The sequence below is a fragment of the Crocodylus siamensis genome, chromosome 5 (assembly GCF_052110815.1).
Source record: "Crocodylus siamensis isolate JL-2025a chromosome 5, ASM5211081v1, whole genome shotgun sequence".
NCBI classification, from domain to species: domain Eukaryota; kingdom Metazoa; phylum Chordata; order Crocodylia; family Crocodylidae; genus Crocodylus; species Crocodylus siamensis.
This window is the reverse complement of record NC_143399.1, coordinates 124,272,363-125,370,246: the sequence shown is the minus strand read 5'-3', so window position 1 is coordinate 125,370,246 and position 1,097,884 is coordinate 124,272,363. Positions and strand designations below refer to the sequence as shown.

At 42.1% G+C, this 1,097,884-nt stretch overlaps 10 protein-coding genes and 1 long non-coding RNA gene across 34 annotated transcripts; 5 read left to right on the top strand and 6 right to left on the bottom strand.

Annotated features, from left to right (window-relative positions):
* Positions 1 to 134,701: 134,701 nt before the first annotated feature.
* On the bottom strand, positions 134,702 to 140,401 carry LSM5 (LSM5 homolog, U6 small nuclear RNA and mRNA degradation associated). The gene is made up of 5 exons (XM_090050243.1): positions 140,254 to 140,401; positions 138,685 to 138,780; positions 138,428 to 138,455; positions 136,483 to 136,555; positions 134,702 to 134,949 (listed from the first exon to the last, which is right to left on the bottom strand). The coding sequence occupies exons 1-5, from the start codon at positions 140,297 to 140,299 to the stop codon at positions 134,917 to 134,919; spliced, it is 276 nt and encodes a 91-aa protein (XP_089906369.1). The 5' UTR covers positions 140,300 to 140,401; the 3' UTR covers positions 134,702 to 134,916.
* Positions 140,402 to 147,237: 6,836 nt separating this feature from the next.
* Positions 147,238 to 198,200, top strand: AVL9 (AVL9 cell migration associated). The gene is made up of 16 exons (XM_090050242.1): positions 147,238 to 147,768; positions 164,878 to 164,998; positions 168,629 to 168,714; positions 170,979 to 171,050; positions 172,317 to 172,406; positions 172,851 to 172,917; positions 176,213 to 176,253; positions 177,419 to 177,457; positions 181,192 to 181,261; positions 181,810 to 182,357; positions 186,787 to 186,921; positions 188,099 to 188,318; positions 189,548 to 189,665; positions 190,342 to 190,395; positions 193,077 to 193,165; positions 193,881 to 198,200. The coding sequence occupies exons 1-16, from the start codon at positions 147,670 to 147,672 to the stop codon at positions 193,973 to 193,975; spliced, it is 1,944 nt and encodes a 647-aa protein (XP_089906368.1). The 5' UTR covers positions 147,238 to 147,669; the 3' UTR covers positions 193,976 to 198,200.
* Positions 198,201 to 205,421: 7,221 nt separating this feature from the next.
* On the bottom strand, positions 205,422 to 223,041 carry KBTBD2 (kelch repeat and BTB domain containing 2). Of its 2 annotated transcripts, none has more exons than XM_090050240.1 (4): positions 222,902 to 223,041; positions 210,978 to 211,501; positions 208,549 to 208,714; positions 205,422 to 208,129 (listed from the first exon to the last, which is right to left on the bottom strand). In XM_090050240.1, exons 2-4 carry the CDS (start codon positions 211,145 to 211,147, stop codon positions 206,606 to 206,608), a joined length of 1,860 nt encoding a protein of 619 aa, XP_089906366.1. In that variant the 5' UTR covers positions 211,148 to 211,501; positions 222,902 to 223,041; the 3' UTR covers positions 205,422 to 206,605. The 2 variants fall into 2 exon arrangements, with proteins under 2 accessions (XP_089906366.1, XP_089906367.1); XM_090050241.1 differs by having other exon boundaries at positions 222,849 to 222,975.
* A 5-nt stretch (positions 223,042 to 223,046) lies between these two features.
* On the top strand, positions 223,047 to 231,683 carry LOC149864537 (uncharacterized). 7 transcript variants are annotated; one of them, XM_090050233.1, is made up of 6 exons: positions 223,047 to 223,201; positions 225,183 to 225,333; positions 226,123 to 228,066; positions 229,321 to 229,446; positions 230,115 to 230,240; positions 231,440 to 231,682. In XM_090050233.1, exons 1-6 carry the CDS (start codon positions 223,067 to 223,069, stop codon positions 231,475 to 231,477), a joined length of 2,520 nt encoding a protein of 839 aa, XP_089906359.1. In that variant the 5' UTR covers positions 223,047 to 223,066; the 3' UTR covers positions 231,478 to 231,682. The 7 variants fall into 7 exon arrangements, with proteins under 7 accessions (XP_089906359.1, XP_089906360.1, XP_089906361.1 ...); XM_090050236.1 differs by having other exon boundaries at positions 223,081 to 223,495; XM_090050237.1 differs by lacking the exon at positions 223,047 to 223,201 and adding an exon at positions 223,557 to 223,885.
* Positions 231,684 to 236,473: 4,790 nt separating this feature from the next.
* RP9 (RP9 pre-mRNA splicing factor) lies at positions 236,474 to 247,115 on the bottom strand. Of its 2 annotated transcripts, none has more exons than XM_090050230.1 (6): positions 246,709 to 247,115; positions 244,195 to 244,225; positions 242,075 to 242,210; positions 241,646 to 241,737; positions 238,425 to 238,486; positions 236,474 to 237,635 (listed from the first exon to the last, which is right to left on the bottom strand). In XM_090050230.1, the coding sequence occupies exons 1-6, from the start codon at positions 246,909 to 246,911 to the stop codon at positions 237,437 to 237,439; spliced, it is 723 nt and encodes a 240-aa protein (XP_089906356.1). In that variant the 5' UTR covers positions 246,912 to 247,115; the 3' UTR covers positions 236,474 to 237,436. The 2 variants fall into 2 exon arrangements, with proteins under 2 accessions (XP_089906356.1, XP_089906357.1); XM_090050231.1 differs by having other exon boundaries at positions 242,081 to 242,210; positions 246,709 to 247,110.
* Positions 247,116 to 255,844: 8,729 nt separating this feature from the next.
* Positions 255,845 to 265,046, bottom strand: LOC149864535 (uncharacterized). Of its 2 annotated transcripts, XM_090048776.1 has the most exons (6): positions 264,712 to 265,046; positions 262,165 to 262,246; positions 260,797 to 260,886; positions 260,520 to 260,576; positions 258,222 to 258,347; positions 255,845 to 257,555 (listed from the first exon to the last, which is right to left on the bottom strand). In XM_090048776.1, exons 2-6 carry the CDS (start codon positions 262,240 to 262,242, stop codon positions 257,430 to 257,432), a joined length of 477 nt encoding a protein of 158 aa, XP_089904902.1. In that variant the 5' UTR covers positions 262,243 to 262,246; positions 264,712 to 265,046; the 3' UTR covers positions 255,845 to 257,429. The 2 variants fall into 2 exon arrangements, with proteins under 2 accessions (XP_089904902.1, XP_089904903.1); XM_090048777.1 differs by lacking the exon at positions 260,520 to 260,576.
* A 12,842-nt stretch (positions 265,047 to 277,888) lies between these two features.
* Positions 277,889 to 311,295, top strand: FKBP9 (FKBP prolyl isomerase 9). The gene is made up of 10 exons (XM_090050222.1): positions 277,889 to 278,231; positions 286,912 to 287,057; positions 288,238 to 288,427; positions 294,826 to 294,971; positions 296,247 to 296,436; positions 299,226 to 299,371; positions 300,931 to 301,117; positions 303,952 to 304,097; positions 306,342 to 306,505; positions 308,310 to 311,295. Exons 1-10 carry the CDS (start codon positions 277,933 to 277,935, stop codon positions 308,490 to 308,492), a joined length of 1,797 nt encoding a protein of 598 aa, XP_089906348.1. The 5' UTR covers positions 277,889 to 277,932; the 3' UTR covers positions 308,493 to 311,295.
* On the bottom strand, positions 298,348 to 303,943 carry LOC149864534 (uncharacterized). Its single transcript, XR_016442759.1, has 2 exons — positions 303,037 to 303,943; positions 298,348 to 298,752 (listed from the first exon to the last, which is right to left on the bottom strand). It is a non-coding gene; the product is annotated as an uncharacterized LOC149864534 (long non-coding RNA).
* A 2,456-nt stretch (positions 311,296 to 313,751) lies between the features above and the next one.
* Positions 313,752 to 359,400, bottom strand: NT5C3A (5'-nucleotidase, cytosolic IIIA). 6 transcript variants are annotated; one of them, XM_090050229.1, is made up of 10 exons: positions 359,187 to 359,400; positions 332,801 to 332,907; positions 322,961 to 323,059; positions 322,449 to 322,518; positions 321,898 to 321,944; positions 321,463 to 321,548; positions 320,076 to 320,165; positions 316,120 to 316,282; positions 315,396 to 315,596; positions 313,752 to 314,533 (listed from the first exon to the last, which is right to left on the bottom strand). In XM_090050229.1, exons 1-10 carry the CDS (start codon positions 359,296 to 359,298, stop codon positions 314,432 to 314,434), a joined length of 1,077 nt encoding a protein of 358 aa, XP_089906355.1. In that variant the 5' UTR covers positions 359,299 to 359,400; the 3' UTR covers positions 313,752 to 314,431. The 6 variants fall into 6 exon arrangements, with proteins under 6 accessions (XP_089906355.1, XP_089906354.1, XP_089906351.1 ...); XM_090050228.1 differs by having other exon boundaries at positions 359,161 to 359,397; XM_090050225.1 differs by lacking the exon at positions 359,187 to 359,400 and adding an exon at positions 333,300 to 333,416.
* A 1-nt stretch (position 359,401) lies between these two features.
* Positions 359,402 to 841,530, top strand: BBS9 (Bardet-Biedl syndrome 9). Of its 7 annotated transcripts, none has more exons than XM_090050217.1 (24): positions 359,402 to 359,447; positions 360,275 to 360,360; positions 362,215 to 362,337; positions 364,133 to 364,283; positions 365,562 to 365,626; positions 370,704 to 370,817; positions 415,455 to 415,629; positions 430,855 to 430,939; positions 433,492 to 433,675; positions 435,834 to 435,963; positions 463,920 to 464,101; positions 476,336 to 476,409; positions 477,698 to 477,751; positions 485,373 to 485,475; positions 487,824 to 487,928; positions 496,694 to 496,834; positions 501,361 to 501,456; positions 515,500 to 515,672; positions 519,460 to 519,612; positions 611,748 to 611,930; positions 634,763 to 634,985; positions 678,480 to 678,590; positions 795,887 to 795,999; positions 837,795 to 841,530. In XM_090050217.1, exons 3-23 carry the CDS (start codon positions 362,226 to 362,228, stop codon positions 795,952 to 795,954), a joined length of 2,682 nt encoding a protein of 893 aa, XP_089906343.1. In that variant the 5' UTR covers positions 359,402 to 359,447; positions 360,275 to 360,360; positions 362,215 to 362,225; the 3' UTR covers positions 795,955 to 795,999; positions 837,795 to 841,530. The 7 variants fall into 7 exon arrangements, with proteins under 7 accessions (XP_089906343.1, XP_089906344.1, XP_089906342.1 ...); XM_090050216.1 differs by lacking the exon at positions 359,402 to 359,447 and adding an exon at positions 359,512 to 359,937; XM_090050215.1 differs by lacking the exon at positions 359,402 to 359,447 and adding an exon at positions 359,512 to 360,163.
* Positions 841,531 to 866,674: 25,144 nt separating this feature from the next.
* Positions 866,675 to 1,097,592, top strand: BMPER (BMP binding endothelial regulator). Of its 4 annotated transcripts, none has more exons than XM_090050189.1 (15): positions 866,675 to 868,196; positions 869,994 to 870,079; positions 905,538 to 905,637; positions 919,644 to 919,726; positions 921,446 to 921,536; positions 923,798 to 923,880; positions 979,361 to 979,460; positions 983,045 to 983,154; positions 984,314 to 984,454; positions 986,819 to 986,923; positions 994,080 to 994,125; positions 1,008,374 to 1,008,703; positions 1,015,448 to 1,015,784; positions 1,070,505 to 1,070,635; positions 1,087,797 to 1,097,592. In XM_090050189.1, exons 2-15 carry the CDS (start codon positions 870,065 to 870,067, stop codon positions 1,087,976 to 1,087,978), a joined length of 1,854 nt encoding a protein of 617 aa, XP_089906315.1. In that variant the 5' UTR covers positions 866,675 to 868,196; positions 869,994 to 870,064; the 3' UTR covers positions 1,087,979 to 1,097,592. The 4 variants fall into 4 exon arrangements, with proteins under 4 accessions (XP_089906315.1, XP_089906314.1, XP_089906316.1 ...); XM_090050187.1 differs by lacking the exon at positions 866,675 to 868,196 and adding an exon at positions 868,233 to 868,769; XM_090050188.1 differs by lacking the exons at positions 866,675 to 868,196; positions 1,070,505 to 1,070,635; positions 1,087,797 to 1,097,592 and adding exons at positions 868,224 to 868,769; positions 1,024,121 to 1,026,385.
* Positions 1,097,593 to 1,097,884: the final 292 nt, after the last annotated feature.

Here is a 1,097,884-nt window from a genome sequence, read left to right as displayed (position 1 = left end):
GAAATAAATTTAACAAAAAAATTAGAACATTTAAGAGAACATAGAAAGAATCAGCAACATGAAAAATCCAGGAGAAGCCATGAAAAACTGGAAAGTCTCTTCATTTCCTAAGTACTTTTCATTTCATGATCAATAATATATATTACTCAACATATTTCATCTAAGGATCTCTAAGCACTTTGAAAATATTAATTCAAGTCAGCCCCTGCACTGAAGTTAGTAACCATTAGAAAGATTTTATGAATGAATGACCTGAAGCACAGAAATTAAGAAACTTAATGGCGTTCACACAGCAGATAAGCCGCAGATAGAGAACAGCAAGCAGGTGCTTTAACTAGAGTTGTGCATACCATAGCATTTTCAGATGGCACAAGTTGATGTAAACCCTTTTTCTCTCATCTGAGATAATATGTATTAGCACCCCAGAAGTGCTTTAATTTTTCAGGTTCTGAACTATTTGTAAATCTTAGTTACACTCACCCAGCTTTGCACAGTTCTGGGTGGAATCCACATGGAACTACTACATTTAGGAAGGCTTCTAATCAAAACAACTCATTCCACATTTACTGCATTATTGTTGAAGCTGTGCCAAAAGACTACATAAACTTGATCTTAACTTCAGGTACAGCATGGTCTCATAGAATCACAGGAAAGTAGGGCTGGAAGGGACCTCACAAAGTCATCTAGTCCAGCCCACTACTCAAGCCAGGATCATCCCTGACTAAATCATCCCAGAACAGAGACATAGTTAGCAGTGCTAGTCTGACGTCAAGTAGAGGGCAGGATAGATTTAAACCATGCCATCCAAATCTATCCAAGCTTCTCTTGAAAACTTCCAAAGATGGAGATTTCACAGTTTCGCTAGGTACTGGCCCAATGTTTGACCAACTCCATAGTCAGAAAGTCCTTCCAAATCTCCAACCTAAATGTCCTCTGTTGTCGCTCAATGCTATTGCTTCTAGCCCAGTCCTCTATCACCACAAAAAAGCCCATCCCTATCCCTTCTATAATCATCCTTCAGGTATTTGAAGACTGTTATCAATCGATGATCTTCTGAGGTCCCTTCCAGCCCTAATTTCTATGAATCTATGAATCAAGTCTCCCTTCAATCTTCTCTTCTCCAGACTAAATAACACTAGTTCTTTCAGCCTCCCTCATAAGCCTTCCAGGCCCCTAATCGTTTTTGCTGTTCTGCACTGGACTCTTTCTAAACTGTCCAAGTACTTCTTGAAGTGTGGGGCCCAAAACTGGACACAGTACTCCAAGTGAGGCCTCACCTGTGCTGAATAGAAGGGAATAGTCACTTCACTTAATTTGGAAGTGACACTTCTGCTAGTACAACCCAGTATACTACTGGCCTTTTTTTTAAACAAGAGCACATTGTTGGCTCATATGCAGCTTATGATCTATTATAAGTCCCAAATCCTTCTCTGCAATACTGCAGCCTAACCAATCATTCCCCAGTCTGTATTTGTCCATGAATTTGTTCCGTCCCAAGTGCATTATTTCATACTTTTCCTTGCTGAATTTCATTTGATTGATTACAGAACATTTTACCAGTGTACTCAGGTGATTCTGGATCCTAGCTGTGCTCCCTAGTGTCTCTAACTCCACCCACCTTGGTGTCATCTGCAAATCTGCTAAGTGGGCATCCAGTCACATTATCCAACTCATTACTGAAGAAGTTGAACAGTACCAGATCCAGGACAGACCATCGGGGAACTCCACTTGATATTTCCTCCCAAATAGACATCGGGCCATTGATGACTACTCATTGAGCTTGATGATCCAACCAGTTATGTATCTATGGTTGCTTACAGACATGGGAAAAAAACAGTGCTTTAAGCTTGGTATGCCCCTACACCAAGTGTAGTGCATACCTAAAAGAGGCATCATGTTAATTGGTTCCAGCATGCCCAGTGTCTGTATAGCTCAGGCACTTCAGTGGGACTTTTTGACACTTTTCTCTAATAGCTGATTGAGTCTATACAGATGTAGAGCCACATCAAAAAAACATCCTGCCTCTTCTGGTAAAGTGTTGTTTTGTTTTTTCACATCTGTCAACCTATGTTACAGTACTTTTCTCTACCCTATATTTGCTTATTTTCTGCATGTTATTTTATTCTCTAGTTTTGCAGTGTATTATTTTTCCTCTTTATTCGTATTTATTCTTCTTTATTCTATATTTTATTCTTTATTTTTATTTTACTTTCTTGTGTTTTTGTTCACTCTGTTTCCTAGCAGCAAAACCTGGAAGCCTGTAAAAGTTTTATACAATATTACTCCTTACTTCACCAGCTTTTACAAGCTAGTTAAAGTCACTTCTGACAGATATGAGCACAACCCTGCTGAAGACAGCTAAGTTAAATATGTCTATGTTGCTGTTAATTCCAGCCTAGTGAGATCAGAAAGTCAAAGTCTTTGTAAACAACATATAAAACTAATATGGATATTTAATTAATATTGTAGGGCATATTTTCAACCCAATATTAATGAAGCTTCATTCATAGGTGAGTTATTTTACAGGTGCTAATAATTGTTGCCACAATTTGTCACCATTATGATAAAGCAGATGCCTGAGCTACCAACATATTTTAAATGCTATATGTCTTCCTATGCTGTAAGTTCAGCAAGGGTAAGACTGCCTATTATGTCTTTTTACAGAAAGAAGAATTTGATTCTAACTGGGAATCTTGTCACCCTGCCTTTTATACCTAATAAGTACTTAGACATAAAACTTACATCAACTGCACCTGCTATTATTTGCAGCCTCAGTGTTACAAGGATAAAACCAGCTATTTAAAAAATCTAGCCTTGTAAATGTGACCACTGCAATAAATTCTTTTCAGGCACGAGTAGTACATTTCATCATTGCCTCTTGAACAATATAACAACAGAATGAAATTAAAACTCTCCCTCTCTAGAATCATTTTCTCTGTCATTGGTTATATAGGTCACACACCTACATAAGCACTAATGTGCTACCTAAGAAAGCAAAGGCATACAGAATACTCACAATATGAATCAGAACACACACACATAGAAAGAAGGTAAATGTATGTAACCAAAAAAGGGGGAAAAAACAGAACTAGTTAGGGGTTTGGGTTTTTTGATTAATTTTTTCTATCTTTTTTTTTAATCAAAAGTGGCTGAAGTTTTTGTAAGAAGGTAGCAATTTTGATAACATTTTCAATGGGTATATCTCTAAGGACCATGATGGAGTTGCTAGATGTTTTGTTTTCTTTGGGGGAATAAGAAAAAATAAAAAGGGAGAGAAAGAGACCTGAAAGGTATGAGAGGTATGACCTGAGAGGCTATGAAACTATAAACTATGAAACTGTGACAGACTGAGGGTCAGGCCCTTGATCTACTGTTCTTCTGTATCCCAGTTGAAATCCCTGACTAGGGTTCAGTTTCTCCTGTGGAGCTTAACCATTTTGTATAGATACTCAGTGGGCTACAGAGGATCAATACAATAACCCAGTGGTTCTGGCACTCGCTTGGAATGTGGGTAATCCCAGGTTGAAGTCCCTGTTCTGATGAATATTTAATTATGTACATGAAGTAGAACAGTTCTAAAATTAAGAGACACAACCTGAGAACAGCTAATGGAAAAGTGGTTAAGGCCACCTCTGACAGAACAGCAAAGCAGCAAGGACTGGAACTGGATTATCCCCATTTTAGTTAAGTGCCCTGGCTGTCAGGCTATTCACTATCCTCAAGTGGGTCTCATTCAGAACGTGTTGGTTTTATCACAAGGTGACATGGGAAGTCTTTTGAAATCTTGTACGGTTTTGCAAGATGGGAAAACCATTTGCTGCCCAGCACTAGTAAAAGTTAAATCTAATTGTCCTATTAGTTACCATATTGCACTGGTTAAGTCATGCCTGTTCCCATTTGATTTTTTGCATTTTGAAGAATTAGGCTATTCAGGTTCTGGCTAGATTTCAGTTCTGGCAATTACATTCTGCCTTCTAAAATAATCACTGCAGCTTCACTTGAAGCACAGTACGTTTTCTGCTTGTCGTTATTGGGTAGTGTCAATAGACACTGTTAAACAGTCGTTATGGCTGTAATTCAGTGTCAAGTGAAGAGATCCCTACATACAGCTTGTGAAATACTTTGAGATCCTTTGCAATTAAAAGCACCATGAGAACTAAAGCTATTACTACCACTGTAAACAGCATACTGTATCCATGGCAACATTTAATTTGTCAACACATAAAAAGACAATTACTTTACTCCTTTAATTTTCGAGTAGGGGAAATGGTAAGCATGTTTTCAAGAGGTATATTTTAATTAAAAGATCATATCAGATTAAACCAATGATCCATCCAGTCTACTATCCTTCTACATTAGCCAGAACCAGATGTGTCAGGAGACACTGTAAAAGAAAAGAAAACAAAATTAACCATAATGGCCAATTAAGCTATACGTTGTTCCTATCCCCAGGCAGGTAGCTCATACCCTATGGTATGGGGCGTTACATCTCTTATAAATGTACTTTAGCTAAATTAACAGGTGTTTAGTTCTTACTCATATAAAAGGTCTAATCTAACCCATCTCTCTTTCCTGATACTACCAGTATCCTATAAGAATGAGCTCCAAAAGTTCATAGCATGCTGTAAATAAAGATGAAAAGTTGCCTTTTAAGTTCAGATTTGTTGTCTATTATTTTCAGATAATAGACCGTAACTTTAAATTAGATACATAGGGCAGTGGGAAGAGGAAGGAAAGAGGAACGTGGGGGGCATGTACCTCCTTGTAAAAGCTCCTGCAGCACAAACCCCCAGCACAGGCTGCAGCAGTGGTACAGGCTCACTGGTACTGCCATTCTGGCTACTGTCTCCTTTCCCTCTCCCCTGACAAGATATGCTATTGATAACTGTCATTGTTCATTGCACAGCTACTCAGGGCATACTCCTCACCCATTTACATCAATAATAAAGACCCCACTAACTTCAATGGGCCTAGGTGTTCAGCCTAACACTTTTTTCATCTCTGTACTTCGCACGCTCTTAAATACCTGTGCTGTCTTCAGTTTTAACAGCCATGTCTAGATAAACTTAAAATCCCCCAAGGTGGCAACCCCCACCATTCTGCATTACTCCAAACAAAGTGTCTCCTAAATATAAAACAGTTTAGCCACCTCCACACAGCAGTTGGGGTAGGCTAATTAACACTGCTGAGTAACAGTGGCAATTAGCTCACCCCCAAACTAATTAGCCTACCCGCACATATGTAGTTCCACTTTAACTTCAGGTTCATAATGCATTCTGTGTGGAGTAGCGCAGGATATCTGAGGGCTCCAAAATGGTAAGTTTAACACGTGGGTAGAACCAGTATATTCATCTCTTAAAAGAAACAGTAATGCTCTTGATTTATTTTTTTTATATACATCAGTGTAATACTCTCTATTAACTTTATAGGACAGAGTAGATTTAGAATGAAGATTATGATCAAGATTGGTAAGTTGATTCCTTCATTTTCAGAAATATCTATTAAACCTGAGTGCCTAAAAGACTTAGAACTAGATTGTCAATACTGTTTAGAACCCACAACTCCAGCACCCATAATTATTTGGGCCAAAACACGGTGGGACCCAATGCACGACTGGGTGGTGAATATCAAGGGCTATAGGCTGTACAGGAGGGACAGGACAGGGAGGAAAGGTGTGGGTGTGGCGCTGTACATTAAGGAGGAATACACATCCTCATCAATTAGCACACAGTCAGAGGAGAGGCACAGTGAAGTGTTCTGGGTTAGAATACAAGGCAGTTGAGGGGAAAGAGACTTAACAGTGGGGGTCTACGACAGACCACCCAACCAAGGGGAAGAGCTAAACCAGGAATTCTCAAGTTAGCTCACGGAGGTAGTTAGGTCAAAGGACCTGAACTTTCCAGACATCTGCTAGGAAGAGAAGTCAGTCAGGTCTGACCGCTCATGTAGGTTCCTAGCCAAAATGCAGGACCTCGATCTAACCCAGGAGATGCACAGCCCCACCGGGGGAGATTCCTTGTTGGACCTGGTGCTGGCCACAGGTGACAACCTGGTGAGAGGACTGCGGGTGCTCGACCCCCTAGGCAACAGTGATCATTGCCTGCTGGAATTCACCATCCAGCTCAAGGTGGCAAAGGCCTGCAGCAAGGCAGCAGCCCTAGATTTCAGGAGGGCGGACTTCAATGAGCTAAGGAGAATAGTCGGGGAAGCACTGAGGTCCCGGAGGGGCGGGGAGGGGAGCCAGGTATCCAAGAACAGTGGTCGCTCCTTAAGGAGACAGTCCTCCAAGCCCAAAGGGAGGTAATCCAAACACTGATCAAAGGGAGCAGGAGGCCGCAAAAGCCCCCATGGCTCACCAAAAGCATCCGGGAATGTCTCCTAGCTACACCCAATGGAAGGGATGGGCCATAACCAGGGAGGACTATACTGCAGTTGCTCGGGAGTGCAGGGGGGCAGTCAGGAAAGCCAAGGCAGAGATGGAACTGGGACTAGCTACCCAGATCAAGGACAACAAGAAGAAGTCCTTTTTTAAATACTTTGGGGGCAAAAAGAAGGAACCGGGTAACGCGGGGCCCCTGCAAGACACGCTAGAAAATTTGGTCATCACACCAGATGACAAAGCTAACCTATTTAATGACTTCTTTGCCTCCATTTTCCTGAGCAGGGACTAAATCAGCCCCCCCACAGTGTGGCCCCCTCAGGCTCCAAGGGAGATGCGCCTAGGCCAAGGGTCAGTGAGGATCTAGTTAGGGAACTTCTGGAGGGACTGGATGTATTTAAATCAGCTGGTCCAGATGATCTCCACCCCAGAGTGCTGAGGGAATTAGCTGAGGTCATTGCGGGACCCCTGGCATGGCTGTATGAGCACTCGTGGTGATCTGGTGTGGTGCCAGAGGACTGGAAGAGGGCCAATGTGGTTCCCATCTTCTAAAAAGGGAGGAAGGAGGACCCGGGAAACTATAGGCCAGTTAGTCTTACCTCGATCCTGGGTAAGCTTTTTGAGAGAATTATTCTGGCACATGTCCACAAGGGGCCAGCAGGGGAGATTAAGCTTAGGGGCAACCAACATGGGTTCATTAGAGGCAGGTCCTGTCAGACCAACCTGGTGACCTTTTACAACCAGGTCACCAAATCCTTAGATACAGGGGTAGCAGTGGACATAGTCTTTCTGGACTTTCAGAAGGCCTTTGGCACTGTCTCTCACCCCTTTCTCATTAAGAAACTGGGGGACTGTGGTGTTGACACCTGTACAGTCAAATGGGTCACCAACTGGCTGGAGGGCCGCACCCAGAGAGTGGTGGTGGACGGATCATTTTCAACTTGGAGGGACATGGGCAGTGGGGCTCCGCAGGGCTTGGTCCTCGGTCCTGCACTGTTCCACATCTTCATCAGTGACTTGGATGAGGGGGTAAAAAGCACCCTGTTCAAATTTGCTGATGACACTAAGTTGTGGGGAGATGTGGACACTCTAGAAGAAAGGAATAGGCTACAATCGGACCTAGACAGGTTACAGGGGTGGGTGGACAAGACTAGGATGGGATTCAACACGAACAAGTGCAAGGTGCTGCACCTGGGGAGGAAGAACCAGCACCATATCTACAGGCTGGGGAACTCCCTTCTCGTCAGTGCAGAGGCAGAAAAGGATCTTGGATTCATCATTGATGCCAAGAGGAACGTGGGCCGGCAGTGTGGGGATGCAGTCAGGAAGGCCAACTGCACCTTGTCATGCATCCAGAGATGCATCTCAAGCAGGTCCAAGGAGGTGATCCTCCCCCTCTATGCGGCACTGGTCAGGCCTCAGCTGGAGTACTGCACCCAGTTCTGGGTGCCACACTTCAAGAGGGATGTGGACAACATGGAGAGGGTCCAGAGGAGGGCCACTCACATGATCGGGGCAGCAGGGCAGGCCCTACAAGAAGAGGGTACGGGACCTGAACCTGTTCAGCCGCCACAAGAGAAGGCTGAGGGGGGATCTAGTGGCCTGTTACAAACTAGTCAGAGGGGACCAGCAGGCATTGGGGGAGCCCTGGTGAAGGGCAAGTCTCCCAGGAGCTTCAGAATCCCAGTTTTAGGGCACTGAGTGGTAGAAGCACTGGCCCAACTCCTAGAGCCACGGACCATGGTAGTAGACAAATTCACCGCTGCCTACCATGAGCCCAGGGTTCTACAGAACCCTGTCTTTGATTCAGCAGAAGTTCCCAGATGTTTCAGATAAAATATTTCAGGTTCAATAAACTGGCATTTTCTAATGAAGTTTTGATTCACCAGAGATTCACACTAACTCTATTAAGAGCCCACATCTTACACAGGTGTAAAATGCAATTGAGAGCTCTCAGCACTTCAGAAGAATGCACAGTCCACTGCTGGACTGAGTCCTGCCTCCTAAACGAACAGCAAGTGCTTCCTTGCAAACTCATTTCGAAGAAATTCAGAGTTTGTAAGAGTTTTGCATATTAATTTTCAAAGGCAAAAATGTGGTTTCACCTTTTGAATTGCTTATGGAAATGGTGGTATTTTTGCCTCTAAGTTTCTTATTTTATTTTTCCTAGAAGTACTCCATCTGTATGTTATGATGATTTTATCAGAGCATTGTCACTGTCAGGAATATCCATTTGATTGCAACTATTTTTAGGACAGCCAGAAGGCAATATGGCTTCTTAATGTTCAGTTGTTTGGGTCCTTTTCATTTGCCACAAATCTTCCCATTTTCTCCCTCAGCAAATGCCAACAAAAGGAATATTCTCCAACAGTAACGTAACTAGCGTTGGGTGAGAGGAGCACCCACCCAGGGCACCAAGTTAAGAGAGGCACTAGAATTGTTCTCTAGCTCTGCAGAGTCTGCATCCAGGCAAAGTATCCATGCCAGGAACTCCAAAACAGCCCTTGGCTGCTGCTGTTACTTTAAGGCTACAGGCAGTAGTTACACATAAACTGGTTTAAGGGATGTGAAACTAGTTTAAATCTGTAACAGAGCAGAAGTTCAACGTATAAAAGCCACTTTCAAAACAGCCAAAATCAGTTTAAGATAAGCCTGCTTGGATGTAGTATCAAACTTAACTGTCCCAGATTCCTTCCCCAAAAAAGTTAACTCGCAGTCCCCTGGCATCCCAGAATGCTTTGCAGCCCTGGGCTGTGCTGTCTGCTGCAGTGGAACTGGGCTGACCCCTCCTCTAGCTATCACAGAGCTCAAGCATTAAAGCCTCTGCTCCCTGCCAGCACCTATTAGCCCAGCAGGATGGTGGGGGCAAGGGAGCAGACCCCCGCTAGCTCCTGTCTGTACAGGATAAGGGAAAGGAAAGCCTCAGCAGTAGGTGCTTTTCACCCCCGCAGCATCCAGGTGAGCAGGGTTGGCATCAGCTCAGCCCTGCGCCTCTTCCGCCCCCCACCTCCACCTCCAAGAGGGGAGGTGGGGTGGGGAGAAAACACACCAACACATTCCAACATCAGACCCCCCAAGCCACGGTCTTCCTGGTGTAGGGGGGAAGCCACCATTTGGAGGGATTTACTCCTCCACAGCATGGCTATCAGCTCAACCCTACCCCCTCTCCATCCTTTGCCTTTGAGAGGTGGAGGGTGGGGGAAGAAAACACAACATCCCAGCTGGGCACTGCCCCCCTGCAGCCAGGGTCTGCTTGCTGCAGGGGGGAGCCCCCACCAGGGGCTTTTCACACCCCTTAGCCTGGCTTGCCTGGCTAGCATGAGCTCAGCCCCAGCCACTCCCCAGCTTCCCCACCTGTGAGAAGCAGAGGGGTAGGAAGAGGAACACACCAGCCCAGCCTGGCCTGACACCAGCCCCCCCCAGGCAGAGTCTTCCCATCATAGGGCATTGAAAGCCCCCATTAGGAACTTTGCACAACCCTTCAGACCAGCAAGCTCAGCCCTCAACCCACCTCCCCTGGACCAGTGCCCAACTGATCTTATGTGTTTGTCCCCTGCCACCCACTGCCTCTAGTGGGGGCCAGAGAGGGGGAAGGACTGAGCTGATCCCAGCCCAGAAAGCTAGGCTGTAGGGAGCCAACCCCCCCCAGTGGAGTCTTTCCTCCACACCAGGCAGGCCCTGGCTGGAGGGAGCCAGTGCCAGGCTGGGTGTGTGCGTTCCCCCTACCCCCTCTCACAGGCATGGGGGTGAGAAGGGGGTAGGGATGAACCAATTGGAGCCCTGCTAGCCAGGCTATGCAGGCTGAAAAACAGGCAGAGGCTGCGACTGGGGAGGGTTTTTCTGCTGGCTCTCCCCCCCCCCGTGGCTAACAGCAGGTGGGGGGATGGAAGAGAGTGGGATGGTGTGTCCAGCAGCCATTCAGGCCTGGGTTGCCACTGGAGTGGGTTTAGCAGCCTTAGGCAGCTGGCCATGATGGGTGGTGCTTGTGAGCACCCCCAACCTCCTGACCTAGACTTGGCGCACTCAAACACTGAACATCAGTTCTGTTCATTACTGGTTCAAGCTACACAGCTTATAAAAACCAGCAAAGATTGAACCAATTCTGAGTCATGCTTTTTGAACCTCTGTACTGAGCCTAAGAGCACCAGCTGCAGTAAGCAGACTGGGTTGCAGGGGTAGCAGCAATGCAGCTGGGTACTGTTCAAGAGTTCTCGGCATGGGTAAGACTGCTACCACCCTCTAGCCCTGCTTTCAGAATTGTACACTCCCTTGCTCTCTTATAATGTTTGCCCTGTGGCACCAACTCTGCTTGTTATACCACTGTTTCCCAAAGCACAGAAATATTCTCTTTGCTTATGGTATTTAATATTTTCCACTCTGCAGAATCACTTCATATAATCCAAAATGACATAATACCACAGGAAAAAAAAATACATATATTTATAGATTCATAGATGCTAGGGTCAGAAGGGACCTCAACAGATCATCAGGTCCTACCCCCTGCCTAAGCAGGAAAGAGTGCTGGGGTCAGATGACCCCAGCCAGATGCCTATCCAGCCTTCTCTTAAAGACCCCCAAGATAAGGGAAAGCCCCACCTCCCTTGGAAGCCCATTCCAAATTTTGGCCACTCTTTCTGTGAAGAAGTTCTTCCTGATATCTAGCCTAAACCTGCTGTCTGTCAGTTTGTGACCATTGTTCCTTGTTACCCCAAGACGTATTCTGGTGAACAGAGCATCTCCGATACCTTGCTGTGTCCCACTAATGAATTTGTAGGCAGCCACATGATCACCTCTCAACCTTCTCTTGTGGAGGCTGAAGAGATCCAGGTCCCTCAGTCTCTCCTCATAGGGCTTGTCCTACAAGCCCCTAACCATACGAGTGGCCCTCCTCTGGACCCTCTCAAGCCTATCAACATCCTTCTTGAACTACAGTGCCCAAAACTGTATGCAGTACTCCAACTGTGGTCCAAGCAATGCCGCATAGAGGGGAAGTATCACCTCCTTGGTTCAATTTTTCATGTATCTTGAGGTTAGCTTTGCTGATGATTTCATCACACTGACAACTCATGTTCATCTTGGAGTCCACTATGACTCCAAGATCCCTTTCCACTTTCGTGCTGCTGAGAGAGTCATTTCCTAGCCAGTAGGTGTGCTGGATATTTTTACACCACAGGTGCAGCACTCTGCACTTGTCCTTGTTGTACTGCATCCTATTGTGTACTGGCCACTTTTCTAACCTGTCCAGGTCTCCCTGCAATCATTCCCTACCCTCCAGAGTGTGCACTTCACCCCACAATTTAGTATCATCCACAAACTTGGACAGAGTACACTTCACCCCCACATCCTAGTCACTGATGAAGATATTGAAGAGAACAGGTCCAAGGACCGAACCCTGAGGAACTCCACTACCCACATTCTTCCAGGTCAATACTGACCCATCTACTACCACTCTCTGGCCGTGACTGCTAAGCCAATTTGCCACCTCCCGGACTGTGTAAACATCTATGTCACAGCCTCCTAATTTACTTATGAGAATAGGATAAGACACTGTATCTTGCTAAAATCCAAGAAAACAACTCTACTCCTGCATCTAAGCATTTTGTGACCCTGTCATAAAACAAAACCAGATTGGTCAGGTATGATCTACCTGCTACAAATCCATGCTGGTTGCCCTGCTGCATTATTTTTCCTGCTGGACTCCCACAAATATGATCCTTCATAATCTTTTAAAGACCTTTCTAAGGATGGAGGTGAGACTGACTGGCCTATAATTACTCAGATCCTCCTTCCTCCTCTTTTTGAAAATAGGGACCACGTTAGTCTTTTTGCAGTCCTCCGGGACCTGACCCAAGCACCATGAGCACTCAAACAGCCGTGTCAGTGGTTCTGCTATGACACCAGCCAGTTCCTTCAGTACTCTTGGATGAAGCTCATCTGGGCCTGCTGACTTAAATACATCCAGTCCATCCAAGTGACTCAGCATTGACAGTTGGTGGGCAGGTGTCCCTCTGATGCCCATCTAAGAACCCATTAGGAGACTTAGCTAGTATAAGATAATGCATCATAATGCATATGATGAATTCTGGGCACAAAAAAGGAAAAATGATTAATCATGGTCTAGATTTGATCTGAAACATTTCATACCACTCTATAACTAAAAGGTAAGTTGTTACTTTCAGAAACATACTGAGTTAGGATTGGCTAGAAACAATCAGATGATAAGAATGGGTCTAAATCCAACTAAATGCATCTTATAAAAAGCAGGTTCATTTATCATGGATGTGTCAAAGCTAGATTCATCCATGAAAAACTGATAAAGAGTTACACTCTTCCAGTATAACTGGTCATCAAGAAGCCAGAAGTAACAAATATGCATCTTGCATGGGTGCTAGTACTCAAGGAAAGGAGGCAAAATAAAGTAAATATTAGATGATATGGTAGAAAAGGGGATTTCAACAAGCAGTGTGAATACCATGAAAACATAAGCAGATCCCTGTATGTGTGTGTATATGTGTACACACACACACACACAGACACACACACACATATGTATATATGACAGAAAGAGAGAAGATCCCAAGTTATTCATCTATCAGTCACTAGTTTTTAGAGATGCGTGTGTTGTGAGTTTGGTGGCCTCTTAAGTTAAGCAGATAGGTGTCTACATCAGTCTCCTGCAAGTATGTTTTTGGCAGCCTATACAGTAAAACCAAGCCCTGAATGGGTATTGATGGGAAGGCATCTTCATGTCCAGGCATTTTTTTCCTTCATGTCAGGCTAATGTGAGGGAAAAAACAGTGTCTCTTGCCCATGCAGTACTGTATGATTTGCTGGTAAACAGAGCTGTCATCTCTGGGGTTTCAATTACAGTGCTATTCACAAAAGGATGTTGAAAGGCATTACCCTGGGAGGTAGCTAGTTAGCCATAGAATGTTTTTTTCTTGTGTTGTTGTAATAATGTGACAGTGAAAATTATCCTTGTTGCTGGTACATCCACACCGCTGTTGAGTATTCAAATTCATAATGCATTTCTCTGCTGTCATTACAAATACATACACACACACAAAATAAAACCTATTAAGATGATGTCACTGCAAATTTAAGCATTTCTAAGTTAGAACATGCCAGCATTTATTCTGCCCACCCAACTTCAAGATGATCCTCATATCCATACGCATTATGATACAGTCTTAAATAGCATGAATGACTGTATACAGTTTTTTCCATAGGAAATATGCTTCAATCAGTGCACAAAGTGGATAGATCATGTAACTAGATACATTCATGTAGCATGACACGTTAATATTAAAAATGCTTATTTTGTTCATTTGAACCTACATTTATGACTACAATGGAATATTCTATTCATGTTAAGATGAATACATTTCATAGAGGGGATAGTTAAAGCGAATTACCTCAGGACTCAGCTAGATGGAGCTAAAACATGTATGTTCGCTATGTTGTTATTGTTGGCATTGGATTTATAACCCAGATGCTTTGTTCCACGCAGACCCAAAACCCTCAGACCAGCCACAACCTCTCCATTTGATAATAGGCAAATGTTATTGATATGCAGTGATGGCTGATAAGAATAATGCAAAACATTCTATATATCTACCAGTCCCATAGAGTTCACAGAGTCAAGGTACATCTGTCCAGTACAAGAACTTCACTCTAAGGTTCTCTCCTGAATGTCAGATGTCAGCAGCCTGAAGGTTGGAGGCTCAGACCCACCCCTCCTCCAGTGGGATGGGTGAGACAGGCTGGTGGTATGCCCTCTGTCCAAGGTAGCCTTGGATTCCCCTCTCAGGGACACTTTGCTGCTCTAAAATCCCTCCTTTTGCATTCTCTCTCTCTTCTGATGACTCTTCATTTCTGGGCATCACTGATCTGTCTACCTGTGGTTGTCATACTGTCTGTATTCTGTCCTGTCTACATATTCCTTTGTTTCACAAGCCCATCACATGCACACATCCTTATTTGGTTCTTACTAGTCTTCTCCTAATTTGGTCTGTTCCCCAAAACCAGAAATCCCAAGAGCTCTGCAGCTAGGCACTGTGACCTGGTGCCACCATATCTCATGTCATGGAACAGTGTGGTACATGGCTTCAATATCCCAATCTGTGTGTCTTCTTCCTGCTTCCCTGTTTTAAACACATTGGGCATTGAAGAAACTGTCAGAAACAGGCTTTTAGAAATTAATTAACCCTTGCCATTGCCCTGGACCATTGTTCTAATGCATATCTACTTTATCTACAAGCCAATTCCCAAAAGCAAACCTCTAAATACCATTTTCTAGCCATCAGATAGGACCATTTATCCTTGTTGCTTAGAGGTTCCTAAAAAATTAAGTATTCAGATTGTTTCATTTGTTTTAATCCAATTGCAAAGTAAAATAATACTAAAGATCAAATAGAAACTGAAGAAAGGAAATGGGGGAAAAGAAATCACAGTTCAATATTACGAGGGTTGCACAAAAACAGGGTCAATGACTTTTAAAATACAGTTTTATTATTAGTCAGCTGGAGAGAAAGGGAATTTGACGTACCGCTTTCAAAAGGTTACAAAGTCACAAAGTTTTACCATGTTTGTTTTATCAGTGATGGCCATAGCGACTTCAAGAGGAAATGGAAAGATGATGAGTGACAGATTACTGGTAGTGGTTGACACTAGTGATGGCTCAGAAAGGCCTCTGACATTTTTTTTAAAGATGCCACCAATACCAAGAGAAAACATGGTTTAACCTATTTGGATATGTCTTTCTAAGCCAAATATTTTAACAAGAGATCCTTCAAGAGACCACTGGGTTCATCTTGGTATATCACTAAAGTCCTTGCCCATTCCTAGGTGGAATCACAGAACACTGCTGAGTTGGATGGAAAAGCAATAGAATTACCTACTACTCTGGTTTTACACTTCTTAATCCTGCCACTGTATGATGTTTACATAACTTGCTTTTAGTTTCTTTCCATATAAAACTCCCAAAGAATGAACTGCAGCAATTTCTAAAATTGATTTAATAATTGTCTGAGAAAGGCACAAGGCACAAATCAATGACTGGAGCTAGACTTCAGCTAGCATTTAATTATTCCAGAGAGATAATTCATTGGATTATCCATATGATCTTTGTGTTTGGCACACTCCTCCCTGTGGATAAAAGCACACATTTAGGGCACATCTACAGATGCAATTATAATGGCTGAATAAATTCTGATGCAGTTTGTACTGGAGTTTATTGCTCCTGGGCACAGTGTTTACACATGCACCTAGGACCACAGCACATCAAGCCAGTGAAGCACAACCCCAGCTGGCAGGGAGTTTGGGGGGTCAGTCCACCAGCCCCGAGCTGCTCTACCCCAGCTCAATGTGCAGCAGAGGGCCTGGCTGGGGCACAAGGGTGCTATAATGTGAGGCTAGCCAGGGGCCCCCACACTGTGGCACCCTCATGCCCCAGCCAGGCCTGGTCACATTCTACATGTGTGTTGCACTGGAGTAAATAACTCAGCCATAGGATAGTACTTGTGTTGGGCTGTACTATCCTATGGCAGAGTTAATTAGTTTAGTCTGGCCTAATAGTGACACACGTGTAGATGGTGATGATTTACTGCGGAGCTAATTAGTCAACTCTGCATTAAAGCACATATGTAGATACTCCCTTAGAACCTTATAGCAGCCTAAATCTTTTATGTCCGAAGGCCAGTACAAATTAAACAAATTGTCCGTTCTTCACAGTCCCTGTTACCTTAACTAGTGGTTTCTTGTCCAAAGGTGCTATCTTCTCTAAAATTCCTTCCCCCTCCAAGTTTAGTCAGAGAATGAGGTCAGATTTGCCAGGAAGCCAACATAAAAGGCAAAAGGCTAAACCAATTAATCTAGAAGCCATTATAAACCAGCAGCAGATATGTAATTTAGAAGAAAGGTATAATACAGAAACCTGCAGGGACTACATGTCCTGCTTTCCCAGCTAAAAAGTGTTCTGTATTCTTTTATTTTCCTTTTGCAGGTAACTCACAAGAAATAAAATGAGAGCAAAGGCATAAAAAGAAAATCAAAAGCCTCTTCTACACCAAAGGTCACCTCTGTCCTCTTGCTCCAGAAAAGAACTGCCTCTCACAGGAAGCCAGCATGAAATCTAAGGAATCTAAGCTGTTTGGTATTGCTGTTTTCAGACAAAACTGAAGGAAGAGTTACCTATCACAGTGCCCTGATGACATAAGACAGAAAAGAGATTTGGGTGATACAGTTAAATGAGTCCAGGGAAGACCAAATTCTGCCAAACCCTGATGAAAAAGTATTTTACATACATACCATTTTGACAGTCTTAATAGGCTGTAAATAGGGATCTACCCTATTTGTGATTTTACGTTTTTCATGGAAACCACAACAAAAAGCAGTTTCCCTGGACACCATGAAAATGGTAATCCCCAAGATTTTAGCACAGAATTGCCATGGGGAAAAAAAACCTAAAAATAAAATGCTGACTTCCCAGCGGGAACCACTAGCCCACAGGGCCTCTGCAGCCCAGCCTTATAGCCCATGGGGCACGAGGGGCAGGAACCACTGGCATGAAGGGGAGCTGCTGAAATGACAACCACACCCCAACGCTTGCTGCTGACTGGCCAAGAGGGCTGCTCATTGTGCCAATAAGCAGCAAGGTGTGGGGCCATATGATGGGCAGCTCTCTTAGCCAATCAGTGGTGAGGGGTGGAGCTGCCAGGACCCTTCAACCAATCAACTGGTCACCACAAAAAGACCATGAAAATGACACTGCGTACCACAAGGAGCCCATGATTTTCCCCTTGTCTCAGCAGGAATTAAATAGATCCCCGGCTATAAGATGGTAGATTGAGTGCAAAAAGAAACCACACCATCTGAGTCAAGAAGGTCTTTTCTCAGCATTTATAACAAGGATATGGTGAGAATTTAAAAAAAATTGTAGTCTTCCTTCACTTATGGTTCAAAAAGAATCCGGTGCCATTAAATGAGTAGCCATCCAAAATCCCATGTAAGATAAACAAATAGTGATAATTTGGGGGGTTTTAATTGGATCTGGGAATGCTACTGAGCATATTAGAATGCCTTTAGATCTATTCCGTCAGTCAGACTGCCTAACAAAACAATACCCAACCCTATACTGGGTAATAATGTCTCTTTGCTTATGGGATATAATGTCTCTTACTGCTTATGATATCAAGCAATAAACCAGCTTTAGTGAACTGCAACTTCATCAGAGGCTTTCTGTTCATGGGAAATGGTGGGCTCTGACAAACAATGGTCAGAGGTCACCTCAAAGCAACATATTGTAATAAACAAGCTATTGAATATAGCCTCTGGTGCATGGAGCTTCTAGAACTGCTCAACTGTTTGCCCTAAAATCTATACAGCCAACAAATATAGGAAATTATTCTTTAAGTCAAGTGGACCTTTTGCTTTTAAATTCTTTGACTCTTTCCTTTTACTACAGTGGACTTTGAAACATGCCTTTGGGACTGGAAAAATCCATGCTCCACCCTGTCTCCCAGAGGCTCCTTTAGGTAATGGAGCACAGCAAAATTCTAACTAAAGCTGATCTAATCATTTATTTTGATAAATGTCATTTTATCACCCACCTTACAAAAATCCTTGCTCACCCACCTTACAAAAATCTGCAAATCATGTGTGAACATTCATGAAAGTAAATGAATTTAATCAGTGCTTTTCCATTATCTCCCCAGCTCAAGTGACAAACATGCAGCTCTAGTTTGTTATAATTTGTTGTAATATGAACATTATTAATGCACCATTGCCCAACCAGTGCTTTCAGTTCCCCAGCCTCCTGAAGCATTCTTCCGTTGCCAAGTCAACTCGTTCAGCTCTCCGTGTTCTAAAAATGGGGAATGTTGAGTAACTGTTGTTGCTATCAAAAATAAAGCTAAAAATCTTATCTCATAGATACATTGAAAGAGATAAGTGTGCCTGGAAAATAGATTCTGACAGTTCCATTTAAAGATGTTTAGTCATTGACTTTACATGAAATTTAAGGAAGAAGAGGGCTGGTAAATCAAAGTTCTAAGAAACTAATATATACCTTTGATGTTTTCTCCTGATGAAAATGTCTCACATTGCAGAACCCAGAATGTCTTGATTTCTCCCTTGAAATCTTCCTATCAGAGGTCCTGTGAGTCAACAGTATTACCTAATAAGAGGTACAGCGCCCACACACTGAATGTGAGACATAAGGAATGCATTACTCCAGCACTCCAGAGTCTGCATTAGTTCCTGATAGCTTTCCAGGCACAATTCAAAGTTCTGGTTTTGACCTATACTAAAGCCGTTAACAGTCTGGGCCCTACATATCTAAGGGATGACCTTTTCCCTCATGTTCCACCTTGACCTCTAAGGTCAGCCAAGAGGAACCTTCTGTGAGTACCATATGTGCTAAGTAGGAGGTTATATTCAGTGGTGGCTCCTCTGATCTGTAACACTCTTCCCCTTGTGGCCTGCCAGCACCTAAGCCTGGCTACCTGGAAGCACTGCAAGGCCTTTTCTTGGGCAGGTCTTTGTTAAGTTGGAGTATTGTTTGGGGAGTTTTTCTTATAAATATATATGTTATTTAATATTTTATCTGTTTTATGCTAGTTAGAGTTTAATGTAAATCAACCTTAGCTTTTTTGAACGTGGTATATAATTCTAATAAATATAAATAAACATATAAACATTATAGAGATGGTTAGAGTAGTTCTCTTAAACCTCTATTAATTTTACCAGGTCACTGGTATCCAGAGGACAGTTTTTATACTGGGCCCATTCTCAGCTGAGTTTCATGATGTACATCCTGAACCATTATGTAAACATATATCAGTCAGCAGGCAATACATATTCAAATAATACTCAGAACATTAAAGTAAGTATTATAGGCTCTTTCAGGCTTTCCCTAAGAGTTCATAACTGTTAACCCTGGAATAGCTTGCAGATCTAAAAACCCGTACTCAAAAGTTAAAATTATGTAACAGAACCCAGAATTGACACACAAAGAAATTACCATCAGCTGGGACAGTATGGCTGCCTATACATGTGCTCAGGGGTGGGGAGGCTGTTTTAATTAAAGCAGTTCTGAGATAGCCGCTCTAATTAAAATGGTTCACCATCACATGTATTAATGCACGTTTCATAATGGCTGCAGGATCTTTTATCTAAAGCTCATTCAATGAAGATTAGATAAAGCACCCCTACAGCCATTTTGAAATGCACAGGGGCTTAATACATGTGATGATGAGGTGATACTGAAGCATTCTAAGTAGAACGCAGAGCAAACTCAATGCAGAAATACAAAAATCTAGAACTCTTGGTTCAGAGATATCGTCTATTAAACGGAGAAATTGTAAAAAAAAAAAAAAAATTCTGCAAGCTTTCGGGCTCACATGCCCTTCATCAGGCTCAGGGAAAGTTAAAGATGGTAAAAAGTCCCCATATATAGGAAATAAACTTCATTTTTTCACATAGGAAGCAGAAGCTGGAAAGCCGGAGTCTGTCCCACTCATTCTAAATAGAATGTAAACGAGCATTTCTTTAGGCACCCAATACATTTCCTCAAAAATGACATCAGATAGATTTCAACAAGAACATATAGAATATGTAGGGCAACCTCTCAAAACATTTCCATGCAACTGACTGACTACAAAATCCTACTACCAAACTTCAAATCAAAAGTGCAAGAATGTTGTCAGAACTTTTGTAGAAACAAGCTAGCATGACTGTTGCACTTGGCTCTGCCTGGAATAAATGGTCTTTCCAGAAAGACGTCTCTTTCCACGCCTCTCTGGGTATTTGCCCTTTACTGTCAACTATTGCAACTTTCAAATAATTTATTATTTAATCAGCAGTTCTCCAATATTGCTACAGTGGCAATTTGTTAATTTACAAAAAGTGGGAAGTGAAACACTTCAAAAAGGGCAACACTGCCTAGCCTGATTGCATTTTCCATATGGAAAAAGAGAGAGAATATGCCATTAACTTTGCAATGATAAAAAGAAAAAACATAACAGGAACTAGAAACACATACCAGCTGGAAAAGAGCGAAAGGTAGTTAGCTCAAACATGGCTGCATACAGACACTGGAGAGGTTAAGGGGAGGTTAGATCATGTTAAACAATGATCCCCTGATGTAACTTAGTTCTCCCAAGTGCTGACCTTGCACTTAGATCCCTAGTTAGGTTGATCTAAGTGAAAACTATACAGAAGTTCAGGAAAGTTAGATCAGTCTAAAAATGATCAACCCAATCTAAGTTAAACCTGCTTCGGAGGTAGTCTAACTTAGCTCTAGTTGGCCATTTTTACACTGGTCTAACCATCCTGAACTTCTGTACAGTTATCAGCACAGCCCTGGGGCTGGGAAAGCCAGCCACTGGCCCTAGCCCTGGTGCTGTGCTTTACCTTACCCACACCCCTGGCACCAGGATATTTTTTATATCCCCATCCCTTGGCCTACCCCCAGATGGACACCCCACAGACCAGGAAGTGCCCCTCCCAGCCCACCAAACCACCCATCCTGTAAGACACTCTCAGGGCCAGTTTTATCAGGGTCCACCATGCCGGGAGCTGAACAAGTAAGTTGGGGTTGGCAAAGGGGCAGAAGAGACAGGCGGCAATTAGGGGCTAGTTGAAGGGGAGTTGTTTGTCTGGGGTGGGGGGCCAGGCAGCTAAAAATAGCCCATATGCACAATGATGGGGGATAGAGCCCTTAAGCTCCCCCATGGACCTTGCAAGCCCACCTGATCCTGCTCAACCCTCCCAAACCCTCCCAACCTCTCCATGGACCCTGCTTGCCCCCTCAACCCCCAAGCTCCTGCCCACTAGCCCCCCATCCTGACTTACCTTAGATCAAGTGGCTATTTTTAACTGGATTGAACCTCCCCCTAACCTATTTGAATGTCTGTACCTGGCCATGGCAATTCTGGGGCTTCAGTACATAAATCTGCCAAAGTGTAAAGGGCCAGCCCCTAAAAGTAAAATGCCTACTGAGGAAAATTTTCTCTAAGGAGGCAAGTTTAAATGGAGGGAAACAGATAAGAATCAGTAAAAAAGGTGCCTCTGTGTGGGTACATATGTATTTGCATGCTTGTTTTATTTTACAAAAAGAGGAAATCTTTAATTATTTTTGTTTTAATAATGTAGGGTGTTTTCTGTATAACAACCCTTTTAATTTTTTTTAAATCTGAAAGTACCCCTTTTCACACAAGTCTAAAGCTTGCAGAAAAGCCAGTGGAAAAAATCACTGTTGCTTGTTGTAATTTTTTTTAAAGAAATTAAACTCTGACTTTTGCTCCTTCATTTCACTTGCTAAAATGTGTTAGAATCTGCTAAATAGCAGTGTTGACAATTTTCATGATTTTACTGTGAGACTTGCAATCTTTAGTGTTTGTTTTTTTCTTACAGCCCTCCTCTTAAAGTGTTGCGATTGCATATCAATTTCCATTATTTTTAAAAAAGCTTTTACTTCTCATGAATGAGGGAAAAAACTGCAACCTAATTATTCAAAATCAGAATCTGAAATGTCTAGAATCTTGTGATTTGCTTCAAGTGACCAACGCTAAAATAAGGATATACTATTAATGCACAACTTTCAAAGAGTCTTTTTGTTCTTTTAAAATAACAACCTTACATTCAAATCATAGGATCATAGGAAAGTAGGTCTGGAAGTCCAGATCCCTGTTCAAGGCTGAATTATGCCTGACTAAGCCATCCCACCTAAGTGTCTGTCTAACCTGCTCTTGAAAACTTCCAAGGATGGAGATTCCACAATTTCTCTAGGTAGCCTGTCCCAGTGCTTAACCACCATCATAGTCAAAACAAACCCTCCTAATCTCCTACCTAAATTTCCTCTGCTGTCACTTGAGACCATTGTTCCTAGTCCTGATTTCCATGGCCACTGCAAAGCCTATCTCTATCCTTTCCAAAATCACCTTTCAGGTGCTATCAAATCCCCTTCAGTCTTCTCTTTGCCAGACTAAATAACCCTAGTTTTTTTCAGCCTTTCCTCATAAGTATTGCCTCCCAGGCCCCTAATCACTTTTGTTGCTCTGTGCTGGATTCTTTCCAAACTGTCCATGTCCTTCTTGACATGTGAGGGCCAAAACTGGACACAGTACTCCAAGTGACCCCTCAGCAGCACTGATTTGCAAGTGATACTCCTGTTAAGACAACCTAGTATGCTGTTGGTTCTTTTTTGCAACAAGGGCACACTGTTGGCTCATATACAATTTATGATCTACTGTAAGCCCCATATACTTTTCTGCAATACTACAGCCTAGCCATTTTCCAGTCTGTATTTGTGTATGCAATTATTCTATCCCAAGTGCAGGATTTTGAACTTGGCCTTGTTAAATTTCATGTGGTTGACTGTGGACCATTTTCCCAGCATAACTAGGTTGGTGCAATAAAATAACCATCCTGGATGCCAACTTGTGAGGGGGTGAAGAAAAGTGCCGGCTGCCAGCAATTATGTGTTCATGTTTGCAAACCAGCAGTCACTGCTTCTTCTTTGCCCTGGGTACCCAGCTATATCCCTGCACTGCTGATATCCAGGTCATTTTGGATGAGAGTGCCTACAACTCCACCCAACTCAGTGTCTTCCACAAATTTCCTAAGTGTGCACTCAATCTCACTGTCCAAATCATTAATGAAGAATAGACTGCCTAGGGAAGCTGTGGACTCTCCATCACTGGAGATGTTCAAGAAGAGGCTGAAGAGCCAGTGTTCAGGGACAATATAGTTGTAGATATGTCCACACTACTGGTTGTCACATGGGGATGGGAAGAAATTATTCCACCCCCGCCCCCTTCTGCTACATGTGTTGGGGTTTGGTTTGGTTTTGTTAAGCATTCCTCAGAGGCACTAGGTATTGGCTGCAGTCAAAGCTGGGGATTTTGACTGGGGTCTGCCAGTGCTTCTGCTGGCACTTAAAGCTAGAGGTCCCTGGCTAGAGGGTCTTTCCACTTCACTCAGGATCAGACTGATCACCATATCTGGAGTCAGGAAAGAATTTTATTCCACAGTCAAGTGGCATGGACTTTGTGAGGTTTTGTCTTCTTCTGTAGCAGGGAGCTTGGCCCTCTACCTGGGATCTCCTGAGTATCTATTAATAACTTTTATAGATATTGGCTGCCATAGTCCCCCTGCTTCACCTGCGGCAGGTTGTGTCAGGGTTGATGGTAGTTTTACTAAGAGATTAGATTATGGATTTGGATAGGAAGGTTTATATAAGGATGATCCTGTCTCAGGCAGAGGGTCGGACTAGATGACCTAGCCCCTTCCAGCCCTCCCTCTCTATGATTCGATGTTATTAAACAATACCAGACCCCTGGATAAGCCCACTTGATACCTCCTCCCCCCTAGACTTTGAGCTATTAATAACTACTCATTGAAGACAATGGTCAAACCAGTTACAGTACTTTCATCTAGTCTTTATTTTCTTTGCTTCTTAAAGAGAATGTTGTGGGAGACAGTGTCAAAAACCTTGCTAAAATGAAGGTATATCACATCCACTGCTCTTCCCTATCCACAGAGCCTGTCACTTTATCATAGAAGGAAATCAGGTTGGTCAGGCATGACTTGCTCTTGGTGAATCCATGATGGCTGTGCTTAATTACTTCGTTCTCCTCTAGGTGCCTCACAATACCAATACATTTCTTGAGTACCTGCCCCTTGATCTTACCAGGTATCAAGGTCAGACTCACTGGTCTGTAAATTTCCAGATCCCCCTCCTTTCCTGTCTTAAAGAAGAGAAGTATTTGCCCTTTTCCAATCTTTGCTCACATGAGAATTCCCACATTTTAAGTGTGTGTAGCAGAGTTTATAAAATCATTGTCTGCATTATCATCTCCTGCATCTCTATAAGTCACTCTCATTTCAATGGACCAGTTGTTTATTTTAACAAAACTTGTCCTATTTATTTATCTTATTTCAAAGTTAAAACCTGAAGTTAAACTGACTCATGAAATCCTGTGGATGTTAAGATTTCCTAAACATTTCTTATCACACATACCATCCACTTACCTTTGCAATTCAAACACTTTTCATGACTCCATCCTTCCAGCATACTCAAGCCCCATCAGCAGAATACTTTAACGGATAGAAAACACCTCTGCAATATAAGCTAGCGCTAGGAATGTGTAGTATAACAACAGGATTTACAACCACTTGCACAATGCAGAAATTATTAATACATAATAACCTTGAGAACCTACACTGAATAAACAAATAAGAATTCCAAATCAGGAAGCTGAGAGGGGGGGCTTTGGTATAGAAGAAAATCTATTTTTCTTTCACTAGCAAAGAACAATACCTGAATCTGAAACAGAGCCATATGCTTTTGCTAGAAAGTTTGTTTTGCCTTGAAGATATAGATACAAATATAATCTTGAAGGAAAGGGTAAAATTGTCTGCCAGATCCTGAATCTAAGTCTCTGACTGCATGTGTCATTCATTTGAAAGCTGAACAATAAACTTGCATTCCTCCAACACTATTTTATCCATAGGTTTATGTCCACTTCTGATTACACCCAGAGGGTGCATCTACATGTATGCTTTAGTGCAAAGTAGACTATTACATCCTATGCATTAAAGCATCAGGTAAAAAACTGTGATATTACACTTAATACATAGTAAAATAGTCTATTGCGCATTAAACATCACAAAAAAAATACAGATGCACTACTGCAGACTAATGATGCGCATTAATTTAGTTGCATTGGAGGTACTAAATTTAATATGCATTAGAAAAGGTGCATTAATGCACATGTAGACATGCCCAGATATAACAACATACCTTCTGTAAGGGGCAACAAAAAGTGCTTGAAACAGAAAGGACTGAAGATATGTCTTTGTGAAGAAAGTTCTACTAATTGAAACAATAATGTCAAAATATATCACATAGAAATATGGATTGTTTTGGGGGAATCTCCTTTTCCAAATTTGCTGTTCAGTTTGCTGTTATGCAGTAGCAGCCACCATCATCTGTGCACACCTCCAGATAATTAGTGCTACACTTGGCAATGGAATATGAAAGCAAAATAATCTCACAATATGACAGAGCAAGTGGTCAAGCATTTCTGGCAGCTCTTACAGTGAAAGTCTAATGTTGTTGTAGTATTGGGTGGGTAAGCTAAGCTACAAGTGGAAAGTTAGAACAATGGCTATATGCACCAAAGCTATAACAATTTTAGTACTCATTAATGTTCATGAACAGCAACTGGGACTCTCCTTTTTCCCCCTTTCCCTCAAAAGCTTAGTAAAAATAAATCTGATTATGTTAAAAATATTTTCAAATAGTTCAGTATATTTTTTTCTTGCAGAGAAAGTTTAAAGGTGATATTTTCAAAAGCTCCTAAGAGATTTGGGAGTCTGTCCAGTTTTCGGAAGTGACTTGGGCACATAGCCTGAGTCCTCTTGATTTTCATAATAGGTTTCATACTAATTTTCATAATGCAAAAATATGTGCTTTTATATTGAGATACCTATCTCAGGTTAGTTGTCTTGATCAGACACTATCATTTTTTTTAACCTAAACGTGGCTATCCTATGTAAATCTAGATGAGGAACTATAAGGTTGGCTTCAACTAACTGCAGTGAAGTAAAAACTGTCCACACATTCTCTCTAGTAGGATTCTAGATCAAGGCAGCTGTTTTGAGTTAGTTATCTTGATGAAAAAAATCAAGTCTGGAAAAGTACTGTAGTTTCCCTCGTAGGCGTAGCTACTACATATAAACCCACATGAGAGAATATAGGGTTGACATTAACTACTTACAGGTTGCATCTACATGTGCAATTGATGTGCCTGAAACTTCAGGTGCATTAACTGGGCCCCCACATGCACCTGAATGCATGCCCATCAGTAGCAAATTTGCTCCCAAAGGGAGGAGTTAAGTTTAGGACTGCTCCTGTCCTGCTCTGCTCCCCTGCAGTAGCCTGGGGGAGCTCCAGGCTCCCCTGAGAGCCAGACCTCAGCTGGCAGGGGACACAATCCCCACGTGGTTCCAATCTCCATGAGGCAGGAAAGAGCTGACCCAGCTGCCTCCCAGCCACATGGAGATCAGGACCCATCCTGTTCTCCACGTGGTTGGGAAGGAGCTGCCCAGCAGCCAGGACAGCTCTCCCCACCCCCTGTTGCTTACGTCCTGTATTGCCTAGGCTGACCAGGAGCTATTTGCTCCCAGTCAGCATCTAGACATGTGCTTCAGTACATTAGTTTTATGCACTGATTTCTAGTATCTACAGATACCATAAGCAGAGGACGAAAACAAGTTGGGGGTGGGGGTGCTGAGTGCACATCAATGTGCACACCCCCATCCCCCACAGGAAAGTCTGCAGGGGAAGGAGCAGGGAAAGGGGGAAGGGCCAAGGGGAGGGGAGTGGGGCTGCGCTGGGCTGCACTCAGGCCAGGCCGGGTCATGGGGCAATTTGATGCCGGCAGCTCCTCCAGAGACATGGGTGGGTGGCTCCTGCTGCTGCATGCACTGGAGGAGAGCAGAGGGACGGGGAGGGGGAGGCATGTTCCCCCCCACTTGGCTCCCCTGCACCATGCCCCTGGATAAGCTGCTGGACCAAGCTGTGGGACATCGGAGCCCAGCAGCTCCTCCAGAGGTATGGCGTGGCACCGGAGAGCCAAGTGGGGGGCACGTGGCCCCCTGATCTTTGCACAGGGCATGGGCAGGCTGTAGCTGCAAGCTGGGCTCTGCCTGCTCCCAGGCTCCATGCCTCAATGCTGCCTTTGAAAGCAGCACAGCATGGCATCGTATGTCCTACTGCTGCAGCAAGGCACATGGTGCCACGCCATGCTGCTTTCAAAAGCAGCAGTGAGCTGCAGAGTGTAGGAGCAGGCAGAGCCCAGCTCACAGCTGCAGCTTACCCTTGCACCATGCAAAGATCATGGGGGCCCCTTGGCTCCCTGGCACCATGCCATGCCTCTGGAGGAGCCACCAGGCTCAGATTGTTGCCCGACCCAGCCCAGCTGGAGCCCCATTCACAGTGAATTGGGCCCCAGCTGGGTTGGGTCATGGGACAAACCCCCCAGTGCAGCAGGGAGCAGGGCAAGGGCAGGGACAAATGATTCAACCCTACCCCACTGCCTCCTGCACTGTGGGGGGGGGTCTGACTTGCCCCCCCCCAAGCCCAGGTAAATAAATAAACTTACCTACCTGCTGGGCCAGCTGCAACCCTGGCTGCACAGGGTATCAGAGAGTGCGTGTCCCTTCCCACTGCTGCAGCAGCCTGTGTCCAGGCTGCCCTCCAGCCATACCTGCTACCCCCTGTGTTTGGGGGGGCTGAGCCTGGTTAGCCTCCCACTTCTGACATCTATGACAGGTACTAGAAAATGGCACATCCGACTAATCTACTGTGCAGTAATTGCTCCGCATGTGCTTTACTATGCATTAGATGAGTCTAATGTTTACTAAAGCATCTCATGTAGTATCTCAATTTAAAACACCATTTTTTTCTTTTCTTCCTTTTCTTTCTTTTATACAGTGAAGACATAGTCACAGACATCTTTGGATATGTTGCCCAGAAGAAGCCCTTGGAAGTCTTGTGGTTTTTTGTCGTATATACTCATGCAGGAGATCTGAGTTTAAATCTATTTAGATCTTGCTCAGAGGTTATCAGCTTTTAAGATTAGAAATAGTATTCACTAGCACTAATCCCACCAGGTGACTAAGCAGCAGAAATAATGGGCTCCTAAATTGGGAAGACTGTAGCCATGACCCAGAAATGTAATGGCTGTGAAATAAAGTAGGTATAGGATGAAGGCAAAATTTCCTTCACACATGCTTTCTCCTCAGGAAAAAAAATGGATCCTTCTAAATACTCGGAGTCAACTAAATGTGTAGTACTCATATTTCTAAGTTCAAATATCATCCTCTAAGCCACTGTAGATCAGGTATGAAGAAATGTTTGGCTTTATTTCCTGCCAAATTAATAAGTATGACTAGAATAAATGTCCATATATGAAAAATAAATTAAGTTTTAATGCTCTATTAAGATACAATCAGAAGGTTCTGACCAGGGGTGTTTTGATAAAGATTTTCTTGGCCAATAATGACAGCCAATTATTAACAAGCCATATTGGCCAATACCAATCTGATAGCCAATTTACAGGAATTCAGCTGCACAGCATGGAAAGCAGCACCCTGCAGGTAAGTCTGTGGAGGGGAAGGGATGTGGGGGATGGAAGGGGCCTGGAGGTGGGGGAGATTGAGCTCCCTATGGTGAGAGAGGCAGTGGGACTGGGAGAGGGGCAGACACTGCCCAGCCAGGGCAGTAAATGCTGCTACCTGCCCCAGTCACAAAGCAAGAAAACTTGTTTACTGGAAAATTCCCAAGCAGCTCTACCCACCACAACTAAGAAAAAATGAAGTGCCAAATGTGTACTCATCAGTCTTCAAACCAGGCAAGACCCTGAGATAAATTAGACCAGTCTCTTCAAATTGCCCTCTTTTATTATATTCTATTGTATCCCTTTTATTGTAAACAACAGCTTACAATAGGTGTAAATAAAAGAAGAAATGAAGACAATGATGTATGTCTAGCAAGCCTATATCATGGTTTCTGACATACCAGAGTTTTCACTATCCTCATATTGGCACAGGTTTCATGCCACTGCAATTCCATTGACTTCAATGGAGAGTTTCCTTCACAACACAGTCCCAAACCATTCCCAAAGTACAGTCTTTCCTGAGCATTAACTGAGGAAAGGGTACTGTGAGCACATAAGCAATAACTGTCTAATAAAAATGGACAAAGGAGTCAAATTCAGGTTGTATATGCAACCATAATTCTGGCATTCCAGGTACCTGAATCTTCTATATGTCTGTCAAGTCATAAAGAGAAGGCAGGGTAAAATTGCATCTTTTAGATTAACTAAATCAGAGAGGCAGAACATAACCTTTCATAAGCAGCGGGCTTTCTTCATCAGATGTTGTAAAAGGTTCTAAAAAGTCCAGAATAAATTCTTATATTCTTTTACTGTGGGCTTTAGGAAGTTTATGTAATTAGTACTGATACATCCTTTGTGACCTAGGGGCTAAGTACAGGCAGTCAAAAAAGCCTGAAGCTAAATTGATTCAATCTTTACAGGTTAGTTTAACTTCATTGATTGAACAGACATTCACTTTTGATTCTGGAAATGCAGCCACGTACCCGCACCAGCCCAGGCCAGAAGCCTGGGAGCACTAGAGCACACCTCCCTGCTCAGCTGGAGCAGACAGCTTGGGCCAAGGCTAGCCAACCCACCCTGTGAGGGGTGATTTGCGGGGGAGGTACAAAGAATTCTGGGTTGCTGAGGGACTATGAGTTAACTTGAAACTGGAGGGGATCTAGAACAGAACTTCAATAAACCAATGTAACCTAAATCAGTTAAGTCTGATACTACATCCATCCAGGTGTACCTTAAACTGATGTTGGCCGTTCTGAAAGCAGTTTATGCACACTAAACTTCTTTTGTGTTACAAATTTGAACTGGTATAAGTGATTGGAAACCAATTTATGTGTAATTTCTGTCCCTGGCCAGGATGTTCTGTAAAACCATTAATGATGGATTAAATCAGAACATATTTTACTTCTAATTTATGGGCCTAGTTGATTTACCTATAAGACAAAAATCACAAAATGAAGAGTAATTCTAGAGGAACAAATCACCATACTCTGAACTCCAAAAGTATGAAGCCTATGAAAATCTTCCAGCTAAATGAATTTTGATAACAAATTAAATTATTCCTAATGATACAGTTCACTTAAAGCCCTCACCCTGCAGAAGGTTGTTGTCATTCCCTTTGCAGAACCCAGACATTGTCTACTCAAATTCAGCTGTTTAATGTATGCAATACAAGCTGAAGTTTAGTACCAAGTTTTCTACAGTTTACTTCCGTATCTAGGGTTATAAATTCCTAATGAGAAAAGCAAACCTTCTAGCAACAGCCCTAACACTAGAATTGCCAAGACTTCTGAAACTGGAGAGATCATAATATGCCAGGTATAAGGTCTTTACAAGCACACAGAAAAGACCCACCCCACTAAAAAGGGATCCAATATTCTTCAGGTCACACAACCCATAAAGATGACAGTCAGGATTGTCTTTAACTGATGCTTAAATATGTACCTTGGAGGTAAAATAATGTCTAAAAGTTATTCAGCTCCATGCTTCTAAAAACACAAAAATCAGAACATACTTTTATTACTTTACTAATAGATTTTTTCATTCTTATTTTTTTATGCTGATGACAAAGAAGGCACTGCTTTATTATAACAATACTTTTCTACATGTCTGTCAAGTTGTAAACACTATCAGGCACAAACTTCATAGGGATGCTAGGCAAATTTGTTGATTGCACAAAGAGGTCTGAGATAGAAGTAGGAAAATATACTGGGCCAAATTTAGTAGGGATACACCAGGGATGAACTCTTCTCAGACACTAACAAACAACTACGGCCATGATGGCTACATGACCTTTGTATATGCAAATATGAAGTTGATGAGGACAGTGGGGACTATTTTGCCCTCAGTTCACACTGATTGCTCCCATTAGCGTCAAAGGCAGGTGTATATGCGTAGTAGGGGGAGAACAGATACCATTATAGAATGTGCTTCCTTAGCCATTATGGAAACACTAGAAGTGGCTATGCTTGTACCCCATGGATTTTTAAACCTCAGCTGTTATCATTACACTGTACAATGCTTGTTACAGAAAAATGCCATTCAGATTTAGAAGCCACATCCTGGCAATAGAATCAACTTGCAGTACTATTGCCAATCCCCACCTGCCTAGTATAACCTCCATTTGCCTATTGGCAAATATTTTTTATCAAGGTAGGATCTCAAAAACACATTATAACCATTAACTAAGGAGCTTGATAATGGACTCATGACATTCACTGGCCTAATGTGAGCTTTCAGCTCTGGAGTGGATCCTTTCATACTATGCAAGTTTAAGACACTAAATGAAGACCTGTTTTCATATAGCAGAAATAGTGTTCTAATCAGAGACTGGGATTGTCTGTTTGCTGGTAGCCTTCTTTTGTTGTTCTTGTGGTAAGTATCAACCTATGTATTAGGATACTCGAGCTTATCATATTTTGGACCACTTCTCACACAGAAATTTTCCTACAGACCACTGTCATTCCTACCCTCCCAATAGCACAGCTCTTCCAGATAAAATGTTTCATTTTTTTCTATCATCAAGTACTACACTACCGTAATAAACATACAAGATGAAAACAAAATCACTTCAAATGTAGGTGCAACCACAAGGTAACAACCATATTGAGTTTGTACTATTGATTTCCTCTCCCTGAAGGTAGACTTCCACTATCAGGTCTCCCTTATATTAGCAATGGGCACTGCAGAAAATTTCTTCAGCTCAAGGTAGAGGATCTCTCTTTTATCTAGTGTTGTACATAGGCTGATATAAGACTTCTGTCTTGAATGAATCACCAGGAAAAAGTGCATAGTCAACAATGTCTTCCCTTACAGTTAGTTTTTAAAGAAAGTAAAATACATTTAATCAGAAAATAAAAAGGTCCCTTCATATGGTTAACACAACTCTATGTTCCCATGTAGAACTCTCACTTTTCAAAAAAGGACCTGCAAAGTGAACACAAGAAACCTGAGATTAATTATATGTCTATTGTGGACTGGGTAGTATTCTCATGTATTTCATCAGTTTACTTACAAAAATGTAAGAGATAGGAGCAAGGGGAGAGAAGGGAAGGAAAAAGATGGTGAAAGAGAAATAGCCCTGCATAATACAAAACTGTATTTTTACCTTGTTTATATAGGTTTTAAACCTCCAGTGAATTACACCCTAAAAAGACCTCCAAGATTGCTTTTATACAGGTTTGACCATTCACACACCCACATACAGTTGGGTTTGCTTTTGGTTGTATATTGTGGGGACGGTTTTGAGACTGAAAGAGAACCACCCCCAGCCCCAGTGTCCAGACCATTGTCTTAAGATTCCTTAAAAGAACCCATAAAAACAAATGTAAGTCAGGCCCTTGCCAAGGTAGGCCTGGCCCCTTTTTGTTGTTTCATAGCTGTTAGGTCTCAGCATAACAGTGTAGCTGAGACTAAATGTCCAGGCCACAGCCAAATAGATCTGGCACTCTCTTGTTGTATGTCCAGGCCCTGGTGCAGGGCGGGCCTGAGTCCCCCTTTTATTGTTTTACAGCTATTGTGTCTCAGCATAGCTGTGTCACTGAGCCCCGATACATGTTTGCTGCATGCTTGGGCCTGGCTTTGGGCCTGGCACATGTTGTTGCTTTTGTAGCTCTTTGTCCTGACCAAGCAGCATGGTTGGCGCTAGTTGCAGTTCAGGCTCTTTTGCCGTTTGGCTGGCTTTTCTTTGAGTTCTCTTGCAGTTTCCTGCTCCAGCGGAGCTGGGATTGGGACTAGAAACTTTGGGGTGAGATATGCTGATGAAAGCTGCAACTAACCCCTCAAAGCCACCAGGTGGAAGTGGAGATTAGCACTGCAGCTTTGCAGGGAGCAATGAGGGGGCCCTTGCAATGCAGAAGGACCTATGCTCTCCAGCAGCCCCCTGCAGTGTAGTGAACACATGAAGCTGCTCATAGGACTCACCGGTGTGGGCCCCCCTCTCCAGCCCATTGCTAAAGGGCAGGTTTAGGGGTGTGGGCCCCCAGAACTACCCCTTGGGGAACCCCAAGTCCCAGATGGCCTGAATATAGGTAACGCATCCCCAAGGAGATGCCACCTGTAGACTTTGTTTTGTAGTTTATAGTGTTTTAAAATTATAGTTAGTGTTTTGTTTTGTTTTGTTTTATTCTTTATAATACATTTGGATTTTGTGTTTGCACTACTTGCATGGGAAGGGTTGTTAGTTTTATTAGACACCCTAGTAATTCATTTAGTGCTTTCCAGGTATCTGGGTGGGGGTTCGAGCCAAGGTAAAATATGTTTAGTACCCCAAAATTTAACCCAGCCCTTGTTGTTGCTGACAGGGGCCCAGCAGAAGGGTTACACATGTGGCGTCAGACCTGAATTAATTCAGGTTCAGGACCATGTGACCCTTGAGGTCCCTTCCAACCCTATGAATCTATGACTTTCCTGTAGAAAGTTTTAATAGGCAATATAGATTTTATCAGTTTAAAGCACTAGACCTGTGTAAATCTGAGTGTTTACCTGGCAGGGAGGGGCTCCCATGAATGTCATCATTTTATTTTTTTTAAACTATAGATTTGAATCCATTGTTCTCACTTTGCCCATCATTCTTGGCGAAGTGAATAATGTCTTGACTTGACTCTGATCCAAGTTTATGCCATTTTGTCAGTGATGTAGCTCCATTGATTTTAAGAGAATTACTCCTGATCGGGGCAGATCCAGAGTTTGGCAAAGCGAGGGGTGTGGGAACAGCCACCCATGCTGCAGGGGTACCTGCACCCCTTGTTATCGCCTCCTCCCCCCCCACCCACTAGTTCAGTGCCTCTGGGGGCTTTTTTAAAATTCTCAGTGCCAGGCTGCTGGGTGGGAAGAGGGACAGCGGTAGCAGCAATGGGCAGGGAGGTTCTTTCTCCCCACACTTCTCCTAGGGGATGGGGAAGGTGGGAGAACCCACCACCCCACCCATCACCGCTGCTGTCTCCGTTGCTGTTCCCACGGAGCCTGACTGGAGCAGGCAGGAGCAGTTTTGAAGCTTCCCCCATCACTGCAACAGCAAGGAAAGCAGTAGCAGCTAATGGGAGAGAGAGGAATGGGGAAAGGGGGGAATTCATCTTTGAGCATGGAGAGGAAGGGTGGGGGGATTCTTATGTGCACTGGGGATTTTAAAAAAGGCTCCCATAGTATGGTCCAGTCCAAAGGGGAGTGCAGCTGTGCTACTGCTTCCCCTCTGGATCTACCCCCTAGTTCTGATTAACATTTGTGTGACCAAATTCTTCATTTCATTACAAAATTCAGTTAGAACTTTTGGATTTCACCTGGCTAGAATTATTCGTAGGATTATGATGTGGAAAAAAAGACCCATAATTTTCACAATTACAAGTGGATTTTTCCTTTTTTTTTTCATTCCTTTACTGGCTAGTACTTATTAGCAAGTCAGACGCATTATATTATTATGAAAAAGGCAGCATGTTACAGTTGGCAGCACGTGGGAGAATAAATGATTTAATTCTGAAATGCTCTTGTCAGATATTTAAGCTACGTTAAGACACTTTCCATTACAATAATTTCTCTCTCATACATTTAGCAACATGATTTTCTAACACAATGCCAGCGTAATAAAAGTAATTTGTAAGAACCACTCCCTCCCCGAAGTGACATGCAATTTAGTTTCCTCTTTATACAGAGATCTATTATTGCCTATTTCAGGACTTACAATCTTCCATACACTGTTATTGATGTCTATGGTGTCTAGAGAGTGAGTAATTTGCAGAGTGGGAGGAAAAACAGCTTACTAGGATGTCTGGAAAATCTTCCCCCAGAACACTGTTTGTTTGTATTGTATTGAAACAAGTTGATGCATTCCAAAGGCACAAAAATGCTTAGAAATATCTTCAAGTAGGGTTAATCTTCAAGTCGTCCTAGAAGAGATGATTTAGCAATATCCAGAGAGGAAGCAACACTCCCATGTCCCCTCCTGTTTCACACTCTAGTTAGAATCATAGAATCATAGAAAATGATGGTTGGAGGGGACCTCAAAGTTACCCCTTCCAGCCCCTTCTCAAAGCAGGACTGTCCTCAACTATACCATCCCAGCAAAGGTTTTGTCTAGCTGGGTCTTAAAAACCTCCAAGAATGGAGATTTCACAGCCTCTCTGGATAACCTGTTTCAGTGCTTTACTAGTTCTTGGACTGAAAGCTATATCTGAACCACCCCCCCCCACCCAAAATCAATAGGGTTGCACAAGGCACAAGTTAAGACAGAATTTGACCCTGGCTGCTTAGAGACAAGAATATTCCCTAAAACCTTCCATAGTATTCTTAAGCAGAGACAGGTAGTTAGGTATGTTAGTCTTCAGTCAGGCAGAAGACAAGATAGAGGTGCGCCTTATAGACTAACTGAATTTAAAGCAGAAGGCAAAGTAGAGGTTAGTTAATTAAAGAGTAGTTCTTCAGTTAGCTTATAACTATAAGGTATAGTTCCACCTTGCCTTGTGCCATACTACTCTTGTTCAGAACACGATTGAAGGATAGGATGATCTACGGCATTGTACGGTTAGTACTGGCAACAGCAGAAAAAGAAGGTATACTGCCCATATGATTGACCTTGTATTCATCTAGTCTGTACCACAAGCCCCTGTGTGCCCCACTTTCATCCCCCTCTGTTTTAGGGAATACCTCACAATCCTACATCATAAGCCCTCATTCCAAGGGTCTCATGTCTTCGTCTTCCCTAACCAGGGGCTGATCCTTTCCAAGTCCAGGGCCTCCAAATCCTCCCCCAGACCACAGGTTTTGTGCAGCTCCCTTATAGTCCCATCTAGTGAGTAGCTATGCCCCCAACTCCCTCCATCCCTCCCAGGGGCTCTGAATGATCCCCCTTTCTACCCAGGCTTTTCTCATTTCTTCATTCTACACAGTACTAATTCTTTTCTCCCTTGGATAAATGACTCTGTGAGTCCACTGTGTTGTATTGTCTCGGGAAGGTGGACAGAGTTGACTGGGTCATGTCATAATGCACTCCATGGGTGCATCCAGATGAGCGAACACATGCCTCTTGCCCCATCTCAAACCCCTTTGAGGTGGGGCAAGAGGCATGTGTGGGAATAGAAAAGGTTCCCTGTGCTGCAAGCCTGCAGCATGGGGAGAAAATTAGATCCCTGGATATCCAGGGGTCTAAAAACACTACTCCACAGAAGAGCAGAGCAAGGCATGGTCCCAGACTATGTCAGGGAGTCAGTCCTCCAAAAGAGATGCTCAGGTGTCAACCAGAGCATCTCTTTTGTTTTCCTGCTGCCTCCAGCCCCGGCACTGTCCAAGGTAAGTGGGGGGGTTCATGGGTGTGGGTGGCAGGGGGATGTGGGGAGCAGGGTTGGAGAGTGGCAGGAGGGATCTCCCTGGGGCTGCGGGGGGTATGGATCCGGCCCAGCCCCATTTGGCTTTCTAGTCTGGCTTTGCACCAGAGCGGGTCACAGGGCTCCAGGACACATGGACAAGTCCTATGCCTCCCAGAGCCCTGTGACCCACCCCCATGCAAAGCCGGACTAGCAAGCCACACAGGGCTGGCCCAGGTCCTGCTGTGCACCCCCCACAAGCACAGTGGGGCAGAGGCAGGACCTGGCACGGTGCATGGGGATGACACACCATGCCCAGCCAGGTCCTGCTGGCCCTGGGGCTCCTCTGCTGCCCAGCCAGGCTAGGCCCTTGGTGCTAGGACCCAACACGGCACATGGGGACCACTTGCTGGGTCATACCTGGTCCTGCCGCCCTTGGGGCCCCTCTGCTGCCTGGCTGGGCTAGGCTGGGCCATGGTGACAGGACCCAGCATGTTGCACGGGGACCATGTACCGCACCCAGCCAGGTCCTGCCGGCCCTGGCGCTGCTCCTACTGCCTGGCTGGCCCAGCCAGGCAGCAGAGGGGCCCTGAGGGGGCCCGGCGCATGGTCCCCACGTGCCACACTGCATCCTGCTGCCATGGCTCAGAGCACCCCAGTCCTGCTGCTGCTGCTAAAGGTAAATTATGGGCCCTGGGCGAGTGGACAGGCTGTGGCCCTCCAGGCTGCCTGGGACCCTGGGTGGTTGGGCTCTGCCCTTGAGGGGGAGCTGGGACCCTGGGTAGGAGGGCTGTGGCCCTTCAGGATGCCTGGGACCCTGGGCAGGGGGGCTGGGGCCCTCCAGGGTGGAGATGGGGCCCTGTGGGGAGGCGTTCCATGTGGTGTGTTGGGGGGCTGCACCCTGTGGGGGCCAAGGGACCCACCTTTCCTGAGCATCTCCCCACAAGGTCCTCCACACCTGCAGTCTCCCCAGTAATCACCCCACACTTACCCACACACCAACCCACATCCCTCCACACACACACACCTGCCTTCCCCCATACCCCTTCCTACCTGCTTCCTGCAAACACTGCATCCTCCCATCACACACCCATCATGTGTGAAGAAAACTAAAAGTACACATCAACACATATAGGTTTTTAGAATTTATTTTATCATGATGATAGAGACACTGGTAGGCTACCACATCGCTTTAACATTGTAAATATACCTATAAAACATTGCCCAACTGATTGCTCTCTCTCTCTCTCTCTCTCTTTCTCTCTCTCTCTCTCTCTGTGTGTGTGTGTGTGTGTGTGTGTATAGAGTGGTCTTTTGTTTTAACTGTGGCAAAACATGGATTTTGGGGTATTTTTAAAAATTGATTTGGGATGCTGCTGTAGCAGTCCAGCTGGCACAAGGAGTAGTGTCCCCAGGTACCACGTGGCTGGACCCCAGAAGCTCCTGAGAGTGAGTAGCCCTGAGCTGCTTGCCAGGGCAGCTTTTTGTATGGATGGGACCAGGACAGGGCAGCTTTTTATACTGCTGGGGACAGCACAGGTGCCAGCCCTGGGCTCTAGCTCCCCCTGGCTGCAGATCCGGGAGGAGCCAAGCAAGGTTATTTTGCCCCAAGTGGCACAATTTGCTTCACAATTAAGTGCATGTCCAAGCACATGCACCAAGGCAAAAAGCCCCAGCTCAAATTTGCACCCCTTCTACTTGAGCTGCTACAAGCACACATGGTTGCATGTGTGGATGCACCTGTGCTGTGCCCAGCGGTATAAAAAGCTGCCCTGTCCTGGCTGCATCCATACAAAAAGCTGCCCTGGCAAGTAGCTCAGGGCTACTCACTCTCAGGAGTTTCTGGGGCCAAACCATTTGGTACCTGGGGACACTACCGCTTGTGCCAGCTGGACTGCTACAGCAGCATCCCAAATCAATTTTTAAAAATACCCCAAAATCCATGTCTTGCCACAGATAAAACAAAAGACCACTCTACACACACACACACACACACACACACACACAGAGAGAGAGAGAGAGAGAGAGAGAGACAGAGAGAGAGCAATCAGTTGGGCAATGTTTTATAGGTATATTTACAATGTTAAAGCAACGTGGTAGCCTACCAGTGTCTCTATCATGATAAAATAAATTCTGAATAGCTATATGTGTTGATGTGTACTTTTAGTTTTCTTCACACATGATGGGTGTGTGATTGGGGGATGCAGTGTTTGCAGAAAGGAGGTGGGAAGGGGTATGGGGGAAGGCAGGTGGGTGTGTATGGAGGGATGTGGGTTGGTGTGTGGGTAGGTGTGGGGCAATTGCTGGGGAGACCTGGTGTGGCATGTGAGGACCATGTGCCAGGCCCAGCTGCCCCTGGGACCTTTCTGCCAGCCGGCCAGGCTAGGCCCTTGGTGGCAGGACCCAGTGCGGCACATGGGGACTGCATGCCAGGCCCAGCCAGGTCCTGCTGCCCTTGGGGCCCTCTCTGCTGCCTGGCCAGGCCATTCCCATGATGGCAGGGCCCAGCACAGCGCGCAGGGACCACGTTCCATGCCCAGAAGAGGCCTGTGGGCCCTGGGGCTGCTCCTGCCACCTGGGCTGGCAGGACAGCAGGAGCAGCCCCAGGGCTGGCAGGACCCATCTGGGCATGGCGTGCGGTCCTCATGTACCATGACAGGTCCTGCCTGTGCCTTGCTGTGCTTGGGGGGGGGGGGGGGGGGGGGGGGGGAGGAGGTGGCACATGGTGGGACCTGGGCCAGCCCCATGTAACTCACTAAGCTTTGCACCGGAGTGGGTCACAGGGCTCTGGGAGGCATGGGTCCTGTCCATGCCTCCCAGAGCCCTGTGACACGCTCCAGCGCAAAGTCGGATTAGCGAGCCGCACAGGGCTGGTCTGGGTCCATACAACCTGCAGCCCCAGGGACATCCCCCCTGCCACTCCCCAAACCCCCCCACATCACCCTGCCACCCATCACCCACATACACCCATCAACCCCCGCCTCCCCCACTTACCTTGGACAGCACCAGGGGCCGAGGCAGCAGGAAAACTAAAGAGACACTCTGGCTAGCATCTCTTTTGGAGGACTGACTCCCTGGCAGAGTCTGGAACTGTGCCTTGCTCTGCTCTTCTGCAAAGCAGTGTTTTTAGACCCCTGGATATCCAGGGGTCTAATTTTCTCCCCACGCTGCAAGTTTGCAGCACGGGGAAACTTTTTTCATTCTGCACGTGCCTCTTGCCCCACCTCAAAGGGGTTTGAGATGGGGCAAGAGGCACGCATGCGCTCGTCTGGACACATGTCCCTATGTGCACTTTCTAGTTTTCAGTTTAACCCAAATCAGTAGTTCTGCCCATTGATGCCTAGAACATTTCCTTCTCCCCCATGAGTCATTCCATCACCTTTCAACATAATTTGCAGTTTTGTAGCAGTTCAATGACTAGCATCTATTTGTAACCAATCTTTAACGTTCAGAGCTGAGCAGCTCTTTATAACATATACTTAGCAGCAACAGCCAGGAAAACAATTATACAATGGTAGGGAGGAATTTTCAGATAACAAAAAACTCTAATAATAATTAGATGAAGACACAACTTTCTTGCAGAGAGTTTTGTCTCTGGGTCATTGGGTCAATTAATTTTTTTAAATGCCAAGATAGGGAACTTTCTAAATATGACTACTTTTATTAAACGCATATCATCTGTCACTCAAAGAAAAACAAAAGGGAACCTGACATTTATTAACTTAGTTTTATTTTCTGTGTCATCCTTTGATTTTCAGGATTTTGTTGACCCCAAAGGCCTATTATAGTCAACAACTTCTATACACTTTGTTATTTTCAGTCAAAGTAATATCATTGCTGTCTCCCTGATATTGATTTCCCTTAAGATTTCTATAAAACCAAAGCTTCCCTGTTTATCATATTAAACCATGCTATTCATCTAAGTTAATTAGAATATTAATTGGAGTTTACAGAGTGTTTTGAGCTTTACCTTCCCCTGCTGGCAATAGGCCCTGAAGCTTTTTAAAGAACATTTCTACTCCCAGTAATTTTATGTTTTTAAACACTGAGAACCAGAACACAAAATGTGTCACAAGAAAGGCCCTTACATCTTGTTGGTTTGAGAAAAAATTCACTATAATTAAGAGCAGGTAGATATTACATCTAGCTCTTATATAATGATGAATAGCAGTATAAAATCCTAAGATGAAGACACAGTGAGGAAGAGCTCCCCAGCTTTTCTTGGCTCCACTCTTCTTGAATCCCTCACTGCATCTGCCCCCTCGTGCTGGGAATGCAGCTCCTTTTATACACTCCAGGGCTCCGCCCCTGAAGTCTTCTAGACCTGGCAGTTTACAGTCTTCAATCAGGTCCAGGGGAGCTCTTCTCCCCTTCCCCTCAGGAAAGAAGCATGACTTTATTTCTCCTGCTGCCTCCTGATTGGTGGATGGGCTCCACCAATCAAAACAGCAGGATCTCAAGTCTGGGACTCAACCTAAGCTCTGAAAGGTGAGCGTGCTACACTCTCCCCTGTGGAACCCTTCACCATTTTGGTGAAGGGCTGGCCCCCTGCAGTTATTGAGTCCAGGGGGCAGAGATGGGTACCTCACTTTGCAAGACAGGGCAAAGGTGTTCAACTGGCCTCCTTTTATGCTGGGCTCAAGGAGTGGGCTTCTGAGCCCCATGGGGACTTAGGGGCATTTTCTTCATCCCTGCTATCAGGGCTTTCAACCATAGGGGTGGACAGTCTGGCAGCAGGGCTTGTCATCCTGGGAGACTGCAATGATCGTGGTTCTTCTGTTGGGCCATTGTGGGGTTTTGGAGCCTCTTCTGCTCTTTCAGCCCGAGCATCCCCAGGAGCAGTCGACAGTAGGCTGGAATGGAACTGTGAGGGGTCCGAGTTAGAGTCTTTTTGATTCACTGGAGCAGGAGGAAGAACTTGTTCTGTCCTGGGCCTACCCCATCTCTCAGACCCAGGGGGTCTGTGGTGGAGCTCAGCTGGTGGGGACCCTGTTACTAAATTCCTTAGTAACACCCAGTCTCCAGGTCTCAGTTCCTGCTTCCTTACTCAGGCATTATAATTTTGCTTGTGCCTCCGCTGGTTGCAGTTTGCTAGATTTCCAGCCAGGCAGTAGGCCCGCCTCAGTCTGTCTTTCAGTTGCTAGGCTTACTGGCCATGTGACAAGTGCTGCCGATATGCCTTTTTCACTCCGAAACAGAGATTTATAGGAAGCCATGGCTGCCACCCAAACATGAGGAAGTATGGGCTTACCCCAGTGGCATCATTCCTTGTTGAATTCTAGGCATGTACAAGAAAAGACAGAGGTTGGCCCCATGATGCCTTTTGCTCCTGTCTTAGGGTCCCCAACATGTTCAATAGCATTGTGTTGAAACGCTCAGGTTGGGGATTCCCTTGTGGATGATAGGGAGTAGTACGAGATTTTCGTATCCACATTACAGTTAGTAACTTTTTGAGTAACTTGCTCTTAAAATTCCTGCCCTGATCAGAATGCAAGCAGGCGGGCAGTCCAAAAACAGAAAAGTACTTCTCCCATAACACTTTAGCCACCATTCGGGCAGTCTGGTTACAGGCCACAAAAGCCTGAGCATATCATGTAAAATGATCTGTTGTTACCAGGACATTGCTCTTTTAGTTTTCATCTCCCTCTATAGTAAGAAATTTTATGCAGACAAGTTCGAGTAGCTGTGAGCTCTGAATATTATGTAGCTAAGCGGTATGTGATGAAAGGGTTTTTTGCTTCACACAGCGTTCACAGGTTTGGCATTTGGTTTTAATGTCCTCGGCTATGCGAGGCCAGAAAAATTTTTCTCACGCTAAAACCAAAGTCCACTCTATTCCCATATGGCCAAAGTTATCATGAAGGGCCAGCAGCGCTAGGGCCCGCTGTTCTTTAGGGAGGACCAGCTGCAGGACCTCTTGTCTTTCAGGTTCTTGTACTACCCAATACAGCGCGCCATCTATTAATCACAGCTTTCCCCACTCCCTGAGCAGAAGCTGGCCAGTTGAAGTGCCCACTTGTTCAGGAGAAGGCATAACAGTCCCTCCCTCCCAAGCCCGCAGCACATCTCGGATATCAGGATCCTGCTTCTGGCTGGCTCGCCACTCGGCCACTGTAATTTGGGGTAGCACTGAAGGAGTCAACAGGTGGAATGGCTTCAGGCCTGGGGAATTCCTTCAGGAGGTACCCCCAGCACTTCAGACAAGCAAGCTTCATCATGTCCTTTTCCTGATGAGTTTCTCATGGGGAGATCACAGAGAGCTTGAACAGCCTGTCTGCAGCACTTCTGGAGCCTGAGCAGGAGTCATCTGGGATGAGGTGTTGGTATCAGTATTTTTACATCCAGCCCGATAGTGGAGGCTGAATGAAAAGTCTGCTAAAGCAGCAACCCATCGATGCCCGGTGGCATCCAGCTTGGGACTGGTCAGAATGTATGTTAATGGGTTATTATCAGTTCATACTTAAAATGTTGTTTCATACAAATAGTTCCAGAACTTTTCAGTACTGGCCCATTTAAAGGCCCAAAACTCTAATTTATGAGCTGGATATTGAGTTTTGCTGGGCACGAGGCTGTGGCTGGCAAATGCCACAGAGCGTTTTTGTCCCTCATATATTTGGTAAAGCACTGTCCCCAGTCCAGATAAGCTGTCATCAGTGTGAAGGACAAAGGGCCTGTTAGGATTTGGATAGGCCAACACAGGGGCATTAGTGAGACACCTAATAAGCTCTTGGAAAGCTTCCTCACACTGCTCATTCCATTTGGGTCTGAAAGGCTGAGTAGGACTCTTCACCTTCCCACTTCTTTTGAAGTGCTCTGGTATCCTATGGTTGCAGGAAGCTTTTCCTGTCTGATATCCCCAACTATGGTGGCATAGTTTTTTAAAAACTTTTTGTAAAACCCTGCAAATCCCAAAAATCTTTTTAGCTCATGATAGTTCATGGGTCTGGGCCAAGTGGTCACAGTGCATACCTTGTCTGGGTTGGTACTGATCCCCTGTTGGGATACAATGTGCCATACATATTTTCTTAAGGCCTGGCAAAACTGGTACTTGTCATAGCCAGCTTAAGGCCTGCAGCTTCCAACCAGTCCAGCACTCAGAGGAGTCTTTTATTATGTTCCTCTAGGGTCCTCCCAAACACAATAAGATCATCCAGGAATACGAGCACTTGGGTGAGATGCATATCCCTAACCACCTTTTCCATCAATCTTTGCAAAGTGGCTGGAGCACCTGAAATGCCTTGGGGCATCTTTTCAAACTGAAAGAAACCCAACGGGCAAATGAATGCGGCTTTTTCTTTGTCTGCTTCTCTGAGGGGAATCTGGTAATATCTGCTCCTCAGGTCCAACACAGAAAACCATTTACTACCCCAAGGCAGTCCAGTGCCTCTTGTACCCTAGGGACCATATACTGTACAACTGTCCGTGCATTTAACATGCGAATTTTTCCATTCTTCCTTACAATGACAATGGGTGAAGCATAGGGGCTTTTTGACTAAGTAATTATCCCATGGTCAAGCAGGTGTTGCAGATGGCACTGGACCTCTCCCATTTCAGACAGTGGGACATGGTGAAGCCATTCCTGAAATGGCCAGGGATTACCAAGACAAATTTGGTGTTCCACCCCCTCAGCCTTCCCCACATCCCATTCATGGAGAAAGAAAACCCCAGTTCAGCGTTGCAGCTTCTCCCACAGCTGCTTCTTCCAAGCTTCCGGTGCAGGGGAATTCACAAAATAAAACCACTTGGGATCTATTGGGGTGGACCCAGGCTGGTTAGTTGAAGCTACTACCTCTGCTTCCCTAAAAGTGGCTAACTTTTGGCCAGGGCAAAACACTACTTCTTGCATCGAGGGTTTACCACCATGACAGTGCCGCACTCTTGGGCCAGTCCCTCAGGAGTAAACAATCCATCGGGCACCTCCAATACTTCCAATACCCAAGATCCCTTCCCACAGGGGAGAGCTTCAACTACCACAGCCTCAGCCTTTGAGGGCCCTTCAGCCCAACTGCAGGCAACACGTAGGGCTCTCTGTCCCTTATGGTTGAAAACACAAGTCCCACAATGTTGAAACACAAAAGACAAATCAAAAGGCAAATAATTACAATATCATAGGGATAACAGAGACCTAGTGGGACTCCACCCATGACTGGACCATGGGTATAGACAGCTATACCCTGTACAGGAGAGATCGAGTAGATAAAAGGGGTGGGGGTGTAGCTTTCTATGTTAAGGAAAGCTACACGTCCCTGAAAGCTGATATTGCTGACCGGGGTGGACAACTGGAAACCCTCTGGGTTAAAATACATGAGGAACATGGCACAGGGGACACAATTGTGGGAGTTTACTACAGACCTCCCACCCAAAGTCAAGAGCTTGAACAGGAGTTCACCCGGGAACTGGCTGAGGCTGCATGCTCCAGGACCATGATTATCATGGGTGACTTCAACTACCCAGACATCTCGTGGGAGGATCACTCAGCAAAATTCAAGTGGTCTCAAAGTTTCCTATCGCGCATGGATGACCTCTACCTGACTCAAGAAGTCTACAGGCCAACAAGAGGTAAAGCGCTACTTGACCTAGTACTGTCAACTAGGGATGACCTAATCAGTGACCTAGTGATTGATGGGAAGCTGAGTGACAGCAACCACGAGCTGATCACCTTCACTATCTGCCGTAAAGCTAGCAAGTCAGTCAGCAACACGGAAGTCCTTGACTTCAGGAAAACAGACTTTGACAAGCTCAGGAGGCTTGTCAGTGAGGCCCTAAGGGTCTATGACCCCTGGGGGAGGGGACTACAGGAAGAGTGGTTGCTCCTCAAGGAAGCGATCCTCAATGCACAAGCTAATTCTATTCCATCTCAGAGGAAAGGCAGCAAGAGGGCACAGCAGCCCCCCTGGCTCTCCAGGGATCTAGCAGACCTTCTGAGGTTAAAAAGAAAGTCCTACAAGGGATGCAGGATGGGATTCACATCCAAGGAGGAATATTCTGCACTGGTCCAGTCCTGCAGGGAGCAAACCAGGAAAGCCAAGCCTGCAACTGAACTCCAACTAGCTTTGAGCATCAAGGACAATAAAAAGTCCTTTTTCAGATATGTGGGGAGCCAAAGGAAAAGCAAGGACAACATTGGACACCCGCTGAACTAGATGGGACAGCTGACAACTAACGCCCAGCAAAAAGCCAACTTATTAAATGGATACTTTGCGTCAGTCTTTCATCAGTCCCATGGGACACCCATGCCCACTACATGACAGGGAGGTCCAGGTGAGGGAGATCCTCTGCCCTCCATCAATGCTGACCTCATGAAGGAACACCTTGAGAGGCTGGATACCCTCAAGTCAGCTGGCCCTGACAACCTACACCCCAGGGTACTCAAGGAGCTGGCGAGCATCACAGCCCAGCCCCTGGCACAGATCTTTGAGAACTCCTGGTGCTCTGGTGTAGTGCCCAAAGACTGGAAGAATGCCAATGTGGTGCCTATCTTCAAGAAAGGGAGGAAAGTGGATCTGGCAAACTATAGGCCTATCAGCCTGACCTCTATCCCGGGGAAGGTCTTAGAAAAGTTTATTAAAGAGGCCATCCTTACTGGACTGGCCAATGCCAACATCCTGAGGGATAGCCAGCATGGGTTTGTTGTGGGTAGGTCTTGCTTGACCAATCTCATTTCCCTTTACAACCAGGTGACCTATCACCTGGACAAGGGAGAAGAGATTGATGTCATATATCTTGACTTCAGAAAAGCCTTTGATCTGGTATCCCATGATCAACTCTTGGTGAAATTGGCCAACTGTGGCCTTGGGTCCACCACAATCCACTGGCTGGGAAATTGGCTCCGTAGTCGGACCCAGAGGGTGGTAACTGACCGAAGTCAATCATATTGGTGCCCTGTGACCAGTGGGATCTCCCAAGGCTCTGTCCTTGGACCCATATTGTTCAACATCTTCATTAATGATGTGGACATTGGAGTCAGAAGTGGACTGGCCAAGTTCACTGATGACACCAAACTCTGGGGCAAAGCATCTGCACCTGAAGACAGGAGGACAATCCAGGCTGACCTGGACAGGCTCAGCAAATGTGCGGACGAGAACCTGAGGGTGTTTAACACTGAAAAATGCAAGGTTCTCCACCTTGGGAGGAAAAACCTGCAGCATCCTTATAGGCTTGGCAGTGCTACGCTGGCTAGCACTACGGAAGAAAGAGATTTGGGGGTCATCACTGACCACAAGATGAACATGCATGTTCAATGCGATGCTGTGGCCAGTAAAGTGACCAAAGCACTGGCTTGCATCCATAGATATTTCTCAAGCAAATCCTAGGACGTCATTCTCCCCTTGTACTCGGCCTTGGTGAGGCCACAGCTGGAGTACTGCATCAAGGTTTGGGCCCCACAATTCAAAAAGGATGTGGAGAAACTTGAGAGAGTCCACAGAAGAGCCACACGCATGATCAGGGGTGAGGAAAACAGATCTTACAATGACAGGCTGAGAGCTATGAGGCTCTTTAGGCTGGAAAAGCGCAGGCTCAGGGGTGATCTGATGGCCACCTATAAGTTTATCAGGGGTGACCACCAGTATCTGGGGGAGCATTTGTTCACCAGGGTGCCCCAAGGGATGACAAGGTTGAACAGTTATAAACTACTGCAAGACTGTTTCAGGCTGGACATAAGGAAGAATTTCTTTACTGTCCAACCCCCCCAGGGTCTGGAATAGCCTGCCATCGGAGGTGGTTCAACCTACATTGAACACCTTAAAGAGAAATGTGGATGCTTATATTGCTGGGATCCTATGATCCCAGCTGACTTTCTGCCCCTCAGGCAGGGGGCTGGACTCAATGAGCTTCCCAGGTCCCTTTCAGCCGTAATGTCTATGAAATCTGTTAAAAGAATTTTCAAAATACTGTTCTTAATAAAAAAAAAATCTCATTACTCTAAAGTCAGTCTCATGACTTTGGGACCTTTGGGGGAAAAAGTCACAGACTGGTTATTAATCTGCTTGTTATAAAGCAACAAGTAGAGATCATCATGAGATGGAGCACATCCTGAATAATATCTTATTGATTTCATGTTTTAATCTTTAGATATCTGATATTTAGGATTTGTAACAATTTTAGAATAATTTGAAATACCCAAATAAAGTTATCATGTCCTTTTACACACCTTTCCTTTGTTTGTTAGTGTAAAATAAATAGAGGAAGATATTAGGATGTGCCTAAAAGTAGCTGAGACTGTCAGTACATGAAGTTAATCATGCCCGGTGAAAATCAGCATCTTAATAGCCTGAATGCCCTTGACTCCTGCTTACATGAATCAGCACCTTCTTGCATTCGATTTTTTCATGCCCAGATAAACGGTCTTTCATGTTCTTTAAGGACTTCTATTGTATTGTATTCTATTGATTCTCCCCCTCTATGCGACACTGGTCAGGCCACAGTTGGAGTATTGTGTTCTGTTCTGGGCACTGCACTTCAGGAGGAATGTGGCCAGCATCGAGCGGGTCCAGAGGAGGGCCACTCACATGATCGGAGGCAGCAAGGCAGGCCCTACGAGTGGAGGCTATGGGACCTGAACCTGTTAAGGCTCCACAAGAGAAGGCTGAGAGGGGATCTGGTGGCCATCTACAAACTGGCCAAGGGGGACCAGCAGGCTATGGGAGAGTCCCTGTTACCCCGAGCACTACCAGAAGTAACAAGGAACAACAGTCATAAGTTGACGGAGAGTAGATTCAGGCTAGGTATCAGGAGGCACTACTTCATAGCCAGGGCAGCTAGGATCTGGAACCAACTTCCAATGGAAGTGGTGCTTGCCCCTCCCCTGGGAGTCTTCAAAAGGAGGCTGGACCCCCAGCATTCTTTCCTGCTCATGGCAGGGGGTCAGACTTGGTGATCTGCTTAGTTCCCTTCTGACCCTACCAACTATGAAACTATGAATTAAGGTGAGAAGACATTCCAGACCATGAATAATAGCATAACACCCTTATTTAAATCGTTTTACTTTTCAATTGTCTATGGTTTTAAATCATTTTAAAGTACCTTTTATTCTTGGACATTCTGTATTCTAATACAGAAGACTGTGCTCTGACAGCCTCCAGGGTTCTCTGGAGATAATGATGAGAAGGGCTAGTCTATATTTAAAAGATTTTTTAGGAAGAGGTATACAGGTATAAATATTCCTACCATGGCTGTAGACATATCTTGCATCATCAAAAGAATTGCTGGTCTAACTTAAACCATTTCCCCAAGAATCAAGTTACACCAGAAAAAGAACACTTTTTGTCTTTATAACTCCATGTATACTAAGATTTGACAGCATGTCTGTACCAGTTACAGGTGTAATAGTTTCCCATTTCTAACCAACCTAGTCATTCCAGCAACCTTTTAAAAAGTAGACTGCAACGAAGAACCTCCTATGGAAGTACAGGGAGGTCTCATCAGCTTCTAAATCAGGGGCGGGCAATTATTTGGGCAGAGGGCCTCTTACTGAATTTTGGCAAGCCATCAAGGGCACATAAATATTAATTTTCTAAAATTTTTAGGGGCCCTGCGGGCCAGATAGAATGGCCTGGCAGACTGCATCTGGCCCCCAGGCCGCATTTTGCCCACCCCTATTCTAAATATTTCATCTGCATCTATATCAGCCTCCATGTCCTGGTCCTCTGTCCATTTAGGAACTGAAATTTAATGACCCTCTCTCTCTCTCTGCTAATTGATTGTGATAAACTTTGCAAATAGATACCAAAATGTGAGGCAATTCTTCCAGGAATTTATAGAAAAGAGACAGGAAGTCAGAACGAAAGCACAAAGTGAACAAAAGAGGTAACTGGATTAATTTCACACTCCCTTGCACTTTTTGTTGTCCTTAACTTCAGGATAAAGTGAATACAACAGGAATATCTGATGCTACTATTCAGATCAAGCATTTTGCATTGTCTATGCCCAGATGTAAATCACAGTACCTATTGCAAAATGTTGGAAAATCATGACCCTCAGTGTTCATTCAACATGTCTGCCTCAAAAAATGATTAGAATACTTAGAAAAATATAAAAAAAAAATTGAAAATGTAGCTTTCTATATAATCCATTTTCCTTAATTAGGTAGGGATGAGTTTACTGTACATTTACTACTTGGGATTTTTTTCACAGTTACTTAAGAGATTATGCAGTCTAGAAAATCATGGTTCAATTTGCTTAAGATATTCTCTGCAGCATTTTATACTATATATTCTTAAAAGTTCACTTTTCTTTAATAGTGGTAAAGAAAGTCACACTTACAGAAAAGCAATTTTACTGTTAAAAGATTGCTGTATTCATTACCAGTCCAAAAAAAAGATTCCATTCTTTCTGAAGGATATGTTAAAACACAATATACGGAGGTAATATCAAAGGTGGGCTCAAACAAATGCAAAAAAAAATGGAATATCATTTTAAACAACTTCTTCAGTGTACACAATTAATTAACACTACAAAAAGCTTTGAAGATCAAGTAAAAGCAGCGCTAACTACTCCTGGCCTCTGTGAGGGTTAGGTGGAAAAGTAATACTCAGACAAATAGAGAGACCATATCTATTATTCCATTGACTAACATGATTCATTTGCTTCTCTTGGTAAGGACAGGCAAGGTCTCTCATCCACCTTTCCAACAATGTCAATATATATTAACAATTTCTTAGTAAAATTAATCTCCAATCTTTGTTTACCAAGTTAGAGTGTTGGGTTGAAAATACTGCTAAAACTTAAAAATTGTTAGTCTAAATCAAAATGTCAACAATATTGTTAATTCCAAGTGTTCAAAAATCATTAATCACGCACATGTGCACACACATACACACGCGCATGCATGTGCACGTGCACACATACAAACTCAGAAAGGTTTCTTTTAAAACAAATTCAAGGTTCTTTTTACTTTCCTTCTAGTTTATATTTGGTTTACTCTTGGTCATACTTTCCAGCTTTATTCTGACAGTGAGAACTAACAACTTTTTTAAAAAATGAAAGCTTAGATTCTCTTGTAGTCATCCGACTCCGGGAGTGAGGGCTATAAGAAACATATTAAATATTGGGAGATAATATCACAAGAGCTAGTGAAAAACTAATAGCCTACCTCCCACATAACTATTTAAGGCTTGTCTAATGGCTGAGGGGGAAGGGAGGCTATGAATCTTACATTTCCAAATATGCTTTCAGTTTTTGAGCTTGGTCTTTCATGCAGCTGTTTTTTGAACTGGCTAGAAAAACCCAAAATAACTTACCCAGGCCTATGGCTAATTTATTCCTTTTACTATGTATCATCTTGAGGTTACTAAGCCAAATTCTGTCTTTTGATAAGTACACAGCTCTCGAAGACTACAATAAAAACTATATGTATTTATCTGATCAGAATTTAGCTGGCTAAATTCCACCTTAGGTATGTAAAGGAGTTTAGTGCTGTCATTGTTACCTAGGAAACAAGAAGAATTATTCCAAATTAGTGTAATAATTAATGGTTTGATCCTGGAAGGTATGAGCACTCTGGCACTGATCCAGCAAAGGACTTATCTATCTAACCTTCTTTGAGTACTTAAACAGTGAGACTCCATTCATGCTTAAAATTAAGCTCACAGTTCTGTTCTGTTGGATTTGAGTCAAGGAGTTCTCCACACCTTGCAGGATCAAACCTCTAAGAAGGATGAACATTAGCAATTATCAGAAGTGTGGCACCTTTAATTGCTGTGTTTTAGCAAAAATGTAAGAGTGCATGAAATTTATGCTTCTTAACTCACTGCAAACTCTAATTCTTTAAGAAAGAGTTCTTTGCACAAGATTACTCATTTAATGTACAAGACTCAACTGTCAGGCAATGTATACAATTTTTAATGGCTCAATATGTTTGTATGCTTTTCCCCAGAGCCCCAAGAGTCAAGAGCACAGTTGATTACCTTATGTTTTTAAAAACAAGAAAGATAAAGAAAGACAACTAAAGTAGAAATCACTGTCATGAATAGGAGCTGTTAAGAAACAGAGAGCAGGACCTTTAAGTCTTCAGTTTCATGCACTATCAATGGTTATAGAATTTTTCTAGCCAGATTATACATAAGTATATGAAAGATCAAGCTCAAAAACTGCCTATATATTTGAGTATTAAGTCACACCCTTCTCTTATTCAGTTGTCTTCAGTCTCATGCATTACTTATTAGGGCTAAGTACAGACAGTCAAAAAGCCCAAGGCTGAATCGATTCAATCTTTGCAGGTTAGTCTAAGATGCATAGATTGAATGGATAAGCAAGTGAACTGACATTCACTTTTGATTCTGGAAATGCAGCCACATGCCTGCAGTGGCCCAGAGCAGAAGCCGGGGAGCTCTAGAGCATGCCTCTCTGCTTGGCTAGAGCAGACAGCTTTGCCAAAGCTAACCTGTTCTCCCTGTGAGGGAGGGCTTGTGGGGGAGATGCAAAGCATCCTGGGATGGTGGGGGACTGTGAGTTAATCTGAATCTGGAGGGGATCTGAGGCAGAAGTTCAATAAACTAATTTAACCTAAATCAGTTAAGTCTGATCCTACATCTATCCACATTTATCTTAAACTGGTTTTTGGCCATTTTGAAACCAATTTGTGTGCACTGAACTTTTATTATGTTATAGATATGAACCCTTTTCTGATCACTTACATCAGTTTATGTGTAATTACTGTCCTGAGCCCTAAAGTAGAACATACAGAATCCAAGCTAGCCAGTCTTCCCAAGGTAAAAGTGGCAAAAGTCAGGCTAACACACAAATGGTAGTTATTTAATCTAACCCTGATAACCATGGAAAAAGTCACAACAATAGGAGAATCAAACGAAAAAGTTCACAGCTAAGGGGCTGGATCCACCTTCCTTTCTTCCCCTATTCTTGGGGTTTCCTCCCCCCACAAAAAATCCCTTCTGATTTTCCCAACTATCCGTGACAATCTCAACTTCTCTCTATAGACCAGCCCACCTAACCGTCTTCTATCTGTGTTCATAGCTTCCTACCAGTACAGTAAGGAGTCCATACTGAGCCTTCCTGTTCATGTTTCTCAGAAAGATATTACCCAACAAGGGGAAAGAAATATCCAGGAATTGGGATTAGGGACTGTGCTCTCTAGAACTGGTCAACCCTAAAATTTTCCTAATTTTTTAAAAATTAAACAACATTAAAATGTTGCTCAAGTGTAGTTCTCAGATTACCACCAATTATAGCTACCATGATCATAACCCAGATATTTTACTGAATAGAGGCATAGAAGTAGCTTAGCTGGAAGCCACAGGAACATTTTCTCATGGAACAGTTTTTTTGTGTTAAACTCAGCCTACTGATAACTGTGAGTGATTAGTTTTTACTTACCGGTCTGTAGCCAGGCTAAACAGAGGCTATGTTCTCAGTCTTACAGAGGGCTGTCCACATTTTTAAAAGATCAACAGAACAATTAGCACTAATGTTCATAACCCATGTTGGTAGTGTTAGCAAAGGAAAAAAAAAGGTTAGCAAAGGACTCAGGGAATTATAGGCCAATCAGTTTGACTTCAGTCCCTGGAAGAATCCTGAAAAAATTATCAAAGAATCCATTAGTGATAAGCTAACTTAAGGCAGTATTCAAGACAGCCAACATGGCTTCATTCTGGGCAGGTCATGCCTGACCAACCTCATTTTCTTCTATGATCAGGTAACTTGTCACCTGGATAAGGGAAATGAGGTTGATTTTATATACTTGGATTTCAAAAAGGCCTTTGACTTAGTCTGCCACAACGTCATCATGGTAAAACTGGGAAATCGCAACCTTGACAACTTTATGGTCTGGTGGCTAGGAAACTAGCTCTGAGGTATGACCCAAAGAGTATTAATAGATGGAACTGAGTCGACATGGCATAAGGTGACCAGTAGCATCCCTCAGGGTTCAGCCCTCAGACGAGTGCTTTTCAACATATTCATCAATTATTTGGATTCAGGTGTTAAAAGCATACTGGCAAAGCTTGTGAACAACACCAAAGCATGGGGAAGCGTGGTCACACTGGAAGACAGTCTGGGGATACAGGCAGACCTGGACAGGTTTACAAGGTAGGTGGATCAAAACCTGATGTTTAACATGTAGAAATGTAAAGTGCTCCATCTGGGGATAAATAATCCTCAACACACTTAGAGGCTCGGTGGTGCTACACTTGCCAACACCACAACTGTAAGAGACCTGGGGGTCTTGATAGACCACAGAATGAGCATAAGCCACCAATGCAATGCTGTAGCACAGAGAATAAAATACTGTCATGCATCTACTGATGCATCTCAAGCAAGACTAAGGATGTCTGTATGAATGCCTGTGGCAAACTAGCCAAAGTTGAAGCCTGGCACTTTTGCTAGCGCGCTTTGGGTCAGGGCTGAGAGCCTGGCATGTTTTAGTTGCTGTTGCAACTTCTTTTGGGTCCAGCATAGCTGTGTCACTGAACCCCAGCTAGGTGTCTTGCTGCCTGTTTTGGCCATGCAGGCCTTGAGTGGGAGGATGCCATGAGTGTATCCTCCCCTAGTGCAGGCTGCACAGGAATGTGGTCCTGGCAGCTACTGGCTGTGCAGGCCTTGGGTGGGATGATACCATGAGTGTATCACTCCCTAACGGAGACTGACCAGGAGACAGGGTCCTGGCAGTCACTGTGTTGGGGATTGCAGTGTTTCAGCATGGTGGTATAGCTAAGACTGCATGTCCAGGCTGCAGCCATAAGCCTGGGCCCTTTTTGCTGTTTTACAGCTGCTGCATTTCAGCCCATCAGTGTGGGGCTGAACCCCAGCCATATGTTGGCTGGCAGACTTGGGCCAGGGTGAAGCCCTGGCAATTCTTGTTGCTTATTCAGGCCTCAGTGGTGTACAGTTTTTGTAGTTTGTAGCGTTTTAAAATTATAGTTAGTGATTACTTTTGTTTTTTCTTTATGCTTTGTAATAAATATGGGTTTTGTTATACTGCTTTGCAAGGAAAGGGATGTGGGTTTTATTGGACACCCTAGTAATCCATTTAATGTTTCCCAGGTAAACTGCATGGGGGCTCGAGCCAAAGTAAAATATATTTAGTACCCCCAAAATTGAATCCGGCCCTTATTGCTGCTGACAGGTGCTCAGCAGAAGGGTTACATTTTCATTTGTGTTTAAATACCAGAGGACTGGGTTTTGGCTGTGGGATGGAGAAGGCCGCTAAGAAGGGTGCCAGCAGCATTCCAGGTCCTAGACCCTTCAAAGGGTCTAGTGCTGCTGTTAGCAGAAAAACTGTGGAGTCAGACAGAAAAGACTGGGGCCGAGGGGTCCAGAGCTCATGAGGGCGAGACTAGGGGCCAAGAGGCTTAGAGTCCACAAGGGCAAAATAACAGAGTGGGACCCTAAGAAGTCAAAGGGGGCCAGTAAAGCAGGATCCTGGCGGCTGCCAGGGGGTGACTTTGTTGCCACAGTGCCAGACCAACTGCAACTGGCTAGAATTTTGTGTTTATTCTTTATCCCATTCTGTTCTCTAAAAAAATTCCTATAATGTTGGACTGTCACCTTTTTTCAGCACTGATGAACTCTGTCTAACCACTGAATTTTATTTGCTTCATCTATCTTTAAACAGCAATGTGAAAAAACTAGTAGAACAGCTGGTATTAGGATGGTGAACTATAATTTAATTATCCCTGTTTATGAATTTAATTACTACCACTTTTAAAAAGAAGGGGTCACTAAGGTAAATCAACAGAAAGGGAAAAAAAGAAAAACAGGAAAACCACGGATTAAATCATGCATTTGACAGCATCACTAGCAATTCATTACATTTGAAACAAGAATGACAAGCTGATAAAAGTCTGCACCAGCTGTTATGCAACCAGCTTGCTGCTTCCAGACAAAGAAACATGTTGTGATGGTGGTTGGGGTGTTTTACAGGAATTGATTTAGCTCTAGATTTGTTGTTTTTTAAACAATTTCAGACAAATGGACCTAAAGGACCTGGGCACATCATAAGCCAACATTATGTTAGAAAAGACACGCTGATTGTTATAATTTGGTGGGAGAGAGCCTAATAAAAATTTAGGAGGAGTAGAACAAAACAGATATTGCAGAAATATTTCAGTCGGTCCCAGGTCATTCTTATGTGTTTCACAGATAAACACGAGCACTGGTACAGCAAAATTGTTCCAAGCTAATCCGGTTATAAAACAAACAAAAAAAACCTCCTTAAAAATATCTGAGGCATGGTACTTGTAGGAGAGTCAGGGATCTTGATCCTCCAGCTCTAGCCAAGAGTAGCATAACTGGGGGGAACCTATTGGGGCAGCAGCAGCAGCCATTCCTTTGTGCGGGCATGCAAAAATAGCTGTTGCTGCAGCTGGTGGCTGGATATGCCACTGCCACTGGCAACACAGAGCCTGGCACAAAGAATCTCTGTGAGCCACTGCTGCCCAGGGCACAGTGCTGCCTTCTTACACCTCTGCTAGTCAAATATACCCACACTTGTGTAGCACAGTGACATTTCTAAGTCATCTTATGGGTTGAAGAGTAGATCCAAATTATTCTCATAGATGCCTCCATTTTTTGGCTTCATGCATGTCTAAAATGCAGGGTTCCTGTTCCAGGAGGGTAACACAAATCAAAAGGATTAGGGCACCTAGGATTCCTATACAATCAAGGGAGAGCTAGGTGCCTCCAAAGGCCAATTCAGAGTGCCAAGAGGTCACCAACAGGAAACACTACACACAGAGACATGTCTGAACCCCTGCCCTCCTTAAAGCTTGGGTACTTCTGCTTGGAATTCAAAGCACTCATCAGGTAGGCACCTAATACATGCTGACAGCACTGAGTTCAGCATAAGGCACAGCACTCAGAGCTGCTTTTACATAAGAGTGTAATTGTAGATGGTGGTGAAAGAGTGAAATCATGGGGCAAGAAGGAGAACAAGCAAGAGGGAGCCTGAATCTGTGACCCAGTGACAAGGGCACTCATCCAAGGGGGCAGAAAGAAACTCCCCTGTCAGGAGGCAAAAAGTGTGGGTTTCAAGCCACACAGGCTGAGGAAAGCCTAAAACCCTGGCATCCCTTCCCAGGTGAGTGCTCTGACTCACTGGACTACTAAGCAAAAAGTTCTGCATCACAGCCCCAACCCCACGGATGCAGCACTTTCTGCTGAATTCAACACTGCCACTGTACATTTGGCATGCATTGTGGATGACTCAGAAATCTAGTCTCTTCAAAAAGTTAAGTCATTTTATGAGCATGCTCAGAAGCTAAGAGTGCCTGTATGTGTGCTGGGAAGCTGCTCCAATGCACTGTAATTACAGCACATCAGAGCAGATGCAATTTAATTGAGTCCACTGGGCTAGGGAGAGACATTACACATACACTGGTTTAAGTGATCAGAAACTGGTTAAATCCTGTAACAGAACAGAAGTTCAGTGCACATAAACCAGTTTCAAAATGGCTGAAACTGGTTTAAGATAAACCTAGTTGAATGGAGTATCAGATTTAAACTGGTTTGACCCAGATCAGTTATGAAACTTCTGTCCCAGACCCCTTCCTGGTCCAAGTTAAATCACAGCCCCCCAGCATCCCAACCTACTTTGCAGTGCTAGGCTGGGCTGAGCTGGGCTGCCTGCTCCAGAAAGCAGGGCTGGCCCTACCCCTCTGCTCCCTAGCTGGACCAGTGAGGGCTCACCAGCTGACTCACTAGTCATCTAGACAAACCCCAGCAGGGATCTGGGGCCAGGGAGGGGGATTAAACTCACCTTCCCCCAAGTACAGAGATGCCCTGCCCTGATGGCTTACTTAGTGCTAGCTGCAACTGTGGACTACAAATCCCAGAGGTACCTGGAAGCAGGAAGAAGTGATGAGCAACCCTGCAGAGTCCTGCTACCGTGATTGTGGACTGCAAATCCCAGAGACCTCAGGGGCAGCAGAAAGAAGTGAACACACAGCCTGTGCTGGCTACATGCCAGAAAGCTGTGTTCTAGTGCCCCTCAGCTTCTGACTTGAGCTACTGCAGGCTGTATTTCCTGAATCAAAAGTGAATGTCTGTTCATTTGCTTATTGGTTCAAACTTTGCAGCCTAGGCTAATATGCAAAGACTGAATCAATTCAGCTTCAGGATTTTTGACTAGCTGTAGTTAGCCCTGGAGTGTGCTACTTAGCATGCTTCAGCCAACCTCTGTGTCTCATGTATCAGCATCCTTGTGCTTCCAAATGGCAGTGGTAACACTTTAAAGCTCATTTGTTATTCATCTAAGGCATTTTGCAGGCCTGAAGCAAGTTCATGATGGATTTCTCTTCTGTAACCTTGGCACCCAAATTTTGCCTATATCCTGTTCTGAATCTCATTAACCAATACCACTCTGGTTTTAGATGCTTCCTATAAAGCTGAAGTTCCTTAACTCCCTGTGAGACCAATAGGTAGATAGGGTACAGAAAGTTTAGCAGGTCTGCAGGACATTCAAACTAGTAGCCTTTCCCTGGGCGGAGCTAGTGATCTCCCTCTTTAATTGGACTGCAAATATATATTACTTGCCAATTGCCCATCCAGAAAGATGGGGAGGGGAGGGGGCTGGGATGAAGTGCCACCGCCTAATGCCCCATGCTGCTGCTGTAGTGTTCTGCCTCTTTCAGGGAGCAGGGTGAGGGAGCAGAGGCCAGCAGCGCCACTCGTCAGCGCGGCTTCAGAATCATGGCAGCACTCCCCCATGTTTGGAGCACTCTTATTGGCTGTTTCCATCACCCAATCAGGGTGCAAATAAGCATTATAGACATACAGATAGACAGACTTAGGCTTTTATAATATTAGAATGGGCCCAATTCTCTTCTCCCTTGCACAGTGTAGTCTAGAGCAACTCTACTGAAGTCAGTAGAGTGATATCAGGGTTAAACTGCTGTAAGTTAAAGGAGAATCAGAGCTTTCATGTCTTAGGTATGCAGTGTTCAAAAAGATTGGTAGTTGCATCCATGTGAATGCACTAGAAAAACCATATTTCATGGCACAGGTTTTCAGCAAATAGTTGCCTGTCTACTCACATCATTGATTGCTTATATCATGAAACATCAATAAAGAATTAGCATTTAAAGAAGAAAAGAATATGCTTAGGATATGCAAGTAACAACTGTGTGCAAACACAGTGGACTATTTTCTATTGTGTCAGACAGTCAAAGCACTCAATCATATATTTGCCCTTCTTTTCTTTGGTTATCAAAAAATAGTGACTTTAATAACCTACAAGTCTAGGACTTCCTCATTACTTCAGTCTCCAGGTTGTTTTATTAATGGCCAAGATGCAGGAAATAGTGGGGGTTACGGGAGTGGGAGGAATAGCAATAGAAAAATGTGTAAATGTGCTCCTGTCTTCCAAAGAAACAGCCACACAGCCATCCTACTATATTTTCAACAAGAGATACAACATAAATAAGTCAGCTACTGTGGAGAAGAGAGAGGCACAAGGACTTATTCATTCAAATGATCCTTGGAGATAGAAGTCCACTTGACACATTAGATCTGTTGTTGTGGACTCCCAGTAAAAATATGTTTGATGCTATCCACTGCATCATCTTCATCTCACATTCAAGGGTGGTATCTGGACAATAATAGCTATAGAATTTATCAAACTGTTGAACTACATGAAGTACACTAGTCCTCTTACAGCAGAGTTGAGAGGTACTTACTAGGACTGTGTGAAGCTTTGGATTGTAATTTGATTCAGAGGTGATTCAGACCGATTCAGAGGCTGAATCTCCGAATCCAAATCGAATCGCTAGAAGCTTAAAAGTTTCCGAATCGATTCAGAGCCTCTGAATCGATTCGGAAAAGATTCGGAGGTTCAGAGGGCAGTCTTTCTGAGGAAACAGAAACTTAAAAGAGGGAGGGGAAGCTGGGGGCAGGGAGGACTGACATGACTAGCTGGCCAGCAAGCATGATTTCTCTCTGACTGCCCTTCCAATTACAGTGTCTGGGGGAGGGACATAAAAACAACATAAAAGTCTCTGTCTGCCTGCAGGCTTGCTGTGCCTTTTGTGAGCTGGTTCTGAGTGAGCAACAGCATCAGAAAAGTGCTGTGCTGCCTGACTTGCTTCATAGTCAGTTGCCTGCTCCTTTTTGTTCTTAGAAAGGATTGGATAGGATTTAGCTTAGCATCTCTCTTTACTCAATGCTATCCAATTAATTTCTTTCAATTAATATTTGCTCTCTTTTTTTTTTCTTTTTTTCTTTTTTTTTTGCAATACTTTTAAAAAAGAAAGCTCAGTGTTTTCCCTGGCAGTGTGATCCATCACTGTGCAGGGAAGCACACATTACACACACTCACATAGATCATAGAACAAGTCATATATTCATAGAAGAGATTGTATATAGTTAGTTATTACAGACAGCTCATCACAGAAGAGCAACTCACACCACAGTTATCATTCATAATCAATAATCAGATTAATTAACCCACCAAAGTCCACTACACACAACACAAAATAATCTAATAAATCACACAACCCAGAAAACAAGAACCAACATCACAGAAGAACAACACAGAAATTTATTAACACGCAACACAGGCAATCTAATAGTCACACACCCCAGAAAAGAGAACCCAGAAGAAGTCAGACACACACAGTCACACACCTTTTGCAGCACAGGAAAGATTTATATGAAGCGTGCTGGAAAGACAGGTGCCAGGTCTTCTGGCAGGGATGGGAGAGGGGATAGAGGGACACTAGAGCTGGGAGTTCCCCTCCCCCAAACATAGATGCATACTCTTCCCAAGCAGCCATGATGCTTCTGCTGCCAGTGAAAGCAAGTACCTGACGTCCCTGCACATGCACCACCTCTTCTAACTCCAGAAATAGGCACCAGCAGCAGAATAACTGTCTCCTCCACCCCAATGTCATCTCCCAGTGTGAGCCTCCCACTGCCAGAGGAGGAGCTGGAGCTGAAACCAGGGGTCCTGAGCGCCCTGGCTCAAGCAATTCTGGGGACCAAGGGGAAATCAGAGTTTGTGCTCTACACCCCTCAAATTTCCCCTAGACCCAGGTCTCCTTCTCCGGAAAGCAGCACCTCGGAGGAGGTTGAGGTTGTGGAAGCTCAGGGAAGTGGCTCAGCTGAGGCAGCTCCTCCTGCTGTTGTGCCTCAGCCTGCTGAGGAGGGAGATAAGGCAGCATCCCCATCCTCAACCCAGAAGTAGGCAAGTAGTGTTGTATGGGAGCATTTTGAGCTGGCTGATGATCCCAGGTTTGCTATCTGGCGGCACTGCCAAAGGCAGATCAGCTGGGGCAAGGATGTGAAACACTTTGCCACCACAGTGATGCTGCTGCATCTCAGGAGACGGCACCCCCTTGCCCTTCTTCCTGCTTAGCTTGACACCAGTGTGAGCATGCCCAAAGGGAAGTCCCCCACTCACTCCAAAGCCCCCATTCCCCCAAAGCAGAGGCAGACCACCCTGGAACAGAGGGGGAAAGGTGGACAGAAAGCAGGGTGAGTTGCAAAGGCGAGCAAGATCACTCAAAGCATTGGGAAGATGCTTGCTCTGGATGGCCAGCCCTTCTCTCTAGTTGAGCGGCCAGGGTTCAGGCGGCTCATGGCATTTGTGGCCCTATCTTACCAAATGTCTGCATGCGCCACCTTTAGCAGGATGGCGGTACCCTCCCTGTTTGAGGCATGCAGGGAGTACTTGAGTGAGGAGCTGCACAAGGCAGGTCCACAGGTAGCCTTGCACTTCACCTCAGACATCTAGAGCAGCCAGGGTAGCAATCACGCCTACCTCTCCCTCACAGGGCACTGGGTCAATCAGTCAGGCTGTTGGTGGGCTCACCTCCAAGCCGAGGTGCTGGATGAGTCCCATACAACAAGGGAAATCATGGTGGCCATGAACTGCATGGTGCAGGGTGGCTTGTTCAGTAGGCCAAGCTCACCTGTGGGTTCATGGTCACCAACAATAGGGCCAATACAGTCAAGGCTGTCTGTGATGCCAACACATCTGCTGTGTGGCTCACAGACTGCACCTCATAGTCAGGGATGCCCTGGAGGGGGACAGGGCTGCTGGTGATGGTGCCACCACCACTACTGCTACAAGCCAGATGATTTCAAAATGCAGGAAGGTGGCAGGCTACTTCCACCGCAGCATCAAGGGGGGCAAGATGCTGTGAGAGAAACAGGCAAAGCTGAGCATCCCACAGCACAGAATCATGCAGGATGTGGAGACTTGGTGGAACTCCACATACCTGATGCTCAAAAGGCTGGTGGAGCAACAGAAGGCCATCCATGAGATGGCCTTGTTTGGGGAGATCGGGATCAGTGGCCCCCTGAACAGAGCTGAGTGGGGTACCATCTCCCAGATCTTGGTGGTCCTCAAGCCCTTCCTAGAGGCCACTGAGACTATTCGTGGATGCCCTCCTTAGCCAGATGATCCCCATAGTGAGGAAACTTGAGAACCAAATGGAGAAGTTTCAGGGGATCAGTGTTCCTAGATGAGGCAGGCCACGGTCACCAGACATGTAGGCACTGGTGAGGCAGCTGAAGGAGAGCATCAGGAGATGGCTGGATCCCTTGTGGTCCAGTATGGTCCACATGTTGGTAGGCATGTGCGACCCAAGGGTGAAGGGGAGCATGTGCATTGGCAACACCAAAACCCTCGATTACTGGATGCAGGTGCTGGTCAACAAAGTCAGGGAGGCCGAAGGACAGAGGCAAGGGGATGTGGAAGAGGGAGATCCAGTTTCCCATGCCAGCACTCCCAGCACCAGCACTAGCACCAGCCAGTCTCCTCCACCCCAGCCACTGCCAATGTGGGCCATGGTATAGCTTCAATGCTGGGGTCCAAATGCACCAGACCCCAGCCTCAGGCAGGTAACGCCAAAGCTTCAGTGGCTACCTATCTCACTGAGGATGTGGAGCCACTGGACTGTGGCCCCCTGGCCTACTAGGCAAGCCACAGCCAGATGTGGCAGGATCTGGCCATAGTTGCTGGCAACACCTGTCCTGTCCACCAACCAGTGTTCCAAGTGAGAGGGTGTTCAGCATTGCTGGGGATCTTGTGACACCCAACCGCACCTGCTTGGATCCTGGTTTGGTGGAGCAGCTGATGTTCTTAAAGGTGAACCTCCTGCTGCTGGAGTTCCCCAAGCTCCACCTGCAGATGTGACTGAATGCCACCCTCCTCACTCTGTCTGCACCGATTTACTTCTTTCATTTTTTTTAAAAAACAGGTAATGCCCCGCTCTTAACTGGAGGGGGCACTCACTGCATCACCAGCCAGCAGGGGAAAAACATGTTCCTGCTGAGCTTGTTCCCCTGCCAGGATGAACTTGGAGGTATGCGATGGGGCTATGGGGGAGGAGGTGGCCCCACGTCATGGGCATGACCACTAAAACTGCACCCTGCCAAGGTAGGGAGGCCTGGTGGGATAGCTGGTGGCACAGCAGCCCCATAAATGCCAGAATCAATGATCCCCTGGTGAAAGATGGGTAGGAGGTGCCATAACCTCCAGCTAATGTACACACACACACAGTCATAGTTTCATAGTTTCATAGTAGCTAGAGTCGGAAGGGACCTAGGTAGATCATCTAGTCCGACCCCCTGCCTTAGCAGGAAAGAGCACCGGGGTCAGATGACCCCGGCAAGGTGCTCATCTAACTTCCTTTTAAAAATCCCCAGGCTCGGAGCCTGCACCACTTCCCCTGGAAGCTGGTTCCAGGCCCTAGCCACCCTGACTGTGAAGTAGCGCCTCCTAATATCTAATCTAAACTTACCCTCCGCCAGTTTGTGACCGTTATTCCTGGTCACTCCTGGCAGCGCACGGGGGAACAGGGACTCCCCCAATACCTGCTGATCCCCCCTGACCAGTTTGTAGCAGGCCACAAGGTCCCCCCTTAGCCTTCTCTTGTGGAGGCTAAACAGGTTCAGGTCCCGTAGCCTCTCCTCATAAGGCCTGCCCTGCTGACCCCTGATCATACGAGTGGCCCTCCTCTGAACTCTTTCCATATTGTCCACGTCCCTCTTGAAGTGTGGCGCCCAGAACTGGACGCAGTACTCCAGCTGCGGCCTGACCAGTGCCGCATAGAGGGGGAGGATCACCTCCCTGGACCTGCTCGAGATGCATCTGTGGATGCATGATAGGGTACGATTGGCCTTCTTGACTGCCTCCCCACACTGCCGGCCCATGTTCATCGTGGAGTCAATGACGACTCCAAGATCCTTTTCCGTCTCCGTGCTGGCAAGAGGAGAGTTCCCCAACCTGTAAGTGTGGTGCCGGTTCTTCCTCCCCATGTGCAACACCTTGCACTTATCAGTGTTAAACCCCATCCTATTCTCATCCGCCCACCGTTGCAACCTGTCAAGGTCAGCTTGTAGCCTATTGCACCCTTCTAGTGCACCCACATCCCCCCACATCTTAGTGTCATCAGCAAACTTGAACAGGGTGCTTTCTACCCCCTCATCCAAGTCACTGATGAAGATGTTGAACAGTGCAGGCCCGAGGACCGAGCCCTGCGGAACCCCACTGCCCACATCCTTCCAGGTCGAGAAGAACCCATCCACTACCACCCTCTGGGTGCGGCCCTCCAACCAGTTGGCGACCCATTTAACCGTGTGGGCATCGACACCACAGTCTCTCAGCTTTTTGATGAGGACAGGGTGAGAGACAGTGTCGAAAGCCTTCCGGAAGTCCAAAAAGACTACATCCACAGCAACCCCTGCGTCTAATGATTTGGTGACCTGATCGTAAAAGGCCACCAGGTTGGTCTGACAAGACCTGCCCCTGATAAACCCATGTTGGTTGCCCCTGAGCATGCATTCCCCCGCAAGGCCCTCCTGGATGTGTGCCAGGATAATTTTTTCAAAGAGCTTACCCGGGATTGAGGTCAGACTAACTGGCCTGTAATTTCCCGGGTCCTCTTTTTTTCCCTTTTTGAAGATAGGGACCACATTGGCCCTCTTCCAGTCCTCCGGCACCTCGCCAGAGCACCACGAGTGCTCATAGAGCCGTGCCAGGGGTCCCGCAATGACCTCAGCCAGTTCCTGTAGAACCCTAGGGTGAAGATCGTCCGGACCAGCGGACTTGAACACGTCCAGCTTCTCCAGAAGTACCCTAACTAACTCCTCGCTAACCCTTGGCCCAGGCGTGTCTCTCTCGGGGCCCGAGGGGGGCCCAGCAGGGAGGTGGCTGAACTGGTCCCTACTTAGGAAGACAGAGGCAAAGAAATCGTTAAATATGTTAGCTTTGTCATCTGGCGTGATGACTAAGTTGCCCATCGTGTCCTGCAGGGGCCCCACATTACCCGGGACCCTCTTTTTACCCCCTATGTATTTGGGGAAAGCCCAGACCTGTCACATCTTTGACAGGCCTGATGCTTGCTGTGCAGTTGTGAGGCTCCCAGTGAGCTCAGCTTAGCTGCCCAGGATGCCAGCTTTTGCAATGAAAAACCCTTTGTCAGGCTGAGGAAGTACCTGCAGTTGGTGTGTCTCCTGGTCCTGGATGCAAGGAGTAGTAAAGAAGCCAGAGGCCAGCCTGGCATGCAATGCAGGCAAGAAAGCCAGTCAGTGATAATAGAAATGGAGGCATCAGGGGGTGAGAGACAGGCTGGGGTGGAGGGTGGGGGGGAAAGGGAGAATGTAGCAGCTCAGGTGAAAGTGCAGAGGTACCTGGGGAGTCAGATGTCCAGCAGGTTGCAATGTGTCAGAATTCCACTGTGTATATTGAGTCCATGAGTTTCTGTACCTAGGAGGCTGATACAGTGAAGTTCATAGGCCCAGTTGTGAAAAGTGGTTTGTAATTGTTCCCTCTCGAGATCAGGCCTGAGAGACTGGAGGCAGAGTGGCTTTTTGGTGAGGAATGTGCCCCCACAGGTAGTTTGGTATTGTTGTCTTTGATAGATTCTGGTGTGCAGTTTGTGGGGGTACTGGAGATAGTTGGCAGGTTCTGTGTTTTGAAATGTAGGAAGTTGGTTTCAGTTTTGATGACAAGGTTAGGTGCTTGTTTGAATGTACAAACCACTTTTCAGAGCTGGGCCTATGAACTGCACTTCATCAGCCTGGCCTAGATGATATCCCGAGGTCCCTTCCAGCCCTAATGTCTATGAAATCTATGCTGCCAACAGATCTACCACTGCTATAGAGAAGTAACTTCTCCATGACTGTACAGATTACTCAATGGTGACTAATCATAGAAACATTGAACATGGCTTGTTCTGAGGTTTTTATCAAGTGCTAGAGGAAGAAGCCAAGTTTAAAGAGTGAGTACTCAGTAGTTTTGAAGCTATGAATCATTAAAATGAGGGTAACCATTGTGACGGGCTCGCTGGCAGTGACCTAGCCCAGGGGTTTTGAAAGGACAAAAGATGATTGGAGGACTTGGGATTCCCTTTCCTCACCAGTCTGGTAATGATTTGGCCCAGGGGTTTTGAAGGGGTAAAAGATGATTGGAGGACTTGGGATTCTCATTCCGCACCAATCAGGCCCCAGAGACTTACCCTCCATGTCCTGATTGGCCCCTTGGGTCACCTGGAGGGGGATAAAAGGGGCAGCATGGGTTGACTCAGGGGAGAGACCAGTGAGGGACAACAAGGAAGGAACTTCACAGAGCTGGCAAGAGCTGAGCCAGTGGGGCAGGAGCAGTGCCCCAGAAGACCTTGAAAGAGCAGGACCTGCAGGCAGCAGTGGGACCCTCAGCAGCATGGCCTGTGGCTGGCAGGAGAGGCTCCCCACTGGGCTCCAGGATCCCCTATGAGAGGCTGCAGCAAGCAGGAGAGGCTCCCCCCACTCCAAGAAGGATCTGAGCAGTGACCTGAGAGGTTCCCAGCTCTGCTTCCAGCTCCTCCCATCAGAGGTCAGGCAGCTTGACATGAGGCTGGGGCTCCAGGAAGGTCAAGACCCCTAGCAGGGAGGACTGGCACTACCAGTGGTAGTTATTTGGTAGTGTTCCTGCCTACCACATGAGAGATCTCAGTTCAAGTCCCAGCTGAGGTGACTTGGGGTGAGGGAAGCAAGTCTTCTTGCAGTGGAAAGAGGCCATTATATTTTCTCCCCCTCCAGGTACCAAGGCCCTATATTTCCTTGTCATTTGACATTTTGCATTTTGTGCCTTTTTATTTTTCACCAACCCATATTGTTTGTTCTGCTGTTTGTGTTTTATATTTTGTTAACCCTGTTTTTTGTCAATGATTGTAAATGTCTAACATTTGTTGAATCCCTTGGGGCATTGTAGTGTCCACTATACCCTCCAATTTATGCCTGTTATGTTCCCAGTATTAATAGGTATATGGTTAAGGCCCCATTGGTGGTCAGGTTCTGCTCTATAGGGGGAGGAGAGTCCCTATACCTCCCACAACATCTATACAATGTTAGTTTAGCATGACCAATATCCAGAAACCCTCCTCATCCAGGTCAAAATTTATACATGCAGTACAGAGACTTCCTCAATTATGTTGTTCTATGATACAGTAGAGACAGTAATATGATAATAGAGAAGTTAATAAAGTAAGACATATACTGGGCTAGATCCTCAGCTTCACCAGCTCCACTAAATGTAGCACAAAACATGGTTCATCAGGGAGGTGGTTCCCTGGCCCTTTGTCCATAGCTAGCACAGGCTAGAGCACCTGATGACAAGACCCAGACCCCAGTACTTCCTTCCACCCCTAACACACCCACAGCACTATGTGCAGTGAAGAAGCCAGCTGCACTTTCTTGATATCCTCTGGATGTACCCCAGGCAGACAGAAACAGTCAGATTATACCCTCAATAGGCTAGCTGAGCAAGGTAGGAAAGAATCCTAGTATTTTATAAAATGTAACAATTCATTTTGTGGTTAGGTCAATGTTTTCATGGTTTTGTCATCTTCCACTCCAAAATAGTTATTATCTGTGTGTTAAAAAAATTTCAGTTGCAGTTATCTTGGTATACACAGCAACCTCACATGTGCAGATGACTAGTTATGGGAGTTTATTAAAAGAACAAGGTGGTGAGGAGGAGCTGTTTATATATTTTTTTTAATAGGTAGTCTATGTGGGATAGCAAACCCCATTCCATCTGTACCCCCTGTTGTCTTCTTACATTGAACCATCTTGAATCTTTGGCCATCTCAAACATTTTGACTGCAAATTGTAGGCGAGTGAGGTGTTAGTGTGTGGGGTATGCCTGTCATCTCATAGTTTTACCCTGTTGCTACAAAACTTGTGAAGTCCAGATTTACTTAGATTTTTCTGGTAATATTTTCTTATGAAAAGGTTAGTCACATTTTGTTCTCTTACATAGTAATGGAAGCTAACACTAAGTGTAAGTTTTCTCCAGAAAAAAGTGTCTACCTTTGTAAAACTATCCAAGCAAATTTAAATACAAAGCAAATTCTTAAATTATGCATTAAAATAATGCCCTTAAGTCTCAACAAAATCTCATATTTTGTAAACAAAATAATTGAAAGGAGTCAATGTCAGCTGTTCTTGTTAATACATGCTTACAGAGCAATCATTAACATAACTATTATTCTATTTTGCACTATATTGCAAACTAATCTTATATTTAGAAAAGCTGTTTAGCAGGTTCTTTATTTCTAATAATTTAAACATAGCCTAGCAGTTTTGAATTAGCAGCTGTCCACCTCCTTTCAAAATCCAGGAATGTAAATTTCACATTTGCTTAATTCATCACCTATCCTTGATATTTAAACCATAGAGAAAAATCAGATATTAGTAACAATAATGCAAAAATCAACCTGTTTGGCTACAGAAGTGGCAGAAATTGCCTTAAAGAAACAGAGTTAATAGATGTGTCATTTTGCCAATGGCAAGAAGAAACATTTGCAATACAGATACTGACAAAAATACTTGCATAATCACTTCCGAGTTCTGATCAAACCTAGTGTGTGCCGCTGCTAGTTGCCCCTGGAGAACCAAACGTCCACACTCATGTGGACACAGCCTTAGACTGCAGCTCTGTGTGTTAAAAAGAAACTACATGTAGCAACAAGGTTTCATTGCAGGGTATATTTCACCTTTCACTGAAGCATCAAGTACCAGGTCTCAAGATTACACTTTACCGCTAGAGCAAGCTAAGGCACACACCACAGACATCAATGGTTTGTGAGGAAGTCGGTGTGCACAAATGCACTGATGGTATACAGCTTGCTGAGAAGAGAAGTCAACAGCATATCTAACACAGTGCAGTGATCCACAATAAGCCACCAGAATCTCTTATCCTGCCGAAAGTGTAGCTGGTTATGCACCTTTAATAATATCATCGATATTGCCAAATGAGTTCAAATCTAGGTCTATCTAGGCCACTGTCCTGGCTTTAACACTGGACAGCTCAGAGGAATAGCTCAAAAAAAGCTATGCAAGATTCTAAAGTGGCTAGCCAGCTCAAAGGACAGTTTCTTCCTAACTTCCTTGGTAGAAGTGTATCTTATGACCCGGGACTTGTGTTTATGGTCCTTCCAGATATTTATTTATAAATAATTTTATTTCCAGATAGGATTGAAAAATAAATACTATAACACACCATCTATGAGAAGCCTAATTATATGGGTCTCAATGTCACCTAAATGACCCCTAGTGGCAGTTAATTCCACATAATAATTTTGCACTGTAGTAAAATAAATATTTTTCATAACAATAATACTTGCCATGTCTAGAACATTTGACATACTACAAGCACTGTACATTAACTAATCCAACCCCAGTGCAGAAACCTGGACAGGAGTTACTCCTGTTATTCCCAACACAATGTAATCTATAGCATTATGTAAAAGATAAATCAACATACATCATATGAACTGCAAAAATATATTTTTTCAAATTGCTCTCTTTAAGACATTGCCCTTTGAAAAATGGGGTCTGCTCAATGAGACAAGGTCATTTTCTGAAGACTCTTTCCACTCACCACCAGCTTTTTAATTAGCTAAACAGTTTCCCAAATTCTACTAATTAAAAGAGTATTTGAAACTGTCTTATTATTGGCGATGGAATGGACAGAGTTTACGAATTAACATAAAAAGGGGAAAATGTGCATCTAAAATTCTGCATATTAGCCTTTCCAAGCATGATCAACACACTCAGCACCCTTGCTATCTAATTGTCACATTTTTCAACCAGGAGAAAAAGACATACAGTTGGGCTACGAGATGAAACTAAAATTGCAGAAACTATCCGGGCAGTATTCTAATCACATGCCAAAAAGAAGTTAAAGAAAAAATGTAATGAGTTGTTAAAAAATAAAAGGCCAGATAGCTCAATCAAATTAATGAGTTTTTATGAATATTATTCAGCAAAATTTAACTCCCTTAAGCAATTAATTTTAACATATGCCAAAAGGAGAAACACACACATACACACACACTCACACACACACACCCCTGCAAACCATTACAATTGCCCAAAAGAAAAGATTAGCTAACATGACCTTTTCATAAAACCAATTATTCAATTTAATTCTTTATAAAATGATGTCTGAAAAGCTGTATTAAGACCTGCATAGCTTAACGCCCACACAAAATAATATCATTGTTTTTATCCAAGAGTATAGTGAATGGCCCAAATACTTTTTGTTTAGGTATTTTCTTTGTGCATAATGGTATCAGAATCTAGGTTGTGAATAATTGATGTTTTTTGTTTGGTGGTCAAGTCAAAAAGAAAAAAAAAAAAAATCAGATATACCAGAACTTCAGGTTTGAGAGAGAGAGAAGTATTTTTTCAACTACTTGAGGGGGGGAAATTACAAAAGAAAAATAGTACAGTGAAATGTATTACTTTTCATTCATTTAAAAATCTGTTTTTAAAATAAAAGCAGGAAATACTGGAAATGCCGACTAATTTAAATCCCTTCAATACCTGGGTCAGTAGAAACTTCAATGTGGCCTTTAGGGAGGAAGAGAGAAGTAAGAATGATTTTATAGCCTGGGGGTTAACACCCCAGGGGAGAAGGATGAATATCTGGGTCCAAGTCTTCACTCCAATAAATATTTGTAGCACAGCAACTTCCGTGGGAGAAACAGAGACTCATTTCAAAATAGGCCCATTGGCTAGTATGGAAAAACAGTCACTGCCCTGAACCTAGCTGAGAACCCAGTTTCCCATATTGTGAAGTTAGCGTGCACAAGAGGGACATTAACACTTCCTCCACCTCTTTCACCCCCCTTTCACCTCCCTCCCCTCCCCCATACAACTTAACTCACTTTGTGAATCTAACCTGAAAAATCTAAATCTTTGGAAATTCTACAATGAACCATTTCAACTTCTTTGAGGGGTTTCCCCCATATTTTTAGCAGAAACTACTCATGGAATTCAGCTCGAATTCACAGATAGTTTTAGCTGGTTCAAAACTGCATTTTTGGCAAATAAATGATTTATCAAAATTAAGTTATTCATACCTAATCAGAGCTCTATATAGCCTAATATTGAAGTGCATAGAGCTATCCAGACCTTTAAATCAGTGACTCCCAGAATTACCTAGATAATCAAAATGAAACTAAGGCTGTCTATAGACGTGATCAGAGGTGGAGAGATGAAGTTTTATTAGCGTGGTTCCCGGGCAACTACTCTAATTAAAACACTGAAGCGTCACATGTATTAAGCCCCCACATTTTTTTTAATGGCCATGAGATGCTTTATCTAAACCAGGGGTTCCAAAACTGTGGTACACATACCCTTGGGGATATGCAAGACATCTCTGGGGGTACATGGGAGAAATTGTGTAATGGGGGATTTAATTTTCATTATAATAATTGGCATTTAAGGGGTTAAAACACAAACCATATGCTGCTACGGTATGTGGGCACTGGTAAATCTGGAAGAGATATGCAATAAGCAAAAGCTAGGGAACAACATTTAGCTAAAGCAGTCCACGGACATTTTTAAACATGCAGGGGGTTAATACACGTGAAGCTGCAGCAACACTGCAGCGTTCTAATTAGAACGCGAAGCAGATTCGATTAATCAAGTCTGTGCCAATGTATTCTAATTAGAATGCCAGCAAGCACCTGTATTGGCAGCCTAGGAGTCTAGTTTAAAGATTTTGAAATCAATACAAAACTTCCCATTGACTTTGGAGTCACATCTTTGGATCAGGCTTTGAATACAATTTAGCTCCTGGTGCTAATTTTGAATTTCCAGAGATTTGCAATAGTCTCCTATGCTAGTATCCCTGTTCACCTGGGGAACAGAGTTCTTTCTGGTACTGGGCTAGCAGCTCCTCTCGTAATGAGTACTGTACATACAGATGCCCCAAGCTTCTTCAGCAAACTCCCATTCCAATCCTCTTACTTCAACTACATGAAAGCTTCCACAGTCCTGTCAACCTGCTTCTAACGTGTGCATCATGGCCTTGATTTTTGCCTCCAGCCACATTGCTCAGTGCAGCTTAGGTGGATGGGAGGTAGTCACAGGTATTTTTGTGATGGAGAAGTCCATTATGTAAATGAATGCAATAATACTCAATAGCCATTGAAGCATTCAAGAATAGGCAGAGTACAGGGCACTACAATCACATTCCCATAGGACTACATTAATATTTATACTACCTTAGATTCTTCTAATGTAGTGGCAACATGTATAGGGGTGCACGGGGTTGCATGTGCACCCCGTCACAGCAGCATTCCCCACTTAGACAGTGGGAAGGGGAGGCAGACAGGAGTGCTGGTACCCTCCCTGAGAGCGCCAGCCAGAAAATGGGGGCACCAGGGTACACCCCTGGCCCTTCCAGGTGCACCACTGGCACTTACAGGCAGCATTCCATCTTAGAGCCAGCTTTGAGGGAACTCTGCTTCCGGGTCAGCATGTGCAACCAGCCACAGGCAGACCCCGCCCCTCCAGTTGCTGACTGGCCACTGGGGGGGGCAAGTGCCCCCCCGACTCAGGAGCAGCAGTCATAGATTTCATAGACATCAGGGCTGGAAAGGACCTCGGGAGATCATCAAGTCCAGCCCCCTGCCCAAAGGGCAGGAAGTCAGCTGGGGTCATAGGATCCCAGCAAGATAAGCATCCAATTTACTCTTGAAGGTGTTCAATGTAGGTGCTTGAACCACCTCCGCTGGCAGACTGTTCCAGACCTTGGGGGCTCGGACAGTAAAGAAATTCTTCCTTATGTCCAGCCTGAAGCGGTCTTGCAGGAGTTTGTGACCGTTCGACCTAGTCATCCCTTGGGGCGCTCTGGTGAACAAACGTTCCCCCAGATCCTGGTGGTCACCCCTGATAAACTTATAGGTGGCCATCAGATCACCCCTGAGCCTGCGCTTTTTCAGGCTAAAGAGTCCCATGTCTCTCAGCCTATCATCGTAAGATCTATTTTCCTGCCCTCTGATCATACGCGTGGCTCTCCTCTGGACTCTCTCAAGCTTCTCCACATCCTTTTTGAATTGTGGAGCCCAAAACTGGACGCAGTACTCCAGCTGCAGCCTCACCAAGGCCGAGTACAAGGGGAGAATGACGTCCCGGGATTTGCTCGAGAAGCATCTATGGATGCAAGCCAGCATTTTGGTCGCTTTATTAGCCGCAGCATCGCATTGCAGGCTCACATTCATCTTGTGGTCACTGATGACCCCCAAGTCACCTTTGTTCTAATGTATGGTATTCACTGGAGGGGCTGGCAAATCTCTATATTGATTCCACCACTATTACAGTAGGACCAGATCCTGCAAACACAGCTGGGTGTTACCATCCATTAACTTCAATGGAACTGTGGTCAATGATGGGTACTAGGCCCCATATAAGAATTTGCATACTACAGCCAGTGGCAAAAATCCTTTCAGATTTGATGGGCAAAGGATAATATGAAAACAGTATTCAGCCCCTGAAATTTTCCCCTTCCCTTCCCATCCATATTTTTACCATAGTTTTCACCATGCCTAAAACAGCATTTCACCTGTACAGGCACCTTGGTGAAGAACCAACACATTTTTCCCCCTTGGCCCACAAAGGTTAACAAGTGCTTTGGGACATAAATAAGCCCATTTATTCTTTTTAAACATGTTTTTAACCTGATAGTGCCTCTCTCAACAACATTATTTCATCATTGTATTTCCTAGGAGCTAAGGTCCACTATACTTTAAATCAATTACACTTTTTCAATTTGGCTACTTGAGAGAACTTTCAGGTTTCCATAAATATAGTTCTTTAGCATTCCTCACACTGTTTTTGTTATATAACAAGTGCATATATTAATTATTCTATAAATAGATGCTGGTTGAAGAAGACACCTTTTGTTCCGAAGTACAGGCATTATGTTCTCCAATATATTTCTTAAAGTAAAGCTATCTATTAAAACATATGTGATTCTGAAGCCAAGATTTAAAAATTATCATCTTCCACAGAAGGGGGCAAAAGAAAATGATACTTTTTGTTGTTTGTATATCTTTTTTTAAAGAAGACTGCATAGGAACCTTGTTCTATTGTTGCTGCAGGAAAGGTGCTAGATGCCAAAACCTGTCATTTACAAAATTACTTCTGTAAAAGAGAGAGTTTATTCATTTACCTCCAAATAAGTGGTGTTTCAGCTGTGTGTGTATTGAGCAATATCAATATGTAAGTAAATAAATGACACACTATCCTATTTAAAACTGAAAATCTAGAAGTGAGATAGCGGAATAGACAGAAGAGGTTGGATCAGTAGCTTAAATGAGGGAGGTGACAAGGACAGCAGCACCAGGCACTCTCTTGAGGTAGAGGGGAAGGGCAGGGAAAAAAGCCATCACCACACCTGGGGACTGGCCATGCCACTGCACTGCCCAGGGTGAAGATCTGCCCTGCTATGCCTCTGGGGGTTATATAATCATTGGTCAGTTATGATCTAGGAGTTGAAATGCCTGAAGTGTGCCATGAAAACCAACAGTTGGAGGCCTAGGAACTCCTTCCTTTCCCCCACACCCCTCCCCATGCCACACACATGCACAGATTGCTGGGAGATCATGAGAAGAGCTCTCTACTCCAGAGCAGGTGGATATTGTAGAAGCCCATGCTCAACAGCAGGAGAATGAAGCAGACTCCCACAACTGGCAGTTATGAACAAAAAATAAAACAGATGGGATATATTTAAGGGGGGGATGAGATGACAGAAAGGGGAGTTCTGGCTCTCCCTTTAGGGTGTGTGATATGTGGAGTTGTTTGCAGTCCTCAGGTTACAGTTATCAGTGGAAGTTGTTTGGTTTTCCCCATGCTTCTGAGCTCTGCTGATTGCCCCATAGGGCCAGGAAACATTTTTCTCTCCTTGTGTTGTTACTGGTTTCGGGGAAGAGAGGGTCACCTTCTTCAGAAGCACCGAGTGTTGTCTGCATGCAAGGCTGGAAATTGACTGAGGTGTGCCAATGCTTCTGCTAGGACTAAAAAACCCAGCAGTCCTGGTTAGAGGTCCTTGCCCTCCCTCAGGGTCAGGCCAATAACTATATTTGGGATCAGGAAAGAATTTTACCCTGTAGTCAAACCGACACAGACTGTGGGGCAGGATGGAGGAGGGGCTGCCTTCCTCTGTAGCCGAGGGTAGGGTCCTCTTCCTTAGAGTTCTCAAGCATATTTTAACAATCACTTCCTTTTTTGCATGACATGGACAGTACATTTGTGCCCTTGATTTACCGGTAGCAGCTTAAATGACTGGGGCTGGCTACCTGCAGGGGCTGCCTGCCTGCTACATAATCCCTCACTGTAGCACCCTCATGCCCCAGCCAGCCTTCCACAGCATGCTGAGCCAAGATGAAACAGCTCCAGGCTGGCAGGCTGACCACTCCCCCGCCCTGAAACCCTCTGCCAGCTGGGGCTACACTACCACAGCTCAACATGCTGTGGTTCAGGGGGCATGTATAAACACTGCACCCAGAAGCAATAAACTCCAGCACATACTGTACCAGAGTGTATTCAGCCATGCTAATTTCACATGTATATGCACCCAGCAGAATCTGCTCCAGCATGGATAAGTCCTTAAGCTTGAAATATTTTGGTATGCAGATTTCTACTAGGGACAGAGATATGCACATAGACAAATATGTTAGCAATATTAGAACAACTAAATGCTATATCTGAATATATATGTGTCATCTGAATATATGTCAAAGTGAATATATGAAAACTGTAATTGAAAGTATAACATTGAATGTATTTGTTCTAGTCCTCACATATATCACCAGCTGTATACCGTAAAAGTGCATAAAACATCAAAGATCACAAAAGTTATATTTAGGCAGGAAGATTTTCATTATTGAAAGGAAAAACACAATTAAGTAGACTGTAGAGATGTTACATGGATCTGTTTATGATACTGCAAGGAACGGCTGTAGTAGGACACATAGAGTGAAAATAAATCATTCAATTCCTTAGCAATATCAAGAACTTTGCCCATTTTATTAGCCTGGATAATGATAAATGTATTCTGGTATGATTTATTTATTTTTTTTAGTGTAGGCCAGGGTAGTTTCTTTGTCACAAATATTTATATGCAAAGCTTTTGCTATATGTTGAAACACACATGCAACTGATGAATGCTTTTACTTTGAACGATCCAGCTATACATTATAACAATTTTACAAAAAAGTATGCTTATGCAAGCTGTGTATGAGCTTTCTTCACTGAGTATCAATTGTAGGAAGTTGTCCTTTACATCTATATTCAAATAACAGAATAACAGATCAGTTGTGTTTACTGTTAAACTACCAAGATGGAAACTACAATACCATATACTTACTGAAATGTTCCATTATACTGACAGCTTGTTTATACCTGCATAATTATACCAGGTTAATACTACCAGCAGAGTTATAAGAGCGTAACTTCAGCATGGATATTCTTATTCCAAAATAATAGCATCTCTTTTCCAGTGTAGCTTATATTACTTCCTAAACAATTTCTCTCTGGTTGGTCACTGAAGTGCTGAAGAACTCCACCTTACTTTTGGAAAATTTAGGCTATGACTTTTAGAAGTATTAATTAGTCTTTCTTCTGTCTGTTCTTGTAACTTAGGATTTGTTCTTTTTTTAGAATCAACCATTTATACAGCAAACTTATTCCTGGCTGTGTATTAGGGACATTAAGTAAATAATTGATAAAGACATTCTTTTTTTAAAAAGCAGCTCTAAATCAAGCATGAATTTAGTTTCTAGTTTAACTGCGATCCTCTCAAGTTCCATTCCTACCACTGACAAAAGTTTAACATAAAAATGCAGCCAGTAACATAAGAGGATGAAAATCCGTTTAAGAACCTGACATTTTATTAAATCATAAGGAATGATCTGCTGTATAGAATAACAGAAATACCAGATCATGTGTTATCCTGTGTGTACTGTAGAAAAATTCCAATTTGTTACTGGACCACCAGGGGGAGACAAGACATTGGCTATAGAAGTATATCCTATTACTGAATCAACATTGTATCTACAACTGGTCTCATTAAAAAAAAAAAAAAAAAAAAAGCATCCAGCTACTTATTAACTAAAGTACAGGTTTTATAGATTTTTACCCACAGTGATTTTTAACCAGCGATTCCAACCAGAGTTGTTGCCTAGCAGTTTGGGGGCAGGGGAGGAAGGAACATTTATTTATTTTAGGACATGGCAACAGGACTAGTTCAATCAATGCTGATAAACCTGAGCTGGGAAAAGCCCCCATGTAATTATGTCCCAATCATAACCATGTCATGCAAATATAATACTGCTTATTCTCCAGGTGTCATGCCTGAACTACAAGTGCCTCTTTCCTTTCTTATTACTTAAAAAGAAATAAGGGCAAAATGCGTGAAGGACCACAAATTCGTATGGAATTTAAGTTACACTGAGAAGGGACTACTTAACCTTACTAAAAGAATATCAAGATGTGTTATATCAAATATGGTATGTATATTTGTCTAATACATGTTATCACAGTTAGAGGCTACTTTACAATACTCTTGCAGCTGGACATTGATTTATTTATTTTTTGTATTTATTTCTTTACTTCATTCCATGCATTAGCTAAATTAAAGCTCAAGAAGAATATAATAAACACTTTACACTAAAGCTTCCTGAGCTTTAGAAATGTTGCAATTGAAAAGTACAGTACCTGGTAAGGATTATAATGGTTTACACAAGGATCTAAAAGGCAAGGTCCAAGTGTGGGAGCTAATAGTTTTAATCTGCTCGCCAGCTGCTTTAATTTTAAGCAGCATGAACCGTATAAAGTTTCTTTTTCTAATTTATTTAAACAAATCTAATCTAGCTGCAACAATTTCTTCCAGCTCGGAATAGGTCCAGGTCTGTGTCATGCAGCACACAGGCAATGCTTTACTGGATGAGAGCCTAAGCAAATAAAATAAATGAGAGTGAGGATGCTGGAGTGGCACCTTGTTCATGCCATATTTACTCCAGTCCAAGACAAGGTTATTTTCCCCATTCAAACTGGTGGGGGCAGGTGCCCCTCATCTTGGATCTGAATACAAGGCAGAGTTTAGGGGGGGCAGGCAGATGGCTGCGGCAGCCCCAGCCTGGGGCTGGAGCTGCTGCTACCACAAACATTGCTGCCTGGCCAGACGGGCCAAAACCAGCATGTACCCCATGCCCCACAACAGAGGGTGAGAAGCGGTGGAGGGGCAGGCAGGAAGGAGGGTCAAGGAAGGGGAGTCAAATGGCAGGGGTGTGCAGGCTGGTGCAAAAAGCAGGTGCCAGGCAGGCACCAGGTGGGGTGAAGGCAGCAGAGAGGGCAAAAGCATGGGGTGGCGTAGGTGATGGAAAGGCAGGCACCAGGGGGTACAGGCACTACAGTCAGGCAGGTGGTAAGAGCACCAACACAGGGGGAGTAAATGGTGGGTGGGGACAGATGGCAGAGGAACAATGGGCAGAAGTCAGATTGTTCGACTCCTCCACCACTTGCTCCCTTTGCCCAACTGTCTGCCCCCTCCCACTGCTTACCACCCTGCTCTGCTGCTGATGGCCATCCATTAATTAGATCAAGACACTTAGGTTGTTCAAGATAATGTCGTAATAACTCTGTCCCTAGAACTGGCAGCAGTCATCAAATACTGCCACATAAACATTCAGGCCAACCTCAGTGCACAATCATCTCCAGGGAAATTACCTGTGATTTCCAACATAAAACTATCCACAATGCACATACCCAGTTCCACTCATGCACACTTTATTTCTGACTGTAGATTTACTTCCAACAAAACAACAGATTCAAGTTAAGGGGCTGGATCACCAGCTATTGTAAACCATCTCATTATCAGCTGTGGAGCTCCACTAATTTCATCAGATAGTATTTGACCTGAAGTCTGCCTAGGTCAAATAGGGAGCATTGTGCCTAAGTGATTTGGAGAAACTGGATGAATGGATGAATACATCAGAAAAATGGAATTAAGTTTGCTGCAGCCATGGGGAGCAGTAGGGTTTCAACAGAAGTGGACAAGAAAATTAAAACTGTTGTGATTCAAAGAGAGCCGAATAGAAAGAGAAGCAAATAAGGTATCTTCTTTACAAACCATTTGTTACTACTGCTTTTATAGTTTGTTTCAGGAGTGGAATTTTTACATCAACATAGTTACATCTGCATAACCTTTACAGTAGATATACCTATGGGAGTACAGAGATACTTCATATTGGTATAGAAACACCTTCAAGAATGGAAAATAAATTCATTCAAAGTGAGGGATGCACTGTTTCAACTGTACCAATATAATTAGAGTAATACAACATTTATATTTAGACAGACCTAAACGCAATACTGCTCCTATGCTTTCCTTCCTAAATCATCCACAGTCTATCCAGTGCAGGATTGTGGTAGTAAGACTATTCAGACTGAAGCAAAAGCAAGCCCCTAGCCTTGCAATATGCCATTGCAAACGCATATAAATTTAAAAACAGACCAGCCTGACAAAGCAGCAGCACACATTACTCTTTTTCTACATACTAAAAACCATAGTTCAAACACTTTTAATGTCATTGTTTATAAATATTAATATAAATGCATTGAAGTGAATTTTTCTATTCTGGAAAAAACCCTTAAAATATTATTTTGAAGTCAAGTATTTTGACTTAATTTCAGCTGAGAATGGAACGCCTTTTAGAACTGCAGATACAAATAAGTTTCAAAATGTTTCAGCAGTCTTCTGACAGTACCAGAGCTAACATCAAAAACTACAGGGCATCTTTTATCAGGTGAGTAATTAAACTCCTGGTTGTATGAAGTAGCTGATACTTTATTAATTTAATTTATTGCATATTCCAACTGCCTGTTCAGTTGTGTAATTACCTAGATTTCCTTTTAGATATCCACTCTATCTTATTAGCTTTTCATATTGAAAACTATTTTTTAAATTTAACTATGAATGTAGTTTATTTTTGGACTCATTTTCATACCTAAGAAGTGGAAATATTCAACAGTGACTTAGAAAAAACAATAATTTAGTTGGGAAGGAAACAGTGGATGAAACTGCAAATGATTCTGTGAAAATAGCTAAATGAAATTACATCCTATATTGTTTTCTTCTATTTCTTACAGTCCTCATCCAAATTAATGTATGTAACCTTTTTATTCAATAACTTTATAGAGGCTTTTGAAAAGTTCTTGAGTGATTTCGTAGCACATTCCTGGGATTTTTAATGGGACTTGTTCTACTAAATCACTTGAACACTTCTGGTAATCTTTCTCAATGTTTAGCGTGATGTATGTGGTGTAAAGATAGGTTACTTTAACAAAATATGTTCATCTACTTCAGTTTGGAGAATCCCAATACACCCGAACAACCCTTTAAACAGCAAGTCTATGTAAATATTATATAAATATAAAATATGGCTCTGCTTCATCTTATGCTAATCAGAACATATCTTTGTTTTGATTTAAAAGACAATGCATATCAGAAGTATGCCACTTTTTAATGTTCTCAACAAGAAGGTGAGGAGTAAAACTACAGGGTCAGACAGAAGTAGGGTAACCATACATCCTGGATTGGCCAGGACAGTCCTGGATTTCATAGGCTGTCTTAGGCTCCTGGCCATTGGAGAAAATTGTAGCAAAAGTCCCAAATTGGTGGGAACCTGCCCACGTATACCCAGCTCCTAACTAACTCTACTGCTTAAGTGACTCCACTCATAAGCCAGTAGAGTTGGGACCAGGGAGGAGCTGCCTCTGCTGTGGGAGGTGGGGCGGAGGGGAAGGGAGAACTGTCCCAGATTTCCCATAGTCCCATATGGTCACCCAATGCATCAGTCATACAGTTTCAATTATGTCCATCCTAACAACAGGCTGACAGTCTCTTCCTAGTTAAGGAGCTCTCTAATCTACACTCATGTGTACTACAGGGAAGCACAGGAGGCACTTTTATGCTCCTGTACTTCTCTTTTGCTAGAATCTGTGCTGCAAACACTAGTGAAGACAAGCCTGAAAAACAAATTTAAACTGCCATGACCTCAAGGAGGGAAAAAAAATGATGCAAATGAACACCAGAAAAGAAGATGCGCCCTATTTCAAGATCCTATATTTGAATCCACGCTGGAAATGGCAGTGTCCCTTTCATCTAGTTTCTTTTTTTTTACCCATCTAATTGCACATGATGTAGTTACACATCTGATCCCTCCAAATAATCTAGATAGACATCTACATTAACCTTTACTAAGCAGCCTATTCCATAACTGTCAAGTTAGAAATGCTGGTAGACTTCCTCTGGAAAGGTCATATAGTGCTCATAGCCTCTGGCCCCATGGGTCATTCTCCTAAAAGGAAGATGAGTACTCTTATGCAACATCTTTATGTATTTCTGTTAAATGTTAATTTACTTTGTGATCCAGAAGGCATGTAGAAGTGGAATATAATTAGTGAGATGAGAGGCCCCAGTGCAATATATCCATCACTATTTGTTGCTGTGGTTACAGTTATCAAAGGCAGTATTATACACTTTATACCACATTTGAAAAAAACACTGATTGCCCTATCATTTTTCCATCTTCCTCCACAAAAGAGTTCAAACTGGTTTGAAAATTAATGTCATCAGACCTGACATCAAAGGAAGGGAGCATTTTATCACTCAGCATAATTCTTGATGATCAAAATAGTACAGTCAAAGCTCCATGGGGGAAAAAACAAAAAGAGACACTAGATACACTTTCATTCAAGTAAGATATGGCCAAAAGGTGCAGAACACATGCATAATTAATAAGAGCAGTAACTGCAAACCAACCAATATCAAGTGAATTTAGATAAGATGTCTAGGCTTATATGGTATTTAACAGTGATTTATTATCAAAGCTTCAGAGAACCTGAATTTTGTCACCAGATTGCAAGGAGAGGAATGGTGATACATATTGCACTTGCTAAAATGTTATTAGTTTTATTTTGAGTTGTTAGAGTACCCTGACTGAGATCAGGGCACCTATTGTGCTAGTCACTCTACAAACAGTGTTAGGGACAGTATATGTCCCAAATAGACTGCAGCCTAAATGGGCAAGATAAACATAAAGTGTGAAGGGTGAGAGACAGACAGAGAGATAGAGAATTGAAGCGTCTTGTCAAAGGTCACAGAGTTAGCCAATGGAAAAGCCAGAAATGTAACCAAGTCTCCATAATCCTACTTCATTGTTTATCCACTATACTACACTATACCTCCAAGTTTTTACCTAATCTTTTCGATAAATTTTGTTTTCAAACTTTACAAAAATTGTAAATGTAAAAGTACAGTGCCAGTATGAAGAAAAAATGAATATTTCAGTGTATAGTCAAGTATTTAACGCTATCAGAGTCATACAAAGGGCCAGAAGAAATACACAGGATCTGTGGGTCTAATTTTTCTAAGTTTCTTTTCTCTGTGAGGCAGACAAGTTGCCCTTAGACAAAAGAACAAGCAAATGCTATATTGTAGGTTCCACTGTTATTGCATGTATTGTACATAATATTTAGCTATGCACATAATTGGATATTTATTTTTAAACTTAGTTCTTCTGTTTGGAAAATTGCCAGGAAAAGGTTCTTCCTTATTGCAATTGAATGAATATAATGAAGCATTTGACCTGCTGGCAACAGGACATTCCTGACAGGGCTTGCAGAAGTGAGAACTGGATTTAAACAACTGAAGGCCCTAGATACCTCGGGGCGTAAACATAAGACTTACCATATGGGATAAACCAAAAATCCACCAAGCCCAGTTTCCTGTTTCCAACAGTGGGAAGGCCCTCCATGACCCCACTTTTGTGCCCCTTCTCTTATGTTGTGGCCCCACTCTCCACTTGGAGAAATTGTAGCAGGAAGTGCAGTCCCCTTCTAGGGAGCATGTCATCATGGAGCCCTTTGCCCCCAGAAACAGCAGCAGACGTAACCCAACACCCTCCAGCAAGGCAGAGGGTGTCAGAAGAGGGAAACATCTCTCAGTAGTTGTCCAAGCAGCTAAAGTGTGTCTTCTTAAGAGGGTAGGCTGGACAAGTTCACCCTTGGCCATATACAGAGATATCTGTTGGGTTGTTGGCTGTAATCCTCCCAGAGCAGTAAGTCTTTAAGTTAACACTGTTTAGTTTCATATGGCAGTTCACAGCTCTCAGAGCTATTGTTTTAGGTGGTTTGCACTCTCAGACATCACTGAGTCACATGCACTCAAGTAAAATTTTCTTTGCAACCAGGTCAACTAAAACTTTTTCTTTTAATGAAAGCTGAAACTGGAATCCTAGGTACAGGCTTAGAGAGAAAGATCTAGGAAAACCATTTAAGCACCTAAAGTAAAACTTTAGAATTCATGAACTTGTATCCAAAACTGTGATCCTAAAAGGTCTCACAAAGCTACTGCCTAACCTTTAGACCTACCTAAACTCTGTAGATGCTTCAGTTTTAAATGATAAAATTTCCCCAGGTATCTAATTTTCAACTTCCCTGCAAGCCCAGAAGCACCTCAATCTTGAAAGAGTTTAGCACCTAGCTCATGTTTAATCCCCATCAGAATCCAGAAACTAGATAGTCCTCTGCCTATGTCTCCTGAGGGATTCAATCTAGTATGCAGAAAGTCATAATTGGAAGCGGTGGTGGAAAACCCCTTTTACCTAGAACTGTGCTCCAAAGCTTGGTCCCTCTTGCAAGCTCCCTTGCTGTCTTAAAAGAAAAGACTTGATCCCTTCTCAGTTTCAGAAAGAAAGGGCTAAGGTGCTACAAGAAGGTGCTCAGCCTGCAGAAGACTGATGCCTAGTTGAAGGGAGTCAGCAGTGAAGAGTCTGCCTGGCTGGAAGCCTGGAGCCAACTGTGATAGATGATCAGGAAATGAGGATGGAGCTACAGAGACAGTTAAAAGTTCTAGGGGCAGAGAACAAAGGGGAGAGAAGGAGAGCAGGTTGGCAGGCTGAGAGAGAAGCACAGTGCCTGGATTGCCCCTCCGTAGACCTAAAGAAAGACCACAGGTTTTGGTTTTGTTTGTTATTTGCACATTTGCTTTTTTTGCTTGTTTGCTTCATTTGCTGTGGGAACAAGGTTGCATATGTAAAAATAAACTGACTAGAAACCTGTACTTGGAACTGACTGGCCTGGATGAGAAAACTGGGTGAATAACCTACTTAGAGGGCCTACCTTCAGGAGGAGACTTCAGGCCATGAATCCCTAATGGAAGGAGGTACCTCTCAGCTGCTCTGAATAAGATGCCTAAGCCTAGGAGAGCAAAAGAATTTACAGCACACTCCTGTACTCTGTTTCCTTACTGGGTAGCTCTACATGACTTCTTGTTCTGCAGTGTTTCTTCTCTCTCTCTCTCTCTTTTTGTTCTTGGTGGACCCATTTACAGGGCTTGTCTGTGTTGCCTTTTGGCACTAAGAAGGATGCCCTGCCCACTCATTCCTATTCCATGCAAAGCAAATCCTAGAACGGAGGCAATATAGCAGTGTTAGGAGAGATAAGTATGTTTTTCAATGAATAAAAAAGTTGTCATGGTATGAAGAAAATAAGTTATCTTCCAGAGCATAATATTATCCATTCACTTTTGCCCATCTCCTATCTATCCCGATATATCAGTTGCAGAAGTTCTCATTATAGTATGTATAATATTTTTCCAGCCACAGTAACATTTCGTTCCCTGACAATCTCTTCACATAGCCATGTTGCTAAGTTTGAGGTTGCCTCTGGGCCTGTTGTATAATTAACTTATGCTGCCTTATTGAACACAATGCCATTTCCTTGGTTCACCGTCTGACACAAAATGTTTTGTGCATTTTGTTTACTTTTGAACAGAGCAAAGTGAAACATAGGAAGTTTCTGGGTATTAAAATCAAATCCACTTTTCATACTTTCTACTGATTTAGGTGCCTAAAAAATTAAGCACCTCTTACTGAAAGATTAAAAGAAATCTGAAACCATGTCTGAAGATAAGCCAAAGAACTTGGAATCATAGAATCACAGCATTAGAAGGGATCTGGATGTTCAACTAATTCAACCCCCTGCACAAATGATTTATTCCTAACCTTTACCAGACAAATGTCTTTCCAGGCTTTTCGTTGAATACCTCTAAAGAAAAAGACTCCAGGGCTTCCATAGGCAACTTATTCCATTGTCCTACAATATTTAGAGGAAGTACTGCAAACCTTAAAATATTGCATCCTTTTGTGGTTGCACACAGATTTTGTGCTTGCAAAACTCATGTTTGAAGAGGTAAACTAAGTTATTTTTGGTGTCATCAGTGTTTGCAATTCTCTGTGTTACATGCACAAATTAGTTTTATTTGAAAATGTAACTGAAAATCACTGGAAATTAGTCCCAAGTTTTCAACTAGTGTGTATTCATTTATTTGTTCTGTCTTCTCTGGCCCCAAAGTTGTTTAGATCGCTCCATTATACTAGGTTGACAGTTGTGTAATGCCAGAAACCCCAGGCACTTACACAAGACAGAATCTACATTGCCTGTTTCATTTGGTCCAGTGAACAAAGTATGAGCATAGCTTCTGGTGGTTTGTGAGAAGTGCTTGCTGTTGATATTATTTCCCAGTCTTGCTACATCAAGCCTTCAAGGTCTTGAGGCCTCTAGTTCATTTGGTGCTGTGTCGCTGTGGTAACATGATGAAATAATAGTGCACTGTTTAATTACTGATCTAGAACAGGACTCTAGTTGCTGTGAAAATGATGTTCAAAAAGCCATATTATCAAGTTAATTCATGGTTGCAGTTATTTTTCAAATGTTATCCTTGCTGCTGCTGATTAGCAAAAAAAAAAAATAGAGTATTCCTCTATCTGTTTGGTGCAGAATTTTTTGCATCTTTTGGACCACACGAGACACGTACATTCCACACTGTTTTAAAGCAGAAAATAAAAGGAGATATAAATAGTTGGAAAGGTCAGATTCATATACACCTTGCCTGAGGACTTTCAGAGAATAGTATTTTTAGGTTAGGATCTAGGTAGAAACTTGCCAAAGTGCTTAGATGTTATGAAGTACAACCCAAAGCCCATTGGCCCATAGCATATTGCCTGGATCTAGATAATGGAACACTACAGCTCTATATGAAGGAAAAGGCAAAATCTGATAAAATAAGACATTTTGAATGCATGTGTCATGTTTCCTCTGATGACCCCATTCCCTTTCAAAAACATTATGTCTGCCTTGGTGAGCTCTCACTGAGTAAATGCACTTCACACAGCCGTAAGCTATGGCCTATGCTTTAAAGGAGTGGAACAAGATTTTCAGAAACAGCTTAAAGTTAGGTGCCTAAATACTGAAGTACCTAAAGAAGTAGTCTGAATATCAAAAGTTTTGAGCTCCACAAACACACAGCAGTGGAAATTCTACTTTCACTAGACCCTGGAACAGGATAGGAGCTTCCCTGCAGATGAGTGGGGAGCTGGGCTCAGGGGTTGAATGCAGTATCAGATTTAACTGATTTGGGTCAAACCGCTTTATGCAATGACTGTCCCAGACCCTTTGCTGGTTTAAGTTAAACCAGACTCCCCCTTGCATGCTCTCTGAGCTGGGCAGGGCTCTCTGCTCTACAGCAGGGCTGGCCCCTTCCCTCTGCCTCCTGGCTGCAGCTCTAGCAGACTGCAAGCATCTGCCTGGCTCCCCCCTGCTCCCCCCCTCCTCTACCCACTCCCTCCTGAAATACCTGTCTGACTCTGGTAGATGATTTAGCTCAAGCATGCTCATTTAAGAGTGCAACACTATAAAACTCTTGGTTCAGACATGATACCTTTTATTAGTTGGATTACTTGGATTTGTCCTGATTTAAGAGTTAAGTTCAAATGCTCTACTGACAGCACAAAATAAGCAGTGCATACACCTTGGACTGGCCCTCTGCAAAAGGGTAAATTTTTCCCTGACTGAAAGAGATCATGGGTCAGATTAATTTAACCTACACCATTATGATTTCAAAATAGGATTACAAAGAATTACTGATATTTTTATTATGATATGGTCATGGCCTCCTCCTCCTGCTTTACAGGTTCAAGGTACATCTACAAACTGCAGATTCTATGCCGAACCTTTAAAAGTATCCCAGGACCTTTTAAACAGGGAAGTATAGAGTTGGTAGAATGCTATACTGAAAATACTATACCAGATACACATTTCACCACACCATTGCCGCTGCCACACCATGAGTTACATGGTAATAAAAGCCAGTAAACTGGATTCCTGGGTCCTGCTTGTGTCAAATGAGAGTCCTTGTTAAAATAGCTTTATGTTCCCATTTGCCACTGGAGCGCCCTAAATTGACAGAGCCAAGGGCCATGATTTGAACTATTATATTTACAGAGCATGACCAAACACATGCCAAATATGCAAATATCTCAGAAAATAAAGAGGAATGAACTGTGGGAGGACTTAGTATTATGTGATATTGGCAATTATAGAACAGCTGCAGTTGGGTTTAATGTGTCTATGTGTATTCACACTTACAGTTAATAATAACGATCAAGTTGCCTTCAAGATCCACTGCAATAGAATGAACACATAATTATAGTTCAGTACAATAACCTCTAGTCATCTCCTCCGTTCTAAAAATCACAGTGTCGGGCTTTCATGTAATTATACCCTTGATAGGCGAATGTGATTTGCAAGCGTTAAGAGCAACTACTAACAATTTAAGCAAGTTCTTCTCCATTGTGACAAGGGCAGGCAGCCCAAAGTGAGCAGTGACATAAATAAGAAAGATAAGTTAATGGAAAAACAAGAGAGAACCATGTCAGTAATTTTCTGCTTATATTTTAACAGTTTCACTTGAATAATTAAAGGGAGAAGCAACATGTAAAGCCGGCATGGACGAAGTAAAGTCACGCTGCTACTCGCACCAAAACCTGTCTCTGGGTCAGACAGATAGTGATTTCTACACTGATACACAGGTGATTAGAAGCATTTAAAGAGTTGATGACTATCATTGTCTTGCTGTCTTGTATCATCAGCTGGCCAGAGAGACTGGAAAGAATAATGACTGTACCACCTAGTTACAGGGGAGCATACTCTGCCTCTCTTTAAGTTTCACAGTGGACATCATGCTATCCTTGCCTGCCAAGAATTCATTACAAAATGCTTAAACATTAAATTTTTAAAAATAAAATGATTGAAAATATATACCACTACATTCAAGATTTCAAAACCTTATGCTGATAAATACTGTTTGGATGCACAAATGTGGCTTTTATGCACACAGTAGCTATCCATAAACAACCAACAAGTACCTACATTTCAAAATTTAGCTTATAAACAATCCTTATTTCCACCTAACCACAACTTGAATTGCATATGCTCCAATGACACTCACATGGAGCTATTAAAGTTGGGGTGATTACATGTTGTGTATCTAACAAATCATGTTTCATAAAACCAAAAGATCTTGAAAATAACTGAAGACTGATAGGCCAGGACTGGAACTTAGCCACAGGGAATTTGAGCAGAACATTGATTTTAGTTCTGAAGGGTAACCTCTTTGCATGAGCTCTTCACAAATGGAAGAGAAAAATGCATTCATACAAAAGATTCTCACTTATGCTGACAGGGTCCTTGTAGTTTTTATCCTCAGCCCCTAGCTTCTGGAAATGAATGCAGAGATTTAATTTTAGCTACATTTCTCAAAACTTTGTTAGAAGAGAGTTAGATATGCTCAAAGGTGTCTCATGCCCTTCAAGAGAATGGCTAAACCTAAAACACTGAAAACTATGAAAGGAAGGAGTTAAGAGAAAAATTAATGTAAGGGTTGACCAGGGATTAGGCAGTCAGTCTTAGTGGTTTGAACTTCAATTTACTTAAGTAGAAGCCATGGTCAAAGGTAGTGGCCCAAGTCCCATAATATCAAGGTCAAAATGAGGTCATGGTCAAGGCAAGCAGTTGATAAAAGCCAGGAGACCCACAACAGGAACAAAATCAGGAAGAGGCAGCAATGCTGGTCCTGGAAGAAGTGGGAGAGGTTTTATAGTCCTTCAGTCAGGGGCTTGTGGTTCTTATTTGTCAATCCAGGTCACTTTGTCACCCATTGGAAACTATGAGAAGGCCCATACTGAGCAACATACATTCAGCTGGTTCCCTGGTGGTGTTGCAGGTTGGGCTTCTATCTGTCAGCATAGACAGTCTGGGTTTGAGTCCCACTGGTCCTGAAATTTAATCTCTTAAAACTAGGAAATACAAAAATAAGGTACATTTTTTTCTCCCATAACACAGTCTTAATTATGCCCGGCTTCCTGTTCAGCTTCTTCACAGAATATACACCCAGGTTCTCCAGGTAAGGAAAATGTCGTGGCTCAGCTTGGAAAGATCTGTCCTTCTACCTGTTGATCTGTGATTAAGCATTCCACTGAGCAACCTTAATTCTTTCCCTTTCACTCTGTCCCAAACACCAGTACACACTCCTGCTGCTCAAAAGTCATGTCCTGCCCACAAAAAATCCACTCCCACCTACTTTCCATGCCTGGCAAGATGATGCACAAATGTGCTCCAGGGTGGAAGATGGGGTGGGTGTTTTAATTAGAGTGACTCCAAGAGCTATTCTAATTAAAGCACCCATAGCATCATGTGTATTCAGTATCCCATGCTTCAAAATGGCAGCAGGGGAGCTTTAACTAAAGCATATTGAACAAGCTTTAGTTAAAATGCCCTTGCCACCATTTTGAAACGTGGGACGTTGAATACACATGATGCAAAGGCTGCTGGAGCATGCTAATTAGCACACTCCTGCAAACTCAGTTAATCAAGTGTGCTCCGATGCGTGCTGATTAGCATACATCAGAGCAGATCTCCAGCATATGTATAGGTGCTTTAAATTAGTAGCAACTGGTTTGAGAACAGAGACAGACAATTGATTGATATATTGGCATCATGATGTTTAAAAGAATTTATAATCTGTTTACATGTCTCTAAATCAAATTTTCTTCCTAAGCTCTGCATTGATCAATTAAGAGGACACTGAAAACTCCATTAGGTCTCATTTCATCTGCTTGAATATTTCAACTTTAACTAAATGTGTTAAGAAGTGTTCAACTCCTAGTTCCTCATATGCACTTATTTTTTAAAAACAATACATGAATCAGCCAATAATGGCAGACAGATATGTAGGACCTAATTCTCAGGTAAATTAGGATTGTTTTGACATATTCTGCCAACCTTAAAAGTAGCCTTAAAGACAGCTTTCCCACTGGAAGTTTCCCTACACACAGAAACTGGGTTTCAGATAAGAGGATAAATTGAATTTAAATGAAACATATCAGATAATTAAGGTGGTTAGTGACCCTAAAGGCCTGTGAAACCAAAGAGAGAGAAAGAGAGATACAAATCAGGAGACGCATAATATTTCAGAAAACAAGCACTTTTGAATAACAGGGCTAAGTACAAACGTTCAAGGGCATTAGGGGAAGGTTAAATCAGTTCAAAATGGCTGCCTGATATCAAGTAAGTCAGGATGAGGGAGGCTAGCAGGAGGGTTGGAGGTCCAGCAGACTGGAGGGGATGTGGGGTCCACCAGGAGATGACAAGGGGGCTCAACCCATGAGGGGTGGGAGGCAGGCACAAAGTATGGGTGGAGAGGAGGCATAGGCATAACCCATGGATGGGGTGGGGGGCAAACTTGACCCACAAGGAGTCGGGGGGCAAGCATGAACCAAAAGAGATAGGCATGACCTGCAAGAGGAGGGGAGCAGGTGTGAGCCATGAGGGGTGGGGGGGCCAGGTGTAACTGTGAGTGGGGTGCGGCAGGAGGCATGACTCGCAGGTGGAAAAGGGACACAGGTTCAACCCACAGGGTTTTTCTGTGGCCCAGGAGTATCTGGCAGGTTCAGGGATAGCTTGGAGGGATTAGGGGCTACTTTTAGCTCCCCAAGCCCCCAGTGAACCTACACCCCTATCCCTTCGGTCCCTCCCCACCACCAGAACATACTTGCTCAGCTCTGGCAGTGTCAAACGCTGATAAAAGTGGGTGCACCCAGAATGACTCATGGGATGGGAATTGAAAGAGATAGCTGGGCCCGGCAGGGCAGGGGAAGGGGGCAAGGATCTGGGGGGGCAAAAAATAGCCCAGTGTGGGGGTGGTGAAAAGAGCAGCCCCAGGGCTGAGGCCAGTGGCTGGGTTTTCCCTGGAGCTGTGCAAGGAAAGCGCACAGAAGTTCCATGCACCAGTTCAACCTAAATCAAATGAGTTTGATACTACATAGATTCAGGTTTATCTAATACCGGGTTCTGCAGTTTCTAGACTGGTTTGTTCACATGGTTCTTCTGTCCAGTTACAGGTTTAGACTGATTGCCAGTCACTGCAAATATCTGTTATCCGTTTTACAAACAATGCAACAGAGTGACTGCACAAGGTCACATGAGGAAGAGCCAGGAATAAAATCTGGATCTTTAACAAGCAATACAGGCAGTGGTTTTCAACCTGTGGTCTGCAGACCCCTGGGCGTCCACAAACTATGTCTAAGATGACTATGATCAGTTAAGATATGTGAATACTCATGCTTACAATTCAACATAGTCCTCACCTCCATTCAAAAAATTTTAGGGGTGCACAAAAAGGGTTGAAAAATCACAAAAGCCTCATCCATCCAGTTATCCTGTCAATTGGAATAAAGGTGCCTAATCTACGTACCTGACAAATGTTTTCTACAGTTCTTATTCTAACCACTCTCCCTCACTCAGGTTTCTTGATATCTAACATTGCACTGTCTTACCTATAACTTGTGTTACTCACTGGCAGTCTCTCTTTTATAACATCACAACCTTCTTCTGCTGTGCTTTCAATTACTTCTTTAACTGAAGTTTTAGAGGTCCATGCTGTGCAGTAAGAGGTTCTGGACATGTGAATCCCTAAGTAGAACATTTCTGAAAACCTTTTGTTAACATTTTGGCAACATGACCCTACTTATTCTAAGAAAAGCCAGATATCACCACATTGAAATAATGTCAGGCATTGAACTGCTCCTCCCAACATGACATCTTTGACATATGTCTATTAAAATCACCAAACTAGTTGAGTATATGTTCACTTTTAGATATTAGCATCCACTTGAAGAAAATTCTATTCTGACATTTCCTGCTTGGCAGCAATATCCACATTGTTTGCCAGTAATGAGCGAATTTCACCAGTGCTGCATGCTCTTACCCTTAAATGATCCCTAGGAGCCCAATTTAGAGATGTGCATCTTGCTTGCTTAATATAAACTTAGCATCCTAAATTATTCCTTTTTCCATAAACAGCCTGCCCTGCAGAGCACTAAAGCATCAGACATACGTAATTAATATCTATGTATTTTAGATTATTTTTATACTTGTGGTATTGCCATAAGTCATCCATTTTCTGCAGGCTTGTATTAACTGTATGATACAATGCCAAATGCCTCAGGAATTATCATAAATGAAGGCATAATATGAGAGAAATAACAATCCCCTGGAAAAATTATATGAAATATAAGGGTTGGCATTTGTCTAGCTGAATAATATTTGCAAACAAAAATAAGACTTAAAGTTCAGGTAGCAAAGATTAAAATTTCTCTAGTATAAGCCAGTATAAAATGAATCCTTGACTGTTTTTAATCATTTTAGTTGACATATGGAAAACATGTTCTGTATACACACGTATAGTTTATATATGAAAATGTGTCGATTCACGCCCCTTCAGATTCCTTCCCTTCCTCATTTCTGCTTGCTCTTCCTCCTGGTATCCTTATCCTCTCTCCTTCCCTTTCCTTCCCTCTCAGTTACATTGCAAGCAGGAGCACTCCTCTCCTTGAGTAACACTTTGCTGACTGGTGGGGATAATTACATCGCTGGCAGGTAGAGAATGCAAAGCCCTGGGGATGAAATTGTGACATCAGAAGTCTCTTCCTCCTTCCGGTTTCTGGCCTTTCTTGGCCTTCTCTCACTTATTTTCTTCCTCTTTTGCTCCTCTATGGACCAATATGCAAGATGAAGCATTAGTAAAAGATAAATTGCATTGTCAGAGTTCATCCATTCTTTCTTTTTTCTCTTTTCCTCCACTTCCTTACATTTCCAACCTGCAACTAATGCAAAAGTCATATGGAGTTGGGTCTGCTTAAAGTAGAGCAAAATTTAGCCCCAGGAAAATTGAGAATAATATAACAAAAGCAGGAGGTTAAGGCATCTTTATCTTTCACCCTTCTGTTAGTTGTTTTCCTGTTGTCCTGAAGTCCAGTTAGTTTAGGCTCAGCTGTGCAAGCACTCATACATGTGAAGCGGTCTACAGGATATGGGAAATTTCTCATCCCAGCAGCGGTGCCCTCAAGCACATATCATTTCATAAACAAGAAGCAGTGTAGCTACCTCCACACAATCCTTGGCATTAGCTAATTAGCACTACTGAATGACCGGGGCAATTAGTCTGTCCCCAAGCTGCTTAGTACACCCATGTAGCTATACTGTTTCTAATTTAAGAGACCTCCCACCCAGAGCAGTGCAGCATATTTGGGGGCTGGACATGGAAAATTTACCACACAGATGTAGCATAAGTAATTTAAAGTATACCCATAGCGGGGCAGCAGTTTCCTAGCAAGGATGTTCCCGAGAAGACCCCACCGCTCCCTTCTTGCTAGCTTTATATCAAGAATTGCAATAGATTCATAGATGCAGGCTCAGAAGGGACCCAAGTAGATCTTCAAGTCTGACCCCCTGCCCTGGGCAGGAGAAAATACTGGGCTCATATGACCCCAGATAGGTAATTGTCAAGCCTCCTCTTAAAGACCCCCAAGGTAGGAGTCAGCACCACTTCCCTTGGAAGTTGGTTCTAGATCCTAGCTGCCCTGACTGTGAAATAATGTCTTCTAATGTCCAGCCTGAACCTACTCTAACAACTTATAGCTGTTATTCCTTGTTACTCCGGGAGGTGCTTGGGTGAACAGAGTCTCTCACATTCCCCACTGGTCCCTCCTGGTAAGTTTATAGACAGCCTCCAGGTCCCCTCTCAGCCTTCCCTTTGTGAAGGCTGAACAGGTTCAGATCCTGTAGCCTCCCCTTGTAGGGCCTGCCCTGCTGTCCCCAGATCATGAAGGTGGCCCTCCTCTGGACCCTCTTGATGCTGGCCACATCTCTTCTAAAGCGGTGCCCAAAACTGGACGCAGTACTCCAACTGTGGCCTGACCAGTGTCGCATAGAGGGGGAGGATCACCTCCTTGGCCCTGCTTGTGATGCATCTGTGGCTGCATGATAAGGTCCGGTTGGCCTTTCTGACTGCGTTCTCACGTTGGCGGCCCATGTTCATTTTGGAATCAATAATGACTCCAAGATCTCTTTCTGCCACTGTGCTTTCGAGAAGGCAGTTCCCCAGCCTTTAGTTTCACAGTAGCTAGGGTCAGGAGAGACCTGAACAGATCATCTAGCCTGGCCCCCTGCCACAGGCAGGAATGAATGCTGGGTTCACATGAATGCAGGTGATCATCCAACCTCCTCTTGAATTTGCCCAAGGTAGGGGCGAGGACCACTTTCCTGAGAAGTTGGTTCCAGATTTTGGCCACCCTAAATGTAAAATATTGCCTCCTGATCTCTAACCTAAAGCTATTATTCTCCATCAGCTTATTACCATTGTTCCTTGTCACCCCAGGTGGTGCTGGGGACAAAGGGGCTCTACCTATTTTCTGTTGATCTCCCCTGATGAGTTTGTAGGCAGCCACCAGGTCCCCCCTCAGCCTCCTCTTGCTGAGGCTGAACAGGTTCAGGTACCACAGTCTCTCCTCAGAGGGCCTGTCTTGCTGCCTTCTCAACAAGCCAGTGGCCCTCCTATAGATATCCTGCTGGTTCTTACTGCCCAAGTGCAGCACCCTGCACTTGTCAGTATTGAATCCCATCCTATTCTCATTCACCCACCCCTGTAACATGTCCAGGTCCAGCTATATCCTCTCCCTCCCTTCTATCATGCCCACCTCACCCCAAATCTTGGTGTCATCAGCAAATTTGAACAGGGTGCTTTTCACCCCCCTCATCCAAGTCGCTAATAAAGAGATGGAACAGCGCAGGCCCAAGGACCGAGCCCTGGAGGACCCCACTGCCCCTACCCCGCCAGGTTGAATATGACCTGTCCACCACCACTCTCTGGATGCAGCCCCTCAGCCAATTTGTGACCCATTTGACTGTGTAGGCATCAAAACCACAGTTGCCTAGATGGTAAGTCTTCTCTGGGATCTTTCCCAGGAGCCACTCACAAGCATTCTTAAGCACAAGGTCTTGAAAGCAGACACATAGATATACCCCAGAGTGGCTTCATCAACTTATTTCCAGGTTGGGATCATATGAGCAGGAGCAGGTGAACAGGGTGTGCTCAGAAGCTCCTGGACAGGGCACACTTCCACCATAACATACCCTTAGGGTGCATTCCCACAAGCAGGAACGTGCATTCCCCTTGGGACAAACAGTAGCAGTACAATGTGTGCCGCTGCTATTTGTCCCTAGGGAACACCCGTGCATGTGCACTCTAGCACACAGCACATTGCCCTGGATGGGGTAGGGGAGGCTGGGGCCAGCACCTGGGGGCCTTTGATGGCTGCATCTGTGGCAATGCTGCAGCAGGGAGCCTGGTTGGCAGCCAGCCCATGGGCAGTGCATGCAGCTGCTATGTGCACCGCTCTGCTTTTTATGGGCATGCGTGTTTGGATACCAGGATCTCCCAGTGTCAAAAAACCCTCCTGCTCTGCAAATTAGCAGCGCAAGGAATGCCTGCATGTGCAGCACATGCAGTGCCGCATACAGATCTGCAACGCCACATATCACACATTCCTGCTCATCTGGACGCATCCTTAGAGTTTAAAGCAGTTATTCACACACATAAGCATTTGCAGACATTTTCAATTGGTTTGGATTGCTTTAATGCTGGTTTGTCTCTACTTTAAAAAATATTATGTATATTAGAAACCATTTATTTTGTTATACTTAATTTAACCTTTTAAAAATGTATTAAGTGCAAATACATCATTTCTTGAGCACAGACGAACTACAGATAACATATTCTCAAGAACTCTATAATTTCCATAGAGCCTTACTCCATTGAGCTAGTAAAAGCTTGTCATTGTTATACTCCCACAATGAGCAAAACAAAGGATAACTACAACAGAACCTTGCTAACTAGTGATTTTAAATACTGGGATGGCATATGGCACCTGTGCAGGGACACAAACACATTCACAGAGCTGTCTCACCCTACTTACCAATAGTAGAGAATGTTAGGTAATTCATAGATTCATAGATGTTAGGGTTGGAAGGGACCTCAATAGATCATCGAGTCTGACCCCCTGCAAAGGCAGGAAAGAGTGCTGGGTTCAGATGACCCCAGCTGGATGCCTATCTAACCTCCTCTTGAAGATCCCCAGGGTAGGGGAGAGCACCACCTACCTTGGGAGCCTATTCCAGATTTTGGCCACTCTAACTGTGAAGAAGTTCTTCCTAATGTCCAGTCTAAATCTGCTCTCTGCTAGCTATGGCCATTATTTCTTGTAACCCCCAGGGGTGTCTTAGTGAGTAGAGCCTCACCAGTTCCCTTCTGCACCCCCATGATGAATTTATAGGCAGCCATAAGGTAGCCTCTCAGCCTTCTCTTGCGGAGGTTGAAGAGGTCCAGGTGCCCTAATCTCTCCTCGTAGGACTTGGCCTGCTGTCCCTTAACCATACGAGTGGCCCTCCTCTGGACCCTCTCTAGGTTATCCACATCCCTCTTGAAGTGTAGCACCCAAAACTGCATGCAGTATTCCAACTGCGGTCTGACCAGTGCCCAATAGAGGGGAAGTATCATCTCCTTGGTTCTGTTTGTCATGCATCTGCTGATGCATGATAAAGTGCCGTTAGCTTTTCTGATGACTTCGTCACACTAACGACTCATGTTTATCTTGGAGTCCACTAGGACTCCGAGATCCCTTTCCGCTTCCATGCTACCAAGCAGGTCATTTCCTAGGCAATAGGTGTGCTAGACATTTTTCCTCCCTAGGTGCAGCACTTTGCATTTCTCCTTGTTAAATCACATTCTATTGTTTTCTGCCTGTTTGTCCAACCTGTCCAGGTCTGCCTGTAGTTGTTCCCTGCCCTCCGGTGTGTCCACTTCTCCCCACAGTTTTGTATCATCTGCAAACTCGGGCAGAGTACACTTCATTCCCTTGTCCAAGTCACTGATGAAGACATTGAAGAGTATTGGTCCAAGGACCAAGCCCTGCGGGACCCCACTACCCACTCCCTTCCAGGTCAATACCAACCCATCCACGACCACTCTCTGGGTATGACCCTCTAGCCAATTTCCCACCCACTGGACTGTGTAATCATCCAGGTCACAGCCTCTTAACTTGTTCCCCAGTATGGGGTGGGATACCGTATCGAAGGCCTTCCTGAAGTCTAAGTAAATGTTATCAACCCCTACTCCTGTGTCGAGGTGTTTTGTAACCTGGTCATAAAAGGAGACTAGATTAGTCAGGCATGATCTACCCACTCCGAACCCATGCTGATTTCCCCTCAGCATAATTTTTCCTTCTGGGCTCTCACATATACGAGCCTTAATAATCTTTTCAAAGACTTTGCCAAGGATGGAGGTGAGACTGACTGGCCTCTAGTTGCCTGGATCCTCTTTCCTCCCCTTCTTGAAAATAGGGACCACATTGGCCCTTTTCCAGTCCTCCAGGACCTGTCCCATGTGCCACGAGTGCTCAAATATTCTTGCCAGTGGCTGTGCAGTGATATCGGCCAGTGTTCAGTACCCTCGGATGCAGCTCATCCGGGCCTGCCGATTTAAACACATCCAGTCCTTCCAAGTGACTCTGCAACATCTCAGGGTCAATGCTTGGTAGTCTGGTGCCCAGCTGTTGCCTCTCTACTGTGTGAGACTTGTCTTGCCTCTTGTTTAGGAAGACTGAGGCAAAGAACTCCTTGAGGAGTTCAGCCTTGTCTTCCCTGTCTGTCACCAATTGCTTTTGCCCATTCAGTAGTGGTCCTATTCCACCCTGAGCCTTCCTTTTACTCCCTATATATCTGAAAAACAATTTTTTGTTATCCTTAACTTGGGATGCCATGCTCAGCTCTGTGGTAGCTTTGGCCTTTCTAACTGCCTCCCTACAACTGTGAGCTGAGGAGGCATACTCCTCTTTAGTAATCTCTCCCTGTTTCCACTGCTTATATGCCCCCCTTTTTGTCCTTAGGCTGCTCTGGATTTCTCTGGTCAGCCAAGGAAGCCTCTTGGCCCCTTTCCCCCCACATTGGAATCACCTCATTCTGTGCCCAAAGGATCGTTTCCTGAGTTCGCTGAAGTCGGCCTTCCTGAAGTCTAGCACTTCCACCCTACTAGTTACCTTACCCACTCTACGCCTTATGATGAATTCTATTATTTGGTGGTCACTGTCCCCCAGGTGACCACTAATCTGTAGATCCCCTATCATGTCATCCCCTGTTGCCAATACCAGGTTCAATAAGGCATTCCCCCTAGTGGGACCATGTACCTCCTGCATCAGGTGGAGGTCCTGTACACAGGATAGGAACCTGCGTGAATGGTGGTGAATTTGCTGTCTGCATCTCCCAGCAGATGTCAGGGTAGTTTAGGTCCCCCATGACTACCACCTCCCTAGCCTTTATGGTTTCCGAGAGCTGCTTCAGGAGTTCCAAATCTAGTTCTTCCCCTTGGTGTGGGGGTCTGTAGCAGACCTCTACCACCAATTCCCTTTCTCCTTGACCTCCATGTATCCTAACCCATAATTCTTCTACTTTCTCCTCCTCTGATTCCATTTTCATAAAGGTCAATATATAATGTAATGAATTAAGATGTAGGGACTGTAGAAAGTGAAACCTGTGACAGTGTTTTAACATCTGAGGACTCTGTAAAGGCATATTTAGTTTCTAGAGGGCAAATATTTGTTCTCATGCCAAAGTCTGAGTTAGGACCAGCAGAAGAGGAATTTGTTTCTTGCTGGCTACAGGTAGTACTTTTGGGACCTTGTTGAAAATGCCAAGAGAGGACACTCATGATACCAGAGGACAGTGAGAAAAAAGTCAGAACAGGAATTGGCAGCAAGAATTTCCTACATTGAAAGAGCAAGATCAAGGCCCCCCATGTGGAGGGGAGGGTGTGGGTGTGGGGCTGGCGCAGGGGCTGTCCAGCCAGGGCCAGGGCTGGCATGAGATGAAGGCACAGCTCATTGGTAGGTGGCATGGGAGGGGAGGGGTGGCTCCCACTGCTGCACTTGGCTTGTCTGGTGCTCATCTGGCAGCTCCCACCACTGCTTTTGCTGCTTGTTCAGAAGGGCATGGGGTTGGGGTGAGGGGGCGTGTTTCCCCAGGTGTGTGTGGGGCAGGGCAGGGCAGGCTGGGGCTAGGCTTTTCCTGGCCGGGCAGATCTGGAGGCACACGCCCCTGCATGCCCTCCAGGACAAGTGGCAGGAGCAGCAATGGGACCTGCCAGACCAGCATCAGACGAGCCACACGCAGAGGCAGGAGCCTTTTTAGATTCAAAGCACCCCTTGTTAGGCACCCCTCAGAAAATGCCAGCTCTTAGCTTTTACTCATTTTTTGACTATGAGAAAATAATAGATCTACTCTTCTGTTGCAAAGAACTCAGAAAGACCATACCAGATCACAATGTTTTTGACACTATGAATTTCTATTTGAGATCTTTGGGTTTATCATTTGAATAATGTGTATGTGTTTGCATGCCTAACAGTGCTAATATTTAGTAGTAGCCTGAAGCATCCTTAAAAGGATATTACAATACCCCAGCGTGCTGTGACATCCTGGTCAAGAATCACTGCAGTAACCTACAACAGAAAAGCATCTATGGGAAAGCAGAGTGGTGGCCCTGGAAGGCAGACTGGGAGAATGGGGAATAACAGTGATCCAGAAGAGCTGCCTGCTTGTAAACCAGAAGCCCTGAAATACCATTGTTTGGAGTAATGGAAAAGGCAAAAGAAAGGAGAGACACATCCACTGCAGAGGCACTGAACTCCCCCTCTCACCATATGTCAACATTAGTGGCTGGTAAACAATGCCTGCAGAAAAAACAGCTCTGGAGAAGGTGAGGGATGTGGCTTCCAAGGATTGTAAGCCCCAGCATCAGAGGGCCACAATGGAAGGTTTATGTGAGAGAAGAACTCCTATACTAAGAATGTGTTTCCCTTGAGGAAAGGCAAATTTATGGACTACAGAATAAGTTAGTGGTTACCAAATATATTGAGTTCAATTACTGGCTCATGATACTCTATCCAGAGGGCATATGGGGGTTACCTAAGCTAAGCAAAGATTACTACAGTGATTTTTCTTAGCCAAGAAACAATAGACAGAGCTCTTTAGAGGGTAGCTGTTCATATTTCACACAACTCTAAGTAGAACTACCAGAGCAGGGAAAAAAAGCCAAATTCATCCTATTGTTTACTTTGCCATCCACTATTCAGAAGCAGTTGTGTTGTCATCAATCAAAGCACATAAAGTAGCAAATGCTCTGTTAGGATTTTTTTTATAGACTGAATTCCACCCCACAAAATTGTACCAGATAGAGGCAAACTTCAACTGATTGTAAGCTGAGCTGGGGGGCAAAATATGGGATTGTTTTATTATAGCCTTCCCCTATTATCAGATATAAATGGCTTGGTGGAAGAGATTCACTGGTACCTTAAAAACCAAGCTAACTCATATTGTATCAACACACATCCATATGAATGGGATATGACATGTACCCTGCCTAATGTTCACTTATCAAGAGGTATCCCAGAATTCACAGGAGTCTCCCTTTTTAAACTTGTGCATAGGAGGAAGGTCAGAGAACTTTTCGATTTGGCGACGGCAGAGCAGGAGGTAGGGATGGCCTTGGAGGGCAAGTCAGTAGTCAGGCCCATATTATGTAATCAAGAAAGGCTCCAAAGAATCTATAGACCTGGCTAGAAACAAATTGGCAAAGGCATAGAGGAAGGAAACAACATGGTATAACTGAGCTAGATGAGGTACAGCTCAGGAAGAAATTACGATATTTTTCTCCCTTGATACAAATACTGAAGGATGTACAGGAGGTTCTGATGAAGATTCTTAAGCAACTGAACAATGTGGTATATGTGATAGGATGATTTAATTTGGACCAGTGAGCTCATGCTTGCCATGTAAACATGTTAAAGTGCTACTATGAGATCAATAATTACTTTCTTATGAAAGCAGACAGTTGGAAAAAAAGTGAGGGAATACTTCCTTGGACTGGGTAGTAGGATTAATGTCTGCTCAGAGATGAAGCTAGAGACATATCCAACAAGCTACCCCAGGAATAAGACTTATGGGGCCCATCCCCATGAGCATGCACATGAGGCTTGTGGCACCTCAAAGCCATATGAAGCACCACAAACCACATGTGGTGCATGTGCACCCATATGTCACACTGCTAATTTGCAGCACAGTGGGGTTTTTTTGATGCCAGGAGATCCTGCTGTTAAAACAAAATGTTGCTAAAAGTATGGTATGGCGCACATTGCAGCAGTGTACACTGCCAGAAACCAAAGCCTAGCCAACCAGAGTCATGCTTTGCCTACCAACCAGGCTCTGAGCAGCCAGCTCAGTGCTACTGCTGCCCTGGGAGGTCCCCAGGACCCCAAGTAAGGCTGATGGGGCCACCACAAGTGCTGACCCCAGGCTCCCCTACCTCACCTGGGTCCCTTTTCTATGAGCTGGAGCATGCATGCATGGGCATGCTCAGGGACAAATAGCAGCAGCACAAAGATGTGTCGCTGCTATTTTTCTAATGGGAAACACATGTCCTTGCACGTGTGTGCTCATGGGGATGCACCTATGAGGTGCAATACACACACAGATGGTATTTTCCTTTGATAAACCTGGCTGTTGCAAAGGTAGATACTGGAAAATCTGTTCCTCCAAGCTGTTCTGTACAGAGCTCCTGAAAAAGTAGCAAAGGATATGAACAAAAAAATTCAAGATACTCTAGAGTTGGGACTGTTATGACCCTTTTGCAGCCTAAGGGTATCTCACATTACGTTGATTCTAAAACTGAACAAAACAATTAGATTTTGCATAGATTATCCAAAGCTGAGGATGTGCACAATGTCAGAATCTTACCCCATATTTAGGCCTGTAAAATGATCACAAATCTGTCAACTGTAGACCTCAACAAGGATACTGGTAAATACCCTTTGATAAAGATACATGAATAATATGCAGTGGGTTTGTGTAAGTTTTTAGTGTTGCCTTGCATGATGAAGAAACCACGAACCAACTTGCACCATATAGTCAATCGCATGCTCGAGGGAAGAGGGAGTTTTGCCTTGGTTTATACTGATGCTATTGCTATGCAGTGTGTAGGAGCAGTATTACCTAATATTTAGAATACTGGGTTACAAGTCAAGAAAATATAAAGTGGAGATGGCTGAAGTAAACTGCCTAAGAGACAGAGTCAGTAAAGCTGGGGCTACAATGCAGTACCACACCTAAAATAGAAAAACAGGCTCATTTTTAGCTCTTACATGGAAACTGTTTATTTGCCAAAGAAGGACAATCAGGGTAGCGTGTGCCTAAAAGAGCCAGATGTTCCCAAAATTCTCCATATACCCCATGAGCCCACCATCTCAATTTTCTTTATAAATGAGAGGTATGTGATGAATGTTTGCAGTGTGCTGAATTATCTGGTGACTTACGTATGGAAGTGTGGAAAGTAAAACATGTGGTTGGGCATGAGATAATAACTTAACACCTGAGGAACACTGTAATGAACCCTTTGCATGCCTGAAGTCTCCAGGGAATGCTGATTCAAATATCAGCATTTGGGTAAGGATGAGTGGTAGAGAGTTGAGGCTGCAGGATTGGATTTTTTGGAACCTTGCTTTAGTCACTCAAGTTCATCAGGGACTATAGCAGCCTGGGACAACAGACAGGTAACATAAGGGGGCACCCCTAGATGAACAATAAATTAGCTTGTTTATCTCAGAATTAGGCTGAGATTTCATTATCCAAGTCTAGACCCAGGGCTGGATCCTGCAGAAGTCTTTGTATCACAGCCACCTTGCACTTGGGACAGAGTCCCTGGAATAAGTAAGCAAGCTGAGGGGTGACCTGATACAAAATCTCCACATGAGAAGCTGAGTTGTGACAGCAGTTATCCTAGTTCACAGGCTAGGAAATACAAGCCCCTGACATACATGTTACATATATTATGTAATTAACTGATTAATTATGGAATAAATAATGACCAGCTGCATGTGCCAAGTAATTATCGGTCCATAAAAATGGCCATCCGGGTATAAAAAGAGCCAACCAGTTAAAAAATTAGTTCTTGGAAAATGTATAACAGTTTTACAGCTGGTTTCTATCCAGCTTTAATTTGAACATATGAGAGGGAACATATTGGGTGATAGGTATCTTCTGGGTCCTCCAGCTTCCCAGGGTGCACTGTTTTCTCCAGTTAGTATAAACTTAGCTGTAAAAGCACCCCAACTTCAAACAAAAACCATGATTGGTGTAAACATACATGTTTCCAGTTTGGGAGGGATTCCCTGCCCACTCACCACCCACTTGGACAAAACAGGAGATAGCCCTCCCCAGCAGCTAAACATTCCCTCTACCACACTGGGCAAAGGGTGGGAAATAACTCACAAAACATGAAGCCAGTTGCAGGGAACCTCCCACTCCAACAGAGCTCAGCCCAGGGTTTGCTCTCCCTCCCCCACAACAGCAAGCACAGGGGGAAGGTGTAACACTTCTGGCTGGGTCAGCTCTATAAGGCTCAGACTCCTGCTCTGCCACCCTCCTTATGTGCACTGACCCAGTTACTACCAATCAAGGTCAGCTGACCCTCAGCCCCTTCCCTCTAATTGGTTCTGGAGCTTCATTTGAGGAACTCCTCCTGAAACACCTGGACTTTGCCGCACAGCGCACTGGTCTTCAGCCTCTGAGCAGCTTCTGTCCCAGGAACATCTTTGGCTTCCCTGGTTCCTGACCCTGTTTTTGGCTTGGTCCTAGATTCTGGCTTTTGGATTCTCCCTGCTGACCTATTTCCTGACTCGCCTAGCTTATTCTTGGACTTTGCTATGTGGATTATCCTTTGGACTTGGTAGCTAGGTTTTTTATTCCTGGCTTCTGACCCTGGCTTGACATTATAGCTCCAGACTTGTGGTTTCTGACCCTTATCCCTGCAATCCCCAGCTCTGTGCCTGGATCTGTACCAGCTAGGCTGGACAGCCTGGTGGACAATGCCAGAGGGAAAATACCCCTTACCCTTGGCTTTGTTCTTTACAGGGATGGGGAGAGAGCTCAGGGCTGAGCTCTAGCCCAGCAAGATTTTTCCCCACTTCTTAGGCTCCTTATTTGGGAGTAATTTCCATCTTCCTACCTGCTACATATGTACCCTGACTTTGAGTACCAGGGGGGTTTTATTTGGTCTACCTCTTCCTTGGTGGGGGAGGAGGGGGAAATTACCAGTATGCCTGGCTCATCAGAGGACAGGGATATCCCCCATCACCTCCTCCCTTACCTGGCTGGGGTTCTGGGGAATTAATCTGTAGTAGGTTCATTTAGCTCCTTCAGTGATGCTGTTGACCAGAGAGTTTCCCCGAGCTGGTCAGCAGCAGAGCACAAGCTGTCAGGCCACTTTTTCATCCTCCTGACAGCCTGCCTGATGCACATGTAATCATGCACATGGTGTGATGTTTTCATCACATGAAAAAGTTGTACTACAATTGAAATAACATCTGCCGGGGCCTTGAGGTAACAACACTCATCCAATGATACCAAACACAACTGGATCCTAGGATCCAGATGTTCAGGCACATGCAGTTTGTGGTGCTGCAAACTTCTTTGTGATGCCACAAAATGCACATCTGGAACAAAATGTGCCCCATGCTGCAAATTTGCAGGAAATCCCATTAGCAAACAAAAATGGTGAGGGGGAAAAAAAAACATGATAGGTGCACGCACCAGCAGATACAAAGGCTTGGTCCTCCAGGGAAACACTCTGGCTGCCAGAAGAAGTGGGGAAAGGGCAGTTTGCCATAAGCAGGCCAATTTGCCCCATATCAAAGCACACATGCAGAAGCATGTTCTGCGGCAAAACGTAGCAACACAAATTTGTGCTGTTGTAAGTGCATGCCCCTACATGTGGGGAGGCGCCCTAAGATATGCAGATCAAGGATGCTGTATCCCAATATGCAGTTTGATAATTGCATTTTTAGATGCTGTATAATGTTTGGGTAAATGTTCTATGCAATATATTGAAAAAATATTAAACAGCATGAGACTTCATGACAGAGGTATTCTGCTAAACCCTTCCTAAGCAGAGAGAGACCACCATCTTGGTATGAGGTATACAGTGCACACAAATTAATGTTACTCTAAAATCTCAATTTTACTCTGTCTTACTAGACATAATAATTTTTTGCCTTGTCTTCATTCAATCCTCCATCAGGCTTTTCTTTTACTCAGAAAATATAAAAATAGTGTTAAAAATATATAGGACCTCATTCTCCATCAGTTTTATGCTAGAATAATCCCACACTGTTATATTAGCATAATGCCAGTCAAGTCAAGAAAAAGGTCCATGTTGTCCGCATTAAACTGCATAATACAGTGTCTAAGCTTATCTTATTTAAGGATCCATACTTAAGAAGTGATCTGTACATGAGGTGGTTGTAGGAACTGGTGCCCTCTATCAGCATAAATATTTGTTTCTGTGTTATAATATTGCCATAGATAATTCAGTAAAATAGTGAAACCTTCATGTATTTACATATTTCAACTCATCATGATTTTAAATACACACATTGCCTATAGTCATAGAGCCTGATTCAGCAGAACTTACTTAATTAGTGTCTTGGCAAGTACCAGGCTCCTAAGTTAATAGGAACTATTGGAAACTTCCTTCCAAACAACAGCGAAGTTTTCACTAATAGAATAGGAAAAAACAATATTTTTTAATCCTAATATCTCCAACACAAGTGTTGCTTAGGGTCATATAATGCCAGGCCCTTTAGCACACAGAATGAAAGAGAGCAAAAAGAGGGCTTTCCATTCTCCACGCCCTTCTGTCACCCCATTCTCCAGAGCCATCGGCACCATCTGGTCCATTTTAGACACAGCAGGTGCATCTGCATGAGATACTATGTCACCATAGCAACAATCTAGATTGACATAGCTCATCACTGTGGTGTCATAGCATTGGCAGGCACTACCCATGATACTGCCACTACTGCGCAGTAGCACCAGGGTTGAAAACAACCCATGAGCCACTGGAACTGCTCAGTATCAGTGGGTACTGCACAGTCAGGGACATGTGTAGACACGCCATGTGACTTGTAGGACAATACACCTCTGGAATAATACTATTGCCTGTCATATGGGATTATGCTGCATCTAGGCCCTTAAGATTAATTCAAACAAGATCAAGTCTAATTCCAACTGAAGTCAAGGAGCATCTTTCCACTAATTTCAATGGAACAAGATCATCCTCAGAGGAGGAAGTAAAGCTCATTTGTTTCATTAAGCAATTAACCCCAGGCTTAATTAATGGGTTTAATTATATTAGTTTACTAATTAACTGCAGAGTCTGAGTTTATTTTATATTTAATTTGACACTGGTCAGTTGGCTTTTGTACATGCCCCTAAAACAAGTGTGACAGATATTTTACGAATACATTATTGTAACAAAAAATGAAGCAAGACAAGAGCTGAGAATAAAGTCAGAGAAATATTTAAATCTAGAATGGCTGATCAATATATTATCTAAGATCTCTTTATGAAATTATCATTCAGCAAGTCTCACTAGTAATCAGTTCCTCCAAGCCTAACACAGCACTCGCAAACAAACTGAAAGATGAACTGACTTTACCCTTGGTCATAAACCAAACACTGCTAGGAATATTTTAAAATATATTTCAAGTCCACAACCTATGAATCACTCAATGGAAAAAAATAATTTGTTATAATGGATTTATTTTAATGAGATCACACTGAATAAATAGGGTGATTCTACTTTCAGAACAATTTTATCCCAGCACAATGCCTTTAATTTCAACTCCAATGAAGCTGGATCTCATCTACACTGCTCCAGGTTAAGTAAGATAGTTCTAATTACTGTGCAAACCCAGTGATATACATATGTGCAGATATATATGTATTTGTATATTGTCTCCTCAGGCAAGGAGGGAGAGTTAGGGAAGGTTCAGAGAGCAATACATGCTAGCCGGAAGATGTCAGCTAGGATCTGCATTGGTTACATTTATTTCAATGAACTACAGTAGCTACAGTAGCTAAGGATTTGGCTTGAGGTTTTTATTGAATTTGTGGTGTGGAGTTGGCATAGCTTATGGGACTGATCATAAATCAATCTACATGGCATGGAAGGTGAAATTGCACATTTTGGTGTACTATACCAGGCATGGTAAGAGATTGCTGTGGAAATGTTAAATCAGAAAACACAAGAAATTCCACAGGACGCACAAAGCCTTGACCCACCTCCATTCATCCCAAATTTGTGACATCAAAATATAAAAGGAAAGGAGATGCAATATAAATAGAAAATAGGTGGACATGCTTTCTTCTTCTAGACTAATGGTTCTCAACCCCTTTAGACTTAAGACACCCCTCAGCAACTGACAGCTCTTATTTTCTTCACATTTTAACAAAAACACTAGAGCAATTCCTCTGTTGCAAAAAAACTCAGAAAGACCACAACAGTTGAGAATGTTCTTAACACTATGGATTCCTATTCGAAATCTCTAGTTTCTCTAACAAATCATGTTTGCTTATCTAACAATATGCCAGCATTGTATGGTAGCTAGTGACATCCTTGAAAGGATTTCAAGGCACTTCAGGGTGCTGTGGCACCCTGGTTGAGAATCACTGAGCAAGGATGTACACCTTACAATGAAACAATAAATTTTGCATTTGGCTGAACTAATGCACTTAACCTTAGTTAAATCCACTAACTTCACTGGACTACTCCTGATTATCAGTGGAATAAATGACAGGAGAATTAACTTCCTATGGAACTGCACAGTAGATGTTTACACAGTGGCAGACTTACATCAGTATAACTGAGAGCAGAATTGTAGACTGTGAATAGGCCTGTGCAGTATAAGTCATGTGCATGTTGTTGCCAGAGACCTAATCCAAAATTGCAGAATTGTAGCTAAAGCAGGCAGCCTCAAAAGCCCATGTCTGAGTAACCATAGTATGACCCTTTACAGATGCAGCAACTATCTTGGTCAGCAAAGCAAAGGAAATGCATTCATATATTTAATTAGACACAATCAAACATAGCACAAGACTTAAAAAGGAACACCATAAGAAAGATCCATAATCCAGTAATCCAAATACTCAATATTGTATTTCATCTTAAAATAATTAGAAGTAGTAATTGATGTAACCAATTCAATGTTATTTTGCTATAACAGATGTATTTTTGTTAGAATGCTTAGATAAGTTGTAAAACAAAGCAGCCTTTTTGGACCATAAACTAAGATGAAAAAGTAACAAACCAGTGTGAAGCAATATTCCACAGTAGGAAGGGAAAGAAAATAAGGAAGCCTCCCTTTTCTTCCTTTTGCTTTCTCAGGAATATAAATCCCAACTAACTAACACCTTCCAGATCCATGAGAAATATAGTATAATCTGGTTCTAAAGTTTCAGTGAGACAAAGAAATTTAAATAAAACTGATCAGAGATCATTCATTAGAATATTAAAACCAGCCATCTATAAATATTGGGCATAGGCTGGAGGGAAATTTAGATTTCTACATTTTGGACTTCAAAACTTGGACTTATCAGGAGCCCAGCAAACCAACTCAAGTCCCCAAAGGAACAGAGAGGCTTGACCCATGGACCTGTTTCTTCCCTGGATCCAAGGCTATGTAAGCATTGTCTTTATTGATACAAATAAGTCTTTGCTATTGTGCATCCTAATAAAGCTTTCAAGTTTTGACTGGACTGGTCTCACTGGTCAGTTAATCTCTTGATCACAGTTAAAATTTTAAGAGAATGTAGCCCCAAGGGTGGTATGCAGTGGACATTCTGCTACCTGGATGCCCTGCATAGCTTCATACACCTGGACATGTTTACCTGGTGGTAAGTAGCAGGAATAGTCAATACTTATCTGAGTATGTATGTTTGTCTGCTTCCTCCTTTCTTACCTGAGACTGGTACAGGATCCCATTCTACCTTTTCATAGCTCATGACTCAAAACACATAGTGTTTAGATATGTTTAAATCTTAAAGGTGTGATTCTTTTCAGAAACTGAGGGGAATAAGGGGGGAAAAAAATCCACTTCTGTGTGTGTGCATGTGTACATGCACACACACAAGCTCACACAGGTGGCTTACAACAGGGAGACTGTATGCAGAGCAAGTGCTAGCATCCTGAAAGCCTTTCCAAGTCACCAGCCAGTGGCTCTGAGTTTTTAGGAATATTTCTAAATGGGCTCTGAGGAATATTTCAGCAGGTGTGGGAGGGAACCAGCCATCTATGAATATTGGTATAGATGGGGAGTGGGGTTATCCAAGACCTTTGTTTTCTTTGGGTTTGTTTTTTTTTGCTAAAGCCACACTTGGAGGATTAGCTGCGGGAATGGGGAATGCATTACAAAGTTGCTTAGGACTTGCTTCCCTGCACTTAGCCCTTATTCCCACGTCGGTCTAGTTTTGGAGGGCTGTTGTGTAGTAAACGGCCCTGTCACTGAGGGGGTGAGACTCCCTCAGGTAAAGCGGAAGTAACTCTGAAGATCACTCGGGCTTGTCAGGGGGTGTAGCTCGGCGTGGACAGCTGCTGAAACACGACTCTCCCGGAGCCTCCCTCCCCCCCACTCCAGGGCTGCGTGGTGCGGAGAGCAGCGGTGGTATCAACCACGTTGTGAAGCCAGCTCCAACGACCGCTTGGTCAAAGGTGGGTGGGAGCTGGGTCAGGCCCCAGAGAAAGAGGCTGGGACCGGAGGGAGGGGGGGGGCGGCACGGGGTGGAGCCAGGGGGCAGGAGGGGAAGGGGCACGACACTCACAGGCGCTGCGGCTGCGGCGGGGCACGGGCAGGAGGGCCAGGCTGCCCGCGCGCGGCTCCTCGCCTCGACCCTTCAGCACCGCGGCCAGCTCCTGCTCTCGCCCCGACGGAACCGCGGACAGCTCCCGCCGCGGCTCCCAGGCTCCGGGGGCTGCCGGGGAGCGCCCGGGGGCTGAGGCTGGGGGCGGCGGCGCGGGCGCGGCTGCTGCTGCTTTGCCCGCTTTGCTCCGGCCCTTGCTGCCCCGGGCTTTGCCGGGCTTTGCCGGGCCCGCCGTGCGGGGCTCGGAGCCGACCTGCACCACGGTGTTCCTGGAGCGGCTGAGCGCCGACGTGACCGAGCCCATGGCCGCGGCTCCGAGCGCCCACTCGGCCCAGGTGAGTTGCCGCGCCCCTGCTAGCTCCTCCTCCTCGTCCTCCCGCCGCCTCGGCCCGGCGCCCGCGGGGAGCTGCGCCCGGGCAAACTTGTCTGCGGGTCTCCTCAGCCCGCGAGGCGCTCGCACGTCGCTCAGCCGCGTGCTCCGCCTGGAGGGGCTGGCTCCTCTCCTGCCCCACGGTGGGTGGAGTCAGCCAGGAGGTGGCTGCGCCGCCCCCAGCCCCAGAGCTCTGCTCCCCTCCTAGGAGCGGGCAGGCGTTCCGCTTCGCTGCAGGGAGGGGGGTTTGTCCCTGGCAGGCTACAGACCCCTCATCCCGGCCCGTCCGGACCTCTCAGGCCTTCAGCACCCCTCTGAGAGGGGGATTCAACATCGACGGTACTTGAAAACCTCCTTTGTCCCTTTAATGGCAGCGAGGTGGGTCTCACTCCCAAAGAAGAGAGGTAACTGGCACGTGATGGGGGGGGGTCTTTGTCTTTCCACGTCAGGAAGAATAAGAGACAGCAAACTGTGACTTAAAAAAAAAAGATCTTCCCTGTTCCAGGCAAAGAAACAATTCCTTAGGGGTTAGTGCACCAGCCTGGGTCTTGAGAGAGCTGGGGTCAATGATCTGCTCCACTCTAGGCTTCGCATGTGACCCATGGCCAGTCACTTAGGCTCCGAGTTCCTCAGCTAGAAAAAGTAGAGAATTCTACTTCCCTACTTGGCAGGGGTCTTGCAAAGTTGCAGGTGCTAGGTTATTATGGTAAGAAAGGGTCATAAAAACTCCTTTGATTTGTCTAAAATGGCCATAGTAATCCAGGCACCTTGTCAATACCTTGTTTCATTACACCTGATCAAGTGTATCCCTTAGGTAGCCTTGCTTTGATATAGTTAAGCAGACAAGCAAATCATGCAATTACACAACAAACATGACGTTCACTGCAGCTCATCAGCCCCATCCACAATCTTCCCCCTTGTCTCTCCATGAAAGATTCCACCCCAAAACATCTTCACCTCTTCTCTCCCCCAGAACTGAGAGCAATTGGCTCATTTCTCTCCTCTGTTGTTATGCTGTTATGGTTGAGCATAAGGTTCCCAAGCCAACTCATCACTGACGTAGATAGCTGTCAGTGGGAATTTCCTTCACTAGCTAGTCCCCATTATCTGAATGAAAAGAGTGTTTCCAATGGGTTAAAAAGTGACAAATGCAGAAGAAAGATTAAGCAGATGCACCCTTTCATTTCTTTGCTCTTTGAATTATTTAGACAGTTCTTTTCCTCTCTGTCTTGAGATGTTGTCCTTGGGTCTCCCTGCAGGGAGGAAAGCCTCAACCCAGCAACAGAGGTGAAGAAAATATCTCTCTCCCTGAGGATATTTCTTCATCAGGAGTGACTATATTTTCTATAAGCATATAAAGAGTGAAATAAAACTAAGTATTCCTTCTAAAGTAGAAATCACACTCCCTTTGTTTTAGATTGGAGTGAAAGGAAGTTGATTTTAAGGTACATTTATCTCACCCTATTCACTTAGGACAAAACCTGTATAAATATGAGTGAGGGGGAAAAGGAGAAAATAAATAGGCTATTCATTGTAAAGAACAGTATCAGATTAATAACTCCAGAACACTTACACTTAAGGCTGCAAAATTGAGCTTTCAAAAACTGTCAGAACTAAATTTGTCAAAATTAACTTTAAATCTGCTCACATATGTATAATATAATTCATTTTTTTAATTCCATGATCTCATACTATATTTTTTTTCTTGCTTAGGTGGGCACTGGGTCTGAATTCAGTACTTCTGTGTCACCTCCACTTTTTTACCTCAGAGACATGATAGCACAGCTAGAGGAACAGCATTTAGCTGCTATCCTCTCTGTGGACCAGGATGCATGGCAAATGCTTTATACAACTAATTTTTAATGCAGCTGTTTAATGTTAGGTCTCATGCTTACTGGGTTCCATTACTAGTTCTAGCACAGTTTAGTACCTAGAGCTGGCATTTTTGTCAGCATATCCAAGTCCATACATTTGGCATCTCCATTCTGAAAGGCAGCACAGCAAAGTGGATGAAACCTGAATCTATCACAGTACTAGACTGGGGTTTATTTCAAACTAGCATAAAAAATTGCCAAAAATGATGGGCAAAAATAGGCTACTTGTTATAGGGTACCACATTTCTGTTACCCATTGTGTCATTACTAGTTTGAGCTTTTCTGTCTGGTCTTCTTCTATACAACGGGTATCCATTAACATTTCCAAGCGTCTGCTCTTTAAACTCCTTCAGATATTTCTTCAGACATTGATGATTTTCCATGCGTGGTGCATTTGGATTCAATCCTCCACACAGTCTGTGAGTCGTACATCTCATCACAATGAACTTTGCTCAAGAGGCAATGCACTGTTGTACAATCGAATGTTTGTTTTAAAGTTCTGGTAATGCTCATTGTTCTGATTAGTCATCAAATCCCGCAAATACTCCGAAAATGGTCTTCTTGGAGGCAGAATCATTTTATCCTTACGACAATAACTCCGGAATTCACCATGTGACCATCTTTCAGCTTGGAAGTTTAAAGAGTACAAAATTGGCATACTACATTCATCAATCCACAACTATGTTCCTCAGTCTCATCTTCAGTGAATCTATTGTTGTCTACTCTTTCAGCCTGCCTTCTATTGCTTCTGCAAACCCTTTACCTTTCCATTGCATCTCTTCTAGGACTTCCTCTTTCCTCATCCATTTCATTGTCATCTATTTTCTGCTTCACCCATCATCTCTGTGAACCCCTTGACTTTCCATTGCATCTCTTCTATGACATCCTGTTTGCTCATTTGTTTTGTTTCGTCTTACTCTTGCCATTCTTTCTGCATTCAACTGGCGTCTATTCTCTGCTTCACCTTGATAAGGGTGTTATGGGTTAAAGTTAAAGTATAGGTGTTAAGGGCCAATTTTTCCTTAGATACCAAGAGTACACCATAACTAATGGAAATCATATCACTAAAAGTCCAGAAAAGTGAGCACAAATACAGTTTTTGAGTGACAGACAGAATAACAAAGAAACAAAGCAAATTATTATAGAGCATTCTGCATAAAGTGATCTTCTGCAGTCAGTCTTTTATATTTTAAACCACTTAAAATATCTTTCACTGAATTAAAGGGTAAGGAGCCTTGATCAGTTTTAAGGTTGTGAAATACCAAAAAATATTAACACAAGGCAGCAAAAATATGAGACAAGAATAAACAGTATGTGGAGAGAACAGCTCTCATTAAGCATAAGAATTTTTAACCAAGGAGCAGGCAGACATGTCACTTGCGAAATTTTGTTAATACTGTATGGAAACAGGAGAGAATAGGACTGCCACAGAGGAAAAGCAATCACAGAAGAAAAAAATAATGGAGCTAGGACTTGAGTATTCCTCCAGGAATGGTCCCATAATTAGCCAACTGTTAGTAGGACTGACCTGTGAAAATGAGTAAGCGGTACAGGGAGGAGCTTCTGGGCACAGAGTTAGGCCTCAAACTCTTACTCCATCTGCTGCTCTCAGTTCATTCTTTAGTCCCTTCAGAGAAGCAGAAAGGAAGTCAAAAGGGAATTTAAGTGCAGAGCCCAGTCCTAGTCAATCCTCTTTTGTTGGTTATGAACAGGTCTAATAGTAAATCTAGAAATGTGGCATGTGAAGAAAAAAAACCCTTTGCCCTCAAACTTTACTGAACTGTAGACACTATGGAGTGTCTTTCAAATTTTGTAAAGGAATTTAGCATAACTTCCCTAATTAGTTAACATGGTCATAATGCAAAACACCACACTACAACTATAGTGTGGCTGCAAATATATTAATAAAAATAATTATAAGCCTCAGTGACTGTGAAGAGGTACACATAATGGTATGTAGTCTAACATCAACCATACCATCTAGCTCCCATTATACTTCAGTTATAAGAGCCTTTTAACTCAAAAATTAAGCTATGCTAAATTACACTAAAATTTAAGTTGATTTTTTTATTTTAATTTGTTTCTTGCTTGAAACAGTAAAAATTGCTGTTCACAAACTTCAGACTCTCAATGCATTTCTTAGTCCCAATTAATTCTGCCAGACGAAGGGCATAAAATTACATCCACATCAGTAAAAGCTGAAAAATTTAACAAAAAGCAAACATTCTTTAAAGAATCAAATGCATTCTTTGGGGAAAAATAGCATTAATTGGCCTTTCCCCACCTGCTCTAAAGTTCAGACACTGGGGGTCTGTCTACATATGTGCTTTACTGTGGAGTAGACTGATTAGCTGCAGAGTAAAGCATCACCATCTACACATGTAATGCTATTAGGCTGCAGTAAGCTAATTAACACCACCATAAGATAGTATTGTCTTACAGCAGAGTAATTAATGGTCCCCAACAGTACTATTTTACAGCAGAGTAATTAACTGTGATTAAGTGCACATATAGATACTGACCACAGGTATAAATTGCACTAGGTCAGCCCAGTCAGTGGGAGGCCAAACTCCTGCCTGCCACCTAGCTCCATACTTTCAGCCCCCTTGTGATCCAGCCAGCCCCTCTGCTGCCCAATGCTGCCACCCAGAGCCCAGGACAGAGCAAAGGAGGGAGTGGTCCTGGCTTGCTGCACCCTGTCACAAACTGCTGCTGTTCCTGGTGCACATGTAGATGCTGTTCCCTAAAGTACTTTACTCTGGTTCATACTGCTCTGGAGTTTATTGCTTCTAATTAACTGCATGTATAGATACATCCTAGGCATGAGTTGCTTACTGGCCTAATAACACTGCACAGTAGTGTGTCAAAACAAAAACCATCCTAATAGCTTACTACACAGTGTTATTAGGCTAATCCGCAGGAAGCATCACTAAATAACTGTATACCAGAGCTACTGTGCAGTAACTTTAGGTACTGCACATTTAGTTATTGTTTTATTAAGGAAGTACTAACTAAATGTACAGTATCTAAGGCACATTAATGAATGTGTAGACGTGCAGCCTGGGTAGCATAGAAAAGCAGTTCTGCTTAAGCCTTCTAGCCAGGTTTAGCTGTTCCAAAGGTGGCTAGCTGAGGATCTTACAGCTCACATTAAAATCTGTCAGTTTCTCTAAAAAGACACTCCCCCACACATGTGATTAGTGAATTACTTCACCAGGTCATTGGAACACTAACACTTTCCCAACAGATTAATACCTGCTAATACGAGGAGGGATTTCAAGCAAATAACCTCAGAACAGATTTTGATCTACAATTAAGTACAATTATGGATCTTTAACTGTACTTTGGTATCTAAAGATGAAAATTAATGGGAGTATGGTTTAGTTGCTTTAAAGAAAGATGACTAGTCACCTATCTGAATTTTTAGATAGCCAAATATGCCCCATTGCTTCTGAAAAGGAAGATAATGTATACTCATGCAATTTACATATTTATATAATGCAATATTATGTCTCCATGTGTATGATTACTGTGTTCTACTTACCATAATTAAGAGAAGAGATTATCTGAAATGACAAGAATGACCTGTTGCTATCCTCTAATAGTCAATAGCTGTGGGCTTCTGTCTATGTATCTGCTTCAGTCAGAAGATTAAAACTCCTGAGTTCTTCCTGTGTACACTCCTTACCCTTCTACCTGTAGGCATTTTTCAATCGTTTCCTTATAAAATTTTAAAGATATGGTACACAATACAATATATGCATTGAGGACCTATACCCTAAACAAAAATCACTAAAGAAATAACAACCTGAAGGATCTTACAGGAAATAAATCAATGAGATGAAAAGAAGTAACAAATTAACTGGTCAGAAATGCAAAGATTTATTTTCCATCAGTTACTGTCCTTTTTCTTTCATAGATATTTGCATGTTAATACACACCCTCAGAATAAGAACCAAACTTCTACTAATCCTAATCCTGCAGTAATGTTATCCTGTGTCATAAACAAAAGAAAATTGTGTCACAAAAGTAGCATTATGATTTGATGGTAGGATCCAGAAGTAGAAGACATTTGTTTGGTGCTTATTTCACAACACCAACATTTGAAAGACAGTGGCTACTCTTTAGTCATTCCTGTTTAAAAATGTTTCAAGGTCAAGTTCATGATATAAGCAGAGATCCTTTCTTTAAACATTTTACAGAATTGCAAGGACTGCACTGAGTTATTTTTCACTTTAAATTTTGCACAAAAAACATACAGCTCTGGTAATTAGCTAACAATGAAGGAAATGTAAATGTTGGATATACCTGTGAACCAAATATACACCTGCCCAACATGAAAGTCACTAATTAAAGAGAAAATGAATCCATGTATTTTGTAAGCTCTTTAGGACACAGCCATCTACTATTCTGTGTGTATACTATACCTGTCTGTGATGGTGGACCTTGCCTCTCTGTATCCTTTTATAATCTCCCAAAGAGCTGTAAATACTCCGACTTTCTCGCCTGCCACGTCTTGGATGTTATTATAATGTGTTCTGCTTTATGATGTCACTTGTTGGGAGGGTTGTTATATATATATTTGTTGTTTTATTTTGCTCTTTGGGTGTCTCTATTAGGAATCTCGGTATTATAGAGGAAAACTTCACTTGATTATTCCCACACACTCGCCGATATATATATTCACAATCAGATGCAGATTAACACTAGTCTTTATCTTTATAACACTATACAAACTTTCGCTATCTTTAAACAGGAGTGGGCCTTTTTTCTCTCTCTTTTATTACAATTATATCAACTTTGTAATTCTATCTACATACTGTTCTTATTTAACCTTTATCACTTTAGTTGGACTGAACTTGGTGTTAGTAAACGAAGTCCCTTTAACTCTGGTTTGTCCATTTATTTCCTTTTTTTTTTTTTTAGAGCAGTCTTTTCTCTTCAAGCCTTGTTATTTCTCTCTCTTTATTTTTGCTATCCTGAGTGTGTACCTTTCATCTGGTGGGTGCCTGAAGCCTTGAATCCTTGTGGTCAGCACTCAGTTGTTTTCACTAAGCTGGTGGAAGCGAGTCAATTCACTCTTCTCTTTTGTTTGTTTGTTTGTTTGTTTGTTTACTTTTCAGCATGACTGCCAGCCACGTCCCCGTGCCTCTTTTGGGATCCGCCCCACTTTCTCAGAGCTCTGCTCTCTGCAGTGATGAGAAAATTCCTGAGGTAAGCATCTTATCTCCTGGAGATCTTCTCTCCCTCACTTTCTCCTTCAGACACTCTTTTTTTTCCTCTCCCTTTCTGAGACTCCCTTCTCTTTTTTTTTTCCTTTTCCCAGAGTTTCTATCCTAATATGGTAATAACTCCGGAAGCAGTGTTCTCCGGCTCTTTTTGCCATGTCGCTGTTTACTTTTTCACACAGACACAATGGGGCCTTATTTTTTCTTGGTCCCTAAGCATGATCAGAATAAACATCATAATTCACTTAATTGTGCTTGATTCAGAAATCATGGTGAAAATCTTGGGCCTGTATCACTGCAAAAGGTCAGATTAAGTAATGATCCATTTTGGCCTTCAAACCAATAAATCTTTCATTTTTATTTCATTTTGTCTGGTTACATATGATTTACCCCCTTTTTTTGGGGGGGGGGGGAGGGGACCATTAAAAAGAGGAGTAATTAAACAAAACAGACCTGCCTGCTTTGCCACTTGGAATCATTGCTATAACAAAATGTTCTTTAAAGCTACTGAGCTGAGAAGACGACATAAAATATTTGAATAAAACTGGATATGTTGTGCCTGACTGCTCACCATGCCATCAGGCCTTGGGAGACCATAGCATATTGGGGAAAAAAACAAAAAGAGTAAATGAAGCAAAGTAAAGACATATAACAAGTCAGGAGCAAGAAAAGCTAGCAATGGTTTGTGTAAGAGGAACAGAGATGACTCCCAAGTTGCTTTTTGGAAATCTAATACTTAACCCTTACGTTGAGTTAAACTTTGTATCATGAACTTGGCCACAACATCTCAGAGAGTTCCCGCAATTTACTCTATGTCCATTTTAAGTTGAACCCGAGATGAGTATAGGAATCAGCCTGCACACCGCTCATTGTTTTAGCTTTGTTTCAGCTAAGGGAAGCATTTCATATCCATTTCCTGTTTATGTTGAGAAATAAACCTCTTTGTATTCTTCACTGAATATACAGAAGCTGTATATCTAAACTAATAGTAAAACAAGTTAGAAAGGATCTTAAAGCTGATATTAATTGACTGCAACATTTTTAAATATAAATCTCTCTCGCTAACAATAAATGGAAGAATATTCTTTTAGCAGTGTAAGGAGGATCTTTTCTTCCAAAGTACAATTAAAGAAACACTAGGTTAGTAATTTATGTTTAAGAATGGCATAAATTTCTGGTAGCTCAAGAGATCTACCACCATTAAAGTGACTTTCTAACTTTAGATATCTTAACCATCAAGTTTCCTTATATTCAGAACAGGAAGGGCAGCTAGATAACTGCTATTCTAAAAAAAATAATAATAATAATTATGTGCAAGTCTTTTTTTTAAAAGAAAGCACAGGATTAGTTTGAAACATTTGCAGAAAATAGTTGTAATATCAATCAGCTCTGCTTTAATTCGATTGTTTTCAAACACTGTCATGTTACTTTGGAGGGCAGGAAAACATTTCTCAGAGTTTGAGGAAGTTCATCATACCTTTAAAGTAGGGGTGTGCAAAGCAGGCTGTATTTGATTCAGATTTGGATTTCGCCTGAAATTGGGGACAGTGATTTGATTTGTTGATTTGGATCATTGTCCCTGGTTCAACTGAATTCAACCGAATCCAAATCTGAAGATTCAATGCTGATTCGGAGAATCAGTAATTCAGACATACACACAACTTTAAATGTTTTTTCTACATACCTCAAGGTACCAGGTGCAGTGCATGAATGCCGAGATGCTTGGGCGGATGGAGCATGCCACAGGTGTGTTTGGGGGGGGGGGGGCCACCTGCGTGCTCAGCGACAAACCTGGAAGTGGACCAGAACTAGTTCTGGTCCACTTCCAGGTCTGCTGGGGAGCGTGCTGCTGCCCCCCCCCCATGCCCCTCTGGCTCGGCAATCAGCTGCGGGTAGACCCTGTGCCCCCCCCCGACCCAGGAGGCACCAGTCACTGAGCTGGGAGGGTATGGAGCAGGGGTCCTTGCTTGCTCCCCAACGGACCTGGAAGTGGATCAAAAGTGCTCCTGATTCACTTTCAGTTCTGCTGGCTAGTGTGTAAGGGCCCCCCCGCCGCACTCTTATGGGATGCTCCATCCACCCCAGTGTTGCAGCACTGATGAGACACCTGCTACCTTGAGGCAAGTAGAAAAAACATTTAAAGTTGTGTCTGCGTCCAAATCGCTGAATCTTTCCGAATCTCTCCAAATTCACTCGGAGGGTTCTGATTCGATTCAGAGAGATTAAGGGGTCTGCTGATTTGGGCCAAATCTGTGCCGAATTGAATCGGGGACCAAAGCCTCGCACAGCCCTACTTTTAAGTAAAGAAAAAAAAAAATCTCAGAAAAATTATCCTAAAGAGAAACTTTGACTCTGGTTTAAAATGTCTTTGTCTCCTTCTAGTTCAGATAGTAGTATGTCCCTATGCAGTATGTTCAATGTAATTAAATCTCCTTGAAAATTCATGTATTTATAGTAGAACTGTTGAAAAGGACCTCAAGGATCATGTAATCTCTGGGTGTCAAACATGCAGGCCCTAAGGCCAGTACATCTAGCCCACCAGGCTACTAACTAGCCAGCTAGAAATTGGGGGAGGGCACCCCACGGCAAGTGGCCTGCTATAGAATCTGGGGCCCTTGGGCCCTGGTGGACATTGATCAGTGTTGGGAAGGCAAGCATGGGTTGACAGCACCTGTCACCCTACAGCTGTTTCAGCCATTGCCAGTACAATGAGTCCAGTTCTAGTGCCTCAGCCCCTGAGCCCAGGCTCCACCACCAAGTGCTCTGCACCAGAGGTTCTGGTCCACTTCCGGGTCTGTTGCTGAGCACACGGGGAGGCCCCAGCACTTCCATGGGACACTCCATGAGCCCAGTATTGCAGCACTCACGAGCTACCTGGTACCTTGAGGTAGACACAGCTTTAAATGCTTTTTCTGTATATGTCCAAATCACTGAATCTTTCCAAATCAATTTGGAGAGATTTAAAGGGTCCTCTGATCTGAGTCGGAGTTGCAGATTCAGCCACCGAATTGAAATCAGGGACCAAAGCTTCACACAGCCCTAATAGAGTGTAGTTGTGTTGGTCTAAGGACATAGGCAGACAAGGTTATTTGGGTAAATCTGATATCTTTTATTAGACCAACTCAAACAGTTGGAAAAAAATTCTTCTTTGCAAGAATTTTTTCCAACTGTTTGAGTTGGTCTAATAAAAAATTGCAGATTTACTAAATGATCTGAGAGAATTCTCCCAGGGTTGTTCTCCTGATAAAAAAAAAAAAAAAATACACAGAGATACCTGAACAGACATTCAAATGCTGAGCCCTTGAACAGCAGAGAGCTTGTAGTGCTGATACTGTGGATCCCTTGTGAACACATCTCAGTGTGCTCTGTAGACTCCTTTGGTCTGCATGGTGAGATGTGGCACCAGTGCATAGGGCATCCCCGACTGCCTGACCCAGACACTGCCTTGCAGACTGTCTCCCTGAAGCACAATGTTGGCCTTGTGATGGGGGCATGTTCTGCTCCTTGTCTTAGTGCAGCCTGAATGACACATTGTTTCCCAAGAGGTGGGAGGGGGTGGAAGGGCAGAGCAAAGCACCCTGGGATGTTGGAGGACTGCAGTGCATCTTCTCTCAGAAGAGAATGTGTACGTTGTCACAGGAGAAAATGTCCAGGAAGCAATTTCACCTTGGTTGTTCCAAGTTATTTTTCTCCTGAAGCAACCATTTTTGCTTTGGGAGAAAAATCCGAGACATCTATACACTTCTGTTTCTCCTAGGAGAACAGCGACGGTCCCAGGAGAATCTCAATGTTTATGTGGCCTGTGTCACAAAAAGCAGTAAGGAAGAGCACAACCTTTTGGATTAAAAGTTTTTCAGGAACTCTAGAAGGGTGGAATAGGATCATACATAAATTCCTACTAGGTCAAATAAGACTGGCCCAAAGTGCATCATCACAATGGTGGTGTAAGATTGTCTTTAAAACTGTACATTTGCACTCTGTTTTAAATTTTGCATACAGCTTACTGCTGAACCTCAATACTAGAAAGTTTATGATAAAAACAGCTCGTTATAAATAGCCCTGATTATGAAAGGTGCTGAGCACTCTGGTCCCAACGTGGCCTTGACTCCAAGAGGACTATTCATGAGCTTAAAACTAAGCCTGTGCTCAATTGTTTTGTCAGAAATGGCTCAAAATGCTTAATACCTTACAAGAGTAAGCTTCTAATGATTTATTTCACTATCCCACTAAATAGGGACAAAACCAATTAAGACTGGAGTGACAAAAGGAACCAATATGAAAATAAAGCCTTGGGCTAAATAAATGTCAGAGAAAGATGTTTGAGTTCATATTGATTTGGTGGGAAAAGTTGTGTCATGTCAGCACAGTGGCCTTTGTCAAAAGGTTGAAATGAACTGTTAAGTTGTCAGGGTCTTTTATAGCTCTTGCCCTATAATAATTACTGTTGGAAAGGCTCAAAGGTCTGGATGAATTAAGTAGATGCACTCTGGAGCCTGCTGCATCAGAAACATTTTCACCAGAGGGAACGGGGTGAGGGAAGGAGTGGCAGTCACCCACTACAATCCTTCCCTGTATGTTCCCCATACCAGCCACTAAGGGTGTCACCATCCGCAACAGTCCACCTCTTACTATGCCTGCGCTGTTTGCTGTTTCTTCTCATGTGAACCTAGGAAGGCCACCTCAGTGGAAATGGGACCCTCAGACCAACCAAGTCCTTCCTTCCTGCCTGCCTTCCTGCTAATCTCCCCATCCTCTCCCATTTGCCATGAGGATATAATTGTATCCCGTTTGAGATATACAGGTACCTTTAGTACACAAGAAAATGCAGCCACTAGTTAAATCAACCTCATTAGAAAAAATATTTTTATATAACAAGATCCATTTGCAATTCTGTTTGGAATCTGTTAATATTTTTTATGTTGAAAAAAAATATTAGCAGTATGCTTGAAAAGGAAAAACCAAATGCATACTTGACTGAAGTTAAAAGTCAATACAGAGTTTGTATCCTAAGGAAACATTTGGTGTCAATAAACTTGTTGGTAGTGTAGGATATGCTCTTTAATAACCAATGATACTTTAAACATAAGATCACATTTCTTTTGATCTGTTTTCATTCAGTTCAAAACTTATCATGTGAAGTAGGCTAATATTCTAGTATATAAAAAACCCCACTGCCATAAAGTTATGTATCAGATTACTAGCATACAAGGCAACTAAAAAAAAAAAAAATCATGAAGAGAAACATCTTCTGCTGTAAACCTCAACCAAAAAAAAAAAAATCAGTCTGTAGACCAACATTTTAACTTAATTTCAAAGCACAAAGGAAGTGAGCTTTTTTCTGCCAAGTTCCTTATGTTCCCAAAAGATTTACCATTTTACACTGTTTTCTGAAAATAATCACAGCCTAGACTAATTAAAAGATCAACATATTTTTTTTCATCTGCTGTTTTCGTATTTTTTCTAATTAGTAATAATGCAGGAAAAATTCTAAGTTGTTTATGTAAATAAAGAAAATGCTTGATACATTTGCACTATGATCAGTAGCACATTTCTTCAAGCAAGCAAACAAGGATTGCAGCCAACTGCTTCATCCATAAAACGTTATGGAATAAGCACAGATCCTACTCTATTAATATACTAATTAGTACTAAACAAATGTAAGGCAGCTTCCTCAGATTCAAAAGCTATGCACACTGTGTAGACTGTAAACTAAATGAATCAAGCCATTCTGGTGTTAGAAGTATTGCATTTAACTTAAAGTTATACCTTCAAATGTTATTAATAATTTCATTATTTAGCTGGCTATTCTCTCGTTTCTCAAACAGCTCAGTTGCATACGAGAGGTTGACTAGGCTTGAAATGGATAAACATCTTAGCCCAGCCTAACAATCAAATCCTAAAAAGAGAAAGTCACTATGTTCTGATTACTATTACAAAGCTCTGAGCATTATGATTCAACGCACTTCTGACCTGAGGGAACAAATGCTATTTCTCCTTCCAAAGAGAAACTTCACACCTAATTTAGCTCAAATTTAAAAATTAGCCCATGTGACCATGTCAATACCTAGATATCATGTAAGGAAATAAATACATTTCTGTGCTGCAATAGCTAGTTAGAAACTGTTGGCAAATGCTGCACTTATAGCTTGTCTCCTGACATCAGCTAACCATTCTCAAAGGGCCTGTAGGAGGGGTACAAGTACAATAGAAGTGAAGTAAAAGTAAAATACAAGTACAGTAAAAATAGAAAGACCTCTAAGAACAGCGAGTCAATCTGCATGGGTTATACTTTCGTCCCCACTGATTTAAAATGAAACAATATCAGGCATCTAATCCCTCTAGAACAGGGGCGGCCAATTATTTTGGGTGGAGGGCCACTTACTGAGTTTTGGCAAGTCATCAAGGGCCACGACAGGCAGCCAGGGGCAGATGTACATTAATTTTCTAAATTTTTTTTAGGGGCTGCACAGGCCGGATAGAATGGCCTGGCAGGCCACATCCGGCCCCCCAGCCACATTTTCCCCACCCCTGCTCTAGAAATACAGCAGACACCTTGTCTATTTTCAACAAGGAAGCTAAAATTCTGTCAACAACAAAAAATGGGAGGAAAAAAACCAAATGGTTTAGACTGATGCCTCTGCTGATATGACACACTAGCTAAACTGCATTAATTAAGTCAATTAAGTCAAAAGTGCCACTAAATGACAACTGTATAATGCAGTTAAAGTGTATTTATCATTTTTCACTCAAGTGTTTTAAATGAAATTTTGCATGGAGTATTACTTGAACTGAACATGAGGGTTTGTATTATGTCCATCATTATTCTGACAAAAAATCATTTTATAAGAGTTAGGGTCACTAGACTGCATGCCTCAATAATGCAAACTATACAAACAAGAGAAATAAGTTTTAAGTAGGGACCTACCTGGTACCTAACTCATGGCAAGAGAAAGCAATTTTTGTGGCTTGGTTATGACCCAAAGAACCAATTTCACTGTAATTTTGGAACAGTCCCACCCCTGGGCAATGGTGTGGGGAGGCAGCCCCACCCCTCAACATTGATTCACCGAAAGGCACCAGGGAGCAGTCACCATCGTGGCTGCTGCCCTGACAGCCAGCACCTTCCTCTGCCAGGTAGGCTGAAAGGTCAGCCCACAGTGGCATCAAGGATCACTGGCTCCCACTGGGGAGCCAGCATTTTATTTTTACTGGGGTTGGGTGGGGGGGGGGGAGGGATTTGGTTATTTCCTGGGAAATTGCAACCAATGCTATTTTTGCAGCAATCATAAATATCACCGTTTTACTAGGTTTCTGCAAAAAAATTGTGAAACCATGATTTAGTTATAAGGACAATGCTAAGGGCAAACACAGGAATTGAATGCCCAACTCCAATTTATGACTTAAGAAAAATAAATCTTCCCAAGTCATCCTAACTATGCTCTGCTTAAAGACAGATATGCATCTTCTTGACCTCACTTACTTTTCTCTCACCTACCATCTCCATATTTCCATCATCATCAACTGCCAGCATCCCAACATTTTCTTGGCACTACTTACATGACTAGACCCAAGCACAGTAAACATTCCAACCTGTCAATATTTTATGGGCTTTATGTATGATATATGAAATTCGAGGGCATTTTTTAATTTGTAGCTGCAAATAGGATATGATCCAGAGGCTTTCTATAAGTTGTAAAGGTGTCTATGCAATAGAATAAAGTAGCAAAAGATTTAATATGCATACACACTGAATAAGGTAAACCATGAACTCCTTTCTTCATTCAACATTCTGGCATTTGAAATTGCAAGAGACAGCTATTCAATAGTATTTTTCTTACACTCACTGGTCAGTGCGTGGCCACTTCTCACCAACCACCCTATCCACTGCACATCAAACTATGACCTTCCCTGCAACCAGCTCCTCACACTGAAAGATGCACTTTCATCTATCACTGTCTGATATAAGGCAGGAACTACTGAATAAAGCAGGGATAATGAAAAATAGTAAAATGTGACCCTCTAATCATAGGCAAAACTATGCACACCCACAGGAGGGAAAGCTAAGATTATAGAAATAATCTTAATGTTTCTTTTATAAGGATTTTGTATAGAGTACCTCCATATGCATGATGCAATATATGCAAACACCTGAAATGTAAATACTGGTACATTTTCTGACATGTTCCTGGAGGAGTTGTGGGGAAAAGATGGCCCAGCAGTAAAGGTGCTAATTTGGAAAACAGGAGACTATGGCTCAATTCTCTACCCTGCCACTAATGTCCTGTGCAACTGAGCAAGTCACTTAGACTCTTTTTGTGGGGCCCAGGGAGGAAACATGTGGGCTGTGGGTTCCAGATAACTTACATTTTCCAATGCCTCTAACAGCAAAAGCAGCAGTATGCTGAAATGACAGAAATAGACTGAATGAATAAGCAAGCAATACAACTTCACAGTTAACATTTATTTTGTTGGGTGACTCTTGTACTTCCATATATTTCAAGTATGTTAAAAATAAACTCCAAAAGGAAAAGAAGAGTACAATGCTGACAGCTGTTTACTAGGGCTTCAGGTGAGAATTGTAAAGGGGCATCTGGTAAAAGACTATGAAAAAAAAATCCACATTTATTTTTTGGTAATGACTGATTAAGAATGAATATAGAATTAAGAAGTTAATGGGTAAATTAAATTTATAAAGACCAGTTATAAAATATGACAGTTTCATTAATTGTTTTACATGAGAGTTCCAGTGTCTTCCTTATAACTATTAGGGTGTGAACCTCAACATTTTTTGACAGCTAATAAAGCCTACAAGATTACAGATGCTCATCCCAATATTTTGAGCTTTCAGAATCTGCAAGCTAAATTAAGAACTTCCTATAAGCACTGGCTCTTATTTGATCTGATAGTTGTCAGTTCCAGGTTAAATAAGTCATTGGCCATCTAAAAGTGAAAGAGTCAGTTTCCTAAACTCAGAAGGTTTTAAAAGATTTGGGTTGGCCTTTCTCCCATCTCTGAAGAGGTTTCTCGGTCTAATAGGTGGCAAATCTGCAGCACATCCCACAAGTGGCACACAACAGATCTGGAGAAAGTATGGTAGAGAATAAAAAGCACAGGGAAGGGAGCAGAAAGCAGAGCAGAAGATCAGATAAAAGAAAGGGATCAAAGTGCCACTCAGGATGAATATGGGCTTAATTTATGGCATACCATTGCTCTATCTGCATTTGTTCACTCTAATGAGTTTAAACACTTCCATTACCTATTGAAATACATATTAGTTTAACACAAAGGTATCAAAAACACAGTCTGCAGAATTCTTGGTGGACCAGGAAAGTCAAAGGCAGAGCTACCAGAGGCTAGAACCTGTCACAATCTGTCACAGGGCCGCAAGGAGTATGACTGTTGATGGCAGGGGAGGAGAACAAGGACTGTGCTGCCACAGTTCTGCCACTTCTGTCACTGGTCCTGGCCTCACACCTGAATCCAGCTTGTGAGGATCCCATGGTCTGCATCCAGTTTGTGGGGTGGAGCAATTTTGAAAAGGAAGCCAAGATTTCAGGTACTGATCTCTCTTGAAATTCTGGCTCTACAGATTCTTGATTTCAGCATTTTGGCTTTCATGTTTAAAGAACACTTTTGCAAAACACCCTCCTTTAAATAAACATTCCTCAGTATAATTCATTATGAAACTCTTGTGATTCTTTTGGACAGAAAAGACAAGAAGGAAATGGAACATATTTTACATGAACAATCAGGTGCTGACAAATGTTGAATGAAATGCTGGATTGACAAAAATAGCTATAAGATCTTTTGTTTAACTGACTGATAAACTATTTCCTCTCAGCAGCTGAGAAGAACTGAGAATGGGGAGTATGCACCACTATTTTCATACCCTTGTTGATGAAGCAGGGATGCAAGAGGCAGGGCTGGTGTCCTCTATAGGTACTGCTAAGGTAAGAAGTCTCTGGTTAAAGACTAAAGAATACATGTGTGATCGAGACTAGACATTTCATTAAAAAAACCCAACAAAATACAAAACAAAAAGAAGACCAAAAAAACAAAACAAAACTGTATACAAGCCACTCATTCATAACACTATGAATTCGTGCACAGTCCCACCAGGGGGAATGCCTTGCTGGACCTGGTCCTGGCCACAGGCAATGACCTGGCGAGGACTCTGCGGAGTTTCGACTACCTGGGCGACAGCGATCATCACCTACTGGAATTCACCATCCAGCGCAGGGTGTCAAAGGCCTGCAGCAAGGCAACAGCCCTGGACTTCAGGAAGGCTGATTTCAATGAATTAAGGAGTTTAGTCAGGGAGGCACTGAGGTCCCGGAGGAGAGGAGAGTTGGGAATCCAAGAAGTGCGGTCGTTCCTTAAGGAAACGATCCTCTGAGCCCAAAGGGCAACAATCCCAATGCGAGTCAAAGGGGCCAGAGTGCTCAAAAGCCTCCACAGCACAAAGGCATTCAGGATCATATGAAAGCTAGCAAGGAGGTGTACACCTGATGGAAGGGAGGGGCCATTACCAAGGAGGATTATACCTCCATTGCTCGAGACTGTAGGGAGGCTGTTAGGAAGGCTAAGGCAGACATGGCACTGGGACTAGCGACCCAGATCAAAGTTCTTTTTAAATGCATAAGGAGTACGAAGAAGGCACCGGGTAACATGGGGCCCCGGCAGGACACGCTTGGCAAGCTGGTGGTTGCACCAGATGATAAAGCTGACCTCTTTAACAAATTCTTTGCCTCCATATTTCTGAGCAGGGACCAGGACATCCCCCGCCCCAGAATCTTGGATGAACTCAGGAGAGGCACAGCCAGGCCCAAGGTCAGAGTGGACCTGGTCAGGGAACTTCTGATGGGACTGGACGTGTTCATCAGCAGGTCCAGATGATATCCACACAAGGGTGCTGAGGGAATTGGCAGAGCACATTGCAGGACCTCTGGCACAGCTCTACAAGCATTTATGGTGCTCTGGCAAGGTGCCAGAGGATTGGAAAAGGGCCAGTGTTGTCCCCATTTTCAAAAAAGGAAGGAAGGACCACCCAGGAAACTATAGGCCCATTAGTCTTACCTTGGTCCTGGGGAAGCTCTTTGAGAAAATTATCCAGGAGCACATCTGCAAGGGACCAGCAGGGGGAGGTTATATTATGCTTAGGGGCAACCAACACGGGTTCAGAGGCAAGTTCTGTCAGACCAACCTGGTGGCCTTTTATGACCAGGTCACAAAATCCTTGGACGCAGGTGTTGTGGTGGACGTAGTCTTTCTGGACTTTAGGAAGGCCTTTGACATGGCCTCTCACCCCATTCTCATCAAAAAATTAGGTGACTGTGGCATCGATGCCTACACAGTCAGATGGGCTGCAAACTGCCTAAAGGGCCACCCAGATAGTGGTGATAGATGGGTCATTTTCAAGCTGGAGGGATGTGGGTAGTGGGGTTCCCCAGGGCTCAGTCCTCAGACCTGCACTGTTCAACATCTTCATCAGCAACTTGGACAAGGGGGTGAAAAGCACCTTGTCCAACCTTGTCCAAGTTCATGGATGACACTAAGATGTGGGGAGAAGTGGGCACATTAGAAGGGAGGGACAGGCTACAACTAGACCTGGACAGGTTACAAGGTCGGGCAGATGAGAATTGGATGGGTTTCAATACTGACAAGTGCAAGGTACCGCACCTGGGGAGGAAGAACCAGCAGCATACCTACAGACTGGGGAACTCCCTTTTCATCAGCACAGAGGCAGAAAAGGATCTTGGACTCGTTATCGATTCCAAGATGAACACGGATCACCAATGGGAAGACTGTGAAGACGCGGTCAGTAGGGCCAACCGCACCTTGTCATGCAGCCACAGATGCATCACAAGCAGGTCCAACTTGGTCAGGCCACAGTTGGAGTACTGCATCCAGTTTTGAGCGCCACACTTCTGGAAGGATGTGGACAGCATTGAGAGGGTCCAAAGGAGGGCCACTTGCATGATCAGGGGCCAGCAGAGCAGGCCCTACAAGGGGAGGCTACAGGACCTGAACCTGTTCTGCCTTCACAAGAGAATGCTGAGAGGGGATCTGGTGGCCATCTATAAACTTACCAAGGGGGACAAGTGGGGAATGGGAGAGACCCTGTTCCCCTGAGCACTACCAGGAATAAATTAGGAATAACAGCCATAAGTTGACTGAGAGTAGGGTCAGGCTGGACATCAGGAAGCACTGCTTCTCAGGGCAGCTAGGATCTGGAACCAACTTCCAAGGGAAATGGTGCTTGCTCCTACCCTGGGGGTCTTCAAAAAGGAGGCTAAATCACCTTGCCAGGGTCATTTGACCCAGCATCTTTCCTGCCTATGACAGGGGGTCAGACTTGGTGATCTGCTCAGGTCCGTTCCGACCCTACCAACTATCTACAAAATGCAGCACAAATGAGAATTAAGCTAACAAATTTTAAATGGAAAAAGAAACTACAAAAATAATTCTAAAAGATCACACACACACACACACACACACACACACACACACACACACAGTAAGAGCACTTAATGAGGAGCACTGTAGAAATACCATCTTATAAATTAGAAGAAATAAGGCTACTGAAGGGTCTTGTGCTTTCAGTCCATGGAAAAGTAATCAGCTACCTGTTTTAGGTCTCCCACCACATCTGGAGCATGCAGTTGCCTGGTTACTGGCCATGTGTTACTGCATATACATACACACACAGTTGACCTGTCAGGTTTAACAGAAAAAAATAAATCTGTAGCGGTAATCCAGGAAGTCAGGGGCCTAACTTCAATGCGCTCTCAGTACGTGTTGAGCACATCACTGAATGAAGTTTTAGATTAGAGTGCTTTGATTTCCCAATAAAAATGTTTGAACCTGAGCCTAAAGCATAGAAAAGGCCCAGTGTAGAAACTAAAGGTCAAATGCTGGCACTTTTTAACTCTTTATAAAGGTACCCTGGAACTAAATTTTTATAGCTAATGTACTTCTATGCATTCTGCATTTCAATCTATGAGACAGAACTTCAGTTGATGTAAATTACAGACTTACCCTTAACACTGAATTCTTGTATTGTTCCCAACACTAAGTGTCCAAGCATCTCAGCTGCACTAGTTGTCATCTATAAACAGAAAGTTTTAGCTCTCATGGTTAAAATGTTAAGACTAATATTATACAACAAATGAACCAACTTTCTGTATCATGAACTATGTCTGTTTTGTTTCATATTAATCTTACTGATTTCTAGGAAGAGATTTGCAAATCAAAAGATGGTATATATAACCACAGCCTCAGTTGGGCACGACAGGAGAACTTTTCCATCATAAACACCATTATGTGTGTGGCTCTTATGGGTTTTTTTCACTTTACTCCAACAGCAATACTTTTTTTCTTTATATTATTGATATTCATAGAAAACCACCTAAAATTAGTAAGTTTTGAGACGAAAAGGTTGTAGTTTCTGCTTTATCACACACAGATGGTAATTTGTCTTATAACATGTTTATCACTAGTAATAGTACTCAAGGTAAAAATAACCCCTGTTAACTCTCAAAGTTGGTAGTTAATTTGTGGGGCTAACAGTTGGTAAAATAATTTTAACTGTAAATTGAAAAACATTTGCTCTGGAAGTCACTAAAATAGGGAACACTGACTCCCCAAATGCTGTTACTACTCAGACCTTCCAGATGCAATTTGTTTTGCCTGCAGGTAAGATGATTTTCATAACTCAGTTCTATGAACTCACCATAGGCTGAAAATCAGGACAAGATCCATCTTGAGCATCATCACAAATAACAGAAACTAAATTGGATCATTTTATTTTTGTCATGAAGATATTGTTCATTTACAGAAGGCAATTAATTGCTACATTTCAGATAATAAGAGTACTGGGTACAGCATAAGAACCAAACAGGTTCAACTGTACAAATAAAATTCAGGCATTTTAAAATCAGCATAGTTCCATTAAAGGCAAAGCTGATCAGCACACCAAAGACTTACAGGCACAATTTTCAATGCTCACACATAGTGGCACTTTTTAAAAAACTGCCTCTAAATAATTGGTTTAAACACAAACTCTTACTGCATGCTTACCTAGGTAATGAACAATGAAGAGTAGTAAGAGTATAGCAACTTAACTAAGTAGTACAATACCTATGGAAAGTATTAACGGTAAGAAGCAAGAAAGCCCATTTTAATCAGTAATAAACCAAAACCTCTGTAGTTAAAAATTCACAAATGATATGCATAGGCACATTTTTCAGTTTGGAATTAACTGTGTATAAAGGGTTAAACAGGTCTCAAAACTCAGACAAAGCCATGATGTTTCCATTGTTGTATTGTACACAATTACAAGAACACTTCTAAATCTCACACTGTTTTCTTTACAAGAAATTAAAGCCATTCTCTATGAATATATCATAAAAGTTGGGTCATTCACTCTAAAAACTCATAAAAGAACAGCAAATGCCAACATCTGCTGAAGCTTTAAAGTTATCAGGAGACGCACTGAATTACAAGACTAGACTATTCTCAGGAACAAATGTTGAAATATAACCTATGTCATCAATGGCAACGAATATAACAATTCAGACACCATAACTTTTTGGCAAGATATAGACAAAAAAAATCAGTGAAAATATACCCCAATGTGTAAGAAGAGATTTATAGCACTGGATACTCTGTACGTGTAAAAATTTCACCAGTTAACATGTCAAAGTAAAAATACTGTGCGACAAAATAATAGTCTTACATTCTGGTTAGAATTCCGTGAAGCTGAGAAGAGATGATTGTATTTTGTCTCTACTTTTGATATGGAGCACTTTTAGTCAACTTCAGCTCATTTTAGGACAAGGCTTTTCTTTGACTCCCAAAATATTGTAGATAGCTCTCAAAGTAAAATAATAGCAGCATGATTGGGCTAGTAGACAAAATCATTTCTTTAAGAATTTATTCACCATACTTCTAGTTTCCAAAAACCAAATATCAAAAATACTAGTAGCCAGTGAAGTCAATACAAATGTTGCAATTGACCACAATGAGACCAGGATTTGCCTCTATATCTGATTTTATAAGTCAAACATTTCATTGTTAGGGGATTCCCTCAGCACATGCTGATAAGGGAAGCTGCTTTTTACCACAGAACTGTAGTCACAGCAACTCGGACAACTCTTACCACAGAAAAAAATTTTGGACCAGTTCTAACTAGCATTTTGAAACCACTGTCAAAATCATGCACCTGCTATGGCTCATTTTATTTTAGTTCAGATCTCTCTATGGTATGGTAAAAACCTAACAGTAAGCTACAAAGCAACTCTGAGACAAATCTTGAAGGCCAGAACAGCAGCAATGCAAATAAACATTAGCTTTCTACAGAACCCAACACAGCAGTTTGTTTCTTAATTAGCAAGTGGTATAACTATTGAGCAAGACAACTGAAAAAGTAAAATCAATGCATAAATTACTTTAAATTTCTTCAGCACAAACTAACATTTTCTCCTTGCCTTCTGTGAAATATTTAATTTTTTCCAGCCAGATGCTATTAAAAAGCAATATATACAGCCTTTAAGGAGTGATGCACCCAATTTCTTCCCATGAGAAGTATTAGCACTTCCTCTTTGAAGATAAGTAGTAGTTATCACAGCAAAAGTAAGAGACAATACCAGATTTTATTCTAGGGATAACAAGTAAAACCTGCAGAGAATAAAAGGACATACATTTCACTCCTCTTCTGACAAGAGAACTAAATATTGCTTACCCTTCCATTTATGAATCCAATTTTGGCAACTTGTTCTTGCAAACTGTTTACATACTGAATGAATGGCTCACATATCCAAACAGCAACTAAAATAAAGATGTGTGTAGCCAACTATTAATATTATTATATTTTGGATCAATACTTCACAAAATGCCAAACTAAGGAACTCTACATTTCATGCTGTTAACATGCTATACTATATAATAATACTTTTGAAATTTAATTTCATGAAACAATTTAATAGAAGTTAATAGCTTAAAGTTTGTGAAAAATAGGTACTTTGGGACAAGAGTGTAGTCACATTTCCAAATGAGGTCTATCGGAGAGGTACTTTTTGCAATGTTATCTTTCAATAGGATGGATGGTGAGATAAAATTATGATAACAAAAACCTGAGTTTTACTAGCTAGAAGCCAGCACTGTTTTAGTGAACCTAATCAAATTTCTAATGGACAAAAGTGACTTGACTTAAATAAGATAGAAGTATGATGCTCTAATTAACTGAAGACTGTTAAAAGAATGTATCCCTAATACAGGAAAGGCTAAGGATGGGCATGGGAAGCCATTTGGTGAATTCATTCAGATTACCTGTAACAGCCTAATTCAAGCAGGGTTGACACTCAGAGCATAACATCCCTTAAGCTCATGGTCTTAAAAAGAAAGCACTCTTCTTTAGAGAGAAAGAAAAGTTTAAAAAAAAAATCTTTATTTTACTTCAGTTGAAGTTCTGGTATAGAGTGTAGCTTCCTTATTCAGATAAAGTTGGACAATACAGTTTGCTTTGGCCTATTTCAGAGAACAATTTCTCTCCAGCCTAGGTCTAAGTCCCTTTCCCTAATCTCCTTCACATTTTTGGTGATGCTAGGTAAGGCATTTGTTTAACCCACAAAATTGTCCCAATGCATCTCTGTAAGCAACAAGAGATCTGCGATTCTTCTTCAGTGGAAAAAAAAAAAAAGAGAAACAAGCTGTAATGGATCCACTTCAGAACTAGACTTCATTTTCTTTTTTATATTAAGAATGCACTGCTTCCTAATTCAGAACGTTTCTAAAGCAAGGAAACCCCCTCCTGTGATTTGGGTCACCCTCTGGATCATGGAGAAGAAAAAAAGACAGGAAGTTATATTTCTTGTGGAAGGAGGGGTATTTTGAACTATGCAAGTGAGGCATAGCACAATCCCAATTTATTCAAGTACAAATAGCACCACTTAGTGGCAGAAGTGCAGTCTCCCACCCATGTGAATGGGAAGCTCCAAAACAACTTTTTTTCCCCTCTTCCTGAACAATAGATAGTGTTGATATTCCCTGGCTCTCTTTTGACCACAAGATTACAATTTTTTTTCCTAACAAGAAAAGGAAATGCGTTTCCAAAAAAAGACGACAAAAAAAGCCACTAAAGCCAAAGGATAGTAGAACCATAAGCCAATAAAACTGGTCTTTGACCCACGGACACAAATCTTGGTTTAATTTCTAAAAAAAACAGCTGAGTTCCTGCTGGAATGTCATTACATATGCTGGGTGATATAACTTGCGTGGATGATAAGAATGAATGCATGTACTTAATGAAAGTATTATTTAGATAAAAGTAACTGCCCAGTATCCAACTCTTACTTCAAAATCTCTTACCTGAGATTTTAGCACAGGTTCTATGTTACACCCACACTACAGAATAGCATACAAGATGTGAAACAGAACGTTTAAAATAATGGCCGACTGACTGGTTTGAGCAAAAAAAGGTATTATTTTCTTATGCATGGAGCAGTTGCAACAAATTGTGTCCATCAATTTTGATTCCCCGATTTCTTTTTAAACTGCAGGCATTTTTTCTAATACAGTAATATTAGACAACCAACCACCATATTTAACAAAAAGAAAATATCTTTTATTCAGAACAGCATATCAACATGTCTGTACAAAAAGAGTCATTATTTAACTTACAAAGTCAGCATTAACTATGCATCTTCCCTGAAAAGGAAATATTTACCTTATCAAATATCAACATTAAATGTAAAAAAAACCCAAATGCCCCAGTGAACAAACATATAACAAGAGTCTTCATAGAGAAACACAGCAGTTTATACTTCAGGTCCTTCTCCTCCAGGAACCAGCTATAAAAAAAAAAAAAGAGAGACAATTGTGTATGAGGAGACAGTATGAAAAAAGTTCATATTTCATTTCAAGCCTTGTGCAAGAATTGTCAGAATGTTACACAGTTAGCCACAACACGCTTAGCAAAGAGCAAGTTTGAAGTCATGCTAGAACACAATTCTACATGTGTGGTCCTAAGTAACTGAATCAAAATTGCTATCAACTCTGCTCCCAACAGAAGCAGTCACAGGATCAGATCAAATGAAGAATGATGTAGCTTTTGTTTTCAGCTAATGGAATGCTCCTGTTTTCAAACTCTTACTCCTTTTATTTTCCACACTGTACTTGGCATTCCTACCAAGGCTGACTTGTTCTTGAGCAAACCACACAGTAACTGAAAATAGTAAATATTTTCTTAAGAGTGAATGTTTTTTTAAATGGTTTCAGTCTTCTCATTTGATATATTTTAATTAACCAGTTACTCCTGACTAAACATGCTGTATTTTCCCCTTGCTTGAGAGCATGGGTGACCAAGATCCAGCAAATGGAGCTCCACAAGGGTCTTGGGGCACCACAGCAATTAATGCTGTTGCCACTAGTCCTACCATCAAATTTCTGGATGCCTGGGGAGCCCCACAGGCAGGATTCAGGATGTGGAGCCTTGTCATCTGGCCTCTGGGGATCTCCATGAGGGTGGAAATTTGGAGGTGGGAAGAACAACCGCTGCTACAGCTCTGGGAATCGCATTAATTAGCAATACCACCAAATTCCAGCCCCAGGGACCAGATTACACAGCTTCTGACCTGTGGACGGGATCTGGACCCATGGGGCCAGATGAGTTGGGTACTACTGCTCTAGAAGGAATCCAAGTTGGTACTGCTGTCAACAGATAAGCATATGCTTCAATTTGTCTCAAGAAAGAAGCCAACAAATGCAACTTCAACACAAAATAAAAAGGGGTACCTAGAAAAGAAATTGCTAGAAGTTTTGCCATCTTTGTCATTTTTTTTATATGAATATCCAGATTATTAAGAGCAGGTATGCAATAAGCATGCCTTTTAAAAAAACCAAGGTCAAATTTTCTATTCCTGTTTGTTTGGGATATAGATGTAGATATGCTAGGGCTTACAAAAGGTAGATATAGATATAGATATATAAAATCAGCAACTCAAAGTAGAAGTTTGTTTCCATCTACCTTTGTAAGCCCTAGCATTCTTCTTTGTAACCAAATCTGTATAATACCACATTATTGAGGGTCCAAACTGAAACTAGCATCAGCAGCCTTATGATTTTAGTTTATTATGTCAAGATACAACTGACTTCACACTTCTGTTTTTTTCCTCTGGTTTTGAAATGGTACCATTACACTTGTTCAGCAATCACTTTTTAAGTCTGTAACTACATGAACTACAGTACAAACTGTATTTACATCTGTCTAGAGCACCAGTTTTAAAAAGTTAGCAAAAATGAAAAGAAAAGTTCTATCTTACTCAAGAGAACTTTTCAACTGAACTGTCCACATGCTAAGGCAAAAAATAATTTCCAGGACTTACCATTGTTATGTTGTTTCCATTTAACAAAATCTGATCTAGTTTTGTAATTCTTCTTCCTTCAGGTGTAATTTCACTAAATGAACATTAGGAAGAAAAAGACTGAGTAAATAAGAGTTTAAGATAACCAAAAATATGCAAAGGAATTGTAGTGAAGCTTATGGCTCTGTACTGAGCTCAGCTATTTAACAAATATTTTAAATCAAGCAACACCATACATTTTGGTACAGGTCCGCTGTGTGTTCTAAGGACCGAACATCATGATGTTCTTTTTCTATTCAATTCAGAAAAAGAAAGAATTCCACAGATCAAGTTTTATAAGCTAACTGCTCTCAACTTTCTCAATGGCTTGCTGTATAAGCTTGCAAGGACACGCAACAAAACATTCCTTATCCTAGATTCTGATCATTTTAATTCTGTCTGTATGTCAAAAAACAAATACTAAGTTTAGTGGGTTATCTAATGTGGAGATCAGGGGAAAGTCAGCTGTTAAGTAGGAAAACATTTTAAAAAGTTCATGTGCCAAGGCACGTGACAGCTATTCCACAAGGTTCTAGCCCCAGTTAAAAAAAAGAGCATGAAGTGTCCAATTCAAGGTAACTTATAGTTTCACAAGATTTAGCAACCATGTCACTGGCAACAAAGCAGGCCAAAATCCCTCTATAATCTAAACATGCTAATGCATATAAAAAGGCCTGCAAACTGCTTTACTTGCACTATGTGAGACCCAACAGAATTTTGGCGGATACCTTTTACTGGATCAATTGCATAATTGGAAAAGAAACCTGTGGGCACAATGTAACTTTCTTCAGGACACTAGGACTTTTTACTCCATTTAAGCAGGTCAGTTACAGAAACTCTTTTCTGTGGCAAACACTAGGGAATGTGAACATAGCTTTCAGCACGGTAAGAAAAGCTCACTGGTGCCATGAGTAAACTGGTTCAGGTACCCAAGGTAACTTGTTTAACACTAAATTAGGTATCTCTACACTACATAGCAGCTGGCAGGGTACATATAGCTACCGTCTAGGGAAAAAAATGCCAAGACCAGAGCTTCCTATCAACCACAGCAGAACATATATGGCATTGATACTGAGGTACCCATGCTCAATCACTGATTTTTCCACCAAAAATGCACAGTTCAGGGCTGGCCAATCTGCCTCACCCTTCTAGTCACATACCAAAATCCTAACATGTTCAAGAGCAGGACATAAAAAAAAAAAAAAAAAAAAAAAACTGTCAAAAATGGCATGCCCCAGAGTTAATGATCTTCACACAATGCCCTAGCTTGAATAATAACTAATTGTCAAATGACTTAGTCAAATATGGAAAACAAACAACTGGGGGGAGAAAGGTTTATATTCAATTTTTTCTCTTTCTTCAGGAGTAGTTTTTAGGATAAATTGATATGCACTGCCTGCAGATCCTAAGCTGTAGTTTGTACACCCCTAATATATTAATTTAAGAGGTGGCTGAAAAATTACTGGACAGTAACATATACACTTTTAGTCTGAGGCTTAGGGGTGCAGACAGAGGTAATGTTTGAGATGCTTCAATTGTCTTTGAAGGGCAAGCCAAACAGGCATGTACTTCTTTTAATGTACTAAAAAAAAAGGTGGAACCCTCAATAGTACTTGTTTCCAACAAGATTATTTCTATAAGCACTTCCTACTACAGTGGCATGCTCTGCACAGCACGACAGAAGATACCTGGGCCCTCCATCTTCCCACAGTGCTCTACAAGGCACTGTGGCAATGAGCACTTTCTTGAGGATCTTCCCCCGCATCCCTCCCCCACACACACACCAGACTCAAGAAGCCTCATGCCCCCCCATCCTCCTCTAAATAGGAATTCTGCTTTCCAGAAATAAGTGTATATTGTTTTGTTAGAATTTTTCTGCATGTGAAAACAATGAAGTTAAAATAGCCAGGAAAAACATAATACTTACAATTCTGTAACATCCTCTAATACCATGTCTGAAGTCTAGGATCAAGGAATAAAACTACAGAAAAACCTCAGTTTAATAGCTTTATGTTATTTTCATCTCATAACACAAGCCATGCCTTTTCTATTTCCAACTTCAAGTAGCATATTTGTCAGTGCAAAAATGTTTGGAGGTTGGAAAGAAATTAAATACACGTGAAGGCATTGAAGAGGTTGTAAGCACAAAAATTGATACCCGAAAGTGTTTCACGTAAAGGATACTGACAAAGTCATCAAATCCTAGGAGCGTGCCAACAATTTCTTTATCGCTCTTCATCACAATGTGAATACGTGAGCCGATACATTTGTCCACAAGCTCTGCAAATTTAAAAGCATTTGTCATCACACAGAATAAATGGACATCTATTTTTAATGTACACTTTTTAAAGAATGTGAGGATAAACAAGTGCACGTTCAAACAGAATGCCAGAAACATTGACAGGCCAATACATATAAAAATAGCTTTTGTTTGGATATCCACTGTTATATATACACACACACACACAACACAAGGGCATACCGAGTACTATATAACCCTAGTGAGCCCACTTTGAATTGAAGTTTTAGTAATATTACTATTAATGATAATCAATTTCAGCAGTACCCAACATGCTAGGCACTTTCCACACACTTTCCAGATCCAGCTAGATAGAAATCTAAATAACAATTTACGTACGGTTTATGTTTACATTTAATCTTTACATTTTTTTCTACATCCTATTAACCAATGGTGCTCAATCACCAGCCCATGAGGTAATGTCATCTGGCACATAGTTTGCACAGGCCCCAAAATTTGGAGCAGTGGCAGTGTTAGCAGCCCCTTTCCTGCTGCCAAGGTTCCAGACCCGGGAAAAGCCCAGCAAGGTGGATGCTGTGGCTCTGTGTGCAGGGCTGAGCCTGCGCACATTGGGCACATGGGGCTGGGCCAGCCCACGGCCAGAGTGGGTGGGTAGACAAGGGTCAGGCTGGTGTGCAGCCAGTCTGAAATAACCACCCCATGCAGCATCCAGCCTGGGAGCCCCAAAGGTTGAGCAGTGCTGCCATTAACAAAAAATAGATAACTTAAATAATATGTTCTTAGAAAATATATTCCACATTTTTTAAAATCTTAGAATAATCCACATTTTTTTTAGATCTTTGGGACAGCAGAATTTTAGCTAGGGAGGAACAGGATGATTTGGGAGCTCTGTTTTTTCCTCCTGCCTCTGTAAGAGAAGCGGATGGGAGGGAACCTTGGATCGGCCAAAACACCTTTGGACAGACATCTTCCAGAGGGGAGCCGCATCCTTACGTGGCCCCCTCTACGCGTTACCTATACTGCACAACTCACGGATGAAGTGGCCTGGCCACTAGTGCACAGTAATGAGCACAGCCTAAAATGTGACCAGCCAGCTGCAGAGAGAGCCAACGCGCCGCTGAAGTAGCACTTCCACACACGCAACAACCCTGTGGCCGATCCACGGCCTCACAGAGTCCCCGCCCTGCCGCGGCATCGCCCCTCCCCCGCCTAACGTGACACCCCCACCCCCCAGCCTACGCGCTTTACGTATGACGCACGTCACCGTCGTTCCACTCACGCCGGGAGGGAGAGCCGCGATCGCAGCGCAGGCGCACGTCACTCCCCTCTCCCCCCCTTCCCTCCCCCCGCCGCGTCCCGCAAACGGTCTAACAGTTCTCGCGCTTCACCCCCGCAATCCATCTATCCCTGTAGCCTGCATTAGACGCCCCCACGCACCCAGACCCCGCGGAAACCAGAGCCTTTGCTTCCTCCCCCCTCCGCTAGACCCTCACCGAGCGGCAGGAGCTGCGACGGGTTGGTTGTGGCGTTGGCCGCCATTTTGGAAGTAGACGTGGCCAATCGCACGGCCTCCAAGGGGAAATAAACCGAGCGAGGTGCGGAGGAGCGGGTTGAATAACTTAGAGCGTCCCTCGTCAGACTAAATCAATCGATGTTGGAGCAGTCGAGTAACCCTTTTGCTAAGCCAGTTTCGCATGACCTGGCCAAGGGAGGGTTGTATGGAGGAAGCTGTGTACTTACTTGTGTATATTCTGCTTTTCAGAGCCCCTAAGTCAGCCACTTTGCACAGTCTAGAGGGACCTGCAGCAGCAGGAGGCAACACTTTCTCACTTTGGATTAAGTTTATGGTAGTGCAAGAGGCAGGCAAGGTTCTTTGGATAGATGTGGTATCTTTTATTACGCCAACTGAGTAGTTGCAAAAAAGTTTTTGGCAAGCTTTTGGGTGCATTCACCTTTCTTCAGGCATAGGGAGTCTATGCTGGTCTGAGACTCCAAGAAATGAGAGAAGCTAAAAGTGTGGCTAAAAGTGCAAGACTGATGTTGTAGCCCTGTGGGTCTGCTAGAAGTATGGATTTCTTAGTGATCACTCTTATTGAATCAGCCAGTTGGATTAAAGTTAGACCAGCTTTCAAGACCTGAGGAAGAATAGTTTGCGTTCGAAAGCTGGTCTAACTTTATGCCGACTACATAGTTGCTCCAGAAAAAGCTATCACCCTAAGAAATCCTTGCCTCTGGCATAATTAAGTTTATAGGCATTTGATTGTGTCCTCTCTCCTGCTGCTGGGCCTTGATGAGCAAAGCTGGAAACATAAGGTCAGCTGAGCACAAATCATAGGTAGGTGCAATTCTTCTCACCTTATGCAAACTTTCTGCACCCTGTGAAAGTTTTCAGGGTTAGGCAAGATGCATGTAAAAATGCAGCTGGGAGTTTCAGTTGCAAACCTATGGATAGTTGCAGGGGGGTTGGCTGTATCAGGGAGCAGTGGAGTTTGGCAGCCCCCCCATAGAGCACTAACCAGCCTTTTTTAATACTGTTGTTTTAGGAAAGGCTGTAAATAACCTTCCTAGCTAGCTTTTTAGAACTTCCCTGCTCAAGTCTATGGTCTGAGGAAGGGGCTAGAAAAAGTGACCTAATCACTGCCTGCTTTGAATGTATTCTGGTCAGCCTGCACAGCTGATAAGTATACCAATGAAAATAAAGCCAAATTTACCTCTCTGAAGAAAGTGATCCAAACCATAAATGCACTTAGTGACACTTCAGCCAGAATGAACTGCACTGATTAGCAGAAAATTAAGCACCTATAGAATCCACACTCTAGTGCTAAGTGAAAATTGCCTTACAGGAGAAGGTCAACCTAGGGAGTCTAGGATGGCCTACATTTCTTTTGGAGTGATCAGTCCAAAGAAGATAACTGAGAACCTGGAGTTTGTTTTACTACTGGATGGACTCTAGTTGCCATAGAGCTGAGAAACATTTGTCATATAACCAAATCAATTTCAGGGAAGGGAGAGGCACAACAGGTAGGATCTTTACATAGCAAATATAAAGAGAAATGCAGAAAACAGGATATTGACCTCTACTGTGTCTCTGAACTTACAAACACAGTTAACACTGGCACCAGAGAAGGCTTGTGGATGCTTCTCTTGGATGCCCCAGCAAGTTTGCTGTAATAGACAATATTATGATGGGACAATGACAAGCATGTTGCCTCCAATTCATTTTCAGTAACAAATGGTGTAAAATAAGGCTGCATCCTCACACCCACAATTTTAATGTCTTGATTACTGCCAAGCTACTAGTTGTTGCCTGAATTTAATATAGGTATTCAGTTTAGAATGAGGATGGATGGAAAGATAGTTTAATCCCAACTGGATGCAAGCAAAACAAGGGTGATTGAGGAACTCACCCAGGAACTTTTGTTTGTTGGTGACTGAATGCCTTGGTTATTCATTCCTAGAAAGATATACAAGTCATTATGGATCACTTTTCAGTTGTGTGCTCACATTTTGGATTATTAGCCTTAAAAAAGATTGTGTACCAGCTTGTTCCTACATAGGATATGCTTTAAACTGAATTAACCAATCTAGGTGATGCACTCTTATGTGATGTTCACTCAAATGATGATGTTGGCAATCCCTTAGGGCTACCGCAGCCTTTGGAAATATACATTAATGCAGTGGTTTTCAGCCTTTTTAGACTCAAGACACTACTTGAAAAATGTCAGCTCTTAGTCAAAAAAAGAAGTGAAAGCTAAGAAAAATTAAAGAGAAGTTCTTCTGTGGCAAAAAACTCAAAGACCACAACAGGTCAGAATGTTTATGACACAATGGATTCCTATCTGGGGTTTACCAGTGCTAACATTGTTTTGCACTCCACAGCACCCTTGAAAGGACTTCATGGTGCCATGGCTTAGAATCACTTCATTAGTCTTTAGAATAGGGGATTTATAATTTGATAGACGAAGAAGGCCTACAAAGGCAATGTTCCCGATATTACATTTCTATTCTTGAATAGGAAAACCCATTATCTCGCTCATGAGATGAAATGAGGGCTCCTTCAACTATGAAGGAAAATGATAAAGATTTAAACCTTCCAATATCCAAATAGAGATCTTATGTTTGATAAAACAAGTTGTGGTTTTCCAAAATTCTGTGAAACATTTAGACGTGTATTGTGTAAAACTTGCTAATTTTTCTCCCATTTAGGTTCCTAGGCCGGTGGCTTTCTTACCAACCCTAAAAGGAGCTAGTAAAAAACTTCAAGACTTTATTTACCTCGGAATACAATTTATTGTTCCAGCACAAGCCTCATAAATCAAAACAAAGCAACTCCCATGACTAACATAGACTATAGTCTCCATGGCTTTCCTGACCCCACATCTGCTCCTGGGGAAGTTAGTTGTGCCCACTTGTTCCCAGTGGGTCACATTTAATACCTGCAATTAGGCAATATAAAACAGCAAAATAGGACTGAAGCAGGTCTGCACTTGAGCCCTCAAAAAAGCTCAGCGCCACTCATTAGCATTTATATTGTCTAACTGCAGGCTTTGGGTATCCCCCAGCAGCAGTGATTGACTAAGCCTTACTTCCCATTCTTCACCTAGCACTAATTCTTAAGTTCACACTCCCCAAGTCTTCTACCAGTTCTTCTGTCTCATCACAAGCTGCTCACAAATCCCAGCAAACCTGGATTTCAGTCACATGCTCATCATGTGACATTTGTACTTTTATTTCCTTCATTTGGGAAAATGGGCTAAACCTGACAAGTCACCTTGTCACACTTTTCCTGTTACATCCACACATTTGTCTGTGGAAGACCCAAATATAAATATCTACACAGTAAATTGATAACACTGCCATGAGATAAGCAGGATAAATATAAAAGCATAGTTGAATGCCCCTTTCCAACAGAAAAGCTGCAGATAGTCACTGGTGTAAGCCTTTATCTCAAAAATGGATGTTTGAGACTTCAATGAAAAGAATGTCACACTGCACATAGAAATGTGTTTCTAATCATATTAATGTAAAGCATATCCATTTCAAGAAGTCTCCCTGCAAGTAAAATCAAGTCAGCTGATCTTGCTTGTCATTATTACTTTCCCAGTGCTGCACTTGCTGGCAGTTTTTCTGTAATATATTACAATGCAGGTAGGAGAACTATATATTGCTAATTTGTGCTTTGTTATTTAGCTGTGCGCAGAGGGAATGAAAAATTTCACAAAGAGCAGTTTGTCCATGCTTGACACACTTCCACCTGAGTGTATGACAGCCTCCAGACCTCTGTTCCTCTTCCACCAGTGCCCATAGCTACATAGAGTGAACCATGGAAAAGTCACAGAGTATGGTAACAATTTGCTTTAAAATACAGCAGCAGGCTTCCTGTTTTATTACACAAGCCAACATCTTGCTCTACCACACTTTGTCCTTTTTATTGCCTCAGCTAGCAGGAAGGAGAATTTCAAACAATGAAAAAAAGCCTGTCTCATAAACAATAATTAGATTTATCCAGGAACCTCACTTAGATGATTCCTTATGACAACCTGCAAACTAGTGAGAACAGTCTCGGACTATACCTCTTCTTTGCTGAACCGAATATGAAAAGTAGAGCTTTTAGCCCTTCTTTTTGGTTATAGCACATTACTGGAGGAGATAATGGCAGTATTTCATAATTTTTTTTCTTTCCTGGCTTTATGCTAAGCATTATAGAGAACTGTGACTGAAAAGACCTAATAAGTAATCATTCACCTGCCAGTGTGGAATAGTTCTTTACAGCATGTCTTTTGTTCCCTAAAATATAATTCTTATGTAATGGAACTTTTGTTGAAGCTGATGAATATTATGTAATTGCAGGCTTTAATCTGTTGTTATAGTTGAAGTCTACATGTATTGCATTAATGCTGAGATTTTCCTGGAGCGTTTATCCTTTTCTTTGCTTTTAGAAAGAACCCTTTCATCCAATGTCAACAGAATCCCTCAGTAACCAAGGGCCTGGTCTTGCACAGCTGTATTTTTGAAGAGTTTTGCTATTGACTTCAGTAGGAACAGGATTTAACCCGGAGAGAGAGCAATTTGTCTAAGCATAGCAAGAGGAGCCTAGATCACCAACATTTTAATTCTTTCTCCAACATACTCTCTCTGTGGCCTTCAATAAGCCATTTAACCACTCCGCCTCAGATCTGCTTTCTGAAATACAGGGATAACACTATATACTTATTCATCTTAGAGGTATAGCACAGTGATTCTCAACCATTGCAGATTCAAGGCACCCCTTGGAAGATACCAGCTCTTCATTTTCACTCATTTTTTGACTACAGAAAAGTAACAAAACAATCATTGGCAATGCGTAGGGGGTGCACACCCTACGAAAAGATGCCACCAACAGTGTCAGTGGCACCTGCAGGTGGTCATTGCTCACCACCCCCTCCCCCATCATGACCACAAACACTGACACTGCTGCTCGCTGCCGACACTGGCAGTGGCATCTGCAGGTGGTTGTCACCCCACCACCCACCAGTGCCAGCGGCGTCTGCGGGAGCTTACCACCGCCGTCATGCCCCCCTAGCTGCCGGGTGCACACATTGTTCATGAAAACAATTTTCCTGTTGCAAAAAAATTCAGAAAAACCACAGGTCAGGTCAGAATATTTTTGACACTGGATGCCTGTTTGAAGTCTCTAGATTTATCTTGCGAATCACATTTTCACACCCAAACATGTTAACATTGTATGGCCCCCTGAAAGGATCTCAAGGTATCCCAATGTGCTGCAGCCCCCTCAGATTCAGCAGTCTAGCGCAAGAATTATAGACTTGATTTTGCTAACTTCTTACTTGATAGATGCATCTCAAGCAAGCAGACTCATTGCATCTGTTGTCCCCAGAGGAGGGCCACTCGTATGATCAGGGGACAACAGGGCAGGCCCTATGAGGACAGGCTACGGGACCTGAACCTGTTCAGCCTCCAAAAGAGAAGGCTGAGGGGGGATCTTGTGGCCTGTTATAAACTAGTCAGGGGGGATCAGAAGGCACTGGGGGAGTTGCTGTTCCCCCGTGCACTGCCAGGAGTGACCAGGAATAACGGTCACAAGCTGGCAGAGGGCAGGTTTAGGTTAGATATCACGAAGCGCTACTTCACGGTCAGGGCGGCTAGGGTCTGGAACCAACTTCCAAGAGAAGTGATGCAGGCTCCTATCCTGGGGGTTTTTAAGAGGAGGTTAGATGAACATCTTGCTGGGGTCGTTTGACCCCAGTATTCTTTCCTGCCATGGCAGGGGGTCGGACTAGATGATCTGCTCAGGTCCCTTCTGACCCTAGAAACTATGAAACTATGCTGTAACTCACATAAAGACTATACAACTGAGGAGATTCTAGGAAGAAGCCCATATTAGACATTGCTTGTACAGCAACACTTTGAAAATGGAAAAAGTCAATACACATGTTTTAATAATGAAGTTTGCCACTAATCTTATCAGCCTTCAGGAAGCTTTGCTTTCAGGGCCTGGCCAGTGGAGCGTAAAACCAGATTCAAAAATTGTTGTCATCTCTCAGCCAGCAAAATCTAATTACAACTTCAGAAGACTTCACATTTGCAACCTGATGAAGAAGGCCTGCATTCAAAAGCTTGTCTAGCTTTATCCCAACCATGCAGTTGGCCCAGGAAAAGAGATTATTCCCCACACCCCCTCAGAAATCCTCGCGTCTCTTTGAAGACTTAATGCAGCAGTTCTTAACCAGGGCCACGGCACCCTGGGGTGTCTAGAGGTTCTTTCAAGCCTGCACACACAGCGAGGAGCACAGACATGATTCAGGAAATAAACCCAAAGCTTTCAGATGGGAACCTCTAGTGTTAAAACCCATCTGCCCTGCTGCAGTCTGAGTTCTCTGCAACAGAAGAATGGCTCTAACATTTGTGTGTAGGCCAAACAGAGAAAAAAGGCAGAGCTCTGTCTCCCGTAGTCTCCAATCCTCACTGCCATGCATTTGCATTTTTACAGACCTGAATTCTGCATAGTGACTTCTACTCCGTCCGGGAGAGCACAAAACACCAACAGACTCTCCCTTTGCTGGAAGAAGGGTGTTTGTGTCCAAAAGCTTGTAAAGAACAATTTTTCTAACTTAGTTGACATGAACGCCACGTGCCTCCAGAAGCCTGGAGTGGGGGCGCACAGCGGCAGTGACGTGCTGGCAGTGAGCAGGGAGCCCCCGCAGGCGGCCACAATGGTGTTGGCGGCAGGGTGACAATACCCACAGCACTGCCAGTAGCATCGGCAGTGTTGATCAGGGACCACCTGCAGACGCCACTGGCAGTGGTTTTCACAGGGGTGCGCTGCCAATCTCAGGGTGCACCCACTATGTGTCACCAATGTTAGATGGTCTAATAAAAGAGGTCCCATTTACCCAAAGACCTTGGTCTACCTCAGTAGATCAACACCCCTAGAGGCAGGGCTGGAATTTTCCCAGGGGCACCTCGAGTCCATCCAGAGGCAGTGGGAGCTTAAGAAGCTTGAGAGCTCCTGAGTTAATGCCCCACAACGAGCCTGGCACAAAGGGGAAGCCGAGAAGAGCTTCCCGTGCTGCCTGTCCCCCCGGGGCAGGTAGGGGTCCTACCCCGGCCGCTGTCGGGGATGAGACCACACCAGGCCTTCAGGGCTGGGAAAGGCCGGCAGGAGCCGCAGGCCTCGCGGCCTCCCTCCCCCGGGCAGGTGGTGGAGGGGCGGTGAGGCCCCCCCCCGGGCGCGGTGGCACTTGAAGGGGAGGCGCTTCCGTGTCCCCGCCTCTGGGCGCTGCGGAAGCGGCCGGCACGGAGGGAGGCAGCGGCGGGCTGGGCGCCGGGCCCGGCTCCGGGCTTCTTCCCCGTCAGCCCCGGGCAGCGGCGGAGCCCGGGGCGGAAGCAGCCACCGCCGCCGCCCGCCTATGGAGAAGCCGGGGCGCTGCTCGCCGCCGGGGAGCGGCCCGCGGGGGCCGGTGCTGCACATCGCCGTGGTCGGCTTCCACCACAAGAAGGGCTGCCAGGTGAGGGCCGGCCTGGGGCAGGGCCCTGCCCGACCCCGCGCCCAGCCCCGGCCTTGGCTTTGTTGGGGGCGGGGGTACATGGGGGCTGGGCGCATTTGCGGGGGGGTATGGTGTGTGTGTGCACACTGGAGGTATATGGGCTGTGTGCGTTGTGGGGGTGTATGGTGTGCGTGCACGTTGTGGGGTGTGCGTTGAGGTTATGTGGGGAGTGTGCTGTTGGGTGTATGGGGGGGTGTGATGGGGCATGTGCATTGGGGGGTTGTGTGGTGGGGTGTGAGGTGGGGGTGTGTGCATGGGGGGTGTATGGGAGGTGCATGTTGGGGAGACTGTACAGTGTGTGAGCATGTGTATGGGCAGGTGCTGGGGGTGTATTGGCGGGGGTGTGTACACATACGCCAGCCCAGTGTCATTTGTCAGCTCTGTTAGGGTGTTTATGTGTTGTTTTTAGCTTCCCACATCCTGCTGGCTTCTTTCCTCTCTTCTTTCTCCCCTTCCTACCCTCCCCCCACCCCCTTCAACTTCAGGAGCCATCCTAGTTCTAGGTTACAGAGTTCCTAGGATGCTGCTTCCTCCTCCTCCTCCATGAGCCACTGGCTGTGTTTGAGTCAGGCTGTGGGCTTGAGCAGAGGAAGAGGTTCCAGTGGATAGCCCTGCACGGCCAATAGGGTGAGGCTGCAGTTTGCTCAGGGTGGCCTGTAAGAGGCATTCGCTGTTTGAGATGAGATGACTCAATTTGTTGTGCACCAAGTGTTGCTTTTGCTAAGGTTAATGTTTATAAGTAACTTCTCTCAAATTCCAGATTGCAAAACCTGGAAAGGATAAGTGATCATAGTATGAGTGATCATATTAAGGGCCCTGCGACACGTTCAGATTAAAGATGGATAGAAACTAGTCATGATGTTGTTAAACGTTTCAAAGCACTAACTTTGTAGCTGGTTGGCTCTTTCTACGGCTGGGGAGTCACTTTTATGGTGTGATAATGGCTTTGCATGTATGACTGGTCTAAATTTATTGTGCGATTCACCAGTGAATTGCACAATAATTACACCTGTAGCCCATCTGTCTTTGCACGTATGGCGAGTCTAAATTTATTGTGCGATTGTCCAGTGAGTTGTGTGATTATATGTAACATGTAGCAGAGGCCTGTATGAAATTGATGGAACAGTAGATCCCAGTCGGAAAAGGAGCAACAGGAGTGGAGAAGTCCCTAAAAGTAAAGAAAGGGATTAAAAATGAAGGTGGATGAGTGCACCATGCTCACTTATAAATGCAGGACACTTGAAAAACAACAAAGTTGGGAAGATAAATTTTAACTTGCAACTTGCACAAGCTTCTGCCTTTGCAGTTTTCTAGACGCAACCTTTGCATATAGATAGTCAGCTTTCTTCCAGATATTTATCAAAACTGACTTTTACTAGTGGGTTGATAATATATATTTCTCCTTTACGGTGTTAAATATTTTTTTAAATTCCTCTGTCCCCCCCAGCCCCTCATGAAAAGTATGTTCCTTTTCCATCTTCTGTTCCAAGTTCTAGGCTCTACTACTACTCCCCAGTTACAGGGGTATGCAAAGCAGTTTAGGAATTGGTTTGAAACCTGGCTAGTACTTGCATCGATTTTATAAAACTCCTGTTTTTAAAAAGCAGTAGCTCTTTGTTCATTTTTTGTACCTTCATTGTTCCATTGTTAAACAACCTGATGCAGAAGAGCTATTTTAAACTCCTGGAGTGTGCCATGCCAGGAGATTGTGTACTGACTCGAGGGAATGCCTTTGGATATGAGAAAAGAGAATCAACATGAATGGCCTGTCTAGACTTGATTTCCACCCCCATGCTCTGGTAACCCAGCAAGTGCTATGTCCATAAATTTGCATGCCAATTTGAAGTTATCAAATGATGAATAACTGTTGCCTTGGATGCACATTTGTTCATTATTTTTAAACTAAAATTAGATTGCTCTTATTAAAAGCAGAAAAAATCTAGCATTAGATGTCATCTTAACCCTTGCATCTTAATCTTATGTCATCTCCGCTCCCCTCCCCCTAGTCTTTAACAGCATATTTTTCTTTTATTATCCAATATTGGCAGCTTTATCCATGTTTGTGGTGTCTAGCATTCGATGTCATCTTTCTTTGACTTTGAGACTAGCTATATTTCTACTGCATACATCGTTTATAAAGCTTAGTCCATGTAGTTTAACAGCTGAAAGATGATTGCTATGTCATGAACCTGCCAATCAGATTTACAAAAGCTATTTACATTGTTTCTTAACACAAGCCATTTATTTCTTATACCATTTTAGAGGGGGTTTTTGTGTTTCTTAATATCTATTCAGGCTGTTTAATTCTGGGGGAATTTACAGACCCATTTATCTACAGAAGTGATTAAACATGGGCAGTGGTCAGTGTACACCAGCACTGTCCTAAAAGCAAGCCAAAATGAGAGAGCCTGTTTGTGCCCTTTTCAGTTGTTAGTCTACTGAGAATATCAGCAAGGATACCAGTTAAGATGGTGGCTATCTTCTGAGAATTAGTCTGAAAACTGCTAACTTGTTGCACAGAAGGCACCAGAGATCTATAATTTTATATGGATTGTTTTCATGTTTTTTGAAACCATCCAGTAGAAATAGCTAGCTAGTAAAACAAAACAAAAGAAAAATCAGTATACTCCTTCCTACCCTGAGCTTACTAACAATATGCTGCAATTTAAAAGCAACCCTCCATCATATCTATTACTAAATAATACATGACAACTTAAATAGATTTCAAACCAACCAAGTATTTGGAATGTTTATTACTATAAGTTTAATAGGGCTGCTCACACAAGTAAAGTTAGAAGTGTGCAAGTGTTTACCGGATCAGTTTTCAAAACAGTAACTGAATCACCTTTCTAGGTTTGCAGTATTTATCAGGCACCTGCAAATCAATGGCTGTTATGAAAGATAGCCATACACTGGGTGTCAGTGGGAAGAATAACACATTTTTGCCCTCATTTTGTCCTCATTTGCTAGGAATGAATGGAGTTGGAAGTCTCTTTCCTTTCTGTTCCATTTTCCTATAGTGCCATGCATTTTTTTTTTTTTTTTTTTTAATAGAGCAACAATGCCACAATTACCAAAGTTATAAGTTTCATTCGATTGTCGGGACAACATTTGCTATAAAAGCTGTTTTAGGTATTGTTAAAAACTGGGAGGGAAGGACTCGAGGACTAGCCGGTGAGTAATACTCTTAAAATCCTTTTTGAGGTAATGTAGAAAAGCCACAAGGAATTGTAGGAAAGAGATCATCAGCAAGAAAAGTTAAGCTTTAGAGGCTAGAAACTAGGAGAAAAATGAATGTTGTCAGAAGCTGACCTGAGCAGTGTTGCAAAGGAAACAAGCAGTGAAAGGTTCTTCAGTTATATAAATCAAAGTTACGAGGAAAAAAAAAGTGGGTCTGTAGTAGGGTGAGGGCAGAAGACAGGTGAAAGATAATCTAGGCATGGCCCAAAAGAGTAAGTGAACTATTTCAGTTTTCAGTAAGAATGATGTTGAATGCTGAGGCAAAGGCTAACGGAACTGAGAGTACAGAAATGACTGCATCCAGTGTAGAAGCAAAACTCAGTTGAGTGTGCTCACGTTACAGGGACCAGATGATCGCCCTCCTAGAATCCTGAAGGAACTGACATGTAATTTCCCATGTATCTAAGAGCAGGTGGTGGTTGTTTTTAACTAAATGTGTCCAGTTGGGTGAGGCATCATACTGCTGAGGAATAACAGGTGTAGTACAGTGTACTTTAAGTACGTAGCTGTGAAACTGATAAAAAGACTATGCACTTATGCAGAGTGTAAATTCATCCAAACTCAATGTAAGCTATGCTCATTGACTACAAGAACATCCTAGTAAGATTTTATTTCTCAGAACGCCTTATGCCTATAAGCAGGCAAGGTTCTTTGAATAGATGTGTTATCTTTTATTGGACCAACAAAAGTTCTTGGAAAGCTTTTGGGCACAGTCACCCTTCTTCAGGCATAGGGAGTCTCTGCTGTTTTGAGATTCCCAAGGAAGGAGAGAAGCTAAAAGTGCGACAGGATGTCAGTGAGAACGTAAGTAGTTAGAAATTAGGAAAACAAAAAGTAAAACAGGGAAGTGGGTGGGGGAAGCAGGGGTGGAAATAGTCAAAGGTAAGTAAGGGAGACTTTACATTGGTAGTAATTCAAGGTAGAAAAGAGGCTGTCTGTGAGAGAGAATAGCTGGAAATTAGGAAGACAGGGCAGAAAAGTAAGGGAGAGGAGGGGAAATGGGTGGGGGGGGCAGGGAATGGAAAGAAAAGTGAGAGGTCTAGTCTGGCAGGTACCTGGTGAATCGGATGTCAGGCAGGTTGTAATGTGTCATAAATCCAATGTCTATATTGAGTCAATGATTTTTGGTATCCAGTAGATTTTATGAAGTGAAGTTTGTGGGCAAATCTATATAAAGTGTTTTATAAGTTCCCTTTGAGGATGCCTATAAGAGCAGCTTTGAATTGAATAGGACTTAGTACAAGGCTGCTTTAGAAGGCTTGAAATTGATATTTCCTAGTCATTTTAATCAGTTATGGAGTTAAACAGAGCATAGTTATACCATAAAGTATACAGTGGGCCAAAAAAGCATTGTTGGAAATTAACCACTATGTAGGTAACTGAAGTTTGTTGTAATTAATGTAAGTGATAGGCAAAAGATTGGGAGTAGCATCATGTTATGTAGATAAGTGAATTATGCTGTTATACAATATGCATGTAAGTGGAGTACCCAGTACCTCCATGCAAAATGTCAAAGGTGTGTGGGAAAGTGATCTAGGCAGCCAGAGGCCTTGAAAACTGGGCATGACTGCATTTGCCTTTTATTTCAGTTGAGACGGTGCCATTGTACAAGGCACTGGTGAGACTTCATCTGGTATACTGTATATAGTTTGTTATCCATGTTAAAGAATTTAAATTTAGTGAGTTTAAAACTGAACAGATACAGAGACTTGTGAATAAGATGTTGGGGAATGGAGACTGTTTTTTATGGGAGGAAACAGAAGGGGTTGGCATGTTTAGTCTAGCAGAATGGAGGTTGATATGGGCTAGTCTCTAAATATTTTGGGAAGCTAAATATCTGGGAGGGAGGGAAGCTGTTCAACCTAAGGAACAATACTAGCATGAGAACAAATGAATATAAACTGTCCATGAATGATTTCTAACCATTAGAGTACTGAGGCTCTAGAACACCCTTCTAGCTGAAGTGCTAGTAACAAAAATCCAGGTAAATCTTTCTTAGTTGATGAAAAGGGCTGTAATATACACACCATAGTCACCTGCCATAGCAGGGGACTTGTCAAGGAACCCAGGGAGACCTTCCTTGTCTTCTGTTCCTATTTTTGTTTTGTTTTGGCTTCAGCTGTTTTATCAGAAAATTCACATATATAACTGAATCTCACTATATTTTCATACTAAAATTTGTGGGCTCTCCTATAGTTAAATCTTTCAGACTAACACCATCTCTGTGTGGAAGAAATTAAATGCATGCAATGTCATGGTGTTTCTGTAGATTGGGTGTGTGTAGTATGGATTCTTTGTTTGTGATTATTGATAAAAGAAAAACCCGTGAATTCTTTTTGCACTTTGAGGAAAGATGGTTTAAATAGTCTGGCACAGTTCTAGATAGATACTGCTGGTTACCTGAAGTGCATATCTGCTGCTTTTGCCCTTGATCACAATTAGGAGGATAAAGATACAAAAAGTAAAGAAATTATAGTTGCAACTACAGATATTCCTGTACAGAGATTTTTCTAGGCAGATTTCAGGGTGTTTTACTCTCAATTTTTTTCCCCTCAAATTTTGTTTCATAATACTAATTTCATAATCCTAATTTTTATGATGACTTATTTAGTACAAGCCTCAGAATTTCAACCTATTTGAGGTCATTTTTAGAGCATAAGTTTGGTGTTGGCTTAATTGTTGCTGTGCTGTTTTTCTAAGTTGTACTGATTCAGCCTGTGGTGGTTTTTGTATAAAGCAAACTAATGTAAGAAACGGAACTGACATTTACAACACATGAAATGCTGAGTGCTGACTGAAAAACTGGAGAAAACTGACAGTGTAACATCCCAGCTAGCTGTTTTCAGTCTCAGAATTGCCGTTGATCATTAAGATAACCTTGCAGTCAGTGAAAGCAGCATAATTATTTTCAAATCAAGAACCTACATTTAAAAAATATGTATAATAGTTTAAGCTGGTATAGATTAAGTGCAAAAAGGACCTGTGTATCTGTTTCTGTACAGTGGCAGGTGGCTGACAACCTGATTCTGTAATGCCTAGTGTTGACTGATTTATGCAGTGACATTAATTAAATATTTCCTTAGCACTAGGTGATTATATATCTTCACCACAACTAAGGTGTGGTCCTGATAGTCACCTCTTAGAATGAGAGGAGAAACTACTAGATACCCTATTCCTCTGATAATTGAACCAGTAAGTTAAGGAGAGTGCTAGTGTATTAGAACTGTAGACCATGCTCAATTTCTGTGCTGTACCCACTTAAGACTTGTTTGTCACTAGTTGCCTAAGGAGTCGTATAGCAAATACCATTAACTTAGAATAAAATGTGGCAAAAGTCCCTGCTGCATTCATTTAATTAAAATAGCTTTTATTCTGTAATAAAATTACTCTCTTAATTAGTTGTTTGGAAATATGTTTTAACATTTTTCAGCACTTGCCTGGTCAGCAGCAGAGCATTAGCATGGGGACAATGCACTGTTGACACTACCTCTTCAGCTTTGCTATCCTGCTGCATGGTCAGCAGTAGAAGTAGTACTGTACACATGCAAGCTTGGTCCCACTCATGTCCTTCATCTTATGTGGTTGCCCGCACTAGTAGAAAGTGAAAAATTGTGGACATGCTCTGCTTATCCTCTCTAAACATCCACATTCTACCAGCATGTGTGAGATTTATTGGATCAGACTGTAGGCCCATCTAGCCTAGTATTGTGACAGTTCTCATATTCTTAAGTGGATATAAAACATAACCACTAGTGTTATATAGCCATTTATGCCAAAGTATAAAATATAAAGTAGCAGTGAATCAGGCCCTGTAACCTGTTATCTGAAACAGAGAAATCTGGAAATTATTACTCTGTACAACAAAGCGATAGTCATAGTTAAGATTGTTCATTCTCTTTCTGGCATCCTTAATATTACCATTTTTAATCTGGCAGTTCTCGGTGAGATTGGGACAGTAGCTTAACACCATCCCTTACCCACATGCAAAAATCTCTTAATGGTTAAAGTCATGAGTATTTAAAAAAAAAAACTACCCAAACCCAGAAATCATGGTTTATATGACAGGTAGGTTTTCTTACTTTTTAACACGTTTATCTAGTTCTAGACACTTCTTTCATTTCCTGTCATTCCGGTCTTTCATCAGTGCCATGGGACGTCCATGCCTGCTATGGGACAGGGAGGTCCGGGTGAGGGAGATCCCCTGCCCTTCATTAATGCTGACCTTATGAAAGAACATCTTGAGAAGCTGGATACCTTCAAGTCAGCTGGATACCCTGCCAGTCTACCCCAGGGTATTCAAGGAGCTGACAAGCATCATAGCCCAGCCCCTGGCATGGATCTTTGAAAACTCCTGGTGCTCTGGTGTAGTGCCCAAAGACTGGAAGAACGCCAATGTGGTGCCTGTCTTCAAGAAAGGGAGGAAAGTGGATCTGGCATACTACAGGCCCATCAGCCTGACTTCTATCCTGGGGAAGGTCTTAGAAAAGTTTATTAAAGAGGCCATCCTTAATGGACTGACCATCGCCAACATCCTAAGGGATAGCCAGCACGGGTTTGTTGCGGGTAGGTCTTGCTTGACCAATCTCATTTCCTTCCATGACCAGGTGACCTATCACCTGGATAAGGGAGAAGAGATTGATGTCATATATCTTGACTTCAAAAAAGCCTTCAATCTGGTATCCCATGATCACCTCTTGGCAAAACTGGCCAATTGTGGCCTTGGGTCCACCATGATCTGCTGGCTGGGAAATTGGCTCCATGGTCAGACCCACAGGGTAGTAATTGATGGCAGTCACTCATCGTGTAGATATTTTTCAGATAGTTTTGAAGTCTTGGATTTCTAGCAGCATTAATGCTTTTCATCTTTTAACAAGTAGATCAATTCCTGTAGCAAGTGGTACTGAATTTCACAGTCTGTCTTGTATAATAACTGACAGGAGTGAAGACGCATCTTTCCTAGTTTTGCCTTTCTCTGCTAGTTACAAAAGTATTACTGAGAATTTATATTTTCTTCCTTTTTGTTAAAGCTTTTGGATCACAAACTTGATTTGCATTTGAATAACCTTGTTAATGTCTTTAACCACTACAGAATATGAAAAAACACCCAACAGTGTTTCTCTCTAAGGTTTTGTTAGATGCTTCTATTGGATCCAGAATTGTCCATCTATCAATATGACAAGTCATATGATGAAAATGCAGACTTTTGAGAAAAGATCATCTTGCAGTTAAGGTACAAGACTGAGAATCAGGAGACCTTGGTTCTCTTCCCAGCTTTGGCCTTGTGCAAGTTATTTGATCTCTCTGTGCTGTATTTCTGTTGTCTACAAAATGGAGCCAATGGTGTCTGAAGACCTGAAGTGATTAAGAAAAATGTTTTGAAATGCTTAGGTGGAAGGCTGTATTAAAAAATAAAAGTGGAGTTCTCTTAAGAAAAAACACTCTCTCCATTTTGGCCTGTATAGAAGCGTTAGGGAGGAATGGTTTTGGGTAGGAGAATATTGTGGGGATAGAATTCACCGCAGGGCAGGTTAAACAAATAATTAGTTCCTTACCGCTTTAGTGCCTGCTTTAAATTGGGGAGCATGACTGATTTATGCTGTAAATTCGGTTGGGTGAATGTTACAGCTGTGTAAACTTGGACGTGGCAGCCATGTCACTAACCAATCCTAAATGCCTCTTCACTTGTTTATGAGAGTTGGCACGAAGCCCAGCTCTGCTGCACTTGGTGTCCGAAGTCCCATCTGCACCATTCCACAGGTTGCCCACATCCTAGTAAGATGGGTAAACGCTGCCTAGAACGCACTCCAAAGCCAAAATATTTTTCATTTAAACATAGCTATATCAAATTGTGATGCAAAATAAATGATGGGTATCTTTATATGTTCAACTGACACATGTTCAGTCACTGTCATTTTGTTTCAGGTCTGTAATTTGTAAAACAGCAGTAGCTTCTGTTGTCATGCTTTCCTATATAATAATACAAAATAAGACTTATGGAATAAATGTAGCAAACTTAATAGTGGAAAACCTAAATGCAAGAATGCATATTCCTGGAGACAAAAGAAGGTATATTGAAAGATCTTCCAAAATAGCGTAAAAAATATGAAAATATCTGTGGGTAAATAGGATGTCTATTTTCAAATGCGAACATTGTCTGAAAAGCAGGTTGGCTTGTGTGTCAATATTGGTATAGTGTTCTTTCCTTTCCCAAGGCTGAGTCAGTCTTGGTTGCCTATTCATTACATGTGTGTCTGTGTTACAGTGGGGTCCAGGAAGGAACAAGACCCGATCATCTTCAAAAAGATTAAGTTATAACTGAATGTGTGGTTTTATGTTTTAGGGAAACAAACACTCTTTTAAAACTTTTCCAGTGTTCCTAAACTATGCATTCTAATACTTGAAAAGTACATTCATCAATATGGTAAAACAGCATTGTTTATTTTATTTAGGTAGTAAACATTAGCTTCTATGTGTAGAACATCCATAATGCAGAATTGGTTTGAACAGACAGTACGTATGGCCTGTTTTTCTTGCCTAAAGAGAGCCTGTGGAAAAACTTCCTGATGCTGGCTCCTTGTTTTCAATAAGTTATTCTGTAACCAGCTTGTAAAAATAGGCGTTGTCTAAGAAGCAAATAAGGTTATGAGTTGTTCTTCTTATCTTTTGCTCCAAATACAGGTTTCCCTTGTTTTATGCTGTACATGTGTTCCTGGGAAATGGCACATAACTTGAATTCACATAGGGATATGTTTCAAGACCTCGACTGTACTGACCCCCAGACCCATTTCTACCACATTTTACAAGACAATTTTGGTACTCGCTAACAGCAGACAGTACACAGAAGCACAGGGTGGTGGCGAATGTGTAGTTGGTGTGAAGAGAGAATGATGAAGGATCTTCAGTGTCAGACTCTGCATCACTAGTATGAGATACAGGTAGGGTAACAGCTATAGGAGAATCAACAGGCCCTCATCACCCTCCAACACCAGAAGGGTGGGTCTGGGGGTAGTTGAGTGAGGCTTCAAGACTATATTTTGGTGCGTGTCTCTCCCACCATGCACCACACAAAGCAGCTGACTGAAGGCTTCCACCACCCGATCACATAGAAGTCAATTTACCTCGCATATAACAAATTTTTGGTATAAAAAGATTCATCAGATAAGAGTGAATTCATACATACGAAACCCGAATAAAGCGAGGAAATCCTGTATTGAAGCTTTTGCCACCCTACCCTCCTCCCTAATCTACCAATTACAGTCAGTTACCCAGAGAAGATGAGTGAAAAAAATCATCTTTCATTGCCTGGAGGATTGATTTTTATTTTATTGCATTTATGTGTTTTGGTGAGAAATTTTAGTTTGTGGTCTTGTTCTGTATCTGTTGTCCTTTCTTCCAGTCTGCATCAGTGAGAAATTGATTCCTTTTTTTTTGTCTGTAGTTGTCTGATAATGTTTTGCTTGTGCTAATTTATTTTGATGTTGTAGAGCAAGATGGCTGAACTGAATGACTTTTCTCTCGCTTTTAATTTTTTTTTTGTTTTCTAGCAGATGTTAGGTATGTAGTGAATACTTTATGCATTGGTTAACTGCAAGCCTTTGTTAAATAGGAAAACCAAATACAGGTTGAAACGGATAGAGAAGATGAGGATTTTGCTTATGACTTAATTGCAGGCTTCCTTTGTTATCTTGAACATGTCAGTCTGTATGGGTATGGAGAGACGAACAAAATTTACCAAGTTAAAAGAGGAGACAGGACTTAACTCTCGTCAGCTGGTCTGGAGTAACTGTTCCTTATGTCTACTCCTGTCCTGCAATAGGTGCGCGTTAAACAGTGGTAACTTAGCCAGATTTCATTCAAGAACAAGTTTCTTTTGCTTTGCAAGTGTGTTACCCCACACCCCACACACTGACAATAAAAACATGTCAATATAAGAAGTTTCAGCAAGCAAAAGAAATATAGATAGATATAGATATAAATATTCATTCTTTGGTTGGCAACCCTGTGCAACTGCAGCAATGTTTTTATACCTTTCTGCTTCCACCCCAGGGGTCCCCTACTCACCCGACACTGACACTCCTCCCACAAAGCCACCTCTCAGCTTTACCCCTGCTATGCGGCACTGCTCTCCCTCTGCCCAGCACTGATGCCTGTATTTAGCTTCATTCTGACACAGATCTTGAGACAAGTTCAGTGTTTCTGCTTTTTAGGAATAGTTTAATTTTTCTTACAGTCATCACAGCCAAGTGTTTTTTAGGCCATTTTTTATGAACCATCTGTAGATTTTTGAACAGTTGGCATCCATGGTAATATCCTGGTAATATCCATGGTAATATCCTGGTAATAACATCCTAATGAAGACAAAACCATTCATGGTTTACATATGTGGTAGTAAATAGAACTCAACTTTGAGGGGGGAGCCTAGCATTTATAGTGACCTACAGCACAGCTTAATATTACAGCGGCGTAACATCACAAGGATGTTACCTTGTATAATTGTTCACATGTCAAACCTCAGTTTTTCCTCTAGTGAAGACAAGGCCTAAATTCTTTAGAAACATCAGTCTCCCTGAAAATGAAATGGAGATCACCTGCTATTGGTATCTGGTACTCTGTAGTTGAAAATATGCAGTGTACATCTCTATTTTTTTTTTTTTTTTTTTTACAGCCTCTGGGGGTTTTTTTAATTCTGGTGTGTTGACCAGGCTGTAAGTGTTGTAGAATTAGAGTTTTTTCTACTATGCCTCATTAATTTATATTTATACTTTTAAATGAAAGAGGAGACTAACCAGTAGTGCTTTCTGTGTCCAAGGCAAATGTGAATGGGTGTTTCAGCTAACAGACAGTTACTACTTAATATACATTTCTGCAAGTTACAGAATAAATCTTTGCATTAACTGTTTTTATTCACCAATACCACCCTTCAGGGACTTGAGCAGTGTGGAATAAAATCACATATGAAAACTTAAACACCTGAAGTGGTCCAGGATAACACTCAATGTGTTTCATAGACTCCATAACCATCTCATTCATTTCACTGGGGGAAAAGGAAGGTAGAAAACATTTGGGTTTCTTTGTTGGGGGCGGGGTCTGGTTTTTTGTTCTTTTGGGTAAAACAGGTTTACTTCTGCAAACGTGTGGTTTAAGAAGAAATTATATCCAGAATGATTCAGGACCAGATTTCCTAAATGCTCTTGTGATTAATGTCAGAAAAACTATCAGCTGTCTTTGAGCAGTGACTCTCAAGCAGGGTGCCACAAGCTTAGAAGGATGCCTTGGCTCCTGACCTTTATGAGAGGAGGTGCACATTGGCTCCCCCAATTTTTAGGTGCCCTGCACCTGCCAGCATCTTAGCAGCACTTGCCCCAACTCCTCCCATCGGCTCCAGGAGCACAAGAGAAGCAGGGAAACTAGCTATGCTGAAAAAGCACAGCCTGTATGATGACAGTCCCAGTAGTCCTAGAAACATGATCTGCCTGTGCTCAAGCTCCCCTTCCCAGCTGTGAGCACTGTGCACCATCCCCCTGCCTTGCTCTCAGGGTTGCCCTGCCATCCCATGAAATCTGTTTTAGGGTGTTGCATGATGCAAGGAGGCAAGAAATAAATGAGTCTTTAAATGGGGTGCTGCTAAATTCCAGACAGCTTAAAAGGGGTGCCTCAAATCTAAAAAGATTGAGAGCCACTGCCTTTGAGATGCCAAACAATACTTCTTCACAATGAGATGCACGCTGACTGCACTGTTAGGGTATGCTCCAACTCTCTCGTGCTGTCAGAACTTCCACTGAATTCAGTAAGCATTAGATGCGCAGAAGGATCCATTAGGAGGATAGTGAATTTAGCAGGATTTTAGGAAACAAAAGTGCTGCTTCTGTGTAGTTTAAGTTGGTTGTTTGTAGCTGTTTGATATTGGAACCTTAAAAAGCAGCACTGTGTGTGTGATGAAGAACATGGTTGTTTATACCCTCAACAAATTGCAGTATTCATCTCTCTCATTCTAAAATCCATCATCAGAATTCTGTATCCACAGCATGGAAATGTCAGCTCTGGCAGATTATGTTGCCAGCAAAAATGTCTGACCATATATTCAATTGTAATCTTTTAAATCTGTGGGACTTTGGAGAGTAAAAAGTGGGTGGAGAATCTATTTTGTGTTGTCTATGGTTTCTTTTCCTGGGACTCCCGGTAGAATTCAATAATAATCTAATTTTCTTTCTGAGAGCTGGTTTAGCTTGCCTATGGGAAAAGTGATTTGTAAACTCTTCTCAGAAGGTACATTATCTCCTCCTTTGGTTTCTGTTGGTACCCAAATTTATTTCAAAACAAAACGAATCCTTGCTGTAATTGTCACTTTCCTTGTTTATAACTGCGTTTGCAGCTAAGACACGTTTAATCACTTATTTGCTTTTAAGTGAGGAAACTGAAGATTATTTGTGTAACATACTTGTAGGTTTGTACAAAATTAATCAAATTGAGATGAATAATTACAGACTTAAATGAATGAGGAGCCACTATTGTAATCTCTATCAGTTCAGAAGAAAATGTGGAGGAGAAGTTTAGCCAGCTCATATCTACTTCTCTTCAAAGTTAGATATCAGAAAGTGTTGTTTGGTGTAACTACTTTTCCCCCCTTTTATTTACTTACAATGAACTTAAAAAGCTATGCTATCCCATACCAAATTAGTTGCACGTACAATATTAAAGGGGAACTTACAGGTGCAAACAAATTATACAAAATTATGAGATGCCATGTATCTGTTCCTTTTAACTTTTTCCATTGATTCTTCAGACAGTTTTAAAATTATTTTTGATTTTAAATGAATAAATTAATTCATTATAAGCAGACAGAGATACTAACAATGTCCTTTATCTAGTATGTCCCCCTGCCAGGGGCAACATTTTTTGCAGGCATTTGTATTTTAAAATACTTTGTTTCTACATTATCCATTGCTATGGGCATAGCTGTTGCCAAGAGGACAATATTTTTCATTCCAATAATATTTTTTTTTTTTTTCAAAATGGTTTCTATTTTCAGATAATTTTGGAACATAATTGAATTGAAGGTTTTAAAAGCCCTGTTTTTGTATTGCAGATACTGAAACACTGTTTATGATGCTGTCATTTATTTTAGTCTGTAATTTGGAAGATGAATAAAGGAAATGAGCTCTTAATGAGTGTCTGTTGAATGATGGATATTTGCTCTACTTTGGATACACAATCTCATTCTATTACTCCCCTTTTTTTCATTTGGGAGTAGTTTTCTACTTGTAGCTGAATTTGAGCTAAATCATAATCTTGAATGCATTCTCAGTGCAAATGGATTACAAGTGAAATCCTGTAATATCATGTAAAATTATAATTTGTAGGCTGGTTTTCCTGTGTGGGGTTTATGCAACCTCTGTCCACAGGAAGTTTTGATTTACCGCTCTTCTCTCCCCCTCCCCACCCCTTCCCCCTTCCCAACACACACATTATCTGGAGCTCTTTCTGTAGGTGATAGGGTAACAGGAAATATGAGTCAGGAATAAGCAAACTTGAAATTGAAATTACAGTGAGACTAGTTTCTTCTGTAATAATTTTTTCTTGCCCCATACTCGTGTGCCATAACACAGCAACATCTGGCGTAAGGCTGACACTGTGTGGCGAGATTAAAGAATTTCAGTTTTATTTCCTTACTGCTTCCTATTTCTTCAGTCCTTTATTTTCCCCTCCCCTGTATATTTATTGCTCTTTAGGGTTTGTTCCTATTCTGGTTTTTTGGTGTGCGTTTTGTTTTTGTTTTTTCCAATTCGATTCATCCATATTGTATTAATTATTTTTCACACGGCCTCTTTTGAATGTCCTTCTATGGAAGTTCATAATGTTTGAAAAATGCTTTTTTGACAGCTGACTGATCAGCAGTTGAACATCTTCCAAGAAATAATTATACTCTCCCTTAGTATTCACCTTTATTAAGATATGAACATTTGGTTAGTTTTCAGTCTTTCTGTCAAGTTGATTTACTAATATATTCAAGAGCTGCTTTAGTTTTTTAGTAGAACAGTTTTTGGGGTTTTTTAACTAAAAACATTAGTTTTAGATGTATTATACTGTTAAAAATGATTCCCTTGCAAAGATTGACTTCAAAAAGCAGAACTACCATCTTGGTTTTTTGGTGGTTACTTGATTGATTCATGTCACTACTCTTTTTGCAGCATTCTTTCATTTTAAAAAAGTATTTTTTTTCAGTCTCCAACAGATTGACTTGTGTCTTTGAAGGCACCTCCCTATATCCGTGATTCTGTATTCTATCTTAGTACAAAAATCTAAAGAAAAGATGTCCTGCATATTCCATTATTCTCTCTTAACTGTAACCACTCAAGGAGGCAGCTTGGGTATCGCTGTAAACAGCTCAGTAAAAACATGGCAGCTCACAAGAGTAGTCAACAAAAAGATAGGATGTATACAGGATGGATTAGAAAATACTGAATATATTATGAAGTCCTCACTTAACCAATTGCAATTTCCTTACCTTGAATATTCCTGTTTGGCTCTAGTCAGTGTTTTTTAACTAATACACCTTGGAAACACTAACCTGGATAAGGATGATAAAAAAAGACAAGAAAGAGAAGATTTGGACAGGGGTTGAAAAAAATGGATCTAAAGACAGATGATAGGCCATCCAATTTGCATGACTATTTATTTCTTTTTACAAAAACGTAAAAGGAATCAAATTAACTGAAAGCCAATGCTTTTTTAAAACCTGATAGAAATGCTTTCAGAACAAGGGTCTGCAATGTTTTTTGAGTACAGCGCCAAAAAAACACCCACAACCTCAACTTGTAAGATGTTTGCATGCCGGGGGCAGAAGGTGTGGAAGCCACGAGAGGCCTGATCCTTGTTGTGGCATCACGGCCCTGGCCTCAAGGCTTGCATACCGTGTTCTGACACCCATGCCAGGGGTTGCCTACTTGGGCTGTGTGAAGCTTTGGTCGTTGATTTGATTTGGCAGAGGTTCAGCCCGATTCAGTGGCTGAATCTCCGAATCTAGATCAAATCAGGAGACCCTTTAATCTCTCCAAATTGAATTGGAACCCTCCAAATTGATTTGGAGAGATTCAGAAAGATTCAGTGATTTGAACATAGACACAGCTTTAAATGTTTTTTCTACATACCTCAGGGTACCAGGTGGCTTGTGATTGCTGAGATGCTGGGACAGATGAAGCATCCCACATGAGCACGGTGGGGTTCCCAGCGCACTTGGCAGCAGACCCAGAAGCACTTTCAGTCCGCTGGGGAGCACGCAAGGGGAGGCCTCTGCACCTCGCCAGCCCAACGACTGGTGCCTCCTGGATCTGGAGGCCCAGCCAATCACGGAGCCGGGGGAGGCCCCCCAAGGCACTCAGTGCCGATCCCAGAAGTGGCCCGAAGTACTTCCGGTTTCACCACCGAGCATGCGGGGGGACACGCCATCCTCCTCACCATTGCAGCGTTCACAAGCCACTCCTGGTACCTCAAGCTACGTAGCAAAAACATTTCAAGCTACATCTGTGACCAAATTGCTGATTCTCTAAATCGCCATTAAATCTTCAGATTCGGCCAGATCAAATTGGGACAGTATCAACAAATCAAATCACTGTCCCCGATTCGGGCCAAATCGAATATGGCCCGTTTCATACACCCTTATTTGCTTTTTTGGAACATGTGCCGGTCATCATAGGCAAGTCATCCCCAGTAGAACTTCTTGCATCTTTCTCAAAAGCATTTGGTGCTCCCCACTGCTATACACAGAATGTTGGCCTTAACAGTTTATTTCAGAGGTGCATTATGTTTGGTAACAGTGTTTGTTTTCTTCAGGTTGAATTTTCCTATCCTCCCCTAATCCCAGGAGAAGGACATGATAGCCACAGTTTACCCGAAGAATGGAAATACTTGCCTTTCCTTGCTTTGCCAGATGGAGCTCACAACTATCAAGAAGGTAAAATACTAGAAAAGAATGTCTAATGAGTGAGGAGCTGCAATAGTGGAGGATATTGTGTGCTTAACACTAAAGCAGGTAGGAAAGGATCCTGACACTTTAGTTACCAGTTCACTGTGCTTCTGGCTACTTGAATTCTAGGAATATTTATTTTGTAACTTATTCGGAACAGGTTATATGAGAAATGGAATATGTAAAAAGAAACATATCAAAATATTTGTGTTTAGGATGTAGTCTAGAGATACAAAATTCCCACTCCTGCATCTGTAAATTTAATACAGGATTCATTTATAAGTCTCCTAAAGCAAAATTAAACAGCCTGTACTCCCCTCATCTTTTGAAAGGGAATTGTTCTTTATGGAGAGATTTCCCTATTCTGAGAGAGAGAATGAACAACCTCTTTTTCCTGTATGTGTGTGTATGTGGATAAAACAACCCACTTGTATTCAGTTAGGTCTTTATTTTTCAAAATGTGATCTAGATTCCTACTTGACAGCCTACAAAATGGCATGAGTTAGGAAATGTACAGTGGGAAGAGGAGATGGGGAACTAGGAGAGCAGTGACATGCGATATGAAGCAGAAGAATAATTTTGCCATGTTTATACCATTTAGGGATTGGCCGAAGTATAGTAGCAAATTATATCTGTAAAGAGTTTTGTTGTTACAGATTCCTAAATCATAAAGGAAAAATGGAATATGTTGTACTAAAACACTTTTTTTTGCATATGCTTCCTTCTCAGGAAGACCTGTGTCACAAATCTATCCTCAGAGTACTTGGAGTCACAAGTTTCTCCCAGCTGTCCTACTGCTTGTCCCAAGGTTTGCCCTGGGATAATTCCTTATCCCCACAAACCTCTGCTCCACTACCTTTATACTAGATCTCACAGCTGCAACAGGGAAATCTCTGCCACTCCCTGCAGTTTCCTTTTGGGTTGTGAAAGTATTTTAGGTCCTCCTTTCCAGGGAATGGGTTACTCTGGAATATTCCTTATTCAGCTGAGATCATTCTTTACCATAGGCAATCAGTAAAGAGATAAAGCAACAAAAGTATTTATTATTTAGGAGAAAGGAATTATGTAAGAAACACGACCATATTCTTTGAAGACAAAACAAAAGGACACGCAAAGACTGTAACCCTCTCATCTGGCTACAGAACTCCCTCCCTGGAGTTCTGCCATTCTTTCCAGAGATCAGCCTTCCTTCTGATCCTGCCAGTCATGATTGCTGGGGACCTGGACTCTCCCAAAGCCTAGGATAAACCAAAGACCACAATTTGCTCATAGGCCCTAAAATATCTACAACCCAGCCTTCCATCACATCAGCATTGTCTTAATTGCTCATGAGTCTCAGAATTCTCTCATTCCTTTCCTCCTTGAAGCATCTGGGATTCCTCTAGCTAGTGGCCCATTTTTTCTGAGATGCCTTCACTAATGAGGGTGTTGATTCTCCCCCCACTCCCCAATTACCTTGGGTGCTGGTCCCATCAATAGCCCTGTCTACTGGTGTTTGGGACTGGCAGTTATTCTTGCCCTACTAACACAATGGGAGGAGATACTTGGCAGTTCTACCTACTCCCTTTTCCTTAAGTAGCATGCCTCAGTTCTTTTGCTTTAAACCATGTCCAGAAACAAAGATGTATACAGACAACATAACGTAATCCATGCAGTGATAAGAGCAACATAAATTAATACAATGTAGTATTGTCTTTTCAGTGAGATGACACATGCCATATCAGTAAAGCAAACATGAAAACGTGCATGACACTCCACCTTGTCTGATGTGCTAGGGCTGTCCACCTTAGGGCACTCTAACTTCTAAATGGCAGGGGCTGCATGCTGTGGATGCTGCACCAGCACATCCCATCCCCCTGGCTCCAGCACCATATTGTGTGGGAGCCTGCTCATTGCCACATGCTGCTGCATCTGGAGCAGTGAGAGAGCAGGGGAAGTGGTGGCTGGGTGGGAGGTTAGGGGCAGCAGATTACTCTCTTGTGGCCTTCAGTTGGACGTCCCTACTCTAACTCTGTAGGGATTTCATTGAGAGTTTGTGCCAGCCCAAGGTAGGATGTTTGTTTACAAAAATAATCTATTTACATCAGAAAAAAAAATCCTTGATTTGGCATGTCCTGACTTTTTTGTTATTTATCTTGAAGATATTAACTGTAGTCAAAACCAGAAAAATGTGAGGAGGTGAGCAAAATAGCTTCTACATTGGCTTCATGCCACAACCCCACACACAAAATGAAATAGTTGCCTCTGGGCTTTGCATTACCATAACAACATGTTGTTAGAAAGTGTTTTTAGGTAATGGAGACTATTCAAAGTTAGCATGGCAGCGAAGCAGGTGTAAAACCTTGGGATTTATTTCCAGAAACACAATACAAATTCATCTGGAATTAGCAAGTGCATTTCAGAATAATATTATTATATGTGTATTCTGATTATATTGGGCTTGGTTTCCTTGTGCAAGTTATAACTAACCTCCATTTAAAGAAGTTGCACATGGTATGAAAAATGGAAAATTTAGTTTTGTTTATTGGATTAAAGGAAATGCATTTTAAAACTCTACAAATTTCCTCTTGGATCTATGTAGAATATAACAAAGCCTGTACCAGCAACTAGCAACATTTAGATTGTGAGTTGGCAATGTTTTTGGGTCGAGTGCCAAAAAACCCTGCAACCGGGACTTCAAAGATGTTGGCTTGCCAGGGACAGACAGTGGCGAAGACATGAGGAGCCTGTTCCTTGTCATGGCAGTGCAGCCCTAGCCCCTTTCCCACTGTGTTGTTCCCTGAGGTGTGTATGCAGCCACTGCTAGCACCAAGCCAGGCTAGGGCTGCAGACTGGTGCAGCCCCTTGCAGCTTTGTGACTGCCTGCTGCAAGCACTCCAGGCTCTGGGCAGGCCTCTACTTCCCTCTTTGTATCCTGGGCTGCTCACAGCAAGCCTGCAACCAGTGCATTGAGGTCTGAAACCCTCGCCTGGCCCCATGGCTGGTAATGGCTGTATGTGCACCTTGAGGCACATGGTGAGGCAGAGGCCTGGGGCAACACAATCCTGTCCCCTTCCCTGCCATGCCCCCTGAGGTGCCTGCGCAGCAGCTGCGCAATTACCTTTTACAAGAAACTTCCCAAGATTTATAGAGCATGGTTCTGTTCTACTTACTAGAAAATAAGCAAATAGCCTTAATTGCCCTGAAGACAGGTTTCCTACAAATGTGTGATACCTTGAACTGTAAAACAGACCTTCTAACCTGTTTTGGCTTTGCCAGCTAATAAATTAGCAATAAACTTTTTGTGGTTGTGACAGATCTATTTTACAAAGCCATATATCTTTGCATAAGGGTATTTGAAGTGTATCCTTAGTTTCAATTGAAAAGGTTGGTCTCTTGGCACCCTTACACAGTAAGTGAATTTATTTACTGGAAGAATATGGACACAGACAAGTCTATTCTTTTATAAATGATATAATAAAAGCATAGGGTACACAAGATTAAACCCAGCAGGAAGTGCAATTTTAGAAGTAAACAGTTTGTAAATAGCTGTTATTGAAAAGGATGAGGTTTCTGAAAATACAGATCCTTGATCTGTTTCTTTGTTAGCAACTAAACTGTTCTCTCTTTCTTTCTTAGATACTGTCTTTTTCCACTTGCCACCAAGATCTGAAGAGCAAACTACAGTATATGGCGTCTCTTGCTATAGGCAGATTGAAGCCAAGGTAACTTACAGTTGCAAATGTATAATAGTAAAATGGACTCGTGCAGAATTTAATGGGAAAAATTGTATGGCCGTCAGACTAGCTGATCAAAATTGTCCTCCCTGGCCATAAAATCTGTGAAGCTGTAGCTCAGATAATTCAGAGCTAAAGAATTATCTTTTCCCTTCTGCAACTGGGAACTTCCTGGTCCATGTCTATATTCCTGCACATCCCATGTGTTTCAGAGAAACAAACCAGGCAGGAGACCTAACAAGCAGAACTAAACTGACTGTCTGTGAGTCTGGCTAAGAGTTCTCTTTACCTGAAAACAGGATTCTTTGCTTGATCTTCAGATATTTCTTGTGAGCTTCTTGAGCAGATATATGAAGTACCTGTGTGCCTCCTTCAATCCAGGAAAGAGTTTGGTTTCCTTTGCAAAATTCTCCTGAGACTAGGCTTTGCATTGTATGTATGTATGTATGTATGCATGCATGCATGCATACAGGGCTGGTATAACTGTAGAGGCAGTACAGGCAGCTGCCTAATGCGGCAGATAGTAGGGGGTGGCAAAAATGATGCTCTGGGTGGGCAGGCGGTGCCTGTGTTTGGTCAGGCCCAGGTTCAGCATAAGGCTTCCACAGCAGCAGAGCAGGCTGTAACACAGGTAGGGGCCACACAGGAACTTCTCCATCAGTCTGAGACATGGTACCATGCCCTGGTCACTGACTGCTGTGGCTCCATGGGGCTAGGATGAGGGGCAGGATCCTATGCTGCTGCCAGTGCATCAGGGACTTTGGGCAAGATACTATTGGCCTGGGCTGTGACAGGCTAGGGCACAGTAGTGCAGGGGCCATGTCCAGCTTCCTGAGGCTCAAGGGATGCAGCAGCTACAACCATGTGTCCTGCAGAGCTGGCTACATGTTAAGGGGCTGCCTGATGTTAGCTTCTCCCAGAAAGAAAAGGGAGAAGAAAATCTTTTTGCTGGCCATGCATGTATTGGCCAAACTATTTGGGTTGAGGCTATGAGAGAGACCTGCAGTATGTTTAGTCTTAAATATTGAGGAAATCATGATGTACTCAGTCTGAAGCCAATCCTGATTATAAAATATGTTCATTTATTCTTAGCAGGATGTTTCACTGATATATTTTGAAATCTGTATGTCACCTTGCCAATGATGTGCCACAACTTTGAATGTTTAATAGTTTAGGAAGAGTTCTCATTGACTCGTATTCTGAAGTTCCAAATTACATATGCTATACTCTTATTTATAGATTAATCCCTGTGACATCTTGATTATTTTTCAAGTAATTCATTTGAAACAACTCTACACAATAGATTTATAGTTGTAATTTTGTTCTTTGTATTGACTTAGTTTTCTCAGTATTTTTTCAATAAACCCTTATTATAATATTCTGTAATCAAAGTCTTGTTCCCCTTAACTGTGAAGTTTATTTTCACCTATTTTTTTATTGCACTCAGGATGCCAGTTTCTGCTGTTTACTAACCAATTAAGCGGATAAGTAGATTTAAAATTGAACTGTTTGGAACAAGTGGAATATAAAGCAATATGTCTTTTATGTAGTAACAGCTTCAACCCTCTACCCATCTGGCTTTTTTTTGTGTGTGGGCTGTAATCCACACTCTTGCTGTTTTGTGCAATAAAAGTGAATCACTTGGCTGCGTGGCTTCTGCCCACACTCCTTCTAGCTCTGCTGTTAAATATTAGAACCGTTTGGTCTGGTTGACTCCACAGGTGGTATCACTTTCTCTTTACAGTTGGCTAGAAGAAAATGCCTGAGCATGAAATAAACAAACTATTTCCAGGCAAAAGCTTTCCCTGCCTGGTCTCGGTGGGTAGGTATGCTGTCACAGAAGGACAGGGGATATATTCTGGTTTATTTTGGCAAATCTAAAGCTAAGTATTTTTTCTTTTCCTGTTTTCTTCTCTTGTTGCCTTTTTAAATAGTCCTTGGTTCTAGGGACTGTGTGTAATCATCTCCACAGTAGTTGCACCATCTCTAGGAACAACGAGTCGAAAGAAACTGTGATTTATTAGAATGTTGACCTCTTGCAAAGCATCTTGCCTTGGGGGTCTGATACTGTTTTACTGTTTATTTTTTATGTACTCACCCACCCACCCCTTTTATACCCTCAGCTGCTGTTGAAAACAGTACTTCAGGGATCATGGATTTTGTTTTGATCAGTGGGGGTTTTAGGTAGATGGCTTTAAAGTATTTTTTTTAATGCATATGGGTAAAACTATTGTAATACTTTTGCTTCTTAGGCATTGAAAGTACGGCAAGCAGATATCACGCGCGAAACAGTACAAAAAAGTGTCTGTGTTCTAAGTCAGTTGGTAAGTATGACAAACTGAACCTTACTTGCAAACAATACAAGGAATACATGATTTGCCTGACATTTATTTAAATCCCTTGTAATGAGCACTGCTTAAAGATGACGAAGTGAGCATTGAAATTACAGCTGCATTAAGACCAAGGAATTTAAAATTTTAACACATTTCAAGTGTCATCTGCTTACAAGAAAAATGTAAAAGTATGCATCTGTCATTAGGAGTTGTGATGTGATGGATTTGCAATTTCTGTAACTGCCCCCAAAAAACTACTTATTCCAAACTGCATATTGTGATGCTTTCTATAGTAATGTTTAGTTTATATGCTACACTGATTAATTTTCAGAAAGTGGGAAGTTAAGTGCCCAACTCTGAAACTACATTTTTGCTAGTGGCTCATGCAGCATATTATGTAGAATATGAAAAGTTGTATTAGACCTTATTAGCAGAGGTGCAATTACATCGGTCCCATATTGGATTGGCACCAATATAAAGAAAATTGTCTGTATCCAAAATCAGCCTGATATGGCTGATAATTTGGCTGATAAACGCCCATGCATGCAGGCAGCCACAATGCAGCATGTAGGTGGCAAGAAGCACAGCTCAGCAGCATGGACAGCTGCGTGCAGCTGGTAAGTTTGCTGTGGTGGATGGGGTTGGGGAGGGAAGGGAGTGGGGGAGCAGCTCAAGGACCCCTATGGTGAGGGAGGGAGTGGGGCTGGGGCAAGTGTTTGCCAGGTGGAGTGGGCGTGGGATGGAGGTGCGGCTCGTCTGGGGGATTGTTTGTCTGGTACTGCATGGGCGAGGGGGGAGGAGGGGGCGTATGCCCCCAGATCTGCATGGGGTGGGGCCAGAGCTGAGCCTGGCTGGGCTGCGCTTGGAGCAGGTGGTGGCAGCGCTGGGAGAGAGAGTTATGGGAGACTTACGGCAAATTTTGGGGTGGCTGCAGCCCTTGCCCTCCCTCTCCCCCTATAGCCCCCTCTCAGTGCCCTGAGCCCTGCATAGATATGGGGGCACCCCCCCCCCATGCCAGCTCCAACTGGATCTTAAGTGGTGATACAGCATCTGAATGTGAAACACTAGATAACTGAAATACATGGTGAAAGTAGAACGTAGTTAGCCAGAAATTTTGAATACTTTTATCTTCACAAATTGCCTTTGCCTAGAGTTGAGATATCTATTTGTAACAGAAGATAAGGTAACAATTCCACTGTCTCTCCATTTTTTCAAAAAGTGATTTCTTCATCTGCATTTATTTGTCTGTCTTGCAAGCCCTTATATGGATTACTCCAAGCAAAGCTACAGCTCATTACACATGCCTATTTTGAAGAGAAAGACTTCTCTCAAATCACAATTCTTAAGGTAACCTTTCAATGTATGTACGCAGAGAATGATGCTCCTTGTTTATCGTACAGGTTATATGATATGAACATTGTTTAGTCAGTGATTTCTCATCTATATATTGCATTTTCAAAGGGTGATAGTACTATTCTTCTCTTCTAAGCCACATGATATGATAATTTATCCTATGATAAATCTGAGCAAGGAAGAATTTACTAATTTACAGAGATGTGAACTGAAAACTAGCTAGTCTCACGTTTTCAAAATCCCTTTAATAAAGATCCCTTTCTCCTTGTTCTAAGGGAGGAAAACTCCCTTTCTCCTCCTCTTCCTGTCCATATCAGTGAAATAGATTCTAGTCCCTTAAGTAGTTTCTTAGAACAGATGGTGGCATTTGCCATTAATAGTACCATTAAGGGCAACTATCATATGCCATTAATATTTTTTTTAATTTAACTTTTGCAGGAACTTTATGAGCATATGAATAGCTCTTTGGGGGGAACTACACTAGAGGGATCACAAGTTTATCTTGGTAAGTAACCTTTTTGTGATCAATAAAAGATTCTCTTCATAACTAATTTTGCTTATGTACATTAAAGCTTAATAAGAGATCTGTGTTCCTGTGTAGTACTATATTATTTTTTCTTTCTGTAATTGTTAGATAAATACCTTGCCTCCTATTGGATGGAGCTCATCTTAGGTTGAAACTTAATGTCTTAGTGATGCCTCTCAGTTTTGATATTTGCTCAGTCACTACGTGGCTGAACTGCTTTCTTAAAACTCTACTTTTTTATTAGTATGAGGGAGATTTTCAGTAGTGAAAATGGAATTAAGGATCCAATTCTTACTGATATTTTTTTCAAAAGGTATTCCTTGTACCTTAAAAAATATCCCTCAGTATTCTTGACTTCATGTTTTGCCTGGGAGTGTGTGATAGAGACAGATAAATGTGAACAGGGGTTTAATCAAATGTATCAATGAAAATCTGTGATTAGTAGGATTCAGCGTGAAAGTAAATGGCTGCTTTCTGTAGTTCAGTCCCTACCGTAGGTTCAACATGTTTTTTTTGTGTGCGCATAGAAACAAGACAACAAGGTAGGAGCTCTAATAAATTCACCAGCATGTCTTCCTTTAGGGTGTAGAATCGTTGGATATCATCGGGGATCTGGGTTTTCTGTTTCCCATGGAAAAAAGAGGAGAAAAAAACACAGATTTTTCCCTCTTCACTGAGGGGAAAAATGCAATTTTTTTTTTATTTTAATGGAGAAACCTGCACATTTTTCCACTTTTTGCAAAAAGGGCAGGAAACCCTAAGCCCTGTCCGGAGAGGGGGAGAGGACCTAAAACTCTTGAATCGGCCAGGGCTTGGCTTTGGCTCACTTTTCTTCCTGAAGCCTTTGGGATACCTAAAGCTTGCAGGGGGTTGGAGGCCCACTCTAGCGGGGGGGTGGGGGATGGGACAGGGAGCTGTGGGTTTGGAATGAGGAGCACTGCGGGGGGAGGGGGGTGTTCTGGGTCAGGTGCAGGTGACTGCCAGGACTTTGGGGGGGTGGGGCTAAGGGGCTCTGGGAAGAGCCAGCAAGGATGGTGGGTGGCAGGCCAGGGGTGTGTGAGTGCAGGCTTAAGGAGCTGGGAGGTGTCTGCGGGCACTTTCAGGCCAGCATGGGAGAACCCAGACAGCATCCCTGCACCCCGCTGGGGGTAGGGATGGGCAGCAGGCAGGGTCTCTTACCTGCCTGCCTAGCAGTGTTGAAGAGCAGGGGCAGCCATACCCTGCCACATGCTGGGGCAGCCTACCCTGCCACCTGCTGCTTGCCACTTGCTACTGTGAGGAGGTGGTGGTGGCCACAGTGCAGGGCACTGCCACTGTAGCACTGGGAGAACACTCTGTCTCGTGCCAGTGTCTGGGGCAGGTGCTGGGCTGCTGCTGCCATCCTGAATCGCCTGCAAGAAGTCAGAGTGCTTCATGCCCAGCGCCTGCAGCTTCTGTCTGCTGCCACTGCCCCCAACCCCCAGCAGTGGTGGTGCAGCTGAAGAAAGCAGCAGAAAGATAGCAGGCAGTGTGTGGCGCCTCTTGGCCCCTAGCATTTCTCCGGCTTTGGGAGTGGACAGAGTGCAAAGCGCCTATCTGTGGCCTGTACCTGCCCCTAGCCCTCAGCTCATGCTGGAGTCAGGGAGGCTACCCTGCTGGGCTGGGATGCTGTGCCATGCTGTGTGCCAAGGACATGGCACCCCCTTCCTCACTGGCTCCTAGAGCCCAGTGCACACTGCCTCCTGTCTTGAGTCTCCAAGGGAAAGAGGCATCTTCCCATACTACTTTATTATTTTATTTTATTTTATTTTTTCAGAGCTAGAAAGTCCCACATCCCTCCTCGCCCCCGTGGTGCCTGGCACCCAAGCCTCAGAGCTGTGGAGTTTCTTGAGGTAGGCGAGCCCTGGAAGGCCTGCCTGCAGGTCCTGCCCAGGGTTGTGTGGAGGGATGTGATGGCAGCCATGTGCTGTAGGCACAGACACAGACACGGCCCCCCCTCAGCCAGATGGAAACAATTCTTCCTCTGAGCTTCCCCTTCATCCACTGTGCGGCACATTCCTGGAATAGAGGTTTACCATTCAGTTGCTTGGCTAGGGCACTCCTAAGGGATTTTAGGAGCTTCTTTTTCTGTTGTTGGTTGTTGTTGTCGTTGTTGTTGGCAGGTTTTTGTCCTATTTTGGGGAGACTGTCCTAGGCACAGGCTTTTTAACTTTCTTCATCCCAAGTGGGGCTGGACTACAGAACCTAAGCCTTAGAGTTTAAAAGTGCTTTAAGCTGTACTTTGTGTTTCTTTCCCTTTTGTCCTATTATAAATCTGGCTTTTTCTGGTACATTACTTGCAAGGGAGAAGTTTGTTCATTCAGGGCACCCCAGTTTAAATTTAGTTGTCCCAATTTCTTGGCGGGGGTTTGTGCCAAAGCTAAACTTATTTGAGACCCTCCAGAACTTGAACAGAGCCCTTAATTGCTGCCAACAGGTGCAGAGAGCAGAACAGCAGGGGTTAGCACTGCTCAGAGCCACAAAGTAGCAAGGGGGGGCAGCTGCAGCCAGACTTGTCTTGTTGCAAGTGGGGGAGCTGCTGCCAGGAGGGAGTAAGTGAGTGGTAGGCAGGGGCTCTGGGTTTAGAGTAAGGGCACTGGCAGGGATGGGGAGCTGGGGCTTGGGAGTGACGGGCATGTCAGGGCTGCTCAGCGCCATGTCAGCCGCAGTTGGACCCATGTCCTGATGCGGGGGAGAGCTGCTGCCGGGAAGGAGTGTGTTATGGGGTAGACGGGCCGTGTTTGGGAGTGAGGGGCAATGGCATATCACGCCTGCTTAGGACCACATAGCCGTGAGGAGGGGCAACCACAGCTGGACCCCCATCACATTGGGGAGTGAGGGGGGCAGCAGGAGCTCTGATTTTTTTCCATGATGGAAAAAACCAAATGTCAAAATATGTATGTATTTAGAATGTTTTTTATTATAATGATTGAGGCACTGGTAAGGCTTCCAAATTTGCTTTAAACCTGTAAATATATCAATAAAGCATTGTGTTCAACTGATACCTATCTATATATATCACGGCCTTTCATTTTAATTGCAGATTTTGGAATTTTTAATTAGAGAACTTGTGATTTTTATTTTTTTTAATTTTATTTTTTTTTAAACAGATAAAACAAGGATCCCTGGATATCATAGTGGTTTAGATATTTTTTTTAAGCTTGTGCAGCTTTGCCTAAGAAAAATGTGAACAGAAAATAAGAAGGTTTGTTTCTTTGGCCAAGACTCAATAACAAATTTATTTTTAACATTTTAGGTCTGTCTCCTCGAGATCTTGTCCTTCAGTTTAGACATAAGGTATGTTTTTCATCTGTTGGTAAAGCATAGCACTGAGATGCTTTGCTTGTGTTTGTTGCACAGAGGGAAAGCATGGGTTGCATCAAGAACAGTTTATAGCCATGCACATGCACACATTCACTTATGTTAAGCACCAGCCTCTCTTGTGATGGTGGTGTTCGAGGTAGTTACAGCCCCCAGATTTTTTTCTGTGGCCCGTTATAGGTTGGCACAGCTTGAAGCTGACGTCCATCTGACGTACTACATACAGAGATGCCACCCTGCCACACGCCCTTTTGTCTCCATAGACTCCTACAATGCCTGGGATTTTGGGGAGACAAGGGAATCTGCTCCACTACTTCCTTGCTTGCCTTCCTCCATTGTTTTCACTTTCTGCAGGCACTAGGAGTATTCCTTGTAGGGATATTATAGCTAGTGTTCACTCCTAGTGTTACCTGTGTGGTGCTAAAGGAGTAAGGTAAGACTGAGAATCTGGCTCAGAAAAGGCTGTATCTTATTGAATTTTTGCATGCCTCAGTGGCACTTTGTAGCTGTGTAATGTAAGTCTTTGATACTTACCCGTAGTTGGATTCTGTTTTGTACCTGTGGAGGAGGTGGATTACTCTGTGCATGTACCTGCCAGAAGTAAAACTGAGGAGGAGGGTGGCTGTACCATCTTTTAAACCAGTAGGCTAGAGGTTAAGGCTTTCTTCCCCCACTTATATGAATAAAGGCGAGAACAGAATCTGGCCTTAAACATTTTGACTTCTGTGAACACACATCCTATGTGGTGAATAGGATCCTGGTGTTCTACCAAGTTAGCTAATGTATCTCTATGAAAAACCTGTTCTCTACATAAGAAATGTTGTATGTGACTTGTATATTAAAATTATTATTATGGGGTGATAGAATACATTTTTCATTTATAAATAAGCTTGACTTCTTTTTATGCATGTTCTCATCTCTCCAATGCTATTTTTAATGGCTATTCAATTGAAATAAATTGAATGTCAGAATATTTTAGTATCACAAGTTCTCATTGGCCAGATGGTCCTGGTTGATTTGAAATGGTCAGTGGAAACATTTTTATTGAAATGTAAATGTGTGTATATTTTTTGGTAAAAGTGACCATGGGCCACTAATCCAGATATGGTTTGTTTGTTTTTTTTTCTCCTTATTTTTTCAGGTCTTAATCCTTTTTAAACTGATTCTTCTAGAAAAAAAGGTAACGTTTCTGGCCAGGCAGAGGCTGAAATAGAAATGTAGTTGTTGGATGTGCTTATGAGAAGCTACAAAGAGTAGGTTAATAAAAGATGCATACGATTTCATGAGCAAAAGCTCACTTAAACAGATGCTATTACAAGGTGCTGATTTAAGGTGGTAGAAAAATGATGCATTTGAGCTGCGGTATAAAATTAAAACTGACGTGGCAAGTTTAATTTTAGCATATTCAACTTTAGTTCTTAGCCCTGGAATTTTAACATGCTCACAGTGAATTTTTTGTTTGTTTTATTCTGGTACATATATATAATTGTAGCTTTAAAACGAATGGCATATGAGAATTTGTGTACGTGTCTGATTTTTAGGTGCTCCAGACCTCAACCCTTGCAATAAAATTAAGAAGCTAGAAATCCTGTATCTGTGTAGTGCCCCAGTGACTTCATTTGGGATCTGCAAGGGCAGAAGTGTCTGTATTCATGGCTCCAGCTACACAATCAGGATCTTATCTTAGCATTTCATTGTGTATTTGAATTCAATTCCAAAAAACACAAAAGAAATTTCTGATGGTAAACTCAAAAAGAATGCCACTGCTGTGCATTTACTTCAGTTCCTGTGATCTCCATGTAACAGGGAGAAGGCTTCTGTTTCAATATTCACCTCCACTTAGGTCTTTTGAACAGTTTCACACACATTTTGAATTGTCTCAGTGAATAGGTTAAACTATATAGATTTTTTTTTTTTAATTTGTATGTTTAGATTGATAACAGTTTTGTTTTGGAAAATGATTTCCCCATTTTAATAACTGATGGTAGCCTTTCATGATGACCGTTTAACGTTCCAGTACCTACTTAATACTGAGCTATAATTCCATTCAAAAGCCGTACAGACCATGAGAGACAACTGCACAGGAAGCATGCTCAAGTGATTCAGACCAGCGTCTGGTTTGAATAAATCTGAGTTTCTTCTAAGGCCACAAATAGGAAATGAACCTTGGCGGCTGCAACAGGGAAAATGCTTGGTTTTCCTGCACTGCCCACTTCTCAACATATGTTAAGGTTCCAGAATAGTTGTGGGAAGTGTGTACAGTCAAAGACTTTAAGCATACTAAGCCAGTGTGCACCAATAACACCATGAGTTCTTGATTAGAAAGATGTGTGTATGCTGTGGACCATCTCCACTAATCCAAACAGCTGGGTTGGTGCCTGTTTCATAGGCAGAAAGAAATGCTTCCATCTCTAGATGGTGATGGCGTCTGATCTCTAGACTATTACTATAGTTCCGATTATGTACTGCCAGAGCCAGTCTCTCTTTGCCGACCTTTAATATTGCATTGCTGTTATGGAGTGGGGGAGAAGAGAATTGGGAAGGAAAGGGAAAAGCTAATTTTTGTTTGCCCATGTAGGAAGAAGGCCTAGAGATTATAAACCTTACCTGACTGTCTCACCAAGCACTCTTGGAGTCAGCTAGAAACAGTGTGACATCAAGCAACATAAGACTGAAACAAATTTCCTGGGTCTTTTGAGTCCAGTCTTCTGTTACTGCAAATAATTTCTTTCACAAACCTTTAAAGTTTTTTATTTTAAAAGCAAGTTTGGGGGGAGGGGTTACCCTTACTACATTGATTTCCTCCCCGGCCCCCCCCCCCCAATAGCCTTACGGCCTTTCTTTTACTTTCCAACCTAAATAAATTTGTGGCTGGTTTTGAACTCTTGTGCCAATATTCTCTTACCTTTAAATATTTCCTTTCCTTCCCCAGTATTTCTCTCTGTTTATTTTTAGATGGCAGTCTTCTTTTGTTTTGCTAGACTTCAAAAATAAAGTTGCTCTGTTTCCTCTCATATGATACAATATTTATTCTTCTCATAGCGCTTCTTTGTACCTGTTCCAGTTTGAATGAATCTTTCTTGATTCTGGGTGACCAGAACAGTATATAGTATTTTGCAGGAGATCTCATCAGTGCCTTCCTTGTACAATGGCATTAAATCTTCCCTATCCCTGCTAGAAGCACCTCTTCTGAAACATTATAACCATAACACATTGGTAGTGCTTAACTAGTACATCTAGAACCTTTTCTTCACTAACCTTTTCTGAAACATTATAACCATAACACATTGGTAGTGCTTAACTAGTACATCTAGAGCCTTTTCTTCACTAACCTTTTCTGAAACATTATAACCATAACACATTGGTAGTGCTTAACTAGTACATCTAGAGCCTTTTTTTCAACTGATGGGCTTCCAGATTTCAGAAATCACTTTGGTCCCCAAGTGCCTGACTTGGCATTTTGTACTATTACATTTCATTATTATTTCTATTACTCTGTCCTCAAGGTCATCTTGCTTTAATCTAAATGATATATCAGTATATCACCTTTAAATTTATGATGCCTTCTAGCACTGAGTCATCAGCATAATCTTACTTTTTGTGCCAAGGTCACTTATAAAACAAGATCAATCCAAAGACTTATCTTTGAGGAACTCTTATCTTTCGTTTGTATGCTATTGATTGCAATCCCCCGGTAGGCATTTCTTTATCCACCTTACAATTCCTCTCTCAATTCCTGTCTCTTCCAGTTTAACTAATAATTTCCCATGTAGCACAATATCAGATGCTTTACTGAAGCCCAGATGAGATCATGGGGAAGTGGGTCTGGAAGAGGCTTTATGAGATCTTATAGCCAGCCAAGCCCTCTACTCAAGATGGGCTCATTCCTGACTAAACCATCCCAGCTCAAGCATCTGTTTAACCTTTCGAAAATTTCCAGGGATAGAGATTCCTCAGCTTCTCTAGGTTGCCTGTTCTAGTTCTTGCCCACTCTCATAGTCAAAAAGTTCTTCTAAATCTCCAACCTAAATGTCCTCTGCTGCAGCTTGAGGTATTGTTCCTAGTCCTGTCCTCTGTCACCACAGAGAAAAGTTCATATCCACCCTCTTTTTAATCTCCCTTCGGGTATTTGAAGACTGTTATCAAATAGATAGGATCTACCGCATGGATCCACCACATTTCCTTTGTCTAGAACAAGGGTGGCCAACCTGCAGCACAAGTGGCACAGGCAGCCTTTGTATGTGGCAAGCAACAGATTGGGGGGAGGACAGGCAACAGAGAGGCAGATAGGGGAGGGAGCAGAAAGCAGGGCAGCAGATTGAACAGGGGGAATTTTTTTTTTTTTTTTTTTTTTTTTTTTCAAAATCTGTTCTAAACAAGTTCATACAGTTAAGGAAAGAGTTTCAGCCTGTGGTTGCCTAGATCACTTCCCTTTTCTTCCACCCTTAAATATAGGTACTATAGTCTTCAGTCATATGGTACTTGATAGTTTCTTTATTTTTGTTTTCCCCCCTTAATGCTAGCAGGTATGTGATTTCACGTGCTGCTTCTTTCTGAATCCTGGGATGGCAATTTATCTATTTGGGCCCCAACTCGAGTGCGTTAACCTTTCTCCCAAGCTATAAAAGTGAGCAACAGTTTACCCAAAGGACCAAAAACAATCAGATAAAAGATGGTGACTTTTAAATTAATCAGTTAGATTTTAACTTGTCATTCTTGCTACTGTTGAAATACTGGCAAATGTTAGAATAAATTATCCAGGTATAGAAAATGTCTTGTTTTTATCTCTCAAACATTGTCTAAATAAATATTGTTGTTCTCAGCCAGCTTCTTTTTTTTTCTCGCATTAATTGGCCTTAAGCTCTTTTCTTTGTTCTCTTGTGTGAAGCTTCATTCTTATTTTTGTTTCCCTAGGTATTGTTTTATATCTCTCCAGTAAACAGGCTGGTGGGGGCACTAATGACAGTCTTATCACTCTTTCCTGGTAAGAACATAGCAGGGTTGGTTGGTTGGTTGTTTTGTGCAGTTTTGTGTTCATAATTGAAGTTGACCAAACTATATTTCATGAAGGGGTTCAACTTACATGACTCTGGAGGTGTGTTGGTATTTTGCTTGGAGAAAGATTATTTCACACATTTACATGAGTTAGAGATGGCTCTATTATGAAGTGTACATGCACAGAGCCTCATGATATGTGATAGTTCTGTAGAGTATTTTGTTCTTTTTTACCATGGCTTCCTCATACTGCTGTCTGTTTTATGACTTTAGGGTGAATAACCTTTAGTAAGGTTGATAGTGGTGGTTGGTTTTATGTTCCCGCCAAATGTAAAAACAAATGTAATTCAGATGTTAAGTAACATTTAAGGCAGATGGCTAGTACAAGGCCATATGGATAGAAGAATTTCAAAGAGGCTTTGTAAAATGCATGATACTTTTTCAGTATGCTAAAGAGAATTTCCTTTGTTACCATAATCAAAGACTGGTAAAATCCCTGGTGAGTTTGTACTATTTACATATTGCTTTTCCTTCTAGGAATGATTGAACATGGTCTTACTGATTGCTCACAGTACAGACCAAGAAAGAGTATATCAGAGGATCCTTGCTTGCAAGAATTTACCACCCCTGTAGATGATTGTATTTCTGTGCCTGCTGCTGATGTTTCAAATACAAACTCAGGACCAGCAGGGGAAGGCAGTAAGCTGACAGGAATCCAGATACTGGAGAATCAGAAAGGAAATGGGTCCTTTTCCCAGTCTGAAAAGAAATGCAATGGGGCACAGTCCTCAAATGGTACTGGACAGTTTTTGAAACCTCCTATGCGCACCTCTCCAGAGTCTTCTGAAAGTGATTGGGAAACCTTAGATCCTAGTATTTTGGAAGACCATAATATGAAAGAACAGGAACATGAAAACATGGTCACGAAACAGACTGAGATCTTTTCAAAGGAATTGGCAACCTCAGAAAACCTTCCTATTACTGTGCAGCCCCAGGCTAATACAGGACATGCAGTTCTTGTTCCAGGTTTGATATCTGGGTTAGAGGAGGACCAGTATGGCATGCCATTGGCCATCTTTACCAAGGTAAACAGCTAGATCATTATAACCAGTAACTATATAAAAGCCCAGTAAAACATTAAGGCAGGCTGAAATGGACTAATAATGTGTTTGTATGCCCAATGTGAAGTTGTGTGTTTATTTTTAAGGTATCACTAAATGTGCATGTGCAGACTTTGACAATTGACTACATTTTATCAAATATATCCAGAGAAGTTCTCTCATTTTATCTGTCCTTAGGCACGTACATTCTTTTACATGACTTATAACTCTGCCATCTAGTTTTAGAAGTCCATGTTAACAGGTAATGACCTTCAGATGTTACTTGATCAGTTGGGAGGGTCAGACATCAACAGCTGGTCTTAGAGCACACCAATCCCTCCCATAGATGTTGCTTAACATGTTCGAAAGAACTGTCTAACCTAGTCCCACCTAGTTTAGACTTTCATCCAAAGTGGGTACCTAAAATGTAGTTTTAAGTGGAGTTTAAGTACTTGAATCCAGATGAGATCCTGAAAGTCTTGGCTCAGCTGCTGTTTCATCCTGGAGGCCCCTAACCTCCAGAGGCAGTTGGCACCTTGCCAGTTCCCTAGGCATGTACAGTTACCCCAGTGGATGCCCAGAACTGCTTTATTTTACATATCTGAGCAGCTTGGCACCTATCTTAACACCAAATAAAATGGGATCCAGAAAGTCAGAGGTCCTTGGCTTAAGCCACCTAACGTACTTAGTCTGGCAGTCATTCTCAAAGCATGCCTCACATGGACAGGATGTAGTTCCTTACAACATGCAGTGGAAATAATCACTTTATTTTAAACACAATGGAAGGGGGTGGCAACCATGCTCCCTTTTAATAATAGTCTTGGCAGTTAAAAATAACAAAAACAAAACAAAAAAACTCTCCCAGGGTGCAGGGGACCTAATTTCAGGTCTGTCCTTAGCCTGGTAGGGTTCAAAACTACATCTCCCACTCCCTAGGAAAGTATACTCTTCTGTTGCTGTATAAAAAAGGAATTCAAGATTCACCAAGTCGGAGAGCATAAGAAGGCTTACTAACCTTTTAGCCACTTCCCTTGGATTGGGAGGGGGTCCTGAGTTCCAATCCTTTCGTCTAGGACTTTCTCTACTTAAATCAAAAGAGTTGTTGGCTGAAATACGTGGATTTAGAACTTACCCCATAATAACTTATTCAAACAATAAAAGGATTTATTTTGGAAGTACAAGAGTTTCACAAAAAGCTGTGGGTAGTATGTGCTACTTGTGGTGTTTAATCCATTTTAAGATGAATTCTAGCCAAATTAATCTGTAGAATAGGGTTACTAATGGAGTTTTTGGCTTCTTTTTACATCCTTGATAAGGAGGCATTACTAGAGGATACTCTCTCTGTGTCTCTCTGCCTCTTTTTTTATAAATTAAAAACAAACCTAGCTGTGTGTAAGAGAATGCTAATCTCACTTGAAAGCAGTCCTCTATTTATGTTCATGAAAATATCTTGCTTTTCTTGAACAGGGAGTGACTGAAGCAAATATGGCTCAGCACATTAAAAATCAAACCCATTTATATCTTGCAAAGATTTTACTTTTAGTTGTAAATAATTATACACCACTTGTATGTGAAAGAGGCAAAGATTTTCTCTCTGCAATTGAACTTTAAGATAAAACTAAAAACTGGCAGTGCTGAATTGCAAAATAGTGATTTCTGCAGGAAAAGACCCAAACACTGTTTTCTAGACCCTTGTGATTGGGGATACCACGTTCTTTAGGAAATGAGGTGAAAAGATGTATTTTTTCGCAAGCAGTTTTAAAATATCACCTTTCCTGTACTAGCACAACGAGTTTTAAGATATTTGTCTCTAGCAGTGATCCTTGATCTGATGCTTGACCAGAAACACCAAAAATGATGTTATGACAAACTGGCTTAACAGGGATACATGTAGTTAAAGACCTGGTACATCTTCCAGAATCACTACCATACAAGTAATTTGTCTGATTTTGTCTTGAGAAGGCAGTCGTGTTACTACTAAAGATATTTAGGTAATTTATGAAATTACAAGGAGAGGCAAAGATACGCTTACTCCAGTTCCATTAAAATGACCATGGCAATGTTGTCCATTTAGTAAAAGGACACCAAACCATTAGTGGGAGACAAAACTTGAAGATTGTTTTAAAATAACGAGATTATTTAAATTGTATTTAACAGTATATAAAGATTTACCTTCTACTCCACAAAGGCAATCTCTCATTCAGGGTTATCTTACGTAATTAGAAACGGGGCTTGAAATTTCTAAGATACCAGCTTTTAGTGACATCCATCCCTTAATAACTTCTGGTTTGTGTATTCCAAGGAAACCAGGCAATTCAACCTGAAATGCAAGTCTATTTTAGATCCTTCATCTTAGGGTCACTTAAGTGTCGTTTTTTGGTATGGTGTCAGCCATGCTGTGGAAAGTGAAAAAGAGTATGAGTTTTGAAATGGACACTCTGGTCTTTTAATAGCAAAGAATTCCTAAGATCTCTCAGCCTATCTCTTTCTTAAACTTACATAGGAATTAGATCTTCTGTTGGCAGCTTTTTAGACTCTTAGGTTTCCAGACAAATAAAGTTTATGTTGGTGATTCCATAACAAAGCACTGTAGTACTTTGACAAAGACTGCTCTGTTTTAGTTGATAGTACTTGTCATCTGGCTAGTTCTCTCTCCATTTAATCTGGCAAAAGAATGAGTTCTACTCCTTTCTTTCATATGTTTCAAATTGCTGTGTACATCTGATGATGTACATGTGCTCTTATTGTTGTGTCCAGCATGCCTGTAGCCCTTCTGGGACTGTTAGTGAGTATGTAATTGAACAGCTGGAATTAGACTTGAGTTTCAAGAGGGACATTGATTCCATTTAAAAAGGAAAATTATGATGGTTCCAGCTGTTGCAGGAATCTGAGCATCACCTATATCAAAAGCTAAGGAAAAAATATATATACTTTTTGCTTTCTTTTTTTTTTTTTTTTTTTTTTTAAGAAGAAGAAGGTTTAATTCAATGCATAAGGTAAATGGAGAATCAAAGAGTCTGGGTTGCAATTGTGGTGCAATTTTTTTTTTCACATGGTGCAACACATTGTGAATGATTGCCCAAGTAGATCATTTTAATGACCATCTAAAATCAGTCCGTACAACTACCCCTGAAGCAGTTGAATGGTTATCAAATTTAGTTATTAATCTATGAATGTTGTAATCCTAAAATGTCATATGAAAGAAGAAAAGGTACAGTGCTTAAAAAGCGTGGGGCATTACTTTTCTTTCTCCTGCTGTTTTTAAACCAAGCATGAATATGCTGCTCACCAAGAAGTCTAGATTGATACCCCTGGATTCTGGAAGTCTCTGCAAATTTTGGATAACAGCAGTAATTAGCATGGTCTCTTCTGGATAGAAGGGACATGAAAGAGTTGATAAAAGAATCTGTCCATCTACTGAGTTCTTGTCCTTGCTGTGACTGCTAAGGACACGAGAATAGTGCTATGACCATAAAACTAATGTCATTTTAAGTTATTCTATTGCAATTAAAAGGCTGTAGTCCTCAGCCCCTACCACCTTCAGCTGGAATTCAACCAGAGTCTTAAGAATACAGGTCTACGTAGCTTCTTACTAAGTATACTTATTACACCAAGATGACTCTGTCTAGAGCTTTTATTTTTTCCAGAGAAGTACAAGACAAGCCGAAGCAAATTCCTTTGAACTATACCCTGGTTTATTGGAATATTTAACAATCAGACAAAATTACCAGTAGCAGCCACATACAGCAGCGAATAAATATATAGATACATGCTCGGTACCTACTGGGTGACAAAGTTTCAGACCCCCTCAGATTCTGTCCCCTCAGGTAAGGCAAATTCCAGACACTACCTTTGTGTTAAGGAGTTTTATACAGTTCAGATTCCAATCTGAAAGAACAGTCTTGGGCAATTGAGTAGGGAGCATGGAAACAGTCATGTTGTCATTGTTTTTACCCAGGGTTGGCTTATTACCATTCAGTGTGGTCACCAGTCTGTGCATCTCAGTTCACCAAAACTCCTTCACAGTTCTGCCTTTTCACGTGCTAATCATTGTGATACAGACTGAATTGCTTTTGGGATAAGTTTACCTATGAGGACAAAAGTAGTGACATATCCAGCATCAAGGGGTTTGGGGTATCAAGACTCCCAACATGCTTACTTTCTGTGCACATTTATTTGCTTGCTGTACTGTAGTGTAGCAAAGTGGTGTTCTACAGTAGTGTTTATACATGGTTGGGAATTCAGTGGAAAGCAGTTACCAGGGTTTTTCTACCTATTTGGATTCAGTCTCTCGCTTTTTATTGTTTTATTAGGAAGAACTGTTAATGTAAGTAAGTACATACGATGACTCATCTTTTTTTTCCCTCCCTCCTCCTCCCTTTTTATTAATCATTTAACATCTTTGTTATCCTAGGGATACCTTTGTTTGCCGTACATGGCGTTGCAACAACATCATCTCCTGTCCGATGTAACGATCCGTGGCTTTGTTGCAGGAGCAACCAACATCTTGTTTCGTCAGCAAAAACATCTAAGTGATGCAATTGTGGAAGTATGCATCCTCTCCTTAGAACTTGAAAACTAAAAGATTGTTTGCATCCTCTAGCATATACCTGAATCAAAAGAAGAAAGCCTTGACTCTAATACTAGAGTTGTTTGGATGTTGTAGCAACTAGAAGTAAAATCAAGGACTAGGATCCCATCACACTAAGTACTTGAACAGTCATTTCCAGAAACGTGGCCTCTGCCACATGTTCTTTCAAGTGAAGTTTTGTCCAGAAGCAATATACAAAAATATTTCTTGGTTGCATTTAATTTTTACTGGTGTTTGCTGTTCTTCATTTAAAGCAGGCTATTGAATAGGATTTCTTAATGTTTAGTTCACTATCTGATAACCCTATTGTGCAGATACTGAGGAAGAGAGCTGTGCTTGTCTGCACAGAAACATTTATCAGGATAATTATTGCAGAGTAAGTGCTGTCCACAAGGAGTGATTTCAGAAGAACCATAGTACCTCATTTCTGTACAGGCCCATTGTTACAGAATATAGCAGTTATATATTTACATTATCAGCTTTTTATTTAGGAAGAAAATTGCACAAAAAAATGGTGCAAACTTTACTGTGTGTCATTTTGTATCCAGTGTCTTGCATTTGAAAATTCCAGTTGACACCTCACCATCATGATTTATTTTACTTGTAGTGAACTTCAGTGGCTACCTACTGAGTTCTTGAAAATTAGATGTTTATAACTGAGAAAACTAGAGAGAAGCATTCTAGTGCTGCTGTCCTCAGTTTGTTTAATTTTAGATTTAAATGACCATAAAATGACACTACAGGGAAGCAGTAGCTGCCCTAACACATTTCTGATTTGTAGAAGGACCACCTAGTAACTTTAGATGATTATGGTCTGATAAGTTAATTAACCTAGCCAATAAATTAAAGTAGGAGGAAAGAAGCTGTAGCAATATACTTGGGTAGATTGACCCAATCCTGTCAAAGAGCTTTCTTCATTATGGCAGGAAGGTCCCTAAATCCAGGCTATTTTAGACCAATATCTGAAATATTCTGAGAAGAGTTTGTGTGTAAACTGGCTGTCTGTTTCTCCTTGCCAGTAGTTGTGATTGTGGTTGTGGTTTGGGGAGGAATTGGTGTGTGACAAAAATAGTGCATATTTTATATAATGGAAGTTTTACTTGGACTGTTCTTGCCGTTGGGATTATTTAAACAGATAGAGGAAGCCCATGTCCAAATTCATGATCCAGAACTTCGGAAGATCTTGAATCCCACAACTGCTGACCTGAGATTTGCAGACTACTTGGTGAAGCACGTAACTGAGAACAGGGATGACGTTTTCCTTGATGGCACTGGCTGGGAAGGAGGAGATGAGTGGATCAGGGCTCAGTTTAATGCGTATCTTCATGCACTACTTGCTAGTGTGCTGCAACCAGGTACGCTCTGATCCCTTGCTTAGGGTTTTGGGGAGGATGGGTAGTAAAATAGGATGCACGGTAAACAATTGCTCCATTGAAGTTTGAATTTGGCTCGCATTGTGCCTTTATTTCATTGAAGATTTTTCTAAAATCCCTAGAAGCCATAATCTCATTTTGTTTCAGGCCACATTTTTTTTCAGTTTTTTAAGCACCCTTGGCCATCTTATTTACACTGCCTCATTTAGTGATTTTTACAAAACTATCTTTCCCTCTTTTGTTTTCAGTTGGGTATTTGTGTTTAAATTCCCTCTTCACAGATAAAGTACCTGATATCCATGCATGTAGAAATCCTGCTAATCCAGACTTTCTCTGCAGTGTGCTTGTTTCAGTTGTCCTTACAGAACTTAAACAGCTAACCCTAAATCCTTTAGGAAAATGTTCTTTTTGCCCAGGATTACTTTTTCCCTGCCTTCCCTTCATAATTTATTCTGAGTTAATAGCCATTAGTCAATTCTGTATCTATCTAATGAACTTCTGAAAAACATATTGAAAGCTTTACTTAAACATAAAAATACTGAGTTCTCCTTGGCCACTAGCCTTGTAATTTTACAATGATTTAACTCTTTGATGTTGTACCATGTCGTGTTTTTCATGAACCTCGTGCTGTTTCTTTTTTATCTCAGTTGTTCTGAAATGACTAAAGAAATGAGTGGAGAAGAATTTCTTTACTAATTCACATGCTAAGAAGTCTCAAATTTAATTCAAAAATAGAATTTTCAAATTGTTGTAACAGCTTAGCAAATCTGTTGTTAGAAGAGAGCCAGGTGATACCTCAGGCTTTGTGGTGGCCATCTTCACTCCTTTGACTCTTCTCCTGCCATTATATGGTGCCTTGCAGCAGAGTGAGGCCACATATCTTTGTTTTCAGGTTCTCATAGTTGTGCAGTGTTGTTGCAGGATGTTCAGTGGCTTTCTTATGAAAAAGTTTTTACTTGTGTTTGACTCTAGAAAATTTACTTTTCTCTGAAAGTTTTACAAATTACCATGATAACGTGTACACATTTGCGAATAGACATTTTTAAATCCACAATAAAAAACTTGTTTCATTGCTGATGGTTAGGGTCCTGGAGTCCAACTCTTCATTTTGGCGAGGATATATGAAACGAAAACCCCTTCTTTCCCATTTTTTCCTGTTACATCCTAAGTGAACTGCCATAGATTCACTCCCCTCTTCTTTTATTCATTAGACAATGAAAAGATGCTGTCAGACTTTGGAACAGCCTTTGTAACAGCTTGGAAAAATACACATAATTACAGAGTATGGAATAGCAACAAGCATCCAGCTCTTGCAGAGGTCAATTCTAGGTAAGAAAGGAACTTTAAGGTTTCTTATATGAAATCAGACCTCTTGTATTGGGTAGTACAGAATTCTGTTTCTTTGCTTCTCTTTACACTTTTTATGAGGCTGCTTGGAGAGATGAGAAATGTTTGAGACATACATAAAGTGAAGATATGATGTTCAGGAAGTTACTGAATACATTGATAGGAGTTGACTTCCTCCCTTTAGGGAGGACACATCCATTCTTCCTCAGAGGTTCAATCTGTTGGATTTTTTTTTTTATTGTTTTTAGGGACCAGTAGTGACCAGGATCATTATTAGATAACTATTTTGGCCCAAAACTTGCACTAAGTACTGTTCCAGTACATTTTAAAAAAAATCTATAAAGCCCTTTCTGGCTACCAGAGAAAGGGCTCTCATTCCCCATCTTGTCAACAGGAAGAGTCTCAACTGTCAGCTTGCAGGAGCCGTGAAAATAAGACTGTATACAGCTGGCTTGTAGATCTGGCTTGCGGATGATTTGGCAGAAGCTTAGGACTGAATCACAACCTGGGATGTGATCCATGAAGAGATGGAGAATACAGCTAGACTAGATATTTTCTTTACAGCAGTGGAGGACAACCACTAATGTAAAGTGTGGCATGTGTTCATTATGAAAACACTAATACTGAAACTTCTGAACTACCTTTTTTCCTTTTCTAGCCATCCATTCCAGGGCCAATATTCTGTCTCAGACGTAAAGTTAAGGTTATCACAGTGAGTATCTAGAACATTAAATACTTAAATATAAGGGGTTTTTAACATGTATCAGTCACTTGTATTGCCTCTGCTAAAATCAGAATATAGAAACAAAATCAAGGTTCAGAGTTGGGAATTGACCCTCTCTGTGAAGCTAAATACAGCATTCAGTTACAGAACGACATCTAAGAAGAGAGAGTGTGCCTAACACGGGTATCAAGAACATTTTTCACTGATTTTGTTTTTGTGGTGTGCTTGAAACCTAGTGCATTACAGCCTTAATCTTTTATTAGGGTTTTTGGACACCACAATAATATACTGCATTTACTCAAATCTAAGATGAGGTTCCCCCCCAAATCAGCACGGCGGGGAAAAGCCTGTCATCTTAGATTGACATACAAAGCTAAGGAGGAGGCAGGCAGCTGCTGTGGCTCTGACTGGCCCTGAGCCGGAACTGGGGCTGGAGGTCAGACCCACAGAGCCGCCTGCTCCTGTTCTGCATGCCTTCTGCCACTTCTGCCCCCCTCCTACTGTGTCCACCCCCCTGTCCACCCCTGCATTACTACTGTCAGGTACAGCTCAGTTCTGGCTCAGGCTGGATTCCTTCCCAGGCATGAGCACATGGAAACTCTTATCTCCTGCCCTGCCAATCAACAGCGTCAACATCCATGTGTGGTCCAGCAGGAGTTGTGCTTCTATGTGCTGTCCTCTTGACCCAGGTGAGAATAGAGCCCAAGCAGCATCTGACAGTAAGGGAGGGACGAAGAAGAGGCAGAGATTGTGGGGAGTGGGTTGCGGGGGAAGGAGCAGAGACTGGGGAGTGTGGGTGGCAGAGGCTGAGAGGAGCTGGGGGTTGGGGGTGCAGGTGGCAGAGAAGGCAGGAAGGCTGCAGGAAGAAGTGGGTGGGGGGAGGGCCTCCTGGCCTCCGTTCTCCCCAGATGCTGCTTTCCCTGCTGTAGCAGTTGGAGTGAACTTGGTGGGGGGGATACATTTAAGACAGCCCTCTGATAATTATATTCTATACCTGGAAAATGGCAAATTTGCATGCGTTATAATGTTTAGAATCTAATTATTATATCAAATTTCTAACATTTTTGTAAATGATTAATGTTTTGTGAACCCTGGAAGCTGAAACGCTTCCGGTACCTGGATATTTCTTTTTGTATATTTTGGTTCTAATTTTGGGCTGGAAATCTAACTGCCATAAATCTGCAATTAAAAGAAAGCACAGAACTACATTTCTCAATGCTTTTGATCACCAGTGTCTCAGTGGCATGGGCTGAAACTTCATCCTGGGTATTAGGATGTCATCTGCAGTAATTGCACAGTTTTAACAGCTAATGAAGGTGTTTATAAATTTTATTTGGGGAAAAGTACTTGGGTTAAAAAGGTTAAGTCTGTTAGGGTATTTTAGCCATTCTTCTGCTCATTTTACCACAATTACCCATACTTCCTTGGCAATTCCATTCCAAGTATACCTGAAAAGCTGCTTTCTTCATAAGTAAGGCCTGGTTTAAATCGCAATTTCACATTTTTTGTGAAAATACAAAATTAAGTCGTTTTCATGAAAAATGTTATTTGCGACAAAATGCCAAAGAATATGGCTGCTTGCTGGGGGTTGGCCACAGGTGGGGCCCAGAAGGCAGTAGGAGGAAAGTGCACAACATTGCCCCAGCAGAACTTCTATGTGTAGAGCAGAGTCAGGGGTAGGACTGGGGACAGTGATGGGGGGTAGTGGTGGGTGAAGCTGGGACGGCGTCCCCCTGTGTGCAAGCAATGCCACCTGTGCTCCAGCACCTCCCTCCCGCTCATCTTGCAATCCTTTGTGTTTTGGGGGCTGTGGGCACTGCCAAGCTATCACCACTGCAATGCCAAGCAAGTTTGGCCAGGCTGGGGTCTGCCAGGGACAGTACCAAATGATTCAGCCCCTGCCACAGTCGGGCCATACTAGCGAGTTAGGCCCATGATTTAAATCAGACCCTATTTATAAATAATTAGGATTTTGGAACTTTTTGATGATTTTTTTTGTGGAGGTATGTGAAGTAAAATGGAATGCAGCTCTCTTTCAGTATAGTTTTAAAGATGTTCCATAAGGGCATATGGTGGCATAGAATTCTATTTGAGTATTATCATTTGAAAACAAATGAGAGGACTTCACGAATGCCTCTGAAAATGAATAGACATTTAAAAAAAAAAAAAAGCAGTATTAAAAAAAAAAAAATCAATAAAGTCATAGTAATATTCTAACAGAAAAATACTAAGTAAAATTAACTATTACACTAAATGGACAAAGCAATGATGACTGTTCTGAACTAGCCAAATGCCTTTTAATAAAATGCAGCCCTTTGTCCACAAATGATAACATGCTTCTAAGTAATTGCCATATATTACAAGACACTATTTTACAGTGTAACGAAATCATATTTAGACTTTTGCACTTTTATGGGGTGTCCTGTAAGGTGAACCTGTTGCCTTTTGTTTTGGAGCTTACTGAACAGATACTCTGTTCTTCCAATATCTAGCACACTCATCAATGTTTGACTGGTCATTATGAAATTAGATGGACCTTGAATTTTATGGGTTTGATCATCATGTTTGTTTTTTTATTTGTTTGTTTTGGGGTGGGTGGGGGTTGTGGGGAGGTTGTCCTTTGAACTAGTAATAAGTAATCAGACTAATGCAATTCTCTGTTTATGTAGCTCTGTCCAGAATAGTGAACGTGGCAAAAAGATTGGAAATGTCATGGCCACCACTAGCCGGAATGTTGTACAGACAGGAAAAGCTGTAGGTAAGAAATTTGTTCACTGAACCCCACCCTGGAGCACTAAGGGAGTATCTAATACTAATAGATCTAATGCAGAAGATATTTCTGCAAGTATCGCAGCTTTCATGTTTAATAGTAGAGACAAGATGTAAATTTGAAGTGCTTCAAAATGCAGCTGCACTTTAAAGCATTTCAGTGGTAGGTAGATGTACAGCTTCTTGCTGTGCCTCCCTGGCATGTAGGAGGGGCCCAGAGGTGGACTATTAGTGAGCACTCTGAAGCAGAGTTGACTGTCAGCACATTTGCACGTGTCTACCTCTGCCCAGTTTGTGCTGTTCTGATGGTATGCCTCCATTGACTTCAGTGGGCTTTGGATCAGGTCCTTAACACGTCTGTTGCATTTTAGCAAGGAGCATCTCTCCATCTTGGCTCCACTAAGGGATCTGTCCCCACATTTAGTGGTGGGATGGACCATCAGCCTGCCACACAATTTCCAGTGTGCTGGCTTTTGTCAACATTTTGGAACAAGCTATGCTCCTTCAGTCTCTCTTGAGGGCTAAAGAGACCACCCAGAGACCAATTATTGTTGGTTGACCATAGCATTTATTCCAAGATACCATACTTAATGGCACAGATTTTTGGATTTGCATTGTAAATTAAATCTCTCTTGTTTGCAATCATTCATTTTCATGTATAATTGGGGTTTTTATGTAAACTTTTCTCTTCTTTAAAAATGCAGGTCAGTCAGTTGGAGGAGCCTTCACCAGTGCAAAATCAGCCATGTCCTCGTGGCTTTCCACTTTTACTCAGTCAACGCAAGGCCTCGGGGACTGAATATAGCACATGAATGAATAGTGGCTTTATACCGTGCTTCTCAGTATTTCAGTTGTACTGGTCTTTCTCAGCTGTACAAAGACTGCTGTAAAGTGTAGGTATGGAGACTTAGCTGTGGAGGACCAAACTGTTGTTGTTTGTTGCATACAGAGAAAACTGAAATGTTGCTCTTCAGTGTCACTATATAAGTTTGAGTTTCTCCCCCAATATTGGGAAGATAAAAGTGGCATATAAAGCTCTATTGCAATACATCAGTTAGTTATTTTAAAATGAGTCCTTTTCTTTAAATCTGAGCCTTCATAAAGACACTAGCAAATAAACATGGCTTGTTGCAAGCCAGAATATAGGTTTGAATTCAAACGTGTACATTTTCTTGAATAGTAAAGAAGTTTATGTAAATTAGCTATATTTTACAATTCAGATAGCCAAATAGTTCCTGTAATATTTGTTAGAATTGAAGTGTAACAATACTGATTCATACCTTTGGATCTAAGGGCGTGCATATAAAATTAGCAACACAGGCCAGGCTGAGCCCTTCTTGCTTTTGGTTTTAAATGAAATTCAGCACTGTTGCTGATTGAGGCTGCTTGATGTGATTTATACCCCATCATCAAATACGTGTATTCATCTCTATTTAGCTTTCTTTTCTATCCCCACAAACCTTTGTGACATTTACAAAGTCAATTTTAACTAGTTGAAATGGTGAATGTTTCCACCAAACTTGTCACAGGACTTAAGCAGAAATTCCAGTTAAAGAGATTTCTTTAGGGAAATACATAACAGAATAGACTCTACAAAAATATGAATTCGAACCCTGGACAAATAAAGCAGGTCAAATAGAGCAGAATTATAAACACAGTTACATGCAAGTGAACACAAGACTGTTACTAAATAAGGACAGTAGTTTAAACTTAATATTTTGTTGCCAGGAAGATCATGAAGACTTTTGAGCAAAAGTTGTCCAGATGTGGTTAAGGCTTTCATTTTTTTCTTTAGCTACTCAGGGAATATCCTTTTCATAGGTAAGGACTCTTTTCATTTTGAAAGCAAAACTGCTATTGTAGAAATCTGAAGGTGAGCCATTATTATAAAAAAAAAAAAAAAAAAAAAAAAAAAAAAGGCATAGCCACTTGTACCTGGTGTGACAATCCTGTATTTAGTACATGCCATGTGTCTGTATCTAAGTATATCCTGAAACAGGAGCACTTGTTCATCAAACTTGAATCTTTCTTTCATCTCTGACAAAAATCTGTAAACATCTGCATTTCAGCCCCTATTCTCTAACTTAACATTCCTCTTCATAAAGAATGCTTATAAGATGAAATCATGTCCTTATGAACATTGGTGGAAGCTTTGCCATTCATTTTCATGGGACTAGGATTTTGCCTGTAGTTATCTAGGATGTCTATCTCCTTCACTTTGAAAGAGTAGAGCTGCAGTAGCTCTTCATCTACTTCACACTTAAAAATTAAGATCACTAGACAGCCTCTTAATTCAGCTTCTTTCAAAAGGTTTAAAGCCACATTTGCAACCAATTTCCATACACTGACACTTCTGTTCCCTTGTTTTTCATCTTCATTGTTCCTCATCTCAGCTTCCTAAAAAGCCAGTGTTTTTAAAAACTAGTTACAAGTAGAAACCCTTGATTTAAAATTACATTTCACAGCTATACAAGTGGTTTTACTTCTAAAGCAAATATTTCTCTCATGCCAGTATTTTTTCCTGCAGAAATAATGGTTACTCACTAACTGCTTGTATTGCTGTAAACTAAAGTGTTCTGTATCTTTTCTGCAGTACTTGAATATAGCTCAGCTCTGCCCCCTTTGGCTTTTTTCCCATTATTCTGTCTTCTTAAAGACCAGGAATGCTCAACATGTACATACCTCTGAAAGAAGCTAGGTTAGAGTAGAAAAACTTTCCTTGACTTCTCATTGGCCATAAAGATTTCATGCATCGTGCACATTAGAAAATAGCATGCTTATTTTGGGGAAATTTTGAAGCAGTTCCTTATATTATTTGTTGACTTGAGCCTCAAGTATTCAGACTTCATGTTGTAGTGAAGGCAGTCTGTGGCCTCTGGGACTCTAGGCCAGTGTAGGCCAGAAGATGATTATTAGGAGTCAGATAAGTAGCTGGGATTTACAGGTACAAGGTGTAGAAGCAGGGCCCTTATGGTTCCCCCTTCTTCCTGTATTTTAGGACTTTGCCCTTTGCTATTGCCAACTTCGTTAACTTTCTCCTTGGTTCTAGGAGCATGTGAGGAATCCTGATTGGAAGATTAATCATCCAGGAGGATGTCCTCGATTAGCAGCAGGCCTGCTGCTGCTGTGTAGTGGGTCTCAGAGCTCCAGGGCTCTGTAGACATTGGCACAGTTTGTTCAGAACTTGTGCTCCATTAACAGTTGTTGTGTGATGTTCTCCCAGCTGTCCTTGTTCAGGAGTGGAATAGTGGCTGTACCAAAAGTATTTTCCTTTCTCCTACCCTTCAGCATTAAAGTTCAAGTATTAAATTGGCAGTTTTACTTGTACTTTAAATTCAGGTGATGCTCAGAGAGAAAGGTAGGAGAAACGTGGGGGTATGTGTGCATATGTCTTGTTTTTTCAAGGAGCAGCTTCTTGCTAGCTGTCTGAAACAGTATTTACCTCAGCTTTACTACAGCCAATGCAGGTGAACAGATCATTAGTAGATACACTCTTTGCCAGTTACCTGAACTACATTTGGGCAATGGTGCGTGTAGCTACCAAAACAAATGCAAGGCCTTGTCCATTTGGATAGTCTTATATAGTCAGTCCTTCGATTTTATTGTAATACTGATCTCTAGTAAATCAAACTCAGTTAGTGGAACAGGTATTTCTCCAATGTGCAGTGTCTGAGTCACAAAATAACTGAAGATTTGCATCATAAGACACATTGTGAAGGCATGTTTGCATGTCACTATGTAATAGTTGTGGCTGTTTGATTCCACTGAACAACTTCCTGGCAGATGAAGCATCTAGTTGTATTCTATGTACTAGTCAAAGCCTTCTCATCAAACCCAGACACCAGTGGAACTACATGTAGGTCCCAAACTCAAGACTGAGTACCAAATTAGTCAGTCCTGTGTACTAAAGCTTTTGCCCCTAACCAGCAATCCACTTGATACCATACACTTAACTTTCCTGCACATGATACTGATCAGACTATATACCATGCCATTTATAAGTACCATTTAAAAAAAAATCAGTGTTCCACTCTATTTTCATTTTACCTTGTACCACTGTTTTAAGCATTTTTGTAACCAAATTTAATATTCTGCTGAAAACAGCATTGATTTCAACAAAATGTTACTAACAAACTAAAAGGGCAGTATTACTAGTAGAAGTGAAGGCATAAAATGAGATATTTTGAAGACAAAAACAGACATTTGATAATTAAACATTATTGTCATGTATCCGGTTGTGATTTTGTGCTGCTTGGAAATAAATGCATCAAATGTGTTTAAATATGTCTACTTAATTTTTTTTTTTTTTTTTGAAAAATGTAAGCAGGCCAGTGCCAATGCCGCAATCTCCCAGCTGCAGAGTGCTGCCAGGAAGGGAGTTGGCAACTGCTGCAATCTCCTCATTGTCTAAAGCAGTGACTTAGCATAGATATGAAAATTGAAAGCAGTAGAACCATTTAGCATAGGAGACTGACTTTTGAAATTGAGGCTTCTAGTGCCATGTAACACAACTTGGTGATTGCCCCAAGCTTATAAAAGCAGTTAAATCAGTTGATACAATTTATATAAAAAAAAAAAATGTAAATACAGCACAACAAAAACTTTTAAGATTTTTTTTTTCAAATTATATGCAATAGCTTAACTAGAAGAAATGAAAAAATTTAAAGTAGATAGTCTTATAGTGACATGATACAGAGATCACAGAGTATTCCACCTTAGAGGTATCTTGTAAACTTATTGTAGACTGCACAGCACTTACTGGTTTGGCAGCAACAGTGTTCTTTCCACACATCTTCTAAATTTACTTACTTTTACACTCTTTTAAACAGTGCAGGGGTATTTATCCAAATAAATGCTGAAGCCATTCTTAAAAGCATATATTATTTGATGGGTAATTCATTGTTTCCATGATTTAACAACATCCTAATATAAATCAGATGCACAATTAAGATTTTTTTCAAAAGGATTTGCTTATGTATGTTTTACCTCTGTCTCTATGAAATAAATGTCAGTTATGTAAATAAGAGGTGGTTAAACTTTTCATCTATTGTTTTCATTTTATGGAAAATGTTCCTTTGTCCATTTCAAGCCAGAAAAGCTTCCTTGTTGTACCAGGCTTTTTAGTGACTTGAGTTCTGAAAGAATCCCTTTGTGGATATGAGGACCAAATGACTTGGACTAAGTACAGACATTCAAAAAGCCCAAGGCAGAATCTGCCCAATCTATGCAGGTTTCTCTAAGCTGCATAGATTGGATCAGGAGTGAATGGAATTCATGTTTCCTCTTCAGTTTGGGGGGAAATGCAGATGCCTGCACTGGCTGAGGCCAGAAAGCAGGAGGAGCTCCCACATGCCTCCTGTTCAGGGACCATTCCTGACTGGTTGTCAGGTACACTCCCTTAATCTCCTGTTGCCACTGGCCTTTCCCCTGCCCAGCCCGAGGCTAGGAGATAACATCCAAGCCCTGCATCTGCCAGGACCCAGCTGGGTCCTGGCACCAGGAGACACACTGCTAGGACCCAGCATCCATAACTGTAGGACTTTTGGGTCCTGGCACCTGTGGAGTGCTGCCAGGAGAGCTGGCAGCTGCTGGGTCTGAGAGATGCATCTGCTCTTCTCCCCCAGCCCAGGGGTTTTACAGAGCCCTGAGCTGGGAGACTGCAGCAGCTGCAATCTTCCAGCCCTTGGAACTCCAGTGAAGGGTCCAGCCCGATTGCAGGAATTGCATCAGGTGCTTGCCACTCCCCGGAGTTCCAAAGGGCCCGATTCTTCCTCCTAAAGTACATGCTCCTCCCCTGCCTAGGGACATTGTGTATAGAAAGTTCTACAGATGCTCTTGCCTGTGGGTGAGAGCTTGGAGCAGTAGAGCATGGCTGAGGCTAGCAAGCTGCTCTGCAAGGAGGGGAGTTAGTGGAGGAGCCACAAAAGCACCTGGTCAGCCAGGGGACTGATTGCAGCCTAACTTGAGCCAGGAGGGATCTGGTAATGAAGTTCAATAGACGAGTCTAAATTAGATCAAACAAGTCTGATACCACATCCAGGTCTATCTTAGACTGGGATCCGCCACTGTTAAAGCTGTCTGTGCACCCCAAACTTCTGTTCTATTACAGAAAAAACTGGTTTCCAACCACTTAAACTAGAAGTTGTAATGTTTGCACCTGGCCTGCACGTGACACACTCCAGTTCTGAAATTTTGGACTACATGGCTTATTCTTTAGTAGACAAGAGAGAAATCGTGGGAAAACATTAATATTTCTTGTAAGAATTCAATCACTGGACCTGTTTATTGCGAGTCAAATGATCAGATTTAGATTAAGCAATGTCTGTAGTGCTCAACATTACATCAGAGCTTTAGTATTTGGTAATTTTGAAACGAGGACTCCTGCAAATGATTTAAGAGTAAAGCCATTCCCAAACTATATTCCACTACGGTGTTTGTACAGTATGTTCTAAAAAGAACAGCTCAAAATAAATATTCTTTTCCTTCTTTTACTACAGATCAGTATGCTTGCAAAGACTTATTACTCCTACTAAAGTAACAGGCATTATCCTTAGCAATGTAACAAGACCTCTACTAAATCCTCTTCTCATCTAAATTTATGGATCAAAGTAGAACTGTCTTCTGGAGTCACCCCAGAATGAATCGGAATAAGATTAATCTTATAAAACACTTGCATCCTTCCTATGTTGTATTTTAGGAAGATAAGTATGGAGCTACCACAGGGAGGAAAAGAGGTACCTGTGTTTGCAGTCTACAGCTGTCCCTGGAAAAACCTAAATCTTGCCTAGAACTAAATTTACAGCATCTTCACTTTACTGCCATAGGCATTTAATTATCAACTGATACAGTTTTATTTTGTTTACAAATACAATGCAAAAGTAATATCATCAAACCAGTTCACAATGTTATGTTTTGATCTTTAACTAATGGGGCCTTAGAGCCAGCTCCTCTTCTCAGGATAAATACCATTTTTATTACCATTCAGATGTCTATCTACTGTTAGGCCTAGAGTTGATGAAAGAAAGAGAGTGAAGTGGGAAACCTAGAGATGTGTCCTGAAGATTGTCTTAAAAGAAAAAATTACAACTGGGTATCTTATCTAGTCACCTGCTCTACTTCTCCTTAACTAAGGGAAAATAGGTACCCAAGTAGTAGTGTATGGACAGAGGCAGAACAAAGCAGGGCACAGCTCTGTGCCACAGGGGCATGGTGACTGATTAGACAGGAAGGCAAGCCATTTGGTGTTTTTATGAGAGCCCATACTTAACTCTGAGAAGTCTCAACTTAATCATATACTTTTAATTTATAAAAAGTCAAACTAATGAAATTGTCTTCCTTGTTAAGAGTCTTTCTCCTTTTTCACCCAGAAGGGATACATTTCCCATCTATGTAATTTGGGATTGATCCAGTATTGCTGTTTGCCACAGACTTGGCTACTTAAGCTGAAGAACAGGACACAAGAGTTTTCAAGTCTATAAATCATTCACTCCCCTATTATCATAAAACCCTAAATTGTGTTAGTCTTCCTTTTGAAAAAAGGAAAAGTTCAGTTTCAAACCATTCTGCAGCCATTCCCAGACTAACAGGATGGGTTGAACAAGGACAGAAACTGCTAGTTTTTGGTTACTGGATAAGAAATTTTACTCTTGTACAGCTCATCTCCCTTTGTTCATTACTAATGCAGTAGCAAGTAGCAGGTTACTGAAGGTGGGAAGAAGTTAAGCTGTTTACATTGGACACAAGTAACTATATTTACTTTAATATCAACTTTCCTATCTGCAGAAGAGTTGCTTCCTCCCTTGAGCTTCATATTCCTTAACTTCTACAGTGTCCACAGGAATGTTCTAGGGCAGTGATTTTTTTTTCAACCACAGTGCTACCTAAGATGCCTCGAGATCCTTTCAAGGTTGCTGAAGAATGCCATATAGTTTTAGCAATAATAGGTGTGCAAACATGATTCACAAGATTAAATCGAGATTTAAACTAGAAATCCAGTATTAAAAACATTCTGACTTGTGGTCTTTGAGTTCTGTGCAATAGAAGAATTGGTCTAATAGTTTTCTGTTGTCAAAAATTGAGTGAAAAAAGAGGTAGTATTTTCTGAGGGATGCCTGAGTTTAAAAAAAGTTGAGAACAACTGTTCTTAGGACATGTCTTGACTACTTCAGTTTTCTAGATGGTGAGAATGCAAAAAAAAAAAAAATGGCAAGATTAAACACTGAGGTCTGAAGACTACAACATTTTGGGCAGAGTAAAATGAACAGGATATATATTTGTGCATAGCCAACACACTAGAGATAGATCTTAACTGCAGGAATGCCCATTTATTCCTAAAGGATTGGGACAAAAGGAAGAAATAGCCTACTTTGAACTGAAAGGCTTATGGATAGGAACAATTACTGCTTAATTATAGTAAGCATGGTTTTGCAGAGATTGTTCTGGAAGTGCATGTGACCCACGAATGCAAGCCTGTTCTTTCTGAATACCAGTACATGACCATGCCCATGACCTTTCTTGTCTACCCTCCAGTCTTGTATCTGGCAAGGGTAATGGAGCTGACACACAGCAACTGCTCATTTCTTAAAATAACATCATTCAGAGCTCCAATTATCAGAGACGGGTCATAGAATCTGTGCCAACCAGATCTCAAAGAGCCACAGTTACTGGTGGCAAACAGATGTTCTTGGAGGGCTTGTCCAGACTATCCTAAACTCATACAGGTTCCACATCAAATTAATAAGGATGCAAGTTAAGATCCCAGAGGCAGGAAGAGTTCCCTAACAGGACAGAGTATGGGGGAAGGAATTTCACTGATGTAGGGTATCCAAAACCAGCATGTCCTTGAACCTACAGATGATATGCAGGAGTGTCTGCTAGCATGAATGAGCGCCAAGAAAACCCAGATTGGCTTTCTGCTGATCCAGTTATTCTGAACCATTTACACTGAAGCAGTCAAGCTGCCTCTCAATCACTGATAGAAAAAGCTCTTAATCTTCACGTTAGTACATCTAATCAAGGGTTTCCCCACTGTGAAGGAGGATATCTTCCATGTCAGATAGACAACCTTAGAGGGAAATCAACCTGCCATCAAATGGAATGGTCAGGTTTGAAATACCAACAAACAGTTACATTAATTCTGAAAACAACAAAGGTTCTGCTCAAGATGGGCTGCATCTTTATGATAGCCCTAAATCCTGCTTGAACTTCCTGGCAAGTCTCAGAATAACAGGTGTTGGAGAAAGTTAAAAGACAATACCAGTTCCCATGAGAGGAAGACGACACGTTAAGTCACCCCTTTGTAAATACAGTAGTTGATGCATCTAGAAAAAAAAAATAAAAAAAATCACACAAGTCCATAGTCAGTTACGGTGAAAACTGATTGCAGTCTCAGAGGGGTCAGATATAGAATGTGGCTTGCTTAATTTGGACTTTAACATAGACTGTATTCCCAAGTTTTTATTACATCTGTATCTGCAGCAGACACAATCAGCTATCTAAAGAGATTGCAATAGGAATTGTTAGACAGAAGACTTAGGGTGGAGACTGACTTGCACTCAGGATACTAGTATAGTTAATTCTCATTTTCAGAGGAGTAGCTTTACCCTAGAGTGGAATTAAGTGGAATATGTGTGTCATATCTGCACCCTCAGTTACATAAGTTGGGCACCCATCTTATCTACACAACTATAAACAAGGCATCATTAGCAGAAGAAAGGTTGGATATTAGTTCAGTATGACACTCATTATTGTAATCAGCACCTTGCCACATGCTAATCAAGGTAGACTGAAAACAAAAATGAAGTATCAAAAGTTGTCATCTAAAGAATGGCACTATGATCACATATTAAAAGCATCCTAGCCTTTCCCCCTCTGCTCTGAGTGTTAGGTAGTGCAGTCATGCTCTAATGGGAATCCAGCCCATCACCAGAACAGTCCCTGAATTGAACTTGCCAGCATGGTCTTCAGTGCTGCAAGACAAACCCTCCTTTCCACTACTAACCGTATTAGGAAACTGTTCTGTTTGACAGCCTGCCCAAGTGCAGTCTTCAACTTTCAAGATAACTAACTAGAAAACAGTTACTGACAAAATTTCCCATTAAAAACTTCTTCTGAAGAGAACTATTACTTTAGGACTAGTAAATGATATATAAGACAGTTGAAAACAAAGCAGAAGATGACTTGGGTGTTAATTAACAGTTAAAGCATAGTTATTACCAAAAAAAAAAAAAAAATCAACACCTGTCTACAGTCCTGCAGTCAAGGACTGGAAACAAAAACATGTAATGCAGGAAGGATTACAGGTAATGCATTTTTGGAGAACAGTGACACACTGTAGCTGTTATTGCCAGTCTATGCTTTGGAATAGATTTAGAAAATGTTTGACAAGGAACTTTTTAAAAGTATCTTTACATACAATGAATAGAAGTTAGCAAACTTTTACCCTCTGCTTTAAATTTAGATTGAAGCCAGTGCTTTTAGGGCAGGGATCAGCAACATTTTGCAGCAGGGAGCCACTTCAGTAGTGTTTGACTCCAAGTGTGGACTGTTTACAACCCAACCTCAACTGCTGCAGCTGGAGCCCCAGCAGCAGCTGCCACTCCCTGCACCCATGCAGTGCCACTGCCATTTCTCTACCACTGGGCCACCACATGTGCAAGACCTCCTGCTGCCAAAATGCTCCAGAAGCCCACCAGCTCTATGGGCCAGATAAATGGCTCCTCAGGCCAGATCCAGTCTGCAGGTTGCCACCCCTGCTTTAGGGAGCCAGTTGTGAATGTGGGGAAAACAGATGACCCAGAAATTGTTCACATACCTTGAAAGCCATTACAGGCATACCTTGTTTTATTGTGCTTCGCTTTATTGCGCTTCGCAGATATTGCGTTTTTTTACAAATTGAAGGTTTGTGGCAACCCTGTGTCAAGCAAGTCTATCGGCGCCATTTTTCTAACAGCATTTGCTCACTTTGTGTCTCTGTGTCACATTTTGGTAATTCTCGCAATATTTCAAATTTTTTCATTATTATTATTATTACTATATTTGTTATGGTTATCTGTGATCTTTGATGTTACTATTGTAATTGTTTTGGGGCGTTACAACTCGCTGAAGGCTCAGATGATGGTTAGTATTTTTTAGCAATAAAGTATTTTTTAATTAAGGTATACAGATTTTTTTTTAGACATAATGCTATTGCACACTTAATAGACTACAGTATAGTGTAAACATAACTTTTATATGCACTGGGAAACCAAAAAATTTGTGAGACTCGCTTTATTGCGATATTCGCTTTATTGCGGTGGCCTGGAACCGAACCCGCAATATCTCCAAGGTACGCCTGTACTTAAGTCCCAACAATGGCCATTATCTGAAGCTGTAATGTTGGTGCATTTACTCTAAGGATACAAATCCCTGTGACTGACCAGGTTAGCAGCATATTTCTGCAGTCTTCTCTCCTTTTCTGATGCTCAGTCCATCCTAATTATAACAAGCAAGATCTGTCTTGACTAGCTGTGGTTAGGACATAACTGGAGAATGAAATGAGCACAATTTTCTTCAGCCTCAACCAGAGCACCAGACATTAAGGCAAACAAAGGAAAACACATCTGGCATAATCTAAAAGAAAAGCTGCACATTATATACATGGAGGTGTTTTCTTCCAAATCTGCAAATAAATATTTCCCCAAGCAAAAAAGTGCAAAACAAGGAAGTTAGACCATGAAAGAAGAGTTTAATTTTAAAATCCTACACTTCCAAAATATTTCAAGTAACATATCTTGCCCCATGGTTAACAGAATACAACATCTTTTAAAAACTGTGAAAGACTAGTAATTTTATGCTTTGTCATATTAGTGTGTTTAAATACAGAGGCAACCCTGATATTAAAATCCTTCCAGTTTGACCTCCCAAATTTTGGTCGGGGACAAGCTTTAGGATCTACTAAGGTGCGTATGTTTTGGCTTTTAATTTTATTTGAAGCAACACAATGTTTTTATGATTTAACATTTTATGAAGACCATTCCACATCCGCTTTCCCTTTCCTTTCCTAAAAGCGTAATTTTAGAAGGATTATGATTCATATATTAACTACAGCATGTTTCAGTGACCATTACAGATGATATGCAAAGCTGGCAGTTTTAAATAAAGTCTCAGTTTCACTGTCCTTTAACAAGCTGTCTCAAAACCAACTGATGAAAGCAGAGAGAAATTTAGGCTACACCTTTTTCAATCACAAACACACACAACAAGCCTTTAGAGATTCAGTCTTTTTTAATAAATTAATGTCATTCAAAATACAGTGCTAGAACATGATGCAGCTGAACATGCTAGTAAGGTTTGTCATGAAGCACCTGTGTTCATATTAGATTGGCGGCGCCCCGCTACTGCTAGTGGTTCCTGGGATTAATGCCAGAGCAGCACTAGTCATCTGCTCTCCTGCACATACAGCGCAGGATATTCCTGAACAATTTGCTCTCCCCCCACCCAAAAAAAAAGAAGTAAAAAACCTGATAGCTAAGGGATATCTATACACAATCACACTACAGTAATGCTTGTTATTAAATTAAACAGAAAATAAAGACCTGGTTAATCCACACTAAAACTCTGTTTTACATTGGAAAAAATACATCAGCAGCAGGAAGTAATATACAGGAGCCAATGTTATCGTAATACAGAACGTGGAGACATTTAGTGATTAAAGCTCCACACAGACCCGCACTATGAGAGGCTGGCAATTCCTATTGCAAGCCCAGCAACTTAAGTCCACACCTGGTAAACTACCAGCTGCTTGGAAGACCTGTATTCTAAATAGACAGGTATAAGTTAGTGAAAATAGACTACATGCACCTAACAATACAGCTTGACTGAACCGGCAGTCATTTATTTTGCCCTGCATGTTACATACAATGGAAGATCTACCCTTCCTACCACAGGTAGATCCATGGGATTTGTTTCTTATTCTTTTAATGGCATTGCTATACCAACATGGATATTAATGTTAAGTGCAGCACAGTCCATTATGCTACACTGACAATTAACTAGCACTTGAGTAGAATATCCAGAAGTAGTTCAAATATAACTGGAAGATACTATCAGAACAATTGTGACATACCGTCCTAGATACAGCTGCTTTTGTAAAGCAAAATTTTCCTGAACCAAGACTTTATAGGACTAGAAGTTAATTCTTCAGACAATAGTCAGATGCTTAAGCTCATGATATACATACAAGTTTCTCAATTATCGGAGCATTTCATATTATGGAAGCATATCTGCTCATAAAAATTCACTGAATGGCTGCAAATATTAAGTAGGGCATAAAAATACAATTTATGAAAGACAGGTATAACGTTTCTATTTCCAGCCCTGTTCTTTCATAAGAGTTCCTTCCAAGGTAAAATGAGCACAAAATCAGGAATAGAGTCTATAAATTTGGGAGTTATAAGGTAACCATCCCATCCAGCTCAAACTCATCAGGTCCTTCCGCTGAAAAGAGATATGTTGGAGGTTTCCATGGGGACTCCTCGAGGCAAGATGGATAAAGTTTTCCTACAGTGCACCGGAAGTCTTTCCCCAAGTCCCAGAGTACACGCTCTGATATAGATTGTCTCAGAGACCATTGATCACGTTCCAGATCATATTGGTAGGTGGCATACTTGGCTCTCTCATTCATGTGGGTTTCTCGTATAAAGACACATAAAGAATTGGAGATCACAACAGCTCTAACACAAGGATCAGAATAACGCTTGGCAGGGATATTGGCTGCCATTCTCCACTCATTCTTATTCACATCATAGATTTCCACAGTTACGGAAGACCCATCTACAGTGCTAGTTGGGAGTCTTATACCAGAGTTGCTGCCAATATGCAGTCCTCCAATATAGAATATTTTATCACCAAAAGCGGCAGCTGATGCAAAACATCTACTAGTTTGTCTCATAGCCATTTCTACCCAAGCATCGGATCTGGGAAAATAACAGTACATCAAGTTGTGTGCCATTACATAAATGCAGTTATGAACAGCTACTGCTGTACTCCATTGCCATGCACAAGGCAATGGACTCACCATGGTCCATTCATCTTTTTCAGTATCGTATCTTTCCACAGTTCTCCTGTTAAGTTCACCACCTACACTGTCTCCTCCAATTGCATAGATGTATCCTTCGCAGCAGACCAAAGAAGGCTTTATACGAACAAACAACATTGGGGTCTTTGGAAACCATGTATTTTGCTGTGCATCAAACCAGTAAAAGCAATTCACAGTTCTGAAGGCAGCCTGAAGTTTGCTACTTTTACTGTGATTGGTTTTTGTGTTTTTCAGAGGAATCTGTCCACCTGCTATGTAGATATCATTATCAGGGGTCACAAGTGTTCCAACCTTATGCAAGTCAGCAGGAGGGTTGCAAAGCTTGTAAACTTTTTCTGCCTGGGGACTGTAACAGACAGAAGAATAAAGACTACCAGAGCTTTCAGCAGCAGCTTCAATGAATATCATCATCTCCTCTTTAGTCATACCAAGTCTTGGTTTGAAGAACTTGGGCATAGATTTATACAATCCTTGCACCACCACTGATTTATCATTAGGTGGTAGACCTTGAAACCAGGCTCTCTGTGTTACTTCTGAAAGTGCATCAATTCTGATTTGGCTAAGAACAGAAGATAAATACTGCGATCGTGATTCTGTGTTGTACTCCAGCCATACCATAGCAGCTTCACGAACTGTCTCCTCTTTTTCCACATTTAAGTTATCACTGCTTAAAATATCTATCAGTAGATCATGTGACAGTTGCATGAAAGCCTCTTGATGATATACAGCCGTAAACTTGTGCTCTACCATTCTCTTAGCACTCTGTTTTAATTCTTCACAGCTGAAGAGATCAGCAAAACTAAATAACCGCACACAATTTTCTGCATTAATTTTCTTAATTAAATAGTCTCTACATCGCTGTAATACATCTTCAACCTGTAAGATAAAAAGGCACAGTAAATAGCACAGAACACAATATAGTCCTTCATTTATAAAAAATAAATACAAGTTCAGAGAAAAACCTGCACTGACAGTATTACTTACAAGAGATTTTTGAACCCAAAATTTTATTTTTTGCCTTTCAATACAAGAGACTATATAATTCGTAATTGGACACCAGGCTTACTTGGCATACAAGTTGCTTGATCCTAAAATTTGTAAGATGCTAACAAGTGTCCATATACCAAAATGTGTTTTTTTCTACCCCTTTAAACACCATAAAAATAGGCTGCGGCAGAATTGCTAAGAATGGGATCTGACAAAAATCTTAGGACAAATTAAAACCAGTATTTTGGTATAGAGGTTAAGAGCAGTTATCATACAAACTTCATTCAAAATATATTTGATACTCCTACCTGTAAGAAGCAAGCAGTCTCATAAAGCTGTTCTACCGTGCTGTCACTTATTGCCAAGTTACCCGTGTAGGAGTAAGTTATAATGATTTTTAAAGTGGCTGCATCCATATTCCTCAGATGTACGTGTGTTTGCTTACTTTCACTTAACCCACTCATGAACATGGCCCTGAAGAAAAATACATGATATTACAGCATATATTATTGGCCCTATCATTGCTTTAGGTATCACCTCCTCCACAGAACATGCTCACAAATAAGTTTAAGCATTCCTATTGGCCTTTTCTACTTACAGAAATATAGCGATTACCTTAGATTATCATCCAGGATTTAAGATGAAATGTCTGTACAGATAGTTTCTCAAAAGGTACAGCTTCAATGTGCTCCAAACATAAAAAGTGTGTAACATTTAAATGAACATATTTTATCCATAAGAGGAAACTCAACCAGCAAAGTTTCAAGCTTTAGCAGAAAAAAGGGGAGACATATTACACTTACTATTACATCTCTCTATTTCTATTGCTAAGCAGTCCAATTTCAAGTTCATTGTTTTTTTTTAAAGTAATACAATTACTAAAAAAAAGTATTTGTTCTATATCATTAATTTCATAACTACTACCCACATTACAGTTCTTACTTCATTAGCTACCTGAACATAATAACGAAGTTCACTATTTAGTGCCTGACACAAATGAGAATTGCATAAGTACTGTCATTATAAGCTTTCATAAACAAAATTATGAACAACATTGCTTATGAAAAGTCTCACAAAAAGGAAAGAAGTGAAAACTCAAGAGACTTCAACGTTTATCTCTGCAGAAATGAAATTTTCACACTGCAAAGGCAAGAGTGGGGGAAAAAAATATGAGTACTTTAAAATTAGAGATGAAAACAGAACATGACAGCTCAAAATATCTTATTCCATATGAAAACAAGCACATTAAATGAGTTGAAACAACTCATTCACAGCTTTTCCACACTAATGCCTTATGCGTACTAACTACCCTCAACTATCATTCACTGATCCAAATTATCATGAACTGCTGGAACTCTACAACCAGTTATGAATGATATCTGAAGGAAGGCAGGGAAGTTCATGGAGGATTATTCCTTATCTAGTGGTTCCAAATTTCTTAAAACTCAACGCAGAAATTCTAGCTTCTATGGTGAATAGAGAGAAGACCACCACCAATTTAGTACAGAAAGCTATAAGCTCGCATAGAAATTCCTGCCTCTAGGAGCAGAAGACACCAACATCATAGACCGCTGCTGAAAGGAAAAAACTGTGGTAAGTCACTTCCGACTGGGGAGGTCTTTGATAATATACCCTAGGGTGGTCAACCTTTAATGAGTGCCACAAGTAGCCCAGGCAGCCTCTGTGCATGACACGTGGCAAATTAAAGGGGGTAGGCCACACTGTGGCAGACAGTGCAGGGAGCAGAAAGCAGAGCAGACCAAGCAGAGAAAGGGGATCAAAGTGGCACTCAGGGAAACGTGCAGGGCTTAATTTGTGGCATGACAAAAAGTTGGCCTTCGCTACCATACCTTAATTCTATTTATATAAAAGTCTTAGTTTCCACCTGCCCATACTGCTTTATTTGCACTCTGATTGCTTGTCTCAGCAGGTGGCAGCAGCAGCGTGGTGGAGTGCTGGTCTCACCCTGCCAACCAGGCTCTGCTCCCCGGAGGCGGCGGCATAGGGTGCTGGCTGAGGGAGACAGAAGGGATGGCAGGGCAAGCTCCCCTGCTCCTTGGAGGAGGCGGAGTGGGGGGGAGTGGGGAGGGGGTGTCCAGGCAAGGACGTGGGGAGCAGGGGTACAGGGCCAGAGGTTGGGCTCTGTACCCACTGCCCTCCCCAACTCCCATAAATTTTTGGCAGGCAATTTGCTAGTATATTTTAAAATTGTGCTAGACAGGACAAAAGAGAGTAGTCTAGTCTAGTCCAATGGATTCTGAACTGTAGTCCTCAGAACTGAAGTAGCCTTCAGTTCCCACCTTTTAAAACAAGTGGATGGAGGCCCACAGGAAACTAAGGGTCAACAGTCATGAACTGGTTCAAAAGTTAGGGAAACCACTGGTCTGGTTCACTTGGAAAAATGTTCTATGTGCTAAAGGCATTGCATGAATCAGGTTACTTGGACAGAACCAACTCCAGAAAGAGTGCTTATAATCACAAAAATGTTACTTCCTTTCTCCAAACTTCAGTATCATCTGCTTATAACAAGAGACAGGATGCCAAAAATCCTGATTTAATGGTTTGATACACCCCTCTGATATTTAGATTTGAATTCTTTACTCCAGATTTCCAGCATTAATATGATCTATGAATTGTTGTGCTGTTCATTAATTTTAAATAAACAAGTAGTGCTGCATATAAAACCACCGTGCTATGGTTTTGTTCTGAAGTAATTTCTTATGATTTTAACACTTACCTGAAATAAGAGCTACAGGTTGCAAGAACCATCTTATGACAGGGGAATTCGGTGCCCTCTACAATCAACACTATGTCAGTGAGCAACCGCTGATCATAGAATAACTTGAACTGCTCCAGTAAGGCCACAGCATATTCGGTATTTATCTGCCTTTCGTCCTGGGTAGACATGACTGTATTCCATTAATACTTCCAGAACCAGATCAGAGAAGACAATATATTTCTGCAGAAAGAGGTCAAATGAATGTTTCTGGAGTAAGAAGAAACAGAAGGAGATGTCTGCAGCCTTTAAAATTATAATACTAGGCAGTATTATCTTGGATTCCTGAATCAAGAATGTTTCAGGCTTCAACCTATTACTAGGTCATCACGTTCTACTTTCGTGTCAGCCTGTTCTGAGACTTTCAAGAGCATCTGCAGGCCTCCTGTTGGGAATTGTAATGATGCAGCACATGAATGCGTAAGAGCAAGATCTGAGGTAGATTTTGTGGAAACATCTCGTAATCAGTGGCTGAACTTGAGTGACTGAAAGCAAGAAAAAATTATTGCACATATTAGTACCTTCAAACAAACAACCCATAGTTTCTTCTATTAGTTATCCTGTCCAAATGGTTCCCTTAGAGGAAGTCTACAACCTTAAGCAAGGTTACAAAAAGGTTTCTAGAAGGACACCAAAACATGTGCAAAAATAACTAAAAGGAAAGCAACAGAGTTTGTACAACCTAAATGCATGAAATAACAAAAAGATAGTCAGGTCACTACAACACTAAGATTGAAACTTAATTTAAATCTCACAATATAGAGAGACAAAGTTAAGGTTCACCTAGCAATATTGTGCATTTAGCACATTGTTTCTCTTTCCAGGGTATTTTAAATGTTTCTAAATAAAGGTAGATGTTCCTTTATTTCCTTCAACCAATACTAAAAATAGCCATCCTATTTTTTTTTCACACCAATGTTAAAACAAACAAAGGTCTTTTGCCTGAACGATATGCTTTTGTCCAAATGAAATTTAACAACAGTACCTGTTTCTATAGTTAAGCAAGCAAAGTTTATTCTCATTTCCCACATTCCTGCCCAACCTTCTGGAAGCCATATAAATCCATGTGTGTAACATGTAATCCTTTCAGAAAAATTGTACTAATCAGTCACATGTGAAATTTTCAGACGGGATTTTGGCAGGGATGGAAAGAATCAATTTCTTACTCCAGTGCTTGTTTGGATCAAATCTGTCAAAAATGGCTTCCATAATTTTATAGCTGATTTAAGAAGTACCCCTATTAGTAGTTTTAATGTGGCCAACACTACCTACAATACCAAAGAGAAGGGAGGGGAGGGGAGGGAACCCTCTTCATACAACATATGCCTATGAAGTTGAAGCAGCCCAATTAAAATTTTGCCCTGAAGTGGACTCTCAGTCCACATGTGGATGTGACAAGGAACCATAAGGAGATGTAGGAGAAACCGCCATAAAGTAAAGCCACATAACAGACAAATGGTCTAAAATGGAAAGGAGGGAGACATAAATAGACAACTGATGACGCAACAAAGTCAATCCCTACACGATTTACAGGTTCAGACATTCTCTGCACAGCTTGCAAAACCCGTGGACTCTTAACACAATTGAATATACAGGAAAGTTTCCATGAAAAACTTCAAGTAAAGACTGGAAGAATCCCTGGAAGAAGCCAAATGCTACACTTGAAATTCTAGGGTTAAAGAGTTGGAAACCCCAAGTTAAGACTCCATTAAAAATAAATTGATGAAGATGATTATCTAATCACTCTCAGTACAATAACAGTTTCCAACCTCCCACCTGATCTTTTCTTTTTTAAATAGATAAGCAAAGAAGAAAATATTGAATGCCGAAGCCCTGATGTTACAGGGGTACATAACATGAACAGCAACTTAAATACACTGAGTTAAGCATGTACATGTATTCAAAGCATTAAGAGCTAAAATTGCACTTGTATTAAAAACTTTCACTTCAAAAAGTTCTTTGGTGTTAACTGAAAAAAACGATTAGATTTTCAATACATTAATTTTGTTTTTATATACATACATACATATATATACATACATACATACACACATATACATACACACACAACATTTTTCCCCAATCTGAACCTAATTTTAAGTTTCTAAAGCATGTATTTTGAGTCCGAGTAGGCGCATCATCACCAGCAGCAAGTACGTTAGGAGTACAAGTTACGTATTAATTTAGAACTACAAACCCTAATGGAAAACAGCCTGGCCAAAGCATTTCAGCTTCCCTAACTACTAGAAAACTGATTGAAGATGGGGCTTACTGTAAACATAGCATGAACTAATTGCTTATCAATTTGTTTCTGAATTTGGGTTATAACATTATGTGAATGAGTTTCTGGACACATCTTCAACATGCATGCCCATTTAAGTGTAAAATATAATGTCCCAGACGTGTAGGTTGTAGCTGTGCATTGGTCTAAGGACACAAGCAGACAAAGTTCTTTGAGTAAATGCAATATCTCTTATTAGACCAACTCAAATAGTTGGAAAATAGTTGGAAAGTGTTTATAAAAAAAAAATGGCAACTACAAACTGGTGATGTGAACATAAACTCCAACTGAAAAAAAATATTTTTTTTTCAGTTGGAGTTTATGTTCACATCACCAGTTTGTAGTTGCCATTTTTTTTTTTTAATATATATATAAAAATTTTCCAACTGTTTGAGTTGGTCTAATAAGAGATACTGGATTTACCCAAAGAACCTTGTCTGCTTGTGTCCTTAGACCAACACATGGCTACTATAGATATATAATCCACCACGATCAAATCTTGCACTTAAATAGATAAAAGACTAGCTGGGCCGGTTAAAGATTTGAAAGATTTAAAAACAAAAAACTGATAAAATTTGTAAAAGACTTAAAGGTTAAAATAGAGAAGTCATGGAATCATCACTATTCATATATTTTAAAGTAATAGCCAACTGCTCATTCAGAATGATGTGGGGGAGGAGGGAAGGCAGCTGGGATGGAGTACCACCACCCACTGCCCCATGCTGCCCATCACTATTCAAATATTTTATAAAGTATTGGGAAAGGAGTAATTAAACTGTGGGAAACAGAAGAGGAAATATATACATCTTTCTGTAGACTGGTATGAGATTCTTCCTAAAAAAATCTAAATGAAGTCTAAAAGGAAAAGCAAACAGGCTAAAAAAGCAGATGCAGCAATGTGTATTTGCTAAGTGAACTGTCAGAATGTTGCAGTATCTCATTCAATTACTCTAAGATTACCAATTATTGTATAAGTAACTTCTAGAGGTCACAAAGATTTGCTACTTTTGTTAGAACAACATCTATAAAGGCCCTTCCTGCAGGTTCTGTTGCCCCTGCGATTTTCATTTGTTTCAAGCAGATACGGCATTTTGAAGTCTGCATGCTTTTTAACTGCCATTAGTGCCATCATCTTTCTCCAATTACAGTCAAACCCAAATACTGTCAAGTCCACGTAGTATAACAGACTTTGGTCAGCCCATGCATGTGACATTAACAGAAGCTGTGTACCACATGATGGCATATGATGAGAGTGTTTTACAACATAGCAGCAAACTGTAAGAGACCATTTTAGTTCTGAATGTGTATTCTGCCCTAGGTGTTCACAAAACACACTTACACGTTCTGATTGATTCCTGAAGGGCAGCACTACACCTATAAAATTGGAGGGGATAATATGTATTCTCTCTCCTGAAAAATATGTAAGCATATGTGAAACTATGACACAAAATCTAACAAAGTAAAAATTAAAAGTTATACAAATTAACCAATGGGAGGAGAAAGTATACCACCGTAGAAAAAAAAAACAAAACAAAAAACAAAACTGATTTTTTGAGGCTTATGCCTCAAGTTCTCCTCCCTCACCACCCCTTTCACAGGTAACACCATACGTTAATGTCTGACAAGCCTCACAATTATTAAAAGAATATTTGTTTGCCATCATATCTTTGCATATATTTTTCCATGCAAGGCAAATCACTTTGCTAATCATCAGGTATATAAACTGGTTTAATCTTTGAACATCATTTGATACTTGTAAAATTAGCAGTTTATTTGCCCAGCAGACAGCTTACATTGCTGATCTTTACTCAAAAGCATCAAACATACGACTAGTAAGCCAGATCCAGCCCATGAAGCTGCTCCATCCAGACCACAAGTGTGCCAGTAGTTGGGGGCATGCCCAGGAATGGATGATACCTGCCACAGGTTTCATGGCTCCTAGGCCCCGCTGGACAAATAAGTGGCAGGAGGGCAAACAGGGGCTGGCCCCATGGATCATACCCAGGAGGAACCCCCCAGTCTAGATCCAGTTGTTTGACACCCATTCAGAACGTGGCCTATGACAATAGTCTACAGCAACAATAAGCAACTTCTCACCATTATTATGTATGGAAGTCAGCCACTGATTACAAAAACTGCGATATCATTCCTCCTCATATCACACTCTACCCATTATCCGGATACAAATCTCTAACAGATTAAAATCACTTTCAACCAATTACTGAAAGTACTAGTGAATACTAATTTGAGAATGACCAAGACTATTCACACAAATCTATTCTTCTTTTCCCAATTCGTAAGTAGGGGTCTACTTAAATCATAGAGAAACTAAACAATTTATGGGATGATCACAGTATAAATAGAAAATTCAGAGGATGTGTCATGATGTGCTCACACACAACATACAATAAAGTAAATTATATGTAGAGTTGTACATAATAACTTATGCTTACCTTAATGGAATGTTTTTATTAAGGTAAGCACCTACGCTCCAGCGGGGGGGGGGAACAAGGGGGCTGCCATCGTGTGCATCCTGGGAGTCAAACACAACAGCCCTTGACAAGACAACTGCTGCCCTTCGTGCCACCCTGCCAATGAGTGCCTTCACCTTTAGGGCAGGCAGGCTGCGAGGCCAGGCTGCAGTGACAGCGAGGACCACTGGCTGCCACTGAGGAGCCAGCATTTTATTATTTTTATTCAGTTTTTATTTTTAAATTGATTTTACAGGCAATCCCATTTTCGTGTTTTCTGAAAAACCTGCGGAATTGCAAATAGAGTAGACTAGACCCTTATTCATAATAATTACTCAGAAAGAGAAAAACTGTCAGTGTTTTTGTTTAGGAGTAGAAGGTGATAAAGTAGGAGTTGCTATACCAGGGGTGAGCAATTATTTTGGCTGGAGGGCCACATAAGGAGTTTTGGTGAGCTGTCATGGGCTGGGTCAGCCCCATCCCCACCCCCCCAGCTATAGCTTACCAAAACTCCCTAAATGGAGGGCCACAATCCCAACTCCAACCTGGGACTGCAGCAGGCCCCAAGCCCCACTGTGCCTGGAGCTGTAGGAAACCCCAACCCCACCTGCTCAGAGCTGCAGGAAACCCCAATAGCCCCTCCCCCCCACCTGGAGCTGCAGGAAACCCCAATCCTTCCCCACTCCCGAAGCAAGCCTGAATCCCACCCTGCACCTTGGAACTGCAGCAAGTTCCAATCTGCATCCTGACCCAGATGCTGGCCATGTCAACAGTTTACACCAGCACCCACCTCACACACAGGAAGCATCCCTGGACGGGCATTGGAATCAGCTGTGGACATGGGAGACAGGGTCGGGTGGGGATCAGGGCATCTGCCCATATCTGCAACTTAGGTCAGCACCCACCTGGTATCCAGGAAACAGCCCCAGGTGGCCACTGGCATCAGCTGTGAATGCAGCACGCAGGTTCCAAGTGGGGATCGGGGCATCTGCCCAGGTCCACAGCTGACACCGCTGTATCAGCACTGGGCATAAACAGTCCCGCCTGCCTGGCATCATGCAGCAGCCAGAGCCAGCAGCTGCCCATGGACCAGATTGTGGGTGTACAGCCACCAGCCCATGGGTCAAATATAATCAGTTGGTAGGCTGGATCTGTCCCGCGAGGTGTATTTTGCCCACCCCCCAGGCTATACTATTTCCTACTTGGTATGAACTGCTGATTTAAGAATATAAGATTAGAAGGGTCCGAAGGGTCACTGAATCCAGTTCACGGCATCTGCAGGCAATCCCTTACCCAAGGAATTCCTCAAATTATATCTTGATACAGACCTTTAAGTTCATAGTGCAGTTTGATTCAAATAACTGCTATCACAACATTGCTTGAAGTGACCTAGGACTCTGCTACTTAGGATTGATATTGAATTGATGTAATCTCTGTAATGATATTTCTACCCTAACATCTATAACAGCAGTTCTCAACCAGGGGTCCGCAGCCCCCAGGTCCACACTGCCCCCACCTCCCCTCCCCTCTGGGGTAGAGATGCAGCCTGAGGAGAGCAGCAGTCAGGCCACAGAAGCAGGGTAGAGCTGAGGTCCAGTGCACAAGTGGCTGGTGGCAGGGGGATGTGAGAGCAGTGCAGAGCCCCACCCCCATCCCAGTCCAATATTCCTCAAACGGCTGATGGTGCAGCTAACACAGGGGAGCTGATGGTGGCAGCAGTCTCACTGCCTTGCTCTGCCCTCCCATACTGGGTCCCACCCACTGGACCAGGAAGGCAGCTCCTGCCCATGCCAATCCAGCCAGGCTGCAGCTCTGTGCCTGCTATTGGTGCACAAATCTGGGGGGAGCACATGCCCCCCCATGCATCACCTATGCCCCCTCCTGCTTTCCCCATACCTTGTCTATGCCCCCCCTGCATATAGGATATGCAGAAAAACAGCTTTGTAGCACAGGTGGGCCCTGGAGTTTTCAATCGCATGCTAGGGCGGCCCTCAGGGGAAATAAAAGGTTGAGAACCCCAATCTATAACATCCTAACACACACCATAATACACTGACAGGCTTAGACGGGTAGAGCCTTGCTGACTTCCCAAATCTCTTGGGTGTACACAAACAGCTAACACCACTAATGACATATAGTGTTCAGAACAGAGGTGCTGCTTACAACACAGGGGGCTGGTCCCAGGCACAGACTGCCTGCAGCACCCTGCTGGACTAGACCTCCACACTGGCTCTGGGGCCAGTCCAAACTGGGGACTACAGACTGTCCCAGCATACCAGACTCTGTGTGCAGGGCTGGTCCACCACTGCATGCAGCACATAACCTGTGCGAGCCCCAGACAAGAGATGGCTCAGGCTGCATAGAGAGCTGATCAGGGACAAATGCACATGAAAAACTTGCTGCATAGGCCCAACACAGGCACTTTATGCAGCACGTGCCCCGTGAGGGCTCCATACCAGGGCTGATGCACACTGCTAGTCTGGGCATATATTGTATCAGACTGGCCACGTGCACTGGCTCTGGAGAGTGGGGTTGGTCTGTGGGCCTGATCCAGACCAGCCCCAGAGCCACCATGCAGGGCCAGTCAGGCAAGGCCCTGCATACAGTGCACACCCCAAATCAGTTCTCTGTGCCACATGTACACACACATCCAGTCCAGTCCTATGTGCTTCATGAGTTTGACACCTGTGGTCCAGAAAACTGTGGTTCCCCCATTAAGAATAAATTTTGGGAATGAACATTTGAAGCTTGATTTAGGTGCAACCCCAGTATCATTTTCTGCAAAACAAATATGAAAAATCTGCCCGCCTCCATGAATGTGACTGGGCTGCGTGAAAGAAAACACAACACTGATTTAGCATACAACTCATTACTTTGATATCATTTCAAATAAACACACCATCTTTAGCAACAGGGAAGAAAAGAGAACAAATTTAAAGGACTGAAAAGTCAAGCTCATTAATGTAAACAGCACCAGATCTGTCCAATATTGTGACAATGTAGTAGAAGACTGCTGAAACATCCTGATGATGACAGACAAGTAAAAGCTGGACCTGATCTAGAGCAAACATGCTGAACCTCAAGCAGCACACAGTGGGAATATTTGAATATATGAAGAGACAAAAATCACTATAAGTGTCTGTTTTGAAATGCTTATATGAAGGAGTTAGCCACCTACTAAACTGTTGGTCAAAGCTGGACTCTCCAGATCAGAAGAGGTGGTCTGAAACAAACTCACTTCAACGGTCAGTAAAAAAAGGAGGTCAATTCAGGTCTTCTGCATCTGAACTAATTTTGGCTGCCAATGATGGGTAGTTCATACTCTGATTAATGCAATCTGTTACTTTCAGGAGCCTTATTCCCTGCTTGACTCACACCTCAGAAATCTTCTTCAGGAGGACAAATTAGAAAAGTTTCTCTCCTAGGAAATATCACTACCTACAGTAAAAAGATATGCTTTGGAATACATCATTTAGGAAAGTCAATATGTAAGTGCTTGCATACCAAACTTTCTAATATTGCATGGCACCCCTATAAAGGACCTCATGGACCCCCAATTGACAATCACTGACCTAGAGCATTTCCCACTAGGCATCTATCTGCATCTTCAGTCACTCTTGAAAAGCTGGTCTGTGGTGAGCAGAAACAAGAGTAAACAAACAGATCACTCTACTATCTATAACTTTATTCTCTGTTTTAAAATGAAAAAAGCCTGAATACATTTTCCTTAGGTACTCAGTATTTTATTATATTAAATCATTTTAAATGGTCTTTATGTGCATTTTTACTTGAATTCCAAACTCTATCCAAATGAAGTTTGATACAAATCACAAAGCAAAAATCTGTGCAGTATAGAAAATCATCATTCACAATATTCTAAAATAAAATGCAAGAATGATGTACATTTATTCAAGATGCCTTATTCCATATATGATTATTTAAGCATGCTGAAATAATCATATGCCTAATGAGCATGCAATACTTTAATTTGGTAGTTTGTTTAGGTACAAGAAACAACTTGCTTTCATAGTTATGCCAACCACTGAGAATTAACTTTAGTAAAAAAAAAAAAAAAAAAATACAAATAATAAACAAGATTAAAATCAATCCAGCCTGAAAGAAGCCACAGCACCCTGGGGTACCTGGCAATCCTTTCAAGGGTGGGGTGGGGTGGGGTGGGATGCCACACAATAGGTGCACAAACATAACTAACAACATAAGCCAGAGATTTGAAATGGAAATCCATGATGTCAAAATCATCCTGACATTACAGTCTTCATGATTTCTTTGTGGCAAACTAACTGCTCTATTATCCTTCTGTAGCCAAAAAACAAGTGAAAGCTAAGAGTTGGCATTTCCCAAAGGGTGCCTCAAGTCTAATAAGGTTGAGAACCACTGCTTTAAAAAAATCTGTCATTTCTGATGCTGCTATAGTCACCTCTGAACCAAGTCCAAAACCTTGAAAATACCAAACAGATTCAGCTACTGGAAGAAAAAAAGTCCCAAAGAGCTAAAAAAAAAAAATAAAAATAAAAAAAATGAAAAGGTATAAAAAGTCTCCCTTGCAACTAAGTTCTTCAAACAAGTCAATGCTTCTAACTTAAAGCACTATATTTTTAGTCTGGAGTGATTTCTGACAGTTAAGGCCAAAGACTTGAAGTGCTACACAAAGCTTAAAACAAGCTTACTCACACTATACACATTAACTGCCAGTTCCTTCGCTGCCTGTTCAGTGTCAGGGAAGTAGAGAATAAGACTATATTCTGTTCAAAAATCAAACTAGTAGAATATGACTGATGACCCAATGACTGGCTACCGATGTTGAGTATATACAAGTAGACTTTCCTTCCCCAATAACACCATGGCTACTTACAGATGTAATAAAACAAAACTAACCAAAACAAAAAAGGGACTTTACTTTAAACTCAGCACTTACCTATGCCAAGCCTAGCACATGCTCAGAAAAGGCATCACATTAGTTGGACCTTGCTCACCCAATGTCTGTATAGATCAGGTGCTTCAGTAGAGATTTTCTGGTGCTTTTATCTAATAGCTGATTGAATCAGCTATTAGATAAAAGCACCAGAAAAGGGCCAAAAAGCCCAACTGAAGTGTGTGATCTTTACAGATGCTGTGGAGCCAGATGGAACTAATGTGATGCCTCTTTTGGTAAAGTGCAGGGTTTTTGTTTGTTTGTTTGTTTTTTGGGGGGGGTTCACATCTGCCAGCGCCCCTTGTTAGCATGCTTGTCCAATAAGAAGCCTCACCATGTCTTAAAAGTCTTTTTTTTAACTGAGTGCTGAAAACCGGACCAAGGGCATACTTAACCAGATCCAGCAGCCCATCATCACTGTTGAGCATTTTCCTCTCCTTGAATATTAAGATAAATAGTCAGTCTTTTACCAGTTGAAGTTTTCAACTTGATAGTTCTAAGACAGCTGTTCTCAATCTCTTTGGACTAAAGGCACCTCTGGGTAAATGCCCTCTCTCACTTTTCACCTGTTTTCTGACCACAGTAAAATAATACAGCAATTCTTCCACTTCAGCGAATTCAGAAAGACCACAACAGGTCAGAACATTTTTAACACTATGGATTCCTATTTGAAATCTCTGGTTTATCTCATGAAGCATATCTCCACACCTTGCAGTGCTATCCCATGACACCCCTTAAGGAATCTCAAGGCAACCCCAGGTGCCACAGACCCTGCTTGAGAATCACGTCTCTAGGAGTTACCGGCCTCCATCACAACCCCTTATCTCAAGTAGTGACATAAGAACAAAACAAAAATGCCTAAACACTCTGAAGTATTCAAATTGGATTCAGCTACTTATGCTGCTGTCAATCCTGCACTAAAAGTGATATACTCTGAAGAACTAGACAGTTGGAGGTAATATTCAGTCATAAATGATTTTATCTGAAACTACAAAAGCTAAAATACCTCACTCTTTGTTTAGCAACAGCTGCATCAACTTAGGCCTCTTGATGACATACCCCAATTTCAAAAGCCTCCTTCAGAAAATACTGAATAGCAAATAGCAAAATGCCACTCCTTATTTTGGTTCCATCTTGTAAGATGTTGTGGTACTTTGAAGAACTGCCCTCCTGCCTCCAGAAGTCAAAACAATTAATTACCATCAGGCAAAGAAAGAACAGACCTTGCGCAGCCCCTTACCATCTGGGTCCAGAAATTAACTGTTTTACATAACAAATGTAAACAGGATGTTTTGCATAATTTTCCTTTAAAAAATTAGCTTTCATATGACATGGCTCAGGTTTTCAAGGAGACACTCTGTAACTGCCACATTTACAACTGCAACCTGAATAAAGTCAGGAAAGTGATAAGGTTTCTCAGGAGATTGCCATTATTGCCTGACCTTTTCAGTATGGATCTCTGAAGAGATGAAGCTAAACATTCAAAACAAGCTTTCCAGTATGGGGTGATTTGATGAAGCAGCAGAAAGAGCTGTCCCTATTTCCTTGGCGGGTCACCCCACAAAGGCCCAGGAGAGTTGCAGACAGACACTACATCTCTGTTGTGCTAAAATCGAACCCAAACGTCAGCTCCAGGCCGGGTGAGGCAAGCAGCAGCACTGCATGCAAGGAGCCCTGGGGAAATAGCGCCTGACGTTTCTACCAGGCAGGCTGGAGATTTAAACAACTGCACGGGTCGAGGGGGGAGAACAACCCAGGACCACCCTCCACCCCACCACCTTCCACGGCTTCAAAACCTGCAGCTCTCAGGTCCTGGGTCCCTTCAAAAACCAGACCAGGCAGCCCCGCACTGCAGAGGCGGGCGGGGAAGGGGCCGCGCTGGCTGCCGCCGACAAGGCCCCTCCCCGCCGCCTCCGGATCCGGCAGCACCGGGCAGGGCCCGGCCCCCCCCGCTGTGACGCCTCCCGCCCGCGCCCTGCCGGGGGTGGGGGCGGGGCGCGGGGCTGCCGCAGTGCTGACAGACCTCCCCCACAGCGCTGCCGCAGCGCCCGGCGCGCAGGGGAAGGGGGAGCCTCAGGCCGCGGCCGAGCAGACGCCGCTGGGGGAGGGCGGCGGGAGCCGCCTCTGCGCCATCTCCCCGCACCCACCTCCAACCGCCGCTCCTTCCTCAGTGCCCGCGCGGGGGGAGGGGGAGTCTCACCGGGGCTGCGGTGGTTGCTACCGCGGAGGCGGCGGTTGCTGATGCTGCTGCGCGCGCGCGCTTCCTCGCCCGCCCCGCCCCTTCCCTTCGAGACGGCCGTTACGACCCTGGGCGCTCGGAGACGTAGGCGCGCGAAGGCGCCCGCCCCCAGCCCAGCTTCGGCGCATGCGCGAGAGGACGTTTCCCGCGCAGGCGCGCCGGACAGCCAGCCGCCGCCTGGTCCAACGGCCTCCGGGACTGCGCAGGCGCGGGCCGGTGACTGGGGAAGCGGGGCGGGCTGTGGAACGGATGAGTGTGCAGGTGCCTGTGTCCAGCTCGGGGGATGGGGGAGGCGAAGAGCGAGGGAGCCCCCTGCAGGCGGGACGGCGCCAGACGCCTCTACCTTCACGAACCTCTGCTCTGGGCATCTGCGGGCTGCCTGCCTCGCGGGGAGGCCTGCGGGGTTCAAAGCCTTCTTCTGTGTGTTGAGTGCAGTGACACGACTTCTGCCCCCGGCCACCTGTAACAAGCAGAGGCCTTTTCCCCTGGTAGTCCGAGGGCAGGGGCGAGACCCGCCATCCTCAGCACCCCGGGCTGCCTTCAGCCCCCCCGCAGGTATGCTACACCCTGCACGGCCTAGGAGGTCTGCCCACGCCATGGACCAAGAGGTTTCACGCACCAGTAGCCGGTAGCACACAGAAGGGCTTTGGGACCCACCAGCCACTCTTGTTATTTTTCTGCAGTCAAAACATAAGTGGGAGCCAAAAAAACAGCATCTTCTGAGGGGGCCTCTAATCGAAGGAGTCCGAGAACCACTGATCTAAGCTAACTAAATTACATGCGCTGCATTAAAAGGCTACTGGTCCCTGAGTGCTCCCTACAGGCCTATGAGTATTTGCCCCTCCCGCCATTGGCTGCCCCTCCCACTGAAGGCTCCACATCACTATTAAATGAAGCCCAGGTGCTGGTGGGAGTGGAAGGGTGTCCTTGAGGTCCATAAACGAGGTGGGTGGAGGCTTGGGCTTGTCTCTTGCTGGGCTGTGGGCAGATACAGCAACATGGCTCTTAGTTTTGGCAGAGCTTTGCTGGGGAAGGATTAGTTTGGCTTTGAAGGGTGGAGTTGAGTTGTGAGGAGAGTATGTAGGCTCTTGGTACAGTGTTGAGGCTGTGCTCTGGATGGAAGCTGGAGTAAGAGGGCTCTTGTTCCTGTGTGGCTTTTAATTTATCAGGGGTGAGCTGTGTACCCCTTTGTAATGGTTTTAAGCTCAGTTTTATTTTAGTGGCTTTCAAAAACCCTAACTTGCCAAAATGCCTCTCTTCCTATTAAATCTAATTATTTAATTTTCCCACACCCCTCCCTTTTTTTCCTCTTCCACTTGTAAATTACTACTGAACAACAAGCGTGTGCCTTTTGATGCATGTTTTTTGAGGGGGGTGGTGGTGTTTAGTTTAGTACTACTTACCTTGGTCTGCCTAGAAAATGTGTACTAGGATTTTTTAGAACCAATTGCTTGTTTGATATGACTAATGATATAGAATATATTCTTTAAGTAAATCAGTAGGGATACAGTGCTGTTCAAACACAGTAGCTTTCACCTGTACCTCTTATGTAAGAACTAGTTTCCTATGGAGTATGAACTTTATTTAATACAGTAGGCATGCTGTTGTCTGAACACAGCACTCTTTTTAAATACTAAAACTTCTTACTGAACTGAAATTCCATGGTTTTGTGTTCCTTACAAGCAGCTCAGTAAACTAAAAATAAAATTTGATGGTGTGTGTAGGAGAGGGAGTTACTATTATTTAGCTACTCTCAATGGCCAGCATAATCCAAGGGTCACTGACCACTGCTTTGAATATTGGTTATGTGGCTAGTATATTTTAAACAAACAAATGTATATGTGCTGGCCTTGTAGCTCTCTCATACTTCTCAACAAACAAACAAACTTGTAGAAGACTGGGTAAGATCTGTCTTGGATATAGTAATGCTTTCCACTGCATATAACAATTGTCTTGTTTTTTTTTTCTCATGCAATATTTGTCTAGAAAGACAGCTGATTGAGCTGGACACTGAACTTATTGACTTGTAGGCATATATGCTAGCATTGCAGGACAGGTTATGTGGTTTCTCCCTGTTAATAGATATAATGGGGGAGTATACATTTAAACAAAAAAAAAAACAACAACACCAACAGTGCCACTGAATATATCACACTTGGCTGTTTTCTGTGACTCTTCTAGAAAAGTATGATTGACCATGTCTGACTTAACCTGATAGCTTTAATGTCATTTTACTGCTTAGAAAATGAACACTGCCCCAGCTTCAGAGAGTGGACCATACTCCACAAACCACACAAGACCCTTTTTTTATGCACAGCCAACAGCACAACAGCCTTTCCCAAATCCATGGTACCTCAGTCAAGTCTATAATCCATACTGCATGCCTGCACCAGGTAAGGAAAAACAAGCCATCTGAAGAAAATTCTTGTACCACTGGTGGAGCAAAAGAAATGCAAATATTATGCTACAGACCCTTAGACCTGTTAATGTAGTTTCTGAAGATGGGTTTAGTGCATATATTGAAGGGTTTTCTCTTAACCTGTTGTCCTCTTCTGTTGGTAATTCACTGTCTGTGTAATCTTATGATTTGTTGAGCTTGGCAACTTCTGCTTCAAGGCGGAACTAAATGCTGATCTTAAGAAGGTGGGGGGGAAAGTATTTTAAAGATGAGTCTTGAATTTACTACTCAGTAAACACCCTTGGGGGATTCAATGCATCTTTCTACTTATGGTTCATGGAGTGTGAAAAACTAAAAACTAGATCAAGTAACTGTTTCCTAATAAAGGACAAGGTATCTATATGATCAGAGTTCATGAAAATGCATCTCTCTCTCTCTCTCTAGTTTGGAGCTATCCCCTTAAAAGGCACAGTTAGACTAGTTTAGATATTACATTTTGAAGACCAATTTGAATCTGCCTCAATCTGTGAAGCCAAATTCTACTTAAAATAAGGGTAGCCTACAGACAGGCTAGTCCTCTAATGGCCCAGTAGGATTGTGGTGAGGGGGGTTCTTGTGCAGTACTTGAAGGTAGGGTATTGATGTAACAGTTGTTATTCCATGTGGTGTTATCAGAACTTTTTTGTGTGTGGTCTCTTTTAGTCCTTTTTATTTCAGAAGATAACATTTTTTATATAGACAAACTCTCTTTTTTCCCCCCCCCTTTTGTTTCCCCCCTTTCTAGGATTCAGAAATGGAAACCCATATTTTCCATTTTATTCTGTTGCACTGCACGAGTACCCTGGATATTTTGTTCCACAGCATCCCATGCACACAAGAGTTAACAGAAGGCCTTATTTTAATGCTCCCCCACCCTCTCCTATGTTTTATCATGCAACACGCTTTAGGCACTATAGCAGTCCTGGGAAAAGAACAGAAACCAAAGAAACACAGACTGATCCTAGACAGCCTGAACACAAAGCAAAAAAGCATCAGGATCTCCGTACAGAAACGAAAGGCTGTGATGCAGGAAATATGGCTTGCGTTTCTTCTGGTATTGGTACAGAAACTGACAGTACTTCAGAGAAACAGGATTCATCTGGATCTTCCATTGTACCAGAGAGAGAGTTTCATAAGAGCCCTTCCAGCACTGCACAGTATAGAAATCTTCCTTCAGGAAGCTATGCTTTTGAGAAAGAAGAGGTAAGAATAGAATATGGAAATGGCTCGCCTGCAATTCAGCTATGGAAGTCCTTCAAAGAAACTATTCCTTTGTATGATGTACCAAGTGGCAAACCAGTCCCAGAGAATATAGTGCAACGTGATTTATTTTCTGTTAGCTCTTGTGAAGGGCTTATATATGGCCCTCATGAAGGCGAGGCATTGATGCCAAGCACTTACTCAGATGAGCGCAAAGCTGTCCCTTCAAAACAGAGCGTCGATGTTGTGCAGGAAAGAGAGGTCCAAAATAATGAAGCAAAGCTGGAGGTGGAAAAACTGGGAAATGCAAGCCAGAAAGCCAAATCCCCTCAAGGTGAAGCTAGGGCAGTACAAATAACAGACCTAGCCAGCTCAATTTGTAATGATCACTCGGTGGCAAGGCAGGACACTCTAATTATATCTAAAATATCTTCTAGTTCTAAAAGATCTACTGGCTCAAAAGCTTCTCAAGATGAATCCAGCTTATCTCAGCAGGCAGTATTATTCCCATCCAATATGGAGATAACAAATGACATGTTCCTGCAGCAGAAAAAGCTAAATCAGAGCCACAGTGTAACAAGTGGAAGTCAGATGACATTGGATAAAAGCTTATGGTGTGACGAATCAGTTGAGAAGTTTGTTCCTTCTAACAGCTGGCTGGCTGGCTTGGATAATATGGACACTAACTGCAACTATGATGTCCGTTTCCCACAAAGGAAATATCAAAATGTGCTCAGTGTTTCTTCTGATGAAATGTCCTCCAAAGAGGAAGGCTCATCAATTGATAATGCACCAGTGTCATACTTTGTCCCTGATTATGTGCTTCAGAAAAGCATGTACACTTTACAAAAAAATGCAGATGACTTGGAGAAGGAGAAAATTAAAAGCAGTGGCTCCCTAAATGAAGATGAGGAACAGGTAGACAGGGAGCAGACCAATGATGTCAATAACCAGAACGTCAAAAGCTGTTCAAACCTCAAGATAAAAGATCTTTCCAGCAGAGGTAAAAAGATGGGCAGCCTCCCGAGATCTTCCAGTAAAAAGAAAATCTATTCCCTAAAGAAAAAAGCTGTTAAGAGTTTGTCTCTGTCAGAAGCTGATGACTCTGAAGAATTCTCAGTGGTGGAAGAGGAGGAGGAGGAGGAGGATCTGGATGAAGTTGACTATTTCTTTCATGAAGCCACCCCATATGAAATGCTGGCCCCTAGCAGAGGTAGCTTCTACCGTCAGATTGGTCAGAGGATGCTTTGGAAACCACCAAAAAATTCTGTCCCAGCTCAGCTAATTAGCTGGCCTGCCAGAGAGAAAGTAAAACTGAAGAGTGGCCTTGGTGAAATTGGTCTATTTTGTAAGCCAAAGGAGAAGGACCAGGATGAGGTGGTGTACAGTGACTATGGGTACTATGAAAGAAAGAGGCCTACAGCAAAACGAGAGGGACTACTTAAAGAGGGATCTGATCACAAGAGAACTCCACAGAAGCGTTCAGGAGGTAAGCTAATGACCAAGATGGTGTCAATCATAACTTGGAATGCTTTATGACAGTGGTCTCCAAAGTGGGGTGCACAAGACAATCCATTGAGGTGTGGGAAGAAAATATTAGAACTCTTATATAAAATAATATTAGTACATTATATATTTAGTACTGTACTAAATATATAGAATTAATAAATAAATATGCATATATTGGGGGGTGCATGCTCAAACTTCTTACTGATGGGGTGCTCGATCAAAAAAGTTTGGAGACCACTGCTTTATGGTATGTGTTTGCTAATTGTTGGCTGTGTTCTGTAAAGCTTTGAAAAACAGGGAAAAGAATGATGTACTATAACTCCTAAGAAAGGCCAGAGATGAAACTTTTGTAGGTAAGGAACTGAAGCAAACACATGAAGCCTTCTACATGAGGCACAACGTATCTGTAACTGGCAATTCACACTTTTCTAAAATGTATAGTTGGATGAATAGTATAAAGCTGGTGGTTTTTGTTTTATCTTAAGTCTTTTTTGTTAACTAAATTCCCACTTTGTTTCTGATTCTGGTAGAATATCAGTTCATTTTAATGAGCCTGACTGTAATTAAATGACATACCTTGTTTTAGACACTAGTCTCCCTTGCATTTTATGTAAAAACTTTGCAACTCAATAAGGTAGGATATGCTGACAGGCCAACTACTGCAATTGCTTTAGAGGATAACTCATGAGAATCAAACTACTAGAATGCCATCTTAAAAATAAAAGGTATTGGATTTACCCAAAGGACCTTGATTCCTTTACTCAAACTTCTTATTGTCAACAATATTTTAACTGATTATTTAGAACTATAATGCAAAGTTTGCTCTTCTTTCCTGTGGAAGTGAATGCTTGTGTTATGAATTGCTTTTGGTTCCAGGTAATTATTTAGCCTTGCTAATTACAGTTTTACAGTGTCTCTGTCTTTAACATTTAAAAGCCTTAAAGAGGAAGCAGTTTAATCTGTTATATTAACAGTTCTTTCCTCAAATCCAAGTGGGTTATATTCCACTTAGTTGTGGCTTTTAAAATGTAAATTGAGGTTCTAGTTTTGGACCTAACCAGTTAGAAACTTGGTGCTTGGCTAGTGGTATTATATACCTACTCCATGTATGTATACTGGGCTCAGTTGCTATCTTAACCTACTGTTACTGCAATAACAAATTGTCAGTAGTAAATGTATCCTGACTGTAGTTACTGACATGCACTATTAAAATCCCATAATATGTTTTGATTAGGGAGGTTACTGAAGGAAAACATGGGGTTGGCAGTTGAAGACTACTGGATTAGAAGTGGTGCTAAACCCAAGCTTGCCAGCCTGATACGTAGTAGTCTATCGCCCCCAGCCAAAATGAAAGAACAAGGTACTGTTTACTTTACCTCATACTTGTTCCATAGTATGGATTAGATCATCTGTATCTGGCAGACTAGTATTTTTGTCTGTCCTACCCTAAAGCTAGGCATAAGCATACTACACACAAGCAACGCTTTTATAAAAAGCTACTGCCATAAACTCTAATATGGTGAAGTGTTGCTTTTTAGTTGTACAGTGTTCAATATAACCATGTATTGCTGCATAGATGTTGTTGCAGTATTTTGTAGATGCTCTGCACTTTCCCATTTGCATGCCCGCACCAGCTTACTGTTTTGATGACTGGCTACACTAGGTAACTGGAATGTCGGCCAATGCAGCAACTGCTTTCAGGGTAGGCTGGCTAATAACTGCTCCACTGGCAGGCTTCAAAGTACCTGGATTGCAAATATTATCTCGACTTTCCCAGACTGGTAGTGTCACAGCATGCGTTTCTTCTAAAAATGTCTAGTATCTACCTTTTGAAAGAAGAGCAGAATAGCGTGCAAGGAAGAAGTGTTTTTACAGGTGGTTTGTTTTTTTTGTTTGTTTGTTTGTTTGTTTTTAAAGGAAATAATAGACACTGTTAAGTAAAAACCTGTCTGGCAAAACTCAAATGTGCTAAATTGCTTGGAGAAGTAATATTGCTACTTTCTTTTATTATTATTAATGTCACTTTAGACAACCTGCCACTGGACAAACCAAAGAAGAAAAGGGTAGGCAAGCCCCCTTATAAACGTAGAGACACAAGACGCGAGGTGGAAGAGGTTGAGGTGTGGGAAATGTCTAAACCCAGTGCACGCAAAGGTTAGCATGCTCGTGGAAGGCATCGGCACTTGACTTATAAACCTCTCTGTCAGCAACTGTGGTGATAGCCTCTTTTCTTTCCTGAGGTCTTTAGAGAATTATCTGAATTCACAATTAGAGTACCTTTTTAGATTGCACATACACAAGCAGGACTCTAGCTGCTGTATGTGGTTTTACTTGCAACATAGACAGATAAAAATTTGGAAGGCTATGTGTAAATCATGTATGCACATTAACAATGCTACATTTTTAAGCTTTGTGGGATTCAGGATCTCGTTATCTTCAGAGGCAAAATACAGATGGCAGGGAGACGGCAAAACTACAAGCAGTTATTTTTGTCTGTCATAATTCAAAGGGCTTCAGTCAAACATCATAAGTAATAAATGTGCCCTAGTCATCTCTATTTGTAAATTCACACTATTGGAAGTTAGCCAAAGATTTGAAGTCTCTCCTAGGGGAAATTTTTGAAGCAAGAGAGTGTACTTATTGGCTTGGTGTACTCAAGGCACATGATTAGGATTTGGGTGCAGAGAGAACTTTTTTTTCCATAACAGGCAACCAAATAGTATGAGATGATGGAATAAGCCTGCATAGTCCTGAAACTTGTCCTTTTAATCAATGGGTATTGACCCAGAAGTAGACTGTTTTGAATGTCAACATTGTACCTCTCAATTTCTCATCTGTTTTTAGTAAAAACATTTGAGTAACTTGCATGATCCCAAATTGTCTCCTTTTTGTCTCCAGAATGGCCAGATTTTCTGGCATGCCTCCATTCCTGCAAAATGTCTCTTTATAAAAGAGAAATAATGTTGTGAGACCCTGAACTAAAACTGAGGCATGAAACAAACCATAATATTTATGACGGTGTTGGTTGTATATTTAACTGGCTCTTAATCTTTATTGCAAATTAAAATGTTAATTTCTAGCATTCTGGACTGTTTCCTGGAGTGCTCTATGATTTGGGATCCTTGGCTGTAGAACCAGGGCACTCTAACATGGAGAGAGGGGCTTGAATGATTTTTGAGCATCACTTCAAAATTCCAAATGTACTTCTTGTAGTAGTAGTAGGGGCAGCTTATTTGGTGGGTTTCTCCTGCCTTGCCTTTTTTTTTTTTTTAGGCAAACATGACCTCCATAGTGTGAAATGCATTTTTAAATAAAGCTGATCTTAAACATTTCCTCCTTTTTTATCTCTCTAGGACATGGAACAAAGAGGGCTGTCTATAGAAGAAGATAATTTCAAATGCTGAGAAAGAAACACAAATTTTTTTGAGGTTTGCATGTCTAACAAGATTTTTTTGTAAGTTACTATGCACAGTTAAAGGGTAAGGAATTGCACTGTGTGAAGACACTCAAGTCAAAGCATTTTGATTTTTTTGTAACTAACACATTCACTATTTAAGAGCAATAAAATTTAATAGAATTGCGCTGTGTAGTCTTTTCTGAATGTGGAAGCAAATGGCCAAATCTAGGAAAAGATCTATAAAATTCTCTAGGCAACTTGACAGTTCCGCTTCCTTGCCTGCATTTATGACCACCAGAGTAAGAAGGTGAAATTTTGCTCTGATGATAAGCTTCAGCAGTTGAGACTACATGTAAAGCTGTGGATGCAGGAGCATCCTCCTTCATGAGACTAGCTGATGGAAACCTCCATGACAAAAATGTGCAGAACTTGGCCTCTTCTGAGTTCCTGAGACTAATATTTGATCCTTTCTAAAAGGATAGCCTCATAGATGTGGAGACTAAAGCTTTCAAAATGCTGAACAGATGGCTTTTTAAGAATTGGAGAATCCATAGCCACTTGTGTAGATAGACTCAGTTGGATCTAGTGGCTGCAAAAAATACAGCTATTTTCATCTGGGGGGAAAAAAAACTGGGGCACATCTGACCAGAGCCAGCATTAACTAGGTGTTCCTTTTTAAAATGAATAAAGCTATTTGTTTTTAGGATAAGTTCTCTTGTTTCTATTCCTGCAAATATGGTCAGGGAGGCCTGCATGTACACTAAAGAACTTGTGTAGTCCTTGCTGAATACTGTAAGTATTCCAGTTGTGGTTGTTATAACTAACTAGTTTTTCTGCTTCTGGGGACTTGTTCAGTACAGGGACCTCTTACACTCGCAAGGCAGCTAAAGAAGCAATTCTCTTTCGGCAAACTAGTAACATACTAGAGGCCCCTGGGATAGCTTTGACGAATTCTGAGTCGGAAGCAATCTGTTACTAGCTTAAAATCTTCATTGCTGGATGGCTGGGGTATAATCACTAAATCTTATGCCAATGGTAGTTTTGACAAGTCAAGATCTTATTCTGCATCTAAAATGTTGAGACTTCTAGAGGTTTCTCTGCTTGTTTAACTTTTTTAGTTTTTTCCCTTAAAAAAATTTTGCTCTTTGCTTATGTGTGCAAAGAAATAATTTAATTGAAATACAGCCTCTGATTTATTTTTAAGACCGCAGAAAGAAGAATGTGCTGGTGAAAAGACTTGGTCCTTTTTATTTTAACTTTGAATACAAAAGTTCTGCACAAAACCTACTTTTTCCTTAGATTCCTATGGTTGGTACATTGTGGCAATTGCTGTTGCCTCCACCACTGTTACCTCTTCTTGCCTGCCACCTCTTCCAAAAAAGAAGTGGCTGGCTGTATGCACAGATGTTCACTGAACACTTGAGAAATATCTACATCCCTGTTTTAGTGTTTTTTGTTTGTTTTTTGGGGGAGGATGTTTGTTTTGTTTATAATAAACAAACCCCTCTCATATTCAATTTGGAAGGAAAAAAATTCTCTTAAGAGAATTGGGTCTGGGAATCTTACTCGGATGAGAATTGAGCAACAGCATGTCTCTCAGTGAGTAGGGTTATATAGACTTGCTTTTTTTTTTTTTTTTTTTGGATTCCTGTCTGTCTAATGACAGAAACAAGGTAACAACAAACTGGAATATGGATGTGAAAGTGTTTTAAGCAAGCTCTTGCTTTTGAATCAAGTGTATTGAACTACCCCAGGAACAAACACTTTGCATAACCCACTGTTCAGTCGCAGCTAGAAAACAGTTCATGTGACTTCTAAATTTTAGATGGGGCCACTTTAATTGCCTAATGTGATCACACAGCACAAGGTTCAGCAGCCTCCAGTTCATGGGCTGGATCTGACCCATGGATATGGAGCTTAGGTCGCAGTCAGTTCCTCATACCACCATGGCTGGGTCCCAGCTTGTGCCTTCACAACTCTAACCAAGTGGAGTCAGTCCAGCCTGCAACCTGCAAATGTTGCTGACCACTGACATGACATGCACTAGATTTTTTTTTTTTTCCACTTGTTAACTCCTGTTTCTTGTTCAGTAACTTGTGGCTTTATTACACCAGGTCTCTCAAATGGTCTACTGTGAATTACACACTTCCCATCATTTGGTGTTACTCGGTTCTTAGAAAACTAATATACTATTAGTAACGTGCATCCTGTTTCCAGTTTAGATTTTATTGACTTCAATGTTTCAAGTAGTGAATCCTGTTTATGCTTTCATGGGTTAGTTTTGAATCCTGATGATATCTTTCTTATTTAGGTGTTCCAGAATTGTGGTGAGAGGTCTTTGATCTTTTATATAATAAAAGTAAGAAGCTGGTCTGGGGAAGACCATGGGAAGCAGTGGCTGTTAGGGCAGGAATGGGACAAACCCCTGCCTGCTTCTCAGACTGGGGGCCCTGGCCTGAGGAACTTGCAGGGGGGTGTGGGGCAAGAAGCAGCTCCTCCACTCCTCTTGGGGGAGCACCCCCCCTATCCACATCTACTAGAGATGTAAGAGCAGTAGGGCAGTGCCTCCCACTCCACAGCCCTTCTCCAACCTGGAGTGACCCAGGTCTGGGGAAGGCATGGGAGTCTTTCCTTGCTGCTTCATCTCCCAGGACTAGGAGGCCAGTAGTGCCTGTTCCCTATGCCTTTCCCCAACCAGGAACTACCTGCTCCCCTACCCCTTTCTCTACTGTTCAACTCCTCCTGGGCTGTGGGAAGAGTCATGCAGTAGGGGAAGGTGTACAGGCATTCTTTCCAGTGGGAGCAACTCTCCAGCTGGAAAGATTTTTGAAAGGGGAAAATATTTCTCCTGTGGAAGGGAACTTGATAAGCACCTGTACACTTTTGGTTTCTATTGGAAGATTTGCTGCGTCTCCTGGTAGAAACACAATGTCTGTAATAGTTATTTTAATAGTTTCAATCTTGGACTAAGTGAGAAATTAAGGAGAAAATGAGGCCACTGTCCTTTTAGCTCTGGGTGGGTGCAATCTGGCAGGGAAGGGAAGCCATGTGGCTTCCCAGCAGGAATCAAAAGGCAGCACGGGGGCCAGGAGGGAGAGGAGGGACTACACCCCATAGCCAAAGAGAGATGCTGAACAGCCTAATGACTCATCAGTTGAGCTCAGGGGTGGGCAATTATTTCAGCTGGAGGGCCACTTAATGAGTTTTGGTGAGCTGTCAAGGGTTGCAAAGGTAGCCCTGTTCCTGGACAAGTGTCCTACCCCCTGGCTCTCATCTTGGGATTGCACAGCCTGCCCCTGACCTTTGCCCCTGTAAGTACTCTCTTGGGGGTTCTGGTTCTGCCATATTGGAACCAGAAAAAAACTAAATGATACTGAAAATCAAACATCTGCTGTAACACATTTTAATTTTATATACACTATACAAACCCATGTAAATTGGGACATTTTTTTGAAATGAGGCAACTGCATAATTGCTCACAATATTGTATTTGTACATACCTTCCACACTATGCAGGGATGGGCTGCATGCGTGTATGGGGCTTGTAGAGGTGGTGGGGAGAGTGTAGGGCTTGTGGGGGGGAGGGGGTTTATGGTGACCAGGTATGAGGGGCCCATATACCCCTTCCCAGAGTGCACAGGCCAATCAAAGGGTCCCAGGAGTGGCTCCCAGCAGCAGCTGTGTTCAAGTTACTATGTTGTTGGTTATAATTAGAGGTTATGCAAATATTTTTTAAATTAGATTTATATCCCTAGCTGCTTTTACTATATTCACTTACAGAAATAAAATAGAAGCCATTTAACCTAAAATGTGCTCATGGTCTACACAGCCCTCTAGGGGGAAAAAAAGTACACAGCAGAAACAGTGGGTTCATTGAATGATTTGTACTTAAGATTTCAAAGGTGTTTTGTAAATATAAATCTACTGTAAGGAAAAGAGTGCAAGCCTCCTTTAAAAGATCGTGGTTTTTTTTTAATATGGCTGGGTATGGAAGGAGACCCATCTGAAGCTGCTTATTTACCCCCACTTTTTTTTTTTTTATTATTATTATTCCAGTGATGAAATCCCACCTATCTTAACTCTTTATACAATGTATATGAGGCTGGAAGAAATGTTTTGTCAAACTTCTTAAAATCACTTCCCCAGCTCTTCCTTTAGAAGCAAACCAAGCTCTTGGAAGAAGTGCGATTAGTTCTACATTGTGTTTTTTGCTTGTGTGTGGTTTGTTTTCTTTTTTTTAAAAGACAAATACAGTTTCAACCTCTCTGAAGCCAGTGGCTTTAGGATTTCACCCTTCCTGTAAATGCCATCTTAAGTTCTTGATAGAATCCTTCCCCATTCTAGGATTTTGGTAGTCTGTCAATATTTATCTTGACCAACTAACACCATTAAAAGTAACACCTGTTTAAAATATCATTGTAAACCTATGACACAGTCATAGTCAGATTTGTTAAAGGGATAGTCTATGTTAATGTGTGAGGCCTCCAGCCAAATGAGACTCTAAGCTTTGACATTCTTAGCACTTTTAATGTAAAGACAAAGTGGTTTTTAAGATCTTCATTAATCAGCACAAAACAGTTCTGAAAGGAAACCCAGGACAAAACCCCCTTCTGCCCCTTGCAGGCTTCCTTTAAATGTTCAGCCTTCCTAAAACCACAAGTTCCGACTACCATATACTCCATTTAGCTATTCAGCTTTCAGATATAGATAGATTTGGTGCTCTGCAATTTAAAGTTTTATAGATCTTCCCACTTCAGTGATATTTGCAAGGTCATTAAAAATCTTGTGCCTTACAAAACCAGACCATCTTCATGTTCTTGACAAAAAATTCCCTTCAAGCAGCTTGCTACTGCTTTTCTATATAGCTTGCATAAACATGTTTGCAAGACAGTTTAGGTTCCTTCCATATATTCTTTTTAAAGTATTATGAGTAACATTCATATTTCTGCTGCATTTATTTAATGCAGGAGCATTTTGTGAAACAAAGTACTAAATGTATAGAACAGCTTTAATTTACTTCCTCAAACTTTTTTTTTAAAGAAATAAATAAATGAATCAAAACAATAGCTACTGAACCATATTTGGAAATATATTGGTCACTTATTTTCAAGCATAAAAACTCCTTTTTAAGCAAATAAAATGCTCACTTTTTCCCAGTAAGTGTAGTGTTCTTTCAAGTTAGCAAAACTGAAGTCCAATAGAATTATGTTAAGTGAAGTGCCACTCAGTGTCAAGTGTTTCAGCATGTGGCCCAAATCATAAAAATATCAAAGCAACACACCTGAGCAAATGACACAATTCAGGATTCTTAAAACAAACCCAGTAAACAGTCCATTTTTGCCTAAAAGTTCATTAACATTGTTTTTCTGTCATGCAGTTAAAGCTCTGTCAGCTCTCAACTCCAGGATAATCAAAGCCAACATATGGACAGTAAGCAGGGGTGTGTGTGTGTGTGTCCTGTTAACACCAAGTTTCAATATAATGTTCATTGTACTATTCCATAAATGGAGAAGTCATAAAACATTTCAGTGCTTTGCACAGTTCAAACTGTAATTCCCATTACAATGAAGCTCTGCATGTAACTACATTACTTTGTGAGGAAAACACTTCATTAGTGGGTTCTGCTGTATTCTATTTGTTGACATGTCTTTGATGGTCTTTATTCTTCCACTTGCTTTAACAGGTGGCAACACAACAATAAAGTTTTATCAACTATCAAGCGACATTAGCCTAATTTTCACAGTATGAAGGTAACCTCATGTAAAATGTTCTCATTTCTTTTAAACACCATGATGCAGCTCACCCCTTGTTTCCCGCAGATGAGTAAGAAAGTAGTATATCTGATATAGCCAATTGTATGTTCAATCTGCCCTAGTTTGGATTGGTTGTTCCCATTCTTTGGGCATTTGCTCACAACACAGACAAGAAGCAGGCAATATGTGACTGCTATTAGTCAGTCAGTCTCCAACCTCTCATTTGATTTAGAAGATTTGTGCTTTCTTTTCTTTTTCTTCTTCTTTTCCTTTCTTTTCTTTTCTTTCTTCTTCTTTTTTTTCTTGTGTTTCTCTTTACATTCTGAGGAACTAGAGCTGTCACTGATTCCGCTATTATCTGAGGAAGAGTCTTCTAACAATCGCTTCAGTTGCTGTATCCTAAATACAAAAACATGTTATGTGAAAAAGCACCCTTTCTACTTCCGGTGTGGGCAACAGTTAACCCAATCCCCTCCTCCACTTAAACAGTGCAGTAGACATTTTTGGGAATTGTAAAATGTGTTATTGCTGATGAGTGGGATGGTAAAGCACTCTCTTTTTATTGGAGTCAAAGCCCAAATGATAGATTTCATAGCATGATGCCAAGCTGCTTCTTTCTGCCAGGTATTCAAGGATCTCTCAAAGGTTTCTCTGCCTGGTAGGGTAAGTGGTTAATAGAGCTCAGCTGCTGCCTAGTGTTGGCAGATCAGTTGATGCATGCAATTGGGAAAGTGTGACAACTGGACCAGTAAGAAATTTTATATTGCTAATAACATGTCAGGTGCAGTTTGAGTTGAATAGTTATGTGAAAAAGTGGTTCTATAACAGAAGGCCAGGCCAATGGTACTAACTGAACAAAAAGCATGCTGCTTTGGATACAAAGCTAATTTGAAGAAAAAGCTAGATTCCCTGTAGAATGGATTCCTAACATACAAGGAGAGCCTCCTTACTCAATTAGCCCTATTTGGCATAGTTCCCATCATGTATTAAAAACAATAGCTAATGACAACCTGCTACAATGGTCCTGTGCTGCACTCCATTCTTATATTTAAAAGTTACCATTAAAAATTAAATTTTATTTGCAGGTAGCAAGAGGAGTAGGCCCAGAGAAGTTTTCCCCATTATCTTTATTCTGTCAAAATTAAAGACTTCATTAAAAAAAATAGGGCATTATGAAGAGATACTTACCTCATTTCCTTTTCATGGCGTTTATTTTCCCTTATTATATCATACATGGGGTCTTCATGTGCCTTTAAAAAAGGAAAGAGAAAAACCAAGTGTCATAGTCTTACATTTATGACACTTAAAGTCAAACCTCCAAACCACACATGTTTACACCGAGGGAAGAATCCCAATTAATATTCATCAAGCTTTCAATTCATAACAATTCACTGCTGCTATAACTCACTGTCTTGTAAACCTGAGTCAGTTTTTGGCAATAGGAAAAATGGCTACATCATCTTCTGCTTCAGGTTGCATACAATTGCAGGGACTCCCCTCATTTACAATATCTCTTAGAGCGGGAGGCTAGCAGGGTTGTTCGACCATGAAGCTAAGTGATACAGAAATACCTGTAATATCAGCAGATCTACTGTTAAAGTCCCCAAATAATCTTAACTATGCCCCTATAACACATCTTAAATCTTAATTTTCCTTCCTTCCATTCAGCTTGTCAGTCAGGCCTGTAATAAGGTTGTCATCTTCAACTGACTCCTCACATCCAGACTAGGTCTAAAACTCATAGATTTTTTTCTGCATATCTCTAAGATAAAATTTCACTACCCACACAGCTAAAAACAACCTATGTTTTGATTAGTGCTTCATCTTTTTCTCTGGCCTTGAGAAATGCAACTTTGCCCTTATACCCATTCAAAATGCTGCAGCAAATATTTTCCTTAACCCACTGCTCTGCCCAAGTCACCACTATCCTTACATCCCTGTGCTTTCTCCACTTCCTTTACTACAGGAAATTTAAGCTACCTGTCTTTGCTTTCAAGACCCCTAATGCCATATTCCTACCCTAATTCTTGTTTCTTATTTGCTATTGAGATGTATACTTTTACTTCCAGTTGGCCTCAGATGCCACCCCCCATTGTCTAGTTGTTAAGATTTGCAGCAGGTATCATCCTGTTTTTCCTGTGTTGCCCTCATACTTGGGGGGAGCTCCACCTTAGGTGGTAGAAAGCCCTCTCCTCCTCCAGAATGCTCCTTAAAAACTCTCCTTTTTCTGTAGATGTCACAATAATTGGCAACTGTGTGCTGAAATCATTGTGCATCATATCTACCAGCATATTGTTTGTCTTGTACTGTTTATGGCTGCTGACAAATATTAAAAAATGAAAAAGCACTTTACCGGAAGCAGCAGCGTGTTCGTTAGACCCAGCTCTGCAGCGTCTGTATAGATCGGGCGCTTCAGTGGGGCTTTTTGGTAGGGCTGTGGGAAACTTCGGTCCCTGATTCGATTCAGCAAAGATCTGGCCCCATTTGGTGGCTGAATCTCCGAATCCAAATCAAATCAGGAGACCCTTTAATCTCTCCGAATCAAATCTCTCCGAACCCTCTCAGTCGATTTGGAGAGGTTCAAAAAGATTCGACGATTTGGCGATTTGGCATAGACACAGCTTTAAATGTTTTTTCTACATACCTCGAGGTACCAGGAGGCTCATGAATGTTGTGATGCCAGGGCAGATGGCGCTTCCGACAGGAGCACAGGGGGCTCCCAAGCACACTTGGCAGCAGACCCAGAAGTAGACCAGAATCACTTCTGGATCTGCTGGGGAGTGTGCGGGGAGGCCCCCCCCCATGACCTCCCGGGCTTGGCGACTGGTGCCTCCTGGGTCTAGGGAGGCACCCAAGGTCCCCCTGTGGTCAATCGCCAAGCCGGGGGGACTCCTGTGTGCTCAATGGCAGACCCAGAAGTAGACTGGAAGTACTTCTGGTCCGCTTCTGGATGTGCCACCAAGCACGTGGGGGGGCCCCCCACGCTCCTGTGGGACGCTCCATCTGCCCCAGCACTGCAGTGTTCATAAGTCACGCCTGGTACCTCAAGGTATGTAAAAAAACATTTAAAGCTGTATCTATAACCAAATCACTGATTCTCTGAATCAGCATCACATATTCAGATTCAGATTTGGCTGAATCAAATTGGGGACAGTGATCCAAATCAACGAATCGAATCACTGTCCCTGATTTGGGCTGAATCCAAATAGAATACGGCCCATTTTGCACACCCTACTATTAGATAAAAGTGTCCCAAAAAGCCCCACTAAAGCGCCCAGTCTATACAGACATTGAGCAAGCCAGGTCAAGCTAATGTGATACCTCTTCTGGGCATGAGCTGGGCTCAGCACTGTGGCATGCTGAGTTTGAAGTAAAGCACCTTTTTTGTTACATCTGTAAGTAGCCTCTGTGTCTGTATATACTTGTTGTCACTGTCTTTCACTAAGATTGTATGCTCTTTAGAGACAGGGACCCACTTCATTCTGTGTTTGTATAAGACCTAGTCCAACCTGGTCCTAGTTTATGGCTGGGGTCCCTAGGCACTACAATAATAAAAAAATATTGAATAATAATAAAATATTTAACAATCATCTTCTATTTTTTCTCTACCACTAATTTCTGTAGGCAGATTATATTGCAAACGTTACATTAATGTCAAGAATTGCTACTAACACCACACACAGATCCCATATTATTAAGGAAGGGAACTATTCTTCAACTATCAAAAGATTAAGATAGTTTTTCCACATTTACAGTTTGATATTCAAGCTCTACTTGATAATTCTGTGGAAATCGTGAAACTGTCCATGTGTCACATTTTATCTTAGGGTCTGGACACAGGACACATTTACACTGATGTATACTGTATTGGTATTATATACACCGTCATTTGGAGAAAGAAAACCACCTACTTGCAGAAGGCACTATTATAATGCCTTGTTACTAGGTGTGGTAGGGAAGGTAATAGCCTGCTGACTTATAGTTCCAGACACGTGGCCCTTGCACTGGTTTACCCATGATTTTTTCTGCAGGGTAATTTTACATGAGAGTCAAGTAAACTATGCTGGTGTGAACTATATGCCATGTGTCCATTCCCTCTTTAGACTTTTGTAAATATATCATGTTTCCAAATACTTAAAACAAAAATTCTTTTTCTCCTAAGTCTGAGAGATAGCACACTGGAGCTTTATAGAAAAAGTTTTTTTTATAATCTGAATTGTTCACTTTAACATTTTCCTGTTTCCTTTTCCAAAATAGCTTTCCTATAAATTTGCAACCAAAATCTCTGTTATCTTGAAAATTCAACTTTCAGCAGTTGTTATTAAGAGATTCTGTTATACTTATTACTTTATCACAAAAAAAACCAAACTGGTAAAAATACAAACCAGTACTACAATATTTGTACTCACTACTCTGAACTGTTCCAATTTCTGATTGCCTTTAATAAAGAATGGGCATTCTTTATCTCCTGTTCTGTGTCCATAACGTTTACATCTCCAGCCTTTAAAAAAAAAAAAAAAAGGCAAATTGTATCCTTGAGCCTGCTCAAAAGATTAAAAAAGCCCCCAAAACCACCAGCACCCATATTAAACTATATTACATAATCTTCACTTAGTTGTAGCAAAGAGATAAAAACATTACTTTAACAATACCTAACATTCACAGCCCACAAAATTATAAAAATCATCCAAGTACTAGGTGCTACCATATCAACATAAAGCCAATTTACCTAGACCTCATTTTTTTTAATAATAAATATTAATTTGTCTCCCAGATTTTTCCTCAAAGTCAAAAGATTCATAAGATAAAAGGTCCGATTAAACTTGGAATTTTTTCACATTTACACTGCATCACTTTGACTTCTTTTCCCAATGGCATCCAAAGTCCTTTGGTTGGGGCATGAGCCAGAAACTCTCGAGCACTTTCATTGCCGGGCACATCAGGTATACAGTCTTCTGGTTTGGTTTCATTTTCCTGTAGAAAAGATTAACAAAACACAAATCCTTATTTATACAAATATACTTTAAAACAAATATTTTAAGAGCACAAGTCATCATTTATTTATGGATCCACTTTCTTCTTAAAAGTCCTCTTTTTAATACAGGAATAAAATATTTCATTTCCTTCACTCTTTTGGTAAAATGAACTCATTTGCTTTTTAACTACCTTTGACCTCTCCCTTCAAGTAGGAATTTGCTTCAAGTAGGAAGTAGCTAAATTGCTTCCCTCCTCTCACATTTAGCACAGTAATTTTAACACAAATAATTTAAATGCAAAAAAACCCACACAATTCAGAACTTATTGTCATATGTGGCAGTTTTTATTTAGCTTCTAGACATTAGGTTATTATTCAGTTTTTGAATCTGAATAGAGCAGCAGTTTGATTTTAACAGGAAAACGCAGTAATTTTCTGTTTTATTATTTTAGACAGACAAAAAATAAGCAAGAATTCTAGAAGGATCATATGCAAATGTACTGTGATATTAACTTTAGGATGCATGGAATCATCATGAAAATTAAGCTGGCACACATCCATGAGGGGCCAGCAGGGGACTGCATGCTTAGGGGCAACCAACATGGGTTCATCAGTGGCAGGTCCTGTCAGACCAACCTGGTGGCCTTCTACGATCAGATTACCAGATCATTAGATGCAGGCGTAGCAGTGGACATAGTCTTCCTGGACTTCCGGAAGGCTTTCGACACTGTCTCTCACCCTGTTCTCATTAAGAAACTGGGGGACTGTGGTGTCGATGCCCACACAGTCAATTGGGTCGCCAACTGGCTGGAGGGCCGCACCCAGAGGGTGGTAGTGGATGGGTCCTTCTCAACCTGGAAGGACGTGGGCAGTGGAGTTCCGCAGGGCTCAGTCCTCGGGCCCGCACTGTTCAACATCTTCATCAGTGATTTGGATGAGGGGGTAAAAAGCACCCTGTTCAAATTTGCTGACGACACTAAGATGTGGGGGGATGTGGGCACACTAGAAAGAAGCATCAGGCTACAATCAGACCTAGACAGGTTACAAGGGTGGGCAGATGTGAATAGGATGGGATTCAATACAGACAAAGGCAAGGTGATGCACCTCAGGAGGAACAACCGGCACCATACCTACAGGTTGGGGAACTCCCCTCTTGTCAGCACGGAGGCGGAAAAGGATCTTGGAGTCATCATTGACTCCAAGATGAACATGGGCCGGCAGTGTGGGGAGGCAGTCAGGAAGGCCACCCACACCTTGTCATGCATCCACAGATGCATCTCAAGCAGGTCCAAAGAGGTGATCCTTCCCCTCTATGCGGCACTGGTCAGGCCACAGCTGGAGTACTACGTCCGGTTCTGGGTGCCGCACTTCAAGAGGGATGCGGACAGCACGGAGAGGGTCCAGAGGAGGGCCACTCGTATGATCAGGGGACAACAGGGCAGGCCCTATGAGGAGAGGCTACGGGACCTGAACCTGTTCAGCCTCCAAAAGAGAAGACTGAGGGGGGATCTTGTGGCCTGTTATAAACTAGTCAGGGGGGATCAGAAGGCATTGGGGGAGTTGCTGTTCCCCCGTACGCTGCCAGGAGTGACCAGGAATAACGGTCACAAGCTGGCAGAGGGTAGGTTTAGGTTAGATATCAGGAAGCGCTAGTTCACGGTCAGGGCGGCTAGGATCTGGAACCAATTTCCAAGAGAAGTGGTGCAGGCTCCTACCCTGGGGGTTTTTAAGAGCAGGTTGGATGAACATCTTGCTGGGGTCGTTTGACCCCAGTATTCTTTCCTGCCATGGCGGGGGGTCGGACTAGATGATCTGCTCAGGTCCCTTCCGACCCTAGAAACTATGAAACTATCTACAGTGAAATCCTGGCCCTACGTAAGGGAACAGTAAAACTCCCATGTTGTTGACTTTCAGGGGCCTGGAATTATGCTCAGGGTTCAAAGTTGGCTTTTTCAATATAAAAAATATATTACACACACTAACCTTAATTAGGCCTGGAGGAGGTTTTTCATAGCTGAAAAATATTTAAAATATAATTTATTAGCATTATCTTCAATAATTTAACAATAGATAAAAATGGACAAAATATTCCGACCTGATTCAACATGCTGCAGTCTCGGGCGCACATGTGAACAGGATGCCTGGGAGCAAAAAACTCCAGTGCAATAAGCACTGGAGATTATTGCATCACTTTAATACACACATGTAGATGCGCCCCTTAAGATCTACAGTAACAGGGACGCCAGCAGAGTGAGATGGTAACCATGGCATTTTCAAACACCTTAAAAATGTTTTTGCAGTTCATGTGATGCACTCTAATGTACAAATATCCCATTAAATTTATGTTTCTCCTTGGTAATGACAGTTTTGTTATGCTGCTTCACAGCAATGCTTGATGCATCCAGCTGAGCCCTAGCTGCCAGAAACTCACAGCTTTTTTATCCTGAGAAAGCATAGCTATAGTAAGGAAAATGACATCTTGCTGTTCCATATTTATTTTCTCCAGCACTGAGTCATTAATATGTTCCACTGACAATGTCAAAGCATGAATTTTCACGCTGCCAAATCTGCAAGCTCAGTTCCATATAGGACAAACTGGCTCTCTTACTTTCTGTGCTACCAAAGATTAATCTGAAGCCAAAACTTCACTGACAGGTTGCTGACGACTCATGAAGCAGAACAAAACGTATCTTCCTGTTCTGCAGCCATGCTGGATCAGCATCCTTGATGGGAGAAAGAGAGGTAGCTTTTTGCTTGTCAACACTATGAACAGAGAAAGGTGTCAAAAGTTATAGTGTCACTGGATCATCTTCCTAACAATAATAACACTGAGTGCTATCCAATATAATTGGCACCAGGAAATCTTGACTCAGCCATGAAGAAACTAAAATTAATTTCCTAGTCAGTCTTACTCTTTCCACCCCATTCAGCCCCCTTTTAAAAAGCATCCTTCCTGATACAAGATGCAGACTAACGGTGGAATTGGGCAGCACATCTTAAGCTTTTACACTTTCCCATTTTCATTCACTTTAAAAGGAAATGAAAGCTGATCAGGCTTTACTTAGGTGCTACCTGCCCCACACTTTCCTCTAAAGTTCACTTAAAAAAATCAACCAGGACAGTTACAGAGTCAGGAGAAGAATTGGGGAAAGGACAGTTTTGAAAATGTAAATTCACTGGTGACTGGTAAAATACTTTGCCCGTCTTCCTACAGACAGAGACACTGACAGCAGACAGATTGCATGTCTTCTGTAAAGCGGTAAGAGGAGCAGGTGGCCCTGGCAACAAAAAAAGGATTGTGGTTTGTAACTATGCAAATCCAACCCCATTTTTTGAAGAAATCATCCTGCTGAAGTGTATGCCCAAAGCCTGGCGCACAACACGCGCATCACAGAGGGTTACATGTTTTCCACTCCAATTCAAAGTCTCTCAGCCCCAAAGATACTTTGGGGCAGGTGCTTTAGAACAAGTGGTTCTCAACCTTTTTTGTACCAGGACCCATTTGTAAATGTCCATGGCCAGTCCTGACCCAGTGCCCCTAGCTCCTGACCTGCTGCCCCCTGCCCCGCAGTGTGTGTGGGGCAGGGGATGAGTGTCTGGGGTATGGGGGGCCCCCAAGCAGTCCCTTGCAGGCTGGAACTCTGCCAGCCTGCAGGGAAAATCCACCATTTCCCATGTTTTTCTCCTTTAAAGTTGAATCCATTTTTAAAGTTTCTTAGCAACGCTTTTATACCTCCCTGCGACCCACTTTCAGGTTGTGACCCATGGGCTGAGAAACACTGCTTCAAGGACCAGCCCCGCAGATCTGGCCCAGGTCACAGCACATGCAGGAGGCCCAGTGTGATACAGGCTTAAATCAGGGGTGTCAAACCTGCAGGTCAGATGAGGGATGTGGGGCTGAATCAAACTACAGCTGGTCTGACACAGGCACCCCACACAGCGCATACCCTGGACCAGTCCCATGCTCTGTGTCCAGCACACGCTGCCTAGGGCTCACACGCAGAGCCAACTTGGGGCACGTGTTGCACAAGGTGCCCATTTCTTTGCGCCCCTTTCATATTTTCCTACAACCCATTTTTGGGTCACAACCCATGGGTTGAGAAACACTGCTTTAGGGGCAGCCCCAGAGATCTGGTCCAGGCCATGGCACATGCTGGAGGCCCGGTTTGACATAGGCCTAAATTAGGGGTGTCAAACCCACAGGGGACATGGGGGTCACTGGGCTGAATTGGAGCCACCTGACTGGCTAGCGCTGGACTGGTGCAAGCGCAGGCCCCAGACCAGTCCCACGCTCCGTGTCCAGCCCGCGCTGGCCCGTTGTGGGGGGTCTGGCCGGGGGCCCAAGTGGCCAGGCCGGGCAGGGGGCACACGCAGTGTGGGGCCAGCCCGAGCCCCACAGGCCACCTCCAGCTGCGCCCTCAGAGAGTCCAAGAGAGCTGGGGGTGGCCGGGGCCTAGGGAGGGCTCCGGGCCGGGGTGCGGGGCCCGCGCCGCTTACAAGGACTCCAAGTGCCGGATCTGCTGCAGCTGCTGCGCCTCCCGCCTGCGGCGCCGCCGCTCGTGCCGCTCCACGTCCCGGCTGGCGCCCGCCGGCGACCCGCACGGCTCCCGCCCCTGCGCCATGGGCCGGCCCGGGGCCGCCACTACCACTGCCGCCTCCCCCGGCCGCCGCCGCCGCCGCCTCGCGCTTTCGCTTCCCATCGCAGCCGCCGCCTCCCCGGGCCCGGGCCCCGCAGGGAGCCGCGCTGCAGCGCCGCGCCAGGCCGGCGGGGCCCTCTGCCGCCCGCCCTGCTCCCGCCACCTCTGCAAGAACACGCGAGCGGCCGGGCCGGGCCGGGCCTGCTTCCTCCCGCCGGCGCGCGGCTGCGGGGAAACCCTCGCTCGCCCGCGGCTGCAGGAAGTGCCCTGCCGGGGGCAGAGCCCAGCCCAAGGGGATCCTGAGGGGCAGGCTCTGTGGCGAGGCAGGTGTCTTATCAAGGGCTGTATTGAAACTGGAAGCGGTTGCACGGACATGGGGAGAAGCTTAGCAGCTTGGAAAGGAAACGCACGGTCTTTGGGTAGATGTGGTAGCGTTTAGTTTCCCAACTATTTAGTTGATCTATGAAAAGACACCAGGTTTACCCAGCGAACCTTGCATGAGTGACCGGGGCCTGCTCAATCTGGGGGGCACCCTGTCAGGCAGTGCACCAGCTCTGCTGACAGCATCAGTGTCGGCTGTCAGGGGGGACCCCAGCCCCGTCGAGGGTTATGTGTGCCCCCGTGCACCCCCTACCACTCGCCTATGGAGCCGTGTCTGCCTGGGCCCTTAGACCAACACGGCTACAACCAACGCTCCTGACACAAATCGGGAGAAGCTTTCCCATTAGACAGGAAATACAAGGTTCTTTGGGCAGATGTTATCTCTTGTATTGGACCCAACTAAATAGCTGGGAAAATAAAAGATATCACATCTAAGTGCCTATTTAGTTGGTCTAATACAAGAGATGCATTTACCCAAGGAAGTGTGTCTGCCTTGGGCCTTAGACCAACCCGGCTACAACCAACGCCCCGACACAAAACTTTCCAGTTTGGAAAGGAAATACAAGATTCTTTGGGTAGATGTGATATGTTTTATTAAAGCAACTATTTAGTTGGCCTAAATAACTATTTAGTTGGTCTATCGACTATTTAGTTGGTCTAATAAAAGATACCGGATTTACCCGAAGAACCTTCCTATGTCCTTAGAGCAGGGGTGGGCAATTATTTCGGTAGAGGGCCGCTTGCTGAGTTTTGGCAAGCAATTGAGGACCACATTACAGGCAGCCAGGGGCAGATAAATATTAATTTTCGAAAAATTTAGAGGCCCTGTGGGCCAGATAGAACAGCCTGGCAGGCCGCATTTTGCCCACCCTTGCCTTAGACCAACATAGCTACAACCAACACCCCCAACACAAATAGGGAGAAACTTTCCAGTTTGGAAAAGAAATGCAAGGTTCTTTGCGTAGACGTGATATCTTTTATTAGACCAACTAAATAGTTGGGAAAATTGTTCTTTGCAAGCTTTCAGACATAAACACCCTTCTTCATGCCTTTTACTATTTTGCAGGCCTGAAGAAGGGTGCTTGTGCCAGAACCTTGCAAAGAACAATTTTTACAACGGCTGAGGTGGTCTAAAAAAAGATATTGGATTTACCCAAAGAATGGTATCTGCCTATGTCCTTAGACCAACACGGCTACAACCAACACCCCCCGACACAAATGGGGAGAAACTTGCCAGTTTGGAAAAGAAATACAAGGCAGTCACTGGCTGGCTGCTACATCTTTAGATGATCAGGGGGATCATTCACAAGCAACGGCCATAAACTTCTGAGATAGTTACAATAGAAGCAGGGTCACTATTTGGTCTTCCACTAGAAAATTAATAATTCAGCAACCAGGTTTCCAAGCCCTCAGTCTTTTCATCACTTTATTATTACAGAGGTGTGTATTTAATAACTCATTTAGAACTGAACTGTGAAGTCCAGAACCAATCCTTGCTACATAACTCCCCAGTACTACAGCATATTCTACATGCCATTAAAATAGGGTTGAAGAGATGGTCACATTTGTTCCTTAAAGCAGTAGTTTTCAACCTGTGGTGTACAGACCCCCTGGGGGTCTGCAGACTATGTCTAAGGGGCCCGTGAAAGATAACTATGATCAACCAAAAGTATGTGAATGCCCACACTTACAATCCAAAGGCATCCACACCTTTATTTGACATTTTTAAGGGTCCCAAATGAAAAAAAGGTTGAAACACTACCTTAAAGTGTATTAAGATGATTCTGTTAAAATTGACTCAGACTGGGGCAAAGCAGGAAGTGCTGTGTCAATGGGAGAGAGGGCAGCCCCTGGCCAAAGCAGGCTGACTATAGATACTCTTCATCGGTGCTGCAAAGCCCCGCCAGGCAGTGATTCCCAACCAGGGGTGGGCCGCAGCACCCGGGAGGAGTCAGGAGATCCTCTGGAAGGTGCCAGGCAGGGTGAGCACAGTTAGAAGTGCAACCCTGATTCACAAGATAAAACCCAGAGGTACTCACTGGGAATCCGTGGCAGAAAAAACTTGCTGAATGGGGATAGCCCTGAGTTCTTTGCCTCAGCAAAACCTCTCCATTATTTCTCTGCAGTTGGAAGACGAAGAACTGTCATTTTCCAAAGGGGGCCTCCTGTCTAGCACCTCATCTAAAAAGGTTGAGAACCACTACCGTAGTGTGCATTGGTGCTTGAACTGCCTCCATTCATAGATTCTGGATATCAGAAGTTACAAGGTACCACTGGTTTCTCACCATATGTTAGCATCTATATTAGTTCAGAGAAGAATCTGCCCTGACTTCCTAACCTTGCTGTAGCCTTTCTGTTGAATCATAGTGAGGATTAGATAGAAGCTGCAACAATGAAGTTTCGATTTGGATCACCAGATTTTTCCTGCCCCAAAATTCTTCAGTGCTTTAGATTGAGGATTTCCTGAAACTGACTGAAACACAAAAGCAAAAGAAACATAAATAGAGAAAGGAGATCAGAGTTTTAAAAATATTTTAAGATTAGATAGATTTAAATAGATATATAAAGTACAGGAAGCTGTTTATCGTGAATTGTTAGTGAAATATCAGCAGGGATCCTGGTTTTCCATGACAAAAAACTGCAAATTCTCTGATAAAACCCCTAAAATCTATGATAAAATGAAAGGCCCCCCACAGCTCCCCCACCCACCACCCTGGCCCTGCTGGTGACACTCACTTCCCCACATAGCCTCCCCAGCCCTATTGGTGCCCCTCTTTGCCTCCACAAAAGCCCTCCAACCCTGCTCATGCCCCTTGCCTCTACCCACAGCCTCTGCCCCCTTGCCCTGCTGGAGGAGGCCTCCAGCTGCCAGGGCCATGGGACCAGGGACCCAGATCCACAGCTCCTTGCCTGCCCCCAACAGAAGGCAGCTGCAGCAGGACCTGGCTCCCCCACTGCTGCTGCCTGCTGCTGACTCAGGCAGGTGCGGGGCTGGCTCCCGCTGTAGCCCCACAAGCAAGACCTGGTGCAGCTGGGAACAGTGGGGCCGCACCAGGATCCCCTTGCCCCTGCCACCGTGCCTCCTGTGCCTGCTGCTGCTCTGAGGGGTGGAGCCCCACACCACTTCCCTCAGTGCAGCCCCGCATGCAGGAGGTGCATCGCTGGGGCAACATGAGATCCCCAGCTGTGCCAGGTCGTGGGGCTGAGAGCAGGGTGGCAGGGATCTGCTACAGCAGCCCCATGGGAGGGAAGCAGGGATGGAGCTCAAGCCCACAGCCTGCCCCCTCTCCTGCGCCGGGTCCACCCTGCCCCCTGAGAATGAACAATACGGAGTGCCTGGCTGGCTCCATGTGCGGCTTCCCTTAAGGGCTGCTAGAGCCACTTCAGTTTCACCTGCCCCCAAATGGACACTCCAGCTGTGAACAGGGAGATGTGGAGCTGGCCAGGGACTCCGTGTATTTCCCCAACACATCCTAGCTTGTGGCCAGAGTGCCTGGCCAGGGGCACGTGAAACGTAAGCGGCTCTAGGAGCCCTTAAGGCAAGGGCAGGCAATTATTTTGAGCAGAGGGCCACTTACCCAGTTTTGGCAGGCTGTCGGGGGCGGCACGGGTAACCCCACCCCTTGACAGGTGCCCCACCCCTTGACAGGTGCCCTGCCCCCTGGTCATCATCTTCGGACCAATGTTCCAGTGTCTTGGGACCAATGTCCCAGGGCCAGCACCAGCGGGCCCAAAGCAGGGCACAGGCTGGCAGGAGTCTGTGGAGCCTGGCTGGGCTGCACCAGCAAGGAGAGGGGGGCACTGGCCTGGCTCTACAGAGGCCCTGCCAGCCAGGACCCTGTACCTCTGCCACCCTGCTCTGGGCCCCACCAGCGCTGGCCCCGGGACACCAGTGCGGGCTCCATGCTCTAGCTGGCTCCCTCCCCACTCACTCCCAGTGCCCCACAGCCCCGCGGTACAGGTGGGGGGCACCGCACAGCCCCGATCCCCTGCCCTCTGGCAGGGAAAAAGCTGGTGCTGAGCACAGGAAAAAGTGGCCCCTTGCCCGCCACTCCCTGCTGCAGATGCTCACAGCCTGCACAGGGCTGTCTGGAGCAGGCACAGGCAGCCCCACACAGACCGCAAGCAGCTGCAGTGTAGGGTGCCGGCCATGGGGCAAGTGAAGGACGGCTTTTCCCCACGCTCAGCACCAGCTTGTAACCCAGCCCCACTGCCAGCCTCGGCTCCAAGCCAGCTCCAGGCTCACCAGTCGGAGCTGTGCACAGCGACAGCAGCTGCAGTCCCCCTTCCCCCCACTTGCCATGCTGGGTACTGTTGACTGCTGCTGCCAACATAGAGCTTATGCGCTGGGCAGCTCACAGGTGGCGGTGGCAAACACTGCCCGGTGCAGCAAGCAGGCGGGCTACAGCTGCTGTCACCATGCAGAGCCCCAACGGGCAAGCCTGGAGCTGGCGTGGGGCCCAGGCTGGCAGTGGGGCCAGATTACAAGGTGATGCTGAGCATGGGGTAGGAGAAAAGCAGCCCTTCCCCATGGCTGGCACCCCAAGCTGCAGCTGCTTGCAGCTGTCCTGGGGCTGCCTGTGTCTGCTCCAGACAGCCCCACATGGGCTGCAAGTGGATGCAGCAGGGAGCACCGGCCATGGGGTAGGGGAGGGCTGCTTTCCTCCACACCGGGAAGGAGCAGGGAAGGAGCCCGGGGAAAAGTTGAGCATAGGGGGCAAAAGCACTCCCTGCTGCAGCCACTTGCAGCCCGCATGGGGCTGCTTAGAGCAGACACAGGCAGCCCCAGGTTGGCTGCAAGCAGCTGCAGCGCAGGGCGCCAGCCATGGGGCAGGGAGGGGCCACTTCCCTCCCCCCATGCTGAGCTTTTCCCTGGGTCACTTTTCCCCAGGCTCCTTCCCTGCCCAGGGTCCTCCCCTGCCTCCCCCCTTACCTGAGCTCCCCATGCCGGGGCAGCCACATGGTCCCAGGCCATAAGCCCCTGCTGGGGCTTCCAGCTGCAGGAGCGGGGCCAGGTGGGTCCTGCTGTTGTGGGAGCCCACCAGGGCTTCCCCTGGGTCCTACTGCCCTTGGTTCCTGTCATTTTCAACAGAAACCAACAACAGAGAAATATTAATTTTCAAAATTTTGTAGGGGCCCCACAGGCCAGATAGAATGGCCTTGTGGGCTGAATCCAGCCCATGGGCCATACTTTGCCCATCCCTGCCTTAAGGGAAGCCACACATGGAGGCTTCTGCTCTGTGTATTTCCCCAACACCTCCCTCCTCCCTCTGCCCCCAACCAGCTTCCACCTCAGCCCTGCCCCACAACCCCCCAGCCTCCTGAAAGCCCCACGTACCAGTTCTCCAGGCTCCAGGAGGAAAGGGAGCTTAACTTAGGCCTTAAGACTGACAGAAAGCTGTAGGCTCTGCCCTTCCCCCCTCTGCCTCTCCCTTCCCCTGCCCTCCGTGCAGGGTTGGGGCTTTCCCACCATTTTTGCAAACAGCTCTTGCAGGCTGGAACTCAGCCAGCCTATGGAGCTCTTTGCAAAAGGGGGAAATCCTCAAGTTTCTGTGCTGAAAGAAAAAATCTACATTTTCTCTGATAAATTCAGGAAATCCGTGGTTTTCTCCATTTTTCCATGGGAAACAGAAAACCCAGATCCCTGATCATCAGTCAGTGCCAAAGCCACATAAGAATAAAATACTTGTATGAAACCATGAAAGCATACTCTGTCTGAACCTTGACACTGCCTCTTAGTCATTATACTTGATAAAGGATCAGTAACAATAGGCATTGTAACAGCTCCAGTGTTTTTTTTAATAACAATAATATTCTTGAAAAGGCGCTGCTTGATTGAATGTTTCACTCCATTATTTTGTTATGGGCAAAGTCATAAATCTGGGGGTCAGGGACTGTGTATTCTATTCCGCATGGTCATCATCAATTTCAGTGATTGCTACTGTAGCTGTGGGCTCTGGGTGTTCATTTATTGCTCAGCTATTTCTATCATGGGTTGTTTCAGGGATTTAATGGCAATCTTAACGTACTAATAATTTTGCTTGATGTTTGCTCTGTCACCGGAAGTATAATCTTCACATTCCATGTTTCTCTTTCAAACCAGAATTTTAAGGTTTATCAGTGATAAAAGAATGACCTGAAAAGTGATACCTGAAATCATAATCCTGCAAAAGTATGTCTTGAGAACCCAATTTCAGGTCCTCATAAACTATTTCCAAGATATTTATCAAGACTTGGATATCTATCAAGCTGGTTTTTATTCATGCCTCTAAACTTAGGAAGTGACAATGTGACTAATGCTTTATTTACTCACGTACCACACTCACCTGTTTTCCAAAAAATAGTGATCGAAAATTGGAGTGCATGTCTTAAATGAGGAAGCTGAATCTGAACAGTTTGGTTACAAGGAAACATCTTGTTTTTCTTCAGTCTGCCTTCCCAAAACAAGGTGTATGTCTTATTTTGAGGTGGGGGGCAGAGGTGTTCTGCAAATATATATAGTAAGTGTGTTCTCTCCCCTTTCTTTTTATCATATAATATATCTCTTGGAATCCGAACCAAAGAAATCCACTAAATGGCACCATGACAGGCAGGACAGGCATTTAAAAGCATATTTACTACAATGTCTTGATGATGAGTTTAGACTAGAGCCATTATCAACATCACTATATTTATTTGTACCTATAACCTGGTATCATGGCTAATCAGCTGAAATAAGGGTGAGTGTATAGGGTGATGCTCCCCAGAGGAAGACGTTCTGGTTTTGTTTTGCTGCTGTGTTTACATTGGACATCCTCACTTGATCAATGCACTGATAATCTTTTAGAATAGCAAGATTCTGGAACAGAATCCTCCAATAAAACCACCAAGGGAAAGTAGCCATTTAGGTTATGTACAGACATTTGAGCGGGGGGAAACTAGATTCAGTTAAAGTGACCACCCAATCTAAAGTAAATTGGGGTGGTGGGGCTAACAGTGGGGGAGGGTGGGAGGATTGGGGAGAGGGGCTAGCAGGGTCTGTAGATGGGGATTGGGGGGCAAGCAGGGTTCACAGGAGACATGGTTGGAGCTAGCAGGGTCTGTAGGGGGCAGGGATTGGGAGGAAATGGGGTCTGTGGGGACGTTGCTGGGGTCTGAGCAGGTTTGGCAGGATCAGGGGAGCTAGCATGCTCTGCAAGGTGGCATGGGGGGGATAAGGAGGCTCTTTCCCCCACTCCCTGGGACCAAAGGATATTTTTAGTCCCTCCAGTCCTCAGATGAACAACCCCTCTGGCAAACCTGCCCCCCAGCCTGCCCCCTCCTTACTTACTTTAATTGGCTCCTGGCACTGGGAGCAGTTTGTGGGATGGGGGTTTGGTAGGCTCAGGGGTAGGAGAGCTGGCTGGTCTGCCAGAGTGGGTTGTCCATCTGGGGGTAGAAGGACTCAAAATAACTTGGTGCCAGGGGGAAGGGTAGGAAAAGATCAGCACCAGCACTGGGGACAGCTGGGCTTTCCCAGCCCCAGGGCTGCACTGGGAACTATTTTTAGATCAATCTAACTGTCCTGAACTTCTGTACAGTTTGCACTTAGATCCACCTAACTAGGGATCTAAGTGTATGGTCTGCACCTGGGCAAACTAAGTTAGATTAGATGGCCATTTATAATGCAATCTAACCTCCTAATCTCCCTGAATCTCTGTACATACCCTTCAGGCACAGACAGAAGTGTAGTTCCCTGGTCTAACTCATAGTGCTTCACAGAAACTGACATGAGTTAGATTGATCCTCTCTACCCAACAAACATTAGCTGTTGGGTCAGGAGGGTGAGGGATTGAGCTCCAATTTGGAGCCAATCCAGGGACAGAGGCTGCATCTCTGCATCCTCTTGTCCTGGCTCTGCCTTCCCTCTCCCAGCACCTGGTGCTGTCTCAGGATAGGAGCGGGAGAAGGCAGGAGAGGGAAGTCCATTCTGGGTTTTCTTCAGCTTGCACTGGAGTGGGAGGAGCTGGGTGGATTGGAGCCCCCCAGAGGAGCTGGGTGGATTGGGCACCATCTAGCACTGGCTGGGAAACTGCCAGAACAACTCCCTCCTCTCCCTTCCCCCTCTCTCATTTTGAAAACAGAGCTGGGAGCAGGGCTGGGCTGTGTCAGCTAGCTCTGCTCCCCACGCATACAGACACAAGTTAATGAAGGCACTCTGCTTTGGATCGTCATAGGATCGGGCCCTTTTAAAGTGCTCTGTAGTCATGCACTTGTTTTAGAGCACTTACAGGGGCCAGATTGGACAAAATTGTTACTTCTTTCTGCGCCCTCAGTTTCAAGATAAAACTTGATCCATTTATAAAAGGGAATATATGATATGGTTACCTGCAATGGCAGGTGACTGGGCTTGATGACTCAGGATGTTTCTTTCAGTGCTATCTGAACATACCTATGCACAAACACACTTACCTTCTACTTCTGTAAAATGCCGTAGCTCTACTGCAGGCAGCGGTGGGTCTAGCCTACATACTTGTATAGCTGCATTGATTTCAGCTAACCTATGAAATTTGTAAAAATTGAGGCTCCAACCCAGAATAAATAGGACAGGGACAAAAAAAATAGTATGATGTAATTTACTTCAGACTTTGTGCCGTAGTAGAATTATTTATTGTCCTAAGCAAGCTGCATGTAATTAGTGGTAATACAGAATTTGGCCACTGGGGGGCAGGAGTCAAGTTTTCAAGATAAATTTACCAAGAAACTTGACAGGTAGCACATTTAATGTAGTACTTTTTCCACATAGTAAAAATAACTTAAATGTGGATTCCAATTATTGGCTGTGTAGAAGGGCTGGGCACATTGTATCTGCTCCAGTAGTCAAGTCAACTTACTATGTAGCAAATGTGTTGTCAGAGTCTGCTCTCTCAAGAGTATAATTTCAAAGGAATGGAGCAGGTGCAAGTGAACATAGAAAAGAAAATTATGGTATAGGATCCTGTCGCAGAGCACTCAGGTGCCCTGAGCCTGAGAACGGAAGGGAGAGACCCCTAATGGCAAGATGGGGGAGGCCCAGCTACCAGTTGCTAGGGCAGCCAGAGTAATAGGTGCTGGTTGCCTGGACAACTGCTGGGGAGCCAGCTGACAGGAAGGGGCAGGGCCTGGCCCATATAAGCCCAGGCAGGAAGCCAGGAGGGCAGTTCCCCTCTGGCGACCAAGGAAGGAGGAGCTCTGCCAGTGCAGACAGAGGGGACAACCCTGACTGCGTGAGCATCCCCTGGGCACTGCTGGGGTTGGAGTATTTCCTGGCAGGGATTGAATGTTGTTTGGCCGGACGGGTTAGCTTTTTATGTTATAGCCCAGGGGCTTGGTGTTTTTGCATTTGTTGTTTTGACCGAAGGACCGGGTGAGGCTATTAGGGGTGGGAGGAGGCCTCATAGGGGCGCCACAGTAGTGTGGGAACCCCAGCGCCAGAGAGGGCACAGCATTTGGGGGTACACTGACCCCAGTCCCGAAAAGAGGAGCGAAGAATCGGAGGCCAGGTAAGGCTGAGGCTGCCTGAGCCCGGAAGGGGGTTCAAGACCCCGAGGAGGAGATTTGGGGCCAGGTACAGCTATGGCCACCTGAGCCCCAGGGCAGCGTGAGAAGCCCCAAGGCAAGGGGGCAGCGACTATCGAGGGACACAGTTGCGAGAGACAAGCCAGAGCGCCTCTGTGGCGTAGGTTACAAGAGGTGAGCCAGAGCACCAGTGAGGCACAGGCTGTGAGGCAAGTTGAGCGTAGGTGGGGTGCAGGTTGCGAGAGTGGAACAGACCCGAACGTTAGGTACATCTGCAAGGCTTGGGCTGCAGTGTAAGGGGAAGAAAGAAACCGCAGATAGTGCCCCAGGCATCGAGACAGAAAATGGGCAGCCTCCCACTTGATTAATATCCTCTAATTAAGCAAGTAACAACAAGGCATGGCAGGAGAGAAGGTGAGCGTTTGGCCCATAACCGGTGTTGCAGGGTCACTAGTGGACAGACCCCGAAGAGGCACACCTGTCACAGATCCCATTCTTGCTGTTAGGAGTTTTTTCATTGACTTCAGTGAGATAACTTTATATGTAAAGTACTAACTTACATATATTTAAATGTAAGTTTGAACTATAGCAGCATGTGGTAAATAATACTACTATATCATACTGTGCCCATAAAACACGTTCAGTGAAAGCTACCTGTTGGAAAATAAGGCAAGTTGACAAGATCTACTGCCTTAATATTTTCCTTGATGCCTGCAGCAGGGCCAAAATCCAAACAGAGACTCCTAGTTGAAAGCTGATTAATGCAAGTTCTGCTTTGTCCACATTGAGGGATTGTATAAGTCGTTTTGGCTAGAAGAAACAAAATGGAAAACAATTTTTAAATGCTGCATAAAACATTGTCCTTCTTTTATTTTACTGCATGAACTAAATTACATCAGCACCCCCCAGAATTATTTATTGATGGTGATAATTTCCAGTGTTTCTCAAAAATAGTGATGCCTTGGGCATGTCAAATGCATGCTGAGAGTATTACCTATTACCAGGCCAAACTAGACTCGAGGATCACCATCAAAATTTGCATGGACAGATAGAATTATGGTACCACTGAGAGTGACCAGTGGGGTAAAGGTGCTTGCAATACTGTTAATTATTTTGATACTTTCTGGTGGGCTGTGTGAGATGATATGATGGTTATACTGCAGTTTCTAGTGGGCAACTGTCTGCTTCACAGTATCTGACTAGAAAACTGCATTGATTAATCCTCTCCCCCTTCCCCTCCCCACTCCTGCCTTGGAGAGTTCAAACATCAAGTTTCAGTCTTGCACAGGGCTAAGTACTCTGTCCCAATCCAGCAGAGCACTTAACTGTGTTCTTTACTTGGAGTGAGTTAATTTATTTAATTAATTTTTAGTGCCTTGGAAGCAGAAAGAATTTGTATTTGATTAGAGAATTAAATAATACACAAAAGAAGAAAATACACTTATAAGATATTAAAGGAAGATGGAAAGCTCTTACATCACTGGTGTCATAAGCAAAGGGAATCCAAGAAGATCCAATCAGTGAGAACTTCAAAGTATAATAAAATGTTCCAGCCACTGCTGCTGTTATGCTCAATATTATAGTGATGAAGGCACACTTTTCCTGTAAACAAGCATGTTATGTATTAAGCATAAAAAAAACTAATCTAATTCACTTATACGGGCAACCCCCACGTAACACTGTTTCACTTAGTGCTATTTCGCTATAATGCTTGTTTTACATTGATACCCGATTCCACTTAGCGCTCAGCGAGTTTCATTATAACTCACAGCTGCCATCTTGGTTTACCAAAAACTTTTGGTTTTGCTTAATGCTATTCTTAATGCTCGGTTTTTCGGGAGCCAATTAAAAACGCTCAGCAGGGGTTGCCTGTATCATCTTTCTTTTAAGGCTCTCAAGATCCTTTAATAAAATAAGTAAAATGTTCTATTTTACTAATGTCAGAACTGAAGAGTTTTTGTTATCATAATTAATAACTGGCATTGATGTAGCAACATTGTTCCAAACTATTCAACACACTTTCCAAACTGATAGGAAACAATTAAGAGTGGTCTGAAATTGCAAGTATTGAATTTCAGCAAACGCTTCACATTTCCCTGTAGTTTGTTGTGGGAAATCTGCCCTTACGTCCTGATTTAAAGTTCTAGTCAAGTATGGACTTTATTTGACATTGCATTTAGGACTTGACAATGTACCACACAGCAAACAGGACTTTTTTTTATGTGTCCAGCAGCCTCTCCTGATATTCTCTTTTAGAGGAAAGTTGATAAAATGTATCATTTGCTAATAGGATCTAATGCAAACTTCTATTTTGGCAGAATTTTCCTTGCATAAGATAAAGTAAACTTGCACCTTATAAACTAGTAGTGCTCAACCTTTTTTAGACTCAAGGGCAAGGGTGGGCAAAATACAGCCCGGGGGCTGGATGTGGCCTGCCAGGCCATTCTATCCAGCCCGCAGGGCCCCTAAAAAATTTAGAAAATTAATATTTATCCGCCCTGGCTGCCTGTCATGTGGCCCCCTCTATGGCTTGCCAAAACTCAGTAAGTGCTCCTCTGCCTGAAAGCATTGCCCTCCCCTGCTCAAGAGGCACATCCAGACAAGCCAGCACATGTGGTATATGGCACTATAGACCTGTCTGTGGTACTACACACCACACATGCTACACATGCAAGCTAATTTGCAGCGTGGTGGGGGAGGCTCTGACACTTCAGCAGAAAAAAGTGGAGTGGCGCATGCTCCAGCTGCTGACCAGGTTTCCTGTTGTCAGATTGCCACTGCTGGAGCCCCAGGAGGCCCCCTAGGGCCCCAGGTTAGGCTGCTGGGGCTGGCCCCAGCCACTCCTGCCCCATACTGGGAACATATTGTGCCACTGCTCTTTGTCCCCAAGGAAATGCATGTGCCTGCACATCTGGAACCAATCAAGATGCCTCTCAGAAAATGTCAGCTCTTAGTTTTCATTTGTTTTTTGACTACAGAAAGCAAATAGAGCCATTTTTCTGTTTCATAGAACTCAGAAAGGCCACGATAGGTCAGAAAGTTTTTAACAATATGGATTCCGATTCCAATATGGAAATCTCTGGGTTTATCTTGTGAATCATGTTTGCATACCTAACATCTTAAGCCAGCCAGGGTGCCATGGTACCCTAGTTGAGTATTGCTGTTATAGACTAATTAAATTAGAGATGCATAAGCTTTGGATCTTCTCCTCTGTTTCCTTTGCTTTTGTATTCAATTTATCACCTCACCTTTCTGCTCTCTGGGAACCTAACTTATGTCATCATAAGTGTGGTTTATCTAAACTCAGAAATAACATGGAAAAGCATAGTTTGTTCCTTATGCTCCGTTCTTTGGTTCTGATACTTTCTAAGTTTAGCCTTTGATCCTGCAAAGATTCAGGCACTTGCTTAACATTGCAGCCTGTGAGCCGTGGGACTACTCAGTATATATCATTAAGCCTATGTATAGAGAAGTCTTTGCTTTTGATTGATTGTTTCTTCTGTTTGATTTCAAGGGTTTTTTTACTCGGTTTGCTCATAAGTATCTCTTAGATGTTTAAAAACTTAGAATTCTTATTTTCTGTTTCATCACACTGTACTGCCACTTAGATATAACTAAATATAAAGACAGAATATGTTTAAGGACTGTTGATTTAGGATTTTATAAGCAGGTTTTTTTCTGTTTGTTGGTTTTTATGTTTTTAAGGTTTTTCTTTTTCTCCCTCACTGTAAAAGTCCTGGATTATTTTTGTTCTGTGATTAATTTCACACTTACCCAGGGAGCTGACTTTTTAATCACCAGCATAAGTAGAGAATATCCAGATATAAAGAACTGTGAAAAAATAACGTAACAGAAAATATGTAAAGACTGTTTTCATTGCTGTTCTGTTGCTGCTGATATGTTATATATTATTTCCAAATAACTTATACTAACTGGGTGTCTGGTCCTCTCATGCTTAACAGGACATGTAGATGGGTTTCTTTCATTGACATGTCATGAGGTCATCAGTTAAGGACATTTAGTTTTCTGAAGTAGATAGTGATTGCCTTACCATTGTTGCTGACCACCATGGTGCCCCAATTCCTACTTCACCAAAACAGCCAGTCACAAAAATTGCAACCGCAGTTATAACTTGGAGAATCTGCAAGGGAAATAGCATATTTGTCAGTTACAAAGCTTGGATATAAAGCTCAAGACAAAAAAAGGAGATTTTCTACAGTCACGTTTAGCTTTTTCTTACACAGACATCTTTCAGTTCTAAGTTTCAGTATAGGGCTCCATCATGCTTCTGGTGAATTCTGTAATGAAACTCCCACTGACTTAAATGAGAGTAGGGTTGAGACCAAGTCATGGCCTCTAATGAATGTGTGTAAGTCTCATGGATTTTTAACAGGACTTGTATCAGTAAACCTGAAGCCAAAATTAGGTCCATAGTGTGTGTGAAGTGTACCAAATTCAGTCATCTACTCAGTCCCAAAGATATCTGTAAGATTGTGTGCATGTAATTCAGGAATGTAGACCAGTGAAATTACATCAGGGTTGAATCTATGTATATTGTAGGCTAGATAATAAGAACTGGATACAAGCCTAGAATTTTTATCTGGCAAGTATTAAGTAAACCATAAAACAAGTTCTAATTCTATATGATATCATTGTTTCCCTGGCTGTCTGACCAAAGGTGTTATGATCTAATTCTTTTTTGTAAATCCAACATATCTGATAATTGTTCTACCGGTAATTCGGTGCATTAGGTATTCTTTGGGTAATTCTCAGTTACAAAGTAATCTGTACAAATATATAAAATGTATACATATAAAATATAGAACTTAGCCGAAACATACAAAATATAGAACTTAGCATTGTATTAAATTGTAGAAATTAACTTTATACAAGCAAGACCAGTAGCTTTTACCAAGTTTTTGCTTTTGGGACCCTAGTCTCCTTGGGGTGGAAAGCATTGAACCTAGATTTTTCATTTCCTGGGTGAGTGTTCTACCCACAAGCTATAATAAAAACCTAGTGCTCCTCCTTCAGTCATCTTGATAAAGAAAATGGTTGCTACAAGTGCATTTTTGTGTAGCCCAGATTCTGTTGTTTTACTATATGGGTGCTCTGATCAAGACTCTCAAGACATCTGAGTGAAAATCTTGGGCTGTAGGTATATACTAGGTACTGAGCCAATCAGCTTTGTCAGGCCTGAGCTATACCTCTGCACATGTCCAGAGTTCAGGTCCCTGAGGAACTTGAAACTCAAAAAGTGAAATTTGTCATGCATTCAGTATTAGGCGGCCGCTAAACAATGGCTTTTAGTATCAGTTTTAGACTTAGGAACTTATAAACTTACATTCTGCCAAGTCACACTTGAGGTACCTAATTCCCTTTTTTGATTTGAACCAGAGATTATTTAATAAGTACTTACAGCAGGTAAGATTGGAATCTGTCTTGTAAATGTTTTCTTCCAGGCTTCTGGTAGCTGATCACTTGTATTAACCTCCATCTTTCTGTGGAGATATTACCTTGTTTATTCTTTAGGTCTTGTAGTGGTAGTATCAAAGGATCTAGTTCCTGTCAGGGCCAACAAATACCACTCTTTGAGGGCCACCATGGGCTGAAAATGGTTTCTCTGTCTCTGGATCTGTATCTTTGATTAAATATATTTCCTACATATCTTTCTGAGATTATTAAATATCTGAATAACTTCTACTATGCTTCTAGCCCTTTAGAATTTTTTTTTCTTATTTAACTACAAATAATGGTAATTACTAGTATAAGTCATTCTGCAGAAAGTCTTACATTTTAAAAGAAGAGTTGCCAATCTTCAAAACCTTACAAATATTGTAGTTGATAAGAATATAGATCTATATCTACATTTGGCTTACTTCCTATTAATTGTACACCAGACATTACATGGGTTTACTGAGCCAGGGAGTTTGTCTTTAGTAAAGACAGAATAGATTCACAAACTGTGTAAAATACGAGTTCTTCAAGGGAAACAGCAAATTGTATACCAGTTGATGGTAAGGAATATTTTCAAAAAGACAGCTGGACAGCCGTTCAGCTTGTATAAAATATTTACAATTATTTTTATACATACCTCATGCACCGAAATAAAATGCATATCTTCCTTTTTGGAAGGCAAAATGTGCATCTACATGTGAAAATAATGCCATAATAAACTCCAGAGCAGTTTGAGCCGGAGCCAGGTGCTCCCAGGCACAGCATCTACATGTGCACACAGGACAACAGTAGTTTGAGCTGTGGCAGAGCAGCACCAGGTTGACAGCAGGCTCAGGGGGTCAGCTCCAGGCTCTGGGTAGCAGGGGGTCTGGCTGGGGCACAAGAGTACCAGCTTTAGCCATGCTGCAGGCAGCCCTCGCATTTTAGCACCTTTGTGCCCCACACCAGCCCCTGTCACTATCTACGCATGCATTTTATCACAGTTTAGTACTCTGTCATAAGATAATACTGCCCCCAACAGAACAATTTTATGGTGGAGTTAATTTACTGTACCCTAATACTGGTGCATTTGTAGACTGGAAAAGCATAGGCTCAGGGGGAACCTGGTGGCTGCTTATAAGTATATAAGGGGTATACATCAGGATCTGGGAGAACATCTGTTCACCAGAGTGCCCCAAGGAAAAACAAGGACCAAGAGTCATAAACTCCTCCAAGACTGTTTTTTGGCTGGACATAAGGAAAAAATTCTTTATTGTCTGAGCCCCCGAGACCTGGAATAGACTCCCTCCAGAATTGGTGTGGGCACCTACTCTGGACTCATTCAAGAAACATTTGGATGCTTATCTTGCTGGGATCCTTTGACCCTATCTGACTTCCCGCCCCTGAGGCAGGGGCTGGACTTGATGATCTTCAAGGTCCCTTCCAGCCCTAACATCTATGAAATCTATGACAGTGACACTTTACTGTGCAGCTAATTAATCAACTCTGCAGTAAAGTGCATGTATAAATGCACCCAGAATATAGAAAAAGATTTTTCCAGACTCATGGGGGTCTATGGCTGGGAAGTCATGGAGACAAAATGTCCGAGAAGTGTGGCATCCCAGGAGATAGTCGGGGTGAAAGAGCAGGAAGCTGGCACCAGGAAGTTTCATTCTCTGGCAGTCACTTTTTTTACAACTGTAGAAAATTTCTCCTCCTAGGTCTTGGGATGATTGTTATATCAGTGATCAATTTAAGATACCGCTTCTTCTTGGAAAGGTAGATTTATCCAATGAATTCTATATTTCCCCTTAAAAGACACCCTGAAGGTACTAAAAAAAGAATCTCCAGTTTCAGTGATCCCTGCTGTATTGGATAAATGAAGGAAAATTCAGCCTCATTGCCAACTTCTAACTGGTATGTCCATAAGGAAGTGCCAGCATTCCGGTGGAACATGGGCTGAGGCATTAAAAAAATCACCATCGTCTTTGAATGGGCCACAGAAAGGGCAGAAGAACCTAGCAGTGGAGTGGGAAATGTTGTCTGAGTGGCTTTAAAGCAGACTTTCTTGGTTTTCTTGGCTCCTACATTAAATAGAAAAGGTGGCAAACTGGTCATGTCAGTTAGCTCCATATGTAAACAGTATTGATATTTAAGAAGCGTTGTTTCAAAATCTACCCAGAAGTCATAGCTTTTAAGTGTTAGGTTAATGACTTCACAAAATGTCAAGCTAAAGGTCAGTGATGCTCAAGTACAGTCTCATGGCACCCTAGGGTGCCTTGGGATCCTTTCAAAGGTGCTGCAGGATGCCATGCAATGTTAGCACCCTTAGGTGTGAAAACATGATTCACCAGATAAACCTGACCTGTTGTGGTCTTTCTGAGTTCTGAAAAACTGCTCTATTATTTTATTTTTCTTTAGTCAAAAAAAGAATGAAAAGTAAGAGCTGGCTTTTTCTGAGAGGCACCTTGAGCCTAAAAAAGTTGAGAACCAGTTTTAGGTAATCAAAAACATTAAAATTTAAACTCACAGTTCTGTGCTTCCAGTTTCTCCTCTTTTGCAGGAAGAAAATTCAGAAAGTCCAGAGTTGCTGGGATATGGCAACGAAGGAAATATTTCATTGGCTAAATGTAATCTATTAAAAAGAAAGCAAAGTGCTTGAAATTCAGCTCAGCACTTAAAAAAAACCCCATACTGTATCTATGTAAGTTGACATCAAAAGCTTTTCTCTAGTGCCTAAAGGAAAAGAAAATAAAAGGAGCAAGAGTTGTAAAGTGAATAAATCCAGAGATGAATGGTAGTTGAAGATTGTGAGGGAGACGATTCAAAGCAGTTAAGTTTATAGCAGTTCAGAATAAGTCGTGTTTCTCATGGTTTACATTTTACGTATTTCAGAAATATCTGTCAGAGCTCTAGGTATTTATGTAAACCTTATCTATGTTTATTCATGTCTGCAGCTTGCTCAGCATGACATACTTTTTCTAAGAAAGAAGTTCTGCCTTTGCTCTGTGGTCTTTAGATTACAGGGCGTTTTGAAAGTACTTGGAGCCCAATGTTTTGCTGTCTCTATCACATTACTAGGCTTGGCAGAATTCAATTTTTATTTTCTAATATTTTTGACAGCTAAAATCAATGTTTATTTTAATAGCATTCAGTTAGATTTGTATCCATTTACATTTTCAAGATTGCATGAAATTAGGCATGTGGGGGTACGCACACACATGCACACAGATGTGCGTGCACATCTGCACACACACACATGCCTTCTTCCTCCTCCAGTCCAGCACACAGCAGGCACAGGGGAAGTTGCTGTGCTGCTAGGCTGTCAGCCTCCTGCCTGGCCCCCATGCATAGCACTATTGAGCCCAGCACCCACTTTCTTTTGTCACTGCCCTCCCCTCCTCTCATTCCCCGGCAAGAATACCTCCGGCAGCTACAACCGCATCTGCCCCCTGCAGCCAGCAGCTTGCGCTGCCCACTAGCTCCTGCCAGAGTTTGCAGGGGAGGCCTGGCTGGCTTGCACCCTGCAGGCAGCAAGCTGGGGAGGCAGGATGGGGTCAGATATATACAGACACACAGTACCCAGCCCACCCCACCGCCTCCAGTCAATGTTCAACAGGAGCCCACGTGGGCTTACGTCCCCTTTCTATGTATTTTGATTATTAACAATGTAAATATTTTTCTCTTGGTCTGAGATTGTGAGGTGGAATTGCCATTTACTGATGTTTACCGATAAAAATCAAATCCTGCCAAGCCTACACATTACCCTCATAGTAAATATAACACACATACTTCAGGCATTAAGAATCTTCCCTCCTGTAATTGTTGCGTATAGGATGGTATAAGAGGGAACCCCAGCCCTTTTTACTTGCTGGGCCTGAGAGGGTAGGAAACCGGACCCAAGAAAGGCAGTTAGGAATAGTGGTCTAGGTGGACTAAGCCTGGGACTAATAAGGCCAGGTGGTTAATGGAGCAATTTAGCTGCACCTGGTCAGTGGGTGCTGCGGACCCAGTCACATGGCTGGGAGGATTTGAGCACAGCTTTTGACCATGCAAGGGGACCTGAAGCAGGGAGAGGAGCTCTTGGGAGTCTGGGTCTGCTGAAGATGGACAGGTAAGTACCCAAACCACCCAGGGAAGTGGGAGGAGAAGACTCCCACGAAGGCAGAGCCTGTGGGTAACATTTATCTTGAGGAGGGAGACTCTTTGTTTTATAGGGGCTTGTGTTATTGTTCTGTTTGAACTTGTTACCAGAGGTTACAGGGGCAGAGGAGGCCAGGAGCAGGGGTGCTAAGGTATGTTCCCCTGCTGTAGGGGCTGGAAATCAGCTCCAAGCTGAGGGGCAAAGACTGGCACACTGCGATTGAACCCCTAGGAGGGGCTGCCATTAAGATGGAGCTGATATATCCTGGAGCTAAACTCTTAACCAGTGGAGGGCGTGGCCAGAGAGGAAAAGGGAGCCCAGGCTGTGATAGCTGAAGCCCCAACAAGTGTTCAGAAACCTATGGGAGTACTCACTTAAACGGGAAAGCACTGTGGGAGGCAGAGGACCTAGGTAGGGGTTGGCCTGCTTGAACAACAGATCAGGCCACCTGCAAGGCTGTTCCTGGCCCCACAGACTCCTCCTTCGCAGCAACAAACAGGCTTAAGGTTGTGGCTGGCAAGAAATTGGAGGTGAAGTGGGACCAGGAAATAGCAGGCAAGTGGGGTGGACCCCTACCTATCTTACAGTTGGGCTGTTAAGAACAAATGGTGGTGGTGCCCTGGATGAATGCATAGTAGAGTATTTTGCCGGTCACAAACTCTCCTATACTTATCTATGTCATCCATTGCATACATTTTTGTTTGCATTAGGGCTACCATCATATAGTAGTCTTGTTCTTCACTTCAAACATCCTCAGAGAAACAGAACAGGATCTCAAGTAACACATGATCAATACCTAGAAATACTTTAAGCTTATGCTGGGACTTTAGCTTTTTTCCCATGCTAGCACAGATGATTCTTTATACTGAGCTGATTAGTCAACAAGAGTCTTGTTTAGCTTCCTCAAATGTTTCTGAAGTTTGTATAAAGAGGAAAGAAAGATTTTGAAAGAAAAAGGTGGACTATAGGGATCTAACTCCTTTTTATGGAAGGCTTTTAAAACCTCCTTATGAATTCAAATATAAATGTTGCTCTGTTACATAGCTTTTAAAAATTACTTGAGTAATAAAGCTATGGATTAGCAACTGTCAGAGGGGAAATTTTGCCTACATTTTGTAATCTTGGTTTCATGGCCTGTGATTTGATCCCATGCTTGGCTGTAGAGCTTGATTAGTTATTTTATCAAACATTTATGATTAAAAACAACAATATTTCTTTAAATTGTAAATTAAATATGTATTACTTCTTAAAGTATGACAAGCTGGTGTGAAGACCTAAACTAATTGTAACTTATGAACGTACTTCAAATTTAAATAAGAGCCTTGTTACCTGGTAAGTTTTGGCAGCTTGGGGAGCTCTAACCCACTGGATTGTCCATCATACTTGTAAGTGCTTAAAATCAGTTTCTATGCGACTCAAAGCTGCGTCACTCTACAGTAGGATTATCATGATCTGTGCTACCCAACTCGTGTTACACCTGGAGACTTGTGATGCCTGGTGTTAGGGTTAGCTTGAGTTTGGAGTAGTCACACTTCAGGCCAGTAGGAGCCTGGAGACGGAAAGGTAAGAATCCCCCTTCCCATTGCAGGGTTTCCCCCATACCTTCCCCTTCCCTCTTGCCCTGAGAGCATTCTTTTCTTGTGACTGCCCTTGCTGTCTATCCCAGCGGAGCAGGCAGGGAAGGATTAAGCAGTGGAGAAGGGTGGGGGAGTGGGAAGTAAGTGGTGTGCTGGAAGGTCAGTGGGCCTGACCTGGGCCAGTAGGTGAGGGGGGCAGGGGAGTGTTTTATACTAAGGTGTAGCCTAGAGTGGCTATGCCTTAAGAGTATTCACCAGTACATGCACATTGACATTTTGAAGTAAGTCAGATTACTGAACTGGGAGAGTGCTGAAGTGCTAAACCAGCACTAATCAGCTTGTCATAGCAGTGGCCTCATCTGCAAGGTCAGTGAATACAGTTGCTTCATTTCAGCTGACAACGACCAGTAGCTCAGTTCAATGATTAATTCATTCAAAGTTAAGAAACAAGGAGTTTTAAAAGCAGGAGAGTTTGTTTTTTCTCTTTCAATCTCTGGAAAAATACTGGATGTGGGAGGATGATATGTACCGGTTCTCAGATCCTGAAGGACGCATTAATTAGAAACAATCCCTTTAGTTCTTGCTATAGATATAAGACTTTGTGTTTAATGAATCACTTTAAAATGCAAAACTATTTAAAATTAACCCATGTTCTCCTCACACATCCAACTGATATAAGAGTTTTATTTAGCTATTACAAATAATTTTAAAAAACGGTTTCATTTTTAGCTGAATTTAAATTTCCTTCCAAACAATGCTTGTTACAAATTGTGAATAAAAGTCTAATTGTCTAGAAAAAAATAACTACATTATTCACCATTTTCTAACATCATAACATTAAGAAACAAACGCATATTTGGTTACATCATTGCTTAAATATATCTGGATAGGGTAACCTTCTGGTTGGCAATAAGTAAGTGCCATATTTTGTGTAAACCTGAATACGTAGCAATACACTTTAATGGTTAACAACCAGTAAAAGATTATTTTCTGTAAGAAAATACACAGAAGTTACAAATGTAAAAAAAAATAATTGAAATAAATCAGCAGGTAGAAAGAAAAATATTAACTCGTGGTTTAAAACTGGCTTAATTTAAATCGGTTCCCCCTATAGCCGTATGTAGTTATACTGGTGGTGAGGATGACAGGACATAGTAGATGTTACTGTCGAAGGAAGGATATATATTATTTGTGACCACAAATATAGTTCTCTTCAAACTCTCACCCCAGTTTCCCCAGTTTGCTCATTTTCATTAGGGCCCAGTTTGCTCGTCTTCATTAGGGCAGCCATTGCTTTCCATCAAGCACTGTGTCAATACTGGCATAACAGTACAGGATTGTTTAAAGTACCATTTGAACATGCGATTTGCCTACTTTGCTTCTGTTGCCAAAACTATGGCATCATTGGGAGTGCTGAGCGTGCAAAGATTTGGGCCCATACCCTGGGATTCTTCAAAGCTCACAAGTTCCATCCCCATACGGGACCTTTCTTGCCTCGGGCAGGGGGTGGGGGCCCCGGCCAAGCCCCCTGCCCTCCGCCCCCTCAGGCTGCTCCACATCCTCACTGCTGGCATGGCTGGCGGGTGGGCGATGGCAGCTACTGCTGTACCTGTGCTGCTGCTGCTGGCAAGCTGGCCTGAGCATGCTTCATCAGTTGCTAGATGTTTTCTGCAAAAAGCCCCAAGCCCACAAATGTGGGTGCACATACTTGATTTGACCTACTTAGAAGAATCCTACTAAACTCAGTGGGACTACAAACAGTAAAGGGAATAAATGGGAATATGAACAATAGAGTATCTGTGTAATTGCATGATCTGACTGTTAGTGATATGGGGAAAAAAAACTTGGTTTCAGGAGCTTTTACTTTCTTTTCTTTGATACTGGCAGCATAGGTGGTCTTTGTCAGGTCACTTACCTTCTTTAACTCAGTGTCCTCATATCTTCAGAAAATTGGGAGTGTTGAAGTTGACCTAATTCAAAGGGTTGTTTTGAGAATTAGCTAATATCTGTGACAGAATTTGAGATTGGCATACACTTTTCAGGAAAAAGATACGATTGGAAATGCTAATTTTAGAGATTTAGATTAACTGAGAATCATTTTATATATTTCCAGTTTTTGTTGACTTTGAACTTTGTTCAAAATAAAGTAAAAATATGTATGAGACCAGATGAAACTTCAGATTTCACTGTTATATGGCAACTGCAGAACAGCCTGAGAGACTTGGGCAGCATTCAGACCAGTGTTTCTCAACCAGGGTACTGCATATGGATGCCTTACTCCTTTCTGCCAGGTACCATACAGTGTAATACTGTTAGGTTTACAGATGTGATGTGCTAGAGACACCCAGGGGTTTCAAACTGAAACTTGTAGCTGGGGTCTTTCTGAGTTCTGTGCAGCACGTACACAGAAAAAAAATCAACTGCTCTGTAGGCAAAAAAAAAAAGTTTAAAACCAAGAGCTGGCATTTCCTAAGGAGGGCCCTGACTCCACCCAGAGGCAGTGCTGTACCTAGACTGCTCCTACTTTTAGTATCAGGCCCCCCTTTGCCAGAGATAAATGTAGGGGGTGGGGTTTGTTGCAGAAGTCCTTTATTACATCTGTGGTATTAATATCTTTAGATAGTTTGTTCTCAGTTGATAAGATTGCTAGTCCCATACATGCACAATATTAAAACTTTTTTTTTTTTTTTTTTGCGCAATTAAAATTTTTTTTCCACTTTCTGGGTCCTGGGCGACCGCCCTGTTCACCCATGCATGTGTCCGGGTCTACCCAGAGGGGCCTCCAGTCTGAAAAGCTTGAGAACCCTTGAGCTAGACTTTGGGAATGCAAGAGCAGCACAGCCTTCATGGACAAATGCATGCTGAAGCAATGGTCGCGTAGGAGGGATATCATAGCCTGGTTGGTCCAGGAATTTGAGTAGTGGGACTGTTGTGAAGGCTCCTGGCACTGTAGTTGGGCACTCCCTTTGACTGGTCAGGCTGCCTAGACTCCAGAAAAGCTTTCTCAAGCTTATGTACTCTCTCCCAACCCTGCAGTATCTCCACTCAAACACTGCCTCCCTCCTATGTTACAACTCCCTCACCCCCAACATCCTTGCCAGCTGCAATAGAAGCGACTGATTACTACTAAAACAATACATGGCAGTGTTGGGGAAGGAGACACGAATGACTCCTTATCCTGCTCAAGCAGCATCCTGATGTAATGTGTGTAGCTGCAGGAGGAACCAGGGGGCAATCTGTAAAGCTGAGCTGATTTTTAATTTGGACTACAATTTTAGAAACCCCTGGGGGGCAGGGGAAAAAAGGAAGAGGAAGCTTGAGACTGGAGTAAGGGGAAGAAGAAGTGTACATGTGCACTCCTTTGCATAGGGCTAACCAGGTTCCACAATAGAGGTGGAGATCTCCCTGGCTCGGTCAGCCAGGACTGTGGACTGAAGGAGGCAGCTGTAGGCTGCTGTTTGAGCACTTCAGGGACTGACTAAAAGCTTTTTTGAGGACACCTCTGGAGGTGTAGGGGGAAAATTAAGGTGCCGAGTGTATGTTACTACTGTTGATGCTTCTTTACCTTTTACCTGTTCCTTCCCTTTGGCTTGTTGGCTTGTGACCCTAACCCCTATGATTTTCTGTATAGAAGTGGGAACTTCCCCTTGCTTCTTGGCCAGTTTCTGGGGCTGCAGGGGTGGCACAACTTGCAATAAAAAGCCTTTCAGTACATATAAAAATAGGGTATTAAGGTAAGGTTGTAGAATAATTTCAGGAAGAGGAAGTTAAAAATTCACTGAGAAGTGGTTACATGGGCTGGGGCAGATGCTTCATTAAAAGCTTCCACCTGGCACAATGCACACACTAACATACCTAGTTATCTTGAGTCAATCAGATGAAGGGCTCCCAGCAGTGAAGGATGAATTTTGTAAATAGACAGTTTTGGGCTTGCTTTCTTTTTTAATCAGTGGGCATTTTTAGATAATTATATTTTGAATTTTTTTGTTATTGTAAACATCCTGGGGCACTGACCTGACTCCAGGCCAGTTGAGACCTCTGCTGTCCCTACAGTCTCAATCCCTAAACCAGCCATCTTGCCAACCCTAGCTCAGGTGTTAGTTAGGAGCCTTGTTGCAGCCCTTCTGCTCAGGAACTCTTCTCCATGGTTTCCAGGCCCCAAAGCTTGGTTTTCATGTGCCAGCCTGCCAACTGACAGCCCCCCCAGACCTGTGTGCATGTATGTTGCCCCAAATAAGAAGCTGAGTTTGGACTAGAATTATGGGTTAAAACCCACTTTGGGTCACCACAAACTATATGTTTCCATGACTGGGAAACTCTCCTGAAGAAGTGAGGGCAGGTCCTAGCCCTACCCAAAGCTCAGCTTTTGCTAACCAGTGAATAAGGGGCTGATTTGAGGCTGAGAATATAGGTGAAAATTCTTTTCAAGTCACCCCAAACCATATGTGTCCACCACTGGGAGACTCTCTTGAAGAAGCCTGGGCAGGGAACTGCCCAACCTGAAGCTTGGTTTTTGGGTGCCAACCTACCTGCTGACAGGTCCCCAGGCCCATGTGCTAAATACATTGCCACAATTAAGCATCTGATTTGGGTCTGGGATTTTCAAGCAAAATCATTTTCAGGTTACCCCAAAACCCACACAGCACCGAGGGACTCTCCTAAAGAAGCCTGAGTAGGTCCCTGCTTGACTTGAAGCTCGGTTTTTGAGTGCCAGCCTACCAGCTGACACCTAAGGCAGGGATGGGCAAAGTCCACCCATGGGCCGGATCCGGTCAGCAGTGGACTCCATTTCCTAGCCGCTCCTGTGTATGGAGAGTCTGCCTCGGCTCCCTCCAGCGGTGACAGCCTGGTCTGCAGCAGGGGCAGAGCTGTGATCACCTGCCTGCATGCCCCTCCCTGGAGCATGCAGGCTACAGATTGCAGCTTTGCCTTGGGCAGCTTGCTCCGGACCCATTACAAGATCCCAGCAACTCTGGAGCATCCCCCTGCCCTGCTCTGCTGCACATCCTGCCAGCGTGGCTGGGCTGGTCTTCATGGCAACCTCAGCCTTGAGCTTTCACAGTACAGCTGGGGCTGGGGTCTCCATGGAGATTGGCCCCAGCCATGTGGGCAGGGGCTGCTGGGAAATGGAGCCTGGCTGCCAGCTGAATTGGCCATTTTGCCCACCCCTGCTGTAAGGCCTTTATGTTGCTGTTCTGCCAGGCCCTGAACAGCAGTAAGAATGGCTGTGTACAGATATAGGGATTTTACACCAATTTTTCAGACTTGCCTCAAGCCCCCACCCAGAAATTTGTAAAAGTAAATTTGAATGGAGTGTTCTTATATGAACAAACCTGCCAACTCACAAGAAAATGTTAAATTAAAACAGGTTTATTACAAGGGAAAAGGAGAGCAAGGGTACACCCTGTGCAAAACACATAACTGTAGCTCAAAGCTACCACCTAGCTCAGTCACTTGGGAATGGAATCTCACCCAGGGCTGCTCTCCAGGGGCTCTACCACATCTACCAGCTTACTACTAAGTGCTTTCTAGAGAGGCCCACCCTGGAGGTCCCATTGCACCCTGCTGCCAGGGGTTGCTATTCTTCTTTTGGGGCTCTGTCACCCATGCCAGCCAAAGTATCAAAGGCCGGCTAGATAGGGAGGTCTGCACTGGAGTTACTGGCACTCCGGTGGTGTAGAGTGGTGCTAGGGTGCAATGCTAAGAAGCACAGCTGTGGGTGCCACTTGCAGGGATTGGGGTGGGAAGTCTCCATTGCTCCATCAAGGCTCTCCATCACTCTTCCATGTTGCTAGGGGTCTCCATTACTCCTCCACATTGCCAGGGGCCTGCATTACTCGACGGGGGGCCACTGGCCCCTCCACTTAGGGTCACTGTTCCCACAGGCCTGGGGGGATTGGTTAGCAGGCTGGCACCCAAAAACTGAGCTTTGGGTTGTGCTGGGACCTAGCCTACTTCTTCAGGAAAGCTTCCTGGGCACAGAGACACGTGGTTTGTGGTGACTCAAAGTGGGTTTTGCCCCATAATCCCAGCCCAAATTTAGCTCCTTATTTGGGGCAATGTAGGTGCGTGCAGGTCTGGGGGGGTGTTAGTTGGCAGGCTGGCACATGAAAACTTACTTTAGGTCAGGCAGTGCCCTGCTCAGACTTTTTCAGAAGCTTCCCCTGGTGCCAGAGACCATGTAGTTTTGTGTGACCTGAAAAGGATTTTGCCCCATAGTCCCAGCCTAATCTCTGCTCTTTATTCAGGACTCTGTACTTGATACATGATACTATTTGACATTTGTATTAGTAAATATACATTTCTGATAAAATCTCCCCTTTTAGCCTGTTCAGGTCATTGCTAATACCCTTTAATTGTGTAAAGATGTGGTTTGAATACAGTGCTAGATACTGGGAATAAGGAACCAACTTCAGTCTCATTCCTACAGGCCACAGTCCTGGCTGCCTGAGCCAGTGAGACCTCCTACTCCTCCATGCTCTCCTCTGCCTTGGGCTGAGTAGGCTCCACATGCCCACTGCAGCCTCAAGCCCCCTCTCCCTTTCCCCTTTACCCCCAGGCCCTGGGGTGTCTGGGAGCTGCAGAGCAAGGACTCAGCTCTGCCGTGCCGCTGCCACAGCATTGCCAAGTCTTAACTATGAAATTTATCGTATTGGAAGGTCAAATTATTGTATTTTCTAAAAAAACTATTATACACTAAAAAAGAAAAGTGTGCAAATAAATCTTATTCACTTTATATTCCTCATGATCTATATCTATACAGACACCCTCATACTAGCAACTCAGATACATGCATGTTCAAAATAATTAGTCTAGATTCACGCACACTACGCACACCAAATGTAGACAGAATCAGTTACCAACACCTGCATATTCAATACACATATGTGGATTACTAATTCATATTCCATGCACTCTCTCTCTCCTGAGTTGGGTGTTGTGATATGTATATATGTGCTTGGTGTAGTTGAGATACCTAGAGAAAGGTTAAGGTAAGAAAGTAGAAGTGTAGGGGGCTAAAGTTACTAGGACTGGGATTAGAACCGTTAGATTCCAGGGGCCTGGGCTGAAGAACTGAGTCTTGAGAGTAACTTTAGGTTAATTGATTTTAATTGATTAAAAGACAACACCCAAAGCCTGCAGAACAGGGAAGTATGCCGCACAGTCTGGGACTACAGCCAGAGCTACGGGGCGGGGGGTGAAAAGGTGGATGGGGAGAAAGGTAGGAGGGAAAAATGGGACTAAAGGAAAGTGTGGGTGTTAAAGAGGGGCTCTGGGGAAGCTAGAGAAGTTGCAGAGAGCAGCAGTAGGTGCTGGAAGCTGGAGAGAACTGCAGAACAGCTACTAGGAGCTGGGAAGCTGCAGGAGGTGGGGGAAGCCTAAAAACAGAGAGCGCAGCCAAAAATCACAGGAAAAGCAGCAGGGACAGCAGGAAAGCAAGGAGAGGCTGAAAGGTGGCAGAAAAGGGGAGATGGAATTGGGAGGAGATGGAGAAACTAGCAGAGAGGGTGGGAACTGGAGATGAGGGAGAATGAGGCTGGAATTTAAGATAGGGAAGGGACTGGGATTCAGTAAAACATGACTCAAATCGGAATTGCAAATGACAGTGGTTCTGTTGAACAGCGGAGATGGTGACACAATGCCAGATTGGTTCCCTTGCACCTGTACCCACACCCACACACAATGGCAGCAGGGGTTAGAGAGGCTTGGTGCAGGGGCTGAAGTCCAGGAGAGGAGAGAGAGAGAGTCCAAATTGTAGGAGGAGGTATGCAGGTAGTATCTACCTATCCAGGCTGGAAGGGGTCCTTGTCCAGTAGATGTTGTCCAGAGGGGGTCGCCAGCAGGGCCTCTGGGGTGGATAGGTGATGTGAAGCTGGTCTGGTCCGGCTGGAAATGGCGTTCCCACTGGGTCTGTCTTCACTGCCTCTCTTTATAGGGGCAGACTGTGTGTGACCTTAGTGACAGGAGGCATACTCAGGCAAGAGTCAGACCCTGGTATACTGAGCATGTGTGCTCTATGCAGGGATGTGCAGTTTCGGGTGTATGTAATAATGGGGTACAATGACAGAGTTGCTGGTTCTGAAGGGTCTTTTTTTTTTTTTTTCCAAATGCTGGGTTCTTGTCTCTTCCTGGGTGAGGTTCATGGTTCCTGGATGAATCAATGTGAGGTGATGGCCCAGTTGTTACAGGCCATTCAGTAGAGGCCTGTTACCATTGTATTTCAGTCATGCCCAATCATTCTCATTCATGGGGAACCAATTTACATGGGGGAGGGGGTACAATGAATCATATTGTTGCAACATGGGATGCCCAGGCAGAGGACAGAAGATGGAGGCTTGACATATAAAATGGAAACTTGACATGACTTTGGTTCACTTACAAGGACAGGCCTAAACCATACAATATCCATATGAGACAGTAAAAATCAATACAAAAATGATAATGATACGATATAATACAGTGGATAGCCAAAACCAAAAACTTGCTACCAAAAAATAAAAATGTTTAAAGCTTGTCCTAAGTTTGAAATCACTTATGCTTATCTATAGGGAATAGAGAGGGAGAGAAACAGAAATGGTTGGGGAGGGGGAGGAAATGCAATTTAAAAAAAAGAAAAAGAAAAGAAACTGGGAGTTTTGCTACAATGATAACTAGCCAGTGAGTGAGAACCGGGTTAAAGTTGAAGCATTCCTTTATTTTAGGGCAAGCAATCATAAGGAAGTGCTGACAGTAAACCTGAAAGACAGTTAAGGGCAGGGGTGGGCAAAATGTGGCCCGCGGGCTGGATGTGGCCTGTCAGGCTATTCTATCTGGCCCGCAGGGGCCCTAAAAAATTTAGAAAATTAATATTGATCTGCCTCTGGCTGCCTGTCATGTGGCCCTTAATCATTTGCCAAAACTCAGTAAGTGGCCCTCTGCGTGAAATTGCCCACCCCTGGTTAAGGGGGGATAGTCTGAGAGTGGCATGGGTTTTCTACATACCACATCAGTTAACTGCCTCAAGAACGCTTGGCTCTTGGCTGTAACTATATTGGACTAAGGACATAGGCAGACAAGGTTCTTTGGGTAGATATGCTGTCTTTTATTAGACTCACTAAATTATTAGAAAAATTGTTCTTTGCAAACTTTTGGGCATAAACGCCCTTCTTCAGGCATGGAGAGAGAAGGTCTAGGGCAGCGGTTCCCAACCCTTTTTTCTGTGACTTGCTGCTGGGAGTGGAGGAAGGCAGTGGCGGTGAGGGGACTCCTGGCACAGGGCACTGCCGGCACTGCCCCTGGAACCCTCATTTGGGTTGAAACCTGAGGTTGGAAACTGCTGGTCTAGGGAATAGAGTTGGGGATGGGAATTCTGGGTTGGAGCATGAACGACATGAGCTCCCGGAGGCGGGGTGGGCACAGTGACCACCTGCAGGCGGTGGCGACTGGCGGTGGACCAAGTAGGAAGCTCTCACAGGCAGCAGTGGTGGTTTTGGTGGTGGGGGCGGTGAGCTGCAGACCCCGCTGGCAGTGAAGGGTGGTGAGTGATGAACACCCACAGGTGCTGCTGACAGCATTGGTGGCACTTTTTGCAAGGCGTGCACTGCCAAGCTCAGGGGTTGCATGTGCACCCGCAATGCGTCCCCAACAGGCTGGCGCCAGGGAATAAGGAGCTGGAGATGGGGAATTAGGGGCTGGGGGCAGGGAATGAAGGGGCAGGGGAATAAGAGACAAGGGCAGAGAATAAGGGGCCAGTTTCAAGCCCTGGTGCTCGTGGCTTCTCCACAGTGCCCGATATCTGTAAGCAGGAGCCTGAAGAGAGAGAGATGCCTTAAGAGGAGCGTGCCCGGATGCTTCCAAAGGGCATCTTTTCTAACAAAAGATGGCACATCTTCAGGCTCATCGCACGTTTAGTCTCTATCGCCCAAGGAGCGAAGTGAGCACGCGGCCTCCCCTCGGGGGGGCGAGGGGCGGCAGCGCCACGTCGCAGCGCGTGGGCGGCCCCGGCCGAGCCCCCCGCCCCCTCGGGCTGCTCCACGTCCGCACAGCCGGCATGGCGGGCGCGGGGCTGGCGGGAGGGCGGCGGCGGCTGCTGCTGCGCCTGTGCTGCTGCCGCTCGCTGCTGCTGCTGCCGCTGCTGCTGGCGAGCTGGGCGGCCTGCCAGGCGCCGCCCGTGCCGCAGCCCGGGCCCGGCTCGGAGCCGCAGGCCGAGGCCGAGGAGTGGGACGGCGCCGACGTGCGGGTGGAGCGCAGCTTCGTGCCCCCGCGCTGCCCGCGCACCGTGCGCCAGGGAGACTTCGTGCGCTACCACTACCACGGCTCCTTCCCCGGCGGCCGCCGCTTCGACTCCAGGTAGCGCCCCGCCCCGTCTCCTGCTCCTGCTCCTGCTCGCGGCGCCAGGCTCTGGGGACCGGGCCGAGCCTGAAATCGGCCCCTTCTAGGCCTCTTATTCTCCCGCCCTTCATTCCCAGCTCCAGCTCCTTATTCCCCAGCTCCGGCCTCTTATTCTCCAACCCTTTATGCCCTCGCCCCTTTATTCCCCATCCCTGGTCCCTAATTCCTATTCCTAGATCTTTATGTCTTGGCTCCGGTTCCTAAATCCCATTCCTAGCCCCTAATACCCATTCCTAGCTCCTTTATTCCTTGGCTCCAGTCCCTGATTCCCATCCCCATCCCCATCCCCTAATTCCCATCTCCAGCTCTTTATTCCCTGACTCCAGCTCCTCATTCTCATTCCTCATGCCATGGGCGGCTGGTGCCTCGTGTGTGTGTGTGGGGGGGGGGGCCACATGCCCCCCCCCCAACTAGTGGGGATCGCCTCATGGCTGATTGTGCCAACCAGGAAGTGCAAGTGGTGTTCCCAGAACTGCCAGCAGCGCTTCTCCTGGCGCCCCCACTTAGCCAGCTCTCACAGGGAGGGCAGCAGTGCTCCTGCCTGGCTCCCTGCCCATTGCCTAAGCAGGGAATGCTGCTGTCAGGGGGTGCACCAGGGCTCAGGGGGGTGCATGTGCACCCCTGTACACCCCTACACATTGCCACTGCCTTGCCCCTTGCATCCTAGCCCCTTTATTCCTCAGCCCCAGTCCCTAATTCCCATCCCCAGCTCCATATTTCCTGCCCCTGGTCCCTCATTCAGAGTTTCTCTTTTCCCAATTCTAAATCTGTGTGGAATGAATGAGACATGTGAGGAGTTGCATGTTCAGCTCTACCAGATTCCTGTTTCACTAGCTTCAGCCTCCTGCAAAATCCATGACTACAGTTAAGGCAGGAGCCAGAATTCCTGAGGGCCACTTTTGGGTCACCTCCTGCCCTTTCCACAGCGAGCGTTTGGCTCCTCTGTGCATCTTCCCTCTGTTTTAGCCCTGGGGTCAGGGCATCCTGTATCAATCCAGGACTATTCCTTAATTCTTGCTAAACCAGAAATGCAGAAATGATCCAATGTAGTGTATGCTGATCTGGGATAAATCTCATGCCAGGAAATTAATGGATGTGTTCCCCTGCTGATGGTATTGTGGGGTCTGAAAACCTGAGGCCACAAGCAAAAGATTTAAAGAGGGTTGTTTTTTTGTTGGTTTCCCTGAATCACTGACTCGCAGTCAGGGTGTCATGGCATGAGATCCTTTTAAGGATGCCATGGGGTGCCATGCAATATTAGTACTGTCAAGTGTTGTGTAGACACATACGCATGATTGACAGGATAAACCCAGAGATTTCCAATATAAACCATTCGCATCCAAAACATTGTGACCTGCTGTGGGCTTTCTGAATTCTGTGCAACAGGAGAATTATTCTATTTTTTTCTTAGCCAAGAAAATGAGTGAAAACTAAGAGCTGGCATTTTCTGATGGTTACCTTTGAGTCTTAACACACTGAAAACCACTGGCCTAGATCCTCTGCATCATTCATTGCAACAGACACATTTTATTACTCAGAGCTGAGTTAAACCCCAAGGCTGCCGTGACCATTGGGACACCTTAGATGCTGTAGCAACTCTCCTCCACTCTGCCCTGGGTTTGGACGTGGTCGGTGTAGACCCAGGCCTCAACCCACCTGATATGAAGGTAGTTGAGTTGCTTTGCATCATTGGTGATTTCCCGCCCCCCAGCAAAGTGACCTGGTAGCACTCCTCTTTTCTCTAGGCTGTTGGCTTGCAGGGAGCTCATCTGCCCTTTGACATGTCTTATTTTTAGTCCTGCTGGGTGTCCACACATCCTCTTTACCCAGGCTAGCCCAGGTGGGAGCGCTGGTTTAGTTGCCAACAACCCAACCATGGCACAGGCTGTATTGGTTTATGTAGTACCAAATAACAGACTAAGAGAGGCCTGGCCTGACATAACTCAATAGAAGAAAGAAAACCAAACCCTCTTTGAAGTTGTCCTGACAACCTTCTTTATGCTTCATGAACCATGAGGAATCCTGTGGCTTGCGGAAAATATCTGCTACTGATAGTAAACTTGGCTCTCCCTCCACCTGACTGTATCTGGTGCCTTTAGTGGCTACTTTAAAAGCTGTTCATTGAACAAAGTATATAATATGATAAATGCAGGTTCAGATGATCCTGGTTCATGTGTATTTTGGGGTAGGGAAATAACAGCCTGTAAAACAATGTACTCATTGAAAACAGCTGTTTTGTTGGAAGTATAAAAGAAGACTTTGGTGTAATTTTAGGGCAAGCAAAGACATGGCCCCTGGTGCTCATTAAAAAAAAATGTACATAATCAGGGGGATTGGTGACATGTACAGCATCCACATATGTATAAAAATCTCATGCTTATAGCAAGTTCCACATAGAGATTTGTGCACTTTGGCAAGTATGCACTAGGGTTGAATGTGCTATTTAGCATTGAAGCAAGGGCCTGTTCCTGCAAAGCTGACTGCAAGACAAGGGCAGGGCCTCAGGGAGTTTCTGGGGATTGACGTCTCTATAATGGCTTGGTCTTAGCCTGGAGAATTTATAATCTCTTATTACATGTTCGCAAATGGTAGAGCCCAAAAGCTGACTGGGGCTTCTAGGTGTTGAGGAAATCTTTATGAATGGCGTTTCTCGTGACATCTTGGGTTCTCAGGTTAGCTGGAATTAAAAATTAAAAGGAATTAAATATTAACTCAACCAAAATTATCCTTAGATTTTTTTTTCTATTGGAAGATGTATATTACACTGCTGCTATCTGGTACTAATTTAAAAAACTTGCTAGCAGTGAAAACTACATAAATAAAAAGAGTTCCAAAAGAGCACTAAATTGAAATGAATTTATAAAAAGACTTCTGTAGTCTAAAAGAAGAAAGCTCCTGTGTGGGCTAACCAATACTAGGTTTATTTAGATTTCAAGTATTGAAACTTTTCTTGAAATTTGGAACCTTTTTACTGTACCTTTCTTTCGAAGTGAGAGTTGGCACTGTCACTTAAATGACTTTTAATCACTTTTTATAAAAACTTGTAAATATCTTAGCAAAGCATGTTGTTATATTCTCTTTTTAGATCAGAATTCATTTAACTTTGGTTCTTCAAATGTTGATGTCCTTATTTCTGTGGTCACAAAAATAATTTGGATTTTTAGGTCCGGAATTTGTTATATCCATGATCTGCTAGTAATTTTGGTAAAGTGAAATATGCTGTGGAATTCTACACATGGTATTTGTTTTAAGGCACCAGTAAAATGAGTCATGAAAAGATTTTTTGATCTCCTTGTTTTACTCAGTTCCCTTCATGGTTTTATATATTTTTTTAAATTATGGATTTGCTCTAAATTCAATAGAAATCTGTTTCTTGCTGTTTTAAAATCAGTTCTTAAAATAGTCATGCCCTGCAGTGCTTTGTGGGCAGCTGGCAAATAATAGTAAAGCTACTGCTTACTCAGAATCATTCATTTGCTAATTTAAAAACTTTCAGTGGGCACTTGTAGATGTAACATTTGCCAGGAGCGGACTTAAGTGATATTTTTCCAATCTAAATTCTTTAGGAAAGCTTAGAAATACTGCTTGTTCAATGGAAAGCAAAAGGTTTGTATCGAGCATTGTTTATTTTAAAGTTACTGGCTAGCAAAAAAGAAAAAAAAAGTGGTGTGAACAGAGAAAGCATTTGAGCATTTCAAAAGAAGTTCAGGAATTCTAGCCCTGGGGCTGTTTGAAAGGTTAGTATACAGTGGAAGTCGTATACACTGTCTCTGAAAAGAAAGCTTGACATCACTTTCCTAACAATACCCACCTACTGCCTAGCTTCCTAATGCATCTGGTAGAGAAAAACATATGGCCTTTTTATCTGCAAAAAAAAAAGACCTGACGATAACAAATTCAAACAAACTGGACTGAATTACCAAAGCAGTGATTCTCAATCAGGGTGCTGCAGAACTGTTTAGTGTGCGAACATAATTCACAAGATAAACCCAGAGATTTCAACTAGGACTCCAGAGTATGAAAACATTCTGACCTGTGTGATCTTTCTGAGCACTTTGTAACAGAAGACTAGCTCTATTATTTTTAAGCACTTAAAAACAGGTGAAAACTAAGTGCTGGCATTTTCTGAGGGATGTCTTGAGTCTGAAAGGGTTGAGAACCACTGTACTAAGGAAACAAAGGTACGCATTTGTATTTAATGTTATTAAAGTTTCACTGTGTCACAGAGCACTTTGGTTCTCTGCTCCTACGAAGAGGGGAAACGCTAGGGAAAGAGCCCTAGCAGTAAGTAAGGAGCCCAGCTGCTGGTTGCCAGGGTAACTGGTGGGAGTCAGCTGACCAGAGGGGGGCAGGGCCTGGCTCCTATATAACTCCCAGGCTGAGGCCAGGCAGGCAGTTCCCTGCTGGCAGCTAAAAGGGAAGGAGGTCTGCCGGACTGAGCAAAGAGGAGAGGCCAGACCGCAGGTACGGCCTGAGATTGGGGAAAGATGGAGCTGCCCTGTCGTGACAGGAAGAATTCTTTTGTAGCCGATTTGGCAATGGTTTATGTTATAGCCTAGGGGCTTGGGTTTTGTGTTGATGGTTTAAGACCGGTGGTTTGGATAAGGCTATTCGTAGGGGGAGGAGGCTGGAGGAGGCTTCGTAGGGGCTCCACAGTAGCGTGGGGACTCTGGCACCAGCGAGGACATAGCATTTTGAGGTGCACTGACCCCAGTCCCAGAGAAGGGGGCGGTGAGAAAAAGCCCTAGAAAAGGGGGCATGGAGAGTTGAAGGCCAGGTAAGGCTGAAGCTGCCTCAGCCCTGCGGGGGTTGGAGACCCTGAGGAGGAGAGTTGGGGCCAGGCATGGCTACAGCCACCTGAGCCCTAGAGCGGGGGGGGCAGCACGAGTGAGGCCCTAGAGCACGTGGGGCAGCGCGAGATGAGGGCTGCGGAAAAGTCAGAGCACCAGAGGGCACACAGAGAGACAAGGGCTGCAGCTAAGACCTAACAATGTCCGGTACATCTGCGAAGCTTGGGGCATGGTACAAGGGTGGTTGGAGCCACGCATAGCCCATAAAGCTGGGGTGCCTGGAACCCCATTATAGAAACAAGACTCGGGGTAGTAGGAGAAGTGTGTCCAAGAGGATGAGAAGCAGCCTCCCTTTAATATGCAAAAGATTAAGACGTTGCAGGTGAGAACGAGCGTGCTTTTGAAGCAAACTTAGCACGGTAGGAGGTGCTAGGGGACATCACAGCCACCCCTAGGACCCCGCTCCATGACATACTGCAAAGCCTAATGCTTTTGGCTGTATATCTTCTTTCTAGGGTAGCACTGATTAGAGATTTTTTTAGGCCAATACCAAAGGCCTATGTTTAACGGGTTGTATTGGCCAATACCGATCTGATTGCCAATATGCAGCCCGGCAGCTTGGAGAACAGTGTCTGGCTGGTAAGTCTGTTGTGGGGAGAAGGGGTGAGGGGGGAGGGAAGTGTCATGGGGGCAGATCGAGGCCCCGGTGGTAAGGGAGGAAGTAGGGCTGGTGCTGGCGCTGCACAGCTGGGGCAGGGTATGGGACGGAGCTGTGGGGAGGAGGGGTGGCACTGCTATGTGCAGTCCCAGGAGAGCCATAGGAAGCATGTGCTCCACCCCAGATCTGTACGCAGGGCAAGAGTGGGCTGCTGCTGCAGGCTGGGGCCAGGGGTGGCACTGGGCTCTTCCTGGTGGGGGGACTTTGCCAGGCTGAGCTTGGGGTGGGTGGTGGCAGTGCTGGAAGGGGGAGTTTCGGGGGGGGGCTACAGCAAATTCTGGGGTGGCTGTAGCCCCCCCCGCCACTGCCTCCTGCCCCAAGCACAGCTCTGGCCCAACCTCCCCCACCCCACCCCCCACCACCAGGAAGAGCCTGGAACTGCCTGCAGCAGCAACCCGCCCTTGCCTTGCACACAGATTCAGGGGGCACACACCCTCCATGCCTTCCTGGAATGTGTGCAGTGGTGGGAACTGCCCCCCTTCCACCCCTGAGACAACCTGCTTGCATCTCTCCCTTGCCCCACTGCGCCCCAGCCTTGCAGCACCTGCCCCAGCGCCAGTCCCATTCCCTCCTTCACTGTGGAGGCCTTGGCCTGCTCCCACCCCATGCTCCTGCCCCCTTCCCCATAACAGACTTACCGGCCTGACTGTGCTCTCCACACTGTTGGGCTGCGCTTCTGGCTGCCTGTGTGCTGGGCTGCAGCTGCATGCATGCACGCACGCAGCATTTATTGATGACGTATCGGCCACATTAGCCAATAAAAAATGATTGCAGGAAATGTCAATTTTCCTTTTATTGGTGCCAGTATGATATGGGACCAATGTATCAGTGCACCCCTACTTCTCTCCTGTTATGCAAAGCTTTATAACAATTTCAGATACAACAGTTCAAATGTTATTGCTTGGAAGATAATTATCAGGGATCTGGGTTTTCCATTTTCTGTGGAAAAATGTGCTTTTTTTCCTTTTAAAAGAGAAAAACATGGGAAACCACAGGTTTCCCCTTACAAGCTGGCAGAATTCTAGCCTGAAAGGGCTGCTTGAGGCTGTCGGGGTGGGACGGGGGGAGGCCTGTGTGTATGTGCACATGTGCTGTTGGCCAGCAATATAGCCAGGCAGCGTTGGAGAACAGCTCCTCCAGCTGCCTGCAGATAAGTCTGGGGGTGAGGGCAAAGGGTAACTCAGGAGGCTCAGGGGGGGCAGATTGAGGCCCTCATGGTGAGGGAGGGAGTGCAGCAGGATTGGTGGTTGGGGCTGAGGGTGGTGCTGGGGCTGCAGGGCCCAGCTGGGGGAGTGGGATGGAGCCACGGGTGGCTTGTCCAGGGGCAGTGATGGGGTTGGCTCCCTGCTATTCTGGCACTCAACCCATCCCCGGGAGTGTGCAGAAGTAACCTGCTGGTGGGGAATGGGGGGACATGTGCCTCCCTAGATTTGTGCATGGGGCAAGAGAGGATGTGGGCTGCCCACTGTGAAGCTTGGGGCTCCCCACCTCACTGCCCTCCCTCCAGGGCCTCTGCAGGCCAGCAGATGGGGCTGAGCATGGGAAGGCAGAGCAGGATGGGGAGGCTCTGTGCCACTTGCTGCCAGGAGCTCCATGGTGGCCATGCAACCGTTGTGAGATGTGATACAAATCCGTGCTGCTACTGCCACCAACCCTGCTGATGCTGGTCAGGCAGGGGGTGCCTTGCCATGGTAGCATGGCTGCTCTGCCTGCTGGCCTGAGAAGCCCCTGGGGAGAGGGCAGCAGAGTGGGGAGCTCTGAACTCCTCAGTGGGCAGTTTACGTCCTCCCCTTCCCCCTCATAGGCTCTGCTTTGGCTGTGCCATGCATGGGGGGGTGGAGGTGGCGGAGCGGGGAGATGCTGGACCCAATGTTTTGTGCTTTACTCCAGCTGCAGCAATGGTGGCAGCTGAAGCTTGTGTGCTGCTGGCTGGCTGTGGCTGGTGCCTGAGGATCAGGGAGCAAGCAGGATGGTCCTGTAGCCCTGGTAGCTGGGAGCCAGGGACCTGCAGGTTGGGAATCAGGGGCACTAGCAGGGCTGTGAGTTGGGAATGAGGGGCAATGGTATGGGCAGGAGCAGGGCACCGACATATCAGGGCTGTTCAGTGCCACAAAGCAATGCGGGGGACAGGCTGCAGCTGGACCTGTGTCCTGGTGAGTGAAGGGGGCAGGGGAAGCTCTGGTTTTCCATGACAGAAAAACCAAAATCAAATGCCAAAATATATAGCTTCTGAGAAATTATTTTATTATAGTGACTGAGGCACTGGTAGGCTTCTGAATTGCTTTAAAATTGGAAATATACCAATACAACATTTATGTTCAACTGATATCTGTTTATATAGTGGCATTTTATTTTAATTGCAAAAAAACACAGATTTTGGGTTGTTTACTCAGAGAATTTTGGATTTTTATCAGAGAATTTGCAATACTTAAACAGATAAAACCAGGACCCCTGATAATTATCAATATCACATTTTGGAACTGGCAAGTTTGCTATACAAAACAGGTGTCTAAACTTTTTATATTTGCCCAAGTATTAAAATGGGAGCTTGAAGTACAGAGGAGAAAAAAATTGTGAATCTGCATGAAAATGGTGTTTTCCACCCTTAGCAAAGTAGTAGTCACAATGACTAGGTCTCATGTTATAAAGGCTTCATTATTTTGAATATTTAGTGAGGCATTTCAAACTATTGTCAAAAATGGAAAAAACTGAATCTTTAAATACATTATAGTATCTTTGCTCTTTTAATAATTTTTGTTCTTTTTATCTTAGTTCAGTAATTTTGCAATGGATCCTCCAGTCATTGTTGTGAAAGCGCAAGTTGCAGCTGTAGTGTGAAATTTTTGCAATTGTGCCGATTTTGCAGTTGTGCAGTTGCATGATACCTGGTGTATCATTAGAAGGCATCTGTGATGGATTATGGACTGTTAAATGAGTTCATTGGGAACAGGTAGAAAGATAAAGTTTAGGAGATGCTTCTGTTTCTGTTCTCCACAGCTGCTGGGTCCAAAGTTGAATCCTTTAACAGGTTGAGATGGGAATAAGATGAAACTGAACACAAGAGATAGACCAAGAACAATTTGTAAATAACCCATCTAATGACTTTGTCTACTTCCTTCCCATTTCTTAGCTATGACAGGGGTTCTACATTCAACGTCTTTGTGGGAAAAGGCCAGCTTATTGAAGGGATGGATAAAGCTCTACTTGGAATGTGTGTGAATGAGAGACGCTTTGTGAAAATTCCACCCAAACTTGCTTACGGGAGTGAAGGCGTTTGTAAGTACAGCATTACATCTGTAAATAACTTTGTTGTGTAAGAGATTCAGTTGAGCTTCCAGGGATTGGGATCACAAGAAAGAGTTGTAAAAATTGCACCTGGTTTGCTTTTTCTGGGGTCCATGTTATCCACAAGATCAGTACTAAGTGGGCTTAAAAACAGTTCCCAGATACCAGCCACTCAGTCTTAAATAACTAGGATGCAGGGAACTTACCTTTTGAAGTTTAAGGGCAATGTCATGTTAATGATGCAACATTACATACATTTACAACTGGCTCATGTTCAACTGGAAAATGATCTTTACGACCACAGAAATTAAATAATTATTTTTTTTAAATGGATTTTTTATCAGCATTTTGTTTATACCTATTTTTTGTTAAAAGTAGTATCTATTTACCCTAACTGGAAGGGGCCAAAGAGAGAAGCCTTGATCCTCCAGGCATTAAGTAAATGGGCTTCACTTGGAATGCTTGGATTCTTGAAGTTGAGTGGGTGCTGAATTGGGGCTAACTTGTTTGATTATGTATATTTGATAATATTTTGTATCCTGTCTGCCTCTCTTCCTGTTTGTGTGGTTTTTCACACAAAAACAAGGGAGAGAGAAATATTTAAATGCTGAAGGGAAGTGTTGAAAAATCACAACAGTTGACAAAGGACTTTGGTCAGGGTTTGAGCCTGAAACCAACTAGATTCCAAGTTCACAGTGCCCTTTATGAATACTATATAAGTATGTGAAGTTGAGCTCCCATTTCCTCAAGTAAAGCTTCTTACTTGCTGCTCATGAGTTAATTTTCCAGTCCCCCCAAATAGTATGGAAGTGCTAAATAGTTAGCATTAGACCCTGATTATGTATGGTGTTGAGTGCCCTCATCTCTCACACCCACAAGTGGAAGTCAAAGGGAGTAGAAGGCAGTTAGCAACTTGCTGGGCTTGGCTTTTACTGAGTGGTTAATTTTGTTACATGTTGTATTTTCCATAAGATACCAATACAGCTATTTAGTAAATGTATGCATGTATACAGGCATAATACTATAAATAGATATAAAGTTAGTATTGGCAACTTCTTTGGAAAACCTCTCTGTGGGTGATAAACTTTTTACTCTGATAAAGTAGGTTCTATGTTAGTTTGGTGTCCTATGCAAAAGTGTGGAGTCATAATTGAACTTTTTGGGTTCACAGCTGGTGTAATCCCCCCGAATGCAGTGCTCCATTTTGATGTGCTTCTGATTGATCTCTGGAATTCTGAAGATGAAGTGCAGATTCAAACTTATTTCAAACCAGAAAACTGTACTCGGACAGTGCAGGTGTCTGATTTTGTTCGATACCATTATAATGGAACATTTTTGGATGGGACGCTGTTTGATTCAAGGTATGGAATTAATATTTTATGTGGATTTTTTTTGTGGATTACAAGAGGCCTAGAAGTTGTGCAGGTAGAAACTGAAGATGTTAAATTGGTAATTCTCATCCTCTTCTTTTTGGTTAGTTGTTATAGAATGCTAATAGATGGAGTTGGGCTGACTCAGGCTCCTTTAATTCTTAACTGGCTTTTTAGCAAAGCTTCCAGTGATGTGCTGATCTGTACTGTTTTATAACTTGGGCTTAGCCTAAAATATTGACAGAGCTCTGTGGAAACCTGCTGCAGTAACTGCAAGGCAGACTCCGGCCACTCTGATTAATCCCATGCTTCCAAGAGTCAATCCTGAATTTTTTACTTTGAGTGAGGGTGTATGTACGTCCTCTCTGTGAATATGTGTGTGTCTCAACAGTAGATCAGAGAAATACTTTAGTTTTCAGCAGTACCAGTAGAGTATGCTGTGGCCTTGTCCCTTGTGTTCTGTGCTAATGGGGAAAAGGGTGTATGCGCACCTTGTGTTCTGCAATGCCTCTCAACCACCTTGGTGTGATCAAAATACTCACTTTCTAGCTGCGCTTGTGGCCTGAACACCTGATTGAAGCCTTTGTTTAAAGCACTGCTTCTTTGCTTTTTATTATTATTTTCTTTCTCTGTTTTACAAAAGATAAAATGGAAAGGCAAGGTTCTTATTTATTGTTTCATTGGTTGGGGTTGATGCCCTGTTGGTGCCCTTATTTTATGTCATATTGTGCCACCATTTTGAGGGCTGCCTTAGCTTTTGGCTCCATCTTGAATTGTTTCCTTTATTTAGTTAGGTGGGTCTTTCCCTCCTTCCTCATTAGCTTTTGGATAGTCTCTTTCTTTTCTTGCTATGGATTCACTCCCATTCATTGGGTTACCATTCATGTGATGGTGCCATGTCCATATCTGATGGGCATATGTGATGCTGTATATGTAGGTTGCGTACATTCTGGTTTTGAAGGAACATGGGCAATCTGTGGGATCTACCTCAGATCCAGTGACGAGGGGCTGGGTATTGTGCATCACCCAGCAGTACCCTGTTATGGAGATACTACTTCTAAACTCTGGAGAGACTTGCAGTGGGTTACAGATCCAAGATTGGCACTCGAAGGAGTTCTTATGTTAGGGTGTCTTGCCACTGTCTCACCCATTTAAATCCAAGATTCACAGCTTCATAAATATGCCATTGGCACTTCTGGAGGCTCTAACAGTCATGCTCTGTGTAGCAAGCCTCTAGGGTCTGTCTGTCAGTGTCTGGTGTCCCACTGGGGTCCAACCTGACTGCTGTCTTCGCCAGCCCCAGCTCATCTCCAGTCTTTTGCCTGCTATACCTTTTGAGGTTTTTGTTAGTTTGTTGAGGAGGTGGTCCCTGGAGGCTGCTAAGAGTCTCTTTGGTGCTCCTCCTTCTGGCTCTCTCCTTGAGCTGCTAAGTCCATACTTGGTCCTAGGAGACTCTGTGTTTCCCTTACGGTACTTTTCCCTTTTAAGGCAGGTCCTCGCCTCAGGCCTCCAAGCACTTGCTGATGTTTCAGCTGTCTCAGCTTTGGCCCCCTTTTCCTTTGGCTGAGCCCTCATCCCTAGTCCACTATTTAGGACCTCAGCTCCCGGGCCTTGGCCCTAGCCTGCCTCTTTTGGCTTGTGCCCCGGCTTTGATTCTCTTGGGTCTAGCCAAGCTTGCTCTCCCTGCCCCCTTGGCAGGGTTTGACACCCAGAGTTTTATGGCCTCCAATCCACCCCTACAGCCACAATCCAGTCCTCTAGTCAAACTCAGAAACACAAAATAGCAACTGAACCAGTCCTAACTCAAACATGGGCCTCTCTCGGTCTTTAGTCTTCAAGCCTTCCTACTTAGGCATGTTTGGTTGCATCCCTGCAGGCTACCAGGAACCTCTCCTGGGCTGGCCTGATCCTTCACTGACACCCAGCTGTACTAGAAGCTCCCTGTCCTGCAGTAGCCAGAGTCAGACTTCCCCCTCCATGACCAGAGACTGGGCTTGTATGCCCCAAGACCAGCCCCCTTCTGGTCATGTGACCTATCTGCTACTCCCAGGGCCTAGGTGCTGTTGAATCAGTCATTAGTAACCTGTCCTTTTTTAGCCCATGGTTCAGTTTATATGAACAACTTGCACCTGCTGCAGCTTTGCCCTCAGGCTTTCTGAAACACTCCCCACTTTCTAGTAATAGGGATAGGGTTTCTTGTTGCACACTGGCACTGTTGGTGATCCTCAGGTGACTGTCAAAAAGGCCAGGAAATGTGGCCTACATGCTTCTCCAGATTTATGGTTCCCATATCTTCTTGGGTGTCAAAAACTCTGGTCCTGGCTTGACCTGAGCACGGTAGGAAGGTACTTCATGCACTGCCTCTGTTCCATTCTCCAGTTCATTTCTGTAGAGTAGGATTACTTGAAAATAGATCTTGCTGTTGGATAATGTAAAAAAAAAACAAACCCCAACAACTGGTTCTATGCTCCAAGGGAGGCCTCTTCCAGGACTTACTGTCTGATGCTTTTGTGTATTTTATTTTTTTTTTCCCCCATCTAGTGGTCAGGAATCCTTTTGTATGTTTTCCTAACCACACCTCTTATTCTGCAAGTACAGTGTACTCTGTTTAAGTGCATGTGCTCTGGGCTGAAAAAAGCAGTGCATTTCCCTGAACTCAGTCTAAACAACATTAATTCACTACAGGATCAGGATGTGCTATAACCCTTTTGTACCTTTTTTAAGGTACCTGGATCAGGACTCTAGAGAGTGCTTCAGTGTTGGATGGCTATTTCTCCTGCCTGGTCCAAGGGGCTGGACCTGAATGATCTTTTGAGGTCCAGCCTTAAAATGTATGAATCTATATGGTTCTTGATATTGGAGCAAAAATGGTCTACCCAAGTAAGGGACATCCTTACGCACAGTAGAAAGGTTTCTGCTGGGTACACTTATTACTTTACTAAATGGACTTGAAAATTAAGTGGTGTCAGGCAAGAAATTTTACTCCTGTTTTATCTTCTCTCCCAGCTATATTAGAACATCCTCTGGCACTCAAACATGCTGATGCATCTGGCAGCTGTTCCATCCCACTGTTCTCTAGCTGATGACTGGAATGTGTTTTGTCACTTGATAGTGAGCTTCCTTAAGGGCCCACTGAAGGTTTTCCCCCCCTCAAGTGAGGGGCACTGTTCTACAATGGGATCTAAATTCAGTCCTCGTGTCTTAGATGGGACTATATGTTGGATTTGTGGCAATATCTTCTTTGCTTCTCTTTTTCTTGGAAACCATTTCGTTGGTGGAAATTACTTTTGTAATGAAGGTGGGTGAGATCTGGGCTTTCTTGGTGGATTCTCCCTAGATAGTGTTTTATCTAGGCAAAGTAGTCTTAAACATCTATTCTAAGTGTTTTTTCCAGGGTGTTTACCAAATTCCACCCTAGTCAGTAAGTCAACTTGCTACTGTTCTTTTCCAGACCTTATTCTTTCTGACCTAAGATTAAATTAAGTTCCATGGGCCTGCGAGCTGAGCCTGGTGGAGGGAGACAGAGCACAGCCCCAGAGCTGCACTCTGATTGCCCCCGCTGGGCTCAGTTCCACGGGGCTGGGAGCTGCTGGGAGCTGAGCCTGGTGGAGGGAGGTGGAGCACAGTTCTGGCATTGCACTCCAATTCCCACCCCCCAGTTCAGTTCCACGGGGCTACGAGCTGCTGGGAGCTGGGTTTTTTTTCTTCCCCTCCATGGGCCCCGCACCAGACCTGACCTGAGGAGGGCATGGGGCCTGGGGCAAATCAGCTTGTGCAGGGAGCAGGTCCCCGCACAAAGTAATTTGCCCCAGGCCCGCCTGCCGCTGGTTCCAGGTGGCAGCACCACCCTCCTGTGATCCAGGAGGCCTGCATCCCTGGGAGCAGTCTGGCGCAGCCCTCCTGGGGGTGTGGGTGAGTCCCAGATCTGCCTGCCAGATGTTGGGAACCTGATGCTGCTGGGTGGGGCCAGTGGCAGCGTCGGTTTTCCTAGTGCTGGCTGCAGAATAGCCTATGATGAATTGTTGAAACAGCATTGAAAGAGTTTCTACTAAACAAAACAGAACAGTGCTTTCAAAACTCAAAATGAAACACTGTTTCGTTGAAATGGAAGTTGAAGCAGAGCAATGCTATTTTGCACAGCCCTGCTCACTCTCACACTCTCTCTGCAGTATTGGTGTAGCACTGATGTTGGTTTATCCCTCTCCAGGCACTGGAGTCTGCTGTTGATGGTCAGCTGCCTCCAGGGAGATGTCTTTTCCAACACAGGGTCCCCTGCTTGTCCTTCTGTCTTGGTAGGCTGGGTGCTGGATGAGAGCGTAGCACTCAAGGTCACACTTCACTGCCTCTTATCCCTTTCTGGCAGACTTCTGTGATCCCCCAGCATCATCTTGACTGCCCAATCCAGAAGTTGCTGTCCCATGTGGGTCTTGAGCAGTGCATGACAGCTGTTAGTCACAGCCACTGGGGGTTCCACCCAATGGTGCAGTTTTGGGAGTCCACTCTTGACTTGATTGACTCAATGGCTGTGTCCTTGCAGGTTCCAGGTGGCTTGATTAGCTTAAAATGACTTGTAGAGTAGAATTTTGTAATGGTAAGCTCCTCCTGGCTAGGCTATTGTCAATTAACAGCCAGAGGCTCTTGCTTTGTCATTCAATTACCTACTGACTCGTACATACTCGCATTCACTCAGTGGACCAGCAATACAAATCCAGTGATCACAATTCCAATGCATTCGTATAATAACAATGTTAGTAATACAAGGTATGACTTACTCTAAAGAATACATATGTTAAAAGGTATAAAACGTAAAATACAGAATGCTAGGGCAAAGATGAGACATGAAATATAAAAATGCATTATGAGAAATGCACTGCGAGTAGTGAGGATCTAAGGCCACTGGGGACAGCAAGTGAGTTAGGTTAGATGCGGTCATGTAGACTGATTTAGCATAAAACTTTAGACAGATATGGGAAGTTTGCTTTGGAAAATAGGTCTTAATCAAAGGGGGAAATGTGTTCACCAGGATATATTTATAGTCATCCTTTCAATGCACCTTGGCTTTTCTTGTCTATTATGGGCTTTGCTTTGAAGTGGATATTTTAGTTCATTTGTTTTCTTTACTGATACTTGGCTCAACTGATATGTAGATGTAGCTTGTAGGTTTCTCCTACAGAAAGCCACTTCAGCTTTCTGGCTTGTTTTGAGCCTTGCCACATGCATACAAAGAGTGTGCTAGGTCTCTGCTAATGCTCAGAAGGAAAAAGAAATGCATGGGGGGGCTGCAGGCAAGAAGGGGCTTCTGTTATATCAATGCCCAAAAGGGGAGTGCACAAAGAGAGCTCCCTGTTACAGGTGTTGTAGTTCAAAGGTGTACCACTTCCATTTTCTGTGTGTTGATGTGCATTTTACTGCTTAGGCCAACTGCATGCAACTCCGCACAGTGCACATCAGCTCGTGTGGAGCAGACTTGATCAATCAAATCTGCTCTGACATGCTGGATTTCTGGTGTGTCAGAGCAGACAGTTATGTATAAATGCCCTATGATTTTGAAGTGACACTTAACGTGCATTAAAATAGATGCGCCCACTGTTGTGTATCCTGCTGTGCACTCTATGGATGTTGATAAAGTGAAAAAATTGTATTTGATTGCTTACTTGAGGCATGGTAGTACGTACAGTGAGGCTGTGCATGTGGATTATAGTAACCAGAGCTCTTCAAGATGTATATAAAATAACTCCTCTTTCACATATACATGATAGAAACGTTTTGTTGTGCCTGTGTGTCATACAAAATATAGGGAACCTACAGTATTGATCATTCTTAATACACTTGTTCATGTATCTATTTACCAAGAGCTTCTACTTGGCTGAATGTTGTACATCCTCAAGTATGGCTGTGGACTCATGATTGCTGGGAGTACTGTTAATGTAATATAAGAGTTACCTATACATGAGCCAAGAGGCTCCCCACCGCCCCTTGTTTAAAAATGCTCCCTCTGTTAGAGCATTGTTTAAAAATGCTCTAACAGAGGGAGAGTGTCTAAATTCTCATACATACATACCTAATCCCATTCTGAAATACAAATTAGGCACTTAGTCTCCTTAATCTAATTAAAATTAATGGGATTGGTTTGATAAATTGCTTTTGAAAATGGGGATTTGGGTTTCTAAACTACTTGAGCACTTTGGAAAATGTTACTCATAGTGTCTTTGTTAAACTTGGGTAATATATAGCTGTATTTTTGGAATAGGTGGTTGTAATATTGTGTCATATATGCAGGGAGCTCTAACTACAAATTATGGTGCCCAATTGTGTGTGCCTGTTGTGTTGTGGGTTGTTTTTTTAACTCTTCTCTTATTGTGCTCTGTGACATTCCTCTTTCTTTTTAGCCACAATCGGATGCGAACTTACGATACTTATGTGGGAATTGGATGGCTGATTCCTGGAATGGATAAGGGACTCCTGGGAATGTGTGTAGGAGAAAAGCGTATCATCACCATACCACCTTTCCTAGCTTATGGAGAAGAAGGAGATGGTAAAAGTTTTCCCCTGCCTTTTACTGCCAGAAAACATACAGATGAGAAATACTATTAGAGAAGTTTCAAAAGTGTTATATGTAGGATTTGGTTGACCAACAAAATATTGACATTGTTTACCTTTTGTATGAAAAGTAGATTGGTTGAGTAGCAAACAAATGTTTAGCATTGGTTAATTATAATCTATATATACTAATAGTTGATTTCTTTTGGACTTTTTTGTATGGATGAAGTACTCTGACACTGTAGCAAAGTGGAGGTCAGTTGTTCTCTTCTGACTTCCCTGTTTCTACCATTAATAAATAGAAAGTCATTCTATGGTTCCCTAGTTTTGTTCTTTTTTTTTTTTTTTTCCCTGCTGCCAGTCCATAAGTAGGCTATATCATGGAATCCACAGATATATCTGAAATATCGTTCTGGATGTGTGTCCATTCCAAACAAGAGTTATTTTCTGGCATATTGTAGAATTGTCCTTTTGGTTTTGGTCTATTTATTGGATGCAAGGTCCACCTAGACTGGTAGTCTTTCTCCCAGAGATGTAATACCATCTACTTGAAAGGAAAATTGAAGAATCTTACAATAGATCATTGTGGAGATGATCTGCCCCTCCTCAGTCCTGGTCTGCAGTAGGCCAGTGCTAGCCCTGAAGCATGAAAAACAATATTCCTTCCCTTGTTATAAATATCCAGTCTCTTTTGAATCAGGCTAGGATCTTGCTGTCAGTGGCTTTCTATTGCAGTGCCCTCTACAGTATAACTATGCATTGTGTGGAATAGGTTTTAGGAGGCTTTGAATCTAGTCTGTGAAAAATGGCAGACTCTGAGAAGTTCAGAGAACTTTTTAGCAATACACGTTCATGATCTGCCATTTTTAATTTTATTTAGTTTTGGAAAGCATTTTGAAGAGCAGTTTGAGAGACCAATATTTTGATGACCAGCTATCATGACTGTGGGCATACTACAAATATACCTAGAACAAATATAATACAAATAACAGGATTCAAAGGATTTTGAGGAAACCTGCCTCTAAAGTCCTACATAGATATGAGTGGAAGCAGATTTGGTGAAGTTCTAGGAGTGGAAGGGCTGTAATTTTGCAGTAATTCTTCCTTGTTTTAATACCTGTGCATGTTTATCTAATGGATGGCTAGGAGGTAAAAACAAAATGAAATGTGCACAGTGGCAGCATGAAAAAAATGACCAAGAAGCTGTGATCTTTCCAGAATTCCACTCAGATTTCTTTCTTTTCTTTTTTTTTTCTCAACCCACATGTAGGTAAAGATATTCCTGGACAGGCTTCTCTGGTCTTTGATGTAGGTCTGCTAGATCTTCATAACCCAAAAGATGGCATTACTATTGAAAATCAGCAAGTGCCTGAATCCTGTGAGCGCAAAAGCCAGACTGGAGACTTTCTCAGATACCATTATAATGGCACGCTTATGGATGGTACACTGTTTGATTCCAGGTACCCTGACTGCTGAACATTACAGATATTGCTTCAGTTCATGCATGTGAGCATACAGCATGAACATAGGAAGAGACTCTTTATTCCTGCTAGTGTGTAGTCTAAAACTGGCAAAAGAGTGAGAGAAAATAAATATTAACTCACTTTTATAACTGGAGAATGGAGGAGTGGGGAAATTAGGAGACCAAGATATAAAAGTCTTTGTCAGAGCAAGATATTAATCTTGATTTAATATTAATCTTTCAGTCCTCTGCCCCAATCACAAGACAGTGCTTCTGAGGATTGTCTGCAGCTTACAGTTTCAGGTCCTTAAAATTATAAATATTAAAAGATGTGATTAAAGGGAAAGGACATAAATATGGGTTATTTTGCATTAAATATTAATAATATGTATCCAGGAACCGTTTATATTTATAATAAAAACATAAGATTAAAAATATCTATTGAGAATAGGTTCCTATTGAGAGACCATCAATTTTTTTTCCTTTAATAAATATAAACTGCCCTTTCTCTGCAAACACCTGACAGAGTGGGAGAAAATAGCATAGTTAACAAGACTTTCAGCTAAATTATTGTAAAATAAATTGAACTAATACAACTTCACACTTCTCTAGCGGCTTTAATTTGAGGATCACAGTATTTTTAAAAACACAAATTTAACTGTCTTCATAAAAGGTTAACGGTATTACATTATATGGAGTTCATCTTGGAAGAATAGTGATACAGAAAAGTTCAAAGTCACATTTAATGCATTTCTGACTTACTGCATCAGTTGCTGGGGCACAGGGTGTTTTCTGTGCGTGCTAGAGCTGTGTGAAGCTTTGGTTGCTGATTTTGATTTGGTGGTGATTCGGCCTGATTTGGTGGCCAAATCGCCGAATCTGAATCGAACCAGGAGACCCTTTAATCTCTTTGAAACAAGTCGGAACCCTCTGAGTTGATTCAGAAAGATTCAGCTTTTTGGACAGAGACACAGCTTTAAATGTTTTTTTTTTTTTTTCTATGTACCTCAAGGTACCAGGCGGCTCGTGAATGCTGCGATTGGTGGGGCAGATGGAGTGTCCCACAGGAGAACGGGGGGCTCCCCAGTGTGCTCGGCAGCAGACCCGGAAGTGGACCAAAAATTTGTCACCGAGCACGTGGGGGGGATGCTCCATCCACCCCAGGATTGCAGCGTTCACGAGCTGTTCCTGGTACCTCAAGGTCTGTAGAAAAAACATTTAAAGCTGTGTCTGTGGCTGAATCGCTGATTCTCCAAATTGGCATCGACTCTTCAGATTTGGATTCAGCTGAATCAAATCAGGGACAGTGATCTGAATCAGTGAATTGAATCACTGTCCCTGATTTGGGCCCAATCTGAATTGAATATAGCCTGTTTTGCACACCCCTAGTGCATGCTATGTTTTGAACCAGAAATAAAGTAGCTGCCTTCGTGTGCTGCATACCATAGGATAGACGGAGACATTATCTGTCTAAAAATGTTTCCTTTCTCTAAACAGAACTTTAAAAAAATTTTCTTAGTATGTGTGTATATATATATTGGCCTTTATGAATAAATAATCATAACTATTTTGTAATCCCGAGTATTTGAATAACTGTACGTCATAGTAAGAGATGACAGATGTTAAAGTTTATTCATAAAATAAATTGACATTTTAATTTCTTGCAGGAGTTGCATGTAAGGACATTAGCTAATACATACTAGAACAATTGGACCAATCAGATTTTGAAATTCATTAGTCACCCAAAATAATGTAAAGCATGTAAAAGCCTTGCAGTCAGCCAGGGGAGAATTTTTCCTGCTGGCTGGTAGGTGTACCAGGACTGAAGCTAATAGGTGTTAGGGGAGGCCTGGAATTATTATGTTTGTTTGTTTGTTTGTTTTGTTTGTTTGTGCCGCCCCCCCCCCCCCCCCCCCCCCCCCCCCGCTACCGCCATTTAGGGCAATAGTAAGGTTGCAGAACTGTTCATAGGCAGCTCATACCTTAGAGTGGTGCCTAGAGTTCCTTAAATTATACCAGCGGCTACATTGGCTCTATCTGAGCCAGAATACCAAAAGTGTATTTTTGCATTCCTTCTCTGGCTATACTTGCAAGTACAATCTCTAATAAGGACAATGCATAATGCTATCCTGCATGATATGTTTGCCCTGCTGAGTTACAGATGTTGGGTCTGATTCTTGAGGTGGATATTTATTACTCATGTTTCCTTGATGCTGCCTTGTGGGAGATGACTCATTTTTCCATTCCTCGAAGAGAAGTGATTTATTGATTTCAGATGGCAGTAGGTCCAGATATTATTAGGCTTTGGCTTTTGCTACAAAATGAGATAATATGAAGAAAGCTTGCTGAAAATGGAGTCAAAACTTGCTTATAAAAATATGCATTACAGCAGTGGTAGAGGATTATTAAGGAATCTTTTTAACACAGAAAACTGTTTAGCTTAATATGCCCAACCTGAAAGGAGTGATTGGAGGTATTTCTTGATGTTAAATATTCTCTATTCATATCCAGTTGAGATGCATTTGCAAATTGGCGGCTTTTCAGTTGTGATTTAATCAGAACAAATACTCAGTATTTAATATTGAGAAGTTATGGGCCAGATGACTTGTACAACATGGTTTCTTTGGGTTTCTCAAGTAGCAGAAAAAAACAACTGTGAATCTTGCTTTAACTGTTATAAAATTATGGCACAAAACCATTTTAGGCTTTCAAGTTTGACATAGCACTGAATAAACTAACAGATGTGAATGCTGCTGAAGTCTCATTAAAGCAAAATATTTTCTATAGCTATTCCCGGAATCATACGTATGACACCTATATTGGGAAAGGCTATGTGATTGCTGGGATGGATGAAGGCTTGCTAGGTGTATGCATTGGTGAAAAGAGAAGAGTAATAATTCCTCCTCACCTTGGATATGGGGAGGAAGGAAGAGGTGAGCTGAGCTTTTATTTTTGTATAATATTTTGTAAGTAGAAGTGCTGCCCTTGGCTGTCTAGCACAAATAGATCTAATTAATCTCTAAAATGTCTCTTTCTTTTCATATTCAAAATATTTTTTTAAATTTTAATGTAGGGCTTGGTGAGTATACAACTGGCAAGATTATACCCAACCTTTGAGATCTTGTAGCTTCAGTTGTCTGGCTGGTGACATGAGAAGCATTTGAGTAATCAGTGGTTCAGACAAATAGATGTACCTGGAGCCCCTTTCCTATGTATATCTGAGTAAACTCTATGCTAAAGGAATTCAGTATATAAAGCCTTTCTTCTATAACCACAGGTTTGGTGGACACCTAAATCACCTCTGTAAACAGTGGATGAATGGATGCATGTAACAGCAAACTGTGTGTGTGTATGTATAATATACAATTAAAATATTATTGTGGAAATTCACTAGCCTCTTGGAAAAGTTCTGGTAGAGGGTAGATGTATCAATCCCTCTAGCTAATCACAATGGTCTCCTTTGAGTTTCTAAAACATCCTTTCCAGCAACCGTTATTTTCAGTAACGAATTTTGTTTTAGAAATGTTCTGTATTTAAAAACACAGGGCTCTTATACATGTGCAGTGAGGCTGCTCCAATGCACTGTAATTATAGTGCATTGGAATAGACTTGATTGATTGATTCTGCTGAAGCGTGGTAATTACCGCAGTCCAGCAGACTCCAGTGTCATGTGTATCAGCGTCCCTGCATTGAAAAATGATGGTGGCGGTACTTTTAAAGTTTGTTCGACGAGCTTTAGCTAAAGTGCCCCCACCGCCATTTTTTAGCGTGGGGATGCTGATACATGCGATGCTCTGGGTGCTTTAATGAGAATGACTAGGAGCCAGACTAATTAAAGCACCTCCATGCCTCCCAAAGCACTAAGTGCCCACAGATTTCACTTTGCTGAATGGGATTTGGACAGCATGGCAAAGAAAACCTTTGTTAATTGATGCATATGTCATTGGTAATACAATCACACAATTCTCTGACTGGGGGGAAAGCCAGTGTTTGATGGCAGGACTTTTTCAAGCTGTTTTACCCTTCTAATGGTGTTTTTTCCATCTAGAAGTATCTAGGCAGAACAATGCTGAAGAATGCCATTGTGATGTTTTATTAAAATATGTTGTTGCTTTAATAGTGACGTGTTGCATGAGGCAGCACTTTAAGTGGTTAAGTTGGCCAAAAAAACCGTAAGCTTCTAGATTCACTTCACCCCATTTTAAAATACTGAATTATGAAAATACTTTCTTAATTCTGGAGATGATTCTTTACTTAGACCTTTTATTTTTATGTATTTTTAAGCTTCTTGCATTGAATACACCTTGTATCAATGCTGTACACAGAGGTGATTTAAATGCTTTAAACCCAAGAGTTGTAAACCGAAACAAAGAGGAGAAATGCTGTTTTTTAGTGTTTGCAACATTTTACTTATTTACACTTTGTTTAGTGCTTGGTACTATTTTCCTGTCTATGTGCAGTTTGTTTCCTAACATAACTGTTTCCTATTTAGGGAAGATTCCAGGATCGGCAGTGCTGGTTTTTGACATCCATGTGATTGATTTCCATAACCCTTCAGACTCTGTCAGCATTACTACTCGCTACAAACCTACCAACTGCACAGTTCTGAGTAAGAGAGGGGATTACCTGAAATATCATTATAATGCCTCGCTTTTGGATGGCACTTTGCTGGACTCAACGTAAGTGCATCAGTTGGCATATTGAACATTCCACATCATGCCAAAAACATGACTTACAGTGAACATTATACAAAGAAGTAAGAATTTTTGGAGATGAAAAAGCATAACAGTAATGTTAAAATACTCATAATAACCTGATGGGCATTTTTGTTTTTCTTGTTTGGTTGCCTATTGTTCATATGTAATCTTTCCCGAAAAAGAAAAGAAATGAGTAAGCCAGGCAGTCATGGGTTGAGTAGGGAGCTGAGAATGACATAAAAAAAAAAAAAAAAGGGACCATCAAGAAGAACATAGAAATTGTCAGCCTAATAATGGACCCGATGCGTATGAATTATAGGGTGGCTACACCACAGTCTCTGCTGAAACTGCAGTGCAGTGTAATTATATTTGTGCTAACTTTAAAATTGCTAAGTCAGACTACACGCAGCAGTCTAGCTGTGCCAACGCACAGCTCAGTGTGGGGTAGCTGGACCCAAGTACTTACCCAGTTGCTAGCTCAAGTATATCTGCTACACTGCAATCGTAGCAGAGATTGCACTATAGCTAGGCTTGGTGGAATTAAATTCTTATTTTTTAATAATTTTGAGAGACAACGTCAGTATTTTTAAGCATTTCTTTGATTTTTATCACTTAAATTTTTCAGGATTGTATGATATTAGGGGTGTGGGGGCAGACAACTTATTAATGACAAAGAACTACTGTAGAACTGCAGCCAGCTGATTGGCAGAACTGCCATCAGTCCCAGCTCCACTCACTAGTAGCTGCCTCGTCTGCTTGTCGCTTCCTTTTCCTTTGTTCCCAGTCCCCTGGGGTTTCTGGGAGTTGCAGTCCAAACTACAGTCAGTAGAGTTCTGAAGGACTGCTTCCCCTGTCATCACACACTCCATCAGCCATCATTTTTCTTATGTTCCCTTTTCTATAAATTTTGATTATTAATGATGGAAATATCTTTTTCATTGGTCTGCGAGGTGTGAGGTGAAACTGGCATTTATCAATGTCTACTGATTAAACGTGGAATCCTGTCAAGCCTAACTACAGCATAGATTGTTTGTTTCATTAGCTTTTATTGGAATCAAGACATTCCTGGAAGAAACTATTGGATTATGGTTGGGCCGGATTGGAGGGTTCTGACCACGCTCCACTTCCATCTCAATGCAGAAACAGTGGGATGGTGTGGGGAATGACAGGCTGGTGACCCTTGCTTCTCTTCCCCAGAAGAACAGCTGCATCTCTTTGCCTGACAGACCTGATCCCTCTTGAGTGGTTTTGCTTCCTTTTGTGGCACAACTTAGGTTATTTTCACTCAGTGAAACATGGTTTGAATTGATCTGAAGTACAGCATATACCAGAGGTGACCAGCCTTTTCACTGCAGGCTGGATGAGCAGTACCACGTATGTCTGTGAGCTGGATGTGGTCTGTGGACCTTATCTGGTGTGTGAGGCCAACCCAGCCAAGGCCCAATCCCTTTGTGTTGCGATTAGAAATTTGGCAGTGTTAATTACCACTGCTCCCCCGCTGCCAAATTTCTGGACCTGTGAGGAGCTCTGCAGGCTGGATGACCTATGGGTCCACAGGCCAGAGCTGACCTGGAGGCTGGGGGTTGAGCACCCCTGGCATATACAAACAGTGTTATGTATTTGGTTTTTATTCTCATCTTTTGAATAGAATTAGTAGTAAAATGATCTTTTATTTATTTATTTTTGGGGGTTATGTGGGGAAGGGCTGTTTCTTAGCAGAGTGTTAACACAGTCCATGGTTTCAGCAGTATATACCGTAACATGCAAAGTTGAAAATCTGACTGAGTACTTCTGTGGTACCCATGGCTGTAGTATCTTACAATATGTGCCCTTGCAAGGTAGGAATGTCCTGTTCTTACTTTCCAGATATGGGACTACGAAGTAGAAAGTCTGTGACTTACCCGAAGAAATTGGGTGGAGTGGAAACTTGACTCTGTATCTCCCAAGTCCTGGGCAAGGGCTTTTACCACTTCTGTGCTGTATAGAGGTTCTGTCTTGCTGTCACACAACCAAGCTAAAAAATAACAACAGAAAAATTGACAGCAAAAAGGTGCTGCAGTGAGGAATGCAAGCAAAAACCCTAAGTCTGTACACTTCATTTTTAGAATTATGATGTGTATTTGACAGTTTATCATTTCACAAAAGACATTTTAGAAATTAGACCAATAGCAAGACACAGCTTCTACAACTAAAAAGTTAATAAGATTCTTAGGAATGATAAAGATCTCCAAATTGTCCTGAGATTAAAAAACTCAAGCTGGGATTTTCAGTGGAACATAGACTAGTTAAATGCCCAAATCCCATTTAATTCCAATGGCAGTTTTGTGTCATACTATAAGCTTTTCTAAAAATCCCAGCCTCATTTAGCTAAAGGGACAGTTGATATCAGCAAGCTTAATCATATACTCAGGGCTTTACAGAACTTGGCCTGTCGCTTAAAAAGCTGTGCGTCTATGTGAAACGAGACAAAATTCCGTTATTTTGAAGGGCAAAATACTTTGGAATTTGAGTGGGAGGACTGAAATAAACACCAGTGATAAACCTGATGAATTGAAGATATCTGTGCAAAGGGTTGGATAAGAAGAACCTTAAGATTTCCTTCTACTGTTATAAAACCAGGGTGTGGGCTCATTCCCCATTGATGACTGAGGTGTCTACGTGATGGAGACTGTAGTTAATGAAGCAGCAGCATACTTGATTGCTTGGAAGGTCATAGCATTTGGGCTAAGCATATTCTGGCTATGAGGAGTCTTTTATGTGGAAATTGTATAACTGAGTAGCAGTTCGGAAGTAGTGAAAGTTCTATATTTTCTCAGGCTTAATATTGGCAAAACATACAACATAGTTCTGGGATCTGGCCAGGTTGTACTGGGGATGGACATGGGTCTTCGAGATATGTGTGTTGGAGAAAGACGAAGAGTTGTTATTCCACCCCATCTTGGTTATGGAGAACATGGAGTTGGTAAGTAAATGAAATCTAGTACTCCATCAGTGGCTGAACTGTGACTGATATGAGTCTTGCTTTTTATTATGAATATATTTTGGACAGGAAGGTAGAAAGTTAAAAAGTGCAAATATTCAAGAACTTCTTTGTATTTCTTAAAATTATTTAATAGTTCTAAAGCATTGTCTTTTTGGAGCTATTCTGTGTATAACTTGTAGTCTTTAACAAACATATGTCTGACTGGAATAAACTTTCTACCTTTTATAATAACGGCCTTGAAAATGAGAGATCTTTGGCCATTATACTGATTATCCTAGCACATTTACTGAGCACTTGCAAGTTGTCAGGAATGTTGCTTTGTAGTAATGGAATGATGTAGGCACTAGGGCACGGATCTTCAGAGGTTCCTAATAGGGGTGGACGAAGTGGGCCCTATTCAATTCAGATTTGGCCCAAATTGGGGACAGTGTTTCAATTCGTTGATTCGGATCACTGTCCCTGATTCGATTTCGGCTGAATCCGAAGATATGATGCTGATTTGGAGAATTAGCAATTTGGCCATAGACACAGCTTTAAATGTTTTTTCTACATATCCTGAGGTAGCAGGAGTGGCTTGTGAATGCTGGGGCGGATGGAGTGTCCCACAGCAGTGCGGGGGGGGGGGGGTGGCCTTCCATGTGCTTGGCGGCGAACCCGGAACTGGACTGGAAGTACTTCCGGTCCGCTTCTGGGTCTGCCAGGGAGTGTGCTGTGCGGCCCCCCATGCCTTCCTCGCTCAGCAGTTGGCTGCAGGGGGACCCCAGGTGCCCATGCCCTGCCCCCCCCAGACCCAGGAGGCACCAGTCGCTGGAGGGGGTCCTCCTGCACGCTCCCCGGCAGACCTGGAAGTGGACTGGAAGTGCTTCTGGTCCACCTCCAGGTCTGCTGCCAAGTGCACTGGGATGCCCACTGGACTCCTGTGGGACACTTCATCTGCTCTAGCATCACAGCATTCACAAGCCCCTGCTACCTAGAGGTATGCAGAAAAAACATTTAAATCTATCTCTATGTCCGAATCTCCAACTCTTTCTGAATCTCTCTGAATTGACTCGGAGGGTTCAGATTTGATTTGGAGAGATGAAAGGGTCCTCTGATTCAATTCAGATTCAGAGATTGGCCAAATCTCAAACCAGATCTCTGCTGAATTGAATCAGGGCCCAAAGCTTTGCACAGCCCTAGCTTTTAAGCATCACTCAGTGGGCGTGTCTACCTGAGATGCTAACTACACAGTAGACTAGTTCTACTGCAGATTAGCTTGTCATGAAAAAATGTGCTAACGTGCAGTAGAATTAGTTTACATTAATATCACTTAAAAAGCTGGTGCTAATGCGCAGTAGCATCAATTATGGCACATTTATTTAGTACCCGTTATTACCTGGGTAACATTTTATACTTAATAGGAAACTTACTATTGCACGTAGAAAATGTAAAAAAGAGAAAATTGGAACTACAAAAAGCCTTTAGGCTAATATGGGCAAAGAGTAAAATAGAAAACATGGAGGTATTTTTACTCATTAATATAAGGCATTTATAGAGGCTCAGTTTTTCACTATTAGTAAGCTATATTTCTTTGAGAAGAAGCACCTGCCATCTTACCATGAGTATACTGTCCAGGTTAGAATATTCATTTGTATTTTGCTCCATAATCTTGTAGACTAAACATGAGTTGTTAATTCTGTATCTGGCCATGTAGTTACTCCTGCATGCATGGGTCTTGTAAGTGAGACTGTATGTGTGGGGGAGAGTGTATTTGCAGGATTGATACTTCAGGTTAAAATGAAAGTTGCCAATAAAGAATTACAAAATTATTACTTCTATTTCAGGGAAGTTCAGTTCCTAATATGGGGACAGTTAGTGACCTGTAAAATTAAAAGAACTTGAGCAATGTCCACAGTAATTTTAATAAACATTGTGTTGATAACCTCTTGTGTTTGTTATGACATGTCATGTTACATTTGTTACCTGTGTCCCTGGGTTGGGACACATACATCTCATATGACCAGAGTATTGGGTGTTCTTTGGCTGCTTAACCCCAGTGTGGTGTTCATCCATATGGCCTGATCCAATACCCACTTAAAGACTTCCATTAATTTCAGTGGATTTTGGATTGGACCCAAAACTACTCTAAGTAATGGAGAAAGTTTAATTGTGAGAAAATAGACATTTTTACCCATAGCCACATAATTGAAAAGTAATGCTTCCCTTTGCTGTGTGTTGTCACAGAAGGAGAAGTGCCTGGTAGTGCTGTATTAGTTTTCGACATTGAATTGCTGGAACTAGTGTCTGGTTTACCTGAAGGCTACATGTTTATATGGAATGATGAAGTCTCACCCAATCTCTTTGAAGAAATCGACCAGGATAATAATGGGGAGGTTCTTTTGGAAGAGGTAAGGTTTTTCAGGTTGTAAAAATATTTTGCATAATTTCCCTTAATTTCACCATCTCAAAACTCAGGGGATAGATCAGTGGTTTTCAGACTTCCTGAAGTCATGGGACCCTTTCATGTCACTTGCTGGTGCAGAACCTCTCCCCCTATCCTGCAGACTGACATGGAGCCAGGCAGCTTGGCCTGGCAGTGGCAGCACAGGGCCTCCTGGCTTGCTCCACCATTATCTCCACTGTCTTGCAGAACCGTGGTGATGACTTATTGTGGGTCCCAGGCTTCCGGTTTGAAAACCACTGACCTAACTCACCTGTCCCAGAGGTGCCAAACTTACCTGCATCCTCAAGCTGGATCTGGACTTCAGGGCTCCACGTGGGCTGGATCTACATCTGACAGTAGCGGTGGGGCAAGTGGCAGCAAGGGGAGTGGTGGTGCAGGGATTACTGTAGCTGTTGCTCGCTCTTCGTCACTGACATGCATGCCTATTGGGGCTCGGCAGCAGGGAATTCTGCGGCAGGCCCTAACCCAAATACCTAGCCCTTCTAAGAGGCCTGTAGGCTGGGTGAAACGGCTCCGTGGATGAATTCAGTGCATGGGTTGTATGGTTGACACCCTGAGCCACAGACTGGTCAGCCACCATATCTTTATGGTGTTTATCCATTTTACAGTATGTTCACTAATAAATTTAATGGAAAGCTGACATTTTAAATTAAGCCACATTTTAATTGAAGGGGGACAAATAGAACAAAATGGCCTTTCAGATTATGGAAAGGCAGATGGTTAAAATGATAATAAATTCCCTGTTTCCTCTTTCTTATCTCTCTCTCTTTCCTCTTCACTTTCCTGTGAGCCTTGCACCGTACAGAATTGAATGGGAAGGAAAAGGCTTATGTACTAAATGTACCAAAACCCTTCTGATCTGCAGAAGGTGTGATGGATGATTTGTGGAGACTTTGAGCTGAGCCAAAAAGTTGTTTTTAAAAAAAACTGTCAAAAGCTGAAGTTCAGTCTGAAATATTTGCTGTTGTTACAAATAGCATCAGAGAGTATATAAGAACCGAAATAAGAGTATATGGACTGAGTAATTTTTTAATTTGTGTTTGACAGCATTTTAGGTTTAGCAAATTAGTTTCCCTCCCTTGTGTCTCTTCTGATAACAGGAGGGGTGGGGGGGGGGGGCGTTCTTTTTAAAGAAAATTTGATAGGGCAGCTAAAAGTCCATTGGGGAATTCAGGTACAGGTAACTATTTTTAATATTTTCAGATTATTTGAATCTTGGTCGATCTTAAGTCATCTTTCAGCAGCACAATGGTTTCATTCTCTCTGCTGACTGGTGTCAGGTTTCATACAGATTCTGGAGGGTTTTTTACCTCAGTGAAAATCTTAATGCAAAGAGCTTTCTATATAAACAAAACAAAGCTGCTTCCTTTTCATTCAGATCTATTCTTAAAATGCTTATGTAAGGCCTTTCCATAATGTGACCTACTTTTAACCTATGTAAGGTTATGGAGTGTAATCCTGGAACCATTGAAGCAAATGACAAAACTCCTATTGAGTTCAGTGGAGCAGTGTTGACCTCGTCTGTCTGGTCTATTTAGTCCAACATAGATTGTAAGCTCCTTAAGGGTAGTAGTGCTTTTTATGTGCTCTTTTCTGTCTGTTTTCCCCCCCCACATCTGTGTTCAGGACACTGCCAGTTGAGCAACGGACTGATTGTCTAAAATAAATAGACTTGTAAAATATCTATTATTAAATTTATTTGGTGATTTCACCGTGCTTTTTCCTTCTTCTCCCCTCTCTCTCTCTAGTTCTCAGAATACATTCAAGCTCAAGTCAATTCTGGCAAAGGGAAACTAGCTCCTGGTTTTGACTTCGAAATGATTGTTAAAAATATGTTCGCAAATCAGGATCGAAATGGAGATGGCAAGATTTTAGCTGATGAATTCAAACTGAAAGACCAAGAGTCCAGAGAAGAACATGATGAACTGTAACACTAAGCCAGAAAGAATTGCAAGCCGACCTACTGTTGGAAGATCCATGAAGTGTGTTTGTGTTTGAAAGGATAGTGTTTGGACAGTGTGCGTGCGTGAGTGTGTGCGTGCATTGTGAATTGTTGCATAAAGTAAAAGGTTTTTAGTTTAAATCTGTAGTCCTATTAAAACAAGCATTAAGTGCCTCATCATGAAACTTATAAACTGATTTAAGAGTATGCTGCCAAACATGGTTTTGTGAACCATATGGTTAATTTTTAGGTTTAAGGATCACAGTTCATTTTGAATGATATGCTTCTTTTGGATGGATGAAAAATAGAAAACATACAGGGTGCTTTTTTTTTTTTTTTTTTTTTTCAACTTTTGTATTTAAAATCTCTCTACAGGTCCATAAAATGGAAAACAAAACAAAACAGAGCATGCCCCATTAAAGTACCTGCTAAAGAACAAACTTGCTATCGGAGAGCAACTGTAGTTCTTTTAGAAAGCGTGTAAATTTTTCAATAAGTAAATCTCTTGATAGTCTGAAGCAGGAACTATGATTTGCTGATTACAATCAAATATTAGACGTGCCAATCAAATTTCTGGCAAGCTGTGAATAAAATGAAACGGGGTTAACTTGTGACCACTTGTGTGATGATGAGTCTCATTGTCTGTAATATGTTTGCTACATTCCTATATTTTATTTAATTAGTGCAGTTGACTCTCATTGGAAGACTGTTAAAGCACTGGCTAAGATGAATACTAAGGCCCAGGCAATCACCTATTTGGACCTGTATATGAGACAATCTGTAAAATATACCAAATTGTAAGAGAGAGATGTCCTAGAAAGTGGCATGAGTATAAGTCAACAGAGAATACCTTTTGAAGACCACAAATATATACTGTACAACACTGTCAGGAAGGTACAAATAGGGTTGTTGTTGTTGTGTTCGTTGAATGCTTTTTAGGTTCCTGCTTTCCTTGATGTGTACATAAATGGTTTTGAATGACCTGAGACACTCCTTTTGAAAACTGCTGTTTTTAAATGAAAACATTTTGTATTGGCTTTTGAAACAGTTGTAAGAGAAAATGCCTTTAACTTTTTTTGGTGTTTTGATATGTGCTGAATAGTTAATTTTTTTTTGTTACATAAAATTATGATCAACTCAAGATTGTGAGATTGTGGGGTGTTTTTTTTTCTGATGGGCGGAGGACTGACTTGATAATGTTGAGATCTATTATCGTAGGTTCTCTTATATACGCACTCTCTGTACGACTGATAAGTGCTATACACTAGATAACATGAATCTGTGTATTTCAGAACTTGAACTGAAGCCCTTAAGAGAAAAATCACTCTAGACAGAGACTGGTTAAGAAAAATACCTGAACACGATTAACTGTACAAGAAAATATTTCTGTCTTGGACTTCATGCTAACAGTTAAATGAGACTTCGGCCATTCAGGAATTCTCTAAACTCAGTATCGCATATCACCATGAGCTGTGGCTGTTCACAACATGGTTTTTGGAGAAGAGGGGACTAAATAGTTGTCTCCTTGGCCATATAACAAAATTGTTTTTTATTTACCTAAGGTATACCGTTTCATTCCCAAGACTAGGGAATGCCTTGTTAGTGAAGTTTTATGGTGCCAGCCTGGCTGTGTAGCATTTGAAATTGCCAGCTCGGAAACGGTCAAGATTTCCTTGTTCTAATTTATCTATGGGCTAATGTTAGTTTTTTACTGTCAGACAGAAGCACAAAGGGGTTTGTTGAGATCTCATTATTAGGGACCTACCCAATTCATGGAGGCTGCTTCCAAATTTCACAGCCCTGGTGCAGTGTTGGAGTGCGGTTGGTTCTTGTTCCCTGCCCCCTCCTCCGCCTCCCCCCCCCCCCACCTCTGATTGGCTAAGGCCTCCTGGAAATCCCGCCTCTCCCTGAGATTCACAGATGGCCACCTGTTAATTTCCGGGGGGGGGGGGAGTCCTGGGGCCCCCCTGGCCACCTGTAATCTCTGGGGAGGGGCAGGACTTCCAAGTTTTCTTAGCCAATCTCCTTCCCCTCCCCCCCTCCCCTTCCATCCCCGTGCTTCAGGGTGCCAGGGCTTCCCACCCTTTTCTGTTTGCAGTTGCCTTCCTCCCTGCCTGCTAGGAGTCTTTTCCCACTTTTCCAGTCCCCATTCTTTTTTGCAAGGGCTGGGATTTTTCATGGGGGATCTACCAAATTGACAGTTTCTGTGAAAACTGTGAAATTCTAAATTTGGTAGGTCCCTACTCATTATCCAAGTTATCCTTCAGAAGCATTATTTTTTCACCAAAGCAGTGTTCTGGAGACTTTTTTTTCTTCAGGGATGTTGCATTGAGATTAGTTCAGAATCAAGGAAGAAGCAAATTGATCACTAGCATTTCTAGTCCAAGTGCATTGCTTTGGGAATATGGTGGAAAACAAGCCTTTGCATCTTCAAAGCTGCAGGACCCTTCTAGAAAACAGGGCATACTGGGACTTCATGAACACCTTTCTTTCTAGTACTGGTATTTTGTATACAGAGACATACAGCTAGGAAGTTAGTGAACAGAGAGGTAAGTGAATCTCTTTTGTAAGATTGGATAACTTAAGCTTGACTTTTTTTGTACCCCCTCACTAGTTTGTGCTGTATTGAAATATTCATTAGTTGTTTTGAATGGAAAATAATTTTTCATTGTGTTTTTCAATACTTTGCCTAAGGCATTGGGTACCGCTAATATTTAGATTAAAAAATGTTTTTGATTTAAAACAGTGTTATTCTCCAAAGCACTAATGGAATAAAGTTATATGCCAAGATGCGTACTTGTTTGATTCTAGTATTTACCATATATAACATGTAAGTGTGCTTAATATGACTTTTTCATGGTATGACAGACATTTTTGGCTGTATGCTCATTAACATCTTTTAACATTGAAAAAGGTAAAGTTTTTTTTTTTTTTTTTTTTTGCTGCTGTAACATTTTATATGTATATTTGTCAGATTCAAAACATATCAGGGAAATCCGCCAATTCAGGCTTCCTTTCCAATGTTATTCAAGAAACAGACATGCTGAATTCATGACCAGTTCCTGGGGCAAGTTTCTCATTTTAGTAAGTTCATCTTTTCCCCCCCGTATTTTTTTTTTTTTTATTGCTTAGGAGTGTATTCTGTTGTATTCCTAGGAATATGGGAACACTGAAGTAGCCTGAAATACCTGGTTAGGAGGAAGAAGCAGCTTTAAACAGATGAAGGTCTCAAATAATAAACCTGGATGTGTGCCACAGATAAGAAGTGAATTTGAATTTGGGGGGAAACATAGTGATCAGTAAGTACAAGGCACTTTCCATTCCTTACCCTAAATTAAGCAAAAAACCTTGTATTTTGAGGACTCGGGGAATGTTTGTGCTGTTTTTGTTATTCAAGCAGGAGCTGCCTATACTCTAATGTAGTGAGGTGAATTTAACTTGGGTAGCTTATCAGTTGTGATGTAGTTGGAGACCCATATCCATAATCTATCATGAAGATATCATCTGACCCTTAATTACACCAAAACGGTCACAAAAAGTCTAGATGTATTCAAGAAAGGTTTTGACCATAGTGAAGTAACAATTTTCTTCCTACATTAAGTGTGTGATGTTTGGCTTCCCTGGGACTGTGAGGTTTGGGGATGAATTAACACTGTGAGGCAAATGGATGGGCTCATATGGAACTCTGAAATAACTTTGGACGGGAATTTGGAGTGATCATGGCAGTAACCCTGCCTTAAGGAAATACTGCATAAGGTGAACTGGATCCTCCCTTGCCTTAATATAGCGGTGTAGATCTCCTGATATCCCCAGTGCTTAAAGGCAGGATTATCTAATTGCTGCTGATATGGCTGTAGTATGTGCTGCTCTATCCAAGACATTTTACACAGTGGAAATGCAGGTTCTCTTTCACTTTTTATTGATTTTAATTCTGCCTGGAAACTGAAACCACCTGATCCAGTGTAAATGTGGGTAGAAACACATCTGGAAGATGGATGATAAACAGACTTCATGTTTAAATAAGTCTAGTTTTGTGTGGGTACACCCCTGCTCCACCCCCCACCTTTGTTTCAGGAAGCTCTTGCTGTTTGGACTTTTTCTGAACATTTCTCCTGAGAGTGCCTGGTGTTTGATAATAATAGAACTACTCATTTGGAAGGGATTTGGTAGTAGAAGGCCCAAAGAACTGGAACTAGCAATTATTTCAGGTGTCTAAATCCAAAATTTAATTCTTAAGCACCCCTCCTCAGCTGTTCCTGCAAGCCTGGAGATGCCCAAGTTTTTGCTGGCTAAGTTCCCTAGGCTTCTAAATGTCCCCTGTTGTGTGTGCCCAAGGCCATGTAGCTTTGAGCTAACTCATACCTAAACCTCATTAAAATTCACAGACTAAATATTCACCTATCTTCCCACAACATACGGTCATAAAATCCAGCCCAGTGCCATGACAGCAATACTCTGGTTAAGTGTGTCTGTATGTATGTGTATATGTGTATGTGTGTGTATGTATGTATAAAAAAAAAAAAAAAAGGGCAATGCTCCTTTTCCATTTTAAGCAAAAGATATAGCTGAGTTGCTTATTTATCTTCAGGAGACAGTTTGTAGCCTAAGTTGAGATGTAATGCTAAGATGATTGGTTTCTAGAACACTGTTCAGTACTGTGTCCTGTTCCTAAATGATAAAAACCCTCTGATGCTTCAAAAGAAGCAGTTTTAAACTCAGAGCTGTTTCTCTCAAACTCAGAGCATTTCTTCTCAGACTGAGAAACTTTAGAGGAAGAGGGTGTGCACCTAGTCCATGAACTAAATAGCTGTAAGGTGTGTAGGTAGTGATTTCCAAAGTCATGAGTGCAGAGATGCTGACATACTGCAAGGCTTCTGCCTCCCTGCTAAGAATGAAAAAAGGGATTGAGGGAGATGTGCTCTGCCCATCAACCCTCTTAACCAGAGAGGTGCACAGGGCCATCTACATAAGATGGTCCACTGCCACAGCTAGCCAAAAGAACCTTATGTTAGGTATATATTGCAAGAGTAAAACCCAAGCAGATCATTTCTGAAAACTCCCAACTTTTTTTTTTCGTCCTCCTGATGCACAGAAAATGTTTAACTCAGAAGGATTTGTATAGAACTCTTAACAGCACCACTATCAAACTAAGATTGGCTTATGGTGTTGTTAAGCAGTTACCCTTTCATAAGTGTTCATACTGGGGGATGCTGTGGATTACCTGTACAAAATAAAGGACTGAGTGGGCTGAAAGGGTGACCATTGTATTGCCTTGTAAAAATATTCTTGTTACAAGTACAAAGAAACTTCCTGTGACGCAAATATAATATTGATTACACCGAAGTATAATTCTCCCATTCAACATAGAGGATAAACAAAGTATAGAATACTTTTAACATGAGAGAGAACTCTGTTTATGGCATCTTATTGCATCTGTACTATCATATTTACCACAAGAAAATATCTATTATGAAAACTATACTGTGAACATTAGTGCAACTGTGATTGGAGCATAACTGTCTCCTATGCCAAGAGACAGGGCAGAAGTGTGAAAGGCAATGTGAATCCATGCTTGCTATTTAGGTACTCACAGGGTGCTTAGATTTTCACAGAATTTGTTTTGAAAACACCTCACTTGCATAATTCAGCAAAAATAAATTGTAACTTCCTCTACGTAGTATAGTTCATCATGTCCAGAAAAGGGTAACCCTTAGCTATTAAAGCAGCAGGTGAGTGTGTGGTCGCATGGAGTAGTAAAGGAGCTTCTCACTGACAATGGACACTGTATATTAGTTCAACTATCAAATGATGATGAAAACTTTTAAGCTACAGAAGTCCAGAAAACAGTATAATGTGTGCACGTCTAAAACAACAGGTGCTCTTTTCTATCCAGCTGTCCTATTTAGAGCGGAGTGACTTGAATGCAGTTCACAGAATTTTCTGTAGGATGGAGTTGGCCACATCCAATGATTCATCTTTCACCAAAACAATATCATAAGAGTCCATGTATTTTTCCAGAAGTTCATCAACCTAATTATTAGAATGAATGAAAGGAAAACCCTGTTAATAGCAGTTAATGCAGAAAAATCCACCCGTTATAAAGTCAATTCCACATCACCAAAGCTTTTCACCAGTATTCAAGGTGTAGTAACTATTGTCACTACTTACTACATTGAGTCTTAAGTTCCTTTGGTCATGTAAATTGAACTAGGAAAAAAACTGAGCACATGTGTACATTCTACTCTGCAAGGTGTTTAGTATATATTTAGCCCAGACCACTCTCAAAACTTCATGCAGTATGAGGTTGTGAATGAGTCACAAAATCAGAATGAAACTTCTCTCTGCTTCCTGAAATGCAAAGGCTGTGGAATTCAGGACAGATTTTTACTTTTACAGATTTATGAAAAGGAAGCATTTTACTCTATATGTAAGTGGTTTACTTTTCCATCTGGGGTGCTACATCTAAAATGAAATGTTTTAAATTTGCAATCACAGTCTTGAATCCTTCTTCAAAGAATGATTATAACAGCCTATTTATTGCCTGCAAGACTGTGATTTTGCTTAAACATTTGATGCTAGACAAAGGGAAAAGATAGCATTTTAAGAGAGACTGAACCACCTGCAGCCTGTAACTTTTGTATTCTAAGACATTTCATGCAGGAGTTTTAATACAGGTGATGCTAAAGTGAGGAAAGTTCAGCTTTGCTTTCAGAAGTCATGAGTGAAAAAAATAATAGAGAAACAAAACACACAAAGTGTTTTCAGCTTTGAAATACACTTGGAACTTGGAAGATGCTCACGGCAGTCTTTGATTTTATAATGTGTTATTAAAATGTTTTTGCAATTAGAAGGAAAGCCTAATCTAAATTGACCAATATATAAAACTACTTACTTTATCATTTAGATAGCCAATCTTAAGAATGTGTTCAACATTTGCTACTCCATCAGCCATACTCAAGTCTCCTTGGGAATCCCCCAGCAATATGATGTTGCTATTGTCCTTTAACTGTTTGAAGTACTCTGTGTTCTTCAAGGCACCATCATGCTTGTTGTAAACATGAATCAATTCTCCTTTGAATCCTTTTAATACACCCTAATAAACAAATTCTGAAGTTATTTTTGATTTCTATGTGAGCAAAGTAATTTCAGGGTGGTATTTGTGTGTGTATATGTATATATGTATATGTGTGTGTATATATATGTATATATATATATTTTTTTTTTTAGATAATTTTATCTTGTGCAAATATTCAGCCTTTTAATTCTTGTAAGCTTTAAGCAAGATTTGTTACTTTTGGATCAGAACACAAAGTCATTGCTAAAGACTAGATTGAGAGTTGGTGATCTGCCCTGCCTGGAGGCATTGCAACACTTCTGGGATGCTCTTGGAGTAGCAACACAAGAGAAACTAATTTAGTCACACTAAATTACAGTCTACCACCTTTCTTTGCTTACTGCTTAGGAAAATAACTCCTTATACAATGGTAGTTTTCCAAACAGCGGGGTAGTTGTCTGCATCCACTGCAGTTAGAGATGCCTTTATGCTGTATTATGTGTAGTGGGTCCTCTATCCCTCTCCCAAATCCTTTGAACTCAAAGTAATATTTCATACTCACGTTCTCATCAAAATCCATGAAGTTAGAAACTACTTTGACATTAGAATGGTAAACACCAGCTTGATGGATGACTTCCTCAAGAATGTCTCCAATCCCAGCAGAAAATATGAATACAGGGATATTATGTTCATTTAGCTTATCAAAAAAGTTCTCATATCCTTCCCTGCAAAACACAATGTAAATAACAGCTAAGTAATATGTAAAGAGAGCCTATAGGGAATGTCATGTTTCAGTTTTCCCTTAGTATTTTCACTGTACTTCTAAGGGCAGCAGGATTCATTATCACTTACATAACACAAGACATAAAAGAGCACTTCAAGTAATTCCTGCTTTAAGCTCATTTTCATGTTGAGCTACAGCATATTCTTTAGGCCAGTAGTCCCCAACCTTTTTAAGCAGGAGGTCACCTTTGGCATTTAAAAGCAACCCAAGATCTACTGTGCACTGTCACCACTGCCACCTCCCCTTCCCCTGCCCAGCAGGTAAATCTGTGGGGACACAAGGTGGGGGGGGGAGGGCCTCCTGTGGCACTGTCCTTCACAGTAGGGGCCTCAAACTAGACCCTGCCCCATCGACTGACTTGCTGGGCTGGGGCATGTGTGTACATGCATGCGGGCACTCAGCCCCCCACCCCACCCCATGGGTCGACTCCAAGAGGCTCTGAGATCTACCAGTGGATCAAGAACCACTGGTTGGTGACCACTGCTTTAGACATCTGTATCATGAGGAATCTACCTTATTTTTTAGGTAAGTTTATCCAGCAATTAAGGTATACAAATGAACACAGTTGTTTTTGGGGGGTGGGGGCACTGCAAGCCCCACTGAGGAAGCATGGAAAAGAGGGGGAGGCACATGACAGCTGAATTAAGCCCTGCCTTGCTGTCATTGGGTCCAGGTCTGGATTCAGATCCAGCTTGTAAGGAGCCCCATAGTCTAGATATGGTCCAGATCTTGCCTGAGAGCCCAGGTTAGCTTGGTACCCCTGTTTTAAATTAACTGATGACTTTTAGTCTCTTCCTGTAAGCCAGGGTTTCCAAATATTAAATAATTATTTAGCTCTTCTAATAGTTTTCAATTTGTCAACATCAAAACCAGAACTAATGGTTACCATTCAGTAATGGTTCAAATAATGCGGTGTCAAGAGACAGCATCTCTTTTTCTAGTATATAATTCAGGTGGTGTATGCTATTCAGATATCTGTTTTTGCTTGCCTGCTTATCAGGATAAGGCTTTGTAGCATTATGTTAAACTAGCTAACTGGCTGTCAAGAATGGGGGTGGGGAGCAGGGACAGATGCAGCAGCAGGGGAAGGGGAGGAGTGGGCCTTGGCCCATTGCAGGGGGAGGACCAGGCCCTAGGGTGGGGAGAAGCTGGGCTGTCACGGGAGGAAGAAGGGAAAGGCAGCAAGCCTGGGCCAACCCAGTGACAGCGGTGGGGGGGGAATGCGAGGAGCTTGGGGTCAACAGGTAGGGGCCTGAGGGAGGGAAGGAAGAGACCACCTCCTCTCCTCCCATGCCAGGCCAGGGGTTGGACTGCTACTGTGTTAGGCTCCGGTGGCCTCACCCCCCCCCTTGCAGGGAGCCGGGCTCCTGGTCTCACCCCCAGCTCTGTTGCCACTGCCTCCAGGGAGCAGGGTGGGGAGGGCAAGGCCAGCTGTACTCCACCCCCCACTCCATCCTGCATCCCTGCCATCATGGTGGCACTCTGCCATGCCATCTCCTATCTGACTGCTGCACAGTGGAATCGCATCCTATGCGAGGGTTAGGTTCTAAAGTCAGCGCGTAAGGCGAAAATCGCATATAGTCAAAATTACCCTTGAAAATCCCTTAGATTGCCCTTCCTGCCGGGCTTCGGAGCCAAGAAGCTGCTGCTGCTGCTGCAGAGGCCAAACAAGGCAGACATGGCGTCGCACAGCCCGTACATGCAGTGCAACACCTGTACCTACTACAGGGCGGCAGGGGACAACCTGCTGCTGCTCCTCCGCACATCCTTGCCACTGTCAGGCACTTTCCGCGTGCACTCCTCACCCCTCTCATCCTCTGCCACCTCATCCTGCCAGGGCAGTTGGCTGAGCGTGAGTGAGCTGCCGCCCCCCAGCCATGCTGGCACATGCAGGCAGTACCACACGGCGCCGCACGCAGAACCATGCGGCACATAGTACCATGCGTGCCCCGGCCAGCACCCAGGGGCCAGCCCCAGCAGCCAAGCACATATAGTTGAATTTGCATAAGTTAAATGCGCATATGATGCGACTCCACTGTATTCACATTCTGGCTGTTTCAGTCAGCCAGTCAGAGCACGAATAAAGCATTATGGACAGAGACACAGACGGAGAGATTAAGGCTTTTATAATATTAGAATAGTCACGTAAACTCCCATAATGATTTGTTAATAAAATCACTGACATACTTGCAGTTCATATGGATTTAGTCGCTTCATATACAGGATTTTTTTTCCTTTGTGGCATCATGTAAATTTTACGAATTTAGGTTTTTTTGTTTAAATAGTGTCTTTTGGGAATGCCAAGTGCTAATAAGAATGATTTATATGCCTGGTATTTTGGTTGCATAGCTGCAAATGAACTAATTCTTTAAGTTATATTGTACACAAGTGCTTTATAAAGGGGGTTGTTAAGCAACATACTGAACTGGCTCCATAAGAATGGCACTAAGATCTGGGCTGTTACATATGCTTTACTATTTCCTATAATCTCAGTCAAACTATTTGAACTTTGCTAGACTGCTGAACTTTCAAATTAACGATCAACAATCCTTTGCATGTACTTCCAAAGATAGCATGTTATAACTCACGTTTGGAGTGTCTTTTCTGGGACTGTAACTGGTTTATGTGGCTAAAAAACAAAATTTATCATCTACATCTATTGTTTTAGTTTGAAACAAGGCAGGCATGCAGTATGTGAGTATCTTCAAAAGTCATGTCTTAATCTAAGATTTGTTTGCATTTAGAACTCTTTTCTGATGCAACATTTAAAAACAATATTGAGAACCTCAAGTAGTAATAAGTCCAGAATGTTTTGAGACTTATATCTTTAAAAATGTAACAGGAAGCCTTTTTGGTTTCTTGTTTAGAAAAATACATCCATAAAAAAACCTGAAAGATTAAAGTATATTTGGGGCCAAGAGGCTAGCTTTGTCCTTAGAGGCAGAGCAATGTTCTAGTGGTTCCAAAATATAAAGACATATCAACATTGTCTTAGTGCCAGTTCTGTTTGTATATAAATATTTAGATATAAAATCTTGTGACTTTATACATAAGGAACTTGTAAAGAGCATATATCTAAATGCATCTATTTCTGTGGTGCTTTTGAAAAAAAATTACTCCGAGAAGCTTAGCTGCAAGCAAATTTTATAGGAATGAAAACTGTATAAAATGCCACTTACTGACTGAGGCCATGGACACACGTGTAGATGTTCATACTGCCAGAAACACCTAAAAAATAGCCGAACCGCTTTCTGAAAGATCTGCACCCTTTGGTATCGTGTGCTAAGTGACCTTTATAGGGCAGGAGGAGGGGAGGGAGAGCAGATCAGACAGACAGCGAGCAGGGACTCCAGCTCTTCAGCCCCTCGAGAGCACTGCTGCTATAGATTTTTTCAGACATTCTAAAGTACTTTGTGGGAGGACAGGGGAGGCACAGGTCTGAACTGTGCTCAAGTGCTATAAATTGGAGCAAGAGTTGGGACCTTTTAAATACATGGCTGTTCATATCCTAATACAGTAAAAATGTGTAGCTTCAGATGTATTTAAAATAAGTAATGCTCATATTTGACACATTTTCAGTTGCAGAATGTCCACAGAGGAGATGCAACTATTAATTAAATTTGACAAACTTTTTTTTTTTTTATAAGAACTGAAATGCAAAGTTTTCCTGAACTATGACTAGTAACACAACAGCAATAGCATAGCATCCATGGAAACGCATAAAAGAATCTTACTTCAGCATAACATCAGATTCCCTCACGATTTCTGCAAACTTATCCTTTTGTAAGCCTTGTTCAATGAGCAAAGTATGAGATTTATTGTACCTAGAATTCAAGAGAGATGTGTCAAATTTGACATAAAGATTACAAGATTCACCCCTTAATTCACATTTCATTCTCCTCACGCATGAAACACAGGGCATGCTTCTGGTTTCATTGTGTTCATTATCTGAGCACACGGGAATGCTTAAAAAATACTCCTACTGCAAGATTATGATTAAACATGGAGAATGATGCTTAATCTTTCAAATTATAATATTTGCTAGCATAGCACACATGACCTTTACTCACAAAATAGCCCTCCAAAACTGGGGTTCTTTCTTAAGCAGGGAATCTGATTTCTGCACTAGAACTGGAGCATAGGGAGGCTGTATGGCTGGTGGGGCTGTCTCCTTTCCCATCAGTGGGAGAAGGGGTTGAGTGTAGTAGTCTGCAGCATCACAGTTATTTTGGCTTTTGGTCAAAAGGTGCTGCTAATTTGGCAAAAACTGTAGTTTTTGCTTTAGTAGTGATGGTTAGGATTCAGGCCTGGCTGTAAATTTTTTTTCTTTATTCTGCTTTCCTAAAACAAGATACATGTCTTATTTCAGGACATGGGATGTATAATAAAATAGTCAGTCAAATTCTTTCTTTTGCTTATCAGTGGACTGAATTCTGAGGGGGACAAGCTAGGATCTTAAAGTAGGGCTGGAAGGGACCTTATAGGGTCATCTAGCCCAACCCTCTGGCTCCAGGTAGGACCATCCCTGACTAAACTATCCTAGTGAGGTGTCTGTCTAACCTGTGCTTGAAGACTTCCAAGGATGGAGATTCTACACTTTCTCTAGGTGGCCTGTTCCGGTGCTTGACCACCCTCATAATTCAAACGTTCCTCCTAACTTCCAACCTAAATTCCCCCTGCTAAAGCATGAGACGAGCTCTTACTCATGTTCCCTATGGCCACAGAGAAAAGCCCCTCTCAATCCTTTCTGTAACTGCCCTTCAGATATGTGAAGACTTATCAAATCCCCCCTCGGTTTTTCTCTTCTCCAGATTAAATAACCCTAGCTCTTTTGGCCTTTCCTCCTAAGCCTTGCCTTCAAAGCCACCAGTAATATTTGTTGCTCTGTGCTGAAGTCTCCCCAAACTGTTTATGTCCTTCTTGAAGTATGGGTCCCAAAACTGGACACAATTTATATGCTATTCAGCTTGCTTCAAGTGAGAAGCAACAGTAAAAATCTGTTTTGTGCTACAATTCTTAAAAAGATAAGTTTGGTTAAGTCCATTAGCATCAGGCTGACTGTAGTCCAGAAGCTTATTTTAGAAACCTAAATTAAGTCTTAACAAAGCAAAGCAAACTTACCATTCCACCATGTAAGGGTACTTTTCTTCAATGGAAAGATTAGGGTCAATTTCAATAGCATAGTATGTTTCTTTCAGTTGTAATAACTGCAAAGAAAAACCAGAAGTTAACATCTAAATTATAAAGAGCACTTCAATGTTTTATTCCATGCATGATTTTCATGTTTTGATCTTAGAGGAAAGAACTGTACATTCTGTCGAACCAGGTTTTATACTATTGTCAAAAGTAGAAATCAGTATTTGTATTATTCTACAGCAGCGACTAAAGATTTGGGTGAAATTTTTACTCCACTGAAGTCCTATTAACTTTGATGAAAGCAAAATTTCATTCCTTGTCTCTTACAACACAGTCTGGATGAAATCCCAACAAGACTGAGAGCCATGAACTCTATCAAGTCTGTACAAATTATCAATAGCTAATGCATCTTTTTGTTACCTTTTTCCGACATTCCTCTGTGATGAGTTTACAGTTGTCAATAATATCTGAAAATATGATTAAAAAGTTAAATGTTTTAGGGAAGAGATGTATTTTGGCTTCTGTTATGCCAAATCAGCAACACATTTCTCACCCCTTTTCATACCAATGACTAGCATGCATCCAGTTAAAGGTTGTGATAGTGTAGTTAAAAAGACTTCTAACCTAGGATTTCCATTACAAAAGCGTATGAAGTTATTTGTAAGCCTGATACTTTTAGCAGCCGTTGTTCATTAGAACATCAAATTTCTTCTCTGTCTTAGAGAATAACATGTAAAGTCTGTTATCTGACTCCCATAAGTATCGTATTTCACTGTGGCTTGTGGCTGAATTTAGGTTTGATTACCTTGCTATTTACTCAGAACTAATAAGCATATTAACCTCCGCTTTTGGCCTGAGCAGATCAAACAGATGACTAACTCTCATTTTACCTCACACTAGTGAAAGAGAAATTAGAAAAGCCCATGTGTTTCACTTTTTAACAATTACCCACTTCGTATAAAAATACTTACTATGACATGTTGGGCATCTTTTTCCATTGTAGGAAAACCTACTTAAAGTCATATCAAAGTCTGTAATTATCTAAAAGGACGGGGAAAAAAACAAGGTTTTAAAATACTGAAGCACGATTAAAAAAAATAATAGGATTCTCAGTGATAATTTGCAGGACAGTACATCCTCTTAGAACAGGCTTCTTAAAAAGCTTACTGAAAGTTATTAAAGAGTATTATCCATGTAGAACGGCCTTTTTCTGTATCCCATCATAAAAAGTTGACTTTTAGTACTCACGGTCAAAATATCTCCTGAAATAAACCGCATTAATATGGCTCATTAATTAATGACATTAATGGAACATGATTGAGAATTCAGGCGGCTTACCGAAATAATTAACACATCTCTCAGCTTCAAAGAGTTAGTCAGACTTGGCTCCTATTATGTACCCTTTCATTTTCAGGCCTCAGGAAAACAAAGTAAGACTGGAATTTATTTTTACTTGCACATATTTTTGTACTTCACATTTTACCTGAAGTTTGGCAGCTCCACCTTTGATGAGGCCACAGATAATTTCCTCTACTCGTCCAGGGTCCTTGATATGGACAGTCTTTTTCTGAAACTCTGGCATCTATAAATAATAGAGCAGAGAAGGAAATAAGAATTAATAAAAATACAGAGACATAGTGGACTCAGTTGCTAACATTAAAGTAGAAGTACTACATATAAACATTGCAGCATGCCAAGTCACACTGTTTCTTATCAGTGCCCCCGTACAGATTGGGGAGAACTGGAAAAAGAAATACACAATCTGCTTTTGTCTTTGTCAGTACTGCTTCCAACATGTTTTTCCCTTAATTTACCTTAAATCAGGTAGCCTACCCTTTACAATGTCCTCTCGTTCTGCATCAGCTGGAAAGCAGTGTGATGGAGAGGAGGCAAGCTGAAGGCAGCATGTCCATTATTGTGGTTTCTGTAGGATGCTTGATGGTATGTAGAGCTAAGCATGTGCTATGCAAGTGCTCATATACCCCATGATCACAGCTTTTAGTTGATCCTTAGACCTACAGTACACTGATATCAGAGAAGCTGGCATCAGAGACCATCTTCATCGTGGTATGGGTTGTATGCAAGACCTTGCTGCTTTCCCATTATATACATAGGCTAATAATTTTTGAAAGTTAAGGAACACTGGATGATCTGAGTAACTGAACTTCCAACCTGTTTAATTTAAAAGTTAGGAGCGTTAGGGGTGGGGGAAGGGATAGCTTTGCTTCAATACTTTTATTGTACTTTAACTCTCCAAAGTCAGGTCACCTAATATTTTCATGTGCTATTATATCAATGATGCAGGTATGTGGATTGCCTACATATATTCAGACTAAACCAGCTTCAAATGATACAATTTTCTTCCATTAAAGTGTATAACAATGTAGATATAGATATACAAACAAAACATTTTTGCCTACCTCCCAGTTTATCCACATTAAGTTTTCACAGTACCTTACGGCTGGCATACTTTAAAGTAAGACACATTCCAATGTAAGTGCTAAAAGAAAGAACCTGCTTACATTACAACCATTTCCAAATATAGACAATGTAAGGGCTGCCTCCCCCACTCCTATCTGGGTGTATATTATGAAAAGGAATAAACTTTGAACATTTGTGGGTTGTCTCTGCTTGCTGGTAATAAATTTATGCTTATGGAAGACAAATTACTGTAATAATTCCAGCCTTGTGGTGGTAAACAAAAATGCTGTACTCAGTTGCACTGGCACCAAACTAAGGGAGTAGCAGAAGTGACAATGCTTGGTACTTATTTTTAGTTTGTGAATTCATAGTTCGCTTGCCAGAACTAAATTCCCTCTTCTGGGCAACACTCCTATGCACCATTTAATTGTGCAGTGAAACCTCTGCATCCAAGCCCTTCTTCTGTACATGAGTGTTGGTGAAGGGATTATAGGATGCAGCTGGCCACAGCTAAGTCATTATTCAAACTTGTGCCTGCTACATTATCTTTGCAGCAATACACTATAAAAATTGTGTTTTTTAAACAATGAGTTTTGATTCTGAAGAAAACTGATAGGGCGACCAAAATCACTCTTACATAGCGAGCAGTCACCACACTGTCGCATCACGCTGTCATTCCTTCCTACTCTGGACACTTAATACATCACCGACTGCATCTCTATCAAGAGCTGTTCAAAGCCTTTCAAGCATATGTGCAATTCGATTTTCTTCATGAAGACTATTACAACTTATTTCAGTCCGATAAGCGGTCCTCTGATATACTGTCACAGTATGATCGATGTGTACGGATATTAACTGTTAGATTGAAACTTATCTTTTATTCTCAAACTTTACAGGTCATAAGACATTGGGTGCAGGGTCCTTTTGGCCAAAGTGCTTCCCCCTGCCACTTGCATTCTAAAACCTGAACAGTCTAAATCAAATGGTAGGGGGTATCTCTGATGGCTCCTAGGAGCTTCTTATCCCTGCGGTGGGAAAGGTCTTTTCTTTCTTCTCCATGCCATCCCTTCTGTCCCAATCTGCACCAGTGTTGTCCTTTTGTTCTTCCTTTGCCTCATGTCCCCCATATTTTGCTACCAAGTCTTTATTTTGGATCCGCATTTCCTAGGCTCCCTCTAAGCAGAGGTAGCCTAACATCCATTGTATTAGAAACAATGAGATAACCAGTACTGTCTGTAGAGAGAAATCTACTTGCAAAAGCTGTAGGAAAGTTAGTCATCCTAATTAAAGTCAGCAAACCTTTGGTCATGCTGAAAGTAATGGAAATAGCCATGTTGAATAAGGGCAATATTAGCAGATGAAGACAGCTGGGAAAACTCTGGAGGAAACTGCACACCTAAAATTGACACTTGCAATATCATCACAAGGTAACTTTTTTTTCGACAATGCTTGAATAAATACCTCCTCAGAGGTAAATCACAATTTCAAACATTTGAACAGAGTCCCACCGTTTCTCTATTATGCACACATGACTTTGAATGAAGGTACACATTAATCAGCAAGCTAGTTTAATTTGGTTTGGATTTGATAGAAGTTGAACCTGTTAACTCTAAGTAAAGAAAATAAAATTTCCAATTCTTTATGCTAGAGACAAACTCCAATGAGGAAAATTCCAAAAATGAAATGCTAAAAACATTTTGGAGGCAGTTGGAGTGGTCTTATTTAAGTTTTGAATAGTTACTGGTGAGCAAAACAAGCTATACTAAAGAAGTTTCCTATAAACATAACACCTTCTCTACCAAGTACATCTTGCGTGACTTCTGTATCATGTTACCTCAGACTAAAGAAAAATGTTGACCAAGGAACAATCCAAGTCTACTTGTACTATGACCACAACGGTTAAATTTCTGTTGAGTAGAAAGGCATTTCAACAGTTCTTGCTCAGAAGAGAACCACACTTTCTTCAGAATTGGTCAGCACCGTTCTGTAAAATCTGCTCCTGTCTTTTCTCTTTTAACTGGAAGGACATTCATAGTATTAGATAACCTCAAAGTTAAATTATGAAAAACTGAACTATGAAAAATCATTAAGAATCTGACAAGGATGCAGTGAATTCCTCAAAAGCGTGTCTTAATCTGCTGATTAACAATAGTCCTTTCACACATCTATAGGTAAGTCACAAGAGGGCTATACATGCAATACATTTAAAGATAAGCAGCCACAAGAACTAGTGAAAATACATCAAGAGCTCTTATGCATATGGTACAACAGAAAACGATATTAAACGTCTTTTCCGAGACATTTCATAAAGTTTTTTGCATTTTGTGGACTGGTGATGAACGAAACTGGAATAGATACTTTCACATGCAAATAGAATTCTTCAAGCATATTAAAGAGGGATACTTGACTTTGTTTTGTGTTTTTTCACTTTGGGAATTTGAAAATTACTTTCTTTAGCTTTGATTTAATAAAGTAGACATGCTTAGAAAGGCAGGAATGCTAAAATTTTCCTGTGCAAGAGATCAGACAGCAGTAGGTTGGATTAAACACTAAGGACAAGGACTTTATGTAAATGCAATAGATTTAGATAGAGATTGGAGAGAGAAATTTTAACTTTAACATTCTAGAAAAATGTTGGAGTGCCGTTTGAATCACCTGGCACTGTTTTATTTTGTACTAAAAGAATTTTCATTTTTGTTTCTGGAAAAACTTTGAAGTGCTGTGTTATTCCTGTTTTTTTTTAAAGCATAACCAATTCAGCACATTATGTTTTCAGCAAGCCAATGCCCAAGTTTTGGAGCAGAAGAAAAGCATTATGCTTAACCTATGCAGAAAAATGACTCGCTTCACTTTCACTCAGGTAACTGATGCTGAGAACTTGGGGTTTTCCAACGTTACATGAGAATGAAGATAGGGCAGGCAGGTTCACTACTCCCTATTTAAGAAAGTGCCACTTTCTGAAGGCATGGCAGTCCTTTTTAGGTAATAAAATACCAATCTAACAAATGTTTTTGCAGGCATTATGGGTACAGCCTGCATCTTGAATACAGTATGGCTTTCAGCAGACTGGATGCCTAAATCAGGCAGTTACATCTACCCGACTGAAAATCCAAGTTGGTGGTATTGGCATCTCTACTTAAAACAATGAACTTGTCTTCATAGCTGAAGTCATAAGTGGATCCAAGCTGGAAAGAATTTGGAGCTCAACAACTGAAATTAAACAAAGAAGTGTGATGCCAACTAGAAGAGTCAGAGCAACATGAAGTTTTCTAAATGAACTTTAACAGTTCATGAAGGCTCTAAGAGTCAACTCAACGTTCATAAGCTCCATATACTGTGATGCACAGGCCAGTTAAAAGAAACCCTAGGCTGTATCAGGACAGTAAGAATACTTATGGACAATTTTCAAATTGAAGGTAAATTGTCTAGAATCCAAGGTTCAGTTCTCTTTCCCTTCTCTAAGGAGACGCAGAAGAAACAGACAAAACTTGGAGAATGGCAAAATTATTAGAAGCCAAAATCTTGCAATACAAAGGACTAGCTCAGGGCTGTCAGAGCCAGAACGTCTGACGCACAGATTTTTGCCCTTACTCTGGCTGAGATGGGAGGCATTCCTGTGGTGGTAGCCAAGTGCCTGGGCAAGAGCCATACCACTGAAGCCCCAGCAACACCACAGGGAAAAAAATTGGCACTGCAGCTTGTTTCTGTGGCGACAGCCAACCCAGGATGTTGGGCCTGGTTCCTGACCAGCCAGAGCAAGTGCTGCATGTGTTAGATCTGGCATGGGGGCAGATCTGAGTGAGATCTGAGTGAGATCTGGCATGGGTGAGGTCTGTGGGCCTGATCTGCCCTGCAGTGCCAACCCTGCACCATTCATCTGGCCTGTGAGGCCAAATGCGTTTGACATCCCTGGACTGGACTTAGAGAACACAGAAAGGAGAGAACTCAAAAGAAATATCAGACATAGAAAATAATTTTACAGGTCTCGGCAGTTAGGTACCCCTATTTATCTGGTTGCGCTACAAAAGCATGAATGAAGAACTACAGTCTTGAGATAATGTACAGTGGGCATGAAGAAATTAATGTGACTGGACTGAAAGCCAGTTGCCCAGGCAGCATAGAAAGTGAATACTAACTGGCCACAACCTGAGGTTGGAAGTTAGAAGGTTTGTATCCTTCAGAGGAGTAAAGTTCCATAACAGCCTTCCAATAAGAACAGAGGTAGGGAGGGAAATAGATTGTGATTAATTTGTGAAAGGGATTGTATTGCTACAGGGATGTTCAACTGTCTGCCAGCATACTACCCCCGAAAGGTTAGCATACAAATCACTGGGCCCCATCTGCCTGGCTGCCCTTTACCTATTCCCCCAGTTGCTTCTGTCTTGGCAACTCAGAGGGGGTAGAGTGGCTGAGTTGCATGCCTGGTAAAGAAGGGTGCTGCCTGCCTGCACTGCAGGTAAATGGTGGGTGTGGGCACAGCAGGAGTGATCGGCTGCCTGTGCTGGGTGCATGTGTGTGCGGGGAGAGAGGAAGGGAGGGGGGAAGCTAGGTTGTACACACAGGCCAGGGCACAGACATTCAAAAAGCCCACGGCAGAAAGTGACATGGTTTCCGTAAGTGGCATAGCTTAGATGGGTAGTGAACAGAACACACATTTGCTGTTTGGTGGGGGATGCAAATCTTAGACTGGATTCAGCCACTTTTAAACCAGTCTGTGTGTGCCAAACTTCTGTTCTGTTACGGGTATAGACTGGTTTCCAATCACTTATATGGGTAAAAGCATAATGTCTGTACCTGGCTAGTGAAGGAGAGGTGGGAGCTAAGCCTCCCACTTGGTGGTGAGGACCTGGAAGGGAGGGGAGGGAACAGAAAATGTCTGTCCATGTGGCATGTGGTCCTTGGGTCTGTAACCTGTTACCTGTTGTGTGGGGCCCCTGAGTTTGCAGCCCTTGAGGTTTGTGGTCCATTGCTGTCCAGAAGTTGGACAGCCCTATATTAACATACTATTTTGGTTACAAGTCAACCCTTTATTCCCCTCCAGAAAAAAAAAAAACAAATTCTATCTGGCCACAAGGTCTACCTATAATCAGACCCTCTATCTTGACTCTGACACTTGCACTATTTTTGTGCATGCAAAATACAAAATGATTTTTTCCAATGCATTTTTTTTTAAGCATTTAGCACTTCAGATTTTTTCCTTGTTATTAGTCTCTTTAGTAAGATTTTCTATGGCACTTCCAAGGACTTTATCTGTAGGGTTTGTCTGAGATGCAGTAAAAGCTGTTTTTCCTTAAAAAAAATTAACCTGAAAATGTTGACTAGGCTAACATGCAGGGTCTGCTTGTAATTGAAACAGTATAACAGTTGCCTACAATAGCAGGGGACTGAACCTGATGATAGGTGGGCGGGGGAGGCTTTCCAATCGTACATTCTTAAGCCTAAGCTTTGATGTATGAACTCTAAGTGACACACACATTTAGAAATCCATCAGTCCTAAAGAGTCACAGGAGGGGACATTAACTCCAAAGAATATGTGGTGGAAAGTTCCAAGACTACAGATGACTGCTTGAAGTACCTTGAAAAACTACACTTGCATCTGTGCATGCAAGTTAAATAAAGTTAGATAATAAATCTTTAAATTTCAAACAAACAAGAGAAGGCAATTTTGTTTTTATTTTAACATTTCCTTTAGGCAATAGGTTACTCCTACTCTTTTCTCATCAATATTTATTTTTACTTAGTGCTCCTGGTATCCATATGTTGTGTGTTTTTCTCATCAGCACTTTTGTATTAGTAACTTGGTTACCCTGAGGAAATGGAATAGGGAGGTAGAGAATGAACAGTCAAGTCAGTTTGATCATTAAAAAACCCCAAACCAAAACAAAACACTACATTAAAAATCTTGATCTCATCATAGTTGTTAAGATCAAGAGTAGGCTTCAAAAGAAATAAGGGTGCAAACTATAATCTACTTGAAAAGCTACAAATCAAAATACTGCTTTGTGGTGGTAGTTGCTTTATTGCATTAAATGCCTCTTAAAAATGCTAACAGGCGAGTTGAAATTTGGGTTTCTAAACACTGTCTGCTAACCATTTTGGTTGCTCTTCCAAGAAGAGCACAAGTGGTGCATGTCGGTGTGGCAATGCACACACCTGAAGTTGGTCTAGCTAGGTCTTTGACCACTATTGTAACAAGGAAGGTAGTATTAAGATTTTAACTTGTTAAACAGCTTTTATAACCCAGGTAGCTGACCATGCCCAAGACCACTTGTCAAAGTAAAATAATTATTAGGGTCCAATTCTTTAAAAAGGTTCCTCTGATTTATTGGGTTTTGCTCATAACTGCAGTATTTTTTTCTAAGCAGTAACTTAAGATTTATCTATCTAATGATTAAATACCAAATCAGTCATCCCTAAATCGTGACCGTGCTGTTTTCCTGCACCAATTCATATTCACTTTGGTACTTTTAAGTAAGCCCCCTAAAATGTTCTAAAACCGTTTCAGCAAGTCAGCCATATCCTGATTCTGTGCCCTGAAAAGAACAAAAAGCAGCAGCAATATTCCTTTAAGAAACCTGGGTATTTTATCTGTGTAATTATGTAATATCTTAAATCTGACAGTTTTCTCTTATGTTCATTTATTTACAGCATGGAACAGATATACTGGTCAAAAGTACCCACTTGATTTTAATAGTTTTTAGGTCCTGCAACTCAAAAACAGCTTCTCAGGTTCATCTGAGGTTAATTCTAACAAATCCTGTTTGACGGATAACTAACCATGAAAAACTTCCAGTTGAAAGCAGCTCTTTTTAACTCCTCTATTACCCATAAATTAAAGTGGGATTCAAAGGATTAACATTTGAACTGAGTTTTTCCTAATTGTGTAGACACATAAAAGTGACTTTATGCATGGGGTACATATTCAAAACAAGACTAGTCATAATTAAGAGGTTGTCATTACCATATATCATAAGACTCCTAATCAGCAGTATAAACATCTCTATTTTTGGTAGGACCTTGAACAAGGCGAGGGGGGGAAGGCGGTGTATTTTTAAATGGAAGCCTTGTAAACCGACACTGCTTGGTATATATAAAGTCTTGCTTGTTTTGCCAAGTCTAATGTGTTATGTATGCTGCTCATAAAGAAGAGCTGCTAGGGAAAAGATGACCCTGCATGACTATGATCAAACGGAAGACAGACTCTTTGTGACAATTCAAGTATTATTCAGAAGTTATTTCATTATGTGTCTCTGCTGTGTCTGTCACCTTAAAATGAGGTATTTTCTCACTGTATATTCATTGGGGGGATGCAATCTAGTATGCTCTCATTTTGTAAATACACAAAGCACACAACCTAAGGAAGCCATGTGGACAGCCAAAAACTACAAGATCTTGGACAATAATAAGTCATGGCAGGTAAGAATGATATTTTAATGTATATGAATACTGATGTCATAAATTTTAATGGTCATCACCACTTGTTTTCAGACTTGTGTAAGGAAATTTAAATCTCGACTAAACTAAGCAATCTTCTAGGCTTCAACTCCATTAACAGCAACTTTAAATTGAAAAGAAACATGCAAAATCTGTTCTAACTTAATGCTATTTCTGTACAAAGAAGCTGCAAGTAAAATGCATAAAACAATTGTAATGAATGGGTTTTTTTGTGAACTGTTATAAGGCTATGACAACAGTAACCAGTTAAAATGTTTAGCAAGGACTATTTTGGACTTTTAAGCAGAGTGCTTTTAATATTATTTAGTTATAAGACAGTCAGGGAATTAAAAGCGCCCTGGGTCCAAAGTCTCAAACCGTCACATTCTCAGTTACAAAAAAGTAACAAAGACAGGACAAGGTATCAGTGTTAGGTTTGTAATCTGATATCGTGCAAAAACTTGAGGCTCATTTTCCCAATAGCATAGGGCAAATGTTTCATGAAAACAAAAATGAAAAGGCTATGTCATTACTTTTCTCTCTTTCAAACCCTCTTTTCATTTTGACATGATTGCAGGAATATTATTTTCTAGGAAGAAACCTAGGGAAAAAGTGCTGTATCTGAAAGCCTGAAATGCAGTTTGTTTGTTTGTTTTTTTTAAACAAAGCATTAATCTCCATTTTGGCACTAGCTGTAACAATCCATATTTAAGTGCATTTGTCAGAGTTGAGTAATTAAGGTGTTTCCAAGGTTCTGAGTTAGAGCCTGAGACTGGCCACTTCCCAGTTAAATCTGGTATCAAATGGGTACCCAGTCCTTCTCACTTGGGATGTCAAAGATGTGATGTAATACAATACTAGCCACATGACTTCCTTATGTTCCACTGACTACAGAAAATGGCATCCTTAATCTTGCTAGTGATGCGCTGACTGTGCTCATAGCAGATCTTTGACTTTGTAAAATGAGAGCTACCTTGGAAACCGTAAGTTTTAAATGCAAATACCTTGCATATCATGGCAAAAAATTGTGAGGTAGTGTTACTAAGTCCTCATCTTAGACCATGGTTCCAAAGCGGAAAAAAGTTGATATGTGCTATTTTAATATTCTCAAAACAAAGAATTGATTAGGCACATATTTGTTTTTAGCATATTTTGCAATTCCAGAATTTTAAAAATGGTGACATAAAAAGTAGGAGGGGACTTTAAGACCTAAACATAATAGCTGGCATTTATTAAAAGAATAGGAAAGATTTACAGATCATGCCAAAATCTGAATTTCATTAAATAGTACAAGTATGTAATGATTTCCCTATTTCAAGGTCTCAGTCAAAATATTTACTATACTCACAACTGTGCTGAATTCCAACTATATTTTTGGAAATCTTAAGAGATATGTCAAAGTTTGGTGAGATTATTGTTGGACATAGACTGACCGTGCTTTCTCTTGTGCTTTTTTAGAAGAGAGTACCTGTGCGTTGAGCTTAGGGCACTCTTGATTCTTCTGTCCTTGATTTTGTCCTACTGCAACAACACAGGTGGCAAACAGAGTCCAGAGACGCAGGGCTTGCATACAGGCTGCCAACAAAAACCAAGCAAACCTCTTTAAGAAATGGTCTGCTACATTCTCTGCTCTTTAGCATTTTTGTTCTACATAAATAAAAGCATGTACCCAGACAACAACTTTTTAGATCCAGTTGAAGTTACCCATATTTTAAGCTGTACTGATGCACATTTTTCATTTTTTATCCACTTACAAAAAAAAAAAATCTATTCCATAACTCCATCAACCTATTTTTCTTTTTTTAAATCTGTACTGGTTTGAAATCTACACTCAGACATTTATATAACAGACAATATACTAATTTGTCAGAACAAGTAGGCATAAATAACAGGGCTTGATAACTCTGGCTTAGAAATGCAGGCAGAAAACAGCACCAGTCTTACTGACATGAACAGCTCACACTTACCAGAGGGCTTTGCTGGAGCAGCTGCCGGAGCGAAAGAAAATTCTTCTTGCTTGGGAAACACTAATATAGCAGCACAAGGTGCAGTTGAGGGCGTTTCCAAATACAGCCCGACTAATCCCTGTGCAAAAACCCCAGGGTCCTGTGACGCATATCAGCAATGCATGGCACTTTATTATGCTCAGTGATACAGCCTGACCGGCTTAGAGATGATCAGCTGGTGTACCAACAACAGAACCTTTGACCTTCATTGAATGAACAGCTTTCATGGATGCAGCAGACAAATCTGGATTGCTGTAACTGAGGAAGGCGCTTGTTCTACAAGGCAAAAGACTATTTCCTTGGTATATTTCAACACTTTCCTTACCAAAGCTTCCTGTTTTCTTACCGAAACTTCCTTGCTTACAACTCATTAAGAGAAGGGGTACACAAATGTGTATGTACAGGAAACAAATTACAACAAACTGCTTAGAGAGTCATTCCCTTGGCTTTAATTATGCATGCGATGACAAAAGAGGAAGTCAAGGAGCCTTGTTTGTCAGGATTTTTTGGGAGATGGGGCCTCAACATGCTTTCAGCAGTTTGTTATTAGGCACAATGCCAAACTGAAGAAAACAATACTTGGGGAAGGGAAAGAATGGCACTTTTAAAGGGAGTTATTTTTATTGTAAAAGAATAAAAAATGGAGGAGGCTGGAGAAATCAGAAGCTTGTACATTTAAAAAACATGAAATGTGTGAGGTCAGTGCTCGTGTTCAGCAGCAGTAGGCAGAAGTTCTCCCATACTCCCCTATGATGCTGGCTTAAACAGATTTTTATTTTTTTTTAAGCCCTCAGAATCGAAAGTCATCAGTAGACAGTATGGCGCTGGGTGCTATTTCTGCCAGACTGGATGAGAGCATACAAAAGAGAGAAAGAGACTAAAAACCAAAACCCTGCACAACAGAATTATAAAGCCTCATCTATGCTAAAGTTGCATCTAGAGTAGGGTGAGCTGTGTCCAATCGTGGCCAGAAAGAACCAGCTTTAGGGAAATGCCAACTGTTCACTCTCATGCCCATCATTCCCTATCCTGACAATGTTAGTAACAAGAAGTAGTTAATCATTGTTTTAATGAGTTTTTTTTGGTGGAGGAAGGTAGGGGATCGGTTAGTTGCCTCCCCACTAGGAACTGAACAAAACCTCTCTTATACAAGTTGCTAAATTCTTTGTATAGACAGAAAGTTTCATAGTTTCATAGTTTTTAGGGTCGGAAGGGACCTGAGCAGATCATCTAGTCCGACCCCCTGCCATGGCAGGAAAGAGTACTGGGGTCAAACGACCCAGCAAGATGTTCATCTAACCTCCTCTTAAACACCCCCAGGGTAGGAGCCTGCACCACTTCTCTTGGAAGCTGGTTCCAGACCCTAGCCGCCCTGACCGTGAAGTAGCGCCTCCTGATATCTAACCTAAACCTACCCTCTGCCAGCTTGTGACCGTTATTCCTGGTCACTCCTGGCGGTGCTCGGGGGAACAGTGCCTGCTGATCCCCCCTGACTAGTTTATAACAGGCCACAAGATCCCTCCCCTCCCCCGGCCTTCTCTTTTGGAGGCTGAACAGGTTCAGGTCCCGTAGCCTCTCCTCATAGGGCCTGCCCTGTTGTCCCCTGATCATACGAGTGGCCCTCCTCTGGACCCTCTCCATGCTGTCCTCTCCAAGTTATTCCAGGATACGTTCCAAATATAATGCAACACTGCAAAAACCACACACAATCATTCAGAAACTTTGTTTAAATGGATGGTAGCCTATATAACCCCTGTTTCTGTTATCATGATGGCTATATTTGTCTTTTTATATGGATGCCCATGATATGCTCATAATTGTTTTTCAGCTGAAACTTGATATATGTTAATATTCTGACTAAGGCTAAATAATTTTAGGATTAAATTTAGCCTCTCATAGTAGAGAGTAGGATTTCTATTTTTAATAGACCTGTGAATTTGTAGAAAGCTGTCTAGTAACTGAACGTCTACTAACACAATATTTTCGCTCTTTATATATCTGTGACATCAAAATAGAGTTGAGATTAATTCAGCCTGCAACACAAGTAGGGCCGTTAAGATTCAGTGTTGTGGACTGAAACTGATATTGTAATGTGGAGTCAGGTTTGTAAACAATGGAAAGAATGATGGGCTATCAGCACAGTGTGTGTGCTGCTTGGGCATTGCTTAGACAGAGGAAAATAAAACTCAGAATACCAAGAATTTGGCAAGAAAGTTAGCTTGTTTCATAAAATTGTACTCACAGTTCAGCCTGTCATTCTTCCTTATGAATCAAAACCAAGTACATTTACAGAGTAAAACTAACAGCAATTATATCTTACTAGAAAAGCTAGTAAACAACAACATTGCCTAATTCGTAGGAGTATTCAATCCTAGTTTGTAGAAAGGTTAACAATATTGGATCCCTTAATACTGTAAAAAATATCACAGCTAAAAATGAAAGAGTAAACTGCAAATAAAAAAATTCTGATGAAAAATATAAAGGATCCTCTCTCATTTATTGTTGTCACAAAGCACTCTGCCCTCTGGTTGTAACATGGCTATCTGGCTATTTATTATTGATCAAATCTTGGTCCGGTTGACCCTAGTGGGATCAGGATTTGGCTTAAATTGCCATCAAACTTTTAAAAGACAAAACTACAATCCCAATAAACCAAGTCCAGCACGACCTCTGGATGATCTTTATTTTCAGAGTATTGAAGGCCATTTTAAATATTTTAAGTACCACAGAGACTAAGGAGGGATAATTATTTCAACAGATATGTTCTATTTTAACTTTAACTCTGGCTACGGAGAAGAGCACAGATTTTTGTGGGAATCATTTTAGCTGTAAAATATTCTGAGACAAATCAACAGAACAATAAGTTATATTGGATTCTTTGTTGTTTGTATGTTAAAAACATGAAAATATGTTCAGTTGCATTTTCTGATGTTGCTTTACGTCCTTGTCCTTCAGTTAACAGGTAGAGAAATTGAAGATCCCTGCCATGAGGAATCTCATGAGAGACTGAGACACTTGAATGCTTTATTTCAATCTAAAGCAAAGAAAAATCTGTCTTCTACTGCGCTGCATGTATGCTTCAAGGCTCAGATTTCATTGGGTCATTGTCTTCTCACAAGTATTACATAATATATGATATTTTTACAGTAAATGTAAGGAGGTTGTACACGTTATTTTACTTCAAACATTGGGTAACTACGGTAAAATGACTAAAATAAGTCTCAACTAAAATTTTTCATCTGTTGTAGATATAGTTTGCACATTAAGAAATCGGATATTTTCTGCTCTTATATAACAGTGGACTAAAATGTGCATGCATAGCCTTCCAGAGCTTCAAAACCAACAGGCAGCAGCAAATGGATGAATTCCAATCAGTAAACCACACCCCCGCAAAGAATTCCTTCTCTGAAAGTTGCATTTCAGGTAGGTTGAGTGCCAACTCCGCCTTAATATTCAAGTATAAAAATGAAGCAAAAAAGAGCTACAAAACATCTATCCAAGAAGCCAATCTAAATCTCCCCCCCGCCCCACAACTTTATGGGTAATACACCTGTATCTTGATTCCAGCACTATATCTGAAACTCTTTCAGGTAACAGTATTACAGGAAAATGAGACGTTAGCTGGAGTTACTATAAAACTGCTCTGATGGCTTGCAGGAATTCGGGATTCAATGCTACCTACTTTTCCAGTAGAAATTTGGAATGTGGAAGAGAGATTATCAGTCATATCAGTGGATCACAGGAAGCTGGAAAACACTAACAACAGGATTCTCTATAATCACAACCAGGAAAGAAATAGGATGAATTTGAACACTTGTTTAAATTTAAAAACAAAAAGTAGCTCATAAAATGTAACGAGATATGCAAAAAGATACTAAGTAAAAGGAGATTGCATGTAAAGCAGTTCTGCTCTACTTAATACTTGTCATGTCTCATTTAGAGGCAAGGCAAGAATTAAGTAGACCAAGTGCATTAATTCTGGAAAGACTGTAGGAAAAAAATGGTGCAAAAACAAGAAAAGAATGAGTCAGTAAAATCACAGTATGAGCGAGTTGAATGTGCAGGCTTAGGTTAAATACCTGGAACATCTTTTAAGCTACCGAACCTCACACATCTAACCAAACACATTGCTACAAAAGGTGAGGAATCACTTTCAGAGGTGATATTAAATGCATTTTTTTTTATTAGAAAAAGAGATCAAACTGCATATAATGAAGAAAAAAAAATCAAATGCATATGATCTGGTTGTTGCCTTTTCCAACCTAACTACTTACAAAAGTGTATCAAATTAACAAATTGTCTCCCATGGCCTCTAATTCTCACTGCCACACATTTGCATTTGCACAGACCTGTATTTTGCATATTGGCTTCTATTCCATCGAGGAGAACACAACACCAGCAGACTCTCCCTATGCCTGATGAAGGGTGTTTGTACCCAAAAGCTTGCAAGGAACAATTTTTCCAGCTATTTAGTTGGTCTAACAAAAAAGATCACATTTACCCAAAGAACTTTGTCTGCCTGTATCCTTAGATAAACAAGGCTACAACCAATACCCTCAAAACATGTAAGATACCACATTTTGTCATTTGAAATGGGAACTTCACAATATGAAGAAGAAAGAAGCCAAATTCAAGTGACATATATTTTGTAAGCCTATGCAAGAAACACAAGATCATTCCCAGAGGACTGAACATCTACAATCCCCTGACTACTACACACAACTCCAAATATGCTTCACAACTATGCAGGAGAAGTTCAGAAAAACTTAGAAATCATCTCCTTCACATAACCTACTCCAAAAGAAATCAACCCAAGAAGGAAATCAACACATGCTACAACAACTTAAGAGATGAATCCAGATATTTTTCCAAACATTATACGATGTATACAAAGAAACTGCTAAAGCGTTTTTATTTTTAATAACATCCATCTAACACAAAAAGAAGAAATGGAACCAATTATTACTGGAACAACTTTCCCAGCCACAAAAAAACAGAAGAGAAACAACACCAATATTACAGCATTCCACCCTCATACTTGTTGAAACTGAAAGGACCAATCAACCCTCAAATATTATCACTTTCTCCATGCACACACTTACCAAAGGTGAAAAATCTATCCCCTCTAAAGGCCTGAATTCCCATCCAGAAAAAATACCCTAACAATATACCACAATGTGGAGAACTAGAACAATTTTTCCAGCATCTCCGTCTCAAGGAATATTTCCACCACCAAAATGAATCCACTTCCAACAACACTTCATCCTTTGACAACACTGAGGAAACAATCAACCCTCCCAAAACCCCCAAAAATCAGATTGGACACCTCACAGTGGATGAAATTCAAACCTTGAGCACTATACTGACTTCTTCAGGGAGAGTGAACAATGGAATAATTAAACACCACCATGACAATCTCTCCCTCTCAGCGAGAAGGGCCATAGAATCTCTAAGATCCAACCACCAAATAGTAATAAAACCAGCAGATAAAGAAGGAGCTTTAGTCATCCTTAACCGTGAGAACTACATAAAGAAAAATCAACAAATAACTCTGACACCACCTACTATGAAAAACCAAAGATCCAACTCTACTTTTCACCTTAATACTCAAAACTACCATCAAATAATTTCCATCTGAATTACAAGAAAAACTACAGAACTTGATCCCCCCATTTTTCAACCTAGGGACTTTTTACATGCTCCCTAAAATCCACAAACAAGAGAAACCTTGTAGACCTAGAATATCCAACCATGGAACTCTAATTGAAGACATCAGATTTCATCGAATCCATCCTAAAACTTCTTGTCACCCAAAGACTGAGTTGTATCCAAGACACATTTTCTACAAAAACTTAAAATCACAGACCACTTTCCAAGCAACATACTTCTAGCCACCATTGATGTTACCAGCTTTTATACCAACATCCCACATCAGCATGGCACCCAAGCCTGCCTCACACATCTACAAGAGCAAGATTACAACTCAGAGTATAGACCTAAAGATATATTACTAAACTTATATGCTTCATTTTCACACACAACAACTACAATTTCAATAACCAGGACTTCCTCCAGACCATGGGCACAGGTATCGGCACCAAAATGGCCCTACAACATGCCAACTGTTTTATGGGCCACCTGGAAGAATTCCTCAAGAACTACATCATCAAACCCATGCTATACGTAAGATATACAGAGGTCATCTTCATTATTTGGACCAAAAACCTGAATCTAATTGAATTTGTGATGGAAATCCATAATCATCACCCCTCTATCAGACTCTTGGATACTCCAGCAACATTTCTTTTTTAAACAGTATGATCAATATCCAGAATGGTAAAATACAAACTACTGTATACAAGAAACCCACAGACCAACATACGTATCTGCACAGAACCAGCAATCACCCTCAACACATCAAGAAATTGTAATATACACCCAAGTCCTCTGATACCACTGAATTTGCACTGAGAACACCTGTGATCGTCCCCTCACAGATCTCAAAAGGGCTTTCACACAACAAGGACACTACTCCAGAGAGAGAGAGAGATCACACTTTTGAAAGAGCAAGATGGATACCATATGAAGAACTGTTGCAGCACAAAAAATAAAAATCCCCATAAACTGCACACCATTAGTTATGACATACCATCACTCCCTGAAACCTATACGGAAACTCCTCAAACAGCTGCAACCCATACTAGAAAAAGGCATAATTTTTAAAGAGATTTTCTTAGAACCACCCATCCTAACCTTTAAACAAGCACCGAACCTTGCCAAGTCTCATCACCAGAAGCAAACTTCCTATGGCCAAAACACACCAAATGGATCCAGACCATGCCATGATAAGAAATGTAAAGCCTGCCAACACATCTCCACCACTCCCACAGTAACTAGAACCCACAACAGAACCATCAGCCTTCTCGGATCTTACACCTGCACCTCCAGAAATGTAATATGTTCCTGCAGAGCTATTCTGTGAACAATAGTATCTCAATAAATAATTTATTTAGAAAAGTGAGGTTATGCAGAGTTGAACCCTAATTCAGCAAAGTAAGCAAGCATGTGCATATTTCAAGTATGAAAAAAATCTCACCAATTTCAAAAGGCTTCTTCATGTGCTAAAACTACCTTTTTGAATGACAGCCAAAAATAGCTGAGCCTTGGAAAATAAAAGGAACTATTTGGCACTTGAATAATTTCTGAAGGCAGCTTCTTGGTTTGGCAAAAAGCCTACAGAACAAAATGTTTGCCTGCTACTGCTGGTAAGGTATATATATGGTAAAATTCTTAAGTCTGGTTTGTTTTTCCCCAAATGTCACTTTAACCTTCCAGGAAGCAGTGACGTTTTAAGCTAAATTTTTGGAAATAAGGGCATAAAAAGGATGTCAGTCTCAGGTTCCTCGTGTCCCTGTGGGAATCCATGTTGACAATCAATTTACAGAGCTACAACTTCTGTTACAAGATGCCACCGAAGTAGTAATGAGGGGAAAGAGTGATTTTTCACTCAGGAACCACAGATTGTAAGAATGCTGACTGCTAAGTGACATCTTAGAAAGCCAAATGGCACATTCATTTTTAGGAAGGGAAAAAAAGATACTGGATGGCACCCAAACCCATCCTGAATAAAGACAGAATTGTGGTCTACAAGACAACTCCAGATGGGGAAGAGGTAAGACTAACCACAGAAACTATGACATGGATTTTGAAATGTGTTATAAATAGGCTAAGACCAACCACTGAAGATAAGAAGTCAAGGTTCTGACCTTCAGTTAATGGAGACGAGAAGAAACTGAGCCAGGATTCTGGCCCTACGTCTGAACCTAATTCTTCACAAGGTAGTATGGAATTAGCCCTAAGAGTACTTTCTGTATAGGCTCCCACTCAGCCCTAACAGCGGATGTGAATCTTAATAGGGTGAACATATGTGGGAGAAAAAATAAAGGAGAGAAGAGGTATTTTAACTTTACCTCTTCTAAGTCCAAATATACAGAATCTGTTTAAATGCTGTTCATCTCTCCTTGTCTGATTAGCACCAATCTGCTTCTTTTAATACTTCCATAGTAATGGAACAGGAGTCTTAGAAGAAGCTGATCTAGACTGGCTGTTACACAGCACCAGCTCCTTCAGGGAGAAAAACAAAACAACCCATAAAAACAGACTTTCAGCCCACAGTCTCTCCTCCTACAACACAACTCTTATGAGAGGTAAGTGCCTTGATAAATACAAAATAGATGCTAAAATATTATAATATGAGTATCTGAATATTGCAGTGACAGTCGGCAATATCAATATTCTGCTACTGTAAGTTGTTACATACTTCTTGTAACTACTTAAACACTTGCACATTACAAAAATGCAACTCGGATCCACAAGACCAATGATTTTCATCAACTTGTACCTTTCCTGGTTGTATGAAGAACTTTTTCTAGTCCAAGACATATATGTATTGATCAGTGTTGAAAGAATATGTTAGTATATTTTATGCAGAGTATATGGAACTACACTGAAGGTGAATGTGGGCCTGCCCTGAAACAACTGCTGCTGATTCCCCCTTTCTCTTATCTATCAGTAAGAAAAACACATCTGCTTAGAATCACTTAGTCTAAGAGTGCTGTATCTAAATCAAATAAACTCTGACCCTTGCATACTATACTAACAGGACCCAATTTGGAAGTTAAGTCTGCAGGCCAAAGTTCAATCCACAATGCATTACTAGACACTAAATTATATGGTGAATTCTGATCTGATCTAATGCTATCAACAAATCACATGCTAAAAATTCATACAGAGGTTTTCAAACTAGTTACATTTCTCATCTTTTAGGATCTCTTTTGGTATGACTCCTTTAAAAACTGAAATTCACCCTTCTCAGGCCTTTTTCAAGAGAACAGGTTGTTTATGGGGTTGGGGTAGTATTGCAATGTATGCCTACATTTTGCACTGCTTTATGATATTCTTGGCTACTAAATCTTCCCTTGTTCTGTCTGTGAACACCCCCATTGCAACTAGCTAGTCAGAACTAAACCAGCTTTCTTCTGCATCACAGGGTTTGTTTGCCCAATTCCTTTCCCTGGCCAAGAGTGCAATGCAGTCCATTTATATGCATACAGGATGAGTACATAATTTGCTTGACTGCATAACACAATGCCAGTTCTAATTTGTTATCCATTACTTATCCTGTAACAAACATTCATTTTCTATTAGTTAAATGCATAAATCACTCAAGTGCATAACATCTTTCAACCTAACTGTCTACTTTTAAATTCATTTTACTCCAGTTAACTGCATAGCAAATGTAATAGTATTAGTCTGCTTTGTAACTAATTGTATTCTGTTTAACTGATCCAGAAAAAGCAAAGGGGAAGCAGCTCTCAAAGGGCAGCTACTAGAAGCCCTGAAAACAACAGGGACTAATCAATTCCACAGCCTCTGTCCCATCATCTTCAAGGCTTCATGAAGTACTTATCACCCCCAGTTACACCTGCCATCTATTGGAACAGTGCTTTAAACATAGGGTGGTACAGAAATATTATATGCAATGTGTAGTCTGTTGAAGTGTGTAGCCTCAGGACTGAAGAAAGACTATGCACTTATCCAGAGCATCATTCATTTTTCCCAGCAATGTAAACAGCGCTCCTTAACCATGCAGTGCTGTCACTGCTGTGGTATTAGTAGCCCCAAAACTAGTCAGCTCTCCTAAATTTCAAGAATTTTACTAGCAGCCCTGGAGCTTGCCTATTAGGAATCAGACCTCAGTTCTCCAGCAGCTTTCTACTTCCTTACCAGTGAGACAGTAAGTTATCTTCCCAAAGTCTTCATTCACTATAAGCTTTCCAACTTTTCTACCTGGGCATCCCAAACTCAAGTATTTTAAGCTTTAGCATTATTATTTTGTGAAAAGTTGAAAAAAAAAAATCCATCCTAAAAGGAATTAATTAAAATAATGGATAAAACAGGGAGAGGTCTGCAGGAACATGTAGTAATGTGCAAGGTTAAGTGAGGCTATTTAGCTATTGAAATAATGTACCTAGAAAGATTACAAATTTTTAAATAAAAAAAAAAAAAAAAGTTATTTCTAAAACAAGACAAGCCTATAACTTCTGTATGAGTTAATAAAGAAGTTACTAGTTTATAACCTGCGTTTTGCAGATAATATTAGATTATAATGGCTTTAAAAATCTATCCATTAATAAAAGAATACCACGCAGTCTGATTCTATTTCATGGATAGAATTCAGTGATAAATTATACAGATTTCACAAAACAGGGCAGGGATGGAGCCCTGTGGCTCCCCTTCCACCTCCCCCACATCTGGACCTGCTCCCCTCTTCCCCCCTACTGCCAGGCTGTTCCCCCCCCATCCCTGCCGCAGCAGTGTGGGGAGGGGAGGAGTGGGCCCAGGCCTGATGTGGGGGAGGACCAGGCCTAAAGGTGGGGAGAAGCTGGGCTGCCGTGGCAGGGGGTGGAGCAGTGGCCCCGGGCCTACCTGGACTGCAGTGGGAAGATGGGAGGAGTGGGTTTAGGGCCAACGTGGGGGAGGAGGCCCGCTCCTTTCCTCCCGCGGCCACTGCTGCGTCAGGCCGGGTCCACTGCTCCCCTGCGCTGCTGTGTCCGGCCCACTCCCCCGCCTTTCCCCACTGCTGTGGTGTGCCCGCTCCTTCCCACACTGCCTCTGGGTTGGCCCTGCAGGAGGCAACAATGGGAGGGGGGAGGGGCAGGTCAAGGCCAGAGCCAGTGGTTTCACCCCCATGTCATCTTGACCCCGCTCCCCCCCTACGCTGTCATCTCCAAGAAGCAAGGGGAGGTGAGGTCAACTCTGGTGTCCCTGCCCCCTCCCCCTTGCTCTATCCTCACCACCTGCAGGGAGCAGGGCAGCAGGGGGGCGCGAGGCCAACAGTGTTGGTACTGCTGGCCTCGCCCCCCTGTTCTATCTGCTCCGTTGCCGTCATCTCCAGGGAGCAGGGTAGAGAGGTGAGGTCAGTGCAGCCAATCAGAGCGTGAATAAAGCGTTATGAACAGACAGACGGATAGATTAAAGCTTTTATAATAGTAGAATTATTTGTAAAACAGAACTTTTTGTCTTCTAAATTATTTGCAAACAATGTGTTAAATGACAAATCATCATGTAAAACCTAGATTTTATCCAGTAAAAACCCCAGATTAAGCTTGTATCTAAGGACTTATACATCCAAGATGGGTGGACAAAATACAGTCTACCAAGGGAGTCTATCCGGCCCACAGCAGGTCCCTTTGTTCCTGCCCAGCCCAGGCACAGGGGACAGCTCTGGCCATAGAGCATATTGCTGGTCTTGCCACCCCCATGCACAATGCCAGGGCAGGGGTGGCACAGTGGTTGGACTCAGCTTCCCGGTAGTCCCTGTAGAAGCAGCTCCTTCTGGCCACCACCACCAGCTTGGCCCTGCTGCTCAGTCACCCTACCCAGCCCAGGCACAGGGGGTGCATGGTAGATCAAGTGGGCAGGGTCTCCATGGAGACCAGCCCAGGACCACCGCAGGCAGGGTGCACTTGGCTGGGCAGATGGGATGGGGCCACAGGAGGGAAGGAGTGGTGTCTGGGAGGGGGACTGGTAGGTGGGGCTGGGGGCTGTGACAGCATGAGGCCAGGGCCCAGGACAGAGGCATGATCTGCTCTGTGCATGTCCCTGCCTGCAGAAACAGGACATGTCATAGGGGTGTACAGGGAGTAGATTGTAGTTCTGCCCTGGGCCCAGGTCCCAGCCCTGACACTGAATTGTCACTGCCCTGTGATCCTGGCCACGCCTGCCTGTTCCACTTGCAGATACCATTCCCCACCTGTCTGAGGTGCCCTGCTGGCGGGGGTCCTGGCTGGCCTCTACAGAGACCCTGCTTGCCCACTCTGTCCAGTGCCCCTGGCAGAGGGTGAAGGGCAGATGGGCTATGGCCAGATAGGATCGATTGCCCCTCCCATCCCCTGCCAGATCACCACCCTCCATCCCCGGCCCACAACAATTCACCAAAACTCCTTAAGTGGCCCTCCAGCCTAAATAATTGCCCACCCCGATCTAAGATGTAAGCCATCAGACACACAGAAGACAGACAGCCGACTTGGTACTTTCTGCACATTTCCTAGTGTCAGAGTATGAAGAATTACAGTGATGTGTCAAAAAAAACTATACATTTCTTTAATGGTATTTTACTTTCAGAGATGTACATCTTTCCTTGAAGCACGTACTGCATAAGCTGTCAGTTAAACAACATATTACATAAGGTTTTAAAATTCACTCTAGTCCCATCTGCTGCTTTTTGATGTGTACTGCACTGCACTGCACTATGGCCAGGTGAAACAAGAAACCAGTATTTCTTTTTAATTAATATCTAGTAAAAATCTTGTAGTATCCCTATTCCCCATCAGGTTTGTTGACACTTCTCTGAAGTGCCCAGTTATTTCTCTTGGGCTTCAGTAAGCGGAAAGAGTGTGAAAAGATACTACTCCAACCTGGATCATATGAAATGCTGTACAAGACAAGTAGTATAAGCACCACCTACTACTGTAGGGAGGAAGATAATTGCATTTTGCTTCAGTCATACAATTCAAATAAATGGAATGGGCAGACACTTCTAGGCTTCAGATCTTTAAAGCTGATGAAGTAGACTGAGAACTAACTAACATGGTTAATTCATTTCTACTGGTGGTAGGCCTAGTGAAAATTGACTTATGACCAGGGATCTAGGTGTTCTGTTTGCTGCGGAAAAATGCAGATTTTCTCCTTTAAAGGAGGAAAAACACAGGAAACCATGGGTTTCCCCTTGCAGGATGGCAGAGTTCCAGCTTACAAGGTGCTACTTGGGGTGGGGGCAGTGGGACACACGGGGCATGTGCATAGGTGCTTGCACACATACACGTGGCAGCCAGCCAGCAGTGAAGAGAAGCTCCTGCAACTCCCTCCAGGTAAGTCTATGTTGAGGGGTGGTGGGGAGGGGCATGGGACAAATGATGTGTTTGGGGGGAGCACAGGCAACCCAGCAGGGGAGCACAGGTGATGCAGTGAGGGTGGGGCACATACCCCCTCAGATTTCTTCATCCACACTGGGGTGCAGGGCACAGGGCTACAGGTGGGCCAGACTGGCTCTGGGCAGGAACCGCCTCTGTGGCCCAGAGATCAGGCATGGGGGCACAACTCTGTGCCACTGTTGCTGCTGTGCCTAAACTTTGGCAGGCACGGTGGCATGATGCTCCCTTCCGTGCTGGGTCCTGCCCATGGGACCAAAGAGGCGGTTCCTGTCTGGAGCTGATCTGGCCTGGCTGTGTCATGCTGTGGGCCCAGAAATCTGGGGAGGCACATGCCCCCTCATGTGCTGCCTGTGCACACACTGACCCTGGTCCCCACACACCCACCCCCTTCCTCACTTACTGGGGGGATGGGGCCTGGGGGCAGTGGGTCAGGAGTGAGGGGCATCAACAGGGCTGAGGCTTGGGAATGGGGGGTAGGGAACTGGCATGTCAGGGCTGCTCAGTGCCATAAAACAGCAGAGGGGACAGCAGCAGCTGGACCTGTGTCCTGGTGAGTAAAAGGCTGGGGGAGCTCTGATTTTCCAAATGCCAAAATTTATAGATATTTAGAATTTATTATAAACTTTTTAAAAATGGGCATTTATTGAAACACCTAAGTTGTGTTGCTTCCTTCAACTCTGCTGTTTTCCTTACCTGTATATTTAGTATTTCAGAACCTTATAACCAACCACTGCCAGATCCCTCTCTGCCACGGTGGCCAAAGCAACCACCTTTGTGTCCCAGGCTAGATTTGATTGTGAGGAGCCTGACTATCCAAATCTAGTCTGGGGCCCCTGTTGAGTTTCAGACCCCTTAAATATAGGATTTTACAATGCAACTGCAACAAGAAACATTTGAAATGTGATGGTTTATGCCTAGAATTATTTCCATTTAACACATTACTGTTTGAATATTTAACAGTAACATATTAAATACTTCCAATATCTGCTATCTGCTTTTACCTGCAGCTAGAACTAATTCAGCTGTTTATATTATACTTCAAGTGATGATCAATTTCTACTATGAAGATTACTTTATGAGAACAGAATGGCATGTCAGGTCCAGGACTTTTAGGGTATTTAAAAAAAAAGGAAAAAGAAAAAGCTGCAGAGTACAATCAACCATTGGAAAACAGCTTTATTCTTGAGTAGAGACTCTCCCCTATTCTCTTTATCAAAATCACTAGTAAACAAGCTGCAGCTGCTTAATGCTCTTTCAAGACTATGTCTACTAGGATGCACTGAATCCTGACCTTTACTACTTGGAGCTCAAATTGCAGCTGCTGTTCATCAGCACATTTTATTGATAACTAATAACACCAGCATAAATCAGTTTTCAAAAAAACTCACTCAGTGCCAGGGATTGCATTAACCCTCCCATACCGCTAACGCTCCCAGTCTTTTTCAGAGGCTGTACTTTAAAACAAAAGGGAAGGAACAGAAAGGGGAAGGAGGAAAAAGCTTGGCCAGTTTCAGAGAGTGAAGCATCAGTTAATTGGAGTAGATAAAATCCTGTACTTACTATACATGAAAAACTGTAGTTCTGTACCTGTTTTAGAGAAAGACCACAACTTTAACATTTTCTTTTGAGGCCACCTTTTTCTTTTCCTTTTGAACTTGTTACAAACCCGTGACAGCAGCCCTGCTGGACTCTAGATCCTGGAAGCAGAAAATCTGATATTTTAAATTCTTGCTCTGACTTCTAGGTACAGTTGTAGCAAAAACATGTACTGTCTTGACCCCAAGGATTCAAAACCTGACTCATGGTACCTTCAGGCAAAAGGATCAGGCAAGACAGCATAAGGAGGTTCAAAAAAAAAAAAAAAAAAAAAAAAAAAAAAAAAAAAAAGGACTGGATAAATTGATGGATGATAGATCTATTAATGACTATTGAATGGAATGGTTGGAGATGTTTTCTCTGGCATCTCTAAACCCATCATGGTGGATAGCAGAAAGGGTATTAAACAGAGGACAGACTGCTTTAGAGATATCCATATCTATAACATCCACTTTTGCCACTGTCAGACTTGACTATTGGTCTGTCCCAGGATAGCACTTATGTTCTTATGACTAGGCTGCAGCTCCACCAGGCAGCTAGGTGCACACCTGCTCCATCCCACCCTGGGCTCTTCTTAAAGGTCCCTAATAAGTTGACCTGGGAGGGCCAATGGGAGCTGCAGGGCCCTGATGGGAAGGCTGTAAAACCCTTCCACTCCCAGCGAAGCCTTATCCTTGCAACAGTATTTTTAGTACCTCTTCTGTGGATCTCCTTACCTGACTTATGTATTCCTGATTCTATCCTGGACCTCCCAGTTTTGATCCTTTCATACTGTCTTGACCCTGACTCTGCTGTTGAGTCTTTGCCTTGCAGCTCCAGCTCTGAACTCCTGGCTTTCTGGACTCAGTCCAATTATTAAGGTACCCCGACCTCCGGTCAACTGCCCTGCACCCTGGTCTTTAGAGTTAAACACAGTTTAAATAGTCTGTCTCTCCTCCCCTAATTGGTTTAAACCAGTTTAGAAAACATACTATATTATATACAATAGATAAATAATAACCTTGGAAAAATCTATAGGCAATGCCACCTTGTTTTAGAAATGCTTGTATTTGGGAATGTGTTACTGAAAAGAGTAAAGCGAATGTACAAGCTGAGAACGTAGTTTTAAACATGGTTCCTAAAGTGCTTAGGTCTCATCTCCAGATAAGCTATATTTACATTTTAAAACCATTCTGCTAATACTCTTTTCCTCAGTGACATGAAAGGTCTAAGAGTCATACCTTGATCAGAAGGCTCAACATTAATTCTTAGGATAAGTTTTCTCCCAATCACTATAAACAGTGTCCTGCTGTGGTAGCATTTCTCCATTTACAATGCTGCCCCTCTTAAATTCACCATCATTTTGGGCATCTCTCGGGGTTACAACACTCCTGGCATCTTGGTTGTGACAGTCAGAGTGAGTAAATCTAAAATGCTGTTTTCCAACATTATTCCAGCCCAAGAGCCCCTGTCCCCCTGTATGACTTTGGGCAAATCACTCCTCCGCTGCTTTAATTTTATCTGTTTATAAAATGGGACAATACTTATTTACCTCAAGAAGCGTTATGCAGTTTCACGTATTACTCTGCATTAAAAAAATGTTGATATTCTTGAAGCGTAGGTGTCATATACCTGCAAATTACAAATACCTTTACTTCCTTCAGAACTTGTTGAGGTAATCAAATTCTATTCATACCAGTGTGACATCACTGTTTCTATAGTAAATAATGTAAATGAAATACATAAAAGCATAGTTTAAATACCATACTACACTAAGAGAAGATTCAACTAATAGCATAAAGAAAATATAGTAAAGTGGTATAACATTATTGCTTTTTGCTTGCCAAAACTGCATCCTTTCTTGACAAATAATATAATATTTTTTGATGCAAACACATGGTGTGTACCTGTATGGTAAAATTATTTGTTCTCAAGGTCATGGAATAACCTGTATTTTTTTTCATTTTATTACCTTGCTCGTTCTCTATTTGTTAAGTGCTCTCCCCTAGGACTATGTCTAACATTGCAAAAATGCACTTTTCTCCTTCAGTTACTTAAAAACACAAGACCCACGGACCAATAAATGTATTTCCTGAATGTGGACAAATTTTGTAAACAAACAAACAAACAATTTGAAAGCATTTGGCTTTCAAACTGAATGTTTTCAATTGACTTTTAACCATCTAAGTTTTTTTTTGTTGCAGTCACTAATAAAACAGGAAAATAGGATACTAGCCTTTTTCAGATAAGCAGTGCCTTTCTTCCCCTCCTCCTTTGCTAGTGCAAAGAAAAACACCACCATTCTCCCAAATTTCTGTAAAAAAAAAAGAACTGATGACATTTTTAAACCAGAAGAATTACAAATGAAATGAGGAAAAATAATTTAACCAGATGTAGTGCGTTTCTCATCATTTCAAGCAAGGAAATGATCAAAAGAAACCTGTAGCACACACTTGTTTATTTCCTGACCAGTAATATTTTTATAATGTTAAAAAACAAAACAATTAAACCTACGCTAGCTTTAAAACAGTGATGAATTAAATGTAAATGATATAATATAGAAAAAAAAAACAGGGCTTGAAGGAATCTCAGGAAGCACTTAGTCTAACCCCCTGCTCTAAGCAGGATGATCCCCATCTAAAACCATCACACGCTATCTTTGTTACAGTTATAAAAGAGAGCTTTCATGTTTTAGAACATGATTATGACATGATCTGGCCTGCAAAGGCAAAAGCAAGTCCTGTAATATAATTGGGAGACACCTATATTGTAACAATTCTGACCATCATCCTGCTCTAGTAATTTAGCTAATGTACTTGGAATTCAGCACTTTCATAAAAACCTACAAAGTTATCTTTATCAGAGAAGCTACTTCAAGAATCCAGTTAATTATTAGCTTCCCTTTAAAATTTACAATAGACACTTTACTGCTACCTTTCAAGTTACTCTGCATGCAGTTATATTTTTGTCATGTAAGAGTTGCAGCTTGATCTGTGGAAAACTCACTACAAAACCAATTGGGAGGCAGCACCGTCATGGTAAATAAATAAATATTTCATGTACTGGATAAATATTTTTATATCAAATCCTCTTCTCTCCCTCTTAGAAAAGAGTGATACTTTGTCCATAACATAAAACCCCAATATAAATATACATAAACAAGAATATATTTTATAAAGATGAAACAAACAAATATCTGTAATACCTGCATGGTGAATGATACATTAATGCCTTCTGACTCCAAGATCACAACTTTAAACAAGGCAATACATTATGGAAAAAACAAACAAACACTGGACTAAATGCTATGTACCAGGCTAAATGTTTTGTTCTTCAGAATTCACTCACTACAAATACCATATGGCTATTTAACCTTCATATTTATAGTGAAACATTTTCATATTCTAAAAAATATATAGTTTCCACTGCACTTTGCATTATACTTCAGGAATTCTTGATAACGTAATTCTGAATTTCAGTTTATATTACAGATGGTCAGTTTGATATCTGAAGGCGAGTCTCATTGGTACGGTTAAAACAGGATCATAGCTCAGATCCTGTAACTTGTCATTGGATTTTAAATTATTTTTCTTCTTAATTTTCTTCTATACTCATCATGTTTGAATTTATAGTTATGCTTGATGCAACTTCTTGCTATACTCTGGTATTACCAGAAAGACAGGCTCAAATCCTGACAAACAGAAACGGAAGAACTCAAATCCAAATCTTCAAAGCCCTATTTAGGCATGGGACTCCTACTTTGATGCCCAATTCCTGGTGATTTAAAAAAGACTCAAGTATCCAATCCCACTGAGAATCTGTGTTTAGGCAAACGCTACATACAGATTTGTTTTGGCAACAGAATACATGTACTGTTTTAATAATTATCCAAATGTAAAGCAAATGGGATTAAAAATTACAAAATACAGTAAAGGTAATAATAACCTCCTGCTAAAAACAACTAAATGCCTAACATAACAAAAAATCCCAAACGTCTACTCTTCTTTCCTTCCACAGTTCATAACTTCTAACTGAACTATCCATTATGCTTTTCATTTCACCTGTGACATTTTAAAATCAAATTGCAGCTTCTTTTTTCCTGATATTTATGTTTTAGTGATAAGTACTATTTTAAATCAGCCAAACCTCTGTCCCTTTTAAAAGGCCTCCAAGTAAGTCTTAAAAATACAGATCAAGTCACATTTCTTTCTTTTCCCACTACTGCAGAAGAAATATTTCCATACCTATCCTGAAGCCAGGGCTACTTTGAAGAGTGCTGTACAAGAGGGGTTACAAAGCAGAACAGCATAGCATGATTCTATGGCACTGAGGTGCACTATTTACTGACATCAAATGAAACTAACAAAGAAACACCAGGCTAACCCAAGAACTCAGAAGCAGCTGTGCCTTTTGATGAAAAGAAAGGGTATGGACAAACACATTTGTAGCTGCTTTAAGAGGGAGCTTTGGAGCTTGCAGCAGCTCCTATGCTGTAACAGTTAAATGACCCTGCCAGAAAAGTGAGCCTTAACTTTAACCCTGAATGAAGCAGAGTTAGAGTGATTTTGCTTCAAAATCATGAAGATGTAACAGCTTGTATTACTATTCAAGGATACGCGAGGCAAGGACTTCTTAGGGTGATACCTTTCAGCTGACCAACTATGCAGTTAGGATGAAGATAAGCTTTTGAATAGAAGACATTCCCTATGTAATGGTCCACGGAAAGAGATCATCCTAAGAAATCCCCGCCTCTCGCATAACTCGTGAACCATTATGGCTACCACCATCACTTTTTCACTACTGTATTTAACAACAGCGATTCAATTCTCACATCTGTCTAAAACAGGGGTGGGCAATTATTTCGGCTAGAGGGCCACTTAATGCGTTTTAGTGACCTGTTGAGAACCGCAAGGGTAGTCTCACCCCTTGACACATGCCCCGTGCCTTGGTTGTCATCTTGGGACTGGAAGTCTTGCCCCTAACCCCTGACCTTGGCCACCGGAAGTCCCTTCCCTTGCCCCCTGGCAGTACTCCTTTTGGGAGGGGAGAGTGCCAGCTTGGAACCAGAAACCCCCCCCCATATACTAAGTCAAACACCTACTAAAACATGTTTTCATTTTATTACAAAAAATATTTTTGCCATGATTTGTGTTTGCATACTGTATATAAAGGTGATTGCATAATAACTCAAAAATAAAGGCTTGGTCTTGTATATTGTGGGGGAGGGGGCGTTGTGGGGGTATGGCTGTGTGTGGGGGGGCAATAGGAGGGTGTTTGTATATGTGGGAGGTTGTGTGGACAGGGTGTGGGTGTGCGGCATTTGTGGGGTGTGAAGGAGGGTGGGGACATGTGGGGAGTTCCCACAGACTCCCCCCCATGGTGCACAGCCCCCACCACCGGTGGCAGCTGCAGCAGGTGGCGGCGCATGGGGTACTCATGGTTCATGCAGGCACTGCTGCCCGGTGGCGCGTGGCTCCAGCCAGTGCTGCACGTGGTGGCAGGGAGTGCAGCCAGGCCAGCCTGCCTCCATCACGCAGGGCTCCATGCAGTGCATGTGCAGCTCCCAGCACTCATGTACCACTGAGGGAAGTCCTGTGCGATGGAGCCCCAGCCAGCTCGTATGCCATGTGGAGTCCTGGGTGAGAGGCAGGCCAGCCTGGCTGCCTCCTTGCCACATGCTGCTGTTGACAAGCACCTGCGCAGGCCATGAGTGTCCCAAGCACCCGCTGCTGGTGGCAGGGGCTGTGTGCCATGGGGGGGGAAATGTGTGGGGGGGTCCCCACAGCCTGCCAACCACCTGAGCTCTGCACTCCTGCCACCCCCCTGGGTACAGGCTCCGCGCTGCTGCCACCCCCATGTTCCACACTCCCGCCCAGCTGCAACTCCCTCTTCCCCCCTACCGCTTCTCTTTCTGGTGCACAGAGCAAGCAAGACACAGGGAAGCCGAGCAGAATTACAATTAGTTGGTGGGTGTCCACGGGTCAGATGAAATTGCTTGATGGGCTGAATATGGCCCACAGACTGTATTTTGCCTACTCCTGGTCTAAAACCACAGAAACACACATGGTGCTATCAGTGTTGACGGCTGTATCCAACCTCAATTGGACAGGGAAGATATTTAATACAGTATGATAGAATGTATTTGAACAAACTGAATGTGTTTAAAGAAGCTATCTCTAGCCACTTAAGCTTATTCAGACAGGAGAAATATTTTGGCTTGAAATAATATGATCTCACTATTTTAGTCTGTAGAGAAAAAGTTATTAGATCTCAGTACAACTAAAATACAAGCCACAGCATTTTCTTTCATAATACGCATGGTGTGTACCTGCGAGCTATGTTGAACTTTTACTGAAAATGCCAATTATGGTAGCAAAGATGGGCCTTCCAGCTAATGAACTAAGAATTTTGTTGGTTGGATTAATCAGCAATAATACTAATAATAATTATCAGCAATAACACCAGTCAAAGCAACAGTTCTTGCACCGACAGTACTAGAAACATAAGAACATAAAAACTGCCATTTACTGAGTCAGACCACAGGGTCCTCTTGCCCAACATCTTGTGTCACAGTGCCAGACACTGGATGCAGAAAGGAAGACTGAACAGGGTAATGACCAGGGTTTTTCTACCATTCCTCTTACTTGCAACCTCCAGCACTTAAGATCTAGGAAGTTCTGATTCAGAGGCTGCACCCCCCACTCCTGTGCTCAATAGCTAGTGATGCACATTTCCTCCAAGAATGTGTCTAATCCCTTTTTGAATCTGGTTAAACTGTCAGCTTCCACAACATCTTGTGGCAATGAGTTTCACACCTTAATTACACAGTGTGTGAAAAAAAAACCCTTCCTTTTTCAGTTTTAAACTTATTATCTGCTAGTTTCGCTTTATGACTGCCTAGTCCTTGTATTGTGAGAAATAGTAAATAATAAATCCCTAGTTTCTTCTCTTCACTATTCAGTATTATGTAAACCCTTATCAGGTCTCCCCTGAAGCATCTCTTTTCTAAATTGACTAGGCCTAGCCTCCTTAGCCTCCTAGTTCCATATGCTCCTCATATGGAAACCCCTCCATGCTTTTTATTACCTTGTTGCCCTGCTCTATACCTTCCCTAATACTTCTACATCTTTTCTGAGGTGTGGGGACCAAAACCTGGCATAGAATTCAAGGTGTAGGTACTGCTTGGATTTATGAAGAGGCATAATAATAAGCCAGTGCCCCCTGCAATCAGGCCTCAGCTCCCAGTGTTTGGGATAGGGGGTGCCTAACTATATGCAATGTGTCAAGGGTGAAGGGAGTGGGATAGTGTGTCCTCTCCAGATTTGTGCACCCGCAGCTGGGTACAAGGCTGCACCTTGGCCAAATTGGCACAGGGCTGCTTCCGTGGCCCAGAAGTTGAGACTCATTGCTGCTCCTGCCACTGCCGTGACTCCCACCCCAGTCACGCTGCTACAGAGTAACGCTGCACTGCCAGCAGCATGAGGAGTATCAATTGGGGGTGGATAGAAGGGGAAGCATGCTGCCTTTACCACCTCCCACCCACAAGGTGCTCATGCAGGGGGCCTGTGGCTCTATCCTGCTGCCATGGCCTGGCCACTCCCCTCAGGCTGCTCACGCTGCCCCCATCACTTCCCCTCCAGGGTACAGCTGCAGCCTGGCATGCAAGCGGCTGGCTGTGGGAGGAGGTGAGGGCAGCGCAGCTCCTCCATCTGATACTCCTCATGCTGCTGGCGGCACAGTGTTATTCCATGGAGGTGCAGCTGATGCAAGGGACCTGATGGTGGCAACAGCAGCAGCAGCAAGTCTCACTGCCCTGCTCCGCCTTCCTGTGTGGAGTTCTGCCTGCTTGGCCATGGAGGCAGCATGGTGCCCGTCTGGCCAGGCTGCAGCCCTGTGTCTCATTGTGGGTGCAGAGATCTGAGAGGAAGGTGGGGGGAAAGGACCCTCCTGTACCCATCTGACGCATCACCTATGGTGCCCAACACCTCTCTGGGAGTGTACGCAGAGGCAGGGAACTGGCCCCTCCACCAGCCCTCCCCAGACCAGCTGCCCATGGCTGTCCTACTCCCTGGCTGGGGCCCACAGCAGTGTATTCCCATCCCAGCCCCTGCATACCACAGCAGCTGGACAGCTCTCCCCTCCCCGCCAGCCCCAACGCTACTCCAATCCCTCCCTCACAGGGGGTTCAGTGTGAGCTGCTGCTTCTACGTCTCCCCCCAACCCCTCTGAAGGCTTACTTTCAGGCAGCTGGGGGAGCTGTGTCATACATGTGGCACCCAATGTGTCCAATCAGTGTCCTCCTGCTTTGCCTAGTCCCAAACAGGTTCTCGCACACTGGAACTCTACTAGCCTGCAAGGGGAAACCCGCATTTTCTGCGCTTTTCCCTTTTAAAGGAGAAAATCCATGCTTTTCCGCAGCAAATGGAAAACCTGAATCCCAGCTGATATGTTTACACTGTATAAAATTGAACTTGAAAAAGTGGGCGTAACTAAGAAAAATCGCTTATTTTCCCTCTACCCAACTTGATACCTACAAATAAAAAGCTTTAACACTTGTTGCCCTTATAAAATTCCATAGGAGGATCAAAAAACAATTGAGAAAGGGACCCAAAATTTAGTTAACCCCCCCAAAAATAAAATAAAAGCCCTAGCAATTTTGTCTTGATATTTTTACTGAACACACAAATTCTGCAAGTACAAAAGTAAAGATAGTCATATGTCTGATTAGAGGTCAATCCCATGTATAAAAGTGAAATGCATTTTTTATGGTTCCTTTGAAGAGAAAAGGAAGGCAAACTTGTAATGAGTGGAGTCTCCACTAATCAGGGCTCCCTTCCTGACCTGTACTTACACCTTTAAAATAGTAGAATAAGGTGCACAGCTAATTTCTTCACAAAATCAACAGATACTCTTGTATTCGTGTGTAGCTGAAGATGGCCTTACACCTTCAGGGGTACCTCCTTGGCTTGAAACTGAGAATCCATGTGTATTTCCATAATGGCATTTTAAATAATTTGTTAGAGAGAGTAAATAAAAAATATGATTTAAGAGTTCACATAATTTTTTTTTTAATTGCAAAAACAAAGCACATGTTGCTAGGCCTTCACTTCTGTCCAATTATATTCTTATAGCACTAAACCGGATTTTTTTTTTTTTTTTTACTTGTTACTTGGTTGTGAGAACTTTGAAATTTGTATTCCAATGTTCTCATATTAAGTCTGACAATTAAAATGTTCGTCCATGCAGGAAAAGACAGGCTTATGGCATCATGAACATCACTACATTGAGACCACAACGATTTAAACAAAACAACCAAAGCAATCTTTTAACACACTAAACGTCTATGTTTCAAGAAAGCCAAAATGCTTCAAGAAGGCCATACTTTCCATCACATTTTTGCAGTTTGAAAACAATTAAATTTGTGTTTTTAAATCAGTTAGATGCTTTCTAAATCTCATGTAAGCTTTGGAGCCCACAGTTAGGCTCCAATATTTGAAAAGCTTGGCCAAATGCATATAAAAAACAATTAATAACTTTTTAATGCAAATCTTTTTTTTTTTTTTTCTGATTTTCCATGTGACAAATATTATGCCATGCAAATCTGGTCCTCAGCAGGAAGCAATGGTATGTTCTTAACTCAAGTTGCTAACTAAAAGTACAATGTTAATGAAGGCAAGGCAATATGTAGTTTCCAGTTACGACAGAGCTTATGGAATCAGCAATATAAATACAATATTAATCACTAATGTGACAGACACTTGGGACATGTTTAACTGAAGGCACAAATTAACTGAACTTGATATGACTATCTGGACAAGTGAGGTTAAGATCCCGTTGAGAGGTTTGCAAAATGTGATGCTTTGAAAGTTAAGGCCCTTTGATAGTTCTGTAAACTTCAGCAGTCCCACCAGAAAACGCATAATTTACTTTGCTGAAAAAGTTAATTTACAGTTGCAATAAGGCTATTTCAGCTCTACTTGCTATCCGCACCTACAGCTCAGTCTCTCCATGCATCTAAGCAGCTGCTGGAGGAAGAGGAAGGGGGGGGAAAAAAAAAGGTAATTTTATGTGTCACAGGTGCCATTTAAACATTTTCCATTGATGGCTCAGGAGATTACCAAGAACATAGGGTGGATTTTTCTCCTTGGACCCACATTATTGAGCAAGCAGGTGTGTGTTATTTAGCAGGTGTGTGTTATTTGCATACGCAAGAGGAATAAATGCACAGTCCTGCTGCACCCCTTGCAATTGCCATGTACAAAAGTTTGTGCAACATGTATGTACAGGTATAAATATCCTTTTTTTAAAAATCTCTTTGTCAAGGCCAGATCAGTTCCAAATTCGAAGTCCAATAGTCAAGTTCCAAAATTTGACTGAGCAGAAGTCCACTGTCAAGACTGGGTGGCTCTGCCACAGGGCAAATATCCTCCCCTCCCAGACCTGCTGGTTTTGGGCTTCAAATACTCTTCCCAATCCAGAAATGGACTTCCCAGATACGGGCAGGCCTCCTACATAGAAGCCCCAGGCCCAGAGGCCTTGGGGTTCAGATGCTTCCTGCCTGGTTTGGCTTTGGCCAAAATACATACATTGGTGTCTGCGTACATGCGTATCCATCTAGTTCAGTGGTTCCCAAACGCTGACAGATTGTGCATCAAACTTAATTACCACGAGCAAATTTTTGTCAGATAATTATAATAAATCTGTTAACGTGTACCACTGACAGGTTGTCTGTGTACCACAGATTGGGAACCACTGATCTAGTTAGTCTATACAGTACAAATCTTCCCTGCCTTCCACCTGGGCTGAGCTGGTCACCCAGACCACAAACCACCCTTGTGAATGTGGAGACTAGGGGTCCTCAACCTTGGGAGACTCGAGACACCATGGGAACGTGCCAGGTCTAAGCATTCACTTTTTCCTGGACACTGAATAATCTGAGCGTGAGGCGGCCAAGGACTGGGAGCAGGGCAGGTCTGCAGGGGTTTTACCCCGCGGGTGCCCACACAAAGTCAACCAGGCTCGCCCACCTGGCCGTGCCCTCATCGTGTGACCACGCTCTTGCAAGCATCCCTGGCTGAGGATCCCTGCTCCAGGCCCTGGGGCAAGTTCAAGTCCAGCTGCCCCATGGGCATGATGATGGACCACGTCCTGTCCACAGCACGGAATCCCCAGCACAGCTGTCCCCACACCCCTGCCAGGAGCGTCGTGGGGGCCTGGACGCTGGGGGGCGGGGCCAACCCGCCGGAACGTACCATCTCTATGATCTTCGTCTTCCTGCCCGTCCGCTTCTTGACGGCGAAGATGTACTGCGCCAGCACCACCCCGCCCAGCAGGGCGCACACGCTGGCGCTGGCCACCGCTCCCATCTTGGCCACCGCGGCCCGGTCCATGCTGAGGGCGGAGGTGGTAGCGTCCGCTCTCCCCCTCCCCCACCTGTTCCAGGCCTCGGCACCGCTCCTCGCCTACGAGTTCTGCGCATGCGCAGACAGCGGTCCCAGGTCTCCCAGCACTCGTAGCAGCCCCAGGCGGGGACGGGGTTGTGAGTAGGACGAACAAAGCTCTTCCGGCGCTACCATGAGGAAGAGGGAGGTGGGGGGAAGGATAATCATTGGGAAGGAACATTTGGAAGGCGGAGTATTTTTTCCAGCGTATTTCCGCCAGGGCTTGTTCGCGATGTCCTTACACGGGAAGCTGTAGGATAAACAGCTCGGGTTGCAATAGGGCAGTTCCTCCCTCTCCCCCCAGTGACATGGTACAACCCAACCCCCACCCCCGCGGCCGTACAACGGCGTTGCCAAACTACATCTCTCGTGGTGCCCCGCGCGCTACCGTTTCTGCTTCCGCTTCCGTCTTCTGAAGCGCGGGGACGAGTTGGTTATTGAAGTGCTATGACAACGGTCCCCAAGATGGCGGCGCGGGGTCGTGGGCGCCTGTAACCTCCTCCTGCGCCGCGGCAGCAACCACCAAGCCGGGGCGGGGCTCGCCGCTGCCTCACGGGCTGCCCGGGACATGCCCGCCTGGGCCGGCGGGTGGGTCCTTGCCGGGGCCGGGGGCTGGGTCCCGGGACCCGGGTGACAGCAGCAGGGACTTGCCGCTGGTCGGGGACCGGAGCCTGAGGCTCCTCTCGCAGCACTGCCTGAGCCCGCGCTTTGCCGCAGCGCCCGCGCACCTCATCGGCTCCTGCCTGCGTTGGGTCGTCGCCCTCCTCGCAGCCTTGTTTTCAGCCCCGCCATGAGTCCTCCACGGCAGCCGCAGGTCGTGGGAAAGCCGATTTGTGTCCTACCCCGCCCGGCGTCACCCCAGCATCCCCTTCGATGCGATTATTTGCTGGAGCTTGATGCTAATCCCTTTACGTCTCGTTTGTAGAAAGGAGCTGCTGTTTGGAAACGGAGACCGCTCTGATGGTTGTTGTGGGGTGAGGACCTTGCGGCGAAGGGACCTTATTCCCAAAGGTAATGATGGTGCGGCAGGGCTGTCAAATTCATTCAGCCTTTGCAGGCTGGGCGAGTGCTGCAGGGCTGGCCCGCGAGGCAGGTCAGGCTTGTGCACACCTCCTTCCCTTGATTTGCAAGGCTGCTGCCCCTGTAAGGTGACAGTTTAACACAGGGGTGTCAAACACATGGCCCCTGGGTGGAGGGAGACCCACAGGCAGGGCCTGGAACATGCACCATGACGTCTGCTCTGGCTGGTCTGTGATCTACATACCCCCATCTGGACTATGCCTACCCCAGCAGATCTGGGACTCTTCCTCCACTATATGAGTTCCAGTGCCTGCACCAACTGGTCTGGGATCTGCGCTGCATGTGGCACAGATCCCAGAGCTGCCAGAAAAGGGGTCTGTGTGGCACAGTCTGGCTGGGGACACGTAGTAGGGATCCTAGAGCAGCTGCAGGCCGTGCCTGCCTTTGCCAGACTGCTCCATGCATGGTGCTTGCTCCAGCTGGTCTGGGACCCGTGCCACATGCAGTGTTTGTTTCAGTACTTGCTGGGGCAAGTGACGTGTAGTGGAGTCCCAGAGCTGCTGGGGTGGGTGCAGTCCAGCCAGGGTTATGTAGCACAGATCCCGAACCAGCCAGAGCAGCTGTCATGGTGCATGTCCCAGGCCTTGCCTGTGGGTGTCTCTTCACACCCAGGGGCCATATGTTTGACATCCGTGTGTTAGATTATCACCTTTTTAAGGTAATAGCAGCCTTGCCCAGTCTGTGTCCAAGTTCTAATGGCTTCCAAGTTTAACTACTTTCTGAGTAAACGATACAAGGGGTCCAATTAACTTTCAAGAGTCCTTGGAAAATAAATACCTATTTCATGGGGAAAAATGGGGAGATGTTTTTTGCTAGTGATGTTCAGGTCCTGAAAAAGGTGCTTTATGTTGTACTATACAATGTGGTATTGCTTTTTATAAAAATTCCACAAAGACTGTAAAGTTCTCTGTAACATCATGTAATAATGCTATGAAAATGGTCAAGCTGTAGAAGTCCTTAGAATGGAAGTAACAGAACTTTTATTCCTAAATCTTGCTCTTCAGATTGCATCTGGACTTCATCCCATTATGCAGTCTTATAACCAGGTGTCCTGGTTTTCTTTGTTTAAAATTGCAGATTCTCTGATAAAAAATCCAGATTCCCATGTTCTACCCCCTATCCCCAGGAGTGTGTGCGGTGGCAGGGAGACAGACCTCTCCACAATGAGCCGCCTGCACCCCTATCCCACTCCTCAGCTAGGCCCTGTGGTCGTACATTCCCAATTCAGGCCCCAGCCCTGCCCAACTTCCTTCCTCCCTCCTTATGAGGGCCTCAGTTTCCCCCCCTTACCTGGTAGTAACTTCAGGAGCTGCTCTCCATGCTGCCTGGCTGCCACGTGCATGTGTGTGCATAGATATGCACATGGTACCCCCTGCCTGATCACTCTCCTCCCTTGTAGGCTGGAACTCTACCAGCCTGGGAAAGCCTGCTGTTTCCCACACGTTTCTCCTTTTAAAAGAAAAAATCTGCATTTTTCTCTTTAAAAGGAGAAAATACATGTTTTTCTATGGTGAATGGAAAGCTGAGATTCCTGCTTATAACATGGTACGGATAGCTGTTGGAGCAGCATGTTTAGCTTATGTTGTTTTGGAAATATATGCATAACCTCAATTATTTAGAATGTGATTTACACTGTCATTTTTTAAATTGTTCACTAAACAAATAAATATAAACATTTAAAAGCAAAAATATTTTAGTTTAACATTTGCCACAAAAGGAAATATTGCTTGTATAACTTGATATATAAAACATGGATTTTATCACAGAGTTGATTCTTCCTTTTAGAGTGAAGAAGAATGTCTTTATTTAAAGCCCGAGATTGGTGGTCCACAACACTTGGAGAAAAAGAAGAATTTGATCAAGGATGTTTATGTGTAGCTGATGTTGACAATAGTGGCAGTGGACAAGGTAAAAACATATTCTCAGCTGGCATTCCGGTCTTACTGGTGATTTACAACTGCAGTTTGCATTTATGCTATCACTATATACTGAATGCTCATTAATCAAAGTAGAGAGAAGCTATTTCTTTTGTTTATTTCTGAGTGCTTTTGAGGTCATCCAGTTCCACTGGCTGTAGAATTGCAGTCTATTAGGTGGGTGCCTCTCAATGGTAAGCATGTTAAATATTGTTCAGCGGATCTTCCCAGAGATTTCTCATTGGTTTCCAAGTGTGAGACTTGACCTGTGAAGCACTAAATGTTTTGGGATCTAGTTGCTTGAAATTACCTTCCCATGACATACTGCCATATTTCTAATCAGCAGAGGCTCTTGAGTTTGGTTTGGGTTGCATCGCTATTAGACAAGGCAAATGATTTGGTTTGTTTTGGTTTGTTTAAAATTCATCTCAGCTTGTTGACTTCTGGGCATGCTATCTAGATAGATATTGACTGAGGCAATTAAGTTTGGAATTTGTCTAGTGAGGAGGTACAGCTTGTTGGGGAAAGTGGTTTCTACTGGTCACGTTACTAAAGGTTTAAATGGCATGTGCTTTGGTGGGAAAGGCAGGTTTCAGGCAATATTTTTCTTCCTTTTCTATAATAGCATATTAAAGATGAGTAGCTTTTGATATTTATTGACTTTTTGTTTTGAATTCCATAACAAATGAAATATACAGGAATCTAATTACCTGCAGTTGTACATCTGGAAGGAAAAAAATGTTTTCTTTTTTTTGTGAAATTTCTGTAGTGTGCATGCAAATAGGATAGCTTTGGATTTTTAAGGGTTAATGGTAATATTAAAGCTATTTTCTTGATAGGCTAAAGTCAAGCTGAGATGACTATTATTGAGAACTTGCCATAGAAACAGATGAGGCAGAAAAAATTCTGAGTAGGGAATTGCAGCATGGAAGCTCTTTGCCACAGAAGAGGTGGGGAAATAGGCAGCCTTCTTTTCACAGATGTACCAATTGTACAGGGTACCAATTCACAAGTGAGGAAAAAGCTGATAAAAACCTGACTGTCTCCATTCGGAAACAGTTGTCTTCCAGCTACACCTACTTGGCTTGTAGGCAAGTTTGGCCACCATCATAGGTAGCACATTCACGTCTGGAGGAAATAATTGCTGATGTCTTCTCTGGGGAGTTGAAGTTTTTTCATTATTTGTGTTACTTTAAACAAATACAGTTAAATAAGCATCTGGCAGCATAGTGATAAAATATGTTGTGATAATCATGACTTTAAAAATGGTGAACTGGATCTAGTCCTGATATAATTTGGCACAGTTTCCTTGGAAGTCAATGATTGTTTTAAGGCAATAAAGCATAGAATGGTCTAATTCCAACCTTAAGTGTTGAAACCATCAGATTTCAACTTTTCATTTGGGAAGTATGTAAAAAGTTTTATAAGTCAATATTCTGTTGCTTGTTTGATTTGAAAAAAAACAACCCAACATTCAAAATCATGATAGGGGCTGCCAAACATTTGGAGGAACTGGTTACAGCCAGAAAAGAGATTTGAGGTATTTGAATTTCTAGAATCCTGCCTGCACTGTGGTGTTACCCTGATCTACCTTGTCTTTGCTTTGTTACTGAAAAATTAAGGAAAACAATTAACTAGGTTGTAAAACAACAGTAGGATTATGTGTAAACACCCCATTGCTGAATGAGTATACTTCTAAGAACACTTTCAGTAAGCTTAATTCCGTTAATTAGTTTCCTTGTCTGTCTTGTAGCCTTCTTCTTTACTCTTTGGCAATTTTTCTACAGATAAAATAATCGTGGGCAGTTATATGGGATTTCTTCGAATCTTTAATCCTCATCCTGTAAAACCTGGAGATGGAATGCAAGCTGAAGATTTGCTCCTGGAAGTGCAATTGCGAGAGCCAGTACTACAGGTGGAAGTAGGAAAATTTGTTTCGTAAGTAAACAGACCTTGCTGTTGGTAATGACTGCACTAATTAGCAAGCTTTATGTAACTGTTATCATTTGAACCACAGTCACCTCCCTAAAGATCAGGCATATTACTTTTGGTAAGTGTCTAGGGCTTAGATAACATCTACCTTATTTGAATCAACTGCTACTCCTTGGCCCAGCAGTGTTCTGCTTTGTCAACTGAAAAATAAAAATAAAATTTCCCAAGTTCTGAATTACACATGGCTTTGAATTATTAAATCTTTTAGTAACACTTTTTCTATTTATTAATTTAGTTTTGTGAGCATATTAAAAACTTACAAATGTATTTGTTCTGAGGTTGCATACTAACATTGTGTAAAGATACTTTTTCAAAGAAACGAAGCAAAGTTTTCAAACAGTAGCTCTGCAACCTCTTTTATGTACTGTAAACTAATTAAAGAGTAAGCCATATCAGTCTTCCATACTTTTTTAAACTGTGTTCTCCTAAAGGTACTACCCAGATATAAGAGTGTGTCTTATCATATGGGAGCCATTTTAAGGTGCCTGTTGTAATAAAGGGTAAGAGCTCTTTGCTGTGCATGGAATTTTGGGTATCTAGGCCCATGATTTTTTTAGCTAGGTTGCTGTGACATCCTGGGGTGTTTTGAGATGCTTTCAAGGGTATGCAGGATGCTGCACAAGGTTAGAACTATTAGGTATGCAAGTATGCTTCACGAGGTGCACCCAGAGATTTTAAATAGGAATCCATCGTGTTAAAAATATTTTGACCTGTTCTGTTTTTTTGGAGTTCTTTGTACCAAACTGCTTTATTTTTCCACGATCAAAAAAACAAGTAAAAACTAACAGCTCACATTTTCTGAGGACAGCTTTGAGTCTGGAAGGCTGAAAACCACAAATCTAGGTATTGAGGAGAATGGGCACAGAATACAAAATATTTTGAGTACTACTATCCCTTTCCCTTTGGAAACCAGTAACATTAACATTAGTTTTTATTGGGTAAGGGGCTGTATGGTGAATCAGAAAAAGCTTGTTCATTTCACATGCTCAAAGCTGTCAGAATGTCCCTCAGGACTCTGCTTGGAACTTGGCAGCCCACAGCTGCCAAATTTAACTTCAAACATATTAGTTTAACAGTATTGTGTTCTGCTGGGATTTGGCATTTGAGAATTTTGGAGACTGACCCAAGGCCTGTGTCATTGGGAGTCTTTGGACTGTTATTTGGATTAGCCCCTTATTCCTGTAGTTTACAAGAAATTAACGTGCAATTTTTTTTCTCTGCCAGTGGTACCGAACTACTTCATCTAGCTGTGCTGCACTGCAGGAAACTCTGTGTATATGCTGTCTCAGGTAATAATAATAAAAAAATAGCTGACAATATCTCTCTCTCTGCAGGGGGAGGGAGTGCCAGTTTTATGTTTAGCTGTTTGTCCTCTCTAGGCATTTGCTGGAACATTTTTGTGGTAGTTTGACTTTAGTGCAGATTTGTTTTTGAAGAACTATCCCTTCAGGCTGGACTGATGTTTTTTTTCCCCTCTTACACAGTCTCAGTCCTTCTTTCTCATACAGTAATAATTGTGTAGAAAATTAACCCTGCAGCTAATGCAGAGTAGGTACTTTGATCAGTGTTTGTAGAATTGCACTGATGATTTCTAGGCTGCACTTTTCCAGGAGATGCATTAATGTTGCCTTTGTAATATTCACAGTTCAGAGAGTGATAGTGCAGGTCTCCTGGTGTAAGCAGTAACTGTACAGCTGACCCGTTCGTTGCAGGTTGTTATAGAATCTACTGCACACATTGCTGCTCAAAGAGTTACATTTACATAAAGCATGTTGAAGTTTTTATATAAAATTTACAAACAAATTCTCAACCTGGAAGGATGTGGGCAGTGGGGTTCCGCAGGGCTCGGTCCTCGGGCCTGCACTGTTCAACATCTTCATCAGTGATTTGGACGAGGGGGTAAAAAGCACCCTGTTCAAATTTGCTGATGACACTAAGATGTGGGGGGATGTGGGCACACTGGAAGGATGCAACAGGCTACAATCAGACCTAGACAGGTTACAAGGGTGGGCAGATGAGAATAGGATGGGTTTCAACACAGATAAGTGCAAGGTGATGCACCTCAGGAGGAACAACCGGCACCATACCTACAGGTTAGGGAACTCCCCTCTTGTCAGCACGGAGGTGGAAAGGAATCTGGGGGTCATCATTGACTCCAAGATGAACATGGGCCCGCAGTGTGGGGAGGCAGTTAGGAAGGTCAGCCGCACCTTGTCATGCATCCACAGATGCATCTCAAGCAGGTCCAAAGAGGTGATCCTTCCCCTCTATGCGGCACTGGTCAGGCTGCAGTTGGAGTACTGTGTCCAGTTCTGGGCGCCACACTTCAAGAGGGATGTCGACAGCATGGAGAGGGTCCAGAGGAGGGCCACTCGTATGATCAGGGGACAACAGGGCAGGCCCTATGAGGAGAGGCTACGGGACCTGAACCTGTTCAGCCTCCACAAGAGAAGACTGAGGGGGGATCTTGTGGCCTGTTATAAACTAGTCAGGGGGGATCAGCAGGCATTGGGAGAGTCACTCTTCCCCTGAGCACCTCCTAGAGTGACCAGGAATAACGGTCACAAGCTGGCAGAGGATAGGTTTAGGTTAGATATCAGGAGGTGCTAGTTCACGGTCAGGGTAGCTAGGGTCTGGAACCAACTTCCAAGAGAAGTGGTGCAGGCTTCTACCCTGGGGGTGTTTAAGAGGATGTTAGATGCACATCTTGCTGGGGTCGTTTGATCCCAGTATTCTTTCCTGCCATGGCAGGGGGTCGGACTAGATGATCTGCTCAGGTCCCTTCCGACCCTAGAAACTATGAAATGAAAATACAGAAGTAGGTGCTGCTTGTCAATAGTTTTTTGTATATATTACTGCTAAGAAACCTAATGAATGGACTGTTGGTGGTTTAAGGGTAACCTAAAATGAGAAAATTATTCCTATTCAACTGGTATTAGGATCTTCATCTTTAAAAAATAAAATGTAATTTGAGATTTCAAATGGCTGAAGTAGCCCCTGGAGAAAATAGACTAGTGCAGGGTTGAAGGCCAGAATTGCAAAGTGAAGGGTAAGTCCTCTTTCCTTACCGTAAAAAAACAAATACCTCTGTATTACATGTTGACTGGTAAATTGTAATATGCACTCTTTTTTACACAGGAGGATAGGGCACTCTTATGTGCTATATAGCACAATTTAGGGGCTCCTCTATGTTACTGCATAGGAGTTTTGAAAATGGGGTAGCAAGGTTTCAGATGCATGACAATATGGCTATACAAACTATTTTTCAGCCACATTTTTAATGGTATCAAGAACAACAGGTGCTGTGGCTTCTCACACAATGATGATGGAATAGTGCAGATTGCTTACCACTGAAGAGTCTTGAGCATGGATTAATTCCGCACAGATGCTGCTTACTCTGTGTCCCAACTGACTTTTGAGTCTGTTCTTAGCAGAAGCCCATAGAATTGGTACTTGTATAGAGATGAAGCTTTCAGATGTAATATGATGCCTCATGCTTGGTCTTTTCTATAGTGACACTTACAATTTGTAATGCCAAAAGACAGTTAAGCCATGCAGGATAATTTTTTGTCAGGGTTTTTGTTTCAGTTAACAAAACTACTTGTTAATTTCAGATTACTGGAAGACCCCCTTCCTCTTCCTCTCCTTTTTGCTCTGCCCTTACTCCCCCCCCTCCCCCCAAGCCTTTGAGTCCAGTTTGTAGGTATTTATAAAACAAAAATGAAGATACCAATTCTAAAATTCCTGGACTGAAACATTATCAGATTTGAGTTAGATTTATGATGTTTTGAACTTACTTTGAGTCTCAGCTAGATCAGTGCTTCTGGGTCTTCCTGTATTCCAGTGATACTTTTTTTTTCAATGCAGTACGTAAGTATCATTAAAAACATCCCTGTCATATATAACGAAAGCAAAATATGCAAATGGATTACTGCAACTTGGAATACTTAAATATCAAAAATAAAATTTGTCATTAAATTTGACCTCAGAATTTTTCAGCTGTGCTTCTATAATTGTAATATAATTATCATACAGTGTATTTCTAGCCTCTCACAAGTTGTGTTGCAATCACCTCCCATTCTTGCTGGAAAAGTTAAATCTATGAATACTACAGCCATGTCACACCTTAAACTTAGGATATGTTAACTATGCTTCAAACTGTAAGCATCCCCGTGTTCAAGCAGTAGATACGTGGTAAGTTAGATTGCATTGTAGCAAACTTACAACTGTTCGTGGGAGGAGTATCTCCAGATCGTATTAAATAACATGTGTTCAGCTGTTGGGGATAATATAAGCAATTTGCGATCCTCACACAGCCATGACATCAGCTAGGGACACTTCTCATGTACCAATCTTCAAAGTGGGATCAGGTAAGCTGATTTAAGACTCCAGTTCAATGCCAGGGTAGGGACTGACAATCAGCTGATTGTTAGTCCCAGCCCTCAGGCTGTACCAGAATCGGTTCAAAACTCTGGGGCAATGCTGAGACTGATAGTCAGCAAGCTGGATGTCTGAGATGGTAGTAAACTCTACCATGTGACACATTCTTACTTTTAATATTGGACAAATTTGACACATACTAAATATTTTGTGCAATAAAGCATCTAGATGACAATATGAGAGACTCTACTCTCAAAAATTGCTTTTTTGGGGTTTTCATGATCAGCTCCATTAGGCAGGCATTTTTCTCCAATTGTTCAGAGGAGCTCTTAATTTTTGTGCTCTAATTTTTCCACTATAGGTATCTCTAGTCAGAAACATTTGTTTCCTATCTACACCTATAAATCCAAGCTTAAAACTACTGTACATCAGGTTTCTTTCTAAGATAAAGCTGGACTTGTATTGAGCAAGTAAATAATCTAAAACACTCATAGTAACAAAGGATTATCAGCACCTTCCACTACAAGGGAAAGACGCACTTCTCTGAGCTTGCCTTTTCTAACAAACGCAGAGCTGCATGTATATTTAGAATAAATCAGTGATGGTCCTGCTGCTACACTGTACATGCTTATTTCCCCTGGGCAGAGGATGAGAGTAGAGGGAACCACACATGAGTTAGTAACTCATTAGATAAGTTGACTGGGGAGGTGCCTGGATATATATTGTGCGTTAGGTGAGAAAAGAACAGTTCTAGACTAGACTACATTTATCCAAAGGAGGAAAGTAATTTATCTCTTGTTATTGGTTAATAGAATTTATGAACTAGAAGTTATAAGGTTTTTTGTTTTTTCGTCTTTGGCTACCTATTAGTTCTTTAGTTGCTTAACTTGCCCTTATTTTCCCCATCTTCCAGCTGTGCTGCAGGCCTTTTTTTTAAGTATAAGTTTAAGTGTTAGGTTGTTTTTCAGTTGTAGCAGATTAGAATTGGTTAATCCAGATTCAAAAGCTTTCATTGCATTTGAAAGGAGCATAGTTTGTTAGTATGTCCTAGGAAGCTGTTGGAATAAGAGTCTTTGTATTCTTGGTATTGTCTGGAGTGGTTACAGGGGTCAGCTTAGAACTCATTCACTTAAATCTCCACTTAATACTAGTAAACATAATTTTAAAATTTAATTCTAGGTGAAGCTACATGAGCGATTTCTGGCTGATAGTGTTTCTTTCAGCCTGGTTTCTATACTTTCTGTTTCACAAAAGATTATACTGAATTTAAAATGTTTATTTTGAAAGTATCCTTCAGAAATTAAAAACTAATTCTTTAAAAAGGCCAGCATCCCTAAAGCATAGTGAATGCTTTTGCGGTAACTCGAATTTCTTTAGAGAGAAATAGTCTATGGCCTGCCCCTGTGTTGTTCTTGACTGGTGTACATAAAGATATCAGGCTGATGATGCTTGTTTGTTACTCTTTGGCTCCTTATTGTGATTCCTGAGTAATGGACTGATATAGCTCAACTGAGAAGATCTTATAAGGAGATAAACTAATTTTCAGATGCACCATGTTAAGTAAATGACAACTACAGAACTACAATTCAGGATGTTCTGTTTTGTCTGGCTTGTGCAAGTAAACTGGGGTTTTTTTTGTTTGTTTGTTTGTTTGTTTTGGTTTTTTACTGAAATGTTTGATCCATGTACTGTACAGAGTTGTGTCTGCTCTGAGGAAAACCATTTTCATGATTGGAATATCAGTCTCTTACAATATTTTTACATAGCATAACAACAGTTTTCCCAGTCCTGGCCTTTAGGTGTTGCTGCAGTATAAATAATAAGAATTCTTAGATTTTTAAGAAAGTAGAAGTATTGACCTTGACTTGCATTCTTAAGCAACTAATGTATGAAAACCTACTGTAATGAAAGAAAATGTATTTCTGCTCTCCTATTTATAGGACCGACACAAAAATAATATAGCATGTTTGCTCTTTATTTCCACAGGAACTTTGGGGAGTGTGGAACATGGGAACCAGTATCATATCAAACTTATGTATGAACACAATCTTCAGAGAACAGCCTGCAACATGACTTATGGACCATTTGGTGGTGTAAAGGGTAACTTTGATTATAATGCAGCGTAACCCATTTTCTAAGATTATGAATGTAGTTCTTGATGCTCATTCAAACCTGTGCTTCTGCTGAAAGTGCTACTTTTCAGTTTTGGAAGTTTCTGTGATGGCACCATTTTAATGCTATTATTTGGAATGAGAATACATTGGGAAATTGTAATTTGATGTAAGACTGATACAAAAATACAGAGGATCTGGAGATGGAAGGACAGGTAAATATTGTAAATGAAGTGCTGGGTTATAAGGATCTTTTAAAGTCAAATGAAGCTCGCATTTTGTTTCTTTCTAATATTTCTGGTGCCTAAAAAGCTTTAAAAATGCTTCTTTAACTTCCTCACCTTAAACATTAAGAGCAGTTATTTTCATCCTCTGAGCCCAGCAGAGTGCTGTGGATTTTTCTGGTGGGGAGGGGCGAGGTGTTGGTGGTGCAGGAGTTGGATTATAAATGCCGCATGGAAATGCTCTTTGCCATTTAAAAGTAAAATACCTTTGCCCCACTAGTGTATTTAAACTGCCTTCTGAAATGGTAGGTAAATACTTAATATTTTCTGTGGCAAGACTGTAGATGCCTATTCCCATGAGGCTCTTATTAGAAGACACAACTATTTTTGGAGCAGTTACAAAAGGGTTAGCAGCTGTTGTGTGTGAAGGAGTTGAGAGGGATACAAACATGTTAAAATCTCTCCAGCTTTAACCTTGCTTCATCTAGGCTTAAGGTTGGAGCATTTTTGCTACATTTACATTTTTCTCACCCTGTTCATGCACAAGTAGAATGTAACAGATTAGGGCATGGACACATGTCATGCATAGAACAGTTTAAATGTGATTTAACTTGAAGTTGACAGACATAAAAGCTTAGTTTTTAAACTTGCTTAAAGCTGTTCGAAATTATACGTGGAAAATAAAGTATTATTTTGAACTCATTCACTGTTATGTGGTGGCACAGCTGCAACTGGCTGCTCTGGTGCACAGCGAAAACTGTGTTGCCCCCTTTATTTTTCTCTTTGTTGGAAGTTTTATCAGTAAACTCCCATGCACTGCTTGGTCAGTAAAAGCTATATTTCTAACAACTGGCTGTGTCCTCACGCCCTACTTGGTCAGAGCTTCTCATCATGATCCTTCCTTCCCAACCTTACACCACCCTCCCCCTGGTCTCTGGGAACCAAAAATCATGGGTCTGTGTACTCTTTAGCCCTAGTCAGGTAAACTTCATTCAGTTGCAGGATATTGAAGTTTACTGAAGTCATTCTTATGAGAGAAGACCACATAGAAAAATGAAAATGTCCCCAGGCACACCTACTACAAGACAAGTTGGGCTGGTTGCTCACTGCAACCCGCTTGTGTCTGAGTCTTAGGACTTTGCCCTCTGTGAATTGGTTCCAAGTCAGTGACATCTTGGAACAAGTCAGTTATGCACCCAAAAATGTCTTGTATTTCTGGTGGTAGATAATGCAGCTCTTGAAGTGTTGTGGAGTCTACTGCCACAGTGAAATGTTTTTATTATAGAGTCACCATATTTTGTACAACTTGTAGTTTATAGTCTCAAGATGTAGTCCTATAAAAATACATCACAGCAAATTGGCAACAATACGGATACCTACACGGCTACCTCAGGCAGGTCTACCAAGTATAGATGAAGTGGGGTGTGAAGGAGGGAATGTGCTTCTGGTCAAAGCCACTAGCTCATGTCCAACAGAAATTGGTAATGATTGTATAATATTACAAATGGAAGGGACTCTCCTTTTCAATTTTGAACACCAATGCAAAATATTTTTAACTTCTGGGAGCTTGGGTCAGCCTAACTTACCATTGTCTTTTATGAACTAAAGTTGTAGCCAAGTAGCTTTTGGACAAGCCTCAACTTTGTTATGACACTGAATTATTCTTTCTAATCAACTGGCTGAGTGAGATGTGATGTAGATGAAAAGCATACTGATTATAAGGCATCTCATCTGTTTACTAGTAATGCCAGCTTCTCACATGTTGAATAAAAGGAAAAGACTCTGCTGTGGGATCAGGGCAAATATTGCCCAACTACTCTTTGAGTAAAAGGGTCATTTGAAGTTATTTGAGCTACTTCAATCAATCCTGCTAATATCGGCAAAAGTGAAGTAACAAAACTTAAATTACTCGTTTCAAGAAAAACTGCTGGTAAGTCTAAAAGCGAGCAGGGAGATCTTTTGTCCATAACTGCTAGAAAGATGAGAGATGCAGCCGCTATAATTTGTCAAACCTAGGTTTATAAACCAAGTTGAAAAAATGCAGAGGATTCAGGAAACTGCCAGGATTACCCTTTATTATCTTTTGTTATGACTTAATTATATAGAAAAGCAATACATGCCTTTATTTGCCTTATATCACAACAGTACAAAACAATGCATGAGATTTGAGCAAGCCACCACTAGATGGTCCTCTCGTGACAGTTATTTGTTTCTTTGACACATTTATAAGACTTTTTCCATCCTTAGAATGGCTCTTTGAGTGCAATTTAATGCAAGATTTAATGAGATGTGGAAAGACATGAAAATACTTGCTGACAATTTGCTCAGCAAAATGTACCTTATTTACTAAAACTGGATATATTCCATAGTGTGGGGTTTTGTAAAAAGAGAAGTGAATTTGACTTTTTCTTGCTACAAAAACATTATGGCATGGGGCTGGGAGAGAAAAAAAAAAACCTTTGTAGGTTTATCTAGACTACTTAACAAACAGTGAAATTGAAAGAGTAAAAGTGTAATAAGTATAATTGGTATTTTGCATGCATGTAAGCAAAAGACAACATATAGAATGCTGAAAGCAAGCACTATTTTTGGTACTTCAAATAGAGTTGTTTGCAATTTATCAGTTGTCTGATGCTTTGATTTATAATTTTTTGGGCATGTTTGATTTTTTTTTTTTTTTTACTGAGCACTGAGCCTCCAGCAGATATTACATTTAAGATGCAATTAGCTGGTCAGTCACTTCTTAAAGTGTAACCTGGCCTTATGTTCAGGCAATTAATGGTGTGACAAAATGCAAAACCAGCCACAGAATTATTATACAAAAGTAATGGCTAGCTTCTACTGTACCTTAAAATATGTTTGTACGTGGCAGAATTGCACTAGGGTCTCCCAACTGGCCCTGGTGCCTTTCGCTGGCTGACCATCAGCCAGTGGTGTACCATGGGTCTCTGGCACCTGGAGGCCAATGCTTTTATTTTTGTCCCCCTTCTACCCCAGTCTGCGGCTGATCAGTAGGGGCAGGGGATCCCCTGGTGGCCGATCACCAAGCCCGGAAACGCCGGTGACGAAAATTGGAAGTGCCACCAGCACTTCTCTGTGCCACTTCCGAGTACCCCCTGGAGAGCCCGGCTGGTGGCCCCCTCCTACCTCCCCACCCCCCATCGGTACGCCACTGCCATCAGCCAATTGTCAGCAACATTGGAATTGTCAGCAGCATTGGCTTGAACCCCACTGCAGTCCTTGCCATCTGATTACTCAGCAACCAGGGTTTCCTGGTGTGGTCCTGATGCTGCCAGTGATCAGCTGATTGTTGGCTGGCAGGGACTGTATGATGGCTGCTTTGAGCTCTGATACAGTCCCTGGAGTGAGCTGACAATCAGCTGATTGTTGGGCGCCCTAGCCAGTACAGGGGAGCCCAGAATCATGAACCTAGCAGGTAGGGCATGATTGGAGTCTTATCTCTGATCCCAAAACCATGCATTCTGCTTTACACATGTGGCATGGCAAGAGGCACGATTGTCCAAAACAAGGGCTGGATCCTATGATGCCTTTAAACAAATATCTGTCAGTAGGTTAAGATAAAAATACAGGCATACCTCGGAGATATTGCGGGTTCGGTTCCAGACCACCACAATAAAGTGAATATCGCAATAAAGCGAGTCACACGAATTTTTTGGTTTTCCAGTTGTCACAGGAGCACTGAGGTGCTCTGTGCCTTAAGTAAAGGAAATAAGGAGAGCTGCCAATCAATGGGGCAGCTCAGGTGCTGGTTGCCGTGGCAACCAGGCGGGTCATGTGGCCAGAAAGGGGCAGGGCTAGGCCTTTATAAACAGCTCGGGCCAGAGCCTAGAGAGCAGTTCCCCTCTGGCAGCCGCAGGAGCCACAGCTCTGCGGGAGAGCTGAGCAGCAGAGTCAGTGATGGTGGTTTGGCTGGCTGCAATGATGTGAGGGGAGAGAGAGAGAGTCCGGACAGCGGTATGACTGAGAGTCAGCACTGTGTGGATGTTGGATTATAAGCCGGTAGGCCTTTTGTTATGTTGTAACCGGCTGGCTGGCTGTTTGGTTTATTTATGATTATACTGGAGGACCGGGTGAGGCTGTAGGGGCGTGAGGAGGCCTCACAGGAGCGCCCCAGTGGCTTGGGGGCTCCTGGTGCCCAGCGGGGGACACGGAGTGTGTGCCGCAGTCGGCACAGTGGATGAGTGCTGGAGAGGTGCTCGGTGAGTGGGGGGTGTAGCCTCAGCGCGGGAAGCATGTGTTAGGCTCCAGAAACAGGCAGTGGGCACAGGAGGCACAGCGCAGGCCCCAGAGAGGGGCAGCAGGGCGCGTGAGGTGTGGCTTAGGCTCCGGAAGCGGGCAGCGGGCGCGTGAGGCGTGACACAGGCCCTAGAGAGGGCAACGAGCATGCGTGAGGCGCGGCATAGGCCCCAGAAGGGGGCAGCGGGCGCGAAGAGCACGGCATAGGCCCAGAAGGGGGCAGCGGGCGCGAAGAGCACGGCATAGGCCCAGAAGGGGGCAGCGGGCGCGAAGAGCACGGCATAGGCCCAGAAGGGGGCAGCGGGCGCGAAGAGCACGGCATAGGCCCAGAAGGGGGCAGCGGGCGCGAAGAGCACGGCATAGGCCCCAGAGTGGGGCAGCGGGCTGAGTGGTGGCCCAAGGGCTCAACAGGCTTGGGGCGCCGCCAACAGGGTGGCGGCTACGTGCCAGGCTCAGGGGTGCCGCCAACAGGACGATGGCTACGTGCCAGGCCCAGGGGCACCGGTAACAACAGAAGTTCTAGAGAGGGGCACCGGGGTGGGACAGCCTCGGGGCGCCAAGTGTGTGGTAAGCCCAGGGGTGCCAGAGAGGGGCACCAGGGCGTGATAGGCCCAGGGGCGCCAGGGAGGGCGCCAGAGGTTAAGGGACCAAACAACGTCCAGAGAACAGCTGCGAGGCTTGGGGCGTGCTAAAGGGGAGGTAGGAGGCACGCATAGCCTTAACGCAGGGGTGTGCAGAGGCACCCCATATGGAGTAGGGGTAGGAACACATGCACCGTTTACCAGGGGATAAAGGCAGCCTCCCATATAAACTTATTACCATCAAAGACGTGGTGGGCGAGAAACCGAGGGTGCTGAGTCCATCTGAAGTGACGGTAGGGGGGCGCTAGGGAGTTCATGGCCGCTCCTAGGCCCCACGCCCTCACACCAGTGCATATAAAAGTTATGTTTACACTATACTGTAGTCTATTAAGTGTGCAATAGCATTATGTCTAAAAAAAATGTACATACCTTAATTAAAAAATACTTTATTGCTAAAAAATGCTAACCATCATCTGAGCCTTCAGCGAGTCGTAACGGCCCAAAACAATTACGATAGTAACATCAAAGATCACAGATCACCATAACAAATATAATAATAATAATAATGAAAATGTTTGAAATATTGCGAGAATTACCAAAATGTGACACAGAGACACGAAGTGAGCAAATGCTGTTGGAAAAATGGCACCAATAGACTTGCTCGACGCAGGGTTGCCACAAACCTTCAATTTGTAAAAAACGCAATATCTGCGAAGCGCAATAAAGCGAAGCGCAATAAAACGAGGTATGCCTGTATGTGAAACTTGTGGTATAGGAAGGAAAGGATTTAACATCCTAATCCTTTCAACTGAGGAGAAGAAAAATCTACTTTTGTCAACCTAAAACCTTTAAAAATAAAATCTGATCTTCCCCACCCCTGCTTTCCAAACAATTATATTCTTTTTTTTTAATTTACCATTTATAAACCATATGTTTGATTTCCCTCCTGCTCTCTTTATGAGCTGTAGTGGTTTCACGTTTTCAGACTTTCTCACAATTGTGCAGGCTAGCAACTGAGATGCTTTCATGTCCTTATTCTAGGAGTTGGGGTACTTTTAAAAATAGTACATAATTCAGGATTAAATTGCCTGAATTAGCAATACTGAACATTAGCTTACTTGGTTGAGAACTATCAGCTCGGTCACAATATCATACTCCTTGAGTAGTGGCTGGATCGTGTGTGGTCTTCATTCTTTTGCAGTTTTAACATAGCTGTGCTTTAGAAATGCACAGGGTTATTCCCATTTGTCTTAAATTTTCAGTTAGCAGATGAAGTAGTAGAAATAATAAATCTTTCTGGCTATTACAGTAGTGCCTAGGAGCACCAGTGCTCTGTGTTTGTTCAGTGCTTAGCACAATTCCCTTATTTTTCCACAAACTATTCTTTACCTGAAAAATTTCTTCAAAGTAGTTCAGACCCCATTTGCTTAAATTTTCTGTAGACTTGTGGTCTAGAGGCTAAGCTTTCATATAGGAAAGGCTATTAGCCCTTCTGGTTGCAAATGTGCCATTTGGTATGTAAAATTATAAAGGAAGGCTTGCTGACAGCTCAAAACAATGCCTCTGTAGATGACTGAGGGCTCCTATACAGGTGCATGGAGCCTGCTCCATTGTGCTGCAAATTATGCACTCCAGCAGACTGTAGCGTCACGTGTATCAGCATTCCCTTGCTGAAAAATGGTGGTGGGGCATTTTGAACTAAAGCTCAGTCAATGAGCTTTGGTTCAAAGTGCCCTGCCGCTGTTTTTCAGCGTGGGGATGCTGATGCACATGACGCTCAAGCACTTTTAATTAGCATGGCTTGCTAATTTAAAGTGCCCCCTCCCGCCTCCTTGAGTATGTGTAAAAATGCCCCATATGTTCCATGGGATAGTCGTTCTGAATTGTATGTGGATGCTTTTAAAAGTTAATACTGTTATATAGCCAACATGCTAAAATGTTTCAGCTTGCTCTTCCACACAAAAATATAAGGTCTTGCCTACAGCTCCCTGGATACTTATAGTCAGAGCTAACCACTTTTACAGTGTTACAAAGGAATTGCCTATAATGTAGTTGGTATCTGTAAGATCAGCATACCTAAACTAGCCTTAAATTCCTGAATTGTAGTACAGGTACGCCTCACTTAACAGGCAGGGTTATTTTGCCCCAGGTGGCACAATTTGCCCCACACCAAAGTGCATGTTTGGGCTCAAAGGCAAACCGCGTCCTCCCCTCCACCCCCCCAGCTCAGATTTGCACTGCTTCTATTTGAGCTGCTGCAAGTGCATGTGCTTGCATGTGTCAGTGCACCCCTAGAATGCACTGAAAATTAAGCAAAAACATATTTATAGAGGCAAATATTGTAGTGAGTGGTGATTTTTTTTTTTTTATTCGACCAACAGCATGGTTGGGATAGGTTTAGAAAAACTTTTGAATCGGACTTCTTTTCCTTGGGTCTCTGGAAAAGTAGAAAAGCAAATGATCAAGTAGCCAACAGAGAAGATAGAGAAACTCTGTTTTGTGTTATATCCTGTTCTTATATACGTATGAAGTTTTATACAAGTTTTTGTTCCATTTACTAAACTCTACTGTGTCTGCTTTTCTCCTAGAGACCCAAAGAAAGGTAGTGTGATGCTCAAAAGCTTGTCTAAATCCTTTACAACCATTCAGTTGGTCCAATACTGTATATTACACTTTCAAAGCTTTGTCTCTTGCATATTTTCTGGATCATCATGGCTATGTATCACATCAGCACTACCAGAAATCTTTAACTATTAATTGATAATTCTATCTGATTTTGAGTCTAAGGCCACATAGAACCATAGATTACATTATTACTAATGTTTGCTTTTTCTAATTGAAAGCCTTTGCATGTTATAATTAGATGCACAAGAAATAGGCACCATTTAAATACTGGAAAATAATTATACAGCCAGCTTACCAGAAGGTTATGATACCCATGTCAAACTTAGCAGCTTTTTACTAAACTTGGATGGAATGGAGGAAGATGATTGAATTATAGATATACATAAATAAACTCTTAAACTTGGGTAGAATACTAAGTCAGGGCTCTCCAAGTTCTGAGTGGCTGGATTTTCCCTCAGACACATGCCATGGGTGCCCTAGAGCCCTCCTAAGCTTTGGGATCCTTGGGCCCTGTAGGCTGGGTTACAGTGCTTCCAGGGGCATTGGTAGAAACCTGAAGCAAGCCCAGAGACCCTGGTGGCAGCAACAGGCAGATCAGTGGGGGAATGGCACCCAGGTGGGAGCCTGCAGGCCATGGTTTAACCCTTTGCAGCCTCCAGGTTGCAAGTTCATTGGCTTTGTACTAAGTGATCAAAATTAACTTTCAGTGCAGGCTATAGTAGTAATAAATTATCCTTGCAGAGAGATTAAAATATCTTATTTGTAAGTAGAGAGGTGACAAGTCATGGTGAGGGAGTGCCTGCGATACAAGTGGTATTTCCTGGTGGTGTCCCTCAGGGACAAGCAAGAGTACTTCAGGAGGTGGCGAGGCTCCAAAGCATCCTCTGCCATGAGGACTTCATTGTTTCAACACTGAAGGAAATCTCTAGGATGGTGGAGGAAGGACTGCCAGAGGCAGAGCTGGAGAAGGCAGAGGATGTGGACTCCCAGGAAGGTGAAAGCTTGAACCTTACTGCTGGCAGCAAACACAAGTCTTCATTTCCACCTGCAGTGGTTTGCCTGAAGAACACATATGGAGCCCTAGCAACAGAGAAGGAGCATGTTCTATTGATGGAAGAGGCCAGGCTAGGCCTCCCCAAGGTTGGTAGGATTGAGACCACTGCCATCAAGAGGAAGCAATAGGTGTTGGTAGTTGGAGACTCCCGTCTGTGGGAACAGAGGCATCCATCTGCTGACCTGACCTGTTGTCCCGGGGGGTCTGCAGCTTGCCTAGAGCCTGGATCCAAGAAGTCCTTGAGGGTTTACCATGACTCATCTGGCTGTTCGACTACTACCCCATGTTGTTGATCAATGTGGGCACACCAGTGATACTGCCAGGGGTGACCCTGAGCACATCAAAAGTGACAACAGTGCTCTGAGTGCAAAGGTGAGGTGGATGGGGCCTTTGGTGGTGTTCTTCTTGATCCTTCGGGTCAAGGGGAAGGGTTCAGGCAGGAGCAGATGCCCTGCAGAGCATTGCATAGCTCTGTGGATGTGTGTGGAGCAGTGGACATGACATACCTTGACCTAGCTGTGCAGATGGTGTCACAAGCAGGGCTTTGGCTTCTTCGACTATGGGATGTTGTTCAAAAAGAAGGATTGTGAGGAAGAGACTGGATCTGCCTGACTACAGGAGGGAAGAGCATCTTCATAGACAGGCTTGCTAACCTAGCAAGGAGGGCTTTAAGTTAGGTTTTCTGGGGGGATGGAGATGAAAACCCTGAGGTAAGTGGGGAAATGGGTGATCTGGAGGAAGCACAACCAGGAGCAGGCAACAGGGGAGATCTTTTCATTCTTCCCGACAGAGTGGGGCAACCAGCTAGTTACCTCAGGTGTCTGTACATGAACGCCTGGGAAAACAGCAGGAAGAGTTGGAAGTCCTTGCACAGTCAAGGAAATATGATGTGATTGGAATAATAGAGACTAGGTGGGATAGCTTGCATGACTGGAGTACTTTCATGGATGGGTAAAAGCTGTTTAGGAAGGACAGGCAGGGGAGAAGAGGATGGGCAGGATCCTCTGGCAGGCCAGTCTGAGAGGGAAGGGAGTCCAGGAGAGCTGATTCTATTTTAAAGAAACCTCACTGAAGGCACAGGAATGAACCATCCTGATGTGCAGGAGACTAGCAAGTATGGCAGAAGACCAGCTTGGCTTATCAGGGAGTATTTCAGTAAACTAAAACAGAAAGGGAAGCTTACAAGAAATGGACACTTGGATAAATGACTAGGGAGGAGTAGAGTTTCATAGTTTCTAGGGTCGGAAGGGACCTGAGCAGATCATCTAGTCCAACCCCTTGCCATGGCAGGAAAGAATACTGGGATCAAATGACCCCAGCAAGATGCTCATCTAACCTCCTCTTAAACACCCCCAGGGTAGGAGCCTGCACCACTTCTCTTGGAAGCTGGTTCCAGACCCTAGCCGCCCTGACTGTGAAGTAGCGCCTCCTGATATCTAACCTAAACCTACCCTCTGCCAGCTTGTGACCGTTATTCCTGGTTGCTCCTAGTGGTGCTCGGGGGAACAGTGACTCCCCCAGTGCCTGCTGATCCCCCTTGATAAGTTTATAACAGGCCACTAGATCCCCCCTCAGCCTTCTCTTGTGGATGGAGATCGTCTGGGCCGGCTGACTTGAATACGTCCAACCCCTCCAGAAGCTTCCTGACTAAATCCTCACTAACCCGTGGCCCAGGTGTGCCCGAGGGGGGCCCAGCAGGGAGGTGGCTGTTCTGGTCCCTACTTAGGAAGACGGAGGCAAAGAAATCGTTAAACGTTAGCTTTGCCGTCTGGTGTGATGACCAAGTTTCCCATGGCGTCCTGCAAGGGCCCCACATTACCCAGGACCTTCTTTTTACGCCCTACGTATTTAAAAAAGGACTTCTTATCGTCCTTAATCTGGGAAGCTAGCCCCAGTTCCATCTCTGCCTTGGCTTTCCTAACTACCCCCCTATATCCCTGAGCAACTATAGAATAGTCCTCCCTGGTGATGACTCCTTCTTTCCATTGGGTGTAAGCCTCCTTTTTAGCAAGGAGACATTCCCGGATGCTTTTGGTGAGCCACGGAGGCTTGTGTGCTCTCCTGCTCCCTTTGATCCTCATTGGGATTACATTCCTTTGGGCTTGGAGGATCGTCTCCTTAAGGAGTGACCACTCTCCTTGGACACCTGGCTCGCCTCCCCTCCGGGACCTCAGCGCTTCCCCAACTATCCTCCTTAGCTCGTTGAAGTCTGCCCTCCTAAAATTTAGGGCTGCTGCCTTACTGCATGCCTTTGCCACCTTGCGCTGGATGGTGAATTCCAGCAGGCGATGATTGCTGTCGCCCAGGTGGTCGAGCACCCGCAGCCCCCTCGCCAGGTCATCACCCATGGCCAGCACTAGGTCCAACAAGGCATCCCCCCTGGTGGGGCTGTGCACCTCCTGGGTTAGATGGAGGTCCTGCACTCTGGCCAAGAACCTATGTGAGCGTTCAGACCTGGCTGACTGTTCTTCCCAGCAGATGTCTGGGAAATTCAGGTCCCCCATGACTACCACATCCTTAGCCTTCACTACCTCTGTGAGCTGACCCAAGAATTCCTGGTCAAGCTCTTCTCCCTGGTTGGGAGGTCTGTAGTAGACTCCCACCATTAAGTCCCTTTCCCCTCAACTGCCTTGTACTCTAACCCAAAGCACTTCAGAGTGCCCCTCCCCTGACTCCTTGCTAATTAACGAGGATGTGTATTCCTCCTTAATATAGAACGCCATGCCCCCACCTCTCTTTCCTATCCTGTCCCTCCTGTACAGCCTATAGCCCTTGACATTCACCACCCAATCATGCCTTGCATCCCACCACGTTTCCGTAATCCCCACTATGTCCGGGCTGGTGTCAGCCAGCAGGAGGGTGAGTTCCTCCTGCTTGTTGCCCATACTACGAGCGTTTGTGTAGAGGCATTTGAGGCCTCCTGTGGGTGTGTGTACTGACCCCCTAGTCCCAGCGTTACCCCAGAGTATAAAAGTATTGGTCGGGCATGCAGGGATGAAATCAGGAAGGCCAAGGCACAATTGGAGTTGCAGCTAGCAAGGGATGTGAAGAGTAACATGAAGGGTATTTACAAGTATGACAGCAACAAGAGGAGGAGCAGGGCAAATGTGGGTCTGTTACTAAATGGGGGAGGCAACCTAGTGACATATGATGCAGAAAAGGCTGAAGTACTTGATGATTTTTACCTTAGGCTTCACAAGCAAGTTCAGCTCCTGGACTACTGCACCTAGCAGTTTGGGAAGGAACAGCCAACACTGGCAAAAGAGTAGGTTAGGGACTATTTAGAAAAGCTGGATGTACACAAGTCCAAGGGGCTGGGTACAGTGCACCCAGGGGTACTGAGGGATTTGGCTGAATGATTGCAGAGCTGCTGGCTATTATATTTGAAAACACATGGCATTTGGGAGAGGTCCTGTATAATTGGAAACGGGCAAATACAGTGCCATTCTTTAAGAAAGGGAAAGAGAAGGATCTGGGGAACTATAGACTGGTCAGCCTCACTTCAGTCCCTGGAAAAATCATACAGCAGGTCCTCAAGGAATTAATTTCTAACCACTGGGAGAAGAAGGTGATTGGGAACAGTCGGTATGGATTCGCCAAGGGCAAATCATGCCTGACCAACCTGATTGCCTTCTGTGATGAGATGACTGGCTTTGTGGATGTGTGTGGAGCAGTAGACATGACATACCTTGACTTTAGCAAGGCTTTTGATACAGACTTCCATAACATTCTTGCAGACAAGCTAAAGAAATATGGTTTGGATGAATGGACTGTAAAGTGGATAGAAAACTGACTGGATCATTGGCTCGGAGTGTAATAATCAATGGCTTGATGTCTAGTTGGCAGCTGGTATCAAGTGGAGTGCCCTAGGGGGTTGGTCTTGGGGCTGATTTTGTTCATTTATCTTCATTGACGACCTGAAAGATGGGACGGAGTACACCTCAGCAAGGTTGCAGTTGACACCAAGCTAGAAGGAACAGTAGATTCACTGGAGGATAGAGCTAGGATTCAGAGTGACCTAGACAGATTAGAGGATAGGACCAAAAGAAATCTCATGAGGTTCAGTAGGGACAAGTATAAAGTCCTGCCCTTAGGATGGAACAATCCCATGAATTGGTACAGCCTGGGGACCAACTAGGCAGCAGCTCTGCAGAAAAGGGTTACAGTAGACAATAAACTGAGGTATGAGTCAACTCTGTGCTCTTGTTGCCAAAGAGGGTAATGGTATACTGGGCTGCATTAGTAGAAGTGTTGCCAGCAGATCGAGGGAAGTGATTATTTCCCTCTATACTGCACTGGTGAGGCCCCATCTGGAGTACTGTGTCTTGTTTTGGGGCCCCACTACACAGAAGATATGGACGAGTTGGAGAGTCCAGCGGAGGGCAATGAAAAAGGTTAGAGGGCTGGGGGACATGACTTTTGAGGAGAGGCTGAGGTAACTAGGCTTATTTAATCTGGAGAAAAGAAGATTGTGGGGGTTTGATAGCAGCCTTCAATTTTCTGAAGGGGGCTTGAAAGAGGATGGAGCTTGATTGTTCTCAGTGGGGGCAGATGACAGAACAAGGAACAATGGTTTTAAATGGCAGCAAGGGAAGTTTAAGTCAGATATTCAGCTGAGATGAACATTTTCATTAATACTTGGAGGGACACTGGAGTCAATGGCTAGTCCATGTAATGGGTTAAGAAACCATGATCCCATCCATGCTGAGACCATAGTTAATGTCATCAAGTTTGTGGGTGATTTACTGTTCTGCATTTTTGTGTCCAGGGTGCCTTTTTTTTTTTTTGTATAAGGATAGCCACTCTGAGGTCAGTGATGCAACATCCAGGGAGGCTTAAAGGTTTGCCTCAGGTTCTTGAATCCCAAATGTTCCTGTTGCTTGCTTCAGTGATTTATGTCTGTTAGGATGAGTGCATGCAAGAGGCATTTGGAACTGTACCAAGACTTGGTGACAATTGAGCTGGGTCATGGGTGACTGGTGCCTGGCTTGGTGGGTGGGGTGGGGTGGGGGAAAGCGGGTACCAGCAGCTGATCGCCAACCGGGGGAGAGGTGCTGGTGCTTTTCAGTGGGGGCACCGACCGGCACTCCCTACTCCGCAGCCGGCGAGGGCCAAATTTAGGGGGGGCATGTGTGCCCCCCCCCCCCCCGCGTCACTTGTGACTTGGGTGGTTCAGAGAAATATTGCTTGATGTGGGGCTACGTGTGAGCCAGGACAGGCTTATCTCTGCCAGGCTAGTTTAAAATAGTTGCCGTTTTTCAGGAGGTCTTTGAGGTTGTTAGTAATATGTCTAAAGTGGTCAAGTTAGGGGCTGTGACTACTAGAGACCTTCTGTTGCCTTCATAATGGGATTGGTATTGTAGTAGTTCAGAGAGGGTCTGATGCAAGTGGCTGAAGTTTTGGGATTGAATTGCAAGTATAAGAGACACCTGGGGTGTGCATCCTGTTTGATGTGATTAGAGATGAAATGGCTGTAGCACAGAGATTAGCATAGATGTTGGATATACTGGTACGTTCAAGATGAAAGGTGACAGAGGTAGTTATAGCAGTTACTTGGTTTCTGATAAGGTGATGTGGCAACTGCAGATTTTGTGGGGGTATAAAAGAAATGAATTTACTGAGTGCAGTATTCAAGTTTGATGGAAGGGCAGAAATTCTCTAGTGAGTCCTTCCTATGAGTCAACATGATATTAATGTGCTTCAGGTATATCAGGGAGTGAGTGGGTAGTTGTGGAGGAAGTGGAGTTTGAGATTTGTCATATGACAGGAACTGTGTATACGTGTGATTAGGTCAGTGCCATTTGTTGTTAGGTGTAGGGAGTCTCCAAGTCGAAAATAATTGTGTCTAAGGGCAAACCAGAAGGGCTTGATGGAAACCAGAAGTAGGGCCATAATCAAGGATAATGCTGCTTATGGCTTGTAATCCATTCTCATGAAAGATGTTGGCATCCTGAAATAGGCTATCTATATGGTGTTTGCTGAAAGTTGGTCAATGTAACCTTGTTTCTTTAGGAAATCGGTGATGTCCTTCAAATAGCTGGCAGCTCTAATGGCTTATAGGATAGAGTCAGCTTGACAAGAAACTCCCTCCGTGATGGTGCCTGGTTTGTGGATCTTGAGTAACAAGTACAAGATGCCTGGATTCCTTTGGGGTGGAAACATTTGTTTCCTAGTGTTTCTAGAAGTAGATTTTTTAAAGAAGTTACCTAGTCCCTCTAGTATTGTTCTGTGGGCACTTAGGTAAGCAGAGAGACCATCATAAGCTGTTAATTTAGAAGTGGGCTAAAACTCTACAATATGAAATTAATTTAAAGTGGTTGTCTACAATTGTTGAGTTATAGGCTCTTAGATTATCCTTGACTTAAGACAAAAGGTATATACAGTGCCTTCAAATTTAATATATGTTATATTAACTTATAACTAATTTTAGTTATAAATCAAAACTAATATAGGTGCCATGTAATGACTCCATGTAATGGGTTAAGAAACCATGATCCCATCCATGCTGAGACCATAGTTAATGCCGTCAAGTTTGTGGGTGATTTACTGTTCTGCATTTTTGTGTCCAGGCTGACTTTTTTTTTTTTTTATAGGTGCCAAATTATAAATAGATCCTGTTTTTTCCCTGTATAGAGGCCTCTCTTTTGGCCAATAGAAGTAATTCTCTGCAGCCATATCTGAAATTAGTTATAAGTATGTTTGTAAGGGCTATGAATAATCTGTGGGAAGGGGTGAAGATTCATATCTATGATTGTAGAAGCAAAGCCATTTGATATTTAGTCATAGAGAAGTAGGGCTAGAAGGGACCCACAGAGGTCATCCAGTCTAACCCCTTCCCTGAGGCAGGATCATCCTTATCTAAACCAGCCTGTGCAGCCATGATCTAAGCTCTGCATAAGACTACCCTCAGCCCTGACGCAACATAGACCTAACACCCTAATCTGCTGTAGGTAAAGCAGGAGAACCACAGCAGGCAGTGTCCTGCTTCTATAAAGTGTTGTCAATATATGCTCAAGAGGTCCCAGGTAGAGGGACATGCCCCCTGTTACAGAGGAATGTTGCAGTCTATACCAATCTGACCATGGGGTAAAATTCCTTCCTGTTCCCATATATGGTAGTTGGCATGACTCTGAGTAAAGGGGCAAGGGCCTCTATCCAGGAACCTCTGGCTTTGGTCCCAGCAAGAGCATTGGCATATCCCAGTTGAAGTCCACAACCTTGGCTGTAGCCAACACCCAGTGTCTCTGGGAAGGCTTAAAAACACCCTGACGCACATAGCAGGAAAACAGGTAGGGGCAACTAGCAAAGCCCAAAAGCTTGAGAAATGCCCATGGTAGAAAATAGGGATAGCCATACCTCGATCATCCCTGACCAGTGGCTCTCCAACGCCTCCCTGAACACTTCCAATGATGGAGATTCCACAGTGTCTCTAAGTAGTCTGTTCTACTGCCTTACTATTCTAACAGTGAAAAAAATTTTCCGGCTATCTAATCTAAACTATATAATATTGCTATATAATATTACATTGGTCTGCATCCTCCTGTCTGTAGCAAGGGAGAAAAAGTGCTTTCCCTCTTTATGGCAGCTGTTCAGGTATTCGAAGACTACTATCATGTTCCCTCTTAAGCACCTTTTTAAATCAAGCTGAATACTATCTCCTTCAGCCTCTCTTCATATGATTTGTTTTCCAAGCCCTTTATTATCTTTGCTGAACCAGAACTGCACACGGTACTTCAGATGAGGCCTAACCAGTGCCAAGTAGAAAGGCATTGTCACTTCACACGTCTTGCAGCTAGTGCTTCTGTTAACGCAGCTCAAAACTGCACTGGCTTTTTGTGTGGCTGCATCACATTGCATACTCATATTGAGTCTGATCTACCAAGACTCCCAAATCCTTTTCCATAGAGCTGCCATCCAGCCAGGTGTCCTGCATTTCATATTTGTGATTTTTGATTATTCCTCTTAAGATGTAGCATCTCGCATTTTTCCTCATTGAACTTTATCCTGTTACTTCTAACCCAATTTTCCAATCTGCTGAGATTGTTCTGAATTACACTCATATCTTCTATGTTTGCAATCCTTCTCAGTTTTGTGTTGCCTGCAGACTTGCTCAAAAAGCTTTCTATGCCAGTGTCCAAATCATTAATAAACGCACTAAACAGCAACATATTGGAACATGAATGCTTATCTGGGGCACATGTCAGATGGCCTGTTGAGCTGTGTTTTCTCTGTTATATTTTCTGTAAGTAGGAAGATGACTGTTCACATTCAAGTTCTAAATCAGTGTGCGTGCGTGCATGTGTGTGTAGGAGAAGGAATAATACCTAACTCTAACATAAAGCTTAAAGTTGAGGTAGGGTGAAGTTTCATGTCCATACTAGCACTCAATCGAGTTGCAGTGTGCTATGGATGCTTATAAAGTTTTGACCCCCTGCTCCCTCTAGGCAGAGAGAATGTAGGAAAGGGTAGCTGTCAGGAGCAGAACTCCATTGTGATCCAGGACCTCTAAAACCACTTCAGCTATGGAAAAAGAATAAAACAGTTGGGATTAAGTTTATGGAAGGGATAAGGGGAGTTTTGGCTATCCAGTTAGGGTATGATGTGTGGAGTTATACTTGTAGTCCCCAGGTTGTGGAGCTGAAAGGAGAGTGTTTGGTTTTTCCCATGCTTTTGGACTTTGCTGATTACCACGTGGGTCTGGGAAGGAGTTTTCCCCACCTCTTGTTGCTACAGGTTTGGGGGGTGGGTGCAGTTTACCTTCCTCAAAAGTGTTGGGTGTTGGCTGCAGCCAAGGTTGGGGATTTTGACTGGAGTATGATAATACCCCTTGTGGGACTAACTGGCAGTTCCTGGTTAGAGGGTCTTGCCTCTCTGATCATCATGTTTGGGATGAGAAAGTAATTTTAACCCATGGTTGGACTGGTATGGATTGGCAGGGAGGGCATGGCCCTCTCCGTTGGATCTCTGTGTCATTCAACAACCATTGAAGTGGCAGGAATCTGATAGCCCTAGTCTGAGGTGGATTAACACATGGGCCTGGGCCCAGGGGCCCTCACCAATAACGGCCCCTTTGGATAAAATCTCTGGCTCCAGCTCAGGGGTTGTGCATGGACAGGCTGGGCCAGCACCTGTGAAGTTGCTGTAGAAAGAACCGGCTGGGGCTGGAGACTCCATTGGGTGGTGGCCCTGGGGAGCCTGCAGGAAGCATTTGGCAGGAGCTGCAGACAATCTCAGCTACCACTGCCCCTCTGCTCGGCTGTGAGTGCCATGCCCGGGCCCCCAAGGGCATGGGAACACAGCTGTGCCAGCTCCCCTGGGTTTTGCCAAGGGCGGGCAGGGCATTCACGGGGCCAGGTCCTAGGAGTGGCCGTGATCTCTCCTAGCGCCCCCTACCATGTCAAGTTGATGTTAGTGCACCCTCACCATCTCGCCCGCCACGTCTTTGATGTTAGTAGTGTTAAGGGAGGCAGCCTTTTATCCTCTTTGACATGGTACCCCTGAAGTATCCAAGTCTGTGCTCCATCTTAGATGACTCTGTGCACTAAAGCCTTAGGGGCTACATGTGGCTCCAACCACCCCTGTACCACGCCCCAAGCCTCGCAGATGTACCGGATGTCGTCTGGTCAGTTCTCCCCTTGGCGCCCTCATGGGCGCCCCTTGGTTTGTCTTGCAATCGCCTGTGGCCCAATGGGTTCCCTGGGCTTGTCTCACAATGACCCGCACCCTCATGGATGCACACTGAGGCCTTATCCACGACTGTGCCCACTCTTGTTCGGGGCCTGCTCTCGAGACCGTGCCTGCACTGGGGCTTCTCACAATTGGGGCTCAGGTGGCCATAGCCGTGCCTGGCCCCCAAATCCCCTCCTCGGGTCTTAAAGTGAGTGCCCTCTAGGGCTTCTCACTGCGCCCACTCTGGGCTTCTCACAATTGGGGCTCAGGTGGCTGTAGCCGTGCCTGGCCCCCAAATCCCCTGCTCGGGTCTAAAAGTTCCTGTGGGGCTCAGGCAGCCTTGGCCTTACCTGGCTCCCAAGCCTCTGCGCCCTCTCTCAGGGCTGGGGTCAGTGCACCCCTGAATGCTGTGCCCTCTCTGGCACTGGGGTTCCCACCCTACCGTGGAGCCCCTATGAGGCCTCCTCCAACCCCTAATAGCCTCACCTGGCCCTCTGGTCTTATAAAACTACGAACAGAAAACTCAAGCTTCTGGGCTACAACATAAACTCTAAGCCAACTGGCTAACCATCATTCAAATCCCTACCAGGGCTTCCTCCACCTGGTATCCTCAAGCAGAAGCTGCTCAGGCCATCAGGCTTCTCTACTCTGCTTACTCCAGCAGAGCTCCCTCTTCCTTGGCTGCTAGCGGGGAACTGACTCTCTGGCCTCAGCCTGGATCACCTTTATATAAGTCAGGCCCTGCCCCCTTCTGGTCAGCTGACCAAACTGCGGTTGCCCTGGCAACCGGCACCTGTACCTCTTTATTGGAGCAGGGCATGGGCCCCCGTGGCAGGGGCTCCACCTGCGTTCTGGCCTGGGGCAGTGGGTAGTGTGCCCCCTGCCCAGCTGGATCCATGCTGCAGAAGGCCCCAGCAACTTGGCAGCTACCACTTCTGCTGCTTTTCTGAAGGCACAGCTGAGTCAGGGCAGGCAATGCCTGCAGCACACTGTTGACTACTGGAGGGCCTGTGTTATCTTTGCTGTAGAGAGAAAGGTACAATGTCAGTGCATTCTTACAAGGGGCGCATATACAGAGTGCTTGATATTGGCAATTTTGTATTATGAATGGTTTTCAGCAAAATCTTTCTTTGGGCCCCATACTCCTTGGGCCCAGGGCCTCCAAAATTCTTAATCTGCCCTTGGCCCTAGTCTCGTTCTGCTTTATATGTACAAGGTCCTTGGGCTTTTTCTGGCCCTGACCTCTCATTGAAACCCCTTCCTGGGGCAGCCACCAGGTCCCTGCACTGGGACTAGGTTCCTGCTCTGGCCCCTCTGGGCCGGTTGGAGACCTCACTTCCGGTCTGTCTCGCTGGTCTTCCACCGGGTCTTTTATCCTGGGTCCCTGGGATAAAAGGGAGCTTTTGTTGTCTTTGGGCAATATGCCTTGTAGTTGTGTGACAAGATCGATTTGTGCAGGTTTAGAAACAGGTTAGACAAGGATCCTTTTATGGCATGGCTTAGGTAAGGATGATTCTACTTTGAGAAGGGGGCTGGAGTAGATGATCTCTAGAGGTCCCTTCTAGCCCTAGTTTTCTCTGATTCTGTGATTTGTCAGTAACTTCCTCAGTTTGTTGTTTTAGGGTTATCTCACTGGCCATTACTCATCCCATTTGAGTCCTTGTGAAAAAAACTTATATCTCCTGGGTGAGGAGCAGAGATGGCGAGACAGTGTGCCGGAAGCAGAGCACAGCGAAAGTGAAACTGCGGCGGGAGGAGCCACCGCAGGGAAAGGAAAAGAAAAGGAAAAAAAACCAGCCGTGGGCACGCTTTATGGTGGTGTGCCAGGACCGATTGGTCGGCCACGCCCCTGGAGGTGGTATAAAAGACCGGGTGGAAGACCAGCGGGAAAGACTGGAAGTGAGGTCTCCAACCAGCCTGGAGGGGCCAGTGCAGGGACCTGGTGGCTGCCCCAGGAAGGGATTTTTATGAGAGGTCAAGGCCAGAGAGAGCCCAAGGACTTACTGATGGAGTCTCTGCAGACAACGAATGACCACAGCGTGGACTGCAGCCTGGCAGGACCAAGTAGGGCAGAAATCCATACACAGTTGACTCACAACAAGTACCAAGCCGAAGAGGGGGAGACACGCTGGGTGACAGAATGGCACTGGATCAGGCAAAACGAGGCAAAATGACAAATAAACGAGGCAAAAGGGACATTATGGAGCACTTGGGCTAAAAACACTGTCCCGATCCTATGGCCATAAGTTCAGAGAGCCAGAGCACCAAACCATACGGTATACCAACTCTGACAATAAAAGTGACAACAACTTTGGTTGGCATTAGGTGGGGTGTAGGGGAGGCGGAGTCCCAAACAGGAAGAACAGCTGGGATAACCAAAGGGAGGCGCCAGGAGGGATGGGACCGAACATCTTCCTCCCAAATTATTTCATCAGAGACATGGCAGGCGAGACCCCCTGGGGGGCTGACCCAAGTCACCCTACTAACAGAACCATTTCTTCCCAAAAGCAACAGCAAGGTCAGAGAGGCACTCCCATACTCAACGCCCAGGTAAAAGGCACAGGAGATTACAGTCCTGTTCTCTTCCTCTTCCTCAAAACTGCTGCTTGACTTCATATATGCATTTCCAGTATTGTTATGATGCTATGATTCCCTACAGATTTAAGACACTTATGAGCTCCTGTTCTCCTTCAGGAGACCGAGTCAGAAAATCCTACTTCAGGCTGAGTTCCAGTTTAACAAGTGGTTGGTGGTTTTGTTAGATCCTCAGTTGTGAGTAGTAAACCAGCTGCATTTCATCACTGAGCATATGAGGAGTTGGATATAAGTCATTAATGGAGTCCCTTTTATGTGGTGAAATTTGTGTACTTTGTTTTAATTACACTGAGGAAAAGCAGACATAGTATACAGCACCCTTTAATCAAGAGTTTAATTTTATTTTAAATTATTCAAATTGTTGTGTAATCCTACTACTCTTGCCAACAAAAGATTTGTACTGAAAGATCTAAAGATCTTGAATCACTTCATATGTATCTTTAGAGCAACACACATTCCATACTGGCTGCTTATACCCCTTTAGGTATATTTTTATTTATATAATTCTTTGAGGAAATATATTTTCTATTTTTAGTATTCAAAGTTAGTGGCATGCATATGGACAGTAATTCCTTGTCTGTGCTATGTAGTGTTTTGATACAGCACATATCTAAGAAATCCGCCCTTCATCTAGTTCTTTCTATTACCCTGGCCTGCCCTGAGGATGGTACAGGCAGGTCTCTGACACATCTGGGCCAAAATTTGGTCCCGCATTACTTTGTCAATGTACAAACATTTTTTTCCTCCTTTTTCTAAGAAAATTAGTTACTGTAGGAAAATTTGTTCAAAATGAAATGCTAAAAAAGGAAACAGAATGAAAATAGTAAGTATGCTGCTATCCATGTTTTTACCTTCCAGCTGACCTTTTCCCTGCAACCTTTTTCAAAGGATTCAAAGAAAAGCAATGTAACTTTGAAAAATCCTGCAGTATTCGTAGGTTTCAGTGCTTTTCAATGATATAGCAATGTAGTTCTATGGTTTTTAAATATGTTCATCCATTTACAGTATACATATAACTTCATAAAACCTTATGTAAAATAGCTTTAAAGTTTTTACTTAAAACAATAAACAAAGAAGTGGTCTCCTCCCATGCTATTTTCTTCATTAGGAAGAAAGGATTTCCCTTTACTAGCTATTGTAAGCTGAAAATATAACTGTGTTGTTTCTGTGGCATAACCAATATGTTATTAACTTTAAATTTGTTTAAAATAAGTTAAAAAAGAAAACTTTTTTCTTACTTAAGATTCAGCATTATGCAGAAAAGGTCTTGTGTTTCAAGTATCTGTATGATTGAGAGTCTGAGGAGAGATGGTACTGGAGTTTTCTGGCTTGTTCAGGAAAATCTCTAAACCGCTGAAGCTGAAAATGGAAATCTTTGTTTGAAGTACAGCAACTGTTTGTTTATGACTTTCCTCTCCTCATCTCAATTCTTCTAAATTTTGTCATTTGCATCAAGGCATTGTACATAATTGGAAACATCAGCTCTCTAAGGATTTAACCTTCTACTTCCCTCACTTATTCAGTTTGAGATGCTCACTAATAAATCTTGGTGACTGTCTTTTAGTTTTAGAAAAGGCACATGTGAAGTTTCTGGTCTTGTACTGTTTTTAAACTGGCTAATTATATGATAGTAAAGAGCTATTGGCTCTGGAATACAAGAATATAACAGTTCTACACATCTCATTAGGCCTTTCAGCTTTACTATACCTTTACTTTACTTCTGCATTTATCATTCCTGTTATCTCTGCTTTTGGGGTAGAGTGCAAAGGGACGTTTCAGAAATTGGTAAGTCCTTTTCCATTATGGCCTTTAAAAAATCAGGATTTTGAAAAGCTCAGATGGTTTGAAGATTAGAAAATTAAATATGCTGTCAGGGCCATATGTTTCTAAATTGCTTCAGTGAGTTTCATTCATGGATTAGTGTAGGAGAAAACTCCATAATTGCCTTATAATGCTTTCCCTACATAGTTTCATCAAAATGATGCTTTGACAGATGGTGAAATGGACTTCAAGGAAGTTCTTTGACATGCAGAAGTAAGATATATCTTGAAATCTGTTCAGAACTCACTCCCTTGTTCTGTATAATTTTGGAATCCCACATACTTGTACTCCAAGAAGACTTTACCTAGTCTTGCCCCAATATACTTCTTTGCTCTAACTTTATCTCCTCTCAGCCTGTCTTTCTTAACAGTAAATTTCAGCCTGGGTGCCATGGCACCCCTCCATAGCTGCCGCAGAATGCCATACAGTGTTAAAACTGTTAGCTTTGCAGATATGATAAACCTAGAGATGTCAAAGATAAATCCGTAGTTTTGGTCTTGGAGGGTACTTTGCAACAGAAAAACAGCTCTATTTTTTCTGTAAACAAAAAAAAAGGGAAAAGTAAGAGCTGATATTTTCCAAGGGATGCCTTGAGTCTGGATCCAGGAGTGCCTCAAGTCTATCCAGTAGTGCCTTGAGGCTAAAAACTGGTGTCCTAGAGCTATTGGGAGTGAAATGCAACCAGGAAATAGATTTTTTTGGACATTTTTAGCATGCCTTCTTTGACATTTCAGTGAGGCAGAATCCAAGTTGCTTACGTCTAGCTCTTCTCATCAGTTTGTACCAGGGAAGCATTTACAGGTTCTGTGGCACCTAGGCTGGTACAATGTCTGTATGCAGTACAGTAAGGGAGTAGTTACCTTTTACTGCCCTTGATGTGAATACTTAATTATTCCCAGACATGGACAGGCTACAATCTGGATCTTAGGCCATACATCCCTCAGGCTCAAAATTGTCAGTAAAGCTCTAAATAAAATAATGGCATCTTGTTATAACAGATATTGAATTTGAAATATGGGTGTCTTCTGAGGAAGTTTAACAGAATTCCACTGAAGATAGATCAATGAATAGAGAAAGCATTTTAAAATTATAAGCGCCTATAAGGTTCTACAGGTGTAGATAGGCTTAGTTATTGTCACAACAACATTTAAACACACCAATTCTATCCAGTCACTGTGTCAAAGCAAAGAGCAAGCAAGAGAAGAGCCAATATATGAGCAAACTTAAATGTGTACAAGAATTGGATACTGAAATCATGCACCTCCCAAACTGGTTTCTGATTGCCTGACCTTTGGACTTCTAGCTAAGGTGCCTATGAAATATGTCAGTGATCCTTTGTCATAATAAGAAGACAGCTTTTCCTAGGTGAGAACTGGGTTTTATGATACTTTCTCTTGGGAAGAAGAATGATATATTAAACTGGGTACAGGTGGTACTGAAATTTTGTTGTGTGCTCTTTTATTATTATTTTAAAATAAAGCTAATTAAAGATTAATTTGCTTTTCATGTAAGGGTGCAAAAGACTGTATTGATATCTCACATCCCGCTGTAGGACCCGATATAGAAGATACTGGCTATGTTTATTTTCTGCGGGTTCACGTGCTTAAAATTTATTTGAATTTCCCTGCTTTAAGCTTTAAGAGTAATAAATGTGAAATAAGTCTTATATTAAACTTCATACTTTCAATAATTTTTACAAATAATTTAAATTTTGCAAAATGAATGCTTATTTACAAAATTCTTTTTATTGAATTTATAATAAATTCACATTCTTTCTTGTAGCTTCTTCATGTGAGTAGATGTATTCTATAGAGTTTAGTTACTCTAGTGATCAAACGTGCACAGTGGGAGTTTTTTTGTTTTATGCTTTTTTGTTTTTTTAAAGATCTAGAATCTCTTTGGCTTCCAGAGTTTCATAGATTTTATATAAAGTTCCTTCATGGGTACTACAAACAAAGTATCTTTTTTTAAAAGGCAAAAGTTTTAAACAAGTCTAGCATGGAAAGATTACAGGCAAAAACAAAGCAACCTGCCCCCTTCCTCTCCCCCTCCCCCCCAAAGCCAAAGCTAAACCCAAACTTAGAATTTTTTTTCAGCAACTTCATTGAATTCATTTTACTTTTATTAGTGCTGACCCTGAGGCTAAGTATGTTCAAGTGTTACAATAAAGAGGGTGCTATAATGAAGACTTTTTAAAATAATAAAATGCAGCATATGTGTAAACCATGCAACCTTGTAACAGGAAACTTTATAGGAAGGGTGGCCTGTGCTTAACTTTTCTACAATTCTGCTAGAATGAATTTTATTAGGTGCTAGTCAGAAAAAAATTATCAGCTGTGTTTTTATGCTGTAAGGTTAAATGATTCTTATTGACTATGTTTAAATACAGAAGCAATATAAATTTGACTTTGATTTATTGGTTAGGTTGCTTAAGGAGTTGGGTGTTTAACTATGACCTTCCTATTAAATTGCTTCTGGCTAAAGAGAGATTATTCCAAAAGCTTATTCTCTTGTGGTTTTGTTCAAGGGATAAATTCAGAAATCTCTTCTTAATGCCTCCCAACAGAGCATAATTTCAGCAGCTTATTAGTAGTACCTCCTATGACTAGTGGCATTAGAACATCTTCTGTAAGTTGAAAATATGAGGGGAATGGTGAACAAATAAAGGAGGCCATCGCAGTACTGTATTTATCAGAATCTAAGATTACTTTGAAATGAAGATGACCCCCCCCCACCCAGTATTTAAATTCTGTACATGGAAAATTGTAAATATGTTGTTTCCATGTATAGAATCTAGTTTGTTGAAGGTCATCTTTAAAATTCCCCACTGCTACAGTGGGGAAAGCAGTAGCCAGACACCTGCCCCTTTCTCTCCTTGCTGCTCCCCTCCACGTTCCTTCTTCAGCTTTGGGACAGCCTTTGGCTCAGGCCCAGCCCTGTCCTGCATGGCCAGGCTGAAGCAGCATTGACACAGCTCTGAGCTGGAGCAAATAGTAAGTGGTAAGGTGGAGGGGCAAGCTGGAGGTAGGAAGCAGTTGTGGTATTCCCCTTGGCTGTACATTGCCTTGTCCACACTGCATGGAGTCGTTCTGGCCCCGCAGTTGGTGGCACAGCTCCAGCTTTGCTTCCTAACCCGGGGTTGAAGCTAGAGCTGAGCCAGTGCCTGCCCTGGACCAGTACTCACATCTAAGACATAGCTTCTCTTCCTACTCTGCCCCATGTTGTTTGGGGAAAAAAAACCCTTGTGAATACAGTCTCTCTCATTGGCCTCTTCCCCTTTCTTAAGCCAGTGGGTGAAATCCTAGCTTGCTGAAGTCAGCGATGCCACTTTGGCTCTCTGTTGTTAGGTCTATCATTTATGCTAGATATGCAAAATGGTAATTAAAACAGCAAAATAGTAGCTTTGATAAATAAAATGAACAAAGATAGAAAACTGTAAGGATCCATGAACTTGAGGAGCATCGTATCAAACAGTGATCCTGGGCTTTTGAAATAAAGATATAGATTTTACTTCTTTTAGTTGGATAACTAGGTTGCACAAGTGCTCAACAATATGAAGCACTTGCATAGCAACACCAGAGACACCATCACTGCACTATATCATCTAACAAGCAGCCACCTAAAGGCCTAACCCATCCATTTACTATGGAGGAAACTGACAGTAGGCATAGATCTGTTGAAACATGGGAAGTCAGCATGAGTAGACAACGTACTTGCTGAGATGATGCAGTACCTAGGACCCCTTGAAAGGCAGTGGCTCCTGATTTATTTAATTGAATGGTGAGTAAACAAATGCCATCTGTATGGAGGAAGGGAAGAATCACAGTTTACCCCAAACCAGGGAAAGCCCTTTTATCACCAAAAAGTTATAGACCAATATTGCTCCTCAGCATCACCTGCAGACTATGAATGTTTTATCCTGCAATGAATTTCACCCGTGGTAGATTCCAAACTTACATGAGACCAAGCAGACTTTAGATCAGGTTGATCCTGTGCAGGCCAACTACTAAACCGCACACAGCACGTTGAAGATGGTTTGCAACAGAAGTTGATCCCCGGTGCAGCATTTGTTGACCTATCTGCTGCATATGATACTCTCCATCACTGTATCATGATCCACAAACTGTACCTGTACTGACAACTTAGATCTAAGTCAGACCAGCCATAGCCTCTTGGAGAACAGGTGCTTCTATGTGGAATTAAATGGTCAGAAAAGTAGATGGAGCTTCCAAAAGAATGGCTAACCACCAGGCAGTGTGCACACCCCACTTTTATTCAACATCTACATTAACGATCAGCCACTTCCAGCCAAATGGCCATGTTTCAGCTATGCTAACAATCTCTGCATTACCACACAATAGAAGAAATTTGAGGATATAAAGAAGATTCTGGAGAGGGCAGTGAATGAGATGTCAGATTATTACCTAAATAATTTTCTCAAACCCAACCTGAGCAAAACCCAAATCTGTACTTTCCATCTGAGAAACCAGAATGCAGAACAAGACCTGAATGTCACTTGGGGTGACCAGAGTCTTGAACATCAGAAACACCCAGTCTACTTGGGGGTAATGCTGGGCTGTACACTTAGTTACAAAAATCACATATTGAATACCAGAGCCAAAGTCAACACATGAAACAACATTTTGCATAAGCTTGCAGATTCAAAATAGGGAGCACATTCATCTACCCTACACACTACTGCCTTAGCACTTTCTTACTCTGGCTGAATATACCTGCACTACCTGGGGATGCTCAAGTTCCTGTAAACATATTGGCAGTGCCCTAAATAATGTGTGCAGAATTATAATAGGCTGCCTAAGACCTACCCCAGTTCCTTGCCTATATGCACTATTTGGCATAGTGCCCCCTTACATCAGGAGGAAAGTAGCAGTCGACATTGAGTGCCAGGAACAAGAGTCAGACAACTGCCACCTGCTTTATGGACATCAACCAGCACACTCTTGTCTTTCATTGAGAAATAGCTTTTTGTCGTCTATCATACCATTGCCCACACCACTGGAACCAGCAAGAACTATGCTCTGGCAAAAAGACGAGAGATGGGAGAAACTAGGTAACAAAGCTGCTGAATGCAGCTGACAAGGAATTAGACCCAGTGAGGAGTTAGCATCCGGCTTCAACCACAGATGGCACACATGACAGAGCCTGAACAGATTGAGAGGTGACTCTTGGCAAATGCAACTTTTTAATGAAATCATGCAGCCTCTATGCAACCAACCAATGTGCTTTGTCAGGAGAAGCAAACCACAGATAATCTGAGATGTCCTGTATCACCACAGTGCACCCCAGAATATTGGGCAACACCAACACTAGAAGCAGTGTCCTGTGCAGAATTTTGGGAGCAGACCATATAGAAAGGTTGGGCTGGAGATGCAATGAAGAAAACTAGAGATTACCTGAGAGAGGCAGTTTATTAGAGAGCCTGGCAGATAGTGCATAACTTCCAGATCCTGAGGAATTTGGTGCTAAACCTTTTTTAAAAGAAAAAAACCCAAAACATTTCTTTTAAATTTTTGTCAGGGCTCTCAGTCCTCAATAACTGAAATTGATTAATACCTGCCTCCATTATTATAGAACTTTTTCAGTTTCTTAAATTATTTTGGGCTTATTTAGCCCTTTGAGAATGAAAGTCAAATTCTTTTAAACTTTCATGATCAATTTTTATTTTCCAAATCTTTTATAGATTCTGTAGGTAACTGGTATACTGCTCTCTAATTAGTCTTTAAAATGTGGTATCCAAATGTATATGATAATTATACATTAATAATATGATATGACCTTTTGTAGTATTCCAGTAAAGGACTTACCAGTGTCACATAGAGCAATAGTTACCTCATTTGTTTTTTGATATCATGGGCTTTAATGATGATCCAATGTAGCGTTTGTCTTTGACTAGTATTTAAATCGTCATCCCACTTGGATCCCTAGATTCTTTTCTATAGTACTACAGCCTAATCAGTCAATCTTCCTCATTAATTTCCTGTGAGACAATTGTATAAATTATATCAATGTTCTTCTAAAGTTTGGAAATGTTACCAGTTATTTTATTTATTTATTATTCTGTTATCCTGTCACAGAAAAAAAAGATTTTCAATTACTTTAAACTTTTCGGTACCACATAATCATTTACATACAGGTTTTCTTATCAAGTGGTCCAGCAACTTACAGCTATTAGATTTACTTGCTTCTCTGCAGTTCCTTCAGTTTTTTCCTTTCCCCTTAGGAATACATATTTCTTCTCTCTTCTAAATCTTTGAAATCTATCTTCAGTGGGCCCACAAAGAAGTCTTACAAAGACACTGTTACACCTTCTCTTAATTTTTTCAGTGACCATCTATCCAAGTCTGTAGAACTGCTTTTCTTGTAATACTGAACCATCTTTTTTTCTTTCCTTTTTTTTTCTTTTGCAAGTTCTACTCCAGTCAGGTTGTTTGGGGAGTTCGGGAGGCATTTTGATTAACTTACTTTGTAAAGAGAACCTGTATTTTGGAAGACTTAATAGAAAGATTACTTTTGGAATAGAGAATTCAAATCTATTAGTTTTCATTTTGTTGTAATGAAAATTGGGGTCAATGAACAGTATTATGTGCAGAAAATGGGAATAATGAATGCAGCAATTCTGTATGGAAGAGTGTAGGAAAGGAGTATATGGAAGAAAAAGAAGAGGAAAAGCCATAACAACATTCCTTCCTCTCCCTCCCTCTCTTACCGCCTCCAACTGAAACAACTGGTACAAGAAATTTGTGTGAGGTTTATTTATTTTTCCTCATATTTGGGCCTTATATATAGTTCTTCTGTTAGTGAAAAACGTAGTGGCTGAAAGTGGTGGAAAACTTTTCTGTTTTTGATACAATTTTTTTCCAAGGGAAAGCTTTTATGAAAAGTTTAGGGGTTTTATAAATAAAATCCAGCAGACCCAAACAAGGTAATTTTCATGCCTCTTGTGACATTTTTTTTTGTTTATAAAGAATGCCTTGTACATTTGGGATGTTGCACCATGGATATCTGTCCATTCTTCACAAAGCAATACCTGATTATGGGAAGTAATGTAGGATTGAAAGAGAAATATTTTACTTTGCTGATGACACAGCAGTATTAGTTCCACTAGTAAAATATTATTTATAAATGTAACTGAAGTTTTTTATGTTCTTAACTTTTTTGGAAGTAAAACCTGAACATGAAGTTAAACCTTTAACTACTAAAAAATGTGCTATCAAGATTGTTTTCAAAGTAGATAATTTTACAGTGCTTTTAACTGAGAGAAACTTTGTTTAAACACTAGGGTTAAGTTGGGTTACTACATGAGAAGCTAAGCATATGGAAATGAGCAGCCAAGTCTCAAAAAGGAGAAGAAAAAACAAGTCTTGAAAAAATTTCCTTTTTTAAATAAAATACATTTAAGTTACTGTCAATTTACAGAGCTAATTAAATATTGATTTTTTTCTGCGGGGGGGGTTGCTGAAGTACAGTGCTGCTTTACACAGAATGATTCAGAAGAATATTTTGCTACAAACAGTTTACTTACTTCAGTAATGGGGTGATCATGCAAAGCAAACCCAAAACGGATATATTTTTTTAAGTGAAAATCTGGTACACATCATTTTCCTGGATGATAGTGGTAGGATTACAATTCAATATAAAACTTCAAAAGATCTGAAACATGTTGCAGGATTATCAAACAACAGAGTTTGAGATGTGGCCCTTTTTACTTATTTTAAAACAAAAGATAGTTTCAGTAAATCTTCAAAAAGTTTCAAGTTATAAGAGTTGTAGTTTCATAGTTGGTAGGGTTGGAAGGGACCTGAGCAGGTCATCAAGTCTGATCCCCTGCCATGGCAGGAAAGAGTACTGGGGTCAAATGACCCTGGCCAGGTGTTCATCCAGCCTCCTTTTAAAGACTCCCAGGGTAGGAGCCAGCACCACTTCTCTTGGAAGTTGGTTCCAGATCTTAGCCGCCCTGACAGTGAAGTAGCGCTTCCTGATATCTAGTCTGAATCTACTCTCTGCCAGCTTGTGACCGTTATTCCTGGTCACTCCTGGCGGTGCTCGGGGGAACAGTGCCTGCTGATCCCCCCTGACTAGTTTATAACAGGCCACAAGATCCCCCCTCAGCCTTCTCTTTTGGAGGCTGAACAGGTACAGGTCCTGTAGCCTCTCCTCATAGGGCTTGCCCTGCTGACTCTTGATCATGCGGGTGGCCCTCCTCTGGACCCTCTCCACATTGTCCACATCCCTCCTGAAGTGCGGCATCCAGAAATGGATGCAGCTGTGACCTGACCAGTGTCGCATAGAGGGAGAGGATCACCTCCTTGGACCTGCTTGAGATGCATCTGTGGATGCATAACAAGGTGTGACTGGCCTTCCTGACTGCATCCCCACTCTGTTGGCCCATGTTCACATTGGCTTCAGTAATGACTCCAAGATCCTGTGCCTCTGCACTGATGAGAAGGGAGTTCCCCAGTGTGTAGGTCTGCTGCTGGTTCAGTACGCTGCACTTGTCAGTGTTGAAACCCATCCTGTTCTCATCCACCCACCCCTGTAACCTGTCTAGGTCTGATTGCAGCCTATTCCTCCCTTCTAGCATGCCCACTTCTGCCCACATCTTAGTGTCATCAGCAAATTTGAACAGGGTGCATTTTACCCCTTTGGCCAAGTCGCTGATGAAGATGTTAAACAGTGTGGGCCCGAGGACCGAGCCCTGGGGAACCCCACTGCCCATACCCCTCCAGGTCGAAAATGACCCATCCACCACCACTCTCTGAGTGTGGCCCTCCAGGCAGTTAGTGATCCATTTGACTATGTAGGCATCGACACCAGTCTCCTAGTTTTTTTTAATGAAAATGGGGTGAGAGGCCGTGTCGCAGGCCTTCCTAAAGTCCAGAAAGACTATATCCACTGTGACACCTGCATCCAGGGATTTGGTGACCTGGTCTTAGAAGGTGACCAGGTTGGTCTGACAGGACCTGCCTCTAATGAACCCATGTTCTATCCTTTGAAACTGGTGGAAGTGATACAGATAGAGTATTGCAAATCTTGAATACTAATTTGTTTTTGACTACTGGAATCTTAGAATATTGTTATGTATCTTTTATAATTCCTATGTATCTTTTATAATTCCTTTTATAATTTCTTAAGAATGTTAATTGATTCAAGGAATTTAATTTTAATTTCTTGAAGAAATTTTTAGGACTTGGTTTTCTTGCTGACATGTCACTGATGACTTTAACTTAAATTATGTATGCGGTGCTTTGGAAAGGTGATGCAGAGGAGGACTCTGCTGAAGTAGTGTGTCTGTAGCAACAGAACGACAATACTAACAATAGTAATTAATGTTTTCATTGTCTAAAGTATACCAGGAGTTTTGCAAAGTAAACAAATATGACATGGTTCATGTCTAGAAGAGCTGATAATCTTATACTAAGCATGATTCAGTGATATGAAAGTAACACAAATAAATGAAAGATGGTGGACTAAGGAATGATACGGGTTACAGCAGTCTTGCAAAACTGCTGTCTCAAAATTAAATGTACTTACATGCCCTTTAACTTGGTGATTGATGATGACAAAATGCATGAAATCTCCCTCACCCATCAAAAACAATAACTGATTTTGGGTGTATGGGCAGAGGTACTTTCCAAGGCTGGGTTACATTAATAAGCATGTGTAATTTCAGGTAATACGCTTCCTGCCCAGTCTGACCACATGAAATAACAAATTGCATGTTAAATCCGTGGCTTTTCTGCTCAGACTGCCAGCAAGGAGACCCATGGTGATGGTGCCTTTTTTGTTTCAGTTGTAATCCACCAAAGCCTTTAATTTTGGCTACCAAACATCTATTAGTTCCTTATATCAGGCCTAGATAGTAATAGCAGGCAATGTTACAGTGATTTATCTATTTCTTCCATTTTGTTTCTGTCTAGCCACACTGTATGATGTGTTTCTAATCATAGGCGTCTTTGTTAGAATATTAAAATCCTGTATTTCTTATTTTTATTTCTACCTTAAGACAATACATTATAAATGGCTTTTAATGAGCTCTTTGATTATATACCATTTACTTCTATGTAGCGGCAATTATACACAACATTTTGGATTCTATTTCCCCCTGTTGTGGAAGTAGGAGAGTCTTCCTTTTTAGCCTAACAATCTAGTGGTTATGGCACTTGGCCAGGGAGCAGGAGATGCAGTCTCTAGGCCCCCTCTCTCAGAGTAGGCAAGAAAATGTTAGATTTCTCTTTCTATATAGAGATTTTCTTTACATTCCTTTCCTTTTCATTCCATTCTCTGCCTGCTTAATGGCCCACACTTCAGTAATCTATATTCCTAGCAGAGGTGCACTCCAGTATAACTCCTACCAGAGCCTGTGTATATTGTTCCTTGCACTGTCTAAGAGATTGTTGGTTATGCTTAAGAATAATGTTGGGCTATTCTTGGTCAGTGATATAAAGCATTTTCCCCCTTCCTCCTGTGTGCTTAGAGCTCTGCCTTGGCAGTGGAGTTAGCCCCTGCTGGTCAGGAATGAAAGGAGCTAGCTGAAGTCCTTGATGCAGATCTCCTTTGTGATGGTGCATTGTGCTGTTACTAGACCACCAAGTTAGTCTACCTGGTAGTCTTTTAGAATGCACACTGACACACATTTCCTGTTTTCAGCTAGGGAAGTAACCTAAGACTTGTTTTTTATTAGATCGAGGTTGCTTTAAGCAGTGCTTTAACATACTTTCAAATGGTTTTTCCATTAGTCAGGAGCAGTTCCTGATTGTCCCACGCTTATTTTGCTTCAGGAGATGCACCCAGCTGTGAGTTGAGCTCTTGAACAGGAAGCAACTTAGTACACTCCATTCAGAGAGAAATTGGGGAGGAGAGGAACTCAACGATAAAAATAATCCTGTTTTCTCATGCCAGGGCAGGTCACTGCAGTCTTCCAGCCTGTTGGAAAGTGTGGCTATAGTTACCTGTATACTGTATTGCTCCGTTTTCTCAGTGTAGGTTGACTGTTGCCTATGTAATTTAAGGCATATAAAACTAAATGAAAATGTTCTTGTGCCCTTAGATTCAGTGTTATCTTTGGGGGGTAGGGGTGCAGAATGCACCTCTTATAGCAATTATTCTTATTTTCACTGCTATTCTTTTCATATACGTACTTTGACTGGAGGTTTTGATTAACATTTTCATGGTTGTGGAGTTATTTGCTGGTCTTAAAAGAAATAAAAAAGATAAGTTTATTCTGATTTGTATAATGTATTGCTTTTGCTGCTGCAGGTTGCATTAATGAATTTCACATGGTGCTCAGGCTTTGTGATTACATATTGCATTAATTTTTTTTATGAAAATGCTTTGGTGCCAGAGAGAATGCTGAGAGCACAGGAAATTATTAACATGCAAAAACTTGAGATCCAAAATAACGTTAATTAAAATCTTATTTCAGAGAGCCACCACCCAACTTCTTATTTTGGCTTTGTGTTAACTTTAAAAAAAAATTTGGTTTCTTTAAAAAATAAAAATAAAAAATATGAAGTGTGAAGTAAGTGTATTCATATCCCATTATAATAATGAGATCTGCAAAACAACAGTAGCTGAACTAATGCTTAAAAGTAACACTTGCTGGCTGAAGGAGATTCCTCTTGAGGCACAGGCTGCTGAAACTCTGCAAAGTGTATTCATAGTACACTAAGTAGTTCCATCTGATCTGCAGAAAACACTATGGGTTACATTTTCACTTTATAAATATGTCACTGGCAAAGCCAGCTAGCTGCAGTGAGCTTTTTTGAAATGGACATTTCTGGCTTAAATTTTGGAAGACTGCATTTTAAAGTGAAACATAAAAACCCTATTCACTGGTTGCACATTAAAAACAAATGGCCAAGGGAAACGAGATGAACCATAAAAAGTTGGAAAATGAAAAAAACTTTAATTTTATATGAACTATTTAATTTTGCTTTACGTATAGTAATTTTAACAATTGAAATTTAAATAAAACAAGGCAGTTACAAACACAAATTTTAAAATAGATGTCATGTGAATAACAGAGAGAATGCAAGAATGACAAACCAAAGGTTTAATTGTCATTTACTACCTGGTGTTGTGCTGTTGAAGTCAGTTGGAGTTGCCACTGACTCAAATACTGCTGGATCAAGCCCTAAATATACCAAAACATCCATTTTACTACGACTGAATTAAATATAGTTTAATATCTGTTCTGATTGCACTGAAGTACTTGCTGTATTTATTCAAACACAAGGTGAAGTTTCTTAATTCTTGGCGTGGGGAAGACTTTTCTTGGATTTGAATACTGGGCTGGGGCAGGTGGTGCCTGAGCTCTGCTTACAGGCATGGTGCGGGGTGGGGCATGTAGGTCATATGCACCTTGGGGCAGGTTGCAGGGGGCAGTCGCAGGCAAAGGGGGAGCACATGGTGAGGGGGGGTGGCAAATGGCAGGGGGAAACATGCACAGCCATGGGGGGGAGGCCACATAGTGGGGTAGGGGCAGGGGTCTAGCCCCTTGCCCTCTGCCACACCAGTGGCAGAGAGGACAAATTTAAGATGACCTTCCACTAATTAGAGTCTATACATGGAGAATTCCAACACATTTATAATTTTCCATATGTAAACTGGAGGGGTCAGATTGAGTTATTGGGAAGTGTCATATTAAATTCATAGATGGGTTCAAGTTAATATGGTATATCTGCAATGATCGTTTTAATAAATATTTATTACTGTAATAACATGAAATGCTCCAGCAACGATAATTTTTGTATGTAGGGGTACATTTGTGAACAATAAGGATAAATATACTGTCCCCGTTTGCCATTAGATATATGCATATATGCAAGAGTGTTTAATAAATCTTGTTTTAACTTAGTGATTTTTTTAGTGTCATGATGCAATAAATTGACAAGTAAATTTTATACTTCATCACTTATGAGATCAAATCTTATTGCTACTTAGCCTAACATCTTTTTGAACAGTAAAGACCTGTGTTTTAATCTATCACTGCAACTAAAGCAGCCTTATCAATGTTGTTGCTGCCTACTGTAGGATGGTGTGAGAATGGTGTGACAGACACATAAATAATGCGTTAATTAAAATGAAGCCTTGGTGTTTTACTGATTTATTTTAGGAATATATGTAAAATACTCTTTTCCTTGTAGGAAAACATATTTTATGCTGCAATATGTTTTCTAGTTTCTCAGTTTAGTGACATTGAATGAATTATTGGTCACATCTACAACATTTCAAAGAATAGAGTTGCAACATACACAGAGATTGATATAATTTGTATTGCAATTTAGCAACGCTTTGTTTAAAATAAAGTTTAAAAAAAATAAATTTTGCTTCTAATATCCTGCCATTTTGCTTGGCTTTTCTATATTTTAGTAGAGATTTATTTTTAAAAAATATTTTATTTATAACAAGTATAAGGAAGTAACAAAGCTATTGAAAAGGTAAACAATTCTCACTGAATTTGCTTATATTGCTAGTTTCACTTTTGTAGTTACCATAAGCCTGCTGGAATATATATTTTACTGTTAATGTAATGTTAAAGCCTGAGTCAGTATCGCAACACTTAATCTTTAAGGAAATATGTCTTGAAAAATGGACAAACTTTTGTTTTGCAAAAAAGATACCCATTTATATTTATAGCTAACACTTTAAAATACTTCAGAAAGAATACTAAAAAATAGAAATCATAGAAAATTAGGGTTGGAAGGGACCTCAAGAAGTCATTTAGTCCAACAGCCTGCTCAAAGCAGGACCATCCCAACAATCTCATCCCAGCCAAAGCTTTATCTAGCTGGGTCTTAAAAACCTCCAAGGATAGATTCCACAACCGCTCTGGGTAGCCAGTTCCAGTGCTTTACCTACCCTTCTAGTGAGAGAGTTTTTGCTAATATCTAACCTAAACCTTTCTTGCTGCAACTTGAGACCATTGCTCCTTGTTCTGTCATCTACCACCACTGAGAACAGTCTAGCTCCACCGTCTTTGGAACCACCCTTCAGGTAGTTGAAGGCTGCTATTAAATCCCCTCTCAGTCTTCTCTTATGCAGACTAAGCCCAATTCCCCGAGCCTCTTCTCCTAAGTCATGTTCCATAGCCCCCTAAGCATTTTCGTTATCTTGTTGTACTCTCTCCAGTTTGTCTATATTTGGAGGACTTGTACTGTTCCAGTTATATACCTTTGATTGAAAGAACCAAAATACTTTAGAAAATTGATCAAAATTTATGAAACTTAATGGTTAGGTAAAATTGAGTAGTTGGAATATTCTAATTCAGATTATTATTTATTCTAAATTCTACTGCTTATAGTGCCAACAGATCTCTTAGATTAGTAGCACACTGTGATAAATTTGTTTAGGGAAATAAGAAACCTAGATTAAAAAGTTCTTTCCAAAGACTTCAGCAAAAGTGGGGACTGATGGTTCCATGCATTAAATACTACTATAATGACAGGCCAATTTAGCAATCTGGTGTATTGGATAACACCAATTTACAATAAGCACTGGATAAAGATAGAAGAAACATACATCCAAAAGTCAAACTTAATCTATTACTATGGCTAAAGAAATATTTCAGGCCAAATTTAAATATATATTTGATTCCTCTTGCCCTGGATTGAGCAATGAGGAAGACGAGTGAAACTTCCTGAGGTTTTCCTTTTCTTTCTTGGAATAACCCAAAATGGAGCCATAGAGACCAGAGTGGAAATGGCAAGATTGTTCAGTTTTGTTTCCTGGAAAATACACTTGTAATAAGCTTGCAGCAGGGCTGAGGAGAAGAAAATTAGGGGATTGAATTTTGCGCTCTGAGGGGCCAGTGAATGAGGTCACTGAGAGAGTCTCATCTGTGATACTACTAGCTAGCTTCTTAAAGCTCGGAAGAGAGAGTTGTGAATTTATTCTGCAGCTTGATGAGGTGCGGTGTTGTTTGTTTCTTATTAGGTGGGAGAGAGATTATATATAATATATAGAATGCAGTAATTCAGTTCTGAGATGACAAAACCATGAATAACTCATCATGTCAACATTTTAAAAGGTAAGGAAGTAGCTTCTGACCAGTCAAACATGAAAGAGACTCTCTTGATCCTTAAGGCTAGGGACAGAAATTATACACAAACTGATATAAGTGATCAGAAACCAGTTTAAATCTGTAACATGACAGAAGTTCAGTGCACATAAACTGCTTTCAAAATGGCTGAAACCAGTTTAAAATAAACCTGAATGGATGAAGTATCAGCCTTAACTGATCTAGATTAAATTGGTTTATTGAACTTCTGTCCTAGATCCTCTCCAGATTTCAGTTAATTCACAGTCCCCCAGTATCCCAGGATGCTTTGAGTCTTTCCCATAACCCCCTGCCCCTTGCAGGGCAGGCAGGCTAGCCTTGGCCCAACTTGTCTGTTCCTGCTACAGGTGTGTAGCTGCATTTCTGGAATCAAAAGTGAATGTCTGTTCACTTCCTTCTTGGTTAAAGTTATGCAATTTAGACTAACTTGAGAAGATTGAATTGCTTCAGCCTTGGGCTTTCTTGTCTGTACTTGGGGTGCTCAGGTTTGGCCTGCAGGACTCCTTCCTGGTCCAAAAATTTGGTGAGGGGGAGCTGTGACAGTGTTAATTGCTGCTCCCCAATTGATAGATTTCTGGGAACCCCACAGGCTGTGGCCTTGCATACTAGATCAGGCAGAGCAGAGGCAGCATGAAGCCTGATCTGGGCATATGGGATGGGGCAGTGCAGGCCTGAGCATAACTTTCAGCTTGCAGGGCCAGAAGGTTGAGCACCACTGGTCTACAAGGAACTAGATTTCAACCAGCCAAATGTGAAAGATGCTCTTGGTCTTTAATAGACTATAAGTAGATTTTAATCTTTTTTTTTTTAAAAAAAAATTTCTTTAGGGTGGAGTACTTTCAAAGGGGTAGCTGTCTTTTCCTGAGGTGTTATCACAGCTTTGAGTTCTAAACTCTTTTAGATAATTTGTCGGAAGAGCCTTTCTTCTTTCAGACATTGGATTGTCTGGATTATACTGTTGTTTGCAATTTGAAAGTTGAAGTTACGTTTTATAAGCATAACACAGCATCTCGCGATCTTTCCTTGTGGCCTCCAATGGATGCAGAATGGAAGAGACTAATAGGGCTGAAATCTAGGGACTCTGTTTGGAAGAGCAATAGCCTACATCTGTTTAGGATATTTCAGAGGGGAAAATCCATGCTAAGAACACTTCTGTTATAGCTGATGGCAGAGCAGACCCAACCAGGGTGTGGGGCCTGAGGCAAATCTGCCCGTGCAAGACCCTGTTTCAGCCCCAATCCCATGTGGCCTGGATCTGAAAAAACTACTACTGGCAGTGGCGGGAAGGTGGGAGGGGGGTAGCAAGTAGCTGGATGCGGCTGCTCTGTCTGGCTCTGTAGGGCCCCCCAAAGTGTGGGGCATGGGGCAGTCGCCCCGTTCCCCCCCCCCGGGATGGCCCTGGCTGATGGGCAGGATGAGGGCAGAAGTCTTTCTAGTAAGATAGTATTTTCTGATCAACAACAGCAAAGGCTGGGGAATATATCAAAGAGTGCTTGCATGGATAGTATCTCTGACTTGCTGAGGAGATAGCTTATCAGTTTCTAAATGATATCAAGGTCAGAAGTAGAAAGAAGAGGTTGGAGATAAGAAGTTTACTTTTTCAGTAGTAGCCATTCACAAACTAGAGATACTATGCAGTTCATGGTACAGCCATTAGCATTAAGTCTCTCTCCCTCTCTGTCTCTGTCTCTCTCTCGCTCTCTCAACACTGGTTGAAACCTTGATCCGTACTTGATCTGGTTCAAACCTTTATCTGAGGCAGAAGTGACTAAGAAGTTTACAGGGAACTTACTAAGTTTTCACTGACCAAGAGAGGACTGAATCCAGTTCTCATATTTTGGCTCAGACTTACCCGACTGCTTTTTAGAATTGTAATAAATGCTGTTTAATTTTTTGCTGAAATATCAGTTAAGGATGCCATCAGCTTTTTAAATTACCAGACCAACAAATTCAAAATTTAGTTAGACCCTTAATATTAACCTTAAAAAAAAAAAATCTGATCCATGGTCCTTGTTTTATTTTTGTTTAAACATTGCATAAAACTACTTGTATGTCATTTCCATTGACTAATTTCAGAATCATATGTTGGTGAAATCATTTGTGTGATCTTGGCTAGTGCTTCAGAAATTCTTGGCCTTTAAGCAACAAATGAAAAGTTTATTTTTACTGTGTTCAGTGATAGATTTAATCTCCTGAACACCATACAGTGCGACATTTGATCTTTTGAGCCATGTAAATAGTACATAAGAGGTCAAATGACCAGTAAGGTTCCTTAATAAAATTATTTTGTACACATTTTCAAATGAAGCTTGGCTTTCCACATGTGGTAGGTGTATGTGTATATAACATAAAATATGTTTCTCATTTTATAAACAATAAAACCTAGGTTGAACAGAAGCCTTTCTTATAATTAAAAAACCCTGATTTATAATTTAAAAAACATGTGTTTTAGTGTAAGAAAACATAAGGAAAATTGTAACTCTAAAACAGTCGGCTCATTTAGAAAACACTTCAAGATATGTACATGTTAAATCCATAATTCTATTAAAAGGATTGAATTTGGTAATAGGAAGCTTTCATTTTATTTATTTTTTAACTGTTAACACAGTTAAAGAATTTGCATTTCCTAAAAAGATGTATGACTCTTACCTACCAAAGTAACAGGAAAGATTAGCAAAGTATTATTTCTGCCTTGCTAAAGCACTTGGATAAGATAGGTGCATTTTACATCTATCTAAAATCATGCACCACATTTTTTTACACTTTGGGAGATAAAGCATGTGTTCTGTCTTATATAAGACTGACTAATGTTACAGTTTTTGAAGAGGTTTGCTTAAATAAAATGTTTTACTTAAAAATCTACATTTAGAGATTGGCTGTTTAGAACCTGAAACAAGGTTTAAAACGTTACAGATAAAACTTGACGGAATTTAATAATCAAATTGAAGTTGTCAGTGAATCTAGTAGCCAGTGACGTAAATGCTGCTGATATGATATATATGATCTTTATTACTTTCAATTGTAGAGTACGTAATAAAAGGCACTAGTTTGGCTGATTTCGCTAGCTGGCAAAATGTTAGTCGGCTTTTAAACAGTGCTTTAATGGTTTCCATGTTGCAAATACTTTTTTGCAAAATGTAGGTGATCTGTATAGATCTTTACATGATTTAACTTTAGCAGATTAGCTTTCATTGTTAGCTTAGCTAAGCTTCCTTTAGAAGTCACTGTAGACTCTTGATTAATGGACTGTTTCATTCTGTTTCATGTTTAATAAGGGGAATGGCATTTTTCAAAAGGTTGAAGGAAATTCTTTTCTATGCATTGATTTATGATTTTGTTAAAACAAAGTGCTATTTCTGCCTTATTAAAGCACTTGGATAAGAAGAATGTGTTTTACATCAGTGGTCAGTAAAATCATCTACCAAAATCTTTTACACTTTGGGAGATAAAGAAAATGTTCTGTGTTATACAATACTGACTAATTTTATAGTTTTTGTAGAGGTTTGTTTAAATAAAACGTTTTACTTGGAAATCTACATTTAGAGATTGGCAGTTAAATTAGATTTTGTTAAAAGTTAAATTACTGGTAACTTTAAAAAAGTTTTGCTTGTTTATTTTTAGTGTTAGTCCACTTCAAACTTTTAATCCTGTATTTTATCCTATTCCATCCCCCACACACCATAGAAGGACCAGGCTCCCTGATGGCCATGTGACTTCTGTCCCACTCTGGCTCCTTGGGGTACCCTCCCTTTTTACCTTGCTTGCCATGCCTTGGTGGAACTTTTATAGTATTTAGGGAGGCTGCCCCAGAGTAAGCCCTACTTCACTTTAGCCTTACCCCTTGGGCACTAAATTTACCCCTTTTAGTGCCTCAGGGCACCAATTACCTTATGAACAGCATTTGTGGCCTCTCTTGTAGCCATGCCTATGCCTTTCAGGTGTTACTCTCTATCTAAGTGCTGACTTTTTTGATCCTCCTTAAAACATACAACAAAGGTTTGTGGATGTAAGGTATGGAAAAAGCTCATCAGTGTGAGGTTAATGGTAGTCTTATGACACTGTCTGTTTCCATAGTTCATGGGCTAGTTCAGGGGTCGGCAACACTTTTTTCATCTGGGGGTGGGATACCTTTAAAGGAGCTTAGCTCTGAGCCTCTTCTAACTTGGTCCATGCTGCTACTACCATTGCTTCTCCACACTGCCTGGGCAAAGCCCTCCTGCTGCTGAGATGCCTCGGAAGCCACTGTGGGCTGCATAAAATGACTTCATAGGCCAGATTCAGCTGGCAGTGCATAGGTTGCTGACCTGAACTAAGCTACTAGAAAGCTGGGATGAAATGAGTGTAGCTGTATTTTTATTTATTTTTATTTTTATTTCCAAAATTAATAAAACATACTTCTCTAGCTTAAAAACAATGACTCTTTTTATTATTTTTGGAAATAAATACAAAAATAAATAAAAATACAGCTACACTCATTTCATTCCAGCTTTCTAGTAGCTTAGTTCAGGTCAGCAACCTTATGCATTTCCAGCTGAATCTGGCCCATGGACCCATTTTATGCAGCCCACAGTGGTTTCTGAGGCATTTCAGCAGCAGGATTCCTGACTCAGACATAGTACATGTTAACTCTAATTAAAAGAATGATTCCTGTCACAGATAAAATGTGGGCACTACTTGCAGAAGCTACTGCTCAGGACACCACATTGCAAAAAGTGATAACAGCTATTTGTGCTGGGTGGCTTGGAAAACATATACATAACCACTACTCTCAGTTCACGGAAGAGCTGTCAATACCAGATGGCATTTTGTTCAAAGACTCATGATTTACTGTTCCAGCAGTGCTAAAGAAAGATGTTAAACAGAATACATGAGGGGGATCTAGGCATTTCAAAATGCAAGAGGAGAGCAGGGGGTGCTCTACACTGGCTCAACATAAATAATGACAGTGAAGATAATGTAAAAGGCTTGTACAATGTGGCTAGATCAGTGCAAAGAAAAGAGCCCATGATGGTCATGGAGCTCTGTGGTATCAAGTGGGCATTAACTTATGCATGCAGGAAAAAATTATGTATTGGTGCTTGATTATTATTCTCACTGTCTTGAAATTTCATGGCTCAAAAGTAAAGCAGCAAACCATGTCATAACTTGCATCAAATAGATTTTTGCTAGACATGGGATTCCACAAACTGTGAGACCTCAGTTCAACTATCTTGAGTTTAAAGAGTTTGCAAACAAATATGGATTCCATCACAACACTTTAAGTCCTAAATACCCACAATCCAATGGCCTGGTGGAAGATGGAGTACAAATAGTGAAGAAATTGGGAAAAAAAGCCAGATTCACACATGGATGTTTACCCGTTACTCTTAAATTGTCCCCAGCTCAGGTAACTCAAAACCAGGCTGCCAAACCTTGTGGATGATGCTCATCAGAATGAAAAGCAAGACATGAAACCATTAAAAAAAATCAACAAACTCAAACAAAAATGGTACTATGAGAAGGGTTCCAGGGAGTTACTACAACTGCACAACAAAGATATGGCGCTTATTTCAGATGAACGAACATGGAAACAAAAAGCACAAGTTTCCCATCAAGTAGTTTCCAGATCCTATAAAGTTATCATACCGGAAGGACCCGTGTTAAGAAGGAGCAGATGACACTTTAAGCTTGTAAAAGGGTAAAAAAGAAGCAGCATCATGAGATTCACCAAAGGAAACGGCTAACAACAAAGCAACAAGAAATGGCAGAGGAGATTGAAAATCACACAGAAGTAGAGACATCTGAACAAGGAAACCAAACAAGAACTGAACCAGTACGGAATGAGAATGCAGAGAATTTGAGAAGATCACTTAGAGCTGAAAAGCCAACACAAAGACTAGTAGAGGCCTGTTAAAGTGTGCTTTAATGATGGGTTGAACTAACTTCCATTACAAGGGATATGTTGCATGTAAAGTGGGAAGATGTGTGGATACCTTTAAGAGTGTTATGTATAAGTAGTTACATTTGCCTTGGGATTTGAGGAGGCAACTGAAGGGAACAGCACAACAGTAGGCTGGGCACTGCTCTCTGAATAAACAAGCTTTATTATTCTATAAGCTTAACTCCTTGGTCTTTTGAGAACTACATAGATAACGCTCCTATTTCAGAGGATTAGGATTCAAAAGGTGTGGGGGGGTTAGAACACTAGAAAAGTCAGTACATTGGGGCAGTGGAGTCACTGAATCTGGCTTTGTTTCATTTGCACTATGGATGTTCTTTGCTCTCTAATTAGCCACTTTCTTTTCCCTCTTTTTATTCCCAGTCATTCCATTGTGTAGAGTCCTAATTGGGCCAATATAAATATTGGTAGTAGAGCATTCGCTTTAACTTTGAACATTCTGGGTGAAGTCATGGGTTCATTAAGTTAATGGATGTTTTTCCATAGATTTGTTTGGGTTTTAAGACTTCATTCTATTCTGTTTTGAGTCGTAAGTGGTCTATTAGCTAAATGTAACTTGAAACCTAAGCCTTAGTTACAATAAGGGTTCCTTAGATAGCTTTGACAGTGCAAAAGGTCATTATATTGGAAGTAAATTACACTTGTGCCCATTTTAAAGCAGCTTTATACTGCCAATGGTAAATGGGTGTTCCTTTATACTTAAAGTATATAAAAATTCAGGCCTAAGTGTTTACTCAAAAAATAAATGGCTGATTAACATTGCTTTGTTTCAATTTCATATAGGTCGAGATTTGATATGCATACAGTCCATGGATGGAATGCTTATGTTGTTTGAACAAGAAAGTTATGCTTTTGGACGATTTCTTCCTGGCTTTCTTCTGCCTGGTCCATTAACTTACAGCTCTCGAACGGATTCTTTCATTACAGTATCTTCCTCTCGGCAGGTTGAGAGCTACAAGTATGTATACACGTTAATTATTGTGTGGGGCTTTTTTGTGGCTGCTATCATAGAATGTATAAGTTGACCAAATGGAAATACGTATGTTCTGTGAAAGTATAAGTATCACACTAACATTTTATTTGCTTTTATTACTGTTGTACCACATTTCTCCATGCAAGAGGGGAAAAAAACCATAACAAGATTTAAGTTGCCAGCTGACTGCTTTTATTACAGCTTTGAGCACTTGTGTATTAATCTGGAGAGGTATAAATTTGCCTTATAGTAATTACCAGGAGATTGAGACAAAAATCTAGAGATAAGTAGAGTCAGGGGACCTGGCTAAAAACATAGTATGGAGAAGCAATATCAGAAGCCTTAGTAATGTTCTCAGGGAGAAGATTGGGCAGCCAGGGGATGTGTGTGTGTGTGTGTGTGTGTGTGTGTGTGTACACACTTTCTCTCAGAGCATTGTCCAGTCTTCTTCCTGAGAACATATACGTTTTGTGTGTATGTATATACATATACGGTATTTGAGTTTATGTACTAATGCAAGAAGCATTACAAATAAACAAAAACAACTGGAGGTCCTACTCATTGACAAGCCCTTGATTTAAAGATGGAGGAAAGGAAATTGATGGGTCTTGAGGGGACTTCAGAGTCCCATCTTTGAGCCAGAGATTCATCTGCAAAAGCTGCAGTTCTTTCTTCAAGGCAGAGTAGGCTGTATGCTGTGGTTTCTGTCCTCTCTCTTCCTCTGCTCTCTCCTCTCTGCTTTGATGGCAAGATGCTTTACCTCAAAGTGGGCTGCCACTCGGTTGAGGTTGTGGCACCATTGGAGTTGGTTAGCAGTCAGCTTCTCCCAGCTCTTGATGTCAGCATCCATTTTCTTGAGGTATGCCTTCAACATGTCCTGATAGCATTTCCTCTGGCTGCCATAAGATGTTAAGCCACAGTGAAGCTGTGAGTAGAGCACTTGTTTTGGGAGTCAAGAATCTAGCACCTGCTCATGATGTTCTGTCCAGCACAGTTGGTGGATGGTGGGGCCAGGCCGCGGGGTCAGGGCCCTTCCCAGCTGGCTGCAGTTTGGGGCTGAGGGACCTGTGCGCCCAGATTACTCCTGGCTCCCCACACCCAGGCTGGGCTGGGCTATCATGGAGCCACTGTGGTGGGCACGGCTCTCCCCCTCTGGCTTGGATTGTGGCCATAGGAGCCACAGCCAGCTGGGAAGGGCCTCGTCTCCCACTATCTGCCCGCCTTGGCTGGGGCTGCAGGACTGAGCTGGGCCAGCCCTCAGATGCTGCTGAGGGTGGGAATGGAGGGGCAGGGCTGGGCTGGGCCATGTGGGCAGGGCCCTTCCTAGCCAGCTAGGGCCGTGGGAGCTGTGTTCCTGGATTGCTCCTGGCTCTCCGCTGTAACAAGTGGGGATCCTGGGGCTGGTCAAATCATTGGCCCACCCACTTGTCTCTGGGCTAACTGCTTGCCTACCATGTCTGCCACACCTTTGATGATATTAATTAGATGTTAACCAGGTGGGAGGCTGCCCATTTACTTGCCAAGGGCCTATGTACGTGACTTTGACCTTCCCTATACTGTGTCCCATGCCTCGCAGGTGGCATCCATATCTCCCCAGTGCCTCACACTGGGACCCACACTCCAGTGCCACATGGTAGCGGGGGCGGGGCCAACCCTGGCCTGCTGTAGCAGACAGCCCAGCCCAGCCCAGGGCTGCAAAGCATCCTGGGATGCTGGGGGACTGTGAATTAACTTAAACCAGGAAGGAGTTTGGGACAGAAGTTCTGTTAAACCGGTTTGACCTAAATCAGTTATGTCTGATTACTACATTCAACCAGATTTGTTTTAAACCAGTTTGGGCCATTTTGAAAGCAGTTTATGTGCACTGAATTTCTGTTCTGTTGCAGGTTTAAATCAGTTTCTGATCACTTAAACTGGTTTGTGTGTGACTTCTGTCCCTAGCCTTAGTGAAGACACTGTGTGAGATCCTTGCAGACTTTTGGGGTTGAAGAGATTTGATGTTGAAAACCTTTGTGTTGCTTTTGGCTGTTTTTGTTTTTTTGGAGCAAGTTGATTGTTCATAGTGGATCTGTCAAGACAATGATCTATCTAGCAGTTGTCATTTTTTTTCCTAGATTAAAATTCGTGGTATGCTCCAGTCTTACCTGCAATGGGGTGTGTGTGTGTGTGTGTGTATATATATATATATATATAGATAGATAGATAGATATTTATTTTTCAAAGCATAAAACATATTCTGTTACTCTGCCAGAAGAAATCATGCTGAAAAATGGGAAGACATCTGGAACAGTGATCCTCACATTCATCTGCACAATAACAAAATAAAATTATTTTAAAATCCTATATCATCAGTATCTCAAGCCACTTAAGATTAAATGTGTTTATGTTATAGGAATGGGCAAATGTTGGAGGGAATATGGTTATTTGGAAGGATTCTTCCACCTATGGTGGACATGTCCCAGAATTAATTTTTCTGGAAGGAGGCTGGAGACATGTTGAAGGAAATAACAGGATACCAACTATCAGATAACTCCTTAGGTTCATGGGGAATTGATCACTGTTCATGGGGAATTGATCACTGCTCTTCTACTGGCTACAAGAATTACAATTGCAAAAGCCTGAGAGCAAAGTCTAAAATCACTGACTGATTGCAAAAAGTGTGAGAAGTTTTAATAATGGAAAAGTTGATGTATCAAGTCAGTGCTCAACAGGGAAGAAGGCAGAAGATACTTAAGTGAATCTGGTGGAGATTTTTGCTTTTTTTTTTTCTCCAGCCAAAACTAGAAAATGTGAGAAACCTTTTTCAAATATTGAAGTGCAAGTTCTATGAGCCTGACAATGAATTTTGAGGTTTGGGGGTAGAGGTGAGTGGAGAATGGTGGGATTCATTTTGTATGGAGTGCTGGACAGATGGAGGAGTGAATTTATTGTGTAAAGAAAAGGAAATATGGAAGCTAACATTGATGGAGATGTTAGGGAGTTGTCGGAGACTGAGTGGAAAGGGAAAGGAGTAGAAGACTGTGGATATAATGGGCTGTGGTAGTGCTATTGGTGGGAGATTGGTATATCTTGTCTTTGTATATTTGGGGGATTGATTGTATTTTTAAATGTTGGATTGGTTATTTTATAAGTTGGATTAATTAATAAATAAAATTAAAAAACCAAACAAACTCCACAAATTTTATGAATTTTGTGGCATTCCAACTGAAAATCACTGAGATCTAAATTTAGAAGAGATATAGAGAAGGGCCTTTGAGGCTAAAAAACATTGAGAATTGCTAATCTAGCTGGAGCCACTTAAGGGTGGGCAGGGACAGGACCTTACCTGCTGTGCCCTACTTTTTCCACTGTCTGCCCTGTTCTGTATCTCTGGAGCAAGGGCAGCCCTCACTGCTGGTGCCTGAGACCTTTCAGGAACAGCCTCAGCAATCACTCATAGCCCCTCTTGCTGGCCCCAGAAACATGGTAAGAGCAGAGGGGATGAGACAGGCTGCAAAACACAGTTCTGTCTGTGCATCCATCCATCTACCTGCCTGGTTTCAGCAAAGTACACTGCTGGGAGCTGGGGTGGAAGGAGCTGGCACAAGGGCTGTCTGGGAGCAGGGAAGGCAGCAGCAGCTGTAGGTACTGGAGTAGTTGGGACAGGTTTACCTCCTTGTGCAGTGGGGGCGTCTCATAGCACACTCTTGTTAATCTCTGGGTACACCAGTCTGCTGGAACACTCTTTAAGAATTGGTGGACTAGACAAAAGTACTATCAGGTGGATACATGACTAGTTGGATCAACAAGTAGTTATCAGTGGCTCAGTGTCTAGTTGGGAGTGTCAAGTGAGGCTGCCCAGCAGTCTGTCCTAAATTTGGTGTTGTTTAACATTCTTATTAATAATTTGGATGATGGGATTGAATGCATGCTTAGCAGATTTGTGGATGACACTAAGTTGGGTGTAGTTGCAGATACTCTGGAGGGTAGGGTTAGGATCCAGAATGACACAGATAGATTGGAAAAATGGTACACAGTTAACCAGATGACATTCAGCATGGACAAGTACAAAGTCTTGCACTGGGATGGAATAACCACATACACAAATAAGGACTGGAAATGAGTAGCTAGGCTGCTCAAGGCAGGATCATCCTTGACTAAATGGTCCCAACAAAGTGGCCTCAAACTACATCAGAGGAAATTTTCTTCAGACATTAGGAAGAACTCTCTGGGTTCTCAAATGGGGAGTGGTTAAACACTGGAACAAGCTACATAGAGAAGTTGTGGGATCTCCATCTTGGGAAATTTTCAAGAGCAGGTTAAACCAGACACTTGGATGTAATCATTTAGTGTGAGCCCTGGATCTTTGCATTGAGTGAGGGCAGGCTGCCACTGTGGGCAGGGGCAGTGCTGGACTATTATTGGTAGGGGGGGCTGGGCTGGGGCAGGTGGTGGTACTGGGAGGGAGGGCTGGGGAATGCGGGGGCTACAACCACCAAAAAATTCACTATAGCCTCCCTCCTAGCACTGCTGCTGCCCTGCCCTGGCTGGGCAGTGCCTGCCCCTGCCTCTGCCCCAGTGCCAGCCCTGCTTCTTCCCTCACTGCAGGGGCCTTGATCTGCCCCCAACCCCTTTCTGCCCAACAGACTTACCAGCTGGATGCCACTCTCCAAGCTGCGAGGCCGCATATTGGCAATCGTATTGGTATCGACCGATATGGCTTGTCATTGCTATTGGCCAAAAACCTCTTTATTGGTGCACCCCTAATACGGGTTGGTATAAGAAGGTAAAACATCAACAGTCTCTTCTCAATCAGGGTGTCAGAGATGTGGCACACGAAGCCAGTCTGTTGGGTGCTGCATGTGGTATCTGCATCAGACTAGGCTTGTGCACTGGCTCTGGGGCCAGATCTGGCCCACAGACCATCACTCTGCACTAGAACCAGCATGCAGAGCTGGTCTCTCATGGGCACCACATGCCCTACACTGGCTTTGTGTGCCACATGCAGCTCAAGCCGTGGACTAGATCTGACATACTGTATGCAGTGTGTGGGGCTGGATCCAGTGTGTGCTGCATGTAGCTCTGGGCTTATCCAGGGTGCGTACTGCATGTGCTGCCCCACTGGATTGGCCCTGCACACTGGCTTCAAGGCTGATCTGGTCCTACACACTAGAGCCAGTGTGCAAGAGCCAGTTTCCAGGCATCTCGTGCAGCATGCACTCCATGCGTGGGCCCCAGCCTGGTGCTGTTATGTGCTGCACGCAGGCTGGTTTGGGGCATGCTGCATGAGCTGCCCTTACCAGATTGGCCCTGCACATTGGTTCTGGGATGTGAGGCCAGTCAGTGGGTCTGACATGGCCCACAGGCAATGCCCAGGTCTGGATGAGTTTGACATCCCACTTTAAGTATAATCAATGTCCATGGTATTTGTTTAAGAAAAAAATGAAAAAACTCAAAAGCTCAAAAAAGATTCTCCATCTAAATTAAATAGCATGATTCAAAGCTACAACACATTAGCTATCCAGAAGAATGTTGGATGTTTATGCATTTTGTTGGGATTAAAAAAAATAGAATACAGTGGATAATTTTTTTTTTTTAAAGGCTATATTAATTGGGGGTAGGAGGAGTAATGCAAGTACAGGGGCTATTGTGAGGGAAGAGCTGGACAAAATCTTGAAGGTAAAAATTAAGAGGAAGGTTAGTGAAGTACAGGAAATAAGGAAGAAATGTGGGGTGAGAGTTGTGTACAATAAGTGGGAGCATGACAACAGACATAATTTCATGAGTTTTATTTGGTATCAGTATTTTTGAATTCAAGCTTCCAAGCAACTTGTCCCTGGATTAAAGGAAAGGATTTTCCTCTGTATGTGTTGGCCTTATGGTTCTGATTAAGAATGAAATAGACATCTATGACTATCATTAGAAATGCAACAAGCAGCTATTGTATGAATCCCAAGGGTCCTTGTATTTCAGCTCTCAGTACTTAGTTTTGATCATGAGGAATTTAGTACAGCTTTATTTTCCCTCATAAATGACAGCCCATCTTTTGTGAATCGTTATTTTAGGCCTCTGTTATAGCGTCTGGTATGTAAAAACTTCAAAATTTAAAATGATCAGAGCTTGGCATAAGTCAGTTCATCATAGAGCCACATTACTTGTGCAAGTTCACAATAACTATCTTTTTAATGGAAACAAGGGACTAGCACCCTGTTACTGGTAAAACATTTTACTATATAGGTTTTGAAAAGTTTGAGGAAATTCAATCCATTCCACCGTTGTAGAGTCCAATTTGTTTACATCAGTGCCATAATCCTCTAGGGCAGGGTCACCTGGCTGGTTTACAGGCTGGGTTGGTATTTACCCCTAGTAAATCCCAACTGGGTCTGGCCTGCACACTTCACATGCATGTGCCAGGCCCAGGAGTCACTGCACACAGCATATGGGGCCACTATGGGGCATGTGGGCTGGAACCAGTGCTGCTTACAGCACAGGGGGCTGCTCTGGGGTGCTTCAGTGCAGCCTGCACCTGGTTCCCCTGTGCCATGTGGCAGAGGCAAGGGGTGGGGGTCAAGCTGCTTGACTTCTCCCATCTCCCCACAACCAGCCCCCTTACCACCTATCTCCCAGCTACTGCTTTTCCCTACTGCTGTGGGGGGTAGAGAATGGAATGAATTTAAGATGACTATCCAATAATTAGATTCTAGACTTGGAAAATTATCATATATAATGATACCCGCAACGTTGAGTGTGGTGAAATCCAATCTATGCTATCAGTATTATATTTATATAAAGTATAGCACATTATAATTTTCCATGTCTAAAAATAATATGGTAAAATGAGAGTCCCTTCCCTGGGGAGCACACATTGTAAAAATATAAGGTTGGCCATACAGGAATGTAACCTACAAGTAAATGAGTGTTGTCATGATTGGCATAAGCTAATAAAACTATGTTTTGGTGCTGTTTGCATGTTAGTGGAAATTCCTTTAATTTGTGCCTAATATAAAAGATTTTTCAAACATACTCTTAGGCCCTGCTTTCCATCCAGAGTTAGATCTGGGATACTGGATGCAGACCGTTACTCTCAAGGAAATTCAAAAAATCAAAACTAAACATTTAAAATGTACTGATCAAGACGATTAATACCATATATCTCAATGTCCTACTTCATGACTAGTAACTTTCTGAGTTACTTCTTCCTGCAGTTTAAGTATCATGTGAACTTGAGGCAGTTGACTGCACCAATTCTGTATTCAGCAGTTCTGTATTTTCAGGATTCAGCCCCACAGTAGGTAGTAGGGGTGTGTGAAGTAGGTCATATTTGATTGAGATTCGTCCCAATTTGGGGACAGTGATTCGATTAGCCAATTCAGATCACTTTTCCAATTTTGATTCAGCTGAACCTGAAGATTTGATTACAACTCAGAGAATCAGTGATCCAGCCATAGACACAGCTTTAAATGTTTTTTCTACACACCTCGAGGTACTGGGCATGGCTTGTGAATGCTGAGATGGTGGGGTGGATGGAGCATCCCACAGGAGTGCGGGGGTCCCCCCCCGTGTGCTTGGTAGCAGACCCCCTTGCCCCCTCCCCCGACTTGGTGATCGGCTGCGGGGGGACCCTGGCTGGTCCCCCAGACTCAGGAAGCACTGGTCACTGGGGGGAGGGAGGGGACCTGCGTGCTCTGTGGTGGACCCAGAAGTGGACCGGAAGTGTTTGTGGTCCACTTCTGGGTCTACCATTGAATGTGCTGGGGACCCCCCTGCACTCCTGTGGGATGCTCCATCTGCCCCACCATTTCAGTGTTCACAAGCCGCCTGGTACCTTGAGGTATGTAGAAAAAACATATAAAGCTGTGTTTATGTCCGAATTGTCCAATCTCTCTGAATCAAATTGAAAGCTTCGCTTCGATTCAAATTCGGAGATTCAGATGCCGAATCTCCTCCGAATCGAATCAGTGACCAAAGCTTCATGCAGCCTTAATAGTGCCTTAGTAGTGTTATTCCATTATAACTATTTTTCAGTTCACTACCAATTTTTGAGGAATGTAACAATACTTGTAGGCTGAGACTTAAGTTGAGAAGGCCGGTTTGGAGTATGGGAAAATTGGTGAATGACAAAAACTTTGACATCAAGGAAAAAGGGATCCAGCAATGGAATACAATTGACATCCTTAACAAATTTCTTATCATGGACCCCACATCTAAACCTCCTGGCTTTGCTCTTCAAAGGCAGAGGTAGACAATGTTGAATAGATTTCATAGATATATGAAATCTATGAATAGGGTTCATACTGACAAGGTAGGTGTAATTATCTACTACCTAAATGGAATTTTATTAAAGACACCATATGTGTGTGGCAAAATCCAATCTATAGCACATATAATGGAGGAATGTCCTATTGATCATTTTAATGGTTGCATTGAAAAGCTGCACCAGGCTACTAACAATGCCTTACAATAGATATCTAAAACTGTAGGTCTAGTCTTATTCCTCAGTGCCATTGTTTATAGCTTGTTTATAGGAAATTCTGTCATTTGGTTGCTGTATTCCATACAAACATATAAATAAATAAATTACCATTTTAATGGGGGTTTTTTATCATTAAATGTGAGAAAGTCAGCGTCCTCTATCATGAACAGCAGCTGAGGGTCAGTTGGGCAACAAAGCAGGCATAAAGAGACAAGCCAGAGCTTTGGTAGGGGACACTTTTTCCATGTGCAATTATACCTGCTACCCTATGGATCAGTTTTGAAAAAGCTAAGCTAGAATCACAAACTACTTCTCTGGCCATTCATGACTAAGTAATAAATTATCTAAGGAAATGATAAATGCTTACTTAAGAACATTCTCTCTGTAACATAAAAAACAAGCTAATGTGAAGGGGACTGTAAACAATAGTTATTCCCACCCATTTAATAAGTAAGTATCCTCCAAATTTTGGGAAGGAATGTGAGACATATGCAAGTAGACGAGTACAGGTTCAGCAAACTTTGCTGTGAAGAGCAGTAATCTGTTTGCTAGTTATGGCACTTTGCCAAGGCAAGGATATTGCATCATGAGGGACCTACTTCATTCACAGTCTCACAGATTTTGAAGAAACGGTGGAATCTGGGATTGTCCATGCAATATGCAAAATTGACAACAGAAAAAACTTAATAAAAATAAAATGCTGGCTCCCCAGTGGGGAGTCATAGCTGCTGGGAAGGGAAGACACCAGCTGGTAGGCTGGTATGCAGGGCAGCAAGCAGGATGGCAGCTGCCCTTTTGTCCCTCTTTCCCACATTGGGGCCTCTCTGCCAATCAGTGCCGAGGGGCAGGGCAGCCAGCTATCAAGATGGCAGCTGCCCTCTCATCCCTTCTCCTGCCCTGGCCTCTCTGCCAATCAGTGCTGGGGGCTGAGCCTGCAACTAAATGCCTGCAAAATGGGCTCTGCACCCTACAAGCAGGCCATGAGAAACCCTTTATCGTGCCACAACTTAGGTAGGTCTCTAATCACGAGAGCTTTGCTTATCACAGCTTCTTGTTACTCTGGCTGCCCTGAGCATTATTCTCAAAATTGATTTTCCTTTTGTAAGTGGTTTTGCATGTTCTGTTTTGATAAACACACATGAAGCATTTATGGCACCTCAATACTGCCATGAGGAATGTTTCTTTGGAGATGAGTAAAATCTTGTCTCTCTTAAATATCCAGAAGACTCTTCTCACCTGTCCATTGGACCTGAGCTTACGTGCAGATGAGTTGAATCTGTAGGGCAACTTGAGATTTCAGGGGCTTGGAAGTAGTTATGGGGCCTGCCACTGAATTACAGCATATGGAGTTGTGTTGGGGATGCACGCTGTAAGTGGAAGGATGAGCAATGGGTGCATTAATCCATCTATAGCTCAGGAACCAGAGGTAGTCAATGCCACCACAGTTAATGCCACCACAGTTAATGCCCTGCTGCCAGAGATAGGTCTGGATCTAGCCTGGGAAGCCAAGCAAGTTTGACGCACCTGAATTGGAACGTTCTGGATCTCACCTAATCATCATTGAGCTACAAGGCATGAGAAAGACCTTTGTTACCTGGAATAAGGGAAGAAATTTTCCTGTTTAAAAGTCTAGTTTTTCTGCTGCTTTTGAAGCATCTTTTCTTCCCATTCTTTACTTTGGTTTTGGCCTATTCATGGTCTCTCCCTGCTGCTTCTTCAGCAGTCCCTCACAGTTGAGGATGATTGTCTTCCATGATTGTCTTATCTGTGGGTCCAAAGATGGCTGACGATACTAATCCGAGGTCGACAGACTCTGCTGCAGCTTGGGCATGTGCATCCATGTAAGGTGGGTGGCTCCAGATTCTTGATTTAGTCTGCAACATGCTGTTTCTGGCACTTCTGCTTTTCCATCTCCTGTTATCGTTGTAAGGTTTCAAAGTGCTGAGATCCTTGCAGAGGACTCTCTTCCTCCATGTGTATCCTCCAAGTCTTGAGGTTGGGAGTGAGGGGCACTGGTAGGGTGCTAGTCTCCCGTGAGCTGATGTCAATGTTGCCTTTTTTTCCAAGTTGGTCTTGAGGATGTCCTTGAAGTGTTTTCTTTGCCCTCCCCTTGAATGTTTGCCTTGCCTGAGCTGGGAGAATAAAACTTGCTTCTGAAGTTGGACTTCTGAATGATGTGGCCAGCCCAGCGAAGTTGATGTTGCATGGTCATTACCTCAATGCTTGTGATATTTGCTTACAAGAGGACACTAATGTTGGTGTGTCTATCTTCTCATTGGATTTGAAGGTTCTTCCACAGGCAGTGTTGATAGTACTTCTGACTTGCTATCTCTTGTACATTATCCACATCTCAGCTCTATACAGCAAGGTGGGGATCACAGCTGCTTGATAAACCATGGGCTTAGTTTCAGATCTGCTGTCACAATCTTTGAACACCCATTTCCTCAAGTGTCCAAAGGTTGCACTGCAGATTTGAGGTGGTGTTGGATTTCTTCATTTATGCCAGCCTTCTGCTAGAGGTAGCTTCGAAGGTATGGGAAATATTCAACATTCTCCAGAATCTCACCATGAATCTGAATGACCAGAACTGGGGACTGCTCATTAAGAGCATGTTAATGGAGGACATTAGTTTTCTGAAGGTTAAGCGTCAGTCCCATTTTCTTGTATGCCTTAGCAAAGACGATGATTGCCTGAACGTGTGCTTCCATGTGAGCACAGACTACAGCATCATTAGCGTGCTGTAGCTCAATGATTGAGGCCAGGGTGGTCTTGGTTTTGGCTTGGAGTTGGCTGAGATGAAACAGCTTACTGTCTATTTGGTAGTTTAGCTCCACTCCAACTGGAAGCTTGTTGGTGATCAGATGTAGCATTGCAGTAAGGAATATTGAGAAGTGTCGCAGCAATGACACAGTCTTGCTTAACTTCTGCTTTAAACCCGAAGGGATCTACAGTAAATCTGTTACTGAGGACCACTGCTTGCATAGTCATGGAACAGGCAAAACATGTGACAAATTTTGGCAGGCACCCATACTTCAGAAGGGTCCTCCGCAGTGTTTCTCCGTTGATGGAGTTGAAGGCTTTCATGTGGTCAGAGAAGGACATGTGGAGTGGTTTATATTGTTCTCAGCATTTTTTCTGCAGCTGGCAAGCTGTGAAGATCATGTCAGTTGTGCTTCTTGTTGCTCTAAACCCACACTGAGATTCTAGGAGCAGTTTTTCAGCAAATGGAAGGAGATGGTTCAGGAGGCTTCTTGCAATGATTTTTTCTGTGGTGGACAGCAAGGTGATCCCTCTATAATTTTCACAGTTGGACTTGTCTCCTTTATGGATGATTGTCACAATCATGGTGTCCCTGAGGTCATCTGGGATTTCCTCATCATTACAAATACTTAATGTGAGGGCATGGAACTGTGATGTGAGCTTCTGTCCCCCTGCTTGAAGATTTCAGCGGTGATTCCATCATCTCCAGTTGCCTTGTTGTTTTTCATTATCTTGATGGCTTTCCTTACCTTATCAAGGGTTGGAGGGGTGTTGGAGGATGGAGGTGAGAGCAATCTCATCAACAACAGAGTCTAAATTAAGAAGGTCTTCAAAATATTCCTTCCAACAGGCATTGAGGGATTCCCTTTCCTTGATCATCAGGTCTTTTTAATCCTTAGGTCTCAAGGGGGTTGATCCCCGAGTCCTCAGACCATAGGTGGCACTGAAAAGACCACATGTATTGTGGATGTCAGTGAGATGTTGAATCTTTTTTGCCTCATCTTCCCGCCATCTGTTTTTCATATCACAGGGTCTTCCTTTCGACCTCTGGCTTGGCTTGTTGGAGATTCAGTTTCCTTTGCTTGGTGTTTATGTCATTTTGCCAAGCACAGAAGGCCTTGTGCTTACAGTTGATCAACTATTGGATTTTTCAGTCATTCTCATCAAACCAGTCGTGATGTTTCCTGATAGTGCCTGTCTATTTGCAGGCGCTGATGACAGTGAACTTGAGGGCATTCCAAGTGCTGCTCACATTCTCCTGTTGTAGATTTGGAATTTCACCAGTTTTTCATTGGGGCACTGGTGGAAGCAGTCTTTCTTGATTTAGTCCTTCAACATTGATCTTCTATTGGCATTGCTTCTGCTGGGAGCATCATTTGGGAGCCAGTTTGAGTGACATAACCGAGTGGATGAATTGGTGATTGACCCATCAGTCATCAGCTCCTAGCATAACTCAGGTGATACGGACATTTTTGTGATCCCATGCACCAACCATGATGTAGTCAATTAGGTGCCAGTGCTTAGATTGAAGATGTTACCATGGGGTCTTGTGCCTGTTTTTTTGGTGGAACAAGGTGTTGGTAACGGTGAGTCTATGTTCCATACATTTGGTCAAGAGGAGGATGTCACTGGAGTTGACCTTTCCTACTCCTGTGCCTATGGTTATGTTCCAGAGGCTCAGATTCCTTCTGACTGATGTTGAAATTGCTGAGAAGAATAAGTCAGTTATACCTCCTTCTGGAAGGGTAAACAGGAAGGAGAATGCTGGTTTCACGGAGTTGGTTTTGCCATGAAGAATGAACCAACTCAACAAGTCCCCTATTGGTGTCAGTGAGCAACTTACAATTTTCCATCTCAAACTGGCAGGAAGCCAATATGCCACTTTCATTAACACATATGCCTGACTCTTGACACTGTCTATGAAACCAAGGAGGAATTCTCTGCCAACTTTGACCAAGTCCTTCCTGACATTCTGGAGGGAGACAGACTTATTCTTTCTCTGCACATCCTGATTTATCATGGTACCTGCTTCCTAAGTCATGGACCAAGACACTATTATCCAAGATGCTTTACAAAGGGAGTAAAAAGACGGTCCCAGATGCAAGGAGCTTAGTGTCCATAATGTGAATATTTATCAGCCACTTCTGATGTTGCTCAGTCACAGCAACCTCAGGCTAATTAATCTATTAGTCACTTGTCAGCCCCTGAAGGTTTCATGTGGTTCATGTCAACATACAGACATAAGCTTCTTATGATAGAATTTGGTCCTGATTTAAGTAGTATGTCTATAAGGTACCATGATTAGCAGGCATCCTGGTTTTCTGTTTAAAAATCACAAATTCTCTGATAAACATATACATTCTCTGATTAAAAAAGCATTTTCCCGCAATTAAAATCAAACACCACTATATAGGTATTAGTAGGACACAATTACCACTATATAGGTATTAGTAGGACACAATTTTTTTTTTATCATGAAAAATCAGAGCTTCCCCTGCCCCCTTTGCTCACCACATTGTGGTCCAGCTGCAGGTGTCCCTCCCTGCTGCTTTGTAGCACTGAGCAGCCTTGCCCATGCCATTGCCCATCACTCCCAAGACACTGTCCCCCCCCAGCCCTGCCAGTGCCTCTCACTCCTAACCTGCAGCCTCCTGGGCCTACCAGTGTCCCTCACTCTCAACCTACACCCTCCCACAGCCCCCTGCCTCCCCAGCCCTGCTGGAGAGGACCCCCAGCAGCCAGAGCTATGGGACCCAGGGTTGCATCTTGCCTGCCCCCTGCCCCATGGATACCAGCCAGAGCCGGGCAGAAGCGCCATGTCACTGGCTGCCATTTTCAGGAGGCAGTGGGGCAGGCAGGGGGTGCCTCACCTTGGTGGCACAGCTGGTATGGTGCTTCTGGTGGCAGCGCCACTGGGGCTCCCTGCCCTGCTCTGTTGTCCACTGATTGGTCTTGCCTGGTGGGCCATGGGGAGGGCAGCAGGGCAGGGGGCCCTGAGCCCCACAGCAGGCAGTCTGCATCTTCTTCTTCCCCACGCATAAATCTGAGGGGGCATGTGCCCTGCCCCACCATGCTCCCTGATGCATTGTCTTTGGTGCCCGACCCCACTCTGGGAGTGTGTGCAGTGGCGGGGAGCCAGGCCTGCCCCACCAACTCCCCCCCCCCATCCCCAAACAAGCCTCCCATGGCTCCATCCTACTCCCCAGCCAGGCCCCTTGGCTGCACACTCCTGCCCTGGGATCCAAGCACTGCCTCAGCTGCCAACCCTTCCCCACTCCCTCCCTCACTGTGGCCAACCACTGTCTGCCCCCTCGCTCTGCCTCTGTCACCTATGCCCCCTACCCCCACACATCACCTAGGACCCCTTCTTTCCCCCCCCCATAGACTTATCTGGAAGTAGCTGGGGGGAGCTACTTTTCACCCCCGTTTGGCTGTATTGCTAGCCATGTGCAGGTGTACACACACACACATGAATGTGGTGCCCCTTGCGTCCTGCTCTTGTCAGTCCCAAGCAGCCCCTTGCAGGCTGGAACTCTGCCGGCCTGCAAGGAGAAACCTGTGGCTTCTTGCGGGTTTCTCCTTTCTTTAAATGAGAAAATCCGTGTTTTTCCATTGCAAGAGGCAAACCTGGATACTTGCTGATAAAATATACGTTTTTGTGTTTTTCACTTACAGCCAACATTTCTGAAATTTGTAATTTTTTTTTTAATTGCACTTTTGACCAAAAAATCCATTACAAAGTTTTAAAATAATTTCCACTATTAACAGATGACATTGGAACATGAAAGCTTGCATTAAATCCTGCTTCAGCTTGTCTAGAAATTGTATAATAGCAATATGCATTTTAAGACTGTTGCTATCAATAGGTACATCCTGCAGTCAATTTTTTGACAGTGTTTGAGGGGGCTGGTTCATCATGTATTTGTTATACAATAAAATATTTTTGCATGTTTTATATAAAACTGAAACACAAAGATACTATTTTTGCTCTTTTACAGATATCAAGTACTTGCATTTGCAACAGATGCTGATGAAAGACAGGAGGCAGAGCAGCAAAAACATAGTTCTGGAAAAAGACTTGTGGTGAGACCTGTTGGTTTTACAGAAAATATACTATTAAAACATACTATTTAATTTTTATGTAAAACATACTACATACATAAAGCTATACTGTATATATGTAAAAAGAGGAAAGATGTAGTTTCACTAGGAGTGGGCAAGTGGGACACCAGCCCTGGGCACTGACTTGGAGAAAAGGTTTGATGGCTGCTGATGCTGGCAGTCCAGCCACCACTACTGGTCAGGGCACAAAAATGATTTGTTACACTTTTAGAGAGAAGACTAACTGAAAAACTGAGACAGTGTCTGGTCACTAATAACCTAAATTAACTTCCAAGAAAGATAATGAAAAGACTCCAATACATTTTATTTGGATTTGGATTAAGCCCTAAATATTTATCATGTTCTGTTTTATAGGATCATAGGAAAAAAGGGACCTTAGGAGATCATCTAGTCCAGGTCCCTGCTCAAGGCAGGATTATCCCTGATTAAACTAAGTCAAATGCTGGACTAATTTGATCTTGAAAATTTCCAGAGATGGAGATTCCACAATTTCTCTAGGTAGCCTGTTGCATTGCTTGACCACTTGCACTGTGAGAGAGTTTCTCCTAATCTGCATTTTAAACTTCCTCCCCTGCAGCTTGAGGCCATTATTCCTACCTTTATGAAAGGAGATATTAATGATGAAAGGGACTAATTTCTTATTAATGTTCATGCATTTCAAAGGTTATGCTGGAATATGGTAAACTATTTGAGCAACATTTTAAGTGTGCATTTTTAATTCAAATCCATTTTAACTGTTTTTGTCAGGCTTCTAAAAAATCGCCAAATTACAGTTAGTGTTCCTGTACAGCTTCTTTTTTTCTTATGCTGATAGTGTTTATTAAGATATTTCCCATATAGCTGGTACTCAGACCGCTAAGTGAATTACTAAGTCAGAGGCCTTGGGAAATCAGTGTATCTTGAATAATTTTCAGAAGCTAACAAAACCAGGCTATTTTAAATGGTTTGAGAATTAATTTCCGTCTCTGTTGTCCTGCATTGAGAACTGTTTGGCCAACTAGAATAGTCCATAAAATGTTATCATTGGTCTTTGAAACTGTCATAACTTGAATGTCTTATCAATATATAAATTTGTCAGTACTTTAAAATGCATTTAGAAGCATGTAAGGAGCCAGTGTAACTCTTGTATACAAGTTAATATGTTCTCTCCAATATAGCGTATATTAAATGGATAGAATTTGAATCTAAAATAGGAAAAAACCATTGAAGCAAATTGCATAGACTGGTAGTATGTCTGTGACAGAATATGTGTTTAAGGGATTGGACATGTGGCCCAATGAAGTACATAACTCATTGTTACACTTGTATAAAATAAGTATGCAGTAATTGTCCCTGGATTTTACTCTGTTAAATTTATTTCACAGTAAGGAGTGAATACGTGACTAGCAATTCCAACTAGAGTCCTATACACACTGTTATAGTACCTAGCCACAAGGTGCCAGGAAATCATCTTGTACTGAGTAAGAGCTATCCCAGGATAAAATGTATTATGACATAAGCAATGTGCTATGTGTCAGCTAAGGTTTCATGTGAAGTTACCACATATTTTTGAAGGGGTAACTTTGCCCTGGATTCAGATGATTAACTATGACAAAGTTGGGCTATGGATGTTATGTCTGTTCCACTTTTACTATGTAGTATGGTCATTTGAGTCCAGACCCTAACTTTGTTAATTTAAATTGGTGGAAAATAGTGAAGTAAAGTGAAGGAAGATGGGACAGTTGAGAGTTATTAATTTTAGAAACTGCACCTTCCTGTAGGTAGTTTTTCCATATTTGGATTTGTTTGGTTAACATTTGGCATAGGAGCTGAAAAACAAGTTGTGACAGTATGTCAGCACCTAAACGTATGGCACATTTAAGTGGTTATTGTGGCTGTGCTCTTGTACTTAATTTTCAGAATGCAAATTTTTCATTTTGGACAATGTGCATATTTTAAAATATGAATAAAAAAACTTACATGATATGTTGCTTAGCAGATATTTCCTTTAATATTTTAATTAAAGGATTTGGGGTTTATTTTTCCTGGTCTCCCCAGTTGTGTTGCATGGTTAAGGAATGATGAAAATTCCATGATCATTCCAATCAACCTGAAAATAAACTCTGTATTTATCCAGTGTACAAGACCTTATTTTCTGAAAAACAAAGTTATGAGAGTAAGGTGCATTTTGTCCATCAAAACTCTACAAGAAAAAATTGAAATCTTTTTGACAAAGGTTGACAAATTTAATCAAATTTAATGTTAATACCTTCTCCCACAATGTCATTCTCTTTTTGCGGGATGTCTCTTCACAGGTGCATCTTATAAACTAAAAAATATTGCACTAAATATGGAAATAATTGTTGCAAATGTTTTACTATTCCCTACTCCCATCCAAAACATTTCTCCCATTTTATCTTCACCAGCATTTCTGTAAATTCATTTAAGGTAGACTGAACTGTCGTCATATACCTTTTGATACTGATATTACTGTGATATGATCCTTAATTTATGCCTTTTTATTCCTTTTGAAGGTGGATTGGGTTTTAAATATTGGAGAGCAAGCACTGGATATACGTGTTGTCTCCTTTAATCAGATGATTTCCTCTGTTTTTGTGCTTGGTGAGAGAAACTTCTTTTGCCTTAAGGATAATGGGCAAATTCGATTCATGAAAAAACTTGATTACAATCCAAGTTGCTTCCTTCCTTATTGTTCAGGTTTGTAAAAGAAACATTTAACTCAGAAGCCTTGGCTTTGTTATGCTTAAAGCTAAGATTTTTTTTTTTCACTGGGGAAAAATACCTTTGTAACTATATTCTGGATTAATAGAAAAGTTTACATAAAATTCAAAACAGCATCTTCCATTTTTTAATTGAATCATAATTCTTTTTTTAGCGAATATACAGTGGAAATATTGTTCCTCTCCCCCCCCGCCCCCTTTTTTTTTTTCCTTTACCAAGATTAAGGTGTGCGGGTTCAAGACAGCCAAGAGCAATAAATTATTCAGGGCTCTTTTGAACTGAGCATACAAGGGCTGGCAGCATACATTGACTAACATTTTGTGAACTGATTTTATTTGGTGGCTTATAAGTTTTAAGTTTATTTGTCATATTGACTTGGATCAATATTAACGATCTATAGTTATAAATTGGTGCCAGAATTACCTCCCTAGAATATTACAGAATAAGGTTGCTGTTGCGTGATATAAATTACATAGTTTTTTTTAATTTATAAATTTAAAAATTTATAAATTAAATTAAAGGTTTATTTTTAAGTTCTGGAAAACTTTTAACATTGTATATTAGTTCATTTATTTGAATTTTGTAAATAGTATCATAGTAATTTTTATTTATTCTTTAAATTTCTGACTTAAAATTATATTTTTATTACCATATTTACTAGAATACAAGATGACCCTGAATGTAAGATGACCCCTCCCCCTCCCCCTCAGTAATTAGATTCCACACAGAAAAATTATGAATTTATTATAATTTTCCATGTTTGGATTCTGATTATTAGAGGATCTTAAATTTGTTTGTCACCCCCCTCCCCACTACTGCAGGTGGTGCAGGGAGAGGTGATGAGGGGGGGCATTAATGGGGTAGGCAGTGGGGGACAATGGTGGAGGCAGTAGGGAGGGCATGCGGCAGGTGAGAGGGCAGCTTGGCCCCTGCTGCCTGTTTCCGTCCCACTTACCCTCCCTCATTGTGCCTGCCCGCCTCCCCCCCCACTCAGGCTGCCTCAATTCCTCCCTCCCTCCCTCCCATCTCCGTGCTGCTTCTGCTACCCATGGCCTCAGGTCCCCACCCTCCTTCCTCCTTTCACTGCTCCTCCACCCATCCTCCCTGCTTGCCTTTGCTCCGTGCCAGCAGGCTTCACCCCTGCTGTATCTTGAGACATGGAGTATGACTCCAGCCTGCACCCTAGCACTGGTGTGAAGTTGGCATTGCTGTTCCAGCCTGGCCCTGCTGCTGTGGCAGGGAGCCTGGCCCTGCTGCTGTGGCAGGGAGCCAGGCCTGCTGCTATGGGGCTGGCCTAGAACAGCAGTGCCGGCTCCATACCACTGCTATGGGGGCTGGGCTGGAGCCACACTCCATGCCCTTGGCTGCATCAGGGACTGAGCCTACTAGTGTGGACCCAACAGTAGGGAGGAGTAGGGCAGAGGTGGAGAGAGAGAGAGAAGTGACATTGGGGAAGACTGAGACTGTGAGGGAAGAGTGTCAAGGCATGCAGAGGCAGTGGTGTGGTGGGGTGCAGGTGGTTGTGAATTCCACTTTCAGTTCCAGCTCCAACCCCAGCCTGGGGCCAGAGCTGTAGCAGCTGCCTGCCTCCCCACTGTCTTGTGCTCGATTTTAAGCCTTGATTTTTATGGGGGCTTTTCCCCCCAGGTTAAATGGGAAAAACCTCATCTTCTAATTCAGTAAATAGGGTAATACAAATATAATAAATAATTCCCAGTGTCTTTCTTATGAATTCATTGAATTTTCAGTCAATTAATTTAATTAACCAGTGTCTGCTTTGTGCCCAGTTTATCCTAGTATGCACATATGGTGATCAAGACAAATCTGTAAATTACTCATGTTTCAAATTACTTAGTATGGCTGGCTAGAACTTTGGAATGTTGTCATATGTTAGAGATGCATAATACATAATGGGAATTAGTGTTCATGATTAATTACATGACTTTGGTTATTGTCAATATAATTTTCTTTGCTCTGACCTTTTAAAATTTAAATGAAAAAGGAAAACATTTGAATCTATACACAACTATAACAAGTGTGTGTGTGTGTGTGTGTGTGTGTGTGTTGTAAACCTCTGAAAGGAGATTCTTGAACAAATCCATCATCTTTAAAATTTGTTTTATACCTTTCATAGTGACTGAGGGAACAATAAACACTCTGATTGGGAACCATAATAACATGCTACTTGTTTATCAAGATGTGACATTGAAATGGGCCACTCAGCTTCCTCACACTCCTGTGGCAGTGAAAGTGTGCAGTTTACAGTAAGTAACATCAGAAGAGCTAAACATTTTAGGTTTATTTCCCCCTCTCCTTCCCTCAAAAGAATCGTATACAGGCAATAGCAAACAATTCTGTAGTATTTAACAAAGAAGGTTGTTGTAGAAGGAAACAGTTCAATTGTTATATATTGTACATTATATTTATTGAGCTAGTTAATGGTGTTAAATCTGAAGTAATTCTGTAAAAAAAATAATTGCTCTTAGTTTGGATTTATATTATTGTACATGAAGATAGAACTTGGCTTGCTTTCTGACAAAATAGTTTATTCTGTAAAAGAATGAAAAGTGGCCACTTCGGTCTCCAGGAAGACCTTTCTAGACAAGTTTGAGAGTCTCTATGAGAATTTGTTCTTGCTTATTAGTCTAATTGCAGATACATTCCAGAACCTGTTTTACTGTCTACTCTGCATTTATTATTTTCTAAAGCTGGTACTGAAGTTAATTTGAATTAATCTAACTTTCATGTTCAGCAGAGGAAGAAAATCTGCAAGTAAAATATTAATGGCATAGTGATGGTTAAGGAAAGAAACTAAAAAAAATCAACAGGATAGAATCTGACACTGTGGCTAGTGCTGGATCTTGTCACTGGACCTTTGTCACAGTTGGCAGAATCTGAGAAAATGAGGCTAGTGATGTCTGTTAAATGTGATGCACTTGAAAAATTTAACTCCCTTGACTAATCCAAAATTGACTTCTGAAGTTAGCCTCTGCGGGAACATGTCTTTTATCTGAGTTTTGCTTAAAGACTATTAAAAGATTATTTCTATCTTTTTCTGTTTATCTGATATCTGGAAGCCTTTTGTATTTTGCCTTTGTTTTGCTTTTCCTTACACTAGAACTGCATTTAGAAAAACATGCAGCTCTTTTTATTCTTTCTACAAATTAGGATTTGGGATTTGTGTGGACAGCAATCATTGATGTATGTTGCTATCAGTAGATTTGACCAACTCGGATATCCATGAGGTTTTAATATAGAGAGAATGACTAAGTAAGATTATCTGTTTAAATAATAGAAAAAAGCATCAACTGATATATCATTGCTGCAGGATCTGGAGCCATCAACATTTACATTGGGTTTTAGAAGACAGTTTTTATTTATTTTCCTCACAGAGAGCTTGTGACAACAAGAGATAACATAACATATCTACCAAAGGGTGAGTGGGGAAAGAGTGAAACAATATTAGTTAGCATGATATCAGCAAAACAGGACCTAATCATTATTAACCTGTCTTTGTAGGCATCATGGCAAAGAGGCGTTTTAAGGACCTGAAAGTGGCTGATGTGGCTGTTTATTCCCTTGCTTGAAAAGTATGGGAGAAAGCACAAGAGTGCATCTTTGAAAATTTAACCAGTGAACAATGATAGTCTCATTGGAAGCAGAAGTTAATATCTCAATAATAAATTAGAGTTGGATTAAGCCATGAAAGGCCTTGGAAATTAAGACAGATAGTTTGCATTTAATGCAGTGCAGGAAACGGAAGCAATGGAAAGAGAAAAAACAGGAACAATGACAATTGAGGCAGAAACAATAACTGCTTCATGAAGGAAGTTCTAAACTTCACTTTTAATCTTTATAGTCTGTGTCCAAGATGAAGACTTTAGAGTTTTCAGAGAAGTCCAGTTACTTAAATAACTTGCTTGTCTGACTCATTTTTCTCTTCCCTCCTTTTAATCATTATGATTTCATATTTTTTTCATAATAAATGTAAAAGATAGTATTTCCCTATCATGATAGGCATATACAGATAATGTATAATTGCCACAGTAATATCTGGAGTTAATTTCCAGAGGAAACTGTTGGATTTCTCTGTCAATTTTAGGAAGCAACCAGAAACAAAATACAATTAAGTACTTACTAGTAAGATATTGGTTCGGCTTATTGATTTCTGTTGTTTAAATGACATATTTGAAATGGATGCCCCCTTATGACCTCTTATTTCCATTGTAAAATTTGTGCGATCCTAGTTAGTGAAGTCAATAACATCTCTGATTGGAATCATGAGCTACAAACAATCTGTGGGTTGAAATTTGAGTGTTTTTGTTACTTTTTTTCTTATATTTTGACTCAAGTTTGTAGTACCAGTGGACATTTAATTGCAGTTTAATTCTGATAAATGCTACAGAAATTTGACCTTTGATTACTTATAGGTTTGTTTGTTTGGTTGGTTTTATTTTTGCTCTGCTACACTGTAAGAAATAATAGTTTCCATGATAGCTCTTTCACCAAAGGGGAGTCCTGGCAGAAGGTTGCCTAGATTTTTTTGGAGGGTTAAACCCAAAGCAAGAATCTGGATTAACCAAAACTAGTGTACTTCAGAGTGCATATCAGTGTAAATGCATTTTTCCAGTGCTGTGCTTAGTTGGGCAGCTTAGCCACTGAAGTGCTGTGTGCTGCTGCTCCAAAAATGAACTGTAAGAAAAAGCATTTTCAGTGAAGCTTAGGCACTTGAAGAAGACAGTTCTTGAGCTTGGCCTGAGTTCATGAAGCAAATGCTCAGGAGCTATGAGAGACAGCAAACACCTATCTAAATGCCCTGGGCGAGGGGATAAATTGTGTCCCCCATCCCAACACCTTCCTTGATGTACCTCCCCCACATTAGTCCAGCTGTTGCTGCTGCTGGAGCCTCCAGTTTTCTCCCACCTTCTTGCCCCTTGGCATGGGACAGCATGTCCTGGGGCTGTGGGATCCAGGTAGCCCTGCAAGGCAGGGAAGTCTGCATGGTAGCAGTTCCTCCAGATGCCTCGTGTGGGAGTGCTTGGGAGACCATATTATAGGAGAATGCCAGGCAAGATGTGTTTTCTTTTCTGACAATCTGAACACTTTTTACTGACAACCATTTTGTTTTACTTGTATGTGTTTTTACTGATATGTTTTACATAATGTAAATGTAGCCCTTCTGCCAGGCCATGGACAAAGTCTAGGTTCTAATTTAGTGGTTTGACACCAAGTACAGTAAAAATTTTGGCTGTTGGTAAAATTTTTTAGCAGAATATCAGAGGGAAAAAAAGTTTTTGGTTTGGCATCTATGCTTGACTGCGGCAATGGTTTTAACACTATACTGTCCCACCCAGGGATCCCCCCACTCACCCCCGCACACTACCTTGATGTGAGAGCTGTGAGCATGTTACATCTGCACAGCTGAACTTAAAGATACTTTCTGTCAAGTGTGCTAATGCCAATGTATGTATAGTTTTACTTTGTTTACACCATATTCTGTACCTGCTAGTCTGGCAATACTGTTTCACGCTTGTGGCTAGAGCCACTTAGTTATGAATGCTCTGAGACAAACATAACAACTGGGAACAAGGATGAGATTTCATGAGTATGGAATACATAAAATCGATCTGGGAAATTTGCTTCAATTGAGTACTAGAAATCTGTTGGGAACCCAAAATGTTTACTCGAATTGAAACAGTTGGGGCTTATGATAGCATCCTGCAATGTATATATGGTGGCTGAAGCATTTTTTTAAGTAAATTAATTTCTTCCATGGAAGCATGTACCTTCATTACTGAGTTTGATGGGAGGTAAAACATATAGATTACTGCATAGCCTGCTCACTCCAAAAAACCCAGCAAACAGAGCCTTTAAAGAATTAATGAAAATTATCAAAGAGCACTTTGCCCTCAAGCTATTGATTATGCAGAAAAGTTTGGGTTTCATAAGTGAAATCAATTTGAACTTGAATCTATTCCCACTTTTACAACAGAGTTATGGAAATTGTCGGAACATTGCAATTTTAATGTAGCCCTCAGCGACAGATTTGTGTGTGGGCTACTTAGTGAAGCCAAACAAAGGAAGCTCTTAACAGTGGAAGAACTCACCTTTAAACTTGCTTTTGCTATTAGAATAACTATGAAAACTGCAGCAACGGATGCCATAGATTTGTATGGAGGAGTGAGTGCCTGTGGAAATAAGAATGAATGACTTACTTAATATGAGTTCAGTATGCAATTGAAGAGTCAGGGCAGGTGGCAGCCTGATGTGTGCTGTTAGTTGGCAAAGGGTCTCACACTCCAGCTATTTGCTTGTTTAATGAATGCTACTGCCAGACTTGTAGTAAAAAAGACCTGCCCTGCTAAGAGAATTAAAAGATGAGAGTAAGGTATAGAAAAGGGAATAAAAAGGTGTATGTAGTAGGGACAGTAGTGACATATATGGTGAGAATGACATAGCTAGTCTTGGTCTATATTATGTGGATGAGGGTGATAACTTACTCATCTTGCTAACATCCCAGGTGACTTGGAAGGCCTTTAAATAGGGCTGGATATAGGCTTTGCAGTGTCTGTTATCTCACATTCAGAATATGAAAAACTTTTAAAATATAAAATTAAGGAAGACACCAGTGTTAAAAAACCACACACAAAGAGAAGATTGTGCTAAAGCAGATAATGTTAGGACAGTAGAATATAATAATAAGTGGCACCTCTTGACTTACATCATTCAAAAAGGGCGATCCACTCTGTGGGGTCATAAATGGTTAAAGAGATTCCCCGTGGACTGGAATTGTTTAAAGATGCAGGCACTTTCAAAGGTCCTTGCAAGAAACAGTTAAACAACTGTTAGAAGGAATATTAAACTAGGCTTCTGTAGTGTTTAAGGATGACTTAGGAACTTTTAAACATATCATAGCTAGGTTGGTGATTGATGAAAATGCACAGGCTAAGTTTCACAGTGCTTTGCTGTGTCCTTATAGCCTGCATGCCACGGTAGATGCTTGACTGGACTAGCTAGAAAGAGAAGTCATACTTTCAAAAGCAGCCTGGAGTGAGTGGGGCACATCTATAGTGCTAATTGTTTAAAAAAGCAGCCTGGAGTGAGTGGGGCACATCTATAGTGCTAATTGTTTAAAAAAATATGGCAAAGGTATGTGGCGACTTTATAAGTTACTATAAACCTGTACTGAAAGTTGGTAAGTATTCCCTACCTGAAATTTTAGATATTTTGCCACATTAGCTGGAGGACAGAGATCTGGCAAAATTGATTTAGCACAGCCTTACTTACAGATTGAAATAGAATGAGATTCAAAAGTCTATCTTGCCACAAACGAACACAGTTATACCAGTATAATAGATTAATGTTTGCTCTAATTTTTGCTCCTGCCAATGGTCAAGTGCAATGGATTGAATGTTACAAAGAATTGCAAAGATGCATTGTTATTTAGATAATGTTATTGTAACTGGTGAAATGATGAGGAACATCTGAGAAATTTGAAGAGACTATTACAATATTTAGAAGAATATGAGCAAATCAAAGTCGATTGTTTATCATAGACATGTTATTGATGCACAAGGCATACATAAATATAAAGAGAAGATTTAAGGCAATTCTGGAAGCTCCAGGATTAAAAGATGTCTTACAACTTGGATCTTTTCTAGGATTTATTCATCATTATAGTAGATTTGTAGCAAACCTAGCAACTGTGTTGTGTCGTGTTCTTTAAATGGTTTGCTGAAAATGAACTACAAATGGGCTTGTCCATTTGGGTGTCAAAAAGCTTTCCTAGAAGCAAAAAAGCTGGTGACATCTGATAGGGTGCTTGTTTACTTTAACCCATCCATTGCCTTTGAAGCATAGCATGGATGCATCCTTACAGAGCCCCTAACAGCCCATTGGGACTGTTATATCATATACTGTGGCATATGATGGTACTGAATGGCCCATACTTTTTGCATCTCAATCACTTATAGCAGCAGAATGGCATTATGCACAGGTGAACAAAGAGTGAAGCAATTTAACCAATATGAAGAAAATTTACACTTGTCACAGATCACTAACCCCTAGTCTTTGTTCTCCACCCTAAGAAAGGACAAGTGTGGCATGAATGTACCGATGGGTTCTCCTTAGCTGTTTACACTTATGATATCAAGTACAAAAGAACAAAGACACATGGAAATACTGATGGACTCTTTTGTTTACCTGGGAAGGAGCCTTCTGCAATAGAAGTAGAATCTACTGAAATTATTAATTTATTTCAGCTGGAGTGTGCCTCAATGACCTATAATTAGGCAAAGAAACCAAGAAAGATCCCATACTGGTGCAGGTGTATGAAACCACCCTGAAAGGACAATCCTGATTTAGCACTGTTTTATGTAGGCAAAGATGTACCTGTCCATCCAGAATATCATGTAGGGGATTTGTGTTTTTTTCACCAGCAAACTGCACACATGAATTTTAGAAAAGCTGTATGTATAGCCACCTATAAGTTGTAAAAGTGAAGGCACTAGCCAGCAGCTGTGTATGGTGGCCAGGTATTGACCAACAAATAGAACACCTTGTGAGGAACATATGGGATGCCAAGAGGTACAGAAGATGCCCAAACCAGTGGTATTACCATCCCTGACCACCCTGTCAGTGTCTCCATATTGACTTTTCAGGACTGCTTTTAGGGATGGTGTACCTAGTGGTAGTAATTACTCACTCCAAATGATCAGACGTTTTCTGTATGAAAACCCTTGCAACAGCACAGACAGTAGAAAAATTACCAAGTCTTATTTTAAGGATAGGATTGCCAGAACAAGTTTTAACTGACAGTGGCCCACAAATTCAGTTCACATGTGTTTCAAAGGTTCATGAAGAAAAATGGCATCTGGCATATATAAGCTCTGGACCATACCACTCAGCCACAAATGGGCTAGCTTAATGATTTCCTCAGTCTTGCAAAAATGCCATGTTATTTATGAAGGAAGAGGTAGGGTCAAGACAGCAGAAGATGGCCTGCTTCTTTCTAGTATACTGGAATGCAGTGTATGCTACAATGTACGAGATGCCAGCAATGCTGTTGATGGTCTGGAATCTCAGTAGCAACATATTAGAAATTGCCAAATAAGTCAGGCCATGGTAAAGGGAATAGGCATCCCTCAGCAGTGACCTGTAGGCCAAGAAGTATTGGCCTATGATTACAAAGAGCTTAATAAATGGCAATGTGCAGTTGTGAGCACACAAATTGGTTCTTTGCCTATGCAGTATAAGTGATGCCTAATATTATGTGGTGCCATCACATCAGTCAATTATCAGATACAGTCATGACTACCGGACAGAGCACATCAGAACAGTTGGAGTCCCACTTGCTGACCCATTAGCTTTGTAACCTACAGCAATAACCGGTAATGCTATGCATACAGTAGCAACGTTGACTGGCCAGGACCTAATAATATTGAGCTACCTACATCCATCGAGGATGAATCCACTGTAGATGAAGGGCCACTTCCCCAGGACTAAGTTCATGAGAATAGTGGCCACTATACAGGAAGGAAATGTAAACATGAATCTGACACAGTGCTTGGTACAGCACATTTTTATGGAAACAGCCAAGAAGGTGATTGATGTTACCCAGAAAGGAAATGCAAACCACATGAGAGGACTGCAGTATATGCATTATACCTTTATCATTTCAAAAGGCGGGGATGAGATGTGAATATGTTGTATCTGCATGTGTGAATCCAAAATTACTTTCTGGTGAATCTGCAAATGCCAGTGCATATATATATGCTATATATTCTGTGCCTTCCAGTGTGGCAGCACTTTTCTACGCTTGTGACTAGAGGTCCTCTAGAGTCTGTATGAAGGCCCTGGGGCATACATAACCCCCCAACTGTACCCTGCACCATGCTGCTCCTTCTTCACCCCCCAGCCCGCCCTCAGCCTTACCCCACTGCCCACCTGCCACCCCCACCACATCCCAGTGAAGAACTAGTATCTGCCTGTCCTTGAGGCAAGCAGTGTTACAGGCAGATGGGACATAGTAGCAGCAGCAGCATGTGGCTGGTGGGAGGAGAAGAGTAGAGGTACAGAGATTGTAGTGCGGCAGAAAAGACCTGGTAAGAGCTCCCTTCAAGGCGCTGCACTCCTGCTGAGACTTCAAGGGGTACTGCTGTGCTCTGTCTGCCCTTCAGCACTGTTTCCAGATTTTTTTCTTATGATAGAGTTTCAGTCAAGCTCTGGTTGCTTAATTTTTTATGGACAGCTCCATTTTTAATGGATTTTTATGGACAGGCATTTTTAGCCTAATTTTTTATGGTCTGTCCATGAATTTACAGTTGGCAACCCTAGTGCAGAGAAGCCCTTATGGCATGAGGCACTGCAGCAGTGGGAAGGAGGTGCAGTGTGCTTTGTGTCACTGAGGAAGCCATAGGCAATGCATGCAAGCCTCTGGTTGGTAAGAAGTTGTAGACAGCTCTGAATTATACAATTAAGCAATGAGACTCTACGTAAGAGTGCATAGAGGCTTTCAGAACTCCCATTCTAGACATACTTAGTGCAGGGTGAAAATATGACTGTCTTATGCTTAGTTTCTGTCAAAGTTGCTCAACAGTGTTTTTTGGTAGCAGTTTCAGGTTTTGTGCATTAGGAATGTGTAGTGTTCTGTCCTCTTGGAGCCATTTTTTCATTTAGGCCCCTGTACTTCATCATACAAAGGTCTGGCTTCATCATCTGCAATCTGTTGTGTTCAGCAGTTTAGCTCAGCTACTCTTGGTGCTTTCTGAGACATTAAAGAGCAGATTCCTCTTCACCTTTTTATCTATACAACCCCAGCTGATTGTGTAGGGTCAAGGTCTGTATCAGTGTGAGATTGACAAAGGTGATTGAAGTTTTCATGGGCACAAATTCCTCTGTGGAAGGTCATTTCCTTGTTGGCAATGACTTCAGTTTATAGATTGAGGTGAGCTTTAGGCTCTAGTGGCTGCTGTTCCTCATATTAAGGGTATTGCTATGTTTCACAGTCATGTCAAATTATTTGTCAGTGTGGTGGCAGAATGCCATCTTTTAAAAACAAATTACCTGGTAATTTTTCCCCACTCTAATAATCTGAATACTTATCTTGTCTTCATGTACTTGGCTTAAAAAGGTCCTTGACATTTATCTTTAAGTAGACTAAAAACCCTTAGACCCCCCACTTTTTGGTTTTATTTGACATGAATTCACTTGGCAATACTGTTATAAGTGGACCATGTTTTAAATATCTCTCTGAATTGTATTGCTATGGCCTGGCCTGCCTGAACCCTGAGTATACCTTGACATACCTTCCTAATCCAAGGCAAAGCAGCTGAGATTGCTTGTCACAGAGTTATTTCCATCACAGGCATCTGTAAAAGTAGCTATGTGGTCTTAACCCCGCTCACAAAGTGTAACTCAAGGGGGGAATTCCATTTTGATCTCTCTACACTGCAAAATCTGCACTGTTTTTACAGTAGAACACATGCACCCCCATTTGTGGAGCTTTTTTCTTGAATATCCCTTTAAGCTGACCAGTTCTTAATTTACTTTTTTGGTTATTTATGAATGTCTGTCAAGCTTATTGCACTATACTTGGGTATACAAAATGCCTTCACTTTGCATTATTTTTCCTGCCCTCCTGCCCCCAAAACAACCCCTAAATTTTTTCCCACTTGCTTTCTTTTGCAAATTTGCATGTGTCTTGTTAATGTCTGTTGCCACTAATTTTCACTCTTAAGGTTTTGGGATATCTTTCTAGCTATTTATTCTACACAAGAAAAGCTTGAATACCATTTTTATCTGAATCCAAGATGACTATAACATTTAAGATGACCCTCCAATAATTAGATTCTATACATGGAAAATTATTAGAATCTAATTATTGGGGGTTGTCTTAAATTTGTACCCCCCCACTGCTGCGGTGGAGAAAGCAACAGCAAGGGACGAGGGACTAGATCCCTGCTCCTTGCCCTGCTCTCCTGTTCCCCCATGCATGTTCCCCTGCTGCCTTCTCTTTTGCTATATACCCCCTGCCTCCTACCCCTTCAAAACTGTACTTTCTCCCCAAGTCCCCCTACACCCTATTGTACCCCCCCATTGTTTTTCCATGTATATGCCTGCCATCTGGTCCCTTGGCCCTTGCCCCTCCACCAGTGCCTGACCTTTGCTCCCTGTTCCCATGTGCCTGCCCCTTCCCTTGCTGCTTACCTTCTGCTGCAGTTCTGCTCCAGTTTGGGGGCAATCATCATCACCAGCAGCAGCAGTGGCGGCCCTGGCTGGCCAGGGATAAGCGGCAGCAGCTCAGAGCTGGAGGGCCTGGAACCAAAGCAGAAGGTAAGGCAGGGCAGGAGCAGGCTGCTCAGTTTCCACTGAGCTTCCTCTTGCTGCACACGTGGGTTTCCCACATCCTCTCCCACCTTCGCCCATGATGTCCTGGTTTGTGAGACCCCTCCAATGTAAAATGAGCCAACCCTGTTTGGGGCAGGCAGTGGCTCAGTTCTGGCTTTAGCTCAGAGCTCAGGGCCAAACCTGGAGCTGAGCTGCCACCTGCCCCGGTCTGGTTCTCAGATCCAAAGCAAGGTATTCCTCCCACATGCTGATGGGCGGGACATGGGGGTATGGACCTTGTCTTGGATTTGAGTAAAGATGACATATCCTTGGAAAAGGAAAAATTGCTGATCTGTTTTTGTGTTCCCTTAAGAAGCCTTCTGACAAGAATCTTACTTCCTTTCAAGGGTAAGGGAAATTTCTGTTTTGGCAGTGTTAATTTGTCCATTTCATTTTACTTTTCTACTTTTGAGACGCTCGTTTTTTGTCGGTTTTCTTTTTGAATGCATTGGCTTATTTCATAATGAAGTTGTTAAAGTACTATTGTACTAGGAATTGACTGGAAGGTCACAACTAGAAAAGTACAGCTCAGGATGTGGTTGTATATGTTTACCAATAGAGTGGCTTGTTTAAAGGGCAAAAAATGCAAAGATCTTGGGGTATTCTGTGCGTCTCACTCTTGGGTCACCTGAGAGTTACAATTTGGTCACAGAGTTCCTTTTTTATGAGGTAGTTTTCATTCATGAGTGAAAGCACTGGACTTGCCCTTCATGGGAGGGTGATTCTGCTGAAGCAAATGTAAAAGAAAACCCACAGAATTAAGTACATACCTTCTTAAAATGTTCAGTGCTCCTTATTATTAGGGGATGACAGGCATGGACAAGTTGGTGAAAGTTGCTAAAGTACATGCTTCTGCTTTCACTTATCTAACAAGTAAATATAATTTTTACTTGATAATAGAATAGTGTATTTTATGAAGACTAAGCAATTTACTACCTTCAAGAGGGGAAAAAAATCTGAATTTTAAAATATTAAATTCCTACATACAGCATTTTAAAATTGTGTTAAGCTAGAATGTGTATATCTTTGTATGATTATTTCAGTTGAAAAAGAGAATTTTAATTTTTAAACAAATACTTGAAAAAGTGCCAGTTAAAAGGCTTAATCACACTTTAATGCTGTATTGGATTTCAAGTGTAATTATTCTTACATTCTCAATAATTATCCTATAAAATAATATTGTTACATTCCATGTTTCTGTATTAACAGTTATTTCATCAGTTTGTAAACATTTCTTTTTCTCCGTTACTTACCAGATCTACAAATTGACTCTGGTGCCTGAAAGTCATGTGTTCAGTCTTTTTTTATCATCACTTCCCAGAGTAGCTGACACTTTTAATGCATCTCAGTTGGCCTTTAATGTTTGTATCCTCGCGTAATTCTGTTAATCTTCAAGACATTTGGATCCCTGTACATTTTCTACATTAATGGTGTGAACCATGACCTCTATGCTACTCTACTGTACTTACTGTGCACATCTTTTCCCCATGCCTTGTGTGCCCCATGCACGATCATAGAATAGCTTTGTTCATGTTTTGGATCATGCTGACATTTGTTTTCCTTAAGGATTCTCCCAAGGAGAGAGTTAATTGAGGATACAAGTAATATAGTAAAAGCTTTGTATGGATGGAGACTTATGTTTATAGGTCCAAATATAAAAATACCATGACTGCTGTATAACTTTAAAATGGTTGGCTGAAAGAATGAATCCATCTATACTGCATGTTATTTTTCAACTTTTTGTTAGGTGATGGAAAACAAAAAAATTATTACATCTGAAGTTTCTGTTTTACTATTACAATGAGAAAAAAACCTTTTTCTTATTTTTAGTTTTTTGGTCACAAGAGATGCAGGAGGGTTGTCTCTGACTATATTATCACCTTTTGCCTTATCAGTAGCTTAAATGTTTTCAACACACAGTTGTTTTCCACTTATCCTGTAATAGAAATTACAAAAGGACCACATAATTTTATGACAAGCTTTGTCATTACATGTTATAAAATCCCATTTGATGCCTATAGGTTTTGAAGAAATCTTTCCTTCCAAGTGCACACTGTGGAATTAGCCAGGTGCTTTGTGATGTGAATGAACAATGACTTTGGTAGGTGTTTCTGGTTTTTCAGCCCCGCGTAAAGAGCACGCATTGGTGAGTGTTTACCAGATGTAAGGTGATTGCCTAGAGACAGAAGCTTGAGCAAGCAGCCTGCTCTTTCCTCTTGGATGGGATTTGGTTGTGGAATTGGCTACATGACGACCATGAAAGTAGTGTAGATGCCTGGCTTCCTTTAAGGAGTTGCCTACCAATCTACCTGCAGGTTCAAAAGCATATTTGCAAAGGGGAGGGATGAATTTAGGATTATGCAGCTTTCTCTAGCCTTTCTCCCCAAGGTTGGGAAATTAAAATTAAAAAAAAGAAGAATAGTGTGTTGCTCTTGAGTAAAGCTGACTATGCAGTTATTTTAGTATGTAACAGTGCTTCAAAAACAAACAACCTCCTGCCAAACCAAACCCCCCCCACCACTTTCCAGTAAGATTGTTTAATTAATCTAGTGATTATTCAATTATTTTTGAGTGCTGCCTAATAACAGTATTTTTAAAATAATTCGTTTTTCTTATTTAAAGTGTGTATTTTCTTCAGTAGCCACACTGAAGAGAGAAAGTAGAAAGAACTTGCATACAATCTTACACTGTGCCCTACCTAGCTATGTGGAGGCTTGAGCCAAGGAAAAATATAACTAGTACCCCAAAATTGAACCCAGCCTTTGTTGCAGCCAACTGATGCCTGAAAGAAGTTACATAAGAAAGTTTGTGTGTGTGTGTGTGTGTGTATCCCTGTCTTATGCATACAGGTACTACCATATTTACTTAAATCCAAGATGAGGTTTTCCCCCCCTCCCGAATCAACGTGGAGAAGTAAGGAGAGAAAGCCTTTCTTTGATTTGAGTACCAGCCCAGGGCAGATGGCATAAACTGGTGGTGGAAGGAGCTAGGGGAAGACCTCATGGTGGGGACAGGTACACAGGGATGACCTATGGTTTGTGGCTTTCAGGGAGAGCAGGGCTCCTCTGGCCCTGATCTGCCTGGGGAATTGCCACCCCTGCTTCTGTCTGGCCAGGCTGGGGCCAGGACTAGGCAGGGCCTCTGTTGCTGCTGCCTTCCCTGGAGCTGCTGCCAGAGTTGCCCAGAAGATAAGTGGTGTTGGGCAGGTGTAGGCATGGATGAAGGAAAGGGGTGAGGAAGGGTACAGCGGGGCAAGTAGCAGCGGGGACAGATGGAAGGGGAGCAAGCACAGGCATGAGAGGAAGGGAAGGAATAGGAGTCTGTGCAGCACATGCCTCAGATGGACCCCGCAGGACATGTGCAGCACACTCCCCAGACTGACCAACAGTTTGACTAGTGCTTTTGTATGAAATCAAAATACTGTAGTTAAGGACCCTGAAGCAGTTCTAAATTTATGTTGGCTTTTTGAAGTTTCAGCTTTCACTATTTTTAAAAGAAAATTAGTATCTGTGATTAATCAGCGATTGAGAAAATATTACTCTGATTGTGCATCAAAGGTGAAGTTAAGGCATGTTTTCTTCTACAAAAATGTAGTGTAATGTGTAGATGGGTAAATGTGTTCTGGGCAGCTGGGTCAGTCCAGGCAGCAAAAAGGCACAAGAGGCAATTTAACTAGAATAATATGAAGAACAATTATAATTGAATGAATGTTTGAAAGATGTAAAAATGCAGTTGCACAGAAAGCAGTAGTGGGTGGAGTTAAGGATAAAAGCCCTGCTCATTCACTTTCTGGAGCTATCCAGATGCTAGAAAATACTTTGTTCTTCATTCCAACCCATCTGTTATCCCTTATTATAACTGACATCACCACAACTACCACAACTGTTAAAGAATCACCATATAAAAATGGCAAAACTTGTGTATAAAAGCAGCAAAACTTAACACTTATTACATGGTTTTATGGAAAGAAAACTGCAGGAATCAAAGTTTATAGTTTGCTGAAAGATTTTTTCCTTTTTTTTTTTTGCATAGAGAGGCTCTAACAGAAGTGATGCCAGTTATGACGCATAGCTGTATCTTTTTATTTAAGTTTTCAGATCAGGCAGCACATTCTTACAGAAACACAAAGATTCTAAAAACCTCTTTCCATTTTAAACCAAGCCTCCTTTAAAGAAATGTTTATTAAAGTAAAAAAAAGAAAAGAAAACAATTAAATTTATATTTTTCATCATTAAGTTACTACTATGTTGGCAGGATATGGCAGTATAAAATATTGCCATTTTAAAGGATACTTTGAAGAAACTTTTTAATTTAACCAGTTTACAGTGCTACAAAATATATGGTGTGTCTATTCACCTAACTAGGGCTCTGATCTGGCAAACATTATATGTGCTTAGCAGTATGTATTGCTAGTACCCATTCGTGACTGAAAACTTTCTAGAGAGTCAAAAGACTTAAAAGGGACAGCGTGTGGAGTTAATCATCTGTCAGTGTTGCCAAAATATGCTCATTTTTATTGCATATCACAAAATATCTGTTCTAGTTTCTAGAATATTTTGACTATGTGAATATTTCAGATTTCATGGAGAAAATTCTAATCCAAATGGTTGGAGAGAGAACTTCTGAAAATGTGAACTCAAAGGGCACTTTTACACATGCTCCAACGTGATCTGATTAGGACGCATCAGAGCAGACTCCATTAATCAAGTCTGCTGGAGCATTCTAATCAGAATACTCCAACTTATCTCATCTTCAGCATCCTCAAACAAGTTTTAGTTAAAGCACCTCTGCTGCCATTTTGAAAATGGGATGCTGAATACATGAGATGCTTCAGGCATTTTAATTAGAGTGGCTCCTGAGAGCTGCTCTAATTAAAACGCTCCCTCCCCCCAACCTGGACAATGTGTACATTTGCCTTATAGGCCTAAGTCCTGGGGCCAATAAAAAGAAACCTGGATTAACAAGAAAATGTTATACATACATACAGTAGTATTTAATATTATTTGGGGGCACAGTAACTACCTTAAAATACATTGTAAGAAGCTGTTCTCAGCAAAGTCTAGCCTCTTATAGATTCATAGATTCATAGATGCTAGGGTCGGAAGGGACCTCAATAGATCATCGAGTCCGACCCCCTGCATAAGCAGGAAAGAGTGCTGGGCCTACATTACCCCAGCTAGATACACATCTAGCCTTCGCTTGAAGACCCCCAGGGTAGGGGAGAGCACTACCTCCCTTGGGAGCCCGTTCCAGACCTTGGCCACTCGAACTGTGAAGAAGTTCCTCCTAATATCCAATCTAAATCTGCTGTCTTCTAGCTTGTGGCCATTATTTCTTGTAACCCCCGGGGGCGCCTTGGTGAATAAATACTCACCAATTCCCTTCTGTGCCCCCCTGATGAACTTATAGGCAGCCACCAGGTCGCCTCTCATTAAACTCTTATTAAACACTTACAGCCAAAATAGAATTAATAATTCAATACTTATATATTCCACTGTCACAATGCTAAACTCAAGTATTCAAAAAATCAGGAGCAATGCCAGAAGAGTCACAAGATTGGGTTAACAAGAACATTTTACGTGTGTGTGTGTATTATGCAGTGTAAGGCGCAGTGTAAGATTGTATGCAAGTTCTTTCTGCTTTCTCTATTCAGCAGAAGGAAACAGGACAGGACAGAGAGAAGTTTCCTCTAGGTGTATCATAACTCCTTTTCTCCTCACTGATAACCCCTTAATGAAAACACCAGAGGTGAATCCTACTGCACCCCCTTTCTGGATTGGTGTTCACTGCAGGAACTTCCAGGGACTTTAAGCGCTTGAAGCAGGTGAAACCCTCCCTTCCCTTCCCCTTGGTTCTTGTAGGCATATCTCCTCCACTCCCCCTTGTCCCCTTCTGCTGTTTTTCCTGCTGTCCTGGGGGTGGGGAAGCCCAAGAGCTACTTATGCTTACCCCAGCCAGGCTGCACAAAGACTGGGTTCAGTGGGGAATGGGAACTGTGGCAACAACACACTAGGAGAGTAGTTTCCTCCCCCCAGCCTGAACCTCCAGGAGCAGGCATGGGAAGGGGGAGCCCTCCTTCCCATCCCTGCTGCCACTATCTGGTTCCTGTCCCCAGCAAAGCCCACCCCCAATACAGTCCAGCTGGGGCAGGCAGAAATGGCTGTGGAGTTTCCTTCTTCTCCCAGAGCAGCAGGGAAAGCAGCAGCAGCAAGTGGGGGAAGGCAGGAACGGGAGGGGAGAGGCTGAGATGTACCTTTGAGCACAAAGGGAAGGGAAGGGGAGCTTTTTATTTGCTTTAGGGTCCTAATCTCCTGAGACTGTTGTAGCACCTGCACTGGTTGGGGGATGATGCTGGGAGCAGCAGGGTACCTGCCTCCTGCACACCTCACTAGGAAATTCTGGATCTACCCCTGGAAAATGAACAATAATTATTCTTTTTTCCTTGTTTCTTGAAGGGTTAATCCAGAGGCTTTGTTCTTGTTTAGAGCCATCAAGCTTGTTTATCTGACTGCATGCCCACTTTCACTTAGTACAGCTGATCTTCTTAGCTATTGGGTTCCAACTATAAGTAAAGAAGAGGTTGTAAACTGTCTGCTGAATTAATTGTATTTTAGAACTTAGACTTAAGACTCATCCTTCATTTTAGTTTTGTTTTTGCAAGATCAAGCCTTTCTTACCCACCTATCTTGTGTGGATGAGGAAAAAAAAAGAAATGGTAATTGAAAAGTGCATTGCCCCTAACTTTGGATTTCCTGCATTTATCCTACTTTGGCAGTTTGTGCCAAAAATGTTGTGGTATTTTAATACATATTATTTAAAGATAACATTTTATTCTAAGAGATTTTTAGTACCTCTTAAGGAAGACACTCTCTTCATCTGATTAAATTTAAAAATAAAAGCATTGTCTTTTATTTAGATGGCTCAGAAAAATCTTAATTGCATCTGTTCAACTTGTAATATAGGCTTAAGATATCTTACCTGGTCTGCTAGTTTTATCTATTGTTCCATAACTTCAGAATCAATTGAAAATATTAAACAGATGCACAGTACTGAATTTCTAGAATTTCATTTTGTATTGATTGTCAAGCAGTTATACTGATTGGCCTTTAAAAATACCTCTTGTTTAATGTGAAACAGGAGACATTCCATGTTTACAAGTTAATGTTATTTGGCTGTCTTTTGTTTCAAGTGCTATCCTGAAAACATATTGTGATTACCGGCAGGTGGCAGTAGTAATCTGGAAGAGCGAGGTCCTTGACCCAAACTTGGCAGGATTTTTTTTAACTTGGCAGGAAAAAGGGAAAATGCAACTAACCTGCATCACTTTTTTCCCCTGACCTTTAGAGAGATTCATGCTTTTTCATTGTTCATTGGACAGCCTTGGACCGGATAAAGAATATATAACCTAAATAAGTGAACTGTGAAGACTGAACGTGTCTAGAGATGCCCTGCAACAAAATCCTTTATCTGATTTGGCATGTTAGTATGGCTTGTTTGTAGGCATCTTATATTAAATCAGTGTTGCATTGTTGTTTGAATAATGAATAGTACTGTTGTAATCAACAAAAGATGCAAAAATCACATTATTGCTGAAAAAAGTTACAGTTGCACATTTTTTGCAATTATCCACCTGAGCTCTAGATGTGATTTGATGGAGGTATGAGCTGGAGATTCAGCAGGCATTCTGGATAACCATTTTAGCCATATTCTGCTCTTGCTTCCGTGCAATTGCTTTTGTCCAACTTCTTTTGACTATTTTGTCCATGTTCTGTGCAGAATAGGAAGTGCAGATTCATGGAGTAAGTTGTTCATTTTTCATTTATTTGGCTTTTATGCTTTGCATCCTAATGTGATACTATCAAGCTCCATTTCACTTTTTAAAAGTTTTCTGTAGCTATATAGTTCATGTACCTCCTGAAGTAGCAGTCCCTTAAAATCACTGACTGAAAGTCGGCACTTTAGTCTGCTGATTAGTCTTTTCTGCCTTCCCTCTTCCCCACAAGCGGTGAAATTCACTTTTCTACAAAGATAGGTGCACAACCTATTTGCTAGGGCTGTGCACAACTTATTCACTAGGGCTGAATAGTAGTAGTGCACAACCTCTATCTGACGGGCGGACGAGAACCTGTTGGTGTTCAACACTGAAAAATGCAAGGTTCTCCACCTTGGGAGGAAAAACCTGCAGCATGCTTATAGACTCGGCAGTGCTACAATGGTTAGCACTACAGATGAAAGGGACTTGGGGGTCATGATTGACCACAAGATGAACATGAGCCTTCAGTGTGATGCTGTGGCTAGTAAAGTGAGGAAAAAGCTGGCTTGCATCCATAGATGCTTCTCGAGCAAATCCTGGGATGTTATTCTCCCATTGTACTCAGCCTTGGTGAGGCCGCAGTTGGAGTACTGCGTCCAGTTTTGGGCTCCACAATTCAAAAAGGATGTGGAGAAGCTTGAGAGGGTGCAGAGGAGAGCCATGCACATGATCGGAGGTCAGGAAAACAGACCTTATGATGAGAGACTGAGAACCATGGGACTCTTCAGCCTGGAAAAGCGCAGGCTCAGGGGTCATCTGGTGGCCACCTATAAATTTATGAAGAGTGCCCTTCAGGATCTGGGGGAACGTCTGTTCACCAGAGCGCCTCAAGGGATGACAAGATCGAACGGTCACAAACTCTGCCGCGACCAGTTCAGGCTGGACATAAGAAAGAACTTCTTTGCTGTCCGAGCCCCCAAGGTTTGGAATAGACTGCCGCTGGATTCGGTTCAAGCACCCACTTTGAACGCCTTCAAGATGCATTTGGATGCTTATCTTGCTGGGATCCTATGATCCCTGCTGACTTCCTGCCCCTGGGGCAGGGGGTTGGACTCGATGATCCTCCAGGGTCCCTTCCAGCCCAAATGTCTATGAAATCTATTCACTAGGGCTGTATGAAGCTTCTATCCCTGATTCAGTTTGGCGGAGATTCAGCCCAATTCAGTGGCCGAATCTCGGAATCTGAATTGAATCAGGAGACCCTTCAATTTCTCCAAATCGAATTAGAACCCTCTGAATTGATTTGGAGGGATTCAGCGGTTTGGACATAGACACAGCTTTAAATGGTTTTTTTACATACCTCAAGGTACCAGGCAGCTTGTAAATGCTGAGATGTTGGAGCAGATGGAGTGTCCCATAGGAGTTCCCAGCATGCTCAGCAGCAGACTTGGAAGTGGACCAGAAGCACTTCCAAGTGCTTCTGGTCCACTTCTGGGTCTGCTGGGGAGCATGCAGGGGGCGGCCCCCTGCAACTCCCCAAGCTCAGCAACTGGTGCCTCCTGGGTCTGGGGGGACACCTGTGGTCCTTCTGCGACTGATCACCAGGCCGGGAGGGTGTGGGGGGCTCCCTAGCACGCTCCCTGGTAGACCATTTCCGGGCTCGCCACCAAGGATGTGGGGGCCACCCCCCCCCGGCGCTTCTGTGGGGCACTCCATCCACCCCAGCATCGCAGCATTCACGAGCCATGCCTGGTACTTCATGGTATGTAGAAAAAAACATTTAAAGCTGTGTCTATGGTGAATCGAATCTTCAGATTTGGATTTAACTGAATCAAATTGGGGACGGTGATCCCAATCAATGAAGTGAATCACTATCCCCGATTCAAGCCAAATCCAAATTGAATATGGCCCATTTCGCGCACCCTTTCTATTCACCGCATAGCATCACACCAATATTGTTTATGCTTTGTGCTGGCACCTTAGTTACATACTAAATATATAATGTAAAAGACCTTAAAATAATCTCTGTATGTAAACAAGTGGACTTTTTTTCTGTTTCTGTTTAGACTGTCTCCATAGGTTAGGAGCTGGACAAAGAGGTCTTTCCCATAAAAACATTACCTTTCATCCTTTGCTATAACGTTAATCAAAGACTTTTCATGAGGAATGGGATTTTCATAGGAGCCTAAGAAAGTTCATTAGGTACCTAGGTCCAGTTAAATATCAGGAGTAGTTGGCACTGAGTTCTTTTTAGGTTGATCTTGGAAAAACCTAGCAATGGGTGTCAAACAGCTTGTTTTCAGAGGCAGTTTTAAGTTTGCTCCCATTTCTTCATGTTAGGTAGTCCTTTTATTCCACTGTTCTGATCTCATTTTATTGAGTGCCTTTAGCTGCAGTTAAGTGGTAGAAGAATAGTAGTGAGGCATTGGGTACTTTCTAGGTGCTTTGTGGCTTGCAAAATGTTTGTGCCAGAAAGAAGAAATTTCACTGACTCTGGTGTAAGCGAGGAATAACTTGGTAGACTGAAGAAGAGAATTAGACTTAAAGTGTTTAGCATAGTTAATGTCTTAATGATTTTTTTTATAATTGATGAATAGTAGGAAATAAAATAATAGTAAGAAGCATTTTTGTAGTGCTTTCTAATTTTGTGGGTTACAGATGCTTCCACTCAAATTAAGAAGGATTTTCTATAATTCATGAAAAGGCTGATTTGAAAATTAAAGTAATATGAACTACATTTCTTTAAAATTCTTAGAATTGACTATGATAATTGACCATGCTGGACTGGGGTTTGTTTTGAACCAGAAATCAGAGCACTGGAATCAGTAATTATATTAAGTCAGCTATTTGACTGGTAGATTTGGTATTGTACAATTAGAAATATCCAAAGCATTTGAATTTGTTAAAAAGTTAAGTTGTGAACAATTTGTTTTGTAAGAGAAGACATACAAAAAGCATATGCCAATATTTTTACCCAGAATCCAATAAAAGCTTTTCAAATTATTACCATATGTGTGTAGGAGTTGCTTTGTACTATAAAGTTATTTTAGATACCAGAATAATTTGTTTCATATTTTGAGTTCCTCACTATTAAAGTGTCCCTTCAAGTCTAGCATTACTTTGACTGTAGCATGATGTATAGTAAAATGGTCTACAATAAAAGAAATTTTAACAAGTAATTGAAATTGCAGATTGTGTGCAAAATGTGCCAAATGAAGTAATGGCATTTGCAGGGATAATGTTTGAGAGCGGTAGCTGTGGGGAAACTGCTATAAAAACTATTAAATACAAACCCCAGATTTAAACAGCTTTTAAAGGCCTGAGAAAATAAAACAATCTCACTGGACGACTAACATTCCAACAGAGAAATTAATACATCATAATTCATTTGGTACAACTTGATTGTTACATCCTTTTCATATCAGTTCACCCACCAACGCATGAAAGAAATGAGAGAAATCCTTAAGGCAGCTTTCATGCATGTGTGTATATTTTATTTTAAATAACTAAGAAACCACCATAGACTTTAGGAACTAGCAGGAGCATGAAGCCGTTACAAAAAGCCAACAGAAACAAATGAAGAATATTACTTGTTATGCTGATTTCCTGAAACAACCTTTGTCTCTTGCGCCTATTTGTCTCTTGAGCCACAGCAGCTTTAAAGAACTTACTGGCTGGAAGAGCAGCTAGAATGGCCACAGATTTTATCTCAAGGCAGACTCCTTGGTTCATATTTTCAGAAGAGTTTTAAAATTGGTGTCAGTTTCCTATGTCCTCTCTTTTGGAGTGCCAAAATGTAGTCGTGAAGGAAAATTTATGGTAGGCTACATACGTGTGTGTGTGTGTTTACTGAGAAGTATGTTTTGTTTGAGCAAATTAGCTACAGATCCAAGTGTCTGATTGTCACACAAATATTCATAGGGAGACCTACACTTGCACAGGTTGATTTTGAACATAATATACCTGACATTATGATACAGCTTCATTAATGATGATAAAGCTGTGATGACTCTCACAAGCTGAAGGTTGTTTAATGCATTAGTACTTGATCATTAATCCTTCTTCTAGATAATTCTTTTCAGTCCTCCTCCTCCTTGTCTTTTTTTTCTTCCCCAATGGATTCATACCTTCACTTACAGATTGAGGAGTTGGTTCAGATTTGTTGCTAGAAACTCTCTAACTGTTATGCTCTGTCAGCAGTTTGCTGGTTTTGGTAGAATAAGCTAGCAATTCAGTTCTGCTCACCCGTTTTTTCTATACCTTTGAATTTATATTTGTTTTAGTGTAGAAGTAATTTTTTTCTTCCTTTTGGGTCAAGTGTTTGGCAGCATGGTCGCTTCAGCTCCTGCATCTGCTCTTTCAGTGATTCTTTTCTGGGAATTGTGTTCCCCTACGCGGGCATGGCAGATCATCCTTCAAATGTTTGGCTAAGTTGAGCAGTATTCCATATGTGAGGTGGCATTTGTGAGCTCTGCAGGAAGTTGGTTCTTCCCTGATTATTCATAGCAGTTGACCCCCCTGCACTGCCATGGCACATAGCCCAGAATCAGATCGGCATATTGAGGCCCCCCTCACACACACACATTACCTTAAGTGAGTGTATTTCTAACAAACACACTTGGAGAAATTTTCAGAATGAGGAGGACACTATCCTGCCCATCTCCTTTGTTGTCCCCTCCCATTAAGGAAGCATTTGCTGGGGAGCGTTCGTGGTACTCTTATTAGCTTCATTGTATATCCTCAACCCTTCAGTATGTCAGGATGTACTTAGAAGCCCGTTATTGTAAAGTGTTCTCTCCAGTTTGTGTCAATCCTGTTTCCTTCTGCCCAGTGACCCCTCCCCCCATCTCCTTCAGGAAATGGGGCTGACATGGCAACAGTGAAATGGGAATTTCACTGTTATCAACTACTCTGGGTCTGTTAAGGGTAGGAGCTTTATCAGGTTCTTAACTAGCTCTACATTTGAATATAAGGACACTTAATGACAGTCTATATCTAGATTAGAGGTATGTGAGGATTCCACTTTCCATGAAACCCCACCATTGTGGGACTGCAAGAGGCATGAGTTAGAAATCCCTATCCATGTTCAAAATGACTTGCGATTCACTGAGTAAAGCCACGTTTGGTAAAGGCTCTTTATAATACTTACCTGAATGCTAGGGTAGGTGGCCTGTCTGGCTTGTACACACTAGATGCAAACTATTTTCTCAAACTTAAGTAGTCAGATCATGCCCTTCCTCAGCTGAGTATCTCTGATTAGGATATGTAGTGTGCTACCTCTCCCTGTAAATAAGTGAGGGAGTACTGCACACACGACTGAAAAAGCCATGCAGAACTTTTCCAGGATAGGCAGCCAGCTTATTAAGGAGATCCTACAGGATGGCAACTGGCTTATAATTTGGAAATATCCTTTTTCCTTGAAGGGAGCTATCTAGCATCCTCTCCTGATATAGATGACTATAAGGAAGTTGTTAAACTTATGAATAACAGTCAGTCATCCTAAAGGGTTATATTATGCATTCTCATACGTGAGGAGCAGTTAGGGAAGCCTTAGAATAGGGGTTTCAACCTTTTTTAGTCAAGTACTAAAAAAGTACTGATACTCCCCCTCTGTGTGACTTTGGTCAGGCCACAGTTGGAGTACTGCGTCCAGTACTGGGCGTTGCACTTCAAGAGGGATGTGGCCAGCCTGGAGAGGGTTCAGAGGGCCACCCGCTTGGTGAGAGGGCAGCAGGACAGGCCCTATGAGGAGAGATTGAGGGACCTGAACCTGTTCAGTCTCAGCAAGAGGAGGCTGAGGGGGGACCTGGTGGCTGCCTACAAACTCATCAGGGGAGATCAACAGCAAATAGGTAGAGCCCTTTTCTCCCCAGTACCACCTGGGACGACGAGGAACAATGGTAATAAGCTGATGGAGAATAGGTTTAGGGTAGAGATCAGAAGGCAATTTTTTAAGTTAGTGTGGCCAAAATCTGGAACCGACTTCCCAGGGAAGTGGTCCTCGCCCCTACTTTGGGCAAATTCAAGAGGAGGTTGGATGATCACCTGTCTGGGGTCTTGTGAACCCAGGATTCATTCTGCCTGTGGCAGGGGGCCAGGCTAGATGATCTGTTCAGGTCCCTCCTGACCCTAGCTACTATGAAACTATAAGTATTCCTGGTGGTTGGACACCAAGGGGCAGGGGTGGGGTGGCAGGTAGCAGTGGCATATGGCCAGGTGCTGAGCAGGGACGATGTGTGGGTGGGTGGGGAGGGAGTGCCACTGCCTTCCAGGAGCTGAGCTGAGGCAGGGTGGGAAAGCTCACCTGGCTGGAGTGAGGGCAGGAGTGCCCCTCTGTGGGGTGAGGAAGCTCATTGGGCTGGTGTGTGGCAGCAGTGGCTACCATGTGCAAGCTTTCCTGCCCTGCAGCGGGGTGCCTGTGGCCCTGCTCCTTGGAGGCAGTGGTGCTCCATCCCCGCCTGCCTGCACGTACCTCCTAGGACTGGTCCAAGTACTCCAAAGAGTATGCGTGCCCCCAGTTGACATCCCCTGCCTTAAAATAATGGTTCCCAACCTTTTGGCTCTGAGGGCTGGATGAGCGGTGCCCGATTGATCCACAGGCTGGATCCTGTCCTTGGGCATAATCTGGTGCATGATGCTAGTGTTGCTGAGGCCTGGAGTGCTGGATTTCTGTGTCCAGTTCTGGACACTGCAGTTCAAGTCGGATACGGACAACCTGGAGAGGGTCCATAGAAGAGCCGCTCGTCTGATTAGAGGCCTGCAGGGAAGGCCCTACAAGGAAAGGCTAAGGGACATTAACCTCTTCAGCTTCTCCAAGAGAAGGCTGAGAGGGGACCTTATGGCAGCGTACAAATTCATAAGGGGAGAGCAACATGAAGTAGGCAACAATCTGTTTACTAGGGCACCCCCTGGAACAACAAGGAACAATAACCATAAGCTACTGGAGAGAAGTTTTAGACTGGACATTAGAAAAAGGTTCTTCACCATCAGGGTGGCCAGGATCTGGAATGGGCTTCCAAGGGAGGTGTTGCTCACCCCATCTTTGGGGGTCTTCAAGAGGAGACTGGACAGGCACCTGCCTGGGATCACATGACCCCAGGTTTGGTGACCCTTTTCTTACCTGCTAGGGTCAGGGGGTTTGACTAGATGGCACGCTGAGGTCCCTTCCGACCCTCGAATCTATTAATCTAATCTGGTTACTTGGGGCCTGGAAATTTGGCACTGGCAGTGCTAATTGCCGCTAGTTTCCTTTCACCAAATTTTTCAACCTCTAGGGAGTCCTGCAGGCCAGATGAGATGTCTCCATTGTTACATCTGGCGTACAGGCCAGGGGTTGAGAACACCCTTGCCATAGAGAAATTTCTTGCTGAGGTAATAAAAAGAGAGGACTCAATCATTGCTGCCAAGGCTAGAACCATAATGCATTGCACTCACTAACCAACACCAAGATTATTCAAGAAAAAATAACTTTGTAAACCTAGAAACCCAGTGAAGTGGTAATCTGGGACAGAAGCTCTAAGGAAACCTAGTTCATTTTTCTTCTAAACTAACAAAATCCTTCACATGACAAAAACAAAAGGAGGGTTGAGAGTACCAACAGTTCCCATAGGAGATTCTTTTGTGACTCAGTCTCAGCATCCAGCTTATTAAGAACTGGCTAGTAGTGGTAAAAGTAAGGCACACATTTCATGTTACATTCTAAGACATTGTGCCATTCAGTGCACTGTTCAGAGAAATAGGCAGGTTTGTAGCTGGGCACCTGCTAGGCAAAGTGTCATATCCAGGAATTCAAAAGTCATAAAGAACTTCAGAGTCCAGAACAAAGAAGTGCTCCCCCACGGGTAAAAGCAAATGTGGCTTTGGCTATAATTTTACCATCATGGTAGTGCTTTGCACCTGATCTTTTTGATCTTTGCATAGGTCTTTCTAGGTAGTAGTAATCTGTAGCCAGTTTCCACCAGTCATGAAGGTTTCCAGTGCTATGTAGAATCTTTGTCCCAAATGTGTATGATAACATACTTACCTGAATTGCTTGTAAAGAGAGATGCCTGCTATATTGCAAAATTAGGTGTCCTCAGATTGCATATAAATACCCTTTCGTGGGCAAGTAAGTACAAAGAGGATGCTGATAGCCAACCTATTTTTTTTATTTTCAGTACAGAAGCCGGTGGGGAGCATGCTTAAAAACTTACAAGTCACTTCAGTTGATTGTGGCGGCTCTGTTAAAGGTGTGTGAGCCAAACCAAATTCCTGGCAAAAATGTGGCTACGTGTACTTAGTTTAGTGTCCTGCTTGTGACTAATGAATAAGTAAATGCAGGAATTTGCACAGGTAAACAATTATTGTGCTCAGAGGAAACACCATCCTTGTTAAGTGCTTTCTTTACAATTGGGATCCTTTCCTTTCCTTTGTTGTGTCCTTGTGGCAAGGTATTTAGAGGAATGATGTCAGTGTTTGTCTCTTCCAAAGCCAGTGAGCGAGTAACCAGGAGTCAGAGAAGGGGAAAACTGGAATCTACTTCGTATGCTGCCACTGCTGCCGCCACTTTAGACTTGCTGGACAGTAGATAAATCTGTACTGAACTGGTCTATGGAGAAGACCAAGCCTCTTGAACTAGGGTGTCCTTGACTGGGGGAGACATACAGTTAATAATGAGGACGCTAGAAGAGGAGTGTAGTTCACCACGGCTTCTCCAGTGGCTTCAGATTAAGTTTGTATCTGTACAGAACTCCACTAGAAAATGTTATTCATTCCTTTGGTAATATTTACATTTGTGGCATAAGATGATATGCATAACTTCATACGAGTAGGCATATAAGAGTAGGTGCTCAAAATTAGTTTTCAAGTATACAGTTTACAATTTTTTAAGCAATTTCTGAAAAAGAAAAAAAATGAGGAGGAGGCATGAGCTTTGACGCAATGAAATCTTCTAGGAAGGCTTTGCTATTCTAATGGAATGGTGGATTCGCCTTGGTTATCCAAGCAGATCTTTTGTACGTAGGGAACAAACTGAAACTTTTTGGTCTCTACAAAAAATCATTTATGAGAGGGCCTATTGAAGAGAGATCCAAGACTGACATTGGAACATACTTCTGCAGGTCAGGGCTGTGCTTTCTTAGCATGATATTAAAAACAAAAATAGAAAAAAAGTAAAACAAACCCCCGAAAGTTTATAATGCTCAACCATTTTAAAAGCAGGATAGAAACTAGTTTAGTGTTATCTTATACTAGCAGAAAATACTGTTCTTTATTTGATACAATTTGAGAAGTTTTCTGTCTACTTACGACAACTTTCAAATTAAGCAAAATGGGTGGCAGCTTTCATTTACTTGTTAGTTATTTAAAATAGGCAGTAGCTAGGGCAATCCCATCAATACCTTTTGGACTCAAAGAAAGGAAACTGTCTGTGGGGGAGCAATAGGAACCAGGATGCGTCCTTTCTTCCCTGCACATGTGGCCTTTCAGAAACAAATGGAAGGAGAAGGAGTTAGTTAGAGTCTAGAGCTGGCACAGCAGTTGCATAAAGAGCCAAAGTTAGGACCTAGGAGACTGCTTACTGCAATTTTCACTGTTGACAGTCTTTCCACTGATTGGCTGCTTGTTCCAACAGGTGGCGCTCTCTGCTCCTTTCTTTCATCTATCCAACCCTCCCCCCATGTCAATTAACCTCATTTGAAAGGATATAAATAACAAGGGAATCAGTGGAACTAACGTGTTGTCAGGCACAATTTTTTTTTCTTTCCTTATTATACTTCTTTCTGGTACTTGTGTCGGGCTTATTTATATTTAAGAGTTCTTTTGGACTGGATTGTATAGTCTGTTTTTTCCAGGGCCTGGCTTATAGCCAGTGCTTTAATAAACATAATTAAAAACAATAAAATGGGGATAACAATGTGAATATAAAATAATTTTTCTTTCTTTGGTCAGATAATCAGACAGAAACTTTAGGAAAAAATACAGTTAAAATAGCAGACGTTTTTGAATGGACAGCATGAAGAGCATCCATATTGAACTGTGTAACTGATGTAAAGGGTGTAATTTCCTAATGTCTTAATAAGCTTTTTGTCTCTCTTTATGTAGAGATATGAAAGGTCTAATAGTTACTCTCAGTGACAGTGGGCACCTTCAGTGTTCCTACCTTGGAACCGATCCTTCTGTGTTCCAGGCACCTAAAGTTGAATCTAGAGAAATAAACTATGAAGAGCTGGACAGAGAAATGAAAGAACTTCAGAAGATCATCAAGGAGGCCACAAAAACACAAGGTACTCTCGCTCTTTACAGAGCTGTACAAAGTTGCCACCACTTTGCTCTTATTTAGTTAGGTCTTTTCCATACTTCAGAAAGTTACTATACTTTTAACATACTTACAGCCCATAGGGAACATACTATTTAATAAATTCCAGTTAAAGGTTTTTGTTGCTGCTTGATTATAGGTGAGGAAACAAAGCCATACACTCTGTGGCTCTTGGATGCATAGGGTATTATAGTTTTCATCATGTCTGCTGGAACTTGCAAGCATTCCGCTGTTCCAGATCACAGAGCATGCTCGTACTATCATTCAGAGAAAAAATCTGATAGTGTAGTTGTTTATTTAAAAAGTTGAGAACATTTTAGTAATTTCACAAAAAGCAGTTTAATGTACTTTTCAGGCTTCAGAAAGAGAACTTAGCAACATTTGTTTTATTTTTTTATTTCAAATGGGGTCTTTACTTTCATGTAATTAACAAAAAATGAACTGTTTAAAGTAGCTTTTTTTGTTACTTTTAAAAAAAAGAGTAATACTTGAATATGGTAAAGGAGTTATTGGATGTACTGTACCCTACTAAATAAATAATTATTTCAAACTGAAATATACATGCACTCAATTTGAAAGTTTGCAAACTGTTCTTTCCTGATTATTTGTTCAGTTTTTAAGTAATATGATGGTCTTGTATGGCGAATCTCACAAGAATTAAGTTTTACTGGGGAACTGTGAAAAAGACAATTCTGTTAGGTGAAAGGCATTAATTTAAAACCCTGTCCTAGGAGCAGTTAAATATACTGTTAAAAATAATTAAAGAAACAGTTCCCGCTTTTTATGTGAAAATACATGATAAAGCAGGTAGGAAAATAAAAGCAGGACACAAGTGGAAGCCAAAGAAAATAAGAAATCAAATCAGTCTTACTCCTTGGTATTTGCACGGGGCTGAATATATGCAGTTTGATTAAACTGAAGTTTGAAAATTGTATTTAATTTTTTGACCCTTACTACCAGCAGTGTTTTCTGCTTCTTTTGAAAACTATAAAGCCAGTAATCAGTTATTAAAGCTGTATGTGCTTCCAAAATTACAGTAAAGCAACTTGTATTTCTTACTGCAGATAGAAGGTCAGTGGACAGATACTTGTATTTGTTTTTTCAGCGTACATTATGCCAAGAACATGGGTGAAATAAAAGAGAGCGTGAAACCGCGACTCTGCTATTCTTTATTCCTTTTCTTATATAAATGTATATAAGATTTTACATGTGTGGATCTTTTGGAATTGATAAGTTGCCTGTGATTTTTTTTTGACGTGAATTTTGAAATGAATGAGTTCTTTAATTTGTTCTGCAAAGTCACAGTCGTCTTCTACAAGCTGACTTCTTTCTGGAAAAAAAAATACATGTTAAGATTTTGGGTTAGATTGAATTAGTTCAAAATCTTAGTTGAAGTTTTTCAGAAAATCCCTTTTAAAGCAGGAACCTTTATTTGGCGTTACATAAATGCATTTCAGTTTTGGATTTTATAGGTTTATGTTATGTTTTTCCTCAAATTCTTAAAGTAACTTGCACTTGGGGCTAGTTGATTACCAAAACTCTAGAACACAGGTCACCATTGAGTTACTGTCTAGATGGGTGGATCTGGGATTTTGAAAAGGGGGGTGCAGATGGTATGGTGCATCGACATTCAGTCTAAGATTGAAGCAAAAACCAATATAACTTAATTGGACCATGCATTATTTTGTTATATGTTAAGTATAGAACTGTACAGTACAACTATACAGCTGGTCCAATAAACACCTCACAAAATCCTTGCCTTAGGAACTGTAAGTAACAACATGACCGATTAAGATCTTTAAGGTACGGGACTACGACAAGTATGGTAGGAGTGTAGTGAAGAAAGCAGCAGAGATGCATGGCTCTGGGAGGCCTTAAAATGAGCCTTTAAAGACAGGCCAAGGCTTTTACTGCTGCAGTTCTCTGTGCTGCTGCAGGGGGGTTGTGGCACTGAGCTGGCCCTGCGTGGAGAAGAACTGAATTCTACATAGCATAGCTCAGGACAAGGTAATACTTAACTCATTCCGGGCTGGGTATTGTGCTCCCTTATTGCAGCAGCCTTGTTAGCCAGTGGAAAAGAGGGGAGAGAGGGGGGAAGGACAGGAAGGATGGATGGGATTTTCTCCACCTACCCTAGCTCCATGCCATTTAAGCCATTTCCTGATGGCTCTGGTGCTAGCAATTTGCTACTTCACTGAAGCATCTTTACTGGACAGGTAGAAGGAGGAGGCGATAGGACTTTCTCCCAGAGCAGCATGTGCCCTGGATCTCAGGAGCCCAGGCTTTGTTTGGTGCAAGCAGTTTGCTACCTAGGGCAGCAGCTAGGCTTGCTGGCCACCGGAAAGAGAATGGGTTTGTCCACTGATGCAGTGCCCTGGCACCCAGGAGCCTGTCCTAGGACTCACCCTGTTTTTGCCATTCCCTGTTTGCTGGCAGCAGCCTTCCTGGCCATGTAGAGGGGATGGGGAAGAGGGGATGGGACTTTCCTCACCTGCCCTAGCTCCTGGAAGCCTAAATTAGGGCTCCACACCACTTACCCAGTCCCTGTTGACTCTGGTGCTTCATCATAGCAGCTGTGCTGGTCAGGGGGAAGAAGGAATGGGACTTTTTCTGGAGCAACATGTGCTCAGGAGCTCAGCTGCCCCCATTCTCTGCTGGCTTCAGTGCAGGTAGCTTGGTAAGGCAGCCACTGTGTTGGCAGGGCCACATGAAGGGGAGGAGCAGAAGCAGCAGTGCCTTGTCTTTGAGGAGTCTGGCTTATGGCTCTGCACAGTTTACCTGTACCCCAGCCCCTTTTAATCTCCCCATCTGGCTTCTGTGGGGCTTTTCTTTGCTGTTTTGCTTCTCCAGACTCCAGCAGGTCAGGCTTCCTCAGTGTAGCTGCTGAGAGAGTGAAGAAGGAATCAAAATGGGGTGCATCCACACCAGTGCAACTCCTCTGGATCCTACCCCTGGCTAGTTATACAATCTTTAAGCAAAACTGAACCATTAGGCTTCTGTCTGTGGTTTTCTGTGACTAAGGGTCTTAACATCTATAATGACGTGTCCTTAAAAAGAGGATTTTTCATGTTTAAGTTCAACATCTACATATGGAAGGTATGTAGGATTAGATCATTTAAAAATGTAGATCAGCTTTTTCCATGAAAGTGTTGTCCTTCTGTCCAGCAGCAAACATTACATTGTTGAAATTTAAGTGTTTTATTTATTTTTGACTCAAAGGCTTTACATTTTAAGCTGATGAAAATTTTTTCACCATCATGTTATTTCCTTAACTGTTACATGGTAACCATTTGGATGGTTCAGGTGATAGAGAGAGAGCCTTTTGCATCTAGGGAACCAGTTCAAATTAGCATCCCCACTGTAATGATAGAAAGTTAATTCCATCTGCCCATTATGTTCTGGATTTGTGGTCTCAGTCTAGGTTTATGTGTTTTTGTTTTTTATACTCTGTTTTATTCAGGCAAGTATAGAAACAAAGCTCCAATGCTGAAGTAATACACAGGAATTGCATGAGGATGGGTTTATTGAATATTTACAAAAGAAATAATATACAACAGTAACTTATATCATCGTCAATGTAACATTTATATATTATAATATTCAAACAATATGGCTCAAGATACTGGCTTGCTGGCTGGCAAATATATACCCCCCCACATATTTACTCTAATCTAAGATGACCCCATAATAATTAGATTCTACAGATCGAAAATTTATAAATTTGTTATAATTTTCAACGTATAGAATATAATTATTGGGGGCATTGTCTTTCATTCATCTTCCCCACCACTGTGGGGGCAGGTAATATGGAGAGGTCAAACAGCTTGCTACCTGCTTGTGTATGCCCCCCTCTAATCTTGAGCCCCACCTTCCCCCTCTGCCTTTGCTCCCCCTTCTTCCCTTCCCTCCCAGCATCTGTTCCCCCCCACCTTCCACCTTGATCTGTGCCAGCAGGCTCTGTCTTCATTGTAGTCTGGGGCACTGAGCACAGCCCTAGCCCAGTCCCCATAGCAGCTGTGTAGCCTGCACTGCTGCTACAGCACCAGGCTAGGTCCACGCTCAGCTGTAATGTGGGTGGAGCCTGCTGGCATGGACTAAGGATAAGCTGAGGGGGGAAGAAGAGGGGCAGGTAGGGGAGCAGAGACTGTGTGGTGGTAGGGGGGAGATGGTGGGGTTCAGAAACAGCTGCAGGGGGTAGGGGATGGGACAGTGGCTAAAGTTATGGCCTCTGGGTAGTGGTTGAAGCCCAAACCACAGCAGGTACCTGCATTCCTCCTCCCCCACACCTGCCTTTGTACTCAATTCTAAGACAAGCGGCCTTTCTCCTATGTTAAACATGGAGAAAGCCTTATCTTAAAATCCAGTAAACATGGTTGGGAGAGGGGGTGGTTATAATATATTATAAAATAAAAGTGGTAACTGACTTCATGTTTTACATTATAAGAAAATAAAGCGTATCTAGGTTATGTTTAATCTACTTTATATACCTACAGTGCTGTTTTGGTATCTGTGCTTCTTTAATGCATTATTGCTCTAAAATTAACTTTATTTACTAAAGCTTCCCTGCCTTCCCCTCCATTATTTACCTAGTTCAATTTCCCTCCTATTTGGATCACCAAGTGATCACTTTTTCTGTACCGTTACCCGTTCCTAAAATGTGGAGAATTCACCCTTAGGTGGAAAGATGCATTCAATCCCTTCATACCTGACTAGTGACCTCCTTCATGAGAACTTCCTGACTTCAACCCTAGGGGAGTTACGCCACTATATTATATTTTCTCAATATACAAACACAATCCTATTTTGGGAAGAAATAAAAATAAAAAATATTCTTATCATGGAGTATAATTAAGTATCAGAGGTCTTGGATCTCCAGGGCTGGGAGCCAGGGGCTGGTGGCTGTACACCAGGGCCCAGTCTGCCATGTTGGTGCTAGGTGCAGGTCCAGGTATTGCGGTGCAGGTCTAGGTATTTGACAGTGGGGACTTGGGAAGAGAAAGAGCTTTAATTGCGTGGCTTCCAGAGCTGTGATAATTAGTGCTGCCATCATCCTGTCTCCCCTGCCCCCCAAACTGCTGGATGCATGAGAAGTCCTTTTCTTCACATATAAACCACGCCCCAATTATGCCCAGCTGGTTTTGGGGGAAAGATGCAGGTTATGTGTGACAAAATATAGTATAGTTTGTTTCTACTTTCTGAAGGGAGTTTTGTAGAGCCATATTTCAGGATTCCCCCAGTCTTTTCCCAGGTTACACTATGTACTCCTTCCCACGCCTTTGCCTTCTGCTTTTAGTCTTGGGAGTATATCTTTATTTCCCCATTTTCCTACTTTATGTCCGTTCCCAGCATTGCTGTTTTATTTTATATTTCCTGCCTTGTGATATTCTGCTTTCCATTCTTTTTCTTTTCTTCTCCCTCATGCTTTTATTGAGTTCTACTCAAATCCTTTGGAATATTCCTAGTTTTGTGACTTCCAAACTCTTTGTCCTTGTACTTTGGTATCCTTTTGGAGAGGTTAACAGTTGGCCTTTTAGTATTATGTTAGTTTCTTGCTGTCTATGTTCATCTCAGGCTAAGACTTCAGGGTGGTTTTTTCCATTAAGTTTAGTTTCTTATGGATTTGAAAGTTGTTTTCTCTCTTTTCTAATGGACTGTTCTTTTTGAGGCGCAAAGGTAAGTTTAAGAGAAAAACCCCATATGTATCTTTTACTAATTCTCTGAGAGATGCTGTAATTTCATGAAGCTCCTTCCTTCTCTGTAACGTTGCCTGTGATGAATCTTGAAACACCACCTCCTACGCATGTGCACTGAGCATGCTGTGATGTGCTCAAGCAGCCTCGTTTGTCACCACTGACAGAATGGCGGCAGCGTGCTTTGAAATAAAACACATTTGATGAGCTTCAGTTCAGGGCGCCCCACCGCCATTTTTTCAGTGTGGGGATGCACAGTGACACTGTTGCATGTGATGCACAGGAGCTTTTAATTAGTGTGACTTGTTAATTAAAAGTGCCTGGCGCTGCATTTTTACCACATGTAAAAATGCCCTTGTATTTTATATCCTCCCAGGATAGGATCAGGAGTTTATCTAAGGTTCTTCAGAATCTGCTGCTTTTGTTCAGAACAGGGTAGTAGTATGTCACTTGTTTTATTTGAATTGCTGGGGCGGTTGGGAGGGGTGGAGGGAGTGTAGAGAGCTGTGTGTGCTTGGTCTACAAGGATTTTTGCCTCTTTTTAAGCTGCAGGAAGGAGTGAAATGCCTGCTTTAACTGTTCTGCTGTATCTTTTTTCCACACCTTCTGGGAGTTCTTTTATTCTTATTTCTTTTCTCACTATATTCTATGATCTGTTTTCTCTGCAAGCTCCTTATCTCCCCCCCCCCAATTATCTTAATTTTATTTTGAAGTTTTACTGCTGATTGCAGGTTTTCCTCTGCTTTATCTCCTGGTCTGTGAACCTGTTTTGTTTCTCTGCTTTATTTTATTAAACTGTGCCTCTGTAGAGGATTTTAAAATGCCTTTCTGAGATTAACTCACCTAAGTCCTCTCTGGTCAAAGGGGCTTTTTTTCCTTTGTCCTATGCTTTGCCTGTTGTGCTTTCCCCTGTGGCAGTCATCTTTGATTCAGCAGATGTTGTGTGTTGTTCCAAATGAGGATCCTCCAGTGAGAGTCTTCTGGAGAAGTAGCTTTTCAAATTAATCCTTTTACATAGGAGAAATGCCTTTTCAGAGTTGAGGGGAGAGGTTGGTCAGGAATCATGTTTTTTTGTGGATTACGCTGTTTCTTCCATGGAGGTCTAGCTTTAGGCAGCCATCTGCTCCAATTACATCATGTGACCCTCCCTCAGTCCAGTTTCTAATGCAGAGGTAACAAGTTTTGTCATAGGTAATTGGCACCAGGAAGCATGTCAGTCAGCTAAAGGAATGAACAGTTTTCTTGTCTTGTGACCACTTGCACAACCAAGTTTAAATAATGTTGGTAGGAAAGGTAGGAAAACATTAGGGAAATTTCCAAATGTTGTATTTTTTATTTTGTGGATGGAAAGGGCTCCCATATGACCTCTTTCATACTCATCCAAAAATGAAAAAGAAAAGAAGTAAGCGGTGAAATGCATGTCAGCACTGATAAAATGGTGGTGACATGCTTTTGAACTAAACTTGGAGGTGCTTTGGTTCAAAAGTTTGCTACCGCCACTTTCTGTGCGCTGACACACATTTTGCCATGTGTACAACTGCACACAGTGCAGTGCAGTTGGCTTCAGCTTGTGTGTGGAGTTGACTTGATTAGTTGAGTCTGCTCCAAAGTGGCGGATCTCCGATGTGTTGCTGGGAAAAAAAAGTGTATAAATGCCCAAGGCGTTACATTTTCGGAGTTGTTGTCAATGAGCCTTCACTGGGGCCACTGGCTGAAATATTTCTATCTATAAGATGGGGGAAGAAGATCCTAGTAAAGGGATCCAGGCTTAAGTAAATGGATGTTATTTTAATTTCTAGCATTGCTGTTGCAGTTTCTGGTACACTTTTTTCTTTGTTTCAAAATGTGGTAAATAATAACATTTATTTAATGTCTACTGAATAACTTAGTGGTGTGTGAATTTTTATAAATTTCTTTTCACACTCCTCTTAATATATTGGCATATTGTTTTTTAAATTAAGAATTTGTAGTTCATAAACTGCAGCATGCCCACAGAGAAATACTGTTGGGCTTCACGGTGTCATAGGAAAGTAGGGCTGAAAGGAACCTCAGGGGGTCATCTAGTCAGAGTCCCCTGCTTAAAGCAGGATCTTTCCAGGCTAAACATCTCAGCCAAATGTCTGCCTAACCTTGTCTTGAAAGTTGCCAGGAATGGAAATTCCACAGTTTCTCTAGGTAGCCTGCTCCAATGCTTTACAACCCTCATAGTCAGAAAGTCCAACTTAAATTTCCTCTGCTGCAGTTTCCTAGTCCTGTCCCTTGCAGTCATAGAGAAGGGCAATCTCCATCTTCTTCATAATCACTCTTCAGGTATTTGAAGACTGTTATTAAATCCTCCTTCAGCCTTCTCTTCCCTAGACTAAATAACTGGATCACTTTTGGTTTTTCCTCATAAGTCATGCTTCCCAGACTTCTAATGATTTTTGTCATTCTCTTCTGAACTCTTCCCAATCTCTCTATATCCTTCTTGAAGTGTGGGGCCAGAACTGGACATAGTACTACAGGTGATTCCTTACCAGTGTTCAATGTACTGGAAAAATCACTTCCTTTGCTTTACAAGCAACACTTCTGTTAATATAACCTGGTATGCTGTTAGGTTTTATTTCAAGAGCATACTGTTGGTTCATATTCAGTTTGTCCGCAGTAGTAATCTCTAGGTCCTTCTCTGCAGTACCGTAGCCTTGCAGTACCATAACCTGTTCCCAGGTACAGGACTTTGCACTGGTCCTTGTTGATTTTCATCTGGTTGATCACTGGCTATTTTTCCAGTCTATCCAGGTCATTCAGGATACAAGTCCTATCCTCCAGAATGTCTGTAGCTACACCTGAATGGCTGTCATCCAGGAATTTGCTAAGCATGCACGCAATCTCATTGTTCAGCTCTAGGGTTGGTTATTTAAATGGATCAAATAAAGCTTGGTTAATTTACCAGTCAAATATTGGTAAAATTATTTTTAAAAATTGCCAATAGGTCCAAATAATACACAGGAAGAGCACAAATTTTTCATTAAGAAATGTGTCAAAAACAATAAAGATAATATTTCTGTCAAGGAAATGTAAAAAAAAAAAAAAAAAGGTAGGGTTTTTTGTAAAATTGTTACAATCTTTGACTGGTCAAAAAATATGCAGTCAGCTGACTGGTCAATTGACAATATTTGACTGGTCAATTGACTGGCTTGCCAGCCCTGCTCAAATCATTGCAGATGTTGAAAAATATCATACACTTGTTACCTCCTCCCAGCTAGAATTTGAGCCACTAGTGACTATCATTGAACTATTCATTGAACATGATCCAAATAATTTTATATCCACTTTAGACTATGATACTCTAATCTTCATTTCAAACCTGTATTTCATGTAATCTTTATGTTTATATAGTACACAGAACTCTGCTTGATAGGAGATAGTTAACTTTATGCTGGGGATGTCACTACTGATATCTACATTTTTGCTGCTGGTTCTTCCCTTGCTCGTCCCATCTAAATGGGGTTGCTGTTATGGATCCTGGCTATCTTCCAGCTTTGGTTTTACCTATCTTCTTCCAACTCCTTCTCTCTCATGTCCCTCTTCACTGTATCTTTCTATCTCGTCTTTGGTTTTCCTCTTAGAATCATAGAATGTTAGAAAATTAAGGTTGGAAGGGACCTCGGGAGGTCATCTAGTCTAACCCCCTGCTCAAAGTAGGACCGTGCCCAACTAAATAATCCCAGCCAAAGCATTGTCTAGCTAGGTCTTAAAAACCTCCAAGGATGGAGATTCTACCACCTCTCTGGGTAACTTGTGCCAGTGTTTTACTGTCTTCTTAGGAGAATATTCTTCCTAATATATAACCTAAACTTCCCTTGCTGCAAATTGAGATCATTTCTCCTTGTTCTGTCATCTGCCACCACTGAGAAAGGTGTAACTCCATCCAATTTCGAGCCTCACTTTTAGGTAGTTGAAGGTTGCTATGAAATTCCATCTCAGTCTTCTCTTCTCCAAACTAGATAAGCCCAGTTTCCTCAGCTTCTCTTCAGAAGTCATGTGTCCCAGCCCCCTCACTACTTTTGTTGCCTTCCGCTGGGCTCTCTCCAGTTTGTCCACATCCTTTCCATAGTGGGGGCCCCAAAACTGAACCACAGTACTCCAGATGTAGCCTTACCAGAGGGGAATAATCACTTCCCTTGACCTGCTGGCTACATACCTACCAATGCAGCCCAGTATGATGTTAGCGTTCTTTGCATCAAGGGCACACTGTTGATTCATCTTCAGCTTATTGTCCACTGTAACCCCCAGGTCCTTTTCTGCAGAACTGCTGCCCAGCCAGTCAGGCCCCTGCTTGTAGTGGTACGTGGGATTGTTCTGTCCCAGGTGCAGGACTTTGCACTTGTCCTTGTTGAACCTCATGAGATTTCTTTTGCCCCAATCCACCAATTTGTCCAGATCACTCTGAATCCTAGCCCTGCCCTCCAGCGTATCTACTGTTTCCCTCAGCTTGGTGTCATTTGCAAACTTGCTGAGGGTGCACTCTATGCTGTCTTCCAGGTCATTGATGAAGACATTGAACAAAACCGGCTCCTGGATTGACCCCTGGGGCACTCCACTTGATACTGTCAGCCAAGTAGACGTTAAGCCATTGATTGCTATCCTCTGGCTTACCTTATTTGCAGCCCTTGTTCGCTGGCTCTTTGGTTGCTAGCTCTTCCCCTTCTCCTGGTAGTGACATTCTGGTAACTTCTTTTCTTACATATTCCTCCACACTCCTTTGAACATACCCATACATGCCACTTTTCTCTCTTGAATGTTTTAGATGCTTCTACTTCCTTCACTGATCCTCTGATGCAAGTATTCCTCACTTTATCCATCTTTATCACTCCACACATCCATCAGAGCATTCTCATCTCTGTCACATTAAGTCTCCTTTCTTGAGTTTTTTTTCAGGGGCCATCCATGTCTCTGCTCTGTACAATAGTGTACACATATCTTGTAGACTTTCTTCTTCAGCTTCACTGATACTTGCCTGTTGCATGATATTCCTGTTTCCATTTCCATTTTGTCCACCCTGCTGTTATATGATGGTTTAACTCTGTTTAACTCTGCATTCTGCTGAATGCTTGACCCCAGATACTTGAACTTGTCAACTTCTTTAACATGTTTCTCATTGATTATCACATTTGCAACCTCAGGTACCTCAGATAAATCAGAGTGCATATATTCTGTTTTGGATTAACTAATCTTCATTCCTCTTCCCTCCTACACTTCTTTCCATTGGTCCAATCCAACTTGCATTTCCTCTAGACTCTTAACACAAATGACCACATCATCCACAAACATCATGGGCATTTATAAGCATGCACTGGGCGACTGGGGGAGGTGTTTTACTTAGAGCGGCTCTGAGAGTGGCATGCGTATCTGTGTCCCCATGCTGGAAAATGCCAGCAGGTGTGTTTTAACTGAACCTGCCATCATTTTTCAGTAGGGGAATGCTGATATACATGATGCTGGCGTCTGCGGGAGGGCAGTAATTACCATGCTCCAGCAGAGTTGATTAATCATTTCGGAGCAGATTAATCAAGTCTGCTCTGACATGCTGTAATTACAAGATATATTGCAAAGTCTGCTATCTTTTCCTCTATGGATTGAGCTCTCCAAATTTGTATCCCTGCAAGGATCCCCTCTCATAGCCATCTCTACTTTGCCCACCATGCCGATTGAGTTCCTGCCTCCCCTGCAATAATGACTACTTCACTGTCTGGCACCTGTTGCATCACATCATCCACCTTTTCTCAGAAATTCTTCTTCTCTGCTGGACTCCCTACTTGTGGGGCATACATGCTTATCAGTTGGCCTCCATTGTCCAGTTTCATTCTCGTGAACCTGCCATTCTTCCTTTCAACTTTCAAAACCTTGTCTTTTAATTCTTTGCACAGGATGATCCTGGTTCTGTTTCTTTTTCTGTCTCCACTGCTATAGAAGAGTTTAAATCCTCCTGCAATCTCTCTCACTTTGATTCCTTTCCACTTTGTTTCCTGGACACATGCAATGCATACATTCATCTGTTCCAAGAAGTCTGCCAATACCCCACTTCTCCGTGTCATACTCCCCATGTTGAGTGTCACAACTCTCAAATCCTTTCTTTGGGCTAGCTTTTTTGGCTGCATCTGCCATTGCCCATTTCCCACAGAATCCAGGCATTGATCCTGCATGTCACGTATGGGGTATGCCCTAGCTACATTTGTTCGTTGGATCTGCATCATGATGATTTGGCAGAGGTTTTTACAGCTGGATGCTCTTCCTTTATCTGGGCTTGGGACTGGCATTGGATTGGTAGAATTGCTCATCTATGGCAGAGTTGATGTCTACATTTTTGCTGATGCATTTTTTTTCTTCAGGTACCAATTTGGAGACAGTCTAAACTCAAAAATGCATCTTGGTCACGCTGTACACCATTCTCCATAGAAAATCTTTTTAGGACTGTAGGTATATTCAGTCATTTAAAGTAGGGTTGATTGCTTTTTTTTTTTTCTTTGCAGATATTTTGCCCAAATCTGAGGATGATGATTTGAAAGTCACAGCAGAAGTTTCATTTCACCTGGATGCAATATCTGTAGGTAGATTTTTTTTAAAGGAGAGTTTTAATGTAGAAAATGATATTTTTTTCTGAAGCTTTTGTTCTTATTCATATTCTACTCTGTAACACCATTTTATTTTAGTGTACTTAATTACTGAATCTTTACCCTATATTCAGACTACCATGTAGCCCTTATAAAAATTCTTGTGAAAATCTTTTGGGGTCAGTCTCTGCTCAGTCAAAGCTAGCTTTGTCAACCAGGGACCTCCATTCCCCTCTCTAATCACCCCCTAACAGTCACTGCCACCAGAACTCCCCCTCTCTGCCCCCCAACACACGCACGCATGCACGCACGCACACACTCCCCCTCTTCAGGTGAGCCAGAGAATCTAGAGTGTTTCTGCCTGTGAAGCCACAATGCTGTTTCTATTAGATTAACACAGGGAAAGTAATGTTCGGGCTTTATGCTTAGTAATGTTCTGTAGGAATGATCAGTGGGTACAGAACAGAGTAATCTGGGGCACAGACAGATTTTCATAGTAAGGGTTGCTGTGTAGATCTTGAAAAGAATTGTTTAAGCATAAAGGGGTGTGTGTGTGTGTGTGTGTGATCATTAGAACCAAAAATGAGAATTCCATGTAGAACTATGTTTGGTATGAATATACTTATTTTAAAAAGACTGAATGGTCAAAATGACTTTATCTTTGGAAATGGTTATCTCTTGCTACTGTTGCTTATTTCTGTTTCAGAAAAGGTAGCTATATTTTTTACTTTTGAAGTTCAAGACCTACATTACACTACTTTATTTTGAATATATGATAGAATGTAATGATTATACATTACAAACTAAGGTGTGTGTGTATATATATATATTTTTATATATATATATATTTTATATATATTTTTTATATATATATATATATAAAAAAAAATATTTGTGTATATAAGTGTCTTGGAAATTACCTTTCCTTACTGAATAGCCCAAGGAGTTTCCAAAATGCGAAGAAATGTAGAGTAAAAAGAACTGTGCCAAGAAAAACAGTTTCAAATATTAAAATATACTTCAAAGTATATTAGCTTTATAATCACACAGCATTTGTGACCTTTGCTATCCTTTTGCAGACAGTTTCAGAGGGAGATTTTTGTTTTTAAGAGGGGGCCCAGAAATCTATTTTGTGTATTTTAATTTATCATTGAAGTGATAAGTCCTTTACAGTTAATTCCCTATTTGCCTAGTTGATGGTAGGAGACTAATATTGCATTCATTGTGTTCAATCATTCATGTGTAATATTGAACTTGTTCTGTTTTCATCTTTCTTCACAGCAAGCCATTGACAGTGAGGTGAAAGCAGAGGTGGTTCCTTCAGTTACAGTAAAGGTATTGTACCTTTCTTACAGTGTAATAATACTCAAAACAGTAGCAGTTTCAGCAGACCTGTCACACTTGCTGTCTATTTGACTATAGCCATGGACATAAGTAATAGAACTTAAGATACAATATATTTTTATAATTTTGTCTCCTTCTGTTAATGTGAGGTGATCTTTTTCTCCTCCCCACCCCTTAATTTTCTGCCAAACGTATGAAGTGACTTCTGTTGCACCTCATAACGGGTGTACCCTTGACCTGCGAGCCTGGGTCGGCACAACCGGCTTGGCGCAGAAGGGATAGATGACCGGACAGGTGGGGAGTAGTGGCAAGTAGGAGTCAGGCGGCTTGAAGCATGTTGGTTGTATGAAAAGTTTATTGTACTTACGCTACCGGTGGTTGCAACGTAGGCAGAATAGCTGGCTTGTTCAGTTACAGTGCATAAAACACAACAATCTAAAGGGGTCTTTTGGTTCATGGGGTTCCTGAGCCGAGCCCTTGCTTTCTAACCCGGAGGCTAGGTGTGGCTGCCCGACTTAATAGTCCCAGAACTGGTCAACAGCTCATACACAGGGAGAAACTATAATGCACTTTTGATCAGCAAACTTCCAAGAGCTCTTTGACGAGAAGAACAGATGAACTGGTGAGGAACGAAGTACGCCAAAACGAAGATCGGTTGGCTGGGAGAAGATGTCTGCAGGTGGCCAATCTGCTGACTCTGTCTCCTTGGTCTGCGCGGATTCTCCACTTAATGGCGGGAATCTGCTCTTATAGTCAGCAGTGACCAATCACTTCATGCCAATTGTGAATATTTACTGACTGCCAATTACATTCTTACACCAGTGCATTTGACCTAGATACAGTATTCATCTGGCTGCCCTCAGCGGGTTCAAAAGGTCAGCCTTATGATTGGCACCTGCAATACTTATCATTGCAGACAACAAGCTCCTTAAGTGTGGAGAACAAACTTTTAACAAACTCCAACTGCAATGCTTCTTTTAGCAAAGAAATAAAGCTACTAGTGCTGAGGGATCTTTATGGTTTGCATCCTCACTAAGTTATTATGGTCTTTTGCTTTGCTGGCATCGGCACTCTAACCGACAGGTAAGACTCAGACATGACAGCTTCATGTGTGATGGGTTTTATGGAACAGCCAAAAGATAAGCAAGAACTATTAGAGTAGAAATAAGTACTTTTTGGAGAATTTGATTGTAAGTGTTTGTAATGTGGGCATCCCCGGGCCGGTCACAAACATAGGCCTGCTCACTTGTCTATGGGCTAACCGCCCACCTATCTTTCCTGCCATGCCTTGATGTAATGATTACTAGATGCTAATCAGGCGGGAGGCTGCCTGTTTATCTCCCCTAGTGACAAGGGCCCAAGAACATGACTCTGACCATCCCTTATCGTGCCCCATGCCTTGCAAATGTCCCGTGGCCTAACACCTGGCCTTATCACATCCTAATACATGCTCAGGACCCCAGGCCCCCACACATTGGGCCCAGGCCCCGCACAGGGCTCTATACCCCATCCTCAGGCTCTGAGCCCCGTGCTCAGGCTCCAAGCCATGTCCCTGTGCTCCAAGCCTCTCTCACTGGCTCCTCATGTTGGGCGCCAGGCCCTTCACATCAGGACTAGGGCTCCAAGCCCTGTCCCACTACACTCACTAAATTAACCGGTATCCCCTCACCTGGGAGCTTCCCTGACTGCTCCCCAAGGCTCAAGGCCCCACTCCCCTGGAGCCTTACATCTGACTCCCTTGTGACCTCAGGCTGCACTGTGAGCCTGGGTGCTGCCACAGGTCCATCCACCTGGCCTGGGCCCTGTATCAGTGCTCACAGTGAGCTTGGGCTCCCCCTATCCAGATCTTACCCACCAGGGATGTGGGGGCTGGGGTGAGAAGATACCCCATACTTGCCTTTCACTGGGGTGGCAACTGGCCTGGCACTTCTGGGGGACTGTCCTCCCACAAACAGTCCTGCCAGGCCACTTGTTCCTGGCAGGTGCAGCTTCCAGTAATGTGCAGGGCCAAGGGGGGCCTGCTCCTTCCCCATAGCCCCAGCCTCCGTGATGTTCAGCAGCTGGGTGGTGTTCTCTGGCTGTCTGGCAGCAGACTGCTGCTCTGTTGTTCAGGGCCCAGTCCTTATATATAACAGCTGGGCCCTGTTCGCCAGTCAGGCAGCATTGCCTGATTGGGATAACAGCCAGCTGCAAGCTGCCTGATTGCTGCCTATGTTTGCTTGGTGGGCAGGCCAGGCCCAACGAGGATAGACTAAAGGGTCTGAATTTATTTAGCCTCCACAAGAGAAGACTGAGAGGGGATCTGGTGGCCATCTATAAAATCACCAGGGGGGACCAGTGGAAAATAGGTGAGGCTCTGTTTCCCTGGGCACCACCTGGGATAACAAGGAATAATGGCCAATTGATTCTCAATTGATTGAGAAGAGGTTCAGGCTAGATATCAGGAGGCATTACTTTATGGTTAGGGCTGTCAGGCTTTGGAATGGGCTCCCAAGGGCGGTGGTGCTCTCCTCTACTTTGGGAGTCTTCAAGAGAAGGTTGGATAAATAGCTGGCTGGGGTATTATGATCCCAGCACTCGGCAGGGGGTAAGACTTGTTGATCTATTTAGGTCCCTTCTGACACTAGAAACTATGAAACGATAACCAAGCAAAGCCAAGACCTAAACTTCTGGTATCTTTGCCCATTATTGCTGTAGCCAGAAAGAGCTGTGTAGAAACTTCCGTGAATAAGTTTTGAGCCAGGTTTGGATAACCTACTCCAGTTTACTACCATCTTATGACTTCATGAGGAGATAACTTTAATAAGACTATTTGTGAAATAAAACTATTCAAGATGAGAAACAGAGAGTCTAACCAGCTTATCCAAATTCAGATAGTAGAATCTTTCAAGAACTGTCGTAATGCAATGAAGAGAGAACATGATGAAGTGGAAAGAAATGGTTTCTGTTCATTTTACAGTGTTGGTAGTTTTGCCATAATAATACACAACTTCAAGCTGTGGTCCAAAGCATATAAAACATTAAGAAAGGTAATTCTGTAAAATGAGGTTTAATTTGTGGTCCTGCATCTAAATAACTGGCCTTTTTCCATTTCCAGAGCTATGGGAAGAAAATATTGGAAATTAAGGTTGAAATGTCTTTTTTATGCCTGTTTTTTCCTCCAAGTACTTTCTGCACTCTGTTTAAGTAAGAACTCCCCTCCACCCCAACACATACCAACACAAATAAATTAATTAATTTTCCATGTATATGATCTAATTATTGGTTGGTTGTTTTAGATTCAGGGTCATCCTGGATTCAGGTAAATACTGTAATCAGAATCTCTGTGTTCAGAATGCAAACAAAATCAAGGGTAAAAACTGAGCATTGTTAGAAATAAGTGCAGATTTATTTATGTTCTTGTTGGCTCCTTTTTAGTAGAGAGATTTATACATTTCAAACAACTTTGTTTTTTCATTGTCTTCCTTCTTGTATAACTTAGCTTGATTTTTTGTAACATAAAATAGCCGCCCAAATTTGATTGTATACTTGCATTAATTCCCATTCATTACTATCAAATGTTCATGTTGGACAGTTAATTGTTACCAGTCAAATAAACATGTGACTGTCAGTGCTCCATCCTATTTTTCTTTCTATATCATCTATATGTTCAAAATAACCTGTTATTGGAAAAACCATCATTTAATTAATGGAATTTTATAGCTGTAAATCTAAAATAAACTTTGGTTCATAACTCTAAGAGATATTAAGAAATGTTAATAATTACAGCTGCACATTGTAAACTGATTAATTCAAACATTATGATTTCTTGATTTTGCGTGTGAAGTTTTAAAATGAAAATCCCTTAAATTATATTAGAACTTCTTCCAAGATGTTTAACTTTTTAAGTTTTCTGCAGTGCAAAAAAGGCAATAAAGAAGATAATATTTAAATCTTGCCACACGAGTGAAGTGGTGGTGTGGTTTATTTAATTGCACTTATCATGCCTTAAATCCACATAGACAATGTGCTCAATAACTGTGCTTAAATCCACATAGACAATGTGCTCAATTATTTTTTTTCTAAAGTTTTGGAAAGCATTTTTTTTATATTTGGAGTTTAATTTTACAAAAAGGAGGGGGGAAAGTGTTATAAAACCAGATGATTTAAAAAAATGCTATTGATATGAGATCTCTGCCCTCTCTTAATGTTTGTTAATTTTGGGGGGAAAAGTTTAGAGCAGCATGAAGAGGTCCTCATAACTTGAGAAGCTGAGGAAGTCTCTTGGTGCTTGCTCTGCAGCAGATGGCTGCTTTCCATGGTTTACTTTGCAAGTTCTGGTGAAGAAGGCGAGGCTTTGGGTATGAAGCCATGGCAGGAGGGGTCACAGCATACAACATTTGGGTGTTTCCAGGCACTGGAGCGTCCTGTGTGGGAAGCCTTAGGAATCTGGTAACTATTAGGCCTCACGTGCCTAATCGCAGTGTATTCAACTCTGATTGCAGCTCATTTAGACATACTTGAGTGAGATTTAAACCAGTTAACTTGGGTAGTTATCAGTGTAAATTCAGTGGAATATGACACACCATGGGCTGGAAAACCAACTTGAGAAGCTTGGTATGAGTGATTGACATGAAATCAACTGTATTCCACCCTGGCTAGATTAATAGAATTAGTCAAACAAGCTAGCCAGTTTAAAGGTAACTCAGATACATCTATGTTATCTACCTTGGAACAATAATAAAAAAGGACTGGATAGGGCCTTACGAGATCATCTAGTCATGCATTCTGCTAACCCATAGGCAATGCAAGGAGCGGAATGGGAGAGCATATGCCCCCCACTGAGATTGATCGCCGCCAGTGCTGCTGCTGCCACCCCACCTTCGTTGCCAACACCACTGCGGCTGCCTGCAGGTAGTCCCTGCTTGGCCCACTCTCACTACCAATGTTACTGTGGCTGCCTGCGGGCAGTCCCTGCTTGGCCCACCCTCACTGCCGATGTCACTGTGGCCACCTGCGTGCGGTACCCGTTTGCCACCACCAGGCCACTGACACTGCTGCCACTGTCTGCGGGCAGTTGCTGTGCCCTCCCCAGCCACAGGAGGCACGAGTCGTTCATGTGCTAACCTGGTCTTAAAGACTTCCAAGAAGAATGGAGACAACTAAAGACAACTTGCTCCAGTGCTTTGCTACCCTCATCGTGAAAGTTCTTTTTAATATTCAGCCTAAATGCCCTTTACAGCAATTTAAGACCATTACTGCTTGTCCAGTCCTCTGCAACCACAGTGAATAGTTTACTGTCATTCTCTCTCTCTTTTTTTTTTTAACTGTAGCATGTGTTTGAAAACTTAACAAATTTACACTCAGTCTTTTGTAGACTAAATAATTCCAGTTCTTTCAACCTTCCCTCATAAGTCATGTTTCTGGACCTCTGATCATTTTTGTTGCTCTTCCCTTAACTCTTTAATTTGTTTGGATATATGTTGAAGTATAGTGCACCAAGCTGGACATAGTACTCCCAGTAAGGCTATACCAATGCTGAACGGTGGAAGAATCACTTCCCTTGGTTTGCAAGTGATGGTTCTGTTAATACAGCCAAGCATGTTACTGGCTTGTTTTGCAGCAAGAGCACTGTTGGCTGTTATTCAACTTGCAGTCCACTATAAACCCAAACTCATTTTCTGCAGTGTTGAAGTCTAAGCAGTCATTTCCTAGTTTGTATTTGAGTATGTGATTGTTCTGTCTCTCGTGCATGACTTTCCACTTGTCCGTACTGAATTGTACTCAGTTAATTTTGGACATATTTTCCAGTCGTTTTGAATCCTAGTTCTGACCTCCCAGATTGTCTGCAGTTCTGTCCATCTTGGTGTAGTCTGTAAAATTTCCTTCTGTGCTCAATGTCCTTTTCCAAATCATTAATGAAGCTCTTAAACAGTATCAGACTCAGGACAGACACCTGGGTAACAACACTTGTTATTTCATCCCAAGTAGGCATCAAGTTATTGATGATGGTCAGTGGCTTTGAGCATAATTATCCAACCAGTTATGTATTCACCTTCCAGTACTTTCTTCTGGCCTGTTTCCTTGGCTTACTAATGAGAGTATCATGAGAAACAACGTCATGGAAACCCTGGCCAGCACTTACAGTAGCTTAGGTTTGCTGGGTAAAACGTTGCCTTAAAGAAGTTGTTATAGTGTACCTCTGATATCCTGTCAGGTGAAGCACAGAATCCCACCCAAAATACTTTGTAAAACTGAAGTGTTTAATGTATGTGTTTCATAACCATTTCATTGACCTGTCACTTAAAAACATATTTCAATGTTACCATTTTAACCACAACTTTAACAATTTAAATAAATACATTTTCAGGCTTCAACAAGGATTTGAATTCAAGTCTTTGGCTGAGTTTTTTTTCACTGAGATTTTCATTTCAGAGCATATAGCAGACCTATGTAGCCTCAGCTTTTGTCCCACAAAGGTTTCATTTCTTTTGAAAGCATTGCTAAGCTCATAGGCAAGCAAGATTCTTTGGGTAGATGTGGTATCTTTTATTAGATGAAGTAAATAGTTGGAAAAAAGTTCTTTGCAAGCTTTCAGGCACAAACACTGTACGTCAAGCAATGGGAACTGCTGATGTTATGAGTTTTCCAAGGTAGAAAAGAAACTAAGGTAAACAAGAAGTCTGTGAAGCACAGACAATCTAAGGGTTTATCTGCATCTAAAACCTACACCTGCTAAACCAAAAAATGCCTTCAGATTAATTTAGCTAAATTGGTGTAACCTCCACATGGATGCTTAGATCTGTTTATTAACGGGGTTACATTGATTTCAGTTAGTCTGATTTTAGTTAAATTGATGCAGTTTTGTGTGTAGGCATGTTATAAGAATCACATTTGTCTGGAGCATCCTTTTAAAGATTGGCCTAGGTCATAATTTGACACAATCTGTAACTTCTTTTTGTACTGGAATTTAGCCCATTCTCTTCAGTCGTCTTGGCCATATCCATGGAAAGAAAAATAATCTAGGACATTCCAGATCACAGCTGAGTTGGCTCTTTCATCCAAATGTTCTTGATAGAGATCCCTTGATTCTGAAACGTGCTTCTAGCACTAGGCAGACTTGCCCTTAATCTGGAGACCTTTGGATACCATGCAGAATGAATCTGCTCTCTGAGTAGATTCTTTATGTAAATTTACTTTCCTTTTCTTTTTTTCTTTTTTTTAAAATGCCTTTTTTATTTTGAGGAAGATGCAAGTACATTTACTTTTATTAAACAAGCTGGATATTTGCAAAGCAATAAATGAATTTTGTATTACCGTAGGTAAGATAATTTAGTCTTGGAATTCATGTTGCCAGCCAAGCTAACTTGATAAATAGCTCCATTTTTCCCCCCGCAAACTCATGGTCCTCAGCATACATACAGTTAAATTTGTTTGGTGCTAATTAGTTGAACTATACAAGGAAAAATAACCTTTGAATTCAAAATTTCCAAATGTTATTACTGAATGGTTCTGTAGGTTTTTTTTAAACACAGATCTTTGGTAGTTATGCCTTTTTCTCAGTTAAAAGGAGATTAATCTGAGTAATTTGTTTTAAATATGTATATATATTTTTATTTTCAAATTGCTTTAGATCACAGTACAAAGCAGACTGGCTGTGCAGAAACCAAAGTTATCAGTATGTGTACAACCTCCTTTAGCATTGACCTGTGACCAGTTCATCTTTAATGATATAGGTAAATTCTTCTTTTATCATTACAGCATACTTAACACATTTATTAAACTGTGGGATTGCTGGAGTCTTATCCTCAAAGAGTTACTTAGGTTTCTATATTCTCAGAGGTCTGGTAACTTCACTTTTTACATGGATACTATAGATTCCCCTTTAAAACAAGAAATGGCAATGGCATTAGGGGAAAAATAATGTTGTAAAGAATGGGATAGAAAATGTTGCTCAGTATATTGTGTTCCCACCCTTGCATTCAGTTCTGGTCACTCTGCCTGAAAAAGATATGGTATTAAGCAAATAAAAAATTCTAGGGCATGGAGAGACTTCAGCATGAAGAGAAATGGAAAGGTTGCTGTTTTTTGAGACAGGGAAAGAAGACAGGTATGGAAATTAATGACTAACATTGCTAAGATGCATCATAGTTGAAATGCAATATAGAAAAAAGGGAGAAATCAATATAAAACTGAAAAGTTACAAATTTAAAATGGATAATGGGGACATTTCAATCCCACCAGACTCAAACTTTAGCGGGCTTAAAAATAACTTATTATGAAAAATTTGATATTTACATTAGAAACTTAAAAATAGACATAAATCCACAGTTTCTGGGCATAAATTAGCAGCTTGTTTAGTTTAGTAAGAACTTCATCTATCCTAAGCTATTCCATAATTACACACTACCTTCTAGCTTCCTTCAAAGCAGACAAATGTCAAATGCATTCAGTGGGTAGTCAAATTTGCATTTCCATTAGACTTAACATACTGCGAGTAAGAAATTCACTGTCAAAAAGACACGGTTCTTTGGGTGAATCTGATATCTTATATTAGACCAACTGAAATAGTTGGAAAAAAACGTTTAGCAAGCTTTTGGGTTTAAAAACCCTTTGTCAGGCTGAGGAGGCCTCTGCAGTTGGTGTGTTTTCTTCCTAGATGGAATGAGCACACACCAGCTGCAGGGGCTTCCTCAGTCTGAAGAAGGGTTTTTGAACCCAAAAGCTTGCTAAAATTTTTTTTTCCAACTATTTCAGTTGGTCTAATAAAAGATACCAGATTCAGCCAAGGAAACTTTGTCTGCCTACATCCTTAGACCAACACAGTTACAACCTACACCACTGTCAAGAAGCAAATTTCTCAGTGTTTTCCAACTACAGAATGAATCTCTTTCTCAATAAAAGTAGGTCTTTAAACGTATATGGACAGTTAACAACTTTAAGAAATGAAAATTAGTTTTTTGAAACTTCTTTTCCTCTGTCCATTATCTTAACATCTGTGTAACATCCCCAGACCATCAATTTTGTCAGTCTTTTCTTTTTCCCTGGTGTCCTGATTGGGGCATTCTTCTCAACCACCACCACTTAATAAATTCTCACCCTTCTTTCCCCCCATTATTACCCCTTATATATTCTCCTGTTCTTTTTCCTTATCTTACGGATTCTTAATTTCTTCTTCTCTTCTCTACCTCCTTCTGAAGGATTCTTTTCTCTTCCCACCTCTGCCCTTATCCTTTTAATCCTTGGGGATTATTACTCCTATGTTTTTCCTTTTCTTGTTGCTTGGGGATTTCCCTACTGGATGCTGGTCTTTGGAAGTAGTCAGGAATATGAGAGAGCTAGTAACAGTAGGTAAGGAGCCTCCTTCAGCCTGATAAGTGGTTTGCAGTGGTTGAAATTAAAGAAGGTAGTCCGGAAGTAGGAGTTAGGGGAAAAAGGAAAGCTGTTTCTAGGAGTGCTCAGCTGAGGCATTCTGATGCCCATGTAGGGAATTGCTGTTGAGCATCAGGAAAGGAGGCAAAGCTCAGTTACCTGTGTTCAGGAATAAATTCCTCCCTCATTTTTTCCTGTTCTCTTGACATCAGCTCTGTTCCAGCCTCTTTGACATAACTGCAGAGAAGATTTTTTTAAAGATTATAAAGGGAGCTACAAACCAAAGTCCTGTGGCATGGATTTGGTGTGCTGACCCTATGTCTAATATTTTGCCTTAAGAATCTAGTATTGTCCACTGTTCAAGATGGGCTTAATGGACTTCTTGGACCACTGGTTTCATTTGTCATGGCAGTTCCTATGCTCCAGTGGCATGTTACCTCAGGGACAAAGGGCTGATGACTCTGGAAAATACTATCATTGAAATGTAAAAAATGTATTCACACCAAGTTTTTCTAATATGGTGCACAGAGATCTCTCACTAGATACATTTTAAAAGTTTCAAACTATCTTTGTGGGGAGGGGTTATATATTGATGACACAATTCTGTGTAGTAATTTGGTGACAGTAGTTTGATAAAAACATATCCTCCAGTTTTAGAAAATTTGTTTTCTTTCAGTTGAACATATTTCACATAAACTTTTTATTATTTTAGGACCCGCAGTATCTAAAACTGTAGTCCTGTCTGCCTTTCTAAAGGGGAATTGCCCACCAGCAGAATTGGAAGGAAATGCAATATTTTCATATAACACACCAACAGGTGAGAAAGTAGAGATTTCCAATAAATTCTCCCCTCCCTTTCGCCCCAAATCTTTGGTTTGTGTCTATTATGTACTGTTAATTTTTCCTTTAAAATAACTGTTTCCATGACAATCCAATCTCCTATGGTTTTTCCCACTATTTTATATAGGACGGTTATGTAAACCCAAAGCATTTACAGAAGTAGAAGTATTTATAGAAACACAAGTACTTACAGCATGAAAAGTGGCTGTGCAAGCCTTGTTACCGTATTTACCTTCATACTACCACATGTACTTTTTCCTTAGTCACCCCTAATTAAGCTAACTTGCATTCAGGCGGTTTTGCTGTCTGCTAGCTGCTTCTGGTCTCTCTTCTCCAATTTCATTGCCCTGGAGACTCTTCAGCCCTTTTCAAAATCATAGATCCATCCCTTGGCACTAGTCTTCAGGAGCAGCTAGGGTTCAGTTTTCCCTGAAGCAGGAAAGGAAAGGTTAATAAGCTGAAGATTACCACCCCTGCTCCATGCAGCCGTAACTCAAGAAAAATCTTTTTATTTTATTCTTTCATTCTGCCTTCCTAAGGGCATGTGGTATGTAAGAAAATATTGTATTTACTTCAGTGCTGAGGTGGAAGGAACGGCCCCTATAATGCTGAGAAATCAAGTTACTTCTTTATGACTGTTCAGCCCTTTACCTCACTGCTAAATCTGCCAACTACAAATGGAAATACCATCTGATCGCCTAGGAAAAGGTTTTAATAGGCACTGAAATTAGTTTATTTGTTTAAAAGAGGTTCTTGCACCAACTAAAAGGGAAATTAGAGTGAGGAAGTAATTGTAAGACAAATACCCAAGTCATTCCATATGATAATGACCCAGCCTGTCCAGGGCCAGTTTGCCCTCATGCATATTGAAGCTAAATTGGTTATCCTTTAAGTGCAAGAAACCATGTTGTATTACACATATTGTTATGTTGTTACATCATGTTTAAATGGCACCAAGTGTATTTGTTTGACTTTCTGTTGCAATATATATGTGGGGAAAAATGGGTAATATGTCACTGGTATAATTGACAGTAAATGAAAATACTTATTTACATCAGCTTAGGATTTGGCCACAAACCTGCTTTCTCTTTCTCTCCCTCCTCATTGGTAGTTGGAACAGTTTTCAAGGTTATTTCTTTCCCTCATGGCCAATCTGCTGCATTTCCCTAGGCAACATATGAGAAGCACTCCTGTGAATTGGGTGTTCTTGATCTCGGGAAGACTAAGTGTAGTGTCGACTATTTTTAGAGCCTCTAATAAGTATGTGCTACAGAATAGCTAAGTGTTGGTCTGCTGATGGCAAAATCTTTACTGCTAAAACTGAGCCTGATTTCAGCTGATGCACTTTTGCTGAAAGGCACAGGATTTTAAATTCTTGTGCCTCAGCTGAGAGGAGTAGTGGACTGCTGATTGTGGGATTTACTTTCTCTGGTCCACTTGCAGCCCAAACATGCATACTTTCAGGGTGTGTCACCTGGCATAAGTTTTTGGTTAAGCATATGTTTGACCGTTGATTTTTACTGGAAAAACAGTAGCCTATGATCAGTTGGGGTAGTTGGAGGAAACAGTCCAGATGTGTGCTGTTCATGAATAGCAGTTTAAAGTGCAGATCTGCTCCTAAATGTGACTGTAAAAACAGCACCTCATTTTGTAACCGATCTGTCTTCTTCAGGTTAGAGTACATGGGTGTGCAGAGAGTGAGAAGGGAAAGGTTGCTTTGAGTCTTCTCCCCAAGCAGTGGACACAGCTGTAGTTGTTTCACTTTGAGGATTTCCAACAGCGCTTGTACCTAATGACTAGAAATGCTGTTCCTACGAGCAGTGTGGCTTGGGGCTGTTTGTAGTACAGGGCTGTATGTAAATCATACAAATTGATATTTTGTATTTTGAATTAATGATGTGCACTTGTTCTGTAGCGAGTTATTTCTTCTTATAAGCTGAAAAGAATAATTATTACTTAAAATAAATACTTCAGGCTGACTTAAAGAAATTATGTCAAATTTGTACACCTTGCAGTTTAGAAATAATACTTGTTACCTGAGCATATTTAATGTCAATTTAGTGAAATGCAGTCATTGGGGAAGCCTGTTGCCATTTCTTAGAGAATCACTTTAACAGTTTGTCTTTAATAATCACATTAACACTAATGTCTCAGCAAAAGGAGCATAAAAAAATATAAGGCTATTTAAATAACATAATGGATGTTCAGATATTCACTTACATTATTTGGTAGTTTTACACAAATGTTATCCCAAGTTGTGTTTGCAAAATCAAGTCTTTATATATATTTTGAGTCTTGAAAAATTGTCTTTTCATAGCCTCATCTTATCTAACCTTTTGCTGGAATGCATTTTCATTTATATAAGTGATCCAAAATTGTGGGCCAAGTTAATGCTTGGTATAACTCTGTGGAATTCATACGGTTCAATTTAATATGTTTTTCCTGGTTTGAATGGAATAATACCAAGGTTGAAACTGGTCTTTGGCCTGTTTTTCTTCCCTTTTTTGAATAAAATTATGCTTTCATAGTTAGACTCCTTCCAAAGATTTATTCATTTTAATTTCTTTTCTACACTTTTAATTATTAGATCTCTTTGTTCATTCTTTTAAATGTTATCTTATTTGTTTTTGCTTCCCCTTCTTATTGCTATTGCTGATTATACAGCAGATTTCAACCCTAAAGGTGAGTGAATGATAGGATAGATAATTTGAGATAAGATAGATAATTTGATCAGTGTCTCCTAATTGAGAACAAGTTCTGGATGAAGTGAACTGCATTTCTTAGGAGGTTACTCCTTTAACAAGTGTTGACTTGGCATTGGTGTAGGAGGAGTTGCTTTAAAAAAATCTTCAGGATTTGGTCTGATGATATCCTGTTTATGCACAGTGTGAAAAAAGGGCCTGAACACGATGTTCTTTACCTGCTTTCATCTCGATTCTTCTTAAGAATTTCTTATTTAAGGCTGCAAGAGTTTGTTTTTAATTGATTGTAAATACTAGCACATATGCCATTCATGATGACACCAGATACCATGACAACACCTGCTGCAACTGTCAAAGTTGAATGGGTGGGGGGGAAAAATGCAAAGGGTTATTTTTTGTTTTGGTTTTTCGTGTTTATATGTTTTATTTAGATAGCCTGAAAAGCAGATCAATTTTGAGATTTGGGATTTTGTCTGGATAGTTTTAAAGAGTCTATTAAATCCTTGTAAGAAATAAATGCATTTTGTTGATTCTGCTTCATAAAAAATGTATTGCTGTGCTTTTTACCATACATAAAAATAAGGGAAGCCTGATGTAGAATTGGGGGTCAACTAGAAGGAAGTCTCAGTCTTTTCATTTTCTTGTTGAAGGCAGGTTTGTCTCATGGCTGGGCATTTGGGGCACAGGCAGAAGTGCAGCTCCCTGCTGTAACTCAGAACATTTTGCAGGAAGTGTTCTGAGTTGCAACAATCCCTCAGACCGAACAGAAGTTCATTGTTGATTCCAGGGATGAGGGCAATCTAGCTGCTGGCTGCAAGCCTGCAGCTGGTTTCCCCCTAGCAACACCCCCTCCTCATGTAATGAGGGTTCAGATTTTTTTCCCAATTGGCCGTTTTTTAAGTGGTCTGCAGCCATGCGCTGCTACAGGCCTCTTTCTGTGGCCAGATTGGGAGAAAATTGTTGCTTCTGTCTGTGTCCTTGATTTTCTCAGCTTTCCCAGCCCCTTCTTTATTAACATACTTGTATAGACATTCTGGGAGAAGTGGTCTTGAAGCTGCTGCAGCCAGTAAGTACATGAAGGAAGCTGCTAGTGGTCACCTCAGTTTTCACTTCTGGTTCATTGGTTTGCAAAAGCTATGAGGTCACCCCAAGAAATAGTGCAGTTTCAGTCCAAGTCTGAGGGACAGGAAGAAGTGTTCTGTGGTCATAGTTCATAGCACCATTCCCTACAATCCAGGAGGAATTGCTTCAGTAAAATGGTGTTCTGTTCCAGCTGCCTGGACATTGAAACTAAGTCCCAGGGGCCAAGAACAAAGAATAGAATCAGAACCATCTAAAATGAAATATTTCTGCCAGGTCTAGTTCTGTCTAACACAGTAGATGTGTTACTTTGCTTGATAGGTGGTAGGGTCTTACCTCTTGAAAAAGAAGGTTCGAATAATGCAACTTTTATTCACACAAATGAATCCTGATTAAGCCAATATTTTTTGATGTTAAGGAGAATATTGTGGAATTTATCGGAATTGTGCCTTGTCATATTCTTGTTTGGTTTACTACAAACAAGGGTTTGTTTCCCTTATTTTTAGTTAAATTTAGCTCAGTCTACAACTAAGTCATGAATTCTCTGAAAAATCCATGTCCTAAACTGCAGGTCCAAACTTGGCTATTTTTCTCTACCTACCGGGTGTTTACACAAAACTATAGTCGAGATTATAGCAGCAGTGATTTTATATGTTAATTCTTACCTACAATGCATGTAAATATGTTGTTATAGCTTAGAAGCACACGGCTGATCTCATTTCAAACGCTGATACTTTTTATTTGATGATCTTAGGTTGCATTTCTACTTTTATACATGAGAGAGAATCTGAAAAAAGTTTTATGGCAACCCATATGGTTTGTTCTCCATTATTACTATATTAAAGTTACATGACATGTGCAATGTATAACAACTCTGGATGAAGCAGGGTCTATTACCAGACATAACAGGAAGGGATCAAGGAAGTTCTGGCTACCAGACTTTGCTACTGCTCTGGGTTTCCTTGCTACAATGTAAAATTACTCTAGCAGGCCTGAGGAAACATTTTGAAATAGTTCTCCAATATAAATTTTCTACTTCAGTTATATTTTTCATGGTATCCAGATATGTTTTCCCTTTTTTGTGCAGTTTTGGACTCCATACAATTTTTCCCCCTGGAATTAAATTCCTGTTAAGTTCAGTTTTGATTTGCATTTTCTCTATATGTGCTGAAAAATGATGGTTTATGATGAGGCAGACTTGTGATCCAACAGCAATTGACATGATACTAGAAAAAATAAACTTACTTTAAACAGGAAAATATTTAGAAATTTTTATGACAATTTTTGAGTAACTTTCTTGTGGCCAGTACTTTGTATAGCATTTCAAGGCATTTATACACATATTCAGGGAGTGGAGGGGGAGGCGCTTTAATAAGAGCAGGACCCAGAGTGTCATGTGTATCAGTGTCACCACTCTGAAACATGGTAATGGGGTGCTTTAATGAAAGCTCATTGAATAAGCTTTTGCTAAAGCACTCCCGCCACCAGCATGGGGATGCTTATGCACATGACGCTGGAGTCTGCTGGAGCACAGTAATTATCATGCTCCAGCAGACTTGATTAATGTAATTACAGTGTGTCGGAATGGCCTCACTGCACATGTATTGGTGCCTTCAATGTTTTAATAAGAAGACTTGTATTATGCATTATTGATGAAGAAAAATATTTTTACTCATTTTCTTATCAGATTATGAAGCAATTTATATAAAACGTATGCAGAACTTGTTCAATAAAGCATCCTGAAAGTTCTTAGATTGATTTTTTTTTTTTGAGCAGCAAGTTTTCAGCAACAGTAATCAAAACCTAGAAGTGTACCAGGTATGAGTGCATGTCTCAAGGTTCCTTATCAGTTTAATAACTGATTTTTAGCGAACTGCTGCAGACTGACCACCTGGAGGCACTACCAACCAGTGGAGCTAGAGAAATAGACAACAGTATGGATGATTGTAATGATTGAACAGTATTGATCAGATATGTCTGGGCCTTACTGACCCTTCATGCCTACATTTCTTTCCAGGCCCTCCAGTGATCTTACATCTGAACAAGCCTTAGAAGACTTTCTTGTGAATAGAGCCAAATTTAAGAGTAGCAAATTAAAAAAAAAAAGGCGGGGGGGGAGGGGGAGGAGGGTTGTTTGGCAAAAGAGATTTAGCTCTTTTTTATGTATTCCTTTCCAGGTGTGCTCCCTGATGTTTACCATAACTGTTACTTTCATGCCTTCATCTTTGTAGGCACTGTTAATGGCAGGTGTCCTTGTTTGTTCATTCTAAAAATCTGATCACCTTAACTGCTCTAGGCTAAACTGAGAACTGACCAGCTAATCATTTGCAATGATTGTGGAGGGTGTGGTTGATCTTTGGGTGCTTCCACTTTTCTGGGGCATACAATGGAGCTAGTTTCGGTGCAGCTAGTTCAAGTAGAGCATTACATCTTGCTGCATAAACAGGTTTCACAACAAAGACAAGGTATGTTTTCCTGATGACTGTTTCAGCAAAAGGAAGTAGTAATTGCCTCCTTGGCCGACCTGTGCTTTTCATTTTAAAGCTCTTGGGAGTTCTATCTTATAAAATGCAATAAACTTTCAGATTTGCCAACTATCTCAGCTGAGGGAGGGTATGATAGAGGTCTTGGAAAGGAGAAGACTGAGGGATGGATATGTTAGAGGTCTATAAAATCATAAAGGGTGTGGATCAAGTGAACGTGGAACTATTCTTTACCAAGAATACTAGAACTAGAGGTTACCTGCTAAAATTAGTAGGTAACAGGTTTGAAATATGTAGTTAACTTGTGGTATTCATTGTTGCAGGAGGTGGGGGCAGATAGCATAGCCAGGTTCAAAAAGGGAGTGAATACATTCAAGGATGGTAGATCTATTAATGGCTATTGAACAGAATGATTGGAGAGGTTGCCTCTGGAATCTCTAACCCAATAAATGGTAGATATCAGGAAAGGTATTATATAAGGTGTATGTCATTCTACAGCAGGCGTGCTTATAGGTCAAATCTGGTCCAGAGACATGACGTTCAGCCCATAGGGTTCCCCACAGTTCAGAACACTTGGCAGCAACGAGCAGTGGATGCTCTACATGGCAGGATCCAGCCTTGCCCAGGCCATTGCCTGTGCAGCAGGTTCAGGGGTGCCCCTTCCCTCCCACCCCATGCATCCAGAGTGGTGCTGGGCTACTCCCATCAGCCCCCTCACATATCCAGGTCAGGGCTGCTGTGCCCCTATGCACATCCAGATTGGGGCTGCTTTGCCCTAGCCTGCTCCTGCCCCACTCATTTGGATCAGGACCAGGCTGTTCCCCCCTGCATGCGTAGATCGGGGCTCTTCTGCCCCACCCTGCCCTGCGTCACCCCACTCCACCATGTCTGGATCAGGGCTGCTTTGCCCTCTTCCCCTTCCTTCTCCCCCCCCCCGCCACACACACACATCCAGGTTGGGGTCACTCTGTCCCACTTGCACACCAAGTGGACAGATTAGGGTTGGGACGTGTTAACCTCTCTCAGCTGGATTGGGCCCATTGGCTGGATCCAGCCCGTGAAGGGACTTGGCACCACCCGTCTGACCCGTGTGGTAAAAAGGTTGGGCACTGCTGCTCTAGAGAGATCTGGTTCACTACTAACTCTGTGTAGCATCCACTTCTGCTGCTGTCAGAGACAAGATACTAGGATAGATGGATCATTGGTCTGACCAAGTATGACACTTATGATCGTAAGCATTGTGTCTGTATGTATATTTGTGCATGTTCTTGAAATTTGTGATTAGTTTGGGGGGGGAATTTATGTATTAAAAAGTATTTTTATTAAAATTATGACAGTTATCACAATTGTAGAGATGATTGTCCTATTACTATCCTATATTATTATATTATATACATAATCATATTATTTAAACAGCTTTTAATTTTAATTATTTTATCACATGACTGACAGATACAGGAATACAAAATTCTAAGATACACTTGAATTGGAAATAAATGTGTTTTTTTAAGTCTTAGAATAGTATTGTATGGTATACAGTTAGGGCCGTCCCTGGAGGGAGGTGCTTTGGAGGGCCTACGGAGTCGGGCAGAGTGGCCATGGTGAGTCCACACTGCTGCTGGCTTCACGGCTGGTGGGGTGCTCAGCAGTCCGCTGCCCCACCTCTGAATCTGCCACCAGGTTCCTCGCATCCAGGAGTGGGGCCCCGCACAGGCTGATTTGCCCTGGGCCCCGCACTCTGCTCAGGTCTTCTCTGTATGCAGTGATAATTTCCTGTGTCTGTGATATGTTCTATACCTCACTGTAGTTACTGTAGGATGTTTTGTGCTGCTGTTTAAATTTAAAACTACAAACATGTGTTCTTTTTGCTACAATGTGTCAGAGAAAAGGTAACATGTAGAAATACTTTTGAACTTTACTTGAGAGGTTAAAGAAGTGTTAACATCTAATAGACCTTTTATATTAAACCAACAGTTTCTGCCATTTGGTAGTGGGTATATTTTTAAGAGTATAACAAGTAGAAGACTGATTTGAAGAAGTGTGAAATTTCACAACTGTCAGGAATATGTAGACACATTGTTGGTGTACCTGTACAATGCATTCAAAACATTAGGCATAAACCATGTAACCCTCAATCATATTAGCATGGCATGCTTTGGCTAAAGGTCTGAATAAGCTGGTAATAGTCTGTTATGGTTACGTAATCATTGTGAATGCAGGTGTACAAATTTAATAGATTTGGTTAATTATTTTAATAGTGTCTGAAACCAAAATACTTAGTTTTAGTTTGTCAGTAACTGGATATGATTCAGCGTAAAAGCATGTTTAGGTTGAAAGCGAACAATAATCTGAAAGTGTATATGGTTTGTTTTTAACGAGTTCCTGATCTACACTAAAAGTGTGCTCTTTGAGCAATTGCAGTCCTGCCCTTGGAATACAGAGTTCACACTAATACTGATGATGTCCTTTTATTTTAGGGGTACCAAGAGTTGCACAGTGCAAGTTTAGACTGCCCCTGCGGTTAATTTGCTTTCCAGCTCAACCTTCAAAAACAGCAAACCACAAGCTAACTATTGATACCAACAAACCTCCTGTCAGTCTTGTCAGCCTTTTTCCAGGTAGGACTTCAAACAATGTCCCTGTAACCCAAGATATGATAGGAATTTAGATTGGAATCTTTCATCTTTGAGTAATGATAGGGTAATTAAAAAGTAATTGCCAAATTAGAAACACCAGTTTTAGTGTTAGTTAGTTTTAGTGTTCAAAGATGTAATTTATATTATCTGAGTAACAACCTAGGGCTTTTGAGTTTTATAAAAGTATTATAAAGCTTGCTTTGCTTTAAAGAATATCAAATGTTTCAAAACAACCTATTATTCTTTTCTTTCAAAATTTATTCTGAATAAATGAAAACATGGAAATAAATGGAATAAAATCTAATATTACTTTACCAAAAGTAGACTGTGCCAAACTAATTTGATATTTTGGTTTGATAAGGTTTTGTTTCTTTGTGTTTTAATTTGAGGAAAATGCAGTTGATAGGTTGTTTTTAAGTTCCAGTAAACATTTGATACAGTCCCACATGGGAAATCCGTTAGTCAAGAAAAATATGGGTATTAATACAAACATTATAATGGCGAGGAACTGACTGAAAGGGAAATGACAACCAGTTGTAGTGCAGGAGCATCTGCTGGCTAGAAGGGAGAATTTCTTAAGGATCAGAGTTGGGACTGATCTTTAATATTTTCATTATTGACCTTGGAATAAAAAAAGAGGAGAGAGATAATTAAATTTGCTAATGAATCAAATTTTGGAGGCATCATTAATACAGAGAGAAGTTGGAAGTATCATACAGGAGGAACAGGATGATCTAGAAGACCGTAGTAATAGAAATGGGATGATATTTAATCATACAAAGGGCAAGTCCTGCAATTTATGTTGTAACTTGCAATTTATCAATTGGGAAAATAGAGGAGTATAAAGACCTGGGTGCATTCATTAATCAAAGAATAACTAACCAGTGTGATGAGAACCTTAGCACATCCTAAGTATGAGTTGAGCTTTTTCCTGTAGATATAGAGAAGTATTAATGCCATGATGCTAGGTCCCTTCATAATATTGTTCACAGTTCTGTTTGGCCTGTTGAAGAAAGATTAATTCAAACTGGAACAGTTGCAGGGGACAGCTATATGAGTGTCACTGGGGGATTAGAGAGGAGACTATCATACAAGAATGGACTTGGATTATTTAGTCTAGTAAAGTTAAATGTGTAAGGCGTCACCATTGAACCAAGAAAGTACATCGTTGAAGTAAACACCAGGGAAAAAGATCTGGTTAACTAAGACCATGCGCACACATTTTTTTTCCTACGACAGTCGCTGTTCTCCCAAAAGAAACTGTGAGTGTACAGATGTTCAGGATTTTTGTTTTGGAAAAAAATTCCATTCCAGGAAAAAAAAAATCCAGGAACAACCAGAGCTAAATCATTCTCAGGATACTTTCTTCTGGGAAAGCAAAATGTTTGTACTCACTCTCTTTTGAAAGAAGCCACAGCACAATTCTCTAGCATTCCAGGGTGCTTTGCTCCCACACCCAGCAATGCAGTGCATCACTTGCTGAACTCTAGGGCTCCAGCCAAACAGGGAGCAGTACATACCCTTTTCACAATCCAAACATTGTGCTGCAGGGAGACATAGGCTGACCCTGAATACCCTGGGTCATTCAATCAAGGCTTCCCTGTGCACTGCTGCTATCTGTCTCCAGGCAGACTGAAGCCTGTAAAGCATGTGGAAATATATGTATGGGGGAGCCTGGCTATGCAGTGTCAACACTGCAGGTTTTCTGCTCTTTAGGGGCTCAGCATTCAAATGTCTCTTCAGGTGTTTGCAGGGTAATTATTTTTTTTTTACTGGGAAAATACACTTAAGAGAATTCTCCTACAGGATTTGAACACATGTGCACAGCCCTAAAGAAGACTGTTGCCCCAAAAACAAATTAGCTAGGAACGTAAGATGGAACTTGCCAGTTTCTAAACATCAGAGAAGTCAAGTTCTGGAACAGTCTTTCAATAAGAGTACTGGGGCAAAAAAATCAAACTAGTTCCGGTGAGGGGAGCTTGACCATTTTGTAAAAGAGATTATACTATATGATTGTCTGAGACACCGGGTGATTGGAGCTGACCCGAGAAATTTCTTCCAAGCCAATCTTTCATTGTGGTGTCACTTCAAGGGCAAATGTATGTATTTTCCCTTTTACTTACTTGCATGCCAGATAGTATCCTGTGTTTTCTTTTTCAAATATTGTTTATGATTTGGGTACGTAATCTTATACATACCTGCCTTTCTGTAGTATTCTCTCATGTATTTAGAATTTGCTATGTGTTTGTAGGTTTAAGTTTTGTTCAAAACATTTTTTGACTTGACCATGTTATGAACTTTGTTCTAGAGGTACTCTAAACATAATTGATCTCATTTTTTGATTTTGAGATCCATTTAGTTTGTCATTTTGGTTAATGAAATAAGACTATTATAAAACATTGTTCAAAAGGTGAAATATTCATACAACACAATTTACACTTTGTTCAAGGTCCTTCAAATATTTTTGGCTGTTCCAGAATAAAATATACAATTAAAACGGTGTGTTAAAACATTCAGATCACAGTGCCCATGGAGGTGCATTTAGAGGCCACAGACAAACGTGCATTTGTAGACTGCAGCACTTTTATAGTGCTTCAAAATATAGTACTATGAGGCTCAGATACACTGAGCACCCCCAGCTGAACTGCTACAAAGTTTCTGCGAAATCATTTGGTGGCATGTCCCCCAGCCAAGAGCACAATAAAGGGTCACTCAGCCCTGTGGCTCTGCTTTCTCCTGCCTCCCTGACACTGGGGCTAGGGACAGACATTCAAAAAGCCTGAGCCTGAATTGATTCAATCGTTGCAGGTTAGTCTAACCTGCAAAGCTTGAACTGATTTGGATGTGGATAGGCTTTCTTTTTTCATTCCAGAAATGCAGGCTGCAGTGGCTCAGGCTAGAAGCCGGGGGGGGGGGTGGTGCTAGAGCAGCCCTTCCTTCCCTTCTGTAGTGCTGAGCTGGGGGGGGAGGGTCTCCAGGCCCTGGCAGGATGCTCTGATTAGCAGGGGGTGGTTGAACCCCCACCCTGCCCTGCACCGTCTCAGGCTGCTCAAGGGGCAGGAGTGTGGCTAGACCCATCCCCATTCTAGCTCTCTGAGGCAAAGTGGGGATATGTAGTGCATGCATCTGTTGATGATAATGAGCTTTTCAATCTCCATTTCTCTGTCTGCAAACCTGACAGGACTGCAAACCAGCAAACCAGCAAAACAAAAGTTTCTTTCATTAGTTCAAGCTCTTCTTCAACAGCTTTTTCCAAGGAGGGACATTACCAGCTGACCTGTTGATTAGCTCCAAAAAGCCCTAAATGGACACTGTTCTGTCTGCCTTTGTCCTATTCCAGTGAAATTGGACAGGGACCCACACACACATACACGCTGGTTTATGTGCACTGAACTTATGTTCTGTTACGGGTTTAAACCAATTTCTGATCACTTAAACCAGTTTATGGGTAACATCTGTCCCAAGCCTGGGTGGGGGCAGCTTGTCAGTGTACCAAGTCACTGACAGCTGATGTGTGGGTGACTGGGCAGCTTGTCAGTGATCAGCAAGTAGTGTGGGTCCCTGCAGCCTGCTTGCACTACCTCATGGCAGGAAAGGGGCACTGGATTGTCCACTCTGCTCTCTCTCCTTCCCCCTTTGGAGCAAAGCACTTTGGGATACTCTGTGGAACTGAGAAAACAGAACCTAGTGCTACAGTAAAGGCCCTCTACAGGGAATGTGCACATCCGTTTTATGTGGTACTACTACAAAAGTAATTCCTCCTTTTTTATCAATAGAACAAGGAGAACAAGGACTGATGTTTGGTGAGCTGTTTTGTTAAAATGTGACTATTCAACAATATTTACTTTGCTAAACGTTATCTCCTTCCTCCTTCTGGTTTTTATGGGGCGTAGATGGTAGAATTAAGTATACATGCGCTGCCCTTAGAATCATCTAGTGTTATTACAGTACACTGTGCACAGTATAAAATTTAATATTCCTGGGCTTATCTTGTAACTAAGGTTAGGCATTTCTCACTAGCCATACACTAAAGGATAAGACAGGACTCTTAAAGTCTTGAAGTTTGAATGCTTTATAATACTTTTCAGGCAATTTGAATAGACTCTATAAATAGATGGCATTGCATAGTCACATCCTTCTGTGGCAGGAATTGGGCAGAGCAGTTTCTTTCGGGACTGCATAATATGTACGTTGTACTGTTTTCATGGATGATGCAGCCGGAACCCCAAAATGCATTAGTTTTGTTCATGTAGTACATTGTAGTCGGAGAATGGCCATGGCTCTGCTTCCTCTGTACCTCTTTCTGAATAAATTTTTCAGGAAGGGGCATAGACCAAGTGATTTCTGCTCATAGGGACTGTTGTGGTTCTGTGCCTTTATGTAAAGGTTTTGTGCAGATTCAGCTCCAGTGGCATTTACGCAAGGGCAATTTAGCCCTTAATGTGGATTGAAAATTTGCTGCAAACATTGTGTAACAGTTTAATTTAACGTTTTATTTCTTCTCTCAGATTTTTCTGATCAGTCTGATGAAGATCAGGTAAATAGTTTAGGATTCCAGTTCTTAGCTGGTTCTAGAATCACTCTTCTTGCTTCAAAAACATCACGTAAGTAATATCAGGATTAATTTAAAATTCATCAAGGTTTACATTTCATATTAGAAACTACACTGATTAAGTCACTGAATTTGTCTTTTGCCAATATGTTGTCTTCAGATGTGGAAATCTGATTAAAAATATTTATTGATGCAAGACCAAGATTTTTGGCTTGAGTGGAATCAACCATTTGTCATGCTGTCAGAAAACAGGCAGTAGGCTTGACAAAATATTGCAGATTTTGATTTTCTTGATGGTTTCACTGAGGATGTTATTGGCTAACATGTTTTCAGTGGTTTGACTCTGAGATTTTGCCCACTATACAAAGTCATTTGTCAGGTGATGCTCTGATTATTGATTTTTTTACCAAGTGATAAGAATTGATTTTATTTTTGGAACAAATCCTTCTGTTGCTGAAATACCTGTGTTTCTGATAATTGCCACGAGATCAGTTTCTCAACTTCTTATTTACAATTTTGCTTATACTTTTCAACACATTTTAGGCAATCCTTCAGGTGGGTGGCATGAAAATGAACTACTTCCGACCAAACTTCCATCTTGAGGTCACTGGTGAAGGTGAACTTTTCCCTTTGCCTGTTGATTTTTCTGTAAGAAACAGGTCCTGATGAAACCCTGCACTGAGAGCAGGAGAAACAGTTAAAGTCTCTCTTACAACAATAACAAATCTCTGCACATCTAAAGCATCCACTCTTTTTCACAAATTTCTTCCATAATTAAGTTGAACAAATTCTAAATTCAGGGGGTGCGACTTTGTCAGCAAAACTTTGAGGCTTCGGCCCTTGGCATGCCTTCACTTAATGGTGCAATGGGATCTGTGTCCTGATCCCAAGAATCATGCCTCCTGCCATGCTGTGTATGGATGGTGTGATGCACCAATTTTGGATATACAACCAGATTCAAATTTTGCCATTACTACTTGTTCATGGACGGGGAATCTCAGATCATAACTCCAGGCTCCCCTGGATTAGCAAGTAGAAAATCACATGCCAGGTGAACCGGTGTGGTTCTGGGGCTGGAACCATCTATCAGCTGGTTCCAGTCCTGGCGCTGCCACTGGATCACAATGGGGAGCCTTCCACATGTTCAGTTTAACCTAATGGAAATCAGCCACATGATTATTACAGACATTTAATGGAATACTGTGTTTGGTGAAATCCAAGATGAATCCCCCCCCACACACACACAAGGCCAGGGAGGGGGGGAACCCCTTGTCTTGCATTTGAGTACAAGGTGGTGGAGGTGGGGGAGCAGCAGTTTCTGCAGCCTGGCCCTGACCCTGAGTCTGGGTTAGAGCCACAGCTCCTTTCCCCTCTTCCCTGACCTCCCAAGAGCTTTGGTCTCCTCCTGCCTGCCTCTGCCTGGCAGGGTGTCCCCTTGCTCCACTCTGATAGGCTCTGGCTCTGTTCTAGCCAGGTCACAGAGCTTGTGCTTGCTCTGGCTCTAGCCCAGTTTGATAGCAGCAGTAGCAGTGGCAAGGCATCTCTGGCCCTAGCTCCATGGGTCATCTGGAGCTGCCACTGCTACTGGGCAGTGCTGCAGCCACGGCAAGCACTTGCTGCATGCCCCAGGCTAGAGCAGGGTCAGGGCCTGCCAGAGTGGAACAAGGGTAAGCAGTGGGGAAAAGGAAGATGGAACCTGCCAGGAGGGAGAGTGGGGCCTAAGGCAGCAATGTTGGGGTAGGGCTGGCAAGGAGAACAGGAATGGAAAGGGCAAGTGGTAAGGGAAGAGAGGTGGCAACGTGTGGGGGGACAAGGGGCAGGGGTCAAGCTGCTTTACTGCCCCCCACTGCCTCCCCCCCGCCACTGCTTTCATCACTGCAGTAGTTGGCATGTGGTTGGGGGTAGGGGTGGGGGAGGGGGATGAATGAAAGACAAATCTCCAAAAATTAGATTCTGTACATGGAAAAATGTAATACATCTATACATTTTCCATCTGTAGAATCTAATTTTTGGGAGTGTTAGGTTAAATTTGAAGTCATTGTGGATTTGAGTAAATATAGTAATTTTGTGGCCCATTTTCCACTTTATCACACTGTTAATTACATGAATGAGTAGCTGGGCTAGTATTTAAAACGTGATTAACTGGCTAGTCTTGTGTTAAGCATGAAGTCTGCCTGGGGCCCTCATTCTTACCTTTTTGCCTTTCGTGCACCATTGTCAATAACAAAAGCAGTAATTTTATTTCAGAAGGAATGCCATATTTCCAACCTGCCTCTGACACAAAATCTTCTCTTCTGTTTGTTGTCAAGTGTCATGTCATGACCGACAGGATGTAGAACACAGTAGTCTTCAACGTCTTTCGTCAGCAACAAGACTCGAGCCTAAGACAATCTTTCAACAGCTCTTTTAGATCATTTACATGACTTTCAAAAAGCTTTGATTAGTAAATTTTGTTCAGTTGATCAGAACCAAATATGAAACCATTGGTTTTTTTGTTGGTTTTATTCTTTTTTGTTTTTTGAATCCACAGGTTCAACAGCTTGGAGCTTATGTTCATAAAACTTACCCTCAAGATGTTTCTTATAGCTTGCCTTTTCATTGCAGTCCACATGAACATTACATATTGTAGAAGACTAGCCCACCACCACTTCTGTGTAGTAGTAACTTTTGATGCTTTATACATATGTGCATAATATTTATATGTGCCATATTTGTTATGCTTGCCGCATCTATGTTTTTACCTCATTTTTGTCTTGGCACAGTTTACCAACTTCCTTGCTCAACTACAGATATCATTGGCTGTGTTATGTTGTCATGTGCGTACTTGCTGCCTGTTGCTGAGCAAGAGTTCCATTGATTTGATTTCATGCCTATGCATGATATGATGTACATTTTTTCTGTGAAATAAAGAACCCACCAAGTGGTTGTAAAAACATCTCATTTGCAGGATTTCAAGGTGTTTATTCCAATTCATGGTTTCCATGACCACCCTGATTGCTGTGACAAAATTGTAGTGTGCCATATAAACACTCTTGATTAAGTGACAGATAGGAAAGACAGCTTGCTGAGCTGAAATATTTTTTTTCCCAAGTAAAAGAATCCAAATCACTTAAAATGTATTTTTAAAGTTTCATATTCTTTTTTTTATACATATCAGTAATACCAGGTTAAGAGTTGTAAACTGTTAGGTAATATTTTTTTTTTAAGAAGTGCTTTGATCAGAAACATCTGGATGGTACTTAGTAAAGGACTTTTTATAATATCAACAATCATTTTACATGTATCAGCTTCATATCTATATAAGGTTATGTATGTGCTATTCGTATACTATATTTTATTGTTAGTTGACTTTTAATATTTAACTTGACAATGGAATTTAAACAGTTTGAATTTTCTGGGAATGAAATAATTTAAATTATTTATGAAGACTTTTCCTTATAAGTTAACATAAGAATAAATAGATTCCTATTTTATGGTATTGTTGGATGAAAAGTTTCACATGTGTGGTCAGATCCATGTCAGTTTACGCCAGTTAAGGATCTGTCTGTTTTTAAACGTATTTTAGTCTTTAATGAATTCATAATTTTCGTCTAATTAATTCAAAATTTTCAGTCTTCCCACCCAAACCCCAATTTCTTCCTCTGCATTTTGGTTTTGTTTATTCATAGGCTAGGAATGACACTTGTAGTCTTAATATAAACTTTCCCACACAGTCTTACTCGTTTCCCAGTCTTGACTTATAAAGATCACTCTACATAGAATATGTAAAACATTTGGTCTTCCCTCTAATGTGAATGGTTATTATTTCTCTTGCCATGCCCAGGAACCTTTCCCCTTAAAAAAAAAAAAAAAAAAAGAGAGCGAGAAGAAGAATGGTGTTTGATTCCATTTTGCAGTTAAGCTACTTGTTTTATGCTTTATATCTGCATCTCAAGGGCATAAAATAACTTAGCTCTTTTTAATAAAGTTGTGTCTTTAAAAATCTCTAATTTTTTAGAAATGTGAAAAAATGACACAGGGTAAGTTCATATACTGAATACTGAAGGTTGGCATTCCATTCCCACGGCTTCTATGAATATAGATTTATCAAATACACAAACTTGTATTTGGTTTCATGCTATTAAAATAGTTGTGTTTGTGGGTGGCATGAAGCGAATGCAGACTGAATGTGTATGTACAATGAAGTTTCCATCATCCAATAACATAAAACAAATGTTAGCTCTGCTTATATCATACAATCTGCTTTGCACTGAGGCCATATAGAATTTATTTTTTAAAAATATAGATAACAATGAATACTGTATGAACTAATGATCCTGAAAAAAAGTAACAATGTCCTAGAGACCAAAGTACTGGAGGCCTTCATCCAAGCTTGCCTTATGTTCCTTTGCAGATGTGTTAATCTTGATCTGGAAGGACCAGGTGTAGGTGAAAAAGTTTTCATAGTCATTTAATCTTTGTTTTCTTCCCTGAAGCTGAAAGGTGATGTCCTTAAAATGCCTGTTTTTACAATATGTTAGGTGTGACCCATTTTATCCAACTGTAGGGTGTTTATATATGTGCTCTGGGAGTGGGGGGGTAAGGATGCTTTAATTAGAGTGGTTCTGAGAGCCACTACATGTATCGGTGTCCCTAGACTGAAAAATGGCGGTGGGGGCTCTTTAACTAAGCACATTTGACAAGCTTTAGTTAAAGTGCCTCTACTACCATTTTTCAGTGCAGGGACGCTGATACACATTACGCTGGAGTGTACTGGAGGACGGTAATTACCATGCTTCAGCAGACTTGACTTAATATAGGTGTCTGTACTGTAGACCTGACAACTGCCTCTGGCATTCATTTCACCATGTGTTTGCTCATCAAGTTGAACCATAAGCAGGGGCTCTGTAGCCTAGTTGTGCTACACTATCCTGAGAAGGGAGTGTTTTGGGTTCCAAGTCTCTGTTTCCAGATTTATTTCTGTTTTTTAACTTTTACAGTTCTGGAGAAATGGAGGAGATGGTCTGCCAGTGTAGCCTACTGCTTATGGCGTCCCCCTGGCTATTAGAATAATGGCTTTCTATTCCATAGTCTACAAACCCCCTCTTGTTTTCTCTTTTCCTTTTTTGTACAATTGGTGCCTAGTGGGTCAGCATCAGCAGAAGAGGTGTTTCTCAACCTTTTTAGACTCATTTACCCCTTGGAAAATGCCAGCAACTTAGCCTTTACTCATTTCTTGACTACAGAAGAATAATAGAGTAATTATTTTGTTTCAAAGAATGCAGGCCACAACTACTTTTGACAGTGTGAATTCCTATTTGAAATAATCTGGATTTATTGGGCAGTACCCAGGGGATCCCAGAGAGCTGCAGCATCCTGATTGAGTTACCTCACCTAGGTTATTCTGTAGCCTCATGGTTACAGTTTAGGAAGTAGAAATGTGGGTTGGGTTCTGATTTTTTCAGGATAAGGTGGGCCTAGAACCAAATATCCCAGTTCCTTGGTGAATGATCTAACCACTATATTTATTGGCCAGAAGTGAACAGTGGATCTGTCTACACATGCATTTACGTTGGTTTAAATTTATCATGCAGTAAATTACTGCGCAATGAGTGGAAATAGGCCAGCATCTACATGTGCCAGCATTAAAGTGCATTAATGCTGTGTGTGGACTAAAGTTAGTCCCAAGTCAGTACACACTCACAGTGTTTCTGTACAATAAGGTGTCTACATGTGCATTATTGTGCAGTAACTAATTGGGCATAAATTTGAAACCTGCATTATGCTCAAGTTGGTGTAAGTCACCATATTTACTGAGCAGTATGGGCAAGCACATGTAGACGCGTGCCTGTACTGCACAGTAGTTTTGGTTACCGCGCAGTAAATGCGCGCATGTAGATCCACCCAGTGACACCATTATCACTCCCCTCATGTCTATCCTCAGAAATCTATTAAGCAGCTCAGAAGTGGGGTCAGGTTTTGTGAATTGCAAGTGAATAGAGATAGTTACTTGATAACTCGAGGTGGCAATCTAAACTCCAGAAGATGGATTCAAATACACTAAAGTTTGTCTTTTTTTTTTGACTAGCTGGAGGTGCTACTGGGCTTTCTCAGTAGCCCATTGGTAGGCATCTCTAGCAAGCAGTAGAGATACCTACCACTCCACATTCTTTTTGTAGAGTAGAAAGATACCTAAATCTGAATCTCTCTAAAAGTCTCTCCATAGACTTTACAGGAGTCCTAGGTACCTGAGTTGCTCTGAATTGCCTTGGGGCATGCACTCAGAAGTCAGGGACATATTTAAACCAAGGTGAACATTTTGAATTCTGATTTTACATTTTTAAAATGTTAACTAGAGTACTGTAAAGAATATACCATATAACCTAGTCTAGAGAATCTGATGTTGAAAAAAATTGTAATCCATTAGCAGTCCTATGAGCAATCTCTTTTCTTGTATGAGATATTTTTGAAAGAAATGCTCTTCTGTAATTTGCAGGGGAAAAGCTTTTTATGTAACTTTTATTTAATCACAAACCTGCTGTCTAATTATAATGCACATGGAAGGCAAAGACACAGATAATTGTTACTGCTCCCATCAAATTTCCATTTTAGGAATATTTTTACAGTACGGCTAAAGACTTTCAGCTTCCTACATTTCCCAAATCTAATTAACATTCTTCTTCAGTTTAATAGCTTAGTAAAACATGTAGAGTAAATGAATACAATGGCCTGCCTCAGTAAAATTAGATTGTGTTTGTATCGACCAACAAAAAATGTATGGAAACTAATAGAGGAAATTAGTTTCTTTGTCCATGTTAGACCATTAATGTATTAGTTTTGTCAGTTATAAATGGAATGTCTGTTGATTTGATCTGAAACCTTCCAAACTAATTTTGATTTAAAAGCTGAGTAGGTAAAATCTGATGCTGATTCCACTAAGTCCAGCAATTATGCTGTGAGTTCTAAAAAAGGGAAGTTAGGTTGAATGTTATCTTCAGCAGATGGTGTTCTTTTCTTTAATGGACATGTTTTTAAATAAAACATGCTTCTTTCCTGTTACTCTGTAAACAGGATTTGTCATTTTCCCTTCAATGAAATGCATATTCTGGGAGTGATGCCAGTAGTAATGTCAAACAATTGTGGATTGCTAATCTTGAGAAAAATGTTTAATAAGTACGGCAACATTGCAAGACCTCTGGTTCATTTGATTTTTACTGTGAACTTTGCTAACAAGTAAAATATATATATTCTCTGTATACAAATCTTAATGACCTTTTTCATCACAGCTGTACTTTTGTATTTCCTTTCAGACAGCATGTTGATGGATGAATAATGATAAGAAATATGGCAGCAGTGTTTGAAAATGTCTGTCTGGAAAACCATTATTTCAAAAATTTGTTATGCTTTTCAGCATCATTTTCCTTTGTTAATATTTAGCTGGCATTGATTTACTGTTCAAGAAACCAGGGAGGGAAGACTTGCTTTGAAATGTAGAATAGAATCTGAAATAAGCTGTCAGCTCTAGTTAGCAATTCATTAAATGTGATTTACTTTGGTAGTTTGTGGAGATGGGCAACTCTAGCTAAGAAAAATAATTAATTTAATTTTGGTTTAATACTTTTTCTAGCACCTTTCTTGTAGTCAGGATCCCAGGACATTTTTATAATTAATTTATTGCTGCAGCTAACTACCGGGGGGTGAGGGTGAGGGGGTGGAATGAGGAAGCCATTCTGTACAAATGAAAAAATGTGGAATGGTGTGTGGAATGGGCCAGCAACCTATGACTTGCAGCAAGATTCGATTTGGCCTGCAGAGGTTTGATCGGGCATGGAGAATCAGTGGCATAGACATGTGTCATGCTGCCAATCCCCTCTGCTGTGGCACCTGCTGCTCTGCTGCGTTTGCCCTTACCCCGCTGCAGGGGGTTTGGGAATCTGTGGCGGGTTAAATGTGCAGCTGGCTGCTTTGTGGGGGTGGAGGGGAGGTAGGAGGGAATGGAGATTTTCTGCTCATTTTGGGGAAATCAGGTTGCAAAAGGTGGCCTGTGCTGACAAAAGATTGCCAATACCTGGTCTAAGAGTTGAAGTGAAAAATAATTTACCACTTTAAACTTTTTTTTTAAATGTAGATGTAAGGTAAAGCACACTTAACCACACTGGGTTGTATACAGTGATATCTGAGAAGGATCAATTAGTCTGTGTGAAGTTGCATAGTACTATGGCTCGACTGTTTCTGTTACTTGAGAATGCCCATTTAGTGCACTTAGAACTCATTCAGATGTGTCTGCACTTCATTTTATTGTTCAATATAGACATAGATTTAAGGGCTACTGAAGATTACATCAACTAGACTGGTCCCATAGGGACTGCTGTCTGGCCTGTCTCACCAAATCACCTTATACTTTGGCTTTTTTTGCACATCTACCCAGGAAAGATCTTGTTGTTCTAACTTCATTCACCTTCATTCATCTGGTGGTTCCACTCACTTTAGGGAAATCCCTGGTTAGGGTAGGTTTTCATTGCCTTTGTGCTGTCATGATTTCTACCTTAGTTAATGGCAGGGGTGTCAGTTGTGGCCTGTGAGCTGGATCTGGCCCCCAGAGCCAGGTCATCTGGCCCGCACTTTTGCCTTGAGCCCTGCTGTGATGGGGGACTTTCCTCCAGTGACAACAAGCTCCTGGATGAGACCTACAGTACTTCAGCTTTTCCCATGGTGGCAATGAAGTACCTGGGCAGCAGCTATGGCGTTGAAGCCCCAACAGCACCATGGGAGGAGCACTGCAGTTTGTTCCCCTGGTGCCAGCCAAGTGCCTGCAAAGCCAGGTTTCCTCCTGAGGTGCTGCTGGGAATGCAGCACAGCGGCTCTTGCCTGGGAGCTTGGCTACCTCTGTTGGAACAAGCCGTGGTGCTGCTGAGGCTCCAGTGCAGTGAGGCTGCTCCTGGTGTGGCTGCAGCCACCCAAGCGCTGCTTGGCTTCTCTGGCCCTGGGCACTGCTTAGTTCCCTTGCCTTGAATGGCTTCTTCTGTCTATGCTGCATTGTTCCGGGCAGCAGGTAGCATGGGGAAGAGCGGTAGCCATGGGAACGTGTGCTGGGCACCATATACCCAGCTGGGTGACTCCTACCTCTGTGCACAGAACTCCAGCCCTGGATACCTTCCATCCACGCCACCCTCCCAGTGTGATGAACAGCTACCTGTGGGTGACAGAGTGGGTGGAAGATGGCCAGGAGGGTTACACTTTGTTTTGGAAAGACAGTGTTGGAGAAGAGGCAATGGTATCGTTTTGTAAGTCTGAAATATATACACTTGTTCCTTAGTTCAGGAGGAAGAACACAGCGTATCAGAATGCATTTGGGTGAAGAGAAAACATGTAAGATGCAGCATCGATATAATGGTGGGGATTTATTAGAGGTAGAGATGTACTTAAATCACAGTTTCACAATTTTTGTAAAAATTGTGAAAAATGGTGGTTTCCATGATTTAGCATGGAATCCCTGGGAAAAAAACCTCACTAAAAATAAAATACTGGCTCCCCAGTGTGAAGCCAGTGACTGTTGTGGCTCAGCATCACAACCCACTGCAGGGGGGTAGCCACTGGCATGAAGGGCAGCAGTCAAGATGGCAGCTGCTCCCTCCACCATTGAGTGGCTGAAAGGGCTGCCTTTCATGCAGCCCCACATGTCCCTGCCAGATGAAGGAAGCCCTCTTCCAACCAGCAGCAAGGGACAGGGCTGCATGAAAGGCAGCCCTCTTGGCCAGTCAGTGGCAGGAGGAGGAGAGTTTGCCACGAAAATGGCAAGAAACTACAGGGACAAAATTAGGAAGACAAAGAGAAAAAATGAGATGTACCTAGCAAGAGAAATTAAAGACAACAACAAGATGTTTGATAAGATGTTGGCCAGAAAAAAAAGACAAAGGCATCTGTGGGACCACTGATAAACAGCCAGGGGAAACTCTTAAACAGAAGATGCAAAGAAAGCGGAGCTACTCAAGTGCTACTTTGTCTCAGTCTTTAGAAACAAAAATTAAGCTGAAATCAGATGCCTAATAATTATTTGGATAAGGAAGGGAACAAGCTGAGAGAGAGAGTGCTTTTCGTGTGTCTGAATCAGTTCAAGTCAGCAGGGCCAGATGAGCTTCATCCCCAAGTACTGAAGGAATTGGCAGAGATCTTGGAGCCCTTGGTAATAATATTCCTGAAGCTTTGGGAGATGGGTGAGGTACCAGAGAACTGGAAGAGGCCTAATGTTGTAGTCCTCATGGTTTACAAGGCAGAGGAGGACCCAGGGAACTACTAACCAGTTTAGCACCACCTCAATACCCGGGAAATTACTCGAGCATATCTTAATGAAGTCTTTTTGCAAGCATCTGGAAGAGGAAAGGCTGATTGCAAGCAGCCAGTGTGGATTTACTAAGAACAAATCGTGTCAAACAAACTTGATCTCCTTCTTTGGCCAAGTAACTACTTGGGTGGTGGACAAAGGGAATGCCGGGGATATAATGTATCTGGTCTTCAGCAAGACTTTTGATAAGGTCCCACATGACCTTCTCATAACCAAATTGGAGAAATGTGGCCCGGACAAAACTGCTATAAGATGGATAGACAACTGGCTCAATAGCTTCAATTAAAGGGTAATTATAAATGGATCCACGTCATGATTTTGGGAGGCTTTGAGTGAAATCCTACAGGGGTTTCTCCTGGGCCCCGTGTTGTTCAACATATTTATTAAGTATTTGGACCCTTGAATTGAGAGCTTCTTGAGCAAGTTTGAAGACAACATGAAACTGGGAAGGATTGTGAACACGCTGGAGGACAGAATCACAGTTCAGAAGCATCTTCACTATGACTGTCAAACTGTTTAAAAATTTGATCACAGTCAGTTGCATGATTAAAAAACGGGTTACAATTAAATGTGATGTTAGTTGCACAACTAACAACTCAAAATTGTGGAGCTGTCCCAGGTCCAGGGCACGCCCCCTGCCCAAGCACAGCTCCATTGGCAGTGGGTTCACCCTGCCTTTGCCTCAGCAATGGCAGCCATGGGCTGACCAGGCTGGGAGCAGCTGCTCTGGCCCCAGCCTCACCCTGGGCTTGAACTTCCCTGTTTAATTGCTTAGCGAGTTCCAGGTGGTCCTAACCTGCCCTGGGCCTGATGGTGCAAGGCAGTCTTGCTGCATCCCAGCACCACCTTCCCCAAATGCCAGATGCTGCCAGCTCGGCTGCTCAGGGCCCCAAATAGGGGTTGTGGGTGGGTGTGCCCCCCCCCTCCTGCTGCAGCTGTGTGAGGTCTGTGTCCCACTGGGACCCCCATGGAGCCACTGTGGTGGGGCTGCCTGGCACCCTTAGGCCCCACGACTCAGGCTTAGGGAGGGTCAGGACTGCCTGGGAGCTCCAATATGAGCCTCCTCTGGGCCTATGGGTCCCTGTGCAGCCCCAGTCTGGGCCCCTGGACAGTGGCAGCGGTGGTGGTCCTGTGTGCCCACAGAGGCATCTGCTTCCGGTGGGCAGGGTCTGGATTACTGTGGGGCTCCTGCGGTCCCAATCTGCACCATGCCGTGTGCCCGGCCCCAGCCCAGCACCAATGGAGCCTGATCCATGCCTGGCACGGCATGGGTTGCCACTGCAGCACCAGGCAGATCGACTGCTCTCCTTCCCATGCCACCTGGGCTCCCCCAGGACCTGCACGGAGTCGCCAGACCCACTGGGTCCTGACGAGAGCTCAGGTGACACAGGGAAGAGCAGCAGCTCTGCCCGGCTCATTGATGGCGGTGTTGGGCATGGCTGTGACTCCGTAAACACTGGGTGTGCATTGCAATGTGAGCCAGGGGCTGCAGGAGGTGGCTCTGTGGAAATCCCTCCCTGCCCACCAGTAGGGGCTGCCTCCACAGGGGTGCAGATCACTGGGCCACTGTCACCATTGCTCCCCAGGGGCCTGGACCAGGGACACGTGAGGACCTGGGCCCAGAGGTGGCTTGTATCAGAGCTCCCAGGCAGTCCTGACCTGCTCCAAGCTGTGGGGCCCGAGGCTGCCAGGCAACCTTGCTGAAGCTCAGGACTGCCTTCCCCAAACTCCCAGTGCTGCCAGTCTGGCTGCTGTGGGCCCTGCATGGGGATTGTGGGTAGGTGTATGGGTGGGTGTGTAGGTGCACCACCTCTTCCCCCCTGTTGCTACAGAAGCCCGTTGCCTCTGCCCCGGATGCTCTATGGCTCTTCTGCACTGCCACCATTGCCTCACTGGGTGGTCTGGAGGTGGCGGTAATGGCAGCAGGGCAGGGTAGCCTGGGTGCAGGCTCCAAAACCATACACATGATTAATGCGTTAAATAATTAACACATTAAATGGTTCTTGCCTTAATCATACACGTTAACGACAATTCATTGACAGTCCTAATCTTGACCCTTTGAAAAGCTAGGCTGGAGCTAGTAGGAGGCTGTGCAATACTGAAAAGTACAAGGTGCCATGCCTTGGGATGAATAATAAAAAATACAAATACAACATAGGTTACATGTGACTATGACAGCACTATGGAGAAGGATCTGGGAGTCTTGGTAAGGCTCAAGATTCAATATGAGTCTGCAGTTTGATGCAGCCACATAAAAGGCAAATGCAGTTTTGGGATGCATCTTGCATCAGGTGCAAGACACAGGAGGTGATATTCCCTCTCTTGGCACTGATTAGGCCTCATCTAGAGTATTGTGTTCACTTTTGGGCTCCACATTTTAAAAAGGATATAGAGATGTTACAGAGGGTCCAGAGGCAGATGACAAGGATGATAAAGGGCTTAGAAAGCAAGTCATATGAAGAGAGGCTGAAGGAACTAGGTATGGTCTGCTTGTGAAAATCGTGCTTAAGAGGGGACATAGTACCAGGCTTCAAATACTTGAAGGGCTGCCATGAAGAAGAGAACAAGTACCTTTTCTCTCTTGCTGCATAGACTCAGACACAGACCAGTGCTTGAAAATGCAGCAAAGTAGGTCTGATTGGATGTCAGGAAAAACTTCTTTACTATTAGAATAGTGAAGCAGTGGAATAGATTGCTTAGGGAAATTGTGGATTTACCATCACTGAAGGCATTCGAGAAGGTGCTGGACAGCCACTGGTCAGGGATGATTTAGGTGTAGCTATGTCTTTGTCCTTCCATGGGTATTTTCTGGATTTTGTTCATTGCTGCATGGGGCCAGGAGGGAATCCTTCCTACCCCACTGCTGCATGTCAGGGTTTTTTGGGTTTTTTTCTAATGCCTTCCTTGGAGGCATTGGGTGTTGGCTGCAACCAAGGCTGGGGATTTTGACAGGGATATGCCAGTACTTCTGGTTTAACCTAAATCTGAAGGTTCCTGGCTAGGGAGTCTTTCCTCTCTGTTCAGGGTCAGACCAATCACAGGATTTTGGACAGAAAGGACCTTATGGTCAGATTGGTATGGACTATGGGGGTTTTTGCCTTCCTTTTTAGCAGGGGGCATGGACCTCTTCCTGGCATCTCTTGAGCTTATATTAACAACTTGGTAGCAGCTGGTCATTGGCTGCCATGGTCCCCTTGCTTTACCTGTGGCAGGTAAGGGTGTTATGTCTTGGTTTTGTGTAAGGCTTGACTGTGTTGTTTTGCTAAGAGGAGAGGGTAGACAACAGATTTGTATAGAATGGTTTTGATAGGGATAACCCTGCCTGAGGCAGGGTTTTGGACTAGATGACCTCTTGAGGTCCCTTCCAGCCTTATGTCTGTGATTCCAAGTATGTGCTTATTTTAGTGAAAACACATTTTGAGAACACACGTTTCTGCAGAACTGCAACATTTCTGCAAAATTTACAGCAGAACTTGCACATTTTTAGGATGTGAAGCAAGCCAGCTTGGTTCAGGTCTTAAAATCTAAGTTCTGCAGCAAAATTTGACTGCTATGCAAAGGGAAAACTGCAAGAATAGGTAATTTAGGACTATCTTAGATAAAATATATTCTTATGGAACACTAAAGAAAATCACTTTTGGAATGTCTTTATTAAAAATTTTAGAAACATCACAGAATTGATTAATTCTTGCACTTAATGACACTGTCAGTCTTATGTAGCCTTATATTTTTCTTTACTCTTTTTCATGTATGGTTTCTTTTTTTTTTTTAAAGAGCGGTATAGAATCCAGAGTGATCAATTAGAAGACATTTGGCTAATAGCAAATGAGCTTACTCTTCGTCTTGAAGAACATTTCAAGAAGCAAAATTGCAAAGACTTCCTGTGTACCTTCTCTGGTTCAATTCCTTTGCAAGAATATTTTGAATGTATTGATCACCACTTTGAGGTATGTCTTAAAATATTTTATATGCTGATAGAAGTATCATTAGTTTTTGATAGCAAGTCTTGCTTCATGTATGGTCTTTTACTTTAGCATAGCTTTTCTGGTCTTTTGCTTTCCTCAGAAGTTTCCTAATGATAAACTACTGAACTAAAGACCCATTGCGTTCAACTCCTTTGGATTGGAATTTATTCTGTATTATGAAATGAACTCTGGATTGGGCATAAGGAATTTCTGTTTCTGTATGCATATCTGAAACCTCCTTATCCACCTGTTCCTATTTTGTACATCAGCCCTGGCCTGGAATAAGGCAGCATAAACATCTTAGAGATCCAGAGTTCATACCTCAGCATTGCTCTCAAGGAATGCTTTTTTAAGGAAAGCTACCAGATTTGACAGTTAGACTTGAGGCTTCTTGGCACATCTGCTTGAGGCTCTTGAGTAAGTGCCCACTACTGCTTTCAGAGGCTCCCTAAGATAGACCCTGAGTAGCATTAGCTGTTTATTTTCCCTAATCGCTAGGCTTGGGTGTGCATGGAGCAGAAATGAGTGGGCAAGGCTTGATTTGTTGGTGGCTGCTGGGGGCTTGACAAGGTGCATCGCTTCTCGGCCTCTTGAAGGCTCAGATCGAAAACATTTACTCTTCTATCTGTGCTCATCCTGACTTTCTTTGTGGTCTTTGACAAGTGACTTGACCGACCTCTGGAGTGGCACTTCATTTTTATAAAGATAATTGCACATGAAAAGGACTGCATTAGTGACAAACACTCATTTGGTACGGAAGTTAATTTCTTAATACAAAATTACTGAAGTGATGGCAAAATTCCATACAGGTGAATAGTCTGTAGTTCTCATTGGCACACTGTTAGCTGCCAGTGTCCAAAAGTGAAAGTGGTTTAAAAATATTCTCAAAAACCTTATTCCACATTTAGATTATAGAAAATGGAGTTTGTGCTGGTCTTGACTAATTATTTTGAGTTCAGAGAACCCAGGCGTGGTTTCACCTGTGGCCTGCTCCCATGCAAATGCTACAAGTAGATCATCATCTTATGCATCTATATAGAACAGGGGCAGGCAATTATTTTGGGCAAAGGGCCGCTTGCTGAGTTTTGGCAAGCCATCGATGCCTGCATGACAGGCACCCAGGGGCAGATAAATACTAATTTTCTAAATTTTTTAGGGGCCCTGCAGGCCAAATAAAATGGCCTTGTGGGCTGCATCTGGCCCATGGGCCGCATTTTGCTCGCCCCTGGTATAGAATCTGCCCATAATCTGGCCTAGATCCCTTATTCACTAGCAGCATTAAGTAGGAAGACTGGTCCTTGAACATATTCCTGCTGATGTGCCCTTTTATATTTGCCATCTTCCTATTATAATGTAGTAAAAATTAATCCATAAATATGTTATGATTTATATACAAGTCCCTTTATATTTAAAATTATTTTGTTATACCTTGTGAAGGCAGAAAGAAAAGATTAAATGTCTTTTCCAACCCACACACAAAACTTACTCAGTCCCCTCAACCTGTTCCTCTGGCTAAGATTGTGGTAATGAAAACACCTCTAGTACTTTAACAATAATGAATAAAATGAACTAAACCAAATAAACTGACCCCCACACAAATAGTTTTACATTATGTAAGAGGGCATAGCTCTGAACATTGTTTGTATTCAAAAGTGAATTAAGTACTGAGCAGGAGAGGTACTTAGGTTAGCCTGAAGTAAGGCAAAGTCGTGGTAGGGTAGCAGTGACTAACTGGTTCAGAGAGGCATAAGATTTGTCAGATAACTCACCTACAGAAGGTCATGCCTCTCTGAACCAGTTAGTCTCTAAAAGCTTATTTTTGCTTTTTAGTCATAGGCTTAAATCATCTGTATTGTATGTATATATCTATATGTGTATGTATGTATTTTTTAAAAAGTGGTTGTATCTGTTATTAAAACGGTGTATAACAACACTAGAGCTTTCGCTTCTGTTGGCAGCAGTGTGCTGCATTTTTACTTTCAAAGATTCACAGAAGTTTAGGGCTGGAAGGGCCCTCATGGAGGAAGTCCCTGCACCAGAGGCGTGTACTTTCTCTGACTACACTTTAACTTCCAGTACTCATCCCTTTCTTATTTTCTTTTTTTTCCCCCCAACTTCTTTGCAGTCCCAGTTGTTTCCCACCATAGATTCCTTTTGGCTGTTTCTTGTGACATGTTCTTTGATTTTACCTCTTCCACTAGTGGTATTTGCACATTTTTGTCTTGATAGCAACATAAGAATTTCCACACTAGGCCAGACAAATGATCCATTTTGCCCAGTTACCTGTCTCTCTCTAGAGCAATCTGTACCCTTTTCATTACCCTTCCTGGCATCCACCATCATTGGCTTAGACTTGCCAAAGAAAAACATTTCTGCTTCCAGTGAAGCTAGCAAAATTTGCATCAACTTCGTAATCAGACTCAGAGGAATAAAATAAGATGCTGTTAGCTGGTTAATTATTACCAGTCTGGCATCTAAGCCTAAATAATTCCGGAAGTTTGAAATAGTAGTGTGATTGTGAGGTGACATGTTAGCGTCTAACACACTGTGTAGCTTTTGTCTATTATGATGACTTGAAAGGTATAATAATCCTGGCTTAGAGAGCCTCTTATTTCTTGAATGGAGCAAAATTCTGTTTTAGGTTATCAGGAAAATCTTTCTGCTTCCCTCTCAGTTTCAATTTTGACAGATCCTGGTATGCTTGAGAGATGATTAGAGATTCTCTTGTCCTTTTCCCCCTCCCACTTCTAAAGATGCTGCTTCTTTTGCTTTAGCATTGTGCTCCTTCTTGCCTGCCTGAGTTGTCCTCCAAGGATTTTATGTTGACTATCCATATATAAAGGTTTGTGGCTTGTTTTATGCCAGGGTGCTTTTTGATAATTAGAGGCCTTGAATCATTTCCTGTTAACTTTGGGAAGCATTAGGGAAGATAAATGTCATGTTACCCATGTCCTGGGAACAGCCTATCTTGCAATGTACATTTTGATGACTTTTGACAATTGCTCTGTGACTCTCATATGGAGGATATTACCTACTTGGAGAACTCCATTTATTTGTCAAAGACTCAGGTTTTAGAATGTCTCAAGTCATTTTTTTGCTTTAGCGTCTTATACTGGTAAATAAAGTAGAAATCATTGCAGACAGAAGTATGAATTATTATTGCCTGAACATTTTGATATATAATTTTATCATGGTTTTGTGGGCACTTTAAGAAAATTGGCTGCAATACTGGACCTCTGGATATTGAGTTGAAAAAGGTTTCCCAAAAGGAGAAAGTATAGTTTCAACCAAAGGAAAACTTAATATTTCAATCACTTTCAAAGGGAATTATAACCCTTCACTTTCTGCTGCTGTGTTACATTTAATACAGTTTACATATGTGCCACAGACATAGCACATTGAAATAAAGAGAAACCCTCATATCATGGTGCTGACGAGTTAATTTCATTCCTGTCTTAAGACCTCATGAAGAGGCTATTGTGTATTATCATAGATTACTGTGGCTGTCAACAATTATTTTCAATTTCAATAATAGGAGGCATTATTGCAACCTGCTGGTAGATCTCATGATGTGTGTGAAATTTACCCCAAACCAATACAGTCCATGTGACCACAGCAAGCTACTCTTTTAAAATTAATAAATACTATAAGTATTTCCAGACAGTTCCTGATCTAAAACTTCATTATGCACATAGATTTTGAAGGAAGGCTTTTATCTATTGGCTCAAACTCTTAATCTGGATTTTTTTTAATCCTTAAAAAATTGCAGCTGCGCTTGAACGCTGAAAAATTCCAAGAACTATTATCTGAACGGGCAATACAGTTTAGAGCTATTGAACGACGATTGCTAACACGATTCAAAGACAAAACCCCTGCTCCCCTCCAACATCTGGACACCTTGCTAGAAGGAACTTACAGACAGGTCAGTACAGTTTGGTTATGAACCTAACTTTTCTTTATTTTGTTGTTAAAATTCACATGTTAAAGCACATAAGCTATACTTTTCTGATCACATTTACCATTCAGAAGACCAGGAAGCAGTAATTTGTTTAACCTTATATTCTCTGCAAGTTTCCAGATGATTTGCAATGGTTTTATTTAATTTGCAACCACAGAATTTCTACTCTTGGATCACAGAAACTTGACAGGACATCATTCTTTCCAAGCTGATGTTGATAGTGTAAATATTTTATAGTTCATGTGAAAATATTTTATAGTTCATTGCTTGTATAAATATTTTATGGTATACTGTAAACTGGTGGAATGGTTTGGCTGGTGTAACATTCACAACAAAATTAGTTGAAGCCTGACCGTGTCCTCCTTCAAGACTCTATTTCCTTAACAGTTTGTAATGCCATAGTTATATTTAAGGACCTAGCTCCTCTGCCCCCCACTCCACCCCCTTTCCCCTGGACTGGTCTTAGGCTGGTGGAAAACACCAAAACATACCTCACTCCTGACTACTACTACCACAGCCCCACATTGCTTGGGAGCCTAAGAAGTCACATTGTTGGTGTCTTGTGCCATCTTGCTAGGAAACCAGATTAGTCTTCAGTCTTCAGCCTGCCATGATATTCTCTTCTCTGCACCTGTGCCTAAAGAGTTGGGGAAATAGATTCATAGAGACACAGGTAGCTTCTGGGCTCTGGCATCCCATCATATAGCATATCATGTAATTGTTTTAAGAATGACTGACGTTTTCTAGAATGTCTCATATATTGAAGCTTTCTAGAAAAAGAATATATATGTATATATGTGTGTGTGTGTGTATATTCCTTTTCTAAAAAGCTTCAGTCATTCTTAAAACAGTCAGATGATATGCTATATGATGATTAAGTTGAGGAAAGATTCCTATTACATGAAAAAATTGCCTAGAGGTAATTACATAAGAATAAAGGTTACCTTTGCCATAAATTCAATTCTTTCTATTGTATGAATCCTTAATAAAGGTAAGATTTTTTTTTTTAAAGCAAATACATGTTACTTAATCATAAAAATATGAGACATTTTGATAGGTTTATGATTCCTCCACACTTCCAGGCAGGTTTACTGAACCAGATTATAAAAGAATTAAGGTCTGATATTTACAGTGACAACACACAAAAGAACTGTTACACATGAACAGATCCCCATTAAAAATGACCAGGTTTTTGGGGTGTAAAAGTCTGCCTGGTCATTGTGAATTTCAGGATGAAGATCTAAGATCTTTTATTAAAATTTGATAAAAAGTCTCAATGAATTATGTTTGATTTTCTATTCTGGAGGTTTACTTACAGATGCAATCAAGTAAAAATTATGTTCCATCTGACTTCTTGTTTTTTTACCTACTGTTGATAGTCACATTTTAGGATTACAGTAACTGAAAGAAACAGAGAAATAGAATTATCTAAAGTCTGTTTATTTTGACAGAATGTAATACTTAGTTTTACTAGAGAGTTGATCATTTTCTTTGTTTAAGTCTTTCACATAGTAGTTTGAGTCTTTCACATAGGGGAGACATTTTATTGGGAAATGACTTAAGAACATGAGAAATAGTATAGAGAATCAGGTTTATGTGTGTTCTTGTTTTTAAATGACAAAATTTGTTTTCAAGGTTCTTTGGGTAAATGTGATACTTTTTATTAGACCAACTAAATAGTTGGAAGAATTGTTCTTGGCAAGCTTTCAGGTACAAACACCTTGTTCAGGCAGAGGAAGAGTTTGGAGTTGTTTTGTGCTGTCCTGGATGGGATAGAAGCTGATAGTTACCAACTTTTATCCCATCCAGGAGAGCACAGAACAACTGCAAACTCTCCCTCTGCCTGAAGAAGGGTGTTTGTACCTAAAAACTTGCAAAGAACAGGTTCCCCAGATATTTGGTTGGTCTAATAAAAGATATCATATTTACCCAAAGAACCTTGTCTGTCTGTGTCCTTAGACAACATAGCTACAACTGACATCACCCCGCAAAATGTTTTCAGACTTTTTCTTATTGGAGCGAACGGGTGGGGAGGGGAACAGGAATGCTCTCTTCCTGCCCCTCCTCCCCTGGCACACATTCATTTAAAGGTGTCATGGGATCTGACAGGTTGTTGTAATAGTGTAACTATTTCAGTTTAGAAGGAGGGTTTTAATAGCACCTCAGGCTTCACTATAAAGACACATGCAAGTGAGATATGAAGGCGTTTGGAATTGATCCTGGCTAATGGGAAATCTTGGTAAGCGATTGGAACAGGTGGTGTCATTGTCTCCACCAGGGCATTAAAGTCCACAACAGGATTTGGCTCCAACAGCTTGAAGAGCAAAGAGTCCGTCAGAAGCAAGCAGCCCCCGAACCAGCCAACCATGACGCATACATTTGCAACTACTGGCATAGATCATGCAAATCTTGGATTGCACTATTCAGTCACGTGAAACAATGAAAACCATCTACGTCATAGGCTACAATCTCTACCATCTCTCACAAACAAAAGGATGCCAATAATAATTTCAGTTCAGAAGGAGGATTTTAATGAAATAGTTGCACTGGTATAATTCCTTTAGTGTGAACAATGATGTACTGGTATAAAGATGTCTTATGCTAATATACCTTATTTTTCTTGCTATGTGAGAATAGCTATACTAGTATGTACTTATATCAGGAAAGTGAAAAATAGAACAGTTACTCTGTGTAGAAAAGTCTTTTAAATATAGGCCTAATGGTGCTTAATAACTGCCTGATATAGATTATTTCCTATACATATTGATATTTATATCTGTAAAGTATTTGTAAACTTTTTTATTGGCATATCTTTTATGCCAAGCTGCAAATTGTTAGAATGGAGTTACTGCATCAACCTGATTTCTGTAATAAAAGTAGAATTTAAATCAGGGGTGTTAAACTCTTTTGGCCCTGTAGACTAGATGAGTGGCTCAGGACCAGTCCATGGGCTGGATCAGGCCCACGGGTTCCCTCCTGCTCCCTATGTCCCCTCCAGCAGTTTAGCCAGCTGGTCTAGGACTCAAGCTGTCTACGGTGTGGATCCCAGAGTGGCTAGAATGGGCACACTTTGTGGTGTTGTCTGGCTGGAGAAACAGCCATGCTATGTGTGGTGACAGACCCTACTGCGCCAAGCTGCACATGGTGCTCACCCCTAGCAGCTTCAGGACTGTGCTGTATATTCTAGCTAGTCCATGAACCATGCTGCATGTGGCGCCATGTGTACTGCAGGTCCTGGACTGGCTGTAGCGGGCACCACATGTAGTACAGTTCAGCTGGATTGGCCACCAGGTGTAGTGCATCTGCTACTCCAGCTGGACTGCACTGTACACAGCACTCATTCTAGCTGCTCCAGGGTCTGGGCTGCATACAGCCCAAGTCTCTGATTGGCTGGAGTGACCACTAGATCAGTTTGCTGAGGGAGGAAAGGGTCAATGGCCAGATCTAGGACACATACTAGCCCTGCACCATGGTTATGTGCTGTGCCCCATGTGAGTCTGATCAGACCCAGGGACAAGCACCAGGGGCCAGGTGGCAGGGCTCTGTGGGCTGTATGTTTGTCATCCCTGCTTTAAATGCAAACAGTCAGTTCTGTAGATTTGTAAGTATGTTAAATCACATGAGTAAAAGTCCTCTTTGCTGAGCCATAGACAGTCAGGCTGCACTTGATTTCCTTGCAAAAATGCATTTCTGTTCACAATCGAATCTTTTTTATTAGTCCTCGGAGATATATATTGAGGCAGGATGTATCCAGTGCTACAATAAAACTATTAATGGGTCTGTTATAAGGAAATGGCAATATTGTCTTGTCTCTATGCTGAGAGAAATATATAAGGAGTTTTCAATTGTCTGCAGTCGTGAAATGTTTCATTTTGGTTTAATCTTGTCTAGTGTAATTATTCTTTTTGTATTTGTGTTCTGTAAAGTGGGTTGTAATAAATTTGGTTGAAATGCTACCAAGTTTAACAGCTATATGAAGTGCCCTTATTTTGATGGCAGAACTGTTACATTGGAGGGTTATACAATAGTCTTAATAATATAACCTTGTAAGAGAACTTGTGGCTTGTTTAGTTCTAGTGGGTGATTTGGAAAGTGTGAGTTTTAGAGTCCTGGGTGGTGATTGGACAGTATCACATGAAACAGAATGCACTACTAGCTCGAATTTTAAGGAAAAAATTTAGTTGGACAGGTTTTATATGAAACTGAACAGTAGGAGACAGTGTGCAAAATGTTGGTTAGTTAATAGAAGGGCTATGAATGTGAAAAAAGGGTTGTAGCATAATGTAAGAGAACTTTTTGTAAATCAGATGCTTTACTGAGTTCCAGTGGATGATTTGGTATCCACTGTGGTGGTTTTCTCCTGTCTGAGCTCAGAGCTTTCATAGCTTGAGAATGGATGAAGATGCTGCTCTGGAGTCATAATTCTTACACACTGAATCTTTGTCGTCAAAAACTAGGAAGATGGTTATCACCATTTTTTGGATTTAAGGCATACCCCTTGGAAAATGTCAACTCTTAGTTTTCAGTCATTTGGCTACAGAAGAAATAATAGAGTGATTCCAAAACACCCAGAAGACCACAACAGATTGGAAGGTTTTGAAACCATGGATTCCTATTTGATATCTCTGGGTTTCCCTGTGTATCAGGCGTAGGTGTTATCACACCCAACAGAGTTAATATTGTGTGTTAATATTGTTCACCCTTAAGGATTTTGCCGTACCATTGTTGGGAATCGGTGGTCTAGAATGTCCACTGTCCCGGGGCCCGAGAAAGCAGAGAAAACTTACCAGGAGAGCCGGACAGGAGAGCCGCTGTGATGGAGGGAGAGCCCACGTGGCTCGTTAGCTGTGTCTATGTACAGCTGCGGCCGGCAGCTGACGGTGACATCAGACGCCGGCTGGCGGATTTAAAAATGGCGGCTGCCACTCTGGAGGTGGCAGAGAGCAAGAAGAACAAAAGGCTGTCCGGGCCATCCCTGACGCTAGCCCCGCGGGATGGATGGAGAAGAGCTGACATGCCGGAGAAAACGGTGGCTCGGAGAGAAGGAGTGATGACGGGATCATCGGTGGATCGGTCTCAGAGTGCTAGATCAGGTGAGCAGAGGAAGATTGAGACAACCCCGGAGGATTCAGAGCACCCTGAAGTAAGTGCCAAGGCGGTGGGTGCAGGAATCGCTGAAGAGGAGTGAGAGGCTGAACGATCACCTGGCTGGCAAGAGATCAGGGTGGGATCGCTGCCGAGAATAGAGGACACTGATTGAAGGATAAGGGGTACAGCACTAAACAGCTGGGAGGCGTTACTCCCGAGCACTATCATAGGGAGCTGGTGGTGGGTCAGCGAGGTAGTCAGTACAGTAGGACCCTTTGAGGAGACACGTAGCACAGGGTGTGTAGGGTGATGGGTCTGTGGCGAAGTATCTATTGTTGTGGGGCTAAGGCACCAATACAGGCTGGCGCGAAGGAACTGACGTCAGAGCAGGAGTAACCCAAGGGTTCTGGGGATAACTCGAAGACTAAGGCCACCATAGAAGCCTGCAGGACCATCACTGAGCAGGCACAGGGAAGTGGAGGGCACAGGTGGCGTGAGGCTGGGGTGTAGGGGTGGCAGGAGCCCCATGTATAACTGACGAGTCAGACCCAGGCCACTGAGGGACCCGTGAACTAGCCCCGCCTCACTAGTGTAACAGCAAGTCATGGCAGGCGAGAGTGGGGTTGGCGACTCGGGAAGACAAACAACCACGGTAACACCTACGTCCGGTAAAGGGAGTGGTCAACGACACGGAGAGTAAGACTCCTAGGAGTGACTCACGAAGGCCCGTCGAGGACATCCTTTTTTCGGAAAAGGGAGAGAAGACTTTGGATACTTATGATGGAGTTAATCTTTAAGAGGTGTAGTAGAGTCCTAGGTGATATCTTTGCTGTCCATTTTGTGTTACAAGTGTTTAAATATTTGATCTTTCTTCAGGTTTTCTGTATTTGTTTTGAATGTTTTAGGGACTTGTCTCATAACTCACAGACTGTGAATATCTTAGTGACATGGCAAACTAACCACTCTTTGTGCATATTTTGTTTTATAACCGTAAAACATACAATAAAACAGAAGAATTGGCTGTTAAACTGTCAGCTTTCTTCAGTCTTAAGTGATGCTAATGACCCAGTTTAAAAAAAAAACACAAAACCCACAAAACTACAGTAATGGTTCTTTGCTGTTGGATTGGTGACGTACTTTGGCTTGCAGTTCTTTCTAAATATAAAAGTTCCATTTGTCACTAGCTGGAGCTATGGGTTGTTGACTAGTAGTGTAAACTCGGTTTCTTTTCTCCTGTTTTTTTCTTGTTGACAACATTGTTGAAAAGCTCATTCCTCAACTATACTTAAATGCCATATAGTTGTAGAACAGCTTGTGATCCAATTTTGTGGCGTTTTCCCTACAAGAAGCTAGAATTTTTGGAATGATATTCACTCTAATTTTTTTAGTTTATTATCTATGCTTATCTTGAATAGTTGATTTTGTTCCTTGAGGGATCCATTTAAGGATCACAGCTTGAACAGATTCTCGTGTACCTGAGTTTCTTACCTAATAAAGCCCTGTTACTTTCACTGACAGGAAAGCTTGTCCAAACAGTTCTTTGGAATTGAAAAGGTGATCATAGGTTACTATTTCCAGTTACATCTGCTGCAGCAGCTAATGGGAAAATGTCCCACATCTTTCAGCATCTCCACCTTGCATGCCTACAGTTTGAGTTGGCTTACACAGACAAGCTGGTATAGCACGTAACACAAGATTTGCTAAGTCAGCAAATATTTTACTCTTTTCGAGTGAGAAATACAATAGTTCCTCCCTAATTCTGAAAAAAGAGACTTCCCTCATACAATAGCCTTTGTAGTTCTATGTGTTAGTAGTAGACTGTTTTGTACCTTTATACAGCAAGCCAAAATATTGGGACTCAAGAATATTTTACTTCATTAGGTTTTGTCATTTTTGTAACCTGATTGAATATTTACTCATTCAGTGGCCAGTGCTAAGGGAATAAGGGATTCTATACAGAGTGCAGGGCATCACTAGTATCAGCAATGACTTTCCTTTGCCATTGATTCTAACCCCTTCATATTTCCATAGTCATTTTATCTATGGTGACAGCCACGTAGTTTAATCTAAAAGTCAAGTAGAAGGTTCGTATCCTTTTGGAATTTTGTGGTGCTTGTTTTGTCTGACAGCATCTTGCACCTCAGGTTTAGTTTTTGATAGTATCTTCCTTCCTGAAAAAATTATTTGTGATCAGTTGAACACACCCATTTATATCTACTGATTTGGTCTAATTAACATATCAGTTCTGTCAGCTCCATGTCTATCATTTTTTCTGATAGTCTTAAAATAGGAAGAAAGAGAGGAAAGGGAGTATTGTTCCAGAGATCAAAACACATGTCCATCTCTGCTAGATGTACCTGACCATTTCCCATCTTTCCTATCCCTGCATAATGAGAATTTCATACAGTGAGATAGGAATTATTCCAAGGCATGATCTTGACCTTGACTGTTTTAAGTCATATATACGTTGGAGTAAAAATAGCTTTTTATGTTTGTTCCTTACAGAAGTTAAATTTCATGCCTTACAAGCTAAGTTGTTCACATATTTGAGAACCAATGGTGTAACAAGAGTACATCTATGATGATTACTGGGGAGGAAGAGTAAAGTGCATATTACCTATTGAATGCTATGTATTATGTGTTGTATGTTTGTTCATGTAAGAGCATGACGTATTTTAACACATTTGCACAAGAGGCCATTTCTTTTTGTAGAAAACATGACGTAAAAATCACAAAGCAAGAAATTTGTAAATTCAGTCTTCCCACAATGGGGTTATCAGATAAGTTCAAAGGGAACTCAGTTGATTCAGTACTCGAATCAAAGGGAACTCAGGGTTCAGTAGTCAGACCAGTACACGTTCATTAATGATTTTGACTCAGGTGTTAAAAGTGGACTGGCAAAGTTCACAGATGACACCAAATTATGGGGGACTGCGGTCATGCTGGATGATAGGCTGGGGTACAGGCTGATTGGAACAGGCTCACAAGGTAGGCAGTTCAAAACCTGATGATGTTCAACACTGAGAAGTGTAAGGTACTCCATCTGGGGAGAAACAACCCGCAACATACTTGCAGGCTTGGCAGTGCTACACTTACCAACACTACAACTGAAAGAGACCTGGGGGTCTTGATAGACCATACAGTGAGCATGCGCCACCAATGCAGTGTCGTAGCTGGCAAAGGAAACAAAACACTGGCATGCATCTACTGATGCATCTCAAACAAGACTAAGAATGTCATCCTCCCACTTTACTCGGTGTTGGTGAGGCAACAGCTGGAGTTCTGCACCCAGTTTTGGGTGCTGCACTTCAGGAAGAATGTGGAGAAGCTTGAGAGAGTCCAAAGGAGGGGTATATGTATGGCATAGAGGTATGGAGAGCAGGCCATATGATGAGAGGCTGAGAGACACGGGTCTGTTCAGCCTGGAGAAGAGAAGACTCAGAGTGGACTTGGTGGCAGCCTGTCAATATATAAAGGGCACATATCAGGCACTGGGAGAACATCTGTTCACCAGGGCTCCCCAGGAGAAGACTAGAACTAAAAGTCAAAATTGCTAGAAGATTACTTTAGATTAGACATAAGGAAAAACTTTACAGCTTGAGTGTCCAGGGTCTGGAATAGACTCTCCCCAGAAGCGGTGCAGTCACCTACTCTGGACGTCTTCAAAAAATGCCTGGACGCTCACCTTGTCGGGGCCATCTGACCCCGGCAATCTTTTGTGCCCAAGCATAGGGGGCCTGGACCTGATGATCTTGAGAGGCCCTTTACAGCCCCTAACATGTATGGATCTATGGATATTACTGTAACTAGGACTGAATGATTAAGTCTGCAGTTTCACTATGATTGCCTTTAAAAAAAATCCAATTTTCAGAACTACAAAAATGTTCTAAATGTTCTAAAACAGATAATGTATGCTTGAATTTTAAAGGAAACTGAGTTTCAAGTCTTCATTATAGCAACTATATTTCAGAGGAATAATTTTGTCTACACATCTTAAGGTCATGCTCAGTATGATGTGATATTAAACTACAAATAAACAAAAGCTGCAATGCATTATGTGCATTTTGGCAAGAATTCATGAATCCATACGTCTTTGGGGGTAGTATATCAAGGGTGGTATACTCACATTATGTTATTCCATGAATAGTTCCACTGATCTCTGGAAAACATACATTACAACTTGTTTAGGAAAAAGGAGGCTCAGATTCTCTCCTGTTATTCATCAATCGTTTTATTGGCTTCCTTGGAATAATGCTGGTTTGAACAGCTGAGAATCTGTCTTAGAAAATGATCAAATTATTTAGCCAAAAAATACCTGGACAAGATGTGCATAAACTTGGGTATTTGTCAAATCTCAACTAGAATATTGATTTTGCAGTTAAATGTGGCAGAACTTCAGAGAGGAAATAATGTCAAGTTCAGACTTACTGTGTTATCTGAAATCTTGTTAGGAACTAATTTGCCTGATTTATATCATGTTTTGTTATGAAATAAATAAGAATTGGCACATAGTATTTTAATACTTAAAATACTGCTTTGCAGGGTTTCAACATTCTTGCTTGTTTGCAAACCTTAATGAAAAAGAGCTGTAATATGCATGATTAGGATGGCCATAGTAAAAGCTCCCTGAAATTGTTCTTAATAAATAAGATGGATTCAAAGGGATTCTTGCTTTGTATTTTCTGTCCAGCAATTCAGATTAATTTCAGATTCTGCTGAAATCTCAGGAAACATAATATATACTTAGTATACCTCCTGAGGCCTCCAAAATTAACCTATGTATATCGTGGATTTAGAAGTGTGGTGTTGCGTTGTGTTGTTTTTCCCTTCTGTAAGTACGTTATGTTATAGTCATCCTCTCCCGGAAGATTTTCGTAATGTTGGATTATTTTATATTTTAATATGAGGTAAATACAGTTCAGGGCCATGTAATTTATAATAAACTGCATTAGAGATGAGAGTCAGATTATACTTGCTTTACGTCAAGTGTTGCATTAAAAAGCCTATATTTTTTTTTTTTTTTGCGTGGGGAGAGGTAAAATAATCTACCACGTAATTTTTGGAGTTGGAAGCTTGCATACTAGGCTAAACTCTGTGAGGTGGGTTGATCACTTTCTGCCTGTTGTAAGTGGGCTCAAGGAGGATCACTCCATCAGTGGAAAGATTTTCCATTGATGTAGAGCCACCATAAAGGCTTGTAAGTGGTTCTCTTTTTGTGCTTCATAGGGTTTTTAGCCTAATCCCAAGATCTGTTTAGGCCTCTGGAGACTTTTTTAAAAGTGTTTTTGAATACTGAAAATGAAATGTATCCACACTCCTTGTGGTAGGTGAGAACCAGAAGAATTACAATTAACTACTGGTAACTGAAATAGTCAAGGGCTCCTTCGGAAACATATGCCTACCAGACCCTCAAGTTCATTCAGTCCTCAAGAAGTTAATACTGATTACAAAGGTCAGGGCAAAAAGTGCTAGAGTTGGGGGGGGGGGTTATAAAATATTTCTCACTGAAGCAAGGGGCACTTTTAAAGGAAACTAGATAAGCGCACAGTTTGGCTACCTTTAGAAGATGCTATAAAACTTTCATTTTCAAGTACACCTTTCTTTCATCAAAAGCCCAGTCATGGCATTGATATCCTTTTCCTAATAAAGTCTATAACCAGTTCAAAAATTTTTAAAAAATCAACTTAAAGAAAATTAAATACATCAAATCAAAGCCATGACATCAGGCAGAGGTTTCCCTGAAAAGCTAGCAGTGCCAGAGGGAAGGCCATGAAAACCTGTAGAGCTTGGCTTTTGCTGTTAATATTATTGGAAAATTTCTTGGCTGTTATAATGATGGGAAGCTGTGATATAGATAAATTGACAGAGGCACCCAGGTTAGAGGAATCGAAAAATGAGCTTGATGCCAGGCTTGCAAATTAATTTCTTCCCTGGACTTGTTACTTTGTTTTCCACTGGCTTGTTATTAATTCTGTGGAGGTCAACCATTTTGGCAGGCATACCACAAATTAGCCCTATACTTGCTCTGATTCCCTTCCCCTACCCAATCTGCTGTTCTGCTCCCAGTACTCCCTGCAAATTTTTTAGGATCATCTTAAAATTGTCCCCCATAACATTGCAGCAGGACAGGGCAGGTGATTTGAGGGCAAGCAGCTGGTGAGTCAAATGGCCTGATCCCTGGCTCTTGCTACCTGTTCCCCCCCCCCCATCTGCCCCTCCTTGGTACCTAGGCCCCCCCCTAACTTCCAACTATGTAGTTGGTCCAATAAAAGATGTCACCAAAAAAAACCAAAAACCCCCAAACCTGACTCGGGGCATTCTTCAAACCCTCCAGCTACAGATGCTATCTATGTCTGATCCTTTCAGCAGCAGGGATCTGCAGCAGCTAAATTATCTGGGCCCAGAAAGTTACTCCTCCAGTTCTCCCCAGTAGCTGCTGCCATTTTCCCAGAGTTTCTCCAAAGCCATGGACTCTTCAGTTTACTGTTTCAGTCTTCTGGGAATATGACAGTGAACGCAAATAATACACAGATCTTAAAAAACAATACTTTTGAAGGTGCACATGTATACATACTCACACACTTTACTCTTAGCACAAGGGGCAAACAGGTAAAACGTGCATGAAAATCCGTTTCTCAGCTTCCTTGTGACCAACTGTGAGAGTGCTTTAGGATATGATTCAGTGTCTTTGGGATACATGGTTCTTTCTTTTTCTCAGTCTTTTGTTTTTTGTCCTAGTCTGCACCCTTGTCTCAAATGGTCAGTGAGAGACACTCCATTTTTATATTGTATTTACCCAAAGACAACTTTGAATTTAAGATGACCCTCCAATAATTAGATGCTATAGATAAAAAATTATACTTGTACAGAAAATCCTCAAACATTGGAACCCATACATACAAAAGACCCTACTCTAAAAAAGATCTTCCCAGAGTCACCCATCCTAGCCTTCAAACAAGCACCGAACCTTGCTAACCTCATCACCAGAAGCAAACTTCCTCAAGCCCAGAACATACCAAAAGGATCCAGGCCATGTCATGACAAGAAATGCAACACATCACCACCCCCACAATTACTACACCCCACAACAGAGCCATCAGCATTCCTGGATCTTACAGCTGTACCTCCAGAAATGTAATACATCTCATCTAATGCACCAAATGCCCTGATGGAAAATACGTAGGAGAGACCAAACAACAACTGTGCACCAGAATGAATGCACACTGGAAATCTATCAAAGACAGGAATACCCAATTACCTGTGGGGGCACATTTCTCACAAGAAAACCATTCTCTCCATCCTCTCAGTCCTGATCCTCAAAGGAAACTTACAAAACATTTCCCAGAGACAAGTCTATGAACTCCACTTCATCAACCTCCTGGACACTAAAAATCATGGACTAAATATAGACATTGGACACATTATAACCTGCTTGACATCTGACTCCCTAGGTATCTCTCCACTATTCATCCCCCTTCTCTCTTTCCCGCCCCCCCGCCTGTCTCACCAATTGACTCCTCAATCTACATTTTCACTGATTACCTTTCTTGTATGCACACCACCCTAGCCTCTGGCTTCTTTACTTTTCATTCCATCCAGGAAGAGCACACACCAACTGCTGAAACTTCCTTAGCCTGACGAAGGATTTTTGAACCTGAAAGCTTGCTTAATAATTGTTTTCCAACTATTTAAGTTGGTCTAATAAAAGATATCAGATTCACGCAAAGAACCTTGTCTGCCTATGTCCTTAGACCAACACGGCTACAACCTATACCCCTATAAATGTGTTATAATTTTCCATGTATAGAATTTAATGAGTAGAAGGTTATTTTAAATTCATCCCCCTAGTACTGTGGTGGAGAAAGCAGTGGCAGGGAGAGAGGAACCAGACTGATGCCCCTTCCCCTCCTTGCCTGCTTCCCCTTACCGCTTGCCCCCTGTGCCTGTCTGTTTCCGGTGTCTGACCCCTGCCATGTGCCCTTCTCCTGCCTGCCCCTCCATGCCTCATTCTGCCCTCTGTCCCCCACCCCTTGCTCCCCCCTGAAGCCTGTCCCACATCTTCTCCCATCTGTTCCCCAACCCACTGCCCCCAGGTCATGCCTGTTTTCCCCCACTCCCATTATCTACCTCCACTCCATCCTCACTGCTTACCTTCTGCTTACCTTCTCCAGAGCAGTCAGTAGAAGCAGTGGCCCTGGCCCTGGCCTGAGCCCCAGCCCCATCCCAGCTTAGCCAGGAAGTAGTAGCAAGGAGGTAGGGGAGAGCAAGGCAAGGAGGTAGGGGAGGGCAGGTCTCCCTATGCTACCCCTGAGCCATGCACATGGGTTTCTCCCGTTTCCTCCCTCCTGTTTCCACTGTGGCTTTCTTCTACTCCCTTAGTCATGCACCCTGTCTCCCTGCTAAACAAACCATCCCAGCCCAGGTCAGGCAATTGCTCATCTCTGGCTTTAGCCCTGAACCTGGAGCCAAGGCTGGACTGAGCAGTTGCATGCCTCAGCCTTGTACTTGAATCCAAGATGAGACTTTTTTTTGCCTTCCTTGCTGACTGTGGGAAAACCCTAGTCTTAGATTTGAGTAAATACGGTATTTTCACACCCCCAGTCCCTGCCATCAGTTTACTCTTTTCACTGACTTCAAGTCCCTCATCTTATTATCAGTTGCTTGGTGACAGGCACACCTAGGTGAACTGTGTCCTGAGTAAGTAGCTGGTTTATTGTCTTAGGGTATTTTCATTTTACAGGGAAACACTCCAGATTAGAAACCCTTGCTTTACTCTTTGTCACTCATTTTCTATTATGTGAAAAAAATTCTCCTGGCTCTTCACTAGAGAGTAAAATGCAAAAATGTGAGTACAGTACAAACTTACTATCAAAATCATGCTCAAAAGATGCAACAGAATTTGGAATTTGATTTAGAGATATACTGATATAAACTAATTGATGACATCTTTGTTGTGGTCACCATTTTAACCTGTTTGTTTCCACCTCTTGTTTTCAGATATCCCCTTCTTAATCTTTCACATCTGCATATAAACTTTTACTTACTTGAAAATTAATGTTAACTGAATCCTGGGCTCAACAGACACATTAGGACATTGAAGAATTTTCTTTTCTTAATGATTTCTCCACTCATCACTCATTCACTACCCCACTGGTTTCAGAAAAAGAGGATCATTGTATATCTATTTCTAAATCTTGGTCTTTTACAAGGATCTTGACATGCAATAAGCATTTGCATCTTCCAATATTTTAAGTATAAATGATTAATCCATCATGTTTTTTTTTTAACGATATTGTTCCAAATTCTAAACTCTACATTATAGATCTGCACTGTGTAGAGTACTGTAAACACATGACAGTGTTAGATGATTAGTGGAAAACTCATTATGCTATGTTTGCTAAAATTAAATATAGATTGTCAGTGAGGATCCATTAATTCTTTGTCCAAAGCCCTTAACTCCTTTACCTGTCTATTAATTGACTGATAAAGATCTTAAAATCAGTCATTAATGATTGAATATCCTCTTTAAATTCACAGTTCTGACACACATGGCCTCAGAAACATGACATTGGGGGAGTGATTCATTGCTGCTTGATTTAGTAAAGACTTTTACCTCAAAGCACAACCATTAGAGTTTATCATGCATGACTCCAGAGCTATATATCACACCCATTGGTGTAATAGTCATTTTCCCCTGATAATGTCAGTGAGACCTACACCAATAACATAAATTAGCCTTCTTTGGCTTAAATAAATATGCATTTCTTTTAAGGAGTTTATTTAGCTTCTCGTTTTTTATTGCTGTTCCTGTTAGCTATAGCAATTTATTCTTCCAGGTCTACTAAAACCAGCTGAGTGATTAATACAAACATTCAAAATATTGCTTGTGTTATTAGTGTTTAGAATAGTGTTATTTATTTTTGCACAGGCTCTCGTTAGCTTTAAGTATGATATAGCTGGCATGTCAGCAAATTCCCCTGCTTTTTAAAAGAAATATTCTGAAAGGACCCAAAACCTGTTGCTACCAATTGAGGGTATATATTAGGGTTGTTAGTACAGCACCATATATTACACATGTATAGAAATAATTTGTTATGACAAATGTCATTTATAATTCTGGTTACAATGCACTATCTTCAGTTGATGGTTAGTTTGCTTTAGAAAGCGAAGACATGTCTAATCACTGAAAACTTAAGAAAATCATGGCAAGAGAAGTGCAAAATAGTAAGTGCAAAATAGCTGCATGTATTGATGAGACGAAAGATCAGATTAGAGGTTGGCAACATATGGCCTGTGGGTTGGCTCCAGGTGAATAAGCCAGAGTGATTTGCCATTTCCTGTGCACATGTTCACAGCCACACTTGCCCTGAGTAGCAAGGAGATGCACCAGGTGCAGGCAACTTCCAGCTGCACCTGTGCTGCTGCTACTGCTTCTTGCTCTTCTCTACCCTCCTTCCCCCTCCACCCAACGGTTGTAGCATGGGCATATTTTCTATCAGTACAGAACGGTGCTGAGGCTGGCTGGGTTCCAGCTTCTTGGTCTAGTGTAGAGAGATTACATTGCTATGCAGCCTTTACAGTCCCTTACTTGGTAGTAAAATGTCAAATATCACTTCATAAATAAATGATAAAATGATCTCGCCATAAACTACACTGTTGTCTTTGTTAGAATTGGGTTAACATTTTCTGTTTGTTTGTTTTGGTGGTTTTTTTGTTCTGTTTTTTAGGACGGTGGGAGGGTTTGGTAGTGCAGGAGTGATGCTGTAGCCATGGTGGTCCAGGGAATATGCAGGAGGCAAGGATTCTTGTGGTTGATATACTTTATTAAACCAACTGCATTGTTGGGATACGTCTAGACAGCATCAGTGTCTTTTCATTTGAATGAAATATAATCTTCAGGTCTGAGGAAAAAACAGCCTGTATTAAAAGTTTGTCACAACCATACAGCTGGTCCAGTAAAAGGTATCACTCGTTTTATCAAATAATACGTTTTGTTCCTTGTCCTTCTGGTAAATCCTTTATATCATACAAGGTCTCCAAACGTCTCTCAAGTTTTAGCAAATCCTTCCAGTTTCCGTATTTTAATATCAACAGGTCTTATGCAATGGTTATCTGTACTGTTTTGCTTAGTTGTGACCATGACTTATGCTTCAAGGGTAAGTTAGGGTTTATTCAGTTAGGGACAAATCTATGGTAATAGCTTCAAAAATGATATTATAAGCATTTGGCAGAGCTGTCTCAAGAAATTCTTGGCCTCTGTGTTTTAAAGGTGTTATTACTAAATCTAGAGGTAGTTCTACATTGCACACTGTGGTTATAGTATTAAGGTGTCTGGTTTTAAATAGTTTTGATATGAGAAGTAGTCCTAACTAGGCTAAAAGCTGAATAAATTGGCTTGGACACTGCCATCACTAGACTGCTTAATCTTTCTCAGTTTACTCATTTAGAGTGAACTTTGGTGTGCAATATAAAGTTATTCTAGGTCAAAACATTATTTTGTCAGTATTGCAATTTGTTCTCTATATTGTAATGGGGTACCTGTATAAAGATTTTTAGTATACAGATGTGTAATGGCAGTCTGGCTTCTAGTCAGAAGTATGTTTATGATCGGTCTTCAGATGGAGCTATGTTTAATTGATAGTTCAGGGACAGGGACTTCCTGTTATGTCCCCATGGCATCTTCATTGTACCCTCTTCTCTGTAATACAGTATTAACCTGGAACAAAGATGTAATGCCGTATTTAACAGAATTTAAGATGACCCCCTAGTAAGTAGACTTTATACATGGAAAATGTATGAACTTGTTATTGTTTTCTGTATGTAGAATTTAATTATTGGGGGATCTTCTTGAATTCATCACCCCTGTTGCTGCAAGGGGGCAGGCAGTGGGGGGCCTGCGATGCGGGGAGGTCAAGCATCTTGACTGCTTGTGCCTGCACCTTGCCTGCCCCCAGAGCCTCATCCCCCCTTTCCCCTTCTGCTTCTGCTCTCCCTCCTGTTCCTTTCCTACCTCAGGCTCTCGTCTTTTCTTCCCTTCCCCCCCACCCCAGCCTCTGCTCTCTGTTTTCCCTGCAGCTTCTAGTCCCTGCTTCACCCCAGCCCCACATACCCCTGCTCCACACTGGCAGGCTCTATCCCCTGGGACATGGAGCATACCCCAGCCCACCCCCCATAGCAACTATGTGGGTTGCATTCTGCTGCAATGGGGCCAGGCTGGGGCTGTGCTCTGCACTGTAGGCTGCAGCATGTGCAGAGCTTGCTAATATGGAACAAGGGTAAAGTTGGGGAGGGAGAGGGGCAGGAAGGGGAAGAGAGGCTGCATTTTGAGAGAAGAGGCTTCAGGGGGAGATGGAAGAGTGCCAGGGCTGGTGAGGCAGGCAGCTTGTAACCATAGGCGATTGGTAGGGGGTACATGCGCCTCCCCTGACAAGGCCAGTGCCCCCCCGATGGCTGACACTGATGCTGTTGGTAGGGCTGGTGCCCCCCCGACAGGGCCACCACTGTCGGTGGCCTCATAGTTTCATAGTAGCTAGGGTCAGGAGGGACCTGAACAGATCATCTAACCTTGCCCCCTGCCACAGGCAGGAATGGTGCTGGGTTCACAAGACCCCAGGCAGGTCATCATCCAACCTTCTCTTAAATTTGCCCAAGGTAGGAGAGAGGACCATTTCCCTGGGAAGTGGGTTCCAGATTTTGGTCACCCTAACTGTAAAAAATTGCTTTCTGATCTCTAACCTAAACCTATTCTCCATCAGCTTATTACCATTGTTCCTCGTCATCGCAGGTGATGCTGGGGAGAAAAGGGCTCTTCCTATTTGCTCATTATCTCCCCTCATGAGTTTGTAGGCAGCCACCAGGTCCCTCCTCAGCCTCCTGTTGCTGAAGCTGAACAGGTTCAGGTCCCTCAATCTCTCCTCATAGGGCCTGTCCTGCTGCCCTCTCACCAAGCAGGTGGCCCTCTGAACCTTCTCCAGGCTGGCCACATCCTTTTTTAAAGTGCTGCGCCCAGTACTGGATGCAGTACTCCAATTGCGGCCTGACCAAAGTCGCACAGAGGGGGAGTATCACTTTTTCTGCGGGTGCCCCCCCAGATTCCGGAGCCACCAGTCACTCATGCTTGTGGCTATGGCCCTGATCCTGGGTAGGGGCTGGAGCCTGAACTATAGTAGGCATCTCCCCCTTGTCCTCTTACTCAATTCTAAGATGAAAGGCTTTTTCCCCTTGTTAAATGGGAGGGAACCACTTCATAGTATCTAGTAAATATGGTAATTATTTAACCTGAATAATCAGAATTTGTTTAGGTTTGAGTTGAATTATAATAATGTGGTGAAAATTGATTTTTAAATACTCGCATTGTTCAGTTTTCTTTTTTTGCGTAGGAAGAATGAAGAATTTATTTTTTCCAGATATATGGTTGCATAGAGCAGGTATATAACCTTATTTTCAGTTTTCACTCTCCCCTTTCCTGGTTAATCAAGAGCTGAAACCTTAGTTGCTGCTGAAGACAGGTCTCAACATGTTGAAACGCTCCAAAAGAGGAGGAGAGAGACCCGGAGTAGCTCAAAGAAAGCAAAATTGCCAGAAGAAAGGTTAACTTGATTATTGGATCTTCAAGATGATCAAAAAGGAGAGGTGATCATTAGCTCCTGTGAAGTGAAGAACAATGATTCATTAACTCAGCTAGCTCCCTTAGCTGCCTTAATAGAAATGCCACTGCTGCTGGGAGTAGGAATCAAAGTGGGATGTTTCTATTCTGGGCAGCAAATCAGCTTCCTCACCTAAGACTCAGCTCAATTTTGGGGAACTGATTTTTGGGAAAAAGGTGCATGTGGTATGCATGTAAATGAGGCATATCCAGTATCATACAGAAATTAATTGGTCTTATACCTGAAAAATTAATTACAGTAGTGTTTCATATTCATAGATTTTAAGGGCTGGAAGGACTTCACAAGATCATTGGGTCTAGCCCCCCTGCAGGAAAGATAACTGGGAGTCAGGTGACCCTAGAAAGGTGACCATCCAGTCTCCTCTTAAAGATTTCTAGGGTAGGTGATTGCACCACCTCTGGAGGAAACCTATATATAAAAGACCAAATTTTACTCAAGCACTATCCCTACCCATAATGTAAAATTACAATCAGAAGATAGTAAGCAAGCAGTGTAACATGAAGTAACACTAAAAACAAACATTAAAGCCAGATTTCATTAAAACATTCAATCAGATGTTTAACATTCATTTATTATTATTCAGTTATTAACAGAAATTTGCTAGTTTAGGATGGAAACCATTATGAAGGCTATTCCAAAGGCAGAAGCACTTGAAGGATAATCTATATAAGAGCACCCAAACCAGTATTAACTGCTGTGCAAAGGTCGAAGGTCAGAGATGATCCTTTATGTAGCTGGGTTCCATAGCGCTCATAATTTGTGGAAAACGAAGTAATGGCTGCATGAACACATGCTAAATTCACTGACATCTTTCCAAAAGTGGGTAAGTTTCATGTAGGAAGTTTAATCCTTTGAGTATATGTTTTATATGTGGACTCATGTCATTTTTGATCCAAAGAATGCTGCTTTAAGTTGTCACTTTAATTGTGCATGACTGCATGCAGTGAAAGGATCAGACTAAGAACGAACTTTTGTTTATGGCATGATGTACAGCTTGTGGAGGCCAGAGATTTTCTGCGGCTGGGAAAAGTCACCTCCTCTTTTGCTGCTGAAAATCAGTGCTTTTTTTTTCCTGTTCAACATGTGTGTTGTTGGCAAAAAAGGAGGTGACATCTCTCCCAGCAGCAGTGAGCCTCTGGTCCTGCTCTTGTGCAGCATGCTGCTGCTGCCTAGAGTGCCTTACCTGGCTTAGTGACACCTCTGTCAAGAGCTAGGGTTTCCATGTACATGCTTTATAAATGAGGGCAGGATCACTACCATTTATAGGAAGAGAAAGTGGAGACAAAGTGACTTGTTCAAAGTCACCCAGCCTGGCCAGTAGCAGAGTTGGGAATAAGATCCATGTTTCCCTGTCTCCTGCTCTTCAAAACCATATTCATTACACTTCCCCCCCCCGCAAATTTAACAGACATATCTTTATGCCATTCATCAGAAATAAGATAATCCAGAAGTGTGGCTTTTAAAGAAAAAATCTGCAACAAACTCTTCTTTGAGCCCCTTAGAGGTAAAATGCTCAACATCCCTGCATCCAATAAGAAACACTGCTTTAAACAGCACGCAGATTGCCTCTAGATATTGTTAAAACTTTTTCTTTTCCTCTGGTTCTGCATTTCTTGAAGTCAGCACAACCTCAGCTCAAACTCCTGCTTTAGCTACTACTACCTCTGTGAGGAAAAACATAACTTGTGTGGTCATTTTCCCAATTTAGTCCTTTTTAATAAGAAGTAAAGCTTATTTTGGACCTAAACTGTGGGTTAAAACTGTAAACTGACAAAGAAAAGAAAGGGGGAACAGAGCTTATTCTCCATTTCTTTTTGCCAGTTGGCATAGTCTCACAGACCTATCTCATGTTTTAGCTGTATGTAACTAGTACCTACAATGCTGTTAGTGCTTCTACGTTGGGAAGTTTTTAATTATCCTTCTGTGGATAATATTAAACAGTATTTTTCTTTATGTCTGTGTGGTGCACTGTTGGTGAGGATTTAGGAGCAAGAAAGAAGTAATCATATGTCCTATTGTCATTAATGTAATCACTGTGTTTATTTTTTTATGAAATAAGGTTTTCATGTTTCTATTATTGTTTATAGTTTTACTCAAAAATACAAATGTTTGAAGAGAAGTATCATTGGAATTGGATACCCTTAAGCTTGCAGCAGAGTAGGAGAATATAATTTCTTGATCACTACAGGAATGATAAATTTACAACATATGCAAGATGCAGTCATGCAGAACTGAGTAATATATCTGTGTTGTGGCTTTAGTTTTAAGTAATTCTTAAAACCGATACCTAATCACTTTGAATTATTTAAAGGAGCTTTACTAACACGTTATCAATCCCTCAATAAAATGCTTATATCTATCTTCAGATGTTCTCTCTATATTCTTTTCTCACAATGTACAATAAATTCCCACGTTACCCTGGCATCTTCATTGTCACAGTTCTATGTCTGCTATTCTTTACTGCTTTTTTTCTTGGTAATTCATTGTGCAGTCAATTTGATTATTAGGACTACTTAAAAGTTAAACAAATAAGAAATGCTTTGCTGGATCAGGGCCAGAATGCTGAACTGTAGCATTAGACCCCATGTCACCAGGGGTTTGTCCACCAGCAATGGAAGTACAGAGGGAGAAGAGTATGCATTTTTCAAGATAGCTTTTGGCTAATGTAGAAAGCAGTGCATATGGGCTTTCCAGGTAGAGTCCTCTTTGGTCTAAGTGGCTGTAGCTTACATTCAGATTGAGGGGAAGTTGGAAGAGCTCATGTAAATTACAGGAATTGGACACATTTTCAGGAAGAACAGTCCTTCATAAAAGATTTGGAAGTAGCTTGATATTTTTAGTTCATTTGGTTACATTTTCTACTGCATAAAAGAACATATTAAGACCTTTGAATTTAGAGTCTTTCATGTTACAATGTGTCTATTTACAACCCTCAGTAGACTTATATTATGTTTAGCTTAAAGAGGTTAACAAGCATACCTTGGAGTGTTACTTTTATTTTCTGTTCTGTGACACTTAGCTAAATCCCATTATACAAGTGAGTAGTATTTTAATGTTAAAATGTTAATTTGTTCTGCATTCCATTAAAATTGCCTTTTTTCATTGCATTTTGTATAAAACCTATAATTTAAACACTTCACTATAGAAATGCCCTGAATAAGTAACCTTTTCTTTGTTACCCTAATTACTTCTCATTATTAAGTCTTCAAACAGTAGGGCTTTAGCCATTGTTTAAATATTTGCTGGAATTGGATTTCATTTTAAAGAACGCAGTTGCCTCAGTTTTGAGTTGAATTGGCTTTCCAAATTGGAGAAAAATCCATGTTTTGCTAGGAGGAGAACTTATTTTCTAACAGTTAGTTTTCTGTTTTAATTGACTATTATTTTTTTTCTTTTAAAGAATGTATTGTTGTAGAAATGTTTAAATTCTTTTTTGATTACAACCAAGAAAAACTGCCTTAAGAAATTCTTTTGAATGGCTGTTTAGTTTTAATATGCATTAGATCTTCTGGCTATATTCATTCTTTTTGGTTTCTAAGAGTATGTGAAGCAACTGAATTTTATGATCATATTATTATAGAAACAAATATGAATTGTATTACTGGTTGGCTATCTATGCTGTCCTTTGGCTTTATACTACTCTTGGAAAATAGTTAGGTTTTTTGGCCGTATTTATTTACGGGTACACTATATTAAAATGTGAATGTATCTGTGTATCTGTATTCTACTTTTATTTTAAAATGCAGTTCCCATTCTTTCACACTTATTTTCTGGTTTCCTTGTTGTTTTATTTGTATGCCATGTCTCAAACAGTTCATGGCTTGATTTGAATCTTAACTCTTTTTTGCATCATATACGTTGTTGTTCTGAGTTTGTTATTCTTATACACCCTTTTGCTTTATCTTATTTTGTCTTTTACTATGCATTCCAAGAATGTTAGCTAAATGTGGTTCATTAGTAATAATTTCAAGAATGCTGCATTATAGAAGAACCTGTCCCATTCTGCCTCCTCTTCTCTGTCACCACTCCTCTAGGTACTACTATATACCCACTGTGGTTGAATCTTGTGTCTGATGCAAATCTTTGACCCCTGAAGACATCATATTTTAGATGCAATTAGTTTGTTAATCACATCTTAAATAGTAACCCAGTCACACATTAAAGGAATTAATGGTGCCACAAGAAGGGAAACCAATCCAAAAATATTATACAAAAAATGCATAATATTCTTGTAGTTGGTTTCTATCTTGCCTTAATTAAAATGTGGCATGGCTGGGACTGCACAGGGGTCTCCAGCCAGTCCTGATGTGGTCCTCACCATTTGACAATCATCTGATTTTTGGCTGGATCTGGAACTGCACCAAAGCCTGAACAACCGTACTGAGGTCCCTGACAGCTGATGATCAGCTGATTGCCAGCTGGATCCAGGACTGTCCCCAAAGCAGGCTGACAGTCGGTTAATGGTTGAGCCATTTGGCTTTAACTTGCCAGTGCTAGGTTCCCTCTGCACTGACAAGTAGGGCACAATTGGGATCTGATTCCTGATCTCAAAATTGTGCATGCTGCCAGACGTGTGGCATGGCAGGAGGTCTAGTTATTGGGACTGGGGATCAGGGATCAGATCCCATCACACCTGTAAATGAACATCTATCAGTGGCCTCTATTGTCTCAATGTACTATGGCATGGCTTGCAATTAAGGTCAAGACTGTGCCTGAACCCATTCACCATTTGTATGTGTTCTATGCATGAATGCCAGGATCATAAAGGATTGAGTGTAGAACCCCTTTTTGAGGTTTCCTTCAGACATTATGAGTGGTGAAGTCCCTCTGCTTCATCAACAGTAGTACTAGTATGACCCCAGTTACTTGCCAGTATCCATTTGCAACTTCCTGCAGTTGCTTGTGCAGTATCATGCTCCATATCCAATCCATTTTTTCAGCTCAGTTTTTCTACTTGTTCTGTCCACTTTGGAGGCTCAGTGCCTCCTGGTGCTCTCCTCCTCCTTTCTCTTATTGGATTGTGCTCTCCCTATATTAGGGGTTTCTGCTGATACTTTTAATGCAAGTAGCAATTACAAGTAGGGAAATGAACATCGTTCAGAAAACTCCATAGTAGTTATTTTCCCCGCTATAGCTATGATCCACTCATAGACCAGAATATTATTTTGAATTTCATAGATTCATAGATTCATAGATGCTAGGGTCGGAAGGGACCTCAATAGATCATCGAGTCCGACCCCCTGCATAAGCAGGAAAGAGTGCTGGGCCTACATTACCCCAGCTAGATACACATCCAACCTTCTCTTGAATACCCCCAGGGTAGGGGAGAGCACCACCTCCCTTGGGAGCCCGTTCCAGACCTTGGCCACTCGAACTGTGAAGAAGTTCCTCCTAATATCCAATCTAAATCTGCTCTCCTCTAGCTTGTGGCCATTATTTCTTGTAACCCCCGGGGGCGCCTTGGTGAATAAATACTCACCAATTCCCTTCTGCGCCCCCCTGACGAACTTATAGGCAGCCACCAGGTCGCCTCTCAACCTTCTCTTGCGGAGGCTGAAAAGGTCCAGTTTCTCTAATCTCTCCTCGTAGGGCTTGGCCTGCAGGCCCTTAACCATACGAGTGGCCCTTCTCTGGACCCTCTCCAGGTTATCCGCATCCTTCTTGAAGTGCGGCACCCAGAATTGCATGCAGTACTCCAGCTGCGGTCTGACCAGTGCCCGATAGAGGGGAAGTATCACCTCCTTGGACCTATTTGTCATGCATCTGCTGATGCACGATAAAGTGCCATTGGCTTTTCTGATGGTTTCGTCACACTGCCGACTCATGTTCATCTTGGAGTCCACTAGGACTCCAAGATCCCTTTCCACTTCCGTGCCACCCAGCAGGTCATTTCCTAGGCTGTAGGTGTGCTGGACATTTTTCCTCCCTAGATGCAGCACTTTGCATTTCTCCTTGTTGAACTGCATTCTGTTGTTTTCTGCCCACTTGTCTAACCTGTCCGGTCTGCTTGCAGCTGTTCCCTGCCCTCCGGCGTGTCCACTTCGCCCCATAGCTTAGTGTCATCTGCAAACTTGGACAGAGTACATTTCACCCCCTCGTCCAAGTCGCTGATGAAGACATTAAAGAGTATCGGTCCAAGCACCGAGCCCTGCGGGACCCCACTGCCCACACTCTTCCAGGTCGAAACTGACCCATCCACCACAACTCTCTGGGTGCGACCCTCCAGCCAATTCTCCACCCACCGGACTGTGCAGTAATCCAAGTCACAGCCCCTTAACTTGTTCACCAGTATGGGGTGGGATACCTTATCAAAGGCCTTCCTGAAGTCCAAGTATACGACATCCACCCCTCCTCCTGCGTCGAGGCGTTTTGTGACCTGGTCATAAAAAGAGACTAGATTGGTCAGGCACGATCTACCTGCCACGAACCCGTGCTGGTTTCCCCTCAGCATAATTTGTCCTGCCGGGCTCTCACAAATGTGAGCCTTGATGATTTTCTCAAAGATTTTGCCAAGGATGGAGGTGAGACTGACTGGCCTATAGTTACCCGGGTCCTCCTTCCTCCCCTTCTTGAAAATGGGAACCACATTGGCCCTTTTCCAGTCCTCCGGGACTTGACCCGTGCGCCACGAGCATTCAAATATTCCCGCCAGTGGCTCTGCAATGATGTCGGCCAGTGCCTTCAGTACCCTCGGATGGAGCTCATCCAGGCCTGCCGACTTAAAGGCATCCAGTTCCTCCAAGTGACCCTGCACCACCTCAGGGTCCACGCATGGAAGTCTGGTGCCTTGCTGCTGCCTCCCTACACTCCCAGTGAGAGACTTGTCATGCCTCTCGCTTAGGAACACTGAGGCGAAGAACTCGTTGAGGAGTTCAGCCTTGTCCCCTCTGTCCGTCACCAATTGTTTCTGCCCATTTAGCAGGGGTCCTATTCCTCCCTGGGCCTTCCTTTTACTCCCTATATATCTAAAAAACAATTTCTTATTGTCTTTTACTTGGGTTGCCATCCTCAGCTCCATGGTAGCTTTGGCCTGTCTAACTGCCTCCCTACAAGCACGAGCAGAAGAGGTATATTCCTCTTTGGTGATCTGTCCCTGTTTCCACTTTTTATGTGCTCCCCTTTTGGCCCTTAGTCTGCCCTGGATTTCTCTGGTCAGCCAGGGAAGCCTCCTGGCCCCTTTCCCTCTTTTACCTTGCACGGGGATCGTCTCGCTTTGTGCTCGAAGGATAGCTTCCTTAAGGCACAGCCACCCTTCTTGGGCTCCCATCATTTCAAAACTACTACTCTGCAGTGCATCCTTCACTAATCGCCTGAGTTCGCTGAAATCAGCTTTCCTAAAGTCCAGCACGTTCACCCTACTGGTTACCTTACCCACTCGACGCCTTATGTTGAATTGTACTTTTAGGTGATCACTGTCCCCCAGATGGCTACCGATCTGTAGGTCCCCTACTATGTCATCCCCCGTTGCCAATACCAGATCCAGTAAGGCATTCCCCCTAGTGGGACCATGTACCTCCTGCGTCAGGTGGAGGTCCTGTACACAGGTTAGAAACCTGCGTGAGCGGTGGGACTTTGCTGTCTGTGTCTCCCAGCAGATGTCCGGGTAGTTTAGGTCCCCCATGACCACCACCTCTTTAGCTTTTATGGTCTCTGAGAGTTGCCTCAGGAGCCCCAAATCTATTTCTTCCCCTTGATGTGGGGGTCTGTAGCAGACCCCTACCACCAAATCCTTTTCTCCTTGCCCCCCATGTAGCCTAACCCACAGTCCTTCTACTTCCTCATCCTTTGATTCTGTCTTGATGAGGGTTGATGTATATTGCTCCTTAACATAGAGCGCAACCCCTCCCCCCCTTTTCCCCACTCTGTCCTTTCTGTACAATCTATAGCCCTCAATATGTACCACCCAGTCATGGGATGGATCCCACCAGGTTTCCGTCAGCCCCACTAAGTCGTAGTCGTTTAGTGCAACCAGGAGCGCTAGTTCATCCTGCTTGTTCCCCATGCTCCTAGCATTAGTATATAGGCACTTGAGCCCTGTGACTGGTGCTTTTGCTACCCCCTCGCTCCAAGTCCTAAAGGGCTTTTTGTCTCTAACCTTCCCGTTCCTTACCTGTGCCGTATTGCTGTCCACCCCCTGTCTTTCACGTTCCCAAAGCTCTCTTTCTTCAGGCTGGGCTGTCCTTGTGGGTGCCACCTGGTTTGGTGGTCCACAGCCTCCCCCACCCTCATCTTCCCCTCCCCCCGACGAGCCTAGTTTAAAGCCCGCCGGAGGAGATCCGCCAACCTGGAAGAAAACACACGCTTACCTTTGGGGGACAGGTGAAGCCCATCCCAGCTGAGCATGTCCCTCGTTGTAATGTGTGGGTCATTGTCCAGGAAGCCGAAGCCTGCCTCAAGACACCAATTCCGAAGCCGCCAGTTGGTCTCTCGGATGCAGTTCTCATGCCGTCTTCCGCGTCCGTTCACTGGTAGGATGGAAGAGAATACCACCTGTGCACCAAATTCCCTCAGCACGCCGCCCAGAGCCTGGTAGTCCGCCATCAGGTGATCGGGGGTTCTCCTGGCCGCATCATTAGTACCCACATGGACAAGGACCATGGGGTAGTAATCGGTGGGCTTGATCCTGGCCTGGATTACCTCCGTCACATCCTGAATCTTAGCTCCAGGCAGTAGACCTCTCGTGCTGAAGGGTCCTGGCGACAAATGGGCCCTTCCGTACCTCTCAGGATGGAATCGCCTATGACGAGCACGCGTCTCCTCCTCTTCTGGGTCCTCTCGGATCTCTTGATCTGTTTGGAGTGTGAAGAATGTGGCATTTCTTCCCGCCCAAGGGTTTCCTCCTCCCTTTCCATCTCCTGCAGAGTCGCCAAGGCCTCGTACCTGTTCTCCAGTCGGACTGGAGAAGCTTGTACCTGCTCGCTGCGAGCCGCTCCGGTCCTGGCTGTGACCGTCTGCCACTCTGCTGTGGAGGTCCTTCCCTGGGCTGCTTCTTCCTTGGGTGCCTGGTCCTGCAGGGAAAGGAAATAACTGTCAATTTCCTCCTCCGCCTCCCTGATCCCCCTCAGCCTGCTAACCTCCTCCCGGAGCTCCCTCACCTGTGCCTCCAGAGCCCTAAGCCGGGCACCTGCCGGACAGGTGTGGGGGCTCCCAATCTCTGCCCCCCCCGGCCCTCCTGGGGATCCCCCGCAGGCCGGGAGGTAGGGGGACATCAGCTTCCCCATGGGCTCGGTCTGGGTGGAGGCCTCAGACCAGCCCCGGTTAGCCTTGTCCCCCTGGGCAGAGGCCCTAGCAGCACTCCTCGTATACATCCTTCTAAGCTGCTATTTGTAGACCTGTGTGGTGTCTACGTCCTACCCGTACAGGAGTCCCACTCCTGGCCCTCCCAGCCCGCCCGCCGGTGCGAACACCTGCGCAAACGCCGGCGCGCTCTGTTCGTGCTGCGCGGCTCAGGAGCGCGGCTCCCTACCAGCTCAGCTATATGGGACCCGGAGGGCTTCCCCTCCGGATCCGGCTCAGCTGTGCCAAGGCCCTCCGCCCCACTTACCTTCGGGGGATCAGCTGCTGCTGCCCCCGCTGCCGATTCCTCTGCTGCTGCTGCTGCTGCCGCCGCCGCCGCTGCCTCGGGTCAAAAGTTAGTTAATTTAACTTGCTTTTGTTTTTCTAAGAAGGTATTCACTTTGTGGATCAGTTCAAATGCATCCTGTTCAATTGTTTTTGGCAAAAGGAATATGATCAAACTCCTAGCATTTATATAAAAACTACTTGCCCTGTCCAATTTCAGGCCTGTAGTTCAACCTTTGAAATTCATATCTTTTCTGATAATTTGGTTATGTTTCATAGATTTCATAGACATCAGGGCTGGAAGGGACCTCGGGAGATCGAGTCCAGCCCCCTGCCCAAAGGGCAGGAAGTCAGCTGGGGTCATAGGAACCAATTTACTCTTGAAGGTGTTCAATGTAGGTGCTTGAACCACCTCTGCTGGCAGGCTGTTCCAGACCTTGGCGGCTCAGACAGTAAAGAAATTCTTCCTTATGTCCAGCCTGAAACGGTCTTGCAGGAGTTTGTGACCATTTGACCTAGTCATCCCTTGGGGCGCTCTGGTGAACAAATGTTCCCCCAGATCCTGGTGGTCACCCTTGATAAACTTATAGGTGGCCATCAGATCACCCCCGAGCCTACACTTTTCCAGGCTAAAGAGTCCCATGTCTCTCAGCCTATCATCGTAAGATCTATTTTCCTGCCCTCTGATCATGTCCTCTGGACTCTCTCAAGCTTCTCCACATCCTTTTTGAATTGTGGAGCCCAAAACTGGACGCAGTACTCCAGCTGCGGCCTCACCAAGGCCGAGTACAAGGGGAGAATGACGTCCCGGGATTTGCTCGAAAAGCATCTATGGATGCAAGCCAGCGTTTTGGTCTCTTTATTAGCCGCAGCATCGCACTGCAGGCTCATGTTCATCTTGTGGTCAATGATGACCCCCAAGTCTCTTTCTTCTGTAGTGCTATCCAACGTAGCACTGCTGAGCCTATAAGGATGCTGCAGGTTTTTCCTCCCAAGGTGGAGAACCTTGCATTTTTCGATGTTAAACACCATCAGATTCTCGTCTGCCCATTTGCTGAGCTTGTCCAGGTCAGCCTGGATCACCCGCCTATCTTCTGGCATGGATGCTTTGCCCCAAAGTTTGGTGTCATTGGCGAACTTGGCCAGTCCACTCCTGACTCCAATGTCCACATCATTAATGAAGATGTTGAACAGGATGGGTCCAAGGACAGAGCCTTGAGGGACCCCGCTGGTCACAGGGCACCACGATGAGTGACTGCCATCAATTACAACCCTCTGGGTCCGACCATGGAGCCAATTTCCCAGCCAGCAGATCGTGGTGGAGCCAAGGCCACAACTGGCCAGTTTAGCTAAGAGGTGATCATGGGATACCAGATCAAAAGCTTTTTTGAAGTCAAGATATATGACATCAATCTCTTCTCCCTGGTCCAGGTGATAGGTCACCTGGTCGTAGAAGGAAATGAGATTGGTCAAACAAGACCTACCTGCAACAAACCCGTGTTTTCTGTGACAATTTTCAGATAGGGTAGCTGCAGTCATTGAAACCATTTTTCAATATGTATGTGTGGAGCTTTTTTTGGGAGGGGGAGTGCACAGCTGTATTTGTGTTTATTAATTTTTTACTATATCCTAGTTTTTTAGTTCATTAAGGAAATTCGTGAAGTGATAAAAACTGCCTAAGAGGCCCCTTTTGTTCTTTGCAAGAGAAATCTTCCATGGAAAGCTCTCCATGTGAAGACTCTGAGGTTTGTGTGGATTATGGACTATAATGAAGAGGTCTCTCCATACTTTTCTTTCTAAGCAAAAGGGCCAAGACATAATTTTAGTAGGTATTGGTAAAAATTGAGAAGTATGTTGTATGTGCTGGGACAGGTGCCAACATCTGTATTTGTAATTCCCGTAACAGATATCAGGGTAAAAAAGTTTTCTCATTGCCCTCAGAAGACTGCTGAAAGAAGTTTGATGCGTTTCTGTTCCATTGCATCTGTGTTACTTATTTCTCCCTTAAACTATATTCTCTGGAAGTCCTAGGCCAAGACAAATAGATTGATCTTTCCCCAATACAAATAGATTGATCTGTCTGCACTTTGTTTTGACCATTGGTTCATAATTCTGGGTGGGGAAACCAGAGAGAAGTCTTAGGGCCTTGTTACACAGTAATTTTTGGCAGTTGCTGGAACTTCTAACACCTGAATTGTCCACACAGTAACACCTGAAACTAGTTTTAAGCATGCATTAGGCAGCTCAAAGTTATACTGCTCCAAGGCAGGATTATCTCTGATCTGTGCTACCCAGCTCATGCTACACTAAAGGTGTATCCTTAGTGTAAACACCCCATTGGGACCAATGCTTGCCTCCCTCCCCCACCCCCCAACCTTCCCCAGCATACCAGATCCCTGCCCCTATCTCCCCTTGCCGTCCACCCTCCCCCTGCTTGTTTGTGACTGGCTGTGTTGGCTGTCCTGGGGAAGCAGGCAGGGAAAGAGTTAACCTGCCTGCCCAACCATCACTGTTGTTGCTGTCTAGACTGGGCTCAGCCTGGAGAAAAGCAGCAGCCTGGCAGTGGCTTGGTGGGGGCTGGACAGGCAGTTTAACCCTTCTCTGCCTCCTCCTCTGGGACAGCCAGCATGGCGCAGCCAGAAGTAAGTGAAGGTGGTGCTGAGGCAGAGGATGCCCTGAGGGTGTGGAGGAGCCCTGCGGGGGATGGGGGAAGCCTGGAATGGGAGGCGGGGGGTTTCTTACCTTTCAGTCCTCCAGGTCTCTGCTGGCCTGAATGTGTGATTGCTCGAAACTCAAACTAGCACTAACACCAGTCAACATTTGAGCAGCTCATGGTCTAGGGTATAACAAGGCCCTCATTTAATTTGAGCCATGGCATGATTGGATCATATCAGAGCAAATTGTCCTGGAGTACTATTGAAGTTAATGGAGTGAGACTGAGGAACTTTTCCTCCTGTCTGTGTTAGGCCGACCACCTAAGTTTTTATATTATGATGTAACATATAGAACTACACATTATAACTTAAAATGTATCCAGTAAAATGTCTTCATTTTTTAAAAGAAGTTAAAGGTGTTGTCTCAGCTTGCTTAAATATTATGTGTAGTTGCATTATTTCTTGAGCATTTATTAGGCTATATTGGGATAGAATGAGGAAGAGCTGTTTTGTGTGTGTGCATGTTTGTGTGTTCCTTCCGATGACATGTTTTTTCAGATGAATATTCACAATTTAACATGTAAGGCCATGGTGCTGCATATTTAAAGTTAAGCACCTAATTTTGTTTTTAGACACTAACTTAAGTGGCTTTATTTTAATTAATTTAGAGTTCTCTCAAATCCTATTCAGTAGGACAGCTGTAGGTGTTAAGTACTTCTAAAACTTGGGCCATTATTAGATAATTAAGTAAGGATTCCTGCACCATGGTTTGCAAAATAGATTAGTTTTCAGCTTTATCTAACTTTCCCTGTTAAATGAAAGAATGAATTATTGTCTTTCCACTTATTCCTTGTTGTGATACTTTTTATTACATACTTTCATTTGGAAAGTGGATTGTTCCAGCAGAGTGCAGCAAACAACAATTGTTGCAAATATATCTTGCTTTCCTTTCAAGTGCTTGGAATGTAATCAAGGGACGAAATTTTACATAGAAGGATTTTTTTTTTTTAGTTGTAAAATATCAAAACAAGATGGAAGAATGTAAATAAACAGATCTTTCTCCTACTTCATAGTTGATGATCTTGTTGTTTTTTTTTGTTTCTTGCTTAAACGAATGTGGAGGATGCTCAGAACTTTTCAGGAGAAACAAAAATAAACAAAAAACCTATAATAGAGTTTCTGATCTATAAGTAGCCCATGAGATGTATAAGGATCTGTACAAGCATTAATGATAATTAATTATACCACCCAAGCATGTTGTAGGTAACTAACATTATTATTTCTGTATTATGTTGCCCGGAAGGTAATTTGTTGTAGAGTAAATAGCAAATTTATAGTGGAGTTGTGGTTAGAATTCAGGAATTCTTTTGTGGTCTTTTCCCATATACTGGACAATATACTGGACATCATCTTTTATAACTGTGGACTATGCTTTTATTTCCATTTAACTTAGCCCATTGCTACTGTTTAACATTCATGGCTTATTGAGCTTTGTTACAGAATAATATGCAAAGAACTCCTCTGTTGTACTTGGTTCTGGGAAACTCCTCGATCCAGACAGGCAGAAGAATGAAGGTTGACACAAATATTAGTAAGGTTTTAAAGTGGAAAATTTAAATATTTGAACTTTTAATGTTAAGGGGAAGATAAACTTACTGACTTTTTCTACTACCAGCTATTCATTTCAGGGTGAAATGACTTCATGACATACAGGGCTGAGACTGCTAGCCAAGGGCCTATCAGACTAATGATTTGCCCTCTGCTGCATCCTCCTCAAGCCTCACTTTAGTGAATACTGTTGTGTAGTCATTACTAGCCTTTTGTTTTACACTCTAGTCTGAGAATAACAGGTTGAAGGCAAAAACTAGGCTTTATTCTTAGTTCTAACTTGGTAAATATTCCATTAGCATAAGTGGTATAAAGGACATGTTGCCATCTTTGACCCAGAGTTACTGCACCACTTTCCCTTTGGTACATATATGCATAACTATGTTAGTACAATCATACATCCTTGCCTGACTCTAACAAGTAACGGGGTCTGTTTCCAAACCACTGCTTAGGACATTAGCTGTCATGCCATCATGAAGGAGTCTGATAATGGTAACAAATGCTGGCAGACATCTAGATCCCATCAGGATCTTCTATAAGGTCTGTCTGTTGATTGAATAAAAGGCCTTAGGTCAAAGTAGGCCATGTAAAGTTGTCTGCTTTGCTTGCAGCACTTCTCCAAAGGCAACAGATCTTTTCACTGTGAAAAATGGAGCCAAGGAAGGGTGTATGATTGCAGGAACACTCTTTTCCATCTATATTGCAACTATTCCAAATCTCATTGCTGATAGACCTGGAGTCAGCCTCTAATATCACATGGACCAGAATCTCTCTAATATGAACTGGTTTTGTTCTAAATCCAAGATAACCTATACCTCCATTACTGATGTCAATACAATGATGGTTGTGTTGTACATGCTCACTCAATTAAAGAGCTTCAGATCATTCTTGATGACTTCTGTGAAGCATATGAAATGCTTGGACTCTCTGTCAACTTCATGAAAACCGAGATACTTTACCAACACACCTAAACCAACTAGCTTCTTCAACACATTAAATCCTTGGAAAGTGTTGAGCATTTCCTCTACCTGGGTAGCTACCTTTCCCAAAAAATAAACATGGATAACAATATTAACATCAGTGCCTGGGAGATTTGAGCACTTAATTATCACAAAAGGCATTGTGATGTTTTACAAGGCATTAATCATTTCAAGAAAACTCATTTCACTGTGCAGGTGGATAGACAAAAGAGAATAGGGGAATGATCTGTGACCAGACATCACTAGGATCTACTCCTTCCCAGAATTTTTTGCTATGTCTGTAACTGAGCATGCAGATCTCAGGTCAGCATCATCAATCATCTGTGGAATCACCAGTAACTTCTCTGTCTACTGAAAGATTTCTATCCTTGTATTAAGGCATTGTCAGCAACACTCGATGTGAGGAATTCTATACCTGCATGAAGATTTGCCTCAAAGTTTTCTGCTTTCTCATGAAACTGGCTTTAATAACTTTTATTTTAAAAAATGATTCTTAAAGCACATCTTATTAAGTGTAGGAGGAAAGTGGCTGAGGAAAATTACCTATATTTTTTAAATCCAAAATGAAAAATAAAAATATGTATGCAGTAGGCAAGAAATCTCAAAAGAATATTTACCCCCAACCCTAGTATTTAATAAACTATCTGCTAGTAGGATTTATGTGACTTGAACCTAGGCAAATATTTGTTAATAGTACTTATTACCATAGCCTATAGAGTCTTCAATTTGGATGATGGCTTTGTTATGCTAGGTTCTGTATAAATATAGGAGAAAGCACAGCACTGTCTCTGAAGAGTTTACTGTTCAATTTTAACACAATACACAAGTACTGAGGTGAGGAGGAAAATGGATAATCGTACCAATAATAAAATTATGGAGATATATAGGATAGTAATTGCACAGCATGATATCAGTTTCAATGACTGGACTTTAACTTTGTTTCTTATTTTATTTTTTGGATCTGTCCTACTTGTATGGCTGCAGGGAATTAGTTACTGATCTTTCCCAGCTAAAACTAGGGCGTTAAGATTTTTTTTTTTATGCTTAAATCTGGCCAAGACCCAGTGGTTTTAGAGCAGGATAACACGGAAACAATTTAAGGTTCTTTAATTCATTAATGAGAAAATGTTTGTTATTTTTATGTATAATGCATTAGGCTTTAGATAGGCATTACATTTGTGTTGGGAGACATGCCTTTTTTCCAGCATAAAAAGACAGCATAGAGCCATTCAAGAGTTTTTTGGGGGGAAGAAAACTGGCTCTTCCTTGAAACAATGAGGGCTACCCACAAGGTGCATCTCTTTACTTGCTCCAGGTAGAGCGGTTGTATACTTTTCTCGATATTAGGCTACTCCCAGTATTCCTCAGACCTCTGCTCTAAAGTTTGCTATGGATTAAAATCCAGAATAAATTATTCCTGAGTAATAATACTTTGTATTCATACACTCAAGCTTCATATATCTGAAGCTCTTTGCTTCTATTTTTATAGGCAGCAAAGTTAGCCATATCTGATGTAAAGGTTCTTCCCATGCTTTCCACCATTGCATCCATCCCTTTTTGTGGGAGTATCTAGGAGGAACAACTAATTTAAGGCCTAATTTTACTGGTACATTACAAACCAATGAACAACAGTCACTAGTTTGTAGGCTGCAAGTATAATAGGGTGAAGGAACAGACCAAAAGAATATGAAGTTCTGTGGGGTTAATTGAATGCAGGCCCTTGTAGCTTTTGCTCTTGTTTCTTCAGGCACTCCAACTAATCGACATTGAATAAGAAGGAGGTTGAAAGGTCAGAAAAGTATAGTGAGTTTGCAGGGTTGAATGCAGCAGTAAATGTAGAGAGGAGGCCTAAACTGTAAGGCTTGAAATATGAGGGGAGAAGTTGGAACTAGGAGAGAACATAGAATGGCTCAGATTTAAAAAAAAAAAAAAAACACTTTAAAGGTAATCCTTTACAGTAAGTGTGTTGTATGCATTCATTCAGAAATGGTGAAAGGATGACCCTTTTCTCTTCTTTCCCAAGAAACTTCCCTCATTTATTTTAGGAATATATATTCTTGTGACACAGGCTTCCAGTTTTTCACTAATAATTTGTTTAACCTGCAGGGAGAGTTAGGAGAAGAGGGACACCATTAGTCCCATCAGTAATTTCATAAGTAAAAGGGCTAGAATCAGTTCAAAACAGTAATGAAAACATAGGTTCTGCAAAACTAAAAGGAACAAGAAGAATCAAATGGAAATAAAGCTCGCTCAAGCCTCAGTGATAATAAATGATTGGATATGGATAAAGCAACATTTATATTGCTTTTATATTCAGCTTTTAAGAGTGAAGCAACAGTTCCTTCTTGTTTTTATTCAGTAAAGATGATGTAAATAATCATAAAATATTTGTTTGAAATCTCTTCCTGTATTTTCATGAAGAATATTTATTTACCATCAATCCATTACATTGTAACATTGATTGGTGCATGTAATGTATTATTTATACTCTTCTGGCTTCATCCCATTAGCAATGCCAACATTATGCTGATTTCTGCAGTGATGATCTTGTGTGAAAAGCCTTTGTACTGTGGTTCAGCCTCATTTCTTGTTTAGTGATGAGATAAGAGTGAGCAGCAGCACCTTATTGATACTACTCAGACTTTTTTTCCTCCCCTCAGATGCAGAGAAGATCATAAATGTACTGTAGAATTATTAACGAGAGTGAAATGCAGACTGCATCAGGCCTGGTTTATTTTTACTCCTTGTTCTATATCTTTGTCTTCCCAATAGCTGGTGTCATTAGAACAGATGAGTAACTAAAAGCATCACATTACAAAAATAATAGAAGCAGAATTGAAAACAGCATTCTGATAAAAGCAATGTGACTTTTTTCCACCCTTATGTCCTTAGGGTGTAATTTTTGATCACGTAAATTATGTAGGTGATTGAAACTGAATCTATGATTTAAATATGCAGTAAAGCCAAGAACACAGAATGGCTGCAACCATGTTGTAGGTCTTCTTAATATGGATATAGTAAAATCTAAAACTTTTTTCAGTTTGAATAACTTAAACTTGATTGCAGTGAATGACTTCTCTTTCAGTTTATGTCCACAAGATACTAATGTAGTAAAATAAGCTGCTTTAGAGCATAATCAGCCTAACAAAATTTGGCTCTGTTAACTCTAGTGCTTTGGTTCTGGTTATCTAAGGTGATATCCAGGGGTGATAACCACCCACGCCTCTGAAAATTCAGCCAAGGATTCAGTGATATTTGTAAGTAATGAAGGTTAGTCTGAAAAGCCAAAATTGGAAGTGGATAGTGGATTAAGAAATTTGATCAAAGTTATTAAAAACTTTTTTGCAAAATTTATTTCCATTTTTGAAACAGCTGTATAAACTATGAAGCAATATCTTCCTGGCACTTTCACCCCAAAAAAATATCTACCAAAAAGAAAATCTACCAAGTTTGCATAGTTTGTGAAAGGACAAATAGTTGGCAGCTGTGTAACCAAACTTCCTTGGATCTCTCTCTGGAGGCAGAAAGAAAAAGGAACAAGCAATTTAAGATCTGGAGAATTGCCTGGGACACTGAGAAGAGTGGTGACTGGTTTAGAGTGCCTGAGGAAACATCTCCAATCATTCCATTCAACAGCTACTAATAGATCTATCATCCATGTCCCTTTCTGAACCTGGGTATGCTGTCTGCCTCTACCATCTCCACTAGCAATGAATTCCACAGGTTAACCACACGTTGTGTAAAAGAGTACTTTCTCTTGTTAGTTTTAAACTATCACCTACTAATTTCAGTGGGTGCCCCCTCATTCTAGTATTCTGGGACTTGGTGAACAATAGTTCTTTGTCCACTAGGTCTACACCTTTCATGATTTTATACACTTGTGTCGTATCCCCCCTCAGCCTTCTCCTTTCCAAACTGAACCCTTTTTTTGGTCTCTCTTGGTATGGTAACTGCTGCATACCCATGATCAATTTGGTTGCCCTTCTCTCTACCTTTTCTAATTCTACTGCATCCTTTATGAGATGCAGAGACCACACCTGCACACAGTACAGGCTTTCCTTGCCAACTACTGGGGTTAGGTTCCTAAAAGTTCCTGTGGTTGGCAAAACCATGGTTAGCAAGACAAAACGCTTATGGGAAAAATGGCAGGTGGCGGGCTGAAAACTGTGGTTACTCAAAACTGTCTACCGTGGTAGCCAAAAGATGCATAGAATATTAAGCGTGGATACTCAAAACCATGATTGGCAAAACAGTAGTTGGCGAGGAAACCTGTATTCAAGATGTGGGAGCCCCATGGATTTGTACAATGGCATTATGATATTCTCTGTTTGGTTTTCAGTTCCGTTCTTGATGCTGCCCAACATTTTATTGGCTTTTTTGGTTGCTGCTGCACATTGAGCTGACCTTTTTTAAGAACCATCTACAGTGACTCCAAGGTGTCTTTCCTCAGATGTAACAGCTAGTTCATAACCAGCATTGTGTACATATAGTTGAAGTTATTTTTCCCCGGTTGCATTATCCTACATTTGTAAACACTGAAGATCATCTGCCATTTTTTGCTCACTCTCTTAGCTTGGTGAGATCTTTCTGCAGCTTCTCTTTGTCAGCTTGGGACTTGACTACCTGGAATAATTTGACATGATCTGCAGATTTGGCGATTTTACCCCATTTCCAGGTCATTGCTGAAAATGTTGGACAAAATTGGGCCCATTACTGATCCCTGTGGGACTCCACTATTGACCTCTCTCCATCCTGAAAAGTGACGGTTTAGCCCTAGCCATTGCTTCCAATCACTGTGGCTCAGTGGTGGAGAGAAGCAGCAATAGCGGTGGCAGCCTAGTCCTATTACCCACCCATCTAGGACTTGAATTGGGTCTTTCCATCCTGCTGTTGGAAAATGTTGCTCACACCTGCTGTAGTTGCCTCCTATTTCTTACAACTAGATGTCTTATATGATTTTTTGCTGCAAAAAAGCACAATTTGTTTCAACTGGTGAAGCTTACCAAGATCTTTGTTATGAGTACCCCGTCGTCATCATTAGTTAGCAATATTTGCCACCTGGAAATGTTTTTAGCAATGATTTTAGACTAAATTCCAAATCTTGGATGAAGTTGTTGTATAGCATTGGGCTTGGTTTATTGTCCCCTTTGGAACTCCACTAGAAATACTCAATTTGATGATAAATGCTAATCACAAATATTTTTTGAAATCTGCCAGTGAATACTTAATGGGATTAACATGTGCTTTTACTGATATTGTAGAATGTTAATTTTCTAATCATATTTCATAGTATGTTAAGTCAGATGTCTTACAAACATCTTATTACAGCTGTGTAGTCACTTTTGTCAACCAACTTGTAATCTCAAAGAATGAAATCAAGATTTTTTTTCTTGACGTTGTTTCCCTCATCAGTATCCAAAAGATATATAAAAAAAATACTGTCTCATACTGCTGAGACTTCTAGGCAGTATAGTAAGTTTTGTGCATTCACTGTATTACTCAAATGAGGATATTCTCAGTGACTGCAATTACATGTTCAGAGCTGAGACTAAGCAGTGGAATAGGAGAATATGTACAATGGCATCGAATTCAGAAAAGTGTAATTTGTATAATGTACAGTGACAATTCAGTTTATCAAATAAGCGCATTGTATATAGTTTCATAGTAGCTTGGGTCAGGAGGGACCTGAATAGATCTAGCCTGACCCCCTGCCACAGGCAGCAGTGAATGCTGGGTTCACAAGGCCCCAGACAGGTGATCATCTAACCTCTTTTTAAATTTACCCAAGATAGGGGCGAGGACCACTTCCCTAGGAAGTTGGTTCCAGATTCTGGCCACCCTAACTGTAAACTATTGCCTCCTGATCTCTAACCTAAACCTATTCTCCATCAGCTTATTACCATTGTTCCTTGTCATCCCAGGTGGTGCTTCTATTTGCTGTTGATCTCCCCTGATGAATTTGTAAGCGGCCACCTGGTCCCCCCTCATCCTCCTCTTGCCAAGGCTGAACAGGCTCAGGTTCCTCAGTCTCTCCTCATAGGGCCTGTCCTGTTGCCCTCTCACCAAGCGGGTGGCCCTCTGAACCCTCTCCAGGCTGGCCACATCCTTTTTAAAGTGCGGTGCCCAGTACTGGACACAGTATTCCAATTGCAGCCTGACCAAAGTTGTATATAGAGGGGGAGTATCACCTCTCTGGACCATCTTGAGATGCACCTTTGGATGCATGACAAGGTCTTGCTGGCTGCCATCTGGCATTGGTGGCACATGTTCATCTTGGAGTCAATAATGACTCCAAGATCCCTTTCTGCCTCTCTGCTTTCAAGAAGGGAACTCCCCAGCCTGTATGTATGCTGTGGATTCCTCCTCCCAAGGTGCAGCACCCTGCATTTATCTACGCTGAACCCCATCCTATTCTCATCTGCCCACTTTTGTAGTTTGTCTAAATCTATTTGCAGCCTCTCTCTCCCTTCAAGTGTGCCCACCTCACCCCACGTCAGCAAACTTGGACAATGTGCTTTCAACCCCCTCGTCCAAGTTGCTGATGAAGATGTTAAACAGTGCAGGCCTGACAGTTAGTTTCTTTTGCTACTCAGTTCTCTTAGGGATAAATTATCCAAAGTATGCAGAGGAGGTTCAGTGAATAATTCTTAGGAGGCAAGATGATGCAGTGGTTAGACCACAGTACCAGGTGTTGCAAGCCCTATGTTCTGTTCTCAGTTTTGCCACTGACTCTCTGTGTGGTCTTGGATAAGTAACTTCTGCCTTTTCTGTGCCCAAGTTTCCTCATCTGAAAACAGCACTGAGAGCTATAAGTGAAAGAAGCAAAGTATTTATAAATAAGAGTGTAATGAATAGGAGAGCTGGTTCTCTTAACAAGACCTCCCTAGCTTTCACCTCTTCCATGAACTGAAGTGAACCTGACATTTTTAAAGTGTTTCAGAAAGTCATCTTCTCTGCCATCTGCCCTGTTCTACACTTTTTCATTCTCCTTCCTTTTAATTTCCCATAAATGCATGCTCTCCTTTCCTTTCTTTTTCTTCGGTTTTAATCTTTTGTACCTCCCTTCTCAGTTTTATAAATCAAGCTTCATTAGTTCATCTTTGTAAAGTGTTTTGGCACTGGAAAAATGCTCTGTAACTGATGTGTTGTTCTGTTTTCCTGGCACTGATTAACTTATAAGGCTTCTGCCTGAATCTCAGAGTTCCTTATCGATATATTATTTACGAATCTGAAGGCCTCTGACTAGCCCCATTAAACCACGGGCTGAGTCTACCCCCTTTAGCCCCAGTAAAAACACAGGAATATATAAAAAGGACAGATATTGTTTGGCACAATACTGAATATTTGCTTTGTAATCTGTTTCCCATCTCATAGGATCTTTTTTCATGAAGTTGAGTTGCTTAGTCTTGATTGTGTTTTCACATTGTATCGCAGCCTACAGCTGTCTAAGGTAGAAATTTTGAGTTCTGGATAACGTAAGTATTTCCAGGAGCTAAGTAGAGTAACTTGTTAAATTTATTCTTTGAATCTGGGAAATGTATTGGATTGTCCCTGTCATCTCATCCAAATGATGGTGTTTTCCAGTAACTGATTACTGTGGTTATAGATCATTGTGCAAACCCTTTTTTGGTCATCCATCTAATCTAGGTAATTTGATCCAGTGAGAATATATGCCCATGTCCATAATGCAATGATGATTACTATATCATCACAAATTTAGTATTATAGTCTCACGAAAGGGCTTAAGTACAAGGAAGAGATGGACAGAGGGGGAGAGATTTATGTTTAAACACAATCATCACTTTTCCAATGTGGCAATCAATATTCCACTTACAGATGGGAAGCAAGGTCTTAAGAAGTGGTCTTTTAATAAATGATGAGAGGATACTGTGTGTGGGAGAGGTGGGGCTAAATTGGCCTGTGAAAAGCTTTGTGGGTACTAGAATTCTTATTGAGGGTTTGTTTCACTTTGTACTTGGAGTAATTTATTACAGAACTGGCAAAACTGCATATATGTGGAAGCCTTCACAGAACCTTATGGATGTGATAGCAGTAGAAGCTATGCTGCCACACTGACTAATTTAAGGCCACTGCTGTTTATATTAGGAAGAAGTATACTAAAGTATAATTTGGACTGAAAAGCTACTTAAAGATACTTTTTTGGTGGCTGCATAGTTTAGGTGGCTTCCTAGAAAGGATTGTTAATGCCAGGGATCTTAATATATTTTGAAATTGGTTCAGGAACCACTTTCCTGCTTTAATTTAATTTTCTTTTTTCTCTGCTACTTCATCTATTTTACTTTGGATTTTCGCTGTTTTCCACCTTCATGTCAGAATGGATGAACCTTTTTCTTCCTGCCGTTCTAAGCGTCTCTATAAGTGGGTCTTTTATCTTGCTGCCTTTTGCAGGCCCATTAGCTCTGTTGTTAGTTCTTGAGGCAGTTCATTTTCTACCAACCTTCAGGCATTAATAAAAGAAGAAATAATACTCGTGCTTCTTTCCCAAAACAGCAGCCTGGCTTCTCCTTTCAACCAGCTGTTCCATCACACTTTCTTCTCTCTTTGCTTTCTCTTCTGGGACACTGAATGTGTGAATCTTCTACAGCTACACTTCCTTGATAGGAGTGGTACCACTTCTTAGGGGGATGTAGCACCCAGTTACACTCTTCGGCAGGGATAAGAGTTGCACATAAACCGGTTTAAGTGATCAGAAATTGGTTTAAACTTGTAGCAGAATATAAGTTCAGTGCACATAAACCAGTTTCAAAGTAGCCCGACTTAACTGATTTGGGTCAAACCAGTTTATGCAACTTCTGTCTCAGACCCCTTCCTGGTTTAAGTTAAATCAGAGTCCTCCAGTATGCTCTCTGGGCTAGCCTGTGCTGTCTACTCCAGAGAGAGGGGTTGGGTCCACCTCTCTGTAGGGGGTGGGGACCTGGTGAGACACCAGCTTGCATGGCCCTGTTAAGGCAAAATGGGCAGGGAGGGGGTTAATTCTTCCCTCCTTCCCCTCCTGTCCCCAGCACAGCTGAGTCTGCCTGTCTGCTGGTGAGTAGCAGAGGTGGAGTGAGTGGCTGGGGCTCGCAGACCCCAGCTGTGGGGCAGAAGGGACAGAGGAAGAAATTAACCCCCTCCCTGCCCCTTTCACCAGGATGCCATCTGTCCATGTCCTGCCGCTGGGTCAGCGAGGGGATGGTGAGGGGCAGCAGCCTTTTTCAGAGTGCCCAGGAGGGGGTTTATTTCCTTCCTCCTTTCCCTGTCCCATCAGCAGGGATCACAGCTGTTCTGGTATGGCCCCATTAAGGCTAAGGGGGCAGGGAGGAAGTTAATTCCCCTCCCTTCCCACTAGGGGACTGCAGCTGGGGCAGAGCAGCCTCCCTCCTCCTTGCCCCCCCCGCCACAGGGTGGGGAGGTGCTGGTGGGGCTGCCCAGCTCCAGAGGGGTACTCTTGCCCCTGCTCTTCCCCACTTCCGCTCAGTGACAGGGAGGCTGAGTTTGGCTCCATGGGCTACCTGCATTGGCTCAGAGGTGCTGGCAGGCCCAGAGCCCCACAGCACCTCTGAGCCATCCCAGGTATCCCACTGCCTGGCCAGCTGCCACCTGTGTGTGCCAGGCTAAGGTGCCCATCACTGAGCTGAAGTCACTGGGGAGGGCCACGGCCCCACTGTGCAGCTGCCTTGGGTGGGACTGAGCAGGGCCAGGCTGGGCCACGGGGGCAGGGACAGCCCCAGTGGCTGTGGCTCAGTGACAGCTGCATGCAGGCTGGGCTGGGCCAGTTAGTGCTGCACAAAGTCCCTGCCCTGTGGCGGCAGGGGGGAGGAGGAAGAGCCCCCCTCCAGCATTGAACAGCTCCCCTCCCTGCCCCATGGGGGTGGATGAGCAGGGGGAAGAGTCCCCCTCTGGGGCCAGGCAGCCTCACACAGAGCCCCCCCTCCCCACCCTGTGGCGGTGGGGGACAGAGGGGAGGGGACGGAGAGGAGGTGGAAAAGTCCCCCTCCAGCACCACACATGGCGGCAGGGGAGATGGAGGAGGGGGAAGAGTCTGGGGCCAGACAGCGCTGTGTGCCTGAGTTACTCCCAGCTGTTAGCATGAACGGCCCCTGATCCCGGCAGCTGGGAGGGCACAGTGGCGGTGAGACACCCACAGATGCTGCTGGTGGCGGCAGTGGCCAGCAGCTATCGCAGACTGCCTGCAGATGCCATCAGCAGTAGGGTGGCATGCAGTGACCGCCCACAGGGGATGCACTGCCCCACTCAGGGGGTGCACTTGCACCCACGTACACTCCCTACGTGTCACCCCTGCCTGTCAGGGAGCTGCTGGGGTGGGCAGAGCTCTCCCCTCCTCCCCTGCCACAGGGGTCTGGCCACATTCCCTCTTCCCCCACCCTCTGAACCCTGCAGGATAGGGTTTAAAACCCTTCTCCATCTTGGTCAGGGCTGCCTGGCCGTGTCCTCCCACCCCTCAGCTCCGCTTCCCCGAGAAAGCAAAGGGAGGGCTGCTCCTGGGCTTCTGGCCAGAGCCACTGCAGGCACGTGCCTGCATTTCTGGAGTGATAAGGGACTGTCTAATCACCTGCAAACTGGTTCAGTCTTTGCAAGTTAGACTAACCTGCAAAGATTGAATCAATGCAGGCTTGGGCTTTTTGAATGTCTGTCCCTAGCCTCCTATTGCAGACAGGATTGCTTTCTGGTTCTTGGTCTCATTTATTTTCTTTAACTTCCTTTTCCGTTACTATCTTCTATTGTCTTCACCTTTCTTTTTTCAATTATGCACAGCGTTTTTCAACATCTTAAAGACCCTAGTGCTCCAAACCTATTAGAATTTGTTTAGGATTTTTTTTTACCAAAATAATGTTATATTGTAAAATGTTGATTCATTGGAATCAAAGTTTTGGGCAAGTTTCAATTAATTTCTTATGGTAAAACATGCTTAATGAAAAAATGTAATTGTTTAAACAACTTATTTTGGCATTTCGGAAATGGAAAAGTTCTGGGTTTTGGGTCAGAATGACTTCATGTTGAAATTTTCATAGAATCATAGGGTTGCATGTTGCACTTAGAAGTGAGAAGGAGGTAGCTTATTACATGCATGGGTAAGGTTTTCTTTTTTTCTTTTTCCTTAAAAAGAGGAGGCAGCAACAATATCTAAGATGCTTGATGCATAGATCTACAGAAGAAGCTTTGAAAACCGAATTAAGGCATTTTGTAACAATTCTGTGCTTCTGTAGTTGCATTAACATATGTCATAGCTAAAAAGAAGATAAGGCTTGTTGCCGTGTTCCAGTTTTAACCCCACAGTTACAGTTGAGTTTTTCACTTAAGAGGGATTCATGTCATTTTGAGTGAAAGAAGTCACCAGCTTCCCTGTAATCACTGTAGGAGTAATGGGAGGTGGTAGATAGTTTCTCTGAGTAAGATGGTTTTGTGCAACAGTCTCTGCTGACTGATAAGTTAAGAAGACTAATGACCAAAAAATGGCAATTAAATCTTAAAACTGCTTTTCAAAAGATACCAACAATATTAGATTTACTCAGTAAAAGACAGGAGGAAATTAGTTAATGCATGCCTGCAGGGAAGTATGAAAAGATCTAACTGAAAAATTAAGGGGGGAATGAAAGGTGTACATGTATGTGGAGAGAGTGCATGCATATTTGCGTGAGATGGAAGGATAAATGATGAGAAACGCACGAGACTGTGGTGGGGAGGTATTTGATTTGTATGCAGGAAGATGCAGAAAAGGGCAAGAAACATGGGGATGCCTCTTGGTGCAATTGGGACATCCATTCCAGCTGTTTTGATAAAACAAAGCAGCTGTAAACCCAGTCTAACTGCCTATTATATTCTGGTTGCTTAGTGGAGTAGTAAATCTGGTGATAAAAGTGAAATGGAAAAAAAGATTAATGTTATATGTCTTTAAATATGACTGGAAGGGGATTGTACTAAGTCCAGTCCCCTGTATTCAGAAACAGTCATTAACTCCAGGAATCCACATAATTACCACTTTTGACCCTAACATTCAGTCTCAAGGTGCATACTTCAAGTAACTTTCAGTTTCTTTATGCATTTTCATTTACGAAACTTGTGATAAAAATACTACCTTAAGCCCCAGTTAATATTGGGAGTACTTTTATCAATAACTGTTCAATAGAGTGAAGCTCACAATGTTGTAATTATCCCCAAACTAAGCAGCAGCAAGTTAAGGCTGGTTTACTGAAACCTAATGCCCCATCAGTGAGCACAGTTAAGGTAACCCTAATATCCATAGCTCAAGTGATGGTATGGCTAGCAGCATCACATCCAATTTCTTTTTGATTCCTCAGCTTGAATCAGCACGCTGGGTTAAATGGGGAAGTGCAGAATCAGACTTGAACTTGTATCAGAAAGACAAGAAGCCTTAACTGCTCTGTTGATGTCCTTTGGCAAACTAAGCACTATAATCTCAAGTTACAATTCAGAGTTAAAATAAAAGCGATCAAAGCATGCTAAGTCATAGAGTTGCACAGCTAAAGTGCCAAAATTATGTTCTATTCTGCCTTTAGTCACTCAGTGAAGGAGAAAAATTAATCATGTCTTAATGCCTTAAAATGCTGTGGTCATGTGTTAGGGAAACTAACATTGAAATTCCTTAATCAGGAGTAATAAAGTGGTTATATGACCTTATTATATGGCAACCTATAATTGGCATTAAAGTGCCAAGCATACACACAACGGGCTACCCTTGTTGCTTGCTGTATACTTATTCCAGAGTGTACTGTTTTTGTAAGCAAATGTGTATTTAAAGTACCAAAGCTATGATATTTTAGAAGTTAGTAAAAGGTAAGACATTTATTGGGAAAGAGTGGCATGTTTATCCAGTATTAAAGTTGGAGCAGTTTTGCTACATTTGATTTTTTTTCTGTCATTCATACACAACAATTAAAATGTAAAAACCAGAAGGTCCTTATCTTGTGTAACTTAATGGTGCTTGTGCTCTCTTGCAAATACTTGCAACCCTATTCAGGTATCTACTCTCCTTCATGGCTCCTGCCTGTTCACCACTTTTTGGTATCATCACTTTAAAGATCTTAGATGGTACATTCAATTATTGCTGTTTGTGAATAAAAACAAAAGGTAATCTAGTAAACCACCCCTGCATATTCAAATCTAATTTTTACAACTAAAATGAACAATCACAATGCATAGCAATAAAAATTCTTTATTAGTATAAATTTTGATTTTTCTGCCTTCCATTTTAATTTGAAAGAAGCCCACTTTTTTATCATATCACCATGGTGACTAAACCTCTGAAAACTTTAAAACTAAAATCAGACCTCTATAATAAAACACGTTAAAATAAATACATTTTTTGATTCCTCTTTCTTTTCCTTCCCAACCAATAGGAGAAATAGTATGATGAACATAAAGGCACTTTTGATTGTTGTATTGTGTGTTAACAACTACCCACTTTCATATGAGAAAACCAGAAAACCAAACTCTGGAATTAAATTTTGTATTTAGTTCTTAAAACGTTGATTTCTGCAATCTTTTTAATTTCATGTGACAATGTGCTCCATTTTTTAGGTCCAACTCTTGAATGTTTTTTCAACAGTTTGGCAGTTTCAGTAGAAAACAGCATTTTGGGATGTTCTGGTGGGAGAAATTCTTCTGGGCTAAATTTAATCCCATGGAGGGCTGTTAATGTAGACACCTTCATCTAGACTTTGTATTCCATAGGGAACTAGTGCATAGAGCAGAGGTCTGGAAGGATGTGCTCCCAGATGTCTTTGTTGTCAGTGTCATTACTATTTTGGTACTGTTTGGAGTTTGCTTGTTTAATTTATTATTATGCATTGCAGGAGAAATATTGGTTGGTAAATGATAAAATTAAATGATAGTCTTTGGGTCTTTTATGGTTTTTTGTGACATTTGGTCTATCTTATATTACAAGAACCCCAAAGAGTTTAATGATTATTAGGAAAAAGTCTAATTAATTTATAAATTCATAGCGACTTTTCTGACTGTCATTGGAAATACAATGACTCCTTTAAGTAAGGATTGGTTACTGTATAAAGCTGTCTTGTGGCTGCTAAATTTTCACATTATATTGAAGTTGGATATAAACACCCCTTTTATAACTTTCATGTCACTAAAATACACAGATGTCTTGGCTCTGAAAGCACATTTATGAAGCGAGTGCAGTGTTGGACATCAGCCAAGGCTGAGACTTGGTAGTTCAAGGAGAAGTCCCAGTACTTCTCAGGATGGGAGGTCAAGCTGAATGCTAGTGGGCCTCCCTTGTTCTGGCTGCAGGATTCCATCCCTGAGAGTGTGTGCACTGTACATAAATTGGCTACATTTTGCAACAATTAAGGAGGAAAAGTCTGCATTACTGTAATACTTCTTGGGTAGTCACTTAAAAGAGCTACTTGTCTTTAGTGCAGGCTGTATTTCACTTTATTCTGAACAGTGACTAATTCTTCAAACAAATTTTCTTAATTTTTACGAACTATATACCAAATCATCAAAAATGTTTAGGAAAATAACCATGCAAAATCAGTATGTAGATTTTTCACTTGCATTTTTCTAAGAACATATTTTGGAGAGGATTATACGGTATGATTGTGTGCATTCATAGTCACATAATATATTTAATTAAAAATTAAAACTATTTCCAAAGATCACTCTAACGACATAAAACTTAGTGGCTGAGTTTGAATAGAATTGAAGAGATCTTGACTGCCAAACTTGGTCCCATACCAGGCAGACCTCAGTAACAATACCAATTAAGCATGATTCAACATTAAGGTTTTTAAATACATGTCTTATTCACTACTGTATATATTGGGTCAACTGCTTGGCCCTGTAATGCTTATTTTGCACTCCCTCAGTGGTATGGAGATAATTCAGTGTATGGCATCTGAGTTGTGCCTTGTAAGGTATGCTGTAGGCTGATGTAATCACCATGTCTCTTGTTCCTGATCCCAGAGTATGCTTATATCTGTTTTATTCTTTTGTCTGTATAAAGAATATGCATTTAATCATCTGGGTGGAAGTACATGCACATCAGGAGCATTTTCAGAAGGGATGAGAATAATTTAAATGTTGCAAAACCACTGAACTTTTTCACTGTGCTTTATCCAGTATTAAAGTTGGAGCAGTTTTGCTACATTTGAATTGTTGCTGCGTTGTTCATACACAACAATTAGAATATAATGGCTGTTGCTGTTTTAAAACATTCCTCTATTGAAACAGCTGCAAATATACATCTGTCCACACCCATAGATACTACAAATTCATTTTAGATACCAGGAAAAATGTAGAGGGAAATATGGAAATTTGTGCTTGTGGTGGTTTATTTTAATATTTGTTCTCCTTGGAGTAACTTCTGCTTCAGATTCAGGCTGTCTGAAGAACCCCTAGGGCAGGGGTGGACAAAATATGGCCCGCGGGCTGGACTTGGCCCGCAAGACCATTATATCTGGCCCGCGGGGCCCCTAAAAAATTTAGAAAATTAATATTTATCTGTCTTTGTTTCCTGTCAAAAATGAGAGGCAGTAGGACCCAGGGGAAGCCTGGTGGGCTACCACAAGAGCAGGGCCCATCCAACCCCGCCCTCCCCCCCCCCCCCCCCCCCCCCGCCAGTGGAGGCTTCTGGCCTGGGACCATGTGACTGCACCAGGTAAGTGGGGGGGAGGGGCAGGGAAAGAGCCCGGGGAAAAGTGGTCCCTCCCCCGCCCCGTAGCCTGAGCTCCTGCAGCCTCTTGCAGCCCATACAGAGCTGTCCTGAGCCACTTGGGCTTCGAGCAGCTGCAGTGCAGGGCACTGAGCATGGGGCAGGCTAGGGGCCACTTTTCCTCACACTCAGCACCAGCTCGTTCCCTGCCACAGAGCAGGGGGTCAGGGCTGTATGCTGCCCGCCGCCTCTACCACAGAGCTCTGGGGGGCACTGGGAGTGAGCAGGTGCACGCAGCCCACACTGGTGTCCTGGGGGCAGTGCCAGCAGGGCCTAGAGCAGGGCGACAGGAGTCCCAGCTGGCAGGGGCTCTGTGAAGCCGGGCCACCTCCCCTGTTTCCCTGCTGGTGCAGCCGAATGGAGCTCCACAGACCTCTGCCAGCTTGTCCCCTGCTCTGGGCCCCACCAGTGCTGGCCCTGGGACATTGGTCCCAAGATGGTGACCGAGGGGGGCACCTTTCAAGGGGTGGGGCTACCCACGTGGCCCTTGACAACTTGCCAAAACTGGGTATGTGGCCCTCTGCCCAAAATAATTGCCCGCCCCTGCCCTAGGGATTGTAACTAGTTGAGTAAAATTACGTGTGCTCATGTCTGAGAATAGAACTGACTCTAGGATTTGTGGAACTGAGAGGGAGCTTAATGCATCTCTTGTTCTTATACTTGTAAACTTTGGCTAAGTTGGAGGATATGACACTTCATTTCTTTAATTTATTTCCAGAGGGCTTTTGTTATCTCACAGGTAGATAGTGTAATAAAATACTGCTTTGTACCAATCTTACATTTGGTACTATAGGGCACTTTTCCATGCATTCCAGTGGAGGGGTGAGGAGGGCACATTTTAATGAGAGTGACTCTGAGAGCTGCTGTAATTAAAGCACCACAGTGCCTCGTGTATCAGCATCGCTGTGCTTCAAAATGGTGATGGAGGTACCTGAACTAAAGCTCATTTGACAAGTTTTAGTTAAAGCACTCCTGCTGCTATTTTGAAGCATGGGGATGCTGAAATGTGGGATGCAGGGGCTGGCTGGAGAGAGGTAATTGCCATACTCCAGCAGACCCAATTAACCACTGTAATTACAGCGCATCAGATCAGCCTCACAGCACATCTGCAGACACCCATAGATTTCTAAAGTGTGGAATTGATTTTGCATAGATTACTTTTTTTGGCAGAAATACTAATTATTGTTGATTTCTTGTTTAATGTGCTTGTTTTTTTGTTGTAGTGTGAAAGACTGTTCGTGTATTTGTCCTAACTTACTGATTAGTGAGCCAATAAATCTATGTTTAAAAGTTTTAGTAACTACTTTCTCCAAAAATATTTAGCGCTGTTCCTGTGTAGGGATTACCAAATGATCAGACCTTGAGTTAACTGGTAGTCAAATTGCAGAAGCAAAATATTTAATCAAAGTAAAAAATCGCCAATCCATGACTCAAGTATTTTGGAATACCAGGTTCCTTTTGTAAAAAGTTCTCATTTAATCATAGATGCTACAAATTACGTTTGGATATCAGAAACAAGCTGAAAAGAAATAATATTCATTTAGTGGTGTGACAATTATTTGAGTTAGTGATGGTTGGTTTCTCTCATTTAAATATTTGTTCCACTTCAGAGCAACTTCTGCTTTCAGCTAAAATTGAACTATTTTAACACTTAAGGCTTTGCTTTTTATAAACATTTCTGTTGTTCGAATGTGTTGTCATGAAGATGTGTCTTTAGTTAATGAAGGGAAAATAGGTGGTAACTTTAGAATGGGCTGACATGGACCCTAAAGCAAGAGATTTGGCCCCACGGGAATAAATAAGATTCTGCACTATTAGCATGTCCAGATAAGCAGGAACACGCATTTTGCGGTGTCTCAAAGGCTTTTGAGGCACTGCAAAAATGCACACGGTGTACATCAAAAGGTTCTCCATGCTGTGTATTTGCAGTGAGGAGCCAAAATTAGATACCAGAAAATCCCAGTATCTTAAAAAAAAGTGTGCCAAAAAAGCGGGGCAGTGTATATTATAATTTAATAAGTGAAATGTTTCCTTGTCTTTTGTCAGTTAACAAAGAAGAGTATAGACGTAAGGGTTTTTCTTTCTTTGTCAGTAGGTTCCTGGCATATTCCAGGGTGAAATAGGCTCTCTGTTAGCATCAGATCTAAGACACAAAAAAGAAAAACATATAGTTCAGCTGCTTGATGGCCGTTTTGAATTCACATGCTGTAAATGATTAAACAGACCCTTCAAAGAAATGTCTAGATTTTCAATGTACTAATCAGTCTGAAAAAAGAAAGTATTGACAGATATCTGTATCTAATAGGATTAGAGAATGCTGTATATGACAATTTCTTGAAATCATTGCACTATTTCAGGTAAAATTACAACCTTTTTTTCTGTTTACTTAATTGAACTCAAATCTCCCCTCCTCCCACACCCCAAGGTTGTGAAATATTCTCTCTACATATAAATGTACATATATTATTTCTGCTTTATGGCTGGCAGAAGGATTGAAGAGCACTGAAATGCAATGAGGATGACTGATTTCATGTTCTTTTCAGTTGGAACCAGAAACAGAGGTGTTAAATATCATAATAAGACATGCTTTTTCAATAGTTCTAGTCCAGTTTTGGAGGCTCAAGTGGACTGAGGGCAATATACTGAAGATCCACATAATCTTCAAGTAAGTGATTTGAAGATTTGAATGCTCATCTGAACCAGGCAAATTCAAGACCCACTGAAGTTTGTCTGTCTATAATTGGAGTTATGTTTAACTTGCTAAAATTAATAAGGCTTAGGTCCAGGGAGCAATAACAACTAATTAACACTAATAACAATTAACACTAATAACAAAGTATCACAAAGTATCAAAGTGTTTGAATAGTTTGATTGTCTAGCAATCCCTCTGCCCATTTGGCTTTCAGGCCTAGATGATTTTTCACCTGTGTTTGATAAATTAGTTACAGGCTATTTCCCAAAATCATGTAACTATCTTAGTAACAGGGGAAAAAAACCAACCTGATTACTGAAACACTTCAGTCAGTGTATTTTATTTATATACTAAAAATTGCCCATCATGAATGACGGGGGTGGGGCGGGCAGGCGGGGTTGGAGCGTGGCCACCCAGTGCCCCACAGTATTACCACTCTGCCTCTGGCCCCGTGAGCCCCCCCCTTTGCATCTGGCCCCATGTGCCCCCTCCTACATCCCCCCCACTCCTTGCGTCCGGCCCCATGTGCCTCCCCCGACCCCTGCCACTCCACCCCACACCACTGCTGGCTCCCAGTAACAGGGGGGAGGGGAGCTTGCATGTGACGGTGTGGCTGCCGACACCCGGTGGCAGGAAACACTCCCCTCCCTGCCTGCCCTCCTCCCCCTCTACTTCCTCTCTCCCTGCCACCTCTCCCTTTCTGCTGGCTGTTGTTGGGGCCAGGTGGCAACAGTGAGGTGCTGTCACCGGAAACCCCTTCTTCCCCTTCCCTCCTTTCCCTGCTGCCTCCCCCTCCCTGCCGGCTGTTGTTGTGGGTGGGGAGGGGTGGCATGGCGGCTCCCTCTGTAATGCTTTGGGCCCTCACAGCCAATCAGCACGTACCCTCTTGGCGGCGCAGTTGGCCCAGAGTGTTATGGACAGACAGACAGACTTTTATTATACTAGAATTTCTTTACTTTTTAAAAAGCTGTGAGGATTATGGGACTACAGTGGAATAGTCAATAAGCTCTTCTGAAGTGCAAGATACACTCAAATGTACTTAACTTCCTTATGTAACTCTTCTTCCGGGCACCAGTTGGCAGCAGCAAGGGCTGGGTTCAATTTTGGGGTACTAATTATATTTTCTTTGGCTCAAGCCTCCACCCAGAAACCTGGGAACAGTAAATGAATTACTAGGGTGTCCTACATAAACGAAACACGCTCTTTGCAAGCAGTATAAGCACAAAGGACCGTTTTATTACAGAAAACAGAGAAAAGCATCAAATGCAATTTAGAACACTATTAACTATAAAACAAAGTCTATAGATGGCACCCTTTTGAGGAAGTTTCACCCATACCCAGACAGTCTAGGACTTTGGGGCTCCCCAACAGGTAGTTCTGGGGCCTGAGACCCTATACCTGCCCTTAAGGAATGGGATGGCGAGGGAGGCCCACACCGGAGAGTCCTGTGTTGCTCCTTGGGTTGGCTGTATCATGGGGAACTATTTGAGAACGCAGGTCCTTCTGCATTGCAAGGGGCTCCATTGCTCCTGGAGACATGGTACAGTGCAGACCTCTGCTTCTGCATGGTGGCTTTGAGGGGTTAACTGCAGCTTTTGTCAGCATATCATACCCCAAAATTCCTAGTCCCAATCCCAGGCCTGTCTTGGCTCGGGCCTGAATGACATGTAGTGGCCAACCACACCGCTTGGTTGGGACATAAATTACAAAAAGGACAAAAGGAGGCTCGGGCCTATCTCACTGGGCCTGAGCTGGACAGCAAAAGCCAGCCAGTCCTATATCACACTGAGGCCTGGATCAGCAACAAGAAGTGCCAGGTCTCACCCTGGCTGAAACCATGCCAGGCTTTACCCTGGCCCAAATCGGCCAGCCAAACATGTGACTGAGGTTCAGCTGCAGAGCAAGGCAGAAATGCAACAGCTGTGAAACAGCAAAAAGGGCCCAGACCTGTGGCTGTAGCCTGGATATCCAGTCTCAGCTATACCACCATGCTGAGACAATACAGTTTCCAAACACAAGGAGCCAGTAACTGCCAGGACCCCGTTCCTGGTTAATCTGCTCCAGGAATGAACAACCCCACTCAAGAGAAAAAAAAGGGGAAAGAGGGAGGAAATAGGAGTCTCAAACTCCGGGACAGACTTTCTCTCCCTGTACCCGAGGGTTTCCTGCCACACAGCTTTTTTTTTTTTGCCTCTCTAGTGAACCAGGGGGGCAGAACCCCCCAGGGGAAGCAGGTTTTCTTGCTCTTAACCCAGCTGTGCAGCTCTCAGCAGCCCCAGGAGAAAAAGCTTGAAAAACTTAGTTGAGTTGTTCTTATATACCTGGTGTGACATCACCCAAGCTTTGTCCTATTAGGGAGTGCCACTAGCCTCTCTCTTACTCATCTGCCTGGAGGATTTTCTGCTTCTCAGGGCTAATGAGACCTGAGGGTTTTATGTATTTTGCCCAGATACAGCCCCCAGTTTTGCCATGCGCTGAGCACATGGCCAGAAAAACAGAAGCCATCTTGCACGCAGGCATGCACACACACACACATCCCCCAATACTCAACCCAGTATGTGTGTGGGTGTTACACTTACAATGGAGAAAAGGATTTGATCACATGTAATAAGAACCCTTCAAACTAAAATTAGTCTTACAAAATTGATCACTAAAGTTAATGAAGGAATTTCATTTCTTATGCAGTGTCACTTTTAAAACATTCATTTATTTCCCCATCACAGAGCTAGTTTAAGGTAAATAGAGAATCCATCTGAATTCTTACAGGAAATATTTTTTTAAACCAAGAATATACAAAGATAAGATCTCTCACCCTGTTGATGATGCAAGCTGCTTTTTGTTCATTGATGCATAATTCTCAGAATAAAATGTTTTCTCCACAGCATGCTGACATATTTAGTTGTTCTTTTGATATTTCAGAAAAGTTTTAGTTACTCTATAAGTGTGTATGACAACATTAGTGTATAAATGAGACTTGCTGTATGCCCTGTGAGGTAATAACTTGCCTCATTCATTTGTAAGTTTTGTGGGTGTGCTTCATTGATTAAGCTTGTGGCACCATTTTTCAGTTTGGGAAATGTGAGTGTTGTCTCTGTCCTTCTTCCTCTGTTTTCAGGCACTGTTTTAAGCATCTTAGATAAGTAGTCAGAAACTAAAGGTTGTAATTAATTGTCCAGAATGGGGAATTGGAATGCTGGTCCTGGCATAACCCAAATGAGTTGCAACGAATTGGGCACAAAGAATAAAAAACATTGAAGCCACTTTTAATGACATGTCCCCATTTGTAAACAGGTGTTTGCCTAAGGGGAATGCACTTGAATTACTTTGCTAGCAGTATGGGAGAGTGATTCACTGGAATATGTGAACATTTCTAGCTTTCACACCCCAACTATATTATGTCAATCCTTTTAGCACTTTCTGTTCAATGAGGTATTGCTTGCAGCACTAGAAGATATTGGATTCCAGAAACTGTGACAACCTTTTTATCTATTAACCCATCTAATGAGTAGCATTTCTAAATTTGATTGGCAGCTTCTTTTCCTGTCTTAATTAAATTGCTCCTTAACCTTAATGTCTTTGAAGGACAGGGCCTTTGTTAAAGATGTCAGGTTAGCTTTTTATCATTTGTTTCCATGGATAATGGTGCTTGTTGACAGCAGTTGAAATAAAGACGTGGAATCAGAAATATGCTAGTTTAAATACTCATTAAAACTGTCTTAATACCAGCCACCAGGACAAAAAGGAAAATATGCGTAATGATATTACCTTCTCCTCTACCCTGAAAAGTTCAGAGCTCATAACATTTCTATTAAATCAAATTCTTTAGTCTGGATAAGGATTATAAAGCAGGCAACAGAGTTTGTCCTGAAACCATAGAGACAGCTAAGAACAAAGAGCAAACAGCTCAATTAAAAGTTATTATGTTTCTTTTTCTTTGGCATTAAGGAGGCAAATTGCATTTTCTTTTCTTTGAAGAGAAAAGAATGTACTCAACATTATGGAAGCGCATCATCTTTGTTGGGGAACAAGTTTGTTTTATAAACTACTTCAGTGAGTGGAAGCCAATTGTCTGTAAGCACTTCAAAAAAGTAAAGGGGATTTGAAACAAATCATTGAAATTTCACCAGTAGAATCAGCAGTTTGATCTGCTGCAATTTGTATTTAGAAATCAATACACTTATTCCTCAAACCACTGGAACCTGGGCTTCACACTACATTGTTTCATTTATTTGTTTGTTTATTTATTTAATGTTCACATATATTTCTCTTTGGATGAAGTCAAAGTGCTTTATGTGCTATTTTAAATAACTATACTAAGTTCCCAATGACATCTGTGTACCCCTAATTAAAACAGATTTGCTTCCCCTACTTTGGCAAGTTTGTTGAAGACAGGAGCATGAGCTATCTACAACTGGACCCAAAATGAAGTGGTCTGATTTCATCCAAAGAGAAGCACACATGTGCATAAAAAAAAAACTGCTCACAATGTGACATGAAACCCAATTTCCATTTATCTGAGGAACAAGTGGATTGGTTTCTAAATACAAATTGCTGGAGACCATCCTGGTAACCCTCTACTGGTGAAATTAAAATACTGGAACCAGCCTATGAACAATTGTGGTTAAATTCTGATTGCAGGAATGTACTTGCCATTGACTATGTGCTAGTGATCTCCATTTTAGAGGCAAAACTGGGTCGTAGGACTTTGACAAGAGAATAACTTGGCTAAGATGCTGTACAAATTATGGCTAACTTCTGAGAAATATTATCCCTATTACTAATGTATTAAAATTTAAAAAAGTAAACTGCAGCTGTGCTTTACTAAAATATATAGCAATATTATATGGCATACTTCATGTCTTGGTCATGGTTTACATTTGCATTTAAAACCAATCAATACTTTGTTTGTAATCATGTTTTAATTGAGGTCATATGTAAAAATTTTGATAAGGAACTGATGCCACTTAAGGAAATGAAGTCATGTAATTGCCCTTAATTCTTGGCACTAAAGTATATGCTACTACAGTGGGTTTAACCCTTTCTTCTCCTTGAATCATAGTAAATTTCTACACAAGAAGCATATGTTCCCAAGCATGTCTTTTATTAATCAACGAATTTTCCCTGTATTTACAAAATCTCAATAAACCAACAGTAAAAACAAGCAGCAGTTAGTTGAATGGGCCATAATCTAAATCATATGCTAAAGATCATATTAGGATGAGAACAAATCATAATCAAACTTGTGACTCAGTCAACATTGTTTCTGGCAAGCATATGAATTGACAAGAATTAAAATGATAAAATTTTACTCTTGGTTATGTGCCAAAAGCAATATAAATTATTAGCATGCTATTATGGAAAAACTTAAGAGTTCACTGTTTTTTAATAGATACTTTTACCATTTTTTAATGTAGTGAGCCCCATAGCTGTCAGAATAATGTTGGATTTAAAGTGGGAAAACATTTTTTATGATACTTAACTTTTTTCCTGAAAGTTGCCGAAACTGAACTTTGTTGGACCTAGAGAGACAATATTTTCAAAGGTGTGGTGATACCAGATAAGATCCCCTATTACCATCTTTGGAGAATGCAGCCCCACAACAAGACTGGGAGGGATGCTCCAATCCACCCCCCATCCTCCAACCTCCAGTGCCGGCTGAAAAAACCCCAGACTGAACTCCCTCCATTCCCTTCCCCCCATCCCATTCTGAAGACAGTGCCAGGAACATGGCTGAGCTGCATCAGCCAAGCCCTGTTCCCCGCTCATGCAGACAAAAGTTAATGAAGGTGCTCCATTTTCGTGTGTCTTCATCTGAACCCTTATACAATAAGGGTTCAGATTGTTGTGGGATCATACCTTCTTAAAGCACTTTGCAGCTGTGCATTTACTTTGGTCTCAGCTGCAGAGCACTTTCAGGGGCCAGATTGGGTGAAAATTGTCACTTCTGTTTGCACCTAATAACCAGCACTCTGAACTACATCTAGAAGCAAGTAGGTATCCAGTAACATTATGGAACAGTGGTTTGTTATTATAATTGCTTGCCCACTCCCCATGGTGAGAAACTACATTTTGGGGTTTAGCTAAAGTTTTTAAATACGAAGAAGGGTAGTAACTGTCTATGACAAGCCCCTTGTGATGAGGGTCCAATGTAATGTTTAACTTGGCCCTGAAAAAAGCTATGTACAATTGGGAAGATTATGACAACTGGCTCTCAGTCTTCCCTGCTAAGTGCAAAAGCACAGCGACTGTCATCACTTTGGCAGCCTAACTTCTTTCTTTGAACTCAGCCACAAAAATAACGGCAATGTAAATGGCCCCTTGTGATGAAGTAAATCTTACTGTTTAGCAAGTTGGTGGCCCATCCACATTAGTCATTAACAACCGTTCTTACGAATGTATTAATACTTTGATAATCTTCACCCCACATAAATTTGCAGAATGCATTGCTAGGTAAATATACATTGTGAATGGAAATTCAAGTATTTATAACAAAGATCACTAAATTGTAATTGAAACTGGCATTGTTCTTTGTATTAATTAAAAAATAAAGGAAACATGCCAGTATGCAATTGTTCAAATTTGCATTACCAGATCATGACAAAGTAAAGGAGTAAAAATATATTAGCAGAGGATTAACCTTTGTTGTAGTTAGACATTGGTGCTAAAGGAGATTAAAGGAAAAGCTTTAAAGACTAAATTTAGGTGCCATGTATTAGTTTTCTTTCCTTTAGCTTTTAGTATATTACAATGACCACAAGTAGTATCAGATAAAAACAGAGGATGGAGATAAGCAAAAGGATACTCCACAAAAGGGAAGAAATCTACTGATCCTTTGCCCATTTAAGTTAGTTAGTTAGTACATTAGCTTCCTTGCAGGTTACTTGTGCCCTGTTAATAAGCCATTGTCCTTATGGGAAGTTATGCCTTTGGAATAAAGAAGTTGGAGTGTTATTTTGCATCTAAATATTCAGCAGATACAGTGATTTTAAAATATGTCTTTAATTTTACAGTAGTCTGAAAGTCTGAATATGAGTCAACAGTGTGCTTTTGCTGCAAAACAAAAAAAAAAGAAAAGCCAACAGTGTCATGAGTTGTATTAACAGAGGTGTCATTTGCAAATCAAAGGAAGTGATTCTTCCTCTCTGTTCAGCACTGATGAGGCCTCACCTAGAGTAGAGTGTCAGTTTTGGGCCCCACACTTCAAGAAGGAAGTGGACAGTTTGGAAAGAGTCCAGCACAGGGTGAAAACAACTAATCAGGGGCCTGGCAGATAACACCTAGAAGGAAAAACTGAAAGAACCAACATTATTTAGTCTGAAGAAGAGAAGACTGGGGGTGGGGAGAATATATGATAACAGTCTTCAAATACCTGAAAGGTGATTATGGAGAGGATGGAGATGGGCTTTTCTGTGTGGCTATAGGGAACAATACTAGGAGCAATGGGCTTAAACTACAGATTAGGGAGAATTTTCTGACTATGAGGGTGGTCTGGCATTGGAATACGCTACCTAGAGAAGTTGTGCCTGGGATGGCACAATACTCTAACACTAGGATTACAGGAAACTAGGGCTGGAAGGGACTACCTGTGGTGGTCCAGGAAATATAAGAGGAAAAGAATATTGGACCAGCTGCAAGGTTGGGATAGATCTTTGTCCTTATGCAAGTGGTCCAATATCACTCACAAAAATCCTTGCATCGCATATTGCCTCTGGAGTCCTCTTTCCAGAAGAAATGTTGCTCTTCTGCTGTTTTTTCGTCGCAGCTTTAAAGATATAGTGCAATAATGTAGAAGACAAAGAGATGTTCAGGTATTTCAGTAAAAGCCATTTGATGTATGTCTGTTAAATGATGATTAATTATTTTCCAACAGAAACAAAGGGGTTGTAAAACAGCAGCTAGTAAGTTAAGCTCTTTTAAATCAGTGAGTTGAATAACTTGCATCAAGCAATTTTAAGAAATCTGGCTAAATAGCTATCTAGACCATTAATTCTGATTTACTAGTAAGATTTGTAAAGCAGTAGAAGTTGCAGAGATGTGGAAGAAAACTAACCTGTCAGTATTTACTGGAGTTTAATCTGCCCATAAGTCTAATGTTGATCCTGGACAAAATAAAGGAGCATCTCCTATGGGACTGTATTTAATTAAGACTTAAACAATGCTAGTATAAAACATGCCTGTCAAAATGAGTTTATGGACAGTAGATCTTGTTGGTAAGTTGATATCACTTTTGGTGAAATAGTAAGATTGGTTGATAAAGGGTGGTGTTGATGGAAAATTCTTTTATGAAACATTTGTCTTGGCTTGTGTGAAATACTTGTCTTGGCTCCTGCAGGTTATTGTAGTTAATTAACCTGGGACGTACCTAATGAATTAATATTAGCAAATTGATACGTTTCAAAGTGTAATTGTAAATGGAAATTCATTACTGAACAAGTGTTTCTCAGGGGTTGATTCTTGTTTTTGTGCATTTTGATATATCAATCAGTAACCTGGCAGAAAACAGGATCATGGCTCATAAAGTTTGCAGATTGACCCACCAGTTGAGAGAATGGTAAATAATGAAGTGGACTGGTCACTGATACTGATTTAAAATGTTTGGTAAAGTGAATACAAACAAACCACGTACACTTTGCTCTGAATGTATATCTAAGATCTAGGAATGTATGCCATATTAACAGGATTTGGGATTTAATCTTAGAAGCAGTGACTTTTTTTGTAAAATGTAGGGTTAGGGTAGGTAGTCAGCTAGATATGGTCTCCTGGTATGATACTAGCTGCAAGAGCTAATGCGATACAATCCTAAAATATATAAAGAGGGACTACTGAGTAACTGTATAGTAGGGCTGCCATACATCTGGGTTTTCCCAGACATATCGTCTTTTTAGGTTCTTTGATCTCCATCCAGGCAGTTTTTTGAAATATGAACAAATGTCCAGGATTTTGCCCTGCTAGTCCTTTTTCAACATGGTTGTGGTAGGACTGCATTTCCTGGCTTGCTCCACTGGTGTGTATGTTTATCAGGAATCTGGGGGTTTTTTGTTGCAGAAAAACATGGATTTTGCTCTTTAAAGTAGGAAACTGCAGGTTTCTCCTTGCAGGCTGGGAGCCTTCAAGGAGCTGTTTGGGGCGATTGGAGGCAGGGGGTGCCATATGCATCTGTGTGCACACATGCACGTAGCTAACATACAGCCAGGCAAGATGGTGGGAGTAGCCCCTGCAGCTGGATGCAGATAAGTCTATAGGAAGTGACGGTTGGAGGGCCAGGGCTTGGGAACTCTCCAAGTGGGGGTCAGGGTGTGTTTGTGTGTAGGGGATGGGTGTGTGAGAGGGTTGAGTGCCTGCTGGCTCTGGGAGGCACTGGCAGTGGGTAGTCAGGCACTGGGGCTGAGGTAAGGCAGGGAGGGAGAAGGGGAAGCACCTACCCCTCCAGTGGGGGAAGGGCATGGGGAGGCCCTTTGGGACTAACAGGGAGCTGCGTGGCAGGGCTGGTGGCACTGGGGCTGGTGCCTGTGCTCACAGGGGGAGGGCAGTCAGGAGATGCTTTCTGGGGTGGGGGCCATGGCTAAGCTGCCTGGCGTGGGAGCCCCATGTTAGGGCTGGACTTGCTTCACCACCACTCACATGAGTTGGAGCCGCCACAGCCATTGCACTTCAGCTTGGTCAGGACAGGGGCAGCTGGGGGCCCACTCCAGCAGGGTTGTGGGGGGACCAGGGAGCTGTGGCTTGAGAGTGATGGGCACCGGCAGGGCTGGGGGTGCTGTGGCTTAGAAGTGAGTGGCATCAGAAAAGTGGGGGACTGTGGGTCAGGAGTGCAAGGCACTGCCGGTGCCGGGGGCTGCCAGTTGGGAGTGAGAGGCACCAGCATGGCTGGGGGAAGGGGGTAGGGGACTGTGTTGGGAGTGAGGGGTACCGGCAGAGACAGGAGGCTGTGGGTTTGGAGTGAGGGGCACCAGAAGGGCTGGGATGGGGTGCTGTGGCTTTATTTTTGCTTAACATTTAATTTCTGAGGCAATAACACTAATTATTTACTGTAGCTGTTAGAAGCTGCCCCCCCTCCAACAGTTGTCCTCTTTTTTAGAACTGGAAATATGGTAGGGAAGTTATAATAATTTTCTACTGGCACTGATATGAGTTCTGATGACATACTGTGTCCAGTTATGTTGTCTAGGTGGGTACCCCTCCTAGACTGTACCCTCTGGATGACTGGGGAGGTCCCCCAGCAGCCATTTGATGAGCTGGGGGGGGGGGACCCGGCAGCCAGTTGACGAGTGGGGGAGATGTTGCCTTCCGATGGTGGCGGCATGCTTCCCAAGTACCCTCACTTTTCCACACCGCCACCATGTACCCCCTGAGGCCTTCTCAGGTACCCCCAGTTGACAACCCCTGTTCTAAACCATTACTATTTTCCTTTCTAGGGAATATCTAAAATGTTATTGTTTGTAAAACTGATAGCAGGATAAATACCATCATACTATGATCATCAACCATATCAGTGACTGTAAACCTAGAGTGGGCAAATTACGGCCCATGGGCCATATTCAACCCACCAGCTGATTGGATCCAGCCCACAAGCGGTCGCCCACCAACTAATTGTATCTGGTCCCACTGGTGGCTGCCCCTTCTGTGCTCTGCATGGGGCTGTGTCCTGCCTGGTGCAGAGTGCGCTGCACTCCCAGCCATCCCTGCCAGATGGTGCCAGCCCCACCAGCAGGCACAGCTTCAGAGCAGGGTTGCTACTGCCACTGTCCAGGGGACTGCTGGGCTCCCCCAGCCTCCAGCAACAACTCCTTCTGTCCCTGCTGCAGCACTCCAGACAGCAGGTATGGAGGGGAAACTACACTGTTGAGGGGAGTGGGGTGGGCTCTGCCTGCAGCTCCCTCTGGTTCTGCTTGTGCTGGGTGGGGAAGCATGTGGATGGAGGAAGGGGCGTGAGGGAGCTTGGCTGCTCACAACGCCTCATGGGGCAGGCACAGGACAGGCACAAGCTGTGGAACAGCAGCAGGAACTAGTGTGCACTTGGTGCAGCCCTGCCAGGCAGGCTCATAAGATAGAAGAAGCAGCAGCAGGAGCCAGCGCTAGTGCCACTGCAGCACCACTGGACAGGTGTGGGACAGAGACCAAGTGAGAGACTGTTGACAGGCTTGGCTTCCTGTACTCCTCTCCTCTCTCTCAGGGGGTACTGTTGCTGCCCGCTGGTGGCAATTGGTTTCCTCCCCTTTGCAGTGCGCTGCGAGCCAGGCAGGCAGTGTTGATCCCACTCCTTTCCCCCTGCCTCCAGAGGGGCTTTGCTCAGCCACATCCCGAAGAGCAGGCAGGTTGGAAGCCACCCACATGCACACACTGAAACCACACATGCCCCCTCACGCACTCCATACCCCCACACGCCCAACACTGTCCCCCACACCCCAAACACACGCCTCGCATACACCCCCCACTCCCCACCATACCCACACACAACACCTCAGCCACCCCCGCCATACCTACAAACATGCCCCGCACCTCAACCACACACATACCACACTCCCTATACATATCCACACATACACCCACACACACATAAGTACAGCTCCCCACATATGCACCCACACCCCCTCGCACAGCCCACTCCCTCATCATACACACACACACATACATCCAAGTCCTACACAACCCACACATCCCATGACCCCACACACATCTACATGTATGCCCCACAAATGCCCCATCCACACACACCCACACATACACTCTACCTGCACCATGCCCACATCCCCCCACACACCCCACCTCCACCATACCTACACGCACACCCAGCAGTCCCGCACACCCCACACTTCAGCCACACCCACAGACAGTCCACACACTTCCCACACCCACAGACACCCACCCACACCCCCAACCACATACTCCCCCCACCATAACCCCACACTGCTCCACACACAATATACAAGCAAACCCCACCCCCAAAAGGTGGGGCAAGGGAAGAGACTTCCAGTGGCAATGGTTAGGGTTTAGCTGGATTTTCGGTCACAAGATAGCAACCAGGGGGCGGGGCACCTGTCAAGGGGAGGGGCTACCCTTACAGCCCTTGGTGCCTCACTAAAACTTGTTAAGTGGCCCTCCAGCTGAAATAATTGCCTGCTGCTGCTGTAAACATACAGGCAACCCTCGCTTAGCACTCTTAATTGGTTCCTGAAAAACTGAGTGTTATGCAAAACCAACTTTCACTTTCTAAAGCCACCAAAATCACCAGAATCAGGGGTGCCAGGATTAGTGTCAGTTTCAGTGCCAGCTGTGCAGTGCTCATGAGCATTATAATGAAACTTGCTGAGCGTTAAGTGGAATCAGGTATCAATGTAAAATGAGCGCTATAGTGAAATAGTACTAAGTGAAACAGCATTAAGCAGGGGATTGCCTATAAGAAATTGGTTTTTCCCTTAGTCAAAAATGTGAACAGTTGACTCATTTCAGGCAAGTGTAAGAAGGGACTAGATATTGATTTCTGATATGATTTCAGAGTCAAGTAGAATATTTGTTTGCCTTAATGCGGCTGTTATGGTGTCTGGACCTATTGTGTCATTATTTCCATTCTACAATTTGCTTGCTATTTTAATGCAGTTTGATTGCATGTAATGAAATCTCACTGATGACAATCTCTTTCACAGCATCCTAAAATTCATGTACCTTTTATCAAAATCTATTGTTTACTGAGGTGGTGGTTTCTGTATTAGGAATTCATGTGGCTTCTGTGGTATGGAAAAAAAAAAGTAAATTAAAAATAATTCTGTGATGTGGTTGTTTATATAGAATCCTTGATAATAATCAGTTTAGAAGTTGAAAAATGTTGTGTTCCACAAATGGTCTATAAGCATCTAACTAATGGCCTTCATAATGTTGATTTTTTTCTTGAGAAGAATGATTTATGCCCAGGAAAATCCAAGCTACCTGTTTAGTTTGGGGAACTTTTGATTTTGTTACAAAAATATGTGGTCTGTGAGTTAAGTTAGTCTGGATTTGATGGGTAAGAAAATATTCCAATTTGACAACTGATGGGGGAAATTTTTAATATAATACTAACCAAAATTATTTAACTTGAGATCTATAGATTGTAAATCCAAAACCAAATATGCTTAAAATTGCTTCTTCCGGGAATTTAAAAAATAAACATGTAGTTACTTCGGGCCACTTTCTTGGCTGCTTTTTAAAATTTGTCATTTATTCACAGTAAAAAAGCACAGGAACTTAGATCTTCAGCACAGAAATGGTGACATTTTGTTAAATTTCAAAACAGTTAATCTGATCTTTAGCGTAATGGAAGCTATTTAAAAAGTAAATATTTAGGTGTTACCAAATAGGCATTACTAGTTTAAACTGGAGTAATGGTATGGGATACAGTGCTCTGACTGTTGATGACTGACTTTTTAATGGAAATCAGTTGTTTTCTTATTTTAACATTCCTAATTTTTTTCAATTGCTTCTTTGTCTGTCAGATAAACACCTAGCCATGATGATTCTCACCTTAACACCTCCATAATAGAAAAGCACAATATGTCTTCATTTGGCACTAGCAAGTGTGTCTTAATTCACAGTATGTCTTCATTTGACACTAGCAAGTGTGCTCACAGAGAGAAGAAAAGTAGATACATGTACTGTGACGGGGCAAGCTTTCATGCCCGGTGCAAACACCAGCCCGCCTCCTGTCTATGGGTTAGCCGCCCACCTTGTTCTCCTGCCATGCCTTGATGTAATAGTATTAGGATATTAATCAGGCAGGAGGCTGCCCATTTTGAACACTGATTAGGGGGATATCTGCAGCTCCGTTCCACCACTACACTGTGGTCCAAGCCTCAAAGATGGCATCCACCCAGTGGTTTGCACTGGGGCTTGCATAAAATATACACACAAACAGGCAAACACATACTGGGCTCCATGCCCTTGGCCCCCTCACTGGGGCTCCACACACTGCCCTCTCACTGGGGCCTGCCACCCTGTCTGGCTCAGGTGACCATAGCCCTGCCTGGCCCTCTGCCTTGGGGTATTACACCCTGTGAGGCTCAGGTAGCCATAGTTGTGCCTAGCCCCCTCTTAGGGTCTCTGCAGCTACAGGACTCACGAAGAGCCTGGGCGCTGCTCCAGGGCCCTCTGCCAACCTGTGCCCTGCCTCAGGACTCCCATGAGCCTGGGCTTCCCTGGTACCACTTGAACCCACCAGGGATATGGGGGCTGGGGTTATAAGGCTCCCCACACTTGCCTTTCATCAGGAAGGCAATTGGCCTAGCATTTCCTGGGGGCTCCCATGCCACATGGAGACCCCCTGCCAGACCCCCTGCCTTCTCCAGCAGGGTGCAGTTTCATGTCTTACTCAGGACAAATGAGGCCTTGTCCATCCCCATAGCCTCACCCTGTCCTCCACAGTGTTTCTGGCAGAGCTCAGCAGAGAGATGGTTCTCCTCTGCTGGCCAATCATGAACTGCCCTCAGCTCGGGGAGCTGGGCCTTCAAATGGCTGCCGTCATCAGGCACCTGCCTTATGTCCTTAGTGGCAGCACTACCAGTGCCCTGCCGCATGTACCCTTTTTGGGGGTGTTTCTTATTTCCACAGCTAGTGCTTCTTGCCAAGAGGAATGGAGAATAAGCTTTACAGTTTTTTTGCCTACTCTCTTAATGAGATTCCATATATGGGAGAAGATGGTAGTAAGCTGTGTTCATGTGGGATACATTCCCAATAGTAGTTAAAGGTATGCAGAAGAATCAAGACACTAGAACAGACTGTAGCAGTAGGTTAGGGTAAGTTTTTTTTAAAAGGAAAGAGGATTAAATGGTTTGGTACCTATATTCAGTCACTGCCTCACTTGGAGTAAAACAGTGAGTGTTTTGCCATTCACTTCACTGAAGCCTGAATTGCATTCTAGGGCACCTTTGAGTGTCCTAGTCATGGTCTCTTGATGCTGTTCTACTTCTAATATTTATCCTTTGTGTGAATTTTTGTAAATTAGTGAAGAGCAAAAGTTGGGCTCTTGAAATAAATCCATATGGATAAATAATAGAAAATTACAAGAGTGGACACTTAAAAAATACTAAGCAATTATCAAGATAATCCATGACAAGCCATTTAGCCAACGGGGCAGTGCACTGTAGTGTACTATCAATAATTGTCCAATTGCTGCATTAAAGAGCATGAGACTTAGTAGTGAGTTGAAAAAAACAACCCAAGACGATCTTTGATTATTCTTTTAAAATAAGGTCAAACGCACAAAGTAAAGGTACACCATCCTTGCTAGCATAGGATATTTTAGAGAATATCTTTTCTTCAGAATTTATTGGTTAAAAGTCAAAAATAACACAGGCATCAGGGACCTGAATGCCGGAGGGCTGGAGAAAAGGTTCACATTTTAGCCTATAACCTAATGTTGAGGGCCCTTTTTTTGGGACATAGGCTGAGTTCCATCTAGGTGAGGAAGGCCTAAACCCTATGTCTCTTCTTTCCTGGGCAAGGTGTGCCAGTGCCATCAGTTAGACTTCCTGGCTTAGGTTGGCATCTCTCTCTCAAGAGTTTGGATCCTAACATGATGGAAGTACCTCCTTTTTAGCCTTGAGTCTGATACCTACACTCCAGGAAAAGGTAGAAATTGAGATGCATCCCTGTGCCTAGCATTTTTTTCTTGGCTAAATGTAGTCTCCTGCCTCCTGTGCAACTAGGCAGCCTGGGTTGCCCATGAAAGGCCTTTTCCATTTTACTGTGTAGGAAGCCTGTGCATATAACCTATTCAAGTTACTCTTCTGGGAAAAGGTGCTTACCTTTGTAAGGTATTGTGATGCCAAAGTGGAAGCACCTATTAGATCAGTCTGGGTTTGGTCCATAAGTCTTTTATGTATTTGTGCAAATTTTATCCCCATAGCTACTCTTCACATTTATGTAGTGCAGCCTTTTTTTATTCAGATAAATAATGAAAAAAAAGGCAGGCTTACTGCATTGTATTGTTTTCACAACCTTTATATTATGAAATAGTTGTTAGTAAGGGAAAAGGTCATCAGAGTATCTGTGCAAGTTGTCTGAGTGTGGCATGGGAAAGAAATTGAGCTTTTAACTACATAGGAGGATTTCTACATAGGAAGTAATGGAAATACCTCAAAATGGTAATTAGGCTGAGAACATACTGTGAGTTAGACTAAAAATGTTTACCCATATGCATGTCCTCAAAATAACTACTTTGCCATGCTGATTTGTTCAGCATGTGCTTTTGGTACATTTTAAACAAACCAAAACAAAAAACCTTAGCAGTATATAATTTGGTATTGAGTTACTATTTTTAAATGCTGTTTAGAATGTTAGTATTTTAGTAAAAGCTTGACCAAATTACATGAAGTTTGCTAGCTAAATATGATTTATAGTTTTGTTTAATAGATTTTGCTTTTTTCCTGAACTATTCTGCATAACATACCAGAGATACTAAAGTATTACTAAATAAGTCTGTGTATTATTCATCCTATTTTTTTCATCAAGTACAGTAAAGTGTTATGCTTCATTAATGGATGTGAAGTGAAACTTAAGCAAACGAATGGTGGGTAGATTAAATACAACAAACTTTGTGCAGTCAAAAGTGGCTGCTTTAAAGATGCTTTTAAAGCTGAAAGAGTTGGAACAGGACGAGGAAAGAGCAGGAATCTGGAAATATTCTAGTCTGTAATAGAACACTTGAGAGATATGTTCATAGCACCTGTCGGCATCTTATTTAGCTGTATCCTTCACTAACATGATGGAAGAATTTCCTTCTTCACGAGGTCTTCAGCTAGTGAAATTTCATAGTTCTTTGAAAGCATTTTATTTGGAGGCATGCTCCATTGTTAATAATCTGTACTATTGAGGACAGTAACACATGAGCTTGAAGAATACCTGGATTTTGTTTTGTAATTCTGATTTAATGCCATTATTTCTTACCTGAAGAAGATAGGTTGGTGTCTGAAAACATTTATAACAGGGCAGTTTATGTTTTACTACAGCACTAGATTCAAGTATGGGCAACTTTATTTCTTTGCTTCTTGTACCATGGTTATAATATAAGGGTCGTTCAGAAAATCTGACAGAAGAGGAAACATGATATATGTTCCACTTTATGCTTCATTATAGTTCTCTTTAACATCAGTGCATGTGGTTCAGTGCAGCTACAAATTGGCTGTGCCCTCATTCTAAAAGTCCTTTTCCTTTATGCCAATAAACTCCTTGGCTGCTTCAATCACCTCATTTATCATTTGAAACTCTTCTTGCCAAGGTATTCCATCAATTGGGAAATGGGTAGAAGTCTGAGGGAGCTGAGTCTGGTGAATAGGCTACGTGGCAAATTAATTCAAAGTCATATTTGGTCACTGCAATCTGGGGTGTCTTGGGTGGTGCATTATTCTAGAGAAGCAGAGTTCCTTGATATAATTTTTAATGGTATTTGTTCATAATAGCTTCTCACAAGTACAGCACTAATGGCATTCCCCATAGATCTTGCCTGTAGAAAGGTATGTGGGATGCTTCACTTCCTAAAAAGCTGTGGCTTATCGAGTGATAGCACCTGCTTCAATTTCTTGGAAGTTGGACGCTGCTTATCTTTTTGCTGTGTACTGGCCATTTAATTTTAGGATCAAAGTAGTGAGCCCATGTTTTGGCCTTAGTGAGTGCATCTACACAAGATGCTTTACTGCATAGTAGTGTAGTTTACTGTACAGAAAGCATGTGCGTCTACATGTGCACATGCTTACTGTGCAGTAAACCTTGCTATTCATGAGTAAATTTGCTACCTACAAAAGCAAGTAGCAAATTCAGTTGCAATTAGTTACTGCATAGCAGTGCTCATGTAGATGCCTAACTGGGAGCAAATCTACTCCCAGTCAGCTGGTCACCAGGGGGCAGGAGATTGCTTTCTGTTCCCGGGAGCTGCCTGCTGCTGGGGTAGGCTCTGCCAGTGGAGCCCAGGCAGGTACTTTGTCCCTCTAGCGTGGCAGCAGGGAGCTCCAAGCCACCTGCTCTGAGACCACAGAGCTGGTGCTAGGAGCTCCCTGCTGGCGGGGGCTGGGGAGCTTGTTTCCTGCCCAGCTCTGTGATTGTGGAGCTGGGTGGGGAGCAGGATGGGGAAACTGGGTGAGCTCCCTACTCCATGAGTTGGGTGGAGAGCAGGCTAGGGAGCCTGTTCCCTGCTCAGCTCCATGTCACAGAACTGAACAGGCAACAGGTCCCCAGCCTGTTCCTCATCCAGCTCTACAATCATGGAGCTGGGTAGGGAGCAAACTTTCCAGCCCCTGCCCTATGGTCGTGGAGCAGGGGCTGGGAACTGTCCTGGTCAGGGGCAGGTCCCAACCCCATGCCCTGATTGAGTGATTGAGGCATGGGGCTTGGGAAGAGATGCAGGGGTGGGGTAGGTCCCGGCCCCAATCTGACTGTGGGGAAGCGATCAGTGAGCTAGTTGTTAGCTGTCCCACCAGCAGATTGGGGCAGGGGTCGGAGACCTGCCCCTCCCCTGCAGCTCTTTCCAAGTATCCTGCCCTTGATCAGGGAGCTGGGCCCAGGAGCTCTGTGCTGCTGGGGCAGGGGGACATTGTCCCTGTTCCACCACCAGGCAGCACCCCCAGGGGCAGGGGGCAGTGTCCCAGCCCAGCCAGGAGACAGCTGTTGGCCACCCCTGTTCCAATCAGTGGTTAACATTCTGGACACCTGTTTTGCTGAGTGCTTTTCATCCCTGATCTTCACTGAGGATAACATACACTGACCCAGTGCTGATGTCCCCTGTCCCAACTGTATGACTGACTCTTAACCTTCTTTCACTTTCCAGCATTTTGTGGACTCCATCCACTTGTTTTTTAGTGTCACAGCCTTTGCACAGTTATGAACCAAGGCTAGAATCATTGTATTCTTGGCTGACCCTCCGGGTTGATTCTTCCTTGCTTAAATTCAGTTGCCAAAAAGGTTGTAATCCTATATGAATGTACTATGACCATTTTTAGACTTTCTAAAGGATAATACCAATTTTTGCTACTGCTTTTTAATTTTCTCATCTAGACAAAAAAGACCAATAAAAATAATATTTTTTCCTTAGTACTTGTTTCCAAATGAGTGTTGTTAACTCCTTGATGCTGCTTCTTGTTTATTCATGCAAAGATGCTAAAGAAAGAAACAACCATGATAGAAGCACATTATATGGGTCATGTTTCTGATCTCTTCCAACTTGGAAGACAAAAATACTGTGTTTTTTCCTGAATGAGACCAATTTATTCTGTTACCCTGCTGGTTAATAAGTTTGTCTAGATTTCTGATCTACAGTGTACAGTATGTAGCCAGTATGCTCACTATCCAGATGTATTTTGCTAACTTTGATGCAGAACAATTAAGTGAACATAAATACATTTTTGAATACATCCTGTTATGACCAGTAATGGAAGAAACTAAGTTAAACTATTAGATTTGACTGAACTGGAGCATGAACTTGAAATGTATTACATCAAGAGAAACGAGATGAAAGTGTTTAAATTGTAGTTAATTTTTTCTAGGATAAAAATATGTCTTATCAGAAAACTTACCTCAGCCAAAATAATTAAGAGCATTTGTTACCAATTTAGTGGGGTGTGTTTATATATGTTGGCCCTGAAAAATGAGACTCTTTTTTTCCTGTGCTACATAATTTAGGGTGCTGTTTGTTAAAACCATACATTCTTCAGTAAAAGCATTTATAAACCTTCACTTCGAGAACCAGGACATTACCACCTCTCTCTGGCTCACAGAGGATTTTTTCTTCACTAATAGGGCCTCTTTCTTCCTTATGGGAGCTGAAGTTTCTCTTAGTCTTGGGGATGGGATGAGGGAGGCTGGTAGGCTGGACAGAGCAATAATAGGCCACTGACTCTTGTATTGCTGATGGTAAAGTTTGAGTCTATTAAGTCCTTTTCTCAGTAGAAGGAAATTTCCTCTGTGCTTAAGATCAGCTGTTCCTTCTGCTCCCCGCTTGTTTAGACTAAGGCTGGGATTTAACTATTGCTCCATGCATCACAATTGCTTTTTTAGGTCTAAGATTGCTAGGTGGCTTGGGCAGTGTGTAGGCATTTTAGGCCCACTGTCAGCAGCCCAAGGCTGTGCATGATGTGTCAGAATCTGTTATGCTTGCCACAGAAAAAAAAAAACTTGTAAGGAGAATATTTCTAATTTAAGATAAATCTTCAAGAAAGCTGATCAGTGTTGTAATGAAAATGCATGTGTCTGGTGCTAGTAATGGTTTGTTCTAGAGGGATCTGGTTCCCTCATGAACTGGAATTGGAAGACAAGGGAATTTTTTTGGAATTAAGTTAAGGGTCCTTATGTGTGGTGCAAGAAGGAGCCAGGACTTTAAACGTAATAAACACTTCTGTTCTCTCCACCCCACCCCAGTGCATCACTAAGTGCTATAATTCAATATTAATTTTAAAAATATTTAAAATTTCAAACATGTTCAGAATAGAACAATAGAAATAATGTGTGGAAGTATGGTGGTGCAAAATAGGGCCCCAATCCTAGAAATGTTTTGCGGATGCTTAGTCTGTTGCTTATTGCACAACAGTATGTATCTTATGATGAGATGAAGTATTTTGTTCTTTCAGAATTACTTATGATGTCATAAATGTTGGCCTTATAGTATTTCTCACTTCAGCATGCAACTAAACATACTATTTTGACTTTGAAATCCAAACTGGTAGGTTTCTATCATTGGTTTTCAAACTTTTTTTTTTGTCTGCATACCCCTTTATCCCCTTTACCTGCAAAATATTTCAGCTCTACACCCATCTCTTCATGCTCATTTGTCCGGAAGAGTATAGACCACCTTGTAGCATGACTGATAGCCATGCTTTTACTCACTGCATATTGAACAGTCAGAAGCTCCACCACCATTATTAAAATTTAGGCACGTAGCCTTTGGCAAAACTCTATGTACCCCTGGGGTATGCATATCTCAGTTCAAAACCACTGGTTTAAATGACTAAGCAACCTTCACATTGGAGTTGTTGTGCAGGCATGGCAGATATGCCTGCAGGATAAACTGCACCCGATTCTGTTTTTGCTGACTTTTTATTCTTGTGAATCATCAGAGAATTTAAAGTGAGAATTTTCTTAGCCTTACAGCTTCAGAATAGAACTGCTGATCAGAAAGAAGGCACAATTCCAGGTTCACAGATGCATGCTCATAATGTACTTGACTATACCAGGAGTGCAGGAGACCCAGTGTCCTGATCTTTTGATTACCAAGTAAAAGTCTGTTCACTGTGTCACCTAAAAGTTATTTTTCCTCATTTTCTGGGGGATTCTTTTGTAGAAAGGCTTGAATGATTTTGGAAATTGATTCGGTGATGTATAGTTTGAATCCATCCCAGTAACCTGACTGAAACAAACTACCATCTGATAACATTTTAGGATTCTGAGTTTTTGGTGTGAGTTTAGTTCCCAGGAGACTAGTGGCCACATCAGCGATTGGCAGTGTTGTTTTTTTTTTTTTTTTTTGACAGAAAGGCAATGTTTTATATGGCATACACAATATGTGGGTTTTCCACATGAGGAGGAAGGACACTAGTTGGGTGTTCATTTGTGGAGTCTACACTGCTAAATTTTGTGGTAAATCTGGTCTGTGGATAAAATAGAGGGTTTCAAGCTGTCTGGGACTAGTCATTAAGCCACCTTTTATGAACAGTGAATTCGTAAGTTTTACTTAAAGGAATATTTTGTAACTGTTTTTCTTAATTTTATAATAAATTAGAATCTAATCTCCCTGCCAGGTTCTTTCAATTTCATACAGATGCTGCGTTTGGTCTCAAATTATTATTTAAACTCTCCGTTTCATCATAACATTCTTTGTATTGCAGTAGTTAATGCTTGCTACAGAAAAAAATAGAACTTGTTTTGGGAACATTTTTTATTCAGAGACAGGTGTTCAAGCAAGCAGCTATTATGTCCTTGAGTCCTTCTGTCTTGACATAAGAAAATACTTTATTTCCAGATGTGGAACATTTTTTAAGGCTTTACTAAGCTCATATGCTTGAAAAATACCTCAAAATAGCAAATACGTTTGTCTCATGAACTGCTCTGAAGATATTGTTGTATTTAGTAGGAAAGTTTGAGCTTCTAGTTAGCCTGATGCTTTTTCTCTTTAATTTTTAATTTTAGATTTTTTTCCAGTATAGTCTTTTAATTTAACAGTATGACAGTCCTACAGTTGTGTAGCTTCTATATTAAGACTTGCAATATTTTCAGTTTGGTTTAAATTATATGGTATCCAGCCTGCACTGGAAGTTTGGGAAAACACTCAAGATGTATTGGCAAAAATAACAACATTTCAAATGGCAATGAGTCTGCAAGCAGTGGGTTGGAAATTAGCCATCTGTTTCACTACATTTTATCTGTTTGATTTGGTGGTGTCTTTGTTTTTATCTTTCAAGTATGTTGGCATGTAAACAGGTTTTTGGTTCATGTATGTAAATGCAGCAATATTTATGTGCTGGTAATGATTGTATGGCACTCTGAAAAAGATTTGATGGACTAAAGTGTACATATATTCTCAGCTTGTTAGATAATATAACAGTGATTCTCCAACAGAGTGCAGTGATATCCCGGGATGCCACAAGATCCTTTTAATAGTGCCACAGGGTGCCACATAATATTAGGCATGCAAACTTCTAAACGTGATTCAGAAGGGCCGCGTACAGACATTCAGTTTCTCCTGGGAGAGTTGTTGCTCTCCCAGTAGAAACCACAAGTGTACAGACATTCATGATTTTTTCTCTCAGAGCAAAAATCACCACTCTAGGTGAAAAATAACCCAGGAACAACCAGAGTGAAATTGCTCTTGGGAGAATTTCTCGTGGTAGAGCAAATGTCTGTATGCATTTCCTTATGAGGGAAGCCACAGCTTGGTCCTCCAGCATCCTAGGGTACTTTGCTCCTGCCCTTCCTCCCCCGCCACCCCCTCCAGGGAAAGAGTGTGTCACTCAGTCTGGACTCTACTGCACCATCTCAGCAGGGAGCAAAATATGCCCCCTTCACAATTGCCATATTATGATGCAGGGAGACACTGACTGACTGAGCAGTCTGAACCAGCAAGTTTCATTGTCCTGGCCCTGCTGCCATTCTTTCTCTCTGGGCAGGTGAAGGGAGCTTGTAGAGCATGCTGAGATGTGTGCACAGGGGCCCCTGGCTGTGCAGTATCAGCACTGCAAGCTCTCTGCTCTTCAGGGGCTCAGCATTTGAAAGTCTGTTCAGGAATCTGCACATTAGTTTTTCTATTAGGAGAACAAACCTGGGAGAATTCTCCCAGATAATGTCAATGTTTATATTCAGCCAAGATAAATCTAGAGATTTCAAATTGGAATCCATACCATCAAAAACATTCTCATCTGTTGTGGTCTTTCTGAGTCCTTTGCAACAGAATCACTCTGTTATTGTTCCATAGTCAGGAAAGTGGTGGAAGCTAAGAGCTGGCATTTTATGAGTGGTGCCTCAAACCTAAAAAAAGCTGATAACCACTGTTTTATAGTAGTGTGTGAGAAAAGACTGCTTTAGGTAATGGTGTTAGTAGGTGCTAAGCACCACTTTTCGAGGCACAAATAATTTATTTAATCTAGATTTTTATATTGCATTCATCACTATGATATCTAATTATCCTGGTTCTACAGGCATTTACCATGTGTCACTTTTTATATATGTTAGTAGTCTCTATTGAAGTGAATGGTATTACAGGTTGAAACCCTGGCATCACAGAACATCCCACTGAGTTCAGCAAAGCTCCAGGTTTCATCCACAGGACTTGAATTTTAGTATATGCATTAGCGTTTTCAGGATTGGGGCTTGTGTGCATCTCATTTGATGCTGAGCAGCCTTAACTCTCTGTGGGAGTTGAATGAACTCAGGAATTTGCAGACTCTGGCTCTTAATATACAGTGAAAAATAACTGGTTTCTTAAGTTACCAGCTTGCTTGAGCATGCCAAAGATAGAGATTCATTGCCTCAGTTGACTGGCTTATAATTAAAACCAAGCACTTGAAAATATAAGCAAAATGTTTGCCTTATTTAACAACTTTCGCCTCTGCTACCCATTCAATTGGTATCTGGCTGTATCAGTTTTTAAATATTTTTGGATAAGAATGCTGCTAATTCAGATGGCAGCTCTGTAGTGAAAGTCCCTCTGTCCTCAGTGTTCATTTCCATGGATGTGTATGCATAATTTGGCACATCCCTATACTTAAATAACATTTTTGTTTTGAAAGCATAAGTAAAGGATTCATTGTAACTCACTGGCTTCTCGGGTTCTGCATAATGTGTACCAGATGTTACTCGCCTCAGATAAGCTACTAATTTCATAACTCCACCTTTTAGTTTGGATGTACGCTGGAACCCACTTTTGAATATACTGGGAAGAATTACAAGTATTTTGTAATAAACTGGATCAACTGCTTTATTTTATAGCTTAATTCTTTTCTCTTTCTCATTTTCCTGTCTTCCTTCCTCTTTGCACAAAGTAACAGGCAGCTGCTTGTCTGCAAATCTGGCTGAGAGCTATTTCTGGATAGGCTAGCACAGGGATATATCATATAGGTATTTAAGTCACCCTTGTATTAAACCCACCCCTGTGCCAACCAGAATAATAAGTCAGAAGCAAAATAAAACAGCCCATCCCTTGCCAAAAAAGAACAAAAAATAAATGAACAAAAAATGAACAATACATATAGTTATATACTATTAAAACCCAAAAAGAAGGTATCAAAAATAATGTAAAAATTAGTTGATAACACTGAAATTGTCAAAAGATTTTTCATCTACAAACAGAGGAAATGCCATAAGCTCTAGAAAATCAGCTTGGTTATTGCCCTTGGTTTTTACATGCGTGATAGAACTCAGGACAATACCCTGAGTTTAAAACAAGCAGATGCTTGTTAATTAAAAAAAAACACAGGGAAAATGTTGCAAATGTGCCTGTTAATAAAAAATTTCTCAATACTATTTTATTAATAGGAAAAAACAGAATGGGTGGATGTAATATAGAAATATGGATGTTAGTAGTACAATTGATACCTATACAGTAATAATGAAGAGCACATCAGATCAGTTTCAAGCTTGACTTTTGCTTGCCTGACTTATTTAAATCCCTGGGGCGAACCATAATAGAGATTTCCTAGTAAGTTAGCTTGACATCAGTCTGCTAGTGATTTAGTCTGGATTTCTGTGTTTTACCAGGTACAGAGTAGGCTATAATCTGAGTCCTTCCAGCTATTCCTAGTGGAAAAGAAAAGGAACAAGGATCACATTAATCAAAGCTGGGAAATAACACTATAACAATAATTGTTCTAAAGAGTAAAAAAAAAAAAAGAGAGACTTTAATCAATATTGTTAAATTGCCCAGATTCTATCACATCTTTTTATTTTATTATAAAACTCTTCTTTTATTGACATAATAACCTGTTTTATCCAACTCATTTCTTTATCACCATTGCTGCTACCAGAACTTTAAATAAAACAAAAGGGTGCAGTGTGTCTTATTTACTGGGATAATGGCAATCTATTCCCTCCTTGTTTTCTGGAGACAGAATCAAATTTCTTATATGTGTTGAATAAGATAGAGAGGAGTCAGTTTTAAATAGTGACACCCATTTGTTTGTCATTTTGGCTGCCTTGGTAATCTATCACTTATAATGTATGTTTTGTATCAATAGCATTGTTTACAAGGAGCTTTGTGATGAACAGTGGAAAAATTGGTAGTGGTTCTTCAGTGGGAATCCCTTATATAAAAAGTGTAAAAGCATGGTTTAGTGGCTGAAGTTTTGGAATAAGAACAAAGAACTCACCTTCCCTTTTTGACTCTGTTAACTTATAGTTTTGTCAGGTGTGGAATGAGAACACTGATATAATGCTATTTGCCCATGGGAGGATTAATTATTTTATATTTCTGAAACACTCTGAAGATATAAATGTATTATGAATTTTAAATAGACCTGTGTTTTATCTAAAATCCAAATATTGGAGGAAACAGTTTTGTCCTGCTATTTTATCTTAAATGAATGGGAAATGATTTTGCAAAATAATATAAATTTGAGGAGGGAATTGGGTCGGTGTGAGTCTGGACACTTATGATACTAGGGCCCTTTACCTCTCAGTTACCCATTCAGATCATGCTTAGGTTAAGAATTATTTGAAAACTGCCATGATTTGGCAGCAGCATGACAACATGGCCAGGCACCCAGGGCAGTTGCTGCACAGAAGGGTGACTTCTAGTTGTTGCAGCCGTGATCACAATCTCTTCCCTGCAGCAATAGCTAGGTTTTTTGCTTCCATCATCTTTGGTGCGTGGGGTGGTTGATCCTTTCGCCATGCCCTGGTTGTGATTGATGGCTGTTCACTTAGGAAAAGTGAATTAGCCGTCTGTCATGTTTATGCCAGATATATGCTAATACCAAAACTAGCACCTTCACAGTTGGAACTGATTGGGACTCTCATATTGGGGTCTGAAGCAAATTCAAACCTAGGCTCGTACCTATACAGTGGAGTACTGAGAATGTTGCTGTGTTGAAAATACTCTCCTTTGGAAGAATGTAAACTATAAATTGATGGTTTTTTGTATGTAGGCTGGGTGTCTGGCAAGGATCATATCTTGGCATTGGAAGCCTTGCCCACCATTCCATAAAGCTGGTTCAGATGTTAAAGTTTTATGCATGATAGCTGTTGAGGATGTATGTGTACATAGATTGTCTTACTAGTATCCATCTCATTGCTTTGTAAACAGGTTTTGTGATACTTTATAAAGATGGTACAAAATAAGGCCTTTTTTGAGATTTAAAAAAAAACTAAATAACTGAAACTACTATAACATCATAGATGTTCTTATAGTTTGCATTTCTAGTGTACCAGTCATTATAGTAGTTGATCACACACATCCAAGTCAAACAGTAATGTTGGCAGAAAAGGATTGTGCATTAAACTCAAAATGCCAACTTTTTATGCTGCCCAAGATATGCTATTGCTATTTTTTCAACAGTGGGGGAAAAGGTTCTAGTTCTAATAAAGTATTATTAATGTTTTGTTAGAAATTATTTTCCTTCTCTAAAATGTATAGTGATAGATAAGTGTTCTGCTTTAATAAGAAGGAATTATAGAACATGTGAAAACATATGTTCTTTACTTTGTGCTTTGTATTGACCCAAATATCATTAATATTCTAATATATGAGAAACTTCTCTGATTATCCTTCTCTGTAAATGCAGTAAGGAGGAGTTAATTAAGCAGTTACTTGAGTTTACCTAGGATAAAAGTTTGTACCAGAGTCCTGAGATAAGAACTTACATGGATGCACAGGAGAGTCTGAATGCATGTGTGGGCTTTTCAAAAGTAAAGAGTAAATTTGTGTGTTCACTCCAAAAATTGAAGCCCCTTAAAATGTTAGTTATTTTTGATAGCCTTGACCAGTAATTTCATAGAATTTAAAGGAATAATGTTAGTTCAAAAGACAGACTAAGCAGTTAAACTTGGAAATTTCTTCCTTACATGAATATGCTATGCAGAAATCATAAAAAGCAAGTACTTTTTCTGTACTTAGAAATGTTTTGGATCAAGTTTTGTTGGTACTACTCTTGGTAGGTGAAGTCCATGAAATTCTTAGGAGATTATAAAAACACTTCTCGAGCTGAGCTTTGCCCTTGCCATCTGCAAATATAAAATACAATAGAAATCTGTTAAGCTCATAACCTCAAAGTACAGAAAAAATATTCTTACACACACACACATGCATGCACACACACACTGCGCTTCCATTAACAGATTTTTTTTCTCTTTTTTTTTATATTGGCCTCTGCTTTGATCCAGATAGGTTTATTGAAATAGGGTGAGATTTTGGTCAGCCAAAAAAAATCATAAATGCAAAGTAAGTGTGGATCATCTTTTAAAAATAACTATATTGAATGTAGCACTACCTTTCCTTCTTCTGTTGCTTTGAGAATCACAGGTTTGAAAAAAATTAGTTATGTTTTGTTTTGAGACTTGCCTAAAAAGAAGGGAAATGAAAGAAGTTTAGTAGACAATAATAGGCCATGTATTGGCTAGAGAGATTCTTTCCTTTAAGCTATCTGGTCAGAAAAGTCTGCATACCTCAGTAATATTTTTGGCTATGTGGAATATTGAAACTGGGAGTTTGCTATTTTATCCCGTTGTTGTGCAGTTGGAAAGAATTGGGGGACAATAGAGATGCTTCTGATATAAGCGAAGAAGAAATTTCCTTGTGTCACGGAGTCACAGAGGTGCCCCGTGATTGTGAGGGTGATTGGCAGAGCTGTCAATCACCCAGACAGCTCCGGTGCCTGGTTGCCAGGACAACCAGGTGGTCACATGGCCGGAAGAGGGCAGGGCCTGGCCTTTATAACTAGCTGGGGCCGGAGCTGGAAACACAGTTCCCTTCTGGCTGCCGCAGGAGCAGGAGCTCTGCGGCTGAGTTGAGTAGCCTGGGTTAGTGGTTGCTACTTCACCACGCTAACCGGCTGCAATGATGCAGGGAACAAGACCGCCCTGACGGAAGGTAGGATTGAGAGCCCTGGCGGGGCTTGGAGGTATTGTTAGGCGTGTGGAGCCTTTGTTTATGTTGTAGCCAGATGGCTTGAGTATTACGTTACAGTTTACACCAGAGGACCGGGTGAGGCTGTAGGGGAGCGAGGAGGCCTCACGGGAGCTCCCCCACAGCTTGGGGGTTCCCAGTGCCCAGTAGGGGCACAGTGCCAGGGGCACGAGCGTCAGTGCCGCAGGGCACCCTATTGCGCCAGGGAGGCGCGGTGTGCGGGGTTACACACCCCGGCCCATAAGGGCGGTGTTTAGCCCCGGAGCGGGGCAGAGACAGGGCGCAAGAGGCGCGGAGTCAACCCCAGAGAGGGCAAGGCCCCGGAGCGGGGCAGAGACAGGGCGCAAGAGGCGCGGAGTCAGCCCTAGAGAGGGCAAGGCCCCGGAGCGGGGCAGAGACAGGGCTCGGAGCGCGTGGCGTGTCGGCCCCAGAGTGGTGAAGCCAAAAGGGGCGAAGCGCAGGGAGCGCGGTAGAGGCCCCTGAGGGGCGAGGCCCCAGAGAGGGGCCGAATAGCAGCCTAGCTAGCCACCCAAGGGCGCCGAGAGTGAGCCGGCCCGAGGGCGCTGAGACTAAGACGGCGATAGAGCTCCGGCTAGGGCGGCGATAGTGCCGGCCCAAAGGCGCCGAGGCTAGGGCGGTGATAGAGCCGAGATCCGGGCAGAGGGAGCGCGCCGGCCCAAGGGCGCCGAGGATAGGGCGGTGAGAGCGAGCCGGCCCGAGGGCGCCGAGACTAGGGCGGCGGGATCGCTCCAGACTTAAGACGGAGCCGGCGATTAGCCAGGTGCCGGCTAGAACCCGGCCCAGGAGTGCCGGTATCAAGCGGCGCTAGCTAGTCGGGCCCAGTAGGCGCCAGCAAGTAGCTGGGCGCCAGCGGGACAGGCCCAGGGCGCAGGGAACGGGTGAGAGAGGGGCCCGACCCAAGGAGGCGCCCGGTGGGCGAGGAGCCCCGGTGCCCGAGAGAGAGAACAAGGGCACCAAGGGGCGAGGGACCACGCAAGCGTCCCCCAGAACAGCTGCGAGGCTTGGGGCGTGCTGAGGGGGAGGCTTGGAGGCACGCATTGCCCTTAAGGCAGGACGCATATCGAATCCCCAGTCTGGGATAGGGACGAACAACAAGACCGTCCATTAGGGAAACTGGCAGCCTCCACATTATATATTTAACCATCAAAGTCGTGGCGGGCGAGATTCTGAGGGTGCTACGTCACCCTAACGTGACGGTAGGCGGCGCTAGGGAGCTCACGGCCGCCCCTAGCGCCCGCTGCCTCACACCTTGATTTCTTGGTTTGTTATATATATTTATTCAGAAAGTAAAGCAAACTTTATCTGAAATAAGAAGGATTTGCATAATTAATATGAGAATCTGGAACATGGTTTAGAAATTATGGATAAAACATGGCTGTATGGGGAAGCTCTGGTATCTCAGCTCCTGAAGACAAAAATGTCATCTCCCCTTCCCCCTGCCCCACACCCCACCATTGTAAAAATGGTTATTAGAGAGAATATTCAGGTAGAGAGGAAATAGGAAAATATGGAAAATGCTTTAAGACTTTGGAAAACATTTTAAAAATGGATGCAGGAATTCTGAAATGTCTGAGTGCAGATCCTCAGAACGCTTTTAAAAATATTTACCTGATGTCTTGGGAATTGTTGAAAGCAATTTTTCTGTGTGAGAAAAGGTTTATTTTTTACCCTATAAATTGAGAGTGGAACCATGTGTAGATATGAATGAGTATAGAATTATCAATGAGTCTGGAGAGTCTTCCAGCTGCTTTCTATATTGCTTCTAATTCAGAATGGATCTCAAGAATGTCTCCCTTGTAACCTTTCCCCTGTCTAATGATAGAGATTGGGTTTTGAAACTAACATATATGTGTAGACATACATAATCTTATGGTAATAAAGATGTTATAATTGCAGATGTACCCAAACTGAAGATGAAGTTGTAAGGAAATGATTTTAGACATTAAAACTGGTTTCTCTGAGACTGAATGGGGAATTGATGTGTATAGTATGTGGAGATATGTCATACAGATTTTGTTCATGCTACATTGTTAAGTATGGCCTCTCAAACTTAAGCCTATTACTGGTGCTCAATTCTTCATTGCACATTGCGCCTCTCAGAGGAGTGTAATTTTAGTAGCAAAGTAAGCATTCTTGTGGCTGGTTGACTTTTTTTTAAGTAGCTTTTATAGTTTGCCATGTTAAAAATTGGTAGACTATTTAAGTATTTAAGAGTTAGGTAAAGGAATGTAATCCTTCCTATGGACATAATAATAATAGGATTCATGTTCAGTGGTTGCTTTACTGACAAGCCTCTCCCTCCAATATTCACCAATAGTATTTCCCCACAGTAGGCAGTGGTAATCAAGCCATTCCAGCTCCCATTCTTCTGTACTCTAAATACCCTGGGAAATCGGTTATCCTTGCCATATGTTTAACAGGTTTAGGATACTTAGAAGCACAAGGACTAAACAGACTCTGAACTGGAGGATTCCTTACATAGAAAGCCATGCCAACAGCTCCTTCTCATTTATATGCAGCAAACACAAGTACATAAGGTGATCGTTTGTGCAGAAATATAGCACAAGAGAAGAGACAAAGTGGACATCGACAGGCATCTAAGATATAACTATGTCCCCATATTTTGTTTACCGATATAAATGGTTGTCACTCCTATTTATGGATGCAAATATTTACCAACTGTTCATCTGCTTCCTACCACTGTTACATATTAGCCCTTATCCAAGCCAGAAGCTCTCTGGGCACTGATTTCTGGTTGTAGCCGTGTTGGTGTAAGGACATAGGCAGGCAAGGTTCTTTGGGTAGATATCTTTTATTAGACCAACTGAGTAGTTGGAAGAAAGTTATTTGCAAGTTTTCAGGTACAAGTACCCTTCTTCAGGCATAGGGAGACTTTGCTGTTCTGAGATCTCCAGGTAATGAAAGAAGCTAAAAGTGTGACAGGAGGTCAGTGAGAATGTAAATAGGTAGAAATTAGGAAAACAATGAGTAGAGAAGTGGTGAGGGGGAATGAGGGAAAAAATGGGTGAAGGAAAGCCCAAAGGGTGTCTCAAAGTAAATGGCTAGAAATTAGGAAAACAAAGGGTAGAGAGGGAAGAGAGGGGGAAAAATGTAAATAGTAAGTTCAGGATGGTACCTGGTGGATCAGATGTCAGGCAGGTTGTAATGTGTCATAAAACCAATGTCTATATTGAGTCCATGATTTTTTGTATCCAGTAGATTTATGAAGTGAAGTTTGTGGGCTCAAAATACCCTGCTTAATGGGTATTTTGCATTGGTTTTTCACCAGTCCCAAGGGACGGCCCTGCTCAATACGGTATGGGACGACCAGGGTGAGGGAGAATTGTTACCCTTCATCAATGTAGCCTATGTGAAGGAACACCTTGAGAGGCTGGACACCTTCAAGGCAGCTGGCCCAGGCAGTTTACACCCCAAGGTACTTAAGGAGCTGGCAGGCATCATAGCTCAGCCACTGGCACGGATCTTCAAGAACTTGTGGCTCTTAGGTGAAGTGCCCGAAGATTGGAAGAAGACCAGTGTGGTGCCTATCTTCAAGAAAGGGAGAAAAGTAGATCCGGGGAACTACAGGCCTATCAGCCTGACCTCTATCCCTGGGAAGATCTGGAAAAAAGTATCAAAGAGACCATTCTTGATAAACTGGCTGATGGCAACATCCTGAGGGATAGCCAGCACAGGTTTGTTGTGGGTAGGTCTTGCCTGACCAGTCTCCTCTCCTTCTATGACCAGGTGACATATCACCTGGACAAGGGAGAAGAGATTGACTTCTTATATCCTGATTTTAAAAAAGCCTTTGATCTGGTGTCCATGATCATCTCATGGAAAAATTGGCCAACTGCGGCCTCAACTACATCACAGTCTGATGGCTCAGGAATTGGCTCCAAGGTTGGAGCCAGAGAGTGGTAGTTGCCAGAAGTAAATCATCATGGTGCACCGTGACCAGTGGGGTCCCCGAAGGCTCCATCCTTGGGCCTATACTCTTTAACATCTTTATTAAAGACGTGGACATTGGTATCAGAAATGAACTGGCCAAATTTGCCAATGACACCAAACTTGGGGGTAAAGCGTTCACACCTGAGGACAAGATGGTGATCCAGGCTGACCTAGACAGGCTCAGAAAATGGACGGACAAAAACCTGATGATGTTCAACACCGAAAAATGCAAGGTACTTCACCTTGGGCGGGGGGGGGGGGACACGCAGCACGCTTATAGGCTCAGCAGAGCTAAGCTTGCTAGCACCACAGCCAAAAGGGACTTGGGGGTCATGATTGACCACAAGATGAATATGAGCCACAGTACGATGTCACAGCTGGTAAAAAAAGCAAAACTCTGACTTGCATCCATAGATGCTTCTCAGGCAAATCCCAGGATGTCATTCTCCCACAGTACTTGGCCTTGGTGAGGCCACAGCTGGTGTACTGCATCCAATTCTGGGCTCCACAATTTAAAAAGGATGTGGAGAAGCTTGAGAGAGTCCAGAGGAGAGCCATGCGCATGATCAGAGGGCAGGAAAACAGGCCTTATGATGAGAGGCTGAGCCATGAGACTCTTCAGCCTGGAAGAGCTCAGCGGGGACAGGCCTATAAGTACATCAGGATCTGGGGGAACACATGTTCACCAGAGTGCCTCAAGGGATGACAAGGTCAAACAGTCACAAACTCGTCCAAGACTGTTTCAGGCTGGACTTAAGGAAGAACTTCTTTACTGTCCGAGCCCCTGAGGCCTGAAACAGACTGCCTCCAGAGGTGGTGCAAGGACCTACTTTGGATTCCTTTGAGAGACATTTGGATGTTTATCTTGCAGGGATCCTTTGACCCCAGCTGACTTCCTGCCCCTGGGGAAGGGGGCTGGATTCGATGATCTTCCGAGGTCCCTTCTAGCCCTAATGTCTATGAAATCTACAAAAGGTGTTTTGTAAGTTCCCTTTGAGGATTAGAACTGAAAGGTCAGAGAGGGAGTGATCGTCTTGTGAGAAGTGTGCACCCACAGGTCATTGGATATTTTTTGCTTTGATGGATTTTTGGTGTGCGTTCATTCTGGTACGCAGTTGTTGTTTGGTTTCTCCTAAGTACTTTCCATCAGGGCATTTGGTGCACTGGATGAGATATATTACATTTCTGGAGGTGCAGGTGTAAGATCCAGGAATTATGATGGTTCTGTTGTGGGGTGTGGTTATTTTGGGAGTGGTGGAGAAGTGTTGGCACGTTTTGCCTTTCTTGTCCTGGCACAGTCTGGATCCAGCTATTTGCTAATTTCCAGCTATTTACTTTGAGTCTCCCGTGCTTACTTTTGGCTTTCCTACACCTATTTTTTCCCCTGGATTCAGACCATGCCAAGACAAGAAATGCAAAATGTGCCAACACATCTCCACCATACCCACAATAACCACATCTGCCCAAAGAACCTTGCCTGCCTCTGGGCACTGAAGAATTTACTCACTTAATCATTCCACTATACCAGTCTTGTAAGACATGATAAAGACTTTGCTGATTATCAGCATATTGAATATGCCTAACTTACCTTTTCTCATTTTCCTTGAGAATGCAGGTGTCACTCGAGCTGTGTAAAAGTGGACTGATTGCAGCATCAATCTTCCTTAAAGGACAATGATGTATGTGGCAGTGATGGCAGCAAAGAAACTTTTTTTCTTAACTGCCATTTCATCTACCAAGTGTCATCTGGCAGAACTGTTCTGACTGGTGAATGGCCTGATTAATCCAGCTTGTTTCTGCCTAGAACCTGATTCTGCTTCAGTCTGCTGTAATGACTTGGGCACCTACTTTGCAGACAAAATCACGCACATCTGCACAGTTTGGGAACACTTACTTATGCTGCAGAGTCAGAGTTTGGGGTTGAGGAAGTCTGGGTTTTGTCCTGTTTATATGGATTGTTTTAAATTGCTCTTATCCACTGATGTGGAGGATGTACTTGGAGGGATGAGGGCAACCACCTGTGAACTGGGTCAAAGCTTGTTCTTGCTTGTAGAAGCCACCTGAAGGATACTTCTGGTAGGGCGTGTCAACATCTCCCTTTGGGAGGGCACGGTACTTGACACTCTTAAGTCGGTAATTGTCTGGCCCCTGCTCAAGCATCACTTGATGCTGACTCTCTATCCTGTTATCATCCTGTCTCCAACCTCCCCTTTTTGGGGAAGGTTGTTAAATGGTAGTTGCCTGGTATACTTTAGGCATATCTAGATAACATCTTAGGTCCTTGTCAGTCTGGCTTTCATCCTGCTTTGTAGCCTTAGTGGATGATCTTCTCCTTGATAGAAACAGGGGAAATTGTGCCCTGATGATCTTACTCAAGCTTTCAGCAACCTTTGATGTGGTTGACCATGAGTTGCTGATGAAGCATTTACATGACCAGGCATTCACAGGACAGCTCTAATTTGGTTCCACACTTTCACAGCAGGGAGGTACCAGAGGGTGATGATGGGCAAGTGCCTTTTATTCTTTCAGGACCTTTCCTATGGGGTACCCCAGAGATCTATTTTCTCACTCCTGTTGAATGTGTATATAAGGCTGCTGGACAAGATGGTACAGAGATTTGGAGTCTTCTGGTGACACCCAGGCCTACCTCTCCTTTTCTTCTGACTCTGGCCTTGCAGTCTCAGTTCATTCCCAGTGCTTGGCTGCAGTTAGGGACTTGGCTGCAGGTGAACCCATGGAACCTGAATCCAGACAAGACAGAAATGATGGTGGAAGGCAGATCACGTGACTTAGGGGGAAGTGGGACACCTATCACTGGGGTTCAGCCTCTCCTTATCACTCAGTCTTGTGGTGTTCCTGGATCCTCTGCTGCACTTGGATCTTCAGGTAGCAGCTGTAGCCAGGAGCATCTTTTTCCAGCTCTTGTAGGAAGGCTGTGACCCTTTCATCTTGTGACTCTGATATGGCCACCATTATCCATGCCATTATCCATGCCTTTGTAACCTTAAGGCTAAATTAATACAATGCATCCTATTTAGGACTGCCCTTAAAAACCGTCCAGAAGCTGCAGTTAGTGCAGAACATGATGGTCTGCCTTCTGACAGGGATATGTCACCAGAAGCATATAACTCCAGTGCTCCAGAGTCTGATGGACTACCAGTGGTTTTACAAACACAATTCAAGGTGCTAGTTTTGATCTATAAGACCCTTAAATGGTCTGGGCCCTACAAATGTAACAGACTGCCTTTTCACTTATGCCCCATCACGATCCCTATGGTCAGGTAAGAGCCACCTCCTACAAGTACTGTCAGCGCACCAAGTCTGCCTGGTAAAAATATGGGAGGTCGTTCTCCGCAGTTGCTCCTCGGCTCTGGCACTCGTTCCCTCTTCAGGCTTCCTAGGGCCCAAGCCTGGACATCTTTTGGAAGCTGTTTAAGACCTTTGTATTTGGACAGGCATTCACCAAACAAAACAAGAATGAGTTGCTGTTTAGGAGGTTTCTACTTTGATATTCTAGTTTGTAGCAGGATCTGGCCCCCAGGGTTGGCTGTGGTGCTCCTTGGTGGCCATGTGACTGCTGTCTCCACTCTTGCTTCTTGGGGTATACTTTCTTTTTACCTTGCCTGCCACACCTTGATGCAACTTACAGGGTTTCAGGAGGCTGTCCACAGGGTCCCCGGCTAAGCCCAGTCCACCTCAGCCTTGCCCCTTGAGCACTAAGTTGTAGTCCTTCTGGCCCTAATAGTGCCTCAGGGCACTAGTCACCTTATCAGCTGTGTTCATGGCCTCCATTCTCCCCTGTAGCCATGTCCATGCCCGTGCCTCACAGATGTTACTTTAAGTTCTTCCTCTGGCCCTGGCTATCTGAATTCCTGACTGCAGGCCCTCTGTATCCTTGACTGCAGGCCAGGCTGCTTCCTCTGTACCAGCCCTCAGCCCTCTGGATCCAGGCCAGGCTGCTTCCACTGGACTTAGCTTTTCCCTGGACTCACATGGCTGAGGGCTGGTACAGTGGAGGCAGCCTGTCCCAGTGTCCCACCCCTCTGTGGCTGTTGTCCTCCCCTACAGCCACCACCAAGTCCTACAGTTTCAAATTTAATCCTAGTATAAATACCAGGAAACTGCTGTTCTGAACCTAAAAAGTAAAATCCACGTCACTCTGGATCTTTGCCATAAGCCCCTCAGTTCTCTCCTTCTAGCTATGGGATAGCTCAGGTGCCTGCCAATCCATCTCCTGCAGCCGTCTCCTCCAGGAGGTCCTCTCCTTGCAGACTCCAGGGCCAGACTGCCTGCTTGGTCTGTGGCATTGGTCTTACGTGCCCCAGAGCCCCATCCCTTCTTGTCAGGTGGCTCTGCAGCAACATACTGGGGTTTCTGCTTTGGATTGGTGGCCAGCTTGCCCTCCTTTGCTGAAGTTTCACCCAGTTTCTTGCATCCTTTACTCCTGCGCTACATTGAGGTCTCCCCTGGGTTGCTTTCTTCAGCACAGCTAGCTCCAGGGTAGTCACTGCCTGGTAGCATCTACCCCTGTTGTCACTGGCCTGCTTGCTTCCTAGCAGCTAGCCTTTGCCCAGCTGCCAGACCCACACAGCAAGCTTAGCCTTCTGTGGCATCCCCTTTGAGTCCCTGCTACATTGTTCCATTTTAAATTGCTTTAGTCCTCTTGTCACTTATTATTTTAAATTTTTTCTGTTTTCTTATAAATTGCCCTGAGCCATTGTTGGGAAGGGTGGCATATAAACTGAGTGAATAAATAAACAAATAAATAAATAAATGTACCCTCCCAAGATTCCCCAAAACACATTGCACAGGAAAGATTACTTATTTGACAGCCGTGACGTCCCTATGAAACACTCCTTGGGGAGAAAGAACAGTTTTCTACAAGTTGTTATCTATATCCTCTCAGATTGGACAGTCACCTATTCACACGAGGTTGAGGTGATACAGTTCTCAGTGCATAACGGATCCTGTTTATTATAGTGTTGTATTTATCACATAAATCACCTCCATGATTCTATGTATGCATATGTAATGTAACAATGAAAGAGGATATAGGTCTTGGCATTGGTTTTGTGTTGTATATGGAAACAAGAGAGCCTGTATCTTAAATCTTTTTTCTGAACAAAAACACTATTTTTTTCCTAGTGTGTCCGTTGCCTTATTAGGATCTAAGATGGAGTAAGCAGACTCTTCTCATTTTCAGCTACTTCCTGGTAAAATATGGGCTGAAAAACTAGTCATCTGCAGAGAGGCTTATGTATAGATTTTTTGTCTTAAAGAGGCTGCAGCTAGAACTGTTATGAAAATTCTGACATGATGGCAACCCTAAAACTTTAGTGATGAGGGGGGGGTAAGGCATTAAAATGAATGTCCTGTTCTTAAGAGTTGCCTGCTGAGCTATCAGAGCTTCTCAGATTCCCTTTGCCATTGTCCAGTTTTTAACTTTTGCTTAGTGAACCTTTTCCAAAGGGAACATGTAATTATTTGAGCTGGACCTAATGCCCCATTTTTTTGCTGTAGGCTAGCAACTATATCATGGGTGTACTGTATGCAGTATGCAACATGAACAGTGCCACTTTATTAAGGTAAAGGAACTATGTGACCATGTTGATATCATATAATACATATCTACAATGCTGCTGCTTTCCTGTAACTAATTTTAGAGCGTATTTTGGCAGCTCTCACTTTTTAGGATTAATTTCACACTACCTTTTATGACTTGGACTTTTTTCCTTAGTGCAGCTAAGCAGGCCTCTGCTTCACTATTTGGCTTTAGTTGATACAGTGTTTGGACTCGAGAGGGACCCTTTAAGTTCCCTTTTTACTTGAAAACCTTAAATCCTAAAATGTAAAACAAAAAAGCTATCAACACATTTTGTTTGAAATACTTCATATGTATGACTTCCTCAAAGTCTCTGTCTTTGTTTCTGGGCACGTGGGAATCTGGAGGGAACACACACATCTCTAGTGCCAGTGTTACACTTTAAAAATAGGCTTCCTTAAACAAATGCTAACAGCTGGTTGGCTTTGTTTCTAGGATGAAGATGCATAGCATAGTATTTTTGCCTTTTTAAGAGATTGCTGAGCTTTAATAAATTGACATACCTTTGCTTTACATAGTAAATTATTTTTTATATTAGTTGTGTATGACTTTCACGTAAGTGTCATACAGTAGTCTACAAAATCAAGACTTAATAGTATGCACACTTCAGGGATTGGAAGCCTATGGCCCCTGGGTCAAATCTGGCCTGCCAGGCAATGTTATACAGTCTGCAAACCTCATCTTTTCACTGAACTCTGTTAATTCAGCCCATCACTCCTAAAAGTTTGCCAACCCTTGTCCTCCTTAATAGTGGTGATGTTTCCATTTTATACATGAGTAAATAAAGGTAAAAGAAGTTAAGGGCGGTGCTTTGTGTTGATATAAATGGTAGCTACAAATGATCAGAACTTCTGCAAACCAAGCTTTGAATAAGCAGTGCATAGAGTTACTGACAGAGAGGAGACCAGGGAAGTTCTGGTTAAGTGCCCAATTTTAAGCTACCAGGTACTACTGATTTTTAAAATAAAACTCATTTAGTGTGGGCAGCATGGAAGAATCTATTCCTGGTATATAGAAAACAAAATGGGAAGCTATATTGCTAGTTCATAATGACTAGTAGATGTTTCAGTATTTTATATAAAAAACTGACAATTTGGGTACATCCCTTAATAACTCCCCCTTAAGTCAAAGAATGTTTTTTCTTGCACTTCTGCAAGGTAATGCTATGTGTTTATGTATGGGAAGTCGGTAATAATATCTATATTAATGTAACACATCTAAAATAAATAAAATAACATTTAGTACTCTCCAATGCTTCCGGTTTTGTTTTTTTCTTTACTTAAGAACTGACAAGGATAAAATATCATACCAGCTTACAGGAAATTAAGGTACCATTTCAAGCAAGCACAAAATGAATTTTCTTTTCAAGATCTGTGTGGTCCCGTGTCTGCCATTTATGTTAAAATGGTATCAACCAGTCACATGCCAGAACATCTACATTATTGTTGAAGTAACTGGTACAAACTATGCACACATACCCCCCCTAACAAAATAATAAGGCAGTAATTATTTTCATGTAGAAATAACTGAAAATAACAGCTTTAACTGAAATAACTAAAAATAACTGTCTTAAGAGAGAGAAAATATGTTCAGTACTTTTGATGAGTCCTTCAGGGCTGCTGGTCATACAGGGATTAGCATCATGTGTGGTATAAACCTGAATGTTTACAGTTTGTCAGGGACTATTGTGTTACATTATATGATGGGGCTCAACCTGGGGAATGCCTTATCATAGAATATGCATTAAATAGAAACCTCTTTACACTGATTGTAATAGATTAATCCTACTACCATATGGATTTTAAATGACCTTGAATGCACAAAAGACAAATTCAGACAAATGATAACTCATTTAATACTCTCTGTGGTTTGTGTTTATGGAAGACAAGAGTTCATCAGGATTTTCTAAAGAAAAATGAAAGTGTGCCAAATGCAATTTTAGTGTTGTGTGCGCGAGTATGGTAAAATTATACCTAACAGAAGTTTGTAATTCTTGCAGGTAATAGCTTTAGCAGATGCTGCACAGGAAAACCAAGCCAATTTGTTCCAGGCATTCATAAAGTTGAAGAGTGCCACCCATCTGGTGATTATGTTGATTAGTCTGTGGCAGAAACTCAGCCCTGACCAAGTTGCTATTTTGGAAGCTACATTTTTGCCATTAATGCAAGATACTCAAGAACTGGTAAGGATCTGTAAATTTACTTACCTTGCACATTTGGAAGAGTATTAATTCTTTAAACTAACATGGTTTTTCCCATGTATTCTATAAAAAAGCCATTTTAAGGGGTTATATTTCACTCAGTGCCAATGGAGACAGCATTGAGACTGGCAGCTGCAGGACAAGCAAAGTTGTAGTACCCTTTCTTTACCTTCTAACCATGTCCGCTGGAGCTCAGGGGCTCTGGGTTCTGCAGCATGCCACACTACCCTACTTCTGGTAGCCTGGTGGTCCAAATGAAGTGACTCTCTGGGCTAGATCTAGCCATGGGGTTTTTCTTTTGGTATTAGTAGGTTATTGTGTGGCTTGTTGAAAGATGCAAACTTGTTTCTTGGCTGAAATGTCCTTGCTGGGTAAAACCAGTTTTCAGGCTGGTGAAGTAGATGTCACAGGTATTCTCCTCAGAGCCAGTGCTGTTGTATCTGTGGGCCTGACTGGATGTGTCTGGTATAGTTGCTGGTTTTGTGGATGTAACTGGTGGTTCATGGGTTTTCTGTATATAGTGGTTTGTAGGGTGCCACCACAAATATGGATCGTTATAGCTAGAAAGTTGATGTTAGTGTAAGAATATTCCAGACATAATTTGATAGAAGGGTGGCAATGGGTTATCTGTGATAGAAGTCCATAAGCAAGCCTAGGTGTTTGGTCCAGATGATGAAAATATCATCTACGTAGCTCAGGTATAATGCATGTTTGATGGCACGGTTTCCTACAGATTTTTCTTCAAGCTGGGTCAGAAGAGGTTGGCACATCAGGAGGCCATCTTCATGCCACAGTCATGGTCATTGTTTGGATGAAGTGACAGCTGTTGAAAGTAAAGTTGTTGTGGGTGAGGATGAAATAGATGATTTTGTGCAACGTGTTGATGTTGTAAATCTGGGTCTAAACTGTGTTCTTGTAGGTGTTTCAGGCAGATAAGTACTAGGCCTGTTCAAATCTTTAGTCTGTGATTCAACTTAGTGGAGATTCAGCATGATTCGGTGGCCAAATATCTGAATTGAATCAGGAGACCCTTTATTCTCTCCAAATTGAATTAGAACCCTCCAAATCAATTCGGAGAGATTTAACGATTCAGACATAGACACAGCTTTAAATGTTTTTTCTACATATCTCAAGGTACCAGGCTCATGAATGCTGCACTGTTGGGGTGGATAGAGCATCCCACAGGAGCTCAGGGGGCTCCCTAGTGTGCTTGGCAGCAGACTCAGAAGCATATAATAATTTGTCGCTGGAGTTGTACCAGTATTTTAATGAAGCAGATAGGAAATCTAGGTCAGGAACCAAAGGAAAGTGCTTAGAAACAAGTGTTTACAATAAGAGGGGGAATATTCCTATATCTCAAATGATTGCTTGAAGATAATGTTGGCTTGCATTTCTTTTAAAAAGATTCCAAGCTATCTGACCTTTAAAACATATTGCAGGACATATATGTTCATAAAGTCTTATATTAAATCTGCGTCAAACTATTGCAGTATATACTGAATCCTTGTTTTGAGCTGCTTCATGAATCTCATACTCAGGGCTGGTCCATAAATATATTAGCAAGCTTATGCTAGATTCCAGGAGAACCTAGAGAAGTCCATGATTTCAGTTAGAAAACTAAATAAACTGCTTTTCCATGGCTTTGATCAAAGCCAGGTAAAACAAAACATTTTGTCCAAGATTTGCCTGGGGAGGGGGTGTTCATAGATTTCATAGACATTAGGGGCTGGAAGGGACGTCAAGAGATCATCAGGTCCAGCTCCACCGCCATAGGTGGGAAGTCAGCTGGGATCAAGTAACCCAGCAAGAAATATATCCACCTCTTTTTTGAAGGAGTCCAGAGTAGGTGCTTGCACTGCCTCTGGGGTAGTTTGTTCCAGACCCTGGGCACACGCACTGTAACGAACTCTTTTCTTATATCCAGTCTAAATCAGCCTTCCTTCGGTCTTCCTTCAGAGTTTATGGATATTAGACCTTGTGATCCCTTGTGGACCTCTGGTGAACAAGTGTTCTCCCAAGTTCTGATGTACCCCTCTTATGTAATTGTAGGCTGCCACCAAGTCCCCCCTGAGCCTTCTCTTCTCCAAACTGACGAGTCCTAAATCCTTCAGCCTCTCCTCATATGACCTTCCCTCCAGGCCTTGGATCATACGAGTGGCTCTCCTCTGGACTCTCTCAAGCTTCTCCACATCCTTCCTGAAATGGGGGGCCCAATATTGGACATAGTACTCCAGTTGCAGTTTCACCATGGCTGAGTAAAGCAGGAGGGTGACTTCCCTGGTTTTGCTTGAGATGCATCGGTGGATGCACATCAGAGTTTGGTTAGCTTCGCCAGCCACAGCATCATATTGGTGGCTCATACTCATCTTGTGTTCAATCAAGACCCCCAAGTCCCTTTCAGTCATGGTGCTGAGTGTAGCACTGCCGAGCCTGAAAGTATGCTGAGGGTTCTTCCTGCTGAGGTGCAGCACCTTGCCCTTCTCTGGATTGAAGGCTGTCAGGTTTTGGTCAGTTCACCTTAAGAGTGTGTCCAAGTCACCCTTGTGGCAAAGTGGGGTCCCTGACTGGCCACAGAGCTAGTTTCCCCACCTGCCTCTGAGCACGCCGCCCACCTGTATTGCCCGCAACACCTTGTTGGTAATTAATTAGGCTGTTAATTAAGGTGGGAGGCTGCCCATTGTACACCCCAATATTGGGGGGGCTATCCGCAGCTCTGTTCCACCCTTACACTTTGGCCCGAACCTCGTAGATGGCATCTCAGGCAGTTGCCTCAACTGTCTCCTTTACCCATTAGCTGTGGCCCCCAATTATGGGACTTTCGACTTCCATAAGTCCTGGCCCCGTCTCAGGCCAGTCGAGACCATGAGCTTCTTCGGTCATCATGGGCATCCCTTGCAGTGGGCCCCTGGCCCTTTTGACCCTTTCGGTCCTGGCCCCAGCATTGACCAGCAGAGTGCCTCAGTTGGGTTTTTGCCTCCTACCTGCACTTAGGGATTGGGGTCCCCCATTCCTAGCTCACGTGCTCCTGGAAGCGTGCATGACCCTGCAGGGTCACTCCCCCCAGCAGATTCAGGCACGTCCAGAAGCTTACCTGGCCTACCCTGCTCTGTTGGTGTTTGGCCCACCCAAAGGTGAGGGCTGGGGTTAAAGTGCCCCTACTTGCCTTTCACCGAGGTAGTAACTGGCCTGGCATTTCCTGGGGGCTCCCGTGCCACTGAGAACCCCACCAGGCCACCCACTCCTGGCAGGTACAGTTTTAGGTCATGCCCAGGACCAGGAGCATCCAGACCATCCCCTACAGCTCCTGCCCTTACCTCCAAGATGTTGCATGAAGCCTTGCAACCAGGCAGTGTTACTGCCTGCACTGCCAGCAGCAAACTGCCCTGTTTATATAGGCAGCCTGGGATCTAAAATGGCCACTGCAATCAAACACCTGCTCACTGCTTGGCTCGGCCCTTGAAGTGGCAGGCACCAACAGTGCCCTGCCACAGCCCTGTATCCCCAGCCTGTCCTGTGGTTTAACCGCTCTCTCCCATAATTTAGTATCATTAGTGAACTTGGCCAGTTCATATCTAACTCCTGAATCCAGATCATTGATGAAGATGTTAAAGAGTAAAGAGATGTTAAGAGTTTTTCTGGTTTTTTTTATTTGGCTCTGAAACTTGAAGTGCAGGGATGTACATATATTTGAAATTCCCAAGTCCCTTAGAAACTAAAACCATTCTGTTTTGTGATGCCTTCTTCTTGGTCCATTAAGTCTCAAATTACTACCTTGATTTGACACATTTTCTGATGCACCAAAAAAATCCTGCTACATATCTTAAAAGATACCATTTTAATACATTTCTTGATGTCATAGATAGAGGAGTTCAGAATAACCCCTATTAAGACCTCACAGGTAAATATTGGGGGGGGGTAGTATGTCCTGCATGGAGGCTGGAATGAAAAAAAACCTAAACCTGAAATAACTAGGAGTGGAAATAGAAAAGAAACCTTTACCAAAATACTGAAATGCATCCCATATTGAAATTATTATGCTACCACAGAAATCTGAATGTAATTTAAAGAGAAGTTTAGTTAGGGAAGGAAAAGCTTTTGACATACCAACAGTACTTAGAGACAGAAGCTCCCAGCTAGTGTTCAGATTTCCCCACAAGCAGTTCAGTGGAACTGTGGTGAAAGAAAGTACACGGAAGAATTTTTATTTATTCTTCAAACAGTCCTGCACAATGGTTTGTTGTATTTTTATTTGGATGGAATGTGTTAGAAGATAGTTTGAATACACTGTGCCTCTCTAGAACATTTTATGCCTCATAAACATTAAACTAAGAAAGTGCTTTTTTAATAAAGGGGAAAATGTTTAGAATGTCGAGTTCCTGTAGAAAGAAATGTTCCTCTAACCATAACATCGACATTATTCTCATACATGCCATTCCATTTAGAACAGATTGCATCTTGTTTTCTAGACCTGGCAATTAGTTCTGTTAGGCAATTAGCAAAGAAAAAGTCATTGTTGCTAAATAGTTTTTCAGACTAGAAAGCAGCTCCTGTTGGTGGAGACTTTTGTCTGTTAAGAGCATGTAAAACATGCTATAAAATGTGGTTTTGCCACCTACAAAGATGTGTCAGAACTATATGAATATATAGTTCATATATTCAAAACAATGTGTCTGAAAGCAAAGACATGTAAATATTTTGCAAGGCTGTGTCTTTTACTATTAACTTATAAAAGTGACGAGTAGAAGAATTTTGATTTTATTAACACGAAAAAGACAGGAAAACACCTTTGGGGTTATTCTTCCACTGATTATGTTCTATACAAAACTCATCTATCTGTAGAAGGGAAGGATGGTTTTTCAAAATGCCGTGTTTGTGATAGCGCATATGTTTACAATAGGAAATCCTTTTGGGAAAGGAGGGACTTTATCCAGGCTCATTTAAAAGGTTCAAAGGGTTTGTACAGCACAGGATAGTTTTGATATAATGGTTGAATGGCGTCTGGATTGAGTGATGACTCAGATGTCTGATCGTTATAGTTATTAATGCTATTAATGCCCTCTTTGTTTAAAATATTACAAAAGAAAAAATGCCTGTCACTATTAACAGCCTAATTTTATGACTGCTAGATAACCCTTGTAAATATTGCTCTCTCTGGGAACCTAATCAAAGAATAAATATTTTCATCGTTCCCGTGATGTTACCAAATAATGTCAAAATATGGTTTCTATTGCACAAAATGCCCCTTCTCTTTTTTAATCAAATGGTATGATGTTGTATTAAATAATGATCACCAGTTTATTCGTATGAAGGACTTTTTTATTTCCTTTTTGCCATCTCGCTCTCCAACATTTGATATTAGAGCTACTAAATAAATTGCCACAATCAATCTTGACTTAATTTTATACAATAAGTGGAATTGGGGGAAAGGCAAATGCCAAGAAGTGAAAATCTGTTGTTGTTTTAAAAATAAAAAGACTACACAAAACTTGGTGTGGATGCAGTGGGAGTAACACAGTTGGATGTGAAAGTTAGGATAACCTTGTTCAAAATATGGCGGCAAAGGAAACCTTTAAATTCCAAATACTGCATTCTTTCATACAGCACGCCCTAGAATATGACAGATAATGCACCTTGATTTTGAAACGTAATATGAAAATTAAGCAATTGAATAGCAACAGCTAGGGAATCAAGCCTGCTCACTGTTCTGCTCCATCTGGATTTCACACAGACTTTTACTTTTGCTCTTGCTCCCTGAGCAGCAGATACTGCTGTTACCCTATTTTCTTACATATAATACGTATTCCAATTTCCTGCAGGTGATTTCTGAAAAAAGGTGCTTGTTGTATGTGATCAAAAAACAGTAATAGTATCTTTGAAGTTAGTCTTACAACAGCAGATGATTTCAGTGGAAGCAAAATTTGAATGTAAATAAGAAGGAATTTTGCAAAGTGGCAGGCTGGCATTTTTACATGATAACAGAAGCATCTGTAGAACAAAGAACACTTCAGTTTGCAAAGAGGATCACTTACTGACAGAAAGATTTCAAGGTTAAGTAGGCAAGGTTCGTTGGGTAGATGTGATATCTTTTATTAGACTGAGTAGTTGGAACAAAGTTATTTGCAAGCTTTTAGGCACAATCACCTTTCCAACATGGCTACAACCAAAAACCCAGCAATCAAGGTTAAGTATAAATTTTAAGCAAATTCATTCCAGTAAGTGTAATTCTCTCAGGACTTAACAATGTCCACCATCTGTTAAATTGATCAGCAAACTTTGGGTTTGTTTTTTATAAACATAGATAATTGAACTTTGCAAAAAGCATTGTTTTCAGAAGCTGTAATTTTTAGAAACTATCGGAAGTTTTAGTCTTGCTGTTTTTAATAATTAGCATATAGTCTCTGGTGAAAATTTGATTTACTTCCACTATGATAAATCTGTCATAGGTCCTTGGGATGGTTCATATGTTCTCACATTCTCCTGTAGCTAGATTCCAGATATTGGTACAATGCTGCCATATTTAGCTTAGTGGAGTGACCTTTGCGCTCTACTTTTTATGTAATTTCTTTCAACTTCATTTCAATCCTAGAGGCAGTGTATGTAAAATACTTATTAATATTATAAATCATATTGCTTTTGTTCATGTACCTATCAGGAATACTATCATTCCTTTTTGTGAATTTTTTTTTTTCAAGGATTTTTCCACTTAAAATTATTTCTAGATAGTAGCAACAGGTGGTGTGGAACTACTGGGATCATGCCCTACTAGTTATACTGCTCTTTCTTTATTTTTTTTAAGCAACTAATACTTTATGTTAGTTATTTATTGCTTATTATTGTTGTTATTTTATTTAGTTTTTTAACAGCATCTCTCCAGCACCACAGTGGGAAGTACAGTTGGGCATGGGTGAGTTTAGAGAAGGTTGAGTTGGTGACATCTAACCCTGTTAGTACAAAATATAGAACTTTGCCAGATTAGGAAAAAGTTTTTTGTTGGTTTGTTTTGGATTTGAATTTGATCATGAGGTTAAAGACCATTTTTTCTGACCCTAGTAAAGAGGGAAGGACTGGCACTCTCTAAAGTTTAATCAAAGAAGAGCTGATGGTTTCTAACATCTAAGAAATCTCCTCTCTGAAAGTATAAATTCACGGGTATTCAATTCTGTATTTTTGCTGCTAAAGAAATTAGTCTGAGTACAGGCTTGGACAGTATGAGGTGTCTAAATGTGAGAAAGGTAGAGCAAAGGGTGCAAGGAGATTTTACTTCCTGTCAATTCATGAAGAGAGAGAAGTTAAGGGCCTTTGACCTGTTTGGGAAGGTAGCATTGCATATGAAGGAGCAGGTCCTCAGATCTAATACATATGTATGGCGGAGCAAAGGATACATGTAACCTGGCTGTAGGAAGAAGGTCTGCTGGAGTTGGCACTTTTGTTGCTTTTTACACATTCTTCAGAGCAGGAAGATACTCAAGATTTTCTGCCAACTTGCTTTCAAGCCAAACAAGGGACAGTGGTAGGTAGTTTAGCAGAGGATAAAGTGGTAGACAGAATTTGATCCCGACTAGACAGATTTCACTAATTGAACTACAGGTATATTTTTAACCAATTTAATTGAATCAGTTTGTGTGGGTAGATTTATTTTTATTTAAGAAGGTTTTATCTTGTTTTAGCTTAATTCTGTAAAAGCAGGTTCCAAACTGGTTAATCAGTCTATATGATTTTGAGAGGGGGAAAAAAAATGAGGGAGCGGTGAGAGGTGCTACATGTTGATATACAGTTTTGGAGAAGGAGCGAAGTCAAATTGCTAGTTACAGTCTCATCACTTACTCTGAGTACTGTTCATTGCTACCAAAATGTTTGTATATTGTTGTCATGATATATAACAGATTAATGCGAAGAGATACAGCAAACAGAAGAGCCTGCTTCCACCATGTTGTACTGTGAATTTTATATGTGTCTGAATTTATGCTGCCTTCATGGATACAGTGGCAAATACATGTTCTTTATAGGGCTGGAATGGAGGGATTAGTGAAATTCTGTGGGGACTTAATAAAAATCTACAATACAGTACATTCCCACCTGTAGCTTCCTGCCCTGAAGGAGTTGCAAACATGCTTCGCTCATTTTGGCTATCCCTGCTATTTCCAAATCTGTTTGTCATTCATCTGCAATTCCTTCTGTCCTTTCATAGAAAAAGATAAACTTTGTTTTAAAAACAAAAAAACAGCCCCCCCATGTTTTTATTTTGTCTTGCTTGATATAAAAAAATTATGGACTATAAATAACTAATACATAGGCACCAAATCTCTTTGCTATGTATTTTAAAACTTCAGAAATTAAAATATTTTGAAACCACAACAGATCAGCATGATTTTAGTCTGAGGCCCAGTTTAATAGTGTAGGCCTTACAATTGGTACGTGTATTAAACCAACTGGTGCATGCATTAAACTTCTGGTTGAACTGAAGGATATGTTTTAGACATACATGAACTCTTAATGTAAAAACTTCAACTGATAGAGTGCGTCCTACATCTGTTAGATGTTTCAGTAATTAAACTGTACCCCACTGTAAAACATTTCCCTTCTTTCTAGTCTTTTACCTAGATTCAGCTTCCAGTTGTTGGATCTGAAGTCTTTGTTTACTAGATTAAACTATTATCAGAGAATCTTCTCTCAAACTAGATATTTAGATCATTTCACCTCTGAATCTTCTGTTTGCTAAACTAAGTAGATTAAGCTGCTAGCATCTTGTATTGTACCCAAGATGTTTTAGTTTAATAATTAACTGTTGCATACACAATGTATAGTAGCATTTCCTAATGATTTTCAGCCAGACTGCCTAGTGATGTAAGTGCCGCATGACCATAATTACAGCTCTGTTCTTCCAGTCCAAAGCAAATGAACTTAGCACATGATTAATTATGAATGATACATATTTTACAGTTATTGTGTTTATTTTAAAGTAGCCAGAATAATAACTACTAGACCTACATGTCAGAAGTGTGGTCTAGTTTAGCATAGTCTGTTGCTATTCTAAATGAACAATCAGGCCCAGATTAACATTTTTAAAATAGAAATTTCCCTATTTATATGATTAATAATACTTTAAATGTTAAAGGTTACCCTTTACTTTCAGGTTTGTTAGTTTACATTACTGAAGTGACAGTGAAAGTAGTAATTTTTATTTCTGTTCACAGTCATTTTTACTTTCTAGTTGGCTTGTTCTAACTTAGTGGTTCAGTGCTCCAATTGCAAATGCTGCAATGGTATATTAATATATACATAATAATAAAAAGCCTTTGGCTTTCTTTGAGGAAAAAGGGGTGGAAATGTTCCCAACAATTTTGTGAGTCTTTGACAAAAGTATCATTGTTAATACTGCATGGTTGAATAGGTAATCTTTCTCAAAGGTATGGGTATAGCGTGATTTGTTTGAATAAGGTTGTAGTTAAATCTCCTCAAATGGAACAGACGACAGCTACATCATACTGGGGACAGATTCTTGATTCTTCAACAAATTCTTTGTGGAAACGCATATTCCAGGCATCCAACTCGCAAGGACAGGGCAGTATGAAGGAGAAGACCAAAGCATTATCTCACCTGTCTTATGGTGAAGGTAAAGTTGCACGTTCTACTTCAGCCATACTAAATCTGTAAAATGTTAAGCTGTGTTAAAGTCAGAACATGCTGTGAGCAGTTGGGCATCAAAAGTCAATACCGTTTCTTACCTGCACAGCTCTGACTTACCACTAGAAGGCTAGTCAGCAGGTGCATAGCTAGGAGTCAGGACATGGGGGGGGCATCTATACATATGAAGGACGTCTGCTGTGATGCATGCTAATTAGCATCATCAGAGCAGACTCGATTGCTGGAGCGTGTTAATGTGCTCCAACAGCCTCCATGCCACAACTGTTCAGTGTTCCTGCGCTTCAGAGTAGTAATGGATCATTTTAATTAAAACTCATTGAATGAGCTTTAGTTTAAGTGCCCTTGCTGCCATTTTGAAGTGCGGGACACTGAATACATGTGATGCTGCAGGCACTGTAGTTAGAGCCGCTTTAATTAAAGTGACCCCCGCCCTCCACCCTGGGCTCTATCCTACTCTGTCTGGGAGGTGGAAGTGATGTATCCTGCGATGCTGGAGGACTGCAGGTTGTTTGAAATATCTTCATGGAGTAGACTGAAGTACCCTAATGAGAGTTAGGTAGCCCAGCCCAGAGTTAATCCTTACCTAAAGTGGGTTTTAAGACACTTGGTCCCCTGGCAGACATTCAGTTAAAGGTATGATGAGATCTGATCTGTGATCCCAAGAATCGCACCTCCTGCCATTCTGCATGTGCATGGCAAGAGGTGCAGTTGTGGGACTGGGGATCAGATGCCTATCAGGCCCCGTTGTCAGTGCAGGGGGAACCCAGGATCATAATGCCTAATATGTCTCACTGGGAGCTCCAGTTAACTGATTAGTGCTTTCAGCCTCAGGAGGGCATCAGAGCCGTTGGCTCTAGTGTATCCCTGAGGTGCCAGTCAGCTGGGGCTCCAGTGCAGTCCCAAGGGTGGGAGTGCTGATCAGCTGACTGGACCTCCCAACCTTGATGACACAGCAGAGTGAAGGGCTCCAATGTACTCTGAAGGCTGGGAGCACAGATCATCTGATTGGCCTGGCCACATGTTCCATTTAGAGTGCTATGAGAACTACCCATGAAGTTATTACACATATTTTGTATAATAACTTTGTGGCTTTTTTCCTATTTTATTGCACCATTAATGCATGAACATATGGCCGGGTTACTGAAGGCTTCATGAATTGGTTAATCACGTCTTACATCTGCCAGATGCCTCAGAGGAAACTTAACACGAATTAAGGAGCTTTAAAGTGTGGACACTCATGATTTAAATGCCTTTAGTATGGTCTGAGTGTAATGTCTATATGAATGGCAGGGAGGTTATTGTTTATGAAGATAGCCTCAAGAGCTGCAGTAGGGGTAAAACTTCATTGGACTTAACTCGGCACATAAAACCAGGATAATTGAAGCCGAGCCTGATTTTTCTGCCAGGATTTCTTGACTTTGTAAAATAATTCCTCTTTAGTTCTCCACATGATATAGCCAAGGAACTGTGTGTTCTGTCCATCTGTAGTATGTGCCCAGCTCAGAACAAATGAACAGAGACTGGAAAGCCAATAATATGACATATTTCTGCCATCCTTGCATAAATCTTTCAACTAAATAAAATATTGATGTAGCCAAAATTTAGCCCTGCTATGTAGGAGGCAAATGTAGAAAATGGAACAATGAAAAAGAACCTGTGGCCACTCCCCTATTTCTAGGTGGCCAGAAATGAAGAAAAAGAAATTTGAACATTGCCAAATGCACAAAGGTAAGTTCACTTTCCAGTCTCTACTTTTGCAAATCTCAGCCTGCGCACAGTCTGAAGCAGGAGTGTAAAATTCAGAGACAGTTTGAAATTTTTGCTAAAAGTGACATTCCAGGTGCGTAAGCTTTAGGAATCCAAATATACTAACAGAAGAAAGTAAACTTAGCATCAGATTATGCTTCTTTCTAGCTCAAAGGAAGGAACAGGGATTCCCTGTGACAGTGGAAAATGTCATAACATGGAAATAGGAGCAATCCAGTAAATCCAGATGTCTGACCCAGCAGGGTGCCATGTTTTACAGGTTCCTGAAACAATGAAAATAATGTGATATGCCCCCTTAGTAGTAGTTGCCCAGTAGTAGCAGCCAGATGTAGTAGCAGCCCAGTAAAGGAAATTATCATAATAAAAGAAGGGAAGTTATATTCTAAGGATACCAGTGATTATGAAAATAAAATGTCTCATGGGATGCAGTGAGAAGTCTCAGGAGTATCTCTTCAAAGCATCTGTTTCCTCTATGTTTTTTCCTTCCAAGAGATGTTCTAAAGGTCAAGAACATAATCTCGCTAAGCATTGTTGAATTTGTGGCCTTGTTTGTACCAGTCACATTGCTGGATATATTGAGTTCTACAGCAAAATCCCTAGACATTGATGCATTTTCATGCAGAAAGCTTTGACAGTGACTACAAAAGCCAAACAGAACTTCGCTTTCATCAAAGTTACTGTAAAAAGATTTTTTAGGAAAAAAAAGAAAGATGAAATTTTAACTGATTGCTAAAAAGCCAAACAAAACATCTTGCAAGACAGTTTACCAAGCAATTCAACTCGCACAAAACATACAATAACTCCATTCATTGGTTACTTAAAGAGGGACCAATAGTACTAAATAAGCAACTTGTAGATGAGATTAAGAGGAAAAGTCAAACCAAATATGGTCATTTCTCCCATTCCGTTCAACAAATGTCAGTGGGCAAGATGCATGTAAAAAGGATAGACTGTCATGATTCCAGATAAGGATAATTTATCTTATGACATACAATTGGCATAAAAGAAATGTACTTTAATCCCTCACGGTAGATACCTGTAGTCTTTGAAGTTGTCCTTTCCAAGATGTTATTCCTATTTCAGTGCAAGGACCAAGACAATTATCCTCTAGACTGACTTGATGCATCAGATTCCAATTTATCATCCAGACTCCTCCTCTATGAACAAGTTACTATAAAGGAGAGAATGAAAGAATTAGGCCTACTATAGAAATGTTATTAGCAGTACTTTTCTGCTCCACAAAAGATGGCATACTACCTGTTTTGGTTACCTTTTTATTTTTGGTATGCAAACCACAGTACTAGCCAGGGAAACTCTACCATCACTAAAAACAATTCGCACCTCAGATATTCAGAAGTTCAAGTAGTAAATCTCAACTCCACAGAGACATTATGTGACTCTCATTATTTCACTTTCCTGATATTTCTAGATTTTTAAAAATGTCTGTGCTTTTGTATAGTCCAGAAAGTTATCTAAATCCCTCTGTGAACTGATTACTTCTGAAACTTGCAATGTGGTTCTTAAAGTATTTTTAAAATGTTTGCAATATTCATTTTGTGCCTTGTTGTACCTTTTTATGCCTATCGGGTTAGTATTTTTTCATTAGAACTTTTATCTCATTGACAAAATATCAGTCAAAATACTTTAAAGGCACAGTCTGGAGAAGACTTACTGTATTTGTATAAGAATAAGTTGCTTTTTAAAATGCCTCTTTGTTTCTCAGCCAAATTCTACCCAGCCCTACCTAGAGTACTGCAATGAGAAGTCTCCCCCAGAAAGCAATGAATCCTGAAAGTTAGTTGACCTGGAGGCTAAGTTTTATTTAAACAAAAATGTGCGATGTCATGTATTACATATTTAATATTTTCTTTTTATATTTAGAGGCAACTGGTGATGTAAACACTCTCTCCTTTTCCTCTCACTCAACACTTATGTAAATAGTCTAACATTATAAGCTCATGTTATACAGTGAAATAAATATTTGTTGGTCTTGACCGATGTGATTGTGAATAAGCTTTTGATACTGATAATCTGTGGGCAGACATTTGTATTTGAAGAGCTTTGACCAATGCCAAAGACGTGACAGATTCCAAGAACTTCCAGTTTTGTCTGCTTATTTTGTTTCAGCAGGCTTTCAGGAGACAGCATTTACCTCTCAAACACAAACAAAACAACCTTCTGATTTTATTGTTCCCCTTTCATGTATCCAGTTCATTTCAGTGTGGCCGGTTTTTTTGTTCTGTGTTTGTTTTGTTTTGTTTTGTTTTTTACAGAGTAAACCATTAGCTCATTTGTCTTCATTTATAATTTTTGGCTCGTAAAACCTTATTGCTATGATCTCCAAGCTAAATAATGACTTTTCTTGGGTTGATGTTTACATGTTTACTTTCTTGTGCCTAATATTCCAGTTTCACTAAGTTAGGAAAGAAATATTAAAAGATGCCTTTGATCAGTTTGGTATTGAATATGGCAGCATTCAGGTCTACTGGCCTGTCAAGTAGTTTTCCTGTTGTGTTAAACACTACAAACTGCAATGGAGAGCAAATCTGTTTTCATTCATCTAATGGAAAACTTTCCTAACCTGTTCATTTCTGAGAAGGGAAAATAGTAGAAAACAAGCAAATTGAGATCACTCCCATGGTGGTGACTAAGTTACAATATAGCACAAGTAACCAACTAACAGTATTTTAAAATATTTCATAAATAAATTTTGTAATTTATATTTGACCCAACTCCAAATGTGAATGCAAATTATTATCTCTTAACCATTGTCAGTGGTGATGCTTCATTTTTATATATAGTTAAAAAAAAAAGTTAGCCAAAGTTTCCAGTTTCATAGCACAAAAAATAAATATACAATTTCCATCATTATTATTTTGGACTCCATATAAATCTCCTTTACTGCCACTGAGATTGAGCTAGGGGCCAAGATTTTTGGAATTCTTTCCATGGGTCAGAGGCTACAAATGGAAAGCCTCTGGGCACACCAGTAAGCTATACATAAGGAAAGCTTATTCTCTCTCTCTCTCTCTAGGTACCATATCTAAACAGGATGTTGGTGACCATGGCCTTCCACAGATCTTTCTCTTCGAGACGTATAGACTTTTTAGTGTTGATGCATTCATCCATTTAGATAGACTTTTGACATAAATCGACCTTTGTCTTCCATGATCCCTCCTTCCTTCAGTCTTTCCAGTTATAACCAGACTTTCAATTTTCTCTTTCTTCATAATGTGTCTGAGAAACTGTCTTTTTCTGATGCTAATTAGCAGCTTCCTCCTGTAGCCTGCTCTTAACGAAATATCTTCATTTGAAGTGTGGCTTGCCCAACATACCTTCAAGATGTGCCTTAAGAACTACATCTCACTTGCTTGAATTCTGTTTTCCAGAATTGACAATATTGTCTAGCATTCTGATGCATACCTGAGGACTGGTATAACACAGCAATCAAAAATTCTCAACTTCATCCCCATAGAAATTTTATTTGTCAATGGCTTTTTCATTTTCAGAAATGCATTTTTTGCTATCCCCATTCACCATTGTATTTCATGATCACATTTGCCATCTGATGTTATCCAGCTTCCCAAGTAGTTACATTTATTGACCTGCCTTATCTGTTCCTTTTCCACTTCGATGTTGCATACAGGAATGATTTTTTTCTTTATAATTACCATGCATTATGTTTTTCTACAGTTGATAGTTGAAACCACCTTCGCGCTTTCACTAATAATTTTATCTAAAATTCCTTGCAGCTTCTCTTCTGAATCAGCTATTAAGATGGTGTCATCAATATAGTGAAAGTTGTTCAAATTCTGTCCTCCAGTGATCAGCCCTGGTAAATCCTCAATGTCCCTCAGTATTTTCTCACTGTACAAGTTGAACAAGTTGGGTGAAAAAAACACAGCCTTGACTACACCTCTCAATTTGGATGAAATCACTTAGTTCATTGTCTATCTTCACTGCTGCAGTTTCATCCCAATAGAGGTTTCTTAAAATTCTCAAGTCTTTACCATCAATATCCAGTTCTTATTTTCATTAATTCTGCATGCTTGACTCTATCAAAAGCTTTGGTATAATTAATAAAATATAAGAAAAGGTCTTTCCTCATTTCTGTTGCCCTCTCTAAAAGCAATACCAGGAAGATAGCATTTCTTGTACCTCTATCCTCAAAAAAAACCCACACTGAACTTTTGCAATCTCCAGTCTTATTCTACTTCTAGCTGTCAACATCAGCACCTTTAAGAGGAGCTTTGTCACATACCTTATTAAACTGATGGTTCAATGGAGTTCATATTCAATGGCTCCAAGCCTTTTGTGGAGCACAATAAAGATTGAGTTACTGAGGTCCTCAGGTATTTCTCCACTTTCATTGATTATAGTTGTTAACTTTTCTATAATAAACCCTTCCAAATATTGTATTTGTTCAATTGCAATTTGATCTGGTCCTATATCTTTATTAGTTTTTATTTGAATGATAACTATTCATACTTCTGTAATGATCAAACTATTCATGTTCTTCTTAATAGATGACTTTTCTTCTCAACTGTCATGAAATAACTCTTCAATATACTCTGTCCATTTTCTTGGTACTTGTTCTTGTTCCATAATTACATCACCGTTCCTGGCTTTTATACATCCCCAGTGGTACCCTCTTTTGCCTGTGCTGCCTTTGATATTCGTGTACATCAATCTAACATCTTTATCCTTTTGTTTTTCTATCTCTGTATACTTTTTCATTAACCTATTTTTCCTTTTCTTCAGCGCACTTTGATTGACTTCTTTTGTCCAGTTTCTTATACTCTTCCATACTACAGTTTTCACCTTTCTTCTGTAAGTTCAAGGATTTCTTCAGTCATCCATTCCTGTTTCTGTTGCCTTACTTTTGATGGGATAACTTCATTGGCTGTTTCAACTAGTGCTTCTTTGAAAAATTCCCAGTTTGACATATTTCCTTCAAGTTCTTGAAAATGTTTTTTGACTGCAACCGTGTACTTTTTTTTAATCAGATCTTTTTCCAGTAGAATTGAATAATCAAGCTGCTTTGTTGCTTTTGGTTTCTCAACTTTCTTTATCTTGATGATGTATGCTACAGGTACATGATCACTTCCATAGTCTGCCCCAGGTAAGTTTTCTGTTGTTGAACTGCGTCCCTAAATCTTCTGTTGATGGTGATGTAATCAATTTGGTTTCTAATGTTATCTCCAGGACTTTTCCATGTATGCCTTCTTCTCACATGCTGTTCAAACCATGTGTTCATAATGCCTTGATCATTTGCAATCCACCAATCAAAGCATATTATTAATATGATAAAAGCCTGAGGCCTAAGTATGTGATTTAATAAATCTATCCGTGTTCAGCAAGGGTATAAGCATGTGCTTAAATGAGTATTAAATCTTAAACTCAAAGTGTTCCAAAGTTTTGCTAAACTGGGGCCTCTAGTATCAGCAATGATGATGACAACTTGTTCCTGTTCTTACATATCTTTCTGTTTAAAAAATTAAATGGAAAGAAGTTATCATCAACAGTGCTGTGCTCTTGCTCACTCTCTCTCTCTGCTGTTGGGAAAGGAATCAATGGAAGCTTGACGTCATTGTTCTAGCAAGTCTGGAACAAAAGATACTTAATAATTTTGGGTCTTTCCAATCTACTTGTTTTGGAAAATAAAATACTTTATTGTGCCTAATTCTTTCAACAATGCACCTTTTTGTGAGTGAGTGGGAAGCACTAGGAATTGAGGAAGACATGTACCTATATTAGGTGTGGAAGAAATCAAACTTCGCATTGTGTTTGGCATTAGAATTCACAGACCCAGTCTGAGTTTACTGGCGTTTATACAAATGATCTCAGGGAGGATTCTAAACAGAACTCCTCCCTTCTACAAGTTAACATACCTTTTTATACCTAAAATTGTGAAAACAGACACATGATATAAACAAAGCAACCTTGAGTGTCAAGGAAAAGGTAGATTATTCGGTTGTTACACATAACAGTTGCTTGCACAGCAACACATTTTGTTTTGAGAACTGTTATCACCTTGTTGATTTTAGGAAAGAAAGAAACATTTGTTCCCAAAGAACTGTAAAAGACATAATAAAGCAGAAGGGTTTTTCTTATCTTAGAATATTCTTAAACATACAGCGTCAGCATCTTTTTCATTTTTTTTCCTTCACTCTCTCTTGTTTAGTCAAGTTAGAGGCCTGGATAAATCTATTTCAACATAGGGATACTTTTTTTTGGAACTAAACTGCCAATATCATACCTGTCTACAGTTGGTTTGCTATTGGCTCTCAACTATGTACATTGTTAGGCGGAACATTAGAGGTCTATGTTATGAGCCTATGGGTAGAATCAGACCTCTGCTGTGGTATATATATGTATAGAGTAGCATATAAGTCAACATCCCCCTCCCCCCCGGCCCAGCTATTGTCTACCATGCATTTGCATTTTCACAGACCTACATTTTTGCATATTGGCTTCTAATCTACCCAAGAGAGCATCCAAACCAACAGCAGACTCTCCAGTGGCTGAAGAAAAGTGTTTTTGCCTGAAAGCTTACAAAGAACATTTTTTTCCAACTATTTAGTTGGTCTAATAAAATATATCTCATTTACCCAAAGAATCCTAGAGTAGCATAACACACTTGCCCTTTCAGCTTCCATTTACTTTTTTAACCTGTATATGACAGGAAAGATTATCTGCTCCTTTCGGTTCTCCCCTTCCTTTTAGTAATCATATTTGCTAGCGAATATGGTATCTCTTGAGGCAATTATTTTTTAGTTGTACAACAATATTTCTGTGAAAACTTTTTCATTTGATAGTAATTTCCACATATTTTTTGCCAGTCATGAAGGCCTATGAAGTCAACAATTCTTGAACTAGAGAAGATGGTTTTATGGTATATTGAAAAAGCAGGCTACATGGAAATAAAATACAAAAACTAGGTTTGGAAAAAGTTAAATATATCTCAATGCACCAATGACAGAATACAAGCCATTTGTCCTTTCCTGAATGTTATTAGTTTGTGTTGCAGTCCTAATTGAAATGTTTCTTTCCCTTGGATTTTATAACTTATTTGGACGGATAAATTTACTAAGATCCTCAGCTGCAGTAAGCAGACCCTAAATAACCATGGGCATTTTCGCCTTTTAGTGACCCTTGGCATTGACAACAGAATTTTATCATGAATAGAATTTATCATGCTTTGTATTTCATAAGGGTCTGAAATTCATATTTTTGATATCCTAAGTGTGATTAGAATTCAGTGCCCAATATGAAGGTCAAAGATGGAAGAGTTTTCATAAAATAGATTTTCATTATAAGCATGAAAGCCCTAATATTTATTTGATTTTTTTTTTTTTTGCGAAGCTGAAATGTCTAAGTGCTAGCACATTCTCCTCTTCTGATATGTGCAGCAAAAAAAATTATGACTACTGTTGATGATCAAAATAAACCAAATCAGCATACCCACACCTATGTCTAATTAGAAAGAAATTCATTAGTTACATTTATACAATTCTTTACATGGTATGCTTAATTTAGGCCAGAATTTACGCCAGCTTCACTTTATGCCAATTTGTGGATGAAAGATGTCAGCCCTTATATATTCCTACCTGTCAAATACTTTGGCACAACCAGTGCTGTACACTTGTTGACTGAACACTGACCAATAGTCTTGTAGTCCCAAAAGCACTGGGATACAAACCTCAAGCAAAATGACTAACACCAGAAGAATAATATAGGCTCATATGTAAGTCTACGACACTTCAACATTGAAGCCCTCTCACCTCTTACTTGTTCAAAGTATTATGTGAACAGAACATCAAAAAGAAGGGGGAGGGGGAAAGAAATATCGTCTTCCAGGATTCCAAACGGGGGTAAGCCAGCATCATGCAAGATATGGACTGGCATTTTTTGAGTTGAGACCACTAATATCTATAAGAAACTAAATATCATCTGACCTATACCAGTTCTAGCAAATTAGTCACCCGTCAATGTTGATCTGAGACTTTAATAGCCATTTTACATCCTTGGGATAAGATGACAATGATACTGTAACAGACAACTTATCAAATGGGTCTGGATCCAAGAATAAGTGCCTTCTGTTCAGTTCTAAGTAGTCAGGAGGCTTTCATTCCAAAAGATGGAGAAAAGACTGCACAAGGGGCAAATGGTGCCTCTCGATTGCCAACTGGGAGGGGGGTGGTCCCTCAGTGGCGGATCGCTGAGCCACCGGTGAAACTGGAAGTGCACTTCCGGTTTCATAGTAGCTAGGGTCAGGAGGGACCTGAATAGATCATCTAGCCTGACCCCTGCCACAGGCAGGAATGATTGCTGGGTTCATAAGATCATCCAATCCCCTCTTGAATTGACCAAGGTAGGGGCTGGGACCACTTCCCTGGGAATTTGGTTCCAGATTTCCTAACTGTAAAAAATTGCCTTCTGATCTCTAACCTAAACCTATTTTCCATCAGCTTTATTACCATTGTTCCTCGTCATCCCAGGTGGTGATGGGGAGAAAAGGGCTTTACCTATTTGCTGTTGATTTCCCCTGTTGAGTTTGTAGGCAGCCACCAGGTCCCCCCTCAGCCTCCTCTTGCTGAGGCTGAACAGCAGGAGGAGGCTGAGGGGGGACCTGGTTTCGTGGCTGACGCTTCCAGGAGTTACACAGCTGATCTCAGGGGTCTCCCTGCGTGTCACCAATGCTGTTCACTAGCCTGTTTGGGTTGTAACAATCTGTCTCTAGTGACTTAATGCATAGCTAGTGCTGTCCTATTGTCATACATGCAAGTCCTAAAGTCTTTCTAATCCTATCACTATCAAAGTTATGTTGGAGCTTTCAGAAGCCCAATTGGAATAGCTATATAGGAACCTGAAAGAAAGTGGTTCACAGAGTATACGTGAATGTAGCCAACTCTTGTCCGATTAATCAACCTCCTTAAAGCAGATGCAAAAAGAAACATTGTGGCTATAGGAAAGCCTTGCTTCTTGGTCAGCACACATTAATGCACTTGGAAGAAGAGTACAGGATGACAGGTAACCCTGCTCTTTGGAAATGCTCTAGATGAGTGGTGGGCAGATCTTTTTTTAGCCTGGATTTCACTTGCTCAGGCAGGCCAGCCTGGAGTCTTCTCCATAATCTTGGTATCTTGGTGGTATTAATCCTCTTTAAGAAAAGTTCCACATATGCCAGCTAGTAGGCCTGTGTGAACAGGGAAGTATTCAATTCGGATTTGGCCGATTCAGAAGACAATGATTCAATTTGGCGATTTAAATACCTGTCCCCATTCAATGCGGTCATCAGGGGGCGGCAGGAGATGGGTCAGGCAGGATAGCCATTCAAGGGGCTGGGGGAGCAAGTGGGGGTGGGGCATGTGGGCCCTGCAGGAGGGGGTGGTAGCCCCTGCGGGGCCATGTGGCCCTTGTGGGGGGGGGGCTGTGGCCCCTGTGGGAGGCAACCTGTGAGCTTTGCTGGGGGCAAGGGACCCACCCTTCCTGAGCATCCCCCCTGCACAATTCCCCCATAATCCATCTACACCTACCCACACAACCCATGGCCTCCCGCATCTCTCCACAGCCACCCACAGCCACCACCAGAATTCCTGCTAGGGAGGTAAGTTGTAGGACCCAGGCAGAGCAGTCTGCTCAGAGTTGGCACCTTGGACCCAGCTGGAGGTGGCTGGCCTCCTGGCCAATTGGGGCCAGGAGCACATGCTTTGACAGTTCAAAGCAGGCTACCACACTGGGAATGGCTTCCGAGCAATAGCTGCCCAGATGGTCAGGCAAGTGGCACACATGGCAGTAGTCCTGCACAAAAGCCAACACTGCAGCCACAGTCCACTGGCAGCTGGTCCAGAGGCGCAGATGCCTCTACTGGCTGTGCAGTCCCCATCCGGGTCTGGCAGGTGCGCAGCAGGTCACAGCCAGGCAGCAGCCCCCACTGCCAGACTGCTGCAGTGGGTAAGGGTGCAGGGAACTCTCGACTGCTTCAGCAGTCTAGCTGGCACAAGGTATAGTGTCCACAGGTACCAATTGGCTGGGCCCCAGAAGCTCCTGAGAGTGAGTAGCCTGAGCTATTTGACAAACCAGCTTCTTGTACTGATGGGTCCAGGACAGGGCAGCTTTTTACACTGCTGGGGAAAGCACAGGTGTTGGTGCTGGGCTCTAGCTCCCCCGGCTGCAGATTCAGGAGGAGCCAGGCAGGGTTATTTTGCCCCAAGTGGCAGAATTTGTCCCACACCAAAGTACATGTCCCGGCAAGCGCACTGAGACAAAAAGCCCTGACTCAAATTTGCACTGCTTCTATTTGAGCTACTCCACGACATGTGCTTGCATGTGTGGATGTGCCCATTGTCTCTCTGTAGCCACTTGTTTTAAGTTACCCCATGACCTACCCACGTAACTCGAAGCTTTTGCAGGTTTACTCTCTTCTAAATCAGATAGGCCTCTGTTTATCAAAGAACTCAAACACTCATGTGGTGGTGCTTTGCTGTATTGGAGCCATAATGCACACTACGAGTATTATGATTGGATACTAAATGTAATAACTTTTGGTTCCAGTGGCATTCTTTCTGTGGTATTGGCATAATGCCTCCTAATATAAAGAAATATTATAAGAAATGCCTAAATGTGATATGGCACATGACTAGACCTACAACTGACTATGAAAGGGAGTTCTGTTATGCTCATTGTAATGAGTGCCATATCTACTTAAATTATCTAGTATGCAGCTGTAATTTCTAACAGTCTTTGCCTATGTAAATATATGCCATAAAATGCTAGGAATTATTTTAATCTTAAAATCGTCACAGGTATTTAACAGGAAAAAAAAATACTTTGTAACATTTAACCCTTAAATTAAAAGGATTTTTTATGGTGATTTCCAAAATTTATACAATTGGATGAACTCTACTCTTCTCTCTCCCTAGTTTGTTTGCAAACAAACATATCATAGCAAACACTTATGTTTACACAGCATCTCTTCTAGAGCTTTTCCTAAATGGTGAAAATTCTTATTTATATAAATAGATTATAAATTCTTATCATACTACTGGTAAAAATTCTTATTTATAACATTAAATAAAGGTATTGAGCTTAGCTTTGATTTAGCTTATAATTTTATTTTGCAGATACTGTTCTGGGATTTGTATTATTATTTCTCTGATTTTAATAATTAGGGGGGATTTTCTGTTTTTCAGTTTATTAGTTGTTGTTACTTTATGCAAACTTTAAAAAAATCTCGTTTCAAGATAGTTTATTAAATTAAAAGCTCTATTTTACACCGCAATATAGACTGAAACTTGTTAGTGACTCATTGCTTAGAAATTTGACTTGTATATTCTTTAATTTGTTCAAGTTAAAGGAGGGTTATTGTATTTCATTTCATTTCTTTTCCTTTCGTCTAGGGCTGGGAAGAAACTGTGGATGCTGCAATCTCTTACTTATTGAGAACTTGTCTTTCCAAGAGCTCTAAAGAACAGGCCTTGACTCTTACCAGTCAGCTGAGCATGCCAAAAGATACTAGCAGGCTGAAGAAACACATAACTTTGCTCTGTGATAGGTTGGCCAAAGGTGGGTGCCTCTGTTTGAATGCAGACACAAATACTCAGCAGGCTATCATCATGCCAGGTAAGATACTTTCTCAATTCAAAATGTTTACATATATTCAAATTAAGTAATGGATATTTGGTTAAGTTTAGAGTTTGTTTCACAGCAAATGAAGATGGCTAAGAGAGATGCTTTTCCTTTTTCTCCTCAAATTTCAGAATATCACTGAATCAACATGCTTGTTAGAATTTTGGTGCTACATCTTTTATAAAAGTTTGTATTCCTTCTCTGCAATGTAGAATAATAATATGCTCAGTTCATTTTTCTAACCAGTAAAATAGTTTGGAGCAGAGAAGCTCATCTCCTGGTCTGTGGGCCAAATTCAGCCCATGCAGCCATGGCACTCAGCCTGTAGGACTCCCCACAGGTCAGGAAATTTGGCACTGGAGGAGAAGCACCAACAAAAAATACACATCTTCATGTAAGAAAAAAATACTTCTGAAGATATGGAAAGTCCATTATTTTGTCATAGATGTTGTGCTTCATCAAGAAGGTGTATGAGTTATGCAGATTCCAAACTTCCAGATAGTCTTGTAATTGGGATTTACCATATTTACTTGAACCTAAGATGGCCCCCCAATAATTAGATTCTATGTAGGGAAAATTTATAAATTTGTTATAATTTTCTGGTACCGATCTAATTATTGGAGAGTTGTCTGCTGTGGGTCTGATTCTGGCCCAAACCTGGGCTCAGGGCCAGAGTTAGAGCTGTAGGATCCAGCTGCCCCCCACCCTCCACTTTGCACGTGAATCTAAGACAAAGAGCTTTTTTCACCATGCTGAATGGGGGGAAAAAACCTCATATTAGATTCAAGTAAGTACAGTAACATCTTTCATGGTGCTTGGAAGTAGTGTTAGCTGTAATATCTTGGTTCTTTTTTGAAGTCTGTATGCACATTCCAATGTATGTGGGCAAGCACCTCAAACATGCTTGGAGGCCTTACACAAGGTGCGTATGCTGGCTCCTCTGATGTTCTGCCCGGAAGCCATAAAGGGCTTGAGTGTTTGAGGTGCATGCCCACACACACAGTGGAATACCTCTGGTGGTTCCTTCTCTAATTCCTATTAGTACCCCCTCCTATCAACATGACCATGGGTTTTATATTCAAGGCGTGCTTACAGAGTTAGGACCTACCACCCAGGATTGCTTTTCTCTGTCTCGGCATCCCAAAGTTTATTTATGCTGACACCCTAAGTAGGGTGGCAGGGGTGAAGGGGTTGGGGGAGTGGGAAGGAGGGCTTGTGTCCTCAGAACTGGAATGTTCTTTAATGGAGGCAGGTGTGGATATTTTACAAGAGTCTGCATCCAGGAAGGTTATCCACTGTGATTCTCAATGAGGCGATGGCAGGTAAATGCTGATTATGTCTGCTCTGACAATACAGAAATTTGAGAAATGTATCTGGTCTCTTCCAGGCATGGGCGACAGGTGCCTCCTGAGTCAGCTAGTCAGAGACCATGGAGGGTCCCCCCACGGCCGATCGTGCTACTTGCACTTCTGGGTGAGTGCGATCAGCCGTGGGGGCACCGCAGGGATTGCTTCTCCTGGCACCCCAACTCCCCGGCCTGTGCTCTCAGGAGGCACCAGTGCTCTCTCCTGCCCCCCCTGCCTGGGATCACTGGCTGTCAGGGGGTACAGCAGCGCTCTCTCTGGGTGCATGTGAACCCCTGTGTACCCCCTACCCATTGCCACTGCTTCCAGGCAGCCTGGGGGGCTTGTGCCAGGTAGCACCATCTTTTATGCATTCAGTGAAGAGTACAGAGAGACAGAACACATACCCACTGTATTTTTACAAAGTCTGAGCTTGAGTATTTCTGGCAGATGAGTATGCATGTGGGAACTCATCTTAAAACTCCAGATATTCATAATTCCTCTTTTTCTATGCTTCTTTTCCCATATTTAATGTGGAAAGTGTGACCTGCTGTGTAAAAGTCTTCTGAATGGCCTATGCAAGTGCTATACTTAACAGCAACAGGTCTTTGAACCTGGTATCAAGCAACCCTTTGCTAGATATGCTGCTGTGGAGCTGTTTAACTATAATTATCTCAAGTTGATTAGGGAGAAAAGGTTTTCTATTTTTAATTCCTTTCTCTTGGAGAAATTATTTTTGTCAATACCTATACGTAAGAGGACAGATGTGTAGATAATGTGACCTCAGAATAAAGATCAAATCAGGTTTGTGTAGATTTTTGTTGTGTATTTTGTAATGCTTTGTTTTTAACATGCATGAAGAAATTATTCATTTGCAAAACATAGTGTATAAACTGTTTTCCTTTCTGGTTATTTGTGAAAGGGTGAAATAGGTGCTATATAACTTCCTTTCCTTTCTCGGACTGAGCTCATAAAATGAAATACCACAAACTTCACTGATCTCTGTTTTAGAGAGAACATCTTCCTTGCTGGTAAAGCTAATGGGAATTTTTCATCCATTTTTCATGCAATGTCCCATTATGACACAGGTAGACAATTAAACAGCATGCCTCATAAAAATAGCACAAGGAAGAGGTCCATTCCAAGCAAAGCACAAAATATTTGACTTTGGCTGTTAACCATGTATTGAATAAATGTGGATCACAGTTAAAATGCTTAATACAATGAATAGGGAAGAACTTTAAATAAGCAGATGGTTGAATGCAGGTATAGCAATGCCCCATGCAACATAAACACTTCTGGGTATACAGAACATGTAGTTTGGCTAAGATTTTCAAAAAAGGAGCCAGCATGTATCATTCATACTTGGGTTCCAGAAAAGTGATTGTATTTTCAGAATAAAAGTTGTTTCTTTCTTTTTATTCCTTGTCTTTGTTGTTATATTGTGGTAATGCCCAAAATGTGTTGAAAACTCTCCAAAGAATGTCTGCCATAAAAAAGAAAAAAACCTATCTACATTAAATAATATTTCAGTGTTAGATGTAGTCAAACAAAGATGAGCCTGATGAAATTTTCTCTTGAGTACTTTAAGGAGCTGTATGAAGCAATCTGTGAATAATTAGTGATTATCTTTAAGAACTCATGGAGAACAGGTGTGGTCACAGGGGACCAAGGAAGGGAAAACTTAGAAACTGTGTATAAAAATCAGGAGAAAAAGAAAGACCTTTGGAAAATGGACCTGTCAGCCTAAGTCTGATACTTTGAAAGATATTGGAACAAACTGTTAAACAATCAATCTCTAAATACTGGGAGGATAATAAAGTGATGAGAAACAGAGAATACAGGTTTATCATGAATAGATTTGCCAAGTTGATCTAAGTTTCTTCTTTGACATATGGTAATGTGATGTATCTTGACTTTAGTAATGTTTTTTGGCATGATCCCACATGACATTGTTGTGAGCAAACTTGGAAAATACAGTCTAAAAGTGGGTGCAAAGCTAGTTGAGAAGCCACATGCAGAGTGTCATCATGCTAAAAGGACATATTAACTAGAGTCCTATTGAACTCTGTTCTGGACCCTGTTTTATTTAGTATTTTTGCTAACGACTTCAATAATGATCTAGTGAATATGCTTTTAAAATTTGGGTATAACACGTAACTGCAAGGGGTTTCAGGTGTTTTGAAGGCCACAATTAGAATTAAAAATTCTTGAATTAGATTAAAGACTTATCTATGTGAGGAGTTTAAGGCTGCTTGCAGATGTTAAACCCCCCACAAAAGTAGTTCTTTACTTTAACTCTGTGCACTCCCGCACCACGCCTGGCACATACCCAGAAGAGGCAGTGTGTTAGTTGCACCTGGCTTCCCTGACATCTGTATAGATCAGGTGCATTGGTGAGGTTTTTTGGCACTTTTATCTAATAGCTGATTGAATCAAAAGTTCTAAAATACCCCACTGAAGTGCCAAATCTATAGAGACACTGCAGAGCTGAGTTGAAGTAATGTGCTGCTTCTTTTGGTAAAGCCCCTTTTTTTTTTTGGGGGGGGGGGGGGGTGTTAACATATGCAAGCAGGCTCAATTCACCATCTTTGCTTAATCCAAGATAAAGTGGAATAGTGGTTCTGAAGTGATTTCTTATGGAGGCTAATAGAATAATGAATAGACTAGACTAAGTTTCTCGGGCATTTAAGGCAAACAGTGATCTAAAGACATTTGTTGAATGTGATCATAAAAAACTTCAGCCATATCAAACTGCATGTTGCACCATATTAGCTTTGGCAGTGCCTAAACAGTTGGACTAAGAAGTAGCTAAAGGTTTAGGAAATTGTGCCAATCCTTACTTCTGGTCAAGGCCAGAAAAGCTCCCTTGAAAGGTAGTGTAGACCACCCAGATTTGCAATACACTAAGCTTAATGGGTAGGAAAAAATACATTATAAATCCAGGTTACCTACAATGGTAATCTGTAGTTTTTCAAACTCTTTCCCATACCAACATGTTAATTACTTCTGTTTTTAAAGCCTTAAGCAGTATTGGCTGTTGGTGTATCGAACCTTTTGGCCTCATTCTAAAAGGAGCTGTATTTGCAGTCTTGCTTTACCCTCATTTAAGATGTCCCACTCTTGGGTTGGAATGCAACCTTGCTTTGCTGTTTTGGTCCTTGGTGTAGGTCCCTTTTCCAAATGGCATTTACCTTACCTCAACTCCCCACATTTAATATCTTTAGGCTTTTTTAAAGGTATTTCAGATTAAGACAGTAGTCATTTTCTGCCCCAAATTTTTCCTTACATCCTCTTTTTTATTGGTCTTTATTGATTATTTTGTCCATTTCAATGTTGATAAGATGCTTTTGTATTCTATTTTAACATTTTTATATTACTTATTTTGTCATGGTTTGGACAGTAGATACAGTTTTATTTGCTGGACTTGGAAGTCAGTTATACTGAAACTTTATTAGAGTAAGTGGAATTGTACAAAGCTTGCCTAATTAAAGACGGCCTGTTTCTCCAGTTTTTGATCAACTGAAAATGTAACAGTCCATCTCACAGACACAGCATCTGTAAGCATTTTTCCAGATATATGATAGGAGAGTGTTGCCATAAACAGCAATTGACCATGCAGGAAGTTTTAAATTTTAGAAAGTAGAATTTTATAATGGTTTTTTTAAACTGTATATCAATAGAACTTTAGAATTATAGAAATGTACTGCTGGAAGAGGCATCACCTGGTCAACCAGTCCATCTTCCTGTGCTGAGGGAGGATAAATTCATTTTGGCCATCCCTCCTGCTTGTTAATGTAATCCAGTGGTGCTCAACCTATTTCCCTGGTGAACCAGATGGCCAGTGTCTGGTCCCTCCATGGGTTGGATCTGGCCAGTGATCCCAATCCAGCACTTAGGGCCAGTGCATTGGGGCCCTATTGGGCTATGCACAGGCCTGATCCAGCTGTGCAGAAGAAGGGGGCTTGGCCTTGGCCCAATCGACACCCATGGCAGGGAGGGGGGATTACCCAGCCCTGATTCAGCCCTACAGGAGGAAGGGGGAGTGGCCCAGCCCTTGGCAGGGGAGAAAGCCAAGCCTCAAACATGCCATGTAGGGAGTGGGGGAATGGCCAGGCCCTTCAAGGGGGAGGGAGTGTAGCTCAGCACCAGCGGGCCATGCAGAGGGAAAGGGGCTTGGCCTGGACCTGACATAGTCATGTCGGGGGAAAGTCATGGCCTGGCTTCAGCCCATTGCACAGGGCTTGGGATTTTGGCAGTGAGGAGGAGTGGCAGTTTTTAACTGTCAGTTCTCCTCCACCCCCAAATTTCCTGATCTTTGGAGAGCTCTGCAGGCTGGATTCCAAGGCTGTTGTGCACTGCACTTTGCTCATAGGCTGGAGGTTGAGCACCTTGGATTTAATCTATTCTTAAAAATTTCTGTTGAGAGCAGTTTTACAACTTCTCTTCTGTTACAATGCTTAAATATTCATTTAGCTTGGAAAGTTTTCTCAAACATCTTACTTGAGTCAAATCTGTTGTAAATCAGGGAGATGTCCGTTGGAAGCAGGAAAGCAATTAATTACCATTTTCTTTACATATTGAATGTCTGCTATCCTTCCTTCTACACTATTATTTTTGTCTTTTTTGTACTTGACACTCCATCTTCAACATTTTGTAATAGATTGTGTTTTCCGAATCTTTTGTCATTCTTGTTCCACACCTTGTCCAATTTCTCTTTGTCTTTGTTAAATCTTAGTCCTTAGTACTGGACATGCATTTTGTTCTATCATTTACTGATTATAGTATTTTGTTTCAGATTGTACTTTACTGAACTGCTGTCATTTATTCATCCCATAGGATTGTCTCAGAATTCATTACAGATTGGTACCCGATCTGGAGAAAAAATATTTACCTTTTATCCATTTTGTATAGTTGTTACCCATTCACCTCCAGAAACACGGTTTCTAGTCTTAGAATAAAAGCCCATTGAATAGAAGTGAAAAGAAGGTGCATATTGCTTCTCTGCATTGTGCTTGGCTCCAGCAATGATCTTAGCTTTTCCCATTTAACAACCCATTGGCTTGTCCTAAGACAGAAAAAAGGAGAGCTGTCCTTATGACCTTCTCTGCTTTGTCTTTCCCTGTAATGACCTTTCACAAGGAGAGTCAAGTAAAATGCTCTTTGAAACATGGTACAATCAAAAAGGATTGCATGTGTCACATTTAATTTACACTGTTAACAAAGCTAGGACGCAGTGGATGAGAAATGAAAATAATATGGGTTATAGAGAACATCTGCTATACATTTATTAAATCATTTTGGTAATAAAGTTAGAAAATATTGTTTAATAAGAGTAGCTTACGATAGTCTTCCAGATCCTTTTTTGCCTCTAAAACGTGGTATAGTCAGGCCTGGCACAGAGCATCGTGACAGTGTACCTTGCAACGTGGTGGCACTTGGTTTTGTTTTCAGATCCCCTCAATCTCCACCTTTCTACTGGGAGAATGTATTAGAATTAGGTAACTCTGTATTTCCGGGTCTTTTTACTAGTTGTACTAAAACAGTCTCAAATCACAATCTCCTGCCTATAGTTTGCAGAGAAAATCATGTCCTTGAAGTGGAAGAACAGTATGCTCATTCTTGTTAGAAGTCACCTTTGTATGTGAATTGCAGCAAGAACTGCTGTTCGGTAGATTTAGGCCTTGAGTTGATGAAGTTTCTTTCTGCTTTGATTTGTTACATGTAGACAATCTACCAGGTTTCCAGGTGTTCAAGGTACGTTTGTTGCAAACCTAAGTTAGGCAAATAAGTTTGAGGGCATCTGTTCTGTGGTATAAGCATCTCTGGCTTTGTCCAGTCATGCAGCTGTGTGGCCTGCGGTGCCACATACCACACATTCAGCTGTTCTCTGTGCTGCAAGAGAGCAGCGCTGGGGGGGGTTGAACCCTGGATATACAGGGGGCAAAAAAATCCATGCAAAAAAAAGCAGAGTGGTACACACAGTGGCAGTGGTGCACTGCTCAAAACTGGAGCCTGGCCAGCTGGAGCCACACTCTGGCTGCTGACCAGGCTCTGAGCAGCATGATCACTGCTGGTGCAGCCCCAGGAGGCCCCCAGGACCCAGGTAAGGCTTCTGGGGCCAGCCCAGTGCTCGCCCCAGCCTCCCCTACCCCATCCGGGGTAACCTGCTGTGCACTAGAGGGTGCGGGGGACAGGCGTTCTCCAAGGACAGCTAGCAGAGGCACAAGGTGTCCTGCTGCTAGTTGTTCCCAGGGAACCAAACATTGACGCTTATGTGGATACAGCTGCTGCGGGCAAAAATAGTAGACTTTTCTCCCTGTTCCATAGCTTGTGCCCACTAGAAAGCTCTTCTTTTTCTAATTTTGCTCTCTATTCCTCAAGCCTCTCCCTCTTAAGTTTGCCAGCTCACTTACCTGCTTTTTATTCCCAATTTATTCCTGTGTTTCTCTTCCCCTGCCATGTTCTTCACTAATTTTTCTTTTTCCCTGTATGTGCTGCTTTAAAACCACATCTCTTCCATGCTACTCCATAATTCTTTACCTCTGACCTACTCAGAAGAGGGGGGGAGGGAGACAGAGAGAGACTCGCCAATCAGTTAAAGGGGAAATGTTTGTTACAGTTATAGGGAACAATAAAGGAAGAGAGAATATTATCCTGGTTAGCTGTGGTAGTTGTTCCACTGTCACCTTGGGTGGCTTAGGAGTAAGGAAAACTTGTTTCCTTGACTTACTAGATGTGTGTTTCCATCAGGGCTGTGGGAAGGAGCAATGGGGACTGAATCCATTAATATTATGATGGTTGAATTCCTCTTTATTCAATTAGGGCAGCTCTGCGTAGAATGAACTATTGATATAGTTTAAATGTAACCATCTTCTCCCCAGCTGACTGCACTTGATAATCTCACACGAAAGTTGCATTATGGAAACACAGAAATCCATTGAATCTCACAGCCACTTACATTGTAACACACTTTTGTTATATTTTACCATGTCAGCTAATAACGTGACATAATATTGTGTACAATGCAACATGATATAGTGGTGGAACTTTGAAATATCCACTGTGATTTTATATTTTTCCATATTTTAAGTGTTTTTGCAGCAATTCATCAGGTGTCGGAACAATTCTGAACATTTTCACTGGCAGTTAATCAATTTAAATATCTAGAAATAGGCAGATGCTAAGTTATATTTTTTAACTCATGGTTTAAGTTCTGTTTCATAAATACAGTGATACAGTCCATAATCCCAAAATATGATTTAGTAAAGAGGGCAGTGACCTAAAAAATCAATAGGATGGATATAGGAGAAAATATAGCAATACAATTTGTGCTTTCTCAAGGAAGTTTTCTGTACATTATGATGGAAGGAGAATCTTCTTTGATCATTTGGCTCTCAGAAACAAAATTTTTATATCTGAGACTTGATTTCCATTTTTGTTTGCCATTATTGAGATATTTTTGTTGTATGAATTTCTCTCTCCTTCGAATGTAAATGACTTGCCCAGGCTCATACAACATTGGAAGTAGAACCCATGCAACCTCATTTCCTCTCCTCTGCACCTTTTGGATTGACTACAGGTGAGTGGAAAATATAGTTCAAGGTCATATATGAGGAAAAATCTGGGAAGTCAGGGAGCAGAGTGCTAATGTGAGCCAGGCTTGGGCTGGAGAAAGTTCTTGAGAAAATTTGTTCAGCTGGCTTATTATCAGTCTGGCAAACTCCGCAGACAGCGATTGCTTCAGGTGATTGAACTGCATGAGTCACATAAACCCTTGTTTTTTAATGGAAATGCAGAGACAGGTTCTGAACATTGCCATTGCATCTTTCCCCAGCAGCTTCCAAGAATATTCATCCTCCCAATATTCACAATTGTGAAAGGAAGTAGAAAAATAGGGGATGATAGTGAGACACTTTGGTATGCGCTACAACGAAAGTCTTTTTATTACGTTGTTGAAAAAACACTCCCCTGCTCAGCTGATATGGCAGCTGGCAAAGGCAAGAAAGTATAAAGGTTAAAAAGGCTCAAGCAATAGCATTTAAAAGAATGAATAATTTAAAGAGGAAAAAAGTCATGCATAATGAATAAAAAAGAAATCCCGCCTGAGATTTGGGATTCATTCACTTGTATGTATCTGGTGCTGGCAGCACTGCAATTCCAACCCCCACCTCATCTCAGTCCAGTTGGGCTCAACACATTAGTGCCTTCATGTGTGGAATCCTATCGCTGGCTCTTTGTGTTGAAACCCATTAAATTTTAATATGCTCAGCTTAAGTGTAAGTGGTCACAAATGATTCATAACGTTGAGGTAAGCTTCTGCTGAAAATAATTGTCAGTGAAAGAATTTTCCTTAATGATCATGCTTGTCAGTACACTTCATTTTTTTTTAACTCTTTTTTGTGTTCTTGGGAGACCAGAAGCACATGTATCTTCCTTCAGTCTAAGTAACAAGCTAATTGTTCAAAACCAGAGAAAATCAAGATGATGAAGAGGGTGTGTAACTTCTGACATTTTCTTTTAGAAGTCTTACTAGTGGTAACAAAAGATGTAAAACACAGGCAGTTATTTAAAAGGTTGTAACCAACAGTGGGATCTTTCAACGTCAAAGTTTGCCTAGTATATTGTAACAGCTAAATCATTTGGCACATCCTGGCTTTGTGTTCAATACTGTAACCTTGATGTTATATGTAAAATATAGTTAATTTTATAGACATATTGTGTTAAAAAAATAACAGCCCAATCAACACATTTGAATCCCTCTGAAGAGCACTGGGGCCCCATGGTCCATATATGAAGGAATGGATGGGTGAAAGGACTGGCTTGTGAAATAATGTTTTCAAGTTAACTTGGATGGTAATAGGGAGGTAGATGTGACAGGTTTATTTAGCAAATCTGTTGTCAGTTTTGATAATCCAAGGCATTCCTGAGGCAGCAGGACACCTGGGCTTGATTGCGGACATCTCTAATTCTGCTAGTTGTGGGGCTCTATTAAACTGCCCTGGCAGCCTGAGTGGCAGAGAAATTGGGTGATAGGCCTACACAAGGTTGCAACAGCAACCTATACGCAAACAACAGCTATTTTGAGAATGGAATTAGCTCATCCCCCAGGTGATGCGTGTCCCCTCCTGCCCTTACCTATCACACTTAACATCTTCCCACAATTGTATAGCTTACCTATTTCTAGCAAGTCAAGGTAGAAGTACCAGGTATGTTCAAGCAGGTATGGATATCTAAGATGTATCCTGGCACTAGTAGTGGCAGGAATGTGTCAGGGGAAAAAGCAGGTGCCAGGATATACCAAAAATTATAGTTCATATCATCAGTGTAATGGAAGAGTGGCTTTGAGTCAGCAGAGTTGTGCCTGCCTATGTAAGGATCTGGTCCATTAGTCTTGTAATTCATTTGTTTTGCATAGGATCAAATCAGTGAGACTTTTCTGTTTTCTGTACTGTGATACAATAGCTATGTTAAGATACACACATCTGTTATGTGGGGAATTAAAGTTTCTTTAAGAATTTTAGCCTTCGGATGTACTGGGCAAAATTTTAGTCAATGAGAAATTTTCCATCAAATTCAGTAGGGCAGAGCTTTCACACAGTCTTCAAATGAGCAAAATCAGTAGAGATCTAAATAGAGTAGTAAGTTATCAAATATAGTTGGCAAAATGTTGCATCAGTTAAGTTCTAACACTGATTTGATATGATGTGAAAATGAAACTAAGTGCCTGGCTGAAGCAGTGTACCTCTTAGTGAAGTTGGTAAGATCTGTTTAGACTGACAGATTTAGATCTGGGAATATAGGGATGATGCAACATGAATTAAAGTAAAAGGAGAATTTTGCTAATTACCTTTTCCGTATGCAACATGTTTTTTCCTCCCTCTTTGCCATGTAAATTACATGATTTAGCATATGAAAGAAATACCTAATCACTGTTATTACATGGCTTTGGCACTTAAGGAACAGTTATTAGTTTTCTAATATTGTTAAAAATTGTTACTTTGGAACAGTCATTAGTTTTCTGACAAACTTAGCTTACTGGGCCAGATCCTTCTTTAATGTTGGTGAAATCAGGGAAATCAGTGAATTACATAACTGGGTGCACATGAGTCCAGAATAGGCCAAATTTTGTCATTTACATCATATAGCAGCACTGCATTTGGTTGTGAGTTTTGATAGACTCCTGCTCCAAGTTTCCAAGTTTAAAATTGTAACATTAATTGCATTTTTCTTTATATTCCTGCCCTTCTAAGCAGGAAAAAATAAAGTATTTTTAATAACGGCTGATTTCACTTTGTACTTATGCTGCTGACTAATAAAAAGCATATGTTACTATGGAAGTATACAATGAAACAGCAGCATAAAACCACACCAACATAATAAATATAAATATATTTGTCATGCCATATTGCCATAAAATAATATCATAACTCTAGATTAACTGAAAAATCAGTTATGCACATACAATATATGCTTATTTCAATTATTTCATATTCTGTTAGGGCTTTAGTCCAAAACCTGATGACATTAATGGGAATCTTTCCATTGACTTCAGGAAACTTTGGCTTAGGCCCTTAGTCCTAAGGTTTTGCAAATTAGTTTTGCCAAAAATGTATAAAGAGGCCTAGGCACTTGGAAAGTTTTAACTTGTAAAGGGCAGCTGTTTTTGAATAGCACACAGAGAGGTTCCAGATGCTTTTTTTTGTTTTACAGAAGAAAAAGTATTTTTTTCCCTATACTGTATCTCACAATTCTACTAGGTGGAAGACTTTTTCTTTAATGTTTAAAAGGAATTTATCCTGGCACTGAGACCAAGTAAGTAACATTCCAACCAGAAAGGGATTTTTTAGTGATCTATAAACATACAAAGGGTAAATTATAGTCTGAAATTATAGTCTTAGGGTATGATTTTCTCAAAGTTCTTGAGTTCTTGGAAATCATCTAGTTCAGTGTTTCCCAAGCCTCATGGGTTTACGTCCCACAATGGGAAAGTTGGGCACTCTTGTAACCTCCTTACTTCAGCTGCCATTGTTACCACTACCCCTCACTGGTGGTGGCAGCTGAAGTACTTTAGATAGGGAACTATCTTAGGTAGGGTACTGTGAGAATGGCTGGTGTGGGGAAGTGGTGGGGGGCACTGGCAATTGCTGCTATGGTTCCCACGTGCTCCCATAGGAACCTTTTGTGTGCCCTCATAGAGGAGAGCATGTTTCACAGTTTGGGAAATGTTGATCTCGGGCATAGTGAGCACTTCGGTAGTTAACATGTTTGCTATCTGCAGTGGTTTAAAATAAATAAAAAATCATTAAGCATCTTCTGATTTTGGTCTTGCTTACTACTTCTTTTTGCCTTCTTTCTCTTCTACTGCATACCAGGATCTTTGTGTTTCATCTTTTTTCAATCACGTTAAGTACTTATGCTTTTTTCCTTTAAGATTACTCCTTTGTCTGCTTGAATTATGCTTCTCTCCCCAGCTCCTTATTTTCCTTTTGTAACTATTTCTGTCATGTTTTCTTTCCTCATTAACATTTCCTTTTCCTCTACAATATTATCATAATCCTCTTTTCACCATATACAGTTCTTTTTATTTTTTATCCTCCTTCCCACAATCTGCATAATTTCTCCTTTATCCCCTCTAATCTGCCTCTCTAAAAGGTAGTAACAGCACCAAGGAGGACAACTGAACATTGGTAGGAGCCTGTTGTATTTTCTGGAGTGAGCTTTCAGTCATGTACAGAGAGGAAAAGTATGTTGACTGAGAACTACTGTTCTTTTTTTCGTAATCAAACAAAACAGAAGAGGGAAGGGTATACATTTTTAATTCCCAGTAGGCAGGGAAGGTAATGGCAGGTATATTACTTCCTTTCAATGTCTGAAAGGAAAGTGAAGGACCACTGTTTTGATTTTTCTCAAGGTATGTGGATAAAAGCTATGAAATACAAGGATCCAGTAACATCAGTTTCATTAATTTTTATGCAGAAAGGATTGAATCGGTAGTTTTTCTTGTTCTTTGAAATATTCCTCTTTAAGGACACTCAGAGACAGGAGGGCACCAGTGAATTTTGTTAGCAACCAACTACAGGGTTCTGTTGATAAAGTTGGTGTGGATACATTTTGGCAGGGCTGGAATGCTAGACCAGGATGCATGCTTAATTTATCCCTGAGTTGGCCCAGATCTGACTTTCTTCTGAGATTTGCTTGGGAAAATATAACAAGAATTAAGCATGAGGTGCTCCTTCATTTAGAACTACCTCAAAAATACCCTTTTTTTCATTGTATTTCTGTTGTTGCGCCAAAGGCCAAAACCACAAAGTTGAGAGGTAGAAAATGGGCAGATAAGAGTGAAAAGCTAAAAGAAACAAACAAACCCTTGAATCACGAAGGTTTTGGTTTGGTTCACTTTCAGTTTGAGACAAAGATTTAGTTCACCTTTCCCAAATACCTAAAACACTATATACTAAAAAAAATAATGTGGGGTTAAATGAACATTATTAATTTTTTAAATAATTTCTTGTAGAGCTATAAAAAAACTTCAGCCAAATGGTGAAAACCACAGACTTAATGAATTTTATGTGGTTAACATGGTAGAATGCCCATTTTTGGGTGTGTGCAGTATATTATAATTTCAAATACCACAGCAAGGTGTATTTGCCAGTAGTACTCTGTGTTTTCTTGAAAAGACATGCTTTATTAATCTTGACCTTAACCAAAGCCTTAATATTACTGCACTTACAGAAAGCTATTTGACTGTAAATTAGAGTTATTCTTGAAAGTGGTGTAACTTCAAAGACATGTTCTGATTAGGGAGATGCTCTACTATATTGAGTTTCTGTTTTAATGGCATACTGTCTTCCATGTAACAATACACTGCTGTGCCATGCTATGCATTTCAAAGAACATCTACTCAGCCCTTAAATTTACCATTGGAGATCAAGGATAGCATCTGACGTATAGGGATGATGAAGGATACTTCCGTTCAAATGGATGATTGGACTGAAATAGTACAGCTAGATGGTAATAAATAGTATAAAATCATGGTTACGTTATTTGGTATTCTGGTGGTGGTTTATTACATTTTACTGCTGCACAGACGATACTTTTTTATTTATTTTGAAGTTTTATTAGGGGATGGGGATGGGTTGATTTTTCTTTTTCTAGCATTTGCATCAATTCTGTATTATAAACTGAAATTGTTAAATCCCAAAAAGTCCCATCGGTTTCATCTTAAGTTTTGAATTCCTCCTGCAGGAGGAATCACTGGGAGAAATGTATAAGAATTTGCACATATACAAGAATTCTATATGTATTCTTGGAAATAATCCTTCGAAAAGATGCTTCAACAGAATGCAGGAATCACTAGGGGAAATTTCATCTTGTGGTACACAGGATGAAATCAGTAGCAGATTCTTTCTCATTTAACACTTACAAATCTGTTAAATGAAATGATTAGTTGCTACTATTTCTACCATTCCTCTAAAGCAGGGAATTTTATACAACTAAAATAGCCATTATAGGTGCTGTTGCTCAAATTTATAGCACTATACCAACATCCCACACCAGAATGGCATCCAAGCCTGCTTTACATACCTTTAAGAGCAAGATAACTCAGAGTGCAGACCCAAAGATATTACTGACCTTATACACTTCATCCTCACACACAACAATTTTAGTTTTAATGACCAGCACTTTCTTCAGACTATGGGCACCAAAATGGCCCCACAGTATGTCAACCTTTTTATGAGCCACCTGGAAGAGGAATTTCTCAAGGACTGCACCATCAAACTGTTGCTATACTTAAGCTATATCGACAGCATCTTCATCATTTGGACTCAAAACCTGAAATTTCTGATTGATTTCCATTAGAAATCAAACAATCACCACCCCTTCATCTGACTATCTCTTGAATACTCCAGCACCAACATCTCCATTTTAGATACGATGGTCAGTATCCAGAATGGTAAAATACAGACCATGTTATACAAGAACCCAGAGACTAACATACATATCTGCACAGAACCAGCAACCATCCTAAACACACCAAGAAAGCTGTTATATACAGCCAAGCCCTCAGATACCACCGAGTTTGCACTGAGGAGAGCACCCGGGATTGACACCTCACTAATCTTAAAAAGGCTTTCACTCAACAAGGAAACTCCTTCTCATTTGAAAGAGCCACCTGGATACTATGTGAAGAGTTGCTGCGGTACAGAAGGAAAACCTCTATGAATTGCATACCAGTGGTTATGGCATATCATTCCTCCCTATACGAACCTATATGGAAAATCCTCAAACAATTGCAACCCATACTAGAAGGATTATTTTCAAGAATACATATGGCATTCTTGTATATGTGCAAATTCTTATAGGCAATTTTTTCCCCCAAAATATTTAGTTGGTCTAATAAAAGATACCAGATTTACCCAAAAAACCTTGTCTGCCTAGCACTGTGCTTTGGCATTGTCATTTGAATTGGGAGATTAATAAGCCAAATAATAGCTTAACAGTTAAGAGTCAGCAGAGATAAAATCAGTGTCAGAGAAATATGCTGTATTATTTGAGGTACTGATCCTGATTATTTTCCAGTGTACGTCATTAAAGGAATGGAATTACATTAATCAATGAGTAGTGTAAGTGAATAGAATAAAACTGGCTGCTTTTATGATGTTACATTTCTTTTTGCTCAGATTTAGAACCACATTGGAAACTATAGATGTCAATGGGCTCTAAACTAAAATTCCTTCTACAAGCAGCTTCTTAAGTAGTTGATGTAAGAAGTTATTGAATATCAATGGCTGCCTTATTTTCGTACAAACATTACTAGTGTTTACTTAATTCTTTAGTAAAGCGTTCTGAGTGCTTTAATGGAGGACTATAGGAAAGCAAAATCTGTTGTGAATTTGGAATGTTTTTCACTTCATTTCTAATCTGTGCTGAAGAACGTATTTTTGTGTCAACTGTCCAAAATATTCCCAACATTTCAAAACAGACTTCAGGCATTTTACTTCCAAAAATAGTTTTGATATTTCGTTCTTTTCTAGAACAGAAAAAGCAGTATTTTATTCTCATCTAGTGTAAAATTGATTTGTATGTGGCTAAGTCTGTCCTCTATACCTATTAAGTTTCAGGCAAATGAGATCACATTGGTGAAATGTATTGTAAACAGTGGCTATGCGAAGGAGTGTATGAGGAGAAGTGCAGTTATAATATCCATGGTTAATGGATAGTACTAATATCTTAGTGCTAAAATAAATTCATGATGTAGAACAAGAGCTTCTCTTTTAAACATTTTACTGTGTGGCTCAGGGAAAGATAGAAAACTTCCAAAGTAGCAGTGAAATTTTAAATACTGCAGTCTGTCATTTTCAAAAGAAAATCACTTTACCTTGGGCAAAACCTTTTGTATGTTACATAGAGTTGGTAGGGACTGGGAAGTCCTTTCCTCCATCCCTGCAGACATGACCAGCCTCTCTGAGTGTATGCTGTAGTTTTTGCCAGGTGATAGGTGATGACGAGGTGTTAATTACTGCTTTTTGGACGAGCAAGAAGTTATGCTCTTGAGAGTATATTTTCCTCTAGCTCTCCTGATCCAACCTGCTCTGTGCCAAAATGAAAGAAAGGTCTTTGTTGCTTACGCTATTCTCTTATGTTGTAATTTTTTGGCAAACCAATGGTTTACCTTGGTAGAATAGAAGAGGAATCTTTACAGAGGTATATACAGTTTAAAAGACACTGCCTGACAGGTTGCATGAAGAAATTCTTGGCTGACCTAAAAAGTCTGGGTTCCTTTTAATGATGAAATTATTGTTTTGATCAAAAAGATATGGGTGAAATCCTGGCCCCACTGCAGTCAGTGGGAATTTTGCCATTGACTTAATTGGCTGGGTTTTCTCCCATGAAATCAAAAGTTGTGCACTTAGAATTTTCCTTATGCTCAATATCAGATGGCAACCTTAGTATTGCAGGCAAAACTTTTGTGAAAGAGTTAGCACGAAAGTTGTTTTAGAAACATGTTCCAGAGACTGAGGCCTCATACAGATATTCAGGTTCTCCTGGGAGAGTCACTGCTATCCCAGGGGAAACCACAGGTGTACAGATGTTCATGCTTTTTCTCCCAGGGTAAAAACAGGCAGCTCAGGAGAAAAATAACGTAAGAACAACCAGGGTTAAATAACTCCCAGGAGAGTCTCTCCAGGGACAGCCAGTGCCTGTACATGTTCTCAGAAGAGAACACTTTCATAGATTTCATAGATATTCGGGCTGGAAGGGACCCCAAAGGATCATCGAGTCCAGTCCCCTGCCCCAGGGGAAGGAAGTCAGCAGGGGTCACAGGATCCCAGTAAGATAAGCATCCAAATGTGTCTTGAAGGCGTTCAAAGTGGGTGCTTGAACCACCTCTGGTGGCAGTCTATTCCAAACCTTGGGGGCTTGTACAGTAAAGAATTTCTTCCTTATGTCCAGCCTGAATTGGTCACAGTGGAGTTTGTGACCGTCCGATCTTGTCATCCATTGGAGCACTCTGGTGAACAGACATTCCCCCAGATCCTGGTGAGCACCCCTGATGAACTTGTAGGTGGTCACCAAATCACCCTTAAGCCTGTGCTTTTCCAGGCTGAAGAGTCCCTTGTCTCTCAGCCTCTCATCATAAAGTCTGTTTTCCCGACCTCTGATCGTGTGTGTGGCTCTCCTCTGCACCCTCTCAAGCTTCTCCACATCCTTTTTGAATTGTGGAGCCCAAAACTGGATGCAGTACTCCCGCTGCGGCCTCACCAAGGGGAGAGTACAAAGGGAGAATGACATCCCAGGATTTGCTTGAGAAGCATCTATGGATGCAAGCCAGTGTTTTGTTCACTTTACTAGCTGCAGCATCACACTGAAGACTCATGTTCATCTTGTGGTCAATCATGACCCCCAAGTCCCTTTCATCTGTAGTGCTAACCAGCAGAGCACTGCCGAACCTATAAGGCTGCTGCAGGTTTTTCCTCCCAAGGTGGGGAACCTTGAATTTTTCCGTGATGAACACCATCAGGTTCTCATCCGCCCATTTCATGAGCCTGTCCAGATATGCCTGGATCACCGTCCTGTCCTCAGGTGTGGATGCTTTACCCCAGAGTTTGGTGTGTTCGGCAAATTTGGCCAGTCCGCTTCTGACACCAGTGTCCACATCATAACAAGATGTTGAACAGTATAGGCCCAAGGACAGAGCCTTGAGGGACCCCACTGGTGACTACACACCAAAACGATTGGCTTCTGTCAACCACCACCCTTTGGGTTCTACTGCAGAGCCAATTCTTCAGCCAGCGGATCATGGTGAGGTTGAGGCCGCAGTTAGCCAGTTTTGCCAAGAGGTGATCATGGGATACCAGATTGAAGGCCTTTTTGAAGTCAAGCTATACGACAACAATCCCTTCCCCCTTCTCCAGGTGATAGGTCACCTTGTTCATAAAAGAAAATGAGATTGGTCAAGCAAGACCAACCCGGAACAAACCTGTGCTGGGTATCCCTCAGGATATTGCCATCAGCTAATCTGTTAAGGATGGCCTCTTTGGTAATCTTTTCCAAGACCTTCCTCAGGATAGAGGTCAGGCTGATGGGCCTGTAGTTTGCTGGATCTACTTTCCTTCCTTTGTTGAAGGTAGGCACCACATTGGCTTTCTTCCAATCTTCAGGCACTTCACCAGAGCATCAGGAGTTAGTTCTCAAAGATCCATGCCAGGGGCTGAGCTATGATGCTTGCCAGCTCCTTAAGTACCCTTGGGTGTAAACCGTCAGGGCTGGCTGACTTGAAGGTATCCAGCCTGTCAAGGTGTTCCTTCACGAGGTCAGCTTTGATGGAGGGCAAGGAATCTCCCTCACCCAGGCCTCCCTGACCCACAGTGGGCAGGGGTGTCCCATGGGACTGGTAAAAAAAGTGACGCAAAGTACCCATTTAGCAAGTTTGCTTTTTCCTGGGCATCGGTTGTCAGTTGTCCCATCTGGTTTAGCAGGGGTCCAATGTTGCTCTTGCTTTTCCTGCGGCTCCCCACATACTTAAAAAAAAAGAACTTTTTATTGTCCTTGATATTTGTAGCTAGCTGGAGTTCCATCACAGCCTTGGCTTTCCTGGTTTGCTCTCTGCAGGTCCAGACCAGAGCAGAGTATTCCTCCTTGGTGGTGGCTCCAGTCCTCCATCCTTTGTACGTCTTCCTTTTAAGACTCAGGAGGTTCGCCAGTTCCCTGGACAGCTAAGGGGGCTGCTGTGTCCTTTTGCTGCCTTTTCTCTGAGATGGGATGGACTTTGCTTGCGCATCCAGGATTGCTCCCTTCAGGAGCAACATCTCGTCCTGAACTCCTCCGCCTTTTGGGTTGTGGCCCTTTAGGACCTCACTGACAAGTCTCCTTAGCTTGTCAACGTCAGCTTTCCTGAAGTCAAGGACTTCTGTATTACTGACTGACTTGCCAGCTTTATGGCAGATAGTGAAGGTGATCAGCTCGTGGTCACTGTCACTGAGCTTCCCTTTGATCGTTAAGGTCTCTAGCTTCTCCCCCTCCCACCCCAGGGAGACATTTTGTCTGTTGCTGCACTCTGCTGCTCCAGAACACTTGCCCTTTGCAATCCCCAAATTGTGCTGCAAGGAAATGCAGACTGACCATGGGCAATCTTGGTCAGCCAATCAGGGCTGCCCTCTGCATTGCTACAATCTGTCTCCAGGCATATAAAGGAGGCATGCTTCTTCCAGATAAATCAGTCTGCTTTAAATAGTGTTTTATGTTTGGAAATAATGTATAATATATTTTATTTCCATAATCAATTATAGATCATGGGAATTGTTTAACAATCAATATTCTTGTGTGTGCAGTTAACCAATGAGTAGATCAGTATAAAATATTAAGCATGGTACCAGCTGAAAACAATGTACCTAGGGTATATTTGATTATACAGTTGAAAATAAATACAGATTTCTGTGAATCTGTATAGCTAAATCATCCATTCTAGGGGTGGAGCACCTGTGACACAGGTGTTACAAGTGGCCCAGGCAGCCTCTGTGTGGGGCACATGGAGGTTTAGGGGTGGGACAGGCTGCACAGTGACAAACAGGGGAAGGAGTAGAAAATGGATCATCAGATCAGGCAGGGAGCACAGGACAGGAAGCAGAAAGCAAAGCAGCAGCTTGATCAGGGAGCAGAAAGCTGGGCAGCAGATTGGACAAAGGAATAGGGATCAGAGTGGCACTTGCAGAGAGTTTGGGGCTAATTTGTGTCATGCCTGCCAAAAAGGTTGACACTGCTGATCTTCTCTAAAAGTTGTCCAATACACCTTTAGGCCACAATCAGTTGGGAAGGAAAAATGTGTACTCAACTGACTGAGTTCCTTGTTTAGAGTGTATAAGAAAAATAAGCTTTCTACACCTAAGAGGAATGCAGTTAGCTGGCTTCAGTTAAAACATCCAGGCTAGGGGCAGGCATTACACATAAACCGATTTCAGTGATCAGTAACTGGTTTAAACATGTAGCAGAACATAAGTTTAGTGCACATAAGCCAGTTTCAAAATGGCTGAAACTGGTTTAAGATAAACCTGGTTGAATGTAGAATCAGACTTAACTGGTTTGGGTCAAACCAGTTTATGCAATGTCTGTCCCATACCCCTTCCTGGTTTAAGTTAAACCAGAGTCCCCCCAGCATCCCAGATGCTCTGCAGCCCTGGGCTGGGGGGGAGCGGGGGGCGCTCTCTGCTCCAAAGAACAGGGCTGGCCCTGCCCCTCTGCTCTCTGGCTGGAGCTCCGTCAGAGATGGCAGGCACAGCAGGGTCTGCCAGGCATCCCCTTGCCCACCTCCATCTTGCCACTTGCTGCTCAAGCAGGGACTTTCTTCCTCCCATCTCCCACAGCATGGACTCCAGCCCCATGGACCCTAGGCATGTTGTATGCTAGCTAATGCTGACAGGTGTTTCTGTGTGTGTCTCTCACTGGGAAAGGCAGACAGGACAGTGTCCGCTGAGGACTTTTTGGAGCTAATCAACAGGTCAGCTGGTAATGTCCCTCTATTTCTTCCTTGGAAAAGGCTGTTTAAGAAGAGCTTGAACTAATGAGAGAGGGTTTTGTTTTGTTGATGGGCTGATAAATGCTGTGTTACTTCTCCCTGTGTAATTACTCTGCCCTAAGGCATAGAAAACTTTTAAGCATAAAATTCAATCTTCTACATTAGTTTAGGCTGAAAAGATTGAAAATCTCAGTAAATATGTGTATTTTTTTTAAATGGTATAAGTATAAATCATAATTTTTGAGGAGATGATTTTTGGTGTTTTGCTTGTAACACACTTTGTCCTGTGGGGGCTTGTAGAGCACTGACCAACTGTTTCCTCCTTTGAAAGGCATTATCATTAGCTGAGGACCAGCACAGCCGTTCATTCTATTTCAAACCAAATCAACACAAAGTATTCCTCTTGCTTTATACTACAAAAATATATCCTTTGTCACTGGTTCATTCTGCATATCTGGTAAGTCAGTTGATTTAAGTGGAAAACGCTAAAGATAGTTTTAGATAATTGTCTTGTATATCTACACAAAATACAGAAACGTTCAATAGACTATATTTACTCAAATACACGACAACTCTGAATATATGAACGATCTCCCCAATAATTAGTTTCTATATATGGAAAATGTATAAATTTGTAATAGTTTTCCAGATATAGTATTTAATTATTCCTTTTTGATAAATGGACATAACTCACATGGCAGCCAGTGGAATTTTCCTCTCTGACAAAAGTGAAGCTTGTCCTCAGAAAGCCAATCCTAAAATATCATGGTTAGAGATGTGTAAATGAAAGATTGGTATAGCGGAATAATATGAAAAGGAAGGGAGTTCCTAGGGTTAACAGCCACAACAGACTTTAAAATGCTTTGACTTGTTTTAAAGGATGTGATTTTTTTTGTGCATTTTGAAAAGCTATAAATATATTTATAACTATCAAGTTTGGTAAAATGTTGATCTTATTACAAAACAGTACATTCTTTTTAATAGAAAACTACAGTTTTATTAGGTTGGCCACCCCAGTGTTTGAGCTTAAATTAGTTTCTTTGAAGTGATGAATCAGTAGAGAAGAGAAAGAGCACACCTGGTTTTTCAGAGTTGAATGGTATGGGGAGTGGAATTGTAGAAACAGCTGGCAAGTAGCAGTAACATTACCAGGTATAGGGGGAAGTATATACATTCTGCAGTCAACGTTAAACCAGTTTCAGACCCTGCTTAATTGCACAGGTCTATGATACTCTTTCAAAAATATTATCAGATATACTAACCCATGTTACATAATGTTCAGCTATACACGTCCATACATAGCACTTGAATATAATTCTGTAACAAAGGGACATCCCAACCTAAAATCATATTATGGGGATGTAAACCATACCACTCAGTTTTAAATACAGTGAATTCTATGGTTCTAAAATATTAGTCTGAAAAGAAATTTAAGTGTTGCCTCCACCTTGGAGACACTACTAACCTGATGGGGGCTCTTCTCTAGAATATTGATCTGTTGCTATATTGTGGGAGGTATAGTTCAATGTTCCACAAAAATGCCCAAGATTGATGTCACTGACAAGGGCAAGTTGAAGCATCTTGGAAATTTAGAATACATTTCTAGCTTCGTATCTAAGGAATATTGACTGATAAGAGAGTTGCAGGGAAAATGACAGGTATTTGAAACAATTGATTATCCCAAGTTCTCGTAAAGACATGAAAAAGCATCAGAGTATAAACAGTAAATTCAAACATGACTGCAATTTTGGTGTAGCCCTTTTTTATTTTGTAGCAACATATATATTGCATGTGCCATCTCAAACATGACTTTGCCCGATATTCTTTTGTGTAGGATGGAGACTGTGATCACATGACCCAAGAGTTTCTTACTTTTGCATCACCTGCTGTGTTATGAAGGGTATGCGTTTATGGTAAGGGGAAAAAATAATAGAACAGAACATGGATTTCAACAAACACATTTTCCTAAAAAATTATAAACATTAATGTTCTTTATTATTGTCTGACCTTAACGTTACAATAGCACTTGAAGGTCTCAATAATGCGAGCATGCACAGAGAGAAATAAAGAGATGACAATGTACCAAGAACTTTGCAATCTTAAAAAAAGGAGTAATTTATGATACCTTTGATAAAGTTCTAATTTCCACAACATCGTTTTATAAAAGTAGTTAGAAGCAAACCCTTGAAAACTATGTAGTTGAATTAGATGAGTTAAATAAGCATAAAACAGGAGAATAACTGATTGCGTCTTTCTACTCTGCTTGCTCTGTCAGTTTTGTACATTAACAGCGCTGTCAGTTTTGCAAAAGTTGAAGCAATGCAGCTAATCCTATGCCTTCCCTATATAAAAAGCTGCTTTGTCTCGTTCTTAGCATTTTATTATAAAAACAGAGATTGCTTTACCAAAAAGATTGGGTTAACTTGAACATAACTCTCATAAAATCTCCTTTATCTTCTAACGACTAGTGGACATAATTTATTTGGTGACGTTTGCCAAGTTAAACCACCTGCTGTCAGGCTCAAGGCTTTCTCAAATGTATAGATCAGGAACTTTGCTTAAGACATGTTGAAATGCTTGGTTTTCAGAAGGAGGATGTTCAGTACTTTCTAAAAATCATGCCTCTTTAACATCTGTCAAACAAGGCACACAAAATGACTAGTCATTTTAGAAAATCTTGGGTTCAAGATATTATGTAGGATGCTTGCAGGTCCTAATAAAATAAGTCCTCCAATCTTAATTAAACAAGGGAAAAAATTCTGAACCACTCCTGCAGTACAACCTGTTTATTTTTTTCATGTGTACTGTTTTTACAACAGTTTAATACCATGGTTTCAGTAGAGTTACGTCTGATTTACGTAGGGATAAGAGAGGTCAAAGTCAGATCCCCGGACTCAGCATTTCAAGTGTTTTGCCAAGAGAAGTCTACGGGCTAGCACCGAGTTCTTGGAAATTAATAAATACCTCTCACTTCTTCAGAACAAAATTAACATTTAAATTTTTAGGATGCTGTCTCCGTATTCTCAGAATCAAATAGGCTAAAAAAATGAAGCTACACTGTTAATTTAATGGATCCCAGTTCAGTGCTAAGATATAAAATGTCTGTGGATCCTACAGCCATGTTGTTCTTTGTCATCTATGTGGATTCTTAGGGATCTGTCAGCATTCTAATACAACCATTAGTATGCTGAGAGAAATCCTGATGAAGATATCCTTGTCAAAACGCCAGTGACTTTGCCACAGGAAGGATGATCCAACACAAGTTGAGGAGGTTTTGGTTGCAAAAAAAAGGTTTAATTCCAAAACTAAACAAGGAACCTGCTAGGACTTAAGTTGCTAAAATGTTACCGCAATAGCAAAACAAAGAACACTATGTGTTTGATGCTAATATTAGTTTAACTCTCCACCCCCAATAGAACTCAAGGAAGTCATTAAGTTAATCATTCAGAAAATCTCTTCTACTAAATAAAAAGCAATGTTGCCCAAAGATCTTGTGAATTTTCCCACCAAGTACTTCCAAATAAAGCTCTGTTGGTCTTTGGGGCGCTGTCAAAAATAAACTTGGAAACTTGTGCATCAACAAACTTCAATATTGCAGTCTTCAATAGCATACTAAACAGAAGATAGAACTGCTTCATTTGAGAAGTTTGTTTCAAGCAATGGAAGATTCTTTTTCATATTAAAAAGAATCTCTCTACCTTCACCTTTGTAAATTCTTTAGTTGTTTTGAATTGCTCATTCATACCCAACGATTCTACTAGTTGCTTAGTGTTGAAATTCATTGGCTATATATTGGGTTTTGACTTTGTTAATAGAGGAGGCTTGTACTCTTGTTTATTTCACTACCAGGTTTGATTATTTCAGAGTAATATCTGGAAATACAGTAGAACAGAGAAGCTAATTCTTTATTCCCTAACAAATTCAGCCCCTGATTATTTTTACTGACTTTCTGCCAATAAATTATGTTGCATTTCTGTAGGTATCCATTCAAATGTCAGTTCACAAATCTGTCTTGCCCAAATACCACAGAGAACTAGAAGTTCCCAGATTGGTATTTTTATGTCCCTATAGACAATTTGCTGTTCCAGTGAAAAGTTTCAATAGCAGAAATCAGCATAATTTTGTTCAATGCCAAATTGTTTATGTTTGTTTTTCATCACGTGTTACTTGATTACTTCCTATAATTAATAAAACTAGGCCATCTCCCTTAAGAGTGATAAAGACATTTTTTTTTATTTGATCCTTTTGTTCCTTTATTTTCTATGTATAGGACAGAAATGTTCCATGGGAATATAGGACAGAGGACAACAAAGAGCCTCCTACATAATCAGGTCCCGTCCTCTGCTGTCACAAGCAATGGTGTCACACAATCTTGTTTATAAATGTATCAAATTCTATTTCAATGATTTATGTTTTAAACAAGTGGGAGTACTTTTCTCCCGTTGTGTTTCTCTTCCATGAGGTCCATTAGGAACCATTTTATACAGAAGCAGAATTTGCCAGGTACCCATTCAAGAATCACATACATCTCCCTGCTTATGCTTACAGTCATTTTTGTCAAGTTACCTCTATTGTTCATCTTCTCTTCCTACTCTCTGGCCTCAAGGTAAAAGCAGTCCTCCATTTCTTAGTTTCCTCTGACTTAACTGTTATCAGAAGTGATCATACGTAAAAAGCCTCCAGTGTACATGTAAGGCACCTGGCTGTCACAGCACACATGCCACTGAACAGTCTTATAAACTATATCATGAACGCAAATCAGTCCTCGAATTTTCTCTTTCCTCATCAGGGATAGATCCCTAATTACTTTCTTGATTAAGTGTGCATGTGAATGAATGAATCCTCAAACTACAGACTGCTTCCTCTGAATATATGTCTTAATGTACCTCAGGCTACACAAAGATTTTTCAGATAAGAATAAGAAGGAACTTGTTGTTAAAAGTTCTTCATTAGGTGTCTTAAAGGCACCTAATGTTAAGAGGGTTGGGGTTTTTTGTTGTTGTATAACTTACATAATATACATTTTAAATAAAAATATTGAATCATGGTGTAACAATAAAAGGTATTGTGTACAGAATGTGATTGATTAATTAAACAGAATGTGATTAATTTTAGTAAGAGCAAGTATGCTCTGAAGAAACTTCTTATTGGACTCAACAGCTCAGAATATGGAGCATCAGGAGTTTTCTTTGGGTCTCTATGCAGGACAGGAGATGAGGACTCAGTAGTAACCTGTATGCATGCACCTATTTATATATACAAATATTTTCAGAGAACAAATCCTGGAAAGTAATATTTCAAGTAATTTCTACGTTTAAAACCAGAAAGAGATGCACATCCAAGATTTAAGTGTGTCAACTTAATTAGTAATGCAATAAGTAAAATCCCATCAGCACTTAGTTATCATATATGTACTATTAAAATAACACACTAACTTGGAAAAAAAAAAAAAGCGGCAGCCAGTCATTCAACCATAAAGTGAGTGAAGTGAGTTGGGTCCTGAAAATTTGACAGTAAAAATCTGTAACGTCTGCTGCCATAGTATCTAGCACTGAATACACAAATCCTATGCAATGATGATAAATTTAAAAATGTACTTTGAGAGTAAAGATGCTGAATAGATAGAAGGACAACAACAGATACTGGCTGTTTCAGTCAGACCACGCACTATGAAAGATAAAATGCTAAACTTCTCCTGGTATATGTCAGAAGTTTTTCTCAGCTGATTTTTTTCCCCTTGAAAAGGCTTCATTATATACTGAATTTTCATGCCATTAGACAAAAGAAGATGGAATTCCTCCAAACTCCACACATCTCAAAAATATTTTCCTTTCCTAATGAAGACATGAACAGAAGGAACTAATTTTACATGATTGTCAGGTGAATGCATTGTTGGATGAAGCAAACTCATGGGTGATGTGTGCACCACCATCATTCATCCTTTGCTTCCAGCTAGTCAGAAACTTCTTTTAGTAAAAGTTTAAGGGCTAAATAGATTAAAATTATTCCACTCAGCAATGCTTTACGTGTACTACCGAATGTTGATTTTGATGTTTTTGGCATGATATCCAATAATGCTGCTTTAATGGAAACAGCTGTTAGGATCTGTTCTTAGCAGGGTTTCCCAATGCCATTCCTATGACTTGCATACCACATGCACTGAATCTCATCCTGGAAAAATGGCCAAGAGGATCTGATGACTTGCACAGCATAACTTCTCTTAGACAAAGTGTGTTCTGCCAAGGTCCCTTGCGTCTCCACAAGTTGAGAGAGCTTCTGAATTCATGTAAAGGCACTTTCCAGAGCCTCACAAACTTGTTAGGACCAGGAGCAAGGGATGCCAATTATTTTCACACCATCTGAATGAAAAGGTACAGAAAAGGTTTTACAAAAGTATAAACTACTAGAACAAACTACTTATAATTAATGAATATAACGGTGAAGCAGGATGGAAACAGCACAAGCTCAGCTGACAGGGCTCCCAGCTGCAGAGGAGTATTGTGTCCATTGAGGGCTAGGAGTCCCTCAGTTTAGGGGACTCTCAGCCCCAGCAGTTGCTGACTTCGGGGCCCGGCAGCACAGAGACCCAGAGTCCTGTAGCTGTGGATGCTGGGTGCCAGGACCCAGCTGGGTCCCAGGAGCCAAGGTGCATTGCTGCCATTGTGGATGCGTGAAACACATAGAGTTGCGGGATCATGGCAGCTGCAACAGAAATCTTTTGGAAAGCTTCCCAAAGTACTAATTCTTCTTCTTGAAAAGTACCAAGAGAATATGCTGAAAGAGTGAAATCACTGGAGTAAATAGGCTATCCTCCAAGCAGTATGCAGCTGGAGTTACAGTTATGAGCCCTTTAATGCTTCAGTGCCTTCTAGGCAATACGATCTATTGAACACAATGTTTTCATTCTACACATTGCTTAAGATCACTCCTTCAGCCTGTGCTGCAGCTAAAACCCACAGCTGAATATGAAATTGCTCAAAACCTTGGGATTTTGTGATGGTTTTGTTGTTCAGACTATCTCTGTCATATATTGGTGTATATCTGAAGTTAATAGCTGCTTTTTTACAGAGTTTTCTGCTCATTTTCTTGCTTTTTTTTTTTTTACCTACAAGATGGTATATGTAACTTTTATTTCTAACTTGTGGAAGAATTTTTGCAAGATTTAATCTCAGAAGAATGAGGAATAGTTTAGATTATTGATCAATTGGCAAAGAAAGAGAAAACAAAAATAGTATTGCCCTCAAAACTTTCTATAGCTGTTACACTAGTTTTGTTTCATGCTTTAAAGAACCATTTTCAGATTTGTAAAAACGTTGCAATGGGAAGCTGTAAAAAAAACTGTCAGTACTGTAATAACAAAATATATTTATCATATATTTATATTTCTTCTGAGTGTGTGCTTCTTTCCAACTAAGACCTAAATGTGTTACTAAAACATATAGTGGAAATAAGCAAAGTCTAATTTCCTTCAGTGAACTAAGTTCATAATTGTTTGGCTGTAATTTTATGAACAGCATACTTTATCAAACAGTTGTGCTGACCATAGTTTGCCTACCCCAATTGCTAGATTTATCATAATACATTTTTTAAATGTCTGTCGTGTCAGATAGGAATTCAGCTACACAGTAAAAGGGGAAGAGGGGGTCAGAAGGCTATAACATATTTTAGATGATGTTCCTGCCAACAATTAATGGAGAAATTCATTTTATGAAGCACTGTTTATAGATTTGACATCTGGAGAATTTCTTAATCTGGATTATTTCCAGTCTGTAGAATTTGTGTAGTTCTTGCTTAAACAATAAAGGAAGAGAAAAATTAACTTTTTTGCTTGCTATCATTTGCTTATATAAGTATCAATGTATGTGAGAGATTAGCTACTGTGATTTTTTCCTGCAGTCCTTTGGATAGACAAAGATTCAAATTTGTATGTTGCTAAAACTGGTCATCAGTACATGTCCTTGGACACGCATATGAGCTCACAAAGGAATTTAGAGAGATCTCTCTGAATATAGATATAAAGAACTATTACAGTGACATAAGTCTCTGCAGTATGTAAATATAATGGACAGAGTTGTTAATAGAAACATTTCAGTCTAAATAATACCTACCCTGCTGAGTTTTGAAACATTTTCACATTGAAAACCGAAATCAATTGTATTTTTAAATGTTACATTTGTCACTGTGCACATAGACCTGAACCAAGCTCCCATTTGGGTTTGCTGAAAGGTAGTCTGGAAGCCAGAGTCTGTTTTTGTTTTGCTTTTTAAACCCAGCAAACAAATGGACATATTAACCTGCACAGGCTTTAAAAATACATATATAGGAGCTGCTGTTTATACTACTGAAACCAGCAGCAAAATGTTTCTAGCCTTCAGTGGGCACATCTACATGTTCATTAATGCGCCATAGTTACTGCACATCTAATTTAGAATTTCTTTAATGAAGTACTAACTGAATGTGCAGTAACTACATTTACTGCACAGTAACACCGGTAGCAGGTTTTTGTGTGTGACAGTTACTGCGCAGTAGCCTAATAACACTGCACAGTAGCTTATTAGCATAGTTCTTGACTGGCATGCTACTACACAGTGTTATTAGGCTACTACGCTGTAAGCGACTGATATAGGCGCACCCAGTGTGTGCAAGATAAGGGTCATAGTAAGTCTTATACAGCAGGGGTGCCAAGATATGGCCTGTGAGCTACATTCAGCCTGAAGAGCCATATGCTCCAGCCCTCAGTGGTGGCTCGGGGTCTCTAATTGACCCACATGCCACACACAGCAGGTGCTGTGCCAGCCCCTTTGGTTCTGGCCCTGAGACACTACATCTGCTATGGGCCCTATACTGCAAGTGGTACCTGCACAGGAGCAGTCTGGGACACTCCTCCCCCGTGCACTGGATCTAGCACCCATGGTGCCCAATTTGTGACTGCGTCACACATGGCACCCCCCATGGCCAGTCTGGGACTTGAGCTGCACATTGTGCATATTCCAGCCAGTCCACGATGTGTGCCATAGACAGTGCTCACTGCAGCTGGTCCAGGATGGTCGTTGTGTGCAGCATGAGTCCTGAAGCAGACAGAGTAGGCACTGAATCTGGCATACAGGAGGGAAGGGGGAGTCCATGCATGCCAGATCTAACAATTGCCTGGGCTGCTTTGGGACTGCCATCACATCTCAAACCAACAGGAGCAGGTGCTGGATCCAGTATTGAATGGAGGGAGGGGGAACTGGTCCGTGGGCCTAATCCTGGCCCCACACTGTTCATCCAGCCTATGGACCAGTCCTGCACTGCTCATTTGGCCTGCAGAACCAGATGAGTTTGACACCCCTGTTATACAGTAACGTACTGGTGTCTAATATGCCAACCTTTAGTGATATAATAGTGCTAAAATCAGTAGAAATACTCTCATGACATTAAGGAGAGAGGGTAACAGTAAAGAAGCAAAGCAGAGATCTATTATAGTATGTATATACTTAAGCTAGAAATTTCATAGGGAATTGAATGTACAATTTCCATGGAACATGAGTGGAAGCTGAGTGTTTAACTTACTTGGGAAAATCTAAGCTTTATTTTTTAGAACATGTTAATTAATGAGAGTTTTATGCCATATTAAAAATGTGAAAAAACAACCGATATTTTTTTCTAGGATTGATCTCTGTCTCTCAATCACAGATAGGAGAGTTCCATGATTGTTGTGGCAAGATGGTTCAGAGCTTTAAGAAATATTGACCACAGTGGTGGTCTATAAAAGAAGCTTTTATCAAATAATGTCTTACTGTCAGAAAACTGCTTCATTTAAGTTTGTTTCTCATCACTGCATTGCTTCTACATTCTGGAAATGATGCCAAACTTGACATTCTTTTCTCTCCTTCTGACCCATCTCATATGGCTGTCATGTTTTCCTTTTTCTAGTTCACAACTTTTCTATTGTCTTCATCGAGCTCACTCATAAATCACTTCTGTGAGTCAAACAAATATCTCTTTCTGCCATTTTTCTCTATGCCTTCATATGACTGTCGCAGAGTACTTAAGTGCCCTGCTCCTTAGAGTGGAAACTGCTAGGGAAAGAGCCCTAGCAGTGAGTGAGGAGCCCCAGCTGCTGGTAGCCAGGGCAACCAGAGTTGGCTAGTGACCCACACCTGCCAGTGGTCAGCTGGCCGGAGGGGGCAGGGCCTGGCCCACATTTAAACCCCAGGGCTGGGGCCAGGCTGGCAGTTCTCTGCCAGCAGCCAAGAGGGAAGGAGTTCTCCCAGAGCAACCAAAGGGGGAAGGCCTGACTGCAGGTACAGCTCTGAGACTGGTGAAGGACGGAGCACCCCGGGGTGGCGTGAATAATGTTACAGCCAGGTGGCTAGAATTTATGTTATAGCCCAGGGGGCGTGGAGAGCCTGAACTGGTGATTCAGATGAGGCTATTAGGGGATGGAGGAGGCCTCATAGGGGACCCACAGCAGTGTAGAGACCCCGGAGCCAGATAGGGTGCAGCATTGGGGTTGCACTGACCCCGGTGCCAGAGAGGGCACAGCATTGGGGTGCACCAACTCCAAGCGCCAGAAAGGGCGCAGTGCGAGACAGGGCCGCAGAGAGCCCAGGGAGGACAAGGGGTCCAAATTATAACAAGGCCCAGACCGAACAATGTTGGTTCCATCTGTGAGGCTTGGGGCATGGTAAAGGGGTGGTTGGAGCCACACATAGCCCATAAGTCTAAGGTGCCCCAAAACACCCGTTACAGAATGGGACCCACAAGGGGTCCATGGGATCAGATATTATAGCAAACCATGCCCGAGGGGACATGAAGGCAGCCTCCCTAATCTATATTTTATCATCAAAGATGGGGTGGCTGAGAATTGAGGGTTCCCTTTGGGCTAACTTGGCACAGGAAGGGGGCCTTAGGGAGATCACGGCCATCCTGTAGGACCCTGTGCCGTGACAATGACCATGACTTTATATTGGTGATGTCATTGGCATTCTCTCTTCCGTTTTTCTTGTCGCATCTCTAGTTTACATGCTTCTTGGAGTAGGGACAGGAGCTTCATTAGCATCAGTGCCAAAAGTTTCACTAATTTCAGTTGGACTAATAATTCATTCCAGTATTATATTCATCTTGCACTGCTCTGAACATACTGTAAACTTTTACAGAAATGTGTTTTGTTTTAATTTTAAAGTAGAACCATATACAGTACCAGTACAGTACAGAATCTTTGAAAATTCTGTTAAATTAGGCAATAAGTGCTATTTATGGTGTTGAAAATGTGGCTGATACTATGGTTTATGGCTCTTTCCAAATCTATGTTTTCTTTGCATGTAATATGGTCCGGCCCCAGTTGAAACAGTGAAATTCCACTGCTCACTGTTCTTTATCTGGGAAGCAAGGTAATGGAAAAAGTGAATTTTGCTCTTATAGTTTCATAGTTGGTAAGGTCGCAAGGGACCTAAGCAGATCATCAAGTCCGACCCCCTGCCATGGCAGGAAAGAGTACTGGGGTCAAATGACCCCAGCAAGGTGGTTGTCAAGCCTTGTCTTAAAGACCCTCAGGGTAGGAACCAACACCACTTCACTTGGAAGTTGGTTCCAGATCCTAGCCATCCTGACAGTGAAGTAGCGCCTCCTGATGTCTAATCTGAATTTACTGTCTGCAAGCTTGTGACCACTATTTCTAGTCACTCCTGGTAGTGCTCAGGGGAACAGGGACTCCCCCAATGCCTGCTGGTCCCTTCTGACTAGTTCATAACAGGCCACTAGATCCCCCCTCAGCCTTCTCTTGTGGAGGCTGAATAGGTTCAGGTCCCATAACCTCTCCTCTATGAGGAGAGGTTATGGGACCCCTGCTGCCCCCTGATCATGCAAGTGGCCCTCCTCTGGACCCTCTCCATGTTGTCCACATCCCTCTTGAAGTGCGGCGCCCAGAACTGGACACAGTACTCCAGCTGCGGCCTGACCAGTGCCGCATAGAGGGGGAGTATCACCTCCCTGGACCCACCCACCTGGCTCCCCCTCAGGCCCAAGGGGAGGCGCACCTAGGCCATGGGTCAATGAGGATCTAGTTAGGGAACTTCTGGAGGGACTGGATGTATTCAAATCAGCTGATCCAGACAATCTCCACCCCAGAGTGCAGAGGGAATTAGCTGAGGTCATTGCGGGACCCCTGGCATGGCTGTATGAGCACTCGTGGTGCTCTGGTGTGGTGCCAGAGGACTGGAAGAGGGCCAATGTGGTTCCCATCTTCAAAAAAGGGAGGAAGGCGGACCCAGGGAACTATAGGCCAGTTAGCCTTACCTCGATCCTGGGTAAGCTTTTTGAGAGAATTATTCTGGCACATGTCCACAAGGGGCCAGCAGGGCTTAGGGGCAACCAACACGGGTTCATTAGAGGCAGGTCCTGTCAGACCAACCTGGTGGCCTTTTAGAACCAGGTCACCAAATCCTTAGATACAGGGGTAGCAGTGGACATAGTCTTTCTGGACTTTCGGAAAGCCTTTGACACTGTCTCTCACCTCGTTCTCATTAAGAAACTGGGGGACTGTGGTGTTGACACCTATGCAGTCAAATGGGTCGCCAACTGGCTGGAGGGCCGCACCCAGAGAGTGGTGGTGGATGGGTCATCTTCGACCTGGAAGGACATGGGCAGTGGGGTTCCGCAGGGCTCGGTCCTCAGGCCCGCACTGTTCAACATCTTCATCAGTGACTTGGACGAGGGGGTAAAAAGCACCCTGTTCAAATGTGCTGATGACACTAAGATGTTGGGGGGATGTGGGCACACTAGAAGGAAGCAACAGGCTACAATCAGACCTAGACAGGTTACAGGGATGGGCGGACGAGAATAGGATGGGATTCAACACAGACGAGTACAAGGTGCTGCACCTGGGGAGGAAGAACCAGCACTATACCTACAGGCTGGGGAACTCTCTTCTCATCAGTGCAGAGTCAGAAAAGGATCTTGTAGACATCATTGATGCCAAGATGAACATGGGGCGACAGTGTGGGGATGCAGTCAGAAAGGCCAACCGCAGGGACCAGATCCAGGAAAACGGAGGCGAAGAAGTCATTAAATAGGTTAGCTTTGTCATCTGGTGTGACGACCAAATTTCCTAGCATGTCTTGCAGGGGCCCCACGTTACCCGGTACCTTCTTTTTGCCCCCTATGTATTTAAAAAGAGGATTTCTTGTTGTCCTAGATCTGGAAAGCTAGTCCCAGTTCCATCTCCACTTGGCCTTCCTGACTGCCCCCTGCATCCTCTAGCAACCGCAGTATAATCCTCCCTGGTGATGGTCCCTCCCTTCCATTGGGTGTACTTCTTCCTTTTAGCTAAAAGACATTCCCGGATGCTTTTGGCGAGCCATGGGGGCTTCTGTGCCCTCCTGCTCCCTTTGATCTGTGTTGGGATTATCTCCCTTTGGGCTTGGAGGATTGTCTCCTTAAGGAGTAACCACTCTTCTTGTACACCTGGCTCCCCTCCCCTCTGGGACCTCAGTGCTTCCCTGACTATTCTCCTTAGCTCATTGAAGTCCACCCTTCTGAAATCTAGGGCTTCTGCCTTGCTGAAGGCCTTTGCCACCTTGAGCTGGATGGTGAATTCCAGCAGGCGATGATCACTGTCGCCCAGGTGGTCATCACCCGTGTCCAGCACCAGGTCCAACAAGGCATCTCCCCTGGTGGGGCTGTGCACCTCCTGGGTTAGATGGAGGTCCTGCATTTTGGTTAGGAACCTACGTGAGTGGTCAGACCTGGCTGACTGCTCTTCCCAGCAGATGTCTGGAAAGTTCAGGTCACCCATGATGACCACGTCCTTTGACCTAACTACCTCTGTGAGTTGACTTAAGAACTCCTGGTCTAGCTCTTCCCCTTGGTTGGGTGGTCTGTAGTAGACCCCCACTGTTAAGTCTCTTTCCCCTCGACTGCCTTGTATTCTAACCCAGAGCACTTCTGTGTGCCCCCCCTCTGACTCTGTGCTACCTGATGAGGTTTGGTATTCCTCCCTAATGTAAAGCGCCACACCCCCACCTTTCCTCTCTGTCTTGTCCCTCCTATACAGCCTATAGCCCTTGGTATTCACCGCCCAGTCATACGTTGGGTCCCACCACGTTTCAGTGAGCCCCACTATGTCTGGGTTGGTGTCATCTAGCAGGAGGGTAAGTTCCTTCTGCTTGTTTCCCATACTACGAGCATTTGTGTAGAGGCATTTGAGGCCTCCTGTGGATGTGGGCCCTCTGTACCTCTCAGGATGGAGTCGCCTATGATGATCATGTGACACTTTCTCCTCTGGGACTGCTTAGCTCCTTTGGCCTGTTCGGAGCTTGGAGAGTGTGGAGTTGCCTCCTCTCCGGTTGCCTCCTCTCCCTCCGTCTCCTCCAGTGTTGCCAGGGCCTTACCTGTTCTCCAGCTGGACTGGAGGTACTGGTACTGCTGTGTTACGAGCAGCCCTGGTTCTGGAGGTGACCGTCTGCCACTCTGCAGTGGAGGGCACTTCCCAAGGTGCTTCTTCCTCGGGTGTGTGGCCCTGCAGGGAAAGGAAATGGCCATTAATTTCTTCCTCCCGTCCCTGATTCCCCTCAGCCTGCTAACCTCCTCCTGGAGCTCCCTCACCTGCACCTCCAGGGCCCTAAGGCGGGCACCTGCAGGACAGGTGTGGGAGTCCCCAATCCCTGCCCCCGCAGGCCTTGCTCAGCAACCCCCGCAGGCCAGGGGGTGGGGGGATCCCAGCTCCCCCATGGGCTCTGTCTGGGTGGAGGCCTCAGATAAGCCCCGGGTAGGCTGCTCCCCCCAGGCAGAGGCCTTGGCAGCACTCTGCGTCAACACCATCATAGGAGTTGCTGCTTGTTTTTTGCTCTAGTGCAGTGCCTTCGCCCTGCCCTAGTAGGAGTCTCCCTCCTGGCCATTCCTGCTCGCCCGCTGGCTCTGTTTGCGTGGCGCAGCTTGGGAGTGCGGCTCCCTACCGGCTCAGCTAAGAGGGATCTGGGGGGCTTCCCCTCCAGGGATCCAGCTCAGCTGCATCCGGTCCCTCTGCTGCTGCTGCTGCTGCTGCTGCCCCCACTGCTAGCTCTGCTGCTACTGCATCTGCCTCCATCTTGGGTCTGTTAAGGGAGCACACGTGCATGCAGGACACTCATGTGCCTGGATCTCTCCTCTCCCCACTGCTCCTGGCTCCCAAGCTGCTGATAAGTTCTGGTAAGTTTTGACAGTATCAGTTGACAAGTAAATCTTAACAGACTTCTAACATCAAAACCAAGAACAGGAAATCCAGCTTCCTTCCAGCCAATAGTATGGCCTGCCTAAGGGCAAATAGATATTTTCTGACTCTGATTCAGTTACCATCAACAGGAGAATAGTGCTAATGACTAATGAAGAAGCTTGGCATCAGAAAACATTAACTCTCAGGACTACGTAACCTGTGGCATTCTAGGTTTTAGAATGAACCTTTCAGAATGACCCTTTTGCAAAAACTCAGTAGGTGCTAATGGATTATGTGACATTTTCCTCAGAATCCCAGTGTTGTAAAACCCTGTGTAATATATGATAATAATTTCAGCACTTCTTATTTATATGAATGCTTAGAGATGTATTATGAGTTTACAGTTTTGAGTTATTGAGTATATTCTTTCAGCTAATATGTATGTTTATAATTACCATTGGATAGTAGTCTGTTGCACTATTTTAATGTCACAAACACTGTCTGGTTATCTTTCTTTCTTTAGTTTTTATGCTAAATCAGGGATGTCAAATATGGCTCACAAGCCGATTCATTCAGCCCATCAAGCTACTGGCAGGCTACCAGAAGTGGAGGGAGCATGGCCTATGATAGAATCCAGACCTCTTGGTCTCATTGGATTTGGTCACCAGTGGCAGGAGGATGAACAGGGGCTTTGGTAACACAGTGTCTCTCGCCCTGTGGCTGTTGGTCCAGCCACCATTTGTCCTACAGCTGGTCTTATCATAACCACTACTTACCCCTCTGCTGATGCCCCAGACTGGATTCAGTCTGCAAAGGAGCTCCATGGTCTAGATCCAGCCCAGGGTGTGGGGTGAATTTTACACTCCTGTGCTGGATGCTTTTTGTATCCAAGTTTATGCTAAATTTTCTCTCTCTGTTTATGACCTTCCTTACTACAACCCCTTGCTGAGAAAAGAAAATGCAGTTTTCTCTGAGGAAGCAAATGGAGTCTGTGACATTATATTGGATGACAGTGTATATCTGGGATAAGAAGGGCTCATGCTCTCACTGATTCCTTGAAATCAAAACTGTCATGCCAGATCTTCAGGTGGTATAAGTCAGCATACCTCAGTTGTAGTCAATGGAGCAATCCCATTTTACCCCAACTAATGATCAGAGTTTCTACCTCACTAAATTGTTGTCTTCACTAGATAGAAGATGAGGGTTTCTAAAGCTGCTGGAAAAGCTGTTTGTCCTTCATTGCAGTGTAGTGCTCTGTACAATGCTACTAGGTCGGCCTATTTTAATTTTTTGCAAATGTTTATTCTCTTATTTTGCCATGGGAGAGACAGAGATTATGTTGCTGTAAATTGGGTGTTCTAATGGGGCATATGCTATGGCAGTTCTTTTCCAAATAGAAAAATTGTAGCATATAAAGTAAGAGTCTTTGTTATTGTTGATTAAGATATGATGGGTTAGGAATGTAGGACTAGATGGGGCCTCCTAGGCCATTGAATCCAGTTCCCTGCACTTACGGGCAACTGTTTACCCAAGGACTCCCTGACCCTGCATACAGAACACCATGGCGCCTCCACATCCCCCACTCCTGCATGGTCTCCAGAATGGCCCTTCCTCCCTTGCAGCACAGCTGCGAGAGTCTGAGCGGCAGGAGGGGGAGTGTGTTTTGTGCCTGCCCCAGCGGGACATGATTGGCCGGGTATAAGGTGCGTCAGCAGCTGGCAGAGCCACACATGTTGACCGGCCATGGGGATGTTGATGGCAAGGGTGACGGGGATTCTCTGCAGGTGCCTGAAAGTGGTTGTAAATTGAATCACTGCCTGATTAATCTGCCTCTGGGCCTGCTAGCCCAGCAGGGCACCTATGTCAGTGCAACTGCTCTCCTGCAGTAGGACTCCGGCAGCCACCCTGCCCCCAGCCCCTCCTTGTCAGTCACACAATGGGAGCTGCTAGGCTCCCATTGTCCCAGGACCTGGCCTGGCCCAGGCCCCATTCACCCCTGCCCTGCTCCCTCCTGCACTCTGGGGGATCCCATCTGCCCCCCCAGCCCCTTGCCTCTCCCCTATCCCGCCCCTCCCCCCCACACATGTATCTGCTGGGGTGAGGGGGGGGTCTGCGTGTCTGCATCTGCATGTATCTGCATCTGCATGTGTGTGTCTGTCCCCTGCTCACCCAATGGCAGCAGTCACATGGCATTGCGCAGCTCTCGAGGCAGTGGCAGTGGGGTGCAGAGTCCAGCTTGTCCTGCACACAGATCTGGGGGGCATGTGATCCCCAGGCCTCTGCTGGGGTGTGTGCAGTGGCAGGAGCCCCCCTTCGCCCCTAGACGAGCCACCTGGGCTCCAAGCATCCCATGACCTCCCCTGGCCCCGGTGCCTATTCACTCCACCTCTTGCCTCTGCCCCACTCCCTCCTTCACTGTGGGGGCATTGATCTGTCCCCCCATGCCCCTTTCCCATAATAGACTTACCTGCTGGGAGAGGGGGTGCACATGCATGCAGCATGCATGTACTTAGCCCTCCCAACTAAAATTTTCCCCCTGAATTTCCACTGTAACCCCAAGGGGCAGTTCAGCATCTGTGGAGTGCCAGAGCACTGAGGCAACTCAATTGAACATGGGTAAATTCCTCAAGTGCAAAAGAAAAATAGAGGAAAAAAACCACAGAAGGCTGTACTACAGAAAGTGCAAAGCGACAGAAAGTTCGTAAGTACAGCAATACGTATTTGGAGTTCAGTTTTACATACGTGGGTCCCAAATATGAATCCAAACCGAAGTGTATCATTTGTTTGAAGGAATGAGTGTATGAAGCTGTCTTTATTAAAAAGACACTTGGAAACAAAGCATGCCAGCTTGGTTGGAAAACCAATTGAATACTTTGAACGGCGGCTTGAAAATTTCAGACATCAGAAGGAGGTGTTTACCCATAGCATTAAAGTCAGCAAAAGTGCTCTGAAAGGCCTTGTATCTGATATCGCTCAGAATTGCAAAATACAAGAAAGCACATACAATTGGAGAATCTGATTATACCTGCTGAAGCAGATATTTGTGAAGTACTGTTTGGCAATGAGCACACAGATAAAGTCAAAAAGATACCTATTTCAGACAGTACTGTTTCTTGAAGAATTAATGAAATGGCAGAGGATGTGGAGACGCAACTGCTTGGGAGACTGAAAACAGTCTCTACATATGCTCTTCAGGTTGACGAATCTACAGATGTAGGAAATCAGACTCAGCTGGTAGTATTTGTTCATTACATTTGGGAAAGGAAGTTGGTGGAAGACTCTTTTTGTTGTCTTAAACTGCCAATACGAACAACAGGAGAGGATATTTTTGGAGTTCTTAATCAGTACCTAAGTACAAAAGGCATTTCATGGAACAACTGTGTTGGTATTTGCACAGATGGGGTAAGGGCTATGACTGGCAGTAGAAGTGGTCTGATAGCAAGAATACAACAGGTAGCACCAAATGTTGTTTCAACTCATTGCATCTTGCACAGAGAAGCACTAGTGTCAAAAAAAAACTGAGTCCTGACCTGAATGAATAATGTTTTACTCTCTGTTGTAAAAATCGTGAATGTCAAGATTCACCTCTGAACTCGCATGTTTTTGCTGCTCTGTGTAATGAAATGGGTGCTGAGTACCCTGGCCTCATTTTGCATTCCAAAGGCTGTCCCATTGATCTGTATTGAGAAGGGTGTTAGATCTGCTAGCAGAATTAACTCAGTTTTTGCTGGAGCAGAATTCTTCATTTATTGATTATTTCAGAGACCTCAAATGGAATGATAAGCTAGCTTACTTGGTAGACTCATTTGATGAACTAAACAGGCTCAACACAAGCATGCAGGGACCAGACACTAATGTAATAGATCTTTGTGACAAAATAAAAGGATTCACAGTGAAAGCAGAATGGTGGAACGAGTGAAAATGGGAATAATTACAATGTTCCCATGTCTAATAGACTGAAATGATGGAGCATCAGAAGTCACTGACATTTCAGAGGTAATTTATAGCCATCTAACAGGGCTTGCCACTCAGTTTAACAGGTATTTTGGTGAAATGCAAAAGTCACTACAAATTGACCAGGACTGGATCTGGGATCTATTTTCAAGTGCTACCAACAAAGAAATGCTGCAGTCCGAATGTTCACAAAAAGACAAACTGATCGAACTGATCAAAGGCAGCTTTTTATGTCAGAAGCATCAGAGTTGTAGATAAAACTTCTCAAGTTTTTGGTTGGACAATCAAACTGAATATCCAGAGCCTACTAGGAAACCAGTGGAAGTCCTGCTACCATTTGCAACTATGTATTTATGCGAGTCTGGATTTTCTGCACTGGGTGCTATTAAAACAAAACACAGAGCAAAATTGGATGTCACCGACGAGATGAAAGATTGTCTTTCTGATATTGCTCCAAGGATTGAGCAGCTGTGCAAGACCCACCAGGCTCAAGTGTCCCACTGAAACAGCAAGGCTGAAATTACATTTGGCTTATTTTTGGATATTTTTCAATGACTTTTTATTTTTTAAGATGTTTTAAGTTATAAATATTAAAGGACAGCCATAGTAACTTTGTTATACAGAAACAAGTTTATGCAAGCAATTGATTAAGAGTTGTAATATTGTTTCCTATTGTGTACTAATCCAGCAGCATACCAGGCCCAAACATTAATAAAGCATTTAATGTTAATTGGTTTAGCCTGCCTTATATCACATAATTCAGGGGTTGTCAACCAGGGGTAACCCCGCCCCCCCCCCAGCATTGCTGCGCCATGTCTGCTCAATCACCACCCCCTCCCCTGCTCTGTGCATGCGCCCCCCCCCCCCCCGGTACACTCATTAAAAAAGGGAGCCGCCAGGGGTACACTTATTTTTAAAAGTTTACAACCCCTGTTCTAAAGCACTTGAGTGAGTGAACAAATGTCTGAAATTAAGTGTAGACCTTTCACGAACTTCATTGAGTTAAATCAGGAACTCAGTCGAAGGTACTAAGCAACATATGAGAATACTTTGAGATCCAGCATTAAAAGAAAGAGAACAAAATATGAATTTCTTCTGGTTTGAAAAAAGTTGCAGAAAGACTACCCATACCCTTACCAGCTGTGCTAAAATTGAGAATTTAAACTCTTCCTTTCTTTCAAATCTAACTGGGTGCAATGGGAGTTACTTGCATCACTTTCCATTTGAAAAATTACAAATGCTGCATATTCCACGCTTACGCTGTATGCTGTCTGGTTGATTATGCACTTACTCCACCTATTCTTCATAGCTATAAAAGCACACATAAGTTTACATCTGATTCAGTATGGCATATGCATCCAATTATCAGCAATTATGCAAATGTGCCTATTTCCGTTTAGCCATACACATCCTGTAAGGGAATGTGAAACATGGAATTATCTATTTCTCCCACATTCCTATTTCTGTATCTCTCCCCATCCTTTTTTTCCACTTGTTTGTCGTTCTGTGCTTCTTGGAGGAAGTCAAGTCACCCCAAAGAGCAGACATTTATGAGCCAGCAGATTCATATTTTTGCTACCAAACAGCAATACTTTCCTGGAGGTACTGGGAGCCGCTGTTCAAAACATACCTGCCACATCCTAATCCATTTTGAATTATGGCAGCTGCCTCCAGGTGAGCAGTGCTGCTGGCATGCAGAAGCAACTTGTTTCTTAGTGCTGATTGATAAATGTACTAAATATTCCCATTCTTCACTTTCTCTTTCTCACTTCCTTTACTTTCTCCACATCTGAAGGCATTTGATATGATATTTAAATATATAGTAAGGTGTACAGGGATGGATCTAAAGGGAGTGCAGTAGCATGGTCTCGCCACCCTTTGGCTGTGGGCCACATGCTGGCCTGTCAGCACAACTCCTGATGGGAGCTTCACATGTGCCATGAGCTCTGAGCTTTTGAGCTGGTTGGTGAAGGGCGTGCCTGGATCCCCTGTTTGCACACAGCTCCACCACCACTGCTCATCCCTTTTCCTGCTGCTGCTGAATTCTGGTGGAGTGGAGGCAGGAGGATGGGAAAGAGTGAACATTAGTGTTCAAAGTCTGGACTCTGGAGCTGTGTGCAAAGTTGGGACTCCAGGCAGACCCTGTATCACCCTGTCAGTGAGCTCATAGAGCTCACACTGCATGCAGAGCTCCCAGCAGGACCTGTGCTGATGTGCCACTGAGCTTAAAGAGCTTACTGGTATCTAAGGATCTCCGAGAGGGGGATGTGGTGACACTGCTTTTGGTTGTGTGGCAGATGGACAGTGAGCCGTCTTCACTGCATATGTGCCACATAGCTCAAGGGGGTGTGGCCACACCCCCGTTGCCACAATCCTGGATCTGCTTGTGGGTGTACAGATGGAAAAATCCACATGGTCAATATAACAGACCACATAAGAGAAGTTGTATGCTACTTCAAGCATCAGTGTAGGTAGTGTGAAACCTACTGAGCAATAGTAATGTCACTGAGCTACTAAGCTCCTATATCTATGGCAAAAAGTATTCAGAATTATTGTATACATGCTTTTATAATATGAAAGACTCTCTTGCCTTTGTGGCAGGCTATCACAGTCTTCACAGATTTTCCTCATTGTAGAATTATTTTTTTCATACTGATTACTTTTTTTTACTGTAATAGGTTCCAGCCATTTGATGCTTAACATAATTCATTATTTCCAACCTTTCTGTGAAGTAGTCTTAATGTACACTATAGGTTTAACTTTTCTTACATGACTAACATTGGTAAAGAAGAATGTCTAAGGTCTTACTGGTATACTAAAAAGAATGGTGACAATGTGCACAATCTTCACAATATTTTCATCGAAAGAAAGACCATTACAACTTTATATACTCTTAAAGACCTTTGCCACATTATTTATCATATCTTATTCTTATTTGCATACCACTGAGTTTACATTCTAGTTGCATATGTACAACATGAAGGTATTCTACTTTCAACTAGGTGGCTGTACTACTATCCCAGAGTCTGACTTGGAGGAAAGAACAGCTGTACAGGACCCCACACCAATATTTACCGACCACAAGCACCTCACAAAGCAGAAATCCAAACCTGGTAAGAACTAAAATTATTCTTGCACACTTCAGATACAAAGCAAATGTATTCAGGGCTTTGTGTGTGTACCATGGAGGTTCACTGAAAGAGGCATTTCCAACTTTGCTGGGTTTTTTTCTAGGTAGTGACTGAGTACTTTTCTAAGATTACTGTTCCATTTTTCCTGGTTCAGTTGCATTTTATAATTTTATAGGATTCTCTAATTATTCATGATTTTTTCCCAAAGTAGTTCCTTGAGGAATTCCAGAAAATTGTCAGTGTAGAGTTATCTAGCTGAAATGAACAACTTACCCTCTGAAAATCTGTTGATATGCCAAGTACATATGAGGTAGCTGAAAACTTTAATCTGATCTCTTCCTCAGCTAAAGATTAGGTAGAGATGAAGGTTGGATATTTCTTGTTAATAAACAGTTTTTTAATCAACTAGTACAAGTTGATCCAAATATGGTCATTTATTGGTGGAAAATACGGTCATTTCCTATGGTAATTTCAAGATTTCCTAAAATTTCAGAACAATACGATTTGATTTCTAATAAAACAGTATTCTGTCGGATACAAAATATAGTATATACAGCCATGACACATTTTCGAAAGTACTAAAAAACTGACAGCTTATGCAGTTACAGAAACAGGTAAATTGTGTGCAAAATGCATACTTGTACTTATTTATTTGGAAACATATAGCTGCTTGCATGTCCAACTACACAACTGTGTATTTTGTATATATATTCACTTGTGATAGGTAGAAGGCAGGGTAGGGTGACCCTTTCCTGGTTCATTTAGTCTCTAAGGGCAACTTTTACATGTGCTCTGGAGTGGGAGGTGAAACCTTTAAAGGAGCTCTCAGGAACTGCTCTAATTAACGTGCCTGCAATGTCTTGTGTATTCAGTGTCCTGTGCTTCAGAATGGCAGTGGGGGCTCTTTAAAGCTTGGTTGATTTTGAAGCATGGGGATGCTGTATACATGTGATGCCAAAGCTGCTGGAGTATATTAATCAGCATGCTCCAGTAGACTCAATTTATCAAGTCTGCTCTTATGTGTGCTAATTAGCATGTTTTGGAGCAGGCATTGGGCACATGTGTAGGTGCCATAAGGTGCCACCCTGACCAGACTTCAGACTTACATGGTTAACCTCCTCTCTGATAGTATAACTGCTGTTTGTACCTTGACTTAGTTTCTTTGGCAAATAGGTCCAGAGGGAAGATGCAGCAGTATGAATTGAGTTAAAAGTGAATGATGCAGAGCAGGGGTCCTGCATGTAAATCAGCTTAAACAACTATCTTAATTTAATTATACATAATGTGTTGGGAGCACTATTTAATTACACAGCTCCAGAGAGAGTGATCCAAGAAGTAAGCAGCAGTGTTCCTTTCACTATCCCAGGACTAATAGGAAGAGGATCATGGGGAAAATATATACAGCTTATTCGATCAGACAGAACTCCTGAATTGATTTTTATTAGCAATCTTGACAAAATGCTTTCAGCTGGTACTGTTCTACAGCATTCTGATCTCCAAAATGAATAGCAGATATCGCATCACAATGGCACCAAGAAAAGTCTGTAGAAGGTCTTAGTGGGTCAGAGAGGCAGAACACCTGCCTTCACCACTGACTTCAGAGCAAAAGGGAAAGGGGCTCCATGGAGGTTGACAGACCCATGATACAACTTCTGTAAGCTATGCATTACTTTCCTTCTGGATCTCAAGAGATCTTGAAGAAATGCATCAGATCTCCAAAATATAGACTCTCAAGCCTGATACAATTCCAACTTCCCTGTTAGATGGCTATAACAACAAATCTAGGATGTGTACTCAGCTATCACTCCTCTCTGTTGTTCCATCTTTGCAATCACGCATGTGTTGTTGAATGCAAAAGGTTGTGCTTGCTATGTGTTTGAATGAATAACATTCTTGTATGTTTAGGTAACTTGATTGATGATAAGATTAGAGCAGACAAGCAGAACACATAGATACCCACAACTGGTAACTCAGTGCTTTACATGCCCTACTGTGAGTTCTAACCCCTGATAAAAATTCAAACTTACATCCTTCTGCTGGCTATAGTGTATTCTTTGTGATATTCTGTATAAGGTGGGCAGTGAATCAGAAAAAATCAAATGAAAATACTGCCAAATTGAAACAAAGCTGAAGCATAAAGAGACAAAACCAATGTTTGGAAGTGAACTAGAGAAAATGAGTCGCAGGTGTTTTCTATATGATAATAAATTAACCTGCAGCATCTATTATTCCCAGAGCCACTGAATATTAATGTTAATCTTTCACTCAAATGCAGTAACCAAAACCCCAGGTTAAAGAACATTATTCATGTTGCCAAGGCAAGCACTCAGAAGTTAAGAAGTGCCAATAAATTTGCTTGTGCAGACTTGCTCCCACCCTTCAGACATGGAATGCTTTATGATAGTCTTTAATTAGGTATCTAGTTCCCAATCCCATTTTCCTTGCTCAGTGAATCTTACCTAGACCTTTTCAGCCTCCCAACTACCTGCCTAGCCATTCCTAGTCTTCTGTCTTTATCTCCCAGGCATAGGTTCTCTTTCCTTCCACCAGTCATAGTCTTGCCACTTCTTGTAGTTTACTCCCTCCCCTGCTCCTGGTTTGTCTTCTGTTCCATTTGCGTTTAGTCCTCCTCAACTTGCAGAGGGATCATTGAGTGTACTTGAAACACTTGAATGCTCTGAATTCTGGTGTCCAACCCATCCTGATTTAGGAGTTGCTGTAGTTCTGAGCTGGAATATGTTCATTTGTACTTTGGGATGGTGTGCGTGCAGTCTGGTTAAAAACACAAAACAAAACAAAAAAACTGAGAGGTGTGAGGGGATGAAGCATACTTGAAAGACAGCATGTTAGGAGTGTTTAATACTTAAGCTTTTTCAGTGTATACTAAGCACGTATGAACTATGAGGGTTTTTTCTACAGTTTTTAACTTTGCAATATTGAGTAGTTTTTCACTGGAATGGGAAAAGTACAAGTCTGACACCCAGGCACAAAGGTAATTTCTTGTGCCTAATTCTCAGTCCCTGCTCTTAAGTGTTTGGGATTGATGGTAAATTGCAAACAAAAGGTGTCAAGAACTTATTAACATGGACAAAATAATATGTTTTCTTTAGCTTTGTTTTAGGGAATTGCTGGACCATATTGACTGATTTTTTTTTTTTTTAAATAACAATAATAATTGTTATTCAGCTAGAGGCAGCTATTTTTCATATTCAGCCAGAGGCAGATGCCCAGCATAAAATTTCAGCCTGAATTGATATAGTTTTGTTTAGCAATGAATCCATTCTTTTTACTGAACAAGAGTCTTGAAGCCAGCCCATTCCTGTTTCACAATATGGGCCCTTTATAGAAAGGTGAGATTTGGAACATGCAGCAGACAAGATAGAGCATAGAGGGCCAGGTGTTAATTTGGATCAGGATAAAAAGGCCACAGATTAGGAAAGTAGGAAGTCCTGGATTTGATTGTTTGAAAGAAAAAAAAAGGGATGAGCTGTCCTATACAGAGAATTCTTGCTAGCTTACAGATGGAGCGCTTGGGGCTGTAAGTCTGTAGTTATCAGGAGAATGGGCCAAGAACATTGGAGTACAGAGAGTAATGTTGCTGAAAGAAAACCATAAAAGATTCAGGGATAGGAAACATGTACCAAGAGGAGTGAGCAAAGGTTTATAAAAACCTACAACAGGATCTTATAGAGGGAATAAAGGCAACCTTACTAGGCAACGCTGTCAACCCTAATTAGGATGTCTTTGGCTAAATTAGCCACTTACCTAGCTGTGGAAAACAGAAAAAATATCTAATAGTAACACATTGTGTCAAGGATAGGAAAGAATAATTCTCTCTGGATCCATCAGTAAGACTTTTTGAGGCTACATTAGTGTTGGTAAGAAGGTCTCTGTATTTCTGTGTAGTAGCTGTATATAATCTTTAGAGACCAGTAACACAAAGACAGCTTATTGTGGAGTAGCTATTAAATTTAAATTTGTCCCAGTGATTAATCTCTCATTATTTTCTATCCCACCCCCTCCAAGTGATTTGTAATTCTATAGCCAAGATTGTAATCAGACCCACCCACCATGTCTGAAATGGGGATTAGTGACATCAATTGTAGAAGAGGCCACATGCCAGGGGCCACTTGTCCATTCAACATTAATCCACTGTATATTCTACAACAATTAATAGAAAAACAGCAGCTTTTTTCTCAGTGTCTTAGGTATGTTTGCACTGCATTCAGAAGTGTGATTGCAATGTGGAAAGCATATAGCTCATGTCACTTGTGATCCAGCTGCCTATGGTGAAGAGAAGCCAGCACCCACTTTTGCACAGGTTCTTCAAGTACTCTGGGTATATACTCAGGTTGACTACTAAAGTCTGTGCCTTCACTTCTTCACTACTGTTTATACTGACCTTTCTAAAGGAAAGCTAAGACTAGCTGTGCTGTAGTCACAATTCTGAGTGCAGGGGAGACCATAAGCTTGGTGCATTCTTTCCATGACCTTTTATTTTCTTCTTTAGAGTTAATGAACTGTTGTTAGGTTCATGGTAAGGTTGGTGCAAATCAATTTTATTTAAAGGAAAGGTTTTACATGATCTGGAAGATAATAGGGCAGAGGTATGTGATTTTTAATTCTCAAGCTAGGCAGCCTTTCAGTTGCACTATATTATTTCTTTATGATATTTATCAAGTAAGCTGCTGACTATGGATAGTAGAGGATAATTATAGGGGAATGTTTCTAAATGTATACTTGGTGAAAGGATATATTTGACGTTTGTGGCCAGCTATCTTTTATACAGGTCACCTGAACAGTAAAACCATAATAAATAGATACTGACCTCTGCAGTGTGAACAGGAGAATAATTAGGCCAAAGTTTCTCTCTGCTCTTTGGGGAATAACAGTCAAACCTGAAACTGCGAGTTTTTACCTTTTTCAGCAGCAGTTCAGAATTTCCCAACATTCTGTAGCAGTTTTGTTGAGTTTCATGTCGTGTGGCTGTGAGAATGTTCCCAGTTTTGTAAGGTTCCCAGTTTTACAGACAGAGCATTTCATCAAAGGGATACTCTCCTCTAAAATATCTTTACCTAAACAGCAACATGTAAATATTACTCAGTTTTTTAGGGCCAGATTTTGCCATCTGTACTCAGAGGCTAGGGACGGAAGTTACACATAAAGCAGTTTAAGTGATCAGAAACAGGTTTAAACCTGTAACAGAACAGAAGTTCAGTGGACATAAACCAGTTTCAAAATGGCTCAAACTGATTTAAGATGAACCTGATTGAATGCACTATCAGACTTAACTGATTTGGGTCAAACCGGTTTATGAAACTTCTGTCCCAGACCCCTTCCTGGTTGAAGTTAAAATACAGTCCTCCAGCATCCCAGCATGCTTTTCAGCCCTGGGTTGGGCTATGTTGTCTGCTCCAGAGAGCAGGGCTGGCCCCACCCCTCTGCTCCATAGCTGTAGCAGTAAAGGCTGACTGACAAGAGGGTGTGGGGAAGGGCAAGCCCAGCTGGGGATGCAGCCCAGTCTATGGGGGGGGATGCACCCCCCCCAGCAAATCCGAGCTGGGGTTTGGGGCCAGGAAGGGGGGTTAAACACCCCTTCCCCCACTCAGACTTACTGCTGGCTGCAACTGTGGAGTACAAATCCCAGAGGCACTTCGAAGTTGAGCAACCCTGCAGAGTCTTACGGCTATAATTGTGGACTGCAAATCCCAGAGACCTTGAGGACAGCAAGAAGAGGAAGTGAACACACAGCCAGGGAGCCATGCTTTAGCCTGGCTTCTGGCCTAAGCCACTGGCCTAAGCCATCTATCTGGAGGCTGGGGCACTCTAATTAGAACAGCTCTAGTTAAAGTGCCTGGGGCATGATGTGCATCAGTGTTCTCACACTGAAAAATGGTGGCGGGGGCACTTTAAATGAACTGCATCAAATGAGCTTTAGTTAAAGCACCCCCACTGCCATTTTTCAGTGTGGGGACACCAATATATGTGACACTGGAGTCTGCTGGAGCACAGTAATTACCATGCTCCAGCAGACTCGATTAACTGAGTCTGCTCAATGCACTGTAATTACAATACGTCAGAGCAGCCTCCATGTATGTGTATAGGTACCCTAAGTTTATACCTCTTTCCAAAATGTTAGAGCTTGTACTAGCTACTGTGCTACCACTGTTTTTAGTTAAACACTCTGTGCTGTACCATTATGCAAATATTTCAATGATTTAAAGATTAAATTTCAAAATTATCCAATATGTTTATATTTAGCAAAATAAATATACTTTCATAGTTTTATAATCAGTCTCTAAGACTGAAAACAGTCTCAGAATTTATAGTTATATGCTGGAAGAGATTTTAGATCTCTCTTTAATTTGAAGCATCTGGTCTATTGTTTCTGATTAAATATATGGACTGTACAAAAATATTGGTAAGGGTGAGGAGTGAACTCCATTAAAAAAAAAGATATTCTGGGCCAGTATTTTAAATTAGCTTCCAAAATTGCACATAAATTTTGTGCATAAATGCTCTGTAAATAGAACATTGCTGAGTTAGGGACCTGTAGTAAAGTACATAAGGACATGCCTAAATAAAGCATGTCAGTAGTTCCTTTTAATAAGTGTATTTAATCTGAATGTATGAATGGATTAAGCACTGCCATCGCCTGAATGTTTCATAGCAAACTGATATAAAAAAAGATTGTATAATACAGGATGAAATATTGGTCCAGGATCTCATGCGCTTGAGTTTAGAAAGCAATATCCTGAAGGATAGCAGGGAGCTTGAGGACAAATTTATTTTCTCTTTGTCAGCTCTCCATAACCACTATTGCTTTATATCATTATTATTTAGATTTATCCTGCCCTTTCTAGAAATGCCCAGAGACACTTACAATAACAGACAGGCAGCTCATAAGATAAGAAATAACAGCAGGCTCCCCACATCAAAGGACTAAAACTTTAACAGTCCACCCTACTCTACCCACTCCCACTTTCTTGCCCATTATTCTTGGTCCATCCCAACTGTGCTTCCCAATCCCCATTCACATCTAGGCATATATTCAACCTTTCTTTTGGTATGATTAACCAACAGTAATTTGACAAAAGTAATCTGGATCGGGTATCTATAACATTTCACTATTTGCTTTAGAATCTGATCTCTCTTCTCTATGGGACTAATAAATAAACTTAGTTAAATTCTAAGATAATGGCATTTCAAATGGTAGAGAGAAGAAAGATCCGTCAAAGTCTGAGATTCTCACCAATGCTGTACATAGGACAGTTTTCACTGTCTGCGAGTGAATAGAAATTTAATTTAGATTAGACAATATATTTGAAAGGACAGAAATGTGTCACAATGCTGTACTGTATTACATGTCAGGCTGAATAGAAAGAAAGATGTGATTACAAATTAACCTGAAGGACCCTTTGGAAAAATGTATTTGTTGTTTGGGATAAGGTGTGTATGCATAACGAGCTGGACCTGTCCAAAACAATTGTTGTGATAAATGAATATTAACTAAAAAAAAGATGACCACAATTTTATACCTAATGTCCAATGTTAGGCTAGTAAATGTATGCTAAAATAATAATAAAAAAAATCAAGGTCCTGATTTTCAAAACTAACGAGCTTGTGTAGCCTCCCATTGACTTATTTTTAAAAAAGCATTAAGGTATAGAATGTCTAGCATAACTTCATCTGAGCCATGGAAGGGATGAATTTAACGCTAGTTGAATCAGCTCACTCTAAAGCATTTTGAAGAATGAATCACAACAGCATGTTTTATCTCTGTGCCTACCAGTATCTTGTATTAGCATTAAAATAAACCAACTTCAGAAACATGGCACTATTTTTCCCCTGTGGATATTCCTTTGTCAGGGAAAAGCTAGCAAATTGAAGCTGAGTCCACTTGATACCAAGTTAACTGTTTCCACATGAAAAGGTACAAAAAAGAATCACTGGGCTACAAAAATACCTTTTTGCAAAGTGTGTTGGGAAATTTTTATAGGGGTTTTCAATAAGTCTCTTTTTCCATGAAACAGCACAGCTTAACAAGATGAATGCAAAAATTCCTTCATTAAGTCAAGATGAGCTTATGGAAGTATATCCTGAGACGTATAATATGACCAAGGAAAATGAAACAAGTCCAATCAATGTCCCACTTCTTACAGATTCAAACATTTTCTGACCATTGTATTATCCGTGGCTCTCCCATAATGAAAGATCTTGTTATATTTGCCACCTTCCCCCTATATATTTTGCTCATCCCCAAAGCTGTAACAATGTACAGAAAGTTACTTTTTTGAAACAGAAAAATATCCCTGTAGAGAAGAACTTAAGCCTGCAAATTTAAGCATGTTTACTGAAACAGCAAGAACAATAGGGCATATTATTCTTACGATTTGATACAGGTGAAACCTTATAAATTATCTGCCTTGGGAAAGTGATGTAAGATGTTACAGGTGGTGGGATACAACATCTGTTCTTTTCTCTTAAAACTTTGAAGTAGATGGGCCTAAATCAAAATCTTAGTTGGCTGTCTAAAATCTAGGTCCAATTTTTCCCCTCTGCATTTAATAATAAAAAATGGTTAATGAAAGTACATTGTTATTCCAGGATCTCAAAGAATTCTGGAAATCATCTATAAAGGATTGTAACTACTGAGGGTGTGGAAGTGGGGGGAAAAGTGGGATTGAAAATGGGATTGTGGAGAAGAAAGAATTTTAAACAAGAATAGGCCAGATCCAAAGCCCATTGAACTCTATAGAAAGACTTCCATAGATTTTTATCAGCTTTGGTTCAGGCCCTGCAAGATATAGCAGGAGACTGGACAATAGAGCTAGGTACAAAAAGCCCAAGGCTGAATCAGTTCAGTCAGTCTTTGCAGGTCAGTCTAAACTGTACAAATTAAATTGAAACAACGGTGTGAGACATTTACCTTTGATTCGGGCAATGCAACCACATGCCTGAAGTGGCTCAGGCCAGAAGCTGGGGGGGCACTAGAGCATGGCTGTCTGGCTGTGTGTTCATTTCCTCTTCCTACTGCCCCTGAAGTCTCTGGGATTTGCAGTCTACAATTACAGCAGCAGCACTCTGCAAGGTTGGTCATCACATCCTCTTCCTGCTTCCAGATGTCTCTGGGTTTTGTAGTCTACAGTTGCAGCCAGCAGTAAGTTTGAGCAGGGGCAGGGGTGTTTAAGCCCCCTCCCTGGCCCCAGACCCCAACTGGAGTTTGCCTGGGAGGGCAGCCCTCCTCTCCCTTGCAGAACAAGCTGCATCCCCAGCCAGGCTTGCCCCCACCCACCCCCTTGTCAGCCAGCCCTTACTGCTCCAGCTAGGGAGCAGAGGGGTGGGGCTAGCCCAGCTCTCTGGAGCAGACAACATACCCCAGCCCAGGACTGCAAAGTATGCTGGGATGCTGGGGGGCTGTGATTAACTTGAACTGGGAAGGGATCTGGAACAGCAGTTTCATAAACAATGAAGTACAGATCTAGTACATTGCTCTCCTTTGACAGATATTGGATTAATCTATATGTGTGAAGAAAATGTTTACTCATTTAACCTTCCCATGTTAGTGCTTCTGCACAGAACAAAATGTAGTCTCTTCCACTTTTTTCTACCATTTTCTTTTGCTGCCTCCTACTCTGTGGCATTGAGATCAATTGCTCTGCCGTTCGTAAAGATAGATCCTAGGTTTTCTTTTGGATTTAATCATTTCCTCATACTAGTTGGTTTCTGCTTAATGGGATCCATTTGTTGGTGCCTGGAGTGCATGCCTGATATTATGTCCAGAGCTTCCCTCTGTTTCATGTAGACTTGGTTATTTTTCAGATCTCTGATAATGGAGTCTGTTGAGTGTCTTGTTTTCATAGACATCTAGGGAATTTTTACACATGCTCTGGGGATGGGGAGGGACACTTTAATTTGAGCAGCTCTAAGATCCACTGTAATTACAGTGCCTGCACCGGCTCGTGTATCAGCATCCCACTTCAACATGGCAGCAGGGGCACTATATCTAAAACTTGTTTGGTGTGGAGACTAGCTGGAGAGTGCTAATTAGCACACTTCAACAGACTCAATTGCACAGTAATTACAGTACATTGGAACAGTCTCCTGGCATGTCTCCAGGCACCCCTAGTTTCCTGTCTGACAATTTGGTAATCTCCAGATCTTGCAACCATGGATTAGCATTGATATTACATTTGAGGTAAAAATCTTTAGTTTTGTTTTAGTGATATACATATAGCTTTGATTTTCATATTGTTAAAGTTTAGTTAGTGCTGTGAAAAGCTGTTCTGTCCTTGATGTCACTCCCTTTTTGAAGCCTTCATTGGTTATCATGGAGTTGGCCAAGCAGGTAACCTGATCTATCATTTTTGCAGTTATAGCAATGGGACTATGAAAAAGAATTTCTGTTAGTGTTACTCATTCAAATTTTTATCTTTCAGAAGTAAAAGACCTTATCTAATGCTCAGAATGATCTTTACAAGCTTTTCAAAAAAATATACTAATAAAAATGCTAGCTAATCTGGTCTCTGTATAGACATCATTGGAGGGAAAAGACTCATAAACTCACCTAAAAGTTGCAGGAAGCCCACTGAGCTTTCGGGGGAATGAAAGTTGTGGCTGACAAGTTCAGTTTATTACATAGACTGGCCTGTTTTTGAATACTGACATCTTTGCATGAACCTCAGTGCTAACTTGGCAGGTAAAGAGGCCTAATGGCAGCCTATGGTTTCTCTCATCCTTCTTTATGTAAAAATAAGTGAAGGGAAGGTATTCAGTGACACAGAATGAAGTCATACACCTTACTTAGGCTAATTTGCTCCACCTTAAATTTTAAGAAATCCTAAAAATAGTTTTAACTCATGCAAAAGTTATGGGTGCGCTGCAAAAATTATTCATTGAAGTGTTGTGGCTTATGTTAAGTAGGAAGTCAGATTAGCTGCTGCTGATGGTGCATTTTGGCCTTAAAATCTTTGAACCTCACTAATCTCCCTCAAAATGATGTGGTAGGTTCTGTGTAGTTATGTGATCACATTGGACAGGGATTAGTTAAGTTTAGAACAGGACTGGAAAACTGTTATGCAGGTCCAGACCAAAATGCCAAGGCTGACTTTGTATCTTGTCAACATTGGCCACCAGATATGTACACAAAGAGAATAACCCTAAAATTTAAAAACTGTTGTTGGAAAAATGACACTGTGCAGGTGCTGTAGCTTACTTTCCAAAATAGCTTCTTTTAGAAGTCATTTTATTTTTCCCCCAATTCCCAAAGGCAGCAGTCCACATAATGAGCTAATAGCATAAAAACTTTGTTTTTCTTAAGTCATGTTGAGATATAAGATAGCACAAAAGCACCTAAAGCTGCTTATGTATATTTCCTCTCTCCAAGGGCTGACTATGCTACCCCCTGAAAAATAAGGGATTTGAATGGAAACATTGACTGCCTCTTTAAGAAAAAAAATGTTAACATGCCTGAAATGAGGAAGCACATTCCCATATGCTCTTTGCTGGAGCAGATTGTTGAAAATGTGAATAGATTTTCCATGTCATTTTGTAGAAAATCATTGGTACTGTGGAAAAAAACCAGCACATTTTGAACATTGTTTCAGCTTTGTAATGATGTCATTAAGGAAAAGATGTCAGTGGGAATGTGAATTCAGGAGCATAATACTTTTGAATACTGTTGTGAATGATGAAGAAATGTTTCTAAAGTGCAAATATGACATTTCAATAATTATTTCTTTCACTTGTTGGAAGGCAAAATTGTATATATTACTGTACTACTGACATGGGCAGATCTAGAATTTTGAAAAGCAGGGTGCAGATAGTGAGGTGCATTATCACATATACAACACACATTTTTTTCAGTTAAAAATAAACTAGAAGCATTATTAATATTCTAGGGGCCCAGGCCTGTATTAGTCAGTTTAAGATTGATGCACAAATAAATTTTAACTTCATTGGAATGAGTTAAAACAATCTGCAGGACTGTGAAGTAGGAGCTCCATTACCAGGAGCAGCTGACAGATAGCAGAATTGCAGAATGAAGCAGAGCTGGATTGGTAGAAAAAGAAGAAAGGGATGTTAACATCTGTGGAATAAAGAGCTTAGAAGGGATTGGGTAAATTATAATGAGCCTTGAAATCAATCGACTCCCTCTGCACTGCTTGACTTCTGAAATACTTCTGCCATTGCCAGGCAGTTGCTTTAAACTTTGGGTAGAGCAGAAAACAAAGTGGGGTCCAAGTGTACCGGTGCACCCGCCTGTCCCTTCTGATTCACCCCTGTCTATTGAAGTACTGCTCCTTGTGGCAGTTGTTAAGAAACCTTCCAAGACAGCATCCTCATCCTGGTAGATTGAAACAATTCTTATTCTAGGCATTACATAATTCTATCTATAATACTTAACATCCTCTGCTTATCCTTAGTTGACTAAGGTATTGGAACTACTTACTGCCTGTAGAGATGCTGAATGCTTATCAGTATTTTTTTTATTAATTGTTTGCACATATTCCAGTCTAGGTAGACACATCTCTGCTTTTATCTGTGGCCTGTTGTCAGGTGCTCCTTGTTTTGTGCCTTGTAGTTGTGTATGAGGGCTTGGAGTGAATGATACTTAGGAAATTTGGTGGTATTGTTGCCTGTGAAGGTAGAGAATTGGACCTGATGGCCTGGAAAGCCTCTTCCAGTTTGTGTGTATACATTCAGAGATAAAAGCTTTTAACAACAAATGTTGGAAACAGAATGGGTGCATAATTTGTTTTTATTTCCATATGCACAGCTTGGTTTTCAAAATCTGGAGGCCACTACCTTAGAAAAAAGATTAAAGGGTGTTCCAAAATAATTCACAAAATAATGGGCTATATATGTATTAATTTTACCATAGGGTGTAACTCCCAAACTGAAAATGAGCTCTGCTACCTAATGAAAATATATTTGCTTGTCGTGTGCATATGTTAATTACAAGCCAGTAACTTTCAGGAGAAAAAAATAACATAGGCAGCAACAGAAACAATGCATTTTCTAGCCTAATTTATTTTTCTGAATAAGTCTGGCCAAAATATCTTGATATCATTTAGGTTATAGCTTGTATTGAGTGAGATAGAAGATAAAACGCTGAATCTTTAGCTGATGCACTCTTTCAAAATATCTCAACAAAGGTCTTTCTTATATCAATGTTAGTAATGTGAGTCAACTATGTAATTCTGATATATTTGGTTCATAGGCAGAGTTGGCATATATATGTGTTCTCAGAGTTTAGTGCTTCTGTGTGTCAGTGGCTAAGGTGATAGACTTTTTTTTTTGCAATTCCTCTAGTATTTATTTAACTCCTCAGAGAACATATATCTATTTTAAAAGTGAAAAGTCAAGGTCGTTTTCTGGCAAGTAGCCTATCAGAATGCTATAACTAATTTAGTTTTATTTGGTCTTCTGTGTCGCTCAAGAAAACTAGGCAAAATGACCTGCAAAAATATTTTTCCTTTGAATTACATGTTTATTAAGGGGGAGATTTTTTCTTTTTCTTTTTAACACTCCAAAGAAAAGTGTTTGACTTTTTCTACATATCTAACAAGTATAAATGAATCGCTACTTGGAAATTGCCAGCCTTTATTATTTTAGGAACAGAGAGGAAAGGCACCAGCATAAAAAGGAGATGGAGGAAAGCATTAGCAAGAGGAAAGTGAACTTTTAGTAGCAGATACACAGAACATTCCTTATAACGTAAGTATGTTACCTCTCTTCTCTAGATGGGAAGATTAAAGTAGACATTTTTACAAGATCAGCAGAGCATGACATTGCAAGATGCTGGACCCTGGCTCCCATTCAGCAAAGTGGCTAAGCACAAGCCCAAATTAAGCATGTGAGTGCCTCTATTTAAGTTAAGAGTGCTCAGCATCTTGGAGGATCAGGCCCCCACTCCCTTCAGCTTAAATGCAGCACAGGCTGCCTGAGGAGTTGAGGAAATACTGGTGTAAGTAACATGTGCTCAGGTCTGCCATGGTATACTGCTTTCAAGACCCAAGGTAGCTAGTTTTAAAACTAGCTCAGGCAGGTACTTTTAAGCTGTAGTGATAGCATTGTAGACACGCATTTAGTTTCTGTGTTTAGTACTTGCACTAAGATGCCATTTCCATTACTGTGCTCTGCAAACTTGTGCAGACTGCCTTATTAAATGGAAGTGTGAGTTCATTGGGTCATGGACTAAGTTTGTTATATAATGAATCAGTGCCAAAAGTAAAACTTTATTTTTAGGGACTGTTTTTCAGGCCTCCAATTTTTGAATTTGCCTTAATGGTGCCAGACCTCATTTACGATTTTTCTTGGCATTTTCTTGTAAGTGCAAAATTGTGGATACAGGACCCAATCCAGAAAAGCACTTAAAGACATGCGTAGCTAAGCACGTGAAGTCTCATTGGACTTGCTTGGGAGTGCGGTAGATAAAATGGAAACTCTCTTCAGTTTCCTGAAACAACTTCATTCATTTTTTTCCCCTAGAACAGCATTAATTGTCAGCCTAAATGGATCTCGCATTAGGCCGGCTGTTCTTCCCTTTCTTTTCAGCACTATGTCAGGCGAAGGGCATGGATGGGTAGTGGCTCCATTGTGAAGATGGAGTCTGAGCCAGCACATAAATGTCTTGGAGCAGCACATCTAACATTTAGGGTGTTTATAGCCAACAGCAAAACTTTCGAAGAATCACCTGTTCTGGGCCCCTCTACACATGGAGGTAAGGATGCAGTGGGATCTAATGTTCAATCTACTCAATCACACCGCCTGCCATGCCACGTGTGCATGGCAGCAGGCATGATTGTGGGATCACAAATCAGATTGCATCGCACCATATTGCCAGTGCAGGAGGAGCCCAACTCTGGCCTCTTTCTGCACTAGCAAGAAGCAAGCTCCTGCAGTTGGAATCTCTCAACTAATAGGGCTCCCAACTGCCAGGGTGCCCCACATCCCCCACAGCTCAGAGACAACAGCTGCTCTAATCTCCCAGCTTCAGGGGCAGACACACACCCCTGTGTGTGATCTCCGAGCCGCTGGGGTGCACCATGGACTCCTGGGGTTGGGAGATTGCAGCAGTACCCCCAGAGCTGGGAAACTGAAGAAGATATGATCTGCTTTCTGCCAGGGTGCAACATGACCCTCAGGGGCTGGCTGGGAGATCTCATGTGACTGGTGTGTGGGCCCCCTCCCCCAGCTGGTAGCCCTGTTAGAAGGGAGCAGGGTTGGTGGTGTACATGGTTCCCCCACAATAGGGAGCTTCAGTCATGGTGGGCCTTCCAACCACAGGGGCCCTGGGCCACATGTTCAGTTCAGTGTGCGATAGGAAGCAGATACCAAGTTATTACACATATGTTGTGGAATAACTTTATAGCTTATTCCTCTTGTTATCATGCCATTAATTGATTGAACATGTGGCCAGGTGACCACTTAAGGCATGATTAACCAGTTAATTATGCCTTAAGTGTAACATGCACATGAAACCTTAATCCACTGCTTCTAAAATATAATTTTTTTTCCTGGCAAATTTCCAGATATCTGTATGTGAACTGGAAATAGATTGGGAATGATCTAAAATTAAATTACTGCTCATTTGTTTCTCTATCCTATTCTTAAAAGGGCTTTTCACATTAAACTAAACTAGGAAAAAAACCCTTAAACCATGTTTGATTTCCAGCTTATTCCTATAGTAGGTATTTGTTGTCCAGTGTTTCGTTAGTTTTTTCAGGAGCCCAGATATTTGAAACATTAGCATTCAAGTTGATGAAATCCAGTACACTAGCCCTGACTTCCAAAGTAGGGCTTTCACACAGGGGCAGACCAAAAAAACTCAGAATCCTTGCACCAAAAGCAATAAACTTTGCCAATAATTATCTTAATTTCCTGTGCTGTCATGGAAGAGACATATGTGTGTGTAAGAGCTATTTTTCCTAACAATTAGTTTATCTTTAGATTTGATCCTGAACTGAAGCTCTAATATTGTGGGGGTTTTGTCTTTAATGTATTTTATGTCAAAGGATTGTGATGTAGCAAGTACAACCTTCTGTGTGACTGCAGCTTCATTATAGACTGGCATACAAAGTATGGACACTGATGGAGAGCTTTTTCATCATTTTAACTAAGATTGCAAGGATTTATATAGAAGTGCACTACATTCATCTCTCAATTTTTCTGTTCCATTCCAATGTTTTTGGTATTCTGATTCACTGGATAGGCCACAAATACATTTGTAGGGCTTTAGAATAAAGATGGTCAAAGAGTGATTGGATATTACTCTTACTATTTATTTCTAAAGGGTTACTCACTACATTGTTTTTGTAGGTCACATGTATTTCACAAACAAGTGTTCCTTGCATCCATCCATCCTCCCTCATAAGCTTTCTGTGTGCAACCCAGTAATCCCCCATGTCAGGCCTCCATGTGTCCCAAGTCTTCCGCTCCCAGACACCAGGAGATTTGTGCTTGCTTTCTTTCTTCCTTCCTCACAAATCTTTAACTATACTCTATCCTCCATGCCAAGAGCTCTGGCTATCCCACCATTCTTTCAGTCTTTATCTCTTCATTACCTCCTTTCCCATTCATGACAGGGGTCCTATTTATACCTTAAAGCCCCCTTCTGTATCTCATGGTCTTGCATTCTTTCCCCATACCAGGGTCTTCTGTATCCATCTTCTACTCCTTAACCTTCCCCCCAGAGTTTCATAATCTTGAGGAAATCCAATATCTTTTATTAAACTCAAATAGTTGGAACAAAATTTCCAACTATTTAAGCTGGTCTAATAAAAGATATCAGGTTTAGCTAAAGGACCTTGTCTGCCTATGTCCTTAAACCAACATGGCTACAACCTACCCCTGGAACCCTGAGGAAGTGCACATCCTTTGCTTCTGCTTCCCATTTTCACTTTTCTTCTATCCCCTGGATAAGATGCTTGCTGAGTTTTTGGTTGTAGCTGTGTTGGTCTAAGGACATAGGCAGGCAAGGTTCTTTGTGTAGATGTGATATCTTTTATTAGACCGACTGAGTAGTTGGAAAAAAGTTCGTAGTAAGCTTTCGAGCACAGTCACCTTTTATCAGGCATACGGAGTCTCTGTTGGTCTGAGACTCCCAAGGAATGAGAGAAGCTAAAAGCTTCCCCAGCTCCAGACCACACTGTCATTGCTGCAAGGAGCTGGGGAAAAGATCTTCAGTGGCTGCAGTAGAGGAGGAAGGGGGGAAACAGAAGCCAGGTCAGGCATGTTAACCTGTCTTGGACCCAAAGTGTTTCAGGTCACATAAGTATGAAAAGCAAATATATGTAAACATACTGGGGAGTGAAAGTCCCTTTTTTGTTATATAAGTATAACAATATACTATTCAGGATGCAAATGTTGCACCTGAGCACACCACAGAACCCTAAAGACTTTTTAAGGGCTTTGTTACGCAATAGTTTTGGGCAGCTTCTGGAGCTTTTTAACACCTGAACTGTCCACACATTAACACTTGAAACGGTTCTTAAGCACTCCTTATGCAGGTCAAGTTATTCCACTTCAGGGTAGGATTATCCACTGCAGCCACTAAAGGTCTTTGGCTCTGTGGGTCTGCAGGCTGCATCCAGCCTGTGGAATATAGGTTGCCGACCTCTGTTTCAAGGGACTTCAAACTTTACTACTGTGTGCCACCCCTTAGTTTGAATAATCCAATCCCTACTATCCATAAATAAATGTGTGTTTTTTTCATGTTCCCTTTGGTGCACTATCAATTTTTGGCAGTCTTAGAACCTGTTGCCATTAAAGTCTACTAAGAATTTGACCAACACGGTGTCCTTATGTATTAAATATATTTTAAAAATTACTGCAGGAATTTGAAAAGTCTAGTTTTCAACAATTAAAAATAGTCATCTGAACTCAAATTCCTTCTTATTTTTATTTATTTATTTATTAAGGCCAACGGTCTTTATCAATGTTATTTAACTCCTGTTTTCCTATGACGGCTTCTTTAGGAACTGTCAGGCTCCTAGTAAATACAGCAAACATTTTAATATATTAAGCATGCATAGAAAGCATGTTAATGTATAGTGTTTATAAGCCTGGTCTTGTAGGAATTTCTGAATATAACTATTTATGCTTATATTTTTACTTTACTTTATTTGCCATATTTTTAAAACCAATATTGTTTAGAGAAAATAAGTGCACAGTATGTTCATTCCTTAGATTCTGCTGAACTCAAAACAGCAGGTGGTCTGATTCTGATCTCGCTTATATTGGTATAAATCTGGAGTAACTCCACTAAAATTAAGTGGAATTTTTCCAGTGATAAACTGATATGAGTAGAGATTCAAGGTCTGACAGTTTAGAATATTCCTTCCAATGCAGATGTTTAGGGTATCCAACATTATAAGACATAAGCATCAGCTAACCTCACCTGTCTTTATTTTCATCTCAATATTCTATCACCTTTTCAAGTGAGGTCGAAACACTGTTTAAATTGCCTTTCTTCTATTGTCATATCTCACAAACTGGGAACACAACATTAACATTACTTTATTTACATTGTAATGATTTTCTAAAATACAGCTCAAATTGAGATAGAAATTCCCTGGTGAAGAAAGAATCCTGTAGTGGAAAGAACTAAACTGAATGATCAAATTCTCTGAGAGGATAGCAAAAGCAAATAGGAAGCAAAAATCATGGGTAAAAGGAAGTAGAATGGTAGGTTGTAACCTACCCTTGAAAAGGAGGCAAGGAAAAAGAAAGGGGACAGATTTGTACCAAAAGATTCTTGTAGAGTCTCTACAGCAGAGAAGACTTTATGTATCTGTAAGAAGGAAGCAGAGCTTCAAGGGTCACTCCAGTCATGATCCAGCTAATTCATTCTGAGCTATAAGGTGACTACCAATAGTAGCTTTCACTTTCCCCTAGTGGGCTCAGACAGCGCACACAGGGCACAGACAGAAGGGCAGCTCCTGGGTCTAACTCATGGTACTTTGCAGAAAGCACCATGAGTTAGACCACGGGTGGGCAAAATGCCCCCAGCCACATGGCTGGAGCCAGTTTCCATGGAGACCTCAACAGCAGCTGTGATAGCATGAGGGCAGGGTTTCCATGGAGACTAGCCCCAGCAGTGCTGGCAGGGTGCACGGTAGGGCATAGAGCTGCTCTGAAGCCAGGCTGGAATTTTGCAGTGGTGACAGTGTGGTCCAGAGCCAGAATCTGCAGCCTGCATGCCCCAGGCAGGGATGTGCAGGCAGCAGATTGCAGCTCTGCCCTAGCTCCTTGCAGTGGTGACAGTGTGATCTGGAGCTGGGGCAGAGCCACAATGCACTGCCTACACATCCCTGCCTGGGGCGAGCAGGATGTAGATCGTGGCTCTGCCATGGCTCTGGACCATGCTGTCACTGCCCAGCTCAGGAGCAGTTCCCCGCCCTGCCAGCAGAAGCAGCACTGGGGAGGGGGTGTGGGGGGCTATAGCCACCTCAAAATTCCGCATAGCCCCCCCATAGCGAATCCTCCCAGTGGTGCCACCACCACCATGTGCCCCACACAGGCAGTAGCAACTAAGTCTTCCCCACTCCCACCTAAAGCACAGCCCCCCCCACCAGGAAGAGGCTGGTGCTGCTGCTGCTGGCCAGTGCTGCTGAGGCCAGTCTCCATGGAAACCAGCCCCAGCCACGTGGGCAGGGGCTGCTGGGAAATAGAGTCCATTGCCAGCCAGATCCAGCCCACACGCTGGACTTTGCCCACCTCTGAGTTAAACCGATCCTCCTGACCCAACAGGCATTAGCTATTGGGTTGTGGGGGTGGAGATAGAGCTCCAGTTTAGGGCTGATCCAGGGAGAGAGGCTGCAAATCTACATCCTCTTCCTCTAGCTCTGCAACCGCTCTCCCAGCTCCCGTGCAGACTCAGGATGGGAGGGAGAGAAGGCAGGGAAGGGAGATCCATTCTGGGGTTTCATCAGCCATGCTGGAGTGGGGGAAGTAGGTGGATTGGAGCCCCCTACCTTGGGTGGGACTCCAATCCACCTACCCCCATCTCCAGCACAGCGGGGAAACGCCAGAATGGACCTCCCTCCCATCCTGGGATAGCATCAGGGGCCAGGCTGTGCTGCAGCAGCCCAGCACCAGAGCAGACAAAAATTAAGGGCAACAATTAAATTCCTTCATTAAGACTTTAAATGAAAAGCATTACATTTTTAATCCTCTCTGGAAGTAACACTGTGTTATGATCATTTTATATTTGTGTTTATGCATACAGTTTTGAATTCTGTATCTTGATTGTTTGAGATTTGTTTAGGACACTTGCTTTTAAGTGGAATGTTTATCCAAAATCAGCTGTTTTGATTTAATCTATGGCAGAATTAGAAAGCACCACACTTTTTCCTTTCTTTCAAAAGGCCATATCCTTAAAGGTACCACACATCCTCTGAAAGAGAAGAAGGACCATGAATTGTATTGATTTCAGGGGGCCGAAGGGGTCAGATTCTGATATATTGAAATCAGTAGAGTTTTTACTATTGACGCCAGTAAAACCAAGATTTCCCTTAGGGAAAACAGATTAGACATTGGAATCTTTTCATAGCTACATTTTAAGGCGAATATTATCACCATGATGTATAGAGACGTAATTCAAGCATTTTGAAGGCACTGGAAATCTTTCCATGGAATTTGAAGATCAGGTGCTAAATGTGTACCCTGAATCTAATTAACAATATTTTTTGGCCATTTGCTCTCTGATATCATTGAGTCCATTTCCTTTCTGTATGTAATGAAAGCAGTAAGGTTTGACAAGAGGTTTGACAAGAGCTAAAACAAGATCAGGTACAGACGTTACGTTTTTTGGTACAAGTGATCAGAAATTGGTCTATACTGTAACAGAACAGAAGTTCAACCCACATAGACAGGTCTTGCTATGTGAATGTGTATTTTAAGGTATAGAGATTGTTTTAACCATTTTGAGCCTAGAAATCATTTACATTTTTCTTCTGTCCTCTTTAGTTTTCATATTTGTTTTTCTCATACAGTGTATCATTATTTTATGGATTTAAAATGTACTTGATGTAGGATTTGAGTTCTTTTAATTCTTCAGTTAAATAATTGGAATGATAACAAAGAAAATCGGAAAGAAATCTTTTTAGTATACCTACGCAGTTTGACTGTCCTTTAACTCTGTGTACCAAAGGCACTTATTGTAAGGTGGTCTGCTTTGCACTGTTACATTGATACAATTATCTTCTCTACATGAAATATTAGATTTCTTGTATACATTTCCTCTTTACTCTGTTCAATTATCTTAATGCATATTGTAAATTACACTGATTCATGGGTTTAGTTTAGGCAGAAGTTCAAAGACGTACATCGGGAAAAGATCCAGGAACCAAAAATAAGTGAATTGTTTCCATAATGAATTAACTTCACCGTTCAACTTCACAGCTCTACCTTGACAGAAATTTGGGGGTTGGATAGAGGCATTTTTCCTCCTCCTTCTCTAATGCATTGGATACGTTGGGTGTCTACATGTGTTACAACTTGTTAAGAGACTACTTAAAAAAAATCATGGGTATATGAAATTGCTGGCTTAAAAGGAGATATTTACATATTACATCCCTTCTGGTGGAGGAAAAAGTAATTTAATAGCTTAATCTAAAGGGGGGAGTAGAAGCCCTGATTAATTTCTCTTTAATCTGGTTCGTGGATTATTTTGGATCAGATCTGTGTTATTATATAGCTATACAGCAGATGAAAGCAAAATAGAGGGGGAAAGAATCATACATGTTACTAATATGCTTCCTACAGGCCCTTTTACATTATTTTGTATTATTTTGTTTGCACGTTTCAAATTTCCTTGTAACAGAAAAGCCCTGTGGCAACCAGGTATAAGGTTTTGCTACTTGGGAAGTCTTAAGGAAAATGGAAGCGGTTCTTCTTTTCCCCTGAGGGGCTGTGTTTGAAATATGACTTCTGATTTGGTTGGGACAAATTTGTGCCTGCTGTTTAATTAAACAGACATAGTTTAGGATTTTGCTACCTAAAACCTGATCACACCTATCATTTGGGGTATTTGATGACCCTTAGTTTATTCCTACATTTTCTTGCAGGGATAAAACTATTCAAAACTTGACTTAGTCCCATTTAAAAACTGTAGTACTTCCTTTTCCTCTTACTAATTTGAACATAAAGTTGCTTACCATATTTATATTGTTAACTCCTCTGAGCTTAGCCTTTGTGAAATGTAATTATACTAGTAAGTTTAACTGATATTATATTCTTTCCCGTCCTTATTTTGCTGGATAGTCTCACTTTGACTAAGTACAGACAAGTCAAAAAGCCAGAGGCTGAATTGATTCAATCTTTGCAGGTTTCATAGTTGTTAGGTGCTGGTAGGGACCTTACAAATCATCAGGTCCAGCCTCCCTCCTCCCCCCCCCGGCATATGGTAAGGAAAGATTGCTGGGATCAGATGACCCCAGCCAGGTGGGCATCAAGACACTTTTTGAAGATCGCCAGGGTAGATGACTGTACTACCTCTGTGGGGAGCCTGTTCCAGATCCTTGGCACTTGACTTGTAAAAAAGTTTTTACATATGTCTAGCCTGAAGCAGTCCTCAATCTGCTTGTGCCCGTTATTTCTTGTCCTCCCCTGGAGGGCCTTGGTGAACAGATGTTCCCCCAGACCCTGACATATGCTCTTGATATCCTTATAGGCTGCCACCAAATCCCCTCTGAGTCTTCTCTTCAAGCTGAACAGTTCCAAGTCTTTCAGCCTCTCCTTGTATGATCTGGTCTCTAGGCCTCTCATGCACTCCTTTGGACTCTCTTGAGTTTCTCCACATCCTTCCTGAAGTGCAGTACCCAGAAATAGACAGAGAACTCCAGCTGTGGTTTCACCAAGGCCAATTAGAGAGGAGAGGGAGGATGACATCCTAAGCCTTGCCCAAGATACCTTGGTAAATTCATACCAGTGCTTCATTAGCACTGCTAGCTACGGCATTGCATTGGTGACTCATGTTCATTTTGTTATCTATCATAACACCCAGGTCTAGCTCAGATGTGGTGCTAGCAAGCATAGCACTGCCAAGCCTATAAGTGCGTATAAGTGTGGGTTATTTCTCCCCAAATAGAGCACTTTACATTTCTCCATATTAGGTTAATCTAAGCTGTGTAGATTGAACCAATAAGTAAGTGAATAGACATTCACTTTTGATTCCAGAAATGCAGCCATGCAGTGGCCCAGGCCAGAAACCAGAGGGCACTAGAGCATGCTCCCCTGCTTGGCTGGAGCAGATGGCTTGGGCCAAGGCTAGCCTGCCTACCTTGCAAGGGGATTTTGCGGGGGAGGTGCAAAGCATCCTGGGATGCTGGGGGACTATGAGTTAACTTGAATCTGGATGGGATCTGGGACAGAAGTTCAATAAACTAATTTAACCTAAATCAGTTAAGTCTGATACTATATCCATCCAGGTTTATCTTAAACTGCTTTTGCCCATTTTGTAAATGGTTTATGTGAACTGAATTTCTATTGCATTACAGATTTGAACCAGTTTCTGATCACTTGCACCAGTTTGTGTGTAATTTCTGTCCAAAGCCATTAAGTTTTTGTGTGTGTTTAATGGAGATAACATTTTATTTTTAATTTCCATTGACATATTTTGTTTTTTGTGGTATAGGTAATGTATTAAGGTAGAATAAAGAAAGTTTGTAAGATTTCCAGGGCAAAATTCTAGTCATTTTGCTTTACTAGTGTATTTAATTCATTCTGGAAGTACATCTCGAAAGGAAAAAATAGCTTCTTGTCTTTGAGATTCCTGATTCATATCCCCATTATGTACTGCACTAAACATAGCATTTCTCATTTATGCTGATCACGTTCCAGGAATGTATTGTGTAACATCTGGCAATGGACAGCCAGGGACCCGATCCTGTGAGACACTGAGGTCCTTTACATGATTTAAGCAGGATTTGAGGTCTCTTGATATTTTGCTGAGGGCACTTTGACACCTCTCAGGATCAGGCTTCTGTGGGCTATCTTTCCTCTAGCATGTCACTTTATCACCCAGCAGTACAGTTTCAAGCCAGAATCTAAAGCAGTTCATATTCTTTTCTTCCAAATGCTTTTCACTGTTGTGTAATGCTATTATTTCAGCAGGCACAAAAATGGTTCTTTCTTGAGCAATACATTGCTAATTATAAATACTATATACCCAGCTTATATTTTTACCACTTTTCCTCATAGTCTTTTTCAACCTTTCTTATTTCTGAAGCTACATACCTAGATCATGATTCATATCGCTACATTGCCAGAAGCTGGTAATAGTTACACAGAGGTTGCAGTGGGATCACTCTACTCTGATTGTTGTTAAAAGTTAAAAGATTTAACAGTGTTTTTCGTACAGTTTTCTGAGTCCTGAATATCTTTATTCAAAAGTTCTCTATCTGTTGAAACCCAAATTGATCTCTACGAAATACTAGTTTATGAAAAGATGGCATCTTGATCCTGTTTAATATTAGAGTCCTTAGACATGAGAGCTGTGTTAATTTAGGCACTGTGATGTGGCAAATTTTGACAGGTGTCTAATTAATTTAAATTAAGTAGTAATTTAAATTAATTTTAACTAAATTAAAATTCACTTTTTAAATCCACCTATATATTATTGTTTGTATTATTGAGTCTCATAAGCGTTCATGATGCTGTGATATCATAAATACGTAGTCCTCACCTAAATTACCTAAAGCCAGGATTCAAATGTGGTATTTAGGCGCCTACATTTAAGCATTGCAATGAGCTCCTTGCTCTGAAGAGTGATTAAGTTTGACCAGGTTAAATGCCTAGGATCCTTTAATACACAGTGAAGTGACACAGAAGATACCCAAGCATGATTTAGGGGTAGGTGATCAGCACAAACTAGGGCTGCGTGCATGTGTTCAGACAATCTAGAAGAATTCTCTTGGGGCATTTTTACACATGCTTCAAGGGGTGGGAGGCGGGAGAGAGGCACTTTAATTAGAGTGGCTCTTGGAGCCGCTCTAATTAAAGGCCCACAGCATCTCATGTATCTGTGCCCCCATGCTTCAAAATGGTAGCGGGGGCACTTCAAAGCTCCTTGAGCGAGCTTTAGTTAAAGCACCCCCACCACCATTTTGAAGTGCAGGACACTGATACACAAGACACGGAGGCTGCTGGAGGTGCAGTAATTAGCATGCTCCAGCAGACTCAGTTAATCAAGGCTGATCAGATGCATTGTAATGACACTGCTTTGATGTGCCTGTATATCTCTAGGCACCCCTAGGTTTGTTTTCCTGGTAGGGAAATTTACCTGAAGACACCTGAACCCAGTCTCGGGCTATGGGCTGAGGAGGGAGAGGAGGATCCACGCAGTGAACCAAAGACTGCGGCGCTGGTGTCATTGGGAAGGCTTTGGCTTCCATGACCACAGCCCGCTCTTTGGCGAGAGAGGCAGCGAGCTGCTGGGAAGAGATGGCCTCCACCTCTCTCCCCTGGGGAGGAGGCTCTTCTCGGCCAGGCTGGCTGACCTGCTCCACCGGGCTTTAAACTAAGCCCGCTGGGGGTTGGGGGGACTACTGCCACTGCTGGCCCGCTGAGCAACCCTTGCAAAGCCAGCGGACCAAGACACTTAAGGGACCCCACCCCTGCCTCAGCCCTGGCACAATCTGTGGGCAAGGCAAGAGCCCCCAAGGGGACACTTGCCTGCCTGTACACTAATGCCAGGAGCCTGGGCAACAAGCAGGATGAGCTCGTCCTCCTACTCAGTGCAAAGAAATACGATGTCATTGGGATAACAGAGACCTGGTGGGACTCCACCCATGACTGGACCACGGGTATAGAGGGCTATACCCTGTACAGGAGGGATCGTGTTGACAAAAGGGGTGGGGGTGTAGCTCTCTATGTGAAGGAAAGCTACGTGTCCCTGCAAGCTGATGTTGGCAACCGGCATGGACAGCTAGAGACCCTCTGGGTAAAAATTCGTGGGGAATATGGCACAGGGGACACAACGGTGGGAGTCTACTACAGACCTCCCACTCAAAGTCCCGAGCTTGACCAGGAGTTCGCCCAGGAACTGACTGAGGCCGCTTGCTCCAGGACCTTGGTTGTCATGGGTGACTTCAATTACCCGGACATCTCATGGGAAGATCGCTCAGCAAAATCCGAGCGGTCACAAAGCTTTCTCTCATGCGTGGATGACCTCTACCTGACTCAAGAAGTCTATGGGCCAATGAGAGGCAAAGAGCTGCTCGACCTGGTACAGGCTATGGGGGACGACCTAATCGGCGACCTAGTGATGGATGGGAAGCTGGGTGACAGCGACCACGAGCTGATCACCTTCACCATCCGCCGTAAAGCTGGCAAGTCAGTCAGCAACACAGAAGTCCTTGACTTCAGAAAAGCCGACTTTGACAAGCTCAAGAGGCTAGTCAGTCAGGCCCTCAGGGACCATGACCCCAGGGTGATGGGAGTTCAAGAAGAGTGGTTGCTCCTCAAGGAAGCGATCCTCAATGCACAAGCTAAATCTATTCCAACACGGAGGAAAGGCAGCAAGAAGGCACAGCAGCCCCCCTGACTCTCCAGGGACCTAGCAGACCTCCTGTGGCTTAAAAGGAAAGCCTACAAAGGATGGAGGATGGGATTCACCTCCAAGGAGGATTACTCCGCGCTGGTCCGGTCCTGCAGGGAGCAAACCAGGAAAGCTAAGGCTGCAACTGAACTCCAACTAGCTTCAGGCATCAAGGACAACAAAAAGTCCTTTTTCAGATATGTGGGGAGCTGGAGGAAAAGCAAGGGCAACATTGGACCCCTGCTAAACCAGATGGGGCAACTGACAACTGACGCCCAGGAAAAAGCCAACCTATTAGTAGGTACTTTGCGTCAGTCTTTCATCAGTCACATGGGATGCCCATGCCTGCTATGGGACAGGGAAATCTGGGTGAGGGGGATCCCCTACCCTCCATAAATGCTGACCTCGTGAAGGAACACCTTGAGAAGCTGGATACCTTCAAGTCAGCCGGCCCTGACAATCTGCACCCCAGGGTACTCAAGGAGCTGGCGAGCGTCATAGCCCAGCCCCTGGCACGGGTCTTTGAAAACTCCTGGCGCTCTGGTGTAGTGCCCAAAGAATGGAAGGAGGCCAATGTGGTGCCGATCTTCAAGAAAGGGAGGAGAGTGGATCCGGCTAACTACAGGCCCATTAGCCTGACTTCTATCCTGGGGAAGATCTTAGAAAAGCTTATTAAGGAGGCCATCCTTGAGGGACTGGCCCAGGCTAACATTCTAAGGGATTGCCAGCACGGGTTTGTTGCGGGTAGGTCTTGTTTGACCAATCTCATTTCCTTCTATGACCAGGTGACCTATCATCTGGACAAGGGAGAAGAGATTGATGTCATATATCTTGACTTCAAAAAAGCTTTTGATCTGGTATCCCATGATCACCTCTTGGCCAAACTGCCCAGTTGTGGCCTTGGCTCCACCACCATCCGCTGGCTGGGAAATTGGCTTCGTGGTCGGACCCAGAGGGTTGTGATTGATCACAGTCACTCATCGTGGTGCCCTGTGACCAGTGGGGTCCCTCAAGGCTCTGTCCTGGGACCCATACTGTTCAACATCTTCATTAACGATGTGGACATTGGAGTCAGGAGTGGACTGGCCAAGTTCGCCGATGACACCAAACTTTGGGGCAAAGCATCCACGCCAGAAGATAGGCGGGTGATCCAGGCTGACCTGGACAAGCTCAGCAAATGGGCAGACGAGAACCTCATGGTGTTTAACACCGAAAAATGCAAGGTTCTCCACCTTGGGAGGAAAAACCTGCAGCACCCTTATAGGCTCGGCAGTGCTACGTTGGTTAGCACTACAGAAGAAAGAGACTTGGGGGTCATCATTGACCACAAGATGAACATGCATGTTCAATGTGATGCTGTGGCCAGTAAAGTGACCAAAGCACTGGCTTGCATCCATAGATGCTTCTCGAGCAAATCCCGGGACGTCATTCTCCCCTAGTACTCGGCCTTGGTGAGGCTGCAGCTGGAGTACTGCATCCAGTTTTGGGCTCCACAATTCAAAAAGGATGTGGAGAAGCTTGAGAGAGTCCAGAGGAGAGCCACGCGCATGATCAGAGGTCAGGAAAACAGATCTTACGATGACAGGCTGAGAGACATAGGACTCTTTAGCCTGGAAAAGCGTAGGCTCAGGGGTGATCTGATGGCCACCTACTAGTTTATCAGGGGTGACCACCAGGATCTGGGGGAACGTTTGTTCACCAGAGCGCCCCAAGGGATGACGAGGTCAAACGGTCACAAACTCCTGCAAGCCGTTTTTAGGCTGGACGTAAGGAAGAATTTCTTTACTGTCCGAGCCCCCAAGGTCTGGAACAGTCTGCCAGTGGAGGTGGTTCAAGCACCTACATTGAACACCTTCAAGAGTAAATTGGATGCTTATCTTGCTGGGATCCTATGACCCCAGGTGACTTCCTGCCCTTTGGGCAGGGGGCTGGACTCGATGATCTCCCGAGGTCCCTTCCAGCCCTAATGTCTATGAAATCTATGAACCTCTGCTGAGCCCCTGGAGAGCCAAGAGCTTACAGTGCTGATGCTGCACAGCCAGGGGACCCTGTGCTCACATCTCAGCATGCTCTGCAGGCTCCCTCAGTCTGCCAAAGGCATAATGGCAGCAGCGCACAGGGCAGCTGTGACTAGCTGGTCCACTCAGAATCAGCCTATGTCTCCTTTGACACCTACCTATATGTAGTACAAACTATGTCTATTAGTCCAAAGGCAAAGGCTCATGACTTACCACAGAGTTCGTTGAATTGGGCCACACCAGAGCCATGGTGGCCCCACAGTTGAACACTGCTCAGTATGTGTGTGTACTCCAGATACCCTTCTCCGACCCAAAGGATCCATGTCCCAATTAGCCCCAACTCATGAGTGCAACTGGGTGTTCTTGTCACAAGTCCTCGTTCAGGTTCACATCATGGAGGATGGGGCCACACTAATCATATGTGCCAGACTGAGAGGGGGGGCTACAGAAGGATTCTGGGGAACTATGCAAAGTCATGACTCACCATGACTTTAAAAAGAGTCAGCGGTGAGGGGGACTGTGCTTAATGGGCACTATGATGTCTTATTCAGGTGGGCTACACTAGTCTATTCTTGTGGTACATCTCCATCAACATGTTTGTCCAATGTGGGTCATGTATAAGTTTTATAGTTATTTTCGCTGGTGGCTGCATTTAACAAACTCCATAATTGGCTTCCATTGCTGAGCACATGCTGCTTTTGGCAGCAGTTTAATGATAGAAAATAAGTTTAGTGATATTTCCTTGTATGCAGTTGTAAGACAAGGGGAGGGCTGGATTAACCCTTTAGTGGGCCCTAGACAAACAAAATTGTGGGCCCCAGGCTGGTCAAGACCCTCCTCCCCATGCCAGCGCTGCCACCCATGGGGAGTGAAACTTGGAGCAGTGTGGCCAAGTCTCGTGAGGAAAAAGAGCAGCACTGCCTTTTAAAAACAAGCCCAACACATTTCAAAGAGAGGCGAGTAGGGCTGGGAGGTGTGTGTGGCTGAGTGTGGGGGGCAGTAGGGTATGTTGGGGTGTATATGTGGGAGGGGAGTTGTGGAGGCAGGTTGTGGATGTGAGAGGGAGGCTGGGGGGCTCTGGAGATCCCCTACAGCCTCCCTTGATGATCCACAGCCCCCACTGCCAGTGGCGGCTGCCCTTGGCGCCGACACAGGCACCAGCACCCCACAATGTGTGGCTCTGGCCAGCATTGCATGGTGGTGGCGAAGAGTGCAGCCCTGCTGGCTGCCTCTCTTGCACCAGGCTCCGCCCAGCTCATGTGCAGCTCCCTGCAACTGGGGGGAAGCAGTGTAGACTGGAGCCAACTGCCTTCCACACCCCGTGCTCCCACAACTTGTACGTGATGGGGCAGGGAAGGCAGCCAACTCCAGGCTTTCCCTGGTAGCATGGAGCTGCATGTGCGCCGCATAGTGCCCAGTGCAGGAGGCAGCTGGCAGGGCTGCACTCCTTGCTTCTACTGTGTAGCGGTGGCCGGAGCCATGGGCCATGAATGCCCTGCGTGGGCCACAAATGCCTTGAGGGCTATCACTGCTGGCGGCAGGGATGTGCAGCATGGGGAGGAGTGTGTGGGAGGTCCCAAGACCCCCAACCTTCCTCACACTCACACTCTGCCCACCTGAGCTCCACACTCCCACTGCCCGTGTTCGGGCTCTACCACACTTCTGCCCAGGTGCAGCAGCCCCCCACAAGCACCTGCCCTCTTCCTGCCTGGAGCAAGCCCAAGGTTGGTGAAGGCACCCAGGTCTCTGGGATGGCAGCAGCAGCAGTTCTCCCCCATCCAGCCTCCCCAGCTCAGGGCCTTAGGCATGTGCCTAGTTTGCCTAGGTGTTAATCTGGCCCTGGACAAGGGGCTTTTTTCCCCCATGCCAACTGAGGGGAGGGGGGAACCTTCTCTTGTAGCTGAATAAATACATTATATGCATGACAGATTGGCTCTCATGGAAGAAATTTGTTTTAGAGAGGGATCAGGATGAAAAGAGGAATGTTAACTGGACCACAAGGAACAAGAGGGAATTCCAAGTGTAAAGTACAGTATTAATAAAGGCATGAAGATAAGACAGCGTCACAAATATGAATGGGGCATTAAGAAAGGAGGCTTAGGAGGAGTAGACAGCAAGAGCTGTCCAGGAAAATATGTAAAAAGATGAGACCCTCATTGGTTCCTTGCAGTCTGTTTTCCATTGCTGAACTCTGACTTTTTTTGTTTCATAATGATTTTCCAAGCCCTACATATTTTAAAAATATCAGCATTTTAATTTGAATTTAAACAGTTGCAGTCCTGATTCCATTTTTAAAATGCAGCTGCTGAGACTCGGTCAAGACTGTTTACATTTGAATGTTTTTCTTGATGAGTTACGGTCAGCTTTTTGCCAACTAGCACACATACAACTTCAAAATGAGCTCTGTCATAAAACTATTAAAATGTAATTGATGAGCAGGATTAATAATTTACATTGTTTTGAACATTGTGCTTTTTTTCTCCCATGGCTCTATTTCAGACTGAATTTTTTTGTTGCTTGCTCTGAACTCTGAAAAGCAGATCAACAGGCCTCATAATATGGCCCTACAAGGCATTCTAGTTATTCTGTCTTGCTGTGGAAAAGTTTAATCCTACTGGGGAAACAATGAAAATAATGAGAAAAAAACTGGATAATTTTGTACAAACTCAACATCAGCAGTCTCCTCTCCATAGCTCCTCTTAAACAATATTAATCAGCAGTGTAGGAATCATCCAATTCCTGTTCAACTCTATATAAGGTTATCTTTTGATTTCTTTAGGAGTAGTTAAAGTTCTTTGTTTTGTACTGCAATAGAAGCAAATACCATATTTGCTCACAAAATACACTCAGCTTCTCCCTCCCTCTCCCCCCAAACAACCACCACCAAATCAACCCTCCAAAATTGGGGTGTTTATCTTAAGCGGGGAAGCTGATTTTTCTTTGCTGGGTAGAATAGAACAAGCAGACACTGTGACTCCTGCCTGTCACAGTCCACAGTGTTGGCAGCCAGGAGTGGACTAGGGGTTGCAAAGGTAAGCCGCAGTTTGGAGCAACAGAACGTAGATCTGAGTTACAAGCTTGGGGATCAGGAAGTAAGCCAAGGTCAAGCCAAAGTTCAAACAGGAGCTAAGATACAGAGCCGGGGGTGTCAGTGGTGAGGAAGCAAGCCGAGATCAAACTGGAGTTCAAACTCCAAGCTGGAGAGTTTACCAGAATCAGAGGTCAGGAAGCAAGCCAAGGGCAAAGTGGAGTCTGAAGTCTGAAGGGCGGTACACAGTCAGGGGTACTGGGCAAGGAGCCAGACAAGTGAGAGGCAAGAGCAACTGAAGCCAGCACAATGTACAGCAGAGCCAAGGTGCTGCAGGAGTTCCTTAAAAGCAGCCACAGAACCTATCCCGGGGCAGGGCCTGGTGCTCAGCGGGCCCTGCTTACGGAGTTGAGTGTGGCTCACCCAGTTGCACAGGCTGCAGTATAGAAGCCTTACAATGGCTGCTGCTTCTCCCCGGGGCTGCTGCCCTAGGCAGAGTCCAGTATTAACTCTTACAGCCACTGGTGTGTAGTAGAGGCTGAAGAGCTGTTTAGCTGGCTGAGAGTGAGTGAGCTGCTGCATGCAATCTGTAGTATCTTGATGAGGCTCAGTTTGGAAACAACCCTTTACTATTTACAGAACTTTATTTACAGTAAAGAAGTAACCATCTTGCCACTCTTGCAAGGTTCTGGGCGCTAGCCATGCTGCTGTCCTCCCACATCAGGAAGTCCCTGCTACTTCACCCAGGTTATCTTCTGCAACCATACAGTTCCAGGACACACTGGGATTCATGTGCTCAGGGTGTGTGCTTTAATTAGAGCTGCTCTAATTAAAGTGCCCAGAGCATCTTATGTATCAGTGTACCCAACACTTAAAAATGGTGGGGGGGGGCACTTTAGCTAAAACTTGTTCGATGACCTTTAGTTAAAGCACCATCACCACCATTTTTAAACACGGGCATGCTGATGTATGTACTTACCATGCTCCAGCAGACTATTGATCAAGCCTGTTCCCACACACTGTACTAACAATGCATTGGAGCAGCCTTGCTGCTCGTGTATAGGTCCCCGCTGCGTTTCCAGGAGGACTTACTCTGTTACACAGTCAGCCATGATTCTGGAAAAAATCTTTTTTTTCTACCTTCTGCCTTTTAAAAACAAAGGTGTACATTTTTTCAAGATATGTGTTATGTAAGAAAATACAGGGATTCTAATTTTGCCATTACAGTCTCTCTTCTTTCATATATAGCAGTTCACTGAATGAGCGCTACCGATCGAGTTTATGTGAAGGGGAAAAATACTGATTCAGCCCTCTGACTCTTCCATAAATCCATGCTTTTACTAAACTTTAGCTTTCATAGACATAGTTCTGTATCGGGAAAAGAACTGTTGATCCTAATTATTGAGAAAATGCTATGATATCAAAACATTATACTTCTTCAAAAATCTGTTTAGTTGGGTTTTTGACTAATCATGCCGGGTGATCCTTGAAATTAAGGGTGCTTAATTATAGACTTGGGGGTTGGGAACAGTGTTTTACCAGAAGAGGAATCGCATGTTTGACCTGCCTCCCCATTGTCTGTATAGTTCACACGCTTTGGCAAATCTTTTTGGCACTTTTATTTAATAATGGATTCAATCATCTATTAGATAAATGCACCAAAAAGCCCCGCTGAAGCACATGAGCTATACAGATGCTGGATGAGCCAGGTCAAACTGACACAATTCCTCTTCTGGTGGTGTGTGATGCTTGGTGTGGGGATGCACTGAGCTGAAAGTAAAGTGCTGGGCTTTGGCAGGGTGGGGTTCCCCTCACATCTGTAAGCAGCTTATATTATCAAGGATAACAGTCTCTGTGGTAAAACTGACAAATGTATACTATGTGTTTTAAACAATTCCCAATGATTTAAAACAATATTTGCTTTGTTAATATTACTGTCTCCAAAAATGTCAGTGGGAAAAGTTTTGTATTGTATTTGATTTTAAACCCCCAGGACTGGTTAGAAACTTGTATGTAGTCACTAGTGAAGGAAGGCTTGTGACTTTTTCTGTTACTTAAAGACACATTGTCATAAAAGTTTGATTTTTTTTTTTAATATTCTATCTGTCATCATTAATTACATGATGATTGTGCAACATTACTAATGATATAAAAAAGGAACACTATACCGTCTATTATATCTTTTACCAAAAGATAACAGTAGAATATTGGGCTAAATCCTGTGTCACTTCATGTGCTCCTGTGGCAAAACAAGATCATCTCGTAGACATGTCTACCAGAAGTAAAATGAAGAGACTTCTCACCTTTTAGCTTAGGAAGTTAGTGTTTAGGACATTTGCCTCCTCGTTTTAAATTTTATCTTCTGATTCACAGCAAAGTGCTTTAACCAGCAGGCTGCAGGCTAGGTACTGTCCAGACTGGTCTCTAGTCCTCCTCTTAATGCTAGCCCACTTGCACTTTGTATTTAATATTTATTAGATAAAATGAATAACTAATAGTGGATAAGTGTTTATCCTGTTGGGAACACAAGCTCTGGCCAGAACCTGCTCCCTTCCATCACAGCTTCCATCTCATTGAGCTACACACTGTCTGGCTGGTACGTGTCCTCTTGACCTCAGTACCTCCCTCTTAGCTGCCCAATACCAAGGAAAATACCATAGTTTATCACTTCTCAGCCTTTTGGCTAAGATCATGTATATTTTGACCCAGTCTCATAGATAATAGTCACTTTTGTCAAAATGTACTTGAAGGACACATAAACTTGAAACTGAAAAAATTGTTTTTGTGTAAGGAACACACAAGACTTCTTTCACTTTTCCAGCTCCAAAATTGCTCGATTCTTTTTGGTGGTCCTGGTTTTATATTAGAGGCTGAATTCTTTCAATTGCATCAAACAGCTAATTTGTTATATTTCACAGATTGAGTTGTACATATTTTGGCGTCATATTTATTTTACAAATTATGCATCTTGTAAAAAGTCTGTACAAAAAGCGTTTCAGTTTTGAAATATTTCTGAATGAATTGTCTTGTGTTCTTCACAATCTCATGAACATGATGAGTAACATGTTTTTTGATAAATTGTGATATGCACCAAGTAATTCCTTCTGCAGTAGGAAATGTCTTGGATTTTGTTTTCTTCCAGTTTTCCAGCTGTTGAGAAAAATAACAAAAATATGAAACAAATAGCTTTTTCCTTGCTAACTCTTATTAGAAAAGCCAGACTTTTCCAGCCTGTTTCTATTTGCTTTTTAACAATTCGTTACAGATATAGCTCTTTGGTGATGGAATTTATCATCCATCTCTATTAAATATAGCAACATACCAGAGTCTTGGGCATGTTGAACACTAGGCATGTTCTTACTGTTGTGCTGAATACAAATGGAGTAAAACAAATGCTTAAATATTTTCCTGAATCTGGACCCAAGCCATGAACTGTCTGTCTTGTTGTAGTGTGTATATACAGGGCCTAGCACAATGGAATCGCAGTTCATGCCTGGGACAGCTATATGCTATGGCAACACAAATAATAAATAATAGTCCTGTACAGTAGCATCATTCAATATCAAGCAGTTAATTATTTTTTGATCTAATATAGAAAACAGTTATAATCAGACTCTTGATCGTAATCTGTATCTTACACTTCTTCCCTAGCATAACTGTTCTGAGTGAACAAAGACTGAGCATTACTATTATGTGATAGTGTGAACTCGTCAAGGAATAAATGCAGGTCACACAGTCTAAGAAGGAATCAGCCACAGTTTATGGTCTCAGACTTGGCGGACAGTTCCAGCCCAGTTGGGCTCCACCTCAGGCCAGCTCCAAACTTTGCCCCCATTCAGCCCAACCCTGGAAGGCTGTACAAGTCTCACATGAGATGCACCAAAAGAAAAAATCCTGAGATTTGAGAGTTCTGTTGCGAGATCATGAGTCGGACTTAATTTTACTTAGAAATTGTGACTGTCGTGGTAATTTCATGGGAGTTGGCATTACTGTCATCTAAGTCAACTTTGAGGGTTGAATAGACCTACCTGCTGCCATGTAACATTCAGTTTTTTGTCACTGTCTCTGATATTAGTTTCAAGTAAGAGTTCCAGCTCATCCAGTTAATCATTTACCATTTGTTTTCTTTATGTTTATTTCTGTTATCACTGATTTCAGTAATGTCCATAGAAAGAAAACCTAATAGAGTATGTTTAACACTGATACTGTCCAAGAAGGCATTATTCAAATCAGTGGTGTAAAACACATGGCCTGCAGGCCCAATCTGGTCCACCAGGCTGTCAACAGGCCATTGAATTTGGGGATGTGGCTAGTGATAGGTGGGGCCTGTTATCGAATCTGGGGCCCTGATGGATAAGGCCCACAGTGGCAGGGGGTCAGCAAGCACTGCACCATGGCCACTGCCACCCCAGGCTGGTTTAGCCTGTGAAGAGCCTGCAGTCTAGAACCAGGGCCCATGGTGAGTTTGGCACCCGTTTTAAATAACTGGCAAGGGTTGGTTTGATTACTGCTTTTCACATGAGGGTTAAAACAGAGCAGATTTAATGAGAAGCGTAGCAGGAAAAGTAGTTAAGCCTCCTGTTAATATCATTGGCTGTATTGGGACTTGCAAAGGCAGCCACTCAGAATTCATTGCATACTTTCACAGATGCTGTGTTGCCACTTGTTTGTCAGAAGTTCCAAATGTTCCTTGGCTTTGTTTTAAAATCTCATCTCTGTTTGTGCTGTTACTGCAGAAGGACTCTTCCTTTAGAGTATCTATATATGTAAACTGTATGAAGGGCAGTATGAAAGTATGAACTTCTGCATGTAGCTTTATTAAATTGTTGTTCTGACTCTAAGACTGACCTGTTTTCTCTGCTCTCTTTTTACCATAATCCTGAGCTAAAATTCTAGGTTGATTACAAAAGGCTGACAATGAAAAGTTGTTCATTTTTTTAAATCTTTTCTCTGTATAGAAGCCTTCTTGGACAAAAAAAGTGGTGACCAGACTAAGAAAACCAGTTCATCCATATCTTTTTTTTTTTTAAATCATAAATCTGTCAGTGGAGACTTCCATTGAGGGAGATTCTACAGCCTCTCTGGGTATTCTGTTCAAAGGTATAATTGACTTCTTAGTTAGAAAGCTCTTCCTAATATCTAAGCTAAATGTCTCCTGTTGCAAGTTAAGCTCATTGGCTGCTTGTAGATGTTAAAAAAAACAACCCCAAAATGGTGCTTTAAACACAGTGTGCTCCTGTGGCAGGCCTAGTGCATGCCCAGAAGAGGCAGCATATTAGTTGCCCAACATCTTTGTAGATCGGGAACTTAAGTGCGGCTTTTGGGGTTTTTTTATCTAATAGCTGATTGACTCAGCTTTAAATAAAAGCACTAAAAAGCCCCACTGAAGCATCCAATATATACAGATGCTGTGGAGCTGGGTCCAAGTGACTTGCTACTTCTTCGAGTAAAGTGCACTTTTTTTTTAAACAGCTGCAAGCAGCCAAATTTCTTGTCCTGTGCCCTGGGGACGCACAGTATAACTGACCACCCACCTGTTTCACTACAAAGTATTTTGGATTTCAAAACTCTTATCAGATTCCTTCTCAGCCTTCTCTAGGCTTTTTTCAATTTGGCTAAATCTTTCTTGAAGTGTGGTACTTAAAAATGGATGCAGTATTCTATGTAACGTCTCACTGGTATTGAGTAAAGTAGAAGAATCACTTCCTGTGAATTGGATACAGCACTCCTATTATGATATAAACATAGAAAAACAGGGTTGGAAAGGACTTCTGGAGGTCATCTTGTCCAACTCTCTCCTCAAGGCAGGAACACTTCTGTCTAAACCATCACAGCCAAAAGTTACTTATCTGCACTTTAAAATTTCCAAGGATAAAGATTCCATCCCTTCTCTAGCTAATCCGTTCAAGTGCATGTACCACCCTTATAGTTTAGAAGTTCTTTCTAGTATCCAATCTTAATACCCCCTATGGCAGTTTCACACCATTACTCGTCCTGTTCTCTATCCCACTACGTTATTAGTTTATTCCAATATTACACTGCTGACTTAAATTGAATATATGATACATGAAAAGCTTCATGGGCATGTCCAGACAAGCGCACATGTGCCTCTTGCCCCGCCTCAGGCCCCTTTGAGACGGGGCAAGAGGCACATGCGGAACAAAAAAATATTCCCCACACTGCAGACTTCTCTGCCTGGGCCCCCCACCCCAGCATCCCAGTAGGATAAAAAAACCCAACCCCCACTGCCCCCAGCACTTAGCTGCCATCCGTGTCACTGGGGCCCTGTCCGTACAAACAGGGCAGAGGGACAGCCCCAGTGGCCCCAGCTTGGGCCCCTCTATCCCCCGCTGTCCTGTGCTGCCCAGAGGGCTCTGCCAGGAGGCCCCGGAGACCCCCCAGCATCTGCTGTTAGGGTTATAGTAGAGGCTTTTTTTCCACTTTTTTTCTTTTTTCTTTTTTAAAGTTATGGTGCCTGGGGTTGGGGCGCAGCCATGGGGTCCTGGGGGTGCAAGTGGGGGATGGAGCCAAGTGGGGCAGCCATTGGGGAAGCCTGGGGGTGGTGGGGCAGCCATCAGGGGGCTGCAGCAGCTGGTGGGGGATGGGCCAGGTGGGGCAGCAATTGGGGGGCCGGGGTGGGGCATGTGGGCCTTGCAGGGAATGTGGTAACCCCTGTTAGGGGGCCATAGCCCTTGTGTGGGGGCTGTAGCCCCTGTGGGAGGGCAGCAAAATATATGTTCATGAATTCTTGAATCCATGTATTTAGAGTTCACTTTATTATTATGATAAGAGGCTCTAGTAGGCTTCCACATTGGTTTAATGCTGTAGATATATCAATAAAACATTGTTCAACTTAATGCTGTTTCTGTTTCACTCTCTGTCTCTCTTTATAGTGGTCTTTTGTTTTACTTGTGGAGGAATATGGATTTTGGGATTTTTTTTTATCAAGGATTTTTCAGTTTTCCAATAGGGAACACCAGAATTTCTGCTAAGGAGGTCAGTGGCAGGACTCTGCCTGCTCAGAGCTGGTACCTTGGACCCAGCCGGCTGTGGCTGACCTCCTGGCCAGATGGGGCCAGGAGGACATGCTTTGACCAAAGCAGGCCAGCACACTGGGTACATCTTCCGCATGATAGCTGCCCAGATGGCAGGGGACACACATGGCAGTAGTGCTGCAAAGAGGCTAACTCTGCAGCCGCAGCCCACTGGCAGCTGGCCCAGAGGAGCAGATACCTCTACTGTCTGTGCAGTCCCCATCCGGGTCTGACAGGTGAGCAGCAGGTCACAGCCAGGCAGCAGCCCCCACTGCCAGACTGCTGCAGTGGGTAAGGGTGCAGGGAACTCTCAGGGCTGCTTCAGCAGTCCATCTGGCACAAAGGGTAGTGTCCCCAGGTACCAATTGGCTGGGCCCCAGAAGTTCCTGAGGGTGAGTAGCCCTGAGCTATTTGCCAGGGCAGCTTTTTATACTGATGGAGCCAGGACAGGGTAGCTTTTTATAGTGCTAGAGACAGCACAGGTACTGGCCCCGGGCTCTAGCTCCCCCTGGCTGCAGATCCAGGAGGAGGCCGACAAGGTTATTTTGCCCCAAGTAGCACAATTAGCTCCACAACAAAGTACATGTCCAAGCATGTGTGCTGAGGCAAAAAGCCCTGGCTAAAATTTGGACCGCTTTTATTTGAGCTGCTGCAAGCGCACGTGCTTGCATGTGTGGATGTGCCCTTTTCTTTAGTATTGCAGTCCTGCTAGCTGTTTTCCATTTTGATTAGTCCTTTTTAGTGTAGTGTAGTATGGTACTTTGTACTTGTTCTTATTGACTTGTCCTATTTATTTCAAACTGTTTTTTCAATTTATCAAGGCGATATGAATCCTGTCTTTGTCTTCTAAACTATCTGGTACCCCACCCAGCTTGATAACATCTGCAAATTTACAAAATATATACTCATTATCATCCTCCCCCATCATCAACTAAGCTATTGAACGGTACTGGATTCTAGACAGACCCTTGGGAAGCCCCAATTGTACTTCCTCCCAGTTTGACATTTTGTATCATGAATTGCCTACTTTAACTTGCTAACAAGTAAATGTTAACATTATGCCTTTTTGCTCTTTCCTTTTTCTATGGAATAACTGTGCACAGTTACTTGCACCCTGTACAAAGAAAAACAGTCATCCTAACAACAAACTCTTTGTAGTGTGTTCAGATTTCACTCTTGTGATAGTCGCTGAAGTAAGTCTTACTGATCTTTTTATGAATATTGCCTTGGATGAGGCATATCCCAGTTAAGCTTCATAGAATGGCTGTTGTAAGTAGCCAATAGCTTATTAAGACTATGGTTTCATTTGTAGTCCTGCTAGTTGGCTCAGAAATCTGAAACAGGAGTTGTAATGAACTTGCAAGTCTTTAAGTGTGAGGAAGACAGGCCTGATCTTTGGAATAATTTCTGAACAGCTCATAAACAAAATCTAAGAGTACCTCAGCACTAACACCACCCTGCCACCTACAAGAATTATGTATGATTGGCCAGGGTAAAGTGTATCCACTTAGGCTGCTGGAAACTGCTAGAGTGGAGGTACATTAGGATAAATGGATAAAATTGGGTAACACATTGCTTAAGATGGCTGATTTGTGAGGCATACACATATTTCTATTGCTTTTATATTTCAGAACTGAAGGTAATGTGGTCGTTAATCAATAATTCTCCTGATAGATTTAAATGGAAATGGGGGGGCAAACAGCATTAAGGCAGAATCTGTGGTGCATGGCTCCCCTAATAAATACAAGAGCTTGCCACTTATATTGTACCTTCTATACAAACAACTCAGAGATTTACAAAGGTACTTAAGTAATGCTAATTTTAAAGAGGGAATTGAGATATGAACCGCTGTGATTCATTCAAAGCCACACAAAGTCCGTAGCAGGGTCAGGATCAGAGCTCAAGCCTTATATTTTCAAGGTACCCTAGTTTCATAGATTTCATAGACATTAGGGCTGGAAGGGACCTCGGGAGATCATCGAGTCCAGCCCCCTGCCCAAAGGGCAGGAAGTCACCTGGGGTCATAGGATCCCAGCAAGATAAGCACCCAATTTACTCTTGAAGGTGTTCAATGTGGGCGCTTGAACCACCTCCGCTGGCAGACTGTTCCAGACCTTGGGGGCTCAGACAGTAAAGAAATTCTTCCTTATGTCCAGCCTGAAACGGTCTTGCAGGAGTTTGTGACCGTTCGAGCTCGTCATCCCACGGGGCGCTCTGGTGAACAGATGTTCCCCCAGATCCTGGTGGTCACCCCTGATAAACTTATAGGTGGCCATCAGATCACCCCTGAGCCTGTGCTTTTCCAGGCTAAAGAGCCTCATAGATCTCAGCCTGTCATCGTAAGGTCTGTTTTCCTGGCCTCTGATCATGTGTGTGGCTCTCCTCTGGACTCTCTCAAGCTTCTCCACATCCTTTTTGAATTGTGGAGCCCAAAACTGGACACAGTACTCCAGCTGCAGCCTCACCAAGGCTGAGTACAAGGGGAAAATAATGTCCTGGGATTTGCTTGAGAAGTGTCTATGGATGTCACGGAGTGGGGCGCAGGGGCAGCCGTGATCCCGCTAGCGCCCCCTGCCATGTCCAATTAAGTGATTCAGCACCCTCAACTCGCCCGCCACGTCTTTGGTGTTCTAAGTTCAGTAAGGGAGGCTGCCTTGTCTCGCCTAGGACACTACTCCACTCTATGCCCCATTCCAATTGGGGTGCCCCAGTGCACCCCTGCCTTATGGGCGATGCGTGCCTCCAACCTCCCCTTCAGCACGCCCCCAAGCCTCGCAGCTATTCCCGGGCATTATCAAGCCCTTACACTTCAGCGTCCTATCTGGCGCCCCCGAGCTGGTTTCACCACCAGCGCCCCCTGTTTGGGGCCTATGCCGCACTTCCCACGCCCGTTGCCCCCTCTGGGGCCTATGCCATGCTTCCCGCGCCCGTTGCCCCCTCTCGGGCCTATGCCGCGCTTCCCGCGGTCGGGGCTCAGGTCACCATAGCCATGCCTGGCCCCCTGACCCTCCTTTGGAGTCTTATGCCCTACTCAGGCTTTACTCCGGATACTGCCCCGCTGGGCTGGGGTCGGGATACCCCACTAGCTCCAGGGCTCTTCGCTGCCCCCTTTTAGCTCCGGGGCTCTTCGTTGCCCCCTTTTAGCTCCGGGGCTGGGCCAATGCGCCCCCAAACAAAGCTGAGCCCTCACCCTCGTCCCCTCTGGGGCCTGTGCTGCGCCTCTCGCGCTCATTGCCCCCTCTGGGGTCTCGCTCGCGCGTTTCCCGCGCTTGGGGTTCAGGTAGCCGCAGCCGTGCCTGGCCCCTTGACCCTTTCCTGGGTTGCTTGCCCCACTGGGAAAAATACCGCCCTCACGGGCTGGGGTCTGAAACCCTGCACACCGCGCCTCTCCAGCGCAAACAGCTGTGCCCCACTGGCACCACTCGCTGTGCCACTACTGGGCACCCGGGACCCCCAGATTATTGGGGAGCTCCCGTGAGGCCTCCTCACACCCCTACAACCTCACCTGGTCCTCCAGTGTAATGATAACGAAACCATGAGCCAAGCGGCTGCAACATAAACAAGAAGCCTACCAGCTCATAACGCAATCATAAGCCCCCGAGCTCATAAACCCAGCTCCGCTCTATGCTGGCTCTGTTTTACCCCCGTCAGAGTTTTTACCCCTGCATCATTGCAGCCGGTCAGAGTGGTCAGGCTGCAACCCTCGACCCGGGCTGCTCAGCTTGCCTGCAGAGCTCCTGCTCCTGTGGCTGCCAGAGGGGAACTGCTTCTCTAGGCCCTGGCCTGGGCTGCTTATAAAGGCCTGGCCCTGCCCCCTCCTGGCCAGCTGACCACATTAGTTGCCCTGGCAACCCTCACTTCTGCTGCCCTATTAACTGGCAGCTGTCCTTATTACAGTTGCTAGTAGCGAGCACCCTAGTGCTCTGCTACAGGATGCAAGCCAGCTTTTTGGTCACTTTACTAGCCACAGCATCACATTGCAGGCTCATGTTCATCTTGTGGTCAATGATGACCCCCCAAGTCTCTTTCTTCCATAGTGCTAGCCAGCGTAGCACTGCCGAACCTATAAGGATGCTGCAGGTTTTTCCTCCTAAGGTGGAGAACCTTGCATTTTTCAGTGTTAAATACCATCAGGTTCTCATCCGCCCATTTGCTGAGCCTGTCCAGGTCAGCCTGGATCACCCTTCTGTCTTCAGGTGTGGATCCTTTGCCCCAAAGTTTGGTGTCATCGGTGAACCTGGCCAGTCCACTTCTGACTCCAATGTCCACATCATTAATGAAGATGTTGAACAGTATGGGTCAAAGGACAGAGCTTTGGGGGGGACCCCACTGGTCACAGGGTACCATGATGACTGAGGTCCGTCAATTACCATTCTCTGGGTCCGACCATAGAGCCAGTTCTCCAGCCTGCAGATCGTGGTGGAGCCAAAGCCACAACTGGCCAGTTTTGCCAAGAGGTGATCATGGATACCAAATTGAAGGCTTTTTTTGAAGTTAAGATATATGACATCAATCTCTTCTCCCTTGTCCAGGTGATAGGTCACCTGGTCGTAGAAGGAAATGAGATTGGTCAAGCAAGACCTACCCGTAACAAACCTGTGCTGCCTATCCCTCAGGATGTAGGCATCGGCCAGTCCATTAAGGATGGCCTCTTTAATAAACATTTCTAAGATCCTGATCAAGAGATTTATAGAAGTCAGGCTGATGGGCCTATAGTTTGCTGGATCCATGTTCATCTCTTTCTTGAAGATAGGCATCATATTGGCCTTCTTCCAGTCTTCGGGCACTACACCAGAGCGCCAGGAGTTTTCAAAGATCCATGCCAGAGGCTGGGCTATGATGCTCACCAACTCCTTGAGTACCTTGGGGTGCAGATTACCAGGGCCGGCTGACTTCAAGGTACCCAGCTTCTCAAGGTGTTCCTTCATGAGGTCAGCATTGATGGAGGGCAGGGGATCTCCCTCACTCGGACCTCCCTGTCCTGTAGTGGGCATGGGCATCCCATGGGACTGATGAAAGACCAACGCAAAGTACCCATTTAATAGGTTGGCTTTTTCCTGGGCGTCAGTTGCCCCATCTGGTTCAGCAGGGGTCCAATGTTGCCCTTGATTTTCGTCCAGCTCCCCACATATCTGAAAAAGGACTTTTTATCGTCCTTGATGCTCAAAGCTAGTTGCAGTTCAGTTGCAGCCTTGGCTTTCCTGGTTCACTCCCTGCAGGACTGGACCAGTGCAGCGTATTCCTCCTTGGAGGTGATGCTTCATCAGACTACAAATAAGAAAAAAGCAGCAAAAAAAAATACAACACAACACAAAATGCTTCAATTTTCCGTCCACTTTGAACAGTAACCATTTCAGTGAAAATGAATAATCTTAGCAAGTTTGATTCCATTGAACTTTCCTAATTTTAGCTTTTTGATAGAAAGATGACAATTTATTCAGTTTTTACAACTCTTAAAGGTTCCTCTTCAAAACAAATGATAAGAAGGTGCAGTGCAATGGTTTCACATTCTGTATCTTGCATCATGAAATGATAAGTTAGAATGTCATATCCACACTAAACTGCCATTTTTCTGATCACTAGAGAGGATGTTACAATCACATTACCTACCTACAAAATAGATTTTTAGGCAGATTCTGAAAGTTTACAACAAACAAAAGGAAAAAAGCTTTTCAAAACTTTTAAGAATGTCCTTGTCCTTCCTGAGCATCTCCTATACCATCCAAACAGATGAGATTACTAATACCAAATGAAATTGCTGATGTAAAAAACTATCTACAAATGTCAATCTCAGGTCTAAAAAAGCAGAAAATTGCCACAGGCTGAACTGTTCACAACCATCATCCTTCTTTTCCTGACAGAAACCACTATAACTTTATGTAATCTCTTCACAATGTTTACTGTTGAAGATTTCATAAAATAATGTACAAATTTGTATGATGAGCTATTGCCTATAACTGGAATAAGGTTACAGATCTACTATCACATGTTTCTACGATTTCCATTGTCATCCAGGGGTCAGGTTGGCTAACCTTTTATCATTGAAACCTCTCAACAGGAATATAACAGATTGCCAGTTCTAGATAATTTTCAGTTTATTCACCCCCAGCCACTTCATTGCTGCTAAAAAGCTAGAACCTGTGAAGCTACAACATTAGGACTCCATAATTTACACATCAAACATCCCCCCCACCTTACCCTCCCCATTTTTTTCAGATCCTGCATATTGAAACAATGCTCGAGATACACAGCAGTCAGGGAAACATATGCAAAAACATGACATTATAAATATTCACTGCTTTTATATATAGAGCAGGACCTGAAATTTAATACAGTGGCAGCAGACTACTTCATAACTATGTTCACACACACTCTGGTGATTTGTAAACTCTGTAGAATCACTCTCATACATTTTCATCTTCAAAGCAGACACCAAACCAATGAGAAGTTGTCCCCAGTTTCTTAACATCAAAGCTCAATTAATCCCTGGTGGAACTCAATGAATTTGGTCCTTGATGTTATTCCTTGGGAAAAACACTTTTCCAAAATATACATTTAATTCACATCCTCTACAATCTGTGAAAACCTACCAGACATTTAAACTTATCCTTGTGTCATATTCATTGCAAGTACCACAATTTAACATGTAGGCCCTGTCTGAAATTTTACTGATGTAGAAAGTAAATTAAAAAAAAATTAAATGCATGTCTAAAAAGGGTCTGCTAACACTAATTGAATATGGTTCATCTGCTAACAGCATGATCCAAACTGCGACAGTGAAGAAAGAACTGATCATGAGACAAGACTGTGGTTGGAGAGAGAGGTATCTGACCATAAATCTGATCTTGTTCTTACTGATATCAATGGCAAATTTCCTATTTGCTGCAATGATGCAAAATGAGGTCCCATATAAAGAAAGTTGGTGGCTGGCCAGGGTCCTGATTAAGGCAAAGACTTAAGCATATATTTTAGAACTTTCCTGAGTAGACAATGAATTTAGAGATAGAGGAAAGTTACTTGTTGATAAAAATGCTTTCCGGAACCAGGCCTTGGGATGAAGAAATACAACAGTTGAGGAAGTGACGAATATTGTAGCTAGAACTCGCTTTTCACAGCACAACTTTATCATGGAGCAAACTGGACAAACTCAATTCTACAGTAATTTTTCAGACTTTGCATGCATTCTGTCTTCTTATATTGGAATAGCAGTGATAGAGTAGGAACGATAACAAATTCCAATATCCCAAGCCACAAATGGAAAACATTTGTATGCTCTGGATAGTCTGCTATCAGATGAATATCCTAAGGGCATACAAGACACTAACCAGGACTAAGCTGATGGCCTCTTTACAGTTAAAAAAAAAAAAAAAAAAATCAGAAACTTGGTATGTTTGTGGAGACAGTGGACTCAAATGGCACTGTGGAAGACAAAAACAATTACTACTTAGAGACAAATATTATAAAACCATATCTAAGCAAACGATGCAAGAATTCTCAGGTTTCTGTCTAGTGGTGAACTCAAGGACTTACCTTAGATTTTTGGGGAAAAAATAAACCCTGAAAGCTTGACATGAGATAAAACAGGATGCTCAATCTATACAACACCCTCCCCACTCAAATAGCCATTTTGACACTCATAAAATATCTCACTTATAGTCTGACTCTGAAAATACAAAAAGGAAGTTAAAAGGAGGGAGACAAGAGAAAGAAAAGGATACTTGGTCAAGAACATTAAATTTTAGTCTGCCCTGACAAAAAACACTTACCAAATCTAAAAGAGTGAAGTTGGTACCAATTAAAAGATGAAACAGCTTTTCCATATGCATCAAAGTGGCAGATTTATTAGTAGATTTGGCAACCTTCTTAAATTTTAATTTTCAGGAAGATTCCATCTGAAAATAGAAGTCGACTACGGATTGCCGAAATATTCACAGATTGCAGCAAATAATTAGATGAACCTGACCTGTGTTTCAAGTGTGTGTGTGTGTGTGTTTGCGTTCATTTCTTTGTTCATTCTTGGGTCAGACCTTTTTATGCATTTACTCTGAAAAGAGTCCAGAAGAATACATTTGGATTTCCAGGGGTAAAATTGCTTGTTTATAGAGCATTTGTAAGGTCAGAAATTATAAACAATAAAATAATCTGCCATCAGCATTTTAAATGACTTTTCACTTGGCACCACTGCCCTGAACATGAAGGCTAATGGACCAGATGGATTGGGGTGTGATACGATCCTTTAATAGAAATGACAGGCAAAATATAGACATCAATCATACCAAGCATCTTGCAGTCCACCATCATTTCTGACATAGGTTAATATTTTGCAGAGGAAAGACTTTATCCCCACATTATTTTAGTTATTAGCTCTTTGGATTTCTAAACCACAACATGGTTTTTAAGAATTTAAAAATGAAAACAAAATGTTCAAAAAACAAAATGTTCCTTATGTTTTAAACATAATTTTCTCATTTAGATGCTTGCATACAGATGTAGGCAAAGTAAATATAAAGTAAGAACACAAATACCATGTGCATGCAAATTAGATCTTTCATGGAAATAAATTTTGCACTGAAATATTACTGATTGCTTACAAAGTCATTATGCAATTTGATTTATCATCTTAGGAAACAGATCTGAGAAATGGGTGGAATTTCATGATTAATATGTAACCAGGTGTGCTTTCCAAAATAACATAGGTGTGAGAGAAAAAAAATCAGGCATCCTTCAAGGTATCTGAGGTTGAGCACTCAAAAATCAAAGACCACTTTTCCTAGCTTTCATAAGTTTGTTTTATTAGGAAATTAACCCCTGCAACAGAGGTACCATGAACTAAGGCAGGGGTGTCAAAGGTATGGCGCAAAGGCTGGATCTGGCCTGTGAAACCCTATCATCAGGCCTGCAGTGCTACCTGTGGCATGCCCATGCGCTGTCCCATGCACTGCATGCAGCATGAGCTGGCCCCAGACCTATGTTGCAGGCAGCTAACAGAGAATGTTTGGCATATACTGCACACAGTGCAGGGGTGGAACTGGCACACATACTGAACACAGCATATGGGACCAGTCTGGGATGTGGGCTGCACAAGATGTGTGGGCCCTACATGCTGGATCTGGGGTTGGTTTGGATCAGGCCCATAAACTGCATGCACATGCTGGATCCGGAACTCAGGGCCAGTCTGGTTCAGGTGCCACATGTGGTGTGCACCCAAGACCAGCCCCATGTTATTCATGGGTCTGGGGCTGGCACATGCTGCATGCAGTGATGATCTGGTGCAGTCCAGGGCATGCGCTGCCTGCACCAGACCACTTCTGTCCACTGGATCCAAAGTTGGTCTGGATGAGGCCCAAGAGCTATACTGGATCCAGCATATACGGCCAGTCTGGACCAGGAATGCATGCCATGTGCAGCATATACCCCATATTTGCCACACACTGTGCATGGGCCAAGGCACAGCACACATGGTAAGCAGGGCTGGAGCCAGTGTACATGCTGCAAGCAGCATGTGGGGACAGTCCAGGGCATGCGCTGCATGTGGCGTCCATACCGGCCAGGCTCAGCACACTGGATTCAGCACATGGGGCCAGTCTGTGGGCCCAACCTAGCCTACATACCAGCCCTGCACCCCTTGTCTTGTTCACAGGACCAGTAGAGTCTCACATCCCTGAACTGCCCAGTTGTGGCTTTGGCTCCACCATGATCCGCTGGCTGGGAAATTGGCTTCGTGGTCGGACCCAGAGGGTTGTGATTGATCACAGTCACTCATCGTGGTGCCCTGTGACCAGTGGGGTCCCTCAAGGCTCTGTCCTGGGACCCATACTGTTCAACATCTTCATTAACGATGTGGACATTGGAGTCAGGAGTGGACTGGCCAAGTTCGCCGATGACACCAAACTTTGGGGCAAAGCATCCACGCCAGAAGATAAGCGGGTGATCCAGGCTGACCTGGACAAGCTCAGCAAATGGGCAGACGAGAACCTCATGGTGTTTAACACCGAAAAATGCAAGGTTCTCCACCTTGGGAGGAAAAACCTGCAGCACCCTTATAGGCTCGGCAGTGCTACGTTGGTTAGCACTACAAAAGAAAAAGACTTGGGGGTCATCATTGACCACAAGATGAACATGAGCCTCCAATGCGATGCTGCGGCTAGTAAAGCGACCAAAATGCTGGCGTGCATCCATAGATGCTTCTCGAGCAATTCCCGGGACGTCATTCTCCCCTTGTACTCGGCCTTGGTGAGGCCGCAGCTGGAGTACTGCGTCCAGTTTTGGGCTCCACAATTCAAAAAGGATGTGGAGAAGCTTGAGAGAGTCCAGAGGAGAGCCATGCGCATGATCAGAGGTCAGGAAAACAGATCTTACGATGACAGGCTGAGAGCCATGGGACTCTTTAGCCTGGAAAAGCACAGGCTCAGGGGTGATCTGATGGCCACCTATAAGTTTATCACCAAAGCGTCCCAAGGGATGATGAGGTTGAACAGTTATAAACTACTGCGAGACCATTTCAGGCTGGACATAAGCCCCCACGGTCTGGAACAGCCTGCCATCGAAGGTGGTTCAAGCACTTACATTGAACACCTTCAAGAGTAAATCGGATGCTTATCTTGGTGGGATCCTATGATTCCTGCTGACTTCCTGCCCTTCAGGCGGGGGGCTGGACTCGATCTTCTGAGGTCCCTTCCAGCCCTAATGTCTATGAAATCTATGAAATTTAATGTGTGAGCCACATGGCAGGAAGCACAATTGTGTGAATCACACATTAGATCCCATTGTGCCTTATTGCTGGTGCTGCAGTCTCCCAGCCAAAGGGGTGCATGGGGTGCCCCACAGCTGGGACATCACAGCAACTGTGGTCTCCTGCAGAGGTCTGTGTGGGACCCCCCTCAGCTGGGAGGTCCAGTCAGCTGACAGAGCTCCCTGCCACAGGAGCTCCTGGCCACACGTTCAATTAATGGTGTGATAGGAAACAGCTACAAAGTTATATGTATTTTGTGGAACAGATCTGTAGCTCATTCCTCTTTTTATCATGCAGTTGATTGGACACATGGCCAGGTGACTACTTAAGTCACGATTAACCATTGAATTATGCCTTAAATGTAATGTGAGATGAGGCCTTATATTGAGTAAAACTTTACTCTGCAATACTACTATTATCTTGAGGAGTTAGCTTCTGCAACAGGGCATTCTGCCTCTCTAAGTGTTGGGACCAATTATCATACACACCTGTAAAAGGCTGAGAGACATTCAGAAGGGAGTCACCCCTACAGTAGATTCTGAAAGAAGGAGCTTCAAAGGGTAATGAGGCTAGGTAGGCAGAAAAATGTTCAGTCTTGTCTTTGTCTTAGTGCAGTGGCTCTCAACCATTTTTTTTAGACTCAAGGGACCCCTCTGTAGACTCCAGGCACCCTTTGTAAAATGTCAGTTCTTAGTTATCACTCAGTTTTTGACTACAGAAAAAACAGAGTAATTATTCTGTTGTGAATAACTCAGAAAGACCACAAGTCAGAATATTTTTAACACTATGGATTTCATTTTGAAATCTCTGGGTTTATCTTCTGAATTGTATTTGCACACCTAACAGTGCTAACATGGCATGGCACTCCATGGCAGTCTTGAAAGCATGTCAGGGCATCCCAGGGTGTCATGGCATCCTGGTTGAGAATCACTGTGTTAGTGAATGAGAAAACTGACCATCAGAAGAGTCAGGGCATGGCAATGAGTCCTTTTCAAATGGGGGAAATAGGCCAGTTGTCTTTCATATAGGCAAGCAGCTGCTGACAGCTTCCAAATCAAAGAATGCAGCATACTTATTGTTGGCTTGTTTTCTTCTTCAAAAGTCAAAAGTAAGACCATGCACAGACCTATATGGTGTATTTGAAAATTCTACTTAGAAAGTTGCCCACAAGCATAAATGTTTGTAAGTCAGCACTAATAATGTGGCTCAGAGAGTACACTTAACATAACTGGGCCTCTTAAGTTTGCTTCTTGTAACCAAATTTGTTTTTAAGCTTTGTTACTAAGTAGCCAACAAACTTCCACCCAAACGTACTGAGACAGTACAGTTTGGATCAATTTCTTGTCATTCCTACTAATGATCTGAAATGGGTTGTACTTTCTTTCTAGTCTCAATGAAAAAGACTACAGTGTAGTCTTTGTGCATGTTGGATATGTGCATAACTTGCTTAATTGCATAATAGGATTCTGGTTCCAGTCTTTTGCCTCTGGCTTTACATTATAACATACATCAGTTATCTTTCTTTATAAGGTTAAGTGCCTAAACTGATTAAGTATCTGAGAACCCTGCAAATAAACAGTCTGCTGTTTAAGTGTAATTGTATTCTATTTAACTGAATAATTGGTGAAAGTTCATATGAGTCATCAATTTCAAAGTTTCTGAGGCATCCCTGAACTAGTAGGTCCTGCCAGTTTCGAGGCTGTGATTTAGAAGCACTCTGAGAAATGAGACAAGGAGTGTTAATGAGGTGTAGAAAGCTTTCTCCTGTGGTTCCTGTAGTTAATAAGCACTGCCTGTATTGAATTTGGGTAAGTGCATAACCTGAGGCTACACCCTTAAACAGACTTTATTGTAATATGCAAAAAATGGCAATGCTAAACATTAAATTGAGTATGTTACTGTTTTCCACATAAATTTGTCCTCAGCTATGATCTACTTCTTCACTTTTATCAGTGTACAGAAGTATTTATTACTGAACAAGTGTAAAAACCTGTTTACTGTGAATCTTTATTTTTTAATACCTAAATATTAAGTTCTTTAGATCAAAGCATCAAGTATACATAGTTGTATTATTTTACTTAATAGCTAGAATAAGATCTACAGAAAAATGACCATATAGCCAACTTAACTGTTTATTTTCAAAATATAATGATATAATTTTAGTGTTCTTCATATCCAGTTATGATAAAAAATATACATCTTGAAGCCCTTGTCAATACTCTCTTTTTCAGTTTTTTATGTTTGAAAGCCCTTCTTACAAAATATGGAAGAACATCACTTTTGATGTATTTCTTCCTTAAATTAAACTAGTCACTCTGTTATGTTTCTAAAAGAAACAGGTTTTTCTATGAATGTGTTTTCAGAGAAGAGAATAGCTTGCCAAAGGAACTACGTTTGGGATTGGAAAGTGCTTCTATAGTAGCATAGAAGCCACTAGCTTTTTCTTCTCTAACCCATAGGCAACTCACCACTGCCTACAAGGAAGTGTCAAAATGTAAAGTAGCTAGAACAAAAGGTAGACGCAACGATTTGTTTCTGTGTATTAAATATATAAATATTCCTGTAAGATTCACTGAAAAGCTGCTTTGTTGATTACTATAAATGGATACTATTAAAAACTCCTTTGTGAACCAGTAGGCCTTTTTTTTTCTTCTTACATGCTTCTAAAATAATAGAAACTAGCATCCTTCCTATGCACTCAAGAAGTCCTGGGTAGAGGGCCATGTCCCTTGCTACAGAGGAAAGCAAAACCCCCCCACAGTCCATCCCAGTCTGACCTTGAGGTAAAATACCTTCTTGACCCCAAATATGGCAATTGGTCTGACCCTGAGCAGAGGAGCAAGACCCTCTAGCCCATAACCTTGGCTTTGGCCCCAGCAGGAGACTGGCACACTCCAGTTGAAGTTGCCAGCCTTGGCTATAGCCAGCACCCATTAGGAAGGTTGAAAAAACACCCTGATGCATATAACAGAAAAAAGCAGGCGGGGCAGGAGCAACCAACAAAGTCCAGAAGCATGAGAAATACCCATGATAGAAAACAGGCATAGCCATGCCCAAATCATCCCTGACTAGTGGCTGCCTAACCTCTTCTTGAACACCTCCAGTGATGGAGAGTCCACAACTTCCCTATGCAGTCTATTCTACTGCCTCATTATTCTAAGAGGGAGGAAGTTTTTTAAGACATCCAATCTAAACTTACTTTGCTGCAATTTCAGGCCATTAGTTCATAGCCTTCTCTCTGCAGCAAGAGACAAAAGGTGCTTTCCCTCTTCTCTATGGCAGCCCTTTAAGTATTTGAAGACTGCTGTCATGTCCTCTCTTAAGCACCCTCTCTGAAAGTTGAATATGCCTACCTCCTTCAGCCTCTCCTGGTCTGACTTGCCTCATGCATTAAATCCACGCGCACCTTATTGCCAGTGTAGGGCACTTTGGTCAATCCTGGGCTTGCCCTGCATCAGCAAGAAGCAGGCACGCATAGCTGGGAGGTCCTCTTTGCTGAGAGGGCTCCCAGCCATGGTGGTCACACACAGCCGATGAGGCACAGCTGGGACCCGGAGCCCTCTCAGCTGTGGGGTCTCTTGGTCCAGGCTCTGCATGAGGCACAGCCTGGATAGGGAACCCATGTGGGCCCAGGGGTTTCACCCACCCCTGAGCCTTGGGGTTCATGATAGCCACAATTTCCAGGGGTCAGGTTTTTCATGCTGGGCACTGTGCACCCTGCAGTTGGGAGACCTGTCAGCTAAGGGGTCTCCCAGCCACAGGGGATACATGCAAATTATAGCAAGGAGCTATAAAGTTAGTACACATCTTTTAGGTCTGTCTTTATACCTGGTTGGAGCTTTTTATTGTGTGATGGCTACTTTGCATGTGTAGCTGGTCTCAAGGTAATTGCAGATTAACAGATTAATTGTGTGATACTTGTAATATGGAGGCCTGAATTTATCTGAAGTGTAGGCAGCTGTTCAGTAGTTGATCCGTTGGTTGTCATCACCATGTTATGTGCTATTTCAGTTAGATTGGCTCTGAGATGAGTTACTTTGTCTTTACTACAGAGTTAACTCATCTATGCTCAAGTCAATTCCTGGCCGTGTAGCCTCACTTGAATGAGAGGCTGTTAAATAATACACTGTTAAATAATACACGAGCTGAATGAAGCAATTATTTTTATCAGGTAACAAGGTATGCTATATTCCCTGGCAGGCCAGAACATGCAGTTTAAAAACAGCAGCACTCAAACGTTTTGGGTTCGTAGGCAGGACTCAAGTTAGAAGCAAAATGCATGTAACGACCAGAATTAACTGCAGTTAAGACAAGTCCTTAGATAACATGATTCTTAAAGTAGTAGTAACAGCAGCTTTTACTGGGGCTTTCAAGATGTTAGCACTGGTAGAGATGAAATGGCAAAATATTTTAAATGTGTACCTACTATATACAGAATGAGAAGAGTAAAATTAGTTTACAGTCAGAATGAAGAACATGATTATGTTAAAAAAATCACATACTGGGTAGGTGTAACTCAAAGAAAGAATTGGGTGAAATTGTTTATTTTGTATTGCCACCATTATCTAATAAGGTATTTATTACAGCATAGAAATCTCTTCTAATGCAAAAACTACAAGAGCCCCATCTCCACTAATAAACATCTGTGAAGGAGTATCAAAGCTGCCATTGATTTCAGTGGTGCAGGGTCCAACACACACAAGTCCATTTTCTACTGTTTTTCCTTCTCCCAGCAGAGGAGGAATGTATGATGGTTCAAACGATGTGAGAGAATTCTCCCAGGTATGTTCTTGTGGTGGAAAAACTTACCTGGAAATACCTAAACAGACATTTGAGTGCTGAGTCCTTGAAGAGCAGAGGAGAACCTGCAGTGCTGACAGTGTTCAGACAGGGGGACCCTGTGCACACATCTCAGTATGTTCTTCAGGCTCCCTCATTCTGCCCAGAACCAGAATGGCAGGGGCATAGGGAGGCCCTGATTGGCTGACCCAGGCTGTTCAGAGTTAGCCTGCATCTCCCTGCAGTACAGTGTGGGATTGTGAAGCGTATATGTTTTGGCTGTCTTGCTTAGCTGGAGCAGCAGAGTTCAGTGAGCAACATGCTGCCACCCTGGTCAGGGAGGTGTGATACAGGAGCAAAGTACTCTGTAATGCTGGAGGACTGTGGTGTGGCTTCTTTCAAAAGAGCGTAAATATTTGTACACACTCTGCCAGGATAAATTCTCCTGGAAGTAATATAACCCAGGATGTTCCCGGGCTATTTTTCAGCTGAAGTATCCATTTTTGCTCTGGGAGAAAAATCCTGAACATCTGTACACTTGTGGTTTCTCCTGGGAGAGCAGTGACGCTCCCTGGGAGAAAATGACTGTCTCTATATGGTCACTGTTTATGGAACTCTAGCATTTCAAAGGAGGTCACTGTTGTACAGAAGTAGCAGCATCAAAGCAAATGAAGGGTTACACATGCTTTACAATCAATCTTTGTAAAAGAGAGCTATTGTATTGTGACCTTGGTAATTGAGAAATAGAGCTTGAAATGAGAGGAGTCTCCACAACCTTTTCATTATTTCTGGGCTCACCCAGGGGTTGGATTTCGTAATATTAGTTTGCTTAGTTCTTTATATTTTTACCCCTAATCATTTCTGAATAAACATCATTGGGAAAATGAATTCAAATGAAACCTAATAAATCTGACAGAAAAATGTTGTGTAACACATGCATATAGATGGCAATGACTCTTTAGCTTAAGTCTCCCATGGCTTTTTTATTACCATATTTTTAAATGTTTGGTTTTTTTTGTTTTCCTAAATTTTGCGTACTAGATTTTCATTAATGTAGAAAGCCATACATAATTCTTCGTGGAGAATTCTTTAGTCACACATGATTGAAAAGTTCAGAAAGATCAAAGACAGCTTTGAGGCAGGCTTGAGACTATACTTCATGTAAAATCTTCAGCTCCCTACATTTTGAAAGTATATATTTTTTCAATTTGACATCTACTTTATAGAAAAATGAGACCTTTTATAGTATTGAACAAGAGCATTTTATGAATGTTGCCATCCTAGAAGTCCAGAGTGGTGTGAGTATTGCTCCCAACTGAAATAATTCTGACTTTTTCTGTTCATTAAGTGGAAGACCATGTCATGCAATAATTATTTCGGCTGACCTCTATGGATTATAGGTATTGCACAATTAACTGATTAATAGGACCATTGCCTTGAGACAAACTACACGTGAAAAGTAGCTATCATGCCATTCTTCTCCTTCATATGTCTCTACACTACATTTGACCATTTTGTTATGGAAATTTGTGCTCATTTATTGTACTTTGCAAGGTCTTTCATTGTACATGTGCCTTCAAGCAGTGGGTATTGTAGCAGGTGTTCCATAATCTGAGGCTTTGTGCCACAGCAGAAGCGTTAATGTTGCAACCCCTGTCTAGTAACACCTGGTAATACCTGCCAATTTTGCTAACATTTCAAACCACAATTGTGACCTCACAATTTGATCAACTATCATGCCAGAAAAAAGTCCAACCATCTTTTGTATACTAATTTTATAGCTGGTTGCCATTGAGCTTTAATTTAGATATGCAGCAGGGTCTTCCTTGCAACTAAGAACCCCAAGGTGCACTATGCCCAGCTGGGGCTGGGAGTCCCACAACTGAGGGGACTCTCTGCCCCGGCAGATGCCAGTTCTGGTTCCCACAGGTAATCCCCAGCTCCCAGGACCCAGAGTCCTGCAGCTGTGGAGGCTGGGTCCCTGCAGTGTGCTTCCTGGTGCTGGGATCCACAGGGATCCAGCAGTCACGGGCCGTGGCTTTGACCCCCCCTCAGCCCCAGGGGTGTGTGGGGTGTCCTTGTTGCTGGAAGTCCCTTGACTGAGGTGGCTCCCAGATGTGGGAGCTTGCTTTTTTGTCAGTGTAGGGGGAGCCCAGGATTGGGCTCCTCTTGCACCAGCAGTAAGGCACGATGGAATTTATTGCATGATCCTACAATCATGCCTTCTGCGACACACATGTGACATGACAGGAATCATGGTTGTGTGGACCATGCATTAGATTGCATTGTGCCTTTACCTAGGGCCAGAAATTACACATAAACCAGTATAAGTGATCAGAAGCCAGTTCAAATCTTGTAACACAACAGAAGTTCAGTGCACATAAACATCTTACAAAATGGCCCAAACCAGTTTAAGATAAACTTGGATGGATGTAGTATCAGACTTAAGTGATGTAGGCTAAATCAGTTCATTGCAGTTCTGTCCCAGATCCCATCCAGATTCAAGTTAACTCACAGTCCTCCAGCATCCCGAGATGCTTTGCATTTTCCCCTGCAAACCTCCCCCCTCCTCTCAGGGTGGGCAGGCTCCCCTTGGCCCAAGCTGTGTGCTCCAGCTGAGCAGGGAGGTATCCTTTAGTGTCCCCCAGCTTCTGGCCTGGGCCACTGCAGAAATGTGACTGCATTTCCAGAATCAAAAGTGAATGTCAGTTAACTTGCTTATTGGTTCAATCTAGGCAGTCTAGACAAACCTGCAAAGATTGAATTGATTCACCCTTGGGCTTTTTGACTGTTAGTACTTAGCACTTATGCCTTGGTGGAATCAAAGTTTTGAAGGGCATGGTAATAAGATGGGATCAAAATGGATAAAATAGAGCAAGATTGTTGGGCTTTTTTAAAAATTTCAGTAAGGTTTTGTATTCATTAGGCCTTCACTGAAAATGTGTGACACTAAAGAAATTGGTGTGTGAGACATGTATGCAGACTTGAATACGGTGCAAAGGGAAATCTTTGCATGTCAGTAAAAGAAAGGAAAGTGTCCTGTACCATTAGTACAGAAAGAGATTGATTACAACATATATTTGGTAAAGAAGTGAAAAATCAGATGTGATCTGGGAGAAAAAGCGCCTTAGTTTATATATGCTTGGACAAGGATTATAACATGCTAGGTAGGGCGTGAATAGAGTGATTACGTTACAGGCAGTATAGGATGTGGCACATTCATTAGTGTGTGTGTATGACATGCAGGAAGAAGACATAAAGATAATACAATGCCCTGAACGTTGATACAGATGCTGCAGGGGAATATCAATATTCTTGTTGCACAGCAGACATCCCAACCAGTATCTTTTTTCAATACAAGGTTTATGTTCATTAATGACAACACCCCTGCTTCTGAAAGTGTGCCAGTTTTTGAACTGTATTAATACATATATCTTGGTAGTTAAAATAAACAGTTGTAAAAGCAATAAGTAAGTGAAAGGCAAGACGATTGATAAATAATAGTAAATTGGAAAGTACCAGGTTTCTGTAAATGCTGTACTTGGAAAGAAAGGCTATAATGGATCATAGCTGATTAGAAAGTTAGCAGTTGTATCATTTGTAGTAATTTTCCCCTCTATCACTAAGTATATTAATATTTTTCTCTAAAATCAATTTCCAAACTTAAAAAAAATTAAACTTTGTCATCTGGGTTTTTTTTAATTTATAGAATGTTTTGTTAGATTCGCACATATAAATTAGGCCAGAATCTTTCAGGGCATTGTATACAAAAATGGCAAGAAAGCACAGGATGATAAATGATAATAGTCTTGCTTGCATTGAATTAGTGTTCTGTACATATGCTCGCCAAGTATAATTCACAGGCCGTTACTTGAAGCAAGTGTCAGTAAAGTGCAGTGACTAATAGAGCATAGGGCAATTTAGGGCAGTCTGAAGCCTGTTAGTTGCTTTATTTAATAAGCTTATTGTCATCCCGTTGACACATGTATTTTACTCATTTGCACACGTTAATTTCCATTTTAGTGTAACTTAGAGTGTAACTGATATCTTTTTATGCAACTTTCACCCAGTGTGTCACTGCAGGTGGTGGTCCAAAGATTTCAATAGGAATTGTATTTAAAAGTAGTAGTAATAATAATAAGGCTACAACTGTTATCAAGGTACCAGTTTGTCAATTTTGTAATAAGTGGTTTTCACCCTGAAGAGTTTCAGATCTCAACAGATGAGACAAGCAGGAGATATAAACAAGGTAGTATTATTATTGCCATCTTACACAGGTATGGAAAGTGATGTATGCTTCAGGATTCAAAATTCCTACATTATTGCAACTCAAAGTTTTGCTGATCCATATGGTTGGGTTATCTGAACCTTCTACCATGCAAGGGAGATACAGGTGAATAATCTATACTACTGGTTGGGTCATCTGTTTGAGACTGAGCCACAGCATCTTCTGCAACCTATATTTGCTTATTATGCAGGATACTGTGGCCACTGGATCTGCTTTACATTAAACAGGAATCCCCAGACTACTCCAGTGGTGACCTTCTAAACTATATGTTTTGTGGCTGGCTTAGATTTCTGAAAAAAAGTAAAATTTGCACAGACACCCTTAATGGTTCTTTTGCTGATCCTGCACAGGCTGTTGATGGGTTATAAGTGCAGTAGAGAGAGATACACTGACTCCCCACCTCATGAGTATATTTCACCGTAGAGTTCAATTAGAGAAATATTAGAACAGTGCCAGATATTGGCCATGATCTTGCACTTTGAGAAATGGCCAAGGCTTACTACCATGCTGTTCATATCAGCGAGTGCAAGTCCTACTGAGAAGCCTTTCCTATATGACAAATACCTCATTATTTCTGAAATATCAGAGATGTGAGCAAGGGGTTAGTGAGTCAATAGGGAAATAGTTATTTTTATTCATGTTGTGCATTTTGCAATAGCCAGCTGCATATATTGGGCTCTCTCCAGTTTTCTGCTCCAACTAACTGGCTAGCAACAGGTACCCTGTGTGTGTTGAAGAAACGTCCAACTCCAGATTCACTGGTTGAAGGAAGAATTTCTAATAAACCAGGCAAAGAAATGAGATCCAATTTTAGGTCAGACTTGTCCTTTGGGACAGGTAGGGACTCCCATCTATATGTTTGGTTTCTCCTACTTCTCTTTTATTTGTAGTGCCATGAGATATTTTGAGTGGAGCTTACTTGCATTCTAAACCAAGTGAAGTCAGACTTAAGTTTGTTTGTCTTCATGCTTGTTATTTACTCCCTTATTAAACACCATTGAGTTAGATGTTAGGCTGATATATTATTGGCATAGCTCTGTTGACTGCACACTGATCTGTAGCAGCTGAGGCTATAGGCTATACAATAAACTGTTGGGCCATATGAAATCAAGCACAACCTGTACTTTGACCATTTAGTCCACCGCTCTGGAACTGATTCTGACATCTGAAATCTGCAAGTAACTTCAAAGAAAGTTGATGGCAGTATGCCTGCTTTTCCTTAGAAAATAACAAAAAGTGGAGATAAAGATTAAGCAGATATGAATATAAGTACTGAGAGTTGGTTTGGTGTGGTGAGTCATTAATACTAATGGAGGTTAAAAATAATAATTTGTTACAAATTTTGTAGCACCACTTTGGCTTGTCTGTTACTGTCATTGTCCTTCTCTTCCTCCTCATCATAAGATTATTGAATTTCCAGCTGTTACAGTAGTGTTTAAAATGTCACTAGTCCAGCAGGTTGTGGATTTTCTTTGCAAACATCTGTATTATTGGATAAAATGTCAAATATCCAGATTTTAGAGTCTAAACTCCCTGAAGTAGAAATGCAACTTTAAAAAACATATTTTTTTTCCAGTGATCATGTGAAACAATGTCATGTGAGTTCCTAAATGGCTTTTAACTGCAAATATGCAATCTAAATATGTGGTTGCATTTATTTATGTGTATCTATATTATAAATGTTAACTCGAACTGAACCGTTTAACGTGCTTAATCCATTGCAGATGTAATGGTCAGTGAACTATTTCTGTAAACCACTTCAGTTGGCATTCTGAGCTTCCTTTAGTATTGATTCAATTTTGGCCAACTACTCAAACTTTAACCAGAATAAACTGGTGCCAGACTATGCATCAGTGACATGTATTGCTCAGAAACCCCATACAATTGCAAATTTCTCCAGCCTGTATGACCACTTTGTAACTAATTAGACTAGACGTGGCGCTAAAGAGAAACCACAAACACAGCAGTGTGCCCTGATAGATATTAATAGAGTCCAGCTTCTTAACAAAGTGAACAATTGCCCAAATAATGATTTCCTGCTGCAGACTTGTTATGCTTTGTTTGTTAAATCCTATTTTCCTTCCTACTTTCCTGTTGACTGCAGCAGAATTGAATTTTGTTCAACCCGTCTCTCACTGGGTCAGCAAAACTCTTCACCTTTGTGAAAGAAAAAAATAACTCATTGAAGGCTGCCTCTTTACAGGCATAGTTTACCAGTACACTTCGCTTTCAACCACTGGCAAATGGAAGAGGTTAATGGTGTGTTTTATGAAACATGGGAGAAATGAGAAACTAACATACAGGTCATTAAACAAAGCCAAATTTCACTGGACCATAGTTTGGTTTACTTTCAATTCCAAACACTTTTTAAAGAAAGAAGAAGCTGTTCATTCTTGTTTGTGGCTGTTCATTGCTTTTGCTATTAAACAAAAAGTTGTGCTCAGTGCATATGAAGTAGTATTTTTAGTGACTGATAAAATACATATCACTACAATAAGTGAGAATACCATGGAAGTCACTCCCATGCAACAGTATATTTCATTTAAGAGAACTGGAGCATCTTTGCTGGTTCTGAATGATGTTAAAAGATGTCTGTCACCTTTCATTTTAGTGCTGGACTGAGAGAACATTAATTTGTTTACATTTTAATAGTTGTAACCAATGTAATCAATGTACAACACACACAAATGTGATGGCACTGCCCTTGTTAGTGGTTTAGTATTTCATAGTTGGAAGTCCACACAGCTTTGTGCCATTGGGAATTGGTGTGTTTTGGACAGTTGAAAAAAGTATCTCATGCAACATCTTATTTGTAAGTATAGGAAAGTGAAAGGTCAGAAAGAGATGTTTTTGATCAAGAACGTTCAGAGTTTTCGAATTTGTAATGACCTTTTGTTTCATAATAAAATTCATGGGTCAGATTTTCAGCATATGAGAAACAGCTTGTTGAGCAGTTTGATTCAGTACAAAATGATGTGACCGATAGTCCAGTGTCACTGAAAATGGGGCTAGCTCATTGGCAAGATTACCAGCATAAGAAGTATTATGTTATATTTTTGTCATTTCTAATTTACCTTGGTTATCTTTTTTTTCACTTTGAACTATCATTAAAATCTGTTTCCGGATATAGTGCACTAAACCAATAGTAAATACTTCAAACTGGTGTTTTAAAAGTTCACATTAAAATAAGATTTTTTTATGGAAAAGGGAAGATCCTTCTTTTAAAGCAGTCAGATTGTGTTGAAAAGATAGCCTCTCTGCTATTCTTTAGAAAAAGTTTAACCTCCCAGTCTTAAAATCTACACAGAGGGATCTGCATCGCATTCACATTTTATCAGTTTTTGCAATATTTCTTGAGTTCTTTCATCTGTTCAGATTCTATAGCTTGAGCCTTCTGCTAGGAAAAAGGTTTGAGAAGCATAACAAAGGAAAAGTCACTTATTATGTAGCAGAAGTAAGTCTAAAGCTAAGCCTCCTAAAATTGCTTTCAATATAGTGGTAGTTGCAGATAGCAGTGGCATGCTTCCTGTAGCTTTCATTATGCTTTGAAAGATGAAACAACATGTGGTTGTTTATTTCCGAAAGCTTGGATGAAAAGTATTCCCCGTTGCATAAACTTGCTCACCTGTGAATTAATTAAAAGTTATTTTCAGTGCATCTCAGATTTAAAAAAAAAAGTTTACATTTCCTTATTGAATGACGTGGTTTAGATGTTCAGTCATTATCTTTCTCTGCAGGCGTGTACAGGTATCTAGAGCAGGCTCCTGTTTTTATGGTGAAAACTATTCTTATTTAGATGGTGTCTGTGAATCATTTTGGGCTCTTGCCATAATATCATGAAAATATCATGTTGTGCAATGCTTTATAAACTTGAAAACCTCATGCGGTCTAGAAGTTAAGATGACATATACCTCATTTTCTGTAAAGCAGCTAGGTATTTGTGTATGTTGGGGGTGGGTGGGAGGGAGTATCTCAAAAATGAAAATCTCACGTTTCCTACTGCAGTACTGTATCTTTTAGTATATGAACCAAATCCCGCTGCACCCTTTGTTCCTCCCTCCCACCCTAAAAGGAGGTCTAAAATTAAGGTACATCTTGTATACCAAAACAGCGTATTGAAAAATAGCTGAAATCATTATAATAAAAACTGGCCTCAATTCAATCAAATATATAATAAAGATTTTTCCCCACAATTTTATTTTTTTTGCTAATGTCCTTTATAAGTACATGTTATACTCCAGAAAATACAATAGGATCTGCAAGAGACTTGCCCAAATATATTGAGATCCTGGGCATCTAGTAGCTACCTAACTGTCATAGGATTTTCAGAGTCTTTTGTTGATTTTCAGCTTTGACATTATCTCTTATAGGCATTAATCTTCACAGTACTTCCATAGAGTGCGTAACCTTCATTATCACTAGTAAAAAATTAAGGCAGAGAGATTAAATAAACTGAATAACCTTAAAGAGGGACTCTATCCTAGGTGCAGACTTCCTTTGACTTCTGTTCCACTCTTAGCCCACTCTGTCATTGTGTTCATGAGTGATCCCTCACTATGGCCAGCAATCATACACTTTGCTCAGCACAGAAAATCAGCTCAGCTACAAACAGTTGCTGGGTGAGAGAACTTGCAAAAGCACTGAATTACTGCCCCTCAACTACAAGAACTTAAATTAGCCCTGATATTTCATATTCTTATTATTCACTGACCACAGGGCAGACTTGGCTGGCAGTTCTTTGTCATCGTGTTCCCTTCTCCAAAGGATTTCCTTTACATGGGAGATTTACTTTCACATTGATTATATGCTTCCAGAATGAGTCAGCTGCCCTCACTCCCTACTGGAATATACTGCTGATTTTATTAGTACCGAGAGTGGCCACTCAATGACCCAATTGTCAGTTTTGGATTAACTCGTTCTCTGAAGTCTCAGATTCAAATATTAGGAGGGTTTGTTCAGCTTTTTTTCTTTAATGTAATAAAATTGAGTACCCTTCCATTTTTTATATTCCTTTTGTAGTTGAGATCCTAAAAGCATTCTGGATTGATCCTAAAAATTACTATTCACAGGTGAATGGGTTTGCCATAAAGTCCTGCCCCAAATGGTTGTGCTGTTGTGTCTATATATTGTGTCCATGTACTAAATGTTTTTCTTTCCACCTCTGAGTGATGCATTTCACTGTTGGAATTTGTATGCATAAATGGGCTTAATTTGATCTTACTTATTACTGTGTAACTGAAGATGAGGACCTGGGAAATTGTGGGTCCCTTACTGAATGGGGGAGGCAACCTTGTGACAGGGGATGCAGAAAAGGCTGAAGTGCTCAATGCTGCCTTCACCTCAGTATTCACAGGCAAGGTCAGCTCCCAGACTACTGCACCAGGCAGCACAACTTGGGGAGGAGGTAAGCAACCAACAGTGGTGAAAGAACAGGTTGGGGACCTGTTTAGAAAAGCTGGATGTGTACAAGTCCATAGGGCCAGATGGGAAGCACCCATGGGTGCTGAGGCAGTTGGCTGATGTGATTGCAGAACCATTGACCATCATATTTGCAAACTCATGGTAATCAGGAGGGGTCTGTGATGATTGGAAAAGGGCAAACATGGTGCCCATATTTAAGAAAGGGAAGAAGGAAGATCCAGCAAACTACAGCCCAGTCAGCCTCACCTCAATCCCTGGAAAAATCATGGAGCAAATCCTCAAGGAATCCATTTCTAAGCACTTGGAGGAGCAAAAGGTGACTAGGAACAGTTGGCATGGATTCACCAGGGGCAAGTCATGCCTGACCAACCTGATTGCCTTCTATGATGAGGTGACTGGCTCTGTGGATGCAGGAAGACCGGTGGATGTGGTGTATTTTGTTTGATTTTAGCAAGGCTTTTGATACGGTCTCCCACAGCATTCTTGAAGGCAAGGTAAGAAAGTATGGGCTGGATGAATGGACCGTAAGGTGGATAGAAAACTGGCTGGACCATCAGGCTCAGAGAATAGTAATCAATGGCTCGATGTCTAGCTGACAGCAGGTATCAAATGGAGTGCCCCAGGGGTTGGTCCTGGTGCTGGTTTTGTTCAGTGTCTTCATCGATGACCTGGAAGATGGCATAGAGTACACCCGCAGCAAGTTTGCAGATGACACCAAACTGGGAGGAGTAGTAGATACACTGGAGGGTAGGGCTAGGATTGAGAGTGACCTAGGCAAATTAGAGGATTGGGTCAAAAGAAATCTCATGAGGTTCAACAAGGACAAGTGCAAAGTCCTGCACTTTGGACGGCACAATCCCATGCACCAGTACAGGCTGGGGACTGACCGACTGACTGGGCAGCAGCTCTGCAGAAAAGGACCTGGGGGTTACAGTGGACAGCAAACTGAAGATGAGCCATCAATGTGCCCTTGTTGCCGAGAAGGCTGATGGCTGCTTTGGTAGGTGTTTTGCCAGTTGGTCAAGGGAAGTGATTATTCCCCTCTATTCAGCACTGGTGAGGCCACATCTGGAGAACTGTATTCAGTTTGCACACCCCCTCCCCCCAACTGCAGAAAGGGCATGGACAAGTTGGAGAGAGTCCAGCGGAGGGCAGCAAAAATGGTGCGGGGGCTTGGGGACATGACTTTTGTGTCCATTAAGCCTAGGAGAAAAAGTACATTGATGTTTATTTCATAATTAGCATTAAGGAATAATTAAGATTATTCAAGAATTGAGATTCTTTTCCAGACCTCCCTATTAAGAGTTTGGGGGGGATGTGAGTTTCATGCATATATATTAATATAATATGTTTAAAAATGCTTATGTTCCCTTGACTCTTGGTACGACTATCAGAAGTGATTAAGCACATATTATAAGTGTACTTAACAGCCAAATAGACACAGTGTTTGTGGCTCACTGACATTGAATTACAACAAACCATACATCACCTAATCGCAATCTTTTACTATGGACAAAAAATATCATAATTATGGGCAAAAGATATCATCATAACTAGGGACCTACCTGAGTCATGGTGAGACAAAGGATTTTTTACAACCTGCTTGCAATGCACAGAGCCAGTTTCATGGGTATTTCATGGTATCCCTGCCCCTCACCGCTGATTGGCAGAGGGACCCCAGCAGCCCTGCCCTTTGCCGTTGATTTGTGGAGAGTGTGTTCACTCAGTCTATGTCGCTATTGTTTTGGTTTTCTTCGGTTGATTTTGTGGGAAATTGTAGCTGTTGCTGGATTTCCCGGTGATCGTGGACAAAGCTGTTTTTCAGTTTCTGCAAAATCCATGAAACTATCATTTAGGTAGGTCCCTAATCACAACTTTTGACTTTAAAGATGTGGTATGCAACAGGATGTGGCAGAAAGAAATAATAAGCACATTAAGAAGGTTGATGTTGTACCCAGTAGAATGCATTAATTCAGATATGCACACAAGCCAGCTCATTGTGCCTTCATGTAAAGAACTCAAATGCACAAATGCACAATGCTACCTCATCCTGTCATGTGCAAGACCTAGATCATTGAATTCTGCCCTAACACTGTTTCTGTTCCATTTATCTTAGAAACCAGTAGATTTTGAAGCCTATCATTTTTATTTTGGGTTTGAATTCATTAACTCCCTTCTCTTAATAGCTGGTGAGCTGTATAGTGTTTTTCCTGCTAGAGAACGCTGACTCAGTCCTGCTTTGTTTTCTGTATGGTTTATATCATTAGCCCTGTGAGACAGATCACAGTGTTTTGTATGACTGTCTAGTCTGGGAATGATGCTGTGAATGGTTCTAACTGTTTATTGTTACATTTATTAGATTATCGATGTAAAGTTACACTGCTTTACATTTCTAATGTAATATTTTTAATACAAAAGAGCAAGGCCTTTAGTCATTCTCAACTCCAAATAGAAAACATATATTACAATGCATGAGCTCCCTGTTATCTCCTTAGTTTATATTCAAGGAGTTTTACTTTTTTGGCAATATCCAAAACATAGAAACAGACTTAAAGAAGCTTGGCAATCACTGTTTAAGCATGGGTGAGGCAGTGTAGTTGAGACACAAAGCTGACTTGTATCCAGGCTGAACAGGAGCAGAGTAAGTCAGTTTCCCCATTTAGATGCATTGGAAAATTGAATAAAAATACACATTCATTCCTTCCCTTTAATTACAATCAAATTTATGATCCCCACTTTTTTAAAAGGCCCTTTTGTATCACGACTGCTGCATGTATCAGCATGTTTCTTTGACAATAGAGAATAGGCAATTATGAATCATCTATAATATGGCATAAAAGCGTGAATGAGGAAACTGTAACTTGCCTCTCACCTTGATTATGCCAACAGGCTGGAAAAAAAATCAGTGACTTGTTCAAGGACAACCTGGATCTCAAATTTCATTGTTCTCAATGAAAATACAGTTACCTTTTTTATACTGTCCAAAGGGGGTGTGGCTTTAAATGCAGTTAAATTTAAATGTAACACTTTTCTTCATGGACCAGATGTTATTCATTTCAGTCCTTTCAAATACTGAGGACATTGATTGGCAAGAATATGTAACCTTAGGCTCAAACTAGAAATTAGCTTTTTGCCTCGTTTTGCTCTACCATTGACTTCTATGTGGTACTATGCAAGTCAGAAGCCAGAAATGTCCTCAGGGGCCTCTGATATTGGACACCTGATCCTTGGATGGCAAACTTCTTGAAACATCTTAGAATTTCAGAAGTACTAACCACCCACAACTCTTATTTAAGTCAGTGAAAACACATGGTATTCAATGCACTTGAAAATTAGGTTGGCCATTCAATCAAAGGTACTTCTTGATAAATGTGGCCTTAGCTTCTCTTTATCTCACTTTTAATTCAATTCCATTTTTTTCAGCTCTCCCTTTGGCAAACATTATATAAGCACCAAATATTTCTTCTTTTATACAGTTACACTCTTCCTAAAGTTTAGTGTAGCATAAAATTCAGCAAGCTTTCCAAGGGGAAGAATTTAGCAGATTAAAAGATCATGGATTTATTTGTGTTTTCAGTGTCATTAACAGGCTCATTGCCTGGAAGGGAATTACGTTTTAAATGTCAAAGCTTTTTCCTCTTTCCAACTTCCAGGTTGCCTACAGTAGATTATTGTTTGCATAGCCTTTTCCCCCCAGAATTATGCAAATAAGCAGACTGTGCTAATAAATGGAATGGGAAAAATAAACAGTACAAAAATAAAATAAACAACTCTTATTCAATTTTGTACCGACTGTAGCTATGGCATTTGTCACCAAAAGGTAGTCGTGGCAATGTGGCACTGCACTACAAAGTGCTCCATGCATTTTTCTGTCAACTCTTAAGCCTCCATTGAGAAAAAATTTAAAGGGACAGGAGTTGCTGTCCAGTAACATCTTTTGCCCCTTTATGCCCTTATGCTTGCCGATCTATTTACTCACAATGAATAAGAAAATCCTATATGGAACAAATCAGTTTTCTTTCTCTTGGTCACAATGCTAAATGAGTGTTCCATATGGCCAATGCAGTGGTTAATGACAGGAAACAATTGAACTATATTTCAAAAGATAGAAATGCATTTATTAATTTAACAGAACAGAAAGCCATATGTATTTATTTTCCACATTTCAAAAATGTTTCATAATTTGAAACCTTAAAATAAATGGTCTCTTCTGCACAGAAATTTCTGTGTACTGATTGATCTTTGCATTATTTGATTAACTAGTCCTTGGCTTCCTTTCTTACTTTTGGCTTGTGCAGTAAAGATATGTGCTAAAATCCCATGTGCAAATAACTAAGTAAAATGTAATTGATTAGCAAATCTTTTTATTCTTTGGGAAAGTATGTGGATAAGTAGCGATGTGTAAAAGTGACGTGATAAAGGAGAATCTACTAAATTCTACTAACCCCAAGTTTTTCCTTGGCATGTTGCAAGTATGCTTTTCAGTGTCAAGCTGCATGAAAAATAATACCATTTTTTAATCTTGAATATTACAGGAGTTCTACCCAGAAGACAGGTTTAAATGGGTTGCTTTCCTCTTCTGCTTTGCAGCTGGAATGGAAAGCCAGTTTACGGTAGTACCATAGGTGGATCTGAAATTTCCCACACCAGACCATGGAGAAGATGGGGGCACAGCATGTTTGGAGTCTCTGAGCCAGTGAGGAGACATGAGGGAGCTAGGCTGGGATTAGATGTTGAAGAGGGTACTGCCTGCCACCATTACTGTTGTCTTCAGCTAATGCAGTCCTGAGGGTAGCACAGAGCCACTCTTGCCCTGCTGCAGCTGTGTGCTGAAGGGAGCAGCTGTGTGGGGAGTTGGGCTTATCTGAGGACAGTAGTGGTGGCAGGCACGTCCCCCCTTCAAATACAGGTTCTTCCTTCCAGTGCCTATTCCCTGCTTGGCTTCAGTCACCATCCCAGTGTCCTCTGGGACTCCACTTGCACCCAGGTCAGCCAGGGAAGCAGACGGGGTTCAACTACATCACTGCCCCTCTTCTTCCCCTCCCCTTCAATCTGTCCCTGAGAGTTACAGAGATTAACAAGAAGAATATTTTTTGTTTTGCCCTGGAATTAGCATTTTCACGTAGTAAATGGCTGTTTACTACTTGAGAGTAGGAGAGCGCTAACTTCCTACAGGCATTTCAGGCAAACACTGATTTCACTAGATACTTAAGCAGGACTTGGGCAATATCTGATATGCAAGTGCCAAACAGTGATCCAGAATATATCTGCTCAAACAACAACAAAACGGACATCTATATTTGACTCCTACATTCACCAGCATCACTGAGTCCATTAAAAAGAACTAAGGTCAGTTTCTTTCAAACACACAAGAGGAGAAGAGAAGGCGGTGTTGGTCGTGCAGCTGCCCACATTTTGCATTACACCCCAGTATTCAGATCACTCATTCTTGCCACACTTGTATTCTAGGCCAGGGCCATCCAGCTGGCACCCAGGTCTGGCCTGCAAGGAATTAAGCTGGAGCCCCTGGGCTTCTGCCTGGCCACAGTAGTAGCTCAGGACTCCAGACTCTCCCTCCCTCTGGCTTTCCCTTGCTGCCCTTTCCTCAAGGGGTGAGATGGTGCAACACAAAGCTGCTGTCAGTGTTGGGAGCTCAGGAGATTCAGTGCCGGAAACCTTCAGTGCTTGCAAGCTAGGTTGCAAAGGGTGAATTAGGGTGCCCAGGTGCATGATGCTATGGGAAGTTGGCTTGGGTGTGGTGCAGTAGTTGGAGTGCATGGAGAGCAGCAGCAGGGGAGTGCACGGTGCAGTAGGAGGCATGGAGAGCAGCCAGCGGGCACACAGTGCAGTTGGGAGGTGCCTGGTACAGCAGAGGGGGCACTTGGGCATGATACAGTGGGGGTGGGGAGAGCATGCAGCCCCCAGGGCCTGCAGATCCCACCAGTATGGCTTATGGAAGTGTGACCTGAGAAATGCATAGCCCCTGGCCACTTAAAAGTTGTACAGCTGTTATAGGTCTTCCTCAGTCCAAGGGGGTTAATATTCATACTTCCCAAGACAGCATCCTAATTACCAGGCTACAAAATAGCCTGAAAGAGGACATCCTCCTCCCCTTCTTTTTGAAGTTGAGCCACTCTACAGCCAAGTGTGCAAGAGTCACGGATCAGAAGTGCCAGCAAGAGCAGGCCTGACTAGGACTCAACTAGGGATGGGAAATCCTGGGTTCTTGTCCATCCTACTAGGGTTACGTCTCTTTTTATCCAATGTCTGTCTAATGTAAAACACAGAAACAGTCTGAAGAGCAGAAGAAGTTTCTCTACTTCTAGCTGAATGTCCTAACTTCTCAGCTATTAATTATCTTTCCTCATCAAAGGACTCAGTGCTATGCATCTCAAGCAGAAGGAGCTTAATGTTCAGCCCTGACAGAGTATTTCCCAAATGTCTACCTTTCCATGTGTCCACACACAGCATCCAAACTCTTGGATCATCCTTTGGAGGAACCTAACTCTCCCTATTAAGCCAGGCTTCTAACCCTGTTTCTCCAAATCACCCTGCTGGGGCCAGGTGCCTAGTTTTTAATATTTCTAATATTTAAGATGAAGTACCTAAGTGGCTAGTTTGGCTAGTGTCCTCAGAGATTAAAGCATTATGTGCCTGTAGTGACCAGGAATAATCACTCTACTGTACCAGTTTATTAAACTTGTATTTGAACCAGCTGGCATACTTAACAGTGACTAAATTTCTCCCTGAGGCATATGCATCAGCGCACACTTTTTGCCTACCACCTCTGTTGGTTCAGGCTGCCAAATGACTCTTAACAGAACTGGTGTGAGACCTGTAGCTCTCTTGGCAGAGAGAACACAGGATGCAATTTATCTAGTATTCTTGCCAAGACAACAAGCCAGATTCTGATCTCACAGAAGTTCTACAATGGCGTAATACTAGTTTATAGCAGCATGTCAAAGATCAGAATGGATCCCTGCATGAATAAATCTTTTTCCTTTTATTTCTAGCCTCCATCAGCAATCCAGCTTTCAGCTCACTGGAGGGTCTTCTAAACGTATTCACTTTTTATCTGGTTCTTGCAGATTGGTGATATGGAGTCATCTTTGACTTAGATATGACAAAAGACTTGTGTTTTTTTATTCCAATGGGTTTTTCATGGTATAGCAAGAAGCTGAGTCTGGCAAACTCTCCCTTACTATAAAGACTTGTTACTTTCTGACCTGCTTTTGAACTTGACTTTGGTAAATGCTACTCCCCCAATATTTACTGTTGTAGACTGACTGAGCAAGGGGATGAATATACAGTCCTTCTCTGGAGTGCTGAAGTAAGATTTTGACAGATCCTGAATTTATCAAAGATAGGAAGAAGAGCCAGTACATAATGGCCTATCGGCATTTAGCAAACACCCTTATTATCACATTAAATCAGATGATGGCTAAAGTTCAGCTGACTCAACATGCAGCTGTTAAAGACCCACTTCTACCTTTCAGAATCTAAGAAAATCTAGGCTCACATGAGGAAAACAAACTCTCTTGAAAATCTCTGTGGACTGGTGCATCTGTGATCTTTTATCAATAATAAAATAGCAGTCAAAGCACATATCTGGGGACAAGAACAACTGGTCTTGATTAGCATTCACTAACTGAGAAGTTAGCCTTTTTGCCCTGAATAGAACCATTGCACCAGGAAATTTAAAGAGGTCTTTTCATACTGTGACCCACTTGCGAAGAAAAGGCTAGTGTTAAATAAAGCATGTTTATTTTATCAGAAAGTTTCTTTATTCTGCTCAGGTCTGTTTTAGCTTTTGAATCTTTATATATTATATAAATGGAGATGCTCTTCACTGTCGTTAGAGTGATCTTATACAAACTTCCTTTTCATTTTTCTGACTGGGCATAATTATCTGAGCATATCAATGGCACAAGGATGATAAAATTGTAGTGATGACTGATCTGCTGTTTGGAAAAGGAGAGGTTAAGAGAAATCTGTAGTTGGAACTAATCCCAGTGCATCATTCTGCACAACATATGACACTTTATGCTGGTGTAATTATGGTTTTAGCTATAAATAGGATGAACTGAGCTCCCATATTTGTTTTTGTACCAGCTGTAATATAGCATTTGCCATCACAGGGACTTGTAATAAGGGAATCATCAAGGTAGATGGAATCTTTAAAAATAATTCAATTTTGTTTGCAGTTTCTTCTTGGGCCCTGTGTACATACCTGCCACTGGAACCATAAAAATCTATGACAGTATGCTCTAGGACTATTAGGTGCCACTCACGGTTCAAATATCTATTCTTATAACAAGAAATTGCAAAAGGTAGTTTTAACCTCTATATTGGTGAGCCAAATTAACAAGGTCTACATATGGCTTAGGACTGCTATGTATGTTATTTTCTGTACTATAAAGCCAAATGCTGTGGATAGCAAGAGTCTTCACTTTTATGTCTATTTCACATTAGGTTATAAGGAAATTTCTTAAATCATTCCTCTCTTGACCTAGGCAGGGAAAATAGTATCTTTCAGAGCTAATGAGCTTACATAGAATTTACAAACCCCTTCCTCCTATAGAAATAGACATTATATACACGTATGTACGTGTTTGTGTTATGATTGTACGGGGCCCTCAGGGTGACACAGGAGCTAAGATTGATGTATATAAAGATTAAGGAACAGGTACTAGATGTAAATTACTGTATCTCAATTGAAGCTACAATGAGTTTATTCTAGCAGAGGATCAATCCCTAATCCATTAAAAAAATAAACCGGAAACTGAATCATTTGTTCTAAAAAGCAGATTCATAGATTGTAAGGCTGGAAGGGAACTCAGAAGATCATCGGATAATTCATTGCAACTGAACTTTCCAGATTACTGTGCAAGTGGAATGCCTTAAAGGCAATGAAAGATAATACATTGCAAAATGTACTAAGTGCATTTGTTTTTGCAAGCCTATTGCTATTTATTTATATTATCATAACACCTAGCAGCCATAGTCATGGACCAGAGTCACACTGTACTAGTTTTACAAACACAGAACAAGATGTTCCCTGCCCAGGCACCATCCTTCCCTGTGCTAATGGAGCAAAGTATTCTCATGGACTGTTGATCACAAGAGTGCATCTCAAATACATAGCACAAAGTTAAAAGCCATACTTTTACTGATATCTGCACCTGACTCTACATCCATTAGCCTCAATTATGAATCAGCCTCAACCTTTATACAGATGGCTAGGTTCTGAAATTGTCAAGCACCCAAGGTAAACATGAAAAAGGCATGCCATTTCACTTGATGTTCTCATTGTCAACAATGAGACACTAATTCACAAGCTGGAAATATACAGAATAACTGTTGCTGGCATCGCAGAAACTTGCTACAGAAATAGTGGTCAACGTGCCATCACAGGTGCCACACTTTATTCTGAAAATCAGGAACATAATAGTGAAGTAGCCAGAGTTCTCTTTCCCACCGCTCAATAAAGCAGTGGTTACTTCATGTCCTATTTCAGACATTTATTTTATGTTCACCTGCCTCATTGTCACAGTCACTGATCTGTTGTCATAATGGATGCTGCCACATAGACTAGAAAAAGTTAAGACCGTGACATGTCTAATGACAATGTTTTATGGTTCAGTCTGTACCTTTTTACAGCGTACTGCATCTTTGGGATCTTAACATGATTGCCAAGCTTTGAGGGTATCTATCAGCATACGAAGACACAGCTCAGCATTCATATTGCAGTAACTATCATTCAGTCACAGTACTGGCAGTTCCCAGAAAAGTCTAACTGTTTTTTTCTTCCAAAATTCATCTGTGGATGACTTGTAAACACTGCCCAGCGCAGTCAGCCATGGATATTGTGGTTTGTCTTACAGCAATTGGAAGAGATACATCAGGAATTTGTTCACCCCTTATATGTACTTTCATTCCCTTAAAATCTGCCTTTGCTTTTGTAGTCAAATGCCTTATGGAAAGTTATGCCTGGCATTTGTTTCCTGGATATCCTGATGAATTTAATATAACCTTCATGTGGGTGCAGGAGCTGGGATAGAGGGGTTAAAGCCTTGCATTTGTCCTAGACTTATTCTTTCATTCTGTAGAATGTAGGTTAGAACAAGATAGTATGTAGTTCAGGAATCATGACTGACAATGTGACCTTCACAGACCTGGACTGTGTGGACATGTGGCTTTCTTCAGTGAGTTGGCAGAACACCTGGAACATGCACTTGAATGCTTTGAGGAAAAATACCTCACTTTTGTTCCAGCTCTCCTGGACTAAGACCAAAGTTCAGAATCTGGCAGCTGGTCAAGGTGTAGAATATGCAAGTTAACAGTAATTCCACCAAGGGAGTTAAATATATGTCTCCCCCTTGAAGCAGTCTGTTTCAGACAGGTGTCTGTTGGATATACTACTAAAAGGATTCATCTGTATGCATCTGGAATGGATTCACTGTGGACAGTATGGAAACAGCATAAGCTACCACTTGTCACAAAACCAGATTTGTGTCATACCTGTCCTATAACCTGGAACTTAAATGAGACTATTACAGAGAGTGATTTACACAAGCTAGAGGCATTTCACATAGGTTACCAACATTGGTCATGTGGTATAATATGCTATGACTCACAACACAGTGACATGGAGCACTTTTATCACCTCCAAATTACATAAGCCATAGTGTCCAAACAAGAATTGAACCATGAGCTCCTGGATTTCAGTTCAGTATCTTACCAACAAAAACATCCTTTATAATATACTGCTTCAGTGCTGTATATTCAGTAAAATATTTTTGTCTCAGCAATACCAAATCTTGTTGCAACATTTTACTGGTAAATCTACAGGGAGATAGCAGATGAGAATGCCCAGTTTCTGAGGCATTTAAGTGGTTATGAAATGAGTGCAGTGATAGTGATTTACTTTGTGGATTATTTGGGGATATAAAGAAACTTACTCTCATCTACCAACTTACCTAGCATCTCTGATAGATTAGCTTGCTCTCAGTGCAAATGAAGCATAATTCTCATACTTTATTCCAGAGAGCATTACTGCAAGACATAGGGCTCTCATGGATAAAATGGCTTGTAAATCAACTAAGTATAAATCTGGGGCTTCATACTCCACTTAAATCAAAATTTCTCATGGTTCTTGGAGAAAGCCATTTTCTTTTTCATTTAAAATGTTTGCTAATTCTTTTGGACTTGAGCTGAAGCTATAGCAGTGGTAAGATATTCACTTGTCATGCTCAAAGTATTACAGTTCTATTTGCTTTCTCTATGTAATTTTGAAAGATTTCATGCTACATGTGCCACACATTCTCATTTTTCATAAATTGTTGTCTCTGCAAAAATAGGTGTAAATGAGTGCCTTGAATATTTCTGTGTAGCAATGATGAATATGTTGCCTGCATATGGCCAACATACAAGTATTCCCATTCCCACTGATTCAATAACCAAATCATGTTAGTACCACTGTTTGCAGGTGCATTGTCTATGCAGTCTGATATCTTTTATTAGACCAGCTCAAATAGTTGGAAAATTTCTTCTTAGCAGGCTTTTGGGTGTAAATATTCATTCTCTCCAGGAAGAGCTCACACCAACTGCAGATACTTCCTCAGCCTGATGAAGGGTATTTATAGCAAGCTTTCAGGTACAAATACCCTTCATCAAGCTGAGGAAGCATCTGCAGTTGGTAAGTGCTCTTCCTGGATGGAATGAATATTTACACCCAAAAGCTTGCTAAGAAGAATTTTTCGAACTATTTGAGTTGGTCTAATAAAAAATACCGGATTTACCCAAAAAAACCTTGTCTGCCTATGTCCTTAGACCAACATGGCTACAACCTCTACCCTTATGCAGTTATTCTTAGGATAGTATTGTCCTTAATCTTTGTCAGAAAACTATTACAAGCAGGTAAGAGGAGGTCTGTGCTGTAGAAATTGAGCATACTCAGCTATATTTTCATCTGCTCGGTGGGTAAACACCTTTCTGAAGCACACTTTTTTAGTTTGTTTATTTTGCAGTGGCCAACTTTAGTGATCGCCATATGGCGACCATATGTTCTGACCAAGTCTTTTTTTTTCAGTTGAGCAGGACTTGAAACCTATTTAAAAGATAGGTTTCTTTTCTTAACTACATCTTAATTCCTTGTATCATTCTTGCAAACTGTGCAATAATGTTTCTTGACAGCATGTAAAGTACGAAGGAGACTTCCATAACAAATTTGGTCATTTTGGTCAGTTTGGTATGCACTTTGGAATAAAAGATTTTTCTTCTCTAAAATTACTTTTGTTCAGTTGTGAAAATTTAAAATGGGTGATAAAATTTCAAACACTTTTATTTTCTCCATTGGACTGTTTGAGAAAAATCAATGCAGTCAAAACATGTGCAGACAGTTGTAAGTGTTGATGTCCCTTGAAAGTAGTTTAGTGTAGTGGAATGAGTTCAGAGATGGGAACCAGGAAGTCCTTCTTTTGATCATCATCCCTGTCCCTGTCACAGCATTAATAGTAATTTAGATGTTAGAACAGGTGGCTACCTGTAGCTCACAAGAAGATATTGATCCGAAATAGAGTCCGAAGTTCCCTGTCTCACTAAGTGGCCATTAAAAAAAAAAAAAAAAAAAGGTTGTCTTACTGTCTATGCCATCATTGTTAAAATAGGGTTAATAGATGCTATCTGTTTCATAACCTATGATACCTATTTCATCCCTGGATCCTCCTTCTTCTCTTTCTTAAAGCTGGGCACTATAGTCGCCTTTTTGCAATCATCTGCAAGGATGAGTTGCAAATGATCAGTCCACCGGCTCCATTGCATAGGGTTTACATGCCTGAGACCTGCACTGCCAAAAGAAGCATCACACAATGAAGCCAGCCATGCAGGACATGGACTCAGCTGGGGCGGCAGCAAGAAAGTGAAATTGGCTTAGTTCCATAGCATGAGCTCCATGACCTGCGTGTAGCAGTGAGCAGGGCTGGGCTGCCGACTCCACTACACAGGGCTCCCTGCGGAGGCGCACAGCTTGGGCAGAGAACCTGGGAACTGCATGTGAGCCAGGGAGCCCTGCATGATGGAGCCAGGTGGACCCCTTCCCCCACCAGCCCAGGCTTCATGCTCCAGCTGCCCTGCCCTGGGCCCCCGCCAGCACCGGGGCACTAGTATGCACCCCAGGGCACTGGCATGGACCCTGTGCTCCTGCCCAGCTGCTGCTGTGCTCCAGCCAGCTGCCCCCACTCCACCTGCCCACCTCCACTGCCCCTTTCCCGTGCCCCCTCCCATTGCTGCCTTTCCCCTGCACCTACCCCCACCCACCGCTGCTCCTCGCCCACCCACCGCCACTTCCCATTCACCTGCCTGCCGCCACTCCCCCCTCTTGCCACCTCCTTACCTGTGGGGCCAGGGTCAGGACCATCCTACATGGGAATGAGCAGAGCTTGGCCCTATGCAAGCACAGCAGGGGCAACCTGGGGCCAGGCTGAATACTGTGAATTGGGAGGCACCTGCCTGTGGGTTGAATGAAATCGCCTGGTGAGTCGGTTCAGCCCATGAGCCATATTTTGCCTGCTTCTGCCCTAAACTCTCATTTTGCTGCTGTTGACTGCTCACCTACTCCCCAAACTGTGCTGCCTGGTGCAGTAGTCTGAAAGCTTACCTTGCCTCTGAAGGCTGAGATGAAAAAGCTGTTGAGTACTTCAGCCTTTCCCACATCATCTGTCACTAGGTTGCCTCCCCATTTCTTTCATTCTTCCCTCCCCACCCTTGGAAAATCCCACAAAATGTACACCTACATTTTTCAGGAATTTTTCCAAGGATCATTTAACCAGACATATTCAGCTCTACATCAAGTAAGAAGGTTCCTTTTTTATCAGTCTTAAAAACAAAAAAAGACGTGTTCATATTAAGTTATTGCTGCATGTTTACAAGTGTAATTATAATAGAAAAGTTATTAGTTTCACCTTAAATTGCTTTTCTTAAGCCAGTGGAATTACATCTGTTTTATTTGACTCGGGGTTAAGGAGGCATAAATTATTGATTAATGGCTTTGTTCCCTTCAAAATGGGCAAAATGAAAACACTGTTCCGTGATAACATGATCTTATCATCCCTTGACAGTTACTTCTTATAGTCAGCCATGCATTACTACCCCTACCTCCAGCTCTGTTTAAAAGCATGTATTATGTTGAAGTGGGAAAGAAAACTGTTCATGGTTGCCCTGAATAAAACCTTGGTGTGTCACTTCTGTATCAAAAAAAGGAGAGGGGGAAGGGAAGAGAGTAGGCTAGACGCCAAGGAGACACTATATATAGTTTTTTCTTTGACTGCTTAACAAGATAAGTGGTCTGAAAGAGAGACAAGTGTTGTTTCCCTATAAATTGTGTGCCAGCTGCTTTATCACTGAACAGTGTAGATTATGTTGAGTAGAGTAATCAGAAGGAAGAAGGGGAGGCTAAAATAACAAAGTGATAGGACTATTTTGACTCCACAATCAAACCTCCTTGACTTCTGCCCTTTGGGTGGAAAGTGCTTATGTTACAAAACAACATGAGGTCAACCACCAGACACTGCTCTTAGTTTCTTTCTTACTGCTATTTGAGACAGTAGTTGTCAAATATATTTGCATTCTTCTTTTTTGTGTCACATGTTAGCTCATATTACCCCTTATTGGGGATGCTAATATCATCTGCTTACCCCCCTCAGTGTAGAAAGGGTTGTTGAATTTCAAGTACAAAAAGCTGCTTGGTTAGGTTTATGCAAGATTGTCAGGATTTCAAGGCATCCTGAAAAATATATGAGATCCTAATTTTCAAACCATGTCTTCCTTCCAAGAAACTGTGCTATTTGGCAGATAATTTTTGGAGCCATTAATCACTACAGACCGTTAATTTGGACACATACCATTCCTTTACTAGTATCCAATGGAAATGTTATATTGAGAGCATAAATCACACCTTTTTAGTCTTGAGTGCCTTCTGAACTCTTATCAGATCAGGAATATAACTGTTTGATTAATGATGCAGTGGTAGATCCATTATGTGCAAAGGTGTAATTTTTCTTTAAAAGCATGATACAATGAAGGGAGGCCCTTAATGGGAAGTAATAAAATACTTAATAATTAATGATTGTGAAAGCATCATATTAAAGTATAAGGTTAAGGTGCTTTCATGTAAATCATTGAATTTAGGATGCTGAAGCAACTTTTTAGCACCTGCTTTTTTATGGAAGTGGGAATTAGATGTTGGCTTGCCTGAATGTAAGTAAACTACATTAAGGAATCTAAGGGAGTTGAGCACTTGAAGTCCTTTTGACTTTTCATGGGATTTGGGCACCTAGTTCTCTTAGGCTCTTTTTAAAATGCCAGCCTAAGTGGCTCAAGGACTTTTGTTAACTTTAATTTCTGAAGATGGATGATAGGAAGATTTTGGTATGTTCAGTTAGACTACAAGAATTTTAATTCAGCCTGTTGTTTGATAAGTCTTTTCTAAATTACAAAATCAGTGAAAAAGATCTGAAAAAACCATCCTATCTTGGTTGCTAAATCAGCAAGCACACACCTAACTTTCAAGCATGTGTGCGATCCTTGAGGACTGACTTCTGTCTTACAGAGCCCTAAGCACACACTTCACTTGGAACATGTAAGAAATCCTGTCCCCATAAAGTGAACATTTAAACATGCTTAAGTCTTACTGAAATCCACAGGCTTAGCCATGTTATCCAGTTTCAGAAAATAATTAAGCATATGCTTAAATACGTTCCTGAAATGAGAAATAAGATAAATATATGCAATATGAATTTGTCGTAAGTGTATGTGTATGTGTGTACATGCATTTGCACATACTGCGGTATTAAAAAGCAAGCTTTTTATAAGTTTCTTTTGTAGCTGTCGTGGGTGACTGGTGCCTCCTGAGTCTGGGGGGACACCACATCACTAACCGGGGAGGGAGGTAGTCCCCCAGCAGCTGATTGCCAACCGGGGTGGGGAGGGTTCCCGGAGCAGCCAATGGCCAAGCCCAAAATCACCAACAGCGAAACTGGAAGTGCACTTCCACCGGCACCTCTGGTTTGGCAGCTAGCATATCCAGGGGGTGGATGGCTGATCTCAGGGAGTGCACGTGCACCCCCTATGCTTCACCAATGGTAACTGTGATTTGACAGCTGTAACCTTGGCTTAACCCTGATGACCACATTTGACTGCTGAAATATCCTATTTGTAGATGTCTTGGGATTTTTTTGTTTTGTTTTGACTGTTTCTGAACACTTCTAGTGAAAACGTAGTCACAGATTTTCCCTCCTGAGCTGTACCATTTTGGTTGCATGTGCAAGTATTAGGGCTTGTTCCACAGGAAAAGCAATGTTGCAGAGCTGTGTGAATGCAGGAGCTCAGCCAGAGCTGGTGCAGAGAATTGCTCACACAAGCAGAGCTGTGGCAGGAGCTGCACTGACATTTGGGTGAGCTCAGAGAGATCACTGTACATGGATCACACAGTTAAGGGAGGTGTGACTGCACTGCCACACCTCCCTTGGATTCACCCCTGAATGCACATGCATAATTATGGGTATTATTTTTTTCTTGTGCTTGCAACTCTTAGGTTTACTTTTAATGAATTATTCTTGGTCCCAAAATATTTGAAAAACATTTTGTTATAGTTGTACTTTTATTTGTAATAGAAACTATTTTTGCCTTGGTAATATCCAACACTCATCAGTCCAGTGTTAAATTACATGGCTATCCCATGTTATTACAGTGTGTCACAAAGCAGAACAGTCTTCTGCATGCCATTGTTTGCATGCACATCTAGACATTCTGTGAGGGTGTAATCAGCTGTGATTAAGAAGTATAAATGATGCTCTGTATATCATTCTACACTTGAAAATTAAATAGGGCAATCACTACTCTGAAATGAGCACAACACAAAACAAGCCTCAACTATTTTTCTTTTAAAAGATATATAAATTAAGACTCCGCACGGGTTTAAGGTTCATGCTAGGTATGTACTCTACTGTCTTACTATGTGTTCAGTAGTTGGAGCATTTTTGCATCAAAAATTGTCGAATAAGATTGAGGTTGCAAAACTGTGGGATATATCTGTCAGCAGCCAAATCTCTTCCATCTTACAGGCAGTGTCAATGTTCATATTTTAAATTATGGATTCATTAGTCTTATTGTTGATATTTTTCTCACATTTTCTTGTTGATGATATTTTGTTTTTAGAAAGTATCTTACATTTTGTGGGGGTGGGTTAATTAACACAAGTTGTCATGAAATCCCCAGCTAAATTCCAAAATTTAGCTGTAAAGTTAAAATAGAAGCAGCACCTGATGCAGTATTACACAAATCCACATCATCAGCATAAAAATTAATGTTTCAGCTTTTTACCATGTGAGATGTTATTGCTGTAAGTAAACTTGGGTCCGAAACAGAACCTTGGGAATTCTCTGTACAACAGGCTTGAACTGAGAAAAAAGGCCGGCAACTCGAGCACGCTGCACCTCATGACTTAAGCAACAAAAACCCATCCATTCCCAAGCCCACCCTGAGATATCTGTTATAATTCAGGGTCAAGACTAATGGTTTAGAGACTGCATGATTTTATAAATGCTGTTACACAGTTTCTCTCTCTTGAAAACAAAATGATTAGATAATGTACCACTTCAGTCTCAGTACTTTTATATTTATTTTATGCACATTATTGTAATTAATTATTGAAAAACACTGTTATAGGAAAGAAAAATTAAATGCATGTCTTCTGCTTTTAAGATTTTGATGCAAATCAGGTTCTTATAACTTAGATAAGAGTTTAGTCTGAATTATTAGTACTTTACGACAGACATGTTCACCCTTGTTGAATATAAATCAGATTAGATTATACTAATATTTTAGGATCTCAACATAACAGCTGAAGTCAGATGAAGTTTTGCGTTACACGTCTATATCACACATATTTTGTCTTGGACATTGTGCTTCTCTCGGTGATAATGTAAGATGGAAATTGCTGACAAATCTTTTTTTTATGCATTTTAAGCTATTGAATACTGTGAGAAGTTACATATTTGGTAGTTTAATGAAGTGCATTTTAGACTAACTCAAATTTAGTAATGTTAATTTAAAAAAGAATTACTTCTTACATTAGAATAGATAACTTTAGACAGATTGATTCAAAGCAGTCCTTTGTGTAATGTGTTAGGGGCTCCCTCCCTTCCCAACGGGGGTAGGTGAGTAACCCACAAGTCACACACCAGGTTAAACCCAAATGCCTCTTTATTGCAAAAGAAAATCAATAACACACATGGATAATACTATAACAAACTTCTGAGCTGCAAGCTTAGGCTGGAGGAAAGGCACTCTTCTCCCGTGTTATTACCTGATAGGTCTTGGGAACCCCACCTGGCGTCCAGGGTGGCAAAGCTACCTCCTTTATTGGGTCCTCAGTCTTGTCCTCCCCAAACTAGTTCCACCTGGGACCCAGCTCTTTTCACCTTGTATACCTTTCCTCCTCCCCATTATCTCCCCAGAAGGGGGGTCCACTTTTAGCCTTACTGCCTTTTCTGGGATTAAAGCCAAGCCGTTATCTCATTCTGCAAACTGTTATTTTTCTAATTTAAAATTGCTATCTTTGCACTCTGCTAGGCCTGGGACTTTCCAGGACTGTTGGTCGGAAAGCTCAAGGTGGTGCCCCCTTTTTTTCTTCTTCTCTACTCATCAGCAAGCTGCAGCAGATGCATTAGGTCATTACCTTGTGGCCTCTGGGTTACGCGAATCTGACCCCCCCTTCAGGGTGTCAGATTGGCCTCCTCCCAGAAGCCTCTCCGGGGCGGGCCTCAAATAATGCCATTGAAACCGGTAGAGTTACACCAACAATGAATTGAGTCCATGAAATTGAAAGCTACCTATTAATGTTTGGCTCAGTTTTATGTTTGGCTCAGATATTAGTGAATGCATACTGGTTGTGTTTTCTGCAGTAATGAGTTATGAATTATGGCAAATCAAAATTTGAGATGGATCACTGCAATCTGTATATTGAAAGGAAGAATGTGATGGAGAATAAAACACTGATGTGGTTTGTATGATGTGCAGAGGAGGATGCACTAGCATCTATATCTCTATGTATTGCTGCCATATCCAGCTGGAAAACTGACTGACCTTTTCTTCAGCTCTTAATTCAGGCAATCATATACAACTGTTTCCTGTTCGTGAGATTTCTCTCCCTTAGCTTCCTTACTCCAGCTCCAGAAAATTGGAAAGAGAAAGTTAGTTTACATGCAATGGGGTCTTTTCACCTTTTAGTGAAATCACGGCTCTATTTTCTAGATAAGACCAATGAAGGGCCTGCCTACCTTGAGGCTTAAATTTGAGCCCTCCCTGGATAGCAAAAGGCTGTTTTGTAAGTCAAGAACACCCACAGCTCAGCACCTCTCCAGTCAAGCATCTTTTTCCCTTCTTTGGTCACACTTGACATACTATGACCTCCTATAGCAAAGGCTGTTGAGAAGTATAGTCATTATACTGACCTTTCACAACATAGGTAGCTTTGTACAGCCTGCGTATTGCATTCTTCTGATTCAGAGGAATGCAAAAAGAATATTAAAAAAATAGTCTGTTTTACTCTGTTAGCAATAAATTGTATTTTATCTCAGGACTAGAACCTTCATGCATTATGAACCAACATCCAAGTGAGAAATATTTTATTTTTAATCACTCTCATAAGCCCTATAGATTGTGAAAGACCTATTCAAGAGAACAGGATGTAGGAAATAAGAGTGGTAGCATTAAAAGCTTGCTCTTTCACTACCAGTCAGCCTCAGTACAGATGATAGGAATTGGTTATTTGAAGCTGAAATACATAAATTAAAATAGACATTTGAAAAGAAAAATATACATACATGGTATGTATTTACCAATTTGAGTTCCGGAAAAGAAACTTTAATTCAGAAATATTGTGCTGTTAAAACAAAGTCTTCGGCAGTATGGCAAAGTGATGAAATGTTTAAGATTTTTGCTAACTGTCCAGGAATATTGAGTAGCTGAAAAATAAATAGCAAATGGTAAGGGAAGGAAATGGATTTTAAGCCCCATTTAAAATTAAACCTAGTGTTTATTACTATCAATACTATTATAGTATTACTTCTATATGAACATACTGTTGCCAACCAGGACCATTTAGGAGAAGGCATGCTGCTGAGATCCAGACAGCTGCTGTGGCTTAGTCATTTTCAAATATATAATAAATTGGCACTTTTAAAATTAACTCATTTATTGTTCTAAATATGTGACTCTCCAGAAAGTCCCAAATACTACCTTATCTGGGTGAACCCAAAGATTTACAGAAATGTCTTGATCTCAGGGATCCTGCTTTAGAGGACTGCCAATTCCTACACAATACAGTAGACCCTTGTCTTGTGTGTCTTCTGAGGGGGGCTACCAAATGTCCTCCAATTTCACCCATCCTGCCCTCCTTTATTTACACCCTCATACATACCAATTCTGGTCAGTTGTTGTCAAATGTATGTCTTGGAAAATTTGGTGATAAACTGCTGTATCATTTGCATTCAGCACTATGACATTTTTGGAATTCATTTATAGAACTGAATTTCCTTCAGCTCCTCAGCTAATCAAAGAACTGTTACTTATTTCCCTGCCTGAATTTTCTTACTCAGAGCCCAATGTTGTAAAATCCTGGTCTGTCCCAATTGCACATTATGAAAAAGTGCTAATCTGCAGTTGGTTTAGAGCATGATACTCTGTCTGCTAGGGGAGAGAATGGGATCAATAAGTTCCTTTTCATTTAAAAAAAAAATCTAAGCTCAGCCTCAAACACTGGCTATCCAAAGGAAAAGAATCTGTGCAATGAGCATCTTGCCCTCTGATATGGTCTTCTCCTCCACTCTTCAGCACACCATCCTTTGTCACTGCTTTTGATCACATGACTCCATTTTTTATCAGTCCCTTGGCTTCCATTTACTTTCTCTCCATGTTCACACTTGTTGTACTTATCTTCATAACTGACCATCTCCATCTGACATCAGCTCTCATTTTGGCCTATCATCCTGTACTCACTGAAGTCCAGTGGTTTGTTTCTTCTTTAAAACTCCTTCTCTTCACTTAGGTCCCTCCTTTTCAAATACTCTTTTACAGTCATTAAATAACATTCCCTGAATATTATTTCAACTGCTTTGGGACTGATTCTTCAACCCATATACGTACCTGTACTGTGCAGCTTTAGACTGCTAGTTCCAGAAAGTTGGAAATAATGTCTTTCCTGGTTTATACAGGACTTCATGTTCAATGCGTAATACACAATCAGATTGATCAGTATAAACATGCCAGGTGCTCTATGTAAGGAGGGCTTTGCTTAAGTTAAACTCATGATTAAATGCTTTGCTAGATAATGGTTGACCTTCATATTATTCTCAGGATTTTTCCCTGTTGTGACAGGGGACCATCCTAAGGCCAGATCTCACGTCAGCCCGCCCACCTGTCTAAGTAGGGCAGTCTGCCCAGTCTCACCTGCCATGACTTGCTGGTTAAGTAAACTGGTGGTAAATGCAGGAGGCTGCCCATTTTATGCCCCAATGCCACGGTGTGCTATCCAGGGCTCCGTACCACCCCCACACCTTGGCCCATGCCTTGCAGATGGCATCCAAACAAGTTCTTACATTTTGACCCTAAGTCAGCGTCTCTGTCTGAGGACTTACTGGGGTCTCCCTCTGACCCAGTCATGCAGCCTTGACATGCCTGAGGTCTTACTGGGGTTGTGACTCACCCTAGCTCCTTGGCTGAGCCACACACTCGGCCTCTGGCCTAATTGCGACCTCAGGCATCTGTAGACTAACCTTGGCCTGTCCACCCCATAACGGGTTTCAACTAATGCCCTCCAGCTAGGGCTTTTCAACTATGCCTTCATTATACTAGTCCACCCAATACTTGGGGCTTCAACTTATGCTCTCTCACCAGGATCTTTCACTGTAACACTGACGTTCTTACTCATGTGGAGGGTTGGCACATATGCTGCTCTTCTGGCCATCCTTCAGCCCTACTCAACACACCCCCTGGTGCTGCTCTTCAGCCCTACTCAGCACCAAGATTACACACAGTCCTTTGGGTTGTAAAGATGCCCCCTACTCTGTGCAGGCCACCTTGGTTCCCATGCCCTCTCCTTAGGGCTACACTGCTATCCCCTCTCTGGAGCCAAACCACTGCCCCCTCACTCTGGGGCCTCCGGGGTCTTCCACCTCTATGGGGCTAAGGTGGCCGCAGCTCTATCTGGCCCCACTCCTCCAGCAGGGTCTTTCAACCCCTGGGGCTCAGGTGTCCTGGGATGTGCCTGGCCCTCGTACCCAAAATGTTGTGGTTACTAAGGTGCTTCTACCCATCGTTCACTTGGGAGGTGAGCGGTCCTGCTATTTGAATGGCGCTGCCCTGTCACAGGCAGTCCCACCAGGCCTCCCTACCCCAGGTGGTCGCAGTTTCAGGTCATGCCCAGGACCAGGAGCCTCCTGCCATCCCCATAGGTCCTGCCCTTACCTCCAAGATGTTCCAGGAGCAGTAGTTTGGCCGGGTGATGTTACTTCCTCAGCAGCTGGCACCAAACTGCTGCCTTACCCTGTGTGAGCTGAGTCCTAAAATGGCCACCCTAATCAAGTACTTGCTGGCTGCCTGCTTTTAGCCTTAAAGTGGCAGGCACCCAAAAGTGCCGTGCCACACCTGTGTCATCTCATTCTTCTCTGGATTTAGCCCCAGTCTACTTGCTGTCCTAATTTTGAATTCACTCAGGCACTAGGCAAAGGGACACAACAGTATCTAGGTCAGATGGGAATTACGTCTTTGAGATGCAATAGAAGATAAAAGATGGATAAACACTACAAAATTCATATTGATCTATGCATACAACTCCAGAGTTGAGAGTTGTTTAGATCTGGTGACTTTGATTCGGTGTCTTTTAAGCAGTAGCCATCTACAACCAAATCTTGCTTTCCATATGAAACCTATCTTCAATCAAAACAGCTTATAAATCAGGTTCACATTAAATATGCATTGATGGCAGTAGCCACCAGTCTATATTGTATTTTTCTACATTAAAATATAGGAAGAAAAAGGATTTAGCAACAAACGATGGTACAATGGCATAGTTAGATTAACATGCATATGCACCAGGAGATCAATAAAATTCTAATGCCAAACTTATCTATCACTATAATACTTATAAACAGAATACATAACTTATTTTTACATAGTTGAACTGTTAAACATTTGCACATGTTTTTAGTTTGCGTGGGATTGTTCTCTCTCAGTAGATTCCGTTCCTTTTTAACTTAATTTTAATAGAACAGGCATTTAAAAATCTTAACAAGCATACCTGACCACTGAGTAGAATTTTTTTACCAAAAGTATTGTACGTAACTGTGATATCCAAAGGGTACTTGGATGTGATTTAGGGGTAAAATAATGTGAAGAATCTAGACAAGTTTGTGGAAAAAGGTACAACATAGTGCCAGACAACAAAAATAATGCAAGGAGTTTAGTGATGTGTCTAATTTCCCAGCCATTGTATTCTGGTGTGCTACCAAACCATATTATAATGGTGAACTAGTAATTGGAAGCCACTGTTTTCACTGGAGATCAGCAGCATTAACTCCCATGTATCAGAAGAACATGTGCATCGTATAATAACATAAACATATGTCACCATTGTAATGTAGGTGTGAAACAAGGATATTCAACTTTAAAGATCTTGAATCTGTCTCTGGAGCCTGGAGGAAGGCCAGGAAAGTTCATGGATTTCGTACCTAGCAATAGACATTCCAGTGTTTCAAGCATTTGCTTTAGTTTTGCAGGTGGATTTATTTTTCTGCACATCAGCTGGACCTGCTACCCAAATTTCACTCTTAATCTAGTGCTGTACTTTTTATTTGAAGTAAAATGGATTTATTTACATTCTATCTCCTCATCCTTTAGAAACCCATTTGGGTTTCTACTTTTCTTCAGTTGCCAAAGTGCTTCATAGATGAAATCTTTTCAGACAACAAAACAAAATTTTACTTCAAATTATTGGTATTAGAAGGAATCATTTTTATATGCTCTTGGACAAACTAAAGGAGAATTCTTACATTTAGTTAAACAGAGGGATTAACTGATAAGGTAGATAATACATCAAAAAATACTCTAAAGTGTTTTAGATACATTATATCATTGTGAAATGTCTCTATTGTGTGTTTTCAATTCTGCATAATTGCTTAATTATAGATGCTCTGGCATAGATTAGTCTGAAAGCCTAGACTCAGTAGGGTGAAGTTCTATGCTGTAAACATGCTTAGTGATATTGTGGTAAACATTAATTCCCTGTTGGAAGTGGGACAAAATCTTTTATGTTCATAAAAAATTATGTAACAGAATAGGAAAAGACAGTGGGGTCTAGTTTGTAAAGGCCTATGCACATGCTTCATTTTTAAAATCAGAATATATCTTCATATGCCTGCAAGCAGACTTGCACCTTGTAGCCTTCATGATGGAAATGTATTTGGAGCATGATTCCATGTGACCCTGAATAGCTCCTGAAAGTGCTGCCTACCCTCCACTGCCAAATATTTGTAACTCTGTAAGTAAAGACTGTAAAGTGTGTGTATGTGTGTGTGTTTGTGTGTGTGTACATGCGTGCATGTGTTCAAACTATTACCAGAGTTGGAGATTAGGGGTTAGGACACGAGTTGAGAGTCTGCCCCAAGAAAGGGGAAGACCATTATTGCCCTGCCTACGGAGCAGCTTGTGGAGAAGACTTTGACTCAACTAGTCATAACCCCACCCTTGCTGTTCAAGGACATGGATTAAATGCAGTAGGTCATTAGTCAGTGCAGTGTCCCTCTGCCAAAAATCCAGTATAGTTACACTGTCTGGTGCAAGAGGGTTGAAATTAATCCACCACCCCTCCTTACCCACTCACATTGTGGGATAGGAATGCAGTGGCTTTGAGGAGAATGTTGAGGAGAGGAAGCCTCAATATAGATAGTCAGCTCATGTTAGTAAGAGCTCATCTTTCATCCTTTAACTACCATTTGTGGTGTGTAAGCAGGGCCATAGTCTAGCCCCAAACTTTTTTTCCGTGACATACAAGGTCTTGATGTAAAATCCATGAAGTCGAGAAAGAGATTCCTTCTAGCTGTAATAGGTGTTATGGTCTAAATTGGTCATTGAAAATAAAATATATACCTAAAAGTGTCTTAAACCCTTCACAGGAGAGGAGCATAATATGTCTATACTTTGTGTAATGGGCTTTGAATAGCATCTTATTTTGATGCTACTACCTGGACTCCCAAAACACTACTCAACAGTGTAATGGCATGGCAACTTAACTAGGTATGACAACAGGTTAATCAAGGGATCTCTCACATGTTCTGTAGTAATTGGAACAATTCCTTTGAGGCAAAAATCAAAGGAAAAGCAGACTCTAGATTTTTTTTCATTTAATATACAAATTAGATGGCATTAGTTAAGATTTATTCTTTCTTATGCAAATTTAGCAAGTGGGTATAGAAGAACAATGCAGATGTGTAACTTTTTCAGTGAATTCTTAGAATGCATTTAATATTTCCCAGCAGATCTATTTTACCTTTAACATAGAGTTACCATTTGCATTTGTAAAAGGAAGCTGCCAGCATTACGGAAGAATCTCACAAAGTTATGACTGATGACAAGGAGGTACATCTGAGTCAGACTGAGTGTTGCAGTGGCTCAAGTTTCCCAGTTGGGAAGCTAGAGAATCAAAATACATATTTGTTATCTGTCAGGTTTAAGGTGGTGGAGATGGAGAAAGAACTTGAGCCTCCATGTTGCTAAATGCTCTCAAGTTCCAGAAAAATCAGTGAAGACCTGAGGGGACTCAACATCTCACAGGATCTTGTTCATCTGAAACAAAAGGAAATGCCATAATACAGCCTGCAAATTAGAGCATAAGTTTAAAAAAAAATCAGAGGAGGGCTCTATATTTTGTTTACTTCTGTTGAAAGGTACAACTTGCCAAGCCTCATCTAAGGCTCACAGCTGCTGTTAGAGAAGAAATTGAGGGTTATGTTTATGCCAGTTGCAAAGATAATTTAGCAGCAAAGATAGCAAAGAGATGAACATCTTAAAGTAGTAAACAAACAGGTTAGGGATTACTTGGAGAATCTGGATGCTTTGAAGTTGGCAGGGCCAGATGGATTGCACCATAGTATATGGAAGGAACTGGCTTCAGAGCCATTGGCTGAGCTCTTTGAGAACTCCTAGGGGTCGGGTTAGATCCTGGAGGAACTAGAAAAGGGTAAATATAGCATCCATCTTTAAGAAAGGGAAGAAGAAGGATCCAAGGAACTACAGAGTAGTCAGCCTCACCTTGATACCTGGAAAGGTCATGGTGGGTCCTCAAGGAGTGGGTTCTCAGGGAATCTATTGTGGAAGCACCTACAGGAGAACAAGATGATCAGGAAGAGCCAGCATGGTTTCACCAAGAGCAAATCATGCCTGACCAACCTGAATTTTTTCTATGACAAAGTAATATACCTTGACTGTAGCATAGCTTTTGACACTGTTCCTCCCAACATGCTCATTAACAAGTAAAAGAAATATAGACTAGACAAAAGTACTTTAAGGTGTATACATAACTGGTTGGATCATCAACAAGTAGTCATCAGTGGCTCAATGTCTGGTTGGGAGGAGGTATCAAATAGCATCCCCCAGGGGTCTATTTTAGGTCCGGTATTGCTTAACATCTCAATGAATGATTTACATAATGCAATCAAGTGAACACTTGGCAAATTCATACATTGCACCAAGTCAGGTGGAGTCATAGATACTTTGGAGGGTAGGACTGTGATCCAGAGTGACCTGGGTACACAGGAGAAATGGTCCAAAATCAATCAGGTGAAATTCAGCAAGGACAAGTGCCAACTCCTGGACTTGAGACAGAATAATTGTATGTGCAAATACAGACTGGGAAATGATGGTTAGGCTGTTGCACTGTAGAAAAGTACCTGGGGTTACAGCGAACCACAAGTTGAATATGAGCCAACAGTGTACTCCTGTTGGGGAAAAAAACAAACAACAGCATGCTAGAATCTATTAACAGGAGTATCATTTACAAATCAAGGTAAGTGATACTTCCACTCTTCAGCATAGGTGAGGCCTCACCTGGAGTACTGTGAACAGTTTGGAAAGAGTCCAGCACAGAGCAACAAAAATGATTAGAGGCCTGGGAGGCAAGTTTTATGAGCAAAAGCTGAAAAACTGGGGTTACTTAGTTTAGAGAAGACTGGGGGTGAGGTTGATTTGATCACAGTCTTCAAATACTTGAAGGCAATTACAGAGCAGATGGAGATGGACATTTCTCTGTGACTGTAGGGGACAAGATTAGTTGTAATGGCCTCAAATTACAGCAGGGAATATTTAAGTTGGAGATTAGGATTTTTCTTGACTATGAGGGTGGTCAGGCTTTGAAACAGGCCACCTAGAGAAATTGTGGAATCTCCATCCCTCAAAGTTTTCAAGAGCAGGTTAGATAGACACTTGGCTGGGATGTTTTATTCCAAGATGTTCCTGTCTTGATTGGGGGGTTGGACTACATGATTTTATGAGGTCCCCTCCAGCCCTACTTTCCTATGATCCTCTGAATTGCATTTGAGGAGCTCAGGATATATTCCTGGCACTAATGAATTAAGTGCTCATAAATTAAACAATTGAAGAAAGTATTCCTAGATCAGAAATACACTGGCTACTATTAAAGGCTAAGTACAGACAGTAAAAAAGCCCAAGGCTGAATTTATTCAATCTTTGGAGGTTAGTCTAAGCTGCATAGATTGAACTGAACAGATAAGCAAGTAAACAGACATTCCTTTTTTATTCTGAAAATGCAGCCACATGCCTAAAGTGGCTCAAGCCAAAAACCATGGGGCACTAGAGCACACATACCTGCTTGGCTGGAATAGACAGCTTGGGCCAAGGCTCGCCTGCCCACCCTGCAAGGGGGAGTTTGCAGGGGAGGTACAGAGCATCCTGGGATGCTGGGTGACTGAGAGTTAACTTGAATCTGGAGGGGATCAAGGACAGAAGTTCAATAAACTGATTTAACCTAAATCATTTAAGTCTGATACCACATTCTTTCAGGTTTAACTTAGACCAGTTTTGGCCATTTTGAGAGTGGTTTATGTGTACTGGGCTAGGGACAGACACTCAGGCTAGCCTGAGCCTGAATTGATTCAATATTTGCAGGTTAGTTTAACCTGGCTAGGCTGAACCAGTTTATAATTGTATAGACATCCCCTCTGAACTGAAGAAATGCAGGCACATACTTGCAGTGGCTTAGGCTAGAAGCCAGGGGCCGCTAGAGCCACCCTCCCTTCCCTTCCTAAGCGCTGAGTTGGGGGGTAGGGGTGGCCAGGCCCCAGTAGGGCTCTTTGAGGAGGGAACACCACCCCCCAGCTGCTCCTGACCAGCCCAGTAGGGAGTTGATAACACAGCATTTATCAGCCCATCGAGAAAACAAAAGCCTTTCTCATTAGTTCAAGCTCTTAACTTTTTCTGAGGAAGGAATGGAGAGACGTTACCAGCTCACCTGTTGATTAGCTCCAAAAAGTCCTAAGCAGATACTGTCCTGTCTGCCTGTCCCAGTGAAACACATACATGCAGACAACTCTCAGCATTAGCTAGCATACCACATGCTGGCTATGGTCCATGATGTGGGAGAGGGGAATCCCTGCTTGAGTAGCAAGTGGAGGGAGGGGAAGCCAGGCAGACACTGCTGTGCCTGCAGTCTCTGCCAGAGCTCCAGCCAGGGAGCAGAGGGGTGGGGCCAGCCTGTTCTCTGGAGCAGAGAGACCCACCCAGGGCTGCCAAGCATCTGGGATGCTGAGGTGACTCTGGTATAAGGTAAACCAGGAAGGGGTCTGTGACAGACATTGCATAAACTGGTTTGAGCCAAATAATTTAAGTCTGATACTACATTCAACCAGATTCATCTCAAACCAGTTTCAGCCATTTTCAAACGGGTTTGTGTGCACTGAATGTCTGTTCTGTTACAGGTTTAAACTAGTTTCTGATCACTTAAACCACTTTATGTATAATAGCTGTCCCCAGCCCTGTTTTGTTAAGCATTTGAACTGGTTTCTGATCACTTATGCAGGTTTATGTGGAATTTCTGTCCCTAGCCAAAATGTCATGCTGTCTTGTAGGATGATGCTTGATTTTCATGCAACAGTTTTGGAAATTCTTCTAGTTGCATATTTAGATGTAGCAGCCTTTGCACAGGTATAGAGATTAAATGATTCATCCAAGTTCATACACTGTGTCTGCAGAATAATAAAATTGAGGTTTCCTGAATGCCCAGTGTATAAAGTAAAGACTTCATGACTCCCTTCCTCTTGTATTGACTATAGAGGTGCTTTTATACTCTTTTAACCATAATGTATTTTACCATATTTACACATATTTCAAATCTTTCCAAGTCAAATAGTTATGCTTGTGGCTGGTAGAATTGTATTAGGTTCAAGTATAAGAATTAGGCTTCTCTTTCAATTTTATAATATATGTTACACCGCATTCTGCACACCTGGTGAGTGTGAACAAGTGTTTGTACTATCCTGAATTAGCTACTTGCCTTAATTCAGCCAATTATTTAGTACCAGCTTTCTCATAACGTCTCTGACAACTAGATGAAAGATAAATAGAAGTCTAATTGTTGTTCTATTAATTCTGTTTTCTTCACTCTTGAATAGATTCCTTCCCCATCAAGCTAGCAGATTAAGTTAGGATGGAAGAGAAAACCAGACATATTCATCACCTACTGTACTGTGAAGCCAAACAACACATGAACTTTTAAAGTAAACAGAAAAGCAGTGTGACTGAAAAGTCTAGAATGAAACAGTTATGCAAGGGTCAGATAGACAGCAGTATATAATGTTTCTCACTTTGTGCTTGGTCCTGCAAAAGTTATACCAGTAAGTACCTTTCCTTGTGACAGCAATCCCACTGATGGGTCAAGATACATAAGTATTAGCATTACTAAGCCCTAATAAAAACCAAGTCTGTTTTGATATCCCATTAAACTGTTTTTGTGGCAATTACTCCAAGATATGAGATGGAATAAGATGTTACAGTGTCATGCAAAGTGACAAGCTTTTTTTTTTGGTTGCTAGAAAGAAAGTCTTCTATGAGCAGATGATAGCTCATATATTCATTATTACTCTCTGGAATGGAATTTGTGCTGTTAGTACTGTACCGTCTAATCATATAGGCCTATTACCTTGTTACATATAGTGTCAGAAAACTGCAGAGGAATAGAAAAATAAATATAACAATATGGCCTATGCTTGTAACCAAAAGGAGGTTAACTTCTAAAACATAGTCTTGTGCTTTCCCTGTTATGTAGCTTGATTTGTGAGTCTAGCTGGACTGTGACAGATGTCACAACGTGTAGGAGTGTGGAGCGTTTTTCTACAGCTTTGGGAATGAGAAGGGTGGTGATAAGGCAATAGTTCACAGGATCTTACAGAACAACTGTTGACTTTTCCACGACTGAGCAAACAAGTGTTCTTTACAGGGAAGTTGGCACATTTTTTTCCTTTGAGGAAGGAGCTAATCATTTCCATTAGTAAATTTAGTTTTTTTGCTTGCTTCCATCATCTGGGGGGGGGCAGTAGGTGTGGTACAGTTTGTGCGGGTGAATGGCTCTAATCTTTTTCAGATTTCTGACTTTGAGGAAGTGTGGTCAATGATATGCAGCAGGAGCATGGAAAACTTCTTTTGCAGTGCCATTATAGAGTAAAAAATAATAAAATAGCTGTTGACTAGTGTTCTACACTATCTAGTAAACTGTAGCAGGGATAATCCCCTGATTACTCAGTATATTCTTTTCAGACTAGAAAGGTTGTAGTCCTATAATGGGATCAGCTGCTTTAAGTTCCTCCGTTTCCTTTAGAGTGTCTGCAGGATCTTGGTAGGTGGAGTCAGATTGAAGGCCTCTTTTGCATCAAGCAGTGGTTGTTGTCTTATTTGGCCGGAAGTAGCCCACAGGGTCTCCTTTTCTCAGGAAAGGGAATTCCATGTGCCTGTGTTTTGTGAGACTCAGCTGTCTTTGGATCTCCCATTCCAAGCCTGGCTATTTTCTTGCTTCTCTCATAAAGAAATACTGATGTGCCTTCGGTCTGTGCATAAGCACTTTTGATTCTACCTAAGGGAGACCTTGAGAGGTATGTCATCTATAAAAGACTTTTAAAGCCTTCTGATGGCTTCTATTGCCTTCTTTCACACAGTGGGCATGTCTACATATGCACTTAATGCCCCTGAATTTTCTGCATAGAAAATTCAGGCTCATTAAAGCACTCCTGGACCCACATCTACATGTGCACGCACATCGGGAACAAATTGAGTCTGACAGGAGCAACCCAGTCCAGGGCTGCTCCTGCCCTGCCCTGCTCTGCCCCCCTGCAGCAGCCAAGGGGCTTAACCCTGAGTTCTGGAGAGTGAGGAGGCCTGTCCCAGCTGGGAAGGCAGCTCCATCTCAGCCAGGGGGGAGATCAGGCTGGCCCCAGGGGGTGGGGGCGACTGGAGCTTTCCCAGCTGGGCTTGGATCCAGCCTGATCTCCCCCAAGCTGAGATGGAGCTGCCCACCCTTCCAGGACAGCTCCTCCCTCCTCTTCCTGTCCCCCTCCCTGGGCTCAGGGACAGCCTGATTCCACCCACCCACCCCACCACCCTCGCTGGGACAGAGCAGCTGACCAAGCTAGGACAGCTCTCCCTCTCCCCATGGAGATCTGGGCTTAGCCAGACAGCAGTGTGGCTCGTGCTACCTGGGCTGACCAAGAGCAAATGACTCATTAGATTAATATATTGTGCAGTAATCACTGTGCATATGTAGACAGTGATGCATTACTGTGCATTAGATTAGTCTAATGCGCAGTAAAATGTCTCGGGTAGATGCACCCAGTGAGTCCCAGATTTTTTTTCACAAGGGAAAAGGGAGTCTTTGATCATTTGCCTTCCCTTTTGTAACCCCTGACTCTCTCCCATCATGCCTGAGGTTACCAGGCCCCCATCTGCCATCTTTGTGTAGATTTTTTCCTCGTCAAAGTCTCTCAATGAGAAAGGAACCTAAGGGGTTATGTAAGAAAAGCAGGAAAGCAGTTGTCTTCCAATGCAATCAACACATCAGGGTAAGCTTTCTCTTAATTAATTTTCATAGAATCATAGAAAGTTAGGGTTGGAAGGGACCTCAGGAGGTAATCTAGTCCAACCCCATTTTGTCCCAGTCTATAAAAAATGCAGTTGTTATATAAAGCCAGGAGATCAGTTTGATATTGAATTGGTAGATACACCATTCTTACTGGTGCCTAGTGGCTGAGTGAAGTAAAATATATGTGTTCAAGGTGCTAAAATGAAAACAAAGTGAGCATAACTAATGAAAAAGGAGGAAGCTGTACTTCCAACAACAGATAAACTCCTGCTGTTCGAAGTGGGTAAGGTGTTTCTGCCAAGGCTTGCAATAGAAACCAAATGCTAGTTGTCTCATACTGTTAGCTTTTCCAAGACACCTCATCAACCACTATTTAAGCTTTTCCTTGCATGTAACTTTGGAAAACAAGATTATTCTTTCTGTTCATCTTAATTTGATAGTTTTCAATGGTTCTTTTATTCTGAAGTTAGAGACAGTGTAAGAGAGAATTTAGGTGCAAACTGCTTCTGACTAAGAGCTTGGATAAAGTTTTCACACAGTCTGGATTCTTGTAAAATTGTATGAGGTATAAGCAAGAAGCAACAAGGCTCTCCGTGTCAGCATGAAAAAAAAGTAATATCCTTCAAAAGATCACAAAGAATGTTAACGAAATCTTATGTCTTCAGTGTGTTTAAAAGAAAGCAAAAGGATCCAAATAAAAACATTTAGTAGCTCTTATTTTGTCAGAGAAGAACTAGCGCTTGGCAACATTTCACTGAATCAATTAAAAATATGACCTTATGTAGAAGGGTCAATTGCAGTTTTATTCAGCTACTTCTTTTACAGGCAGAATATGATTTGGGGATTTCATAGTGACTGAAAAAGAGCCAAGGCAAATTCACAAGCGTGCTTTGTCAGAATTAAATGGAAATTGTGGACCTTAAAATCATCCTGGATACTTTTGAGAAAATTTTGCGAACAGGGTGTTCACTAGTTATTACAGAAAAACCAGACCTCTGCCACAAAGGCAGTAGTTTTCATGCCTGCAAGGCATTAATGATGGTATGAATGTGCAGTTTAATGAATTGTGGAAAGTAATTTATATATCACCTGGAGTAATGTCAGTAGCATTAATTGAGATTACATACCTTAACTAGAAAAACTGAATATCACTGATGATACAAATGGCTTGTGTAACAACAAAACCCAGCATGTATAGCTGGGAGGCCATGTCTCTTGAAATGATGACCAAATCTGTGTTTATGTCTTTACTTTTCACTTGTTAGTAATATCTCCCCAGAATACATCTAGACTGATTATCTCTTATTGTCTAAAAAGAATTTCTTTGTTCTTCACCACTTTTGAACAGCCTTTTCACAGTTCTTCATTCATTCATACTTTCTTCTGGCAGTGGACAAATACCTCTATAAGATTTTTGCTCTTGAGCAGAATGTAATGAGGTAATTTCATTCTGTTAGAGTACCTATCATCATCTCATTCCTTGTGGTTTTCACAAGGACAGACATGGTACCCTTTGTACATGTACCATTGATGAGTATGTTGAAACGCTTTGAGTTTTTTTGTCTGTGTTTCTAGTGTGCCCAATCATGCTGTGAATTTTTCCCTGAAATAATTGTCCAAATGTTGGGCAAGCCCATTTCTCCTTATAATCTGCAGGCTGGGGGATTGAGCACCCCTGATTTTAGAGCTGTCTGATTTATTAAACAAAGGAAGGTAGGAGGACAGTCTGTAGTTACTGAATTAACATTATTTTTTCTGGTCATCTTGTCTTTCTGTGTTTTAGAACTAACAGATCTCATCCTCTATTGCCTTTTACATTTATTGTCTGAAAGTGTTAAAAAGCTTTCCTTCTCCTTTTATCTCTACAGTGGTTCCTTATCTTTGAATAAACCAGTCATTGAACTGAAATACTTGAATAAATTGAAATGAAGAACATACTCTCTTTGCACTTGCAAAAGGAGGGTATTGCTATAAAAATATTTAAGCACTTCAAATACTCTAGTTCCAGCACTTAGGCAGTGACTTTCACTACTGATTTGACTTTAAGACTTCAGCACCAAGCATGTACTGTATGAATATTATACTGCTATTTAAGTAAAGTATTTTAGAAGATTAGATTTTAACATATGTTGTTCTGTTGTCAGATTTAATGTTAAGTAGCTTTAATTTTAAAATAAAAAGTATTTAAATAAAAAACCATAAAGGAGTATTTTAACTAATTTTGTAAACCTTCTAGCAATCTCTGCCTGATTCAGAGAAGAAACTGGAGACCTAGGTCTTTTATGTCCCATATGCATGCCTTTACCAAAACACTATTGGTTATTTTGGGGTAGATTTAATAGATTTCATAGACATTAGGGCTGGAAGGGACTTCGGAAGATCATTGAGTCCAGCCCCGTGCCCCAGGGTCAAAGGCTCCCAGCAAGATAAGTGTCCAAACGTTTCTTGAAAGACTGTAGAGTAGGTGCTTGCACCATCTCTGGAGGGAGTCTATTTCAGGCCTTGGAGTTTTTCCTTATGTCCAGCCTAAAATGGTCTTGTAGGAGTTTGTGACCATTGGACCTTGTCATCCTTTGGGGCACTCTGGTGAACAGGTGTTCCCCCAGATCCTGATGTACACCCCTTATATACTTACGTGCAGCCACCAGGTCCCCCCTGAGCCTGCGCTTTTCCAGCCTGAAGAGTCCTATGGCTCTCAGCTTCTCTTCATAAGGAATGAAGATCTCAATGTCAAAAGTAAAAAGGTTCCTTATGATCCATTTTCTGATAGGAAAAAGCATCTTGGTTGTAACATATAATCTGTTTTCGTTTTATTTTTAAATCTTGTTATATATATTGAGTATATTTCAGTTTAAAATTTGAAGCAGTACAACTTTTCAGATACGGCATGATCTTAGGGTGGCTAATTCTACATTCCTTATTCAGGTAAGATTCATACCTGGTTTTTTTTGGGAATTACAGATTTAAGTTCAAAAGAAATTTTGCCTAAGAAAGTACAAAACCAGATCTTTCTGGCCTGACAGCTTCGGCTATGAAAGAAGTTCTGATTGTGACTGGAGGATAGCAGCGCTCATACCGGTGATGCATGGTTCATGTACCTCCCAAACAGGTCAATATGTTGGTCACCATCCATCTCAGCCAAATTAGGAGAGGAGACGAGGACAGATTTCCAAACTAATAGATAAAGCTGACAGTAGCTTAAACGGGCACAACTGGAAATCATTTAAGAAAGTGTCTTTTTTCAGTAGCTTGACATTGTTTTTAGAGAAACAGAATATTGAAACTTGATCTTTCATTGTGAAAGAGTTCCTTTACTTGCACTAGGCTTGAACCCAGACCCATTCAGATCCATTTTGGCCTTTTGTCCATTACTTAATTCCATCTGCCGGGTTGGATTATGCATTCTGATGATGATCTTTACAAATATATGGAAGTATATATTTTGCACAAAAGTACCAATCAAATTCAAGTTTAGTGATAATGATGGAGCAAATTCTACATATTTTCAGTTCATTCAGTTCCATGTAGGTTGAAGAACTGAGGAGAATTGGGAAAGTCATTTATTTCATGATGCAATAGCAAGGAATGAGCTATCTGTTGTTTCTTTAATACATAAACTCTGTGCAATGATTAATCTGAAAGTTTCCCTTTTTCACTCTCACTTAATTTTGGAAAAATAAATATGTAATAGTTTTTAAGATACTTTCTGAAAAAGCAAATTTACATAGCTTCTCTTGTGTGTGATACAACAGGATCATAATCTAGGTCATAGTCTAATGTTTACTGGATGACATCTTAAAAACATATTTGCTTGTTGCCTTTTATAATGGAATAATGGTATAAAGAGCTAGAGGTCCCAAGAACATTATAGGCTATATCCTCAGAGGGTATAAATCAGTGTAGGTTCATAGACATTCGCCAGGTTACATGGACTAAGGATAGGGCCATGTTTTTTTTGAGCCAAGTGAAAAAGATCTTTCTTTTTTACAAAGTTTACCTTCCTGGAAACTCAATGGAAACACAACACTAGATGTGTTACATTTGCGTGACAGTCAGCTGTTGAAATTGGCATTCATTAGAGTTGTCCATGGACTACATCAGAGGTCTGTTAATTGTATATTACTTGAACTAAACCAAATCAAATAGGAATATGGCAGTTTTTGCCATCCAGGTTGTAGTAACAGACCAAAATATTAAACTTGGAAGATTTATTTCAAATAAAGTTTTAAGTATAACTCTGTTACAGAGACAGGTATATTTTACTAATATATGATCTGGCAGAAAGGAGACCAAAGTTATGCTGTCTGTTGAATGGGATTCAATTTCAGGATTTTGTTGACTGAAATTGGCCCCAACTCTTTTATGCCTTTATTATTGATAAGCTACTGCTTGTCTCAGTCCATTGCACTAGTCTAGACTTCAGGATTGAGACTCTATTAGGGAATCTCTCCATGGAGCTCTTCTGAGTTTTACATAGTGTAGCTGGTCAGTACTGTTTAGTCAATCTACATTTGTTAACAGCAGAAAATTTGATGGATTGGACTGAAATGAAACCATCAGGTTCTTAAACTGAATGGTTCCTTTTTAAATTCAAGAAAAAAATTTAAACCACTGAATAAAATTGTGCGCCAATTATGCATAAACTTCTTTACCACTAGAATAAAGGAAGCCATAATTCTGTGGACTTGTATTTTATTAAGTTCATCTGTTTTCATTTATAAATAGAGAGAAGGAAAGAATCCAGAGTGGTGGACAGTGGTATAATGTGGCTTCTATCCACTTGCAATGAAATGAACCAGAACCCACAGTTTCTTTCTTTGACAGGTTGAGACACTGAAAAAAAGCAAAATCACTGTAAGAATGTAAGTCTTAGAAGTTATAGTCAGTATATATTAAAATCAACCTGAATTAAAGCATATTAGAACTTGCCCTCTAAGGAGCAAATTTGGAGAGAGAAAAATTATTTTACAGTTTTTCAGAAAAGCCTTTTAGGCCAGCCTTGGCTGAATATTGTTAAAGAAAAATTTCTACAAAACTTTTTAAACATCTGGTTTTATTATTTAGAATATATGAACTTGTTTTTGCATATGCAGTTATTTTTAAAAAAATACCAATTAAGTCATCAATGGGAAAGAGAGTGGGATATTTAAAACATGTAGGGCGCATCCCCACAAGCAGGGACATGTGTTTCCTTGGGGGCAAGTAGCAGTAGCACATCTTGTGCTGCTGCTACTTGTCCCCAGGGGATGCCTGTGCCATGCACGCTCTGGTACATGGCACGTTGCTCCGGGTGAGGTAGGGGAGGCTGGAGCTAGCAACTGTGATGCTCCCAGCAGCCTTACTTGGGGTTCTGGGAACCTCTGGGAGTTGCAGCCCTGGTGCTTCTGCAGCAGAGAACCTGGTTGGCAACCAAGTGTGGCTCTGGCCAGCCAGACTCCAGTTTTGGGTGGTGCTTGCTGCTGCTGTGTGCGCCACTCCGCTTGCTTTTGGGCATGGGTTTTTTTTCCCAGGGTCAAAAAAACCCCACTGGGCTACAAAGTAGCAGTGTGGGGAACACCTGCATGTGCAGCATGTGGCACCCCAGATGAGTCTATGCACCACATACCACATAGATTCATAGATGTTAGGGTTGGAAGGGACCTCAATAGATCATTGAGTCTGACCCCCTGCAAAGGCAGGAAAGAGTGCTGGGTTCAGATGACCCCAGCTGGATGCCTATCTAACCTCCTCTTGAAGATCCCCAGGGTAGGGGAGAGCACCACCTACCTTGGGAGCCTATTCCAGATTTTGGCCACTCTAACTGTGAAGAAGTTCTTCCTAATGTCCAGTCTAAATCTGCTCTCTGCTAGCTATGGCCATTATTTCTTGTAACCCCCAGGGATGTCTTAGTTCCCTTCTGCGCCCTCATGATGAATTTATAGGCAGCCATAAGGTAGCCTCTCAGCCTTCTGTTGCGGAAGCTGAAGAGGTCCAGGTGCCCTAGTCTCTCCTCGTAGGGCTTGGCCTGCTGTCCCTTAACCATACAAGGTTAAGCCCTTAAGATTATCCACATCCCTCTTGAAGTGTGGTGCCCAAAACTGCACACAGTATTCCAACTGCAGTCTAACCAGTGCCCGATAGAGGGGATGTATCATCTCCTTGGTTCTGTTTGTCATGCATCTGCTGATGCACGACAAAGTGCCGTTAGCTTTGTTCACCTTGGAGTCCACTAGGATTCTGAGATCCCTTTCCACTTCCATGTTGCCGAGCAGGTCATTTCCTAGGCAGTAGGTGTGCTGGACATTTTTCCTCCCTAGGTGCAGCACTTTGCATTTCTCCTTGTTAAATCGAATTCTATTGTTTTCTGCCCATTTGTCCTACCTGTCCAGGTCTGCCTGTAGTTGTTCCCTGCCCTTCAGTATGTCTATTCCTCCCCACAGTTTTGTATCATCTGCAAACTTGGACAGAGTACACTTCACTCCCTCGTCCAAGTCACTGATAAAGACATTGAAGAGTATCAGTCCAAGGACCAAGCCCTGCAGGACCCTACTGCCCATATCCTTCAAGGTTGATACAGACCTGTCCACCACCACTCTCTGGTATGACCCTCTGTAATCATCCAAGTCACAGCCTCTTAATTTGTTCACCAGTATGGGGTGGGATACCGTATCGAAGGCCTTCCTGAAGTCTAAGTAAACGATATCTACCCCTACTTCTGCATCCAGGTGTTTTGTAACCTGGTCATAAAAATAAACTAGATTAGTTGGGCATGATCTACCTGCTATGAACCCGTGCTGTTTTCCCCTCAGCATAATTTTTCCTGCTGGGCTCTCACGTATATGAGCTTTAATAATCTTTTCAAAGACATGTCCATGCTTGTCTGGATGTGCCCATAGAGATCCTAAAGTGGGGTAATTTATATAATAGTTTAAATTAAAACTGTTGCATCTACCTCAGCTACCTGCTGGTAAGAAAAGAAGGAAACTTTTTGTTTAATATATTTAGACTTATGGATATTAATTTATTTAAAAAATGATACATTCTGTAAAAGCTGTGTTTTATTTTCAGCTTGGCAACTTTCTCTTATATTATAATGAAGTCTTAAAATTAGCCATGTTGAAATGTCACTTGGACTTGGAGCAGATGCTTATAATAAAGTTGGTGGGGAGAAGAAATGTAAAATAGCTCTTGGTCAGTCAAACCTGGTCTTAATGAAGATGTTGCTTCTTCAAATTATATTGGTCAACTTAAGAACTTCTATCTTGCTAAAGGAATATATAGAAGGAAGTGCAGCGTGGGTAGATACTAAGTTATGGCTATTAATGATGACCATATAATATTTTCACTGCTTTATTATAATGAACTAATTAACAATGCATTTGGTTTGCACAACAAAAGCATTTGTGGTTACTGGAAAAATGGGATCTCTGACCAACAAGATTAAATTGTCATCACTTCAGACATAGGATAGTTACAGGCATATATAAACAATTATTAACCATGGCATCTGAGAACAAATAACATAGGCCAGTTGCAAACAACATTTGTTCTAAAAGAAGGTGTCTATTCCCTGCAGGCCTCCAAAGTGCAAAGCCAATTCACTTGAAATGTTATGGTAACAGGGATTATAGATTAAATCACACTATGTTATGGTATCAGGGATTATAGATTAAATCACACTATAATCTAATAGTTTAAAAACAGCCATAATATTTTTAAATGTATATTGTAAAAGATGCAATGCAGTTTCAACTTCATGCAGCTTCTCTGGAATTGGAAGGCATCTTCCATAAATCAGCCATTAACTGGTCTGTAGTAATCCCAGTCATTCTTACAAGGATCTATTTATTAGTAATGTGTGCACATATTAGCTAACTAAATTATATAAAATAAGTGGTGTTACAATAAACCTCTCAATTTTTATTGCTATGAGTTTAGGATAACTAAATTCTGAAGTTCTCACCCTATTTTGCTTTCTTTACTATTTTGTGTTGGGCATAGCCCAGGGGAGCGCAATTCTTTTGGGCAGAGGGCTGCTTAATGAGGTTTGGTAAACTGTTGAGGGCCACATGGGTAGCCCCGCTCCTCAACAGATGCCCGCCCCCTGGCCACCATCTTGGGGCCCAAGCTCCGCATTGCTGCTTTCCAGGACCATGGGCTCTGCACTGCTGCCAGCCTCACACTCTGCTCCTGCCCAGCTGCAGCCCTGTCCACACTCCCATTCCCTACCTAGTGCCCAGTGGGAATGGGACAACGGGGAAGCCTTCAGCCGCAGCCCTGACTTGTGCTAGCAGGGCTGGCCCTTCAGCCCATGAGGGTGGGAGCAAGGCATAATAGGATATGTTGGGGATGGGTGTAGGTGACTTGCCACCACCCTCATGGGTGGAAAACCTGGGTAAGGCAGTTCGTTAGGAGGCTCCGTAGCCTGGAAGAAAGTGCCTGGTAGGCCGAATGCAGCCTGCAAGTTGTATTTTGCCCGACCCTGGTACATCCCACGACCCTACACTGAAGATAGTTGTTATAAACATTAATCTCCTTCATGAAAGCAGGTAGCTGAAACAATAGCAAGTCCAAAACACAGACACATGACATTATCTAAAACAAGGGTGCATATGAAGAATATCTGGGGAGAGGGTTTTTGTGGGATTTCTTTTTTTGCAAGTCAGCAGGTATGTTTAGAAAGCAAAATAAAGGTGTGCATATAGCGTAGATAGGGAGACCTGTGCTAGTTTAATCTACCTTGCATGAGTAACAATAATAATGATATGATGGTATAAGCGAGCCACCCTATCTGGGACACCTAGAGTCTGTTGCATCCCTATTATGCTATAATGGGTGTTATACCAGGCAAGGAGACTAAGACATGGTTGTCCTAAACTAAAAGCAAGTTTATTGAACCTTAACAGATACACCTCTAATTAGAATTGAAGCAACATTAGTAGTTAAAAATGTGAGGTTTGTAACTAGTCAAAGCTCATCACCCCATAATGCTGTGAACGCAACTTCACTAGTTGATCTGGCCATGAAGTCTTGTCTGGGGCTTCTGTTCCCACATCTGTTGAAACTGGATCTTGGATCAGTGATAGGATCTCTTCCAGCTTTCTTCGGGAGTGTTCCAAAGGGTACACTCTTTCACCTCTCTTTATATACCATAGAGCTTGCATTTCTTAATACATAAAATTAGTTTAAGCCTTCCTCCTAATGCATATTAGTAATCTTGCTTCTGTTTGCCAAGTATGGTTACCTTTACCTGGAATTTTCTATTGTGAGGCAATCTTTTCTTTCTTAGGTGTGGGTAGGTTTTGCTCTGACTTCCTCTTTTGCCCAGGTTATATTTTTTCGATTTAGTTAGCCAATATTTTCCATCTTCTCCTTTCACTGGGTACGTGTCTTGAACACAGTTCAAGTTAAGCATGCAGCTTGAACTAAGCACAAAGGTCAAACCCAGGCTTGAAGGCCTTTGGGTCTCAAGAGGTCCCTGGTAGACGGTTCCCTGAGTTGCTTACTTACAGAATCATAGAGAAATAGGGCCAGGGGTCATCTAATCCAACCCCCTGCCTGAGGCAGGATCATCTCTATCCAAACCATTTTGCACAAACTGTAATCTAAACTCTACGTAAAACTACTGTCAAACCTGACGCAACATAAACCTAGCACCTTAACCTGCCACAGGTAGCATGGGAACCACAGCAACCAACATCCTGCTCCTAAGAAATATTATTCATATATGCTGAAGAGATCCTGTGTAGAAGGACACGCACCCCACTACAGAGGAAGGCAAACCCCCCCCCCCCAGTCTGTACCAATCTGGTCATGGGGTAAAATTCCTTTCTGACCCCAAGTATGATGATCTACTTGCCCCTGAGCGGAGGGGCAAGACCCTTTCACCTCTGGCTTTGGTCCCAGCAGGAGCAACTGGCACACAAGCTGCCAGTTGAAGTCCCCAGCCTTGGCTGTAGCCAACACCCAATGACTCTGGGAAGGTTTAAAAACACCCTGACACATATAACAGAAAAGGGAGGTGGGGCACAGGAGAAACCAGCAAAGCCCAGAAGCACATAAAATATCCATGACAGAAAATAAGCATAGCCAATGCCTAGAACATCTCTGACCAGTGGTTGTCCAGCCTCTTCTTGAATACTTCCAGTGATGGAGGATCCACAACTTCCCTTGGTAGTCTATTCCACTGCCTCTCTGTTCTAACAGTGAAGATGTTTTTCCAGATGTTGAATCTGAACTTGCTTTGCTGCAGCTTCAGCCCAGGCCCACATCCTCCTCTCTGCAATAAGGGAGAAAAGGTGCTTTCCCTCTTCCCTTTGGCAGCCCTTTAGGTATTTGAAGACTGCTATCATGTCCTCTCTTAAGTGCCTTTTCTACAAGCTGAACATGCCTATCTCCTTCAGCCTCCCCTTGTATGACTTGCTTTCCAAGCCCTTTATCATCTTTGTTGCATGCCTCTGGAGCCTCTCGACTTTCTCCATGTTCTTTTTAACATGTGGAACCCAAAACTGCACACACTACTCCAGATGAAGCCTAACAGGTGCTGAGTAGGGAGGCACTTGCACCTCCCGGGTCTTGCACCTAATATGTCTATTAATGCATCCTAAAACTGAAAGTATCTTTTGTGCAGCTGTATCACACTGCAAACTTGTATCGAGTCTGTGATCTACTAAGACTCCCAACTTCTTTTCCATAGAGCTGCCATCCAATCAGGTGTCCCCCATTTTGTATCTGTGTGTCTTATTATTCCTCCTGAGGTGTAGCACCTTACTTGCTTCAAGGACTTAAAGAAAAAGTTCCCGGATGCTGCATCCTGGCATTGTAGAAATGGGAGGGTGTCTGGCCCACTGCACCCACCCTAGTTCTGCTGATGTGCATACATATGTGCATAAACAAGTAGTACTCAACCTTTTGGCTCCACAGTCCAGATGAGTGGCATGGGGTCCATCTGCAGAACTGATCTGGCCTTGGGGCCTTTCACCTCCCCCTCCCTGACCTGTGTACTGGGATTGAGCCTTCGGGTCCTGGCACTGCCCCTTCCTGCTCCGTGTGCATCAGGATTGAGACCTGGCAGCCCATGCCACCCGCTGCATGTTACGATTTGGTCCTTGGGGCCCAGTGCCACTCTCTCTGACCCCTTCCTGCTGAGATTAGGTCCCAGGAGGCCCAGCATGGGCAACTGGTGCCTCCTGAGTCTGGGGCGACACCAGATTGGCTGCTGGGACCCCCCCTTCCCCCCAGCAATCAAGCCAGCGAGAAAACCAAAAGTGCACTTCTGCTGGTACTTCTGGTTTTGCAGTTGGGTTTCCAGGGGGTGCACAGCCAATCTCAGGGGGTGCATGTGAACCTGCATGCACCCCCTACACATCACAAATGGGGCCCAGTACCGCTCACTTCTGCTCCTGTGCACCTTGATTGGGTTCTGGGGCCCAGTGCCCACCCCCCCCATGCATCAGGATAGGTGCTGAAGGGGTGGGGGGTTGGTTATGCCCTCTCCCACATGCTACATTTGGACTGAGCAAGCCTGGCAGCCCCTCTCCCACCTTCCTAATGCCCCCCCCATTCAACCCTGTACACTGGGATCAGGATCTTCCAGATGCAGTGCTCAGTGCCCTGGGTCCCTCATGTATCTGGAGATTTGGCAGTAGGGGAAGGGTGACACCATTCTTCTGCTAGTAAATTTCCAGACCCATGGGGAGTCGCACAGGGCCATATGCCACATCTGGCCTATGGACTGGACATTGAGCACCGGTGGCATAAACTATAGATTCTTTGAAAATGTGGTATATACATTTCTGTTTGGAGATACCAGGAATATGGAAAAAAAACAACCTAGGCATTTCAGTGAACTGTTTTTTCAGGGCTTGTGTACATGGGGGCACTTCAGGAAAGATAAGGCAAATCAACTGAAGGTATGAAGTCAGTGCAAAAATGCTGTATGCAAAACCCCTTAGATCATACTGCTTTACTCCTAAATGTGAGCATCTCCACTGGGTGTAAGGTACAATAATGTACACACATTGACTTCACACCTATAGCCAAAATTATCCTTAAGGACTGATTCCACTGAACCAAAGGTTGTATTTCCATTCACTTCAGTGGTAGTTGGCATGACCCCTACAAAGACTTTATAGAGTCTAAACAATTGTTTCTAATTCTAGCGGGAGGAAAAAATGCTGTACAGTCATAAAGCTTTAAAATCCAGTCTCCCCTGTAAATGTTCTTATTTTGCAGAGGGAAGTGTACTTTCAAGACAATGGAATTTGAAAGCTTTGTAAATAATTCTGTGTCTAGGGGTTAGTCCTTTGTTCAGCAAATGCTTGAGTACATGCCTAAATTTAAGCATGAGTAAGCCAGTTTGTCAACGAGACTAACCACGTGCTAAAGTTAAGCATGCACTGACTAGAGTGCAGTCAGAGAGACTCACAGGTCTTGGGGTTTCAGTAAATTCAGTGTCATGAGACTCTGTCCTAAGAAGATTCCCAAGCAACATAAAGTTTAAAAATGGTTAAAGTCTTTATTTTAAATACTGCTAAACCAATAGTTAATAATGTAAGAAAATGTTGCCAATATAAAAGTGGCTTTTAAATTTAAAAGTGAATGCAAGTAACAGCTATTGTTTTTTAAGATATAACTGCACCATCCTGTTTTTGGAAATTGAAAATGTATTTTTCCTTCTGTTTTATATAGGAATGGAATTATTAATACATGAAAACAAAAATACAAAAGTACAAAATTGAATTGACAGATGCTGGTGTTTAGATGTTTGTGCACTCAGCCATTGTCTAATTTTTGCCATGCTAAAATTTAATTTTATTTATTTTGCTACACTTTTTCAGCATTGATATTTTTCATATTGTTCATTTAGGGGAAAAGAAACTGTGTGGAGTTACACCTTCATCCATAGGAAATCTAAGAGATGCCAGCACCTTTTTATTTTATTTTTTCTTTTTAAAAAATTTGCATTTTCCTCTTATGTATGTAGTTTGTTAACACAAAGATCTAAACCTTTCTTGGGTTGAAATTCCTGATTCTGGAATCTGGATCTGTATGGCTGTATCAAAGCCAACTTTACTCACAACTGAGCTTTAGACTATCAAATTAAATATGACATCAGCCTGATAGAATTATTACTCTAAAAGGTGAATACTGTGCTGCTTTATGATTTTCAGCTTAATTTGTCTTTGTTCATGTAACTAAAAGTGTTCAACAAACTACAGAGTAGGGAGTAATTTTGCACTGTCCAGACAACATGATCTTATCTGGGCCTCATTATCCATCCTGTCGAGATCACAGATATCAACAGTATTTTCCTTTGAAAGGCAGAAAAAGATGCTGTATTCACAAAAGCATCTTTGGTATTTTCTAGATGGCTAAAATACAGTTGCTGTATGGAAGGGATTGATCCTGTGACTTAAATGTATGTGCATCAAAACTGGTGTTTCCAGCTTCTGAATCAAATAGGATTTGACATGGAGAAGAGGAAGCCTATTGACTTTAAATTTTACTCTCATTTATTTGGAAAGTGGACTGTAAAACTTGTTCAAAAACAAATAAAGGAGCCCACATGGAGAATAGTTTGGAAGATTCTTGAAGAATTTTATTAGTTTGAAAGGTTCATGGATCTAATCTGAATCTGTAGAATTTGTTCTTGTAAAATTTATATATGTGTTTTCCTCATTAGTGATTTGTGTTTCAAGTAAGAAAAAAAGAAACGGGCACCCTTTTTTTAAGTACTGGAAATATAAAAATGCAGGCCTCACTTCCCAAAAGCTGTAGTGGCTCAGGTGAATAATAACCTATGCAATATGTATTTCCATTAGAGTATTTCTCCTTCACCCTTTGCAGTTTTTAATACCTTTCTCTGCTCTATTTTCCTTCTGTACAGTGTTTGTTTGTTTTTCTCAGCAAAGGTAGAGCAAATTCTTCATATATGATATTTTAGTTAGATAAACATTAGATATCAAGACATGGCAGGCACCTTAAAATATCATGGACAAAATTGACTGACTTGCCTGATGTGGCATTTCATTTTTCCAAATGGAAGATAGGCCCTGGCACCAGGTAGGGCAGAGGCTGGTTACTCCTCTGAGCAGGAAAACTGGGGCACCAAGGGTTGGGGACAGGGGGAGAGAACGAATGCACAGAGGAGCAAACCTGGTGCTAGGGACATCTTCCAAGGCAGCCCCCAGGCACCCCCAACCCCCTGTACCTGTTTGCCTACCCGGAGGAGCAAACAACCTCTCCCCTCCCCAAGCTCTCTCCTCCCCCTGTTCCTTTTACAACCCCTCAAGCTTTGCAGCAGCAATCAGAGGCCTTGGGAGCAAGGCCTCTGCTGCTGCAATTAAACCTGACCCTAAGCCTGCCCCCTCAGCCAGTAGGAGGATGTGGAGCGGTGCCATGATCTGGGCACAAAAATGTTGGCCCCCGCCATGATCAGGCCATGGCATTAGTGAGCTGGGCCCACAACTTAAACAAGGCGCTATACATGATGATGTTTCTATTATTGACTTTGTTGCCATCTCTTAGACTTCTTGTGATTTTTGACGTATTTGATGCTTCATGTAAAGCCCAAACTTCTGGGGACAACCAATTAAAGCCTCAGAAAGCAGGGGCAAATGATAACAAAGCAGAATTTATGATTTTTTAAACTTGTTTTTAAGGCAATCTTGTGATATTTTTTGGTGGAGGGTATAGGGGAGTAATTTGTGATATTTGAAATTGTGGGTGTGGAAATACTATGGGATTTTTTTTTTTTTTTTACAGTTGTTTAGTCAACCTGATTAAGCATTCATGCGGATTACCAGGTGAAGTAGTAGATTCTCCATTTCTTGTAGTTTTATGTCAAGACTGGATTCCGTTCTGGAAGGCACTTTAGCAAAATGAAAGTTATCTATTAGTCAAATGATCTTATCAATACAGAAGTGTAACTATCAAGGTTTGTGTCCTGGGGAAAACCCTGCCGGAGAGCTGGGGTTAGGAAGCAGGGGCAGTCAGAGTCCCTGGCCACTGCTGTTGAGGTGGGTCTGCCTGCCCCAGCTGTTCCTGTTGTTGCAGCAGTGGCTTGGGGCTGTTGTTCTTGCCATGACATGGACTCCCTGTGGGGCCACCATTCTCTGCTAAGCTGGCGCCCAGGGTTGGTGCCTCACTTGCTCACCCCATGTTACACGACTGCAGGGGGGTTACTAGATGAAATGTAGTGACCTGTGATATGCAGTTGGCCATACTACATGCTCTTAATAGTCCCTTCCTGCTTGCACTCTGTGGAACTGAACTCAGGATGATCATAGGACTTTCTGTCTCCCACCTCACAGAGCTTTAGAGGCTTACTTTTGTCATGTTGGCTTTCATAAACACGCCAGTCCTGTTTTTTCCCCCCTCCTTGTACATCATATTTCTCATGATTTCTTGCATTGGCATGGGTCCAAGTCCAGCTGTTTGGAGTTATATGATCGTTTTATTTGGTGTGAAGGATACATGTTAAAGTTTTTGGGTTTTTTGCAGTGACGATTTGAATTCATGGCTGTAGCCATTGGACCGGGTGGTCCCAGAGGAACGGGTCAGGCAAGAACTTCAAACAGTAGGTTTAACTAACTGAAGAGAGAATTATAATTTTTCTAACTCCTTTAGAATTGAGGATCTGTTATGTGTGTGAATTGTGTATCAGCCTGCCCGATAGGCTGAATAGAAGTTGATTTTGAGGAGCACCCAATTTTTGTGTGTCTGATATAATGGTATTTTAGTTCAGTATCTTTCAGCCCCATTTAAACCTAGGGTATCAGGTCCATAGGGGCCCCAGATAAAACTAGGTCCTTGTTCACTGCTAGAGTATCTGAGTTCAGAAAAGAGGTTCTCCTCCTTTATCCGCTGCCAGGATTTCTGGGGCCCATATCATTAGCTGTATCTGTTTGTTTCAATAATGTTGCTGCCTTTTCAGTTCTTTACAATTTTAAAGCCACTGTCTTTATTCAAATATACCTTTATTATCGAAAGTGAAATAATTTCACTACTAAAAAACACTGAGCATCTTTTAATTTTTGAATGCTTAAATAAGCACAGTCTGAATGAATTCTTTCAGTTACAGTATCAAGGATCATAAGGAAATTCACGATTAATCCAGTGACATTAGCAACTCTGCTCCAATAGGGTATGCTTTATTCATAGGCATTTGATGTTTGTCATACTTTCAAAGAATATGTGTTCTTTTGAGTATCCCTACAGGTAGGTAACCCTTTTTTAACCTTTAAATACAGTATGACTGTAACACAGACCACTTCATCCAGGGCACAAGTAATCTAGCAACAAAAATGCCTGTGTTACAAGGTCTGAGTTCAAATGTTCAGGGGTGGAATTGGATGTAATGGTATATCAGTGAAAAAAATAAGCCTGTGGTGAAGTTGGAACCCCAGTGCCAAAGCACAACATATAATTGGGCCTAATTTTTTCCATATGTATCAACAAAAACAGCCCTTGCTTCCATGAGAGATGAAAGCTTCCTTTTTTATCATATTTTTATTTTGTATATAATTCTAAACTCTTTACAATTTCTTAGGCTTTCTAGAGAAAACATGCCTGGATTTAGGGGGACGTGAGCTGTCACCATAGATTCATATTTATATTTTTAACACGATAGCTTTTTTGGGCATGAGAGGTGGGTGGATATGTATCATTTCCCTCCCCTATCACAAGAGAACTTTTTAATTAAAAATGCATACAATTATTTTGAATCATCCAGACAGTAGTGGAATTGATTCAGATGCCTAATTAGAAATAAGTAAGCTGTTGGAATTACTGTCATAAATCTTAATAAAGTCAACCAATTATTTAAGCATGTTTTAGAAAGTGTTAAAATACTTTACTTTTTCATAGATTCATAGATTTAGGGTCGGAAGGGACCTTGCAGATCTTTAGTCCAACCCCCTGCCCTGAGCAGGAGAGAGAAGTGGGCTTAAATGACCCCAGCTAGGTAATCGTCAAGCATCCTCTTAACGACCCCCAAGGTAGGAGCCAGCACCACTTCCCTTGGAAGTTGGTTCCAGATCCTAGCCACCCTGACTGTGAAGTAGCGCCTTCTAATGTCTAGTCTGAGCCTACTCTCTAACAACTTATGGCCATTATTCCTTGTTACTCCGGGAGGCGCTCAGGGAAACAAGATCTCTCCCATTCCCCGCTGGTCTCCCCTAGGAAGTTTATAGATGGCCACCAGGTCCCCCCCTCAGCCTTCTCTTGTGGAGGCTGAACAGGTTCAGGTCTCGTAGCCTCTCCTCGTAGGGCCTGCCCTGTTGTCCCCTGATCATGCGAGCTGCCCTCCTCTAGACCCTCTCAATGCTGTCCACATCCCTCCTGAAGTGCGGCGCCCAGAACTGGATGCAGTACTCCAACTGCGGCCTGACCAGTGTTACATAGAGGGGAAAGATCACCTCCTGGGCCCTGCTTGTGATGCATCTGTGGATGCACGACAAGGTGGAGTTAGCCCTACTGACCATGTCCTCACATTGGCAGCCCGTATTCATCTTGGAATCGATACTGACTCCAAGATCTCTTCCTGCTACTGTTCTTTTGAGAAGGGAGTTCCCCAGCCTATAGGTATGCTGCTGGTTCTTACTGCCCAAGTGCAGCGCTCTGCACTTGTCAGTATTGAATCCCGTCCTATTCTCATTTGCCCACCCCTGTAACCTGTCCAGGTCCAGCTGTATCCTGTCCCTCCTTTCTATCATGCCCACCTCACCCCAAATCTTGGTGTCGTCCACGAATTTAAACAGGGTGCTTTTCACCCCCTTGTCCAAGTCGCTAATAAACAAATTGAACAGTGCAGGCCCAAGGACCAATCCCTGTGGAACTCCACTACTCACATCCCTCCAGGTCGAATATGACCTGTCCACCACCACTCTCTGAGTGCGGCCCCTCAGATAATTTGCGACCCATCTGACTGTGTAGGCATCAATGCCACAGTCACCTAGCTTTTTAATGAGAATAGGGTGGGAGACAGTGTCAAAGGCCTTCCTGAAGAAAGACTACATCTACTGTGACACCTGTGTCCAATGATCTTTTGACCTGATTGTAGGAGGCAGTCAGGTTGATCTGACAGGACCTGCCCCTAATGAGCTGTAATTCCCAACTGCCACTTCCAGCCATATAGGACCAGGGTTACAGTTGTGAGAAAAAAAAGGTCCATTCACCCACTTCATATCTGACACATTATTAAATTGCTGTGCTGGTTTCCACCAGCTCCTGCCACCAGATGATACCTTTGAACTCAGGATATATACCCTGGCCCCTCCTATTCTCTCATGTCCAATGAAATGTACTCATGTACAAATGATTAATTCTCTGCTATTACTTCTTTCATTGTCACCACTGATTTTACTTGCTGCCTTTGTCCCTGTATGACAAACATATGTGTCACCAGGTCCCCTGCCTTCAACCTGTAGTCTCAGTCTTTCTCTGTGTCTGTTCTATTGTCACACTTTCTCTTCAGTTCTCTCTCTCCTTTTATCTGTGATCCCCTTATTCTAACTTATTGTCCTTCTTCCTCTTCCTCCACTGTTTGTGATGCTGATTTATTGCACCTTATTTAAGATTATCTTTTAAGGTCTTTGGCAAGAAGTTTGTAAATATAAACCCAGCCCTATAGAGGACAAAGCTCGCACTGACATCAGTGAAGCAATCAGTCCAGTCCTTAAGGCCACGTCCAGATGAATGTGGACATTTTGTTCCCCAGGAACAACTAGCAGTGGCGCATCTTGTGCTGCCAGTAGTTGTCCCTGGGGAGCGCCTGTGCCACACACTCTCTGGCATGCAGCAGGCTACCTCAGGTGGGGTAGAGGCATAGGCGGAGGGAGAAAAAAATTTGGGGGGGAAAACCTGAGTGTATGTATGCACGCGCATGGATACACCCTCCCCCCCAGGCAGAAAAGTCTGCAGGGGAAGAAGCGGGGGCGGGAGGAGGGGTGAGGGGAGGGGTGGGCAGGGATCAGGAGGGAGCCAAGCTGAGCTGGGCCCTGGATCAGGATCTGGGCTGGGCTGTGCCCGTGTGGTCACCCCTTCCTCTGCACCCGGGGTAGTTGCCTGGCACTGGCACACCCCATGCCAACGAATCCACCGGCTCCAGCTCCCTCCCTACACCAGCCCCGGCCCCACACTGCCTGGAGGGGAGGGGGCCTAGAGCTGGGGGTCAGAGCAGAGCCAGCATTGGCTACACTGCTGAGCTGGAGGGGATAGACCCCCAGGAACTCCTGTGCCTGCTCCACCCTGAGTCATCGTTTTTCTTAATAATAATGAATATAATAGCACTAATGCTGCTACTGTTGCTGCTGGGGCAGGTGCTGCCCAGCTGGGGTGGGGCAGGGTGCAGGATGAAGCCATGGCTTATCTGGGGGGCCTGGGGAAGGGGTGGCAGCTCCTGGGGGGGTACGTGCCCCTGGATCTGTGCGGGGCAGGGCATGCTGCTGCTGCGGGTTGGAGCTGGGGCAGCTCTGGGCTCTTCCTGGAGGGGGCGCTGGCCCATGCTGTGCTTGGGGCAGGTGGCACTGGGAAGGAGGTTGGGGGGGCTATGGTGTATTTTGGGGTGGCCTGAGCAGCCTCCCCTCTGCCTCCATAGCACTCTTCTAGCACTGCCACCACTGCCCCAAGTGCAGCCTGGCCCAGCCTGCAGTGGCTGCCTGCCCTGTCCTGTGCAGATCTGGGGGTGTGCGCCCCATGCCTCCCGGGTGCACGTAGCAGCAGGAACTTTACTCTTCATACAAGCCACTCACAGCTCAGTCCTGCACCTCACCCTGGCTGTGCAGCACCTGCCCTTCCCCTAGCCCCAGCCCCACTCGCACTTCACCCCTGCTGCAGCCTCTGGAACCCCTTAGCTGGGCTGACTTGAGGCCCTACCACTGCCCTTCTGCCACCTATGGGTAGGGGAGCCTGGATTCAGGACTGGGCTGACCCCAGCAGCCTTACCTGGGTTCCTGGGGACCTCCTAGGGCTACAGCAGCAGCGATCTTGTTGCTTAGAACCTGACTGGTTGCTGGAGTGTGGCTCTGGCCAGCCAGGCTCTGGTTTTAAGCAGCACATGCTGCTTCTGCCTGCACTGCTCCACATTTTTTTTGCATGGGTTTTTTTGACCCCTGGATATCCAGAGGTCAAGCGCCTCCCCCCCCCCCCCAACACACACACACACTGCTTCCTTGCAACATGGAGAAGAGCTGAATGTGTGGTGTGTGGTGCCACAGACATTTCTGCAGTGCTACGTACCACACTTCTGTGCTTGTCTGGATGTGGCCTAGTTGTCTGTAAAATCCCTTGCATGCTTTGAGCATTACATAGAAACAATTTTGACTGTATACTGATCTAACACCGAAGAAAAAATGTATTTTTGGCATATTAACATCTCTGTATAGTTTAATGATTGACATATGACTACTATTGGCTTAAAAAAATTATCACAACTATGCATATTGCTTTGATTACCAAGATTTTAGAATGTCTGATCATATAAGATGAATAACAAGCGTCAGATGTTCACATAATTAACCCAATAGAAATCAAGGGAATAATTCTTAGTAGCACCTTGTAACAAAGGGTTCATACTTTTATGCTGATGGAAAATGACATAAAGATGCCGTTAAGCCAGTCAGTATTTGTATTAGTAAGTGACCAAAACTGTGTCAAAGCATGTACATACACTATAATCACTTGCATTTGTAACTGCTTCCTCTGACTTCCTGGCAAAGTATCAGCATTAGGAAATTGTGACTAATGGTAAGAAGAAAGAACACTAAAACACTTATCTTAACTGGCAGCGTATCACTAAGATCGTCATAGGTGCCAAAGAAAAAATAAAATAGGGTGTGATTAACCCAAATAAGATAAAATATGAATGAAGCAGTTTCTTTGAAATGTTAGTGAAAGTGACAGAAAGGCCCCCATGGAGTTTGGTTTTATTACTGATTATTTTTTATTGCATTTGTTAGGCACATGCACAGTGTATGCGCTCATTTCATAAAGAGAAAATTTGTTACATGTAGGTCCAAGACATGGAGGGGTAAGGGAGTCCTTATAATGTTCAGCTGTTTCAATTTTTGGATATTATTACTCTTTTCAGATTTAATATTACTGGATAAAATTTGCCTTCTTTGTTCCCTTATTTAAAAACGTGGATTTTTATATATTTTTATTTTCCTTGATTAGTTATGGTGTCTGATTATATAAGATTTCCTTTTTTCCAACAATATGACAGTCCATTGTTTTTTAAGGAATTTTTATTATTTCAGACAAATGGTTTCGAGAATGGCAGTATTTCAAGATTGTGAAGCTGCTGCTGCTGGTAATGGCGCTGTGATAATTAAGCTGTCCACAGTCTTCCTTTTGGTGAAACTGAGACAAGGTAGTTATGATTTCATCAAAGGCTTTGTTTAGGCTCTGCAGAACTGTCTCCTAACAAACCAAGATCCTGAAGATCTTCACTTCGCATTTCCATCGTCGACTACATATTCAACATATTTCATCTTTGTCCATCTAGTAACAAAACTAGTCATCATCCTAGTACTCCTTGTTGACAGACTAGGCAATTTGTCCTTCTAGTATAGTGAAACCGGCAGTCAGAGGCATCTTAACCAGCTGTAAACAGGCATGGAGATCCCAAAGACAGGACCTATATTCTCTGTGAAAGTTCTTTTTTTGCATGGACATTTATATAAGAAAGCATCAAACATTCAATATCAACCTGAACCTTGAACCAAATTACAGTTCTTTTTAAAAAGTGTAAATTTTCTTTTTTTTTCTTTGATTCATTCAGTAACTTATTTACATCTTTACAGTCTTTAAACAGGCAATTGGTTGGATCTCCTTAGCTCAGTGGGACTGCTCATGTGCTCAAACTGAGCACTTGCATTATTGAAGTCAGTGATTCAGAATGTCTTGCATAGTTTCTTTTATAGGCCAGAAAATTGTATGAGGACAAGAGATTTTTATACAGTTATCTCCAGATTTAAAGAGAAATTTCACTGAAAGTTTGAGCCTCTATGAAACACAGGTTTCACAGAAAGATGAGACAGACTAGCATCTTCACATAAGGATACTAAAGTGTATAACTCATCAGGTCCTTGTTCCTTCTGAGAGGTGCTAATTCACTTTGATTTCAGTGGTACTTATGGACACTCAGAACCCTACAAGTTTAGGCTCTTTTATTATAGCTGCTGGTTTCTCCCACTGTAATAACTACTTTGTTCTTTCAATTTTGCCAATTCAGGTAGGGGCAAGTAGCCCAGGGCACGCAGTTAGTGAGGGCCAATAAATAAAGGATATGTTCTTCTTTAAAACTCATCTACTCTGTGATGGCTACAAAACACTTCACAATGGAGCCAGCTGGTGAATTGTGCCTTTTCCTTATTATATTAATTACAACAGTCTTATCACTGTGCATGATCTGTCTGTTATCTGCTTGTTGTCTCATCACTGCATAGATTGTAAACTCCCTGGTTGTATAGCTTTTCATGTTGATGAGTAGGGAGGGAATAAAATAGGTCCTAAATTGTCTTTCTTGTAGGAAAAAGCAATTTAGTTTGAATTAAAAGAGTGAGATTGGTAATTTGGAAATGTTCAGAGCAGGAATGTGTTCAAATTAAGTTTATAGTCAGACCATAGAAGATAAGCTGAGGACATTTTTCCAAATGAACGCACCATGCTGACTAAATAAGGAGACCCTGAATTTAAGATGGCTCTCCAATAATTAGATTCCATACATGGAAAACTTATAAATTTGTTATAATTTTTGAGGTATAGAATCTAATTATTGCAGGGTTGCCTTGAATTTGTCCCCCTCTCACTGCTACAGCAGGGAAAGCAAATCTGGGAGAGGGTGGCATCAAGTAGCCCCTTTGCCCTCTTCTCCCCCCCCCCCAGTTTTTCTCTCTGCAGCCCCTTCCATTTCTCCTTGTTGTCAGACCCTGCACTACCTTAGCATATGGAAATGAGGAACAAATTTGAAAACAATGACCTCAAAATTAAACATAACTATAGTATTTTGCATATGGTACCCATAGACTTAGTTAAACCAGAATTGATACGTTACATTTTTTTTTAAACCACTGCAAGTTTTGGCACAGTTACTCCATAAACACACTTTTACATAGCACTTTGGCACATATTTATATATACTGCAAGCTATTTATTTTTATATATATATATATATATATATATATATATAGTTTCAAGAGCCAAATCAATTCTAGATTCGATTGGGCAAAGGCAAATAGTTGAGTTCCAACATTCAACTGAGCAGACCTCAATCATCAAGTCTATGTGGCTCTACCACTGGGGCAAGTATCCTTCCTCCCAGATCTAGGAAAAATCCTATGTGCAAGCCCCAGGTCTGAAGTCCTTGGGATTCAGATGCCCCCAGTCTCTAGGGGTGCACCAATAGAGATTTTTGGTGCTGATACTGATATTTAAGGAGGCATATTAGCCGATACTGATCCGATTTCCAATACAGCTGCCTCCAGCTGTCAAGTCCGGTGTGGTGGAAGGGGAGGGAATGGGGGGGCCGATCAATGCCCGGGGGGGCAGGGGCTGGAGCTGTGGCTCATGTGGGGGGAGGCAGCTCCTGCCACTGCTTGCACCCTGGCTAGGCATGGGGGGACGTATGCCCCCTGGATCTGTGTGGAGCGGGGCAGGCTGCAGCCGGGGCTGCACAGGGCTTTTCTCAGCAGGCGCTGGGCTCCGAGTAGGCACCGGTGGAACAGGGAAGATGCTGCATCAACTCTCCACTCCCAGCAGTGCCACAGCCAGCCACCTGGTACAGCCGACTCAACTCCCCACTTCCACTCGCGCCCCGGGAAGAGCCGGAGCTGCGCCGGGCAGCTGGCTGCAACTTTTTGAGGCCCCATTTGGTGGTGTCTGCCAGACATTTAAGGCTGGGAGCGAGTCTTGCAATGGGTGTGTGGCTTTGAAACTGTCTTTAGAGTCTTAAAGATCGGTAAGTTTGATGATGTACATATATATTATATATTTCCCCTGCAAAAAAAAATCTGGTAAGTTCCCATCAGCATCCTGGTGCTGGGAGTTTCCCCAAATGCAGAGGACTCAGTTGCACACTTTTGTGGTAATCGGGGGCTGCTTTCTTCTTTCTCCCTAGTTTGCTCCCTGGCCTTTTGATTTAGAGCAAGCAAGACTAGGGGGCATTCAAACCCCAGGATCCCTTGGCCCAGAGCTTGCATGTAGGATGTCAGCCACAGATTTGGAGCCCAAGACAGATGAGTCTTGGAAATAGGATACTTGCCAGGTGGTAGAGCCACATGGACTTGAACGACTGAGCTCCACTCAGTTGAAACTTCGAACTTGACTACTAAGTTTTGCCCAATAGCATTCAGAACTGATTTGGCCCTTGAAACAAAAACAAAAAAAATTGATCTCTCTGCCTTTTTGGTTAAGATTAAATGTAGCATTTTTGGCACTAAAGGGAGGGTGTCAGGGCTGACTGGCCTTCCTGGTGTTGGCTTGGTATTGCAGTACCTCCAGGCCCAGTGCCAGTTCCCTGTGGAGGGAACACCCTCCCCTCCCTTTTGTTTTGTTTTGTTTTTTAAGGGCCACACCAAAAAAAAATTAAAGAAAAAGGTTCCCATCAACATGTTTGCTCAATATGGACCATGTGTTTTATAGTCATGCTTGTTGCTGGTTGAATTTAATCATCTTCATAGCTGGTTTCCATTACTGAGCACATGCTGTTTTTGGCAGCAATTTAATGACAGCCATTGTATTTAATGAGGTTTCCTGGTATATGAATGTAAGACAAGGGGCTTTTTTCTCCCCACAGATTGAAGGAAAAAAACCTTGTCTTGTATTCGAGTAAATACGGTACTGTTTTTAAGAATGTGGAGTATTAAGTAAAAGTTAAAAGGTTTAAGCAAAGAAGTGAAAAGAGACACAACTGTAGAGCTTGGGTAAGACAGAATGTGAGTGTCAAACAAAGTATTGCATACAGTTTTACCTATGTGAAAAGACATCAAAGAGCTAAAACCTTGAAAAGGGAATATAGCTAGTAGGCAAATGTTACCAAGCAGTGAGTCAGAAAGAGTCCTAATGGCTATTTGAGATAAAGAAAGAAGTAACATTGGTTAGTGAGAAAAGCATGAGACAGGCAAATCATTTTGTCTTTCTTCCTCCCACTGTCTTAGACTTTCCATCCGTAAAATGGATATAATCTATTTGCCTTGAGGGAAAAGAGTTTGTCGTAGGATGGGGATGTGGTAAAGTTCAGTGGGGTTGTGGTAAAGTTGAAGTGGCATATGCTTTGATATCTTTGGATAAAAGGCATTGTACAAAAATGTTCATATTAAAGTACAAAAGCATAGGCTGTTCAGAATGTTCAGATTCAGGTATTGGGAATAGCTTTGGAAAACAAATGTAATTCTGGGCAAGGAACACATATTAGTTTAAAAGAAGAGAAACATAGAAAGTGAAAAGTTAAAGCAAAGGACAACAAGATTAATGCAGTAATTCTTAGTTACTCAAACTGTTTGTGCTGCTTAGGAAAGAAAGGTAAGAATGAATTTCATTGAAATGTTTATAGTCCTGAAAGGAACTGAAAGAGTAGATGCTTGTAAGGCTTTCTGTGCTAAAATCCAAGAAAAAAGGGACCATGAAAAACTTTTTCTTTTTTCCCAGATGGTTATTAATACTACACAGTTTCCAGAATGTAAACAACAGAGAAACAAATGGATATAATTAGTTTTTGAAAAAAAGATGGATGGGTATTTGAAAGAAAATTTGTAGCGGATATGTGCTAACTTAAATGAGGGGAGTGTCTTAAATACGTTTTCCTAGTTTCCTTCCCTTCTAGTGTGTCCTGTCTTTCTATGAATGGAATTTTCTGTACAGATGTTTTGCAGTCCATAGTGGCAGAGAGCACAGCAAAATAAAAGATGTGCCAGGATGTGGTAGAGACACAAATTGTACCAGGGCGTTCACGCCAAAACAATATATTCCTCAACCACTATAGCAATCACACCCATGTTCCACCCCTAAAGTTGCATCCAAGTAGTCATGTTTCTGGATCAGTAATACAAATAAGTAGAGATGTTTTAGTTTTGTGTGCGAATTGATACTTTGAAATGTCTTGCTTTATACGTGGTATTGTTGTGCTTGATATTACTGTGATACTAACCTGTGCTGAAAGAGGAATCAAATGTCTTCAGTGTATATAGTCATATACTCTCTACAGTCAGTATATTAGGCATAAATATGTATATGTAAACTATAGTTACACTAGGTATTAGGGCTGTGCAAAGCTTTGGTCACTGATTTGTTTTGGCGGAGATTCGGCCCAGTTTGGTGGTTGAATTGCTGAATCTGAATCAAATCAGGAGGGTCCTTTAATCCCTCCAAATTGAGTCCGAACCCTCTGAGAGATTCAGAACAATTCGGCGATTCAGTCATAGACACAGTGTGAAACCTTTTTTCTAAATACCTCAAGGTACCAGGTGGCTCATGAATGCTGAGATGGTGAGGTGGATACAGCATCCCACAGGAGCGCGCGGGGGGGAGCGTTCCCAGCACGTTTGGCAGCCGACCCAGAAGTGGACCAGAAGCACTTCCGGTCCACTTCTGGGTCTGCCGGGGAGTGTGCTGTGGCACACCCCAGCGCCCCCCCGGCTCAGTGACTGGTGCCTCCTGTGTCTGGGGGAGTACTCAGGGTCCCCCTGTAGCCAATTGCCAAGGGGGTGCAGGGGGCCTCCCCCAGCATGCTTAGTGGTGGACCCGGAAGTGGACCAGAAGTACTACCCCAGAAGTACTTCCAGTCCACTTCTGGGTTCACTGCTAAGCATGTGGGTCCCCCCCCACACTCCTGTAGGACACTTCATCCACGCCAGCATCACAGTGTTCATAAGCCGCACCTGGTACCTCGAGGTATGTAGAAAAAACATTTAAAGCTGTGACTGTGGTCAGTTTGCTGGTTTTCTGAGTCAGCATTCAATCTTCAGATTTGGCTTCGACCGAATCAAATCAGGACAGTGATCCAAATCAATTAATCAAATCACTGTCCCTGATTCAGGCCAAATCTGAATTGAATAGGGCTCATTTCGCACACCCCTACTAGGTATATGTAAGGCAAGGGTTAGGATTTCTTTTTGTTTGACTGAAATCCTTCTCTATTTGTATATAAATTATCCTGTAACAAAGGCAAAGCAGGATTGTCAGGAATAAAAGCAGTTTCCCATATCAGTGCTTTTCTACTTTGAAATTGATGTGATATCCTCAAGCACATAGCATCAATGTAAACAGCCTTGGCTTGCAATGAATAGAGTGGTGATGAAGTGATGTACCTGCATTGGTCAAGCAACTACAGACTTTTGTAGGTCTTTTTCCTCAATACCAGCCTCAGAAAGAAATAACTAGAGATAAGCAAATCTCAAACGAATTGCAAGTTCAGCTTATGTAATATTTTGCTGTTTAGGATTTATGTTGCTTCGGCTTGCAAATTAGGCTGGGTGTTTCATGAGAACAAGCTTTTTCATGATATTTCTGGGATTTAATTACCTTATGTTTGATATGACTTTAACACGCTGTAACATGAATTTATAATCGGCGTTCTATGTTTATGATTCTTATAAACATGTCTAGCTTCAGTTAGGTGGCATATAAGAGACCACCCTCTATTTCATCGTAATGGAATCCTGTTGATAGTGACTTCTAGAATTGCTGCACTAAAATCAGCAACAGGTTTTAAAAATCGAGGTCTCATCAGGTGTTTCATAATTAAAAATTTTCCATGAAGCAGTTCCACATCTCAGTTATAGTGTTTTGTATTGTTTGCAAAAACAAGAAGACAGAACAATATCGATAATAAATTTGGATCTCATTTTAAGGGTTTTTCAATTATGAAGGTTAAAAACATAATTATTAAAATTAGATGTTACATACTGGAGGCCAGTTCTTTAGTAAAAATGGATTCTGCTGTGAATTCTGCACTGTGGGACAGAGAAGACACAGGACCCTGGCTCCTAAGGAGTTAGTCATGGTGCCTATGTAGCTGGTCAGAGAAACACATAAGGCTGTAACAGTGAAGTCCAACATGGGCACAGATGTGGTCAAGGGCATGAGGCAGTTAGATGTTTTTTCATCTGGTAGTTCTTCCAATTGAAGATGCAATTAAGAAGTAAAGAGGTATTTGATAATGCAAAACAAACAAACAGAAATAGCCTGACTGAAATCCTAACTGAAACTTTTGCTTTGAGGGAGGATTTATGTAAGTTTTTAGTTTATCCAAATAGCTTCACCCATCTTTAGAAATGCTAATAGTACTTCAGCTTTCTATAGTACCTTTCATCTGAGAACCTCAAAGCATTTTACAGACATTAATTTAATTAAGTTTCACAGGGCTCCTGTGAGCTCAGTAATGTTTAAATAAGGATCATTTCACCCAGCACTGAAATGGAGCCACCCTTGGGGTGGAATGTGGGAAATATTTAACAGTGCGTAGCAACACTACACAACAGTTCAGGAGAAAAAGTGAAGAAGAAACAACTGTATTGAACTGAAACTGGAGGGGTAATTTAGTTAGGCAGCGTGAATTACTTCTGTTGGGATTTATTCATTATACCAAAATGAACACCATTCCTCTTAATTGTACAGAGTACCATCCAATCTTTGATTAGAGCAAGCAGTTAGGAACTTGCTTTTAGGTTTTGCATGTTTGTGCAAACAAGAAATAGCTTACAAGAGTGCTGTGAAGCTTAATTAAATGAAATGATTACTTCCTGTAAACCCAGTCCCTTTTGCCAGCATACCTCAATATGGGTTTGATACTGATTCAAAGAGAATCATGTTACCTATGTCTTATCAGTTGTGTGTTCAACGGGACTTAGTATTATCTTGGAAGTGTGCCATACTAGTACTGGGCCAGCTCAGCCCTTCTGAGCTTGTGAGGTCTGATGGGATCACAGCACAAGGTAGCATTACCCTCTCAAATTGCTTCACATTGCCAGAAAGAATAGACTGCAGTTTCTGGTGGCTTATTTAGCTTTCACGTTCAAAGCTGAATTAATCAATCCTGTATATGAATTAACCTTTATGGCAGTCTTAAACCCATAGTAAAGCAGCTTGTGATTCTTTTGAGTACTACAAAATACAAAAGCACATTTTGGTAAGTGTTTTCCTTTTAGGGGCATAATTTGTAGTAATCCTAACTATCACCATATATTCCAATAGCTTTGTCATGATTCAGAAACTTTAGTGAGGTGGGGAGGGCAAAAGAGAATTAGGCCTGTGGCAATCGCTGCTTCCTTCAGGAATATGAATTCATAGGTCAGCAACACAGCACTTTTGAAACCTGCTGTAAGCATCGGGAAATGTACTGTAAATAAGTCTCATTATTTTATACATGAAAAAAAATGATGTGCAAGTCCAGTTTCTCTAGATTTCATTTAGGTTTGTTTGTATTTTTACATTTCATTTTAGTAATCCATCAATTTGGTGGGCAAGTAAACAAACAAAAGTATTCCTCCGTTTTACCTTTCCATAGAGAGATTTTTTAAAATTAATTTAGTGTCTTTTTTTAATAACTCATGGAAAACTGTTGTCATGTAAATGTATACTGTAGGTGATATAAGGGGAAATGGTATTCTGTTCATAATCAGGGTGACCACTTGGTTTTCCATTGCAAGCCTAGTTTGGACCGTCTTCTTTCTCAACAGTTTCTCTACAACTAAACCAGTCTACCCAAAATTTTGTCTCCATATTTTTGTTAGGGGAAGTGTGAAGAAAATGAGACAAAGTACTGCCAAGTATGAGGATTAGTTAAATGTCATCCATGATCATTTATGTGCATGTCTGTCTTTGGTTATTAATACCATTTGTTTTTATAAGCATTGTAATAGGCATTGTGAATTAGATCATACATTTACTAGCAGGAACTTGGCATATGGTGAGAAGTTATCTCTGGAAAGGTGTGACAAAGCAATCAAGAGGCATCTGCACTGAATAACTTACACCTGCTAAACAATGGGCTTTCCTATCCCTGCAAACACCCTGTTGGGGTTAAGGAATTTGACAAGAACACCTGACAGGGAGAACTACAATTTTCTGCAGCTGACCAAATGGGGACAGATGTTTTAAAAGACATGCTTTTCATTTAGCTTTAAATTCATGAATAGTCCCATGGAAAACTATTCCCGTGGAAAACAATGGAATTGTGCTTACAGTTAAGCATGAGTATAGGAGCTTTGCTGGATCATTGTCATTTACCTAGGAACAAGCTAATTTACTAAAATTTTGAAACTAGCAATGATAATGAAGTGTTGTCAGTGCTCCAGTGTAGACTGGTCAGTTGGTTTGGGATAATCAGGGACATAGAAAACAAGGCGATATCATCCTCCACACGTCACTCCTCACCGAGCTGAAAGTTTCCTATGATGTTTTCAAGATCCGCATGGACTCCACTGAAGCTTTGTCAAGAGCTGCACATACTGAATTTCATAGATTCATAGATTGTTAGGGGCTGGAAGGGACCTTGTAGATCATCAGGTCCAGTCCCCCTGCATTAGGCAGGAAAAGACAACTGGGGTCAAGTGACCTCCAGAGAGGTGACTGTCCAGTCTCCTTTTGAACATGTCCAGGGTAGGTGACTGCACCACCACTGGAAGGAATTTATTCCACCGTCTGGACACCCTGACTGTGAAGGAGTTTTTCCTGAAATTGAGCCTGAAGCGGCCTTCCAGGAGTCTGTATCCATTGCTCCTGGTATTCCCCAGCAGTGCCCTGGTGAACAGCTGTTCACCGAGTTCTTGATGTACTCCCCTGATGTAGCGGTAACCTGCTACCAAGTCCCCTCTCGGCCTTCTCTTCCGTAGGCTGAAGAGGCCCAAGTCCCTCAGCCTCTCCTCGTATGGCTTGTCTTACAAGTCCCTGATCATATGGGTGGCTCTTCTCCGGACCCTCTCAACTTTTTCCATGTCCTTGTTGAAATGCAGTGCCCAGAACTGGACGCAGTACTCCAGCTACGGTCTCACCAGTGCGGAGTACAGTGGGAGTATCACTTCCTTAGTTTTGCATGAGATGCAACGGTTAATGCATGCTAGCATGTTGTTTGCCGTGCTGGCCACAGCATCGTACTGCCAGTTCATGTTCACGAGATGGTCAGTCACTACCCCTAGGTCCCTTTCAGCCGTGGTATGAGTCAAATTGCTGCCACTGAGCCTGTAGGTATGTTGGGGATTGTTTGCCCCCAGATGGAGCACCTTACACTTCTGAGTGTTGAATTTCATCTGGTTCTGGATCATCCAGCTCTCCAGCCTGTCCAGGTCTACCTGTATCTGCATCCTATTTTCTGGCATGGCCATACTCCCCCATGACCTGGTGTTGTCCGCAAACTTGGCCAGCGAGCTTTTCAGCCCCATGTCCAAATCATTGATAAAGATGTTGAAAAGCACCAGTCCAAGCATGAACCCCTGAGGAATACCACTGGCCACTCCTTACCATCACAACACTGATCTGTTCATGAGAACTCTATCTACCATGCAGCCAGTTTTCTACCCACTGAACTGTTGAGCAGTTAAGCCCACAATCATCCAATTTTTCCACAAGGATATCATGGGATACTAGATCAAAAGCCTTTTGGAAGTATACATATATAATGTCGACCTTCTCTTCCATGCCCAGGTGGCAAAAGACCTATTTGTAGAAGGAGATGAGATTGGTAAGACACAAGCTACCCATGATGAAGCCATGGCTGTCGTTCAGAATCTTACCCTTAACAAGTGTATCGCACATAGATTCTTTTAATGAGTTTTTCCAGGATTTTCCCTGGAATGGAGGTTAGGCTGATTGGCCTATAGTTGCCTGGGTCCTCCTTCTTCCTCTTCTTGAAGATGGACACAATGTTGCCCTCTTCCATTCCTCAGGGATCTCCCCTGTGTGCCATGATTTCTGAAAGAGTTTTGCCAGGAGTTTCACAATGACCTCAGCCAGCTCCATCAGCATTCTCAGGTGAAGTCCATCTGGTCCTGCTGACTTATAAATTTCTAGCTTTTCTAGTTGGCTTTGCACCAACTCAGCATCCACAGTGGGAAGGCTGTCATTCCCACCATTCCCCCTGTGATCCTTATCTTGCTTGTCTTTCCCCTTGATCCAGTGAAATACTGAAGCAAAGCGGGCATTCAGGAGTTCAGTTTTTTCCTGAGTGTCCGTTACCAGCTGTCCTGAGGTGTTAAGCAGGGGTCCCACACCTCCATTTGTTTTCCTTCTGCTCCCTACATACCTAAAGAAGGACTTCTTATTGTCTTTGACTCCCTTGGCTAACTTCAACTCAGTCGCCACCTTAGCTTTCCTAATCATTTCCCTACAAGTGCAGACTGCTGTTGTATAGTTCTCCTTGAGGACTGTCCCTAGCTTCCACTGTGTGTATGCCTCTTTTTTCTTTTTCAAGAGGACCACAATGTTCCTATTGAGCCAGGAGGGCTTGCCAGCCCTTCTGCTACCTTTGTCTTCATGGGAACACTTTTCTTTTGTGCTTCAAGGATCATGTCCTTAAGGAATGACTAGTTTTCATGCACCCCATTCACCTTGTGTCCCTGTCCTGCATTGCCTCCCGTACTAATGCCCTGAGCCTGTTGAAGTCAGTATTTTTGAAGTCCAGGACTTCAATCCTGCTGGTTGATTTGTCAACTTTATGGCAGACAATGAACCTAATGAGCTCATGTTTGCTGTTGCCCAGGCTACCCTCAATGTTCAAGCCACACACCACATTATCTCCTTTGGCCAAGACCAAGTCTAGGAGAGTGGTATCTCTGGTTGGCCCTTTCACTTTTGGGTCAGAAAGAGCTCCTTGATTACAGTTGAGAAGCTGCATTACCGATCTGTCCTAGCTGAGTGTTTCTCCCAATCTATGTCTGGGTAATTGAAGTCACCCATGACAACCAAGTCCCTTGCACGTGCGGCCTCTGTCAGTTCTCAAGAGAACTCCATATCAAGATCCTCCCCTTGGCTCAGTGGCTTAGGTCTCTCTCACCTTGCCCCAGCCTGCCAACCCCTCCTGCCCAAGCTTGATCCAGTGGGTTTCAAGCTGCTTATCTTTGGAGACAATGTCAGTCTTCAGAGAGGTGTACTGCTCCCTCCCATAGAGAGCTACCCCTAGGCCTTTTCTCTCTGCTCAGTCCCTTCTGTGCAGTATATAGCTCTCTATGGCTATGTTCCAGTCACGTGAGGAGTCATACCACATCTCCGTGATCCCTATCTGGTCCTATTGCCCACAAGAGGGCAGGAGGGCTAGCTCCTCCCGCTTCTTCCCCAGGCTCCTGGTATTGGTGTACAGGCAGCTGAGGCCCCCAACTGACACCCTCGATTTCTTAAGACACTGTGGGACAACCATTTATTAGCATTTTCAGAAATAATTATCTTAGTGCCCTCCATGTGGGACCTTTCCTATGTACCGGTCCCTAGGCATGCTTCCCTTGGAGTTTCCCCATCCCCCAGCAAAATCAGTTTAAAGCCTTGTCCAGTAGATCAGCCATCCTGGCTGAGAATAGGGACTTACCTCTCCACCTGAGGTGAATGCTGTCTCATCCCAGGAGTCCTCTCTCCATAAAGTATGCGCTGTGTTGAAGAAACCAAAGCCCTCGCGATAGTACCACTGTCAGAGGTGCCTGTTTACTTCTTCCACACAGCCTTCTCTCTTGGGTCCATGGCATGCAACAGGGAGTACGGAAGAAAAAACTACTTGAGTCCCCAGAGCCCTGTAGTCACTCATGACCCGGTCCGAATTACTCCCGGCTGCGTCATTCATGCTCACATGGATGAGGAGCATGGGGTAGTAGTCAGTGGGACAGATGAGCTTGGGGATCCTCTCCACAGTGTCCCAGATGCAGGCCTCAGGAAGGCAGCAGACCTCTTGGGCCAAGGGGTCTGGACAGCTGATAGGCCCCTCCGTGCCCCTCAGAAGAGAGTCCCTTACCACCACCACCTGGCGTTCCCTTCTAAGGGTGGGAGTACTTGTGTCCTGAGTACTTACCTCCTCTTCTGGTGTCTCTGTTGGAGTCTCCTCATGCATGATGAGGGGAGCGTACCTGTTATGCTGCATCAGGGGAGGAGTAGCTGTAGCTCTGCATGCTCTGAATCTGATTCAACTCCATGAAAGCTGTAGATGTGCCTTTGAAAACTGGACCACAAACATTTACATATGTATGTATTCTGTAGCCTAACCGTATGCAGCCACGTATTCTGTTCTAGTCAGGTTCTTACACAATTCGCATCAGCATGTTAACTGAGAACAGAGGCTTGGATTTTTAAAGGAACGCGTGGAGAAGGGGCACTGCCTAAATTCCAGTTAGGATTCAGGTATTTAATTTTCTTGAGCCTCTCTGAAAATATCAGCTCTCAAGTTTCCTCATTTGTTATGTGATATTATTTAGCAAGTGTACCTGCCAAGTAATTTTTAAAAGGCACATGGAGTCTGCCTTGTGATTAAACTTAAGGCTCATCAAGGATGCATCCTAAAATTAACTAGATTGTTCACAGAATGTGTGTCAAACTCAGGTGGCCCCTTGGGCTGGATTTGAAGTGTAGAGGTCCTTGTGGGCCACATCATAGAAGATCTGACTGTTGAGGAACATCCTGACTATATCTGGATATGGTGGCAACTGGTAGTACAAGGGTTCCTGCAGCTGTTGCTCTGTACCAAGAGATTCAGCAGCCAGCCTCAAATTTCCTGCCCCTCCAGGAGCCCTCCGCAGACTGGATCTGAGTGATCTCTTTGACCATCAGAACATCACATCTCAGGCCCTTGGGTATTTTGTATATATTTACACAGAAGGACAGGAGCAGACAATATATGCAAACCTAAGGGGAAAAAAATACCCCAAACCTATTTCCAGTTTAATTTTCTTGATATTCCACAAATAACTGGCATTTGAGTCACTGGTTTTGAACAAACTTTCACATTGTTTACACAGCCGTCTTTTAATTCAGTTTCCTATTTCAATGATGGAATAAATCCTCCTCATTGTTTGAGAGAATTCATCTAGTGCTTTAAAACAGAAATATCGGCTTAGCTGGTAACCACTTTGACCTATGGCTTAAGTATCAGAGGATATATTGTATCTATTCTTAGTTTTTTCTGGTCACAAAGTTTGCATACTATGCAATAGTTGGCCCTCCGAGGAAGGTTGCTTATTTTTATTTTTGTAAATCAAATATGAAACAGGTGTTGTAAGACTAAATTGCCCAACTAAAATCAGGAAGTGGTTAGGAACAAGTCAACAGTAGTCTGCTGATTTTGAGCCAATAAAGAATGATTGGATGAACTGGTCCCACTGTCAGGGGATGACTAAATTCTGAAGCTGCTGGTTTGGGTGTAGTGATAGTGCCTTTAGCAGAATAGCTATCACAACTGGCTTGATGCCTCTAGTGAGAAAGCTTAGTCAGGCCTCCTTTTTTTTTTCCCCTTTGAATGAATACTGTAAATTTAAACAAGGTGGTTGTACCTCAGATCTGCATATTGAATTTCCCTTGCCTCCCTCACAACAGCTTTGTCTCCTCACACTGCCTTTATCCCTAGAATGGCCGCCCAGATATGGGAAGCAACGTAAAAATCTCAAAGCTTTCATCAGAGAACTCAAAACTGTTTTGGGTTAATTTTCCTTCTTTGATCTCCATTATTCTTTAACTCTCAACACACTGAATAAGAAACTAACAAGATTCTGTCTCAAAAATAATCATATTTTATCATGTTCCTACTGTTCTACTCACCACGCACAGTTCAGGAACTGTCTTTGGATGTCCTTCCCCTAAGGAAAACCCCCATCCTTATTGGGGGCAGGGGAGGGAAAGGAGGGAGGCTCTCTATATGAGACCTTCAGATTCAAGATGCAGTTCTTTAAAGAGACAAAATTCTCAGTCTTGCACAGGCCTGCTGCAAATTACAAGGCTGATCAGAATTCCCTGACTGCTTTTCCTTATGTAAAGACTGAGAGAAGTACCCTGCGTAAGGGGAATACTGGGGGGTTTTTTATCAGAAAGTGCCTGGCAAGAAACAAATCAAATCATCCAAGAGTCTGCATGGATAAGATCAGTTTGCCTTTAGACATGCTTAAAAAATAGAACCTGCATAGTCATTGTTATACTTTGGAACTAAAATTTCACTGCAGGAACATGCAGCGAGCTCAGCTAGTGTCATCACTTATCTTCTTGGATCCATCAGCACTCGCTGGCAAATGAGGAAACGGGACCCATGTTGGACATAATTTTGCTCACATACATACTTTATCTAGACGTAATCCTTCTAGTACTGACAAGTTGAACACACTTATTACAATGGCAGTTTCAGTAGACAGTGCATGTTAGATTTGGAATTACAAGCTTGAAAAAGTAATGGTAAACATTGAATTAAGTGTTCTATATTATATCTAGTTCAAACATCTTTTAATTCCCTTTGACTTTCTCTTACATTTGCTTCATATCCATATATAAAATTGATATGAGCAAAAACACAGTAGTTATTAGAACTAATACACAGTGTATGTACATGGCTGGCAGCTGAAGCTAGAAAAATTTTTATCTATAAATAATGTACAGACATGAAAGAAATCAGGTTTGAATGTCTTTTTAATGGGTAATTTCTAGCTCAATCAGAAGTTATAGATTTGATGCAAGTATTATTGGGTGGGATTCTATGTTCTGGGTTATGCAGGAGATGACCATAATCCAGACATCCAGTTTTAGAATTTGTAAAAATAGGGGGAATAGTGGTGGCGTGTTATCATGCTATCCTGATGAAAGTTTCCCATTTCATAATTTAGCTGTTTACTAAGTTTTGTTATAAAAGTAGGTGTCAATAATACACAATATTGCTTTAAAATAATAAAAGTCTGTTTGGGTCTATTACTATATTTATTTCTTCAAAACATATGCAGCAAGATTATCTAATGAGATTAGCCATTTCTCTACTTCTCTGGCATTGGCCAGAGATTCCCAAGAGAAGCTTTCGTTGGCAATAGGGAACTTTGTTGGATGTAACTGTGCAAGATCTGTATGTGTGTGTGGGTTTCTCGCATTGGTCCATTAAGGATCCTGCTTTGATGGTGCAATTTAGAATGATGAGATGGCAGCTTTTGGTGTTTTGAGCCCAATGCCAGCCCTCCGAATCAAGCAGCCTACTTCTCTTTCTTGTGCTGAACAGAATCCCATGTGTCTTTTTCAATTATTTATTAGTGCCTGCTCCTCCAATGTTAAAAACAGTAGGACCTTATTGTACTTCCTTGTAAATTAGGCACGTAAATATATGCACCCAGATTGGAAATGTCAGACTTACTGCATCTTATTCCATTCCCTCTTCCAGCCACATTTGCTCCTGGAAAATTGGTCCTAGCCCATCTCTGTGCTGTCAGTGAAATTTTGTCCTCCTAGTGTGAGTTCATCTTTGTCAGCCCACTCCCTTTATACCACATAAAAGGGCTGAAGCAAGAAAGAGAGACCCTAAAAGACCTGGTTTTGGCTAAGGAGGAGTTCTTCCAGTTAAAGACAGCTGTAAATTGGACTCCCAAAGATTCCCTCATAAAGTCTGGCTTTGCGGCTGTTGACAAGAGGGCAGTGTTGAGGGCTAGGCTACAGTGGACAGTGTTTCAAAGACTCTTGGCTAGTTGTTCTCACACTCATTAGGATCAAGACACCCATCAGCAAATGCACTTTGTTTTCACTCATTTGTTTGACTACAGAAAAATAGTAGAGCAGTTCTTCTGTTGTAAAGAATTTAGAAAGACCACAACAGGTCAGAATGTTTCTAACTGTGGGATCCTGTTTGATATCTCTGGGTTTATTTTGTGAATCATGTATGCATACCAAAGAGTGCTAACATTGTGTGGCACTCCACAGCACACTTGAAAAGATTTCAAGGCACCTCAGGGTGCCATGGCACCCTGGTTGAAAATCATTGCTGTAGACACATGGGCAACTCAGGATGGCTGTTATGGTTTAGGTCTCCTCAAGTGTCTTCTCCAGCTCCTAGAGTTCTCTAAGATTACAAGAGTTCAAAGTTGGCTCAGAGCCACCTTAGATCCCCTTATGCATTAGGGGTTCTTATACAGTTGTGAGACACATTGTATAAAATCTTACTACTGGTCTAGGGACAGACATTACACATAAAGCAGTTTAAGTGATCCGAAACTGGTTTAAACTTGTAACATAGTGGTCTCCAACCTTTTTATGGTAAGGATCACTTCTTGTAAGTAAAGGACACCCCAGGATATACCACCCCCACCCTGCTCCCCGGCCCCATCCTGCCTCTACCACCCTGACCCCACCTTCCACCCAGCCCCTGCTCCCCTGCCTCCTGGACAAGCTGCCCAGGTTCTGACCCCACGCATCCAGCCCGACCTGGGCAGCAGGGGGTGTGGCTCAGCCCAGCCATGTGTATCCTGCTGTTCCCGATTGTGGAGCCTCTGCCAGATTGAGATTAACTGTCAGAGGCTCCGCAATAGTCCAGTCAATCAAAATCAATTGGTTGGTGACCACTGCTGTAATAGGACAGATGTTCAGTGCACATAAACCAGTTTGAAAATGGCTGAAACCAGTTTGAGAGAAACCTGGTTGAATGTAGTATCAGACTCAATTGATTTGGCTTAAACCGGTTTATACAATATCTGTCCCAGATCCCTTGCTGGTTTAAGATTAAACCAAACACCCCCAGCATCCCAGCATGCTCTCTGAGCTGGATGCAGCGCTCTACTCAACAGCAGAGCTGGCCCCTCCCCTCTGCTCCCTGGATGGAGCTCTGACAGGGACTGCAGGTACAGCAGGGTCTGCCTGGCATCCCCTGTGCTATCACCTCCTCCCGCTGCTCCTCCTGAAGCAGGGATCCCCCATTCCCTCCCTCCCATCTCCCATAGCACAGACCCCAGCCCCATGGACCCTAGACATGTGGTATGCTAGCTAATCAACAGGTCAACTGGTAAGCTGTTTTAGAAGAGTTTGAACTAAGGGAGAGAGGCTATTGTGTAGCTGATGTCCCTAGCCCTAGAGTGTATATTTAGTATTTTATATTGTCTCTTGAAACGAGGAGGCTTTTAGCTACTTTCTTTGAAAGACTATCCAGAGATTCAAAGCTAAAGTATTTTCCATTTTAAAATATTTTAAACATTTTCCTCAGAGTGCTTCTTTTTAACTGGTAACATTTTATAAAATTAACTATTAGAATAGATCATGTTTTTTAATTTTTTAATCCAAACCCCTAACTAGTAGGTTGAATTTTTTCAAATAGAGGATTTTCCCATTAGAATACATAGTTTATTAATCTTTCCCATTGGAAAATGTAGCTTTGTTGATTTTCCACAGGAAACTCAATTTACTTAATATTTGTACATTTGCAGCTGGAAGGATCAAAACCCAAAATGTAATTTCAAAATGTCATATTGTGTCATATCAGATCATGTCTATTTTTTGTTTTGGCATTTCCAGTTTGAAACTGAAGTTTTTATTTTGCTAAAATTTTAAGTATTTTGACTTTATATTTAAGTTCAAAATGTCTATGGTTCCCAGGGGTTGAATGCATTTTCCTTTTTTCTGAACAACTCCATCTCAAAGTTGAAAATCACTACTTCCTATATAGTTCAGAGTACATTTCTGGATAGGAAGAAATGTGACTGTTTCTACTTACTAAACATTTGAATGTATTATTCTAACTTCAAAATTTGGCAATAAATTTTACAAGAAGTTTTTTAAATTATTTTTTTGTACAGGTTCTGCTTCCTGGTAGGGCAGAATGTCAGAAAAACACCCTTTCTGACCAAGTGACCAAATTTTTACCTCTGATACGAGCTGAAATCCAGAATCCAAGATACGTGTGAAAATAAATAATGGGGAAAAATAAAAAATGAAAAAAAAATTGGATTTTTTCATTCCCACTAAAAGGTTTGGTTTAATTGTACATGCAGGTCTGGTTAATTTTGCATTTTAATCAGCTTAGTCATCTCTAGCCATTTTTTAATCTGATACAATTCATGAAATTGCCTCGTTTAACTTTTGCTTGATTCTAAATTATTCCTAATAAATGCATTAAAAATTTGGTTGGCAAAGTTGTTTAATGAGTAATAAAGTAGATAGTCTCTTATGTTTATAGCTTTAAAAAATTGATGGTTTCCAAATGTAGCAATAAAAATAGGCAATAACCATTAACTGTAAACATATACATTATTTGCATAATAACATATGATTGTATTTGAATTTATAAATCATAGTGTTCTTTAAGTTTTTATCTTTATGTGTAATATTCATTTCAACCAAAATTAAAATAAAATTGGAAACAGTTCTCTTGTTTAAAAAAAATCAGTTTGTTTCTCCTTAAGACATAATGCCTGTTTGTAATGTAGAAATCCTATAAATAAGGCACAGCTAAGTAGGAAAATGAGCTTAGTGTTCTCAGTTCAGTCCAAGTTGGACAACACATAATTTGGCACAATTTGGTGGCCTAACTTTAAGACAAGTACAGGACTGAGTAAGCATAAAGGCTTTATTATTTTTGACTGAACTGAAGTGTATGGATAGAACAGATGAGAAGCTCTTGTACTGTGCCCCACCTGCTTTCAATCTCAATGCTTTCATTAGTATTGCATTTACAGTACAGATGTCTCAAACAGAAGTGCTATTGCTTCAGATTATGTATAGATAAAACACTAAATGACGTTGCTTTTTAACCTACTGGATTGGTGTAGAGAAAACATTGCTTAGTTTTCATCAAATATTACAAAAAATCAGAAAGAAAATGTTAGTGAAGAAAATTATTAAATGGAGAAAATTTTGATTAAATAAATGTTGAAATATTTCACTTTTTCCCTCCATATCATTGTTCTCTGTTTGAGATTTTCTTGGTATTGTTCTGTACACTGACAATGGCATATATCAAATTAAATTCCCTTTTCTTTGTAGAATCTTAGTAATGATTGATAAAGTACAGGCAGCCCTAAATACACTATCCAGCTGTTCATTATTATTTCTCATCTGGATTCATCTTCATGCCATTAGAAATTGACCCATCATGCTAAGAGCCATCTCAAGGCCTTCCATGCCAAGAAGCTTTGGTATATGGCTTCTGTCCTTTGACACAGCCCCAGGCCCTACTTTTCCATTAGGCCAGACCGCCTATGCCCCAGTCCCTTATACTCTGAAAGGAGCTCTGTGACTATTTAGAACAAGGGTGTAAAAGATGTCTTATGGGCCAGTACCAGACTATGGAGCCCTAGCCCTTAGTGCTGCCCCTGAGTCTGAGTTGACCCATATGCCACATGCAATGCATACTAGACGAGCCTCAGACATAGAGCTTGGGATGTACGTTGCATGCAATGAGCACCCTGGCTGCTCTGAGATCCATGTTCCATGCCAGTGTGCCTCTCCCTTCCCCCTCAACTAGCCAGTCTGGCATCTGTGCTACATGGACCCCCCATTCTGCAACCCTCCCCGTCACCCCTGCATGTTAGATCCAGGACCCACAGTGCCTGCTCTGGGATGTGTGCTTCATGTGGCACCTGGTCCCATATCAATCCAAGACTGCACTACATGCAGTGCCCAGTCCAGCATGATCCCAGACCAGCCAAGAGAGGGTATTGCATGCAGAGGGGTGAGTGCTCCATAGGCTGGATCCAGCTCATGGACCAGCCCCAACTCATATGTGGGGCCCATATGAGTTTGACATCCCTGATTACAATATATTAGCACACAGGTCAGTTTTGGAGACAAGAAGTTAAAGATCACAGATCCAAATAGATGTAACATCTAACTTGTGCAACATTGCAGCAACTGCTGTTTCAGACACTGGACTGTAATAAGGATAAAATTATAGTGCTCACAGGTTGAGGTGGACCTGTTTAATTTCACCCACCATGGCCTCTCCTGCAAGTCCTGCATGATGCTCAGGTTTTGGTTTTTATGTTACAACATACTGGGGTACAATGCATAATGTACCTCTGGAGAGGTGCTGAATTCTCTAAACTTCAATTGACTTCAGGCTGAGGGAAAGGTAAATTAGTACAGTTTAGGTTTTAGCATATTTATCAAGTTCCCAGGCATGCAAGAAGTAAGGCTTTCTTTTGATATAGTCTTGGCCTTTCCAGACCTGCCAGGAACTTCAATACTAGTAGTGTTGAAAATATCTAGTAAACCAGAAGCCAAGGGTAATAAACAGTTATGGATGTCCTGTGAACAGTTTAAGCCATGGTCTGAGTTATTGTTATTACTGTGTTAAATCATAGCATTCAATATGCCAAGGATTGCTTTGCATGATTAAGTGGAGTGGCTGTCAATGAAAAAAGCTCCAGGCTCTGTTGCAGACCTACAGATAGGTGTGGTTGTGGTCAGCTCTCTTAAACATTGCTTTGGATGCCACTGCAGATACAGAACAGGGTGTTATATGATATTTTCAGGATCTGGCAGATCATAGTTTGGTTTGGATTTTTTTTATGTATTTTGGCAGGCATGCCTATCCCTTCATCCATACAGCAATGTGTATTAATGGCTGAAGTAACACCTACTGGTGAGGCACAGTCAGTCAGCTGCAGGCTGGTGTTGACTCATGACTTCAGTTGACTCATATTCCATTGAGCCTTGTAGGCCACTTTCTGCTCATACCCTGAAGCCAGTAGCAGTTCATGTTGTGATTTGAAGACTCCTTGACTAATGCAAATTATCCTTGCAAACAGTTTGGAAAACTTGCTCTGTGGCTGAGGTGTGGACGGATGAAAACACCCCTGTAAGGCAGATAAGACAAAGACTCTTATTATTTTCATTACCCAATCAAATTATTCATTGACATTAACAAAAGATACCTATCCAAGGGCATAGATGCCGTATACTAATTTACAACTGAGGGGATCAGAGTAGCACAAGAAGGATCTCTCCAAAGATCAGTTCTTCCATCCAACTTCCTTCCTGTTTTGCCCTTTCTCAAAAAACCTGGAGAAACAGTCAAACCTTGCGGCATGCCCTAACAAGCACTTTGTCAGTTTTCAGTGGAGAGATATGATTTCCCAAAACCAATGCATGGAGAGGCCTTTTAATTGAGAGTGCTGTGTTCAGCAGCATGCATGGAATTTGAAGGAAGAAACACAATTATTGAACAAAACACCAGAAAATGTTATTTTAGAATGTTAGCTGCAGTCATAGCACCTCTGTAGTTATCTTAATGGAGGGCCAGTTCAGTTTTACAAGCATGGACTCCTTTCCTATTGTACCCATCAAGCAGTACTTAACACTCTGCCACCACTCCCTTGTCATTTAAACCAGAAGCTTGGTAATCAGAGCAGCTCATCTCTTCCCAGCTGCTAGATAGGTACATGGTATATTAACTTATTTGCAAGTTTTCATCTATATATGGTTTTGATGCTATAATTAGTATTTTCTTTGTCTGGTGGTTGCTTCTGCTTGTTAAATTAATTTATCATGGTTACCAAATGCTTTACTGTGGCACAAATGAAAGGCCACAGAAGTTGAAACTAAACAATACATTAAATTAGAATTAAAATAATTTACATACTAATCATAATATTTACGTGTGTGTGTGTGTGTGTGTGTGTGTGTGTATAAAGGGCTTAGTCCAGCTGTCTGTGCGTCTGTCCGTAACAATCTTGGAGCACTCTGATTGGTTGTCTTGGCAGCCAATTGCAATGTTTACTGAAACAACCAATCAGAGTGCTCCACACAGACAGACACAGACAGATGGCCAGACATGGAGGCGGGTAAGGGGGTGTCACGGGGCTGGACGTGGAGTTTTGGGGGGAGAGGGTGGAGCGTGAATGGTTGCAGAGCGGCGGCAGTGTGGGCTGACAGTGGCAACCACTGCGTGCAAGCTTCTCCCCCCCTCCCCCACTCCTGGGAGGCAGCAGTGGCACAGGGTGATGGCACACAGTTCTCCAACCCTGCCCGCCCCCCTCCCTCAGCATTCTTGATGAGCAATTCACTAGTATTCATGATAATAAACCAGTAAGCAATAAATATTGTATAGAAAACATGGGTAGTCCCATAGAGTGGACTGCCTCAGCTCCAGGGACATTAGTGCTTGCTGAGTCTGTAGCTCCAGGGTAACCAGCACTTACAGCAGGGGTGGGCAAAATGTGACCCACAGGTTGGATGCAGCCCACCAGGCCATTCTATCTGGCCTGAGGGGCCCCTAAAAAATTTAGAAATATTTATTTGCCCCTGGCTGCTGTCATGTGGCCCTCGATAGCTTGCCAAAACTCAGTAAGTGGCCCTCCATCTGAAATAATTGCCTGCCTCTGACTTGCAGGCTTGTTGCTTCCAGACTGCCCGCCAGAGAGCCAGGACTAGGAGCCAGTAGCATAATAATGGATGGATGAGTGGAGCAGAAGCACTGGGTACTGCCTGAACGAGGGTCACGTGCTGGTATGGAGCTAGGGGGGTACCTTACCCTCCCTTCCCTGCCCCTCCCCACCTCATACTGCATCTTCCCTGTAGTGGCTCCAGCTCTGGCTTTGGCTCTGGCAACAGGGAAGACACAGTAGAGGAGGTGGTGCCTTGTGCAGGAGACTCAGCCAAAGATTTGTGCTTCTGCTGGGGGCGATGTCTGTCACCTCCATTTTTTGCTCCTAGAAAAGGATGGAGGTGACAAAAAAATGTTGGTGGCAAAGACAGAGGTGACATCTCCTCCCGCCATAGTGAACCTCTGGCTGTTGGTCATGTACCACCACCTCTGCTCTCTCCTCCATGCTGCCAGTACCAGAGCAGGGAAGATGCAGAATGGAGCACAGTATTGTCCAGGATGCCGTACAGGCCAATGACACCTCTGCTAGGAGCCAGAAGGTTCTGGAACAAGTTCCAATGGCCCACATCGTCACAACAGACCCAACATGCAAGCTGTCCTGGCTTGAGAACCCTAGGGTTTCCAGAATGAAACCAAATTTATAAGAAGTGACATTTCTTGTGAACTGGAAGTTCTTCACTTCATCCAGCTCTAAGTGCAGCCAAATAGGATAGGGATGAAGGTAGCTTCAAGTCATCTCTGCATTCCCCAGATATTTAGAACTGCTTGGAGTCAGTTTAGCTCCAACATAATTTAGAGCAATCTCAAGCAACTTCAGAGTTGCTGTATGTTCCTAGGATAATTTAGAGTTGCTAGCATGTAATGACCCCATAAGAGCTGCTTAGCTTTAAAGGACTTAAAATCATATAGCACATCCTAGCCACACTCTCATGACCTGTTTCATCATTTCTGTTTTGGTGGAAGGCAAGGTAACTCTGGGTGTGTTGGCTGTAGATTATCAGACTATTCTCTCATACTTGGGAGAATTCTCACCAATCTTGTAGAGTAGACGTGCTCAGTCGCCAGTCCTTGGAGCCATACCATCCAACCCACAGGTCTGCCTAGGGGTCTGAACATTTGGCAGTGGGAGAGCAATGACAGCAATTGTCCTTCCCCTCGTGCTAAATTTTCAGACCCATGGGAGCTCCAAGTGCCAAATTAGTGCACAGACATAGCCTGGGGCCCGATAGGGACACACAACAGCCAGCTGGAGGTGCAGAAGGGCCTGATCCTATGTCACAGAGCCAAGCACATGCAGCCCATGGCCCAGATCAGGTGGTACAGGACCCCAGGGAGGCAGTGTGGAGCCCCAGGGAAGCAGCTCAGAGCCAAGGGAGGGGACACAGAGCTGAAGGAGTCAGTATGGGTGGCGTGGACCTCCAGGGAGGGAGCACAGGTGGCATGGAGCTGAGGGAGGGGGCTCAGAGCCCTAGGGAGGCAGCAAGGAGCCCCAGGGAACCACCACAGGGCCCAAGGGAGGTGGCATGGGGCCTGATCCTGGTGCTTGGGGTGCAGTCCAGCCCATGGACAGACTCTGTGCCACTCAGCCAGCCTGCCACACCAGTTGTTTTAGTGCAGTGTTCTTTAGTGCCCCACTGAATGAGTAATGGACCTCAATGCTCTGTTGCTGGAAAGGAGAAGGGAACAGAAGGTACTAAATAAAAACGCATATATGTGGATCTTTGAACGTTATATTTAAAGATTAAAATTAATATGTACAATTTTGTTGCCAAACCTATGATTTCCTTCTCCTACTTCATGAGCCATTGGAATACCATTAGAACAGCTGCTCAAGATTAAGATTAAAAAGGCTAAAATATTCTATCAGTTGACTTTCACAACTTCTCTTTTATACTGTTTCATATATATTGCCTTTCCTCCAAATAGATTACATGGTACAGAAACAACACCTCATAACTGCAACCACTTTGGGAGGAAAGAGTAGCATAGCAGCTAGCCCATTTCCAAACAGTGATCGAGATAGATTATGGCTGAGCCTATTAGGACTACCTTCTATCTAGATTTTGATAAATTTTCATCTACAGTATTTGTGTTTCATTTTTGCTGTAGCACACTGTCTCAATAACATAGCTCTATTTACATTTTTCTTAAACTATCACCTTGAGAGGCTCCAGTGGAGTTCTTAGAGTTCTGTGTGAACTTTGATGTGAAAATCTCCTGCAGCGAGAGACTTGAAATGGCATGAGTAAAAGCAGAGATTCCTCTGAGAACAATTTAAAGACATGAAAACATTGGTTCCCAGAGAAAGCCAGTTTTTAAACAAAATTATATTGTGTTTAACTTAATGTCATGGGTATTTCTTATGTGATTATTGCTGTCAGAGGTGATTTTTTTTTAACCCCAAACATTTCTGTACCTTACGTGTTAACTGATGTGTCAAAATTAAAGTTACAAAAAAAACCAAGTTACTTTTTTGTCACGTTATATACTGTTTGCATTTCATTCAGCTTGAACAGTAAATCTCAACTAGTTAGATACTTTGTTCCTATGTGGTCAAACATTTGGACTCTCAGGTGCTAGTGTGTGAAGGTTTCCATCACTAAAAGTTAGCATTCCAGTGGTTAACTTTTTAATTTAATTAAGGAAAAGGCACAAAAGCATTGCCAAGTCATAAAGATTTTCCAAAAGCTTTATTGTACCAAATCTAAATTTGGGGTCAGAAGACTGTGTGTAGAGTTCCAGAAGTCTAGGCCCTGATTCAGCAAAGCACTTAACGATAGTTTTGAGCACATGCTCACTAACAATAATACTTGAGCATGTGCTCAACTGAAGTCAATGGGCCTCTGTTGAGCATGTACCATGTACCCATTGACTTCAGCTGGATCTTCACTAAGGTGCTGTTCTGCTTAGGGATACTTTCCTGAATTAGGACCTTCAGTTATAAAGAATAATGGTAGAGGGATTCCCTACTCACACAAGTAAAACTGAGCTGCAAGGCGGAGTCATGAACCTATGCAGACCTTCATTGACATCACAGGGTCCTACACACATACCTTCCTCATGAAGAATCTTGCAGTATTGAGGCCTATGTTTATGACCTCAAGGAGCAACTGCCAGGAAGGGGTGCTCTTTTCCATCATGCTTCAGGAAAGACATTTTTGATATCAGACTAACAGGAGGAAATGAGTTAAGAGTTCTTTTAAAATGTAGTGGCAAAATAGGGCTCCAGTCCTGCAAACACTTTCACTACATGATTACTTTTAGGTATGTGAGGACTCTCACTGGCCTCTTTAAAGGCAATGGAACTACCCATGTGCCTAAACTAAGCCATGTGGGTAAGTCTGCAGTGTTCAAACCTGAATTAAGCATCAAGATTATATTCTCTACTTCACCACGTGTCAGGACATTTCAACTATGATGTGACTTTCCATGTTACTTAGTCATTTTATGCTGCTTATTAGGGGTGTGTGAAGCGGGCCCTATTCAATTCGGATTCAGCCTGAATCAGGGACAGTGATTTGATTTCTTGATTGGAATCGCTGTCCCTGATTCAGTTCAGCCGAATCCGAACCTGAAGATTTGGTGCCAATTCAGAGAATCGGAGATTTAGGTTATAGACACAGCTTTAAAAGTTTTTTCTACATACCTTGAGGTAGCAGCGCGGCTCCTGAATGCTGTGATTCTGGGACTCATGGAGCGTCACACAGAGGTGTGGGGGGCCCTCCATTTGCTTGGTGGTGAACCCAGAAGTTTACTGGTAGTACTTCCAGTCTTCTGCTGGGAGCACACTTCCCCGCCACCCCCCCGCACCTCCCCGAGCTCAGCGATCGGCTGCAGGGAGACCCCGGGTGCCCGCCCCCAGACCCAGGAGGCACCAGTTACTGAGCTGGGGAGGGTGGGGGGGGACCCCCCACATGCTCCTCGGCAGACCCGGAAGTGGACCAGACATGCTTCTGGTCCACTTCCAGGTCTGCTTCTGAGCACACTAGGGAGCCCCCATGCTCTTGTGGGATGCTCCATGTCCCCCAGCATCACAGCATTCATGAGCTCCTGCTACCTAGAGGTATGTAGAAAAAACATGTAAAGCTGTCTCTATGTCTGAATCTCCAAATCTCTCCAAATTGATTCGGAGGGTTCCCATTCGATTCAAAGAGATTAAAGGGCCCTTTGATTTGATTCAGATTTAGAGTTTTGGTCACCAAATCGGGCCAAATCTCTGCCGAATCAGCTCAGAGACTGAAGCTTTGAACAGCCCTACTGCTTATGCTTTTTAAAAGTCTGCAGGAGAAAAATTTGAAAATAATGGCAGCTTCATTGTTTGATTGAAATATTCTATCACTGCAAGAGTTTTTTACGCTGTATTTCCATGCAGTTTTGGAAATCGTTTCCAGTGTACAGTATTGTCTTGCTACTTGGGTCCATTCTGGTAGCATTTGGCAAATAATCTTTGTACTGTCTCCTGCTCTGTTAAACTGCGTAATACGCATTACTGCTTAATAAGGAAATAATCCCATACAGTTGTGGAACCACAGGTTGGGAATCAAAGCATCAGGCCCAACCTCTGATTTTGAAGGGGGCACAAGAATGACTGCTGCCACTGCTGCCCGAGGTACAGAAATTGTTGGTTATGCATAAGATTCTATACATTAGGGTTGTCAAACATACAGCTTGTGGGCCAAATCAAGCCCATCAAGCTACTGGCAAGCCAGGGAATTTGGGGGCATGGCATGCTACAGAATCCAGGGCCCCTCTGCTGGACATGGACCTCAGTGGCAAACTAGCAAGTGAGGCAACAGACCTCTGTTTGCCCTGTGGTTGCTTTGCATACAACCACTAGGCCTGCCACCACTCCTGCTCCCACTGTCTCTGCTTGGCCCATGGCTACCCTCACCACTTCCAGCACTGGCCTCGCTGTTTGTCCCATGTATCTGGCCCACAGGAAGCCCTGTGGTGTGGATGTGGCCCGAGGTAAATTTGACATCCCTGCTCTACATTATATAACCACCAAAAATGAAGTTGTTTGGTCTTGTTTGGTGCTTTTGGTTTTCTGCTCAGTTAAAAGCCAGTGATCTTTGACACAATTAACTTTGTTGCAACTTAGTTCAACAGAATTTTTTTGTGACAGTAAATATATTGATACCTCTGGTGGAAACATATCTTTGAATATAAGCTGCTTTTTTACTGTTGAAATCTCATAGTAGCTGAAGTTGTTAAATATTCATAGGCACTAAGCCTGCCGACTCACTAGGCCTTTGGTGAATCTATAGTAGTTGGGCTTATTTTTCACAAAATCATACAACATGGTAAAAGTTATATTTATCCCCTGCACGCCAACTCTACTAAGGTTTTATTTCTTCCTGTGCCTCTGAGAAAAACTAAACTGCATTGAAAAATATTACTTTCATCATTTCAAGACTATTGACTGTTCTTGTGTCAGTTAATCATTGGATGGGTGTTAAAGCCCCAAATCTTGTGAAGTATTGAACTCCTTCAACTATTAGTTGGCATGGTGGGAGTTGAAGATGCCCAGGAGATTGTAGAATGGGCTCAAAACCTCACAGATTCTGGGCCTATTCTACAGTCAAGGAGTAAAGAACTCTTTATCTAGAACATTACATCTAAATAACCCAGAGTTGTGCCGGGACTGTCAACATTGTCAGTGTGAATATTGGCTCTAAGGTTTAACTAAAAACAAAAGATCTTCGTATCCCGTCAGTCACACAGTGTAAGTTGTGAATGACTTTACTGATTGCTGTGGAAAAGTGGTGTGTGTGGCGCAGGGGGAGGACGATTCTCATGGTTCTTAGTGTAGACTGAGTTTTATGACACAATAATATATATAATATGATAGCAAAAAAGTTCATCATGTTTGTGCTTAATAGCATAATTGTGTCCCTTCATATTTGCAAAGCAGAACTTTAGACAAAGATGCTGGCATCAGAAGAAAAGCAACAGGTACAGTATTTAGAGAATAATAGAGGCTGTTTAAAAGTCTGTAGAAAAATTCTCAGCTATTACTTTAATATGGGCCCTTTTTTGTTCTTTTTCTTTTAAGCCAATACTGAGACTTATCGAAAGATTGCATGTGGAATAAAATATCAGGGCATTTTTTTCATATACTGTAGCTTAAAAGGAATGTGTGAAATTCAAGATTGGAAAATATTACACACAAGTATTATTTTCCCTTTGTTGTTTTTTCAAACTCATTTTTCCTCAGACCTACCTTCCTTTCCCACCCCATATTTCCCCCAAGACTCCAAAGGAAAAATTACATCAAATGGTAAAACCTCATTGTATGTTATTTCCAAAGGAATCCATGGAAATCTTGAATATAATTTTAGCATTTGCACTATAATGTTCCATTGTTAAAACAGCAGCACATCAAAGAGTGTTCACTCACTGAAACTGCTAGTAAGCAAAAGTTGATGTTCTTGTGAAGATTACAAAACATTTAGGAATTTGTAACACCTCACATTGGTTGTATTAATAGAAGTCAGGAGTCAAAATCTCCTGTTATATTAGTTTGGTCATCTCCCCAACACTTGCAATACTCTTCTCTGCATTGGGGTTCTTTGTCTGTCTAATTCAGGGCTGCTTTGGTTGGCCTCCAGAGCCATGTCATCTGGCCTACAAAGATATCCCTGGCTAAGTACAGACAGTCAAAAAGCCTGAGGCTGAATCAATTCAGCCGTTGCAGTTTAGTCTAAACTGCAGAGATTAAACTGAGAAACAACTGGATACACATTTACTTTTGGTTCAGGAAATACAGCCACATACCTACAGCAGGTCTGGCCAGAAGCTAGAGGGGCACTAGAGCTTGCCTGTAGCCAGCATGGACTGTGAGTTTGCTTCCTCTTCCTGCTGCCCTCAAGGTCTCTGGGATTTGCAGTCCAGAATTAAAGCACCAGGACTCTCCAGGGTTGCTCATCACTTCCTTTTCCTGTTTCTAGGTGCCTCTAGGATTTATAGTCCACAGTCGTAGCCAGCAGTATGTTTCAGTAAGTTTAGCAGTAGGCCAGTTCTGTACACAGGGGAATGTGGGTTTAACACCCCTCCATGGCCCCAGACCCAGCCTGGGTTTGCCTGGGGGGACAGTCTCTGCCTTCCCGCACAAAACCCCTCCCAACCCTTCCCTGCTGGAGCAGACAGCACAGCCCAGCACAGGGCTGGAAAGCATTCTGGGGTGCTGTGGGACTGATTTAACTTAAATCAGGAAGGGGTCTGGGACAGAAGTTTCATAAACTAGTTTGACCCAAATCAGTTAAATCTGATACTACATTCAACCAGGTTTATCTTAAACCAGTTTCAGCTATTTTGAAACTGGTTTACGTGTACTGAGCTTCTGTTCTGTTACAGGTTTAAACCAATTTCTGATCACTTAAACAAGTTCTGTCCCTAGTCCACGAGTCCAAAAATTTGATAGTGCAGGAGCCGTACTGTTACCCTGCTGCCAAATTTCTACCAGTGGGGAGCCCTGCAGGCCAGGTAGCATGGCTCTGCATGCTAGTTTGGCTTTATGGGGCCTGATCCTAATGTGCAGGGCCTGATACATGTGCACAGGGCAGGGCAGAGCCAATCCAGGCACACCTGGGCCAGGCATAGGTGGAATGGGGCCCAATCCAGGAATGCAGGACCAAGAAGACAATGCAGGGCCTGATCCTAGCGTTTTGGGCCTGATCCAACCCATGGACTGAACCAGCCCACAGTTCAAAAAAGTTGAGCACCACTGGTCTAATTTTTAGGCCATGTCCAAACTGCCTCCACAACTAGCATGCAACTGCTGCTGAGAAGCAAACAGTGCCCATTCAGTCCTGCTGTAATGCACCAAAGCCTGGCAACTAAGTAATATGGATTGTCCTAAAAGTGCCTCTCAGCACCATTCAGGACCATTCTAAGCCATTCACACTGCCTAATCACTGGGCTTTGGCATCTACTGAACAAACATGAATGGGCAGCACTTGTTTCTCAGCAATTGTCACAGTCCATTAGGAAGGAAATACTAATTTTCTAAGCCATGTAGCTTTCTCAGCTTCCTTTAGCAGAAGGTATCACATTAAGTATCTTAAATATTCCTTTCTTTGAGTTCATCTCATTGCTCCTAGTTTTATCCCTTTGCATAACATCAAATAATACTTAGGGCCCCACTTCTCTTTTCAATTACTTCATTTCTGTTGCTTACATCTTTAATCTTTCCTAAAAAAAAAATCAGTCAGTCAAATGCTTACATGTCACTGCTTTCTGAATTTTCTTCAGTTTGGTGACATCTTTCTGCTTCAGACTTGTCTAGAGCGTCTATGTACCATCTCAATAAGGCTGTAGAGCAGATGTGTTAAGTCTGTACTGAAGGGGGTGAAGAGCTCACTGGCCAAGTTCACGGATGACACCAAGCTATGGGGGAGCGTGGTCATGCTTGAAGATAGGCTACAGATATAGGCAGACCTGGAAAGGCTGGTATGCTGGGCAGATCAGAACCTGATGAAGTTCAACGTTGAGAAATGTAAATTGCTCCACCTCAGGACAGGTGACCCCCAACACACCTACAGGCTTGGCGGCACCAAACTGACCAGCACCACGAATGAAAGGGACCTGGGAGTCATAATAGACCACAGTATGAATATGAGCCGGCAGTGCAATTCTGTAACCAGTAGGTCAAATAATACTCCGGCATGCATCAATCAATGCATCTCCAGCAAAGCCAAGGAGGTGATTCTTCCACTCTACTCAGCACTGGTGAGACCACTGCTGGAGTACTGTGTCCAGTTCTTGGCACCACACTTTAACAAGGACATGGACAAGGTTGAGAGAGTCCAAAGAAGAGCCACCCATATGATCAGAATCTTAAAAGGCAAACCATATGAGGAAAGCCTGAGGGATGTGGGACTCTTCAGCCTGAGGAAAAGAAGGCTGAGAGGGGACCTGGTAGCAGCTTACCACTACGCTAGGGGAGTACATCAAGGGCTTGCTGAGCAACTGCTCACCAGGGCACCCGAGGGGAAAACCAGGAGTAATGGCCACAAACTCTTGGAAGATCAATTCAGGCTCAACATTAGGAAACACTTCACAGTCAGGGTGTCCAGACTGTGGAATAAGCTCCCTCTAGAGGTGGTGCAATCACCTACCTTGGAAATTGTCAAGAGGAGACTGGAAGGTCACCTTGCTGGGGTCACCTGACCCCCAGGTATCGCTCCTGCTTGATGCACCAGGTTAGACCCAATGATCTTCCGAGGTCCCTTCCAGCCTTACAATCGATGAATGAGGAGATGATGTCTCTGTGAATAAACCCCAGACATGCTTTGACCTGTTTTGTGGCTATGACAATTTAAGATTTGCAAGGAAGGCAAGTTGGGATCCTACATATGTATGATCATTATTTATCAGGATTTTTATGGGGGGGACAGGTGGGGATGAGGGGGCAGGTTACTTACTCTAATCCCAAATTGCTCTTTTTCTATATTTTGCCTAGTTGGCATTAGGTGAAGTAGTGTTGATTACACCTTTATGGGGCCTGGTCCTAATTTGCAGGGCCTGTTGTAACTTAAATGCTTAAATTAACTCTGAGAGTTTCTTTCTGACTTTATATCATTCATATAAATAGGATACCTATATTATAAGAACACCATTTGGGTCTCAGAACACATTTGTTAAGAGCAGTGCTGTGAGAATAAATTATTTTCAAACCACTGGCAGCACTGAAAAATCAAAAAAAAAATAATTTTGAGATAATGGCTTTTTATTTACTTTTCCAGTGATAAGTAAAACTGAACATTGTTGAACACAAAAATGAAAATTTTTACTTTCGTTTTCACTTTTCTAATTAAGTTGAAATGAGCTGAAAAATGAATCGGCCGCAGGGTTGGTTTCTTTTCATTTAACGATTTGGTACATTTGAGAAATGTCTCAGTCAATCCAAATATGCATTTTCAGTAAAGGTGTCTAAGTTGAAAAATGCTTTTCAGCTCTAACCAAGAGAGATTTAAATGGATTACGAGGAATTCTTGATTTAAACAAGGAGATCCTGCATGTCGTGTCACTTCTAAGCTGCAGTCAGTCAACATAAATGGAAAGCTGCTGTAATTCATATATCTTTAAAGGGTCTTGACTCCTTCCTGCAGGCAGACACAGGGTGGCTGACCCTAGAATTCATTTCACTGCCATTCATATGAAAATTTTGGAAAATCTTGCCCTAAAGGTAATGTACCCCTGCAGTTTTGCCTATCTGTCACAGGAATAACTTGTCTGGGAGGACAAAAGAGTTGTAAATTGTCATACGACCAGTGTCACTCCATTTTTGGTGAAGACATACAACAAGAAAAAAAACAACTGTAGACAGGAGTTATTGAAGTAATATAGTATAGCGTTTTAGGCTTTACTATTTAATATAGGCATATGTGGTTCTTGTTCCTATAGAATCTGATGACTGTTTATTAGTTAGTTAACATTTCTGATAAGGCTTGTCAGAGATGTGAAAAATACAGATATCATGAAGAAGGAATTATGATATTGACATTCATATTGTCATAATTATTTGGCATTTAGGTTTATCCCATGTCCATTACATAACCTCTGAATTAATTTACAGCTCTTACACAATTAAAGTATTAGCTCCACACTGTTCTCCAGATAATATCAATGTACCATAATGTCAGTGTAGGGAGCAAGCCATTCCAACGCTACATCATAGTGTTCATTGTTTTAGGAGTTCATTACGTGACAAGAATTATCTGTTCCTGATGAAACGTGAATTTATTGATTGGGCCATAAATTTTTTTGTGAATAAATTTGTTAAAAACATCATTCTTTTTTGTTTTGATCAACTTAATCATTTTCAGTTTTTCCTTGGAAGACCCAACGTCTAGAGAACTAGAAATGTCTTGACTTTTGACACTTGAATTTTTAACTCAGATGTTTTCAAAAAGTGAAACATTTTCATCCAAAATTTCAATTTATTTGAAAATCTGTTTTCTTTTGGGAAGCACTTTGATATGTTTATCTGCTGCAGAGACCAAATACTGCTTGCCTCTATTGTTTAATCCTTTTCTTTATCATCTTGAAGGCAGACCAAGGTGGCACCTTTGAGACTGACTGGTTGCAGAGAGACATAAGCTTGCATAGGCCACAGCATACTTCATGTAAGCCCACTCAAGATGCAGCTGCATATAAAAAGATAAAGCTAGAGAAAAATGTGGAGGTCCACATTTTTAAAGCAAAATGTATTGCTGTAAGCATGTGCCACCATTGCTTCACCATTGGCACTGACTACCTCTGGGTTTCTAAGTGGAGTTTAAAGTATTGTCATTTTTGCTGTAGAGTCCTATTTGGCTTAGTACTGTGCTCCATGAGAGATTCCTTCTGTCTCTGCTATTTATTTAATATTTTAGAGCCATTTATGCTAGACTAATTGTCCCTTCACATCTGGTAGTTCTTCCTAAGGACCCATGCCCTTCGAAATCTAGGTTGTTTGAAGAAGCCTGTATCACTTCAAGGAGATCCATAGGTAGAGTTGAGGGATTTACTTATGATCCAACTGCTGTTCATTTTACCTCTCAGTGTATTGTTAGTTGCATTTTAAACAATGCAGTTCGAACCAATAGAGGTGTCTATTGTGTTATGATAGTACAACGCACTGTTCTTATAAATAGTAATAGGTATCTAGATAAATGAAGGTTGTGTTTTCTTTATCTTGTTGTTGCAGGATGGTTTCAGATCAAATATTGTTAAATATATTATGTATATTAGAAAAACCTGGGCACAACAAATTGATTTTATAGCTAGACTTTCATCCTTAAATCAGAATGTATGCCCTTGTGTTTTACGATTGCTTTAATGTAGTTCATTTTGTAGTTTAGTTTGTCATTTTGTGGTATAATAGGAGCAGGGTACAGGAGTAGCGTGGTTTACAACAGGAACATGAGGTCACTAGGTCACTTGATATTTCAGCTACAATCTTCCTGTCTTCTAGAGGCTTCAAATCAGGGATTTATGTTTCTGAAAATGGATATATCCAATGAGAGAAGGTGGTAGGATGAACTCCAAGAAAACTTTTAAGAAATTTTCACTAGGCCGAAGTTTAGTGATGGAGAGAGAAAACTCCTGCTGCAAGATGAGTTTCCTTTGCAGGTTATCTCACCCAGTACAAGAATAAATTTGCAGGAGGTATATTGATTTATAAATGAAATTAGTCAGGAAGGATGGAATAAGGGTATTTATTACTTACTCCCAGGGAATTTGGGATGATATAAGAAGTTTCTTTGCAGAAGACAGTTTAAGCTATTTTTGTTAAATCTGATGTGTATCCTACCCCTTGTCCACCAGTGCAGACAACCATCTGGTATGGACCAATTTAATTGTGCTGTGCAATGGGGGAAGATCTGGAGTGACCACCTGGTGGATACCTGCACTGTATATGGCAAGAAGGTTAACTCCATGCATATCATCATGTGTGAGGAGGATGAAGCATTGATAAAAATAAAGTTGAGGATACAAATCCATCACTGTGTGGATATTCGGAATCTTTTTTCTCACCTCACCCAGAATCAAACTGAGAAAAGTAGGTTGATATAAATTTTGTGAGGTGGCCACAGTACTGCCCCGTGTCCTTTCTTGTTGTAAACCTCCAAAAAAACTTGAATTTGTCAAAAAGGGAAAGGGAAAAAGGAATTAGATGTCAAAAAGAGGTTTGTTTCTCAGAGACAGTTCTTTGACAGTTCTGTACACTTTCAGTAGGAATTTAATTTATATTTATACTGTGGGATTTGACCTTAAAGGAAGAGCTCATGTTCTTCCTACAAACTAATTTTATTTATACCATCAAAATGTTGTGTTGTAAATAATCATTTTGGAACTCGGTTGTATTAATTCAAATATAGACATATTCATAATGCCAAGCTAACATATTTACCACTTTCACTTGAATATAAGATGAGATTTTTCTCCCAATCAGCATGGGGTGGGGGGAAGCTCCCCATTTTATATTTACATACCAGCAAGTGTTTCTGGAGTACCTGTGCTGAAATTTGCAGCAGTGAGGGTTGGGGCCGGAGTCAGATCCACAGTGGTCTCCTATTCCCCTCTGCAGTTTCTGCCCTCTTGTCTGTCCCTTTCCCTTTCTTACTGTCATATGCAGCTCACTTCCACATTGTGTCTGGGGAGGGAACAGAGCCTTAGCAGAGTATGACACTAGGACAAGGTAGGAAGGCTGCAACAGAAAGAGGATTGTAGAACACAGGGCAAAGCGACCACCTGACCTCCCCGCCGCCACTATTTTCCATGCTGTAGTAGTGGAAGGGCAATGAATTCAAGACAACACACTGATCATTAGATTCTTCACATGGAAAATTATACCAAATTTATACATTTTCTGTATATAGAATCTAACTATTGGTGTTCATCTTGTATTCAGGGTCATCTTGTACTTGAATAAATATGGTATTTTAGGGCTAGCTGATTATCGTCATCACATTCTCCACACTGGATCATAACTTTGGGTGCATAGTAAGAGCCAGTGAGAGTACCATGCCAGATCTCTAAAAATTCTTTGTCATGTGAAGCAATCCCTGTTTTGATGCACAATTATGACATCTTGAGATTAGCTGAATGTTTTTACATCCCTTGATGTTCTTCATATATAGGGTAAGTAGCAGAAGAAAAAGGAAGGATGCTAAACTGCTGAATTTAAAATGCTTGTAATTGTAGTTCTCTATTCATAGACTAGGTGTATTACAATCAGAAGCAATGTAGGGTTTTCCCACATCACTGGGGCATACACTTACATCACCTTTAAGAGAATGACAGTCAACTATTCTCTTTGCCATTCATTTTTTGTACTTCTTCTGAAAGTGCCAAACTGGAACCAGCTGTAATGGGGTTTATAGTAGTATAAACTCCAGTCCTTCATGAATTGAACTGAGAATAGTAAATAACTTTATGCAGGCTAGTCATGACTACCATCCCCAGCTAATATGAGCTCCATCTGAACCAGTAACTGAAAAGTGAAAATAACTTAATCCCATTATCCAGATTATGAGTGATCAATTTCCCCCCCCAAAAAAGAGAAATCTGGTGAGTAAATCCCATTCTCCCACGCATGCCACCTCCCAAGTCAAATGTAAAATAAGCACTTTGAGTTGTACAGTTCTTTCAGAAATGTCTTTCCACCCTTCCCACTTAATGTTTCCATTAAAACATGAAGGTATTCAGTCTCAATTAATCCTGTCACATGATATGATATCTGAATCCTATTTTTGTAGCGGTTTCTCTCATGTACATAGTATACAAAAGATTTTGTAAATAGCTTGTTGCTATGAATCGCCCTGATCCAGCTCCATAGTAATGCTAGAAGTAACCAGTTCATATTGCACTTCAAACTACAAAGCACTTCAGACTACTCAATCACAGTTTATTTGGGATTAACAAGCTATTGTTATTTTCTTGGACTTTGTGAAGCACCATTTTGGCATGTGTCCATGGGAGAAAGATTATATGCTGAGGAAAAGGAAGCTACATTTATTTCCTTAAACAGCTTTATAGTGATAATGACAATCATGAACAATGGATGGATGGAGTTCTTAGAAGGAAATTTTCATGATTATCGAAAATGTAGTTTAAAGGTGCTGGGAAAAAGTCTGTTTGTCTTATCCTGCTAACAAAGAAGCCAAAATAGCTATTAAATTTGGTCATCTGGAACATTTATTTTTGCCTCCAATATTTTATGAAAACAGTGACTTTTTAACTGTAATTTATTCTGAGGCTGTTTTATGTCTGCTATAGAAATAACATTATTAACTGTCAGTTCATTACACCGTTTCATTTTTTTCCCCCTTTCTTTTAGGTGGGAAGAGATAGAGAAAGTGGTGCCTCCCTTCTATAACTTAATCTAAAACCAAAATAACTTTTTGTTCTACTGCTCTAACTGTCTCATTTCTGAGTCACTGTTTGAAGCAGAGGTTGGGGAGTTTTAAGTACTGTAGATTAAGCACTTCAAAGCCAGCCTTGACTAATATTTATGTGCGTTTAAGACTACACGAATATACAGCAACATCCAGGAAACTCAGCCAGTAATTCATAGAAGTCAAAATGTTCTGTTTCAGATGATTCATAGCAGTGCAAATGATATGAGAAGACCCCCTTAGATCATCGAGCCCAATTGCTCTGCATCTTCTTCTTTACTAATCCCACTGGATTTTCATCTAACCTGTGTTTGAAAACCTCTAGTGTAGGTGACTCAGCTACTTCACTAGTCAGTTTATTCCATTGCCTAATTGTCAGGATTTAAATGTTTTCTCATGTTTAATTTGATTTTTTTCCATTTTTAGTTTTATTCCACTATGCCTTGTTTGACCAATTTATGACTCTAGAAAATAATCCTTTCCTCTCCTTCTGCAATACCACTCAAACATTACATATCCCTTTAAATGGCTTTTTCTCCACCAGCTATTCAAATGGTAATCCCATCAAGTAGTTTTCGGATGTCTTTTAGCACTTATGCCATTTTAATTGCCCTTCTTTGAAGTTCCGTTCATTGTTCAAGCTCATTTTTTAGAACAAGAGGCTCAAAAGTATATTCTAAATATAGACTTACTGTGACTAAAAATTGTATCTTTACATTCAGTGACCACTTTAAAATGTTTCCTTTGATAACAAATTAGGACTGCAGTATACTATGTTCTTTGGATAAAGGAAATGTCTACAGAATACTCAGAACACTGGGATGACAGTTTCTAGAAGACAAATACAAAAAATATGGGTTTAAGGACAGTCATTAAACTACTGAGGTTGCCATTTATTTTTATGATATTGTCTTGGTGACTCAGATAACTGCAGTTTTAGTCATCATCATAGAACACAAATGAACTCTCCCCCTGCCCGCAATGTCAATGCTCTGTTTGAAACTTTCTTACGTTTATACACTATTTTGAGGATTTAGGTGGTACATATATTTGTGGCAGCCCACTGTACAAAGGTGAATTTCATTATCATGTTCTAAGAGGTTCATTCCCAGTTCATAGCTACATCATTATATCTCAAGAAGTGCACTAATATACCGTCATCTGTTCTTACAGTTTGCAGAGTGTAGCGTTAGTGATCTACAAAGATCATGTGGTTGTCTGTAGAATGAAATATTTTGAGAGGCTTACAGTGGGGGGTGAAGAGGGTGGAAGAAGAATTGATCTGGGAAGAAACTCTCATGAGTCAAGCTGGAGAACCTCTGATACAGAATTTTTAATCTGATGCCATGTATTTCTCTCTGTCTGTACAAGCTTGCCAGAGCATGCTGCTCCCTGATATTAATTATCCAGCCTACCATGATTTATCATCTGCCAATTTGGTCATTGTGAAATTTGTATTGTTCTACAGATGATTAATGAATGCTGCACATTGGAAAAATGCAGGTCACAACTCAGAGGACTGGATGTTGCAGGACAGATCTCCACTTCTCCAGCCATTTTAACTTTACCCAATTGAAGTAATTTCAATTCACACCTACTACATAAATACACCTCACCCTAACTTATTCATGCTAGGGTACTTCCATTCTTGTAGCCCCTTTTCTTAACTTTTTATATTTGTGCATCTTACTGTATCAGAAAGTTATAGGAGAGCAAGATTAATTGTGACTGCTAAATTAATTTTATTCTGCAAAAATGAAAAACTAGTCAGTAAATCTTAAATGACCTACTAAGTTTCATGAATTTAAGTTATTTATCATTAAGACTTTGTAGTTTGTCACTGCAGTTTTTAGGAATAATAATGTGGAGGTTAACAGGAAATAATCAATATCATGGAAATACATTTCAAAAGGTTAAAGCTCTGGGACATTACTTGGTCTCAAATGACTTTTTAAAAAAAATTTTAACTCAGAAATAAAACATATATTCATTCAAAGTACAAAAGAAACAAATGAGTTACACTTTTTGGTTCATCTCCTTGCCAATGTAGATATGCCCCATATCTTGATAAATCTTCAGGCCTAAATTTTCCAAAGTAAGTAATGAATTTCAAAGGTCCCAAGTTTGGGAGACAAGTTAAAAGAGGCTGATTTTCATGCTTTTTAAAATAAAAAGACTTTTAAAGTATCCTTGTCCTATGAATGACCTCTGGCGATCTAAATTACATTGGCCTAATATCACATTGCAAACTTGCGCCCTCTGAGATTCTCTCAGTCTTATGGTGGCTTCTGACTCTCTTTCTCTCACTGTTTCAAACTGGTGTTCCCCCAAGGTATTTTAAGTTGAATCTTACTGTTTCCTCTCCATTTTACTAATCTCTGTAGGCAGTATTTCTTGCTCCTTTTAGGTCTTTGGAGTTCATCTCAGTTCATTGTAATCTGCACATACCGCTCACTCCTTTTGGATCATTAATTAAGATATTAAATGAGATGGAACCAAATGCCGATCCCTCCGGCACCCCAGCATGTGCTGTGTGCTAAGAGTTTTGAACAAAGGAGCTGCCGTGCCAGAGCTGACCTTTGTAAACCTAAATTGGTTCTCAACATGGTAATTTTAATCGTCCTTTTAAAAAAAATAGACACTTCGACAAGGGGGAGCCTCAGAGCCCCTTGGGGAATAGAAGATCTTGCTGAGAATCCACTGCTTTTGGTCTTTTGTATCACTAGGCTCTTATCATTGAGCTGTTGCTCACTATTAGCCTTTCTGGCATTTTACAACTCCAGTCTTAAGGCTCTAAGTAGTTTGTTCATCTTCCTACTATCAGATGCAGGCACATGCTGAAATGCCCAAGAGCCAAAGCCACTGACCATTAGGAAAATCTACAAGCATATGGGCAGGGTGAATTATGGCCATGTAACTGAAGGTGAGGGATCTTAGTTTTAGTTAAACTAGCTGTAAGGACATGCTTATTGAGACATCATGGCCTAGTAGACGGAGTGATTGAACAGGGACTCAGAAAACCCACAGACTTTGTCATTTGCTTTGCTTACTTACTAGATACCTTAAGTGAAATCACTGTGCCTCATGTGTGCCTCAGTCTCCTCCCATGTAAAAAGGAGGTAATGATACTGACTTCCTTTGTAAAGTGCTCCGAAAAACTACTGCTGAAAAACGCCGTATGAGAACTTACCACTTATCTTTATGTTATTATTGTAGTTTAATTTAGGCTTATTTTGGTTTACCTCATGTCAGCTTGGCGTAGTTTTGAATAAAAGCACAATCAGTCACTTTTAACCTGAAATAACAATGAACAAAGGGGCTTGTGCTGGTTTAACTGAACCAAGTTTAATTCAAATGTTCACGCTGGTGTTTGGACAAGGCTATATTTTGACCATTCAGTATTCTCTTTCTCAATATTAAAGTTAACTGAAATAACTGTTTACCACTTTGTTCCAGATTTCTTGCTTCCTTCATATCTGCATTTCTATCAGCTCCAAGACTGACTTACTGTTGCACAGTTGGCTTTTTAATATGGCTGAATAAAGAAAAATGCTCTGATACTGGTTTCCTATTTCTGTCTTGCCAAAAGTGTCACCTTGCATATTCAACAACAGTCTTTATTAATAAACATGAAAGGCTTGATTCTTTATTGCATTGCAGCTAATTATTTTAGTGCAAGCTATGTTTAAAAGGCAGCTAAATCTGAATGGGAACAAATTATGCCCACTTGCATATGTATTTTGTTATTTTTTCCCCCTTGGAAAAAAAGTAGTACTTGATCGTGTAAACTAAAAACCATAAAAGGGGCCAGAATAAATTTGAATGGACTTGTTCAGCAATTTCCTAACTTTTGAGTGATTGACTTTGTTATTTTATCACTCTTTAGGCATAGTGACTTCGTATGCATGTAATGCTTGAGTGTCTCTAGCTACAACCAAAACCTTTCTAAACTGTGATAGAATCAACAACTGGTTACATAAAGTTGCAAAACATATCCCAATTTTTTTAAATATCTTCATCTTTCTTTCTTTTTCTTTCTCCTTTTAGATTTATCCCAGAGTATACTGGATGAAGAAGAAAAGCCATGAAATTCTGAAGATTTTCCTCAGAAGGATATATCTATCTGATGTCAAATGCATTCACAATGCAGCAGTACCAATCTGTATTTTGCTCAGTACCAAATGGAGCCTCCAGAAAAAAAACCCTTTAAAAACTGCACAAACAAGTTCCATTCACATCAAATTGATTGGATCTTCCGGCCAACTACTAGATTTAGCATCCTTTCTGTGAACAAAGTCTAACCACTTACCAAACTGTTGTAAGGTACATTTATGTTAATCTGCAATATCAGCCCTCCATAAGGATTCTGTTGATTGATCAAAGAGTGTTTACATACACTTAAAAGCAACCTTTGTTTCTGGATATGTTTTATCTGATTGTTAAGATATTCTGTACTCTTCCTCCCTTTGAGATTACATTACCGTTTTCTCATAATGTAACAGTTTTGACAAAAGATAACCATCTTCTTTCCTCCTCTGCTAACCAGTCTCTATTTCTACACAGCTGAATTCACCACCAAAAGAAAGGTTGATAATCCACCAAGTTTCCTCTTCCCCCATCCCTGATATATACGTCTACTCTCAGGAGATAGAGTAAAATATAGTAACTTGATATAAAGACATAGCGTCTCCAACCCTTTTGCCATGAAGTCACTGCAAAGAGAAGTAAAATTTAAATTTAAAGTTCTGTAAGCACTGTGACATGCCAATCTTTTCCTGCATTAAATATGATACTTATATCTGTAATTCTGATTAGGGTCAAGATTTTCAAACGTGATGAATGATTATGAATGCCTTAATTGCTTAACCCAATTTGAGACAGCTTAAAGAGGATCTCAGTTTTAGAACATGCTGAACAGTCACTCTCTGAAAATCAGGCCCAAGGTGTCTCAGTTGGAACATCCAAAGTGGAAGCACCTGAAAACACCTTTGAAAATCTTGGCCTAGTTTTTCTGAAGTGTCAGGTACACAAATTAATTCTTGAGAGTAGCATGAATGTAATATCAATATAAAGCTGCATATAATGGCTTCAAGATAACAGAGACCTGGCTCTGAGCATAGGAAATATGTCTTTTTGTTTTGGCCTATTGGTGGAAATACAAAATAAGAAGTTTTGGCTTCTTTGGCAGCATACATTAAATGAATGGTATGTCTCATTTTATAACAGACACATTGCAAAATCTTCCTTTACACTTGGCGCCCTTGGTGGCTGGCTCAGCACAAGCACCAAAAAGCTTAATAACATATAAATTCACTATTCCAAGAAAAGATCCCTCCAACTCAGTTTGGAGAACTTTGGGTTGGTGATGGCTGTAGATTTGTACTACTTTTTACCAACAGTAGTCCGTGCTGTACCTGTCCTGTGGATAGAGATGGGACTTGATTCTCCAAGACCTCCAGTCTGGGAGCCTTCATTACCATTAAGTCTACTTTTAACTTCTTCCCACCTCCCCAATGCCAAAAATATTTGCTCCCATCCTGCAACAGTTGTACATTGCCAGTAGGCCCCTAGGTATCCTTGTGGTACTGCTCTATCTCAATAAAGATGATGTAACTGTAGTTATGCAGAAATTTTTAAACATTAACTATTAAATGAAGCCAAGTGATAAGGAAGCAGAGGAAAGCCACATGTGGCCCTGAAACTCGTTGAACATGCAGCAGTCCCATCTGGTTGGTCTTGTTCTCTAGTAGACCTCAAAGACCTTCCAGGCACAGGGATGAAGCTCCCTGCTTCTTTCCCTGAGGGGGCAATCACCATCCCTCTGCTTGCAGTGGAACAATTGCTCATGCAGAGTTTTCTTTGCTATTGCATCCCTCCCGCTTGTTTTCCTGCAGGAGGGCAGTATCAAACTCATCGTAAGGAGACACCTGCCCTCCAGCTCTGTGAAAATTGTACAATAAAAGAATCTCCCATAGTCTCCATATACACCTCAGTGACTGAAGAAAATCCATGGGACCTAATCGGTTACTGTAGCTATTAGGCTTAAACTTTAACCACAGGTCTCAGATCTTCTGTTGTGTACTATCAGTGGCTACTAGATAATCTAGAGAAGTCAACTGCAATTACTATTAAAATCCCGTACTATAGAAGTGCCATTACAATGTAGATTCCTGAGCCAAAGAATTCTATACTGTTATATACAGCATCTGGAAAGGAAAACATATGGCTTTAGTGGGATAAATTATAGTGTAGCAATTATCATTATTGGGTATGAGCCAAACACTCAAAACTGTCATCAACTTCAGTGGAAATTTTGAGCAAGCAGTGAATAGAGGTTCAGGTCAGTTATATGTGTCTATTTCTATAACTTTTATAACAGTGAAGCATGTTAGCTTTGGTGTTGCTTCTGTTTGCCTATTCTATGCTATGCTTTGCAAGATGAAGTCTCTGTGGGGAATGAACCTATAATACTTCTGAAGGGGAAAAAAAGCAATAGCTAGAGAACGAAGAAAGAGAAAATAGTGCATAGTGATAATTTATGGTTTCTTTTTGTCTCATGATATATTGTGGCATTCAGTAGTATCATCAGGTTTTAAAACAGATATATTTACCCTGGATATAAAAATAACTTGTTTTTCCTATGGCCATGTAATCCAGTGAATTTAGAGGAAATAAATCATTGCAGTTTAGTTGCTTACCCAATAGTGTAAAAGGAACCAACATGAAGAAGCTCTCAGAAGTTCTCAAATGCAGTATGAATGAAAAATCTGGCTAGCTGATTCTATTATGTGCAGGATTTGCACCAGTACTCAGTCTGCTGTCCTGTTAATAAGAGACCACATTATTTAAAAATAAGGTTGGGGTTGTAAGTACAATTTTCTAGTATTTATGCTCTAAAGAAATACTCATTTAAAAAAAATTCTTACTTGGAGTAAAGCAAGCTTTAAATATGCAGTGTGTCTATTCTTAATCAGATTACTTGAAGAAAATGCTATATTTTTATGTAAGGTTTAGTGCAAAAAAACCTTGAACTGGTCATTTTATCAAATGCAATTATAGACATCGTTAGAGGTAGAAATAGGAAGCACATTGTGATATTATAAAAACCATCCTGTCAGTGGTACCAACTTTTTTTATTGTTTATATCTACTCTTTGAAATGCATTTTCTAAAGTAAGTTGTGCTATAAAATGAAATATACATTTGATTTTCTTTGGACTAGAGAATGCTTATTAAATGTTTACTGAATGATATTTGTCCAAGGTTTTTTCTTCAAGTTTTTTAATTCAATCCCTCCCTCCTCCCCCTCTTTCCTTCTCTCTCTTCTGTGTTTGTTTTGGGAGTTTTCACCCTTGCATTTTAGAACAATACACTAAAAGGTTTATTTCTATACTGACCAACATGCAGCTGAGTTTCTGAAAGTCTGGGCTCAGCTAAACTTTTTGGGTTTCAAGACCCTGTGTTTTGCACATCCCCAAATTAATTCTTCAGTCCAAGTAATGTTCTACTAAAGCAAGGAATCGCAACAAATCTGCATTTCCCAGGAACTGGATTTCATTTTAGTATTGTCTGTGTTTCTTCTCTTCAGCTTTTACTCTGCAGACTGAATTAGATGTTTGCCTGAATGTTCTTATCTTTGTTCTCATAGTGCATCTAAAGAGTAATTTGCTGCCATGAACTAAGGTATGCTGAGCAGAGATTGTAATTTCTATGTGAAACCCTTTACTGTAGAAAAAAGCATCACAGTCTATGCATTATGCTGAATAAATATATTTTTTTCCTCATCAATATATCCTGTTTACAAATTCTCTATTCCAAAACCCAAGCAGCTATGAGACTTAAATATATATGACAATATTTTAGTGGCGTGCCTGGATTTCTATGTTTACTGCTTTGAAATTAGTCTTGAGATTTTTGTAGTTTTGAATCTCAACACAAAACTTCCTTTACTCTGACAAACTTGTGTAACCTAAGGTCCTTCCAGCAGTTACATGTGCACTGTGTAGTTGAGTTAGAACCTCTGCAACTGCAGTGACTCTTGAGGCAAGTGAGTGCTCTTAATTTCAGATGGAAACAGTGAAAGATTCATGCTGCTTGGTGCCTCACAGGGAGCATTCAGCATCTGGCAGGATTAGGGCTGTCCTTAGCAACTGTGATCCTGGTTTGCCTTCAGATGCATCAGTTTTCCAGAACATATCATTTGGAGACTTCAGTAGACCATGCATTAAAGACAATTAAATGTTGACAACCATTGGTTGTTTTAAAGTAAGAAATTCCTGCTCTGCTTGATCATCTTCTATATTTCAATTTCTTGCAGTGTTGTGTAATGTTGAACAGTATTGGAAATTCCCAAGCCCAATTTTACCCCAAGCCCACTATTTAAGATGACAGGAAGGTTGGAATCTGAAGTATCAAAAATAGGATTCAAACAAATGCTAAGAAAAATTAACTGTTTGGAGAACTTAGTTTATCTCCTTTACTGATGTCCATATTTCTTAACTGTGACCGATGGATCACAGCACAGATACCTAGCAGTTTTATTGGCATTAATAAGTGATTTAATTAGTAAGGGGATGGAAGTGTAATCTACTTAAATAATTCAACTCAGTATCCCCTGGCAAGATGTCTTGGCTACCGTATCTTTACATCTGCTGTTGCCAGGAGTACAGAAGAAGTACAAGAAGCAAAGATATATCCCAACTCTTAGTTGTTATTAATAACTTCTTCAGTGTTTCACAGATATTTCTATGCTGTGGGAATCTGAAGAGACAACATAGCATTCTACTTACAGACTCGGTCATTGATATAATGTGAGGTTCTTTCACTCTCTGTGACCACATTATTACATATGCACTCTGTTAAAAGTTGAGTTCAAAATCTTTTTTTTTCCAAGTAAAAAGACGGAACAAAATTATTTGAGTAAAATAACAAGTATTAAAAATTAACTAAGAGTACTAGACCTACAGATTTTGGGCTAAGTACAAACAGCCAAAAAGCCCAAGACTGAATCAATTCAGCCTTTGCAGGTTAGTCTACACTGCAGAGATTGATAAATGAGAAACAACAGGACACACACTCATATTTGATTCAGGAAATGCAGCCACATGCCTGCAGTGGCTCAGGCCAGAAACTGGGCAGGGAGCTAGAGTACAGCTCTCTGGTATGAAGCGAGCATGGACTGTGTGTTTGCTTCCTCTTCCTGCTGCCCCCAAGGTCTCTGGGATTTGCAGTCCACAACCACAGCAGCAGGACTCTGCAGTGTTGTCCATCACTTCCTCTTCCTGCTTCGAGGTGTCTCTGGGATTTGTAGTCCACAGTCGCAGCCAGCGGTAAGTTTTCAGCAGGGCAGGGCAGGGCAGGGCAGCTCTGTACTCTGGGGAACGGAAATTTAATCCCCCTCCCTGGCCCCAGACCCCAGGTGGCATATGCCTGGGTTGGGGGGGCTTTCCCTGCCTCTCCCCCACCCCCACCCCTTCTCTGCTGGAGTAGGCAGCACAGCCCAGACCAGGGCTGAAAATCATGCTGGGGTGCTGGGGGACTCTGATTTAACTTGAACCAAGAAGGAGTCTTGGACAGAAGTTTCATAAACTGGTTTGACCCAAATCAGTTAAGTCTGATACTACATTCAACTAGTTTTATCCTAAACCAGCTTCAGCCATTTTGAACCCGGTTTATGTACACTGAAATTCAGTTCTGTTACAGGTTTAAATCAGTTTCTGATGACTTAAAGCAGTTTAAATGCAACTTCTGTCCCTAGCCTAGGACATAAATCAATAGGTGTTAGAAAGAAACGTTTCCAGCCAGTGGCATATTTTATAACTGTGTTTTGCAGGCAGTGACATACCATGAGTCTCTGGTGCCTGGGGCCAATGCTTACATTTGTGCCCCACTTCCCTCCCAACTTTCTCATAGCAATACTTAAAAATACTTAAAGTCACATTACACAATAAAAACACTGAAGGGCCCAGCTGGCACCCCCCACCCCCAAGCTGGCCCCTGGGAGCCATGCCTCCTTCCACCCCCTGTCAGTCCACCACTGATTGCAGGGCTTCTTATTTCTTCCCCTTAAGCAGCTGGTGCTTTCTGACTTCTAGGAAAATGGTAATGCCGGATTCTATTCAACCTATTAAACATCTAGGTACAGATAGGCAACCGAGAGTCTTCTTCACCCTGTTCAAGTTCCAAAACTCCATGAATGAATCTACATTTGTAATACATCAACATATGCTTAAGAGTGAGTCAGAAGAAAGCTGTGAGAAGAGGGAGGATGTTTCCACCTTTGGCATTAACTGTTTTTCAGGGACTCAAGATGCCGACGTCTGTTTAGATGCCCAACAAGACAAATAGAATCTGGCCCCCAGTGTTTCCAAAATGGCAACGGAGACAGGATAGACCATTCTTTTTCAGTCCATCAAAACAGCATTTTTCTCCATGGGATACAACTGATCTGTTAAAAACTACTCATTTTAAAGTTGTTATGCTTCTCACGATAGTACTTTAGACTTAGTACAGTGCTAGTAAACTATATTTTTGGAATGGTTGTTTAGTGCCACTGTAGTCTACAGTTTCATCCTAAAATGTTTCTTTGGGAATTCATAGCTTTTGTTCTTGGAAAAACAGTTAAGAATCTAGAAGAAAACGATAGTGTTTGATAAGAACACTTTAACTTTGTGAGCAGGCTAGGAGCTCAGAATGTTTCATACATAAGCAAAGATGATCAGTACATACCATTATCCACAAAACACCACCCCACAGAAGCTGCCCACTGGGTACCAGCTAATATTATATGCAACCAAAGAACCATAAAATACAACCTTTGTTCCAATTATGTAAGCTATTGGCTGGTCAGTGATCCTTAGATTGGACATTGATACTAAACCAGTATTATGAACTGCTGAAAGGCCTAGACCAACTTCAATGAAAGTGAATATTCTACCACTATTTTTGGTGGGATCAGAATCATTTCTTAACCTATTAGTTCATTAGAAGCACATGCTGTAGCAGCACACTTATAACTAAATACATTTCCTCCTAACTAAATGTTGACATAATTAGTGAGAATTAGTCAAAAAGGGCAGCATTTACCATGGGTTGCCATAGGTTGCCAAAATAGTCATCTTAAGTATACTATTGTATACATTGTACAATTACTGCATTCCACCCCAAAGTGGCTGTCTCACAAAAGATGTTATATTTTATACGGGATCTTTCAGCCTAAAAAAACCAAAGCACTTTGTCATCTCTGATATATAGGAATTATTCTTCTTACTTCTTAAATGTAGTCATTTCCAGTATGAAACAGTAAAAGCAAGACTTAGAAAACAAGAAAAATGCCCTCTTTCTGAAGCTGTCAAAAGAATGTATTTTTGGTAAGCAGAAGGAAGTTTTGGTAAGCAGAATACCATTACCCAGTTTGGGATTTGTTCTGTACAACACGCTAATATCCCTTGTTTGAAAAATATCCTAAATGAAGGCAGAAGGCAGCATAAATTTGCACCTTTCTAGACAAACTAAATCAGAGATGTGTTGTATCAGCAGTAACGGGGTATTTAAGTACCTTCAGAGCATGTTAGCCTTCTGCTTATGAAAGCTTATGCTATACATCTTTGATTTAGATAGTCTACAAGCACCTTGTTACTCAGTAATTTTGCACAGCTCCTAGAGTTGTTAACCCCTGAATTGCCCTCACATTAATACATGAAACTAGTTTTAAGCACTCTAATGAAAAATCAAACCACTCCGGGCAGGATTGCCTCTGATCTGTGTTACCCAACTCATGTTACACGAAGATGTAGCCACTCTAGGCTACACTTTAATGTAAATCCCCTACCCCCTCTCACCTGCTGGCCTGGATCAGACCCACTGCCCCTCTCTGCCCTCCCCAGCACCCAGATCCCTGCTCACTGCCCCCTTGCCTTGTCCTGCTGTTTGTGCTGTCTGTCCTGGGGGAGCAGGCAGAGAAGGGTTAAGCTGCCTACCCAACCACCACCACTGCTGCTATCTAGACAGGCTCAGCCCAGAGAATAGCAGCAGCCCAGGGGTTGCAGTTGCAGTTGCAGCTGGACAGGCAGGTTAATCCTCTGCCTGCTCCCCTGGGAGAGGCAGCACAGGCAGCCCCACACATCTCTAAAGAGTCCTTTTTCCCTCACAATACATACCCCACTCCCCAAAACACAGCCCGTTCCCCCCTCCCTCCATAGCAAACAATGCCTCCTCCCCCCTCCTTCCCCAACAGAATCCCTCCACCACCCACCCCACCAATAAAACACTTTTTTCCCTGTGAAAACTATTTACAAAGTCATTTTGGGGTGTTCCAGAGTGGGGGGTTGTGGGGTGGGGTGCCTATGGGGCAGACCCTGGGGGCATATGGCTAGTACCCAGGCCTCTGTCCATTCCCTTGCAGGTGCACACACATGGTAAGTGCAGCGGTCAGGGGATTCACCCGGGGCAATGTCAGCAGCTGGTCCTCCAATGCAGGTGGCTCTCCCTCCGCCAGGTGCTGTCCATGAGCAGGGCCAGCTCCAGCTCCATGCCCAAGTGTGGTGAGTGGGTCCAGGCAGGGGAGCTGGGTGGCAGTGGACTTGGGGCCAACCCAGGCCAGGGGCTCCTGCCAGCTGGAGGTGCTTCAGGGCCTCCTCCCAGGCCCAGGCTGGGTCCTGCTGCAGGGCAGCAGGCAGCTGCCAGGGGGCCTGCTGGGCTAGGGATGGGAGCTGGGCAGTGGTGGGCATGAATGAAATCACCAGGCCTAGGACAGTGTCAAGCACCCAATTGTCATCCATAGCCTGCACTGCCCAGCCCTGGATGGTGTTTTTCTCCTGCAGGACCTGGATCTGCTCATGCTAGAGGGCCAGGAGCTTGGCCCAGAACTCCTGGTCGGCCCAGTCCTGCACCTCCTCATGCTAGTCCCTTGCCTCTTCCCAGGAGACGTCCTTCACCCACCACTTGTCGTCTACCCACTAGGCCCATGCATTCTCCTCTGACTTCCACCAACCACTGGAGGAGAAGGATCTGATCCGTTGTGTGCCTCTGGCAGAGCTAACGCATCTGTAAGGCCCTGGCAGTGGGTGGCAGTGACCCTGAGCCAGCATCCCCACTGGCAACTGTGGCCTCTCTCCAGTGTCCAGATGCTAGACCTGCAGAGCCATGAGACAGAAGGCTTTTGCAACGTTTCATAGATAGGATGCTCTGTACAAGGGGTCATGCAATGTGCAGCCTTAAATTGGGGTTCGGCTTTGCACGGGTCCTCAGGGACCACAGTAAGTCAGCTGGGCAGGCTCAGGCTCAGGCATAGGCAGGCATTGGCCAAGCCCCCTGTCCCCATGCACTCCCCTGGGGCTGGTGGGCTGTTCCCAGGGTGGGATAGACCAGGCTTCTGGCAGCACCTGCTGCCAAGGGTCCAGACCCCACTTCCCTCCTTTCCTTCTGCAGGCCCACCACTGCTGTGCTGCTGCCCAGCCCACATCACCCAGACTTGGGAGATGTGGGGCTCCCAAACAACTAGGAAGAAGAGCTGCCTGTGCCCCTGCCCTCCCCTCTGGGGGCATCTCCAGGGAAGTGCCCCAGGGTCAGCCCCTTGCTGTGCTGCTGCTGGGCCTCAAGCATGCCCTGGGTGGTGTGCAATGAGCTGTTCACACAGGACAAGGGGTATCCTACCCACTATGCCCTGCTGCTGCTGCTGATCTGTATGGTTCCTTAAGTGCACATGTGCACGTGGTACAGGACCCTGAACTATGACAGTGTGGGGGCCAAGCCCAGGCTCCCTCATAACTTCCACTGCTGCCTGGAGTGCTACCTATGACTGTGCTACATGACCCTGCCCCCTCCTGCTGAGGAGGACATCAATGCCAGCATCAACACACTGCTCAGTAAAGTTTTGCATGGTCACCTGTTTCCCTGCATGCTGTGGGGACAACCCAGGGCCAGGGGAATGCAGGTGGGCTGGGTGGAGAGGGAGAGCAGGGGCTGGGGCAGGGATGTTCTTCCCTTCAGTGCAGGGCTTACTACACAGCTGGGGCTGCTGAGGCTGGAGGCTCAGTGTGGTCCACCTAGTTGGTGACAGCAAGTGGCATGCCTGCTTTTGCGTATCCTCTTCTTATCATGAGGTTTCAAAGTAGTGAGATCCTTGCAGACTCCTTCATTTGGGGTGGTCCTGGGTAATGGTCTTTCACAAATTGATGTCAATGTTGCAATTTTTCAAGTTGGTCTTGATGATGTCCTTGAAATGCTTGCTCTGCCTTCCTCTTAAACATATGTCTTGACTGAGCTAGGAAAATAAAATTTGTTTCAGGAGTCTGGAGTCAGGCATCCAGATAATAAGGTCAGCCCAGTGAAGTTGAAGTTGGATAATCATTGCCTTGATGCTTATGGTAGTCACTTGTGAGAGGATGCTAACATTGGTGTGTCTGTCTTCCCAATGGATTTGAAGAAGCTTCCGCAGGCAGCATTGATGGTACTTCTCCAGTGACTTGAAGGATCTTCCATAGGTTGTCCACATCTCAGCTCCATACAGTAAGGTAGGGATCACCACTGCTTGATAAACCATGAATTGGGACATTATATTTGAAACTCAAGCTAGCGCTAACACCAGTCAGCTTTTTTATGACCCAGTGTAAGGTGTAACAAGGCCCTAAAGGTGCAAATCTATCCTGCCTTCTGCCTGACTTCAGCCTAAAATAGCTAACTACCTCTCTGTCCTGAGAACCCACACCCATTCTTTAGTTTCATGTGTCAGAGCAAAGATTGAACCTCAAAGCCCTTGAACACAGTGGGTGCATCTACACAAGACACTATGGTGCTGTAGGAATGTTGGCAGAAACTGTGATGCTGCTGCTACATCACCATAGCAATGCATTCCCTCGTTATAGCGCATTGCTATGGTGACATAGCAGCCAGAAATAACTGTAGCCAGCACAGTGCAGTATAGGCTGTTACTGTGTGCCATCTTTTAGTACTTCCAAAAGGAAGTACTAAATGATGGTGCAACAACAAAGGTGTCATACGGCCATGTGAAGACATGTCCAGTGCTTATGTATCTCCCTCCGGATTCAGAGGGAGAGTACAATTTATCAAATATATTTTCAACGTCACTGACTACAACACCCTGCATTCCACTGAAGAACTAGCTTAAACTAATCTGCTTATTTTATTAGATCTGATAAAAATAGAGACAGTGATTTGGTAATGTTTGTAATGTGTTTGGGGACATGTGTGAATAAGTGACATGAATTATGCGTATTATGTTGACTTTTATTTCATTCATGTACTACTATAATGCTATTCCTTAACATATTTAATGTTAGTTGGGAAATGTATTGAGAAGTGAACCTATTGCTGATGTTAATCCAATTCATTAAGAGGCACACATTCAATAATTAATAGTTATTCAGAGTACCCACAATATATTTTATCATGAACAAAATCAATTGCAAGAGACATAAAGGGGATTATTGTAGATTTTCTTTCTGTGATGGTATAGGGAGGTAGAGACAGTTGGGACCTATAAATATCAGAGAGCAGCCAGTTTGTTACATGTATCACCCAGCAGGGGTTTGTTTTTCTAGCTGCCTGAATAAAGTCTCTGCCTCTGCTCTGATGTTAATTGTAACCAGGAGCCCTTGTTGAGAACACAAAGTTGCATGTGGTGTGAGTGAATAGAAGTACATAAAAACAAGATGAGTTTTTTCCCCTCATGTGTTTGACTGCTGTGTTTAGGATTTAGGTAGATATTATATTTACAGGGATGGAAACTGGGCACGATCCCCTTCTAATGGAGCATAAGTTAGTGCTTTGTGGAACTTTTAAATGAACCCTGCTCCCCTCCCCTCCTCTCCCCCCCACACACAATGGTGTCTATTGCATGAAGAGTTCTTTGTGGACAGAATCAGTGTTCTGATGTGCAGGGAAGGATGGGATTTGGGGGAAGAGGACATGCTTTGCTTGGCTAGCTATTTAGGATGAGTGCAATTATGAAAAGACAGGGATCTAGGGAGCTGCCTACTAGGGCTGTGCAAAGCTTTGTTAGCCAATTCGATTCAGATGAGATTCGGCCCAGTTTGGCAGGTGAATCTCTGAATCTCAATAGAATCAGGAGACCCAATAATCTCTCCAAATAGAATCAGAAACCTCTGAATCAATTCAGAGAGATTCAGAGATTCAGCCATAGACTGTACAGTTGCTCCCTAGGCAGTGCCGGTGGGAGCAACTGGGGGAGCAGCCAGAGGAGCTGTGGCTTAAGCTGGCAGCCCCAGGAGAAGCCACGACTTATCCAGCTACTCCCCTGGCTGGGCCCCCCCCCCCCCCCCCACTGGGGTGAGGCAGGCAGTGCTGGCAGCCCCAGGAGAAGCTGTGGGGGCTAGAGGGAATAATTGGGGAGCTGACTGAATGATTGGGAGCTGGGGGGAATGATCAGAAAACTGGTGGATTGAACCGGGACCTGCTGCTTCTTGTCCCCAGGAAACTCCCATGCCATGCAACCTCTGCAGGTGACCCCAGGTGGGGTAGGGGAGACTGGGGCCAGGAACTCTGCAGGCCCCAGCAGCCTTACCTAAAGTCCTGGGGGCCAGGGAAGCTGCAGCCGCAATACTCCTGCAGCTGCAAGCCTGGCTGGAAGCTGGAGCACGGCTCCAGTCGCCCAGGCTCCAGTTTTGGGTGGTACACAGTGCCACCATGTGCACCAACCCACTTTTTTTCCATGTGGGTTTTTTTTGACCCCAGGATCTCCCAGGGTAACAGCGCACGGAAAGCCTGAATGTGCAGTGTGTGGTGCTGCAGACAGTTTGCAGCACCACATACTGCACGGCTGTGCTCATCCGGATGCGACCACAGAGTTCGCTTGTTAGTCTGCTAGAGACAGCAGCTCCTTCAGTTTCTTTACGTCTTTCGTTAGCGTCAACCTCATTTCTGTACATGGTATTTGCTTTTGCAATCATGTAACTATTTTTTTTAATGTATCCCATTGAACATGAAATGATGATTTCACCAATCAGCCAGTTTGTAGATGCATTTTAAAACCTAAACAGAAATTAATCTAACTTGCAGTAAAATGAAGATAGTGTTTTGGTTAAATGTTAAAAATGCAATGTAGCTATTCTTTACTGGGATGAATAACATTACTTTCAGCATCAGAAAAGTAGTAAATAGAAAACCAAAAGGGCTCAAAAGTAGTTAAGGCTCTTTTTTTATCTTTAAAAGGGCTACTGCCCAAGTATGTCACTCAGTAGCGGAAAACTTGGTAGCTGCATTGTTTTTACGTAAGATAGCTACATAGACAGTGATGTGATACCTTTTAATGGACTTACCAGAGTTAAAATTAGAATCAAGCAAATAATTCCTAGTGAGTAACAGATTTAGTGAATTCAGCATCTCTTTCTTTTCATGAAGACATTTTAAAAACAGGACACTAATTTTCAGTTCCCAGTTTGAGACATTTATGGAAAAGACCCAATTGCCAAACAGTGTGAGCACATTCTGATTTCAGCTGAACTATTTTTGACAACCAGGGCTTAGGTATCTTACTCAAGGCCCACAGAAATTGAAAGATTCCAAATAAGAAGTCATTTTTAACCTCACATAATTTTTCAAGTTACGAAATTATCCATCAATAATTTGTGCAAATAATTTTTCATACCAACCATATTCACAAGCAATTCATTTCAAGAATCTAGTATCCAAATCTGATTATATTCAGTTGACTTCCTGGATCACATGTAATTGTTTCTGTTTTCCTACTGAACTAGAGTAATTTAAAATCAAGTGTCTGTAAATGCTTGTTCCAATGTCTTCCATGATATGCTTTCCGTAAACATACTCTGATAAACCTTTTTAAGACTCTAAACCTGCAAATGCATATACACATAATTTTTAAAATTCATATATACTTAAATTTTACGCTTCATATATGCTTAATTTTAAACACCTGCGTAGTCCCATTGAATTGAGGTAAGCCAGTGCATAAATCTTTATAGGATTCATTGGAGGATTATTTTAAACTTGTAGAATTTCTTATTAGTAGTTAACTCGGTCACTAATATAACAAATATGACTGTGTCTGAAAACCAAGCAACATTCATTCATTCATTTTTTAGGCGATTAAATAATTCTCAGAAAAGTATTTGAGGTATTTGATGAGGTCTTGTTCAAAAACATGATTCATGTTCACAGAAGTCCCCGCATACTAACTATGAACAGCTAAATCTCTCATTTGGATTCCCCCAGAACATATCACTTCATCATACAGTATTTTTTGTCAGTGCCATCATGGCTAAGCCTGCAAAATGAATTCTGTTATATGTAGGTATGCATATATACAGAGACAGACAGATAGACAGACAGACAGAGACAGAGGGAGAGTGTGTGTGTGTATTTCCCAGGAAAATACACACACACACACACACACACACACACACACACACACACACACAGAGTAAATAGAGTTGACTTTGCAGGGTTAGCCATGGTGGGACTAACAAAAATACTGTATGGTGAAGTGATGTATACATATATGTGTGCGTGTATGTATTATTCTTGCTACTATAATGCAGTTGATAAAAGATTGAATAGCAAATGTATGCTTTATGATCTGTTTTTACCTGTAACTGTTCTGTAAGTCAGCATTTAGAGTCTTTTTTTAGGCAGAGGATCCTTGTTCAGTTACTGCACTACTGACTTCTTATTGTGGCTCTGTCCTCTTTGCTGCTTTCTGTTTATTACATGCATTCATGTACAAATTTAGGAATTCTCATAATCATCACATTTGAAAGACAGATCTTTTATACTCTGCATCACTTTTGCTCTGGTTTAGAACCGCATAAGGTCAAATTCAACAGTTCATCTTAAAAGGTGGAGTAGGTTGCACAACAGATATAAACTGATCAAAATGACTGTAAGTAGTAAAGTTGTATAACTAGCGCTGATTCAGCATACAGTGGGTGTGACAAAATGGGTGTAACTTACTCACCAAGGTAGCCAAAGGGGGATTGTAGCAGGAAAAAAACAACTGGAGGGTGTACTACAAAGCAACACCCTGCCCCTCCTTAATTTCTTACACCCACCCACCTATTAGATCTCTAATTAGATAGGGTCAGGTTGTTGTTAGTTGCTGGTCATGGCACTAATTCAGGGTGGAGGTGCTGGAACTAGCCTCTCAGCTGGCAGAAAATGTCTTAGCCTTATTGTAGTCAGAGAAGCTGGGACAGTTTCTGAATATCTTCCCCCAGAGTCTTCCCTTACTTCTACCCCTACTTCCCTTTGTGCTTCTGCCTGGACTGAATTTAAGTAGAAGTAAAGTCTGTTGGACCTCAGGCTACATTCCTCTTGGCCTGGCCATCTTCAGGTGGCCATGAGTTTCTTTTACAAAAAGATGAACATCCTGTTCCAAAATGTGATACCCCCAGAGGCAAGAGTTGGCAGTCAGACTATCAGAATCCACTTTGATTCAGGAGAAACTCTCCAAAGACTCCTGCTGCTGCTGTGTGACTCTCCTCGTTTCACATAAGGCAGCTAGTGATACAAAGCTATAATCTACCCCTGAGTAACTTAGCTCTAGCACAAAATACACTGCCAGTGCTTAACAAATATCAGTCATAATGAATGGTAATAATAGCTTACAGTCATGATTAACTCTGGCTCCTCAAAGTCTTTCACACATTTCTTCATCTTCAGTGGGCACCCTGGGAATTACTACATTATCATATCATACATTTTGTGTTTTGTCATAGTAATTTAGTGTAGCCACTGGCTATGTTGGTGTCGGTATCTGTTTCTGTCTACCTGCATTTGAGCAAATATCTTCAAGAGTAGCCGGATTAATTTTGGTTCCTTTTGTTTCTGGGATACTTAACTTGAGATGCTGTGGATCTAGTGTTGAACATCTCTGACTCCCAATAAGGTAAGTAGGATCTGTAATTGTTCAGTGTGATGAGGCAGGCTAAGCAGGATGACTTCTAGCCTGCAGTTCTGTGGGGCTCAGTCTGGTTGATAGGGCTGTGGGAAGCTTCGGTTCCTGATTTGATTTGGTGGAGATTTGGCTCAATTTGGTGGCCAAGTCTCCAAATCTGAACCGAATCAGAAAACCCTTTAATCTCTCTCAATCAATTTGGACCCCTCCAAATCAATTCAGAGAGATTCGGCAATTCGGACATAGAGACAGCTTTAAATGTTTTTTTACATGCCTCTAGATAGGTGTGGTGCTGGGGTGGATGGAGTGTCCAACAGAAATACAGGGGGCTCCCCAGCGAGCTTGGCAGCAGTCCCGGAAGTGGACCAGAAGCACTTCTGGGTCCAATGGGGAGCATGCTGCCTGCCCCCCACACCCCTCCACTTGGTGACTGGTGCCTCCTGGGTCTGTAGGGGGTACCCAGGGTCTCCCTATGGCCAATTGCCTCGAAGTGAACCAGAAATACCCCCGGCACAGCAGCAATCACAAGCCATGCTGCTACCTCAAGGTATGTAGAAAAACTTTTAAAGTTGTGTCTGTGTCTGAATCGCTGCGTCATTGAATTGTCAAATTTGGATTCGGCCTAATTTAACTGGGGACAGTGATCCGAATCAACTAATCAAATCACTGTCCCCGATTTGGGCTGAATCCGAATCAAATAGTGCCCATTTTGCACACTCCTACTGGTTGATGTAAATCAGGATTGTCAAACATATGGCCCACAGGCCAGATCCAGTCCATGGAGCCACTCTATCCTGTCCACTGGGCTACCAGCAGGCCACCAGAAGTGGGGGACATGGCATGCCACAGAATCTGTGGCAACTGAATCCCAGTGGACATGGGAGCAGCAGGAGGGTGAGCAAGGCAAGCCATACAAGGAAAGACTGAGGGACTTGGGTCTCTTCAGCCAAAAAAAGAGAAGGCTGAGAGGGGACTTGGTAGCAGCTTACCACTATATCAGGGGAGAACATCAAGGTCTTAGCAAGGACACAGCCCCAGTTGCCTTCTGAACATATTACCTGTCACCACTGCCATAGTCAGACCTCACCAGCTCCTGGCCCTCACTGCATGCCCCATGCTGGTGTCAAAGCTGGAGCTGCTGCTGTGGCATTGAACATGAGGCAGTGGCAACTTAGGCTCTGGCACAGCTCAAGTTCTGGCACGGGGCACGTGCATGGGTGAAGAAGTTGCTCTGTGCCTGGGCTGAAGCTAGAGGTGCTGCCTCCGCCCCTGCCACTGTTGCATGCTTTGGATTGGAGCTAGAGCTACTGTTGTCACTGCTGCTATTGCTGGTTCCTTGTACCACAGGCTGGATCCTGCCCACAAGTAGCCTTGCAATCTAGATCTGGCCTGGGGCACCAGGTGAGTTTGACACTCCTGTTGTAAATAGTTGCTGTAAATAGTTATGTAAGTAGGACATATACATGCCCTTTTCACCCAAGGGGAAGGTGGCAGTCTGGGCCTGGCAGCAGGATGCAGAGACTGGTTCCTGAATAGCTCCCCATGACATTACGTTTAATTGTATTGGGTGAGTGCTAGTCCCAGTAGGTGGATCTATATGAGATGCTTCACTGTGCATTATGCTAATCTAATGCACAGTAAAGCATCACCATCTACATGTTCACAGCAATTACTGTACAGTAATTAGTCTAATGCAGGGACGGGCAGTTATTTCAGGTGAAGGGCCACTTACCAAGTTTTGGCATACTGTGGAGGGCTGTGTGGGTAGCCCCACCCCTTAACAGGTACCTCGCCCCCCCCAGCCGCCATCTTGGGGCTGAAAGTACTGCCCCTAACCTCTGACCTTTGCCACCAGAAGTCCCTCCCTTTGCGCCTGGAAGTACTCCTTTGGAGAAGAAAGTTTGCTATCTTAGGGGGAAAAAAAACAAATTATATTTTAAAAATCAAACACCCATAATAATATATTTTAATTTAATTTTTAAAATATTTTTGTCCTGATTTGTGTGTTTGTGCTATATATGTAGAAGTGATTGCATAGTAGCTCAAATGCAGTCTTACTCTTGTGTATTGGGTGGGATGTGCAGGAGAGCTGGGGGGCATGGGTGGCTGGGTGTGCAGTTTGTGAGGAGCTGTGGGTACATGGGTATGGAGGCTGAGCATCCAGGCTTAGCAGCAGCAGCATGGAACAAACTTCTGCTCAGCAGGGGGGGTGGGAGAAGTGACTTCTCCCCATCCCCGTGCCCCGCGTTTCCTGGTACAGCTGCCCAGAGCCCATGCAAGGCTGTCCTTTGTCACTGCTGCCTCTAGGCTGCCCTATGGGGCAGCAGTGGCAGCGGAGAGCAGGCACAGGCAGCCCTGTGTGGGCTCTGAGTGGCTGCACCAGGAAGCACTGGCAGTGGGAGGGAGAGGGGCTGCTTTTCCCCCACACTCAGCAGCAGTTTGTCTTGTTGTGCTGCTGCTCTGCCTGGGCCCTGCACTGGTTCTGGGATGACCCATCAGTGATGAGCCACAGCAGCAGATAGGCAGAAACTGCTGCTCTGCATGGGGGATAGCACCCCTCCTTGCCAACACCAGGCAGTATTTGGTGTGGCTGCCTGGAGCCCATGCTGTGCTGGGTTGTGGTGCAGCTCCTTCACAGCTACCTCTGGGAAGCAGCAGTGACTGTGTGGAGCAGCCACAGGGCAGCTCACAAGCTTCAGTGAAGGAGCCACACTGCTCCTGTGGTGCAGGCTCTGGGTGGCTGCACCAAAAACTGCCTAGTGGTGGTGGGGGGGGGCGGGGCTCCTGTATGCCCACTTGCTCTCACTCCCCTGTACCCCTACTGCCTCTTTCCCCACTTTCCTGCCCACCTGCCGGCTGCTCTACACCATGTGGCTCCCGACCACATGGCTGGACTGTGGGTCTCAGCAGGAGCTGGTCTGGCTGAGCCCCAAGGACTGGGGTGATTGCCCACAGCCCTCCTCTGCGTCCCCTGCTTTTACCTGAATTTCCTGCTCCAGTGCAGGGGTGCATGAACAGCACCAGGGTCCCAAGCCAGAATTCTCTGCTAGGCAGGGGCTTCTGGCTGGGAGAGTGGGGTCGGGGCTGGGCAGACCTTGCTATTCAGGGTCCGGCTGTGGCTTTCCCTGGGTCCTACTGCCCTTGTCTCCTGTCATCTTTGACAGGCCAGATAGAATGGCCTGGCAGGCCGTGTCTGGCCCGCAGGCTGTATTTTGCCCACCCCTGGTCTAATGTGCCACTTTTTAGTACCTGTAAATATAGGTACTAGACAATGGCACATTAAACTAATGAGCCAAAGTACACATGTAGATGCTGACTTGGAGCAAATTGCTTTAGTCAGCCTAGGCAGCAGGTGGCCACAGGGGGTGGGGAGAGCAGTCCTTGCTTGGTGGGATGCTGCCTGCCAGCCATGTGGAGCTCCGGATCTGTCCTGGCTGCTAGGTAGCTGCCTCCCAGCTGCATGTAAATCAGAATCTATCCCAATCTCCACAGGGCAGGCAGAACTGTCCTGGCTGCTGGGCAGCTACCTGCCAGCCACATGGAGATTGGGTCCTATCCTGAGCTCCAATGCCCTGCAGAGATCAGGACCATCCACAGTGCCCCCTGCCAGGCCAGGGCTAGGGCTGGCATCCAGGGAAACCTGGAGCTCCCCCTGGCTGCTGCAGGAGCGGCAGAGCAGGACAGGAACAGCCCTAGATTGAACTACTCCTGTTGGGAGTAGATTTGATCCTGATGGGTGCACATTCAGATGCATGCAGGGGTGCATTTTAATGTGCCTGAATTTTCTGCACAGAAAATTCCTGATTAATTAATTAATGTAGACATGGCCCGTGTTGACTACTACAGTTTTTGTAACAGTTTTGTTCCATATGTGGCTGTCTGCCAGAGAAAGAGTGAGGCTCTGAGAGAGTGGAGAGGAGAAAGGATAATCCCAGGGCAGACAGCAGAGAGAGAAAGGAATAGTCCCAGGTAGGACAGTGCAGGATCCAAACGAAGACAGGCAGAACTGCTGTGGACAATAAAGGCTGTTTGTCTTGAAGCAATGGAATCTCCTGTGCTATTTGAGATATCAGCACTCTGATCCCTGCCTGTCTTTGAAGAAGAAAACACCCTAATTCCCAGGCACTGATCAAAAAAAAAAGAGCTCTCAGAGGTGGGGATGCCACAAATTGCTGGAGAAGTCAAGGACAGAGGAGAGCCAGGGTCTCAAAGGTGGACACTTGCCCCTCCTGAAGCCATACAAGGATTTTATTTTATGACTTAAGGGGGTACTTGAGGAAAGGGAGACCAAATAAGGCTTCTTCTTGGTAAGTTCCAAGGCAGAGCTTCCCTCTGCCATACTCAGTAGCTCTGAAAATAAGGTTTGAGACAACTCAAGTTGGGCACCCAAAAACTGAGCACCTAAAGTTAAGAGCTATTTTTAAAAAAATGGGCCTATATATATATTGGCCTCATGTCAGGGGGCCGCTTTCTGTTCCCATACTAAAGTTTTTATTGCACATGCATATCCAATTGTATGTCTTTCAAGTGTGAACAAACACTTAATTTGTATTGTGCATTTTTTGTCTACTTACAGAGAATGAACTAATGTTTTCAAAGACATATTTTCTTTCTTATTCTTCTACTTATCATCATGTAAATTAAGACTGTCTTCTCTTAATCCTTCTTGGCACTTAGGCCAGCAGCAGAAAGACTCCTAAAAATGTGTATTTTATTCTCGGTGCATCCTGCAAAAATAGCTGTACAAACCACAGAAACTATTTTAAAGTAAATGGCCATTTTTTGAAATCCTATCATTATGAAGCAGCGGGTTGATTGTTGTCCTTTGAAGGCTTCACAGCAGCTAAATTCCTGCATTTTGGAAACAGTACCGTGTATTCATCCTACTGGAACTGGTCCAAAAGTGGGGTATAGAGTAGTTGTTGGGGTAAATAATAACTGAATGCATTTGTAATATATTGCATGTGTTGTCACTTTGCAGATTGTAACAGAAGTGAATTAATCACCATTTGGGGTGATAATATTGTGTTAAATAGTGGGATATATATGGATGATACTCAGAAATGACAATTATTTTATTCCATTATGGTAATGAAACTGGAAACAACCATCCTTCTATCTCCTGAACTCAATGACTGATAGCTGGATGAGTATTTGCTTATAAAAACACATGTATACAACAAAGATATATATGTATGTGTGTATGGGTATGTTTATATATAAATATATGTAATATGTTTACATATGTTACACAAACATACACATATACAAATATATGTCTGTTTACATATCCCTTAGGCTAAGATTTTAATTCTAAAGCATAAATATAAACAGTTAGCCTAAATACATTATATAAACATTAAGCATGAAATGCAATGTGTTGGGCAACTCTGATTACAGCCTGTGACCTAGGATCAAGGTCTTGATCCTGCAGTCTAATTATTGTCTCTTGCAAAGTAGTGAGTGCCCCCAAAGTTAAAGGCAGTCGGCAGCATCTTGTAGGAAGTTATCTGTAGGCAGAAGGATTAAGCTACATGTGACTTGTAATGCCAGATGCCTTGATGGCTAAGTAGAGACAATCACAAAACCCATGGCTGAATCATTTCACTCATCTCAGATTAGTCTAAGCTGCATAGACTGAACCAATAAGCAAGTGAACAGACATTCATTTTTGATTCCAGAAATGCAGCCACATGCCTGCAGTGGCCGAGGCCAGAAGCCAAGGGGCACTAGGGTATGCCTTCCTTCTCAGCTGGAGCAGACAGGTTGGGCCAAGGCTAGCCTGCCCACCCTGTGAGGGGAGGTTGCTGAGAGGCTGAGAGTTAATTTGAATTCTGGGACAGAAGTTACATAAATCAATTTAACTTAAATCAGTTAAGCCTGATAGTACATCCACCCAGGTTTATCTTAAACCAGTTTTGGCCATTTTGAAAGCAGTTTATGTGCACTGATATTTTGTTGTGTTGCAGAGTTGAACCAGTTGCCAATTACTTATCCTGGTTTATGTGTAATTTCTGTCCCTAGCCAATATGCTTGTAAAAGACTTCAGTGAAGGATCTCTCATAACTGAAACCTTTGGTAAAAATTCCAGTTCTAATATTTTTTTCTGTCCTCCATCTCTAAAGTTTGCCCACTGTGCTGTTGTGCCTTTGGATTTCAATAATTTTTTATCTGCCACTATATTGTGTTTTGTGTATTTGTTTATAAAGGGATAATTTGATGTTCATGAATATTATATCCCAACTAGATACAGGATGATGAACTATGGGTTGGACATAGAGGCATAACAGGGCAACTGGACACCTGGGGCAGTGGTGATGCATAAGGAGTGGCGTGGGGAACAACAACTTCCAGCTGTTTGTGCTGCCATCTAATTCTGAAGCTGTGGCAAGCTGTTATTTTCCCTTGAGTGCCACTGCAGTTCAGCACTCAGAGCTGCTGCCCTGGTTGTCCTCACTTAGTTACACTACTAACTGGGAGATGGGAGCTCTCTTTGTCACTATTGAATTGCTGTCCGACCTTGACAAAATCCTTGAGGCTTAAATGTTCAAAAATGTTTATTAGCTTTCTACTAAGAGCAGACGTTCCAGTGTGTTAACAACATACAACTTCAGCTGAACACAGTAAGACCTGGAGAGGCTCAGTCTATTATAAAATTTGAGTTAGGCATCCAGAATTCGAGGTAGCAAAACTCAGGGGAATATTGGCCATACCTTCTCTGTGCCTGTGTGAACTTTATATATTTTTTCACACTAAGACCTGCGACAACCACTCATGCAAGTACTTTTTTGCACACAATATTAATAGATTCCCTGAACTCATTGGACTATCTGTAAGTGTTTGCAGGGTCAGGGCCTCAATAACTTGGTCAGTAAGGTATGTGGGCAACTTTCAAAGTACCTCTGGTATACCAAAATCATTTTGCTAATGGCCACATTGTTTATTATTAAAATGCCCATAACTGTATGGATTGGAATAGCTCCATGCAGGATGTGCTTTATTTGATCTAAGCATATTAACACTTCATGCTTGTTAGGATTTTAAGAAACTTACCAAAAAGAAAGCGTGGAGGTTATTGTTCTCACATGTAGTTCATTCAAAGATACATGAATTCACTTCCAAGAACAGTTTATCATTAAATAAACTTTAAAAAAAAACAGATAGCACTTCCAAATGCTCTCTTGCCCTTTCTTTGAGACTTCAAAGTCTAAATTTAAAGCTATCTAAAGTAAACAGTCTGTACCACGTGTAAACATACATTTAAAATTCTGTGGAACTTTAAACCTGTCGATTCATTGTTTTCTGCTCTCACAAGTAACTCAGATGACTCTCTTGGGTTTCACCTATTAATACATGCAGTAAATGTGACTAATATTTTACTAATGTCAACACTTTTAGTCCCATGGCTTTAAAATGCATATTTACATACTTATTTTTGGTGGGGAATGTAGGGTTTGGGTGAAAGCTACCATCAGGTGTTATTCTATAAGGGCACTGCAAAGACCTCTTCCATCACACTTGATGCTACCTTCAGCCCCACCTAACTAAGGAATACCATGGCAGAAAAGCAGCTTGGTGAAAAGCACTGACTATTTGAAGTATTTTCCCTTTCTACAGGTTTTTATACAGAATGGGTTGATCTGATCATCAGTGAAGAGAAGAAAAAGGAGTTGGATTTGCCATTTTCTACTCTTTATTATAATTAACTGTGCACTTACAATCCCGTTTTTGAATGGTAGCTCTACCAGGAGTAGCATGAACCACAGCATTTAGAGATGGAAAAGACCTGTTAGGATACCCATTTCATCTCCATACAGATGTGTAGTATGGCCACTCAAAAGGGCATACAAGATATTTAAGCTAATCCTGTACTTGAGTTAAATCAGGCCAACAAGAAGTAATAGGGAGGATTTCTTACCTGAACCGACTGCAATATCCTGTTCCACAACAAACCTTCTAGCCAAAATCCTTTTGAAGCCATGTAAGCTTTTCAATCTAAGAAATAGGATAAAGAGGAATTCTTTAAAATGATTTTTATTTTATTTCTAGGTAATGCCACATATACTATATTAATTGCAAGGCCCCTAACAATGAATGTGTTGAGCACCCAGAGTCACATATGTTAAAAAAAGGCCAGTAAATCTTGAAAACAAATCAAGAGAACATTGTTACCTATGTCAGAACAAAGTATTTAGCACATTTGGATTAAATTGCTGTAAACAGATCTGTGCTTCAGGTTAACTGTGGAAGCAGCTTTCTATCTCCTCTGTCATGTGGCTGCACACCACTAAGCTGAGGGCTCCCAACACTGCCATCTGCCAGCAATTTCAACACACAACATCTTTTCTTTTTGCCTCCCAGTATCAACAAACCATAACTTTTATTATATATGACTTCATATTAATGGACCTTATTCTCCTTGCGCTCATTTGGATGCAAATGTGAAATATGGTGTGAAGGAGCAGAGAATCAGACCTGATGATCGGCTCATCTCAGAATTTTTAAAGCTTTAGCTGTTGGTCAGCAAGCCTTGACAGAAGGATGTAAAAGCCTCCATAGTCACTCTTCCAGGATACGTTAACCTGTACTTGTCCTCTTTTGAACAAAGTTATGAACATTGACAAGGCTGCTGCTGCTTAGTTGGATCATATTAAAATAATCTTCTTGCCTTATTCTGTATGTATTAGCAATTTCCAAATCTGCAAGAAAGCTCTCTTCATTATACAGGGTTTCTATAATATTCTAAAAATAGCTTCATGCTTCATTATGTAAAGTGTTTCTAGTTTAGCCTTTACCTAGTCCGTCCATCACCTAATTTAATATCTGGGAAAATGCAGGCTTTAGTCTGTTCCACAATTTCACAACAAAGCAGTATCTCACATATGTCATTTAGTGCGTGATTTTATTAACTCTTACGCTTTATCAGCCCTACCAGATGTTCAAGGGTAAAACTAACACAAACACATGTAACTTACACAAAACACCTTTTATTATCCCTGGAAGACAAACTATTTACAGCAGCTAAGTAACAAAAAGAAATACAAACACACTCTAGCTTATTCTGTTTGTTTTGCCCGTGGCCTGCTTAATGGCATCCGCTAGCACTTCCATAGTCAAGATTGTGACGTGTCAGCATTTCTCTTAGAGTTCCCATTTCACTAAGTTCCAGTAGTTGAGATACAAAACTACAACTATTTGTTATCTCCATTTTGGACTGATAGTTTTTCCTCCTACATTAACTTGAAATAAATTTCTAGCTCAAGAATCTTTGTTCTATTTAGGTATTTATTTATTCATTTCTTTTTGTATTTGTTCACTTAAAACTGGCAATGATTTCAAGAGTTACTTTTAAGAGTAATCACTGCCCTCTTCCTTGGGACAATTGATTTTTACTTTCATAAAAAATGTAATTAAAGAACCCAGATCTGAAACCTTGAGGTATGAAGATTTAAAAGTAGCCAGAAGGATTTTTAATATAAAATTAAGTATTTTAAACATTGTTCAAAAAAAAAGAAGGAAAATGAGATGCTGGGCACAATTTAGTTTCAATATGCATTAGAGGGGTAGTTTAGAAGCGCCAGAATGAAAATTAATTTGATACAATGTATTTATATTTATTCAAGAATTCTCATCAAAGAGCCTCTTAGAGCTAACCTATTGGGAACATTTTCTTTCCTAGTGTTGTTTTCTTTTGTATTTAGTTGAATTAATTCATATATAACTTTAAGCCTTGATGTAGTTTTCAAGAAATATTTGGAGTGTTTATAGGATCTTGTTTATATGAGTTATCTTTGCTGATTATTTCAAAGTGGCTGGAGATATGTCTGCAACATCTCTCGTATATTTTTAGGCCTTCCCCAGAATTTATGACCTTACTCTTATGGAGGAAATGTGGTTATGTAAGAAGAAGTTCTGTTTATTTGTACTTACCTATACACTTAGTTTTAAGTATGTGAGTAATTCTTTGAAATTATTAGACTATTCACATACTTTAACGTAAGTGAGTGAAAAAGTGTTTGCAGGATCATAATTCAAATCAGTAGTATTCAGCAGTGAAAACCTAGAAAGTCATTTTAATGGAGTTAGACAGTACATAATAAAATACTAACAAAGGACTGTGTCCTGCATGGAAAAAAATATATTTGTATCATAGCAATGAAGCATCATGTCTCAATTTTGATATGTGTACCACAATATTATTGCCAGGAAAAATGGGATAGATACTACAACTTTCTGTGATTTAACACCTTACCAATATTTTCTTTAATAAGCATTTAGCTGGCACATCACATCAGAATTAGTCAAATCAATAAACCTCATTTTAACAAACACCATCACACTCTTAAAATATTTATATAAGATAAAAGTCATCTCCACACCAATGTTGTTGGTCTTTATTAGTAAAATAGAAGTAATTTAAATACCTATAACTGTATTATTTGTAACTGTGCTATACATCACTTTCATTACATATTTGATATCTTGTAAATGCATAGTTAAAGATAGAAGATAACTTCCTAAAGCAGTCTATTCTGTTAGTTCCCGTTGTACTTCATACATCATTTTTTCCGGAGTGATATTTCTTTCTTTGTTTTGAAAATCATAACAACTATTATTAAAATGAAGAAGTTAAGTAACATAACGCATAAGTTCATGGTACATTATATCAGTTAATGATGCATAATAATAAAATCTAAGGACACTCACAGTGGAGAAGGTATCTGCATGTTGAAATATAAGGATGAACATGCTATTTGACCCATTACACAAGAAAATAGCAATCCATGAGCCCCAAAATAAGTGAATTCTGAAGATTTAGGATGCTTAAGAATCTAAGAGTGAAATTTCCAGTATTTTTTTTTTATTTTTGAGTCTGCCAGCAAAGCAGATATGCACCAAGAACAACATGATGCCAGCACAGTTAATACTTTACTACTGAACAGAGAGGAAGACTCACAGAAGAAACATTTGAGAGGTGCTTGTATATATTACACCAAACCAGAAGTGCTATCAGTTTGAATGGGGGTGTTGGTTATAGCTTTGTTGGTCTAAGGACATAGGCAGACTTGTCTGACAACAGTTTGAATGGACATCCTGTAGATGTGAAGCTTTATGTTTTAAAACAAATTAATAGTGCTACTTGTTTTATGTTTAATGTGAATTTTAATTGCAGGGATGAGACCTAGCTACTGCCACACATAGTAGGTGAGTGTTTATATTGCTATGAGTTAAAAGTTCTGTGCGGATATCTGATAGCAGAAAATGTTTTTCAGTGTCAGACTGATTCTATGGAAAGGTATCACAGCCTGAATGTATTTCGAAACACGGAACTAAAAACTGATCTTACACTCACGCAATCACATGATTTTCTAAAACTGGTGTCAGTGAGAGTAGCATTTGCTATTTTACATGCTGTAAGCAAAATAAGATAATAAGGGCCAGATGCTTGACCTAATGAGGGGGGAAGAGGTGGAAAGACTCTGTAGTATTGGACAGGTTAAGGCAAGTGGCAAAGTGGAGCTAAAATGCCATCTTTTCCTTCCATGCTAGGCTGCACTACAGGTAGAACTTTAACTAGACAGCCCTCAATCTGCTTAGTTTGCCTGTATCTGGAACCATTGGAAATCTCTCTAAGAAACCTGGCAAAAAATTATGTTGATTATAGTAGCATTCATTTTCATTCATCATGATTCAGAGAGGAAATAGGACACAGGTGTATCAGCGGCAGCTGGACTTCTCAGCATGTCATGTTATCAGGAGGCTGGTGGGCTTAGAATTTAATGTAAATGTTATCTGAAGCTTCATTTTCTCCTAGATTTTCAGGCTCTGAAAAGATGGTAATCCAGTGTCCAGCCCACTTTGTGCAATCTCAGACACATTAGTCTAAGAAGAGACTCTTCAGTGGATAAACTTCACAGAGCTTCCACACACAGTTTTCTTCTTATAGACATTGTTTGATGGAAGAGGAGCAATTAGGCCAAACTAAAAGAGAGTACATTTATAAAACATGTTGGTATGTTTCACTTCATAACTGCTCTTCTTTAGTTATAATGGTATTGTATACTTTAAGGCAGCAAAATAGTTTCCTCTAGTTAACAAAATGAGATATGATGTGAGTTAAATGTGTAAATGCAGCTCCTGACCTCTCCTGTCTACAGCAACATTTGCTAGAATGAGATAAGTCACTTTTCCTTTATCTTAGTTAAATTCTTTGCTGTTCCTTGGATGCCACTGATGTTTCTTTTTAGCCTGAAAGCAGAGGTACTCCCATACAATGCATTTTTTATTCATTTCTCAGACAGAGGGTATTAATTTTCAGTAACTTTCCAACTTTGAAGGCAAGACTCGAGACAGAAAAAAATATAAGCAGTGTCACTCAAGGACTCATGATGGTTGATTTGTTACATTTTAAAACTTATATCAAGCTGTTCCTTTATATAAATTCTTTCCCTGCATGGAAAGTGTGATGCTGCTGATTACAGATATAAAGCAGAAGTTGTTTTGCCAAAACCTGCAATGGAAGGTTTTTTCCAATGGGGGTGGGAAGGGGACATTCAGGCAAATCAAAATATATTCTGTAGTGGTTTCTAGATCTACATCTACAGGGTGATCCTGTAATTAAGCCATTAAGAATCCCTTTCCCAGAACAAATGTATACACATTGCATGCACAATATGTATATAAAAGAAAACATTTGCTGTATGACACATATAATATAGCACACATATTTAAATGTTATCATGAACAATACATCTCAATTAAGTCTTTAGGGCAGAATCTGACTTAAAGACTCTAACTTTAAAAGCCTCACTGGGTATTCCCTTAATAGAATTACAACTACCATTCCTGTCTAAAAAGCCTGAATTTTGTTTAGACTGAAGGCAGGTGATATGGGTTTAAATAGATTTTACTTTTGCAATTCAGTGAAAATCTTGTTTTCATCACTGTAAGATTGCCAGTAACATGTTGGATAGTCCACATTCCTTATCTGTGTTAGCTACTTTCCAAAGTGAAAGGGATGGAAAATATATTACTCCAGAGGTGAGGAATTAATCCTGTGTTATCTTTATTTTGGGACTGTTTTATATTGTATATCAGCAGTGTGTGTTTTTATATTAATTGTTCTTATCTTTAAAAAACAAAAACCATGAAACACTAATAAGTTTGTGTTTTATTAAGCAATAGAAAATCTTTCTATACACAAAGGTTTTGAACTCTTTGGGAAAATGGTAGTAAAACTTAGAAACACCTGGAAAAAAAAAATAAAAGAAAGCAAACCGTGCATCAACCTAAAGACCCTTTTCCAAAGTGTCATGGGAAGAATTTATTTTAAAGAGTTTCCTTTCCAGGAATGAACCATCACAGTTTCAACATAGTTTCAACATAGTTTTGTGAGATGCTTTTTGCCAGAAAATTACATTACACACATGTTAACCTACATATTGTGTAGTGTGTATGTGTTTTATCCATATTAGTATCCAGAAGAGCAAAATATACACCTGCAAACAGAAAATGTCAAAAAAATCTAAGAGGCAAGGATTTCTTAGGGTGATGCTTTTTATTGGGCCAACTATTTAGTACGGATAAAACAAGACAAGCTGTCCAATGCTTGCACCTGACCTGAAGTTGATATACTTTTTTGTTTTCTAATGCTTTTCCCCCCTGATGGTTCTAGGTTTTTTACTACTATTATCCCTCAGGTCTGACCTGATGAACAACATGTCTTGCATTCGAAAGCTTGTCTAGCTTGATCCTAACTACATGGTTGGTCCAATAAAAGCTACCACCCTAAGAAATCCTTGCCTCTCGCATAACTTGTGAGCCATCACAGCTTCCACATTGCTCTTACACAACTAAAAAAACCATCGGAGCAGCTGCCACAGAGTGATCACTCTTCTGATCACAAGAGATCGCTCTTAGGATCTCTCAAACTGCATTGTCAGTTTTAAGAATTGAGACATTGCCCACACAGGAACCCGCGGATGTGAGCTTTCCAAACTGGAGCAAACGCACAGGGTTGAACGGGATGCTGATGTTGTCCGGCCTGTGGGAACCAAAAATGGGGTTATCATATGGTGAAACTCTAGTGAAACTTGTGATTTGAAATCACGGGTGAAACTGTAGAGCCCCGCACCTTATAAAGTCATTGACAAAAGGACACTACTTGGTCAGAAGAGGCAAGTGTTTTCCATTTGCTTTGGCTTGGGGTCACCCAACAGGGGAAGCAAGAGGGAACGGGACTCAAAGTGCTCAGCAACACCCTCAGCTTTTGTTTGAAACAGTCGGGATTTGAGGAACCTGAGGGGAAACACTTGGAGGGGGGAAGGGGTCAGAGAAAGGGTCCAGTGAAGGTGCCAGCTCAGGCCCCCTGGCTGGGGGGGAAGCGGGCTGCGGGTTGGGCCGCAGGTTTTGCTGCCACTGGAATAAGAGAGGGGGCAGCAAAGGCGGCGGCGAGGGAGCCGGTGCCCCCGCGCTGCGTCCCGCGAGGAGCCGCCGCCGGTGAGAGGCGCAGGCTGTAACCGCAGGCGGCTTCGGGCAGCGCTGCCGCCTCCTCCGGTGAGACCCAGCCCGCCAGCCCCCGCTCGCCCTGCCTGCCGGCGCCCGCCGCCTCGGGCCGGGGAGGGGAAGGGGAAGGGGCCGGCGGGCGGCGGCTGCCCCTCAGGGACGGGCCCCCTGGCTTTGCCCTTCGCGTCCGGGCGTGTGACAGCGGCGACGGGGCGGCGTCCCCCGGGGGCCGGGAGCGCGCGCGCGCGTGTGTATACACGTGTGTGTGTGTACACGTGCATGTGTGTGCGTGTGTACGGGGTGGGCAGGGGGCGGCTGTCAGCGAGATCCCTCCCGGCCCAGCCCAGCCCGGCCCGGCGGGGAACTCCTGGCAGCCCCGCGGGGGACCCTCCTCCTCCTCCTCCGCCCGCCCGCCCGTCCCCGCCCGGCTCCAGCTCCGGGTCCGACACACGGAGCCCCGCTCGCTGCCTGCCTGCGCGCCGCGCCGCCGCCTCCCGGGCTCGCCTGCAGCCGCGATGCCGGGGCCGGCCGGGGTGGGCGGGCGACGGGGCGTCGGGACCGCCTGGCTGCTGCTGCTGAGCCAGCTCGGGGTGCAGCTCTCGCTGGCCTCCTCCTTCCTCACAGGTAAGGGCGGGCGAGGGGAGCCCCCTCGCGGGGCAGGCGACCCGGGCGGGCTTGACAGCGCCGCTCTCTCCGCCCCGCAGCCCCGCGGAGCCTGAACCGGCCCCGGCCCCGGCCCTCGCGCCCGGCCGCGGCTCCTCCGCCCGGAGGATGGAGAGATCCCAGCCTCCTCTGGGCGCGTTCCTGCCCCCTCCTGAGAAAGTTTTTCCTCACATCCGACCCAAGCTTCTCTTGGTGCGCCCTGAGCCCCTTGCTCCTTGTTCTGCCACCGCAGAGCATCCTCTTTGAAACCCCCCTTCAGGTCGCTGAAGGCTGCTATTAAATCCCCCCTCTCAGTCTTTTCTTCTCTAGACTAAATAAGCCCAGTTTCCCTCAGCTTCGGCTCACAAGTTGTGTCCCTCAGCTCCCGGACCATTTTTGTTGCCCTCCACTGGACTCTGTCCAGTTTGTCCACATCCTTTCTGTAGAGGGGGAACCCAAACTGGACACAGTACTCTAGATGTGGCCTCATTGGTGCTGCTTCTTCCTCCTACTCCTTCTCCTCTTCTTCCTTTTCCCCTTCCCCTTCCTCTTCTGATAAAACATTGTAGATGTAGTTAGGGCTTTGGAGGTAGGTGAAGACCTAAGCTCCCTCTCCCCCGCCCCATAGTGAACTTTACATAAAGAAGGATGTTGAGTCCATTTCTAGGAGTGTTAGGTTTCACAAAGCAATCCCAAGGGGAGAGAATACAGGGCTAACCAGTGACGGGGCCTTGAGCTCAAGTGTGACTCCACCAAAAAAAAAAAAGAGATAATGTATTGGATGCCTAGGAGTGCAGTAATGGGACCTCTCCATCATTGGAGTGACTAGGCATCTTTCCACGGACTGTGACAGGCTGTAGGTGGAATCAGTGTGAAAGCATCACTGCTTGCATGAAATCCTCATTGCCGTGGACATGCCAAGAAAAGGAAAAGCATCTCTTTGCCGTAACTGAGCATCCAGCAAAGTCTAGGTCTTGTACAGAATAATAATAAAGCTACTTGTAGCAAAATGCCCCTTTGGAAGTGAATAGGTTCTCTACATTTATTATTCATGCTCTTGGTTAAGACAGACAAATAAAGAGAGAAATTTAAAACTGAGGGCTAGGGACTGTGGAATGAATTAAATTTGAATTTAGATTTTAAAGCCAGCCAGCCAGCCAATGAATTAAAATTTGAAAGTATTTTTTATTTTGATTTCCATCTCAGGATCTGTTGCGAGATGTGAAAATGAAGGGGAAGTGCTGCAGATACCATTTATCACAGACAATCCTTGCATCATGTGTATTTGCCTGGTAAGTTTGGATTTCAGATCTTAAGAGCACTTCACCCTAGTCTAAAAGTAACTGTACAAAGGCAACACATTATATAATCAAGCCTTGGGTATCTGTTGCCTTTATGTAATACAAGGTTATCTCACTGCTGAGCTAACCAGGAAATATTGCTGTCCATTATCTTGCAATCATATCTTGGACTTTAAACTCATTGACACAGTCTTATGAGTGACTTTAATATGACATTGTGACACTTACTGTTCACCGCACTCATTATGTGAAGTCATAGCAAACACTGTTTTCTCAAAGTTGAAAGTGCTTCAGTATGAAAGAGTCCTGTGGAGATCTTACCTACAAACACAGCAAGGAGGGTAAAGTGCAGGGGGCTTGTGGATGCTACTGCTTTCAGTCTAGCTCTACCTAATGTCAGACAGTGATTGCTGAAAAACTGCACAAAGGATGAAAGTAAAGGATGCAACAAGTTAATAAAGCCATAATATTAAAATAACTTAAAATAAAAAACCTTTAGTTTTACAAGGATAATGCAGTATATATTCCAGTCATCCCTAACTATATTGTAATAAAAGGACAATGCAAGCACACATGATGCTTTTATCAGAAAGCTTTTCTCTGAAGATGACACTGTTATTAGTTCTGGGAATTCAGCTGCTCTAGTAGTTTACAATGATGCAAGTTCATAGTTTTTCCCTGAGGAAATATGCCATATTCTTATACTGGCTTTCAGCTAAGGAAATGCGCTCAACCTAAGACAAATGAGGGTCCATAAGTTGCTGAAAAATAAATTGGCATGTATAATGTTGTTAAAAATGAAACCAAATCTTAGCTTACTGTACAATGCAAAGAAGAAATGCATGTAAACATAATTTCTCATCCTCTGAAACATTATTGCATGTTGCAGAGGGTGAGGAAAGAGGTGTACTTTCTGATTATTACCTGTGCAATGATTTCCCTTACTTGACTTAATAACAAGGAGCCTCCACTCTTATTAGTGATAATATTTCTAAAATTCTCAGCACTATAGTAGCTTTATATATAGAAAAGAATGTTTCAGATTGCTTATTGGGAAGCTGCTCTATGCAGTTGCAAGAAGCACAGTACCCCAATCCAAAACACACTCAGTTCAATGTGTATTGTTCCATTGATTTCAGTGGATTTTGCATGAAACCCGATGTCAATCTTTAGATATTAATAAGAAAGAACAGATAGTGTATATTTTGGGAAGAAAAGAATGGGATGTAAAGAGTAAAGAAATAAAAGGGGAAAAAGTGTGTTTTATAATGGGTTCTGGATCTTATCTTTCCCAAACATCTGTCACATAACTCCTGCAAAAGGAAGCAAGCAGTGAGGAAGCAATTTACATGGGAAGGAGCAGAAGCCCTGTGTTGGATTAAAAGTAAAGTATGAAGGAAAACACAGACACAGACACACACACACGATCCTCTTTACAGTTTGAATACTTAAATCACTCAATGCACTTCTAGAGAAGGTGAAATTAACATGGCATGAACATAAAAACATGAAAAAATACAAGGCCTTTGATGTGCTGATTTGCAATCAAGTATTCCACACATCAGCTATCAAGGATACTGATGGAACAAAAAGTCATGGGGGATCTAACTTGTGTGATAGTCATCCTTGTAGTATGCAGCTACAAAGAAAGATTCTTCAACCATCCCAGGAAGGCAAGAATTTCTCATTGGCAATTCCATAATAAGAAGAGTAGACAGAGAATTCAACAAAAGGACACAAGAATGACACCCCTGCTTTGCCAAACTGGAGCAAAGCCACAGGATTAAATGGGATTATGAAGTTGTCTGGCATATTGGAACCAAAGATGGGATATCACATGGAACTAACAACACAACTTAAAAAGGACCTCAGGAATCCTGAAAGAAGAGGAAAATTCTAAGGAATTATCCAAAAGATTTTTTCAATTTCATAAGTGAAAGATGACAAATGGCAGGTGAATCATTGGCTGCATAACTGTTGTACAACAAAGATTTTTTTGTGTGGAATACTGAGCTACTGTACAAAGGAGACAGTACAGATGAGAGCTTGTATCTCATATCTAGCTTGAACCAGCATGGGGACAGTGTGGTGGGGGGTGCTAAGAAAGTGAATATGGTACAAAGTCAAAACCCAGCATATTATGGACACATCAAAACAGTGGCAAGAAATGCAAAGAGAAAACGTTTTCCAATTGCTTATACATCAGTGTTGGGAGTCAAACAAGGAGAATAGTTAATTCTTAGCGATGAGGAGAATTTTGATAAAATTGATATTACAGAAAGTAGATATGCTTTGTATTACTAGAATGTTAAAATTATTGATTATGATCTATTTAAAAAAGATAGCATAGGTAAAAGGTTTTGGGGAGTGCCATTTTATATCAAAGATGCTATTACTTTTATCAGAGTTACTGACAACTCAAACTCTCAGTATTTAGAGCAGAGGTGTAATGGGGCACGTAGGTAGCCTGGGTGGCAGCTATGTGCCAAGGCAGTATCAGCTGCTGGTCTCTTTTATGCCCCTTCCAAAGTTGGTGCCCAGGTATGGTGCATCTGTCACCTTCTCCTTTGTTATGCTAATGTTTCTGAATAAACATGATCACTGATCTAACAGTAACACCCCAAATGGGGTATGAGGTATTGGTGAGGTCTGTAATGGACTGCTGAATTCAACTAGGGTACAGGATGAGATATTTTTTAAGCACCTGTATATAACACAAAGAAAGAAAAATTTTTACACGACTTCTGTTTGTGAGAGGTGTGCTAAGAGGCTTAAGGAGCATTAGGAAATCAATAATGGGCACATCTACTTGTGCAATTAATGTGTATGAATAAACTCCAGAGCTTATTGCTTTGGAGCTTTTTTCATGCACAGCACATGGAATCTTGTTGGAGGAACCTGGACTGGATGGGGATCCAGGGGGTCAGCCAGCCAGCTCAGAGCTGCTCAGGTAAGGGCGCCATGTGTAGCAGTGAGGGTGGATGGGTTAGAGGTGGGGTTGGCTGGGGCATGAGGGTGCATCAGTGCAGAGGCTGCCTGTTGGCTAGCCCCACACTGAAGAATGCTGTGCCCCACCCAGCTAGGGAAGCATCTACATGTGCACTGCTGCACAAGAAAAAAAACTCTTCAGTAGGGTAGCACTTGCATTTTACAAGACTACCCTGTTCTTGATTTGTTAGTTTTGTGCACCCTAAAAGGGGCGCACATGTAGATGTTGAGACATTTGCTGCGCAGTTAACTAGACAGCTGCACAGTAAATGTCTTATGTAGAAACACCCAGTGTTTCTAAAATTAAAGTTGATGATTTTCTAATACAAAAGAGATTGAACCTAACATGAGGTAACTCTGTTTTGGATCTTGTTATGAACAATAAAGATGAATTAATCATTGGACTGGAAGTTACTTTTGGCTTAGGACTAATGAAAATGAATTGATTACATAGAGTATGGGAAAGCAGTGGACTTTCCAACTAGTAATGTATGCATGTATGTATGTACGTATTTATCCATACATACAGTGGATGTTTCAAATGTGGTAGTATCCCAAGGCTGAGGAAGAACTGATACATAATTAACTGAGAGAAAAAATGTAGGTAGGAAAATGTGAATTAAAATGAGCATTTCTTAATAAAGAATGCATTGGGTAGTCAGAAAACCATGATTCCAATGTCAAAAAAGAAAGCTTTGGCTTATATCCTAACCTGGTTCACTTGTGAAGTCAGCAAATAGAAATCTAAAAAGCAATCTATAACAAATGAGTGGGGGAAGCGATATCAATCAATATAAGTTAGAAATTATGTCATGCAGAAAATTGATAAGGGGAACTAAAAACAGAGAAAATCCATAATTGTCATGGATAAATACAATAAAAATGAGTTTTTAAAACATATTAAGTGCAAAAGAAATCTCAGTAATGGTATGGACCTGTTAATAGATGGAGATGGTACAATTGTTAATGATGTTGCAGAAAAGGTAAAAGCATTCAATAAATATTTCTGTTCTTTATTTGAAAAAGAAGTGGGTTGTTGTGTTCACATCACAAAAGCACTTTCTAGTCCATTAGCAACTAAGGAGGATGTTAAGCAACCTCTCTAGAGATAAATATATTTAAATCAGTGGGCCAGATACTTTGCACCCAGCAGTCCAGAAAGAGTTGGTTGTGGAGATTCCTGGATCACTGATGTTAAATTGTAATAAATCTTGGAGCACAGTGCAATTTCTAGAAGACTAGAAGAGCATTAATGTCATGCCAAAATTTAAAAATGGCAAGTGGGATCACCTGAGTAACTATAGGCCAGTTAGTCTGACATAATTCACAGGCACAATCATGGAAAAACTGACAAAAGATTCAATAAATAAAGAATTAATGGATGGGAATGTAATTAATACCAGTTATGATGGTTTTATGGAAAACAGGCCATGCCAAACAAACCCTGACTTCATTCTCTGAGCAGATGAGAAGCTTGATTTGACAAAAGGCAAAGGGATAGATGTAATATACATAAACGTTTGCAAGACATTCACTTAGAACCACATGTTATTCCAACTAGACAGTTAAAACTGCAGTATCAGTTTAGCCCACTGGATCAAAAACAGTGACAATTAGTAACAATTTAGAGAGTTCCAGCCATTTAATTTATCAAAAAGATGGCTGAAAAATGACTTGATAACAATGTATATGCATCTTCACAGGGGGGGATATAATTGGGTATTAAAAGGCTCTTTAAATATAGCATCACAAAAACCCTTAGCTGGAACCAGAAGCTGGAAAAATTCAAGTGAAAAGTAAGGCACAAATACGTAACAATGAAGATGATTAACCACTGGGATAAACTACCAAGGGAAGTAGTGGGTTCTTCATCCCTTGATGTCTTCAAATGACATCAACGTAGAAGTAACTGAGTGAAATTTAATGGCCTGGGATACACAGGTGATCAAACAAAATGATCTAATGGTCCCTTTCGCCTTAAACTCTTTTATGACTAGGAAACAGAATGGACCATCTCTGTTAGGCAGCATATTAGCTACGAGGGTAATCTTATAACGCTATGGAAATCTTATAAAGTATTCTTTTGCTCTTGCATATTGGATGGGATTCTTGCTAATTGTTTACAGCATCAGTCATCTAATTTACAAAGAAGCTAAAGATGTCATAAGTGACTATATACTAATTGTTTTAATATGACTTTTTACAACAACAATATTTTGTGTTGCTCTGTCTTCCATCCAATCATCTTATCATACTTTAATTAATTCAGTCTGGCAGGAGCTGTGCATTAATATTCTCATTTTTGCAGACAAAAAGTCTAACAAAAAGAAAGAGAGATTGTGACTTGCTCACAAAAAGTCTGTGGCAGAAGTGCAAATAGATACTCCAAAGGTTGAATGATTCAACTATCAAACCATCTTTCACTCTACATACCTTGCCTCTATGACATGATGTGGTAGATTAATTTTCAGTTTCTCACCATGCTGGAAGGCAAGCTAACCAGATGCTTGGTCACTTTTAGATCTGCTCAGCTGAGCTCACTTGAGGGTCTAGATAGGAAAAGGTGGTTTTATACCAACTCCGTGATTTCTAGGGTTTGAAACTTTTAATGTATGCTTGGCTGCCAAGATCCCTAAGGTTTTCTAAATGCTAGGAGCATTTGGGCTAAATACAGGCAGTCAAAAAGCCTGATGCTAAATCAATTTGATCTTCACAGGTTAGTCTAAACTGCCTAGACTGAACCTATAAGTAAGTGAACAGACATTCATTTTTTATTCCAGAAGTGGAGCCACATGCTACAGTGGCCTGGGCCAGGGGAGTGCTAAAGCATGCTTCCTTGCTGGGCTGTAGCAGACAGCTTGGGTAAAGGCTAGCCCACCCACTCTATGATGGGGCGGTTAATGGGGGAGGTGCAAAGCATCCTGGGACGCTGGGAGACTGTGAGTTGACTTGAATCTGGATAGGATCTGGGACAGAATTTCTATAAACTGATTTATAACCTAAATTAGTTAACTCTGATACTGCATTCATCCAGGTTTGTCTTGAGCCAGTTTTGGGTGTTTTGAAAGAGGTTTGTGTGCACTGAGCTGCTGTTGTGTTACAGATTTCAATCAGTTTCCAATTACTTATACCAGCTGATATGTAATTTCTGTTCCTGGCCTATGAATTAGTGTGGTGACATTAAGTAAAGATATGTTTGAACACATTTATAAATATGACATGTATGCCAACAAAATATCGATTCGGTTCAAGGGACTAGTTGATTTTGCCTGCTAGTAACTGTTTTAGGACAATTGTAGATCTTAACAACAATACCTTATGTAATTTGCAAGAACTCCTTTCTAAAAGTCCTGACAGGCCGATGGAAATCAAGTTTAAAACTATACAAGAAAACAATAAAAATCCCTACCACAGCGTAAAGAACCTGATCGTGTCATGTCTGACAAACTTGAAGTTTTACTTTCGTTCCCCAGATATTGGATTGAGGCTATTGGAAGCACAGTAAATATGCTCCAAAACCAGGTATATAAACCTGAAGACCCCCCTCCCTTCATGCATGATACTGTTTTGAGTTTTTCAAAGCACAGCTATAAACTGAAGAGTTGAGATTTTAATGGAAAAAGGTAGAACTAAATGTGCCTGCTGAATGTTAGAGGGTATTCAAACTAGAATTCCTTTATTTGCTTGTTCTGTGCATTAAAAGTTCATGGAATGTTTGAAGTTAGACTTTGGTGTACAGTGAATTGCCAAATTTAGCTGAGTTTTTGTTGGTACAGCCTTTTGGCAGGAAGGTCTCCAAACCTGAAAATAGGCTTACATCTGATATCATAGGATTTGCTTTTTAAAAAACATGTACTTCAATTTAAGTTTGGAAAAGACATAAAATGCTACAGTCCATCGGAAATAGGTGAAATGAGAGTCTGCGTATAATTATAGTGCAAAAATTTTAAAATCCCACAAAAACCACCTTAGCCTGAATTAAACTTTTGATTCTGAGTTTTTCAAAGAGGGAATGATCTCATGGCAGTGATGATGATGATGGGTGGTGGTGGTGATGGTGGTGGTGAGGAGAGCCATGTAATTTCATCCTCATTTATCATCATCTGGATAAACTCTGAACACTTTGCCAAAAGTAAGCAAGGATCCAAGAATAACCCATTCATTGGCTGGTGATGGATGTAGCTTTAAAATGAATGGGCCAAAAAAATTCAGCATGCCAGTTCAAAAGTATAGGTGAGAAGTGAGTCTGTTGTCCTTAATTACAATGAAGTGGGTGACTCAACTCTAGGCTGGTAATTAGATGGCCTGCTGGTTGTAAAAACCTATCTTTCATTTATTAGATTGGCAGCAAAAATTATTTGCATTCTTTCAAGAATAATACAGGTTTGTTTATTCTGTGCCTTTTTGTGTGGAGAGGAGAGATTATTTTTTTCACAGTCCTTAAGTAAAATATGTATATTTTGTGAAAGGACAGCTGATAAAAGCCAGCAGTGACAAACCACATCTAACCCCATTCCATTTTGCTCCCCTGTGCCTTAAACATGCTAGTTATACCTGAGGAATAGTAATTGTACCTCTCTACCTTTTATCACCTAAATCCAGAACAGAAGGAAACCTATGTGAGCCAGAAAGTGTAACCCAGTGTAGGAAACCTGAGAAAAGTTTGGAGACAGGAGCTCAGGAAACTAGAAATCAGAGCTTTGCTTGGCGTGAGCTTTATTCAGCATGAAACATCATTCTGTAGTTTAAATTTCCACTTTTGAATCCAAATGTGCAATGTAGAATCTGACCTTTGCTCATAAAAATTATGTTAAATTCAGTGTTGTAAAACCTAGTGTTCTGCCTAGTTTGAGTCAACTGAATGGTGATACCTAGCTTGTTGGTGTCCAAATTTTAAATCAAACAAATGAAAACAAACAAACAAGCTCTTCACCACTACACCCATTCCAAAAAACAGGAAAGCTAGCTTAGCCATTTTCTGCAATTCTTTACCCATTAGATTTTACTGTATAAATCCTGATTTGAGAATGGATAGCCTGCCTGGGAGCAAGTGTCCGACACATGTTCATGGAAGACGGCGATGTTTAATACATCAGGATTCAATTTTTGTTGTGTCAAGGTATAACATGGTCCAGATGAATTTTAGCAGAATAGTGCATATTGAAAAAAAATCATAAAATATATATTTCATACTTATTTTATTTAATATAATTTCAGTAGTTTACATACTTCATCTAAAGAACCTGCCAAAATTGCATCTTCTTTCATTTTAAATGGTTCTCTGCCTTTATTACTATACAATATAATATAGTTTTCAGCTTTACATGTTAAAATAAAGAAACAAAAGAGTGTAAGGAACAGTAGTTTAATGGTAGTTTTACTCCCATGCTACTTCAAAAAGGAACTTTGTTACTATTCTTGTTTGAAAGGCTGATGAGTTAATGACATTAAAAACGTAGGTTAGTTGTTTACCTGCTCTGGAAGTAACTTGATTTGGTTGAGTCTCTGAAGGGATGAACTGGCCAACAGGCTTTTATATTTATTCTGTGACATACAATAAGTGCGCATAAAACCAAATCATGGCTTACTTGGTTCATATGCACTCTACCTGCACATGATAGAATATGGAGTTTTGCACGTCTTTAAGGTTTCCATGATCAGAGTTGAGAAGCTTTTTGATGCAACACAGTCCCATAATCAAGCCATGAAAACTTCATATAATCTCATCTGTAATCAGTTTAAGTATGTGAAGTGCTTTGGAATCCTTCCAAATGAAGAAACTGTATAACTATAATTTGTTAATTATTATTAACTAAATTCTCTTTAATGGAGTTTGGGCTTGACTTTGATTCCTTATATCTCAACAATGTATTCAATTAATTCATTAATTATCTTTAAAAATTAGATAGTTGATTCCAAACACCGAATTTGGAAGCCTTTCTACAGAATTTGGGTGCTAAGTGAACAATGTTGATTTTCCTATTTCTGCTGGTCTCATCAGTCAGATCTACTTTAGCCTGCTCACTGTTGTATACTGAAGCCTGGGTCTCCACACAGAAGTGTTTGCTTTTGCACTTCAAGTTATTATGTTTCATCATGACATACAGTTTTGTGATGTTGTCACAGGACGCCATGAGTCATAAGTGATGTGGCTATAATGTCCCATAAATATACAGCAGTGGAGATAGGTGAGGCTTGAATAAACTATTTGATGTTACCCTTAGACCTTTTGTGATAGTGAATAATTCACTACTTGCATATCTTCAACAGTGAATTTGCTGTGCTGAGCAAATATGCATATGCAGGCAGTGCTGGGTTTGATATGGATCTTGCAAAGCTCTGCTGGAAAACAGCTGAGGGTAGGATTACTCCACTGAAGTTGAAGATCGAATGTAACAAGTACATGAAAGAGCTTCACTTTGGTATAATTAAAGTCTCTGAAAACTTGAACACAAAAAAGCATAGTTAAAATTAATAAAAATACATGGAAAAACATGAAGGGAACAAAAATCCCATAAATTAAATGGAAAAATGTAATAAGTTGCAAAGGTCTTTGGGATGTGTCTAGAATAAGTGCATAATAGATCTACATTAAGGCACATTTTTATTGCCAATAAGAACAATATTATTAAGGACCTGGTCTAACATCAAACCACAGTGTTAAAGGCACACAGTTACCTGTACATAGATTTTTATAAGCTTTCAAGTTTCTTCCATTGACTTGTTAATTGGTTTTTTAAAAATTATGATCCTGTAACTTAATGGCTCAGAGTAGCAGTATATCTGGGGTTCTGCTTTGTGTTGCCATATGAAAATAATCTTTCTTTTTACAAAATAACAGATTTAGGTTTCCCATGATATTTCAATAGAAATTTTTAGACAGGCACAAAAGTTAATTTAAAGAAAGAATAAAAAAAACCCCAAAACAATATTTTGGGTGGGGAGAAGAAGGGGAAGGAAAGATTAAAAATTATCTGATCATAAACTTAAAAAGCCACAGTAAAAATAAAACTATATTGAATAAAAGTTATTTCCTATATTATTATTAAATAGTATTGATTATTATTAATATGTGATAACATAATACATCGCAAATATTATCATGAATAATATAATACATCGATGCAGTTATACATATATTAATTATTATTAGGTACTACTAATACTATCATACTGGTATTTGATCACCTCATCCTGTGACAACTTCCATTTTGACTTCCTGACATCCCCCTGCTATCTATCTGACTACAGCTAAACTTCTATTGTCCTTCTTTTACCATTCATTTCCCAATGTCATAGAATCATAGAATTTAAGGGCTGGGAGGGACTTCAAGAGATCGTCAAGTCCAACCTCCCTGCTCTGGGCAAGAATACTGCTGAGATCAAATGATCCCAGCAAGGTGTCTGTCCAGTTTCCTCTTGAAGACTTCTTAGGTTGGGGACTGCACTTGGGAAGTCTATTCCAGATTCTGGTCACCCTTTCTGTAAAGTTCTTTCTTATATGCAACCTGAAGCCATGCTGTAACTGTTTATGGCCGTTGCTCCTTGTCCTCCTCTGGGGTGCCCTACATTCTCTGTTAGAGGATGGTTTCATGTTGGATGTCCATGGCTAGTGATTCCCTCTATCTTTCCACCTTCAGTGTAATTAAATTTAGAAACCTAATCCTACCTTCCAGAGTGTCTGCAATTCTACTCAGCTTCATGTTTTCTGCAAATCTGCTAACTCAGCCCTATCCTCAAAAGATGAATATTAATGAAGTTATTAATAAAGATATTTATTGTTGCGGGGCTTATGCCCCAGGAAACCCCACTTGACACCTCCAGAGGAGGAGAACCATTAATGGTGGTCTTTGAGCACAATGATCCAACCAGTTATGTATTCACTTTTCCATACTTTCATCTAGACTGTGTTTCCCTAGCTTACTAAATGATGGTGTCATGGAAAACTGTGTGTGTGAAAAACCTTGTTAAAAATCAAGATAAGCTCCATCTGCTGCTTTCCCCACATCTATAGAGTTCATCATCTTGTTGTAGAAGGAAGTTGGATTGATCAAGCCTGAATTGCTCTTGACAAATCTTTGTTAGTTCCTGATCACCTTGCTGTCCTCCAGACACTTAGAAGTTGATGCCCTGATGATGTGTCTCATAATATTTTCAGGTACTGAGGTCAGACTGACTAGTCTGTAATTTTACAGATCCTCTTCCTTCCTTTTTTTATAGATGTGCACTATATTTGCCCTTTTAAAGTTATCCAGCAGCTCACCCAAATTCCATGACTTCTCAAAGATAATAGCTTTGAGATAATGGCTGTGCCTTAGTCCATAGATTATGGCAATGACAGCCAATTCCTTGAGTACTCTAGGATGAATCTTGTATACCCCTGTTAACGTGACAATATCCCAGTTTTCTAAGTAACCTCTAATTTGTTCCTCACATACTCCAGGCTGATTACTTCCTTCCCTGTCATTGCTGCCAATTGTGATCATCTCTTAATAAATGACCTTATTCATGAAGGCTGAAGGAAAGCAGACATGATATACTTCAGCCTTCTCTGTAACATTATTAGATTGCTCTCCTGACTCACAAAGGAGCTTACACTTTCATTGGTCTTCCCTTTACTTCTAACATAGTTGTAGAGAACTTTTTTGTTGTCTTTCATGTCTTTTGCTAGCTGTATTTCCATTGTGCTTTGGCCCTTATGATTGTCTTTGTGTATGCCTGTGCTATCTTCTCATACCTAGTCATATTTAATTTTTTGTAAAATTCCTTTTTCAGTTTCAACTAATTGAAGAGTTTTGTGCTTAGCCAAATCAGTTTCTTTCCACATGTTTTTCTTTGCCACTTTGCTATGGCCTCTACAGTCATTTATAGAGAATACCAAACATGCACTGACAGTACTAGGCTCCTTGCAAAATCCAGGGACCCAGCCTTCAGCATACTTATCCTGAGTAGAGGGATTGTGTTAGTGTATTTCAGAGTTCAAAGAGGGCCCATCTTGAAGTCCTGAGCAAATTCCCTGAGGGCTGCTGATTTAGGATTTGCTTCTGTCTTCCATGTTTACTGTTGGCTAATTCCAGGAAGTTCTTTGCCCAGCTTAGACACTGTTTTGGATCCCATTGTGATGTGCCTAACTCTGGTTTTTTATTCTGCTCTGGCCGCAGGTGCTTAAAAAGTTAAATATTGTAGCACCTAACTGTTAGGTTCCTAACTTCTTTTTTGGGTTTCGCTGTCAGGTTTAAACCTGCAGAGTTTTATACAGTCGCTTAGTTTTTTTGTGTTGTGACTCATTTAACTGATTTCAGTGGAACTTCTTGCATTCTTGAGGTGAAACACAGATGTAGGTCTTTGCAGGATCAAGCTCTTAATATTTGAATGTGGGAGAACTGGCTAGATAGTTTGGATTCCTGACAATCCAGAGGCTGCAGTAGGATAAGAGTGTTGTAGCTGTGATGGTCCAGGGAGTATGCAAGAAATAAGGTTTATTTGGTAGTATTTTTAATTAAACCAACTGAATAGTTCGGAGAGAGATTCAACTACCTGAAGAAGGGTGCCTGGAAGTTTATCGAACATCTTTCCTAACTATATAGTTGATGTAGTAAAAGATATTACTAAATAGATCCAGAGGCTAAAAGTGTTTTTATTTTACTACCCTCACTGTTATATTCTATTATATAATTGTCTTTAATTGGAATTGGAGCAGGCTCAAAGGCTTGAAACATTGTATGTGCTTCAGGTGCTGTTCTTTGGTCAATAGCAGACAAACATTTGTGTTTCTTTTTACTATTTTTATTTTCAGAATACTTAGTAGTGATTTGAAGAACTACAGAAAGAAGAATTAAACATCTTAATTCCTTGATCTTGTTTCCTCCTCCTCTCATCTGTCTGAGTCATGGCTAGTGATTATATGTAATTGAGAAGGTTGGGAGGGCGGGAGAAGAATTAATTGATAAATAATTGTTTGAAGACAGCATGATGACGATGATTTCATGATGCCAGTTAATGAAGCACCTGCAGGCTCTACCTTTTGGAATTTATTGCTACAGGAGAGGATCATGAAGTCAAATTTTGGAGGTGTTTTTTAAAAAGCCATTAAAGAAACGGGCATCTGCAGGAAAAGGTCATTATGGCTCATACTTCAGCACATATCAATGATTACCTCTGTGGTAGAAAATATTTTCTCCTGCATATGGCAGTGTGCCACTGAAAAGTTTTGTATTTATCATTTCTTCTTTAAAATATCTTGTGTCAGCTGCTGCTGGAGGCAGGATACCAGACTAGATGAAATGGATGATTTGATCTGGCAACAGCTTTTGTTCTAAAAAAACCCCCTCTGTTTTTCAAATATGCCATGTGCCATTTAATTTGGATACTATAGTTTGGTTGGGTGTTTTTAAAACAACACTTGAACAATTATGTTTTCCCTTTTTAAAATATTAAACATATAGCAATGTAAGCTTTTGTGTTTGTTTTCTGTTTTAGTATTTTTTAATAGGGGGCCTGATGGCCTGTTCCTGGGGCCTAGTACTACCTCACCAATTTAGCTTCCTTATACATCTGTGGAGCAGGCAAAACATGATGATACTGACATTTAACAAGTAGCTAGTGAACTCCTGTAGAATTATTGTTTGTTTAACATAAGAATTTAGAGAAGCCAGGAATAGGGCACCTTGTATGCAGTTGTTTTTTGACTGATATATAGCAAGATCACTAATCTTCAAAGGAAATCTTTTTTACCCTGAAATCATCTGTAGTAGGTCAGGTCAGGTCAGTCCTGAGGCTGCTGCAACTGTTGGGGCACTTTAGAGGCTGTAACAACCCTTCTACAAGCCCTGTGTTTGGCTAGCTTTCTGCACTGTCAGTTGAAGCCCCATTGTTTTCTTAATACTGGTACATCTTTTTCTCTTTCCCTCTACTGCACTCTGCATTATGGTGTTGTCAGGGGTGTCTGTTGTTCTTGTGATATGTCCAAACCATTGCAGCTTCGTTTGTCGCACAACCTCCAACAATGGTTTGTAAATTCCAATATCTCAACTGATTTAGTAGATTTAATAGATTTCATAGACATTAGGGCTGGAAGGGACCTTGTAAGATCATTAGGTCCAGCCCCCTACCCATGGGGCAGGAATTCAGCTAGGGTGAAAGGATCCCAGCAAGATAAGTATCCAAAATGTTTCTTGAAGTGTTCAGAATAGGTGCTTGCACTACCTCTGGGAGGAGTCTGTTCCAGGCCTTGAGGGCTTGGACAGTAAAGAAGTTTTTCCTTATGTCTAGCTAAAATGGTTTTGCAGGAGTTTGTGGCTGTTGGACCCTGTCATCTGTAGGGGTGCTGATTGACAGATTCATTGGTCCACTGCTCAGTGTACGAGGTTTACAGTAGTCTCCTAAAGCCCCTTCTTTCAACTGCCTCAATTCTGTTCTCTAACTTCTTACTACGCATCCATGTCTCACAGCCATAAAGCATCGTAGAGATGATCACAGAATGCACCAGATGTAACTTTACCTCCAGTGTAATATTGGGTGTGGGGGGAGGGGCTGAACATGCCCATCTGTAGCAGAAGTATGAAAAATCTGTAGAATTCTAGGTTGTGAAGGTGCCAATGTGGACTCTTCTGTATGGTCTTCTTTCATTTTAAAAGAGAGCATGTTCAGTATGGCTAGGTACAGACATTCAAAAAGCCTGATGTGCAGTTGATCTAATTACAGGTTTCTGTAAGTGGCATAATTTAGATTGGGACTGAACAGAACACACATTTGCGTTTATGTGTAATGTCTGTCCCTAGCCCTGGGAGCAGGGAGAACTCCAGAGCTGCTTCTGCCCTGCTATATAGCCAGGCTGTGTAAGGAGTTGGGCTGAGCCTAGCTTCCCATGCACTGGGACTCCATGGTTCTGGCTTGAAGCAGGAGCAGCTCTAGTGCTCCCCACATCCCAGGATCAGCAAGGGACAATGGGAACCACAGCAACAGTGTGTGGGGAGGGGAGGTGCTACTGAGCACAAAGGGGAAGGGACAGTGGAAATTCTTACTTGCTTTGGAGACTTAAAAAAAAAGCCTCTGGCTGCCACTTCTGTGGTTTGGCCCAAAATGGGGGTGTGACCATGCCACTCGCACCCCCTAGAATGTGTGTTCTGCTCACTCCTTAAGAATCCACCCCTAGCAACAGATGAGGGGTGGTATTGAATTGAGCATTGCAGTTTTTGACTTAGGTACTTAAAGCAGCAGTTCAGCAGGGTTTGGTTTCCTTTTTGTCATTATTTTTTTCAGCTTTAGCTTACCTCTTCATTTTTATACGTCACTTTAACTTCTCTTTTAAAGTAATCTTCAGGTCTTCCTTTTACTACTTCACAAAATCTTCATTTCAGTCTGATTGTTATCTTTCTATTCTTCTCTCATTCTGGTTGTTCAGATTACTTTCTGTCATTCCACACAGTGAAATAATTTGTGGCTGGCTTTCTAGTTGTTTTGATTTCCAAGCCTACATAGTCCCTTTCCCTGGCATTTGAGGCTTATTAATTTGGTTTAACAAAATGTTATCTGCAGTCAGTACCTATGTAAATAGAACCTGTTAGCAAATATCTCAATGGCACCTGATATATCATGTAGCCTTTACAACCATCAAGAGGCATAACTGTGGGAGCTAGTTCTCAAACAGGTTGTATTTGCAGTCCCAGAAGGCTCTTACAGGCTGTAAGAATTGCTGGTGGTCAAGGCCAACCATGCAGATGTCTTTAACATGTCCCATTGGTGACCAAAAGTCACTTTGTCAAGAAGACAAATGGGCTGTGCACAGCTCATTCACCTTATTGTTTCACTCTGATGTCAGCTCCATTTACTTGTCAAAATCAGGTATTTTTGTTACTTCCAGCAGTGCAAGTGGGCCCGGGGGTGGAGAGGGAGAAAAAGGAACACAGCCTATGAAAAATATACTTGCATTGCCTCTGTTCAACATATTATTTTTGAGATTCATAGGCTGTGGACATTCCAGAATCTGTTTGTCTGCACATGTGTGAAGCAGAAAAGATGGGGAATTTGCTTTTCAAAGTGAGGCTGGCCCTGCAGGGTTGAGATTATGCAAAAACATGTTTAACCACTGGATTTTTCAGGGAGAACATGGTTGTGCAATATTAATTTCTTCTTTGGGACAGTAGCTTTCTTGCCAGAGAAACGTTTAAAAATAAATATGTAATTACCTGCGCTTGTCTCGCATACAAACCATTCTGAGTGTTTCTGTTGCAGAGAGTCAGATTTAAACCTTTTAACTCACACGGGTCATTTCACTGACTGCAATGACATTTTTCATCTGACTAAATGAGTGAGACCTTCAGATTCTCGTCCAAAAGTAGAAGTGGCCAGGTCACAAAATGTACTTATATTCAGTTAAATGACTTGGTAGAAATTACTTTGACTTTTTTTTATTTTCTCCCATTGACTTCCATATTGTATTTGTCTGGTTTACAAGTCAAAAGATTCCCCTCTCCTCCATGCCCCAAAGTAGCCACTAAGTCAGCTGAGGTTTTGAAAGTCAAATAAACTGTGTTCTCTGCCATCTGAACTTGAGTTGACAACTGGGGACACATCTACATGGTAAATTTACTGTGCTTCTGAATAATGTCTTCAAGTATGCTCACTGGTTCACCCGGGCCGTTTGCTAAACCAGAAGTGAGATGATATAGTTGGAAATGGTCTTGCTTTTAGCAGGAAGTTGGACTAGATGACCTCCTGAGGTCCCTTCCTAATTTTCTATGATTCTATGATTAGCTGACTGCCATACGGAATAGACCCCCATGGTGCTGTATGGACTTGCTATGCTGCTTGGGGTATTAGGAGGCAGCACGCCTGGAGAACTGCAATACATTTAAGATACTGGTCTCCTGTACAGCAAGATACTGGTCTCCTATACAGCAAGTTAACAGAGAACCATGGCCATGATCAATCATATGCTGTCCTGCATCCTTACGGTATGTATAGATGTTACATTTAGATTGATCTAACTAGAGTTAGGTTGATCTAAATTCCCACCTGTGCAGACATTTGGGGGGCTTAAATTGGGTTAAAAATGGTGTACCTGATCTAAGTTAGTTCACCTCAGCAGGTGAACAATCTTAGTTCTGGAATGGGTTAATCCAATCCAACAAATATCTGCTCACATTTGGAGTGTAGCCTCAGGTCTGGGAAAGTCCAGCCACTCACCCCAGCTCCGGGGCTGCCTTCTTCCTAGCCCCCTCTCTCCCAACTCTGACCTGGCTATTTTTAATCCCTTAATTCCCCACTCTAAGATGGACATCCCCCACCCCCAACAAGCCCGCCACAGACTTGTCAGTTGCCCCTGCATGGCTCTTGGCACTACTGAACACCTTTACATCTGCTCCTGATCTACAATAACATGGCTTAAAGAAAGCTGCACGATTGTAGTCCAGAGGTGGTAAATGTTTGTACACATCCTTAGAGTAGATTTGGACATCTCAGGAAGATGGGTAGGCCGAAAGCAGAAACATTCAGAAGGTGTATCAAATAATATGACATTCCTTCATAGTTCCTTTTCTGCTCCCAGCCCACTTTTGCCATCTGACCCTTCTTCCATTGGCATCAACTAAATTGGAATCAGGTCCACTGAAATAAGGTACCCACTAATTGCAATGATATGGGACATTAATCATTTCAACTATAACTGCAGAAAAAATCCCAAACATGTCTGGCTTCTTATGAAACTGGAAGTAAAGAAGTACTCTGGGCTGACAGATGGAGAGAAGAGACTGGAAAATCTTGCTTCCTACAAAAATCCAGGTCAAAATTCACCCTGCATCTCTTTAACATACTCCTCCCTGAAAATTGCCATAGTACTGCTACCACAGGCCTCAGTGAATATTTGTCTGTCTTTTTTTTGTGTGTGTTTGGTATTACTTACCCCTGTGTAACATAGACAAAATTAAACAAGAAAACAGAAGTTGGGTCATCATTAGCTCAGTTGCAAATACATTAAAACAGCAGTGTGTGGAGGCCTCTTGCTCAGATAATTTTTTAATGGAAAACAGACTGTTGCTACTTTCTTTAGGGCTACTATTTTTATTTGGTTGTTGTTCCTCAAGCATTTTGGTTCTATTTCAAAACCTGTTTAAACTAAATGAAGAACGTCTTTGATGCCATTCTGTTTTAAATCAGTACCACAATCTACCAGTTGAGAAACATTTAGGCCTCCTCTAGATTTTGAGGGGGTGGGGGCAGAGTTCTCCTGAAACAAAAAAGATAAGCACTTTTGAGATCTTTTTTTTGTGGGTAAATTTTAAGTTGTAGACCAAAAAAAGGAGAAACCCCATCACAGATCCCCTGTTGCTTCTTCTGGCATGCATCATGTTTTTAAGGATACACTATCATGAGAACACTGTCATTTCATGATATATTAGGGTCATATATCATCAGAACATCGTTTCTTTGGAGGATATGGGCAGTAAAAGACATGATTCTGGCCAGACAGATCAGCAGGGGGTCTTGCTTTTTTCTTTCTTTTTCTTTAATCTAACTCTGTTTTTGTGTTGTACAGAAGTGAATTTCTTCATGGGATATGACTTGTTGCAAAATAAGCTAGGAGGCCCAATGGGCTTTGTAAACCATTTAAAAACTATATGGCTTCAAGGGCTGCTTTGTTCAGGGTTTTTACTACAAGCTCAGTCCTTCTAAAAGCCCCAAAAGGGAATACTTGCTGCTATCTAAATCTCCAGTGTAAAGACTGACTAAGCAGACCTCAGGTATTAAAAGCAATACAGAGTGCCTTTGGATACAATGACTGGTAAGTCATTGTTTGGACAATATATTTGGTTCATTAAAATAAGATCAAACAGTTCTTATGAAAGCTTTGTTTAACATAACTATTTTAAATAAATGTCCAGTAAAGCCACACAAATCACAAGAGCAAAAGACAAATGAGGGGCTACCCACTTGATATAGGAACATTAAACTGGAGTTGAGGCTAGGTACAGACATTCAAAAAGCCCAAGGCAGGTTCGATTTAAGTTACATGGTTTTTTATAAGTGGCATAGTTTAGACTGATAGTGAACAGAATGCACATTAGCCTTTTGGTGGTTGTGGAGGTGGGGGGTGGAGAATCTTAGTTTGGGTTCCACCATTTTTAAACCAGTCTATGTGTGCCGAACTTCTCTTCTGTTACAAGTATAGACCGGTTTCCAATCACTTATACCCAAAGAAATGTAATGTCTATACCTGGAAGTGTTTAGCGTCATCGTAAAATGGGAACCTTTAATTTAAGGACTCAGATGTTCATACATATTTTCAGGATTGTACTTTAACTGACAGATCAAAGATATTTACAGAACATTGACAGTGGAATCAAGATGAAGCAGAGAAAGAGAACACAGAAGAGAGTTGTTAAAGGTCTCTGCTGATGCTTCTGAATTAATAGAAAAATTCAAAGATAGAATGGAAATGAGACTTCGGCATGGTGTGAATTTGAGCACTTATATTGCCTTATGATTGCTTTGAAAAGATTGAATAAAGCAAGCAGTTTAATCTTTGCTTAATTTTGTTTAGTTTGGTAATTTATTGATGCAAATATCAAAGATTATTTTAAGGAAGGGTTAAGCATGCCTACAGTAAGGTTTGCCATAATTTTTTGTAAATTAATTTCAAAGCAATTTTAGTTCAGCCAGCCATGTTTTGTGCTATACGTACACACTTTCTGCCTGAAACAATGATAGTTTTAGAGAAATCAGGATAGTCAAGCACTGCAGTCCAAAAGAAAGTAAGATGGGAAAGTACAATATTCTATATTTGCTAGCTTAAATTTAAAATGAGAAATATCCTGTTTGACATAAGTTCTATTTGTCTCACTGACTGCTCAGTTGCACAGGATTGAGCATTGGTTAACAGCTATTCCATATTTTATAAAGTTCTTTATAAGTCACAGGTTTAAATAGAGCTATGAAACATTTATACATACACAAAAATTATATTCAAGGAAACTTGTAGCTGAGAATTTTATAAATGCAAACAAATAAAGACGTTTAAAGGTCTGCTTCCCACAAGGACCGTGACTTCATCCCTAGAGTCTGGTCTGCTGCCTCGGTTTATGTGTAATCTTTTGTGTTACTGAATATGCTGTTATGTTTGTATTAGAAGCCTGAGATCATATCTTTTAGTGACAGGAATCATTTTTCTTATGAATGGTAAAGAGCTTGGTCTTTGATTGTATTGAGCCAAATCCTGATCTCAAAGGGCTCCTATAGACTTGCAGGGAGCCAGCTCCCATGTGCTGGAAATCCAGCATGTCAGAGCAGAGCACAGAAATCAATGCGCTCTAGCACTCTAGCATCATATGTATCATCCTCCCTATGCTGAAAAATGGAGGTGGGACACTTTGAACTAACGCTTGCTTAAGCATTAGTTCAAAGTACCTTACCAACATTTTTCAGCATGGTGGACTCTGATACACCTGACACTCAGGTGCTCTTAATTAGCATGACTCACTAATTAAAGTTCCTTCCTGCACACAGCCCCCAGCATGTGTAAAAATGCTCAAATACATTTAAAAGCTTAAGGGAGAAGTGTTAGGGTCTTGTTTGTTGCTAGCCAGGCCATCAGGGCTAGGGACAGACATTACACACAAACTGGTTTAAGTGATCAGAAACTGGTTTAAACGTGTAGCAGAACAGATGCTCAGTGCACATAAACCATTTTGAAAATGGCTGAAACCAGTTTGAGATAAACCTGGTTGAATGTAGTATCAGACTTAACTGATTTGGCTCAAACCGGTTTATGCAATGTCTGTCCCAAACCCCTTGCTGGCTTAAGTTAAACCAGGCTCCCACAGCATCCCAGTATGCTGTCTGGGCTGGGTGGGGCTCTCTGCTCCACAGCAGGGATGGCCCTCCCCTCTGCTTCCCGGCTGCAGCTGTGGCAGAGATATGCAGGTAGAGCACCATCTGCCTGGCTTATTCCTCCTTTCCCCCTCCTCTCATCACTCCCTGCTAAGCAGGGATCCCCTGTCCCCTCTGCCTTACACAGATACCTCAGCATTTGCTAACAGACCACATGCTGGCTATGGTCTGTGCTGGGACAGACAGCAGTGTCAGTTTAGGGCTTTTTGGAGCTAATCAGGAGTTCATTTGGTAATGTCCCTCTGTTCGTTCATTGTTTAAAAAGAGCGTGAACTAATGAGAGGGTCTGTTTGTTTTCTGATGGGGTGATAAATGCTGATAACAGAGCTGATAAATGCTCTGTTATCAAAGAGGGGGACAACCCCTCCCTAATCCTGCTGGGGCCTGGCCATACCGTATTTAGCTCAGCTCTGTGGAATGGAAGGGAGGGCTGCTTTAGTGGCCTTTGGCTTCTAACCTGAGTCACTGCAGGCATGTGCCTGCATATTTGGGATGTCTGTACAGTTACAAAGTGATTTAGCCTAGCCAGATTAGACTAACCTGCAAAGATTGAATCAGTTCAGGCTCAGGCTTTTTGAATGTCTATCCTTAGCCCAGAGATCTGGGTTTTATTTCTGTTTCTGTTACTGACTTTTTGTGTGACTCAAGGCAAATCATTTTACCTCTGTCTCTTCTGTGTATCATTGACGGCAGACTCCTTGGGAGCTGCTCTTTGTATGGTACTTAGCAGAATGGGAACTTGCTCTCCAGCACCTATAGTAACAACAACAACAACAGCAACAGCAAAGTTTCTCCTTATCCTGCAGTAGCAAGACACTGGAAAGCTGTCAAGGAAAATCAGGACTGCAACTGACCACAGGGGTCAGTTTCCTCAAGCTGGGTAACATCATCAGGCACACTGCGGGGAAAAAAAAAAAGATTGGTCTAGGGGAGTTGTGCATGTTGAGCACTAAGCTGCTTGTAGGTACTAACGTGTTTCTGGTTGTGGTGGGGAGGACACATTTGCAAGTGAAATTTGGTGTCATCTTTCAGCAAACTTGGCCTGTTGTTTTTAATTGTGCTTCCTTGGGAGGAGAACTGAAATTCTGAAGGGAGCTGTTATTGGCAGGATGCCATTACAGAGAATTGTATCACTAGCTCTTCTCAGTGTCAGGAGGGTCTATTTGATTTGGGCACTGCGGGCGTATGAATCTCAATAATGAAAATAAAGAAGATAGGGAGAAACTATTGTATCTTGTGTGCAGTCAATGTGGGTCTAGTCTCATATGAGAGAGAGACCACTCTTTGTGCAAGAATTGAATCAACATTTATGATTCAGGAAGAAATATTATCATCTGTCCCCTGCAAACATTTAGGCATATGCGCTACTTATGTGAGTAGTGGCATCAAAGTTAAGGACATACCTTAAAGTTAATTGGACCCCATGTGTGCATAAAGGTAAGCATATTTCTTAATGTTGCAATTTTTTGCAGAAAAAAATGTCATTGTTTCACAGGGAAGTGTTTTCCAATGTGCACCAAACCAGCCTTTTTATATGTTAAAACAAAACATTTTTATTTTGAGTTCTTATTTACTAAATAGAACTAGAGGGATATTTGAGGGGAAACGGTAAAAGTTACTTTACTTGGTCAGCAGTGAGACTTTTCTCTTGACATTTCTTTTGTCAGTACTTTATCCTACCCCAACACCTTCAGAGCCTTCTCTCTAATCCTAACTCATGCCAAGAAACTAGTCCAACTGAACTCCAGCTAGTCCAACTGAACTAAGAGGGGACTTCCTGTTTGTATGACCGTTGCTAATTGTGGTTACAGGACTAAACAGTGACTACTAAGTATCAATTCATAGTGCAAGGAGATCAAGGTGGGATTTGCAGAAGCACCCAGTCACAGAGACCTTTGTGGAAATTTCATACGAAGTTTTTCACAGATGTTTTTCTTTCCTGTCTGAGGGCTGTCAGTAGCATGTGCGGCATCATTGGGGAGAATGGCTGTATGCACTTGGGCACACCTAGTATTGTAAAACTGTAAATATATCCTTAACTTGATACTCTGTTATAATCCCATTGAAATTATTGCCTGAAGGTAAAGAGCGTATCTAACAAATGCAATAGTGGGAGTACCCTAAATGGTGCCTGATAGGAAGTATGTGCAAAATGGGGCCCTTGATTTCAGTGCACAGTGCTACCTTATCATTAACTTTCTCTTGCCATTTATGTTTCTTTCCTTCTTTCTATGTGCATACATTTTATTTTGATTAAAATTTAGGTAATATTGATTGTGCTCAATGAAGAGGCATGTTGTGAATAGTTAAGCTTTACAGGATATTAGGATACTATAGTGTAACTTCCAAAAAAAACTATTAATAAAAAATTTCCAAGTATAATTTCACAGTGGAAACTTCCCTTTGAGGATTAGCATCTGCATGAACTTTACAGTCAAGTCTATCCCTGCAGCTAATAGTAAAACAATAGGCTCAGAATATAGTAATTTGTAATCTGGGTCACTCAGATTGAAACCCCAAAAGTGAAGTTTCCTGATCTTTTACATTTCTTAGCCAAATCCAGGATAAAGACAGAACCTCCTAGTGGATGATGTGTGAAACAACAGAGACCCAACAGAGAATCCTGTAGAAAATTGGCTGCTGTTTAAACTGTGGTTTGGCATGAGTCCTGTGCAAAGTCTCAGCTAAACATTCAATTTTTTCTTGTTTCTTTTTATGTTGGTATTTTATTTTACTGTACCATATGAGCTTCAGACTGTTGCCCTGGATGTATATTATCACTTGAATAGGGTATTATACACAGAGTTTTCTAATGGAAGGTAAAACTATAAATTAATATATTGAACAAGCTAAGAAGAGGCTCTGGAAAGGGGTGTGTGACATTCTAATGTCAAAATTGCCTTTCATCAGCTTTTTTAATACATTAATTGACATCACCTCTGCACTGTCTTTAAAGATGAGAACTTCACTAGCAAATCTGGGAGAGGTGAAAAAGTGGGCTCCAAATAATACATTCAGATCAACGTATTTAAAGATATAATTCTTCAACTGAAATAGGATAAAACATGAATGTGACTCTAACATTTCCCTAAGTTCTAATTTCTATATGAGGCTGGGAACCCAGGCATGAAACTTACATGTCTTTGCTGAATAGCCACAAGATAGTTACATTAGATGGGATAGTGTTGTTCAGTATTTTTTCTAGCACTAACAAAAAAAAGCTTAGCAGGGGTCTAACTATATTTTATCCTTTTTGTGTGAGTACTAAATAAAAAAAATCCCAGATGTGAATCTATAAACCATCTGTTTAAAATAACAATTCTGCAGCATTATAATTATAAGTTATTTATTGTGAATCTTGGGATCCCATTAATGCATTTTGACTGACTCCCAGGTTTCCGATTTAGCAAATGGTTTATGTATTTATGAGCCATGTGTCTCTTTTGTACTTCTTGGTGCCAGAGTGCATGTCCTTTTAACAAAAAGAAAAAAGGAAAAAAAAACTCCCACCTTCCTATAACTACTGGCTTCTGAATATTGCTGTATAAGAGGTTCTCTCTTAAGAACAGTAATATCAAAGAATCTGAAAACTTTCAGCAACTTCTGAAACACTGAAAACACAGATGGAGATTTGGTAATACAGCTTTCTTTCATGCTGCTGGTTAACAGCTCCTTAAATGTGTGGTTGGGACAAGTAATGAAATGTTATGATAACTAGGTGGGACTTTATTTGGAAGCAAAGCACGTGCTATTTATTAAAGTGTATTTGACTCGATTGCTCCTATGCAGCACTCCATCTCTGAAAATTGAGTGAAGAGGAAGAAAGGAAATTTTAAAAAAGCAGACTGATGGTCCATGTTAAAAGCAATGGTTTGGAAGAAGATGTAAAAAAAACCCCAACAATTACTCCTTGTTTGGTAATGTTTTATCTTCTTACTCCTGCAAACCATAGACCATAGAATATCTGCATTGTAACACTAGACTACAACAGATTAAACAATGATTTACCAGCTTTATCTACTGCACTGTATATGAACTGCAAAATACTAACTTCTTCCACCGTATTGAGTTTTTCTGGCCCTGAGATTTCCCAAGGTGTACCTTCTAGAAGGAACCAGCAGTATATTCATAGGTACTTTAAAGGAAAAATCAGTCTTCAAAGAATCAAATACAGCTCTATGAACTTGAGTGGAATTATGACTGTTAATACAGGAAGCAAGGGTGACTTTGTTGTTAACATATTGTTTTCAGGAGATCTGCAATACATCTCCTGTTTAACTTTGAGCAAACCTCTTGGGGTATGACTGAGAATGAGACTTAGGTGATGCAACTCTAAGCATTGCCATGCCTTCTAAGTACTCATAGAATATGTGGGTTGGAAGGAACACAGGAGGTCATCTAATGCAACCCCATTGTTAAGGCAGGATCATCCCTGACTAAACCATCTGTCAACTGCCTGTCTAACTTGCTCTTAAAAACTTCAGAAGATGGAGATTCCACAACCCCTCTGAGTAGCCTGTTCCAATGCTTAAACACCACCAGAATGAGAGAGGTTTATCCAACATAAATATTCCTTGCTGCAATTCAAAATTGTTGCTCCTTGTTCTGTTTTTTGTGTCCATAGGGTAGGGACAGAAATTACACATAAACTGGTATAAGTGATCGGAAACTGGTTCAAATCTGTAACAAAATAGAAGTTCAGTGCACATAAGCTACTTTCAAAATGGCCAAAACTAGTTTAAGGTAAACCTGGATGGATGTAGTATCAGACTGAACTGATTTAAGTTTAATTGGCTTATTGAACTTCTGTCCCAGATCTCCACCAAATTCAAGTTAACTCACAGTCTCCTAGTGTGCTTAGCACCTCTGCCCACAAACCCTCCTCACAGGGTGGGCGAGCTAGCCTTGGTCCAAACTTTCCATATTCTAGTGGTCCTCAACTTCTGGCCTGGGCCACTCTAGGCATGTGGCTGCATTTTTGGAATCAAAAGCAAATGACTGTTCACTTGCTTATTGGTTCAATTTAGGCAGCTTAGACTAACCTGTGAAGGTTGAATCTATTCAGCCTCAGGCTTTTTGACTATCTGTACTTAACTATAGAAAACCATCTGTTTCCATTCTCTATATAACCAATCTTCAGGTACTTGAAAATTGTTATCAGATTCCCCACAGTTGTCTCTTCTCCAGACTGAATAACCCTGGTCCACTCAGCCTTTCCTCATGTTTCTCAGGCCTCTAATCCTTTTTGTCTCTCTCTGTTGGACTCTTTCTAATTTGCCCACATCTTTTGAAGTGAAGGTCCAAAACTGGACACAGTACTCCAGGTGAGGTCTTACAACTGTTAAATAGAAGGGAAGAATCACTTCCTTTGTTTTGCAAGTGACATTCCTGTTAATATAACCCAGTATGTTGTTTGCCCATTTGGCAACAAAAGCACACTGTTGGCTAATATTCAGGTTATGGCCCACTGTAAACCCCAGATCCTTTTCTGCAGTATGCTAGCCTAGCCACTTGTTCCTCAATCTATATTTGTTCATGCAATTTTCCTGTTCTAAGCACAGGGCTTTGCATTTGTCCTGATTTAAATTTAATTCAATTAATTTCAGACCATTTCTCCAGTTTATCAAGACCATTCTAAATCCTAACTGTATCCTACTTGTAGGCCTCTGGTCCCAGTAGTGAAATCTAGAACCCCAGCACCTCAGTTACCTGCACAGTGCCAGGGGAGATTAGGCATGTCGCAATAACATTCACACCTCCATCTCATGGGAGCTGCTTAGAGCAATGTAGAGGAGAGAGGCAGGTCTCACACCTTGTTTTTCTTCAGAGCTCAGATGTCTCAGGACTGCAGGGAAGCACCCGTGTCTATTTGTGAATTCCTTTGGAAAGCACCTGCAGAAGGAGTTAGGAGAGCAGAATTCACTAGATAAGTGAAACAGTTACAAGTTATTGTATCAAAATGAAGAGTAATGATGCAACACTGTATTAAATAGTTTTAAAAAGAATATACAATACTAACAAGTTACAATAACTATTCTATCAAATTTAAGAATAGAGATGCAGTGTTGTGTTATTTTCAAAGCTTTCAAAGGGATGTTTGTTATACAATACCAAGAGTTACAATTTGATTTTAAAATGTTGCCTTTTTCATAAATGAAGGTTTAGATACTTGAGAACTTATTGCAGGGAAATGCTAAATATCTGGATCCTGTTTGGGCTTAGTGCTCAGCTCTGTAAAGACCACACCATTTCTGTTCATGTCTAGAAGCAAAATTTTATGCACCTGGGTAATTTTGAGATAAAAAACCAGGGTGAGTGGGGATTTTAGTTGCTTCCAGGGCTAGGTGCTGCTATATAGAAGCTTTCAGCATTTCCATGTGGACTTAGGTTCCTAAATTCTGCCTAAGTTCCCATTTTGCCACCTACTTCCTTTTTTGGCTCAGACCCTGAATCATTTTGTGTCTCTGTTTATCGGTTTGTAAGGTAGATATAATAAATGGACCATCCTATCTCCCTCCCTTTGTTGACCTTGTCTGTTTTAACCTGTGAGGAATAGTTTTTTATTTTGCTTCATGTGGCCAATAGTATGGTATATTATTGTCGTTATTAAGAATAATAATGCCTCAGATAAATTTGACATGGTTTTGTCTCATAGTATTTTGATGTCTATGTTGCTTTGCTCTTCTCTGTGAACTGAAAAATCTTGACATAAAAGCTGAAATAGCATGTACTACTCCTAAAGAGGAATTTAGAAAAATGACCATGTAGAATTCCATATTGGGGTTACCCTTTTGCCTAGGGACAAACATTACACATAAACCAGTTTAAGTGATGAGAAACTGGTTTAAACCTGTAACAGAACATAAGTTCAGTGCACATAAACCAGTTTCAAAATGTCTGAAACTGGTTTAAGATAAACCTGGCTGAATGTACTGTCAGACTTAACTGATTTGGGTCAAACTAGTTTATGCAATGTCTGTGCCAGACCCCCTCCTGGTTTAAGTTAAACTAGAGTCTCCCAGCTTCCCAGATGCTGGGCTGGGCTAGGCTGTGCTGTCTGCTCCAGAGAACAGGGCTGGCTCCGCCACTCTGCTTCCTAGCCAGAGCTCCGGCAGAGACTGTAAGCATAGCAGGGTCTACCTGGCTTCCCTCTGCCCCGTCTGCCCCCTCGCTGCTTGTTGCTCACTGCTTAAGCAGGGTTGTCCCCCTTCCCTCCCTCCCCTCTCCCACAGACCTCAGCCCCACGGACCCTAGGCATGTGGTTTGCTAGCTAACACTGAGAGGTGTCAGTGTGTGTGTGTGTGTGTGTGTGTGTGTGTGTGTGTGTGTGTGTGTGTGTGTGTGTGTCCAATTCACTGGGATAGACAGGACAGCGTCTGCTTAGGGCTTTTGGAGCTAATTAACAGATCAGCTGGTAATGTCCCTCCATTGCTTCCTTGGAAAAAGCTGTTTAAGAAGTGCTTGAACTAATGAGAAAGGTTTTGTTCTGTTGATAGGCTGATAAACACGGTGTTATCAGACCCTTGCTGTCTCCCTCACCTGTGAGGTTTGAAGACAATATGAAGAAGCAGGGAGCGGGGGAGACTGAAAAGCTCAGTATCATCAAGAGATGCATACACTGCACCCCACTCCCCCTTTGCCTCAGAGTGCTAGCCAGGGGCTGCAGTCTGGCAACACTCCCTTCCCTTGAGCAGCAAGTGGGGAACAGCCTGGGACTGCAGGCAGGGTGTGGGTTTAAACCCCTCCCTAATCAAAGGTCCTGCTGGGGTCTGGCCATGCCCCCCCTCAACTCAGAGCTCTGGAAGGGAAGGGAGGGCTGCTCTAGCACCCCCCCAGATTCTAGCCTGAGCCACCACAGGCATGCGCCTGCACTTCCTCAGTCCAGAGGAAATGTCTGTGCAGTTGCAAACTGATTCAACCTAGGCAGGTTAGACTAACATATCTGAGAACAAATCCTCTCCTCCTCACTTCCATTAATGGAGCAATTAAAAAAGAAACTTTCCAGGGATACATTGCAGCATTGCAAAGATTTTCTTCACTTCAAACTCTGGCATTGCATTTTCATATGGGAATGAGAATGATGAGGCTTTATTTTTTGGCAAATTCCCATTAAACAAAACAAAATGTTGCCTAAATCATTTAAAATAGGGACCTCAGATTTGTCTCAGGGTTCCCAGGCAGCAGACACTGTTGCCAAGGGTTTCTGGGTCAGTGGTGTTACATCTGTTATCTTATGTACTGATCAAGAACCAGTTTCACTAATGCATTTTGGCTACTTTGCACCAATTTGGCCAAGCTAACATATGCTCATTTAACTGGGAAGTTAAACCAGATTTATAGCAGCTTTGCCACACTTGCATGGCTGCAAAACAGTGAGAGACTCACAGTGAATCTGGCCTGTCAGTTTTATATTGTTATTTTGTGACTAAAACCGCATGTCTGCTGACAACTTTAGGGCCTGATTGCTGTTGATTGGTTTCACATTGGCTTCAGAAAGGTTGTTTTTAAATTTAGACTGGTAAGAGTCAAAATCTTTATATTCTCCATCATACCAGGTGATAACTGTGAGAAGAATGAAGTTGTGGGATTTTTAAAATTTAAGAGGCTTTAGTTTAAGTGTCATATAGATTAGTTTTTTACAAGCAGTTTGAGTATGGCCACAGGAAGCAAATGTAAAGGAATGAAGTGCAGAGCCTCTTAGTTTTATGATTTACATTTTTTCTACCCCTTTAATTTTTTGGTCTCTAATTAAGTCACAGGATCTACCGAGGTGGATGCTAACATCTGGTAAACGGCTATCTGTGTCACTTAATGAACTACACTTGTAATTATAGGTGGAGCTCACTTCTGAAGAATTTTAAGACAGGAATTTCAAGAAGCAAAACTTTACTTTGAAAAGAAGTGTGTGTGTTTTCTACCCTGAGCAAAATCTGAGGTTAATCAGAGTGGTTGACATCACAGGCAAAAGTTGATGGGTTAGAAGATGCTATTAATTTGGTTAAGGGTTCTGTGCATTCCTTCATTAGTTCTTGTTAATATATTCTGCACCATCCTTCACCTTGGTCACTTCTTTTAAGAAGGTGCCAGAATAATTATGGAATCATTTTATTCTGTTGGGCAGTTTAATAATTTTGGAGTGTTTTTGGAGCAAGAGGTAAAGTACAACAGCCTCCTCCTAAGGCTGGATGGGTGGGTAGGTAGGTAACAATATTTGCTAGAAATGCTTTTCAACATTTGCATCTGGAAGGTTATGTTTCCTTGGGGGTACGGACTTCTCCACAGCTATCCATCCCTCTGCCACTTTGCAACAAGAGTACTGAAATGTGCAGTTCATAGGAACACATTTTAAGACCCTCAGGAAATTTTAGTCGGTGCAGAAAGTGGCTGCCCACTTTTAAAATGAGATTTCTCAGATAGAACACATTACACACATGCATTGTAACTCGAAATTCTTAAGTTGAGGACTGCCTGTGTATATATATACACCTGTGTATATAATATACCTGAAATAAGGCCACAAACAGGGATCTGAACTCAGAGCTCAGTTCTCTAAAGCTAGTAACCACATCATTTGGCTACTGAGTCAGGTTCCCTCTTTCTTACTCTCTCTTCCCCCATGGCTAGAAGCAGACATTCAAAAAGCCTGAGCCCGAATTGATTCAACCTTGGCAGGTTAGTCTAACCTGGCTAGGCTGAACCAGTTGGAAACTGAACAGACATTCTCTCTGGACTGAGGATGTCTTGCGTAGAGTTGAGCTGAGGGGGGCATGGCCAGGCCCTGGCAGGACTTTGTCATTAGGGAGGTTTGCCTGCACCATCCCAGACTTTTCCCCACTGGCTGCTCAAGGGGTGGGAGAGTTGTTTACCCCCAGACACTTGCTAGCACTCTGAGGCAAGGTGGGGTGGGGAGTGCTGTTAATGATACGAAACTCTTCAATCTCCCTCCCTGCTTGTCAGACTGTCTGCAGCAAACTGACAGGAGAGCAAGGTAGCCCGAAGCTGATAAGAGTCTTTATCACCCGATTAGCAAAACAATAGGCTCTCTCCCATTACTTCAACTCCTCTTAAACAGTTTACCAGGGTTACCTGTTGATTAGTTCCAAAAGCACTTTTCTGTCTGCCTGCCTGTGCCAATGAAGTTGGAGAGACACACACCTCTTGGCATTAGCTAGCACACCACATGCCTAGGGTCTGTTGGGCTGGGGTCCATGCTGTGGGAGATGGGAAGGAAGACAGGGGAGGGATTTCTTGCTTGAGTGCAATGCAGGGGTTGGACCAGTGGCATACCGTGAGTCTCCAACGCCTGGGGACCAGTACCTGCATTTGTGCCGCCCCAGATGATCTGAGCAGGTTGTGGATCCCTAGGCAAATCAGCCTCTGCAGGGCCCCGCTTCCTGCCCCATGGCACTTCTGTAGGAGAATTAGCAGTGCGGCACACTGGGTGCAGGGGGAAGGGCAGCGGCCAGAATTTCCAGCCAGAATGGCAAAAGAAATCCACAGCTTGCTAGGTGGGTGGGTGGGCCACACACAAAATGTGGGAGGTGTCCTGGCCTCTCTGGTTGGAGCCCCCCTCTCTCCCCAGGCCAGCACCCAGGGGCCATGGTCCCCCTACTACCCCACCCCCCATCAGTACTCCACTGGGTAGGGCAGGGAGAAGTCAACAGACCCTGCTGCATCTGCAGTCTCTGCCACAGCCTTATACAGCACTAGGTAGCATACCACATGCTGGCTATGATCCATGCTGTGGGAAAGGGGAGGAAGAGCTGCCTGCTTAAGCAGGAAGTGGTGAAAGGGGAAGGGAAGGGGGGCACAGGGAATCCAGCAGACCCTGCTGTGACTGCAAGTCTCTGCTGGAGGAGCTCTGCCCTGGGAACAGAAGGGAGGGGCCAGCCCTGCTGTGAAGCAGAAACCCCTGCCCAGCCCAGAGAGCATGCCAGGATGCTGAGGGTGTTTGGTTTATCTTAAACCAACAAGGGGTCTGGGACAGATATTGTATAAACTGGTTGGAGCCAAATCAGTTAAGTCTGATACCACATTCAACCAGGTTTATTGCAACCTGGTTTCAACCATTTTCAAACTGGTTTATGTGGACTGAACATCTGTTCTGTTACAGGTTTCAACCAGTTTCTGATCACTTAAACTCCTGCAAGACTGTTTCAGGCTGGACATAAGGAATAATTTCTTTACTGTCTGAGCTCCCAAGGTCTGGAACAGTCTGCCAGCGGAGGTGGTTCAAGCACCTACATTGAACACCTTCAAGAGTAAATTGGATGCTTATCTTGCTGGGATCCTATGACCCCAGGTGACTTCCTGCCCTTTGGGCAGGGGGCTGGACTCGATGATCTCCTGAGGTCCCTTCCAGCCCTAATGTCTATGAAATCTATGAAACTGGTTTATGTGTAATGTACAGACCGTGAGTCCTGTATTTCTTTATGCACAGTGGCACAGCAGCAGCAGGAAGGTGAAGAGTGCCCTTGCCTACCCTCAGCACCCTAACCTGTAATCTAGTGTTTAGGGCATTCTTATGGAAGATGAGAGATATGGGTTTGAACCTTTCACAGGCTGAAGATAATATTGAATCTAGGTCTCTCATTTCCCAGCAAGAACCTTAATAACTAGGCTATTTCAAAAAAGGCAGGTAACATCACCATTGTGTCCTCTTCTGGCCGTGTTTTAGAGGGAAGTGGCAGTCTGTGCTGCCCTGGGTGCTAAACTCAGTGCTGTATGTGGGTTTTAGGCATGCTTACCAGATTGAGCCCCTTGGAGTTTGAAGGGATTCCTGGTTTGTGATACCGAAACAAATGTCAGTGTCAAAGAGACACTAAACTGTTTGGTTGAGATGGTGAGAGTTTTGGGCAACAGCAGGGGAAATACTTCAGGTATCTAAGTCCATGTACAGGCATTATGTTTCTATTGTGACAATTGCTGTTCTCCCAGTAGAAACTAGAAATGTACAAGTGTTCGTTCAATTTCACCTTGAGGAAACATGTCCCATCTGGGAGAATGACACCTGGAATACTTCCACTGCAAGAGATTTTCTTTCACAAGAATGAATACCTGTATGCTGCTTCCCTCCAAGTATGGGAGGGGAGCAAAGCATCAGAGACTGCCTAGTTTGGGGAATGGGCTGAGGGCTTTGCATTGCTGCTCCCTCCACTCCACTCCTGGGCTAGGGACAGACATTATACATAAATTGGTTTAAGTGATCAGAAACCGGTTTAAATCTGTAACAGAACAGATGTCCAGTGTACATAAACCAGTTTGAAAATGGCTGAAACTGGTTTGAGATAAACCTGGCTGAATTTGTATCAGACTTAACTAATTTGGGACAAATTGGTCTATGCAATGTCTGTCCCAGACCCCTTCCTGGTTTAATTTAAACCACAGTCCAGCATCCAAGGTTCTTTGCAGCCCTGGGGGGGAGGTGGGGGGAGGTTTGCTTTAGAGCAGGGCTGGCCCTCTGCTCCCTAGTTGAAGCTCTGGTAGAGACTGCAGGCACAGCAGTGTCTGTCTGCTTCTGCTTGCCCCAGCCACCTTACCACTTCCTGCTCAAGCAGGGATCCCCCCCTCCCCTTTTCCATGGCAGAGACTAGCCAGTATGTGGTATGCTAGCTAATGCTGAGAGGTGTCTGTGTAAAGCGGACAGGACAGGCATTTTGGAGCTAATCAATAGGTCAGCTGGTAATGTCCCTCCATTTTTTCCATGAAAAAAGTTGTTTAAGGAGAGCTTGAACTAATGAGAGAGGCTTTTGTTTGTTTGATGGGGTGCTAAATGCTGTTACTACTCCCTGTGTAACTCCCTGCTGTGTAACTAAATGCTGTGCAACTCCCTGCTGGTCAGGAGCAGCGAGGGGCGGGGGGAGCATCCTGCCAGGGCCTGGCCATGCCTCCCTTCAGCTCAGCATTTTGGAAGGGAAGGGAGGGCTGCTCTAGTGCCTCCCAGCTTCCAGCCTGAGCCACTGTAGGCACGTGCCTGCATTTCTGCTGTCCAGAGGGGATATCTGCATGGTTATAAACTGGTTCAGCCTGGCCAGGTTAGACTAACATGAAAAGATTGAATCAATTCAGGCTCAGGGTTTTTGAATGTCTGTCCCTACTCCAAAGACCAGGAGCAGGCCAGAAAACAGTGCCCCCACCTGTTCCCCAGACCAGAGGTCCTTGTTCTGGGGAAGGCGCAGGGAAGACTCTCCCTGGTCTGGGGAAGATGCAGAGACCCAGCAAGATGGGGTGGCTGCAGGCTGAACACCTGTACTGCTGCTGGAAAGATTTCTAGCAGTGGAATTTTTTTTAGAAATTGCTACTTCTAGAAATAAACACATGTTCATGACCTATGCAGTTTCACTGGCCAGGGCATTGGCACTTCTGGTCTTTTAGGAGCTTAAATTGTTTGCAGTGATTTTGCGGACTGCACGGATGTCTCAATTCTGTGAAAGTTTCACTTTTGGCACTGGAGTGCTTTTTTGGATCTGTTTCTTATTCAATAAGAATTATTCATTGCTTGTAATTCTTGCTTTGCAAATTCTGTATTAAATAGCTTATATGACAACCATGTGAACAATGATTAACCTCATAGCCCTATTGAAATGCACCCCCATTTGATGGATTTGTATTGTTTCCAAAACTCTCCCAGTTAGGCAACCTTCATTATGATTCATTCTCAACAGACAAAAAAATCTCTTTCCTGGGAGATCTTCAGATAAAGCTGCAATCACAAGTGAATGCACCTGTGTCGAAACAGAGATACAGGAAATCATTGAATCATGTATGTGATCCCATATCTGTTCATCAAAGCAGTTGAGCATGTTGTTAAATTTATTATGATGCGAGTACAGTATTTTGTATGTTTAAACTCCTACCATTTAAAAAATGACAGCAAATGGCAATGCTCTTAAAGTTTTTATTTATGTATATAGTCATTAGATTTTTATGCCATCCTTCCCAAGAAGGCTCCGGGTGGCTTACAGTAAAAGACATTCAAAAGAACCACAACAGAATAATAAGGAAAGCCCATCCATTCCTGCCTTTCATGTTGAAATGGGCCTATTATCAGACAGCTATCCTTATGCCATAAACTTTTCATTAATATCTCTTCACATGGCATTTAGATTTCTTTTTTTTTAAAAACTAAATCCATTCAAGACTAACTTTGCCATTATTTGGGTTGGAGCATTAGACTGTTGCATTTTAATTTACTGTTCTCTTTAGAACTGTAGTACAATCGTGCACAAATATTTTTATTCCCACAAGGAAGGCTTGGACCAGGGATTCTCCTAGCCTGAAATACAGTTTATACAAATATTATCTTTTTTGCACTGCACAAAAAAGTAATACATTTCCTTTGGCATCACTTTATCTAGGTTAGATGTCCTTTGAAAGTCATGATTCTCTCCCCTCCTCTCGTCTGCTTTATGTTTACCATAAAGAAGAATGTCTGTTTCTACAAGGAGAGAAAATAATTTTGAATCACAAGCAAGGAAGTTGTGACTTGTTAACTCTGTATTTTGCCTTTTGAGTGGCAAGAAACAGAGATCAATGTTTACTTTTGCTTTTAACACCTTTTGCCTTTTTTGTCTAGAATAAAGAAGTGACATGCAAACGAGAGAAGTGCCCAACACTTTCCAAGGAGTGTGCCCTAGTTGTTAAGCAGAGAGGAGCCTGCTGCGAGCGATGCAAAGGTGCAGTTCTCTTAATCTATTCTTTCTCTCTCTCTCTCATTTTCTCATGGCTTTTAATTTAGCTTGCTCGGTGTAGAGTGAAATCAAAAGCTTTGCAGTGGTGGCTTACAATATATAATCGAGGCCTGATATTGATTTGAAGAGAACATACAGGTTATAAAGAGATATGTAATCAAAATAGAACATCTGAATGTGTTAGTTTCCAAGTTATCACAGAAGCTTTAAATCTATTTTATCTATTTTATTATTGCAGTATTACTCTGTTCTTTTGAAATTATAATCTTATTATTCCAAGAAGGAAGGATGCAAGTGTGAACCTAAGAACTCTGAATCCGATGGAAATAAAAGCTTAGTAGACTTAGTGGAACAGATTCCAAATGTTTGGCAGAACTGCTAAATTTTCCATCAGAGGATGAATTGTGCTTACTGCTAAAGGGAGATACCTTATTATCCAGGCTTGCTGCATTCCCAGTCTGTCTCCCAAATAATTCCTTACTTCATCTGAATGAATTCTCCATTCTCTACTACCACTGCCTCTGTAAGAAGCTGCTCAATCAAAAGCAAGCTGATAACAAGGTCCAAGCACTCAAGTGATCCCCTATGCTTTTTGCCCAGTTTGACAGAGATTTCGTATTTCATACCTCTGATCTTGGAAGTTTCTGACTGAATGGAAATTTTTGTCTCCTTCCCATAGTGAATACATATGCGGATGCTTTTTCAACTTGCTTTCAGACAAGTAAGCCTTATCTGTTCAATGAAGATAACCTAAAGGGCAGTTAAGCAAGTAGCACAGAAGCTACAGCTACTGCTCATTCATTTATTGGCCACATTATTGGCCACATCAGGCTGACTTCCGATACAGCCAATTTTCTTTATATTGGTGGTGATCCAATACCAGACCAATGTATCGGTGCACCTCTAAAACAAATGGAATTGAAAAACAGCCTTTGTGATTGGAAAGAAAATGAGTAGCAGGTAAAAGCTTCTGAAATTAAAAAAGCAATATGTTATCTGTAAAACTTCAGCCAAGTTTTATTCAAGTAATAATTCAATGATCTAGATTCATAATTAATATCTTAAACTTGTGCTGTACTTTAAGCTTTTGAGTACTTCGGTTGGAAACTCTTTGGGGCAGCTATCTTTTTTGTTCTGTGTTTGTATAGCACTTAGGCTAGGTACAGACATTTAAAAAGCCAAGGCAGAACCAATCTAAGTTATGTTGTTTTCTGTAAGTGGTGTAGTTTAGACCTGTCGTGAACAGAACACACATTGGGTGCACCAAATTTATGTTTTGTTACAAGTATAGATTGGTTTCTGATCATTTATACTGGTAAAAATGTAATGTCTGTAACTGGCCTGTGTAATAGAGGCCCGGTTAAGGGCTGGGGAGCTTAAGCATTGCAGTTAAAAATGCAAATACAAATAAACATGAGGAACCCCAATGATTTCAATGAAACTGAAGATGGGTTTGTAATTTGACACAGACACAAGTATATTGCTAAACTGGGGGATGGGATGGCATACTTCTTATAGATCTGGTCTGGCAACGATATTCTAAAAACTTTATACTCTGAAATAATAAACCTTTGTTCAATATGTCCTTTTTGTAACTAATGTTTATAAAAATGGATTTGGCAGCTTTTTGTATTTAGATGGACCGAGATATGTCATTTTAATTTGGGGCACTCTCCATCTCTAATGACAAATTATTTGTTTTCTGAATAAGTTTTGTTACTGGATTAGAGGTGGTTAAATCATGCTTATTATCACTGTGAGCCATAATCCTACTAATGCTTCCATGTTCTTAGTAATATGCAGCTTCTATAGATATGCAAAGATATAATCACTGGCCAGAGATAAGATATAAAGGCATTTGTTGCTATGGGCATGTTTTATCTTGTTCTAAGTTGTCCCATGCTCTCTTTTTCATGTGCAATTTGATCTTTTTTTTGTTTTGTTAAATACTGGATGCTAATTTTAAAATTGTTTTATTAATGACTTTAGTGTTTATTAAATATGCTTCTCTGATGCTTCTCTGATACATTTAAAAATGAAATATTGTGCTATGGAATAGCACAGGCAAGAATTCTGGTCTTCCTGAATATGAAATATTCAGTTACTATAATTAATTATGGTTTTTTGAAGTGACATTAAAACATACATTTTGGGATTTAAGCCAGGTTCTAACTATAGCTACAAGGGTGTGTTTATTCAGGGAAGTTAATGGATAGGAATCTAAAATGTGAATATACAGTATACTAGCTGTGTATGTTAGTTCTATGATAACTTCCTATATGGACACAGTTTTTCTACACTGAACTCTGTGCACTGGGTTTCTGCCTTGAGAGCCCTGGGAAGCCTCCAAGACCCCAGGTAAAGCTGGTGGGGCCAGCCTAGGTGCTGACCCCAGGCTCCCCTACCCCACCTGGGGTAACTTGCCACGTGCCAGAGCACACATGCATGGGCATTCCCTAGAGACAAGTAGCAGTGGCAGAACTATGTGCTGCTTTTATTTGTCCTTGGAGAAACCCATGTGTGCGCATGTTTGGATGCACTCCTGGTGGCTATGACAGAAGCAGCTGGATTTGCACTATTAGTGCAGGACCGAAACAATTCAGAGCATTTTGTTTAGCTTCTTTATGTGCATTTCACTCAACTAAGAGATAAACAAAAGAGGCCAATAAGCCTTTAAGAATGTTTTATGCAAATGAACTGATAAATACAAACCAGAAGTGGAATACTAGATTCTCAGTATCTGCAGATTTGTCTCTACTTAGAATTTTAGTTTGCTACTGACTGCGGCATTTTTCACATATGAAGATATATTTAAATATATCTATGTATGGAATTTGCAGTTTGTTTAAACTCAGCCAACAAGTTTATTGTTAGTGAAATATGGCTGAATTTGCAAGGGCTTTTTGGCTTGATCTGGTATTTCTGCATTAGTTTGCCTGTGCTTTTCCCTGAGGAATAATTTATCAAAAATTAAATAGAACATGTCTTGCTACTTTGCTTTCTTTTTGCTGATGTTTATTTTTCATGCCAATAGAAAGGTTACTTTTTACCTCGTAGGAGGAGGAAAAGAAAGAAAAATAGGAGAAGAAAGATGATGTAGAAAACGGGGACAAAGAGCCAATCTGTAGTATGTCACTCTCTTGCTTTCTCTTGGGACTGTAGGAAATGACTTGTCTATAAAATTCCCATTAGCTGAAAAGAAGCAAAAAATCCTGCTGGAATCTTGTTAGGCAATGTCAAGTTGAATAATAAAGGCTTGTTTTTAATGAACTTCTGAAGATACTGCCTAAGTATTAGTACTTTGAGCTTGTCTTTTCCAGCCAATTTTGCCTTTTTTATTATATTGTCATGTGTCGCTGGGGAAAGTGAGGGAAAAGCATTCATTAAAAAGCCATACACAGAGTGAGATACCAAGTAGCTTATTGACTATTGGCTTGTCTGTGTGGTAAATAGAACAAGCATAACTAAATTGATTACAATTCATACATTAAGTTTTTTTTCCCAGATCTAGTCTTTGAATAGAATAAGAGTGCTCTATTACAAACAAACACATCATACATTATATAATATTATTTTAAACTTGGGTATTTTAATCTTAAATATGTATGGCATTTGCTGAATTGACTTGAAATAGCTAACGGTGCAAATTGCAACTGATTTAGCTATTTTGTTTGCATTTACTGTTTAGATAAAGACCTACATCTAGATCTAGAGAATGAGTGGGACTTTATCGGGTTGCTAGTAGGTAACAAGCAGTTTCGTTTTATATACAACAATGAACTGGCTTCAAAAGCTTTAGTGGTTTGGTTTGCTGCAGATAAGCAGCCTAAACCTTGCATACTTATTTGGGACTTATCTGAATAGTTTGGTTCCAGGTAGCTATAGAAGCAAACCTGCAACTAACTGAAAGTTAATATTTTACATTAATAAAACAGAGGAAAGCCATAGAAGAGACTGGAAATTAGGGTCAGGTTTTCAGTGGGTGTAAATCATAATTGGTCTGTTAAAATAAACCCAGCCAAATGCAGGGTAGATTTGCAACTCATAGACTTAACTAAATCAGAGATTCATAAGCTTTGATATACAGTAGCTTACTTCATCAGAGGTGACCTGTTGCTTATGAAAGCTTATACATGTCTGATTTTGTCAGTCTGTAAGGTATAAATCTACCCTGCCTTCTGCCTGACATCAGACTTATATGGCTAACTACTTCTCTCTGAAATAAAAACTACCCAGGGATAACTGGTGCATCCTGAGTCTGAAGGGGCACAATTTGTGGGCAGGCCCAGGGGTGGGCCAACTCCTGTACTTGTGTGCTGTAACTTATTGCCCCCACAACATTCCACTGGCCCGCGTGGCAAAAACACCTGCCCCATCCTGAGTGGTGCTGAGTCAGGAGCCAATCTCAGGGGGGGCTCATGCCTCCTCATATCCCCCCTACCAGTCACCTGTGAAACTAGTTCATTCTTTCCGTTGTGCTTTAAGTAAGTATTTAAGATGCATGTAAAGAGGAATTTAGTGTTTATGTACACAAGTAAGTATTCAGGCTCTGTTTGGATAAAATCAAGGAAGGCCAGGAGCTTTTCCCCCCATCCCAGTGTTGGATAGAGGATGTAACAATTAACATAATGATATCTGCTAGAAATTAAAAGGATTTTTAGGATCTTAAAGAAGCGTTTCATTGTAGTCAGTTGTACAGAATGAAGTGTGATGCTTTCACTGATATCATTTTATGTCAGGTAACCAAATGTGGTTCATGTTCAGTTATGTAGTTGCTAGAATTCTGCCTGTTTAAATAAGCTTATTGAAGCAGAAAGCTTTTATTCAGCTGATTTTGAAATCTCAGAGTCTCAGAAACTTTCATAGTGTGATTAAGTGGGTTCAGAAAATCTTGCCTTCCCTGTGTTTGCTGAGACAGGAATATTGAAAGTAGTTCTGAGAGACTAGCCAGTATGTAGGCTTTGTTTTTTTTCAGTTTGAAAAATGCTTTGTGGGTTCAGATTTGGGAAATATAAAAGGCATACAGTTATGGGAGAGGACACACTGCTGGTCAAGGAGCAATGGCATTCTAGGGGAAGGTGATTGGGGTAAGCACACCAGTCACCAACTTGTGGGGGCTGGGAGCAAGCAGAAAAAAAAAAGCTTCTGGAGCAGTTGGATGATTGTGCTAGTGGTGTATTGGCAACTGAAAGTTGCTGGTACCCCAGATGCCCAGCAACAGAGCTAATGGAGTCTGTGGGAGGATTGGTGGGATCAGGGGGGCTGGTGGAGTCCATGGTGGGAATTGGCAGGGATCAGAGAGCTAGTGGGGTTTGCTAGAAGACTTAGGGGGGGGGGGGGTGTGGAATACAGGGTATTGCTGGGGTCCAGAAAGGTTTGGTGTGATCAGGGGGACTAGCAGTTTGCAGAGGGTGGAGCTTCAGGGAATGGGGGGTTATCACCCTCCCCCCCTGCAGCAGGGGCTGCTTAGTCCCCCAAACCACCCACCCCCAGATAAGCAATTCTCCCCATCCTGCCTGCCCTTCCCTGCACCCTGACTTAATTTGACCAGCTCCTGGCACTGAGAGTGGCTTGTGGGATGGGTTTTTTTGGCAGGCTCAGGGAGGCTGGCTGGTCCATCTGGAGGTGGGCGAGGGGCTGGGGGGGGAGGTATAAAAATAGCTGGGTGCCAGAAAAGCACAGCCCTAGGACTGAGGCTAGCAGCTGGGCTTTTCCAGCTCTGGGGTTGTGCTGGGAACTGTACAGATGTTCATTTAGACTGGTCTTGCTGGACCCAATCTAAGTTAAACTACATCCAAGGTAGGGTTCATCTAGATCAGGTTGGCCATTTTTCAGCTGATCTAAACTTCCTGAATGTTTGTACAGTTTGTACTTAGATCCACCTTACTAGAGCTCTAAGTGTAAGGTCTACATCTGGGCAAACTAAGTTAGATTGGATGGCCATTATTAATGTGATCTAACCTCCTCCAATGTCTGTATGTACCGATATAGGGCTTGATCCTGTAGGGTGCTTAGTGGTTTGACCATGATCCAACAAAACATTTAGAACCACAGTTATCTATGAGCACTTGTATAGTCCCCTTGCAGTGCTTAAAATCAAATGCATGCTTATGTGCTTTCCTGTACTGGGGGCAGAATGCTTAGATTTTTTGGAGAACTGAGCCCATACTGAACTTTCACAAGTCAATGAAACTGAAATTCTTCAAACAGGTTGAAGTCCCCTGTCAGGGTTTGCAGTTTGAAGTCATTGGGACTGTGAAATGAAGTTGCTTGGGTAATTTTGAAAAAAATCCCCATCCTTAGGAGTTTAAATATTCATGATTATTGGCAGAAATCTACTCCCTGAATTGTAGAAGGGTTCATTTACTTGGGAAAATTACAGAAATTGTTTAATTCTTAAAAGTAGCACCCAAGCCTTCATTTTAAAAAAGTTTTTTTTCCTTCATAACAATTTTGCAAAATCCATATGCCTTCTCCGTAGTGGTCTCTTAAAAAAACAGCTTGTTACACATTTGTAATCTAAAATTGCCATAGCAAAAGTTTTCAAATTAATTTAGAAAGCCCAGAGACTTACAAACCAGATAGAAATAACCCACTCAAATAAAAACGGACACAATTTTAAATCTGATCTAAATTACATTGATTGTTCTGCCTTGCCTTTTTGAAAAGGATGCTTTTTTATCAAGAAACTATCATTAAATATGTTTATTAGAAAACATGAAAAGGTTAAAAACAAAAAAGAATGCATTTCTCAAATTAAAAAATACACTTTTTTTGTAAGTACATATTGGGGATGAGTGCAGATAAAATATACTGTGTATCCTGGTTAATTGCACGATTAATTTAGACCACTACACATGCAAAGTATTAACTATCACACCATATAAAAGTCCATCTAGCTATAAAGTTAAAGCTGGAAAATGTGTAATATCTTTATCTGGTTTCTATCCAGCTTTAAATTGTATGTCTACCATCTGATGGAGCTTCCAGCCACATTGCCAGCTCCTGGGGCACCACACGCTGCCACAGTTAGAAGTCCCATCATCTGTGGTACTTTGCTTAGGCCCCAGAAGAGCCACATACCTGCCAGTGGGGGCCAGAGCACTGGGTGAGGCCCTGGACAACCCTCTCCTCCTGCAGTCCCTGCTCCAGCCCACCTGCCCTACTGCCCACAAACCTCTTACCCCCTTCCCATCCCCAGTACAACTCTCAGGACATGCACATGTTTGAAACAAAAAAACTTTATTTCTCTAACAATACCCACCCCAATCCCTCTCCCCTCCCCACTCAACAGAGTCCCCTCCCCAAAAAACACAGCCCTTCCGACCCCCTCCCCCTCCCTTCCCACCCACCAACAATAAAAAACCCACTTTCAACATCAAAAAATTTACAAGGTCTCTGTTTTTATGTCCCAGAGTTGGGGACAGTGAGGTTGGGGGGGACCTAGGGTACAGAGCCTAGGGTCAGCTGCCCAGCACCCCAGCCTCAGACCATTCCCCTTTGGGTTTGGGGTCTGCAGCAACCCCAGCGGGTGGCAGGCTCATGCTGTGGCCACCTGGGAAGGCGCTCCCTAGGGCGGGAAGCTTCCCCTCTGCCCTCGTGCAGCCTCAGTGTCCCTGTGAGGCAGTTCAGGTCCTCAGGTGCATGGTGCAGGGCAGAGCAGTGGGGCTGGGCCCAGGTGGGTGGTAGCAGGTCTGGGGCAGGGGCTGGGCCAGGGGGTTGGCCTGTAGCAGGTTGGTGGGTGGGACCCAGAGGCCTGGCAGCAGGGGGCATGGACATGACCACCAAGGCCAGGATAGTGTCTAGGTTTGGTGGTCAGCATCTTTGGCTTCTACTGCCTGGATAGCCACCTGCTGCTGGAGCAGCTCAATGCATTCCCACTCCAGGCCCTCCATCCACCTGCAGTGCTTCCTTGCCCTGTGCACTTGTCCCGTGTCTCCTTCTGGGTAGTGTTCCAGGCAATGTCCTCTGCCTGCCAGGCCTGCTCCCATGCCTCCTGCTCCTCTGCCACTGCCATCAGCTGCTGGAGCAGGATGGTCCTATCCAGGGTGCACTGCTGCTGCAGCTGATGCATCCATATGGCTCCAGCATTGGGTGGAAGCAGCCCAGAGCCTGCATCCCTGCTGGGTCTGAGACAGAAGACAGAAGCCTTTTGTGAGAGTTTGCAACAGTTCATAGGTAAGATGCTCTGCACCAGAGGCCATGCGCTGTCCAGCCTCAGATTGGGTGTTGGCCATGCATGGGTGCCCAGAGAGCATGCTAAGTTGGCCAGGCAGGTCCAGGCCTAGGTGGCCACTGGCTGAGCCCCACATCCCTGCTTGCTGCACTGAGGCTTGCAACCTGCTGGGTGCTGGCTTCAGGCAGCCTGCCTCCCCTGTCCCTTTCTCAGGGTGGGACAGGCCAGGCTTCTGGCAGCACCTGCTACCATGGCTCCAGACCCCACTGCCCCCCATGCAGGACAGCCATTCTGCTGCGCTGCCACCCAGCCCACAGCACGCAGGTTTGGGGTGTGTGGAGCTCCCAGACAACCAGTGAAAGGGGCACATCTGTGCTCCTGGCTTGGGATCCTGACTGGCTTGGGATCATGACAATGGTGGGGAGGGCAAGCCTGGGCTGCCCCACAACCTCCACGGCTGCCTGGAGGGCTACCTGTGATGGTGCTACATGTCTCTGTCCCCCACTGCTGAGAAGGACATCACCTTCAGCATTGGCACCTTCCTCGAGGTATGAGAGGCCCATGACCCCTCAGCTGTGGGAACCTGGGTTGATGAATACAGTTCTGAACTGTGTCCTGTCTCTCTGGGATCTGTAGTGGGGGCAGCCTGGTGCCAGGGGAGTGCAGGTGGGTCAGGCAGGGAGTGGGGGCAGGAGTAGAGGCCAGGACTGGGGACAGGGCAGGGGCGGGGCTGGGCAAAGGCTGCAACAAGCTGCAGCCATTTGCAACACTCACCTGTGGCTGAGCAGCAGCTCTGGAAAGGGGACAGGCCAGGCAGAGGCAGCCTGTACTCAGGCCAAGGGGGCGCATGAGGCCTGCAGTGTTCCTGCGTATTGCACAGGAGGCACCAGGCTTCTGTGCAGTGTGCCCCAAGGCACAAAATGGTTGCAGATTTTTATAGCCTGCAGCTAGGGGCTGTCAGAGAGCAGCCCAGGTCTGGCCCAGGAGAGGGTCTAAGCCAGGAGCCCTGGGGGTAGACTCAGGCCAGGCACCTACTGGCAGGGCAGACCTGGCACTAAATTTAGTGCTGGGTTACATCTACATGTGCATTACTGTGCATTAACTAATCACAACTAAATTTTATACCTGCATTTGGAGATATGAAATGTTGTTGCAATTATCTATTTTCACTGTGCAGTAAGGGCATGCATGTGTAGACATGCACCCTTACTGCATAGTAAATTGAGCTAAGGCACATTAACATATCTCGTGTAGATGCTTCCTTCATGTAGGTTCACCTCTGAGGTAGCTGAGCAATAAGAATTAATTAAGAAACTGACCTTTATTTTCATAAAGAACAACCAATTATGAATTACCAGATTTTCCAGCTTGTTCTACTTTGGCACTGATTTAGGGAAAATGCAGAAGGCAGGATGGATATATGCTTCAAAAGGATTCTATTAAAAGCATATGATGTTTGAGAAGCAGGAAAAGGCTGGTTACCCTACGAAACTTGTTCAGTTTTTATGAGTGACATCAGGACCTCTGTCCTCCTATTTCCCTTACCTATACCCACAGCTGCCTCAGAAATAATGTTACAATCATCATCTCTAGCCCAGGGGTGGGCAAAATGGCAGATCCAGCTGGTAGTCAGACTCCATTTCCCAGCAGTCTCTGCCCACATGGCTTGGGATGGTCTCCATGGAGACGCCAGTCACAGCTGTGCTGTGATAGTGCGAAGCTGGTGTTGCCATGGAGACTGGCCCCAGCTGTGTTGGCAGGGCAGTGGCAGGGAAAGCAGTGGACTGCTCCGGAGCTGCTGGGATTTTGCAGCAGGGTCAGCTTGGTCCAGGGCCAGGGCAGAGTTGCAATACGCAGCCTGCATTCTCCAGGCAGGGGCACACAGGGAGCGGATCATGGTTTTTTCCTGGCTCCTTGCAATGCTGACAGCCTGCTCCACAGCAGGGGTGCAGCCGCAATCAGCTGCCTGTGTGCCCCTGTCTGGAGCATGCAGGCTACAGATCACAGCTCTGCCCTGTCTCCTTGCAGCTGTGATAGTCTGGTTCTGAGCTGGGGCAGAACCATGATCTGCTGCCTATGCACCCCTGTCCTGAGCATTCAGGCTACAGATCGCAGCTCTGCCCTGGCCCCAGACCAAGCTTTCCCTGCCACAATATCCCAGGGCTCCAAAGCAGCCGCCTGCCTTGTGTTTCATAGTTTCATAGTTTCTAGGGTTGCCCTGGGCAGGAACAAGTGCTGGTATCATAATATCCCAGCCACATATCTATCCAACCTCCTCTTGAAGACCCTAAGGTAGAGGAGAGCACCACTTCCCTTGGTAGCCCATTCCAGAGCCTGGCAGTCCTAACCATAAAGTAACACCTCCAATACCAAGCCTGAACCTACTCTCAGTCAATTTGTATCTGTTAGTCCTTGTTATCCCAGGTGGTGCCTCAGGGAACAGAGCCTCACCTATTTTCCGCTGGTCCCCTTGGTGAGTTTATAGACAGCCACCAGATCTGCTCTCAGTCTTCTCTTGTGGAGGCTGACTAGATTCAGGCTCTTTAGTCTATCTTTGTAGGGCCTGCCCTGCTGCCCCCTAACCATGTGAGTGGCCCTTCTCTGGAACCTCTCAAGGTAAGCCACATCCTTCTTGAAGTGTGGCGCCCAGAACTGGATGCAGTACTCCAACTGTGGCCTGACCAGCACCACATAGAGGGGAAGGATCACTTCCCTGGACCTGCTTGTGATGGATCTTGTAGATGCATGACAAGGTGTGGTTAGCCTTACTGACCGCTTCCTTGCATTGGTGGCTCGTGTCCATCCTGGAGTCAACAATGACTCCAAGATCTCTCTCAGCCTCTGTGTTGTTGAGAAGGGTGTTCCCCAGCCTATAGGTATGTTGCAGGTTCCTTCTGCGCTGGTTTTGTCCCTCTGACACTATAATGGGTCTTATATCAGTTAAGGAGACTAAGACACGGTTGTCCTAAACTAAAAGCAAGTTTATTGAACCGTAACAGATATAATGGGTTCCGGAGGCAGTATGGTTGCAGCTAAGAATAAGAGTCCAGAAACCAGATATGTCAGTCTCTTGCCAAGTGTCGGTACAATTGAGCTGGGTCCAGAAACCTCTGAGTCCCAACACCCACCCTGCCATGCACCCTGCCAGTGTAGCTGGGGCTATTCTCCATGGCAACCCCAGTCTTGTGCTATCACAAGGGCAAGGCTGGAGACAGGCTCCAGCCATGCGGGCAGGGGCTGCTGGGAAATGGAGTCCACTGCTGGTTGGATCTGGCCTGTGGGCCAGACTTTGCCTACTCCTGCTTTAGCCCATATTATGCTACTTACTCCAGTGGCATATCTTGGATTCTGGAAACAAATGCCAATGGTTTTCACTTTTTGAAGGAAAACATTCTGTTTAGAGTCTTCCTAATTTTTAATTTGTTTAATGCTTTTGACCCTAAGGTATTTTGGGCTTCATGCACCTGTAAGTCTTTACACTGCCAGGAGGAAGAAGTCTACTCCATTTATCATTCTTCACTGCTGGATTCTTGAGCCTGGTGCATGAACTGCTTTGCTGTGGAATCATGTCTCTTTTGGGCCAGTGAATTTGCAGTGACTCTCTCGGCCAAATTTTCAGCTGATATAAGTTGTCATAGCTCCTTTGAAGTTAATGTAGGTATACTGACTTACCTCAAGTGAGAATATGACCTTTTATTTTGTCAGTAGTCCACATTACCTCTGTGTATGGCATCATAAACTTGATAATTATCTTTTATAGGCATAGTTATATCATTTAGAAGTGACATTAGTATTTAACTTATACTCTTTTAATTTTCTTGGCAGCATCTATAAACTCTACTTCATTGTGTCTTTGACTAGTGCAGAACTGATGGTCTGTGTAGTGAAACTTCTAATTAGAAGACTTGTTTTAGGAGCTAACAAATGGACTGTTGTATAGGCATTTGGTTCCCTAAGATATCATTGAAATTAGCAAGTTCTTAAGCTGATTAATGTACATCACCTTCTAATTACATTTTGTACTGCATACAGATTTGTTATGTGATATTATAACTCTGTATTACTTTGATCCTGTGTATTCCAGTGTCCTTTGGATTCTTTTATCTTGAGCTTTAAATGCTGATGATGTAGGACATCTGCTAATTTTTCGTCATTACTTCAAAAGTGTCTTGAATATGTGTGGCAGTGCTGACAAAAAGATTTTCTCAAGCATGTTTGGGTGAATTGTATATACAGCCCTACAGACCAGACTTAAAGGGGGAAAACAGTGAACAGGGCTGTTGGAGTTACAGATTTCATCTGTAACAGGTGAAGTTTTAAATAAAGTGGGATTGACTCATTGAAGCTTTTACTATTTATTTTCAAGGTGGATAGGGGCTATATACTGAGGCTGAGGCTGTCCAAGGCCAACCAAAGAAACTGGGAAGTTTACCCTTGACTTCAGTGGGTGTTGGGTAAAATAGATGAGGAAAGACTGTCTTTAGAGGTTTTGGTCAAGAGACTTGATTTTTTCACAAAATATTTTGAAAATATCAAAACAAAAATGTTCAATTTTGAAATAGTGTTTCTAAGCAACTATTTCCATTGTATTTCAGCTTGAAATCTCAGTTTCCAATTTATTTTGGGGTTTTGGATATTTTATTCCTTGCTGTAATTACCTCTTCTATTATGATAAATACAGAGGGTTTTTTGCCTTGATTTTGACTACTGTGCCAAGGAATTTGTTCAGGTTTTTAGCTGGTATGAATTGGCAAAGCTCCATTAACTTGCTCATGACGCTAAGATGTTGGGGGATGTGGGCACGCTAGAAGGAAGGAATAGGCTACAATCGGACCTAGACAGGTTACAGGGGTGGGCGGAGGAGAATAGGATGGGATTCGACACTGACAAGTGCAAGGTGATGCACCTGTGGAGGAAGAACTAGCACCTACAGGCTGGGGAACTCCCTTCTCATCAGTGCAGAGGCAGAAAAGCATCTTGGAGTCATCATTGATGCCAAGATGAACATGGGCCGGCAGTGTGGGGATGCAATCAGGAAGGCCAGCCGCACCTTGTCATGCATCCACAGATGCTTCTCAAGCAGGTCCAAGGAGGTGATACTCCCCCTCTATGCGGCACTGGTCAGGCCACAAGCTGGAGTACTGCGTCCAGTTCTGGGCGCTGCACTTCAAGAGGGATGTGGACAGCATGGAGAGGGTCCAGAGGAGGGCCACTTGCATGATCAGGGGGCAGCAGGGCAGGTCCTGTGAGGAGAGGCTATGGGACCTGAACCTGTTCAGCCTCCACAAGAGAAGGAGGAGGGGGGAACTAGTGGCCTGTTACAAACTAGTCAGAGGGGACCAGCAAGCATTGGGGGAGTCCCTGTTCCCCCGAGCACTACCAGGAGGTAGTGACTAGAAATAGTGGTCACAAGCTGGCAGAGGGTAAATTCAGATTAGACATCAGGAGGCACTACTTTACTGTCAGGGCGGCTAGGATCTGGAACCAACTTCCAAGCGAAGTGGTGCTGGCTTCTACCCTGGGGGGTCTTTAAGACAAGGCTAGACAATCACCTTGCTGGGGTCGTTTGACCCCAGTACTCTTTTCTGCCATGGCAGGCGGTCAGACTTGATGATCTGCTCAGATCCCTTCCGACCTTACTAACTATGAAACTTCAATATACCATTTTACATAACTTGAAATCTGTTCCCTAGTACTCACCTCTGCTATACCTCCCCTGAGATGAGAAAGCAGGATTTTTCTACTTCTATGCCATTACCAACCTCAGGATTCTTTTGTATGGTAATTAAAGTAAAAGAATCTTTTTCTTCTCTAGGGTGCACTTTTGAAGGAAATGCCTACAACAGCTCTATGGAATGGCAAGTTCCAGCCAGGCCATGTGTCACATACCAATGTCAGGTAAGGACTGAAAGTCATGAACTTCATCACCTGGATGAGCAATGGGTGGTGTGCTAGCCTGACCACAGGGATTATCTTTGTTTTCTCGGCATCAGCTAGATTTTTAGCAAAATATGAATTATGATGTTAATATTTCTCTTTCAGATGCCTGACTATTTCTTATTTGGCATTTTGATTAAAAAGATGCTAACAGAAACCAAACAAGCAAGCAACCAAAAACACATATGTCCTCCCATGCTTCTGTTTCAGTAATGCGGTAGATTGCATTATTGGTAGGCTTGCAGCCATAATAATTGTGTAGTTCCATGTATCTAGTTCAGGCACAGAAACTGCATGTGTGTACATAAGCCATGGAACTGTGCCTGCAGTTTGACATTAGTGTGTGCAATCTTTTTTTTCATCCTTCCAAATTGATTTGCTCATTTTTGTGGGTAAACTACAATGGCCTCCTGAAAAGTTGACTGTTTTAAGAACAGTTCTTTCTTTTGATCTAATGCTGATGTCACTCCAACTATTAGAAACAGGAATAAATGACCATTTAAAATACTCTCTATAAATCTTCAAAAGGACCATTATATGTATCATTTAATATCAGCTATTCAGACACTTATTTCTAAACTCTCCCTGCTACATTAGTATTGTGGGCAACTAAAATTAGCTGTGTTCACAAAACAACTTTATAAAGTTGTATTCCTATCCACTTTAAAATATGGGTACCTTCAGCATGTTATGTTCTACAGTTAATTTTGAGCTACAGTCTCCTAAGTCCATGATATTTCTTTGACATGATACTCAAATCTTGCATTTGCTCTCAGTGGTGAAATGAACATTTCCTTATCTGTCATTCTAAGTTCCCAAATGCAGAACTAGGTAAGCTTATTTCCCCTGAGTGCTAGGACTGGAAAACTAGGCTTCCTGTATTTACAAAATCAAAGGTGCATACAGTAAAAAAACAAACAAACCACCTTTGCATACAGATTCTTACCCTCAGATTCATCGGCACTTCTTGAAGAAGAAATGAAGGAACGGATAATTTACTGGTACCTATCAGGAGAAGCATCAAAGATAAGAGCCTCCATCAAGAGAATGAGAGGCCTTTATCTCTTTTCTAAGCTTTTTTCCTCCAAGGGGAGAGGGAAGGGAATGCTTTGTGTCTGGTCTGCTGCTATCAAATCTTCATAGCAGATTACTTCCAAGTTTCCATGGGCTGGGGATTCCTGATAAAGCAGGATTCCTTTTCCTAAGAAGGTACTTGGTTTCTTACCTGATGCATTATAGGGTAAATCTCACATCTGGAGTCAGGAAGGCTCAAGCGCTGTTTTGACTGGGGAATAATCTGAATCTTGATACTGTGTTGCAGATACACGAAGAAAAGGGGCTTTGAAACCTTCTGCTACACTGTGGGTGTGTCTACACGTTCCCCTACAGCACAGTTGTTCATGGCTGTCATTTAGTTTTCCTTTTGGAAGTACTAAATGATGGTGCAGTGACAGCCCCGTACTGTGCTGTGTACAAGGCACACAGTGATTTTTAGCTGCTATGTTGCTGTAGAAAAGTGCTATACTGAAGGAACATGTCACTACAGCAATGTAGCTGCGGTGTCACAGTTTTTGCCCACATGTTGCTGTAGTGTGTTGCTATGGCAACATAGAGTCACATGTAGAAGCACCCAGAATATAGCATGTCATAGTTGTAATTCCTGGATACTGTATTTTTCAGGAAGGAGTGATAACAGAATCTGAGATCCAGTGTGTGGTTCATTGCAAAAACCCTTCTAAACAGATGGGGATATGTTGTCCCACATGTCCAGGTAAGATTTAATAAAAATTCTGATATTCCTTCTCCCATGAGCATTTTTGCTGCTCAGTCATGGTGCCAGTCCCTGCCTAGTTTGCTGTCCCATCTATTCCCATCTCCTACCCAGCACTGTGGTTTTGGCTAATTTTCACCCCATGTCTCAAATGTGAATCTTGCTGTGTTATTTCAGGGGAATGACATGGGGAGCAGCTCAAACCATGCTGGGGACAGAGAGAAGGTTGCCCTCTTGTGCTCTCTGTCTTCCTCTTCCATTGGCTTCCCTCCATTTACTAAACATGCATGGGAAATTGTATGGATGTGGACACAGTTAACTCTTGGGATGTGATGGATTTGAATGCATAGGAGAGAGCATCCCACTAGGGAGAGAGAAGCAACTGGCTAAGTGTTGGCCTGGTAAGATTATGGGCACTGGGCTTGTCCCATAGGAAGCCTGTTTTGAAAACACCATTTACAAGTGATCAGAAAACCTTTTTTGTCAGACTATCAGGGATCCTCAGAGGTTCTATCCAGGTATCTTGGTGCTTCCAGTTTCAGTCACAGCCCAGAATTATGGGAAAAAAACCCAACAAAGAAACACATCCAGGCTTGGAGGTTTGCAGTCAGAGCTGAGGGTGATGTATATTCTTCCACCAGCCCTATGTAAGGTTCTGCTTAGTTGCCTTGAGGCATCTCACTAAGCATTTGGCCTCATCCTACTAATCAGTCAGGTGAGCAAAGCTGATGCATGGAGCTGCCTTGCATGGAGCTGCCTTTCAAGGTCTGGATGGGGGTTAAATGTTATGTGTGATAGCACAGGCCCCACTGTCAGCTCTCATACCACCAGATCTGGAGAGAGAGGAACCTAATGAATAGGCTTCATTCTTTCTGCTGTGGAGCTGAGGATTCCCTGGGCTGCGAAGCACTTATATTAGATTGAATTCAACAGCGTTTTGGCTTTAACTTTCCATCCTTGGAGGTTTTTAAGATCTGGCTAGACAAAGCCTTGCCTGGGATAATATAATTGGGGCTGGTCCGTCTTTGAGCAGGGTCTAAACTAGATGACCTCCTGAGGTTTCTTCCAACCCTAATTCTCTCTTGTCTATGATTCTGTCCGTAATACTTCTAGTTACTGTTTCACAGTAGGTACTAACTATAATAGAGAAAGAAGAGGAAAGCTACTCAGTGGGAGGCCAGTTGAACAGAATGTTTTGAGGGGGCAGAAAAATGGTGTGAAGTGATTTTTGAGCACCTGAATTGAGTGCTTTTCTTAAAGCCACAGAATAGGGGAGGGAAGTTGCACTGGGAAGTATTTAAGTAACTTGGAAGGAGACACATCTAGCTCTCCAGCAGTGCAATACTTAGGACGTTTATGGACAGCTGAACCAAGTCCACTTAGATTTCATACTTCAGGGATGAAGGCATTGACCCTGCAAGGTATGTCACAGGATAACTAGGAAGAGGGTTTTTGGAGTATGGCAGTTAATGTGCAGAGGTTCATTAAAACCATGAGAATATGGTTTAACTTACAATTGGGATATAACAGGAAGGGGGTGGCTTGGAGGCTTATTTTTATGAGAGAATATCTCAAATAAATCTGTTTCCCTCAAGGTCAAAGTTCTACTTGAGCCTTAACAGCTCATTGGGCTAGTGTGGGTAAGGCATACCAGTTTTCATAGCCAACAGTACCCAAGGGAGTGGTGTGGCTAGCTTCACATCTAGCTACTTTTGACTCCCCAGCCCAAATAAATAGACAGCCTTCTGGGTGTGCCAAGTGGGGAGTGTGGGCTTTGGCATGAGCTTGAACACCTGCTTTCCTAATTGTAGCTAGGTACCTTAATGTCTCTGCCACTGTGCCCCGAACCTATTTTTTCCACAGTCATAAATAACAAAACATTATTCTTTTTGAGGTACAACTGGCACAGTGCATTTAGTTTATTCTGACAACTCGTCACATCTTATGTGGATAAGGACACGAGGACTGTTAAAACAAGTGGGTTTTTTTTTTCTTTAAATAGGAGTTTTAATGGAATTCCTGACCCAATCTTGACTATAGTGATATAAAAAACCTTCTGAAAAAGTATTCCCTGTGAAAATATTCTCTTGTTCTTTCTCTTTCTGTCACAAAACTGTTTTTCCTACTTTCTATAATATAGAGATGATGCATATTACTGAAAAGAAGAAATTATTTATTTTCTACATAGTTCTATGGTAGGATCATATTACAACAAAAAATGTATTGACCCAAATCAAATTTACCCAAACACTCCTTTTCAGGTTGTATATTTGAAGGTAGACATTACAAGGAAGGGGAAGAATTTCAGCCAGAAGGGAACAAATGCATTAAGTGCTCTTGTATTGTAAGTATTTGTCTTTGACATTGTTTCTACCAGTATGCTCTTCCAAAGGTACATTGTTTTCATAACTGGAAAAAAATATAGGGGACTCAACACTCTGAGTGTTGAGTGTTGATATTCACTTTTTTTGAAGATTTCACTACCCAAGTATGTTTTATAGCACTATGGTATGCTAGGTTTAGTACACTTCTGCTGATTGAATCCAGTTGAGAAGTAAAGCAACTATTCTGGGGACTAGGAATTTGATGGTTAAAGTAGTCCTGTCTTTATTATTTCTGAGATGAGGTTAGGAGGGGAAGGAATATTCAGGTGCCATCTGTTGGTCAGTATCTGTTGATGTTGCATGGAGTTTCTCTGAGAAACACACAGCAAGGACCATAAACCTTTTATTTGCCTCATGTTGCTCAACGGAAGGTGGATGGAAGTCTATGGGCTATCCCAGCTGGGTTTTGGTTTGATACTTGATGAAAGGGCATACTCAGAATTCTGTGCTTTGCTTTTAACTGTGTATATATATAAATTGTAATTGCACCTTTCCAATACTATGATTATGCCCCTCTTTTTCTTACATTAAAGTCAGAGCTTACTTTATACAATTCAGGGCAGATGACTGACTGGTGGCTGCTGTATGAGACCAATAAAATGAAAAGTTAATGCTGCGCAACATTGCAATGGATAGACCACCTATGAGCAAAAAGCAGGGTACAGGATTAAAAAGTCTCAGTAAAGACCTCCAGTGTTTTACGCATCAAACATAAACATCCTATAATTTTAAAAAGTAAAGGGGAAAAAGGAAACTAGACAGGGTTTTAACATTTACTTGTCTAGTTACTGAACAGAAGCAAAACCTTTTGAGAATAAAGAGTCTCCGATTAGGAACTCAGAATTTTTTAAATAACTGTTCCTACTTTATTTATCCATGCCCATATTTTAAGCTTTACTCCTTTTAAAAATGAAAATATGCAGCCACATTCTTAAATAAGAACTGCTTATTGCTCAACATGAATGAGGTATCAAGGCAGAAGTATTTCCCTGTTCAAGCTTCCTCTATCCCCATAAAATAAAACAAACAAAACCTAGTAGAGTGTAGTAAGATGGGAGGTGTTTGATATGGAGAATGCTGGGAAAGAAAAATTGTAACAAACCTCAGAATATAAGCATTGCTACACTAGTTCAGCCCTGATGCCCATCTAGTCCAGTAATCTGTCTGTTTCTGTATTAGTCTAGTTCAGCCCTGATATCCACCTAGTTCAGTAACCTGTCTCTCTTACTCTGTTACTGGTATGTGGCCAGCACCACACGTATTAGAGGACACTGCAAGAACAACCCTGGTAGCCAGAATCAGGGCAATCTGCTCTCTAGCCCACCCTTCAATGGATAACATGTTTCTCTCTAATAGTTAGAAATGGGCTTAATGGGCTTAATGCCTTAAACTTAGGGTTAAATGATCTCTTCCAAGGCAGAGGTGATTATAATTCATTATGATAATACTGGATATTGATGCTATTCAAAAAATGTGCAGTCCCATCTTTAATCTTATAGACAGCAGCAAGACAAAATTCCTCGTGTAATTTTTGCTCATTTCTCTCCCTTTCCTTCCCTCCCCTTACTGTCTCTGGCCTGTTTGCTTTCACAGTCTGGGACCTTATTACCTCCTGTGCAATTTAAATTGGAGGCAAACAATGGAGTCATTTTAACAACTCTGATAGTTTACTGCCTACTCTGTGTCCTCTTCTTTACAGAATATCTTTGCAATTAATATTTTATCTGAGTCCTCAATGGATGTCTTATTTAAAAATACTTATCTACTCATGCAATAGTAGGAGAAAGGGCTTGGAGTGGTAGGCTGTAACATGCAAGGACCTTACAAGAAATAAGGTATTTCCTCACTTCTAATTAGATTTCTACTGTGAATTGAGATTGTAACAGTCTGACATGCCTTTTGTAGGAGAATAGAAGGGAAGAGGAGTCAGAGTGAAAGAAGTTTCTGCAAGCATATTTTTGAGTGCTAATAAAAAGCTTTTAGATATAAACATCAGATCAATTACTGTTCATCATTAATTTCCAGTTTTCTCTAAGAACTAATGTGTTTCTGATTATTTATTTTCAGAGTTGTCATGCGTATGTCTACACAGGGCACTTTATTGTGCAGTAGATTAATCCACTGCACAGTAAAGTGTCAGTATTTAACCATGCGCTAGGCTATTGCACAGTAAAATAGACTAATGACCAGTTATTTACTAGGGCTGTGCAGAGCAGGTAATATTAAATTCAACAGTCATGTCGAATCTTAAACCGGGTCCTGCTTCGATTTGCCGTCCGCTTCGAGTTGAAGTGGGTCTGTTTTGACTCGAGGTCAAAGCTCAGTTCAATATTCGTGCTGCTTCGACTTCCCCATAGGCTATAATGGTGAAGGTCGAAGCAGGCTATAACTTTGGCATTTCTTGTCTGATCTTGATGAAACTTGCAGGAATGGTAGCTCCTGAGGTGCCCACAAAGCCTGCCAACTTTCAATAAGATAGGTTCAGGGGGTTTGGAGAAACAGCACCCCAAATTCTTGAGTGAAAACCTCGTGTGACTTGTGTGGAAAGCCACAGGGAGCTCAAAACTGCAGGCTTGCTAGCCTCTGAGGAGCCCACAAAGCCTGCCAACTTTCACAGTGATAGGTGCAGGGGTTCGGGGGGAACTGCACCTTAGGATGCTGACAGACAAAACTCGTGATCCAGATGGAGTGAGGAGTGTGGCATTTACTCTGCCTGCACCTGGAGCTTGGGGAGCCCCAGCAGCAGGAGGTTCACCTTGAGGAACACTAACTGCTCCACCAAACCAAGGTCCAAGCAGGTGCGGTGGGGTGTCACAACATCTGCAGCCATGCTGAACACCCTCACTTACCACACTGGTTGGTGGACAGGACAGGTATTCCGAGGCAACTGTGGCCAGTTCCGGCCACAATGGGCTGCAGGTTGCTCAGTAGGCCAAAGGGTCACAGTCCAGGGGCTCCACAGGCTCGGCAAGATAGGCAGACACCACGGTATGAGGGCTGTCTGCCTGATCCTGGGGTCTGGTGGGTCTGGACCCCCTAATGTTTTCCATGGCCTTAGTCCATATTGGCAGTGCCTGTGGTAGAGGGGAAGACTGGCTCATGGATGGCAGGCTGGGTTCAGGCAGTGAATCCCCCTGTTCCACTTCCCCCTGCCTCCGCCGTTCCGCCTCCGTCACTTTCTTAATAAGTACCTCCCTCCAGTGACTCAGTGTCTCGCTGCCACATATGGTGCCCTTCACCCTTGGGTCACAGGCGGCGGCCAGCACATGCACTGTGTTGGACCCCAAGGGTTCAAGCCTTTTCCTAACGCCCTCCTTCAGCCGCCTCACCAGTGCTTTTACATCTGGTGAAAGTGGCCTGCCCCAGTCAAGAACATTGGCCCCCAGGAAGCTCTCCATTTGGCTGCAGAGCTCCTTCACTATGGGGACCACGTGGCTGAGGAAGGCATCGGCAGCACTGAGGGTCTCAGTGGCCTCGAGGAAGGGCTTGAGGACCAGCAAGATCTGGGAGATGGCATCCCACTCAGCTTTGGTCAGGGGGCCGCTGATCCCAATCTCCCCAAAAAAGGCCAGCTCATGGATGACCTTCTGTTGCTCCACCAGCCTCTCGAGCGTCAGGTATGTGGAGTTCCACCGAGTCTCCATGTCCTGGATGATTCTGCGCTGCAGGACATTTAGATCTGCTTGTTTGTCCCACAGCATCTTGCCCTCCTTGATGCTGCGGTGGAAGTAGCCTGCCACCTTCCTGCATTTGGAAGTAAGCCTGCTGGTATTGCTGGCGCCATCACTGGCAGCCCTGTCCACCTCCAAGGCATCCCTTACAATCAGATGTAAATTGTGTGCCACACAGCGAATACCAGCAAAGTTGGCATCATGGACTGCCTTGACCATATTGGCCCCATTGTCGGTGACCATGAAGCCGCGGGTGAGCTCAGCCTACCCAAGGCCCAGCCATCCCTGCACCATGCGGTTCATGGCCCCCCTTATCTCTGCTGCTGTGTGGGACTCATCTATCACCTTGGCATGAAGGAGAGCCCATCAATGGCCTGACTGGCCACACCAGTGCTCTGTGAGGGAGAGGTACGCATGATCTCCACCCGGCTGCTTTAGATGTCCGAGGTGAAGTGTACGGTCACCTGCGGACCTGCCTTGTGCAGCTCCTCCCTCAAGTGCTCCCTGCATGCTTTGTATGGGGAGGGCACCACCGTCCTGCTGAAGGTGGTGCATGTGGGTACCTGGTAGGATGGAGCCAGCAGTGCCAGAAGCCGCCTAAACCCTGGCCGCTCAACAAAGCTGAAGGGCTGGCCATCCAGAGCAAGCATCTCCCCAATGGTCTGGGTGACCTTGCTCGCATTTGCAACTGGTCCCTTTTGCCCTCAATGTTCCAGGGTGCCCTGCCTCTGCTGTGGGGGGACGGGGGCTGTGGAGTGAGCAGGAGCCATTCCTGTGGCAAAGGGGCGGTACCTGCAGAGATGATTCAGCATCCCCAAGGTGGTGATGCACTTTTTTCCCTTGCCCTGGCTGATTTTGGCTCAGCAGTGCACACAGATAGCAAACGCGGGATCATCTGCCAGCTCACAATTATCCCAGACCATGCTAGTACTAGGCCTTTCCCTCTGGCGTGCGGGTGCATTTGTGGATGCTGCTGAACTCTCCCTCTCTTCAGCAGTCAGAGGCACAGCAAGAGAAAGAGCGGACTCAGTTGAGCTGCTTGCCTTCACCTGTACAGAGGCACCTTCTGAAGTGCCTTCTGGGAAAGACCTCATGGCTTGAAAGGAAAAAACCTGAGGGGTGTCGAGCACAAACTCGACTGATTCCCCCTCCTTCCCCTTGCCAGGGCACTGAGATCCAGATCCAGCACCAGCTCTTCTTCTGGAGCTGGAAGGCTCAGCATAGGCAGTGACACAGGGGTGGAGTGCGCTGCTGTGCTGGTTGCAGTCATGGTGGGCGAGGTTGTGGCTGCTGTGTCTGGACATGAGAGAGTCTCAGGCACAGGCAGTGGCTCTGGTGGCACTGCTGCTTCCCTCTCTTTACTGCTTGTAGCAGCCTCATCACTTGTAGCGGGAGGAAAGAGACTGTGTCTGAGTTTGGTGGGGGGAGAAACTGCAGCTCTCCTGCTTGCAACCCCCCTTTCTCCCCTTCATGCAGGCTGGCCAGTGTGGCCACCTGCCTTTCCACCCCACTTCATAATGTGTTCCTTCGTATGTAAACTGGAACCTCTAAGTGTGCTGTGCACCATGGATTAGATTTCTGGATGTTATGTAAATGTGTTTGTGTGTACATAATATATTGAGAAGCGTTGGTGTGGTGGAAATAATGAACGATGTATAAAAAAATATATAAACTAAATTCCTATATATAGACTAGATCCTAGGCTACCACTACCCCTATCCAATATAAGCGTAAACTAATATGAAAAGTAGTTATAAAATAAAAGCACCAAGTTTTCAGAAATCCCTGTTGCTAGCGTTGCAAGCAGGGAATCTGTTGAAGAATAGAGCTTCCAGGCGTCGTGGTCTGACACAGAGGCACTGGAGAACACCAGCAGCTCAGAAACTGACCCCAAGGCAGAAAGCAGGGGAGCTGAAAAACTGCTGCCTTTTATGCATTTTCTCTGGCCCTCCCCTAAAGCACTGGGATTGGAAGGGACATCAGAGAATGCTGACAGGTCACTGGCCAGCCACACATATCAGTGACGAAAGCAGTCCTTCCCCCTCTCCCCCTCCCTCCCCTTACTTTCCTTTTTTCCACCCCCACAGGGAATCCAGTATAGGCAAATTGAATATTCAACCCTTGTCGAATATTTGACCTGCGCTGTTAGTATTCGACTTGCGCTGTTAATATTCAACTTCCAGAATTTGATTTGACAGCTATTTGACCAGCTTCTATTCGACTCAACTTTCACTTTTCAAGGTCGAATATGTCGAATATTTGTTGAATCGAATATTAAATCAAGCTTTGCACAGCCCTATTATTTAGTACCTGAAAATACAGGTAGTAGATTAACTGTGCACTAGTTACTGCTCAGTAAAGCATATGTAGATGCTGGCCAGAAGCAATTTGCTCCCAGTCAACCCATGCAGCAGGGGGCCCACTGCTGCCTGGCTAAGCATGGCAAGAGTTGTGCTGGCTGCAGGGACAGCTGTCTCCCTGATCCTCACATGGCCAGGAGAGCTGTCCCAGCAGGCAGGACTGCTGCATCCCAGTCAGGTGGGGATCAAGATCCAATCCCCACATGGTGGGGAGAGGTATCCCCACCTGGCAGGACAGCCACATGGGGATTACGAGAATCCCTGCCTGGTGGAAACTCCCTGGCAGCAACATGGGGATTGGGAGGGTCCTGAATCTCCACTCCTGATCCCCACATCCCAGTCCCCACTGCTGATCCCCATGTGGCTGTCAGGCAGAATCCCTGCCAGGCAGGGACAATTCTCCCGGCTACGTGGGGATCAGAAGGATCCCAATCCCCATGTGGCTATCCCCACCAAGTGGGGACACCTTTTCCTACCATGTAGGGATCAGAGCCCCTCCCTATCCCAACGTGGCTGCCAGGCAGAATCCCAGCAGGGACACCTCTCCCAGCCACATGGGGTTTGGGTTCAGTCCTTATGTGGCTGGGATGCAGCAGTCCTGGCTGATGGGACTGCTGTCCTTCTCCACATAGGGAATGGGACCAGCACCCTGCTGTTTGTCAGCTTAGGGGTGACACCCAGGGGAGCCTGGAGCTCCCCCTGGCTGCTACAATGGGGTGGGGAAGGGCAGGGCAGAGCAGGGGGCAAAAACTCTGGCTGGGAGCAAATTTGTTCCCAAGTTGGGGCGCATGTAGACCCTTTCCCTGGTTGCAATTTACTGTTCCTTATTTAATGCACATTAACCTTACTGTGCATTAACAGCATGTGTAGCTGCACCCCATGTTACTTAGGATAAAAGAGAGGTATTAGCATTAACATTAAAAGCTGGAAGAGCAAGAAAGACTATTGTCTTATCTAGACCATCCCTAAATCTCTCATATTCACTAAATTTATGCAAAGAAGCTATACTAATAGTGAAGATATGTTCTGTTGTGTATGTACACAACCCCCCCATGATAAAATAATTTTTAAAATTGCCAAATACTTAGAAATTAAGAAATGTCAGATGTTGACCTCATTTATGCATAGCCTTTAGAATACTTCAGCTGTAGGACAATGTGTAACTGTGATCAGCTCAGAACTGTGCTTATTGGGTACTAGAATAAGAATAGGATAATTAAGATGTTTATTGTTTTCTTATATTTGTTATGTTAGCTGTTCTGTACTGGAAAGTGGGATAAACCACCTCACTCCTTTCACCAGTCACTAAAAAAGCAATAGCTAAACATTTTGGCACAGCCAGTGAGGTTTCTTTGTGAGGTGGCATGGAGATGAAAGGCTTTGTATTTCATTACTGCTCTCCTGAACAATCTACTCCTTAAGGTGACTAAGATTACTGGGTGAAGATGAAAATGTAGCATGGGCATATTCCCTGTTAAGAGTGAATGAACTGGTTTTAAATGACTTGATTTCCCTATAGAGATGTATTTGTGCACAAAAGATCGGTTGGAAAATGGGGGCCTCCTCTCACTTGAGCTGAGATCCAGCTGTTCTCCTGTAATTTATAAGACTATTATTTTCCTTAAATTCTTGACAGGCTGGTCAAGTGGTCTAGAGAAACCTTAGATAGTTCTCCTCCATAAGCACCTACTTAAATGAAGGACTGGTGGCTTTAATCAAGTGTTATTTTTAAGACACTATTCTTATGAGACCCAGAGTGAGAGAATAAGTTTCTGCTTGCACAGTAGGAACAGTTGTCTTACACATTGCCTCTTTCATAGCCTATATGATTATTATATAATTATCTTACTTTTTTGTTTTGTTTACAATTTTGATATCACTTATTTAAAAAATGAAAGGGGAAGGCTGAACAAGAAAGTGACCTGGTGTGAGAGTGGTTGCCATGGAAAAGTTTATCTTTAATCATAGTATTCCAAACTCATAACTAGCTCCTTTTGATTGAAGAAGCACTCACCAGTGTTACCCAGACTATAGGCTTTATGAGCTCTGGCATGTGAGGCATGTGGAGATATGAGGTACCACCATGCTGAGAGAGTGGGCAGAGCTATTGAGTAGCTTCAGATGAAGACAAGTTTTACTTGAAGCTTCCAGCTGAGAGAAGGGGAGCAAAGCAGTAGATTACCCCATTAAGAAAACAGTTAGAGACTGGATTACTGCATGGTTGGGATGGCTGAGTGTTATACTACATATGAACTGGGCGGGATTGGGAACAGTTGTGTCTTCTGTCTTTTCTATGGAGTTCACAGGGAGGCACTTACTGAAGTCAGTCTTCTGAAGAACAGTCACATGCTGCTTGTTTCCCTGCAGCTATGTTACACAAAAGCTGTACCAGTCTCTTAAGCTAGCCTTCTGAAATGATTAAAAGCAAACAAAGTTTGAACATATTAAGTTGCTGAAAGGAGGACACATGGAACTGGAACCCTTAACGGAGATAATTTAAAAGCAACTTCAACCCAACCACATCTGTACATATGCACATTTTTCATGTTATTATTCAATCATACCATTGATAGAAATAATATGCACAAAATTAATTTGCTCCTGATTTGCCTATGTAGAGGCAAATTTGTGCAGTTTGAAGGTCTGTCATTTATGTTCAAGAGTTTTAGGGTTCAAAAACTGTATGAAAGTTGTGCACAAAGAAATGAAAGTCATCCTGAAAAAAACTCATTTTGTACTCTTGAATAAACTCAGATGTTGCAGGTGGAGGTTGCATAGGTCTTCCTAAGTTAGGGCACTGAGTCTGCGGCAGTGTATGGGGACAGACTACTTTGTGCAGAAGAAGGAAAGTAAACCAGTTGTTTTTTTGGTAAGAGTATATATAATGTTCATTTTCCAAAAGTCAAAGTTTAAGCAGAGAAAAATGTGGGGAAATTAGCATCTATATGAGGTGTATAAAGGTTATAGACAGAGATAGTCTAAAAGCCTCAAGGACTGTTTCAGACCTGCATAGCTATCTATATATTCTGTATGAACTCTTGTAAGTTTGTTTGTGTGGCAAAACCAATTAGGCTTCAGTCCTGTATATGAGCAAAGGGATCTAACTGTAGAGATGGTGTTATGGATCAGGGCCTTAGTGTAGTTTTTCTTTCTGATTTCAGACTATATGATAAAGTATTTCCTACTATTCATAGCCTGCTTGTTATTTAGTTGGTTTTCTTCAGACTTAGAAAAGTACATACAGAAAAGACTTTATGTTGCATTTACCAAGCTTGAATTTTCAAATGTGCTTACATTTTGGATCTGTCAAATTACAAAAAGGGTTTTGAACAGTTTTTTTTTCTTTCTTCCTTTAACGTGCTTGGAAAATAAGGACATCTTGCTGTAGTATCTATGTAGCCATTTTGAATCCTCCTTCAAATGTCTTTCAAATATTCGATGTTGGACTGAAAATAGGTCTAAGAGCACTTAATCCAAAATATAACTTTGGGGCAATATTAAAAACACAATGAAAAGTAAGACCTTAGAGTAAAGTTATAAGCCTAATGAGTCACAGTTTATCTTAAACACAATTTAACACTGTAATAATAATGTACATCTTTACCATATATTATACTTGTATATATAGTAATAGAAATCCATAAATGGATACAATGCCAGAAATTTTCTTTAAAACTGAATACTATTAGTATCCAAAAAGGGAATATGTAATTGTAAGTAATGTGCTACAAGTCAAGTATGTCTATATGCACCATTGTGATTAATTAAAAGGTGTTCAGCAATTTCCATCTCTTTGTATGGTCTTTGTCAGTGTTTCTTCCAAATACAGTTTCTCAGTTTCATCTGTCACTGAGTCATCTACCATCTTTGTTGTGTCAGGAAGTTGTTCAGGAACATAGATTTACTTATATTTCACATAGTACCTCTCATACAACTTTTACTCAAGACCGTTGACAAACTGGATTACACTCCAGCTACATATAAACAACTCTTTTCCTTGGACTCAATATCTGACTTGGTTCCAGTGAAGGCTTTTTCCCCCTCCTGTTTTCTATTACCACAGTGCAGCCATTGACACTGTGAAATATACTGTCTTTATGGACCTCTTATACATGTTTGGTTCAGCTCCTAACCAAACAAATCTTTCTGGCTTTATGGACATGATTGTTATTTGCATTAAAGCCCAATTACAGTTCTCTGTCAGTGTAAAAGGGATAAGTGGATAAGTGATAATCAGGCCAAAATGTGGAAGTTCTTTCTCTCTATTAAAAGCCCTCAGCTATAGAAATTAAAACTTGTCCTACATTTCCTAAATCTGCAAAACTTCGTATCTCATACTCTTGTTGGCCAGTCTTTCAGCTTATTCCTCTGTTACAATCCTGCAAGCATTTTTGTTTTCTTTTTAACTTGACTGCTGCAGTTACCTTTCCCACATTCTTGCTCTTCAGTCTCTAGCACATGGAGGATGCTGCTGTGTCTCCTCTTACATATGGAAAAAAAGTATTCTGTTCTGGTTCTTAAAACACATTGAGCACTATTATCTGAGTACCTTCTAGAAGCGTGTTAAGTAATGTGATTAGATCTGTCATGTGTGGTTCATTGTTTCTCCCATTTGTCCCTGAGGGGAAAAATACGTTTTTTGAAGTATATATATATGTACATAAATTTGCTGTTGTAAGCTAGTTTGAAGAAATCCTGGACTTGGAGCCAAATATAGTCAGCTTTTCATATTCTGTAGACAAGGACATCAAACTCATCTGGCCCACAGGGTGCCGAGCTGGTCCACAGGCCACATCAGGCCCACTGACTTCCCTCCCTTCCCCACACTTACATACCTGATCCAGTACAGGCAGTACTCACCCGGGCTGGTCTGGGACACTGGCCTGAGCAAACATTGCTGGCAGTGCAACCTGAGATCAGCCTAAGTGCTGTAGGTCAGAGATTCCCAACCACCAGCCCATGGCCTAGTACTGGGCCGCAGTGGGTTGGCTGCGGGGTTGTGGCACAAGCCCCCCACTCAGAGCCCTGTCTGTCTGCCTAGCTGAGCAGCTTCCGGGGTCACATCTGAACTTCTGGGGTTAAAGCTGTGTGGCAGGGGAGCCCTAGGAATGAGGCAGTTGGCTTCACATGCCCTGTCCTGCTCCTACCAGGCTGCAGTAAAAAAAAAGGATGAGAACCACTGCTGTAGGTGGTGCACATCTTGGTCTCTGAGTGTGGGAGTGGTCCAGTGCAGCAAAAAAAACAGTAGCAGGGACCTTATGTTTAACAACCATGCTGCAGGAACTCATGATGTAAATCTTGCACTCACTATCACAGAAGTTCTTTGTCTTTGCTGGTGGAGCAGACAGTTCCATTGTACTTCAGGAGTCAGTTAAAGAATATTTTATGGATCCCAAGACTAGACCAAGGTGTTGGACCTGTCAAGTCAATGGTCCTCTTTATAGGGCTAGTGTGGTTAAGGCACACCAATTTGTATAGTCAAAGAGTGGTGTGATTGGCATCACATCCAGCTATCTTTGATCTGCAGCTCAATTGACCAGGAACCCATTTATAGCAGCATCAGCTGGACACAGTTTTTTGCAAGAGTATAGGGTAGGCCTCAAACTCACAACTCTGGAGTCATAGCAAGGCACCTGGCCTGCTCTTCCATTGTGCTTCTTGGGCCTGTGAGGTACAGATATCCACTATCTCACTCTTTTAAAGTAGACTGTGTTGTGACTTGTATGAAGTGGTTACATGGTAAATGCAAATGGAGAAAAAAAATGACCAGTGCTTCTGTTAATTTCTTTTAAGCTTTAAAAAATCTTGCTGACAAAATAAATACACAGAGTAGAAGGATTTCTTATTCTTCAAGCATATAAAAGAGGATATACAATTTGCACACACATATGATAACGACAAAGGGCAGCAAATCATAAGGGCAGATCTTCTGCAGGCTGGAATACTATAAAGTCATATTATACATCTCTGATTTAATCTATAAGGTACAAATCTACCCTGCCTTCTGCCATAGCATTCCTGACATCAGCAAAGCAGTTGACACCAGTAGAGGATCTGTTCCTTGGTTCATAAAGCATTCCTAATATAACAAGCCAGGATTGATTGTTCTTGTTGACAAAGATGAGTTAAGTACACGGAGTTTAACAATACCAGCAGGCAGTTTGTAACAGGCTGCCTCTGATGAGAGGTTACTTTTAATTGCTCTTGGTGTCACTGAAGCCTGCAAACACCTCTCCTGTAACTTACCCCTTAGAAAATAAGAGATGAGTAAGAGGGAGGAGAACAAAGAATCTGATAATAAATAAAATCAACAAACCAACCCCTGTGGTTAGCAAGGGATGAAAAGGCTGCACTTTGCCTTAGAGGTGGCTGGAAAGCACAATGGGCTTATATTAGGCTGCTGTAGTACTTTTTATAAATTGCTGTAATTATACTGTGTATGGTATGACATGGGGATGCTTGTGTGAAAAATAAATTTAGGTCTCAAAGATTCCCACAAATTGTGGTAGAAAGAAGTCAAAGAAGTTTTTCAGTTATTAGGACCTTTGTATGCAGAACATTTTATGGGGAGTCCAAAATCCTATTGGCTGGTTTTATGCTGTAGTTTAGATACAGTTTTGGATTCATTTACCTAAATTCATATTGTAGTTTTATTTTTATCATTTGTAACTTTGATTTTAGTCCCAAGTGTGTATATTTTCTATCTATATCACTGTGCTATTATAAAACTTATTTCTGATAACAAAGCGCTTTGAGATCTGTTTTTTATATGTTAATGAACATATCACAATGTTTTCCATGCCTTGTTTAATGATGGGAGAAAATAAGTATTTCTTATCTCAGTGGAAGAAGAAAACACTATATCTAATTGATCTGCACCAGTTTAAAATATTTTGACATTCTGTGACTTTTACATGTAACTATTAGTCTGAGAGAAGAAAGGACACAGAATTATCCAATAACTACTGAAATAAATACAGAAAACAGAAAAGAAGTTGTCTTCAGGACCTGACAGTTTGATTTTTTTCTCCCTTTACTTGAGTAAAGTTTGGCTGGTGACCAGCCTGTCCTGAGTTGTTTCTGAAGCCCATTATCTTTTCTTAAGATGGATTTAAACGTCCAACTATGAGGGTGTCTAAGCACAAAGTTTGGAATCTCAGAAATCCCACCCAATCACAGAGACATTCCTTCCACATCTAACTTTCAACCAGTAAAATCTCTATGGTGTCCAGGGTTTTGCCCTGATGCCTGCTCAGAATGCTATACATGTTGACAGCCGTATATGCTTCACACCTATCCCAAGCCTCAGTGGGATCCATAAATTGGACTTTTGCTCACCTGTCTTTCCTGGGTTCTCTATTCAGTAATTCTTTGAGATTGCCAAACTTCACACATGACACAATGGAAGGAGGAAGAGATACCTCACTTTTACCCACTAGTTGGTGAATGGAATATACAGCTGCTAAGGAGGGAGAACATATAGGTTCAGATCCTTTCTATACTTGATTTGGAACATGAGCTTGATTCTGGGGCTCCTTCCTGCTGGGAGAGTGCCTTTAACTGCTGTACAATCTGTGGTCTCTCCTGGGAAAACTATTCTGTTTTATATAAAATAATTTATTTATTCATTGGGTCTAAGAGAGAAAATTAGAGAGCTATTTTATAGGTTGTTGTACAGGGGCACTTACCTGGAATGTAGAAGAGAGAGGTTCTTGTTCCAGTCAATGTTTAATTATTCACAGGAAGGGGGAAATGTATCAACAAGAGCAACTGAAATACATCCAGCCCAAAATACCTAGTAGTGGCTGTTCTGAGGCAGGTAGAAAAGCCACTGAGCCTAGGTCTCCCACATCTCAGCTGATGGGAACCAGTGACCCTTACTGTTGGCTATGGGGCAATGGGTCACCATCACCATCTGTTTTTTTGATAGAAAGGACAAACTTGCTTTAGGCAACTAATTTCAGGAGAGGGCTTATAGCTGGGAATCCAGACTAAGAATGAACAACTATTTTAATGAAAAAGATAACTTTTATCCCTAACCTCCACTTCAGCATTTCTTACTGGTTAGCTTAGGTGATTCTTTGCTCAGCATACTAACTTGTGGATCCCGTTCATTTAACTCTCCCCATGCATTCCACTAGCTAGTAAGGTGCCTAAAATTTGTGTGTTGCAAATGTAAGCCTAAGTTTTCCATGTAAATGTAGACCTTGATGCATTCTTCCCCCTTTCTTATTTCCTTTACCTCTTCCTGGTATTTTCCTCCAATGTTCTAGTCCAACCATTTTGGTCATACTGTTTTTTTTAATTTTTCAAGTCACAGGCCAACTCATAATTAGGTATAAATACAGGTACAAATTAATCACTGCATCTACACGAGATCCTACGTAGCTCTTTGCTATGACAAAGTAGTGTGGGTGGGCACAAACAAGCAACAAGCTACTGTGCACTAGGGTTGGAAATGACCCATGCTGTGCCATAGCGGCGGTTACTGCACAGTCATTTTGTATTCAATTGCTAAAGCAAGTACTAAATGACTGTGTGCAGTAATAACTGTGCAGTTGGGCACATATGTAGGTGTGCCCAGTGAGTAATAAAGTGCATAAAGTGCACCAGAGCGCCCCGAGGGATGATGAGGTCGAATGGTCACAAACTCCTGCAAGACCATTTTAGGCTGGACATAAGGAAGAATTTCTTTACTGTCCGAGCCCCCAAGGTCTGGAACAGTCTGCCAGTGGAGGTGGTTCAAGCACCTACATTGAACACCTTCAAGAGTAAATTGGATGCTTATCTTGCTGGGATCCTATGACCCCAGCTGACTTCCTGCCCTTTGGGCAGGGGGCTGGACTCGATGATCTCCCGAGGTCCCTTCCAGCCCTAATGTCTATGAAATCTATGAAATCTATGAAGCTTTCATCAAAAATTGTTGACCAATGAAATGTCAAAGTCAAAAAGTTCAGTCTTTTTTCAAAGTATCATTCCTGATTTTATCCAGAAATGTAGTGTCAAGTTGGCTAAAAAAAATTCTTGTGAAACTAAATCAAAATAAACAAATCAATTAAAAAAATTCTTTATAGGAATTTTCATTGGGAATTCTTGATTTTTTTAAATTGTACATCCAAGAAGCTTTTAGTTTTCTGCCAGAAACTTTTCAATTAAGCACTGGTATTTTCCAAAGACAACAGATGCTTTCTTTTCAAGATAGCCAGTATTCTGTGCTAAAACACTTTCAATAAAAAAATTGAACAAGTCTTATTTGGGTGGCCAGAACAAGAACAAGGGAAAAGGCTGAGTTCAAATTTCAAGTGGTTTCAGAGGTGATGTAAACAATTGCAGAAGAGGCAAGGGTAGATTTTTGTGGTTTCTTTTTCTTTTCCTTTGGAATATAATTGCGAGTATGCTGTGAAAAAGATGGAGGCCAACATGCCCTTGCCAATACATTTTTTCTTCACAGAAAAATTGATTTGGTTTCAAGTCTGACAGTCTATTACTGCTGGTCATGTAATTCTTTTCACCAACCTAAATTTCCACCAAATTTAGGGTGCTATATTGCAATTCTAAAATAAAGACATGCTATTGAAAATTGCTAACAAACAAGTCCAGATAACATGAAGAATTTGGATCTCTCAATAATTTGTCATTTTTTCCCAGGGTGAAGGGCCGAACAAAGCAAAACTCTTCTCTTCAATCAATCCAAATAGCAAGTAATTCTAGTAGTCCTAATTTAGCAACTGCTGATGTATTACTTCTCCTTTCAGCAGCCAGCTGATGTTCCTTCCTGAGGGCAGTTTCTTGGATTCCCTTGGATACTTGTGCATACTTTTGTGTCCCCGCCCCCAACAAGCTTCCTTAGGTTTCTATTAAAGCATATTAAAAGAAGAAAGAGGGGACCTAAATCCACTAGTTTCATCGATCTATTTAGCAGCCTTTACAGTGATGTCCTATATCTACAAAATATTGTCACACCAGCTTGATCTGTCTCTGCTATAGCAACTTTGTTTTTGACTATTGGCCTGTTTGTAACACATCAAATATTTTGCAAAATAGCTAAATAAGAATGTTTGGCGCTTGGTGAAAACCAAGCCAGTAAGACGTTTTCTTTCCCTTTGGTGGTGTTACATTCCTTGTGGCCAGCAATGGGATTAGTGACATGCTGAAGACATGACTGGCATGCTGCTTTTAAACAATAGTCAGAAGGGCATAACTCAAAGCTCCAGAAGCTGATTCCTTGGACAGTGTGTGGCCATCATGGAATGCTGGTGGGGCAAGTATAGTAAACATGGTGATGCTGAACACCTAATAATATTTTTTAGTCTGAATAGGAAGAGTCAGTTCAAAGAATGAGTAAGTTTTGCAGTTCAAAGAATGAGTAAGTTTTGGGGAAACTGTAAGACAGCAACTGTTTAATATTTTGCTGTGATAACTGCTTTTTTCTGTACCATGTTTCATTTATCTAGGTCAACTAAGAGGCTAATTAAGACATTTCTAATACATTTAGGCCATGTGCAGACATTACACTTTTACTGGTATAAGTGACCAGAAACTGGTCTACACCTGTAACAAAACAGATGTTCGGCACACAAAACTAGTCTATCTCTGTAACAGAACAGAAGTAGAAGTTTGGCACGCATAGCCTGGTGTTAAAAATGGCATAACCTAGTCTAAGATTTGCCACCCCCTCCTCCTAAAAGTGAACGTGTGTTCTTTTCGCTACTGATCTAAACTATGCCACTTATAGAAAACTGCCTAACTTAGTTTGATTTTGCCTCAAGATTTTTGAATGTCTGGATCTAGCCTTAAGGCTTGCATGAATACATATCTCTTTTTGAATGCTGGTCTCTGGGAACCCCTTTCATTTATTATTTTCCCAAGTCAGATTTGTTCAGATTGTGAAAGATAACAGCTGAATTGAGATTCTGCTTTTTTGTTTTTTGGTGTTGCACTGATGACCCGTACAGAACAATTGTGTAAACTGCAAAAGGTGCCATCGGATTTGAAATTTTGAAATCAATTTTCTTCTTTGGGTTTTGCTTCAGGATTTGTTTTTTGAAATATCAGAAAACATATTTTTTATTTATTTTTAAATACATTTTGCAAATTAATTAAGAAAGCAAGGTTTCACTTCATAATCATTTTAGTTTAGATGGGATACTTACTCCTGAAGCTTACTCCTTACAGGACTTAGGCAGATTTTAGGCTCATAATTTGGAAATTGAATTACAAAAAAACCTTCATCCAGCCCCCAAATCTTGGAGGTGTCTAATCCCTTGCACATTGCTTAAAGTTCCCTTGGTGCCTGTAATTTTGTATATGCCCTGCTTTGGGCAGTGTGGTACCTAGGTCCTATGTAAAACAGAGCCAGCTCTGACCCCTTTGATGCCAAAAATGCTTGAACTTAGCAAAAAGACAAGACACCACAAGAATAGGTTACTGCAGTCCATCTAGATAAAATATATTGTTGTGCCTATTAAGCACAGTCCCCCTCACTGCTTACTCTTTTCAAGTCATGGTGAGCCACTACATTGCATACATTTTAACTTCTTTTTCACTCCAAAAGCTGAGCTTTCTTTCCCATTTACAATTATTCCTGTTTATTCACCAGCCTTAAATCCCTGGCAGACATCACCAAATGGGGCCACAAACAGTTCATGCAGAATCTTTGTCACCCCGTGTCTCAGCATGTTGCATATGATTAGTGTGGCCATGTTCTCCCTGAGGTGAAGCTACACTGGTTTGCCCTGCACCTCACCTACATATAATTTTTTGGGGGATCTCTGGACTTGTGGGAAGGGCATCCATTTCTAGTCATTAGTTGGGGGTGGTAATTAGCACATGGATTCTTTGTGGGGAATATCTGCAGTACACACAAATACTGAGCACTTTGAGCTATGGGGTCACCGTGGCTTGAAACAGTGTTGACTCTGCTGGGGCTCAGCCCAACGAACTGTGTGGAGCCTTTTGACTTTGGACTAATATCATGCATAGTTTGTATTATATATATGTAGGTTCAAAAAGTGTTGCTTTAAAGTGTGTTTATGGAGTACCCATGCCAAAACTTGCAGTGGTTTCAAAAAAGGTAAAATGCATCAACAAGTGGGTGTGTGAACACATGCAATTAATGCACATGAATAAACTCTGGTGCATACTGTGCTGGAGTTCATTGCTCCCAGGCGCTGCATCTTCACATGTGCCTGGGAACAGACCACATTGAGCTGGGTTGGAGTAGCCCCAGCTGGCAAAGAGTCTGGGGGGCCAGTCTGACAGTCTGGGGCTGCCCCCCGCAGTTCAGTGTGCTTTGGAAGGGCCGACTGGGGAATAAGGGTGCTTCAGTGTGGGGCTAACTGGTAGGTAGCCCCTACACTAAGGTACTTTTGTGCTCCAGCCAGCTGGGGCAGCATCTACACATGCACTGCTGTGGAGTAAAAGCTCTGCAGAAGGATAGTACTTGTATTGAATTAGTTTACTCCAGCCTAATAGAGGCACATAGGTAGATACACGATGTTTACTGTGCGGCTAATTAGTCTACTGCACAGTAAACATTTCGTATAGATATGCCCAGTATTTTCAGATTTGCCCCTCAGCTATGTGTGCTCAGGGAGAGCAGTGTCTGACAGTAAGCAGAGGGGGAAGGGACTGCAGAGGGAAGAAGTTGGGGGGAGAGAGGGCAAGGGGGTACCTGACCCCCCAGATTTATATTCTCTGCTGCAGCAGTGAAAGGAGGACAAATTCAAAGCAAACCTCCAACAATTAGATTCTACACCTGGAAAATTATAACAAATGTATAAATTTTCCGTATATAGAATTTAATTATGGGGGGGGGGAAGGAATCATCATGTTTGAGTAAATGCAGTATATTTTACTATAAATAGTCTTTGGATAAACTGAAGAATACCCTCCTCCCAGCTTAATGCCTGCTCTGCTACTGGCCCATGAAACATGAATTCTTTGCTGTATAGTGGCTCAGTTCCAGCTTCCATCAAAGCCTCTTCTGCTTTTTCAAATGCAGTTTTTTCGAAGTAGGCTTGTAGGTGGCTCCTTTCCAGGAATGAACCCAAGTCTAGATCCCAAATGGATGGAGGCATCTCCCTTGCAACCCTAATTTAAGATCTAGAGAAGGGTGGGATGTCAGGCACTCTCCTTTGTTTAGTGTTTCCTACTGGTCAGGTCTAGGTAGCTCTCCACTCAGTGTGTGGATTTTATGGACTGACTTTCTGTGAAGCGCTTAATTTGGGGATATTTGGGTATTGGACTCTATTCTGAAGGTCCATCACCTAAAATGTAGGCATTGCAGCACTTAAATTGTAGGCGGATCTACACATAAAACAATTTGTCTTTGTCCTTCTGGATTGGAGAGCCATTGGAATTTGAAATGGCAGTTATTTTGTTTTTACCTGAGTGAAACAAATCCATTTTACAGAGGTTGGAACACTAAATTTCCATCATTTCATCATTACCTTTATTCATAGAAACTAGATTTCAATAGTAAAATGGACATGATGAATTGAGAAACTAAGTGTGCTCATTCTATATTTTTGGTTACATATTTCTTGTAGTCTAATTAGGGAAAAAGTTTGGTATTTACTTAGGGTTAGTGTATGCTATCATTATATTTTAAATATAAAAGGGTTTTGAGTCATTAGAGCATTCAAAGTATCTGTAAAACATTGAGACAAATTGTTTCATATGCATTTTATCTTCCAATATACCAAATGAAGACCCTAGGAGACACTTTCTCTACGGAGTGATGTGCAGAACCTTCTTGTTTTCCAGCACCACCTAGTGGCCTTCTTATGAAACTACCTTGCTCTCTTGGGAAAGCTTGTTATTTCACCATGCTGAAATGAGAATGACTTCTTGGGATGGGGGAGGTGGCTAAGAAACATTAAAAAAAAGAAGAAGAAAAAAAACAAAAAAATGCATACCAAATCAGACTGAAGGAACAAGGTGAAACCCCCAGTGTCTTATTTGGAAGCAGCTTAATGAACTGGCTTCTCAATGAATGTGCTAAGACCCATTTCTGGCTCCATTACCTTCTCCTCTGTATATATCCAGATGGTGAACAATGGTGACCCGCTTCTGGGAAATTTAGCTCCATGACCCAAAGTTGAGAAAGCAAATTAAAAATAAGATTTTGGACTCATAAAAAATGTAGAAGATTTTGGGTACATATGTCATCATGCTTGTTTAGTGCTGCTCTTAAAACAAAATTAGTAAGAGTCAAAAAGCCAGGTAGCAGCCTGTTAGGTTCACTATGCACCATTTGTGTGTTGATTTTAGAGTGAGTGCCAAAGGAGGAAGATAGGGCTTTGCGTGTGGTTTATTTTTTTATTTATTCTTTTTATAGCCAGACTTTTTCTTTTTATATATATGTTTTAAAGGATCCCTGTGTACCTATATTAAATGACCAGAAATGTAATGCTGTTTCATTTGTAATCATTTAATAAAATCCAAAATAAGGAGTGTTTCAGTGTTTGTTGCACATACTTAATGCCTGTATTATTATTTTAATGAAAAAGATTATGTCTAAAGGAGTTTATTGGTTTTGTTCTGATTTCAGTCAGCGCCATATAAAAATAAACCAAAAGGAGTCTAAATGCTGTAGGAATGTTAGTGAGCCATTTTTCTGAATCACTATAGTTTTTAACTATTGTTACATTTAAATCATACTTCAGAAATGTTATTGGTCCCTTCTCCACATGCAGGGGTGTGCACTTGCAGTGGCAAAAATAGTAGTGGCACAGATTTGTGCTGGCACTTTTTACTGCTCTGCACACCCCTGCACATGTGCTTTAGTGCAGGGCCAAATGCCTTCCTTTGTGTAAACTGCCATTTCCCCACTCTTCCCAGCTCCAGCTGGGGAGATTCTCTGGCCAGCACCCAGAGTGTCTCCAGGGAGGACCAAGCATCCGTGTCTGCTGGTGCATGTTTCTGTGGTGTGTGCCACTACCTTTTTCATGGCTTTTTTTGTTTGCTACTGGGATTTCCCAGTTGCAAATTTTGCCCCTGTGCTGCCATAAACTGCATGTGCCTGCATGTCTGGATCTGGCCATTGTATCATTTACCATTAATCGAAGGTTGGAAGAAATGCACTATGAAAACTTCCCCTAACATGCTCCAACAGTATGTTTGAATCCTAGCGTAAAATATCCCTTAGCCTAGAGACTCAGAATGCAGAAACTCCTGAATCCAGAATTGCCAGCCAAGGCAAAATGCGTATTAACTCTGATGGCAAATGCCTAATAGGGATCCATGTGGAGATTTTTCAAATTCATCTGCACAAAACAGTCTAAAACCAGTTCAAATGAAGATCACTGGAATGGAAAGTCAGAAATTAAATAGGCATTTGAAACCTAGGCAATCACAAGCACTGTTTTAAATAAAGAAAAGTAATTTCATTAGTGCAAAATGCATAGGAGGTATTGAAATTTCATAGCAAAGCATAATAACCAAAACCCCAAGCAGGTGTTGCATTGAACAGCATTGGACCTTAAACCACAGCTCCTTTAGGAACAGTTGTAGGAAAAGAAACTGTAAAGTAAGCTGCATTCAGATTAACTCCTCCTGGGTTAGCCTAGCTCAGCTGAGAGTGACCACTCTGCAAAATAAAAACTTGAGCAGTACTGAATGATTACTTTAGCAGCTGATGAGTTGTGCTAACTGCCTGTAGCAGTGCTTACGTATGGGCCAGCCAAGTTGGGTTGAAATTACCACTACACTTGAGTTTTGTGTGCATAGGACTTGGGGACAACACTCATTATAAATCAGTTGGAAAAAAATTCCTCAGCAGGACTACTACAAGGTTAGCAAGGAAACAAGGGGAAAAAATAGAGGAAATGTCCCACTATCAACCTTTCCCACCTTCCCAGAATATGCTGAAAACTGAAAAACCCAATACTTACAGATTGTTACCATGCCTCCCTCTATTCCCTGTTTACTATCTGGGAATAAGGTAGTGCAGCACATTTGTATTCTTTATATTCTTTTATATATGCTGGCAGGAGATCCCAACCCATGAGATAATTAATCTGTCTGGGTACCTGAAGTGAACCACAGACAGACAACTTGAAAAGAAGCACTCTGATTCTATAGACACATAATCATCTTTAAAAGTGAGTGAATTACTCTACATCCTCTACTTTTGTGACTATGTCATACCTCAGAAACCAGAACCCTGATGAACAAATCATTATGTTTCAGATGAGACCGTGGACCAGCTACTAATGTGGATTCAATTTTTTTTATCCTCCCTGAAAATGGCTGATCATGGTTTTTAAAGTCCAGCTTCTTGAAATCAGGTACACAATGAACACTCAAGATACCAGTCATGACAGGGACGGGAGTATCATTTTGACAGAGGCAAGAGATATACAGCAGTGGAAGTCAGTGCACTGGCCTATGTCTCCTAATAGTCACACAAGTTATTATCAACCATTATTTTATGCTTATTTAGCTTAGGGGCAGAAACTGTGGTTCATTTTATTACTGAATGTCCAGGATTTGATTTTCAGTAATGTCTGTGCCAGTCATATATAAAGTGACTGCACAACACAGACATATCTTATCCATACAGCCACAGTTTATAACCTGTGCTGAAAAGCAGATGTAAATGTGTCAGCTGGGAAAATCACCATGAAAGCTGCGATTCTTTTTTATGAGCCAGTGTCAATGCAGAGAATATTCCTGCTATCTCATTGACACTTTTTTTTTCCTAATTGTCTTCTCAAAACTTACATTTATCTATTGCACATACCTTTTTACTTTCTCTTTACTCTACTTGTTAAGGAGTAACCATGGGTACCTTCATTAGATGCCCATATCCTGCATGTTTCAATTGTATTGGGCATGTGTATAGTAGGTAGTTTCTCAGTCTGGCACTGTCTGATGCTGTAATTGGGTGGCACAGATGTACCTTTCGAAAACAAAGTCCCACTGGGCACATCTACACATGCAGTTAAAGAGCAGAAAGCTAGTAAGTACTGCACAGTAAAATACTGCACAGTAACTTTTCTTGACAGTGCGTCTACATGTGCACCCATTAGGAGCAAATTTGCTCCCAATGGGAGCAGTGCAGGACAGAGCTACTTCTGCCCTGCTCTTCTCCCACATGGCATCCAGTGGAGCTCAAGGCTCCCCTGGGTGCCAGTCATGGGCTGGCAGGGGGCACTGAGGTCAGGCCTGGGCTCCAAGGGGTGAGGGGGAGCTGTTCTGCCTCTGGGGCAGCTGCCTTCCATCCTGCACTCTGCCTGCTGCCCAACCCCGGTCCAATCTTGGAACCAGGTCTGGGACAATGTCCCCTGCCCCTGCAGTAGGCAGCTGTCAGTCCTGGCTTTGAGATTTTGGAACTGGCCGGGGCAGCAGGCAGCTGCTCAGGGTGGGGAACAGTGTCCCAGCCCTAGCTTCAGTCTAGGAGTTGGGGCTTACAGCTGCCTTCTGCGGGGGTAAGTGACATTGTCCCAGCCCCCTCTCTGAGATTGGAGCTGGCCCCGGCAGCAGGCAGCTGCCTTGGGCAGGAGACAGTGTGCCACCCCTGGCTTTGATTGTCTTATCACAGTGGGGGCTGGGAAGCAGGCAGCTGCCGAAGGGTTGACTGGGAGCACTTTGGTCTCGGTCAGCTATGTAACCATGTGTTACTGAGCATGTCTACAAGAGATGCTTAATGCACAGTAGCCTAATAACACTGTGCAGTAGTGTGCTGGGCAAAAACCATGCTAATATGCTACTGCACAGTAGTATTAGGCTACTGCACAGTAAGCCTCACAAAAACCTCCTATAGGTACTGCACATTTAGTTTCTACTTCATTAAGAAAGTACTAAACTAAATGTGCAGTAATTACTGCTCATTAATGAACACATAGACATGCCTACTACACATTAACTAACATGCTGTAAATCTGTTTAGAAATTTGAGTAGAAAACTGTGCATTAACCTATTTTAATGTGCAGTAGCTTCTGCACATGGTTACATAGTGACACTTTACTGTGCCGTAGATTAGTCTACATTAGTACATTAGTCCGGTACATTAGCCTACATGTAAACATAGGTCCTTTCAACTACTGGAGTGTTTTTGTTTTAACCCACTCAAGTGTTCCTTACAGAGTGATCATATGCCTATTTGTTGCACTAACAGTTAAAAATGCCATTTTTGAGGCATGTCTCAACATATTTTGTGAGAGAGTTCAAAGAAAGCATTAGCAGGTTACAGACCAAAAGAAAGAACCTTATACAGATCTCAGACAGCATTATATACCTGAGAATTAAAATGGGACAAATGTAATCTGTATGTGCCCAGCATGATCACACAATAAACAACAAAGAACAAGCTTGTATTGCAGGACATTTTTGAAAGATCAAGCATTCTACTTACAATGGAAGCAGAAGATTCTGAATTAGGTGTTTGAATATTTGAAAATGTATTCTGACTTTCAGCTGTGGAGTGTGTAATCTGCTGCTGTTGAAAATAAGATAAATGTTTGCATGTTACTTTAATTATAGTCCTAATGAAGAATTGGAATGAACAGGGAAAGGTCCATATGACTTCAGTTTTAGTTATATCCCTGGACTCATAACACTTTCTCTAAAGAAAATAGGTACCAAGCCAACTGAGTTTTAGTATGAGCTCACTTTCCTCAGGGACTGTCCCTTCCTGGCTCCTTGTAAGGCATCTGCATGCAAGGTCTATTTCCAGTTCTCTCTCTTAAGATGTGGCTTGTCCTGTTAGAGACATAAGACAAGGTTTGACCCTTGTTTCACACCTTATCCTTCTCCCCACATGAAGATCTTGTAAATTCAGGCAAAAAGCCAGCAGGGAGATAGAAAAGTACATTTCATGCTGGAACACTTAATCTCTTCACATTTTCCCATGGAGCATGGTTTTCCTTTTATTGTTCCTCCCCCCCTTTCCCTGGTTTGATATTTAACAGCATCCATTCATGAAATATCCTTGAAATGTCCAAATTGAGACAGCATTGTAAATTATAGCACTATTTGCCTTATATAAAGAAAAAAAGCAGACCCTCTGAACACAGGAAAGATTACAGGGACATCCATTTGTATCACTGCATTTAATTGTGTAATGATCTTTCTCTTCTGTTCACAGCATTGCACATGCTTGGATCAGTGAGTAGCAAATAAAGCAGGTACACTCAACCTTAGCATGGATAGAACAGAGCTGAAATGCATTTATCTTCTTCTATTGGTGGCAAGTACATTCTTTGGTGCCACACACTACATATGCAGGTGTTTTCCACACTGCCACTTTGCAGTGTGGGGGGTGGGGTGGGGTGGGGGGGAGGTTTAGATCCCAGGAAAAAAAAACAACACCAAAAAAAGCAGGGCGGCACATGTGGCAGCAGCGTGCACTGTCCAAAACTGAAGCCTGGCCAGCTGGAGCCATGATCTTACAGAAGAGTGCTCTGGCTACAAATACCGGAGGCCCCCAGGATCCCAAGTAAGCTTGCTGGGGTAACCTGCCACACACCAGACCATGTGTGGCATGGGCATTACCTAGGGACATGTAGCTGCCGGCACACCTTGTGCCGCTGCTGCTTGTCCCTGGGGAAACGCACATTCCCATTCATCTGGACATGCCTTGAATGGGAGAAATGTAGACTGGCAAAGAAACGCTTGCTTGGGAAACTGAATTTATACAATGTCATTTTCACTCAGGGGGATGTCTTCTGATGTTTTTAAAATTTCCAGGGCAAGAGATCTCCTTTGTAAACAGGACTCTTGGGAAAATATGTCCTAATTTTGTTAAAATACTTGGTCGTTCCCCTTCCCCTCCCCTCCCCTCCCCTCCAATGCTTTCACTTATTACCTGTATATTTTTTTTAATTTTGAGCTTGGTTTTGCTGCCTGTCAAACTCATATTTCTCAGAGACACTTTGCCATGAGGAATGATATTCCTCCCTACAATGTTCCCATTTTAACCTCGTCTTCAAACACAGCACTCTGTTTACCTTATTTTAAACATACAGTAAGGGCATGTGTAGATGAAACGAGGGCCCTAAAATGAAGCATTGGGTTTTTAAAAACACAACTTCAATTTATGGCAAGGTGAATCGCGTATTGTGTGCACCCATGTTTTACCTGCCTCTCCGGCAGTGGGGAGGGGTGGGCGAGCTGCTGGTGAGCAGAGTGGTTCCTGGGCTGCGGGGGAGGGGGCTGGTGCTTCCGTCCGCAGCAGCGGTGGACCCCACAAGGTGGCACCTGCCTGCAGGCACCTGGCTGAGGCAGTTCTGGGGGGCACCGCAGCCATGGAGGGAATGTCTGGGTCCCCTGCAGCTCATGCAGGCAGGCAGGCTACAGGGAAAAAAAAAAGATCAGGTTCACCGCTTATTTTTTTCTTTTTTCAGTGGAGCCTGCCTTCCTGGGCTGTTGCCAGGCTGCCTGCATGGGCCACCTGCACAGCCCCTGAGCTGCATGCAGCCTGGTGCTTCACTCTGCGGCTGTAGGGCAGCAAACTAAAACTCCTCAGAGGTGTTTTGGTTTGCTGTGCCCCAAAGTCATTTAAGGTGCATTATGCCATTGAATGTGCTACAGTTGCTGGAATTAATGCACAATATGCTGCCAATGCGTGCAGACACCAACACCATTAAAGAGGTGCAAAAGCATTTAACCCGCTTTAAATGGCGTGCACATATGCCCCTCATTTAGTCTACACACAACCTTAGGCTACAGATAACCCTGGACATATCTACACATGCATTTAAGTATGACTAAATTTAATGCTCATTAAACTAATGCTCATTAAGTGATTTTTGGCAGGTTTTACATGGCCAGGCTCTTGGCACTGAAGTTAGTACACTTGGCATTAAAGTTAGTGCCAAGTCCCTGCACCCCTGCCATGTGGCCCTAGTGGCTGGACAGATTTGGCACTAAAGTTAGTGCTGGGTCACGTCTTCATTTATGTTAATGCACTTTAACTAATCTAATCACACCTAAATTTGATACCTGGATTTGCACAATTAACCTAATTTTGCCATTTTCAATGCACATTAAGTGCCTACATGCATAGACATGTGCCCGTAATGCACATTAAATTAAGTTAATGCATACTTAAGACATCTCATGTAGATGCACCCATTGTCATCTAAATCAACCCCTCCCCAGACAAACACCAGTACTGAAAATATAACTTCATTCTTCAGTGATCCTATGTCATCATGTTTCTTACGGCAGACCCTTGGTTAGCTGTGGTGACTGGCCATTTATCTAGGCCTACTGAGGAAGTAAGTCTGTGGGGATATCTGGTCCATACAAGTTTAATTTAGTTTTAACTTATTGCTTCTCAGTTTATGTTAGAATGTTAAGGACGTATAAAAAAAACTATTAAACCCCGGCGTAATTCCTGAGCACAACATTTTGTCTAAGCTTCGAAATATGGGGTTCAACTTGTTATTTTGTGTTTTTTTTAAATTTATTTGTCCATGGATGCTGATTACAACTGACAGGGCATGTGCTTTTAATCTGAAGTAGGCTTATTGTGCAGTAAAAATACTGTCCAGTAACCATTCTGGGGAGCATGTCTACATGTGCTCCCTCTTGGGAGCAACCCAGTACAAGGCTGTTCCCACCCTGCTCTGCCCCTATGAAGCAGCCAGGGGGAAATCCATTAGGGGTATGCAAAGCAGGCCCTATTCGATTCAGATTCAGCCAGAATCAGGGACAGTGATTCGATTTGTTGATTTGGAACACTGTCCCTGACTCAATTTAGCTGAATCTGAATCTGAAGATTCAATGCTGATTCGGAGAATCAGTGATTCGGACATAGACGTAGCTTTAAATGTTTTTTCTACATACCTCAAGGTACCGTGGCTAGTGAACACTGTAATGCTGGGGCAGATGGAGCATCCCACAGGAGTGTGGCGGGGCCCTCCCCATGCTCAGTGGCAAACCCGGAAGTGGACTGGAAGTGATCTGCTGGGAAGTGTGCTGGGGGCCTCCCTATGCATCCCCCTGGCTCAGTGATCAGGTACAGTGGTCCCCAGGTGCCCGCCCAGACCCAGGAGGTACCAGTCGCTGAGCTGGGGAGCATGGTGGGGGGCCCAGCATGCTTCCCAGCAGACCCAGAAGTGGATGAGAAGTGCTTCTGGTCTACTTTTGGGTCTTCTGCTGAGCGTGCTGGGGAGCCCCCTGTGCTCCTGTGGGACATTCCATAAGCCCCAGCATCGCAGCATTCATGAACCACCTGGTACCTAGAGGTATGTAGAAAAAACATTTAAAGCTGTGTCTATGTCTATGTCCAAATCATGAAATCTTTCCAAATCTCTCTGAATCAATTCAGAGGGTTCCGATTTCATTTGGAGAGATTAAAGGGTCCTCTGATTTGATATGGATTTGGGCCTAATCTCCACTGAATTGGGCCTAATCTCCACCAGACTGAATCTGGGACCGAAGCTTTGCACAGTCCTAAAATCTATGCTGCCCCTGGGTGCTAGCCTGGGGTTTGGCAGGGAGCATGGGGCCAGTCCCGATGTGCATGGCGCCAGGAGAGCTCAGCCAGCTGCAGTGGCATCTTTCTCCTGGTCCCATAAACATTGGGACATTGGTAGGGGTGCTGGTGTGGATGAGGCGGGGGAGGGACAACTGCTGCTGCACAACTCTCTCCCCGTACACATGGAGACAAGCCCTGTACCCAGCAGGGCTTCCCTATGCAGCCCTGGGCTGGCTAGGAACTGTCCCATTTGGGGGTAGGTCCAAGCCAGTTCTGGGCTCTGTGAAGAGTGCTCCATGCAGCCTGGGGCTGGCTGAGACCTGTCTGTCCCCCAGAGCTCTTCCCAAGCCCTGCCCCAATTGGGCAATCAGGGCAGAGGGTTGAGAAAGAGTCCCCTCCCCCAAAGATGTTTCCTAGCCCCTTGCCCCAATCACACAATCAGGGGAGGGGGCTGGGAAAGAGCTGTGGGGGAGGGGACTCCTTCTTAGTCCCCTGCCCTAGTCTGCTGCTGGGGCAGCTAGCAGTGAGCCCCTGGCTGGGTGGGGAATCCCCACTCAGCTGTGGGTGGCCCCCTGCTGGTGTGGCTGAGCAGAAGCAAATTTGCTCCCTTTCAGCATCTACACAAGCCCTACTGTGCCGTATCTAGTGTGCAGTTTATTTAGTACCTGTAGTTGCAGGTACTAGCTAACTTCACATAGACTGATTTATTGTGCAGTAGCTTATGAGCATGGTACTTGGTGATGCTTTACTGCACAGTCTATATTAGGTTAGTTTATTGTGTAGCAAAGTGTCTCATGTAGACACACCCAAAGTGGAATAAAGTGGTATAAAACACTATGAAAGACAAGCTGTCCTGCAGTGCTATTGTGCCAGCTAGAGTGGGTCACACTTGCAGGACAAACTTGGAGGACATGAGTTCAGCTTATTTCCCAGACAAATTGATGCAGATAAGCTTTGGAATAATAAGTGTTATCACTTAATATCTGCCAGTGGGACTTCCTTTGACATGGATGTTTATATCTGGTGCTCTAATTTGGTTCCAACTTTGCTCTCAACAAATGTCACTTAGCAGTAGTACCATTTCCTACTGCATAACACATGGGTGAACACACCATGGCTGTTGATGGAATTATCCTGGTATCTTTATCAGTGCTTTGGAAAGGGTCCCAAATGGCTAATAAACAATGATTCTGTCTGCATAGGGCTGACCTGCTTGACAACTTAATTACTAGATGGAAAAGCTTAAACTTAGAGAATTTGTGTTGTGTTTTTTGGAAAGAAAGTAGTCTGGGGGATTGCATCATTAGTATCCTATGTTGATGTAGCACTTTTAATGGTCTGAGGCTGTGAAGAATACTCTCCCAGGCACTGTGCCCACTCTTCTTTATATTGTGGCTCATCTATACTAGCACCACAGTCAAGGGGGGCTTAATTCTCAGCCTGCAGGACAGAACTGGTCCATGGAGCTGTAATATTTGGCCTGTTGGGTTCCCTATGGGTCCATAAATTTGGTAGTGGGGGAGTGGTGGCACTGTTAATTAGAATTCCCTTGCTGCCAAATTTCTGGAACTTTGGGGAGTCCCCTAGGCTGGATAATATGGCCCTGCATAAGTGACTGGATCTAGGTACATGGAGTGGGGATGGGCAGGCACACAGCGAGGTCTGGGTTTGCAGCACTGAAATGGACCAATGAGCACACCCATGGACTGACCCTTCACAGCTAGATTGAGATATGCAGTGTCACACCTATGGGCAAACACCATGCAGGATCCAAACCATGGACTGACCCCCTTGTCACTCCTCTGGCTTGTGAGGCCAGAATGTGGGGCCCTACTGGTCTATGCTGCTACAAAGTAGTGCACAGAAACCCATGATAATTTTAAATGAGGTATTAGCAGCATTTTAATTATGGTAGCACAGAGCTCCATATGGGTTAAGGTATTTTGCAAGTGTGGGTGCCTCTATACTGCACTGAAGTCTACAGTGTATCTATACCGCCTGTCAAACTGACCATGTTCTTAAGAGATTTAAGCAGGTATGTTTATATCCTGCAGAAATGCCCCACAGGATAGTTTTTTAGGGAGAGAGGCTGGGCTAGTATTTAGAACAAGACTGAACATCAAGACTCCTGGCTCAATTCATAGATATTCCCTTTTGTGAGCTCATGGCAGGAATGGGATAAAGGTAGCTTTGTGCTTCCCTTATTTTGGAGATGGAGATGTGTTGAAATCTGCCTGGTTCAGTGTAAATTAGTAATCTCAGGGCACATCTACATGAGACTTTTACTGCAGTTACCTAATTAGCTCTGTAGTAAACATCTCGCGTCTGCATGTGCAGGGCTGTTAGATTGAAGGAAACTAAAAAACTCCGCAGTAGGGTAGTACTTGTAAATACAAATACCATCCTATGATAGAAATATTTATTGTGCAGTAACAGACATGTAGATGCTGTCCCAGGCTTAACTTGTTCCCGGTCAACCCAGCCAGCAAGGGGCCACATTCCTGCCTGCTGCCTAGCCACATGGCTTGGCAGCTGTAGGAGCCTCATGGTCCAGCCAGCTCCTCTGCTGCCCAATGCAGCCAGCCACTGCATCGACCCAGTCCCCCATGCCCTGTGACATTTATGGCTGCCCCTGGAGCCTGGATCACACTGCTTCTGCAAGCAGGGACCCAGGACTGCCCCATTGCTCTTTGCCAGCTGGGGACTGGCACCCAGGCAGCTGTAGTTGGAGCCTGGGGCTCTGCCTGGCTGCTGCAGGAGGGCAGAGCAAGGCAGGAGAAGTCCTTGTCTAAACTGGTCCTCTCCAGCTCAATTTGCTTCTGTCCCAGGTTCATGTATAGACACTGCACCCAGGAGTAGTTTATTACAGAGAAAAATTACTCCACAGCTTATTCAGTAACATTAATTGTACTAGAAGATGTGACCTCAGGGTTGTTTGAATTTAGTCTCTTCTTACAGTCCTTTATAGCATAAGAGCTATCTAGTCATGGTTTCATCCATGCCATACTCCATGGGCTAGTTATAAGTCTGGCACAAAGCTTTTACATTACCTTTGTGCTATCTGTGGAGTCCCTGTTTCTTTGAGAAGTCTACTGTCTTGTGTAAAGGTAATCAAAGACCTGAATTCTATTTTTGTTTCACTCATGTGTCACCTTAAACTGCCCATGCCTTAATTTACCTACCTGTGAAGTGGGTATAAACCTGCCTGCCTATAAAGCCTCACAAAGATGTTGTGACTCATAATTGCAACATGCTTTGAAATTCCTGGAAGAAATATCCTACGCAAGTGCAATACTTTTTTCCAGTAAGCCTAGTCCATTCAACTATCTTTGTAATGTTGTGCAGTGATTACACAGAAACCAGTTTATGTGGAACTCCTCAGTGTGGGGAAAACAAAGGGCCAGTGTGGCATAGTGGCTGATGGATGAGGGGTAGTGGGCTGGTTTATGCAGTTGATTATGGCTCATTTCCCAATCATCCTTATGCCAAGACAGCAGAGAAAAACTCACTGGGAATCCATTAGGGAGAATCCTTCAGTGATATTGCTGCTACTGGAAGGCACTTTGGCCAGTGCTGAATGAACAAATTAATAGAATATAGTGGACAACTGATAGAAAATCCAAGCAAGAGGTGTTATGTGAAATAATAACTAGTTTACAGTTAAAAAATATTCATATGAAAACCAGAAAAAGGGAGAGGGCAAATGCCCAGAGAAAGGTAAAGAGAGGGTTTTGATATTGCATAATGGTCTTTGTTAGAAAGAATTTTATATAACAAATTTGAACTTTAAAGCTTTTCCTATCTATTTTTCATAGCAAATACTCTCTGGTGAATAATGTATTCCATGAAAATGTTAGTAAGACATTCTTTTGCAAAGTACGTCTTCTTTTTTTTTGGCTTTGCATGGCTTACATAACCATTTACTAACCACCATAATGGTATTGCATCCTTATTAGTTTGCACCACTATAGTGTCCACACAGAAGGTTGCTATAGCATATCCCTTTTCTTATTTTCTTTCCTCCAGTAAGTGTCTGGACAGGGAAGACCATGCAAGAGATGGTCCGTGCTTCAGGTACTGTTGTAGCTTGGATGGTCCAGGGATATGTAAGAAGTAAGAATTGTGGGGTGGGGTAATAACTCTTGCTGGATCAACTTTATAGTTGTAGGAAATGTTAGGCAAGTTCTCAGGCACAAACTGAAAACTGGAAATAGAGCATTTTGTGCCTGAAATATCTAACATCTCCCCTAACTATAAAGTTGGTCCAACAAAAGGTATTACAGTATCTAACTTCACAAATCTTTATTTAGGACAACAGGAATAAGAAGTTTATTTTTTGGTCCCATTCTTGCCTCTCCATTTACTTCATAGCCATTTAAATCACTTTTTTAGTATATGAAGACCTTTACTTTGTAATTCCTGGTGAAGTGGAAATATGGAGAAGTAGAAGTTACTGACATCTACCATATTTTCTTGCATACAATATGCACCTTTCTCCCAAAAGCCAGCTACTGGAAATTGGATTGTTATATGCAAGAATATGATAAGGGAAAATTCTGCTGCTTACCAAATGAAACCAAAAGTAAAAGTTCCATGGATCCACAGGGAACAAAATATGTAGGCATGGGTCTCTAGCTGCTGCTATTCACTTATTTACTACAAGGAAAAATCTTTTTTCCTTCATTATGCCTTTCAAGAACGAGGTATGAGTTCTGTTATAGTTTGTGCTGCATGTAAGAAAAGTTGGTATTTCTGGGAAAACTGATGGAATCATGGAAAGAGAGCTACTGATTCTATTTTCTGTCTTTCTAAAAAGTTCACATGGCAAAACTTTGCTTTCACAAGATAACTGTTAATTTTATGATGCTCAGAGGTCTTATTTGGTTCATTTGATTTAAAAAGAGCTAGACATATTGACTTCCTACTTCATCACATGGTATTATAATCCCATTGTGAAGCACTGTTTGTAATTAAAAAGACTCACTAGTCAGGGAGAAGCTCTCTCTTTCACTCTTTCTCCTTCTCTGAATTTGCAAATGTGACGGATAATGTGCTACAACCTAGCACAAAAAGCTTTATATCAAATTTGTAATAGTAGACATAGCATATTTTTCCTGCTTTCTCACAGTTTTCCAGACCATTTGTTGCTTGCCTCCCAAAGCCCTTTTCTCACTGGCTTTCTCCAAAAATAGCAAGTTGTGAATAGCTAATTGAAAAATTCATTAAGATTATGTATATCAACATGAATCAACTCTTTACCATATGACTGTCAGGCACTATTGATCAAAGTCAGCCCTGCTACAAGGGATTATAACTTCACTGAGTTAACAAATTCACTTCAGTGGAGCGGCATCTGCTTAGATGAAACTGAATCTAGCACTAGAATGATACCAGAATACACTGAAAGACTTCAGACTCCTCCTTTCATGAAAAAACTCCCTGAAGTAGGAAATTTCCTATCAGAGGTCTTGCCTAAATAAGCTTACACTGTATCTATCTTTAGATACTTTTGAAAATTCTGAATGGTATTTTGTGAACTGAGCAGTAAAGCTTAGAAAAAAGAGGAAGGAAAGAAAACTGCAAACATAAATCAAACCTGTCTTGACTTAATGAGTTTATTATGAGGTGGACTGTTCTCTTTAGGATTTGCCAAAAATGAACAAAAACCATAGGATGCATGAACCTAGGGAAAACCAGTTGTGCCTTGGGGGCCATGATCTGAGTATTATAGCAGTAATCCTACCTGGTACAAGGAAATGCAGTTTGCACTTGAAGGACACACTCTGGACTACTGTCTATATTATGTCATTGATAAAGCCCCTGGGAAAAAAATAACTATAAAAACCCATTGTAATATTTTTTTTTCTTCTCAAAATGTAATGCTTTTGTAAGTCCCCCTTACTAGGATGTAGAGGTGCCCAGGACCTCTCAGGATCATGCTTAATACCCACTGGGATAGTTTTAGGCAAGCTTTCAAATGCAAGACATTTTTCAAAAATTAAATGTTGGATCAACATCAGAGACTGATTTTTCAGAAGTTTTAAACAAGCACTGGAATAGGATGGAGACTGGTTTTCCAGCTGGAAGCATGATTTTCCCACTGGTGCCAAACATGATTGACTTATGATTGACATGATTCATGTGCAGACATTAAAATAAAAAAGTCACTTACAATTGCTATTTAACGCTAATTTTGCTTGAACAGAGAATTACTCATACCTTCCTACAGAGTCACCTGCCATGTTCTTCCTGATTCGGTCCTCTATCATCCTTTCTTCCTTCAAAACCATCTATAATTGAAAAACATCCAAAGAAAAGGTTCAAACAAAAATGTTTATTTAAATTGTAATGCTTTTCATACCTTTTTTGAAAGCCAATTAGCACATCATTCATTCTGAAAGGTTTGTAACTTTTGTCCTACTTAGATGAAAGACAGAAAAGATATGCCATTTAGCTTCACTACTTCTTCCTAGCACTTCTTAGAGTATCTCTCACCCCCAAAATAGGTAAAGTCATGACGCTAGCCCTTCGCTACAGTCAGGAAAGCTCCCCAGCTAGGGACAGCAGGGAGTGTGTCCTATAGTGCAGCATGGCCCTCCCTTTTAAGCGTCAGGAACACAGAACAGGAAAGGACTTCCCGAGTTATCAGTTCCAGTTCCCTCATATTTCAGGCAATCATGTTATATAAGCTTGGGCATAAAATTGATCAAACTCCATCTTGAAGCTAATTAGGTTTTTTGCCCTTACTACTTATTTTAAAGGCTGTTTCAGAGTCTCTCTGATGGTGGGAACCCTTTTTCTAATTTCTAACCTAACTTTGGTCATGGTTAGTTCATCCCTGCCAACATTGTTTCTTTCCTTACCTTACCTAGCTCTGTGACCAACCAAAAACCATAATATTCTCCACCAATGTGGTCCAGTGTCTCAAGAAAACAAGCTAGCTGTACGTGTTCTGTAATCTGCGACATACATTTGCTCTTTCTTTAAGTTTATAATAAAATTATGAAATTGTTAAGAGAGACAACCTGAACTAAATGGTTAGAATTTGTTTTTCATATCAGACTGAAGCGGAAGTATAATATTTTGTTTGTGCTATTGTGAATAATTTCAGGAATCACACGGTGAAGTCCTGTACAGCATCATCTAACTCAGGAAACACTGATTCACAACTATGAAAGTCAGGTGGGAAACACCAGAGAGGAGTGCAAATGTTCCTCTCAGAAAAGAATAGACCTGCTGAAACCTGCCACTTTGTACATCTACTCAAAATGAACACATGTATCCCCAGTTACATTCCCATAAAACTGTCAGGTCTCTGCATCAGTAATTTACATCAGTATTTTCAGATTCTCTGTAAGAAAAAAGAAACTCTTCGTGAATGAAAAATGATGTGTGAATCAGTAAGATTAGGCTGAAAAGAAGCAGATGCTGACATCTCTCAAGTTCATATTTTTGCCTTAAAAACACATCTGTCATCAGCTTCCACTTAGAAGAGCAGAGAAGCACTTATCTAAATAAACATGGCAGTTGTTTCATAGAAGGGACCTGCTTTTTAAATAGTAATAATAATTATTTCATTCGATAGAGATATGACTGCTATACACCAGTGCCAGGTAAGAGGTAGAATGTGTAGGTACTCTCTCTTTTAAAATAAATTCAAATCATGACTTCTCACATTATAAAGAAAACCACCAGCACAGCAAGAGAACAACCCAAGTTCTGAAAAGATGGAGGGAAAAGAGAGATGGAATTTTATCTCAGGAGAACGTGCAAAAAATTGAAAGGCAAAGGACGACAAAAACTTTTGTAAAGTACGTTGCTACACACACACACACACACATATTATATAAATGAGTTATATTTTAGAAGCAGGTGTTCTACCAATAAAGTTTATCCTTTAAATTAATATGTTCTAGCTAACCTGCTATTTAAAATACTATGGATTGGTTTCCATTTTGTTATTTCCACCAATGATGCACCACTGAAGGGTTCACAGTGCTAGGTGAACCATCACCTAGCCACTTAAATAATGTTAAAATCAGTTTTCAGTATCATACTGGTACAAAGAACACTGAAGAGGGCTGGAGAAGTTCTAATCCCATAAACTGAAAACTAAATTTGAGTGTAGACTAATGAAATGATTATATCAATTTAAAAAGTATTGGGAGGGGAAACTTACCATCTGTCAGTGATAACTCTTTCACCTATCTGCTCCAGTGGAAGCTAAGCAGAAACAATTTACTCCTGAATGAAACAAGGGCTAAATTACCACAGTTTTGCTTCCACTAGCTGTAGGATAAAACACACACTAACAGATCAGTTGTTGGCAGCAGTTCCTCAATATGTACTAAACAGATACAGTGAATTAGATTGATGTGCAGTAAGTTCCCCCCTTTTGATGTTGTATAAGTTTTTGTCTGGCCCTAACCTTTGCCTGCATTTTTATTTATATTAGTACTATTAATACTTCTTTAGTAATGTGGTCATGGTCAAATCATGGGAATGTATTGTAGCTTCCCCAGGGTTTATATTTCCATTTGTCATATGATAGAAACCCCCCAGTTCCTTGAAATTTGAAACACAAGTGGTGCCACTGGCCACCTTTATAACAATACTTTATTAGTTATAGCACTTGCTCAGGAAGAAGGATATCTGGGTTGCAGGTATCCTGACAGCAGGTACTGCTGACAGTTACATATTCTAAACAGCCAAATTATGTGCATGATGGCTTAAGATATTAGGTACATATATATACAAGCACACTTCTGAGATGCTCTAACTTAAAGAAGCTAACTCCTATAAATTTTTAATGGGCTTTAAATACCTGATCCTTTAGATAGCTTTGAAAATCCCAGTACTGGAAACTGCATTTTTTATTTATGTTATGTTAAACCCTCTGTGGTTATGAACTAGGGTTAGACATGCAGAGTTACAGCATTAATAGAACAGTAGCTCAGGAGAATAAGTCCTTGCAGCCAGATCTGCAAAGGGACTTAGGAGCAGCAATGCTCAGTATTGCCCCACCAAACTTTTAGGAGCTCATCTCCTGAGTTAGGTGCCCCCATACCTGTGGAGTATGGAGACTTAGAAATTTGAGATTGGGATTCAGAAGAACTACTGCACTCTGTGTGTGCATGTCTAGAGGCAGGTCGGGTGGGGGGGCAGCTAGTTAATAGGAAATAATCAGAAGGGTGTATCTCAAATCTTACTGGATCTGGACTGTAAGGAGCCAGACTGGGTGGAAGCCAGGGAGTGAGCAGTGGTGTTGGGGTAAGTGGCAGCAATGCAGGGGTTAACGCAGCTGTCACTTGTCCCTCTGCCAATGATGTGTACCTATCTGCCCTGGATTTTGGCAGCTGGCCCTATCCCAAATTCCAGACCCATTTGTAGGCCATGTGAATGGCTCTGCATGCTGGATCTGGCCCATAAGCCATATATTTGACACTCCTGCTATAGGCTATAAGCAAGCTGGTTCTGTACATGTGCTCTAAATATTGTATTTCCAAGAAGCACTTTTGAAGAACTAATGTGCAGCATTTTGTTTTGCTGAAGCAGGCACAACACTTTGCAGTGCAAGTTTAACTCTCTTTGCCAAATGCCTGGAACGAATAGGATTTCCTGGGTAGTACAAATGTTTGATAGATGTGTTTAGGAAGCAGCAGCATACATGGCATTCTGTGTTTCCTGAGGTAACATCAGTAATGTGTGGAGAGCAAATGTGAAGTGGAGTGTAGGCCAGTGTCTTGCAAAATTACTTAAGTACTTTTTCATAATTACAGTGTTGTATGATATAGGAAGGGAGACTTTGCCCAAAGAAGCATTCAGGTTTGAACATTAGAGCCTCAATCCACCGTAAACCAAAAATTTAGCTCAGTTAATTATTTGAGATTAGTTACAAAAAACTGGGGAAGTAATGTATAGGACTGAAGTTTATGGTAGTGATCAAGGGACTTTTACAAAATGGTGATAGGATGGTGAGAGAGTGAGAATGGTTAACTTTCATAGGGCCACCACTGATAGTCTGGATGCACAAATAAACCTACTGAGGGCATAGGAGGAATGTAATACCTCCATTTCTCTGTTAATGGGCTATGTTAAAAGAAGTCTTATTCTCAAAATAATAGTGCAATGTTATACTGTAATTTATATAATTACATAAGTATTAGCTTTATAGGAATATCCCAGTCTGTCTGTGATATCATCAAGAGTCTTGTAAATCCATATCACAAAAACTTATACAGCAATGAGGCGGATTAACTATCGAAAAAATCCTTAGAAAAACAACATTTTATGAAAACCAAGTACTATTTATATAAATACATTGTGCAAGTGGATATCACATTGCAAGTATAAAGTTAGTCCTTTGAAACATTATGCAAATAACCGGCAATGTATATACCACTATACACCCACTGGACTATGCTTCATGTGTTCCTGATGCCAGTGAAAGCAAAACATTCTCCAACTAATTCAGGGAAAAAGACACTGCTGTGAAAAACCAGGTCCTAGTTTTCAAAGCCACTGCTCTGTTGTGCAGCCTAAAAGCTGAAGCTAGGGGAGTGTCCCTTGGATTAATCCTGATTGATTTATTATCTGGCTTGTCATGGGAGTAAGCTGAGAAAGCCTGTTAGTGGCTTATACGAGTTTTTTTCTTGGCATAGACAGGTTCTAATATGACACATTTTATTTCAATTTTATAGAAATAGATCTCTTCAGAAGAAAAGTAAATGACCTATGATTCCCACGATAGTAGAGCTTGTGTATTCATTGGAGATCTCTATTATAACAGCTAAATTAATCACAAATAGCCATGATCTTCCCTGTAAATCCCTTGAAATTTTCTAAACTTTTTTTTTATGTCCGAAGTAATTTCTTCACCTACCTCAAAACACTGCTTGAATATCTTTGTTGCTCTCCTATCACCATCTGTACCAAATATGGATCCCTGGTCCTTGCCTTCAGTGGTTTGCATAACTGAGCTGCTTCTTGCAGCTTGGCTCCTAATACAGCTGTACTGCTCTCTCTCCATTTAACTCTCCACTCTAACTCTTCCTCTTCATACAATCATCTTTACCCATTATCTAGCCTAGTCCTGCACAACTCCAGGATCATGTCCGCCATTTGACTTTGGCAGGCTTTGACTCAGTCCCTGCCTTCCCTTCATTCAAATCTTTTATTAAAATATACTTCTTCCATCAGACTTTCTCCTTGTACACTCTTTTAATCTGATATAGCTTATTCATTGGAATACAAGAAATAGTCCACTTGAAAATCCATGATGCAACTAATCCTAACCTGTCACATATCATGCATATCTATATATGCTGGGACAGCAACTGCTACTGTTTTTTAGACTTATTATTGGTTTTCATATACCCTTCTTTTCAAAGGTCCAGTTGCACTTGCTATCTCCTTTGGCCTAACTTTAGATTGCAAACATCTCAGGGCATTCATTGCCTTTCATTTTTTGCAGCAATGTGTCATGTACATCTGTGCCAACAACACCAATAAATAATACTAATAATACTTCATAGCTTTCTTCTTTTGTCTAAGAACAAACAACATTTCAGAATTACTGCAACACAAGAACATAGACAAAAGTATTGCAAAAGACCACATTTTTCACAAATGGAAAGTGTGTTTCCTTTATGTGGATAAAGGAAAAGATCTCTATTGATGTAAATAGAACAAGTTAGAGGGAAGGTAGAAGCTGTATCAACCTGAATAGATTTTGAAGGAAGAACACAGGAAGAGTTTGGAAGAGTCACTAAAAATCAGTGCATTAACCAGTGTTGCAGCAGCTCTGTAAATAGTTAGCTTAATAAAGATTTCATTTCATTTTGCAAGCATGGATTCCTTCACTGTTATTATACAGCATGCACTACATGAAACATGGTGGCAATAGTCAGCTATAGAGGATAGATATGATGGAATGGTCAGTCATAATATGTATGAACAAGCAAACAGCAGCGAAACATAGAGCAGGTAGGCAGTATGGATAGACTCAGACTTCTAGATAACAAATCTTGGACAAGCATATAAATTGTGGAAGCAAGAATTGAGGATGTATGTTGATTGACCATGGGATTTAAAAATGAAAGTAGTTTTTATATTATCTCATCAGAGAAAAAGAATATAAGAAATGGGACACAAGTGCCTGGGAAGAAGTCATGGTAAATGTGTACCTTAGATACTAACTAAATTAGAGATATACATTGTAACAGGACAAAGACAGCCCTGTTTGTTTGATGTTACTAAGTTGCAAGTAGTCAGGTCAGGGACAGGGCAAAGCTAATTACTTAATAAACATAGCTGGGAAGGAGATTGCACCTGGGGTGAATATTAACTGATTAGGAGCCAGCAGCTACTTAAGTCCACAGCAAGGGGTTTTCCTTTGCCTCCTGGGGCACAGCATGGAGAGATTCAGCAGGGACACCAGTAGCGGCAGACCCAGTGCTGGAGCAGCTTGCAGATAAGATCGGCCTACTGGATGTAGGTAACCACGGTGACCGTGAAGTAAGGAGGTGAGGAAGAGAGGAGAAACTTACTGGTTGAGAGAAGGTCCCACGGAGAAAGGATCTGCTGATACCACAGGAAAGAGAAAAGAAAGTGGGACTGGAGTGGAGCTGACTGACTTGTGGGAGTGGGCTGCACAGTGGTGGAGAAAAGGGAGACCACGTCTGTGAAAACAGACAGGGTGCACCACAACCTGTGGGGAAGTTACTAATAAACTAATTTTCTTTTATCCTGCTTCTGGGGTGGTTTAGTACACCCTCTCTCTTTAGGGAATTAACTTCCATCATTCCAAAATGTGGCAGGTGAGTCCCAGGGAGAGAAATGTCATTATCCACCCCCACCTGACCACATACATAGAACAAGATTATGTGAGATCAAGCTCTTGAAACAATGGAACAACTGATGAAGATGTCTGATGAGTACCATCACGTCAGAGAGAATGAGATTGCAGAGATATAGTTTTTCACCCAAAACCAAGAAGCAGAAGACGTAATAAATACTTATGTCAAAGCTGAGACCTCTGGCATCCACATGCAACTCTGGAGATGTTAAGGATTCCCTAACAAAAGGCAGGATTGTTTGTGGGACATGATTCCAACTGACACAAGAGACTCTTGAGAGAAACAGATTTAACCCTAGAGAAATGTTCTAAAATTGCTAGGAGAGCTGAACTATCCAGAGAAATAAGCAAAATGATAACAGTCCTTTCTTCAGAAAAGGTCCACAAGCTGAAGCTAAAGGAAGCAGAATAGAGACAGACTGACCAGGAATGCAAACAACATAACCCAGAATATACAGTGTGGAAGGAAACATGAAAGGCATAATGAAAAATGCCTAGCCTCTAGGCAATGATGGAAAAGGGTGAGAAACAGAACTACTTTATGTCCCAATGCTACAGCTACCCCAGAAAGAAAAAAAGCAGCAGTTTATGAAGTGGATTTAGAAATTTCCAGTGAAGATTAAGATATCTGCAAAATGTCTTGTGCAGATCCAAAGACTGTTAATAGACTCACACCATAGAATAAGGCTGTCGGTAGTTCAGCTGCCATAGTAACAACTAAACCATCAGACCAGGGTTCAGTTTGATTCTAGTTGAATTTTGGAGTCAGCTACAATGTAATCCCAACAACACTCTTTGGCAGCAATATTAGATGGGAGAAGTATGATGAAGTGACAGGACAGTGATGTACCAGGTTTCTGAGGCCAGTAGACTAATGTAAGTTACAACATGGCTCTCAGAACCAGTTTCAAGAATTCTAGGAACTACGAAATCTTAGAAATATTATTTCTGACTAGCCATGTCTACATGAGGCACTGACTGTGCAGTTGTTACTGCACAGTCATTTAATAATTGCATACACAAGTACTGAATGACTGCACAGTAACTGGCATTACTGCGCAGTAGCATCACTGCGCAGCTTTTTGGTGATGCTGACTGCACAGTAGCTTGTTACTACTGTGCAGTAGTAATGAGCTACTGCACAGACAGTGTCTTGTGTAGATGCAACCACAGTGTAGTTAAAGGAACTACTCTATGCTCTGAATACTTCAATTTCCAGAATGGTTTTTTTACCCAGAGGAATAAATACATTGGGACTTCTCTTTTCTCACGTATACAAGAATAAAATTTTGGACATCGGTAAAAAACTGGAGGAAATAATCAGGCAGACTTAAAGCCATAATGTTGATAAGTGTGAAAATCTGCACCATGACTTAGGTCCATTTTTTTCTCTAAGTGAATAATTTGAAAGTTTTGAGGATGCAGTTTTCTAGGAAGCACGACAGAGCACTTAACTACTATTTGAAAAACTGCTTTTTCATGCATGTAATAACAGGGAGTGTAACTCTTGGGAATTGGAATAGAGTACAAGTGGCTGGATTGGGTTGGCAGTCGAGTTGTGATTTCAAAACAAATTTTAAATTTTCAGCAGTATATGGTAAAAAAAAAATCATCAAGTGATAAATGTAACCCATGCCACCATGCTAGGTTGGATGATGCACTGGTTTTGGGTCCTCAGCATGCCAGTAGGCCTGGGAGCTCCCTCAGGTAGATCTGCTGACTGAGGTGTCCCATGGAGAGGTGCGTCCCTCATCCTCACCACCTAGGAATTCACTCTGAACCCATTGTTTCTTTATTGTATACAACCAATCTATATACAGAAAAGAAAGAAACAAAAGAAAATAATAGCTAATAATAAAATCAACAATTTGGATAAAATTTACAACCATAACATTAGGTGGATAATTCCAACACACTGGGCGGTCCCACTTGTGTTAAACAACCTCAATAATTACATTCACCTGGTTATAACTCTTCAAACAGTTTCCATGCCATAACCCAATTGATTCCCCTCAGCTCACAATCTGCCTCACATACAATAAATGGTAGCACAGCCACTAAGTGGCTATGACCAGCCACTAAGTGGTGCAGGTGAGACTTCTGCTGCTCCAGGGAAAATGGACTCTTTTGATCCTTCCTGGCAACAAAGCAAAACAAGTCTGCAGAGAGCTGCTGCTGCAGCTGGCAGGGCTGTCTTGGCCTCATACACATTGGGACCAGTTGCAAGTTCCTTGTCAGCCCCTGGGCTGGTATCTGGGGGAGCCTGGAGCTCCCCCTGGCTGCTGCAGGGGGGCAGTATAGGGCAGAAACAGCACTGTACCAGGCCGTTCCTGTTGGGAGCAAATCTTCTTCCAACAGGGGGCAAGTGTAGATGTGATTCTGGGGAAGGCGTACTGCACAGTAAACCTAATGTGAATTAATAGGTATCTACACACTGTCTGCTAACCCCTAACATAAACCCCTGGACCAAGTTATGAAATGTCTTTGTCTCCATTTCTGGGAGAAAAGGATGAAGTAATGTGACTATGAGAACCATTTAAAACACCTGTGACTGAAGTAAAGTAAGCTGCCTTTTTTGGGTTCACCAGCTTGTTCCTGTTTCTGAGGTATGGTACTGATCCCCACTGCACACTAGCTGTTTCAGAGAACACTAAAAGATGTTCCTGAAACTATCTCAATTATTACTTTCAGAGGTCCTAAGGGAAAGGACAACTTTGGGGCCTGGACTCAAGTCCCATATATCCTAAAACTTCAGCATGGGATTTCTGTGTTGGAAATATGTTCTTGCTGAAATGCTCAGCTTGCTGCTTCCCTTTTGTATGACTTTTGGCTAAAGGTTAAGAATGTTTTGTATCTGTTTACAGAGCCTTCTGGACAAATATGTCTGTCTGCCTAGGGGATGAAAAAAAGAAGAGCATTTTATAACTGTTAGCTGTGCATGTGGTTTTAGATTATATATCTAGGGTCACTATAACAGGTTGGCCTGTCCCCTTAGTTGCAGCTGTTGAGAGGCTGCTGATAAGGCAGTGCCTCACTGAGAATTTAAAAACCCCAGAGAGAAGAGCAGTGAACTGTTAGGGAATAGTTGTGAGCCAGAGGCAGGCAGTAGGCTAACCCGCTGGCTATATGGAAAGGCCAGACTGTTATGCAAAGGCCAGAGTCCCAAGGGACCTCTCCCAGTATCTTGGACAGGACAGCAAGATTTTGTTTTCTTGCTTTATTTGTTTTTAAGTCTGTTTTATTGATGTGGACTGGCTAAGAAGCTCCACAGGTACCAAAAGCCTGCCAGGAGAAGACCACAGGTGAGGTGACCATCTGACAATCACATTCTTGGGTTGGATTAAGGTGGGATGGTAGGATCATGAAAACTCAAGTGCAAAAGCTAGATTAGCGTTTAAAAGTATGAGGTGTTAGAGCATGTCAGCCAATATAATTTAGAAGAGTAGCATAGGCAAAATGGCAGGGACTTATACATGCTAAATTAGAGCTGAGGATCCCCTATGCTAGAGTTTAGCTAACATGTACTTGCAGCACATTTTTAGATATCAGTCTAAATAAAGCCTCAGGCATCAGGGATATGGGAAGTACAGAGCTGCCCATGTGTCTGTCTGCTGGGTAGACTCATAGATTTTTCTTTTTGTTTATTAGGTACAAATTTATCAATATATTTCCCCAAGGAGTGTTTTGCCCAAGGAGTTCATGCTGCTTGCAACCTCACTAACTACACAAAGTACCCTGTGTGGCAGCAGTGTACTTCTGTGTACCTTTCAGTGTACCTTTCCAGCTGCAGGCCCAAATGACCCACTATGGGTCAGAGCCGGAAGGGTAGTCATTATGACTCTGGTGCTACTTGTCTCATGGGAAGAGTGCCAGCAGAATGTGCCTTCTGCCGCAGAAGGCTGCCAAAGTCCTATGTCTGCGGGTCAGATCCAAAGGATCCAGCCTGTGGACTATAGGCTGCTGACCCTGCTGTAAGCTATATGGTGAAATTATTTTCAGGGGCTGGATGTCATCTGTTATGTATATGTTCTTACAGAAGCTGGAGGACATAGAACTGGAAGGGTCCTCCCAAATCACAGAGGCTGGTTCCCTACAATTGTAGGCAACCATGTAATATCAGATGTTTGTCCACAAGGGTCTGCAAGAACATACACTCCTGTACATTGTAGTCATAATCCATACAATTTAGAGGGAAGTCACGTATTTATTTTTACCTAGATTTAGCATCTTCTCACTTTTGTGGCTGAAAACTATTTCCATTAGAAATCAAGAATCAGATAACTCACATTACAGACAGAATTATTTAAACTAAATATGTAGTTCTGATAGCATTTTGTGTATCCTGCATTAATAATTGTGTTGGCCTTTCAATTTATGTCTCTGCATTGCTTTGTATCTCACATTTCTACCTTTGTGGAAGCACTTCCAGATAACCCAAGGATTGATGACATCAGATATCGTAAGCATGGCTAATACTGCTCACCTTCAGTGAGGAACTCTCATATACATCAGCTAGTTAAGTATGCAGAGTGAAGTAGGAGTTAAACATACTCTTGTGGTAAATTTTTTATTTTTTCCCAATAAGGATACTGACCATTATCTGAACCTCAGTTGAAGATTTATCTTTTCTTCCTAATGCCCTTATCAGCATGGTTCCACTCGCTGCCTTTGTACTACTGATGTCATCAATTGGTAGTGCATTAAGATCTATTTATTATGTGTTCAATCACCTACAAGGACCTAACTGGCTGTGTGCTTTAAACTACTCCTAATGGGTGTCTGTCCAGCCTCATTGGGCTTCTTTTCTCTGCTTGCTTAGGGCAGGCATATTCAGCAATGCCCTTGCTGAGCCTTCGCCAATTAAAGGTGGTTTGGCTCTTTGGCAGAGCAAAATCCTTATTCAAAGCCTGAGATGAGCATGAACATCTATCTGTCTTGGTGTGTACATCAACCCCTGCTGTAAATATATCTTGCATCTGATCTTGCTCTGCCTCGGGGGTGGGGCAGGGATGTTGTGGTTTGGTTTTCTTTTTAATAAGCTGTTTATTTTTCCTCAAGGGAATATTTAACTGGCAACAAATAAAACCTTTCAAACATTTCCCAGAATGAAAGTTAAGAATAGGTGTGTTACAATTCACTGTGGGCTGGATCCTAGACATCATTGCTTAGATGGGATTCTCACTGATGTCCATGGGACTTGTACTTGTGTAAGGATTTGGCTCAACAGTAACAGGGTAACATAGAGCAAGATGAAGGAAGAAGCAGTTTCAAGAGTATTATGGTTTCAATAAACAGAAATAAAACAAGTGGAAGAAGGATGATGGCAAAGGGCACAGCTCTTGATCACATTCAAAGGTGCCTTTAGACGTGTGTTATCAATGAAAGGCTGATTTGCAGCCAGCTGTGCTGCCAGTGACACACCTCATCTAATTTATTCCTGATTTCCTTTTCAGTACAGTTTGAAAATCCATCTGTGATAGAGAGAGTGAGCCCTTTTCTTCTTGGTCAATAATCTTAATCTGGTGATGATCAAAGACCAAGAGGCTAGGTCTTGTCATTAAGGAGCATCCCTGCAGTGGGATGTACTTCCCCAGAGGAATGATTGTTTTTCATATAGGCACATTCCTTCCCCATCCATCCCATGCCCAGAGTCTCTTAGGATGTTGCATCTTGCTCTCAAAGCTCTGTAAGGTGATTCAGGACTGAGCTCTTTTGGGGCACTTCTAAAATCAGTGCCTTGTCTTCTTGGGTTCAAGGACTGCAGCTACAGCTGGCTTATATTCAGGCTGGACAAGAGCAGTGTGCTTTAATCAGGATCCAGGGGGTGTGATGGGGCCATTGCACCCCACTTTGATTGCTGCTGCCAGTTTAGGGGAGAGGCTCCAGGTATGCCTATCCCCTATGGTCTGTAAGGAAGTGCCAGTGGCAGGATTTCCAAATCCTGGATCCACCCATGATCAAGACTGCAACCAAATAGCCCTGCGGTAGTTTAGAATTCATCTGTTTGTGGTATTCCTAGAGGAAGCAGAAGGCCCTTGGATTTCACTAGTCTACATTGGCTTCCCATTGGTGTTTGATTGCAATTGGAGGTGGTTTTTTTTTTTTGGTTTCAAATACCCTTTCAGATTTGGGATATGGCTGCCTGAGACAGGGAGAGATTTACTGAAGCACTAGAATTAAATGATCCCAGATTTAAATGAAAAGTGAGGTGCTACAATACTTGGTGTGTAATTCCCATTTGGCAACTTTGCGAAGTGCCAGCTTTGACCTTCAGGGTACTCTGCTAGTCTTATATATTTATAAAGACTGTTTGAGTGGATAGTTATGATGGTTCAAGATTCTTCTTTAGGTTTGGGAGTTAAAATCCATAACCAACTCATACAGCATTAATTAATTGTTTTTTTAATTAGTACAAATAGTAAAATAATACAAATGCTTACAGTGTTTCTATAGACTTGAACCTATTTCCATGTCTCTGGGTTCTTGCCTTTGCATACAATATAATAGGGCACGAAATTAAAGTTGACCTTGTTTCATATATGTCCCAGGTATATGCACAAAGTGGCAGCTTTTCTCTTTACTTTCACCAATTTTATATTACAGCAATTTCACTGCCTTATTGGTCTCCTTGAATTACACCAGCATAAATGAGGGGAGAATCAGACCCTGGATAGATACTGTTACTTTTTTTCTTAATTTAAAAAAAAATGTATATACTTTATATCTCAACATAATTTTCCACATGACCCAAAAAGATTGTGCCCACTCTTCAGTTTTGGCATTGTCTGTAATAAAAAAAGTTAGGTTTGTTGCAACTTAAAGAGTTAGTTAATAGGGCTGTGTGAAGCTTCTGGTGCTGATTCAATTTGGAGGAGATTCAGCCCAATTCAGTGGCTGAATCTCCAAATCCAAATCGAACCAGGGGACCAGCTAAAAGGTCCAAATCGATTTGAAGCTCTCTGAATCAATTCAGAAAAGATTCGGAGAGCTGCAGTGATTCGGGCAGTCCCCACTTGGTGCAGCAGGGAGCTGGACCAGACTCCATGCTGGTAAGTAGGGGGTAGGGGAGGAGAGGCTGGAGGAGGTGGGAAGGGTCCATGGGGGTATCCCCACCAGGCCCCATCCCTTGCCTGCTTCCCCAGCCTCCCTGAGCAGCCCTTGACTCCCACCCACTCTCCCAGCCCCCGCATGGCTGCCCCGCCCACCCCAGGTCCTGGTTGTTTAAAAAAGCCCCCACTCACTGGCTGGTGGCAGGTGGGGGGGTAATCCCTGCTGCCCCCCACTGCCCACCCTACATGGGGAGCTCTGCCATAAGCACCCCTGTCCCCTGTCCGCTCTCTCAGCACCCCCATGGCCGCGTGCCCCAGCTCCTGGCCATTTACAAAAAACAACAACAAAAAACCCTGTACTCACCGACTGCTGCAGCAGCATCGGGGCTTCTGGGGGCTCATGGCAGAGATCCCCACATAGCGCGGGGCAGCAGGGATTGCCTCCATGCCTGGCAGCAGCTGATGAGTGGCAGCTTTTTTTTCCCCAAAGAGCTGGGGCCAGGCGGGGCTGGGAGAGTGGGTGGGGGATGGGGCCTGTCTGATTCAGAGATTTGGCTGATTTGGCAGCAGAATCAGTTTGGGACAGTGATTTGAATCACCGAATCAAATCACTGCCCCCCAAATTGGTCAATTCTGAGTGGACACTAGTCACTTCTCACAGGCCTATTAGTTAGCCAGTTGCTGCCACAACTTATGTAGCACTGTTCATAAAGTCTGTCACAGTAAAACAATATGCAAATTGATGCATTAGTTCTCAGATGGCTAAAATTAGCATTAGGAAGCACGAACAGGAAACCATTTTCCATTTGCTTTTTCCACCTTCTGTAGCATGTTATTACATGTATTTGTACATAGCTTCATTTTATACTATTTGTGGAAGTCTCGCTAATCCTGCTTGAAGAACCTTTGGGGATTTTGTTTTCAAGATTACTAAGGTTACGTATTTTTAGGAGACTAAAAGTCCAGATGGTAGTATTGAGGAGGTTTTGATGTTTTCATAAAGCTCAAAGCTCTTTAGCTCTCTCAAAGAGCTGAAGGCCAGGTGTGGTTACTGTTATTTTAAATGAAACAGGTTGATCTGTTTCAGACTCTTTTTGAACATGCACCATATGATAATATTTAAGTCTGGAATATCTGTCTGGGAGAATAGAGAGCTGGAATGTTGCTTCACTATTAGCACTTTAAACAGCATTACAGCTGGAATCAGAAACAACAATGGGATGAAAGACAGATGCTATTCAGTTTGATACAAAAACCCTGAACACAGGAAAAGGGCAGTGAAGGGTATAGGAAAGGATGTCATTCACAGAGACATTAAAACTAATAGGTAGAACCAAACAAGCATTTCATATTTCGTATTGACTAAAAGCTTGTTTCTGTTTTCTGGATTTTCAGGGCCCATTCTGATCAACATATTCATATTAAGATTTCCTCTATGTAACATCCTAAGCATTAATTAGGGTTAGCAGACAGTCGAAAAGCCCAAGGCTGAATTGATTCAGTCTTTTCAGGTTAGTTTAGGATGCAGAGATTAAATTGAAACAGATGTGAACAGACATATACTTTTGATTCAGGAAATGCAGCCACATGCCTGAAGTGGCTCAGACCAAAAGCCAGGGGGTACTAGAGCATGGCTGTCTGGCTGTGCGTTCACTTCTTCTTCTTTCTGCCCCCAAGGTGTCTGGGATTTGCAGTCCAGAATTACAACAGCAGGACTCTGTAGGGTTGCTCATCATTTCCTTTTCCTGCTTCCAGGTGCCTCTGGGATTTGTAGTCCACAGTTGCAGTCAGCAGTAAGTTTGAATGAGAGAAGAGGTGTTTAACTACCCTCCCAGGCCCCAGATCCCAGCTGGGTTTTGCCTCTGGGGGGTGGAGCAGCTCCCCTGCAGGCTGGGCTGCATCTTCAGCTGGTCTTGTTCCCCTCCCCCCCACTCCCTTTGTCAGCCAGCCCTCACTGCTCCAGCAACGGAGTAGGGGGGCGGGGCCAGCCCTCTGGAACAGACAGCGCAACACAGTCCAGCCTAGGGCTGCAAAGCATGCTGGGATGCTGGGAGACTATGATTTAACTTCAACCAGGAAGGAGTCTGGGACAGAAGTTTCATAAACTGGTTTGACCCAAATCAGTTGACTGATACTACATTCAACCAGGTTTATCTTAAACCAGTTTCAGTGATTTTGAAATGGGTTTATGTGCACTGAACTTCAGTTCTGTTACAGGTTTAAATCAGTTTCGCATCACTTAAATTGGTTTGCATTCAACTTCTGTCCCTAGCCTCAGAGTTTACAAATGTGGGTTAGTGATCTGGGATGCTTTAATTTTGGGTGTCCAATCTGAGTGACATTTAAAGCCCTCTGACTTTCAGGGGGAGAAGGATTCAGTACAATCTCCAAAGGTATGCACCCAAAATCATAAGTCACTTTTGAAAAGTCAACTTATGGTTGATGCAAAGAGGGGGGATAATGTTCTCCCTCTTCCCTTTAAATGCAGGCTTAACTGTAAATGTAAGGCTTGGAACAGACATTACACATAGACTTAAATGATTTGGCTCAAACTGGTTTATGCAATGCCTATCCCAGACCCCTTGCTGGTTTAAGATAAACCAGAAACCCCCAGCATCCCAACATATTCTCTGGGCTGAGTGGGGCTCTCTGCTCTACAGCAGGGCTGGCCCCTCACCTCTGTTCCCTGGCCAGAGCTCCGACAAGACTGCGGGCTACTCCCCCCTCCTCCCCCTCACCACTTCCAGCTAAGCAGGGATTCTCCCCTCCCCTCTGCTTTGCTGAGGAGGTGTCTGTTTATTAGCTAGCAGACCACATGCTGGTTACTGTCCATGCTGAATCAACAGGCAGAAGCAACAAGTAGCTGGACATGTCCCTCTGTTGTTTTCTTATTGAGTGATAAACACTGAGTTAGGGGTGATAAACTTTCCCTGCTGGGCTGTTCGGGGAGGTAGGGGGCTCCTTCCTAATCAGAGTATCTTGCCTGGGCCTGGCCATGCCCCACTCAGCTTAGCTCTGTGGAAGGAAGGGAAGGGAAGGCTGCTGTAGTGCCCCTCCCCACCCGCCTCCGGCTTCTAGCCTCAGGCACTGCAGGCATGTGCCTGCATTTCTGGCATGTCTGTCAAGTTACAAAACTGTTTTAGCCTTGCCAGGTTAGCCTAATCTGCAAAGATTGAATCAATTCAGGCTCAGGCTTTTTGAATATCTGTCCCTAGCCATAAAGACTTTTTCTGTACCACTTAACATCCTTTAAACTGAAGGAGTCTGCCAATCTTGGCTTTGCAGTGGGCACTATATGTGAGAAGATGGGCTTACTGTTCTAGAAGCCAGTTTCTGAACAAGCTTGAGTCTGGGCTAAGATGTTTCAGAGGGAAAGGGAATGGTTCTGCTTTCTCTTAGGATCCTCAGAGTTGATTTACCATTGAAGTCACATGTCAGGTGTAGGGACAATGAAACCCTTTTATTTGAAGTGGGGAAAACAAAGCTAGATAAGCTTCCATGTGTTACGCAGCCCTGAATTGTTAGTCAGTCTTGATGGCCCAACCTTAGAAATCACACAGTGTGTTATAAATGCAGACCCCTCACCTTAACAATAGGCATAGAAATGAGCTAGGTTAAAAAGCCTAATTAGAATAAAGCAGCTGGGAGTGGGGTTTCCCAATGCAGGGTTAAACCTGCACTTTTGTTGGCTACAAAGGACCAACTCACAGGTTCATGATAAATTCTAATTTATTGTATGGGATGTGAAGTTACCAATAAAATCATAAATGCAAACTTTGAGTTATGAAGGGTACTGGCCACCTTAACAATACACACACTTACACATACAATGTCTGCAATAATAGTGTAGCACCAATGTTGGTTTATACCTATTTGGGAAGCTGGAGTTTGTTGTTGATGATCAGCTTCCTCAAGGAGATGCCTTCTCCAGAAGTGGGTTGTCTGCTTGTCCTTCTGTCTTGGTAGGTCGGGTACTGGATGAGAGGGCACCACTGAGGGTCATACTTCACTGCCTCTTATCCCTTTCTGGCATAATTCTGTGATCCCCCAGCATCATCTTGGCTGCCCAATCCAGAGGTCACTGTCCCACATGGGTCTTGAGCAATGCATGACAGCTGTTAGTCACAGTCACTAGGGGTTCTGCCCAATGGTGTAGTTTTGCGAGTCCAACCTTGGGAGTCCAGCCTTGACTTGATTGACTCAAAGGCTGTGGCCAGGTTCCAGGTGGCTTGATTAGCTTAAAATGGCTTGTAGAGTTTTGTAATGGTAAGTTCCTCTGGCTAGGCTATTGTCAATTAACAGCCAGAGGCTCTTGATTTGTCATTCAATTACCAAATGACTCATGCATTCACTCAGGGGACCAGCCCAATACAGTAATACAATTCCAATGCATTCTTATAATAATAATTTTATTAATACAAAGTATGACTTACTCTAGAGAATACATTTGTTAAAAATTAAAAGGTATAAAACATAAAATACAGAATGCTAGGGCAAAGATGAGACAGATGAACTATCAAAATGCATTGTGAGAAATATAAAAATGCAATGTGAGGTAGTAAGGATCAAAGGTCACTGGGGACAGTAAGTGAGTTAGGTTAGATGCAGTCACGTAGACTGATCTAGCATAAAACTTTAGATGGATATGGGAAATTTGGTTTGGGAAATAGGTCTTAATCAAAGGGGGAATGTGTTCACCAGGATATATTTACAGTCATGCTTTCAATGAACCTTGGCTTTTCTTGTATCTTATAGGCTTTGCTTTGAAGCAGATATTTTTTTTTTTTTTATCTTCTTTAGTGACACTTAGCTCAACTGATATGTAGATGTAGCTTGTAGGTTTCTCCTACAGAAAGCCACTTCAGCTTTCTGGCTTGCTCCAAGCCTTGCCACAGCTTGTTGTAGGTCTCTTCCAACACTTAGAAGGAAAAAGAAATGCGCAAAAGGGGCTTCTGTTATATCAATGCCCAGAAGGGGATTGTACAAAGGGGGCTCCCTGTTACACTTTGCCTCAGTCAATCAAATGTGTAAGACTCCAAAATGATTTAGGGGAGGAAATTCAGGAAGCAAAGTCTCTAAGTGAGATTTCTCAGTGGCTGTTTCAACCTGAAATGGCTCATTCTGGGTACCCAGTGTGTGAAATCCTTTCTTGACCCATCAGTAGTTTTTCTCTGTCCCTTTCACTGTGTCTCATTGAGGGCTCCATGCCTTATTTTCTCATCCACTATATTATAATTTATGCATGAGTTCTGTCTTCTCTCAGCCTTTCCCTTGATGGAGTGACAACAGCATTTTGGTGAGCCCTGGATATATATTTATCTTGTCATTCTGCACCTGTGCCTCTTCTTAAAGAACTATTCCCTGAGCATCAGAAGAATCCTCAATGAAGGAATTAATTTCATTTTGTCAAGGTATCCTGTCTGGTTCTTAATTTAGAACTGCAGTTTCAGCCCACAATAAACTCAGTACTTTTGGATACAGTGATGAAAGAATTATGAGCAGTCCATAGCCATGTGTGTTCAGGATGCTTTACTGGCCCCCTTGGGATAGGTGAAAAAACTTGTTCTTTCTGGAGAGTCCAGTGTCTGAAATCTTGTTAAAGAATGTGGTACAGACAACATATTTTAATTTCTTCCCAACAGTATTAGCATTTATTCTGCTGGTCCCCATACATATAAACCTTCCTCATGGTTAACCATGGTATTGTGTCATTGGGAGTGAGTGGAGTATTATATCATAATTTTTAAACACTAAACTCTGAAATGTTTTCTCCATGTCTCTCTCTCTCTCTCTCTGGAGGTCAGAGAAGCATCTTAAATGCATATAGTTGAAGACTACTTATATATTTTTTGTAGTAACAAGGCAAAGGCACCCTGATTTTATGGCCAACCTGAAATCCTGTCACAATTGCATGGAGACTTTTGAATGGGGGTTTAGAGATAAATGCAAAAGGATCCGGACAACACAGTGGAGAAATTAAAGGCCTCCTCCTCCTCGTTTGTCAATAACTATCTTTCTTGTATAATCAAAACAGAATATTGCTTAGGTTGAAATATTTTTGTGCCATATATGGTCTTTTTTTATAGCACGTGTGCACAGTACTGAGAACAATGGGCCCTGATCCCTGGCCAGGGCCTCATAGCACTACCATAATACTAGTAAGAAATAATGGTTTTGTGAAGGACAGGGTGGACAAAACAGTACTTACCTCTTAAGTTTACCTTTTGCTTTTCTTTGCCCATCCTGGTCTCTTTGCCTGGTGTCTGGAGGTTCAGCGCCTTTTCTTTTCTTTTTAATCTAACCTTATCCAAAGTCTACTTCACTTTTAACTTTTGTTAATCTGCTATTGGTTTCTCCAACCTTTTGTCTTTTATTTTGACTTTTTCCTCATTTTCTCTTGTCTGAATCCTTCTGAATGCACCCTTATCAGCTTTCTTCTGTTCTTTCTTCTCTTTCTCTCTCCTAGTCACTATTGGTTCTTTGTCTTTTGAACAAGGCAGATTTCTCTTGTTCTTCTAAAGAGTTCTTCATTTGTAGGGTTGGATTTAGATTTTCTCAAGGATTGGCTGTCTTACTGATTTTTGCCTAATTTGGGCTTCTGAAATAATAAAAATAAGGGGAGAAAACACATTTCCATCTTTCTTTAGCACGATACTCTCTGTTCCAAACACCTGAGTCACAAGAGCATAAGAAGTGGAAAATAATGGGAAAAGAATCATTCACTTTTTCTTGAAGTTAAAAAAAAACTTCATAGATAATGCATTCAGGCTGTTTTTTCTGTGGTCATATTCAGGCACCAGTTAGAAGAGAAAGTCTCACTGAACAGTTATAACATTTATTGCTTTTTAGATGAAAAATTTTAATATATTCCAAGATTATGCAAAGGATATAAAAAGTGCTGAATGTACCTGGCATTAGTCCCTGTATGCCAGATATCAATACAAATATATGCGTGTAAATATTGCTTCAACTAAGGCTTCTTTAAGACTCGTCATCAGTATGTGCATTCCTCTGGTGTGTGTATGCACATGTTTTTTTCTCCCTAAATTAATTAAGCCTATCTTCCCTTAGGGAGGCAGGACACAGTGCATACAAGAAGTCTGTCCTATTCTGTCATGTCCCCAGCACCTCAGTCACATTCCTTCTGGACAATGTTGCCCCAAATGTTTAGGTGAGTGCTTATTTTCATAGGAATATTATATGTAACACAATTTGTTTTTCCACAACACCTGTTGTACAAATTCCTAGCTAATTGTAACCTATTAAATCAAATACTGGGGAAGTTGGATGAAAACTACAGTCTGCTGTATCAGGAAGATGGCAACTATAGACATGGTAGTGTTTTGAAGGAAGCATGGTACAAAGGACAAAATTCAGGAGTTCAAAGACCTTGGTTGTCATAGACTGACAAAAATATATTTTCCACCCTTATGGATGCTTTGCAAAGCAGACTGAGTTTGGGGAAGGTTGCTTGTTGACATTCATGAATTCATGAAGGATTTTTACCTTTGGATATTTTATTCAAGCAGGATTTCCCATTCTTGACTTTGAAGAAATACAGGTTGAAGGAGAACCCTCAGCTGAAACATCACTTTTAACAGTTGTTGTCAGAAAGGAGAAAGATGCATGAATTTGTGTGATTGTTGATGACTTAGAGTGGCATTGTAATTTAAGATGGAGAGCTCATCAGTAGGTTTCAGATATCATCTAATTAAAAACCCTCCACACGTGTATCTAAATGATGCCTTCTCCAAAATATCATCTGATATGAATAGTAAGGATTACCTGCCTTCAGATGAATTTCTTAGGGACCCAGTTTGTACCAGGAAGAATAAATTTAGTCAGTTATCTACATGTGAGGAATAAGGGTCAAATTACAGATTAGTGGAACTGAACGAGTAAATCATTACCCTTCATAGATTATTGTATGGAGTATATGCTGTTAAGATCAGACACTCCCTACAGTTAAAAGTGGAGTTTGGCTAACCCCTACTTTTGGTCCAGTAGTAGCACTATAATCTTCAGGTTCATGGTGTGATAAAAGTTGTCTTCTTTCCGGTGGCAATAAAATTTTCAAGATTGATGATGGCACAACATCTGATACCAGAAGTCTGTTAATTTCCAGAGGATGCATGCCCTGGGGCTTTGTAGGTCATGTACTCTGGGTAACAACTCAGGTCAAATTTGAAAGGAAGAGCAGCAGGTTCTAGAAGACAGGCTTTCAGTGGGCATGTCTACATGTTGCTGTATGGCGTACTATGACAATGTAGCAATCATGTGGGTTTACACATGATCAGCAGCCAAGTCACTATAGCAGCATGCTCCCCTGGTTTAGCATGCCACTATAGCGGCATAGTAGCGAAATCTAACTGTGTGCTGCATGCACAGCGCAATAACCACCTGTACTGTGCCATGCTTTAGTACTTCCTTTGGAAGTACCATAGCCATGTTGCCATATGGCAGTGTGTAGATGTGCCCAATGTGTCCTAACGAACCTATGTGAGGCTGAGGGAATAAGACCTTTTGGGAAAGCCAGCTTTTCCTAATCATTCCAAACACTGAAGAAGACAACAACTTTGGCTTCTTCTTATTTTGCTCATACCACTTCCACTATTCTTTAATTAAAGTGTCCTGAATGTGTGTCAGTCAAGTTACACATTACACTTGGACCACATTAAGGGCTCTTAAATATGAGCATCTACATGTTAAACTTCTTTATCTCATGCTAAGAGTCCTCTGAGCATCTCAAAGTTATGCCACTTCAGGTGAGGGTTAAGTCTGGGCTATGTTACTTATCTCGTGTTAGGGTAACTTCAGTCTGCTCCATGAAAGTAAGAAGAGGTATTTGCAGTCCTCCAACATCCCAGGATACACTGCTTCCATCTCCCCCTATCCAATTGCCTCCCTACCTCTATCCAAGTAGGGATAGAGCTCAGGTGTCCTAAGTACTCCCCTGATTACTAGCTCTCTATTGGCAAGTCAGAGCTGTGCAGGAAACAAGCAGTATTAACCCTTAACATTTGACTGCCCACAGCATGGTCTAACTTTAACACGACTTAACATTCTGCACATTTAGTACAGCCTAAATGTAACATGAAACTTCACTGTGTCAGAAACATAGAATAGTGAGAGCCCACCATGACGGGAGTCTGACAGGGGCTGAAGGCAGAACAGAGCTGATGCTGAACTACCTGGGTGAGAGGCTCAATTTTGTTGTGTTCAACATAATCCCTTACTATCATCTTGTCTCTCTCTCTAGGGCTCGATTAGTGCAGGGGCAGAAAGAGCCATGGGTCTGGGGACTCCTAGCTATAGAAGACTTCATTCTCTAACAACACTTAACTTTTTTTTGACTGCCTGAAACTTTTTCAGAGTTAGAAAACCTTATAAATAAATACCTGCCTAGGTCATGAAACCACAGCACCCTCAGAGTATAGTATAGTAAAGGAATGGAATTGAGAACAATTCATACACTGAGCTTTTATTTTGGCTCAGAACATACCTTTTTCATCCTCCGAACTCCCCATATCTTTCCCTGCTGCCATTCCTAATCAAATATCTGTCTCTTTCTGATTTTTTTTAGTATAGATTTTAGTTAATAAAAAACTCTTCAATAAATGAGAACAACAGTAACAATTTCCTTTTACGAAGAGGAGTATATATCAAATGAACATATACTTGCAGATATAGACAAAATGCTCATGAAATGCAGTCATTTCTGGGGTAGCTAGATACAACCAAATGTGGCACCAGGGAAGAGAGGCAGGACAAGGACACTGTATGGTTTTTATAGTATTACCTGAAAGACCTGCATGCAACCAGAATTCATGATGCTCAGTTTATAAACCTCAGAAGGGTGCAGTTCATTCTACTGATATTCAATTTTTTGCCCAATGGAATAACATAATGTGTTGCAGTTAACAACTGAGGTTTAGCATTGCTTGCTGAATTTTGCAAGGTCTTGTAGAACTTTGGGCATCCTGCCTACACTATTTTTTGCCCTAACCTATCCTTTACTAACATGAGAATCAAACATTTTTTATGGATTATAAAGTATATAGTTACTCTCTTGGTTTCCTTTCCTTTATTTATTTTGAGATAGCGCCCTTCTGATTAATATAGGTAACTTGACATATGTGGTAAAGGGTTATAACTTATGCAATTCTGTTTGAGGGCAATGCCAAAGGGAATATATGACATATCTTCTACAGTAAGGGAATATATGACGTATCTTCACAAAGGCTGGTCAGTGCAGAATTTTTTTGCATCAGACAGACTAAATTGATTTCATTTGGCTGGCATAAGCTTAAACCAATTTAAACTGCACTTGAACCAGTTTAACTTAATAGAGCTATTTGCCAATTTTCCAGCACAAATGTAGTTTAAATACTTTAAGTGTTTTCCTATTAGAGGTGTGTACTAGGTAATTCAAAATTGGTTTAAGTATACCATATTCTGTATGGTGGTGAAGGGGAAAGTTTTCTAATTTAGCAGGCCATAAGTCATAATAAAATTTCCTCCTTTACAAGGAAAGTAGACATTCATCTTAGTAAACTCTACAAAAAGGATAGGGATCTGTCAAAGAACACATTTTTATACACCAAAATGGGAACACACATGAAATGGCACATTGCATATTAATTGGTCTGGTGACAATAAACCCTGCTATTTTTGACAATGCATAATACCCTTTCAACCACATTCTCTCTCTCTCTCACTCTCTCTTTCTGTTTCTTCATGGTTATTTATATTCAGGCCAGAGGAAAGTATTTGACCTCTTGTTTGGAAGCTGCCTCTTTCGCAGTGACGTTTATGACAATGGCTCCTCATTCATTTATGACAACTGTACAACGTGTACCTGCAAGGTAAGACAGTAATGTATGACACTGCTTTATAGCTTTAAATTAGTATTTGCAATAGTGGAAAAATCTAGGGCCTGACTCTGTACTACCTAGATCATTTATACCCCAGCAAAGGGACAACAATAGTGTGTTCAAAAAATCTAACTGCGGTGAGTTAAAGGTTCAGGGACTTGTCCCTGTGTCCCATGTGTCAGTTGCTCTGCTGTAACTGCCTGTCAGTACAGTCTTACATTGTGATAAGTGAAAGTTAAGGTAGGGCAACTTTATGCCTGAATAAAACAGAACTAAGTACAAACAGTCAAAGATCCCAAGGCTGAACAGATTACATCTTCACAGGTTAGTCTATGTTGTGTAGACTGAACTGATAATCAAGTGAACAGACATTCACTTTTGATTCTGGAAATGCAGCCACGTGCTTGCACTGGCTTACGCCAGAAGGTGGGGGGCACTTGAGCACACCTGCCATCTGGCTGGACCAGACAGCTTGGGCCAAAGCTAGCCCACCCAACCCATGAGGGGGGATTTGCAGGGGAGGTGCAAAGCATCATGAGAAGCTGGGGGACTGAGTTAACTTGAATCTACAGGGGATCTAGGACAGAAGTTCAGTAAACTGATTTAACCTAAATCAGTTAAGTCTCATACTATCCAGATTTATCTTAAACCACTTTCAGCCATTTTGAAAGTGGTTTATATGTACTGAACTTCTGTTGTGTTACACATTTGAACTGGTTTCTGATCATTTATACCAGTTTATTTGTAATTTCTGTCCCTAGCTTATGGGTTTAGATTTCACTTACCACAGGATTAGAGTGGGCAGATGGACAGTTGGCATACATCAATGGATCTGCGATTAAAAACCTTCCCCCTGTAATTTGTTTGTTTGCCCATAAACTACAATGGCTAACAAAACAACATGGTAGGATTTTGCCTGGCTAAGCAAATGCAAGCTAAGGATGAGCTCTTACATAGTTAAATTGAGACATTGTGAAGGATTCTTTTAATTCAATAATCTTTTTTTTCCCCTGACCTGATTTGTCAAAAGTACTTGTGAGACACCTTAGCGGAAAAGATTACTATGTTCACAGAAATGTCACTGGCGTAATAGGAAAAAGAGCAAATAAATAAATCAGCATTTTCTTTACTGTCCTGTTCTTGTATGTAGGATTCTACAGTAGTGTGTAAAAGGAGGTGCTCACTTTCTGGAGAATGCAATAAGAACAAGGAACACTGCTGCAAGGAGTGCATCTCATATGTCTCTCCTGAGGAAGTGAAAGTGTGCAAGTTCGGCAGTAAGATATTCCAGGTAATGTTTCAAGTGTGGCTCAATGAAAGGTACCATTGTATCAGCTGAAACAGCACTGGCTTACTATAAATTAGTATTGTGGTTGGCTTTTTAACAGAATCCACACGATGCTGATTGCTGACAGAACAGCTTGGAGGCAAAGCTTTGCAAAATTTACCATCTGCTCTTGGTTTTTTAAGTGTGTATGGGTTACGCTGATACAAAAAGAATTATGATGAGTTCCTCCTATGCTTGGCATGCTGTGTCCCTCTCCCCACACAGAGAATCAGGTTGCTGCTTCATGCCAAGTAATACATTTTTAATCAGAGAGATATGCTTCCCTTTCCCAAACAAATTCTGAGAGTCATGGAAAAGGTATTTTCAGTGGCCTGTAGGCAGCAGAGTTATCAGCTAAGCCAAAAGGGAGCCTCCCCCAGGCTGAGCCAGTAGGAGTTGCACTGAGCTGCTTTCAGCTGGAAGCTACTCTTCCAGATGTATTACATCTTACAGCTATGTTATGGACAGTCAGTTGTAACACTCAGGACTGGGAAGCCATATAACAGTGATCTCTTCTGCTCCAACCCAAGATTTTCTGATCACTAGGGATTTCCTACAAAACTCTACTACCAAGTTCCTGTTTGTTTTTTTTAAAGCAGTTTTATACTGTGTCGGAAGAGATACTCATAGAATCATAAATCATAGAAAATTATTATCTCCCCCTATTCTGTACTGGTGAAGCTACCTCTGGAGTAGTGTGTTCAGTTTTGCACCCCCTTCCCCTCCTACAGAAAGGATGTAGACAAATTGGAGAGAGTCCAGCAGAGGTCAATGAAATTGGTTAGAAGGCTGGGCACAAGGCTTCTGAGAAGAGGCTGAGGGAGCTGGGCTTATTTAGTCTGGAGCAGAGAAGACTGAGGGCAGATTTAATAGCAGCCATCAACTACCTGAAGGGTGGAACTAGATTGTTCCCAGTGGTGGCAGAGGACTGTACAAGGAGCAATGATCTCAAGTTGCAGCAAGAGAAGTTTAGGTTAGATATTAGGAAAAAAATTCTCTCACTAGGAGGGTAGTAAAGCACTGGCACAGGTTACCCAGAGAGGTGGTGGAATCTCCATCCTTGGAGGTTTTTGAGACCTGGATAGACAAAGCTTTGGCTGGATGATATTGTTGGGGATGGGCCTTCTTTGATCAGGAGGTTGGACTAAATGACCTCCTGAAGTCCCTCCTAACCCTAATTTTCTATTATTCTGTGATTCTAATGTGTGGGGACCAGTCAGCAGACACTACAAGAAATGGAACTGTGTTGCAACAGAAAAGCTAGTCAATGCTGTATAACCAGGAACAATAGAAAAGTCAGGATAGCCTTAAAAACCATGCCAGGCTGAGTAAGTCCAGCTGTTTTGCTCTTTTGATTTGAATCTGCTTCCATTCTGCTTACCATGCTGAGGAACCATTCCCAATTTAGCTGCAGCTAAAATCACACTCGGTCCTTTTGGACTGCCTCTACTATGTTCCTGCCTGCTCTGGCCTCATCTTTCCTCCACAGTGGTCCCATAAACAGAAAGCTTGCATGTCAAGCCTCTAAATGGCCTAGCACAGGACTGTATGTGGGTGAGGTGAAATGCTTTTAAGAACCACATTTGCCAAATCCAAAGCCATGTAGAACTGAGCCAGGGCAGTTCACCAACCAACTTTCCTAAGTTAGAAACAAGGCTCTGAAGTGGACTCCGCTGTCCATTTAATACTTTCAGAGACAGACTGTCTTCTGGAAGAATAACCTACCTGCTAAACATTTGGGTAGTTTAACACTATATCTCATTTAAACATTTTCAGATGTTTAGCAGATCAAGTGTCTACTAAAGCACTGTAAGTAATCTGAATTAGAATTCATTATTTATCCATTCCTAGCTTAAGCCAAAATGATGCCACATCTGGGAATAAATTCACTGTATTCTGACATCTTAATTAAATGCTTTCACATGCAACAATTTAAACATGCCAGTCATCCCAATGAATCAGATTTTTCTAATTATGTTGGCTGAAATTAAAATTCATGATAGGTGCGATCACATCTCACATGTACCAGAGAAGAAAACAATGCAACTAATTAGCACATTGATGGAAAATGCAAAAATGTTTTGCTCAGGTTTATAAGAATGAATTTCTAAAGTGAAAGGTCAAAGTGAAGAAATCCCTGCTGAATCTGATCTTCATCTTTTAATCCAGCTGGGTGCGGACAGACACCTCGTAATAATTTAGACTAAACAATGACATAACTCTAACAGGGAAAGCAGTGCTTTCCTGTGCAATGAAATGAAACATTGTTGGAATGGTTTCTTTTCTGCCACCCCAGCTGATGGCTATATCATGTTCTTCCTGTGGTAGGATGGAGAGATGTGGTCCTCCATTAACTGTACCATCTGTGCTTGTATGAAAGGCAAGACAGAGTGTCGCAAGAAGCAGTGCATTCCAGTCAACAGCTGCCCTCACGTGAGTTTTAACCGGAGCATGGTTTTTTACCCTCTGTTTTATCTTTATCAATATCTCTGTGGAGAACCAGTGTAGCAACTGGGCAGGTAGACTTTGGAAGAAAACACTTAATAACACTAGTATCAATGGTAGATTAGAATTCTCCAAATTCACCATCATCTGTCCTTTCCTGTCTCTATCTTCAGTTCTTACTCTATATTATATCTATGTATCTATCTATATCTATCTATACATATAGATAGATGTAGCTAGATATATCTATATAACCTATATATGTGTGTGTGTGTATGTGTTTCTAAATTTCTATAGCAGAGCCCCTCTCATTTATTCATCAGTCTTATTGGTGTGACAATTGCTGCTGAAATTAAAGGTCAAGCATGTATGAATTAGGGAGATGTACAGCAAAAGTTGTGTTGACTTTTTCAATGCAAATCAGATTTAATCACAAAAACCAAAACAACAAAACAAACCAAAACAAACTCAATCAAAACTGTACCATTTTCTCCAGTGATGCAGATGGGGTTGTTTTTTGTGAAAGTCTGAAGTCAATCTAAAAAATAGTGTAGTCTTCTGTTCCTTAATAACTTTAAAAATAAGCATTATATAAAATTTTGGGCTGATTTTTCTTGGACTTCTGTCATTTGCAAATTAGCTTACTTGTAATAGCCCAATGTTTCATGAGAGGGAGCTCTAAATAACAACTTACACTGAGACACACCTTAAAACAAAACTACCAAAAAGACAGCCAAGTTATTACTGTTGCACCTTCTCAGTGTTTCCTTCCCTGTCGTAGAAGCCAAAAGGAGAAAATATTAGTCACAGATACCTATGCATAAAATTTTAAATGACAAACTCCAGTGTGTAAAATTTTATACTTTTGACCTTTTGGAAGGATAATAGAATCTGAAGCCTGGATTTTGGAGTTACAAACTCTACAAAAGGCAGGCCACCATGACATTGGCACTTTGGAACTCTGCAGAAGTCATTTTAAATTCTGTGCTGGGGCAACGGTGTAGAAGGTGTCATTTTTCTCCTGTCTCTCCTTCACTCCTCTGATATTTCACAGAAGACTTGTCCTTCTGTTCTAGACATGTTACATTTCACAAGCGCAGAACTCTGCTGCTGTACACATCCTAGAAGATGTACCCAATGGAATTCTTCATCTAGGAATATTAGGAGGTCCATGGTAATGGGGTGCCAGTCATAAAATTCTGCATGAAATAAACAGAGATGAGAGGCTAGGGAGTAGATTTGATGACCTAAGAGGCCCCTTCCAGTACTAAGGTCCGTGGAAATCTATGTAGGTCCATCTGCCTACTTTTTGTCTATGAGAACTTTGAAAATCCTAGGGACTATAGAAAGCATTGCGTGTCCATCCCTAGTTTCTTGCATTTATCCAATTTAAACTTATAGGACCTCATAGAGTCTGAGTTGCAAATGTAATTTAAGACACCTTATGCAAAATACATTATGACATCATTAGACTAGATAAACTTAAGCATTAAGACTCCTGGAAATGGTCAGTTGAGGTAATTCACATAGAAGTATTATTATCCAGGAAGGTACCACATTTACCAAAACCCAAGGTGACTTCTAATTTAAGATAACCCCTGCCAACAATTATAATTTTCTATGTATAGAATCTAGCTATTAGAGGATTGTCTTTAAATTTTTTGCCCTACCACCACTGTTCTGGGGAAAGCAATAGCGAGAAGGCAGGAAGCCTGCCCCCTGCCTGCTGCCCTGCCACTTGCCTTGCCCTTGGCACCTGTGCCTCCTGGTGCCTACCCCTTTGCCTCCTGTCCCCTCTAGCGCCTGCCCCTGCATGGCCTGTCTTCTGCATTGCCTCCCCTTCTGCTGCTGCTTACCAAATGTGATGGCTCTGGCCCAGGGCCCAGAGCCCAGAGCCCAGAGCACATGGTACCTTCAGCCCCAGCCCTGGCTGGGCAGCAGTAGCAGCAGCAGCTCCAGCTCCAGCTCTAGCTTCCCTGTTTCTGTGCAGTCTCCTCTGTGCTTCCCTCCCCACCCCCACACCATGCAATCTCCCCAGTGTGCCTACCCCACCACCACATGATCCCCACCACCATGGTGTCTCTTCCCCCCACCATCCTGCATGTCCCTAGGGCTGTGCACTGTGTGGTGTCCCCTATGTCTCCCTGCCACATGACACATCTTGAGCCACCCTGGCCCTAGCCAGGCAGTAACATCAGTGGGAGCAGCTCTTTCTCTGCTACTCAATTCTAAGATGAGGCTCCCCACCCCACATATTGAATGAGTGGTAGGAAACCCCTCCCCCCCTTATCTTAGATTTCAATACATATGGTACTATTGCACATGAGTGTTTTAGTGGAAAGAATGATGCATGAAAATTCACCTTTCACGTTGCAGTAATAGCCTTAACTCTGACTCACATGACTTACTAATAAGATCTTTCAACATTGTTCTAGCTTGGTTTCAGAGTTATAAGAAAGTAAAATACAAGGGAGCAAAAGGAGTTAAACATCCCTTAAAAATAAAGTCAATAAGAGATTTCCACTGTTAGGATCCCTTAGGAAGGATGTCAGTTTAATTTACAAATACCATTAACAGCCTCATAAAAAATAAACATCCTTTTTATTCATCTCCTTTAGGGCAAAAAGGCTTTTAACTTCAATTCTTAGCTGAATTGTAGCAGCTCCAGGTTCTAGCTGAGGCTGATCTCCCAGCTTAGATTAAGTTGGGAGGGTTCTTGGGAATGGAGTAAGGTCCCATGGCTAGAAGCTAAGCTAAGCTCTTATGAATCAGCAAGCATCCAAGATGGTGTGAGTTTCTGGGTTATGATGTGCACCTAGACCAGCAGTTTTCAAACCATGGGGTGTGTTCTCCTGGGAGGGCATGAGGAAATATTGGGGGAGGTGCAGTGCAGGGGAGTGCAGGCAAGAAGTTTGCCAGGAGCCGGTGCTGCTGCAGCCTCACAAGCGGTTGCAGGGGTGGGGAGCCCTGGGCAGGATCCACCAGCAAGCTGTTGCACCTCCAGGAGCTTGGTGCATTGGACACGCAGCCTAGAGCTGCAGTGGGGCCAAGGCAGGAAGAGCTTGAACCACGGTGGGTGGAACCCACTGAGCTGAGCTGAGCCAAGCCAAGGCGAGCTGTGGCAGCTACTAGGATGAGAGGCAACCTGTGCCTGGCTGCACTGCTCCTCTAGGATGCATGTTGGGGTGCGGGGAGCACAAACCAAATTGAAACTCAAAGTGGGGCTCAGCTCAAAAAGTTTGAAAACCACTGACTTAGACTAAAGCAAGCCCCTGAGCTATTTGAAACCAACTCACAAGATAAGTTCTCAAGCAAAGTCACCTCTCCACAGCTAAGATGCTGGCCTGTTTTGCAGCCCATAGCTTTGTTTCTAATAGTTTCTGACTCATCAGCTTTCCTTCTTAATTTGAAATGGAATCTTTCACTCAGCAATAACTTTTCTCTGCTCCAACTCCTCTTTCCCTTTCCCTTCATATATACCGGTCCTTCAGCAACACGTTATCTCAAGGTAAAAATACCTAGTTTATTCTTACTATCTATTCCTTTTAGAGAAGAACAATTAGAAGGAACAGAAGAGAAAACAATCCACGTCTGTATGTACCCTACTCACCTTAGCTGTTTTGCTACTGATCTAGCCTCAGCAGGGTAAGGTATTCTGTCACAAAGCAACATGCCCAAAACACTTCACATAATGCAAGGCATAGCTCTATTACCGATGTGGATGCTGAATGTCTGTGAGCAGATTATGTGCTAGGCTGAAGGGAAAAATTCACAGGATTATAGAGTATGAACCTACAGACGACAGAAGCAAGAGTGTGATTTCCTTTTCTCACTCCAAATAGTACTGTGCTTTAGTTGCCATTGGCTCAGGTAACTGGGATTCTTTGTGGCATCAAGCACTGCTTTATGCCTGTAAGCGTTTCACAGTCTTGCTAGGGATAATCTCAGTAAAATGAGTATTATAATGCACACAGGCAAGGGTGAAAGAATTAAGGATTTACAGGCAATCTTGTATTTTCATCCCTTCACTTTAAGGTGGTTAATCACTCAGTCTTAACATTCTCTTCATGAAAGTTTTTGTGAGAGAATATTGAATCATTCATCAACCTAGCTCTAGGCCAGTGAAATCTTTCTGTATGAAGAAGAACAGGCGTTGTGCTGGCAGTGCAGCAGAACTTTCTGATACCATATAGTTGTTTGTCTTACTGTTTGAACTGGTGGCAGGTTGCCATATTTTGAGAGACTGTTTCTGCCATTTCTTTCATTTTTCCCAAGGTTATATATTTTCTTCCCTTCTCCCTTGCATTTAGGATCTAACCTTTACTATTCCTGATAATTTCAGGAAGCATGCTGCTTGAGTTTCTTTGCATCTGCACATTAATGCAATATATATCTCTCTGTCTCAATTCCCTTCTGTAACACTGATAGCAAAATCAGTCCTCCTTCAGGTTCCAGTGAGCCCTATGTCTCCAGGTTTTTATTTCCACTTTGTGATCACTGATTCACGGTGCATTTCACTTTTTGTTGTCTTGTCTTGTGCTTCATTCTGCAGAATATTGAGTTCTTTGGTTCTGTATGTGTTAAGTCTTACTGAAGTTAGCAGACCTATTTAAATACTTAAACCCATGCTTAAGTGCTGTCCTGAAATGAGGTAAGCACAGCATCTGGTGGGATTCAGTCCCTCTATAGATTCATTAACCATCTTCTCTTCTAATTCTTTATATGCCATACATTCTCACATACCACATCCCTCCAAATGAAACACACCCCTTGTTTATTGAAGGCAGAATGTAGAAAACGTGATTTTTCCAGAATCATGGCTGACTGTGTGACATTAAGTCTTTTTGGAAACACTGAGTGTCCAAGAAGTGTGGCATCCAAGTCTGGGTGAGGCAGCAAGAACCACCTGGTGTGGCAGGACAGCAACAAAGCTAGGCCCCAGACCTAGCTTTTCTTTCCTTGCTGTTTGCAGCCCCTTGGAAAAGTGGCAACCATAAGTCACAGTGTTTGCTTGCTCTATTCTACCCTGCTTCTATTTCAGCAAGGAAAATCAACTTCCCTGCTTAAAACACACACCCTAAGTTTGGAGGCCAAATTTTAGGGGGAAAATAAATACAGTACTTACCAGTTCTCCTCTTTACTCATCCAAGCCCAGTTCTTCCCTTCACGTCCCCCTTTTGGACACCTTGCTCTTGTTTTGTACCCTGTTTCACATCATAGCAATGGTAGCTTGTGCTTGTACCGTATGGTTATGGACATATTCTTTCAGTGCTATTATGAGAGCTCATAGAGACTTGAAAGCATGAACTTGTCTTTGAAGGCCATTTCTGTGCAAAAGTTAATAGAGCTAAGTTCATGGCATGTGAAGCTGCTCATTTTGATTCTGTGGGTAAATTTTGAACCTATGAACTTCTAGTGAGTTTAAAATGAATTCAGAATACATTCTGCCATCCCTAACATAGACAGCATTTAGTGTAATACACATCTGTTATTATTACAAACAAAAAGTTGCTGTTTTTACTCCAGTGCCAAATGAGGCACAAAAAAACAACAGCTGTTGCTATTGCACAACCAAACACCCCCCCCAATTAGTCTTGCTTAGAATAATAAAAACCTCAGACATAAAACTGAAAACCTCATAAAGAAGAAGAAAAATCCTAGAAAATAAACAGACTCAAATATGGTCTGCTTATAAATATTCATGGGGAAAAATGGGATCACATCATTTATCCCATTCCTAAGGGAACACTCAATGCTAACGAACTCGTGGAGCACATGTTAGCAATAATGGGCTTCCTTATTCTGCAAGACAAAAACAGGATCCCATGCCAACATGGTGGCTCAAGTAACCAGCCTTAGCAAGGCTGCCTTACAGATTCCAATTTCACTTGAATTCCTGCCACTTCCAGCCTGGTTGATGATTTCAGTTCTTTTACTGAGGATACCCAGAAAAATCTGTGGGTATTCATCTCATTAATTAAAGGTGTTTGACTGTGTTTTACTGTAGCAGGTGCTTAATAGGATTTACTGGTACAAATCCTAGCATTGGGATTTGCATATGAGAGACCAGTAATCTGCACAAACTCTGTCCTTGCTGCTGATTGCTTCTCTCCTCTGCATGAGCTCTTCTGTACTATCTGGTGCACTGTGTGGAGAGAAAGCCCACACCTATTTGCAGGGAAAAAAGGCATAGTGGTCATGAAAGGTTACTTTTGCCACCCACGTATTAACATTGAAAGCCAGCGCAGGGAAGTAAGGACACACCATGCTTGCCTGTATGGGTGAGCAGGGTGAGTTATACTATTGGGTCAAGGTTACAATACAATTCACCCCAGTTACCACTCAAAAAGCTGCACCATCCAAACTGACATTCTCAGTTTGAAGATGAGTTTCAGTGAATTGGAACAAAGTTAATTGCTCCACTTTATAATTCAAAGAATACACACTTTTTACATGTAATCACAAAGCACTAATTTTGGACATAAAACGAACAAACAAAAAGGCCTGGGCACAATGCTAAATGAGGACCTGAACTTTTGCTCAGTATTACTATTATGAGACCAAACACTTTACCTGAATAAAAGCAGATACATGAAGTTTCACGCCTTTACTCCAGCAGAGAATTTGGGCCACAATTTTTAACTTAATTTTTTGTAAACGGTATCAAAATGATTATCCAAAGAAGGTATTTGAACAACTTGATTTATACTAGTGAGCACTTTCATTTGTAGCTGTAGCAGAATGAATGATTCTCTTTAGTAGGATTTCCCACAAGATGCTCAAGTGACATAAGTGTTCATACGAAGTGTCGTGTATATATATTCTATAGGCATTTAGGAATCTTGATAATACAGAACAACTGCTTTGCTTTAGATACCCCCAAATGAATGAATCCACATTCTCTTTCACTCTAAGAAGAAGGTAACAACAGAGAACCCTTTTAGTATTTTATTTCTTATAGAATAGCCAGGAAACTTTTTGAATAGTTATGTCTATTTTTAGCACCTGATATTTGAAGCTGTAGCCAGGGCACTGAGTTCAAACACAACTTGAACTATTTTCAAAGGCTTATCCAGGCTTACAACATGAAACAATCATTGCTCTGAAGACTCTTTCATTAAATCAGTTTCTCTCTCTCAATTAGGGTAAAATCCTGAACAGAAAAGGATGTTGTCCTATTTGCACTGAAAGTGAGTAAGTTCTTTGTGTTATTAAATTTGTTTTGATTATTTCAGAGAAATAATTAAGAAATGTTTGCATCTGATATCTCTATCTTTGGATTAGGGTGAGGGGTATGGGGTTATGGAAGGGATAGAGTTAATGTCTCCCATACATACACAAATTAAGAAATAAAATGCCCATTAAAAGGAATTTTTAATTCTCAAAATGCCACTATTTTTGTCAAATTAGAGGAAATATTACTCTCTATAGAATATGGTTAGCCTGTAAAATTTGTAGCCAGACTTAATCAAAACAAACAGTGTGAACAGATTGAGGCACCTTTTATGACTGGATAGTTTTTATGCTCATAAATCACATTTGTAGCTATGCAAGCTAAGGTAAGTGTAATCAAACTTTATAATCCAGGACCTTAACTGATGATTTGTGGGCATCAGAAAAGGGTTTAGAAAGGTCAGAGAGGAGGGTGGTGGCAGAGATGGGATGTATAGCTGAACATGGACCTCTTGACTCTATCCTGTGGTTTTATCCCATCATCATCCTTTCCCATCCCTAGTCCCAGTTCAGCAACACATTTAGGCATTGTCTTATCCCTATTCAGCAAAGCACTTAAACGTGTGCTTGATTTTTAAATTTGAGTTTAAATCCCTCTAAAGTCAATGCGGTGACTTCACCTCATTGGAGTCAATAGGTTTAATCCAGTTTTGTCTTGCAGTTGCCTAAATAGGATGTAGGAAAAAGTTAGAGCAATCCAATTGTCCTTAGCACACAAACCACCACACTCACTGAGGGTATGTGCAAATGTTATATTTAGATTGACGTAACTTGTGTTAGGTTGATCTAAATGCCGATCTGTATAGATGTTTGGGGAAACTAAATTGGGCAAAAAAGGGTGGAGCAAATCTAAATGAGTTCACCTAAGGAAGTAAATTTAGGTTGGGAGTGGGTTAGCCTCATCTATTGAATGTGTTTGCATGTGTTTGGAGTGCAGCCCCAAGGCTGGGTAAGCCCAGCTACTCAACCCAGCCTGTGGGCTGTGCTTTTCCTAACACCCCCACCCCAAACTGCTCCCACAGACCCACTAACCCTTTCCCTTCCACAACAGACACACTGAACTTCCTTGTGGACCCATTAACCCCTGCTGCCTGAAATTCCTTACAGTGGATTCCCAGTGCAGCTCCCTGCATACACCACCCCCAATCTGTGATCACACAGGTTAATATAAACCATGTCATTGTAGACTGGGTGTGGCCAACATCAGCACATACCCTGAGTGCCTAGATTCTGGTGGTATATCCATTTAGGATTACAAAGTTTCTTAAGGACCTACAGCTATTCAGATATAATCCTGTTTGCTTACCCAGCTGCCTAACTCCCACTAAAACTATTGCAATCCAGACTGGTCCTGGGAAGATGCCTATATCCCCAAAGGTACCTTGTGGGTTAGACCTGTTTGAAACATGCTGAACTACATTAACATAATTGAATTCAAACATTAAAATGGTGTTTATAGATAAAAATAGGAGCTCAACCACAAAGAAGTGGCTCATTGAAACAGCAACTTCTCTGAGTCATGGAAATATTCTGCAATTGTTTTAACATATGTCCAGTTGGCCTATTATGGTTTGTCACACAATATTCAAGTATAATAGGCAACAAATATAAAGTCTGCCAGGGGCCTTAAAAGCCAAAAAAAAAGCATGGTAGAAGGGACTGCAACCCAGGATGCCCCAATCCTATGTGTAAGAATCTCAAAAAAGAAGTGATTTTGCTTTAAATGTAATTTTTGCATACTTAAAAACAAAGAAATTTTCTGAGTTGTGTCAAAAATGACACATCACTGGTGTGATGAGCTCAGTAACTTAAATTTCACCAACAGTAGTCATTCATTTATTTCAAATCACAGGGTGAATTGAGATGATTGACTCTCTTTTGTGACATTTCTTAGGCCATAATTCATAGTGGGACAATGTTAGTTTTATATGAGAAGAAGAGTTGAAGACTGAGATGGATGAGGCAACACACCATTCAGTATACTTGAGAGCTTCCCTGAGTTGAAGGCAAAGTATTTGTAAATGCAAAGTAGGCTTTTCTCCAAGGAGTGGATAAAAAATGAAGTGATCAGAAAGTGATATAACTCTTTCAGGACTACTTTTTTTCATTTACAATACATTCTATTCTGAATTTTAAAATGTTCATATTTATATTTACAACAACAACAAATTAAGATTCAAATGTCTTAATTTATGTAAGATTTCCTAGTGATTTGTACAAGGATTAATTAGGATAAGTATGAAATTAAAGCCAAAGTGCAATTACCAGCCAAAACATGTAGGACATGCATAGTTTTTGCTACTGTTGTATCAGCCATAGTTAAAACACCAGCTTATCTCAAGAGAGATTGTGCCTAAACTTACGCAAATACGTAGAGGAGTTCCTAGAGAAATCATGACCCCTCTGTGTTTGGGGTCTGATCCAACATCTGTAACCCGGGTCCATCCAGGGGTGTGCCCTATTCTCAGTAGGATGGGATGAGTAGGCAGGAGGGGGTGCTGTGAAAGGGATACCAGAATTTCGAGCAGTTCCCTCTTTCCTTTATAGAGTTAGCCCAAGCCCAAAGTTCTTAACTATATATAATTTATTGAGTTATAGTATACATAAACATAAAACTAAATATCATATGCATATATTTACAGTGAACATTAACCAATAACCAAGGTCAAACCCTAAATAACACTATTTACAACATCACAAAACAACATTTCAATCGCAAAATATAAGATGCAAACATGAACAATCTTAATAACATCTATTTCCTTAATATAGTCCCTGACCCATGGCAAGAGATAGTCCTCCTTCCAATGGGGTCCCTTGGGGGGGGGTGTCCTGGAAGCACCAGGGGCCCCTCCCCTTAGGGCCTTGACTAGGTGGGGGGGTTGTGGTGGGGCTACTCACCTAGTCACTTCTCTGGGTTTGCTCTCCCCAAATGTCTTTCCGCTGTGGGACCCAAGGACCCAATGACTCACGCTTCCTCAGGTGGCAGTGGTCAGGGCACAGCTCAATGGGGTTTCCTCTGCTGTGCCACTGGGCTCCTCTCCACCCTAAGCTCCGCTCTGGGCACTGAGGGCTCAGCTCCTCTCAACTGCTGCACTACTGTTGCTGGCTTCTGGATGCGGAGCCTCACGCTGCAGCACTATTTCCCTGTGCCCTGGCTTGGCACTGAGGGCTGTTTTAGCACAGGCCAGGCCCTTCAGGCTCCGGCCAGCTGTCCTCATGCCAGGTGCCTAACCTAAGCAGCCTCTGCGGCTCCCTGGCTCCCAAGGCTTAGGCTTGTGCGCTGCCCTGTACACCATGGGACCTGGCTGCTTACTGGGAAATGAGGCCTAAGCTGCCTTACTGCAGGCCCCAAGGCCCTGCAGGGGTTGCATGCTCAAGCTGCCGCTTGCAGCTCCCAAAGACTGGGCTCCATGCACTGAACTGTGCACTGATGGGTCTGAGCAGTCTCACACTTGCTTCTAGGGCCGGGTCTCCATGCACCATCCCTGTGCGCCGTCAACAGCCCGAGCAGTTTCGCACCGCTCCCAAGGCTACTCCTCCAGTGGCAGCTTCAGGAGCGTTGGGCCTATTGCCCACTGAGGAAGAGCTCCCCAGCTTTTCTTAGCTCCGCTCTTCTTGAGTCCCTCGCTGTATCTGCCCCCTTGTGCTGGGCACCCAGCTCCTTTTATATGCTCCAGGGCTCCGCCCCTGAAGTCTTCTGGACCTGACAATTTATAGTCTTCAATCAGTTCTGGGGGAGCTCTTCTTTCCTTGTTACTAGGTATCTTTCCATGCACTTTTGTGGTTTCTGGAACAGATTTTTGTTTGTTCTGTGCAGGGGCTTTTTCCCCTTTTCTCTTGACCATAGTGGCTATTGGGGTTGGCTGAATGCAGAAAGAGGAGCATGTTTTGATATACCAGAGGTCAGTGCACTGAGCATGTTCTTCTGGCCCAAGCTGAAGGGACTTTCTACTTTGATTTCCTTTTGGAAAACTTTGGCAGTACTGACCCCAATGCTGAATAATGAACATCAGGCATAAATTGGCCTTAATCGAAAAAAAATATTTGATTTGTAACAGTTAACAAATAAGTTCTGAGCTTTACAGTTAAATAGCCACTATCAATTCCTATCACATACCTTTTTTCATTTCTTCCCCGCAAATTTCTTATGTACCCACCATCATAGTGCAGTTCTGGCCATTAAAATGTTAACAGCAGCCATCTGTAAGTAATTAATGTTGTTATAGGAGCCTTAATATTCCATGATAACACAACTGTGTACAAGGCAAAACTGTATTTTAATGGTGGCCTCTTTACCAAATTGCCTGATTACCTGAGGCTTTCCAAATCCAACCTAGTTTTGATGTGATAGTACATATGCACACACAGTACACAGATTAACACACCAGACCTTTTGATAACTTAGCAGACGTAGTTTCCAAAGGAAAAGCAACACAGGAACTACAAGAACATCCTGTCCACATGGAAGCTGCATACAGATGTTACTAGCCAAGTCCTACAATGTTTGTCAAAACAGTCATATTGTTAAAGGATACATTTTAAAAAATAGGATAAAATAAAACTAGGATAATTAAGCAGTTATTTTTCAAAGAACTTGGTTACAGAGAGAAAAAGAATCTACTCGTCCTAATGTTTTGTTGAATCCTTTTGGTTTAATGCTTTCAGAATTAACTCTGGTTAGTCTTGGCATGCTGTTACTTAAACTCCATGGCTGGTATACAGTTATCACTAATTAAACACAGTGGTCATACCCATGGAAAATTCTACATTTAAGCTTATCCTGCTGTAAAAATGTAATGAAATGTGCTTTTTTGAGCCTGATTTACAAAAATCACCACTGACGTAAATTCCATAAATTCGTAATCCTATGTTACACCAAAGACATTTTAAGTTAAAAAAAGTCACCAAACTAAATTCAAATAATATTGACATTCTGATCTCAGCTCCAGACCAAAAGCAAGGAAATTTGGAATTAAGGTTAAATCTTTGTTCTTGACACAGAAAGACTGGTGACACTTGCTAGAGTTATACTGTAGGGAGGCACTGTGAAAGCTTCTTCTGATGGTTTTGTAAATGCATTTTAATCATGATATAATCACTTCCACTATTGTAAATTAGTGCCATATCCCTCTGTGCCTCTCTTTCCTCAGACTGCGTACCATGATTTGATGTGTGCAGCTTTATGAAATAAAGATTTTTTTAAAGTCCCCTGTGATCTTGTAATGCAAAGTACTATATGGCTAGGGACAGACATTACATATAAACCAGTTTAAGTGATCAGAAACTGGTTTAAACCTGTAATAGAACAGATGTTCAGTCCACATAAACCAGTCTGAAAATGGCTGAAACCTGTCTGACATAAAACTGGTTAAATATAGTATCAGAATTAACTGATTTGGCTCAAACCAGTTTATGCAATGTCTGGTTTAAGATAAACCAGAGTCCCCCAGCATTCCAACATGCTCTTGACCTGGGTGGGGCTCTCTGCTTCACAGCAGGGCAGGCCCCTCCCTTCTGTGTCTGCCTGGCTTCTCTATGCTAAACTGGGATTATTCCCATTCCCCCTCCGTCCCTCTGCTTTATGCAGACACATTAGCTAGCAGACCACATGTTGGCTACAGTCCCTGCTGTGGCAGATGACTGGCAGACAGCTTTTTTGGAGCTAATCAACAGGTAGCTTAATGTCCTTCCTTGGAAATGCTATTTGAGAAGAGCTGTTTGCTTCCCTCCCTCCCTCCCTCCTCCTTACACTCTCTGCTAAGCACATATTTCCCCCTATCTCTGCCTTGCTGAGAGGTGTTTGTGTATTAGCCAGCAGATCACATGCCGGGTCTGTGCTGAATCAACAGATAGGTAAGTGTCTCTGTTTTCTTAATGAGGCAATAAATACAGAGATAAGGGTGATAAACACTGTTATCAGCTCGCTGCTTGCTTGCCTGTCAGTTTGGTGCAGACAGTACAGTATACAGAAGCAGGGAGGGAGAGTGAAAAGCACCAGATCATCAACAGATGCATACACTGCACACCACCCCCTGCCCCTTCCCTCAGAATACTAGCCCAGGGTTGTGGCTGGTAACACTTCTGCCCCTTGAGTAGCCAGTTCACACCCTTCCCTAATCAGACCCTTGCTGGGGCTTGGCCACAACCCCCGCAGTTTAGCTCTGTGGAAGGGCAGGGAGGGCTACTCTAGCATTCCTGGGCTTCCAGCCTGAGCCACTGCAGGCATGTGCCTGAGTTTTCCTCAGTCTGGAGGGATTGTCTGTATGGTTGGAAACTGATTCAGCCTAGCCAGGTTAGACTAACCTGACAAGGTTGAATCAATTCAGGCTCGGGCTTTTTGAAGACAATTTATCATTATTTCATCATAAGTCTTTTCTGGGCAGAATCATGCCCAATCACCCTGTGTTTTGGTAGCTGACAATGACCTGTAGAGGCTAGATTGAAGTCACCAAATTCATGGCATTTGTGACATGTCATATTGGGGCCCAGATCTCTGGACGTAAAAGCTAGGATCTTAATATACTCCAGCACATTGCTTCTTTGTATTCTTTTTACAGTAATCATTGTATGCAGGAGTCCTTTCCTTTTTTGTGTCCTTGGCCAGGTACAGACATTACACTTTTACCAGTATAAGTGATCAAAAATCGGTCTATGCCTGTAACAGAACAGAAGTTCAGCAAACAAAACCAGTCTATACTCATAAGAGAACAGAAATTTGGTAGAGAAATTAGCTACTGGTTTAAAGGGCAAATGTGTGTTCTGTTTGCTGATCTAAACTACACTACTTACAGAAAATCATGTAACTTAAATTGATTCTAGGCTTTTTGAATGTGTGTACCTAGTCCTTTTGACAGGAGATTTAGCAGAATTTATAGATTTGTTGGAATCGGACATTGCTGCAGTATGAGCACTTCTGCTGTGGCCTTTAACTTATGACCTAGGGGTGTCAACCAGGCACCTTAGTACCTGCAACACCCCAGCCCCCTTGCACAAATTATCATTTTAGAAAGAATTATATGATGTGGTTGCCTGTGAAAACAGGAGATTGGACTTAATAATGCATGTTCCTTTTAGTCCTATCTCCTGTGTTTTACATTTCCTCTTACAGAAGTAAAACATCAACAAAATAGACTGAGATGGTCCATATATCTATGCCTTATTTGCAGTACTGCACACGATTTGCCTCTTCAGCCTTTTCAGCTATTACATATACCATATAAATATGTATTTAGATCAATTTGAATAGCTAATTTATTTATGAAATAGACCATATAATCCATATAATCTCATGCAGAGTTTTTGACACAATACCTTGTAATGTATATTATATCAAGCTGCATTGTGGAGCAGTTAAGATGAAAGTAGTATATGGATATGCATTTTTAAAGAAGGGGTAATAAAATTCTAATATGAACTTTCTGTAGCTAGTTTTTAAAACTTAATGAATATGCCTAGTTTGATTTAAGGCTTAATTCAGAATTTGGGATCATTACATCCAAAGTTTCAGTTTGAGTTTAAAAAGCTGAGTCCTTTTTGAGTTATAGATGTGCAAACAAATCACCCATAAGTAGTAAACTTCTATTTTTTCCTCCCTCATTTTACTTAGAAAATGTCTAAATCAATTTTAATTATAATTTAGTGTATGTTTTCCTTGGCTTCTCTTAACTAGCTACAAGCCCAGAAGAGTGTGACAAGACATCTGGACATCTTGGACTTTAGTTGACTGCTCTGGAGTCCAAAAAATCATGGAGTGCTAAATTTCCCATTCTTCTCTACTGTTGGTCTCACCCTCATTTTGTGCAGATAGACTGATTTGGAAATCTTGAGCTCTTCCTCTTTAGAATGCCTGTAGCTACTTTCCCAACATGATCAATTTTTAATTTGTATATGAACCACAGTATAGAAGGCTAGCAAACAAAGAGGTTTACAGTACTCTCTTCAGTGAGTAAATAAATAATTTCACTACAAATAGTAACAACCTACACTATGACCTCTTGACTTGCAGATGTTAGATTTGGGCCAATGTCCTATTTGATTATTGTTGCTATTAAAGGGTACATTTTCAATCTTTAGGTGAGTGGAGGCTGAGCAGGTTATGAAATTCACTCACAAAGGCCAAGCTTTTTGACTGTATTGTTTCTCAAAAATGTGAATTAAAACATACTGAGCAGCTGTCATTTTAAGCCAGCAATCTTGAAAATAAGGTCACTTTTTTTTCAAAGAAACTTAAGTGTTAGATACCGACCTGGAGGTTCAGTGGAATTTGATCACCTATCTGCCTTATGTTCCTTTAAAGACTTAGGAACCTAATTTAATTTTCCCCTTGTTGAAAACCTTGGTCAGTTTTTTAGTGAATGTGGATGTCTGTGCATTCATGCAAATATGTGGGTGAACTTAGAAGAGCATTCCTATACTTCACAGATTTAGGCACTGGTACATCAACTGTGTGAGATCAGTATCTCTGTAGAGCAGGGATGTCAAACTTGTTTGGCCTCTTGGACCAGATGAATGGCCCTAAGCTGGTTTGTTGGTTAGACTGGGACCAACACCCTGTAAAGTGGCTGTGATGCTGAGTCCAGCCCTTACAACATATGTATCATATATGGGGCTGTCACAGGGCACAGACTACCTGTGGTGTGCAGGTTGGACCCAATGCTACAGGGGATCAGTGCAAGATGCTGCCTGCATCCCCTGTACACAGTGTGCTCCAGGCCAGTATGTTCTGCCCATGGTGGGAAGGGCTGGACTGGCTATAAAAGCTGCACACAGCACATGGCTGGCAGTGGCACATGCTCCCTGTGGTGCTCTACTGATTGGCCCTGCATGCTGGCTCTGGGTCAAGTGGAGTGCACACCCCCTGCCAGCCACCTGTTCTGTATGCAGTACCACATGAAGCATGTGCTGGCCCCAGGGCTTGCTCGGCATGTAGTCCCTGGGGTGGCATTGGGCAAGTGCTGCCCACTAGGGCTGTGCGAAGCTTCGGTCACTGATTTAATTTGGAAGAAAGTCAGTGGCCAAATCTCCAAATCCAAATAAAATCAGGAAACACATTGATCTCTACAAATTGTATTGGAAGCCTCCAAATCAATTCAGAGAGATTCAGAGAGATTTGACGATTTTGCCATAGATACAGCTTTATATGTTTTTTCTACATACCTTGAGGTACCGGGCACGGCTCATGAACACTGAGATGGTGGGGTGGATGGAGCGTCTCATGGGAGTGCGGGTAGGTCCCCCATGCTCTTGGCGGCAGACCCAGAAGTGGGTCCACCGCCAAGCACTCGGGGGACCCCCCCTTCTCCCCAGCTTGGCAACTGATGCCTCCTGGGTCTGGAGGGGGGGCACCCAGGGTTCCCCCAAGGCCGATCACGAAGCCAGCGGGGCCGCCAAGCATGAGGGGGACCCCCCACACTCCTGTGTGATGCTCCATCTGCCCCACCGTCTCAGCATTCGTGAGCCGCACTGGTACCTTGAGGTATGTAGAAAAAACTTACAAAGCTGTGTCTATGGCTGAATCGCTGATTTTCCAAATCATAATTGAATCTTCAGATTCAGATTTGGCCAAATTGAATCGGGACAGTGAACCAAATCAGTAAACTGAATCACTGTCCCCCGAACTGAGCCAAAACCAAATCCGAATCGAATACTGCCTACTTCGCACACCCCTACTGCCCACCATATGCGGGCTGGGCTTGGCGATACACAAAGTACAGGGGGTCCACGGCATGGGCTGCATGTGGCATCTCAGATTGATTGCCTATCCTGCCTGCAGTGTGCATGGCACAGGGCTCAGCCCATGTACCTTGTGTAATGCATGGGGCCAGGCCAGCACATAGAGTCAGTTCAGTGACTTATGGGCCATATCACGTGGCTCCATGGACTGTATCTAGCCCATGCGCTATATGTTTAACATCCCTGCTGTAGAGGGTTCCTCATATACTATATTTTCTATGTTTTCATTGCTTGCATTGGGTTTAAGGGACAGCCAAGCAGGAGGGACATCTTTAAAAAGAAGGCACATAAAACAACATGTCTTTGAAACTCTTTTAGGAAGGAAAGAAGAAACCTAAAAATATCTCAAAATCTTTTTATGTCATCTGCTCTTTGCAGTCCTGCTACACCCTGTACTTAAGGTTTCCTTTCAGGACAACAATACAGTACTCACTGCTGGCAGTTGTCAGAGCTACTGCACACGTGCATATGAACTGTTAATTTTTTTCCCCTTGCATGTGTACTTTAAATAGTTTTCTTATAACTCTTTTGAAAATGTGCTACACAAAGGTACTGAAGTATCTGTTAGTTCAGACTCTAGGTAACTGCTTTTTTCTCTTTCAGCTATGAAAGTAAACAGAAGAATTTGGATCAGATATTGAACTGTTCAATCCAAAACACATTCTTTTTATTTTAACTGCACTGCATCAAGATGACATATGATGTGACACCACATAACATAACATAAAACAGCATTAGTCTACATAACACATTAGAAATTAAAAATAAATATTTCTTTTGGATTTCATTGGTGCTATCAATTTAAACTGGCACATCTCTAAACGATGTTTGTTCCACATGTCTTGACACTTAACCACTTGCTTAGGTGAAGAAAGAAAGACAACTCTGAGATATATTAGGTAATAACACATACAATATCCCTATATTCTTGGCTCCCAGAAACTCAGAAAAAAAGCAGTTCTTTTCACTGATTTTTTTCATCTTTGTTTGGATATTTTTGCTGATGATTTCCTCACTATCTAATATGTTACCTGCATGCTTTAAAATAAAAAAAATAAAACATTCCCAAAATAAAATATGAATGGAACAAATAATTAAATACATATTGAATTCCTTTATGCAAAAATTAGACTGGTATATTGGGAAATTGAGACAATAATTTAATATTTACTAGTAACCTAATGCTATAATTCCTGACATCCATAACATTTACTTTTATTCAGATTTATTTAGAGATATTAATTAATCCTGTGAGGTAACATCCCAAGTTTCCTGATGGGAGAACTGAGGCAGAGTGCTAGGTGCATTCATTTTCAAAAGTGTACGCTTCAAAATTTGCCCCTAATTTTGGTACAGAAGAAAAATATGCCCCTAATTTTGATCCTTCAGTATTTGGTTGCAATTCCATGGGTATGATTTCCAGACATGCTGAGCAGCTACAACAATGATTTCAGCTGAAGATGTAAGTCTTACCTTTCTGTGGAAAAGAAGTTCAGGGTCTCCTACTGGGAAACCAAACATAGTAACATTTGACCTAAAAAACATACTCAAGGTCTTAATGGAAAGGGAGGATATATGGCAAAGCCAAGAGTAGAATACAAGTGCCCCAGCACCTGATTCTGTGGGTGTACTACCTGGATGCTGCAGGGCATGTAAGCTCAGATGGAAGCAGGGTATATTAGCCCAAGTCAAGTACAACACTAACATCTACACTACTTCGGTTACTGGAGCTAGTGGCTAAATACAGACAGTTAAAAAGCCTGTGGCAGAATCGATTCAGTCTTTGCAGGTTAGTCTAAACTGCACAGATTAAATTGAAACAGAAGGGAACAGACATTTACCTTCGATTCAGGAAATGCAGCCAAATGCCTGCAATGGCTCAGACCACCAACCAAGGGGTGCTACAGTACAACTCTCTGGTTGTGTGTTCACTTTATCTTCCTCCTGCCCAGGAGGTCGCTGGGATCTGCAGTCCAAAATCAGAGTAGCAGGACTCTGCAGGGTTGCTCATTGCTTCCTTTTCTTGCTTTCACGTGCCTCTGGGATTTGTAGTCCACAATCACAGCCAGCAGTAAGTAAGTTTGAGTTGGGAAGGGGTGTTTAACTCCACTCCTTGGCCCTAGACCTCAGTTGGATTTTGCCTGGAGGGGACAGTCCCCACCCTGCAGACTGGGCTGCATCCCCAGCTGAGCTTACCTTGTTCACCCTGGTCAACCAGCCCTCACTGCTCCAGCTAGGGAGCAGAGGTCTGCAGGGCTAGGCCTATTCTCTGGAGCAGACAGCACAACTCACCCCAGCCCAGGGTTGCAAAGCATGGGGGACTGTGATTTAACTTGAACCAGGAAGGGGCCTGGGACGGAAGTTTCATAAACTGGTTTGACCCAAATCAGTTAAGTTTGACACTACATTCAACCAGGTTTATCTTAAATGAGTTTCAGCCATTTTGACACTTGTTTATGTGCACTGAGCTTCTGTTCTGTTACAGGTTTAAACCAGTTTCTGATCACTTAAACCAGTGTATGTGTAACTTCTGTCCCTAGCCAGTGTGTTCAGAGTTAGCTCAGGTATATGTACTTGATAGTTCATCATACCATGTAGACACGATTTCACCCAGAAGGCCATTCTGCCTTCTAGATTTGCCAGTAGACATGGATTTACTACTTGCACCATTTTTGGAGAGATTTTTTTTCTGCTTTTTAACAGATAAATATCATTTTTATTATTTACTCACTTCCAAATTTTAATGAGTAGTTCTTGTGTTACTGTCTCTTTCCTATGGGTCATATTTTCTTCTATACCAACTTCCCTCCCTGAATGAAGGCTATATTGATCCTTCAAAAGTACTGTATACCTGTACTCAGGTGACTGACAGTCTATGTGCCTGCCTTTGAGGTAATTCCTAACAGGAGCAGCAGTTGTCAGATAGTATTTGTGTTGTTAGAACTCACTGCTGTATCAGAAACCCTGACATACCTGAGTGAAAATCAAACATGTTGACCATTTCCCTGGATCACAATACACCAAAGTCTTCTCCATATCTCTTGTCAGTCATAGCCTACAAAAAATGAATTGGAACTTTATTTAGAACCCTCTATGGGGCTGTTAATTGACTGTTTTCTTTAATTGAGTAAGTGCACACACCTGGGTACTCTCATTCCCACCTTCATTTATTTGGCAGTGGCTTGTGTATCCATACTCTGAGACTGTCGGCTTCTTAGAGGAGGGATGGTCTTTTTGTTGCATGTTCATGCAGTGCTGAGTATCATAGAAAACAACTTGTCCTAGTCTGTGACTGGTTTCCACAAGTGAAGTCATCGTCATTATCAGGTTAGAAAAAAATTGGCCTTTCTCCTTTTGATTTTTTTACTTCCCTATCATGCACAGCCAGAGATTTGCTCCAAATTTGTAAGAATTAATATGCAAGTGTACCATAATATTAGGTATTTATCAATTCATCACATGCTTTTATTTTGTATCCAGAGAAGCCTTTTACCCAGTATCACTGCAAATAAACATAGTAAAAAACAATGGTGAATAAATCACAAATAGAAGCAATGGTTTATAAAATGTATATAATATCATATAGAGCAACCGTGTAAACATATTCAATTTCATGGCTTACTATTAGGCAAGATTTATGGTATCTGTTGATGGAGCAGAGTAAACTAGCCAAAACAAGCCAGAGAATCTGGGCAAACATCTCTAGCTATATAATGTATACATATGTAATTAATATAAATACATAAACCTATGTGGTCAGATCCAGGTCTTACTGAACTCAATGGCACAATGCCCATTGACTTTGTCAGGACTGAAATGTAACTCATATTTAGGGACATCAAAAACATGAACTTCAAATAGCCCACTTGTGTGCATATGCACATATGTGTGCATGCACCGATGTATGTGTATTTTTTAACATTCTGTATCTCTGTTAGTGTTAATGCCTTAGGCCATGACCCTACAATAAATTCAGTGTGTTCAGACTCTTGTGCCTATAGAGTTTTGCTAACATTCACTGGGCCCTGCATGGACACAAGGACTTGCCTACACTGATCTGAATACCAAACCAAGACTCACAATGGCTAGTACTTAAAAAACTTAATAATCTAATTTAAACTGTAATAATATAATCTCTACATCTTGTTTAGATCCTTTAAGACTCTTAGTCTGAGTGATGAAGGTTGCCTCATTGGAGTTTTAAGGTAGCCTCGTTGGAGTTTTATTTTCTTTTTGTACTATTTTTGCTCTAACCCTCGCTTACCAGTATAATGTTGGTATTGAGCATCCTAACCGTTCAAGAACCTTTACCTTAGAAGAAAAAAAAAAAAAATGCAAGCTTTCCATTCTACTTTTTTTTTCACAAAATTTTTTATCAGGTGCTCTCCATCCCCAAACAATGTTTACCAATTACTACTGTTTAAACTTCAACTGGTCTTGATGGTGCTTTTGTTTCTCACTCACCTGCAGAGCCTGGAGTTTGCACTGTATTTGGAGACCCCCACTACAACACTTTTGATGGACGGACATTTAACTTTCAGGGAACATGTCAGTACGTTTTGACGAAAGACTGCTCCTCCTCTGCCTCATCCTTCCAGGTGCTGGTGAAAAACGATGCTCGTCGGACCCGATCTTTCTCTTGGACAAAATCTGTGGACCTTGTGTTGGGCAGAAATATGATCAGCCTCCAGCAGCACCTTACTGTGAAGTGGAATGGGACCCGGATATCACTCCCTTGCAAGACACCACAATTTCAGATGGACTTGGATGGTTATTTGCTGAAAGTAACAACCAAAGCAGGTGGGGCTAAAAAGAATGTGCTTGCTCTAAGTCTGAAATGTTGGCATAAGCATAAAAGATGTGGTGCCTCTAGTGAACTCACCAAATGTCACAATTCTGGAATTGTGAACATGAAGAAATCAAAATAGATTGGTAATAATTATATTTATACTTCCCTAGAGCTTGATGTCTGACTATCTCAAAGTGCTCTATTAACCTCACACTCCTGATGCATGTGTACAGAAATATTGATATGCAAATTTAGACTCAGATAGAACAACTTTTAAAAATGTATTTATTTCTGCAAATGGGAAACAAGTGCTACAGTACATGAGTACATATGTGAATTTAACTTCCAGTAATTTCTAAATGGTCATCATTTGATAGTAACCAATAACACCAAACAACAGGAAATTGATTCTCTAATATGACCTTAATTTTTCCAATCACAGCAATAAATCATACCCTTTTTCTGTGTGTGATATGTATAAAATCACAATTCTGCACCTGCAGTGAATGACCAGGAAAAGACTGAATGATCTGCAGGTGCAAAAATCACAGAAACAATTCACTGGGGATGCCCACCAAAATACATGCCTCAGTTTGAAAACTGGTCCCAGGATGCTGTGTAATATTAGCTTGCAGGATTCTCTCTCTGTCCAAATGAGGGCTTGTCAATGCAGAATTGTGATTTGGTCTTCTGTTATAGAAGTGGGAGAAAATGGGAAAATTCAGAACATCTGGTACCTTTTGTGAAGGAAAAAGGAAGGGAGAGAGAGCAGACTCTCAGGTCTGTAAGGTCCTGGCAAAAACGTTAATTGTCAAAATACTAGACCATGGGGCTTACATGTGTTTTGATAAACTGTTCTGAGACTATAATGTTCTGTTGAAGATAAATACTGAGTGGAAGTAAAGAAATTATGTATTAGCATGTGTCAGGTACTTCTGCAGTCCAGGGAGATTTCACTTGTACAGTGAAGTACTGTTTCAGTGAGAATAATATTTACTGTTAATTCAATTAAATGCCATGTAAAACGAGTGAAACCAATCTCTCTTTAAAAAGTGGTAAGTTTACAGACATAAGGTAAAGTCACATTCATTATCTGGAGCCATTTTTTAGGGATACCCTACAACCCACCGCTGAGTTGAGAATTTATACACCTCTTCATGTATCCACTGGAAATGTAACCCTGCATAATGTGGATCCCAGCTTTGAGCTTGCTCTTCAAAATGGCAAGGCAGATTTTTGTGGCTGTCTGTAAAATGCACACAAGATAACCATTATTCCCATGTTCTAATTAAAAGCATCTTGAGGGTTTCTCTTTGCAGCCAGCTGAATACTGCAAGTTGTAGTGATGTGGAATTCATTAGCCAACCACAGGCCAAAGCGACGTTCTCAATCAAATTTGACTGGCAGCTAATGCTGCTGCTACTCTGTTAATTGCTGGGATAAGCCCAAAGAACGACTGCATGTAACCCTCCCACCCCGTGTTGGCAGATGCAGCGCAAACATGGCATATGACAAAATACCAAGGAGTATGTAATCACCACCAATTATAGTTTAAATAATTCTTCCCCTTAACAGTCACGGATCAGATTCCTTTTACTGAAAGCTTCACTAAGAGCCAATTTCTCTTTGCCTTGGCACACAAAGCTTGAAAAGCAATTGAACTGCATGGCTCCACTTTGGTGGGGGGAGGACAAGCTACTGACAGTCTGTTCAGGGAGATGGAATGTGCCCAGTCGGACTGGCTGGAAGTCAGAATTTCTGTTCTGTAGGAAATTCTAAATTTGGGGGGAAAAATATACCTTCTTCAGAGGAAAAAAAGAGAATTTTTGAAGCTTCTTCCAGGCGCTGGTATCTGAGAAAAAGCATTTAGAAATAATCCATTGTTTCATGTACCCTGTGAGTACAAATTCTAGTGTTTTTGGCTCAGCATAAGCTCACCCAGCAGCACCCAAGTTCCCAACTCCATGGCAGGGAGCCTGGATCTCTGCTATCCCTGGCACCCAGGCAGCCTGCATGGAAAGGCTGTCCTTAGAGGTACAGACCATGGAGCCTAAGTTCCTATGTGCTCCACCAGGCATTTTGGCAGGAGCTTAGTTGGAACCTTGCCTGTGTTTAGTTGGAAATTCACTGAAACCAATATGTTCCCCAGAAATATTCCAGGTTAGACGAACTGGCCTTTTACAATGGGACCCTGTTTTGCTGAAAAATTCCTGACTGGCTCTAGTCCTGAGTATCCAGAAGCAGCAACTGTGGTGCCCCATTTCCATGACAGTGCAGATAGTTTTAGGCTTGTAATGATGCAGGGTTTTTTTAAAATTTCCATGTTGGAAATAGCAGGGAGCACAGCAGATGCTGTGATGGAGTTTTTTCCTCCACTGGCAGGTTGTGGGATGAATCTGTCTGCTCAGCACCTGTGCAGAGCCTCTGCATGAACCTCATTTGCTCAGGCTTCACGTACTGGGATTTGCCCCTAAATCCATAGAGAAGAGTCATGTCTGCCAGATCTTGAGGATACCTCTACCGTGAGAAATCCTACAGAACAATTGGAAAGAGCCCCCAGCATGTGAATTGCAGTGTGTGATGTGCATATATCCAGAAAGGATTTCTAATGCAGGATAGCACATGCTGTGCCAAGTTAAGAAGGCAAGCAACACGTTTGTTAAGCATTCCCCAATGCAAGGGGAAAATTGGAAACCCCTATGAAGCAACTCAAAAAATGTTCCTATTCTGCACATCCCCTGATGGGACAGATGCTGTGTCCTTTGGCCTCAAATCCTGCCAATCACTTAAATCTTGATTCTTGTCCAAGAGAACGGGAAACTCATCCGTTTGGGAAAGAAAAAAGAAATAGGCACCAAACAACACTTCCAAACAATTTCTGTCTGCCAAGCGGACAATTTTCAAACATTGTTCCATAGACTAATCCCCTTTGTTACAGCTCTTGTTAATCTATTTAAATAAACTAAATTTTCCACGTATGCACAAACAAAAAGATACATGCTATGCAGTGTGAATAGCCGGCAGCAATAGTGGGTGTATCATGGTGCGAGCTACAAAATTCATAGCACCAATAATCTTTCCTTTTTATGGGAAATCAAAAAAGCTCTGTTATGGGGAGAAGTCTATATGCTCTTCATTAAAATAAATAAAATAAAGGGGAATACATCCTTAAAAATAAGCAGTATGAGACAGTTAGCAAGTGTTCATTTGAACCTGAAATATGAAAGCAGGATATAATGTAATTATACTATATGCAATTAGTGAAAAGTACATCCTGTTTTATTAGTGTGACAGTGTCCCTCTTGGCTAGTGCTGACAGTCGAAGCATAAACCTCCTGATTTAGAAGTGTGAATTTCTATAGCTTCAGCTGAAGCCAACTGGTGCCTTGGGAATGATATCTCCTGTAGTCGGGGCCCATAGGATGACATATAACACACATTCATCAGTAGGTTACATTATCTCTGAATGGCTTTACATTTAGATTGCACAACCATTACTAATACTGGACAACATGAGTTGTTTCAGTGAAGTCAATTAATGCTTCTTCAGCAATCGAGCTACTGTTGGAAAATGAATATGGAGCTATTAATCTGGACCAACCTCCTTTCTTGCCTTTGTGACTTCATTTAAGCAGCATGATGGAGCTCATTTGGAGAATGAGTTGAGCATTTACTTCTAAATTAGATTCATAACGTAAACAGAGATGGACTTAAAATTTGGATCTTGACACTTCAAAGTTTGAGAGAGCTTATCTGAGTTTTCCAGAAGAAGTGTACTCAATTTACAAAATAATGGCAGCTCTTCTAATTGCTGGCATGGCAAGATTGACCTGATGTCTGAAAATCAAGCTGTGTTTTGTTTTGTGCAATGTTGTCAGAAGCAAAGATGGCTGGGGTCAGATTCCACTAGCAACGCTGTGCATGATGCCCAATGCAATCTGAAAGGCAGGTCTGCTCCTTTTCATTTTGCAAACTGTTTGTCAACAGTAGTGAAAGCTTGTTGCATCTTCTAGTAAACTAAATAATAATGCCCCTGGAAGAAGATGTAGTGGCTTTCACAATTCAAGTGTTATAACAATATGTCAAATTATTTTTAGACATGGGTTAAATAAGGATATGTTTAGATGTTGCACTACACACCTGCACTTTCTTATGAAGGATGCACTGCCTTCATAAGAAACCATGATACTGTGAGGGAGCACACTTGAATGGGTACCTGTCAGAAATGTGTCCTCTGGCATCTCAAAACCACTGATAGTGGATGCATGGGGGGATGACACAGTAATGAATGGGGGATAGATCACTCTAGTTATGCCCTGTCAATACTCTGCTTCTAAAGTATCTACTCCTGCTACTGTTGAATGCCGGGCTAGAACCATTGGTCTGATTCAGTCTGGCATTTGTTATATTCTTATCTACTTGACAACTGTTTTCCCAAAACACATGATAACATGTCTCAAACCATGTCTCAAACATAGCATGGAAAAGTCAATCCGTACCAGTGACAAAAAAACCCTTTTGCAGCCATTGTTCTGATTACAGTTACTTCTGAGGCACCTTCTATTTGAGCAGTTATGGAAATTGAAAATGTAATATGAGTCAATAAGTCTTATTGCTAAAGAAACCATTTCTGATTTGAATGGAGTGATTGGTATGTTAAGTTACTTATATGAATATGCAGGGGACAGTGATCATATGGGACATTTTTAGATGTGTGTGTGATGCAGCGCCAGGAGCTTTTGAAAGTGCCTACCGCTGCATTGCATGCATTTGTACAAATGGCGAAATGTGTGTCAGCGGTGAGAAAACGGTGGTGGTGTGCTTTTGAACTAAAACACCTTTGGCGTGTTCAAACACATTGAAGGTGTTTTAGTTCAAAAGCACACCCACTGCCACTTACCCAGCGCTGATGCACTGTTTACACAAATACAAGAAATGCAGCTCTGGGCATGTCAGCTCACATGTGGAGCAGAATCTCCGGTGCATCGCAGCATGAAAAGGTATGTGTATAAATGCCCATGAAGCCTGAAAGAAGAGGGTGTGAAGAAATCCTGGTTCTGTTCCTGGCTGTGCCACAGGTGTCTTGTGTGAATCTGACCAAGGCACAAATTTTCTGGGTCTTGTTTCTAGTAGAATGCAGGTAATGATACAGGGAAGTCGGGAGGATATATAACTGTTGGCCACATGCTTTGTGATATTCCAATGGAAAGCACTCCCTAAGCTAAAGTATTATTTTCAGATGGCACTGACAATGGGAATGAAGGTAAAGAGTAACAATTCCTGATAGGACTTGAACCTCAGTAATTACCAATGTTCTTTTATTTCAAAACAATATCAAAAGGTTGTTCTTTTAGCATCTATATTTTTACTTCCCATAGAAAACAATTTAAAACTTGGCATCCTGAAGGTACAAAATTTTAGTTTTAAGAGAGAGTTGTCAAACCAAGACAAAGAATGAAACAATGCATAGGATCATAGGCAAGTAGGGCTGGAAGGGACCTCATCAATATCTCAGTCCAAGCTTCTGCATCTCAAACCCAGCCTCCTCTTGCATCCGAATGTTTTGGTAATTTATGGGAATTTCATGGGCAAAAGTTGGAATGAACTACAGGGATCTGAACCTCTTTTAAATTAACCATTTTGAATCCTTTTCCAGGTGGTGTGCTCTGAACATGACTACCCATTTGAATGTCTTTATTGATTTATGTAAAGTAAGTGTACTAGTCTCAGACTAAGGACATAAATACAAATCTATTCCACCTTGCTTATGTCCTTGAAAAACAGTTAATACAAAAGGTGGATGTGTTCACCTTCTCACTACTTTTCTGTGACTCAGTCTTAAGGACAAGGTGGTGGTCTGTTACAAAAGTAGATCCAGTAATGGATATTTATGGACTTGAACAGGATGGAATAGAATTGCACTCTGGCACTAAAGTCCATTTAGGTGTCCAACAGGTGGAGTAGAACTTGATCTCTAGGTATCCATAACTAAAAGTGTTATTGACTATCTGTATCAGCATAAAGAACAAGGAATAAATGAGCTTTCAGAGCAAGTGGTAGCTCCATAACTCATTGTTGGTGTGCTGTGGTATAGGCAAAATTGTATATGGTTGCTGCCTGTACTCTGTAAAATTCTGACTGCATTGAAGTTCCAGGCGATTTTGCTATTGACTCCAGTGAGGCCAGGATTTCACCCAAAATGCTTCTGTCTCATCTACAACTTTGGATTAAAAGAAACCCTCCTGTCTTTAGCCCTCAAATTCTTACAATATACTGTAATTTACTCTGATTTGAATAGGGTGACCATATTATTTTTAAGGAAATCCAAGACGCTGACTCTCATCCCCTCTGGCTGATCCTCACTCCCAGCAGGAGCGGTGCCCAGCCCAGCCTGCCCCCTGACTCCAGCCACTGCTCAGGAGGAGCCAAGCTGGGCAATGTGGGTGGGGTGGCACCGTCTGGGACTTTTGTCTGCATTTTTACCAACCAGCCAGGACACTGGGACAGCCTACAAAATCTGTCCCAGACTACAAAATCAGTATTGAAATTTATCCTGGCCAGACTGGAACATATGGTCACCCTAGATCTGAGAAATATTGCACTTCCTGAACAGTTCTATGCAAAAGACCCAAATCCAGCAATATTATGGGATGAAAGCAAAGGTTTCATTTAGTTCCTCAGGCACACTGTTTTGTAAACATAAACTGTGCTTAATTATTATAAAGTTTTTTTTGTCTTCTTCCTTTCTGTATCAGGCTTAGAAATCTCCTGGGATGGGGACAGTTTTGTTGAAGTCATGGCAGCACCTCATTTGAAGGGCAAACTCTGTGGTTTGTGTGGCAACTACAATGGACACAAGAGAGATGACCTGATTGGAGGTGACGGCAATTTTAAGTTTGAGGTGGATGACTTTGCTGAGTCCTGGCGCATCGAGTCAAATGAGTTTTGCAGTCGCCCACAGAGGAAACCTGCACCTGAACTGTGCCAAGGAACAGTGAGGGTAAAACTCAGAGCCCACCGGGAATGCCAGAAACTCAAAGCCTGGGAGTTTCAGAATTGTCACTCAACAGTGGATTATACTAACTTCTACCGGTAAGTGCAGTCCACTAATGAGCCAGGAGGGAAATAATAGAGAGCTTCTGAGTAGAAATATAAGGAATGCAATCCTGTGCTCAGTCTCAGTTTAGATTTCATAGACATTTGGGCTGGAAGGGACCCCAGAGGATCATCGAGTCCAGCCCCCTGCCCCAGGGGCAGGAAGCATCCAAATGCAAGATAAGCATCCAAATGTGTCTTGAGGGTGTTCAAAGTGGGTGCTTCAACCACCTCCACTGGCAGTCTAGTCCAAAACTTGGAGGCTTGGACAGTGAAGAAGTTCTTTCTTATGTCCAGCCTGAATCGGTCGCGGCGGAGTTTGTGATCGTTTGATCTTGTCATCTCTTGGGGTGCTCTGGTGAACAGACGTTCCCCCAGAATCTAGTGAACGCCCCGATAAATTTATAGGTGGCTGCCAGATCACCCCTGAGCCTGTGCTTTTCCAGGCTGAATAGCCCCATGGCTCTCAGCCTGTCATTGTAAGGTCTGTTTTCCTGACTTCTGATCATGCGCATGGCTCTCCTCTGCACTCTCTCAAGCTTCTCCACATCCTTTTTGAATTGTGGAGCCCAAAACTGGACACAGTACTCCAGCTGCAGCCTCACCAAGGCTGAGTACAATGGGAGAATGATGTCCTGGGATTTGCTTGAGAAGCATGTATGGATGCAAGCCAGTGTTTTGCTCGCTTTACTAGCCACAGCATCGCATTGAAGGCCCATGTTCATCTTGTGGTCAATTATGACCCCCAAGTCTCTTTCATCTGTAGTGCTAACCAGCGTAGCACGGCCAAGCCTATAAACATGCTGCAGGTTTTTCCTCCCAAGGTAGAGAACCTTGCATTTTTCGGTGTTGAACACCATCAGCTTCTCGTCCGCCCATTTCATGAGCCTGTCAAGATCCGCCTGGATCATGCTCCTGTCCTCAGGGGTGGATGCTTTACCCCAGAGGTTGGTGTCATCGGCAAACTTGGCAGTCTGCTTCTGACACCAATGTCCACATCATTGATGATGATGTTAAATAGTATAGGCCCTAGGACAGCCTTGAGGGACCCTACTGGTCACAGCACACCAAGACGATTGGCTCTCATCGACCACCACCCTCTGGGTCCTACCATGGAGCCAATTCCCCAGCCAGCGGATCATTGTGAGGTCAAGGATGCAGTTAGCCAGTTTAGCCAAGAGGTGATCATGAGATACCAGATCAAAGGCTTTTTTAAACTCAAGATATACAATGTTGATCTCTTCCCCCTTGTCCAGGTGATAGGTCACCTGGTTATAAAAGGCAATGAGATTGGTCAGGCAAGACCTACCAGCAACGAACCCATGCTGGGTATCCCTCAGGATATTGCCTTCAGCTAGTCAGGCAAGGCAGTGAGCCAGTACTAAGAACACACTTTGAGTTGAGTTTGATTGAGTTCAGGAGAACTTAACATGTATACTGAGAGTTAGGGATTTGCTAAAGAACTTGACTGATTCAGGATATTTAATTGGAAATGGGAAATCTGTGAGAAATAGAATAGCTATTATTAGGAAAAAAAGTAGCATCATAACTGTCATATGAAAAAAATTATCTTTGAATTCCAAAAGAGGAGGAAGCTAAAAAAGGCCATAGAACATGTTACAGTATACAAGACTCAGTGTGAAGCTCACATGGACTATGACACAAGATTTTATCCAGTGTCTCTTTTTTCCCCCAGGGTCTTTTTGAATTGATTTTGTTTAATGGAGTTGTATGACAGTTTCCTAGGTTATGAACTCTGCATTTTGGAGCTTAAAAGGATACAGTTAACACAATCAGTGGTGCCTTCCTCTTCCATCCAAAGCACAAAGAGAAGGAAGAGAACCAAGAGACCTTGTTTGACTAATTTATTTAAGCCGTTTTTCATTAATATGCCTCCAGACTAAACCACAGTTAGATTTTCTGCTCTTTAATTATCATGATTTTATTTGCCCCCTCCCAGTAAATATAATCCTATTTTCTTTTGATTGCCTGACATAAAAGATGAAAGCAAACTTGGTCACAGTTGCATGATGGTGAATGGAACTAAATCCATGCTTGCTGCTCTTTGCACTTGAGCGCATCTGCACAAATATGGGGATCACGTGTAATGACTTTTTAAAAATGACTGTATTTCCCTTTTGAATTGCCTTTCCTTTTCTTTTGTCATGAGAAGGGAAGACTTTTACCCACTCTAGCAGAATATAATTGTGCACAAAGACATGCCAGAAAAGGTAGTGTGACAGAAGTATCTTGCTGGAGCCTTTCTGTTGGTGGCTCCGCCTTCTTGTCTTGGGCTAACCGCCTGCTTACTCGCCTAGCACGCCTTGATCTTAATTGATTGAGTGATGTAATTAGTGACAGGCTGCCCACTTTATATGCCAGGTGTCGGGGTGCTATCTGCAGCTCCTTTGCCTTCCCTACACTGCAGCCCAAGCCTCGCAGATGGTACTTGACATGGTTTGCCTTATGCCTTGGCCTTCTTCTTTACTTCTGGGGCCCCTCATTGCTCCCTCTCGCTCTGGGGCCCCTCACTGCCCCCTCTCGCTCCGGGGCTTCTCCTGCAATCGGGCCTGCACTGGGGCTCCTTGCCTGTGCCCATTCTGGGGCTCCTTGCCTGTGCCCACTCTGGCACCGGGGTCCCCATGCTACTGTGGAGCCCCTATGAGGCCTCCTTCAACCCCTCATAGCCTCACCCAGTCCTCCGGTAAAACAGTAAACACAAAACACAAAGCCCCTGGGCTATAATGTAAACTAAACCGTCTGGTCAAAACCATGTTCTATCCCTACCAGGAAAATACTCCAACTCAGAGCCGCAACCAGGGGATGCTCCTGCAGTCTATGTTCTCCTTTCTCTCTGTCCTGGCTGAACTCCCCCCTCCTTGACCGCAGGAGGGGAACTGCTCTCCTGGCCTCCTGCTTGGGCTTAAGAAGGGGCCAAGCCCTGCCCCTTCCTGTCAGCTGATTCCCTTGGTTCCCCTAGCAACCAGCACCTGTGCTGCCCTGGTGACTGGCAGTTGAGCCTCCCCCTTCTCACCACTAGGGGTCTCTCCTGAGCCATTTCTGCTTTTAGGCACAGGGCACCCAAGTGCTCTGCGACACGTAGCATACCTTGATTTTTAAGCTACAGCTGTCAGAGTGCTTGCCCCATTACAGTATCTACCTACAGTAGGAACCTGCAAAGAGTGAAGGATACGCTGCATGCTTTTAAGGTTTCATTTTCCAGTGATTGTGTGTTCAACAGAGGGCGTTAGAGATACAAATGCACATGTGCACTTGCTGAATGCATCTCAACAATATTCTAACCTCATTCCTACTATGTGCAGGTAAGTGGAAAAAGGAAAAATCAAAAAAGTCACAGAGAGAGAAAAGCTATAATAAATCAAATGCTATATTTTCCTCTTTCATGTTGCAATTTTTGCTCCCCTTTTTTTAAGACGGGACTTGTATTTAATTTAGTTCAAGGTACTCCCTTACACCATCAAAGTAAGTAATTTATAGGTCAGCAAGGGCAGGCAGAAAAGCTCTCTGCATCCATCCATACATACAAAATTACCGTGGACGGGGGGTGTCTTTCTTCGATATTGTATTGCAGCAGGTCTGGAAACACAAAGTAACAGAGCAAGCATTTGACTCACTTTTTAGGAAAAGAGACACTTGAAGACACTCAGACTTGGAATAAACATCAAATTCTAATGGATTAATTTCCCTGTCAGGGCCTTGTTACACATTATGCTGTGAGTCACACAAATGTTGATCAGTTTTAATGTTAGCTTGGAGTTTGGAGCAGTCACACCCTTACTCTAGAAACCTTTTCTGACTATTCCTCACTTGCACAGCTGTGACTTGCTATTAAATGGCTGGTGAGTAGGGGCAGGACTAGGAGCTGGAGCTGTGACTTGCCACCATGGCTAGGGACAGACATTCAAAAAGCCAAAGCCTGAATTGATTTAATCTTTGCAGTTTTGTCTAACCTGCAGAGATTGAACAGGTTTATAAGTGGACGGACCTTCACTTTTGATTCAGGAAACGTAGGCACATGCCTGCAGTGGCTCAGGATAGAATCAGTGGGGCGGGGGGGAGAGGGAGGAGAGCTACCGTGAGCTTTCCCTTCCTTTCCACAGTGTTGAGCTGTAGGGTGTGGGCTATGGCTAAGCCCTGGCAGGACACTGATTAGGGAGGGGTTTAAATTCCAACCCTGGCCTGTACATTCCCCAGCTGGGGTATGCCTGGAGTGGGAGCCCTTGCAAGGAGTGGGAGTGTTGCCAGACCCCAGCTCCCAGTTAGCACTCTGAGGCAAAGAGGGGTGTGGGGGAGGGAGGACTGCTTGTGTGGAGTGCATGTATCTGTTGATGATATTGAGCTTTTCAATCTCCCTCTCCCTGTTCCTTCATACTGTCTGCAGCAAACTGGTGGCACTCAAAGGTCCCATGCATTGCTAACCAGGTCATCTGTACTTGGCCTTGGTGAGGCTGCAGCTGCAGAACTGCATCCAGTTTTGGGCTCCACAATTCAAAAAGGATGTGGAGAAGCTTGAGAGAGTTCAGAGAAGAGCCATGTTCATGATCAGAGGTCAGGAAAACAGACCTTATGATGAGAGGCTGAGAGCTATGGGACTTTTCAGGCCAGAAAAGCGCAGGCTCAGGGGCGATCTCATAGCCACCTATAAGTTTATAAGGGGTGTTCACCAGGATCTGGGGGAACGTTTGTTCACCAGAGCACCCCAAGGGATGACAAGGTTGAACAGTTATAAACTCCTCCAAGACCTTTTCAGGCTGTATATAAAGGAAGAACTTCTTTACTGTCTGAGCCCTCAAGGTCTGGAATAGCTTGCCACTGAAGGTGGTTCAAGCATCTACTTTGAATGCCTTCAAGAGAAATCTGGATGTTTATCTTGCTGGGATCCTATGACTCATGCTGACTTCCTGCTCCTGGGCAGGGCGCTAGACTCTATCTTCTGAAGTCCCTTCCAGCCCTAATGTCTGTGAAATCTATTAAATCTATTTCTCACACCTCTTTCTGTCCCCTCTTGAACACTGTCAGATTATGGCCTTTGAAGCAAGCTAGCAGCCAGAAGGGAATTTATTAGAACACAAAGCTTATCAGCCCATCAAGAAAACAAAAGTCTCTCTCTCATTAGTTCAATTTCTTCTTAAACAGCTTTTTCCAAGGCATTTGTAAGGAAGAACAGAGGGACATTACCAGCTGACCTGCTGATTAGCTTCAAAAAGCCCCTAGTGGATACTGTACTGTCTGCCTTTGTTCTAGTGAAATTGGAGACACGCACATAGACACCTCTCAGCATCAGCTAGCATGGGGGTGGTGTGACTGTGACAAGATGCTGTTTGGGGTCTGTGTTGCTGGGGTCCAAGCTGTGGGAGAGGGGGATCCCTGCTTGAGCAACAAGGAGCGTGGGGGAAAAGGGGATGGCAGGGGAAAGCCATACAGACGTTATAGTGCCTGCAGTCTCCTCCTCTTCCCCAGCTAGCCAGATCTCTGACTAGGAAGGAGAGGGGCAGGGTCAGCCCTGCTCTCTGGAACAGACAGCACAGCCCAGCCCAGGGCTGAAAAGCATGCTGGAATGCTGGGGGACTCTGATTTAACTTAAACCAGAAAGGGGTCTGGGACACAAGTTCCATAAACCAGTTTGACCCAAATCAATTAAATCTGATGCTTAAACCAGTTTTGGCCATTTGAAACTGGTTTCTGTGCACTGAACTTACGTTCTGTTACAGGTTTAAACCAGTTTCTGATAACTTAAGCCAATTTGGAGGACTTCAACTTGGGTGGTACATGTGTATGGAGTTGCCACACCTTAATGGAACAAGAACTGGGTAGTACAGATCAGAGATAATCCTGCCCTGGAGTGGCATAACTTTGAGCTGCATCCTGAGTGCATAAAACCACATCCTGAGTGCATAAAACCATTTCAAGGTGTTAACATGCGGACAATCCAGGAGTTAAGAGCTCCAGGAGCCACCCAAAATTACCACATTCACAGGCTTTAGGATGCTCAACTAAAGTTATGGGAATCAATCCCAAAATTTAACTGAACCTTAAGAAGAGAAATTGAGTAGAGGCTCTCTCCATTTTTAGAACCAAGTTAAAAATGTGGAGAGAATATTACATTAGGTAAACCTATTCTTTTCCATATTAGCACATTTTTTGCAGCCAAGTAATGATTACCTGCCATGCATTTCTAGATGGCCACATAAGCCTTTTCAATACAAAACTTCACCCAAATATACATTAAGAATGAGTATTTTATGAGCCTTCCATTTTTGTGAACAGTATGTATTCAAAATATTGTTGGCACAGCACATTCAGAACCAAGTTATAAAGTTTGTAAAAACAGTTTTGATTTACAATTTGCACATATATTTAGAGAAAGTGTTTAGCAGCAGCACACACATGATTCTATCCCTAACATCTACTTGTAAAATTTCACTTTAGGTTTTATTCAGGTTTTTTCCAACTGCATCTTTTTAAAAGATAAACTAAGCCACATATTGGAATATTATAGTCTCTGAAGTAAAAAAAAAAGAAGTAGCATCAAGCATTTTCACATTTATTCCCATCTGTCCACCTACATTTTAACTGAATTGCTTGAAAGCATGAACTTGCATCCATTACCTTCTTTCCTTTATATGGATCCACCATTTTTCCATTTCCATTAGTGAAATCATGAATGCTAACCTGCCTTGGTCTTTCTCTCCTGCATTATCAATACTATCTCATTTTCAGTACATTGATCTTCAAGTGGCCTACTCTTAATAAGAATTCTTAAAAATAAACTCATCAGGAGCATTACAAATTAGGGAGTTTTTCTCCATATACCATAAAAGGCAATGAACATAGCATCACAAATGCTTGTCTGACATTGTACTGCTGATGAGAGATTTCTATGAAGGTGTTTTAAGTTCAGTTTACAATTCTCTCTTTTTAAAGCTGTAATTTATCCTTTTGTTAACTGTCCAAATATGTACAGCAAGATTGTCTTAGTTATTGGATTGAATAGGCACAGTTAATACTTTATTGAAAGCCAAGATCTAGTTGTAAGAGTGTGGGATGGAGAACCAGTAACTCTTTAGTTCTGCTGCTGACCTGGATACGTATTTGGTAATATATGGGAAATCACCAAACACCTTTGCCTCAGTTCCTACTTTTTTAGGAGGCTGAGATAACAGGATCAGAAGAAAGTAGGGCTGAAAGGGAGCTTACAAGGTCATCTAGCCCAGCCCACTGCTCAAAGCAGGATCATCTCTGACTAAAAACCATCCCAACCAAGTGTCTGTCTAACCCGCTCTTGAAAATGTCCAGGGATGGAACTTCCACAACTTTTCTAGGTAGTCTTTTCCAATGCTTGACCACCATCATAATCAGAACACTCCTCCTAAAATCTAACCTGAATTTTCCCTGCTGAAGCCTGAAGCGGTTGCTCCTATTTCTGTCCCCTACATTTATGAAGATAAGCCCATCTCTTTCTTCTCTGTAACTTCCCCTCAAGTATTTGAAGACTGTTATCAAATTTCCACTCAGTCTTCTCTACACACTAAATAACCCTTGTTGTTCTAGCTTTTCCTCATAAGTCTTGCTTCCTAGGCTCCTAATCACTTTTGTTGCTTTGTGTTGGACTCTTTCCAAACTGTCCACATCCTTCTTGAAGTGTGGGACTCAAAGCTGGACACAGGATGCACCTACACAAGATGCTACATCACAGTAGTGATGAGCTACATTACCATAGCTTATTGCTACGGTGATGTAGTGTTGGCAGGCACAAACTGTAATGCCAATGCTACTGTGCAGTAGCGTGTGAAAAAACCCACACAGACTTGCATGGACTGGCACAGTAATGACAGTTACTGCACAGTCATTTAGTACTTGCTTACTAAACAGCATACTGGGTTGTATTAACAGGAGTGTCACTTACAAATCAAGCAATGTTTCTGTGGGTGCGTCTGCATGTGTGCTGGACCACACTGTTGTTACTGGATAGTCATTTAGTCCTTGCTTACTAGCTTACTAGCAAGTACTAAATGATTGTGCAGTAACAACTGTGTGATCCAACACACGTGTAGATGCACCCACAGAAACATTGCTTGATTTGTAAGTGACGCTTCTGTTAGTACAACCCAGTATGCTGTTTGGAGTTTTTTGCAACAGGAGCACAGTATTGACTTATATTTAGCTTCTGGTCTACTGTAACCCCCAGGAACTTCTCTGCAGTACTGTAACCTGGCCACTAATCCCCAGTCTGTATATATGCATGCAATTATTCCATCCCGAGTGTAGCACTTTGCATTTGTCTTTGTGGAATCTCATCTGATTTATTGCAGATCATTTCTCCAGTCTGTCCTGGTCATTCTGGATCCTTGCCCTGCCCTCCAGAGTATCTGCAACTCCACCCAGCTTGATGTTGTTCACAAATTTGCTAATTGTGCACTTGATCCCATTGTCCAAAACATTAATAAAGATACTAGACTATATTGGACCCAGGAAAGACCCTTGGAGAACTCCACTTAATACCTCTTCCCAACTAGACACTGAGTCATTGATGACTACTTGTTTAGTTTGATGATCCAATCACTTATGTATCCAGCTTACAGATAAATAATGTTGTTTGGGGTTGGGTTTTTTTTTGGAAAATGGCTTCTAAAAATAAAAAGTGCTATATCAGAAATGAGTATTATAATTTTAGAAAGGTTCAGACTACAATCTAATTTTTTTCCCCATCTTGTTTTCTAAAATTCTTGTAAAATTTTGTTCTGTAAAAAAGACAAATATTTTATGGGCTCTTAATTGTGAAGGGGGATTTTTTGTTTGCTTGCTTTGCTTTTTATTCTTTTGAGGCCATGGTAGTTTTTCGTACTCATGAGTAAGACTGTAAAATAATAATGAGTTTAAGCCTTCTGAACATGTAAGAGAAAGATTTATTTAAGTGAGCAAACAACATCAATTTTTCAAAAGGTAATAGTAAAGTCTGAGTGATGAAAAACATTTTAAATTACTGTTGGATATTTAAGAGTATATTTGCTAGTATCCTGGGTAACACCTTATGTGCAGAGCCAAAAGAGAATTATGTGACTTAGGCCCAGATTTTTAGAAATGTTTGTGTAGACTGTGTCTGCAGAAAAGCATTCAGTCTTCTTGTGTCTGTAATACTGTAGATGTACACAGTGGTTATATTCACAAGTAACTAGTTAAACAGTATGCAGTAATCAGTGTCTATGCTAACATGTAACATAAATGCAGGAAGGTGTTATGAATCCTACTGTGCAATAAAACCACTGGCTTCAGGTTGTGCAAGCTGTACAACTAGCTGTCCAGTTATGCTAAAAAAACCCCTAATGTTATATTTTACCTTAAGCCAAAACATTCAAATTAATTGACTGTTATTTTCTCTTGAGTAATTGTCACATGACCTATAGTTATTTTACCTTGAATCTCTATTTTAATTGTATCTAGTTTAGGATAAAATAGCAAAAATTGATTGATAACCCAGTAATTGACCTTGTCTGATTTAATTGCTTAATCAATTATGTTCAGGAGCTGGAAATATCTAAGCCCCAGCCAGTGGATGAAATGTTCATTCTGGCTTTGCTGACAGTATTCAGTATTAACTCTGCTAATTAGCTAGTATTTCAGTTAAATGATGTCATGTAGTTAACATTACAGACTTTCTGTTATTTTAATAATTCCCACAAAACTATAGAGAAAATGCTGTTGTTTAGACTTATGACATAAAAATTCAGCTATTGCACAGGCACAATTTTTATTTTATAAGTTTAGCTGGGTATTCCAGTTTCTAGTTACCAAAGAACACATAAGCCTTCTCACTAGCATTACTAAATGAAGTATTTTCTTGAGAAGAGAATACAGAATTGTAGAGAATTGTAATTTTGGTGATGAAGATCCTGAGTTCTATACCTAGTGCTGACTATGAAGTTCAGTAGCCGCTAAATGTGAAAACTGTATGGTTGTCACTATCATGGTGCTGCCTTAATCAGGGGGGACATTGGCCCCCCAGTGACCAGTCAGCGACTGGGGGGTGTTCCTCCACATCCGATCACTGACGGGGAGGGGAGGGTGCCCCTCTGCGGATTGCTTCCGGAAGTGGCCACAGCACTCCCACTGCCCAGCCAGTGCTTGCAGGAGGGGCACCAGTGCTCCTGCCTGCCCCCTGCCCCCCCCCCCCCCCCCCCCGTGTGTCGCCTGAGCAGGAAGCATGACATGTCATGGGGTGCAGCGCTCTCAGGGGGTGCACATGCACCCCCTGCATGTCGCCACTGATCACTATGCTAATCTAGTGAGATTGTACAAAGGGAAATCTAGGTGGAAGAATGGTTACTGAAAAGGCAGATTGAAAAGATATTTTCAGGGGTGGAGCTGGAATATCTGTATGATGCTGGAAACTGATTGCTGAATGAGTAGTATTTGTATGTAAAAGCCTGCCCAATATTTTCCATAATATTCTTAAGTTCTGTCTCTGAACAGTAAGTATCTAAGGTAGATGTGTAAAGTGTGAGATTATTTGATACTATCATGTGGCAAGGAATACTTCCAAGATCATGAGTCTACTCTTCTTCTTTATGCATAATCAATGCTTATCCTTGTCTCAGGATTCAAGCTGGTTGGAAAATGTACTGAAGAAAACACCGTAAAATGAACAAAATGTTGCCAAATCCAAAGCAGGGCTTTGAAAGAAGCCAGGTGAGTCTGCCTCATGGCAGAGAACCTGGAAGTGTGGTGTTCCAGAGTGAGAACAGTCCGTCTGTCCCAGACTCTGGGACCCACCCTGCAGCAGCTTGATGAAACTGAGAAGAATAACAAAAATGTCATTTTTGCCTAGCAGCTGCAGAGCCTGGGGAGCTTCTGGCACAGAGGACATTTCAGTGAAAATGGGACTGAAACCAAATATGAGAAAAACAACATTTCTTGCAAACTGAAAATTGTTTGTCAGCCAACTCTGTTTAGGGTTTCTGACCTTTACCTCCACTTGAAATTACCTGCTTGCATTAAGTGCTTCATAATTAAGGCTTTCTTTACAGAAAAAAAATCTGTTTTGATTTGCTCTACTTATTTGGGGTGATTCTTTGTGGATCCATCTTGGTGAAAAGTGCCAAGAGTATAAACCAGAATGTGTAGGCATTTGAAGAGCTGGTGTTTATAATGCTTCAATGTGATACTTCAGAATAAATTTCTTCTGGAGGATCATCCAGCCTGGCTGGCCATGTTCTCTCATTTGTAATTGAATATGAATTGGGATCATTCTCAAACCCCTTCTAAATGTCAACCACTGACATGACAGAACATCTTGCACAACACCAGTTGAGTTATTTGCCTATGGGCAAAAGGCATTGTGACAGTGCTTGGAGCAGCCTAAGGATGAGCGAGAGAAAAAAACAAACTTTGTGGTATCAGATGCATTCAGAAAATTTCAAGAGCAAGTATCAAATGTGCTCATCTAGGTACTGCTGGTGAAGAGTACTGCAGAGCACCAGAGTACGTGTATATAAAACCCATAGATCATCTCTATTCTAAGCCTCCTCCTTGAAGTATTTTTCATCTGATTTGACATAGCCAAGAAGGAGTGCAACCTGCCAGAAATACTGTTTAGATTTAAGGATTAGAAGTTTGGACGTGGACAAATAGGTTGAGTGGCCAGGGAAAGATAAATCTGAATCTGAGTTGAGCTCAATTATCCACAGATCACAGTTTCCCCTTCATCTTTTCCCCTATACCCTTCCCCTGGTGGGGTATTATTCACTGTACTAAGCCCCACACTTGTGTCTGTTTAGAAAAGTACCTCAGGAATCTCAGGCTACAAAACATTCTTTGCTTTGTACCAGTGGTTATTACAGCTGTAAAGCATTGAAGTGATGCCAGAAGATTCACAGATGTCTTCTTTCCTGCTGAGGTACTGGGAGTTGGGAAGCGGGGTGGGGGAGGGGGCTAAGAAGGACAGCTTCAGAATCTGACAGGACTGTGGTGTTGGACAGACACCATTCACCTGGGACTGTCCATAGATTTCTTCCAGTCTGAGAAATGCATGCTTCCCCAATGACCCACTTTGTGCTTCCCTATATGGAAAGTTAATGATTTTTTTAAGGAAAAGATTTTATAGGAAAACCAGATGAATCAACACACTGTTCTGTGATTTAAACCTTGATATGTTCCCCTTGTTTCAAAGGGTGGCACGTCTGGAAACCTTTTGTCTTTGCTTACCCTAATTACATTTTGAGAATGATATCTGCACCTGCATTAAGTGAGTTATTTTCTAATAGGTAGCAACTGTAATCTGAGGCTTTCTGTCTTTTCAATGGTTATTTGTAACCCGTATGCATATACCTATATATGTATTTATTACAAAAAAAATCATATCCAATAAAACTTCACTTACTTTTGGTTTATTACCTGACTGTGAAATTCGAGTCAGGTGTGTCATAACAAAATTCTGTCTCTCTACTCTTCCAGTGTCTGGCAGATGTGAGGCTGGATATGTGAGGTCAATTGAATATGGTGAAATTGATCCTGATAAGCAGGAGGGAACATCTAATGGAATAAATTGGGACCAGTCTGTTTGCCAATATGGTCTGCAGTTTTGGAGTCATCATAGTGTTAACTGATGTTCTTGGATTGCTTTTTGATAGTGGTGGACAGCAGCTCAGATACTTTTTTTCATCTATAATCAGTTTGGAGTCTGTAGGTAAAATCCTGGTGCACTGAAGTCAATGGAAACTTGGCTATTCACTTTAGCTGGGGCCAGAACTTTGTCTTAGAATAATTCCTGGCCTGTCTAAGCTTCACTATACTAATTCATGCCTGTGCAAGTCCACGTCTAGCTTTCTACAATTTACTGGAGCAAAATCTAGAAAAAACACTGACGCATAGCCTCCCTGTTTATCATGTATCCCATAAAGTCTGCTACAATCTGTGGTCTTGTTTGTTCTCATGATTCGAGGCAAAATTTTTGGTTCAGGAGGATGAGGGGTTTATAATGGAAGACTTGCACTTTTGGACCATCCTTCCTCTGGAATACTCCAAGGCTCAGGTGAGGGACATTTATATTGAATCTGAGCATTGCTGATTTAGGAAGGAATTCCCTTACTCAAACTTTCTTTATTAGGCCTTGATGTAACCGTATCCTTAGCATGTAGCTCATGTTAAGCACAAATGGTCCCAAGAATTGCTGAAAAAATGGGAAAAAGAAAAGCCAAACAAACTTCATATAAGGTTGACTTACTAGAAATATTGATATGAACATTTAATGACTGTGAAAAAATATTCTTGATGTTTTACTAGGATACCACAGAGTCTGATTTCTATAACCAAAAGGACAACAGGTGTCGGGAGCACCTTGTAGGAGGACTTGGAGATGGCATCCCTTTTGAAAATGTTAACCCTCCCTCCCCCTCCCCCTCCCCCTGCTATATAGTACAATTTGATCTTTTCCCAAGTCCAGAGTAATTTGCTGTTCCTAAATAGCTGCAAGGATTAGTGTCATTTCTGACAGTGAAGATTTGGAAAATGCACCATCAGAGACAGGAAAATCATCCCAAGTCTCCTCCTTTAAACACTGTAGAATTTTAACTGTTGCTGCTATAATCCCCACAGTTCTGGTTTCATTTAGATCAACTTCTGGGACACTTCTGTAGTAGGGGAAATATATATATATATATATATATTAGTTTAATTTTTATGTTTTAGATCTAAAGTAACATTGATTTTTAAGTAAGGTCCAGAGATGCTGAGGGGATGGGAACCATCTATAAATCTCTATATAATAACCATATGATTTGCTATCCCAAACAACAGCCGATCAAGGTCAAATTCTGGCTCTGGCAAAGGACAGAGTCTGTTACTAGGAAGATGAAACCTGTGCATAATGCCATGATGTAGCTGACCAACTGTGCTGTGTCATACATAGAAAAGACAATCCCTTTTGAGCCCTTGAGATGCTCAGCTTACATCTTGATGCATGAAATTTTAATTACATTTCCCTTAATACACATAACTACAAAGCTACTATATTTCAGCCCCTATTTAAAGCCACCCACAGCATATTCTCCTTAAATTAGATACATGGCAAAGATGACCTAAGGAAATGTGAGCAGACAAACAAGTTGTGTTTATGGGCATCATTTGAAAAATAAGTTTGACCTAGTACTTCTGTTATTCTTATCAGTACATGTATGCTTCCGGTAAGGCAACCAGATTTTCATAGCCATTGCAGGTGGTCTGTTGTGGCAAATGGAGAGGACAGTTTGTGAGGGGGTGAAAAAGGTTTGCTTAGGAGTGTTTCACAGTTGGAGAAGAGCCAGAAAAAAAAATGTCTCTTTTATTTTTCAGAGAAGCAACCTGTCATACTCTCCTTCCAGTGCCATATTTAGGCTCCTGGCAGCTGCAGGCGAACTTTTAGTATGGCCAGAGAGAATGATTTTTTTGTTGCAAAAGTCTTTATCACATTTGTGGTATCAACATTTTTAAATAGCTTGTTATCAACATTTTTAAATAGCTTGTTCTCAGTTGATAACATTTCCAGTCCTATACATGCGTATGTATATCAATATTAAAACTTTTTTGTGCAATTGTAATTTTTTTTCATTTTTGTGCCCCTTTCTGTCTAGGCCCTGGGTGGCTGCCTAATATGCCCATGCCTTTGTCTGGGTCTGCCTCCTTCCCTGTCGTCCTGAAGAACTGAGAGAATGTGTGTGTGTGTGTGTGTGTGTGCGTGCGCGCGCGCATGTGGGCGGGCTGCCTTGGAGACTTTAGAGTTGGGATCACTCAAGAGCTTCTTGTGGCCTTCAGTGGTTTACAAAACTGATGAAAACGTGGGCCTTTTTTTGTAAATCCCATAGGATCAGCTGTAAAAACTGCGATATTCCAGTTGTCAGAGACACATGGTGACCCTTGCGTTATGTATGTAGTTTAGTAGCAATCTGCAGTAAAAAGATTGTTCCCAGGAGCAGTGAAATAGGAGGTTGTGTTCATATGCTCTGCCTTCTTAAGTGCTTGCTTGATTTTATTCCACATTATCTCCTTGCTATTTTTCAAGTATAAAATGTGAACTAGATTTCTATAATAAGCCTGGTTTCTTTCCACATTTATAATAAATGCAAAAATTGCCCTCCCATTATTATTTAATTAGTTATATACAGCATTAGATATCAGCATCCCACAGAAAATTTCAGGAACTGATTTTACCACCATTCCACATGCAGAATGTTGATATGAATGGAAGCTGAATTTACAGAACAGCTACAGAATAACGCCTCAAATGTTTAGGAGGGCAAGAGAGTAAAAGCAAGTAAACTGGAAGAAAGTACGCAGCTGAGAAGATCAAAAAGTGGAATGTTTATTAGGCTTATGTAAGAAGATATGTCTTATCAATCTGGTAGTTCAGCTTTGACAATAGAATATGTAGTTTGTTCTTAGGCATAGTATAGGAAAGTAACCTTAAAAGCTCAGTCCTGCACTTATTCCCATTTAGTCTACTAGGCTAAGTACAAATAGTCAAGAGCCCAAAGCTGAATCTATTTAACCTTTGGAGATGAGTCTAAATTGTGTAGATCGAACTGATAAGCAAGTGAATAGACATTCACTTTTGATTCCAGAAATGCAGCCACATTGGCAATGGCTCAGGCTGAAGCCATGGGGGCACTAGAGCCTACATCCCTGCTTCTCTTGTATTACAGATTTGAACCAGTTTCTGATCACTTATACCAGTTTAGGGCTAGGGACAGAAATTATGCATAAAGGTAAAATTTCTAGAGAAGATGAAAATGCTAAAAAGGGGGTTACAGCAATTGACACTCTTGCATTTCTGTGTATTCCTTCAACTAACATTCCATTTACCTAATATTTCTGAGACATGAAAACTGAAAGAAATCCAGCACATGAAAATTAATATCAAATTATTTTTCTTATGGCTTTTCCAGAGAAATCTGTTGCAAATGGTAAGGTATTCAGGCAGCTGACTTTTGTACATCAACTCTCAAGTGACGTATGCAGTTTACAGAGAGAATAAGTGCTTAAAATTATGTGCTGTATATGTGTATCAAATCAAAGACTGTTGAAAAAGGTGGGTATCATGGCAATGGAGAAGTTTACAAAATTCATTTGCTACATACTTATATGTAGCACTCTAAATTTTCAAAGCACTACACAAATATTACCTAATGAATTGTTACCACTGGATTTGTGCTGGATTTGTTTTAGCTTTTATGTCTCAGAAAATATTAGGTAAATGGAATATTATTTCAAGGAATACACAGAAACATAAGAGCATCAATGGCTGTAAGTCACTTTCTCTAGCAGTTTAGTAGACCAAATGGGAATGAGTGCAGGATTGAGCTTTTAAGGTAACTTTCCTATTTTAAAGTTGGGAAAATAAGAGAAAGAGAGTAAGCCCATAGCTACATGAAAAGTCATAGATGTACATATGTCATGTATGGCAGTCCTTTACTGAAAATATCATAGGGCCCCAAGCAGCAACACCTCTCTCTAGTTCCTTCCTCCAAAATGCCCTTCGTTGGAGGAATAGGAAAGTACTAATTCTATCCGCAGGATGATAGATTCTATAAATTTTTTAAGGAAGTTGAATCTTTCTAATCCTGTGCCCAGAATGTTGGTCTTGACAATAGCAAGGAACTGATTTCTTTGTGTCCCAATTACTGTGCATTTTTCATGGATTAGGAAGCTTCATAAAAACAGGTCAAACTTCAGAGGAATGTAAGAAAGTACAGACCTTGTCATAATGTATCATCTTTTTTTCTTGGGCAGAACTTGTTAATAATGTCATTATAATGTGTTCAAAATCAGGAACCTGTATGGCAATTAGGAGATAAACTTACTCAGGTTCTTCAGGTTTGAGCCATTAAGACCAGTTGCTTAAGGAAAAGGAAGAGGGACTATCTTGGCAGAATGTTTGGGCTCTGGACCTAAAGACTTAGGCCTGATGGGGAAAGTGTAAATAGAGAGAAGATTAGTGAGCTCAGACTAGGGAACGTTTTATTTACCTATGTGATCTTTTGTTAACTGCTATTCTCTGCTTGATTTATCAAGCTGTCCCTTGATGCAGTCCATGTTGACTTTAATTTTTTTCCTTTTCTTCTGCTGTGTTTTTTCACCAGTTTGTTTCATAGATTTCATAGATTTCATAGACATTAGGGCTGGAAGGGACCTCGGGAGATCATCGAGTCCAGCCCCCTGCCCAAAGGGCAGGAAGTCAGCTGGGGTCATAGGATCCCAGCAAGATAAGCATCCAATTTACTCTTGAAGGTGTTCAATGTAGGCGCTTGAATCACCTCCGCTGGCAGACTGTTCCAGACCTTGGGGGCTCGGACAGTAAAGAAATTCTTCCTTATGTCCAGCCTGAAACGGTCTTGCAGGAGTTTGTGACCATTCGACCTTGTCATCCCATGGGGCGCTCTGGTGAACAGATGTTCCCCCAGATCCTGGTGGTCACCCCTGATAAACTTGTAAGTGGCCATCAGATCACCCCTGAGCCTGCGCTTTTCCAGGCTAAAGAGTCCCATGGCTCTCAGCCTGTCATCGTAAGATCTGTTTTCCTGACCTCTGATCATGCGCGTGGCTCTCCTCTGGACTCTCTCAAGCTTCTCCACATCCTTTTTGAATTGTGGAGCCCAAAACTGGACGCAGTACTCCAGCTGCAGCCTCACTAAGGCCGAGTACAAGGGGAGAATGACGTCCCGGGATTTGCTCGAGAAGCATCTATGGATGCATGCCAGCATTTTGGTCGCTTTACTAGCCGCAGCATCGCATTGGAGGCTCATGTTCATCTTGTGGTCAATGATGACCCCCAAGTCTTTTTCTTCTGTAGTGCTAACCAACGTAGCACTGCCGAGCCTATAAGGGTGCTGCAGGTTTTTCCTCCCAAGGTGGAGAACCTTGCATTTTTCGGTATTAAACACCATGAGGTTCTCGTTTGCCCATTTGCTGAGCTTGTCCAGGTCAGCCTGGATCACCCGCCTATCTTCTGGCGTGGATGCTTTGCTCCAAAGTTTGGTGTCATTGGTGAACTTGGCCAGTCCACTCCTGACTCCAATGTCCACATCATTAATGAAGATGTTGAACAGTATGGGTCCCAGGACAGAGCCTTGAGGGACCCCACTGGTCACAGGGCACCACGATGAGTGACTGCCATCAATCACAACCCTCTGGGTCCGACCACGAAGCCAATTTCCCAGCCAGCGGATCGTGGTGGAGCCAAAGCCACAACTGGGCAGTTTGGCCAAGAGGTGATCATGGGATACCAGATCAAAAGCTTTTTTGAAGTCAAGATATATGACATCAATCTCTTCTCCCTTGTCCAGGTGATAGGTCACCTGGTCATAGAAGGAAATAAGATTGGTCAAACAAGACCTACCCGCAACAAACCCATGCTGGCTGTCCCTTAGAATGTTAGCCTGGGCCAGTCCCTCAAGGATGGCCTCCTTAATAAACTTTTCTAAGATCTTCCCCAGGATAGAAGTCAGGCTAATGGGCCTGTAGTTAGCCGGATCCACTCTCCTCCCTTTCTTGAAGATCGGCACCACATTGGCCTTCTTCCAGTCTTCGGACACTACACCAGAGCGCCAGGAGTTTTCAAAGATCTGTGCCAGGGGCTGGGCGATGACGCTCGCCAGCTCCTTGAGTACCCTGGGGTGCAGGTTGTCAGGGCCAGCTGACTTGAAGGTATCCAGCTTCTCAAGGTGTTCCTTCACGAGGTCAGCATTGATGGAGGGTAGGGGATCCCCCTCACCCAGATTTCCCTGTCCCATAGCAGGCATGGGCATCCCATGTGACTGATGAAAGACTGATGCAAAGTACCTATTTAATAGGTTGGCTTTTTCCTGGGCATCAGTTGTCAGTTGCCCCATCTGGTTTAGCAGGGGTCCAACATTGCCCTTGCTTTTCCTCCGGCTCCCCACATATCTGAAAAAGGACTTTTTGTTGTCCTTGATGCCTGAAGCTAGTTGGAGTTCAGTTGCAGCCTTGGCTTTCCTGGTTTCCTCCCTGCAGGACCGGACCAGCGCGGAGTAATCCTCCTTGGAGGTGAATCCCGTCCTCCATCCTTTGTAGGCTTTCCTTTTTAGCCACAGTAGGTCCGCTAGGTCCCTGGAGAGCCGGGAGGCTGCTGTGCCTTCTTGCTGCCTTTCCTCCGTGTTGGAATAGATTTAGCTTGTGAACTGAGGATTGCTTCCTTGAGAAGCAACCACTCTTCTTGAACTCCCAACTCCCTGGGGTCATGGTCCCTGAGGGCCTGACCGACAAGCCTCTTGAGCTTGTCAAAGTCGGCTTTTCTGAAGTCAAGGACTTCTGTGTTGCTGACTGACTTGCCAGCTTTACGGCGGATGGTGAAGGTGATCAGCTCGTGGTCGCTGTCACCCAACTTCCCATCAATCACTAGGTCGCTGATTAGGTCGTCCCCCGTAGCCAGTACCAGGTCAAGCAGCACTTTGCCTCTCGTTGGCCCATAGACTTCTTGAGTCAGGTAGAGGTCATCCACGCACGAGAGAAAGCTTTGCGCCTGCTCAGATTTAGCTGAGTGATCTTCCCATGAGATGTCCGGGTAATTGAAGTCACCCATGACAACCAAGGTCCTGAAGCAAGCGGCCTCAGTCAGTTCCTGGGCGAACTCCTGGTCAAGCTCGGGACTTTGAGTGGGAGGTCTGTAGTAGACTCCCACTGTTGTGTCCCCTGTGCCGAATTCCCCACGAATTTTTACCCAGAGGGTCTCTAGCTGTCCATGCCGGTCACCAACATCAGCTTGCAGGGACACGTAGCTTTCCTTCACATAGAGAGCTACACCCCCGCCCCTTTTGTCAACACGATCCCTCCTGTACAGGGTATAGTCCTCTATCCCCGTGGTCCAGTCATGGGTGGAGTCCCACCAGGTCTCCGTTATCCCAATGACATCATATTTCTTTGCACTGAGCAGGAGGACGAGCTCGTCCTGCTTGTTGCCCAGGCTCCTGGCATTAGTGTAGAGGCAGGAAAGTGTGCCCTTGGGGGCTCTTGCCTTGCCCACAGATTGTACCAGGGCTGGGGCAGGGGTGGGCTCCCTTAAGTGCCCCTTTAAGTGCCTTGGTCCGCTGGCTTTGCAAGGGCCGTTCAGCGGGCCAGCAGGGGCAGTAGTCCCCCCCATCCCCCAGCGGGCTTAGTTTAAAGCCCGGTGGAGCAGGTCAGCCAGCCTGGCTGAGAACAGCCTCCTCCCCAGGGGAGAGAGGTGGAGGCCATCTCTTCCCAGCAGCTCGCTGCCTCTCTCTCCAAAGAGCGGGCTGTGGTCATGGAAGCCAAAGCCTTCCCGATAACACCAGCGCCGCAGTCTTTGGTTCACCGCATGGATCCTCCTCTCCCTCCTCAGCCCATAGCCCGAGACTGGGAGAATCGACGATACCGAGGATGTTGATACCGTGGTGAAGTAAAACACATGTAGGCCCTGATTTGCAGAGGCACCTACAACTTTAAATTACTTTAGCTGTAATTATGGGTAGTTAGCACTATAAAAATCAGACCCCTACACAATATGGTGTAAGAAACATATCTCATGAGACTTGCTTCTAAAAGAAAAAGTCTTCTGGTCTGGAAAGCAAAGGAGCATTTTCAGGTGATATGTAAGAAGATGTGATGTAAACTTTTAATTTGAGAGACATTACACAAAGAAGACAATAGATAATAACTGGCCTGCAATTAAGTCATTACATCTTGCAATGGACTTATAGGCTAGGGACAGAAGTTACACATTAATCTGTTTAAGTGATCAGAAACTGGTTTAAACCTGTAACAGAAAATAGGTTCAGTCTCAAAATGGCCAGAATGGGTTTAAGATACACCTGGCTGAATGAACCAGACTTAACTGATTTGGGTCAAATTGGTTTATGCAATGTCTGTCCCAGCCCTCTTGCTGGTTTAAGATAAATCAGGGTCCCCCAGCATTCCAGCATGCTTTTCAGCCCTGGGCTGGGCTGGGCTGGGCTGGGCTATCTGCTCCAGAGAGCAGGGCTGGCCCCGTCTCTTTCCTCCCTAGCCAGAGCTCTGCCTGGCTGAGAAGGAGATGGAGACTGCAGGCACAGCAGCACCTGTCAGCTGGTAATGTCCCTCTGCTTTTTCTTACAAATACATTGGAAAAAACTGTTAAGAAAAGCTTGAGTTTTTTGGTTTTTTGATGGTCTGATAAGATTTGTGTTCTGATAAGCTCCCTGCTGGCTTGCTTCAATGGCTTCAGTCTGACAGTGTTCAAGAGGGGACAGAGAGAGGTGTGAGAAATGACTTGGTTTGCAATGCATGTGACATGTGAGTGCATTCAGTTTGCTGCAGGCAGCATGAAGAAGAAGAGAGAGGGAGATTGAAAAGTTCAGTATCATCAACAGATGCATGTACTTCACACAAGCAGTCTACCCTCCCTGCCACCCTTTGCTTCAGAGTGCTAGTTGGGGGTTAGTAACACTCCTGCCCCTTGAGCAATGAGTGTGCGGGGTTGTGGGGAAGGGAGGGGAAAGAAGCCTGGCAAGGCTGCTTCCTCCTTCTACTCCAGGCACACCCCGGCTGGGAACTATGCAGGCCAGGGTGGGGGTTTAAACCGCTCCCTAAACATAGCATCCTACTAGGGCCTGGCCATGCCCCTCCCCCTGCAGATCAGCACTGTCAAAGGGAAGGGAGGGTTGCTCTAGTGCACCCCGACTTCTAGCCTGAGCCGCTGCAGGCATGTGCCTGTATTTTCTGAATCAAAAGTGAATGTCTATCCACTTGCAAATAAGTTCAAACTCTGCAGGTTAGGCTAACCTGGAAAGATTGAATCTATTCAGGCTCAGGCTTTTTTGAATGCCTGTCCCTAGCTATAAAGGCTCCATAAGCTTCTAGACACCAATGACATACTGGTGGTATTTTTGTCATAGGTTTGAAATTTGCAAGCATTGTTTTTATCATTTGCATTCTGGATTCCTAGGAGTTCAAGAAGAGTTCAAGAAGTTTCAGCTATTTTTTTTTTTGCCAGTGAGCCTCCATTGACTTCATTGAAGTTCAGTGTTGTAAACTGGAATTATGCAGTGGTAAATGCAGTCCATTAGTTTGTCTTCTTTTACTTGTCTACATATAATTTTCCAACTACAGTCCTTCATATAAACCATAATCTATGTTCCAGGCTCAGCAGACATATCCCTGGCCAGGATAGTGGATTACCATATGATTTCTGGGATGGGAATGTACACTATGTTGTTCTCCTACTAGGTAACATATAAATCTTAAACTTTCTTTATTCTTTAGTATCCTTTAGTTTCCTGATCCATCCCTGTATCTCTTGTCTCTTAACAGTGTCTGTATGTTTTCCTCTGTAAATGATAACGTGTTTTTACAGGACCCCATTCTGGTTACTGAACACCATAGGGATTTTTTGGTCAACATTTTTTGTAATGTTTTGTTACAATTACAGTTTTATATAGGAAAGGGGAGTTTGGCTAAGAGACTGAATTAATCATTCTTTTTTAACATAAAAGAGTTGCTATTTATTATATTTATTGTCTACCCTGTCCTCAGAGTAGATACAGATATTGCTTACAAAGTCTTATCCCAGAGTAAAGTGATCCCACCTCCAGCTCCTCGGTAGTAGCCCTTAGCGTCACGCTCCTTCCACTCTTCCCGGTCTTCACACCTGGGTCCTTGATCTGGGTGAGGGGCAACAGCTTCCTCACTCCCTGTGCTGCTGCCAGCAGCACTATTTCCATGGTGGACTTTGCGGCATCCACACGTGTTGGGAGAGGCAGCTCCCCACCCTTTTCCCCCTCATAGGGGTTCTGGGAGTGACCTCCCTGCTGAGGTCCCTGCAGGTCTCTCCCCCGCTTCCTTGCTAGTGGCTCCCTTTATACCTGCCGGCTGGCTCCTGCCACTGGCGTTACCCGCTGGCCACAGCTGTATACAGACGCGGCTGACAAGCCACTTGGGTCCTGCCTTCGTTTCTGGCTTCTAAAAAGGATTGTTGCTTAGGTCAGAGTAGTGTGGTCCTTGACATCTTCAGAGTTTACCATTAAGTGGGCCAATTAGCATCAATTTTGGTGGGTTTTGTGGCCTGGATGCCTCCTTGCTGGGAAGCAAGATATTACAGATAAATTTACTTCCCATAGAACAATGAACATCTATTACTAGATCACTATTGATTTTGTTTCTGTATCAGAAAAATATTTTGAGAACATCAAGCACCTGGTGACTGAGCCAGGAAATTTAGATCCTGATCTCATGAACTAGTATATTACTTGACTATCCCTCCTACATATGTGGTGGGTGTATTTTTATCTGTTTTTGACTGATGCCTGAATTATGTACATCGCTAAGATCTGAGCACAATAATCTCTCAGATTCTCTATTAAAGTAATCTGTCACAGATGTTGGCTTGATGCTGGCAACATTCTTTATTTTTAGGCTTAGAGGCTAATAAAATTCTCAAGTCTGCTTTCCATTCAGATGTGAACCAATTCTCCAGTTTGATGTGAACCAGCTCTTTGATTCATCCTTTGTTGAGCAGCAAGAGAAGGGATAATTCCAAGCAAGTGGATTGCTTGAGCTCAGAAGTGTATTTTAAGGGATAGCCAAATCTGCCTTATTCAGTAGCTGAATGAGAAGAGGTAAGTCATTCAGTAGGTGTATGATACCTCCTTTCTCAGACAGCTTGGGACCTGCCAAATTTCAAAGCCAACTATGTGTCAGAGATAATTTAGGCTCATTGGTGGTTTGACAAAGGGCCTGAACTGTTCTTTGCATGTGGAATGATTGAGGGGAGGTTTACTGCAATTAAGGCCAGGAGTGAGCTGAAAATATTGTAATGATCTTGGTGTGTTGAGTGCTCCAGCTGTGAAGCAAAATTGAGGGTGATACTAAAAAATGTTTGGGATTTTTCTTTTTCTCTTGGTCCCTCCACCTGGAATTTTTTTTTAAGGTCCAGTGGCCATTACATAGTGGAGAAGGCCAGGAAAAGGGGCCTTCAAAATGCCATTCTTTTCAGGACTATCTCTGTAGTGGCTCCAGAAACCTATACCTGTCCTTCCAGAGAGCTACATAAGACCACCTACTGCAACTTTAAAACTTTTTAGTATATCTTGCGAGCAAGGTTCTTTGGGTAGATGTGATATCTTTTATTAGACCAACTGAGTTGTTGCAAAAAAATTCTTAGCAAGCTTTTGGGTGCAGTCACCCTTCATCAGGCTTAGGGAGTCTCTGCATAGGGAGTCTATGTCCTTAGAGCAACACGGCTACAACCAAAACCCATTGATATTTTGTAAGCACTAACACTAGCTTTTGTGCTCCATTTCATGTAGCCACATGAAAGGATAAAAAGTTTTCTACAGCAGTTTTCTTTTCCCCCTTGGTTCTACCTGGTCATAACAGGTGTGATAAGGGTGGAGGAGTGTATTCACAGGCCTGTGAGGCTGCTGGGAAAAAGAGGTCCCAGGGCCATTCCTAAATTGAATCATTCATCTGACTAACAATAAATGCTACATGCTAGGATATATCCAAAGGTCAGACTCACCCAGAAGGCTTGTAAAAGGTTTTGTCATTTGTTCAAATGGCTAATCTGTAGATCTGATTCTCCATTCACTGTCTTTTAAATTAAGATTTAAGTTAATAAAGACTGACCCTACTGAACATAATAATGCTTTCCACAGTTTAAAAATGATTTGAGAAGAGGAGCAAACCTATTGGCTGCATTTCTACTGGGGGATCATTTGTATTGTAACCCTCACTCACACAGTGCATCTCTCTGTTTCTGCCTAGTGGTTGGAGAACATATAAATGTTTGAGTCTGGAACCAGCACTCAAATAACAGACTTGGATCTCTGAGCTCAGGCAGTACAGTTCAGATTCTGAAGGTCTTGTATTTGGTCCATGCTATACTACAATAGCAGGCTGGAGAGAAAGCTGAAATGGAGTCATACTGTACAGCCATTGGGAATGAGGCTTGTGTATAGCAGTGAAGCTGTGGCCAATAATGTTAGAGATTAATTTTTAATATATGTAGAAACTTTAGAGCCTGACTTCTAAGGAACTTCACTCTAACCTTTATTTCCCCTTGTCAGTTCCTGACAAAGTTCTTTCCATTGATCTCTGATCAGACATCCCCACTGGAAGTGTGGTTGTACATGGAAGAGAGAAGGCTTGGGGGAGACAATGCAGAAAACAAGAAAGGGGATGTTTCTCCTGCTTCTACTAGTCTTTATATTTTGGTCTGTTGCATTCTATTGACTCTTGATTCTCTTTTGTCATTTTTTTAGCCTCCTGTTTTAAAGAAATTTTAACTGGTCACATAAATAAAAATTAAGCTGCTAACAGTACCAAGAATAGATACTGTTCCAAAATAAATTGGAAACCCAGCAAGAGCAGATGGTTGTGAACTAGTAAATACTATGGCTATACCCATATTTATTAGAGCTGATCCCAAACTAGAGCTTCAGATGTGATGACTCTCAATAATTTAGCCAGTTTGCATGATGGTTCTGATCTGAATCTGTATTGTAGCTCAAATATTCCACATAAAGCTGTTTTACAAGGAGGTATGCTCTGATTGATCATGTAAATGTCAGATGTAGAAGAGGAGGGTTTCTATACAGGATATTAGCTGGGTTTCTATACAGGATATTAGCTTTCAAGTATGGAAGACTGCCATTGAATAAACTCAGCATGAAGAGAAAGAGGGAAAAACACCTGGGGCCAAGTTGGTATCATATTTCTATTTTCTTCCGTAAAACCTAATTCCATATCCAAATTGCATAAGACAAAATAGTTTAAGTCTGTTGTCTTAGCTTGGGCTGAGCTCCTAGAAGATCTCAGTCAAAGCAAAGCACAAAGCTTTTGGCAAAAAATGCAGATTTAAAAATAAATAAATACAAGGGAGATCCAGTGCTGGGTTATGTAGAAAAGGAGAAGAAAGTTACTAATTTTAATTGTAATAATACCTGCTCTTCATTTATTATGATACTAAATAGAGAGCACTGCAAGCAAAGGTGTAACTCTGCTGCGCTGTACTGTCAATTAGGATGAAGAAAGACAGACCTCTTTATGCAGCCGGCATCTTCAGTAAGATCTAAACACTTGAATTTTGAATCTAGTAATGGAAGTCATTATTTGCCTGAACAGGCAAATAAAAGTCACAGCCTGTTACTGAAAGCTTTTCAGTAAGTGTCACATATTTCAAGCAATGGGGAGGCTACATGGTTAGTGACTGCAGCACAAGTGATCTGAAACCTAGGCCTTGCTCTGCCATGAAGGAACTGCCAAATTTTCAAGTTTGTAGAAGATTGTGGAAGAGTAAGGCAACAAAATTCATAGTTAAGCATTTAAAGGAAAGTTGGGTGTTATTTTCAGAATTTGCTGAGCCCCTGCAACTCCCAGGTGCATGCAGGTTGGGCAGTTGGGCCTGCAGAGCAAGTGCCACTGAAATACCTATTTTATTGCAAATGCTCCTTTATACTGAGCTTTGCAGGCTCATATGTTGTGTACCAGTGGCTGAAAATATAGGCCTCCCTTGCCAAGGTGAAAGCACTTTAAAATTTATTTTGGATCTTAATACATACATCCACCCTTCCTCCCTGTAGCTCTCTGATACTCTAGCCTCCGTTTGTACATGTACACAAAAGAAAATCCATAACAAAACCCTCTTAGAATGAGTTCTTGAAGTGGTGACCTCATTCTCAACTTTACATCATGGTTTCCTGCTAGGAGCAGTTTGAAATTTCCTGGCGGCTTATCCGTTGGCTTAACACTCAACCTTCATGGTCCTTCTAGCGGGCAAAGAGCAGACATGAACATGTATGCTTTTGAGGGGAGGGCTTATGCTCCAGAGCTCAGATCAGTGCTAAACACAACTGTTTTACTAGCATAAGCATTTTTTGTCAGTTTTCCAAGAGTGTTTTTAGGAGAGAAAATTGGATGGGAGTGGTGTTTAAAAGCACAAAAATTAGATTTTTTGCATCCTGTTAAGTGTTGAGGTTAGCATCATCCTGAAAGGCTTCTGAGGGTCATGGATGAGGAGAGGAGAGGAGGCAGGAATAGCCAGGTGCTTGATTTGGAAATTGTAAATGTGATGTTTGTCACTTTTCTGATATTTTGTAGATGTGTTTTCTGACTGGTATGCTTCGTGTTTGGAAGAAGCCATAAAATGGATTTAGAAAGGAATCTTTCATTTTTTTTTGTGACCATTAGGCATGTAATAGATTTTCTAAACAGTTTTTGAGAGGGAGGGTGGTACTGGAAATGAAGATGTTTGCCTTGAGTCCTATGAATTTACAGTGCGGTGTGAATGCAAAGCAATGGGAAGTTCCCTAGAGCTGAACCCTAGAATATGACTGCAAACCAAGAAAATGAAGCAAGTAAGTGGAATGATTAATGTTAATCATGACTGTATAAAAGCAGCTTCAGCTTATATATCTCAAGGGCCCTAACAGGGAGCCCAGCCTGGGCTAATTGCCTACTGCACCACACCTAGGGCTTTGACTGGCAGTCCTAACTCAGCTAATTACTCCAGCTGGCCCCTGTCTGGGCCTCCTGATTGGCTGCTGGGAGAGCAGTTTCCCTATTTAGCTCCTGCTAAAGGTCTACTCTTGGAAGCCTCTGTGATCTGATTCTCTTGGCTTCCTGACCTGCTTGCTCTGTTCCTGGATTTTGCCTTCTGGATTTTCCCTTGGATTTAGTAATTTGGCCTCTGACTCCTGAACTTTTACTCAGCTTGTGATTCAGACCTTGGCTCTGGATCTCATCATTTAGTATTCATTTCCTGACCCTAGATTGGGCCTGTGTTTTGGACTCTGCCCCTGTCTCTGGACCTCCTTTGGGGGCCTAACCACTAGGCAAGACTCCCTATGAACCAATCTGCTTCAGTGTAAGAGTGTCCCTGCATTCATGTCGTGTGTGGGAGGGAGGTAACAAACCTCAGCATTGCCACACAGTAATCCTATAATGGCTTGCCATTGTTGGCATGAAAGGCTGCTTTCCCCTTGTATTCCTAATGCAGGATAATGATATACATTCATCCTTATATCTCCCTCCGGTATGGGATGGCTTCTCACTGCCTTGATACAGAGTAATGCTTTAGGATCATGGGAAAGTATGACTGGATGTCCCCTACTCTAACCATCCACTCGAGGCAGAATCATCCCTGACTTAAACCATCTCAGCCACATGCCTGTCTAACCTGCTCTAGAAAACTTACAGGGATGGAGATGCCACACCATCTCCAGGTAGACTGTTTTAGTGTATCCCGGGTACACCCAGGATACCTGCCTTATCCTCCAATGACAGTGGTGGTCAGGCAGGGTGCTGAGGAAGTGGTTAGCTACTACAGCGGCTTCCTGACCTCTCTATAGAGCTAGGCCGAAACCAAATACTAAACTACATACAATTTATTACAAGAATAAATACAGATGCTTAATATAAAACATAGAATATTTACAAGGCTTAACATATAATGCTATATATGATCTTCCACAGTTCACATATAATACCAAATATGAACCAAATAACTTACAACCTATACAATACAATTAACACATAGGGATAGTAACTTAACCATAACATTTCTTTAAACCTTCACAAACAGCAATACTAATATGCACATTGAGACAGTAAAACACAGAAACCATATAACCCCCCTTAAAGAATGTTCCTAGCTATATAGCCCTTAACACGACAACCTCAAAATGGGGAGCACACTCAGCACCCAGCACCTCCCCAAGAGGTTTCCCTGAAGCCCTTCCCCTTTAGGGCCCTGGGATGAAGACACACCCCTCCCACAGTGGAGGGTGGAGGCAGCAGATCCTCCTCACCAGTGTCAGCCTCCTCTGCAGGGCCCACTTCCCCAGTAACTCATGCTTCCTCTCTGGAGAATTCAAGGCTTATCCCCTGGTGGCCAATCCTGCAAGAGCCTCTCCCCAGTGACGCCTTTGGCTGTCCTTGGCAGCCCGGCACCCTGCACTGGCACTCTCTCTTGCAGGAGCCAAGCCCTTGCAGGCTCCGACTCCCCGGTCTCATACCAGGGTTTCTCCCCTTTCCCAGGCCCTGCTCTGGGCACTGGGGCTTTTTTAGTTAAAAGTGGAGCCACAGTACGGTGCTCTGGTCACTTGGCCTAGGGCCGGGGGTAACATGAGCAGCCGTGAATTGCTTCCAAGGTGGTTTTCCGTGCACCGACCTGAGCGCTGGGTGAGGCCTGAGCGGCCACCAACTGCTCCCAGGGCCAACTCTCCATGTGCTGAACTGCACACTGTGGGGGGCCCAAGCAGCTGTGAGCTGCTCCCAGGGCCAGCTCTCTGTGTGCCAATCTGCACACTGACTGCCCAGCCGCTTGCTGGGTTCACAGGCTCAAGCTGCCTTGAGCAGCTCCCATAGCCTGATCCCCGTGCGCTGATTTGGGCACCGCTGAAGCTCAAGCAGGGTCCTGAGGACAGCCAGCTCTGGAGCTCCTCTCTCCTTGCTGACCTTCACTGTCTCTCCAGCCTGCTGAGCACACTCCGCTTTTATATTCTTCAGGGGCTCCACCCCCAAAGTTCTCTGGACCTGGCTGGTACAGTTCTGGTTCAGGTCCAGCTGCTCATTGCCCCCTGCCTTTGGAAAGAGGTGGGGCATTGCTTCCCTTGTGCTGCCTCTGGATTGGTGGGCAGGCTCCACCAATCAAACAGCAGACCCTTGATCCTGGGACTCAAGCCAAACTCTGAAAAGGTAAACCTGCTACATTAGTATTCACCATCCTCGAAGTCAGAAAGCCCCTCCTAAGATCCAAGCTAAATTTCCAAGCTACAATTTGAGGCCATTTCTCCTACTAAACCTACAGAGAAAAATCTATCTCCATCCTCTCTGTAATCACCTTTCAGATATCTGAAGACTGTTATAAAATTCCATCTCAAGCTTCCTTGTTAGTCATGCTTCCCAGGCCTTTAATAATTTTTCTCCTCTGCTGGACTCTTTCCAATCTGTGCACATCTTTCTTGAAGTCTGGGACCCAAAACTGGACACGGTACTCCAAGTGAGGCCTCATCAGTGCCAAATAGAGTGGAAGAATCAATTTCCTTGATTTGCAAGTTAATAGAACCCAATTTGTTGTTGACTCTTTTTGGAATAAGAGCACACTGGTTGGCTCATATTCAGCTTACAGTAACCCCTAAGTATTTTTCTGCAGTACTTCAGCCTACCGGAATAGGGACAGAAGTTAAACATAAGCTGGTTTTAAGTGATCAGAAACTGATTTAAACCTGTAACAGAACAGAAGCTTGGTGCACATAAACCAGTTTCAAAATGGCTGAAACTGGTTTAAGATAAACCTGGTTGAACTTAACTGATTTGGGTCAAACCAGTTTATGAAACTTCTGTCTCAGACTCCTTCCTGGTTTAAGTTAAATCAGAGTTCCCCAGCATCCCAGAATGCTTTCCAGCCCTGGGTTGGATAGTGCTGTCTGTTTCCTAGCTGGAGCAGTGAGGGCTGGCTGACAAGGGGGTGGCGGTACAAGCCTGGCTGGGGATACAGCCTAGATTGTGTGTGTCTGTATGTGAGGGGGACTGCCCCCCAAAACCCCAGCTTGGGTCTGGGGCCAGGGAAGGGGGTTAAAGACCCCTTCCACCATTCAAACTTATTGCTGGCCTGGACTGTGGACTACAAATCCAAGAGGCACCTGGAAGTAGGAAGAGGAAATGATGAGCAACCCTGGAGAGTCCTGTTGCTGTGATTGTGGACTTCAAATCCCAGAGATCTTGGCAGCAGCAGGAAGATGAAGTGAACTCACAGCCCATAGCCCATGCTGGCTACATGGCAGACAGCTGTGCTCTGGCTTCTGGCCTGAGCCACTGCAGCCATGTGGCTGTATTTCCTGAATCAAAGTTAAGTGTCCAATTCTGTTTCAATTTAATCTGTGTAGCTTAGACTAACCCGCTAAGACCGAATCAATTCAGCCTTGGGATTTTTGACAGTCTATATTGAGCCCCAGTCTGTATTTGTACATGTTATTATTTCATCCCAAGTGCAGGACCTTGCACTTGTCCTTGTGAAATCTCATCCATTTGATTGTGGACCAGTTCTCCAGCCTATCCAGGTCATTCTGGATCCCGGCCCTACCTTTCAGAGTATCAGCAACTCTACCCAACTTGGCGTTGTCCACAAATTTGCAAAGTGTGCATTGAATCCAATCATACCAATCACTAATAAAGATGTTAAACTCAGGACAGACTCCTGGGAGACCCCTCCTTGGTACCTTTAGTGGCATCATTTTCATTTTTACTGATCAGGGTGAGATTTTTGGCCCAGCTCTGTTTGAGAAATCACTCATGCAACTGCTTTAAATCTATGCCTATTGAGATAACACTGAACAGCATACCTAAATCTAAGCATTTGCTTAAGTGCTGCAATGAATATGGATACTTTTTGTATAGCTTATAGCTTCATAATGCAAAAAAAAACAAGCCAGTTTTTCAAAGTGGGGGTGCCACAGGACCTCTTGAAGCCCATAGTTAAACTCTTTGACATGATGAGGCCAAAGGCTAGTGACAAGTTGTTTGGTTTTATTTGGCATGAGCAATAGATCATAAGTGTTGTAAGTTAAGTCGGAGGCTGAAAACATGCATAGAACAGGAATTTGGAACCTTATGTGCTGGAAAACTAGTATGTAAAAGACTGGGAATAACCATAAAAAAAATGCAAATAGTGTGATAGCCAGCTAAGACAACTATCAGTAAAAGTGATTAAATAGTAGCCAATAATGTTATTGGGAACCTGCTAAGATGGAAGAGGTGAAGGAAATTTATGGCCAACAATTCTTGAATATGAAGACATCTGGTAGAGTGGGGCATTAGTTAGTACAAGAAAAAATAAATCTGTTGGAACTACCTAGCATTTTGAGGTTTCATTTTTCTTAGGATACTGTGCACAGCATGTCATGGGAGTTTCTGTCCTATGTCCTCTTTCATATTTCTACTTTCTCCTGTAAACACGTTATCTGTGTGTGCATACTTAACGTTTTGTACCCAGATTGTCTATCCTCATTGTCTGCCTTTTGGGGTCCCTCCAATAATGATTCTTCCATTATAATTGTCTTGGTGGAACCTTCACAAATTGCCAGTCCAAATTAAAGTTTTGTTTTAATGTTTTTAAAGGCTCCACTTGAATAAAGGCCCCTGTGAATTAAGCTGTACAAGTCAATATAAGATGTTATTATATGGGAGAAGAACTTCAGCTAGCCAACTTCTTCCTTTTTCAGTTTTTCACTTTACATTCCCCTGTTTGATTCTTCAGTAGAAAAACATTCTTATGATTAGATGTGGTTTCTTGATCTGCATAGAAAACAGGAAAAGGAAAATAGGTGCTGGGATTGTCATCATGAATAGTGGCGCTTAGCCAGTATTACAGATTTTTACAAGGTTATTGGAAAAAGGCAGCCTTTTAAATGTCAGTTATGCACTAGTCTCTTGCATTATTAAGGCAAGCCCTGCAACTTGAGCTTAGAATTAGACCACACACTCACCTTCTGACTTATACACCTCATTGTGTGACTGATCCACCTAAAATGACATACTTAAGAAATTTGACTGAGGTAGAATTTTTCTAGTAAATATTAGATGAGGAATTTGAGAGAGAGATGGGGAGGTGGGAGAGGAACAAGTGTGTGTGGCTATAATAATATTAGGCGTTCTCACTTTTGAAAATATTCCTAACTGTTTTAGAAATACAAAAGTTTCAGATTCAAAACAAATCTGTTATAATCTGTTGTCCCTGGGTGGGAAGTGATGATTTGACTACTTTTGAAAGGGGGGTGGGATGGGGAAATATTAGATATCAGTTACCATTTTAATGCATTTCTGGAGTTCTGTGCCTTGTGACTGCTTTACGAAATGTCCATCAGTTTGCCATCAGTGGAAATCTAGGTTTTAGAAAGTAAACATATCTCTGAAACATACTTTGCAAAGTCTTCATTGTCACAACACATGAGTTAGAAATTTTGCTTGTCCCTGTGAGTGCTCTGTGAGTCAAAAATAGGTTGGCCTACTGTATAGGACCATTCTGGGGAAGATTAAAATGTTAAAGGATAAAATCCTATCCTCTACCATCATCTTAAATGCTTTGTGAAGCCAAATCATCTGCTCAGATGAGCACAGAGTTAAGAATCAAGATGTTTTTAGTTCTTCTGCAGCTCACAGAGTGACAAGTCATGTGAACTTGGACAAGTAACACTTCTTAGTTTTCAACTGTGCATCTGTAAAACAGATAATGTGTTCTCTATCTACTTCAGAAGTATAGAGTAAGGACAGCTTAGTTAAAATATGAATGGTATTTTAATCTTGTAAAGTGCATGAAAATTAGAAGGCATTCCTTTTTTTTTCTCTGCAGATGTAAAGTATGATTGCAAATGTAAATAATCTCACTATTGTCTCTGAGTTGAAGTCAGCCCAGGACTGAAAATTATTGCTACTAAATGGATGGATTTAGTGGCTTACTTGAAGTAAAGATGGTGGCCTCTGTCCATTTACCAATGGACCGATATTCATTAAAATATAATTAAAATTCCATCACTAATACAACTAATTAGCACCTTTTCCAGCTTTCTCAGATAAAACTAAAGTCTCCTCAGACCTGTAGTGGGTTTCTCTCCAGGCCAGGATAGAGATCCATTGTCAATGCAGAGTGATCATGGCCTTTGCTTTGACTGTTTTGTGGCTAAAGAGAGGATTTCAATCGTTAGTGCTTGTCATTCTCTCACCATTCATAAACACTGAATAAGTTTTTTGTAAGTTAAAAGACAAAAATCTTGAGACTTGGCAGGACATGGAAGAAAACTGACATTTCAAACTAGTTTGTCTTATTTTTTATTATGTCATGTTGCACACAAGTTCTCTTACTGGTTTGGGGTTGTAAACATTTAAAATATATATAATTTATTCCTAGAAATCTGTATAAACTTGGATTTTCAAGATCCCAGATTCCAAGACACTTGTGTGTGAAATTAAATATGTAAACAGGCACATGGGAAAATGAAATGCTTGCATGTTGATTTCACCTTTTCTTTCCTACTAAATGCTGAGTTTGGGGTTACTTGTTTCTCTTTCACCTGCTAATTGTATTAAAAAATATCACATAGGGGAATTGGCTACTCTTGCTCTCCTGCTAAATGTTTTCAGTGGGACTGCCTACACACACATTTATGCTGGCTTAAATTTACTGCGCAGTTAGTTACTGCACAGTAAATGGGAATAAACCAGCATTTACATGTGTAGGTGTTAAGGTGCATTAATGCTGTGTGGACTGACTTGGGACTAAAGCTAGTCCCAAGTCAGTCCGCACACACAGTGTTGCTGCATAGTAAGACGTCTACACAAGTGTTACTGCCCAGTAACTAATTGGCGTAAATTTGATACCTTCATGATGCAGGGATAAAAATTTATGCTCAAGTCAGCATAAGTCGCCATATTTACTGTGCAATATGGGCATGCCTGTGTAATTTTGGTTACTGTGCAGTAAATGTGCATGTGTAGAAGTACCCAGTGACAACTGTAGAAGTAATATTAGAGGAAGGCATCCCCTCTCCCAATTTTCACTTTTTGGGGCATGGGTGACTGGTCTGTCCTGAATCCAGAGGGGCACTTGCCCCCCTGGTGGCCAGTCAGCAACCATGGGAGGCGAGGGGTCCCCCTGTGGCCAATCACACTGACTGGGGGCGGGGGTCACCCCATTGCTGATCGTACTACCATGGCCGATTGCACCAACCTGGAAGTGTTGTATCAACCTGGAAATGCCAGCAGTGCAGCACTTCCAGGTCGGCACAATTGGCCACAGGTATTGCTTCTCCTGGCATCCCCACTCCCTAGCTAGCGCTCTCAGGGGGGGCACCAGTGCTCTTGCCTTCCCCCTTGCTCATCACCTAAGTGGGGAATGCTGCTGTCAGGGGGTGTACCAGTGCTATCAGGGGGTGCACATGCACCCCTGTGCACCCCCTACATGTCACACTGTTCCTTTCTCACCTCAGCTTTCAAATCCCACCTGAATGGAAGGGAATAGGAAGGAACTGCCTGAACTTTGAGTGGAGCAGCAATCAGCATTCCTTTCCAGTGTCTCCTAGGCTGATTGACTGCAGCCTTTTGTCAGTAGCGGTCTTTCTACTGCACAGGCAGGATGATGGTGAGCTGAGCTGAAGGGTGGATATGTTCATGGATCCAAAATGAAGATGCAATCTTGGCATTTTCTCCAGCAGCAGCAGGTATTTTTCTTCTTCCATCTTCCTCTTCTTTCTTAAAAGAAATTCATATATGGGTATGAGAACAAGGCAGGGATACAGTCTCAAGGTGATTTTGAGGAGAGGTGAAAGCTCACTGAAAGACTTTGTGCAGGAGCACTGGGACATGAGAATCATCTCATGGACTGGTATCATATGAGGATCTGTGCATGCTGTTAAACCCTTCTATTCCTGAAATGCTCCTGGCAAAGCTACATCCCTGGGGAACATAAATTTAATGATTCATTACAAATCAAACATTAGGAATTTTTGGGAGCCTTCAGTGAACCTCATCCTCTTTTAGTAAAACAGGGCTGATGTTTTATGGCTTTGGCTGGAAGCTAGAACTGGCCCTAGACATAAGACATGGATCCCGAGCCAAACTTCCTGAAAAATGAGTGTTCAGTTGCACATGTGTGTGTGTGGCGGGGATGATGGGCTGATTTGGTCTGTTACTGAGCAACAGGTACAATGCTTATCTCTAGATATAAATCTGGTATCTGAATTTTTAGTTCAGCTCCTTGTCTAGTGGAAACCATACAGCACCATGCTTTTACTCTGAACCATGTAGTTCCAGTGGCAGTTTTAGCTTTTACCCTTCAAGTTCTGGGACTTGTTTGAATCTAAAACTTAAAGCGCAGTTCAAAGGACCATAAATCATGGAAAAACAAAACTGAAAAAAGGGTTATGCAAATTCCCAACTAGACAAAAAGTGCCAAAGTTCACACAGGTTTATTTGCGATGTCATGAACTTCTTGGCAAATGTTGCCAAAAGTGAAGGAGCTGTAAAATGTATTTTTTTTTAAATGATCATTTTATTGACAAGTTCAACATATCATTAGAAGTCATACATAAAATCAGTGGAAAATAGAATACAGGAGAAAAATGACAAATAAAAACAGCCATTAATAGCAATGGAAGTCTAACAAGGGCTTCCTGAGCCATCAAATGAAGCCCCCTTTTTGAGGAAGTTCTTCCGATTGCTTCTTCCAGATGGGACAATGTATATATGACTGTGGGGATAGCACCATTTCTTGGTGCTAGCCATAGTGGTTGAGATTTTCCAAACAACTCAGCACTCGGTTTTGCCATCCTTCACTGAAGTCAACAGAAGTTTTACCATTGACTTCAGCGGCAACAGAGAAAAACCAATACAAAGTGTTTTGGAAAATACTAACTATAAAACAGCCTTAATTTCCCCAGAAGCCAACTCATGTAATTTCCTTTCACAAGCTGAGAGGAGCGGAGTTGTTGCTAACCATTCATTCTCCCAAGACCATGCAATACCCTTGTACTGTGCCAGTTTAAAATGATCATCCATTGTTTCCCAATTGAGACGGTGAGATATACCTTTGATATCCATAGATCCAGTTTATTTCCCTTGTATTTCCTAACAGTTATAAAGTATATCCAACTTCCACCTCCCACAACTTTTGTAACATCCGTATCAGACTGATCCCTCTGTTAACATTCCCTTGGCCTGAAATGTGATTGTCCTAAAAATCAGACAGGGGAAATCATATCACTTAATGGGGTGCTTATCTTTATTATATCACTCTATGGGATGCTTATTCCCACATACTGTTCTGTTATTTCCTCCAGCCTCTGTTAGGAGGTTTCAATATGCAGTTCTTGCAGCGATGTACGGTAAGGTCCCACAAGGTGATCAAGCCAGGATATTACATGCATAAGAGAACTCTAAGCATACCACAAAATGTAGGTTGGTTGCTTATTGATGACACTCTTCTCTGCAAGCCTGTGTTAAATCGATGTGCCAGTGTCTTGCTGGGCAGTTCAGAGGCATGGGAACTGCCTTATAAAAGCTGATTTTAAAAGAATTTCAAAGGATACTATTAGTGATACTCAGCAATAACTTTCATTGATTCTAAAAATCCTTCCAGGAACAATGGTATATACTGATGAGTGCCATCTTCTCACACCCTTATTTGGTAACTATTTACCTATATTTAGATGCAGAGATCTCTTGTCTTTCAAATATGATATAAAATTAGTTGTTGTGCATAAGAGTGAGAGAAGATTACTATCCTTGATAGCCTACCTGAAATTTAGTTCTAGAAATTACATTCTTTCCTTTTGGAATGCCTGCTGTTATTTAGATTTTAACTAAACATTTTTTTACTCCCTTTACTGAAAATCATTGTATGGTGTGGCTGCATGTTGATAAACAGGTGTTATGTTTCACTCTTGAGACAACTGTATTTCAGGAAGGGATGAAATAATCCTTCCATTAAATACCGACCTCACAGTGATGTTACGAGGCTTAATTTGTTTGGAAAATGCTTTGCAGTACTCAGATGAAAGGCACTGTAGAGATTCAAAGTATTATTATTGCACAGCTGGTGGTCTACACGCTTCAGATGTTTCTCCCCTACTGTTGCATGGTTACTTAAGTGGCTTCTTACAGCAGATGTTCTCATGGGTGAGTGTGTGCATCTTCCTTCCATCTCCATTTTTTACACTAAAGGCTGATTTTATTGCTGTTGGACTTATGATCTTGACGATTCCTCCACCCATAATGTTGTTTTCCTTCCTTAGGCTGCTAGGTCTATGAAGCTTCTCTCCTTATTCATTCAGCCCTGACAGCAAATTGCATCTGCAGATATTTATTGTGGGCCTTTTCCTATAGCCTCTACTTCCTTCTGCAGCTTCTATTCCCATAGTATGAGACTCCTGGGACCTGGTTTCTTTAGTTAGTACCATATCAGTACCACCCTCTTCCCTTTGAACTATTATCTCAGATGGGATCAAGGGTTTCATTGCCCAATATGTTAGGTCTGATGTGGCCCAACAATGACATGCCACTAATTGTAATAATGTTTTCAGGCAGTGTTCATCTATATAATGTGATTATAGATTATAATAATCTATAATGTGTTCATCTATATACATGAACAATACTGTTCTTTCCTTTAAAATGAATCACTTGTAGAATTTTAACAACCTCTTGGCAGAATCTATGTGAAATGAGCTGAATTTGACAGGTTTGCCATCTATTATATGATTGTATCAGACTACTTAGTAGGCCTGTGTGAAGTGGCTAGTATTTTCTTTGGATTTGAATTCGGCCGATTCGGGGGACAGTGATTCGATTTGATGAGTTGAATCACTGTCCCAAATTGATTCGGCCAAATATGTTTCAGAGATTTGGCTGCAGCCGCGTTGGCCAAATCTCCTGGCCCCGTCAATGGCTGCCCTGCCCAGCCCCAGCTCCTGGCTCTTTGAAAAGAAAAGTCCACACTTACTGGCTGCTGCCCCCACCTGCCCCATACTGTGTGGGGGGCTCTGTGATGAGCCCTCATCCCCCACCTGGCCCCAGCTCTTAAAAAAAAAAGCCCCTCTTCACTGGCTGCTGCTAGATGGGGGTATCCCCGCTGCCCCATGCTGCTTAGATAAGAATCCATAATATTAAAGCTTATAAATCTGATGTGGTACTCATATTATGGTAAATAACAAATTATCAAATGTAGTATGAGATGACCAACTAAACTCAGGTTTATTTCTAACTTGAAATGTACAATCCATTACCAACATCTCACACATGTATTATTGAACCATTGCTAGTAAAATCAATGCCCTGAAAAGAGATGAAAATTTATAGGAAAATATTTCAATTTGAAGATAGTTCATAGATTTCATAGCTGATCCAGTTTACAAGACCCACATGGGAGACCTCAGGAGGAGTGGATGGAGTAGCATTGAACTGACTCAGAGCTGACTATATCTAGGTATATGGCCTCAGAAGATTAGTCATTTCCTGTAAGAAATCAGCACTTTAAATTAAGACATATGGCTCAAATCTTTACCTGGCTAAGACAGAGCTGATGCTGAAATGCACTTTCAGAAAGTGGCCAAGAGCCTGACTATACCATGAGTCAAAGGCATTTACCCTCCAAATATGAGCATAAGCTCAGTACATTTGGAGACTGAGTACCGTACCTGGGCAGTTAAACCCAATGATATAAAAGTAAAACATTCTTAGGATATGTGTGTTATTCTTTTTTCTGTCATTCCCTATTTTGAGTTTGCAATGCTATTGTGTAGTTTGATTTCTTTGGGTCCCCTGAGATCCTGTCCATGTACTGCATCACTGGTCCCTATTGTGGTTACTTTTCATCCACTGTCATTGCAAGAAATTACATGTAGCCCTCAGCCCTTGGTAGGACATGCATATGGCAGTGTTGCTTAGCCTTCTTCAACTGCTGTTCAACTAGAGCAGCTGCTTTAGGCTCCTCATTTGATTTGCTATCACAGTATCTAATTGTTTAACCACCTCAGCATGTTCATTTCTCTAGTGAAGAGTATGCTGACCTCTTTTCTTGTGTCCGATTAAGTCTCTTTTCCATACATTAAGATGGGGCAAATTTCATATTCATGCACTTTACTTTTTAGTTTCATTGGTATCTTTTTATCATGGAGAACAGGTTTCAGATTCTGAAATTGCATCCAACAGCTTTGGTTCGGTGTTGGGTATCACTTGGTTGGAGGGGGGGGACCATTGTCAGCAACCACTGATCCACTCTTCTAAGTCTCCTTCCTGCGATCTCTTAGTTATCATTATCTCTGTCTTACAGACTTTGCCTCTAAATTCAGTGTGGTCAAGGAAACATTGTCAAAGTTCAAAAATGAGTCACAGGACATTAAAATCATTCACTTCATCATCAGGGTGCCTATATGCCAAGGTGATTTTTATATTTTCACTTATCCCATTCATGATAAGCATAACCAGAAATTGATTTTTACCGTCCCTTGATGTAGGACTGCAAGCTCTCTAAATATTTCTAAACTGTCATGTCATCTAGATATTAACCTTATGGATGCTTTATAAATATGATAGACAAGTAGTTTACAGTCAGAAAAGGTGCTTGAAACTTGACTATATCAGCATCTTCTGCTAGCAGTTGACTTTGTACAAACCAATTGCAAACTATTTTTGTTTTGAATGAGTTACTCTGAGAAGCCTTTGGGGTTTTTTTTCATTCCCTCCTTAATTTGCTTTACCCATTCTTATATTATAGAATAGGTCCCATTTCCCTCCTCCTTCTGCCCCACCAACCCTGCTTGCTCATTCCTCTTCCCATCTACCCAAAAATAAAAAATATTTCCACTTTTTAAACAACATCTAATTTAAAAAAAAAAAAGCAGGTTATCAGTGGGCATAGCTTAGCATAGCTCATATCAGTGGAGCTTGGCAGTTTACACCAGCTACACCTAATTCTTCAGACCAGCGATTCTCAGCTGGTGTGACACTAAATTCAGAAAAAAATAGTGCATTGAGTTTAAATGATTAAGAACCACTGACCTAAACCTTATTGGTAAAAGAAGCTATCATTTAACCTAGGAAAGGGTGGCATTATTCTCATCTTGTCTAAACTTTTCTGGTCTGTTAGTATTGTTGGTGTGTCCTTCCACCTTAGCTGTCTAGAATATGACTATGAAATCTCCGCGGTGGAGGAGAAAAGACACTCTGTCAAGCTCTCTCTACTCTAACTCTTCCTGATCCATAACTTTTACTTCTTCCTTTCTTTGGATGTTTTTCTTTGAATGCCCTGCTTAAACAACCTACCTGAAATATTGCCATCACCTGGGTAACATTTAGATTAAGCCAATCTTACTTCAGCTTTATTCTTCAGCATCATGGCCATTACATTGTGATCACTTTTTGATTTACTTGTTGCTCAGCTATAAACATTTTCTTTTGCACATGGTAAAATTTAATTGAATTGCTGCCCTCAGAAACGGCAGTGGCAGCAATGGGGAGTTAGTTTTACTCCTGCCATTTTGGCTTTAGATATAAATATTTCATGCAGTAGCTCTGGTAGGAACAAACTGGGCTTCCCTGTTAACATAATAAAATACAGACTATCCAGAGGGGATGAGGGAATTGCATTCCACAACTTCCACTGCAAGCAACCAATTTAATGTTAAACTTAGAAAAGATTCTGTTAAAACACTTTTTTCCTTTTATATATCATATATTGTCTTCTGTATTGTATTGTATGTGTGTATTGTACATAATAATTCTCAACTTTAGGAGCATATATTGACAGTTTATTGTATTTTATACTTTTCCTGTTCCTCCCTTTTTCCTTACTGGCATGAAAACAGGATCTTTGTTTTGAGAGAGTTCATCTGCAAATACTTTCTTATTCAGATGGGCCACAAGACTCCTCACCTGTGAGAAGATCGCTAGGAGCAGAACAGCTACTGCTGAGTCAGTACCGCATGCTTACCTCAATAGGGAGGGATTTGGGATCTCACTAAGGTTTGTGGTTCCTGGCCATGAACCCCACTCAAGCTCCAGCTATAAATGTATTTTCCATACACCCTCTGGGGCTACATCTCCGTTGTCCTCTGGGCTTCCTTAGGAGATCTGCTTCTGTTGGCTGCTCCTGCCAATTGTGTCTTTCCTATTTGCCAAGGGGGACTCAAAGCTGCAGAGGACAATTAATGTTGACAGTTTTGAATTTCAAGTAAGAGCTAACAAGGCTTAAAGTGGCTACAGACTAATTGCTGAGTCTTCCCCTAAAGTGGAGAATCATTACAAATGGTAAGGGCTCCAAGGTCTTTATTTCATAGACATTAGGGGCTGGAAGGGATCTCATGAGATCATCAGGTCTAGCCCCTCAGTGTCTTTATGGTGCATTGCTATAACTTTCATTGAAAGGCCAGGGAACTTTTTCTAAATCCAAAAGGAAACATGGATACTTGGCTCCAACTGTTCAGCTAGATAGCTGTTTTATAAACTGATCAGCCTTCTAGCTGCTTACCACAATAGTCTGCAGTGTGCTGCGTCTGTCCCCTCAGAACTCACATCTGCTCTCAGAACCTAGTTGTTTTGGGTGTTGGTGCCAAGCCCTCTTGTTATTTAATAGAAGTGTAGCACAACTATCTTCACCTTCATTTTGCATGGAGCCTGATCCTATCGTGTGTATTAGACATGGTCTGAAAATTGACTGGTTGCTCTCAGGTGCCTATTGTGAGCTGCTCAGCCTTATCAAGACTGGGAACAGACAGAGGGAGAACTGTAAGTGTGTGGGGAACTCTGAGTCGCCACAGAAAGTATCTATGGAATTTAAGCACCTCGAGAGTTAGATGGCTGCTGTGTGAGGGCTTTCAGCATCACTTGAGTTTTGGACTTGGGAACAATTTTCTGCCTATGTCCCAGCTTAGGTGTCCAAGTCCTTGTTTGGATCTACTCTTAAATGGCTTGCTCAAGAACACATAGAACAGGGGTGTCCAGAGTTACTCACCCTGGGAGCCACAGCCAATCCTCCACTGAAGTTCAAGAGCCAGAGAGTGGAGAGGGAGGGGCATGCTGAGCGACACAGAGTGGAGGTGACCACCCACCCACCCCCCGCCACTCTGACTTTCCCTGCAGGGAGCACACCCCATGGTAAGCGGCGTGGCTGCAGTTCCTGCCTCAGCAGCCCAGTGCCTGAGCCGGCAGTCCTGGAGGGAGAGAAGGAGGGAGGAGGGTGGGCTTGAGGTGTGCTCTCTGCAGGGAAAGCTGGAGTCACAGGAGGTGCCGGGCTATGTTGTCCCCCGGAGCTGCCATGGGGAGAAGTGGGTAGGGCTTTGGCCATTTTCCAGAGAGCTGCAAGTACCATGCAGGCAAGCTACGTGTGGTTTGTGAGCCGCAGTTTGGCCACCATGGACATAGAAAGTCATTGAGCTAGGAGCAGAGCCTTTAAGGATTAGACTTGAGGTAAATTGAATGTTATGACCCTGTTTTCAAGCAAATAGGCATAATAATGAATGCATCTTTACACATTCATGATAGCCCTGCACTTATTGATACCAATGGGAGTTTTGACTATTTTTGTTTTGTTTTGTTTTTTGTTTTTGTGAACCAGGACCAACCTGATCAGGACCTAATTATTCTTGAAATAGAATTGTCTCAATTTCTCTTTAAATTTTGTGTCTGAAGCTAGGTACTTTTTAAATGCTCTGCAGCCATCTAGAGGAAGAATAAGCTTGAGTATCATTATTTTTATATGGATTAAGCCAGGGAGTGGGCCATGCAGCGTTTCAGAATGTGAGACATTGAACGAGCAAGACTGTTTATTTTATATTACAAGACCTCCTAGGAAATATACACAGTGAACCATCATCAGAAGCTGAAGATAACCTCAGTTATGTTTACACTTTGGAAACAGTTCCTGCTTCACGTTTTTATTTCGCTTTTCATTGGTTGTGAAATATTTTTGTTGGGCAGTTCCAGATATTGTACCAGGGCTTTGAATTTTTTTAATGGGAAAGAGATAATGTATTTGGATTTTTTTAAAAAGAGTACCTAAACCATGCATTGTTCTCTATCAAAACCTAACAATTATCACAATCAGTTAATATATCTATATCATTTATATTTCACTAAGGGTCATGGCTGTAAGATATCTTAGAAGTTTCCAAGGCTTTAAAAATATGATTATATGAATCCTGAAAAATGTTTGGCTTTTGTCATCCTTTTTCAAGTGAAGTTTGCCACATACAGTATATAGTATATGGGCTTTTAGAGCAGTAACTGGTACAGTGATAATACTGCAATCATTTCTGATATGTTACATTTATTTGCAGAGTTGAGAAAAAATAAGAGTTTATTCATTGAAAGAATGTAGCATCTCGAGTGTACAAATAAAAAATGTAAATATCTTTTCCTATCTATATGAATGCTTATTTTCTCTATTTCTCTCTCTCTCTCTCTCGGTTAGATAGCATAATATTAAAAACACAATTTCCAGCTCTGCCTGTAAAACTGCAGTCTGGATTGAGTACTGAAAAATCAAGTGTGGACACAGTGAAGGACATAAAGTGATGTAATTTATGTACTGCAAAAGCTGCCTAATATTATTAATTTTCCATGGTAGCCATTGCAGAGGATACTAAAAACTCCATTACAGTGCAGTTCAGTGGCTTTATATTTGCAAGGCAAATTACTTCTTGCAGGCTCACTGTAAAGTTATACTTTATATAATACAGTAATATGAAACAGAAGAATAAATAATGTTAAGAGTATAACATTGCAAAAAGGACTTGGATCTGGGGTTTTATCTTAGTTTTTTATTTTATATGTGTTGTGTGCATGTGTATGTTTATTTTTTCTGTGTGGCAGGACACAAATACATTTGGCCAGACCTTTAAAAAATTATTACAATCCTAGTCATATTCATACTTTATAGCTCTGGACTGCAGATATCTGATATAGCAGATATCTGCTGCAAAAAAGCAGCACAAATTTATTTCATCTACTGTTGGAGCCACAATTTTGGGCATTTGTGGCATGACAAGGGGCATGGACATCTGTTTGTTTGGGCTTTGTGCTGCCATAAAAATGTTATGGTGGCACAAAGGCAAAGTTTGTTTTCAGCCTGAGGGATTAACTATAGTCAGTGAATTTAACCAATTATTTAAGGTTAGCCTGGGAACATTTTGTTATGTTTTGGCTATGTAAGTTTCTCATATTAAAGCTATTTCAAGTTTACAATTAAAAATTAATTGAATGGAGGCTATAAACAGATATCCTTGGATTGGGTTCAGCTGTGCCAGGAGGTGTATTAGCACAGCTGATCTACTTCACTAGGTGACACAGACATCACTTGTTGTCCTGCAGGGTCAGGCTTCTGCTGCTGGGGCCCAATCCTGTGGGAGAACTGCAAATAGGGAAAATGTGGTAAAATTCAGGGAAATTACTAGGGCATGTACCTGGCACCATGATACCTGTGCTTGTGTAATCCCTGGAAGGGGAATTCTGTTGGGAGAAAGGATTGGGCAAACCCTGGGAGCATTTTCAAATATGCTTAAGTGAAAGAGATTGAAACTCCTAAAGCCATGGACTGGTGTTACATTTGTAGTGCTGTGTATGCCCCTGTGATACCCCCAAAAGCAAGTGTTCAGCCATTCAACTATTCAAGCCATTCAAAATAAAGGAAGGATTGTGGATGTGCCTAGGCCTGGTGTGCTTCATCTGTGAAGCTTCTACATGGTCAGCAATGGCCACTCTCAGCCTTCTGTGGGTTGGCAAGGCCAATGCAACACTGCCAGCACCTGCTTTTTGCAAGTAGTGGGGTTGGCCAGTCATAGAGCCTCTAGTTTACCTAACACTCCTGAATGGCACACCTCTCATACTACCTCTCTCACTGTGGACTTCCCCATGTCAGACTGGTCGGCAATGGACTGGAGGCTGTCAGGTCTTGCAAGCTTCCAGAAGGCAACAGCAATTCACTTCTTGATGATGAGAAGTGCCTTTGTGCCAGTTCCCTATCACTTGAAGGTAGGAGCCAGCTTGGTGGCTGTCTCCAAAAGGTTCCTGAAATTCTGCTACCCCTATTTGCTGTCTCAGTTCTTCAAGACAATGTAGTCCCAGCAGTCAGTGCTCCTTTCACATGCACAGTAGTCATTGCTTTAAGAGTTAGATTGTGATCTGCTTAACATGGATGCTCAAGTAGGGGAAAAAAAACCCAAACCTAATGCCTCTTGAAAAAACATGGAGTGAAGTTGGGGCTACAGTTCAACTCTCACTGTACAGTTGGAGCTGGCCAAAATGTAAGGAAGCACATGCTATGTCATCACAAAAGATGGCAGATCTACTTTAATGCATTTCACTGTGGCTCCAGGAAGCTTTCCGACTGAGTCAGACACAATTTGTTCTGAGGATGAATTTAAGACTTCATATTCTTCACCCAGTTTAAGTGAACAGATTCTGCACAGGCTTTCCTTTTCAAGATCCTGGATTTTTAAGTCACAGTAGCTATAGAACACACCATTTTTTTCTTTTTAATGACCTTCATCATTATGGCTGTCTATTCAAGGAAGGTTATGAGGTGGTGTTGGGTTGTGCAGTCCTGAAAACTTCGTTTGGTATGGTTGTAGAAAATGTTCCAGGACATTTTATTATTCATTTTTTCATATTATTATGGGGTGATTTTAGTTACAACAATAAAATGCAAATCTAGCTCAAACTGTTGCTTGTATAAAGGTTAATAATACATATATAATAGTTTTCCTAGTGCTTTCCCATATTAATATTTTTAGAAGTACATACTAAATGACATTGTACAAGAGTTCCCCTCTGGGGCTGAGCAGCCCTATGTACTGGGATTGCTGGTAGCCATCATGTCATCTAGAAATCACCAAAACATATTGTGATGTGGCCACATGACCACCTACCCAGTAGGCCTGTGCAAAGTGGCTAGTATTCACTTCATATTCAGATTCAGCTGATTTGTGGGACAGTGATTTGATTCAGCTGAATCTGATTCGGAGAGTCGGCAGAAGCCGAATCTCTGAATTTCTGAATCAGCCAGGCCAGGCCCATCCCCCGCCCCTCTTCCAGCCTGGCAATGGCTGCCCCAGCTCCTGGCACTTGTAAAGAAAAAAAACCCCAGTTCACCGGGTGCTGCTGGGTGGGGGCTGATCCCTGCTGCCCCCACTGCCCCCACTGTGTGTGGGGCTCTGTATGAACCACCCAACCCCTCTCACTCCAGCAGCCCCCCCCATGAGTGCCCTGCATGGGCCAGCTCCGGCTCTTCAAGAAAAAAAAAAACAACCCCAAACCCTGGGACTCACCGCTCCTGCCAATGGAGGTGATCCCTGCTGTCCCCCACTGCCCTGTGATGTGGGGGGCTCTGCATGAGTCCCCAAAGCCCCAAGGCTCCTGCAGGAGTGCAGAATCCCTTGACTTTTCTTGATTTTTTTTTTTTGTAAAGGGCGGGGCACCTGTGGGGAGACTGGGGGAGCACAGGGGTGTTGGGGGGCTTGTGCAGAGCCCCCCATGAAGCATGGAGCAGTGGGGGCAGCAGGGATCACCCACCCCCACCCACCCAGCAGCACCTGGTGAGCACCAGGGCTTTTCTTTAAAGTACTGAGCTGGGGCAGGGGGGCAGCCATGGGGGGGCTGGCAGGGGTCCCCCCCATGGTCCTTTCCCCCTTCCCTCCTCCTTACCATTAGCTGCAGCTCCTGCTAAAGACACCAGGGACTGCCTGAATCAGCAAAACTCTCCGAATCTTTTCTGAAGATTCAGAAAGCTTAGAATTGATTCAGACCTTTAAATTGGTCCCCTGAAGCTTCACACAGCTCTACTACCCAGGTGTTACATCTCCTTTACTGAGGGGCTAGAAAAGGGGAAATGATGATTTAGCCCCACTAGTTCTGTGCCACCTGGGGATTCCTCCATGTCAGACTAATCCCTGGTTACCCGATATAAGGCAGGTTTACATTCTTATGCTCTGTTGGACAAGCAGACATGGGTTTGAGGTCTAACAATCTAGTCCTGAGGAATATTTATTTAGTTATTTAGTGTATGCAGTTTCAACCATTTTGCAAAAAGGAAATTTAGGTCTTACTTTCCATCAGGAAAAAAATCCTGAGTCTTGTTGCTAGACTGTGAGCATTGAAATGTGATTATGACTGTGTCTTGCTTGACTGCCACTTGAGTTTGGGTACTGGTGTTAAATTAGGTGAGTCAAGCACTAAATCTGAGGTTGTGTAGTCCAGTAACTAGATGTCCCAAGACACCTTTCACAAAGGATTCAGGGACTGGCAAATGATTCTTCACTTTGAACTGGTGACTCCAAAAAACAAACATCTGAATTTGGAAATGTGCAGCTAATTATATTTTCTTTCAAACTATCTGATGGGTGGACTAAATTATGGGAACTTGTCCATTACAAATGCGCTGTAGTGTTTTCAGTTTTAGGCCTTCTAAATATCAGTTGCAAGTTTATATTGTTATTGTCTTTTAACCTGACTTGCCTTCTTTGTTGTTTTGGGGAAGATAGTTTTTCCTACTGCATAAAACTTGGGACTGGGATTCAGGAGTCCTTGGATCTGCTCCTAGCTTTGCTACTGGCTTGCTGGCTATCTTAGGGTAGTCATTTCACTGTCCCATGTTTAGGTTTCCCACCTGTAAAATAGAGATAATGACCTGACATCCTTTATAAAATGCATTAAGATCTACAGGTGGAAAATTATTGTTATTAGTATTAATAGTAATCATAATAATTTCCCTATGTATCCTAAACAGTGTGCTTCTATCTGAATGCATTTTAATGTGCTGCATCATATTACTGGTATGAACTGAAAGGAGTAAAGTATTAAATGTAAAGGACATTCTTTCATAAAATGATTGATTTTGAATTGTTGTTTACTGTAGAGTAAAAGGAATTGCAGATGTTCAGAGAAAGATACCTAACATCTGCAATTTCAATGCTGTGCAGTATTATATAAGGCTGCAGGAGCTACTGCTCTGTCTTTTCGTCCCTTTTTTTAAATAGTATGTGTAGCAGAGGACTTGTTTCTTTGCCTTCTTGCAGGACTTGGCCACTTTCCATGGTTTAATATAAAAAAGGCCTGTTGTTGGAGTGCGCTCATCTGGTTTGCTTTGAAGATGTGGGAGCAATGTGGGCTGGCTAATTCAGGGGTGTGTATCACAGCTGCCGGATGCCTTCACTTTCATGGATTTCCTCTTGCAACAGTTTGTGATTAGGCACACCCAATTAGCACCAGCTCTAACACACATCCTGCAGGCTGCAGAGGCAGCATCAAAAAGAATGGAGTTTGAGACTTATCACCAGAAAAGGACTGAAAACAGTGGCTATCCTAAGCCACTCTGCTGTGACATGTTTTCAAGCAAGAGAGCTAGGGCAAAAAAAGAGAAGAAAGCTACTTCTTGATAAAAATGCAAGCAAGTGTGAAGTCTTCTTAATAGTCACTCTGCTTCCTGTTTAGTCTTAATTTCTTCGTTTATAACACAGCTTGCCTACCTGATAGATCTAAATATCAACTCCATTTTCTTATCTCAGCTACTGTAGAAGGGAGAGCGATTTTATATATATATATATATATATATATAGTGTATGTGTGAGAGAGAGAAAGAGCACAAACTCATTTATTGCTCCTCATTATAAGAACAGTCTTTTATGAAAAATATCATCTTATTTGATTTCAGAATTGTTCTGATCCTTACAGACTTTATATTACTTCAGTTTTGGAAACAATATTTCTTCCACTACTATAAAGGTGCTCTGTGGTTTGACAATGGACACACAGGGCATTTTTACATATATTCTGGGGCTTGGAGGGAGGAGGGGGTAATTTAATTACAGTGGTCCCAAGAGCTGCTCTAATTAAAGCACCTACCACATCTCGTTTATCAGTGTCCCCATGCTTTAAAATGGCAGTGGGGGCACTTTAACTAAAGCTTGTCAAATGAACTTCAGTTAAAGGGCCTCCACTGACATTTTGAAGTGTTGGGAAGCTGATAGATACACAAGATGCAGAGGTTGGGTGAGACACACTAATTAGCATGTTCCAGCAGATTCAGTTAATCGAGTTCCAGCAGACTCAATTAATTGGGTTATAGATTAATTTGGTTATAGATTAATCAAGTCTCCAGCAGACTGGATTAATTTGGTTATAGATTAACTGAGTCTGCTTCAATGCAGTGTAATTACAGAGTGTTGGAGCAGCTTCCCTGCACATGTAGGGCACCCTAGTGTTTTATATATTAATATATTATATACTATTATATAACAATACTATTATATACTATTAGTTATATACTATATATTAGTATATTATACAATTATACTATCATTACTGTTAGCTATATACTATATATTAGTATATTATATACTATTTTATATGTATGTATGTATGCATGTATTACAAGAAAATGCTTTCCTTTTTCAACAGTACAGATTTCTTCATTTTAGGCATCTTAGGTGTCATCAGGGAGATGTTTCCTAACTCCTTGTACTGCCCTTTTTGACCCTTGTAGGATTTTCACGGTTGCTAAAGGTGGAGAAACTGGGTGTGCATGGGTGTATGGGGAGAGATGGGGCTATCATCATGAAATAGAAAACATTTTTAGAAAAACAAATGTGCCTTTAAAATGAATGTTAATTACTGTGGGAGCACAAACACGAACATGCCTTTTAAAAAATGTCATTATTATTATTTGGTGTCAGAATAGAGGATATTTAAGACTGTTTAGGTGCCTTAACAATATTTCTTTATCTTAGCAACTTTGGATAACATGTATGTGGAATCTTAACTCTGAATATCCTGGTTTGGTTATAGAATTTTTACAGTATTCTGGTAATATCTTCCCCTTTATATTATTAATATGGCATCTTTATTTTATGTCCATCTTAAGAAAGTTTTTAATGTTGGAATAGAATTCAAACACATGACTGAACAGCAGTTGCTCTACTATTAGTATATAATCATTATAATACTTTGTACTGTCAGTGTAATTCCAAGGATATGTGGAATTTGGGTGAAACTGCTCTCTTCTAGCCTTATGATATGTGCACGTGAAGGGCTTCTCATCATGTCATAATTTATTTTCTAGATTCACAGGAGGAATAAAGAAGCAGGGAGTAATGGTAAAAAGCAGAATTTTGCAAGCAGTCATTCATTAGAGCGAAGTAAAAAGAAAGCAGGTCACAGTAAAATTTAAAAAGGAAAATTAAAAAATATCAACTTCCCAAAGATTTTTAAGACTGAGTAGGTTCCAGACTGTTGTGTGCACAGAATCCATTATTTAGTTAATTACAGTAAAAGCTGTGTTATCCGGCACTTTATTAACTGGCATGCTGTATTAACCAGCATGCCAAATGACGTGGCAAACGCGAAACTGGAAGTCCCACTGTGGCACTTCCAGTTTTGCTGAGTCCCACTTCGCTGACTTTAGACCACGGCCCGGGGCAAAGCAGCCTGTGTGGGGCCCTCCTCCCTGTCCCCTGGCACACTGATGCCAGGGACTGAAAGCCCTGGCACACTGGACACGGCATGAGGGGCGGCAGCCTGAACAGGCGAAGACACTTCTCAGGTAACCGGCATATTAAATTAACTGGCACTCTCCATTTAACCATGGATGCTGGATAACACAGCTTTAACTGTATTTAAATGTCCTCTGCCATCCTCCTTATGGGAATTTAGCCAGGTAGAAAGTAAGAATGTTAATGAAATATAAGAAGGAAATAGATTTTTCTAAAACTTTTGCAATGGTTATATTTCTGTCAGGAGCTTACCTCTAGAGAATAATCACCATTTTGCTTCTAGGAAGTTCTCTCATATTACTGTCCTCTGAATCAAGCAATGTGACTGGCTGGTGTTCCCACCTGGGATCACTAGAGGGAAGCAGTGACTGCATCTCTGCTATGTAACAGACCAAACAATTTCTCCCTTGTGGCTTTCAAAGTTATTTTCAAAAAATTAAAATGTATTTTACCATTATTTCATGATTTCTACTAATAAGAAATTAAATTAGAAAAACTTTTTATTTTAATGTTGGATTGTTAATTGATCTTTGCTCTTGCACATAGTTTCCTTTACTTTCAATCCTGTATTTATTTAAAATAAAATAATTGGCAATAAAAATTAACAAACACGCTAGACCCTACACCTTCAGTGTTTTGAAGATTGCATCAGATCTAAGAGCTGTTCCCAGGAGCTGTTCACCTAAGGGAAGTGAAGAAAAAAACATGAAGCCAATACATGTGAAATAAATCAGAAAATTTACACTACTGGACTGCTTTACATCAGGAACATTTAATGCTACTTCTAAGAGGTTTGATACTTTTAAAAGCAGGTCTTATTCAGGCAGAACTAGAAATTTCGATTGTGAACCAAACCTCTCCAGCATCTGTGGGTGTTTGAAATTTGAGTTTTGGGCCTGGCTTATTTAGACCATTTATGCCTGGAGATTTCAGTTTAAAGTTATAGAACTGATATTATTTTCTCAGTGGCCAGAAAGTGTTGGAGTAGGAAGCTCCTTAATTTTTATGCTCTCAAACACATGACCAGCCTGCCACTGGAAAGTATGATCCTTCTTGCCTTGCTTCAGTGCCCTGGGTATCAATAATAATAAAATTGCAATAGAGAATAGCCAAAGTTAATGGTAGACCTGGTTGGTCCAAGAGGCCAATAGGTGACTAAGAGAGAATAAAACTCTTTCTTAATATGATACTGGATCTGCAGGGAATATAACTGATTCTCTCTGCAACAGGAATTTCCTACATTAGCTCAGTAGGCATCTGCAGCATTGTGAACTGGGATGTATGCCTCACATATGATACGGGGAATATAAAACCATTTAGGTTTGATAGCAGTGCTTGATGCAAGCAGCATGTTGCTATGAGATATAAGCAAAGAATTGTAGGCATACTGTGGTAGGATGATATGCATCAGGGGAAACACATTTCATAAATCATATGAGAACCAAATTGGAGATGAACCTGTTCCCTCTTGTAAGCTTTTCAGCTCTGTTCAGACCAGACATTATGGAACAGATAGAGCAACAAATGCCATTCTGAAAGACATGAATAAACCTATAATGAAGCCAAACAGGAAGCCAAATAATAAATACATTCAATAAAAGAAAGTATTCAAATGAGATCATTAGTCTTGCCCGTTATATGCCCATTATATTCAATGTAAATCAATTGCACCTAGCTAGCTAGTTAGTTATGTACATATATGGACATATGCATTATATATATATAAATAAAAAATATATATAGGGAGGGGGAAAGGAGAATATATGGATATTATATTATATATATGGATAAATGCAATGCAATATCCATATATTTCTCTCTATATATACACATATGTATCTATTTACACATACATACATATGTGTGTGTGTACATATATATAAATTTACGTGTGTATGTATATATGTGTGTACACACACACAAATACTATACGAAGGAACTTTTATCTAACAGTTCCACAAGTATTTTTGACATAATTGCTTTAACTGTATTTTTGTTATAGTGAGTTTTTGGGTAATTTCATGCTTTGGTGATAGCAAGAAGTTATTTAAAGGTCATGAAAATGTCATAGGAACCATCCAACAGAAATGTCAAGTGCAAAAATAATGGAAAGTTACTGAAATGTTGGGTGCCTCAGACAAGTTAAAGACCGCTGACAAGTTAAAAAAGCACTTCTAGTGATACTCACACCTTGTCCGTGGTTGGAAGGAATAATCTTGACATTTGTAGGTAAGCTTTCCAAGGACCTCTAAGCATTTTGCCAGGTGTTAAAGCTAAACAGTGCTCCTGAGTTGTTGATTGTAGGTGGTGTTTATGTTCTTTTGGTCACTATATGTAGAGATCACCAACTTCTTAAGTGGATCTGGAACTAAATTTTGCAAATGTGGCCCATATCAGTTGATTAATGAAACAAGGTATGGTATATTTGCTCTGCATTTTTAAGAAGTACCTGGGTGCAAGTGTTGGTCTGTTTAGTATGGTATGGTATATTTTGGTATATTTAGTTAAAAGTATGGTATATTTGCTCTGCATTTTTAAGAAGTACCTGGGTGCAAGCAGCTACTATTGATTTGTAAGTCCTCTCCAAAAATCAGGCCATTAGCTACACTATTCAAGCTCAGGTGCCTAAATATGAATATGCTTTCCTTCAAAACAAGGGAAATGGATGTAAAAGCCTCAGTTATGACTTAAATCTTTCTCCTCCCCTGAGGGAACTCCTGGAAGGTTTGTGACTTTCACATGCTTTTTAAGGTATTTATTTCTTTTCTTAAGGGTAATGGGAAACAGTACATGGACCTCCACGCTTACAGACCAACACTTGCGTAATTTGGTCCTAAAAAAACAGTGGAGATATTTATGACCTGATTTTCAGAGATGGCCAAGGTCATCCCCACAAATTGTCAACTGCCATTGACTCCATGTGAATATTTCAGCACTTCTGAAAGTTAGCCTTTTAATGTTTCCAGCACATTTTAATAATTTAGAGAAGACACAAATTGCAGCTTACAAACCCATTGCCTTTTGCCAGTTTCTATAGTTCCAGCCTGTGCCAGATAGGTATATATGCTTGATGAGCTAATTGTGAGTGGTGGCATACGCATTAGCAGTTTTACTTACTGCGTTCTTTGTGGTTAATCTGTTTTACTCAGTAGAATAGGGTGGTTGTATTACAAGTGACCTGGGTGTTTTCAGAGCATATTAACTGTTCAGTTACTCCATGTCACAATTGCTCTTTTATAATTCTCTTAAAGTTCAGAATTCCTCCAGACATTGTTGCAATAAATATTCTTCTGGGAAATGAAAATGGAGCCTGTATCCTTTACTGAGACAAAAAAAATGGCATTTGATACAAATTGTTTTTGCCTTGCTCCATAATTGCTGCTTGCAGCCCTTGATCCCTATGGCATAACAAGTCTCGACTCCCATTTTGTGCTCTCTACTTTTTCCTAAATCTCCCATTGGTGTAGTCAGGAGTTTTCAGCATATAGAATTTAGAATTTAGCAGAACACCAGAGATGAGATCAACCATATGGATTTGGGAGCTGAAAAGTTTTTAGCTTGTTTGCTGTTTTACTGTAAGCGTAGGTTTTTGTATCTTTAGACTTTATTATGTGATCATAAAAAGAGATGGTTTCAAAAAATAACTACTTGTTAAACCATTTATTGTTCATTTTTGGGCTGTGTTTTGCAGGTCCTGTGTGACAGACATGTGTGAGTGCCCAGTTCACAAAAACTGCTACTGCGAATCTTTCCTTGCCTATGCCCGGACCTGTCAGAGGGAAGGTATCAAAGTCCAATGGAAACCTGAGCAGAACTGTGCAGGTAAGCACCCTCTGATGGCTTCATTGCAATTTAGTGCATAGCTTGGAAGAAAGAAACCTGTAGCTCACAGTTTTTTTTCTGGGGAAAAAAGAATAGAAAGCAATAAATGACTAACAGAATGGATTTTGCTGAACAGTGAGGCTGTATTCTTAGTAAGGAAGAAAGCACTTACCAGGAAACATTTTTCAGCAAGTGAATCCTCGAAGTATTCCACTAAAAACACTATTACAAACCTCTCTACCAGTCACCTCTGTTTTAGCCACAATGAGGAAAATGCTTACTGCTCTGGTTCAGAGATTGCAGACAATTACAGATAATGTTTCAACTCTTTTGTCCTCCTGTGAAAGTACAGCTATTTCTCTGTCTACCTATTATTATTATAGCTATATTGCAAGCAAGAGCACCTGTGGTAAGAATATATTGTGCTAATCTGCATTAATTTTGGTCACTGAGGCAAAGTTCCTATGTATTTAGTTTTGTGTTAATTGCAAATAGTTCTAAGTAATTTATTTCCACAGAAAGTAGTGTCATGTGGTCATGGGCATTTAAGGATACTTTATTACAGATGACTATTTCCCTTAATGATGGACCTGTTGCTTCTGGTCATTACATAATGGCATTAGATTATCCTGAAATTTCTTCAAATATATGTAAAACAATTGATGATAGCTTGAAAAGATGAGGGAAGGGCACTCTGTGCTAGTTGAACAGTTGTTATTCTGTGGTTCCTCCTGGTAATTGAATGACTGACTCATTGTCTCTCTTTTTGTCTTTAATTTCCTTTTAATAAAAGCAAACAGACATAAGAGGGCTGATTAATGGGGCAGAATATATTTAACTAATTGTTCCTGAAAACTTTGAGTGCCTATTAGGGGCATGCGAAGTGGGCCCGTTTCAATTTGGATTTGGATTCAGCCTGAATCAGGGGCAGTTATTTGATTCATTGATTCGGATTGCTGTCCCCGATTCAATTCGACCGAATCCGAATCTGAAGATTTCATGCTGATTCAGAGAATCAGCTTTTTGGCCATAGACACAGCTTTAAAAGTTTTTTCTACATATGTTAAGGTACCAGCGTGGCTTGTGACGCTGGGGTAGATGGAGCATTCCACATGAGTGTGTGGGGGCCCTCCATGTGCTTAGTGGTGTGAGAGAGAGAAGGAGCCAGCAGGCTCCAAGGCTCCCAGGCTAAGCGGAGAGTCAGCGGCCCCAGGTCCACAGCCCCAAGGAGCCCGGCAGAAATTCCCCTTACCCAGGTGTGTCGGGAAGGGAGGGGCCAATATTTCCCCGCGCCGGTATGAAGAAGAGTCCGGGACCGGAAAGCGGCAACAACACAGAACCGGAAAGAGGAGGAAGAGGAGGTGGAGCATGCTGGCGCACACTGCAGGGAACGCTGGTAGGAGCCTCTGGCAGAGAGCAAAACCCCAGTTTGCTGACCCCTGGGGAGTAGAACTGTTTGTTTACCACGGAGCTGGCTGAGCCCGGTTGGAGAAGGGTACCGTAATAACCCTAATAGAGGGACACCATTGACTTTGGGGTACCATAGTGCCTGTAATAGGGGTACAGTCCAATAGTGAACTTAAGCTGTTAAAAAGGAATCTCATCAAGCCCTACAGGGGAGCTCTCAGAGAGCCAACAAAGGGGTGCTTGACCCCTCGAAGGTCAAGTTTGAGTTGGAATGTGGCTGCAGACAGACGGAGCAGCTACTCAGATCAGGGGAGCCTTCTCAGTTGTTGCGTTTGTTTTGATTGACCTTTCTTTTGTGGATTATCTGGGAGGAATTGAGGATATGTGGCCGGACCAGGTGGAACGGGTAGGGGTGGCGGAGCCCTCAGAAACTCGGGACCTCGCGAGACGCTGGGGAGACTCATAATTGGACTACACGTAAAGGCATCTGAACCAACTCCATTAATATCAAGTTGTGGCAGAAAAACGTACGCATGTGAGACCCCAATTATAGCTGATGACACCCTAGGCAAGTGGCAGGCAGCGTCTGTTAGGTCCACAGGGGACGGTGATCCCCAACAAGCGGCAAACCCAGAAGTGGACAAGAAGTAGTTCTGGTCCACTTTCGGGTCTGCTGGGGAGTGCACAGGGCCTCCCCTCCCCCCCAGACCCAGGAAGCACCAGTCACAGAGCCGGGGGGGGTGGGCGCCCCTCTACGCACTCCCTGGTGGACACAGAAGTGGACTGGAAGAGATTCTGATACACTTCCAGTTATGCTGCTGAGCATTCTGGGGAGCCGCTGCACTTCTGTGGGACACTCTGTGTGCCCCAGCATCACATTACTCATGAGCCCCTGCTACCTAGAGGTATGTAGAAAAAACATTTAAAGCTGTCTCTGTCTGAATCTCTGAATCTTTCTGAATCTCTCCGAATCGATTTGGAGGGTTCTGATTTGATTCGGAGAGATTAAAGGATCCTCTGATACAAATGGGAAACTAATACAGGCTTTCAACAACCACTTCCTGTCCTTGTAGTGGCAGGACATTAACTGTGGCCTTGTCCTCTTGCTTTGCTTGCAGTAAGTTAAGGCATTCTTGCTGTTTTGGAACAATATGCCTGGCAGTTGTGTAGTGGGGTTGTTTGTGAAGTTTTAAGAATATTGTGATGGCTGTAGGTGTTGTAGGGCTTGTTACCACTGCCCTGAGTTCATTTTCATACGGGTGGTGACAGGGTGGACCTCAGCTTTGGATCACCTGGTCTGCCAGGAAGTTGATCTTGTGTTTCTTTCCTGCCATGACTTCCATGAAATTATATTCCTAGGAGGCAGTGCCTGAGGTGATCCTACCTTGTCTCAATCCCTGTTTCCTTCTGTGGGGCTCCAAACCTCTGCTTTACCCCAGCCTAGCCTCTTTAGATGGTACTTGAAGTTCTCTGCAGCCAAGTCATAGTACTGCCTGTTAGTCTATTATGGGCTGGCCTTGGCCTGTGCTCAAAAATCCAAAAAAAGGAAACCACCCCCCCTCCAAAACGCCCCTAACTGCTCTCAGTCTCTTTGCCAGGCTCAGTCCATGTTCCCCTCACCTGGGGTCAGGCTCTCATATCCCAATCACAACAGAAAACAAATCAATTAGTCCAGTCACTGTTCTGCATAGGCCTGCCCAGCTTACTCGTGAACATTCACAGTCCCAATAGGATCCGTCCCATATGCAGCAAGGCTCTAACCTTGAACAACATTTCCTTTGTCCTCTTCTCTGGCAAGTTTCACAACCCTTGCCTGCAGGGACATGCTCAGCCTCTCCTCTCTCTGCAGCTTGCAGGGAACTTACCCCCCTCTACCCTTCTCTGGGGCCAGAAATACCTGAGCAGCCTCCCTCCAATCCTGAGCAAGATGCTGCTCCAGAAGTGTGGTGAATGTTTCCCTTCTCTTCCGGTCTGCAGCTGCAACCCTGCCAGCCCTCCATGCTGTTAGGGTTGTTTGTTTTCACTTTCCCTGCCTGTTGCTGCTGGCTGCTTTTTTTCTCCTGACCTCCCCTGCTCAGCGTGTAAAGTACCTTGGGGCTTTTGTTTGCTCTCTCTCACTCCTTCACAAATAAGTTAGACAAGGATTTGTATAGGCTAGTTTGGATAGGGATGATCCTGCCTTCAGCATGGGGGTGGACTAGATGACCTTTTGCAGTCTCTTCCAACCCTACTTTTAGAGTCATAGAGTCAATGGACCAGAAGGGACCTGTAAGGTCATCGGGTCCAGTCCCCTGTCATAGCCCAGCAGTTAAAGAGCTCAGACTAGCTCAACAAGGTGCTATTCCAGCTTCCTCTTGACCACTGCCAAGGATGGCAACGGCACCACCTCTGCTGAGAGCGTGTTCCAAGTTCTAGTTACCCTTATGGAGAAGTTCTTCCTTATGTCCAGTCTAAATCTTCCCCCTATTAGTTTGTGACCATTGGTCCTTTTCCCCCCAAGGGGTGCCTTCCTGAAGAATTGCTCCCCCAGATCCTGGTGTTCCCCCCCTGACATATTTGTAAGCGGCTATCAAGTCAACTCACAGCCTCCTCTTACCCAGACTGAACAAGCCCAGCTCCTGGAGTCTTTCCTCATAGGGTCTATACTCTAAGCCCCTAATCATGCAGGTGGCCCTTCTCTGCACCCTCTTGAATTTACCCACATCCTTCTTGAAGTGCGGCTCCCAAAACTGGGCACAGTACTCCAGCTGAGGTCACCAATGCTGAGTAGAGAGGGAGAAGCACCTCCTTGGACCTGTTGGCAACACATCAACTGATGCACACCAGAGTTCTATTTGCCCTGCTGATGACTTCCTCACACTGTTGGCTCATATTCATCTTGTGGTCTATTGTAACCCCAGGTCCCGGTCAGATGCTGTGCCAGCCTGTGGGCTACTGCCTATCCTATAGCTGTGTGAAGGTTCTTCCTACCTGAAGTACCCAGCACGTTTCTCTGAACCTCATCAGATTCCGATCAGTCCATAGAACCAGTCTGTCAAGGTCATCCTGGATCTTTACCCTGTCTTTTGTTATGGCTGCATTTCCCCACTGCTTGGTATCATCTGCAAACTTAATCATAGATCATTCCACCCCCTTATCCAAATTGTTAATATATATGTTAAAAAGCATGGGTCAAAGAACCGATCCATGGACACCACTGGAGACAGTCCTCCAGAATGAGGCCATCCCATTGATTAAAACTCTCTGGGACCAGACTCTAAGCTGGTTATCCACAAACCTCACTGGAGGCTGGTCCAGGACAGCACCCTCCAGTTTGACTGAGAAAATTTCATGGGAGACAGAATCAAAGGCCTTACTGAAATCTAAGTAAAAGCTGTCTACCTAATGAACCTTGTCCAGCTGGTTAATTACCTGACTGTAAAAGGACACCAGGTTTGTCAGGTATGATCTACAAAGCCATGCTGGTTGTTTCTTAATATCCTGCCAGTTACAAGCATGTGGTTGATGGCCTCTTTAACAATTTTTTCAAAAGTTTTTCCAAGGACCAAAGTCAAACTGACCCATCTGTATTTTGCAGTTTCATCCCTCCTCCCTTTCTTAAAGATGGGCACCACGTTGGCCCTCTTCCAGTTGTCTGGGACCACTCCCAAGTTCCATGACTTTTCAGTTATCTTTGCCAAGGGCCCTGCTATGAGTTCAGCCAGTTCTTTCAGGACTCTTGGATGTAGGTCATCTAGCCCAGAGAACTTGGAAAACATCCAGTTGTTCTAAGAGGACCCGTACCTGTTCAGGACTGATTTCATGTTGTCTATAGACTTCCCCATGTTCTCTGGGCCTCTGGATGGGTGCTTAGCTCCTATTAGCCTTCTGGAATACAGATGTGAAGTATTCATTTAGGAGCTCAGCCTTTTCACGGGGGTCAACTGTGGGCTGTCCCTTCATATTCAGTAGGGGTCCCGCAATGGCGCTTGATTTTTTTTTTTTTTTTTTTTTTTTTTTTCCTTTTTGCTCCCCATGTACCTGTAGAAGGACTTTTTGTTGTCCTTTATATTGGATGACAGCTTGATCTCCATGCATTCCTTGGCTTTCTGCATCTCATACCTGCAGACCCTGGTTATATAAGTGAACACTTCTCTGGTTGCTGAACCTTTTTCCATTGATTATATGTGTCTCTTTTCTTTTTCAAAAGTTCTCTGGTGTCCCTGTTGAGCCAAGTGAGTCTCTTGGTATTACTTTCCCACTCTTTGATAGTGTGGGAATGGCCTCTTTTTGGGCAGTGAGAATTGTTCTCTTGAAGAGGCACCATTGCTCCTGAACTCCCAAATCATCCAGTTGCTGGTTCCTGAGGGCCTTTCTAACTGGCCTCCTGAGTTTGTTGAAGTCTGCCCTTCTGAAATTTAGGACTTCTGTTCTACTAATTGGGATCCTACCCTGCCAGTGGATGGTGAACCTAATCGGATCATGATTTACCTCCAATCTTCAGGTCCCCTACCATGTCCTCCCCTTTAGTAAACACTAAGTCCAGAGTGGCTTTACTCCTAGTTGGTCCTTTGACAAGCTGTAACAGGAACAGGTCACTGATAGCTGCCAAGAAATTGGCTGACTTGCTGGAGCCGGCCAAATGGTCCTTCCAGCAGATGTCAGGGTAGTTGAAGTCACCCATGACAATCAGGTCTTTAGTTCTGGCTGCATCAGTCAATTCCCTGGAGAATGCCTTATCATTCTCCTCCTGTTGCCCAAGCTTCTGGCATTTCCATAAAGGCACCTAAGTTCCCCTCTGATTGCCTCAGTTTTTCTGTCATTGTGTGAGTATCTTAGGGTGTTGGTGCTTACCTTCAATGCCCTCTCCTGAGTCATTATGGGAAGAGGATTCATGTTCAGCAGCGGATCCTTGTAAAACAGTGGAACCTCCTCCCTCTCCCTCAGACATGCCTCGTTTAAAGCCCTCTTCAGCAAGTTGGTGATTCTTGTAGAAAAGAGCTTGCTCCCTCTGCCTGTGAGGTGAATACCATCTCTTGTGTGTAGACCACAGCCACTGAACTGCAGGCCAAGGTCAAGGAATCTGAAGCCTATGTGGCGATGCCATCTGCGAAGTCTTTGGTTAACCTCTACAATGCATTCCTCCTTTTGTTGGGCTTAGGCCCTGACTGGGAAGATTGAGGAGAAGACCACTTGTGCTCCTAGTTCCTTGAGCTTTGCCTCCATTGTCTTGTAGTCACCCATGATTCTCCCAGGGCTGTTTCTTGCCATATCATTGCTGCCCACATGGACAAGGAGCATGGGGTAGTGGTCTGTAGGGTGGACCAGCTTAGGGATCCTTTCCGTAACATCTTGGATCCTGGCTCCTAAAAGGCAGCAGACCTCTTGAGCAAGAGGGTCTGAATGGCAAATGGCTTCTTTTGTGCCCTGCAGGAGGGAGTCTCCCACGACAATCACCCTTTGTTGCTTCCTTGGTAGGGGCAGCTGTTCCTGTCTTGTTTGCAGTGCAGAGGACACAGATGCCCCATCCATGAATGTTGTGACGGCTGCATAGCTATGGTGCAGAGCTATTGGTGGAGCAACTGATGTGCCACGTGGCTTCGGGCCTGAAGTGACCAACTTCCACCTGCCATCTTTTGGGTCATCCTGCTCAAGCCCGTTCTTCTGCCTGGTTTCCATGGTGTCCTTCTCTGGGTGCAGGGCCTCGCAGTAAGCGTTGATCTCCGCCTTGTGCTCCCTGATAACACACAGCCTGTTCATCTCCTCCTGGAGCTCCCTCCCCTGGGCCTCCAGAGTCTCCACCAGCAAGGAAATCTGACAAGTGGGGTTGCCAGGACCCCTGATTCCATGCTATGATTCCATGCAAGCTTCAATGAAAGGAGCTTCTTTAATAGGAGCTGTCCACACAAATATTTTTTTTTTGCCATTTTCCTACTGTTTTGCTAAAATAGTCCTTGCAAGAATATTTTGAGGGGATTTAGACACATACCTTCCATTAACATTTAGAGAAGATGCTTCTAAATGCTTTTTAAAAACTTAGCTGATCTCTAGAGATTCTGTATCCTTTCCCATTTGCAAAAATCTTTGAGCATATGGGTATTTTGTGTTTGAGCATGTACTCCTAAGTGATCTTTAGTTCATTATACAATATCAATAATTGACTGGTATTAGAGTGGCCCATTTTATATAGCAAATGGTATGGTCTGAGCAAGAGACTCATAAAAATAAAATGCCTCCGTTATTATGCTTCTTATGGTAACAATAGCCAGGATCACGATTTAAATCTCTAACTGGCTTTTTTTTCAGCCCTACTGTTGCAAATATTTTGTCCTAATTAAGGATAAAAGTTTCTAAGTATGAAACAGTATATCTGTCATAAAAGTTTAGTATTCTGTGACTTTCATTTCCTGTTTGACATTTCATAGCCAGTGGGATATTTGGAAGGGTTGTGTTCTGATGGGAATGGAGTACACTTATTAGTGAAGTCAGGTTTTAATTATTCTTTTGTGTGTTATAAAACTTAAGTTTTGTGTGCTTGCCAGATCCTATACTCAGGCTGCTGTATGCTTAGCTTATTCTAATAATCTTTAGAATATTTGTGTTGTCTGGACTGCCAGCCAAATAGGATGCTCAGAAGGCTACATATACGTCCTCTTTTCTGCACCTTTTTTTATCCTAACCAGAAAGTGAATTCTTCTGTTACTCATTTTCCAAATATTGTAGCACATGCTCACTCCTCTTCAAGTTTATAGTGCGCATATGATGTATGCTGTCAATCAAGAGAAAGATTCATAGAAGGTATTAGTGGGTGGAAGATTTGTTACAGAAGAAAAGTGCTGATTGATGGTAGGAACTGCCTGGTGAAACCAATATAGAAGCCAGAAGTATTCAGAAAGGAGTGAGGGATTATGTGAGAAACAGGGGAGTTGAGAAGAGAATGAGAAGCTGTGAGGGTAGTTATGGCAATCAGATGACATATGGAGTAAGAGAAAGAAGCTCAGGATGGTTCGGTATGAAGGAAGAAATAAATAAAAGGGACTCAATAAGAGAAGTTAGAGGTTTGCTGAAGGAGTGACTAAACTTGAGAGAAGAAATGAGAAAATGGGAAGGTGGTGGAAACAAGGGATGATAAAGAAAGATATGTTTAGAAAGCTGAGGAAGAAAAGGAAGCAGCTCAGGGGTGGGAAGCTAAAGGTTTGGGAAGCTTGGGAAACAGTAAATTAACTTAGAGTCTTTGGAGGCTTGAAGACATACATTTCAGACTCAGAATTGGGGAAAAGAGGTAATTACATATGGAAGGGGAGCTGTGACTTTGCTAAAAGGAAGGGAAGGCACAGTGTAGTCAGCTATTAAGAGGGGGCTGCATGTAGTAGCATTTAGAAGGCCATTTAGTCCAGGTATTGGCTCCTTCTCACTTGCTTGTGGCAACATTCAGAGTTATTATTAGCGGTGATTCCAGGTGTCATCATTCCCATTGACATTCACTTTTCAGGTGTCTGATTTTGTCATCCTGGTTTTCTCTCTTCTTCTGGAGAATTTATGTTCAAAATACAGATTGTTTTCAAATGATGGGGTTTTTTGTTGACATTTCTGCTATATTTTTTCTTCAGAGTGTTTGTTGTCTATGAGATACTGAGGAAGGCATTTCTAACTTTGAGATATTGAGATACTTTGAAGGCATTTCTTCACTTTAAATGAAAATCTGTTTGAAAGCAGAGTTATTAAAAACACCAACCTTCCCACCCCCATCAATATTGTTGATTCCCTCCTTTCCATTGACAGGGTTATTGTGAAATGATGTCCAATATTTTAAGCAGAAGGTAGTAAAGAGAACTTAAAGGTCTGCTGAAAGGGTGGCCAAGCTGGGGCGGAGAGATGAGAAATGATGCCCGGATTATAAATCCTGGAAACGCTAGAAATACCAGAACCTGTGCAGCAGGGATAGAAAAAGTAGCACACTGCAATCTTATAAAAAGAACTCCTGCTTCAGAAAGGTCTGGAGATTTGAGAATGCAGAAGAGCTACTTGAGGCCAATTTAAGACAGACAGCTATTTGAGATCCCTCAAACTCTGTATTAGACATCAAATTTTGTTTTATTTTAGTAAAAATTGAAACGTAACAGCTGAAAACAAAATATGCCTACTGCAATGGAATTGTGATTCACGATTAAGATTCAAAAATAATAATACATGTTCTAGAAGAGTGGAAAAAATGTGAAAGAGTATGAAAGTTGTTTTATTAATAAATATTATCCATATTAATTAATAATTTATTTGTAAATTAATTAAATTATCCTCACCAGCATGCAATTTCTTAAACAGAATTCAGACCCCAAAATGAATTCAAAAGATGTTTTCTTTGTGTATGTGGTAATGAGTCACTGCTACAATCCATAGGAAGCCTACCTCCATTTTATACTTTGGGTGGGTTTTTTGAATGGTTAGTAAAGAAAAAAATCAAACAACACTTTTCCCCATGCACAGGGCGCGAGCCAGGTTGCGGCTGTTGCCCCAGTGGGTTCTATCCCCTGATGTTAGTTTGCGAGAGGGAGAGGAGGACTCGTAAGTGTTCCAGAACATTTTCTTTTTATTTGATCTCTTTCTTACTCACCACTGATGTAGATGTGGCTGCGCAGGCAGTTACACATCTACATCAGTGAATCTGCCTGGTTCAGTCCCGGTTCGGATAAGGGATGAACGAACGACAAACAAAGTCTCTCACTTACGCACCACCGGTGTGAATGTGGCTGCACGGACGGATTCTGTCCCGGTTCAGGTAAGAGATGAAAGAACGGAAAACAAAACGATGGATCTCGGTTTGGGTGAGGGACGAACGAGCAAAACAAAACGATGGATCTCGGTTTGGGTGAGGGACGAGCAAACGACTAAACGAGCGAAAACAAAATGATCCGTCCTGGTTCGAGTAAGGGATGGATGTAAAACAAAATGATGGCTATCCCAAGAATGAGAAAGAAACGATCAGCAAACAGTTGCTCCAGAGACAGGAGAAGCCGTGGGAAGCTGGCCAGGCATGCCCACTGAGCGGTGGAAGCTCTGGCTTCTGCTCTAGCTAGCTGACTGAGCCATGGATGCTCTGGCATCTGTGCGCTCTCCCCCCGGGTGGAAAACTCCACCCCAGTCTTTATAGGCCAGATGACAAGCCCAACCTCAAACCCCGATTTGGTTACATCTTTCCCGCCAAGATATTGGTGGGGTTTTCCAAAGGGGACGGGGTTTCCCCAGCACATGGACGGGGCCATGCAGCAAAACAAATAGGGGCTTTCCCAGATCGTGAGGAGAGTGCTTGGCAGCATCTGTTGCTGGGTAAAGCTGGCAGAGTCCAGCTGGAGCGTGATACCCCAGTACACACAATTTCAATATTTAGAATGTCTAAGCAAATATCAGCTATTTTCTTTACAGTTTTCCACTTGCAGAGTAATAACCATTTATTCCACCATGAACAGCAACAGAAAATATGACAGTTATATCTATTGTCTTCTGTTATTTGAAGGAAATATATATGTTTTGACTTGACGAAAGTGACATTTTCTAACAAGCAGAAAACCATCAATTCTTACCAGGTAGAACAGTTCCAGCAAATTAGTGGTGCCAGCATTGGTTGAGTCTGCTCTCAGTTGCTCTCAGTTACTCTACAGAAAAAATGGCCCCTGGTTGGGGAGTGAAATGGTATCCTGGGATGACTTTTTTTCCTAACTCATAGGGTGTGGCACCAAATGGAGTCTTCAGTTGGACTTGAAGATCTGGACATTACTGCAATAAAACTTTGTAAAACAAATTACTTAGGCTATGGACAGAAATTACACAGACTGGTATAAGTAATTAAAAACTGGTTCGAATCTGTAACACAGCAGATGTTAAGTGTACATAAGCTCCTTTCAAGATGACCAAAACCAGTTTAAGATAAGCCTGGATGAAAGTAGTACCAGACTTAACTGATTTAGGTTAAAGCGGTTTATTGAACTTCTGTCCCTGATCCCCTCCCGATTCATGTTAACTCACAGTCCCCCAGCATCCCAGGATGATTTGCACCTCCCCAGTAAACCCTCCCCTCAGAAGGTGAGTGGGCTAGCCTTAACCCAAGCTGTTTGCTCCAGCGCAGCAGGGAGGCATGGTCTAGTACTCCTCAGTTTCTAGCCTGGGTCACCGCAGGCATGTGGCTACATTTTTGGAACCAAAAGTGAATGTCTGTTCACTTGCTTATTGGTTCAATCTATGCAGCTTAGACTAACATGTGAAGATTGAATCAATTTAGCCTCAGGATTTTTGACTGTTTGTACTTAGTATAGAATTTTAAAACTTATACAGTTTTCTGTATCAAACATTCATACCTTTAGAGCAACATTTTAGAGTAACAACATAAGGTCTTAATTTTTAGAGGTGTCCAATTTAAGGCCCCAAGCACACATTACATTTATGTTGCAATTAATGTGTTAACCACACTATTATTAGCAACATGCCACATGTTTATTGAATTTATGGTGCCATAAAATAGCAGATCAGCCACAAAGATGCTCTACATAAAATGGAACGTGAACTTGCCTAGGTACCATTGCTGACAAGCAAGCTGCTCTGGTTCTGCTATTGACAATCAGTTTCTATCAGAATCAGGATACAGGCTCAGCAAGTTTGCTGCTAGGCAAGGCATCAAACCTGCGAGGTTGCAGCAAGCACTGAAAGGTTCATCATGACCAGTCACTTCAAAGCGCCTATTATTGGATCCTGGTTCCAGGCAGCCCCAAGTCTTGAACTAACCTGTTACTGTTTGGAGTGGGGGCTGATAATCGAGCTGCTTCTCAGCTCTGGGTCTCAAACCAGCCCAGTGGTGTTCAGGACTGAGATTGACAATTAGCTGTTTGTTAGATCCAAGCTCAGAGAGCCCCAATATTGGGGCTCCCCCTGCCTGATCCCTAGGGAATGGTCTGGGGACAGCCCTGTTTCATGATTGGATTCTGAGGAATGTTATGCTTCATCTCAAATAATGTGCATCCTGGAGGATGCACGATGTTTGGGATGGGGCAGAAAATTCCAGAAATCCCAATGGTTCCATTGTTTTAACATATTCCAGGGCCTAAGGCACCTTAATGGGAACCTGTTTATCAGAAGGTAGGCACTTCTAGAAAACGAAGCCCTTCTAAGGTGACTCAGATTGAGCATCCAGAATCATTGGTCACTTTTGCCATTCTCTCTGACTTTCTAGCACAGTGCTTTAACTACCATGCCACAGGTTAGACATTATCTAGTTGCTTTTTCAGTGCTCCTTTTGAAGTTGACTTCTGGGCAGCTGAAAGAGGGAGATATCTAGAGCCAGGAGGAAGAGAGCAAAGTACAAAGGTGCCTGACTCAGTGGGTGAGTCTACACAAGGTGCTACTGTGCATTTATTTAGTAAGTAAATGTGCAGTAAACGGAGATCTCCACACTTCTCTCCTTTCAATTTATCCAATTGATATTAAGTAGAAGATGCAGTAGTTAGAGCATTATACTGGGAAGTAAAAGATGTAGGTTCATACCCCAAGGGCAGCTAGAATCCGAGTCTTCTGCTTCCTAGGGGAGTGACCTAACCACAAGACTATTCAGTTGAATTATGAGAGGGCCCTCCTCTTCTTTGCCAGGCCACAATTTTGGCACTTATACGTAGGTGCGTGTGTACAGAGCCATTAACCTGCCCAGCCAGAGCATAGTTTACGGCACTTGGAATAAGATTGCAAACAGCATAAGTACTAAAACTGGGAGTTACATGTCTGAGTAACTGCCATTTGGGAGCATAAAATGAAATAGGATTCTGACCCATGTGTTAGTGACCAGACAGCCAGATAAGTCTTGGCAGCCTTTTCAGGATGTCACAGACTTTGGCTCCAAGTAGGTGGTGCACACATTGACAGACAGATGTGTCCATTCAGCACAAAAGGAATTCTCCAGCTGCCATCATTCATTGTGTCCTTCCTTTAGAATGGTGGGCAAGCCTCTCACATCTGGGGGGGAACATGGGTCTTCCTCCCTGGCCGTTGTAATCTGTTCTTCTGCTCTTGGCCCACACACTGCAAAGTGGTTCTTGAGAGTGCTGGATAGGGGATCTAGGAACAGGGTGGAATACTGTCTACATTGTAAGGTGGGCAGCAGTTAGTCTTTTCCACATGGTGTAACTGGCTCTTCCTCCTGGCCATTGTAGGCCTCTTGTATTAGCTAGCTTCCTCCATTTTGGACATTTCTTTCTGCTTCATTGATTTGATGAAGTTCTCATGTTCCTATACACTTCACAGTCAATATATCTATTTTAGCAGCCCCCTTGCTCACTTACATGCTTCCTTCATGAATGCAGAAACAGGTGGAATCTGCTTATTTAGTACCTACCCTTGCAGCAAGGCGGTCCATTAAGTCAAATCTGGACCTGGGTAGAGGTCAGGTTTTTTGTTTGAACAAATGCCCCACAGGTGCTGGCAGGTGCGACCAGAAGAGTTGGCAGCAACACTGGCAATGCATTATTTTTCACACACTGCGGGGTCTTCCTTGTACAGTACCTGTAAGAGCACAGAAAACCCACCCATCTGCCTGCCTGTGCTAGTGAAGTCAGCTAGCTATCTTCCTTCATTCCTCAACTGCTTTTGTCACTTCAGCCACTAGCAACCTATATATTTATGAAAGCCTATATGTTTATGAAGGACTCGCACATAGCCTAAGTGACTCAAACCCTTCCACTTCACTTTGTTTAATCGGTGGTATAGTGAAAATACTGTACCATATTTTCTCACATATAACCCTTACCTTCTCCTACAAAACCAGCTGGGGAAAAATGGAGTGTGTATTGTATGTGAGGAAATGGGCTCCCCAAAGGTCCAAAAATTTGGTAGGGAGAGGGAAGTTAGAGTAGTGGTAAAGTTAATTGCTGTAGCTCCAGGAACTGTGGCAATTAACACTGCCACTGCTTTCTTCCCTCCTTTCTCACCTACCCCCCACCACCAAATTTCCTGTGGGGACCCACTCCTCAAAATTGCATGCCAGATCAGCCCAACATGTGGGGTTGGTCCTTGACCAGAGTGCTGGGTCCTGCCCTGAGTACAGATTTTAGAGTCATGTATTGGGGTGGGCCTGGTACTAGTTCAGGACTGCTCTGTTTGGGACACATGGATCCAAGCTGTCCAAGTTCAGAAACTGCACTTGGCTTCAGAGCCAGCATGGGGTCCTGGACTCAGCATGTGAACTCAAAATTGGCATACTGCACCCAAGTTATGTGGCAGGGCCCAATCCTGCACAACGTGCAGGGTGTGATCCGCAATGCTGGTGCTGGGACTGCACAGTGAGTCTGAGGCCCCACGCTAAATCTGAAGGCACATGCCAAGTCTGACTCGGCTCACAGCCCCAGAGCCAGTACATAGTCCTGGACTTGGCATGCCAGGACCTGTGATGCATGGCCCCATTGTGTGGCCTCAGTGCCTTTGCACCAGAGGTGCGCAGGCTTAGGACCAGTGCATAACCCCACCATGTCACCCCCAGTCTCAGAGACCCCAGACCATAATCACTTACCTGTACACCAAGGTAATTTCTTTTGTTTTTTCCCCCCTTCTTGAGGCCTTCCAAAAATAGGATGTGTACTATATACAGGGACATGCTATGTGCAAAAATATGGCACTCTACTGCTCTGACTGCAGAAATCCTGTTTGAGTTCACACACTAGCAGACTAGTCTGAAGGGCATTCTAGCCCAGTCTGCCAGACCTAGATTTCAAACAAACCAAAAGCAGATAACTAGCACAAGAGTCCAACAGGAAGTTTCCTAGCATCAGAAGGGTTTCCTTTGCTCCTTACCATCTCTCTGCAGAGTTGCTTTAGTGGCAACAAAGAAAAATTACCCAAGATAAACTTACCACGTATCTAAATCCTCTCAGCTGTATAAGTTTCTCAAGTGTATAGGTTTCTGCATCCACAGTACATCAGTGTTAAAAATGCCATACTGTCAAAAATCAGGTAATGGAAAAGATCCTTGTGGTTACATTAATTTGTTCTAGTTGTAATGTAAAGTCAGTTCCTTGATAACGTAAGCATACCACCTCTGAAATCCCTGCACTGACTAAGAATGCCTTTGTCATTTCACTTCTTTCCTTTCATTTTTACATTGCTCTTTCAGATGGTAGATGGGAACTGTAAAATATATAGCATGTGAAACTTGACTGAATTGACATTGCTATGATGATCTTTTTATGCCAGTTCAAAATCAGTCAACACCTTAGGTTTTTGATTTCTGTGTTTAAGCTTCAACCTTAACGGTACAGTTATAAAAACTTCTGCATTTTAATAAGAGCATTTCTGCCTACTGAATTTCTGAATAAGAGTAGCTGTGTAATAATTCTCAGCCTCGTATATACAGCAAATGGCACTGCTTTATTTGTAACAGAAGCCCTTTGCAGGAAATCTGGATGGACCTTTAATTTCTCACAAAATGGAAGAAAGACCTCTTTTAAGTTCAACCACTTAACTCTAAATAGCAAGAGCTGATTCTAGGTGTTGGTGAGATCTGAGTCTTTAATTCACTATTGAGCTATGCATTATTCTTCATGCTGAAATAGTGGTATATAACACATTAAGAGTTTAAGTATTGATTTGGCACTGTCATAAGGCTCTAAGATAAACTCTCAATGGCCATTTATGCTTGAGATCCATAAACTGTCAACTACGTAAATCAACTAAAAAGAACACATGCTGGAATAATTACAAATCCACACACTCTGTGGTTCTTTGATAGAATACTATATAACCTCAAAATCCTTGGAGGTTTTTTACAGCATACAATGTTGCTGATAAACCAACACTATTGCCTTGTTTGTGTATAATATACAGCACTGCTAGTGCAATTTAGAGGTATCTGAGAGTCAGAAGATGTGCTGTTTTTATTTTTGTCATTGAACTTTTATATGAACTTTAGCAAGTCATTTCCCTTCCCCCCCCCCTTTTTTTCCATCTGAAAAGCAGAGACAATAATACTGAAGTGCCTCTGTAAAATGCTTCAGGAATCTTAGATGAAAAGGTATATCAAATATATGATCAAAGCAGAGTTTACAGTACAAAATCTCAATCTGATTCTAGATTAGTGCTTTCAGTGCTGTAGCAAAGGGGAGGGAGTAAGCAGGGCGACCACCCTGGGTGCCAAAGTGAAGGGGTGCCAACAGGCACTGCCCAGCCAGGGTGGGGTGTGGGACACAGCTGTGTGCGACTCATCTGGACGGGTAACAGGGGAAGGGCAGCTCCTGCAGCTGCGTTCACTCCTGGGCAAGCATGGAGGGGAATGTGCCCCCTGGATCTGTGCATGTGGTGAGGATGGGCTGCTGCTGCTGCAGGGTTTGCCCTGGGCACACAACTTTGTTGCTATGGCACTGAGCGCTTGCGGGGTTTGCCCTGGGTACCAAACTTCATTGCTATGGCACTGAGCGCTTTCCCAGTATTTGGAGGAACTTTGGCTGCAAGATTTTTGTTTCAGCACTTAGTACAGAGAAAGAGATATGGTTATGCTATTAGGCCCTGACCTGGAATGCTCAAATTCAGGATTGTTTCAGTATTAGATTTTGATTCATGTATATCTCTAGTATAAAGCAGTGTTGCTTTTAATATAGTGGAATCTTTTCATAAAGCACTAGTTATGTAATTGTTTTCGATTCTATAGCTTGCCATTAAATATCTGGAGTTGAAAATATGCAAATAGACATGTCATGGTTAAACCCAGACTTTGTATTAGTAACATTGTGTGTTTCTTTAACCTGTCTTTCAGCAACCCAGTGCAAGCATGGTGCAGTTTATGACACCTGTGGACCTGGATGTGTCAAAACATGTGACAACTGGAATGAGATTGGTCCATGCAACAAGCCGTGCGTTGCAGGTTGCCACTGCCCAGCAAATTTAGTGCTTCACAAAGGAAGATGCATCAAGCCAGTCCTCTGTCCACAACGGTGACGTTAGTTTTATCTTCAAGGACTGTAATAATGGTGTCTTTGATACCTTTGAAACTCACAGCCAATGAAGGACTGCAGTGTTTGTATGCAGATTCTGCAAAGTACACACACCTTCACAAAATGCGTGTGTCTGTGTATTTATATGTGTCTATATACACACGTGAGCATGTGTAAAGATAAATAAGAATATACTGTGTGTACATAGATGTACATATCTATACACAAGTACACCATATATATAAATACAAGAAATGTATTTATATATTTATGTACTTACACACAAATATACACAATTTATATATACCATAGAAGGATGAATTATTCTATGTATATTTTTTGCTATAAAAAGTATGTATTATTATTTCTAGGACTCTAATCTATAAGCCATTTGAGTCATTGTATAAATAAACCAGGTGTTTTTAATATAATATAATGGCATGAAAATCTATTGAATGACTTCGCCATTGCATAAGCTTATAGTTTCTCAGGAAACTTTTCTAGGGCCATAGCATTGCCAGACCGGATTAGTTTCAACAGAGACCTTGGATTTATAGTTGTACAGGAAAGACATTCCTCTGGAGATGGAGGATTTATCTGGGAATATTTTGTGTGTACCTCAGAGCTGCTTAGTGATTGGTGACAGTGCTTAATGATGGCAGAGAAAGCTAAGGATACTTTATTGAATCACTGTAAAAAATTATTTCTAAACTCAATGGCCAAATGCCAGTAAAGAGATTTTTTTTTTTGGAACATAACCAAAGAGTCAGTGGACAGATTTTCAAAAGTGCCCTGTGCCCAGCAGCTCCGATTGCATATATGGCCACTTATATTTAATAAGTACCCCCATCTGTGATGTTATATGTGGTATTACCTGGGAAAAAGACAGTACAGATCCTTAAAAAATACATGAAACTTTTACTCCTTTAAACATGTTTTAAAACTTTATTGTTTAATACATCCCTTAAAATGATAATCAAAGCCCAGTGGCATATACTTACAAATACTGTGAATTGAAAGTTCACATGCATAATGTGATTTCGGTGCACATGCATAGTCAAAATAAAGTTAAGTACTTTTTTACATAACTTTTACCTTTTTAATAACTCATTAAATAACTCTGTAAGCAGAAAACAAAAATAGATTAAAAAAAACCCCAAATGCACAAAAAGAGTAGAAAATGATAAATGGTGAACACATTTATTTTCATATTTGGCTGTTTCATCAGTCTTCATGAACTTGCAGGATTTGCTTGTTTCTGAAGTCATTGTAATGCAGTCATATGGGACAGACCAACCATTATTAAATAAACTATATAGCTTTCTCAAGTCTAATCTATTTGGAAACCTGTGAGGGAGCTTAATTGGATGTCTAGTAAAGTCAATACTTCAATTCTTTGGGCGTTGAATTTGGATTTATAGTGAAATAATTGTTTCCCACAGAGCTACTGCCTCACAATTTGAACTAAAACTGCATGTCACAGAGTCTTAGAAAAATTCAGGACTTTTATTCTACTTCACTTTAAAGTGGCTTTATTAATTTCAATTAGGTCTGAGTAAGCAGGTTCCACAGTCTTCAGTTATAGAAACCGCTCATAATAATAGAAGCTGTTGTGTAAGCACGTATATCATGACATCATAAGATGCCAAATGCTGTGCCATAATAACTACCAAAGAGTTCCATGAATGCTTGTCCAAATTTTAAATACCTTAATTTGGTCATTTTGGAAGTGTCCATACGAGTGTAGATGTTTGTTTCCCTGGGGACAACTAGCAGCAGCCCAGTTTGTGCTGCTACTAGTTGTCCCTGGGGAATGCCTGTGCCACGCGCCCTCTGGAATGTGGCAGGTTACCCTGGGTGGGGTAGGGGAGGCTGGGGCCAGCTCTACCCCATCTGGTGCCTTACCTAGGGGCCTCACAGGGCTGCAGTAGTAGTGATCCTACCACTTGGAGCCTGGCTGGCAGCCGGAGTGTGGCTCTGGCTGGCCAGACTTCAGTTTTGAGTGGCACACACTGTCCCCACTTGCACCACTCTGCTCCACATTTCTTTGTGTGGGTTTTTTGACTCCTGGATATCCAGGGGTCAACACCCCCCACCCCCTCAAACCCTCTGCATGCTGTTCTCTTGCAGCATGGAGAACAGCTGAATGTGTGTTATGTGGCATCACAGATGTGTCTGTGGTGCCAAACACATCACAGCCACACTCATCTGGACACGGTCTTTTTGTCCCCTTCGTATTTATTTTCCCAGAAATTCAAGGCATAGGCAGATGTAACATTGGTAATAATTTCAAATGGTGCCAATATAAGCTATTATGATGTAAGCATTATAACTGTATGGTTATGTAGCAATGCACATCATTATAACTGTATAATTCTGTAGTAATGCTACACAATTACATAGCAGAAATGGTGCACCTTTAATGCAGGGCCAGACACAGGCATGGGCAAACTGAGCAGCTGCCCAGGGCCTGGAAAGAAAGGGGTCCTGAAAATGGTAATTTTAAAATTATTATTATCATTATCTCTGGAGAAGCGGGGCCTGATACTAAAAGTTTGCTTGGGGCTGCCAGGAGTGTAGGTACAGTGCTGCTTTAATGCTGTTTCTTTGGGCATTAATTTAGCATTTAGCTAGTTTTTGTCACTAAAGGATCGAGGTAGATCATAATATCTGATGTGTACTACTGCTGAGTGGCAGCCCTGTCCCCTTTTAAAGTGGTTAAAAGGTAAATTTGTCCATAGCCTTAGAATATGTGTGAGGGCCCCATACATTAAAAACATGAAGTGATATTTGCTAAGTAATTTTGAATATCAACTAGACCTGAAGAAATTGCAGTCTTCTTGAGACATTTCAAAGTGAGGAAAAAGGGCTAAATCATTTAATATATAGTTTGCCCAGATCTAGTATTGCTTTGGGGGTTTTTTGTTTTTGTTTTTTTACATATACATCAGTGCAACTTACTAAAAATATAAATAAAAATACATGCAAAAATCAACTGAACAGATACCCCCCTTTACATGATGAATAGTATGTGTCTCTCATGATCTTTTACCAGGTCCCCTGGTCAGAGTTATCACAGTAAATAAAGCTATATGGGCACATCCTCAGCTGGTATGAAGCAATGTGGCTCCGCTGAAGTCAATATAGGTTTGCTAATTTACACCAGCCAAGGATGTGACCCAAAGAATCTATGATACGACAAACCTTTTTTCATCCTTGACCATTTCATTTTGGAGCTTGACCTAGGTGTCATCTCTGATTACTGGAGCTCTGTTTATCTTGGATAAATCCTCCAAACTTAGAGGAAAACCCTGTATTCTAATAAGATAGAAGAGCCTTGGAATAGATTTATACCTCTAAGCAGTCTGACCACATCCCTATGGAAAGAGTGCTGACAGCTGCCCTTTTGGGCTTTTACAAAAATGGTGGGACTGTATAGTCTTGGTCACATGTGCTGTAGAGGGGAAAGGGGATTGCTCTTACAATTCCATTCTGCAGAAATTACATTAGTATATCTGCAGTACTATAAACCCTGCTGAACTATTTAGCATCAGTTTTATCTGGACTGAAGAAGCATTTTTCCTTCCCTCCCAAAATACTTCAGAGCTGAAATTTGGGCTCCATTAAAATCAGTATTTCTTAGTTGAGCTACTCAGTCACAGCATTCATCTTTTCTTGTATTAGGGTGTATTATTCCTAGTACACTAAAGCTGGAACTTTCCTGTATATGGCTTTGGAAATGAATTGTTTTTAAATATGCAAAAAGAACATGGCTTTAGTAACATGTTTTATAGTGTACTTTTAATTTTAGGATTTGATTAACAAAGCATAAATACTTAAAAATTCAAACTAGATGTTCATATTACATTTTGAAGTCCATGCTTATGCCCATCAATGTTTATGTTGATGCCCATGCTTCTGATGTTTATGCTTATGCCCATCAATCAGTATGATTTTGCATTAATCTTTAAAATGAGGTATTTTTCTAGGGAGTGTATATTCCAACCTAATCCAACATAATCTAACATAATCTAAAATAAAAGCCTCCAGACAGCTTTTAGTAGTCTTGGAGGACTACATTTAGACAATAGTATTTGGTATTAAGGGTTTGGAGGACTACAAAAAGCTGTCTGCAGACTTTTAGTTTAGATGAAAACATGGAAAACACAGATGGGAATTAAAAGACTTGCATTGTATTAGTAGCTTTGCCAGTGCTGTAATGTGTAACTGCTGGCAAGTCATTCAATTTCTGCAGTTTTTTCATCAGAAAATGAGGACATTGATATTTACCAAACATTGTAAAATCTGTGGCTAAAACAATTGATAGAATGGTTGTATATAATCAGTAGAATACAAAATGGCAGCTTACCACTATAAAAAGGTCTTCCTTCTGTTAAACAGTCCACATTTTTGCCACTGGCATCATTAAAAACATCGTTCAATTTCTGGAACATTTGAGGACTGTATCGTTGTCTTTTACTATGTCATATTTAATCTGCAGATATTGTGAACCGCAGAAAGGAAAAACTATTCAAAGGGAGTAATTCAATTGTACAGCAATCCTTTGTAGATGTTTCAACATTTCCTGGAAGGCCTTCCAAAAAATTAGGACTGTGCTGAAATTGACAGAATGGAAAATGAATGTGTTCTTAGTGTCCTACTCAAATGTAGCCATTTCTTTGTATAAGAGGAAAAATTCCCAGTGGAGGCCTTAAAAGAAATAACTTAATTTCCATGGTTTAGGAGAGAACTAATATGGCCTTTCATCAATAGTCAATAGTAAGTCTGCTAAAACTGGGAAAGAAGTATGTTCCCTTCTTCATGGTCTTTTGGGGTCCATTGTATTGCAAACAATGTACCATGACAAATGACATGGAGAGCAATTTTCCGGAAAAATATGTAACTAGAATAGAAGTGGCAGATTTAATTAACATAACGTGCATTGTAGCAGTAAGATGTTTCAGAATTGGGAACTCCTTGCAGGTTTATTAGCCTGAGATGACTTGAAGCAAAGGAATGTTACTTGACCAACGTTTTGAAGTGAATTTCATGACAGGGGAACAAAAAGTTGGATGTTTCTTCTGTGTTCTCTGACTCCATCCTTTTAGGAAGCCTTTAGGAAGTCTCTCCCATCTGCAAGAGAGAAAGATATCTTTCTGTTCCTAAACTGTTTGTTTTCTTGAAAAAGCCATATGCTGTACAGGTGCTAAAAATATTTTTGTTTTCTTCCTTCTGTCCCTCATCAATGAAATCAGTTGTACATATTATGTATTCTTATCATGCTCATCACTAGAGTTTCCAGCTATAGTACATAATGATTGCATTGAATTGTCCACAGTAGACTCTGTAATGGACTCCATACCATACTCTCATGAGGCTTTGGTTCTGTGTACAGAAGATGATGGCAATAAGAAAAGGAATCTAGAGAATCAGTAGAGGAAACTGAAGTAAGGGAGAGAAAAAAGAGAAAAGAGAAGCCAGTAATTCAGATCAGAGAATTTGGGGTATATTCTGATTCTTAGATAACTTCTCTCCTCTCTGAACTGATATTTTGCTGTTGATTTAAGGGTTCTGACCAGACATAGGTTAAGACATCTGAAGGAAATGACCTATATTGCCTGGACGAAGATGAGACATATACCTGAAGAATTTGAAAAGCACTCTCTGGTGCTACAAACCTTTTGAATATTTCAGTGAACATAAACCAACTGCCAGATATACCACAGTGATTATAAGTGTTGTAAATATGTATTTATAACAAGTCCTGTAGCTGGATTTGAAATGATTAGAATTTTTCTTTCCTCAACTAAACACTCACAAGTGTTTTTTTCCACATAATAGATCTTACTTTGCAACCATTATATTGTATGAAAAGCTGTTATGCATTTTAACAATTGTAAATGAGATTTTAAATATAGATTTATAAACCTGCATAATTGTTTGTGCAATTTTTAAACTGCTCCTTATGCTATGCCAGTCAGTGCTCAGGACTTCGGATTATGGCAGGAGGAGAGGCTGAGTAAGTAGAGAATACTTACTGGATTTATATCTTGGCCTCTTGTGGGCTAAGATCGAGTGAAGTATCCTTACTTGATGCCTACATAATTTAGCATTTCATTAATATAAGAGTAGGGGTTGTTTTTTGTTTTTGGGGGTTTTTTGCACATTGAATTGAAATTTTAGGCCAGACACTTGTGATCTATTTGCTATAGTGGTAACAATACCAGAGAAAGTATGTGAAACCTCATTATGGACAGTTATGCCCATAAGGAGAATTTCACCCTACAACCAGTCAGCAGGTACTTTAAGGATGCAAGTGAGTACTCCCATTCACTCTAATGGGATACCTTACACTATGAGTGATAAACCTGTGCTTAAGGGTTGTGTTGTATAGGAGCTAGAGTGTTCAGATCTGGAAAGATTGAGTTCTAGACTCTTGGCCTTTGTGGGCGCTTGTACACATGACACCATTACCATGTACATGTGATGTAAATATCACTTTGTGTTGCTGAAAGGCATCACACTGTACACGTGCAATAATTTTGGGGGGTTTAAGTGTTTAATAAGTTTGCATCATTGCAGACTAAACTATTTCCCAAGATAGTTTAGTTTACAATATTGCAAATTTTAACAATGCAGCTGTCAGTGTGCTCCACAGCTGCGGGAGAGGCAGGCGGGCGACGCCAGCAAAAAAAAAAGGATCAGGCCCTTCACTGCTCCTACCTTCAGCAGGCTCCTGTGGCCAACAGGGGCCACCCAGAAACAGACTGGCTTGCTCCTGAGGCAGCACAGGAAAGTGGCAGAAGGGCAGCTGGGTTTGCTGGCAGCTGGAGAAGGTGGCAGGGACAGTGTATGGGGTATTGCAAGCCTGAGTGGGCTGCTAGCTTGCTGGGTGCTGCCCCAGTTCAGAGGCACCTGATCCAACACGTCCCTGAGCCTACCCAGGCTTCCAGTGCCCCATGCACCATCCCTGCTGTCTTCTCCAGTCGCCAGCACACCTGGCTGACCTCCTGCCACCTTTCCATGCTGCCCCAGGGGCAAGCTGGATGTGTTAGCAGCTGGAGAAGGTGGCGGGGATGGTGCACAGAGCACTGGAAGCGGACTCGGAGAAGTGTTGGATTGGTTGCCTCTGAGTTGGGGCAGCACCCAGCAAGCTAGCAGCCCGCCTGGGCAGCTCTGCACCCTGTGCACCATCCCCACTGCCTTCTTTTGATGCTAGCAAATCCAGCCACCCTCGTGCCACCTCCCTGCATGGCCCCAGGGGCAAGCAAGTCTATTCTTGGGCAGCCCCAACCATCCTGCTGGCCACAGGAGCCTGCTGAAGGCAAAAGCAGTGAGGGGCCCAATCCTTTTCTTTTGTTGCTTTTTTGAAGGAGCCTGCCCACCTCTCCCACAGTTGGGGAGGGGGCGGTGAGCTGCTAGTGGGCTGAGCATCCCCTGAGCTGCAGGGTGCCTTAGTCCTTCTCTCCACAGTGGCATCACACCCTGGGGCCATCTAAGCAGGCTGCTAGTGGGCCGGCTGCTGCCCCAGCTTGGGGTTGGGGAAAAGTTGGATCTAGCAGCCTGTCCAGGTGGCCTCAGAGGGCACCACCACCACAGAGGGAAGAACCGGGAGCCCCTGCAGCTCAGGGGCTGCTCAGCCACCCAGCAGCTCACCCTTTGGCCATGGGCAGGCCCCTTGCTGTAATGTGACAGAAAAATTGAAACACTTTAGTCCTCAGGGTTTTATAATATGCCCCACCATTTAAATTTAGGGGGCATAGACTATAATAAAACCTTGAAGACTAAATCCCTGGTATGTGTACAAGTGCCCAGTGATACCATGATACTTCAGTGTTTTGTCATAATTTCCATATTTCAATCTTTTTTTATAAGGAAGTTGCTGTCTGTTGCTAGAGTATTACAACCCTGGGTATGTTGTCTAATATTTGGTTGGAGAGAGTATTACTGGTGATTTTAACGTATCCTTAATGAAATCCTATATCTAATTTACAGCCTTACTTTATTTTTCATAAGACCCCAATAAAGTCACTAGTAGCATGAAACTAGTAGTATGAAATTAGAATGGCATCATTATGGATTTAGCAGGGGACTGTTTAGGGATTTACAGTAGTATAAGTGTTCTGTGGAACTAAGCATGCTGCTAGAAGTCATCAGTCTTTTAAAAAATGACTCGGCTGATAAATAATTACTGGTTATTTGCTTATTGCTAGTTGTAGGCCTCTGGTAATAGCCTATTGGAATTAAAAAGTGTCTCAGTCCAACTCAGTGGACACGTTTACATGTGAATTAATGTACCATAATTATAGTGCATTAAGTTTAGTACCTGTACTAACAGGTACTAACTTAATGTGCAGTAATCAGTGCTACTGTGCAGTATCACTGGCACACATCTTTTAAGTGATGCTAATGCACAGCAGATTAATTCTGCTGCACATTAGCACATTAGCATGGATTTTACTGTGATGTGCTAATGAGCAGCAGAATTAGTCTACTGCACTTTTAGAGTCTTGTGTAGACACGCCCAGTATATATAACTTGAGACCGTCATTCTTATTGTGGCAAAATTGTCATGTGTGTATAAAGGAAACAATTACATTAAAATTTAAAAGAAATTTGCTATATTTGCCTTCTGTTCTTGAAGGTGACACATAAATGAACCTCAGCAGATGTGGTAAGGAAGAAGAAATGGAAAAGAGGATTGTTAAAAAAGAACAATATTTAGTTCCAGTATTAAATTCTTCATGGACTTAAAGCCAGTGGAAAAAAACGATTCAGTAGCATCAGTGGTTGCTAGATCAGGTTCTCCTTGTGGATGTGTAATAGTGCAGTTGCACAGTTACAATACCATGCTTCCTGGAAGAGAGTAGTAAAAAAATGTGTAGGGGGGGAAAAGTGCTTCCTTATTTTAAGGTGATTAAGTATTTTCAGGTTTAGGGCATAAGTGATGAGGGGTCTAAACTCTACCATCACTGAACACTGGGCTTGATTTTCCTCATACTTACAAATGTTGTAAATCATAAATCACTTCATAGGAATCTATGGTGGTATGCTGGTGTCAACTCTAGAGAATGAGGCCTTTTTGCTGGTCTCCCTATTGGTTTTAAGTAACTGCTACTCTGTAAATGTTGAAGGGAGGAAGATGGAGGGCAATGACTGCATGCAGTACATATTTCCAATATTTGAAGCCGTTAATACATGTCTGGGCAACTTGAAATATTTTTATGCAATTTGGGGAGAGTGCCCAGTAGCATCAAGAAACATTTTTATATAATGTTTATACTTTGATATTTAAAGTCGCCCTGCCTTTTCATGTTAGAATGTTAAGAGCATCACCTGAAGTGGATTCATGTTAATTTAAAGTATTTAAAATTCTAATAAATCTCCTCCTACAGTATGTCACAATGTATATCTGTTGAATTTCAAAGTGATCATGTAGTTTAATGTATCTGATAGGTTTGCAAAACTGTAAAGCAAACATCGTGACATTGATTATATGGCTTGTTTTCAAGCATTTATACAGTTTTGGCAAAAAAATATTGTATTAATATAATTTTGTAAGAGTAGGATTATGATGAGGATGTTTGTAAAGACATTATTTATTCCCTTATAAACTTAATATTTATTATCTTTACAATGAAAAAGTGGTTGCCTGATTATTTGTTACCCATAGCCTACAACACCTTTTTTATATTGTAAAAAAGAACCACCACACCTTCCAGTCAATGATTGATTCTATTTTCAACCCAAGATGCTGGAGAAATACTAACACATTCTGTAATGGGATTTATGTATCCATCCATAGAAAAAGGAGAAGATAGTGTGTTCCACTGGTTAGGACTCTGGATTGGAAGTTGGGAGCTTGGGTTCATAGTCCTTTGTTCTGTGATTAGCAGGGATCCTGTTTTCT

Excerpts from the sequence above, each read along its gene's own strand:
- RP9 (XM_090050230.1), bottom strand. The coding sequence starts at position 246,911 with ATGGGAAGCGAAAGCGCGAGGCGGCGGCGGCGGCGGCCGGGGGAGGCG. Across the intron at positions 238,487-241,645 it reads AATTGGAACAGTTCAGAGTA|GCACATGAAGACCCCATGTA; the intron begins GTGAGTACAAAT and ends CCTTTTTTAAAG. Across the intron at positions 237,636-238,424 it reads CGCCATGAAAAGGAAATGAG|GATACAGCAACTGAAGCGAT; the intron begins GTAAGTATCTCT and ends TTTTGTATTTAG.
- FKBP9 (XM_090050222.1), top strand. The coding sequence starts at position 277,933 with ATGGCGGGCGCGGGGCTGGCGGGAGGGCGGCGGCGGCTGCTGCTGCGC. Across the intron at positions 294,972-296,246 it reads TTATGGAGAAGAAGGAGATG|GTAAAGATATTCCTGGACAG; the intron begins GTAAAAGTTTTC and ends ACCCACATGTAG. Across the intron at positions 304,098-306,341 it reads TTATGGAGAACATGGAGTTG|AAGGAGAAGTGCCTGGTAGT; the intron begins GTAAGTAAATGA and ends GTGTTGTCACAG.
- BBS9 (XM_090050217.1), top strand. The coding sequence starts at position 362,226 with ATGTCTTTATTTAAAGCCCGAGATTGGTGGTCCACAACACTTGGAGAA. Across the intron at positions 370,818-415,454 it reads ACCATTTGGTGGTGTAAAGG|GTCGAGATTTGATATGCATA; the intron begins GTAACTTTGATT and ends AATTTCATATAG. Across the intron at positions 485,476-487,823 it reads GTTCATCTTTAATGATATAG|GACCCGCAGTATCTAAAACT; the intron begins GTAAATTCTTCT and ends TTATTATTTTAG.
- NT5C3A (XM_090050229.1), bottom strand. The coding sequence starts at position 359,298 with ATGGACCGGGCCGCGGTGGCCAAGATGGGAGCGGTGGCCAGCGCCAGC. Across the intron at positions 321,549-321,897 it reads CAGAGGAATGTCGGAAAAAG|TTATTACAACTGAAAGAAAC; the intron begins GTAACAAAAAGA and ends TTTTCTTTGCAG. Across the intron at positions 314,534-315,395 it reads TTGGCTATCTAAATGATAAA|GTTGATGAACTTCTGGAAAA; the intron begins GTAAGTAGTTTT and ends TCTAATAATTAG.
- AVL9 (XM_090050242.1), top strand. The coding sequence starts at position 147,670 with ATGGAGAAGCCGGGGCGCTGCTCGCCGCCGGGGAGCGGCCCGCGGGGG. Across the intron at positions 168,715-170,978 it reads ATAGGCAGATTGAAGCCAAG|GCATTGAAAGTACGGCAAGC; the intron begins GTAACTTACAGT and ends TTTGCTTCTTAG. Across the intron at positions 193,166-193,880 it reads ACAGACAGGAAAAGCTGTAG|GTCAGTCAGTTGGAGGAGCC; the intron begins GTAAGAAATTTG and ends TTAAAAATGCAG.
- LSM5 (XM_090050243.1), bottom strand. The coding sequence starts at position 140,299 with ATGGCGGCCAACGCCACAACCAACCCGTCGCAGCTCCTGCCGCTCG. Across the intron at positions 138,456-138,684 it reads AGGATTTGATGACTTTGTCA|ACATGGTATTAGAGGATGTT; the intron begins GTATCCTTTACG and ends CCTAGACTTCAG. Across the intron at positions 134,950-136,482 it reads ATGGAAACAACATAACAATG|CTGGTTCCTGGAGGAGAAGG; the intron begins GTAAGTCCTGGA and ends TTTTTTTTATAG.
- LOC149864537 (XM_090050233.1), top strand. The coding sequence starts at position 223,067 with ATGCGCGAGAGGACGTTTCCCGCGCAGGCGCGCCGGACAGCCAGCCGC. Across the intron at positions 229,447-230,114 it reads AGCCAAAATGAAAGAACAAG|ACAACCTGCCACTGGACAAA; the intron begins GTACTGTTTACT and ends ATGTCACTTTAG. Across the intron at positions 230,241-231,439 it reads TAAACCCAGTGCACGCAAAG|GACATGGAACAAAGAGGGCT; the intron begins GTTAGCATGCTC and ends TTATCTCTCTAG.
- KBTBD2 (XM_090050240.1), bottom strand. The coding sequence starts at position 211,147 with ATGTCTACCCAGGACGAAAGGCAGATAAATACCGAATATGCTGTGGCC. Across the intron at positions 208,715-210,977 it reads ACCTGTAGCTCTTATTTCAG|GGCCATGTTCATGAGTGGGT; the intron begins GTAAGTGTTAAA and ends ATTTTTCTTCAG. Across the intron at positions 208,130-208,548 it reads AGACTGCTTGCTTCTTACAG|GTTGAAGATGTATTACAGCG; the intron begins GTAGGAGTATCA and ends TTTATCTTACAG.
- BMPER (XM_090050187.1), top strand. The coding sequence starts at position 868,661 with ATGCCGGGGCCGGCCGGGGTGGGCGGGCGACGGGGCGTCGGGACCGCC. Across the intron at positions 983,155-984,313 it reads GTACAACGTGTACCTGCAAG|GATTCTACAGTAGTGTGTAA; the intron begins GTAAGACAGTAA and ends TCTTGTATGTAG. Across the intron at positions 984,455-986,818 it reads TCGGCAGTAAGATATTCCAG|GATGGAGAGATGTGGTCCTC; the intron begins GTAATGTTTCAA and ends TTCCTGTGGTAG.
- LOC149864535 (XM_090048776.1), bottom strand. The coding sequence starts at position 262,242 with ATGGAGGTTAATACAAGTGATCAGCTACCAGAAGCCTGGAAGAAAACA. Across the intron at positions 260,577-260,796 it reads CATGGTGGTCAGCAACAATG|TTCTTTATATCTGGATATTC; the intron begins GTAAGGCAATCA and ends ATTTTTTCACAG. Across the intron at positions 258,348-260,519 it reads TTAAAAAGTCAGCTCCCTGG|GAAAAGTGTGCCTTCATCAC; the intron begins GTAAGTGTGAAA and ends GCTTGTTTACAG.